This window comes from Homo sapiens, chromosome 3 (assembly GCF_000001405.40).
Source record: "Homo sapiens chromosome 3, GRCh38.p14 Primary Assembly".
NCBI classification, from domain to species: domain Eukaryota; kingdom Metazoa; phylum Chordata; class Mammalia; order Primates; family Hominidae; genus Homo; species Homo sapiens.
This window is the reverse complement of record NC_000003.12, coordinates 114,210,509-115,363,941: the sequence shown is the minus strand read 5'-3', so window position 1 is coordinate 115,363,941 and position 1,153,433 is coordinate 114,210,509. Positions and strand designations below refer to the sequence as shown.

The window sequence follows — 1,153,433 nt, the reverse complement described above, 5'->3', positions numbered from 1 at the left end:
CTCTGATACATCTCCTTTACCATGCTATTTGTATTTGTCAGTTTGCATGCCTATCAATTCCCCTAGATAGTGAGGTCTATATGGGAGCATGGTTTATTTGTTTTAGCATCCCTGGTGCTTAGCACATGGTAGGTGCTTAATAAATATTTATTTGTCAAATTCTTGGATAGTTGGAAGGATGTTTTTAGAGATTGTGAATATACCTCTTCTCTTTAAAAGGAAAAATGCTACTTTCGGGGATAGTTTGATATCAGTGAGAGATGTGAGCAAAAGTAGAGAGAAAAAATGAAGCCATTTAAGATTTCTCATCTTTTTTAATTAGAAAGGAAGTCACAATGTTCTTGTGAAAGAGGAGGAAGGTCTGAAACAAGCAGAAAATGCAAGGCATGGATGTTGTTGTAGCCTGAGGGGGAGATGATATTGATGTTGTTATTGCTTCATATATACTGAGAATGAAAGCAAGTGATTAAGTTATGAGGGAGAGTCAAAAACTTTACCCAGCTTATGATAGGTGCCCCCCAGAAAGCTGACTACAGTTTTCTGCTATATTAAGTTGGCATAGCTGAGCACAATGCACCTGTTTTTTACTTCCTGCCATGACTAATGATTTGCTTTTTACATTCTGGAGACTGCCATTCCATAGAGGCACCTGATTAAGTGAGCAATAAACAAAATGAGATAATGATACAGCATGCAAATGAGTCACTAAGAATTCAACCAAACCACAGTTCAAACCTTAGGAAAATTATTTGCGACAACCCATATTTATGAGGAAATGGGGAGGGATAGGAAGCATAATGTAATCAGTGTTCAATGTGATTGTGTTAGTTTAGACAGGAAAGTCTTACTGAGGATATCAGAAATTTCATTAAATTCAGTATAATGTCTGTCTACCATGTTGATTTTAGTCAACTGATTTTCTATAAAGCTCTAAAACCATGGAGCTGAAACAGGCTTCTGAGATATCCTGATCCAACTCTCTCATTTTACAGGTGAGGAAACCAAAGCCTAAAAAATACTTAAAAAGTGTTTATTTGAAAATTATTTTGCATGCTGTCCTTCTGTGGTCTAGATTAGCACAAAATATGTTCTTACATTTCAAATAATTTGATCTTAGTTTAGCTAGATAGGACATCCCAGTTTACAAAACCTCTCAACTCAGGAGTCACTGTTTTCTTTGGCTGCATTTCCAAGCCACCACTTTAATAGTTGTAACAACTTTAGAGATATATATATATATATATATATAATCTGATATATATATCAGATTAAATAGTGAGGTGCTTCATGTGTATTTGCACGCATGTGTGTGTACAAATCAGTACGTTTAATATATATGGTAATTTTTCTTGTCTTTGAGGGACTCTTTACCTTCAATGCCTTAACCTGGTTAGCTTTTTTTATTTGGAAGGAATGGCCAAAAAGAAAGGAGTTTGCAGATAAACGTATGAATCTGTGAGGGCCACAGTAAAATTAACTCTAGCATAAAGTTTTCAGAAAACTAAGTTATAGCCTTTCCATAACTCCTAAGAAATAGCTGCAATCTCAACAAAGAATATGTTGGGGTCAGAAATCAATGTATGTAGTTATTAAAAATAATTTCAGTCATGCTCTTCTTCCCTTGGACTGTAGCAATACACTTACAGGTAACTGAGAAATAAATGCCCATTTTTAAATTTTCTTCTTCTTTTTTAAAACGTAGGCTGAGGAGAAGAATCCAGGCTGACTCTTCCTAGATTAGAGCACCCAGGAAATCAAGTGCCTAGAGTTAGTGGGATATACAAAGCTCATCCTGACTGGCAATGAGCTTCAGGAAGCTGCTCAAGCCAGAAAAGGCTATTTGAACTTCAGATTATGCTGTCTGTCCATGTAGTTTCTTTTCTACTGAATCTAGAGAATTTTTCCCAATTTTGGCAATCAGTTTATAGTATGGACTTCCGCCCAGGAAAGCTGGATGGCTACCAACTCCTGCTTCACAGACAGCCATCTACAGTTCTGAGAAGCTGTAGCTCAGTCATTGATATAGTTTGGATGCTTGGCCCATCCTCATCTCATGTGGAAATGTGATCCCCAATGTTGGAGTTGAGGGCCAGTGGCAGGTGTTTAGGTCTTGGGGGCAGATCCCTCATAAATGGCTTGGTGATTTCCTCACAATAATGAGTGAGTTCTCACTGTTGTAGTTCCTCTGAGATCTTATTGTTTAAAAGAGTCTGGCCCCTCTTCCTCTCACTTGCTTCGTCTCTCACCATGTGACACTCCAGCTCTTCCTTCACTGTCCACCATGACTATAAGTTCCCTGAGGCCCTCACTAGAAGCAGATGCTGGCACCATGTTTCCTGTACAGCCTGCAAAACTGCAAACCAAAATAAACCTCTTTTCTTTATAAATTACCCAGCCTTAAGCATTTCTTTACAGCAATGCAAACTGGCCTAATACAGTCATGAACCCCACAAAGTAAAGTTTGAAAGAAAGTTTCACATGAAGTAAAGTATTCCTGGAAAAAGTTACCAATGGATGTCTAAAAAATATGGACTACCAGATGACTTTGACAAGCTGGGTCAATTCTAGAAAAACACTGGGGAGAAAACAAGGTAGGGTGGTGCAGGGAGAGGTGAGGTTTGCTTTGATTCCCTCCTAGTTCTGACATTTTGCCATTACTCATTTTTGATAATGTGATAAAATAATTTTTAAAAGTGTATTAAGCTTCAACTATATGCAAAGTGTGCTAGACACTGCATGTAGCTCTAAAGAGGTATAAAAATAAATGCCACACTCAGAAGGCTTATTACACAGTTGGATAAAAAAGACAAGAAGGCAAGCAAAGAAGAATGTGATAAATACCAAATGAATTCTACAGAATAAAGGTAAGTGTTTTATTGGCTGAGATAATTTATGGAAGATTGAGCATTTCAGGAAGAGAACCATAGTACTTGAGCTGAAATTTAAAGATAGTGTGGTAGAGATGTTGATTGCCATTCAATAGCTGTTCTCTTCTTTTTCCTAAGAAAGCTCATTTCTCTCTCTCTCTCTCTTTCTCTCTCTCTCTCTCTTTCTCTCTCTCTCTGTCTCTCTCTCTGTCTCTCTCTCTCTCTCTCTCTCTCTCTCTCTCTCTCTCTCTCTCTCTCTATATATATATATATATATATATATATATATATATATATATATATATATATATATATAGTGGAGATGGAGTCTCTTTATGTTGCCCAGGCTGGTCTTGAACTGTTGGGCTCAAAGGATCCTCCTGCCTCAGCTTCCCAGTATGGTGGGATGACACAGTGAGCCACTACACCTGGCCACTCTGATTCTATTTGCATGGAAAACAAATTTTAAAATAACATTTCCCAATATGCCATACACCTAGTTATGGCCATATGATTAGGTTTTGACCAATAATATGTAGGCAAAAGTGTTGTGTGGACAACTGGTAAGGCTTTTTAAAAGGACATGAATCAGCAGGCAGAGGCACCAATTTTATACTTTCACCCTTTCTGGTTTTTTTGACCGGGAACTTTAATGTGATATCTGAGCTGTAGCAGCCATTTTTAATCAGATGGTAATCTGAAGGACAGAAATCACATTCTAGGAGAGTGAAGAAAACTAAGAGCAGGCAAACTTTATGGCTATGGAAAGGTGAAAAGATCTATGAATACGCTTGCCCCCAAGAAGTACAAAATTCAATAAAATTGTCTAAAATGATCATTTTGGAGGCAATGGAAATTGGCCACCGACAAAAAATTAATTGAGAGTCATTTATTACTAAGATTTTTTAACTTATTTATGAAGGTAAAAAGAGTGATGATCTGTGGCTTTTGCCTCTAGGCAAAATTCTCATTCCACCACTACTTGTACCCTCCTTCCTGCACCCTACCTCCTATTTTTTTCAACAAGAATGTTATTTTTACCCCTATAGAGCTGGCCAGAGAAACTATCAACCTTTCTGCCAAAGGAAATTGACTTCATTTAGGTCAGTGGGCAAAAATCCATGACAGCATTGACAGTAATCAGCAAACTTGAAAGGAAACAAAGAAAACCCATGGCTCTGAAAACTCGAGGCTTCAATCCCATTTCACATAAGCAATGTCCAGCCAGAAACAAAATGAGGAGATTATGAACACGAGAGTGCCAGAGAAGGGCTAGATAAACTCTCCATATCCCTGGTTGATTAAAAAACTATACACACACAAAGAGGAGATCTAAGGGAGTCAAGATGAAAGTGAAAGTCAAGATGAAATTGAGAGCTAGCTGAACTTTGCATGTTCATGTAACACTCCCCCAAGCACACATAGAAGCTCAAGTTGTTTAAGAACAAATACTGTTGCAAACATTAGCTGAATGCAAAGCTGTGCAGACAATGGAACAAGCACTAAAATAGCCAGGTTTAACACAACAACAATAAACAAACAAAAATAGCAAAGACATCAGCAACAAAACACTAAAGTTTAAGTCCTGAAAAGCTACTTATTACAAAATGCTCAGGCCCAGCATGGGGGCATGCAACTGTAGTCTTAGCTACTGGGGAGGCTGAGGCAAGAGAATTGCTTGAGCCCAGGAATTTAAGTCCAGTCTAGGCAATATGGTGAGTCTCCGTCTCTAAACTTAAAAAAATAAATCAATTAAAAAAGAATGCTAAGAAAAAAAAAAGCCAAAGTTGCTAGAAGGCCTTGTGTAAACATTTCAAATTTAAACAATAACAAAAATATACCAGCACATATCCTTTTTTTTGCACTTAACTTTATTGCACTTGGCAGATATTCAATTTTTTAAAAATTGAAGGTCTGCGGCAACCTTGAGTCAAACAAGTCTATTGGCACCATTTATTCCATAGCATGTGTTCACTTTGTGTCTCTATGTCATATTCTGGTAATTCTCTCAATATTTCAAACTTTTTCATTATTATTTTATCTGTTATATTTATCTCTGATCAGCAATCTTTGATGTTACCATTGTAATGTTTGAGGCATCACAAATCACACCCATATAAGACAATGAACTTAATAAATGTTGTGTGTGTTCTGACTGTTCCCCCCTCTCTCTCCCTCTCCCCAAGCTTCCTTATTCCTTGAGATTTAACAGTATTGAAATGAGGTCTATAATAACCCTACAATGGCCTGTAAGTGTCCAACCAAAATGAAGAGTTGCACATCTCTCACTTTAAATAAAAGGCTGAAAATGATTAGGCTTAGTGAGGAAGGCATGTCAAAAGCTGAGACAAACCAAAAGCTAGGCCTCTCGCAACAGTTAGCTAAGTTGTGAATGCAAAGGAAAAGCTCTTGAAGGAAATTAAAAGTGATACTTCAGTGAACACATGAGTGATAAGAAAGCAAAACAGGCATGTTGCTGATATGGAGAAGGTTTTAGCAGTCTGCATAGAAGATTAAACTAGCCACATTTCCTTAAGCCAAAGCCCACTTCAGAGCAAGACCTTAACTCTCTTCAACTCAGTGAAGGCTGAAAGAGGTGAGGAAGCTGCAGAAGAAATGTTTCAAATTGTAGAGGTTCGTTTATGAGGTTTAAGGAAAGAAGCCGCCCCTATAACATAAAAGTACAAGAGGAAGCAGCAAATGCTGACGTAGAAACTGCAATATTACTTATCCAGAATATCTACCTGAGATAACTTGTAAAGGTGGTTACACTAAACGACAAATTTTCAATGCAGATAAAACAGTCTTACACAGTATTTGAAGAAGATGCTATCTAAGATGCTATCATAGACTTTGCCTGACTTTAAAGCTTTAAAGGACAGGCTGACTCTCTTGTCAGGTGCAAATGCAGCTGGTGACTTTAACTTGGAGCTAATGCCCACTTACCATTCTGAAAATCCTAGAGCCCTTAAGAATAATGTTAGGTCTACTCTGTGCTCTATAAATGGAACAAAATCCAGATGACAGCACATCTGTTTACAGCATGGTTTGCTGAATATTTAAAAACCACTGTTGAGAACTATTACCCAGAAAAAAAATTCCTTTCCAAATATTACTACTCATTGAAAATGCACCTAGTCACCCAAGAGCTCTGTTGGAGATGTATAGATGATTAATATTTCATGCCTGCTAACACAACATTCATTCCACATCCCTTGGATCGAAGAGTAATTTTGACTCTCAAGACATATTATTTAAGAAATACATTTTGTAATGCCATAGCTTCCATAGATAATGATTCCTCTGATAGATCTGGGCAACATAAATTGAAAACTTTCTGAGAAGGATTCATCATTGTAGATGCCATTAAGAACATTTGCAATTCATAAGAGAACGTCAAAACATCAAAATTAAGAGAAGGTTGGGAGAAGTTGATTTCAGCTGTCATGAATGACTTTGAGGGATGTGAGACTTCACTGGAGGAAGAAACTGCAGATATGGTAGAAACTGTAAGAAAACTAGAATTAGATATATGAACCCTGAAGGTGTGACTGAATTGCTGCATTCTCATAACATTAATAAAGCTTGAACAGATGATGACTTGCTTCCTATGGATGACTTGCTTCTTATGGATAAGCAATGGAAGTTAGTTTTTTTGAGATGAAATCTACTCCTGGTGAAGATACTATAAACGTTTTTGAAATGTCAACCAATGATTTAGAATATTATTAGGTTGGTGCAAAAGTAATTGCGGTTTGGCCATTATATTCAATGGCAAAACCCACAACTACTTTTGCACTAACCTAATACATAAACTTTGTTGATAAGGTGGTGGTAGTACTCGAAAGGATTTAATTCAATTTCGATTAAAGTTCTATAGGTAAACTGGTATCAAACAACACTGCATGTTGTATAGAAATCTTTTGTGAAAACAGGAGTCAATTGAGGAAGCAAACTTCATCGTTGTCTTATCGTAAGAAACTTCCACAGTCACTCCAACATTCAGCAACCACCTCTCTGATCAGTCAGCAGCCATTATCATCAAGGCAAGACACTCCACCAGCAAAAATATTACTCTCTGAAGGCTTAGATGACTATTAAGCAATAAAACACTTTTCAGTTAAAGTATGTGCATTCTTTTTTAAAGACGTAATGCTATTGTACATTTAATAGCCTACACTATAGTATAAACATAACTTTTTAAAATTTTTAATTTTGAATTTTTTTGGGTACATAGTAGGCATATATCTGCATGAGATGTTTTGATACAGGTGTGCAATATGAAATAAACACATCATGAAGAATGGGTTATCCATACCTTCAAATATTTATCCATTGATTTGCAAACAATCCAATTGCACTTTCAAAGGTATTTTTAAATGTACAGTTATTATTGACTATAGTCATCTGTTGTGCTATCAAATAGTGGGTCTTAGTCATTCTTTCTATATTTTGTACCCTTTAACCATCTCCATATACTCCGCAACTCCGCACCACCCTTCCCAGCCTCTAGTAACTATCCTTCTACTCTCTATATCTATGAGTTCCAGTGTTTGATTTTTAGATCCCACAAATAAGTGAAAAAATGCAATGTTTGTCTTTCTGCATCTGGCTTATTTCACTTAACATAATGATCTCAAGTTCCATCTATGTTGTTGCAAATGATGGGATCTCATTCTTTTTTATTCCTGGACAGTCCTCCATTGTTTATATCTACCACATTTTCTTTCTCCATTCATTTGCTCATGGACACTTAGGTTGCTTCCAAATCTTAGCTACTGTGAACAGCATTGCAACAAATATAGGAGCACAGATATCTCTTCGATATACTGATTTCCTTTCTTTTGGATATATCCCCAGTAGTGGGGTTGCTGGATCATATGGTAGCTCAATTTTTAGTTTTTTGAGGAACTTCCAAACTGTTCTCCATAATGATTGTACCAATTTACATTCCCACCAACTGTGTACAAAGGTTCCCTTTTCTCCACAGCCTCGCCAGCATTTGTTATTGCCTGTTTTTTAAATACATGTCATTTTAACTGGGGTGAGATGATATCTAATTGTAGTTTTAATTTGCGTTTTTCTGATGATCAGTGATGTTGAGCACCTTTTCAATGTCTTCTTTTGAGAAATGTCTATTAAAATCTTTGGTCCATCTTTTGATCAGATTATTAGATTTTTTTCCTATAAAGTTGCTTGAGCTCCTTATATATTCTGCTGAATAATCCCTTGTCATGTGAGTAGTTTGCAAATATTTTCTCCCATTCTGTGGGTTGTCTCTTCACTTTGTTGATTGTATCCTTTGCTGTGCAGAAGCTTTTCAACTTGATGTGATCCTATTTTTCCATTCTTACTTTGGTTGCCTGTGCTTCTGGGGTGTTCCTCAAGACATTTTTGCCCAGACCAATGTCCTGGAGATTTTTCCAAATGTTTTCTTATAGTCCTTTCATGGTTTGAGGTCTTAGATTAAAATCTTCATTCATTTTGTTTGATTTTTGCATATGGCAAGAGATAGAAGCCTAGTTTCTTTCTTCTGCTTATAGATATCCAGTTTTCCCAGCACCATTTATTTAAAAGACTGTCTCTCCTCCAGCATATGTTCTTGGCATCTTTGTCAAAAATGAGTTCAGTGTAGTGTGTGGATTTCTTTCTGCATTCTGTATTCTGTTTCATTGGTCTATGTGTCTGCTTTTATGCTAGTACTATGCTGTTTTGGTTACTATAGCTCTGTAGTATAATTTGAAGTCAGGTAATGTGATTCTTCCAGTCTTGTTCTTTTTGCTTAGGGTGGCTTTGGCTATTCTGGGTCATTTGTGGTTCCATCTAAATTTTAAGATTGTTTCTTCTACATCTGTGAAGAATGTCATTGGTATTTTGATAGAAATTGCATTGAATCTATAGATAGCTTTGGATAGCATGGATATTTTAACAATATTGGTCCTTCTGATTCATGAACGTAGAACATTTTTCCATTTCTTAGGGTCTTCTTCAATTTCTTTCATCAGTGTTTTTATAGGGTTAATTATAGAGATCTTTCAATTCTTTGGTTAATCCCTAAGTATTTAATTTTATGTATAGCTATTGTAAATGGGATTACTTTTTTAAATTTCTTTTTCACATTGTTCACTGTTGGCATATAGAAATGTTACTGATTTTTGTATATTGATTTTGTATTCTGACACTTTGCTGAATTCGTTTCATCAGTTCTAATAGTTTTCTTGTAAAGTAGGCTTTTCCAAATATAAAATCATGTCATCTGAAAATAAGGATAATTTGACTTCTTCCTTTCCAATTTGGATGCCCTTTATATCATTCTCTTGTCTGATCACTCTAGCTAGAACTTCCATTACTCTGCTGAACAACAGTGGTGACAGTATTGTGTTCCAGTTCTTAAAGGAAAGGCTTTCAGTTTTTCCCATGCATTATGATACTAGCTGTGGGTCTGTCATACATGGCTTTCATTAAAATATAACTGTTATATACGCTGGGAAAAAATATTTGTATGACTCACTTTATTGTGATACTCCCTTTATTGTGGTGGTCTGGAACCGATCCTGCAATATCTGCAAGGTATATGCCTGTATGTTACATTTTCAAAGTAGCAAAGCTTACTTCTCAAGGGGAAAAAGCAGTCAATGAAAAACTGACTCTAAGTAGATCCAGATACAGGATCGAGCAGACAACACATTTCAAAAAGCCATTATAAATATATGCAAAGAATTAAAATGAACTATATTCAAAATATATGACAGTGACTTGACAAATAGAGAATTCAATACAGAAACAGAGTGTATACAAAAGAAGCAAGTACTGCTTGTGGACATGTAAAATGGTGTGGCCACTTTGGAAACAGCCTGGGAGTTCTTCAAAAGGTGAAACGAATTATCATATGACTAAGCATTTCTATTCTTAGGTATATATGCAACATAATTGAAAACGCATGTCTACATGAAAACTTGTTTACAAATATTGTTAACAACATTATTCATAATAGCTAAAAAGTAGAAACAATGCAAATGTTTATTAATTGATTAATGGATAAATAAAATGTGGTATATTCATATAATATTTTTCAACAATAAAAAGAAATAAAGTACTGAAACTTGCAGTAACATGGATGAATCTTGAAAACATTAAGCTAAGTAAGTCACCCATAAAAGAAACATATTAATTCCATTTATGGAATGGAATGAACAGAATGAACAAATGAACAATGTCCAGAATGAACAATCTGTAGAGACAGAAAGTAGATTTGTAGTTGTATAGGGTTGGAAAGAGCTGTTAGGGAATGGTTGCTTAAAGATACTGGATTTTTTTTTTGGTATAATAAAAATTTCTAAAATTGATTGCAGTAATGGCTGTCCAACTTTGTGAGTATATTAGATACCATAGAACTGTACACTTTAAATGAGTGAGCTATGGTATGTGAATCATATTTCAAAAAAACTTGCCAGCAAAGACTCAAATGGAAATTCTAAAATTGAAAAGTACAACAAGAAATGAAAACTGATTAGATGGGCTTAACAGCAAATTTGAGATGGCAAAAGAATCAGTGAACTTGAGGAGAAATTAATGGAAATTAATATAAAAAACAGTGAATAAAAAATGAAGGGAAATGAACAGCATACAAAATCTGTGGGATGACATCAGTCATATCAATATACATGTAAATGGTCAATCCCAAAGGGGTAAAGTCAGAAAAATCTGCAACTTGAAATAACATGCTTAAACTTATGAGAGATTGAGAGAAAATATTAAAAGTAGCAAGAGGAAAAATTGTTTATTACATACAGGGGACAAGGACATAATGATCACTCTCTCATCAGAAAGAATCAAGGCCAGAAAACAGTGGAATGGTATATCGAAAGGCTTAAAGTATAACAAAAACACTTGCTGGCAAGAATTCTATGTCCAGCAAAACTATTCTTCAAAAATAAATGCAAATGAACATATTTCTAGTTACTTGCTTTTTGAAAATAATTTGCTATTAGGAGATTTTTACTACAAGAAAAAAATTAAATTTTTTTTAGGCTGAAAGAAAATTGTACCAGTTACTTGAATCCACAGGAAGAAATAAGAAGCATCAGATATAATATGTGGGTAAACTTTTTTAAGTATAAAAATATTTTTATCTATTCTCTTACTTTCTCTCAAATGCATAACACTGAATAAAGCAATAAATATAAAACTGCTTATATATAGATGTACAGCTATAACACAACAATCAAAGGGGAGAATAATATAGGACTACACTGGAACAAAACTATTATATTTTACCAGAATTGGCCTGAAATAGATTGTAACAATCTATTGTATTCCTCAGAACAATTACTAAGAGAATAACTTTTAAAACATAGTTAATAATGAGCAGAGGAATCTAATGGTACACACAAATAATATCTAACACAGAAGAAGGCAGAAAATGAAGAATAGAGGATTAAAAGAAACGCAAGACATTTAGAATGAAAAGAAAAATGGTAGATGTAAATACAACATATCCATAGCTACATTAAATATGAATGAATGGAACATCCCAATCAAAAGGTGAAATTGTTAGGCTGGGTTAAAAAAATCATAACCAAAGTAAATATGTTCTATAACAGGCACATTGAGATTTAAAGACAAGAGAGAAAAAGTTAAATGATGGAAAAATGTATACCATGCAAACCATAAATATTAGAAAGCTGCAATGGCTAAATTAATAGCAAATTAAATAGAATTTAAGACAAGAAACATTACTCAAGGCAGACAAATAAGGAAATTTAATAATAATGAAGGAGTCAATACTTCAGTAATACTTGAAATTATAAATGTACCTAACAAAAGAAACTCATGATTACAAAGCAAAAACAACAGATTTAAATGGATAAATTATCCATTTATCTTCAACAATTATATGGTTGGAGATTTCAATACTACTTTCAGTAATTCATAAAACAACTATAAATATAATCGATAAGGATATAGAAGACTTGAATAGTAGTATCAGATTTCTTGACCCAACATTTACAGACTCTGTATCCAACAACATCAGTGCACACATTATTGTCTAGCCCACATAGAACACTCTAAGATCAAATGTTAGGCCATAAAAAAACTCAATTAATTTAAAGGATTGAAATCATACAAAATATTTCTTTACTATAAAAAATTTAAATTAGAAATTAGCAACATAAATACATTTAGAAAATCCCCAAATATTTGAAAATCAACACGCTTCTAAGTAGTCAATAAGTCAAAGAAGAAATCACAAGGGGAATTAGGAAATCTCTTGAACTGAATGGAAACAAAAACACAAATGACAAACTTATGGAATTATTCTGTGCCAAGGGCTTAATTTTTAAAGGTGCCTAAGTACATGAAAAGATGAATGCCACTGAAAGAAAAGTTGAGTGTTACTCACAGTTCCCCTAGAAATGAGAGTCATGGCTTGCTACAAATGGCTACAGAAGGAACACCAACTTTTGGTCAGGAAGCAGAAGCAGAAATGAGGGGAAGGTATTAGGCCAGAGCCTTTGTTGGGGTTTCTGCAGGAAAGGCAAGGCAAGGCAAGGCGAATGATCTAGGATTGGCTCATTTGAATATTTTAATGAACTCTTAACCATAGGAAGCCCCTGGTTGCCCCGTACCTGGCCTTGGGATGATTAAAGTAGATAAATATTGTCTCCTGAGATGTAAGGGCAGATAGAAGGCATATGGTTCCAGATTGGTTAGTTTGCATATGAAGGGCGTACTCCAAGCTGAGCCCTTGCTATCTATAGAGTTAAGCTACCCCTGCTGAGGAGCAGTATCTCCCCAACTGCAAAGATTTTTTAAGATGTGAAAGCATCATAATATACAGCAAATTAAAAGTACATACTATACAGTCGTGCAGCTAATTTTTTGCTTAAAGTGTATAGTGTTAAAGCTTTATATTGGAAAGAAAGATTTTAACATTTTCCACTCTAAGAGCATAGAAAAACAAGAGAAAAATTAAACCAAAATTAAGTAGAGTGTAGGAAATCATAGAGATAAGAACAGAAACCAATTATGTAGAAAACAAAAAAAGGGAAGGAAACAATCAAACTAAAATATTATTCTTTTATTAACAAAATTGATAATAAAACTTTAGCCACTCTGACAAGAAAAACAGAAAAAAAAAAACAAATGACCAAAATCAGGAAAAAAAAATTAAAAAAGGAAATGACACTAGGGAACCTATCAAAATTCAGAGGATGAGATGGGAATATTATAACTAGCTTCGTGCCGACATGTATAAAGGCATGCCAATGCAAACACAGCTGGCATTACGTCACTTAATGCCTTTGGATTTCAGTTCTAATTTCTAAATTAAACAAGCAATGTGTCTTTAATATCACATAAATATAATTTGAGGAATCTAAAGTTTTTTGGTCATGATTTCTCCTAGCAGGATCTCTGCCTCTTGCACTTTAAGTGATGGGAAGACTAAAGACTAGGGCAACAGAGTCTTGTTTTCTTCTTGGTTTTTTGGGTTTTTTTTTCCCCCGTGAGTAAAGAAACAACCAGAGTCTCAAAAGCTATGAACATCACAGACCCTTTAAAACCCAAATCCAAGGATATAACATTGCCTCTGACTCAGGTAACACCAGCTCCAGGAAGATGATCAAACTATCTCACACGTAAGAGTTTTCACTCATCAAAGACATTCACCATTTATGAACTCATTTTTTCCCTCATCTTACAGTCTCTACAAGGCAGACCCACAGATAAGCTAGAGCTTACTTCTCTGAGGTATCCTTACACATAAGATCACAATATATGAAAGGAGCACAAGAATAAGTGGAGAATCTGCAACCTTTCAAGATTAAAAGACTAGACCCGTGGTTTCCTAAACTGTGGTGTTAATCAATCACAAAAGACTTATCAAAATAGAGAACAAGTATTTACATGTTTTCAATATAAAGTCAGAATTTCCTCCTCCATCATCCTCACTTTATGTGAGAAAACTTTTTAACATTAAAAATAAGGCATAGTCTCATAATACTCATAAATTGAATTCACTTTACAAATAAAAAATTCACATATTATCCATAATTTTACTTTGATACAGACCCAGCAACAAGCTTTCAAAGATCAGAAGTTTACGCATAAATGTTGGTATTGTTCCAGATTTTAGAAATTTTATTCTAGAGCAATATTTCCCCAAAATGATTTTGAGTGGTACATGAAATGATCTTGGGTGGTGTCTTAATTTATTTTGTGTTGCTATAAAGTAATATCTGAGGCTGGGTAACTTATAAAGAAAAAATATATATTTGGCTCATAATTCTGTAGCTGGAAAGTTCAAGATTGGAAATCTGCATCTGGTGAAGAGTTCCCAGACTTTTGCTCAGCCTGTTCCCACTCATGGTATAAGGTAAAGGAGAGTCAATGTGTGCAGAGATCACACGGCAACAGAGGAAGCAAGAAAGAGCATGGAAAGTGCCAGACTTCTTTAAACAACCAACTCTAGCAGGAAATAATAGAGTGAGAACTCACTCACCTCCAAGGGAGGGCATTAATCTATTCATCCATGAGGAATCCACACCCATGACCCAAACACCTCCCATTAGGCCTCACATCCAACATTCCCCTCAGATTTCAGCATGAGATTGGAAGGGAATCAGCATCCAAACCAGTTGGTATATGAAAAGTGTTCACATTACGGCTAGACAAGGCAATAAATAACATTGAATCATATAATGAAATTTCTATATTCTTTCAGCTCTTCTCATTGGAGAGGGAGACTCGATTTGGTAATAGTCATTATCAATGATCCAACACTTAGGTAATATCCCATTTAATAAAGAGAAAGTGTACATCAAATATCAAAGCCTGGCAAAAGTGCAAGAGTAATCAGCTACTCATTACTCTTAGTTATTAATAATTAGTTACTAATTAGGTATTATTATTAGTTATTATTATTAGTTATTAATAATTAGTTGCTAATTATTAATAACACTGCCTTGTTTCCATTGTACTTATATTTATAGTTACCTTCCTTTTACAGTGAAAGATGTTCCATTTACAATAGTATTAATAATACAAAGTTCCTTTTTAAGACAAATGTATTTATGGCTTTAAAAAGTCAATTGATATAAGAAAATATAAGTCGATCATATGATGGTACATGAATATACCAAAACTCATGAAGGTATTAAATGAATTACCTAGTAAATGGAAACCTACCTCTGTGAGGGCTATAAAGAGTGACTTGGTAGAGGGCTGTACACTGGAAACCTGAGCAATCCATCCAAATGAGACAATCTGGGGCAGCCAGGATTCTCTTCAGTATCTCTTTGGCTTACTTTTCCGGACTTCTCTTGCCCTAGTCTAGCTAACCTGACACTAAATCTTGTCTAGTTTTTATCTGAAACATGAATTCATATTGCTGTGAAATCTCCGCCACTCTATTCTCCCTTATCCAGCTCAGTCCCTCCAAATCCTGCACTGATGCCAAAAACTGCTGCTAATCTAACTTCCTCTGTCTGGAGGGTGGATATACCCATTAATGCCACCTTTGGTAACACTGACTCTTAGTTAACTCTACCTCCCGTGACAAGATTTATTGTCAATTCAAGACCAACAACTATTATTAGACTTCCATTCCAATTCAAAAAGATAAATTTTAATATAAATTTTTCAGAAAAGCTGGAAAAAGCATGTTTGTTTCTATTTTCTTATTGAATCAATCCAGTTCAACACAGCCTAATCATTAGCTGCATCATTCCACAAATTGGATACTTTCCCAAATACAGTGTTTCCTATCAAAATATATTTTCATTCCATGAAACAAAAGATCATTGCAGCTTCCAAAACCAAACCAAACAAAAAATCTCCTTTTTCTTTTCTTCTATCAAATCCATCAAAACTTCTTTTAAGATTTTAAACCAATTTCTTCTCAAAGTCAGTTTTCCTCAAGAATACAGTTTTCTGACCCCAGAACCTCACATTTATTTTGCTAGCTTTTAAATAAATTTTGTGCGGGTATCAGGCTAAAGGGGTCTTTAAAGGTTATCTAATTAACATTCCATGCAATGTTTGAATTCCTTCTGCCAAAAACTACATGGAAATGGCTTTCACTTAAGAATGTGTTCTATTGCTTGAAAGCCTTATAGCATTTGTTGTTTCTCTAAAAGTGATGAAATTGCACTGGGAAATCTGCGTTCACAGGCTGAGGCCTCTTTCAGTCTATCTGAGAGATGGATGGCCAGGGTTGGTAAGATGTGCTATCTGTGGCAATGTAACCATTTTTCTTATTGTAGAACTAACTGACCCATATAAAGATCAACTGATGACTTGGCCTCTTTATCACCCTGAACCAAAAGAGTCATCTGGACCAAATACTAAAAATTATGATAGTAAAACATTTATTTGGGGAGGATATATGTCCTGAAATTTTTTTAAAGACACAAACAGAAAATATGTAATTTATTGTAAAATTGCAAAGTTGCACTTTAAGAAAACTATAGGTATTTGACTATATCTTTTGGTTTTTATTCAAAAGAGAATGGAAGAAAATTAACATTTAATAGGTGTCAGTATTCATTCTAGGCATTTTCATCTATTTTATTTTGCTTAACCACAACAATTTATAGAGACTCAGATTGAGGTAATCTGTTCAAGATCACACAGCTAGTAAGCAATTGATCTGTGATTTAAAAATTTAACTGTAATGATGGATACATGACATTATAGATTTTTCAAAACTCATTGAACTGTATAACACAAAGAATGTACCTTATTGTAAACTATGGGCTTTAGTTAATAATAATTTATCAATGTTCATTTATCAGTTGTAATAAATGCACTACATTAATTCAAGTTGTTAACAATAGGGGAAACTGTGGGAGGTAAGAACTATATGGAAACTCTCTGCTCAATTTTTTGGTAAATCTAAAACTGCTACAAAAATAATCTATTTTTAAAAATTTGCTTAAATAAAAGAGTCATACAAAGACAAATTTAAATGTCCATTTACTCTCCTCCCATTTTCTCCCAAACTCACTGCAGTTTCATTTTCAAATCCCCAACTCTCGTTATCAACATTGCCCTTATCAAGGACACCTAAGACCTCTGTCTTGTTACATCTAATTCTCAATCCTCATCTTACCTGACTTACCAATAGCATTAGACACATTAATGATATACTCCTTTGTATACTCCTTTGCCTGGCTTCCACCCCAACACATTCACCTGATTTTTCTCCCTCTGCTCTGGCCCCTCCTGTTGAGCCTTTGCTGGTTCTTTTCTCTCTGACCTCTTAATGTTGGAGGGCCCCAGAGGTTAGGCTTTTTGACTTCCCCTCTTTATATACCTCATTTCTTTAGTGATTTTATTTACTCCGATGACTTTAAATTTAAGTTATATGCTGGTGACTGTCAATTTTGTATTTTTAGATTCAGTCTAAACTCAGACTGAAATAACTATTTAATATCTTCTATTATTATGGGCTCTCCGGAGAAACAGCCGACAGGAATAAATCACTTTATATTGAAATTTGCAGGCCGGGCGCGGTGGCTCACACCTGTAATCCCAGCTCTTTGGGAGGCCAAGGCAGACAGATCACTTGAGGTCAGGAGTTCGAAACCAGCCTAGCGAACATGGTGAAACTCCATCTTTATGACAAATACAAAAAATTAGCTGGGCATGGTGGCTCATGCCTGCAGTCCTGGCTACTTGGGAGGCTGAGACAGAAGAATTGCTTGAACATGGGAGGCAGAGGTTGCAGTGAGCCGAGATCATGCTATTGCACTTCAGCCTGGGTGACAGAGTGAGACTCCATCTCAAAAAAAAAAAAGGAGAGAGAGAGAGAAAGAGAGAAAGAAGGAAAGAGAGAAAGAAAGAAATAGAGAGAAAGAAAGAGTGAGAAAGAGAAAGAAAGAGAAAGAAAGAAAGAAAGAAAGAAAGAAAGAAAGAAAGAAAGAAAGAAAAAAGAAAGAAAGAAAGAAAGACAGAAAGAGAGAGAGAAAGAGAGAAAGGGAAAGGGAAAGGGAGAAAGAAAAGAGAATGAAGCAGACCCAGGAAAGCTGATGGTGCAATTGCAGGCTGCAGGAAGTCTTCTGGAGAATTAATACCCCCTTTCTTGAGGAGGACAGTCTTTTAGTTCTATTCAGGCCTTCAACTGATGGGATGGGACCACACATATTTGGAGGCCAATCTACTTTACCCAACGTTCACTGATTTAAATGTCATTCTCATCCCAAAACACCCTCCACCCTCCAAGTTGGCGTGGGAGATAAACCATCCCACATCTCAAATATAATTTGAAAAAAACACCTGTTTTTTCCCCCCGATTTAGTTAATGAGAACTTCTTTCCACTTGCTCAGTCCAAAAACCATGGAGTCATTCTTGGTTTGTCCTTTCTTTTACATCTCACATCCAGTTTTTCTTCTCACAACCACCACCGGTCCATGCTATTACTAACTCTTACTCAGAATATAGCAAATGCCACTTAACTCTCTCTGGCCTTTTTCTCTTACCCCCCTCCTCTATATATTACTGTTTGTCAAGTGGTATCATGCCGATAAATTACCTTGGGATCTTATTAGAGGCAAATTCTAATTTAGTAGATCTGACATGGGTCCTAAAAGTCTTTATTTCTAACATTGCTCTAGGAAATGTTGATACTCCTGGCTCACAGACAACACTCTGAATACAGAAGTCAGGGTGATACCTTTTATTTTAAGTTTATTTCATCTTTAATTTTGTTAATTACCATCTTTTTAAAACTTGCTGTACAAAAATAGTTTCAAAAGAAATATCTCAGTTGTATGTGTTTGTTGGCAAATCTTTCTATATAAGTTGGCATTCTGACTCTCTAGAAGTAAAAGTGATACCTTTAAAACATAAATCAAATTATGTTTCCCCTCTGCTCAAAATAATTCAGTGGCACCCACTTCACTCAATGTAAAAGCCATACTTCTTGCAACAATGCTCCAACAATGCTAAGTGATCTAAACTCTCCCTTTATCTCTTTCACCTTCATCTCCTATTCTCCCCTTCAGCCAAACTGGCCTTGCCAGTATCCCTCAAATAGGTCTTTATACTAGCTCCTCTCTCTGCCTGGAAGGTTCTTTTCCAGAGAGCTCCCTCTCATTTGAGTCCTGGTTCAATTGTCACAACATCAGTGAGTCCTACCCTAGCCATCCTATTTAGAATTGTAAGCATTCTCCACCCCAGCACTTTCCATCCTCTTTGCCCAACTTTATTTTTCTCTATGGTACCTTATCAACTTTACCATACTCCATAATTTACTTACTCATTAGCTGTGCTGTCTATCTCTCCCCTCATATATGCTCCATGAGGGCATTAATTTTTGTCTGTATACTCACTGCCATACCCCTATCACTTACAGCAGTGTCTTGCACATGGTAGATATTTAATAATCATGTATTAAATAAGTGACTTAAAAGTAAATGAATTGCAAATGCTATGCTTGTTCCAGGACATCAGACTGTATCTCCAACAATCAAAAATTTATCTTAACAAAGGTTCAGAAGAAACTGATTCAAAAGAAAGTCCTCGTATAAGCTATATCTAAATTTAGAAATGAATTAATTTTGATTTAGAAAGATAAGCCACCAATGTAGTGAAGTGCAATGCAATATAAACAGTGTGAGCTTGCTCTTATTAAAATATATGCTGAATAGAAAAAGAGAAAGGAAGAAATATTAAATGTTAGCAGTGGTAAGTTATGGGTAATGCACACTCCTATATTTTCCAACTTTTGAATAAAAACAAATAAGTGGTAACAGTTTTAATCTATGCAATATAATTGTATTTTTCTACAATGTCAAATTTTAAACGCATCATTTCTTTGATGTGTGCTAAAATGGATATAAGATGCTGCATTAACCCATCTTTTTTGTTTCAAATCACAGAACCCATCTATGTATTTCAAGCAGAAGATAAATTGGTTGAAGAGGAATATCATAGAATCCCCAAAAGCTCACAGCCAGAAAACCAGACTGAAGCTCAGCTCTGAGGTTGATTTTCCCAGAATAAGAGCCAGGTCACTCTGTCACTTCCCTGAAGATGTGATCTACCCACAGCAGGGTGCATGGAGACAGCACAGTTCTCACAGCACAGGAGACCCAGAAAGCCACCATAGGAGCAGCCCAACAATACCCCTGACTACCCATGCCCCTCCTTCGTGTTCCACCAATGCTGCCAGGGAGGGAGATTTCAAACAGCACCTTCTTCTTCGGTCCTATGCCTGTGTCTAGAAGCAAGGGAGGTAGAAGAGACTTACAGGACTCTAATATAGGACTTACCAAAATATTTAAAAAGTACTTAAGAGCTATTAAGGAACCGCAATTATGACACAGTTCTGCTGTGTGTCAGACTCAACCCCAAGACCTTCAACACTATTAGGTCTCTGGGCTCAAAGCAGTGGTTTCCCAGAAAATGCCTAATGACTGTGTCTTTGGGTAGGGGGACACCTGTTTCCCAGCATTTGCCTGTTTCCATGCTGTAAGTAATCGCACCGCAGCTGATCTCTAGCTATCAACATGGCATCACTGAACACAGAGATGCACAGTAGCCCACATAGTGTCTCCACCACACAGATAATTCTAAGTTTCCTTAAAAGCAAAGCAAATAGTAAAATCTTGTAAAACAAGTAGGAACTGATAAGTTTGAAGGATTCATCAACTTTTAGTATAATTTATTTAAACTTGACAGTTATCTTCATCTGTTCAGGCTGCTACAACAAAATACCAAAGACAGACTGGCTAATGAACAACAGAAATGTATCTCACAGTTCTGGGTGCTGGGAAATGCAAGATCAAGGTGTTGGCAGATTCTGTATCTGTTGGGGGCCTTCTTTCAGGTTAACAATGGGGCCTTTAGCTGTGTCCTCACACGGCAGAAGGAACAAGGAAGTTTTCTGGAGTCTCTTTTATAAGGCCACACATACTCTCACCTTTATATACTCTCATATTGACGATTAGGTTTCAATAAAGGAATTTGGAGACCGAGGAACAAAAACATCAATCTATAGTAAAGGAATATACAATTTAATTTTTAATAATGAATGTTTAACAACCAGCTGTCAGGATTTTTGAGTGCTTAAGAATTGACTCTCACAAGCTGAACAGCCAACTCTAGCACACCACAGGCTCAAAGTAGATGACATTATTATCTTCTTACATAGCTGATATCTATATAGTCTTGACATCAAAAGCTATACAGGTTTGCTTTTTCTAAAATAATCAGATAATCTTTTCACTGAAGATAAATATTCCTAATGTATTTTTTAAGAAGGGAAATGGAATTCATATTAACTTCTTTGCATTCTCATTGTCATGGGGCATCTGCCTTTATTTTTGAATGTCTAATTTAGGGCCTCTTCTTAAATGTTCAGCTTTGAAAGCCTCACTCAGTCACAGCTATCACTGAGAGTCTATTTTTCCCTGTTAAGATCTCTCCTTAATCAGAGATACATATAAACCAGTTAGGTTTATACTTTTGGGTAATTGATCACTGTATTTAATCTCTCAAAGTAAGTCTGTGCATACCCGAGACTTCTGTTGCTGCATTTGGGTCTTTTATCCCCCCTAGTATCCAGCTAATTCTTATCCATGTCCCAATGCAGATATCACTCATTCAAAAAAAGACTTCTGAGCATCTCATGTCCTAATGCAGCCCCGATTAAAAGTCCCTTCTCTGTGTTCCCACAGAAACCCACACTTACTTTTACCATAACACTGAGTAGGACACTGATCATAATTTTTTTTTTTTTGAGACACAGTTTCACTCTGTTGTCCAGGCTGGAGTGCAGTGGCATGATCTTGGCTCACTGCAACTTACACGTTTCGGGTTCAAGCAATTCTCCTACCTCAGCCCCCCAAGTAGCTGGGATTACAGGCACTCACCACCATGCCTGGCTAATTTTTGTATTATTAGTAGAGATGAGGTTTCGGCATGTTGGCCAGGCTGGTCTCGAATTCCTGGCCTCAAGTGATCTGCCTGCCTTGGCCTCCCAAAGTGCTGGGATTCCAGGCAGAAGCCATGGCGCCTGGCCAACTTTTGGAGACTATTATTTTACTTGTCTGCTTTTACAACCACTTTAAGGGCAGGGATTCTGCTTTTCTGTCTTAAATCCCCAGCTTGGTACAGTACTACAGATGCAATAGATACTCAGTTCATCCATTTATTCATTCACTGACTCCACACACATTGAGCATCTACTACACGTCAGACACTGTTTTAGGTGCCAGTGATATAACAGTGAAACAAATCCTGCAATTACAGAGCCAATATTATAAAGAAAATATGAGTAACATAAACTATGTTGGATGATAATAAGTGCTAAGAAAGAAATTAAAATTATAATTTTTAAAAGTTAAAATAATAAGGGAAGTTTGGGGGGCAGTGGTGGTGGGTTTTAAGTAGGATTGTCAAAGAAGATCTCATTAATAAGTTGACACAAAGACAAGAAGGAGATGAGGAGGCTAATATGAATAGCCAAATACCATTAGATCCCTCTCTATTTTCACAGGGGAATATAAAATGGGATCTTTCTCAGCTGTTTCAGACATGGGCTTGTTGGTTTCTAGCAGTCCTGCATCCCCAAGCAGCTCCCACCCCCAGGGCAGTTGCCATCTCCACATATTGAAGTCTCCTTTCTCTTCCTCCTACTCCTCCATTCAAACCTCAGTTCCTCTCACTCTTGTCTGACTCATCCTGCTTTTTTTTTCTTGGTCATATTTCTGTGTTCTGACTCACTCAGTTCTAATCAATGAGGATTTACTTCCTATGTGGCCAACACAATACTAGGTGAGAGGAAAGATTTCAAAAAAGCACAAGGGCCGTGAGAACCTTCTGTCTAAATCCAGACAAGAGACAAACAAGTCCCTTCCCTCCACAAATGCCTGTGATGATGTCTTACTATCTATGAAGTAATCTCTATTTAACAAAGTCAATGCATAAGATCAAAAAAAAGGAATGTACATGGTAAACATCGAATCGGGAAAAGGTTTATTCATTATCAATGCCTGCATCTTCTAATTATTTCCTAAATTCAGGTGTTAAAAAGGACGTTTTTAGTAAACAGGTAGTAACTGGATATACATTAGTCAGGTACTCAAAGCATTTGTATTCATATTTTAGCAAAATACCTCTCTTCCAGATCACACTGTAACAATCATATAGCGGCTAAAACAACAACAACAATTGGGTTGTTGTTGAGCAATGAAAAGTTTATTTTTAATGATTTTAAAAGAACATGCAGATTTGTCCAAATTGCATTTTTTATTTGTTCATGTGTTTCTAATTTAAAGAGGGCAGCGTTTTGCAAACAGAGCTGTATGAGTGAGAAAGAGCACTTCTAGCATCTTGGTTTGGTTACAAAGAAAGAAGGAAAAGATGTGAGCAACTGAACACGTGCTTGGTGACAGGTACTGCAGCAGGTACTTTCTGATATATTACCTTATTTAACATATGCTGTCTCACAATAAGCACCCACGAAAGGTGGAAGGAAGGTGATATTACTAGCCTCAGTTTAAATAAAATGAAATTTAGTTACTGAGAGTTTGAATAAGTGTTCTGATGAGACATAGCTTGTGAGTGGCAGACATGGGATTCTAATCAAGGTGTGTCTGACTCTGAGAGCCATGGTTTTCCCATTATCCATGCTTCTCTCAGATAAGAGCATTATGCTCATGAGGCCAAGTCCATGAGGCCAATCATCCCCTTGTGCTGGCTTTAATCCAGGCCATAGTCTGCTCCCTCTATTCTCCAGATTCAGGTTAGATCTTTATAGATCAAAACTGTCATCAAAAAATATATCAGAAGAGAATGTATAAACTGGATGGGTAGAAACCCATCCTGACCACTGGATCAACAAGGCTGAACACATGTATTATTGATGATGGGCCATTAGTGCCGTCTTTGTTGTGGTCAAAAGCTCCAACAACCTGGCCTCTCTTTTCTCATAAATTTATGTCACTCCCCATCCTTTAAACGACAGGGCATTATCATTCACCATGTCAAGAAAGGGAGTTAAGGATTCCAGCTGCCTAGATCAGGAGAGAAAATGGCCACATGCATTTTGGCTAATCATAACCTTCTTAGTGGAAGAATAACCAGCCAAAATTTACATGTCTGCTAATTCACTGCTTCCCTTTCACTGGGGAATCACAGTTATGACCTGAACTCCGGTCTTTAGCGCTGCTGCTTTAGCTGTAGAAATGATGTGCTGTGTGTGTTTATTCTGATACCTGGATACACACATGGCAATGACTGGAGTGGTTAATTAATAACATAAATTGAAGGGGTTCTAGGGCCCCTTAAGGGGAGATAAAATGAATCTGAAATCCAACAAACAATAAATCAGTGGACCTCAATCTGTGCTGTAGTTTTTCTGGCTGCCAAATTTTGATCAATATGTAAAACTTATTTTTACAGCAACTAAGTAAACACATGGATTAGTAATATGTGTCAAATGGACTATTGAGCTGGGTAGATTTTAACACATTTTGGAAAAAGAGGTACATTTGATGCCAAATGAAAATAAGAGATATATCATTAAGTCAAACCTGCTCCGAAGAGAGCATTTGTTTACTGGAATATTTAGAAACTCTATTTTGCAAGTGTGTAAGAGAGTTAAAATCAGTGACCTGCACTAACATCCAGTCAGGGGCTTTTAAAAAGGAACAAAGGTAGAGCTTAGGAGTGATAGGAATAAATCTAGAACCTGCTTCTAGGGACTTGGCTCTATTTATTTATTCATCCATTGAGTCTATCAACAAATGTTACTGAGTACTTACTAAATGTGGTAAACAGTTCTAGGGAACTATTTCAAAGGGCACCAGTCACAGATAGAAAAACACTGTCAGTTAATGACTACAGAGCTCAACCAGGGCCTTAATTCAAGTGCGAAGAGCATCATAACGCAGTGCACTTCTCCAGCTCAATGTGTGTTTATCTCTCACCTATACAGGACCCACTGGGGACCTGCAGCGTCTTGTAACTTTTAATTGCTGGTGAGCCTCTGGCAAGTGTGGCTTACCCTAATACACTGAAGAAGTATCCATTGCTTTCAGTTTTGTCCAGAAAAGTGCCCCGGTCAATGGCAAACCTCTTTAATTGGGCTTTTATCAGGTTCTTCCCTCGAAGTAGGGACGGCTATTGGAAAGAGAATCAGTGTGGGTTTTAGGGAGTGCTGACACATGTTTTTGAAAATGAATAGAGGGGGTGGCTTCTTTTGATGTCATTGAAAATCACTTGCTAGAATGAATTTGATATGGATCAGCCACAAGGGCTATGTTATTGATGGATAACACAAATGAATTCGTAGCAGCATTGAGGCCTATTGATTCTATCTCCTGTACATTTTGAAAGTGCTATATGGCCAGTAGCCTAAGGCTTTGTCTCTGTTCAGGGATTTGGGAGAAAACTGACTACTGCAGAAAATGAATGTGCATTTGCTCACTTTACTACTGAAAGTACATTAGTTTCCTACAGCTGCCACAGGAAAATATCACACGCAGGGTGGCTTAAACAACAGAAATCTCTTGTCTGGAGTTCTGGAGGCTAAAAGTCCAAGATCAGGGTGTTGTTAGGGTTCCTGCTTTCTGATGGCTATGAGGGAGAATCTGTTCCATGCCTCTTGCCCAATGTCTGGTGTTTTGCTGCCTATCTTTGGTGTTCCTTGGCTTGTAGAAGCATCACCCGGATCTCTGATTTTACATTCATATGATGTTCTGTGTGCATGTCTATGTCCAAATTATCCATTTGTATAATGACTGGTTATTGAGCTTGGGCCCACCCTACCACAGTCTAAATTTCTGTTAACTAATTACATCTGCAAGGACTCTGTTTCTCATTTGGTCACATTCTGAGGTACTGGGGGTTAAAACCTCAACATATGAATTTGGGGGAGATGTGATTCAACTCATAAAAATTGGGAAGAAATAGACAAGGCCTATATCCTGTTTCATGGAATGAACATATTATCTACTGTAGAACATTTCCAGAAGCCAACCAATATGGGCATAACATAGAGAAGTCTCATAAAATTTGCAAAACTGAAAATGTGCCCCATTCCAACTTTGTCAGATCTGCCTTGTGGCCATTTTATCCATCTAGGTGATCTATTTATTAAGTCTTACTTATAAAAATATTTAATGAAATAGGTCACTGAGGTGGAGTACTTTGCTTTAATTAAAGTAAAATTTCTATTATACCCTATTTTTCATATTGGTTCTATTGTAATACCATAGGCATAAATAAAAAGTACAGAAAATATTTGTAAACATATTTCCCAGAAAAATTTGTATTAAAACAATAACAAAATAATCATAAAACTCTAGTAAATTTTTTAAAAGACACTAAAATGAAACTATAAAATAATACCTGATATCCTGTGAGCAGATTTATGTGTCCCACATGGACATCCCTTAGCAATTTGGCTGAGATTGTTAACAGCTTTAATTTATACTAACATTTCTTCCTCTGCATTCAAGATAAATATTCTATTTTTTAAAACTTTACTCCATAGTTTGAACTTAGTAGCTCTGCCTGGTAAGACCTGTGTAGTTGTTAGAATAGTCCAGGCTGAGAAGATAATAAGATCAAATTTGCGAGTTGAAATGTTTGATCCTTGCTTATCATTGGAGCTCAGCCTAAAATTTGCTAGAACATGTGGTTGTCTAGCAACCAACTAATGTCCTATAATGATCTACAAATTGATGCCTGTGCTGAATGAACGTTCTAGTCCAAACCCAAAGCTTTATATAGTTAATTAAAAGCTAATGTCCTCATTAGTAGCTGTTGGGGAGGCTCAACAAGTGCAGTCTGCATGTGCTAAATGTTGAATATTTATTAGACATGATGTTAAATACAAAGTAGGAGGAACTGGACCATCCATCTGTTGACAACTATATGAATAAAACGGTGATTTGGAACTGCCCGATCCATAAGTAAGTTCAGGAGAGCTGATGCCTGCCATACCATTCAACTGAACTGCCTAAATCTACATTGCATGTTTCCAGTTCATGCATTTTTTCTTCACCTGAGAAGAATGTCGTTATTAACAAGTCCAGACTACTCCCAGTCCAGCAGGTAGAGCCCAGATTGCTTATTCTATTCTGTCAATCACCTTAGTTCATCATAAAGTTCGCAGGAAAAAAATGAACCTTTGATATCTATCAGGCCCTTTTGAGACACTAAAATAAGAGTAAGCTTAAAATACATTAAAGGTTGAGAAAATTATCTTTGCTTTGATTTCTGTTCACACAACTACTCGCATACAGGGGTCATCCTGACATCCTCCTTTGTTTCATTTTTGTTTTTTTAATCTCTTTTTTAAAGATATGGCTATTTTGAGAAAATTCTCTAAATGTCTGTAACTAAAACAGATAACTGATTAGTAAATTATTCAGTTGACATACTGACCATCTATTATGAATTTAGGAATTTGCTAGATTCTGTGGATAATAAAAGAGAAGTATTCCAAGCAATTCTTTTCCTCCATCACCAAGGAACCCAGTTTCTACTTAGGTGTCACAAACACAGCAACTTTTTTTTTAAATGAAGTAGGATTACCAGTTATGTTTCTTTTCTAACCAATTTCCATAATAAACCACACCTTTCATATCATTAACTCAGAACATGGTTCTATTATTAGCTCCATAATAGCCTTATTTAATTCTGTCTGCTCTGATATGGTTTCTTAAGTTTAAGACCAGTATCTTCTTGTTTGTGTCGTGTGGACCTAGACTGAGTGAACATACTGCCCAGAACATAGTAGGTACTCAATGAATATTTAAGAATAAATAAATGAAGCTTTGATACTGTCTCTTCAGTCCCCAGGTCTATTAACACATGTCTGCGATGCCTCTAGACAAACTTAAGGACATCTCTTTGGCCACTAAGTAAAGATATTAATGGCCTATGCTGATGTCAAAATTCTGCCTTATTAGTAACCTCAACCAACCAACCAACTTAGATATCTAAAAAGCCCATCAGCAAAAACAAGTATCTTTTTGGTAGCTTTATATATTGGCATTGTCCAACAGAACTTTCTGCGGTGATGTATGTGGTCTGCACTGTCCAATACAGTAGCCACTGGCTATCTGTAGCCAGTATGATTGAAGAACTAAATGTTGAATTTTATTTAATTGCAGTTAATATAAATAGCCACATGTGGCTAGCAATTACCATATTGCACAGCACAGTTCTATATGTTTCAGAATATGAATGTAAATTAAACACCTCCCAGTTTGTTACCATAGTTGGTAACACAACCTGGCTTCCTGACTTGTGATGTTTGGTCTATATTCTAGTATGTTTCTTTGCTCAAGGACACAGAAGTAGACAAGGAGTGAATCGAAGTCTAGCTTTATTATGGGAAATTTTCATTCTGTAACCAGAATTTAACATTAAATGTACCACACCAATTTCCTTTCTTTCCTGATGCCATTAAATAACACCCTTAATTTGAGAGCAGCTTTTCAAAAAAGAAAAAAGGGAAAAAAGAAGAAAGAAAATTTCTACTTTTTTCTATATGGCATTTTAAATTTCAGAAACATGATATGAAAAAAATGTGCATCACAATTTTAAGATAGAAAATTACTCAGGCTTCTGATGTAAAAAAACTGACAATTCCACTTTTGTCTGTTGTTGTGTCTGAAAATATGAATTGCAACAGCTACTAAATTCCTGAATAGAGGTGTGTGTTCCTTTCTGAAAAACAATAAAGTTTTCAAACTATATGTGTTTCAAAGACATGGGCTTTTTAAGTTTTAAATTGCTCATTTTATTAAACGTGTTTGATTTTTCAAACTCAGAATTTTGGGAAGCACTGATGTTATTCTCTGCCTTTCTCTTCAACCTTTTAAATCTCTCATTCTCTCCTTTTACACCTGACTCCTTCACTAAGTCCCTAGATTTCCTCCATTTACCCAAGTATATTTTTACTATTAACTGCATAATTTAATAAGAGCTTTGTTCTTTACTTTTAAGTTGATAATTCTTTCTTTCTCAAAATAATAGCTGAGCACAGTGGTGCACAAGAGGATCCCTTGAGCCTAGGAGTTCCAGGTTAGCCTGGGCAACATAGTGAGACTTCATCTTAAAATAAAGAAATGACTAATTTAACTGCTTTTTAATCCACATCATTGCCAATTAATTTTGTATTTTGTCTCAGTTGCCCGCACTTTTTTTAAAAAGTGTACCTTAAAAAGTTCTTTTATAGCAAAGTATTATAGTGTAAAAAATAATACTTTGCAAATTTAGAAAGAAAACAATTTATTTCACTAAAGTAATAATTTTCCAAGGCAAAGAAGATAATTTTTGTTTAGGCATGGCAGAGTTCAAGACCAAGAGTATCTTATGGTTATCTTAACTGATTCCTTAGTCTAAATAAAAGTTACATCTGGCAATGAAGCTGTGCTCTCCTAGATAAAGGAAATTATAACAATAGTAATAAAATAATAACATATCTGCCATGTCCCAGGAACTCTGCTAGAAATATTACATACATTATGTCACTTAATCTTAATATCACTTTCATTCTATCCCTTTCCCTCACACAACACACACAATGCACACACTGCCAAAACATGGAAAAACCCCAAATGTCCATCAACTGATGAATGGGTAAATAAAATGAGGATATGTCCATACAGTGGAATATCGTTTAACAATAAAGACGAGTTAAGTTCCAATACTAATGGACCTTGAACACATCATGTTGAGTGAAAGAAGCCAGTCACAAGAGACATTTTGGCAACTATAAATAAAGCTGCCATGGACATATATATATGAGTTTTATATGAACATGTTTTTATTTATCTTGGGTATATACCTGGGAGTAAAATTTCTCAGTCATATGGTAACTCTATGTTTACCACTTTGAGGACCGTTGAAACTGTTTTCCTAATGCACCATTTTACATTTCCACATGTACAAGGGTTCCAATTTCTCCATATCCAGCAGAACCTCTTCTTCCATCTTACACATCTTCCAGTTTAGTAAAGGGGCATTTCACACAAACATAAAACCCAGGAAAGATTTTCCAAAGGTTAATTTGTATTGCTGTTGAATTTTCTGGAATGTAAAAGGGAAAGGGAAAGAAGAGTTCATTGTAGGTGATATTTGGGCTGTTTGCATCCTGGTCTCTTGGCTTGGAGAATAACAATCTGAGGTTCTTTCTCAATTCCAGAAGATAACCCACTAGAAGTGCCTAATTCTTTGAATTTCATGCATCTATCATTACATATGGTTTCCTTTTGTATAGAAAAGGACATTAGTTCTGGTTCCCAGGCTAAGCATGATCACAACAACCAAGTGTAAAGTGCTTCATTCAGGGACTGGCACATAGACAATTTTCAAAATGTACATAATTATTATAGTCATTAGTATTTTTTACTAATATACAAAATATACCAAAAACTGTTGGTCATTTACAATGCTGGAAGGTTGCATTTCTTTCATTATGTAACCAAAAGATGGCCTTCCTATTTAAATTTTCTGAAATTCTGAAATTTCAAACAATGATCTCCATGTTTTCCTACAAAAACAAACAAGCAAAAATCTCCAAAAACTGCGATAATTTTGTACATTCTAAGGCTTTGTACATTCTAAAATTTTGACTTGAATTTTTTTAATTTAGATGATACAGCATATTCCATGGAGCCTAGCAATGTGCTGGATACACATTAGGAACTTAGGAATTACTTACTCAATGAAGGAGAAAGAGAATGAAGAAAAAAGGCATGGAAAGGAAAGGAAAAAGGGGGAAGAGATAAAGGAAAGTTAATTCAGAAATTTAAAAATGCTCCTGGGATATAGAAGAGTAGGTATTCATTACAGTATAAGAATATGTAGAAAGCCAGGATCTGCATAAATTAAGTACCTCCAAAGTGTGTTGTGTAATATGTAAGGCTTTACGAATATTTGCCTACTTATGACTAGAGATGGTTCTAGCTGAGCTTAAGTAAACTGGTAGATAAACATCTCAGTGACTAGACAGAAACTTGGATTCTAAAAGAATGATATTTTATTGTTTGATCTACCGGGAAAACTTACAGGAGAAGATTGGGCACCAAAATTAAACAGATGAGTATAAGAAGGTTGTTAATGCCAAATGGGTTTAAAAAGACAACATTCTAAAAATTGAAGCCCCTGATATTTGGTTGAAAAATATGACTGCCAACCAAATTAAAATTCCTAGAGATTAATTTGAGAGATTTCAACAGCCATCACTTTCAGTCTGCAGAAAGCACTCACCATTAAGTTTAGGCTGTATAAAGAGAAAAATATACATAAAGGCACAATGATTAAGGGGTTGAGACATGAGAGTAGAAGCTGGTGATCTTAAACACTGAAGCTACAAAGCAGATACCATGTGATAATGGGTGTAGCAGAACAAGCTTTTCCCAAAAATACCAGATGCCCATACCTTTTCAGCCAGTCTTCTCTTCTATCAACCTTCCTTCATCTAGAGTTCAGACTGGAAATAGTTTATCAGCCAATCTGTATTAAGTGTTATATTTACCCCCAAGTGTATTTGCATTCTATTTAGGGCTAGTACCTTCTGGCCAAAATAAATGATGTTCTATTGTCAGTGGCAGTTAGACAAGGAGATGTATTTTGGATAGAATGGGGGAGGAAGTATGAAGGAGACAGAAAGGACCTCAATAGTACCTCAAAGCATACAACATAGTTAGTTACCTCCACCATCATTTGCTAAGTAATTCCTACATATCTGATTAGGAAGGGAAAAAAAGATACATATTAAGCTTATATTAAAGCTATCAATTCATTGTACTTTGGAGACATGGCCTAATTTTAAAGGATTAAGGAAAATTTAGGAAGAATAGAGTACAGATACATAGTCCAGAAGAATACATGATGTAAATTAGTTTCTGGAGATAGGCATAGAAAACATAGAATTGAGTCCAAATGTGCCACGAAGTTTGTATAATTCATTTTCTCTTCTTTTTTGTTTTATCATCTATAGTGTTAAAACTGTTTTAAAATGAAAGATCATGTTATTCATGCATATATAAAATGAAAATGGGCTCAGAATTTTAATGAAGGAACCAGTATGAACAACCAGTTGCATCGAGAGCTCAATGTGTTACACATTGTAGTTAGATAAGAAATGCAGAATTTACCAATGCAAAACTAGTAAAATTGACCTATATCCAGAGTGATAATCCATTTTATTCTACTGGATGCATTTCTGTGAGCAGGAATTATTATCAAAGACAAGAGCTAGTTAGGGCACTGTTAGGAAAAACTCAAACCATTTTTCCCCTGCTCTGATACCAACAAAACAATAGTCAACACAGAAGACTTCTATGACCCCAAAGTATTAAGGGATTTCTCCCCACCATCAAGGAAGCAATAATCTCTGTAGCAGACACCAACTGGGTGTCCTCCAATTTAATTTTGACACTATCTACCTGGTGATACTCTCAGATCCCACAGGTTGAGGGCCCAGTCCCCAAGACTGCCTCCTCTCCCCAGCTTCAGACACCAGGTGCAAATCCAGACCTCCAGAACTTCTGACCAACCAGCTTCAAGTAGAGGTTCCCACGAGTCCCACTTTGGGTTTAATTAATTTGCTACAGCGGCTCACAGAACTCAAGGAAACACTTACAGTTTATTATAAAAGATTTTACAAAGAATACAGATGAAGAGATGTATGTGAGTAGGGGCATGGAGCTTTCATGCCCTCCCCAGCCATGCCACTCTCCAGGAACACCCATTTTTTCCAGCTATCTAGCAGCCCTCTAAACTCAGCCCTTTTGGAGTTTTATGGAAGCTTCATTACATAGGCATGACTGATTAAATCACTGGCCATTGGTGATCAACTTAACTTTTAGCCCCCTCCCCAAGGATTTTAGGAGTTTTATGTCAGGAAACAGGATTGAAGAAAAATATATATTTCACAATACCACAGGCACCCACCAAGTTTTTGTCCTTCATAATTTTTCTTTATAAAATATTGGATGATCTCTTAGTCTCCTTCCAACTCTTATATTCCATTAGTTTCCACAATCAATAAAGGGAAAAGCAGAAACAAGAAAAAAGGATTAGAGAGACAATGAATTGAAAAGTGTGAAAAAACCTTACACACTGGTAATCTAGTCTTGTCACCAATAACCTTCCTGTCTCACACTCCAGAATTGTGTGCTTATTATTAATAGATACCATACCAGTTTAAACAGAATGAGTGAAAAACATAAATCACAAAAGACTCTAAATTTATTATACCCATGGATAAATGGCAAAGCCTTCATTGTACATTCCCTGGATGCCAATGAAATACCATGATCTTTGGTTGAAGTAAAATTTGTTCTTGGTTAGACTGACAAGGATAATTAATGCTTCTATAGAAAAACCCTGATCCCAGTTACTTTATGTCACATGAAAGAAAATTCCCCTATCCACTCCTCCCTCATCTGTGGTTAATATTGAGTTATGAATCACACAATGACAGCCCTGCAGACAGGCAAAGAGGGGGCTGAGCTAACCCTGGAACACAAAACACACAGCCAGGACTGCAGGAAATAGCACATTTACCCTCCCAGAGCAGAGCTAAGCAGGACTTCCTTCATAGGTTATGGCTCAAGAGAAGGATACTCAGGGCTCTTCTCAGGCTACTGGTTATATTAGTATCTATGTTATTTAGTCAGGTATACGCTCTCTCCTCCACACACGCACAACTTTTTTCACTCTGTCATCAGGAAAAGTAATTTAGAAGCAAGCCACACCACTAGCACTATGGCTGAAAAGAACAATCATATGGAGCACACACAGGAGTCATTTAAATTAGCATTTTTCAATTTATTAACATTTATTAAACACTTTTTCTTTGTTAATAAATGTCAATTTATTAACATTTATTGAACACTTTGTCAGACACATTACATTCATTATCTTACTTAATCCACCCAACAAGGCCATGAGGTAGGCTCTGATATTATTCCATCTTGTAGGTGAAGATGAACTAAGTAATTGGCCTAAAGTCCCATAGTTAAAAATAGCAAAGTCAGGGCTTGAACCTGGGTCTGGCTGATACCAGACTCCACACTCTTAAGCATTGTGCACATAGCCTCAACTCAACAGTCCTCCCAACTGACCCCTAATTATACTCTCAGGCAGGTAAAGAGTGGTTCTGCTTCCCTCAGAAAGATGAAAGATAGATTTTTTAATACTTTCCCATGCTGAGCATGACCAGACTCTCTCTCTAGGCTGTGGTAAGTTTAGATCCAGAGGACATATGAGTGCAGGGAGAAAACAAAAGACTTCAAGACTGCATAGTAGAGGTGCTTCTGTACCTCTAGCTCACTGCTACTTTGTTTTTTCCTCAATGAGCCCTCCCTAATGAAGGGAGAGAAGCAGGATTTGCTTATTACCAAAGCTTGTTCTGCGCAGTAGGGGTTTCCTTGAACATAATAAGTAAACACAATCCAATCTGAGAGTTCTTTTCAAGACCTCTCAACCCTCATCTATTAGAGTTCCATAAAGTCCATTATTAGAATTTCTGTCTATAAAAATTATTTTCTCAATGACAAGCATTACCAAGAAATGAAGTCAGATCAGAATTGTGAGCAAGATAAATCTCACTAACATCCTTTACTAATTAGTTAAGTTCCTGACCTCCTTTGAACCCACTTCCTCATCTATGAAAGGATAACCCAGTGTTCAAGAACAGTTGGTTGATTAAACTTTCAATTTCCAACGAAAACTCACCCCAAATCACCACAATTTAATTGTGATTTCATTTATAAAATAATCTTTCTTTTCAATAGACCTTGGAAAAATGGTTGTGCTGAAAGGAAGGAAGGAAGGAGAAAAGAAAAGAAAAGGAAGAAGGAAGGAAGGAGAGAGAAAGAAAGAAGAAAGAAAAAGGAGAAAGAAAGAAAGAGAGAAAGAAAGAGAAAAAGAAAGAAAAGAGAAGAAGAAAGAAAGAAAAAGAAAGAAAGAAAGAGAAGAGAAGAGAAGAGAAGAGAAGGAAATCCAAAAACTAAAATACTAAACACTAAAAAGAGCGCAAGTAAAGCACCAAAGATACAGTTTCACTAAATCACAAAATCATCTCAAGATGGGAGGCCTTTTCTTTAAAACCTACATCACAGGTGGCAAAGACAGAAGTGTGGGAAAGGATATTAATACAAAGGATTTGACAATGTGGAAGGACACTAAAGCAATACGTTTATTGCCTGGGCAAAAATCTTTTCTCTGATGGTGCAATATTGCCTTAAGGCTTTATATACATCTTAAACACAATGGACTTTCAGGAGCACACAGAGCCCTAGGGCAACATTATGTTTAAGTAGTCATTACTGTATCTATAAACTATACAAAATGGAGGCACTGCATTCATATTTCATTTGTTTCTCACTTACAGAAGACAACCCCTGCCCCATCAACCAACTAGAAGAAGAACATGGTTGTGAGTCAACAGACTAACCACTAGCTCATAAGATTGTTCAAGGCTAAACAAGGACTATAGGAACAGTTATGTACCATTGACCTTTCCACCCCTCCTTGTCACCAACACCACTCCCACACACACATACTCATGTCCAGTATTTTTTGTTTAACTTAACAAAGGAGCAGAAGATATAATCAAAATATGTGTACAATTGTATACCATTCACTTCTCTATTAATTAAGGCTGGTGTCTTGCATTGTAGGACCCCCAGGGATTCCCCTAAGGCCCAACCTGTCACTAGCTCTTCATCACTTCTCTTCTACTGCTCAGTATCTTTTCTCCCTGATGCCCATATTGGAAATAAAAGTAAAAATAATTATAATGGATGAGTCTATTTTGGTTGTGCTTCAAAGTCTATAGAACAAAGCCCACAGAGAAAGAACATTACTAGGATTATTCCACATTTAACTGAGAGATCTATGGACTCCCAATTGAGAAAAAAATGGGCTAAACATCACAATGAATATTTATTGAGACTCACAGGTATGTTAATATGGGCTTTTGTTATTTTCCTCAGCAGTCACACTTCAGACAGATACAAAGGCATCATTTTTTTTTATTCTTGTGGGAAAAAGATGCAGGAGTAGAAGTCAAAAAGACAAGAATTCTGCTCCAGAATCTGATACATTCTGTTTGAACCTCCTTTGAGTTCTTTTCTCTGAACAAGGTTTATCTGAATGCTTCAAAGCATTATGGTGAGAATCAAGAGAGATCATGTATAGAAAAGTACATTATAATCTAACTATTATATGAATGTTAAACTATACATGAAGCCATTATATCATAAAATAAATACATTCTGGGACTTTAATGAATCAAGGTGAATATCACTATTGCAATTAATTCCTCCTACCTTATAAAATCTACAACAGCATTAAGTAACAGTAACAGAAGTAACGACATAATGAATGTTTAAAGCTTTCACAATCTGTGTGGTCAGCTATGCTCACTTACCAACAGTGTCTCACCACTACCCTTAAATCTCTCAGTACACATGACTCAAATCCATGCTTCAGCAAAAGCACAACAAATATAATTTTTCAGTATTGTTTATTAACATCAGAAACTGTCATGTCAAATCCCCCTGTGTCAAACAGCTAAAGTATGATGGCAGAGAGGGTGTTCCAATGACAGGTATAATTAACACAAAATGCCAAAACTTTTTCCAAATTACTTTTTCCTGGCTTATCAATTTTTATCCATCTCACAAGTGTGGCATAGTATAAGAGTACTTGGAGAACAGGGAATATCTCCTCCCTACATCCAAATTTCCAAAGTGGGAAGGGTAAGTATCCTATTATTGGAAACATGTTAAATCTATTGAAAGTAAATAAAACTATATAAGTTGTGGTTAAATGTATTTAAATGGGGGTATTGGAAATGCAAAATAAAAATAAAATAGATATATTAATTAAAAATTTGAAGAAAGCTAGTGAAAATAGAAAAAAATAAAATGCAAAATTTTTAGTATGTTAATTTAACAACTGACAATAACGCTTTAATCACTGTTTCCACCTCGAAGATATTTCTCATGCTGTCTATATACAATTGTTGATACTTGCCAACATCACATCATTCTGCCTCACTTGTGACATAGACTCATCTTAGGGTAGCTGGAAATTTCACAATAATAACAATTTTTCTGATAACTAGAATCAATATACAGGCATGGATCCATAAGCTATGTCTATAGTATGAGAGTCTTCCCTCAGTTGTATTTGATTGATTCAAGGTGGATACCTATTCCTAAATTCTGTCTCAGAAAAATTTATATTTTTGAACTGAGAGACACAAATTATTTTAAGTCAAGCATTGGTGCTGTGGAAAAATGTTCTATTAACTGAAGTCTCTAGAGTTTCCCCAGAATTTACTCTTCCCAAAGGCTAGTGTTTCAACTCTTCCTGGGAATCTACAAGATAGTCTAGCATATGTCCAATGAGTTCCTTTTTAACTTGTTATTTATGATTGACCTAGCCACTTGCAACCAAAATAATTTTAATATGGAAGTTCTTACACAAGTTTCTTTTTCCTTTGCTCATTGTAGTAGACAGAATTCTAAAATGACCCCCCAAGATTCTACTCCTTAATGTGCACAACCTATATAATTCCTTCCCCTTGAGTGGAGGCAGAACCTGTCAATATAATGGAATATCACTTCTATGATTAGGTTACTAATCAGTTGACTTCAACTTAATAAAAAAGAAGATTGTTTGGGTGGACCTAACTCAATTAAGTGAGCTCCTAAAGATGACTAGATCCTTCTTAAAGTTATAAAGATTTGGAGACCCATGTGACAAGGAACTGTGGGCAGCCCCTATGATCTGAGAGTGGTCCCTGGCTAGTAGCCAGCAGGAGTGTGGGGACCTCAGTCCTAAACTACAAGAACAGAGTTCTGACAACAACTGCCTGAGCTTGATAGAAGACTCCAGGCTCTAGGAAGGAAAGGAATTCAGTTAACACATTGGTTTATACCTTATGAGACCCTGAAAAAAGACCCAGCTAACCTGTGCCTACATTCCTGACTTATGAAAACTATGATAACAAATTTGTGTTGTTTTAAGCCACCCAGTTTGTGGAAGTTTGTTATGCAGGGATGGAAAATTGATAAGAGTTATCTAACATTTAGTCTGAGATTACTTATGGCTTTCCCCCCCCATCTTTGCAATTATTTGCAAACTGTCATAGCTCTTAGTGGTTATTTCACTGGAAAAAAAATCTCTTACTCCCTGCTCCCTATCTTCTTTCCCTTTCTCCCATTTCTCCTATCAACACCTCTGCCCAAACCTGGTTCAGCATTCCTGAGAGTTTGGACAAATAGGCAAGGACAGGAGAACTAACCAACTGTAGTTCAGAACCTCGGACAGCAGCTCTCCCCATACTGCCTACAGATCTCTCCCTCAACACCTGTGCTCTCCACCGTGACTGTCTTGTAAATGGCACCCTTGACCACATGAATTCAATTATTTTGTCTGTCATTCTTCCTGTTTTGTGCTCTATTTCCTGAGTACCTAAAGTCAGTAACCAGTGGAGGAATAAAAATTCTACACAGGTCAATGTTTGCTTCTGTCCCTCATTTATATCCCCTTTCCCCACGAAGTTGTCTATACTATTCCAGACTGCTAATTCCTCTAACATACTATGTTTTACAGTATTTGCATATGCTTCATACAGCTCATATAGATTACCTTAACTCCCCTCTTCCTATCTAATGTTCTTTCTTTCTAACATGATTATGATTAACTCCTTAAGTGAAGGAATTATATTTTGTACATTAATACAGCAGTAAGTATGGATCAATATATTTGTATTGGTTGAAGAGGCCATGCAAAATATTACCAACTTTAGTCTCAAACAAAAATACTTTAAAAATTGATGAGAATGGATTTTCACCCTCTGGTGCATACTACCCATATAAGAATCATCTACCCTTGAATGTGGGCAGAACCTGTGAGTATAATAAAAATTAAAACACCAAACTGATTTTATGGCAAATTCATTTATTAAATTTTATTCTAGACCAGGTCTAAAAAGATAAAGCCTAGATTTGAGGAAATAAGGGGATAAAACTCACGGACATTAACCAGTTCTATGCCCAAGCTTTCTCAAAAATCAAAATGATATGAGAACTATGGAGACAAAGGGTTGTATCAGAGAGAACAAAGCTACCTGAGGACCCTTTCTGTTTCCCAGGGGACAAAGCTCCTGAGGACCCTCCTACATTAGAGTGATGTGTTGGCCAGCAGTCAGCATGGGGAAAGGAACCAACAGATCAAAGTATCCAAAACAAGAGTCTCCAAAGATTTTATCTACTGCCCTATAGGAAGGGCCACATAAGTGCCTAGAAATAACTGATGCTTCCACGTAGGGCAGTAATTATGCTTCTTGGCAAGGAGCATTATACAGACTCATTGCAAGGGTTCTGGGCACAAAAGTCTTGCTTACGTGATTCCTTTATTTCAGATTGTGCAGCTTTAAAAAAAAGTCTAAACCTGCACTGCAGGAACTAGGAATTTTCTATTTCCATCAATTTAGGGGCTTCTGGAGGACAGTGGTGACCACATTCTACCACACATTTAAAGAAGTCAGTTCTTTTGTGACTGTATAGTCTTCTGGGCATTGACCAAAAGAAAATAGAATAGAAAATTGAAAGAAAGTGGTATATGTAAACATGTAATTATAATAAAACATGAGAAAGTGACACAATAAAAATATGAACAAATTGCTTTGGTGGAACAGAAAAAAGGGAACTAACTCTCCCTGGGGAAAGTTTTAAGTTGGAAGATAAATACCAGAACAAATTGGAAAGTCATGCAAATGGAAGTTAAAACATTTAGATCATTGTACAAATAATAGAAAGCAGAAAACAAAAACGAACAGTTTCTGAACTGAGACATTTAATGTGGGGGAAGAACTCAGAGCTCATTAAAAAGACTTCCTGTGCCAAGTAACTCATGAAGAACACTGAGGGTAAAGAGTCATTGTTACTGAGTTTGGAGTCACATAGCATTGCCTCTCTTTCCCCAGATCTTTTTCCATGTTTTATGCTCTATGGGATCAACTTTGAGTGGTGCTTTGTTTACATGTCAGCCTCGGATAGCATTGATCCAAGTGGACACCAACACAGAATTATAGAGGGAGCCACACTGAGTCAGCACTGGGACACAAGGACCAACAAAGGCACAATGGAAGTCATCATGTGCAGGAAGTATATGGGCGTAGGTGTGTGGCAAAAGATATCAACATGGCGTGTCAATGCCTGGGGAGAGTATGGACACAGAGAAGGTGGGTATATGCACAGAGAAGACAGAGGAAAAGGGACCAGTGTGAAAATGAATGGAAGAGAGACAAACTGAAGTGCAGATGCTAAGTTACAGAATACAGAAGGAGAAAGAGAAAGAGAAATAAACAGAATCCAAGAAGTAGATGTTAGCAGAGGCTCAAAAACAGAGAAAGAGTTAAAGATACCAGGCAGAGATTAACAGATTACTCACAATGCCAGCTCAGTAGAGTAGAACTTCACTGTTTGACTTTGAGTTTCACAAGACTGTCCATTCAGCATATTCTATGGAATGCCATGCCCTAGAAATATCTTTTCAGGCCAAGAAAAAACTGCTATCTTTCCTTCTACCTCGCCTTTCCAATGTGAGGTTTCAGCAATACTCCTCTGTATCTTGAAAGTATACACATAATAAGTAACCTATTATGATCACTCCGATATATTTTAAGAATTTCATTATTTTCTGACAAGGAAATTGAGAATTGTAGAGGGAAATATTCAGCCAATTATTTAAAGGCAACATGCCAACTGGGAAGAGAGGCACATTAATTATGCTCCTGTGATCAAGCAGCAATTCCTATTAAAGTAGCCAAGAGCTGGGCAGGCAGTATCTGTGGCTACATTTAGCTAACAGCCCATTTCTACTTTACATTTCCAGCCTAATCTGTAAAGCCAACGAGAAATGTCACAGCAGCAGCAGCAGGACTCCTGAAAGCAGCCACAACATACTGCTGTGGTCAAACCTTAGAGTCCTTTCTGGTCTTTGAAGACCTGCCACCGGGGAGGTGGAGACCAAGCCGCATGCCTTCTTGCTAACAAGAAGAAACTTACTCCAGTATAAAGAGAGAGGGACAACAGAAAAATAACATTTTCCCCTTTTTATTGCCATTTCTGTAGTCACCTTCTCTCCCAAGCCCTTACTGGGAAGGTGTGTCTGCTTTCTCCAAATACTATAAAGTCATAGTCTTCCAATTATATGAACCTATCTACAAGGGCAATTTGGCCTACTTACAGTGAAAGCTCATCAAATAGAAAAGAAAAATATGCCCGTTGACATAAAGAAAAAAATGATATTCCTTCATTTGGTCATTAGATTTATGATAACATATATGCTAATTCTTCTCCTAGATGAGTGGTTTTACTCTGGGTGAGTAAAACAGACCCAGGAGATCTCTGAAAAAATCATATCCCATAGTGAAACTAAAGCTTAGAGCCAAACAAAACCTTAATCTAAAGGAGGTAGGAAGAGAGGCATACATAAGAGAGGAAGCAATAGGAAAAAAGAAAGTAGGGTCCATCCTAGGATACTTCCTGGGTATAAGAGGGGGATTCAGGGCCTTCCTGCAGAGCTCATTATCCTCATCCACCAGAGCAGAGGAAGATCTAAGAGCCAGGCTATGTGGCACCACATCCCTGACTAGTAATTTTCTAGACATTGCTGAAGTTCTTGCAATGGTCAAAACCTCACAACTGTACTAGGCAACCCATTTCAATGCTGGACATCTTCAGTTACCAGAAAAGATGATCACAAGACCTGATTCAGGAAGTTCTGCCTTGTCTCTATCACTCTGCTAATCTTTCTGCAGCAGCAGACCTCACCTGTACTTTATATTCTTCTTCCTTCAGCCCAAGCCCTTTGTATTACTCTTGGTTTGATTTTTTTAAGTGCACTCCTGCTGGACTTTTGCTTTCCTTGACTGTTTTTCCAGGTGCCTGACATTCTTTTTATATTCACTTTTGATGCTCTTCTTGCTGTCTTCAGTGTGGGTCTATTAAAAAACTGAGCTTTTGGGTTCTCCCTGTGCCGCCACTTTAGTTTCTAACTAGATCCCCATTTTCCTTCTTTTCTAATTGTGAATACACAATTGCATTTGGAATTATATTTATTTTTCAAATGTTCCAACTTTCTGAGTCACAGGATAGCATTTTATTAGAGTGTTTATTGTGGAAGCAAGGATAACATTATATCACAGTGAAAAGATACATTATAGATCCTGAGGTGCACAGAGGGCATGGATTGATGGCCAAATGAGTACTACAATAGACATCCCCTTCTAGGTACCCCTTCAGGAGAGTTATTGCATAAAACAGAACAACAGCACCACATGAGAAGCGGATGCTGAGCTACGCCCACTCACTGGCTAAGTGGTTTGTTTCTGCTGACCAGGCTTTCGAGATGAGTGATTCTAATTATTGCTTCAACAAAATCACAAATCTCAATGAGTCATGGATATTTGGGTGGCTTTAGAGTAGTTAAAATCACAGATGTCAAATTCACAAATGTTAAAAGCCAACAGCAGGGATCAAAACACAAATGTTTATAGGAGCCAGGCAGGAAATGAGTAACTCAGGATGGATGCAAGACAATAGAGAGTTGTGAAGACTATGTTTAATTGGGAAGAGATAATAATCACTAGCAGAGCAAACATTGATATAGCACCTATTTTGTACCAAGCATGGTTTGAGGAGATTTAGAGATATTGATTTACTTAATCCACAAAAAAAGCCATACGACGCAGTTCCCTTATTATCCTCTAATTTAAAAGTAGAAAAACTGAAACACAATGAATTAAAATTATGAGCACATCCCCCGTATAAATGGGGCATCTACTACTCAAGTACAACTAATTGTTGTCATTAAGATCAGGGATCCAATGTTGTCAAATCTTCTGATTTTACAGAGAAGCTAGGAATTCAAATTTGTATGTTAAATCTTAGTTTAAGATTATGACTTGTAATCTTTAAATATAGTAGCCATATGTAGTCAAACATTTCCTGCACTAAGCCCAGGACACTAGTTTGTGTTTCTGGTATACAATTCACATTTATAGGCATCTTCCACAAGAATGATATCTCTGCAGTTAACACTTTCTGCATTTCCTTTCTGGAAAACTCAGGAATAACAAGATAAAGGATTCCTTAGGGATAAAAACAACAACAACAACAACAACAACAACAAGTTAATGGAATTTCTGGCCCATAAGTGCTTTGAGTAGATGCACACACCCCACTGTTGCTATGTAAGACCACAGTTTCTGAATTCCAGAATGGCAGAAAAAACTATGTGTAGAGCAGGTAAAAGTAAATCAATAGATTAAAAGCATCTTCAATAACTAAACTTTTCAAATTCCTTTCTGAATCACCTACAACCCAAGTCATTACAACCATCTCTACCTTCTTTCCCTCCTCTGATCAACTCCCAAATAAGTGGTGCTGAAGCCACAGAACTGCGTTTGAGGCTACCTACAGTTCCAGTCCACTCAATTCCCACACACCAAAAAACTCTCCAACTATCCCAGGATTAGAGTTATACTCCAAAAAGCCCCTTCTGGATATCTCTACATTTCCAGAGAAGTGATTATTCCTCTTAGGAAGAGCATACAATGCAAGCACAGAAAAGGTCATAGAGTTCAGATCCTTTGTTTTAAGGTTAAAATAATTAAGGCTTAGGAAGACACAGCAATTTGTGGAAGGGTTTATTCTACTAAGCAATCTGTGAGCCTCATTCCAGTGTTCTATCAGTTGACTAGTTGGTTTACTATTTTGGACACTTCAAAGAGAATTTTAGTGTACCATGAAGGCAAATAAGTGCAAAATCTAAGTAGTTTTTAGTTAATTGATTTAATGCTTTTCCCCAGTAGTGATTTCCCCCTTTTTTTCCTCCTGGCTAACCACTACAAATTATTCAAAGACAAACCATTGCTCCTTCCATGAAGCCTTCCAAGACACTCTTTCTTCACATTATGTTCAACTGAGATGTATTTTCTTTGTGCATTCTACATCTACTTTTATCATCTTTCTCATCATACTGTACTACAATGACCCTCTAGGTGTTGGCCCTGGTCCCCTCAACTCCTGCCTCCTAAAGACAATGAATGGACCTTTTTATTGTAACCTAAGGCCCAGCAAGTTACTGACAGATACATAGCGAGCTGTCATAAAAAGAGTTAGTTTAATGAATAAATGAGTAGATCACTTTCTGTCTCCTTTGGGAGACAGAAGAGACAGCTGATATCTCTACCAAGATGCAGAATATCTGAGACTGAACACTGCCACATAGGAAAGAAAGGACTTCCTAAGTGACCTTATTCTTTGAGGGATATAGAAAATGACTCTCTGTTCCCAGACAATTTCTTTCTATGATGATAGACTCTTAATGAAAGTGCAATTGTTTTACCAAGAATGGCTCATCAAACATCTGCAATACTCATTATTTTTTATAGATAATCTCTTTGGAGGTGAACTCTGGTACAAGGGGCATAAGAGGAAAGAAAAAAAAAAGAATTTCCTGGGTTTGACCCTTGTATAGGGTAGGCCCTTGTACTGGGCTTGCTTGCCTGCTAAGAATTAGCTACTGGGGTGTCAGAAACCTGTAATATGTTTGACTAATAGTGTTTTGACGCATTTTGTGCACACTTTGTTTTCTTATTGCTCTTTTGTTTTTCTCTGGGTTCTTTAGCAAAGTTTATTTTCTAAAATTCATCTGGTCTCAGCTTTATAAAGGCAAAGATAATAATTTCCCTAACACCAGTGTCATAAAGAAAGGGAGAGCAGTAGCACCAACAGAAATAAAAATAAAAGAACCTCAAAGGCCTGTATACCTATCCTTTGAAAACCAAGAAAAGACAACTTAAAGAAGATAGAAATAAGATGTGTCATATACCTCCTGAATATGTTTTGTACTTAGTCCTTTCTTTAACTCTTCATGCTCACAACCTCAATTCAGAAGCTTATCTTTTCCAATTTGAGTCATTTCATTAACTCCTCACTGGTCTCCCAGGCTCCACGTCTCACCTGCATTTTCTAATCCATTCACCATGCTTTGGAATGATCTCGCTGAAAAATTATATTACCGCTGACCAAGTTAAGCTTCAGCACCACTGTCTTACTTAAAATATTTAATGTTAAAACACCAACTCAAACACTATCAAAACAATCTTTTAACATTTTCTATGAGGCCAATATTACCCTGATATCAAAACCAGGCAAAGATATCACAAGAAATGAAAGTACAGACCAATATCCCTCATAAATATAGACGCAAAAATCACCAATAACAAAATATTATTAGCAAACTGAGCCCAACAACATGTAAATAGGATTATACACCACAATATGGGTTTACCCCAGAAGAAAAGTTGCTTCCACATATAAAAAGCAATCAATACAGCACATGAATCAAATAATGGACAAAAACCATGTTATTATCTTGACAGACAATGAAAAAGCATGTGTCAAAATCCAACAACTTTGCATGATAAAAACACTTAAACTAGGAATAGAAGAGAACTTCTTTAACTTGATAAAGGACATCGATGAAACACTCACAGCTAATGTCATACTTGATGGTGAAACATCGAATGTCGGGAGGAGCCAAGATGGCCGAATAGGAACAGCTCCGGTCTACAGCTCCCAGCGTGAGCGACGCAGAAGACGGGTGATTTCTGCATTTCCATCTGAGGTACTGGGTTCATCTCACTAGGGAGTGCCAGACAGTGGGCGCAGGTCAGTGGGTGCAGCGCACCTAGCGGGAGCCGAAGCAGGGCAAGGCATTGCCTCACTCAGGAAGTGCAAGGGGTCAGGGAGTTCCCTTTCCTAGTCAAAGAAAGGGGTGATAGACGGCACCTGGAAAATCCGGTCCCTCCCACCCGAATACTGCGCTTTTCCGACGGGCTTAAAAAAGCGGCGCACCAGGAGATCATATCCTGCACCTGGCTCGGAGGGTCCTACGTCCACGGAGTCTCGCTGATTGCTAGCAGGGCAGTCTGAGATCAAACTGCAAGGCGGCAGCGAGGCTGGGGGAGGGGCGCCCACCATTGCCTAGGCTTGCTTAGGTAAACAAAGCAGCCGGGAAGCTCCAACTGGGTGGAGCCCACCACAGCTCAAGGAGGCCTGCCTGCCTCTGTAGGCTCCACCTCTGGGGGCAGGGCACAGACAAACAAAAAGACAGCAGTAACCTCTGCAGACTTAAATGTCCCTGTCTGACAGCTTTGAAGAGAGCAGTGGTTCTCCCAGCACGCAGCTGGAGATCTGAGAACAGGCAGACTGCCTCCTCAAGTGGGTCCCTGACCCCTGACCCCCGAGCAGCCTAACTTGGAGGCACCCCCCAGTAGGGCAGACTGACACCTCACACGGCCGGGTACTCCTCTGAGACAAAACTTCCAGAGGAACGATCAGACAGCAGCATTCGCGGTTCACGAAAAACCACTGTTCGGCAGACACTGCTGCTGATACCCAGGCAAACAGGGTCTGGAGTGGACCTCTAGCAAACTCCAACAGACCTGCAGCTGAGGGTCCTGTCTGTTACAAGGAAAACTAACAAACAGAAAGGACATCCACACCAAAAACCCATCTGTGCATCACCATCATCAAAGACCAAAAGTAGATAAAACCACAAAGATGAGGAAAAAACAGAGCAGAAAAACTGGAAACTCTAAAAAGCAGAGCACCTCTACTCCTCCAAAGGATCGCAGTTCCTCACCAGCAATGGAACAAAGCTGGACGGAGAATGACTTTGACGAGTTGAGAGAAGAAGGCTTCAGACGATCAAACTACGAGCTACAGGAGGAAATTCAAACCAAAGGCAAAGAAGTTAAAAACTTTGAAAAAAATTTAGACGAATGTATAACTAGAATAACCAATATAGAGAAGTGCTTAAAGGAGCTGATGGATCTGAAAGCCAAGGCTCGAGAACTACGTGAAGAATGCAGAAACCTCAGGAGCTGATGCGATCCACTGGAAGAAAGGGTATCAGTGATGGAAGATGAAATGAATGAAATGAAGCGAGAAGGGAAGTTTAGAGAAAAAAGAATAAAAAGAAATGAACAAAGCCTCCAAGAAATATGGGACTATGTGAAAAGACCAAATCTACGTCTGATTGGTGTACCTGAAAGTGACGGGGAGAATGGAACCAAGTTGGAAAACACTCTGCAGGATATTATCCAGGAGAACTTCCCCAATCTAGCAAGTCAGGCCAACATTCAGATTCAGGAAATACAGAGAACGCCACAAAGATACTCCTCGAGAAGAGCAACTCCAAGACACATAATTGTCAGATTCACCAAAGTTGAAATGAAGGAAAAAATGTTAAGAGCAGCCAGAGAGAAAGGTCGGGTTACCCACAAAGGGAAGCCCATCAGACTAACAGCAGATCTCTTGGCAGAAACTCTACAAGCCAGAAGAGAGTGGGGGCCGATATTCAACATTCTTTAAGAAAAGAATTTTCAACCCAGAATTTCATATCCAGCCAAACTAAGCTTCATAAGTGAAGGAGAAATAAAATACTTTACAGACAAGCAAATGCTGAGAGATTTTGTCACCACCAGGCCTGCCCTAAAAGAGCTCCTGAAGGAAACACTAAACATGGAAAGGAACAACCGGTACCAGCTGCTGCAAAATCATGCCAAAATGTAAAGACCATCAAGACTAGGAAGAAACTGCATCAACTAATGAGCAAAATAACCAGCTAACATCATAATGACAGGTTCAGATTCACACATAACAATATTAACTTTAAATGTAAATGGACTAAATGCTCCAATTAAAAGACACAGACTGGCAAATTGGATAAAGAGTCAAGACCCATCAGTGTGCTGTATTCAGGAAACCCATCTCACATGCAGAGACACACATAGGCTCAAAATAAAAGGATGGAGGAAGATCTACCAAGCAAATGGAAAACAAAAAAAGGCAGGGGTTGCAATCCTAGTCTCTGATAAAACAGACTTTAAGCCAGCAAAGATCAAAAGAGACAAAGAAGGCCATTACATAATGGTAAAGGGATCAATTCAACAAGAAGAGCTAACTATCCTAAATATATATGCACCTAATACAGGAGCACCCAGATTCATAAAGCAAGTTCTGAGTGACCTACAAAGAGACTTAGACTCCCACACAATAATAATAGGAGACTTTAACACCCCACTGTCAACATTAGACAGATCAACGAGACAGAAAGTCAACAAGGATACCCAGGAATTGAACTCAGCTCTGCACCAAGCAGACCTAATAGACATCTACAGAACTCTCCACCCCAAATCAACAGAATATACATTTTTTTCAGCACCACACCACACCTATTCCAAAATTGACCACATACTTGGAAGTAAAGCTCTCCTCAGCAAATGTAAAAGAACAGAGATTATAACAAACTATCTCTCAGACCACAGTGCAATCAAACTAGAACTCAGGATTAAGAAACTCACTCAAAACCACTCAACTACATGGAAACTGAACAACCTGCTCCTGAATGACTACTGGGTACATAACAAAATGAAGGCAGAAATAAAGATGTTCTTTGAAACCAACGAGAACAAAGACACAACATACCAGAATCTCTGGGACACATTCAAAGCAGTGTGTAGAGGGAAATTTATAGCACTAAATGCCCACAAGAGAAAGCAGGAAAGATCCAAAATTGACACCCTAACATCACAATTAAAAGAACTAGAAAAGCAAGAGCAAACACATTCAAAAGCTAGCAGAAGGCAAGAAATAACTAAAATCAGAACAGAACTGAAGGAAATAGAGACACAAAAAACCCTTCAAAAAATTAATGAATCCAGGAGCTGGTTTTTTGAAAGGATCAACAAAATTGATAGACCACTAGCAAGACTAATAAAGAAAAAAAGAGAGAAGAATCAAATAGATGCAATAAAAAATGATAAAGGGGATATCACCACCGATCCCACAGAACTACAAACTACCATTAGAGAATACTACAAACACCTCTATGCAAATAAACTAGAAAATCTAGTAGAAAATCTAGAAGAAATGGATAAATTCCTCGACACATACACTCTCCCAAGACTAAACCAGGAAGAAGTTGAATCTCTGAATAGACCAATAACAGGAGCTGAAATTGTGGCAATAATCCATAGCTTACCAACCAAAAAGAGTCCAGGACCAGATGGATTCACAGCCGAATTCTACCAGAGGTACAAGGAGGAACTGGTACCATTCCTTCTGAACTATTCCAATCAATAGAAAAAGAGGGAATCCTCCCTAACTCATTTTATGAGGCCAGCATCATCCTGATACCAAAGCCGGGCAGAGACACAAGCAAAAAAGGGAATTTTAGACCAATATCCTTGATGAACACTGATACAAAAATCCTCAATAAAATACTGGAAAACTGAATCCAGCAGCACATCAAAAAGCTTATCCACCATGATCAAGTGGGCTTCATCCCTGGGATGCAAGGCTGGTTCAATATACGCAAATCAATAAATGTAATCCAGCATATAAACAGAACCAAAGACAAAAACCACATGATTATCTCAATAGATGCAGAAAAGGCCTTTGACAAAATTCAACAACCTTTCATGCTAAAAACTCTCAATAAATTAGGTATTGATGGGACATATCTCAAAATAATAAGAGCTATCTATGACAAACCCACAGCCAATATCATATTGAATGGGCAAAAACTGGAAGCATTCCCTTTGAAAACTGGCACAAGACACAGATGCCCTCTCTCACCACTCCTATTCAACATAGTGTTGGAAGTTATGGCCAGGGCAATCAGGAAGGAGAAGGAAATAAAGGGTATTCAATTAGGAAAAGAGGAAGTCAAATTGTCCCTGTTTGCAGACAACATGATTGTATATCTAGAAAACCCCATTGTCTCAGCCCAAAATCTCCTTAAGCTGATAAGCAACTTCAGCAGTCTCAGGATACAAAATCAATGTACAAAAATCACAAGCATTCTTACACACCAATAACAGACAAACAGAGAGCCAAATCATGAGTGAACTCCCATTCACAATTGCTTCAAAGAGAATAAAATACTTAGGAATCCACCTTACAAGGGACGTGAAGGACCTCTTCAAGGAGAACTACAAACCACTGCTCAACGAAATAAAAGAGGATACAAACAAATGGAAGAACATTCCATGCTCATGGGTAGGAAGAATCAATATCGTGAAACTGGCCATACTGCCCAAGGTAATTTATAGATTCAGTGCCATCCCCATCAAGCTACCAATGACTTTCTTCACAGAATTGGAAAAAACTACTTTAAAGTTCATATGGAACCAAAAAAGAGCCTGCATTGCCAAGTCAATCCTAAGCCAAAAGAACAAAGCTGGAGGCATCACGCTACCTGACTTCAAACTATACTACAAGGTTACAGTAACCAAAACAGCATGGTAGTGTTACCAAAACAGAGATATAGATCAGTGGAACAGAACAGAGCCCTCAGAAATAATGCCGCATATCTACAACTATCTGATCTTTGACAAACCTGAGAAAAACAAGCAATGGGGAAAGGATTCCCTATTTAATAAATGGTGCTGGGAAAACTGGCTAGCCATATGGAGAAAGCTGAAACTGGATCCCTTCCTTATGCCTTATACAAAAATCAATTCAAGATGCATTAAAGACTTAAACATTAGACCTAATACCATAAAAACCCTAGAAGAAAACCTAGGCATTACCACTTAGGACATAGGCACGGGCAAGGACTTCATGTGTGAAACACCAAAAGCAATGGCAACAAAAGCCAAAATTGACAAATGGGATCTAATTAAACTAAAGAGCTTCTGCACAGCAAAAGAAACTACCATCAGAGTGAACAGGCAACCTACAAAATGGGAGAAAATTTTCGCCACCTACTCATCTGACAAAGGGCTAATATCCAGAATCTACAATGAACTCCAACAAATTTACAAGAAAAAAAACAAAGAACCCCATCAAAAAGTGGGCAAAGGACATGAACAGACACTTCTCAAAAGAAGACATTTATGCAGCCAAAAAACACATGAAAAAATGCTCACCATCACTGGCCATCAGAGAAATGCAAATCAAAACCACAATGAGATATCATCTCACATCAGTTAGAATGGCAATCATTAAAAAGTCAGGAAACAACAGGTGCTGGAGAGGATGTGGAGAAATAGGAACACTTTTACACTGTTGGTGGGACTGTAAACTAGTTCAACCATTGTGGAAGTCAGTGTGGCGATTCCTCAGGGATCTAGAACTAGAAATACCATTTGACCCAGCCATCCCATTACTGGGTATATACCCAAAGGACTATAAATCATGCTGCTATAAAGACACATGTACACGTATGTTTATTGCAGCACTATTCACAATAGCAAAGACTTGGAACCAACCCAAATGTCCAACAAGGATAGACTGGATTAAGAAAATGTGGCACATATACACCATGGAGTACCATGCAGCCATAAAAAATGATGAGTTCGTGTCCTTTGTAGGGACATGGATGAAATTGGAAATCATCATTCTCAGTAAACTATCGCAAGAACAAAAAACGAAACACCGCATATTCTCACTCATAGGTGGGAATTGAACAATGAGAACACATGGACACAGGAAGGGGAACATCACACTCTGGGGACTGTTGTGGGGTGGAGGGAGGGGGAGGGATAGCATTGGGAGATATACCTAATGCTAGATGACGAGTTAGTGGGTGCAGCACACCAGCATGTCACATGTATACATATGTAACTAACCTGCACATTGTGCACATGTACCCTAAAACTTAAAGTATAATAATAAAATAAAATAAAATAAAAAGACTGAATGTCTTATTCTAATATAAGGAAGACGGGGTTATACACTCTTGCTACTCCTATTCAACACTGATTGGAGATTTTAGCTAGGGAAACTAGGCACGAAAAGGAAGTAAGAGGCATCCAGATTGGAAAGAAAGAAGTTAAACCATGTTTTTAGATGACATGATCTTGCACATAGAACATTCTAAGGAATCTATCAAAAACTATGAAAACTAACAAATGACTTTGGCAGTGTTGTAAGATACAAGACAAATATGAAAAAATTAAGTGTATATTCATACACTAGCAATGAGAAATCTGAAAAAAAATTAAGAGAACCAGTTTTGAAATTGCATCAAAAAATAAAATACTTGGGAATAAATTTAACAAAAGAAGTACAGGACTTCTACACTGAAAACTACAAAACATTGTTGAAAAAATTTAAAGAAAAACTAAATATGTGTATAGATAGCCTATGGATCAAAAGACTTGATATTGTTAAAATGGCAATAAAGTTTCCAAACTGATCCACAGATTCAACATAATACCTATAAAAATTCAGCTGTCTTTTATGCATAAATTGACAAATGGATCCTAAAATTCACACTGAAATGCAAGTAACAATTTTTAAAGTGAACAGTTAGAGAACTCACACTTCCAATTTCAAAACTTACTATAAAAGTATAATAAACAAGACAATGTGCTATTGAAATAATGTAAGATATACAGATCAATGGAATTGAATTCAGATTTCATATTAGAAAGCCTGAATTTATGCCCAATTAATTTTCAACAAGGGTGCAAAGATCATTCAATAGTGGAAGAATAGCCTTCAACAAATAGTATTGGAACAACTGGATATCTAATTGCAAAAGAATGAAGTTGAAACCCTACCTCATTCCATCTACAAAATTAATTCAAAATGAGTGAAAGACTTAAATGTAAAATCTAAAACTACTCTTAGAAGAAAACACAGGAGTAACTCTTTGTGACCTTGGGTCAGGCAATGATTTCATGGATATGACGCTTAAAGTACAAGTGGTTAGAGAAAAAACAGATAAATTGGACTTCATCAGAATTTAAAACTTTTCTGTTTCAAAGGACACCTTCAAGAAAGATCAACTCATGAAATGGGAGAAAATATTTGTAAATTCATACATCTAATAAGGGACTTGTATCCAGAATACATAATTATTCTACAACTCTGTAATTAAAATGACATATAAGCCAGGCATGGTGGCTCACACCTGTAATCCTAGCACTTTGGGAGGTCAAGGTGGGCAGAACACGTGAGCCCAGGAATTCGAGACCATCCTGGGCAATATGGCAAAACTCCATCTCTATAAAAAATACAAAATTAACTGGGTATGTGGTAGCTCACACCTGTAGTCCCAGCTACTCAGTAGACTGAGGTGGGAGGATTGCCTGAGCTCAGGGAGGTCGAGGCTGCAGTGAGCCATGATCGCATCACTGCACTCCAGCCACTGCAGCCTGCGTGACAGAGTGAGACTCTGCCTCAAAAAAAGAAAAAATGACATATAACTCCATTAAAAAATGTGTTATGAACTAAACTGTGTACCCCCCAATTTTATATTCTGAAGCCTTAATGTCTTATGTCGCTTTATTTGGAGATATGTAGTATAATTAGGTAATTAAGGTTAAATGATGTCATAAGGGTGGAGTCCTAATCCAATATGGTTTCCTTACAGGAAGAGTTTTGAGGTGCAGGCATAGAGGCCAAATAAGGGTGTGGTGACCAGCAGTTATCCCCAAGCCAAAGAGAAAGGCCTCAGGAGAAACAAAACCTGCCAACACCTCAATCTTAGACTTTCAGCATCCAGAACGGTGAGAAGATAAATTTGTGTTATTTAAGCCACCCACTCTGTGGTTTTTTATGATATGCCTGGCTGACTAACACAAACGAATTTGAATAAACATACAAATGACATACAAATGACCACTAAGTATGTAAAAATCTCAAGATCAGTAATAATCAGGGGAGCACAAATCATAATCACAATAAAATACCACTTCACACTCACTGGGATGGTTGAAATAAACATAGACACTAACATGTGTTTCTAAAACTATGGAGAAATTGGAACCCTCACATACTGCTGGTGGAAACATAAAATAGTGCAGCCACTTTGGAAAACAGTGTGGCAGTTCCTCAAAAAATTAAACATAAAGTTATCCATAAAACCCAGTAATTCCTCTTCTAGCTATATACCCAAGAGAAATATAAACGTAGGCTCACACAAAACTTGTACACAGATATTCATAGCAGCAGAATTCATAATAGCCAAAAAGCCAAACTCAAATATCCAGCAATTGATAAAATTTAAAAGATGTAGTACATCCATAAAATGTAATATTATTCAGCCATAAAAGAAATGAAGTGCTGATACATGCTACAACATGGATGAACCTTGAAAACATTATGTTGAGTAAAAGAAGCTAGCCACAAAATATAACATATTATGAAATTCCATTTACATAAAACATAGTGAATATGTTCCATAAAGACAGAAGTAGATTGGTGATGGCTAGGGGATGGGTAGGGGTAAATGATGGGCAACTATTAATGGGTACAGAGTGTTTTGGGGGGGAATAGTAAAAATGTTCTGAAATCATATTGTGGTGACCATTGCATAACACTGTGAATATAGTAAAAACCACTGAATGAACACCAAAAGATGAATTATCAATAAATTGCAATAAAGCTATTACTTTTAAAAGATGCTTTGGCATCTCCCTTTTGCATGCAGAGTTAAGTCCAGGCTTCTTACTTGGACCTCTTTAATCTAATTACTTATTTTTCCAACCTTGTTCCCCACCACTTCAATATTCTCATCTATTTTCTTTTAATAGAAAGTACTCCTTTTCTTATCTTCCTGGAAGTTCATGCTCATTCTTTTATACCAATCTCAGGGGTCACTTCCTGATGACTTTCCCAATCAGCATATTTGATTATTCTCCAATTTGTACCCCTGGTGTATATTTTACGTATTTCTGAGCACTTACGTTTTTTCTAAGAATACTAGGAAATATTTCCCGTGGTAGTAAAACAAATATTGGGATTTAAAATATATATATTTATTTAAAGTCCACCATTTAAAAAAATGACATGTTTAAAATGAAATGAAATTCCATGGTGTTTGGCATTTATTGATAGTGGGCTACAAATGATCAGTTCAAGATACAATGGTACCTTACCTCCATAATAAGAACAGGGAGAATGAGCTTTAATGGAGGGATTGGACATAAATTTGTCAGAGACTACTTGATTTTATGAAAACATCATAAACTCCATGGAGAAATTTCATATGCCACTGAGTGGAGAGAATTCTGTATAAGCTAAAAAAGTGTTGGAAAGCTAGGACATAAAAAATTGGCAAATGACATGTATTTTTGAAAGATTTGTTCCATCACTCTCTTTTGGTTCCTGCAGATGCTGATGCAACAACTCCTGATCATATGCTGCTTTGCCATAACCTTAAGTTCAAATAAATGGGTATTTCCATGTTTCCATTTCATACAAAATTTAATGCACTTCTTTAGTGCTGCATTAAGCTTGCTGCATCTTTCAGGAAAAGGGTGTACACTACAAAGCCTACATTTTTGGTATGAGAGTTGATAATGTAAAACTCATTGCTTTTGTGTCACTGCATTTTTATATTTATATGTAATTTTTTCCCAATTTTAGGTAAATGATGAGGGATAACATATTAATACATATTTCAACTGACTTAAATGAAAATCTTTCATGATATAAATAATAAAGTCTTCATGAGTGGTTGGGTATATGGAAAATAAGGTATTGATTACTATAGGAGAAATCAAAATTAAGAATAGTAATAAAATTAATTTTTCTTGTTTTTATTTTAAAATAAGAATTTGACAATTTTTTTATACCGACTATTAAAAAGAATTGATATAAGTAAACTCAATTACTCCTTCTCTTCAAAAGTCATTTTGGCAATGGGAATATAACCAAGCCATGACAGGGACATTGTGAATTCTGTATATTAGGCCCAAAAGCAGGTACAATTTATAAGGTCTGATAATGTCAAGGTAAACACAATGATGATAACATATTTATATTGAACTTGCAAGTTAAGAAGTCATTTTCACATACATTACCTCATTTCATTTTCATAACATCCTCTGGAGTAATGAAGTCAGGTTTTATCCCCATTCTATAGATGAAAAAGCTAAAGCCAGAGAGATTAGATAAATTTTACAAGATTAAAAACTCACAGAACCAGAACTCAAGTTTCCTCACTCTTTTCCTGGAGCTTTTTTTACTTTTACTTTGCCATTGTTAAGCTGCAGAACTGTGTAAAATGGAAGGGATGCCAAACTGCTATGAACATTAGGACTGAAAAAGAAAACCTAGAGATTACATTCAGGTACAGGGTATAGAGTCCCTGTAATTCATTAGGCTCTGTGCTGGGTGCTAGGAAAACCATGAAAATATGTTTTTAGGTTTCCTTATACAACTTAATATATGTTATGACAGAAGTAAGGAAGCCGTGGACTCAATGACAAGTGATATTAACGTATACAGAATATTCAAAGAGTAGTTAAGAAACAAAAGATAAGACAATGAAATATGCATAGAAAGACTATCTTTGTGCGAGACAGAGAGAGAGACAAAGTACCTTACACCTAACCCCTTTGTGGAAGGACAGAATTTCCATTCTTGACCTACCACTACAAAAATAACTATAAACCTTAAACTCTATTGATGTTCCACCTACTAACAATGTATGACTTTGTTTTTCATGATCTACTATTACGCTTGCTTCTTTTTAATTCAAACTCTGCCTTCTTGGACTTTTGAGTTTTATAATATTGCTACATTTTCTGTGACATATTAGAAGCTATTATTTATTTAAACTTACCATTTCAAGTTTAAAAGATACTGTCTTAGCTGCAAGGGTTGTCATAACAAAATACCGCAGACAGGATGGCTTAAACAACAGAAATTAATTTTCTCATAGTTCTGGAGGCTAGAAGTCCATGGTCAAGATGCCAGCAAATTCAGCGTCTGGTGGTGGTGCTTTTCCTGGTTTGAAAAAGCTAACTAGCATTTCTCTTTGTCCTCACATGGCCTTTCCTTGGTTCAGGCATTGAGGGAGAGAGGGAGGGACAGCAGAGTGCATGGGAGAGAACACTCTGGTGTCTCCTCTTATAAGGACACTAATCCTGTCAGATCAGGGCCTCACCCTTATAACCTCTTTTAATCTTAATTATTTCCTTAGAGGCCCCATCTCCAAATACAGCCACCCTGGGAGTTAGGGCTTCAAGATATGGATTTTGGTGGGACACAAACATGCAGCTCATGACACACATTTCCTCTTAAAATATTAAATCTTGGAAAGAAAGTATATATACATCTACTTCTGTTCTTCAAATTTTAAAGCCTTTTATCTTATTTCAGATTTATCATCTTTCCAAGTGGGAGTCCCAAGATTTATCATCATCCCAAGTCCTTTTGATCAATTCAGCATCCCTTCTCTAGACTTACTGAGTTTTTTAAAGTCAACTTCATTAAGATATAATTTGCATATAATAAAATGCATCAATTTTAAGTGTCTAGTCATGAATGTTGCCAAATATAACAACCATCACAATCAAGAACTAGAACATTTCTATGACCCAGAAAATCCCTTGTGCCCTTTAGCATGAATCATCACACTTAGGGTACCAGACAGCCATTGATCTGCTTTCGCTCACTATAAATGAGTTTGCCTACTCTAAGTTATCCCACAAATGAAATAATATAGTATATGCTTTTCTATCCAGCCTCTTTCATACAATGTTTTTGAGATTGACCCTCACTGTACATCAGTAGCTCTATCCACTTCATTACTGCATAGTAGTGTTCCATTGTTTGTGTGCATATGTGTACCATTAACTTATCTATTGACATCTTCATAAATGTTGAATTGTTTCCAGTTTTGTGGCATTACAAATAAAGCTACCCTGTGTATAAATCTGGGTGAATATTAGTATATAAATCTTTGTGTGGACATATGTTTTCATTTTCTCGGGTAAATATCTAGGAGAATTGCTAAGTTGCATTGTAAGTGTATCCATAACTTTATAAGAAACTAGCACATTGTTTTTGCAAGTTGGTTGTAGCATTTTATATTCCCACTAACATGAATTTGAGTTCCAATTGCTACATTCCCCACAGCACTTGTTACTACCACTCTTAAAATTTTTGGCCATGTTAATGTATATGTAGTGGTTTCAATTTGTGTTTCCTGATGGCAAATGATATTAAACATTTCACATATTTATTGGCCATTCACATATCTTCTTCTGTGAAAAATCTGTGGAACTCATTCTTAATATATATTATGCACATTTAATTTACATAAATATTTTCTGCCACTCTGTGGCTTGACTCTTTAATTTTTTATTAAAAGCAGGAATTTTTAAATTTTGGTTATGTCCAATTATCACTCTTTTGGTTCATGCTGTCATACCCTAAGAAGTCTTTGTACATTGTCATGTCATGAAGATTTTCTTTTATATTTTAGTAGTGTTACAGATTTATGTGTTCTAGAAGTTTTTTTTTTTTTTTTTTTTTTTTTTTTTTTTTTTTTTTTTTTTTTTGAGACGGAGTCTCGCTCTGTCGCCCAGGCTGGAGTGCAGTGGCGGGATCTCGGCTCACTGCAAGCTCCGCCTCCCGGGTTCACGCCATTCTCCTGCCTCAGCCTCCCAAGTAGCTAGGACCACAGGCGCCCGCCACTACGCCCGGCTATTTTTTGTAGTTTTTTAGTAGAGACGGGGTTTCACCGTTTTAGCCGGGATGGTCTCGATCTCCTGACCTCGTGATCCGCCCGCCTCGGCCTCCCAAAGTGCTGGGATTACAGGCGTGAGCCACCGCGCCCGGCCGTGTTCTAGAAGTTTTATGGATTTATCTTTATGTTTAGATCTCTGATCAATTTGTACTTATTTTTTGTGTATTGTCTGAGGTGAGAATCAATTTTATTTCCAAATGAATATCCAGTTTTTCCAGCACAATTTGTTTAGAAGTGTCCTTTCTTCAAGTGAATTGCTTCAACATCTTCGTGGCAAATCTACTGAGCATATATATGTGGGTTTATTTCTAGTCTTCTAATCTATATATTCATCTGCATGCAATACCACACAGTGTTGATTACTGTTGCTTGATCTTAAGTTTTTTATTGAAATCAAAAAGTGAAAGCCCTGTCACTTTGTCTCTTCTTTTTAAAAAGACTTTTTCCCAGTTTAATCAGGGTTTTTAAAAAATCATGTCTGCATGTTGAATTTTTTCAGATTATTTTTCTGTAACTATTATAAACATGTGTTTTTCTAATTTATTTAGTTTAAAGGGTGAATTGCATTGATGGATTTTTCAAATGCTAAACAAATTTGCATTCCTGAAATACACTCTCTCTGGTAATAAAGTATATTATACCTGTATATATGACATTTTCTGCATCTGCAATCATGAGAAATATTGTCATGTAATTATTTTCTTATAATATGATTATGGTATCAGGAAAGTGTTCCCTCTTCTATTTTCTGAATTTTTTTTGGAATTGGCATTATTTCTTTCTTAAATTTTTGGTAGAATGTACCAGCGAATCCATTTGGATTTGTGTTTTCTGTATGGGAAGGTTTTTAACTATAAATTCAATTTATTTAAAAGACATATCTTGCTTTAGTTAATTTATTCTTCAGTGAGTTTTCACAGTTTGTATCTTACATGGAATTTGTCTACTTCATCTAAAATGTAGAATTTTTGGCATAAGTTTGTTCATATTATTCCCTTGTTATTGTTTACTCTCTGTAGGAATCCAAGTGATATTCCCTCACTCTTTCTCAATACTGGCGGACTAATTTTGCTTCAGTCTGACTCAAAGTTAATTAATTTTTTTTTTTTTTTTTTTTTTTGAGACGGAGTCTTGCTTTGTCACCCAGGCTGGAGTGCAGTGGCACAATCTCGGCTCGCCGCAAGCTCTGCCTCCCAGGTTCACGCCATTCTCCTGCCTCAGCCTCCCGAGTAGCTGGGACAACAGGCACCTGCCACCACTCCCGGCTAATTTTTTGTATTTTCAGTAGAGATGGGGTTTCACCGTGTTAGCCAGGATGGTATCGATCTTCTAACCTCGTGATCTGCCTGCCTCGGCCTCCCAAAGTGCTGGGATTACCGCGCCTGGCCTCAAAGTTTATCAATTTTTAAACAGTTTCAAGGAGTAAGCTTTTGGTCTCATTGATTTTCAATTGTCTTTCATTTTATTTATTTCTTTACTATTTATTATTCTCTTCCTTCTGCTTGCTTTGGGCTTAATTTGTTCTTTTTCTCATATCTAAAGGTGGAGTTTTAGATGACTGATTTAAAACATTTCTTCTTTTCTAATACAAATATTTCATACTCTAAGTACCTCAGTAAACTCTCTTTACTTGCCTTTCACACAATTTTTTGTTGAGAGACAGTCTCTCTTTGTCACCCAGGCTGGAATGCAGTGGTGTGATCACTGCTCACTGCAATCTCCAACTCCTGGGCTCAAGCAGTCCTCCACCTTAGCCTCCCAAGTAGCCAGAGCTACTGGTATACACCATCACTCCTGGCTAATTTTTTTTTTTTTAAGAGATAGGGTCTCCCACTCCTGGGCTCAAGCAATCCTCCACCTCAGCCTCCCAAGTAGCCAGAATTACTGGTGTACACCACTACTCCTGGTTAATTTTTCTTTTTTTTAGAGATGGGGTCTTGCTATGTTGCCCAGATTCTAGATCTCGTGATCCTTTTACCTCAGCCTCCCAAAGTTCTGGGATTAGAGGAGCCAGCCACCATGCCCCATCCCTTCCACACATTTCTATTTGCTGTTTTGATTTTTATTCCATTAAAATTAGTTTCTAATTCACCTTAAGGTTTATTGTATAACCCACAGATTATTTAGAAAACGATTGCTTAATTTCCGAATATTTGAGAATTTTCTAGGTACCTTCCTGTTGTTGAATGTCGTGGTCCAGAAATATGTCTTGTATAATGTGAAGCCTTTTAAATTTGTTCAGATTTGTTCTATGGCCTCAAATATGATTTATCTTGGCAACTGTTCCAGGTGCACATGAAAACATTGTGATTCTGCTATTGTTATTCCATAAATGTCATTTATTTCAAATTGGTTGACAGTGTTGTTCTGGTCTTTCACATCCTCATTGATTTTCTGTCTACATGCTCTATCATTGTGAATTTGTACATTTCTTCTTTCAGTTCTATCAGTTTTCCCCTGAAGTATTTTGAAGCATGGTTGTTTATACATACACATTTAGAATCGTTTTTACGAATTAATTACTTTATTATTGTGGAGTGCCCATTTTTATCCCTGGTGATATGTCTTGTTCCAAAGTGCACTTTGTTTTTTATTAATATAGCCACTCCACCCTCTTTTCATTAGGGTTTCCATGGTATATATTTTTTCATCCTTTTACTTTTAACCTAATCATGGCTGTATATTTAAAGCAGGTTCTTTGTATACAACCTATAATAATGTCTTGCTTTTTTATTGGAGTTTTTAAACCATTTTCGTTTAATGTAATGATTGATATGTTGTATTTGAATCTATAATCTTTCTGTTTTCCACTTGTTCCATCTACTCTTCCTTTCTTTATTCCTCTTTCATTACCTTCTTTTGGATCAATTATGTATTCTTTTTATAGCATATTATCTCCTCTATTGACTTATCTTTTGACCAACCTGCAGAAATATGATGGACACCCAACCAAAAATTGCTTCAGATGTCGAGACTAACAGTGGCCCACAGACACCAAAAGGTAAGAAAAGATTATTATTCATATTTAAGGCTATCTGCAGAGAGCAGGGAAGCCCCCCAGAAAGTCTGAAAATGGCATTAAAGAGCAGAGAAAGGAGATTAGCTTGGAGTTTTTGTGGTGGTTAGATGGTGGTGTTGGGGTAATGGTTCCTGCACAGTGGGCAGGGCTTGTGTGGTTTGAACTTCGCAAAGTGCCAAAGGAAGGAGCACCTAGAATTTCTTATTAGCTTGCCCAAAAGTGGGCAGAAGAGGAAGATAAGGGAATGAGGCTTAAAATCTGTCAACAAACATTTTTAAATGGAGTTAGATGCTTTATTTCAGCTTAACTTCTCTGTACTTTTTGTGGTTGCTCTAAGATTTACATAACACATCTTTCATTTATCATAATCTACTTTCAAATACTATGATAATATTTCATGTATAGAATAAGAAACTTAAAGCAATATACCTCCATTTCCTCTCTTCTAGTCTTTGTATTATTGCTGTCATTCAATTCATTTCTACATGATAGAAGCCTCAGAATACATTGTTACTATTTTTATTTAGACATTTATCTTTTAAAGTTCTTATAAACTAAGGAACATTTTCTTTTATTTATTATCAGTTTTACAATTTTCAGGGCTCTTCTATTTTTGTACAGATTCAGATTTCCATCTGGTATCATACTCTTTCTGTATAAAGAAATTTCTCTAATATTTCTTGGTGCACAGTTCTGCTGGCAATAAATTTTCACTTTTTTTTGTTTTTACTCTAAACATATTTTTATTTAACATCATTTTTTAAACATGTATTCTCTGGGGCCAGGCACAGTGACTCACGCCTGTAATCCCAACACTTTGAGAGGCCAAGGTAGGAGGAGCCTGGGCAACATGGCAAGACACTGCCTCTATGAAAAATTTGAAGATTAGCCAGGCACAGTGGCACACACCTGTAGTCCCAGCTACTGATGTGGTTGAGGTGGGAGGATCGCTGAAGCCCAGGCTGCAGTGAGCAGTGATCACGCCACTGCATTCAAGCTCGGGCAACAGAGTGAAACCTCAACTCAAAAAAAAAAATTTTTTTTTTCCTCTGGATATAGAATTCTATTGATCAGTTTTTCCTTTTGGTACTTCTATTATGCCTCTCCATTGTCTTTTGGCTTGCATATTTGTTAGGAGAAGTGTGTTGAAATTCTTATTTTTGTTCCTCTAAATGCACTGTTAGTGGCTTCTCTGCCTGTCTTTAAGATTTCTCTTTATGTTTCATTCTCATTATTTTTACTGTGATGAGTCTAGGTGTAGGGGTGTAGGTGTGTGTGTGTGTGTGTGTGTGTGGGGGAGAGAGAGCGAGAGATTTGTTGTTGTATTTATCCTCATTGGTATTCACTGAGCCCCTTCATCTGTAATATATTGCCTTTCATTATTTTGGGAAAACTCTCAGTCATTATTATTTCTCCTTCTTTACTCTTTCTCTCCTCTCTGTGGAAATCCAATCACATGAACATTACACCATTAGATATTATCCAATTCTTGGATAATCTATTCTTTCTTTTCACATTTTTTTCTGTTTATGCTTCACTTCAGATAATTTTAGTTGTCCTATTTTTAAGTTTACCAATTACCTTATCTTCTGTGTCAACTCTTTTGATAAGCTTCTGTAATAAAGAAGGTTGGGCCAGCAGCAGTGGCTCACACCTGTAATCCCAGCACTTTGGGAGGCTGAGGCAGGTGGATTGCTTGAGCTCACGAGCGCAAGACCAGCCTGGGCAAAAAATTTAATAATTAATCAGGCATAGTGGTATTTGCCTGTAGACCTAGATACTCAGGAGGCTGAGGTAGGAGGATTATCTGAGCCTGGGAGGTCGAGGCTGCAATGAGCCATGATCACATCACCGTACTCCAGCATGTTGACAGAGAGAGACCCCCATCTCAACAACAAAAACAAAACAACATACTCTATCTTTTTTGATGTTTGATTGTTGACAACTTTTGAGCTTCATACCTTCCTTTTCATTCTTCCCCACAGCTGTGCAGGCTGAGAGGAAAACACAAGTGCTCTTTCCTTTGGTGCTGATGGGAGGTTCATATACAACACACAAGCCACAGCCCAAGGGCAGAAACCATCACGTTGCTCCTGCCACTTATCCAACATAAAATAAACTTATTGTTACAAAGTAAAAACTACCATAAAATAAAATCCACCATGAAAACTTACCATAAATCTTTCTCATTATGTAAGTAATAAACATTTCATGCACCCTTTGTATGTGCATGGTATCACCAGTCAGGGCATCTGAACAAAATTTTGGATAAGGATCTATGGGCTTCTAATACTAATCCTTTTTATCTGATTTTTTTTATTTTGAGGATTTTATTTAACTCCTTTTTGTACTTTCTGTCTCTGCTGAAATTCCCCATCACGCGTGTTGCTTACCTTTTCTACTATATCTTTTAATATATTAGTTATAGTTATTTAAAAGTTGCTGTATACTAACTGCAACATCAGGGCCATCTCTGAGTCTGGTTCTGTTGATTGCTTTATGTACTGACAATTTTGTTTATTTCGTAATTTGAATGGCGTCCCTCACATGTAGAAGAAAAACAGGCTGCGCAAAGTAGTATTTAACCTGGAAATGGGCATGTCTTTTTTTTGTCAGGCATTTAGTCTGGGGTTAATCAGGCACTGGGCTGAATTTTCAATTCTTTGTCATTGTTGGAGACACCTTCAGTAAAACACAGACTTCAAATTCCTCCAACAGAGAGTGATGTTACTTAGTGCTTAATGTGGGATCTAAGGTGCTCAAGGGTTTTTCTCAGTGTTCCTGCTCCATATCAGCTTTTGGTAGTCCCAGTTCACCTGAACAACACAGGGGTCTCTTTCAAGGCCCTGGCTTCAACCCCAGAATTAGAAACCTATTGCTTATTACTCAGTATTGGACTTGTATTAAAGGCAGGATTTTTTTCTCCATTACCAGAGTCCAGACTATGTCTTGGGCAGGCTTTGTTTGCCTGGGCCTATGATGTCAAACTTTCTGGGCTATCTTCATGCAAACTCTAATTTGTATCTTTAAGAGTGTTTTCTATTGCTCCCCCTGTGATATCAGTGTAGAATCATGTGGCTAGGAACTTTTGTTCCTATGCCTCCTTCACAAGTGGTGTTTCTTTATCTGAGTCCAGAGTGAAAGAGTTTTCTACTCTCCCCCAGAGCAGGCAGTCTTGTCCTTTACACTCCCCACGAGAAACAGTGCATCTTTACCTCGTCTCTTGGAGAAAGGCGGTTTTCTGCTCCTCACCAAGCAGCCTTTGCTTCATAAAAGAGAAAGGTCCAGGCAAATGGGTGGGTTTTATATATAAAGGATCTCTCTCTGCTCACCTGCCTTGCTCCCAGTGTTTTTCATGAGAATCCAGTGCAGACCCATGGGAAAGAGCTTGTAAATGTGTACAGACTTCTCTTGTATCTGTGGCTTCCAGTTAATCTAAATTATCATTCTAGCCCAGATTTGACCTTTAGTATTTTTTTTTTTATTTCAGCATCTTTTTTCTAAACGATTTGTGTGTCCTTTTTTCCCCCAATTTTCTGTTTGATTACAGTGTGAGGGCAAGTCTGAAATCAGTTTCTCTGGCGTGGCACAGACAGGTGTTTCTTCAATTTGCTATTATTTTTAAATGTACATAGAGTAATGTGGCATTGACTGATTAATATGGTGAGATGGAACTTCCTTATTAAAAGTCATTCTTTTCTAGATTATATCCAGAACACTTTTGAAATCTTTGCCAGATTTAGAAAATCATGAAAATTTCTTCAAGAAACTGTTTGTAGTTCGTATTTTACTTTTTAAAGCTAGAATTTATTTCAAATTCTTCATGAAATGGAATGATCCGAAAGGGGCTAAACTGTAACTCTCTTACAGTGGGTAAGGAGAAAAAAAACCTTCAAAAATCACTTGTAAAGTCTCCCTTTGAAGGATAAAGCATTTTTGACTCTCTGACAATGGCCACCTTCAGAACCATTGTTATGTTTTGAATGTTTTTCCTCTCCAAAACTCAGGTTGAAACTTAATCTTCAACATGGCAGTAGTGAGATGTAGGGCCTTTAAGAGATGACAAAGTGGTGTGAGGGCTCTGCCCTCATGAACGAATTAATCAATTCATGGATTAATGGGTTAATGAATTAATGGGTTACCATGGAGTGGGCTGGTAGCTTTATAAAACGTGGAAGATAGACCTGAGCTAGCATGCTCAACCCTCTCACCATGTGATGCCCTATACCACTTCAAGACTCCGCAGAGTTCCTCCCAGCAAGAAGGCCCTCACCAAATGCAGCCACTCAACCTTGGACTTCTCAGCCTACATAACTATAAGAAATACATTTGTTTTCTTTACAAATTATCAGTTTCAGGCATTTTATTATAAACAACAGCAAAAGGACTAAGACAACCATGGACTCATTAAGAATAGCCTTGCTGAGGAGGGTTAAATAACCCCGCTATTTAATGGAAAATTGATATAAAATCACTTAATTTGAAAGATTTAGAAAGAAAAGCATTCTGATCCACTGGTAAGTAACAGAAAGGGAATGCCAGCACCAGGCAATCCCTGGAATATAACTTTAAACTGAGCGCTAAGGCTGAAGCCTCAGAGCCTCAAGCATGGGACTCCCTACTCTGAGCATTGGATAAGCATAGCCAGACAGCCTTCATCTGTGCTCCATTTTGCAGCAAGAACCCACAATAGTCATAAATTAACCAGACCCCAATTCTCTTTCCACAGGAGAATGCTAGGCAAATCCCTCTGTAGGACTGTGTAACTAGATTATAACAGTAAGTCTTGTGATTCTTCAGGAAGTCTTGATTTGCTGCTATAACAGAAGTAGAGGCTCTAGTGGTTAATTCAAAATATAAAATTATATGACCATATTTGTGCACCACAACTACAGCACACATCATATTACCCATAGACTTGAGTAGTCTTAGTGAGGATGTCATAAGGAAAGAGTTTCTCTAGTGTATTTTTATCTACTTAAAAAAAATCACCTGACCACAGTGGCTCATGCCTATAATCCCAGCACTTTGGGAGGCCAAGGCAGGATGATTGCTTAAAGCCAGGAGTTTGAGACACGCCTGGGCTACATGGCAAGCTAATACAAAAAAATTAGCTACGCATGGTGGTGCAGGCCTGTAGTCCCAGCTATGGGGGGCTGAGGCAGGAGGATCTCTTGAGGTCAAGAGTTCAAGGCTGCAGTGAGTTGTGTTCATGCCACGGCACTCCAGCCTCGGTGACAGAGTGAGACCTTGCCTCAAAAAACAAAAACAAAAAATCATTCAGTTAACACAACAAATTCTGTACTATCTTTAGTAGTTCACTACAGAAAGTTATCTTATAAGAGTTAGCTTTTGGAAATATCTAACTTTCTAAAGTAAAAAATGTATAATTACATGCAGTACCATGATTCTTATCATGGTATTCTATTTTTTAATTTCTGTGATTATTTTAGCAATGGGTCTGTCTGTACTCCCTGTTGATTTTTTCTTTAAAAACGCTTCTAAAACTTAATGCTCAGATCCCTGTCAACTTTAGTGAGAAAAAGCTACGTAGCGTGGATAGATTTTCTTGCATTTCACTTGTGTGTAAATGACTTCATTGAGCATCACAGTTTTTAAAGGATGAATGGAAAAAGGAATTCAATGATATTTTGCATAATCTTAATTTGGCAAAAGAGTGTTGCAAAAATGGCACAGAACAGTAATACTGTTTTAAAATAAGACTCTGATCAATAAAATTAGCATCAGTATATTAGATACTCAGAAGAAAAATGTAAATCAGATTTCCAACATTTGCCCTGTTTCAACTCTGTGCTTATTATTTTCAAATGTTTGTCTCCTGTCTCGATATCGTCTCTGAGTTTCCAATTTATATGTTCATATGCCTACTTGGTATGAGTACTTAGGTATCTAACAGAGACCCTAAATTTCATGTGTCCAAAACAAAACTCTCAGTTTCTACTCCTGCTCACACTAACTCAATTGGTTTTTCCAACAGTCTCCTCCATGGCCCCTACTTGCCCAAGCTAAAAACCCAAGAGTCATCTCTCAACTTTGTAGTGGACACCATTTGACATGAAACTATTCTCTGCATCATGTTTGGCACTCGGTTGCCTCATTTGTTAACCCTAAAAATGTTCAAATCCAATTTGAATTCTTTATTGAAGGGTAACAACAGAGTGAGTCCTCTTCTAATAATGAGGAGATGATTTCCCATTTTCAAGACCACAGTCAGGTTTAAAGGCTCTTGTCCCCCATTAATTCTATCAAACTCCCTTAGCTAAGTCAAGGCATTGCTTTAGTAGCACCAACTTGGTAGCTTAAACAATAGAAATTTACTATTTCACAATTGTGTAGTCCAGAAGTCCAAAATAAGTTTTACTGGGCTAAAATCAACATGTCAGCAAGGCCACCCTCTCTTCAGATGCTCTAGCGGGAAACCTGTTCCTTGCCTCCTCCAGCTTCTGGGAATTGCAGGTGTTCTTTGGCCAGTAAATGCTTCACATTTGGAGTGAATGCTTCACTGTAGTCTCTGCCTCTGTTGTTACCGTTGCTTTCCCCTCATCTGTCTGTGTCAAATCTCCCTCTGGATGAAAGAGTTTCTTTATGCCCTTTTATAAGGATACTTGTGATTGCATCTAGGGCCCACTCAGATAATCCAAAACAATCTCTGCATCTCAAAATCCTTACTTTAATCACACCCACAAAACTCCTTTTTGCCACATAAGATAACACTTATCTGTTCCAGGTATTAGGATGTGGACATCTTCTGGAAGAGGGCATTATTCAGCCTACCAAAATCATACAGTACGTATTTCAGACAATGACTTTAAACGTATCACTGATTGGATGAAGAGACAGAGGATCTGATTACAAATTCAACTCCAGTCATTTATTTGCACATCTAGAAGTTGAACTGATGCCATCTTCTCCTAAATAGTAAATAAGAATAAAATCCTTACAATTTTTTTCCCAACCTGTCATCACCATTTATTATTACCTACAAGACAGTTACAAATAATTAGTGCTTATATTAACACCTACAAATAATATATTCTTTCTGGATTATTCCAAGACTTGTCAGCTGCTTGTCACTGAAGACATGCATTTGACAGTTTCACCCAATTAGTTAAAAATCATATTTGTCTTTTCAAAGGAATGTCTCACAGTTAATCTTTTTTGTTGATTTTCTACTGTTTTTAGAGAGGAGAATTGTACTCCAGATATGGTTTCTTATACCACCTTTCTTTTATGATATTCAGGGAACCATAGTGATTTATTTTTATTTCTAGTCATTTTGTGACCAGATTTTTCAGATGTCCATATTTGAAAGACAACAGTTGAAAAGAGGCTCTTTTTAAGACCTGATCATTAAGTTTAAGGTCATGGATTGAGAAAGTTCAGTTTAGTGAAAAGATCCCAAAGTTTGTAATCATAGAATCAGGGTTTCTGTTCTGACTCTGCCATTCCCTCAGCTCAAGGCCTTTATCTGCAAAATGGGAGTTGTTATAATAAAACCCACAAAACAAGTTGTTAATACAATTAAAGTAAATAAGTATATTTCTGGAACTGTAAAATACAATTCAAGTTATAATTATGGTCATCTGAGATGCTCCTCATAGATTTTTTTGAAATAGGGTGTTATTTCAAATGTCTCTGTTTATTAATTTATACTTAATCATTCATTTAACATCTACAGAGTAGCTACTATATGTCAGATGCTTTTCTTTGTGCTAGGGTAACACAGTAATGAATAAAGCAACTAAGTCATTGCCTTAATGGCACCTGTGTTCTAGTAGAGACCATTAAATGCTAAAGCCCTATCTTTAGAGGCTATTGCTAAGAAACTTACCCTTTCAGATGTCTGTTCTGTTCTGGCTTATGGGGAAGTCCTACATGCACTCATTTTTTGATTCACTCAACAAATCATTGTGCATCTACAATGTGTCAGGATTGTTATAAATGCATTTATCAAAATGACAGTCCCTTAAATGGTTTAATCCAGTAGGTGAAACAATAAACTGGCAATGATACCAGAAAGGGAACAGAAAGAGTACAGCATTCTATAGGAGCTCCTCAAGACAGCATCCAGCCCAAGGCAGGAAGTCTTGTCTTCTCAGAGTTAATAACATCTAAGCTGAGTCTTAACAACTAACAAGATTTGTGAGGGAGCGGTCAGAGACATTATGGCAGATAACTATCAAGATCAGCAGTTAATGTGGGCTTCGGGGCAGTCCCAGGTGAGAACATTGTGGCTTGTGTCTATTCAATTGCAGGGCATTCAAATAATATCCTCCACAAATTTTGAAAGGATTCTCTTGCCCATCCTCCCCAATAATAAAGTACAGTTGCCCCCTCAGTATCCATGGGGTTCCACGATCCCTGCAAATACCAAATCTGTGGATGCTCATCTTATATCAAATATATTTGCGTATAATCTATGCACATTTTCCCATATACTTTAAATTATCTCTAGATTACTTATAACACCTAATACAATGCCTACACATCACTTCATTTGCTTGGATTCAAAGTAGTTCTTCGTGCAAATTCAAATTTTGTTTTTTGGAAATTTGTGGATTTTTAAAAAATATTTTTGATACCCAGTTGGTTGAATCCACAGATGCAGAACCCACATATACAGAGGGCTGACTGTGCTTAGTGATCTCATTTTTACATTCCTTATTATCAGTATTTGATCACTGTTTGTTGACATGCTAAGGAAATGCCCTCTTTATATTCTAATTGGAGAACTGAATGGGGAGTAAAAAAAATTCCCAATTGGCTAGGTTGGAAGGGCCTTTTTGAAACTAACTTTGCTTGGTAAGATCAGGCAAGTTTTTCACTACAGAACTGGCTTTGACATTTGTCTTGATACATGCTTCTAAGTAACTGGCCTATAGTTTCTTATAATTCCCTTGACTAATAATAGAAACCTAACTAGGGCAGAGCTAAGAATGCTGATGGAGACTAAATAGATTCAGCTGTGAGTTTTGGCAGCAGTAGGGACTAGGCCTCAAACTGGCCAGTTCTGGCACTATTGACTGATCAGGTATTTTTTATTTCCAATTTAGCCACTTCACCCTATTACTTGGAAAGCTGCTGACTGGGCTTGTATCGTTGGTGCTATTAATTGAGCTGAATATTTATTTGGGTAAAATATTAATACTATTTTTGTATCTTTGCCCCAAACTTATTTTTGAATACTTTGAAAAAACCATTGGATGATTCTTCAACCTAAATTAGACATAACCTTTCATGCTGCAAAAAGCCAGATATTGTTGTAAAATGGTCTGTACAGTGACTAAATTTCTATATAACCAAAGCTTATTTTGCATTATGTCTGGGTTTTAGGTTATATGGTGGTCTTCCAAATTAAATTTTTTTTATGATGGTGTGTGGTTCTATCACCCTTTCATGAGCAGTTTATGTTGTATTGAGAATTCTCGAGACTGTGGTGTTGGTAGAAATCTGACAGTTTTATTCCCTTGCTCACAAAGAGGGCATTATCTCCTTTTTTATGGGAACATTGGTGGTGATTACCCACTGGATTGCTGTCTGAATGTAAAACATGCCTTTATTATGACTTCTGGCTTTTGTGAAGGTGTCATCTTTTGATTCAGACTCGAAGGGCTGGACCAAGGTAGTTAAACTTGACAATGAATTTTTGAATAAATTACTAACCCCATAAAGTATTCAATGATGGAGGTGGTTCTATGACAGGATACCCCCCTTTTCTTCTCTGTGGAGATGACTGTTATCCCTTCATTTGAAGTATTAAAAATGGCCTTGGTTGTTTGGGTGATTCATCATGAAAAGAATTGGTTCTTAGTGTTACTTCCATTACCTCTCCTCTATCATCCATAGGCTCGACACCTCACATTTTACTGGTATAATTTTCCCCATCCAGACTTGAAATCACTCTGATTAGGTTTCTTTTTCAACTGAGTGCCTTATTTTCCCAAGGGGATTTAAAATTTTCCTCCTATTGACATAGTGCACCAAGAACGATGGTGCCAAAGCACAGGGCTCTTCACACAATTTTTTTTAATGCAGAACATATTTGTACTAGGGAGACAGCTACAAAAGCCTATAGGTAGTTCTAGCATTTGGAGGAAACAAAGCCTTTGGCAAAAAACCATCTGATGAGATGCCAACACTGAAAAGCTGTATTTCCACCAAGTAAAATTTAGCATAGTGCCAGTAATAAGGGCACTGAAGCAAGAATCAGCTATGCCATGGTAGAACAAAATGGAACAAGAGCAACGTAAGATATGTAGAGGTGGGTTTAAGATAGAGGACAGTTCTTTTAGGCCCACTAGTTAATGGTTATCACCTGTTCCCCTCTGAGGAGAAAGTGGAAATTTATATCAGCTCTTATCATATGTCCTTTAGTTTTTTGTATATGGGTATGTTCATTTCCATTTGATGCTGTCATAAATTACCACAAACTGGGTTGCTTGAAACAACATAACTTTGTTATCGAACAGCTCTGGAGATTGAAAGTCCATGGCTTTGTTCCTTCTAGAAGCTGTGGGAAGGACTCCCCTTCCTTTTCAATTGCAGCTTCTGGAGGCTGCCCACATTCCCCCATCCTCTGTTTCACTCTCCACATCTTCCTGTCTGATTATGACTCTCCTGGGTCCCTCTTTTAAGAATGCTTGGGATTACACTGGGTACACCCAGATAATGCAGGATAATTTCCCCATCTCAAGGTGCTTAACATAATCACATCTGCAAAGTGCTTTTTCCACGTAAGGTAACAAACTCACAGGTTCCAAGGATTCAGATGTAGATATCTTTGAGGGGCCATTATTCAGCCTAACATGAGGGTAAACTCTCAGCAGTTCTTTTCACAGATTGAGTGTTAGGAATAGTCCACAAATCCTTCAGGTTATCTTTATAGTTTAGTGTGTCTCTACCTGACTCAGATTCATCTGTGGCACCTGGGAGTCAAATCTGAGTAAGCAACATCCTACACAAAATTGTCTAAGTCGGATTTCGTTTTATATATAACCCATGTGTGCTACATAGTACGCAATATATTCCTTCATTCAAGTCACTAGTATAAATTTTGAACTGGATAATGTCAAAGACAGAGCCATTTCCTAGTAAAATGAAGACTTCCCTCCTTAAATATTGAAGAGCAACTGTTAGACTACAAGTTATTAATTCACTTACTAATCTATGAAGTGTTTTACCATTTTACTCTAAATAACAACAAAAAATTATCAAACCCTTCACTGAAATCAAGAAGTGCTAAAGCAATTACTCTTTCCTGAATTACCACCAATCACTATTTTAAAGTGATATGGCTTCACTAGTTCTTCATGAATGTATATTGATTGCTAGTGATCATCGCATTCTTTTCCAAAGGTTCACAAGCCATCTATTTAAAAAATCCAATCCCAAATGCTGATAAGAATTAAAATTAAGTTGTTTAGTTCATATTTTCTGGCATTACCATCATCTCCCTTAAAGGACTGAAATATCATCTGTAAGTCTTATGTTTTCCTGCACCATTCTTAGAAGCCATAAACCTACAATTTCTTCTTATTCTACATAGTTAAAATAATCATTTTTGTCATCCTTTTTTCTCTCTCTCTATAGCTCACCTCATTTGCCTCACTTGAGCTTTAATCTTCTTGGTGTTTTTCTCACATTCCTGTCATATTTTTATACTTTTCTTTCATTATATGTCTCTCTTTATATCTTTTGTAAAAGTCTTTTATGAAACAACTTAGAATGAAATACCTATGCAACCACATTATTTTCCTTAGATGCCTTTCTTTTGCCCTCCTCATTGAACTATTCAAAATGTTTGTACAGTCAGAATTATACTTATAGAACTTTCCACCCTTCATCATCTATTTCCCTTCTAGAGTCTCAAGGAAACTTTTTAGCAATTGGCTGGCAAAGTCTATGGCACATGAATAAACAAACCAGCATTCCCTTTCTTTATATTAGGCATTTACTGTTTCCTTAATAATCAGTTTTTCCTTCTTAGTTAAAATCAAGTCCAGGATGGTATTTGCCTAAGTTGACTGTCTTACTTTCATAATAAAATAGTCTCCTTGTCAAAAGTTTATCAGATCCCCTCTTTTTAGCCAAATTAGACTTCCAACAGATTTCAAAAAAGCTGAAGTTTCCTGCAACACAAATATCTATCTTTATAATCTGCCATAGAGAAGCATATTTTGTCTGTTCAAGAAGATATCACACAATATCATTTCAACCTAACTCTCTTTCTATATCATCCAACTGCCTTCTGCCATGCTTAGAACCTCAAGTTCATAAATTTGTATACAGTTGATATATTTTTTCTGGGAGGAGCCACTCACCAACTCTTCTTTTTAATCTATTTCTAGTTGCCATATTCCTATCAAAAATCTAAACTCACAATGTACAGTAATGCCTAAAATTGTGTTAACTCGTTGACAACATTTTGGGTTCAATTTATTGACCATTTTCTGTGGGCTAATTATGCATCAGTGTGAGGCCTAAGTATCTTTCAAGATTGGTGTCACGTTATTTTCATTTGATAATTCCTGCTCACAATAATTATTTTTTTTTTTTAAAGAGGGGAGGGCCTGGCATGGTGACTCATTCCTTTAATACCAGTGATACCAATGCTATGGGAGGCTGAAATGAGGGGACTGCTTGAGGCCTGGGGTTGAGACAAGCCTGATCAACATAGTGAGACCCTGTTCCTACAGAAAAGAAAAATTAGCCAGGTGTGATGGCATGCACATGTAGTCCTAGCTACTTGGGAGGCTAAGGTAAGAGTATCACTTGAGCCCAGTAGTTGGAAGTTGCAGTGAGTTGTGATCACATCACTGCACTCCAGCCTGAGTGACAAAATTTTTAAAAAGTTACCACTGCATACAGCCGATGTTAAATAGAAACTACATCCCCAAAGACTACCAATAAAAACTAAATATATTTTGACACACCAGCACAGAATATTGTGACTGTATAAAATAAAAAAATAAAAAGTATGTGGATAGTGTTGATACATGGAAATAACTACAGCCCAGCATATGGGGAAATGTTACAAGAAAGAAGCAAACCAACACATTGATTCCAACTATGTGAAAATGAATACATTTAAATTAACAGCCATTAGAAGATCATTTGGAGACAGTAAATAGTTGTATCTTCAATAGCAGTTTGAGGTATCAAGAAATCAAGATTTTAAAACTGCAAATAAGTAACCAAGTAGTCCATATTTTATTTATATATGTACACAAAGACAACTTCATCCAATTGAAGTCTACTTCAGTGTCGTCATTAGCTCAGCCAGATGTAATAGCTGAATCCCTGAGACTCAAGTAAAGCAGACTGAGATCAAAGGAAACGAAAAAGATAATTCATGTGCTGTTTTTAGTCTCTTCAATGTATATCCAGAAAGATCAAATATTTTAATTGGGGGTTTTATGAGCTCCTAGTTTTCTCAAATTGCAACTAAAACTAATCTTCATCAAAATCATCTAGCATTTTTGTTAAACATACATTTTTCTTGTCCTTACCAAGGCCTATTCCAATTACAAGAACTAAAGCCTGAAGCCTGACACTCTACCTTTGTTGATGAGCACCTCAGCTGATTCATAGGAATTCTAAATTTTAAGAACTATAGCTGGCTGGGCATAGTGACTCACAACTGTAATCCCAACACTTTAGGAGACTGAGGTGGGCAGATCACCCAAGGTCAGGAGTTCGAGACCAGCCTGGCCAACATGGTGAAACCCAGTCTCCACTAAAAATACAAAAATTAGCCAGGTGTTGTGGTGCACCCCTATAGACCTAGCTACTCAGGAGGCTGAGGCAGGAGAATCACTTGAACCTGGGAGGCGGAGGTTGCAGTGAGCCAAGATGGCACCATTGCACTCCAGCCTGGGCAACAGAGCAAGACTCCATCTCAGAAAAAAAAAAAAAAAGAAGAACTATAGAATTCTTATAGAAGACTTTAAGAGATCTATGAATCCCCAAATCCTGAATTTATGAGAGTTTTTCTGGGAAAAGCATTCATGGCTATCATGAGATTCTTCATGTGTTCATAACTCCCAAAAAGTCAATGGAACCAGAAATTTTAAATGTCTCTCCCATCAACATACTTTCCCACCATTGATGTAGACAATACAGTAAGTTTTGAATCATCCAGCATGCTTTGGTTTATTTGGTTAAAAAATTAACCCCTCTTCTTAACTTTTCTTGAACAGTTAGCTAGCTTTTTAATAGCTAGCATTCAACGTAAACTTAGCAAACAATTATTTTTTAATTTTTGGCTTAAATAAGATTTATTCATGGAATAAACTATCTGAAAGACCTAATTGCCACACCAGTTGATCAAATTCACAATTTTATTTGACATTAGCAGGCCGGGGATTTTTCTATAATGTAAGCCCTGGTGTTTAATAACGTAAGATGTGAGTTGTGTCTATAGTCTTTACAGCAGATCTAAAAATGTTTCCTTGATAGGTATCTTTGAATATAAAAGTCACCCAGAAAAATCAGCCATACTCTATACAGAAATTAGGCAGTAACTTTTGTCACTGAGGACATCAGAAGAGTTTGTATCTTAAGAATGGCAATTCTTAGATAGCAGATGTCTTTGGTACAACCATATCTATGGCAAAGGAAACAATCAAGTTCTATTCTAAGCTACATTGAGACCGTGGACTTTAAACTTGATAGTTGTGCTGTAATGGGAGTAACTCTGCAGCTGGGTGAGAGGACATATTTTGCATTTGAAAACTGGAGAACAGATGGTGATAGACTGAAAAAATTGAACCACAATCTTTTACAGTTCTTACCAATAAGTGGTAGTTTATTTTCCCCCACCCCCTGGATCTTAGTAGTCTAATAATTTTCTTTGACTGACAGAATGTAGCCAATTCTGGAGTCTGGGCCACAGCTTCCAGATTCATCACCTCTTGGAACACTACTGCTTCCATGTAAAAAAGCAGCTAAACTACTGAATGAGAGGTAACATGGAGAGAGAAAGAGAGACCAGGTCAACAGCCAGTATTAAGGCCCAAGACACGTGAATAAGGCCATCTTAGACTCTCTATCCATGACTAAGAGGGAGCAGGACTACAACCACATGAATGACCTCTGGCAAGACCAATAGAAGAATTACTCAGTTAATGCAGCCAACTCAGAAAATCACGAGAAATACTAAATTATTACCACTGTAAGACACTAAATGTTGGAGTGTTTTATTACATAGCAATAATTAATGCATGTTGAAACTTGGCCAGAGATTTTATAGAAGTAGGAATAAAGACATAGAAATCACTAGACTATATTTTGTAGATAATATCTTATTGTGGTGGACAAGAAGATGTGCTACCTAGACCTCCTTCAAGGAATGACTTGCTGCCCAGCTATGGAGAATGCAGTTAACACACAGCCTCAACTGTTAGCTCCTTTAGGTTTCATATCTCAGGTGCTAATAATTGCCTCTCCCAAGATCGTGCCACATTTAGTGACTAAGTGAGATGGGGATAGAGAGTCCCAGCAATTTCAATCCAAATGGTGACATGCTTATGTGCAATTCTTGCTCAAGAGCTCTCCACTAGGTTGGTCAAGCCTTCTTAATAAATTAATAGGAATGGTTGTGCTAGGGACAGTTTCCTTAGGGTTGTAGATTACGATAGCAAGCATTAGCCCATGTAAATAAGCTGTGCTAGGCAACCTTCTAGGTTCATTCTGATGAAGATTCCCATCATTATGTTTCCTGCAGACTGCTACTGTCAGTTATGGGGAAGTAATGAGCTATGTCTGTTATTATTAGTCAGTGACTCTACCATGTTCCTGCTGGTCAAGCAAAGTCTGTTCTCACCACTTACCTGGCCTCCCTGGACTTTTTAACTTCTTATAAAAGTAAATGATAGACATGATAACAAATCAGACCCTGTCTTGACACTTTCATTGATTTGTTTTAAAAACTAGATTAGTTCATCTTATTATTATAATAATATTAAACTACATACCCAATGTTTTTCAAATAATGTAATGTTCACAATGACTCATCAAGATGAATATATTATCCCAGGTTAAAAAAAAACCGAAGCTTAGTTACACAAGGTCATATAGGTAGTAAATGGATGATTTAATCCTAAATCTTGATGACTCTTAAGCTCATGTTTTTTCTGCAGGTTCACCGTCTCTTATGGAGCTAAGCATTGACTGAAATAGAAGGGAATAAAACACAACTGTTTGAAGGGTCACGGTCTAAATTCCTACCATGTATAATTTTCTTTGACACAACTAAATAAGAAAGAGAGAGACAGAAAGAGAGTATGCCAGAAATTAAAGGAAAAAAAGAAATAATTAAAATAATCAACTCCATGGAGGAAGAAGAGCAGAGTGGTGACCACATAAAAGGCTGGATAGAAGCCCATGAAGTCATAACATTCAAAGAGAATGAACATGAGGGTCTCAATACTCTGACATGTAAGAATTTACCTCCACCTCCTGAAACTTGAAAGGGGTTAATTTTAAGACAAATAAGAAGTATGATTTTACACAGTATTGAGTGGATTTAAAGAACTCATTATCCCACAGAGATAGTACTAGCTAAAAACACAAAGGGTTATAAGAAATTTGTAAATTATTCCATCAGCAGCAGACCCTTAATGGTTTGGCGAGAAAACCAAGAAAATTTAGGATTGGGGTGGAAAGAATAACCCATGATGCTGAGATCCCAAAGCCCTTCTGTGGTCCTCTGCCAGGCGCAGAGTTCTAGGTGGGCTGGCTCTCACCCTACCCTAGTTTAACACTTCTTATATGCATTTGCTTGCTTCTGGGAGAAAGAAGATGCTGCACTGGCAAAATCTGTCTGGACAAGTCTTTGGATTCAATTTCCCAAAACTGAACATAATCCACCTTATTTCTCCCTTAAAGACAAAGCTTGTGTCTTTGTCTTGAGGTCACCTGAATAGTGTGGAGTGGGGTAGTGGTGTGCCAGGGGCTGCTAAGCCCCTTGTCTCCTAGAGCAGATTCGCTGTAAACCCAAACATGCCTCTTACTTGGGCCCAACCCCCAGATTTCTTGAGTACAAACCTCATCTCTGCCCCTGAATTGTGCCTGTGGTAAAGGGGGTTAAATTTTTCATTCTCACTCTATCATTGGTAGTTCAATAGATTTTTACTCTCTCTTCATCTCCTGCCCATTCCCTCTAGGGCTAAAGGCTTGAAGTTTAAGTCTCTCTTGAAGAAACGGCCATGCTTCATTTAATCCTGCTGCAGCCAGAGTGCTGTGGATGTCATGCTTCTGATGAGACATTAAATCAAGGTAAACATTAATCCCCCAGGCTGGAGCATCTATGAAGAGAAGAAAAATGTGGCTTCACCTCACAGGAAACACTGCAGCCAATCTAGGCCCTCTATGTTGCCTCCAGACCTCACACACTTGGAGTTAATTAGAAAATTCTCCCTCTGGAATATATTATAAGCTGTGTTTACTTTGGTGGAGAAAATATTCTCACAAATCTTGCCTGAATACAAATGCTTCTGAGGAGTAAAAAATAAGAAAACATAAATAAATTTGTGCATCAAAGCAAAGCACTTCTGCTTTCAACAAAGGCCAATATAATCTATATTTCTACATGACCTAGGTGCAATACATTAAGATGCAGACTATATGAGCAATAATGTAATCCAGTTAAATCACCCCAAAAGAGCAAAGTGATTTGAGAAAAGATCAAGAAGGTGCCAGCTCTGTATCCCCATTTCAGACTATCTGCCCCTAAAAGTTTTCTTTTTTTTTCATTTTTCAGACTTCAATCTAATTCACTTGGAATTCTGATGTTAGGTAAGCATATAATTTCATTTTCTTTTAAACTAATTTTACCAACAAAATTTATTGCATAATTCTTTTTTTTTAACACATATATAAAACATATATGCTTACCTGCATCTAGGCTATTCTTGTTGATCCCTGCATCAGGACCACACTGATTTGATTATTGTTGGTTACTTTATATTTTAATATCTTATAGGACCAGTCTCTTTATTCCTATTAGTTTTTAAAACATTCACGTTATTCTTTCCCATATATTATTCCAGTTACAAATTCACTTTGTTAAGGTCAAGCAAATAAATCACAATGAGGTTTCCACTGAAATTAAATTAACTTGGGGAGGAATTGACATACCCTTTAGAAATACATCTACACTAGACAGTCCTTTCTTAACATGTTTCTCATTCAACATATGTGAAGGACTCCATCTATATAAGTCAAAACTCACTGGTTACCAGGAACAGAAATTCAATTTAAATGATCTTTAAAAGGGGGAAGCACTGTGTACAAGAATTAACTCCAAATTGATCATAATTCTACATGTGAAATCTAAAACTATAAAGAAAAAAAAATTAATTCTATGTCCTTGAATTTAGCAAAGATTTTTTAGATAGGACACAAAAACCAAAACCTATAAAATAAGATAAATAGGACTTCAAAATTAAAAACTTCTGCTCTTTGAAAGACACTGCTAAGAGAATGAAAAGACAAGTCATAGACTGAGAGCAAATATTTGCAAAACATAAAATTTATAAAAGACTTGTGTCCAGAATATGTAAAGTATTCTCACAATGTAATAATGGGAAAAAAAACACAATAAAAAAGGAGCAAAAGATTTGATCAGACACATCAGTAAAGATATGTGGATGGCAAATAAGCATATGAAAAGACGTGTAACATCATTTTTCATTGAAACCAGAATAAGATATCACTGCACACCTATTGAATTATTCATTTAAAAAAAAAAAAAACCCATGAAACCACCAAATACTGGTGAGAAAGATGAGCAATGGGAATTTTTGCTGGCAGAAATGCAAAATGGTACAGCCACTTTGGGATACAGTTTGGAAGTTTCTTATAACATTAAAAGTATATTTACTGTATAACCCAGCAATCCTACTCTTAGATATTTACCCAAGGGAAATGGAAATATGACCACACAAAAATCTGTATGCAATTATTTATCGTGGTTTTTTTCATAATTACCAAAATCTGGAAACAATCCAAATGCCCATGAACTGGTGAATGCATAAACACACTGTGGTATAGCCACACAATGAAATATGACTTAGCAATAAAAAGGAACAAAATACTGATACTAGTAACAACATGGATAGATCTCAAATGCATTATGCTGAGTGAAAGAAGTGATATACTCAAAAGGGTATATCCTTTTGTTTCCATTTACATGACATTCAGTAAAAGGCAAAATTATAGGAACAGAAAAACAGATTAGTGTTTGCTAGTGGATAGAGCAGGAGAAGGGGATAAATAACAGAGGGGCGTGAGGGAACTTTCTGGGGTGATAGAAGTATCCCATGTCTTGATTGAGGTAGTAGTTATGTAAACTTTATGCACTGATCAAAATTCACAGGACTAGTCACCTTAATGGAGTAAATTTTACTGCGTGTAAATAGATCTCAAAAAAAAAAAAACCCATCCTACAAGTGGGAGAGGTATATATTGGCTCATCTGTTTGAAAAGTTTGGGTGTTTTCTGGTTTTAGACACATCTGAGTCCAAGTGCGTAAACATGTTCTTAGTCACGTGTTCTACTCTTGCCCTTTTTTCTTTCATGTTGGCTTATTCTTTCCAAGTAATGGAGTCCATCACTCTCTTCCTCCTTGCAATGATCTTTACAGCTCATAAACTCAGAAAAAGATCTTCTCTTTCTTCATGCAACAATAGCAATTTCCCCCAAAGGGTACTGATAAACCCTGCTTAGATCTCATACCTCCCTCTACACAATCAGTATCTGGGCCCTGGAGAAAGAGATACTCTGATTGGCCATCTTGAGTCTTTTGCCCACACCAGTGGCAGGAGGGACGGCCACATCAGAATCACTTGGTGCAGTAGAGAAGCAAATTCTAAAAGGAAGGAGAGCCAAGCAGACAAAATAACAGATGTCTTGACATCCTCATTCTTGATTACTGCATATCATGGTCTGTCTGCTGCTCTTGTTGCTCAACAATATCCAGCCAGGGCTCTTCCTTCAAGCTGTGTTCCAAGGAATCTTTACAACATGTTTTCCAGATTTCCATCTTGCACTTTTATGCTTTCATTTAAATATAGCAGCTTCTATGGATACTTCTCTTAACCTCCTGTTTTTCCACAGGAGCCCAACCCAGTGTGTTTGGGTTGAATCAACTCTTCCATGCTGAGAGATTGGAATGCATTTGACTCTTCAGTGGATGATTTCATCTGCCACTTTGGTGATATTAGTCCTAGGAAGTAACACTGCTGCCCACATTTGCCTGGTTCTCAGTTAACTCCCTTAGCAGGTGCCCTGACACAGCGAGAGGACAGGACAAACAAGTGAGCTGGACGGACTTGAATTATTAACCTCTACTTACTAGCCTAACTCATGTACAGTGCTGTTATAGCTCTCATTGAATTGCAGAGACTGATCACACTGTCTGAATTTTTTAGTCCCCTCAGGAAGCAAATACTTGTATTTTTTAGACAAATCCTAAGAACCTATCTAGTCAACGGTTTAATTTTACAAATAAAATAACAGAAGCCCTGAGAGCTTTTGGCCCAAGAACTGAAACTAAAACCTTAGCCTCTTATCTACTTACTGGTGCCCTTGACACTATTTTCTGATGCTTCTCTTTTTCTCAGATTTCCTTCTGGTTAGTGATTTGTCTATAAATATTTCTACCACTAATGAATATAAGTGTTTTCAAAATGCAAGTAAGTCAAGGTCACCATCTATTTGGTAGTAGATTGATGTCAGAGATGATATAGAGCTTAGTGAGGTTTGGATTCAGAAAGGTTCAAATTTGAGTCCTGGTTTCAAAAGTATTAGCTGGGTGACCTTGGCAACTTATTCAGAGTTTCCTCACCTATAAAATGTGGATAATAATAGTATCTCTTTCAGAGGGATATTGTGCAGAATAAATCAGATTTTGAAAACATTTAGCAAAATAGCTAGTAGTCTTGTCTTAGCTGTTTTATTAGGTTGCCTCTTTGGTCTATACTTTTGCAGTAGTCAAAAGAAAGGGTTTAGGAAAGGAAACCAGAACAGAGAACTTTGCAAACAGAAGAACCAGTAGTACTGAAAGTGGGATTTCATTTAATGCTGCTTAAGAAAATATTGTTTTTTTATTAAAATACCCCATATCACTGTGAAGGACTTTGGAACAGGGAAAGGAGGATGGTAGTTTCAGGATAAGAAAAGCAACCTTTGAGATTTTGCAAGCTAATGTTGAAATTTGCATCAGTATCTTGATCTCTTAAAACCCTGTGTGGAAAGGAGGTCAAATTAGGTTTGGGGCAGGAAAAGGATAGGGTAGAACAGGAAAGACTCATCAAAATGAGACTGCAGTAGAAAAAATAGAGATGTTCTTAGATAAGGTAAGAAAAAGCAATTGTGAAAGCATCCTGGGTTCAGGCAGGGAAAGGATCAAGTTTAGGAGATCAGCTGGACAGTTGATATAGTTCAAGACAGTGGAGGGTCCAGTGGCAAGAACAAGTAGTAAGAATCAGGAAATACTTTAAGAATCTGAATCCCACTCTAAGGAGATGGGACAATAAGACACTGGATCATAAATGGGAATTACTGGCACGGGGCTTAGCTTCTAAGAAATGAACTCATATTGCCACTGAGGCAAGGATTTCACACATTTCCTGTATAGGACTAGGACTGAAGCCAGAGTACTGCAAAGTACACAGCAGGACCGCATGGGGAGATTTTAGGCCAGAATGGGTAGTGAGGAAACAGCACCCTGTTTGTGAAGGAAGTTCTTCACAGTCTTTACAGGCTTTCACAAGAAACAGACATTTAAAAAAAAAACAGGGAAACATGAGTGCAGAATTTACAGAGATATTTTGGTACATGTGCCCAGAGGCATCTAAAAATACGGCCTTGGTTTTCAAAATTAAGAAAATAAACAGAACACATTAAAGATAAAGACAGTATCATACAAAAACCTAGCTGACATATTTGTAATTTTTTTTCAAGATTACTCTAAGGCCCCTTAGTTGCAGGTTTTGTCAAATAGGAAGTATATTTTCAAGTAACTTCAGTTACTCTATGGAATTTAGAGCCAGAAAGTTCTACAGTCAAATACTGTGGGAATTTAAAATTTGTAAGGATGAAAAAGTCTTCTGAAAGGGATGTCTTGGTTTCTTGATAAAGCAGAGCATCCATGTGGGCGGCAGGGAGTAGGGAGTGGGTAGAAATATGTGGACAATGTTTTGGTGTGGGAACAACTAAAGGAAAGTTGAGGCACCAAGTTTAATCAGTAAGGCCAATCAGTAGTTGTAGAAATCATCTAGTGGTTTCCTAAATGTGATTTATACAGATCCCCAAAACTCTGGAGTCCAAGAAAGCTTAGTCAGAAGCCTCTATATTCATTTCAACCAAAGTGACTCTGCATTTCTTCTCTCTTTTTTTTTTTTAAATTTAGCACCATTTATTGAGCAATCTCAGCTGTTGCTGTAGCTGCTGTGTGTCAGCCTGTTCTTAAAACATAAAATGCTCTTTTAATTATCTTGTCCAGGATAGAAGGATCTTCCAGGTAGCATACCAACAGAACAAGAGACTCTAATGACACCAGCTTCAAGGATAGTGCCATCCAGAGATGGAGAGGGTCATGGCACATTCAACCGCAGCTTCCAGAGGTTTTGATAAAGGAGCCTTTGGGAGCCCAGGCTGCCTGGCGTTTTGATGCTGTCGGTGTGAGTTTTGTATTTCATAATGGTGTTGGGAGATAGGTTAAGCACTCGCCAAAGTGTATCCCAGATTCACGTTGTGGTTGCTTGGTCACTGGCAGTCTTTTCCATATTGAAATAATGTCCTCTTGACAGTGAAGAGAGACCACAGCCCCACAGATCTCCTCCCCAACCATGAACTTTTCCCCCAACATGGCCAAAATGAGATTCTCCCAGCAATGGGAGATCAAGCCCTTCCGCAGCCAAATAATCCTCTTGTCACCATTTTTATTTGCATTATCCTCCCACATGGGTTTAATTCCTTTTTGAAGAGATCGAAGTCACTGTGGCCTGTCAGATCCTTTGGACATACCATGTGGCTATAAAACCTCCAGAACTGCTCCACAGAGGCAAAGGTGCCAATCTGTTTGATATTCTGTTCATAACTCTGTGAGCTGGTGGGACAGACAGGGGTTCTCCTGGAGTACCAGAAAGTGTAGTTGTACTGCAGGGGATGCTCTGCCTGTCCAGGGACAACAGCCTTCCTCTTGTTACTGCTCTTATTCTTGTCCCATTGTGTTTTTTCTTTCTCAGTATCTTTCTGTGTGCTGCTTTCTTCATTCTGATCATGGTCCCTATTGTTGTCATCTTTCAAAGCATCAAATTTGTTGTTCATCCTCTTGCCACTACTGCGGCCACTGCCTCATTTCTGCTTTTCCTATGGGCTATAAATTGAGATTCCATAGAACCTTCTGTTTGAGACAAAGGACTCCAATATTTATGTCAGAAAAACTGAAAAGGATATTGAAATGGACAAAAATAGATTACCTGCCATTCTGTAAAGCACTTCTTTCCATTTATTTCATTCAGAGAAGCCTGCACCTTTTATTGTCTTTAAGGTGTTTTACAACTCTGTAAGTAATGCAAATGACTCTTGTCCATAGAAAAGCAAATGATTTTTATTTCTGGTGAAATTTTGCCTAATGATATTGACCAGTTTTGCATGTGTTTGTAAACTTACTTCTTATTACCCACATGTGTGGTGTTTAAATCATTTTGGGAACTAGTTGTCACATCTTACTGGTTTTCTCATTTATTAATTAAATAAAAGCCTTTACCAAAAGAATGAAACCGGACACTTATCTCTTGCTATATACAAAAATCAAATCAGAATGTTATAGAGACTTAAATCTAAGACCTCAGACTACTAAACTACTAAAAGTAAACACTGGGGAAACTCTCTAGGACATTGGAGTGGGCAAAAATTTCTTGAGTAATACCCTACGATCACAGGCAACCAATGCAAAAGTGGACAAATGAGATCACATCAAGTTAAAAGCTTCTGCACAGCAAAGGAAACAATCAAGATGAAGAGACAACCCACAGAATGGGGGAAATGGAAGTGAAGAGAAAACCCACAGAATGGGAGAAAATATTTGCAAACTACCCATCTGACAAGGGATTAACAGCCAGAATATAGAAGGACCTCAAACAACTCTATAGGAAAAACAACTAATAATCTGATTTAAAGGGGGCAAAAGATTTGAATAGATATTTGTCAAAAGAAGACAAACAAATGGCCAACAGGTACATGAAGAGGTGCTCCATATCAATGTTCATCAGAGAAATGCAAATTAAAACTTCAATGAGGTATCATCTCACTCAAGTTAAAATGGTTTTTATCCAAAAGTCAGGCAATAACAAATGCTGGCGAGGATGTGGAGAAAAGTGAACCCTTGCATATTGTTGGTAGGAATATAAATTAATACACCCACTATTGAGAATAGTTTGGAGGTTCTACAGAAAACTAAAAATAGAACTACTATAAGACCCAGCAATCTCACTCCTAGGTATGCACCCAAAAGAAAGAAAATCAGTATATCAAAGAGATATCTGCACTCCCACATTTATTGAAGGGCTATTCACAATAGCCAAGATTTAGAAGCAATCTAAGTGTCTATCAACAGATGAATGTCTAAAGAAAATGTGGTACATATGCACAATGGAGTACTATTTAGCCATCAAAAAGAATGAGATCCTGTCATTTGCAACAACATGGATGAAACTGCAGGTCACTATGTTAAGTGAAATAAAGCAGGCATAGAAAGACAAACATTGCATGTTCTCATTTATTTGTGGGAGCTAAAAGTTAAAATAATTGAACTCATGGAGATAACAGGTAGAAAGACGGTTACCAGAGGCTGGGAAGGGTAGTGGGGGTGGGGAGGCAGTGGAGATGGTTAATGGGTACAAAAAAAATAGAAAGAGTGAATAAGACCTAGTATTTGCTAGCACAACAGGATGACTGTAGTCAAAAATAATTTAATTGTCCATTTAAAAATAATTACAAGAGTATAACTGGATTATTTATAACACAAAAGATAAATGCTTGAGAGGATGAATACCCCATTTACCCTGATGTGATTATTATGTATTGCATGCCTGTATCAAAATACCTTATGTACCCCATAAATATATACAACTACTATGTACCTACAAAAATTAAAAATTAAAGGCTGCCTCACAGCCCTTAGAAAGAACCAACCCTGCTGACTCTCTGATCTTGAATATCTATAGCCTTCAGAACTATGAGACAATAAATTTCTGCTGTTTATACCTCCCAGTTTGTGGTACTTTGTTACAGCAGCCTTAGGAAACAAATATAATTCTGAGGCAGTTGCAGTTGTCCTCAAGGAGATGGGCCCATGTCTGTTTATCAGGTAAGATGGCTCTCTCTGCTAAGAGCCTAAATATTGAAGAGAATTAGGGGTTACAGGGCCAACATGGAACCAGCAGCTAGACAGCGATGGCCAATTAGTGTTAATTCAATGGAAAAGAAAGGAAGAAAATCACATATTTTATTATGTATATCCAAAGCACATTAAAATAATGAGAGGGTTACCAACTGCTTCTAGGGTTCAGAATTATTATTTCTGACAGTGGGAAGTCATTCAAGGTGGAATATGAGATAAGCCCTAAAAGTCAGGCTTATCCAGCATCCTGGTTCTCTTTAAGTCTAAAATGCTGTCAATACTGTGAGTTCCTAAAGTTTGAATCGTAATTCTCTGGGTACAAGAAAACAAAATTAAAAAGCATGTTATTTTTTTTAACTGTTCACTCTGAAAATGTGATCAAGTTTAGCTAAGTTTTCATGGGTAATGAATGAAGAGTTACCATGTTTGCTCTCACAGAACCAATGTCCTTTACACACCCATGTATGAGTCCTCCTCACACACCTTTCAAACAGGGAGAAGTGACAATGGAATTATTGAGATTGTAGATTTTTTAAAAAATCAAATGTGTATAAAAGTCCATGACATACAAAGAGCATACGATGATTGCTAAAGCTAGAAAATATTAAAAATAAGAAAGGAAGACTTCAGATTGAAGCAATTTAAAATGTATTCAACCATCAAAAGTGTATGTATCAAGAAAGTACAAGAACCCTTTTATACATGTGAATAAAATGAATTGAGAAATGTCACATCAGATTGTTAGCCAGATTGACTACACTGAACTACTATATTGTTATGTGAAAACTTCACACCATCCCTCTGGTCATCCCAGAATCTTGCTTTCCCATAGCAGTTCTCTACTATCAATAAGATGTGGCTACAACTGCCTTACATCAACCATGGTTAGCAGCACTGTAGAAGGCAGCCATAAGGAGCATGCTATTCTGCCTTGTAAGTGAATATGATGTAACTTTCTTGACTGTCCATTGCCATAACTGTGATTGCCAAATCTGTGTCACAATTCCAACACGTGACATTCTTTTTTCCTTAAAAAAAAAAAAAGACACTCTAATGTTAACATCCTTTATCCATAGCTGAATAAATAATTAGGGTAGATATGTCTTTTGAAGGCAGTGGGACAAGTTTCTTCTTGGTGTCTTTAAACATTCATAGTCCTACTCCCATCTTTAAAAAAATAATCAAACATATTTACTTGCCCATTTCTACCTCCTTTATCTTCCCTTATTCTTACTGCTCAGTTAATAATGTTGCCAAAAGAGCCTGAGACTGGGAATCAAAAACTCTGGATATAAGTCCAGACTCTTAAATTTTCTTGCTTTATGGAAGGAAAGTCTATGAAAATTTTTTAACATTTTAGCATTCTTGCCTATGAAATGGAATGATTATCATCAACCCTGACTACCATACAAAGTTATTATGATAGGAGATTGCCAGAAAAATGCCTGATTGGACTTCAGTTAGAAAAACAAATGTATGATTGAGACATTAAATGTTTTACAATCCTGCCTGAGAGGAGTCTGTGAACAGGAGATAGGTGAACTGAACCTAGTCTAAAAGGATCAGAAGCAGTCCAGGTAAGATGATAGTGAGCAGAAAGTGCTGTCAGATTTTGAAATGTTAACATTTATGAGAATAAGACTGTAAGAATAAGATTATCTGAGGATAGTTTGAGGAGGATGCCATTTGCTCAAAACAAGTAAAAGCTTTTGCTCGTGCCCCTGTCCCTTTCTAAATCCCCAATTCTCTCCTATTGAGCCAAACTCTGTAGCTCTCTCTGATACTTCCAGATAACAATGATCTCACCTTTTTCCGACTGCCCAGAGCACAAACAATCTGTGTCATTTTTATAGGTCCTTAACAGGTAATCGCATACTGTCTTGATTTCTATGCATTTGTATGTGTTAACATTCAATGGCTTCTTAGTTAAGGGTGATTTATTCAAATCCATAGGGCTGGGCACAGTGTTAGACATGTTAAGCGTTATTTCATCCATCTGCCTTTGCATCTTATCCTACAGTGCTTTCAGATTTATGCTCTTTCCTAAAGGTAGTCTTGCATTTTCTAAGAAAAGTCAATTTTCAGCCAGGCACGGTGGCTCACACCTGTAATCCCAGCACTTTGGGAGGCCAAGGTGGGCAGATGCCAAGGTCAGGAGTTCGAGACCAGCCTGACCAACATGATGAAACATCATCTCTACTGAAAATACAAAAATTAGCCAGGTATGGTGGCATGCGCCTGTTATCCCAGCTACTCAGGAGGCTGAGGCAGGAGAATCGCTTGAACCCAGGAGGTAGAGGTTGCAGTGAACTGAGATCATGCCATTGCACTCCAGCCTGGGCAACAGAGCGAGACTCTGTCTCAAAAAAAAACAAAAAAAGTCTATTTTCTAAAATTTTCTTCTGAATGTTACTAAATTATTTTCAAAGTTATGCCTGCCTTTTCTTTTAAGACTTCAAAATACTGTTATTTCCTTTGTGCTGAATATTCCTCCAGAGTCACCATGTTGCCTCCCACTCCCTGTACTTAAGCACTGGCTAAATCCTCTTCTCAGATATACAACTGATTTGGGTTGATGTCTGCAACTGTTTTACTTGGATTTCTATGAACTTCTACTGTGCTAAAATGGCCCATTCCCGGCTTTCTGACACTCTGTACAGAGTTCATATACACTATAGCCAGCACTCTACTCATATTGCCTCTTTTCTCAACCATATTTCACTTGTAGAGACTACACTTAAACTTCCCCTTCCCACGTCCTCATTACTTCCACCTTCTTGTCTTGTGTTACAAGTTTTTAACCAGGTATAATAAGTAGGAGCTGAACAACGAGAACACATGGACACAGGGAGAGAAACAACACACACTGGGGCCTGTTGCGGGGTGGGGTGGGGGAGGGAGAGCATTAGGAAAAATAGCTCATGCATGCTGGGCTTAATACCTAGGTGATGGGTTGATAGGCGCAGGAAACTACCATGGCACACGTTTACCTCTTTAACAAACCTGCACATCCTGCACATGTACCCCAGAACTTAAAAATAAAAATTAGAAAATAAGACAGAAGTCTTCACAACAATGTGAATACACTTAACACTACTAAAATGTACACTTAAAAATGTTTGAGATGGTAAATTTATGTTATGTGTTTTAAACGACAATTTAAAAAAAAGATTTTTCAAAAAGAAACTGGTATTGTTTGGGAAAAAGGAAAGAGAAAAGAGGAGAAGACATAATGAGGGCTACCATGAAAAAGCAACAGATAGATGTTGGGGTCGCCCAATTTTTTATCTAAAACAGAGCTAGCTTTTGTGAATCAAGGGACAGACCATGAGAGTTGAAAGTAAAGAAAAGAAAAATCTTCCTGGCCGGGTGCGGTGGCTCGCGCCTGTAGTCCCAGCTACTCGGGAGGCTGAGGCAGGAGAATGGCGTGAACCCGGGAAGCGGAGCTTGCAGTGAGCCGAGATTGCGCCACTGCAGTCCGCAGTCCGGCCTGGGCGACAGAGCGAGACTCCGTCTCAAAAAAAAAAAAAAAGAAAGAAAACAAAAATAAGGGGCAGTTGAGAGTGAACTAAATATGAGAGAAGCCAATCTTAGAGTTTAGCCAGTGTTGCTATCCCATCACTTTGAACTACTGTTTCAGCAGCGAGGACATTCTCAGAGACTTGTTCTAATCTGCTAACTACAGAAAGGGCTACACAAAGGGATTGCATTTAAATTCAATTCCAGCGGTTTCACACACCTGAATGAAAGTTTAAGGGTTCTGAGAATGTCAGATCCTGGATAGTTCACACTGGAAAGCGGGAATAGTCCCTGACATAAGAAAATTGCATCAATTTATCCATTTTTCAGGAACACAGATCTGCTTAACACACTTGTCTTTAAGTGCAAAAGAATGTAGTAAAGGCCTTAAAACAATGCCAAGTTATATGAATGGTCTTCGGGACAAATAAACACTACTATCCATTACCTGATAAATTGATTCATTGGGGATTTCCTGCATGCCAATCATTACTTTAAGAACTGGGGCCAGGCATGGTGGCTCACACCTGTAATCCCAGCATTTTGGGAGGCCGAGGCGGGCAGATCACGAGGTCAGGAGATTGAGACCATCCTGGCTGACGTGATGAAACCCCATCTCTACTAAAAATACAAAAATTTAGCCGGGCATGGTGGCGGGCGCCTGTAGTCCCAGCTACTCGGGAGGCTGAGGCAGGAGAATGGCGTGAACCCAGGAGGCGGAGCTTGCAGTGAGCAGAGATCACGCCACTGCACTCCAGCCTGGGTGACGGAGCGAGACTCCGTCTCAAAAAAAAAAGAACTGGGTATATATGTAAAGTGGTATACAAGCATTCAGTCTAGACGACCAAACCCCAACCATTCCAAAAGGACCTTCAAAATGCTTTGTCAGCCATGTGCCTTGTCCTTATAGGGATGCATTAAAGCTAAAACTGTCTACCTCTCCATGATTTGGGCCTATTCAGTCTTTGACCTTTAATTTTTTTGTATTGGCAGTGACATTAAGGATTCTTCAAGATATTCACTTGAGACTACCTGTGTTATTAGAAACCATTACAGTCAGAAAATTAGAATTCATTAACAGGAAGATAATGTGCTTGCTACTATGATATATGGGACTATATTTATCCTGCACAGTGTAACATATCTGTTTCATCAGTGCAGGAACAGGATGATCTTTCATCTGGATGAAATAGCCTTGAAAGCTTCGTCACCGCAGTGCAGCAAGAAGCTACTAAAATGGTTCTTCCTAGCCTCTTTCTGCTGATTAAAAAAAAAAAAAGACCGCACCACCACCCAAGGGCTTCAATGCAGTTGCTATGGCAACACTATATCTGAGTCAGAACTATTAACAATCACCATGGCAACAAGTGTCTCACTTGCCATTTCCAGAAATTCATTGCGTTTGGACTAGAATCATCACACCATGAAAAAAGAGGTGGAGTTTTCCTCTCACTAGGAAACAGAAATACTTTCTCCAAATTACTTATCCCAAAAATGTTCTAAATAAAATAAAATTAAAGGACTTATAAAGGAATCATGCTGTCATAAACTGATTATCCTTTTTTCTGAAATATTAAGTTTGATGAAAAAATGACAAAATGTTAATTGATATGGTAGATTTATTTTTTCCCAATATGATAAAATATTTGGTATGAATAACATTATCTCCTATTTTATAAATTCCAATAACTGTATGTTTTATCTCTCTTGCCTGGCCCTTTTTTTCTCTGCTTAATTTTCCTTCTTTCACTCTGTCAGACACCCTCCTGAATATTTAGCAGAATAGAATTCTTTAGAGATTTGCGAATCACACTTGTCAAGTTAGAGGCAACGGAAAGCATCACACATATTTCTGGAATTGTACTAATAATGGGGTGTGTGGCACTCTGTGGGAAGTAGTCATGGTGGAGCTTGAGGGCCCATTTTATTTCCCTTCTTACTTAAACACAAGATGGTAGAAATGGACAGTGTCCAGATTTTCATCCAGATTGTGACCTCCCCAAAGGACTGTACACTAAAGCAGAATTAAGACACCGCACCGCCAGTCTCTAAGACCTACTGGCTCATCTTTGCTGTTGTGTCATCCTCCCTCCCTAGACATCCCAAGGCACCTCTGCACCCCCTGATTCTAGCGCCCTCATCATACTGTGTCATGTCACACAATGACATTTTCTTGGGATTTTTCTCCTGGATCAGAGTTTCTAGGGCCAAGTAAGTTTGCCTGATAGCTTTCAAAATAGGTTCTCACATGCATTAATAAAAAGGTGCAAAAAGAAAACAAACCTTCATGGAACAAAAGCCAAGTTAAATCAAACTACAGATTTATCTCTTTCTTTTCTAAGTATCTTGCTTAGAGAAAACCAGGATTCTGTGTTCTTAAATGTCCTTTCTTCCGTCAGAGCTCACCCCTAGCAGCACGAAGGCAGGCTCCAGAACAAGCAAACTTCAGTGCAGGGAACACCACTTCAGCAGTGATGGGAGAAGGGAAATGGAAATGACCTTTCTTTTTCACTGTGAACCTAGGTAATTGGGCTCTTCCTGCCCAGTGTTTGTTTCAAATAGAAGTAGGTGATGGGGAGAAGTGGACACAATTTATGTGTCTCACTGATCCAATGTAAAAAGGAATCCTTATGGAAAGGCTCTCCAACTTGCTGTTGAGAGGTAAAAATGATTCCAATGTCAGGATGATATTATACAGAGATCTGAGGACTCTCCTGCAGGCCAGGGCCAACCGTAATTCAGAAAAAAAACAAAAAAATGGGAAGGGTCTCATTTTATAAAGAATCCAAGTCCGAGTCTCCCACAGTGCTGCCCTGTCCCTGAACTACCCAAGAAAATGGGAACTAAATTTTCTCCAGAAGCTGGCAGTGACATTGGAATGCTCACTTTTACAAAGTTTTCTCTGAAATTCTATAATTTATCTACAGGCTGCTTACTTGTTGACTTTTCAGTAAATATTTTTCCATGTCTTGAATGAAATCAAACTGATGGATTTCATTTTTCCAGAGGTCCCTCTTGGGGGAAAAAAGACTGGGGTCTTCATGACATGATGTGGATAGTCCAGGTAAAGTGTACACCTACTTAGTAATCTATGTAAAGCACTTCAGCTGAGACCCTCATGCTCTGATGGGCATTTGCCATGGCAATTTGTGTACCAAACTGTAAGTAAATAGCAGCAGCACTAGGTCTGGATTCCAATCCTTCTTCCTCCCTTTACTAGCTGTGAGACAATAAGTAAGTGACTTGATCACACTGTACCACAGTTTTTCATCTGTGAGATAGCACTAACAATAATACTTAGTCCATAGACTTATTTTGATGATTACATCAACTAGTATATATGAAGCACCTATTCAAAAAACTATTATTACATTACTCAAAAAACACTATAATTACATTACTGTTGGATTCAATTTGGCTATATACTTCTTACTTGCTACTCAGAGAGATATAAAATATTTTTTGTCTTAAAGATTGCTTATAATTTTACACATTCATCTCTTCACTCATTCAGCAAACATTTATCTCTGAAAAGCAGAGACAAGATGTAGTCCTTGCCTCGTAGCAGTTATAATTTACTATTGTTAAAAGGACTAGCAGGGAAGGGAAAGCATTGCAAATGATATTTCAGTTTCAGAACCAAACAAGAGATTTTTCCCAAATGGGTGCAGTGACCAGGCATTTATTTTCTAGTGTGATCGGCTCTCCTTCTCTAACACCACTTTTAATAGGTAAATATACCCACAGGCTTTTGTACTCCATTTGTGAAGCAATAGTATAGATTGTCCCAATACTGCCATTAAAATTGCCTAGTATAAAGTGTGTGCTACTCTTGACTATAAAAATAAAAGTTCCCTAAAGACTGGAACTTGGCAAACATTGTTTGATTAAGTTGGGCTATTTTTATTTTATGCTCAGAGGAAGGCAACATGCCCTAGTGAATCAAGCTGTTTTGAAGTTCGATGAGACTTCCTATTCCAACTCTGACTTTAAGAGACATATGTGGAAGGTTACTTTGTTTCTCCCCATTGGAAAACAAAGGATAACCTAAAACTTAAAGTATAATAAAAAAAAAACAAATTGAAATTTCACAAACACCTGTCCTAACTCTATAACAAAATGCTGAATTCAGATTTTTTGTACATATAATATAAATAAAAATACATTACATGGTTAAAAAAAAAAGAAAACAAAGGAGAATAGTTTGTCTCCTACATTTTATTACAATGAAGGTAGTAAAAGGTTTAAATGTTATCATAAACCCTACTTTTTTTGTTTTTTGTGTTTATTTTATTTTTTATTTCCAACTTTTATTTTAAGTGCATGTGCAGGATGTGCAGGTTTGTTACACAGAAAAACATGTTATGATGGTATGCTGCACAGGTCATCCCATCACCCAGGTATTAAGCCCAGCATCCATTAGCTATTCTTCCTGATCCTCTCCTTCCTCCCACACCCCACCCTCTGACAGTTCCCAATGTGTTGTTCCCCCTCGTGTGTCCATGTGTTCGCATCATTTAGCTCCCACTTTTAAGTGAGAACATGCAGTGTTTGGTTTGCTGTTCCTGCATTAGTTTGCTGAGGATAATGGCCTCCAGCTCCATCCATGTCCCCGCAAAGAACATGATCTTATTCCTTTTTATGGCTGCATAATATTCCATGGTGTATATGTACCACATTTTCTTTATCCAGTCTGTCACTGATGGGCATTTAGTTTGATTACATGTCTTTGCTATTGTGAATAGTGCTGCAATGAACATACATGTACAAGTGTCTTTATAATAGAATGATTTATATTTCTTTGCATATATACCCAGTAATGGGATTTCTGGGTCAAATGGTATTTCTGTCTCTAGGTTTTTGAGAAATCACCACACTGTCTTCCACAATGATTGAACTAATATATACTTCCACCAACAGGGTGAAGGCATTCTTTTTTCTCTGCAACCTTGCCAGCATCTGGAATTTTTTGACTTTTTAATAATTGCCATTCTGACTGGTGTGACATGGTATCTCATACTGGTTTTATTTCTCTAATGATCAGTAATGTTGAGCTTTTTTCATATATATCTTGGCCATATGTATGTCTTCTTTTGAGAAATGTCTGTTCATGTCCTTTGTCCACTTTTTAATGTTTTTTTCTTGTAAATTTATTTAAGTTCCTTATAGATATTGGATATTAGACCTTTGTCAGATGCATAGATTGCAGAAATTTTCTCCCATTCTATATGTTGTCTGTTTACTCTGTTGATAGTTTCTTTTGCTATGCAGAAGCTTTTTAGTTTAATTAGATCCCATTTGTCAATTTTTACTTTTGTTGCAATTACTTTCAGCATCTTCGTCATGAAATCTTTGCCATGCCTATGTCCTGAATGGTATTGCCTAGATTTTCTTCCAGTGTTTTTATAGTTTTGGGTTTTAAATTTAAGTCTTTGATCTAGCTTGAGTTGGTTTTTGTATACAGTGTCAGGAAGGGGTCCAGTTTCAGTTTTCCGTACATGGCTAGCCAGTTCTCCCAGCACCATTTATTAAATAGGGAATCCTTACCCCATTGCTTTTGTCAGGTTTGTTGAAAATCAGATGGTTGTAGGTGTGCAGTCTTATTTCTGGGTTCTCTATTCTGAATCCTAATTCTTTCTCATGCTGTCTCAGAATGTTAACTTGGAAAAATACCACTTTTACTGCTTTCTTATTCCACAGAATAAGAGCAAGCAAATATAATTAATTTAGCTGATTTAGCCACATGCAAATAGACCTAATAAATATCAGGGATTAGACTTATCGGCAAACGGCCCTTCTAAAAGGATCAGACATGCTTGGCCACAAGAAAGAATAAGTGAATAGAGAGGAATGCTCATCTCCTGGGCTCCAGTTCAAACATTTTGTTTTATTATTTGTACATCACTATCAATTTTTCACAAATTTCCTCCTCACAGCAATTTACAACTTTAGGAAGGAAATTGCTTTGTGATACACTTGACTTCCATTGCTGCTTTCAGGGAAACTAATGGAAAACAGCACACAGATGTTTATCTTCTCTTTGTCACTCCCCTACACACACACACACACACACACACACACACACACACACACACACACACCCCTACCTATGGCTAAAGTCAGCCCTAGTCCTCTTTGGCAGAGGCCATCCTGGATAAAATCAGCTAGACCACTGGCCTTAAGAAGCAGTGACACCATCTAGGTCTAGCCTGAGCTGTGAAATCAGCTGCTTACTGAAGGTGAACAGTAATTCTCAAAGAAAAGAATTCTATTTTTCTCTACAAAGTCTTCCCATCCATCTTCTTTTCTTTTTTGTTTTTTAAGAGGGTGTCTTGCTCTGTTGCTCAGGCAAGGGTGCAGTGGCACAATCTTGGCTCACTACAGCCTCAACTTCCTGTGCTCAAGTGATCTTCCCACCTCAGCCTCCCAAGTAGCTGGGAGATAGCACTGTGAGCTATCCACAAGCATGTTCTACCATACCAGGATAAATTTTTTTAAATTTTTTTTGTAGAGATGGGTCTTGCTATGTTGCCCAGGCTGGTACTGAACTCCTAGGCTCAAGTGACCTTCCCACCTTGGCCTCCGAATGTGCTGGATTACAGGCATGAGCCACCACATCCAGCCCCTATCGTCTTTCTCAGAACTTTCTAGTTTGTCTGGCGACTTCTTCAAAGAAGTTATGTGCTCTCTGTGGGCAGAAACAGTACCTTATGTTTGACTCCCTGCAGCAGCTAAGACAAAAAATTTGTAAATCCTAGTTAAGAAATATTTTTATATTAGAGTTCTGTAGAGACAAAAAAATTAAAAAACACAATTACTTTTGCACTAGCCTAACTCCCTGGTTGCTGCTTGGATACTGACAAGGAAAACCATTCTCCCTGGGCACAGTAGGTGCAGTTTTCTTTGCAAACTTCCCTGATTATAGATTACATTTTGGGTATGCATTGAATCAAGATTTCATTAGTAATTTTTTATCTTATGTATTGGGCCTTGTTTAGGCCAAAAAGTATGGATGGCTCAACTCCATCCTAATTAATCAAACAGTGAGAAGATGAAGCAGAGAAAGATCTAGAAACATGGGCAGAAACCACTATTTTGAGATCTTAAGATTTTCCTTATGATTTACACAGTCTGAATATTATAATTCTATATTCCAATTGACCTTCTTACTACCAAAGATCTACCCCAAACATGGTGGTTTCTCTGACCCTCTGCTCTGGTGAGAAGTAGTTATTTGCAGCATTTTAAGTAGAATTTAAAAACTATATTAATTAAGGTTCTTTGGTTGCTAGCAACAGAAGCAAGCCTACTTAATTTGAGCAAGAATTGTATTATTAGGAAGCTATGGGACAATGTACATGATCATAAAGAAGACTGAAGAAACCATCAAGAGCCAGGTACCTTCCAAAGTCTCAGCAGTATCTCCGTGGACATCCTCTCCTAGAATGATTGGACTCAGCCTTTTGTTTTGTTTTCTAGGAGAGCAATTAGCTAAGTTTAGGGCACATGCTCACTGCTTGCCTGTCATGGAGCTGTAAGAAAGAGAATCTGACAGAAAGAACCTCAGGGAAGCCCATACTTCCAAAGAGACGAGACAGGTACCTGAATTTGCCAATACCAACACTGTACTCAATGCAAGGAGAAGATCCACTCCCTCCTACCCCCAAAATAGCAAAAAGTTTCAAGAAATTTGGAAAAGGATATTGAGTGCCTACAAAAAATAAATATTTACTACCACCATCATTTTCTTTTACCTTCTGCTATAGAGGCATTATTGATTTAGTCTCTCCAAGTCTGTTAGCCCTTAATTTTAAAAGTGGGGAAATTATGTGTGTCTGTTGTTTAGAACCTTGCTAATAAACTAATCCCATCAGTTAGCCTAATTTTCCCAGGATATTGCACTCATAAAGGTTTCTAAAATAAAATTTCTGCCTATTCTTCTCTGTCTCTATTTAGCACAGCATGTAATCCAGGTGCTCAGTTTAGCAACATTTTGCAACATTGATACTATCCCCATCTGATTTGCTGAGAAGATGAATATAAACAAAATGACACTGGTGGCTTTTCATATTTTTCCAGCTTAACAAAGGAAGAAGGATTCTGTAAAATTAACATACAGCTGGATTGGAATAAGCAGCTAAAGCAACTGGCTGTGCAAGGTTTATAATGTCTGAACTCCCACCAAGCTGCTATCATCTCTCCATATGTCTCCTGGTCATTGGGAGCCAAGTTTAGGATTTATAAAAAATCAGGGCAATGCCTTTTCTGGTCATGGTACCTGTAAGTGAGCAAATGATTAAGATGACCTACTACTTACTAAATCAGCATGTTTAGTAGCTGTCATCCAAAAGCATGCCAGAGAGCCAAGACAGTATTTGCGTTCATACAAGGCCTTAAAAGAAAGATTCTGCATGTCCATATTCTGCTATTCCTCTCCAATATTTACACATTATACTATGACAACAAAATGTATATTTACTCTGATTACTAGGTCATTTTCACTTCCCAGCTATTTGGCTGATAATTGCTATTCACTGTGTTCCTAAATGCTAAATGACGAACACGCCGGTGCTGATGGAAGTTGTATGTGCCATTCTAGAGCCGTGCCAGGAAGAGAAGCTGGGCATAGGGTGCCAACTGCAAAGCCTTACATTTTACTGACCAAAGCATAGGCCCTCATTTATCCATTCAACATTTCCAAAGTTGTAGCTGCAGTTATATATTTAAATCATTGAAATAATAATTTTGTGATTTATTATGCTGTTGGTTAGCCAACAAAGTCCAAAAGATACCGAATTATCTAAGTTTTAATTGCTTTCCTACAATGAATATGCAATCCTGATCATTGCCCACTCCTTTTTCTTGGTTGTAAATTTATAGGCCGAAAATTTGGTTATCATTCATGTTGGTTTTAAATTACTTCAGATGTCTGTACCAGCTATAGGAACACACTGCTACCCTTTAAGATACGGCATTTCCTGCCTAGTAAAAACCCTTTGAAAAACTATGCCTCCTAAACTCCAATTTTAGGTGCATCCTATCTGCAACTTTCCAGGCCTAAGCAAAAAAAAAAAAAAAAAAAAATGAGGGAGATAAAAGCTGAGGATATCATGCTTGGCTTTGTTTCCTGAGGTTTGAGGTGAAGATCAGAAAGAGCGCTGGCATTACCTAATGAGTTTCATCCGTTCTGGTTTCAGGAGAATATAAGTTCAGACGTAGATTTGCAGAGTCATGTGGAATAAAGAAGTCAGAGACTAAGGAGTTGAAGCAGAGAGATGAAATCAGGTTCCTCTGTTAATAAAGCTCTATGCTCACTTGTTTTGCTGTAGCCTTACTTTCCATTCAGAGTGTTTTACCGACAAGAGGACCAGCACATAAAGGCAGGCAGGAGAGAGGGGACCACAGCCAGGCTTGATGTTCTGAAAGTTTGCTCAAGGTAGGCTACAGAATGAATAATTAGACCCAGTGCTTGTCCCAGGGGTTTACAATTTAAATTAGGCAATCATTGCTGGGAGTTAATTACAGGTGTCTCATCAAAACCTACAGTGAAGTTTGGGAGTTTCTGATTATGGCCGTAGAGATACCTTAGAAGCAAGGAAAATATAAAATGTTTTAAAGACACAGAAGAAATGAGAGACAGTAAACAATTGTTTTAAAAGAGTGACGAATTCAAGAATAAGTATTATGTTACCCATATATTTTGAAAAGTTAAAAAACAAGGAATGCCACTACTAGTGACAACAACAACAAAAGCTATTGTACAGCACTATCTTTTACAACTTCCTCATTTTGCCCATGCTTTCCACTTTCGAGTTAATTCTTTCAACAGGATTGTCTTATTTTGACATACAGATTATAATTACAAGATAGCATCCACCACCATTCACTCTGTTTTGGACTCCAAATATTTCTGGTGGGTTTGAGTTTAACCCTTTGTTCACCTTTGTTGTTATTGGTCTGTCAGTTTAAAACATCATGGAAAGATAACTGGCCTTTAGTAAGAACATATGATTTCCATTCTTTTCTTACAAACTAAGCAAGACATTAACCCCCTCGGGCCTTAGCATCCTCATTTGTAGGACAACATCCACCATATCTAGTTTAGGATTATTTCAGGAATCAAAAGAGATGAAAATAAAATATACTTTTGCAAAGCATAGGCTCAGTGGGAGTTGATACTTTTTAATATATTTTTCTGATTTTAGACAATTTGGACTGACAGCCGTAACTCATGGCTAAAAAGCCCAATTCCTCATTTCTGTGTAGCTGTTTACTTGAGACAACTTCCCTCCACTAAGGTGCCAGCACCTCCCACATTCCTCTCTTGATTTCTGATTCCCTAAATCTAGAAAATACATGGGAAATGGCTGAGTATATTCCCAGCATATACTGCTACCAAGATTCTTTCTTCCTTCCTTTAAGGATTACATCTTCCAAGATGGAATGTGCCACATTAGTCTACATACACAAATACTTCCTATTCTGATGTTTCATTGATTTCTGGATGCTATCTCAGAATGGCTGTGGAAGGACTGCTGGGAAATTGTGACATCAATCAAAACACCACAAAAAGCAGCATGCCATCATGGATACAATACCTTCGATGTATGGCAGGCACAGATTCTGGTAATTGGTGGGTATTTTACTTCGGGACTTCTCTTGTCTGGTTCAGCCATCATGTTGGTTGGTTGGTTGGCTGGTTTTTCTCAATCTGGTTCCATCTGCATTATAAGTCCTAGATAGTATTCCCAGACATAAGCATTAAAAAGTTTATTAGTCTCAGTGTGTGTTTGAGCTGTGTCTTCATCCTTTCCTGTGCACTCAGTATTTTATCATCAAATTAGGAGATGTGATATTTTAATTAATAAGCAAAAGTCTTGCATATTGACCAAGAAGGGTATTTTATCTATTGATTTTCATCCTAACATAATTGGATCTGTAATGCCACAGCCTCTTTGTCCATGAACATCCTACATGATACCTGGACAGTATAGCTAAAGACACTCTTGGAGTGGTAGATAAAAGAGTAGAGCAAACATGGGATTCTTAGCAACTGCCCAAAAACCCCTAATGCAGCACCCTGTGCTAAACTCCTGGCTCATATTCTAGAATGAGCCAGTCAGAGACTGTAATACCTGTCTCTGTTTTCCACATGTATCTCATCTACCAGATTTTCTGGTCTGAAAGAGGAATTTTAGAATAATAAAAGCAGTGAATGGTGAAAGGTCTGATAATTATGCAGAAGACAGGATGGATGGTGGCAGAGAGCCAGCACAGGATGAGCCCTTGTGAGCACTTCTATCTTTCCCTGAGTAGTGGAAAGAGTTCAATCGCATTCATCAAAGATTAAAGTGCTTTGAGCTGCCCCTCCAGAGCACTTGGAAAGAGTCGTTGCCTTCTTCTCTCTCATCTAGAAACAGATTAAGTTTTTCCATCTTTTCCATCCATCTATTAATCGTCTACATCTGGTACAGTTTTTACAACTTTTCACCAGTGCTTCCTCTTTAAAAAGCATTGGTCATTCTGAGACAACCATTTTTCTTTCTCTGAGGAAGCTTTGGGACGCTTTAGGGTGAGAAAGAGGAGAGGATAGAGTCCATCTGTGAAAAATGTGAAGATAAGTTTTGTTTTCAGAATCCCTGGTTTCCTGTTCATATATCTGTATAAATGGTTCTGAAAATTAAATAGAATGAGTTGTGGGAGCAAATCTGAGTCATTCAACCCTAAGAGAAAGTGTGAGTCTGGATCAAGTTCAACTCAATTCAACAAGTATTGATTGACTGTCCATGATGTGCTATCACAGGGTTAGCAGGCTGAAAAGCAGAAACCCTACAGAGAGGAAACTGATTAAGGCTCTTTTGTCTGTTGTACTTGGTGTTATCTGTTATACCTGAATCTTGACTAACAACTTAACTCATGAATTAGAGGAAGTTTTTTGTGAGTTTCACTTTACAGTATCCATTCCTCCTATCCTTTCTAATAGGATACTGCTTTTCCTCAAAAACATCCCCTCACTTTCCTTCCATGACATCCAGATAAAATGGATTCCATCTCCAGTAACAAAGGAAGGTGTGTACCCAGGCTAAGGTGATCAATGTAACATCCTCCTCTGGGTACAATGAATGGTTCCAGGAAGAGCACATAATGATATTAGAGCTGATCTAAGCTAATCCTGAGAATATATTCCAGAGTCACCACAAGAGAGACACGCACTCTATGCTAGAGTTTCTGAAAGCATAGATTAAGGGCCTGAAGCTGCTGGCAACCATATTGCCACTAAAAGAAAGCCTCCCTGAGAAAAGACTTAATGCAGAGACAAGCAAAGCCAAGCACTAAAAGACAAAATTGTAAAGACAGTTTTAGCCCCAACTTTTCTTTCTTTTCTTTTTTTTTTTGGAAAGCAGAAAGAGGCTTTTTAAATTTATTTATTTATTTGTTTATTTAATGTTACTTTAAGTTCCGGGATACATATGCAGAATGTGCAAGTTGGTTACATAGGTATATGTGTGCCATGGTGTTTTGTTGCATCTATTGACCCATCCTCTAAGATCCCTCCGCTCACCAGCCCACCTCCAACAGGCCCTGGAATGTGTTACTCCCCTCCCTGTGTCCATGTGTTCTCATTGTTCAACTCCCAATTATGAGTGAGAACATGCAGTATTTGGTTTTCTGTTCCTGTGTTAGTTTGTTGAGGATGATGGCTTCTAGCTTCATCTATGTCCCTGGAAAGGACATGATCTCATTTCTTTTTATGGCTGTGTAGCATTCCATGGTACCTATGTACCACATTTTCTTTATCCAGTCCATCATTGATGGGCATTTGGGTTGGTTTCATGACTTTGCTATTATAAATAGTGCTGCAATAAACATATGTATGCATGTGTCTTTATAATAGAATGATTTATATTCATTTGGGTATATACCCAGTAATGGAATTGCTGGATCAAATGGTATTTCTTGTTCTAGATCCTTGAGGATGCCATACTGTCTTCCACAATGGTTGAATTAATTTACATTCCCACCAACAGTGTAAAAGCATTCATATTTCTCCACAGCCTTGCTAGCATCTATTGTTTCTTAACTGTTTAATAATTGCCATTCTGACTGGCATGAGATGGTATCTCATTGTGGTTTTGATTTGCATTTCTCTAATGATCAGTGATGTTGAGCTTTTTTTCATATGTTTGTTGGCCATGTGTATGTTTTCTTTTGATAAGTGTCTGTTCATATCCTTCACCCACTTTTTGATGGGGTTGTTTTTTTCTTGTAAATTTGTTTAAGGTCCTTGTAAATTCTGGATATCAGAGCTTTGTCAGATGGGTAGATTGCAAAAAGTTCCTCCCATCCTGTAGGTTGCCTGTTCACTCTGATGACAGTTTCTTTTGCTGTGCAGAAGCTCTTTAGTTTAATTAGATCCCATTTCTCAATTTTGTCTATTGTTGCAATTACTTTTGGCATTTTCTTCACGAAGTCTTTGCCCATGCCTATGTCTAGAATGGTATTGCCTAGGTTTTCTTCTAGGGTTTTTATGGTTTTAGGTTTTACATTTAAGTTTTTATTCCATCTTGAGTTATTTTTGCATAAGATGTAAGGAAAGTGTCCAGTTTCAGTTTTCTGCATGTTGCTAGTCAGTTTTCCCAGCACCATTTGTTAAATAGGAGATCCATTCCCCATTGCTTGTTTTTGTGAGGTCTGTCAAATGTCAGATGGTTGTGGATGTGTGGTGTTATTTCTGAGATCTCTGTTCTGTTCCATTGGTCTATATGTCTGTTTTGGTACCAGTAACATACTGCTTTTGGTACTGTAGCCTTGTAGTATAGTTTGAAGTCAGGTAGCATGATGCCTCCAGTTTTGTTCTTTTTGCTTAGGATTGTCTTGGCTATACAGGGTCTTCTTTTATTCTATATGAAATTTAAAGTAGTTTTTTTCTAATTCTGTGAAGAACATCGTGGTAACTTGATGGGAATAGCATTGAATCTATAAATTATTTTGGGCAGTATGGCCATTTTCACTATATTGATTCTTCGTACCCATGAGGATAGAATGTTTTTCCATTTGTTTGTGTCCTCTCTTATTTCCTTGAGCAGTGATTTGTAATTCTCCTTGAAGAGGTCCTTCACATCCCTTGTTAGCTGTATTTCTAGGTATTTTATTCTCTTTGTAGCAATTGTGAATGGGAGTTCATTCACGATTTGGCTCTCTGCTTGTCTATTGTTGGTGTAAAGGAATGCTTGTGATTTTTGCACATATTTGGTTTTGTATCCTGAGACTTTGCTGAAGTTGCTTATCAGCTTAAGATGTTTTGGGGCTGAGATGATGGAATTTTCTAAATATAAAATCATGTCGTCGGCAAACAGAGACAATTTAACTTCCTCTTTCCCTATTTGAATACCCTTTATTTCTTTTTCAGGCCTGATTGCCTTGGCCAGAACTTCCAATACTATGTTGAATAGGAGTGGTGAAAGGGCATTCTTGTCTTGTACTGGTTTCCTAAGGGAATGCTTCTGGCTTTTGCCCATTCAATATGATATTGGCTATGGGTTTGTCATAAATAGCTCCTACTATTTTGAGATATGTTCCACCAATACCTAGTTTATTGAGAGGGTTTATTTTTTGTTTGTTTTTTGAGATGGAGTATGATTCTGTGGCCCAGGCTGGAGTACAGTGGTGCAATCTCAGCTCACTGCAGCCTCCACCTCCTGGGTTCAAGGAATTCTCCTGCCTCAGCTCCGGAGTAGCTGGGGTTACAGGCATGTACCATCACACCCAGCTAATTTTTGTATTTTTAGTAGAGGCAATGTTTCACCACATTGACCAGGCTGGTGTCAAAATCCTGACCTCAAGTGATCCACCAGCCTCGGCCTCCCAAAGTGCTGGAATTACAGGTGTGAGCCACCACGCCTGCCCAGTTGAGGGTTTTTAACATGAAGGGATGTTACATTTTTATCAAAGGCCTTTTCTGCATCTATTGAGATAATCATGTGGTTTTTGTCTTTGGTTCTGTTTATGTGATGGATTACATTTATTGATTTGCAAATGTTGAACCAGCCTTGCATCACCGGGATGAAGCCGACTCGATCGCGCTGGGTAAGTTTTTTGATGTGCTGCTGGATTCGGTTTGCCAGTATTTTATTGAGGATTTTCCCATTGATGTTCATCAGGGATATTGGTCTGAATATTTATTTTTTTATTATGTCTCTGCCCGGTTTTGGTATCAGGATAATGCCGGCCTCATAAAATGAGCTAGAGAGGAGACCCTCTTTTTCATTTGTTTGGAATAGTTTCAGAGGAAGGAACTCCTCTTTGTACTTCTGTAGAATTTGGCTGTGGATCCGTCTGGTCCTGGGTTTTTTTTTATTGGTAGGTTATTAATTACTGCCTCAATTTCAGAACTTGTTATTGGTCTATTCAGGGATTCAACTTCTTCCAGGTTTAGTCTTGGGAGGATGAATGTGTCCAGGAATTTATCCATTTCTTCTAGATTTTCTAGTTTATTTGCATAAAGGTATTTATGGAATTCTCTGATGGTAGTTTGTATTTCATTGGGGTCAGTGGTGATATCCCATTTATCATTTTTTATTGCATCTATTTGAGTCTTCTCTCTTTTCTCCTTTATTAGTCTAGCTAGTAGTCTATGTATTTTGTTAAGTTTTTGAAAAAAAAAACAGCTCTTGGATTCACTGATTTTTTTTGGAGGGGTTTTCGTGTCTCTACCTCCTTCAATTCTGCTCTGATCTTAGTTATTTCTTGCCTTCTGCTAGTTTTTGGATTAGTTTGCTCTTGCCTCTCTAGCTCTTTTAATTGTGATGTTAGGGTGTCGATTTGAGATCTTTCTAGCTTTCTGGTGTGGGCTTTTAGTGCTATAAATTTCCCTCTTAACATTGCTTTAGCTGTGTCCCAGAGATTCTGGTACATTTTGTCTTTGTCCTCACTGGTTTCAAAGAACTTCTTGATTTCTGCCTTAATTTCATTATTTACCTCGGAGTCATTCAGGAGCAGGTTGTTCAATTTTCATGTAATTGTGTGGTTTTGAGTGAGTTTCTTAATCCTGAGTTCTAATTTGATTGCACTGTAGTCTAAGAGATTGTTTGTTATGATTTCAGTTTTTTTGCATTTGCTGAGGAGTGTTTTACTTCCAATTATGTGGTCAATTTTAGAATAAATGCCATGTGGCACTGAGAAGAATGTATATTCTGTTGATTTGGGGTGGAGAGTTCTGTAGATTTCCATTTTGTCCATTTGATCCGGAGCTGAGTTCAAGTCCTGAATATCCTTGTTAATTTTCTGTCTTGTTGATTTGTCTAATATTGACAGTGGGGTGTTAAAGTCTCCCTGTAGGTCTCTAAGAACTTGTTTTATGAATCTGGGTGCTCCTGTATTGGGTGCATATATATTTAGAATGGTTAGTTCTTTTTGTTGCATTGATGCCTTTACCATTATGTAATGCCCTTCTTCGTCTTTATGATCTCCGTTGGTTTTAAGTCTGTTTTGTCAGAGACTAGGATTGCAACTCTTGCTTTTTTTTTTCTTTCCATTTGCTTGGTAAATATTTTATTTTGAGCCTATGTGTGTCTTTGCAGGTGATATGGGTCTCCTGAATACAACCCACTGATGGGTCTTGACTCTGCCCAATTTGCCAGTCTGTGTCTTTTAATTGAGACATTTAGTTCATTTACATTTAAGGTTAGTATTGTTATGTGTGACTTTGATCCTGTCATCATGATGGTAGCTGGTTATTTTGCATACTAGTTGATGCAGTTTCTTCATAGTGTCATTTGGTCTTTATATTTTGGTGCATTTTCGCAATGGCTGGTACCGGTATTTTTGTTTTGTTTTTCTATATTTAGTGCTTCTTTCAGGAGCTCTTACAAGGCAGGCCTGGTGATAACAAAATCCCTCAGCATTTGCTTGTCTGGAAATAATTTTATTTCTCCTTTGCTAATGAAGCTTAGTTTAGCTGGATATGAAATCCTGAGTTGAAAATTCTTTTCTTTAAGAATGCTGAATATTGGCCCCCAATCTCTTCTGGCTTGTAGATTTTCTGCTGAGAGGTCCTCTGTTAGTCTGATGGGCTTCCCTTTGTAGGTGACCTGGCATTTCTCTCTGGCTGCCCTTAACATTTTTTCCTTCATTTGGACCTTGGAGAATCTGATGATTACGTGTCTTGGGGTCGATCTTCTTGCGGAGTATCTTAGTGGTGTTCTCTGTATTGGTGTTCTCTGTATTTCCTGAATTTGCACGTTGGCCTGTCTTGATAGGTTGGGGAAGTTCTCTTGGATAATATCCTGAAGTGTGGTTTTCAGCTTGTTTCTATTCTCCCTGTCTCCCTCAGTTACTCCAGTCAATCATAGGTTCAGTCTTTTTATGAAGCCTCCCATATTTCTTGGAGGCTTTGTTCGTTCCTTTTCATTCCTTTGTCTCTAATCTTGTCTGCATGCCTTACTTCAGCAAGGTGGTCTTCAAACTCTGATATCCTTTCTCCTGCTTGGTCTACTTGGCTGTTGATACTTGTGTATGCTTCACAAAGTTTTTGTATTGTGTTTTTCAGCTCCATCAGTTTATTTATGTTCCTCTCTAAGCTGGTTATTCCAGTTAGCAGCTTCTCTAACCTTTTATCAAGGTTCTTAGCTTCTTCGCATTGGGTTAGAACATGCTCCTTTAGCGCAGCAGAGTTTTTTATTACCCATTTTCCGAAGACTACTTCTGTCAGTTCGTCCATCTCATCCTCCGTCCAGTTCTGCACCCTTGCTGGAGAGGCCTTGCAATCATTTGGAGGAGAAGAGGCATTCTGGCCTTTTGGGTTTTCCGCATTTTTTCGTTGATTCTTTCTCATCTTTGTGAGTTTGTCTAGTTTCGATCTTTGAGGCTGCTGACCCTTGGGTGGAGTTTTTGGGGGGATTTTTTGTTGTTGTTGATACTGTTGTTGTTGTTGCTTTCTGTTTGTTTGTTTTCTTGTTTTTCTTTCAATGGTCAGATCCCTCTTCTGCAGGGCTGTTGAGGTTTGCTGGGGGTTCACTTCAGGCCTTATTCATCTGGTTCGCTCCTGCGCCTGGAGATGTCAGTCAAGGAGGCTGGAGAACGGCAAAGATGGGTGGCGTGCTCCTTCTTCTCGGATCTCTGACCTGGAGGGGCACCAACCTGATGCCAGTATAATCGCTCCTGTATAGGGTGTCTGACAACCCCTGTGGGAGAGTCTCACCCAGTTGGGTGGCACGGGGAACAGGACCTGTTTAAGGAAGTACTTTGACTGTCCCTTGGTGGAGGGGGTGTGCTTCACTGCGGCGAAACCCACTCATCTGGTCCGCCCTGATTCCTCAGAACTGCCAAGAGGAAAGGCTGAGTCTGCTTGTCTGCAGATACTATGGCTACTCCTCCCCCTAGGGGCTCTGGCCCGGGGAGATCTGTGTCCTGTCCCTGAGCCTCTGGCTGGAGTTGCTGGAGTTCCTGCAGGGAAGCCCCGCCCAGTGAGGAAGGATGTGTCAGGGTCACGCCTGAAGAGGCACTCTGCCGCTCTGCCTCAGTCTGCCACAGCCAGTGTGTTGGGCTGTGGGGGACACCTCCTGGGGACCAAGCCGTCCAGCCTCCCTGGCTCCAGCAGGGGAAAAGCGCAGCCTGGAGCTATAGAGATGGATGCCGCCCCTCCCTGCCTCAAATCCCCCTGCGTGTTAGGCAGTTATGAGTCCCAGTGCTGGCTGCGGCCCCTCCCACAAGGAGCTGAAAGAGCTTAGACAGCAGTCAGCTGCAGCTGTGGTGTTGGTCGACCCTCCCCCTGGGAGCTCCGCCGACTTAGGCAGATTCTAGCTGAGAGGCTGTTGAGAATCTGCACGGCTCTGGGGTTGGGACCCCAGGCCCCGGTGGCATGGGTTCGCGAGTGGGATCTTTCGCTCTGTGGATTGCACCCTTCCGTGGAAAAAGCACGGTTTCCCCAGCTGGGTAGCACGCCTACCTTGGCTGGGGGGTGGGGACTCCTCTGCCCCGTGTGGCTCTCAGGAGAGCCGCCACACCATATTGCTCTTCCTTTCTCTCCATGGATCACGTCACCCGCCTAGTCAGTTCTGATGAGAGAACCTGGATACCTTGTTGCAGGTGAAGGATTCAGATGCTAATTATGGTTCTTTTCGATGGGCTCCACTGACCACCGCTGTTTCTAGTTGGCCATCTTGGCCCCACTCCTCCAGATCCAGCTTTTCCTGAAGTCATTTCCCTTGGAATTCCCAGTTAGTTGAGCCAGTAAATTCCCCGTTTTTCTTAACCCGACTGGAATTGAATTTATTGTCACTTGCAACTCAAAGATTCCTGGAAAACTTATCCTATTTGGTGAATCATCCCAAAGGATACTAACTTTCCTTTTTAACCTTAATTAACTGACAGAAAGTGTAATAATTCAGAAATCACATTTATGACTTTTACATGTGATTTTACGAGCATAAAATTTATCTCAATATGCTTTACTATTGGGAAGAAACCCACAAGTAGATAATGTGTGGATTCATTTGTTAATTTAGAGTGAAAGGAATACTATGTGTAAAACTGTTGATAACAATTCATGGGGAATAAGAATGAACATTAAGGTATGTTTATTAATTAGCACATTCGCCAATGGTTTTTTTCAACCCCTTTTACCTGACATCTCCTTAGAATACAAGCACATGTGAATACTCACCTCTCCCCCAGGTGTACGCAGTAAGGGATTAATCAGAATCCAAAAGAGATCAGTAATTCTACTTATCTGGCCTAAAAGATCCTGGGATACTATCAATCTCCTTTTGTAGTAGCATAAAGCCCACCATCTCAGTAAATCTACTGTTCATTACAGAGTGTTTTCTATGTGCCAGCCACCATGCTGAGAGCTTGATATGCCAAACATTTCATCGAAACCTCACAAGACCCTTTTATGAATCTTATTTATTACAGGTTAGGCAACTGAGCTTCCTGCAAATTAAGCATTTCGCTAAGGTCAGCTAGAAATGGAGACCTGGATTTTTAATCATGCCCATATGATTTCAAAATCTGTGACCTCAGCCACTACATTATTTTTCAGTTCATCATTTTCTCACAATCCCATCCTTTGTCCACCATCATGATTACCAATTGAGCTCAACAGACTTTGGAGCCAACTAACTCAATTCAATTTCCTGAGGTTCTAGCCCTGTTCTTCCCCACACTGCCCTCTTTCCTCACCTCAGCGCCAGGATTCCCCAACTCCCCAGGTCTCCAGGATTCATCTCAGGAAGGAACTACCCAGGGAGATTAAGCCTCAGTGCGGGAAAAGGAAAAGAGAGCATACAAGGAATCCTCAAGTTCTTTTCAACTGGTATGTCCTAAAATACATTCTTTAAACCATCTTCCTCTTTAAACCAACTTCTCCTCCAAAACAGGTAGCAAATCTCAAGTTACTGGGACAGCTTCCTCAAATGTGATATCCAATGAATTGCTAACTTCTTCAGATTCCTCCTTCAAGATTATTCCTTTCTAATTCTACTTATAATATTTATTGTATTACCTTCTCTCCTTATTGTAAGTTCTTCCTACCCTGTTTCTCTGTCTCTGATTTCTCACTTTCTGTTTCCTCTTGAAGAGTAAACTAAAAGCTCCTTTTTATCACATTACTTACCAACTCAAAAATTTTATCTGCTCCCATTATTTGCTGAGTAGGCTCAAAAATTTTAACATAGCTTCTAAGGACTTGCATGAACTGGTCTCTGCCTACATTTCCCTCCCTTTATCCTTCCACTTTCTACATGTGCTATTCTAAAGTATCCTGGTTGCTGGCCCCTGAACTCAGCTTGCTTTCTCAACTTCATGATCCTGTTCACATGTTTCCTCAGTGTGAGATATGTTTTCACTTGTCTTTGCCCACAGTGATCCTATTTTATTCTTAGAGACCCAGATCACATTCCATTTGTTCTGAAACCCCAAGAAGAAATTGCTCCTCTTCCTCTGAAGACCTGAGGAGCTTACTGACATCACTATATCCTTGATATTTATCCTATATTGCCTTGTACTGCAGCTATGGGAGTGGGTGTTTCATTCCTTTCACCAGGTATTACATTTTAAAGAGCAGGACTTATAACTTACACATCTTTACGCCCCACCACAACACCTGGCCTAGTGCATTGGCTATAAGTGATACTGACAGATGTACTAACTGAGCAAATGAAATATATAAATAGGTAAAAATGCTATGGTAGTCAGCATCTAAGATGGCCCCAAGGATTCTAGCCTCCTGATATTCATGTTTTTGTATAGTCTCCTTCCACACTGAATAACCAATAAAATATTGCAAAAATGATAGAATGTGACTTCCAAGGTGAAGTCATTAAAGTTACTGTGGCATTCCCATCTTATGGAGTGGTTCACATGGTGGGAAACTGAGGCCTCCCACTAACAGCCAGCACCAACTTGGTTACCTGAGGGAGTCGTCGCAGAAGTGGATCCTTCAGTCTCAGGCAAATCTTCAGATGGCTGCAACAACAGGTGACATCTTTACTACAGTCTTTTGAGAGACCCTGAGCCAGAATCACTCAGCTACAAGTTGCCAGAGATAATGTATGTCTGTTATTATTTTAAGAATCTAAATTTTAGAGTAATTTGTTACACAGCAGTCAACAATTAATACAGAAGCCCATTGTAATAGCTATAACCACAAGCATTAAAAAGTTCAAAAAACTTCCACTGGGTTTGAGGGAAAAAAATAAAAATGAGACATTATAAAGAGATAAAACACTTCAAAAAATTGAATGCCTGAGTTGTGCATGTAAGGTATTTCTGTTGCTAGAAGACTATGAAAGATTGTTTTCAGTCTCCAGGTCTCTGTGCATGTTTCTGATGTGTGAGTCATAATCTCTAGGTATGTTTGTAATCTTAATGATCAAGCATACAATAAGTATTAATAACTATCATTTCCTTAGCATTCCTATGTGCTAGAAACTGTTCTAAGACCTTTCCAACAACCCTACAATACTGGTACTCCTATTATTCCCATCTTGCAGAAAAGGTTACTGAGGCCTACAGCAATTAATTAACTTGCTCAAGGTTTCAGAGGTGGTAGTTGGTGGACTGATTTTGCATGCACACAGCCTGGATTTACAGCCCACACTCTGAATCACTATGCTACATGAAACATCAGGCTTCCTTTAAGAATTGACATTATATCCAACATTTCACAGAAATCATTTTAAGTATTAAAAATTAAGTTTATTTAAAATCAGTGAGTATAACTAATTCATAGATTGGCCCCAGCAACACTCACTTGGTTAAAAGATGTTCTTACCTTGCTTCTTTTGATAGTTAAAACCGTGAAGTAAAGCTGAAAGCTGAGAAGCTATCTTATTCTGTACACTGTCAAGAGACGCTCTTAAACTCTTGAGTATTTTTGCCTCCAGCCTAGTGGGATTTGAAACATCTTTTTGACTCAAGTTGGGTGCATCAGACAGTGATGTATGAATCCAGACTGCAATTGTTGATTTTTCAAGTATGATAAAATCCATTTTACTTTTTGTTGAAGTCTAGAAGGAACATGGCAAATAAAAAGAAAAGTATAAGAGATATTTTCATTCAGACTGTTTTCAAGAGATGCTGTTCAAAATCTTGAGGAAGATATGAAAACCTATAAGACCCTATCCCCAAGAGAGTATATTTCCCTCCCCTTCCCTCCATCCGTACTCTCCTAAGTTAACTAGTTTATGTCTCTTTCCGTATTTTTCCCTATGTCCATATAAATATTTGCAAACAGAAGTACTACATATATATATATATATACACACACATACACAAAGTGTTTTGTGGTGACTGTCATTACTTGTTTTATAAAAATGAGATCTCAAACACTACCTATTACCTTTCAACTGAATATTAATCCTTACTAATATATTTTATAGACATTCCATTAGATCAATAGATAAAAGAGTTAACTCAGTCCTGATAAAAACTGCATAATGGTACACAGCTAGACGTTAGTTTATTCTACCATTATTCTATTAATGATCATTCAACTTTTCTGCAGAAACTTTTGCCACTACAGAAAGCACCAGAGTTAAACATACATATAAGCTACATTCTACTTTTCTTTCTGCAGGATGAATCTCCCTAATAGAGTCATTGGGTCATGGATATATGTTTTTAAATTGTAACAGAAATTAATAGATTATTTTTTATAGCAAGGTTATAATACTTCACATTGTCAGATACCACAGCAATCCATGAGGATGTCAGCTTCCTTACATCCTTGCTAGGACTAGATCTTCAATTCTGTAGTTTTTGCTACTCTGATGAATAGAAAATTATATCTTCTTGTTTTAATTTTATTTTCCTATTAATATGGTAAAGCATTTTTGTACATGTTTACAGACCACTTAGATTTTTATCTTCTCATAATTACTTAATAATATCATTGCTCCATTTTACTTTCTTATAGGCCTTTTTCTTATCAATATATAGAATGAAATTGAATTAGCATTTTGTCTGTCATTTGGGCTGCAAATAATTATGTCCAGTTAATCCTTTGGTTTTTATTTAGCTTATGTTGTCTATCTAATACCAGCCAAACACTTTTATTTTTATGAGTCAAATGTATCCATTTTTTTCACTTATGGTTTCTGAGTTTGATTTCTGAGAGAAGGTCCTGCAAACTCAAGATTATACAATAGTTTTCTAAATATTTCACCATTTTGCCTGGGTCACATTCCTTGTTTTTCAGTATGATGGAGAGAAATATTGTTCTACCATATTTTGGAATCCAGCGCTGGGGATAAGGAGTTTCATGCTAGTTTTACTTTTCTTTACAAATAAATTAGAGGTGTGTTCGTTTGTGTGTGTGGAGGGGATTGTTTTGTTTTTTAACTATACTGCCTGAAAATGTGAAAATTTTTCTCTTTATCTTTGTAATTCAATAATTCCACCAATGTATATCTAGGTTTATATCTATTTTCATTAATCCTACCTGGGCTTCAATGCCTTTTAAATTTATAGACTTTATTTTAAAAATCTATTAATTTTAAAATTTTCAATTCTCCTTCATAGGTTTGTTTTCCTTCTCCTTCCCATTGGTTACGTGTTGACTTTCTGGCTGTTTACTCCACGTTTCTGAGCTTTGCATTCATGATTTCTCTCTGTGTTTTCACTCTGTTGAGAGAGATGTCCTTCACTGCCTCTTCCAAGTCACAAATTCACTTTTAATAAGTAACTATTTGCTTTTCTTGTCAACAATTTTTAAAATATTTTAATTTCATAAAGCATTGTTTGTAGTCTTGTCACATCTCTTAGAGTTTTATTATCTTTGTTTTCTTTTTTTTTTAATACTTTAAGTTCTAGGGTACATGTGCACAATGTGCAGGTTTGTTATATATGTATGCATGTGCCATGTTGGTGTGCTGCACCCATTAACTCGTCATTTACATTAGGTATATCTCCTAATGCTATCCCTCCCCCCTCCCCCTCCCCCCTCCCCCCACCCCACAACAGGCCCTGGTGCGTGATGTTCCCCTTCCTGTGTCCAAGTGTTCTCATTGTTCAATTCCCACCTATGAATGAGAACATGCGGTGTTTGTTTTTTTGTCTCTGCGATAGTTTGCTGAGAATGATGGTTTCCAGCTTCACATCTTTGTTTTCAAAAGCATCTGTGAACTCTTCCATCCACTTCAGTGAAAGTCATCTGTCACAGAGCTTACCTAGGAATCTTTCTGTGAGTGCCTTCTAGTGAAGATCATTTTTGTTTTTCCCTGCTAATGGTTTCATGCCTCTTTAGCAGCCACACAGATCTAGCTGTCCATGTGTCTTAACCAGAGACAGACCACCAAGTGGGGGCTTGATTTAGATTTGGAGGCAAACAAACACCACTCATTACAGAATCCTTTTAGAAGTAACCTCTTCTGGCTCATTTTGTTTCCAAAAAGAAGGATATTACAAATAATTTTAAGGTTTAAAGGCAATTTATTATTATTTCAATGTGGTTTGGGGACTCACAAGTTCTAAAATGATATAAATGTTGATAAGAGAGTTACATTTAGTATCTAGCTATTAGTCAGTAGAAGGTAGTAAGACTAGTTGAGTCACTGTGGCTCATGTACACAATGAATTAATGTCACTAGCTCCGGATATTGCTCAAACTGACCCTTTTCACTTATAAAATACTTCTAACCAAATGAGAAAAAAGTTAAAAGCAACCTGATGACATTTTAAAAAAAGGAAAAGGAATTATCAAATTTTATCTTCACGGTGTGTTTTTAGAGAAGAATTTTATTTCTTTTTTAAAGTGCCCTCTAACCCTGTCTTTACTAAAATACAAAAAATTAGCTGGGCATGGTGACATGCACCTGTAGTCCCAGCTACTCAGGAGGCTGAGGAAGAGGAATTGCTTGAACCCGGGAGGCGGAGGTTGCAGTGAGCCGAGATCACGCCACTACACTCCAGCCTGGGTGACGGAATAAGACTCCATCTCAAAAGATAAATAAATGAATAAAAATAAATAAATAAATTGCCCTCTAATAGCCAATGAAGGATTGGTATTCAAAAGAAAAGGAAACAATGAAGAAAAGTATCTCAACCTGGAAAAATTTGCCAGTCCCTGCCATACAGGAAATTGTAGCCTGGCATTGGTCTGTGTGATCATTCCAGTTCCAAATTGGAGCATTAGGCTGCATTGTGCATTATCTCCCAGTATGCTAAGAAACCAATTATGGTAAATAATATTGCCTTAAGGGATTTTTCAGAGCCCCTGAAAAAAGATCAATGCAATAACCTAGGACCTTAAATGTCAATATTTAGTTGTAGGAAGCAAACAATGTTCAAAAACATAGTTTTATTTAATATTATTTTTCAAAACATATTAAACAATTAACATTTTACAACAATTTTTTGTGATCCTTTGGTGTACAGCAAAAGGATAAGCAGCAGGATGAAGAATACAGCAGGATAAGCAATAAAATAAAAATACCAAATATTTGCTAAAATAATACTTTAAGAAAAACATAAGGCTCTTATCATATCAATCCAAATAGACTTATTTAACCGACAACCTTTAATATAACTATCAATCAGATGGGTTGGATATTCAGTTCTTCCATTTCCCACACACTGCAAAAAGCTACACATTTCTCTGACTTGCATAAATAATAAATTGTCCTTTGTACAGAGATGAACCTTTATTGTTCGATCCCTCAATCAAAATGGAAAACCATATCCCCAGGCAAGAAAGAGGTGCACTTCAGGAGATATGGGATTTAAAACAAAATTAATGTTGCAAAATAAGAAAGACAAGATTGAAATATATATCAGGACAATAATATCTAAATAATATTAGCAAGGGATCCTGTTTAAAAAAAAAAAGAAGCTATTTAAAGCTTATGTGCAGAACTCACCACAGGCAGCATTTCCTCAAAGAAAGGGGAAAAGCTTGATCTAGGCAGGGCACTAACCCTAATGGTGAAAGCTCTGGACTCTGTTTCTTATTATGCCACTGAAATTGCTGTGAAGATCTGAGCCACACACTGTGTCTGTTGTTGGGTCCTAAATATTTTTCATTCAAGCCTTCTCAATATTCATCCACAGAATCTATGTCATAATGAGCCCAGAAGCATAAACACTTCAATAGCAGAGTTACCAATAGAGGATATCCAACAAATAGAGCCTATTTCTTAAATTTTCATTACGCCAAGAACAACAGAAGATTTCTGGAAAGCATGAGGTAACTATTGGCCTATTTAAGAAGCTTCTTTGTTGATGGAAACATGGATAGTCCTTCTCTGCCTGTCTTCTTAATTGCCTGCTTTCCTCTGCAGCCTTAAATAGGAAATGGGCTGAAAAAATTGGCAAATAAGAGGACACACACAGCTTCATTTCCAAGAGTTGAACATTTTGGAAGCGATTAGGAAAGGCCTTCAGGTTTTCTCTTGGACAGGTATTGTTCCAGGATTTTGAAGATATAAGATACAACTCAAATATCCACACCCTCATCCATTTTACTTTGGCATCGAGGCAAAGGTCTTATGACATTGCATTTCCTCTAATTCTCAATGGTGTGTGAGGCCAAAGCTGTAATATCCAAGCCCAGGTTTCAGCTGGAAGGTGAAAATGAAGTGAGTGAGCTTTTTAGCTTCTTTGGTTTTAGGCCATTCAGTATACTTTGTTGAAGTGAAGGACTTCTCTTAAATTTATAAGACAATGTATATCCAGCCAAATCTGTCTTTGGAGTTTGTGTTCAAAGCTCCAGCAATAACAATATGTTACTTATCCTTGATTTGTCTCCTCTGTGGAAAAGTTTTTGGAGACTTTCTAGATGAGAATGGCAAGTAAAGATCTGGATATAGAAAATCTTGGTCTCTTGTCCAAATACTATCATAATGCTGGTCTTAGTAGCATAAAGGCATAGCCACTTGCTTATCACTTTGGTCTGACTCCGCTGCCACAAAAAGTACAAACTACACTGTCAACAGTTGAGCAATATAAATCCTCTATGAGTTGTGGGTTGAGTCTACTATTGTCTTTGCAGTGAAACTAGTGGGCATGTATTAAATAGTTTCTACCTGGATGGAGAATCACTCTGTCTCTGCACCTTTTGCAGAGTGGGTAGACTTCCAGGGGTGATGTTTTTCGGCTAAGTCAACGAGACTTAAAACCATGAAACCTTAAAAAACCATGCCAGCATTCAGTTTAGAAAAGGGCCAGGCTCAAGAGGTCAACATTAGTGTCAATATCAGAATTCACTCCTCACAAGTTCTGGAGATCCAATGACCTCTACCAACCTAAGCTGATTCCAATATGACTTGTAAGATCTAGTTAGAACAAGGATTTTCAGATCCTTAAAGTAATGTGAACTCCTTAAGGCAACCTCCAACCTTTCTTTATCTTTTGAGGATGAGTGACTCATGTACAACTTGAGCCAGGAGAATCTGCTGGATTAGTTGTGGGTTCTATGTGCATTACTCATACCCGGCCCTGCCAACTACCACCACCAACTCTGTGGACCATGTCTTATGTCTGGAGCCATGAAACTTTATCTTCTGGGGGTTAGTGAAGCCTCTGTAATTTTTGCATCACAGTATATGTTTAACTAAAACCACGGTGGAAAATCCTGCACCTTTTTAAGTTGTACAGAATATATGATAGCCTTCTTTTTTATTTATTTATTATTATTATTGTTATTTATTTATTTATTTACTTACTTATTTTTGAGACAGAGTTCCGCTCTTGTTGCTCAGTCTGGAGTGCAGTGGCGTGATCTTGGCTCATTGCAACCTCCACTTCCCAGGTTCAAGCCATTCTCCTGCCTCAGCCTCCCAAGTAGCTGGGATTACAGGAGACTGCCACCACGCCTGGCTAATTTTTTATATTTTTAGTAGAGATGGGGTTTCATCAGTTAGCCAGGCTGGTCACAAACTCCTGACCTCAGGTGATCCAGCCACCTCGGCCTCCCAAAGTGCTGGGATTACAGGCGTGAGCCACCATGCCCTACCATATGATAGCCTCCTTGACAACAGTAGGACCTCCTAAGAAAATGGTCACATTAGCTAACAATGTCCCCACAATCAACTTAACCTTTTCCAGAAAATCATATAATTTTCTAACAAATAGAAAATTTCTCATACCACTTTCTGCACCTGTTAATTTTTTTTTTTTAATTTTAGATGCAGTGGATACATGTGCAGGCTTCTTATATGGGTATATTTTGTGATGCTGAAGTTTGGGCTTCTATTGATCCCATCAGCCAAATAATGAACATAGTGTCCAATAGGTGCTTTTTAAACCACTGCATCTCCCCCCTTTTGTAGTCCCCACTGTCTATGATTCCCATCTTTATGCCCATGTGTACCTACTATTTAGCTTCCACTTATACAATAGAGCATGCAGTATTTGGCTTTCTGTTTCTGCATTAATTCGCTTAGGATAACAACCTCCAGCTGCACCCATGTTGCTGCAAAGAACCCAATTTCATTATTTTTCATGGCTGCATAATATTCTTTGGTATACATGTACCATATTTTATTTTCCCAATCCACTTTTGATGGGCATCTAGGTTGTTTACGTTTGCTTTTTACAACAGCAATAGTCTTTGCTATTGTAAAACGTTTGCTTTTTACATTTGCTTTTTATAATAGCAAAGACTACTGCTATTGTAAAAAGTGATGCAATAAACATACAAGTGCAGATGTCTTTTTGGTAGAATGATTTCTTTTCCTTTGGGTATATACCCAGTAATGGGACAACTGGGTGGAATAGTAATCCTATTCTTAGTTCTTTGAGAAATCTCCAAACTGCTTTCCACAGTGGCTTAACTAATTCACCCTCTCACCAAGAGAGTATGAGTCCCATTTTCTCCATAACCTCACCAATGTTTGTTATTTTTAACTTCTTAATAACAGCCATTCTGACTCCACTAGTTTGTTGTTTTTTTTTTTTTTTTTTTTTTTTTTGAGATGGAGTCTGGCTTTGTCGCCCAGGTTGGAGTGCAGTGGCGTGATCTTGGCTCACTGCAAGCTCCGCCTCCCAGATTCACGCCATTCTCCTGCCTCAGCCTCCCGAGTAGCTGGGACTACAGGCGCCTGCCACCACGCCCAACTAATTTTTTGTATTTTTTTTTAGTAGAGACGGGGTTTCACCATGTTAGCCAGGATGGTCTCGATCTCCTGACCTCGTGATCCACCCTCCTCGGCCTCCCAGAGTGCTGGGATTACAGGCATGGGTCACCGCGCCCAGCCTCCCCTAGTTAGTCTTAAATGCAGATTATATCCCCAAATTTCCATCACTGAACGTCCAATGTTTTTACAACTCCAATCTAAAAGTTGCTGGAGGGAAGCCATCATCCCCTCCACCAAGTAGAATTTCTAGGAAAGTCAACTCCAACTTTCCCTCAAGTTAATAATTAGAGGACTAACATGCCCTTTCTCCCTTATGGCAATTTGCTATGGTCTCCAAGTACAAGTTTTCTTCAGCCCAGTCTGGTAGTTCTTCATCCTGCTCCCAAAAACTTGGATATTATGGCTTCTTTTACTTTCTTGCTTCCTAGGAGACTCCAAAAAGAAGCTCCTAGCATTATTAATTCTTCAGATTCTAAGGGTGGAGATCAATGTTTGCAAGACTTTGCTACATTGCACATTTCTTTCCATTAGCCACCCACAATAACAGTCCCAAAGTCTCCTTTTTCCTCATTACTCGGCTTCCAAGTCTATTGGCCAGCCCTGTCATTATTTTCTGGCCAAAGCTTGGGCTTTCTTAGCCTCTCTTGAAGATATGCATATCCCTGCTAAGCCTTCTAAGGAAGCTTTAGGGTCACAATGTTACAATCATTCTCTTGGGCATCACCAGGAGAAACAATTGCTCCTGGCATTACATATTCTCACTTCCCCATATGGGTGCTCCTCCTCTGAATACTGACACAGGTATAAACCTATTACTTTCCTTTCAGTTAGAGTGCTTCTTTTAGACTACAAAGGTGCCTTTCAGGGCACTGTAGTAGAGTCCTTTGCTATTTCTCAGCAACTTCCCAGCCCAGATCTTCTAGGGGCTTTGCAGCAAGGCCTTGTGGCAAACTTAGTTGTCCCAATACCTGCTCTCCCTTTCCCTTTCTTCCATAGCAGTGGTTTAATCTGAGTACATGGCTACCTAATTTTTATTTTTGATTTTTAGGAAGAGGATCTCACTCTCTCACCAAGGCTGGAGTGCCATGGTGTGTTCATAGCTCATGGCAGCCTTGAACTCCTGGACTTAAGTGATCCTCTTGCCTCAGTCTCCCAAAGCTCTGGGGTTATAGATATAAGCCACCATGCCTGACCCCTGGCTACCTAATTAAAGACCTTCTTAAGACTCGATTCCAGCTGAATGGGTTAATGTTACTGACAAGTGCAATGTGAAAGAAAGTAATATGTGTCACTTTCAGGACTTTTTTTAAAAAACAATTAAATATGCAATGCCCTGATTTCTTTTCTCCTTACCATTTGCTATCTGAAAGATGGAGAGAAATAAAACTGCTCTCTTGGACTGAGAGATGGGAGCTCCAGATTGAGGTTGGCAGAGCCACCCTACCACTCTGGACTGTTACATGAGAGAGAAATAAGCTCTGTTTTGTTTAAACCACTGCATTTTAAGCTTTATTAGTGACAGCAGTTTTAGTCTGTATCACAGCTAGTTCACCTCTCATTTATCATATATATATATATAAATATATTTTTTTCCTGAAATCTCATAGGTTGTAGTTTTCCAAGATAAATAAGGAAATTCAACTCTAATAATAATTCTTGATAATATAATTCTATCATAAAGCCTCTAGAAGGAGACTAATAATAGCTTTATAACCCTCTGTGGTCAACAGAGACACAGCCAACGCTGCTTTTAACTATTTTTATCTCTATTCTGCATTTCAAACTCAAGAAGTTTTTAAGAACCCCATATTCTTATTTTACATCTGATCTAATTTAATATCTGTTCTGTGGCAGCAGCACTATCCAGGAGTTTTCTTCACTAGATGTGATTATCTGAAGAAAAATAACTATGGCTCCCATTAAAAGAAATGTAGGCATGACTCCCAATCATACATTCCCCAAACAAAATATGAGAAGAAGAATTTTCCAAACAGTTATGAAAATTTTCCCCACAGAGCTTCTAAATTGTTCCTTTGCATCTCAGGCTGGGTAGTCAGGTTGACCCCCAAAGGGAGACAGCTGCAGTGTTGTTCTGTCCACTGGTGATAAGGGATGATATTTTCCCTCTATGGGTTAATAAAACAGTGTTAACCACATACTCTCAACTGAAGTAATAATCTATCTCAAGAAAAATGAGTTCATGGCTCTTTATCCTTTCTACTTTCTTCCTAGAGAGTCCTATAGCAGCACATCATGTCAAATAAGTCATCTCAAAAGGGACCAATAACAACTTTTGGGCAGGTCCTTCTGGAAGTGAAAGAAGAAAATATGAGGGGACTTTTATAGCAGTCATGATCCAGGGACTATTATGACGGCAACTCCTCAGGTACATATACATATTCCCCTAAAATATTCTAGAGGACTCTAAGAGCCAGTTTGAGAATCACTAGTCTAGGGTCTACAGATTATCACTTTCATCAACATCATCATCATCACCATTATCGTCAATCGAACATTACCGTTAAACATTGTGTGAATCTCAAACTGTCTGTATTAGGAATTGTGATTGGAGACAGAGAGAAAGAATAATCCCTTACCAAGTAATTTCAAAGCAGAGAAAATGAAATGAAAATTTGTTCTACATATCTCAACATCTGTCTTCAAAATTTAAGATGCCTTCTAGGAACATGCTAATATCCTTTCATCTCTCTTATCAACTTACTTATTATCTCATAGCAAGAACTTGGAGTTCTTTATGTCATTGCACATATAATTCTATAGAAGTCACTCCTCTCTTTTCATGTTCTTCCCTCCTATTGCCTCCAACACCATCTGTATTGTACAAGTAGTATCCTATAGATTGAGCTGAAACACACCTTTCTGTTTCTGTGCTGTTCAAGCTATACCAATAAAAACCAATACACATAGATTCCAATATGCTTCACAATCTATCATACATATGCCATTTTACTAAACACACAGAGTAAATGGAAGTATAAGTGGTACTTTTTAGCACTGAGTACAGGGTAACAACAATTTTTGTCCTTTTGTTCCTTGTGTTATGGCTGACACAAGACATAGATAAATTAGTACTTCTCAGAGTGATAAGACACGTTAGGGTCATTTTGGAGAGAATACAACCATGTCAGTTCACTGTACCTCTTTCATTGCTATTAAACACTAAGCCTTTGGAAGCAGAAGGGTTTAGTTTTGTTTTGTTTACTGTTTTGATGTACACTCCTTTCTGATTTAATTGCCCTAGCCTAATCATTCTAATAAGATGTTCCAATGGATAAGAGACTTGTGAAACCAGTAACTTCACTAACACCACAATTGTTATTGTATCCAGTCTTATTACCATTTTCCCTTAAAGTCAACTGATACATAATCAACTCCATAAAATACATGAGAATCTATATATTAACGCTCATTCTTACAAACGTACAGTCTTTTTGTATTATTCACCCAAGGAGCAATTATTGAGCATTTATCATGCACCCCTTCTCTCGTACCAAGCAATATACTCTGCTAGAATACAGAAATGCTGTATATATTTGGTAATACCAAAGCAGTCTCATCAGACCTCTCTCAGGATCTTTTGTTCAGCTCCTTTTCAATTCAGTTGCATCTGAACAGTTCACTAGATGATACCTGAAGAGAAAATAAAAACATAAAATTTATTTGTTTGAATTGTTCTCATAGTTGGGTTTATGTAACATAAAAAGTAATGATCCTAAATAATGTGTATTTTAATACACTATGATGTTGAAAGGCTCGATTCTATGCTGAGACACATAGGACTAGAATATAAAGTGTTTCCGGTAGAAAAATGAAGAGAGAGACAGAACATTGTTTTGCTGCTTTTAAATAAGCCACGCAAATAGCTCAGTCTAAAGGCTGTGTGTGTGTCAGTGTGAGATAATCCTGCCCTCTCCCTTCCTCTCTCCCACTTCTCCAGGGAAATGAGTCACACCTGCTCACTGCCCTTGATATGATGTTTGATATTCTGAATTCCCATCAGCCCTGCACAGCTAGGATGATGTCAGCACAGTTGACATTGTTAGATCCGTGCTCTGCGTACATCAACTCCCTGTCGCTCAGGCGTCAGCTGAATGTGGTGAAGGGGAGGAGGCATCATCATCTTAGCAACCAAGCCCACGTATCCAGGATCCAGAAATGGCATCTGGCACTTTGCTTTGGGGATTTCCAGCACTTCCCAGAATTTCAGCCAGATTAGAACACTTGCTCTGAATTAAAAAGAAATTACTCATCCTCTTCCCATCAGGATGTGTGTGCTTTTACAAAATTTTATATCAAAATGTTTGTCACCAAAGTATGTTTTACTGAAGTCCTCATCCCATTTTTCCTCAATTCCTCTGGGATATCCTTTATTGACTTTTAGAAATAATCTTGCTTCTATTTAAAAACAGAAAAGGTTAAATGAGACCCTTTTGTCATCCTTCCACCTCAAGTCAAAAATATATATAATGTGAACAATCAAGTTGTATGGAAAGTAGATAATTATGCTGATAATAATAATCTTCTAAGATGACTCCAGATAAAGTATGGCAGTATTTCTAGGTCTTGTTTTCAAATTATACCCATTTAACAAAAAATACAATAACACAATGAACTCAGACAGTTGCAATTCACATAGACATTTAATCATCTATTGATTATCTGGGAAAAAGGAAAGAGGGAGAACTTAGGGAAAAAACCTAAAAGGGTATTTGAAAGTGTTAGAGTAGAAGAACTATGGTAGTACCATGCCACCATGCCACAGCTGTCAGAAACCCCAACAATGGAGACTTAATGTCTACTTTTCCAGAGCAGTTTCTCCAAGTTATTGTGGGTATCTTGGCTGCTTCATATAAATGGTCCCAGTTGCTTTACAGCTATCTTATTGCTCCACTTACTTATTCCCAGAAACATTTCTGAGTACAATTCCTGTCTCCATAACACACGGAGTGAGGTGGGAGATTTAGGTATGTGCTGTGGTCAGAATATGTCCTCCAAAATTCTTGTGTTGGAAGTTTAATTTCCAATGCAACAGTGTTGGGAAGTTGGCCTTTTGGGAGGTGTTTAGGTGGTGAGGGCTTCTCCATCATGAATAGATTAAAGCCCTTATAAAAGAGACTTCAGAAGGTGTTCAGCTAACTTGCTTTCTTGCCCTTTTGCTTTCTGCCATGGGAGGACACAGCAAGAAGACCCTCACCAGACACTAAATTTTGGTGCCTTGATCTTGAACTTATCAGGCTCCAGACCTGTGAGAAAATAATTTTCTGTTCTACATAAATTACACAGTCTCAGGTATTCTGTTATAACAGCACAAAACAGACTAACACAGTAAGTAACCAGACAATGACAGTACTGGGTAATAAGTACTTCCATAAGAAATAAACCTAGGGTGCTGAGAGCAGGGAGAACCAGAGCCCAACTCAGCCTGGAGTTCAGACATGAGAAGTTCTCAGGGATGGCTTCCTTGAGGGAGTCTTCATAATTCTTCTCTCAATTATAATGCAAATGCTTTTTATAAATCCTGACACTTTGTCCATCAAACACTACTAAAAATTTTAATAAGCAGCTCTACTCAGTCTAGGCAGTTTATTTCTTTCCTGACATGCCTAAGGTACCCTGAACATCCACATCCCATAAAATGAGAAACAGATATTTCATTTGGCTTCTCGTAACAGTGAAAATGAGAAGAGTTCAGAGAGCTCTCTCTTTCAATCTCAAGATCGGAATGGGTGAGGGCTGGTGGCTATATACAACACTTTGTGGTCCCCCTTCCCCCAGTGAGTTACTTTCCATGCTGTACTGTAACTGCTTATTTGTTTGTCCTTCACCTTCAAGAAACCAAGCTTTTTGAAAGTATAATTCTTTATCTTATTTACCCCACAGTATTTCCCAGCTACCCCCAGTCAGACCTAGATCCTAGAACAGAGTAAACGTTCATTAGATTGTTCTGTTGAATAAATATTTTATGCTTTTGCATTTCTTCCAGATTTTAATCCTAACTTTGCCCCTACACTTTGGAGCAGCATTTCCAAGCTTTTTTTCATATATTAGCCATATGGAAAATGAAAGTATTTGTAAGGCACCCTTGGGTAAATGGGAGAGGCTGCTCCAGGCTGCAAGCTGTAAACCCCAGGCCCTGCCTGATCCCCTCAGAGCCCACCTTCCATACTACACTCATACGTTCCACAAAACATAGAGGATCTGTAGAAGGACATATCTGAAACTCATTCAGTACTCATCACTTGAGAAGCTCTTCTGGTTTAGATAAATTAAAAGGTGAGAATGAAACAGGTTAACTTTCTTCCACTTAGCTTTTTGTAACCTAGCTCTCCTTCCCAATATTTTGCAGTGTTTTTACTATTAACTTTCAGTTTTTAAAATATCTTTTTTGGAACCCTTGTGCATTGCTGCTGGGAATGTAAAATAGAGTAGCCCCTGTGGAAAACAGCATGGCAGTTCCTTAAAAAATTAAACATAGAATTATCATGTGATCCAACAATTCTACTACTAGATATACACCCAAAAGAAACAAGAGTAGAGACTTGAGCAAATATTTGTACACCCATGTTCTTAGCAGTATTATTCACAACAGCCAAAAGGTGGAAGCAACCCAAATGTCTATTGATGAATAAATAGATAAATAAAATGTAGCAAATACATACAGTGGAATAGTATTCAGCCTTAACAAAAAGAAGTTTTGATACATGCTACAATATCAATAAAACTTGAAGAAATTATGCTAAATGAAATAAGCCAGTCACCAAGGGACAAATTTTGTATTTTTCTGTTTACATGAGATGCCTAGTTAAATAGTGGTTTCCAGGGGCTGGAGGGAATGGGCAATGAGGAAGTTATTGTGTAGTAGTATGAGAAGTTTCAGTTCAGGAAGATGTAAGAATTCTGAAGATGGATAGTGGTGATGGCAGCAGAACAATGTAAATGTACTTAATGTCACATCTGCACATATAAAAATGGTTAAAATGATAAATTTTATGTTATATATTTGTTACCACAATAAAAGAAGCATATCTTTTAAGTGGCATTACTAAAACATTTAAAATGATAATGATTATTACTGTATCTATTTGTGGAATGATTAATGGAATGCTCGGATGCACTGTTATATGACCAGACATCATGGAAAGATACTTTGTTTCTCATCTTGCAAAGCAGAGATTTGTCAATAAATGTTCATTAGTCCCACCCCCAACCCCAGCTCATCATTACCACCACCAGTGTCTGTTGTCCAGATGGCTCTCTGACATTTCACACATTATGCAATTCTCAAGTCATTTCAAAATGGATCTCAACTTGACTTCTTTGTCATAAGCACAGACTTATACACTTTTTTCCATTCTCACTCTTGCCCTAAATTTTTAATAAATTGTGATTGATTAACATTTAAATGCAAATGCAAAAGCCTTGATCGACTTGCACTTACACTGATCAATGCTTCCAAGAAATGCAAAGCTCCAGTCTCTTGAAGATGGATCATAGTTTTGGACTGACAGATTTTCATAGTATGCCTAGCATTAGATTAGCACTTTTCTCATGATGTGTTTACACAGCACAGCACAGAATTTCACATAACTTGATTGGCCTGTTCTTTTGCTCATTTCACGCCCAGCCTTTCCAATGTAAAAATTACACATTGTTTTTTTTTCTCACCCAGTTTCTATGCTTTCTGTCTCACCTTCATCTTAGATGCTTGATTTAGAGACCCATTTCTCATTCTTTGATAAGTATATCAAATTGCTGACAAATTAAAGATGTAGTCTTGTTGGGAGTGAACAGAGGCAATTTTACAGTCACAAAGAATGGTACAGTCAACCCATGAGAAATTGTCAGGAGCATGAGCATCGTAGGCCTAAAAACTATGTTTAGCATTGCAATCTTTCTAAAACAACATATATAATTGCAGCAAGGTAATTTGGAGCTTATATGTACTTTAATTCTCTCACCATTGTAGCTTCAACCCCTGTTACACTGCCTGGCACACAGTAGGCCTTCAATTCCACTCCACAGCACCATCTTCTAAATCAGTAAATGATGAGGTGCTTAGCACCCAGAAATAAGGTGCTTAGTAGAAATAAATGTAAATAAGTAAGAAGTTGATTACAATACTTTCTACTTCACTGAGACCTGGCCCTGAGGGGTTAGGAACAGTCCTAGGAAGAATTAACATCCACATTGAAAAACAATAATAATGATAAGTGGAAGAGGATAAAGAAAGGTTGAGCTTTGTCCTGGGGCAATGAGAAGCTATTAAAAGTTTTTAAGTAGGAAAGAGATATGATCATATTTGTATGGAAAGATCTGCAGATAGGAGATGAGATCAGACCAGAGAGAGAGAGAGAGAAATTTTTGAATCTAGTTGTTTTTTCAGTAAAGTTTTGGATGATAAAATTTTGGCTATAGAGAATTCCTAAAGGTTCACTGTATTCTGAATTTAATTGTGATCTATCTCTGACCATAAATGACTTTAAACCCTAAATGACACCAAACTAGACTTGGCCTGCATCTAATGTATCAAATCAGTTCCTAGAGGGACTCTACTTTCTAGCTCCTTCTGGGAATTCCTTCCTGTATGTTCCATAGATGCCTCAAACTCAACATGCCCAAAACCCACATCCTTTTTCTGTCCCCTTTCTCTCCTTGGCCACTGCTATGCATCCTATATCCTTTATTTTTAGTAAATGGCATTTCTTCTCTACCATGCCTTAAAAGCTAGGAAATTTTACTCTCATGGATTTCTCTATTTCCTTTACCATCTGCATGAATGCACCATACCATTTTACCTCCTACAAACCTCCTAAAATCCTTCCCTCTTCTCTGACCTCATTGATTATGCTGTAGTCCAGGCCCTGTCATCCTTTACTTTGACTATTATAATAGCTGCTGCCAGGCCTCATTCTGTCCAGTCTCTCTACCTGAAATTCCTTGCCATTTACTGTTGCTCCATTGAACTTTCTCATATGAAAATCTGATCATATCCTTGCCCAGTTTAAAGCCCTGCAAATATTGGAGCAAATTAAAACCAAATTTCTTCATGTGGCTCTTGACCTCCTACCACCATCTCTTCTCACACCCGACTTTGGCATGCTAGCCCTAGTCACCATCGTTGATTGAAAATCTCTTAAGCAAAATGTCAAACACCATTTTCAATGTCATTTTCCCTGTTACTGGGCAAAATTAGCCACTGTCTTGCTCTGTGCTCCAATAGCACTTGGTGTATGTTTGGCTCTGACAATATTGCTTTGGATGGTAATTATTTACACACCTGCTTTTCCTCCAAATCCTAGGTCTTAACTCTGGTTGCATTGGCTTTGGGATGTTTTATGGGTTTCAAAACTCAAATTGCATGCAAAATTCTGTGTGCAAGTGTGGGTGTGCACATGCAGGCAGTTTTCATCAGCACTCAAAGGGGTCCATGACCCCAAAAAAGTTAAGTGGCCCTACTGCCCTAGACTGTGAACTTTTTAGGGCATAGAACATGTTGTGTTCTTCTTTGTATAGCCAGCTTATTGAAGAGTCTGATCTCAGTAGGCCATAAACATGAAACAGTTTTATTTTTCTCTAATCCTTACTTTGAACTAGATTCTGTCAAATCTGCCTTTCCTGCTCTTTAACGACATCACAGACAGATCTTACAACTTTCTAGCCTCTTTCAGTTATTAAAAAACCAGTTCACATGTTTGGCTCCCGATTCAAACAAACCAATTCTAAGAAGACACTTTGAAACAATCAGGGCATTTGAATATGGACTAGTATGAAAGAATATCATGAAAGTAATGTTAATATATTTGGTATAATAATGAAGTTGTGGTTATATCTTTTTTAAGTGCCAAAGCATTAGAGATGTGTGTTAAGTATTTTCAGATAAGAACTAGAAAATATTTGAAGTTCAGTTTATAACACTTCAAAAAAATGGTGGGAGCAACAGATTAAGCAAGATTGACAAAATGTTAATGAGTATTGAAGTTGAGGAAAGAGTACATGGGTAGCCTTAATGAAATTATTTCTACTTTGTGTATATTTGAATTTCTAATAAGCACTTTTTTCTAAACTCAGTTCAGTCAAATTTAAAACCCCACTCTCATTCATATTCAATGGTATGCTGGTAAATGTTTAACAACCAGCTCTACAGAAAAAAAAGGAAAAGAAAGTCCTGATTTGTATCATTTGCCAATTTCTGTGGCTTTAATTCTTCTACCATGGTCAATTTTAAGCTGACAATATAATGCCACTGAATGAAGAGTTGGAAGGAGATGAGCAGTAGCATGCTATTTTGCAGTATTTCCACCACTTACAGATACAGTAGATGTAAATAACAGCATAAAGTAAATGTAAAATGTAGTAAAAAATTAAGAAGTGATGAGCCTTGAGTATGTATTGCCTTTGTTTTAATATTATTTATTTAAGTGTATATGAATATAATTTATTTTATTTTATTTTTGTTTTTGTAGAGACAGGGTCTCACTATGTTGCCCAGGCTGGTCTCAAACTCCTGTCATCAAAGCAATACTCCTGCCTCGGCCTCCCAAAGTGCTAAGATTACAGGCATGAGCTTCTGTACCCATCTTATTTTTTAATAATGACTGTTTAATAAGTGACTCACAAGATTCCTGAAAATTTAACAATCTGCTCTCAGGAACTGGTGCAAGCCAGATTCAGAACATCTCTGTAACATCCTTCCCTTTTTCAATTGGTGAATGCAGCAATAGTTGAGGACCACTGCTTTAATGTTAATTGGCATAGCCCCATTGCTTACTCATTACTGTGAGCATGCCCAGCTCCTCTTAATCGGGCATAACCAGCCAGGAAGAGGGAGAAGCAAATAAATTACCCCCTTTCCTTCTATCACTCTCCACTCATGCTTCTCTGAATCCTTGCTTCAGGATTGCCCCTGGAATGACACATCAACGTATTTCCTATCATTTTAAACCCTGTGTTTCCTTCAAAATAGTTATGCACATAACTACAATGTTTAATAAGTGCTTCCATCTCTCTTAAAAGAATCACTTGATTGTTCATGGGTTATATTGTAAAGCAAGAGGGTGAGAGGAACTTTTTTATTCCTAATAAATACTGTTAAGAGTATTGATGCCTTAAACTACTGAGTGAGCACCCTCTTGGCTTAAGCTTCAGTACGATATATCCATCCATTATTTATAACCATTTAAAATTTTTAAGTAGTCCAATCCATGGTGTTACTTACACTTATCTTTTCTATGTTCTAAATCGTGTGGCTTCAGTTTAACAATGAGAAACATAATATGTATTTTCATATCCCAGCTGAGAAGACTAAATTTTCACCACTTTTACATACACTTTACATAGAAGGAACAATCACAACAGAGTAATTCTAGCACAGAATTTTATCATAACCAAAACAAAAAATATTGTTTAACAGTATATACTGCACTTCCTGTAATCTTTACTCAACCTAAAAGCACAAATTTACATGGATTTTCAAGGTACAAATCCTGAGATTGCACCCCTAAGCCACTTGGCTTATAAAACAGATGACTCCTTTCTGTAAATATTAGGCTACACTGCCATAGTCACAGAATAATAATGCTGGAAGGAAATTAGACAGTATATTATCTAGCCTACCTCTTAATGCCCAGAGAATTTGAAAGTTGACACATGCATGCACACGCGCGCACACACACACACACACACACACAATCACCCAGCTAGTTAATAACCAAAAAAATAACTAGGCCGAGCACAGTGGCTCATGCTTGTAATCCCAGCACTTTGGGAGGCTGAGGTGGCAAATCATTTGAGGTCAGAAGTTTGAGACGAGCTTGGCTAACATGGTGAAACTTTGTCTCTACTAAAAATACAGAAATTAGCCAGGTGTGGTCCCACATGCCTGTAATCCCAGCTACTTGGGAGGCCGAGCCACGAGAATCACTAGAACTTGGGAGGTGGAGTTTGCAGTGAGCCGAGATCATGCCACTGCACTCCAGCCTGGGTGACAGAGCAAGACTCCATCTCAAAAAAAAAAACAAAAAAAGAAAAAAGAAAAAAAAAAACCCCTAATATTTATTGAGCATATATATATATCCTATATGTATCATATATAGAGGAGTTTGAGTATATATATGATATATATAGGAGATATAGGAGATATATATCATATATATGGGAGTTTATAAAGTATATATATATCTCCTATTTATATCATATATATATATGATATAAACTCCTATATATATATATGGGAGTTAGATGTAAAAGATATAGAACTTGTATAAGTTTCAGTGATTCAGAACTAAAATAAGTGATGAAGCTCCAAAATGATCCATATATATGGGAGTTTATTAAGTATTAACTTATGTGATCACTAGGTCCCGTAATAGGTTGTCTGCAAGCTTGAGGAACAAGAAGAGCCAGTCCAAGTCTCAAAACTGAAGAACTTGGAGTCCAGTGTTCCAGGGCAGGAAGCATCCAGCATGGGAGAAAGATGTAGGCTGGGAAGCTAAGCCAGTCTCACCTTTTCATGTTTTTCTGTCTGCTTTATATTTGCTGGTAGCTGATTAGATGGTGCCCACCAGGTTAAGGGTAGGTCTGCCTTTCCCAGCCCATTCAGTCAAATGTTAAGCTCCTTTGGCAACACCCTCACAGACACACCCAGGATCAATACTTTGTGTCCTTCAATCCAATCAAGTTGACACTCCGTATTAACCATCACAGATAGGTAGATAAATGAGTGCCCTAGGAGTGTGTGTATATATATATGTGTGTGTGTGTGTGTGTGTGTGTGTGTATGTATATATACACATAAATATATGTTTATATATATGAATTTATATATATATGAGTATATATATATGAATTTATATATATATGAGTTTGTATATATGAGTTTATATATATATATGTTCATATATATATATATATATATCCTATTAGTTCTATCCCTCTAATACACTACCCAGTCAGAGAACCCTAATACATTACCCAATCAGAACTTAATCACTCTCACTTTATGTACACTTCTAACAGCTTGTCTTTATGGGTTCCAAGACCACAGCAGACTATAAGCAACATGATTTTATTAGGGAGAGGACCTACTTAAATCAATATACTATACATTGATAGTATAAAAGTGAAAAGAGTTATTATGTATGGAATGTCTGCAATATGAAAGACAATTAAGAGTGGATACAAACACAAGAATCATAGCAGTATAGGAAAAATCACGTAGAAGTAAGCAGCCTTGTATGTTCTGATGGCTCTTGAGTGTATCATTCCTTTACAAAATAATCATCAATATGCATAATGATGACCTTGAGTCATCAAAAAAAGGTTAGATGTTTGGCTCTCTCTAATTAAGAAGGCAGCAAAGTGTGCAATCAATTTTAGAAATATTTTCTTATTTCTAAATGCCTAAAATCTTCAATAAATTTTAAGCAAACCATCTGTTATCTAAAATTACTTATTTTAATTCTGAATCACTGAAACTTATACAAATTCTACATCTTATTCTTCAATCTCCCTTACTCCATTTATATAAAGCCATGAGGGTGGGGTCCTCATTATTGGATTACTGCCCTGTAATAAGAGACCAGAGATCTTCCTTCCCTCTCCCAGCCCACCATCTGAGGATATAGCAAGAAGGTTACCATCTGCAAGCCATGAAAAGAGCCCTCACTAGAACCCAACCATGCTGACAATCTGATCTTGGACTTCCAAGCCTCCAGAGCCATGTGAAATAATGTACTGTTATTTAAACCACCCAGTATGATATTTTGTTATGGAAGCCTGAGTAGACTAAGACACAGATATTTCCCAGTACCACCCCCAGCAACTATTGTTCACCATTTTCTGTCATTCCCTTAGGAAAGGGTTTCAAGTTTTCACCTTTCTACCCTTAGGACAGCATGAGAAGGAAACCTTCCCCCCTGGGAGGAAGAAGGACAGAGGAATGAATGATAAAGTTGTCATTCCATATTTATTTTATTTTAATCAACTCCTTGCTCCAGCAGTATTTTGCTCTGCTATGACATTTTCTCTGCAGACACTATCACTAGCAGTCTGAGCCTCTGCAGTAAAAAGGCTGGTAATAATTATTTCTAAATATCTTAAGAAAGAGGAAAGAACAATACTTAAATCATAGACAGAGATAGACAAATACTAGTGTTGTTGATTAATAAGGCAAATTTCCACCAAGGATATCAGTTTTTTCAAATATGATCAGATAATCCTAAAAAGGGTTTTTTACTCCTAGAAGGAAAACAAAGTTAACATTGGAAGAGCACAATGAAAAGAAACGAAAGTTCAACCCAATACGTGACTTAGCCCAGAATTAGGTCATAGAGCACTCAGGGGGAGGCTCTAAGGGTCACAAGGGAATGGCTGTGTCCAAGTCAAAACTGAGAATTAAGGAGTCCCCATTTTGATTGAATCTCATTGGGGCCCAAGATTGTTGAATGCTGGCTCTGAAAAACATCCAAAATATTACCAAAACAATCTGTTGATAAGAAAACTCACTGTGGTAAAGGAGGACACTGTCTCTCTTTAGAGGCACTGTCTCTTGACAGTCCTAGTAGCATCTCAGAAGGGAAAGGAAAAAGTTGGGATATCTATTGAGATTTTAGGGTCTGGTTTAAAGCAGATCTTTCAATGTGAGGACTTGGTTACAATTGAGAGAGGGGCTTCATATGATCATTTAGGATTGGTAACCACAGCAAAACAGGTATTTTGAAGTGAGTAGTTCTGAGGATCTTGGGGTACAAACTGTCTTTAATACTTTCCATTATAGAGTTGACACGTGATATAGTTTGGATGCTTGCTCCCTCCAAATGTCATGTTGAAATTAATCCCCAATGCTGGAGATGGAGGGACTGGTGGGGAGTGTTTGGGTCATGGGGACAGATCCCTCAGGAATGGCTTGGTGTTGTCTTCAGAATAGTGAGTGAGTTCTTGCAAGATCTGGTTGTTTAAAGGAGTATGGCATTTCCTCTTCTTCCTTCCACTCTCCTGTGACACCTGCTCCCCCTTCACCTTCTGCTATGATTGTAAAATTCCTGAGGCCCTCACCGGAAGCAGATGCTTGTACAGCCTGCAGAACCCTGAGCCAATTATTTTGTTTGTAAATTACCCAGCCTCAGGTATTTCTTTATTGCAACACAAAAACAGCCTAATACAACTTCCAGAAAGTTTCTTAAATGAACAATAAAGTTATTTGTAACTTTTATCTTCTAGGACAAGAGCATTCTGGAATGGTAATGTTATATCGATGACAACTGTGAATAGTTTATTAGTTGTTTTCCCATTGCTATAAAGAACTATTGGAGACTGGGTAATTTAGAAGAAAAGAGGTTTAATCGACTCACAGTTCCACAGGTTTAACAGGAAGCATGGCTGGGAGGCCTCAGCAAACTTACAATCTCATGACAGAAGGTGAAGAGTAAACAAGCACATCTTACTGCGGCAGAGCAGGAGAGCGAGAGAGAGCACGAGGAGAGGAAATGACACACTTTAAAACCATCAGATCTTGTGAGAATTCACTTACTATCATGAGAACAGCAAGAGGAAAATTCACCCCCACGATTCAATTACTTCCTACCAGGCCCCTCCTCTGATATATGGGTACTACAGTTCCAGAAGGGATTTGGGTGGGGACACGGAATCAAACCATATCAGTAGTAAAATAGGCATAAGCCATGTAGATGGTTTTCATTCTCCTTCTGTGATGCCCTTGATTGTATTCAGTTATATATAAGTCTATCTTCTTCTCCCCTACCTTCCCCAATAATGCATAAACGCTTTCAGAGCAGAGCTTATATCTGCTCCTGAAATATTGCTTGTTGTCTTTTCTGTCCTACACATTGTTTTAGCTTCAAAATCACCATCATCTCTAAGATATATATATATCTTCTATAAGTTTCTATTATAATTTTCACCACTTCTATAGATAAAAAGCTGCGAAACCAGGTAATGAGGAACACCAGTTGTGGGTTTTTCTAAATGAAAAATTAAGAAAACTAAAATCATTTTAGAGTTCCAGAGTCTTTTCAATGTAATTCATTCTGAGCATGTATGTTTTGAGCTAATTTTAACATAGATGGATTGTTAAGCCTTTTCAATGGTTTGCAAAACAGTGCTAAAATAAGATAGCTTGGATATGTAAACGTGCACTGTACTTTTTCCACAATACTAAGTGTTTAAGAATCACAATTGTAAAAATTCCATTTCAGTGTGTCTTTATTTTTATTACACCAGTTTGTCATCAGCAAAACACTGTGAAGTTTCCTGAGGACAGAAGAGTTCCTCAGCATTTGAAAGGTCTCAGAAAGAAATGTTTTTAATTATCACTGGTATTATTTCAGATCCTATGTTAGTCACCAGTGCCACCATTGATGACCTTCCCCATGAATCTCCTTTTGTGTCTTATAAAATACTTTTCTCTTTCAGAAACCATGTTGCTCTTCTTTTACTCACTTTCCTTGCATTTTATGTGTCATTTCATTAAATATTATAAGGAAGGGAATTTGAGGTAAATTATAACTTAAAAAAAGGTTCTTAGAGACATTACTTGAAGCTACAGTAAGAAAGCTCTGTGAAGACAGCGATGACACAACAGTGATCAGACATTTTGACTGCTGTATTTACCACACCCAGCATTGTACTGGGCATACTGGGCATTTTTTCAATTATTTCCAAAGCCCATTTCACATTCCAGATTCAAAAATGAGACCCCTGGGTGACTGTGCAGATGAGAATGTGAATTCTCCTACTTCACATTATCACTCAGTGACCCCTCATTTCTTTAGGTAATCTGTTTGGGTCTCTTTTGTGGGGAGTCTCAGGCATGGTGGTAAGCCAAATGAGAAACTATGCTCTCCACAGCTGTCAGATGATGGATTCTAGTGTCTCTGGAAGGCAACAGAATACTGTTATATGGAAACATGTAAATCCAAATTGACCAAAACATGCCCCTGGCTCTTAACATTTTCTTTTGTTTTCAGATCATGATCTGCATCTTTATAAGTGTTCCAGGGAAAAGACTAAGAAATGCAACCTCAAGAGATACTAGAGATAAGGGTGCCTTTTATCCTGCTATTAAAATTTTGAATGGTTTAACTATAGTTAGGTGGATAAATGCCTACAACTGTATTTCCCAAAATGTGGTAGATACTAGTCAATACATGTATAAAAAGGGTAATTTCTTTACATACATTTGAGAAAGCTGGATTAAACAAAATTAAATAGATTTCTTGACTGCAGGATTTCTAGTCCCTTTACTAAGTTCTGAGAGTCATACAGTATACAATCCTTTCCCAGTTAATGCGTAAAACAGAATACTTTTTCACAGAGTATTTATCAGGATGAATATTCAAGGAAAAGCCATTGGGAAACTTAGGGCTGTAGAATTAATATCAACTAACAAATGATTCCAGCCAGTTTTCATCCATCTCTTATCAAAAGCAGATACAATTTATCTTCTCGTATTGATATTTTCCACCAAATTCATGGGACTAAATCCAAATGTATAAAATGAGCTATATACCTGTCCCTCACCATTTGCTAACCAAGGGAAAAAAGGATATGCATGTTAGATAGCCCAGGACACATGCTTATCCCTAATATCACCACCTCTTGTAGGGTGGGAAAGGCAGTAGGGTCAGCCCCTCCACATGGACTAAGTGGAAAATAATTGGCTACTACATTGTCATAATAATACCTACTTTATATGATTGTCAGGATTAAATAAGATAATGTATTTGAAGTACTTTAGTACAATGCCTGGCTCATAAGGAGTGGGGAAAGTGGTAACTGCTATAATCATAACAACAATATCATTACACCCTTTCTATCTATGTAGGGCATAGTCATCTGCAGACCTTCTAATCTAATGCAACGGATTCCCAACTGACCTATTTCAAGAAGCCTCTCTGATAATTCCTCAGATTACATTGAAAATATCTTTCAGAAATTCTTATCTGAGTATGCCACTCCTCTGCTATTTATAAAACTCTTTATAAAATAGAGTTAAAATCTTGAGCACAGAAAGTTCTCTCTGCTGACTGGTAAAAGTCTACCTTTCTAAGTTCATCTTCCACCACTTACCTGGTTCGATGGTCTCTACACTTTAGGTCCACTGCACCTCTTATCCCTGAAGACATCACATACTGTCATCCATGCATCCATTTATTCCTGTCCTCTGCAATGTGCTTCTACTGTTCTCTCAAACTGGGATACGTTTCCCCAGACTCTAGTGCAGAAAGTCTTTGAGGCCAACTCAATTACTACCTAGATCCCAGTCAGACTTAATCACATTCGCCTCTCTGCTTCCACAACATTGTTACTGCTCTTAACAGCACTTCTCACACAACCTTGTATACAGTTACTTGTGCAAGTGTCTGTTTCCATGCATTACTCAGGACTGTCCATCACAGGTGATAGAAACATTATTTGAACTTGCTTGGGGAAAAGTATACAGATTACATTTAAAAGATCCTGAATCACTCAGGTAATGCATAGAATATATCCAGGTAGCTCTCTTCCATGGTTTATCAAAAGCAGACAAAATTATCATTTTTTAAATAACTAAACTCCAAAAGAGCAGAGAGAAACCCAAATTTCCAGAAAAAAATCACAACCACGGCAAAAACACCACCAGAATTTCATTTCAAAGACAAACTCACATTGGTTTCTCTCTTTGAGTGGGATTTTCTTTTCTCTCTGAGGCATATCAAGGTGTAATTTACATATAGGAAAATAGATGCTTTCTCATGTACCAATCTATGAGTTGTGGCAATCACATATAGTCATGTAACCATCATAAACAAGATATAAAAATAATAAACACATATAGTCATGTAACCATCATAAACAAGATATAAAATAATTCTATCACCCTTCAAAACTCCTATGCCCCTTTATAGCAAAACTCTACCTGCAGCTCCAGGCCCTGGCAACCACTAATCTGCTTTCTGTCCCCATAGTTTTATCTTTTTCAGAATGTCATATGCAGTCACACAGTATGCATCCTGTTGAGTCTGACGTCTTTCACTGAGCATAATACATTTGAGATTTATTCACTCTATTCCATGCATCCAGAATTTGTTGCTTTTGCCTTACTCCACTAATCAGGATCTCTTGTATAATGTTGAATGGGAGTGATGCAAGTGGACATCACTGCTTTTGTTCCAATCCCAGGAGAAGAGTATTCATTATTCATTATTAAGTATGATATTAGCTATTATGTTTTTCATAAATGACCTTTATCAGGTTGATGAAGTCTCACTGTATGCATAGTTCACTGAGAATTTTTGCTAACGTTGCTATTGTTTTAAACCATGAATGAAAATTGAATTTTGTAAAATGCTTTTTTAAAATCCATTGTGAAAATTATATGATTTTTCTCCATTAGTCTGCTGATTTGATGAATTACACTGATTTTTAAACATTACAACAGTTTTGCATTTCCAGGATAAACCCCACTTGGTCATAACATATTATCCTTTTTACATATTGTTGGATTCTATTTTCTAATATTTTCTTGATTATTTGAACATCTGTTCATGAGGGATATTGACTTTTGGTTTTATTTATTTGTCATATTTTTGTCTGGTGTTGTTATCAAGTTAAAACAAGTTAAGTGTTCTCTCTTCTATTTTCTGGAAGAGTTTGTGTAGACTTGCTATTTCTTTCCTAAATGCTTAATAGAAAGGTTTTTAACTATAAATTATGTTTCTCTAATAGGTACAGGACTATTAAGGTTATCTATTTATTTTTGTGTTAGCTTCAATAGTTTTTGTCATTCAAGGAGCTTACCCATATCATCTAAATTATCAAATACGTGGACATATATAGAGTTTTTGTAATAATCCCTTATCCTTTTAATGTCTATAGAATTAATAGTGATGTTCCTTCTTTCATTTCTGATATTCATAATTTTGTGTTTTCTTTTTTTGCCCCTTAGTCTGGGAAGAGGTTTATCAATTTTATTGATCTTAAGAAATAATCTATTTTTGGTTTCATTGATTTTCTCTATTTTTCTCTGGTTTTTAATTTTTTGATTTTCACTTTTATCTTTACTTTTTTCTTTTCTTTGTTTACTTTGAGACTTAATTTAATCCTCTTTTACTAGATTCTTAACATCTAGATCATGGATTTCAGATCTTTCTTTTTTCCTAATGTAAGTGTTTAATTCTATAAATTACACATGTACTACTTCTTTAGATGCATCCCACATGTTTGATACATTGGGTTCTTGTTTTCATTCAACTTAAAATACTTCTTGAGCTGAGCACAGTGCCACATGCCTGTAGTCCCAGCTACTCAGTAGGCTGAAGTGGGGGGGGTCACTTGAGCCTAGGAGTTCAAGACCAGCCTGGGCAACCTGAGAAGATGCCATTTCTTTAAAAAAAAATTATATCTATGTACATATATATTTTTCTCTCTAATTGCCTTTGTGACTTCCTCTTTAACCTATGGATTATTTAGAAATGTATTGTTTACCTTCCAAAATATGTGTTGATTTTCTACATATCTTTCTGTTATGGATTTTTTTCTTTTTTTTTTGCTTAATTCCATTATGGTCAGAGAATATACTCTGTATGATTTCAAATCTTTAAATTCTTTATAGCCAAGAATATGATATACCTTTATGAATGTTCCATGTGTATTTAAACAGTATATATATTCTTCTATTGTTGGGTGAAGTATTCTATTAATGTCAATTCATTTAAGTTGGTTGATAGTGTTGTTCATGTCTTTTATATCTTTACTAATTTTATATCTCTTTGTTATCTCAGTTACTGAGAGAGTATTGAGTTCTCCAGCTATGATTGTGGATTTATATATTTCTGCTTCTAGTTCTATCGATTTTGTTTCATGTAATTTGAAACTCTATTGTTTAGAGTTTCAGGTATATATACATTTGAAATTGTTTTGAGTTCCTTCAAGGCCTCCTCACTCACAGAGATCATGAGCAGTGCCAGATCCTGACTTTCACATTTTGGCTTCTACCAACAGATTGACTGTCTTTCCCAGGAAAATTTAAAAACTGATTCAAACTGACCATTTATGTTTTTACTCGACCCTTGAGCAATATTGTGACAAGGTATTAGGTTGGTGCAAAAGTAATTGTGGTTTTTGCCAGTAGTAAAGTCTATAAGAACACAGCATCTACTCCATAAATGGCACCATTGGAATGAAGGAAGGAGCAGTTCACAGGGGAGGGATACTGGGAAGATAGTACCACAGTTTTCCACCATACTATCTGTTTAATTATAACATGCTGAAATCATTGCAGCTATCATGTTAGTCATTTTTATCCTAAAAACAATCTAGCAAAATATTCAACATAGAAAGGTTGGATGATTGCTTACAGCCAACTTCTCTCTTTGCCCAACCCTGTTTCTTCTCTCCCTCCTCCGATAGATGTTAATCCTGAGAGTGTTTTATTCTGTGTAGTGTATACTTCCTGCACGTTAATTTCCATCTCAGAGTCTGCTTCCCAGTAAACTGACTTGCAACTCAATCCCTTTCAAGAACCAAATAAAAGATATGACTAGAAAAAATTACCACATAAACATTCAATTTTATATAAATTTAGGACATCCACAACACCCTTTTTCTCACGATGGATCATAAGACGACAGTTTAGCTATTTCATTTTGTAAATAAAGAAAGTTATTCCCAGAGATACTTGTAATTTGCCTAACGTTATATAATGACTCAATAGAACAACTAAGACTACATCCTATTCTCTAGTCACATACATTTTTCACCATCTTGAGAAGTTTGGGGCATTTAACTATTTCTAAATTTTTAATTATTCGAATTAACCTAATAATTGTGGAAAATACATCATGTTCCAGGTATCATGCTTAATGTCTATCCTCTGTTATTTCATTAAATTTCAGAGGAAACTTTTGAAGCTGACACAATAATGCCATTTCGTAAATGGCAAAACTGAGGCTTACAGGTGTAACTTTTCAGAGATAGCACAAGAGCCAAGATTTGGATTCAGTAGTCTTTATAGAACTGGTTCTACTAATAGAATACTGTACACACACATTGGAAGTGTTTTGGGGTACAATACATTTTATTGATTTTGCCATATATTACAGATCTATACAACAGGAATCTTGCACAAAATCTGAAAATGTGAAGTCATTTCAAATGATTGGTTCATTAGCTCAGCAAACAACACTTATCAAGTGCTTACTATGTACCAGCAGCTTCAACAATGACCAAAAAAGGCATGGTCTCTGACTGTAAGAAATTTATAGTGGCCGGGCACAGTGGCTCACGCCTGTAATCTCAGCACTTTGGGAGGCTGAGGCGGGCGGATCACGAGGTCGGGAAATAGAGATCATCCTGGCTAACACAGTGAAACCTCATCTCTACTAAAAAATACAAAAAAAATAGCCAGGCGTGGTGGCGGGCACCTGTAGTCCCAGCTACTCGGGAGGCTGAGGAAGGAGAATGGTGTGAACCCGGGAGGTGGAGCTTGCAGTGAGCCGAGATCGTGCCACTGCACTCCAGCCTGGGTGACAGAGCGAGACAACTTCATCTCAAAAAAAAAAAAAAAGAAATTTACAGTCTAGCAGGGATACAGACATTAAATTATTATAAGTGTAATTTAGTTTAATTCATGCCAAGTTTCATTTTTGTATCACATTATGATAAAGTATACAGTGTTTTAAAGGCATTTAATAGGGGGACCTAAAATAGAATCAGGAGGTTAGAGAAGACTTTCCTTAGGGAACAGCATTCAGGTTGAGAATTAGAGATGAGTTCAGTGGATTGAGGTAGGATAATACATTCAGTAGATAAAATAGGAATACGAGAGATAGGTCTATTTTTTAATGAAGAATAACCACATATCTGGGTTCTTAGTAGTTTTGACTACCCTTGCCTCCATCTATTCTGTTTTGAGTATGTTTTATTTTGTTTGTACTATGTTTTTACCATGTTTGCTCTCTCTTCTTTAGTTCTGTAATTATTCTCCTTGATGAATGAAAATGAAGTATTATTAGTAGTTCTCATTTTCTTTCTGGTATAAGCAGTATTAGTAGTTCTCATTTTCTTTCTGGTATAAGCATGCAGGCAAATGAATGCTGAAAGGTAGAAAGTTGACACTTCTTTACTTTGTGAACTTTTTGGCTATGCCCCACTGTGTGTTCTGAGCCAGTGTGTGGCATGGCAGCTGTGTTGTGGCCTCAGAGGACAGTGACATGATGTCATCAGAGGTCTCCTAGAGAGCTGCTCTCCTAGCATCATGTGTTTTGAGGAAATGTTCCAGGGTTTTGAGGAAAACACTGAAAGCAGTCTATATAGTACATCACCATCTAACTCTCCCTTCAGTGCCCCACCCACCCCAACACAAAGCAGTCTATATAGTACATCACCATCTAACTCTCCCTTCAGTGCCCCACCCACCCCAACACACGCAGCTATAAAATACCTCTCACTCAGCCTCTTCATTCATTTATGTACTTATTACTTTCCATGGTCCTTATTTGGAAAGGCAAATCCTTCTAGGAGTCATTACAAATAAAACCCCAAAATCAGGCTGAATTATTTAATCACATTTTCTGTTTTCCTTATGACCCAGAAGAAAAGGTGTCAGCAACTTGCCCACACATTTGAAATGCTGTGAATCCCTGACATTGCTCAAGTCTCAGAACCCAGTTGCTATGATCTGAACGTTGCTATGATCTGCACATTTGTGACCCCCAAAATTCATAAGTTAAAACCTAACTCCTAAGTTGATGACATTAGGAGGTGGGACCATTGGGAGGTGATTAGGACATGAGGGCAGAGCCCTTATAACAGAGGTCCCAGAGAGCTAGCTAGTTCCTTCCACCACTTGAGGACATGTAGAAGGTGCCATCCATGAACCGGCATGGGGACCCTCACCTGAGTCAGCAGATGCCCTGATCTGAACTTCTCAGCCTCAGAACTGTGAGGAATAAATTTCTGTTGTGTATAAGCCACCCAGTATACGGTATTTTGTTATAGCTGCCAGAGCAGACTGAGATGCCCATTTTCCCCCTCTGTGCCTTCTTTCTATCTTTGGTACTTTGCAGTGTCACTCAGAAAGTTGCAGAACAGTGTTCAAACTATTGATAGAGGCATTCTCGGCTCTCCTGGAAGATAGCCAGGCATTCCCACAGTCAGCCAAGTCACCTTCAGATATAAGAAGGACAGCCACTCTTGGAGCCATCCCTCCACTCTAGGAGCACTCTAGGTGCTCACCCCCTGGCCCACCTAATAGGGGCCATTTGCATGATCCTGTGGTCTAAGTTTAATACATGACCTGAGAAGCTAGGAAAAGAAAAGACATTGACAAGAATTAGGGAGAAAAATAATCCTGCTGGGATCTTATGATTTCCATAATCTTTATTTTCTTCAGCTGCAAAATAAGATAATTGGACAGCATAGCCAAAAAGATCTCTTCCAGTTAGGGTGACCAACTTGTTGCAGTTTGCCTAAGATAGCCTTGATTTTAAAACTGAAAATGTCACATCCTGGAGACCTTCTCAGTCCCTAGCAACCCAGGATAGTTGGTCATCTAATTTTCCTCTCCAGTTCATGAGGAAGTCCTAACTCATCATTTGATTGATACACACATATTTAGATTCATTTTTTGGTTTTAAAAGTAATAAGTTTCTACTTCATCATGCTTAATTTCAGCAGAAATGCAAATAATTCTGTCTTATCTCTCACATGGGCTTTAGACTTTATATATTGCACAATGTTGGTTAATGCAGGCAAATGAATGCTAAAACGTAGAAAGTTGACATTTCTTTACTTTGTGAACTTTTTGGCTATGCCCCACTGTGTGTTTTGAGCCTGTGTGTGGCATGGCAGCTGTGTTGTGGCCTCAGAGGACAGTGACATGATGTCATCAGAGGTCTCCTAGAGAGCTGCTCTCCCAGCATCATGTACCTGACAGAGAAAAACACTGCACAAGGTCTAAAACCAAGGGTCACAGTATCTGTAAATGCTACACAAATTATCACCTGCTATTTGCTATTCATATTAATGTAATTATTTCTGTGATTATTCCAAATTATTTAATTTTACAATTTCTGCTTTGAAAGAAAGCAATGACTTCATCTTTAGCTACTATTCTGAAATCAGTCATAGTGACTACAATCCCTTGTTTTCTTCACAAAAGAAAGAAAACAGATGACCTTTGCTCTGACCTTTGACTTGATATTTACAAAAGCTAATTATAGGGTGGGTCAACTTCCTTTATCATTCAGAGACATTTGGTAAAGCTCTACTCTTCAATTTTTTTTTAAGTCGCTTAGAGGGCAATTTAGGGCTGTATACAGTATGATTAAATCTAGAAAGAAATAGTTAATTTGGAATTTTGGCCATCAACATTGATTTTCTCAAAACCAATCAAGTATAACATGGAAGCTGTATAAGTCAGCAATTAAAATCAGTGTTTCACTAACAAAATGAAATCAGTTATCTGCTGGTCTGGTGGTTAGAGGTCATAGACATAGAGATACACAGTCTGAGACCTTCAGCATTAAACCTCTCTCAGTTTTCACCACCACTGCCTCTACTACTGCGTCAGCAAGAAAAGGACTGCAGCAACTGTGTAGTACTTAAACTGTAAAGGTTACTTGGCTAATAAAGAGATGAATGCCGCCAAGACAGAGCACAGTCATACATCCCTGTAGTGCATGTAACTTATTTACCTTTCATATAATTGTTATGCTTATAAACAGAAGCTTAAAAAGGATAAACAGTCAGAAGAGAAAAAAAGCATTAGGTAGTCAAAACAATGATGCAACCACTCAGCATTGCGCTTTCTCCCCAAGCTTCCCTTGGCAATCTTTTTCTCAGGCTAAGAGTAAAGGTCTGATTCCTTTTGTTCATTTCAGCCACCGCCCTTTAGCAATCTGAGTCTGAGCAAGACTGCCACGCCCAATCAAGGGACAAAGGCAGAAATAAGGGAAACTGGGCACAGAGACAGCTTGACTTCATTTATACCTGTGCAATATGTTGGGCTCTGTGACATGAAGGTGCAAATCAGTTGCTATCTCTATAAACAAACAATTAAAACAAGAGGCTTAAAATTTATATCTATGTTCTGAAACGCTATCTGGTAAAAGTATTCTTTTCCTAGAAAGAAAGAGATGTGGCCAAAGTGGTCTCTGATTTTCAGAAGAAGGGTGAATGCTGCCCCCTTTTGACTGAGCACAATATATACCGTGTATCCATAAACCTGAAACATAAAGCAATGCACAGTGAGAATAAAGATCCTATGTCTGTAATGAGAAATCTGATTAAATATTGGAAGCTAGAAAGTATAAAGGGGCTCAAAGTTTATCTAGTACAAGTCTCGAGGGGCCTTTTCTAGCTTCTTGGAAGATTGGTCATCCTTCATCCAGGCTTCTATATCATTTTAGTTGTGTCTCTTTTGTAGATTCTCAATTCTGTCTGGAGTGATCATATGAGTTTACTGCACTGTTTCTCCCACCAGTGATAGACTCCTTGAAAGACCGAGCTACATCTTTTTATTTTGCCTGTGTAACTCTCACAGTGCCTACAAACACTTGTGCATAGTGGGTTCTCATAAATAAATGTTTATTAAATACAAATACCTAGATGAGGTCATCATAGTCTGTAGTTGTGAGTAGTTCTCTCTTTAAAAAGCTAATGAGTCTATCTGGGATTTAAAGTTGACATTCACACAAATGGTGCCATACTTTAACCCAAGAACTGCAAACTTTTATGCACACATCCCTGGCTTATTTATAAATTATATGCATCTATTACTGAACTGTTATAGAAGTTAAAACATAAAAATTAAACAAGAGGAAAAAAACTTTGTCACACTATGTAAAGACATAACATTGAGTGAAATAAACTAGGCACAAAAGAGAACATACTGTATGATTCCATTGACATAACACTCAAAAACAAGCAAAACTAATGCATAGGCATACCTCAGAAATATTGTGGGTTTAATTCCAGACCACCATAATAAATAAAATATTGCAATAAGATGAATATCACAATAAAGCAATCACATGAATTTTTTTGTTTCCCAGTGCATATAAAAGTCATGTTTACACTGCCGGGCATGGTGGCTCACTCCCGTATTACCAGAATTTTGGGAGGCCAAGGTGAGCAGATTGCTTGAGCCCAGGAATTCAAGACCAGACTGAGCAATATAACAAAACCCTGTCTCTACAAAAAATACAAAAATTAGCCGGGCATGGTGGTGTGCACTTGTGGTCCTGGCTACGCTGGAGGCTAAGGTGGGAGGATGGCATGAGCCTAGGAGGCAAAGGTTGCTGTGAGCAAAGATCATGCCACCACACTCCAGGCTGGGTAGCAGAGTGAGACCCCATCTCAAAAAAAAAAAAAAAAAACAGTTTAGTTTACACTATACTACAGCCCATTAAGTGTGTAATGGAATTACATCTAAAAACCTTAACTAAAAAATGCTAGTAATCATCTGAGTTGTAATCCTTTTGCTGGTGGGGGATCTTGTCCTGATGCTAATGGCTGCTGACTGATCAGGGTGGTGGTTGTTGAGGGTTGGGGTGGCTGTGGTAATTTCTTAAAATAAGACAACAGTGATGGGAGTGTAAATTAGTTCAAACATTGTAGAAGACAGTGTGGTGATTCCTCAAGGATCTAGAACTAGAAATACCATTTGACCCAGTGATCCCATTACTGGGTATACCCAAAAGATTATAAATCATGCTACTATAAAGACACATGCACAGGTATGTTTATTGCAGCACTACTCACAACAGCAAAGACTTGGAACCAACCCAAATGTCCATCAATGATGGACTGGATTAAGAAAATATGGCACATACACAACATGGAATACTATGCAGCCATAAAAAAGGATGAATTCATGTCCTTTGTAGGGATTTAATCACAAATGAATTTTTAATCATTTGTGATTAAAAGGATGAAGCTGGAAACCATGATTCTCAGCAAACCATCACAAGAACAGAAAACCAAACACCCCTTGTTTTCACTCATAAGTGGGAATTGATCAATGAGAACACATGGACCCAGGGAGGGGAACATCACACACCAGGGCCTGTCAGGGGGTAGGGAGCTGGGGGAGGGATAGCATTAGGAGAAATACCTAATGTAAATGACAAGTTGATGGGTGCAGCAAACCAACATGGCACATGTATACCTGTGTAACAAACCTGCACGTTGTGAACATGTACCCTAGAACTTAAAGTATAATAATAAAGAAAAGACAACAATGACACTTGCCACATTAATTCTTCCTTTCACAAAAGATTTCTCTGCACCATGAGATAAGGTTTGACAGCATTTTACCCACAGTAGAACTTCTTTGAAAATTGGAGTTAATCCTTTAAAACCCTACCACTTCTTGATTAACTAAGTTGATGTAATATTCTAAGTCTTCTGTTGTCATTTCAACAATGTTCATAGCATCATCACCATTAGATTTTATCTGAAGAAACCACTTTCTCTGCTCATCCATAAGAAGCAACTGCTCATACATGCAAGTTTGATCACGAGATTGCAGCAAATCTGGCTGAAATATCTTCAGATTCTACTTTTAATTCTATTTCTATTGCTGTTTCTGCCACATCTGCAGCTGCTTCATCCACTGAAGTCTTGAACTCCTCAAAGTCATCCACGAGGACAGGAATCAACTTCTTCCAAACTCCTGTTAACGTTGATATTTTGACCTCTTCCCATGAATCATGAAGGTTCTTAATGACATCTAGAATGGTAAATCCTTCCCAGAAGGTTTTCAATGTAGTTCATCCAGATCCATCAGTGGAATCACTATCTGTGGTAGTGATATCCTTAAAACTGTATTTCTCAGATAATAAGACTTGAAAGTCAAAATCACTACTTTATCCATGGGCTGCAGAAAGCATGCTGTTTTAGCCAGCATTAAAAGAACATTAATCTCCTTCTACATCTCCATCAGGGCTCTTGGGTCTGAGATAGGTGCATTGTCAATGAGCAGTAATATTTTAAAAGAATTTTTTTTCCTGAATAGTAGGTTTCAATGGTATGCTTAAAATACTCAGTAAACCATGCTATAGACAGATGTGCCATCATCCAGGCTTTGTTGTTCCATTTGTAGAGCACAGACTTAGTAGATCTGGCATAATTATTAAGGGTCTTAGGATTTTCAGCACAATAAATGAACACTGACTTCAACTTAAAGTCATCAGTTGCATTAGCCTCTAACCAGAGAGTCAGCCTGTTCTTTGAAGCTTCGAAGCCAGGCATTAATTTCTCCTCTCTAGTTATGAAATCCTAGATGGCTCTTCCACTATAAGTCTGTTTCATCTACATTGAAAATCTGTTATTTAGTGTAGCCACCATCATTAATTAGCTTAGCTAGATATTCTGGGTAACATGCTGTAGCTTCTTCAACAGCACTTTCTGCTTCACCTTGTACTTTTACGTTATGGGGACAGCTTCTTTCCTTAAATTTCATGAACCAACTCCCGTTAGTTTCAAACATTTTTCTGCAGCTTCTTCACCTCTCTCAACCTTCACAGAATTGAATCCAGGGCCTTGCTCTAGATTATGCTTTGGCTTACAGGAATGTTATGGCTAGTTTGATCTTTGATACAGACCACTCAAACTTTCTCCATATCAGCAATAAGGCTGTTTCACTCCTTTCTTTTTTTTTTTTTTTTTTAATCATTTGTGTGTTCACTGGTGTAGCACTTTTAATTCCTTCAAATAATTTTCTTTGCACATCTTTGTTAACTGTTTGGCTCAAGAGGCCTACCTTTGGGCTTCTCTCAGCTTTCAGCATGACTCTCTCACTAAGTCTAATCATTTCTAGGATTTGATTTAAAATCAGAGTTGTACAACTCTTCCTTCCTTTTTTTTTTTTGGTTTGACACTTAGAGGCCATTGTAGACATTGTAGGGTTATTATTGATCTAATTTCAACATTGTTGTGTATCAGGGAATAGGAAGTCTTGAAGAGAGGGAGAGAGACAGGAATGACCTGTTGGTGGAGCAGTCAGAACACACACAACATTTATTAATTAAGCTTGCCGTCTGATATGGACATAATTTGTGGTGCCTCAAAACAATTACAATAGTGTTAGCTTGGTGCAAACGTAATTGGGTTCTTGACATTAAAAATAATGGTGAAACCATAATTACTTTTGCTCTAACCTAATAACATCAAAGATCACTGATCACAGATCACCATAATAGATATAATAACGGAAAAGTTAGAAATATTGCCAGAATTTCCAAAGTGTGACATAGAGACAAAAAGTGAGCACAGCACATGTTGTTAGAAAAATGGTGCCAATAGACTTGCTCTATGTAGGGTTGCCACAAACCTTCAATTTGTAAAAAACACATTACCTGTGATGTGTGATAAAGTGAAGTGTGATAAAACAAAGTATGCCTGTGTGGAGTTAGGAGTCAGGATAGTGATTAACTTTGAGAATATTGATTAAAAAGAAGAACAAGAATGACTTCTATAATGCTACTAAGGTTTTATTTCTTGATCTTGATGTTGGCTGCACAGGTATGCTCAGTTTGTGAAAACTTATTAAGCTATATACTTACATGCACTTGTCTGTGTATATTATACTTCTTTAAAAATGTGGGCCAGGCGCAGTGGCTCACACCTGTAATCCTAGCACTTAGGGAGGCCGAGACAGGCGGATCACGTGAGGTCAGGAGTCTGAGACCAATCTGAGACCAATCTGGCCAACATGGTGAAACCCCGCCTCTACTAAAAATAGAAAAATTAGCCAGGCATGGTGACACATGCCTGTAGTCCCAGCTACTCGAGAGGCTGAGGCACGAGAATCACTTGAACCCAGGAAGCAGAGGTTGCAGTGAGCCGAGATGGCACCACTGCCCTCCAACCTGGGTGACAGAGCAAGGCTCTGTTTAAAAAAAAAAAAAAATTACACAATATTTTTTTCAGTGTAGGGGACAGAGAACAGGCAACCTAGAAGACTGAATTGCATATTTCCTGGGGTGCATACTTCCCATTTTAGATACCTCTGCTTTAATTAACAAAGCTAACCAAACTCTTTCAGCTTCTGGTCAGACAGGAAGACACCTTCAATATGTGAAAATGTTCTAGCAGGAATGCCTTACATCAGTTCCCAGTTGCTGTAGCAACTACAGGGCTCCTATTCTCCTTGAAAAGAAGTATGTTCCTCTTTCTGCCCCTCTCAGGTGCCTAATACATTAATGCTTACTTTGGAAAGTAATTTCATGCATGTGAACCTAACTTCTGGGATAAAAGAGAGCACTTTCACAATGATGAACTTAATGTTTGCCTCCCTCAGCCTCAGATTTCTTATCTGTAAAATGGCCTTGTAAAGTCTTGTGAGGAAGATTTGCCACATTAAAATTTAATAAAGGCAGGGTCTGACAACTGTTGATCTTTAAGAAATTTCAATTCTTAGAGAAAATGTCCTGCTCTCAGAGTCAGAAGATCCATATTTTAGACCTGATTCAGCCAGTCACTACGGTGAAAACTTAAGAATGTCACTAAATCTTTTTGCATCTTCATTACCACAACTGTAAAATGACCAGGTGGCCTTCAAGTTACAAAGGTATGCACTTAGATGTAAATAAAGACAAAAAGAACAATACAAAACTCTGCCAGCTGGTGAGTAGAGGTTCAATTTGTCCCAGCTGCATGATTAGAATTTTATGACTTGCTGGACACTTGCTTCCTTGGCTTTTCACTTTATTACAACAATTTCCTGTAATAGTATAATTTCCTGTTTTGTTCCTTGCCTTCCTTTTACCTTGCTTTACCACACTGTGCTGTGGGACCACGAAGTTTTTAAAGAATAAGGACTCGAAGGAGACCCTAAGTCCTTTGTGGCCTGTTAGCTCTGCTAACAGGACACATCCTCTGACACACTGAATGAAAATTATGGCAGTAAGAGCAAACAAAAATGGGTTGGCCTGTGTTGAAAGGTACAGCATGGAGAGTATATATTAGAAGGAAGGACGTCAGTTATTACATTTGCAGAAGCAAAGTAGAACAATACAAACCAATTGCTATTAAAAATGAATTGGAGATGATGCTATTTAAGAAAAATCTGGAATAGTTTAAGCAGAAAAAAGCTAGTCAGAACAACAGGAGATTAGACCTTAAGTATAAATCTGCTTTTAGAGAATAATTAAGACTTCAAAGCAAGGAGGAACACTGTTAGAGATAGATGGGCACAACTCCAGAAAATATATTGATGCCTATACTTAAATATTTAGTAATAATGCATATATGAAAAGACATACATAAAAGGTGTTGGAAGATATGTAAAGATTCTATGCACTTTTCAAGACTCTGGGATGATTGAATAGAACTAAAGAAACAAAAGACTATGAAATTGTTGATATGCAGCCTTTCATACTTATCTCATTAATATTATTGAGACAAGAGCTGAGTAGAACTAAGATTAGACTATGTTATAGACAGAGTGATGGATGAATATAATTGCAAAGAAGAAATATGAGACAGAGGAGAAAATGGGAAATTAGAGTTAGCTTTCAAAGACAATAAAAGTAATAAAGAGAAGCAGCCCAAGATAAGTGTCCTTGTAGAGAAGAATAGGTAACAAAAACGCAGTTATCTTCATCTGGGGAAGGCTGAAAGTCCAATGCAAATGTTAGAACTGTCCACAGGAAAAATCAGGGGTGGGATGAGCTGGCCTAATTCACAGTCTGAGAGTGGTTGTTTTAAGCTTACTTTGGATAATCCACCATATGAATACTACCCAATTCAGGTGCAGAAGTTGCTTTAACAAATGATAAAGATTGTTTTCAGAGAAATTAACTTTGTCATGTAAAGCAAGGATTTTGGGGCTGGTGAGAAAAGCTTATGAGCTCCTAAAGCTGTATACTCCACCAAAGTACACATGTGAGACACTGGTAAGGGGTTTCTGACTATCCTGAATGCAATTAGAACTATTAGATGAAATAGTTCCTAGATCCACACTTCTCAAACTGTATTGGAAATATGAATCACCTTGGGGTTTTTTTAAATGCAGATTCTGATTTATTAGGTCTAAGAGCCTGAGATTCTGCATTTGTAAGAAGCTCTTACACTACCCAGGTAATGCCTATATCTGGATGATGATACACTTATTGTATGAAAGTAAACATGCACATTTTAAAAGGGAAAAGAAACATGAACAGCATGAGACATATACCAAATCATCATTAATTTTAGTTAGAGATTGAATTGTTCATTTAATAATAAAAAGATAACTAAATATAATTCCAGACCTCCAGAAGTTCACTATCTACTTGAAGACACATTACATTGTAGCTGTCCACATGACTGAGCACTACAATAGAAGTATGATTACAGTGCTTTGGAGCACAGAGACAGGGTGAGCCAGCAATAGAGGGGAAGAAAAAAAGAAATAGCACAGAGGCCAGGCAAGTAGTTTAGTATTGCTTAAGTGCAGAATTTATTTAGAAGAGGCAAGAAGATGAGGATGGATAGGTAGATAGAGGTCACTAAAGTTCTGGTTCTCTATCCCAGAGGCATTTGAACATTATCTTATCAGCAATGTTAAGCCATTGAAGTGAACAAAGATGACATAATTGGATTTGTGTGTATAAACAGCCATTCTTACCTATGGTGTAGGGTGTGAGTTATGAGTGTGATTGGGCCCAGAGATGGGTAAAGTATTTTAGTAGTCCCATCAAAAAATAAGAAGGCTTGAAGTAAGTCAGTGGCCATCAAAATAAAGAGGGAGGTGAGACTAAGGAATATGTGTTTAAGCCAGCTGCTGCAGTACAAACCAAGGTTCCAAATGAAGTACTCCACAAAGAAACCTTCAAATAAAGAAAGGAGATTGTTTCCATGCTTATTCTCCAGAAACCAAGTTAACAGAAGTTCATATATTTTAACTTATGTCTATAATATAATGATCTGTTTTGAGCAAGAGGGTGATAATAACAGAAAAATACACAAAATGAACTAGAATTTTAACATAAAAGAGCTAGAAATATCACATGCTGTCTTGGCATCCGAAATGAAGGGATGGAAAGAAGCCTCCATTTTTTCTGCAGTCTAAACCAAAAAAAGCTTTATCCTAAATATGCAAAGAAGGTGAAAGCCTATTTAAGCACTAACTATGGCACTTGGAGAAATAGTGAAAGCCTGAATTAACCACCAAACAATGAACAATTTGGAGATGGATTTAGAAAAAAGTATTACTACATAACAGATGCTGCCCCAGGCTCCATTGATCTGAAAAGATATTTAAAAAAAAAACTTAAGGTCATGGCAGCAACCAAAAACTGTTTTCTGTATCAGGCCCTTATTAACATCATCCCATGGAAGAGGCTCTTTTCAATTCTCCCCGAGAGAGGCTCAAAAGTAGCTTCTGAACAACTAACATCATTAAATTTGCCATTTGTGGATATGGGCCATGCAGCTTCATGTCCTGGCCTCTCCTGTTACTGGCTGCTTACCTCTCTGTTAATACTGTCTCCCTCGGTATTAACTTGCAGTTACATTCATCCCTCCACTGGCATCCCAGCTACTCTCCCAGAAGTCAACCCTTCTTCAATCGCTTTTAGACATTGCTGTTCTCCCTGTCATTCCTTTGAGACCCCAGAACACACCTACTAGCCTCAACTGGGTAAAAGGTGGGTGGATTCCCTGCCTTCTAGCACATGCGGGCCTTTGCATACTCTTTTCTGCCACAGGGCTTTGCTCCCACTTGCATAGTCTTCATTTGCTTCCCATCCCGACTCCCACAGAAGATTTGCCTCTACTCTTATCTATGTTTTCCTGCCCTCTATTGCCAGATTCAGTTCCAACTCCTACCTTTGGACCTTACCTGCATAGCAAAATCCATTCAAAACTCCTCTTATTAGAACTGATAGTGCTACTTTTGATTGAGAAAAGACTCGGTACTCAACTGAAAATATTTAAATGTATTGGAAAAGATAAATGCTATATATAAGAAATGAGTAATGTCAGGCTAAGTTTGCTGGACATTGTACTTTAAATGCAAGCTGTATAAGCCATATGGCGACTAGAAGAAGCCCTAGTCCTAAGTACCTTACTCATTAAGAAGGAGGAACTACTTTATCAAAAGGCAATGATGGTGGAACATGGTGGCTCACTCCTGTAATCCCAGCACATTGGGAGGCCAAGGCAAAAGGATTGCTTGGTCCCAGGAGTTTGAGACCAACCTGGACAACATAGTGAGACCTTGTCTGTACAAAAAATAAAAAATTAGCAGGGCATGATGGTGCATGCATGCCTGTAGTCCCAGCTACTTGGGATGCTGAGAATGGGAAGATTGCTTGAAACCAGGAGGTGGAGGCAGCAGTGAGGCGTGATCACACCACTGCTCTATGGTCTGGGTGACAGAATGAGACCTTGTCTCATTTAAAAAAAAAAAAAGTAAATGACTTCTTAACTGAAAGTACAAAGTACAACTTTTCTTTCTGCCTTGGCTTTTGTGATACTAGGCTCTTATGGTTTTCTTTCTGTGTGTTAGTTTTCTCTTGCTGCCATAACAAATTATCACAAACTTAGAAGGTTAAACACCCAGTTAGTATCTCACAGTGAGTGGGTCAGAAGTCTGGGAATAGAATGGCTCAGCTGGATCCTCTGCGAAGGGCCTCACAAGGCAGGAATCAGGGTGTCAGCTGGGCTCTTATCTGGGGCTCTGGGGAAGATTCTGCTTCCAAATCCATTACAGTGTTGATAGAATTCAGTTCCTTGTGATTGTAGGAACTCATTTTCCTGTTTCTTTGACATACGATCCACTTAATCTCTAAGTCAAGGAGGACAGTTCTAATCCTTCTTAGGCTTCAAATATCTGACTCCTCTTTTACCATCAGGCAGAAAATGAGCTCTGCTTCCCAGGGCTTACATGAGTAGATTAGGTCCACCTAGACAATCCAGAGAAGCTCCCTATTTTAAAATCAGCTGATTAGCAACCTAAATGACATCTTTAAAGACCTTTTGACATATTCATAGGAGTAACCCGAGGAGGTGAAGACCATGAAGGCCAACATTTTGCCTAACAGATTCTACATCACTGCTACTCTTCCTTGGACTCCATTGTTAGCCCATCTCTATCTGTACTAAGGTTTTCAACACTGACTGCTTATTATGATTACCTGGAGAATAATTTAAAAAATGGATGCCCAGTCCTTGAGATCAACTAAAGCAGAATCTTTTGGGTGGGGCTGCCTCAGTGGTTTTCAAAAACTATCCAGGTGATCCTAATGGTAGCCTAAACTGAGAACCATTGATCATCACTCTTTTCTTGAATCAGCTTATCAATTGATGGACATGATTTTAATCATCATCTCTGTAATAATAATTCTCCAGTCTGCATCTCTATCTCTGACCTCTCTTGCTGTATTCCAGACTCAAATTTCCAAAATGACTACTAATGAGGAAATCAGTCCTTCCATGGTCATTAGATCTTCATGTCACATGTTCTAAAAATTTAAATCACAGCTAAAAATTATCTTTAATATTTTACTCTCCTAGGAAACTACTGTAACCCTTTATATAAACAAAATATTTATTATTTATATGTGACCACTTTTGAATGTTTGCTAAAAGTCTTTTCAAAAAGACTTTTGAACTTTGTTCACCCATAACAAATTCATTTTCCCCTTCCTTGTTGTCACTTGTTTTCCTATTTCCCACCTAAATATGGGTCAGTAGGCCTTTCCTGCCTCCAGTCACAAAGCAATTCTCAGAGAAGTTTTAGGATATACTTTTGTATATTAAAAAAAATGTAAGTGTGATGTTCTAAGGGACCAGGAAATGATAGTACCCAGGTTTGGCTATGAATACCCCATTCCTTCCTTGCTACAATGCCAGCCTTATGAACAATAATAGTTTCATTTGTATCCTGAATATGTGTTTTCCTCCATAACAACCTAGAACAATTCAATATAGATGTCCTGTAATGGCTTCAAATTCGACATATCCGAAACAAATTCACCAACTAATGATGGATTGCTCAATTGTCAATCTAGCCTTAATGACTAAAAGTTTCCCCCAGAATGTAACCTTGCACAGAGCTCTCAGCTGAGCCAAATGTTATTTGGAAAAACATATATATATATATATATATATATATATATATATATATATATATATACACACACACATATATATATATACACACATATATATATATATACACACATATATATACATATATATATAAATACGTGTGTGTGTGTGTGTATATATATATATATATGAACTACAAATATGTATATTTGGAAAATACTTACTATGTAGCCAAAAAATAATGAGTCTCCTAGAAGGAAGCCAAGAAAAGGCAGGATACAATATGGAGCATTGGTCTATGTAGTTCTTTAGTCTACAATTCAATAAAATCATCCCATTTAAAATTAATCTGCTTTTTATTTTTGGTACCACCTGTGGTAGAAAGATAATGTCTATATGATTCCTCATGCACATATCAGACTTTCTTTTTTAGCTTTCAATTATGCTTAAAACATAAACTTCTTACCACAACCACAAGGCTCTGCAAAGATAGGGTCCCTGCCTACCTCTGCAACGGTATTTAGAGCCATTATCACCCTAACTCTCTGTCCTAACTATATGAACCTTCAGTTCCCCAAACACACTAACTTCTCTCTCCACCTCAGAGCTTTCATCTAGGCTGATCTTTCTGCCTGAATTCCTTATGCTGCCTTCTCTTTGTCCTGTTAACATCTGTATCCCTTAGGTCTTCACTTAAATAACTATTTTTTCTTCAAAGAGGTTTTCATTGGCTCCCTCTACTCAAAAAATCAAGTTAAGAGCATCACATTGCCTTTCAAATAGCCTCTATTGTCTTGAACCTCATAGCACTAGTCACAGTTTTAATTATTATAATTATTAATCTTTTATTGTGTGTTCAATGCACCACTAGATTACAATCAGTAAACTGTCAGGAACCATTTTGTTTTCCTCTGTGTATAGTGCCTTACACAGTTTCTAGTATTAGGTACTCTACTTCTTGAATGAATAAATACATGAATGGAAGAACACATTTCTTAAAAACATTTTTTGACCATCGAAGGCCATGTAGCTTGATAGAGTATCATTCTTTTTGTGCTCATGTCTACTTTCTGATAACGGAGGGAGAAAATCTTAGTCATAGTATAGTGTACCTTTTGACCTAAATACCATAAAATTTTATTATTCAATCTATATAAATACAATATTCTAGGGATAGGTACTCTTCTGGTCAGTAACCAGATTACATATTTCCATCATTTCTGTCTTGTAACAAAGTGTTGGTCATAGTCATCTGATCAGAACCGTGGGAACTATCGTGGAAAAAAATCTATTATACACTAATATATGATTCCTTTTCCTCATCTGCCACTTGTTCTTATTCCAAAGAGTACACATAACCTTCAAAACTGCTCTTAATTCTTTCAAGAGCAGTGACAGATACTTCCTGATGACAGTGATTTCTTGAAATCCAGTATTAAAATATCATTTCCTCTACGGAGAACACTGTAATTGTTCTATCAAAATTGGAAAAGCTCATTCCCTTGAACCAAGCAACTCCCCTGAGGAATACTGTAACGTCTTATCAACCAATTATTTTCATTTGTGTTATTAAACTTACCTGTTGCTGATGTCCTAATGCAAGTCTCGTAAGAATTCTGGAATAGCCTATGTAGGAATTCAATCTGCAGTCTGTTTCTACAAAAAATAAAAAATAAAAAAAAATTTAAAAAGGCCTAATCTTATCCTTATCCTTGCCCTCTCTCTTTATCATTTCATGTTTGCTAATGTTGGCAGTAAATTAGTCAGGCTGGGTTCATTAGAAGAGGATTCCATTCCTATCATCTCCGAGAGAAAAGTCATAAGTAGAGGACATAAAGAATTTACTAGATTCAAAGTTTTTTATTAATCCTAAACTGGATATTAATAGTAATCATCCATCTATGAATACCAGAGTTTTTAACTCCAAGAGAAAAAAATGGTTTTATTTCAACTACAGAATTTGTAGCCCTTCCATAAATCAGCATTACTATTCTACACATTTAAGAATGGAGATCCAACTCTATTGTGACTGTTCTAGTTGTAGGAAACTAACAGCAAATATCTTGGACTCATGAGTCCTCAGCAGAGCCATATGTAACTTTTACTTCCATCATTGTTCTGCCTTCTTCCCAGGACACAGAATTTTGTAACAAGTTAAACCCCATGACACAGTGGCATTCACAACTATCCTTATTATTTCCTGCTTTCAGACCTCCAGGAATGTGTCCCAACACATGTGGACTCTGTACTCAGACATGTTATGCTGTCAATAGTAGAAAAAAGGAATGGAAGAGTTAGCCAGAACCAGCAAAATTGGGGCTATGGGAGATAACTTGGCAGTAAGACTGGTCTTCAAAGAGGAGTATAAATTTGAACCTAGTCCAGACTTATGCTGATATTCAGGAGATTCTACCTAAGAAGTCAGAGCACTATAGGAAGAGTCTCTGGATAGTAGCTATACTTCTTGTTGGGCACACTTTGGTCTGCAATTAAGTTAGTCCAGTTTGAAAGTGGCCCGAAAGAAAGTTCAGTCCCCAGAGAAAGTAGATTTACAGAAAAAAAAAAGGAAAGAGGATTAGAGTATTAGGTCAATGATGAGGAGGTTATGGTCCCAGTAGAAAGTTAGATTGCACACCAGACAGGAAGCAGAAACCATGCACACGGACTAGTTACATATGTTGAACATTACTGGGCAGATTGCCCCTTACTGCAGAAGCATGTGGCAAAGGGCTTTGCCCAGGACACTAAAACTCAGCCTGGAGGCCACAGACCATTTCCAGACTCTATTCACTTATAAATTTGAACAACTAAAGTACTGACAAGTTTGATTTCCACTGGTTTAGGGAGTTGTAGAATTTAACCTATAGGAGAAAGATTGTTGATGCTGGTGTTTGGACAAGACTGGGAAAAAGCAAGAACTAAGTAATATATATCTGTAAGAAAATGAGGGCTAAGGAACTAGAAGACACTTGAATGGCTTTAGAATAGGAATAATCATAGACACTGTTCCACAGAAAGTGGAAAACCTTCTTTCTGTGGAAGAAGTGTGTTGGGTAATTTTTAAAATCTCTACTTATTGTTTATTCCTTTGTCCTTGTGAGCACAGTCACGTCATTATTTGCAGTCATAAGATTTCCAAGCCACAATTACCTTATACAAAGCTTTTGTTAATATTTTGTGCCATTTTCTTTCTGGCAGAACAGGCTTAAGAATGAATAACAAGTAATTTATTTGGTTAATCGATATATTGCAAGATATCTACTTTATTTTCTTCCTAAAGCTACACAAACTATCCATAGCAACTCTGTACAGTAACAGCAACACATCACCTGCTTCACTGCCTGCCTTAGCATCTCTCTACTACTCCCAGCTACGGTCATTTGAAGGCCATTTACACACTGTATTCTTCTGGTTGGGAAAAATGAGAAGCTTAGATGACAGCCATTTTACCCAATCTACCTTACTGCTAGCCTTGTTCTAAGTTTATGGGAACAAATCTTGAACTTCAAAATTAAAGGTAATACCACACACGGATGATTAGTGGTATAAATGATTAGCAGTATAAGCAGTTAGCAGTAAAAACCTAGGTCTTGTCTCCAGTGACCAGTCCCCACTTCCTGTCAGAGTCCCAGTGACTGGGTCTGTCTATTTACTGTGCCTAATTGATTGCACATTCTTCATTCAATCATTTAAGAATTATTAATTGACATCTACTTTGTGACAGGCATTATTCTAGGTAGGAGGAATACAACAGTAAGTAAAACAGACAAAAATCTCTGCCCTTAGGACTTTCATTCCAGTTGAAGAGGGAGACCAGCATAGCTGGAGCAGGGAGTGCCAGGGGAGAGCAGCAAAAGATGGCACATTTCTTTACAAGAAGTAAAGAGGTTTAGTAAAGCAATGATTACATAAGCTCTGCAAATCATGGTAGGGAGTTTGGATTTTATTTTCAGTGGGATAAGAAGCTACTCAACAGCTTTGAGCATAAAAGTAACAAGATCTTGTTTACATTTTAAAAGAATTTCTTGGGCTGCTATGTGGAAAAACTAGAGTGGGAGCAAAAAGTAGAACTAGAAGGCTTTTGTAGTTGTGTAAGGCAGACATGACTATCGTTTAGACTAGGACAAGGCAGTTGAGATAGCAAGTGGTTGATTTGTGCTAGATGTTTACGGCAGAACTGATAGAATTTGCTAATGGATTGAATTTAGGGAGGGGAAAATAGAAATCAAGGATGATTCTTAGGTTTTTACCTGAGCAACTGCGTAAAAAGAGTGCCATTTGCTATAGAAACATCAAGTTTGGACGGTTCAATTTTGGATTTGGGATATGTTAAGTCTGAGATGACTATTAGATATTCAAATAGAAGTGCCAAATTGGAAGTTGGATAGAGCCAGGAAGATGAGGAAGAAGATCATGCTGGAGAAAGACATTTGTGAGTCACCAGTGGATCTGTGTAAGCTTTTAAGGAAATAAATTTATCTGCTGTGTTCTGAGGAAAGAAGAATTTATTCCCTTGTAATGCAACTATGGTATATTTCTTTGCCATGTAAGTCCCAAAACATACCCTGTATAGGTTATATTATGTTGATTGCAAGCAACAGAAACCATGTCTGAATAACTCAGGCCAAAAAAAAGGTAAAAAGAAAAATAACATTTATTAAAAGTAATCTTTCAGTTCTCACACTGAATGAAATAAAAAGTTGAAAACCTCAACTCAGGAAAGGTAGCAACCAAGGCCTCACCAGAGACCTTAGTGGTAAGAGTTTGAGAAACTGACATTAATAATATTCAGTTCCAATGACTTCAAGTCTGCCTAAGTCACGATGATGCCCTAAAAAAGCAGGTGAAGCACTGACTGTCCCTCATCTATTAAGCAAAGGAGTAGAAATAAATCCTTGCTACTCAATATGTGGTCCTTGGGTGGACCAACAGCTTGTTTAGAATGCAGAATCTCAGATTGTACACTCTGGACCATCAATCAGAATTTTCATTTTAACAACACCCCCAAGTGATTTATATGCACATTAAAGTTTAAGAAACACGGCCAGGTGCAGTGGCTCACACCTGTAATCCCAGCACTTTGGGAAACTGAAGCAAAACGATCAATTGAGCCCAGGAGTTCAAAACCAGCCTGGGCAACATGGCAACACCCAGTCTCTACAAAATAATTGAAATATTAGCCAGGCATGGTTGTTTATGCCTGTGGTCCCAGATACTCAGGAGACTGAGGCAGGAGGATTGCTTAAGCCCAAGAGGTGGAGGCTGCAATGAGTCAAGATCGTGCCACTGCACTCCAGCCTGAGTGACAGAAAGAGCAAGACCCTGTCTCAAAAATAAATAAATATATTGAAAAACAAAGCTTGAGAAATTCATAACTAAATGGTTTTTCAGCCATAAAACACTCTGATTATCTGAACTGAGCAGGTATTTTCATGCCTCAATTAATCAACTACATTATGGAAGGCTGTTTAGATTTCTTCCCATAAAGTTATTTAAATCAGAATTATAAGCAGTTTTAAATCAAATGATCACAAAATGTTAAATTGTTTACTTAATGTATACCTTGGTTATAATAATATGCTATGGCAACATATAGACTTCTTGTGCCTCTGATGACCTTTTTTTCAAGGAAGTTCAGAGTTGCTTTTGTGGCAAACCTACTCTGGTGACTGACAGATTTATTGTAATTCATTTAGTCACTTAAGATTCATAGATTTGATAGTCTGATTATGTCAAATTGCTCTAAAGTAGTCTTTTATTTATACTACATAGCTGCTTTCATTGATCAGAATTCTATATTTGCAGCACTCTTTTTTCATATTCTTTTCCTCACTTTTATGACCAGGTTCTTGGGAATTCACACTATCTACCAAATATTATAAAATTATAAGTATGAGAGAACATCTATAAATATTAATGCCATTGTTTGAGGAAAAGGAGTGCCAATTTTTATTTGATGGAAGTAAACATTGGCAGCTCATTAAAATTTTGGCTCAGAATTGTGGTCCAGAAAACCAATAGGTCTTGAAATGGAATGCAGACCTGCCTATGAACTCATAATCCCCCTACATAATTTCCATGATTTCTTAAATAAGCTTGTCTAAAGAATCCTCCTAGAAATATATCTAGTAGATATGCTTTAAGGGAAATCTGCCAAAATTTTAAAGTAGATTAGCTATTATAATTACCCATTAACACCATTTCGTGAAACGTAGCCCTTAAACCTCTTATATTAGAATCACCTTGGAAGCTTATTAAAATATAGATTCTATGCCCATTCCAGACCTACCAAATTCAAACCTCAGGGGTGAGGTCCAGGAATCTGCATTTAAAAATAGTTCTTTTGGTAAGTCTTATGCACACTAAAGTTATAGAATCACTGTACTAAACATTGCATTCTCAAGTTTAGTTTTCCACTGACATTAGCGTCAATTTCCAACAACTGAGCAAAGCGTTCACCTTTATTGTTTCACGTTGTATTTGCTCAGACTCTCTGAGCTTCACATGGGAATGACATTTTGACAAGTACATGGCTTAATTTTTTTTCTATTTTTCCAAAGGCTTTGAACAAATATTGTTTCTTGACAACTCATTAAGACAATATGTACCAAGACATAACATTTCCAGAACACCTGAGAAAATTGCCTTGGTCAGGATGGGGAATCAATTTTCATAGAGCATCACAGATCCCTCGTATGTGGGGGAGGGGGGAAAAGAAAAGGAAAACTACGAAAAGTGATCAATTTAATTTAATATTTCAAAATAAAAAATACATCTGCTTTAAAATTTAAGAACAGAAAACTTTCCAAAATTGATGCAACCGTATTATTTTTCATCATACTTGCTTATTAACTCCATAATAGAGACAAGGTGGAAGTTCTTTCATTATCTTACACCACATATAAAACAATATGGATATCTCTATAGTGGCTCTAGCATGCTTACCACATAGTACATGTAGAAAATACTCATTATTTGAATGAATAAATGGCATACACAATATATGCATTGTACATACTTTTTCGTAATCTGATTTTTTCCTTTATCAATAGACCATATAATTTTTCTATAACAATAGATTATAATATTCTATTATATGGATGTACCATAATTCATTTAACTTATCCTCTGTTGGTGGACATTTACTTTCAATTTTATACTACTAAGGCAATTCTGAAATAAACAGTTGTAGAATTATCTGGCTATTTGAGGGAAAATTCCTAAAGAAGAACTGCTGAGTCAAAGCTAATATATAGTTAAAAGTTTTGATACATGTTGTCCTCTTGAAATGTTGTTCAATGCCATTAAAATGTATAACTCACTATTTTCCCACAACATATATTTTTATCAATCTAATAGTCAACAAATGTAACTTCATTATTTTACTCACATGTATTTAATTTTCAGTAAGACCATGTCTGTTTTTTAATATTTATTACCGCACTTACAATTTTTCTATGAATTGCCTTTTATGATCTTTAATTCATGTTTCTAATGAAATAAAACAGAAAACTTTATTTTTACATTTTTTTCAGAGCTGGCATTTCTTTTTATATATATATATTTTTAATTATACTTTAACTTCTAGGATACATGTGCACAACGTGCAGGTTTGTTACATATGTGTACATGTGTCATGTTGGTGTGCTGCACCCATTAACTCGTCATTTCCATTAGGTATATCTTCTAATGCTATCCCTCCCCCGTCCCCCCACCCTACAACAGGCCCCGGTGTGTGATGTTCCCCTTCCTGTGTCCAAGTGTTCTCATTGTTCAATTCCCACGTATGAGTGAGAACATGCAGTGTTTGGCTTTTTGTCCTTGCAATAGTTTGCTGAGAATGATGGTTTCCAGCTTCATCCATGTCCCTATAAAGGACATGAACTCATCATTTTTTATGGCTGCATAGTATTCCTCAGAGCACAGTGCAATCAAACTAGAACTCAGGATTAAGAAACTCACTCAAACCACTCAACTACATGGAAACTGAACAACCTGCTCCTGAATGACTACGGGGTACATAATGAAATGAAGGCAGAAATAAAGATGTTCTTTGAAACCAACGAGAACAAAGACACAACATACCAGAATCTCTGGGACACATTTAAAGCAGTGTGTAGAGGGAAATTTATAGCACTAAATGCCCACAAGAGAAAGCAGGAAAGATCTAAAATTGACACCCTAACATCACAATTAAAAGAACTAGAGAAGCAAGAGCAAAAGCATTCAAAAGCTAGCAGAAGGCAAGAAATCACTAAGATCAGAGCAGAACTGAAGGAGATAGAGACACAAAAAACCCTTCAAAAAATCAATGAATCCAGGAGCTGGTTTTTTGAAAAGATCAACAAAATTGATAGACCGCTAGCAAGATTAATAAAGAAGAAAAGAGAGAAGTATCAAATAGACACAATAAAAAAATGATAAAGGGGATATCACCACCGATTCCACAGAAATACGAACTACCATCAGAGAATACTATAAACACCTCTACACAAATAAAACTAGAAAATCTAGAAGAAATGGATAAATTCCTCGACACATACACCCTCCCAAGACTAAACCAGGAAGAAGTTGAATCTCTGAATAGACCAATAACAGGCTCTGAAATAGAGGCAATAATTAATAGCTTACCAACCAAAAAAAGTCCAGGACCAGATGGATTCACAGTCGAATTCTACCAGAGGTACAAAGAGGAGCTGGTACCATTCCTTCTGAAACTATTCCAATCAATTGAAAAAGAGGGAATCCTCCCTAACTCATTTTATGAGGCCAGCATCATCCTGATACCAAAGCCTGGCAGAGACACAACAAAAAAAAAGAGATTTTTAGACCAATATCCCCAATGAACATTGATGCAAAAATCCTCAATAAAATACTGGCAAACCGAATCCAGCAGCACATCAAAAAGCTTATCCACCATGATCAAGTGGGCTTCATCCCTGGGATGCAAGGCTGGTTCAACATACACAAATCAATAAACATAATCCTGCATATAAACAGAACCAGGGACAAAAACCACATGATTATCTCAATAGATGCAGAAAAGGCCTTTGACAAAATTCAACAGCCCTTCATGCTAAAAACTCTCAATAAATTAGGTATTGATGGGATGTATCTCAAAATAATGAGAGCTATTTATGATAAACCCACAGCCAATATCATACTGAATGGGCAAAAAATGGAAGCATTCCCTTTGAAAACGGGCACAAGACAGGGATGCCCTCTCTCACCACTCCTATTCAACATAGTGTTGGAAGTTCTGGCCAGGGCAATGAGGCAGGAGAAAGAAATAAAGGGTATTCAATTAGGAAAAGAGGAAGTCAAACTGTCCTTGTTTGCAGATGACATGATTGCATATCTAGAAAACCCCATCGTCTCAGCCCAAAATCTCCTTAAGCTGATAAGCAACTTCAGCAAAGTCTCAGGATACAAAATCAATGTGCAAAAATCACAAACATTCTTATACACCAACAACAGACAAACAGAGAGCCAAATCATGAGAGAACTCCCATTCACAATTGCTTCAAAGAGAATAAAATACCTAGGAATTCAACTTACAAGGGATGTGAAGGACCTCTTCAAGGACAACTACAAACCACTGCTCAACGAAATAAAAGAGGATACAAACAAATGGAAGAACATTCCATGCTCATGGATAGGAAGTATCAATATCGTGAAAATGGCCATACTGCTGAAGGTAATTTATAGATTCAATGCCATCCCCATCAAGCTACCAATGACTTTCTTCACCGAATTGGAAAAAACTACTTTGAAGTTCACATGGAACCAAAAAAGAGCCCGCATTGCCAAGTCAATCCTAAGCCAAAAGAACAAAGCTGGAGGCATCACGCTACCTGACTTCAAACTATACCACAAGGCTACAGTAACCAAAACAGCATGGTACTGGTACCAAAACAGAGATAGAGACCGATGGAACAGAACAAAACCCTCAGAAATAATACGACTTGTTTCTTATTTATTTTTTAATTGACAAGTAGAAATTGTATATATTTATGATGTACAACATAATGTTTTGATACATAAAATGGGAAACTTTACATTTTAATTAGTAACTATAACACTACAATGTTATCTGTGTTGTAATCGGATTTTTTCCTTTATCTAACTATAACACTAACTTCAATGTTATAAACACAAAATAAGAAAGACATACATAGAGAACTGAAATCAAATAAAAATTGAGAAAGACGTATATATATAATGAGACAGAGATAGTGAAAGATAGGGAGGGAAGAACAAAGTCACATAAGTAGAGGGATACATCAAAATGGACACGGAAATAGAGAACACAAAACACATATACATCTACACAGGAAGACAGCGAGGCAGACACAAAGACACACAGGAATATTCATTGATAAAGGCATAGACAGAGATCAAAATAAACAGAGACACCCAAATAAAAATAGATTGAGCACAGATGAAAAAACACACATACAAGAACACAGGAAATGACACATAGTCAGATGTGTATACACAGTTTTATAGAGAAAGTCACATTTTTTAAATACAGCACAAACACACAAAGAAAAAAATACCAAAGAGAGACATGCAAGAAAAGATGTTCAGAAAGACAGACTTAGCAACATGGGGATAAAAAACTCAGAGAGAAGACACCTTTCATAAATTAAAATTCTTAAAATATGGTTTTTAAAGATACATGTACTAAGGGTTTTAAAATTACGTAGCATTACCACCCCCAGAAGCAAAAGTTAAGGTAATATTTCTTGCTCTTCCTCTGCAGATCAGATAAGCCAAAATCAAGACCCAAATATAATCACAGACATAAATTTATCTCTTTATTCTGGAAAAAAATACTAAAAAAATGAGCCCTATTAATAAATCACTCACCGCTCCCCCCCACCCCCTGGCCCCCCCCCCCGCCCCCGAAAAAAAAAAGCACAAAGTTTGATTTGGCTAGTCAACATACATGCACTAACAATTTATCTATTGTCTTTTTTATTTAGACATAGTCATGGAATATGAAAAATAACTTTAAATAAGGTGTAAGCCCTATATAGAGAACCACAGGTATCACTAAAGCTACATCTGTCACCAAATACTAATGCCAAAATGATACTAACAACTATTAATTTCTGAATTACCATTGGGAAGGAGAGAAAGGAAAAAGCGAGACAACAGCTAAATTAACTTACATTCCCACCAACAGTATATAAGTGTTTCCTTCTCTCTTCTGTTTCATCAGAATGTGTTGTTTTTTGACTTTTTAACAATAGCCATTCCAACTGGTATGAGATGGTTGGAAAGCAGTCTGGAGATTTTTCAGAGAATTTAAAACAGAGCTATCTTAGACCCAACAATCCTATTACTGGGTATATACACAAAAGAAAGTAAATCATTCTACCAAAAAGACACATGCACTCATCTGTTCATTGCTGTGCTATTCCCAATAGCAGAGACACAGAATCAACCCAGCTGCCCATCAGTGGTAGATTGGATGAAGAAAACATGGTGCATATACATCATAAAATACCATGAAGCCATAAAAAAGAATGAAATCATGTCTTCTGTAGCAACATGGATAGAGCTGGAGGCCATCATCCTAAGCAAATAAATGCAGGAATAGAAAACCAAATACCACATGTTCTCACTTATAAGTCAGACATAATATGGGAACAATAGATGCTGTGTGCTACTAGAGGGTAGGCAGGGAGGTTAAAAAACTACCTATCAGGTACTATGCCCACTACCAGGGTGACAGGATATGTACTCCAAACCTCAGCATCACACAATATTACCATATAACAAATCTGCACATGTATCCCCCGTATGTAAGATAAAAGTTGAAAATTTCTTGAAAAAGCAAATACTAAAAAAAAGAATCAAAATAGCAACTGAAAATCAAGCATCTGACAAGATTACAGTAAAGTTAATCTAATTAGTTTCGGTTCAAGTCTCTGAGAATATAGAAAGTTCAAAAACCTCTGGTTGTTATAATCACCTTATTATTGAGTTTATCAACAGTGTGGAAATTCTATCAAACACTCATCAATCAACTATTATGAATGGCCAAAAACAAACAAACAAAAAGAGGTAACTAGAAAATCATCAATTCAGCCTTACCATACAAGACGCCGCCAAAGTATTGCAAGGATGCATAAATATTTTGAAATATGTTTAAATAATGTGTCCTGACTGCCAGTAAAAATTTTTTTTCCAAGCAAATGTTATTAAAAAATGTTTGGGCTATCCATGAATGTTTTCACAAGCATTCCTACCAGGCAACTACTGAAACCTCAGAAAAAACTCTGGCCAACAGAAGAACTCTTAAGAAAGAATCACTGAATAGAAGGTGATCTAAGGAAATGTAGACAGGAATATTTGAGCTATTAAGATGGTCCAGAAGTAAACGCATGTTTCATAAAAGCGTTTGAAACAAATAATTCTGGCCGAAAAAAATTAAACACATTTAGACAGTGAGGACACACCCAACAAAAATGTTTGTTTGTTGATCTTAACATTTTATTTTGCATGTACTTGCCAGAGCAGGAATTGACCAAAATAAGATAAATGCAAACATCTCACAGAAGGAAAAATTATAGAAAATTTGTAAGTGTAAAAAAGATGAGAAAATTTGCTTCCTGAACATAGAGCAAAATTCAGATATTTATTACTTATTTAAAGTAATAACAATTTTTCCAGCATAAGACCAGAAGCACAAAAAGTACTTAAATATCAATTATATTATACATTACTATAGATTTTATATTCACAAAATGCTGTCTTATTCCTTCAGTTAACTCACATAACACTTCTCTGAGACAAGCTGATAAGAAAGATTATTATCCCCATTTTACAGATGAAATTATATTTGCTGGATAAGCCTGTTCTTAGTCTCTTACATCACATTTGCCTCTTGGCATTATAAAATATACTTTTAAAACACTATTTTTGTTATTTTAGAAAAAAAGCTTTATGGCATACAATATTGACAAGTATTAAGAAAATAACTTATATGATAAAGGAAAAAATTAGGAATTTGTAGGAAAATATAAAAGCTTATTTATTAATGCATTTCTTTAGTTACAATTGTTAGAATACTTGCTGTCCACACTTTCTTTTCTTTTTTTTTTTTTTTTTTGAGACGGAGTCTCGCTCTGTCGCCAGGCTGGAGTGCAGTGGCACAATCTCAGCTCACTGCAAGCTCTGCCTCCCGGGTTCAAGTGATTCTTCTGCCTCAGCCTCCCGAGTAGCTGGGACTACAGGCCTGTGCCACCATGCCCAGCTAATTTTTGTATTTTTAGTAGAGATGGGTTTCACCATGCTGGCCAGGATGATTTAGATCTCTTGACCTGTGATCCACCACCTCAGCCTCCCAAAGTGCTGGGATTACAGGCGTGAGCCACTGCTCCTGACCCACACTTTATTTCATTCTATATCATAATCATCATCATAAGTCCTAAAAATACATAAAGCCCTATTTATTTTTCCAATTTTCTTTCTTAAGTTCTTGATATAAACTGGGCCTAAATCATAGACGTTATATACGGAAGTTCACACTTGAAATAATTTTCTCTTATTTGACTTGCCTAAGTTTCCTGATCTCTTTTCACATCTGCTTTTTTCTTTTTCCCTCCCACCCCTTAAATGCTGTCAGTTCGTAGGTTCTGGCATCAGTTTGTTCTTCCATGCTATTTTGCTAAATCCAGACACTTACTTGCAGGGATTCTACTGATCCCACTAAACGGCCATGGTGGGTTGAGAGCAGAAGGAGCATACCTTTATTTCTGGCCCCACTTGTCTCCCAGCTCCAGTCCTAAATTTCCAAGTGCATGATGGAGATCTCCACTTGTTCCTCATTAGTACATTAAACTCAAAATATCTAGAAGATTATTCACCAACTTTTCACCAATAAACCTAACTTTCTAATTTCCATGATGACAATATTATTCTTCTAATCACCTCTTTAAAAAAATCTCCCCAGTTCCTGCGTCTCTAGGTCCAACTGCTAAATCCTATTGATTTTTACCTACTCAATATCTGTAACACTTATATTAGTCTATTCTTGCACTGCTATAAAGCAATACCTGAGGCTGGGTAATTTATAAATAAAAGAAGTTTAATTGGCTCACAGTTCCACAGGCTGTGCAGGAAGCATGATTCTGGCATCTGCTTGGCTTCTGGAGAGGCCTCAGGAAACTTACAGTCATGGTGGAAGGCCAAGGAGAAGCAGGCATGTCTTATATTGCCAGAGCAGGAAGAAGAGAGACAGGTAGGTGGTGCCATACACTTTTAAACAACCAGATCTTGTGAGAACTCATTCACTACACAGTACCAAGCGGGTATGAACCCCAAATATCTAAGACGGGTCTCAGTCAATTCAGAAAGTTTATTTTGCCAAAGTCAGGGACACGTGCCCATGATGCAGCCTCACAAGGTCCTGGTCCTGACAACATGTGCCCAAGGGGGTGGGGGCACAGCTTGGTTTTATACATTTTATGGAGACATGAGATATCAATCAATGTACGTAAGATGTACATTGGTTTAGTCCAGAAAGGCAGGACAACTTGAAGTGGGAAGGGTGCTTCCAGGTGATAGGTAGATAAAAGAAAAACCAAATGGTTTCATTCTTCTGAGTTTCTGATTAGCCTTTCCAAAGGAAACAGTAAGATATGCATTTATCTTAGTGAGCAGAGGGATGACTTTGAAAAGAATGGGAGGCAGGTTTGCCCTAAGCAGTTCCCATCTTGACTTTTCCCTTTAGCTTAGAGATTTGGGGGGTCCCAAGATTTATTTTCCTTTCACATTTTAACCTTTTTCTTTTTAAAATCCTTTGGAGAAATCATTTTAGAAGAAAATGAGTCTCTGGTCTCAGGTTTCATCTGATCCCTCATGACTAGGATGGTTTACTTGTAGAAGGGTAAGTCCCACATTATTAGAAAAGCTCATTTTTAGCAGGTTGTGAAGTCTCATGTCCTATGAAGAGAAAATAGGGGGAGGAAGGGAGAAAAACAATAACAAACAAAAAAGAACAATCCTAGAAAGTCAATACAGGCCATATTACTCTGAAGTCCATGTATCAGTAGGCAGTTATGAAAGTGGCTTATGTATGTAAATAGGTTGCTGTTATTTTCTTCTGAAGCTTAAGTTGTCTACCTTTAGTTCACAGGGCTTTAACAAAGCACAGCTTAGTTTTCAGTTATTCCAATTAGGAAAAATAGGAGAAAAAAGAAAAATAAAGATGAAAAAAATTGAACACATTATTTTGGAGACTTATCACCAGGAAAAATTTTAGAATTCAGTCCAACTGTAGAAAATAATAAAAGTTGAAAAACATTAAGCAAGTCTAAAATCTAATGACAGGTGTACTATACTTTTTGAAACATAATTTTTCTCTCTTCAGGTTCCTATTTTTACTAAAAACAAATCACGGTAGGACTGATTTACTTTATTATACTTGGCCTGTTTGTATAAAGTACAGCAAGAATAATTATTTTTCACATAGGCTTTTTTATGGAACTTTGTTTCATAGAAGGAATCTCAGATAAGACTTTTTTAAAGTCAAGCTCAGCCATGGCTTTGTACCATCAAATGCCTTTGAGCTGGGTAAATTCCTCTCCTCTTGAGATCCCAAGATAATTTGGGTCTCCTGGACCTATCAGAAAGTGAAATTCTTTACTTATCACAGGTCAGGAACCCTATACAGGGACTGTGTAGACAAGGTATGAGGCCATTGTTCCCAAGGGGTTTTTATTGGCTCTATTTAAGTCAAGTTTGATTCCTTAAAAGAAATCACACCATTCCAGTAAAATAACCAGTTTCTCCAATAGTGTCCTGTTGCAAAATAAAACATTCTTATTGCACTTATGCAAATAACTATATTGCCATAAATTAAGAATACTCACAAATAGTTTCCACATTCTGGAGAAATCAGATTGAGAGAGAGAAATCCAAATTTGTTTACAGGAGTATACTTCACTCAATTGTGACTAGCTGTAAATAAGTCAAAAGCAAAGTTTTCTTGACTCTGGAAAAGAAAACAAAGAATTATCAATGTTTTAAGCTTTTTTTAAATGATTACTTCACTCTTCTGAAGTATTAGGTCTTTACATCTCTCTTTACATTGGTCTGTGATTATATTTGGGTCTTGATTTTGGTTTATCTTGAATTGGAAAATAAATAGGGCTTCAGTCTTCTATTAGTTCGGTCCATGCAGTTAACTCCTGTTCTGCTTGACATTCATGAATATTCCATCTCTCCATGAGAGTCCTGAAAGTTTTCCTCCATTCTAATGTCACAGTCTCCAAAGTTATCAGAACTCTGCATTCAGGAAGACCTTTTAGAGCTATAAAAGCTGATTATAAAACCACCTTCTAAAGAGGACCAAAACAAGAAAACAATTGTCCATGGATGACAAAAAGTTTTAGTGCACCCACAGTCAAAAACACAACTGACAAGAAAATTTGTTACTGCTGTGGCACATAATAACTTAACATAACAGTTATAATTATTACTAATAACATACACTAAGTCATATCAGAAATATAGGAGTTTCCCACAATTTTAAAACACATACCAATAACATTTATATGAATACAGTCTAAAGAAAGCCAAACACCATCATTTCATATTTGACAATACTTCCTGTAGGATTTTTACATCAAATAAGTCATATATGTCATTTTTGGACTTTAGGGAACCTAATATCTTAAAGGAATAATTAGGTCAGAAAAAAGACATAATTTATAATTTGATTTTAGAAAGTTTTTCAAATATGAAAGGTTTAAAACGCTTGATATCACAAAATAGGGTCACAGGTCATTGTAAAATAAGTCATTAATTTAACCAAAGTGATAATTTGAAGATTTCAAAAACAAGGTGAAAACTGTTATTCTTTGAGAGAGGAGACTTAATTTTCCAAACAATAATCCCTAATAAAAACAGCATGAGGCCAATTAAATTTGTTTTTCAAACTTTTATAAACAATCTATAAAATTTTAATCATCTTGACCATACAATATAATTTCCATAAGCCTTTTACAACCTTTATAACCTTTATTAAGGAGTGGGTTAATGCTTCAAGAAAACCTTGTTAATATGACATAGGGGCCCATATACTGGTCTTGCATCAGTGTGCCTTTGACATTGGTGGTTAATTTACAGGGAAATTGAACCTATTTTATGTTTCAAAATCGGCCCTTACAATATCACCCATCTCTTCCATGATAGTCCCTGATCCTTACGAGCTGAATATCTTTAATTTCTGGCCTTGTGTCTCACGAACCCAATTTATTTTGATTGGCATCTTCCACTGGATCTAAAGATAAGGCTTTAACTACTGTCAGTGTTAAGATTTAGAAGGACTTGATGTCCTTTTTAGACCCAGGAGTCAAAGCCCTATAACTTACTTAATGGCACAAGGACTTTAAAATCACATACAGAAAGTTACACAGATGCAATAATCTTAATTTTAAGAAAACTTTTTAATCTCAGTTTTTTCTAAGCATACCAAACTTAGTAATAATGACGTGGGAATTATTTTGATAAAGTGTAAGATCTAATTATTAGGCCAGTTACCCAAAGGCAAAATAAAAGACCTTCTGCAGTGCAACTACTGTTCCCTATGGGGAATATTATGTTGGAAGGAAACATTTCCTTTAGACCTCTAAGATAAAACCTTTCTTTTCTTTTTTTTTTGCATCAGGCCACAACAGTTAGAAACTGTAGGAAAAAAAACTTATAGGAATTGAAAATGAGTTAAAGGATAGAGTTTGATTTCAGGTCTTTTAAAAGACGAGAGAAAGCTGAAAACAGCAAGATGCAGTAAAAGTTAAACTTTGCATTAAAAAAATTATAATGTCTTGTAATTTATTAAGAGTAGAGCAATACCTTAAGAAAATGTCATGGTTTGAACCAATTCTTTCATGTATAAGTGTGTTTTTTAATCAAAACTCAATCTCTAGAAAGACCATTATAATTTCCCTCTAATTATAGACAGCTTGGTCACATAAAAGTTTTTCTTTTTTTTAATAGATCCTCTCATTATGACTTACACTGACCATTCATGACTGCTTGGAAGTTCTGGTTTGTCCTGAACATCCCTCATTTTTAAAACAACCAGTTATTTTATTCTAGGACAAAATTTACCATATAAGCTTCTTTCTCATATAAAGTCATTTTTCTTTAAGCTTTCTTACCAAAAATACCTCTTTAATTATATTAATATAACTTTCTTTACATCTGTCTTATTTCCTGGTTTCTTTTTCCTTGTTGTATACATAACCCTTAAAGAAGCTTTGAATTAGACAACAATTATTCACCTTTTAAAAAGGATACACTTTAGAAAGAATGTTTTCTTACAATTTTTTTGAAAATACCCAATTGATGAAATACCTATTATTTAATTTAACTTTAGTTTCTAAATTATGACAAGTTTGTCTACAAATATTTATCCCATTACATTTACCTAATTATTTTAATAGTGTACCTAGATTATTTATGATACCTGCAATAGTCATCATTTTAAGTTATGAAACTATAACTGCAAAATTATAACTGGGACAATGAAAAAGGTCTGACCCAACCTACTCCATTTTGCTTTTAACCTCTAAGCTGCCCTTGTTCATTTCCGGGCATTGGATGAATTAACTTTGGGAGTATCATAGTTTATAGTTTAGTTTTGAAAGAGATGATAACAGTCCCTCACAAAACAAACCCCCTTCCTGCCTGGGGACTTGACTGCCTAAAGCTATAGATTAGAAGTTATGGCTATTTCACTAAATAATTCAATATTTAGCTATTTTCATTGAATCAATATCAACCTCTTATTTATCAAAAATTATGCAAGCAAAGATAATTGTATTTTGGGCTGGGTTTATAGTTTTGTATCCCTTATGCCAAATTTTGACACCTTATAGTATTTGGCAGAGATAAGTATGAAATTGCTTGATCAATAAATGAAAATAAACATGTATGCTGAAAATTCTTAAGCCATTTCTACTGTTCTTTACCAATAATTTTAAAGCTAGATTATTAAAGATTTTACTTAAGTCACATGAACTTAAAAACCATTGGGGTTCATTATTTAATTGATGACTACTCACTAAGCCAATTTGGTACCTTGTGGCCAAAACACAACAAAATACATGTACGTACACATAAACACACACATACATTTTCATACACTAAAGATCCTATAGCTTTTACTTCAGAACTCTAGCCGTGAGATATTAATACAAACTTATTGGTCTGCGAAAACAGTAATGAAAAGGAATGGTTGGAGTCTAACAGTGGATTTTATCTTGGTCAAAAAGTAATAGCAGCTTTAAAGCAGGGAGAAAAAAAAACAGAGAAAAAGAGAACTTAAGAACTCTGTAGTTTGAAGGTCGATCTTAGTGCCCCTTTTCTTTCATGTAAATGTGCACAAAGACCATAATAATTCTATTTTAGACAAACTCTAACAAGTAGAGGTGCCATAAAACCAATGGAGTGCCCCAAAGGGGGTCATTCTCCTTGTTTTATCCTCGTTTTTAGATTATTAATTTCCCACTTTTCTTTTTCTTTTTTTTCTTAAAAGGAGGAACTGAGCTATGGCCTAGGGTTTTTGTGGTGTGTGCTGATTGTGGGTGGGACTCCATAGTGTGTTACCACTGAGTTGTTGCCACCCTCTTTCATGTCTCAGTTTCATTCTCTGGAGGTCTACCACCTCCAGGAGGGCTCAAAGCTCAGTGACCAGCTCCCATATGTGCTTCCTGGATGAGCCCTTTTTTAAACAAGTTTGATGGGGATTCTCCATAGGGCTGCTGCAAATCACAGGTGGTCAACCCTCTCTACACTCCCACGAGGCCCCTGGTCACCCACGGGTGCCTTTCAGCTGGGTGGAGCAAAATGTTCATTCTCTTCGAAGCTAAGAAAACTAAATCTCTCATTTACCTATGAAAACAACAGTTCAGCTTCTCACGCAAATGTGCACATACAAGCCAAACTGACATTAATTCTGGGAGAAAAAGCAATAGAGAAGACCCTTTAGAATGCATCTCCGAATTAAAAGTAGAATCCTTAAACAATAACTTCCTAGGAGAGAAAGAAAGGAAAAAAAAAGCCAAAACCACTTCCTGTAAACCACCTTCAGCCACCCCTAACTTTGGAGTTCTTGCCTACCATTATACACACCAAGGTCAAATCTTCTCACAGTACAAGGTAATCTCTAATAGCCCCAAAGCCAAAGAGGTCAAGTCATGCAATACAGGAGAGCAGAGCTTTAGACCTAAGAAGAATGTGCCCATGACTCTTGGAACTCCACAAAGAAAACAGAACATCCCAAAAGGGGTGAGTGGTGTCTTTGTTCTGAGTTCTCTAAGGAGTTTGAGTCATTAGAAGCCTTCTCTCTAGATTTTTCTTGGTACTGAAGATGACAAAGGGGGAAGGCGGTATGGGGTGGAAGAAAAGTAAACAAAAGAACAATTGTTGTTTTGTTTCCTTTTTTTTTTCAGACAGGAAGCAAACACAGAAACCAAATGCCTAGTTTTGGGTTTTTGTTTTTTGTTTTTTCCTCTTTTACAGCTGTGAGGAATTTTAGCCAATTCAGAGAGGACTTGTTACCCATACTTTGAAATTCTCATTCAGATTTGACCAAGTCATGTAGGGTTGGTCAAATCTGAAAGGAGAAGGACCAGAACAAACAAAAACAACAACAACAAAACCAACAATATGATTACTGAGCACTCTAATGGTAAGGAGAAATTAAGATCAGCTGGTTGTTAATCTTAACTTTAGCCAAGACAAAACCCCAATTCAGCTACTTATGTAGGGTTGGGTCTCAGACTGAAGACTTCTCTCTTCCACTCTGGAAGCAGGAAAAAACTCAAACTCACCTTCCCTGTTGGAAGCAAGCTCAAACTCTAGAAAGGAGTTACCTCCCTTTCATCATCATGGAAGCAGGAAAACTTGCCTCCTTTGCTGGAAGCAAGTAAAACTCCCCCTTCCTCGAACCAAGAAAAAGGAGTTTTACAGCAGAATAAACTTTAGATCTTGATCAAATCTGGGGGGATCAGGGATTCTCTGAAGGCGATGCTTCCAGGCCTCAGCAAATTATTCTATTGGTTTGACCCATAAAGACAGCTCAAACTGGTACTAAGCACCAACAGGAGATATGTCAAAGGTCAGGGGAACCTCTACTCAGAATCCATTTGTGATTGCCAAATGTGAACTCCAAATATCTGAGACAGGTCTCAGTCAATTCAGGATGTTTATTTTGCCAAAGTTAAGGACACGTGCCCATGATACAGCCTCACAAAGTCCTGACTACATGTGTCCAATGTGGTCAGGGCACAGCTTGGTTTTATACATTCTAGGGAGATATGAGACATCAATCAATATATGTAAGATGTACATTGGTTTGGTCTGAAAAGGCAGGATAACTCCAAGAGGGAGCAGGGAGTGGGGTTGGGGGGCGCTTCCAGGTCATAGTGAGAGGTGACAGCGTGCTGGCAGTCCTCACAGCCCTTGCTGGCTCTCGGCGCCTCGTCTGCCTGGGCTCCCACTTTGGCGGCACTTGAGCCCTTCAGCCCACTGCTGCACTGTGGGAGCCCCTTTCTGGGCTGGCCAAGACCGGAGCCGGCTCCCTCAGCTTGCAGGGAGGTGTGGAGGGAGAGGCGCAAGCAGGAACTGGGACTGCACGCCGCGCTTGCGGGCCAGCTGGAGTTCCGGGTGGGTGTGGGCTTGGTGGGCCCGCACTGGGAGCAGCCGGCTGGCCCTGCTGCCCTAGGCAATGAGGGGCTTAGCACCTGGGCCAGCGGCTGCGGAGGGTGTACTCGGTCCCCAGCCGTGCCAGCCCACCGGCGCTGCTCTCTATTACTCACCAGGCTTTAGCTGCGTTCCCGCGGGGCAGGGCTGGGGACCTGCAGCCTGCCATGCCTGAGCCTCCCACCCCCTCCATGGGCTCCTGTGCCTCCCGAGCCTCCCTGAGGAGCGCCGCCCCCTGCTCCAGGGCGTCCAGTCCCATCGACCACCCAAGGGCTGAGGAGTGTGGGCGTCCAGCACGGGACTGGCAGGCAGCTCCACCTGCAGCCCGGTGCGGGATCCACTGGGTGAAGCCAGCTGGGTTCCTGGGTCTGGTGGGGCCTTGGAGAACCTTTGTGTGGACACTCTGTATCTAGCTACTCTGGTGGGAAGGTGGAGAACCTTTGTGTCTAGCTCAGGGATTGTAAACGCAACAATCAGAGCCCTGTCAAAAACAGACCACTGGGCTCTACCAATCAGCAGGATGTGGGTCGGGCCAGATAAGAGAATAAAAGCAGGCTGCCCGAGCCAGCAGTGGCAACCGGCTTGGGTCCCTTTCCACACTGTGGAAGCTTTGTTCTTTCGCTCTTTGCAATAAATCTTGCTACTGCTCACTCTTTGGGTCCACACTGCCTTTATGAGCTGTAACACTCACAGAGAAGGTCTGCAGCTTCACTCCTGAAGCCAGCGAGACCACGAGCCCACCAGAAGGAATGAACAACTCCAGGCGCGCCGCCTTAAGAGCTGTAACACTCACAGCAAAGGTCTGCAGCTTCACTCCTGAGCCAGCGAGACCACGAACCCACCAGAAGGAAGAAACTCCGAACACATCTGAGCATCAGAAGGAACAAACTCCAGACGCGCCAACTTAAGAGCTGTAACATTCACCGGAGGGTCCCCGCCTTCATTCTTGAAGTCAGTGAGACCAAGAACCCACCAATTCCAGACACAATAGGTAGATAAGAGACAAACCAAAGGGTTGCATTCTTTGAGTTTCTGATTAGCCTTTCCAAAGGAGGCAATCAGATATGCATTTATCTCAGTGAGCAGAGGGATGACTTTAAATAGAATGGGAGGCAGGTTTGCCCTAAGCAGTTCCCATCTTGACTTTTCCCTTTAGCTTAGTGATTCTGAGGTCCCAAGATTTACTTGCCTTTCACAAGGAGATGGTGCTAAACCATTAGAAACTGCCCCCATTATCTAATCACCCCCTATCAGGCCCCACCTCCAACACTGGGGATTATAATTCAACATGAGATTTGGGCGGGGACATAACCAAACCATATCATTCTGCCCCCTGGCCCCTCCACATTTCCTGTCCTCCTCACATTGCAAAATACAATCATGCCTTCCCAATAGTCCCCCAAAGTTTTAACTCATTCCAGCATTAACTCAAGAGTCCAAAGTCCAAAATCCCATCTGAGACAAGGCTAGTCCCTTCCTTCTTTTTTTTTTTTTTTTTTTTTGAGACGCAGTCTCGCTCTGTCGCCCAGGCTGGAGTGCACTGGCACAATCTTGGCTCACTGCAAGCTCTGCCTCCCAGGTTCACGCCATTCTCCTGCCTCAGCCTCCCAGCTAGTCCCTTCTTTCTATGAGCCTGTAAATTCACAAACAATTTAGTTACTTACAAGATACAATGGGGGTATCTGACTGTTACTTGACCCATTGTATTCTTTTTGTTTTCATTTTTTAAATGTTTACCAGACTTTATTTTTAGAGCAGTTTTAGGTTTACAGCATAATTGAGAAGAAATTACAGAAATTTCCATAAACCCTCTGCCCCACTCACATAAGTAGCCTCTCCCATTATAAATATCCCCAATTAAAGCAATACACTTGTTACAACTGGTGCTCTTACATTGACGTATCATCACCCAAAGTCCACAGCTCACATTAGGGTTCATTTTTGTACAATCTTGGTTTGGACAAATGTCTAATGACATGTTTTCACTATTTTAGTATCATACAAATTAATTTTACTGCCCTGAAAATCCTCAGTGCTCTTCTTGTTCATCTCTGTCTCCCCCCAACTTTCGGCATATACTGATCTTTTTACTATCTCCATAGTTTTGCCTTTTCCAAAGTGTCACATAGTTGGAATCATGCAGTATGTAGTCTTTTTTGATTGGCTTATTTCACTTGGTAAATGCATTTAAGTTTCCTCTGTGTTTTTTCATGGCTTGATAGCTCGTTTCTTTTCAGCACTGAATAATATTCCATTATCTGTTCCACAGACAATCAACAAACTGTTCCACAGTTTATCCATTCACCTACTGAGGGACATTTTGGTTGCTTCTAAGTTTTGGGGATTATGAATAAAGCTGCTATAAACGTCGGTATGCAGGTTTTTGTGTGGACATTTTTCAACTCCATTGTGTAAACACCAAGGAGCGCAATTGCTGAATTGCATAAAAGTCTGTTTAGTTTTGTAAGAAACTGCCAAACTATCTTTCAAAGTGGCTGTACCCTTTTGCATTCCCACAAGCAATGAATGAGAGAGTTCTTTGTTCCTCCACATCCGCACCAGCATTTGGTGTTGTAAGTGTTTTATGTTTTGGCTATTCTAATTGGTATGTTGTGGTATCTTATTGTTTTATTTTGTATTTCCCTAATGACATATGATGTGGAGCATCTTTTCATGTTTGTCATCTGTATTTCCCTGATGACATATGATATGGAGCATCTTTTCATATGTTTATTTGCCATCTGTATATCTATAAGTAAGAACATACAGTATTAGGTTTTCTGTTTCTGCATTATTTTGCTTAGGATAATAACCTCCAGCTCCATCCATGTTGCTGAAAGGACACGATTTCATTCTTTTTTATGGCTATGTAGTATTCCATGGTGTATATGTATCACATTTTCTTTATCAAGTCTACAGTTGATGGGCATCTTCATTGATTATGTTGTTTGTTTTCTTATTGTTGGTTTTAAGTGTTCTTTGTACATCTTGGATAATACTCATTTATCAGATATATCTTTCACAATATTTTTCCCAGTCTTTTTATTCTCTTGACAATGTCTTTCACAGAGCAGAAATTTTTACTTTTAATGAAGTTCAACTTACTAATTCTTTACTTTATGAATCGTGCCTTTGCTGTTTATCTAAAAAGTCATTGCAAAGCCCAAGGTCATCTAAATATTCATCTATGTTAACTTTTAGGAGTCTAAGAGTTTTGCATTTTAGTTAGTTCTTTGAGCCGTTTTGAGTTAACTTTTGTAGAGGATGTAAAGTTTGCATCTAGATTCTTTTTTTTTTTTTTATGTAGATGTCCAGTTGCTCCAGCACCATTTGTTGAAAAGACTGTCCTTGCTCCATTGTATTGCTTTTCCTTTTTAATCACAGATCAGCAGTCTATATTTATGTGGGTCTATCCCTGAGCTCCCTATTCTATTCCATTGATCTATTTGTCTGTTGTTTTGCCAATACCACACTGTCTTGATTACTATAGCTTTATAGTAAGGCTTGAAGTTTGGTAGTGTCAGTCCTCAACCTGTGTTCTTCTTCAATATTGCATTGGCAATTCTGGGCCTTTTGCCTTTCCTTATAAACACTGTAATCAGTTTGTCCTTATCCACAAAATTACTTGATGGGATTTTGATTGGGTATATTAGTCAAGGTTCTCTAGTGGGACAGAACTAATAGGAGAGATGTATTTATATAGGGGAGTTTATTAAGGAGTATTGACTCACATGATCACATGGTGAGGCCCTACAATAGGCCATCTGCAAGCTGAGGAGCAAGGGAACCAGTCTGAGTCCCAAAGCTGAAGAATTTGGAGTCTGATGTTCGAGGATAGGATGCATCCAGCACAGGAGAAAGATGCAGCCTGGGAGACTAAGCCAGTCTAGCCTTTTCACATTCTTCTGTCTGCTTTTATTCTGGCCATGCTGGCGGCTGATTAAATTGTGCTCACTCAGATTGAGGGTGGGTCTGCCTGTCCCAGTCCACTGACCAAATGTTAACCTCCTTTGGCAACACCCTCACAGACACACCCAGGAACAATACTTTGTATCCTTCAGTCCAATCAAGTTGACACTTAATATTAACCATCACATTGGGGTTGCCTTGAATCTACAGATCAAGTCAGGAAGAATTAATATTGGGACAAAATTGTGGCCTATCCATGAAATGAAATCTCTCTCCACTTATTTAGTTCCTTAATTTCTTTCATCAGAGTTACATAGTTTTTCTCATTTAGATCTTGTACATTTTTTGTATTTATGCCTAAGTATTTCATTTCTCAGGGTGCAAATATAAATGGCACTGTGTTTTAAATTTCAAATTCCACTTGTTCATTGGTGGCATATAGGTAAATGATTGACTTTTTAATATTAACTTTGTATCCTGCAACCTTGATTTAATTGCTGTTAGTTCCAGGGGTTTTACCAGTACTTTCAAATTTTCTACATAGATATCATATCATCAGTGAACAAAAACAGTTGTTTATTCTTTCCCAACCTATATAACTTCTTTTTCTTTTTAAACTTTTTTAGTTAGGACTTTCAGTATGGTGTTGAAAAGCAATTGTAAGAAGGAAGATTCTTGCTTTATTTATAATCTTAATGGGAAAGCTTTGAGTCTCTCATCATTGAGTACAACGTTAACTGTAGAGTTTTTTGCAGACATTCTTTCTCAAGTTGAAGAAGTTTCCCTCTACACCTAGTTTGCTGAGTTTTATCATAAAGGATGTTGGAATTTGTCAAATGCTTTTCTGCATCTATTGATATGATCATGCTATTTTTCTTCTTCAGCCTGTTAGTGTGATGTATTACATTAATTGATTTTCAAATGGTGAATTAGCCTCACATATCTAGGATAAATCCCACTTGGATGTGGTGTATAATTATTTTTATACATTGTTGGGTTTAATTGGCTGGATTTTGTTGAGGATTTTGGCATCTATCTTCATGAGAGAAATTGGTTTATTGTTTTTTTTTTTTCTTATAGTGTCTTTGCCTGGTTTTGGTAGTGTGTAAAGCTGGCCTTATGCAATGAGTTACCAAGTATTCCTTCTCTTTCTGTCTTCTCAAAGAGATTGTAAAGAACTGGTATCAGTGGCTGGCAAGATGGTCAAATAGGAACAGCTCCGGTCTGCAGCTCCCAGCAAGATCAACGCAGAGGTGGGTGATTTCTGCATTTCCAGCTGAGGTACCAAGCTCATCTCACTGGGACTGGTTAGACAGTGGGTGCAGCCCATGGAGGGTAAGCCAAAGCAGGGTGGTGTGTTGCAACACACCTGGGAAACTCAAGGGGTTGGGGAACTCCCTACCCTAGCCAAGGGAAGCTGTGAGGGACTGTGTGGTGATGAATGGTGCATTCTGGCCCAGAAACTATGCTATTCCCATGATCGTCACAACCCGTAGACCAGGAGATTCCCTCAGATGCCTATACCACCAGGGCCCTAGGTTTCAAGCACAAAATTGGGCACCCATTTGGGCAGACACTGAGCTAGCTGCAGGAGTTTTTTTTTCATACCCCAGTGGCACCTGGAATGCCAGAAAGACAAAACCTTTTACTCAACTGGAAAGGGGGCTGAAGCCAGGGAGCCAAGTGGTCTAGCTCAGCAGATCCCAACCACATGGAGCCCAGTAAGCTAAAATCCACTGGCTTGAAATTTTCACTGCCAGCACAGCAGTGTGAAGTCAACCTGGGATGCTCAAGCTTGGTGGGGAGAGGGGCATCTGCCATTACTGAGGCTTGAGTAGGCAGTTTTCACTGTGTAAACAAAACTGCCGGGAAGTTCGAACTGGGTGGAGCACACCGCAGCTCAGCAAAACTGCTGTAGCCAGACTGCCTCTCTAGATTCCTCGTCTCTGGGCAGGGCATCTCTGAAAGAAACGCAGCAGCCCCAGTCAGGGGATTATAGATAAAACTCCCATCTTCCTCGGACAGAGCACCTGGGGGTAGGGGCAGCTGTGGGGGCAGATTCAGCAGACTTAAAACGTTCCTGCCTGCTGGCTCTGACGACAGCAGTGGATCTCCCAGCACCGCGCTCTAGCTCTGCTAAGGGACAGACTGCCTCCTCCAGTGGGTCCCTGACCCCGTGCCTCCTGACTGGGAGACACCTCCCAGCAGGGGTCGACAGACAACTCATACAGGAGAGCTCCGGCTGGCATCTGGCAGGTGCCCCTCTGGGATGAAGCTTACAGAGGAAGGAACAGGCAGCAATCTTTGCTATTCTGCAGCCTCTGCTGGTGTTATCCAGGCAAACAGAGTCTGGAGTGGACCTCCAGCAAACTCCAGTAGACCTACAGCAGAGGGGCCTGACTGTTAGAAGGAAAACTAACAAACAGAAAGGAATCACATCAACATCAATAAAAAGGACGTCCACACCAAAACCCCATTCGAAGGTCACCAGCATCAAAGACCAAAGGTAGATAAATCCACAAAGATGAGGAAAAACCAGCACAAAAAGGCTGAACATTCCAAAAACCAAAACGCCTCTTCTCCTCCAAAGGATCACAACTCCTCACCAGCAAGGGAACAAAACTGGATGGAGAATGAGTTTGATGAATTGACAGAAGTAAGCTTCAGAAGGTGGGTAATAACAAACTCCTCCAAACTAAAGGAACATGTTCTAACCCAATGCAGGGAAACTAAGAACCCTGAAAAAAGGTTAGAGGAATTGCTAACTAGAAGACCCAGTTTAGAGAAAAACATAAATGACCTGATGGAGCTGAAAAACACAGCATGAAAATTTCATGAAGCATACACAAGTATCAACAGCTGAATCAATCAAGTGGAAAAAAGGATATCAGAGATTGAAGATCAACTTAATGAAATAAAGCATGAAGACAAGATTAGAGAACAAAGAATGAAAAAGGAATGAACAAAGGCTCCAAGTAATATGGAACTATGTGAAAAGACCAAACCTATGTTTGATTGGTGTACATGAAAGTGATGGAGACAATGTAACCAAGTTGGAAAACACTCTTCAGGATATTAGCCAGGAGAATCCCAACCTAGCAAGACAGGCTAACATTCAAATTCAGGAAATACAGAGAACAACACAAAGATACTCCTTGAGAAGAGCAATCCCAAGACACATAATCGTCAGATTCACCAAGGATGAAATGAAGGAAAAAAATGTTAAGGGCAGCCAGAGAGAAAGGAACAGAACAGAGGCCCCAGAAATAACGCCATACATTTACAACCATCTGATCTTTGACAAACCTGACAAAAACAAGCAATGGGAAAAGGATTCCCTATTTAATAAATGGTGTTGGGAAAACTGGCTAGCCATATGCAGAAAACTGAAACTGGACCCCTTTCTTACAACTTACACAAAAATTAACTCGAGATGCATTAAAGATTTAAATGTAAGACATAAAATCATAAAAACCCTAGAAGAAAACCTAGGCAATACCATTCAGGATATAGGCATGGGCAAAGACTTCATGACTAAAACACCAGAAGCAATGGCAACAAAAGGCAAAATTGACAAACGGGATTTAACTAAACTAAAGAGCTTCTGCACAGCAAAAGCAATTATCATCAGAGTGAAAAGGCAACTTACAGAATGGGAGAAATTTTTTGCAATCTAGCCATCTGACAAAGGGCTAATATCTAGAATCTACAAGGAACTTAAACAAATTTACAAGAAAAAGACAAACAACCCCATCAAAAAGTGGGTGAAGGATATGAACAGACACTTCTCAAAAGAAGACATTTATGCAACCAAAAAACATATGAAAAAAAGCTCATTATCCCTGGTCATTAGAGAAATGCAAATCAAAACCACTACGAGATATGATCTCATGCCAGTTAGAATGGCAATCATTAAAAAGTCAGGAAACAACAGATGCTGGAGAAGATGTGGAGAAATAGGCATGCTTTTACAGTTGGTGGGAGTGTAAATTAGTTCAACCATTGTGGAAGACAGTGTGGCAATTCCTCAAGGATCTAGAACCAGAAATACCATTTGACCCAGCAATCCCATTACTGGGTATATACCCAAAGGATTATTAATCATTCTACTATAAAGACACATGCACAAGCATGTTTATTGCACCACTGTTCACAATAGCAAAGACTTGGAACCAACCCAAATGCCCATCAATGATAGACTGGATGAAGAAACTGTGGCACATACACACCATGGAATACTATGCAGCCATAAAAAAGGATGAGTTCATGTCCTTTGCAGGGACATGGATGAAGCTGGAAACCATCATTCTCAGCAAACTAACACAGGAACAGAAAACCAAACACTGCATATTCTCACTCATAAGTGGGAGTTGAACAATGAGAACGCATGGACACAGGAAGGGGAACATCACACACCGGGGCCTGTAGTGGGGTGGGGGGCTAGGGGAGGGATAGCATTCGGAGAAATACCAGATGTACATGATGGGTTGATGGGTGCAGCAAACCACCATAGCACGTGTATACCTATGTAACAAAACTGCACATTCTGCACCTGTATCCCAGAACTTAAAGTATAATATAAAAAGAACAAAAAAAAGAACTGGTATCATTTCTTCCCTAAACGATTGGTAGAATTAATCAGTGAACCCATCTGGGCCTGATACTTTCTGTTTTGGGAGGTAATAATTGATTTGATTTTTTTTAACCAGATATAGGCTTATGCAGATTATCTTTTTCTTCTTGCCTGAGTTTTGGCCAACTCTCTCTCAAAGAATTGGTCCATTTCATCTGTATCATCAAATTTGTGGGCATAGACTTGTTCATAGTGTTCCTTTAATATCTTTTTAATCTCCATGGGATCAGTCATGATGTTCCTTCTCTCATTTCTAATATTAGTAGTTTGTGCCCTTTCTTTCTTTTCTTTTCTTTTTTTTTTTAGTTAGCCTGGCTAGAGGTTTATTGATTTTGCTTTTGCTTTCATTTATTTTCTGTATTATTTCCTGTTTTCAATTTCATTGATTTCTGGTGTAATTTTTATTTCTTTTCTTCTGCTTACTTTAATTTGCTCTTTTTTCTAATTTCCTAAAGTAGAAGCTTAGATGTTTGATTTTAGACTTTTCCTCTTTTCTAACATACGCATTCAATGCTATAAATTTCCCTGTAAGCACTGCTTTTACAGTATCTGTGAATTTTGATAAGCTGTTTTCATTTTATTTTCTTTAAAATACTTTTAATACCTCTTGAGATTTCCTCTTGACCAATTTGTTATTAAGAAGTGCATTAATTTCCAAGTATTAATCGGTTTTCCAGCTACCTTTCTGTTATTGGCTTCTAGTTTAACTCTATCATGGTCTGGGAGTAGACATTGTATGATTTATTTATTTATTTATTTATTTTTTGAGACAGAGTCTTGTTGTTGCCCAGGCTGGACCGCAGTGGCGCGATCTCCGCTCACTGCAGGCTCCACCCCCCGGGGTTCATGCCATTCTCCTGCCTCAGCCTCCCGAGTAGCTGGGACTACAGGCGCCCACCACCACGCCTGGCTAATTTTTTGTATTTTTAGTAGAGACGGGGTTTCACCGTGCCAGCCAGAATGGTCTCGATCTCCTGACCTCATGATCCGCCCTCCTCGGCCTCCAAAAGTGCTGGGATTACAGGTGTGAGCCACCGCACCCGGCGACATTGTATGATATTTTGAATTTGTTAAAGTGTGTCTAATGGCCTAGAATGTGATCTTTCTTAGTGAATGTTCCAGGTTAGTTTGGGAAGAATTAATATTCTGTTGTTGGATGAAGTAGTCTATAGATGTCCATTATATTCAGCTGATTGATGGTATTGTTGAGTTCAACTATATCCTTACTGATTTTATGTTTGCTAAATCAGTCCATTTCTGACAAAGCAGAGTTGAAGTATCCAATTATAACAGTGGATTAATCTTTTCTCCTTGGAATTTTATCAGTTTTTACACATGTGTTTTGATTTTGTGTTGTTAGATGCATACATATTAAAGATTGTTATGTCTTCTTTGTAGAATTGACCCCTTAATCATTACGTAATGCCCCTTTTCATACCTGATAACTCTCCTTGCTCTGAAGTTTCCTCTGTCTGAAATTAATATAAGCTACTCTATGACTAGTTGTATCATGGTATATCTTTCTCCATTCATTGACATTTATTTTATATGTTTTTTTATATTTAAAGTGAGTTTCTTACAGACTACATATATTGGGTCTTGTCTTTTGAGCCACTCTATCTCTGTATTTTAATTGATACATTTAGGCCATTAACATTCAAAGCAATTGTGAATACAGCTAGATTAATATCTACTATATTTGCTACTGTTTTCATTTCATTGAACTTGTCCTTTGTTCCTGATTTTGCTCTTCTAGTCTTTTTCTGCTTTTTGTGGTTTTAATTAAGCATTTTCTATAATTCCATTTTCTCTTATTTCTTACCCTCTCATCTATATTTTGTTAAAAAAATTTTGGGGGTTGCCCCAGAGTTTACAATCTATATTTACAACTAATCTAAGTCCATTTTTCATCACACTATATAATTTCACGCACAGTGTGGGTACCTTGTAATAAAATAATCCTAATTCTTCCCTTTCATCCCTTGTATTATTGGTTGTATCATTCAGTTCACTTATATGTAAGCATACATAATTACATACCTGAATACATTGTTGATATTCTTATTTTGAACAAACTGTTATATTTAAGATCAATAAAGAATAAAAAATAAAAGTTTTCATTTTACTTTCAGTTATTCCTTTTCTTTTCTGGGCAGGCAGGGGGAGGTGTGGGGATGAAGTCTCGCTCTGTCGCCTAGGCTGGAGTGCAATGGCATGATCTTGGCTCACTGCCACCTCCACCTTCACCTCCCGGGGTTCAAGTGATTCTCCTGTCTCAGGCTCCCGAGTAGCTGGGACTACAGGAGTGTGCCACCAGGTCAGGCTAATTTTTTGTATTTTTAGTAGAGACAGGGTTTCTCCATGCTGCCCAGGCTGGTCTTGAACTCCTGGCCTCAAACAATCCACCCACCTTGGCCTCCCAAAGTGCTAGGATTACAGGTGTGAGTCACCACAACCAGCAGAATATACAATAATGATGTAAAATATTAATAGTAAAGAAAAGTGGGCCAGGCGCAGTGGCTCACACCTATAATCCCAGCACTTTGGGAGGCCGAGGCAGGCGAATCACCTGAGAGTCAGGAGAGCAAGACCAGACTGGTGAACGTGGTGAAACCTTGCCTCTATTAAAAATACAAAATAATTAGCCAGGCATGGTGGTGCATGCCTGTAATCCCAGCTACTTGGGAGGCTGAGGCAGGAGAATGGCTTGAACCCGGGAGGCGGAGGTTGCAGTGAGCCAAGATTGCACCACTGCATGCCAGCCTAGAAGACAGAGCAAGACCCTGTATCAAAAAAAAAAACAAACAAACAACAACAACAACAACAAAAGATGATGATGCATTTGTCACAATTAATGAACCAATACTAATATATTATCTTTGATTGAAGTCAATACTTTATTCAGATTTCCTTAGTTTTAACTAATGTCTTTCTTTTGTTCCAAGATCACATCCAGGATGCCACATTATATTCAGTAGCCATGTCTCCTTAGGCTCCTCTTGGTTGTGGTAGTTTTTCAAACTGTCCTTGGTTTTGATGACCCTGGCAGTTTTAAATATTACTATTCAGGTATTTTGCACAATTTTTCTTGATTGAGATTTGCCTATTTTTTTTTAACAATTAGACTGGGCTAATATTTTTTGGAGGAAGACCACAGAAGAAGTGTGGTATTATCATCACATCACATCAAGGCTACATACTATCAAATATGGTTCATCACTATTGATGTTAACCTCAGTCACCTGGCTTAAGGTGGTATTTGTCAGGTTTCTCCACTGTCAAGTTACATTTTTGGTCTCTTTTTCCAACACTCTAGTTTTTGGAAGAGTTTTCCCTTATGTTTTTTACTGAATACTTTCTATATAAGTGAAGCTTATTGATTTTAGTATTTACATATTATTTAAAGTAACACTAAATTATAAAGAGTAGACAGTCATCAAAACATTTGCCAATTACAAAATATCAATGAGAAATTAGAGTACTACCATTAATAATGCACAAGAAAATATCTTTTTCCAATCTCATTTAAAAAAAATACTTACTTTGCTATTCAGAGCAAATGCCAGATTATGAGACCCACAGAAAGCCACCCTGATCAAAATGTGATTCATTTAGAAGTGCTGATGTATGATAAGAAATATCCTATCCAGCTCCATACCTATTATTGTGGATTATTTTTCACTCTTTACTAAATGTTTTAGTTACTCTCTGTATTCGTTATATATCGCTGCACAAAAAAATTACCCCTTCAATTTAGTGGTTTACACATCAAGCAGTTTCTGTGGATCAGGAATGTGGACATGGCTTAACTGGGTCCTCAGCTTCAGGATCTCTCACAAGGCCACAATCACGGTGTCAGCCAGGGCTATCGTCATTTCATGCTTCAACTGAGTAAGAATCTGCTTCCAAGCTCATTCTGTTTGTTTGCAGGCTTCAGTTCCTTGTGGGCTTTTTAACTCAATAGGAGAGCCTCAGTCCTTTGCTGGGAATTGGCTGGGGTTCACCTTCAGTTCCTAGCCATATGAGTTTCTCCAAAATTGTAGCTTGCTTCATCAATGTGAGCAACCCAAAAAGGCAAGATGGAATGAAAGAGTGCCCACTAGAAAGAGAAAGCTAGCAAGACTGAAGTAGTAGTCTTTCCTAACTTAATTACAGAAATGACAGTCCATCACTCTTACTGAATTCTATCTATTCTGGAAGAGGGTGATTAAGTCCACACCATACTCAAGGGAAAGGGATGACGCCAAGGTGTGACACTGGAAACTATGTCATGAGCTGCCTACCACATTATCCCTGTGATGTTCCTTCCTATGGGAGGATTCTATATCTCTCTCTATTGAACAAAGGAATGACTATGTGACTTGCTTTAAGCTCATGAACTCTGACAAAAATAACACATTTTATAATGTTTTAAGGTATTCAAATGCCCATATTATAAAAATTACCCCAGAGAGGCTGAGACTTCTGGAATGGTGGAGTGAAGAGATTGGCAAATCTTCTCCCCAAAAAGCAAAAATAAAATTGGACACTTGAAAAAAAAACTCCCAACTATCAAAATCAACCAAAGGCATACAAATAACTCAAAAACTTATATTTAAGAAAACTACTGAACCTTGGGTAAGAATGGTGTTATTTAATGGCATTTTAGCCCACACCACCTTAGGGACAGGATGGACCAGGAAAACCATCATCTTTACTGCCAAAGTGGACTGGCTTCATTTGGAGTAGAGTCGGAAGTCCCCATGTCCAGGACATTGTCAAGAACAACAGTGATTTTGGTGACAAATAATTGGGGAGGGATGATATCATAGTTAGCCTTAGGGTGTGATTAAGCTTAGAGCAAACAACAGATTAGCAGAGGAGCCAGAAACTTAATGGGAAAAAATGAAGAATGAGACAGCTTTCCTTATACTAAACACAAAAATTAACTCAAAATGGATCATAAACTCAAATGTAAGAATGAAAACTATAAAACTTCTAGAGAAACACATAATAGAAAATCTTCATGGCGCTGGAATTTCTTGGGTTAGGCAAAGAGTTCTTATATAGAACATCAAAGGCATAATGCATAAAAGAAAAAAATGACACATTGGATTTCATAAAAATTTTAAAAATTCTTGTCCCTCAAAAGACACTTAAGAAAAATGAAAAGACAAGCCACAGACTGGGAGAAGATACCTGTCAATCATAGACTTAATAAAAATGTTATCCAGAATATATAAAGAACTCTTATAATTAAATAAGAAGATAACATACAAAAGAGGCAAAGAATTTGAATAGACATTTCACCAAAGACATGGCTGATAAGTACATGAAAAGAGGCTCAATCACATTAAGTCATTTGAATTAGAAAATGCAAATTAAAACTGTAATGAGAAACCACTTTCTACCTATTAAAATGCCTATAATAAAAAAAGACAAACAAAATAAGCGTTGGTGAAGATATGGAGAAACTGTAACCCACATATGTTGCTGGTAGGAATATAAAATGATTTGTCACTTTGTACATGTTTAACAGTTTCTTAAAAAGTCATAAAAACTTCTGACATGGTACAGCACAGATGAACCTCAAAAACATGCTGAGTGAAAGAAGTCAGACATAAAAGATTACAAATATGTTTTCATTCATATGGAATATCTATAAAAGGCAAATTTTTAGACAGAAAGCAGATTAATTATTTTCTAGGGCTGGGTATAGCAATGAAGATTCACTGCAAATGCACTCAGGAGATGTTTTGGGGGCGATGGACATGTTCTAAAAGTGGACTGTGGTGGTCAGTTGCACAATTCTGTAAATTTACTAACAAACATTGAATTGTACACTAAGAATGGCTAAATGTATGAAAATTATACTTCAATAAAACTGTTATTAAAAAGGAAAACACATATGTTTAGTGCCACATCTCTCTCTCTGTGTCAGGACGATCAGTTATGTTCCAGATAGGTGTTTCAACAGCTTGGGTCCCAGAATGAACACACATAAGGAGCAGAGTGCAGGAAACTCATGATGGATGTGAACAAGAAAATAACCTTTGTTGTAAGTCACTGAGATTGAGATTTGGGAATCATTTTTTACCACAGCATAACATAGTTTATCCTGACTGCTAGACTTATCTTTCTGAGAAATAAAATATATCATTACAAATTGATATTAAATTCTTCAGTGGAGAACTTCTATTTAAGAAGTAAATTTATTATAAGTGTATTTTCTATAATTTCATAATATAAATTTATGGTTCCTTGAGTTAAAAATATAAACTTTCTGTTACATCCTTTTAGGTCTCATGTAACTCTGAATCATGTGACAAAATTATTTACATATATTTGCATAGCACTTTACCAAGAGTTGGGAATATATTAAGGAACAATATAGACATGGCCCCTACCTTCACAAAGCTTATAGTTAAAAAAAAACAAACAAACAATGCTTATTATCTGTTTGCTTTCTATAATATATTTTAAAACAACTACGTATTTATTTTCATGTTCCATGATAGTTTTTAAAATAAAGGAAGTAGATGATTGTTCTTTCAATTTAAACTTCTGTGACTATCACTTCTAATTTGCCAGATAATTTTTACAATGCATATTTTAATTTGTATTCATTTTTTATTTCTACCAGCAGATGGAACCCTTTAGATTTATTTTGTCTCAAACAGCACTATATAAACTTTTGTGATTTCTTCTAATTTTTAAGAATTCTTTTTTCTTTGATTTAATATTTATTTCTAGAACACAAGTTAATGATAATAGGCAAAGATAGTCATTCTACATTCCAAAAAAAACCTCCACATTAATAAAATTCATATCGGCATATTCAATTAAAGAATATTCAATTAAATATTCACCTATTCACCCTATCTCACTCCCCTAAGTCCCCACATTCATAAATACACACAAAAAATTTCAAGACACATGGCCTCAGGGCCAAACACTGCATTCTTTAAGATGTTATGGTACTTTGCAGAAACATTTGTATGCATCTCTGCAAAGGTGTAGAGCAAAAGACCTATTATAGGAGCAAAACCACAGCAGAATGTGGCACTCCAAAGAATGGTCAAAAAGCAGCTCTCCAGCTTTGTGGTAGCTTCTCCCTCTGCACACAGCACCGCCTGAGTTAAACCATGGTTGCTGGTTTGAGGCAAAACAGCACAGGAAAAAGGATGACTTAACTTCTATTAGAAGCCACAGGCTGGACACGGTGGCTCGTGCCTGTAATCCCAGCACTTTGGGAGGCCGAGGTGGGCAGATCACTTGAGATCAGGAGTTCGAGACCAGGCTGGTCAACATGAAGAAACCCCATCTCTACTCGAAATACAAAAAAAAATTAGCCGGGCATGGTGGTGCATGCCTATAGTCCCAGCTACTAGGGAGGCTGAGGCAGAAGAATAGCTTGAACCTTGGAGATGGAGGTTGTAGTGAGCCGAGATCGTGCCACTGCACTCCAGCGTGGGTGACAGACTGAGACCCTGTTTCAAAAAAAAAAAAAAAAAAAAAAAAAGGAAGCCACAGATATGCTTCTGTGGCTATAGCAGGCTTTGCCCCAGGAAATTTCTTCCTGAAGACTAAGGAGAGAAGAGAGAAGCTTTGTAAGTGTCTACTCTGCTTTGTTTTGAAAACAGTTTGCAACAACTGGTTCTTCCACACCTGGACTGGATGATTCAGGCTGGAGTTTATTAATGAGCTAGGTTGTGGCCTTCTCCTTACAGACTTTTATTCCAGAGACCCATGCAAGGTTATCTCACAAGAATCACAAGTTCACCGGAGAGCTGGAAACCCATCCATCTTCATTAAAATTTATTATGAAGGAAAGGTGGAAAAGAAGCAATATTGACTATACTAAAATCAAAATTTCTGTACATAATTGTATATTTTAGGACTGGCCTTCTCTGTTCTCCACTTTCCTGAAATTGTTCTCAGTCAAAAGTGGGAGAAAAAACTCATTATTATAAAAGAAACACAGCTCTGGCCCTAACAAATTTACTGTAAAGTGGCTCACACTACGTGGTCAACCTTACTTTCCACGATTCCCCATCATGAACCCAACTTTATAACCAAATCAGTGTTCTCATTGATTTTAAACTAACTGTCACATCCATGTCTCATTGTTTCCGCCTCCATTTCTTTGCTCCTGTTATCCCACCCTTAAGTCACTTTCACTTAGTACTTCCTTAGGGAATCCTCTCCCTTAAGACCTAGTCCAAGCTCTAAGTGCTAAAAGATACTATCTGTTTCTCAGCGTTCTTAGGGCTCTATCAGACACTGAAGTGTAATTCCATACTATCAGGTATTAGCTAATGTTTGTTGAAGAGACCTGCTTAGCCTGGATGAGGATGGGCATGCAAATGAAACCTGGAGTTGGAATGGTCACATGGTATGTCTAAAGAGATTGGCCTGAGGCTTTTTCAGAATTCTCCCTTATGTCAGTTACAGTATTATATAGGAGCAGTAGGTTAATTCTAACACACCTGATGTGGTTAGTCTTTGTGTCTGCACACAAATCTCATCTTGAATTGTAATCCTCATAATCCCCATGTGTAGAGAGAGGAATCAGGCGGGAGGTGATTGGATCATGGGACGGTTTCCCCTGTGCTGTTCTTGTGATAGTGAATGAGTTCTTATGAGATCTTATGGTTTTATAAAGCAGTTTTCCCTGCTGTTGCTGGCTCTCTCTTTCTTGCCGCCACATGAAGAAAGTCTTTGCTTCCCCTTCACCTTCTACAATGATTGTAAGTTTCCTGAGGCTTCACCTGCCATGCAGAACTGTGAGTCAATTAAACCTCTTTTCTTTATAAATTACCCAGTCTTGGGTAGTATCTTTATAGCAGTGTGAAAATGAACTAATACAATGCCTAAGCAAAGCATGAAAATGAAGAGTTCAACTAAACTTGTCAAGTTTCCTGAGAGTGCATGATGCAAGAATAACACAAATAAACACAATATCTGAGATGGGCACTGGAATAAGTTTATGGAGAAAACTTGAAAGAATCTAATTGTCAGGAAAAATAGAAACTCAGAAGTGTTTTGTGCTGATAGACAACTAAAGATCAGATGAGACAAAAGCTGTCTCTGAAGATGCCAGGGCTGACACATGACAACCTATGCCAAATTCTTCCTCCATCCCCATTCCCCATATCTTGGCATTTTACAAGTCTCATGGTCACTGGACCTGCACTGGGAGAACACAGCTGTAACTCCAAAATGATTGAGTTTCCAACACTCAGCAGAATGGGGTCTCACAATCAAAATTAAGTTCAGTTGATAAATGTGATTAATAGTTATATTTCTTGCAAGCTGACTGTGTTGACTGAGACTCAAGCCCAAATCTCCGTCACTTTTTGATACCCCACTATTAGGTATGGCACCAATCACTACAACCTCCAGCCCCCACGAAAAATATATTCAGAATTGATGGGAAAAAATTGAGGTTAAAAACATGTCTACACAGTATGAATGTTTTCAAATAGTTGTCCTATTGATGGAAATAATTTTGCATCATGTGTTTTAGTTGGTAGTAAAAGGAAGCCCAAATAGTTGATCCATAAGCTCTCTATGGTCACGTCCTCACCAGATTGACCAAATTTATAGGCAGAATAGCAGCAGACCCAAGTTTCTGTATTTATATTTCTTACTTGAACTTCATGATGAAAAACATAAAACTGTTCTGAGTTATTTTAACATTAAACACATTCATCCTTGGAATTGGAAAATGCTAATGCTTTCCTACGCCCATATGCCGAATAAAATTGAAAGTAAACAGAGCTAGCATATTTTGGGAATTGCTACTATAGTCATCAAAGCAATTAAAAACTCATTTCAAGGTGGTTATTATAGTAGTATTTGTTGTTATTTATATGTCTCAAGTAGGGGCACTTCTGTAGTTGTACATTATACCACATATATTATCAGTATAAAAACCAAGAAAACTTATCCATTTCATAAATATCAGGATTAGTTCTTAAGGCCTAAAATTTTCAGCTCCAACATCTTAAGGATGAAGTCCTTCCTATACTATCACAAGTTTAATATTTTGAAATAAAATTGCATTTATGGTCATAAAAGTATAATAGAGTAAGAATAATAATGTTTGATTATTTGACTCATACCTACATGAATTTCCATTTATTTGATTAGACTGCCATAACCTTCTCATAAATTAAAAGTCTTTTAAAGAATCAATAATATAATTTGTCCCAGACTATAACATTGCTTACTCTGTCTGGTATATTTGTTTACCAATGTACAAGGAGGAAAAAAATAAACTCTGTTGTAAGAACCTTATTTCCATTACGCTAAATATTATCTTAAAATTCTTAATAGAATAAGACTTTGCTATAAAGTTCCTCAGTAGGTCAATATTTTTCCCATACTTATATAATTGTTTTTATATGAGAATTTAACTCTTCAACCACAGGGTAAACACATGGAGGACAGAGAAAAAATGTTGTACAGTGTTCTTTATACCACTAGGTATTATACACTTTTGTAGGTCTGAGCTATACTTTATGTCTGGGAAAATCTCATTCTATATCTCAAGGAGCTTTATGTGTACTCCTCTCTTTTCCTTGCAAACATGTGATCCATAGAGTGCCGAGAGAAAGTGCTATTTACATAAAATTAAGCCAAAATTGAACAGCTTGTGATAGGCAAATCACAAAAGTGGCTGTCATCCTTACAAATGCCCTAAGCATCTTCGTGGTGACCGTTCATTTCCTGTGAAAGAATGAAAGTCTCTGTGTAGTCTAAACCTACTCCAGGAAACTATAACAGCTACACTGACATTTCCAACCAACCTCATAAGGCCAAGATTCTTCCCCAAAAGGAGTCCTGATCTTGGATTCTGGGTTTTGACCTAGGTCATACCTTATACTCTGTGTGTATTTCCTGATTCTGTCAAATAGACATGTTGTCCTACATTTTCCACAGCTTTCCATGAGTGCTGCCTGATATCATGGAAACACATTAGAAGGTCTCGGCTACCAGTAAATAGACTTGCCCTTCTAATAGATGCTTGGGCTCCTTTCCTTGTGGTTTTAACCCCTGGTTTTCTATTTCATTGGATTTATCAGCTAAACTCAGAGTCTAGAGCAACAGGGATTGAAATTTTTGTATGTGTACTTACGTAAGAAGATACCATCTTCATCAGAGGTTTTGGTTTGATGAGTCTTGTGGGTTGTTTACAGTCTGTCTTGGGCTTTAAGGAAGTCACCTGTTTGCTGGAGTGAAGTCTGGCAGCTTGAGGGCTTGTTATGGCCACATCCCCATTCTGGTTAAAGCTAACAAATCTACAGACTCATTTTGAGCAAATCTGCCTATGTCAGTTAACTCTTGCTATGTGACAAAGGACCCCTAAATCTCAGTGGTATTTATTGAGCCCATACATCAGTTGGTTCACTAGAGGTTAGCTGATCTAGGGTGGGCCCATAGGGGTGATCCAGCTGAAACACTTATGTATACCCTATACGTCTCTCATTCTTTTCTGGCCCAGAAAGCTGGTACAGGCCTGTTTTTCCTTTGGCAATGGCAGAAATGCACAAAGATAAGAAGAAACACACAAGTCCTCTTCACTGAGACTCTGGCATGTGTCATTCTTTTGGCCAAAATAAGTCACGTGACCAAGCACAAAATTTAATCAAATAATGAGAAAATATATTCTGCCTCTTCAGCAGGAGGAATGCAAAGTCCCATGGCAAATGGCACAGATACAGAATGAGTAAATAACTCCATTAATGCAAATTACCACACTGCCACAGCTTCTCCTTGCTGTGAACCACAGAATCACACTCCTTCATACCATTGACTGAGTCAGGAATCAGCATCTGATCCAACAGCAACCTTCTACTGTGGCTATCAACTTATGAGGTAGCCCAATACAAGAGTTCTGTCCAGTAAGAGAACTTGGTTTCCACCTAGGTGCTTAGAATAACCATACTATGGAAGTGCAAAGCTGTTGGCAAATATGGCTTCTACCAGTGGATGCAGAAGCAAAGGGAATTAATATGTACCTTTCCTGGAGTGGTAAGAAACTGTATTTCTTAACTCTGTCTCTTTGCTAGGAAGCTTCCTGTCTAATTACTGTGAGGCAGGAAGTGGCCAAAAGTCAGCTTATATTAATCTCTACCCTGAGACATATCTTTGTGTAAAGACCCACTCAGTGGTGAGAAAAAAACTGCTCCTGGCCTCACCTCCAGAACCAGAAAATTAGTGCTAATCAGACTAATTAAATGCTATGAGCGTTTTTGGGCTCCCAGTCAGATTTTTTAAAGTTATATTAAAAAATGGGTAAAGATAAGGCCTGCTTGTAGTTATTATCCAGGCCAATACTTTTATATTAGATTCTCTCCTCCCTACTCTTTTAAGTTAGATTATTGTTGATCATTCAGGACATGGTGCCAATCCTTCCTTGACATGGAGTCTCATTAGGTTATCAATTCCACATCAAATACTTTGTTCTTTGATCTCCCAGAGAATTTACTAGCTACATGCTTACTGCAATTTTTGTGTTGGTTATGGGACCCTGCCACACACTAACACACAGCACTGTGGAAGGGGCATCCCAAGGGAGTTGTGTCCTTCATCAGAGATCACACTCCCCCATCCCCAATTCTAAGAAACACCCCTGGCCACAGATAAGGAAGTCAGGAACAGTCACCTGACACAACACCAGCTAATTCACCCATTAGCCAGTGGCTGGGTGAGAAAGCTCAGCCTAAATGAGATTTGAATAATTAGCTATGTCAAACAGATTTAGTCTCAGAAATTTGAACTTGAGCTCTAGAACAGGAGTAAGGGGTAGAAGACAGAGAGAAAAGTAACCTCAGAGAGTAGCCACAGTATGTCAATGGTAGACCACTGGTGCAGGGATCCTTCAAGCTCCCTTGAATCCAGAACAAGACTCCAGCTCCTATCTTCCTATTCATGTGTGGCATGAACTTTTACCCTGGAGCTCCATGACATCCCATCTCTCTTATCGCTAAATGAATTCTAATAAAAACCCCCAGTAAGTCCATGGCTGGAAATTAAAATAACTAACAAAACAGCCATTGATTACATGCTCTATTGTGTCTTTTGTTGCATGTTGTATGCCTGTCTTCCTATCTAGTGAGACTATTAGCTCCTTAACAGCAGAAATATCTATCTTCTCCAGGAAGCTAACACAGACATCTAACACATTGAGATCCTCAGGAAGAACATAAATTGGATTGACAGCAGTCCCAAAATTCTCTCTAAAATCAATTTTAAAATTATACCAAAATGTATTTGTTATGTGCTATTTTCAAAAATTACAGCTGAATTCTTTCTTTCAGGTGTGGGATGTCCTACAAGATGGCTTCCTTGACAGCAGAAAGAACAGAATAGTTTAACTAATCTATTATTTTCTCCAGCATTTGACTTACCTCCACTAGAGCAGAGACTAGGCCAGTAACTTCCTTAGACCACTTCTACGTGTTCACAACACCAAATATCTGCTGGCAAAACTTTTCATCCCTCAGTTCTTTGCAAAAATAAAAATCATACCTGGAGGTGAAATGAAAAACAACAACAACAAAAAAGCCTACAAAGAGTCATTGTGAGAAATGAGGGTTAGCCAGAAAATATTGGGCAAGCATATTGTCAGTTGTATGAACTCCCCTCCACTAGCCACACCCACTCTGGGAAGCTGAAGCAGAAGAGGTGGGATATTATCTCTCAGCCTTCATCTGCACACTGCATTCTGCCAGCACACTAGAGGCTTGTTATAGGTAAGTATACAGAGTAACTCTACAAGGCTTAAATTTTTCTCAAGTCTATGCTATTTTGACATTTCAAGGTATTAATCTTTAATAGAAAAGATAAATCAAAGGCAGGTTACCTCGGAAGTATTTTATTTAGCAATATTCTTAAATTACATCTTACAACTTTGATCCTTCTCTTTAAGTCTATACTTGAATCTGAAACTGAATTTAAAAGTTTTACAACTTTTAAAATTCAACTTTAACTTAAAAAATATTCAATACAGAAACAAGAAAGGCAACAATATATTTTAAAAATGTATTCAGGATCAAAATACTTGCTATTTTTTCTAATTAAAAATTTTGCCTAATTATTCTTCCTAATCTCAGAGACTCTCCTGCGTGTCCTTTCTTATTAGATTGAAGTCCATATATCAGTCACCACTGCCTTTCTGTCCTTTGAAAGCCATGCTAAATCTTACATCTTATGAAACAATTGAGAGAAACTTTTTCTACCAATTTCTTTCAAAACATGATTTATTCTCTTGTACCTTTCATTTCCAGAAAAACAGATACTGTTTCATTCTAAGAAATGCTACTTCTAGAAATATCCAATTTTCCCTTCCATTAGAAAATATTATCTAATCATTTCATATTCTAAATAAAAATTCAGCTGTTACTGTTCAAGAATTCTGAAATGTAATTTTTCTAGTCTCTGTGTCCATGGCAGTAGACAAGATTTATTTTCACCAAGGATATAACATAGGGCAAGTGCAGACGTGTTCTACAAGCATATTATCACACACAAATATTGTTTGGCTTGATCCCAATACTACTTTCTGCCTATGGAGACTCACTCACCCTACTTTTAGTTCAATTGGACCTAGATGAGCTTGAGGCTTGAATCAACCAGTGGGAACTTCCCCAATGGGAAGCACCTCCAGGACTTTTGCTGAAACAATAGAGAAATATGCATTCTATCTTTCTGGGATCATGAGTATTACATTATCCAGTATCCACCTCACTTGTCACTCATTATATGGCAGCCATTTTACTTTAGTAGAACAGACACAACCCTCAAGTCCAGAGGTGGCTTATCCTGTTTAGTATAAGCCAATCCGTCAAGAGAGCTCTTATCCCTCTTTCCCTAGATATTGAGTCCAGGATGGGCAATGACCTAAATTGGTCCCCACAGAATGAAATACAGGACTTCTGTCAATAACTGAGGGGAAAGATTTGTTTCTTGGTCTGATTGATGTAGTGTGCATCTGTGAGGACTAGAACCATTACAGCTACAGCTGACACATAAAGAAGAGCTAAGAGAATCCCAGAGAGTTTGATCAAACCACATCCAAAGCTTCACTACATCTGGATTTTTAGCTGTTATGTGAACCAATACATTTATTATTTAAAGAGTTTGTGATGAAGATCATGTAATATATGCCTAAAGTTTTCATTAACATCTTTGCCATTACATGGCGAGTGCTCACCGGAGAATAAAGTCGAAGTGAAGCAAAGCAGCACTGGGAAAGAAAGCAGGATAGATTGATTGCTGGTGACATCACTGGAGGTCCCTTCTTCACTGTAAATTAATGCAGTATCCTTTCTTATTTAAATTAATCTGAGTTGGGTTTCTTCTACTTGCAAATGTGGAGTCCTGACTAATTCAATAGTGTTTCTGGTTTGTACAATTTAGTGGCTCTGAAATGATTATCTGATTATTTTCTCAGTAAAAGGGGACCACCATGGGAACTAGATTTGAAAATAAAACAAAGAAATAAATATAATGGTCGTTCAGAACTAAATTGAGTGTAATATAGCCACTAGTCAGAAAAACTAAATTTATTATTCAGCCCAAATCACCAATTCACTACTTTAAATGATAGTATTGACTAAAAAAATAGAGAAAGTTTGAAAATGGCTTAAATAAATTAATTCTGTCACCCTTAATACCTAGTTAATGCCTATTCTATATGCTTCCATAGGATGATTATTATTTGTACTACATTGCAGGCTTCAAAGGAGGCTTGAGGCTTCCTCTTTCACCAAAACCATGAAATGAAGAAAGATTATGTAGATCAAGGTTAAAAGCATTGCTGGGTTCCAATGTTAAGGGCTAAAACTTCCAATATGGCAAAGGGGTTTGGCATCCCTGTGGCTTCATTTTTTACCTTGTTGTTATTGTTTTAAGAAATCTCCTCTCTTTGCTTTCTTCATGGGAGGATCCTACTTTAGGCTTTTCTTTTCTTCCATGCATCTATTATTGTTACAGGAACTTTAGCTCCTGTTTTCTTAAGAGTTTTCTTACCCTCTCCATACCTCCCTTGGCCTCTGCTGCTGCCACTCTCAGGCCCTAACGAATGGGCAGCACATTGTATCAAGGGAGTCAGACAAGCAGACCACAGTGTGATGATTAAAACTGAAATTGAAACAGAGATTAGCTATATTAGGTGATATTTCAACTAGCCTATGAAAACTAATCTCATGAGTCAATTCCATTCCACAATAAAGGATACCTCTACCATAATCTAAATGTCAGTCATAGTAAATTATTTGACATTACTCAAATTCTCTATGCTTTTAATCTCTCTAAGCCTCAGTTTCTCATTTGCATTAATGGAGACAGTAATTGTATCTAACTCATAAAGTAATTGTAAGAATTAATCATATATGTAGAACCTAGGCACTGAGTAAGCATTCAATAAATGTTAGGTATTAAAACATACCTCCATCATGGCCCTTATTAGACTATAATAATCACATTTCTTTCAGTAGACCATGTGATCCAAAAGGGCGAGCACCCTGACTAATTTGTCATTATACACTAAATATTTAGTGAAATTAAGAAATTCCCGGTCAGGCACGGTGGCTCATGCCTGTAATCCCAGCACTTTGGGAGGCCAAGGTGGGCAGATCACGAGGTCAGGAGATCGAGACCATCCTGGCCAACGTGTTGAAACCCTGTCTCTACTAAAAATACAAAAATTAGCTGGGTGTGGTGATGCATACCTGTAATCCCAGCTACTCCGGAGGCTTAGGCAGGACAGTCACTTGAACCCAGGAGGTGGAGGTTGCAGTGAGCTGAGATAGTGCCACTGCACTCCAGCCTGGCGACACAGCAAGACTCCATCTCAAAAAAAAAAAAAAAAAAAAAAAGAAGTTCCCAGAAAATATTTGTTCACTACATAAATAACTTAAGGTTACAGTTCAGACTTCTATTGGCCATAAGGTAGAATAGAAAAAAGACTTTTTTGAAAAAATATTTATACCATATAAAAATCATACTTGTCATCTTATATAAATGCAAATAATAATGTATTGAAGTGAAAATTTTAAGATATGTGCTCTGCATTCTCACCAAATCAAAGTGTTATATTACATTATAGTATAAACAAAAAAGCAAGCACCCATCCACTATGTATACATCAAAGTAAATCAAGGTGCTGATAACGAGAATCAGCAATTGGGTCTCTGGTCTTTCATCACTTTCCTTTGGTCTTCTATCTCTACGGAGGAAATCAAATTTACTTCTGGCATATGTATGTTCTAGATCTCTTACACCAGTAGTCCCCAACATTTTTGGCACCAGGGACCAGTTTTGTGGAAGACAGTTTTTTCATGGACAGGGAGAGGGGTGGGAGGATGGTTCCAGGATGAAGCTGTTCCACCTCAGATCATCAGGCATTAGATTTTTCATAAGGAGCAGGCAACCTTGATCTCTTGCATGTGCAGTTCACAATAGGGTTCATGCTTCTATGAGAATCTAAGGTTGCTGCTAATCTGAAAGAAGGTGGAGCTCAGAGATAATGCGCAATCACCCACTGTTCACCTCCTGCTTGTGCAGCCCAGTTCCTAACAGGTCATGGACCAGTACCAGTCCTCAGCCCAGGGGTTGGGGACCCTTTCACACTGCAGTGAAGAAATACCCAAGACTAGGTAATTTATAAAGAAGACAGGTTTAATTGACTCCACATGGCTGGGAAGGCCTCAAGAAACTTACAATCGTGGTGGAAGGCACCTCTTCACAGGGCAGCAAGAGAGAGAAGTGCCAAGTGAAGGGGGAAGAGCCTATTATAAAACCATCAGATCTTGTGAAAACTCATTCAGTATCATGAGAACAGCATGGCAGTAACCGCACACCCCCCCACCCATGATTCAATTACCTCCCACTGGATCACTCCCATGACACACGGGGATTATGGGAACTATAATTCTAGATAAGATTTGGGTGGGGACGCAGCCAAACCATATCATTCCACCCCTGGCTCCTCCCAAATCTGACATCCTCACATTTCAAAATACAATCATGCTTTTCCAACAGTCCCCACAAAGTCTTAGCTTATTCCAGTATTAACCAAAAAATTCAAGTCCAAAGTCTCATCTGAGACAAGGTAAGTCCCTTCTGCCTACGAGCCTGGAAAATTGAAAGCAAGTTAGTTACTTCCTACATAGAGTGAGGGTATAGGCATTGAGTAAATACACCTGTTCCAAATGGGAGAAATTGGCCAAAACAAAGGGGCTACAGGCCCTATGCAAGTCAGAAATCCAATAGGGCAGTCATTAAACCTTAAAGTTTTAAAATGATCTCCTTTCACTCCATGTCTCACATCCAGATGATGCTGATGCAAGAGGTGGTCTCCCATGGCCTTGGGCAACTCTGCCCCTGTGGCTTTGCAGGGTACAGCCCTCCTCCGGGCTGCTTTTACAGGCTGGCATTGAGTGTCTGTGGCTTTTCCAGGCATGTGGGGCAATCTGTCAGTGGATCTACTACTCTGGGGTCTGAAGGACGGTAGCCCTCTTCTCACAGCTCCACTAGGCAGTGCCCCAGTGGGGACTCTGTGTGGTGGCTCCCACCCTACATTTCCCTCTGCACTGCCCTAGCAGAGGTTCTCCATGAAGGCTCCACCCCTGCAGCATACCTCTGCCTGGACATCCAGGTATTTCCATGCATCCTCTGAAATCTAGGTGGAGGTTCCCCATCCTAATTCTTGACTTCTGTGCACCTGTGGGCCCAACACCATGTGTAAGCTGCCAAGGCTTGAGGCTTGCACCCTCTGAAGCAATGGCCTGAGGTATACCTTGGTCCCTTATAGCCACAGATGGAGCTGAAGCAGCTGGGATGCAGGGCACCATGTCTGGAGGCTGCACAGAGCAGGGGGACTCTGGGCCTGGCCCAGGAAGCCATATTTCTCTCCTAGGTTTCCAGGCCTGTCATGGAAGGGGCTACGCAAAGGTCTCAGACTTGCCCTGGAGACATTTTCCCCATTGTCTCGGTGATTAACATTGAGATCCTCATTGCTTATGGAAATTTATGCAGCCAGCTTGAATTTCTCACCAGAAAGTGAGTTTTTCTTTTCTATCACATCATCAAGCTGCAAATTTTCCAAACTTTTATGGTCTGCTTCCTCTTGAACACTTTGCCACTTGGAAATTTCTTCTGCCAAATACCCTAAATCATCTCTCTCAAGTTCAAAGTTCCACAGATCTCTAGGGTGGGGGCAAAAGGCCACCAGTCTCTTTGCTAAAGCATAGCAAGAGTCACCTTCCTCCAGTTCCCAACAAGTTCCTCATCTCCATCTGAGACCACCTTAGACTGGACTTCATTGTCTGGATCACTATCAGCATTTTGGTTAAAGCCATTTAACAAGTCTCTAGGAAATTCCAAACCTTCCCACATCTTCTTGTCTTCTGAACCCTCTAAGTCTCTAGGAAGTTCCAAACTTTCCCACATTTTCCTGTCTTCTGAGCCCTCCAAACTGTTCCAACCTCTGCCCGTTACCCAGTTTCAAAGTCACTTCCACATTTTTGGGTATCTTTATAGCAGCACCCCATTACCTCGGTACAAATTTACTGTATTCATTCATTTTCATGCTGCTCATAAAGACATACCTGTGACTGGGGAATTTATAAAGGAAAGAGGTTGACACACAGTTCCATGTGGCTAGGGAGGCCTGAGGTAACTCAGAATCATGGCAAAAGGCACCTCTTCACAGGGCAGCGGAGGAGTGAAGTGCCAACCAAAGGGGGGAAGAGCCCCTTATAAAACCAACAGATCTCATGAGAACTCACTATCACAAGAACAGCATGGGGATAACCAGCCCAATGATTCAATTACCTCCCACTGGGTCCCTCCCATGACATAATGGGTTTATGGGAACTAAAATTCAAGATGAGATTTAGGAGCAGACAGTCAAACCATATCACCTGTCTTACGCTACTGATGGGGGGGACACTAAAATGTCTGAGGATTGAAAAGAAGTAGAAGAGGCAGGAAGGGCTCTGATTATTTATATACTCCTGAATCTGTTTTTTGTAAGGAACCACTCCTTTGCTTGTCCCTCAGATCAAAATCATCCCAATTTCCTAAAAATATAACTCTCAGAAGCTTTTGAACCAGAGCAGCTCCATCTTGAATCAGGGCTGGGTACAATGAAGCTGAGACGGGCTGGGCTGCATTTCCAGCAGGTTAGGCATTCTTAGTCACAGGATGAGATAGAAGGCCGGCACATGATACAGGTCACAAAGACCGCATTGATAAAACAGGATGCAGTAAAGAAGCCAGCCAAAACCTGCCAAATCCCAGATGATAATGAAAGTGACCTCCGGTCATCCTCACTGCTCATTATGTTAATTATAATGTATTAGCATGCTAAAAGACACTCTGGCCAGCACTATGACACTTTACAAATGTCATGGTAATGTCTGAAAGATATCATATATGTTCTAACCCTCAGTTCCAGGAAATCCCTGCCCCTTTCCTGGGAAACTCATAAATAATCCACCCCTTGTTTAGCATATAATAAAGAAATAACCATAAAAATGGCCACCAGTAGCCCCTGGGGGATATTCTATGAAGCAGCAGCCCTTCTTTTATTCCTTTATTTTCTTAATACACTTGCTTTCACTTTATTCTGTGAACGCACCTGAATTCTTTCTTGCATAAAATCCAATAACCCTCTTTCGAGTCTGGATCAGGACACCTTTCTAGTAAAATAACCAGTACAAGTGCTTACTTCTCACATACTTTCTTACTTACATACTTACTACTTCTTATATACTTTCAGTAATATTAGTTTTTCAATAAAATCCTTGGACATTTTTAAAACTCTGGGCTCCAAAACCAGTCTTCCGACTTATAATTCATCAGTACTGGCCAAAATAACAAACGTGTATGGATCCAGTGAATATTTTCCATTCAAAATGACAGCGCTGCAGCCTCACAATTTTGAATATTATTTGCAAAGAGTATAATCTATGAAAGCTTGGAGGAAATAGTAAAATTAGAAGGCAAGGGAAATATTTTTCATGGTGACCTTGTTTTAAAACTGGAAGGATACCTTTTTTCAATTTTGGGGGGTTTATGATCTCTCTAAATATGCCAATAAAACCAAGTTAAACATAATATACTTGTATATTCTTAAACCAACAAATTTATTGTATACCTGCAAAAGGTGTTATAAATAGTCATCATATATATTTTCTCAAAATGTCGAATCCTCAAACTTAAAAGTTTATTATTATTTTCCTTTGTAGCTTCAGTATTTTCCAAAGATTTTTATGAGGATGGTTATTTAAATTTGGATCTCAGGAAGGCAACCTGTTTTGAAACTTTCAGTGTCCTTGGCATTTAGAATATCATTCACCCAGGGGCATTTCACAAACCTGGAAACACTGAAATTCTAAGATGTTGAAAAAACACTGGAGTTACTAAAAGAGATTTTAAACAAATCTTCTCTGGAGATTTAACACAGAGCAGGTTAATTTTCTGCACACATCATCTTGGGTATACAGTTTGCAAAAAGGAACTAGTCTCTTAAATTTCCTTTATGTTTTCCCCTACCAGGTGGTGATGTTTAGTATTTCTTTAACTAGAGGCATGATCTGCTTTTGACATGGGTTGGAAAGTTAGTGACCTCTGTCATAATGTAGATCCACATTCTTAAAAACAAAACAAGTTAGCAAAGGTCTTTTTGCTCCTTTCTGTCAATTACAAATAGACAAAAATAAATAAATCAATAAAATAGCTCTTTGTTAGAGAAAGGGCTTACTGCAGGGAGACAAAGAAGGACCTTGGTGGAGTTCATTGCTTTTCCTCTAACCCTAGCTTCCTGGCTGAAATTTTTGACGAGAATTTTCCATTCATGTGTGAGAAATATGTAATAAATCTTTGATAAATGGAGCTCTTTCCACGCTGAAACTTGTAGCATGACTTTGAAAAATTGTGGCCTGCTTTCTTAAAAGCATATAGTAATGTACAAATACTATTTGCCATCCCTGCTTCATCCACACCAACCCTCAAAGACGTACACATTAAGAAAAAGTCCAGAAATCCTTCAGTTACAGAAATTCAGTAGTTCAGTCCTTGGGTTATAGAATTGCAATATAAGAAAGATATACCCAAGGATTGTTGTTAAGACGTAGGGACTTGTGTCTAGAAAATTAAGTCCAATTTAAAAAATGATGGCCCGGTATTCCTTGGGCTTTTTGAGAGTGTAATAATAAGAGTGGTAACAGGCCTTCCGTGGTACGCTGAATAATAGCCCTCTCCCTCAAAAGATGTCAACATTTGAATCCTTGGAACCTGTGAATGTGTTACATGCTAAAAGGGACTGTGCAGATGTGAATAAGTTAAGGATCTTGAAATGGGGAAAATATCCTGGATTATCCAGGCGGGCCTAATGTAATCACAAGGATCTTCATAACAGAGAAGCAGGAGCGTTAGAGTCAAAGAAATTGATGAACTAACACACCAGACAGATAAGCGCTTTTCCTGGGTAAGCTGAATTTTTCAACTACTTTTTTCCCTGGGGGAGTATCTGTTGAGTCTGTGCAGGGACTGAGGGTAAGGCTTGCCATAAACAGAGGGACTCCAATAGCATAAAGAGGAACAAGTGAAACTTTTGATGCTTGTGTGATCTGGAACAAAGGCTCAAATTCATAAGTGGCAAGAGTAGAAGGACCACTCAGCTGAACCTAGCCCAAACTACTAACTTGGATAATCAGGAACATATAAAATGGCTGTTGTTTTGGAGTGGTTTGGAGTGCAGCAATAGATAAGGTACAAAATTTGAAAATTCCCCAAATGTAGGAATAGGATTCAGATGCATGTAGCTAAAACATCAAAAGCCAAACAACACAAAATTGTTGCAAATACAATTATATAAACAAGTACAAAAATAAAATAATCTGCTCACAAGGAAATATAGTACTGTTATAGACACCAATTATGGTCACTTTTTAAAAAGTGATTTATAACTAAAATAACTATGCAGATTTTATATAAATAAATTTGACAATCTAGAAAAAAAGGAATATGTTTCTAAGAAAAATTAAATGATTAAAAGGACTCAGAAAGAGATTGAAAATTACGGTGACCAAAAACTATAGAATTAAGAAGACAAGATGTATCTTAAAAAAAAAAAAAAAAAAAAAAAAAAAGAAGAAAGCCCATTGGCCAAGATGGTTTTACAGATGAGCTTTATCAGCTCGAGAGCACTGTACATGACAAAATTCTCCTGACTAATTCTATGAAGCTAGCCTAATACAAATCCCAAAATTGGATGAAGATTGCACAGGTCCATCCCACTTAGGAACTCAATCTCACTTATAAAGTCAGCAAATTCCAAAATAAAAATATTAGTAAATTAAACACATACTCATTAAAATAGTAATAAAACTAAAGAGTTTTATCTAGGAATGGAAGGATGGTTCATCAGTAAATCTATCATTATAATTCAGTCTATTAACAGAATAAATAATAATTATGTTTATTTTATACATTTAGAAAAAGTATTTGATAAAATTTAATATTCATTGGTAATTTTTAAAATACAATGCAAGCTGTGAATATATAGAAACTTTTAATCAAATTTTCAGCCAAAAACTACTTAGAGATGTGATATCAAAAATTCAGAAATAAGACAAAGATGCATACTCCCATAAATACTAGTCAATACTCTGCAGTTCTGGCCAACTGTATTAGTCCGTTTCCATGCTGCTGATAAAGACATACCCAAGACTCTGCAATTTACCAAAGAAAAAGGTTTAATGAGACTTACAGTTCCACATGGCTGGGGAGGCCTCACAATCATGGTGGAAGGCAAGGAGGAGTAAGTAACATCTTACATGGATGGCTGTAGGCAAAGAGAGAGCTTGTGCAGAGAAACTCCCATTTTTGACACCATTGGATCTTGTGAGACCCATTCACTATCATGAGAACAGCAGGGAAAAGACCCACCCCAATGATTCAATCATCTCCCACCGGCTACCTCCCATAACACGTGTGAAGTATGGGAGTTACCAGATGAGATTGGAGTGGGGACAGACAGCCAAACCATATCACCAACAAAATAAGAAAAAAAACAATAGGTAACAAACACTGAAAAGAGAGAAAAAAACTATCACCATTAGGAGACAAAATGGATGTCAACAACCAAGAGAATCAACTAATAAATGATAAGTAATAAAAGTTCATAAAGATGTATGGATACAAAATTTTTATGTAAAAATAAGTTTTCTCACACAGGAGCAGTAAGAGAAAATGTAATGGAAAAAATCTCCTTTTTACAATTGTGTAAAAAAAAACTGTAAAACATTTATAATGATTTTGAAACACTGTACATCTACGTAAATAAAACTGTACAATTATTTATAGACATCAACTAAGACTTACAAATGTCAAATTCCAAGTGATACAAACCCAATTCAAACAATCCTAACCAACTGAAAGAAATGTCATTGGCTTGTGGTAATAGGAATTACAGGGGTTACAGCTGGTCTTAGGCACAGCTGGGTCTTAAGAAAGTCCCTGGGCCTTTGTTATGCTGGACATTTGTTTTATTTATCCTGTGCTCCTTTCACGGACTGCTCCTCCCCAAATCCACTTATGTAATTCCAGTAGAACTACTAATTACAGTTCCTACCTTCTATTTACAGATTGAACACATAATCTAGTTCCTAAAGTACCTAAAATTGATTTGTGTATGCTGTATAAACTAAAGATCCAAGTTCTTTGTTCTTCCATTTCCCCAATACCACGTATTGAATAGTCTCTTTTCTCCCAGTAATCTGTGTTGCCAATCTGTAACATAACCAAACTGACATTTATGCATGAACTGATTTCTGGGTTCTGTTCTGTTTCCATGTTCCGTTCATCTAATCAGTATACCTCACCATTAATAAATTTCATCTTTTCTTTTTCCTTTTCTCCTATTTTCCTTTCTATAACATCTCATTCTTCAGTCAATTCCATTATATTCTCATTATGTGAGTGAGGGTTTGTTTGAAACCGATCTTGGTTCTGATGTGAATTTCCCATGTAAATCAATGGCTTGGTGTAGAAGAGAAAACTGAATGGAAATGAAAATGTGGGTGTACAGAAAACCAGGAAAACATAAGCCCCTGCAAATCCAGTGAAATAAGGGCCTCAGATTTCTACCATAATGTGGATTTGGAGGTTAAAGGCAAATTTTATATAAGTTTCCAGGTGCAGAATAACTTGTCTCACATCTGAATTACACAAGGATTTATAGAAACCTCTTTTAAGTTGCTTTGGATGTAAATTGTCTAATTTTAATTTTTTGCACATTTTTCTGACAAATTTTGAGGTCTAATTCAATTTTCTTTCATTACGAAAAGACTTTTTCCTTTAATATTGTTTTATTGGCTGTTATCTGCTCAGGTTATTAATGAGCTCATGTATAGAAAAGTAGTACCTGTCTTTAGGCAAATGGCAAAAATATGAAGTGACATGTATTTCATATGTGGTTGTGTGTGTGTATGGATGGAAAATTCTCTAACAGATACTGAAAAAAAAATCTCAAAAGTTACTGCTTCCCTGATTTTGTACTTCCACTCTTCAAGGTGTACTATTTATTCTATTATTCTTTCCATTTGGCTAGTGTATATATATATATGTGTGTGTGTGTGTATATATATATATACATATACACACACTACATATGTATACATGTATACATATGTAGTGTGTATATGTATATATATATATACACACACACACACACATATATATGTCTCATTAGCGCCCTTATTAAAATCTAAGTCCCTGGGGAGCAAGACTTGATTTGATTAACTTTTGAATTCAGTATAGTGATCAGTTCAGGGTGTTACAAATATTTTCAGCTGCTTAAGAGTTAGGCATTCTTTGCTATGTATTCCTGTGCTGTATATGCCATATGTGTATGCAGCATAATTCATCCCTTTATTTCTCTCTTCCAAGACACAGTCAAGTCTTTGGAGAAAAATGCCAATTCTTCTGCTTAGTTGCTAAGTTCCTGGCATCTTAAATGTCCAATAATTATAGTTAGTATGAAGATACACACTTAGTACTTGTTGAATGAGTAAATAGTATAGTGGAAAGAGGCAGACAGACTTGAGTTTGAAAACAAGCTCTGCTACTTGTGACGCTGGATAAAGTATTCGAAGTCTGTGTCCTCATTAGTAACGTAAGTAGATTACATTTGCTACTAGTTTGGCCTCTTCTGGAGCCTTGGGAACTGTAAACTATAATCTGTGAAGGCAATAGGTAGACTAATGGACTAAAAGAAGTATAAAAGTCTTAAAATTCTTCTCTAAGCAGTCACTTGTATTTTCATTTTTTATCAATCTTGCCTTCTTCATCATCTTCCCTTCCGTGTTTTTGAGACGGAGTCTCGCTCTGTCGCCAGGCTGGAGGCAGTGGTGCAATCTGGGCTCACTGCAACCTCCAGCTCCCGGGTTCAAGAGATCCTCCCGCTTCAGCCTACCGAGTAGCTGGGACTACAGGCGCGCGCCACCACACCCAGCTGTTTTTTTGTATTATCTTCCCTTCCTTTCTTACCACATCTTGCTTATTTTATTCTTTTTCTCAATTCTGCTATTTGCTAACCAAGAAAACATCTCTCTTGATCCTTGACATAATTATGGAATTCTTGGTACATCTTTTGGGGTGTTTGTATCTGAGTGTGATCAAGGTATGTAGATGTGTAATGTAAATATGAAAATTGAGGGATTTCTTAGAGGCAGAAAGATTCTAATTCCAGTTTCTAATATCACACGAACAGGACATAACTACTACCTTAAATAGGGGCAGTAATACCTAGGGCTTCACCTTATCATTATTATTTGAATTAGAATATCTTGCATTGCTTTCCTAGTGTGCCCTATCATAATCTTAACTCTCATGCCAATAGGTTGAATAATACCTTTAAAATTTTGTTGAAAACAACAAGTTTTAAGAATGACTTGGAAGGAGTGGTCATTGCTCCTTGGAGAAGTTATAGGAGTAACTGTGTGAACGCCAATGTTAAATTTTACTGATTTTTCTCATGCGCTGCTGATTGTTCTGTATGGAATACTTATTATTCTTACTAAATCACTTTTTTTCTTTTTCATTTTTTTCTTTTTTTGTGAGACAGGGTCTTGCTCTGTCACCAGGCTGGAGTACAGTGGTGCGATCTCGCCTCACTGCAAGCTCTGCCTCGAGTTCCAGCGATTTTTCCTGCCTCAGTCTCCCTAGTGGCTAGGATTACGGGTGTGCGCCACCACATCCGGCTAATTTTTGTATTTTTTAGTAGAGACGGGGTTTCACCAGGTTGGCCACGCTACTCTCAAATTCCTGACCTCAAGTGTTCCGCCTGTCTTGGCCTCCTAAAGTGTTGGGATTACAGGTGTGAGCAGCTGCACCCAGTCAATATCACTTTTTAGCTAAGATTTATATATAAGTTTAAAAGTGTTTTGGCTTCCAAACTCACTAGCAATTCCCAGACTTCAAAATTGACACCACACACAGTAATTTTCTGGATTCTCAAAGCCTCATACATATAATCCTCACAAGATAGCTTTAATAGTATTAATGAGGTCAAGGCCCTTACTTTTTTTTTTTTCACCAGGGCCAATTTATTTTGCTTAGTTTCTGTCAAAGACCTCTAACCAGGCATCTTATGTGAAAGCATGCTGTACGTTCCAAAGAAGCCTGGGTTAAAATCCAGATGACTTAAGTCTATTGGAAATTATACATCAAATCCATGTCCTAGAAACAATGTCATTTTCAAATCCCAAGTACAGTGTATTCTTTGCATGCATGGTATTTTTGATAAAGTCTCTTATTTTGTGACAAAATATTGCTATATCAGCTGCCTAAAAAAGTGCAACTTAGTTTGGCAGTAATTATTTTTTTTTCTTTGTATAGTGAAAAGCGATTTCCCCAACCCTCCCATCTTGGCCCTTGTAAGAAATCCTTTTTAGGAATCTATCCTGGGCTTCCTGCTGGACTTCAGCCTCATTTTTTTCTCCAATGCCTGAGTACTGGACCAATATTTGGTAAGAATTTGGCTCTGGGGAGTGCTATGTTGAATGACAAATGGTTGAGGACGAAGATTTTATTGAAGCATTTGAACCACACTTAATTTTCCGTGTTGCTTTATTTGTTCCTTTTACCACCCAGGATATTGAATTCTGTGGGCTCTGGTTGAGTCGTTGGTACTTCAGGCGTTCAGTAATAAGAAACATAATCTGCTTTTTCCGGCAGGATAATAAATCTCATTTATATTAAGGGAGGCTTACTCCAAACTCTTTTACATAGTATTTTTCTAAATCTTCTGCATGAACAAATTCTTCCTTGAGCCCTAGCACTGGGGACCCGGTCTGGCAACCTGCGCCCCATTCCGCGGGAATCAAGCGTGACCCGGTGCGGCCTTGCGCGCTGCCGCCAGCCAGACCCTCCCTCCGGCTTTCCCACCCACCGCCCGGGATCCAGCCTCCATCCCGCTGCCTCAGCTGTCCAAGACAGCGACACCCCCCTCTCCGCTCCCGCGGCTCCCCCGGCGCAGCTCGCCGCGCCAGACAGCGGGTAACCGCCGCCTCCGCTGGGGCATCCCGGCTCCACAGGCCCAGCGCGCTCCAGACACCTGCCTCTCACTGGCCACCGCCGCTGCCCCTCACCCCGCAGCCCTCTCGGCAATTGGCCCCAGGCCGCCGCTCGTCATCCTCAGCCTTCTCCTAGAGTACCGCCTCCGTCGCCGGGTCATTTAAGTTTATCACAAATAAATAAATAAAGGAGGAAATAGAAATGCGTAGAAAGTAAAAGCAGTAGGGGGTGGGGGAGATGGGGCGTGGAGGAAAAGGAGGGAGGAGCGGAGGAGTAAGCAACCTAACCTGATTGCGCCTGTGTCGACCAATCATGGCTCACTCCAGTCCGGTCTGACGGGCTCCCTGAACCAATAGCCTTCCACCTCCCGGATCACTGAACAACGAGATACGATTGACCTTTTCAGAAAGGGTGAAGGTGCGGCGGGGGGAGGGGGTTGTGGGGGTGGGCGAAGTGGAAGGATTGTCCACCAATCGCCTGTTAATACTTCTCTGAGCGAAGTTTCCGCGTCCCAATGGATGTTTGAGATAGCGGATTGGGCCTCTTTTAGCCCAATCGAAGGTGACAGAGATGAGGGAAGAGGAAGAAAGGGGCGGGGACGGGGGGGCGGAGGGGAGAAGGAAGAGTGCATTTTGTTTATGGGCGGCAACCTCACGAGGGGCGTCCCATTCTCATTGGCTCACTGAAGCCAAGATTGGCGTGAGAGCTATCCTATAGCGGGGAGAGATAGAGGGTTCGCGGAGTGAAGCGTCCAATGTGGGCCTTCTGCCGAAGAAGTAGGGGCGGGGGGAAGTTTAGGAGTTGAGGAAAGAAGATTAAAGAGCGCGAGGAGGTAATGCCACAAACTCTAATTTGTTGTGGGACGGGCGGGAGAGAGGGAGGAGTGTGTGCGTGCCGAGGGGGATGAGGCGTCTGCGAGGCGCCTGGAGTGGGGGGCGGCGGGACTGGGAAGGAGGGGAGCGGGGTGGGGTTGGGGGAGCGAGTTACAGAGCGGCGAGCCAGCGGGCCCTGAGCTGGATGAGCGCGCGCGCCCCCGCGCCCCGCCCCGCCCCGCCCCGCCCGCGCCCCCTCCCCCGGCGCCCTTCTTAGCGCCCGGCGGCTGCCTCGCCCGACCCGGCGGGGAGGTGGGAGGGAGGCGCGGGAGGGTCGAAGGGTGGCGGGGCGGGCGGGACGTCCCGCAGCTGGAAACGTGTCTTCTGCCTTCTTCTCTCTACTCCCTGCGCCTGGAGCCGCTGCTTCCAAGAAGAGGAGCTGAGGGGGACTAGCCGGGGCTCAGGAGCTGCTAGAGGCGCCCGCTTGTCTTCTGCCCCCTCCCTCCTCGCCCTCCCCCGCTTGCCGTGGCTCTCGCGGTCTCTGGAGCGTCTTCAGAGAACTGGGGGGCAGGAGGTGTCCTGGCCCCACAGCCGCTGGATGTCTCTCCAGACGCCGGAGCTCCCGGCCCCCGCCTGCTTCGCTTCTACGACTAGAGAGGAGGGGGCTTGGGAAGGGAAGACACACCTTTCCTTCTTTCTCTTCTTTGGGCCACTTCGGAAACATTAAAACATGTTAACACTTTTTGATTCCTGATATAAAAATGGTTGGAAGGTTCTTGAAAGTTTAAAACAAATGCCGTCTCTCGTACACTGTTTAATGTATTCCTGTCTGTGTGGCTTTTGGGTCCTCCCCCCACCCCCCGCCCCCAGCTGTTATCCTTTTTAAGGATGCTGAAGAGGCAGGAGGCAGGGATTTTCTAAAAGTTCTATTGATAAACACACTTGCACAAACATATGCTAGGCACACACACAAACTAAACATTAGCGAAAAACACAATATGGCGTACAGCTACGGTACCTAGCGCGGTAATCCGCTGATCTCTCACTCCGAACTGGGTTGAATGAGGTCAGTAGCAGGATGACAGCTCTCCAATGAAAATCTGAATGAATCAGGAAGTAGTTTGGAAGCTTGCGGGTGTAGTACTGTCCTCAGAATCAGCATTGGCCAAACCTAAGTTGAACATGTTACCTTTCTAGACATGTGAAAATCTTCTCCACTGTTTTTTCTATTAAAAATACCAAAAGGGTGCTAAAGTCAAGTTTCCTCACTGCGTGGCGGTGTATACATTTCAGCTAAAAAAATTATAGAGGCCATTCACCCAATGTTTTCAAGTGAACGCTATTCTGAAGTTACTGTTGTAACTTGTTGCCATTGAAAGTTTTAAAACACAATTACCATTTTATAAATAAATAGCTGTAGACACTAAATTTAAGTGATAACCAGTCATCTTTAAATTTATAATGGTTTGTTTTCATTTCTGTTCATGCTCCCAATCCCAAGTACCCTTTGCTATTTTGTGGAAATATTTATATAGATCCCCCTCCACTCCCGGTCACATACAGTCAGCCCTTCCTGTGCCTGGGTTCTGCATCTGTGGATTTAACCAGCTGCAGATCAAAAATATTTTGGGTGTGGGGGAATAGATGGAATAGAATATATATAGTTTTTTTCTTGCCACAATTCCCTAAACAATACAGTGTAACAACGATTTATTAATACATGGCATTTACTTGTATTAGGTGTTATAAGTAACCTAGAGATGATTTAAAGTATGTGGGAGAATGTGATTAGGTTAAATGCAAATACTACACTATTTTATGTAAGGGACTTGAGCATCTGTGGATTTTGGTTTCCTAGAGAGGTCCCAGAACCAATCTCCCATGGATACTGAGGGTCAACTGTAAGTTTGTCCAGTCAAGATGTGGCTACTTTTTGCTTTTTTGCTTTAAAATGAAGAATCTGTATTTTTCTAGTGAAAGAAAAAAAATTACATTGATTTTCATGCCTTTGTTCTTTGTGATTCTTAGAATATATCAAAGTTGTTGCACACATAGTGCATGGTGATATCCCTGTGCCATCTTTCCAGTAGTCTCCCAGGAAAGCTTTTGAAATTGCCCTTGAGGAATTGCTGATGTAACTGTTCAGTACTCAAGGCTTAATTTTCAAGATTGGGGTTTTGATTTTTATGGAGCTCAATTTTGGAGGGCCTTAGGTTTGGGGACACATGGTGTTGAAGTAAACAGGTGAGAAGAAGAAAAGTGAGATTTCTAGAACTATATTAGCTGCTCAGTGAGTTGGGCAATTGGATATTTTTGGTTTTATGATTTCAGATTTTATAGACCAGTGGAATACAGGCCTTGTGCATATGAAGATCAGGTGACAAGTTTGCTGCCTACCAGCCTCCACAGCAATATGCCCTTTCACGGTGAGGTCCTAATTTTAACAAGCTAAAGAAAGTATCAGGTTAAAAATTGTCAAATTTTATCCATTTCCAGGAAGAAGTCTTTATGCTTACCCATCTAGGCCCGTGTTTTAAGATTACTACAAAACCAAGAAAATGCACATATAGGTCATGTGTACATTGACTAGCTACTAAAAGAAAATACGAGATTAAATGGAATACTAGAGGAAAGAGAAACTTTCATGTGAGGGCTATAATTGGGGAAGGGGGTGTTTAGAACTACCAGTTGATGTGATGCCAGTTTCTTCTATAATTGGATCAGAAAGTTTTTGAGGCCCGCAAACATCTAATTCCTCTTGTTGTCCTGTTAATAAGAATTTGACTACTTGGTATAGGAAGAAAATCTAAGGAAAAAATATTTTAAGCGAATCATTTTTGTTGCATTAGTGAAAGTTTTCAGAAGACTTTTTAGACAAATTGGACTTTCTAGTAAAAAGGCTAGTCTGAATAATTAGGTAAATTGGACTTTCTAGAAAAAAAGGCCAGTCTGAATAATTAGGTTGTTTTAGAAGGGCAATAAAAGCTACAGCTAAGTTCCTGCGATCTATAATTTATAAAATAATTACATATTATTTTGAATAACTTCACAGAATCAGTGGCAAGCAGAGACTTCTTCAAAAACATTTGGAATACGGAAGTAGAGATTGATGGGCTTTGCTTTAGTCTCTGAAATAATCATATTTTTCTGAAATGGATGGTTAAATTTATCATATTGTTCTAGACACTTGGAGTGTAATAATGAACAAGAGAGAAAATTGCCTGCCCTTGTGGAGCTTACATTCTAATGTCACACACACTTTGTGCATTTTAGATTGTTAGGGGAGGAGATTTTTTAATGAAACTTTAAAACCTAGCTGCTTTCTTGTCTTAGGAACTACAGTTTGAAAGAGCCTACAGAAGTTTGAGAAGGAGGAAGGTGTTTACCAGTTGGCAGTGATAGGAAAGAAAGATCTTAGTTTATTTCTTATTTGTACCTTTTGTTATTGTCATGAAACTTTCTCCATATATTTCAGTTGGTAATTTTAACAGATAGGGATTTTTTTCATGATTTTAATAATGTCTTTGAAATTAATAAAACGTTGCTTTATATTAAAAAAATCTTGTGTCTTGAAAGTTACTATAAAATTCCTACATAGTATTATCCCGTTAGCAAAGTATGGTAAAACAAAAGCTAGAATATCTGTTAATTTTTGGTTGGGATTTGTTTTTAGGAACATATCTGAAAAATCAAGTACCTAAATCTTTTTCAGTTCTGGGTTTCTTTTTCGTTTTTTGAGATGGGAATCTCCTTTTATTGCCCAGGCTGTACTTTAACTCCTGGGCTCAAGTGATCCGCCCTCCTGCCTCAGCCTCCTAGTAGCTGGGACTAAGGTGCATGCCACCATGCCTAGTTTCAGTTGTGATTTTATCAAGAGAAGGTGAAAATTTATTGTAATTAGTTTATAGGCGACATTAAAGAGGAGAGACCTGCAAAAAATGCTTTGTTATTTAAACCATTTTTTCAAAAGCATTTGATTGGCACTTTTCTGCTTTAATAGACTTATTTGTAATGCAAGAGGAACATTACAGAAGATTTTAGCAATACTTTAATCATTTAGTCTGTAGGTGTAAAAATCCTGGGTTTCTAATAGAAGGAAAGTTGGTACCTGGTTAAATGAGTATATGATTTAATGCTGAGATTGTGACTTCAAGTAGTGGGTGTCTCACCTTTCCAAAACCTAGTTCATAGTTCTCAAATAACAGTTTTTCCTTTTTAATTTTTTTTCCCATCTGTCATGGTGAGTCTTACTTTGTTAGCCAAATACAAGTTTAGTTCTTAAGTGGAATAACTTTTTTTAATACAATCCTCCCTCCTCCAGCCCTCCCATCCTGTGCCGTGGAGGGTTTGTCACGCTTATACCTACATTAGATCTCTATTTATGCTAATTTGGAACATAATCAGCCTCTTCCAGGAAGGGTACATATTAATGCACTTTAGAGCAGTTTGTGATTGCCTCTGGCTATTTGTATACGGACTTGCCAGCATCTGAAAACTATAAATAGGAAGATTTAGGAGGAAACAGACTTTATAACTAATGGAATACATTGTTTCAGTTGAATTTTTTTTTTTTTTTTTTGATGGAGTCTTGCTCTGTCGCCAGGCTGGAGTGTAGTGGCACAATCTTGGCCCGCTGCAGCCTCCCCTCCCAGATTCAAGCAATTCTCCTGCCTCAGTCTCCTGAGTAGCTGGGACTACAGGCGCGCACAGCCACGTCCTACTAATTTTTTTGTTATTTTTAGTAGAGACAGGGTTTCACCATGTTGGCCACGATGGTCTTGATCTCCTGACCTCGTGATCTGCCTGCCTTGGCCTCCCAAAGAGCTAGGATTACAGGTGTGAGCCACCGTGCCCAGCCTCAGTTGAATTTTTTTTAAAGAGCAAAATGGAAGAATGGCTAATTGAATGTTAAAAAGTAAGACCATTTCCTGTTTTCTGGTAAGGATGGTTGATCGATGTGTGTTTGCATGTGTGTGTGAGTATATATTTATAAATGAGCAGTTTTTGAATAAAGACATATCAATACTGGATAAATAATTCCAGTCCTGCCTGTGGTCCTTGACATGGAGTGTATTCAGGGTTCCCTGGTGATTTTGTTTAAGCCACTTTGTTACCAAAACTTTCCTATGGATAGCATAGAAACACAAGCTAATTAAATTTCTATAAATTTTATATTTTTGGGATGAAGTGTTATTTTGGAAGTATTTTTTTAAGCATGATTACCAGCCAACCTGTGAAATGAATGAAATCTGAAGTGCAGAGTTCATGGAACCTTATATCCACCTAAGATAGTTGAGTTTCAAGAAGGTATTTTTAACGGCAGAAGATGAAATCTTGACATCTATCAAGTTTTTATAGTAATAAAGTAAGCATGACTAAGTTTATTAATATTCATATTTGTAAGGTAAGTCTAAGCATGTGTACAGTGCATTTTAAGTCAAAATTTGGGGTGTTATTGGCTAGACACAGTCATTTCTTTGCCAGAGATACTAGGCTGTGTGAAGGCTAACCATCTGTCAAGTGATAGAGACAAAGAAAGGTTTTAATATACTAGTCTAAAATTTCCACAAACTTGTTTTGAATGGTATTGTCATTTTCTTTTGGCCTTCATACTCTGTGTTGAATATGCACTGGGTCAGTCACCCTACTTTGTTTTATGAACAAACTATTCAAGGTCCAGATGAGGTTATTGTCACAGCTGATGTGATCTAGAGGCAAGATAAAATATGTTTTGATTTTGCTTTCATATAATCAAAAACTCACAGTGGGCCACCCACTAGTAGTTACACAAATGGTTTCAAGTGTACTTGTTTTCACCCACCCATTCTGAATTTTGGGTGTCTTAATTATTTTGCTTTATGTATTCAAGCCTTGTATTTCAAACCCATTCCTGAGCTGTTTGGGGGAAGAAAAAGTAGCAACAGGAATCCAGATTGCCTGTTTTAGGTACAATATGGTGTGATGTGAAATTGAAACAGCAGATTGGTGAGAAACTTTAGTTTCAAACAAATATAAACTAGTTTGTTTAGTGAAGTCATACACAAAACAGTAGTCTCTATTGACAGGGCAATGTTTTTTTCAGTGATTCCCATATCATGAGGTCACTTTTGTTCTTTGGGCCAACAGTCTGTTTTCAAGGTGTCATATAAGAAAAGCACTAAATACTGCTGATTGTAATGATATACTTACATATGGCAGCACAAGAAATTATTTATAGCAGTGCTAATTATATCAATAAAAATAGCAATATTAATACTGTGTCAAAATCCATTCTTGACAGTATGAGGTAAACAGAACTATAGTCAAACAAAGCAGCCAGCCTGTCTTTACTGTCAGCTCACAGATATGCACTTTAAGAAAAATATACACACAGTTTAGAGAGTTGAGTGTACCAATTTAATCTCTTTTCAATTACTTTTGGCTTTTAAAAAGATGTTCTAATTCAACATAATATTAAAAAGATTTTGATTTTTAATTTTGAAACTCTTGGTACCCATTTTCTTACTGTCATTAGTAAGTTTCTAGAAATGTATTTGTATTTCACTGCTTTATAAATTATCAGAAATTCATTTTAGTGTGCCCTCATTTTGGAGCACAGATTACCATTACAAAAGGAAACTATTAATAGAACAATCTCTAACAATTTACAAAACAAAACAAAACAAAGACCCCTACCACCACCACACACACATACACACTCTCTCGCACTCACACACATTTTCAGTAAATCTCAGGCTTCCTTTAGACAAAAGAAAATGGCCTTTTCCATGGTTTTGATTTAAGATAAAGCATAAATTTTGTTTGTAGTTTTCATTACTTCTAACGAGTTTTTACAGTTTTATGCTATTTTAAATGTGTCGTCTTAGGAATATAAAATTAAGTAAGTAGAAGTAATTACATCCAAAGATTTTTAACTTGGGGACAATATCTACCTTTTCAATCTCTCATATATTAAATTCAACTCTTTGTTATACATTGTCAAAAATCTCAGATGTGAAGTTAGTAGAGGTTGTTCTAGTTCTACTGCGGCCATTAATTAGTTACATGATCTATGGCATGTTGCATAATCTATGCGGATCTCCACCTTAGCACCTTAGATTTTTCATTTTTAGGGTCATTTTCAGTTCTAATCATCTGAGTTTGTTTCCTTCAACAATTGAATTGTTATTTTAGCTTCTGGTAGTGTTACTGAAACTGATGCTTAGGACACCTAGAAACAGTATATGTAAAATACTTGACTTTGCTTTCCACTTTTAGTCTTTTATAAAAGTTTAATTTTAATGATACATGCTTTCTAACATAGCACACTAGTAAAGTATAGATATATGATATTAAGTACTTATAATCTTTCATAGTGGGTAAGTATAATAAATCTATTAGTTTACATAAATACTTTGCCAACTCATCTTAACTCAGGAAGGTGTATTGCTAATAGAATTTGTAAACTTGACTCTGCATTTCATGCAGCATAAAGTTGTTAAAATTGAGGATGCAGGTAACAACAGAATGAATCAACTCACATTTTTCTATTTCTATAAAATCTATAGATAGATACATTTATTCAAAGATAAAAGATAAATTTGGTTTTGTGATTCTCTTCTCTAAGCAAAACATAGGTATACATTGAGTAATCAGGAACCACCTCCATGCAGATCTTATAAAATTGGTAATTTTTAACTACTGCATTTAGTTTTTGATCTTATATTATATCCATGCACAGATAGATTTACATAGGAAGGAAGATAAGGTAGGCAAAGAAATCTGACTAGGAAAGAATCTGTTAGAAAAGACTTTGCAAATATTGTCCTGTTATATATTGAAAGAAACAACTATATACAATTTCTATATACCTACTTGATATATCTTTAATGATAACCTCAAAGTTCTAATTTAAAATTTTACTCTCAGTTTCTGTTTAATTGACTCATCCTTTTTGCTAGTATGAATGGTAGTGAAAGGCTTAAAGCTATCTAACATTACCTTAGATGGAAACAGCAATCTGCAGGAAGCTATACTATCCTGAATCCTCTCATTTCCTCACATCCACCCACAGCTCCAGATGTTCCTGGTACTGATCATATAATATTTTATAAATCACCTCGTAGCCAAAATATACTGTCTGTTAGATGATGGTAAGCTATTTTAGCTTACCAAACATCTAGCTAATCAGGAGAAATTGTAAGAATAATTTTAGATCAATTGTTGGACCCAAAAGGTGGTATGAATGCTTCAATGCATGCAAATAATGGAAAAGATATTCTAAATGTGCTTAAGGGAAGCTGGTTTTAGTGTTAACTGAAACCCAGTATACATATTGAAGAATCACTGTAACTCTTCTAAAGCCATGAGTACCAAAAAGACTAGCAAAATTATTAGTGGGAAGCACAGTGAAAAGTAAATGCATTCTATCCTTGTATTAAACAGGAATACTAATCACACCACCAACACCAATAGTAGCCAACATTTACTGAGATCTTACTTTGTTGCAGTCATTGGTTATATCTGCATTTTTTCAGTTAATTCCACAATCCCGTGAGACAGGTACCTTTATTATCCCAATTTTAAAGATATGCGAAGGCTCAGAAAGGGTAAGTATCTTGTTCAAAGTCACACAGCTAAGTATAAAACACATGGGAAATTAAACTCAAGTACAGCTCTGGAGAACCTAAGCTCTTAATCACCACCCCATCAGACCACTATTCTGGGACGATTTTAACTCAGTGCTTGCCCAGATTAATAATGGCAATTTTATTTCAGAAAGGCATAGATTTGGAGAAGGTTCTAGAGAAGGGTACAAGGTGAAAGAGTTGTAAGTAGGAACAATGGTTGCTGTGATAGAATCTTTTTAAAATATAACTCTTCAGTCTAGAATTAAAAATGATGATAGAGAATTTGTCTAAAGGTTGTACAATGAATAGACTCTAACTGCTGCCTGATTTAGTTCTATTTGCAACAGTGGAGCTGGGTACCATGTTAAAGCAGGCCTTGGAAATCATGGGTAGGAGCAGGACAAAGGAAGTATTACTGAAAGTTCTGGGAAGGTAGAGGTCAAAAAGGAAAACTAAATCAAACCCGACTGAATAACCAAGAACCAGGTATCATGCAGAAATAGGGGTGAGGGAGACTAGAAACAGTATATTCAAAGGGTAGCAAATCCTATGACTTTGGAAGGCTTTTGTGTTTGTTTGTTCTTTGTGCCCTTAACATTTGTTTCAGAAACCAATAGCTGGCTTAAATATGGGTCACTGAGAGTTTCGAAAACAAAGACTGCTATGCTTTTGGCACAAAAACATGATCATCAGTCCTAACCTAGAGTTAGGCAGTAAGTTTAAGTGCATGACAAAGATATGCAATGTAGCACAATCTGTGTGGTAAGCCATTTATTGAATGCCTACTGTGTGCCACCCAATTTGGAAATCACTGTTCTAGGAACATTTATAATCTACATTGTTGTTTGCTGTCCAATTTTCAAAAACAGGAAAACATCTGTTAACTTTCTTGAGGATGTGATGGATATGAGGGGTAAAATATTATATACCTTAATTTTGTTTTATTTATTATGGAATTTAGCTTTTGTCTCCTCCTTCCCATATTCATGGAATTTTAAAACAGCCTCTACTATGCTTTGAGTGGAATACAGTCTAGACTTTTATTATGTACTTTAACTTTTCCTTGATTTGTCACTATACTGAAAGAAAGATTTAATTTTATCTGATAGTGTAAATGCATTTCTATCAGAGTAGTAGTCTCAAATCAGTTCAGGTAAAGTCAGTGTACATGACTTTGGATTATATTTAGTATAGTCAGCATGCATGAATTAAAAGGAATTATAGTAACCTTTAAAGTGAATTTTTATTGCAGATAATTTAAATGACCTCCAACCAAGTACTTCTGTCATGTATACATACATACTCATATACCCTTTGTATACAAGGTACTAAAAACTTAAAAAGTTTTCAAAAGATAATGTTTACTGTTAAGCTATATTACAAATATAAGCTGTATCATCTGAATGCAGTCAAAGAATAATGAAATTGCTATACCATCCCTTATGTGTCTTTACTGTTCCTTATGAGAATATCTGATATTTTCTTTATTCTCTTATTTTTAATGCATTAAGAAGTATAGTATAATAATCATTTTATATAATTCAAATGGATACATCACTGAAAAATGTATTTTAAAGTTAGAAAAATTATCAACATTCAGTTAGTGCATGGCACCTTTCTCCTCAAGTTCATCATCGGTGGTACTCTGTTGTTCTTGTAATTTTGATAGCCTGTGGGACCTAGTGTTCTTAACAGCTATGTTGTTTGTATCTCACTGTCCTTTATACATCTGACCCTCAGAGAAATACCTTTGAACACTCATGTTTTTAATAATCTTTCTTGTTTTAGAAAGGGATTGAGAGCAAGGCAATACTGTGTTAAAGGGGTCATTTGAGCTGAAAAGCAGTATGGGAAAAATGAACAAAATTCTAGGTTCTTCTGATTCAAATATTCTACATTACAGTCTCAACATTTGTTGTTAAGCGAATTACCAAAGTGTATAAGAGCCAAAAATAAATGGTTGTTTCTGTCATTTGGGGTATGCATTACTCTGTTTCTGTCTTATATGTGTAATGATGAGTTTTATAATGCACAAATGGGTGCATCTGGTGTAAAGTGAGTTTGATTCAGTGTGATGTTTTATATGCAGTTTAACTTATAACTTAAATTCTTTGACATTCATCACTTAGGAAAGGTAACATTTAGAATTATAGTACACTTAACTGCAGTTCCTTAACAACAGGTACCATGCTTTATTTATCTTTATAGCTTTAGTCCTTAGCCTAATATCTGGCACACAGGAGGAATTCAATGTTGATCAGGCTTTTTTGTACTTATCCTGGGAAAATTATTTTTCCTTACTAGGCTATCCGTTTACTTATTGGAGTTCAAATTTAGCATTGTTAAAATTATTACCTATTATAGACTTTCCCTGTACTTTTCCAAGACCCAACGTGTTTGTACATGCTCACAGTTTTCTATCCTTTTAGGTACTTAATGAAATTCTATCATGGCAAAAATTCCAATAAAATTACATTTACCATGATTCAGAAAAGAAATGTGTCAGGTATCTCCCATCAGTGGTAAAGCAAATCTACTACAATCAATTCAGGATATTGTGTTGAATAGAGTACACAGAATTATATTATCTGCTGATTTAAGGATGAAACCCATATTTCATATCCTATATGATTCCTATCTGGATAGAGGGACAAACAAAGCACACTATGCTTTGTAATTCATAGATTGCAATTGAGATTTTGAACTTTTTATATGAGCTTTCTAATTCTTAAGGAATGTTCATAAAATTTCACACAATTAAAAAATAGGTTTAATTATTTTACCTAATTATCTGAGTTTTTAGAAGTCTTATCCAGTTAAACACTGTAATATTAGTGATAATATAATATAATTACTTAGCTCTTCTAGAAAGCAAAAAAGGTAGTTGGGTTGTGAACAATATAGAGGGTAACATCGTGTAAACCACATGTGGGACACATGTAATTCCTATATAAATAGCTGACATACTTTTTCATATTTATAAAACTTGTTAGACATTGGCAGACTTGATTGGCTAAAGTCATAATTTGTCTTTCTAACTGAAACTACAGCAAATTGATTTGAAGTTGTTTTCAAAACAAAAGATAATTAAGTCCTGGAATAATTAAAACTGGGATTGCATTAAAGCTTACTTAAAGTGATTAATAGCTGGAGTGTATTTCACGATTTCAATCTAAAGAGCATGCAGAAGAACATATTGTCATTTTATATATTCAGGAATATGCTTTCTGAGGAAACTATTGATTCTTAGGAATAAGTATAATGAAGTCCAGACATACCTCACACCCACATACCCCACTCCACCCCAGGCTTTTTTAAAATTAAAGACTTTGAAAACAAAGTAGCTATATATGGTTATCTTCTTCACTTCCAATTCCAAGCTGCCTGGCTTTCTGAAGCAAATGGCTGCTGTGACCTATAAACAACTGTCATGACACCTTGGGCAGAGAAACACTGCTTTGAAACTTCTGCCTTCTGTTGGGCAAGCAACTGGAGAATGGTGCTGGAGTCCATGGGTAAATATGAGAAAGCAATAGACATTGGGACGAAGAGCTTGGGCTTTAGAGGTTTGTGAACTCCTGTAGGAGGAGATCAATATTTATCCATTTTAAGTACCGAAGTGTCGCTAGCTGCTAAAAAGCTAAAGTAGCTGAATGTCCTGGTGGAGTCCTCTCTGTCTTTGGAGGCTAAAAAGAAATAGAGATAGGACAACAGAGCTCTTTGTCCATGTGCCTTTGCAGGGAACTGACAGGCTGTTTACCTTTGCTTTTCACCACCTGTGATATTTCTGCCATTTAGGATAATCTGGCAACCAGACCTGAGCTCCAGTGAGTTAGCGAAAAATAGCAATTCATTTAAGGAGACCCATAGCAAGTGAGAGAGGAAAATCAGAGTACACACTCCAGGTAACTAGGACTACTGGCGAAAACATGAAAACTGAATTTGAAAACAAAAATTGGGAGCACTTAAGGAAATTCAAAGAACAGAAAATAATTTCAGATATTAAATATATCTCATTTGAACAACTCAGGATTTGTGGGAGAGCATAGTCACTGTCGAAATATGAATTAGTGAATGAAAAGACCAAATGCAAGAAATGTATCCAAGCATATAAAAAAACCCATGATGAAATATTGAAAAAAAAAAGATGAGATTTGGAGGATAGATCTAGAAATCAAAACGTGAATAATAGGAATTACAGTGGGACATTCTTTAAATATTTTTGAGCATCTCTGCACTTGGCTGCTAAGAAAACTGAGTTTTAGAGAGCAGAGATTTTGCAGGCACTTTCTCTGACTGTAAGCTAACATATATCAAATTTTAACAGTTTTTCTAAAAGGTTAAAAAAATCTACATAGAAATTAAAACATTCCCAGATATCTTTTGGATGAAGAGGAAATCACCTAGAAAGCAATGAAAAGGAAATATTTTTTGTAAAAGCCAATGAAAATTAGCTAAAATAGTTGTCAGAGGAAAATTGATGGCCTTAAAGGCCTTTGTTATTAAGGAAGAGGGAAGATAAAGATAACCTAATGTTAAGAAGTTAGTATAAAGAATAATACAAGATAGAAGATGAGGAGATTGTTAGAAAGATGAAAGTAATGAAATAGAAAAACCATATAGTAAAACCCGAAATAAATCTAAAGGCTGGTTCTTTGGAAAGATCAATGTGATACATAAACTCCTTGTGAAGATGATAAAGCAAAAAAGAAAATGAGCCTGTCAATTCCACTCTGAGGTATATACTCAAGAGAAGTGATAGCATATGTTCACATAAAATTTATACTCAAATATTCATGGCAGCATTATTCATAGTAGCCAAAAAGTGGAAGCAACTCATATCCATCAACTGCTGAATGAAGGAATAAAAATTATTCATCTATGATATATCTATACAATATAATAGCCATAAAAAATAATGAAGTACTGATACATACTATAACATGGATGAACCTTGAAAACATACTCAGTGAAAGAGGCCACACTCAAAAGGCTACATACTGTGTGATTTCATTTATATGAAGTGTCCAGAGTAGGCATATAGGTGGAAACAGAAAGGAGATTAGTGGTTGCCAGGGGCTGGGAGAAGGAAAAATGGGGAGTGACTGCTTAATGGGTATAGGGTTTCCTTTTGGAGTGATGAGAATGTTCTGGAGGTAGTTGGTGATATTTATACAACCTTGCGAATGTCACTGAATTATATACTTTAATACAGTTAAAATGGTGAGTTTATGTTATATGAATTTTAATTCACTAATAAAGCTTTAGGAAAAAGAATGACAAAAGTACACAATTAGAAATGAAAAAGAAGAAAAAACTGGAAGATGAAAAGAATGTTAAATAAGAATGTAGCTGTGTGACAAATTTAAAACCCTTGAGAAATAAAAGGACTTTTAGTCAAATACAAATGATAAAAATTGACCTAAGAAGAAGTAGAAAGCAGATGCTACTTAGCATAGAAAAGATTAGAAATTTGACCAGATGTTGTCACTTAAACGTAAGGAATACATAATTTTGATGTAATTTAAATCATTCTAGGCCATGGAAAAATATCAAAATATTCCATAATTTAATATCTAATTCTGTTAAAGATTATATAGTAAAAAATGTATAATTTCACTTACGAAGTATATTAAAAAATTCTAAGGAAAATGTTAGAAAATATTAACAGTGAATCAAAATAATAACTCACTAGTAGCTATTTTAAAATATATTTTTAAGTGGGAATGTAAGCATGATTCAATAATAGGAAATATACCAATTTAATTTATTACATCATCAAATTAAAGGAGAAAAATCATGTTTATCTCAATAAATGGCAAAAGGTATTCTAAATTTTGGGGGTTTTTTTTTGTCTTTTATTTTGAGACAGGATCTCACTTTGTCACCCAGGCTGGAGTGCAGTGGCATGATCAGGGATCACTGCAGCCTCAACCTCCTGGGTTCAAGTGATCCTGCCACCTCAGCCTCCACCCAAAGTGCTGGGATTACAGGCGTGAGCCACTGCACATGGCCTAAATTGTTAAATCCTAAAAACATTTTAATTAACAACAGAAACTAAACAAGGAACCATCACAATTATTTAACATTATTTTAGAGGCTTTATCATATACAGTTGGTAAATGATATAACATTAACATTTGTAGAGAAGAATGTCAGGTGTCTCTTGCTGATGATATATGGTCTAAAAATTATAGAAACTTGAATTTTAAAATCTAGAAAAATGAGTAAGAAAAATTGATAAGGTAGTTGGATAAAAGATAAGATGAAAACAACTCTGCTCTGGAGGAATTTGGGCATCTATGAGACTTTTTTTCCCAATGGGAAAATATTATTCCATTTTCCATAGAAACACAAATTACAAAATGCCTATTAATAAGTTTTTCAAGAAAGGTACAGGAACTATATGAAAACAAAGATATTAAAATGCATAAAACAGGATCTGATTAAGAGAAGGACAAACTGGTTTAGGATGGGAAAACAATAAAAATATTATTTCAAAGTTAATAAATTATATAATGCAATTCCAATTAGAATCTTGGGAGATTTTTTTTTCTTTTTTGAAGTCAACAGTGTTATTTTAAAACTACTTGGAAGATTAAATGGTAACGAAAGGCAAGCAAATATGAAAAAGCAATGAGGAGGGACTTGTATTACACATACCAGAACATATTACAAAGTCAGCTCATCTAAACAACATGGTCATGGCCTAGGCATACATAATAGATCAGTGGAAATGATTGGCAAATTCTGAAAAAGATGACAACTTAGTTGGAAAATGATGGATTTTTTAAATTAATGGGACTGGCATAACTGATGATCTCCATGTAAAAAAATGAAAGTATATTCCCATTTTGCACCTTAACAGTATTTGTTACTGGTGGAAATGTGATATATTCTACCTGTTATAAAATGCAGTCTTGTAAGACTACCAAAAACCTATTAAAATTATAATTTGCATATGATTTGCAAATACTTTAACCTGGCAGTCTCATTTTTGGGAATATATTCCATAGAAATATAGGTAGCAATATTTAAGAACATGTGTATTTTTTGGTTTCCAGGTTGTTGTAACTTTATTGTAGTGGTAAAACTGCAGAAAATAGTAATCCCATTAACAAGGTAATGCTAGTAAATAATGGAAACTCAACCATGGGCTATTATGCTGTCATTAAATGATGTGAAATAAAGCTATCTCAGATCTTCTGAAAGAATTTCCAGGAGTTTCTTATGAGTGAGAAGAGCAAGGTATAGAAAAGTGTGTATAATATTCAGCCTTTAAAAAATAATTACAAAGATCCTTGAATATGTATATTTATAAGTAATATCTGCATATGTATATATCTACCTTATAGTAGGGTTATTTTTAAAGGAAGAAGAATGTAGCAGGATGCATACTAAGTTATAAAAATGGATAACTATTTATGAGAGGAAATATGAAAGGAGAGGAGCAGATACCCAAGAAATAAAGGAAAAGAAAAGTTGTGCTAAAAACATGTTCAAAACCCCACTTATGTATTTTATTAAAATTAGGTATATTTGAATATAAATGCATAAATAAAAATAATTGGCCGGGCACGGTGTCTCACTCCTGTAATCCCAGAACTTTGGGAGGCCGAGGCAGCTGGATCACCTGAGGTCGGGAGTTCAAGACCAGCCTGAGCAACATGGAGAAACCCTGTCTCTACTAAAAATTCAAAATTATCTGGGCATGGTGGTGCATGCCTGTAATCCCAGCTACTTGGGAGGCTGAGGCAGTAGAATCACTTGAACCTGGGAGGTGCAGGTTGTGGTGAGCCGAGATGGTGCCATTGCACTCCAGCCTGGGCAACAAGAGCGAAACTCCATCTCAAAAAACAAACAAAAAAAGAAATTAAAATAATTTAAAATATTATGGCTAGTTTTGGTAGTAATGAGTTCATATTTCTGAATCTTGGCACCCAAGCAGATTGTTTTTTTCCTTTATATTTGCATTTTCTTTAAGTTAATTTTGGACCACGTGCTACCAGAATTTTCTACATGTTCTCTTAAATCTTCAGATGTTCTTCTAGCATTTCAGGCCAAATAAACATCTACAAATGATTTGTAGTTTGTGATTAAATCAGACTCTATTGGTCATGCCCACATCAGAGCTGACATGCAGTTGATATCCCTTGATAAAACTTAGAGCGTATGTTTCACTTTGTTCAGTGTTCAGTTTCTTTAGTTGGTACCTTTTGTGTCAGTTGTTAAATAATTTTAATATTATCCCTGTTGATGTCACAAATAAGTTAATTATGCCAATTACACATTAATTGAGTCCTTGCACATAGAAGTTGATTGATAAATATTTGCTGATTTGACCTAATAGATTACAGGTACAATAATGATTTCAACAAAGTAACAGAATGCAGAAATGAAAGAATTTAAAGATATTAGATGAAAAAAACCCTAGAAGTCAGCATAGAATATGATTATAGGCAAATCACTTGACTTTTGTATCTCAGGATCTTTATCTTTAAAATAGAGATATTTTCCTCAGTTACACAATCTTTGTGAGAGTCAAGTAAAATAATGTTGAAGTGCTTGAAAAAGCATGATGTGGATACAGTGATGATAATGAAAATCTGAAGGCATTTTTTACACTTAATGGACATTTATATATATATTTGAAGCTGTGTGTGTGATATTAAGCCTTTTGATATGTCAGCAATAGAACATATTACTGATGAAGCTATATAAACCTCCAACAGATAGAAGAGTGGAATGCATGGAAGGTGTGAGTACATTTAATCGCTGAAAGTCTAAGATAGGTCTCTAAAATTTCTTCGTTTATTTTTCTGGTCATTGAGGGGAGATTTTATTCAGGTACTTCTGATGATGTCTTATTCTAGTATAGAGACAGGAATATTTTGTGGGAAGTCTGGGCCTTTGTCACATCTTGACGTAATGATAATGCTGCATTATGTTTTGACTTATTAAATGGCCACAGACAGCTAAATACAGCTTTGTAATCTGTTTTATATTTCATTGGAAATTATCTCCTTGTAATTTATAGCTGTACTTAAAAGTGACTCTAGCATAAATGCTTTGAAATAGTAAAATCTTTATGATCTTTCAGTTACCAGACACCTAATTTGCCATTGGCCATTTTTTTGGTTGTGAGAGTATTAGGAAATACCTACATTAGTTGGTTGATAACACCACTATAAAAGTCTAAAAACTTAGACGTTCTTTTATAATAAGAAACGTAAGTATCATCTTAATACACTATAGTCTGTACCGTATGGTACTATTAAAGATACCTAGATTCTGGTTTGGAGAAAATTGAATGGATGAATGTGTCTAAGTCTAAATATATTATACCGGACTCTTTTTCCAAAGTATGTCTCCATTTTAAAATTTTCTTTCCCTAATCATTTGACTTTTACTTTTTTCATAAATATTCTTAAAAAATATGTTTAACTAGTTTAATCTTCTTCAGATTCTCTATTCTTCCAGTAGTAGACATGATGTTATAAGAAAGCTGAAAAGAGAGATCTTTTTTTTTTTGAGACGGAGTCTCGCTTTGTCGCCCAGGCTGGAGTGCAGTGGTGCAATCTCGGCTCACTGCAAGCTCTGCCTCCCGGGTTCACGCCATTCTCCTGCCTCAGCCTCCCAAATAGCTGGGACTACAGGCGCCCGACACCACGCCAGACTAATTTTTTGTATTTTTAGTAGAGACGGGGTTTCACTGTGTTAGCCAGGATGGTCTCGATCTCCTGACCTCGTGATCTGCCTGCCTGGGCTTCCCAAAGTGCTGGGATTACAGGCGTGAGCCACCGTGCCCTGCCAAAGGTAGATCTTAAAAGGAACAACAGTCTTTGCTCTTTCTCCCTTCCCATCCCTTCCCTCCCCTCCCCTCCCCTTCCCTCCCCTCCACTGCCCTCCCCTCCCCTCCACTGCCCTCCCCTTCCCTTCCCTTTTCTTTTCTTTTCTTTTTTTTTTGAGTCAGAATCTTGCACTGTTGCCCAGGATGGAGTGCAGTGGCGTCATCTTGGTTCACTGCAACCTCCGCCTCCTGGGTTCAAGCGATTCTCATGCTTCAGCCTCCCGAGTAGCTAGGATTACAGGCATGTGCCGCCACACCCAGCTAATTTTTGTGTTTTTAGTAGAGACGAGCTTTCACCATGTTGGCCAGGCTGATCTTGAACTCCTGACCTCAGAAGATCCACCTGCTTCAGCCTCCCAAAGTGTTGGGATTACAGGTGTGAGTCACTACATGCAGGCAATCTTTGCTTTTCATTTCTGTAAATGGACTTTAGGCAAGGCTAGTAGAAACAACTACCTCAACTGATTCTCTTTGATATTATATCTTTCACGTAATGAATCCATTGTAATAAATCAAACCCGTTTTCACCTTCTACTTGTGTATTGATTATCTTTATTAAATGTGAAATTAATAGCAATTGAGATAGACATATTTTTAAATATATTTCTTCACTGTTTCTCAATAATACTAATGTTACTCGAGTAGTAGGACCTATTAATATATGTTGCGTGCATTCTTGGATGCATATGTCATTGCCAGTCATCTCTTAATTTTGTTTTTTTCTTTCTCTATTCAAGAAAATTTCTAACCACCAGTGATCACTGTCCCAATTGCTAGTTGCAGTTTTGTAGAGAACACCAAGGAAATGGGAAATTAAAGCGATCTGTTTATTTTAATCCTCAAGAAACCAAAGCGATCTTCTCTTAATTCTTATTATTTCAGTTTCTTATAATTTAGGAAAGAAGTGTCTTTCATTTCAACATAAACTCTGAATTCTGGTGTCTTCTATCAAGACCTGCTTCTCTTTGGAATAGACAGAAATCAAATAATTATTTCTTAGCATTGTAATAAACATTCCAAAATATGACACCTGTTATCTTATTCAGCGGTCAGTTGAGTTTATTTGATTTCTCCTTCAAGTCTCTGAATTTCTTGAATCACTGATGCTCAGTCTTAAAACAATGGAGGTGGTTTTGCTTTTTTCTTTTCCTTTTTAAAATTTATTTATTTTTATTTTCTTATTTTTTGAGACAGAGTTTTGATTTATTGCCCAGGCTGGAGTGCATGGCATGATCTCAGCTTACTGCAATCCCCACCTTCCAGGTTCAAGTGATTTTTGTGCCTCAGCCTCCCCAGTAGCTGGGATGGATTATAGGTGTATGCCATCGTGCCTGGCTAATTTGTGTATTTTTAGTACAGACATGGTTTCGTCATGTTGGTCAGGATGTTCTTGAACTCTTAACCTCAAGTGATCTGCCTGCCTTAGCCTCCCAAAGTGCTGGGATTACAAATGTGAGCTACCACACCTGAACTGTTCCTTTTTTTAAAGACTAAGATTTAAGTTGTCTGAATAAAAATGCTTACTTGTTTAAACTTTTGCATTAACAAGGCTTGACGTTTATTGTTGCCTTGAATAGTCTCAATCAATCTTTTTAGCTTCCCCAGCACCTCATATTTGGAAATGACTAGATAGATAACATAGATTTTTTTGGACTGGCAGCATTCATACCACCTACAAGCTTAAAATGCAGAATCTCAAACTCCACTTCAGACCTAAAGAATAATTATATTCATTTTAACAAGACTCCAAGTCATTCATATGTACAGAAAGTGTGAGAAGTACTACTAAATCATTTGTCATTTAAAAGAATTGGACTTTAAGCACACAGAATTGGTGAATCATAACATAGTTCATAGTCATTTTTCCATGTGTTCTCCTTTTTTCTTTCATTCATTCATTCGTTTGTTATTTTAAATCAAAAGAAATAACCTGTGAGTCCAAGACCTAACCAAAGTATTAGAACATCAAAACTCACATTTCCTTACACCTATATTCCCTTAACCAGAAGTAACCACTATCTTAAACTTTGTGCTTATTGTTCCATTTTTTCATAAATAATACAGCTTTACCACTTATAAACTTTTAATATTACTCCTGCAGATGGTCACAAATAATACCAATTATTAACTTATTAGCTGTAGCTCAATAACTCATTAATAGCCTGCTGTATTTATCTGCTAGAATTTGCTTTTTTTTCAACATTAAGATATTAAGATTCACCCATGTTGTGTGTAATTGTAACTTACAGGTTCCTTTTCACTTCTATATAATATTTGTGACTATACCACAGTATAATCTATCCTTTCTTCTACCAATGGACATTTGAGTTGTTTCCCTTTTATTGTGGCTGTGAATGGTGCTAGAATAAACATTCTTGCACATGTTTCTTGGTGACATTTGGAGGACATTCTTTTAGGTATATTCTGAGATTGGAATCGCTGTGTCATAAGATGTATAAATGGTCTACTTTGCAGGAGATTGTCAAATTGTTTTCCTAAAATGATATTAGCCATTTACACTCCCACCAGCATTGTATAAAATATCCCTGTTGACCCATATTCTCTTTAACATATGGTATTGTCAGACTTCTTAATTTTTGCCACCTGAGTAAATAAAAAATACCTTACAGTAGTCTTGATGTGAACTTTCTTGCTTCTCAAGAAACAAGGCTGTGAACATGTATATGTGTGTTTTCCTACATGTGTCTTTTCCTTCTGTGAAATGGTGGTTCTTATACCTATTTTTCTTCTTTTTAAAAATTTGTATGATTCTTTTTCTATTGTTTGCATGAGTTCTTTATATTATAGATACTAATTCTATCTCTTCTCCCTTGTAGCTTGTCTTTTCACTTCTTTTAGGGCATTCTTTTTGTATGTATGTGTGTATTATTTTAAAAAATGATTATTAGCTTTATTTTCTACATGTAAAAATTTAACTTATTTTTAATTGACAACAATTATGTGCATTAATGTACAACATTATTTTAGAATACATTTACATTATGAAATGGCTAAATCAAGTTTATTAACATGCAATTACCTTACATTTTTGTGATGAAAACACTTAAAATCTATTCTCTTAGCAATTTTCAAGCAAACAATACATTGTTATTAACTATAGTCACCATACTGTACATCTCTTGAACTTATTCATTCTGTATAACTGAAATTTTATATCCTTAAACCAACATCTCTCCCATCTCCCCACCCACCATCTCCTGGTAGTCACCATTCTCTCTGCTTCTATGAGTTTCATTGTTTTAGCTCCCACATGAGTGAGAACATGCTGTATTTGTCTTTCCGTGCCTGGATTATTTCACTTGGTATAGTGTCTTTCAGGTTCATTGATGTCACAATGACAGAATTTTCTTCTTTTTAATGCAGAATAGTATTCCATTGTGTATGTATGTCACATTTTCTTTTTTTTTTTTTTATTTGAGGCAGGGTCTTGCTCTGTTGCCCAGGCTGCAGTGCAGTGACACAATCATGGTTCACTCCTGTCTTGACCTCCTGGGCTCAGGGGATCATCCTGTCTCAACCTCCTGCGTAGCTGGGACTACAGGCGCATGCCACCATGCTCAGTTAATTTTTTAATTTTTTTGGAGAGGTGGGGTCTTACTGTGTTGCCCACGCTGGTCTCAGACTCTTACCTCAAGCAGTCCTTCTGCCTTGGTTTTCCAAAGTGCTGGGATTAGAGGCATAAGCCAGCATGCCTGGCCTGTATATCACATTTTCCTTTTTTTTTTAAAAAAAACTTTAAGTTCAGGGGTACATGTGCAGGTTTGTTTATAGGTAAACTCGTGTCACAGGGTTTGTTTATAGGTAAACTCGTGTTTACCTATGTTTATTAGGGTATTCTAATAAACATAAAAATCTTAATTTTTATGTTCTCATACAGATTTTCTTTAATGGTTCATGCTTTTTAATTTTCTTAAATCATTCACTTGAGTTGATTTTTGTATATTATTTAGACATAAAAGTTTAAATTATTTTCTATAGAGAAACATGTTTTCCAGTTATGTTTACTGTATGTTCTTGTGTTTCCTCAGTGATTTGCCGTGCCAGCTCTTGTCTGTCAGGGGTCTGTATCTGCAAGGGCCTGTTTATAGGCTCTGTTTTCTGTTTCTTGGTTGATTGGACTATCTCTATACCAGTAACACATTTTACTAATTAGTACAGCTTTACAGTAAGTCCTTATATGTGGTTGGGCAAGTATCCTACAATTTGTTTCTTGAGTTTTATCTTTTTCTTAAAGGTCGGACACTCCTCCCCAAGCTAAATTTTAATTTAGAAAGAACATGCTTCATTTTTTATATATACAACCTAGTTATCAATGCATATGTATTTTTTAAAATGTCTTTAGGTTTATTTAAAGCATTTCTTACAGTAACTGCTTTGTTTGGCTTACATTTGTTGATGATGTCAACCTGTGGGATAAAAAGGAAAAAAGCCCCAACAAAATGTAATGGCAACCTTATAATATTCAAACTAATTCAATTGGAATACTACTACAAGTTCAGTATATTTAAGACTCTAAGTTGATATCATAATTTCTTAATTTAACAAAGCATAAAACATATACTATTCACTTACATTACTTTTTAGCAACTTTGTATAAATCTAAATTACTCAATGAAATAACATCCATTCAGGTATTATTAATACCATTTTTAGCTCTTTAATATCGCTACATGCCAGACAACATTTAAGTGCTTAACATATTTTAACTCATTGGTTCTTTTCAACACTATGAGGTAGTTAACATTATTATCCTAATTTTATTGATGAGGAAACAAAGGCCAAGAGTGGTCAGGTGGCTTGGTAGCTTGTTTATGTGGGGTTTATTCGGGTAGTGCTAAGGAATGCTGCCTTGTGAAATCTTTACTGAGTTATCCTTAAACAGAACTAACTTTTTGATAGTTTAGAAACCCCAGCCTCTCCTCAGTCCTGTACTAGTGCCACGTATTTTTATTCAGGAGAATGAAGTCAAACATTAGCATCAAAGCCAGTCTTGGAATAAAGAATATAAGGTACATAACCGTTGAGAAATATGTACAAGTGCCTTAGAAATGATGGATTGGATGTGTGTTTACTGGTTTTGAGCAGTAAGTTGATTGTGTATGTGACATATGTCAGGTCTTAGGTCATATTTAGCTTTGGCTGGAGGAACTTCCCTCAGTCATTGCCATTTTCTCTTCTCAGGTGTCCAGAGCTTATAAAGTGGTATATTTGTCAGAGAATTGACAAGCATTCTGCTTAGTGTTTCTAGTAAAGAAACACTTTTTGACAGTTTAATCTGCCTCCATTCTTAATTCTTTTGTGTTTCTAGAATGCTTACTTCTTTTGTTTTCTATTCTCTGTGTCTATTTTGATTTCTAAAATAAATTATATGATCAGATAGGTAAATAATTGTTTTAGTAATAATTCATACATTAGAACATCTTCAACTATTAATGTGCTATTCTAGATATTGTTAAATTATGTGAAGGGAAAATGGTATAGGGAAAGAAGTTTTTCTGGGATGGAATGAAAATAGGTGCCCACAAAAATATTAAGAGATAATGGCAAAGTGCTAATGTTTAATGAGAGTCCTAATATTTCTCATCTTTGCTGACCAAATATCTTAGGGGAATGTAAATTTGAGAAAATAGAAGAATCTTCACTGAGCTCAAGTGGATGCCATAGAAAGAAGTGTATTGTAGCATGGCACACAGAACTAGCCTGTGACAGATCATTTGAAAAAAAGAGCAATAATTAGACCTTTATGAAAAATCATGCATGTTTTTCACAGTGATTGGAGTTTCCAGGTAATTTACTGGGTTCTGACCTTTTGATTAATACGTGTTTGCCTCAAGAATGGGTGTTTGACTCTGAAAATTAGTCTGTAGACAAGGCAGAACTTGGAGGAGTGAGCAGTAGTTGGTAAATGATATAGCTATGTCAATGTAGGCTTGTGGAAAGGTGATTGCCAGTAGGTGATGAAGATTGGTGGACACTGAGGTTCTTAAAATGGGTAATCTATAATGCATAGAAATGTATTAATCAGGATGTGTAGCCATTTTAGGAATGTATGGTCAGAAAGATGAAGAATAGGATTAATATATAGAAAGTCTTCATAGACAAATGTTCAATGGGAAGGCAGAGCTTAGATTTTATGGAGAGGCAGGACAAATAAAGGCACTGAGGGACTGTGACACATTTTGACTGAATTAAAATCCATGGAGAACCAAGGATCTCCTCAGAGATATAGGATTGTATGGAGACATAATTTGACTTGATTTATATGAAATGTAGGAAGTAATTTTTTGGTTGAGGAACTTTTTTACATTTAAGGGAGAATGGGAAGCAAGAGACAGCTATATGCTAACATTTTGCTAAGGAAGATAAGAGAAGAGAATTAGACGGTCGCTGTCCATTGGTCTTGCAATCAAAAGTCAATAGGGAGGAACCAAATATGAAAAAAAAATCTTGGTATTTAGATTCATGCTTTAAAACCTTAGTTGGGCCTCACTAGTTATTTCAGTTTTAACTCCTCTTCCCCCATTAGAAATTCATCTCTCATCTTTACTTGCCAAGTTTTCCCCTTTGTTTCATGACAGAAATTAAGACGGTTCAGCATAACATTATCCACATTTTCTTTTCGATCAAGATAATTTCGATATGCTTGTATTTGCCTCATTGCCTGCTTCTCATAGTCTCTGGCTAAAGTGTTTAGTCTGGAAACTGCAGTATGATTCTAAATGCTCAGAAGAATCCTTCGAGGTCCAGAAATATGTAATTTTATTAATATTACTTAAAAAAGACCACTGAACTTGACCAAAGTCACTTTAAATTCTAATTTAAAATTTCCAAATTTAAAAATGAGGAGATCTTTCTCAAGTACAGAAAAACACAGACTTCAAGGGAAATAAAAATGAACTTTGAGCTTTAAGAATAAACTAAGACTTGGTTATATTGAAATTTTATGAATAGTGCAAACTTTTCTTCCTATAGGTGCTTACTGGAATATGGTAAGTTAGCGATTATATGAATTTAAACATGATGTGATTAATCATTATGTTCCTTGAAGATAAGCCCATCTCTATAAACTATAATATCAATAAAGCTTTACAACATTCTCTGCCATTTTTCTTTGGTCAAACTTAAATTATTGGAAAATAGTTTGTTAAAATCTCCTCCCCCATAGACAATAGTTCCATTTATTTTGAAGTAATGCATCTAGACCATCTCACTAGTAGACTTCAACTTCATTATTCTTGACTTCTTGACTCTTGTCTTTTTTTTCTTTTTGCCTCATAATCTGGAATCTTTTTGGCTAGAGTATCAATGAATAACAGATTGAAAATATTCCTTTCATCCTTTATTTTTCCTCCTTCATCTTAAATCAGTTCAGCTACTCCAGAAAAAAAAAGGATGTTAGTGGCAATAGGTAAAATTTGAAAGGCAAAATGTGACTTATTGAAATTGAATGATGGGTACAAGGGAATCATTTATTATGTACTCTTTTTGTATGTTTGAAAGTTTCCACAATAAAAAAGATTTTAAATGCACCCAGAAAATAAAGTAAATCAGCCCAATGAACAGATGAATTTATTGCCCATTTATAATCAGATTTGAACTCAGGAAATTTTAGGCACAGTTTATAAAACTGACCGTAGCTCAACGGGTTATAATTTTGTTATTTAGTGTGGTCAGTCCAGGCATTAAAGCACTTTGAATTATTACCTTAATGACAAAAGTTCAGGCCTGAAACTACCAAATAGGGAAGGCTGTCATCACTTCCTGTTGATTCTTGAAATTTAATTCCTTTTCAAATCTCATCTCTTTCTTTTTTTCCTGGTTAAAGTCACTTAGAAATTGTGGCTATTTTTTGCCATAGCAGCTGTAATACTTGGGTCTGAATCAAAGACTTTACATTTTATCACTTTTTTCTTATCTTTTTCTTCAGTGTACTTAATTTACTGCCTTGAGTCAAACATGTTCTATGGTGCCAATCTGTTACAGTGGAAAGAACACTGGATTGAGAGGCATGAGTTTCTAGTTCCAGCTTTCTCGTGAACTAGTTTGGTGACTTTGGACAATTATTTCACTTTTTACAACCTTCTAACCTGAAATTCTCTTCAATTCCTCATTTAGTGATTTTTAACCATTTGGTATCATTTTTAGAAATTTACCTTTCCTAGGTTAAGGCAATTGACATTCTGCAATTTGCCCCCGTCTGGCTTACATTCATCCTGATGGTTTCAATCCCCTCAAGTCTTTACTTTGTGTTTTGTTCCCAAAATAACTCCTATTGACTCAAAAAATTTTTTTCTGTTAATTTTTTACTTAAGTTGCTTGTGCTTAGAGAGTTTGTATGATGTTAATTCTTTGATATTTGTTGAGACTTTATACAAGATCTACTACATGATAAATTTTTTAATAGACTTGATTTTTTTTTAGAGCAATTGTAGGTTCACAGCAAATTTGAGCATAAGATACGGAGATTTTCTAAACACATCTTACCGCCACATACATAGCCTCCACCATTAGTAACGTTTTCCAGCATAGCGGTACATTTGTTACAATTGATGAACTACGTTTCTACATCTTTGTCACCCAGAGTCATAGTTTATGTTAGGATTCACTTTTGGCGTTATACATTTTATGGGTTTGAATAAATGCATAATATTATGTACCCACCATTATAAGACTCATACAGAGTAATTTCTCTGCCTTAAAAATTATCTGTCCACCACCTATTCATCCCTCTCTCCCCCAGCCCCTGGCAACCACTGATTTTTTTTTTAAGCTGTCTCCATAGTTTTGCCTTTTCCAGAATATCATATTGTTGTAATCATACAGTATGTAGCCTTTTAGATTGGCTTCTTTCATTTAGTAATATGCATTAAAGACTCCTCCATCTATTGACTTTTATTAGCTAAGTGTCATATAAGTAATTCACAGTATTACACTCTTGCTTGTGTGCTTTCTCTCTCTCTGTTTTAGAACAGTGGGGTTGGATACGGTAAAAGCAAGGAATCGGAATCGTGAAATTGAATATTTGAGAACTACTTTATTCAATTTAGAACTTTCAAATAAATTGGTATTTAGATAAAATAGAAATAAACACAAGCTAAAATTTATTGAATGCTTTCTATGTGCCAGGCATTGAGCTTCCCATGTACCTAGCACTAAGTGTTTGTACTGTAGGATTAGTGTGCTTTAATCATGGTTCTGGTGTATGAGTTGTGGCACCTTGGATCTCACATTTCTCATCTATAAGATATATTATACAGGGTTTTGTGAATATTAGATGAGATAATATGTATAAAATATTTAGCACAGTGTCTGAATATGGTAAAATGCCTGATAAATTTTAGCAACTTTTATTACCAGTACTTGAATTATCTTATTTAATCATCAGAAAAACTCTATAATATAGGTCCTTTTATTTCCCTCATTTTAGTGATGAGTACAAAAGGGTTAATAATGTTAAGGAATTCATTTAAAAGTAAAGCCAAGATTTGAACTTAAGCAATCTGAATCAGAACCCACATACCTTTAACTTTTATACTCTGTTTCTTTCTAATTAGTAAGAAACATATTCAAGAGAAGGTAAAGGATCAATAAATGATTTTTAAATTGTGGTCTTGAGAGGTGGCCCTAGGATAATCTAAGTGATTAACCAACTATTCTCTCAGAGTTGGTTAGGTTAAGTGGGGATCTTGTTTTGATGGACCACCCAGTATTTTAGACATTATCTATTTTTTCAATATCGTTTTCAAAGAAATAAATTATACTGAGGAAATTTAATGTGTTACTAAAGAATAGAAAATATACTAAATTTTATTTGAGGGTCATTCTCTTTCTAAAATAATCATAATAGCTATTAAAAGTTTTCATGTGAGCATATTTTCTTTAATTTGTTTCATAAGCTGTTTTGTAGGAAAGTGTTACAAAAACATTTGTACTTGGCGTGAGCCCGGGAGGCGGAGCTTGCAGTGAGTGGAGATCGCGCCACTGCACTCCATCCAGCCTGGGCGACAGAGCGAGACTCCGTCTCAAAAAAAAAAAAAAAAAAAAAAAAAAAAAAATTTGTACCAGGTAAAGTTTTAGGTCCTAGAACCACTAGTGATATTTATGTGAATATGCTCTTATTTAGACCTAGCCAAATAGTTTAATAATATTTATTATCATTAGATGTCACTTTCTTAGTGTAAAACGGTTAGTTCTGGTGAGGACTTTTTTTTTAAAATAGGGGAGCAGGCTTGATGGAATGTTAAGTGCGCTGGTTGACCTAGGTTAAAGTATGATTACAGAGTGACAGTGAGGATTTAATTCAACAGTTTATGTGAAGAAATTTTATAACTTATGTGATAGAGAAGTATCAATTATTGATGTGAATCATTAGTAGTTAGAAGAGATCTATAATACAAACCAGGAACAGTAGCACACACATGTAGTTCCAGCCACTCTGCAGAGGCTGAGGTGGGAGGATTGCTTGAGCACAGGAGTTTGAGTCTGCAGTTAAGTTATTACCACACAACTGCACTCTAGCCTGGGCAACAGAGTGAGACTCCATCTCTAAAAAATAAAAATTAAAAAAGAGATCTACAATACAACAAAATTTGAGAATTTCTGGTTTGGGAAGAAAGGTAGAAATTGGATTACTATGTAATGAATATTTCCTAAGGGTTAAACACTTTATATATGTTCTCATTTAATACTTTTGCCTTCTCTTTGCTATGAGGAAACTGAAATTCTGGAAAAATAGTAACTTGTTTAAGGTCACAGGTAGTGAATGTGGAAGCTTCTTTCAAATCCAGGCTTTGACTTTAAAAGCCACGTTCTTTCTACCGAAGCACTCTGCTTCCCATACACCTAGAGATAGAGTGTATGGCCCATGAATAATTAAGAGTAAGATGAAAAGCTAATCTTTCAGTTTCTCATTGAGACACAGTGATGCCTTGCATTTATTATTCCTCCTTTTACTATATTTAAACATTTCACAATAATTTATTTATCTTTTAAAAAAATAAGAGCACTATGAATTTGACAGGAAAACTTGTGAGATATCAGATGGATTACATAACTAAATATTGTATATCACAAGCTAGTTTTTCTCTACCTCTGGTTTCTTAACTGAAAAAAAAAAGAGTTGTGGAGAACGTTAATGGATTGTAATACACAAAGGAATAAAATAATTTATTAAAAATAAAAATTCCTAATTTTGAAGCAGATGACATATTTTATATTTCTGTTGATTGTTTTTTAATAATACCTAGGCAAACTTGATTTCAGATTTATTGATGAGAATTCCCTGCTTTATACAGAAAATATTCCTGTAGAAACCAACATTTAGATAATCTGATAAGGTCTGGGAAAAGGTGAGTTCTATGTAGCTGGAGTAATCAAAGTGGTATAGGTTACACAGAAGTGTTAAGGAAAAAGATAAGAGAAACTAATTTGTGTTAAAATTAAACTTTTTTCTAAGTCAGCTTTTCATACTCTAGTTTTGTTGTTCAAAGTACATTCATTCTTATAGAATATTAGGTATGCCAATGCTTAGATATAAATATAAAAACACATTTCAAAATCCAAACAAATTATTTTTGGATTATCCATACCTTATGTCCCATCTGTTAGTATAAATAATCAAAGAGTACTGTATTTTCAAAAGCTCTGGAGAGTGTTACCCTTTCTGCACTTTCTGCAACAGTATAATAGAATTTGGCAAAAACAATAGCATGTTTTGCAATGGTTGTGCAGTTAATTGAACATCCTGTCAATGCTGGATTTGCTGTAATTTTTACAGATAATAAACAGCAAGCTATGGTGTCACCCTATGTATATTCACTTAACAATATTTATTTAATTGTTGAGCACATAACATATTCAGATCTTTGTACTTTGAATACAGATACATGATGACTACAGCATGATTAGGAGCCTTGAGTTTTTGTGGAAGAGATAGGCATGTAAACAACCAACTTTATTTGCCCTAATAAATATTGCTTATTTTGAACAGTTAATCTCTTTCTCTTGCTCTCTTTTTCTTTCTCTCTGTCTCTGTCTCTCTCTTTCTTTCTCTTTCTCTCTTTCCTGGGGAAGAAAACTAATATTTATCAAATGCTCATTGTGTGTAGACGCCATACTCAAGAATTAATAAATTTTGTGTGCTTTGACTAGAGCCTTGCACTTTGTATGTTCACAAAAATGTTATCTCTTATTATCAATCTAATGTAGTTATCAAACAGTTCTGTGATATAGTTATTCTTATTTTATAGATAAGCTATATGAGACTCATGGATAAGTAACCTGCTTCAATATACATATCCAATAAATATTTTTAAAATCTGAGTCCAAAGCCCATACTGTAGAATAGTGGCCTCAAAAATAAAGTCCATGCATTCCAAGAAATATGCAAGATGATGCGTTAGGGTTTGAGAGGAAATAAAAATTGTTATTTGTGTTTTTTATTTAAAAAATCTAAGAAGTTAAAGTTACCAGCAGTTAATATGCCCAGATAGAGCTGGGCAATATCAGAGCATTATTTACATGCATTGCTACTTAAACAGAACATCCTGATGGGAGAGAGTGGAGTTTGTTAAAGAGTTGGAGCTACTAAATGTTATCTGTGCCTTGTTATGTGGAGTCACAGATTAGTGACAGATTAGTTTAACTAAAACTAACTCTTACAAAACAGACAACTGACTGAAAAAAAGCATAGAAAAGATGATACTAATAATCCAAGCCCATTTGAAAAAGAACATCCCTGAAACATATTATGAACACTTTGTAAACTACATTATAAAGTAAGAACAATGATGATTTAGCAATATTTGAACATTGATCAAAAATAATAATCAAGAAGTCTATTTGAAATGATTTATATTCACTGTCATTGAAAAAGAATGTCACCCTCAGTGTATGGTGTGCGATGGTGGAAGACCATTTCATTGGTAAGGCATTAAAATCTAACTACCTAGATCATGAATCAAGCAGTGTTTAATGTCACGTGAGACTCAGTACAGACTTTACAAAATCATTAAATTAATATTTAGAAGACTTTTGGGGATTTAAAAAACAATATTAAAATACAAACATATTTACCATTGGAAACACTGTTCTTCAAGAGCAATAATGGCTGAAATAATGTGTGAAAAATAATATGGCAACAAACTATCACATTTGTCAGCAAATACTGCTAGAATATGTATAGAAAACATTGCTGAAGATTTGCAAAAACAAGTATTGAACAAATTATGCAGTGTGGAATGTTTACTATATAGTTAAATGAAAGTACCAATATTTCTAACATTTCATCCAATGATATTTGCTAGGCTCAATTGAAATAATTCGAAGAACTATGTTGTTATAAATCACCAAAATAATCACTGGAGAAGATTGTGGCTAAACAGCAAAATACTGCCCTACAGTAAAACAGTGTGTTCTTGAAAATCTATGTTATCTATAGTTACATAGTTTTAGAATATTGGAGTGGTCGATTTGAATGGAATAGAAAAAAGCTTGCCGAGGCAGGTTACAGAACTACTTCTACACATGAAATCCCTTCAGTCTTTTACAGACAAGCTATTTTAACAAATAAATTGAAGTCACAAGTACACACAAGTGCTGTAGGACATCATTGATGTGGTCACTTTGTTTTCGTTTTTTAAGTTAAAGCTTTAAAATGTAGTCAAAAATATGTTACCAAATGTGAAAGAATCTTAAAATTTTAGTGGAATCTTTATGATACTTTGTAATAAGATGGAGAATGGGCCATGAATATCATTTGCACCACTTGAGGTTCACTGGTTATCCAGTGGTAGAGTATTGAGAAGTAATAAGAAATTTATGGCAGTTATGCATTTTTCTTTTACAGAATGACAAGGTTCTAATTTTACTCACCTTTTCTGTTATGACAGGTGACTGTCCATACTATGCGCTCTAATGTATATTTTTGAAAAATAACATATTCGATCTGTCTTTTTAAAGTAGTAGTACTAATAATGAGTGAGAAGGTAACTGCTTTTTGAAGGACCTGTGGTTATGGAGAAAACATTTCATATTGAATGTTTGTAATTCTTTTCATTACAATGTGATTTTCTTGCCAAAAACCAATGTATTTGTAAAACTAGTTTCTATATACATTGAAAATTGTACAAAAATATATTGGCATATTTTGTAAAACTTGGAACATAATGTTATAACTTACTTTAAGATCTTTCAAATGTAATCTTTAAATTGATTTTAAAATCCTTTTGTTAAAAAATAAAACGCTACACCTCTTAGTTTATAGGAATGACTTATTCATCTGAAGATGGAAATTTACTAGCTAAATTTCAACAAAGTATTTTACATAATTGGCCATTAATATTGAAAATTGATTATTTTGATGTAGTAAGCACAGCCATTGATACTCTTCTTCCATTTGAATTTACTATTTTGTGAGGCTTTCTCCCTCAACTTACCACCACCCCTCCTCTGCACCCATGACAACCATTATATCTAAGTAACCTGAAAATAGTACTGTATTTTCAGATGACTGTTTTACAAAGTGTAAAACCAAGCCAAGACGTAGAGAATGACACATATTTACTCAAATTTTTGTTTTAATGTTTTTCAGTAAGAGCATCAAGAGCAGTTTGCTCTTCAGTAAGAGCAAAATGTTTTAAAATTGTTGATAAACAGAGCCCCAAATTTAGAATGTTTACTTCTTGTTTACCTCAGTCTTTTAAAATATCTATTGCTGCATGTTCTGTAATGTATGTATTGTAGTAATGTATGTATATTATAAATAATTATGCATATATTGGAGTATGGGCTTATATTAATCAATGCCAAGACAAACAGAAATGACTCAGAAAAGAGGAACTTCAATCCAGGGAATTGATTACAAAAGTGTTGGAAAGTCTGGTTGAGCAAATAGAAGGTGGCAATATTATTTAGTAACAAATTCCTTCAGAAAGCAAGGGAAAGTTTTGTTATCCAGAGCCTATAAGTATTATGCTGCCGCTGCTGCTGCTGCTTCCACATTTTGCTGTGGCTGTTGGAATCACCAATCTCACTGCACTGTAGGAAGCCAGGTGTCCGCACTCCTATGGACACTTCAAGAATCCAGGATAATATGTAATTTCTTGAATTCTGTTGTGCTTGTAACAGCTGCTGGAGCTTCCAGTCACTTGTGGTGGCTGCTGTTGTTCTGCACTTGCATTGTTCTGCACTTGCATAACCAGTGTTGCAATCAGCAGTCCAGAGCCTAGATACCAAGACTTCTGTGCTGCAGACCCTGTTGGAGCACCATTGCTGAGATTTTCAGTGCCAAAAGCAGGAGGCAGGAAGAAGTCTGTCTTTGCCTTTGATCTTATACCAATGCTTCATATTCTGGCAAAGCCATCTAAGAATTGTAGTTTTTAACTTCTACCATAGAAAGAGTGCCTGGAAGAGGAATTCACCCATCAATTATATGCAAACTATTTTAGTGAATAAATCGAAGTCAAGAGACACATAACTGCTGTAGGATGTCATTGTTACTGTTTTTTAAAATTAAACCTTTTAAACACAGCAGAAAATACTTGCAAACTATTCATCTGACAAGGGACTAATAACCAGAATATATAAGGAACTCAAACAACTCAACAGTAAAAACAATTAATTGCATTAAAAAGTGGGCAAAGGACATGAGTAGACATTTCTCAAAAGAAGACGTACAAATGGCCAATAGGTATAGGAAAAATGCTCAACATCACTAATCATCAGAGAAATGCAAATCAAAACCCACAATGAGATAACATCTTACACTGGTCAGAATGGCTATTATTAAAAAGACAGAAAATAACAGATGCTGGTAAGGATGTAGAGAAAAGGGAACTCTTATACACTGTTGATGGGAATGTATATAAGTACAGCCCCTATGAAAAACAGTATGGACATTTTTCATAAAATGAAAAACAGATCTCTCTATTGCAATCTCTCTATTGAGTATCCCCCTCAAAAAGAAATCAGTATATCAAAGGAACACCCGCACTCCCATGTTTATTGCAGCACTATTCATAGTAGCAAAGATATGAAATTAAACCTAAGTGTCCATCAGTGGACAAATGGATAAAAAAATGTGGCATATATACACACAATGAAATACTATTTGGCCGTAAGACAGAAGGAATGTCATTTGCAGCAATGTGAATGGAGCTGGAGGTCATTATGTTAAGTGAAATAAGCCAAGCACAGAAATACAGATATCTCGTGTTCTCACTCATGTGGGAGCTAAAATGTTGATCTCATGGAGGCAGAAAGTAGAATGATAGATAATAGAGGCTGGGAGGATTGAGTGGGTTGGGAGAGGATGAAGAGAGGTTGGTTAATGGGTACAAACGTCAGACAAAAGAAGTTCTAATGTTCAATAGCAGAGTAGGGTGACTGTAGTTAATAAAAATATTCTATATTGCAAAATAGCTAGAAGAGAGTACTCAAAAAAAAAGAAAACCACATAGAAATTATAAATACTCAGGGTGATGGATAACCTAAATACCCTGACTTTGTCATTACACATTTTATGCATGTAACAAAATATCACATATACCCCATAAATATGTATAAATACTTTATGTCATTTAAAAAATAAAAGGTAAATCTAAGCACAAAAATGTAATAGAAAATACACACCCAAACATGGAAGAGCCTTAAAATTTTAGTAATAATCTAAAATTTAGATAGGAATGGAGTTGAGAACTAACAGTGATCTGTGCAAAGTTTTAAATGTTTTTACTGAGGGAGCATACACTTTTTAATAATCGGAGAATCAATTTCTTGAGAGTAGGGGAAGGAACTCAGTGGTAAAACTACATATTACTTCACTTTTCTTGATTAGCTTTAAGAGATGGATTTTGATTTGACACCTAAAGCTAGGGTTGATATTCAGGGAATACACACTGTATTTACAGCCAGCATCTGTTTTGATTAGTCATGGTAACATTTCTTCTGTGCCCATTCCTTATGAGCTATAAATATTTTGACTGCCACTGAGCACTACCTAAAACTTCTCTAATTTATTATTTATTTCTATACACTTATTAAGGTAACTTAAAATAATAGTAATAGTAAAAATGTAGTGCCTGGAAAACTTCAGAATTTAATTATTGAATTATTTTATGTTATCAAATATTCTATAATATCTATTGTTTTATTGTAAATATGTATTTTTAAACATCTGATTAAACTGCTAAAGTGCAAATTAATTATTGAGTGGGTATTAAGTGCATTTATTGGTGGAAAAATACTAGGGAGAGAATTTTAATTACTTTAGACAAAAGTTACATGAATTTTATTAAGATATTAGCTTACAGTGGTTTGCAGTTTATTTCCGTTTGTGACCTTCAGATAAAACATCATAAGAGGTATGTATTGGAGTCCCAAACCATTTAATTTTTAAAATAAAATTCATAATAATGATTTATTTCTTTCATAACTCTTTTTGTAATTAATACAGATTTCATTATGGGCAGTGTTCTTTTGTTGATTACTAATAAAATTTTCTCAACTGGTGAGATACTGTTTGATATTCAAATTTCACATAGGTTTAAGTGATGTTGGGAGTATTATTTGTGTTATGGAAGATCCAGTTATTACATTTTCAGTGGTAAAGTGCCATCGGTTTGAAATAGAGTAGTACATCATATTTAGTGATAAGTAAATTCAATCCATTCAAATGTGTGGACATTTAACATGAAGGAGGATTTGTTTTATTTTTATTTATTTATTTATTTATTTATTTATTTATTTATTTATTTTTATTTTTATTTTTTTGAGATGGAGTCTCACTCTGTTGCCGAAGCTGGAGTGTAGTGGCGCAAGCTCGGCTCACTGCAGCCTCTGCCTCCCAGGTTCAAGTAATTTTTCCTGTCTCAGCCTCTTGGGTAGGTGGGATTACAGGCACATGCCACCTAGCCCGGATAATTTTTGTATTTTTAGTAGAGATGGCATTTTACCATGTTGGCCAGGCTGGTCTCACACTCCCAACCTTAGGTGATCCACCTGCCTTGGCCTCCCAAAGTGCTGGGATTACAGGCGTGAGCCACCACACCTGGCCGGATTTGTTTTATATACAATTCTCTTCATTGAGATATAAACTGATAAACTAGTCAAAATTAAGTAAATGACAATTTTGAAATACCCAATATAAGTGTAAAATAAAATTTAATGTAATTCATTTCAAATTTTTATTTTTCAAGAATCCTACCAAACATATCGGACATACATTCTGAATGTATATACTGTAAAGTAATTTTTTGTATTTAATACAAATGAAGAAGATAGATATTTTATGTAGATTATGTTATAAAAACTTTTGATCTGACCTTATACATTTTTTAAAAAGTTATGGCTATAAGCCTACAGCTTATTGGGGCTAAGTGATTTTTCTTAAAAATAAAAGATACCATTTCTACCTATTTTGAATCATCCCTATGGCCTGTTGCCTCAGAGGGCTTAGCAGGCTGCTATCATGCTGACTCCGTTATTAATAACTCGCTTCAAAATTGCTGGACAGATTGCTATTAATATTTCCAACTCTTTTTTTTTTTTTTTCTAAGACAGAGTCCCTATCGCCCAGGCTGGAGTGCAGTGGCGTGATCTCTGCTCACTGCAACCTCCGCCTCCCGGGTTCAAGTGATTCTCTTGCCTCAGCCTCCCGAGTAGCTGGGATTACAGGTATGTGCCACTATGCCCAGCTAATTTTTTTGTATTTTTAGTAGAGACGGAGTTTCGCCATGTTGGCCAGGCTGGTTGCGAACTCTTGACCTCAGGTGATCTGCCCACCTCGGCCTCCCAAAGTGCTGGGATTACAGGCGTGAGCCACAGTGCCCCGCCTAATGTTTCCAACTCTTTAATCAAACTGGTTCATGGTATGTTTCTTTCATCGCTTTTGAAAGCTATTTTTTAATATACTAGTCTTTTCCATTATCCTTTCTTTAAATTTTACTTTGAGATACTTAATATACTTTTCCTCAAACAAATATAAAATTTTAAGTTCTGAAATTATCTAGGGAACATATATCCTTTCAAATCTGTTCCCCATCATTAGTCTTCTTTTTCTACCTAATATCACCAGTCTGTTATTCTAGATAATTTTTGGAGTAATTTTATAAAGCCCCTCCTTCTATTCCTTACACATTCTATTTGGATAGATGTTAGGCCCGACGTTTACTACTTATTAGGTCTGTGTCTTTGGGCCTCTTTTTGTTTATGTATAATCTGAAAATGAGATTTCTTTTAATGCTGTTGGGGGATTAAATGAGAAAGTGTATGTTGGGCTGTTTCTGACACATGTAGTAGAGATAACTTTTAATAAAGCATTCTTATTAATAGTAGCAACTTTTGTATTTTGGAAAGATATGAAGACTATTGAGTTTTTGAGTATAGCCGCACCAGGTCAAACAGTAAGGATCTCACCAACCTGCTTGACAAACATCTATGGCAATTAAGATGTACCTTTTATATCTTCTCTGTGACTTTTATTTTTCCTATAGAATGCACTCTGTAGTTTCTCTTTCCTTTCCTTTTGTATTAAATATAAACTGTACATATAAGTAAATTATGTAGATGTGGAAACTTTTAAGATAGTTGCTGGCATTGTTGTAGATTGTTTAGTAGAGAGGATTGACCAGGCAGCAGAAGAGTTCATATAGTATATGTGTCTAATACGTTGTTCTGGAGCCAGGGAGATATTACAAATAACATTTTTATATTTTGTAATCCATTGATTTAGCATTTATTGATTGTGTCACAAAAGTACCCTCTTCTAAATTTCTAAAGATAATCATATCATTTAAGATCAGCTTATAGGAGTAGTAACAACAGCTATAATAGCATAATAATCTTATCATTCAGATACTAAACTCCGTGCCACTTTTCCCCATGGTCATATTTCTCCTTTACAATTGTGGAAAATGACTCATATATAGATATGAGTCATTCTATATTAAAGATACTTTTGATTTTCTACTCTTTGCTATTTACTATTCACTGGCCACTGTTCACTCTACCACTGGTCACTCCGAGGAACTCCGGTAATATTTTCTGTCTTATTAGGAAACTGCCGTGATTATAAAGGCTACAGTATATGGGTGAATGTGAGGCAATAACTTCATTTTTTCATTATTTGATTCTTCGTTCTACTACTATATAAGACTGTAGAATATACATTATCCTTTCCTGAAAGTTTGGAGAGAAGGAGAATATTTGCATCACAAAACATAAACTTCATAGAATTTATTATTAGGCATTACTTTAAAAAATCTGGCCACGTTTACATTGGGAAATTCCCACTACTCCTCTTCTTCCTCCCTCTCATCTCTGTGCTCCCCTAACTTCAAATTGTTACTCATTTTTTATGTAGTACAGTTTAACCCCACAAGAAATATTCATGCCTCACTCTCTGACTCCAGCAGCTTATCAAGATGTTTTCCTCAAAGAGGACAATTCCATTCCCATGAAGTACTCTGAAGCCAACTTCAGCCTTTTACAAACACTTATGTTATAGATTTGAAAGAAATAATAGATAAATGAAATGTGAAGGCAAGCTGAATTTTCTTTTCAGAAATGATGTTTATTGAAATTCTGATAGTTGTATGGGAATATCTTTTTTTTTTTTTAAGTTCCAGGATACATGCACAGAACCTCTACATTTGTTACATAGGTATACGTGTGCCATCATGGTTTGCTGCATCTATCAACCCGTCATCTAGGTTTTAAGCCCCACATGCATTAGCTATTTGTCCTGATGCTCTCCCTCCTCTCACCCCCCACCCGCCGACAGGCCCTGGTGTGTGTCGTTCCTCTCCCTGTGTCCATGTGTTCTCATTGTTCAGCTCCCACATATGAGTGAGAACATGCAGTGTTTTCTATTCCTGTGTTAGTTTGCTGAGGATTATGTCTTCCAGATTCATCTATGTCCATGCAAAGGACATGATCTCATTCCTTTTTATGGCTGCATAGTATTCCATGGTGTATATGTACAACATTTTCTTTACCCAGTCTATTATTGATGGGCATTTTGGTTGGTTCCATGTCTGCTATTGTAAATAGTGCTACAGTAAACATACCTGTGCATGTATCTTTATAGTAGAATGATTTATATTCCTTTGGGTATATACCCAGTAATGGGATTGTGGGGTCAGATGGCATTTCTGGTTCTAGATCCTTGAGGAATCGCCACACTGTCTTCCACAATGGTTGAACATTCCCACCAATGGTGTAAAAGCGTTCATATTTCTTTGCAGCCTCGCCAGCATCTGTTGTTTCTTGACTTTTTAATAATCCCCATTCTGACTGGTGTGAGATATGAATACTTTTTTTAACAAACTTTTTTTTTTTTTTTTGACACAGTCTCACTCTGTCACCCAGGTTGCAGTGCAGTGGTGCAACCATAGCTCACTGCTGCTTTGACCTCCTGGGCTCAAGAAATCCTCTCACCTCAGCCTCCCAAGTAGCTAGGACTACAGGTGCATGCCATCATACAAGGCTGATTTTTTTATAGACATGCGGTCTCAGTATATTGTCCAGGCTGGTCTCTAACTCCTAGATTCAAGTGACCCTCCTACCTTGGCCTCCCAAAGTGCTGAGATTACAGGCATGAGCCACTGCATGCAGCCTTATCCAACTTTTTATTGTGAAATTCTTTCAAACATACAGCAAAGTTGAAGATTACTTTTTCTATTTTTGTTTGTCACAAGATCTTAAGATAAGGATGTGTTTAATATGTGACAATACATTTTTTGAAATGCTATTTACTTGTTTATATCATCCTTATATCTCAAATTTATTTAAGTTTTTAATTAACCAAGGTTTATAAACCCTATGTACTGTTGTTTGTTTAGTCATTCATTCTTTCAGGAAAACTTTTTTGAGCTTCAGATATATTACAGGTGTACTGCCAGATGCTAGACCAACAAAGCTTAATAAGTAGGGTCTCTGCTCTGGGGGGCAGAGGGGAAGAAGGTGGCGATGGTGGGGAGGGAGTCTCTTAGTCTTGTAGGGAGAGAGGCATATAAAATCCTCTGGCCATAATAAATGTACTTCCAATGACTTAGTTTACATGTAATACTTTATTTTAGTTTTAAATTTAAACATTTGTTGATTAGAATTTAAATTAGATGTGCAACTCTTCCCATTTAAGGATGGTACTCCTGGCCTACTATTGTCCTTGGGCCCGATGGGATACAATTTTAAAATAGATGACTAGGGTTAAGAATTATTGCCTAATTGGCCGGGCACAGTGGCTCATGCTTGTAATTCCATTACTTTGGGAGGCTGAGGCAGGCGGAACACAAGGTCAGGAGATCGAGACCATCCTGGCTAACATGGTGAAACCCCGTTTCTGCTAAAAATACAAAAAATTAGCTGGGCGTGGTGGCGGGCACCTGTAGTCCCAGCTACTCGGGAGGCTGAGGCAGGAGAGTGGTGTGAACCCGGGAGGCAGAGCTTGCAGTGAGCTAAGATCGGGCCACTGCACTACAGCCTGGGCGACAGAGTGAGACTCTGTCTCAAAAAAAAAAAAAAAAAAAGAATTATTGTGTAATTACGCCACTTACAATTAACTTTATGGTGGTGTCCTCAATGGCAAAGTCATTTACTTAGCGTAGCAATTACTCATTTTGACCCACTAATCCCAGACTTTTCTTGTCTGGGCACGGTGGCTCACGCCTGTAATCCCAGCACTTTGGGAGGCTGAGGTGGGCGGATCACAAGGTCGGGAATTTGAGACCAGCCTGACCAACATGGTGAAATCCTGTCTCTACTAAAAATACAAAAATTAGACAGGCATGGTGGCACGCGCCTGTAATCCCAGCTAGTCAGGAGGCTGAGGCAGGAGAATCGCTTGAACTGGGGAGGCGAAGATTGCAGTGAGCCGAGATTGCACCACTGCACTCCAGCCTGGGCGACGGAGCTGTCTCAAAAAACAAACAAACAAACAAAACCCCCAAAATACACAAATCCTTTACAATTGAATTCTTGCTTTTTTAATTCCTTTCTCAGGCTATAGAAAATAGGAAATATTTTATTGTGTTTATTATTTAGTTCTTTAAACAATTATTTGCATTACTATTAGATATTTGAATCTTGAACTATGCAACCTTTAAGAATGCATGATAGAGTATGTACTTTAGATGGAGTTGCTGGGTACCATTAAATTGAACGTATTGAGAGCTATGGGTATTAAACAGCAAATTTTCACTATTCTGTGTTAGTAAGCAAGATAGGGTAAGAAATCATCAGGACTTACTAGATTTGACTCACAACCACAGAGTCATGGCTGGATGGGGCCTTAACTATCTTTAGGTATTGGGTAAAACAGTATAGTGTAGGGATTAAACACATAAACTCTAAGCTAGACAGGCTGGGTTCAAATCCTATCATTATTATTATGCTATGTGATCTCAGGCAAGTCACTTAATCTCTCTTTTTTCTTCATCTGGAAAATGAGACTAAAAATAATTCCTACATTATAGGGTAATTGTTAGGCTTTAAAGAGTTAAGAAATAAAAAGTACTTAGAACAGTTCTTGACACATAGTAAGCACTTAAGCATTGGCTTTAATAACTATTATTATGATACGCTGTTCAATTCCGTCCTTTTAAATTTGTTATTTTTAGCATAGGAAGAAACTGAAACTCAGGATGGTTGCATGACTTGACGAGGGTACGCAAGCTATTTGTGGCAATGCTGGGACCAGAACCAATTTTCTTTTAATTTATTGTTTAATAGACTTTTTTTTGAGTAATTTTAGTTTCATAGTAAAATCGATGGGGAGGTACAGAGATTTCTCATATACCCCCTGCCTTCACACATGCACAGCCTCCCCATCATCAATATCCCCCACCAGAGTCATATATTTGTTACATATGATAAGCCAACTTTGACATATTATTATTACTCCAGGCCCATAGTTTACATTAAGGTTCACTCTTGGTGTTGTGCCTTCTGTGGGTCTGAACAAATGTATGACATCTATCTGTCACTATTGTATTATACAAAGTAGTTTCACTGCCTTGAAAATCCTGTGTTCTTCCTGTTCATCCCTCTCTCTACCCTAAACTCTTGCAAACAATGAGTTTTTGCTGTCTCCATGGTTTTGCCTTTTCAGAATGTCATATAGTTGGAATCATACAGTGTATAGATACGTACAGTGGATAGAAGGCAATCTTTTCAGATTGGCTTCTTTTGCTTAGTAATATGCATTTAAGTTTCCTACATGTCTTTTCATGGCTTGATATCTCATTTCGTTTTAGCACTAAATAATATTTCACTGCCTGGATGTACCATAATTTATCCATTCATCTACTAATGGGCATATTAATTTCTTCCAAATATTGGCAATTATGAATAAAATTACTGTAAACATCTGTGTGTAGGTTTTTGTGTGGGCATAAGTTTTCAATTCCTTTGCATAAATACCAACCACTGCAATTGCTGGATTGTATATGTGTTTAGTTTTGTAAGAAACTGCCAAACTGTCTTCCAAAGTGGCTGTACCATTTTTCATTCCTACCAACAATGAATGAGAGTTCCTGTTGCTCCACATCCGCATCATCATTTGGTGTTGTCAGTGCTGTGAGTTTGGGCCATTCTATTACATGTGTGGTGGTATGTCATTGTTATTTTTAATGTGCATTTCCCCAATGACATATAATATGGAGCCCCTTTCATACGCTTATTTGCCATCTGTATATCTTCTTTGGTGAGGTCACTGTTAAAGTCTTCTGCCCATTTTTAATCAGGTTATAATATTTTCTTACTGTTGAGTTTTAAGAATTCTTTGCATGTTTTAGATAACAGTCCTTTATGAGATGCATCTTTTGCAAATATTTTCTTCCAGTCTGTGGCTTGTCTTTTCATTACCTTTACAGTGTCTTTTGCAGAGTAGAACTTTTTAATTTGAATTAAATCCAGCTTATCAATTATTTCTTTCATGGATTATGTCTTTGGTGTTGTATCTAAAATAGTCATTGTGAAACCCAGAATTATCCAGATTTTTTCCTATTTAGGAGTCTTAGAATTTTGCATTTTACATTTAGGTTTATGATCCATCCATTTTGAGTTAATTTATGTGAAGAGTGTAAAGTCTGCGTCTGGATTTATTTTTTTGCATGTAGACGTCCAGTCGTTCCGTCACCACTTGTTGGAAATACTGTCTTTGCTCCATTGTATTGCTTTTCCTTTTAAGTCAAAGATCAGTTGACTATACATATGTGGGCCTTCTCCTGGGCTGTCTATTTTGTTGCACTGATCTGCTGTGTCTATTCTTTGCCAGCATCATGCATTCTTGATTACTGTAGCTTTATAGTAAGTCCTGAAGTCTGGTAGTTTCATTTGTCCAACTTTGTTCTTCTCTTTCAATATTATGTTGGTTATTTTCAGTCTTTTGCCTCTCCATATAAATTTTAGAATCATTTAGTTCATATCCACAAAATAACTTTCTGGGATTTTGATTGGGATTGAATTGAATCTATAGATCAATTTGGGACAGAACCAGTTTTTAACTTCCACTTTAGGATCTTTCTACAGAACCAAATTGCCCCATGACATATCAACACATGAAGCAATTTAATTAAATAACTTTATAACTTCCATAGTATGGTAGTCAATTACAATGATTTCTTCAGACCTTATTGTCTCCAGTCCCAACTAGGGAAAGTATATCTTGAATTCCAGTAAGTACTAACAATGTACTACTTATTGTGCTTTGAATCTAGTAAAATGTACAGATATGGGAAAAGTTTTGAGATGTTGTACATTCTTCTTCTTCTTCTTCACCTTTTTTTTTTTTAATTTGAGATGGAGTCTTGCTCTGTTGCCAAGGCTAGAGTGCAGTGGTGTGATCTTGGTTCACTGCAGCCTCCACCTCCTGGGTTCAAGCGATTCTCCTGCCTCAGCCTCCTGAGCAGCTGGGACTAGAGGCATGCACCACCACCCCCAGCTAATTTTTGTATTTTTAGTAGAGGGGGTTTCCCTATGTTGGCCAGTCTGGTCTCGAACTCCTGACCTTGTGATCTGCCTGCCTCGGCCTCCCAAAGTGCTGGGATTACGGTGTGAGCCACTGTGCCCGGTCTCATTTTTCACTTAAGCCAAAAGATTTGTTTTCCTTTTAAATTTAGCTCTCAGGTTGTTTTTTAGAAAAGAGCCTTCATGGTCCTTTATATTCCTTTTGATTCCTGCTGGTAGAAACCAAATACGTCTTCTCCTTGAATAAAAACAAAATGAAACAAAATAAAATACCTAGAACCTTATTTTAAAAATTCAGAAAATACAAATATCTAATTCAAATCCATCTGTCAAACTCTAAGTTTTATGTGTTTTTTTAATTGACATTTTTCTTAATACATTTTAATAAAGCTTCGGAGAAACAATAGGGCAATAGTAGAAAAGCAGAGCTGCCAGGCCAAATAGTGAGGAGGAGATACATGCTGGTACCTTGGGCACACTAAATATATTTTGGAAAAGTTTCTCTACAGACAAGTGACCTGAAGTAGGAGACTGTTAAATCATTTTTAGTGTGTGTCTGTCTCCTTTTAATCATCCACCCTTGGGAGGGTGATATACTACTGCAGCACTAGAGAGGTTGAATTGGTGGATTACGATGAGACTAGAGTGGTCTGGACTCTTGGTTTCTTACTAGAAATTTTCCCAGGATAGCTTGTATAATGTATAGGTAGATATTACATTCTAATGTCTGTGCTGTAGGTTAGCCACCCTGAAAATAGCTAAAGCAATATTGATCTGTATTCTAAACATGACCCAAAATTTATTTGACATTCTTAAAGATTTTTGTGAATAAGGTGAAGAATCGGTTGATCTATAAGTTATATATTGAAAGTTATTTAATTTTTAATTGAAAACTGATTTTTTTTAAACAAAAGAATTGAAGCTGTTGTTTCAAGGTAGTTTTGTTTATGCAGAGGGACATATTCTAATTTTTGAAGCATGTTAATACACAAAACCACATAAAAAGGATGATTTTTACAATTCATATACTTAGGATTATTGTTGCCCAAACGCAGGGTTTGAATAAGTCAAATGCACTTATATTTTTTATTTGTGTGTAAATATTTTTTAGAAAATTTTACCTCTATTATAATGTTCTTAAGTCCCATCTAAATGACACATAGCCAAACTGTATAGAAATATATTAAGGAAGGTGGGTGTCTAGATAGATAATAGTGCTAGAAGGAGATATGACTCGTCAAGCAGAGTCTAGTTTTTAAAAATTCGGGGACGAGGAGAGTGGCTTAAAACTATTTCTGTTTTCTGATGTTTGTAATTCTATAGCTGCAAATATATCACTTACAGGAGAAAGGGCACCTAGGAGTGGGGAAAGTGGGTGGGAAGCATGTGATGGGGTGAGGAGTATAATAACATCATAATTTTGGAACTAGAATATAGAAAAAATCTGGTTAGAAGTATCAGACAAAGAAAAACTGTTTTTTTTCTCTTTTAAGGCAAGTTTATTTAGAAGCATTGATTATTTTTATTTTTCCCTCCTAATAAAAGATTAAGGGTAACTGCTGTAGTTTCAGTCCCATATTCTATGAAATATCATCCTGATTGTGATGGTAGCTTCTTATGGGATTTATTTCTGTTGTTGTACCACTATGTACTATACGCATTGCACCTGTTCACACAGAGTACATTGCATTGTGATGTTTGTACAGCTAGATGCTTTAAATGAGAAGCCAATCTCCCTTCTTCTAGGTTCCTAGCCTATTAGTTACTTAATTAAGCTTAATTCTGTTTTGGTCTGTAATTTTGTAAGTCTGCAATTTTGTATATGGTCTCGATTTATTAACTGAGCAATGATTTCTTCTTTGCAGTTATCAGTTTTGTCTGAGATCAGTTTTCCTATTGTATGGAGTCTGTTTCTTACAGAGCCTCCTTTAAGACTGCTCTGACTTTAAAATCATTACTAGGCTTTTGTCAGAGCTGATTTGTTCACATTCTTCTCACATTAAAAATAAATTTAAAAGATTGCACAAATAAGCTATGCATTTCACTATTTCCTGCTTATATGCAAAAAATGTATTTATGATAATTACATGTACTGCCAGAACTGAAACAATACATTCCTCATAATGGAGCATAAATAAAGAAGGTGGAGCCAGCTGCTCTTAAACTGTTTATTTGCAAGCAATAATGATATAGAGAATATACCTTTTTCACTCTGTTAGTCTGGCAATACTGAACCTGTTGCTGCATTAGACGAGTTGCATTTTGCTGGATAGGGGAAGGAGAGCTGTCTGCTGTCTGGTAGGAGGGCTTTGTCTGTGCCTTTCTCTCTGTTTCTTTCTGTTTTTCTTTCTCTCTCTCTCTCTCTCCTCTTCTCTCTCTCTTACTCGCTTGCTCTGTCTCTGTCTCTCTCTCCCTCTCTTCCCCCCTCCCTCCTCTCTCTTGCTCTCTCTCTCTCTTCCCGTCTCTGTGGTTTGTAAGGTAGGTTGCAGTGTGTGTATATACACAACATCAAGAGCAGGAAAATGGACTCATTAGGGAGGCAGGCAGTCATTACCACTCACACTGTACTTCCAGGGAGACACCGATTATAAGAAGAGAAACTCAGCGCTGGGGAAGAAGGTAGGGCAGACAACTTTCTTAAAAAAAAAAAAATCCTGCTTCCTCAATGCCCCCTCTGTCATCTCCTTTAGCCCCCAATGCCTTTATTCTTTCCTGCTTGAATTTTAATTTCCAGATTTAAGTTTGACAGAGCTAGTGCTAGCTTAAAATTTAGAACATCTGTAGGAGGCCTACCCTTTACTAATTTTCTTCCTACTTACTTAGGGGTGTGCCCTTGTGATTCAGTTTTGTTACTTTAAAAATAATTACAAACAAATCTATTTTTCTCACTAAAGTACCAAATAAATCAGAATCTTTCACTCTTTTAAAACAGACCCTTCCGTATGTTTGTCTCTTTGCTTTTCTTGTCTGTTTATGCAATTCCATCTGTCTGTCTATATATCATGTTGTCCTTATTTATTGCTAACTCGGTTTTGTTAGTTATTTGCCAATGAGTTTTAGCTGCAGTGCCAGTGTGGGTATTACTAAAGTGAGACTCTTGTTCTTTGTTTTATGTTGAAGTTTAAAGTCCATATTTACAGTTTAAATCCTTGAAGCAGGTTGAATACTTTTTGCCAGCATGTTTATTTAATGCCATTGGACATAAGGTGAGGGGTAGTTGCTGAGGGTGGGTAAGAATGGAGTAATTATTTTTGTCATCACACACATAGAAACATTGCATCTGGGGGATGTATTTTTAAACAAATAAGGTATTCTGTTTTCTAACTTTTATTTTGCAGATGGGCTTTTACATTTATAGGAATATCACTTTGGTTAGTAAGAATGCGAACTTTCTTAACAAGCAGTTTTTATCCTAGGACAGTTTCCTTTTAGTATGTTACTGTTTATTTATGCTTGGGGAGGGTGGAGTGAGGGGCTGGCCATCTTTTTACAAAGTGGAAGCTATGAAGTGTATCAGGCCATCTTGCACAACAACTGTAAGTATTCATTTAACATTTTGGGGAGCATAAATAATATAATTTTTATTTCAAATTCAGTTTTGTGGTGCTTTCTTTTCCTTTATTTCTTTTTTTCTTTTTTATAGTGGGAAAAGTTACATTTCAAACTAGCAGACATTGTTGAAGAGTTTTCCCAGAATAGTGTTCTTCAAAATTGAAAGGATTATTTTAATAAGGGCCATTTGAAATGGACTTCTTAATGGAATTTTATTTCAGATTTGTCAAAGTAAAACTGCTCTTCATTTGATAAAATTTAAGTCACATAGATACACAAATGTTTCGGCATATACAGAGCAATGTTAGAAAATGGATGCTGATCTGTAGAGATCTTTGATAATAACAGTCATCTTTTTGTAATAAATTATTTATTTAACAGAAGTGGCAGACTTTTTTCCCCCTTAATTCCATTAGGCTTCTCTGACAACACAAAGAAGTCCATAAAGCAATATTCTTAACCCACCTGGGACACTAGAGCAGATTCCCAAACACATTCTCAAGGTTCAAACCTAGTAAAATGTTTATTAAAAATCCATTATTTCAGGAAGGTGATGAACTTTTGCTGCTGAAAGACTTTTTTACCTCTTCTTTTAAAAAATTAATTCTGAGACTTTCAATTTGCTTATCTTGCCTGAACAGTTTTTTTAAACTGGATAGGCTGGCTTTGACCAAGAGTAGTACAAATACTAAGTACGCTCAATCAGGTCCCGTCGGAGATTTTTTTCCGTAAGGTCTAAGGGGAACTTTAGGAGAGTATTTTATGTTAATATGGTACACGATAATTTTGTTTTTCATATACAATTTTATATATACTTTATGCCATTTCTGACGGTGACCCAAAAATTTGTTTCAAAACTGATACTGTATGTCAAAAGTGTACATGTCTCATGCACCTGTCATTTTCTGTGTTAGCCTTGTGAGGACCATCTAAAATTCTACTGTTTTTATCAATAGAAATCTTTCATCTATGTCTTGATTAGTCATTCTCTTTTTCTGTACACACATACAGTGGCGATATCTGTGCATACATGTGCATGTATGACACGAAGTCATACATGTATGGATAAATACATCACAGCTTCTTTTCAGATACAATATTTTTAAAAATTTCACTTTATGTGTGTTTATGTTAACCACAAGCAAACAAAAAATGGAGAGAATTTCAAGAGAAAAATGAAAATTTCCTTTAACCTTTTAGCAAGAATAAAAGCAAGTAATAATGTAGCCATTTTTATGTTTGGTTTAATTTTTAGAATGTGTATATGTTTTCTTTTGCATTATAATTCTTAACCTTCAGTAGATCTAAAATATTTTTAGTATGAAAAATAATCTTGGCCTTTTCTGGGAGGGACTGTCACAATCTAAATACAGAAGGACATTATAAAATGTGCATAAATAAACTTCAAACCACTGTACTCTGCTGTATAGGGATTTGGAAAGCTGAAAGGCTTGCGTTACAGGAGCGCTATAGAATGCCAGAAAAATTCATTAATCAGCCTTATTGGTTATAGTGGGCTCTTCCTATCAGCACATGATATCTGCCTGTTTAGATCCCCAAAGTCTTGGTCAGGTCACAGTGTGTTTCATTTTAATGTTGGAGCAGACAGTTACCTAACACACCCACATGAGGAAGTGCTCTAAGAAGTTACTTCATGCTTTGCCATGCCCTGTAGCTAAAACAATTTGGTACTGAGTGACGTGTGTGTGCTTTTTAACGTGTGTGTGCTGATAAAAATCAGCTTTGGCTCTTTGAAAAGGACCAAACAGTAGATTTTTTTTAAAAAAAATAGGGCACTTTGGGAGGCCGAGGCGGGCAGATCACGAGGTCGGGAGATCGAGACTATCCTGGCCAACATGGTGAAACCCCATCTCTACTAAAAAAAAAATACAAAAACTACCTGGGCGTGGTGGTGCATGCCTGTAGTCCCAGCTACTCGGGAGGCTGAGGCAGGAGAATCCCTTGAACCCGGGAGGTGGAGGTTGTAGTGAGCCGAGATCGTGCCACTGCACTGCAGCCTGGTGACAGAGCGAGACTACGTCTCAAAACAAATAAATAAATAAAATCAAATAAAATGGAATGCCAGACCATATAATTCAAATGCTAAGCATATGCCAGTTTAAACTTTTTCTTCTTTTTTAACTTAAGAGGAGAATCACTATGATTATTTTTAATATAAAGACTATATAGTGATTTATTGGATTTTACTCATTAGGGTTTCAAAAATTGCAGATACTTTTTATTCTGCACATTTTTATCTCCAGAAGCCTATATTCATCAAAAGGATAGCAGCTGCATACTTTCCCCATGAAATGTTAACAAATAAATGGCATTCCTGTTTATTTATCTATTTTTGAATTTTAATGATTAGTCCTTGTGCTAATTAACAAATTCTCGTATTCATAAAATCTGGCACTACATAAATATCTAATTGTGTGATTATCTACACATGTTCTGGCTTTCTATAAATATAGAAATTATCAGTGGATGTGTTCATGGACTTGCCCAACTCTAAGCAGTGGCCGGTCATGCCGCCACATAGGAAGCCAAATTCAGGCCCTGAGCAAACGTGTTACCCCAACATCTGGCAAGGTATGTTGAAGCAGCAGCACCTGGCTAATATTGCTAACTAGTGATCTTTTCTGGCAAAAGAATGACTGGTGTTGATATTCTTTGAATGCTGCTAGCTCCTGGGTTCTTCAGCCTCAAGGGTGGCCTCTGAAGTCTAAATGTTGAAAATGGACATTAAAGCTGGTTTATCTTGGAGGTCACTTTATAAATATATTTTAACAAACTACATTTTTGGTGGGAGACATGTTTTACTGTAAAACATAAGTAAAATAGTATCCTTATCCCTCACTTTCTTAACCAGTGAAGATCTAAGTTACCATGAGAAGTCACAAAGCACTGAAAAGAACCTCTAAATATTTTCATTTGCATGGCTGTGTAACTATTTCAGGGACATTATAGAAATCAGGTATTACCTACATAGAAACAGTTTACCCTCCATCAAGGACAATAAACACTAGCAATCGGACAGGTGTGTACCTGCCAGAGTTATCATTAAATTAGAAACCAAATCTTTAAAATAATTTGTTTCATACTGTGTAAGACATTTTTGTTATTTTATACAATTACTATGGATTATTTACAGTGCTAATACAGTCAGCATTTACATTTGATACTTTACACCAAGCTTTCAAGTCATGTATAGGTGTGTAGGTATTTTACAAAACTTGAAACTTGTAATTTTCTTGAAAAACCCATTTCATACATTTCCATTGCTTAAATAAATTCTAGCATTTTGCATAATCTCCAGGAACTATAGCTAATGTCAAATAAACTAGCAAGATCAATTTTATTCTTTACCAAAAGCCTGAAGGCAATATACATATCTTAGATATTCTAGAGAATACCTGAATTCATGTTTTCCTATTACATAGATATTATACATTAATCATCAAATAATGTTGATGACAATTATGTTTAATATATCAAAATATCCTTGAGCTCCCCTAGTTCTAATTCAGCATAGGCAAGCTGATGAGGCTATGGGAAGAAATATGCTATCTATGATTACTATCATGTATGTAGTAACCACTACAGCCGGTGTTAGAAACAGCATTCAAGGGCTTATAAGAAAAAGGGCTTTTTTTTGTTTTGTTTTTTGTTTTTGCCACTCTAGCTGTTCAACTGTAATAATGAATAAGTGGCATGCTATTTCTGTACTAAACTGTGGAAAAATTATGCTTGACTTTGGCTTCATAACCTCTCTTATACTCCAGGATCAAGCCTTTTGGTAATTCTATAGTTCATTTGAAAGTAATCAGCTTGAGGACATGGAGCTTGCCTTTCTGGAATCTTTTGACACTCAGCTGAAACTCTAGCCTTGGTGTTTTGTAGTTCAGTTAACCAATGCAACCTTTGTAATTGTCTTAACTTGGGGAAAGCTGGCTACTGACTTTCAAGTGAGAATACTGAGACAAGGAACAAGGACTATGAGTTCATTGATTCATCTAGTTTCCAGAGGGAAGAAGAACATATTTTTTATTAATTCTGAATATTCAGTCTTACCTTTGAAACTCTGATAGAAAATGTGGTAATTACAGCATAATATGTTTACCTTCTTGATATTGGAAGTAATTTTGTCACTGAATACTTCTGTGTCTTGAGATATGATGAATTTAATGTTCATATTATGCATTTAAAAGGTCAATCTATTTGAAAGTTTTTATATTACATTACTAATGTAAGGATTTACATTCAACAAATATAAAATTATGGTATGAGGTTGGGGTTATGGGATATCAAAAAGATAGATGCCCAATTGGTTGTAACTAAAAATGTAGAAATGGTAATAATTACGAATCTTATACATAGTAGTACTATTTTTGTTATTGGGAAAATTCTTAATTTAAACTTTTTAAAATGAAACATTTAAAATTATTTAAATTTTAATTTTCTCTAATTTTTAGAAGGCTTTACATTTTTGTTTTTTACTGAATTAGCTTAGATATTTGCCATTTTTACCTTTTCAAAAATTTTCTGTGAATTACTGTTGTAATTAAATTGTGATTTGTTGTTGCAATTCCTTTTATAGTATGAACTTCTTTCCTGTAAATGGAATGTAATTGAGAGAAAATTAATGTTGTCAGTTTGTTCAGGTAGCAACTTAAAACTTAGTTAAAAAAAAAAAAAAGCTATTACTAGCAGAAAACTAGAAATGTTCCAGGCTATGTAATTTTTCTAGTTGATATATATGTGTATGTGAAAACTATGTGGCTTCATTTTAAATAAACAAAAATATCTTATTTAGGCACCAAGACATTTAAACAGTGAGAAAATGTTCCTCTCTTTTATTATTTAAATAGACTAGGCAAATACTTTGTAATGGTGACTTTATAAATTTTTTGTTTTTTTTTCTTCTTAAATACTGGACACATTAAAATTCTTCTTGGCCCAATAAATATACTCTGGTTCTGACCATATTTACTAATTTCTCCACTTCTTGGTTACTTGTACCTATTACCTTAGCTTTAGGTAAGGCAAAAATAACTTACTTTTTATATTAGCCCTTACTTTCTCTAGTTCTCCAAATCAACAGTGATCTTTATCCCCTCACCTCATTTCTAGAAGGGAGACGACTAGAGATGATTAAGAAACAAGTAGAGAGAAGTTGAGATAATGTGAAGGGATAAAGCTGAGGGTACAGGGGTAAAGCTGAGGGTAGCTGAGGGGTTGGTGCTTTTGAAGCTTCTAAACTTAGAAGTATAATGAAATAAAAAGACTTCTTCCCTAACTCCCGTTAAAAAGCATTTGACTTATCTGTACAGCATTAGTTTTTGCATCTCTCTAAAGCAGATCTATATAAATTCCCTCTGCACTCCAAGACAGATTCCAGTGGTACCACCAAAGAAGATCATAGAAGAAAAAGTCAAAACATCTCACATTTCTAGAACATCCACTGCCAGGTTTCCTTCATACCTTTTGCCCTTTAATTCTTGGGTTCGGAGTTGTGAGCAGATTTTTATAGTTGGTGGACAGATTTCATTTGTTTTGATAAGAAGCTTTACCAACAACACATTCCCAAAACATGCCCCCAAACAGCATCACATGCTGAATTAAAATAGATGAAGTGATTAGCTGGATAAGTGTGCGTGTGTTTCCTTTTTAAAAACAAAGTCAAATAATTTGTATGAAACAAAACAAAAAGAACTTTTCTAGCAGTCTGAATGAATTCAGGTTGTTTCACATAATGGCTTTCTGAAACCATTTTTTGTATAGTAATTTTGACCAACACATCCACCTATTCCCTACCCCACTTGCTTTTTCGCTTTCTAAATGTTGGATGAATGTAATTCCTTAATATAAAAATAATTGTGTTCTTATAACACATTCAAAATATACCTATGGATATGAAGATGTGGTACGGCCTATACACAGTAGTTTCACTTATATCACCTTAGTCTGAAAATATATGAATAAAAAACATTTTTAGAAATTATTTTTCTGGTATGTTGAAAGAAACTTTATGGTGTGATACAAAAAGCATTTCCTGGGGAATCAGGAGGTATTAATCAATATCAAAAAGGATTTAAAGTGGTTAAATCTGGAGGTCTGGTTTTTTGTTCTGACTTTGTGACTTTGAGTACATCATGATCTCTCTGTCCCTCAGTTTCCTTCCTGTAAAATGAGGAGAAAGCTTTTTAAAATATTTTTTCATCTTAAAGACTGTGATTTTAAGTAGCTATATATGTAGATAATCTTGCTTGCATTTTCTATCTAAAAGTCACAAATAAATGGAGAAAAGTTAGGGTGGGTAATAAAGGAAGAATAACGGACATTTATGTGGCTTGAGAGAGCACAGGCACTTTAATTTTGTGATGATTTTTCTTAGCTTAACTACATATCATAATGTATTATTGAGTCTGTTTAATGATTGAACGAATGCCATAAACCAAAAATAGTCATTTGTCAGACAAACTGACTTAATTGCCTATGGGTGATTTGGTAAAAGGGCTGTTTTTAATGGAATGAAGTGCAGCATGGTTACTATGGCTCCACTCCTCTCCACTGGCCACTAGATGGAGAGGCGATCCGTGTCCACTGCCTTGCCAATAGCAAGCAGTTCACTTCTGACTTCCTAATGGCAAAGCTGCACTCTATGCCTTTGGACATTTCTATGAATACACACATGACATTTTGGAGAAGTCATCAGAGAATATGTCCTATTTCTATATAGGCATGATATAATATTCATGAAATGCAAAATACTCCTCTTTAGGCCAGTGTTAATGTTGGTAGACCCAGTCGGCCAGTATTACAACTGTGGTGTTAGTTGTCACAATAGGGTCTATTCTGTCTCTTACAAATTTGTCCATTTAGAAAGGACCCTGAAATGAATGTCAGCACGACAGTGCCACCTTGTGTCCCTGTTGCTGTGCAAGTAACTGATGCATGAGTTAGTGAAAAAAACAAACAACAACAAAAAAACAGGACATTTGCAAAAAATTGGCAAATTGTTTCAGGCCCTGATTTCGTAGTAGCTGTACCAAAATTCTATAATATGTTTTAGTCTTTGAAATTTCTTATTACCCAAGAAAAAGTTAGGATGTGTGCACTTTACTACTTTTCTCCTATCAGGGTATATAAAAAATTCTTTAACAATTCTAGGCATAAACAGGGAAGTATTTAATTTAGAATTGGAAATGGAGAAGACAGGGATTGTCAGAGATACTCACTTAAGCTCGGTCATTTCAGGCATTGAGGTGCTCCTTCTTTCACATTCCCACAGCAATTTTATATGCATAACTTGGCAATATCACCTCTCACATTGTATTGCCATTGTTTGTAAGCACATCTTCCAACTAAACCTTGAGCTTCTTGAGGATAGTGTCTGTGTCTTATTCATCCTCCAGAACCTTCTATTGGCATTCAGCACAGAGCTATGCAAATATTTGAGGTCTAAACAAATGATTATGTCTAGCTGGTTTATAACATTCTCGTGTATATATATATATATATGTATGTATTATATATATGTGTGTGTTATATATATATATATAAAATACACATTTCTTTGTTGTAAATAAGTTTGGAGCCTTTTTACTTTGGAAAAACAGCTTCTGATACCACTTCCTGCCTAAACATCCCTTTATAAATTACCTTCTTCCTTTTATCTTAAAATGACCATTTTCTCTTTTTGATTATGAAAACAAGGCATTGCCTATTCACAAGTGTGTATTGTAATTGACTTTGATGTAAAGATAATTTTTAATTCTAGCTTTACAACAAATTTGCTATTATTTGGGGTAACATACTTAAGTTTTTTTAGGTCTACTTCCTATGTATAAAATGAGTGGACTGGACTAGTTGATTTGACAGGATTTTTGTAGGGATTGGGCAAATGTTAGTATTATTCTAGCTGTATATTTAGTTGTACTTTTTAAAGTACCATCATAGTTGAAAATGAAATTGCTAGCCTTTGAAAGTGCTATTTGATATTTCATGTTTTAGAAGAGGAAACTGAGGCAAAGGGGCTTATAGGGGAATGAATTGCAAGTAGGCAGAGTAAATAGTATTATAATGGATGAATATTCCATTTTTTTATTTGTTTTTCACTTTTTTGTTCATTTGTTTTTGGTTAATTGAGCTCCACTCTCCTTCTATTCTTTAACCATATAATAAATAAAGTACAATGAACTTATATAGTAAGATGAACCCACAGGTTGGTAGAGGACTATGGACTACTTGCAGTTCAGAGACTCTCATGCTATTTTGAGTTTGATTCATAGCACTTAAAAATGAATCCTAAGTTTTAAATTTCACACAGTTTTGCATGAAATTTACATCTAGAGGTTTCAGTCCACGTATTACCATAAATACCAGCAAACTTATGACTGGGCAAATTGCACAAACTTTTTAAGAGTTTTCTTATTGGCAGAAATGTGATAATATATATTACCTTTCCTATCTACCTCACAAGGTTATTGTAAGGATTAATTAAGTTAATATATATGAAGTTTTTTTATAAATAGTAAAGTAGTATACAAATATTATTTATTGGCATTACTGCTCTAATTAAAGAAGGAATGGATAATAAAAAACTAAGTCAAAGCAAAACACACAAATTTAAGAAACAGTGAAACGCATGGTGTTTCCTAGGTGATATACTTTTCTGTGCTGGTGGACCCTCTGTAGATGACTTAAAATGTTATCTCTATTTCCCATTTTGATTTTGAAACCTGTAATAATAATGATAATACTTACCCTAAAACTAATATTTTCTTTAGATAAAATTTTTACCCATCATTCATAAATTTTGACAGTAATGTTTATTTAAAAATAGAGGGAAAAAAGTTTAAATAACCAAATATGAAAAAAATTCTTTTCAATATTATCTTACTATATTCTAGTCCAGTGGTTCTCAAACTTTAGTTTACATAAGATATTCTTCGGATTTTTGTTAAAATTCAAATTTCTGAGCTCCATTATTAATGGGTATGGAATGGAACTCAGGCATCCTGAGTTGTAGCTGGCCCACATACTTCAGAAAACTCGACTTTAGTTGATTATTATATGTCGGAATCAGCCAAGGGCTTTTAAAATACACAGATTCCTAGGTTCTACTCCCACATATCTAAAATTGGAGTCTCTAGACTGGTATTTGGGCTTCCATATTTTGCAAAAACTACACCAAAGATCCTAGTAATATTGCAAGGTTTGAGAATCATTACTCTTGTTTCTAGGGTATATTGTTAAAATATATTTACTGTCACACCTGAATTTATCCTCATCTCTCACATTATTCCTTAACTAAACATAATCTTACTTTATGTAGGAGGCCAGAGTTGATACTGCTATATAAGAAAAGTTTAGGCTTGAAAACCGATTAGAACTCTTGTCCTATAATGCTAAAATTAAGGAAGCGAGATATTGCTAAGCACCTTTCACACAAACTGTTTAATTTAATCTTTGCATACAACAACTTTGTTGCATACACTGGTTTTCTGCCTATGTTTTAGATGAAAAAACTGAAGCTTACAGAAAAAATTGCCAAATTCACACAGCTGCTAAGAGTCAAAGCCAAGATTTAGTCTCTGTTCTTTCTATTACATCCTATTATATTTTTTCCTCATTCAGTAAATCTTTACCAGGTTCCCATTGTGTTAAATGATAATGTCTAACTTTTGGCACCACATTAGCCCCTGACATGCTATCATAATTGTTGCTTAGACCATGTAAATTGAGTTTTGAAAAAATTTTTCTATTGCAAAATGGTTTTTAGCTGGATGTAGAATTCATGGGTTCTCAATGGTCAGAAGGGGTCTAAATTGTAGTGATAATTATAGTTAATGAATTGTTAAGGAACTTCGCCTATGGGATCTCTTAACCACCATGCCTTTGCTATGAAGTATTTCTTAACCCTATTTAAAGATGAGGAAAGAAAGATTTAGAATGGTTAAGTGGTTTACCGAAGATTGCAGATCTAGTAAGTGGCAGAACTGGGATTGAATTCTGGTTCACTCTAATTTTCACAGCAAAGTTAACCAGTAGTATATACAATTTCTGACTCTGCTTTGCAGTTATTCAGAATCAGGCTGTTCCTCCATTTGTTGAGCCACTAAATGCTAATTAAACTTTGTGGGATTTAAGTTTGTTTCCTTTGTAGGGAACAAACCAGTTTGCCACACTTAATCAGTCCAGTAATTTCTTAAATCTTGTAAAGTTTGGAATTGATAATGCATAATCCTCTAGGGAAATCAGTTGAAGTGAATAATCTTTTGTTTATATTTATATTTGAGAGTTAAAACTCTTGGATGGGACAGATTATTTGAAGGAAAATTCCAATTTTACCTATTATGACACGCTGTGAAACACAACAATTTCATGGCATATCCATTGTTATTGGTCTTAAAATATTTGGTTTGCATTTAAATTTCAATGAAAGTGTTAACAGCATCAATGCCTCAGTGCTTCATAACATCTAAAAACTGACTCTTGAGCATTCCTGATGTTCTTGTCTGAAAAAAACAATGCCTCATAGTATAAAATGACAGCACATGTATGCAAACTTGTACAATTTCTCACTTATCCTGTATGGATAGCTAAAAATGTAATTTTTATATTTTTTAAATATTTAATAATATGCAAATTATTGATATGCAGTAAAATGCAGTAAGGGCAGTCACAATTTAAAAGAGCTCTAAAATATATCCTTTAGTTGTGAAAATAATCATGATTTTGTAAATTTAGATATGTGTACACTTTTGGGATATTCTTAACACCTCTCTATGTATTAAAAGGTTCATTTTTTTTAAAGGAAGACCCACAAAATCTCTAACCAGGGTTATGGTCTTGTCTTTAGCAGACTTACAAGTTTATTGGAAATTTGGGGTTATATTTCAATTTTCTTCTCTAAGAGTGGTCTTTTCTCAAATGGCATTCTTTTAGAATACTGTCAGAGAAGAGAGAAGAATGAAAACCCAAAGTGAAGAACTTTACCTATACTCCTTTTTCAGATGTAGAAATTAAAACATGATTTTGTAGAACGTCCCCTTTAGCAGCAGAGCATGAATTGGAAAATTTGGTCAGTGATTTATTTAGGCTCCACAGGAAAAATCCTGTAGGGCATTTTTTGAATATCCTAAATTTATTTTGATTTGAGACCAGCTTACAGGGCATGTCTATCTTAAAACAGTTCTCCATTTTCCTGAGAAAAATTCCAGTGGAGCTAGTTGTGGGAGGTGGTATCCCAACAATGAACCATTTGGGGCCAAATAAGCACTTTAACACAACTTACTCCATCCCTTTCCTTAAACCAAAGTCTGTCTTGCCCACTGGGCATGTTTAACTTTGACTGCTAATTTTATTTCCCTGCAGAGGCAAAGGAGGCAGGAAAAAGGAGGGAAAATAACTGATGGCATGTGGGTGAGGTTTTGTCCAGGAAATAATTTTTAAAAGATCCTAGCCAGTATAGGGATGCAGGAAGCAGTTGGTGCCTGAAACTATATTACCCTTGCATCACAGATTAAGAAGTAGGAGCCAGTTGAAGTTAAATAACTTGCCTACAGTTACACAGCAGTTTTCAGTGTTGGGGTTGGTACTGGGAACTAGGTTATTCATTGCTCCAGTGAGGAAATTGGACAATCCAGCTTTTTTGCTGATAAAGATGCTCTCCTAATATCCCTACTCACGTTTTCTTTCCTTCTTTTCTTTGGCTACTGTCTTTTAACATCTAAAAAAGTATTCTGCTGATAATCTCAGGTGTAGAGGCTAGTTATTAAATATATTTAGACTTTTAAAACCATTAGAATTAGCTGAGCTGTAAGGACAGTGTCCACCACGTGAAGCCTTTTTTTCTCTATTTTATTTGGATCATGTAAGTAATGAAGATATAACTGGAAAAAGGAAATGTCATTGAATAAATAGTTCTGAGCTCATGGCAGAGTTCTAAACGTGAAAAATGTAATGGACACCTATTTAAAGACAGGCCATTTTTATTTTTACCTCCTAATTACAGTTAATCTGAGGTATTTGAAATGAACATAAGCTAAATTTTGATACCTTTTCCTCCTAAATTGATATCATTAGATGGATTTAAGTTGGAAAGGAGGACCATGGTAGAAATACGAATCAGAATTTTAGACTTCCATAAAGTTTATAACTGTCCCAGTTAGCCTCTGTGCTTGAACCCCAGGGGAAAGTTGCTATTTGGCCCTAGTATCACCCTAAGTTGTGAATATGTTTTGGATCAACTTCTCACTGATATGATAAATATTTGACTTAAAAATTAGTGAAAACTTTTTAATGTGGTATCTGTTGAATATTACCATTTACCCCTTAGTGTCCTTAGTAAGGTTCTAGATACCAAACAATTTCTACTAGAGTGTGAGTTTTACTCGGTTACCAGAGCTGACTAACTGAATATGCAACAGAACTTAGAAGTGATGCCATCACATCAGACATAGTACAAACACAGACTAGTGCACTACAGATCCTCTAAATTTTGATTTGGAAATATATGAATTATTCAGAGATCCAAAACCCCAGAGAAAATCAGGTAGAGGACCTTCATATAAACACACCCATAGCCTGTATTCCATTCTAAGAATTGCAGTTTGAACCAATAGAAGCCCGAAGCAGCTACACACATTTGATTTACAACTGTGTCCTGTCTACTTGCAAATAGCAGCTAGTTTCCTTGTAGGGTTGGCTGACAAGGCTGTTGTTTTTTTTATATATTATTAAGAGTCAATAGCAGCAGCACATGCAGGCTAATTGTTAGAATATAAAGCTTTGTTGGAGGTGGAACATAGGGTTCTAGTAATACTCTTAAATTCACACCAATTGACACAAAATAAATACGGTTCTCTAAGAAATATAGAAGGCTTAAACTAGAAATGACTGAAAAATACCATTTTCACAAGCATTTAGCTATTTCCACCTCCAAAAAAGTAGTTTTTACTTTATCTATATCTTCATAAGCCTTTAAGGTGAAAGATGAATGACAGCAACAAAATGACAGTGACCTAAAAGCATAAAATTGTAGTTAGTTTAGGTAATCCCGGGGACAAATATAATCCAGGGTATTTATTAGTGAGATAAAAGGGGAAAGAAATGCTGTGCTTTCATCATACTGCAAATAAAATGCTTAATTAAAATGCCCTACCAAAGTAAACAACTTATTTCTAAGAAATTACTGCTGAAGAAATTAAGACTAAAAAATAGAGAAAGAAATACAACGCCCGTTTTTGTACATTTTTCTTATATTTAGGTGCTTTTAAAAATTGTTTTTATGAACTCCTAAATTTGAGTGCAAGGGAGATGGGATTACATTAATTGCCATTTAAATACTCAGCTTCATGTTTGTAGGCATCTTTCTGAACCAGAACAAAAAGACCATAAAAAAATTTCTAGTGTGGAAATCATATTTCATGTGGTGAAATAGAAACTCAAGAAATTTCCTGATATAATAAGCTTGAGAGTGATTACCAAAGAAACAAAAGTTTCTTATCACTCGGCCTGAGGCAAATGTGGCATATTAAGCTTAAAATGAATTCTCTTTTCCTGAATGCACACAACTCTTATTAATGTCTTGGAAATTATGCCCAAATAAGATTTTCTGGATACATTTGAAAAAGCATCCACTGGGGTTTAAGGACTATTTTATGTCTATGGACATTTTAGTGTTTAGCCACAAATTAGTTTTTGCTCTTTTACCTCTTTCTTAGGTTTAACTTTAGATGAAATGACTTGTTTTTATCTTAAAAGAGGCCTTTCCTTTAGTGAGAGTTAGGTTCCCTGGTGGCCTGAAAGAGTTAATGCAGTTTCCAAGAGTGTCCAACTTACTTCCAGGGAGTAGTGTGTGCATGTGAGAGAGTCTGGCTCCAGGATATTTGTTCACATCCCAAAACCAATTTGGCACAACTTAAAATGTCTGCTAGGCAGAGGATTCAGTGTTGTTAGGCCACGCAATTAGTGCTTTATTTCATGAGCACCAAATTCACCCAATAGTGTTTTGATTTAAGGAAGAGCTTGAAATTCACAATAACGGGTTTCATTTATCAGAGCCATATGGGACTCAACATCTTTGGATATATTTGTAAGGCTTTCACAAAGAAGACTTTTTAGACATCTCAGATTTCACCGATTGGAGGGCAATCTGGATGAATATCTTTTTTTGGAAAAGATGAACTATCGTTTTCACATGTAGTCTCCAATTTCAGTATTCCTTGAGAAGCTCAAAACAACAACAACAACAACAACAAAACAAAACAGGAAAGCGTTAAGTAAGTCTCAGCTTATTAGCTTTTACTGGAAAATAAAGACCATGATTCTTAGATCTGGTTCAGAATGCCAAGTGAATCTTTGATGTTGAAATTTGGCCACCTAATCTTTGCAGTTTGTGATGGGGCATTTATGAAAGAGAAGGTGGGTTCTAAGTCTCAACATATTTGTGCACTTTTTGCTAGTTCGGTCTTGGTCATATGTCAGTGGATTCTTGGGACGCTTTCTGCAGCATAGCTAACTGATTAACATGATGATACTTTTTATATTTACTCAAGATTATTTCTTTGTTCACTCCTGATTTTCCATAATTTTCTGATCATTAGGGATCTATCTTAATGCAAAGTATTCTTGAAGATGTTAATATAAATTAATCTTTTAAAAAAACAAATCTCATATTTTTCCACTGATCTGTTAATTTAGATATTAAAAAAACAGATTGACCTTCATTTGGCAATTGTTGTTAATACTTTAATTTTTGGTTCACAGATTTTGTTTAGTGGGCTATAAATGGCCTATAAACAAATATTTCAGTGTTTACTAATTAAAAATCAGTATTTTTTTTAAGCATAGAGTGCTATTGTGTTATGAGACAGGCAACCACTAATTCTGTTAGGTTTTCAACTTTTTATTTTCTTAGTTCTCTAGTCTTTTTTTTTTTTTTTTTGGCACTCTTCATGCAGTATGGTAAGCCTGGTTAAGTCAGAATATTTACAAGTAGTAAATATTACTGTGACAGTTGCTACTTACCTATACAAAGTCTATGTAAACATCGTAAGGATGATAATTTTAATTTGTAAATTGTTATGGTAAACTGGAAATTACTTGAAATAACTCTTGCTCATCTTTAAATACCATTTTATTGCATCTAACATTATTTTACTATCCTTTATTAAAAAAACTTTTAACACTTTATTAGCTAATAGTGCTTATATTAGCAAGTTTTAGTTTTCACAGACAATATCCACTAAACTTTGTTCAGTTATGAGCATGTTGAATAATACTAAATTAAAACAAAATACAGTATATTCTTGGTTACCATTTACATTTTATATTAATACCAATGTCATATATTTTAATGCTATTTCAAAAATATTTAGAAACCCTCTCTCTGCTCCCTACCATTTCTTCTCCAATATATATCCTACTCTACAGAGAGAGCACTTAGGAATTTGTTATGTAGCCCATCTCTATCATGCACACCTATATTGCTATGGGTCATTGACCCCTATGCTATAGGCCAATGAGCCTGCTGGACAATAGGTAGAAAATTGGAATTATAGCATGAGCTATAATTATAGCTTAACTGCTTAAATCAACTTAACATGAATTGTGCTGAATGGCTGAATATATTCTTTCTATATTTATTTTGTAGTCAAATGTTCTAAAATAACTTTCTATAAAAAGTATAATACTCTTAGGTTTAAGTTTTATTATTCACCTTTGTTTACAAACATAGGTATTGTAATCCAATGAGGGTAAGTGTTTTCATCACTGAAAATTTCATTATGGAATACAGACTTTTTTGGTATTTTCTTTGTGAAACAGTATAGTTTGATGGCAACAAGGAAATTAAAGATGGCAGAAAGACTATATAGATATAGTGGTATCTAATAAGACTTTGGATTTATAAACTCTAGGCTGTGAGGAGAAGATGGGCACATGGATTGAAAAAGAAAATGTGGATGCGATGATCAATGGTTATTCTTTAATAATATTCCTAATGAAGGACATATGATGAGGCAAAGAAGAATACAAATTGATGGAGTATATGTATGAATGATAAAATAGTTGTATGCTGAGAGAAGGAGATTGTGAAGCAAAGAGATAAGAGTTATATGTAGCTTTGTGGCTATAATTGCCTTGGTTTTTGCATTTACCTTGAGTTTCCATTGTAGGTATTAATGGCTCCTGTATATAATGTTCTTAGTATAAGTAGAATCCATAAAGCATTTGGTTTGAGCAGGAATATTTATTTGCTTGTGAGGATAGACCTGTTTGACTTTGAAATGTAGTGTGCTATTACCTTATGGTCAGAGTAAAGTTTATATTGTTTTTATTCAAATTACAATATGAGTATATTTAAGAGGAGCAGATATGTGTGTGTTTGTGCATGTGTGTGCATGTACACACATGTAAGGAAGGACATTTTCATTTCTGTATATTTCTCCTGTGTTTGCTGCTTTTTGCTTGCCAGTTTTTCTTTGTCTCTATCATTTTATCACTGAAACCATCTGTGTAGAAAATAGTATGCTTGGTTTTATCATTTTAAATTGTTTTCTATTTTTGTTATTTTGTCCTCCCAACTTGTTTTCACCTTAAGTATTCAGGCTCAAGTATAAGGCATTTTAGTTTTCACATTCAAGAGGTGTTTCTGCTTTCTTTCCCGTCCGTTTGTCCATATGTTTACTGGTTTCTGATAGGCTGTGCAGTGAGACAGCAGTTTACTATCTGTGTGTGTGTGAAATTAGCTAATTGGTGTTAGCAGAAATATTTTCACATGTTTTATAAGCAAAGTGCAGCAAGGTATATAAATGTAGATATGATCCAGACACGCGCACACTCACGACTGTCACTGCTCATGCATAGGCGCTCAGAAGTAATTAATGTTAATAAGATTTTAATGTGCTTGTGAGATCATAATGAGGAGAAATGAATGCTCTGATTAGGAAAAGGTAACTGTGTGTGTGTTTTGGCTTAGAACAAGATTTCAATTTTTATAAACCGCAATTTTAGAACTTGTTTGTGATTGCATCAATTGGTTTTTATTTTCAAATTAGAGGTCTGTTTAGCCATTTGAATGATTAACCAAATAAATGGGTGAAACCCTGATCATAAGGAATAGTGCAGGTTTTTCATTTGCAAGGCAGTGTTAGTATACAGCAAGGCTGTGATGTCTTTTGCCAATGTGCCATTTTAATGTTGTTTTTTTAAAAGAAGCTTTTCCAGAAGCCACTTGTGAATATAGTATTTATTTTTATAAATGTAGATGCTATCTATACGTTCCAGAGACACCAATCAGACACTGTAACTATTGTGTCTGAGATACATTCCTGCCAGTCAGTGATGGTGTATTCCGTGTCTAAAGAATCTATATCATGCTTCTCAAAATGTTTATTTGGAAATGTAGCACTACCAATATTTTTATTCATAAATATAATCTTTACAAATTTTAGAAGCTTGATATATTTTATGGTGAAGTCAAACATTTCAAGGTAAGTAAAGATCTGTCTGATAATAGATTTGAAGGCAATGCAGTCAACAGCTATATTATAGACTGGCTTAAATCCAGCTGGACACCAGGGGTCCTTCTCCACAACAAATTTTCTGAAAATATTGTTTACAGAGCTTTGACATACATTTGCATTATTATTATTTTTTAATTATAGTATAAATCTAAATATCTATTAAGGGCCCTTGCCCTCTAGCACATAGAAATTACTTATGCATTTTTAAATATAAATTGTGGATTGAGATATTCAAGGATTGTAATCCTTCTTAAAAAGTAAGCAGCATCGTACTGAAATGCAAGGAAAAGTCTTAGATATGAACTGGATATAGGATAGTGTAGTTTATTTCCAACCAAACCCTACAGATGTGTGTTTTAGGCTCTTTTAGGTTTTGGTTATATTACTGTGATCTTTCTGCTGGGGTTTAAAAATGATGATGAAGGAAGAGAAACTGTTAAAGTTTGTTCTACTCAACAATTTTGAGATTTATGTGATTCCCAGGGTTGTTTTAGATATTGCTTTACATAGAATCCAGAGAATGATGATTATTTGATAAAAAGAGGTATTTGCCTTTAATACCCAGTTGTTTAGTTGACTTTCTTGGATATTATCACATTGAAGCATAATTAGAAACAGTTTTCCCAGTGCCAGTTTGTAAGGGAATTCATCAATGTTTCTTCTAGTACTTGCATGATATCCTATAGTAAGTTTTTCTATACAGTCAGATGTATTTCTATATTCTTCTATTCTGTGCCATTGACCTGTCTATGCATGTGATATTATCACATTATTTTAATTATAGAAGCTTTATAACTTGTTTTTATATCTGAAATGTTAGCTTCCCTCCCTGCTTCTACCATTACTCTTTTTCAGTGTTTTCTGGCTTTTCTTGCATACTTGTTATTCCAAGTGAACTTTATAATCAACTAGCAGATCTTGAGGAAAAAGAAAATCCCTGATGGCATTTCTATTGAAATTATAAGGAATTTATGAATTAACATCACAACAATTAATGTTCTTATGAGGGTGAATCTTTTTATCCAAGAATCTGTTTTTTATTTCCATTTGCTCAGTAACTGTTGTATCTTGCTGAAATGTTCTAATTTTCCTTTTGGCTTTAGGTTTAAACATTTATTATTAAGTCTGCCTTTTGGTATTGCATCCACTTATTTATTTACTTGCTTACTTTCTTACAGCCTTACTATACTAAACAGGCTCTTTTCTTCTATATTTTCTAGCTGGCATTTGTTTCTGTGTAGGAAGGCTGTTGATTTTTGTATGTTAACTTTATAGTCTCCTATTTTGCAAAATTTTCTTATTGTTTGTGGTAGCCCAAGGTGGATTTGAGTTCCCCTTCTAGTACAATGTTTGATCTTTGTAAGACCATGGACAGCTTATTCTGAGTGTCTTAGTCAATTTGGGCTGCTGTAACCTCACAGTTCTGGAGGCTGGAAGTCCAAGATCAGAGTGCCAGCACGGTTGAGTTCTGGTGAAGACCTTCTTCTGGGCTGCAGACTGCTAACTCTTCATTGTGTTTCTGGTAGAAAGAGATCAAGCTAGCTCTTGGGGGTCTCTTTTATAAGAGTACTAATCCCATAAACCTCATGACTTTATCTAATCCCAGTTACCTCTCAAAAGCCCCATCTGCTAGTGGCATTACATTGGGGGTATAGTTTCAACATATAAATTTGGGCATGAACATTCAGTTTGTAACACTGAGCTATTTTCCTCATCTGTAAAATGCAGATAAGAAAGCCAAACTAGAATGATGGAGAATAAATAAGATCATATCGTAAACACCTAATATTTTCCCCAGCACATTGTAGGCACTCTATTTCTAGTATCCATTAATAATGTAATGTAATGTAATGCAATATGTCACTTGAGCAATTATTTTTAAAGTATGGATAATATGCAATTGAATTATTGAAGGTTTAGCATATCAGGGTTTTTACGAAGAATGGAGTGAATTAAATTAATGAACAGAACTTAAACTTCTTGATAAACATTTGTGATTTAAGACTCTAGGGGCAGGGCGCAGTGGCTCACACTTGTAATCCCTGCACTTTGGGAGGCCAAGGTGGGTGGATCACTTGAGGTCAGGAGTTCGAGACCAGCCTGGACTGGACAACATGGTGAAACCCCATCTCTACCAATAATACAAAAATTACCTGGGTGTGGTGGCAGGCAACTGCAATTCCAGCTACTCAGGAGGCTGAGGCAGGAGAATCGCTTGAACCCAGGAGGCGGAGGATGCAGTGAGCTGAGATTGCACCACTGCACTCCAGCCTGGGTGACAGAGGGAGACTCTGTCTCTAAATAAATAAATAAATAAATAAATAAGAAAGACTTGAGGAACTGAAGATTAATTCTGAGATTATGATATTTTGTAGCTATGCGCACATATTTCCATTACTTCTGTTTTAATTATGATTATTGCATGTAATACTCATTAGCCCTGGAGAGTAAGTGGAAACTTCTTGAACATCTAGAGTGATTATTCAAGGCAATTCATACAGTGTGTTGATTCTAGCACTTGTTATTGTGCCCTACCTCAAGAATCTGACAACTTTACCATATTTTCTTAGTGAACAGTGTACTAACTTGTAAATAAGTTTATGTGGAATAAATATTAAACATATGTGAACTCATGATGGTATCAGTATAAACAGAATAATAGTGATTGTCAGCCCTTTATATAACTTTTTTTATAAAGTTGGTGAAAACGCTAATTGAAAAAAATGTAGTTCATGTATTATAGCAGTCCAATAACTTTTAAGCTTCAACTCTAATAAAATGGTTATTCACTTTACATTCTTTTAATTCACTTGATACAATCTATTGTTAAAGAAAAGGAATATCAAAATTTCAGGGTTCAACTTTTTTTTACCTCATGGTTGTTGTGAGGACCAGGTGAGATGATTAACATAAAAGACCTAATAAGGTGCCGAGCTCTTGATAGGTGTTTGAGAAAATGTTAGTTGTTTTCATTTCTATTATCTTGTTATTACCATTGCTGGTTTCTTCATTCCCAACTACCTCAACCCCCATATCATCTACCCCACTCTCTCTCTCACTCTTCATATATATATATATATATATATATATACACACACACACACACACATATTCTTACTGATAATGTTGTTCTATACTTAGACTAAAATGTATGAAATATGTGCCATAATGGTCATTAAGAATAGACATAAAATAATCGTCTGTAATTTTCCAATATTGAAGTTAGCTAAGAGTGAAGATCCTATGAGTGAAACATGTGAAAACTTTAGTTACTTGTGGATAAAATTTCTGAGGAGTTGTGAGGATGAAGAATAATTTCTCATAAAGAATTTTAGGCACACTTTATATATAGTTTATGGTTTACCAGAGTTCTGGCTTAGCACTCAGTGTGATTATTCCTCCATAGCTTCATATTGCTCTTTTATTCATTCATTCATATCAAAAACAACATAGAATATCTATTAGCAATAACACGTTGTTCTAGATAGTGTGAGATATACAAATAACAAGATTAGTTATATGAATTGTCTCTATATTTAAGAAGTCTATTAGGTGATTCAGATAGGGAAGCAATGAGGTTATGTGCATGGACTTTGGAGCCAGATTTTCTGTTTTGAATTCCTGCTCTGAAACTCACTAGTTATTTCACTTCAGGCAAGTTATTTAGCCTGGGTTTCAGTTTCCTTATCTACAAATTGAGGCTAAAAGTAGTACCTATTGGGTTGTCCTGAGGATTAAATGATTTGGTACAAGTGCATCATTTAGAGAAATACCGTGGTAAGCTCTTTTCAAGATACTAATTTTAGTTTCTTTTGATAAATACCTAAAAGTGAGAATTCTGAATTGTATAACAGTTCTATTTTTAATTTTTTGAGGAAACTTCAGACTATCTTCCATAGTGCTTCACCATTTTGCATTCCTACCAACAGTGTACAAGGATTCAAATTTCTCTACATCCTCATCAACACTTGTCTTTTGTTTTATTAATAACAGCCCTGACAGGTGTGAGGCAATTCCTCATTGTGGTTGTAATTTGAATTACTCTGATGATGATAAGTGATGTTAAATATTTTTAAATATATCTCTTGGCCATTTGTATGTCTACTTTAAATAAATCTTTATTCAAGTGTCTCTTAGTCTGGGCTGCTCTAAGGAAATACAGGGTAATTTATGAACAACAGAAATTTATTACTCGTAGTTCTGGAGGCTGGAAAGTCCAAGGTCAAGGCACTGGCAGTTTTTGTATCTGGTAAGGGCCTCTTCTTCATAGATGGTGGCCTCTGTGCCCACACATTGTGGAAGGGCAAACAGCTCATCATCTCTTTTTAAAATTACTAGTCCCATTCATGAGTGATCTGCCTTCATGATTTAATCACCTCCTAAAAGCCCTGCTTCTTAATACTATCACATTGCAATTAAGTTTCAACGTATGAATTTGGGGGAGGGGTAATATTCAGACCTTAGCAAATTCCTTAGTGCATTATTAAAAGTTGGATTATTAGTTTTTTTTTTCTTTTTGCTCTTAAATTATAGGAGTTCTTCATGTATTTTGGATATTAACCCCTTATCAGATATATCAGGGAATTCACCCCTGCTCGCCACGCCCCAGGCTGCAGACCAGTAATGGTCCCTGGCCTGTTAGGAACTGGACTGCCCAGCAGGAGGTGAGTGTCCGGCCAGTGAGCATTACCGCCTGAGCTCTGCATCCAGTCAGATCAGCAGTGGCATGAGATTCTCATGGGAGTGTGAACCCTATTGCGAACTGTGCATGCAAGGGATCTAGATTGTGGACTTCTTATAAGGCTCTAACTAATGCTTGAGGATCTGAGAGGGAACAGTTTCATCCCAAAACCATCCTCCTGTCCTTGGATAAATTGTCTTCCACAAAACCAGTTCCTGGTGCCAGAAAGGTTGGGAATCACTGAGATATAAGGTTTGTAGATATTTTCTTCTATTCCATAGGTTGCCTTTTCACTATGTTGTTTGCTGTGCAGTCAAGATGTATAGTCTTACCTGTTTATTTTTATTTTTGTTGCCTGTACTTTTGATGTTACAGCCATGAAATTATTACTATGATGAATGTTATGAAGCTTTTCCTGTATGTTTTATTCTAAAAGTTTTAGTTTCAGGTCTTACATTTAAGTCTTTAATCGATGTTGAGTTTATTTTTGTGTATGTTGTAAGATAAAGGTCCAATTTTATTATTTTGCTGTTTTTCCCAGAACCATTTGTTGACGAGACTATCCTTTTCTCATTGTGTATTCTTGACACCCTTGTAAAAAATTAGTTGACCATTTATGTGTAGATTTATTTCTTGGCTCTATATTTTGTTTCATTTGTCTATATATCTATCTTTATGCCAGAACCATATTGTTTTGATTATTTTTGTTTTGTAATATATTTTGAAGCAATAAAATGTGATGCCTCAATCTTTGTTTTTCTTTCTCAAGATCGATTTGGCTATTCATGGTATTTGTGGTTCCATGTGAATTACAGAAATGTAGAATTGACTCTATAGATCACTTTGGGTATGGACATTTTAACAATATTAAAGTCTTCCAATCCATGAACACAGGATATCTTCCATCTTGAATTTCTTTCATCAATGTTTTGTAGTTTTCAGTATATAATCTTTAATCTCCTTAATTGTCTTCCTATTTTATACTTCTTGGTGCTATTTTAGATGGGAATGTTTTTCCAATTTTTTTTCAGATGGTTCCTTGTTAATATATAGAAATGCAGCTGATTTTGTCTGTTGATTTTGTGTCCTACAACTCTATTGAATTCATTTATTAATTCTAACAGTTTTTTAATGGAGTCTTTAGGATTTTCTGTATATAAAAGCATAGACTCTACCAACTAGACAATTTTACTTTTTCCTTTACAATTTGAATGGCTTTTGTTTCTTTTTCTTTCCTAATTGCCCTGGGTAAGACTTCCAGTACTATGTAGAATAGAAGTGCCGAGAGTGAACATCCTTGCTGTGTTGCTGATTTTAGAGGAATAGCTTTCAGTTTTTTCCATTGAAAACTGATATGTAGCCTTTTCATATATGTGCTTATCATGTTGATGTACTTTACTTCTGTTGGTACTTTGTTGTTTATCTAAAGGAATTGAAATCGGGATCTCAAAAAGATTAGCAATGACCAAGATGTGGAAACAACCTAAATGTCCTTCTATGGATGAATGGATAAGGAAAATGGTATATATACACAGTGGAATATTATTCAGTCTTTAAAAAAGAGGAAATACTGCAATGAGACAACATGGCTAAAACTTGAGGACACTGTGCTAATTGAAATGAGCCAGTCATAGAAAGACAGATACTACATGATTCCACTTATATGAAGTATCTAAAATAATTAAATTCATAGAATCAAGGAATAGAATGATGGTGGTTGCCAAGGGCTGAAGGAAAGGGAAAATGGGAAGTTACTAATTAATGGACATAAAGTTTCAGTTAAGCAGATGAATAAGTTCTAGAGATCTTCTGTATAGCATTGTACCTGTAGTCAACAATACTGCACACTTAAAAATATTGTACTATTAAGATTTGCTAAGAGGGTAGATCTCATTTTAAGTGTTCTTACTAACATAAAATAATGTAGTAAGGCTTCAATAAATGTTAATTCACATTAAAATTATTATTAAATATAGCAGGAAAGTTAATGTTATATAACCGTAAACACAAAGTAATACAGTATTTAGAGGATGGTAATATCTTTACTGTGACTGGGAACAGTTGGGATCGGGGAGATTCACTGAATGCATTAGTATTTAAATTTTGAAGTATGATTTCTATAGTGTAAAAGAAAAAATAAAAAGGTAGAGGTGAGTAAAAATTAAAACTTCTGGGGACTTTGCAGTCAGAAAGGTTCCTATCAGAGGCCCAGCTCCACTCCTCACTATTAGTGTGACCCTAGATAAAACAATCTCTGTTAGGATTCTACCTCCCTGAGTCATGGTCTGATAACTCTCTCAAGACAGCATACTACAGCAATAGCAGGAATAACCTTGTTAATTTCCTTTTCTCAGCAATTGCTGTGCTGTGCCTGTTGTGCAATGTCTGCAAGCAAATATTTTATATATTTTGTTTAGATTTTTAGTTGTTTAAGGCAGGAGGTGTATGCTATTTCTGTTACTTCATCATTTTCAGAAGCAGAAAACCAACATATTTCTATTTTACTTTTCAATGAGTTGGGACTTACTGTCTAATTCTAGTAGCACAGTGTAGTTAGTTACCTTTTTTGTACTAACTAAATGGCAGTACAAGTTTTAGTTTACTTACCTGCTTCCTTACTAAACTGGCTTCTTTGAGAACAGGTACTGTGTTGAGCTCATCTTTGTCACCACTACCAACCCACTATCAAGTTTGGAGTCTGGAACCTATCAGGCAGTTAATGAATACCTTTTACATTTATTTAATTACTGTTAATTGTAGTTCTGTGCCACACTGTGAAAGACTGAATGCTATGCTTAGAGATACATTTTATTCTGTAAACAATCTAAGGTTTTTGAGGAGGTGAGGGAAATTCTTTGAGCCTTTCTTTTTAATAGAAGGTAATTCTTGAAGCATAAATATGGATGAAAGAGGTAAGAGGCTGAAAATAATTAGATTATTTAGGATTCTAGGCTATAATAGTGGAAATAAAGAATTGACAGGATCTAGTGATTGATTGGATGGGCATTGCTGAAAGGAAAGGTGAGAAAAATGACTTAGATTTTCACTAATTATGGACCAATTGTTTTAGAATGAAATAGTAGGGATTTTTTTGGTCTTCAGAACTTATGTGGAAGATTTTAGCATAAAATTTTGGGAGCAAAGTTTCATAATGCAAAGTAGTAATTAATGGTAGGGATTTATTTAGTTTACTAGAATTAAGTTTGAATTTAAAATATTTTATAATTCTTAGGGAAAGGTTTATTTTGAGTTAAATTTTATTGTATACGGTTAATTTTTAATTATATTATAAATATCTCCTTATATACAATTTTTTCTCATTATAATCTCTTATCTTTGTTTATAGTTATAAATATTTTTAATTTCCCTATGCTTTCTTTAGTCTTTAGAATTCTTTGGTAATGAACTTAGAGCTAAAAGTTAATTTTGTGCCATTGAATGGTACAGCACTTGTAGCATGACCTAGGGTGAGAGTCATTTTTTCTCAAATATATTTTAACGTTGCTTTTGTAGTATGAGTTTTCATTCAAATTATTTTCTCTTTTTGAGAGAGGTTGGAAGAGCTTCTGAGCAAGTGGATGGTAGGAGTCGGGAATAAGAAATATCAGAACAATTAGGGAAACCCTCCAATGCCAAAGATTTATCTGTAAAACATCGTATATTAGTAGCCATTTGAAAAGTTAAAACACTTTTAACAAGAACTTATTTACAGTAGTTTGAAGTAGATTATTTAGAACAAACAAGTTGAATACATGGAAAAGAAATATTTCTCCCAATTAGTTATTTTCACTTTGACATAATCTTTTGAGGAAGCAATGCTTTTCTTAAACTGTGTTCTAACCTGAAATAAATGACAGAATGTTTGAATCAATGACAGCATCCTGACAGGATAGGGGAATATTTTTGATACTGTGTTCCAGTTCTCATTTCAGTTTCTTACATGAACTATTTGTTACTCCTGTTATAGAAAATGACACTGATAATGACTGACATTTATTGAATCACCCCTTGTGCTTATAACTAAACTGTGAGGTAAATATTATCTTATTATTCTTCACAACAATCTCATAAGACAGATATTATTTTCATTTGACCAATGAGGAATCTAAGGCTAAATGAGATTAAATAACTTCCACAAAGTCACGCATCTGGTTATGCAGAGTTCATATGAGTCATTGATGTAATTGGTAGAAATGATTGCCAAGTCTATTGTGTGTACTGTTAAGGGCAATGAAAAGAGCCTTTCACGTTTATCCTGTAAACAGAGGAAGGTGAGCTTTTTGGAACAGTAGTGGAGAAGGGCCAGAGAGGGAGAGCCAGTGTTCTTTTTAGATTGCTATGAATGAGTGAACTTAATCAGAAAAGGCCGATGCCCCAGTGCAGCATTGTCTTTCAAAACTTTAGGTGCTGCTTTTGACCCTCTTTAAACATGGATATCCAAGGCAGCTTAAGAGTTGGATTATGCGTTGCTGTGACCAACTGAGGGGCCAAGAGCAATGGCAGCTGTATGGCAGGTTCTTATGACTCTTAATTCTATTTGGAGCACTTCCTGTGGGCAAACTCTTACCTGACACAGCTATTCGAGATCCTTAGAACCCATGAGACCTGATGCCATGCAATGAGTATTCCGTCAGTTACATCACTGAGACCTCAAAGTCTGTGATCTTAACCAGCATGCTACTTGGTATAACAAGCATATTTATTATTCATTGTATCTACATCAGTTACAGAAAAGCCCAATACCTATTCTTCCATACAGTTTTAAACTCTGGGGTGATATAGAGCTTCAACTCGGAGGAAAAAATAATCAATTATATAATATGGTCTCTTATGAATGGGAAACCCTCAAAACTGTATAACCAATTAGAAATTATTCAAATTTCTTTTACTCGCAAGAATGTTTAAATGTGGGTGAATTGCAGAGATAAAAGAAATAAACCCTGATATTTCTCAAGTTCTGCCATAAAGAAGTCTAGTTTATTGCCTTAGTTTCAAAAGAATAGTTTTCTAAGTATTTCAAAATGTCCGGCTGGCTGCCCCTTCCATTCTCTTTGGAAGCTTCTTTGTCATCCTCGTGGCACATCCCTCTGGCATGCATGACCAGCTGCAAGCTAAACCCTGTGGAATAAGAATTCTTTCATCCCTTTGTGTGATGTGTTTCATTTTCAGAGTTTGGATGATCCTCTTCGGCAGCAGCAGCAGGCATTGTTAGTTTCAATAGGCTGCCTGGATGCACAAGAACAGTCATCATAGAGAGACAGGCTCTCAGGGTCCGTCCCTTCATGTCATGGTGCTGTGTTAGATCACTTTCCTCTGCTGGATTAATGGTCAGAGAAAAAGGGAAACAAACTGTACCCAAAGGAATCCAATTAAAGCACTTGAACTTCACTGACGTCTATCCTATTGTTTTCTTAACTTCCTAACCTATGGTTAATTATTCTGACCAGTGGAAAGAAACAGCATAAACATGGGAATTATCTTAAATTCCCTACTTTGTTTAGTTTGTAAAGGCATCAAAATTTTACTGTGCAGGATGGAATACTAATTTGGTATAGTTGAAATTTTTTTTGGCTAATCTTTCTATTTCTTCTTTACTCTCCTCACCAAAGGCACTGCCAGGACTTACCGTACAACACTCCTTGGCTTCTGGAATTTTATCTCTGCTCACAGTCTACATTACAACATTAGTTCATTCTGGGCACTTTAGCTTCCTTGAATCTCCAGTTGATCTCACACCCATGCCTATGATATTCTTCTCCTGGTTAATCAAGAATTCTCTATTTCTGCTCCGTCATCCATGCCACTGTAAGTAGGAAAGTAATTTAGGCTTTTGAATCACAGCCTTGTCATTTGTGAAATGACTTCCCTTGACTCTGAAATTCTCTGTCCAAAATATAAGCTAGGATTTCCAGTAATAACAATTTATATGTATAAGATGATTGATAGTTTGCAGAGTGTCTTTATATATTTTATTTTATATAATTCTGACTACAGTTTTGTGAGGAGAGAACCATTATTATTATCTTTTTTTTTTCAGAAAAGGATACTATAGCTCAGTGAGGTGAATTGATTTACTCCATCACATAAGTAGTAACTGCCCGAACCTGAACTTTAAATTCAGTTTTCCCCACCAAGAGGTGATGGTTTTCTCTAGTAGGGAGAAAGTTTCTTTCTTAAAACCTTAATTTCTTTATTAATTTTAAAAGTTTTTTTTATTTTTTATGTGAGTATATATGTTTATGCTTTGGGTAGGAGTCTTCTTATGCTGAATTGAGTTTGGGGTGGAATTTTGTGCTCTTAGTTTTTGTCAGTGAAGAAGTCTCCTACAATTTCTAATTAAAGAAAGATAAGAAGGAATGTATTACTTTTCTAGTGTAGAATTTTGGTATCATTGTGAACCTCCCTGCTAAATTTGTTTGTATTTTTCCATGGTAAATCCATTCTTCCAGAAAGCTAATATACCTATTAAATAGTATTGTTTATAATTAGGAAATGGTAGGTATACAGTAGACTCCCTCTTAGGTTATTCCTGCTTCTGGCCAACAGAATACTCTGAAAAAATGGTGTGTTTCTGTTCATCTGTTTACCTGCTGCCATGCTTATCTACAGTCATTTGTGTTTGTTTTTGAATTTGTTTATGCCAAATGAATGTGCAATTGTAATTTAATTATGCAAACTGATAAAATATGAGTTCAAAAATATAAAGAGTTGTTGATTTTATGAAATTTAAGTTGGTGCTTTGGAAAGACTTTTTAAAGGTGAGTTGCTAAAACAAATTGCAGTTTAAAAAGGTGTGGGCTAGACAACTGTGAAAGATTGCCTGAGGTAGGGGTGAAAAAATGTAAAAAGCTGGAAGGATCCCTCATTCAGTTTGCTTTCCAAGTACCTTTAAGCTGTCATTGAGTTTAAATAAACCAAAACAGGAAATCATAGGTGATACATCATGGTGTAGTTTAAGCAAGAAGGAAAACATGAAACTTTATATAGCAGATCAAGAGTCAGTGACAGCCATTGGTCCTACATCAAAGGGTTAGTAAATAATTTCATGTTTTAACTTTAAATAAGTTAAATATGTTAAAATCAATTTATTCAGTTTCTTTCTGTATCTCAATGTCCTTTTGTGTAAAATGAAAATGAAAATAACTTTACCCAAGAATATTTTTTTTTTTTTGTATATGAGGATTAAATGAGATGTATAGTACATAGAGCAATGCTTGGTACAAGTAACATACTAAAAAAAGTTAGCCATCATCATTATCAATGACAATCTGAGATCATCTGTTGTAGTGTTTATGTATACTTATATTACAAATATAATGTTATGGATCATTGCTGCCAGCTATTGGAATATTTTAGCAGCAACACATACTAGTTCTGTTTAGGTTAGCAGAGACATTCTGTCCATTTTCTACCTCCAACCTACCTTTTTTTCTCAGGATTTATGAGAAGAGCAAGTTTGATGGTAACTACCTATGTCAGTACGTGCTGAGACCTGAGATCACATGTGTGACATAAGTAAAAGCGCTATGTGTAGTCTCAACTGAATCCTATCAGAAAGCTTGGGATATGGAGAGTTCGTGGCATATTAGTGGAGGTGTGTGGAATGCTTACACAGTACTCACCCACACTGAACCTAGATCTAGCCAACGTGTTTCTGACTTAAACGAACACTCAGCTTCACACAGTTCTCTCCCGATTGAAAACAGAGGAAACAAAGGAAAAAGAAACAAAAGTCGTGACAAAAAAGACTGTTAGCTAAGCTAGAATAGTTGTGTGGTAGTAGAACACTGATTCTAATAGTTGGCATTGTACTGTATGCCTTCCATTCCTAAATGCTTCTGCTGACTGCTAGGTTGTAAGTTTTCATTAATGAATCCACATTTAGAAACTGCTTTTTTTGGAGGAGAATTAAGCTTTTACCTGCTTTCTTTCTGAATGCTGGGGCACATATTTTTGTGTAATTTCATATCCTGTTTTCCTCCCTAAGCATGTGCTCTTTGTAGAAAAGAGACTCACACTTCAGAGTAGGAGACAGCATCAAGACTGCTGAAAGTTTCCTCTTGGTTTGAATGTTATAGTGGTTGATTCAGTGCTGGAGGCATAAGAATGAATGCACTATCAAACTGTCAACTTTTTTTTTTTTCAAACAAGCAATGCAATACTATCTACAGTGATTTACATGGCATTTTTCTAATTTTTTAAAAAATAAAGCAAGTAGGTAGCAAAGTGGAATTTGAAACATTTTCCCAAGTTGAAAAAAATTTAAATGGTATAATCTAAAGTTAAGTGCCCAGTTGCTTTCTTAAATATTATAAGTATCACTATTGGTCACTTTCGGGGCCTATAATGGAAATTAGGTCTATTTGTTCTTCAGATTATAGTCTATCTTTACCTGTCGTGAAGCTTTTGGATAAAAGAAATACAATCATTCTATATCGTGCCTTATCATGGCATTGGAATTTCCACAGTTCATTCCTATCTATGAATATTATTCAAGTTTCTTCTCTACTCTTTCTTGTGCTTTTATTTCAGTCATTACAAATTCTATCAATTTCAACTGTCCTCAGCCTTTTGCCCTCAGATGTGTATTCTTCATATATTTTCTTTATTCTGCTGTGTGTCATCATTTTGTTAACATGTATCCTTTTTAACCTATACTGTTTATTCTTTAGTTGGTTGATTTAAATTTCACCCGTTTTGTCTCTTTAGGTATACCATTTCCATACAGTTATTTTACATGAAGACAACAGTAAAACATAAAAAGTAGGCAGCAGCCCAGAAAATCGCAGCCTTTATATACTATACAATACATACTATTTATATAATGGGTTAGGTATTCAGGCTTCTATCTAGTAGGGATCTACACATCATACTCTTCTGTTAAACCTGATATTTTTAAGGAGGTAAGATTTAAGAGGATTTCCTTCTTTATATGACATACCTGTCAGTCAACATGATATTCAGAACCCATTGTTAAGTACCTTTCTAGGCAGAGAAAAGAACCAGTTTCAGTTTGGATATGTTTGAAGTGCTGTGTTCTTGACTCATATGCCTGGATTGGCCCAGCTCCTTGATATTTTACATTTTAAGTTGTGGATTAATGCATATCTATAACTGGTCCAGGATGTATTGCTAAACTTGAGGTGATGGGTTAATCCACCACTATTGTTTTGCTGCAACAATAAAATTGCGGCAGGCTAGCAAGTTAGCTTTAGTGCATATTAATGGCGAGCATATCATGGTACATGAAGTTGATACGATAGAAGAAGTGTACAATTCAAGTGCATGTGCATGTGCAATGTTTCTGTTCTATTTTGCTTAGAAGCCAGTTTGAATATCATTATAGTGGTATAAAAGGCAGTAACTTGATCAGAGTTCTAGGTAAGAAAGTTTTTATTTCTCTGTATCAGAGGGATGTGCTGTGGAGGACAATCTGAAGATAAGAATACCAACAATAGAATCATCTTTTTTTTTTTTTTTACTGATTTTTCAAATAGCATATGTCTTTCTGTTATGTTGAAAATTTTCACTGTGTTATCCATTGAATGATTTATATGCCCAAATAAAGATTAGATTGATGTTCCGTATAAAGATCTGCAGAAAAATGTGTGTATATATATAAATTTTTTAAGAGGCACTCATGACATTTGACTAACTCGATCAACTATAATAATAAATATCATTGAATTATTGGCCTCATCAAGTAGTAGGCAAATAATTGCTTCCCGGGTTTGTGGGTGTGATATTATTTCTAATTTTATTTAATCATTTACTAATTCACTGTGCATCTATTATGTTGGGGATAGTATTTGGCATAGTAGGGAATGTAAAGATGATTAAGACACAGTCCTGTCTACTAAAAGTGTGCAGTCTGGTGGTATGGTATAGTACATTTCTTAGATTTGGCCCTTACTATAATAATGTGTTAATTCCTTAATTATTTCACATGATAAGAGTCTAATTATTATTGTTATGGTCATATTTAATTTACATCTTCAGTGTTCTGAATAATAATTTAATGTACTACCAACATATTTAAACAGACTATAATCCCTAAAAGATAAAGATAAAATATTATAAATATAAATGTAAAATATTATGGTAAAAGCACTTTAATAATTTTAAATGGTTTTAACTGGTTTTTAATCTTTTCACTCTCTTTTGTTGGATTCCTTTATTTGGGAGAAGACAGGGGAAGGGACATTTGGCATTTGGTGTTGAAAATCCAGTGTGAATAGAAACCCGAGAGGAGACTTTTGATTTTCTGATTTCTAGTTCCATAACATGCAAGGTGAAGAGCCACAGGAGATGAAGATGGAGGGATAAGTAGGTGCCTATCATGAAGTGCCTTATATATGCTATACTAAGAAGTCAGAAATGAGGTGGGATCCTCTGAAGGGTTTTAAGTGAGGAAATGACTTCTTAGTTCTATTGAGAAAAAGCACTTCAGCAATTGAGTGTGGAAGAAGGGGTATGAAGAAAGCAGACCAGAGTCTGTGAGACTGTTAGAAGACAATTAATGGAAATCAGGGTGAAGTATAGTGAGGGCATGAACTGAAACAGTGACTGTGAAGCTATGAGGAACCTAAGAGGAATGGATTCAAGGGATTTTTAGGAAGTAGAATTGATAAGATTTGGGTACTGTATCGGTGAAGGGGTGGAAGTTGGATGCTGTTAAAGAAAAAGAGAAGTTTAGGATGACTCTCAAGATGTTTTTCTCGAGTACCTGGGTGGTGCCATTTGCAGAAAAAAAAAAGGACTATTTTAGGAGTAGGAGGTTGGTGGCCAGCCAGAGGTCAGGAAGGAATTGAGGGTAGAAACTTAGGAAAGATATAAAAGATTCATTTGAATTTCAAACACAGATTTACCTTGCTTTGAGAAAATATGATGTGATTCTGTAACCTGAAAGAGTAAAAGTTAGGATAAGTGTGTTATGCTGAAGCTGAATAAGGGGAATGAGTTTCATGGGAGAGTATTGATTAGGGAATTTCTACTAGTAGAAAACAGGATGTCCAGAGTCAAATATTTATTCTTGGAGACATTTTTTCCCAGATTTTCTTTAATGACAGCTCTCCTCCATTTTATATCCAAAAGCTAGATTGGCTTATTCAAATGTGTTAACCCTAGGATGTGTCTGGGAGTCTTCTGAGTCACTACTTTAAGGGGATATCTATTTGAGGAGGCACTATGGTAATGAAAGCAAGTCAAATACCAAATGTATGGATTGCTATTTAAATAACCTTGCACAAACCACTTAACCTCTTTGGGTTTCCATTTTCTCACTTTTATAAAATAAGAGGGTTGAATCGGATGATCTCTGATAACCTTTTTATAGTAAGAGCCCTATGATTTTATGACCCTGTGAATAGCATGATTATAGCTCTAGGATTAACATCTTCAGGAAATTTAACAGCAGACTTCCAGTTAAACTTCGTGATTGAACACATGTTTTTCCATGTTCCTTCCTAGTAAGGGACTAAAAATTTTGAGCAAAAGACTAAAAAATATATAAATCCACAGGCATAAGGAAGAGGAAGCAACATATTAAAGAGACACAACTTTTGGAAGATGTAAAGGAGGAACTGGCAGAAATGGGAAAGCCGAATACATGTGACTGGAGAGTGTTGTGTCAATGAGAAACAAGACAGTTCATACTCCAGAACCTGTTTAAGAATTAGAGGCAGTATGTCCTGTAGAAAACAGTAGCTGAAGTAGAAATAAAGTATAATTAATATACTCAGAGAGATAGCAGAAGATACTGCTACTATGAAACATGACAAGATTATATAAAAAGAAGAAATAACCAGAGAATAAGCACTTTTATAATAACTGAAATAAGCTTTTATATGATAGAAATTTTCCTGAAAATAGAGCAAAAAAAAGTCAAATAAATGGAAAATAGGAGAGAAGAGATAAAAATCAAACAAACGATCCAACAAGCTGAACATCTGATTAATGGGAAGTTCAGAAGGCAGGCGAGAGCAAAGAAAATGATAGGGAGGAAACTGTTATAAAAGTATATGGTAAAATTTTTCAGCCCCAAAGGTTCCAGTTTGGAAGGATCTTCTGAGTGCCCATAAAAATGTGAAAGCAATTCCACACCAAGATGCATAATTGGAAAATTTCAAAATAACAGTAATAAATAGATGATAATAGAAAGTTCCCGAGAGAAATATAGGCCTCATACATTGGCTCAAGAACCAGAATGGTATCTGATTTCTTAATGACAACATTCAAAGCTAGAAGATGTGGCTTTAAAATTCAGAGAGAAGGCCGGGCACGGTGGCTCACGCCTGTAAGTAATCCCAACACTTTGGGAGGCTGAGGCAGGTGGATCACCTGAGGTCAGGAGCTCGAGACCAGCCTGACCAACATGGTGAAACCTCATCTCTAAAAAATTTAAAACTAGCTGGGTGTGTTGGCACATGCCTGTAATCCTAGCTACTTGGGAGGCTGAGGCAGGAGAATCACTTGAACCCGGGAGGCGGAGGTTGCAGTGAGCCAAGATTTTGCCATTGCACTCCAGCCTGGGAAACGAGAGCGAAATTCCGTCTCAAAAAAAAAAAAAAAAAAAAAAAAAGAATTATGAGAGAAAATTACTTTTAACTTTGAATTCTACACCCAAACTACCAATTACGTATAAGGGTAGAAAAAACATTTTTATTTTTAGACACATGGTTCTCCAAATGTACCCCCACACTTGCTTTCTCCGGAATTGTTTCAAGGGTATGCTACGTCCAAGTGAGGAAAAACTGAGGAGAAAAGACCAAGATAGAGGGTTCAGGAAACAGGTGATTAAAATGAGGTGAGAAAGGTGAAGGGAAGTTACTGGATAACTTCTGTGCATTGATCTTAAAAATAAGCAGTCTTTACTTGAGCTAGAAGATGGAGAACTCCCGAAAGGGATGTCTTCAGGGGAAAGAATTAGAATAGGATTCTTCATGTGTAAGAGTGTGAAATATTATATTTATAGAGGTTTTACATTTCTGTTGCAAACCTTGGGAATGTGGGGGGCAAAGTGACAATATTAACAATAGGAAGGAAATATTGTTACTACTCAAGGTACCAAATGTATTCAAAAATATTACTTCACTGATTACTGGAAGGATGGAAGAAAGGGAAATGAGGTAGTATCAAAGAACTAAGTCTTCTGCCATGATAGGAAGTTAATATATTATGTCTAAAATTTATAAATAAAAATAACAATAGAAGCATATTATTTAGAAATCAGGCAAACACTAGAATGAGTTTTGGCAGAGGGTCAAAGTTTTGGATACGGGATGCTGTATTTTGTATAAACTTTGTGGTACTATTTAACTGGTAAACTGTGTGTGTGTGTTTGTGTGTGTGTGTGTGTGTGTGTGTGTGTGTTGCTTTGACAATAATGAGAAATGATAACTAAAAATTCTTACAGATTTCTAAATGCTATGAGCTGAATGTTTGTGTCACCTCAAAATTCATATATTGAAAACCTAATCTTTAATGTGATGGCATTTGTACATGGGGCCTTTGGTAGGTAATTAGGCCATGAAGGTGGGGCCCTCAAGATGGGAATAGTGCCCTTATAGAAGCTTGCTTCCACTCTGTCTCTTGGCCCTCCATCATGTGAGGACGCAGTGAGAAGACTACTATATGCAAACCAGGACAAAGGCATTCATCAAAACCTGGTCATGCTGGCATTCTAATCTCAGACTTCTCAGCCCTCAGAACTGTGAGAAATACATTTTTGTTGTTAAATTCTGTTGTTTAACCAAGTCTATGGCAATTTATTATTATTGCACCCTGAACTCAGATACCAAGTATTTTGGACTTTGATTGTTCAGGTAGTAGATTAACTCATGATGAAGTGTATATATTTTTGTTATCTGCAGGAATTAGAGTTATACCTTGACATTATATTTGAAGGGGTTTTCGCATGCTGTTTGAATGATAAAAACAATGATGAAGAATCTAAAAGTTGTTGCTACAATTCTGAGACCTTAAATATATGTTACAAAATTTAAAAAGGCATTAACTATTGATGGCTAAGGAGAAATAGAAAAAGACAGATAAACTTTCATTTGGTTTGGTAGGTATAATCATAAGACAAATTAAACATAGTTGCTTTGTTAAAGAAAGAATAGTTTCCCTTCATTCTAAGTAGTTTTTAAATACTTAATATATTTTTCCCTCAAAAACTTTGCATGGCTAGTGCATCTATTCTCATGGAATGTTTTTAACTGTTTGCTGACTCATTAGCTATTCATCTGTAGCTAATATGAGGCACTTTTGTTGTGGTTTACAAAAATATGGAGGTTATGTGATTTGGTGCATGCATTTCAGAATTTAGATTGTCTTTTAATAATCAAAAACATGCTTTGCCAAAAATCTAGTATGAGTGTGCTCAAAATATCAAGTGCCTTTTGAATTTTTAAAATAAAAACATTCCAACAATAAAAACCCAACAGCAAACAAACAAAAAACCCCAGAACTTGTCTTGTAAACAAAAGTGTTTAGCAGATATCCTTAAACCTCCTTGAGAGAATTTTTAGACATAAGAGAGGCAGAGGCAGAGACCAAGATAGAAAGGGGGGATATTTCTCCTTGAATTTTTCTTTTAACCAAGGACATTTGGTTTTGGGAGGAAAAGAAGGAGAGAAGAAATGAAGAAAGAACATGATTTGTCTCAAAGATTTATTTTATAATTGATTGTAGCTTATAAAGGTTTTCATTGATAGTGTATGGGAGAGAGAATTGTAAGTTTCAATGCTGACACTTTGAAGAGTTGCCCTGTTATTGCAGCTGCTTAGGCAGCCTTGCTCAAACATCAATGGTGCATTGTGGCAGTTTGCTCTGCTTCCCTGTTTCTGATGGACGTTCTCCAGGCAGTGAAGGGCAAAGGGGCTGGCAATGCTGGTAACTGGCATAATAGGAGTTGTTGGATCAGTTTTGAGTGTATGTGTGTGAACTGAACGTTTAATGACAAATTCTGTGTTATGGTTAGTCTAAGCTGAGTATCAGAATGTACTTTATGTTCAATTAATGTAGATTGGATTATATTTTTATATTGTCATTTTATAGCATAGAGTGCATAATGTTTAGGGTGCATAATTTGTAGTGGTTGGTAAAAAGGACCAATGCTTGCTGCCTGAACAAAAAAAATTGAAGATATACTCAGATATAATCACACTGAAATATTTCTGTCATAAAATAAATAATTGACTTTTACTGTTCATAATATTTTATTGTTTTTAAGGATACCCATATTAAATAGTTTCAGCTGTTTGTGAAAATGTGTTCTGATTTTTTTTGGTCTCTTGTGTGTGTGTACAAGAACACTCTAATTTACTCTTGTAAAATCGTAAACTTTTAGAAGAGATTTGAAAAGTCACCTCAGACTGAATAGATAGAGGCATTACTTGGGAGAATATGACATAATTTTCAGAGATGACACAGAGAAGGCAGAGATGATGAACAAATATTTTGCCTATATTTTTCTTTCCAAGAAGAATAATCTTCAAATTAGAAGAAATGAATGGAAATCAATAAATTGGTTAATAGGAGACTATTTTGGCAAATTTACAATCTAAGTCCACAGAGTTTGGTAACTTTTATTCAAGAATAATAATGACCATAATTTTTTTAAAAACTTGCATATTTATATAATGTGTGTTTTTCAAAGTATCACAATGTATGTATTCACTGAATCCTTAAGGGAATCCTGAAAAGTAAACAGGGATGACTATTTGCATTTTGCAGGTGAGGAAACCAAAAGGAAGCAAATAAAAAGTTTTTAGCAGTAGGCAGTAGGTCATACCTTTTCACTTATTCTCATTTAATAATCACCATGCTCCAAGAAAATTTTATTATCTCCATTTATAGATGTGTTAACTGAAAGTAAATATATCTTTTTCAAGCCACACTGCTGTCTATCAGAACAACTGGAATCCAAACCTAAGGACTTTTGCTCCAAAGTCTAAACTTTCTTTGACTGAACATCATAACTTCCAGAAATGATCATATTTGGAGAATCGGAAGATATAAAATAATGGATACAAGCAAACATATAAAATATTAAAGATGAAATAAAGGTGAATTCTCTAACCTACAGAGTTAACTTTATCTCCTGCAAAATTCTGAAATATTGAATAGATTATTTGTGACCATGTAGAAACCAAGGTGTTATTTTACCAAGAACAAGTCATGTCATACTAATCTCATTTCTCCTTTTCTGATAAAGTTAACTGGGTTGTTAGCTAAGAAAATTTTGCAAACATATGTATCTTGGTGTAAACAAGGGATTTGATAAAATGATGGCAGTAGATTTAGGGAGATTCATAAGTTATTTGAAAAACTTCCCCCATATAGTCATGTTTAATTTTCTTTTCTGAGGCAAGTATTTGTGAATAGCCTACTAAATACAAAGCAATTTACTGTCCACTGTGGGATATCTTTTTGAAAAAAGAGAGAGTAAAACATGGAAGCTCCTTTCAAGAACTTAATTGCTTAGTATAGAAGCTAAGAAGAAAAATATAAATCACATAAATGCCCTGTGATGAGTATCTTAAGAAAGAATCCTCTCAGCATGGATCCCGGGAAAGCCTTCCTGTAGAGATGGCATTTTAACTGAAATGGAATTACGGATAGGGTTTGCATATAAAGAAATAGGGAAAAGGTTTGCAAGTGATAACATTAGCTCACATTCATTGACTGTATATTGTTTCTTTTATTCTTCATAATCATTTTGAGGTAGACTATATTATTATTTCTACATGGACATGATAATATGAAGTCAAAGATGCTTTAAGTATAACTTGCTTTATAAACTAGTTGGGTCAGGATTTGAACTTAGACAGTTTACCATAGATCTCATTCTCTTAAAAATAGAATCAAGAAGATGGGTGTTAAAAGAGGTTGTTTGAGTAATGATACAAAGTTAAGCATGGCTAAAATATAGGTATGCCCAAAGGAAGATAGTAAGTGACCTTGTTTGATCTTGTCGTCTTAAATAGTATTTTATATATCAGTGGTTTGGGTGAGAAGATAAGGAATTACTATACAATTTTCAGGTTATTCAAAGATGAAACACTGAATAAATTCAATTCCTGTATTTTATTTCAAAATAGTAACAACATAACCAGATACCATATAAAAGACATGGTTCTTGAAAATAAGCCCTGAAATTTGTATGACATAATAGGGAGAGGTATACACTTAAAAATAATATCTTCTTCTGTTGCATAGAAAAAATTTTATGCTTGGATGTACTTTCCTGATCATAATGTACAGAAGGGAAACCTAAACAGAGCACAGTGATCACACTGAGATTAGGAGATAGAAATTGAAATTCAGGGAGATGAGGCAGTAGAATTTGCAGGTAGAATACCGGAGGAAGGGAGATATGCAGACAAGGAACTTTGGAAATCTGCAAAAGGATTGCCTTGAGCCTATTGAATGCTGAATATTAAACTGTGCATACTTTGGGTAAACCTCCAGAAGGCCGGCAAAGAACAACCAGAGAGCTGAAAAGGTGAACCACTCCTGGAGCTTTCGCGGATTGGAAGTGTTTGAGTTTTGTTCAGCCAAAGTGGAGACACTTTGTTAATAGCCAGGGAAATGAGATCCCAAAAAGGATAATTCTTTTTCAGTAGGGCCTAACAAGCCTGCCCTAATAGAGCTTAAGAATAAGACTCAAAAGGACCAAACTGATCTGCAAGCTATTAACCAGCCTGCCAGAAAAATGTCTAATACTTTGTGAAGTTCAACAAAATTCAGCAGTCAACAACAAAAAGTTTATGATGAATGACATCAAAATAAAATTTATGTTACATGAAAAAGCTGGAAAATGTGACATGTAACTGGGAAAAAAATTACCAATGAAAAAACGTTCAGAAATGGCAGAGATGACGGAATTAGAAGAAAAATATTTTGTAACCATTATTATAAATGTGATCAAGGATTTAAAGGAAAGCTTGACTATGATCAGGAGAGAAATGAGTGGCATAAAAGGGAACTAAATGGAACTTTTAGAGATGAAAAATATATTTGGAATGAAAAAATTTACTACATTGGTATGGTATAACAGGATATTAGATACTACAGAAAAAGGATTAGTGAATGTGAAGACATAGCAATAGAAACTATCCAATCTGAAGCACACACACAATCTGAGAAAAAAGATTGAAACAGACACACAAATATAACCTCAGAGATTTATGGGACACTATGAAGCAGTTTAACCTGTATGTTAGTCCTAAAAAGGAGGTGGGGAAGGAAGGAAGAAAAATTACTTGGACAATCAAAGGCTGAAATATATATATATGGAGTCTTGCTCTGTTGCCCAGGCTGGAGTGCAGTGGCACATCGTGGCTTACTGCAACCTCTGCCTCCTGGGTTCAAGTGATTCTCCTGCCTCAACCTCCTGAGTAGCTGGGACTACAAGCAACCCCCACCTTGCCCGGCTAATTTTTGTATTTCTAGTAGAGACAGGGTTTTGCCATGTTGGCCAGGCTGGTCTCAAACTCCTGACCTCAAGTGATCTGCCTGCCTCAGCCTCCCAAAGTGCTGTGATTAGAGGCATGACCCACCATGCCTGGCCACTGAAAATATTTCAAATTTGACTAAAACTGTATTTACAAAGATCTAGAGATTTCAACTATAAGTAAGAGGAGAAAAATGAAGGAAATGGCATCAAGACACATGATACTAAAATTGTTGAAAACAATTGATAACAAGAAAATCCCAGAAAGAGACAGGAAATGGAGGCATTATGTACAGGAGGAAGACACAAATATTAAATACTTCTTGTCAGAAACAATATAAACTAGAAGACTTAGAATTTCATTGATATGTTTGGCTATGTCCCCACCCAAATCTCATCGGGAATTGTAGTTCCCATAATCCCCGTGTTGTGGGAGGGACCCGGTGGGAGGTAATTTAATCACGGGAGTGGTTACCTCATGCTGTTCTCATGATAATGAGTGAGTTCTCACAAGATCTGATGGTTTTATAAGGGGCTTTTCCCCCTTTTGCTCAGCACTTCTTGCTGCTGCCATGTGAAGAAGGATGTGTTTGCCTCCTCTTCCATCATGATTGTAAGTTTCCTGAGGCCACCCCAGCTGTGCTGAACTGTGAGTCAATTAAATTTTTTCTTTTATAAATTACCCAGTCTTGAGTATATCTTTATTAGCAGCATGAGAACGGACTAATATAGACATCTTTAAAATGCTGAAAGATAAAAAGAGTCAACCTAGAATTCTATAAAATAAAGACTTTTGGGGACATAAAAGCTGAAAGAGAAATCATCACCCACAGACAAGCACTACAAGATGTGTTAATGGAGGTTCTTCAGGAAGAAGGAAAATGATACCAAATAAGATGGAAATTTGTAATAACACAAAGTAAAGAGGAGTACCAGAAATGGTAAATATATGAGTAAATATAACACACTTTTTTCTTTTAAAATTTTATTTAAAAGGTAACACTTTGCAGCAAAATAATTAACAATGTATTGTGGGTTATATAGTAGTAAGATGTTTGACATAAATTACATAAATAATTGGAGCAGGGAAATAGAAGTGTGTTGTTGAAATGGTTTGATATTATATATGAAGTGGTATATTATTATTTCAAGGTAGCCTTGATAAGTTAAAAGTTACATATTGTAAACCCTACAATAATCATTACAAAATAAAGAGATATAACAGTAAGGCCAAAATAGAGATAAAATGGAACATTGAATACTCAACTATTTCAAAAAAAGGCAGACAAAGAGAAAAAAAAATAAAGAACACATGGGACAGAAAAGAAATACGAAGTTAAAGTTAATGGATTTAAACTTTCTTATATCAATAAATGCAATGACAAAAATTGCAATCAATAATTGCAATGACAGTTGCAATAGCAGCTCATCCACCAGAGGTGTTAGAGAAGACAGAAGGATAATGAAAAGGGGTTAACTGTTTTGACTCTATAATAATTTTGAAAATTATGTTTAAGTAATTAGAGTATGTAGATTATTTTTATTCTCAACAGAATTTATACAAGCACATATATTCTGGAATAGATATGTGCTACAACAGAATGACTCCAACTCCTTGAGGCTCTCATTAGACACAAACCTGTTATTGTTAAGTAGCTACATCTCAATCCATATTTTCTGGTTAAATAAAGAGAGTACATTATTCCTTATTCTACTTCTTTGCTCTTCCTTTTCTCATATTAAGCCCAAACACCCTATAATGAAATATGGATAACCACTTACATAAATGGTGTACCATAAAATTGAGATGGTAAGATTTGACTATTAAACAACTAGGTAGCTTTATGGTTTATTATTTTCTGGATATAAACAGAAGATCCTCCTGATGCTATCCACATACCCTCACGCAATCATTAGTATAGTTCGGTATTTTTAAAATAACTTTTGAAGAGAAGACACTTTTTAAAATACAAAAATGGCAACATATAATACATATTATTCTATAAGCTAACTTGTTAAAATGCAAAAATATGAAAGATGCTTGTTTTTCAAGTATTTATGTGTATCAGTGTCCATGACTCTTTGCAAATCATGTGTGACTTTTATGATTATTTCTTTAGGATAAAATCATTGCCAGGTTGCAGGGGCATGAGGGAGCACATATAAGGTTATGATACATATTGCCAGAATACTCTTCAAGAATTCTTTACCTCTCACAGGGTTGTGCTAGTTTCTCTACCCTCTCATCGATAATAAACATTTTCAGTCTAAGCCAAGGTAAAAAGTGATACCCATGACTTTTTCATTTTGTATTTCCTTTATTTTTTGAGCATCTCTTTATATGTTTACTAGTCATTTGAACTACTGTGAAATTTCCATTCACTTACTTGCATGTTTTTGTTTTATTCTGCTGTAAAAAATGTTTTACACACTCCCATACATGCTTATATGTATCTCTCATTATTTTGTAAGACTGTATTTTAAAGATACTCACTTTTTGACATATATAAAATATTTTCACCCTTTTGGCATTTGACTTCTAACTTTTATATGGAATTATTTACTCTAAAGATGTTTTCAATTTTTATGTAGTCATATCTCTCAACTTTTTGAGGGTCTTTACCTTGGATTATGCCAAGGAACATTTTTCTACCCCAAAGCTATGAAAATATTCTTAGTGTTTTCTTATAATACGTTTATTGTACTGTTCTCTATAATTAATTTCAATTATCTGTATTTATTTTAGTGTATGAATTTCACTTGCTCAGCTAATGAAGTAAACATGAGCCAGCAAAAGATTATGAAACATGGCAAACTTCTGAGATTGATAATGATAGTTATAATATTAATAGAAAAATAAAAAATGACATTCATTGAGCTTTTACTGTCTTCTAGGGACAGTGTTTTTTATATTCTTTATCTTTACAACAATGCGATATGTTAGATATTTATATCTCTATTATCTCATTGTAACGGTGAAGAAACAGATTCAGTAGTTAACCTGGATTTCTCATAGTGGGTGTTTGCTATCTATTGTCATATAACAAATTACCACAGACTTAGCAGCTTAAAACAACAAACATTTATCTCACTATTTCTGTGGGTCAGGAATTTGGGACCTGCTTTACTGGGTGCTTCTAGTTCAGAGCCTCTTGTAGGTTGCAGTGAAGATATTGACCAGGTCAGTGGTCATCTAAAGAATAATCTGTTTCCAAAATGGATTAATCCTATGGTTCTTGGTAGGAAGTCTCAGTTTCTGACCACAAAGTCCTGTCTGTAGGGCTGCTTGAGTGTCCTTATGACATGACAGTTGGTTTCTTCCAAGGCTAGTGGACAGTGAGAGAGAGAGAGAGAGAGAGAGAGAGAGAGAGAGAGATTACCAGGAGGGAGCAAAAGATTGTAAGTTGGAGGGAGCAAAAGTTTGTAAGTTAAAATTACTCTATGGCTATATATATTAGTGATAATAGAAAGAAGTCCAAGAAACTGGGACCTGCATTGTGTACATGGCTTTGTCTCAAGGAACCCCTGGAATGTTTGTCTGTTGTCAGGAAAGCATGGACTCCTATAAAAGTTTTGATTTCTATAAGAACTCAGACCTGAGGTTGAAGACCTTCTACATGGATTAGCAGGAGAATTGAGGCAAGTCCTAACACTTCTTATAATTAATTTCTGCATTTTCCTGATGCCTGTAAGTCACTATAAGAGTAAAATATTGAGTGTGAAAAGCATAAAGAGCTAAGAAAAATCAAAATTATTGCATTACTTTTATGAATACATGTAGGGATCTTAATAATCCCTCTATGGGCCAACCTGGGAGCCATTCCTAGTTTTTTATTTGTTTTGTGATTTATAATAATCAAAGTGTCAAATCAGTTGATTTTGTATTATCTAAGTAATTGTTGCTTGCATGATAAAGGTTAACCTTAAATATTCCTCCTGTTTGGCAAATAATTAATTATGCATTATTAATTTTCACTTGAACTATGTAGTCTTAGCCTAGAGAGACTCAAAATAGAACATGCTGTAGTGTTCTAATGGAATACTTGACGGGGAAAAGATTTGAGTTTGGGTTCTAATGCTGCTACTGAGTAAGTGCAAAAATGTGAGATAATTCATACAATCTCTCTAAGCCTAAGTTCTTCATTTTTAATATTAAGACGTTGGTTGTGAAACTTACAAACTTGCTATGATTCAAATAGTTGAGCTTAAATTAAAAAAGTTTAAAGAATAATTAAACTGGATGACTATTGGTTATTTCAGCGCTTTCCTGGAAATACAAATGAAAAGGAACAACCTATGTTGAAAGTTGAAATGGTGCCTTTTATTGCTCCCTGTAAACAGATCATTTGATATTTTTATCACAATAAGAAGTATTTTTTCACAGCTATTTCTCTATAGTTTGTTTCTTCATAAGTTTAGTCATAGGCTTTCTGTCTTGGGTATGTGAAAAGCATTGTATATTTCAATGCCTCACATGTTAAAATTCAGAATATTTAATTTTACAAAGCAGAAATTGACTAATGGGGGACAATGGATTATGATTATGCTTACAGAGTAAAGAACTAATTTAAACAATTTAATATGAAAGCCCAATTTAATAGGAATTACAATCATTAGTAGTTTATGGGAGAGTTTTTTGCAATATAATGATAAACCAACCACAGACTAAACCCAGTAAAAACTTTGTAACATGTCCTTATACCGACACATTCTGTTGTTTTCATCCTTTTTCCTCTTTATTTTTCTGGATATTATCATCTTACATCTCCTAGAAGTTTCATTCAGAATTTAAGTATCAGACAGGTTTATAGGGCATTCGGATAATATAAGCAGAGAACAAATTATTTGCAGGTTTCAATATGGAAATTCTTAAATTATAGAAAGAATATGTATTCTAATGAAAGTTGGGATGAAATACAGTAGAATCTCATCAATAAATGTGAGTTAATATACACATACTTAATTTACACAAATTTAACCATATGCATTCATTTAAAAAAGAAATTTTTATCAAATTATTGAGCAAGTACTCTCACTATTCCACTTAAATAAGCTCTTGCTGATTAGTGAACTCACCACCCTGAGTGAGATTGGAGTTATGGTTGGCTTCCATCCCTGTTTACTTCTCAGGATGTGAGCATCTTGCCATTCTGAGTGATTCTAATATTTGATGACACCAAAAAATACATAGCTTTGACCTAAAACCAATTCAGTTACTTTATATGGTTCTGAACTGAAATAAAAACAAAACAAAGCAAAACAAACAAACAAGAAACTGTTCCAACGATGAAGGATAAGAAAAGCTCTGTTGGATTTATAGGGAGAAGATTTATAGTCTCCAATGTGTTACATCTTTTAAAGGGATAGATCAAATGCTTTAAAGTCGTTATTTCTCATTTGGATTCACAGGAAAACAACATAGGCTTTGTTTTGTACTTCTTTATCTGTGGTTAACAATATTTAGTTCAGGGGGAATTACTGTTCTTGAAAGGGGAGCTAAAATGGCTAAACCACAACAGAGAGAGTTATAGGCAGTGATGTCAGCATTCAGATTAGCCTTTACTGTGGACTTTACTGAAGAGTACAAAAAACTGAATGACCAGAGAGTTTGATTAGCTATAAACGTTTTTTGAAATTAATTAAAAATTCAATTAAAGAATGAAAATTATTATTACTAAAAACAATTCAAACATGAAAATTTTTACAGTGCTCATTTTGCAGTGATGGGATTCTGAATAATTTTATCTTCTGAAATTTCTAGCTTTTTGCATTTTCTGAGTCTCCTATAATAGCATTTACAGTTTATAGTGAAAATTAGATATACCTCAAACATTATAACAAAACTCTCAGTAATTTAAATTTATGATTTCTTAAATTAGCTCACTTTTGTGTCTGTGTGTGTGTTTGTAGGATAATCAGTGATAGGAATGAAAACTTGACAAGCTTCTTCCTGAACAAGATATTTGTCTTTTAGTTAAACTTTGCAGGAGGAAAGATGACGAATTTCCATTTATTAGTGCAATATAATTATAATCTCATCTCTTTAACTCTGTATTTCTTTAGTATACAAGATAGTACTGTGGTCTAGTCACTTTTTTTTTTTCCATGAGAAAGCGTCTCACTCCATTACCTAGGTTGGAGTGCACCGGTGCAATTTTGGCTCACTGCAACCTCCAACTACCTGGTTCTAGCGATTCTCCTGCCTCAGCCTCCCGAGTAGCTGGGATTACAGGCATGCACCACCATGCCCAGCTAATTTTTGTATTTTTAGTAGAGACAGGGTTTCACCATGTTGTCCAGGATTGTCTGGATCTCCTGACCTTGTGATCTGCCCGCCTCCACCTCCTAAAGTGCTGGGATTACAGGCATGAGCCACCATGCCTAACCACACTTTTATCTTTAGAAAGTTTTATTATATCATTAAATTGTGGCTAAAGTCTCATCAATTAGGATTTCACTGATATGGTTGGGCTCTGTGTCCCCACCCAAATCTCATGTTGTATTTTAATCCCCAATGTTGGGGGAGGGACTTGATGGGAGGTGATCAGATCATGGGTGCAAATTTCCCGCTTGCTGTTCTCATGATAGTGAGTGAGTTCTCACCGAGATCTGGTTGGTTAAAAGTGTGTAGCACTTCCCTCTTCATTTTCTCTCTCCTGCTCCTCCATAGTAAGCCATGCTTGCTTCCCCTTCACCTTTAAGTTTTCTGAGGCCCCCCAGGCATGCTTCCTGTACAGCCTGTGGAACTATTAAGTCAATTAATCCTCTTTTCTTCATAAACTACCCAATCAGAGGTAGTTCTTTAGAGCAGTGTGAAACTGGATGAAGACAGAAAATATAATTCTAAATTTATGATAATTGGAAAAAGAACTTGCTGAAATTTGTCTTACAAAACACGGGTTTGTCAAACACAAAGATCCTATGGCCAGCATTTCTAGAATGATTTCTCGCCAATTTAGGAAAACAAACTATTTTGAAGGTATTACTGTAACAACGTTAATTCCTGTCCCAACAATTTACTAATCAACAGCTCTTACTACCTATGAATACCTATGTATTCATTTAAAAAAGAACCTCTTAATATTAATCCTGGTCCCTATTAGCTTTAATTTGCTAGTCTCTAAACTCCTACCCATCTATCATATCAGCTTAAACATCACTTTCTCAGTGAAATCTTCTTAAGCATGTCAATTTTTTTTCCTCAGATGCTATCATGGAATCTCATTTTTCTCTCCAAAATCTATTTATAGTTATATAATAATTTTATGATTATTGATTAATGTCTGGTTCCCACAAGGCATTAGTAATATGAAAACGGAATTGTGTCTGCTTTTTTCTTCTCATTGTCACCATAGGAACTAACATACTACCCAAAATATAGTAGGACTTTAATAGTCATTTAATTATTACCTAAATGTCTGAATGAATTATTGAATGAATGTACCTAGCAAAAAAATTTAGCCAAGATACCTTAAGCTTTAAGTTTTAGTATTATAAAATTTCCGTTAAATCATTAATAATTTAAATAACAGCGTTTTGGAATTTCTGAGTATAGGAATTGAAGCTTATACCTGAAATTGAAGATTGTGCTAAAAAATGATAGATCATTATTTTAAAAACAATAGTTTGTAATTTTGTCCTCCTATGATTTTGGATTGACTTTGTTTTTCTATTGTTTCTAATAGAGTTGTAGAGTACCTTTCATCTTATTACCATCCTTTTATTATTACCCTTTTCTGTAGGGAAAACTACACAGTGATATTTTAACCATATGTCCATATCAGAGGACATATTGATCATAGCCTTTAATCAGAACTGTCATCTGCACATAAAAGTTTCGGTGAAAAGTTACCTAAGTTTACATGCCAGTTATGCCTGTATGCGTGAGATGGTATGTGACTGAATATTTATGGTAGGGATTATAGAAAGTGAAATAAAAGTTAATAAATCATTGAGAGATTCAGAGGACCCCTAGGAATGCATACATTCTTTAAAGTATCATAATTTATAAAATGTATTAAAATTATTTTTATATAAACAAACATAAAGGTGTTTGATAATATAATTCTAGTTTTGATTTCTAAGATGAAGAGAGCTTAATTCATTCACTTAATCATGTATTTATCAAATGTCATACATGCCCCCAAATAACTCTAAGCTAATGAATTTTATATTTTATCATAAAAAAACTCTTTTGAAGGGAGCTTTAGATATGAGAGACAAATATTTACTTATAATTTCATAGCATATACATAATTATAACTAAAGTCATATAAAATAATATTTTAATTTACTAATGTTAATTTTCAATCCTAACTTTATGAACGTTTTATTCATATTCGTCACATACATTTATAAAATTCGTACCTTTTCAATGTTTTCCGAACCACATCATTTTTGGTTTTACCTAAGTTATTTTAGTTATAACATGTTTTAAATTCATCTTTGATACTGTCACTTAAAATTTCATCAGAAGACACAAATACCATTTCCATAACACTAGGGGAATTTTTTTCAACACTTGTTCCTTAAGCATATATTTACGATCTGTACTATGTAATGATATAATCTTTTGGCTGTTTTATATGATGTTTGAAAGGCATATTTAAATCAGCAGCTAACATTTGCAATTGTGAAAAAAATTCCAGAAATAAAAACTAAACTTGTATTACATTTTATTTTGCCTCTATTTTTAACTATTCTAGCAGATTGACCTCTAAAGCCATGACAAACCAGTACCAACTGAGGTAATTCCTTGCTAATAAATCTTTCCTAAATACTACTTTGTTGTTTATAAGAAAGTAATTGGAAGTGTGGCCCATAATATGAGAGTCTTTCTTCTGAGAAATAACATTGACTAAACAGTTTGCCTTATACCAGTTGAACATCCATAATCTGAAAATCTGAAGTAAAATATTCCAAAGTCCAAAACTTTTTGAGCACTGCCATGATGCCAGAAGTGGAAAATTTCACACCTAACTTCACTTGAGAGGTGCACAAAATTATTATAAAATATTGTACAAAATTACCTTAAGGCTACGTATATAAGGTATATGTGAAACATAAATTTTGTGTTTAGACTTGGGTTCTATTGTAAGAATATTTCATTATGTGTATGCAAATATTCTAAAATCTGAAAAAATCTGAAATACGAAACACTTTGGACAAGGAATACCCAACTTGTATTCTGAAATATACTTTATTTAGTCAATACTTGTTATTTGTCTAGATGCTAGAAATAAAAAAGTAACCACCAGATACTCCTTTTCTTTGAGAATGTATGGTATAGTGGGAGAGACAGGCTGGGCACTGGACATTTTCAATATCTTATAATAATTGCTGTTGAGTGATAATTCCTCTCTCTATATACCAGAGAGGTATAGAGTCACAAGAAGGGGCACTTAACCCAAGTCAGGGAAGACTTCCTACAGGACATGATGGCTAAGAGAGCACTGAAAAGGTGAGTAGGAATTAGCCAGTTACAAGTATTAAGGGTTTTATAAGAAGAGAAACAGCTTATTAAAAAGTTTAGCATTAAAAAAAAAGTATATGACCCGTTCATGGGTTTGCATATAGTTCACATAGTTCAGTATGAATGGAGTAAGTTTGGAGGTTCAAGTATGTGTACCTGTGAAAGGTGAGGTTGTAGAAGTAAGCTAATATGTGCATGGATTGGTATAAATCCTTTTTTTTAGATAGAAGTCTTTAATAAATACTCTTTTATATATCATCCAAAAATTACTGTTTTAAGACAAGTGCTAAATAAATGCTCAATTTAAATGTAAATAACAATTTAAAAATAGTCACATCTTTGTAAACAAAGGGTAAATCATTGGTTTCACTTCCTATTTGTGTAAGAAAAGACTAATGGATGACTTTTGCAATAGTCCTTAATACATAAACTTTGTGAGAGTAGCGATTGTGAATTTGATTCATTTTGTGAAGCTTATGGTTGCTTTCAAATGTACATAGTAATAATTACCTCAACATTTGTTTTAATTTAGTCAAGATTATTTATCTTACCTGAAATGACAGACATTTCTGTTGAGATATTATTATGATTATCATTATGATTTATCAGTATAAATTATATAAACCCAAGGCCCTGACTTTGACATAGGATTTAAACTACATTAAATAGGCAGACCTTGAAATGGTCTCAAAATGAGTTGTTGTGGGAACTTTTCTATCTGAGTCAAACCAATTCAGGAATATAAAGCTAACTGAATTGAGATAGAAATAGTAGATTTGTGTGTATGTGAAGATGTGATACAATTAAGAAAAGATTTAGGATTTAATTTAGAAAATTTTGCTAGCTCTTTTTTTATTTTTATTTTTTGAGACAGAGTCTCGCTCTGTCGCCCAGGCTGGAGTGCAGTGGCGCGAACTCAGCTCACTGCAAGCTCCGCCTCCCGGGTTCACGCCATTCTCCTGCCTCAGCCTCCCAAGTAGCTGGGACCACAGGCGCCCGCCACCACGCCCGGCCAATTTTTTTTTTGTATTTTTAGTAGAGACTGGGGTTTCACCGTGTTAGCCAGGATGGTCTCGATCTCCTGACCTCGTGTTCTGCCTGCCTCAGCCTCCCAAAGTGCTGGGATTACAGACGTGAGCCACCGCGCCCGGCCAGAAAATTTTCTTAGCTCTTAATAAGTATTAGTTTTGTTTATTGCAAAATCATGAATATAGCATCTCTGGGACTGAGGAACTGTCACAATTCCAGGTCATTGTGTGGAATGCAGGCCTTGTAAACAATTTCGTTATACATAAAGTTAACTTTACTATAGTGAAAGCTGTTCACCACCAATTAGATCCTGAAACTGATTTGCTTGTGTTTATCTCAACCAACAGGCATTTAACAGGATACAGTATATAATATGTCCGGGTTAATATGTTTTACATAACTTGCAGATTGTTTACATTTATTAAATTTTGCATTATTCATTGTTACTTTTCTGTTGTATTTCCAATTCACAAAAATACATCAGTAGTTTAAAGGAGATTCATTAAAATATAAAAATATGAAAATTCTAACAATAATGTACAATAATGATTATAAGTATAAATAGTGAATAGTTTTCTGGAGCAATAAAATGTACATTTAATAAGTGCTGGGTAAAGTGAACATGGAGGTGTGAGGATTTCGTACAATCAGCTTAAGAAGCACAAATAGAAAGCCCACTGACAAATACCAGCAGTCCTTTTTCTTCCTGATTCCTCTGGTTCCAAGTATGTTGTCTTTTCTCAAACTTTGTCAAATAATCAAAGGAAGCTATTGAAACTTTTTGTTTTTGCCATTTTACTGTTTTCTGGTACAAAATAGATGACTTTTATTACTAAAGGTGAAAAGATCAAAACTACAAAGACTTCATTCAGAATTGTACTCCTCATAGCAAAAACAGTTACAAGTAATGCGCAGGATTGCTTCAAAACTGGTAAATCAGCCTCAAAGATGATGACAAATATGTTCAGAGAGAAAGCAGAAGAAAGTATTGATAAAATTCCTTTATCATACCAAATTGTTGGATTCTGCATTATATCAACATATTACTGTACTGTGGAAAAACAGATACCATCTAACGTATGTGGTAGCAGATAATTAAATTTTAAGTTGGAAGGTCTAAATCAGCTCTTGGCATTTGTTCTGTGAATATGTGAAGAAATGCTTGATGACTTTTGTTTTTCTTATCACTAAAAACCCATACTCTATAATAGATATTTGTGTTTGTTTGTTTGTTTTTAATAATTATTTCCTGAGCTGTGATGTTGACTGCGAAAGTGTCATTGTGACGGTATGGAGAACCAGACTTGCCCATAGCAAGGAGAGGGAGGTTTTTACATGAATGGAAATGTTGTTTTTTAAAGTTATTTCATAACCTACATTTTGCAACTATGAATGAAAAAATGAAAAACTATTTCTTCATAATACTTGTAAATCCTATAAAAACTATTCCTATAATTTCAAGTAGTCTTATTAAGTCATACATATCAATTCTTAAGTAGCCTTGACCTATTAATTTAAGGTCAACAAGATTTTTAGTTGAGGACAAGATAGCAGAATTTCTTTAGAATATTAATTTTGGTACATATGGCTCAACGATCACTGAGAACATGACTTTTACCCAACATTTGATGTGTTTACTCATTTTGGGGGAAAGGAATTGATGCCACATTATTAAGCCCATTTAAAAATAATTTCCAGGTGCAAAACATGAAGACTTTTTTTTTCTAACAACTTTATAGGACTGAGTGCTGTCAAAAGATGGATTAAGAATCCTTTTTTCTCCATCTTCCGAGTTAAAACCTTCAACGTTTTAGGTTTGTGTGTAATATAATTTTTGACTTAGCATCTGTTACATATTGAAGGTAGTCTTCAGTGAGAAACCTTTTCGTAACCTCTGGGTTGATGCTTATTGCAAATTATCTAGAACTACCTGACAGAGCCATCTCGAATTCAGTATTAATCCCAGTGACCTCTAAGTATGTCATGATTTTCTGATTCAGTACAAATGAAGATGTTTTAAAATTATTTTTCTGGATAAAAATTTCACCTGATCTATGGCTCACACAATTTATCATTGAGCCAGTAAGAGATACCTTGATGAAAGATTGTAAACAATGGCATTCTTCCAACTAAAACTGGTGGTCCACATGCTTGTTGAACCCTCATCAAGTGATCTAGCAGTTGCCAACAGTTTGAGAACAATCTTAGAATCTTAAAATATGAGGAGAAAAAAGAAGTAGAGAAAAAGATTAGGATCAGAATTAGAATTTAGGGAAAGAATATGTCAGTAGTATAATGAAAGAAATAATCTATTCTGAAAATATTTTCTTTACTTTTTGAAAGGGAGGGCTGAATAATTTATTTATATTCTCTTTCTCTCTTATTTGGTTTTTCCTTTCCTATTATAAAAGTCTTCCATGTTAGTGCTGTTCTGAAGAACTTTATAACACCATGAATTTGACTGGATTGATTGCATTTTAGTTGTTTGCCTTTTTTTTTTCTTTAAGGAGGCTTAAGGTCAGTGCAGACAATAACAATACCAGTAAACAAACTTCTAATAAATTAATTGTAGAAAGGTGTAGTTTCTTTGTATTTTTAAATATATATGACTTTTTATTTGTTTAATTAAAATGAAATCAGCATCTTACTTATAAAAATGATGTATGCTTATTTTAGGAAATTCGGCCACTACGGGAAAATTATATAGACAAAAAAATTACCTCTGTTTTTTAATGTTTCATATATATGTAAAAATATGTATTTATGTTTATATGCAGATATAAATAGGAACATATACTACATGTTTTTTAGTTTATTGGCATTAGATATAGAGAAATTGAATAAGAATGTTCAATATGACTAATTTAATGAATGGGATTCACGAGTTATTATAGGAAATTGTATGTTGGGTCCCACAGAGGCTTTTGTGGTCCTGTGTATGGCATGAAGATACTTCATTAAGGCTAACATCTATCACAGGAATGCTAAGTATGATTTGCTGCTGTATTTCCTATGTCTCATGGGTATAGCACATTGCTGGCTGCGATTGATGTTTAAAGAGTGTTCTTCCTTTTCCTTATTCATAGGCATACCATTTCCTTTCTGTAACACCTACAGGTTTTACCAGTGCAGATCAACAGGAGCTCTAATAGCAATACCACCTACAAATGAGTACATACTGTGAGCCAGTCATTGTTCTGGATTCTTCTTAAGCATTATTTCATTTAATTCTCACAATATCCACATAGTGTAGTTATTCTGCCCATTTTGGGGATGAGGCAAATGAAGTTCAGATTGAAAGTAGCTTGTGTTCTCGATAACTTTGTTAAACAGTCTTAACAAAATGCTACCTCAGGTATGTTTTAAACTTGGCACTGCCAAATATGATTTAATTGGTGTAAGGCAGGGCTCTGGCATTGGTATGTTTTAAAAGGTTCCCAAGCAATTCTTCTGGTAGCCACCATTGGAAATCACTGATATAGATAATAACCAATTTCATTTTTTGCAAAATTTTAATAAGTAGTCATTAAAGTTTACAAACCAACATCATCTGGTTTAGCTGTCTTTTATTTCTTCACTGTCATTTATTTTGCCTTTCAAATTAGCCAGGTAATAAGACTGAACCACATTAGGCTTTGCCTTCTCATTGGAGGTCTGAAGCTTGGAAAAAAGTATGCCTGATACCTATAAATAAAATGAATGTATCTGTAAATCAAAATCAGCTCTATGGATTTAGTTTTGTTTTGTTTTGTTTTTCTCGCTGCAAAATAAAAGAGGGTGAACCTACGCTGGTTGGCTTGCAGTAAGAATACTAACATTTAGTCTTACGTGATTTGAAACTTCCTGGAGAGTGTAGTAGGCCATTCTTGTATTGCTATAAAGAAATACCTGAAGCAAGTTAATTTATAAAGAAAAGAGGTTTAATTGGCTCATAGTTCTGCAGGCTGTACAGGAAGCATGGTGCTGGAATCTGCTTGGTTTCTGGGGAGGCCTAAGGAATCTTACAGTAATGGCAGAAGGCAAAGGAGGAGCAGGTACTTCACATGGCAAAAGCAGGAGCAAGGAGGTGAGGAGGTGCCACATGCATTTAAGCAACCAGATCTCATGTGAACTTAGAGTGAGAGCTCACTTATTACCAAGGAGATGGTGCCAAGCCATTCATTAGGTATCAACCCCCATGATCCAAACACCTCCCACCAGGCCCTCCTCCAACACCGGAGACCACATTTCATCATGAGATTTGGAGGGGACACATATTAAAACCATAATAGACAATAAATTCTGAAAATAAGGGCTTATGAGTGCAAGGAATAGTGGGGAAATATTAGTGACAAAGAAAATGTGGAGTAAAACTTTATATCTCAAAATTCTACTCCTATATGTTAGATGATCTCTTTTTTTCTGGTTTCAACTACTTTTATTTATTTTATTATTTTATTTTATTTTATTTTATTTTATTTTATTTTATTTTATTTTATTTTATTTCTTTTTGAGACCAGAGTCTTGCTGAGTGTTGCCCAGGCTGGAGTGTAGTGGTACAATCTCGGCTCAGTGCAACCTCTGCCTCCTGGTTTCAAGCGAGTCTCTTGCCTCAGCCTCCCGAGTAGCTGGGATTACAGGCGGCTGCCACCACACCTGGCTAATTTTTTTTTTTTTTTTAGTTTTTAGTAGAGATGGGGTTTCACCATGTTGGCCAGGCTGGTTTCAAACTCCTGACCTCAAGTGATCCGCCCACCTTGGCCTCCCAGAGTGCTGGGATTACAGGTGTGAGCCACCATGCCTGGCCTTCAACTACTTTTTAAACAAATTATTAAAGAAGTTCTAAACTCTTAGAATGTATTTTCAGTGTTAAAACATGAAATAGGCTCATTAATTCTGATATAGAAATTTTATAGTTCAATATTTAAAGCATTATCAACATGACATTTTATGGGTAGAAGCAATATTTTCAGAGCTAAGGCTAGGAAAAGGACATGCATTTCTAGAAAGATGCAACCGAAAACTGGAAAGGCCAGAAATTATAGAGATAGAAGTTAATGAAAATTTTTACTAATGACATCTTCAGTTAACTATTTTCTCCCTTTGTATTAATAAGGCCCCAAATCTTAGATTTAATTTAGGATCTCAACACTTATGATCAAAGATATTAGTCCCCTTTCTTCTTTGCATACAAAAAATGGGGTATGATCATAAAGCATGGAAAAGATGTAGCTTATTGGTGAAGATCTCATGGACAATTTTCAAATTTGGAAGAAGTAAGTAAGTTTAGATTTATCTTTCTTGGTTTAATTGTGTCTTACCTAACAAATTAGCTCTCACTGTAAAATAAAATTTTAGTTTTTAATCCAAAAAGGGAAACCTGAAATGCATTTTGTATGAGTGTGGGTATATATGCTGAATTTGACCAGTTTGTAAATCAGTAAGTGGGTGGTAATTCAAAGTCAAACGAAAACTATTCAGTTGGTGAAAAGGGTGGGGTAAGAGAATATTTAATTGTTTTGGAATGTACTCAATAAAAATATTTCTTTTTTTAACTCTAGGAAAATACACTGGATACTTTGTTTCTAAACTCACTGTTGCACAAATAAATAAAGATGTTTTAAAATGAGCTCTATTCTTTTTCAAGACCTAAATGGAAGTTTCCTCTGCGTTTGAGCAGACTTCAGCTACTAATTTGCAGATGAACTGATGTGTTGGAAAGATTTTACGTATGGACCTTAACATGTTTTACCTTTTATAAAAAAGTGAAAATAATGTTTTAAAATTGGCATTTTTCTTCCCTGATGGCATAGAGTATATTGTGATAGGGTTTTAAGTAGTTGGAACACTAAATTGAGCTTTGAAAGAGAATGCTCCTATCAGCTCCTCTTTTTTCAGTTCCTCTGTACATCTCAAATTCCTGTATTGCTCTGTTGGTGACTTTTGCTTTCTTTCTTGTTTCATAATGCTAAAATGGCATGGTCTCAGTCTGGTTTAGTTTGTCTTGGTGGAGAGTATCAACAACAACAAAAACGATGACAGCTCTTGAGGGATTGGATTCTTAGCTGGGGATGGAGTGGCAAGAGAGGAAGGCAGAAATAAAAGTTACCTCCTATCTGTTAGAATAAACTCTTTAAAAAAGGAAAACTTTATTCTCATAATTCAGGCAGGCTCATTATAGCCGCTTTCCCTCAGGAAATAGACAGAGGTAGACCTTCCACACTACTAAATAAACAATTCTACTGTTGAGTATTCAAACTTTTGCGTCTAATTTTAAAGGCATGATGACATGGGGCAGAGATGGCTTCTCCATAGGGAATTTATAGTTATTTGGAATCTTTTACATCTTAAGTTACAAACTATTTTTGTGTTTCTTACTAATCATCTTGTTAACATATTATCAACCAAACATTAAAAATATATAGAGCTTCTCCAATGTAAATTCCTTGGTATAACTAAATATTGGTCATAATTTTCTTTGACATGTAAATTCTTCCAAAATAATTGTCAGAAACCATGGGCTTAATGAATATACAATCCAATTTACAGTATTTGCTCTCTGTTTATCACAGAATGGCATTAGAATCATTTGGTTCTATCATTTCCTTGTCTTAATCTTGTCCTAGTTCCCAATTGTTTTTCAGTTGTGAAACATGACAAAGTGAACCAAAGACTGGATTTGTAATAAAAAAACTAGAGTTTTGGTTTTGGTACTATTATTTATTAACTGTACCATATAAACTGGGAAAAACATTTACATGAGCCTCAGTTTCGTTCCTTGTAAAATGTGAATTGTAATGTTTGTCCATGTGGTAATGGTGGTAATTGAAGAAGAGGACAGATGGTGAATATAACATGACTTTATGAAGTTTAGGTGTTTTACACATATATGTATTATTATTTAAAGACGAATGGCAACTTCTGCAAGAGAAATTTAAGATTCCATTGAACTCAAAGTTGTATTTTTAATTTTATCCAAATATTTTTATAATCCTCAACTGCCTTTTCCATCATGCACCAACATGGGCTTTACCTCTTTTAAAAAATGCGTGTTCCCCTTACAGTAGTCTATTACTTCATGCCAATCAGTCTAAATAGTGCATATTCATTTAATGGGATTTTTGAATAAAGGAATTATTTAAGTCAAAAATACAGGCTCAGAAATAGTAACTGATATTATGAAGAATTGGGCACTCTATGCCGCCATCTAGTGCCCATTAATTTACCCTTGCTGGTGCCAGTAACTCGAGGATTCCACTCCCCCTGAAATGTTTCAAGGCAAAAACTAGTATTTATAGAAATGAGTTTCTCACACATGATGCACATATATTGTCTAAAATGCAAATGTAACCATGTTACCTTTCTACTTGAAAACATTTCTTTGTGCCCAAGATTAAACCCAAACACCTTAGCATGGCTTATATTGACCCCAAATATTTAGTCATGATCTACTTTGTCAGTCTTATTTTCACTCTTTCCATACTTTATACCTCACATTTCAGCTTTACCAAATTTCTTGCCTTTTTCACTAACCACACCATGTACTTTCATGCCTCTGAGTACATAATGCTTCTTCTGCCTGAAATATCATTCCATTCCCTTGCTATCTAGTTAAATCCTATTAATCTTTTAAAGCCCAGCTCAAATATCACCTCCTCAGTGAAGTCTTCCTTGATTCTTCTGGAAAGTTAAATGCCATTCCAGTGTGCTCCCAGAGCACAGGCTTCTAGAATAAGATCTTAAACTTTGAAAATGATTATTTTTGGGTGTCTACTTACCCTGACATATTATAAGCATAGGCTTTGTCTTATTCTTTCTTTTTGTATGCCACTTTGCAGTCTTTGGCACATACCAGGCTCTGAATAAATGTCTGTTGAATGAATGACAGTGATTCAATCAGTCAGTGAGTCATTCAGCATTATATAAAGCCATACCACTTGAAATAAAAAAAATTATATATGTAACTTTGTTATTATTTTTAATTGACAAATGAAATTGTATATATTTATGGTGAGCAAAGGATGTTTTAACATATATATACTCAGTGTGAAATAATAAATCAAGCTACTTAACATATCTATCATCTCACATACTTATCATTTGTGTGTATGTATATGTGTGTGTATGGTGATAACATTTAAAATCTATCCTCAGCAATTTTCAGGTGTGTAGTGCATTATTTGTTACCAACTATGTGTTTTCATGCTGTAAAATAGATGGCCATAATTTATATCTCCTAACTGAAATTTTGTACCCTTTGACCAACATGTCCCCATTCTCCCCACTACGCAAGCCCCAACCTTTGGTTACCACTATTCAAAAAATAACTTTTGAAAAGCAATGTCCAGTGCATAAACTTCTTCTTAAATTGGGAAAATGAACAACTTTTTAATACTTTGCTAATAAAAATCAGACACTTGTAGGTTGATAACTGCAGATTCCAGGCCACACTGTAAAAACATCCACCACTCAGCATTATTAAATATTTTAATTCTGAGCTTTGAGAAGACTAATAGAATCATATTGTAAAACTGCTTTAAACACCTCCAGTCTCTGCTTGAAATATGTTCACTAATATTTCAAGCAACACGTCATCTGTGAGCAATTCTGATGTTAAGAGGTTCTTATTTACTTTGAGTTGAAACCTGTATCTAGTATTCTCAACCCATCATTTTATTAATAGTATATGCCTTGGGAACATACAGAGTAATCTCATTTGAAGTTTTCAAACATTTGAAACGTTTTCTATCCCGATTGTTTTCCTAATCGCATAGTCAACATGTAATACCCTTGATTCTTTCTACCATTCCAAATATGTTATGATTCTAGTCTTTCACCCTTCCTCTTCCCCCTTCTTAGGATATTATTGTGCTTCTGGGTCATGTATCACAGTATTGATCATGCCATCTGACCATTGCTGATGAGAGTGGGAATGTCATCTCCCTCATTCTAGATACTGTTATTCTGTCAGGTCAGTTTAAGATTTAATTGGAATTTTTCAGTACCCATATCACATGGTTGACTCATATTTGACCTTACTGGAGATGCTATCTCCTCTTATCCAAGGATACAGTAACAGGTCATTGAGATATTATCTAGTTATGATGTCAGAGAAGAAGGCAATAATCTCCAGTAAAGGGAGAGAATGCAAAAAATAATAATAAAAAGGTAAAAAATTGCATAACTTTGATATAATGCAATGGCTAAAAGGTGAAAATATTATTTTAAAATGTTAAACCTTTAGACGTTACCACTTTCATATTGCAGATGTGTGAAGCAAATGTTGATAGTAGTATATAGTTTTTAGAATTAAAATATTAAAATTTTAATAATTTTAACATTTCCTTTGAATATAATGACGTTAATAGTTTACCAACAACAGATTTTTAAAAATTGATGATTTCTATAATGTTGGATGCATTGTTTACATTTAGGGATAAACTTGTTTAGGCAAAATTTAGCTGCAGTTTTATAATAAAAATTCAAGGAAAATGTATTCAGGAAACTTCACTGGGATGAGTTTAGTCAGTTCAACAAGTATTCTATGTTATTTTCATTGCTTATTTTTTTGAGTATTTACTGCATAAGAGTATGAAGTATGTTTATCAATGTACTAATTGTATTTACATCTATTTATTTGTGATATTTATGCTTTCTAGTTAGATTGCAAACCTGTATGGCCAAGTCAGTTTTCACCTTGTTTTGTATGTGCTTGTATAGAGTTCTATGATGTTATTATACATACATACAAAGGGACAAGCTTTGTCATTGAAAATTGTTAATTGGGTTTATGAGTATCTTCAAAATGAAGGGTGTGTAGTACTTGCCTTGTTCCTAACAAATGGATTTTGGATTAATCAGTGTGTACTGGTTAACCCACCTTAGAGCTAACGTAGATTTTCCCTGTAGGTCTTTGACCCTGTGACATTTATCATCATGAATAGGCTTGAGATTGGAAGTTTAACCCGGAAAAGCTGTTATTTCTTTAAAAACCTGTGACTATAACTTTTTAATGTGTGACAATGTAGGAGGTGGCATCACCCATGTGAAACTTCATTGTTTGAATAGCTAAGTTTTCTATTGTAAGGATAATGGAGTTAATTATTTAATCATGTTTTAGACCTCATTTGTGGTATTTGGAAATTAAAATATTATTCTATGTACTAAAACCACAAAGAATAAATGTTTTCTAGCATATTTATTTATTTAAAAATAAGGCAAGATTTAAAGGAATAGCAACTTACAGGTACAGTTATGTGTTTTCTGATTTTTGTGCTCATCTTCACCTATCAATTACTGCTTAAACCACATTCCTCCCCCTAGATTAATTCTTCCAATGTATTTATACTTCTCCTTATAGACTACTAACTTGTTCACAGCTCCTGTTGTGCTTTGGAACATTTTAGCTTCAGATTCTTGCAAGAGGATTTTTATTTTAAATCACCAACTATGTCCCAGTTTTGAAAGTCCAAATTACCTAGTTAAAAATTCTTTACTTGGGGCCCACCATGGTGGCCACGCCTGTAATCCCAGCACTTTGGGAGGTCGAGGCTGGCGGATCATTTGAGGTCAGGAGTTTGAGACCAGCCTGGCCAACGTTTTGAAACCCTGCCTCTACTAAAAATCCAAAAATTGAGCTGGGCATGGTGTGCAAGCCTGTAATCCCAGCTGCTCAGGAGGCTGAGGCAGGAGAATTGCTTGAACCTGGGAGACGGAGGTTGCAGTGAGCTGAGATTGCACCACTGCACTCTAGCTTGGGTGACGGAGTGAGACTCTGTTTCCACCTCCTCACTCCGCCCCCCCCAAAAATTTCTTTACTTTGGATTCAGATAGATGTGGGTTTAACACCTTACTGTGCTTGTTACTTTGGTCAGTTTTCTTAATCTCATGATCTTTGTTTCTGAAATAGGTGGACCTTATCAGATTGTTAAGCAAAACGATTGATAGTTAATGAAGAATGCTGAAGATTATCCTCACTATTAGTAAAAGCTTAATAAACAGTAATGATCATAAATATATTATTATTTAATCAGATTTCTCTGTTGTCCATTTGAATCAGCAAATCATTCTCCTGAACCTTAAAGACTGTCCTGAATGTAGCTCCAGTTTCATTGTAAGCTTCCTCTGTGATGAAACTAAATTATATTTTAGAATGCTCTCTGCTAATGCTAGGGGGAATGTTCTTGGTTTACTTCGTGGACATTCATCGTAAGTTCTGTATGGGTTCCTATGGATATATATATTTTTCAGTCTCAGGGCCAAATTAGAAAAAAGGTTAATGCTATCTCTTCAAGCCCAGTGATTACCATGAAGAGTTCCCTATCTATGTATTTTTGGGGTGGGGCAGGTCACATTTAAAAAATCACAAAGTGGCCGGGCGCTGCGGTGCACACCTGTAATCCCAGCACTTTGGGAGGCCGAGGCAGGCAGATCATGAGGTCAAGAGATCGAGACCATCCTGGCCAACATGGTGAAACGCCGTCTCTACTAAAAATACAAAAGTTAGCTGGGCGTGATGGCACGCACCTGTAGTCCCAGCTACTCGGGAGGCTGAGGCAGGAGAATCGCTCGAACCTGGGAGGCGGAGGTTGCAGTGAGCCGAGATCGCACCACTGCACTCCAGCCTGGTGACAGAGCAAGACTGTAGTCCCAGCTAGTCGGGAGGCTGATGCAGGAGAATCACTTGAACCCGGGAAGCGGAGGTTACAGTGAGCCGAGATCGCGACACTACACTTCAGCCTGGCGACAGAGCGAGACTCCGTCTCGGAAAAAAAAAAGAAAGAAAAAAAAATCACAAAGCTTTTCTTTCATTTTTTTTTCAACTTTTTTATTGTAGTAAAATACACATAACATAAAATACACCACCTTATTCAATTTTAACTGTACAGTTTGGTGGCATTAAGTACATTCATATTATTGTGAACCCATTACCACCAAGTATCTCCAGAATTATTTTCATCTTGCAAACTTAAAGCCTATACACATAAAAGAACAACTCCTCATTTTTCCTTCCCACCAGCAACCTGGCAACCACCGTTGTACTTTCTGTCTTTATGATTTAATTTCCCTAAGTACTTCATATAAATTGGATCATACAATATTTGTCTTTTTGTGTTTGGCTTTATTTCATTTAGCATAGTGTCCTCAAAGTTCACTGATGTTGTAGCATATGTCACAATTTCCTTACTTTTTAAGACTGAATAATATTCCATTGTGTATATATATCACAATTTGTGTATCCATTTATCCATCCAATAGACACTTGAATTGCTTCCATATTTTAGTAATTGTGAATATGGGTGTTGTGAATATGGCTGCTATGAACATATTAACAAATATCTCTTCAAGACCCTGCTGTCAGTTCTTTTGAATATATACCCAGAGGTGGAATTGCTCTGTCATATGGTAGTTCTATTTTTTAACTTTTTGAGAAACTGCCATGCTGTTTTTCACATTTCTATCAAAGGTGTAAAATGGTTCCAACTTCTCCATATCCTCACTAAAACTTGTTTTGTGTGTGTGTGTGTGTGTGTGTGTGTTTGATAGTAGCAATTCTAATTGGTGTGAGATTCCATTTCATTGTAGCTTTGATTTACATTTCCCAAATGATTAGTCATGTTGAACATCTTTTCATGTGCTTGTTTGCCATCTGTATATCTTTCTTGGAAATATGTCTATTCAAGTTCTTTGCACAGTTTTGATTCAGATTTTTGTTGTTGTGTTTTTAGGAGTTCTCTGTATATTTTGGATGTTAACCCCTTATCCAATATGAGACTTGCAAACATGTTCCCTTATTCAGTGGTTTGGCTTTTTACTCTGTTGATGGTGACTTTTGAGGTGCATTTAATTTTTAATTTTTATGAAGCTCAATTTGTCTTTTTTGTTGTCATTGCCTATGGCCTGTTGTCATACTCAAATAATTGCCAAATCCAGTATGATGAAGCTTTTGCCTCATGCTTTCTTCCAAGAGTTTTATAGTTTTAGATCTTATATTTAAAGCTTATATTTAGAATCTATTTTGAATTAATTTTATATATGGTGTTAGGTAAGGATTGAAGTTTATTCTTTTGCATGTGGATACCCACTTTTCCCAATCACTATTTATTGAAAAGACTGTCTGTTCCCCATTGAATAATTTTAGCACCCTTTTCAAGGATCATTTAACCACACTGGTGAGGGTTTATTTCTGGACTCTATTTTATTTCTTAGTTTGTCTTTACGCCAGTACCGTGCTGTTTTGATTACTGTAGCTTTGTAGTACGTTTTGAAACCAGGAAGTTTGAGTGCTTTGGTTTTATTCTTCATTTTTAGTTTTGTTTTGGCTGTTTGGGGGTTCTCTGATACTTCGTGTGAATTTTGGGATGAGTTTTTCTATTTCTGTGAAAACATAATTTGGATTTTTATAGGGAATACATTATATCTTACTTTGGGCAGAACTGATATCTTGACAATGTTAAGCCTTCCAATTCGTGAACACAATTCTTTTCATTTATGTCTTCTTTAATTTCTTTCAGAAAAGTTTTATAGATTTTATTGGTAAAAATTTTATTTCTTTGGTTAATTTCTAAATAGTATTATTCTTTGTGATACTACTGTATATGGAATTGTTTTCTTAGTTTTCTTTTTAGATTGTTCAGTGTTAGTGTGTAGCAATGTGACTGATTTTTGCGTGATGATTTTTTTTATCCTGCTGCTTTGTTGTATTTATTTATTAGTTCTAACAGGGTTTTTTTTTGGTGGAAATTGTGGAATATGTTTTTTACATATGAGATCATATGATATGTGAACAGAGATAATTTTACTTATTTCTTTCTGATTTGGGTGCCTTTCATTTCTTTTTTTCCTAATTAACTGCTCTGACTAGGACTTTCAGTATTATGTGGAATAGTACTTGCCTTGTTGCTGATCTCAGAGGAAGAGCTTTCAGTATTTTACCCTTGAGTATTATTTTAGCTGTGAGTTTTTAATACATGGATTTTATTATGTTAGGGTTTTTTACTTTTATTCTTAGTTTTTGAGGATTTTTATTATAAAAGGATGTCAGATTTTGTCAAGTAGTTTTTCTGCATTAATCAAGATTATTGTTTTTTCCCTTTATTTTGTTAATGTGGTGTATTATGTTGATGGGTTTACATCTGTTAAAAATCCTTGCATTTCAACGACAAATCCTACTTGGTCATAGGGTAAAATCCTTTTAATATGCTACTGAATTTGGTTTGCTATAATTTGTTAAGGATTTTCAATCCTTGTCAATGCTCATAAGAGATATTGGTCTGTTGTTTTTATTTATTGTGTTTTTGTCTGGTTTTGGCATCAGGGTAATACAGGCCTCATGTAATCAATCAGGGAGTGTTTCCTTCTCTGATTTTTTTGGAAAAGTTTGAGAGGGATTCTTTTTTATTGCTGAATAGTACTTCATTATGTATATATGCCACATCTTCTTTATCTATTCATCTGTTGATGGACACTTCCAAATCTTAGCTATTGTAAACAGTGCTGCAACAAATATAAGAGTGCAGATACCTCTTTGATATACTGATTTCCTTTCTTTTGGGTATATACATACCCAGCAGTGGGATTGCTGGATCATGTGGTAGCTCAATTTTTTGTTTTTTGAGGAAACTTTAGTTGATATTATTCTTTTTAAAAATAATTGGTAGAACTCACCAGTGAAGTCATCAGGTCCAGGACTTTTCTTTATTGGGAGATTTTTGAATATTGATTCAATCTCCTTACAAGTTATATAGGTCTATTCAGATTTTCTATTCCTTTGTGGTTTAGTTATGGTAGGTTTTGTTTTTCTAGGAATTTCTACATTTCAACTAGGTTATCCAATTCGTTGGCCTAGCAATTGCTCATCGTACTCTTTTATAATCATTTTTATTTCTGTAGAATAGTAGTAGTGTTTCCTCTCTCACTTCTGATTTTTGTAATTTGAGTCTTCTCTTTTTTTCTTAGTATATATATCCAAAGGTTTGTCAATCTTATTAATATTTTTGAAGAACCAACTTTTGGTTTTATTGGTTTTATCTTATTTTTCTATTCTGTATTTTACATCTGCTCTAATACGTATTTCTTTCCTTCTGCTAGCTGTGGGTTTAGTTTGTTTTTTTTTTTTTTTTTTTAGTTCCTTAGGTTGTAAAGTTAGGTTCTGATTTGAGGTCTTTTTTGTTGTTTAATGTAAGCATTTATAATTATAAACTTTCCCCTTAGCACTCCTTTTGCTGTGTTTCTTAAGTTTTGATTTGGGATAATACTTTTTCATTCATCTCTGGGTGTTTTCTAATTTCTCTTGTGATTTCTTTTTTGATCCTTTGTTTAAGAGTATGTTGCCTAACTGTTTTCATTTTGTTACTGATTTCTAACTTTATCCCTTTGTGGTCAGAAAGGATACTTTGTATGATATTTGTCTATTTAAATCTATGGAGACTTAATTTGTGGCCTAATATGTGGTCTATCCTGGACACTGGTAATTGCCTTACATACACTTGAGAAGATTGCGTATTCTGTTTTTGTTGGGTGGAGTGTTCCCAGTATGTCTGTTTTATTGTTATTGTTTCTTGTATTACTAAGTAACAAATGAGTTTTACAATTTTCTGTACCTCACAAACCCCCATTTCTCTTCCCAGAAAATATCTATAATATTTTATTCAATTTGTTCTTGTAGTGACTGTGTAATGTAACTTTTCCTGTTTCTTCTCCTTCCTTGTGTCTCCTGCAGCCACACACTTCTCTTTCCTCATTACTCAGGTTTAAAAACATAGGTTTCTTAAAAGATCAATAAAGTGGTTACTTCATTATATATAATCATATCACTCCCTAACACAATATAATTTATTGTGTGCTTACTGTCAAAGCCATTTTATAAAGAAAGCGCAATCTGGACCATATTACATAAAATACGTGCTGTTATGTTGCCTTTCATTTCATGCCAAAAATTCTAGAAAAAAAAATATTTTTAAAGGATTAGGACCACCAGATAAATCTAAGAAGTCATGGTCCTTACCACTGGCTAATTTAGCTCATTTAAACAATTTGAATTTTCCCACTTCCCTTGAAAGCCCAAAGGAAGACAATTTTGTCATGATAGTATGACACTAACTTATCTTTTGATGAGGGTATTAAGAGCAAGCAGTCTGATGTACTCAGGGTTGAATAGCATGCCCCAATTTTTGTTGACTAGTGACCTCTAAAACTTATTACATTTAAGCCCACTTAATATCAAGTCACCTAATGGAAGCACATTTTTTTCCACCAAATCATTTTGTACTAATTCAGTACAATTTTACCCATTTAATATCAATTGACACTAAATGATTTCCTGTGCAATGTCAATTGAAAATCACTGATTTCCTTCTAATACAGCACTTAGTGTCAATTTCTGTGTGTAGCAAAAGCATTTTTTCAATTAACTACACCATATAATTTTTTGTTTTTAGTTGTTTGCATGGACTGTCTGATAATAGTTTTATGAAACAAAGACATAAGAAGGAGAAAAAGATGACTTTCCTTTTTGGCATTAAGTAATTTAAATCTCATGATTTTATTTTCAGTCTATAGGAGGTCAAATAGCTCCTTGGAAAACTTTGAATTATATCAAGCAATGTGGTGGTAAATTGACATTAGCAGTAAATAGAATTCTGTAATTTGGCACGTTGCATATACTAAGCTATATATAGAAAATGTTTTGACTAATAAAAAACATCATAAGTTCCTCCTCTCATGATTTAGTTCAAGAAGATGTACTGTTGAATAATGATTAATGAAAATTATTCTTTCCTTTGTTAGAGGGATGAGCTCACTTAAATATCCTTATGCACTCTTACTAGAAAAGTGGTTTAACATTACCTCCACTAATTCATGAAAACTGGGAAAGCTGTGTGGACTAGCACAGCTAGGAGCAGCACAGCCGAAGCTGTTCTTTTGATTAGATAATATCGGGTTTACTCAGCAAACGCAAATATTTTCTTAATAATCTATACATCTCTTCATCATTCTGGATGATGATGGGTAATGAGGAAATTGGAGTAGATCCTGATTTTCTTAGAAAATTATGAAGGGATGTATGTAAATAAAAACAGAAAATTACTTAAAGCTGTATAGAAAATTTGTGCATATTGAATTTTTATTAAAGTACTAGGGTACTTAGCCAAACACTTTGTAGGATATCTGCCTAGATAAGGCATGACCTCTTCACATAACAGAGATTAACGTCTAATGAGAGAAAAGACTCATAAATGAGAAATCATTTAAAAACAATAAACTTTAAGTGATAAATTGTGGGACACGGTTTGTATATGGTACATATGTTTAGATTTTTAGGAATATCAATATATACCTAGAATACTCTAGGGTGACTCATTGAGCTGTACCCTGAAGGAAGCTTCTGGTTTAACGTGAAAATGAGGACAGAATCATCTCTCATGACGTTAAGTCTTTTTTTTCTTTCAGACTTCTTATACAGTTTGATGCCTCTTGTGTTGTTTGTCTCCCTATTGATGTTAGCTTCATTTTGGAATAATCTTAATTAGAAGACATTTTAGCAATAATTCAAACCAATATTTTCGAATGTGTACTAATTGACAGATATAATACTAGGAAATGAGCATGCAGAAAGAGGTAAAATATTACCCTTTCTCTTAAGGAACTTTAATCATAGGGGTGGAGTAATACATGTAAACAGATAATATTAAATAGCATTAATTTGATGGTGTACAACAATGTACTATGGGCAAACAAAGGAAGGGCACATATTCCAGCCTGATAATTCAAAGAAGACTTCTTGTTGTCTAAAGGGATGTCAGAAATGATGCTTGAAAGATGAATAGGAGATGTATAGACAGGGAAGGAAGGAGGATCTCTTCAGTCAAAGGGGACTATATGTATAAAAGCATGGAAATTATAAACATGGTATATGTGGGAAACCATTATACCCAAATGTAAGTGTATTTTACAAAGTTCCTATAATAATGTATGTACTGTTTTATAACAATTTCTCCGTTTAACACTATGTGCTAGTTGTTTTTCCCAGGTCCTTAATTATTTTTCATAGGACATTGTTTTCAGCTGCTATATGATACTCTGTCATATGTTGCAAATAGTTTTTTCTAAATTTATTGTTTGCCTTTTAGTTTCATTTGTTTTTGCTATACTGACCTTTCATTTTTATGTGTTCAAATATTCTATTTTTAAAAACCATATTACATTTTTTATGGCTTCTGCCTTTGCTTTTATGCTTAGGAAGACCTTCTCCAACCCAAGATAAGATTAAAAATTCTTCTGTATTTGCTTCTATTTCTTTTATGGTTTTATTGTTTACATATAACTCTTCAAACCATCTGGAATTTTATTTTGATATACAGTGTGAGATAGGCTCTAAATTTACTCTGTTCTAAATATTTAACCAGTTGTCTCAGCACCATCAATTGAAAAAAAATCTATGTTTTTCCCACTGATTTAAAATGCATTATTTATCATATGCTAAATACTTAATTTACAAATAGGCTTGTTTCTTGTCTTTCTATTTGATTTCCAGCCTATTTTTTCTCTTCAGTTCTATCAGTTTCTATATGGTTTACTAGGACTACACTATTTATTGTGGCTTTTACAATACAGTTTAAACCTGCTAATAAAAGTTTCTTTTTAGTATTTTTCATTTTAAAAGGTTACTGGCTATTCTTAACCAATTTTTTATAAGAGATTTAGAATTATTTAATCAAGGTCTCTCTACCACTGCCCCCCCCCTTCAATTTTATTGGACTTCTGAGAGTGGTTGCATTAAATTTATGAACTGTTTTAGGGAGAATTGACATAGAGGTTTCTCATCTGGAAGATGTCTTAATTTATTCAAAATTTTTTAACATTACTTAGAAAAACATTTTTTCCATATAAGTCTGACATTTTTCTTGTAGTGTTAGTTTCTATGTAGTTTTTATTTTTTATCATTGGTAATAAGAGATTGTTCTTTCCTTTGCATTTTTAAATGGCTGTTTTTGGTGTGTGTGTGTGTGTATGTGTGTGTGTATAGTAAACAAGCAGGTTACTGATTTATAAGTTCTAATTATTTCTTAATTTTTTTATTCTACTCCTTTCTCATGTTTATAGTTCATGTTAGGTGGTATTGCTGGAGCTTCCAAATTATAATAATAAGTGCTAGCAAGAGTTTGTTTTTCTCTTGGCTTCACTGGGAATACCACTAATGTTTTCACCATTAGGTGTAGTGTCAACCATTTTATAGGTAGATATTCTTCATTACATTAAAGAGTTTCATCATAGTTTATTAAGAGTTTTAAAATTAAGAATTGTGGTTGATTTTTATTGCATGCATTTTCAGCACTATCAAAATTATTGTTTTTAAAATCATACTTATATAAATTTATCATATATATTAGTAGATATTCTAATGGAAAACTTTCAACTTTCTTGGTCATCACAAATTATTTTTAATATATTGTTATATTTAACTCGCTGAGAAGTTTTGTATCCTTATAAGCAAAATTATCTATATTAATACTAATAGGAATACAATGTGAGCCATATATGCAATTTAAAATTTTCTTGTGACTACATTTTTAAAAAGTAAAAAGAAACAGATGAAGTTAATTTTAATAATGTATTTTATTTAAAACAATATAGCCAAGATATTACCATTTTAATATGTAATATGAAAATGTTAATGAGATATTTTAGAGTTTTTTATAGTAAGTTCTATAAATCTGATGCTTTACACTTGCATCCAGTCCTAATTCAATGGAGTGAAGTAACAGTGCTCAGTAGCCTCCTTTGCTGTACTGTTTTAGGCTTTTGCTAGCTTCAGAAAATGAATTTGGAAATATTTTGTTTTTGTTACTATGTTATGGGTTTATTTTGATCCTTGAAAACTTAATGAAATTCAATTTTCTATTAAAACTGGGGTTTAAGGAGATATTGGTCAAATGATATGACATTTCAATTAGGTGGAATAAGTTTAAGAGATCTGTTGTACAACATGATGACTATAGTTAATAATACATGTATTCTTGAAAAATAATGAATGGATGTTTACTCAGAAATAACTGTGAGGTAATACATGTGTTAATTAGCTAAATTTAGTTGTTCTACAAGGTATGTATACTTAAAAACATGTTATACATGGAAAATACATAGAATTTTATCTATCAATTTTTGAAAAAGGAAATTAAATAGAATTTGCTCTTGAACCACCTGTTTCTGGAACCTTTCTTAATTAATTTTTAAATTTATTGGCCTGTTAAAATTTTCCATTTATAGAGTCAATTTTGAAAATGTATATTTTCTTAGAAGATTATGTCCTGAGATTTTCAATTTTATTAGTATATATCTGTAACAGTATTTTGACATATTTTAATGCTTTCTGAATATTTGTAGTACATTTCTTATTCTTTATTTTGTATATTTATGCATTGTCTTCCATATGACTTGATTAACAAAATTGGGTAATTATTTACAGAATATTTTGTGAAGTAAGAATACTTTACTTTTATTAATGCAGAATCCAAAGGACTGCATGACACACCATAGGATATAGTCAAGAAGCCTTTGGACATGGGAGTTTCAAGCTCAAAGGAGAATTCATACCTGAAGAGAAATTTGGAAGCCATCAATACATTGGTAGTTGATAAGCTCATGAAAAGAGATTGCCAAAGGAAAATGTGTTGAATAGGAAGAGACAGAATATCCATCAGAGTGCCTGATTCAGTAGCATTGATTTCTTTTCTTTACTTGCCTTGTCAATAACACAATATTTTTAGTATAAATTTAAATGGAAAAATTTCCCTTAATGAAAGAACAAAGACTTTAAGCTTGTGTCAGAAAGGTAAAAGCTATTCACATTGTTTATTTTACTTTAGTCAATAATTTCCAATCTTGAAGATTATTTTGTAGAAATATTCAGAGACGTATGCAAAGATTTATCTGCAAGCATGTTTATCAGAACCATTTATAGTAGCAAAAATTTTTGACAGTACCTAAATGTCTAAATGTAGGAATGAATAAATGAATTATATTTCATTCTTACTATAGGATATTATGCAGTCATTAAAATACTATTTTAACACTTTTTTTAGAAAAGGTAATGCTATATAAAATTTAATATTAAGCAAAAATACTGAGATTCAAAACTTCTGATGACAAGTTTATTTTATATAACTATATTACACCTGGGAAGAAATGCCTGTGGTTGACAACAGGTGATTTTTTTTTTATATTGTTACTGTTGCTTTTTATTCTATTTTCCTCCCGCAATGTTTTTCATATAAAATTACTTTGAATTGTTTTTTGTTTATTTAATCAATATACACAGGTGATGAAAGGAGGGAGAATTGTTGGTAAAAAGAGGCACAGAGTCAAGGTAATGTTAGAATACAAATGATTTACATGTTTTGAAAAATAAAGAGCCAGCAGAGAAGACATTGAAGTCAAGCAGAGAAAAATGATAATTGTATAGAAAAGTCCCAGAGACTTCAAGGATTACCACATTTAGTACTTAGGTAAAGGGGTTGGTCTCAAGTAGAAGGCTAATGATAGTGGGTTGGTAGATACGTAAGTGAAACTATGACATGCTTTGAGTCCGTCTGATTGTCACAATAACTCTATAATGTAGGTCTTACTGTTTTACAGACCAATAAATTGAGTTTTAAAGATGTTAGGTGAAGAACAATTAAATTCTAGAAAACTTTGGTGAGATGGGGTCCAGCATTTGTACAGTTGAAGCAAATAAGGTATTTATATGTTATAGATGAAATGATTTCAAACTGCCAGGAGTTATTTGGTACAGATTGTCAGTAAGCACAGTACAGTGAACATGCATGAATTTGCAGAAAGTAGATGAGGGGAAATTGCCAGAAATAATCCTAGTCAAAATGGACCTTACCTAACTTACTTCAGTTTTCTCTATTTCTTGTTTTGACCCCCAAATTGAACATCGGTTATTTGTAAGCCTGTAAAAATACTCATTTCTGGGTCTTCAGTGTCTCTCATTAAATGTTGTTAGATGTGTAGACATATACCTGACTTCACATTTGCATCATTGTGTTTTTCTATTAATCCAAGCTTTAATCCATCCAATCAGCCACCTAAATTATGCTAAGGCAGTTACTTTGTGTTAGGCATTATTTTAGTACTGTATTTTAGTATATTTAGTATTTTTAAATATTTTATATATTTAGTATTTTAGTATATTTTATATATTTCTCTTATATTTAGAAATATAAGAGAAACTCCTTTATTTATGCAGACTGCCTAATTGTGATATTGTAGCAACTAAAATTTCATGTAGTAGGAAAATTGAGAAATATTTATGCAAATGATTCACATATGTGTTAAGCCTGGAAGCAAGAAAGTGGAGTTTTTCTTATTTAAACCCTTCATTTTACAGGGGAGGAATCCCAGGTCCACAGATACTAATTTTTTTCCTAAAGACATTATATTAAATAAGGCTTTCCTCAATTTGTATAATTTTTATTTTGTGATCCCATGAATCATTTTTTCTTGATATATGTAAATATTTCTTATTATATTTTATTACTTTTATTGTGGGAATCATACTTTTCCAACTAGAAAACCATTCCTTGCTATTTCATGTGAATCTTCATAATAATATCAAAGAATATACCTAAAGGAATATAAATCATTCTATTATAAAGACACATGCATGTGTATGTTCATTGCAGCACTATTCACAATAGCAAAGTCATGGATTCAACCTAAATGCCCATCAATGATAGACTGGTTAAAGAAAATGTAGTACATATACACCATGGAATACTAGGCAGCCATAAAAAGAATGCGATCGTGTTCTTCTCAGGGACATGGATGGATAGGGCTGTAAGCCGTTAGCCTTAGCGAACTAACAAAGGAACAAAAAACCAAATACCATATGTTCTCATTTATAAGTGGGAGCTAAATGATGAGAACACATGAACACATAGAGGGGAACAACACACACTGGGCCCATCAGAGGATGGAAGGTGGGAGGAGGGAAAGGATCAGGAAAAATAACTAATGGATACTTGGCTTAATACCTGGTTGATGAAATAATCTGTACAACAGACCCCCATGACACAAATTTACCTATGTAACAAACATGTACTTGTACCCCTGAACTTAAAATAAAAGTTAAAGAAAGAATAAGGCAAATTTTATAATTTTAAATCGATATATAATTTCTATTTTAGTAACAGTAGTTACTAGCGGTAACTACTACTACTAACAACAATTAAATTCAATTGTATTTTCTTAGTGAATATGTAGCTGCTATGTTGTTTAAATAATAATAGTGTTAGGGCATCTAAAAGGAAGTTTTATGTTGTACGGTCAACCCCTCTCTGTTGTGATTGAAGTGTATGAGGAAAGTTTTACTTTTCTAATGGCCTACTGTACAGTTCTTGAAATTCCCATCACTAGCAACCAGTTCTTTTCAAATGGACTGACTTGTTAAAATGCAAGAGGGATGTGAGGTATATGCTTTACTCTTTTAATATCCAGTGTGAGTTAATTTGTGGGATTGTTTTCCCAAAGCACCTATCCAAAAGGGGTGCCTTAAGGGAAAATGGGATTCAATAACAGGTAAGTTTTAATGAGGAGGATAAAAAGGTGGGTTGCAAGTATGGGGAAAATCCAAGGAATAACGTAGAGGTCTCTGAGTACCAGATGTATAATGAGGATAGTAGCCTGTTCTTCGTCCCATTATGGGCCTTATCAATTTATATTGCAGTTATGTTTCTCCCTCTCCACCTAGGTTGTAAGCTCTTCCGTGTCAAAGAAGGCCTAATACATCTATCAATAGCACTTACCATAGTTCCTGGAAAATAGTTAGGATTCAGTAAATATTTATTGGCTAAATAAAGGAAAAACTGGAATCTAGGAGTTCAAGATTATTACAAGGAAGAAAAAGGGAGGGTCTAAAGAAAACAGTCAGTCCTATTTTTGGCCTTGACCAACTTTGCTTTCTGCCAACAGTAGTCCTCTCATTTAGTCTTGCAAGAAGAGGTAAGCTACAAAAACTTTCCATATGCTATACATTAGACCATGTAGTATAGTTATGAAATGAGATATAGATATCAAATATAAATGATCAGTCTCAAAAATTATACAGTAAAATACATTTAACTTTGAAGTACTAGTCATTTAATACTTGACTCAAAAAGAGATAAAGAGATATAAGTTGGAATCATTGAAATCTTAAATGAACTTTTATGATTGAACTAGTTATGCTTGGAAGTACTGGTTAATAATATTCTGATTGTAAAGAACATTTTCTTTATTTTAGCATCATTTTTTCCTCTGAGTACACCAGTAGTGTAGTGTAAGAATCAAAAAGGAGAGAAAGAAAAGGGAGAAAAGTGGGGGAGGAGAATATAAAATTTGGACAGATTACAAGGAATTAAGTGAAGGGAAGGAACAATTTAAAAAAGGAAAAAAGTACAAAGAGTAAGGATTTGTTGAAAACTCCATAGTGTAAGAGTTTATTCAAGTTTGGATTTGTCAAAGAGAAGTATAGCATATTTCAATTCCTTATGGCAATCAAGACGGAAAGATGACTACGAGAGGGGATAGCAGAGACAGGGAAAGGTGAGAAACAGATGTAGAAGAAAAGAAGGTGATGCAGAACTGAAAAAGACACAGACATGAGAGCTGAGAAAGAACACATGGGGCACAGGCATAGAAAGATGGAATGAAAAACAAAACAAAAAAAGAGAGTTTATGGGATTCAACAGAATTGAATCTAGGCATATTGTGTAGTGCCAGCAAAGTTGAAACAAGCACAGTTTTACTGTGTAAGCTATGAATAGAAAGTAAACTGTCCATTTTTTAAAAAAAGATAGAAACCCTATTCTACATTGAACAACTTACTTCCTCTTCCTAGTTCTTTCTTCCATTTCTACCTGTTAAGGTTTCAATCTCTGTCCTTCTAGGCACAATTTAACTGTCATGCTTCAGTTAAAATGAATTCTTCCCTCTCTATTTATATAGTGCATTCTAACTCCAAGAGAACACTTAAATCTGTCTCACAGTAGAGTCATTGAAGGTTATCTCCTTACCTCACTATTTGTTCATGAGTCAGGGCTGGTCTCATTGTTTCTTCATCTTCATATTTTGTCTCAGCATCTCGCACAGTGTTTTGCATAATATAGGTGCTCAATAAATACTGCACTGAATGGAAAATACATATCAGATATCCAAAAGTTAAACATCCAAATATCCTTGTCATAGTGAAGGTAATATATTTATTCCAATGATTCTATCACTATCAAAGTTACTTACCTCTTTTGAAACTGCCTTTAGAAACTGCACAAAACCACCCAAGATAAATGGCTTTTATCATTTCCATAATATTTTTTAAATGATTGCCCATTTGGTGACTGAAAACAGATAGTTACAGCCTTAGAAAGATTAGTTTGAAGGGAGTAGAGGAGGCAAAGGACAACAAATTGGAGTAGATTGTAGAGTTGGAGGTGAAGAAATGAAGATAAGGGATTTCTATAACTATACAGGCCAGGTTTTGCTATGGCAATAAACTTGGCTCTGTCAGGTAAACATGGCTCTAAGTTACTCTTGACTATTTCTAAAAAGCAACGAAAATTAAAGAGCAGTTGTCAGTGAAAATATTCAAAATGATATGTTGTTGGCACTGAAGGTCAACATTGTTCGCACATTGTGCAATATTTAGAGCAATAGCTATACTGTTTAAAGAACTGTCTCCCAAGGCAACTACTTTGCAAAGAATAATACTCATTTTGGTTGCATAAATTTTCATTATGTAATAGACAGTTCCTTTTGTTTAAAAGTATGTTTTAGAATATCAACTTGAGTCTTTTTATATATGTTATTAAATAACTAAATTTTGTAAATAAATTATACTTTTAAAATTTTTATAAATAATACTTTTTCCATGTGGTAAACCATCATTCCTTAATTTATCTTTTTTACGTATCCTAAATTTTCAAAATTTAGGAATTTAAAAATGGAGATTGTCTGAACTATTATGTGAATAGATTCAAATCTTTTGAACAAATGTCTCAACTTTTTCTTCAAAACTGTTAATAAAGTGTCTTAAAGGCCAAAATGTTGCTAGTATTCAGAATAATTTTTCAAAATGAAGTGATTCCTAAAATTATTATGCTATGGAGTAAATTAAATATTTATCCTACCTGGAATAGCCACTTTCAAAATGTCTCCATTCAAATTTTTTTAAATTTTATTTATTTTTAACTAAGAAGAGCATTCTCAGTGGAAATGTATAAAATATTTTAACATAATATTTAGTTTGACAAATATACAAACATTTCCATTGTTACACTACACATATTTTAAGTAATGATGACTTATTTTGAGTGTGGGAGAGAGTAGATTGTTTGAATTATAAAAGTAGAATTTCTTGGTAGCAGAAGAAAAAGGATCCTTTTTACAGAACTCAGTTTATATAGCATAACACATGCAAATATGTTCATTTGAGAAAATATTCATGTTTGAACAGTGACTCAAGTTTGCATTCATTATATAAAAATTTTTAAATAAAACCTTTACAATGTAGGACATCATTGAAAAGAACAGCTTCATTACACATAAATATTTAACAGTATTTCTAATGTTGCGTATGTGTAGTTTTTTTACAAACTTTCTTAACTTTACGTGTATATGTGTACACACAGATACTATATATATGTATCTATGGAAATATACATACTACCCCAGTCTTTACAGTAAGCTTGTTATAGAAAGACAATGCGTTTTCAGTAAGTAAGCTTGCTTTTGTTTTTGCTGCTGAACTTCATATGTTTAGGCCTGATTTCAGTGAAAAATCAAGCTGACTAAATCCAAAATTCAAACATAAAGTTCTTTGTATTCATGCAAGCTATTATTCAGGAAAAGAACAATTAAGACTTTAACTTAGAAAACACTCTAAATTAAAAATGGCATTCCAAAAATATGAGGAAAGACTCAAGTAATACATAAAATTAGACTAGATGAAACTTGTCCATTAATGTAAATTAAAAGTTAAAGAAGTAACTAAAGGATAAAAAACCTACAGTCCATGGCTGTATCCTGCCTTTTACTCCATCTAACAGCCTGTAAAAATTTAAATTAACTCACAGATCTAACCAGTAGGACATTCGATCGTACAAAGTTATACCATAGCAATAATGTTCTGCCTCATAGTGGTATTAAAAGAAATTTCTGTTTAATAGAAGGGAAGTCTTTCATTTATAATAAAGCTATTCAATGTAGAGTCAATCCAACAAAAATGTTTCAATAAATGTTTAAAAGACTTACAATGTAAGCATAAATGGAAGAGAATAGGTATTATATGTGTGTGTGTATAGAGTATATGTACAATATGTTTATTTAAAGTAGAGATGAATAAACATGAAGAAGCAAACTAGATTTACATATGAGGCAGGGGAGAGACTATAATGAGTACAGTACAATAAAGTCTCTAGATTTTATCTTTTATCATCCTCAAAAAAGACAATTAAATGTTTTAAAAAGGAAAAGAAAGAAAATGTTTCTTCCTTGAACTGCTTTAAGATTCCTTTACTTGAAGTTAAAAACTGTAGCTGCCATAACTAGTTGGGCCATTAGTTTATCTAAACCTGTCTAGACCTGACTGTAGTGTTTCCCATTATATGCCTCTGAATTAATTATCATTTGCAAAGATCTGAAACCTTTGTCACTGAAGCTACTTTCATGGGATTTAACAAAACATTTTGAACTGTTGTGAAAATACTGAGGCTAAACTGTTGGTTGGCTGCTATTGGTATTACGTTTGGTAATTTATAGGTGTAGCATAACCATGCTCACACATATATCAATTTTAAAATATAATTTGTCTTTTTGAATAAGCAATAAAACACTAAAGCCTGTATTACATAAGAGCCTGGGTACTTCTGGTGGCTCAAGACATTTGGGTTTCAGCTTTTTGCTTGAAAATACATTTGAGGAAGTGCAACTAATCCTACGCAGAGTTGTGCTGCCCAGGAATGTCTTGTTCTTCCACTCTTAGAGGAAAGAGCAAATACTTCATTTCCAATCATGCTGTCTGCTTCTTGCATACACAGTTCAAAAATCCTTTTCTGTTAGCTGGACTGTTCTGCATTTATCTCCTGAATTTTTGTTGTTCTTATTTTTGTGGAAGCATTTTATTTCTTCTCTAATTATTTCTAACTTTTCTCTGCATTTGTCTTCCCTAGTTTGCTCAGTTTTTCCTTTTACTACCTCTTCGGAGTTCTCTGTCCAACCAAGATTTTCTTTGCAGTTTTATGTAACCACATTGGCTCTTATTTTGGTTTTGGATGTCTGTAACTTAGGAAGAGACTTCTCTTTATTGTCATTAATGTTCCTCAGACATCTTCCACCTGCATTCAGTATATATCCAGACTTTATTTCACATTCTTTCAAATTCTCTTTCCACCCTCAGTCCATTAATTTTGTAATATAACTTTTATATGAAACAAATGTTCCTAGGTACAGCAAAGACTAAAAGAACGAATAAAGTACTTAGATGTCCGCTAATTTTTCATGAGTCTAATGTTAACATTGAGACCATTTCAGTATGTATTAAGTCTGCAACTTCCTTTTTTATTGTATATACATAATATTTGCTGCTTGAAGCACTAAAACATAGGACATGCACTAAATTCTTCAGGGAGCCCTGCATCACATACTTTTGTTCACTAAATCCCAGGTAATTATAAACCTCATTTTGTTTAAAATACCATGATTTCACTTGGTATAATTCATTCAATGCAGTTTTCTTTTTACCTCAAAACAACCCCTGAATATGATCATAAATTATTTGTCAACAAATTATTTAGGTTCAAAATTAATCCATCTAAAATTTTTTCTCTGTCAAGATGAAGGGCAGATTTAAACTGCTATATAAACAGAGAGGGGTAACAACAACATTGGGAAAAATTAGATTTTTTCTTTTCTTGTGGCAGCACTTAAAATATTTAGTCAGGGTAGGTAAAGTATAACTGAGCAAATTGCTGAATTTCAAACCATAAATTGATGTCGGGTACAAAGGACAAAAAAATCACACAATCTGGAGGGGAGAAAAGTTAACACTGTATTAAAATTGTCAAGCAACTTCTAAAGTAGATGAACTGCCTTCATAATATTCTCAGAACAAAATGTTCTCCAAGAGCAGATCTGATATGAAGAGCCAAAAAAATGAAAAACATTCACTACCAATTTACTGCAGTCACCCATAAACTATTACAAGAACATTATGTATTAGGGTTCAAGCCAGCAAGCTATTAAAGCAGACTGCCCTGGTGTCTTTTCATTTTACTTTAATGCTACCGAAGCATTAATAACTCTTCAAGGAATTGTAGTTATGTTGAAATTATCTTATCTCATAATCAATTTTTCAAATATTCCAAGTCTTTTAAGGTGAGCTCTGTTTCTTTGTTTCTTGTTGGTCAGTGTTGTTCCACTTTCACAAATGCGATCATCATTTTTTTTGTCTAGTCCAATTCTTACTTTCATCTTGGGAACATATCAATCTAAATGGTGCTAATTGCCATAGTTAATGAATGCCAAGCCATCTAGCACCCTTGGCCCCATTGCCACTTTATGTGTCTCTGCTCATGTGGAGATCAAAGAACAAAAGATGGAAATAATCATATTTAAAAAATTAAGTAGATGTCACATATACACCTTTTTTGGTTTGTTGTTTTTTCAACTTTGGGAGAATAAATAATCCTGCTGAAATTACTTTTCGTTATAGTCTGTGGTTAATTTTATCTTGTTAAAAAATTTTCTAACTAAACCTTTTTTTTTTATTTAAAGGATAGCAATGATACTATGGCAAAGCATGATTAACCCAATGATCTAACTCTTTAAACACACTAATCACTGTTTTTCCTTGGTGGCATAAATTCCAGGCAACTGAGGCATCTTTCAGTCTTCTTTACTAATGGAAAATATTAGCACATATAAACTTGGTACAAAATTAGAAGTCCTGGTAACTTCATGCATACAAATCAGCAGTGATTCAATGTGCAACTTTAAGAGATTAAAAAAACAACAACAAAAATCCTTAGGCATAAACAGGATTAAATTTGGAAGAAGTCATTGAAAAGTAAATTTCAAGAAACTGGGTGTTTCTTGCCAGCACAGAAATAACCACAATTTAGTAACATTATCTGAAAGTAAATATTCATATATTTGTGTGATTATTTAGTATGTGCATATGTGTTGTATATATGTATGTGTATTTGTATTTCTACCTCAATTAGACTGTAAGATCCATGAGGCATCCTTCATTTCATTACCATTATATCTCCAATTCCAGCACAATGTCTGAAACACAGCATTTACTCAACACATATTTGATAAAGAAACTATAGTGATGATACAAATGAAATTGTATATAATTTAACTTTTTAAAATCCTTAATATGAAAGAAATTGTGAGAAAGCATTAATGATAACATACTTCCTCAATAGGTAGTTCAATTCACATCTCTCTGTGACAGCATTTTTTTTGATCTATCTAAATAAAAATTGCCATCTTTAAACTATTAATTTATACTATAAATTTTTCTTAAAAAGATTTACCAATGATAGTTTAATGGAAATAGCATTGAATCTATAAATTACTTTGGGCACTATGGTCATTTTTGTGATATGAATTCTTTCTATCCATGAACATGGAATGTTTTTCCTTTTGTTTGTGTCCTTTCTAGTTTTCCATGAGGAGTGGTTTGTAGCTGTCCTTGAAGAGGTCCTTCACTTCCCTTGTCAGCTGTATTCCTAGGTATCTCATTGTTTTTGTAGCAGTTGTGAATGGGAGTTCATTCATGATTTGGCTTTCTGCTTGCCTGTTGTTGGTGTATAGGAACGCTAGCGACTTTTGCACATTGATTATGTATCCTGAGACTGCTGAAGTTGCTTATCAGCTTAAGAAGGTTTTGGGCTGAGATGATGTGCTTTTCTAGACATAGGATCCTGTTATCTGCAAACAAAGATAATTTAACTTCCTCTCTCCCTATTTGAATATGTTTATTTCTTTCTCTTGCTTGATTGCCCTGGCCAGAACTTCCAATACTATGTTGAGTAGGAGTGGTGAGAGAGGGCATCCTTGTCTTGTGCTGGTTTTAAAGGGGAATGCTCCCAGCTTTTGTCCATTCTGTATGATATTGGCTGTGGGTTTGTCATATATGGCTCTTACTATTTTGAGGTATGTTCTTTCAATACCTAGTTTATTGAGAGTTTTTAACGTGAAGGGATGTTGAATTTTAAAATTCATATGGAACCCAAAAAGCACCCAAAAAGCAAAGACAATCCTAAGCAAAAATAACAAAGCTGCAGGCATCATACTACTGGACTTCAAACTACACTACAAGGCTACAGTAACCAAAACAGCATGGCACTGGTACAAAAACAGACACATAGACCCATGGAACAGAATAGAGAACTCAGAAATGAGACCACATGCCTACAACCATCTGATCTTCGACAAACCTGACAAAAACAAGCAATGGGGAAAGGATTCCCTCTAATAAATGGTACTGGGAGAACTGGCTAGCCATATGCAGAAAATTGAAACTGAACCCCTTCTTTACACCTTATACAAAAATTAACCCAAGATGGATTAAGGACTTAAATGTAAAACCCCAAACTATAAAAACCCTAGAAGAAAATCTGACAATACCAGTCAGGATGTAGCCATGGGGAAGGATTTCATGACAAAAACGCTAAAAGCAATTGCAACAAAAGCAAAATGACAAATGGGATCTAATTAAACTAAAGAGCTTCTGCTCAGCAAAAGAAACTATCATCAGAGTGAACAGACAACCTACAGAATGAGAGAAAATTTTTGCATTCTACCCATCTGACAAAGGTCTAATATCCAGAGTCTACAAGGAACTTAAACAAATTTACAAGAAAAAACAAACAATCCCATTAAAAAGTGGGCAGAGCACATGAACAGACACTTCTCAAGGAAGACATTTATGCAGCCAACAAACGTGAAAAAAGCTCAACATCAATGATCATTAGAGAAATGCAAATCAGAACCACAGTGAGATACCATCTCATGCCAGTCAGAATGGCAATTATTAAACAGTCCAGAAACAACAGATGCTGGTGAGGTTGCGGAGAAAAAGGAATGCTTTTGCACTGTTGGGGGGAGTGTAAATTAGTTCAACCATTGTGGAAGACAGTGTGGAGATTCTTCAGAGATCTAGAGGCAGAAATACCATTTGACCCAGCAATCCCATTACTGGGTATATACCCAAAGGAATATAAATCATTTTATTATAAAGATACATGCACGTTTATGCCAATTGCAGCAGTATTCACAATAACAGAGACATGGAATCAACCCAAAAGCCCATCAGTGATAAACTGGATAAAGAAAATGTAGTAAATATATATCATGGAATACTATGCAGCCATAAAAAGAAATGAGATCATGTCCTTTTCAGGGACATGGATGGAGCTGGAAGCCATTATCCTCAGCAAACTGATAGAGGAACAGAGAACCAAACAACACATATTCTCACTTATAAGTGGGAGCTGAACAATGAGAACACATGGACACATGGGGAGGGGGACAACACATACTGGGGCCTCTCAGGGGTTTGGGTTGGGGGAAGTGAGAGCATCAGGAAGAATAGTTAATGGATGCTGGGTTTAATACCTAGGTGATGGGTTGATCTGTGCAGCAAACCACCATGGCACACATTTACCCACGTAACAAACTTGCACATCCTGCACATGTACCCTGGAACTTTTGAAAGTTGAAAAAAATATTTATCAGTCCAAAATAACTTTATTTATGTATCTTATAGGAATGAAACAATATGTTTCTTTATTTGTGCACAAAACATATTTTATATTGCTTAATTAGCTGATCTAGAATATGTTTTTTTGTATAACTATTATGTAATTAGTCACATTCCAATCAAACTTACATTAAAATGATAAGCAATGATTTCTACTTGCATAGCATATAGGGCATCTGAGACCCACCACACAGCAAGTAAGACCACAACTATTGCTAAACTTCTCCTCACTCCTTCCATGATTTATTTCCTCATAACAGAACTACAAATGTGATGTCATTAAAACAGTCAATAAGGTTTTCAGCGAAATAGCTTTTCTTAGCCTTTTATAAAGTGACAGCCACTTTATAAGTTTATGGGTGAGGCAATGCAGTGAAGAGCTTGTTTTGTTGTCTTTTGTATTGTCTTGTCTTTCTCCTTGACATGTTGCTTAAGCTAGTGTTTTAATGAGAAAAGTACTCAAATGAAAAACAAACAATAAGGAAACAAAAAACAAAAAAGACACCGATAATCATAGATGCTTTGATAAACAGACACTTTGAAATTTAGAGCAACCCTTCTACGTTAACTAGTATACCCTAAGATCCATAAGAGCACTTTTTGGTTCATCGCTACATCTCCTAGCAGACTAAGAGCCTAGGAGATTGTATAATTCACAGAAAAAAACTCAATAAAAATATTTATTTATTATTTTTATTTTTAATTTTTGTGGATACTTAGTAGGTATATATATTTATGGGGTACATGAGGTATTTTGATAGAGGCATGCAATGAGTAATAATCACATAAGAGTAAATGGAGTATCGAGTATCCACCACTTCAAGCATTTATCCTTTGTAGTACAAACAATCCAATTGTACACTTTTAGTTTTTTTAAAATGTACAATTAAATTATTTTTGACTATAGCCATTCCATTGTGCTAGCAAATACTAGGTATTATTTAATCTTTCTAACTATTTTTAACCCATTAACCATCCCCACTTCTCCCCCTACCCCAAACAACTATCTTTCCCAACCTCTGATAGCCATCCTTCTCTTTATCTCTATGGTTCAATTATTTTAATTTTAGCTTCCACAAATAAGTTCAAACATATCAAGTTTGTCTTTCTGTGCCTAGCTTATTTCACTTAACCTAATAATTTCCAGTTTATCAATGTTGTTTTAAATGACAGGATCTCATTCTGTTTATGGCTGAATAGTACTGCATTCTGTTTAAATACTGCATTTTCTTTATCCATCTGTTGATGGATACTTAGGTTGCTATTATAAATATCACTGCAATAAACATAGGAGTGCAGATATATCTTCAATATACTCATTTCCTTTCTTTTTAGTGTACACACACACACACACACACACACATATAGGGATTGCTGGATCTTATGGTAGATGTTTTTAGTTTTTTGAGGAACTTCCAAACTGTTCTCCATAGTGGTTGTACTAATATACATTTCCACCAATAGTGTACAAGGGTTCCCTTTTCTCCATGTCCTTGCCAGCATTTGTTACTGTCTTTTGGATCAAAGCCATTTGATCCGAAATGTGTCTTTGTTGTGCCTTTTTCTGATTTGAACATTAGGGTAATACTGTCAAATATAGAATGAGTTAGAATGTATTTCCTCCTCCTCTGTTTTTCAGAGTATTTGAGTAGGATTGGGTGTTCTTTAAAGGTTTGGTAAAATTCAGCAGGGAAGCCATCAGGTAGTGGGCTTTTATTTGCTAAGAGACTTCCTATTATGGTTTTGATCTCATTACTTGTTATTGGTCTGCTCAGGTTTTGGATATGTTCCTGGTTCAATTTTAGTAGCTTGCATGTGTCTAGCAATTTATCCATTTCTTCCAAATTTTTCTATTTCTTTCTATATAGCTATTTATAGCAGCCACTAACGATCCTTTAAATTCTGCGGTATCAGTTGTGATGTCTCCTTTTACATCTCTGATTTTACTTATTTGGGTCTAAAAGTTTGTCAATTTTGTTTACCTTTTTTTAAAAAACAACTTTTTGTTTAGCGATCTTTTGTATTATTTTCTTCATTTTCTACTCATTTATCTCTAATCTTTATTATTTATTTTCTTCCACTAATTTTGTGTTTGATTTGCTCTTGCTTTTGAAGTTCTTTAATATGCATCACTGGGTTGTTTATTTGAAGTTTTTCTATTTTTTCATGTAAGTACTTAAAGCTATAAACTTCCCTCTTAGTACTGCTTTTGCTGTATCCCATAGATTTTGGCATGTTGTGTTTTTACTATCATTTGTTCCAATAAATCTTTAAGTTTCCTTCTTAATTTACTCATTTACCACTTGTCATTCTGGAACATATTGTTTAATTTCCATGTGTTTGTATAGTTTCCAGAATTCCTCTTGGTATTCATTTCTGGCTTTATTCCATTGTGGTCAGAAAAGGTGCTTGATAATATTTCAATTTTTTGAATGTCTTAAGACTTGTTTTGTGACCCGACGTATGGTCTATCCTTGAGTATGAACTATGTGCTGAGGAAAAGAATGTTTATTCTGCAGCTGTTGGATGAAATGTTCTGTAAATATCTATTAGATCCATTTGGTCTATAGCACAGATTAAATCTGAAGTTTCTTTATGGATTTTCTGTCTGGAAGATCTGTCCAATGCTGAAAGTGGGGTGTTAAAGTCTCCAACTATTATAGTATTGGGGTCTATCTCTATCTTTAGCTATAAAAATGTTTGCTTTGTAAATCTGGATACTCTAGTGTTGGGTACCTATATTACAATTGTTATATCCTTGTGCTCAATCAACCCCTTTATCATTATGTGGTGACCTTCTTTGTCTCTTCTTATAGTTTTCATCCTTGGAATCTATTTTGCCTGGTCTAAGTGTAGCAACTCCTGCTCTTTTTTAGTTTCCATTGGCATGGAATATCTTTTCCCATCCTTTTATTTTCAGTCTGTATGTGTCTTTATAGGTATTGTGTGTTCTTATAGGCAACAGATCATTGGATCTTTTTTGTTTGTTTGTTCATTCATCCACTTTGTGTCTTTTGATTGGAGAGTTTAGTTCATTTACATTCAATGTATTCTTGATAAGTAAGAACTTACTCCCGCCATTTTGTTTTTTGTTTCCTGGTTGTTTTGTGGTCTTCTCTTCCTTCTTTCCTTTCTTCCTCTTTTCTTTTCGTGAAGATGATTTTCTCTGGTGATATGATTAATTTCTTGCTTTTTACTTTTTGTGTATCCATTGTATTTTTTTAAAGTTTAAGTTACCACAAAGCTTGCATCTACTATCTTATAAGCAATTATTTTAAGGTGACAACAACTTAACACTGTTTGCATGAACAAACAAACAGGCAAATAGAAAACTAAGAAAAACTCTACACATTAACCTTGTCCACTAGCTTTTAAACTTTTTATTATTTGTACTTGTATCTTACTGTACTATGTCTCAAAAAGTTGTATTTATTTTTTTTATCGGTTCATCATTTACTCTTTGTACTTAAGAGATAGCAGTTTATACACTGCAGTTACAGTATTAAAATGTTCTGTGTTGTTCTGTGTATTTACTATTACCAGTGAGTTTTGTACTGTTAGATGATTTTTTTATTGCTCATTAACATCCTTTTTTATTTGATTGAAGTACTCCCTTTAGCATTTCTTGTAGAACAGGTCTGGTGTTGATGAAATCCCTCAGCTTTTGTTTGTCTGGGAAAGTCTTCATTTCTCCTTCATGTTTGAAGGATATTTTCACCAGATATGCTATTCTAGGGTAAAAGATTTTTTCCTTCAGTACTTTAAATATTACCTGCCACTCTCTGCTGGCCTATAAAGTTTCCAGTGAAAAGTCTGCTGCCAGATGTGTTGGAGATCCATTGTATGTTATTTGTTACATTTCTTTTGGTGCTTTTAGGATCCTTTTTTATCCTTGATCTTTGGGAGTTTGATTATTAAATGCCCTGAGGTAGTCTTCTTTGGGTTAAATCTGCTTGGCATTCTATAACCTTCTCGTACTTGGAATATTGATATATTTCTCTAGGGTTGGGAAGTTCTCTGTTATTATTCCTTCGGATAAACTTTCTACCCCTGTCTCTTTCTCTTCCTCCTCTTTAAGGCCAATAATCAGGTTTCCTGTTTGAAGCTATTTTTTAGATCCTGTAGGTGTGCTTCATTGTTTTTTATTCTTTTTTCTTTTGTCTCATCTGATTGTATATTTTCAAATAGCCTGTCTTCAAGCTCACTGATTCTTTCTTCCGCTTGATCCATTCTGCTGTTAAAGGACTCTGAGACATTCTTTAGTAGGCCAATTGTATGTTAAAGCTCCAGAATTTCTGCCTGCCTCTTTTTAATTACTTTATTCTCTTTGTTAAATTTATCTGATAAAATTCTGAATTCCTTCTCTGTGTTATCTTGAAATTAATTGAGTTTCCTCAACACAGGTATTTTGAATTCTCTGTCTGAAAGGTCACACATATCTCTGCTTCTCCAGCATTGGTCCCTGGTGCCTTATTTAGTTCATACGGGGATGTCATGTCATTTCCCTGGATGGTGTTGATGCTTATAGATGTTTGTCCAGGCATTGAAGAGTTATGTGTTTATTGTAGTCTTCACCTTCTGGGTTTATTTGTAGCCGCCCTTCTTGGAAAGATGTTCCAGATATTTGAAAAGACCTGAATGTTGTGATCTAAGAAATATCTACTTTAGGGGCATCCCAAGCCTAATAACACTGTGGTTCTTGCTGATTTATAGAGGTATAAGCTTTATGGTCTTGGCTAAGATCTGGGAGAATTCTCTTGATTACCAGGCAGAGACTCTTGTTCTCTTTCCTTGTTTTCTCCCAAGAATACAGAGTCCTTCTTTCTCTGCTCTAAGCTATGCAAAGCTCAGAGTGACCCAAGCTCCTTTGCAGGGTGGAGTAACCCAAGCTCCCTTGTGGCCATCACCACTATGACTGTGTTGGGTCAGACCTGAAGCCAGCACAGCAGTGGGTTTCACCTAAGGCCTGATGTAACTGCTCCCTGGCTACTGCCTATATTTGCTCAATGCCTGAGATTCTACAATCAGTAAGTGGAAAAGCCAGCCAGGCCTGTGTACTTCTCTTCAGGACAGCAAGGACCCCCAGGTTCCACATGGGTCCAGAAGTACCATCTGTAGCAGTATTTTTACAAAGTAGTAGAAAACCTTCCATACTCCCTTACCAGAGAAAGGTAAAGGTCAATGCTCATTGTTTTGTTTTTTGCTTAGTGGGACAAAAGTAGGAAAGGAAAGACAAAACTTTGATAATTAACCAAAGCTAATTACCTTTTCGAATAAGTCGGCACTTAGTAAAATGTAAAACAAAAGAAAAAATACATAATACTGTCTTAGTTTATTTTGTGTTGCCATAACAGAATACCACAGACTGGGTAATGTATAAAGAAAAATTTATTGCTCACTGTTCTCGAGGCTGTGAAGCCCTATAAAAGGGTGTTGGGCATCTAGTGAGGGCCTTTTTTCTGTATCCCAACGTGGTAGAAGGCATCACATGGTGAAAGAGCTCATCAAATGGGGAGCAAGAAAGAGCCAAACTTGCTTTTATAACAAAGCTACTGCTGTGATAACATTAATCCATTCAAGAGTGTGGAGCCCTCATGACCTAATCATCTCTCAAAAGTCCCACCTTTCAACACTGTTGCATTGGAGATTGAGTTTCCAACACATGAACTTTGAGGGATACATTCAAATCACAGTAAATACCTAGTCATCTCAGGAAGAGGAAGCTGGTGTAGAGGCACATGAACATGCACATATGTAACCTCTACTTGCCAGCTCTGGACTAATAATGTGATAGAACGTAATTATTTTACTGGATTTATTCTCACTGCCTGAAAGGGGATGAGAAAGCATTGTTGGGAGAATAGGTATGTAGGAGAAACTAAGCACCTGGGCTTATTGGCTTTGTTAAAGCAAAATTTTAGTCCTGGAATAAAAGCTTACAGGATAAGTCAATCTGAATTCAGATGGGGTGGGGAGAGTGGCAAAGAGTTTTTACTCACACAATTTTTAACCATATAGATTAAGGGCTATATAGTGATTGTACATTCAAATGAGATGACATAACTGTAAAAATAATACAGAACAAAAATATATAGCATTAAAAAAATTTGAAGAATACATTCCAGAAGAAAACATTATCCAAGAAACAGAAGAAAATTCAAGAACAAGAAATATAAATAACCCAGTAGATAATGTTCAAAGGATCTAAAAACATAATTCATAAAAATATGTGTCCAATAACGTATAAAAATATTCAATCTTACATACACACATACTAAGTTTCCTTATCAGATTGACAAGGTTTTACAAATTAGATAATATTCATGGTTTGTGAGCATATAGGAAATATACAGGATTGGTGGGAGCATAAATAGTGTAAATTACTTAGAAAGCAGCTGAGAAAGAACTCTCACTTTTTAAAATGTAGGTACATTCTACTAGCAGAAATTTGTATTACAGATATACTTTGTTTAAATCTTGCTTTCTATGCTTGTAATGACCTGATTTATCTCCTACCAAGAAAAAATGTTTGCCATTACATAGATCAGGGACAGGGAGGAGTAAGTTACTTCTAATACCAAGGAAATACAAAACTTACAGAAGTGGATCTAGATTTTAGTCCACACTTTTTCATTAAGTTACTTTTATATTAGACATTTATCTTTCCTCTCTAGGACTGTTTTTTCATATGTAAAATTATGTTTAGAATTTTTAGATTATTGAATGATCCTTCTATCTCTCAAACATTGTTCACGATTACTTACAAAAAGATGTTCTTTATGTTTTAGCTGCTTATTATCAGGAGCATTTTTATGGTTATTTTTCTAATACCAGTTGAATATTGATGATACATCTCATCTAATAGAAACATATTTTCTCCTAGCCCTGCCTTTAACCCTCAGCATACAGATTACAGGGCAACTGTAGGGAAACAAAGGAAAGGGCTTGAACTCAAGGTTCTTCCAAATCCCCTTGGTGGATGACAGTGCCATTAAAAGAGACGGGAATAACAGAAAAATATCATTTTGGAGTGAAGATTTAAAAACTGCAGTTTGATATGTCATAAGTTGAAGTATCTATGGGGCATTCAGCTAAAGATATTCCATAGTCAGCAGTATGTATACAACTGGAGAGATATAGAAGAGCTGTGATAAGGGCAGGAGCTACAGACTTGAGAGTCATCAAAATAAAGGTGATGTTTGAAGTTGAAGATGTGAATATAATCACTCAAGGAAAAGGATGATGTGAGAGCAAGAGACTGTTGGAAAGCAGAAGAAGAACCCATATATAGGGTCAAGAAGAAGCAGAAGAGCCTGCAAAGGAAGAGAAAAGGGCAGGAGAAGAGCCAAAAAGTATGAAGCCAGTGAGAGGACAGTGTTTTTGAAAGAAAGGAGTTGTCAAGAATGTCAAAACATCTGAGATATAAAGTAAGGTCAAGTCAAAATATATTCAATTGGATTTGACCGTCTTGTGATTTGCGATCTTGGTGGGAATAATTAAATTATGTTATAAGGGCAGAAGTCAGTTTTCAGTGGACTGTAAACAGGATGAGGGGTAAAGAAGTAAAAACTCTCTTCAAAGATTTGACTAGAAATAATAGAGAAGAAAGTGGTAACAGAGCAAATCTTCAAAAAAGGATTTTCTTTCTTTTCTATTGTATGCTTATTTTTATGTATATTTGATGGGAGATAATCATGCATGTTTATATGCTAAGAAGAAAGAACTTATAAAGAATAAAAAGTTGAGCATATAAGTGAGAAAAAGGGATAAGTAATAGAACACAGAGCGATTGTTAAATAAGTATTCATTGAACAGCTTATTATGAGTAAAGTCCTGAAGAATGAGTTTGATGACATTTAAAAAACACATAAAACACATTGTTTAAAATATTCTCTAATTTCTGTTTTTTCTCTTTCTCTTTTTTTTATTTCAGAAAATGGTATTTCCTCCTTATTCAAAAGGAGTAGACATAATTGGCAAATTAAGTGATAAAATATATAGAGGACAAGTATTTCCAGAAGAAGTTGAAGTCATAAAGGATATTTCACTTGATTTTATCAAAACATATTTTTTTAGACGACTCAAGAAAAAGTAAAGGAATCTCAGAATTTTACTTAAAACATACTGACTATAATGTAATTACAGTGTCTTAATGAAAGAACAGACTTTGCACAATGAGAAGTAGAAAGAAATATAGATAGAACTATTTTGCAGAAAAATAACAAATACTCCTATTCTCATCATTAAGTTTACTAACAATCTGAAAGACTAAACTCAAAAGGGATTTTCTGGTATTGCTACATTAAATCAGAAAAGAAGTTACCTCGAGTTTTTTTTAATAAAAAGAAACAGCTAAATCAGGTTAAACTAAAAAGATTTCAAATGAATATCTAAGGGAACAAATAGTGAAAAGTCAGTAGACAGCAGAAACTTGGAATGTATTAGTACCAAAACGCTAAACAAATATTAGGCTATTAAAACACTAAGAATTAGATGTGTTGCCTTAAAAGGTACTTAGTTCCTCCAGCCTGGTATGTCTCAGTGGCCACTTGATGCTGTAGAAGAGGCTCAGGTGCCAGGTGCATGATAGGGGTAGGTGGGCTCTAAGGTGCCCTTCAGCTCCATTTTGCTACGGTTATATGATTCTTTGAGATACTTTGCTAAAACATAAAGGCACAATATATTTTTGCCAAGGAGGAAGATAATGTTCTGACCAAGAAATAATATTCAGGGGAAAAAAAAGAAGTGCCATGATTTCACATATTTCAAGCTTTACTAAGGACAAATGGTTATATATATATATATATATATCCAACTGGATAAATTTTATGACTATATTTAATTAATATGAGCACATTTTAGAGTGGAGAAAACAAAGACTTCATTCATCCAGCAAATATTTATTCAGTACCCGAAGTGCTAGAAACTATATGAGGGTAGTAAATAAAATAGAATATTCCTGTCCTACTATGGAGGGGGAATGGAGAGGGAGTGGAGGAATAGATGATAAACAAACAAACAAACAAGCAAACTAGTTCATTGTACATAAAGAAGTTATTTTTTTCTGACAGTAACTAACAAAGGTCTGGGCAAGAATCAGAGGGTGACCATTTTAAGAGGTGGTGTTTCTGTTGAGACTCAAATGATAAGAAGGATCCAGTGATGCAGAAATCCAGGGCAAGGAATAGGATGTTTGAAGCCTCCATAGAAGAAAAGCATTTTATAGTAGATCAGAAAGCAATAACAAAAAAGAAAAAAGAAAAAAAAAACATTTGGCAATGTCTAGGAACAAAAAGGACATTAACGTGGGTAGAATGCTGTGAGCTAAAAAGAGAGTAGATTGAAATGAAGTTAAAGAGAAATGGAGAGACAGACCTCATAGAATTTTGCCCTAAATGAAATGGGAAGCCAGGGAAGTATGACACAGTCCCATAATAAACCTGCTTCTGGTGCAGAATGGATTGGAATTATCAAGGCAGTTAGTGAGGAATCCAGTTAGAAGGTGAATACAGTGGTTCAGTGGTCCAGGATGGAAATCACAGTGACCTCAACTAAGAAGGCAGCAGTAGAGGTAGAGAGAAGTTGATAGATTTGTCAGTTAAGTCCTGAATCACCTTGATTGTTACCTACTCTCTCTCTTTGGTTCTTAATTTTGTCTTCTGTAAACTGGGATTAATTATATTAATGCAAAGAGATGTTCAGAACATGATTTGAGACAAGACATGAGTACCTGACATAAGGTAGGATGCAGTAAATCTCAGTTCTTTACAAATAACTTATTTTAAAATAATGTCCATTCCAAGTTCAAAATAGTAATAGCAACTAAACATCTAGTCAGATATAAACTGTTTGGTTTTCAAACATGTGTATAATTTCCTAGATAAAGGAAAACATTTAAATGTTTTCATGATATATTTGGGGTCATTAAAAATTTATACAGATAAATTTATACAAATAAATACAAATACACATACAATAAATACAAATACAGATAAAATGTATACAGATAAACCCAATGACCAATTAATTACAACAAAAAAATAAAATCAAGAGGTGGAAATTTTTATTTAATTGAGGTTCAGCCACATTCTATTAAACCTTTTCTAAATGTATTAATTTAAAAGTGAAGAATTGAAAACAAATTTTCAGGGTAAGAATCCCTCTCCTTTGAAATGGGGTTGTTGGCTTGAATACAATGACTACCCACTTTCCCTCTGTCTCTGCTTCTCCTTCATAAACAGGCCCACACACACACATACACACACTCATACACACACATAACTTTTAGTAACTCTGTTTAACATTTGGAAAGAAATGGCTGGCATGTTGAAGGGGGATAAGTAAATAAGTTGCATGAACTGTATATAAATGAACTTACTTAAAATTCTTTAAACAGAAATTTCAGTACCATAGAGATCCTTGAAATGAAGACAGATAAATCTGACCAATTATAGCCAAATATCTCTTGCTAAAAATTTAGAGAAACTTTCTATGAAATGATTTGTAAATAAAAATCTTAATCCAAAATTATATTATAAATATGTCTTCCTCAGTTAAAGAAATATTATGCCCTTTAATATAGAGCAAAAGAAAAAACTGGCCAAGTGTTCTGTGTGAGAAGAATACGCTGAATATTCATCTATGAACAATGAGAGGAATGGCACCCAAGAAAGGGAACTGTGGAAAAATGAAAGACCCTCTTGTTTTTTGTCTTTCCTTTATACATGTATAAAACTGAACAAAGAAAAGAGGCACAAACCCTAGTGTGTGTTCTACTGAAGAAAAACTTGTTTCTGAGAGTTGTCCAGTTTTGCTAAGTCCCCAAATAGCTATCCTCTAAGGAAAAAAAAATATTTTGTTTTAAAGGCAAAGACTCTTGGTTACAGAATACTTCCATGTAATGTAATGTTCAGTCTTGCATATACGGAGATTATAGGCAAGGCATCTTTTTGGTCATTTTAGACCATAGCAGTGCAGGTTTTATAGGTACCTTTCTGTACTCTTTTGAGGACAAAATGTGCATGTTTTCAAGGCAGGAAACCTTGAAAGTTGGGGGATAGTTTTGGGCAGTAGCACAGAGTTAATTTCTTTGCAGACCAACTAGAGATTGAAACCACGAGCAGATCTATTGAAATCCCAAGTTCTCATGACAGTATAGGCCCAAATTCTGCAGAGATCTCAAGTGCTAGAATAGGTGGTTTGAAAAGTATCAGAGCTCCCTGCCTTCATCCTGACAGTAGCATTAATTTTAAAATGACTATATTCCTAGATAAAAACACACATTTTAAAAATTTTATAAATAACCTGAATCCTTTTGTTCTGACAATATAATAATGAAGACATAATATTAATAAATACAAATTAATGTTTTTTGGAGTTTTTAAAAATCCATATTGATTTCCAAAACGTTTGTTTCTACTGCTGAAAAGAGAAATTCAAACCACCTGATTGTTCACAGTAAGTAAAATTCAGCTACATATTTATCTTTGATTTCACTAGACAGGTAATATTGAAAAAAATGAAACATGCCTGTCACCTGACACTTGCAAACATAATATTTGTTAAACTTAGTGTTTTTGTTGTTGTTTTGTTTTGTTTTGTTTTTTAGTAGGGGCGTGCTCACTATGTTTCCCAGGCTAACCTTAAACTTCTGAGCTCAAGCAATTTTCCCACCTCAGCCTCCCAAGTTGCTGGGATTATAGGCTCATATCACCACACTCAGCTTCTTAAACTTAGTTGTTTTATGTTTCCTGTTTTAAATTTTAGAAATAAATGGATTTAACTAAAACAATAGCCTTTAATTATTGTAGCAGTTTTAAGTTTACAAAAAACAAACAAACAAAAAACAAACAAAAAAAAAACCTGGGGAGAAAGTAGAGTTCCTGTATGCCCATTCACCCTTCTCCTCCCCACTTTTCCCCATTATTAACTATGGTGGTACATTTGTTACAACTAATGAACCAATATTGATGCATTATTATAACTATAGTACATTAGGGTTCACTGGGTGTACATTTAATGGATTTTGACAAATGCATGATGTTATGTGCCCACCATCATAATATCATACAAATTACTTTCACTGCCATAGAAATCCTCTGTACTCTACCTGTTTATCCCTCCCCATTTCCAAACCCTGGCATCTTTTTTACGGTATCTATAGTTTTGCCATTTCCAGAATGTCATATAGTTGGAATCATACGGGATATAGCTGTTTAGACTGGTTTATTTCATTTAGCAGTATGCACTTAAGGTTTCCCTGTATAGTTTCATGATTAATAGCTCACTTCTCTTTAGTGCTGAATAATCTTCCATTGTATGGATGTAGAAATTTGTTCATGCATTCACCTACTTAAAGACATCGTCGTTGCCTCCAATTTTTTTGCAATTATAAATTGGGCTGCTATAAACATTTATGTGTAGGATTTTGTGGAACATAATTTTCAATGAAATACCAATGAGTATGATTGCTAGATCATATGGTAAGTGTATGTTTAATTTTTTAAGAAAGTGCCAAATAGCATTTTGCATTCCCACCAGCAATGAGTGAGAGTTTGTATTTCTCCACATCCTTGACGGCAATTGTTGTTGCCAGTATTTTGAGTTTTAGCCGTTCCAATAGATGTTTAGTGATATCTCATTGTTTTAATTTGCAATTCTCTAATGGCATATTATGTTGATCATTTTCTATGCAGGTTTTTCATCTGCATTTCTTTGGTGAGATGTCTGTTCAGATCTTTTGCTCACATTTTAATCAAGTTGTTTTTCTTCTTGAGTTTTAATAGTTTTTGGTGTATTTTGGATGACGGTCGAATATCAGAAATGTGTTTAGCAAATATTTTCTTCTAGTCTGTGATTTGTCTTTCACAAATATGGAAGTTTTAATTTTAATAAACTCTAACGTCAATTATTTCTTTCATAAATCTGGCTTGTGGTGTTATATCTAAGACCTTATTGCCAAACCCAAGATCAACTAGATGTTCTCCTATTTATCTTCTAAAAGTTTTACAGTTTTGCATTGTACATTTAGGTCTATGATTTATTTTGAGTTAAATTTTGTGAATTTAATGTCAGTGTCTAGATTTTTTTTCATGTGGATGTTCAGTTATTGGACTATTTGTTGAAAAGACTTTTGCTCTATTGTATTGCCTTTACTTCTTTGTCAAAGAACAGTTGACTGTACTTATGTGGGTCAATTTCTGGCCTCTCTCTTCTGTTCCATTGATCTAAGTTGTATGTTTGCAAATACCACAGTACCTTGACTCATGTAGCTATATAGTAAGCCTTGGGGTTGGGTAGTGTCAGCATTCTGACTCTTTCTTCAATATTGTGTTTCCTATTCTAGATCTTTTGCCTCTCCATATAAACTTTAGAATCAGTTTGTGAATATCCACAAAATAACTTTGTGGGATTTTGATTGGGATTATGTTGAATCTAAAAATTAAATTGGGAAGAAGTAATATTTTGATAGTATTGAGTCTTACTATCCATGAACATGGAATATCTCTCAGTTTATTTAGTTCTTTTTTGATACCTTTGATCAGAGTTTTGTAGTTTTCTTCATAATAGATCTTATACATATTTTGTTAGATTTTATATGAAGAATTTATTTAATTTTTTGGTTTTAGTGTAGGTGTTGTGCTTTCAATTTTACATTTCAATATTTAATTGGTAATATATTGAGACACAAATTTTGTATACCTTTAATGCCTGACTCTCAATTTCTCTTTAAAAAAAAAATCCCTAAACTTGTGTATGTATATTAAATTGCTCTTTGCTTCCACATGGTTCCCAATTCTTCTTTTTTAATATGTGATTTAAAAAAAGCTCCCCATTTTAAATTTATAATACTGCTATTGGTCAACAGCTCATATTTTTATTTGAAGTTTATTCTGGAATGTGTATTAAATGTGGTGTGGTGTGTTTCCAACCATCTTATAAGTCTAATTCATGTATTCCATTGGATATAAAAGAGTAATCTGACTTCTTTATCTTGTAGGAATAGAGTGCTAGAATTTATCTTTTCAAACTTATTTTTTCCTGTTTTTAAAGTGCTTATTTTAACAAACCTGGAAAACACTGAAGAGTATAATAAAATTGTTCAGAAGCCTACAATACAAGTAATAGTTTGAAATATAGGCTCCTTTTTTTAACTTGTGAGAAATTTGTTTTTTTTTTTTTTTGATTTGTGGGAAATTCATCAGGTTTAGAATATGCCACTTCAGATATAATTTTTTTCCTCGTAATGGTCAAGAATTTAGTACATATCAGATGAAAGATTTTGCTAGTTCACCTAAATGTAGACATAAGCATGTCCCTGCTAGTATTGATGGTATTCTCTTGTTGCAAGAAGTTTATAGTGTTTTCCTGTGCCAGAGCTTTTGGGACTGAAGTCATAGGACTTGTTATATATTCTCAGAATTCTCTGCTGACCTAGTAGTGGGGGCCACATTTTTCTTTAAAAATATATAATGAGGTTTTTTGTTTGTTTGCTTTTGGAGACCAGTTTATCCAGATATATAGCATTTGGAACCTGGTAAATTACTTTTGGCAGCACATCACTGAGTAACACTGAGTTAAATGTTTATGAGTCGCACATAAGGTAAAGTAGCTGTTTTCAAAGTGTTAAGTTCTCTTTGGTCTTGTCCACAACATGGATACTGAGAGGTCCTGATAGGCCAATGTTTCTTTTGAATATAGCCAACCTATGGAGAGAAAAATCTGTTAAGTGTTTCTAGGGGTTGGGCAATGTGAAAGGGTATTGGTAAGTTATGGTGAACTGGACTCAAAATATTACTGGAAAAGAAAACAGTCCACAAAACTAACAGGAAACTGTTACTTTAAATCCTTTATTTTAAAATTATAATATTCCCCTTAAAGACTTCTAGCGGTGGGGTGGGAGAATACAAAATATTTAATTTTATAAAAGAAATAGTCTGCTAATTTACAAATAATTTAAAAATGAATTAGTCAATATTTAAAATATTAAATAATGTGCTGTAATCAACATTTAAAATCATCTACATTCAGATCTGTTATCCTAAAATTATCAGTAATATAATATGCCTTAGAAGAAAAACCAGAAGAATTTGCCTCTTATAAGCACTTTAGAGCAACTATTTGATAACAGTGCCTTCAAAGTTAAATATTAGATGGTATTGCCAGATGGATCTCATATGGTAAATAGCACTCTACGAGATGGCATTTTATTTTGCTATTTTTTTTTTAAATGAAAGTCCAACACTAAATAGTCTAGGTCATTAAATGAATTCAGAGTTATGCCTTAAACAAATATAACATTGCAACATAAATTGACAAAGGCCAATGAATTCAAAGTTGATGCTGACTTTTTCCATTTTATTTAAATTATGCAATAGCTTCAGTTATCATTGAGAATTGTTTTATTATTTCTATTGTTGTTGCTAACATACCTTTTGACCAAAATATCTCCAAATATTTGGCTGCATATTGTATATTATAGAGGCAGTTAAAAAACAATGATAGCTGAAACGCTTGGAGAGGTGGTAGTATAAAGAAAACTTAAATGTAGCTTGAAACTCTTTTTTCTTTATGGGAAAGAGAACACTTCATTCAACTATATTTTTCCTGACATAACAAATATATAGCACTGTTTTCAAGCTAGTTACCACAGTTCTTGGGCCAAGAAAATAGAGATGTTTCATTTTAGAAAAAATATTGGTATCGAATATAAATATTTGAGGAAATTCCTTCTAAGAATAAAGAACTTTTCGAGGGAAAAACAGTAAGTAAAAAAAAAGTAGGTTTAAAGAAAGAAAAGCTGATAAGTTTGCATTAAGTTTTATATAGCACAAATTATATGTAATGAGTACATGATATTTGAAGTTTTTACATGTGCCCTCAATTTGTGCAAGTTCCTTCCTTCCTCTCTTCCATCTTTCTGTCCTTCCATTCTTTCTGTTTTGCCCTGAAAATTTCCCTCCCCCTTTCATTTCCCTCCCCCTTTCCTTTCCTTTCATTTCCCTCCTCCTTTCCTTTCCTTCCTGCTTTCATTTCCCTCCCCCTTTCCTTTCCTTTCATTTCCCTCCTCCTTTCCTTTCCTTCCTCCTTTCCTTTCCCTCTCCCTTTCCCTTTCTCTCTCCCTCTCCCTTTCCCCCTTCCTCTTCCCCTTCCCTTCCCTTTCCTTCCTCCTTTCATTTCCCTGCTCCTCTCCTCTCCTCTGCTCTCCTCTCCTCTCCTTTCCCCTCCTTTTCCCTCCCCTCCCCTCCCCAACCTCCCCTCCTTTCCCCTCCTTTTCCCTCCACTATCCTCATTCTTTTCTCTTGACTTCGATGATACCATATTCTGATTGATCTTACCCAATTTTCTGGCTTCAGTTACTATATATGGATCAATTACAGCCACATCTTTATCTTAAACAAGATCCTCTTCCTGAACCTCAGACTCCAATACCAAATTACCTTCTAGACATCTTCATTTGAATAACCCATAAGTAACTTGACATATAAAGAAATAAACTTAGCACATCCAAGCCACTTCTCTCATGATTCACATCTCTGTGAATGATATTACCACCAACCCAGATATCCAAGTCAGGTAAGCTCAGCTTGATCCCTTCCTGACTACCACATTCAGTTAACTACCATATTCTTTTGAATCTACATCTTTGAAATTATCCACTCTGCTGCATATCTAGAGTCACTATTCTATTCTACATCATCATGCTTTACCTTAGTTATTGAAATAATATTCTAATGCCTCTTCTTTCTTCAGTTATGCACCCCTGTTTTTATTTGAGATAAAGGGAAACATGAAACAGTCTGCCATGTGACTTTATCACTTAATACTCTTCAGTAGTTTCCCATTACTCTTATGATTAAGTCTAGTTATTTTCAGAGGTTTCAGAAGGTCAGGCATATAAAGAGGTCACAAATTCTTTTGTGATGGCACAACAGCTTTGTATCTTGATTTTTTTGGTGGTTATATCAATACATGTGATACAAAGACGTACAAAAAATGAGTGCATGCACAAATTGATGAAATCCAAATAAAATTTGTTGTTTATTTTATTGTACTAGGTCAACTTCCTCATTTTCATAATGTACATGGTTATGTAAGATGGTACCAATGTGGAAAGCTGGGTAACGGGTAAATTTGACCTATCTATACTAATTTGCAACTTCATGTGTGTATATAATCACTTCAAAATAAAAAGAAGTTAATTTGCTTGACTGTAGTAATCATTTCACTATTTATAGTTATATCAAAACATGCTGAGCACCTTAAATATATCCTAAAAAAATAAATGATTTCAAAAATGAAATCTATCCATTTCTAGCTGGCTAATGTTGAACAAATTATTTACCCTTTCTACCTTTGCTCCTTCTTCTCCCCAGCAGACTACATTATCATCTAGTCAAAAAAAAGTAGACACATCCATCTAAGTACATGCTTAACATCCCAAGATAAAATCTGTAAATATCCTGGGTCAGCTGGGTGGGACTAGCTAGTGGTATCCTCTTTTCATGAAGTTTTGTAAAAAGAAATTAACCTACCACTTAAAAAGACTAATCTGTTTACCTATGTTTTGAACACTAATTCTACTTTTTTAGAAATTTTGCAGTATTGATTAATTTTATCTTTTCTATGTCTTCATGCTTTGTCTCTTTGTAAACTCCTTTGTTATCAACATTCGAACTTGTTCAAGCCCTTCACTATTTTTTTTTTAAAGAAAAGAAAAAGAAAACTCTTTCCTAACATTTCAATCTGTCTTGAAAAATTACTTTATTTCTTTGGAAACCATTGTTTTTATTGTTTGCTTTTTGACTTTTCATGTATTATTTGGATTATACTAATCATGTTACTGAATCTAATGGACACTTAAAAATTTGTTTTACACATACCATAAAATTTCACACATTTCAAGAATAGAGTTTAGCATATTCGCAAGGTTGTACAAACATCACCACTATCTAATTCCAGAACGTTTTAATCACCCCAAAGGTTCTACACTGTGGATCTAGCAGTCATTCCTGGAGATCCATGCTCTTGTCTTCCAGTGATTTGTAACTACCTGATTATCTCTCCACATAATACTCTACCAAAAACATGGTGATACTGGAGATTTCTCTCTTTGTCTTCTGTTTTCCAAGTTAAACCTCTCTAGTTGCCTCAACTGCCCCTACTGTTTAAGATTTCTCACCATTCTTGAGGAATTGCCACACTGTCTTCCACAATGGTTGAACTAATTTACACTCCCACCAACAGGGTAAAAGCGTTCCTATTTCTCCACATCCTCTTCAGCATCTGTTGTTTCCTGACTTTTTAATGATCACCATTCTAACTGGCATGAGATGGTATCTTACTGTGGTTTTGATTTGCATTTCTCTAATGACCAGTGATGATGAGCTTTTTTTTCCATGTTTATTGGCTGCATAAATGTCTTCTTTTGAGAAATGTCTGTTCATATCCTTCACCCACTCTCTGATGGGGTTGTTTGTTTTTATCTTGTATCTAGAACTAGAAATACCACATGATCTAGGAATCCCATTACTGGGTATATACCCAAAGGATTATAAATCATTCTACTATAAAGACATATGTGTATGTTATAAAAAATACACGTATGTTTATTGTGGCACTGTTCACAATAACAAAGACTTGGAACCAACCCAAATGCCCATCAATGATAGACTGGATAAAGAAAATGTGGCACATATACACCATGGAATACTATGCAGCCATAAAAATGGATGAGTTCATGTTCTTTGCAGGGACATGGATGAAGCTGGAAACCATCATTCTCAGCAAACTAACACAAGAACAGAAAACCAGACACCACGTGTTCTCACTCATAAGTGGGATTTGAACAATGAGAACACATGGACACAGGGAGGGGAACATCACACACCAGGGCCTTTTGGGGGGTGGGAGGCTAGGGGAGGGATAGCATTAGGAGAAATACCTCATGTAGATGACAGGTTGATGGGTGCAGCAAGCCACCATGGCATATGTATACCTATGTAACAAACCTGCATGTTCTACACATGTACCCCGGAGCTTAAAGCATAATAATAAAAAAAAGAAAAGAAAAAAATAAGATTTCTCACCATTCTACATGTTTTTCTCTTTAGGCTTTTTGATAAGGCAGTGTCCTCATAATAAAAGACATGTGCCATGATCTGGCCAGTTCAGAGTAAGGTGGGATAATTGCTATCTTATTTACTTTATTATTGTAGCTCATGTTATTATTGTGGAACTTCTTTGATCCTTGACTGATACATGGAACTTCTGACATTTGCTGACATTCCCTCTATAGTTTCCTGCTTCTAATGAATAATATTAATTTTATTTTGAAAAGTTGGGGTTGGGAGAAGGTAAAGGGGAGATGGATGTGAGGAACTGGCATACGTGACTAACACAAACTTAATGTACATCTGGCATAATCATCAGTTAATTCAATGTAGTTTCATTTTTGACTTGGTTAGTATCCTACAAAATAAATATATTAATACTAAGTTTGAAAATGAGTATATTTCTTGCAATAGACCAGAGATTTGTGGGGTTTGGGATAGCACTAAATGAATACATGTTATGTTCTATCATACTATGGTATTATTTTCAATAACTGAAATGAGAAAATAAGTATATTTTGAAGAAGTGAATAGAAAGCACTTATATCTGATTTCTGCTGAGATTTTTTCAAAGTTACTAAATAAAAGCAGCATTTGTGACTTAGGGTGAAGCTTATGAAATAGGGGTCTTTATATGATTTTTTGTCTTTAAATGTTAAGACTACTCTGAATGGATAGTTTAATGATTCTAAATGGAAACTAGAAAAGCAGGTCTAACAGTAACCAGATGTCCTGGGATTTAGAATGGCATGCTAAAAGTAGCAACCTATATGAAGCTTTTGAAAACTCACAATGCTTGTCATTTCTTATTTTCTTTTATGAACTATTTCAAAAGTATAATAAGGCACGAAATTAATGTAATAAATACCAAATACCCATCACCCATATTTTAAAAACATTAGCATTTGCCATATTTGCTTGAATTTTGTTTTTACAGAAATTAGTCATTGCAGAAATAGTTGAAGTTCCCTTGTGTTTACAGTTCCACCTTTTGTCCCTAGAGGTAACCACTCTTCTGAAGTTAATGCATATGCTTTCAGTTCATATTTTTACTATTTTTATATTTTCATTTCATTTCATGCAGCACATGCGCACACACTTATCCATGAACATTCGGTGCAGTTTTGTTTACTTAAAAATTTACATAAGTCATTTCTCACCATAATGCCATGGTTTGCAATCTATGTTCCAAGGCACTCCTGTAGGGCCACAGTGAACTCACAGGTGGGCCATGAGCTATTTAAAATTTTTAAGAGAAACGTAGCAATATTCAACATCTGTCAGACACCAGGTCAGACACTACCCTGAATAGTTCAGTTTTAGCGTGGGATTTCAGTAAATTCATCCTGATGGTGTCATGTCTTCGTGAAGCTTGGTTTTTGTGGTTGCTGTCATAGAAAGCAGGTACTGCATGAAAATCAATATAGAACAGGAAATAAGTGTGGCAGTGTCCAATCAGATTTCAAGGTTTGAAAAGTTGTGCAGTGCCTGACAGGCACACACATCCCAATAATAATAAACTTAAAGATGGCTATATAAGAATGAAGTAAAAATAATTTTTAAAAATTTGTGTTTATTATTTCTATATGGCTGTATTGCTGGGACAAAAATACTTATTTAATTGTTTAGACCTAAGTACTAAATTAATGGATCTGTTACATACTTTTAAGCTAAGTTTGTTGTGAAAATATTACTAAGACACTAAGTGCTCTGAGAAAAAAGTAAGAAGACAGTGAAGTTTGGATATTTATTTTTCTTTCTGTAATAGTTTATATCAGGCTACGATTATCCATTCCTTAAAGGCTTGGCAGGATTCAACTGTTAAACCATGTGAGATGTAACTTGTCAGGAGATTATTTTTTCTCTCAATTATTGATCATAAATTTATTCAGGTTTTCTATTTCTAATTACATATTTTTCTTACATTTCATGTTTCTAGGAAACTGCTTATTTCATTTGAGTTTGTAAATTGATTGCCATTTAGTTGTTTAGTATATTCTCAGGTTATTTTAAATCTTTCCTATATTGTTTGAGATACATTCTCTTTATTCCTAAAGTTTCTAATCAGTGCCTCTATTTTCTTTCTTAAATATTTAATGATTAATATTTTTTGATCAGCATAAGTTTTACTATGGGTTGAATACTGAAAAAATAATATGGTTTAGCCTAATATATTACACCTCTTCTTAAAGAACAAATTTTGGTTTTGCTGATACTCTCTATTGTACATTTGTTTCATGTTATTAATTTTTGTTCTAATCATTATTCTTTCCTTCTCTTTTACATGGATTATTCTGCTATTATTTTTTAACTTGCTAAGTGAGATCCTAAACTAATTAATTTTACGTATTTAAAAAATCTAATATATGCATTTAAAGCCATAAATTTTCCACTAAGAACCACTTTAGCTGCATCCCACAGGTTTTGATATGTAGTGCCTTTATTGTGTTCATTTTAAATAATTAATATTTCAATTATGATTTCTTCTTTGACTCATGGAATATTTATGAATGTTTTTTTAGTTTCTAAATATATAGGGCTTTTTAATCTATCTTTTCATCTTAATTTCTTATTTTATTCCATTGTGGTCAGATACCTTATTTTGTAATACCAATTCTTTGGTATTTGTTAACACCTCTTTTTAGATCATAATGGTTGAATTTTATAAATATTACACATTAGTTGGAAAGAATGTGCAATTTTCAAAAGGTGAAGTTTTTACACATCAGTTAGTTCAAAATGATGTAATTTAAATCTTCTATATCTTTACTAATTGTATTCTTTCCTGTTGATGTATCTTCTGCCTCATGACTCACTCCTTTACTTTGTTCAGGGTTCTGCTCAAATATCACCTTCTTAGAGTCTTTCTATAAATATTTTTTCTACATATCTGTTTCTCCATCTCTTCTTCTATTTTCTTTTGTACTGCTTTTCTCTTGTGGCATTTGTTAGTACTGAACATTATATTTTATATTTCTGTATTCATTGTCTTCCTCATGAGAGTATAAACAGGAATTATGTTTTATTCACTAATATATCTTCAGGGTCTAAAATATTATCTGCCTAAAAAAGCATTTAATAGGTAGATGTTGAATTGAACAAAAGAGTATCAGTTTTTGATCCTATGGTTAGCTCATTCTCAGGTGAAGAAAGTTGTTTTCTCTGTGAGTGCCTTGGGTCCTTCCAAAGTAATTTAGTATTTCCTTCTATTCTGTGACCCATGATCTGTGCCTGTACTGGTCTACAGAAAACCTAATTGGTTTTGTGTTAATTTTTAGCTTTGAGTTTTCTGTCCCAAATAATGCAATGCTGATTCCTAAGGCACTCATGGCACGTATCTGGGTTTCATTTTCTATGTTTTTTTTTCCCCCAGAACCCTAAGAAGATTTCTAGTTTTATTACTCTGTCTCTGGGCTAGTCTATAGACCTATAGACTTTTCTAGTCTAAATCTTACAGATGCGTGAGGGGACATCCATTAATAAGTGGGAGTCTCAGCTTCTGTTCCACTCCTCTCATTGGCTTCAGGCTTTGTCTGTTTCCCCACACTGCGGACAAATATATGGATATATGTGGCTATGGTGCTCTAGGGGGACACCAAGAGTTCAGCCCCACCTTCTGCTCTGGCTTTGAGTTCTTTCTTTTTGTCTGACACCCAGAGATTTCCCTTTATAGCTTTCATTCTAACTTGTTTCACTTCTTAATTAGCAACATCATACTGAATATCTCTTTATATGAAAAGAAAGAGAGATACAACTCTGTCAGCTGAATCTCCCTGTCTTGACTTTTAATAGTTTTTTTAGGTTATTTATGCTAATCTTTATGATTGCTTATAGCCTAATAATTTTTCTATAGAAGTGCATAGTATGTATATGATTAATATATTTAGCACTTGATTTGGATCATGTTGCCCTAATTTTTCAGTTGCTGACATATTTACTCTTGCACTTTCACATCAATAATCATATGTGAGTGATAAAATTACATCTCCTTTAAGTTAGCAGTTAGCATCATACAGTGAGTATTTATTTGTGAGAGAGAGTGGGTATGTCTAGTGGAGGGAGTAAAAAAGACAGAAAGAGAGAGAAGTTGAAAAGTTTAGGTGGAGAGAGAGATTATTACAAAAAAAAAGTTTAGGAGAGAAAGAGAGATAAGAACGTGCATAGACACATAGGCTCAAAATAAAGGGATGGAGGAAGATCTACGGAGCAAATGGAAAACAAAAAAAGGCAGTGGTTGCAATCCTAGTCTCTGATAAAACAGACTTTAAACCAACAAAGATCAAAAGAGACAAAGAAGGCCATTACATGATGGTAAAGGGATCAATTCAAAAAGAAGAGCTAACTATCCTAAATATATATGCACCCAATACAGGAGCACCCAGATTCATAAAGCAAGTCCTTAGAGACCTACAAAGAGACTTAGACTCCCACATAATAATAATGGGAGACTTTAACACCCCACTGTTAACATTAGACAGATCAACGAGACAGAAAGTTAAAAAGGATATCCAGGATTTGAACTCAGCTCTGCACCAAGCAGACCTAATAGACATCTACAGAACTCTCCACCCCAAATCAACAGAATATACATTCTTCTCAGCACCACATCGCACTTATTCCAAAATTGACCACATAGTTGGAAGTAAAGCACTCCTCAGCAAATGTAAAAGAACAGAAATTATAACAAACTTTCTCTCAGACCACAGTGCAATCAAACTAGAACTCGGGATTAAGAAACTCACTCAAAACCACTCAACTACGGAAACTGAATAACCTGCTCCTGAGTGACTACTGGGTACCTAACGAAATGAAGGCAGAAATAAAGATGTTCTTTGAAACCAATGAGAACAAAGACACAGCATACTAGAATCTCTGGGACACATTCAAAGAAGTGTGTAGAGGGAAATTTATAGCACCAAATGCCCACAAGAGAAAGCAGGAAAGATCCAAAATTGACACCCGAACATCACAATTAAAAGAACTAGAGAAGCAAGAGCAAAAGCGTTCAAAAGCTAGCAGAAGGCAAGAAATCACTAAGATCAGAGCAGAACTGAAGGAGATAGAGACACAAAAAACCCTTCAAAAAATCAATGAATCCAGGAGCTGGTTTTTTGAAAAGATCAACAAAATTGGTAGACTGCTAGCAAGAGTAATAAAGAAGAAAAGAGAAAAGAATCAAATAGACGCAATAAAAAATGATAAAGGGGATATCACCATCGATTCCACAGAAATACAAACTACCATCAGAGAATACTATAAACACCTCTATGCAAATAAACTAGAAAATCTAGCAGAAATGGATAAATTCCTGAACACACACACTCTCCCAAGACTAAACTAGGAAGAAGTTAAATCCGTGAATAGACCAATAACACGCTCTGAAATTGAGGCAATAATTAATAGCCTACCAACCAAAAAAAGTCCAGGACCAGACGGATCCACAGCCGAATTCTACCAGAGGTACAAGGAGGAGCTGGTACCATTCCTCCTGAAACTATTCCAATCAATAGAAAAAGAGGGAATCCTCCCTAACTCATTTTATGAGGCCAGCATCATCCTGATACCAAAGCCTGGCAGAGACACCACAAAAAAAGAGAATTTTAGACCAATATCCCTGATGAAAACATCGATGCAAAAATCCTCAATAAAATACTGGCAAACCGAATCCAGCAGCACATCAAAAAGCTTATCCACCATGATCAAGTGGGCTTCATCCCTGAGATGCAAGGCTGGTTCAACATACACAAATCAATAAACGTAATCCAGCATATAAACAGAACCAAAGACAAAAACCACATGATTATCTCAATAGATGCAGAAAAGGCCTTTGACAAAATTCAACAACCCTTCATGCTAAAAACTCTCAATAAATTAGGTATTGATGGGATGTATCTCAAAATAATGAGAGCTATTTATGATAAACCCACAGCCAATATCATACTGAATGGGCAAAAACTGGAAGCATTCCCTTTGAAAACGGGCACAAGACAGGGATGCCCTCTCTCACCACTCCTATTCAACATAGTGTTGGAAGTTCTGGCCAGGGCAATCAGGCAGGAGAAATAAATACAGGGTATTCAATTAGGAAAAGAGGAAGTCAAATTGTCCCTGTTTGCAGATGACATGATTGTATATTTAGAAAACCCCATCATCTCAGCCCAAAATCTCCTTAAGCTGATAAGCAACTTCAGCAAAGTCTCAGGATACAAAATCAATGTGCAAAAATCACGAACATTCTTATACACCAATAACAGACAAACAGAAAGCCAGATCATGAGTGAACTCCCATTCACAATTGCTTCAAAGAGAGTAAAATACCTAGGAATCCAACTTACAAGGGATGTGAAGGACCTCTTCAAGGACAACTACAAACCACTGCTCAACGAAATAAAAGAGGACACAAACAAATGGAAGAACATTCCATGCTCATGGATAGGAAGAATCAATATCATGAAAATGGCCATACTGTCCTGCGTAATTTATATATTCAATGCCATCCCCCTCAAGTTACCAATGACTTTCTTCACAGAATTGGGAAAAAACTAGTTTAAAATTCATATGGAACCAAAAAAGAGCCCACATTGCCAAGACAATCTTAAGCCAAAAGAACAAAGCTGGAGGCATCACACTAACTGACTTCAAACTATACTACAAGGCTACAGTAACCAAACAGCATGGTGCTGCTACCAAAACAGAGAGATAGAGCAATGGAACAGAACAGAGCCCTCAGAAATAATACCACACATCTACAACCATCTGATATTTGACAAACCTGACAAAAACAAGAAATAGGGAAAGGATTCCCTATTTAATAAATGGTGCTGGGAAAACTGGCTAGCCATCTGTAGAAAGCTGAAACTGGATCCCTTCCTTACGCCTTATACAAAAATTAATTCAAGATGGATTAAAGACTTAAATGTTAGACCTAAAACCATAAAAATCCTAGAAGAAAACCTAGGCAATACCATTCAGGACATAGGCATGGGCAAGGACTTCATGTCTAAAACACCAAAAGCAATGGCAACAAAAGCCAAAATTAACAAATGGGATCTAATTAAACTAAAGAGCTTCTGCACAGCAAAAGAAACTACCATCAGAGTGAACAGGCAACCTACAGAATGGGAGAAAATTTTTACAATCTACTCTTCTGACAAAGGGCTAATATCCAGAATCTACAAAGAACTCAAACAAATTTACAAGAAGAAAACAAACAACTCCATCAAAAACTGGGCGAAGGATGTGAACAGACACTTCTCAAAAGAAGACATTTATGCAGCCAACAGAGACATGAAAAAATGCTCATCATCACTGGCCATCAGAGAAATGCAAATCAAAACCACAATGAGACACCATCTCACACCAGTTAGAATGGCGATCATTAAAAAGTCAGGAAACAACAGGTGCTGGAGAGGATGTGGAGAAATAGGAACACTTTTACACTGTTGGTGGGACTGTAAACTAGTTCAACCATTGTGGAAGACAGTCTGGCAATTCCTCAAGGATCTAGAACTAGAAATACCATTTGACCCAGCCATCTCATTACTGAGTATATACCCAAAGGATTATAAATCATGCTGCTGTAAAGACACATGCACACGTATGCTTATTGCGGCACTATTCACAATAGCAAAGACTTGGAATCAACCCAAATGTCCATCAATGATAGACTGGATTAAGAAAATGTGGCACATATACACCATGGAATACTATGCAGCCATAAAAAAGATGAGTTCATGTCCTTTGTAGGGACATGGATGAAGCTGGAAACCATCATTCTCAGCAAACTATCACAAGGACAAAAAACCAAACACCGCATGTTCTCACTCTTAGGTGGGGAATTGAACAATGAGAACACGTGGACACCGGAAGGGGAACATCACACCCCGGGGCCTGTCATGGGGTTGGGGGAGGGGGGAGGGAGGGGTAGCATTAGGAGATATACCTAATGTAAATGACGAGTTAATGGGTGCAGCACACCAACATGGTACATGTATACATATGTAGCAAACCTGCACATTGTGCACATGTACCCTAGAACTTAAAGCATAATTAAAAAAAAAAAAAAAAAGAAACTGGATACCATCACTTGCAATGTGAAAAAAACAATAAATAAAAAGTTTCTTTCAAAAAAAGAAAAAAAAAGAAGACGATAGGGAATAGATGAGATGGCATTGATAAGACAGTTTGTACCTAGACAAGACTTACCTTTGGCAAGGTTGGTTTAATTCTTTTCAGTGATGCAGATAAACTAGCAGAGGCAGATAAATTATTTCAATTCTAATCTTCCCTCCCTTTCAACATGTTGTACCTGACTTCTACATGTAGCTAAACAGGTACTTTTTGCTGATACCTGAGTGATGTTGAAGGGTTTGCACTTACACTCAACTTTTGGCACTTTATTATTTGTGCTGTATTCATGTCTACAGGGAGAAATTGGTCCCTCTGAGTACAGAGCAAGTGACTGTCAGCTTGACTGTGTTTGAAAGCTCCTATCCTATCATGTGATATTATCAGGAACCAAGGATTAGCAAACCTATGTTATTTTGGAAATACTTTTCTTCAGCATGCTGAACAAACAGCAAGAGCATAGGTAATAAAGCTATTGAAACCTCACAAGTGAAATGTGAGCACTTCATCCTCTTTTGAAAATATTGCAACGTTTTGTGATTTCTCCTTCATATGAGGAAAGAGAAAGAATCTTTCCAATTATTTCTTTAATGAATCAGTTACTTTGTGGAGCTTTTGAAAATGTAATTTTTCAGATAGATTCAACAGTCTTACCCCTATTGTGTAACTTAGTAGTAAGCTTTCTGCATTCATTGTACCTGGGAAGGTCAAGCATTTTATGACCTCAAAAGCCTGATTCTTGTTTCATAGAGACAATTACCTAAAAGTTCCCGTTATTTAAAATGGATATTTCAACCATCTCAAGGTTTACTTTTACTGGGATTCTCAAGTGGTTTTATTTATTGAATACTGAATCAAACTGAAGCAGACTTTATCATGTTATCTAAAATCTTACTTTATGTATTTTCTCATTTTATTTTAAAAATCATGGTTGTATGACATGCTGATATAATTTAATGGTAAACTTTACATTTAGATTTTATAGTTTTAGCATTTTTGTCAAACCCTAGTTGAAGCTACAAAAATATTTTGACACTATAGCTAGAATAGATAAAGCAGAATTGGATGTCAGAAGCATAGAGTACAATTTATTGGTTATCATGATTAGACGGGCTGATAATGAAAGCTGATTGGCAGTAGGATTTATTACAGAAACTATAAGATGGAGAATAGAAAATGATAACATTGCTAATTAATATGTAATGTATCTTATGACAGTGTGTTATCATTTAGAATCTTTACTAAATTTTAGTTTAATTGTGTGGCTGTTTTGGTGTTAAAACACAATTTTGAAAAACATATAATGCGTTTAAAATACCTTTTGAAAGTAGCTATCAACCAGAAACAGGTAAAGGTGTATTTATTATACTTTGGATAAAGGTATATTCCAATTGGGAAATTTGGAAGACCTAAAAGATTTTGAGGGAGAAAGAATTGTTATAATAGATGTAAATGTAATGTTGAATGGCTTACAGGGTATCTGACAACATTCTCATAAAACATTGTAAGAGAAATCAGTAAACATCTTGAAGACAAAGGAATCATGAGCGATGAAAAAAATGAGTTTATTATAAACAAATCTTGCCTGACAAAATTAATAATGTTTGAAATAGAATGCAGAATTAGCATGGTTAAGGGGAATGTATATTTTGAACTTCAACCGAGTGTTTGTTGTAGCTTTTCAAAAATAATTGTAGAATTACGATATAAATAATCTGATGGATAAAATATGCAGAGAAAGCTGATGAATCTATAGAAGGCCAAAATGTAATGCCAAGAACACCCTCAAATGGATTGCAGGATTAGGCGGCAGTGATAAGAGTGACCTGAGGGGTTCAGTTTTCCCGTAATCTTTTCCAACCCCCCCATACACATATATTTCATATAAAAGCAAAATGTGTATCACAGAAAAGCAGATTCTAACACAAGTCCTCCTAACACACTTTCTGATCAAATTTTCTTTCTAAATCTCCCCATATATAAACTTTGGAGGCTTCACTGATGGGTTAGATCAGGGTTTGCCAAATGCATCCCACCCCCTTCTGTAAACAAAGTTTTATTGGAGTACAGCCATGGTCATTTGTTTATATGTTTATTGCTTATGGCTGCTTTCAGACTATAGTAGCAGAATTGAGTAGTTGAAACAGAAACTTTATGACCTGCAAAGGCTAAAATATTTATTATTTGGCACTTTATAGATAAAGGTCCTGGTTTAAATGAATGGATGTTTTCACCTGTAGAGGCATTAGAACGCTTGTCAAGGCTAGGTATAGTCAGGATATTTGTACATTGTATGAATGTGGGAGGGAGTGAACATGTAAAGATTCAGGGTTTGGTCTCACCCCGAATCTTACCATGTTTCATCATTTTGACCCATCTATTTTGGCAGTAAAGGTCCCAAATTGGGTATGTGTCGTTGTAACTACTTTCATTCAGTTCCATTCAATTGTTTTTGACATCATAAAAGGACATAATGACATATCAAAAGTTTAATGGGGAAGTGTGAAGGAAACAATAGCTGAGAAGAACAATGTTGTTAATCTTATGTATTAATACATTTTAGGTCTAATGTGGTAGGAATATATTTTGTTTAGAACTTTTTCAAAATAAGCTTCATCCACTTGATCTTGGACCTATCTCTTAAATGGACTTACTGTGCCCCATTAATGCTGAGAGACAGAGCATTTTTCATCCTAGGATTCAACTGAAAAAAGAACTACCTTGCACATTGTAAGCACTTGAAAACTATTTATGGCTAACGATTTCTGTAAATTCATTTATTCGTTACTCAGATCTATCAGTGCTTACTATGTGCCAGGCATGACACCTAGGGGCAAGTGATTTGGCAGAGAATAAGACAGATAGCCTCCTTAATGTAGGAAAATCGACAATGAGTCAGTTTATAAATAAGTAAAATAGTTGCAGATAGTGATATCCTGTGAAGAAAAGAAATCTGGGCAGTGGGATCAAAAGTGACTTGGGTCAGATAGGGTGGATAGTGGGATAAAGAGTAACCACGTGCCATTTGAGTTGAGGACTGAATGATGAGAAGGGGAAGCCATCATGAAATGATCTGGGAGAAGAGCCTTGTAGAAAAGCGTGTTCAAAAGCCCCAAACAAGCATGGCCTGATGAAGGAAGACAAAAAAGGTAGTGTGGCTGGATTTTAGTAAAACAGTTGGTGTGTAGGGATGTGTGAGTGTATGTTTGTTTCTGTGTCTGTGTGAGAGTGCTCTTGGGAACAGGACATTAAATTAGCTCCTTGTTTGTTTTCTTAGGTACTCAATTGATTAGTCTTTTCTAAACATAAATGTATGTTTCTGATCTAAAATGAGAGTTATTGAATTGATTGTATCTGAATCAACTGTTGTTCAATGAAAGAGAAGGCCATTCATAGGTGTCTTGATAGAAATAAGAGTGAGAAGAGAGAATACACTGAGATAGTGAAAGTTTGGGAGAAATTGGGAATTAGGACTTGGTTCTTTGGCTCCAAGACCAAAGAGAAGCTTATTTGGAATGTCACTACATGGGTCTGGGTAGTTGTTGTGCATCCTGATGGAGCAGAGACTTGTTCACAGAAAATGGTGACGGAGCAGGGACATTTAAAGAAAGCTGTCTCCTGTTGTTGGAGGGAGGATTTGAGAAAAGGACAAAGATTTTTAAAAAATGACTAGTTACTGGGTCCAGCACACCAACAAGGCACATGTATACATATGTAACTAAACTGCGCATTGTGCACATGTACCCTAAAACTTAAAGTATAATAAAAATATATATATGTATAATTGATTTTTAACAAGAAAAAGATTAGGACTGGGAATGGGCCAGGCTCAATAACTGAAAAGAGACATCCTAAACCCTGTGATCTCCATCATCAATGCCAGTCTCACAGAAGAAAAATAAGTTGTTGGTAGATGGACTGGATTATGATGTGGGAGGATGACATGTTCAAATTAAACCAGGAAATGGAAGGAGTGTGTATCATATCAATACACCTTTGGGGAGAAGAAAGAAAAAAGTAAATTCAGAGAGCAAAACTGGCTTTGGATAAGAACGTCAACTGGGCAATAATATAGCAAAGGAAATCGTTTCGTTTTAAAAAGCATTACTGTAATGCTTATTGAAGCAGTTGTGAAAAACCTGAAAACCGTGAGTTTATGCAAAGACACATTTTTGAAACTAGAAAATAACAAGAGGTCTATAACAAACGTATGGAAAATTTCTAAGCATTTAAAACCTATAATTGAAAATTCAGTTAATTTAGTTTAACAAATTACTTAAAATTTAAACTCTGTTGGCTGTATTTTGGCTTAAATGTAAAAATTCCTAGTCTATAGCTGTTAATATATTTTATATCACAGATAGGCAAAAGTCTATGCCTTAATTGAAAGGATGAAGCCTTTCATATCAGTCTGAAGCCAAAAGTTACACACAAACTTCTTTCCTTTTTTGACTTGCTTGGATCAGATACTGATCAGGTGCTTTGCTTGGGTACAGACTTGAGAGTTTTACTATTAGCTTTCATCAGCTTTTTCAACATTGACCTTTGACCATGAAATATGAAGACAAGAACGGCCTTGAGAAACAATGCTTCTCCGGTTCTAAATCTGGTTCCTCGGTGTAATTATATATCATGCTTTAATTTCTCTAACTGGCATTTCTCGAGTTAAAATTAATTTGAGTTCACTATGAATTTAACAGAAATTGACAGAGTAGAGACGAATACCTCATGCTGAACTATATAGGAAGGACATCGTGAAGGACATGTTGAGGGCATAGGAAAAGCCTGATATATATGTGAAAATATTTCAGCTACATGAACATTGCATGACACATTGTAAACCCAATAATTGTTTGCTGAAACAATGTATATTTATTTAAAATCTTATTTCATTGGGTGAGACAGTATAATTTCTGCATTATTTGGAATTAGGATATATAATGGAACTAGATTATGGAGGAATTTGAAAACCAAGTATATAGGACTTGATACTGTAAATCATTAGGAATTATTATAGGAAATAACTAGATTATTTCCAAATATTTGTTTTATTATGGTGTGTAGGATGATATAGAGATAGATAGAGGCAAAGGATGATATTTTATTCCAGGCATACTTTTATATTAAACCAGGTTCTCATTCCCAGCCTAGCTTGGCTGCATTGAAATGAATTTCTTCATAAAAGTCTATAGGTCTAATGTAAAAAAAAACTTTGGACTTTGGAGGGAGGATTTGAGAAAAGGACAAAGATTTTTAAAAAATGACGAGTTACTGGGTGCAGCACACTAACAAGGCACATGTATACATATGTAACTAAACTGCGTGTTGTGCACATGTACCCACAGGACTTTGAACATTCTGCTTTATTGTGCCCTTTTATACTTGTGTCTCACTGGTACCTGCCTGTTTGCATTTATTTTAGGGAGTAATTCAATAAAAATTAAATGGAATGAATTTATAACTAAAACCTGTTCTGTGCAAACCATAAGGATGGGATTTATTTATTTTATTTATTTTTTAAGTCAGCCTTTTCTCTTCATGGAATTACTCAATGTGTAAAGATTGGTACACTAAAAGCAAATCCTGCATTACAAATTGGTTGCTGTCTTTGGTAGCAATCTGCCAAGAGGATATTTCAAGAAAATAGTCATACTGCAAATTTGGCCCCTTGCTGGCCCTCATTAAGTATGCATTTTACTTTGACATGTTATTTCATAGAAATGATTTAGGACTAGAAATTAAAAGTTGTATCGACTGGTGTACCTCTCATCAGATGAATTAGGAATAGCAGACAATCCTGCCTTTGAGAAGTTATTATGATAATATTGCCCATTTATACTGTTGTCTTGGTTGCCTTTGGAATATAATCATTCACATATTTATCCCATGAAAACTATTTCCAAAAAGGAAATGAGAGGTCAGCTTTGATTGTATAATTCCACACTTACTAGCTGGTGGTACCTTAGTTTTTTAATTTTTGGCATTGACTCTGGGAAATTTACTATGGTATAAAACTGCCAGCTGCACAAAGGTGGGGCCAGTTTTGTCAGCATCTTATGAACAATTCACCAAATGAATTTTTCTGGGAAAACCAGTATGAAAGTTCCTTGCATGGTAGTGAAGAAGTAGACTTGTGTTAAATATAATAACACACAAGAAAAACCATCAACTCATGAAAGATTGAAGAACTCATGAAAGATTAAAGCTGGAAATGGAACATGGTCTGTAGGAATCCGAACTCTGCAACCAGATTGACGGGGGCATAAATCCTGGTTCTGCCGCTCAGTAAAAGGGTGTCCTTTGGCAAATTACTTACTCCCTCTGTTCCTTAGTTTACACATTGATAAAGTGGGTATGATGATATTACCTACCTCCTAGAGTTTTTGTTAGGTTTAAATAAGTAAATACAAATAAAAGCGCTTTGAACAGAACCTGAATATGGGGACTGCTCATGTATTTGCTATTATCTGTTAATCTTTAGAAGTAAAGATGAAAATTAAATAGATTTCTCTTTGACTCTGCCTTCTATTGTTACAAAAATATAGGAAGAAAATTGCTGTCACTTCTAAAATGTGGAATGATTTTAAAGCAGCACTATTTTGTTTCAAAGCTCAAATACCTTGTAATGCAATTGTCCTTAAAGGAAACATATTTAACCTTTAACCAAGACTAAATTAACAAGAATTGTTTTTACACACCCCTTTTAGAAGAAAGGTTACAAATCATAACAAAATAGCTCATTATTAGGCCTGTCTTCTGAAGGAACTTCAAACATTCTCCTTTTGTCCTGGGGGTTACTGTATGAGTGCAATCTCCTATGTCTAGTTATTTAGAATTCTGTAAAATTAGAAAGCAAGGGGTTTTTATTGGGTCTCTGGATCCCTGGAAATTTCATACAAAATTTCGTGATCATATGCACTTTTCTAGAGAAAAAAGATTCTTGGTTTTTTTTCATCGTCCCAGAGGCCCTTCTGACTTCCCAAAAGTTCAAGAGCCATCCTCTAAGGCAACATAATTTTTTCATTTTAAGTGAAAGATAAAATTATAATTCCCTATTTACTAAAGCAGAGAAATCTAGTAGAACATCTTATATTTTTAGTTAAAATGATCTAAAAACAAAAACACCTTTCCCCCTAGAACCCTTAGCTAACCAGAACATTTAACTAACCAACATTTCAGGTAATCAATGGTTACTTGCATCAAGCAGCAATCTTTCTTCAGTGATTAGCTACGCTGGTGAAAATAGTCCAGTCTTATCTGGAGAAAATGGTGATTTTTTAATTTATTCATTCTTTTTTTCTTGAAGTTTCAAAATTATTAATATTTTTATAGTTTCATAATTATACATTTCTTATGGTATACTCAGGAATAAGAGTATTCTATAAATGCTTACTTCAAAACTATTATATCAATCTAATATAATTTAGTACTGAATATTTCTGCTCATGGTGGAGTGAAATATCTGACAGAAGACTAGGGAAAGCTGGAAGAAAAATAATTTTACTGACCTGTGAAATTTAAAAAAAGTCTTCTATTTTTTATGAACTTATGTAAATGTTTAAGTGCATATTTACCTTGGTATTTTAAAATTGCTTTTACTAAAATGGCTAAATAGATTTTTAAATAATTGTTTTATGGACCCTTAGAAAGGATATACATTTCAAGCCCAAAAACTTTAAAGTTTTTAGTTGAAGGGGATTAAGTAAATAATTTAGAAGTTCATTGTGTTTACCTGTTAATAATTAAGCAGGTTAGATTGTGTACTTTTTATAGTCACTGAGTTTTAATTTATTTATTTGTTGATGTGTTGGTTTTTAAGAATTTATTTAAGGCATTCTGCTCTTGGGAAATAAAAATAAACAGAATGAAGCTTCACATAATAAAAGGAAGGGCTCGGGTTACTTTTAAACAGACAAGTAAAGAAAAAAATTGATTGTATTTTAGAGTTAAAAACAGTATTTAGTACCTAATCTTTCTGTACTTTTTCCCCCTATTTAGAAGCGAACCTGAAATACCTAAGAGCAAGTATAACTGAGTCAGTGAATGGTCTTTTGTTGTTGCTCTCGAGCTCCAGCTCCATGGAATTTGACTTTATTTCAGATGGCTTTAGTATGGGGTTTAGCCAGACCAATCTTATGAAATGTTCTTTGAGAATATACCATAGAACTTACCAGATTTCCCTGGTGTTTTAAAAACTCTAATAATATATCCAAATCCAAAATGAATACCTCCACCTTAGGATGCATGATTATGGATGAACTGAAATTAAAGCTTTTCCAGTCTTTGAAGGAATGTATCCTTGTCTTCTTGACGATGGAACTGTACAGGTTCTTTATGATCTTTCAGGATGATCAATTGGCTTTCATTTGCCTTTTAAAATAAAATACAATTAAACCTTATGTTTAAATTTTTATTTAATGAAGACTTGTTTGCTATAATTATTAATAGATAATGGTCTTTAACAGTTTCTATTCATTTTGTACTCATTGGGAAGGCCTTATACAAAATAATGTCCATTGAAACAATTAACCAGAAGTCATAGTTCATATGTTGTAGGGTCATATGTTTTGAATGACATGTTAAGGACTATGGATTGAAAATTTCTTATATGGGAATGAACAGCATGATTTTATAGCTACTTAAAATTTGCTTACTTTAAACTTTTACTTAATTGAAATTTATACTACTCCTATTTCCAAAACTGATTTGGAGCATCTTATGTTCTCATGGTGTATTTTGTCTCTCTTTATACAGTAGTCCTATCATTGAAATCGATGAACATTTCATCTATTTTCTCTTGTAAAAGTATGTTCACAGTATAAATGTAACCTCCAACTTAAGTTTTCTACATTCCAGGCTGTGCTTTTCTTTGAAAGTTTAATTGGAGATGTTACCAGTTAAAATTTGGTTGCTAGGAACCTAATAGATACCATTCTGAGTAGTTGCTGTTATCTTTATAAATCCTATTTTTCTTTCTTTGTTGTTCTCTTCCCTTCCTCACGATACCTGCCCTTTCTCCTTTCCTTCCTTACATTTTTTTTTCTCTAAAAAAATCTATGCAGTTAAAAAGGTTTCACCAAAAATGACAGATAGACATTTTCAAATGTCTTTCTTAACATTCAGGAATTCTAATAATATAAATTAAATTTTTCTTTCCTGAAACATAAACTAGGTGCCTTCTTTAGTGCTTTTTATGTTTATAAAAAGTAATTTGTTTTTATTACAGAAAATTTGGAAACAAATTCTAAGAAGAAAAAAACTGTCATAATCTTAAGATAAATTCAAAGAATAATGTAGTTTAAGTTTTTTACAGTCACATACATACTTTTTCTAATGCACACACAAGCACACACACACACACACACCTGGTACATACAGATCTATACTTACATATGCACATAACCAAAAGTTGTGCATAGTCTGTATTTATATTATATAGAGAAAAATTATTAAATATTGGTATGGTATGTTATCATTATTACCATTTTATAACCTGTTTTCTAAGCTTAATGATGTATTATATATTTTCACTTGCCATGTCTAATGAACACTTAATATCCTATTACATATAATTTATCTAACCAGTTCACTATTCTAAAATATTTTAGTTTATTTAATTTGCATTTCTTTCATTGCTATTGCAGATTAATATTATTTCATATGTATTTTAGCTTCTTATTTCACCTTATTACTTATAGGTATTAGAATTAATAATATTATTTAATAATAAATAGTAATAAGTATTACTATTTTATATATAGTTTAAAATATATTTTATATATGTTTAAATATATTTATAAATGCATTCCATATTTTAGAAGAGAACTCACAATTCTATTGTGAATTGCCTATTCATGTATTTTGCTCATTTTAAAAAGTAGAATAATATGTTTATTTATTTATAAAGACTCTTAACCCAATGAACATTATACACTTTAAAAATATTTATTTTTTATTGGCCTCTTAAGTTTGAATTTTGTTAAAGATGTTTTCTGCCTTACACTTTTTTTTTTTTTTTTTTTGAGACTGGGTCTTGTTCTCTTGCCCATACTGGAGTACAGTGGCAGGATCATGGTTCACTGTAGCCTTGACCTCTCCAGGCTCAGGTGATCCTCCCACCTCAGCCTCCTGAGTAGCTGGGACTACAGTTGTGCACCACCATGTCCAACTAATTTTTGTATTTTTTGTGGAGACAGGGTTTCACCATGTTGCCCAGGCTAAAATTTTTAATTTTAAGTAGTAAACATCATAAATCTTTATGCTTATATTATATACCACTGTGTATGTACTTTAAAAGTCCTTCCCACATTGGAGTTCAGAAAATTATACATATGTATTTTCTTAGAGGTCCTTGATTGTTTTATATATTATATTGAGTTTTATTGACCTGATTTATATTTTAGTACTGATAAGAATTAGAGAACAGAATTTATTTTGCCACAGGTAATCAGTCAGCTATCTCAACATTGTTCATGGAAATGTTACTTGTAACATTTACCCCATACCTAAGTTCCCCTGGCCTCTTCTACTGATCTATCTCTTCCAATGCCAATATCACACTGTCACTTATATTTAACTCTTTGGAAAGAACCTACCTTGTTCTCTGCTTCTTTGCTATAGGACTCAAACCTAATGCTTGATGTTTTCTCATTTAAATTTGTTTTTTAAGTTTGTCAGTCCCCTGGTTTGTTGTTATTGTTTTGAGCTAGCTTTAAAGCATCAAAACTACTAAACATCATTTTAGTTCATTTCAGGACAACAAAGATTTTTTTGATTATTTGTTACATAGCAAGGCTTGTGCTTGCATTAGGAATACATAAATGAATCAGATATCTGTGTAGCAATGTCCCTTCACTGGAAAAATGTGTTAATCTGATGGAGTCAGACAGCATGTAAATAGTAAAGAGAGTGGCCTCATGTTAATAACTTAATTTTCTTCTGATTCTTTCTTATTCTTTTGTTATCTATGACTTCTTGGCCCTAGCCATTTAATATATTTTCCCCTTTTTCTTTTTTTTTTAATTTAGGAAAGGTGAAATATTATGTGAAATTGATTTAACAGAGTTTGATTGATTCAGGTATACGAAAGATGGTGACTTTTTCATATTCATGTAGTCTGTTTATTTTCTAATTAATGAACTGAAAATTGTGTCTTTCTATTTTTGTTCTCTAAGTGTTTATTGAGCTCTTGCTAGGCACTATTTAAGGAACCTTAAGGAAAATAACAGTAAATGCCTTTGACAATGTAATCTAGTGGGGAAACATAATTTATAAAAATATTAGCAATATAATAAAAAGTATTGAGTACACTGTTTGGTATATGCTGGCCATTATACTAGGCAAGGAAATATGTATTATTTAATCCTAAAACAATTCAAACGGTCCTTCAGATTTTTTTTTTTTTTTGAGGCGGAGTTTTGCTCTTATCACCCAGGCTGAAGGGCAGTGGCGCGATCTTGGCTCACTGCAACCTCCACCTCTTAGGATCAAGCAATTCTCCTGCTTCAGCCTCCTGAGTAGCTGGGATTACAGGTGCCCGCCACCACGCCCGGCTAATTTTTTGTATTTTAGTAGAGATGGGGTTTCGCCATGTTGAGCAGGCTGGTCTTGAACTTCTGACCTCAGGTGATCCGCCTGCCTCGGCCTCCCGAACTGCTGGGATTACAGGTGTGAGCCACCTCACCCAGCCAGTCCTTCAGATTTTTTTGTTTTGACTGTCTTCTTTACTTGATTCAGGTTTCTTATTATTCTTACGTCCTTTGAGAAGTTTCCCTGTCCAAATCTATCTAAAATATCAGGCCAGGTAACTCTCAGTGTCATTATCTTGTTTTATCTGACTTCATAGTACTAATTATATGACATTATAAGTCTAACAGTTTATTTGTTTATTGTCTGTTTCTCCTGTTGCTAGAATGAATATTGAATGGAAGAATAAAGAATGCATTGTAGAAGTTTGTAGTTGCAGAATGACAATTTAATTTGGTGTACATGATTTAATTTCTTTAAGCCTAAATTTCTCATCTGTAAATAGATACAGATTTAGTGCCTGTTTTATTGGTTAGGCTGTTCATTCATTCACTGAGTACATATTCATTGATATCCTAGTATATGGCAGGCACTATTCAAGAAAATGGGGTTACAGTGAAAAAGAGAAAGTGCCTGCCCTTATGTTACTTCCATTCTAGAGGAAGAGACAGGTAATAAATTAATAAAAGTAACTTTTGTAATATATCATGTAGTTACCAAATTAATTTTCTCAAAGGTGTCCTCCACTTTATCTCTATGATCAGAACATTTTTTCTTTTCTGTTCCTAATCATCCTATTTCTTCATCATTAATTGTTCTGGTCTCACTCCTCCTAGCAGTTACTAACTTTTAGCATCCCTCCTAGTTTGCTGATGCAGAATAACTGTAATAATGCTGATGCACCCCAAATATAACAGGAGTGTCAGATTCCTTTTCTGGACCCTATTTGTCTATTAGTGCAACCAATCCTTAGGTTTGTTTTGGTTTACTAGTGTGGTTTGTTGTTTGCAAAAATACTGTGCATGCATATTAATGATATAGTCAATTAAAATCCTCAGATTTTTAAAATTTTAATGGGCATTTTACTGTAGATGTACTAGATTATATAATCAAGCATATGTTTAGGTATTGCATTTCCATTATTAAAACTGCTTTTGAAACTTTGAATGCCTAAATCTCTGTGGAGATTATTAGTAAATGTGGCATCAAGGTCATCATTGAGATTTCATAGCAAATTTAGAGAGATCATTTTCTAATGGGAACACAACATCAAATTCAATTTTTAATAGGAGAGCTGTTTTTAGTTAAATCTTTCTATAGTCAAAATCACCAAATTGGCTTTAAAGTAAACTCAACATCCTGCCTGTTCCCATCCAGCTTCAATTCTTTACTAAAGAAATTTAAAAGCAACCCATCCATTTGTTTGGCATCCTTGCATCTAAATATGGGTAGGACCCTACTATTAGCCTTTCTGCTAAAACAGGAAATATTAAGCCATGTTTTAATGTCAATGCCTTAGGTACTAAGCTGTACTGAACATGTTACCCTTTGCATCTTTATTTCTTTCCACCCATTTTCTTTTTATTTTCTTTGGTTTATCTGAGTTTATGCAAATATCTCTAACCTTACCTACTATTTTGAGAATAGGGCTTGTGTTTTATCTTTGCATACTTTTAAACTCACCAGTGATGACCAGTACATTATACATCATAGAACTTTGCGAACTCTCTGTTAATAAGAATGAGCAAGTAAATAGGTTAAAAGCAATTTGGGATTTGCTTTTCTTAAAAGAAAACATGAAATAAAAATGCAAATATCCTTATGAGTTAAGATAACTTCTTATGATACTATAGCAAACACCGTGCTATGCCTCCTCAAAAATGTATATGCAGTGGTTTAGATTGTATATTTGGGCCACGTTTTACTGAGTACTTGTACACATATGAATGTGTTAGCTTTCAGTTTTCTTTTTAAAACTATAGATATTAGTTGGCATACACAAACTCAGCTACCTGGGTCATAAAGATATTATAGAAATGCAAATGTTTTCCTTGGCAGATTTCTAATTTTAAGTATTCCTTTTTTTACAGACAAATAAAAAGAAGTGTTAAGAATTGCCTTTGGGACTCTGAAGGCTGAAGGTAATGTCCAGTGGTATTTTCCTGAATGGGCTTTATCTTCTTGAATTGTCTTATAATATTTAAGGTCTTGGATTTGCTACCTCAACTTTTCTTTTATTTTATTATTTTTCTTTTATTGTCCTTAAACACATTAAATATCTTTTTCTATGTATACCTAAAAATAATATGAAATTGTAAGTTAAAAAGTAGAAATTTTATACTCTTTCTGAATATTTCAGCTTAATTAGGTGTTGCTCTAACTCTTGTTCCTTCTATTTCATTATGTATTATGTCCCTCTGTCCTCCTTTTTTTTTTTTTTTTTAACTGGTTTGGAACTCATGATTTTAAACTGTGTTCTTTTGTTAAACAGACATATTGGCTTAAAGTCAGAATGTCAGTAACAATTTCTCCTGAGGAAGAGCTTTACAATTAACTATAAGAAATAAAATTGTATTTGTTGGGGACATTGAAACTCTTCAGATGAGATTTAGTGGCTACTGATAGTCAGAAGTCCAGAATTTCAGGCAAGAAGTTTACAATAGACTCGTGTGGCTGCATTGTGTATAAAGAGCTCACAGGGATTGAAGGAGGCTTCTTAGACAAGAGGGGGCTGTAATTACTTTTCTTCTTACATGCATGGTTAGATTTTCCAGTGAGACTAACATGGTAGGGTAATTTATTATAGAAGAGTAAATCACAGATTACATTGGAGGGGGATGGGGTGGTGCGATCCAACCATCAGTTTTGTGAATACATACACTTAAGCATGTGTGATAGCTTGTTTTTAATTTCTTTACACCAGTGCACACCTCAAACATTCCGTTTAGCAGTGGGATATGCAAATTGTTCCAAATGCAGCAGCAGTACTTTCACCTGAATGTCAAAACTGTCAGAGAGGTTTAAATCAAATCTTTATAACATTTTTTAAAAACCAGCCAGCCCCAAGATCGAGGCACCAAACTCACTGAAAAAAACTTCATTCTCATACTTCCAGAAAGCTCCTGTATGTCAACAGGGTAATGTCAAAGTTCTAATTCACCTGCTTTCTAATTTTAACCTTTTAAGGATTTTATTTTATTTGGCTTAATTACGATATTTTCTACAAATTAATGATAAATGCCTTGATTAATAAAACCAAATGTCAGAGAAAATGACAACTTGATGAAAAATTAATACTCGGCAATATTTTAAGGTACAGAAGTACTAAAGATGTACTCTTAAACCTCATATTTCATTACCTCTTTCTGAAGGTAGTTAACGAGAATTCTCTTTGCACGTAAGTTTTCACAGCCACATGTACAGATACATTTTAGCAATATAATTTTCAGTAATTTCTGCTGTTCTTTTTATTATTAGCTATTAAAGTTAGAAATATACTTCTAATTTTTATCCCTGCCTTGCCCCATAAGATTATTTATTTTTATTCACAAAATCAAGGTAAAGTATATTTTGGAGTGGTTATGAGTTTAAGTTACCATACTAAGAATCAAGTTAGCAACCTGTCTGTGTGAATGTGTGTGTGTGTGTGTGTCTGTGAGAGAGACAGAGAGAAATTAAAGAAACCTCATTGTGTAAAATTAATGTTTGGTGATTGGTTATCTGCTAGACGATTTATTTGGTTATGAACATTTCAGGTTTATATTTAAAATTATCTGAGAGGGAGAAAGAATATCGCTTTTCAAAGTGGAATAGATTTTAACATGATAATTTCCATTTTTGTTAAATATGTTTTTTTCCTGAGATTACATTAAAAGACCTGAAGACAAGTGAAGAGTGGTAACTTCCTTTTTTCTTGTATACTAATAATTTTTTGGCTAGCTCAAAAAACCAAATAATATGAAATATGATTATTTTTCTACTTTTACTGGAGATCATGAAGTTGAAAGTTAAAAATATCCCGTGTATTTTTCCATCTTCACAAATATCAGGATTTCAGAACATGAATAAAATATTTGATTAAATCTTATGCAGAAATGGTACTATGCAGGTACCAATGGTACATGCAGGATTGTAGTCCATGTTAGTTTTTTATTTTCATATTTTACAGATAAAGCTGCCAACCAAATGAGGGAAGGCACAATGACCTCTTGTGTGTTTGTTTTGTTTGGTTGTTCAGAATAAAAAGACCCACAATATATACTGTCAATGAAATGGACTCACTTTAATGATCTGTTCATGTAATGACATGATGTTCATGCCTATCAACAAAAATTTTTGCCAACTAATGTTAGAATCTCCTTTTTCTGTAATATAATGAGAATTTCTAAGTAGGTATTTTAGGCATATTGCTCTGCATAGTGAGATAAATAAAGGTAAGTGTTGGTCAACATTCTATAACCACAGTGTATGCCAATCCCAAGGGAAAACATTCTTCAGTGTAGATTTCCAGTAATATTTAAAATTTGGAGATGGATTGCATTGAATCTCCCTTAGCTGGCTCTAGGTTTTATTGTTTTTGTGTCTTTCCTGGTTCCAGGCATCCAGTCTGTACTGGCAAAGCTGCTTGATGAGGAGGGGCCTCCAACATTGCTGCCCCAATTGCTTACATACCTGCCATAAATAATAGCTTTGTCCACTAGTTAATCATTGCATTGTAACTGTCTCTGTTCCATCTTAGCTGATCACTGCCCAGAGGAGTTTAAGTTCCATTGTAATACAAAGCTCCTATTACCTTTCTGTACCTGCATTTATGTGCCTGTAAAACCATCCATTCTTCTCATACACCAGTTAAATAAGACATGTCCCACTTTTTTTGACAGTTTCTAAATTACATATTTAAAAATGTGTCTTTTCCTCCTTGTTTATTCTGTTCATCCTTTCGTCAGTTTACTTCTGCATATAAACTAGTGTTTTTTCATTAGTTACAAGATTTGATTAAGGAATTATTAACACCTATTTTACAATCCGCACTTTTATCTATTTTTTGTTGAGATTTTAGTTATTTGGGGTAAGTACTATAAGAAAATGTCATCCTTTCCCTAACACGTCTATGGACAAAGGAGAAAGACTGGAACCCCCCAAAATCTCTGAGACCTTTGTCTGGTCTTACATGGTTTGATCCTAGGAATGAGGGCACTGGCCCAACCTTACACAGAATCTTCAGTTTTAGGGAGTTGAGTTATGATTATTTAAACTCAGTGCTTGAATTAACACACATAACAATCAGCTGATACACTTTGAATAATCTGAATCTTCCGAAAAAATAAACAGCGTTAGAATATCTCTCATCCAACAAAAGAAAAAAAGTAAATATGTTTTATGGTAGGCTTAAAATATATAAATTCCCAGTTTTGATACTCATAATTGTACCATATGTTCTCTCTAAATGACTTGGTAGCACCTTTGGAAATTGCATTATCTTTTTTTTTTTTTTGACGGAGTCTCGCTCTGTTGCCCAGGCTGGAGTGCAGTGGCATGATCTGGGCTCACTGCAAGCTCCACCTCCCGGGTTCTTGCTATTCTCCTGCCTTAGCCTCCCAAGTAGCTGGGACTACAGGCGCCCACTACCATGCCTGGCTAATTTTTTGTATTTTTAGTAGACACGAGGTTTCACCGCGTTAGCCAGGATGGTCTCGATCTGCTGACCTCGTGATCTGCCCGCCTCGGCCTCCCAAAGTGCTGGGATTACAGGCGTGAGCCACCGCCCCCGGCTGCATTATTTCTTTTAAGCCTGTATTTTATTCTGCTATCTCAAGTAATTGATTGTGACCTTATTGGCTTGAAAAGATTAATGCAGCTTCCAGAGTTGACTAATGCATAACTTACGTACCAGTAGAATGATAAGTTTTTGAAAATAGGAATCATTTACCTTATTTGCTTTCTTTGGAAACCTGTTTATTAATTGAATAAAATGTTTTCATGAAACACACTAATAAATGAAGCAAGCAGAAAGTATTAAGAAGAAGCACGAACATTGTCCAAGATGTATAGGTGATTTGTGTTTCTTGCCTCAATGCTGCATTCATGCTTTCTCCCTGTCTACCATTCCCTAAAATACCCAGGTCTCTTTCTGTATCCTTTAGTGATAATAAGATGTTTTTTATTCCTCTAATGAAGTGGGAAGTAAATTAACACAGTTCTTTTTGGGAATTACATTACTCATTGTAGTACCACTCAACATACCTTTGTAATACTAACCCGTACCCACAACTAATTAGTGAATTTCAGAATTAAGGAAAATCTTAGTTGTGTGGTAGCTGTATATTTACCAGTGATCAAGGAAGTGTTACTAATACACTCGTCAGTATTAAAAAAAGAATTAAGTACACAAAGGGCCAGCTGGTTGAGCCCAGGACCTATCAAGAGCCCAGTATGTGTGGGCTGGCCCAACGGAATGACAAAAACACTTACCAGGCTAAGTGGAATCAGATTTAAGCTTTCACTTACAAGAAAGATAATGCTTTTCAAATGTGTTTTCTTATCATATTGTGATTTACATGTGCAAGTCTCATTTGTACTGGTAACATTTGAGACCACATATTTCCCTGTGTATCAAGAACTATGCATATTTACATGTATCAGAAAAATCTCTTGGTACATGAAGTATTGGGTTCATAGTTCAGCAGTTACCATGTAAGCATTTTTGTTGGTTCAGAGAATCCTACTTTTCTCTCCTACAAAAATCTATAATTTTACTGTTATAACATACATATTATACTTTCTTATAACTGAATATTTGTCTCATCCAATAGATTGCCTGGCTCATAATATAAGGTACCTGGTTATAGAGTATTTGCCATAGTAATGGTTAGATAAGGAACGAGTAAATATTTGCTTAGTGTTTATAACACTATTATAATAGTAGTTACAATAAGGTTAAATTGGAGAAATTAAAAAGCAAATTCCTTCTCTTTCCTGTGATTTAACTGACTTTACCAGTATACGTATAGAAATATCCTGTTCCCAACTATATTTTGTATCCCTTTCATTTTTCATCTGTTTTAATTTATTTTATTGTATAATTGTGTACTTTTGGAAGCCATTTTAAATCTTTTTGGTTTCAAGGATCGATGTATCAGTGAATTGTTGGATGGGTAAATTGATTAAATACAGTGTACATTTTTAGGGATTTTTCTCTCCACAATTGCACAAATAATACTAGAGGAGACTAGCTAACTCAATCCTCCCTCCTTTCTTCTGTCAACCCCTTCTTTCCATTTTCTAGCGAATATTTATGGAATGCTAGCTCTGTGCCAGAAACTTTGTAGATGTTATAGATAACTGTTGAACAAAAGAGACTTAGTCTTTATCCTTGTTGAGCTTATAGTCTAACAGGGAGATATAATAAGCACATAAATAAATATTAGAGACATAGATATATTAATAAATGACTATTTTGCTAACCTTCTCAATTCTAGCTTGGGTTAGGGAATTGAGTCTACGGTGGAGAAAATTATCTTCAATGATCTGCCTTCTTAATGGTGGATGACTTGTAGATTAAAAATTGTGGAGAGGCCAAAGTATTTCAGATTATGTTTTAAGGAGCAGGTGGCTTTGAGATGAAGCTAGGTGTGGTAATATTTGCATCCAAGATGAGTCGTAAACAGTTTTGTAAACCTGGCTTACTTTATATGATATAGAAGATCTCCATAGACATTTGAAAATCTCAGATTGGAATATTATAGGAATTTCTAGTATTTTTAAATTATAAAAATCATTTCTTTTGATGATTATTTATCAATAGCCCAGAGTTCATTCGTGAATTGGGGTATAGTAATGATGAAAAAAGAGGAGGTGACCGAAGTGTGTTTTCTTTTTTCTCATTGGGTGTATATGTGGAGTATTTTTGTCTTCTGATCAGATAGTTCATTATGCTCCCTTTTGGATGTGTGTACTGTTTGGCCTTCCAACCTGCATGCTTATTCAAAGGCATTCCAAGTCATTATGTTGGACTTCAGCCTTGTTCAGTAAAAGGCTATTTCCTCCATCAGCTGTCCACTTGGACATACATTCTTTTTACTCGCAAAAATATTTCATATGCATTCAGTTTATATTAGATGCATTTGTCAAATTACTCACAAATAATCAGTTTTTTAAGGTTATAATTTGAGGTATGACCTCTCAAACTGTAAATTATAAGGTTTGACCTTTTTGGTTCACAGTTTGACATAACAGCCATTAATTACAGTTTTTAAAGAACATTTTATTTCATTTAGAATTTGTATTTTGAAAACAGTTTAAGTATTTTCTCTCTAAGTTTTTGGAATAAATGTGGAAATGTAAATGCATATGTATCTATATATAATATATACATTCAAATATACTAAATAGATTGCATATATACGCATGCTATATTCAAATGTGTTTATGCATAGTACATTGGTATACATATATACAAATATTTTTATATAATAGCTTGTGAGTTAACACTAAGATCTTCTTTTATACAACTCTAGCATCAGGATGAGATCAACTCTTTTTTTTTTTTTTGAGACAGAGTCTCGCTGTGTCACCTAGGTTGGAGTGCAATGGGGTGATCTTGGCTCACTGCAACCTCCGCCTCCTGGGTTCAAGCAATTCTCGTGCCTCAGCCTCCTGAGTAGCTGGGATTATAGGTGCCCGCCACCACGCCTGGCTAATTTTTGTATTTTTAGTAGAGATGGGGTTTCACCACATTGGCCAGGCTGGTCTTGAACTCCTGACCTCGGGTGATCCACCCGCTTCGGCCTCCCAAAGTGTTGAGATTACAGGCGTGAGCCACTGCGACCAGCCGAGATCAACTTTTTAAATGTATTTATCAGGGTGAAAGAGACTTTATTACCATTTGAATCTAGGCTTTCCCCCCTTTTTTTTCCCTTGAGGAGGAATGCAAAAGTATATGCCTACAAAATGCCCAGTGTCTGACAGTAATTTGAAAGTCTTGAAGACCATTTGAAGTAGCATGGTGTGGGAGAATGTAAACTGTTCAAGTAGTTTTTGCAAATGTACACTGAAGATACTGAGATAGAAAGTACAGTACATACCAGAAAGGTCAGTTTAGGTAAACACAGAAAGATATCCAGATGTGTGAACACTTTGCTGATATCATCAGTATTTGAAATGGAGGAATTTAGTATGTTTTTTATTGGATAAAAATAAGATATTTATATAGCTGAAAATAACACCAAGTATAACGTTTTCTGCTGCTATTTAATAAAATCTATTAATATTTAGATGATTTCTTCACTTCTGAACAGGTTTTCTCATTTTGTGCTAAACTGTGTTCTTTGTTGCTAAATTCACAAAATTAAATCTAAAATACTATGGAGAGATGAATACTTAAAAACATCTGAATAATTATCTTCAAGGTTACACAACCACCTCTTTGTATTTTAAGTATTTTAGAAATGGTTAACTTGGTTTTGTTCAAATTATTCTCTAGGTTAAAACTAGCGTGATGTGTTTCATAACAGAAAGTTAATTTAGGCAACAGCACTGAAAGCAAAGAACTCTTCAGGAAGGTGACTCTTTTCTTATAGAATAGATAGTATTATCCTAAAATGTTTCCCATGAAAAATGTTTTCCCAGTATGTTTGAGTGTACTTTTTAAAGATTTTTTAAAAAAATATTTAACTTTATGTAAATATTTTCATTTTAATTTCAGAATTATGTTACTACCTTAGTTAACTCTAGAGCTTTGAGTGGCTTGTTTTTAACAGACTGATGTAATTTTGGAGTTCTTTATTGATAGGTATATGTGAACGTTTGTTTATTTAACCTGTATGTTTTGTACTTCCTATACTGGACATACCATTTTATTTTCCACTGGATTTGAGATTCAGTCTTGACTGAACTATTCACTAACAGTTGGGCAAATTACTTTAGTTCTCTGGGTTTAAGCCTACACACCGATAAAATAAAATGGAAAAAATAACATCTATCTCTTGGGGTTATAATTAGGATTGGAGATATTATTAATAAATTGATGAATTGAATACCTAGCACATAGAAAGTGTTAAATAACTGATGATTATTTAAATTGGAGAAATGTTCACCATATTTAGAAAATATTAAAACTTTTTTAAACAATTTCCATCTTTCTGATAAATTTGCTACATTTTTCTTCATTCACCTCGTGTGCTTCTTTATTTTTTTGCATGTTCTCTGTTTTTATCTACCTAATTTCCCCAAGTTTATCTTTGAACCTGGAGTTACCGTCTCACCAATACTATACTGGAAGGGAAAGAGATTATTCCTTAAAAGGAAATCAGTATACCGTTACAAAGAAGTAATTGATGTTCCAAAAAGAGGCAAGTATTTGTCATAGGCCATGTGTTTAGACATTTCTAAAATACTATAAAAACAGGATCTAAGCTGTAGAAAGTCTTTTTCTGATTAGGTAGTTTGGATGGCATTCTTTTCTTTTAAAACTCATTAGTTTATGGATTTTAAGGAAATGTTTGCCTCTTTTTTTATTTTTCTAAAAGCAAACACTTAACAGTAAAGACACAACCTAAGGAATGGAAGAATATGTTTTCAAAATGTACACCTGATAAGGGGTTAATATCCAAAATATATAAGGAACTCAAACAACTCAATAGTAAGAAAACAAATAACCCAACTGAAAAATAGGCAAAGGACCTGAATAGACGTATCTCAAAAGAAGACATACAAATGGTTAATGGGTATATGAAAAAATGCTCAACATCACTAATCATCGGAGAAATGCAAATTAAAACCACAGTGAGTACCACCTCACACCTGTCAGAATGGATGTTATCATGTGACCATCAATGGAGGAATAGATAATAATATACATAAACATGATGCAATGTAAGTCATCTTTAAAAAAGAAAATGCTGTTATTTGTGACAACATGGATAGACCTGGAGGATTTTTAAGTGAAATAAGCCAGGTACAGAAAGACAAATGCTGCATGATCTCACTTATATGTGGAATCTAAAAAAGTCAAGCTCATAGAAACGGAGAGTATAATGTTGGTTACCAGAGGCTGGGATGAGAGACTGGGGAGCTGCTGGTCAAGGGGTACAAAATTTCACTTAGACAGGAGGAATAAGTTGAAGAGATATGTTGTACATTGTGTAAATAAAAATATACTCTATACTTAAAAATTGCTATGAGAGTATACCTTAAGTCTTCTCACTACAAAAATATGTGGAGTAAGGCATGCGTTAAAAATAGCATGTTGTATATCATAAGTATATACAACTTTTAGTTGCCAATTAAAATTTAAAAAACAAAAACAACATCATGATATATTAACTAAGGGAGAATTTTCAAAAGGCAGAAAATTTCTGAAATTAATTATAAACAGATTTTTATATCACAAAGTACATTTAATTATTTGCAGATTTCTCAGGATTCCCTGGGGTATAAACCTAACAGCTTCTCTTTCTACTGGCTTCCATTAATATGTTATCATCCCATCTTTCAGATAGACATATTTTAGGAATTTTTTTCCACATGGCACAAATTCTTTGATCTAAATGCAAGGGCTTCCAAATAACATTATGGGAGGTTTGAAATTTGAAAATGTTTTTCAAAGATCAGTAGGCTTAGAAGAATTCAGTTTAATTTGAAGGAATTTATTCAGACCTTATCCTTGTTTAGTAGTGTTATCTCTTTACCTTTTCCTATCCCTCATATTACATAAAAGCTAACACAAGATGACATTGAAAATTCTTAATTCGGTCTCAGTCCACTCTTTGAGCCCCTAACTTCCAAACTCCCATATCTCTTCCCATCACCCCCCGCCTCCTCCACCCAGGCACATAGTTCTTTCAACACACACTTCACTGTTTGCTGTCTTTTAAATACACTGTGGATGCCATGCTTTCTGCCTTTGCTCTTACTGTTCATTTAGCCTGCTATAGTCTGCACATGACCCAGAAAAAACTTGCTATTTCACCAGCAGAGGCCTTATTTATCCTCTACAGATCAACTGATCTTTTCTGTGTCTTCTTAATGCATGAGTATGATTTACCATATTGTAGCATAGTGTTTTTTGGGTTTTGTTTGTTTGTTTGCTTTTTGAGACAGACTCGCACTCTGTTGCCCAGGCTGGAGTGCAGTGGCCCAATCTTGGCTCATTGCAACTTCTGCCTCCCGGATTCAAGCATTTCTCATGCCTCAGGTTCCCAAGTAGCTGGAATTACAGGCGTGCTCCACCACACCTGGCTAATTTTTGTATTTTTGGTAGAGACGGGGTTTCACCATGTTGACCAGGCTGGTTTTGAACTCCCGACCTCAGGTGATCCACCCACCTTGGCCTCCCAAAGTGCTGAGATTACAGGTGTAAGCCTCTGCACCCAGCCTATTAAAGTTTTTAACTCATGCCTGGCTCCTTTCTAGATGGTAAGCTTCTTGAGAGAAGGGAGTATGTCATGTTCATTTTTGTGCTTAGCTCAAAGTATTTACTCAATAAATGTTTACTAAATTGATTAGACTATGAATGGACTTAAAGAAACTACATGGTCAGTTGTATACATAATTTATCCATAACAAAAATATAGGAAAAAGGGGTTCTTTAAAAATTTGTTTACTAAATTTCCCTCGGCTTACTATCTGATTTCCTTGAGGCCAAGGTGTTTGTTTTGATGCTTATTTTTATAGTTTCAGTAAGGAAACAAAAGTTTTGTCTTATACACAGCAACAAAGTTGAATATAATTTTAAGACAAAAGACATTTTCAAGGCAAAAAAACTACTTGTCAAAGTAGTTTTCAATTATAGTACTTGGAATGAAAACATTGAAAGATTAATACAGAAAGTCTTAGAAGTGTTTAATACTCCATAGTTTTAAAATACTCACCATTGATTATTGTACTTAGTTTGAAACATTTTTTAATATGTATAGACTTAACCTAGGATCTTGAATTTAGGCAGCAATTAGCCTTTTACATGGACCTGTTTGGAAAGCATTATAAAATAACAGCACCTTCCCAAAGAAAGATGTGGTTGCGGTAAAACTTCACTCATTTGTTTAATAATGTTTCAACTGAAACAGGTGCCTTACTTGCTTTGTTCTCCAGAAGCAGCTTTATAGATTTAAGCACTGAGTATACAGTACACAGTGGCACTATTAACAAATCAGAATGAGGCCAAGGGAAAATTCATCTAGGATCCACACACCTAAATGCAGTTAGTAAACAGAGACACCAACTCTCATTAAGCATAATTAAACCTAATATTGACTGTAAACTGTTACTTACCTTAAACTTCTCTATAGAGAGTGTGGAAAGGGATTAACCTAGCAGATTGGGACATTAATTACTACCTCTTTCACATTAGAGTTACCATCAAGAAGGGCTATATTCATAAATAAAACATAGGAGGGATTGAGAGACTGAAAATATGTAAATTTATTTTATAAAAAGGAATGAAAAGTCTAAATTGAAAAAAAAAAGTGAGCTGTGAGTGATGCCAGCTTCAGCAAAATGGAGCTCTGGCTAATTACTACAAAAAAACTAGGCTTAAATAATTATAGAAATGTACCCTTGCCTTCTGACTGACAGAACCTGTTTCACAAGAGACTCCAGCTCAACTAAGTACACTATTTTTCATGCATAGCTTCCTCCACTTTCTTAAACTAATATGGAGTTTAAGAGAGGATGAAGGGACTTGGGAGAAATACAGTTTTTCCCTTTTTTTCTCAGTCATTAATAGCCTTTTATTTATGAAATTGATTATAATGACTATATAAATGTTTTTTGGTTTGTCAACAAGAAGGCACAGTGCTGTTTTTTGTTCAGTCAAAATGGTCCACTAACTGGTCTCCTGCTACTATTTAATAATCTCCTTCTTGGGTGCAATCTAAAAGGTATGTTTTGAAGGATATAAAAATGTCAGCTAAATTTAAGATCGACTGTTAAGCTTTTATATTATACTGCTGCCCCAAGGGGGAATACCAGGATCTAGGAGATAAGAATTTAAAGAGAAAAGCAAAATAATGACAATACAAACTTATCTACCAGCCTTAGAATTTCCTTCAAAATCTATCGGGCTGTCTGTCTGCAGTGAGTGTAGACTGTTATCTTATTACTTGTTTTTATTTCCTTTCCAGTAAGGGACCAGATACTCACATCTGGGTGGGGTTACTTATTACTTCACCAGGGTGGGGTTCTAATTTTTGGAACCAAATCCCATATACAATTTTGTGTATGGTTGTTGTATTAAACCACAGTTTAGGTTTAATATACTAGGCTCTTACCTAGATTTTAGTGCTATCATGCTAAATTCTATCTTTCATGTGTTCATGAGCACCAGAAGAATATAGCAACTGTGCATGTGGAAAAGGGAGCTTAGAAAGTAAGCCTGGAGCATGTATTCATTTTTGTAGTGGAAGTGGAGTTCAATTTTAAAATAAAACCCCTAATTTTTCCCTGAATTTAATGCTCATTTCACAATTTATGAGACTAACTTATGCAACAGCAGTAATTAATGGACAAAAATCTATCCTTCATTTTTCCCGTTGAACAGAAATTTGCAAACTGGTTGGATGACAGAGGATGAACGAAAACAGTAAGAGTAAGAGTACTTCTATCCTCTGTTCTTGTAACAATCGTGACATTATGAAATAACCATAACAATAGCATTCTTATTAATCAGACATATTTATACAGAATTAGTGTTGGCTTCTGCTCTATATTACCTTTAGTTTTATATGAACTTTTATTATCTGTGCATATCAAAAGAGACATGGTGAATGAACAAAGAAGCCCTGTTATGAGACAAGTATTATTTGACATTTTGGGAAGCTCTTATTATAGGGTTTCCTCTTAGGCAAGAACAACGGGAAGGTTGTCATTAGTTGCACTACTACAGATACTCTGGATTTTTAAAAACAGAAATGGAGCCCACTTTTTTCCTTGAAGAAGATTCATCAATTAGAACAATTAGAGTGATCTGAGACTTCCAACCGAGACTTGTCCTCCTAATGTTCTTGTTTTATCATGTGAAACAATGACCTCATAAGGCATCTTTTAAGATAATTGATTTTTCCTTGGATTACAGAGCTAGATAGCTGTATGGTACCCTTATTTTTCAAAGATGAATAATTATTTTTAGACTTCTGGAAAATCTCTGATTAAACCAAAATGCAGAAGTCTTGCAAGGTCTACAACCCTACTGCAAACCAGATGCCTTTTATTTTTTGTATTGAAGGAGGATAGTTCTAAGTTCTTTTGAGATCCTTTTCCTGGGCTTATGACATATTTGACTAGGAATTATGGTTAAAAAAAAAAAACGAGTATGGTGGGTAATACTGAATCTCCTCTTAAAACCGCTGGACCCACACTTTCAGAGATTGACCAGTTATCATGTATTTTTTTTTTTTTTACCTGTAGAAGGACACTCACATTTCTTCAAAGAAATGTTTCTACTCTCTATTTCCATTTCTTCACCAATCCATTCAGCAATTCACCTTGTCTGCTGCAGGGACCTCCATCACTTCTCCAAATTAACTCTCACTGGGACCTCACTGAGCATTTGATCTTGCTGACCACTCCTTCCTTATTGCAATGCTTTCTTCCCTTATTTTTCATGGCGTCATGCTTTCTTGATTTTCTTCCTATGCTCCTTGTCATTTCCTCACTATGTCCTTTGCAGGCATTTTTTTCTGATATCCTCACTATGTCCTTTGCAGGCATTTTTTTCTGATAGCTATTAAATGTTGGATCTCCCTAAGACTGGATCCAAAGCACTTCTGATGATGTCTAGAATTTTGAATATCTTTGTAACCAGAACACATTGAAATGTTTTCAGGGAATGTATTATAATTCTTTTAAGGTTCTTGTTTAGGGACCATATTTTAAAGGCCACATTTATGTGAACAGTTTTGTATTCTTTATCACTAGTGAAATATAATACTCAACACATCCCCATAGGGGAGCTCATGTGGTACTTTTTGTTCAAGTTTGTAAACGTTATGAAATCTTCCTGATGTCTATATGTTTTAACCTTGGGCAATTATTAATCCTCTGTAGCTCAGTTTCTTAATCTGTAGTACGTAGGGAGTCATCCCAGCTCTTTAGGATTCCGTGATGCTGTGGTTTGATATTTTACTATTTGAAAAGGATAGTGAAATATAAATATGTGCAGTTGACACTTTGAATTCCACAGTCAAAATTTATAAAAGCATTCTCTCATCATTTCCACTTCACATTTTCTTCCTATATCTAACATAGTTTTGTGCTTGTGAAAATATGTATTTCTAATTCCATGTTTACCCAAAATTTATTTGCACAGTTATTGCTATGAAACTTTCTCAAAAGCCTTTTGAAAATCTGAATAGATTATATATTCTAGTTACTGCATTTGCAGATGCTTCTTTAATGCCACAAGAAGCCTAGATAGAGAGGCTCAATTCACCAAGTGGGCAAAAGCTTTTCGTGTATCTTCCTGTTTTATACATATTCCCACTGTTTGCCTTTGGTTACAAAGGCTGCTTCTAAACCCCTTTTTTGGGGGAATTTGGCCACATTGCCAATCTTTCAGTACTTTGTGAAAATGGCCATTTTAAGAACAAGTTAGTTTTTCTGAGCACAGTTTTACTTTTGATTGGTACCTATTTGATGCTAGTGACTTATCTGCAGCTAGCTTTTTAATTAAGAAAGACTTTTGTATTTGCCACTGTTTTAAATCTAGACTCTCTAAATTTGTATGCTTCAAAATATATTTGAGGCATGAGAGTCTCCAAGTGTGTGTGTGTGTGTGTGTGTGTGTGTGTGTATGTATATAAATATAGATGTGTGTGTGTGTGGTGTGTGTGTACATATATATCTTTTGTTTTTGACCTAGAACAACTACTGTTTGAATTTCCTTACTTGTTACTAGCTGACTGATTCTCTTTGGCATACAAACAAAACAACAAAAAACAAAAACCGCATTTGGTGTTGGTGTCCCTTGCAAATTTGTCATCATTTTTCTTATTTATTTATTTACTTAGTTACTTACCTTTCCAAATATCTAATGTCTTTTCTTTCTTCCTTTGGATATTTTTTAACTGTATACTCCAGTGGGCAATCCACCTGGATTTCCCCTTAGACATTCCACTATGTGATCTGCCTTCTCTCATATGAGTGATCTTTTCATTTTAAAAATGGTGTTTTCTCTCATGTTTGTTAATTTTGTCATTTAAAAGTAAAGGAGGATATTCTTCATTCCAATTCTCTTTTCCCTCATGTCAATTTTTTTTGTTTATTAACATTTTATTGAGGAAAATGTTTGAAGATAAGCCTTATACAACCTGTGTGGTATTCTGTTTTAAAAACACTCTTTAGTGTGTTTGAGGTTAGCTGTTCATCTCTAATTGTCATTAGTGCTCATTAGGGGAAGTGAGAAATCACTTCAGTTTTTCTTGGGTTTCTGGAAGGAAAGTAGTTGAGACATTCAGAGTATTTGTGAATTTTAATTTTTGGTCACCTTAAAACTTGGTTATATATAGTTTGGTCCCACACTATCCAGGAATAGGAAAATTTATGTGTGAAAATCTAAGTACAGTGTTATCACTTCTGGGTAATTTATGAATTCTAGCTATTTCTCCTGAAGTCTTCAAAATGCCTATTATTACTTTCTTTTTCTTTCTTTTTTTTTTTTTCTGAGACAGACTCTCACTCTATTGGCCAGGCTGGAGTGCAGTGGTGCAATCTCGGCTCATGGCAACTTCTTCCGCTTCCTAGTTTCAAGTGATTCTCCTGCCTCAGCCTCCTGAGTAACTAGGATTACAGGTGTGTGCCACCACCCTGGCTAATTTTTTGTATTTTTAGTAGAAATGGGGTTTCACCATGTTGGCCAGGCTGGTCTCAAACTCCGGACCTCAAGTGATCTGCTCGCCTTGGCCTCCCAAAGTGCTGGGATTACAGACATCAGCCACTGCGCCCAGCCCAAAATGCCTATTATTTCAAGCTAGGGAAAGGTAACTAAGATTTTTAAATCCGTAAGAAAAAGACTGTATTCTGCTCTGAATAAGAAAATCTCACCCACTCCAGTGCAAGTGTTAATTTTGTGCTCCAGTAGGAAGTCACCAGCTGATTTTTGTCTTCATTAAAAAATTTTTAAATGTTGAACTGTTACTAGATTTTATGGATGAGGATAGTAGATGGAGCATTATGAACTGTTTATTACTGTCACACAAAGTAAGTTACAGGAAGTAAGAAAAAATATTACAAAATAAATTCTTTAGACAGTAATCATGATTTCTCCTTATTGGATTTTGCCTGGAGAATAGCAGATCCACAAAAGAGTAAATAATCAACATAAATTGATAGTGAAAATTCCTGAAGTTTTTCCCTGAAAAGGGAGCTTGACAAAGCAAATGGCTTTACAGCTTTAAGGAAAATCTCACTTCTGAAATGCTGTGTATTAATAAACACAGATATTTGTGTAGAGACACTCAAATGGAGATGAGTTCATTTTTAGTACAATGTGTGGGGAGTGACATGCATGGAATTCCATTAATAGCAATGTATGTTGTGTTCTTTTCATTTCATTTTGCTAATGAATTTAGTATTAGATTGATGGGTGCTAGGAAAGGAAGACTTAATTTGCAGAATAAGTAGCTGGAACAGTGTACACGTCCCAGATAAGAGCTATCAAAGCTGACCTCCATTCATCCTGGAGGACAAACTCTAGATACAAAAGGATACTTAGAAACACTTGCTTCTCATCAGATATGAGTTGAGCTAGCAACCTTTTGTCTATGGATTCATATTTATCTCTAGATGGTGATAACTCCTCCTAGGTAGCATTTAAAATGTGTGGTTGTCACGATGAAAAGGAAGCACTACTGGAATTCAGTGGATAGGGGAAAGATATGATGTTAAATCCTGCCATGAATAGCTGAAATTACTTAGAAAAGAGATTTGCCCAGTCACAAAGCCAATAGTGTTTCTGTAGAGAAATGCTGTTAGGGCCATAAGATAGATGTTCTTTACGGCAGTGGTTTTCATACATTTTCCTAATAATCCACAGAGATAAATGCATTTAAATCATGACACAGTCTACATGCAGTCATATAATTAAAACAAAATTTCATAAGACAGTATTTACCCTTCCTATGTGTTGCATTTTCCATTCTATCCTCTAGTATCTCATCCCATCCCATCCTATCCTACTTTATCTTATCCTATTTTATCTTATCCTAACTTTCCTTTAAAGTCTACAGCCCACTATCTTAATTTCAAGAGCACTGACAGTGTGACCTACAGTTTGAGAAACACTGTTTTAGAGCTCTTTAAATTTTCTGGTGAAGATAGGATAAAAGAGAAAATAACTAAAGAGTTGCCTGCAGTATGATTTAGTTTCCTTATAACCTAAGCAGAACACAACATTTTCATGTGTAACTATTGTCCAAATTTTGTTTTGGAAGAGGTGTGGACCTGTATGCCAGCAGTCCAGGCATAAAGCCTAACTGCCACCTTTGCCCTCTGTTGCCATGATAATGAGGGAAGGGAAACAGAAAACTCTAGCCCAGCTCACTCACAGAATTTGGATCCAAAGGCTCAAAGCTGCCTCTATGTTGCTGGAACAGTGTACATTGTTGCGTATTAGGAACCATGTGGCATTATGTCAGTATGAACAGGTTCACTGAGATGAGAGTGAAACACTTTGCTCTTCCTGTCAAAGTGAGTCATCCCTAAGCTGTTCGATAATGATTTGGTATATTAGGCCTCTCCGTTACATGTTGTTGATTGAGGAAAATGCAGAGTCAAATAGCCTGCATGTTTTGGTGTAGTGCCCAATTTATCGTAGTTGTATAAAGTTAACCAAGATTCTTGGATCCTCAGGATATTTCCAGATATAGCTTGTCAAAATGTTTGTAAATGCGTACTTGCTGATGGCAAGCCTGCCATTATACCTTAATTTTCTTCAGGTCATCCACCTACTTCAAACTGAAGTGATTATACAAATTAAATCTAATCTATGATTCCCAGCTGAGGGAGGGAAAGGTTATGTTGAAAAAAGCTTCCCTAGTGATTTCAGTATGTCTTCCTAGTTGAAGATTATTATTGGCCTATTTCCAGGATGTCTACCTTGCTGTCTTAAAGTCTAAGTCATCAGAAGACCTGCAGAACAGGGTTTGGTCACAAAGGGGTGAACTGAATGTGGGGGATTTTCCGCTGTCATCTTCCTTGTTTGTGGGTTATTGTCTTGAGTATTTGTCCACTTGCTTGACTGAAAAGGCCAGGTTTTAACTTTGTCCCCTGCTTTTGTTGTGTTGTCCCAGTGACAATTGGAAAATAACCTGAGTAGTGAATTGGAAGTTTATTTTGGGGGAACAAGATCATTCAATTCAGCTCCTGCTCCTATGAGCTGAGTTTGATTAGCATTTTTTTGCATACTTTTGTCAATATAGCATGTGTTTATCTTGTCGTTAGAGACCTTGGTATTATTTTCAGTAGTAGAACATATTTAATACTAAATCTTTAGCATGATATATGGGTGTTTCAGATCCATCTATTAATTAAAACCATCACTATTTGGCACCAAACTTTAGATTTAAACAATTGTTAGACCTAGTATGTCACAAAATTTGCCTTTTCCTTTTCCATTTTCACTAAAACCTCCTGGTTATTTTCCACTTATATTGCTCTATCTATGAAAAGTGGCCATTTCTTTAAAAACAAAACAGAATAAAGTACACCCCCCACCTCCATTTTTTTGTTTGTTTGTTTGTTGGTTTAACCTTACCCAGAAGAACTGATTCCCTAGAAAGCCAAAGTCAGAGAGGTGATGGAGTGGCAGTTGTTTTTCCTTTTCCTCTTTGGAGCTATCATTTCTATTTGAAGATGATGACTTACCATCATCTTCCCTTACAGTGAGAAATATCTTGCATGGAAGACATCTCTGTGGATGATTTCAAGGTTGAGTACTAGAGCTAAGATGATGAGAACTTGGCCCACTTCAGTTGGGCAGTGTGAAAAGAAACAGTGTGATTTTTGTCAGTCTTTAGAGAGTGGTTGTCATTAAGTCAGTAAAGCAAGATCAGAAGACCTGCACAACAGTGCAGCTAACAAGTGAATTCAATTCAGGGGTTAGGAATGATGCAAACAATGTGGAGAGAAAAAGACAATTTCGTATGTGCTCTGTAAACAGAACTCAGGCAACTGTGTTTTGTTTATATTGATCCTCAACCACTTAGTGCATGGATAGATATATCTGACTTTTAGCTAGAGTGTTCAGGTATACAGCAGAAGGTGCAGCTATGCTGTCTCTGTCTACTGCCATTTAGTAACTTGTCCAAGAATCTCTGGAGCTGGAGTTATCAGAATTCTTTCATATTTATAGGAGGTCTAATTGTGCTGGTTTATCCTGAGTTGGTGAAGGGCTCAAAGCTTGATCTCCAACTTTCAGGGCACCATAGGGGCAGTAGTGCCCTTCACCTCAGGATTCACCTGCTCTTTGTGGGGTAGTTGCATGGGATGACACAGAACTTCAAAGTTCTACTTGGCAGACAAGAAGTTTCCTTTAGAATTACTATTCACCACTCTGTGGGCAGATAAGCTTTGTCAGCAGCAATGGCAGCTGCAAGTGAAGACACCTTTGTTTACCTTTGTTCCTTGGTATCAGCAAGAGAAACATGGAATCTACCTAGCTTCATAAGATGTTGTTCTAGCCAGAACTCAATGAAGTTTTATGTTCCCCTGATACTTCCCTTGGAAGATGAGTGGCCTCTAACAGTATTTGCAGTTGAGTGCACTTTAGGTGCCCCAAACCTTATCTTAGCTTAGAAGAAACCAGTGACAATTCAACTTTCACTTATTCTCAGTGTTCTCATTGAAGCATGCTGGCACTGGCCCTGACACTTAAACTCACACTGCTTAGTCGAATCCTTCTTAAAGTAAAAAACACTTTCTCAGATAATGCTATCTAAGGTAGGACTTTCTTACTAATCCATACCATAGTACCATGTTTACTTCCTATTTAGCATATTTTGCTATCTGTAAGAGTGTGTGTGTATATGTGTGTGTGTGTAACTAAAATAGAAATAAGAAGGACACATTAAACTTATTTCAGACTCATTACCTGATTTCTTTTAAGGATTAATATGTAGTAAAAATCTAAATATTTTTATAGCTACCTACCTACCACCTTACTGATTTTATAAGAAAATATTGGTTTTCTGTTTGTTGAATCATTTCACATTATTAAAAGGGCCACTTTCTGATTTTTGATTATTTTCCTAAGCAAGTACCACGTACCTTTTATATAAGATTCTAAAGAATTGATAAATGGGGTTTAAAAACAAATATTTAAAGCAAATATTCAGCTTAACTGAAGTCAAAACTATTTGGATTACACAAATATTTAAACAAAGTAACAAGCCTGTTTCATAAAAGTATGAAAACTGCACTTTCACAGTGAGATCAGCAGAAATTCATTTCTATAAAACTTTCTTTTCAGTTTACATCTTACAAAGATTTGACCTCCCCCATTCTCAGCTTTCTGCCTCTGCTGATATGACTTATCTCTGAAGAAGTAACCATTACTCTTACGAAAACTGTAGTTGGCTATATCAAAAAACCTTACTCATGTTAACCTAAAAATTTGGTAAGGAATATAATCTCTTAAATGCTGTTAAGTTTCTGAATGATCATATGCTCTCTCTTATGAAGCTAATTTTTTCAGTTCTGTTTTTACTAATTATATATTAGTCTATTACTGAGAGAAGGGTGTTGATATCTCCAAATATAATTGTAGATTTTTCCATTTCACCTTTCAGTTCTGTCAGTTTTTATGTCTTCATGTATTTTGAAGCTCTGTTGTTAGGGCATACAGATTTAGACTTATTATATATTACTGGCTAATTAACTCTTCAACATTATATGATGTCCTTTGTATCACTGGCAGGTTTCTTCACTTTGAGATCTACTGTGTCCAATATTAATATAGCCATTCCAGCTTTATTATAATTGGAGTTTGCAGCACGTACACTTTTCTTCAAACCTACCTTTTTCATTATATTTGAAGTAAATTTGTTGAAAACAGTGTATAATTGGGTCATTAAAAAAAATCCGTTCTGATAATCTCTGTCTTTAATTGGTATATTTATGCCATTTACATTTAATGTAATTATTGTTACATTTGAATTAATGTCTTTCATTTTATATTTTGTTTTCTGTTTGTTTCTTCTGTTTTCCTTTGTTTTTCATTTTCTGTTTTGTTTTGGGTTATTTGAACATTTTTTAGCATTCAATTTAAATTTATCTATTGTTCTTCTGACGATATTTCTTTGTATAGTTGTTTTTAGAGGTTGTTCTAAAGTTGTTCAATATACATATCTTTTTATACTCTTCTTAGAATCAATATTTTAGACATTTAAATAGAATGTAGAAATCTTACAACCATATAAGTCCTTTTACTCTCCCAGTTTTGCATTATTGTTTTGTCATATATTATATCTACATACATTGGAAGCCCCGTCAGATAATGTTGTAATTTTGCATTAAATTGTCAAACATGTTTTAAAGAACCCAAAAGAATAATCGTTTCTTATATTTACTCATAGGTTTATCACTTTTTTTCCTCTTCCTTCATTCCTAATGTTCAGTGTTTATATCAGTGGCAATGTTGTATCATTTGTCTTCTGTCTGGAGAGCTTCCTTTCAGCAAATGTTTTAGAGCAGGTCTCTTTTATACAGGATATAGAATTCTCTGTGCTCTCTCAGACCTTTAAAAAAGGGGTGCCATTTCCTTCAGGTTTTCATGGTTTCTGATGAGAATTCCACAGTCATTTGAATGGTGTTTCCCTACAGATAATGTGTGATTTTCTCTGGATGCTTTCAAGACAGTTTTCCCTGTCTTCAATTTCCAGCAGTTCTATTTTAATGTATCCAGAGATTGATTTTTTTTTTTTCTGTTTGGGGTTTGCTGTACTTCTTGACTCTGTGGGTTTATGTATTTCACAGAATTTGAGAATTTTCTAGCCACTATTTTGTCAAATACCTTTTCAGAATTATAATCTTAGTCAATTTTCTGCTGCTATAAAAGAATACCAGAAATTGGATAATTAATACAGAACAGACATATTTATTTGGCTCACAGTTCTAAAAGCTGAGAAGTCTAAGATCATGATGCTAGCATCTAACAAGGGTGATCTCATGATGGAAGGCATCATGTGGCAAGAAAGCACATGACAGAGAGGACACTGGGCCAAACTATTCTTTTTATCAACAACTCACTCCTGTGATAACTAATAAACTCCCACATTAATGACATTAGTCTATCTTACTTACCTCTTAAAGGTCCTGATACTCAACACTGTTACAATGGCAATTAAATTTCCACATGAGATTTGGAGGGGGCATTCAACACATAGCACACTCTTTCTTCTCTGCTTCTGTTAATATAATGACATGAATGCTAGACTTCTTGTTATTGTCCCACAGGTTTCTGAGCCACTTTTTTTCTTTATTGCTCATATTGCATAATTTCAGTTGATCTATCTTAAAGTTTATTGACTGTTTTCTGTATTATCTTTATTTTGTTGGAAACCATCCAGTGATATTTTGTTGTATTTTTTTAAAATTTTATTTTTGAGTTTTAAGCCTGTTTCTCATTGCTTGTTTCAGCATTTTTAGAATAGTAAATTTAAAGTTTTTGTCAAACAATTCCAACATCTGTGTCATTTTAGGTTTTATCTCCATTGATTATGTTTTCTCATATGAGTTCACATGTTCCTAGTTCTTCTTGTGCCTGGTGATTTAGGATTATTTCTTAGATATTCTTAATATCATGTTATGAGATTCTGAGTCATATTGAAATTCTATGGAGAATGTTGACATTTTTGTTTTAAAAGGCAATTGACCTGGTTAGGTTCAGGTTGTAAGATACAAGATTCCTTCTGTGGTTTCAATATCAGTTTTGCTTACGGTGCTTTTCAGGTCTGTCCTGTGTGTATACCAGTGAACAATCTTGGATGTAGACATTGGTCTATCTGTTAATTTCATTCTTAATTGTATTCATATGCTGATTAACATCAGATCCATGCATGTACAGCTAAAGATGAGCCCAGAATTTTGTAACCCTATAAGATCACTTTCTGCAGCCCCTTTTTCTCTGTGCTCTCATTAGTATTTTTTAGTTTTCCTGGAGCTCCCCTTTATGTCCTCCAGCCAGCAAGCTGGGGCTTTATTTACCTCATATGCACATTTCTGTGACTATGCCCATATTTAAGGCTAAGTAGCAGGAAAACAGAGAAAAAAAAACAAAAGCAATGGAAATTCTTATGGTCGCAATTGTTTTTAAAGATAATTTTTAAATGAAATATTTTAGTGCAGGAAAACAGTTACAAATTCAGAAATTATAAAAATATAGGTAAGTGAATTTTCACAAAGTGAACATATTCATGTAAGCAGCACCAGACCAATAAAAAAACATTAGCAGACCACAAAGATCCCTTTATCTATCTTTCCAGTCTCTACTTCCTCAGGATAACCACTATCATGACTTCTAATATTAGTTTATTTTTGAAAAATATAGAAATAGAATCATGTGATTATATATTCTTCTGTATGTGGCTTCTTGTGCTCACATTATGTTTCTGAGATTCATTTATATTATGTTGCATTTACATGTGCTTGCAGATTTTAAAACTATTTTATTGCTTTATAATATTTCCATGTATTAATATAATCACAATTCTATTATTATTATTTTCAGCTCTTCTACTATAGATGGACATTTGGCTTATTTCCAGTTTGAAGCCATTATGAATTGTGGTGGCCACATGCATATTCTACTACATGTCTTGTTTTACATATTTAAGCATTCTTATTGGATATATGCTGAGGAGTGATATTGCTGGTGTGCTTATGTTCAGCTTTAGTAGATAGTGCCAAATAATTTTCAATGTTATTATACCAATTTACATGATCAGTAGCAGCACAGTAATGCCCCTCCCACTTGATTCATGATTTCAGTTTTCCACAGTTTCAGTTATCCGTAGTCAGCTGCAGCCCAAATTTTATCATCTCATATCATCACAAGAAGGGCTCACCCTTAAGTACAAAAAGATGTTTTGAGAGGGAAATAGAGAGAGAAGAGGAGGGAGGGAGACCACATTCATATAACCAGTATAGTGCTAGAATTGTTCTATTTTATGATTAAGTATGTTGTTAATCTCATACTGTTCCTAATTTATACATTAATGTTAAATAAATTAAATCTTAAATAGGTATAAATACGTTAAATCTTAAATAGGTATTTATGTATAGGAAAAAAACATAGTATTTGTAGGATTGGGTACTATTTGCAGTTTCAGGTATTCACTAAGGGAGGTGGAGTGTATTCCCCATGGATAAAGGGGGACTACTGTATAAGAGAGATCCTATTGTTCTACTCGTCGAAAACACTTGGTCTTTTTTCATTTTAGTTTTTCAGGCATGTGTGACATGGTAGCCCATGATATGATGGCTTTGGTTTGCATTTCTCTAATGATTAGTGAAATTAAGCGTCTTTTCATATGTTTATTTTCCACTTGGGTATCCTCTTTTGTGATGTGCATGTTGAAAGGTATTGTCCATTTTCCAGTTGGGTTTGTTTCTGTTTTTATTATTAAGTTACTGGGATTTCATTTTATATTCTGATATATACTTCTTTGTCAGATATACTTATTACAGATATCTACTTTTATTCTGAAGCTTATGTTTTTACTCTCTTATAATTGTCTTTTTTTTCTTTTTTGAGACAGAGTCTTACTCTGTCGCCCAGGCTGGAGTGCAGTGGTGCGATCTTGGCTCACTGAAAATTTGCCTCCTGAGTTCAAGCGATTCTCCTGCCTCAGCTTCCCAAGTAGCTGGGATTACAGGCTTATGCCACCATGCCCAGTTAATTTTTGTATTTTTAGTAGAGATGGGGTTTCACCATGTTAGCCAGGCTGGTCTCAAACTCCCGACCTCAGGTGATCTGGCCACCTTGGCCTCCCAAAGTGCTGGGATTACAGGCATGAGCCGCCGCGCCTGACCTTATAGTTGTCTTTTGGTTACAAAAGTTTTTTATTTTAATGCACTTCAATGATCAATTTCTTCTTTTAGTGTTAGTATTTTCTATCCTGTTTAAAACAAAAACAAAAAAATGGAAAAGCTTTTGCCTACCTTAATGTCATAAAGACATTTCCTTTGTTATCTTCTAGAATCTTTATTGTTTGCCATTAAAATGTAGGTCTGCATTTTACCTGAAATTCATTTTTTTGTGTTAGGTGTGAGATGGGGGCAAGGATGGACAGGATTCATTTTTTCTTTTTAAAAAATTGATCAAGTGCCATTTGTCAAAAATACTTTCCCTGAGTATGTTAGCAATAACTTTATTATAAATGTACTGCCTACATATTCATGGACATATTTCTGGACTCTTATTCCAGGAATCTATTTATTTACCCTTGCATCAATGATGCATGACTAAGTAGTGAACATTTAGAAGAAATCTTAATATCTGGTAGTGTAAATCTTTTAGCTGTGCTCATCTTTTAGATTCTTTTAGTTAGTCTTGTTCCTTTTTATTTCCATAAAAATGTTAGAATCTGCTTGTTAATCTCTACAATATGTAATTTGCTGGGATTTTGATTGAGATGGTATTTTGGGAATACTGATATCTAATCTATAAATGCATTATAATTCATACTTATTTTATTCTTCTTTAATCAGTAATATTTTATAGTTTTCTGCACAGTGGACTTGCATACTTTTTGTTAGATTCATTTCTACAATTAGATTTTTTAATGCTCTTGTAATTGGTATCATTTTAAGTTTTATTTTCTAAATGTGTATTGTTACTATATAAGAAAACAATTCATATCTATCTATCTATCTATCTATGACACAGAGAGAGAGAGAGAGTCAGAAAGAGAGAGGAGAGAGAGAGATTCACCTTGGCCAGGAATCTTGCTAAATTTACTTATTAATTCTATTAGACTTTGTGGGTTCTTTTGAATTTTTTATAACACAGTCATGTTTTCTGTGAATAACTACAGTTTTATTTCTACCTTTTCATTCCATATAACTTTAATTTATAAGTGTTTTTGACTTGTTGCACTAGCTAGGACCACTTGTGTGCACTAGCTAGGACCACTAGTATAACATTTGTTCTAGGTTTGGTTTTTGCTTTTTTGAAAATTGTAAATTTCCTGTATCCACTAGAGAATTTCTCTTCAATTCGTGAGTTTGCTGAGTTGGTGTTGTTGTTTTATGTGTGTTTCTGTGTTGTCTGTTTTGTTTTTTTTTTAAATCATAAGGAATATTCACATACATTTCTGGATCTATTGAGATCATAGGATTTTTGTTATTTAATTAATTTATTTTTGAATGTTAATCCACCCTTGCATTCTTAGAATAAACCCTACTTGATGTTATATTATCCTTTTCATAGAGAATTTGATTTTCTTAATATTTTCTTTAAGATATTTCTATTTGCATTCAAAAGAGAGATTAGCTTGTAATTTTACCTTCTCTTAATGTTCTTGTCAGGTTTTCTTTGCATAGTTATATTATTCTCATAAAATGAGTTCGGATGTATTCCCTCTATTTCTACCCTTGGAAGAGTTGTATATGATTGGTGCTATTTTTTTTTCATTAAATTTTTGAAATAATTTACCTGTGAAACTATTTGAGTCAGAAAGTTTTGTGGAAAGACTTTTTTATTTTATCTTTTATTTGTGTAAAATTATGGTGTACAATTGTAATTTTGTTACATAGATATATTGCATAGTGGTGAATTCAGAGCTTTCAGTGTATTCATAACCTGAATAACACACATAGTACCCATTAAATAATTTCTCATATCCACCCCCTTCCTCCTCACCCTTCCCAGTCTCCATTGTTTATCATTCCACCCTCTATGTCAATGTGTACACATTAGGTAGCTCCCACTTATAAGTGAGAACATAGGACATTTGTCTCTGTTTCTGAGTTATTTCACTTACAATAGTGGCCTCCACTTCCATTCTTATTGCTGCAAAAGATGTGATTCCATTCTTTTTTATAGCTGGATAGTATCCTATTACATATATATTTCACATTTTTAATCCAATCATCCATTGATGGACATTTAAGTTGGCTCCATATCTTTGCTATTGTGACTAGAGCTGTGATAAACATATGAGTGTAAGTATATTTTTGGTATAATAATTTCTTTTTGGGGGTATATACCCAATGGTGGGATTGTTGGGTTAAATAGTAGATCTATTTTTGGTTCTTTGAGAAATCTCCATATTGTTTTCTATAGTGATTGTAGTAATTTACATTCCCACCAACAGTGTATAAGCGTTTCCTTTTCTGCAATTGCTTGCCAAGATCTGCTGTTTTTGGTCTTTTTAAGTAATAGCTGTTCTGAGTAGTCTGAGATGATCTCTCATCGTGATTTTAATTTACATTTCTTTGATTAGTGATGTTGAGCTTTTTTTTTTATATGTTTCTTGGCCATTTGTATGTCTTCTTTTGAAAAATGGCTATTCATGTCTTTTGCCCACGTTTTGATAGGATTATTTGTTTTGTCGTTGTTATTTAGTTTGAGTTCCTTGTAAGTTCTAGATGTTAGTCCTCTGTCTGATTGATAGTTTGTACATATTTTCTCCCATTCTGCAGGTCATCTGATCACTCTTGATTATTTCTATTTCTGGGCAGAAGCTTTTTAGTTTAATTAAGTACCATTTGTCTGTTTTTGTTTTGGTTTCTTGTGCTTTTGGTGTCTTATTAATGAATTCTTTCTCTAGACCAGTGTCCAGAAGAGTTTTCCAAATCAAATATTCATGTCTTTTAAAAGACGTAGTACTATGAAGGATTTCCATTTCTTCTTGTGTCCATTTTGGTAATATGTGTTTTTCAGGGGATTTATATGTTTCATCAATTTTTTCAAGTTTATTGATGTAAACTTGTTCACCAGATCTTATTATCTTTGTACTATGTCTGTAGCATCTGTAACAATACTCCATTTTTTCATTCCTGTTAAGGTTATTTGTCCTTTTTCATCTTTGAAATTTGTGTTTCTAGAAGACTACTGCTTATATTTGTCTTTCTTTACCAAAAGACCCCAATTTTTGACTTTTATCAAGTTTATCTATTGCTTTATTTGAAAGTATTTGATGTATTTTATAATACTTATTTGTTATTAATTTTGAGCTTAATTCAATTACGGTCAGAGAAGATATTCTATATGATATAAATACTTTGAAAATTTATTGAGGCTTGCTATATGACTCAGTTTAAGGATACTTTTGGTGCATGCTCTATGTGCACCTGCAAATATGTGTACTTTGTTGCTATTGGGTGCAGGATTCTGTACATATAAATTAGATCAAATTTGCTAAATCTTGGTGTTCAAAACTTTTATTTATCTACCAACTTTTTACCAAGTTCTATCATTTACTGAGAGAAATATGTCAAAATTTTCTAACTTGATTGTGTATTTGTTTATTTCACCTTTTAGTTTGGTCAATTTGTACATTTTAAGCTTATGTTATTGGTTTGTACAAATTTGGAACTGTGATATCTTCCTAGTAGATTAACTAGTATTATTTAATGCTCTTCTTGTACTATTTCTTTTCATTCTACTTAGACTGATATTATAATGTATAGTGATATTAGCCTTCTTTTCGTTGGTGTTTGGTAAATTTTTTTTAGCACTTTTCCTTTCACATTTTCTGTATACTTACTTTTAAGGTATGTGTCCTGCAAATAGCATATTATTAATGGTGATTTTTAATTCAAAGTCTGACATTGTATTTCAATGCAACTTTTTAAATTTACATTAACTGCACTTGCTAATATTTGTTGATTTAATTCTATCATCTTACTGTACTTTTCTATTTTTTCTACCAATTTTATGTTTCCCATTTCTTCTGTCTTAACTTTTTTTATTAATCAACCTTGTTATTTCATTTGCCCCTCTTTTAACTTGCTAATTACGTATTTTTAATTTTTCTTAGTGGTTACCCTAATGAGCTCTACTGTAACTTACACCTTTTATCTCTTTTCAATGAATAATTATATTTGTCCCTCTCTCATTTTTTGTCTTATCATTGTCCTGAATTATAATTCTTCAAGTGCTCTAATTCCTAAAACATTATTTTTATTATTTTTCTATACTTATACGCATACTAATCTTGTCTGTGTACTTTATTTTTTGCATTTCTCTATCATTGTCTGAGATGCTTTTCCTTTTACTTGAAAGATACCTATTAGTATTCTTTATAGTATGAATCTTTCGGTGAAATATTTCCGCAGTTTTGTTTTTCTGAAAATATTCTTATTTTGACTTTTTAAAAGAATACTTTCATTGGTTAGAGAATTCTACGTTGGTATTTACTTTTTTGTGTATATATATGTTTTGCTTTATTTTTATTTTACTTTTGATTGACAATTATATATATTTATGAGATACAGTGTGATGTTCAGTATATGTTTACATTGTAGAATTAATAAATCAAGCTAATTAGCATCCATCACCTCAAATAATTATCGTGTTTTTATGGTAAGAACATTTAAAGTATACTTTCAGCAGTTTCAAAATATATAATACACTCTTATAAATTATAGTGATCATGCTGTGCAGTATATCTCTAAAACTTATTCCTCTTGTCTAGCTGAAACTTTGTGCTTTTTGAATAACATCTCCCCTTTCTTCATCACCATCCAACACTCAGCCTCTAGTAACCACCATTTTACTCCCTGTATCTATGGCCTTTTTGGATTTCACACTTAAGTGAGATCATGCAGTATTTGTCTTTCTGTGTCTGCCTTATTTCACATAACATAGTATCTTCCAGGTCCACGTATGTTGTTGTAAATGACAGGATTTCTTTATTTTCTAAGGCTGAATATTATTCTGTTGTGTGTATTTAACACATTTTCTTTATCTGTTTTTATGCTGATGCCACTTAGGTTGCTTCCGTATCTTAGCTATCGTGAATAATGCTACGATGAATGTGGGAGAGCAGATATCTCTTCAACATACTAACGTCAGTTCCTCAGGATATATATCCTGAAGTCAAATTACTGGATCATATGGTAGTTATATTTGTAGTTTTTGAAGAATCTTCATATTGTTTTTCATAATGGCTGTACCCAATTTGCATTCCTACCAACAGTGTATGAGAGTTTCATTTTCTCCAAATTCTTGCCAACCCTTACTGTCTTTTAACTTTTTGAAGGTAGCCTTTCTAACAGGTGTGAGGTGATCTCATTGTGGTTCTAATTTGCTTTTCCTTAATGATTAGTAACGTTGAGCATTTTTTCATATATCTGTTGACCATTTTTATGTCTTCTTCTGAGAAATGTGTGTTCAGATCTTTTACTCATTTTTTAATCAGGTTATTTAGTTTTTTGCTGTTGTTTGGGTTTCTTAGGTTGGTAGTTACTTTTTAAAAGCATTTTAAAGATATCATGGCTTTGTTCTCTGGCTTCAATTGTTTTTCATGAGCAATCAGTTATCAGACTTACTAATCCTTACAAAGTAATGCATTTTTATTTTTCTGGCTATTTTGAGATTGCCTTTTTGATTATTGTTTATTTTTAAATAGTTTTACAAACAGGCTTTTTTTTTTTTTTTGTAGTTGGTTTCTTTGTGTTTATCCTGCTTGGGGTTCTTAGACATTCTTGAATTTGTGGCTTGATGCTTTTGCCAATTTTGGAAAATTCTTGGCCATTATTGCTTTGAATTTTGCTTCTGCCTATTCTCCTTACCCTTTCCTTCTGGGACTAGAGATATTTGTATGTTAAAACATTTTTTAACCATGTTCTATATATCTCTAATGCTTCTTCTTTTATTATCATCCTTATTTCTCTCTTTGTTTTATTCTGGATATTTTCTATTAACCTATTTTCAAGTTCACAACTTGGATCTTCTGTTGTGTCTAACTGGCTGCGATTGAGTTATTAATTTTGTTTTATTTTTAGTTCTAGAATAATCTTTGGGTTTTTAATATAAATCCCAGTTCTCTGATTATTCTCACTCTTTTCCTTTACCTCTGAAACCATATTTATCACTGTTTTTAAAAGACTATATCTGATAATTCTTTAATCTGTATCATTTTTGAATTTATGTTTTTGTCTATTATTTTTTCTCTTTGTTTTGGTTCTTTGATTCTACTTCCTAGCATGCTTGATGATTTTTTCATATTAAAAATTTAGAGTGTTTTGTATGGTATTATATTTTTCCATGGGGATTTAATTTTCTCCTCACAGATTATTAGAATAAAGGTAATTTACTTAATCTTATCAGGGATTAAGACAATTTGAAGTTGGGTTTCCATCTTTGTGATGGCTACTCTAGTTATGGTTTTCCCTTAGTTTTATAAATAGTCATTTAGAGGTTCAAATAAAATTTTGGAGTGCTTTTCAAGTAGTCACTAAACTCCAGTTTTTGCTTCGTTGGTATAAGACTACTGAATATTCTTTTTAATGTCCTAGTATTTAGGTTGCTGTTTTCTGCTTGTTTCTCTTTTGATTTTCTCACTCCAAGAAAGAGGAACTGGAAATGTTTTAGGGGTTAAAAGTGGAAAAAGAATACAGGCCTCACCTCATTGCATTTACAGTTTATCCAGGATCTTGATTCTTCATGTCTTGGCTGTGCTGACAGCTCCAAAGTGTTATTTGTGCCCTCCTCTCTTTACAAGACTTCTTAATGTTCTAATCTGGAGCTTTGTGCTCAGTCTCGCATTCTGTTCTACTTAGGAAACAGCAAATGCCTTGAATTTGAAAAGTAATAAACAACATAGGGCTTACTTTAACGTGTTTACTTCCTTTATAGACTATTGAGTTTTAAATTGAAATTACTTTGGTTGGTGCCTGGTGCCTTCAAACAGTTTTTAAAATAATTTCATTTTATTCATCTTTAATAGTTTTTCTCAACGAGGGGGTGATTTGATATAAGCTACTCTATCACAGTAGAACTGGAGTTCTTCTTATGATGCTAATTTGATTGACATGATATTTGAGGGAGGGTGGTAGTTGAGCACTATGTTTCTTTACAAAGTAACTTCTGCAGACATACCTCCTTTTCCATATGTGTTTTATACTCCCCTCTATATGAATTTCTTACAAATATTTGAATGTATATATTATTCTTTAAGTATTTAAGAGTACAAAAAGTTTATTTGCCTTGTATAAATTGATTAATCTTTATTTGAATGCTTATAGTAATTTCTCTAGCCAAAACTATACTGTTCTGATATTGAAAAATCACCAAAAATAACATTATTTATAAAAGACAGTTGGTTATCCCTGATACAAAGGAAATTTTGTAATTTACATGATTACATGCATTCTGAGAATCCAAATAATACTGATAGACTAGGAGGCTATAACGAAATTATTTATTAAACTGTGACTAATGCTTAACTGTGTCATAATGGTGCTAGGTTCCTTTCACAAGGGGTAAAGGAATTTATAAGGGGAAGTCAGTATTATTTAAAAACTCTGATTTATGTATATCTTGTGATAGTAGTGAATAACTAGGCATAGACAGTACTTTTGTACATGGGGTATAAACAGTTTTCAAAGTTATTTTGATTTGTTAATTTTTTTCCTGAAATATTGTCACCTCCCTGGGTAATGTGATAAACCATGTGTAATGTAATATTTGGTTAGTAAAACAAGCATCAGCAGATAAATATCAGTGTTTGTCTTAGGAGATGCAATACTGGAAACCTGGATAAAACGAAACAGTTTTAATAAAACTTGAACAGTGTGGACCTGGGTAAACACACCTATTTGGACAACGTAGAGATTGATTTATTGTTACTAACAATCTATTATATTTTACATTGGTGGTAGTATCAAAAGTTAAACACTTTCTGAAACAACAAATGAAAAATAAAGAAAACTACCAATTTATTATTCCAGAAGCTATAGAGTCTTTAGATATCTTTTGACTTACATTCACTTTTGCCCTGCTCATCAGAGACATATCTTTTTTTCTAACATCTCAATTGTTTATTACATGCCCGCTTACCAGGTGTCTGTTATGGTTGGTGAAAATTTACGGTCCTAAGTGTGTTTTAACAGAATTTAGGAAAACATTGCAAATCATGAATTCTATTGATTTGAAAGCATTTTAAAAACCTGAAGTAGGAGTCTAGCTCCAGTTAAATGTTATTGTTGGGTCAGTCTCTTCTTTGTACTCTAATTTTCTCTTTCACAAAATGGGACTTGTAAAACATTTATGTTAGTTTCTCAAAGTCATTATAAGAACTAAATGAAGAGTAGTATGTGAAAATCTTTTCCCAAGGTAAAAACTGTTATGTAAAGGTAGCAGATTATTATTGTTATCCCCATCATTATTAGTGCTGATTAGCAGATGACTTTAGCCCTGCACAGATGCATGAAACAGTTTTGATGAAACTTTTCTCTAGTTTTCCAGGTGATAAATATGAGGTATGCCCTCCTGTCTGTAACTTACTGACATCCTTTGTATTTTTATTTTTGTTATTTTATTTCTTTTTAAAAATGACACCAAATTCGCTCTGTGGATTTTAGGAGATCAATCTGGTAACGGGCTTGGATTAATTCCTTCATCAGTAACAATGAGTTATAAATTCAGTGAATTTAACAAACCGGGAAAGGATTCCATCTTATTAAGAATAGGCAACCTAAGGTCCCTGAATGCATTTCTTTCATTGTTGAGTAGAGGAGCAATAGGCTCCTTTGGAACAAACTTACTGAATTATAAAGAGGAAATGGTTTATCCTTGAACCATTATGAAATTCAGGCAATGGATGATATTTACCCAAGGCCAATATTGTAACATAAACCGAAAATACTAACTCCTTTAAAGCAATGTGCATTATTTTAATTCATGTAATCATTAAATTAATTACTTACAGATCACAGATCATTTATTGATGGATTTTAAAGGAAAAGAAATATGCATAAGCTGAATAAGAAGATTAAGAAGATAGGTATGCATTATATCAGAATGTCCTTCAAATAGACCTGGAAAACACGTTTGTCTAATTAGGGTGCATGACAGCAATCTATGAAACTAGTTCTTTTAAGTAAATAGAGGTCTACCCTGAGAGGGTTTGGCAAACTATAGTAGGAATGGGATACTTTCCAAAAAAAAAAAAATCAGAAATGAATGAATAATTCCTCCTTTCTTAGTTTATATGAATTAATCAAATTGCAATTACATTGTCACTTATGTGCATAGTGAAGAGAGTCTGAAAAGGCAATGAAATGCACTGTATTTAATGGACAGGTATCTTTAGGACATGGGACATATGGGCTTAAATTATGCACTTTCTATAAACAATTCTAGAATAGAGGGCCAAAACATACCCTTTCTCATTTTACACTGTGACCTTTGATTTGCTTGCACAGTACCTGGCATATGGTGACTCTCAAACTGTTTAATCACATGTTGAAAAAATGAATGCACTAGTGAACACATACTTACATACACAGAAGATACTCCTTACAATGATGGTGAAACACCTATACTGAATAGTCATAGAAGAGCATATGAAACATCAGTTTTCATTTAAAAACCCAATGCTACAATGAAAATAAAAACATTCCCTTTTCCTTTCCCATCTTTGGCTTTGTTCAATGTTATGTTGGAGCCATGAAGCTGTTTTCCAGAATTTGTTTTTAGAGACTGGGTCTTGGTGTGTCACCCAGCCTGGAGTGCAGCGGCACAATAATCACTCACTACAGCCTTGAACTCTGGGCTCATCGAGTAATCCTCCTGGCTGGGCCTCCCAAAGTGCTGGTATTGTAGGAGTGAGCCACCACACCTAGTCCCAGAATTATTAAGACAGTATTCTTCAGATATTTTTATTGTCTTCTTTGTTTTCTCTTCTATAGCTTCATATTTCCCCTGCTTACTTCGACTCTAAATCATTTTAACTATTTTGCTTTTTTGCCTTTTTATTTTGAATGCTTCCTTCCCTCAGCTAAAGGTCATAAATTTTAATAAAGAAAATTTGGAAAATTCAAAAATGCAAAAAAACTTCCTATTACTACCATATTGGTTTATTTTCTGCCAGTCTTAAAATATGTATCTTTTCAAAGCTTTTAATTTTAAAAGTTATACCATATTTTATCTCTATTTTCAATTTTACTTAAAATATAAGTTTTCCATTGTAATAGCCACAGCATTTTTGGTAAAGTAGACATACTATAGCTGCTTAATCAATCCTTATGCTTGGACATTTAAATTGTTTCTATCCTTTCAATTATTTTTTAAAAGACTGCGATGAGCATCTTTGTTCATAAAGCTCTTTATCATTATTATTTTGGTATTTAGATTGCTTCCTTGAGATAGATTCCTAGAACGGGAATAAAATCATATGTATACAAGTGTCTTTCTCAGCTCTGTTTTCAAGAGGAGCTTTTGTAGAGAGCATAGATAATTGACAGCCTCCAGCTGCTATACCTGTGGATCCACCACAACATTCACCCTGAAACCATCCTTCTTTGGGGCTGCTTCCACCGAGTGACTGAACATGTCAGGAATACCAGAACGGGGACATTTCTGCCCAATACTAGATTCTTCTAATGGGTAACTCTGGTTCAGGGACTCCCTACCAACATGGCTGAGACTTTCTTTTTTGTATGGTTTAAGGAATAATGAGAAGGAAAAAACTCTGTACATGTTCAGTACAGATGCAACTTCTTTTTCTAGAATTTTTTTTTTATTATACTTTTAAGTTCTGGGATATGTGTGCAGAATTTGCAGGTTTGTTACATAGGTATACATGTGCCATGGTGGTTTGCTGCACCCATCAACCTGTCATCTACATTAGGTATTTCTCCTAATGCTATCCCTCCCCTACTTCCCCACCACCCGACAGGCCCCAATGTGTGATGTTCCCCTCCCTGTGTCCATGTGTTCTCATTGTTCAGCTCCCACTTATGAGTGCGAACATGCGGTGTTTGGTTTTCTGTTCCTGTGTTAGTTCACTGAGAATGATGGTTTCCAGCTTCATCCATGTCCCTGCAAAGGAGATGAACTCATCCTTTTTATGGCTGCATAGTATTCCATGGTGTATATGTGGCACATTTTCTTTATCCAGTCTATCATTGATGGGCATTAAAGACTTAGACGTAAGACCTAAAACCATAAAAACCCTAGAAGAAAACCTAGGTGATACCATTCAGGACATAGGCATGGGCAAAGACTTCATGACTAAAACACCAAAAGCAATGGCAACAAAAGCCAAAATGACAAATGGGATCTAATTAAACTAAAGAGTTTCTGCACAGCAAAAGAAATTATCATCAGAGTGAACAGGCGACTTACAGAATGGGAGAAAATTTTTGCCATCTATCCATCTGACAAAGGGCTAATATCCAGAATCTATAAGGAACTTAAATATTTTATTTTATTTTTATTTTTTTTGAGATGGAGTCTCACTCTGTTGCCCAGGCTGGAGTGTAGTGGCACGTTCTCGGCTCACTGCAAGCTCCGCCTCCTGGGTTCACGCCATTCTCCTGCCTCCACGCCATTCTCCTGCCTCAGCCTCCCAAGTAGTCCCAGACTACAGGCGCCCACCACCACGGCCGGCCAATTTTTTTGTGTTTTTAGTAGACATGGGGCTTCACCGTGTTAGCCAGGCTGGTCTTGATCTCCTGACCTTGTGATCCACCCGCCTCAGCCTCCCAAAGTTCTGGGATTACAGGCGTGAGCCACCGTGCCCGGCCAGGAACTTAAACAAATTTACAAGAAGAAAACAAACAACCCTATCAAAACGTGGCTGAAGGATATGAACAGACACTGCTCAAAGGAAGACATTTACGGCTGGCCGCAGTGGCTCACTCCTGTAATTCCAGCACTTTGGGAGGCCAACGCAGGCTGATCACGAGGTCAGGAGGTCCAGACCATCCTGGCTAACATGGTGAAACTCTGTCTCTAATAAAAATACAAAAAATTAACAGGATGTGGTAGGATGCGCCTGTAGTCCCAGCTACTTGGGAAGCTGAGGGAGGAGAATCACTTGAACGCGGGAGCCGGAGGTTGCAGTGAGCCGAGATTGCGCCCCGGCACTCCAGCATGGGCAACAGAGCGAGACTCCATCTAAAAAAAAAAAAGAAGAAGAAGAAGAAGACATTTATGTCACCAACAAACATATGAAAAAAAGCTCGTCATCACTGGTTATTAGAGAAATGCAAACCAAAACCACAGTGAGAAACCATCTCAAGCCAGTTAGAATGGCGACCATTAAAAAGTCAGAAAACAACAGATGCTGGAGAGGATGTGGAGAAATAAGAACGCTTTTACACTGTTAGTGGGAGTGTAAATTAGTTCAACCATTGTAGAAGACAGTGTGGCGATTCCTCAAGGATCTAGAACCAGAACTACCATTTGACCCAGCAATCCCATTACTGGCTATATACCCAAAGGATTATAAATCCTTCTGCTATAAAGACACATGCACACATACGTTTATTGCAGCGCTATTCACAATAACAAAGACTTGGAACCAACCCTGGCTGAGACTTTCTCAGGACTTTCCTGCATGCAGATCTCTTCCTACCAAATGCTTCCTTGCCTTTCTCCTTTCAGAGATGTCAGAATTGCATCATAGTCTGAGTGCTCTCCTTACCTACACCTCTTCCCCTTTATCATGTATAGATTCTACCCCAAATAATTATCTCACATACCCAATTCACCTTGGCACAAGAGGACCCAAACTGGCACAGTACATAATCATGATTCAGGCCCTTGATACATAGTGCTTAATGGTACTAATGTACACTCCCACTGCAGTGCCTCTTCCAACACTGAATTTTTCTTTTATTGACTTTAACTGATCTGATAGGTGAAAGACTAGTATCTCACTTTTAAAATTTCTATTACCTTCATCACTAGTGAGATTGCACATGCTTTGTTTTCCATTTATATCTATTAAAATTTGTTTTACTAATTTATCCATTCATTAAAAAACTTTACTTATAATTAATAGTTATAATTATAATACTTCTTTTTGTGGCATTTTTGACCGTGTATTTGAATGAGGGTCTCATTCAATACTTATCTACCAGTGTTTGGAGTAAAGTATGTATGTGGAACAAATGTAATGATTACTCATTTACTCAGGCTAAACTAAAACCCTGGATGGTATTTATGATTTGCCAGCAGCAGTAGTGGCAGAATCCACATCTCCTGACTCTCAGGAAAGACAGACAGTTTTAACATTTCTGTAATTATATTGCATACGTGTGTGTGCGCATGCATGTGTGCGTGCATGCATGTGTGCATGCATCAGTGTGTGTATGAGTTTGCAGTGTTTTTCCAATGAGAGGTGAAGCTTAAAATTCCTTAAGTTGTATTTTATTAATTTCTTTTAACAATCTTGTTTTTTTTCTTCTGTATTTCCTCCATTATTGTGTTTCCTCCACTATTGTTTTTCCACCTTTATTTCCAAGGTGTCCTGATCATCTGATTCCTATCAGGTATTTAAATTATGCAGGTGCCAGTCTCTGTGTCCCCAAACACACATAGCTAATCAAGAATAAAGCCATTTATTGTAAATTTACCTCTAGAATGAGCCCCCCTTTCTCTGATTTTGAGGATGGATAGATGCTCATTATGATCTGGTAGGCAATTATAACATGCACATTTAGAGTGTAGAAGAGTACTCTGTGTTAGGTGTTAAGACTTTTATTTTACTCATTTAAAGACAAAGATTTAAATGTGCTTGTTTAAATTCAACAAGCCCTTAGAGCCATGAGGCCTTGGGGGTAAGAGGTGCTTAAAACCAAATAGCACAGGAGCTGAAGAAGTAATTATATGCCAGATTGAAGATGGAGCTGAACAAAGACTGAGCTGATCTGGGAACAGGGGATGGCAAACTGAATTATGTCCCAGGTATCCACAGGCCGAGAAAGCAGACTGGAAAACATGCTTCTTCATACATTTTACCAAAGTTTACAAAATGCAGTAATTTTCAGATGGTTTACTAATCTTATTTACCCTTCTTTTCTGCATTTTTGCTTTAACCTAATTTTTTTTAAAAAAGAAAATCTTAATTGGAAGGATGTTTTGAGTCAAGAATACGACACTTCATAATGTAACATATATTCTGGATTCAAGGTGGCAGGTAATAAAAAATAATTGGAGTGGAATTTCAATGTCTTTATTTCCCTGAAGACCAGCCTTGAAGAGCTTCCTCAAGTGTGTCTCCTCTTCCTAAAGGTAACATGGTGGGGAAGGGAGAAGGTAGGAATTACTCTGACAAGATTTTAGTTGTTCTAAATCAGTGTGATTAATTTTATCTTAAAGACTTAAAATGTCCCATATTCCCTAGTTGCCAAGAACATGGTAGGGAGGAGGCAAAGTACACATTCTTTGTTTCAAAGTATTTTGCAGACAGTCTGGTCTATTAAGAACAAATTCTAGGACTAGGTAGTAGGGCTTAGAAGTTACCATGACCCAAATTGATTTTTTCATTTCTCTTAAAGTTGATGGTTCATTTTTTGATGAAAGTAGCAATCATATCTATAAAAACCAATTTTGATAGGCCTATCAAATCTGACCATAAAACAGAAAGCTATTTTACATTCTACAAACATATTATTAAATAAGCTCACTGTGAGTATACAAGTACTGTATGCATTTTTACTTATGAAAATCTTTTTAAAACTGAAGAAATTTTGAAACTTTTGTGATGATAATTAACAATTATATGTTAAAAGCCAGTATGGAAGCCTATTTTGTCATAACATTATAACAAGGCAACAAGTTTTAACTGAACAATGGATTCCTGAGCTTCTAAGCAAATGCATTTTGACGTGTTATTTTTCACTATATGCAAATTTAGAAGAGACTCAGTTTATCATGACCTGTATGATACCTCTTAGAATGTTAAAAAGAAAAAAAAAGATAGAAAGAGGAAGGGCCACAGTACACATAAATCTTGCCTGCAGCTTCCACTAAAGTTACTCTGGAAAGTAACTTAAGGAAAAGAGATGATTAATTAATTTATTTAAATTTGGTGCTATTTGTTAATCCACAGCTATGTTCTAGGCACAGATACTATGGTTCAAAAATATATAAGGCAAATACCTGATTTGGAGGAGCTTATTTTCAGTGGGAGGTAAAGGAGGAGGAAAAGGATATCAGAAAAAGGAATGAGCGATTTCAGAAAAGAGCAAAGTGCTGTGGCAGAGGTAAGCATAGATTTGAGGAATCGTGGGCAGCAAAGTAAAGAAGGCTTTCCTGAAGAGGTCGCAGGTAAGTGGAGGTCTAAAAGATGAAGAGGACTCTGCCAGGGCAGAGTCTAGAAATGGGGAAAGTTGGGGAAGGTACATTTTAGGCAGTAGGAACAATGCTTGGTGCAAAGATCCATAGGTGTAGGGTTTCAACAGATCTATAACTCGATGAGATTCATGCATTAGGGACCTAAGAGAGACAGAAAAGGGCAAGTACATAATGGGTTCTTGTATTCTAAGGTGGGGTATTCCAGAGATGGAGAGGTGCTGGATTAATGCTGCATTTACCTTGACCCTTTCCTGTGGTATTAGTAGGGAAGGAAGGAAGGATGATTCTGAATGCAGTGCAATGGAGGTAGCAAAAAATTGATCTGATGACCTTTATTTTCTCATTGGGATAGAGAGCATATTGCTTTGCTGATACCGAAGGGGGAGGGGTAGGTGGAATAGAAGATTTAATAAAAGTGGGAAGTTTTGAAATAGATGTAAAATATACTAAAGTAAACAGATGATTAGGGAAACTTGGAAGGATTATTAAGTAACATTTGGGACCCAGCTAAGTTTGGGAGCTGTAGATGTGTAGTGGTTATAATCTGTGAGTGTATGTGACCCACTTTAGCTGTTGCAGTTCTAGGAGTGGAGAAAGCAGATAGCTGGACTGCTCTAGGCCTGGGTTTTCACCTATGTTGACGCTCTTCCTGTTTCCTTCCACCACTCACCTCTTGTCACAGAAGACTGCTTATTCCTGATACTGTGACTGTCTGCCTGAAGGCATTTTTTGTGTGTGGCTGCTGAGCAGATTTGGCTCACAGTGTTGGGCAGGCTTAAAGTACCAAATAGTTACTGTCACTAGAAAAAGACTTAAGCAAATAACTGTTAGCAAGTGGGTGGATTACACTATCATCCTTACCCTTCACATGGGATAACTGTGAGGCATGTTCTTTACTGTTTTCCAGAGTATCCCAGAAGGACTAAACTCATTTCCCATAGCAGTAACTTGTTTAATAATTGTACCCTTTTTTGGCTTTGTCCCTGTTTCATTTATGGCTGTGTAACAAACTACCCCCAAATACAGGGACTTAAAACAACAAAGATTTGTTATTTTTTACAAATCTTTGGGGTGCCCAGGCTTAGATTAGTAATAGCTTGGGTCACTCATGTAGTTGCACTTGACTGGAAGCCTGTCTGGGTCAGGAATGACTATGATGGCTTTACTTATGGGTTTTAGGCCTCAGTGCAATGTATAGAATGGCTGGGGTCTGTCTGGGCCTGTCTCTCCCCATTGCTTCTCATCATTCACTAATCTAGTCTGAGCGTCTTTACATGGTATCTGCATCTAAGGAAAGCAAAAGAAGAGGCTGCCAGGACTCTTGCAGCCTTGGCTTAGAACTAGCATAGCATCACTTCTGCTGCAATCTATTGTTCAAAAAAAGGGTGCAAGGTCAGTGCAGATTCAAGAGTGGGGGAAACAAACTCTGCCTCTTGATGGGAAGAGCAGCATGCTAGAGCAAGGCTTTGAGGAACTATTGATGGTTATCTTTGCAAACATTCTATCTTATTTCCCTTTTCTGCCTTCCATCCTTTCTCCCTTACCAGTGTTTCATGGGGTTGTTTCCAAAATAAATTATTTGTACTAAAATTCTCATCTTAGATCTGTACTAAGACAGCTTGGTAAGTGAGATAGGAAAACCAAGAAGTGAACTGAAAGTATTTCTAAGAAAATAGAGTGATGACTTATGTATGGGCTCTGTGCTGGGTGACAAAGACAATGTAAAAGAAATTGCAAGAGCAGAAAGCTAGAGAGGCCTAGGGATTGATAATATCTGTGATGTCAAACAATTGTATATGATAAGTTTGGCAGGGTGAGAAGGCTGGTAGGAAAGGAGACTATGATTCTAGGTCCAGCAGTGGCAGAATGTACCTTGGGAGACTCCAAGAAGCAGAAACCATGGATCAAAGACAAGATTTTGTTGATCAGCCTGTGGACAGGCTACTGCTATCACCTTAGTGAGGCTCACCATTTTTGAAATAAATTCTGTGGATTGGATATTAGGCAAACACTCCTTCAGCTTGCTGTACAGGTTACAGGTGGTTACAGGTGATCCATAACCCTACATCTGAAGAGGAGGTGGCCATTAACACAATCAGTGCAAAGGCCCTGGCAAAGTCAAGTTGCCCAGAAACAGCTTCAGCAGAATTTCCTGCCTACCAGATCTTTATTCCTAAAAAAATTATACTTTTAAAATCTAGGACTTCAACAAAAATAGGATGTCTAGGAATGAAGAAAAGCTTCAGAGTCAGATTGCAATCAAGTTGTGCTACCAGTTAGGTGACGTGTGGCATCACAAAAGCATAAGGATTTTCGAACCTCACTTCTTTTTTGTATTATATGGTGTTAATACCCATTTGATTTAATTTAAAGTTTTTGTATTATTTAAGACTTTCAATGGGTGCTTGCAGTTGGTTGACATTTTTGAAAAAATCAAGTTGTAAACTTTTATTACAAATTAAAAGTGAAGTGCTTAAAAATCTCAACTTGACATATGAACCAATTTAAAAGCTTTTAAAGGCATGTTGAGAAAAACCAAACTAAAAAAAAAACACACAAAAACAACAACAATAAAAACCTTTGTTATTACCAAAAAGACATGTCTGTAGGTAAAAATAATTTTAAAAACCCCATGCTTCGTAGATAATGCAGGTAGTTCTGGTTTCTGATCAATGGGCAAAAAGCAAGCACTTAAGGTCTTCAGCATTTCTTTCCTGCATTTCTCATTGCTGTAATTTCATATTCATTTCTTCTTGTTGGATGATTAAACTGGATGATGGTGGAGATGGTAAACCGGCATTTACTCAACCTTCTTCTGCCTCGGGTGCAGAATTCTTGACTGGTGGACTGGCTGCTGTTGTCTCTTTGCCATGTTGTGGTTTAGGGTTTTCTGGGAGTCTACATAGATAATTGGGGTTTTAGCAGCACCGATGTTGAGGTCGCTGCTGATATTGGGTCTCATCTTGATTTTCTTTACTCTCTTCACTGCCGTCCTCTCTAGGCTGGCTTTGGCGATGAGGTTCCCTGAGGAATCGTGGTCTATAAACCATACAAATATCCTGCCTCACTGGCCTACCTTGTGCTCCTGCACCCCAGTTGTTAGCACCCTCCGTCGCTGCTCCCTGCAAGGAGGGTTAGAATATGGTGGTCAATTTCCGTAGGGTCTCTGCCTGTAGTAAGGCAGGAACCTTCGCCTGCAGCAGGGCCGGCATTGTTGGGCCGAGCCTAAGGGAGCACTCTCCCGTCCTTCGTTCTTTTCTCCACTCTCACTATTCTGGTAATTCTACTGGTAATTGCCTGAGGACCACATGGATAGCGTCAATGATGGTTAAGGTCAGCTGCATACTTACTGCTATCAACTGGACTCTACAGGGGCCTGTAACATTTACTGCCTCCCCACCCTTTTCTGCTGCAACATCATCAAACTCCACAGTCTCTCCGTGTCCTACACTGCTAAGGTACTTCCTGGGGTTACTCTTCTGTATGGTATTCTGCTGTACAACTGCATCTTCCTTGGTGCCATTCGCATAGATGAAACCATTTATTTCTTACATTGAACCATTTTACTGTTCCCAAAATCTTCCTTGCGGTGATCTTATCCCCATCAGCAGGCGCCGCCTGTGAGGTCGCCCTTGCCACTGCTCCCTGCGCCGCTGCAGGTGGTGCCGGCTTGGGGTTGGCTGCCTTGGCGTCTTTGCTCAGGGTTGTGGTTGCTGTGATGGTGACCTGCTGGCTGCAGGGTTGTGGCTCCTTCTGGGGTGACTGTAACTAGGCCGGGGGCGGTGGTGGGGCTGCTCAGGGCTCTCTGGGTTCCGCTCGCCGCTCCTGCTACCGATTGAACTCAAGTTTCAATTAAATAATAAAACATTGTCTAAGTGCCTAGCACAAAATAGGATATAAGGGAATATTATTTCCCTTTTTTCATTTTTTTCTCCTTTATAAAGTAAGATTTATAAACAAGATATAAGGTACCTCGTCTTTCTGCTGTTGTAGCTTGTTTCTGAAGAAGCGCAGCACATGTTTTTCAGTGTACCGTGCCCTGGTGACCTAAAGTTCGCTCCGTTTCCCTTAGCTCTTACTCACTACTTAGTAGTCACTTAGTAGTGATTGCCCAATCTTAGGCAATGTGGTGTTTTGTTTGTTGTTTGTTTGTTTGTTTGTTTAAATGGAAGGCAGGATTTATTTGTGCTTGGAAGGTATTTGGCATTCATATGGATTTTGGCAAGAAACGAGCTTCATCTGAACTCTGTTGTACTCTTATTCATTTTGTTAAAACTGATATTCAAATGATTAGAGTTATATTCAAGTAAGAATAAGGGAAACTTCTACTATATAATTTATGTTTGTAGAATTTTGTGAATCGTAAATTAAACTTGGAAGCTCTTGGCTAAAGAATTTGTCTTTTCATTTCAAAGGAAGGAGTTAAAATACTTATTCTTGTTATTAGCCTGATGATAGATTAATTCACTTATATTGCCTTTTCAAAACAAAATGAAGACCAGTGACACCCAATTCCAAACATTTCACAATTAAATAAAACGATTTAGAAAGCATGCAACTCAGTTTGCACATATGAACTATGTAAGTACCTCTTTATGTGATAGAAGTTGTAAGTAGGAACTGGAATGTAATTTTGTCCTTATCTTCAGGTTTAATTTAGCCTGCCAGAATCTGTAGACTGGTAGAAATTATTACATTTTATAGTAATTTCCTTTTATATTGACATGATCATGAGATGGGAAACTAGAAGAAATTCAGAATTCCTTCATCTATAGTTAAGCTCTTGCTGTGTTGTCATCTTGGAATTCCCTTCTTCCCACAGCAGAATACTCACTTCCTTTCTCTCCTTTCTCACCTCCCCCAGTTGCACAGAATCACCCTTGGGTCCTGGCCTTCTGCCCAGTAGTTGGACCCTATTTTCCAGGTAGGAACATATTGACCTTCAACCGACTGCTAGTTTTCTAGGTCCACCTCTCTGCTTCTGTTTTTTCAGGCTCTCTTAACCATGTAGTAGTCTTTTCTTCCCTGGATAGCACTGATGCACTGCATACTGTGTAGTTGGCCACCTCCTGCAGTGTGATTCGAAATAGCTTAGTGCCCTGCAGGGAGCAAGGCCTGAGGCACAGGACTTTCTGTGTCCCTCTATCATAGTACTTACCTCTTCCTGCAATGCATTATATTATTTATGTATATATGCCTTTTAGTATGTATTTATTCTGGCATATTATAAACTCACTAAAGCAGATACAAAATTCTTTTCTATGAGTGTGTGTCTCACAGAGGACAGTACACCTTGTACCAACTAAGTGCTTAATAAATGTTTATCTGAGTGAATGTAATTCCAGCAAGTTGGAAAGAGCATTGTATTGTTTATCCTGGTTTTTGTTTATTTCTTTGTTTCTAAGTGGAAGTTTTTATAAGAAGATAGATCTAAAGTTCTCAGAATCCTAAACAGTATTGCAGCATCTTTTTCTTGAAATTTACAGCACATTTCTCATTGCTTAATTCTCAAATTTGAAATTACTTTTAACCTACCATTCACAAAATTATCTCACTCACCTGAAGTACAGATGTAAACAAGCTTCTTAACTCTGTAGGTAAGACAACATCAGATGTCAGTTGATGATTTGCTTGAGATTGTGTGTGGGAGTCTACATTTTTAATTTTTTTGCACTTGCGTGAAAGGCATAATGTATCTCTCCTGAAATATTTTCTTTGGGCCTGAGATCTGAGGAATTTGCCAAATTTATTTTTTAGAAATTAAACAAGAATCTTTCCATCATTGAAGAACCTTGAGGTTCTCCATCATTGAAGAACCTTGAGGTTCTCCATCATTGAAGAACCTTGAGGTTCTCCATCATTGAAGAACCTTGAGGTTCTCCATCATTGAAGAACCTTGAGGTTCTCCATCATTGAAGAACCTTGAGGTTCTCCATCATTGAAGAACCTTGAGGCTGCCCTCAGTGACTGCAGCCTTCGACTTAGAAACGGCTAAGCCTGAAATGATGGGGTGTGCCCCGGATGCCTCAGACGACAGATAAAGCTACTCCAGCCAGGAAGACACAGAAGTGGAAGACGGAGATAAAACTGCATGAAACGAAGGGATAAAGTTATGTAGTTATAGAATTTTACACCTGGAAAGCAGAAACCATATGTTCTAGCCTCACATTTCACATGAGTAAACTGAAGCCTAGATAGGTGAAGGGACCTGTCCAAAGTCTCATAGTAGCTTAATGGTGGAACCATACTTTTTGAGAGTTAATTGAGGGTGTTTTTCACTATAACCTAATAGTGTTACATCCAGGGGTATATCAAAGGAGAAAACAGTTTAATGAAATTATTTAAAATGATAATTTTCTTACAGAGATTATATTCTTACTGAGTTTTAAATAAGAGTTTTTTCCTTGCTGTTTGAAGTTACCATGTCCTATAATGCATCAAGTCTGAAAATGCATTTATAAAATAGAGAGGTATGGACTATATTTTTATCTATAAGGTGAATGTGCTTTAGCTTCAGGTTTTTTTAAATTTTACACTTGGATGTGTGCTTATTTTTAATTTAGAAAATATAATTTGGTTGGAAACTTAATTATTGCCAGTTCTTGAGAGAGTTCTTCAATCTTTGAGATGTGGTATGCATTAGTGTAAATCTTGGCATAACTGTGGACATAAATTCTTCAATTGTTTTTTCCTTCTTTGGTTCTGGGATCTGATGAAGAGTGTTGGTTTTGAAACTTTTGAGGCCAGGTATGGTGGCTCATGCCTGTTGTGAAACTAAAAAATCTGAGACAGGTCTCAGTCAATTTAGGAAGTTTATTTTGTCAACGTTAAGGACACATGCCCATGACACAGTCTCAGGAGGTTTTGATAACATGTGCCCAAGACAGTCGGAGCATAACTTGGTTTTATACATTTTAGGGAGGCATGAGACATCAATCAACATATGTAAGATGAACATTGGTTCGGTTCGTAAGGGCAGGACAACTTGAAGCAAAAGCAGGACAACTCAAAGTGGGAGGGGGCTTCCAGGCCATTGGTAGATTAGAAACAAATGGTTGCATTCTTGAGTTTCTGATTAGCCTTGACAAAGAGGCAATGAGATATGCATTTATCTTAGTGAGCAGAGGGATGACTTTGAATAGAATGGGAAGCAGGTTTGCCCTAAGCAGTCCCCAGCTTGACTTTTCCCTTTAGCTTAGTGATTTTGGGCCCCAAGATTTATTTTCCTTTCACACTATAATCCCAGCACTTTGGGAGGCCAAGCAGGGAGGATTGATTGAGCCCCCAGAAGTTCAAGACCAGTCTGGGCAACATAGTGAGACCGTATGTCTACAAAAAATAAAATAGAAAATTAGCCAGATGTGGTGGTGTATGCCTGTAGTCCCAGCTACTCAGGAGGATAGTGTTTGAAATTTCAGTGAGCTATGATCACGTCACTGCATTCCAGCCTGGGTGACAAAGCCTGGGTGACAGATTGATTGTTAGACAATATGAACTATTGACTAACATTTTTTCTGCTTCCAAAACTTTTGGGTATTTGTTATATATAAATTTTACTTGCATTCTTACCTATTTGATGGCATATATTTCTGTAAATGTACTTATTACCTACTTTATTGCCTCTTCATCTGCCTTTGTTCAGCCCTCTCCTAGAAGCAGGAGACATTTTTCTAGTTTTTTGTTTGTTTGTTTTTTATTCAATTTTTATTTGTATCTCTTGGTACTTTTTTAAAGCCTTCTGTTTTCTGTTTCTCTGTAACCTTCTGTTCTCAGGATTAGTAATAATACAAGAGTTTTGCTTCTTGTGTGGAGAAATAAACTTCCAAAAAAACAACCAGCCTGCAGATAGTAGCTATAAACTCTGGACAAAAACCAAAAATAAAAGCAAAGCATAACAAAACACAATACAACTCTGTAAAGGTTTTGGAGAATGGATAAGACTAGAGAAATATTAGAGGAGGTTCAAACTTTGTATTAAGCAAATGTCATGAGATGAAGTGAGTTTCACATTTCTGAGGCTTTTTCTGAGGGCATCTCCAATTGCAGTGGCAACATGGGACAATTTAACTCCAAGAGAAAGCCCTTGCTTTCTCTGTAGGCTGTAGGAACTCTGGGAAGGAACGGGGATGTCAGAGAATGAGGAAAAACATAGGAAAGTAAAGAGACAGAGATGGGATATTGTGTGTATAAATTCTGTCTTAAGTCTTTGTCTGACCCCTGAACTGCACATGCACAGGGCAGACTGAAATCAGTCCACACTGAGATCCAAAAAGCACAAATTTTTCAATATGAGATTAGCCAAATTAATGTCCCATGAGAACAAAGATATTAGCACTCTTTGGCTCAATGTAACACATTGTCCAAGTTAAGGACTCCAAGTCTGGAGTATCCACAATTAACATTGACGATGTCTAAGTTAAAACCCATAATTGGCCAGGCACAGTGGCTCACACCTGTAATCCCAGCACTTTGGGAGGCCAAGGTGGGCAGATCACGAGGTCGGGAGATTGAGATCATCCTGGCTAACATGGTGAAACCCCGTCTCTACTAAAAATACAAAAATTTAGCCAGGTGTGGTGGCGGGCGCCTGTAGTCCCAGCTGCTCGGGAGGCTGAGGCAGGAGAATTGTGTGAACCCAGGAGGCAGAGGTTGCAGTGAACCAAGATCGTGCCACTGCACTCCAGCCTGGCAACAGAGCAAGACTCCGTCTCAAGACAAAACAAAACAAAAACAAACAACCAAACAAATAAAAACCCCATAATTACTTCAACCCAGTAAAATGTTACCCTTTCTTAAGGATAAAGAAAATCAACAGATGACAATCTTAAAATCACCCACATGTTGGAATTACTAGGCAAAAAAATTAAAGCAGGTATTAAAACTGCGCTTTAAGAGATGAAAGGGAATATGGTTGAAATGAACAAAAAGATAGGAAATCTCAGCAGAGAAATAAGAAATTATTAAAAGAACCAAATTGGCCAGGTGCGGTGGCTCACACCTGTAATCTCAGCACTTTGGGAGGCTGAGGGGGCGGATCACAGGGTCAAGAGATCGAGACCATCCTGGCTAACGTGGTGAAACCCCATCTCTACTAAAAATACAAAAATTAGCTGGGTGTGGTGGCATGTGCCTGTAATTCCAGCTACTAGGGAGGCTGAGGCAGGAGAATTGCTTGAACCCAGGAGGCAGAGGTTGCAGTGAGCCGAGATTGCGCCACTGCACTCCATCCTGGCGACAGAGCAAGACTTCATCTAAAAAAAAAAAAAAAAAAAAAAAGAAGAACCAAATGGGAATTTTAAAACAGAGAAATGTATTATATTAAATAAATAAATTAGTAGGATTAACAGTATAATGGAGGAGGGGTTGAAGGAAAAGTCATTGAACTTAAAGATAGATCAATAGAAATTATCTAATCTAAAAAGGAGTGAGAAAAAAGAGTGGATAAAAAATAAGCAGTATCTCAAAAACCGGAAGTACAATTTTATTTATTTTTTATTTAAAAATATTTAATTGACAAAGATTGTATATAGTGAAAGTGTGCATTGTGATTGTTTTATGCATACATTTCTCAGTGATTATCACAATCAAGTTAATTCACACATTCTTCACCACCCATTCTGTACATTAGATCCCTGGAACTTGTTCAACTTATAACTGAAATGTTGTACCCTTTAATCAACATCTCCTTATTTTCTCCACCACCATCCCCTGGCAATCATCAGTCTTTCTGTTGCAATGAGATTCACCTTTTTATAAGATTTCATGTAAGTGAGATCACAGACTATTTGTCTTTCTATATCTTGCTTATTTTACTTAGTATAATGTCTTACAGATTCATTCATGTTGTTGAAAATGACAGGTTTGATTATTTTTATGGCAAAATAATATTTCATTGTGTATATGTACCACATTTTCTTTATTCATTTATCCGCTTTACCCATTGATGGATACTTAGGTAGTTTCCATCTTTTGGGTATTATGAATAATGCTGCAATAATTATGAGGGTACAGATATCTCTTAAAGATACTGATTTCATTTCCTTTGGATATAAACCCAGAAGTGGGCTTGCTGGATCATATAATTATTCTATTTTAAATTTTTTTAGGAAACTCCATACTGTTTTCCATAATGGCTATACCAATTTACATTCCCACCTACAGTGGACAAGTGTTTTCGTTTCTCCACATTCTTGCAGATATTTATCTCTTAGCCCTTCTGACAGGCATGAGGTGATATCTCACTGTAGTTTTGATGTGCATTTCCCTGATGATTATTGATGTTGAGCACTTTTTAATATACTTCTTGCCCATTTGTATGCCTTCTTTGGAAAAATGTCTATTCAGGCCTTTTTCCTATTTTTAAATTGAGTTATTGTTATTATTTTTTTTTGCCATTGAGTTGTGTGAGTTCTACATACATTCTGAATATCAACCCTTCATCAGATATATAGTTGCAAATGTTTTCTCCCATTCAGTAGGTTGCCTTCTCAGTTTTTGTTTCCTTTGCTGTGAAAAAGGTTTTTAGTTTGGTGTAGTTCTACTTTTTTTTATTTTTGCTTTTGTTACCTGTGCTTTTCGTGTCAATATCCAAAAACTCTTTGCCAAGACCAATGTCAAGGAGCTTTGTTTTACAGTTTTGGATCTTACATTTTTAAATTAAAAATTTAAATCTTTAATTCATTTTGAGTTAATTTTTGTGTACAGTGCAAGACAAGGATCCAGTCTTATTCTTTTGCATTTGAGTATCCAGTTTCCCCAAAACCACTTATTGAAGAGAATTTCCTTTCCTTATTGTGTATAGTTGGTGCCCTTGCCAAAGATTAGTTAACCATACAAGTGTGCATTTATTTCTGGGCTCTCAATTCTATTCCATTGACCTAAGTGTCTGTTTTTATGCTGGTACCAAACTATTTTGATTACTGTAGCTTCGTAAGACAAATTGAAATCACAGAGTGTGATGCCTCCAGCTTTGTTCCTTTTCAAGATTGCTATGGCTATCTGTGATCTTTTGTGGTTCCAAACAAATTTCAGGATTGTTTTGTCTATTTCTGTAAAAAATATCATTATAATATTGATAGATTGCATTGAATCTGAAAATGCTTTAGGTAGCATGGGCATTTTAAAAATAGCAATTCTTTCAATTCACGAACGTGCAATATTTTTACACTTGTTTTTGTCTTCAGTTTCTTTCATCAGTGTCTAAGAGTTTTCAGTGTACCAATTCTTCATCAACTTGGTTAAATTTATTTCTTAGTATGTTATTGTATTTGATACTATTGTAAGTGGAATCGTTTTATAATTTGGATATCTGTCCCCACAAACCTCATGTTGAAATTTGATCCCAATGTTAGCTATCAGGCCTAATGAGAGGTGTTTGATCGTGGGGGTAGTTTCCTCATAAGTGGTTTGATGTCCTTCTTGATGTCTTGATGTATTGAGTGATTTCTTTCTCTATTGGTTCCCATGAGAGCCGATTGTTATAAAGAGCCTGGCAGCTCTCTCTTCTTTCTCTCTTGCCTTGTAATCTCCACACACTGGCTTCACTTTACCTTCTGCCATGAGTGGAAGCAGCCTGAGCTCTCACCAGGAGCTGGTGCCATGCTTCTTGTACATCCGGAAAAGCCATGAGCCAAAAAAACTTTTTCTCTTTATAAATTACCCAGCCTTAGGTAATAAGCAATGCCCACAGACTAAGATGGATCTTTTTCTTAATTTCTTAGAGAGTTCTTTATTAATGTAGGGAACTGCAACTAATTTTTGTATGTTACATTGTATCCTGAAACTATTGGGTTCATATATCGTTTCAACAGGTTTTTTTTTCTTTTTTTGCTGCAGTCTTCAGGGTTTTTCTACATATAAGATTATGTCATCTATAAACAGAGACCATTTAACTTCTTCCTTTCCAATTTTTTTCTTGCCTAATTGCTCTGGCTAAGAATTCCAATACTATGTTTAATAGAAATAGTGAGAGTGAGTATGCTTTTTCATTCCTAATCTTAGAGGAAATGCTTTCAGCTTTTCACCACTGAGTATGATGTTTTCTATGGGATTGCCATATTTGATCTTTATTATGTTGAGGTACGTTCCTTCTGTACCAAATTTGTTGAGGCTTTTTATCAAGAAAGCATTGATTTTTGTCAGGTGCTTTTCCCGCACTGTTATCCTTCATTGTGTTAATGTGATGTATCACATTTATTGATTTGTGTATGTTGAACCATCCTTGCATCCCAGAGATAAATCCCACCTGATCATGGTGTATGATCCTTTTAATGTGCTGTTGAATTTGGTTTGGTGGTACTTTGTTGAAGACTTTTGTATCTATATTCATCTAAGATATTGCTCTGTAATTTTCTTTTCTTGTAGCACTCTTTATATATATATATGTGTATATTTATTATACTTTAAGTTCTAGGGTACATGTGCACAACGTGCAGGTTTGTTACATATGCATGCATGTGCCATGTTGGTGTGCTGCACCCATTAACTCATCATTTACATTAGGTATATCTCCTAATGCTATCCCTCCCCCCTCCCCCCACCCCAAAACAGGCTCTGGTGTGTGATGTTCCCCTTCCTGTGTCCAAGTGTTCTCATTGTTCAATTCCCACCTATGAGTGAGGACATGCGGTGTTTGGTTTTTTGTCCTTGCGATAGCTTGCTGATGGTGTATATCCATAAAGCACTCTTATCCAGCTTTGGTATGAGGGCAATGCTGGCCTTGAAATGAGTTAGGAAGTGTGTCATTCTTGTAAACATTTTGGAACTGTTTGAGAGGGATGGGCATTAATTTTTTAAAGCTTGGTAGAATCCGCTCATCAAGACATCTAGTTCTTTTGCCAGGCACGGTGGCTCACACCTGTAATCCCAGCAATTTGGGAGGCTGAGACATGCAGATCACTTGAATTCTGGAGGTTGAGACCAGCCTGGCCAACACAGTGAAACCCCATCTCTACTAAAAATACAAAAACTAGCTGGGTGTAGTGGTGGGTGCCTGTAATCCCAGCTACTTGGGAAGCTGAAGCAGGAGAATCACTTGAACTCAGGAGATGGAGGTTGCAGTGAGCCAAGGTCACACCATTGCACTGCAGCCTGGGTGACAGAGCAAGACTTTGTCTCAAAAAATAAAAGACATCTAGTCCTGGGCTTTTCTTTGATGGGAGAATTTTTTATTACTGATTCAATCTCCTTACTTGCTATTAATCTGTTCCGAATTTTATTATTTATGATGCAGTCTTTGCATCTTATATGTTTCTAGGAACTTATTTTTTACTAAGTTATCTAATCTGTTGGAATGTAATTGTTTAATGTAGTCTTTTTATAATCCTGTGTGTTTCTGTTCTATCATTTTAATTGTCCATTTTCCATTACAAAATTTTAAATTCGAGTCTTCTTTCTTTTTTTCCTTGGGTAATCTAGCTAAAGATTTATCTGTCTTCAAAAAACGAACTCTTAGGTTTACTGATCTTTTCTATTATTTTTCTATTTTCTATTTCATTTATTTCTGGTCTAATTTTTAATATATCCTTATTACTGCTGACTTTGTGCACTTTGTTCTTTTTTTAATTTTTTGAGGTGTGAAGTTAAGTTGTTTGAGATTTTTCTTCTTTTATTAATGTAGGCATTCATTGTTATGTCCTTCCCTCTTGTTGTGTGCCCATTTTCATTTGTTTAAAGATATGCAAGATTTTGGTTTTGATTTCTTCTTTTACACATTGGCTGTTAAGAAGTGTATTATTTAATTGCCACATGTTTGTGATTTTTCCACTTTTATTTTTTCATTTTTAATTTCTCCTTTGATTGATTTCTAATTTTATAATGTAGTCAGAAAAGATACTTGAGATAATTTTAGTTTTTTCTAAATTTGTTAAGATTTGTTCTGTGGCCCAACATCTGATCTATTTGGAGACTGTTCCATGTGCACTTGAGAAAAATGTATATTCTACTGCTGTTGGATAGAATGTTCTATATATGTCTGTAGGTCTATTTGGTCTGTAGTACTTTTAAAGACCACTGTTTCCCTGGTGATTTGCTGTCTATATGATCTATCCATTTTTGAAAGTGGAATATTGAAATCTTTTACTATTATTATACTGGTGTCTATTTTTCCCTTCTGTTCTGTTAACATTTAATTTATATATTTAGATTCTCTAATGTTGAGTGCATGTATATGTGCAATTTTTTATATCCTCTTAATGAATTGACCACTTTATTATCATTTAATGACCTTCTTTGTGTCTTCTGATAGATTTTGACTGATAGTCTATTTTGTCTGATATAACTATAACCACTCCTATTCTCTTTTGGTTATCATTTGAATGGAATATCTTTTCTCATGTCTTCACTTTTTGGCTCTGTATCCTTTCAGCTAAAGTGAGCCTCTTATAGGCAGCATATTGTTGGATTTTACATATTTGTTTTCTGTTGAGCCACTCTTTGTATTTTGATTGGAGAATTTAATCCATTTACATTTAAAGTAATTATTGACAAATAAGGACTTACTATTGCCATTTGTTAATTGTTTACTGACTGTTTTGTAGTTCTTTTTTTTTTTTGAGATGGAGTCTTGCTCTGTCACCCAGGCTAGAGTGCAGTGGTACAATCTTGGCTCACTGCAAACTCTGCCTCCCGGGTTCAAGTGATTCTCCTGCCTCAGCCTCCCGAGTAGCTGGGATTGCAGGTACCTGCCACCGCACCCGGCTAATTTTGTATTTTTAGTAGAGACGGGGTTTCACGAACTTGGCCAGGATGGTCTCGAACTCCTGACCTCATGATTCACTCCCCTTGGCCTCCCAAAGTGCTGGGATTACAGGCATGAGCCACCATGCCTGGCCTGTTTTGTAGTTCTTTTGTTTCTTTCTTCCAATCTTGCTGTCTTCTTTTGTATTTTATTCAATTTTTGCTTTGATTCATGTCTCTATTTTTTGTGTCTACTAGAGGTTTTTTCCTGTGGTCACCTTGAGGCATATATAACACACCTTGTAATGACAACCATCAAATTTAAACTGATAACAACTTAATTTCCATTGCATATAAAAACTCTGTATCTTGCTTTTCCCCCAGGCCCCCACTTTATTGATATAACATTTTATACCTTTTTATATTGTGTATCCATTAACAAATATTCTAGCTATAGTTGTTTTTGATATTTTTTGTCTTTTATCTTTTATATTAGGCTTAAAAGGGATTTACAAGAGAGAAATTGTCCATCCCAGTGGTTGGAACTCAAGTATCAACAAACTTCACCACTATGGGCTAAAATTCTCTGGGGTCCTAAATAAACTTTAAGGCAGTCTGAGCCACAAGGACTGCAACTCCTAGGCAAGTCCTAGTGCTCTGCTAGGCTTGGAGCCAGTGGATGCAGGGGTCATATGACCTAGTGAGACACCAGACAGGGTGGCCAAGGGAGGGCTTCTGCCACCCCTCCTCTGACACCAAGCAATGCAATTGGTAGCTCTGAAAGAGACTCCTTTATTCCACTTGAGGAGAGGAGTGAAGAGTAAACAGGACTTTGTCTTGCAACTTGGATCCCACTCAGCCACAGTAGGATAGGGCACCAAGTAGAGTCTTGAAGCACCCACTTTAGGCACTAGCTTCCAGATAACATTTCTAGATATACTCTGGGCTAGAAGGGAATGTGCTGCCTTGAAGAGAAGGACCCAGCCCTGGCAGGATTCATCACCTGCTGACTAAAGAGCCTTTGGGCCTTTCCTAATCAGCAGCAATATCCAGGCAGTACATGTCATGGGCATTGAGTGAGACTCTGAAACATGCTGGCTTCAGGTGTGATCCAGAACATTCCCAGCTGTGGTGGCTACAGGGAGAGACTACTTCTGCTTGAGAAAAACAGATGGGAGAGAAAAGGGGACTTTGTCTTGCAGCTTAGATGCTAGCTTGGCCATAGTGTTGTAGAGCAGGAAGTGGGCTCTTGGGGTTCCTGAATCCAGGACTTGGTTCTTGAATGGCATTTGGGGAGTTTCCCTAGGCTAGAGGGGAGCTCACCACATGGAAGGATGAGTCCCAGGCCTGGCAGCATTCACCACAAGCTGACTGAAGAACCTTTGGGTCTTGAATGAACATTGACAGTAGCTTGTTAGTACTCCCCATGGGCCTGTGGCAGTGGTGTCCAAGAGAAGAGACTTCTGTGCTTGTGGAAAAGACTTGTCTTGTGGCTTGCGTGCCAGCTCAGCTGCAGTAGAATGGAGCACCAGGTAGATTCTTAAGGTTTCTTACTCCAGGCCCTGGATCTTAGAGGGCCTCTCTGGAACCATCTGGGGCCGGGGGCATTCGGTGCCATGAAAAAAAGGACACAGATGTGGCTGGTGTTGGTAACTGATAATTGTAGAACCCCAGGGCCTTGAGTGAATGTAGGCAGCAGCCAAATAGTGGTTATAGTGGGCCTTCTGCAAGACCCAGTGCTGTGCTGGCCTCAGGTCAGACCCAGCACAGTCTCAGTGGTGATGGCCACAGGGGAACTTGTATTATGTCTCTCCCAGCCCAGCACCAGGCAGCTAAGCACACTCACACAGAGAGACTCTGTTTGGGAGAAAGTAATGGAAGAGAACAAAAGTCTCTGCCTAGTAATCCAGAGAATTCTTCCAGATCTTGTACAAGACCACCAATATGGTAATTCTATGAGTCTGTAAGAGCCTCAGTGTAACTGACCCTGGAGTGCCCCCAATGTAGACACAGCTGCATTGACCAAAAATTTAGTCACAATAAACAAGTCCCTTTGAATACCTAGAATGCTTCCCCAAGAAGGGTGGGTACAAACAAGTCCAGACTGCCAAGACTACAATAAATACCTACTTCTTCACTGTGTAGACATTAACAGACATCCACAAGCATCAAGACCATCCAGGAAGACATGACCTCATCAAGCAATCTAAATAAGGCACCAAGGATCAATCTCAGAAACACAGAGATAACGTGACCTTTTAGACAGAATTATTGAGGAAACTCAATAAAATTCAAGATAGCATAGAGAAGGAATTCAGAATCCTATCAGACAAATTTAACAAATAGATTGACACAATTTTTAAGAATCAAACAGAAATTCTGGAGGTGAAAAATGCAGTTGACACCCTGAAGAATGCAGCAGCCTCTTAACGGGAGAATTGATCAAACAGAAGAAAGAATTAGTGAGCTTGAAGAAGGACTGTTTGAAAACATATTTAGGAGACAAAAGGACAGAATAAAAAAGAATGAAGCATGCCTACAAGATACTCAACAGGGCAACAGTTATTGGTCTTAAAAGTGAGGTAAAGAGAGAGGTAGAGGTAGAAAGTTTGTTCTGAGGACGGTATTAGAGAACTTCACAAGCCTAGAGAAAGATATAATTATTCAAGCACAAGAAGGTTAAAGAACACCAAGCAGATTTAACCTAAAGAAGACTATCTCAAAGCATTTAATAGTCAAATTCCCAAAAGGTCAAATATAAGGAAAAGGATTCTAAAAGTAGAAAGAGAAAAGAAACAAATAACATACAACAGAGCATCTGGCATCAGACTCTTCAGTGGAAACCTTACAGCCCAGGAAAAAGTAGCATGACATATTTAAAGTGCTGAAGGAATAAACTCTTACCCTATAATAGTATACCTGGTGAAATGTCCTTCAAACATGAGGGAGAAATAAAGACTTTCCCAGACAAATAAAAGCTGAGGGATTTCATCAATATCAGACCTGTTCTACAGGAAATGCTAAATGGAGTACTTCAATTAGAAAGAAAGGGATGTTAATGAGCAATAAGAAATCATCTGAAGGTACAAAACTTGCAGTAACAGTAAAAATATTATTACTATTACATAGTACATAATACTACTGGTATGTACGTAATATGTACATAGAAAAACAACATTATAATACTGTAATCATATTTGGAAGTATACTTGAAATATACTGATATCATACAATACAGATTTCAAGACAAAAACTACAAGAAGAGATAAAGAAGGTCACTATGTAATTATAAAGGGGTCAGTTTAGCAAGAGGATATAACAACTGTAAATAAATATACACCCAACACTGGAGCACCCAGATATATAAAGCAAATATTATCAGAGCTTAACAGAGAGATAGACCCCAGTACAGTAATAGCTGAAGACATCAACATCCCACTTTCAGCAATGAACAGATCATCCATACAGAAAATCAGCAAAGAAACATTGGACTTAATCTGCACCATAGACTGAATGAACCTAATACATATTTACATAACATTTCATCCAACGGCTGCAAAATACGCATTTTTGTCATCAGCATATGGATCATTCTCAAGGATACCTAAGACTACAAAACAAGCTTTAAAATATTCAAAAATTTGAAATAATATCAAATATCTTCTCTGATCACCATGGAATAAAACTAGAAATTAATAATGAAGAATTGTGGAAACTATACAGACACATGGAAATTAAACAGTGTACTCCTGAGTGATCAGTTGGTCAATGAAGAAATTATGAAGGAAATTTTAAAAGTTTTTTGAAATAAATGATAATGGAAACAGAACATATCAAAACTAAGAGGGAAATTTGTAGTGACAAGTGCCTACATCAAGAAAGTAGAAAAACTTTCAATAAAAAAACCAACAATGCATCTTAGAGAACTAGAGAAGCAAGAGTAAACCAAACCCAAAATCGGTAGAATTAAATAAATAATAAAGATCAGTGCAGAAATAAATGCAGTTGAAATGAAGAAAATAATACAAAAGATCAGTGAAATGAAAAGTTGGTTTTTTGAAAAGATAAACAAAATTGACAGACATTTTGAAAAGATAAACAAAATTGACAGAAAAAAAGATAGAAGACCCAAATAAATAAAATCAAAATTGAAAAAGGTTACCTTACAATTGATACTACAGAAATTCAAAAGACCATTAGAAGCTACTATAAGCAACTATTAATACATGTAAATAAATTGGAAAACCTAGAAGAAATGAGTAAATTCCTAGACATATACAACCTACCAGGATTGAACCATGAATTCCAATACCTGAACAGACCAGTAATAAGTAATGAGATGGTAGCTGTAATAAAAAGTCCTTCAGCAAAGGAAACCCTGGGACCTGATCGCTTTACTGCTGAATTTTACCAAACATTTAAAGAACTAATGCCAATTCTACTCAAACTATTCTGAAAAATAGAAGAGGAGGGAATGTGTCCATCTTCTGTGAGGCCAGTATCATCCTAATACCAAAACCAAAGACACATTTAAAAAAAAAAAGAAAAGAAAACAAAGAAAACCACAGGCCAATATCCCTGATGAACATTGATGTAAAAATCCATAAGCAAATACTAGTAACCCAAATTCAACAACACATTAGGATCATCATGACCAAGTGGAATTTATCCCAGGCCTCAATGATTATTCAACACATGCAAATCAATCAATATAATACCACATATCAACAGAATGAAGGACAAGAACCATATGATTATTTCAGTTGATGCTGGAAAAAAACATTTGTTAAGATTCAGTATCCCCTCATGATAAAAAAAAAACCCTCAAAAAACTGGATATCGAAGTAACATATCTCAACATAATAAAAGCCACATACAACAGACCCACAGCTAGTATCATGCTGAGTGGGGAAAAACTGAAAGCCTTTACCCTAAGATCTGGAACATGACAAGGATGCTCACTTTCATCACTGTTATTCAACATAAAACTAGAAGTCATAGTAGTACAATTAGAGAAGAGAAAGAAATAATGCTCATCCAAACTGGAAAGCAATAAGTCAAATTTTCCTTGTTGGGAGATGAGATGATCTTATATTTGAAGACTTCACCAGAAAACTATTAGAACTGATCAATAAATTCAGTAAATTTGCAGGATACAAAGTCAACATACAAAAGTCAGTGACATTTTTATGTGTCAATGGTGAATAATCTGAAAAAGAAATTTAAAAAGTAATTCAATTTATAATAGCTACAGATAAAATTAAATACCTAGGAAATAACTGAAGAAGAGAAAGATCTCTACAATAAAAACTATAAAAGATTGTTGCAAGATATTGAAAGGGACACACAAAAAAATGGAAAGATATTCCATGTTCATGAATTGGAAGGATCAACATTGTTAAAATGCCCATACTACCCAAGGCAGTCTACAGATTCAATGTAATCTCTATCAAAATACCAATTACATTCTTCACAGAAATAGAAAACACAATTATAAAATTTATAGGAAACCACAAAAGACCCACAATAGCCAAAGATATCCTGAGCAAAAAGAACAAAACTAGGAATATCACCTGAGTTCAAATTATACTACAGGGCTATAGTAACCAAAAGAGCATGGTACTGGCATACCAACAGTGTATATAGCAATGGAACAGAATAGAGAACCCAGAAGCAAATTCATACGTTTACAGTGAACTCATTTTCAACACAGGTGGCAAGAACATACATTGGGGAAAGGGCAGTCTCTTCAATAAATGGTGCTGGGAAAACTGAATACCCACATGCAGAAGACTGAAACTAGACCCTTCTCTCTCATTATATACAAAAATGAAATCAACATGAATTAAAGACTTAAGTCTAATACCTCAAACTATGACACTACTGAAAAAAAAAACACTGAGGAAACTTTCCAGGACATTTGACTGGGCAAATATTTCTTAATACCCCATAAGCACAAGCAACCAAAGCAAAAATGGACATATGGGATCACATCAAACTAAAAAGCTTCTGCACAGCAAAGGAAACCATCAACAAAGTGAAGAGACAACCCACAGAATGAGAGAAAGTGTTTGCAAAATGTCCATCTGACAGTGATTAACAACCAGAATATATAAGGAGTTCAGACAACTATATACAAAATAATCCAATAATCCAAATAAAAAATGGGGAAAAGATTTGAATAGACTTTTCTCACAAGAAGACATACAAATCGCAAACTGGTATATGAAAAAGTGCTCAACATCATTGATCATCAGAGAAATGCAAATCAAAACTACAATGAGATATCATCTAACTCCCGTTAAAATGACTTACATCCAAAAGACAAGCAATAATGGGTGGTGGTGAGGATATGGAGAAAAGAGAATCTTTGTACACTGTTGGCGGAAATGTAAATAAGTATAAGTACTATGGAGAACAGCCTGGAGGTTCTTCAGAAAACTAAAAACAGATCTACCATATGGTCCAGCAATCTGACTGCTAGGTATATACCCAAAACAAAGGAAATCAGTATATTGAAGATATATATGCACTTTCATGTTTATTGCAGCACTAGTTAAAATAGCTAAGATTTGGTAGCAACCTAAGTGTCCATTAACAAAAGAATGGATAAAGAAAATATGGCCCATATATGCAATGGAGTAGTATTCAGCCTTAAAAAAGAATGAGGTTCTGTCATTCTTTTTTGTGTGTCAGTGAGGCACAGAAAGACAAACTTAACATGTTGTCACATATTTCTGGGAGCTAAAAATTAAAACAATTGAGCTCACGGAGATAGAGAGTAGAATGACAGTTACCAGAGGTTGGGAAGGGTAACTGGGGAGTAGGAGCCGGGGAAGTGGGGATGGTTAATGAGTACAAAACGATAGCTAGAAAGAAGGAGTAAGATCTAGTATTTGATCACCCAACAGGGTGACTAGTCAAAAATAATTTAATTGTATATTTTAAAATAACTAAAAGAGTGTAGTTGGATTCTTTGTAACACAAAGCATAAATGCTTGAGGTGATGGATACTCCATTTGCCTTTATGTGATTATTAGGCATTATGTGCCTATATCAAAATATCTCATGTACCCCATAAATATATATACTTACTGTGTTCCAAAAATATTAAAATAAAAAGTTTAAAAGTATACCTAATAACAAATAATAAGGAGACAAATAACCCTATTAAAAAGTGATGTGCGTATTACCATTTCAGTATTAGAGTATTCTGATTTTGACTATATGTTTATTTTTACCAGTAAGTTTTATTCTTTCATATAATTTTATTTTATCATCTAGTATCCTTTTATTTCCACTCCAAGAGCTTTCTTTAGCATTTCTTCTAAGTCTTGTGATGACCTCCCTCAGTTTTCCTTTGTCTGGTTATGTTATTATCCCTCCTTCATTTTTGAAGGACAGCTTTTGTGGATATACTGTTTTATTTGGCAGGTTTTTTTTTTTTTTTCTTTTAGCACTTTGAATCTATTATTCCATTCCCTCCTGGTTTACAAGGTTTTTCTTGAGAAATCTACTGATTGTCTTTTGGATGTTCACTTATATGGAACAAGGCTCTTTTCTTTCACTACTTTCAAGATCTCTCTTTGTCTTTCACTTTTGACAATTTGGTTATAATATGTCTTAGAGCATTCCTGTTTGGGATCTCTCTTGGAAGCCTTTATGCTGCTTGAATCTGAATGTCCATATGCCTCCCAGGATTTGGGAACTTTTCTGCTAGTATTTCTTTATATTAGTTTTTGTCCTCTTACTCTGTCTGTCTTCTCTGGGAATTCCTAATTCATATTTTTGTACACTTGGTATTGTCCCATAGGTTCCTCATACTTTCATCATGCTTTTTCAGTCTTTTTCTTGTTGTTCCTCTAGGTGGGTAATTTCAAATTACCTGTCATCATGTTCATCAATTCTTTTTCTGTATGATTGAGTCTGCTGTTGAAGCCCTGTATTGAATTTTTCACTTCTGTCTTCATACTTTTCAGCTATAGGGTATCTGTTTGGTCCTTTTTTTATGGAATATAATATTTAAACTAAACTAATTTTTTAATGAATTATTTTCCTAATTATATTTTGTGGTTTATTTGTGTTTTCTACATCTCATTGGACTTATTGAAAATCATTATTTTGAGTTCTTTTTCCCTGTGCTGGCAGGACTGCTCTGAGAGAGCAGCCAAGAGGAACTGGAGCTAAGTGGGAGCTCCCTTTTAGGATCCTCAGCCAAGACAAATGACTGTCACCTGAGGCATTAGTGTGCATGACTTCTTCCAGGCCCCTTTGTCGATGTTTTTGATACAGGATGTTGGAGCTATTTCCATGTCTGAAGCTGGGACCATCATTGGCAAGTCTGTCATGTGGGCTTGATTCTACCCTCTCAAAATGGCCTTCTTAGGTCTTGGGTGTCACTAGTGTTCACAACCCCCTACTTGAGCCCCAAAGTTTCAACTAGGGCACTTTTTTTTTTGGGATAACTAGAAAATTTTTATTGCTGTGGGGGTATATGTCTGAGGGACCTCCTGTTCTCTCATGTAGGGTATTGAAGAACAAGAATAGGACAGAGAAAATATTTAAAGACTTTAAGAAGAAAGGTTAAAAATTCCCAAATTTTGTGAAAGACATGAAGCTTAGTGAACTCTAAACACAATAAACGTGAAGAAAACAACACTTGGGAACATCATAGTAAAGCTGCTAAAAACCAAAAATTATGCTTTATTTAAAATTGGGTGAAGTGTTAGGGAGACAGCATAATGTCCTCTGTGAACATAATTAAGAAAGATGAGTAAATAGTACAAGGCAGTGTTTAAGTACATGGTCTTTAGAGTCTCCCTCTATCAACTGCTGCTACTTATTAATTTTATGACTTTGAGCCCATTTATTTTTTTTGAGCATCATTTTATTTATACAATTGTGATAATAATGAAAATAAAACCACTTATATGGCTGATATACAGATTAAATAATATATGCAAAACTCTTATCAAACACTTAGTAGTAGCTAAATAAATAATAGCTATTGTTACTTTTCTTTTTCTGAGTGTCTTTTGGCTAGCTTGTACCTCTTCTAAATCCTCACCATTGTAAATAATTTTTCTTTCTCATAATACCTTTATCTGGGTTTGATATCAGTGTTCAAGGGCCTTATACAAGAGTTGAGGTGCTTTCCTGTTTTCTATGGTCCAATTTTTATCACATAGACCTCAACAGATTTTTAAAGGTTTATTAAATTTTATATTTAAATATATTTGGGCCTGGTAATGTGTGTGTGTGTGTGTGTGTGTGTGCACGCGTGCATGTGTGTGTGTATGTTTATATAAATTTCTAACCACATATGTGATATCTTTATAATTGTCGAATCAGAGTTTCTAGTTCTTCTTAGGCAAGTTATATTTTTCTACAAAATTGTTCATATTATTTCACTTGTAAAATAACTTGAACATTTAAGTCAAATTAGCATAAAGTATTTCATAGTATTCAGTAATCACTTAAATGTCCAAATAGATTTGTTTTTTCTTTTTAATTTTATTTCTATCTTCTTTTTTATAATAAAAATTCCCAGAGATTTTTCTACTTTATTAGTCATTTAAAAAAAGCAACACTTAATTTTGTTGACTGTCTTTACATTTTTGTTTTTCATTTCCCTTATGCTCAGTATTATTGTTACGTTTCAGCTTTTACATTTTTTGGTTTTACTTTTTTGTAACTTTTCTAATGTCTTGATAATTTTAGTCTTGTCTTTTCTTTTTAGCATATTAACTTAAAGTTGTACTTTGCTCCCTAAGACTGTTTAGCTGCATTGCATGAGTTTTGATATATAGTCATGCATCTCGTAATGACAGGGATACATTCTGAGAAATGCATTGTTAGGTGATTTCATCATTGTGTGAGCATCATAGAGTGTACTTAGATAAACGTAGATGGTATGGCCTATTGTACACGTATGCTGTATGGTATAGTCTTTTGCTTATAAGTTATAATTAATACCGTGAATGGAGCTTGCAAGACTGGAAGTTGCTCTGAGAAAGTTAGTGAGTGAGTGGTTAATGAATGTGAAGGCCTAGGACATTACTGTATGCTACTGTAGACTTTATAAACACTGTACACTTAGGCTACACTAAATTTATAAAAGTTTCATATTTCTTCAATAATAAATTAACCCTAGCTTACTGTTAAGTGTTTTACTTTATAAACATATTTTTTAACTTTTTGAATTTTTTGTAATAACACTTAGTTTAAAGCTCACATAAATTGTATAGCTGTACAAAATATTTTTTCTTTACATCTTTATTCTGTATTTTTTCCATTTAATTTTTTTTAACTTTTTAAACTTTGCTAAAAACTAACAAAAATGCACACATTAGCCAGGTCTACACAGGGTCGGGATCATCCATATCACTGTCCTCCACCTCTACATCTTGTCCCACTGGAAGGTCTTCTGGCGTAATAACATGCATGGAGCTGTCATCTCCTGTGATAAAAATTCCTTTTTCTGAAATATTCCCTGAAGGACCTACCTGATGCTGTTTTACAGTTTTCTGAGGTTTTATCAGTTTTGGAAAAGATTCATCATCATTTCAGATATTGCATTTTTGTCTTTATTTTTTTTCATTCTTAAATACTTATTAGATATGTTAGAGTTTTTTATTTTGTCATTTATATCTCCTAATCTTTTTAAAAAATATCTTCTATCTCTGTTTTATGGTAGGTAAATTCCTTGGAATTATTTTTCAGTTCAGTAATCCTCCCTTTAGCTCCATTTAATATGATAAATTCTCACTTCAGATATTAATTTTAATGACAATTTTATTTCTATAAATCTCTGTATATTTATCAAATCTGCCTTTTTCATAGTTTCTTTCTTTTTTTATTTTGGCCCTCAGATTAGTTCCCTAAGATTGTGCCCTATTTTGAACTTAATGCGTACATTTCATTTAAAGTTTTTCATCTGCTGACTCATTTATGGATGAACCTTTCTTCGGATTTGATATTTTTGATATATGAGCTCTTTTTCATTGGTGTTTGCTTTTTCTGTGAGACTCCCACATGACCTGAGTTGTTGAAGGTATCCTGCAAAAGTGGATTTGTTTCTTCTAGGTATTCCAGATCTATTAGGAGGTTGCCATTCTCAGTGATTACAGTTATTGCAAACTTTATTTGTACCCCTAAATTTCTCAGGTTATTACTGAGCTGGATAATTCCCCTGGGAGGGTTGTGGTAGAATCATAGTAATGCCAAATACCCTAGCTCTATCTTCTTGATTTCTAAGTTCCTTTCTTATGAAACATTTTAAAACTTTTATGTATTTGATGTTTATATATTCGTACAGAAATGTTTCTATAGGACCTTTATATTTTAATAGAAACATTTCTGTGTGAATATAGCCTGACATTTTAAAGAAAAGTCTTTCCTATTTCTTTGGCTTGAATGCCTTTCGTATACCTTTATATTTTAATAGAAACATTTCTATCTGAATATAGCCTGGCATTTTAAAGGAAACTCTTTCCTATTCCTTTGCCTTTTCTCCAAGGCATTTCTGGCTAACTCCCTCCTTCATTTCTTTTGGGTCTTCACTTGAATGTGATCTTTCCATAATTTCTTTGCTGGTCCCCCTATCTAAAATTTCAACCCCAACTCCCAATCCCATCATTTACTTTTCCCTTTCCCTGCTTTATTTTAATTCCTTAGCGCAGATAATTGTCTGTCATTCTATATATTTATTATCAGACATCCACAACAAATATATATAATCTCCATGAGATCAGAAATTTCCATCTATTTTGTTCACTCCTAAATCACCACCACTTGGAACAATGCCTGTCACATAGTAAGTACTCAATAAACATTTTAGAATAAATGAATGAAATATCCAATGGTTGTATATTGTGTGCTTTGTCCTGAACTAGGTGGTGATGACAAAAAAGAAAGAAAATAAACCAGATTCTAGCCCTCATGAAGACGATGGTCTTGCAGGGAACATAGACTACTAAAATCACAGTTTATCACCTCTGATTGACAAAGGCTATGAATTCAGATGAACTCTTGATGAGCTTATTGGTACCAGGTAGATATTCCCTGAGAAGTATGGGGATGGGGTGATTACTTTTGTTATGCGGTGCATCTCAGACTTGTTCTGTCTGAATATTGACCAAATAATACACATACACACATATACGTACACAGAAAAGATAACGATTTAGACAGAAAACAATTTTAATGAGGGAGCTGACATAAGTTTGACCAAATTAGTAAGAATACTGAAAGCAACTAAGTATGAAAATAGAATTTCCGATGAAGTATTTTTGGTACCAGTTTTTTCTTGCAGGGTTGGTAGCCACTGTCTGATGAGCACAAAATGCAAAAAATTAGCCTAACTACATTCTGCTGCCTTGTAATTGCACCTAAAGAGCAAGAACACATTTGCCTTTTATACTTCTGCAAGTAGTACATAGAAAAGGATATGCTGTTACTTTATTATAGTAAATAATAAGGTTCATGGCTATATTTACAAAGGTTGAGTTTTCAGCATGTGAAATGATGTGAAGAATGTTAAATCTCTAATACGTGTTTAATGTACATTTCAGTTGATTTTTCTCCAACTATAATAGTAGCAATTATTTTATTTATATGAGGGGAAGACTGCGTCACCTAAGGGAAAAGCTAATAGATTTCTTGGCAGTTTTTGTATCATGTTGAAATCTTTTTCCATTTCTAACTGCTGTGAAATTCTCGCTACTCTGTCTTACACATTTTTTTTTATGTATTAACCCTAACACCAACTTACTTTTCTCTGCATTTAAGCCCTTATTTCATCTATGTTTTCCTACCTAAAATGTATTATCCTGGTTACTTGATGAAGTTTTAGCTCAATCTTGTTGCAGACGCTGGCTGGCCAAGGTAAAGGAACTAATCAATAGTGAGCCCCTTCTCCTAAATGCCATAGATAATGCTAATAGCTACTTGTATACATATAATCTCATTAAGTCATCATAAAAACATAAAATTTTATATAATATAAAAATTTTATATTATATAAAATCCCCCTCATTTTAAATATGATTAATCTGAATATTAGAGATGGTTATGTAAGTTTACCTAGGACACATACCTAGTAAGCTTTAATTCAAACTCAAAACTTCTAATTGAAAGTGGTTGCTGTTGTTGTGATTCCATTGCTTTTTCTAGGTACTATACCTTCATCCTACCTAGAATTGCTTTTGAAGTTTTTCTGCCTTGCCTTTGATTGAACAGAATTTACAATAAAAGATTTTCTACATCATCAAGGCTTCCACAGAGTTCAAATGAAAACACTTTTTAGGGGTAGCTGTTAACTGCCTACTTTTATAGTCTCTTGATTGAAAGCTACTGCTCTAAATTTACTGCTCATATTTTTGAACTCATGTTTGTCTTATACATCTGACAAATACTTATTAAGTGTTGACTGTGTGTCAGGCACTAAACTAGACCCTGGGTATAGAGTAGTGAATAAAGTAGTGTGGCCTCTATGGAGTATACAATCTAGTGGGAAAGAAAGAGATAATAAACACATAAGCCAATAATCACCCCAATAATTTAAACTGTCATATATGCCACAAAAGAATAAAATAGTGGAGGTATCTGTCTCAGGAACTATAGCTAGAAGAAGTTTTTTAGAGAAAGTATAAGAACCACATAATTGGTTAGGAACTGCAGAACTCTTTCAGTGAACTCTGTGTAACAGTTTCTTCCATACCGAGTATCTGTTAACAGGTAGGATTTGGACAACTCATTCTTGTCCAATGTGGGGCCAAACTAACGAGGCTTTCTAACCTGGTGTTAACATTTGAGACTCAAATTCTCATATTTTAAGTTTGTACTGATTAAGAGGAAAAATAGGTAGAAAAAGCACAAGAAAATAGATTGGAAGATTAGTCCTTTAAAGATTGGGAATAACTTGTTTACGAATGTGATTCCTTAATTTTTTATGCAGTGTGAATTTTCTTAATCATCAAGAATACAAGCTAACACAATTCATGCAACATTCCTTTAGCCAATATTTAAGACCTACCTACCACACATTATGTACTGTGCTAAGTAAAAACTACAGATGTAATGGTGAATAAGATACAAATGCTGGTCCCCAAGTTTACAGTCTTATGTAAAAGACAATTCCAGTGCAATAAAATGATTATTATGACAGGATTAGACACAGGATATCAGATTCTGGAGGAGATAATATCTAAACTAAGACCCCAGGGATGTATACAAGCAGGCCAGTAAAATTTTCACATTTTCTGAGAATAAATCATTGATTTCAATAGCCATAACTTCAAGTTGAGGATATTTTGAAAATATAATTTTTAATATTTTCTAAATTTTAGGTTCTTAAATACATTTTTAAATTAGCTCTTAAACTTTTATTTTAAAAGTTGTGAAGTTTAAGTTAAGTCATAAAAACCCAACAGCTATTTTCTCTAGAATATGCTGTGAAGTGTGGATTATAGGACAATTAGAATTATTAACACTTAGTGTATTGTAGATGAGGTTTCTACTTGAGAGTTCAAATTTATCATGTTTATACATGAAATTTGATATTAAATTCTTTCATTTTAAGTGGCATTAATTATAGAAAATTCAAATTTTGCAGTTTTTGTAAATAAGCTTTAGTTTTTCGTGGATTTTATAGCTTTATTACAGCTTATCTGACCTAAGGTCTAGACAGATCAACTGTGCCGTTGGGTTAACGGTGTTTACCATATGATTTCCTTTTCCTTCTTTATTGCACTTTATCTGTTTCCAGTTCACAGTGTTGATTAATAGATAACTGTGCTCCTCATACTTCCTCTTTCTTATAGGCAGATAGCTTTTCAAAATGAAGGGCCAGACCTAGCTCAGTAATTTACAAAATAAGCATAAGTTTTTCAAGTCTACTTGACAATTTATAGTTCTTACTCTTCATAGGACTTTCTGTTGAGAGAAACCACAGAAGCCAGGTACCTCAATTTTCAAAAGTAAAATTGGCTTTATTGATGAGTAAAGTGTACATTTTATAATAACCATATAATAATGATACAACATCCAGCTCTGTAGTGGGTCCAGAAGGACTAAATACATATTAAATAAAATAAAATTATTTTGAATTACATAGTCTTCTCTCAAAATATCAAATTTAAATGTAAAGCATGTAAAATAGTCCTGTGGATGCTTCCTCAGTCATGGGTGAAATTCTTTTTGTTTAAATTTAGGTTTAGAGCTCTTCTATGGAGTGGTTGTACCCACAGGCCCAGGTGAGATCCTTGTTAGTACTCTAAGTGAATTAGCAAGTAGATTTATTAATGGCTTAAGGGGCATCTCTAGCCAGGCCCAACTAGTATGAAGGGAAGATGAACTATTTCTGTATTCTGTAACATAGAATTGGACCTATCCCACTGGAGAACACAGCTATGCCAACCTAGAAGTAAAAAGAACTTCAAACAAACAAACAAACAAACAAACACTCTATAGTATATCTGCATCTGGAATGGTGCTAATAGTAACTTCACCCAATGCGAGTGAAACAACTCTAGCAATTACATGAACTGTGTGGGAATCTGAAGACACGCCACTTAACAACTCAGGATCTGTGCTGTCCTTTAAATCAAAACACAAATAAGGACTAGAACAACATCAGTATGCATCCATTTCTGTCTTCCCAGCCATAAGAAAAAAACTGACTCTAACGTTTTTTTTTACTTAGAGTTGCAAACCTCATATATAAGGCTCTGGTCATCTGCAGGATCTCCTTAGAATACATAAAAAGGTGATAAGTGCCTACATGTGATTGCTAAGACCATTACACGGCACCTTGGTCCAATTCCAGTTGAGTAATTATATTCATTTTGTCCTTATTTTCCTTTTCCTGATTGTTTCAGTTAAATGTGGAAAGTGATCCTTCATTTTTCACCCAGAGAAGTTCGGCAGTGTTGCTGCACGTATTATTTAGACTTTACTGCCTTTCTTTTCAGTCATAGGAATGGAGCTTAAAAGTGCTGGTTAGAATTGTTATTGTGGCTATTACTATTGTTGCAGTGTTGCCTGATTCAGAAATGTTCTGTGAACATCAAGCACATGACTGGCTTTTGGATGAGCTGCTGGACTGTAGGGTGATGTCTTCAACAAGCCTTCTTTATCTCCTTACTCCTTGCCTAGCTTAGTTCCTTAGCTTAAAGGGACAGACATGCTTTCCCTTTTCATACAACTATGATAGTACTAACAGTTCCCTTTTATCAAATGCTTACCTCATGGCTGGCACTGTGCTAGTTCCTTTATATGGCTATAACATATAACCTGCATAGACAACCTCGTAGGGTGAGTAACATGATCACCATTTTACAGACAGAAAATTTAAATTGCTTAGGATCACAGAACTAAAGATGGGGAGCTGGAATTTGATTCCAGGTTTGTTTGATGGCAAAAGCTAAGTGCTTAACTACCACCCTACCTCATAACTCTACTGCTTCCCAGAACTCTGAGCCCCAGTCTATGGATCACTGATCACACAAATAGCTTCTTACCTTCTCTTAGTGTTTGTCACCACTTCACACAGATTGACCCCATTGACCTCACATTGGAATAATCCTGCAGCACTGGCCTCAGAAGGGCATTGCTGATTATGTTTACAGGCCAGCAGGAAACTGAACTGCTATTGAGAGAATCTCTATGCTGAATCATTTTATCTGCATAACAAAAGTGGTTTGCTCTATCTTCTTTTCTTTCCCTGGTGGTGTTGTCATAACAGTGTCTTTTAGCAGGATTAACCAGTAACTAACTTATTTGCTTTGGTTTCCAATAAATAACTGCAGCCTGTTAATAATTGTGCATGTGTTTTATGTGGCCTCAGATAAACTGAGACAATCTTACACATCTGCATTCCAGATTGGGTCACTATTCCTTCATACTTAATCTCCTATTATGTAACTGTCCATTAACAAAAAATAGATCACATAAGGAAAAAACTTAAATACTTAATTTGCTAGTGCATTAATAAGTGATACTAATACACATGACTTTTTATTGTTACCTAAAGATAGGTGTTTGCTCAGAAATATAAAAAATAAACCTAGTGTATGTTTTCTTGCTTTAAAATGTACCAAATCTGTCACAAATGCTTTGAACTGTATTGTGTTTACTTCTTCATGTGAGCTGTGTCTAAACATTTTTTAGTGTTTTTAAATTGTTAGCTCAATGAGGGTAAGGTGTGTCCTAATTTATCTGTTAGCACGTTGCAGTGCCAAACACAGCACCATGCAGGCAGTAGATGCTCACTGAATGTGATTGAATTAGTGAATAAGTTAGGCTGTGCTAGGTTGAAGAGATTTGAAGTCCTAAATTATTCTTGCCATCATTTCACTCTGCATAATAAGTAAAGAAGTTTTACTAAGATGATTTAAAAATGTGTTATTGAATTACTTGTGTAGATTCCAAAGCACTGGGATAAAAAAGACCCTGGCTATGCCCCTTTGAGGAAGCAGTGAGGGTGTTTCTCACTGTAGGCACAGTTACTGGGTTTTATTTGTGACTGAATTAATTTATTTCTCTTAGGAAGGTTACATTTATGAATTCAATATAGCATTTTATAACTTTTTCCTTTTACCCCTACCCTACCTACTATTATTTTTTCCTATTATAAAAGTCATGCTTATTGTAGATAATTAACTATATATGAAAGTAAAAAGAAAAAATTAAAATCATCCAAAGTCTTATTATCCAGATATAATCACTCTTAATTCTTTGTTTTGTTCTTTGTTTTTTCTTATTCACATAATTTCATACTGTCCATGTAATTGGTAGTCTACATGTTTATATAATATTTTAGCATCATAATACTATAAATTTGCATTTTTCCGTAAAATTTAAAATATTCTTTAAAGTACCTTGTTAAATTTTGCCAAATATTCCTTTATATAGATGTGCTATGCTTTATTTAATTATTTTTCTATTAGATATTTAGGTTGCTTATAGTTTTTTACTGTCATAAAAATTATCTTTTTTACATAAATTTCTGTTGGTTTTCTATTACATTTGATTCCTGGGACTAAAATTACTGAGTAAAAATATTGAACTTTGGGTTCTTGATACATAGTACTCAGTGGGTTTCTAGAAAGTCTTTTGTAATCCACATTCCCATCAGAATATACGAAGATGTTGTTTTATTGAGCCATCATCAAAATTATTACCTCTATATACTTTTAAGCAGTATTATAAAGTGGACTTACTGACTATAATGTGTTGCTGTAATCGACTGTGCTCAGAAGAACTATATAAATTAAACATGTCCGTTTGCTTTCAAAAAGAATTTTTTTTTTTTTTGAGATGGAGCCTCTCTCTTGTCACCCAGGCTGGAGTGCAATAGCGTAATCTCGGGCTAGTCTCGAACTCCTGACCTCAGGTGATCAGCCCACCTCAGCCTCCCATAGTGCTGGGATTACAGGCGTGAGCCACCACTCCTGGCTAGAACTAGGAAATATTTTTAAGAGTACCAGTAGTTCCCAGGCTGTATGTTGCAATACAGTTTCCACCTAAATCCAAATGTTTTTCAGGTCTAATTGTAAACTGCTACTTTTGTTTAATGTGGACTTACATAGTCTTCTGTATCAATACCTACTTCGCTGGCAGTTTTGTCAAAGTGTGTTGAGTTGAGGCATTTTGCATTATATCCGACGTGGTGTTAGCATTCCTTCTTGTAGCAATCAATTTCATTTCTATTTGCTGTTGTAACTCAAAGTTAACGAACATTCAAAGTTTACTTTCATTTATTCATGCATTTTTTTGTGGACTGCTCTACAAAAGCACCTTTCTTCCTTAACAACATTCTATCCAAACTGAGTGCAGATGAATCTGAGTAGTTTCATTTTAGAGAGCAGCAGTCATATTTGTATTAGGAAGGCAATAGTCTTGGAAGAATACCAAAAAAAAAAATCATTTTAAAGTGTTTGCCTCGTCCTCTAGTGAAAGCATTTGAGTTTCAGAGGCCATGGTGAGTCAGAGTCCCTTGCTAGTGCTTATGATACACTGCTAAGGGACTCTGTGTGTGTGTGTGTGTGTGTGTGTGTGTGTGTGTGTATATATTTTCAGATATATGAAATATCCTATAGGGAAAATATTGATAAAAAATAATTTACCTCTTTATGCACTGAAACTTTTCCTACTTCTCTGCAGGAATTGTTGCAACATAAATACTGGTTCCAACTTAGTAAATTAATTTTTACTTATATATTTCTTTTACATTTCAGAATTGATGAATTGCAAGTTTGTGCCCCATAGCTGCACAGGTATGTATATGAATTACCTATAACTATGTAAATCTATATATTAACTAACAAGTTATAATATTTTTATGTATTAAAATTGCTTATAGATTTCATAATGTAAAAATGTTAATTCTTGATTACTTACAGATAATGACAGCTTCAAAGGATAGTACATTTTATACATATATTTTATTTTATTCTATTGTAAGAATCAAGTAAACATTTCTAAGATTTGATAAGGCAAATAATTTTAATTACAAAGCATTCATCTGGTGAAGAGATTATTTTATGGAATTGTACTATTAAAGTGAACGGTGATGTGGGGTCAGACCATTGCAAAACCACAGTTTTGCCATTATTGTTTTATTTAAACTTTTTTTTATTTTGCTGCTTTTGAGTTTATTTTCTGTGATGGTTGCTTTAGGTATGGAGTGGTTGCAGATGTACTGTCTGCTCCACTGTCTCAAGCACTAGACGAATGGGAAAAAAAAATGTTTGCACCTGTTTAAAATCTCAACCATGCAGTGTTGTGGTTCCTGGGCAACAGGCAGGAATTCTCAAAAGCTTGGTTGCACCTGCTCAATTGTTGCTTGCAGCTGTGTCATATGAGTGAGAGCACAGAGAAGCTTGTTAGCAGTGTGCTTGTGCTCTTACGTGTTTTGTGTACTCTGACTCTGAAAGATTCTTACTTGATGTAGACCTTGAACTGTTACATTGGTTTATTCTAAAACTCACTGGTTTTAGCTTCTGAATATTTTCTTTAAATCCTCTGTTTTATGACTCAAATATTTTTTTTTTAGTAGCTGTTGACTGCCCTAGATAATGTGTATGCCAACTTCTCGAAAGAATATCTGGGAGAGTAGATCTCTTCAGATAACTGGGTTGATAATAATTTTTGTCCTGGTAGAGACATTTTGTGTTTGGCTCAATTTCACCGTGTTGGCAGCCCCACTATGTGAGGCTGGATGTAGTTATTGATCCATTTAGCTGAACAGATTTGAAAGCATTTGGCTATTAGTGGACACATGGGGCATATTCAGAAAATTTAAGGGTATATTGTAAGATAATTCCTTAATTTGTGCATGTGTTTCTGTTGCTGTTGGGGTAGAAGTGAGAGAGAAAAAAAGTGAAGATTAAATAGTAATTCTAAAAGAGGGGCTAAAATCCAGATGTAGATTTTATGGAATATTATTCTTTAATTTAACAAATGCTAGATGCTTGGTATTTTTTCACAAATGTTACTGGTAATGATATTAAATGTATTTTAGTTGTGGCTTTGTATGTTTTCTGACAGATATCTATATTTTTGATATAGACAAGCTATTATAGATTGTATATTTTACTAATAGGTAAAGTTCTATAAATGCAATAAAAAGCTGCAACTCAATATTAAAGATATTTAATTAATTTATTCAGTAGGCTCAAATTTCTCATATTGAAAACATCCAAATGACTTGCATTACTCTCCTTAATGTATTCTTTTAAATGCTGAGGAGTTTCCGTCGGTATTTAGTAACATAAATCTGGTCTTAGAGTTGGTGTGTCTTTTCCTTTTATTGGCCCATTTGGAATCCTTTTTTGTATTTTTAACAAATCACTTTGGTATTAATTTAACCTCTTTGGAAGTAGGAAACACAGTACAAAGGTAAGTAGAGGATTGCCACAGCCTCTTATACAATGCCTTGTACATAGTAGTTGATCAGTAAATGTTGAATGAATGCATTTATGAATAAAACATTTCTGGAGTTGTATTAGAAATAGAGGGATTGTGTCCTAAAATCTTATTACTTGTTATACAGTTTAGATAAGTCTTGATGGCCTTTAGTTCTCATACTGCCAGTTACATAGATATGAGAATACTGATAAATTCTGTCCTTAAAATGAGAAATTAATGTATAAGAACTGATCCTTTTTGACTATTTTAATGAATAATTGAAATAACACTATTTGCAATGTGCTTTAAACTAACTTTTACTTATTACAAGAAGTCTGTATGTTATTCCCATTATACACATAAGGCTGAGGCATTAATGGCTAAGTTACTTGTCACCTTGGAAATACTTTGCAGCCCATAAATAAACAAATCTATGTTATATGGTTAATGCCTCGTCTTTCCTGAGCACTGGCTTATGCTTCTCCCTCCCTATCTCTATCTCACTAAAACACAAAAATAAAATGTGTGTTTAATTCCTTTGGGTCAGTTAAGATCAGAATATTAAAAAATCTGTAATTATTTTTCTAAGCAAAAGTAATGGACCCTGTGTTTACTGTATACATGTTTATAATTATGGTCTCTATGACTCACTAAATTTTAATTATAAATAGAGGTAAAGCCAAGCAAGAGTAGAGTCAAAATAGAACAGTTAAGACTTGCTTTAGATAGATCATTCTAATGTTCCGTTTTGTGTGGCATAAGCCCGTCACATAAGATTGGCACAGTTTACATAATAAGCCAGTTATCTATTGCATTAAAACCTTTTGTTTAGGCTTCTCAAATTTTAGTACCACTGGTTTATGACACATGTACTTTTAGGCATGGAACTACCTTTCCTCTGGGAACAGTTTTTCTTTTACCTCAGTTCACACCAGTGTGCAAGAGGCCAATATCAAAGACATCGGTTTTTTCCAGTGAATCTTAGTGTGGTAGATTGAACTCTATCTCTCTGTTAGTCTCAATATTAGAAATTAGGAGATGAGCCAAGAATATATATTTGCTAGAATATTAATCATTAAACTAGACAGATATTAGCAGCTTTTTGAGGGTCCTGTGTCAGGAATTAGCCTGGAATCTCAAAGAGGGAGGAATTCCTATGCCCTAGGATTCCTGAGCATTATTGCAGGTTCCCCTGCGATTTCAGGGTTAAGGAAATAAAGAAAGAAAATCCACATTTATTAAGAACATAGCATGACTAGATATAATTTCTTTTTTCCCCCTTCTTTCCCTCTCTCCTTTCCTCATTTCCTTTTATTCTGCATGGTGAATGGATGTCTGCTGTTTGCTAGAAATTGTGCTAGGCTAGATGAATACAACAAAATCTTTGTTCTCAAGAGGATACAGGCTAGTGAGAGACAAAGATATATCAATAGAGTTCTTTTTGACTTCACCACTTATTATTAGTATGGTCTCAATCAAGTTACCTAATGTTTCTGTTCCCTTGTTTACTCATTTGTAAAACTGGGAAAATAATAGTATCTGTTGTCTGAGAGTTAATAACACACTACATGTAAGATTCTTGGTCCACTGGTTGGCACATAGCAAGTACTGAAGAAATCTTAGCTATGCTACTGTCATTTCTATCACTACCAGTTCCCTCGCCATCACCACTACTGCAGTTTAGACTCTGAAAAAAGAACATCTAATTGCCTGGGAGCAGGGATCCTGGTTGGGCATTATCACATAGATTGTACTCAGAGGTTCTATACAAAGTTACCTCTGCTTCCCTGGCCTTAGAAGATATTATAAAAATCATGAAGCAATGTACTGAATCTAAAAGACCTTCATGTGATATTTTTATTATTTTCCCCAAATTTTTGTATTTGGGAAAAATACACACAACATGAAGTTTACTATCTTAACTATTTTTTGGTATACAGTTCAATGGTATTAAATACATTTATGATGCTTGCACAGCCATCACCACAATACATCTCTATATAACACTTTCATGTTGTAAAACTAAAATACTATACCCATTAAAATATAACTTCCCATTTCCCTCTGCACTCCCACCCCCAGCCTCTGGCAGCCACCATTTTAGTGTCTGTCTCTGTCATTTTGACTTCTCTATGTAGTTATATAAGTGGAATCATATAGTATTTCTCTTCTCGTGTTTGGCTTATTTCACTTAGCGTAATGTCCTCAGCATTCATCCATGTGGTAGTACATGTCAGGATTTCCTTGTTTTTATGGCTGAATAATAATTAATTGCATGTATATACCACATTTTGCCTGTCCATTCACTCATCAGTGGACACTTGGATTGCTTCCATGTTTTAATTATTATGAACAATTTGGCTATGAATATAGGTGTACAACTATCTCTCTGAGAACCTGCTTTCAATGCTTTTGAGTATATACCCAGAAGTGGAATTGCTAGATTGTATGGTAATTCCATTTTCATGTGTTCTTATAATAAGATTAATTTCATTTAAATTGAATAAAGCCTTTTAGGTTGTGTTTGTGAATAGCATTGATTTCCTCATAAGGAGAATAAGTTGAGTTAGGTTTAGCAAGAACACATCTACTGCTTATGTGAGTTCAAATGCTTTCAACACGCCTGTGAATTCCTTAAATAAATCACCATCTTGGAACCCAGTGATGCACTTAGGATATCTGGATTGTAAATCTCATGCTTGAGTTTGAATTTAGGAGCTTTGGATTCCCTCCCACTGACCTTTACCAAAAGTCTAGCTCCATTATTCAGTAGCTGTGCGACCTCATCGAGGTTGGCAGAGCTTACTAAGCCTCAAGCTTTCCTATGTATAGTATGGTGGTAACAACACCTACCTTTTTAATGGTGGATATGTGGATTAAAGTAAATTAGGTATACAAAATACTTTATTTTGTGCACCACTACCACCTATGTATTATTGCATAGTAGTCTCTGTGTATTATTTTTTCCTCTCTTCTCTTGACAAAATATAAAAATTTTTATAATCAGTAGTATAGGAATTTCAAGGAAGTGTGGGACACATACATTAAGAAAGTTAACTTTGGTCCAATTATGGCTCTTGTGATATCTGTTGCTTATCTCAGTTCAACATAATTAGACTCATAATTTCTAACTATACATGCCACATTTCTATAGAAGGCTAGGGCTGTTTAAAGAAAAACTTAAGATGGGGATGCTCACATTCACTTCAATGTCTGTTGATTATGGAGGTATGTCTTGCAATAGAAAGCGTGTTGACACAACCCAGACAACTCTCATCCCTCTTCTGAAAGTCAGATACCTTTAAAAGCAGTCTCTTGCAAAGGATGAAGAACCCATGCTTGATGAGTTACTTTCATATGCATCAAAATGACTTAAAAGTGGTCCTGTTGGTAATCTAAGCAGCCTCAGGTTTAGTGAGCATAGTTGTCAGTGCATAAATCGCTGTGTAAGGTTTTATTTTTTCTTGAGAAGGAAATTAGTGTGGTAAGATTTTCTGATTTCCTTCTATGCAAACTCAACAGTAGAAAAGTGGATTTATGAATTTATATGTATGATTTTCCCTTAATTATCTTTAATAATAACTAGATGATCTTAATTATAGTAAACCATTTTCCTCTGCCAGGCTGTTTATATTGCAGCAGTATCTTCTTGTACAGCAATCAGAAAAGGATTCTTTTAAAATAATGAAAACATCACTAGATAATATATATAGAATTGATTATTACTCACCAGAGGTAATACAGACCTGCCTAATATCAAATGTATAGTTTCGACCATGATGAATCAAGGTAAATATTGATGATTAATGGAATTTTTATTTAGTTGGGAATATTACAAAGGACCACAAACTTGGTGGCTTAAACAGACATTTGTTTTCTCACAGTTCAGAAGTCTGAAATCAAGGTTTATTAGCCAGGTTGGTTCTTCTCAGGGCTGTGAGGGAAGGATCTGTTCCAGCCTTTCTCCTTGACATATAGATGGCCATCTCCTTCCTATGTCTCTCCATATGTCTTCCTCTGTCTTCCCTCTGTAAGTATCTGTCTCTGTCCCCAGATTTCTCTGCTTTTATAAGGACATCAGTCATATTGAATTCAGGCCCACCCTAATTGCATTATTTTAACTCGATTACCTCTTTAGAGACCTATGTCCAAGTAAGATCACATTTGGAAGTACTTGGGGTTAGAACTCCAACACATGTTTTTTTTTGGAGGGGTTGGGGAACAAAATTTAGTTCATCATAACTGGGTTAATGATAGTTAACATTTATTGAGTGACTTTCATGTTCCAGATGCTATATATATACATATGCACATTTATGTGAGTGTATATGTATATATATGCATGTATGTATATATAGATATGTAATATCCAATATATGTATGCATATATGTTTTATGATCCTTGCAACAGCCCTGTGAGGAAGATGTTATTTCTCCCATTTTGCAGGTGAGAAAACAAAATGTCAGAGAGGATAAGCAATTTGTCCAAAGTCATATAGCTTGTAAATATTCAATGCTGGTATTTGAACCTAGCATCCCGTGCTGCTTTTAAATGGATAAACCTGATAAAAACTCAGTCAAAAGCCCAAAGATACTTTGAACATTTAAGGTTTTTGTGTTTTGTTGTTGTTGTTGTTGTTGTCATTAGGACTTGTGTCAAGGGACATTTTATCTATCAAAAATGGTGCATAAATGCCTAATCACTGACTGCCGACGTGTTTACTCCTGAATTTTTTACTGACAATTGTCTTCGAAGGCTTAGTGTTTTAGCGCTCCTGAACCTGATAAAGCTTTTGGACAGGATGGAATCTGAACATAGACTGCAAGCGTTGATTCTGGCCCCCATTTGTATGGATGGCACTGAGAGACAAGTCATGCCCAGAGTCTGCTACTCAGCACTTGTGCTTTCTACTCTCCTTTTCTCTCACTCCCTCCCCTTCCTCATCTTTTTTTTTTCACTATTTACCAGGTAGCTTGTGATTTTTTTCTTTTATCCAGTCTTTGCCATAAGTGATAAACATCAAAAGGGGATGGAGTGAAGAGTCACAAAATTGGGAACATTTCTGCTTACATGAAAGCCAGTTCACTTGTAGGTGTGTTGTGTACCCTGGCCACAGGCTTATTGTTATTCACACTAAAGAGCAAGGCACATTGTGTACCTTACATAAGTTTTCCAACTTACCAATGAAAACAGTTTGTTTCTCACTTTGAAGCTTTAAAGCAGAACTTGTTCATGACCCAATTTCACTAATAATTCTCTTAAGTAACCCTTGTACTCATTTAAAGATTTTTTTCCACCCACTGTCTGTCTAGCCTGGTTTAAAATTTTTATATATGTACTTTTAAAAAATTGATTAGCTGGAGAGCTGCCCATTCCTCTGTGCTGTATAATAAGGATTTTAAAACTGCACACTGAATTCTGTATAGTGTAATTAAAACTGACCCACATTTGGACCTGAGTACACCAGGACTTAGCCAAACTTGCCATGAGCTGAGTTCTGGTGGCAGATGGGAACTAATGAGGACACACTCCACTCCAGAATTTCCCAGCTGCTTGGCCCCTTTTTGTACAAACAAGGTTTGGAGCGAAGTCCGGATCCCAAGAGCATGTTCTGTAAATGTGCTGTACCCAATGATTTGGGAAATGTTCTCACAAAATTGGGCTGTTTCAAGGTATCCATAAGGCCTCAGTGACTTTCAGATTTAAATTCAAAGAGGCCTTTGTGCTTTCTACAACCAATTTTTAATTTTAAAGTGAATAAAACATCGCATTCCCCCATCTTTTCTCTTATGCCTGGTGATGGAATGATCACTTTATATCACAACCTGGAAATTTGCAGGTCATTATCTCAGAGACAGTTGTCCATCAGGATAGACAAAGTCTCCTTGCAACCTATGGATCTCTTCAACTAGTTTGATGTCCTGGGACTATTCAGGCAGATGTAATTGAATCAGTTTGAAGCAGCTGTAGCTGGCATGTGGTCTCTCAGATTGCTAGCACCTGCTTGTTTTTTTGCAACTCACTAGAGTGAGAGAAGTGCCAAAACCAGCATTGGTCTTGGAGCAGATAAAGCACTCCAGATCTTATATCCCATTCCCCTTCCAACCTAGCCACATCATCACTGGTGCCGAAATTAATAAAATCCCTTTTCATGATTAGGTCTGAGGTATACTTTTACTTCTCATTCTTCTCTGTATTCAGATCCTGACAGTACTGACCATGCAAATCCAAAAAAATAAGGGAGTATAATGGTGATCAGGTGGCTTTGGGGCTCTCTTATCATTAGACAACTGGGTAGCCTGTGGTTTGCAGAATCATTTAAATGAATGCACCAAATTTATTTGCTGTTCCAGCACAGTCTTATTGGCACAGAGAATAAGCAGTTAATGTATAACAAACTGTGAGCTGTTATGGAATATGATGAATACACTTCCTTAGCAAGACGGAATGTAAAATGGAGCTATCTCTCTAAAATAAGGTCTAAACTAACCACTGTGGATTTCTTCAACACTTACTATGTGCAGGAAAATGAAGTATACTAAAAGAGAGATACAAATTTTAGGACATAATAAGTATGTAAAATATATTTTGAAATACACAGATTTGGATATTTTTTTTTTTTGGAGATGGAGTCTCGCTCTGTCGCCCAGGCTGGAGTGCAGAGGCGCGATCACGGCTCACTGCAACCTCCACTTCCTGGGTTCAAACAATTCTCCTGCCTCAGCCTTCCGAGTAGCTGGGACTACAGGTGCCCGCCACCACACCCGTCTAGTTTTTTGTATTTTAGTAGAGACGGGGTTTCACCATGTTGCCCGGGCTGGTCTCAAACTCCTGAGCTCAGGCAATCCACCTGCCTGGGCCTCCCAAAGTGCTAGGATTACAGGCATGAGCCACCACGCCTGGCTGGATTTTTAAAAAATGTTTAAACTCATTTAAGAAGTAGTTATCTTCTCTTTGTTTCATTTTATTATTTGGCAGGTATATATTTAATCGTTAAGTGTTATCAATATCCTAATGTTGAATTTGAATCTGGTCATGGTAAAGACAATATATTTACTTACATTTTATAGCTTATGTTACAAAGTTTTTCTAAAATGGGTTCAATATTGATAATATTTTGAGAGAAGCTATGACATAAATGGAGTTCACAATAGTAATAAGAGTGAATTCTAAAATGGTAATTTATTGTCATCAGCAAATGCCTATGTTTCAAGGCATGACTACATGCTGTGAGCATAGAGAAGTATTACATGCAAGAATCTTATGATACTTGAGGAGACATGATACAGGTTTTTTAAAAAATAAAACAAGGCACTCTCAGTGTCAAATTGCATGCTTAGACCTGGATTTGGTGTAAAATAAATGCTACAAACATTTTTTTTAAGTTAGGCAGTCTATTTGTGAAGTCAATGTTCTAAATTCAGCATCCCCTGTCTCCCCTTCACTGTCCATGAAACAACACTAATCCATTATGGCTGTCTCTGTCACTACACCAAAACTTGACCTCAGAGTCCCTCTGAAGACAGTACTTTGACAGCCATACCAATTGTTGGAAGTTTCATGTAATAGGAAACCCATTTGCCATTGTTGAAAAAGAATCATTAAGTGCTAAAGATATTTAGTGGAGGCAGAGATCTCTGTGAACTGCTGGGAAGAGGCTGAACTTAAGCTGGGCCTTGAAAAAAACATGAAGCATAGGACATAAGGAAATAGAAAGGAGAACATCAAGCATCGCCAAGCTAAGTAATGCATACAAGTGAGTTCAGATTGGAATTATGTGGCATAGTCAAAGATAACGAATAGACCTCAGGTGTAAATAAATAAGTGGTTATATAATTATTAGTTTAATGTTTTTCTCCTCCGCCAGACTGTAAACTCTGTGAAATGTGATAATATTATTATTATTTTTCTTCCTTTTTTATTATACTTTAAGTTCTAGGGTACATGTGCACAATGTGCAGGTTTGTTACATATGTATACATGTGCCATGTTGGTGTGCTGCACCCCTTAACTTGTCATTTACATTAGGTACATCTCCTAATGCAATCCCTCCCCCGTCTCCCCACCCCAGGACAGGCCCGGTGTGTGATGTTCCCCACCCTGTGTCCAAGTGTTCTCATTGTTCAATTCCCACCTATGAGTGAGAACATGCGGTATTTGGTTTTCTGTCCTTGTGACAGTTTGCTCAGAATGATGGTTTCTAGCTTCATCCATGTCCCTACGCTACTCAGACCATCCTATCCGAGTTAGATCTCCCATGTGTTTCTGTAGGTTCTTATTGTTTTCATTCACATACACAATTTACTTCACAGTTTACGGTGCAGATTATCACTGCCAAGATTCTGTATGAGGAATATAGGGGAACTCAAAGAAGATTTTGTTCTTTTTAAATTTATTTAAGAACAATAATTTTTTAAGAAGCTGATTTTTATTTTTATAAATACTGTGGTGCTTTCAACACTGGCTTGGAGGAATTTCTATTTTAACTGCAGTATTTAAGAATTTTACTGTTAATACATATCTCTGGTTTCAGGGAATAAAGAGACAATATAATAGAGTAGAAAGAGTACAGGGTTTAGAAATAGAAGAGAGGGATTTAAGTTTCTCTGTTATCACTTATTGGCTATGAGATATAGGCAGCTCTTCGTGTGCTTTTACGCTCAGTTTCCTCATCTGTAAATTAGAGATGACAACATACCAAAGCACTTTAAAATTAAAAACATCTCTTCTTCTTCCTCCTCTCATTAGTCATCATAATCATAATGCTATTCTGAAACCATGTAATAAAATATGGTCTTCTGTATAGATCCTTTTTTTTCTACCACTTATTATTTGCTCTAGTTATTGCAGATTTACTCTACACCTTGAGTAGAGCATTATACTAATCTAAAAAGAAGCAAGAATTCCAGAAACACCCTATAACCTAGTCATGGCTAATATTTACTGTTGAGTTATTTGCACCTCAATAACAGTTCTCTGTCATTTGTAATATAACTGCTTAATATTAATAATTTATGTATTAAAAGTAAATGTTTTATACCAATCCCAAACAGTGCCTTTTTATGATTTATTTTTTATTCACTCATTCATTTAATGCAAATTATTGTAGCTACTGACACAAATGTATTCACTTTCTACCTGATTATATAGGAATACCCTAATTATCTATATTCACATCTTATTGAACTTATAAAGTGTTAGGAGACCAGTGTCTGAGAAAAAAAGTCAAATATAAATAGATTCATCTCTGAGTTGTAAGAACCTTTTGTTCCCACCTTTAGAATATTTGGTGACTAATTAATTACTAATAGTAATTAATGCACAACTCTTAAGTTAAAAAACCAAAAGAAAAAGAATTTGATATTTGCAGTTTTCTAGGAAGTTAACGTTTTCATTCTTTCCTGCTTTAAACATGTAATATCTAATAGTTAATATCTGCATGTATCATCCTTATGGTTTTGAGAGTCTTTAAGGGAAATTATGAATACAATTTCTATTTTTCTAAACGAAAGGATTTCTGTGCATTAGGGTAAAAATGTGTGAATAGATATTTCACACATTCATATTTGTGTAAAATATATTTTCAAAATATATTTCTTAAGCTATTTAAAAATATATTTTTAAAAGTATTTAAACTTTTTACACTACATTTCATTGTTATATTTTGTTAAGCATATCAAAAGAAGATTATACCACAGGTTATGACTTTTTAAAGGTAAAAAAATTAAATAAGGTAGGACTATCTGAAAGTTAAGATTTAAGTGTAAGTACATAAAAATATGCACAGAAAGTAAATAGAGATATTGAAAATTAACTAAAATGTTGCTTCTATAATGGCTTAAATTTGTGTAGCAAATAGGATAGCTGAGTTTAGTATTACTTAAGAAATGGTTAATTTTGTATATCAGGAGACAATTCAAACATAATCTTTAATCATGCTGATCTGATGCCTCAAGCCGTGATCTGTATACTTATTAGGGTCTTTGCCAAGTCTCATGATAGTATATACTCTAGACCAAAATAAAATTGATTTTCCTCTATGTAAATTTGTTACTGATATTATATTTAAATTTCCATTGATGAAAAATAGGTATATTTACTCTCTGAATCAAGTTCTTCAGGAACATAAATAATTTTTTATTTGAGAACTGATTTATGTCCAATTAAGTAATTTCCAGTATACTTTTGCTATTGATCATATATCATTGTAAGATATTAATTATTTACATCAATATACCACTTGGATTTTTAAAAATATAAAGGCCTCACTTTGTCACCCAGGCTGGAGTGCAGTGGCATGATCATGGCTCACTGCAGTCTCAACCTCCCAGGCAGTCCTCCCATCTCAGCTTCCCAGTAGCTGGGACTACAGGTGTGCACCACCATGCTCAGCAGATGTTTAAATTTTTTTTTTGTAGAAATGGGGGTCTCACTATGTTGCCCATGCTGGTCTCAAACTCCTGGGCTCCAGCAGTCCTCCTGCCTCAGCCTCCCAAAGTGCTGGATTTACAGGCGTGAGCCACTGCACCCAGCCTATTAATTTTCTTTTCTTTCTTTCTTTCTTTTTTTTTTTTTAATGACCAATTCCACGTTAAGATCAGTTTCTGGCTTGCTTGAAAGGATTGGATCAGAAGATGTTGCATCACTTTTGGAGGGCATCTGCATTTGATTTAAGAGGGAACAGCTCCAAATAGAGGGCAGTACATTTCGTTTGAGGCTTACTACTACCAGAAACCATCACTGCAACCTCTTAAGTTTTCTCATTGATTTTTATTTGTCCTTATGTGCTCCTATCAATTGGGGGCTTTGAGATCACTATTTACACTTATAAAACTTCTGTATGTCTTCCTCTGTTTTAGTCCTAGAGAGTACAGGGAAAGTGTACTAGTTACCTATGGCTGCTGTAGTAAATTATGATAAACTGGGTGACTTAAAAACGACAGAAATTTATTCTCTCACAGTTCTGGAGGCTAGAAATCAGAAATCAAAATGCAGCAGGGCCACATTCCCTCTGAAGGCTCACAGTGAAAATCTTTCCCTGGCTCTTCCAGCTTCTGATGGTCCCATTTATTCTTTGGCTTTTGGCACTATGACGTCAAACTCTGCCTTCATCTTTACAGCACCTTCCCCTCTGTATGTGTCCCTCTGTGTCCTCTCCTCCTATTAAAAGCATATCAGTTATTGGATTTAGGGCCCACCTTAAATCCAGGATGATTTTATCTCATGGTTCTTAATTAGTTGCATCTGCAAGGACCGTATCTCCCAGGAATGTTACATTCTGAGGTTCCAGGTGAACATGAAATTTTGGGGACTCTAGTCAACATTCAACCTACTATAGAGAGTAATGTTATTTTTTGGTAGTAAATATCTATGGAAGACTTATTTACACACTGCTATGGTTTGAATTTTTGTCCCCTCCAAAACTCATGTTGAAAGTTAAGCCCCAGTGTGGCAGTATTGAGAGCTGGGGCCTTTAAGAGGTGGGTCATGAGGGCCCATGAATGGATGAGTCTTTTCTTGGGTTAATGAATTACTGGGTTATCATGGGAATGGGACTGGTAGCTTTATAGAAACATAAAGAGAGACCTGCGCTAGCACAGTCTGCCCCCTTGCCATGTGATGTCCTACGTTGTCTCAGGATTCTAGAGTGTTGTCACGGCAAGAAGGCTTTCACCAGTTTTGCTCCCTCAACCTTGGACTTCCCAGCCTCCAACTATAAGAGATAAATTTCCTTTCTTATAAATTGCTGAGTTACAAGTATTCCGTTATAGGCGACAGGAAACAGACTAAGACATATGCTAACATGTTAATTATTTTTCCCCTCGGTATTTGACAAAGTTTATCCTGTCCTCTGTTTTTAGAATACTTGTAGCCTTAGCACCTTGGTATTTTTTATGAATTTCATGGAATTATGAATCATTTTCTGTCATACTTTTTTAAACTACTGAAACTTCTCATTATAGATGACAAGGTTGAGGCATAGAATAGGTAACCAACAGTCACTAACTCTGCAGATGGACTGCAGAACTAAAAACTGACATTGGTATCATCCAACTTTTCTGTCAATCCATGTGTGTTGAGATGCCAAATATACTCTTATAGTCCATGGTACTTTCACATAACTTTACTTGTGACCTAAGTAAATCAAGAGTTGCAGAAAATGTTTTTCGTAATGATCTCCAGATAATATAAGCCAAGTATACAATTGAAATTTAGTGTCGTAGATGGACAAAAGTATTGTGCTGGATGACTGCATGTTGAGATCACAATCCGTCTAATTTCTCTGCTTAGCATCGGCCAGGTCTTTATTAGAGAACTATGGATATGGCCATACGTACAAATACACATCCATTAAATGAACACTGGAATCATGAATATCCAGGTCTAGATTAAAAGAGCAAGCCCAAGGCTCAGAAAGTTAATTTCTAACTTTAAATAGCTAGTAAATGGCTGACACAGGACTAAACTCAGCTCTGCTCAACTCAGACACCTGTTTTTCTATTTCTCCCAAGTTGATTCTCAAACTGCAGGAAATCTTTGTGTTTTCCCCTTTTAAGTAAGGAGCAGACCACTATTAGGGTGAGTGGGTAGAGGGAGCAGAAGGTGAAGTAAACCATTCCTAAAATAATTGGGATATAATTGGAAGCATTTGCTGACCCTTTCCACCTCATGGTTGTAGGATATTACAAGTATGTTTTCTTTAAGAATGCTCAATAAGCCAACATAGATAAATTTGAATTTTAAACATAGATAATTAATAGAGTGATTATATTAATTAATCAGAACCAGTATTATAGGTCTCATCTACTGAACATTTCTTTTAACTTTCAGCTCTTTTGGTGCACTTCTGTTCTGGATAAAATATAATTGTATGCTCAGAGGACAGAAAAATTTTACAAATGAGCTTAGGCTTCCCTGCCAGAAAAGAAAGGATGAAATAGAAATGAAAATGAAAATTAAGTAATCCCTGAAATGATAATATAGTTAAATGTGAAAATATGCCTTTGATAATACCAAACTGGGATTTGCACCCAAAACACATTAATTGAATTAACCTGTTTTAGTTTGTCTTGTATCTGTTGCCGAAAAAAAAAAAAGAAGAAACTATTATTTTGTTAGATAGCAGATTTCTTTCTGGTGTTGATTACTCTTCTATCATGAGTAAATAATTACAATTCAGTTGATCTCAGGCACTAGAGACAGAGCTCTGAACTAGAAGACCGAGAGAGAGACACTAAACAAATTAACATACAACTACAACAAAAAGGATGAAGAATGGCTGGTAATCCGGAGGCAGGGTGTAGGTGTCCTTTCTGAGGAAATAAAGTTTGAATTATAAGACTTGAATGACGTGAAGGAGCCATTCAAGGGAAGATCTTGTGTACAAGAAATGCAATCTCTAAATCATTACAGGTTACACAGAGTTGTGCATCCAAGGTTTGTGTGTATTAGAGTAGCTGTGGCAAGGGAGGAGTGTTCTGTCAACTATTAACAATGTACAGTTGGGAGGTCTGCTTCTTCAGGGGCAACCAGTTTATCCTCCTCTTTATCCTGGTACTAAATATAGCCATAGTAAGCATTTGGGAATGGATTAAAAATGCTTAACCAAATCTCCTTAAACTTTGCCATATCCTATAAATTTTAACCATATCTCCTGAAATTTTGTTATTTCTGAAAGCAGAACTAAGTTTGGCCACAAAGGGAGGGATTGAATTCATTGCTACTCTTAGCTCTCCCTAGCAATTTCATTGTCTGCTCTGGTACCAGGGTTTGTTAGAGGAGCTACAGGGGTTTTTGAGCCATCATTTCTCCCTTTCGCAAATCACTTCTTCAAGTAGTAGTATCAGCCCTTTTCCTCCTTTTCTGTATATCAAGACTGAAACTGAAAATGAAGGGTTAAACTTATTTTTTTTTATTAGTCTCATAGGAGCCCAAGATTTAACATAGAACTTTTTCGGAATATATAGTTATCTCTCCATTTGAGGTGAGCACAGGATGTCTATTTTTCTCATTTCTACTTTCATCTTGAAACAGAAATTTCACCAAAAGCTTCATTCAAAATGTTTTATTCATAGCTAAGCAAAGATGTATGGTAGTAAATCATTGAAACTGATGATCTTTGATTGAATTTTCCTTAGTTTAATGTGTCTAATCAACTGTTCATTCACCACATTATTTTCCCATTGCTCGATGTTATACCAGATAACAGTATTACCATGACCCAGGCTGATACTATGTGAAAAAATGCACAAGGAAGTAGGCCGTCTACTGTGAACATTTGAAAAACACAGTCAGATGACAGTTTCAGAAATTGTGAGGTTTTTAGATGTGAGAATCTAACTTTTTTCACTACAGATACTAAAAATCTATCAATATACTTTTTAGTAGGCTTTAGCCACATCCTAATTTACAAATGTACCTATGGTGTGTGATTAAGAACACACCGGCCGGGCGCGGTGGCTCACGCCTGTAATCCCAGCACTTTGGGAGGCCGAGGCGGGCGGATCACGAGGTCAGGAGATCGACACCATCCCGGCTAAAACGGTGAAACCCCGTCTCTACTAAAAATACAAAAAATTAGCCGGGCGTAGTGGCGGGCGCCTGTAGTCCCAGCTACTTGGGAGGCTGAGGCAGGAGAATGGCGTGAACCCGGGAGGCGGAGCTTGCAGTGAGCCGAGATCCTGCCACTGCACTCCAGCCTGGGCGACAGAGCGAGACTCCGTCTCAAAAAAAAAAAAAAAAAAAAAAAAAAAGAACACACCATTCTTACCAGTTATACCCCTTGAATCTTACCAAGGAAATTCCCATGGTTCTGTCCTTATCACAATGGAACCCAGAAATGAAGGAATGAACTACTTGCTTTCTTAGAAATACCACAGTGCAGACTTTGCTGTATCTAACAGATATGACCATATAATTTGTCATCTGAATAACGATCGAGAGATTTTTGCTTTAAAAATATATAACCAAATGATAGGAATATTAAGTCACAATGGAAGAAGGCCATTATTATACTGAAGCCTCAAGTACCACAAATTAAAAACAAGATGGATATTACTATTTTAACTTGTGAGCATGCACTATCAGGTTATCCAATATCAAAAACATATTAAGAGTGCTTGTGGCAATATATACCTGAATTATAAATGAATGTTGATATTTTGACATTATTTTGTATATATGAGAGCATTAATCAAGGTTAGATTCAACAAGTCAGCTTCGTGGTTGTGGCTTTAAGTTGGCAGTGAAGTATGTAAGTAATACATTTCTGATCAGTTTTGTTTGATAGTCTTGTTTCAACACCTTGGCAGAACTAAACCATTGAGACCCAGAGGTACTTGTGCATGGGGATGGTCTTTAAGATAATATTTAGTTTATTCAATGAGCCAAAATTTTCAGTACATTTATTGTTTGTTTTTGTCATAAAGACATGGCTACAGTCTACATACAAAATACCAAGTAGAGATTTGTTTATTGTAGTAGGTACAGGTGCTCAAAATTGATATTTAAGTCTCAAACATATTTTTCCACCATTCTGTATTGGATTATTAACACATGAAAATATGTACTGTTAGAACTATAAGGTAACTTACAGATTATTCTTTGAGCTAATTTAATTATTATTTTACAAATGAGGAAATGAAATCCCAGTGAAGTTGAATGATTTACTGTGGGACTAGAGAAGTCTAGAATGAGAAATTTAACAGTGCAGTACTCTTTACTTCCATGTATATACCTTTCACCATTTACCATTACACTGAACAATCTTTCTGCTATTTGTATTTTTAAAATGTGCTCACAGGGTTAAAAAATTTGAATGGTACACAAGGATATAAAGTGAAAAGTATGTCTTTACCGACTGATAGCACTATTCACCAGAGATAAAAAGTTTCAACTGTACTTGCGTAGAGAAATGTGTCTATATACCTTTAATTTAAAAACAGAAAGGGAATCATACTGTTCAAATACATTTGTACTTTTTTCTTAATGCCATGTCTTAGAGATTTTATATATTCTAGAAATTTTATAGTGTTTATATTTTGGTATATTATATTTTACCTTTTCCTCTTTTTAAACAGCTACTTAATATTTCCATTTTATGGATGTCACAAAATGTATTTAACCACTGCCTATTTATGGAAATTTGGTTATTTACAGTTTCTTCGCTGTTTAAAAATATTACAAAACAGCTTTCTAAATATATCCTTGTTTTTATTTTAATATCCACATAGCATACTTTCTTAGATATGTTTATATAATTAAAATTTTGATGCCTGTTAAAAATTTTCCTTCAAAAACATTTTTCTGACACACACATGTAACAACATTATATGAGAATTCCTGCTTTCTCACAGCCTCATCAGTACTGGGCTTTAGCAAATTTTTCCTAATCAGAAAAGTGAAAATGATATTTCACCATTGTTTTGATTTACATTTCTTTACTCAGGAGTTAGATTAAACAACATATTAAAATTTCACTGGCCATTTACATTTTTGTTTACTTTTTTGTGAATTGGCTATAATACTTTTCTGTATTTTTCTATTGAGTTTTTAAAAATATTTTATTGGTTTGTATAGCCTCTTTGTATATTATGGAAAATAAATTTTCTGTAGTATGTGTTAGACATATTTCTTGGTTATTAATTTGCTTTTTGAGTTTTGTATATGTAGAAAAATTTTTTATGTAGTTTCATTTTTTCAATAATTTCCTTTATGGCTTAGAAAACTTCTTACACCAGAAAAATTACTCAGATTTTCTTCTAGCACATTTATGATTTAGTCTCTTAATATTTACATCTTTGATTCAACCAAAACTTATTTTTGAGAATGAAAATAAAGTTTAATTTTATCACTTGAAATAAAAGCACCAATTTTTTTAATTCTTTGAAATTTCATGAATTTTAGATTTTTCTGAAGCTTTATGAACTTTTTAGGAAGGCAGCGATCATCACTAAGGTAAAAAGAAAGCATATTAGACCAAGAAATGTAATTTTAAAATTGACATTTCTTATTACTTATCAATCCCTGATGTCTATTCTTGGTGACATAGGAAAATCCCAAGAAAACATCTTCTTTATAAAAATATATAATTATATTTTGCTAATTTAAGCAATGATTAAATCAGTGAAACCATCATAGAATAAATCAAACCCCTAGTGAGATACTTTTAACAGCAAATCCAGTTCATATGGTAATACTAATTTTATTTACTTAACAAAAGCACTTACTTATCAGTAAGACCCTATATCTGTACAAATGAAATCAAAATGTGAAAGTTGTAATTTAAGCGGGACACAATAGCTTGGTGATAAATAGATTTATTTGTACCTTGAAAAGTTCACTTCAAGTAATCATTGTTATTAAAAGGCAATTATTTCACATGGTTTTTGTAAGCATAAAAAGCAGATTGGAGACTCTTTCTAAGAGTTGTGCTGACTGACATCTTTGTAAGATTTGTAAATAAGTGAAAGATCCATTCAGCTAGAAAAGTTGAATATTCAGTAATAAAAGAACATTGACCAGTTTAACATCTATTATATTTACATCTGTAGTTGACAAGGAGAGAAGTAAATATAGGTGAAATGTGAAATCTAAGTAGGAGAGAGGGATTAGGAAATGTCATTTAACTTTTTTCCTACTCTTCATTTTATTTTTAATATCATATTTATATTTCCTTTCTAAAAGTAGTACGCTATCAGTGTAAAACTATTTGGAAAACACAAAAAGACAGAAAGAAGACAAGAAAATCACCATTGATATTACTATTACCACTTAAAGAAAAAGTTATTCTTAATATTTTGGTGTGTATATGTATGTGTGCATGCAACAACATAGGATTATGCAAGGTTATGATTCTGATTTTTCAACTAGCAATATATTATGAATATTTGTTTCTGTCAATATTTTTTGTGACATGATTTTTTTAATTGATTATATAGTATTCCATACAATGGATGTGTTATAATTTACCTAGCTGATCTCTAATTTTTGGACATGTAAGTTGCTTCCAATTTTTCTCCAGTAAACATGAATTACAATGAATATTATTGTGACAATCTTTTTTATAAACATCCCTGATTATGTCATCAGGTAAATACTTAAGTGTAATAATTGAATCAAAGATATATGTATTTTAAGGGTTTTGATACATTTAGCTATACCATTTACACATTGCTGTGTCTGTCCCAGCAGTCTCTGAAAGTATCTATTTGTTCATATCCTCATCAGTTCTTGGCATAAAACTTAATATGGTTCAAAGAAAAACTCTCAGTGGTCTGGGAAGAATGAATACAAAGAGGTGGGAAGAGGTCAAGCAGAGGTAAGTGATGTTTTTGTCTAAGAGATGTTGCAGGCAGCCTCAGGCTATGGAGAACAGCTTTCTCCAAAGCAAACTTGCACTTTCAAAGGCGGCCCGGACTCTGCGTGCTAACTTGGCACAGTTGAGATGTCTCTGTTTGCTTTAAGGCAGTGGCCTGACCCTTCAAGCACACCCCATGTATTCAGTGATCGAGACCACTTACTCATACTAATCATTGCACACAGAAAATACATAAAAGATTTGTATTCATCACTCAATATATTTTGCTCCTCAAGTGTCATGAAACATTCAGGGTACATTAACTGGCAAATGCACACCTGGAGTATGTTACTTAGCTTTAGAAACTGCTAATTTTTAAAAAATCAAATATTTAATTTTGAGGAAAAAAATCAGTTTTGGATTTTGAGCATATATATCATCTTTCATTTTGGCCCAATTAACCCAGCAGGTGTGTGTAAATTAGGTCACTACTTTGTCACCGTGGTAACATGCATTGGGGAGGTGGATCTTAACCACCTCCAGCACAGGTGATGTTGGCTGAGTTGGTATTAAGAGGTGCTTTAGAAACAAACAAGGCAGAATTTAATATGTTAGAGTGTAGAAAATAGGTCTGACGTCGGATACCAACAGATAATTCTATCACACAAAAGCAAGTACTGCCTCAAATCCGTATAAATAAGGAAGATCTAATGAGCCTCAGAAACAGGAATTGTATTGTAAAACTTACTGACAATCTCTGAAAGAACAGACACTATAGCACTCAGGAGGCGGTAGTCTCATTTCCTCATGGAGCAAGGGATTTGAAGGTCAGGGTCAGGTTCTCTGCAATTTAAGGCTGTTTTTAGAACTAAGCCGTGGTTTTCGGAGGATCAACAACTTCCTGACTACTCATTCCAGTGACTAGATTTTAGTCACTACTGAGGGTTTTTTTTTAAAGTGCAGTGTCTAATTATTTCTTTTAAATGCTGTTTGGATCATTATTCATAATTGTTTATGGGTTAAGAAGTTGGCAGAGTTGGTTTATGCCAGCACTCCAGCACTCATACAGTCCCCATAACTCAGGCTTCTTCTCACCAGGTGGAAAATCAGACATGCTTCAAGATCGCTAGTTGAGATTGTGCAATCTGTTTGGCTGCTAAAGGTTCCAAATTATGTGGGCATTCTGCAGCCCCACAGAGTGGTAGAATTTCTTCACTTATCACTGACAAGTTCACACTTCTTTGGGTCACTAAAATTGTAAATTTGCATTATCAGATGCAGAAAACAGGCCAAATTAATAATGTTAAATATATGTCCAAGGAAATGCATCTCCCATGACCATTTGCAGCACCCAGATACGGATGATAATTCCATCGAGGCTTTGGTGCCAATTCGTACCTGGCTTTATAATTTTCAGTTTGCCCTTATGTCCTGCTTTACATTTGTATAGCTTGTTATAATCTTGAAGCATTTTTGTGTACCATATTTCTTTTTTGTGTGTTATTTTAGACATGGCATTTCAGAAACTTGAATGAGCCTAGTGTTTATTTTCAGTTGGTTGTGACCGCAGCTTTATTAGTTATTTTGTGTGTTTTCAATAATTGTTAATATTTACAAAACACTGAACAAACCTCTTCAAGATTGCTTTACATAATCTCCTTTTCCATGTGTCAAGGATGAGAGCTACAGAGAGAAGAGTCATAGTGACTCACCCCGTATCACAGAGTATGTGAATTTACTTTCAAAGGAGAGTCAAGGGTCCCTGGTTTTCAGTTCTTTTTTTTTTTTTTTTTTTTAATTCTCCAAGAGTCATGCAGGTTTGGAGACTTACAAAGGGATAGCATTGCTGAGTGGAGAAACATTTGACTCAAGTACTCTTTTACCCCTAACATCTATTTTACCATTTCCCTCCCTATATTCAAGTCTTCTTTTCCATCATCTCTCCAGTAGATGCTGAAAACCATTTCTTTTTGAAGAGCTGGTTCATATGATAAAGACCCAAAGTCTCAATAAAATCTATTAACCTGTTAAGGGTAAGTGTATGCATTGTTCACTGGAGAGCATGATGCCATATTCTACCCTGTCTGCTTGGGAACAAGGCCGATGGCAGCACAAATTAGCATCAGAACAGAGCTTTATCGCAGTGGAATCCCAGGTTGTTTTAGGAATGAGACACGAAACAAAAATAGATAAAGGGATTAAATCTATCAAATATAATAGAGGAAATTGTAGTAGATTCAGGGAACTTGGACCCCTGAATTGTAGTAACCAAACTGGAGAGGAAATGGACAGTTAAACAAAGTAGGGCTGTTTCTTTTTTTCATTGTTTGATGAAATAATTTTTGCCCCTTTTAAATGGTATGTTAAAAGAGAAAGAGGGAGCCTGGTATATCTGAAACAAAGAGCTTACACAGTCACCAAGCTGGTTGGTTTTTATACCTTCCTTTACTGAGTATTGTCCTTCAGTACAATACAGAGCCATTTCTTTGTTCTCACAAGCTAGCAGTTAAATTGTATGTAAATGTATGCAAATTAGATGCTGTCTAATAAAGAGAGTCATTAGATGGAAGAAATATTTAGTTTAGAAAAAAAAGCAGGTGTATTGTGTAAAAGAAAATGTAAGGCTACAAAAAAAGCCCAAACTTTTGTGGACAGTTATAGAAAAAATTATTAAAATAGATTTTTAAAAGACTTACGTCTTCCTGACCTTTCTTTTGTGCTTATATATATGTGTGTGTTTTAAAAATATTTACATATAAAACTAAGGGATTGGCTTCTTTCCCAGAATTACTGGAAGCACCTTCACCAGGAACATTTGGACTTGAATAATCTCCACAGCAGCATTTTCCTTCTTGAATTAAATGAATTGTAAAATGAATGATTTGCCCAAGAACACTGACTGCTTATTTGGGTTCCTTTCCCGTAGGTTGATAGAGGCTTAGTGGCTCCATGATGTGTATCTTGCTATTTTAAGGTTTCCTTTCCACACTACTCCACTCCAGCCTCTCTAATATGAACTTCTTAATAGAGACCTAGACTATAAGCTCCTTGAGAGGAACCAACAGTTCCTTTTAAACTTTATCAATGCTGTATTCAGTGTTTAGCACAATGCCTAGTATTTACTAGCACTTCTATCTATTTTTTAATAAATGAATGGTTGGTTTTAATGGTTGATTAAGTAGTTATGGGTATGTCAAACACCTTTGTATTCTCTAGCATATAGTTATTGAAACAATTTCTCAGGCTTGCATTTAGCAATTATATAGTAAATGCCTAGTGAAAAAAATAGTTTACCATCCAGTTTCCTTAAGCCAACTGTAACAAAGGTGTTGAGTGTTCACCACTACATTATTTATTGTGGCAGCTATTTCTGGGGCAAAAATGAATAGGCAGCATAGTTCTGTTTAGGAGCAGCTAATCTACTAAAGGTATCAGATAGATATACACATATTTAATAAATAGTACACTGTACTATGGAAGCATGAGATAAAATATTATGGAAGCATTAGAGAGAAAGAGAGAATTTCCAATCTATGGGTATCATAGGTGGTTTCTTGGAGGAAAGTGGAACTGAACTAAGCCTCGAAGTTGGTAAGGAACAGATGGTTGGCTATGGTAGGGTGGAGAAAAGCAGAGTTGCAGAATTCTCTTATGTTGTAGTCCCAAATTAATAGTAATGTACTAGATTTTCTTCTCCTCTCTTGTGAATTTCCAGCAACAGCTTGATTTTAACCTCCACAGAAACACAAATGAGAGCTGTGATGGAAACAATAATTACTAGAGTCCAGTTTTAACTCCAAGTCAAAATTTTAGTCACATTCAGCCCTGAATAAGAAATAAGGCAAAGCATGCAACAGGACTTTATAACTTTTTAATTTTAAGGCATTATAAATATAAATTTTTATTTTATCTTATTTTTTTAGAGATGGGGTCTTGCTCTGTTGCCCAGACAGGAGTGTAGTGGCACCTTCTTAGCTTACTGCAGCCTTGAACTGTTGGGCTCAAGCGATCCTTCTGCCTCAGCCTGCTGAGTATGAGGATGCAAAGGCATAAGAATGACACAATGGACTTTAGGGACCAGGGGGAAAGGGTGTGAGGGATAAAAGACTACAAATTGTGTGCAGTGTATACTGCTCAAGTGATGAGTGCACCAAAATCTCACAAATCACCACTAAAGAACTTACTCATGTAACCAAACACCACCTGTTCCCCAATAACCTATGAGAATAAAAAATTAAAAAAAAAAAAAACAAACTACAGGTGCATGCCACCATACCCCGCTAATTTTAAAAAAAATTTTGTAGAGATGGGGATCTTGCTGTTTTGCCCAGGCTGGTCTTGAACTCCTGGCCTCAAGTGATCTTCCTGCCTTGGCCTCCCAAAGTGCTGGGGTTACAGGTGTGAGCCACTGCACTGAGCCTAAAATTTATTATTCATAATGTATAATATTGTCCATGGTGTGAAATAAAATTTGGGGGATAGGAGATTTAGGGACCTAGAATGGAATACCTCATGTACGTAAAGTGTCTTGCAGTTCACAAAGCACCTTCCTAAATTATTATTTTAATTACAGTTATTGAGGTAGCAGAACTGGTGTTATTATTTTAATTTTGCAGATGAGGGAACTGAGGTTCCAAAAAGTTAAATCACTTAGCCAGGAAATGTCATAGCCAGGTTTTTCTGATAGGTTGTCCAGTTCTTTCCACATGCCTCATTGTCACCCAGAAGCAACACAAGGGAGGGTTATATAGTTCTATATAACTCTCTCTATGCTTCTATACGCATCATATATCTTGTTTTCTAATGTTATTCTAAATATTTTTCATTCACTTGGTTTTATATCCCCATTTTCTCCATTTTAACATGGGTAAAATATGTAAGACCCAAACTGAGGGAGATGTGTATGGGTAAGAAACTGATTATTTTGGTAACTGGTATGGATATGAAAACCATAACGAGTCTGTGGATTGCAAGCATTTTAATTTATTTTCTTGACTTTTGAGTTAAAGAAAAGATTTCAATGTGAAGGTGCAAAATATGCTGCACTGAACTAATCTTGGAGGTAACCAAAGGGCTGTGGGACTAACAGCTTTTGATATTACTTAGTGCTTATTATTGTTATTATTATTATTTCTTTTTAATTATGCAAAGTGCTAATCAGTTTGATTATGCACAGTGCTAATCAGGTTAATTATGCAAAGTGCTAATCAGTTCTTCTTGAAGCACACGAGGAGAGCAGAGGTGCTGGCGGTGAATGGCATAGCTAGATGGGGGTAGTCACGGCAGTCATTCCTTATTAAGATAGGAGTAGACAAGATAGCAAGGGGGATTTATCCATAAAAATAAATAGGAAAAGAAAGAGGACTATGAGCACATGAAAGATTGTAGTTTGGGCAGGACATTGCTTACACATAGAAAGCTCCTCCCCCCTGTAGCATAGTTTGGTTGGATAGTCTCTGCTATATTTTGAAGGCACTCATTTGAAGCCAAAAAGACTGTAGAGGGAAGGAAACAGAGTATTGTATAGCTAGACAAGTTGTCAAAACAACTTATTGTAGTTGGCAAGCACCAATTCCTGGGAGGACAGTAAAGGAAGTAGAATCTAATAGACCTGTACATGAAAAAGGACATCAATAAAGAGAACTGAAAAATTAAGGGAGTGCCATTCTGATAAAATAAACAGGGCCATCTCACTGCTGCATTGTTACTGGGACGGCCGTCTGTGTAGCCTGTTTCCTGAGGTGAACTGAGGGCTGGCTTCTTGGTGCTGGCAGTGGTCTCTATTGAGAGTGGTGATGACGAATATGACAATAAGGGTTTTATGTAATAGCTCCTAGTTGGATCAGCTTTGCTGCTGCTGAAATCAAAGTGAATTTTAATATTAACTTGCAGGTCTGTGCTTATTAAGCTGTGTGACTTCCTGTGAAGATGAGTTTATAGCAATATGTTCATATGTTTTTACAGAACAATCATGATGGTGCTCCCTTAAGAATGCCCTTTGTATTCTGTCCTCCTGTTCTATTCTGTGGTTTGATAAGCTATCAATGAAATGCTGTGATATCTACTTGTTTGAATGTATTCAGAGAGCAAAAAGCATTTCAGGATTGTTTAGTGAATATTCATTTTTTTAAAAAATGTTTTCAGTCCATGAGATTTTTCCTTTACTCTGGAGTTTAAGCAAATGTATACGTTATTTATAAAAGGGAGGGTCTGCTTCCCTCTATATAACCTGACAGAATATTTATTTACCTTTTCTTTTTAAGCCTATGTCTAAGCACAGCTCATCTTCACAAACTGAAGTGGATCTTGATTTCTGGAAATGTCCAAATAATGGTAAGAGTGCTACAGAGGCAAAGTCATTGATGATACCTCCAGAATAGGATGTATTCATAAGTTATTTGTCCAGGCAGTGTTGGTTCTTGGATAAAGACAGGCTTTCAGTTTTCATAATTTCTTTAACCTGGAACAATTTCATTTTAAAATATGAAGAGAATGACATAAATCTTTGGTTTCCAAGGAGAGTCTGGAAAGAAATAGATTGTTAGAGGACAGCGCCCACAAATTGAGAAAGCCTGTTGGGGGCCCTTTGGGAATTTGGCTGGAAAATTATGTTATAAGCAGTCCTTCTGCTCAGCTTCATGGGAACATGGTTTTAGAAATGAAATATTGCTTCTGTGTTCCCCACCCCCCAAAACTAAGACAAAGATGAAATATTCATATTATCCTTTATTTTCAGAACCTTTTGTGTTATTTCTCAATATGTTAAAAAACTTTCCTTAATTCCTTAATGATTCTGCCCAAAGGGTACTTTGTAAATTCTATTCATTGATGGTGTACTAAACTCTTAATTCCTGGTGAAGGCATTTGAAGCCAAAGACCTTGCTACATAAGACATTTATAATGTCACTGGGATGTTTAAAGGAGAAAATCATGTGATCCAAATGGCAAATAAAAATAAATTTAGTAACATCTAACTAAATATGACCAGTTTTCCATTTAATTACATGCTTGCACCCACTTTACACACATTCACATATATGAACCCGTTAATTCCTTCACTAAACCGTGTTATTTGAGCACCTGATTTTTTTTAAGTGCTCACTATGTGCTAGTTATAGTACCATAAACTCTCCTAGATACTGGAGATACAGTTGACCATAAAAGAGACAAGATACCTGGCCTCGTGGAGCTCACTCACACAGGATAACATGATAGTTTCTCATGATATTCAGCCTTAGAAACCAAGCTTTTGTATTTCATTTCTTCTCAGAACTTCTTTTAGCAATCTATATGATTCAATTACTGGGCCTCAGTATCTTCAATTAGTCTCAAAATAAGAGGTAGGACTTGATGGTTCTCAAGGCACCTTCATGTCATTCATATTCACTGTCCTAAAGTCTATTAGTTGATTAGACTATGAAGTGAAATGTATCCATTATTACCATATGAGCAGCCTTGAAATCATACAGAGTTCTTTGGGACTTTGATCTTTTAGGAAATAAGTAATTTCTAGCTAATTCTGTGGACACTACCTCCTTGGATTTAGGCCAAAATTGAATTTAGAAAGGGCGGACTTTGAAATATTCCACAGTTTGAATTTTGGCACTTGCAGTTACTAGCTGAGCAAGTCATAACCAACCACTTTGATCCTCTGATTCCTCTTAGTTTGTACTTCAAACAGTGAGTATGAGTATTTAATAAATACTCCATAGTCAGTCCTTTTTTTTTTTTATTTCTGGCAACTGTAGGCTTCATGACTCTTGTTACCAAAAATGTCTTCAACTAATTCAACTTCCTTTCCCCAAACGTCTTATTTCTGCATTAAGCCATTACTTCAGTTAACTCAGTATTTTCTCTCCCATTACATCTTTACAGTTTTATTTCTTCCTGTTCTCTTTCTTATGTGCTTTTACTTCTCTACTCAACCTGAGTCAACTTTTGGCTACTTAAATTATCATATGTAACATAATCTTGGTTACAACACAAAATGTGTGCAACTATAATTCAAGTCAATTAAATAGAAATATGTTTTCTACATCAGACCTGTGCCGTAGTTGTTTATATTTTTGACTTACTAGTGTACTGGAAACCTCTTGAGTACAAGGGTTGTGGTTTTAATCCTTGTGTTCCCAGTATCTAGCATGGATTCTGCCAGTAAGCATGTCACAATCTAGCAAGAAGAAAGAATTTGAAAGCAGTAGGAATTTTAAAGCAACAGGATATATGATCTGTTAGTAGGAAAGTGGAGATGTTGGGAAAGGCTCATGGAATAGATATTGGGAAGGCTTTATGGAGCAAATAATATTTGAGTTTGCTTATTTAAAAAGGGTACTTATTCTTTTTTTCCTGGCGGGAAGTGAAAGTAAACTCTAGGCAGAGAGAAGATCATGAAAAGACTCATGCATACATAAAGTTGGGAGGAACTGGGACCAGGAGACAGAAACGAAGACAAGAAGGGAAGATTAGGAGCATATTTTGAAGGTCCTATGTGTTGTTTAGTCTTACTTGAATAATCTTAGCTTTCCAAAATAAGTATATATAGTTGTGGTATAGAGAGTGTGGTGTTGCAATAAGATGATCATTAGCTTTTTTATGAAGAAGAAATAATAAGACTTAGCAACTGATTAATACAAGAAAAAAGACAATGAGAGATCATGTCAGAAAGAACATCTGGATCTGGGTTGCAGCCCCACTCCACACTTGATTTGTGACCTTAAATACTTAACTTCATCTTCCTAAACCACATATCTTTTAAGATCACTCACTCACTGATTATTATTGAAGAGGGCCCCTATTCCGGATGCTTTGGATCCCAGAGGTTGAGAATAATTGGTGTTTTTTAAGGAGAAAGATACATTTTATACCAGTAGCACATTTAGCCTAAGCTGGTATTAGGGCATTTGGGAAGATGAAAAGGAAGACATATAAAAGCAATATGTTCTGGCCAGAAAAAGGCAAAAAGGACCCTAAAACTAAAGTAGAGTTATAGCTTAGAGTATCTAAGAAGGCAGAGATACTGAAAGATGTATTTAGCAGAGCTCTGCATTTGGGGGTGAACATCTATCCATGGACCTAAAGAGATCATAGATTGCCCTGATTTGTCTACCCTCTATGTAGGAAGTTAACTCCTGTGATTGGTAACTAACCAAAAAATTAAAAGAAAGGGGAGATGGGGCAGGGGAGATAATAAGAGGGTATTTGCCAGTGGTTTACAAAGCTTTGAGGTGTACGTGTATGTGGTTGGGACAAGGTTAATTTCATGTCAGTAGTCATGGCCTTCTCCTTTCTTGTATCACAGAAAAGACTTCTTCTTCTCATTCTCTTCCATTTCTTCTAAGAACTCTCTTCATGCCAGCTAGGTGTCAAAACTTGGGTAGTGTGGAATTGGGGGAATGAAAAATAGAACTGGAAAAGTGATCATAGGGGAGGGGAACTCAAAAGTGACAAAATTTCACTTGGGTAAAAGGAAGGGGCTAGAGACAGGAAAAATGAGGAGGGAGGAAAGAAAAGTACCCATAAGGGATAGAAGGGATGGAGAAAAGACTTAGAGGTGAAAGTAAGGGTAGAGAGAGACTTTTGATGCAAAGTGGTTGTCCATGTGGAGAATAAAGTGGCCAAGACTAAGAACAGAGATTTTCTGTCTTATTCTTCTTGGTATTTTCTTGAGAAACTGAATGAAATTTGACTTTTTAATATATATTGAGGGGTGTGTGCGTGTGTCTGTCTGTCTGTTTCTGCTTGGCTGCTATTTCTTTGGATCAAAACTAGGGATTACCTGTGCAGCAACTTTGTTCCCACATTCCCACCACCATCACCACTGAAGCAAGGCTCAGAATTTTCAGTCCTTTTTAGTCAGTAGACTTCTGTGATTAATGCTCCATTAATCACTTGTTCTTCGTATTAAGTATAACCCCATAAAAATATGGGATTGGAGGGAGAATGGTCAACCAGTATGTGATTCATACTAGATGACAGTCCTCTCAAGATGGCCCTAATTTCTTGTGCATTTCACCTACATGCTGATCTTAATTCATGTGTTTTTACTTGATAGGGGTCAGATGAACAAAGTAATTTCATATTAACTATGACAAATTTGTGCATAGGTGAAAGAAAAGACCTCTACTTTTCAGACATTATTATTTTCTGGAATAATCTTTGGGGATTAGGTAGCCAATTAATCAAGATCCCCATAAGAAATGTTAGCAAGTAAGACAATATCCAGTAAAACACTATTAGCCAACATTGTTATTCAGGAATTAAAGTTCAGGTAGGATAGCTTTGGCATCATGAGATTATTCTCTGTGAGACTGACCTATTGCCAATGACGTATATGTACATGCTTTAATTGATGTGTGGGAACTTGGTGCCACCCTACTGCTGAGATTTCAAGGATTGTGTGAAGATTTTGTGACAGTAATTACACACTTTTTATCAGATAGATTTTATGTATTATCACATGTCCAATTTAGAAATTTTCCTTTGTTTTTATTTTTGGCATTAAAAAAGGAATGCATACTTCATAAACTTACATTTTTGCTATTTGTTTGTAAGAAAGGAATTCCAAGTGGGTTATGTAACATTAAGCATATGGCTACACAAAGATTAGAAAAGCTGTGGCCATCAGGAATAAATATTGGTGATAACACTGATGGGATTTCACACATATAGTTTATTGTGAGAAAATCAGAAAGACTTGCACAGAACTTAGATAAGGAAATAGGCTTGTTTTTTGATGAAAATATAAAAGGAAGCATTTGTTATTAACACGGTAGGCTTTGAAATTTGGCTTTCTACTTCCACTTAAGAGGAAACACCTTAAGTCTGATGAATTTTTTCCTATGGTAGACAGTACTTAATCTAGTATTACTAGATTAAACCCCTTAGTAATCAAACATTTTAAACCAATAAAATATCTCTGAAGAGCAAAATGTACCACTGCTCCAGATTCTTCCATGATGTCAAAAACATAGAAGCAACAAATGTGGACCTGATTTAGTAGTCAAGGGAAAATATGATGTGATGGAGAATTAATAAAAGACTATTTTAATATTGGGAATGAAAAACTACCACAAATCTTAAGGGTTTACATTAGCAGAACTTGGTTTGGTTTGAGTAGACTTAAAACAAGATTTTGAGCGAGCTTCTAAGGAGTTTTGAGGATCATTTTTTTTCTGTCATGAATTTATGCTACATAACAAATGCAGAAATTGGAGAAGTGTAAATCTATCATTTCTTTTGACATTTATGTAGCTTCAGTAACCTCCTAAGTTGAGATCATTTGAGATTTTTAGAACATGGATACCTCTAGAAAAAATGAGGAGGTTCCAGTAGCTCCTCAGAAATAGCTTAGCTTCACATTGAAGGAAGATTCATAAGGTCTTTATGGAGCAAAGATATTTGATCAGAACAAACATTCTTATCATATGGAACCTTTTTCCTGCAAAAAAAAATGACTGTTAGGGTAATTAAATTGGTTATTTGCAGCTTCTCTCCTTTCCCCTCTTCCCTCTTCCACCTGCACAGTATTGTTATATTGAGTTGCCATGATAAGAGTAAAAAATAATCAAACCAACCTATACACATTTTTATTATGAACAAAAAATACTTGGAAGGATTCTATTGATACAAGCTAATGCAAGATAATAATTTGTTTATTCAAAAGTGTTTTGAATGTCCTTTTCCATTGATCATGTGCAACTGGTATAAACAAAGATCCTATGTATGGTAGAGAGCTTATATTTGCATTTCTTTGTATATTTAAGCATTTTTAGCAGACTTACATTTCTGTTTATTGAGAGTACTCTTTAGAATTTGTGCAATCATATGTATATATCAGCAGCAGACATTTGGGTAGGTAGTGAAGGTAAGTTCTATAGTCAGTGTAACTAGAAGATTATATAAATTAATTATATTAGTTTTGATGCTTTGGGTAAAATCAGTGTGCTACATGAACCTCCAGTTACACAGGACAATATACTGTGCTCAAAAGACATGAAGGCAGACTAAGAGTACAGAAAAGCTGTTGGTTTTGTTTGGGGAGTTCCTGGCTTTTTATCCGCTTGGGGAAGGAGCAGGTCTTATTGTCAGTTGCCAAGTGCTCTGATGCTGAGAAGTTTGTCAGCTGTGGTTACTTTGGGGATTTTGGCAATGATAAGCACTTTTCCTTGAGAAAAATCAGCATAGATACCACACATTGGAATTGGACAAATTGCTTTTATTTTCTATTTTCTTTAAAAATCAAATTGGCTTTTCCTTCTTGTCCCAGCTGTTGCAGCTTCCTTGTTTTTTAGCTTAGATGATGGGAGAAACACATGTTCCCTGAGATCCAGAGTAAAGCTTACTTATTTTCTTCCTGTACAGACTACGTGAAGTTACGATACTGGCCCCAAATCTAACTAAACAAAGTTATTCAGAAGAGATTTGACAGAGAGGGTGTCTAACAGGTGTTGAGCTGGGGTAATTGAATGGGTATTTCAAAGATATTAATGTAACTCGCATATATTAGAAAGCTTTAATTGCCATCTCCAGCATGTTTAGACCTGAAAACTTCAGGGACCTAACCTGTTCCATAGAGAAGTCTTTTTATGCCCCTATGGTTTATAGCTGGAAACAAAGTATGTATGTAAGAGTTGGATTGGGGCAGGTGCGGTGGCTCACTCCTGTAATCTCAGCACTTTGAGAGGTGGAGGCAGGTGGATCACTTGAGGCCAGGAGTTTGAGACCAGCCTGGCCAACATGGTGAGATCCCATCTCTACTGAAAATACCAAGTTAGCCGGGCGTGGTGGGGTGCGTCTGTAACCCTGGCTACTCAGGAGGCTGAGTCATGAGAATCGCTGGAATCTGGGAGGTGGAGGTTGCAATGAGACGAGATTGTGCCAGTGCACTCCAACCTGGGTGATAGAGCTGAATTGGTTGAAGTAGTACACAGTAAGGCACTAAACAAACTTGACCTTTTCTATAAATTCCTTCACTTTCCCTGTAACCTGTTACTTTTCAAAGGGAAAGATCACATCTATATTTCTAGTCAGCTTGCTATCATGGTAAGGAACCAAGATTCCCTTCCAGTTAGGGTAGTGGAAGATGAAAGTGGCTTTTCTTCTTGATATCTGGATCAACCTGGTTTTCCTGCCATCTCTTATTTCATAAACAAGCTTATCATCTGACCTAGCTGCAGATCGTGTTTTAAAATTTGCCCCTACCCCTGCTCCTCTCTTAAGAGCCGAGTGCCCACAGAACATTATCCTCCTCATCTGGACCTATCTTTGCTCTTACTGAAGGGGGCTTTTTCATCCTATAATTCCTTTTCTGTTGGCTTTTCTTGGGAAAGCAGTTTAAGAAACATTCATTAACTATTTCTGGGTGTCAGAAACTATGTACTATGTTTCCAGAGAATTGGAACTAATAAAATGTATACCTGTATAGAAGAGATGTTTTATAAGGAATTGACTCACATGACTGTGGAAGCTCACAAGTCCCAAGATCTATAGTCAGAAAGCTAGAGACCCCAGAGAGCCAATTGCGTTAGTCCAACGTATTAGTCCAAAGGCTTGAGACCTGGGAAAGCTAATGGTATAGTCCTAGTCTGAACTTCCTTAGGCCAGAGACCTGCAGAGAGCTGATGTTTCCAGTTTGAGTCTGAAGACAGGAAAAAAAAAGGAATGTTCCAGCTCAAAGGCTGTCAAGCAGGAGAAATTCCCTATTACCTGTGAGAGAGTCAGCCTTTTTGTTCTGTTCCAGCCTCCAACTGTTTGGAGATGAGGGAGGCCAATCTGCTTTACTCAGTTACTGATTCAAATGTTAATCTCATCCAGAAACATTCTCACTGAAGTACACCAAATAATGTTTGACCAAATGTCTGAGCACCCTGTGGCTCAGTCAAGTTGACCTATAAAATTAGCCATTACACCTCCATTACCTAATTTAATCCTGACCAAAACACAACCCCAAACCCCATGAAGTAGACACTATTGGTTATTATCACCAAATTTAATGACTAAGAGTAAGGTGTCTAGAGTGAGATTGCCCTTACTAGAATTCTGTCTTCGCCCCTTACTGTATAACAATAGGCAAATTACTCAACCTTAGTTTCTTCATCTCTAAATCTGGGATGATAACACTACATACTTGGTTGAGTTATTATGATAATTAAATGGAATAATGCATGTAAAACACTTAGCATCGATAACTGGAACATAGCTTAGTACTCAGTGAAGAACAGCTATTATTTAAATACATGAGGAAATAAAGTTTCATAGTGGTTAAGATCTTTGCCCAAGGTCATGTAGCTAGTAACTGGTGAAATTGGGATTTGAACTTAAGCTGTTTGCCTCCAAAATTATGCATTTAATTCCTCTCTATTAATCTTAACACAGAAGTAGAATAATGTAATGGTTAAGCCTCTGGCGTTGGACTCCACGGTTCAAATCTTGGCTATCTCATTCACCAGAAGGCTTTAGGCAAGTTAGTTAACTTATCTGTACTTTAGTTTCTTAATCTCTAAAACAGAAATGAAATAGTATCTTTCCCGGAGTCACATAGAATCAGATCATTTCTAGGGATACTACCTTCATCCATGAATTTTAAATGATATAATTTAAGACACAAGATTTCTCCTTTTTCCTTCAAATTATACTGGTTGTTATTGATATGGGTAAGTAAGATTTATGAAATCTAGTGAAGCACTAAAAATATGCTAACATATTCGTAATGTTACAGATAGCATGGCTTTGCAACAAATTTCTTCAGAAACTTTTTTGAGAGGGAGAATGAAAATGATAGTTTTCATTCAGAATAATTGTAAGTGTCTTCAAAATGAAGTTCAAATCCATGTATAGGAGGTGGAAGGAAGCCAAGAAGGAATCCATTATAAGGTGAAAATCATAAGTCCTCTTTTTGTGACTCTATCTTGCCCGTTTAATAGAAGTGATATAAGTAAGATCTGCCACCTAGGACCAAATATTTCTTTCTCTAGTACTTAAGACAAGAAGACGCAGAATTTCAGAATACTGTATGTGGGTTCTCATCTGTCAACCAAAAGCAGCTGAAAAGGCGAGAGCCCTGGAGAAATGTTTCCTACATATGTATTTGTTTTTAGACAAATGTGTTTGTTTAAAAGTCTAAAAACCATGGAAATGGGTACCATGGAAATGCATAGTTGAGGGGTAGAAGCCCTAGAAGTGTTGACTCAATTCTTGATCCTTCTGTGTGATGTATTAAATGCCACATGCTTCAGTTTGCTGTGTGTGGGGTCTTTCAGCACTATTTATAATAGATGGCAATCCTGTGTGAAGGACATAAGAAAATTTCTGATTCGTTTTTCAAGAGACTAATGAGAAGTTGGTTGTCATCTGGCTGTTGCTTATGGGAGGAAAACTCCAGAGAAAATTATAATGTGTATATTACTCTTCCTTCCAAAAAAATTTTATTTGAGGTTAAAATTAATATTAAGGGCAGCCGTAAAGGGGAAACATAAAATCCATATGCAGATTGAAGAAGTGTGGCAATGAAGGGGCAAAAGTTGGAGTTACCCTCTTGCCTCAAGTGGTTGGAGAAATTGTAAGCCAATTGCATATATTTCAGTCTTAACACTTTTGTATACTTCTCAATTTCTTTTAAAATTTAACTCCGGAAGTCATAGTTAGAAATTTGTCTTCTTTACCAACTTCCTCCATGCATTACCTATCGCCCATCTACCTCCTAAAATTTGGAGTCTTCTCAAAGCAGGCAATATTTGTAGATAGTATTATATGAAAATGTTGGAATCCAGTGAAAATTTTTATGGTAAACATAGATGGAAATGTCCTCTTTGCTATAAGATAGTAGCTACTTTAAGTATTTTTTCCTTTGAATAATGTTGTTCATGTCAATTGCCAAAAAAAAAAATCCTTGTAATTATATGAAAATAAAAAGGAAAAAATACTTAAGAAATAGGAGACCAGGAGGGAAATTATAATTGAATCTGGAAACCATTTTTTTTAACCTTGGCTAAATAAATAAGAAATGATAAGAGGTACAATACAATAAGAAATGAGAGATACTGAGGTTCAAGCAGACTGCTTTATTTAACTCCATTTAATTTTATTGGATTGAATTTGATGGAGACAATGTCAATGGACATATATATGAAGATTGGTAGCAGAATTCCTGGGGCTGTTTTATCATTGTCATGAACATGTACAAACAGAAAGGGAATGCTAAGTAATTCTGAATGTACTAGTGATTTTTAGATAACAGATTTCAGTTTTACAAATTCACTGAGCCAGCAGGTGGAAGCAGATCTGTCACCTGTATCTAGTTCTTGATTTCAATATACTAGGAAAGCAAATACATCAATATCACATTTTTTTCTTTTCTTCCTTTGCCAAGATGTATTTAGGATGTTTTCTCAGCATTACAGAACTCTCAGCTAAAAGATACGTTTCAGTTTCATTTTTAGAGGAAGAAGAAAATGTTAAGTGGGCTGCTAGCAATTTTTAATTGCTGATAGCAATTAAACACCAAACTTAATGTCCCTTGGCCTCTTTGGTTTTCTTATAGAGTGAAGTTTATATACTATAGCTGAAGAATTAGTTTACAAGCAGAAATACTTGTAAAAGCTGCATTTTGTGTCCTACAAGTGAACCCAAAGGAAGTGATATTGCCTTCAAGTAACAGAACCTCTCGGGCAGATTATCAGAGTAAAATAAATTCAGATATGTATACCCCTCAACAAGCTATACTTTGGTAAGTTATGTTTTGACAGAATTTGTTTAGTGGACAGAGGTAGGCCATGTTATTGTCCCACAGGGTAACCTCAAATGAGGTCATTAGCCCTGGAAGCAGTGATTTCCAATTAGCCCATATGTGATAGAGTTGCAAACTCTTACCAAAGACTTTATTAATCTCTAGATAATTTATCTTCTAATACTTTGTGCCCTTCTTTATTTCTTTTTTATTGTAGTGGCATTATTCTTGAACTTATCCATTAAGAGTTGTAACTAGGTTCCAATTTGAAGAAGCCCAGATGAAGCTTCAGATTGTGTTTGTATAGAACAAGTTAAGAACTGGCAATATGAATAACTAATATAGATAACTCAGACATTTCAGAACTAATCATTTGACCTAAATTAATTTCTTAGATATTGGTCAGATTCTCTAGGTGATTTTCAGATATCCCCTCCACTTTATGGATATATGTTGTAATTAATCAGTATACTTACTTTTTGCTATAATGTCCTCCTGGCTACTCAGAAGAAAACCAAGTAATTGAAGCCTTAGTAAATTAGGAGGGTAACATGGTAAAAACAAACAGAAGTCACTGGTTCATAGAAAAATCTTGCCTCATAATTGCATTGTATATGAAGATATTTTCCTCTTATGCCCATAAACAGTAATTTAAGTTCTGAAATAAGGACCTTGTCTTTATTCCTAGAACCTCTTCCAATACCTGGCACATAGTATGTATTCAATAAATAATTGTTGAATAAATGAACTTTATTGTAAAGAGGATCACTATTATCCTAGATTTGGTTATATATTGGGTCAAATAAAATCTCTTCCCTTCTCCTCTGCTTCCAAAAGAAAATGTTTAATATGATGCCCCCAACTTACAAACAGGTTGTGTTTCAAAATTCAGACAGTTTAGTTTTCTGGAACCAAGAAAGCTTCCCTTATTTATACACTTATTGCAACAAATACCAACTGAACCCTCACTACCATCCAGGTATGTTATAGGCTCGGAGCATACAATAGTGAATAAGACACCAAGTCCTTGTTCACATGGACTCGTACACTTTCCCTCCTAGAACTAGATCTCTTAGAACTGTGCCTGGCACAAGGTGCACACTCAATAATTGATAACTACTATTTTTAAAGAATAACCCTACTATTTTCAAGGATGTTTATTCGAGTTTTGAACTGAGCTATCAGGTGACTTCATATCCCAAAACAAAATTTGAATGGAAGCACTAGGTTAAAAAAAAAAAAACAGATGCCATTTTAGGTATGTTCTTATCCTATTTTATTAATCTTCCCTGGGCATCCACTTTCAAAACAGAGGCATCTTACCACTTTAAAAAAAATTATTTACCGTGTGGCCCTGGCAAGTCATAGCCATGTGACTCTCACCTAAAAATAATGAAGATATGATAATATTCTAATTCACAAAGAGAACACAGCAGAACTTAGTAAATTAATGTTTGCACAGTGCTTAGAAATCTGAGGTTGTAATTGCTAAAAGAAATGTACAGAACTATTATTGCTACTAAAATTATGATAGACACTTTTTTCTACCAAAAAAATACCTCAGTGAATTGGTGTTTATATTTTTAAAGTTGTATGCCACATTAAAGAAAATGTTCTATGTGTATCTAAAGGAAAAACAAATAAGAATCATGTCCCTTTGTTATTATGTGATATAAAATTGCAAGGGATTCACTATTTTGGGGAAAGTAAATAGTATTTAAGACCTTATGATTCACCAGTTTGGACAGATGGATGATTGCATCTTCTTACGTAAGTGACAGGTGGCAGCTCTAGTGAAATGGCTTCCAAAGTTCTTCTGATTTTTGCTTCTCTTTCTTATCTGTTCTTTGGCTTGGAGCAAAGTGGCAATGCACTCCAATTACAAGAGTAAGGAGAGTTTTGGAGGGCTGAGGTTTCGTTTTTGGGGGGTGTGTGTGTGTGTGTGTTTGTGTGTGTGTGTGTGTGTGTGGTGTGTGTCTTGTCAGCATTTTGGTTAACTCCATCTATTCAGTAATCTAGCTAAATGGTGGGTAATAAATGCCCCACAGCAACAGGCTGTGATTTCAAACCAGGTCTGAACACATTCTTCCTGGAATAGTTATTCTTCCACATAGACTTTGTTAATTGTCTAGAATGTGAAGGGTCATTGTAGGTGATACCTTCTCTTATCAGCAGAAAATAAGGTGAGGCTTAAACTGTACAACTTAAAGGAGAATAAATTTTTAAATTTTAAGTATTATTTATTTGACAAATATATAGTGAGCACCTACCATATATTAGGCACAGTACTGGACACTAGCAATAAACTAAGGAATAAGACAAAGTATTTGGTTCAAAGAAGTTAAATTTTATTAGGGGAGACAGATAATAAGCAGTACATAATTTCCGGAAAAAAATAAATACTATGAAAAATAATAAAGTGAGATAGGTAGAGTAAAGTTGGCAAGCTATTTCAGATGTGATGGTCAGTGTAAGTCTCCTGAAGAGGTGACATTTGAGGAGAAACCAGAATAAAGAGAGAAGCATGCTAAACCCTAGAGGAAGAGCATTCCAGTCATGGGTAACAAAAGGTCTAAAGGCCCTGAGGTGGGACTTAGCTTGGTGTGTATCAGCAAAGAAGTACTTAATGAGCTTTGAAAGTCTTTACAATACTGAAAAGCCAGACATAGAGGGTTCCATTCAATCTACACATACTTGCCTTATACAACCTGTAGGGTTGGAAGACATGCTTATGAGGCGATTCCCAGTTTCAGATCTTAAGATGTTTTTGTGATACTCTTGATTTTAGTGAAACCATAAAAAAGAGTAAAATGCCTTCTGTCAAGTAGCACAGGACTATGTCTATTCTGATAAAACCTGAACTTTAGTCCCTGAAGATGCTTTTGAAAGAGAATGCCACAAGACAGTTAAAGCACACCAGTAAGATCTCCAGGATGACTGTGAGGGCAGGAAGTAAAGTGAAAGCACAGCACTGCAGGTGCTTTATTTTCACCTTTCTTCCACTTAGAAAGCAACTCTTCTCACAATTATCCTATAGTGCCTCCTACCCTTTGGTTTAACTGACCATGTAAGATGCATTGAGTATGAGGGCTATCTGTTGTAATGACGTAATCTCTAATGTTATTCTGCCTATGGAAATCTCTGATTGTTCTGGTAATGCTGACACTTCTTACATTATGACAACCATTCTTGAAGAGTTTTGTGAAGATTAAAAAAAATTAAGCCACAGTGTTTGATATACTAGGGATTGCCATCTCCCCCATGAAGGCCTATAGCAAATCATTTTGTAAAACACATATTCAGATCCTAATTTTGTTGTAATTTCAGAATTTTTTTTTTTTTTGAGACGGAGTCTTGCTCTGTTGTCAGGCTGGAGTGCAGTGGCACGATCTCGGCTCACTGCAACCTCCACCTCCCGGTTTCAAGCGATTCCCCTGCCTCAGCCTCCCGAGTAGCTGGGACTACAGTCACACGCCAACAAGCCCGGCTAATTTTTTGTATTTTAGTAGAGATGGGGTTTCACCCTGTTGGCCAGGATGGTCTTGATCTCCTGACGTCGTGATCCACCCATCTTGGCCTCCCAAAGTGCTAGGATTACAGGTGTGAGCCACCGCGCCCGGCTGTAATTTCAGAATTATAGATATTGAATGTCCATAGTGACAAACACCTATAAAAATAGAAAACTCTCCAGTACTGTTTTTGGAACCTGAAAGATTGGGTTAGTCATTTATTCTGTTTTGTTGTTCAAACATTGTTTTAAGCCTCAGATTTCAACCTATATATATAGAATAGCAGAGAGGGGATGAGGTCTATTAGTGACATTGTAGTTGTAAAAGTGCAGTTTGAACCTTTGCTTTATTTATGTACATACTGTACTGTCGTTTGCTCTGTGCCTTTATAAAAGTAATCAAAAAAAAGTATTTCTTCACTAGCTATTGCAGTCTTTTATAAAAGACTGCCTTTGCTTAGAGCATGCTATATATTGCAGTGTGGAATATTGGAGGCCATTATAAGAATGTTTGGAAATAGCTTGACCCCTGAAAGATATCTATAAACTCAAAAAAAAAAAAAAAAAACGCCATAAGAAGTTATCTAAATTTCCCCCTAAGTTAGCATGATGAATAGTAAAAGCATGTGGATTCTGAAACAAAAATATTATTTTCTTACTCAAATTTTTGCACCTCCTCCACCAAATTGAAGGAAGGAAGGAAAGAAGAGAGAAACTAAGGGAGAGAAGCACGAGAAAAGAAAAGGAAGAAGGAAGGAAGGAAGGAAGAAAGGAAGGAGAAGAGAGGGAGAGAGGAAAAAGGAAAGAAGAAAGGAAGGAAGGCAAGAAGGAAGGAAGGAAAGAAGGAAGGAAGAAAGGAAGGAAGGAAGAATGGAAGGAAGGAGGAAAAGAAAGAAGAAAGGAAGGAAAGAAGGAAGGAAGGAGGAAAGGAAGGAACGAAGGAAGGAAGGAAGAAAGGTGGGCAGGCAGGCAGCAGAAGGGAGAGGAAGAATTCTCTTGTCATGTGAAATGCTCTTGTGAAATTTTTCAGGCATTTTCTGTTTTTTTAAAAAATATTTTTTTTCTCATCATACAACCTTGAAAGTTGACTGGCTTACTGTCAGATGCATTAACTAAATGCAATTTCTGTTTTTAATAATGATAGCTCAAACTTCATGTGAGATCATACCAGCCATACAATGTAATTCAGTTTATGGTTTTCTTATATACTTCAAATACCTGCAATATGTAGTTAATAGTACTTTTTTTAGATAAGTAGTAGGACATCACAACAGTGATGTTATGGTGGGCTGGTATATGTCAGTAAAGTAGATTCCACTAAAAAATGGAAAATACAAGATATTTTGGTGTAATTTGTCTAAAAATATTCATGACAAAGAAGTCTCTTTTACTTTAATGTCCAAAGTGATAAGATGCTGATGTGTCTGAATGAAGGAAAAGGGTGTGAAGCAAAGACTGCACTTTCTAAGCTGAAGAATGTTTCTGCACTGCACGGAGCTCAAATACAACTTTATGGTAGGGAATGTGCACTTAAGATTAGACTAGTAGCTCCTAAAGCAAATATGATGTCCATGATTTCTTTCAACATCACACACACACACACACACACACACACGAATACACGCACAAGTAGAAACTGCAGGTGCTTCCTTTTTATTGCACTATGTAAAGAGAAAATGTAAAATGGACAAGCTTTCGACAATCATGTTCTCTTCATCAAGCTGTTATTGTTATTTTAGTGAGTCCACTAAAAAGAATTATCTAGAGCTTCTTGTTTTTACTTCTTTGTGTAGTTGATGAATATGATTACCATTTTTACCTCCTGTATTTAAACCCCTCTGCCATAATCCCATATTCTGCCTAAAAGCCATGTCTGTGGGAGCTTGTTCCCTGCAATCGTTTTTAGGGATATAACTGCGTTTAAGCAGGTGCAGTAAATGCAGTTTTGGCCATTTTTACTGTTGTATGCAAGTGAAAAATGCCTAATATAATTAAGCTGAGATTAATAGAGATTATTAGTAAAAATAAGCTTGTTTTATGAATGAAGACCTCACACTAATTCAACATGGCCTTTCTTTGACAAATGCACTGTATTCACTTATGTAGCACAACATTGTATGCCTGAAAAGTGAATAAACATTTACAAGGCTACCTTCCAGAATTTTCCATTAATCGTCTTCTAATTCTTTTCCTGTGGCCAGCAAGAGGAATCCGATTTTATTTTTAAGTGGAACAAAGGGATTGGCCTAGCACCACAAGGGACACTGATTGTCAGAAGCACAAGTTATCTTTAGTTAATTTTGTTACTGAATTGTTCTTGGTTCTTTTTCTCACTTTTAGAATTTTAAGCATCCTATTCAAAATGGCCACCATACAGGGGAGGTGGGAGAGAAGGAAAATAATAAAGAACAGTGGCAACTGAGTTGATTCTGTATAAATAAGCACATTTGCTGCATCTCTGTTCTGCAGTTTTTATGTCCCACTGATGAGAGAACTGGTTTGAGATGTAAATTGCTTTCCTTTGATTGAACCAGGGAGGAGATGTCATGTAACTCATCTCATCAGCATAGAGCATTGTGTGCCTTTGGTGAATTATAGGATAACGGCGCTAGTAAGAATTCCTTAACCTCTCTCCGCAGCCCTGTTCCAGTGCTTAATAACCACCAAGGGGAAGTACTTCCCTACAGTTCACCTGACTACCTTCTGTGGTTTTAGCTTATTTATTCATATCCTGTCCTTAAATATTTTGTAAAGGATCACGGGAAAGTGCCAGTGTTTTACCGTGCCAGATACACCCTGCACATTAAAATATAAAATTGCGAGGAGTTTTAATGTTTGTTTGTTTTAGGTAGAGAGCACTTAGAAGGTGGCTTTGGAAAGATGAGAAAGGTGATGAAGACGTGATCTCAAAGCAATATTTACCATTTATCTCACTTGTCAAGATTTAGGATAAACCTGTAGAAGCAGCTATGCATGAAAATGGAGGATGGGGTAGGAGTAGAGGTAGAAGTGGGGGTAAGAACTCCCTGTGATATCCATGAGATTATGTGCTGTATGAGAAAAGAATCAGGAAGTGGAATGTGAAACAAAAGAACTGGAAATAGGCCTGCAATCAATCTAGCTTGGTATCTCAACAAACCAGTGACTTTTTTTTAATATGTAAGAAATTCAGGGCAGATATTACAGCCCTATCATGACAGCACGGCCTTTTCTTCCTCCTCTTCTATTAAATCTACATTTTGAAGGTGGATGGTGCTGACTCATAAATTAAATTGGAGTAATACATACAGTGTATATATATTTCTGTCACTTTGTCTCAAATTAAACACGAACCTTCTCCCCTGACAAGATGATAGAAAAGTTAATTGCTCGCCCTGGCTTTAAATTGGAATTTGAATTTGCAAAATGCTAAAGGTTTATGAGATCTAAATCATGAGGAGCTTAAATTACATTCCTGTGATAAAATATTAATAAATCAATTAAAACATAAGCCGAGTATAATATTACTTTTTTTTTGTAAGAACCTTGAACACAATAATTCATTAGGGTGTAGTGCAGTAACAATTATTGTATCTTTTTTTAATTTTCTTTTTATTAGTTTTTTTTGATAAATACATCATCAGATAACATTCCACATGGTGGATTATCATTACCCCAATGCAGCTTCCAGAAATTCTGTTGTACCCCTAAACAAGAGCTCACAGGCTGAATTGTCTGCTCTTATTTATCCTTGTTAGCATCAGCTGCTTCTTTTACTGAAGGGGTATTTGCCTCTTGGGAACATCTGTTCAATGCCAACTCTGCCATTTTGTGGTTTCTGAATCTCTCTTCCAAAAATGGGCATAATCATAATAATACTACCTCAGAACTGGCATGAAGATCAAATTAGATAATGTATGTGGAAATCATTTGTAGGTGGTAAAGGACCATCAAATGTTAATTATTATTATCATAGATTGGGGAATTTTTTATCTCTAGAAGGGCTCTTAGACGTCACTTAGTAATCAACCCCCTCATTTTAAATCTGAAGGATCAGAGAGGTCCAGAGAGGTTAAGCCACTTGTCTAATACCACACAGCCAGAAAGTGAAACTGCTGAAACTGAAATTAAGACTTGTAAATCCCACCTCAGGGTGTTTTTCACTCTCTATACCCTAACGCCTCCCTAAAATAATGCTAGGAAGGTCACGTTAAGTTTGGGTTATTTACTCTCGCCACATAACTTTCGCTTTGAAGCTGCTATTTTTCTGTTGTTGTTGTTGTTTTGACTGACTAAACATTAGTTATTTTAGGGATAATTTTCTAAGGGGCCTGGTGGCACAAACACATATCCCCACAGCTGTCAGGAAAGGTTCATTTGGCTAAGGAGGCACTGCCTTCTCCTGCTGCTCCCCAAATGAAGACTCAGCAGTGTATCTTCCTCTCCTACAGGGTTCTGGAGGAAGCCTCAGATGAGGAGAGGTAGTAGCTTTCCTTTTTAAATACTTCTGTCATGTAATGACGGATGAGGATTCACCCACCACGAATTTTATCTCCTTTACCTCCTTCTTGCTCTCTGGCCCTAGTTTTTGGTTTACCTTCCCCTTTCTCCCAAGTTCCAGGAATCACTCGGACATTTTATTTATTTTGAACATAAAGAGAACCATCTCCATAATACCTTTTCCAGAAAATAATAATTGGAAATGAATAGATGTTTCTTCCTTTCATGCTAGGAAAACACTAGCTCAACAGACTATCAGCAGATCAGAGAATAAGAGACTGTGTGCTAATCCTGTTTTTCCTGGTAACATGGGATATATCTGACAAGTTTTCATCATTCTGTCTTTGTTTTCCCTTCCCAACAATAGAAATAACAAAATCAATCTATACTAGTAGTTTGAAGACCTCCATTAAATAATTACGAAAGGTTCACAAATGATAAAGAGTTATACAAATGCTATATAATAGTAATCTGTGATCTTCTAGGAATAAGCTAAGGCAGAGTGGATAAGTTCTATGAGATCTATAACATTTACATACTTATAACACACACATAATTATTGATTGATAGTGATGTGGTTTTTACAGAATATTCGATGCATTATGGCCAAAGAAGATATGGTCTCTGTCGTAAAGATTTAAGATTAGGATAAATTATTTTACAAGAGAAAACAGAAGAAGTTTAGACAAAAGAAAGCTGATTGAAGCAGAGAAACTATTGGAACTATAAGATTAGTCAAGGAAATTAACAAAAAGTAGATTTTAAGGAAGCTAGAGTCTTTGGTGACATTTAGAAAAAAAGTGAAATGATTCATTGAATAAAATAATTACTGATCAGAGTGCAGCAATGTATCCATTGTCAAATGTCATAAAGCTTCAATTAAAAACACAGAAATAAGCAAAATATACTTTTAAGAAGGCAAATGAGATTTGATGAAATCCAAGAACTTCACATATTAGATAGCCCTGCAGGGTATCAGTGATTAAATTCATTTTATGGATAAGGAAACAGATTCAGGGACGTTAAGTGATGAGCACAAAAACACAGTCAGGATTCAAACCAGGTCTGTCTGACTCCAAAGCTGCTTTCTCTTTTCATTACCCTATGCAATCTTTTGCAGCCAATTTAAAGCCACAGAAAACATACCAAAGAAACAAAGACAAAAACTATACAAATGTACTGGAGAAGAGGAGGCGGGAAAACAGAAAGTGTTTTTTCTAGAGGCAGACTCACTGATGGCAATGAGAACTGAAATAGAAGTGAGTACCTTGGCTAAACAACTAGGAAAAAACACACAAAAGAATCATGAAAGTATTTATATAACTTCCCTGTTAGCCTCTATTATCTTTGATAGTAGTGTAATATTTTATTTGGATTATCTTTTATTATTAAGGCTCTTATCATTTTCTAGTTGTTAGTATACAAAGTATTTTGACACATATTATGTCATTTTCCACTCACAGAAAACTTATATTGCAAGAAAGGAAGTATTGCTATTCCTGTTTTACAGATGGGAGAACTGAGGCTTGGGTGGGCTAAATGATGTGTCAAAACTTTATTAATAATAAGTAACAGAAAGAACTTAAGAATCTGGAACTACTCACTCCAGTACATTTCTACCATATCAAGTCACTTATTTGTTTCAGAAAATAGGAACTCATTGTAAAGATTTTCATCTTAAAGTTTAAAAGAAAACTGCTTAAACAGGTAACTAGAAAATTTACTTACAACAAATGCCTCATTTTCCTATTACTCTTCTATTATAGAAAACAATGAAGCATTGCAGAAGCTAATTTTAAAGATTAAAGCAACTCACACATAACTTTGCTACTCACATGAGGTCATTTTACAGATACTAATTGGGGTCCTCTAACTTCTTTTCCACATATACCATGTTATTTGTCATTCTACAATCAAAGTTTTAATTTATAACTTCATCTGGTAGTCTAAAGTTTAGTTTAGATTTTTAAAATCTCCTATTTAAATGCAAATATGCTTATGAGGGGAAATATAAATGGTCAATGAATGTGAATGCTGTAGTTGACACCTTACAACAGGACACCTTACAAGGGATTAGTCCAGGGGTTTAAGGACAAGGACGGGCAAGCACTTGATTGAGAGAAGGATTGGAGAGGAGCTAATAAGTGAAGTTTTGTTTTTGCCATTTAGGAGGCCACAGATGAAAAACTAAATGCAACACTGTCGCATATGTTGCTGTGCAACAAACAATTAAATAGAAAATGAGATGCATATAAAAAAGCCTTTTCTTACAGAAGGCAGGTACACTCTCAAATCAGAAACCATGGGATATTTCGAAATTTAGAACAGGGACAATGTCGAGAGTATTTTAAATATAGGCAGCAGGTAGAACATCCAAAAGTTGATGGACACATGCTCCAGTTACTTACATGCAACAGGAAAGTGTGAGGCTATAGGTGGTCTGCAGAAGGGTTGCTAAGGCTTGTTCTACAACAGATGATAACAGAGGAGGTGGCAGTGAATGAGGAATGACACCAGCCTGCCACATGTGCCAAAAGCAGGATGCATGGGTGGCAAGGTGGAGAAGATAAACCACACCAGCCTTTGCCACTGTTGATCACCTTCAGGAGAAGAGAAATAAGGAAATATTAGATCATGACTTGGAAAATGTATCAGGCAGGACTTTGTGCAAGCCCTTTGGAACTCCCGCTAATCTAAATGGGGAAGACAAGACACTGAGAACACTAAGCAGATCCATATCTCTTGAACAATGTGCACGGTCGAGTTGGTGAGAAAGGTAAAACATAACAGGAAATATGGTACCAAAAAGAAACTCCCTGAAGTCCTCAGTTTACTGTGCCAGCCTCTTTCCTGCAGCAAACAGCTGATAGAATTAACTCAGTGAAAAATGAAAACTAATCAGAAAGGAACCTGCATTGGACCCAGATTTAGCTATCAGCTAAGCAAAGCTAATAGCTTTAAACAAAAACAAAAGCAATACAAAGAAACCAGATCAAAACATATACCACAAGAAGAATTATACAAGAAAATAATATCTATTTTCCATACTAGCAAATAAATAGAAGACATTGTGGCCTCCTTAAAATAAAAGGTCAAGGCCAGGTACGGTGTGGCTCACACCTGTAATCTCAGCAGTTTGGGAGGCTGCGGCGGGTGGATCAGCTGAGGTCGGGAGTTTGAGACCAGCCTGGCCAGCATGGTGAAACCCCCTCTCTACTAAAAATACAAAAATTAGCCGGGCATGGTGGTGGGCGCCTGTAATCCCAGCCACTCGGTAGACTGAGGCAGGAGAATCACTTGAAGCTGGGAGGTGGAGGTTGCAGTGAGCCGAGATTGTACCACTGCACTCCAGCTAGGGCAACAGAGCAAGACTCTGTCTCAAAAAATAAAATAAATAAAATAAAATAAAATAAAATGAAAGTTCAAAAACTAGATAAACAGGATTGAATAAGTGATAAGACAAATAAGGAGAAATAAAATTGTCTGTGAGAGAACAAGAAGGAAGTAGAAGAAGAAAATAAAACTCTAATGGGACCAAAAACCATATAGGAAGCAAAAAGCTGGGAGAGGAAGGAGAAGAACTTCTACTGATATTACCACAATTGTGAATAAGAAAAATCAAGCAAATAAAAATTTAAAAAACAGTTTTTACATGATATGAAAAAGTGATCATTTTGATTGGCAACTCGTATCTCAGACAAAAATAGTATCTCCAAAAAATAAGAGCTCCTGCGAATTGATAAGAAAAAAGACCAATAACTTTTTAAAATTAATTTTTTGCTTAAGAGGCATTACAGAATTTACAGAAAATAAGTATGTATAGATATAGATAAAACAGTGTTCGGAGGAATATCCATATCTTTAAACATGACTATTACAGGAAAGAAAATAATTATAAACGTATTACCATTCATCTCATGAAGTTGGTTAAAAGAACAAAAAACAAATCTGCAAAGTAGAAACAAGGAATTGATTAAAAAAATAAAGTCAGAAGTTAAGGAATTAGAAAATAAAAAAGAGACACACTAATAAATCAAAGAGTTGGTTTTTTCAAAGAGAATAACAGAACAATAAACAAACCAATATCACATGATTTAATTACTAAATGAGAAATCCCACAAATGCACAAAATTGGAAATACAATGGGGAAATAACCAGAGAAATGGAGGAAATTAAAATGATTATAATGAATACTTTATATATATATGTGAAAAATTTGAACATAAGGGATAAATTTTAAGTAAATATAAATTACAGGAAAAGACTCAAGAGAAATACAAAAGAAATTCAGAAAGTTTCTGGGCTACCACTAAAATAAATAAATTGTGTGTATGTGTGTATACCTGTGTGTGTATCTACTAAATGAATAAATCAGTCAACTTTGTAAAGAGACAATTTTATTTCTTCTTACCTCTTAAATGTGTTACCAACTTTTTTCCATTAGCATTGAATAGTCAAGAAAACATCACACTAGATTTCTGTTTTTTCTTGCATGAGTAGATATCTTGTCTCATTGATTTGCTTTACTGAGTCATGTGGAGCCAAGTAGAGAAACAGGCTGACTCGGCATCCCTCACACAGATTTCTTCTGGCTTTAAGGGAGCCACCTAAGAGAGTTTGGGTAGACAGGATAATGAAAACAGCCCTGGTTTCTGGGCTTGGTTCTTTTTATATTGCTTCCTTAAAATATGCAGCATTTACAGCCATTGCTTTGTGGCTTTATTTTTTTTAATCCCTCAACTGAGACATTTAGACTAGATGAGTGGCTCATTTCTTTTCCCAGAAAAGTGTGCCTATCCACAAAATTTTGAGGCTACACAGTCTTCCCAAACATCCTCTCTCCACCTGGAGCTTTAGGCCATGGGTTAGATCATTTTAAATTACTTCAGCTCTAACATTCTACAGCCTCAGGGAATATACAGTTTTAAATTGAACACAAGCTTCAGAAAGAGTGATCGTTATTATGAGAAGCAGAACACAGTGATTACACTTTGACTCTGGAGCCAGACCACCTTAGTTCAAATTTTAGCCCCTTTATTTACATAATGCAGGGCCTTGGGTAAGTTACTTAACCACTCTGTGCTTTAGTTTCCTCGTCTGTAAAATGGAGAAAATAATAGTAATCACTGTAAATAGTAGTCACTAAAAAATAAAGGTTGTTATGAAGGTTAAATGGGTGTATACATATTAAGCTCTTACAGCATACCTCTTAATGAATGTGAGGGATTACTATGTTTCTTACTAGTTAAGATGAAGTATCTCAGCACAGAGATGAACACACCACCTATCTCGCTATGAACACACCATCTACTCCCTATGAAAAATCCTGTTTATATTTTGGTCGTGGCTGAAATATCAACTTTTTCCATGTGAACCTGTAATCGGGTCCATTATTCTGCCATAAAGTAGTAGTTATGAGTGTTGCTATATACAGGATGTTTTGGGAAAGATTTCCTGATTTTGGCCGGGCGCAGTGGCTCACACCTGTAATCCCAGCACTTTGGGAGGCTGAGGCAGGCGGATCACTCGAGGTCAGGAATTCAACACCAGCCTGGCCAACATGGTGAAACCTCGTCTCTACTAAAAATACAAAAATTAGCCAGGCGTGGTGGCGGGCACCTGTAGTCCCAGCTACTCAGGAGGCTGAGGCAGGAAAACAGCTTGAATCCAGGAGGTGGAGGTTGCAGTGAGCCGAGATTGCGCCATTGCACTCCAACCTGGGCAGCAGAGCAAGACTCCATCTCAAAAAAAAAAAAAAAAAAAGATTTCCTGATTCTATTGCCTTAATTTGGGGCTGTTATTAAGAATCTCTTATCAGATCCTCAGTAGAGGAGATGATTAAATTAAACCAGGGGTTAACTTGATCCAAGCTAGGCAATTATTTTTTCATATTTTCCTTGTTTTTGTAAAGTCTTTTTGCTATGCATGTGTATATAATCTGTGACCTAGGGACAACTACTTTCTTTGAAAACCATAATAACATGATAAGTATAAAATTATGTATTTACTTAACAATACAAAGCATATATCATTTTCCTTGAGTGGCAAAGTTGAGGAATTAATTAAAAACAAATAGTAGTTTGATAATTTAGTGTATAAATATCAACTGTCAATTAGAAAACAAAACACAAAACAATCACTGCATACAGTTTCAGGTAAGACTTATAGTTTGCTATGCCTTTATTCTCATTGGTAGAAAGCATTTTAATGATTTACTCATGGTCACAGAGGAAGTGTATCCAAGTTACAATTAAATTTCAAAATATTGAACTAGCTTATATAGAGCCAATTTTATCTTGAATTTAAAAACAGTTGTATAGAATAGAGTCACATAAAGTATCAAAGATTGCCTTGGTTGTATATGGAAGATAAAAGCCAGGTTCTTACACTTAAAAGAAATGTTGATTTATGTTGAATTTCAAAAGAAATGATTAGATTATCCCTGTTGCCTAGTTAGCACAATTGTCTCAGTGCTCTGACCTTGGTTTGTTAAAAAAAAGAAAAAAGAAAAGAAAACAGTGCTTTCCTAGGGAACCAGGGACTCTCTCAATACTTACCATGTTTATATTTTTACATGAAATTTAATATTTTGAAAATGTATGAACCCAACATGACTACTCTGTCTACAGGTTTTATGTTGGACTGTTGCCATCTGTGGTTGTGAAGCCAAGTGTTCTGCTGGGGCAGAATAATCAAATCAAAGTTAATGGGGTGACCATCTAAGCAGGGCTCTTTGTCATTAAGGTCCACTCTTGTGATAGTAGCACATTATCCTGCTGATTGGATTTGTAGGAAGGCATCCACCTGTGGCCCACATTGGCAGAGAGGAGACTTACTGCAGAGGCAGCCCTGGCGAAGGAGAAGCAGGAGGTAGCCGCCCTGGGCAGCAGATTCTTTTGCTGAAAAGCCAAAGCGTGCAGGACAGCATAAGCAATATTAGTAGATGGGTGATTGACATAGTATTTGGTTGATTTAGGTCCCAAAGTAAAGTAACCAAAGGCAGAGGATTAGAAACTGTATCATTAGAGAGGAATGACTTGTCTTGAGCAGGGAAAAAACAACTACATGTAGAGACACTGAGCCAGCTGATCAGACAAAATTTAAGCACGTGGGGCCCTTTACCTCCATCTCAGGAGTGATTTTTCTCTGTTTGGACGAGAGCTATTGTAAGAATTTCCATGTCTGTTGGGGGCACAGAGGTTCTCACAGACTATGGTAAACATGATTTGGCTCACACGCTCTCATAATCAGGCTGACTTGCACTGAAACAGAGAGTGCTCTATAGCGGTGCCAGGCCTCTAGCAGTACCAACTGTTAAATAATAAACAGGCCCTGTTTGTTGGCAGCCTCTTCCCCTCCTGCCAACATGGAGTGCCCATTTTCTGGGTTTACCTGCCCGCATGTGTTCAGACACTCAGAACAGTGTGTGTGTTGTGTGAGTTGGTGGTGGCATGGAGGCATCAGTCTACATCTAATCTGCTTAGTTTATTATTCTCTCAGGACCTCGGGTGAGCTAGCAAACACGCGGGGCTCTGGCAGCACGAACAATGGCTATGCTGTCATTCTAGATAATATTACAGGCTTTGCAGAGTGCATCAGCTAATTGTTTTTCTTATGTTCATTTTTGTTTCTTCAAATTCTCTCTCTTCCTTTGAGCTGGTTTGTAGGAAGTGGGGATTAGGAGGCATAAGAGTGGTTCTGTCAATTAGATGCATTACTTCCTGAAAGCTAGAAAGTATTTGGGTTGTTGGATTTTAATGCAGTATGTATATAGTTAATTCACATTGATAGTGAGCCACGCATTCAGTCAATCAACAAGTGCTTACTGAAGGCCCACAGGGTGCAAAGAACCCTGGACTAAGTGCTTAAACTTGACTCCATGTGCCTTACTGTGTTATTGCACAAGTGCTGGAGTAAGGTTGGAGTTTTCCCAGATTCCAGGTACCCAATGACTACAGTAGATTATGAAAGAGCAGTTCAGGTGAGAGCCAAGCTAGAAACACACACATGCAAACCTCAGAAAAAAAAGGATTCCCAAAAGTCCTCTATTTTGTCATGGAGACTTTTTTCTCCATTTCACTGGTCCCACGAAAAGGCCCTTGATAATCTGAGTTTTATATTGCATTTTTGGCCAAAGGAATTTCATATGTTTCACAGATGAAATAATTAAAAATAGACTCTCTTAATTCCTATAAACCCTCTTCATCCCCCACCCTCCCAGTAAAGCCCAGGATAAATAGGCCGTGTTACCATTTCCAGGAGGCTTTTGGTTGATCAGTGTAAATGAGGCATATTCAAAGTTGGTGATCAGGGATATGTAGTGTTAGGTGGGGAGGGTAACTATGAAGCATGTAGTGTTTCTTTTTTTTTTTTTCTCATGAACCAATTCTAAAGGTAAGGTCCCAAATCTGAAGTAATGACGGTATCCCTGGAGTGACTTTCTTCCAAGGTGACCATTGTGAAAAATAGCCCTTGTGAGAAGCCTATAGATTTGTTTAAAAAATTAGTCCGATTCCTTTATAATCATGGCTCACACATGATGAAGCTATTAATTGGTTGTGGTACTAAAACCATTTGCTTGAGTGAAATGAAACTTCTCCTCTCTCAGATCACTAAATATACTTTAACTGTGGAGTAATCATTCCGTTTCTTGGACTAAGATATTTTTAGATCAAGAGTAAATATTTGAAGTAAGAACTCTGGTGACAGCGCTGGGAGTGTTTCAGAAAGTTAGGATGGTAATCTCATATTCAGTCTAATTTTCCCTGAATTCATGCCTCAACAGTGTGTAATGAATACACTTATGGTGGAGTCATTTTCCTTTTATGAGAAATGCAAGGCCCCATCTTCTTATTATCTTTTAAGAAAGATTTCTCTGGTTTATAGTGTCAGAAGTGGTTTTAAAAATCCAGGCAGTATTGAATTCACACAGAATGGTTCAGAAAAGCCTGGTAGTAAAATTCATAGAGAAACAATTGTTTAAAATGCAACTAGCATTGTATAGCAAAATAATGAATTTGTATTCTCTACTAGTCTCCTGTTGGATCCATATCCTCTTGTCATTGAGTTCTCAAAGGTTTCATCCAAAAGAACTAGGCTCAGATTGATTACCCTTCATCCAAGCAATTTTGCCTGTTTGCACTAGGCCTCCTCCTAACTAGCAGGTCTCAGTGCCCTCACCAGGACACTCCCCAGATTGGCTCTAGGAGAGCTCTCATTTCTCCCTGTGTCAGGCTGCTTGCAGCTAGCATCAAACACAAGCTCACCTATGCTCTCGAGTTTTCAGCATTTAGTCTGTTGTGGATGGAAAAGTAGATATCAAACTCTTTAGAATTGTATCTAAAAAGAATAAAGAGCCTTTGAGTGAGGGCCTGAGGAGCAAGCTCTCTGAGGAGGAAAGCTCATCAGTATGGTGAATTCTCTCAGCTGCTTGACCGCTTTGTCTTCAGTGTTCCAGTGAATTGCATTTTGATTTCATACACATGCATACAAACACACAGACACACACATTATATAGGTATATGTAGGTGTGTATACAACCCTATTATACTCTCTATAATGTGTATGTCTCTAACATACATATCTCTTGTGTGTTTATCTAACCACCTATCTATATCTCTGGTAATTGTCATTGTTCCCAGTGATTTAGACATTAAAATCTATGAAAATAAGCAGCATCTTTTGAGTACCTATTTAAGCACCCACATACCTGGAAGTCCTCAAGGTGCTTATAAATTTCCACTAGACTCTTAATTCATATGGTCAAGACAAGTGCAGTTGAGCACCAATGTAGCATATTACCTTATTACTCATTAAAAAATCACTGCCCAATTTAGTGTTTCGCATAATATAAGAATGTATTTGTTGTATATAATAGAAAATATGTATATAATTACAATTGACATTGGTTGTTGGTAAAATGGGATTGCTGGAATAGCGCTTAAACAAAACAAATAGTACTGACCTATTAGAAAAATTAATTATGAAAGAAAAGTAATGGATTATAGTTGCAGATAATGGTTTTGGGGACACTGCTGGTTGAAATTCATCCTGAGGCTTATTTACAATTGGCACAATTAGAGCTTTTGAGAATTCAGCAGCCTTGATTTATTTGCAGGGGTTCATATAGCACTTGAGTCACGGGCGAGGTGAGGCACAGAGGTGGGTAGGGGACTTACTGCTTTACATTTAAGTTCTATGGAATTTCACATTTCTATTTTGGGGAAGAAAGGATTGTCTCTAGAGAGAGAGCATCAGGTTCTTTAACAAGATTTAATAAATTTGGGTCCTTGTATCGATCAAACTTCATACTAGATCAGATAACAAAAAATTGAATATGGCTTTGCACTAGAGGCTATTTTATTTTCTGTGCTGCCAATGAACTAAGTTTCTATAATTTTGCTTTCACTATTTGAAATTTTAATTTATCCATCAGATGTTTATTGATACCTAATGTGTATTCAGTACTTTACTAGCCACTTGGGATCCATCAGTGAAAAGATAAGTAACTCATGTAGTATGTTAGGAGATGATTAGTGCACAATTCATTTATGAATGACCCATAAAAGAATAAGTTGATAAATTAGATTTCATGAAAATTAAAAAATTCTGCACTTTGAAAACATTATTAAGAAAATGAAAAGGTAAGCCACAGACTGTAAGAAAATATTTGCAAAGAATATATCTGATAAAGAACTTATATCCAGAAAATACAAAGAACTTCGAAAACTCAATAATATACAACATATTATTTAAATGGGCAAAGATTTGATCAGGCACTTCACCAAAAAAAAAAAAAAAAGAAAAAGAAAAAGATGGTATATGATGAGCACATGAAATGATGCTCAATATCAATCATTGTTAGAAGAAGGCAAATTAAAATCATGAGACACTATTACACATCCTTTAGAATGACTGACATTTAAAAGACTGAGCATAGCAAGATTTTTGAGGATATGGAGAAACTGGAAGCCTCATAAGTTGCTGGCAGTAAAGTAAAATGGTACAGCCACTTTAGAGACAGTCTGACAGTTTTTAAAAAGTTAAATGTATGTTTACCATGTTATCCAGCCATTTCATGCCTACATGTTTACACAAGAGAAATGAAAGTTTTTTTTTTTTTTTTTTTTTTTTTTTTTTTTGAGACAGGGACTTGCTCTGTCAACCAGCCTGGAGTGCAGTGGCATGATCATAGCTCACTGTAACCTCAAACTCCTGGGCTCAAGTGATCCTCCTGCCTCAGCCTTCCCAGTAGCTGGGACTGTAGGTATGCACCACCACTCTCAGCTAATATATATATATATATATATATATATATATATATATATATATTTACTCCAGTAATTTTCTTATGCAACCATAGATCTATTTTCCATCACTACACAGTAGCTTACATTTCCTAGAATTTTATAAAAATTTGAATTCTATTATAAAAATAGAATCTTCTGTACTTGTTTTGTCCTTCTTTCACTCAGTATATTGACTTTGAGATCCATTTATGTCATAGCATGTATCAATAATTCACCATTTTTTTCGCTGCATAGTATTCCACTGTATAGACATACTATAATTTGTTTATCCATTCACTTAAGGATGGGCATTTAGACTGTTTACAATTTTTAGCAATACAAATAAAGTAGCAATGAGCATCTGTGCACAAGTCTTTATAAAAATATGGCCATGTGCGGTGGCTCACGCCTGTAATCCCAGCACTTTGGGAGGCCAAGGGGGGTGGATCACCTGAGGTTAGGAGTTCAAGACCAGCCTGGCTAACACGGTGAAACCTTGTCTCTACTCAAAATACAAAAAAAAAAAAAAATTAGCCGGGTGTGATGGCAGGCACCTGTAGTCCCAGATACTCAGGAGGCTGAGGCAGGAGAATCACTTGAACCTGGGAGGCAGAGGTTGCAGTGAGCCAAGATTGTGCCACTACACTCCAGCCTGGGCGACAGAGTGAGACTCCGTCTCAAAAAAAAATATATATATATATGCTTGGCTGGCCATGGGGGCTTATGCCTGTAATCCCAGAGCTTTAGGAGGCTGAGGTGGGAGGATCACTTGAGGCCAGGAATTTGAGGCCAACCTGGGCAACATAGTGAAACACCATCTGTAAAATATATGTATACGTGTATATATATTCAAGGTAGAATAAATAGATGCTTTGGAGCCAACTGACCAGAATGAAGACCTAGCTCCCCATTTACTGGCTTGAAATCTTGGGCAGATTTGCGTAATTTTTCAGATGATTTTTCTCTACTGTATAATGGAGATAATATAACTTAGAGTCCTGAAAAATAAATAAGACAAGGTACTTATAGTTCTTTCCTTGCCTTCAAATCTGGACTCAGGGGGAGATAGATTAAGGGCCTGCCTACATGGTATGAGTTGAGATAGGTGAGAGTAATGTTTTCTCTTATACTTGGATAGTACTTGTATTAGTCTATTTTGACACTGCTATAAAGAACTACCTGAGACTGGGCAATTTATAAAGAAAAGAGGCTTAATTGACTCACAGTTCTGCACAGCTGGGGAGGCCTCAGGAAACTTATAATCATGGCAGAAGGTGAAGGGGAAGCAAGGCACGTCTTACATGGCGGCAGAAGGACAGAAAAAGAGAGAGAAGAGAGAGACTGCCAAATAACTTTAAAAGCATCAAATCTTATGAGACCTCACTTACTATCACAGAAGAGCATGGGGAAAATCGCCCCCCTTGCTCCAATCACCTTCCACCAGGTCCCTGGGATTACAATTCAAGGTAAGATTTGGTTGGGGACACAGAGCCAAACCATATCAGTACTAGTGCAGGAATTCCACAGTTTGAGGAGATTCATTCTTTTTGGATCAAATGTTGCAAATTCTGGGATTTCTTTTTTGAAAAATACAAGAGGATGGCACACTAACCTATACGTTTCCATTACAATTTTCTAAATTCGTTGGTTGAATCAGTTTTCCTCCTTGCAACAGTGGCCAAGACAGTCAACTTCAACCATTTTTTAGATCTTAGTTGAAATATTACTTATTCTAAGAAGTGTTCCTTAACCTCTTCAGTGTAGGTTAGGTATGCCCTTGGTGTCTCCTGGTTCTACACTCCTCTTTCTTAACTTTTAGTGCATTGGTTCTTATGTCTGCCATTTTACTACTGTGTAAGCTCCGTGAAGGTAGAGACTTGGTGTGGCTTGTTAATTTCCATATCCACAAATTATCTTAATAACTAATTATTGAGTAAATGAACAAAAGTTTTTAAAGAAGGGGTAAGGTAGAGATGAGGGAGGTTGGAAGCTCTAAGAAACAGTTCTGCCACTCTCGAGTTTTGCCTCAGGTTAGCCCTTCTGTCCTTTCATCAGTTCCAGATGGAGAAAATTTTTAATATAATATAATGCAAAAAAACTTCACCCCTCTAAAATGACACCTAGGCAACAGTCCAGGCTAACAACAAAGAAGAAGCTATAAGGAGCTAATCCTTGGGAGTAGAGTAATGGCATGGAAAGAAAACTAATCTGGAAATAAAGAGATCCATGACCTCAAGCCTAACCTCTTGAAACCTAGATTATTTTTATCTTCAAGAAGTCCTGTTGCCCACCCTGCTTATCTTATAATTTTGTTTGAGAGTCAAAAGAGAGAAGAGAAGTGTGAGCCCTGAATTGCTGTAGAAAGTGAGAACTTACTATGAAGGGGGTTGTATAAAGTCTCATTAGAGGCAGCCTTGCTAGTCTTACTTAACCTTTGCAGTACTAAAGTTGATGTTCTCTGAACTCTCTCTTAGGCTCTCTCCTCACATTGGGCAGTCCTCCCAGGCAATCTCATTTTCTCCCATAGGTTTCATTAGCATCTGCATCTGAATGACCACCACATATTTCTCCAGCTCAGGCTTCTCTCTGAGCACTGCCTTCTAGACCTCTTCTCTTGGATGACTCACAGACACCTCATACTCAACATGTTCTAAACTCACCTCTTTGCCCCAAACATGCTCTCACCTCCAGTATTGCTACATAATTGCCGACATTAGAAACTTGACATTACCTTTTCCATATCCTGTACTGTTCCACATGCAGTCAATCACCTGGTACTTTTGATCTTCCTCCTAAGAATGTCCTTAATCTGTTCAATCTTCTTCATATCAGAACTACTACTCTCATCCAGGGTACCATCTTATCTCACCTAAGTTATTGCAACAGTATTCTGACTTCCTTAATATTAATCTTCCAGCCTGGCTCCTGTCTCATTTTCTAGACTGATTCATGCCCCTTTCCCCCTAGCATTCTATGCTCTAGTCATACTAAACGTGTTTTCATGCCTTCGGTGCACCATGCTCACTCTCATTTCTGGTCTTTGCATATGTTCTACTCTTTGTTTTGAATACTCTTCATTACTCTTTTCTTCCCCCATGTGCTCACCTCCACTGACATAAAACCAATCTTGCAAGTCTCAATTTAAAGCTTATTTTCTATGGAATGCCTTCCCCGATTCCCTAATTATAATTGCCTTACATTGCATTCCTGTAATGTGCACTTTATTATCATTGATTGTTTTGCCTAAATTATCCTTAAGGTAGGGAGTAGTATGTCTTATTCAAGGCTGCGTCTTTAGTGCCTAACACAATGCCTGACATTTACTAGGCATTTAATAATGCTTGTTGAGTGAATGAATAAAAAATAAATTACAATAGCTACAAATGATATTATAGCTAATTTATTACATATTTTACTTTTTAAAATTTTTAATTTTTTTCAAAAGTTTGTTGCTAGAAAAGTAAGAAAGATCGGTTCTTGAAAATTTATTTTACTTTCATTTATGCATTTTGAATAGCTCTCACTAGAGCCTCAATTTAGTATTAAGGAGTTATTCCAGAATAAGAGATACCTAAACTGCATGATTCCTATATTCTTCCTCTATAAAATTATTGTGAGAACTACTTTTTTTTGTCTGTTTTAATGTCAGGGATAGGAAGGTATCAATGGTGGGTATGAATTTGACTACTCTGTCCTAGAAATTATTATGCCCTTGTCAATTTTCTGAGACTAACATTTAGGAGAATTCTGTGATCACAATTTTGACTCTATATCTGACTTAAGCTCAAGCTAGACGCAAACATTTTCTACTAATACTCTGGCTTTTTCATTATTTCTCTATTAGAAACTATGGAAGATATTACAGATGAGACAGTAAAAGAACAGACTGAATATGGTTCCACTGACAACCAGGAAAGTTATTTGAAATGACATGAATAGTCAGGTTGTAATAAAGGTTTGTTAAAACATTTGGTATTGTACAACTAGTTTCCACATTAATCAATCCCATATGTTCTAATTAATACCTTGCTAAAATGTATGTTGATTTTCAAGGAAAACAACAGTTTTTAACGTCTGTAGACATGTTGCACATGCGTGAATTTATCATTAACAGGTTAATTGAGTACTGAATTGAGCAGAAATAACATATCACACAGCGACCCTGCAAGGGAAACTTACCATCATTTTACTAAAGAAGAACCTGAAGATAGAGATATAAAGTAACTTGTTCAAAGACACACAATTAGTATAGAGAAACCCCAGGTCTAAACCTAAATCTGTCTCACTCAAAATGTTTTTTTTTACTACATTGCATTACCTCTCTGGAAAACATAATTACTTGTTCTGGGTGTATTAATTTACTAGGGTTGCCATTAGAAATTAGCACAAACTTGATGGCCTAAAACAGCTTAAATTTAGTCTTTCCCAGAATTGGAAGCCAGAAGTCTGAAATCAAGGTGTTGGCAGGGCTACACTTTCTCAGAAGACTCTAAGTGAGGGGGAATCATTCCTTGCTTTTCCAGCTTCTGGTGGCTCCAGAGGTTCCTTGGCTTGTGGCTATGTAACTCCAGTTTGTGCCTCTGTCTTCACATGGCCTTCTGCTCTCTCTGTCTTCTCTTTTTTCTCTTATAAGAAAATGTTATTGGATTTACGGCTTCCCTGGGCAATCCAGGATTACCTCATCTAGAAATCCTTAACCTCATTACATCTGCACAGATCCTTTTTCCAAATAAGGTCACATTCTCAGGTTTCAGGGGTTAGAATGTGGGCGTTTCTTTTGGAAGGTCACCATTAGATCCACCACACTGGATATTGCAGAAATTGTTTTGAGAGATTCCTCTATTATAGATATATCTGAGATTTCCTTTCTTTCTCTCTCCCTTTCTTTCTCTTTCTTTCTCTCTCTCTTTCTTTCTTTCTTTCTTTCTTTCTTTCTTTCTTTCTTTCTTTCTTTCTTTCTTTCTTTCAGACAGGCTCTCACTCTGTCACCCAGGCTGCAGGGTGGAGTGCAGTGGTGTGATCTCAGCTTGCTGCAGCCTTGACCTCCTGCACGCAAGTGATCCTCCCACTTCAGCCTCCCAAGTAGCTGGGACCATAGGCGCACACCAACACACCAAGCACAGTTTTGTATTTTTTGTCGAAATGGGGTTTTGGCACATTGCCAAAGCTGGTCTTGAACTCTTGAGCTCAAACAATCTGCCCACTTTGGCCTCCCAAAGTGCTGGGATTATAGGCATGAGACAGCGAGGCAAGCCTATCTTTGAACTATTTAATGGTCAAAGTTTTGCTAATGTATATACAGGGAGGAAAATGGCTGGTTCATGCTGATTCTCCATCAGGGCTATCAGTAAAAGAGTGAGTGACACTGTAATTAATAGAACAGGAATGATAACATCTTATAGGGGTGCTGTTCCTGCTTTTGGAATGGCTTCTTTAAATGTGGGATGCATCTACCCCATTTGGTTGTAAATGGAAACATCAGTAAATAAGTTTAAAGACATCCTTGTTTGCCTCTCTGATGGCAAACTCCAATCCATACATCCACTACAGTCTATTTTGGTATATCTTCTATGAATTTCTCCAACTTCTTACTTAAGTTTTGCTACCTTCCAAGGCAGGCATTAAAAAAAAATATGGAATAGTGCTTTATTACCTGACCCTATTTGTACTTTTCTGAATATGAAGTTTGACCTCTAGTATTACTATTCTAGGATTTCATGAATAATTCTATGACTACCCTCTGCCTAAATTTCATAACCCCATTACATATTAGATCAGGGTTCAGTGCCCTGTCTTCTTTTAACTTTTCAGAGACTTTCCCCCCCCAGTCACACCATGGATCTTCAATTCCAGGGCTCTACACATCTCTCTCCCTTTAGGCCCTCATGATTGTGGAGATTGCAAATGCATCATTATGTCCATTCGAAGATGTCAAAACTTTACATAAATATATGGAAAGCTTTCTAGCCTATTTTCAGTACACTTGATGAGTTCCAAAATTTTATTAGTCTTTTTGGTTACAGTCTCATATTTAAGCTAATATAATTAGGAAACAATTGAAAGTGGTTCTTAAATTCTTTTTTGAGTTAAACCTGATGTATCAAATACCATCATTATAAAAACATGATTTGTGTTATTTTCCCTAAAAATGCTTCCCTTGCATTTATACTTATTAAGAATAGATAATAGCTAACATCTATCCACTGCCTTTGATTCATGAGGCCCTCACGAATTGCCTCATTAGGTCTCCGACAGTATGGTACAACTACTCTTTATATTTTACAGATGAAGAAACTGAGGCTGTACTGCTACTTTCTGCTTACACATCCTAATGAAACCTTCCTACTGGGGTGATCTCTTTTGGTTTGAATGTCACTACTTGAGTGAGATTTTATTCACTACTTTTTCTTGATCATTGGCAAAATGTCCAATGGAACTAATTCATGAGAGAGTCATTTTTTAAATTAATTTGTTTACTGAAAGTCCGAAATTTTTCTGAACACTAAGAATGTACTGGTAAGCAATTATAATAGGCAGCTTCTAAGATGGCCCCACCTGATCTCCACATCCTCTATTTTCACCTGCTTGTCTAATTTCCTCTCCTTTAGTATTGGCTGGACTTAGTGACTCATTTTTAATAAAGGACAGAAGTGATAGGATGTCACTTCCAAGGTTAAGTTTTTAAAAAGCTTGTGGTTTTTCTCTTGAGTCCCTCTATCACTCTCTCCCGGATTGCTCTCCCTGAGAAAAAGCAAAGTCCAAGTCATGAAGTAGCCCTGTGTGAAGACCCCTGTGTGAAGACCTTCACATGTGAAGACCCCCACATGGCAAGTCTCCTCCTCTTCAGTCGAGAATTCAGATGAAACCACAGCTCTAGCTGACAGTTTGATCACAACCTCATGAGAAACTTTGACCCATAGGCACCTACCTATACTGAGCCCAGATTCCTGACCCACAGAAACTGTGGAATGGTGTTTGCTTTTTTAAGTTACTAAGTTTGGGGGTAAGTTGTTATGCTGTAATAGATAACTAACACATCCAAGAACCTCATCCTCATGGAATTTATACTGTAATAGAGATTATGAACATACAGGTACATGTGCATACTCACATACATACAGGATGTAAATAAGGAAGATACTAGTAATTAGTTCTAAGAGAAAAGTAAAGCAGGGTAGAATGAATTGGGGATGCTTTGGCTATCTTGGCCACACAAGGAAAGACCTTTCTGTGGAGATAATATTTGAGCTACGAGTGAAGAAATCAGTCATGCAGAGATGTAGGAACAGAGCAGTCTGGGCAGAGGCAATATAGCTAGACCAGGGCTAATAGGAATAAGATTGGCTTGTTTTAGAGACAGAATAGGCAAAGAAGCACGGTGAACAAAGGAAAAATGTTAGAAGATGAGAACAGAAAGATGGTCATGAACAGATAATGGAGAGACTTACTGGTCATGGTTTTGAATTTTAATTTCTTCTTATTGCACTATATATAACTTGTAGAATTTTACCAAAGGAATGATATCATCTTTCCTGCATTTCAAGAATTCTAGCTTCTGTTTAGATAATGGATTATAAGGTGCAACAGTGGAAGCAGAGAAATCAGTTAGGAGACCAGATAAGAGATAATTGTGATTTTTGTTCGTGATAGCAGAGATAGTGAGGAATGGTCGGGTTTGGGATGTACTTTTGTGTTTGGGTTAATGCGGCTTATTGATGGATTAGATGTGGTGGGTGAGGCAAAAAGAGTTGCTGATGTTTGGCCTGATCAACTGTCAGGGCAGATGGTGGCACCTTTCACTGAGACGAGAGAAGTACAGTTAGATTAGAGGAGGAAGTGGCAACATGGATAATAGGGAAACCAGAGTTCTGTTTGGGGCATAAATTAGTTTACAGTATGTAGAACTAACAAGAAAAGTGCTCATTATTGCTATTCTATGTTTTAAGCCAGTTCTTGCTTTGGAAAACCATTTCCAACATCTTGTAGCATCTTGTTTCCATATACTTCCATTTTTTAAAATCTTTGTGGTGGAATTTTTTCAGAGGCTATTTGAGAATTTGTAAGTAATATATACTGACTCCCACTTTTCAATATAGCAAGTTAATCAGACAAAATATCTCTTATAGAATGCTAGAAAATCCACTGAGGAAAAAGTCAGTGTAGTATTTTGATTATAATTTATTAAAACACACATATCAAATACAAGATAACCTTTGGCCTTTCCTTGAGTCAGACTTTGTTATAGCTTCTAATCATGTCTTGCCCTATTCATTAGCAGCTCATTCATTTCCCTTATGCCACCTCACTCACCTTAAAATTTAAGTTTTAGCAGCTTTGCTGTAAGTCTTATAAGTGCAGTGGGGCATTTGAATGGATCGTTGTTTCCCTTCTTCTAGAAACTCTGCAGTGAGAATAAGTAGTAAGAATAATTGTGGCTACATAGGTGCATTTGTTCCCTAAGACAAAGTGATCAGAGAACTCCAGGGGAAATGCTATTAATACCAATATTGTTTTGTAATGAAAGGGTTAACAGCTGTCAAACTCAATGTCTTAAAGATTTACAAAAAAAGAAAAAAAATGTCATCTAGGCTGGGCAAACATCAGTGCCTGGCATGAGGAATTAGCAAAAAGGTCTTTAGGTATCTATGGACTACCAAATATGCATGATTCTCTAGTCCACTAGAAAATTTAGAACTGATTCTCAAATACTAAAATATGAAACTGAGGGGCTTATACTTGATCTGCTAATTCTGAACCAATGTATTGCAACTACTGTGCATTTTGAGATACTATTATGAACTGGCGTATTATAAAATTAAATTGTATTGTATAGTTCATTGTATTGTTCCATCAGATTTTGATATCCTCACTTTAAATAATTCATGGGAAGAAATGATCACTTCATAATGCCACAAACTCACAGCAGGCAAAACTAATTTTACACAATATGAAAACAGATTTTATTTATTTAAAAGGAATATTAAAAAAACAACTTTTTTGACACCAGCTGCTGGGAAATAAATAGAATACTTTATGACAAAAAAAAATCCAAATCTATAAAAGCTCTTCCTGGGAGATCAAGTTGAGAATTGTAAAGATACATTTAAATTCCCTAGTCAATGCTATAAGCCTTATTTTGAGGGAAAAAGAACTCTCCCATCTGCTTACTCTGTGGGGATAAAGCGATACTGGGAGAAAATTGACTTTACAAAAGCCCTCCTGAAACCTTTAGCAAGCTTTAGGTGTCACTTCAGAGACCCCCTATTAGTATAAATAACATCAGTGGGTAAACAGTAGCTGGTGTCCTTAAATACAAAGTAGAAATTATTGTTTAGCTTTGTCCTAACCAGACCTTGATTAGAAGTGGGAAAGAGTATTTTGGGGTGACCACAACAACTTTCCTTTCACTGTGGCTTTAAGAATGGAATGAGAAAATACGGTGAAAATATAATGAAACTGTTTTCTTTGGGAGAGTTTATTAGATGAATATTTTAATACAAATATAACATATTTTAATACCAAAGATAAAAAAAATCCAGGCTTTCTTTTCAATGTGATAACGACTCCATATCTAACTCAATCAGACACTTGCTTCAGACAAAGAACGGGACTCTTGCCATGGGCGGGTCTGGGTTTAATCTCAGGAGCGTGAGGGTCCAGGCATCCAGACAGTTTGCAGCCCTCTTCCCTGAGGCTTCAGGGAGAGAGAGAACAAGGGTGGAAAGGTGCAAGGATTGGAGCAAAGGAGCTAAGAGGTGGATGGAAAAGAGAAAAAAGAACAGCCTAAAATAAAATATTTTAGCACCAAAGCAATGAAAATACATTCTGTGGATAATGTAAATGCTATTTATTGAATTTTTACTTTTCAAAAATGTTTAACTTAAAAATTCTTGCTGACAGTGGGAATGTAAATCTAAGACTAAGAGACGAACTTACCAGAAGAAGTTTATTATTGTCTGATAACAGCTGAATTCCGGTCTTCTTTGGGTACTGTAAAATGGGGCAGATTTGTATATCTGTGATGTCATAGGCACTGTTGGAAGGGCTTGTCTCTGGTTTTGTCATAAGTTTCCTACTTGAGCAGTTATAAGCCATGAATTAGAAATTCATTTTAGATTTTGAAGAGTTACAAATTTGGAAGGATCTAAGTTAGGCTCTATTATTCTTTAACTTTTTAAGATATAAAATATTAATACAGTGTAGCAGAGATTTAAAATTTTTAATAGGTATTACCAAACTGCTTCATAGCATTGGTCTTTTCAGTAGCTATTTGTATTTTCTAAGGCAATAGCAATATACACAGAAAATGGGTTTTCTTTGTCCTTACTATATCAGTGCAATCTAATACGTACATTAGTTAGTGAGATTGCTTTGGGAAAAATAGAAAGAACATTGAGATTCTAAAACAGGATGTCTATGTTCAAAGTCTGGCTGAATTTCACTTACTACTTGTTGAACTTGTACAACTTATTTTAACCTTTCCTTGCCTTATTTTTAAAATTTTGCAAAATGGTGTTAATATTACCTATCTATAAGACCCTCGGCCAGGTGCAGTGGCTTATGCCTGTAATCACAGTACTTGGGAGACCAAGGAGAGGATTGCTTGAGCTCAGAAGTTTAAGACCAGTCTGACAACATAGTGAGAACCTGTATCTCAAAAAAAAAAAAAAAAAAAAATTAGCTAGGTGTAGTGGTATGCATCTGTGGTCCCAGCTACTCAGAAGGCTGGGGCAGGAGGATTACTTGAGTCCAGGAGGTAGAGACTGTAGTGTACCAAGATCACACCATTGCACTCCAGCCTAGGTGATAGAGTGAAACCATATCTAAAAAAAAATAAACAATAAAAAAAATTCTCTTGTTACTCACTGAAATAATGGAAGAGTTTCTGGGATAAGCTTAGAGAGCCATAAAAATGTTGATTTAATCCTATTAATAAATAGTATATAAGTTATGTTCTTCAAAGGCATTTGTATTTTAAAGTATTTAAAGTGTTGCAGTTGTATTGTTGCATTTTAAGGGATGACTGTACAGATGCTATGTAATATGTGTAAAAGTTACTCTCTTTCTTCTGAGTGTTTTGCTGTAATACAACCAGAGTTATAATGCAAACATTTACCAAAACAACGCTGGTATAGCAATGTTAGTATTCGGCAACCTGAGTTGTACTGTAATAACTTTTCAATAAATCAAAATATGTGAACCAGACTATTTTCTTATGTATAGAAGAGATATGTTATTTTAGAATCCTATTTAAAATATAAGAAATGAATCAAAAACTTCCAAAATTTTAATTTCTTTGATTTTTCTAGGATTTCTACCTTCTAGAATATAAAGCTCTTATTCTTTTTACTGAAATCTTAGCTTTACTTCAGCATCAAGCTGCTTCATAATGCAAGGGCTAACAGTTAAAATGAGAGTTAAATATCATTTAAAGAGAATTATTTAACGGCCGTGTTACTGTTATGAAATTGTACATGTTCCAAAATAAGTCTAGTCACCTTCACACCTACTTAGACTGATTCCATAAGTCAATCACCAAACACAAAATTTTGGCCTAAAATATTCGTTAATATTTATGTACTAACAGGAATGTTCACGTCTAAGCGGGAGAAGCCAGGTTCACTCAATTCACAAATTTAGTATCTAAGATTTGAAATATCATAGCTTTTTGTGCATTTAAAAAAATTAGACTTACATATTGACTTTGAGCCTAGAGAATTTTAGAAATAGAAAATATAACGTTTCATAGCTTTTAGATTTACAAGGACATCATTTTTATTTATAGAATAATGCATTGTGCTTAATTACAAAATATCAAAGTTTTTGTCATTAGTGAATTTAGAGTGGCTGTCCCCTTGTTCCCTTGTGGAATTTACTTTGTTAGAATAGATTGCCACATTCTTTGAAGACAATTGCCTTGATACTGATACCAGTCACCATGCCTTCACTAGATCTGGGGATGGACAATAAAGTATATGAGGAGTACTGGCATACTAAGTCATAATAAAATTAGCTAAATGTTCTATATATCAAAGAATGAGGTGATTTTGGTAGGTAAAAGGTAGTCCAACCTGCACTTCTGTTGAAAAAAAATGACTGTTGTATCAACCTGGTATTCCATCCAAACCTGAATTTGAGTTTATCCAAAGAGCTGCACTGAAATTCAGCAAGATAGCATGGACTGGGCCAGGTGTTGCAGGCAGAGGACAGGATTTTACTGGCTTGGCAGAGTAGGACTTTAGGTTATTTCCTCCAAAGTGACATTAAATTCCTCTCTGTGCTATCACAACACCTTTTGTTTTTTCAGACCTGTCTATAGACTCTCAGAGGCTTATTCTGTTTCGTGAAAACAATGCAGATAAGCTGATTGAAATGTCAACAGATATAAACATGCAGATAAAATGTTAGTATGTAATGGTAGTTTTCAAACATAATGAGTAATGAAATTTAAGCAGGGTCCAGGTGGAATAGGATCCTAGAATCCTAGAATAAAAACATATCATTTTAGAGGCAGAGGTACAGTCCCATTCCTCTGTTTAAAAAGATGAGGTAGATAAAGTCCAAGATCTTTCATCTGGAGTGTTTGAAAGAGTTGGGACTAGAAGCACATCTCTGGTCTCCAGTCAAGTGCCTTTTCTAGTTGAGCTTGACTTCTTTATATCTGGATAATAAAATCAATCTCATACAATGATATAGGTCATATTTTTCCAAGGCAGTTAAGTATTCATTCACTCCTATACCATCAATAATAATGACAAACATTTATATAAAGCTTACAACCTAGGCAGTACCCTAATTGCTGCCTAGCAGGCTGTAAGCGCTATATGAATATTGCTGTATGAATGTTGCCTGACGTGAAGAGTTAGACACTGTAGAGTAATTTTCCTTATATTGCCTTTTGCTTAATATTGCCCCTCTTTTAAATCTTCACAAGAGCCACATTAACTAGGTACTGTTGTCCTCATTTCATAGTTGAAGGAGGAAACTGAAGCACAGAGACTTTAAATATATTCACCAAGGAAATCGAGCCATTAATTGGTAAAGCCTGGATTTGAACCCAGGCAGTCTGGGTTTCTGAGCTTGCGCCCTTATCCACTATACTGTGTATTGTTCCAATAATTTTTAGTTGCATAAACGCTTAGAAATAGCATTTATAAGTTCTCTGTGCTCCAGAAGAACCAGTTTCAAGAAAGAATAAAATATATGTAAATAGCGGATAAACCCATTATATTTTAAAAAGGTTGGAGGCACTGGATACTAAAAAAAAAAAAAAAAAAAAAAAAAAAGAAGAAAGAAACCATAAGAGAAATATGATAGGTATGGGGGGAAGGGATTTTAATTGTTCTCAATGACTGTAGAGCAAAGTTAGATCCAATAGGTAGGAATTGCAGGAGATAAATCCGGGCTTAATATGGCAGTGCAGTGACCAGAATAGGCAACCTTGTTAGTGAGCCCCCTATCTTTTTGTATTCAGGCTGTGTGACTGGTCCCTATTGCTACAGACAGGATTGCTGCACTGGAATAGTACATTTGGAGCGCAATTATGCTCAGTTAGGTCAGAGGTAAGAGACGTCATTAAATTTCATCTGAAATTATATTGTAAAATATGTAAGGGCAAGAGCTCCAGACAGATCTGACTTTGAATCCTGGCACGATCACTTATTTGCTGCAAGAATTTAGTCAAGTTACTTAACTCTAACTTCTCTGAGTCCCAGTTTCCTCATCCATGATTGGGATAATTGTACTAATCTCCTAGAGTTGTGGTGAGGAGGAGTAAATAAGATCATTATCTAAAATGCCTAGCACTGTGCCAGGCACATAATAAGTGCTCAGGGTATATTAAATTTTTCAGGAGTGAGAGACTCATTAATTTTTCAAAAATGAACTACAGTCCTAATTATTCTCTTATTTGGGAAAGGAAGCTTGGCTTAGCAGGTAATAGGACTTTATGCTCACCAAGCTCTCATTGCCTTTGGATAAGGAACCATGAACCCTGGATAGTGAAAAGTCCTTGTAAAGGAAGCTTTATAAATCAACTTATTTAAAATGCAATAGAGCAGCTTATGATTTAAAAGCATCCTGTGGTGAATCCTTTTAAAATGTGAATAATCACCCCATAATTTGTCTGTTTGGTAAGTTCAGAATTTGGCTTATTGTGTCTTCTTAAAGCAAAGAGTACACCTGCACTCTTATTTCAGTATTTTCATGCTGGGCTGACTTTCAGAGAAATACAGGGTGCCTCTTGGATTCAGGATGGCATAGGTTAGGGAACGGATGAAACATGCAAGGTCCCTAAAGTCAGTGAGAACATTAATTGTACTTTGTGATGCATACATTTTAATGAGTATGAAAACTCATAGAGATCAGTTGACCTAGACTGTATCGAGGATCATTGCACATAGGAATGCTGTCTGACTTGAAGAGTTAGACAATGAAGAGTAATTTTTCTTATACTGCCTTCTTTTTCTCTGAAATTTCAAGGAAAGTCAACATGAAATTTTGACATGATATACAGATCCTTTATGAAAAACCAAGCAGCACTGGAAACCTTTGCAGTAGAAAGAACACTAGATTAGGAACTGGGGACTCTGAGTAAGACCTGCCATATGCTAACTGCATGGCATGGGATAGCACGCCACTTTTATTCTTTCTTTGTCTTAGTGTTCTAATTGTAAAATAATGAAGTTATACTTGCATCTCCCGTGTAACTTCTACCTAGAATCTTTAGTGAGCTGATTCATAAAACCAGGTGTGAAATTACTTTGTTTCATTCTCTCCAATAGAAAAATTAGAACAGGAAATAGTAGAAACAGTACTTAAGAGGTTATTTTCTATTGGCAATACTTGTTACTCTGCCTTAGCTTGAACTCTCTTTTGCCTATATGAAGATTTATGAAACATTTTATTTAGCTGTGATACAGAGATTAATATAAACGTGGGAAACTCAGACTAAATGTTTTCTTTTTTCCTATCAGCTGGCAAACATTGACCTGTGTTTGAAGAAACTTGAATATATTTGAGAGAAAATGACCTCTCCCACAAATTAATTAAATCTGAGACTAAAATAATTATATCTCTTCATTGATTCCCTTTATTTTCACAGTATCCATGGGAATTTTGCCAGTTCTTCATAGAGTGATTTAAGCTTATTGACAACCCACTTGGATGAAATACAGTTTGAATATATGCTGGTGACTCTGTCCTTTGCAAGTTGAATTGGGGAATAACATACATCAGATAGGATACTTAAGGAGCCCTTTTTGAGAAGCACCATACAGTTTAAGAGCCCAGGTGACTGCTTTATAAGAGATCTGAGACCACTTTAAAGATCCCCAATTTTTCACACTGGTTGCAATCCATGCAGGATGTTGAAAGGAGCTAGAATCCATAAGTGACCAGGCTTATCTTTTTATCAAATAGGCATTTAAAACACATCTTTATGCAGATTCATATATTGTAAAGGGCTACTATTCAGGACCCAAATTTCTAATTTGTCAAAAGCCTCAAGCTGATTTTAAGAGAAACTTAAACTTAATTCAATTAAGGAATAATGAAACTGTAAGTTTAGCCAAATTGGAAGTGCCTTCAAAGACTTAGCATTCCATAGTCAACCTCAGAATTTTACTGTCAACCCTAAAGATGCTAAAACTATTGAGTTTTCAATTATGTGTGATAAGAACATCACCCTGCATAATGGCTAGTAGCCATAATTCTTTACATCCTGAAAGTGAAGAAGAATTTTACTGAGTCACTCATTGCAATTCTTAAGAAAATCACTATGCATTGATATATGCCATTGCCAATATTTTAATGTAGAAATAAATAACCTTCTTAATCTTCTAATAAACAAATAGAAACATTAAAAAGTTAATCACATAACAAAACAATTTCCATGTTTCATTTTCTCTTAAAAACGTAGCAAAAATGGAAAGTATATAAAAAGCGATTATCATTAGAAATAAACAGAATAAGTCATTAAACGTGAATTCCAGAAAGGTGAAACTGCATTTATAGAAAAAATTTCAAACATATGGTGTAGAGATTAAAATTTAATTATATGTCATCCTGTTGGAACGTGTTATAAAAATATGTATGTGCAATAAAGGGTCAAGAAATATTTATTCAGTACTTACTTGGTGCTCAATATTTGATGTCATGAGACATATGAATAATACATATATAAATAATTGAAATTTATTCTATTTGACAATCAGACTTTCTCTACAGATCTTATGGAATAATAATTCTTCCAATAGGTATATAAATTATGAACCTATTATAAGATTAAAATATGTTTGTAAAACATATATTTGCAAAAATAGATTTATCAGTTAATCCCCATTTAATCTTACTTTGATGTATTAGGAAGTTTCTGTGGTTGTTTAATAGAATGTAGACTTTTGGAGACCTCTTAAGATCTCTTACCTGTCTTAAATTTGTGAAACTCACAAGTGTACTATCAGTAGAAACAAGGAAATTACACAGGAAAATAAAAAACCAGGCCCAGGGTCTGCTGGAGATATCTTTTAATTCTATATTGAAGTATTGGATATGGGATCCATGATGGAGTCCAAGTTATACTAGGCAGAATATATTATCTAAGCAATACTTGGTTCTTATTGAAGAACTGAGAAGTCATGAAAGCCCAAGAGCACCCTCTAGTGAAATTTCTGGAGTAGGCTTAAGGGGCTTGCTCTTGACCTTAGCTCTCCCCCTCACATGACCTTTGATCTCCCAAAAGATAGCAGTTATATTTCTAGAATTTGGCTTTATCATCAAATCATTTCCAGATCACAAAGAAGGTGGGCTGCTTGTCAAGTATTACTACTAGTAGATATGCTTAAGCGCTAAGACCTACTATTTCATTGTTCTCATGATTTTTGTTTTTGCTTGCAGTATCAGCCTACCGTGTTAAAATAGTTTCTGGAACTAATATAACTAACGAACTAATGGGAAGCATTACAAGTGTGTAGCTGAATTGTAGTACCTTTGTCCCGGCCTTTACCTTTCTCATGCCTCTGACTTTTGGCTTAAGTACACTATATACAGAAACTGTATTAATACTTGCAATATTCGAGGTCAGGGGTAGCAGGTGAGATTTCCAGTAGAGGTCAAAAATTACAGGAGGAGTAAAAAGTCTTAGTATTCATGGACTTCTGAGTTTTTAGAGAGATGTTTACAAAGCAAGCCTGATCTTAGCTATAAGTTAGTTAAAGCTGTGAGTATAATACTATTCATTTTGATTAGCAACTATTATGTAATACATGAAGCAAGGCAAATTATTAATTGACTTTATAGATAATTTGCTCTAAAATTATGATTGGTAAGGAATTTAGAGATCTAAATCCTCCCACTTTAGGGAAAAAAACCCTTACGCACCTAAATGTTAAGTAGCTTGCTCAGCATGACACAAATATAGCATCAGGGCTACAACATACATACCTTGTTCAATATCCTACAAGAACCTGCTTATTAAGGAGGTTTCAATATTCTTTCACAATTTTATTCTTATTAGTTTTTTGGTTTTTTATGGTTCTAATAACTTATAGACATGTCTTCATACTTACAGGAAAAGAAAATATGTAACTTCCAAGGTCATCTTTTTTCTATCTCTGCTTTCATGTAGGAGGCTTAAGTCACTCTTGTGATTACTATTAAGATGAAGTAAAAAACATAATGCTTTGATATAAATCAAACATTAATTCTTGAAACACTGTGCCACACAGTGTTCACGTTGTGCACTGAAAAAAAGTGGAGGGACCCATATGTCAGACTGATATTCTAGAATTACTGATAACCACCTCTGAGATTCTGTACTTCAAAATTGTTTCTGTTTTTATTAGTACCTACTTCCTAGTGTTCATGGAAGGATTCGGTGAATGAATGCTAATAAAGCATATGGAACATTGTTGGCATTGATTAATTGTTATACTGAATGCTGATGTCTAATTTGAAAAAGGAACAAGACATTTTGGGGATTATCCGGTAGGGGTATGAGCTATGAACTGTATTAAATTTTGTGGGGGGAGATTACAGCCTGATGTCTTTCTTGGGGGAAAAAACCTCTAAGATATTCAAGTTGTTGTTTTCCATTGAAAATGAATGTATAAAAATGACGATTTGGGAAGACATATTACATATTAGGTCAAAAGTGTATGATTCATTTCTCAATTCATTACTATACTCTCAGTCTTGGCTTTAATCTCAACCATACCACCTGTGACCTTAGTATACAACCTTTCCTTCATTCATATTATTGTTGATATTCAGAAGGTGAGGTGGTTGTTTATGGCAACTAAAGGCAAAATTACAGAATTTTGATTGTTGGAAAGTTAATAATTCAGTGATAGTTTTATTCCCAGTTCTTTTCCTACTTTGCTATTCCTCAACATACAGTGTTGGTATTTAGAATCTTAAAACTAGAAAACTTTAATGCTAGAAGTGATCATAGATACTGACAAGTCTGATTCATTTATCTTACAGTTGAAAAAATTAAGACCCCAGCGAGGAAGAAAACTGGCCAAGTTTAATTCTACATACTGACTTTCAGTGATAGGTCACATTTCCTTATTTTTCTAAAAATAATTGACTCTGGAGAAACAATTGATTCCTTAATACTGCACTGATGTGCTGAACCAATAGATTTACCAACGTAAATCAATGTTATCTGTGAATAGACAGTACACAGTATTTTAAACCTATCTATTCAGTAGTACGGTACACTGCCTTTTAATTCCTGTCGCTTTGCGATGATGCTATAGCTCACACCGAAACTCTTAAGTGATTATCTTTAAGGATTTTCTTCTCCAGCTATGAGTCTAAACAGTCTGAGTAAAGAGGCTGCATGGTCTCCCCATGGCCTCCTAAATGTTTTTAGGAAGTGGAACCCCCTTCTGGAGTTATGAGAGAAACATCACTTCTAAAATGCCTTTAAAAGTACTCCAGCATTAACATTACACTGGAACATTTCATTAGCTTTTTGAGAACAATAAAGAAATGTGGAGCATAATAGGCTAATATGTTTAAGTGGCCTTGGTAGAACCCTACTTAACTCAGTGGGATTTTCTGCAGCATGCAGAGGTGGAAAACCATTCCTTACATATTTATTGTGTAGGACTGCCTCCTTCTTTATTGCATGCAATTTATATCAAAGAGAAGTGACTTTCCACCTGTAATTCTAAAATCAAGCAAGTCTCAAAATACACAATTAGAAGAATCAATGTTTAGATATGATGATCAGCAACCAGCAGTGCTGACTTTTGGCACTCTGAATTTCTGTCAGTAAAGATGGTAGAGGAGCCAACTTGAATCTCAGTATTTCCTGGCCTTTTAGGACTTAAATTTTCATCAGGGTATTAAGATCTATGAAGTATCTGAGTTCCTAAAGAAAATGTGCGATGTGAGTCAAACCTCATTGGTCACAAATTACAAAAATTAATTCAATTAATAAAAGTTATTCTCTTACTAGCAATAAAGCTAGCTAGAAAACTTTTCTGCAAAATATTTTGCATTAAGTAAAAATATAAGCTAATGAAAAATACAAAGTGGTAGTTTTTATGGTTTTATTAGGATTTCAAGTGAGTATACTTGCTATATTGCTATTCTTGCAGTATAATATTCTGCCAGTACTCTTTAGCTCTCTGAGCTTCTATTTTCTGTGGTATAAATTGGGACTCATTAGTCTTAGGGACACTGTGATCATTGTGATTTGTTTGAGCTTTTAGGAAAAAAGGTGTAAATTAGGCCCACAATTACAATATTTTAAGCAAGTTCAAACAAACATACATGATGACAAAATAAAAGTTTCCACATATATATTAGTTTCCTTTCTGCCAACAAGTTGTCACCAAAATTTATTGGAAAGACCGAATTCCTGTTTGTGTGGCATTGAATTAATGATATTAAAAAAAGCCTCTTGAGTGACAGCTGGAGTGGCTGAAGTGGCATATTTAAAACATTATGTTTGTTTGTTTCACTTACTGTCAAACTCTGTCTTAGAAATACTATCAACTGGTTATATTGATAGATAGAAGCTGTCTTTTAGTTTCAGGATATGTTTTGTATCAAAGTTTCTCTTCATTGGTTTTTGGGATCTATATGCAAAATAACATATAAACACAAATGTAAAACCCAGCTGTAATTGTCTCTTAGCATTTGATGACATCATAAATTCCTTAAGATTTATGCTCATGTTGTATTGTAAATATCACCAGAACCACTTAGTATGAGGGTGAAAATGCTAAACAAAACTTATTGAAAATAATGCATATACTTATTTTTCACTTTGAGGAGCGTTTCCTAGCTACCCTATTTACCCCAGTGGAATTTCACAAAAATGTCCCTGGCACTCAAAGTTTGTCTAACAATGAATCAAGTGGGCTTATTTTAAAATTCACCCCTAAATATGTTTGCTGGTTTTGAAATTCTGATTTTGTGCTTATGTAATTCAAAAACAGCTTTGGTTTAAAAACAAAATTTGGCAAAAATACTAGTGCATTATGTGTTTTAATCACGTATGGTGTTTTGAAAAAAATAGACTCAAAATTGACAAAATTGTTTTATTGGCACTACAGTTCAAATGCATGGATTTTCTTCCTCACAAGTTGCGTAAAATAAAAATAAAATCAGCAGATATTTCTTAAGTGAGTAGTATGTGAACTTAATTGATTTTTATAAAATATAGTACAACAACTGCACTGCAGGCATAAATTTTCACGCTATGTTTTTGCATCCTTTATTTTACAGATTTCATTATGTTTTATTTGATGGTCAAGTCTATAGTGTGCTTTAGCATAAGTTTTAAAATGCATGGAGCTCTCAAAAAAGTTTCTTCTAGTGATATGGATAGTACATAAAATCTAGTATCAATGGCCCAGTGTTTCTCTTTCATAGAGTTCTTTGATTTTTTCTTATATTCTTATAAGTCCTTTCTTTGGAAAATATATGAACTTAGAAACAGAAGTTTCCCTGGCTCATATTATGCCCATGAGACAATGATAATGCTGAAGTCCTTTTCATAATCAGGACCTTTATAGAGATCATCCAGGTATTCTTAGCCAAAATATCCCTCTCATTGTACACTACTCCAGGGCAACATGTGGTGTGCCAGCTGGATGCCCTCCCTACATGCCTCAGGTGGCCACATTTCAATGGTGCCTATAGAGCACAGGCCAAATTCTCATTCTCTGTGTTAATCAGTGGGAGAATTCCCATAGAAAATGGGATGTGAACATATTTCAGGAAAACTCAAAGAGATTAGCCAGATGATTAGGCCAGGACATTGTAAGTTCAAGTTTTATGTAGGATTTCTATAGCATTATCTTAGTTGACCGAAGAATGCTATAAAATTTGGAGATATTTAGAAATTAAAAATAATCATCCTTTTCATTTTACTGTGATTTCTCCAAAGAGAAATTCAACAATATTTTTTCTTTTGATATAATAGGATCTCATCTTGATTCATAACATCAAAGACAACGGATGTACCTAGTCATATAATTTGACTGAAACTTTTTCCCATGGTATTAAAAGGATCTGATTCTACTTGTAGAAGTCTCATTATACTTCTCTTTTCAATTAAATTCTAGTCAATTCTACAAACATTTAGTAAATGCTTACTATGTACAAAGCACTTTAATAGATGCTCTGAATAATTCTGTGTATGGTGCTTTATAGTATGTAACATATTTTCACATTCATTTTCTCATTTGGTGAAGATTCACTTTCTTATTATTACTTAAATTGTCTAGAGTTTCAGATGATGTTGTTTCCTAGGTAGAATGTTTGTTTTGTTTTTGCTTGTTCTATTTTTGATGTGTCCAGAGACCATTCTAGAAATACATTTAGCTTTCCTTGAAGGAAAAATAAGGTCTTATCATTGTATCATCCTATTAAATTGAGTTGGATTGGAACTAGCGGCATTTCCTGAAATTTCTGTTTGTTTCATATGCCCTCAGGCTCCATTTTAAGTGTTTTTTTAATGACCTAATTGAAATGGTTTGTCAACATGTTCAAAAAACAAAATAATTTTATTTACTACTTTTATGACAATACTGATTTATCATATTTCATGTAATATCTTTTTAAGGCAAAAACAATTAGATTTTTCCAGAAACTATTTATATCTCATACTTAAGATTATATTAAATTTTACTGCTCTACCTTGAAATCTGCAAGTGCCATACAACTTCTGTAGAATAGGTATGAAATCTATTATTCCCCATTTAGCATGTGCAATATGCTCTAATATTGTTGCATCTAACGCAGAATGAAATAATCTGCTTCTATATTAATGTTACACTATCAAGTCTTATTTCTACATATTTCTGAGATTTTTTTCAAGTCTTTCTCTCAAACCTACTTTGTAAATACATTAGAATAGCCCCAGTTTTACTTTTATTCATTCATTTTATTTCCCTTACCCGTAGTGTTGAAATGGAATTTATCAATGCTTTAGCATTATAAGATTTTCAAATAATTTAAAAGAAAAATTATCTTCACTTTAAGCATTGAATGCATCACTTTTTTCCATAAACCCGAAACTCAGAACCTGTAGGAACGCCTTCATTTGCTTTATTTCTGACATTAAATTTGCAAAAAGGCACTTTCCAGGTAACCCATCAGCTATGTCACCCTGGGTATTTGGCCAGAGGGCAGTCATGTTGACCCCATCTGCAAAGGCTGGCTAAACTAGAGTCTTGGACTATTAGAATCTCATTCATCAAGGTCCACATAAAGTACGGTAGGTGGGAAGCAGGAGGACAGATGGTAGGGTCGGGCGCAAGGAACTTGTTTGTTGACATTGATGTAGACGCTTCTTCTTGCCAGAGTGACTCCATGCACTTATTTTGGCATGGAAGACTAGGCCAAAGCTATCATCTTAATAGAAGGTGAGCTGCAGGCAAACTAGAGAGATCCATGCACAGTAGGTATTTAGAGTTGGCTTAGATTTTATCTATCAGCTTGACTGTCATACATACTTGATTGATGTGCAGCAGGGCTTGAAAGTGCTGCATTGATGTTGAGGACTGTGTCATAAGGTTCCTGATATGGTGCACATGTCTGAATGGAGTTGGACATTGGCTGTCTTTGCCCATGCCAAACAACACCAGACTTCAGTGCATTATTCTGCAGTTGAGTAGCAGATGGTGACTGCAGACGTTTGGAGGGGGTGTGCCTTCAAACACAATATGGAGCCAGCAAACTTACTTAGAAGGTTATTACATGTCTTGACTTTGGCAGCTATTTTTTAAGCACTGTTGAAAATCCAAGTTCCATCCATTGTTATTCGCAAAATACTAGGCAAGGTTGGTATTCCATGGAAAAGAAATGTGAAAACGCAAATACACTGTTCACTATGCTGGTTACAGTTACTTGGGGGTGTTTTCCTTGGTATTGTCTAAATGGGCCAAGTAAACATTCTCAGATTGATTATTCCTGAAATTGGTACCAAAACAATTATTAATATTAGCAATGTAGGTAAATTTTATCAATAAGTCAACAACGGGAAAGGCCATCAGAGCATTGGGTGAATGCTGTAGTCAAATATGGTATTTATGAGTGACTTTATTTTCTTTGGGTTTTAATTCAGGAAAATTATTGTGTTCTTCAGCACTAAAAAAAAGTCAAGTATCTCAATATCTCAATAGATGTTCTTTATGCACAAAAGTATGGAGATTCACAGATTAAAGAGCACAGTAATTCTACATGTATATGAAAGTGATTTTTATCGGTATCTGATTTTTTTCCCTTAAGTGAATTTCTAACCCACATAAATTCATTTTAGGCTTAAAATAACTTTTTTTTCCAGATTAAAAGGTAATGTACACTTGTTGAAAGGATGTGTCAAAATAGAAAATATATATAACGAATAAATTTAAATCACTTGACACCACCAATCATGGATAAACAATTCTAAGTATTTGCTCTGCCTCTTTCCAAGTGTATGGGTGTTTCTAAAGTGTACAGGTGTTTATATATATGTGTTTGTTTGCATATTTCTAAACAACATTTTGGATTGTATAGTCTGTATAGTGATCTCTTCACTTAGCATTAATTTTATTAATTCTGAGTCATAAAATACTCATTTTCATTAGCTGTGTAATATTATATCTTAATTATGTACCAAAAAATTTTAATTAACTCCTTCATGTTTGACATTTAGGTCATTTTCCACTATTATTTCTCCTACTCTGAGGATCATTTTTATATATAAATTTTTATCTGCATCTTGGATTATGTTTTTAGCATACATCCTTAGAAAGTTGATTTCTGGGCTAGAGGATGTAAAATTCTCAAGGTTCCTTTGAGAATTCTTCTCCAATTGTATGTAAAAGTGCTTTTCTAACTACATTCTTAACTGTTTTGAATAGCAGCATTATATAAATATATGACAAATTGCAGGCAAAATAACTAGTTTACATAGTTTTAATTTGCAGTGATTTAATAAGGAACTAGAATGTTTTTTACATGTTTGTCATTGTTTTCTTATTTTTATAAATTGTTTGCTTGTGGTCTTTACTCATGTAGTTTTACTGATTTGTAAGATTTTATGTGAGAAAATGTTAAATATTTGTATGGTCAATTTCTTGTGTATTTTTTTCTCTGTGACTATGTTCATTACTTTTATCTTCTTTTTTAAATAGCTTGAAATTTAGTAAATATTCACCATTTTTTCTAGTATGATCATGGTTCTGTTTTATATTTTTAATTGTGTTTCTCCCAGAATTTATTTTAGCATGTTATGATGTAAACATCTTACTTACTTTTGTTCTTAATGGTTAATCAATTGTTCCAGAATCATTTCCCCACTGATTTTGACATCATCTTGATTGCCTACTAATTTTTATCAACATTAGGATCTATTTCTGGACTATCTGCTTTTTCAGTTCTTTCACCGGTTCTATATTGCTTCCATTAGAGCTTCAAAATAAGTTTGTGTATCTTTTAGGTAAAATCCTTCCTTATCTTTCTTTTTTCAAAAATGCTTTGGCTTTTGTCACCTACTTACTAGTCAGGATTTGTTTAGTTTGTTGAGTTCATAAAAATGTTTCATTGGAATATTTGTTGGAATTGTATTAAACCTATAAATCAGTATTAGTATCTTTGCAATATTCAGTCTTCCCATTCAGAAGCATAGTATGTTTTCATACATAAATAGATTGTATCTTTTTATTCATATAGATCCCCAAATTCCTTCATATATTTAGGTATAGGCATGCTATGTTCTTGTTAGTGTCCTTAATTGCCTATATTTCATTTATAATTCTTTGGTAGAAAAGCCACTTCCTATTTATAATCCACATGATCCTCAACTTATGTGGGGTTCCATTCTGATAAACCCACTGTAAAACTGGAAAATCTTAAGCTGAACCACTGTAAGTTGGGGACTATCTGTATTTATTATCTAGTTATTTTATTCAACTCTCTTAATAGTTTTAATAATTTCTTTTAAGTTCTTTTGGGGTTTCAAAGTTATTAAATTATCTCCTAACAAAGATGACTGTCTATTTCCTTTCTTATTCCTGTTTAATATCCTATTTCATTGACTATAATTTCCAAAACAGTTAAGTAATCGTTGTGGTAGAGGGCATATTTCTTGTTTTTTATTATGTGGTATTATCTCTAGTTTTTTTTCATATTTAAGGCAGATATTGGTTGTTGATTTAAGACAGATATTATTTGATATATTGGTAAAGTGGATTAACATACTATTTTCTGAATCCTTATTTGATTATTAGGAATGGACGTTGACTTTTATTAATCTTTTTTTTCTGGTAAATATTGTCCAATTGTAACTCATGGACATAGACTTTTCTTGAGATGTATTTTTCAACTCAAATTAATTCATCATACATTTTATTTAGCACTTACTATATGCCAGAAATTGTTCACTAGACATTGGGATTAAGATGCATAGCCCTTTCCCTTTAAAACATTATAGGATAATTTGAAATGTGACAGTTCAGCAAAGGACTTAGCATAATTGATTTTCCACTATCAAATTGCTCTTGCATAACTAGAAAAAACTTTATGATCTTATTAAGAAAACTTTCAGAGTTTTTTTAATAACCTAATGGTATAACATGTCACAATGTGAATTTTTAAAATTGTTTAAATGTAAAATGGTGATTCACAATTGAAATTATGAGTTTTTATATTGAAACACCATTGTGTTCAGATTCTAATAAAAAATGTCCATAAAAGTTTATAATGCCTCAGAAAATTCATAGACTTATGTAATATAGATTGTTTATATTCTGTAAGATTAGGAAATTGGAATTTCTAATCACACCTGACCACTTCTTGTAGAGTATGACAAAAACGATATGTGATATTGGGGCAACTCATTTTCATGATGCTGTCATTGGGGTTTCATTTCTCTGGAGTCTGAATCATCTGAGGATTTCAGCATGTATTTACATAGATTTATTTTCACTTGAAGGGTTTTTTTGGTATTAATTTTATTGGCTTAGTGTAGTGTAGCATAATCTAACTTGCTTTCCCCATGTAATGGTATCATTTGTCTTATTTTTGGGAATTCTTTAATTTTGTTCTTTTACATAGTGTGCATGAATGAAATTAGATTTTTTGTATTTCACACAAATATTTATTGAGAACCAATTTTCTGCTCAGTATCATGCTAGTTATTATGAATTACAACACAGAAAACATAAGTCATACTTTCAAGGAACTTACTTTCTAGTTCATGGATAGATACAAATAAGGAAATTGCAAAACTCCTAATGAAATATTTATTTTTATAGAGGCATATATGTATGCCTCTGCATGTGTGTATATATAGAGAGATATTTATTTATTTATTTATTTATTTATTTATTTATTTATTTATTTTTGAGACAGAGTTTCTCTCTTTTTGCCCAGGCTATAGTGCAATAGTGTGATCTCAGCTCACCGCAACCTCCGCCTCCCAGGTTCAAGTGATTCTCCTGCCTCAGCTTCCTGAGTAGCTCGGATTACAGGCATGTGCCACCATGCCTGGCTAATTTTGTATTTTTAGTAGAGACGGGGTTTCTCCATGTTGGTCAGGCTGGTCTTAAACTCCTGACCTCAGGTGATCCACCCACCTCAGCCTCCCAAAGTGCTGGGATTACAGGCGTAAGCCACCACGCCCAATTTATTATGTGTGTGTGTGTGTGTGTGTGTGTGTGTGTGTGTGTGTATAAGTTGTATAAATATATTTCATATAGACTTAATATAGAGAGAGATTTATACACACACACACGGAGTCATATTCTTGTTCTTTTAGCAAATGTGTCAGTTCTTACAAGATTCCTTTTGTATATTTACCTCACCCTGTCCTCTTCATGCTTTTCCTATCATTATTGTACTTTTATAATTGTTTCTTCACTTGCAGCTTAAATAATATATTTACTTCTGCAATTTTTTTTATTGTCTTGGAAACTACACTGGATAGACAAATGTCATGCACATTAATCTGTAAGATATTATCAGTGATAATTTGTCTCAAACAAAGGTGAACCTGCTCAGAGTTTGGAAATAGGAATAGTGCAGGCTACTATAATTGTAGACTGAAATCATTGCTTTCTGAATCTCCTATTTGATTAAAGTACATACTTGTCTTGATTTTTAGAACTATTCACAAAGAGTTAACATGCATAGTAGGAGAAACCCAAAATGTGAATGGCGAAGTTATCATCTCTATTAAATGGGGATTTTAGCAGTAAGCTTTGGTATATTAAGGAAGAAAACTCCCATACTTTGGGCTTTCATGAGATTTTTATTTCATAGGCCCATTCATTTTAAACTTTAGCATTTGGCATATATTCTAAGGTTTAGTCTTAAAATTTTATCAAATTTTGAAAATTTCTATCTCCCCTAAATTTTTAATGTCTGCATTGAATAATGTTTGTCACAGACCACAATACCTGTCCCTGTGGAATGGTTATTCTATCTTAATTCAAAAGTAATACTATTGATTAGATAATACTTACAGCTTCCAAACTTCAAGGCATTTTTTAGCCACCATTTCTCCTTAACCTAATTCTGAGCTTCCTGTGTGGTATCATTTGTTTGAGGTCTTATTAAAATGTAAATAAATTGCACCCAGCATACTTCCTCTATTTGCCCAGCTTATTACTATATCAAAACAATCGTTTTAATGAAACATATTGATGTATTGTGTATTTCCGTATTAACCAAAGTGAAGAGGAAGTTATATGAATATATAACAGAGCCCACTTTGTAACAGTTTTTGTTAAAGCATTTTATAAATTGGAGATAATCTGAGCCATGGGAGATGATGTAATTCTACATGACAGAGTTCACAGAAAGAGGATAGCTCCTCAGATAGAATAAGATTAGACTCTTGAGAGAGATGCATTGGGGCTTTTATGGCACTTTACCTTTATAGGCGTAGCTGACTCTCAGTTCTTCATATTAATGTTGTAGTGTTGTAGCAAAGATAGTAAAAATAAAAATAAAGAAAAAGAGTGTTATCTAAAATAATGTATCTTTGGCATTGATATGAAATTTTTGACTTTTAAGCATCAAATTTGCCATTTCATTTTGTTCATCTAGAAGCTACTTCTAACCTCCATATTATTTCGGAGAAATGGTTTAATATTTATGTAGTAGCCGGTCGTGTGTGCGTGTGCGTGTTTTGTGTGTGTGTATAAAATCTCCATATGACATGATTGAATAAAACCAAATTCATGAAGTAATAAGCAATAACAATGAGTAGTATCATGAATAATGATCAATTGCAGGGCTATTAAATATGATAGTACTTGATCAATTACTAAATTAATTTTATAGAAAACAATTGCTATAGAAATACTTGAAATATTTCCGTTGCTTAAGCACAATACCAAATAGTAAAAATAGGAGGCTACTCGTTGTGTGCAGGGGAAAATGGGTAAGCCAAATTGGGATTAAAATGTGTCACGTTGGAATGAAATCCTGAAGGTCCAGTAGTGGTTTATTGTCTCTGTGTCATCAGACTATTGATGCTCGTAATCTTTCCTCATATTTTCTATATTTTCAGTGTACTGTTTTATTTTGTTTTTGCAATGGGCATGTATTCATGTCATAGTCACGAAAAGTTAATGTAAAAATGTGTTATGTATAGCCTACCTGTAGATAATTCATTAAGACTTAACTACTAATATATAAAATCTGCCTGAAGGAATGGGAGCCAGAAGCTAAATTTAAAAGAAAAGTATTTTATTGTACAAATAATCCATGTCTCCGAACTTGTTAACATTCTATTTTTAAAGCATTCTTTAGTGCAAGTCATGGAGACCTAAGCTCATGAGGTTAGTCATTACTAGGAAGTTACCTGAATATTTATGTTACATGTAACAGCTAGAGAGCCAGCTAATATTAATACAATTAATTATATTCTGTTAGAAGTACTATAGAAACATGTTATAGAGGGCCTTTCTTATCTCATATGGAGTTTCAATACAACTTAGAAAAAAGCTGCCTGTTCGGACACCTTTGTGCAAATTATTAAAAGAAACCCTTTGCTCAAGCAGATGCAGCTTGGGCTAGGGAACGTGGGTTATTGAGTGAAACACACTCCTGGACTAGGTGCCTTGGACAGGGTACAAACTATATAATCAGTTGTGTCTGCTCTATGTTATATGCCTTATTAGTTATTTGAAAATGGTTGGTGTTGTTCCATAGGTCCCAAATTATTTTATTCGTGCACAGAAAGGCAAGAATCATCTTCAGGTGACTTAGCAAAGAGGTGGTTAGTTAAGCTTTAAGTTAATACTGAGCTCTGATGATACAAATATGTTACTTTGTCTCAGACAAGTTTAAGGCAGATTTGAGGCTATTCTGATTTGAATAGCTTCGAAGGTAGAAGAAAACTAAAGTCACCACAAAAACATAGATGAGTTTATAGAGGATCTAAGGTTGCTATTTTCAGATTGCATCTGAAATGTTGGGGTATCATATAGTAAATTTAGATGAATTGTTACATGGAAGGGTAGATAGACAAATATACAGTAGAGACAGATAGATATCTCTTTGTTACAAAAAGAAATTGAGATAGCTTAAATGATACATACATGTACAATATAAATATATTTATGTATAAATATATTTATATAAATATAAATGACAGTAAGTGAAATATATAATATAAATTAAGTAAATAAAAAATAAAATGGGTAAACAGTGGAAAAACATGAGAAGGAGGCAAGAATTTGACCTACATTTAAAAAGCATCCTATAAAGGATCTTACCTACATTTACAGATTGGGCTCTGATTATATATTTTAAAGAAATACAATGCTTATACTAAGAAAAATCAATTTTCTAGGATGCTCTTCAGTATGTATAGGGATCACTGTATTATAATGTAAATATCAAGATAAATATTAACTTTCATTAGCAACAAAGGATATTTTATAGAAATGCTTCTTTGTAGTCCTCAATGTAGACTGACAACATCTTATTACTGTGAACTTTAGTATTCCCATTTTTAAAAGATTTGGACCAAATAGAGAACACTTCACACAGATATAATTCATTGAATGACAGTGAATTCTAGATTATCTAGATTATATTATATTAGATTATCTAGATTATATTACTTGAAATACAACTATTTTTTGTTATTGTTATTATTTGAGATGGGGTTTCACTCTGTCACCCAGGCTGGAGTGCAGTGGTGCCATCTTGACTCACTGCAACCTCCGCCTCCCAGGCTCAAGCTATCCTCCTGCCTCAGCCTCCCAAGTAGCTGGGACTACAGGTATGCGCCACCATGCGCAGCTAATTTTTGCATTTTCTGTACAGACAGGATTTTTCTGTGTTGCCCAGGCTGGTCTCAAACTCCTGGACTCAAGTGATCTACCCATCTCAGCCTTGCAAAATGCTAGGATTACAGATGTGAGCCACCATGCCTAGCCTATTTTTTTTATTGTTAATTAATAGCAGAAATAGTAATGAAGTTGGGACAGGGTTGATATCCTTTTATAGAAATTGCAAAGCCTAATAAAAACAATCGCTGGAGAGGTTTGCTGGAAAAATACCATTCCACAGGAACAGAAATCTGTTTAAATATTTATTTTGAATCCACTCTAATGTATACACAATAGGTGTTCGAGACTTCAAGTTTCTTTTTCATTGTAGCCTGGATATTGCCCTATTGATAACCTTATAAGAGGTGACAGCGTGCTGGCAGTCCTCACAGTCCTGGCTGCTCTGGGCGCCTCCTCTGCCTGGGCTCCCACTTTGGCGGCACTTTAGGAGCCCTTCGGCCCGCCGCTGCACTGTGAGAGCCCCTTTCTGGGCTGGCCAAGGCCGGAGCCGGCTCCCTCAGCTTGCGAGGAGGTGTGGAGGGAGAGGTGCGGGCGGGAACCGGGGCTGCGCGCGGTGCTTGCGGGCAAGCGCGAGTCCCGGGTGGGCGTGGGCTAGACGGACCCCGCACTCGGAGCGGCCGGCCTGCCCCACCGGCCCCGGGCAGTGAGGGGCTTAGCACCTGGGCCAGCAGCTGCTGTGCTCAATTTCTCGCCGGGCCTTAGCTGCCTTCCCGCGGGGCAGGGCTCGGGACCTGCAGCCCGCCATGCCTGAGCCTCCCCCGACCTACGTGGGCTCCTGTGCGGCCCGAGCCTCCCCTAGGAGCACCGCCCTCTGCTCCACGGCGCCCAGTCCCATCGACCACCCAAGGGCTGAGGAGTGCGGGCCCACGGCGACGGACTGGCAGGCAGCTCCACCTGCAGCCCGGGTGCGGGATCCACTGGGTGAAGCCAGCTGGGCTCCTAAGTCTGGTGGGGACGTGGAGAGCCTTTATGTCTAGCTAAGGGATTGTAAGTACACCAATCGACACTCTATATCTGGCTACTCTGGTGGGGACTTGGAGAAACTATGTCTAGCTCAGGGATTGTAAATACACCAATCGGCACTCTGTATCTAGCTCAAGGTTTGTAAACACACCAATCAGCACCCTGTGTCTAGCTCAGGGTTTGTGAATGCACCAGTCGACACTCTGTATCTAGCTACTCTGGTGGGGACTTGGAGAACCTTTGTGTGGACACTCTGTATCCAGCTAATCTGGTGGGGATGTGGAGAACCTTTGTGTCTAGCTCAGGGATTGTAAACGCACCAATCAGCACCCTGTCAAAACAGACCACTCAGCTCTACCAATCAGCAGGATGTGGGTGGCGCCAGATAAGAGAATGAAAGCAGGCTGCCGGAGCCAGCAGTGGCAACCGGCTGGGGTCCACTTCCACACTGTGGAAGCTTTGTTCTTTCACTCTTTGCAATAAATCTTGCTACTGCTCACTCTTTGGGTCCACACTGCCTTTATGAGCTGTAACACTCACCGCAAAGGTCTGCAGCTTCACTCCTGAGCCAGCGAGACCACAAACCCACCAGAAGGCAGAAACTCCGAACACATCCGAACATCAGAAGGAACAAACTGCGGAGACGCCGCCTTTAAGAACTGTAACACTCACCGGGAGGGTCCGCGGCTTCATTCTTGAAGTCAGTGAGACCAAGAACCCACCAATTCCGGACACACTTATACAACAAGGTGACGGAGTTCCATCACATTCTCCATCCTCAGACTTACATCTTTAAGCAATGTATGTGATGTTTCAGGATTTTGTTTCATGGATTAGATTTCTTGTTTTCCAGACAGAAACAGTAATCTTTACTATTACGGGTTCCTAGATTAAAGGTTATGACACTTTAATGAGATGAAGTTTGGTGAATACTTTGATTTCCTCAACATGTTGTAAAAGTGAAGTATTATGTTGATCCAAAGATATCAGTAAGATATTCACAATTAATGCTTTATACATTCTGAATTTTTCCTAAACAAAGTTTGCTGATTTTTTTCATCTATTTAAGTCTCTGAAGGAAAATGAGTTTAGATAATTCCTAGAAGCAGATACTATATGTTTATCTCTTTTCATGTGATAGGAGTTATTTTGTAAATCCGTTCATAATTTAAATGCTCTAGGGAAGTGTATTCTCAAGGGAACTTTATTGTGGATCATCATGTAAAGGAAAAATTATTATATAGTAAATATTATTCTCTATATCCATATGGGAACTTTCTGATTTACAAGTTATTTGAGTTCCAAAAGGAGCTTATTCCCTTTGTGTGTTCCCAAGGAAGTATAACCTGAGTGAGCCCAGGAATCTGTGAGAAAATAAGCTGGCAAATACTAACCTGATCCAAGTAAGTATTTGGACCTGCTTAGATCTCTGAGCTATTATTGTTTTGTATAAGATTAAGTCTAAATGACATATTCTTTACAATTGCTTAGAATAGGTTAGTCCAGCTCCAAAGTTCATAGCAACTCATTATTAACCAAAGTAATTCTAGTCCTTCTCGCTGAGTGGTTTCTCCAAACTCTATAGAGTGAGGCAAAACTATTTATCTCCCATGGGAGAATTTTGGTAACCTTATCCCTATATCCCATACACTTCCCTAGAAATTCTTAATCCCCCCCAAACCTTTAAACTTTCTAGAGATGTAGTAGGAGGGGCAGTTGAAGATTTTCTATACACATGTAACCATTATGAAAACGTTCATTCAATGGCAGTTAGACTTCCCCCCCGCCACCCCACATGCATGGATACCTGCAGCTAGGCCCCTGATTCCTGCATTACTAAGAAAAGAATTAGGCAGTGGTCATTCGCTGAAGAAATGGCATATGGCATAAGTCGTTTATGCCCACTATAGATTAAAAGGTCATAAATCATATCACAGAAGCTGGATACTTTTGGGAGTGAAAGTGGCCAAATTAAAAGTTATGTTGGGACAACTAGCACAGTTAGGAGCCCACAGTGTTTTAGCCGGGAGTGCTTCCTCCTATTATCCGTCCCCACAGTTCCATTGTATCAGTAGTTCTGCCAGGGCAGGACAAGTCATGAAAACCCACAACTTCACTGCTGAAAGGGGGTGATTCGATAATTTGATGGAGCAGAACATAGAAAAACCCCATGCCCTTAGGTGTGGTCAAAACAGTGACAATCTCAGGGGCAAACAAGCAGGGAGAATAAACATCATATGTAGCCTGAAGTTACAATTCAGAGTAGAAAAGAACTGGCAGATTGGCCAGAAATTTAGCAGGGAGAATTGGAAAAGGATACTATCATAGTGAACTTTGGTAAGCTACCACATATTCCTAGAGGTCTGAAAGGCTGCACACATACTCTGGGGAAGACCTAAGGCTTTGGACACACAGAGAGAAGATAAGAGAGAACAAATGGAAAGTAAAAATCAAAAAAACACTTGTAAACTGCCTGAACTTTGAGTGCATTCTACAACCCACACACACGTATATATCAATTAGAGGCGTTAGCATAGTGGCCCTAGGTGTTTAAGTACAACCTGTGACTGATCGTTGGCTGACCACTAAACTGTGTTAACACAGGGGAAAGTCCCAGCTCAAAAACGAAAATGGAAATTACACAAACTGAGCAGAAACATCAGCAGCGGCACAGCATGGGGAAGAGAGGCTGCACAGAGTTATGTTAGGCAAGTCCTAAATAAACAAACACAGCAATAACAGCAACAACCCTCAACAGGGAAAAGTCAGAAGCCAGAGTTGCTGTAATATGCTATATAAAATGTCAATTTTCAAGAAAAAAATGAGACATGTAATAAACAGGAGTGTGACTCATACCCAATTTAAGAAGTGGTTAAAAGAAAGTGTCTGAAGAAAAAAAAAGAAATTATATTTGGGTTGAAGTGGAGATAGCAGATGTTAAACTTAGCAAACAAAGAGTTGAAAGCACTATTATAAATATGTTCAAAATAATAGGAAATCATGTTAAATAATTAAAGTATTACTATAATTACCCTTTAAATAGAGAGTATCAATATAAACATAAGTGTTATTTTAAAAGGAACAAAAATTCTGGAGTTAAAAAATATTATAATGGAAATTAAAAAATTGCAAGAGAATCTCAACAGAATATTTAAGATGGCAGAATAAAGACACAATGAGATTGAAGATCAATTAATAGAAATGGTCTAATTTGAAGAGAAAAGAACAATGAAAAAATGAGCAGAGCTTCGGAGACCTGTGAGAGACCATCAAGCATACTAACATATGTGTAATGGTAGAGAAGAGGAGGAAAGAAAGAAAGGGCTCAAAAATATTTGAAGAAATAATAGCCAAAAACTTCCCAAATGTGATGAATAACATTAATCTACACATTTGAGAAGCACAAAAACTCCATGTTGGATAAACACAAAAAAAATCTGTACATAGACACATTATAGTCAAACTTTTGAATGAAAAAGAGAAAATTTTGACAGTAACAAGAAAAAAAAGACTGTTACATACAGGAAAACAACACTACGATTAACAGCTTACTTCTCATTAGAAACAAAGCCAGGAGGTAGAGGGATGACGTATTCAGTGTGCTGAAGGAAAAAAAGGGAAAATGTCATTTAGGAATTTTATATTTAGCAAAATTGTTCTTCAAAAATAAATATAAAATAAAGATATCCCAAATAAACAAAGACTGAGACAATTTGTTGCTAGTAGACCTGCCTTACCAGAAATACTGAAGGAAATCCTTTAAGTGGAAATGAAATGATAAAAATGTATCTAAAATTCACCTAAACAAAAGGACCTCATCACGTCATTATTTAGGTAAGTATAGACATGATATAAACATAAAACTAAATTCTGTTTGAACAGAAGGAAGGATATAACAAAGATAAGAACAGAAATCAATGAAATAGATAATGAAAATAATAGAGAAAATTAATGAAACCAAAACTTAGTTTTTTGAAAAGATCAACCAAAACTTAGTTTTTCTTTTGCTAGACTGATCAAGGAAAAAGGAGAGAAGATGACAGATTACCAAAATGAGGAATCAGAGAGAAGGTATCACCACCAACCCCACAGAAATGAAAAGGATTATGAGGTATAGTTATAGTTAATACTATATTATAAACAAATAGTATAACCTCATAATCATTCTCATTTCTATGGGGTTGGTGGTGATACCTTCTCTCTCATTCCTGATCTCATACTATACTATGAACAAATATTATAACCTCATAATCCTTTTCATTGCTTGATAGTTAGAAATACAACCTGTGACTGATCATTGGTTGACCTCAATTGTCATTGCTTAACAATTAGACAATTGTTAGCAACTGGACAATTGTTAGCAATTAGCTGGATAAAATGGACTATCTTAGAAATGCGCAAATTACCAAAACTGACTCAAGAGGAAATAGAAAATATGAACAGACTCGTAATAAAAAGACATACAATTTATACAATTTATAGTTAGGAGAAAATCCTAGATGTAGATGACTCCACTGGTGAATTCTATCCAATACCAGTATTTCACAAACTTTTCTAGAAATAGAGCAAGAAAGGTCATCTTTCAATTATTTGTACAATATTACACTGAGAGCAAAGCCAGACAAAGACATCACAATGAAAGAAAACTGCAGACCAGATTCCCTCATGAATATAGACACCAAAACTCAACAAAATATTCACAAACCAAATGTGGCAAAGTAGAAAAGCATTATACAGTGCTGACCACAGAGGATTTATCCCAGGAATGTGAGTTTCACTTAACATCCAATAATTAATTAATGCAATATAGCATATTAATAGAATAAAAGAGAAAACACATGACCATTTCAATAGATGTACAGAAACATTTGAGAAAATCCAGTATCCATTTGTGATATAATCTTTCAACAAAAGGAATAGAAGAGAACTTCTGTAACCTGACAAAGGGCATCTATGAAGAACTTATAATGTATGTAATGATGAAAACCTGACCGATACACTCCTAGGATCGGAAAAGAGGCAAGGTTGTCAGTTCTTATGTCTTCTGTTCAACATTGTACAGGAGATTCAATCCAGTGCAGAATGATAAATACATGTAAGAAAGAGAGAGAGAAGCAAATTAGAGGAAAAAAAAAAGAAGCAGCAGCAGCTGCAGGGGAGGGGGAGGGGAAGGGAAAGAGAAGGGTTAGACAGACCAGCAGAAAGAAACAATCAGTGGCATACAGATTGGAAATTAAAAAGTAAAACTATTTATTTGCCGGCAATATAATCTTGTACATAGAAAATTCTAAGCAATGTACATACACCTCCCCCACCACACACACGAACTAATAAAGGAATTCAACAAGTTAACTGAATATAAGAAGAGATATTGTACAGAAATCAATTATATTTCTGTATACTAGCAACAAACAATGAAATTAAGAAAACAGTTCAATTCACAATCCTGTCAAAAAGAATAAAGGCGTTTTTACAGAAATTGACAAGCTAATCCTAAAATTTACACGAATATGCAAAAGATCCAAAATAGTGAAAATACTTTTGAAAAAGGAAAACAAAATTAGATAACGTACAATTTCTGGTTTTAAAACTTACTTTATAGAGTATGATATTGGCATACAGATCAATGGAATGGAATTGAAAGTTCAGAAAATTCATCATATTTTTGATCAATTAAATTTGACAAAGGTGCCAAGGCAATTTGTCATGGGAAGGGATAGTCTTTTCAATAAGCAGTGCTCTGTAATTGATGCTAGGATTATATGCGATATAAATGAATATTCACGAACCTAGGACTGTAAAAAACATATTTTAGTTCTTATTTCATATCCTGCACAAAAATTTAATCATGGGCCTAAATGTGAGAGCTAAAATTATAAAATTTCTAGAAGAAAACAGGAGAAAATCTTCATGACTTTGGGTTAGAAAAAGTTCTTAGCTATCACACCAAAAGCTTGATTCAATAAAATCCTTGGTAATTAGGATGTCAACAAAATTTAAAACTTTTGCACTTCAAAAGACCCATTAAAGAAATGAAATGACAAACCAAAGACAGGCGAAAATATTTGCAAGATTGCGATTTGCAAATCATAATCTGATAAGAATTTTTACGCATAATATATAAAGAATTCTTCAATAATAAAAAGACAAGCAACCCAGCTAAAAACTGGGCAAAATATTTGACAATTCACCGAAGTTATTCACCAAAGAAGATGAAGTCATGCCTAATAAGCACTTGAAAACATGGTCAACATTATTATTTCCAGGGAAAAGTAAATTAAAACCGTAAAAGACTACTTCACACCCGCTAGAATGGCTGTAATAAAGACAGATAGTAACAAGTGTTGGAAGATAAAGACAAATTAGAAGCCTCCTATATTACCAGGGGAGATGTAAGAGTATAGTCACTTTGGAAAGTGGTTTGGAAGTTTCTTAAAAGTTAAAATAAACTTACCCTTATGATCCAGCAATACCACTTTGAGGTATCTAAGAGGAAAAAAAATATGTCCACACAGAGACGTATTTTATGTGAATGTTCATGGCAGCATTATTCGTAACAGTAAAAAACTGGAAACAATTCAGATGTCCATTGGCTGATGCATGGATAAATAAAATGTGGTGTTATATCCATGCAGTGGAATAGTATTCATCAGTAAAAGGGAATAGACTACTGCTACATGCCACAACATAAAAGAATCTTAAAAATGAATTATGATAAGTGAAAAAGCTACATGAAAGAGATCACATATTATTTGATTGCATTAATAAAAATATCCAAAAAGGGCAAATTTATAGAGAGAGAAAATATTTGTTGTCTGGGTCTAGGGATTGACTCCCTAAGGGTATGAAGGATCTTTGTAGGGTGACAAAAATATTCTAAAAATGAATTGAGGTGATGGTTATACAACTCTAAATTTACTTAATGTCATTGAGTTATACACATAACAAGAGTGGATTGTATGTTATATAAGTTATATCTCAATAAACTGTTATGTTTATTAAAACTAAGTATAGAGAAACCTGGCAGACATTCTCCTAAGCAAGCGACCAAGGTTAACATACCCCGAGATATCATATACCTTTGATGTTATAAGAAGGGCACATCACCTCTTTTGTATTCTTCTCTAAAACCTATAATCCGAATCTAGTTACGGGATTGGACAAATCAAAGTTGTAAAAGGTTTCACAAAATATCTGACCACTAGTCTTCACAATTATCAGTCATGAAAAACATGGAATGACCAAGAAGTTATCACAGATCAGAAGAGACTGAGGAGACATGGCAATTAAAATGCAGTATGGTATCCTGGATTGGATTTTTGGAACAGAAAAAACATATTAATGGAAAAATTGGTGACATCTGAATAAAGTCTGTAGTTTAGTTAATAGTATTGTGTCAATATTAATTTCTTAATTTTGTCAAATTTACCATGGTTATGTAAGATAGTAACATTAGGAAAAACTAGTGAAGGAAATATGGGTACTCTCTGTACTATCATTGCAACTTTTCCATAATTCTAAAATTGTTCCAAAATACAAAGTTAAAATTTTAAAAAGCAAATGGAGAATTTATAGATTAAAGGATAATTATCGTTTGAATATAATGTGTACATCTTATTTAGATCCTGATTCAAACTAACCAGTTATAAAAAGAAAAGACCATTTAAAAGTCAATCATTTAACATGGACAGGATATTTAATGACATTAAAGAATTACTATTATTTTTGATGTGGAATGATATTAGTTATGATTGTCATCTTTCAGTAACACATAGTAAAGTATTCATGCATAAAATAATAAGCTATCTGGGATTGTCTTTCAGATGCTCTGGTGGAAGAAAAAGTAGGTGAAAGTATAATTGGAAAAACAATTGACTATGGGTGATGGGTACTGGAGAGTTCATTTTTCTGTATTCTGCCCTCTCTCATATATTTGAAATATTTTATAATAAAAAGTTTTTAAATAGTGGAAAGAAAAAAATACTAAAATAAATAATTAAAGTATTATAATTAGCCTTCTATGCTGACCACAAACAGGGCTGTCTCTTAAAAATCAAATCTGCACAATGTCTGAATAAATAAATTATAGAGAGATGAGTGAACTCTCAAAAGCAATCTGAGCAAGATACAGTCAGTACTGAATAGTTGGAAGAGCAATAAGAGAAGTGCCTGAATTAACATAGACCTCCTAAGCTGGAATGCTTTGTTGTTCTTTCCTTGAAGTTCTGTGACCTGGTGATATCTAAAACTCCTTCTGTGTGAGGATTTTAGAAAGTAGAATGTGGTCAGAAGCAGCCCTTTGTTCGTAGTCAATGGTAAGATCTGTAGTTCTCACCCCCCTTCAGGTTTTGTTTTGTTTTGTTTTTTTATTGACTAGAGGCTTTGTTTGTGGCCTTGTGACTTACAAGATAGGTTACTGCAATATAATGCATTTGCTACTTCTCTGGAAAGCCATTCAGAATCTTTAAGGAGTGCAGAATGTACAACTCTTTTGCTAAAGGGTCTCTGCCAGAGAAGCATTCTTCCGGATTTTGTATATTGCATTGATTACGGAGCTGTTGCTCAGTGCATCATTGGATGTTGACTGTAATCTATAAAGCCTTACATAGTTTTCTTCCAATTAAAGAAGTCTGACACTGGTGGTCAATTTTAATAATGACTGAGATTGATCTATGTGACTTAAAATTTTAACAGATTTTGGAACCTGAAATGTGAGAAACAAGTTTTCTTATTGATGACACATACTCTGAAATCTATTTTAAAGGTGGGTTCAGTGTACAGTAGTGAATTTGAATTAAAAAAAAAAAAAAAAACAGAAAGTTGAAAATAGACAAAAGTGCCAAAAATAAGGTATTTGTCCTGACTTTCTGTTCCTTCATCTCACCTGACATTCCCTCAGAATATTTTACATCCTTGATGACCAGTCTTTTAAGCAATTCTACCTGATAACCCCACTATATAGTGACAGAGTTACTGATTTGTTCCATGAGGAGATAAGAAGAGGAGCACTATTCATATCAAAGACAACTGGTCCTACTTCCAGGTCCATCTTTGGGCCAAGATATGTAGTCGCCAACAGTGAGTTGGCGACTATATTTTTTGAGTCCTGGCGCAAAGTAAGATCCATCTGTTTTGCCCAGCCGTTTGCCTGAGTGCCACAAAATGGTCCTGTTATTAGTCTTATTTGTGGTCCTATTTGAGGTTAGGTATAATGTAAATAAATTTCAGTTCTCCTCGTGATGAGTAGTACAGCATGGGAATTAAGAGGGCTGGTGTTGGTAGTTGTAAGTGATGTTGAGTCTCTATTTTTTCAATTGCTCTGTTTTCTTTGGATTGGGAAACAGACATTTAAGAATGAGTTTGTCATCTGGAAGGATAGTTGTGACCAAGTTTCCCTCAACAGGATACAAGATGTTATTTTTGAGCCTCATTACCCTCACCAAGAGAAAAAAAAAAAAGAAGGAAAAAGGAATAAGAAAGAAAGTGAAAGTGGAGAAGAAACAAGCAGAAATAGAAGAAAAAGATCAAAGAGGAGAAGGAGAAATGGCATGGGGGGGGAATGAAAATTGGTACACTGACCATCTATTCATATAATTGATTTAATTATTTTGAGCTGATAGTTCAATTCATTCAACATCTGGCAAATTGAGGAGAAGGAAACCTGACTGAATGAATTGAATTACTAGTTGTTAGTTATATGTTTATATGTAAATATTCAGCCTAGTTTCTATCACCTTTTCACGTCTAAACTAGAGAATGAATTTGTTTCGCTAACCATATTTTGTTGGTGAGTAGAACAATGCCAGTTGGTGAATTAGATTTATCCAGAGGTGGGCAGTTTTAAATTTCTGAATCATTTTTCAGAGATTATTGTTATTCAATATATTTATATTATATCTCATAATTTCTGAGCACAAGTTATTTTTGTCAGTTTCTTTTATGAATATTTTGCTGCCTTATAAGGAAATAATGTGCACTCCCCTCCTCTCATTCAGTTGTCCCTGGTGACGCCTCCATAATTTCTGCCTTTACGCTGGTTCATTTTTAGCCTAATTCAGGCATGTGAGAGGAGGGGGAAAAGTTTAGTTAGTCAATGTCAGTGATTTTTTTTAAATCTAATCTCATTCATGAGTGAATTTACTGTGAACCTGAGCATGTTTACGCTTAAAATCTATGTACATCAAATAGACCAATTACCCAAAATATTCCTCTATACATTTCAAGAGAAAAAGAAAACAGGAATCCCAAGTAAGAACTACATATGCTTTCTAATAATAGTACAATTTAAGGGGTGATTTGTGATTATGCTCTCATATGGGGAAATATTAAAATATTACCTTGCACTAATGTGAAATTGGATGTAAACATATGACATTTAGTGTTATAAATATATAGAAAGTATTCTGCCACGCTGTAAAGTGAATGAAAGCGAATTATATTACCTCATTTTATATTTTAAAAACTAAATTTTTCTAAATCCCATTGTATCAGTTTTTCAAAGCTAAAAGTAAGGATGATTTAATTCTAGTGTGTGATGTGATTTTTTTAATTTAAAAAATACTATTATTTATAGATGGTGTTGTTTGAAGAAAGAAATGATTCAAAAAATAGTATAATATTTTAAGCCTAATATTTATTATATACTTGGAGCTCTTAATGCCTGGACTGTTACTTAATTTGGAATTATAAGTACATATTTAAAAAATAAGCAACATGCTTACAGTTACTTAAACCAGGGAGTGTTGTTCAGACTCTCTTGGTCTTCCTGTGCTGCTTCAAACAGCAGTGGCTGCATGTGACAAGATGTACAATATGATGTGAAATGGGGCACGCTAAACCCATAATACAGTACATTTCAATGGCCATTTTGTGTTGTTAAATATGTTTATTTAGCCCTTCTTCACCATCTACCTCACCAGCAATTCAGTCACTGGAAAGTAGGAGATCTAGCATTTCTTACAATTCCATTTGAAGTCATAATTTCCCTTTAATATGTGTATTCAGACCCATAGATTTTCTTCTTTATTCCCTGAACTTAATATTTTCTGTAATCTTTAGGCTGTAGAAATTGTTTAGGAGTTTTTTTTTAATCAGAATATAGCTAAAATTCAGAAACATTGAGTTTCTAGTCATATCATTATGAAGTCCTTAACATGGAGGCGTATTTTGTTTTTCAGAATTGCTTTTTTTCTCCTCTTTAGATCCTTTTCTTTTCATTAAAAAACTACTCTGGGAAGAGGGTTTTTTCTTTTTTTTTTTTTTCCTTAACAGAAAAAAAAAAAAAAAAGAAAAAAAGAAAAGCCACGCTTGACTGATAATGCATTGCTTTGGATGGTGAAACATTATGAAAGTTTAATTTTTAATTAAATCTGAAATACCAATTATAACTGAAAGAGATTTTAACCTGTTTCTTTTCAGACTGCCTGAAGTTACATTTAGAGACTGAAATCACTGCACCTTAAAAACAAAAGATTGAGCTGCACTGTATTCCTGTAAGTCAAAGCTTTCTGTACCTTCTTCTGTGTTTCTGTGACCAACCCAAAAAAGGACAAAAACATTGGTAACATAGTAACCAGACATGAGTAAAAATTTGAATGTCCCTGAAGAAATATATGTTTAAATGATTTTCTTCTTAAAAAAAAAAAGTTGTTGGTCTCAATATTCAGTATGTCTTTTTTATCCAACCTAAATTGTGAATCCTTTCTTTTGGCTGGTTTGAATTTCATTAGGGAGGGTGTCACCCACTGTGCATGAGCACAGTGACACACACCCTGTCTGGAAAGATTCTTGCTTTTTTATTTTATTTTATTTTATTTTATTTTATTTTATTTTATTTTATTTTTACTAGTCTCACTGAAGGTAAAAGATTTCTTTTGGAATCAAAGTAGATTTCATTTTCCTTTGTGATGTCATTAGAAATTTTTAGCCTTTGTGTCAATGGAAATGGAGAGAAAGAAAGTTCATGATGACATCACAAGATTCTGTTGCCTTGAGGACTTTGGGCAAAACTAAGTAAAATGCATAATTCCCTTGTGTGCGTGTGTTCCCCATTCTGCTACGAAGCAGTCAAAATAGCACATCTTATGTCTTCCCGTGAGCTACAAGGCTGTCTCTCAGAGCCCCATTGTTCCATAAATGCATGTCAGAGTCTACCACAGTCTGGTCTACCCTTATTTAGCTGCTGTTTTGTCAATGTACTTGGAAGAACAATTAACATTTGGGATTTCAACGTCTGAATAACAGGCAGTGAATAGAACCCAAGCATATAAAAGATTCAGACGCCCAGGGTAAGAAAACAGAAGCTTATAGTTGGTGAAGAAAAAAAAGAAAAGCATTTTTAATGCTGCACTCAAAGGTTGTGAAATACTACAAGGAAAGTCAATCTGTTTTTATTTTTAATTTTAGATCAAAATGTACATTTTGGTAATAAAATCCAGAAGCTTATGATGTCTTCCTCAGTTTTACAGTTTAATGTATTGCAAGTTCTTTCGCTAAGAGTCTTAAAACACTTACCCTTCTATTGTTGGAATGCCAGATGTGGAGTCTACTGTATCGTGGTTTTTAGAGTGTCACAGCCCCCAGTCAACAGAGTACACTAAAGGTGATTCAGACAATTGCTTCCATTTTCACTGTAGTTCATTGCACTCTTTATTGACTGTAGTTCTTGTGTGTTGACAGTAGACAGTTCTGGAGTTGCTTATATGTCTCTGCCTATGGTCTGAATTCCTGCTAAGTTCATTTTTGTTAAGCGATGATGCACGGACAGAGCAAGGTTACCTTACTGTGATTGCATCTGGTGAAATGAAGGAGACTTTGGCACTTTGTGTATGTTGCCCACTGAGCATGGTGCCTGGCTGGTATGAGTGAATAAATGATAGTTATTGTTATTGTTGTCATAACTACAACAGTTCAAACCCACAGACAGTAAGGTCTCTAAGAGCAGGGGCTCTCTCTTTCTTACTCATTTTTGTAATTTCTAACCCTTGGCACAATAATAGGTAATCATGAAATAGCTGCTATTAGTTTAATTTCAAAACTTTTTAAAAGTCAGAAATCCAGGGTTCATTCTGTCAGAGAATATTTATTGTAAACACAGGTTGAATACAGTTTTTGACAGTCAGGAAGAAGATGATAAAGGAATTTGCCAAACACAACCTTTCTGCTTATCATATCATACGAGGTATCCATCTCCCAGCCCCTTACCTCATTGACTTTACACTTCTTTTTCCTGACCAAAGTGAGAATTGACCATTCATACCACATCCTTTTCACCTATGAAATGGTCTTCAGCATTTTTCCACTTAAGTTGTGTGTTTTATATCCCACACACTAGAATCAACTCCACAAATAAATATGCCCAATTCCAGGGTAGATGATGCTCTGATACCTCAGTTCGTCTTGCCATATTATAGATTTTGTTTCAGGGAAATGGGACAAGTGGTACAATAAGTATTGGGTCAAGAGGCCAGGGATTTGGGAAGGAACCATTAGCAGAATGTACTTTTAGTGCATAAAAAGCTAGGACCAACTTTTCAACACTAATATGACCACAATATTCTTTAGAACTCAGAACCATTTGACACCTTCTAAGTTGTTTTTTTTTCTTTTTTACATACATTTATCTGCCCCTCTTCCCCACCATCAGTTTTTAAAATTTATTTCCAAAAGGGATTCTTTCATTTTTATTAAATGAGCTTCTGGTGATGCAAATTAAGGCTCTCATAAAACTTGACCTCTGAGGCAATATTAAAATGATGAAATTTAGGCTTAGTGAATTCTACTGTTATCATGTTCAATAACATTTAAGGACATAAAAGAATTTTATAAAAACATTTTATATATTTTAAGATTGAAAAGTTTAGGCAAATGTAAGGGCAGAGCATCACCAAACATTATAGTGGGAAAGGATGTAAGAAACAAAGTCTAGTGACTTCATTTTTAAATAAGCAAATTGAGGCACAGGGTAGGGCACAAAGGTTACACAAACCATATTGACCACCATCGCAGATCATCCTTAGAGACCTAGACGTGATAGTCTATCTGAATTTACAATCTGAGGCTTCAATCTTTCCACTACAATCAGGGTCTAAGCAATGTTTCCTGAGGAGCAAATTGCCTTGGGCTCATTTTTTGAGACTTGTTGAATTGTAGTCCCCTTCATCAGAATCTCAAATTCATATATAAAGGAGTATCCTGAAAACATTGGTTGTTATCAAAAGAGGTTTTTTTGTGTGTTTTTTTTTGTTTTTTTGTTTTTTAATTTTGTTCCTAGTATCATGCCTTTGGTTGAGCAACGAGTCCTGTAGAGGCAAATTTATTTGGTTGACTTAATATTCTTTATGATGATTTACAAAGTGGACATAAGACCATTAGAACTTCAGTAGTTTAATTGGGCTTACAGACATGATGAAACCAGTAATCTGAACAGAACCATAGTGGTGTGGAATTCAAACTTCCCAAGGGTGTGTACGACGCATGGTGTCAGAATGTCACTGTTGCCAGGGGTCATTTCCATCAGAGAAAAGTTTTCCAGAGTCAGAAAAAAAAAGAAATAAGCTTTAATATTTTAAAATGAATTACTTGCTCTGGTCATTTGTTTCACATTGCTTTCATTGGATTCTGTCATTTACCAATCCAAAGAGGCTACGGTAAAAACCTGTTATTTTACCCAAAGCTAAATTCTGGACATTTTCTAGTTTCTTCCTTTATTTTAACCCATCCAGGTCTTCCCTCTCTCCACCATGTACTGAAAGTTAGTGGCCTTAAGTCTTTGTGCCTCAAAGACAAAGAGACAATAGTTCTGCCCTTTAAAAATTCCATGGAAGCTTTGGCATATAGAGAAGGAGGAATCGAGACATGGTGATACCAGAGCAGGGTCCTAGATGTAGATGTTCAACAAAGTTCTCTCTTCAAACCTCTTCTCCCTTTCCTTTATAATAATGAATTAATGTTCTGTGCCTCCTATAACAAAATATTTTACCAAGATACACAGATAAATAACACATATTTTCTGTTATTAAGGAATTCATAATTTATCTGGGAAAATCGCATCTTTCTTATAGACAAAACATTATATGGAATAGCAGAGGAAGTAAATGGTTATCATTTTTTTCTAGGCCATGAAGGAATAATGTGATACTAGCAAGAAGCCTATGAAGAGGGAGTAATAAATGAAAGTCAGGAGAACATTGATAGTATTGGTGTGATTTCAACATAGAATGCTTGTTGGGGACAGTGACTAGAGGAGGAATTGGATGAGAACCATAATGTATGGGAGGATCAGTTTTCCAAAGTGTGGGTTGCAACGCATTAGTAGGTCATGAAAGTTTAAAAGATCACATATACTAGAATCACAGGAAAATAAATATTTTTTAAAGCACATCACATATTTTTAAGATACTAGATGGCAAAATAAGTGTATTTCTTATGAGAATTATGCACCAAAATATAAAAGCAGCTTAAACATGACAGAGCTTTTAAATATTTAACTCATGTAATCCTAATTAAGGGATAAAATTATTTTCTTCCTTATATATGAGAAAATGGTGGAGTTAAGCAATTTGCCCCAGGATATACAACAGGTAAATAGTAGACACAGGATGTGATCACATCTGTCATACTCCACATTCATACTCTTCTCATGACTTGACACAGCTTCTCAGAGTTACATGACTTCAATTATTTCACTATGGATAACTCAGAAATTTATATCTCCAGTCCTGATATGTCTTCAGAACTTTAGTCCTATATTTCCAACATCCTTATTTAAATCTTCAACTAGAAATCACACTAGTTTCTCTGAGTCAGCATATCAAAACTTAATTTATTCTTCTACTTAAAAACCATCCTGCTTTTGACTATCCTAGCTTCTCTAACTCCAATTCTCTAGGACATCTTTACTCAAAATATATCATTCTTTCCTCCTCTTAATACATCCTAGATGTCCAGTAAGTGGCCAAGTCTCATTTATTCTCTTTCTTTGATACCTGTTCCAGTCAGGATTTTATCTTCTCTTGCTTACAAAAATCTCCTAATTGAAAGAGATGGAGCAGGGAGATCAGTTTATCCTAAACACTGCTGCCCCATTAACTTTCCTAATATAGGAGTACTAAGATTATGTCGCCTTTGTTCAGATAAAACTTTCAATAATTCTGTGTATAACAATCCCTAATCAATATACATGACATCCTAAAATCTAACTCTGATCCCATTTCTTAGTTAATTGTCACCTACCGGGTTGTATGTACTATAAACTCAGGCCGAGTTCTCTTACTCACCTTTATTCATATTGTTCCAGCATCTGGAATGTCCATCATTCAATTTTTTCATATGCAAATCCAACCCATCCTACCAAGTTCATTTCCAATGTTATGAATTTCATGAATCCTTCTTTCCTTGACCTGGACAGAAACAATCCACTCTCCCCTAACTATCAAATTTACTTACCACCTGTAGTGACCCTGCTGACAACTTGATTTTGGACTTGTAGCCTCCAAAACTGTGAGATAATAAATATTGGGTATTATTTATAAGCCAACAAGCTTGTGGTAGCTTGTCACAACAGCTCTAAGAAACTAATGCAATACTCATCTACACTTTTATTGAGACAGGAATTACTTTCTATATTTTATAGCACTTTATGTGTATGCCTTATTCCTTTACTAGAAAACAAAATTTTAAGGGAATAGTCCATATTTAATTAACATTTCTTAGCCCTACTGAGTCTACCACAATAGAATCATTGATTCATTATTCAACTATATTTAATAGTAGAAATATAGAAATGATCCCTTAGACCTTCATCATGAAATTGATAGTCTCCTAAGGAAATTAGACATGTAATAAGTGCAAACATAATTACAACATTACAAGCTGTGGTCCACATAAAGTGTTATGTATGCAAGACAACATTGAGTGGGGGAAATCTCTTATACTGTCCTTTGGGTGTTCAGGACAGAATTCTCAGAGAGAGTGTCCTTTGATTTGAACATTGAAGGACAGAAAATAATATCAGCCAGGTGAAGAATTTGGGGTAGAGAACGGAGTATGGGAGGGGAGAAAGCTCCAGACAGAAACTGCATATACAAAATCCTGTATTCAAATGCAAAGCTTTGAATCAGACTTTCTGTATTCAAAGAACTAAAAGGACTTCAGAGTGGCCAGAGCAAAGTGAGCAAAGCAGAATGGCTGGAGGTGTGGTCAGAGAAATGCCAGAGTGAGGAATTTTAATTTTATTCTGAATGCAGTGGGAAAGCACATAGTAGATACACACAAAAATACCAATTGAAGGATAGCTCAAGAATAGGACAAGATCAAAATTAATTCAAAGGTAAATAATATACACATGCTAACAAAATCCATACATTTATTTTAAATCCTTCCTGAAGGTTTACCTCTGAGTTTGAGGAGAGCTTGGACTTCTGAAATAGAGGTCTTATAATTCAAAACATATTTCTCACTTGCATAAACAGAGTAGATCTCTGACAACCTTCTAAGATAAGGTCAAGTTAATTTTATTTTCTTTCTAGTTAATAATTATTAAAATTCTGTTGTTGGTTAACGGATTTCTTGTTTTTGTTTATTTTTAAGTGGCTGTTGTGTAATGTAGAGATGCATACCAAAAATGTGTTTTGTTCCTAGAATGTATTTTTTATCTGTTAAACCTTAATCTCATTTTTAATTTTGGTGTATTTTATCATGTGCAATGACCGGGCACCTGGAGGCATAGAAAACCTTGAAAATAAATCATCATTATTCTCATTATTACTACCTACAACATGACTGGATTTCTGGATTGAAGAACAATCCAGGCTTTTTTTAAGTATGATGCATTAATAACATGGTATGCCACTAAGCCAGAATAGAGATATTGGTTTGTTTGCAAAGTGATGGAAATTATCCCCTTTTGCAATTAAAGAAGAAATAGAGTAGAGGGAATGTGGAAATTAAACCATAGAGAAGTAGCTTAAGCTCTAAAGATATGAGGATTTATCTGCTATAGCTCAGTAAAAAGACCCTGGAACCAGAAAATGTTATAGCGACAGGGAATCTTAGGAATTATTTATTCTAACCTCTTCATTTTGGAGACGAACAAAATTCAGGCCTAGAATTCCTATCCAAGTCATAGTTAAATAGTCAATGGCAGGGGCTGGTACTGTAATCCCAATACTCAGGAGCTAAATTACCACAGCCAAACCAGCTAATATGTGATCAAAGCCCCTATCATAACCCTTTCAAGGTCTTGTGTAGAAAAAGAAATATTAAGTGCAGGAGATGAGTCTATGTACAAACCTTAATTAATAAAAAATCTGAACAATATATATTACAATCCATTTACCTAATATACCAGATACTGTATAAAGAGTTGTCTGTAATCCTTGCTACCACACTCAGCAACTACCCAGCAAAGTAGGAACCATTCCCATTTTATAATGAAAAAACTGAGCCCCAGAACGATTAAGTAGCATCTAAAATTGCAAAGCCAGTAAGTGAGGTTTGTATTACTATTAGACCTCACTGATTCAAACTCTGTGCTATCTCCTGCTTGGTGTTTTTAAATCTGTTGCATTTAGTTATAGCCTAAGCTAGTGTGGTCACAGAGGTCATTAGTTCTCTAATAGCCCAAATGTCTAAAAGACTGAAAAAATTTAGGAGGGTAAGAAAAATAGTTACATTTAGCAGATGCCCTCTCCATAAAACTCTTCACATTTAATTCTCACAGCATTGACTGTAGATTGATGTCATAATCTTTAGTTCACAGTATCAGAAACTGAGGCTCAGTGAGATTACATTGCTGTATACATTTTAGTGGAAAAAAGCTTGAGCCTGCATTCATACTCTGATATATCTGACTGTAAGTGTTCTTCCTATTATTCTACCCACATCCAAGTCTGTTCTTCTCTTGGATGCTAGTTAGTTTTCTATGGTTTACGCACCTCATCTGGCAAAGTAGAATTGTAATACCTGCTGTCATAGACTTCCCAAAAAGAGAGAGTGCGTTGAGAGGTTGGCTTTATAATTATATCATAATGGCTGGAAATAAATGTAATGTCCTCTATACATTTCCTCCTTTGAAAAATGGGGATCTGGGAAGATTGGTAAGATCTTTAGCATTAGACTTTCATTTCTGCATCATCTTGATTTACTGTGTCTGTGCCCAATACCCCATCATATCACATATAATCGTTCCAATAACCTAGATCTACTGAAAAAAACCTTTGAAAAATGAATGAGAAGTAAAAAATTGTAATTATTAGACCAATAAGAAGGAATAATTCCAATGTTTAATAATTGGGGTTTGGTGTACATTTTTCTTCTTAAGACTAACTTAATTAAAGCCTTATAGTGTGATCAGAGGTAAAGGCCTATGAAGGTACTCAGCCTTATTGCTGCTATCAAAATGCAAAACTTTGGGGCCAGGCACGGTGGCTCATGCCTGTAATCCCGTCACTTTGGGAGGCTGAGGCGTATGGATCACTTGAAGTTAGGAATTCGAGACCAGCCTGACCAACATGGTGAAACTCTGTCTCTACTAAAAAATATAAAAAAAATTAGCTGGGGATGGTGGCAGGTTCCTGAAATCCCAGCTACTTGGGAGGCTGAGGCAGGAGAATCACTTAAACCCAGGAGGCGGAGGTTGCAGTGAGCTGAGATCGCACCATTGCACTCCAGCCTGGGCAACAAAGCAAGACTCCATCTCAAAAAAAAAAAAAAAAAGAAAAAGAAAAAGAAAAACTTTGAAAATTCAAACATACTTATGAATTGCTAGCACTGTTTTCTAAAGACCAGTGAGGAATACATTTGAAGTGAATCCCTTGGTAAAACCAGGACAGAGAGATGGACGGGGGTTGAAACATTGCTGATGATGGGTGCCACTGCAAACATAACCCTGAATTACCTTCCATGTGTGCCAACTTTAGGAGCACTGCATGTAAACACCCCCATTTCTGAAGAGGTCATTTTCTATTACTGACACACTTGAACAAGTATTCTAAAGCCAACTCTTACTGTAGAATAATTATCTGAGTCTGGGAATGGGATGTGGGGCATCAGTATACATAACAATTTTACGGTAATTAGAAGCAATGCTACCTGTTAGGGTCCTCCAGTAGTTGTTTCTTCCCCCTACTTCTTGAGCTTTGACTTCTGAGATTATCTGTGTGAAAGCCCTTAGCAGTCCATTGAAATCTTCTAAAGTAAGGCAGTTAAAAAATATCTTTCCTGCTTAGCAGAAGGGACTTTGTTCTTTGGCACCACCTTACTCTTTGCAATATGTTGCTAGTAGCCCTAAATCAGAATGTGCATTAATATATCTTTTGAATTGTTTGGTCTCCTCAGGAGAAAAAAAAATGTTTTCAACAATCTTATAATATTTTGTTAAAAATCCAATTCTGGTTCAATGTTTTGTTCTCAAAGGAATTTTGAATGAAGAAAAAGCTTTTGTAAGAGGGAGGAAGCTTATCTAATCTCTTCAAGACTGATGAGAAGCAATCAGGAGCTTGTGACTCTTTGAAACAGTAAATTTCTAGGGAATTGGGCACACGTTTCTCAGGAACAATAAAGAGTGTTACACTTCAGGTTGGCTCTAAATGCACCCCTTCATGTATCCCAAAAGGCAATTTGAAAGCACCGTTCTCTGAGTCAACTGGAAAAGGGAGGAAGCCATGCTGAGCTGAGATTCTTTCAGGGGGTCAAGAGACACTGAATACAGAATGAAGATCACTCTTCTGATTACTGTCGAATTCTCAGTTATAACCTTTTTTAATAAAATGTCTTCAAAGATGTAGGAAAATAAATTGGCTCAGACAAGAGAGTTACTGGATATTAGAAGATTTAGATTTTTGACAAGGTCTTCTACTTGTTTGCAAATGTACTATCTTGACCATATAAAATTTGCCTAACCTTTGCTAAAATTTCACTGAATTGTTCTTTGCTTACATTACTTGATATTTTAAGACTTTGTTAGATAATCAATAAGTGATAGATGTGTAGCATTGTTACTGTTGCCATGGTTACCATCAGTGTTCTCTTCCCTTCTCTAGGTTAGGGTTGGCAGGTACAGCTATGAACCTGGGTTCCACATCTAACCCCACATCTGCTCATCTTCTTGTAGCACTGGAAAGTGTGAGGGGCCTGACTAGACTCTGGCTGCTCAGTAGTTAACCTACACTCATCTCACCTGAAAAACTTGTCAGTGAAGTTTTAGTCACAAGCCTTTTAGAAGATAGAAAAACAGTTTGCATGGAAAGCTCTCATTTTTAAATAAAAACTGATTATATCAAGCTAAGTGAGACTCTCTAATTGATGACATAATACTGTCTACGTTATCATTGCTTACCACTAGCAAGGCAGCAAGTATAATTGGAAGGAAAGAGTATGGGGCTATCTGGAGACTTGATTCAGGTGTTGTCAGTTTTGTCTTAACATCATTTTCCTTATCTGTAGGGGACACTTTCTCCTATCTTAATGACACATGCAGAAAAGTCAAATGATATATGTGAAGCATTAAATATTTAGAGTTCCATGGAATAAGGCTAGTTTATAAATATCATATATTACAATAGAAGTACTAGTGGAAATGTAAATCACTTTGAGGTCTCAAGAGTAAGGTCCTTTATCTGAGTTCTTAGTGGTTGGAAATTTGTTTTTGAGTCATCATATAGGGAAGTCTTCTGTTGCTACTAAATACTGATCATGCATTGGAAACAATGAAGAATGAATTGCTAGTGATATATTACTTCTTTTAAATAGTTGCTTTAAAAGCATTTGTTACTATAAATTCTCTGAGAAGTTTCTCTCAAATTAAAAAAAAAAAAAACTTACTGTTATGTCTCCCCTATGATAGTCAGTGACTTTCTGGAGGGCAAAAAACCAGGAGTACCTCACTGATTTTCTTTCTTGGTCACCAAAGCTGGTACCAGATAGGTCTTCAGTGTTTGTTGAGCATCCTGTGTAAAAATTTAGTAATACTTTTAGTAAAATTTGTAAAAAAAAAAAAAAAAAGTATACTGATTTCTTGAATTGGACTACATGCATATCATATGATATGGACAGATGATTCATCCATGTTATTGAAGATAATGCAGCCATTAGGAAAAGAATGAATTATATCTATAGCTGTTAACCTGGAAGAATGACCATAATTTTCAGGGTAATGAGTATTTATGAATAAATATGTTGCGTATGTTTATATGAACATGAAGAAAGCTATAGAAAATAATTCATACCATATTCTTCACATTGGTTATTTCACAGAGTTGGGAACAAAAAAAGGAATCAGGAAAGATTATTAATTTTTTCTTTAAATAGCTTTTATTGTTTCACCAGTTACAATGAACATCTATTATTAAAGAAGTTTGCAAATTAATACATAAAATTGTTTTAAAAATTCTTTAATTCTCAGATAAGCAGACTGAGAAAAGTAATCAGCACACAGAAGTTTTAGTTTCATTTGTATTGCAACTTCTGCAGCACAAAAGAAAATGCATACTGTAAGCAGACTGATTCATTTAATCAACAAATATTTCCTGAGCTGTAGTTGGTACTAGTTCTTGTTAATGAAAATGTCTGTGTGTATGAGTGTGTGTGTGTTTGTGTGTGTGTATTCACCGTGCTTTGGTGTATAAGATAAATGTTTACTTAGATGATAAATTACATCATGTTTCACTTATAAACCTCAGGACAAGTGTTTAAATGGAACAAAAATATACACAATCAAGAGACTTGATGACATTTCCAGAACTCTATAATCTGCTTAAATATTTACCTGTTTATCTTCTTCTCACCTCATGACTTCCGCAGACCATTTTCATGACTTTTGTTCTAGTATAAGTTTTATAATAGCAGATCCTTATAATCTAGATATTAATTATCCTTGTAACTGATGCCTCTTCTACTCTTAACTCTAAAAGGATACTTAATCTTTTCTAGCTTGAGTGGATCTTTTGCTATTTATAATTCTAAATTTCTCTTCCCTTCATCTCAGTATGCTCCAGGCCCTAACCGGCTTTTAAAATTACCTTCACTTGTTTACTCTTAGCTCCCCCAACTCAGGATCATTTTGTCTCAGAGGTTCCTAATTCTAGCTGCATATTAAAACCTATAAAGTTTTTTTAAAATGTTAATGCATTGGACCCACCCAGATGTTCTGCTTTGGTTGTTAAAAGATGGAGTCTAGTTGCACGCTAACCGCTTATAGGAACCCAACTCCTGTTTCATCTTAAAATTTTCAATTCAGTGAAGTCAAATTTAACATGCTTCTTCACATTGGAAACCATTTTTCTGGATAGTGACTGCTTCTCTAACCAGACAATAATAAAGCTTTAACATTATGCATAATACAGCTCTATGTATCATCACACAGATATGCATGTGACATGCATACAAACACATATGTTAAGCTAATGACCAAATTTGAACACATAAGTTGATAAATATACAATTGCTCTTTAGATCCTATGCATGAAAATAATTAATTAGACCTTGTGACCAAACTTGAAAGGTCCCCTGATATGGTTTGGCTCTGTCCCTACCCAAATCTCATCTTGAAGTGTAGCTCCCATAATCTTCGTGTGTTGTGTGAGGCACCCAGTGGGAGGTACTTGAATCACAGGGGCGGTTTTTCCTGTGCTGTTCTCATGATAGTGAATAAGTCTCATGAGATCTGATGGTTTTATAAAGAGTAGTTCCCCTACACACACACTCTCTCGCCTGCCTCCATATAAGACATGTCTTTGCTCCTCCTTCACTTTCTGCCATGATTGTGAGGCCTCACCAGCCATGTGGAACTGTGAGTCCATTAAACCTCTTTTTTAAATAATTACCCAGTCTTGGGTACATCTTTATTAGTAGTGTGAGAGCAAATGAATACATCCTGTTTAAACCTAACTATTGTAAATGAAATGTCCTATATTCCTAAAGAGTGTCAGAATATGACTTGAGTCTGACTAGTGAGGAAAAAACTGGTGGCTGACAATAATGTCAAAAGGAATGCACAGTTGATAGCCAAAAGGTGAAAACAATCCAAATGTCCATGAATGGACAAATGGATTAACAAAATGTGGTCCATACATAGAATGGAATATTATTCCTCCTTAAAAAGAAATAAAATTCTGACATATGCTATAGCATGGATAAAACTTTAATGCATTGTGCCGAGTAAGTACCTAGTATAGTCAAATTCCTAGAGACAGAAAGTAGAATAGAGGTTACCAGGGGCTAGGAGGAAGGGGAAATGGGATTATTATGTAATGGTTACACAGTTTGAATATGGAAAAGTTAAAATGTTCTAGAGATGGAGGTGGTTTTGATACTTGCATAACAGTGTGAGTATACATAATGCCACTGAACTGTACACTTAAAAATGGTTAAAATGGTCAATTTTTAATATATATTTTACCACAATAAAAAAATGTACCTTTGAAAACTCTTTAAAAATATCAGTGAAAATACATTGCAGTTACAGGGTTTAGAAGAAAAATTGAACTACATAGTCTGTTCACAGAATCATTAGATTTTTATGAAATATGGTAATTTATTGGCTTAAGTAACAGTCTTTACCTTGCTGTCATACTTACAAAATTCAAATACTAGTGTTATCCTTGATTAACAGGCAGTAATGACTGTAATGAACTATTAGAGACTATGTTTTAAACAAGCAGAGAATTATTTAAATTTGTAGCTATGTTAGACATTCTCATTTTGGTCAACTAATGGCAGGGAGGTAGAACTGCAGGTTTCTTTTTCATCAACAGTGTTATCTCTTACCAAATTATCTTATTAGTAGGAGAAACCATGGCTTTATTTGAGCCTGTATTTTCCAATAATTCAATATGTAATCAGTTACTCCCTTTTTTCCTCTGAAAATGTTGAATATTTTTACTGACATTAATAAACTTCTTGGTATACAGTTCTATGAATTTTAACATATATATAGATTTATGTAACAAGCACCACCACCACTATCAGAATATGAAAGAGTTCCATCACACTGAAGAACTTCTTCCTTTATCCATCCTCTCACCACTAACTCATGGCAACCACAGATCTTTTTATCATTATAGTTTTGTCTTTCCAAGAGTTGTCATATAAATGGATATATATGTATACGTGTCATATAAATGGATATATATGTATATATGTGTATATATATGTGTATATACGTGTATATATGTGTACACACGTATATATATGTATATATATGTGTGTGTGTGTGTGTGTGTGTGTATATATATATATATATATATATATATATATATATATAACCTTTTAAGACTGGCTTCTTTCACTCAGCTTGATGCATTAAGACTCATTCATGGCTGGGTATGGTTAGCTCATGCCTGGAGTTCCAGCAGTTTGGGAGGCCAAGGGAGGAGGAATGCTTGAGCCCAGGAATTCGAAACCAGCCTGGACAACACAGGGAGACCCTGTCTCTAAGGAAAAAAAATTTTTAATTGACTAGGCATGGTGATGTGCACCTGTGGTTCCAGCTACTTGGGAGGCTGAGGCAGGAGGATCACTTCAGCCAGGGAGGTTGAGACTGCAGTGAACCATGATCATGCACTTTAGTCTGGGCAATAGAGTGAGACCCTGTCTTTAAAAAAATAAAATAAAATATTCTTTCATATCATTGCATGTTTCACGATTTGTTTCTTTTTTATTGCTAAGTAGTGTTCCTTTGTATGGATATACAGAAGATCATTTACCATTAATTCACTGAAAGACATTTGGGTAATTTCCAGTTTTGCATTCCCACTGGCAATGTATAAGAGTTTCAGTAGCTCCATATCCTTGTCAATATCCTTGTCAATACTTGATATTAGTATTTTTTTATTCTAGTCATTATAAAAGGTGTGTAATGGAAATACTTTTTTTCTTTTAGCCACATTTTTTTTTCTTCAAACTGTAGAAGATAATGTGATTCTGGAGCCATAATCTTTTCTGATTCTCCTTTTCAGTACTTTCTATTTCTATGTACTATTTTCCACAGGAAAAAGATCTATTATTATTATATTTCTGATACTATTATTTTCCCCCACTCCTCTTGGAAATTCTGTTTTTTCCTATGACAGTATATTAATTCAATTTTTTAGTTTTTCTGAAATTCCTTTTTTTGTGTGATTTCACTTTTATGTGGAATCTTTTTAAAAAGAAGCTGAAAACCATCATTCTCAGCAAACTAACACAAGAACAGAAGACCAAACACCGCATGTTCTCACTCATAAGTGGAAGCTGAACAATGAGAACACATGGACACAGGAAGGGGAACATCACACACTGGGGCCTGTTGGGGAGTGGGGGTCTGGGGAAGGGATAGCATTAGGAGAAATACCTGATGTAGATGACAGGTTGATGGGTGCAGCAAACCACCATGGCACGTGTATACCTATGTAACAAACCTGAAAGTTCTGCACATGTATCCCAGAACTTAAAGTATAATAATAATTAAAAAAGAAAAAAAAAGAAATGGTGTTTCTCACTACTATGGCTTGTGATGTATTGAAAACATGGCTGTTCACTACCATGGCACACGTTTGCCTATGTAACAAACCTGCACGTCCTGTACATGTATCCCAGAACTTAAAATTAAATTAAGAAAAAAAAAGTAGATTTCAAAAGTGTAAAGAATAAAATGGTGATTGCCAGGAGCTGGGGACAGGGATATCAGGAGAAGTTCGTCAAAGGGTACACACTTTCAATTATAAGATGAATAACTTATGGTGATCAAATATACAGCATAGTGACTATAGTTAATAATACTGACTTGCATCCATTAAATTTACGCAGAGAGTAAGATCTGAAGTATTCTCAGCACACACACATACTCACACACATGCACAATGGTAACTATATGAGGTGATGGATATGTTAATAATCTTGACCGTGGTAATGTGTATTTGATAACCATCACATTGTACATATTAAATGTGTAAAATTATTGTCAGTTTTACCTCAATAAAACCAGGAAAAAATACTGAAAACTACTCCAAAACACAAAGTAAAATATAATAATAATAAATAACAATCAATTCCACCACTTAAAAAATAAATTTTAACTGGAAGTGAAAAAACTTCCCTCTGTCCCTAAAATCTTCTTCTGTCACCCCCTAAGATAACCACTGATAACATTCAACACCTGATGTGCTAATCTGAAATAATTTTATTTCAGCTACCGTGTTCTTAATATAATTTGTCTCCACATTAGACGTACAAAGAGAATATAATTTAATAGTTTGAAGATTATCCTTTCCTGTTGTATTATGTGTTTTTCATCTAACTGGCTGAGATACAGCAAGTTTTCTCTCCAATTATATAATTACCTAAATAGCATGACATCTCTGATTTTGCCTCTTGACCCACAAAGCCTAAAATATTTAAGATTTTATCCTTTTTGGAAAAGGTTTGTCAACTCCTATTTCAGCTGAAGGATCTAAAGCCCAGAAAAGTTAGATGATGTTCCCAAGGTATTGGTTAGATCCATTTTGTGTGTGTGTGTCTTTTGGGGTCAGACTATTCTGATATTGTATGGATTCTGGAGTATGTCTGGTTTGAATCCTACATCCACCCGTTACTACCCTGGTGATCTAGAGCAAATGACTTCCCTTTGCCTCAGTTTCCTTGTTTATAATATAGTATTGTTGTTAGCATTAAATGAGATAATATATGTGAAATAATTACAGTGTGCTTTGCACATGGTTAGTACTCCAGTTAACTGTTAGCTATTGTTATAATTAGTGTCAATGTGTTGAATTCATAGGCTATCCTAAAGAGAAGGGATAAATGTTCACATCTGATCCAGTCTCATTTTCTTAAAATAGCAGCGATGTTATATCATCTGTAATCTGAGGAAAAACTGGCATTTATTCACATTCTTATTTTTGTAGTATGGTTTATTCATCCTTCTTTTCAATAACTTTACAAGTTAATAGAAATTATGAACTTCTAAAATACATGCATAATTTATAATATTGATTAACTTAAACACAGAGCACTCAAATGATAACCACATAGCACACCTTCCCTGAGTCCAGCAGATGATAGTGAAAACTCTTTGTTCTCTCATGCTGTGTATCTTGAGGACATTTTCACTATATTTAAGACTACTTGAACTGATTACAATTCTTTTATGATTGGGCAGTGGATCAGTGGCTGGGTTTTTAAAAATCATATTTAATTGTATTTTGTGCAATGGTGAAGTGTTATATTTCTGTTCACTCTTTTCTGTTATTCACACAAAACATTACTTGCCCAGTTTATTGTTTCTGTTCATCTACTGCTTAGACTACAAAGCCATGATGTTGAGCTAGATGAAATCCAGTTAGATAAATGCAGTATATATTGGATCAGTTAGTATTTTACTCTGTTAGTCCTCTTGCCTGTGGCAACTCTAGTTAACTATAGAAAGAAAAAAAAAGTTCTATTCCTCCAAAAGAATTAAAATGAAGGAGGACAGCATATTTTCTGCTTTAAAAAATCTAGAATTGTGGTTTCTAAAGAAAACCCACTGTGTACTTGATAATTTCTAAAGAAAAATTTGTTATGGACTATAGGTTATACCTTGCATTTAAGAACCACAACGAAAAGACCAACTTTAACTTCTCCTCATTAAAATGATAAGAATTGGTATTGCCTATAATTGTTTCCACTGTGACTCCTATGTGGTTTTTGTTCAATATACTAGTCCAAACAAGATTTTACTCTTCTCAGCCCTGTAGATCTAATCTCACAAAACTAAGCATATTTTTTTCAGTTTCATACATCATCACCATCATCTTCCTGAGGATGTATTTTTTTTTTTTTTTTTGAGGCAGAGTCTTGCTCCGTCACCAGGCTGGAGTGCAGTGGCGCGATCTCAGCTCACTGCAACCTCTGCTTCCCAGATTCAAGCAATTCTTCTGCCTCAGCCTCCTGAGTAGCTGGGATTACAGGCACGTGTCACCAGCCCAGCTAATTTTTCTATTTTTAGTAGATACGGGGTTTCACCATGTTGGTCAAGCTGGTCTCGATCTCGTGACCTCGTGATCCACCCGCCTCAGCCTCCCAAAGTGCTGGGATTACAGGCATGAGCCACCGTGCCTGGCCAAAAGATGTATCTTAACAGAAGAGAAACACTGGAGTAGGAAAAATGCTGCCATGTTTAGTCTTAAGGAATTTAAGAAAATAAATTGATTTGTGCTTCATGAATCCATAATTAAATAGGTAGTTCAAGAGGCAAGATTTTGAATAGCAAACAGTATAAGTAAGACCCAGATGTGGCAGTCTACTCTGTAGGTAAACAAGACCAAATCAGAAGAAATTCAAGGTCAATAAAAACCACCAGCACTTTATCCAAATATAGTTCTGCCATATTTATGTAATGAGTTTAAGTATAAATTGCTTATAATTACATATTTCCATAACATGTAGTACTTTACCTAACATAATATGTATTGCATTATAATTATTAATTTAATTGTCTGAACCTACTTCTTATGCAGAGACTTTATTCTGTCTTGACCACCGTGGTTTCCAATGTACTCAGCACAGTTCGGAATTTGATATTCAGTAGATTATCACATTAGGTTGAAAGAGTGAATGGATGAATGAATATTCATGAATAAATGAATTTTTTAAAGGACATTATTATTATTTTATTTACTGGACTGATTGCCATACAGGGATATATGCATCAAATAATAGCCAATTTTTCAAGTATATTGGGAATTAGGAATACCTTTGATGTTTATGTCACCTATTCACAGGACTTTCAACTTATCTCTGCATATCAGCCAGTTTCTACATTAAGGATATAAGCTCTATTTTCACAGATTTAGATTTAGTATTTGCATCAAGATCCTGCTCAAATATTACCTTCTCTACTAAAATTACCTTAATTCCACCATCTATAATTAATTGCTTATTCTCTCATCTCCCACAACACATTATCTAGGACTCTATTTATTGAATTTATTTTCAGGCTTTTTCCATGGTTTATTAGGCAGATTATATTTGCACCCAACATTAACATTGCACTTAGTTACTCAAATATTCATGCATTTTTAAAAAAGAAAGTTATTATGGTTAAGGGGAAAAAAAACTTACACATGTATAAACTTCAAAAATATTTCATGCTCACTTAGAGCATTTATCCCCAGCACAGAGATCAGAGATCCATTGTCAGTACCATAATAGCTAGCTACTTCTACTTCAACACGCCCCTCCATTGGATAGAACCTGTGAGTCTTAGCTCTCGCTTTAAAATCAATAGCCTCCCCCATTGTAGTAACTGTTATTAATTAACTAAGTCATTCAATCCAGAAATATGCCACTGAGCAACTACTGAGCAAAAGTGAATGGGACAGTTTTTGTCTTCAAGTAGAAGACCATATAATAACAAAAAAAAGTATATGTAAACAAATCATTACAAAGCAGCAGGTTAAAGGCTTTGAGACATGTATAAGATACTGTGGGAGCATATAGGTGGAGCATTTGCTTGCTGAAGAGCCAGCACCTCCACTTTCCTCAGTGAGTGCTTTCATGTTCTCCATATCAGAAGATGTATGCATCCTGCTAAGCCTCTTCTGCTCCCCCATTTTCTCCTTTGCCTTGTGTATTAGTCTGTTCTCACAATAAAGACATGCAAGACTGGGTAATTTATAAAGAAAAAAAGGTTTAATGGACTCACAGTTTCACGTGGCTGGGTAGACCTCACAATCATGGCGGAAGGTGAAAGTCACATCTTACATGGCAGCAGGGAAGAGAGAAGGAAAGAGCCAAGCGAAAGGGGAAACCCCTTATAAAATCACCAGATCTCATGAGACTTATTCACTACCACGAGAACAGTATGGGGGAAACCGCCCCCATGATTCAGTTATCTCCCACTGGGTTCCTCCCACAATATGTGGGAATTATGGGAGCTACAATTCAAGATGAGATCTGGATGGGGACACAGCTAAATCATGTCATCTTGTGAGAGTCACTTCTCAGTTACTTTAAGCCACAAATGGGTGTAGCATTTTAGATTACTCCCCTTAAAAGGATGAGAATATCTGTCTCAAACATGTCTAAAGAAACCACACTAAGGCTTTTCCTCATACTATTTCATTAATCCTACTGAAATAAAATATTGGTATGAATTAAGTTAGGCAGCCATTTGAAAGACAAAATGCCTTAACAAGTCCCATTAATGAGAAACACCTTATCTCCCCCCTGCAAAATGTTTAACAGGCTTGTACATATTAGAAGTAACAGCTAACATTTATTAATTACTATGTGCCAGTCCCTGTTCTAAAAGATTTATATGTAAATTTATGGCATTCCATCCTCACAACAACTCTTGTAAATAGTCACTGTTGTTATCCTAATTTTACTGGTGAGGAAACTGAGGCACAGAGAGAAAAAATTTGCCCAAGGTCAAGGATGGGGCAAAATCAAAATTCAGTCCCAGGGAGTCTGATTCCACAGCCTACATTAAAAAAATTAGTTTTTAACTTTTGTGAATACATATTAGGTATATATATTTATTCCTTAGTATCAAGTCTTCAAATTAAAATTTGCCTTTATATGACTCTTAAAAATGTTTGTTTTTTCTTTATAGAATAATATTTATTTTAAGATAGAGTTTTACAATGGTTGTTATGTTTCCTTCAACTTGCATATTCTGGGGAAGTGAGAGGTAATATACAGTGTAAATGAATGAACAGTTAGCATGTTGGTAATACAGAATATGTTTGCTTATTTATGGTAAGTCATATGATTCCCTAGAGGTAAACCTGTCTAAATTGTTTACGTGTTTATAATCTAAGTGATTATTTTAAAAATGGATACTACGGGCCAGGCGTGGTGGCTCACGCTTGTAATCCCAGCACTTTGGGAGGCCAAGGTGGGCTGATCATGAGATCAAGAGATCGAGACCATCCTGGCCAACATGGTGAAACCCCATCTATACTAAAAATACAAAAATTAGCTGGGCATGGTGGTGCATGTCTGTTGTTCCAGCTACTCAGGAGGCTGAGGCAGGAGAATCGCTTGAACCCGGGAGGTGGAGGTTGCAGTGAGCCGAGATCGCACCACTGCACTCCAGCCTGGCAACAGAACGAGACTCCGTCTCAAAAAAAAGAAAAGAGAAGGATGTTACCAACTTTGTACTATTTAAGCTAGTCTCTAGCAATGACATGGATATATATTAGAGAATGCATCTCTGCTTAGTGCTCTGCACCAATGAAAAAGCCTTTCTGTTTTTCCTCACTCTTCACTTCCAACTTTCTACTATTAATTCTTTTTCTCCTTTTCTCTTCATATAACAACCATTTTTGTCTTAATGAAAAACTTAAAGTAGGCTTTATTAAAACACTCACATATTGTTTCTTCATCTGTAAAATGAAGGATTGGATTACATGATCTTAAAAGTCCCTATGGGAAGACTCCATGATCTACATGTTTGATGGAGATACCATTTTATTAAGAAAAAAATTATGCAATAATCTATTACCAAGACACATATCATGACAATCATTGATACAGAACATTTTTATTCAGGATTTAAAGTCTGGTTTTATTCAGGATTTAAAGTCTGGTTTTATTCATTACAGATTTTTAAAAATTCACTAAACTACTTCAAAGAAAAAAATAACTTCATAATTTTTGTGTATGTAATTTGCCTGTGTAGAGGGGAATTGTATAAATCTACCCACTTTGAAGACCTAAGTGTGTAATCAAGGGGTGTTTATTGGAAAATTTATATTAAGTAACTGATAACCTGGGATTTTGATTAATTTGTGTCTTAGAAACATTATGACTAAGAAACTAGAGACAAGTCCTTGTTCATTTGTAAGATTCCTAAGTGTATCTCATATCTTTCCAAATGTTCTTGACTCTTGATTTTAAAGTCCCATTTATCTCAACCATTTCTCCATCACAGCAAACTTTATCATACTAAAGGCATCCTCTTATATTTGTTATAGCACAGTACAGATTATTAGCTTTCAGGATCATAATCTGTGCTAAAAGGGTTAAGGTAGTTTTGTAGTAGGATTTTTAAAAATTATTTTATATTTTATCTCTATAGCACTCAATAATTTATCACAAAGGTTACAAACCCAAATGAACCAATCTGCACTGATCCTGGCCACCCATTCTTCGGTGCCGTGAGTTCTATGTCAACTAGTTACTACTTAACTTCTTACCAGGGGTGATAGAACTAAGAGAAGATAGTAACAGGAAAAGAATGTTCTCAACCCTCTAGGAACTCAGAAATAGGTGAGATAGTGATAAATGGGAATGTTAACAATTGCCTATTGGGTTGTTGGAAGGGTTCATAAACAAATAAAGAGTACCTGTAATTATATGGCACTATGAAAATCTGCATAGTTTTTTTATAGAAAGGATATGCATCCTGTCCTTCTAAAGATAAGTTAGGTGTACATAGTGTTAAAGCAAATAGAACAAGGAGACAAGGAGAGTATGAAGTTGGAATTCATATCGACTGCTCAGCACCCCAGATAGTGGAACTCAGTGGCCTCTGAAGTCCTGAGATTTGAACTGCCTTGAGTCCCCCTGGTATTATTAGGAAATTGAAAAGACAACACATTGAGATTCCCATTTTTCATGTTTATTGAAATGAAGGTGTATAGGGATAACTATTAGAATTTCTTTAGCCTCCTGGTACTTTGAATGACTTATGTTATCTTTCTTTTGGTACAGTAGTTATGTTAATCATCAGTTACTTTTTTTAATTTTATTTAAAAATAGACTGTTCTTCTTGTTTTGAAAACTACTGCCAAATGAATACTCTGTGTTAATATGAAAGTAGCAAAAAATAAATGACTCTGTCCATCTTTTACATGTTCTGTCATTGGACTATTTTCTCCAAAAGAAGGATTCTATCTCTAGTAGCTTTTCAAAGGTACTAGAGAACGCAGCCAGCATTTCTACTTGATTTTCTCAGTTCTTCTCATTTGCTGATTGATCTAGAATCTCTTTAAGCTTTCCATAATCTTATTTCTTTATCTGTATCTGTAGTCTACATCTATTAGCTTCATGGTGATTACGAAGATTAATGGTTTGGTTGTTGAAAAGCCATATAGCTAAGAAGAATCATAGAGTTCAGGTGTATTTTTAGTTCTTTATTAATAATGCTGCTACCAAGTGTTTTTAACGATGAACTAGAGAAAGGGATAAACTGGGTGGTTTGGTCACAATAATTTTGCTATTGGACTTTTCCAATTTTAAGTTATTGGGTTTTTTGTTGTTGTTGCTGTTTTGTTTTGAGATGGAGTTTTGCTCTTGTTGCCGAGGCTGGAGTGCAACGGTGTGATCTTTTTTTTTTGAATGTGTATTATTATTATTATTATTATTATTATTATTATTATTAACATACTTTAAGTTTTAGGGTACATGTGCACAACGTGCAGGTTTGTTACATATGTACACATGTGCCATGTTGGTGTGCTGCACCCATTAACTCGTCATTTAGCATTAGGTATATCTCCTAATGCTATCCCTCCCCCTTCCCCCCACCCCACAACAGTCCCCAGTGTGTGATGTTCCCCTTCCTGTGTCCATGTGTTCTCATTGTTCAATTCCCACCTATGAGTGAGAACATGCAGTGTTTGGTTTTTTGTCTTTGCGATAGTTTGCTGAGAATGATGGTTTCCAGCTTCATCCATGTCCCTACAAAGGACATGAACTCATCATTTTTTATGGCTGCATAGTATTCCATGGTGTATATGTGCCACATTTTCTTAATCCAATCTATCATTGTTGGACGTTTGGGTTGGTTCCAAGTCTTTGCTATTGTGAATAGTGCCGCAATAAACATACATGTGCATGTGTCTTTATAGCAGCATGATTTATAATCCTTTGGGTATATACCCAGTAATGGGATGGTTGAGTCAAATGGTATTTCTAGTTCTAGACCCCTGCGGAATCGCCACACCGACTTCCACAATGGTTGAACTAGTTTACAGTCCCACCAACAGTGTAAAAGTGTTCCTATTTATCCACATCCTCTCCAGCATCTGTTGTTTCCTGACTTTTTAATGATCGCCATTCTAACTGGTGTGAGATGGTATCTCACTGTGGTTTTGATTTGCATTTCTCTGATGGCCCATGATGATGAGCATTTTTTCATGTGTTTTTTGGCTGCATGCAATGGTGTGATCTTGGCTCACTGCAACCTCTGCCTCTTGGGTTCAAGAGATTCTCCTGCCTCAGCCTCCCGAGTAGCTGGGATTACAGGCATGCACCACCATGCCCGGCTAATTTTGTATTTTTAGTAGAGACAGCATTTCTCCATGTTAGTCAGGCTGGTCTTGAAGTCCTGACCTCCCTCGGCCTCCCAAAGTGCTGGGATTACAGGTGTGAGCCACCATGCCCAGCCAAGTTATTGTTTTAATATATCTATTTAAGAATTCTTGGGTTTAGGTTCCATATTATCTTTGGGTTAAACCTTAAAAATAGATTTTTCTTTGAATAGCTAAAGGAAAGTTACCTCAAGTGCAGATAGAGGATCTTTATTTTTATAATACAGTATATATGTGCCAAATATAGTTTATATTTGCCAAATCAAATGTCACTAAAGTTAATGATACTGATAATTGATTTAGGGGGAAAATGGCTGGTAATACATTATGTGTGTAAGCATTAACTTAAATGGAAAATACTATAGATTTGTCCTACTTCATAAAAAATGCAAACCAGCATTAGAAAATTAGAACATTTACATTCATAATCTGTTTAATCTTCTGTTGAATGCCCTTGTGCACTCTCTTTGCCCTGTTTTAGTTCCCTACTTGCTGTAGATTATAAGTGCCCTTAATATCTCCAGTATCTCCACAGAGAATTTTGTCTTCAAGCCTTGGCATCCTGTTTTCCACTGTGCCTTCAACCTGAGACTTCAGTGATTTCACAAATGCTCTGAACAATGGAGTTTTGAAATGGTTACCATTTGTATTAGTTTCCTGTGGCTGCTATAACAAACTACCACAAGCCTGGTGACTTAAACCATCAGAAATCTATTCTCTCACAGTTCTGGAAGCCAAAAGTCCAAAATCGGTATCATTGGGCGAGAAGCAAGATGTCAGCAGGGCTGCATTCCTTCTGGATGCTCTAGGGGAGAATCCTTTTCTTTGCCTTCCTCAGCTTCTGCTGACCACTACCGTTTTTTGGCTTGTGGCCACATCACTGCAATCTCAGCTTCTCTGGTCACATTAAGTTGGCCTCTTCTGTCCATGTGGAATCTTCCTGTTACAAGGATACATAGAATTGTAGTTAGGGCCCATCTAGATAATCCAGGATAAGCTCCATATGTCAAAATTCTTAATTTAATTATACCTGCAAAGTCTTTTTTTTTTTTCATTTAAATTAATATTCAGACTCCAAGAGTTAGAACGTGGACACATTTTGAGATGTCATTATTCAGCCCACCACACCATGTTTACCTTTGTACCTGCTCTGCATTCTTCCCTTGTTCTCCCTTCTCCTTTCCGCTAGCACTGTCAGCCAGGCCAAGAAAAAACAAGAGTTGTCCAAAGGCTTAACTTTCCTGTCCGCACTTTGTATGTTAGTAAAAAAAAAAAAAAAAAGAAAAAAAATTGGAGGAGTAACAACATGGCAGATCCAGGCATCAAGATTTTACAGGGTTGAAGAAAACTAGGTCCATGATCAATGGTCTGCAGATTTGTAGATTTTACATAATTTCTTTGGCCTGGTTCACATAATTTCCATCCTAATCCTAAAGACACTGTACCTGAACAGACCCAGTTCTGCCTTTCCTCAGTGTTAACCTTCCTCCATCATTGTGCCTAAGGCAAGAAGAATCCAACAGCTCAATCAAATGTCAACTCCCTGTCACACTCCATTCAGGAAAACTGTACCATAGCAGTGGGTCTTGAGTATTCTTATGCTACATAATGAAGAGGGACATTGCAGAAAGGTGGCTGTCGGGAAAACATCTGGAAGAAATAAATTTCCTAGGATCAAAGGGCTCCGTGTGCAGCCCAGAGGGTCCTCAGGGTGCTCCTCAGAGCAAACAAACAGTTTTCTTGATGAGTCACTGCAATTTTTTTTTTTTTTTGCCAAAAGCCCACATGTATTGCAAGATCTCAAGGAAAAGAGGTGGAGTAAGGAGAAAGAAAAAAAAAATTAAATAAGGCAACAGAAGTCATTTTTAAGAATTTTAACCACATGAATAAAAGAAATATCAACATGATTACAATCTTTTAATATATCCACCATCCTCAACATTCTGTCATGTATATTGCCCCAGAGTAAAGTTAAGTATAAGATAAAATATGTTTAAAAACACAAAAAACAAGTGGGGCAAAGGAAGGATCTTGGGGAAGAGTACAACACTCTGATACAACATATTTTTTTTGTTCTAACATATGAAAATTGGCATAGGATGGTGAAGCCCAGGACTGTGTCCCGAAGCCTAGCCAGTGGCATTTTACTGAGGAAAAAAAAAAAGTTACTTATGAATCAGTACAGCCATGCTTTGTTCTGCATGAGTGTTTTAATAGAGCGAGTGTAATATAAGGATCAGGTGGGCTCGTGGGAATGGAACAAAAGGTTTTGTAAAATTAAAGCAAAATAATTATAGCTCTAGGTGCAAAGCAAGCATACTCCAGCAGTTGATAGCAAGGACCTGCTCAGAATAGAGAAGGAAGGGAGCATGCTGGAAGTTTTTTCTTTTCTTTTCTTTTTTTTTATTCACTAACAAAGGCTTTTAATAGGTAACAGTTGTAAAGCATCTTTGAGAGTAATTAATGCACCCACACAAAAATTTATTAAAATGAAAATTTAAGGAATTGTCTAAAATGAATTAATTAACAAAAAAAGAACATCATGCCTTTCTTATTTTTTAAAGAAGGAGAGAAGGTTAAGCAAAGCAGATTTTTGTGAGATTGTATTTTTAAATGTTCCTGGTTTATTTAGTATCTGAATAGCCCTTAAAAAGAGAGTTGGCGAGATTTGTTATCCACCCCCTTTAGAAATATTAAATGGGGACAGACATAAAATGGGGATTAATTTGCTATAAATGAGCCTCAAAGCCCCTTGAAATTATGGTATCTCCTTACAAAATGACTGAAGTTTTTAATAAGTTTACAGGGACCTCTAGGAAGCAGAATGTGGTATTCAAAAGAAAGGAATGTGTGTACATTTTCTCACGTGGCCATTTCTATCCTGCATTGCCCTTACCCAGGTCATTGGAGCTATCCTTCCATGTGTGGCCTCCATGGAAGACAAAAGGGAAGATTCAAAGTGTGGTATTAGTAATTTTTAGCTCAGTATATTTTCTATCTCAACAGAAAAATAAAATTAACTTCATTTATCCTGTTTCTATAAGAATTTTAAATCATTATATTGGTTTGTTCCCCTTATTTTCTTTCATATTATTTCATACTGTGATATAATTATAAAGTAGAATATGTGCAGCGTGCTGAGAATTTACCTTTTACTGTGAAAATTATTTCTAGTCGATTGCAAAAGTATTTGTTTTCAGCATGTTGTTGGTAGTTATACCTCAAAAAGTTTTAGGTTCTGAAGTTGAGTAAATTTTCAAAGGTTAACTTTTCTAAATCTTCAATGCCGAAAATCATTGGAAATAACTGCCTTTCTTCCAATATTCCTTTGTTCAGTTAAGACCAGAAGCTAGCTGTGTAAAAAATATGAGTAAGAAAGAAAATTCATTTTGGAAGATAAATTTTAAAAACTAGCTTTGGTGATGACATATAAAAATAAATAATCATAGTTTTTGAAGATAATTTCCTTTAAAGGTATGATTATAAGACAACTTGTATAGTAGGCAAAACATACCCCAGTAGGCATGTGATCTGTGAATTTTGGGTACATTTGCCTGGACTTTCTTTCTCTTTTTTTCATTGTTTCTTAAATGTTCATTATCTTCATGCCTTTATAAACTTTCAAGCTCTTTTCAGATTTTTCCTGTTGAAGAGAGTGGATTTAGTTGGTTTGAGTAATGTTGCACTGTTAGTATAGTATTCTTGCCTGTGAGGAAGAGCACATTTGTGAAGTTCCTTGGTGAGGACAATTTGCACTTGAGTAGATATACACTCCCTGTGTTCTTTTTCCTTTAGTCTCGAGGTATTTTACTTTCTCTGAGGATATGACTAAAAGAAGGAATATCGGGGAAAATGTATTTATAGTGTTAAGAACTTTCTTTTTTCATAGTAGTGGTTCCTGTCCCAATTCTTTACTCTATGATTTTAAACTAATGTGTCTGTTGGCCTTTGGACTGGGATAGTATGTTGGATAATATATTTGTTTTCTGTTGCTGTTGTACCAACCACAAACTTAGCAGCTTATGACAATACAAATTTATTATTTGACAGTTCTGCAGATCAGAAGTTTAGATTGGCTCTACCAGTTTCTCTGCTGTAGGCTTTACAAGGCCAAAATCAAGGTGTCGGCTGGATTCTTAACTGGAGGAAACTCTGAAAAAAAATCCACTTTCATGCTTATTCAGTTCCTCATGGTTGTGGGACTAAGATCTCCATTTCCTTGCTATCAGCTGGGAACCATCTTTAGATCCTTGCATGTGTGCTGTCCCTATATGTCAGAGCCAGCAGCAGCACCTTGAATCATTATTACACTTGACATCTTTCAAATTTCCCCTTCTACCACACCTCTTTTCCAAATTCCAGCCAAAAAAGTTCTCTGCTTTTAAGATGATTAGACTGGGCCAGCTTGGATAATCTAGGATACTCTCCCTGTTTTAGTGTTAACAACCTTCATTACATTTACAGAGTCGCTTTTTCATGTAACATAACATTTTGCCATGTACCACAGGTTCTGGGCTTTAGGCAGTGGGCATTTTGGGGTGCAATTATTTTGCCTCCCACAGATGAATTCTAAAAGAATGAGTCACCTACCTCCATCATACATTTCTAGAGTACTCTGAGTATTCTAGTGCTTTTGATCTAGAAGTAGAAGATTCAGTATGAATTCTCACCTTCTAAATGCTATTAGTAGATTTTTTTAATATATATGTTATGAAACTTGGTAAAGAGTATTTATTTTCTGTTTGATAAACAGAATAACTAGGGGCGAGGGAAAACCAAGTTGACCATTAGGGCTTGAGGTAGACCAGAAATTTTTTGGTTTATGGCAGTGGTTTTATTTATCCTAATCCTTTTAATCACTACAAAGCATACTAGAACCATAGAGAGAGCCCAGCTGGGAAAAGGAAGTAAGCCCAGATCAAGTGAATCAGAAATGAGATTACTAATTTATTTTTTATTTTATTTTATTTTTTTGAGACGGAGTCTCACTCTGTTACCCAGGCTGGGGTGCAGTGGCCTAATCTCGGCTCACTGCACCTCCATCTCCCAGGTTCAAGCGATTCTCCTGCCTCAGCCTCCCAGGTAGCTGGGACTACAGGTGTGTGCCACCATGCCCGGTTACTTTTTTGTATTTTTAGTAGAGACGGGGTTTCACCATGTTGGCCAGGCTGGTCACGAACTCCTGACCTCAGGCAATCTGCCTGCCTCAGCCTCCGAAAGTGGGGATTACTAAAATTTTAATACAGGTGATTCACATGGAAGGCTGAGATAAATGCAGGAAACAGAAAAATCTCAAGTCTTTCACTGGTATCTAAGAGAGTGTGACCTATTGAGAGCAGGATGCAAGACATTATTAGGTTGGTCAGATAGATGGCAACATTTCAATTCATAGGTTGGTAATATGGGCTAAGGATGCAATAGTTAGGAATCCAAGTTAAATAAAGACTTCAGTTTAAGCTGAAAATGAAGAGGAAAGTTCTAACACTTTCTAACACCAGAAATACATCTTTAGATAAGGTCAAAGGAAGGGCCAAAAGGTCAAAAGGAAACGTGGACAAAGAGGGGATAAGGAAGAGGAACTGGAGGTAAATTTCATCCACACTTTGGAATTCTGTTCAAGGTTGGCTCTGGTATTTGGGATGGAAGGGTTGCTTTGAATATTAAGAGAGAAATATAGTACAGGTAAATCCACTAGATTATAATTTCTATTATATCATTTCCTTAAGGAAGAAATGAGCTCACCCCTGCAATCTGCCATCTTGTGTATTTTCATATTAGACTATATATTTCAGAGATAAAAACAGGAAGTAAAATTTTTAAGTAAGAAGGATAATTTCCCAAGTAAAAACAGGAAAGATAAGGACAATAAGATTGTAAATTTTTAACTATTTTTTTTACTTTAATTACAACAGAAACCTGAATATATGCTTATAAATTTGTAAGTCAGTTTTTAGTTATTTAATAAATCTAATTAAGTAATCACAAATCAACTAACAAGATAGTTGAAGTCAGATATATGTATGTTTATATTTTTTTCTCAAAGTATGTTCTACTATGTTATTCATGAAGCATTTTGGGTTTTTTGAGTATTTAAATCAACTAATTTTTTATTTAGGTTTGTTTTGTCATTTATTTGCACTTTAACAAAAAACAAATCTTCTATTTCCCAGTTAAGTAAACATTTAAGTAATACAAATGAAAAAAAATAGAGTTCTGAGAAATATGCAATTGCGTAACAGAAGTCATATATGGGCTGACTCATAATTGCAAAGTAAAATCTCTGCAAAAGTCCTTAACAAGTGCATGTCTTTCATATTTAAAATACAGGCTGAGCATCCCTAATCCGAAAATCTGAAATCTGAAATGCTCCAAAATCTGAAATGTTTTGAACATGGACATGATGAGCAAAGGAAATGCTCATTGTAGTATTTCAGATTTCAGACTCTTGGATTAGGGGTACTCAACTGGTAAGTATATAATGCAAATATTCCAAAATCCGAAAAAAGCCTAAACTCCTAAATACTTCTGCTCCCAGATATTGTAGATAAAGGATATTCAAGCTATAATTAAAATGTTATGCATAATTTCCAAAATTCATCACTGTATGATACAATACACTTTACTGCTTACCTTTTATGAAAATGAAGGTAACATACAGATAAGAAGGAATTACAGATTTCTAAAAGATGGCGCTTTTTTCTACTCAGTTGACAACCAAAAGTTGCCCAGGCAAGAACATAACAATTGGCATTTACTAAGTGCTTATCATATATTACTACATGAAGTGGATTCTTTTTTTTTTCCATAAGTTATTGGGGTACAGGTGGTATTTGGTTACATGAATAAGTTCCTTTTTTTTTTTTTAAGATGGAGTTTTGCTCTTGTTGCCCAGGCTGGAGTGCAATGGCATAATCTCAGCTCACTGAGCTCACTGCAGCTACTGCCTCCTGGGTTCAAGTGATTTTCCTGCCTCAGCCTCCTGAGTAGGTGGGATTACAGGCACCCACCACCAAACCCAGCTAATTTTTTGTATTTTTACTACAGACAGGGTTTCACCATGTTGGCCAGGCTGGTCTTGAACTCCTGACCTCAGGTGATCTATACGAGTAAGTTCTTTAGTGGCGATTTGTGAGTTTTGGTGTACCCATCACCCAAGCAGCATACACTGCACCATATTTGCAGTCTTCTATCCCTCGCCCCTTTCCCACTCTTTCCTCCAAGACCCCAAAGTCCATTGCATCATTCTTGTTTTTTTGAGATGGAGTCTTGCTCTGTTGCCCAGGCTGGAGTGCAGTGTCATGATCTCAGCTCACTGCAGCCTCTGCCTTCCAGGTTAAAGTGATTCTCCTGCCTCAGCCTCTGGAGCACCTAGGATTACGGGTGCACACCACCATGCCCAGCTAATTTTTGTATTTTTATTAGAGACAGGGTTTCACCATGTGGGCCAGGCTGGTCTCAAACTCCTGACCTCAAGTGATCCACCCACCTCGTCCTCCCAAAGTTCTGGGATTACAGGTCTGAGCCACCATGCCTAGCCCATTGCATCATTCCTATGCCTTTGCACCCTCATAGCTTAGCTCCCACATATCAGGAGAACATACAATTTTTGGTTTTCCATTCTGGAGTTACTTCACTTAGAATAATAGTCTCCAATCTCATCCAGGTCACTGCAAATGCTGTTAATTCATTCCTTTTTATGGCTGCATAGTATTCCATTATATATATATATATATATATATATATATATATATATATATATATGCATTTTGGCACACAGTAAAACAAAGTATATTAGCTATTTAACAGGTGCAAATAGATATATTTGAAAGTATATTATCTATTTACCAGGTGCAAATAGATACATATGCATCAGATATATGCATATATATATGATGGAATAGTATGTATATAGTATATATGTATGATAGTGTGTGTATATAATATATATATGCACACCACAGTTTCTTTATCCACTCATTGATTGATGGGCATTTGGGTTGGCTCCATGATTTTGCAATTGTGAATTGTGCTGCTATAATATGTAGCAATTATAAGTGATTTGTCAACTTGTGCTGTTACTAAATGCATGATTAACAATAAAACACAGGCTTAACTCAACGGTATTATTTTTCTAACAAAATGATTAAACGTACACTAGTCCCCACACATGGACACGTACTACATGCAAACATCATCCATAAGATATGCAGTACACGTTCAAAAATATCTATTTGCACCTGTTAAATAGCTAATATACTTTCTGTTTTACTGTGTGCCAAAATAAAATTTTATCGTGAAAGAATAAGTGCTATGGGTATCAACTCATTTGAGGGTGTATTCTATTGTCCTCATTTCCAAAGTAAGACAACACATGTGCCTAAGCAAGCTATGTGTAATGAATACTTTTTGAGTACTGTGTAGCATGGTAGCAAAATTACTGGGTATCAGAACCTGTGAGTTCTAGCCTTTGCTCTACCACATGTTAGATTTGTGATATTAATGAAGTCATTTAATCGTTTGTAGCCTCTCTTCCCTCGCTTATGAAAAAAGGATAATGATATCTCTCCTATTTACTTTCCAGAGTTGATAGTCACATCAGATGAGCTAAATATACTTTAAGGCATTTGAAGATTATGAATTACTATGCGAAACATTATTATGTTTTAAACAAATATAAACAATTCCCATTAGTACAGTTAAGGCAAGGTCTGTTTCCTCTTACATATAGCCATTAAAACATTGAAATTAGTTTATTATTGTTTATTTGCTTTGTTGTATCTGTTGCAGAGTCTCCTTGTAATTTCCTATATGTCTGATGAGTTGCTAATCACAATATTAAATGGTGTTGGTTTTCAATGTTATTGTAAGTATTAGACTAATGTTCAAAATCAGGGCAGTATTATATATTAGTGCACTATCAAAGACAGTTAACAGGGAGTAATGTAGAATTAATGATTAAAACATGAAGAATTGCTACAATATTATATATATTGCTATATAATTTTATCTATTTTTATTAATTAAATAGTTATTGGTCAAGTCATATTTTTTATTGATCTAAATTCCAGGAACAATGAAGAGCCAGATCCTTAAGGGTTGACTTGGAGAGAAGGAACACCTTTTTATTTTTAATGTGTGTGTGTTTTTGCTCGGTTTGTTTTGTATCTCATTTCCATTTCTCCAAATCCCTATCCCCAACCATTTATTATGGCTTGGTCCAGATTCTAGAGCCAATGGTTTTTCATATTAAGCTAATGGATAATTAGATGGTGCAGGGATGAATTTCAGAGTTTATATAAGCCCTTTGAAAATGTATGCAAATATACTTTATATTTTATCTAAATGTATACTTTATATGTATTTGTAAATATGCTTTTTCTTTCTCCCCACCCCTTCCTTGGAGAGAAGGTTGATAAGTTTCATTTATTCTCAAAGGACCACATGAGATTAAAAACACTTGGAACTGTTGAGTTAGAGCTATTGGTACCAAAGTGAGCATCAGCTGGAGAAAGAAATTTTCCTTTTTTCCCCTTTTTCCCAACTATCCTACTTGTGTCCCAGACATTTGGATTGGGGTGGGAAGCAGAGAAGGAAGATTAGAGGGCCAGCCAGTGGGGAAAGGATGAGAAAATACCTCTATAATGGCTTTACCTTTTTTTTCTTTCCTTCTTTCTTGCTTTTTAACTCACTTTTTTCTCCTTTCTCCCTCCCTCCTCCCTTTCTGTTTCCTTCCTCCCTTCCTTCCTTTCTCCCTCACTTCCTTTCTTCTGTCCTTCCATCTTTCCTCCCTTCATCTCTCCTTCTTCCTTTTTCTTTTCAATATTTCTCTTCATAAGGTAAAATTTAATCAAGGACTTTTAATTAAGGGCCCATTTTATTTTAGTGCTGTGGCATATTCCTTTACTCATCTGCTTCTCATCACTTGATGCTGATTTTATTCATTTTATCACCATCCCAGTTTTGAGAATATCCTACTCTGTTCTGCAGAAGTACTAGTGCTCTGCAGAAGTTATTTCTGTAATAGAAAATCCATAGAAATCAGTGGGAAAAAAGGTAGTATCTATGCAAAACCTATTCCTTATCTTCGTTTTTAACATTTTGGGTCCCTACTTGAATATCATCATCTAAGCCAACATTTTTCCAATGAATAAAATAAAGAGACTAATTAATTTATGAATTATTTAAGATAGAAAATGGGTGAAATTAAGCTGTAATTCTTATATTTGCTGATATAATTCAGTTACTTTAGATATGTAGACAAGACCATCTCCAACTTCTATAGAGAATTGAAAAAGAACTCAGGTTACATTTTTAACCATCTTGAACAAGAACATCCTATTACCATAAAGAGGGAATAGCTCTCTTCACTTTTTCATTTCATCCAAGTATCTTTGTACCATTGTTTATTTTCTTTAGAGAGAATGAGTTTGGGAAAGAAAGAAAAAGGTGATTATGTTATCATGGATTTCTGTTGTCAGTTAAAAATGTTGCAAAGCAGTTTTCTTGTAGGGTTTGAATTTTCTAGTTGGATTGACTTGGCTGTCAGAAAGTCAAGTAGATCTTTCTTCTCCCAGATTAAATTGATAATTGGCTGAAATAAAATGTTAAGAACAATTAGTAGGGGTAGAATTTTAAAGCTATTTAACAGAGCAAACAAACTTCATAGGGCTATTTTGTGTGTGTTTTTTTAAACTTCTCCAGGGAACACATTGTATAACGCTATAACTTCCTGTTCCATGAAGTATTTCTTCATTGACCTACCTGCAGTAACAGCTTAGCTTATACACACACACACACACACACACACACACACACACACACACATTTCCATCCCACTATTGAATCCTTTTGAAGAAAAATCAAGGTACAGTCTCTTATTCATGCAAAAGCATTTAAGAGCACCTGTTTTAAAGATTAGAGCTTAATTCTTGCACTAGATGTTTTCAACTTCTTGTTTAAATATGGGAATGTTACTGTTTCTTGTCTTTCTTACCTGTCTACAGGCTTTTTTATCCGTTTCTGTGCCCATTTCAGATTGATAACACTCTCAATACCAGCTAGCCTTCTCATATTCCCTCTGCTGTTGTTTCTGCCCCTACCTTCTCTTACTCTTGCTTTGTTCAGTCCTCTCATGTTTCTCCATTCTTCATACTTAGAATTCTCTTTAACTTCTCATCTGGATGAATGCCTTTTAATTTTTATGTAGATTCAAACCCCATTTATTAGTAGTTTTCTTCTAAGTAGACAACCTCTTCTTTACCCAGAACTTCTCTTTGTAACCGTTTCATCCATATTAGGCTGTGTATTTTAAACAAACAAATAAAAATAAGTTGATATTTATCTTCCTTCTTAGTCAAAATGCTTCTTGGAGGTTGGGGACTCTTTCTTTGACGTGTTCTGTAGAGTATATTTCAGTTTGTCTTTTTAGTAAAGATGGCAACATCTCATTGGATTAGGAAAAATTGAAAACCATATGTTCCATGTAAAGAAATCATTTATTGTTTCGATATTTGTGCCACTCAAACACTGAATGCTTTATTTCTGCAAAAGCATATTGATTCGTTTTCTGCAATGAATCTTATATTTTTCAACCTTCTTAAACAATATATTCTGAACTTGATTTAGTCTTTACATGATGATTTCCTGATAATCATTATTGTATTAGTTTCCTAGGGCTGCCATAATAGAATATCATAAATTGGGTTGTTTAAACAACAGAGATTTATTGGATCACAGTTCTGGAAGCAAGAAGTCTGAGATCAAGCTATTAGAAGGGATGGTTCCTTATGAGGGTTGTGGGAGGGAATCTGTTTCATGCCTCTTGCTTAGTTTCTGGAGTTTATGGCAATCGTTGGAATTCCTTGACCTGTAAGGCATCTCCCTGATTTCTGCCTTCATCTTTAATATAGCATTCTCCCAGTGTATGTGTGCCCATGTCCAAATTTCCCCTTTCTCTACAGGCATAAGTCATACTTGAGTAGAGAACCACCTTACTCCATTACGACTGCATCTTAATTAGGGACCCTATTTCCAAATATGGTCATTTTCTGAGATACTTGGGGTTAGAAATTTAACATATGAATTTTGGGAGGGCACAATTAAACCCATAATAATTATGAACACTATTTTTTGTGCAGAGCTTTACCACAATGATTTCTGCAGGACTCAATAATAGAGATGTTTGCAAGCTGTACATAGTTCTTAGCTTTGCATACTTTTATTTCTCCCTCACCTCCTCTGTCTCCTCTTCATTCTGAGATAGAGCCATCATTTCTTACAGATATCATTGTACTTTCTTCCGAAAGTGTTTTCTTCCCATGTAATATGAATGGAGGGTCCAGATTACTGGTGTTACTGTGTATTAAAGAAGAATAAATTGGTTCCAAATTAAAGTCTCCTTGGTAAGTAATGATGTATTTGGGCAACAGCGTGTACCTTATGGCATTTCTTTTCATTTCCCAAGGGCTCTATTTTCCCTCTTCTGGGTTTTTGACTATGTTAACTTGAGATAACCCTATAAATGAATATAAGATTGCTGGATACTAAGGTACCAATATATTATTTTCTCCTTACAGAAAACTAAAGAAATATATCTCATAGAAATACTAGAAATTGGTGATCTTGTTTACTAATTGCTCAAGATTTTGCTCACTGATATAGGAAAATCACAGTTCCCTTTTGGGTACTATAAGATGTGAAATTGGATTTTTACAGTGTCTGTTAGACTTCCGTCATTCAATAAACATAATACTAGAGCAGAATTGAGTTGAAATCAAATGTTGTGAGTGGGTAAGGTAATGTGCACATCCAGTTCTCAGCAGGTGGTTCTAAGCAGGATGCGGGGCCTGCACCCCAAGCTGCTAACCTATCAAGGGTAGCCCATGTGGTTCTGAGGGCACCGTGCTGATGAGCACCCACTGTGGTTCTGATTTTGGCAGCCACGGCTGAATCGAGTCTTTGATCTTTGGAGTGACTTCTGCCACAGTGAGCATATCTGTTTGTTTTGCCCCTCCCTTTGGTCATTATTCCAACCTGGCAGTACAGGACAAAAAAAAAAAAAAAGAGAGAGAGAGAGAGGTAGAAGGGGGTTGTGAGAGGATACTTCAGGAACATGGCTGTACCAAGTATGAAAAAGCTGCTTAAAAATTCTGGCTCTGAAAGCTCATGCATAACATTTTTGCTGACTCATTAATGAATACATTTTATTTTATGTGTCATTCAACAGCCTGCTAAAAATCACTTTTTCTGATTATATTTTCTCATTACTGGGGTTTTGAATCCATCATAAAATGCAGCCAGCCACACAAAGAAAAGGCAGTCCTGCTCCCTGTCTTTTAATAGTCTTCCTTCATAAGTGTCTGAATATGCTTGAAAACATTTACTTCTTACGCTTTGATATTTTAAAATCAATTCCTCTAATATATTTGAAAATCAGCTTCAGAGGTTTGATTACATTTTAATTTTATTTATTTATTTTTAATTGAAAAATAATTATGTATTTTTATGGGGTACAATGTGATATTTTGATCTGTGTATGCATTTTAGAAATATTTAATCAAGCCAATTAATATATTCATCACCTCACTTGCATGTATGACATTTTGTTGAAATCTTTCAACAGATTTTGTAATAATCTCTATTTATTCCAATATACTGTTTAATGAAAAACATAAAGATGACTATTCTCATTTTATAGCTGAAAAAAATGGAGACACTGAGGTACTATATATGCTATTTAAGGTTGTAGCAGAGTTAGTGTCATTCTAACAATTTAAGTTTTCATTCTTATATTTGGGGATTTCTATATTCTATGTTCTATGCATATGTTCTATGCAATGATCAAAACACTTGATCCACATTATCTTAATAATATCATTGAGGTATCATAGATAAAAAGTAAACTGAGACATAGAAAAGCATTAAATTACTTGTAGCAAATCTCATAGCAAGGTCACAGGGAAGCTGATACAATCTTGGACTTCTTCTTATGGACTAGCCATGACTAGTTTTCTGACAAGAAACATTTTTCTCCTTTTGAGAATGTGAAGGTCGAAGATTTCCACTGAGAAAGCAATGCCTTAAAGTACTCTGAGAAAACTTTAGATTTTTAACTCTCAACCAAATATACAGCCCATTATATTGATCATCACTTAACAAGTTTAAAATACGTGAGTTCTAAACTTCTTGTTTAGAAAAACTGGGATTAAGTCACCTTTTTATTCCTTCATTATCTAGGTCTCACTAAGTAAAACATTTTAAGGTGTCAGGTATTTATATAAAGTATGTGAAAATATATAAGTTTAGGAATTAGAATGTATGTGAAATTTATTTGGGAAAAATAGCATCTACTTTGAAATGTGTCTGTCATAACTTCTGTTTGTCATCATTTTCAATTAGAAGACAAGGTTTTCCTATATAAGGCTAGAGACTCAGACAGCCAGTAAGGAAGGAGGGACCAAACAGGCTAAAATTTTACTAAGTTGTAACCAATCCAGGTATCATGAAGAAAGAGTACGTGAAGTTGTCTTCTATACTTTTAACTTCTATGAATTAGGATTTTCATTTGAGAAATAAACAGATTCTAGAACGCCCTGGCTTCCCAGGAGGTGCCACTAGGTTAGTATGGCTCAGACGGATGCTCATTAACTCATCTGCTGGTTTTCCCATACAAAATATCTCAGCCAATATCCATAGAATAAACACCAATAATTGAGGGTCCAGGCAGTCCTTTATCCCAAATCAGAAACTTTACTTACACACACAAGCAAATGAAGAGAGCCTCCTTGCAGCTCCTCCATAAAGAAATACCACCATTTCATCTAGAACCAGCTTTATCACCAAAAATAAATGTTCTGTTTCATGGATATTTGTGCCATAGTTTAGGTCAAGAATTATGGGTGGCTGGACTTAGTCAATGTCAAGAGAGAAGAAAGAATGTGGAGAGGGCATCAGAGTGCCCGGAGTTGGCAAATGCTGGCAGTTAGCTGTAAAGTTAGCAGCATGGGATTATTTGAAAAGAGCATATGATTATACTGAGTGGTGGCTTCCCCAGTGAGTACCAAATAAGCTTTTTCATCTACATTAAATACAATGTAATATTGTATTAATCACTTGGAAAAACAAGAATTTTTTCTATTATTAACTGGTGAGTTCCTGTGTCATCTATCTCTATTTTGTCTGTCAGCTCTGCTTTCTTAAACACAACCAGTTCAACTATATTATTAACATCTTCAAAGGAAAACCCTCCCAGACTACCAAGGCTAATTTGCTTTAGCTAAGATTTATTTACATTTATTGTCTAAGATAGGCTTCAATAATATATGGTCATTTGGTCCAGAAACAGTAAGTCTTAGTTGTATGTGGTAATCTTTAACTCTGAATACTTCAAATGCCATATATTTTACACCTATTCTGGGCTAGATTTTGTGCTATGCACATTAAGCATATCATTTTCTTTCTTTTTTTTTTTTCTTTTTTTTTGAGATGGAGTCTGGCTCTGTCACCCAGGCCAGAGTGCAGTGGCATGATCTCGGCTCACTGGAACCTCCATCTCCCAGGTTCAGGCGATTCTCCTACCTCAGCCCCCCAAGTAGATGGGATTACAGCTTTCTGCCACCACCCCATCTAGTTTTTGTATTTTTATTAGAGACAGGATTTCACCATGTTGGCCAGGCTGGTCTCGAACTCCTGACTTCAGGTGATCCACCCAGCTCAGCCTCCCAAAGTGCTGGGAATACAGTCTTGAGCCACCGTGCCCGGACTTATTTTCTTTAATTTTCACAACATAAACATTACTTGTGACTGTGTAACTATAAAGTAATAAATCTGATTTTTGGTGGACATTAGTTGCCCTGGTCTCATTGTGTAGAATGAATTCACATAGTGTATATCTAGCTTCTCTACTTGTGAGTTTCATAATATACTAAATGGAGGTGGTAATAGTACCTAACATATAATGTTACTGTGGGAATTAAATGAGATACTATATGTAAAGTCCTTAGATTAGTCCCTAGCATATAGTCAGCACTCAATGAATGTTAACTATTATTATGTGTAAGCATTGTGGGAATAAAAATCAAACATTTACTGATAAGTGCTCAGTATATAGTAGGAGCTCAATACATACATATTTAATGAATTAATAAACTTTGTAAATTCTTTAAATGGCTAGATGTTACTGAACTATGGTAAATAGTATTCTGGCTGTTGCCTTACACTGTTAAATATAATATAAAGCAAAATGTTAAATAACACCAAGAATTCTGTATAGTTTCTAGGAGTATTTACTATCTATGAAAGAGCTTTTTGGGGGTTTAGGAGTATTATTTCCTTTCTCATTTAACATTTGCACTCTTAGTCCCATATAGCATGTGCTATCTGACTAGAAGTAGATGTGTGACCACAAAATGGACACAGATTTTTCCCCTTCCTTTAACAGTCATGCAAATATGATTTATCTTATGGTACAGTGAAAACAGAAGCAGTAGAAGCCTGCCCATAGTAAAAGAAGATAAATAGGCAAGAAAACACAGAAAGGCAGTGTGTGTCAAGCATGTTTCATGTTTGCCTCAGAGAACTGAAACACACAAAGTGAGAAAGACATGTATGTTACTATGTGCCAGTGCTAGAGATGCTGCATGCTTTTTTGATGATATCAAGACATTATAGTTTTGGGGAACATTTGTTTCTTAATAAGTTTATTTTTAAATCCTGCAATATTTACCATCTGAAACATTTATCTGAAATTGTCATGTATTAAATCCCATCTTTTCTAGAACTGGTGCTCTGCTTCTAGTAACAGTTTGAGAAAGGGTTCAAAGGTTTGCCTCTCCCTAGAATGTTCTTCTCACCACTGGTACTTCTACCCAACCTTTACAAATAGTTGATGCATCACTTCTAGGAGGCCCATCCTACATGTTTATGTATATTTGTGTCATTGCTCTGGCTATATTGTATTACAGTTTTCAGTTGAGATGTGTGTTTTCTCTTTTAGAGTCTGGTGACTAAATTGTGAGCTTCTTGAATAACGAGGCTGTGCTTTACTTATCTCCAATATTATTCAGTTCCTGAAATAGAGTAGATGCTCAATAAATATGTATCCAATAAATTAATAAATTTGCAGTCTCAAACACAGGCATATATTCTTATATAAGATTAAGGACATTAATAAAATTTTTTTATTTGTATGTTCCTAAAGTGATTGTGAATCTTTGGAAATTGTTTATGAACATATTAATATGTTTCTTAGTGCTCTAGTCACTTTGAGGGAAATTTTTTAATCTTTGAAAAACATATTTTTTAATCTCTGTATATTCTTTTTTACCCCGAGCATTACTTTTGCATAATGGACTCAAGTGTGTTGTCAATTACTGATTATTTGGTTGAGCCACACAGAAACTGTTAGAAATCCTTATTTTTATTTGCACACTATCTGTTTGGTGGCTTTGTTCAAGCCCATGGATTGTCAGTTAAATGGAAAAGTCTTACTTTCAAGCAAAATTCTCAGCATTTAATACAGTGTGTAGCATATATTTGGGAGTCAATAAATGTTCATAGAATGCATGAACAAATCAGTCATTGTTGCAAACTGATTTGAGGATGAGGTATGAGATTTTTTTTTTAAGGCTAAATGAAATGCCCAGTATCACATAGCAGGATAAGAGAAAATCTGACACTCATAACTCATACTTCTGTGTTTCCAGACTGTTACCCAAGCTCACTGAGAAGTGCAGTATATGTCTGATTTCTCAACTTCACCCTGCAGTAAACTTTTGCAATCCAGAGGCTAGAGACCTCTTTTGTGAATGTTGTCTGCCCAATGACTGTGTTGGCACCAGGGAGTCCCTAGCAGATAAAGTGGAGGAACATATGGTTTCCATCTGAATACAAATTGGTGGACATAACGTGGTAATTCAACTGAGATGTCCTCTATATTGTAAACTGAAAGAGTATGATTAGAGGTGTTTATAAACGGCATCTGAATTCCCCCACACCCCTCCCCATCCCCTTTCCACTGTAGTTTTATCTGTCTGAATCATAGCAATCTAGCCTCCCAGCCTCACTGCATTATTTGTGAAAATGGCCAGTGTGAGGAATTATTAATTAAAGCTAACAAATCACCCTGACAAGCTGTGCCCTGGCATGGCTGAAGGTTGATTGGCGAAAGTCTTCTCCTTTGGAGAAAAGACTTTTTGTGCTCGTGACGCAGTCAGGGACGGATTATTGAATATGCAAGTTAGAAGAAAAATCACAGGACAAGCAAATTGAGTATTTACTGGCAAATAATTGCACTCTTAAGCTGTGGCTCTCTTCCTAAATTCTTAACATTCTCGAGGGTTAGAAAGAAACACAGAAAAATGCATCGGTACAGAGTACATTTCAAAAAAAATACATAGACTGATGTTTCAGACTTGTGCAGGTAAGTGTGATTGTGTGTGCATGGAAAGTGAAAGAACAAGGGAAAGCAAAGGAAAGATAAGGGAAAAAGCATAACTGTTAGTCTGGTGAGTTTTTAAAATCAACTTGTTTATTGGAGCTCAGCGTATTTCTGAGTTGGAAATTTAGTTTCAGTGCTGCATTTATTGTGAAAGTTAGAGACGTGAGAATGAGAGAGGATTTTCTCAAAGTTGTTTGTCTTTATTAGCAGAAGAATATGTTAATGTTTTGTCCCAATAGTAATTATAAATTTTGTTCAGATATTTGTGGATATATGTGTAAAATTATCACTTGATTTAAAGATCTTTAGTTATTTTCAACATTGTTGATTATGACACGTCATACAGTGTTTCGAACATATTTGGGTACAACTATTGCATTTATTTTTAAAAGTAAACACTGTTTTCATTAGGACCAAGCTAATCCTTATTGAGAATTTCTAAAGGGACATTATAGTTTTGGAATACTTAAACTTCAGACGTCTATAATAACTAAAGTGTCCTTATTGTCAATTGTGTGGTCTTTTTATCTGTAATGTTAATCAGACTGCTAAGTTTTGTGGACATCGTAAGACAGGAGAGACTAGTTCAGAGGTCTTTCAGGAATAAATTTAAATACATAGAAATATGAGTGTGCAAATGAAGGTTAATTCCATGTATAAAATATAGACATTAAGAAACAGAGATACTCTTACAAGTACAGCTAGGTTATGTGAGCAACATTACCAGAATATATATATCCATTGCAGATGAATTGCATATTCTGTGATAACCTGGAAAATGCGCTTTCATCGACAACAAACTGTTTTTGAAATGAAAGTAAGTGACTGGAAAAATAGTGCTTTTGGCTTTTAATAACTATGAAAAACATTGATTTAAAACAAAGGCATAATCATAATTTAAACTAAATTAACTAATTAATAATTGCAAGATGTTTTAACAATATAACATCTACATGATACTAGTAATAGGAATAATAATAAAAATGGAAAATCTGGTAATCACACAGAAATTAATCAGATGACTCTCATGTTTTAGAAAATCAGAATTTTAAAATATAAATAAATAAAACATATGTTGCCTTCTAATCTATTCCTTGAGCCAAGTAATATTGTATTGGTTAGGATTTTTCTCTTACTATATCCTATTTTATTAAAAAATGTAATTTGTCTTGGTATAGGGAATAGAGCTCATAAGAAAGTTTAGAAAATATATTTTTTAAAGGTTTAATTCCCACTGGATCACATTCTGTCCTCAGATTTCAAGAGGCAGCCTCCTTAAAGTTTCCTGTGACTATTTGAGGGCAAAATTTGGTCCATTATTTAGAAATAGCAAAGGGGGCATTTAAAGCATATGTTCAGAGACTTAACCATCTGCCTGCTTTATTATGAATACCACAGAGTTATGAGAAATTGGAAGGACTCAAAAATTGAACCAGAGTTCTATGCAAGATTTTAAAAATACAGCACTCTGATTTTTAAAAAAATGTTTTGCAACCACCTACTTTTGCTAAGTATATCTTATTAGTCCTCTATGTAAGAATAGTATTATTCCACCTTTTTGACGTATGGTAAGTGAATGGCAAAGTATAGTTGAGTGACATGAACCTATAGAAAGTTAAGCATAATCCTTTCTCTCTGATTTAACCCACTAAATATGAATACCTGTGGAGTTTTAGACTTGTCATCAGTGAAACTCACAGTGACTTAGAGAAACACTATAAAATGGTGACTGCTGGAACAAAAATGAAGTCCAGCTGCTAGTTTCTGGGCTGTCTACAAATGAGTTGCAAGAGACATGCGGAGGCCAGACTAAAGAGCCCTTCTGTAATCCAACTGTGATGTAATGAAAGTATGAATCAGCTATTGGTTGCCCATGCTGAGGGGAAAAGCAACAAAATATTTTTTTAAAGTGAAAATTGACATTATTCCCAGGTGGTACTGTATTCCTTTGGTATCTGGAAGGATATGAGATTCAGAAATTAATAAAAGAACAAAAATCATATTTAAGTCCCAAGCATAGTAATATTTCACCTAGAGTGGTCGTATAAGGACATATCAATATGAATATAATTGTTAAAATGTCTAATACTCAATTAGAGTTCTTCCACATTACCTGAGTTTTACTAGAATCAGACTGAGACTGGCTGGATCATTCTCAGAGGAAAATATGCAAAGTAGACTAAACTTAGCCTGAATACAAGTTTTTGGTGTTGAGATGACTATCACTCTTTGTTGCTTAATGAAAAGTATTTACTTAAAAGAAAATAATACTGGAAGCAAAGGACTGAAATATTTGGTTTGAAGACTCTAAGTAAAAAATGTATGTGTATGTATCATGTATACTTCTATATTTGTTTACATAAAAATGTTTTCAGAAATATACACTTTATTAGGCTGATTAAGCCAAAACTTTTTTGTGTGTGTAATCGAAAGACTGAACACAAAAATTTTAAAACAGAACTGAAAGATGTCAGTCAGAACTGAATTAATGACCTGGGGCTGAAAATACCTATGTCAAATTTCATATGGATTTTTTCATGGTGGTATTTTAATTTTATATCTCCCTAAATGGAAGTGCTGCAGTCAAGTGAATCTATAGCCCAAAGAATAATGAAATATGTCAATTATTTTAGGTGGTTAGTTTTTATTTTTTATTTTGAGTACATGCGATGTAAATACCAAATACACATACATACATATGTTTTTGTTTTGTTTATTTGTCTTATTTACTATTTATTGCACCAATAAGGGAATTAAAATGGCTGACAATGAAAAAATAAACATAAATACATGATTGCAGCAAAATACATGAATTAGAAATAGGTAAGAAAAATAAAACAATAAAGGAAAGGATATAAAAATGGAGTTAGAAGTGAGGTCAGCATAAAACTATATTCAGTGAAGTGCTATACAGTTGCCTTTAAACTTTCTTGCAGCAAAGTTAAAGAGAAAAGCTTGTTACACAGTTTGTAACATCCATAAGCATAAGAAAATAATTTTCATTATTTGTCTTGAAAATGGCTTTTGAAAACAGCTCTTAGTTTTCCAAGAAATCAATGCTAAAGCAACTCCCACTGTAAAGAATTGAAGGCTGCAGATACCTAAAGGTCAGGTCGGAAGCAGAAGCAGTACCTTCCCTGGGACATGGATGTGGAAGTAGACCAAAGTAATCCCCTTTTAATCCCAGGGCATGTGTTTCTAGAGAGAGAAAAAAAGGACACCATTAACGCAGTAATGTTGGCAAGCTAAAAATGTGTGGAAAGTAGGGAGTTAAGGGGGGAATTTAAAAAAAAAATTTCATGTAAATAAATACATATATATTTTAGCAGCAAATCAAAGATTAGAAGGCATTCACTTTTATAATAACCATTAAAACATGTTATCAAATAAACCTCTTGAATCAATGTTGCTTTCCTAAATTGTTCATAAAACACTTCTGTACTGCTGCCATTCTTCTTCCACTTTTACTTTAAGCAGATTGTCAGTCTCTTTGAAGTTTTAAAAAGAGTCATTTCTGGCTTGAAATTTAATATTTCTCGCCCTTATGTCCTCCCTTGGTTCATTTTGAGAAGTCTTAGCAAATTGCCTATTCTTTTCACGGGTAATTTTGATAGTTAAGTCACATTTAATAGGCTAGTCTCTTCTCTTCGTATTGAAAAGGTGAACTGTATAGATTTATTATTATATTACCTTGTAGCCTAGTCCATGGTAAGTAGTCCAAGGACCAACTGTATCAGGATTACCTAGGGATTACCTATATCAGGATTATCTAGAGCACCTGTTAAAATGGAGATTCCTGAACCCCATTCCAGAATTTCTAAATCAGAAGCTCTGAGAATGTAGCCTGGATCTGCAGTTTAGGAAACTGCCCAGGTTAGTTGTGCATAATAAAGTTTGAAGTCCACTATTTTAAAATTGTGACTTTAAACATTTCTAGTATATGAGTGTAAAATAGTAGGATTTCTCTACAACAATCAATGAGGGTTTATTATACTGTATTAACACTAACTAAAACACTAATACATACTCAATAATATGTGATTGCCTGCTCATAAATCTAGAAACACCTAGATTAGACAAAACTCTGAATTTGTTTGAACCCCTTTAAGCCATATCTCACCATTTTAAAAATATTATTTAATTTTTAAGCTATCATTTATTAAGAACTACTATATACAAAGTCATATGTTGAGTCTGGGCACTAGAGATAAAAAGATGAATAAAAGAGTTTCTTGTCTGAAAAAAACTCATAACTAGAATAATTATGTTATTACTAGGATATTTTCTTATCCATACTAGGATAACTATGAATTGCCACATAATCTACTCTTTAAGTAAAACTCAAGGTTCCATATGGTATTATATCACTAAGTATACAGTTGTTGGTAGCAATTTTATAGAATAGGACCCTACTACAATTTGGAAGCTGCAAAACATAAGAAAACCCTGTAGGGTCTTCCTCCTCCCCACAGTGGGAGATTTTATCTCCCAAAACTAGGATGAGAGGGTATCATGGGGTCCTCCTGATTCCATTTCTCTCATCATTAATCAGTGATTTGTTGCCAGGATCCTTTTTGAGAAGAGAAGAGAAATGTGTGTGAGTGAATATACCAGACATTCTGAGAACTTGCATGTCTCTTTCTCCCCTTCCCTTCTGGTGGCTCAGCTGGCCTGTAAAAGATGCTGGAGCCTAAATGGCAGTGGCCTCCCCAGTTCGCAGGTGAGGCACAGTATGAAGGGGCCCAAGCACCTCTCACGTGGCACTCTTTGCTCCACAAGTTACAGCAGCGCCAGAAATTGAGTATCAACAGGCTAGAAAGGATGTATTGCACATAAAGGAATTAATTAGGTAGTGGTCTGAGGAACATGACAAGAGCTTGCAGTTTCATTGGTGATTGAAGTTTTCCTGGAAACCTTTTGGGAACACCTTTCCCCTTTGTTTCCAGAAAAATATAAGAAATACAGTGGAAACATCTATACCTTTTTCCTTCTTTTCGACATATATTTATTGAGGATGTAATGCCATGCCTTCTTTTATGGACTAGGGATACTGTAGTGAATAAAATAAAGTTTCTACTTTCATGAAGTTTATATTATAATGGGGTAGGAAAGGAACAAAATTACTTAATATAAAATATAAATGTGGCTGGGTGTGGTAGCTCACGCCTGTAATCTCAGCACTTTGGAAGGCCAAGGCGGGCAGATCACCTGAGGTCAGGAGTTTGAGACCAGCCTGGCCATCATGGCAAAACCCCGTCTCTATTAAAAATGCAAAATTAGCTGGGCGTGGTAGCACATGCCTGTAATCAAAGCTACTTGGGTGGCTGAAGCAGGAGAATCGCTTGAACTCGGGAGGCGGAGGTTGCAGTGAGCTGAGATCGCTCCATTGCACTCCAGCCTGGGGAACAAAGCGAAACTCTGTCTCAAAAAAAAAAGTGTGTGTGTATATATATATATATATATACGTGTGTGTATATATATACATACATGTATGTGTATATACATTATATATACATTATATATAATGTATACATATATACATTATATATACAGGTATACATATATACATTATATATACAGGTATACATATATACATTATATATACAGGTATACATATATACATTATATACAGGTATACATATATACATTATATATATAAAAAATATGCTTCATTTTTTAGAAATTGCCTCCTGTGTTCCCCATTACTTCTAATTATCCTCATATTATTTCATAATGTGTATGTATGTGTGTGTGTGTGTATTCCTTGATGCATTTGTAAAATCCTCCAGAGAAGAGACCAGTAAATTCAAGACACTTCTTGTGGGAAACTTCTTTCCATGGGGACCTGCACATAATGTAAGGGGAGAAACAAGTCATCTGCAAATACCAAGAGTGTGCATTGTCAACCCTAAAATAATTCTTTTTCATCTTTTGTGCTTGTTCTGGTGTATGTGTGTTCTGGGTTTTTTCATTGAACTGAGTGGTAGGCACTCAAGATGCTTAGAGCTCTAAGAGGTAGATAAGTAATGGGGTCAATCTTCAAGGGACTTCACATAAAGCAGAGAAGACTGATAATTAACAATAGTATGTGGCCTTCATAAGGTTCTGAGGCAGACAGAGTAAGGAGTACTGTCCTTCAAAAGGTCAGAGAGTACAGCAACAGGAAAGGCTTCCCAGCAGGAGTTATGTTTTAACTGAGACTAACAACCTAATTGTAAAACAAAACAAAAACATTTTTTAAGTAAAGTCCTGAATTTCCCCTTGATCACCTAAGTAATGTGCCCATGTTGAAAATATTTCAGACAATAGGAAAAAGTATTTTTTAAAGAAAGTAAAATCACCACTTAGAGAAACCATTGTTAACATTCATCAGATACTTTTTTGAGCATGTATTATGTCCTAAGGTTATGCCAACTGGCTACAGCTTCTCAGAAGGGAGCATTTTAATTGGCAGATAGTGTGAATAGCACTAATTCAAACCTTAACTCATTTCAGCTGTCTTCAGATTTGGCTTACAGACCAAATGGGCCCCAACCCTAATAAGGTAGATAAAACAACACAAATGGAGTATTCTCTTGAACAAACACCATAGCACCTGCTATATCCCCCACCTAGAGTAGATAGATACGAGAGTCAGATTCCTTGGGTTCCAATCCTGACTTGTACCTCTTTTCTATCTGTGTGATCTTTACCAAATTATTGGATTTCTATATCTCAATGTGCTTTTCTGTTAAATTGGATTTACGGTACTTACCTCATGTAATATTTTGAGAAATTAATAAGATAATACATGTAAAGTGCTAATCACAGTACCTGGCACATAGTAGAGTTCAATAAATGCTATCTATTATTTATTGGTGATTACTAGTATTATTACTACTATTATAGTTATTTTTATTACCAGAGAAACTTGCTGAAAATATATTTTGTCCAGTACAACTCCATTATTATTACTAACAAAACAATTCAAAACACATTTCTTACTGAGAGCGGGTCAGAGATATTATCTTTCCAACACACATTAAGAATCTGGATTTTATAGATGAAAATTGTAATACGATTTAGCTCAGTAGATAAATGACATTATGTGGACTAAATTTCTGTTTCTAGATAGAAATAATGTCTAAATGTGCCTTAAATGCCCTTCATGTCACATATTTTGTTGCAACAATTTGTGATTAACTTGGTTTGTTTTATTAAAAGAAACTTGTAAATCCAACGCTCTTATGTTTTCCAGATAGTGCCACCTTTCTTTATTCAATCAGTGATGGAAAATGATAAGAAATACAGTTTTACCTAAAGAGGGTATTTTCAGGAAGGAAGAGATTCTAATGGTCAGATCTGTGATTTAGCATAATAGCAAACAAAGATAACTATCCTAGCAGGTGCCACATAGTAGGTGACTAAAGAATCTTTATTGAATTGAAGTATATTTTGTAAGAAAAAGCATACGTCAATCCAGGTGTTACGTGGAAGTTTAAGTGATTTTAAGAGAATGCACAAATTATATGCTCATGGACAAGTTACTTTTTGTGACTAAATCTTCAAATGGAAAATAAACCAATAATATCTTCATTACATGGTGAGTGTGTATAGTCCTTGGTAGAGTTCTTGGAACATAATAGGTACTTGATAACTGATACCTGCGAACAACAGAAATAACCACAACAATAATAACACATAAAAGTCCTGTGTATAATGGCTATAAGCTCATTAATATATAACACATATGATTTGTATGTATTGATATATAAATAATAACATTTTAAATTGCTTTGCTAATGTTTGACACACAGTAGGAACTTGGTATAAATTTGATCTATTTAAATACCCTCATAAAAAGATTGCTTTAGTTATTTTAGTTAAATGAAAATGCAGTTCAAAAATCTAAAACTAACTTAATCCTTTGGAAAATGACAATAAAAGCAAAAGCTACCTAAGGATATCTTACTGAAATGGTCAAATAATTTGGCCTCAATGCAAATGAATAGCAGGAATACCACTCTGCTTCAAAGAGTAGACAAAGGGAATTAACTTGGAAAACTCTTAGGTGACCCCTATTTTGAATCTTATTAATTGGAAGCATTTTAAAGCTCAAAAGGCTGTTATTGCTAGTTACAGTGGTAGCTACATATGGAAAATGGCTGCAGAGATTCACAATACAAAAATAGTCCATTGCTAAATTCAAAATTCTGTTAATGTCACAAACAGTGGGACGTGAAACACAAATGAATTGTGATGACAGTTGAGTACCAAGCTGCCTATTTTTTCCCCCTCAGAGCTGCCCATATTTGGCTTTATATTTTCCTCAGTCCTGATTTAACCCATAAATATTTGTATTTTCTGCAGCTAGCCTCACCTTGGATCGTACTACTTAAGCATTTTCTTCCTAAGTGTTTCTCAATTCCTAGGAATTCTGCTTTACTGCTTTTCTTCCTACAGATAAGCATTTTAAAATATTTCTTTACCTATTGCTTTAGAGTCAGATTTTGAATCTTTTTTCACCTACAGTCCGATGAGGCTCAGTGTTGCTCTTTACTCTCCCATTTCTCCTCAGTGTTTAAAGTGTAACCTGCAGGCTAGGGCCTATTTCTTCTCCGTGTTGCTTTGACTTGGTACTTGCTGTCATCCTGATCATCTGCATTTATTTGCTACCATCATTTTTTAAAAACTGGTTTTTTAAATGTCACTCTTATCCTTTATGATAGAAGGTCTTTATGATCCGGATTTGGGGAGCAAGACTTATTTTATGAACCCACTAAACTCTCTTATAAATGCAGCAGTTCCACATAACCATAAGCTAGCTTGACCTTTGGGAAATGTCATTAAAAAATCTCTAAAGAGTATTGCTAAAATGACCAAATTATTTAGGCTTAATAGATTTTGTAGCATGGATACCAGACCTACTCACAGAGCAACAGTCCTGGCTGAATATATTTTATCTGGGTTTTACTGCATGTGGTGATTTGGCTGCCATGTATTGAGTGACCTCTCTGTGCCAAGCATTTTACATTTAATTCTTAAAACAATTTTGTGAGATGGGTACCATTATCTTCATTTAATAGGTAAGAAAATCTTGACCTAGAGAGGCTAAATGACTTGTTAAAAGGTGGAAATGGGATACAAACCAAAGTTTCTAAGACTAACGTTCATCCTTTCTCCATTTCCACATGCTTGTGCCTGGTTATATATTTACATTATTGGTAATGGGAAAGAAGTTTATAGTATAATTCACTTGGAGGCATAGCCAATTTATTCCTTCCTTCCTTCCTTCCTTCCTTCCTTCCTTCCTTCCTTCCTTCCTTCCTTTTCTTTCTTTCTTTCTTTGATGGAGTCACGGACTGTTGCCTGGGTTGGAGTGCAATGGTGCGATCTCGGCTCACTGCAAGCTCCGCCTCCTGGGTTCAAGTGATTCTCTTGCCTCTGCCTCCCAAGTAGCCAGGATTACAGGTATCCACCGCCACACCCAGCTACTTTTTTGTATTTTTAGTAGCGACGGGGTTTCACTATGTTGGCCAGGCTGGTCTCAAATTCCTGACCTTGTGATCCGCCCACCTTGGCCTCCCAAAGTTCATGGATTACAGGCTTGAGCCACCGCACCCAGCTGCCAATTTCTTTAAAACAAAGTGTTGGTGAGATTTTGCTATGTTGTCATGTTATAGAACTATGAATCCAAGGCTATAGATTGACTAGATCTCCAGTAGCAAAAGGTACATAAGTATAGGCAACATCCTTTGATTTTCCCTTTGGTTTTGGAGGACATGTTATTGTCAGTTTTGAAGAAACTACAACTTAATATGTGTGGCTTATGTACTAGGCATTCCTGACTTCTCATCGAGTGCCTCCTGTGACTTGTCCTACCTTTTCCTCCAAAACTAAAATCTAATTATTCTTAACAAACATATCCTGTAGGCCTTTTTCCCACCAAGTTTTCTGAAGAATTGTTTTTATTATAATTATTTAGTGCTTTATTAAAGTGGGCAATTAAAGCATTTTAAATGCCTCCATCATCAATCTATATGTTTATCTTATGAGGCATTAACACCACTTTACTTTTATACAGCACTTTGCAGTTTACAGCTTGAAACATGTATACCCCAAAAATAGCACATTGCCTTTTCATCAGAATAGGGATATCTAATTTAACAATAGTCACCACATACAGTGAAGCAGTGAGAAGACTGGCCTTCAAACCAGTAATCTTCATTTTCTACAGAAGTGCCCAAGCCTGGCTTTCCTCTTTGCCTTTATGCAGTTGGACCATTGAGTTCACCAGATTGCACCCCAAACTCCATTATTTTGCTTTGAGCAAGGACTGAGAGTTAGTGTAGACTAGTTAGTAACTTTGCCACAACAGGTTTACTTTTACTTTATTTGTGTCAGAACCTCTAAAAGGATCTCGTGAAAATTTCCTGGAATTTAGAGTGAAATTTTAGCTAGAAAGAAAGAGAAAGAGAGAGAGAGAAAGAGGAAGCTACAACAAAGCCAAAAGAAAGAAAGAGAGAGAGAGAGAGAGAGAGAGAGAAAAGAAAGAAAGAAAGAAGAAAGAAAGAAAGAAAGAAAGAAAGAAAGAAAGAAAGAAAGAAAGAAAGAAAGAAGCTACAACAAAAACCCCAGAACCATCTTTTTTCAAATAGTCCCTTGAAAAGAAAACTATAAAAAATTTATGTTAAGATTCTGGGTCTTTGAATTACTCATCATGAGCACTTTTCCTGGGCAGTATCTCCCATGTTCACCCTTCCTCTGGTCACATTGAATGTTCAATTTCCTTTTCTCACTCTGACAGTTACCAATGTTGATATGTCTTCATTATTATTTATTACTTTAAATTTAAAGCAGAGTAGTTTTTTTCTCACTTTTTGAAAATTCAATAAGTTTTATTGTGTATGTATCAAAAGTCACTATATAACTGTGCTCTCAATCTTGGTTTTTTTTTTTTTTTTTTTTTTTTTTTTTTTTTTGAGACGGAGTCTCGCTGTCGCCCAGGCTGGAGTGCAGTGGCGCAATCTCGGCTCACTGCAGGCTCCGCCCCCTGGGGTTCACGCCATTCTCCTGCCTCAGCCTCCCGAGTAGCTGGGACTACAGGCGCCCGCCACCTCGCCCGGCTAATTTTTTGTATTTTTAGTAGAGACGGGGTTTCACCGTGTTAGCCAGGATGGTCTCGATCTCCTGACCTCGTGATCCGCCCGCCTCGGCCTCCCAAAGTGCTGGGATTACAGGCGTGAGCCACCGCGCCCGGCCTCAATCTTGTTTTTTAAACAAATGAATATTGCTGTATTTTAAAAATATGAACGTCATTTTATTTTATTTTATTGAGACAGAATCTTGCTCTGTCACCCAGGCTGGAGTGTAGTGGCTCAGTCTTTGCTCACTGCAACCTCCATCTCCTGGGTTCAAGCAATTCTCCTGCCTCAGCCTCCCGAACTGGGATTACAGGTGTGTACCACCATGCCTGGCTAATTTTTTATATTTTTAGTAGAGAGAGGGTTTCACCATGTTGGCCAGGCTGGTCTCGAGCTCCTGACCTTAGGTGATCTGCCTGCCTCAGCCTCTCAAAGTGCTGGGACTACAGGCATAAGCCACTGCGCCTGGCCAAAAATATGAATACATTTGGCTATTTCCACCCTTTCTGTTAATCCCAAGGATCTTCAACTTTTATTCTTCTCTTTAAGATAGTGAGTCCTGGAAATAAAAGTGAAAATGAACAGTTCTAAAAGGTTAGTATTTTAAAAATTATAGTTTGCCATTCTCAGGTTTATTCAAAATTGACTTTCTGATATAACTATATGTTTTTACAAATATAAGCATTACCTAGGTAGTAAAACATATTCACAGAGAGTTATTATCAAAAATATAGAGAAAAATTTTACATGTATATGTCCCATTCCCTCCCCACTCCTTCCTGAGTTGTTGACATGAGAAAATATCTTTCCAACAGTGGGGTATCATTTGTTTGGTGAATTTTAACGTTTGCATGAGATGGTGTTCATGTTTGTGAAAAATATCGAAGACTTCTGACTTCTTTCTTTTTAACTGCACATGGCTCAATCTAATAAATTTTCAATATAGATTCTGATATGGTTATAATCCCAATCATACCACATTTAAAAGCTATATTCCTGACTGTGTTTCTCTGCTAGCATGACGCCACAAGGAAAATGAAACCAACCCAAACAAAACCCTCCTTATAACAGAAAGTAAAATGAAGCTTGTAACGACTGTTTTGAAAAATGGTTTGAACAGTGAGGAACAACCAATTTTTCAAACACTGTTGTAGCTGTTTCAAGCTGTAGTGTGGATAGTGTATGCAAGAAATCAATAAAGGGAAGAGATCTCTCTCTGACACAGATGAAACCTAAAAATACTGTTAAGACCAATTCTCCCTCCATGCATCTGTTACTGCATTCCACTAAAAGGTGTTGGGAAAAAAATCAGCCAAATTCTACTAGAACGAAGCATCCAGACAAGTGACTCTTCAAATAATTAAAAAAAAACAAAAACAAAAAACAAACAAACAAAACACACTACAGTAGAAAAAGGGGAATGGGGGAAAAAAGATTAAGCACTTAACATGTTGAGTATATACCCAAAGCAGAAAACTCAGTGAGTGAAAAACTTGTCCTTCAAAAGAAGATACTTTCTATCCTTCACCAGTAACACAGAATTGATAGTCTGGTAACAGAAGCCTTTTAAGTAGGGGTGGTGGGAAGAACACTGTCTTCCCAAAGGCTTCAGTAGGTATTCAATTGCCCAGGGCAATCTGATCAGCATGTCCTTGTTTCTAGAATTGAGTAAACCAAATCAGGATGAACCGCACATGGTTTAATAGTTAACTTTTAGAACAAGGGGCAGGGAGATGCTTTTACGCCATAGGCCCAGTGTTCATTCCAATCTCATTACTAAAGTCTGTTCTGAGAGCATTTACAGCTTTCCGGAGAGTCTGAGTTTGGCTGAATCCTGAAGATGGAAATGTAGCTTAATGACCTCCTTGTCCTGGAGTCTCCCTTAATACAGGTGAATTTTTGTGATAAATCATTCTCTAGAATCCAAAGTATTGATTGATATCATCATTATTACTATTATTATTATGATTAGCCCTTTCTTATGTGGTTAGTTCTCTCTCCATTTTCCTATTCTAGGAATAAGTGTAAGTTTTGTGAATATGCATTTGCTCTCTCTGAGTTTCTTTGAAACAGTTTATGTCTTCTTTCAAGTTGGAAGTGTGAGATATTTTGAATTATAGTTGGATGTGCAAGTCCAGTCCTGCTTTTTAGAGATCAGGAACAGAAAAGGTTCTACAAACAATCCTTTATTTGACTAAGAGACAGAACAAAGGAAGGGAGATAATTGTATCTTTGGGTGATTCAGTCTTCGGTGCTTAGTATTGATTGACTAGTGGTCTCTTTATCCTGGCCTCTGCTTTCTCAGATTCCTAAACAGACTCTTCCCTTATGTGTAAGAGGAACTCCCTCTTAGCATCTTCTCAGTCTCTTCCAAAGGAGAGTAACCATGGACGAGGATTTAGCATATCTAATGAATGGGCATTGGGTTATCAATAAGTATTAAGGGAAAATAACAACAAGAAAATTGAGGGCAGATTCATGGTAAGCATTGTTTGTGGAACTGTTGGACGGGTCTGGTGTGTAGTTGATGTTGTTGTTCTAAACTGAGCAGCAACAGTAACAACAAACAACGAAATCCTACTTCCCACTCTCTTCTTCCTTTCTATTCAAAAACAACCATCACTATCACAATAGCCCAGTAGACAAAATAAAAGCATGTCTATATTTTTGGTATATTACTGTATGTCTTAACTGTAGTTTCTCTGCCACACATTAACAGAGTTATTTATCCCTGATGTTTTTCAAAGATCACCTTTGTGCTTGTCTGCATAGCTGTTCTAATAGTGTTACTATTGTCTCTTCTTCATTATCTCCTTTTATTTGAGTTCTTTTTTTTCACGTATGCAAAGAGGCTCTTTTTCTAGGCTCTTTGCACACATTCACCATTGCACTAGGACAGATGGGTGTTTTTCTATATAATGCCTTTTAAAGTGAGAAGACAGCAAGAATAGATTTTGAACAATATTTTACCAGCATTATTGAAAAATTAGCTACTGTATATTCTATATACACACACAGCAGCTGCATAAAATGCAAATTCTATTCATGTCTGATCTCTTCTGCATTTATATGGTGACTATCGCTGTAGCACCTAAGCACTTTATGTTATTTCCTCTTATTATTATTTACCACCTGATCATTCCAGAGTGCTTTTTACAATCAGAGAATTTCATTAACAACCCATTCCCTCGCTCTTTGTTTTTCAGCACCCTTGCATGTAAAAGTATCAAGCATCTTGGTAGCTATATCAGATAAATTACAGTAAAAAGATAGAGGGCTTCCGACAGGAGGGCAGGGGAAAAAACACCCTAAAGCATCTCCTAAAATTTGGTTTGTGTTTTATGGTATCCAAATAATGTTACAGAAGTCTGTAATTTTAGTGAAAACCAAACCACTAGATAAGCGCTTTTATTTATCATGGTTTCCACCATTGCAATAATCGAAAGTGTGAGGTGAGGAAGAGGAATACTGTCTGCACTTCATAGATAGAGAGGACTGGGCAATTGCACTTTCTTCTCACTGTGGAAAGCTTGTGATTCTTATTGACTCTTGAGCTGCCTTTAGCCCAGAAGTATAGAAGTCAATCTGTTTTAAAATCCAAAAAGCTACTGTTATATTTTTTAAGCTAAGAGGATAGAAACATGTTTATTAAAAGGTTCATTGTGATTATAGATGAAAGTGCGTGGTTGGTACCTTAACAGTTTGATTGAATAAAAATCAAGTTCACACTGGGGTTTCCTTCTCAGCTCTACTCCTTGCTTTCTCTTTGACTCCAAGCTAATTGCATAACCTCTGGTTGACTTGTGCCTCGTCTACACATTCAAAGTGAAATTCAGAAATGAGGTTATTATCTAACTAATGTAGGCTGTAACATTATTTCTCTAAAATATCTCTGTGAGAGAATTTTGAAATTTCTGATTTCAGTAGATAGTAAAAAAAATAACAATTTTATGGACCATCTCCTTTTATTCTTAGACAACAACCCCATGGAGGTGGATACATCAGAGTCAGCTGGAGGTGGTCAGAATTATTTGCAATGTTTGGTAAGACACAGATTACTGCCCCTTCACCAAGTTTCTGATTCAGAGTCTAGGGTAGGGACTGATAATTTCACTTCTGATATGTTTCCACATGATGCTGATGGGGACCACATTTTTTGGATCACTGCCCTAAGGATGATATGGCTTAAGTACATATAGAAAAGGAAATCAAGGCTCAAGTCATGGCAGTAAATTTGTGTCTATACTCTGTCACTTTACTTTTGGCCTCAAGTCATTGCAGTAAAGTGGCAGAGTATAGACACAAATTTAGGCCTTCTTCCTACTACAGACATTTTCTTTTCACTTCTACTAGAGATATTTTCACTTTACTTTTATGTTTTGAATGACTGTCAGTCGTCTTGAGATCCTAAGTGAAAAAGCATTGTAAAGAGTGGTAATTGGATCTTTTCCCCTTAGATCCAGTGGCTACCCTATTGCATTTGTGAAAGGAGAGGAGGAAGCCATTCCAAATTTTAGTGATTAGCTTTGGTATGAACAGCTTTTAAGGCCAGCTTTATACTTCCCTTTGGGGATGAGAGTAATAAACATAGTCTTCTTTGTATTCATTCATCATAGCCTGTACATAGATATGAACAGGTTTCTCTTTGATGGACTTATGACCATGTTCTGCTGTGACAATGCTTTGTAAAAAAATTGTCACTTGTATATTACTTCTCCAAAAATCATAATAAAAAAAAGATGTCAAAGTGAACATGATGGGGCAAGGGAAAAACCACTGCAGACAGACTGAGGACACTTGAGTCTTGTACTACCTCACATATTGGCACAGATATACTGACCTCCATGGGAGACACCCAACAATTCTTCTTTACCCAAGCTATATGTTACAGTCACCCAGAAAGGCTTTGAAACAAACACCCACATCAGGGCCCAGGTACAAGAAATTCTGATTTAATTGTTCTGGGGTAGGGTCTGAGTATCAGTAGGTTTTAAAAGCTTGCCAGGTGCTTCTAATGTGCAATCAGGGTTAAAAAACCACTGGCCTAGTGTTTAAGGGCCTGGGTTTTGAAATCAGACAGATCTGAGTTCATATCTTGGCTCTTTCACTTAGTTACTATGCAACCTTGGACAAGTTATTTAATCTCTGTCAGCTTTAGTTTTCTCGTATGTAAAATGAAAATAATAGCACTTGTCTTGTAGGAGATCTATGAAAATTAAATTAAATGATACATTTAAATGTTTGACATCGTACCTGGCTTGTGGTATGGATCTACTACACATCAGCTGCTGTTGCTATTATAATGCACCTCAGTTTCCTTATCTGTAAAGCAAAAGAGGGGGCACTTTAATTTATGAAATGGAGGACAAATATCTCAGGATTTCGTATAGATACTTGTCTGTCACCATATCCACAGTATCCTACCCGGCTTCATTTTTGCCGTTCTTACTTCCTACACATATTTATTATTGTTAGGTACAATCATTGACAGGCTCAACCTTTATTATGATATTTTACCAATAAATACTTCTCTGCCCTCCCCCTTCCCACCAAGATTAAAAACTTGAAACATACAACAAATCCACTTGTCATATGGGGTAATGTAGGTATGATGGGTGGTTGACCTATGGGTTTAAGAAATAAAAGGCAGAGTTTTGTAAACATGTCTAAAAACTAACATGCCCCTATTCTTGATTGCTATTTTTTTCTGCCATCACTCACTCTAAGAGTTCAGTTGTTGGTAGCTTTCATCCTAGAAAAGGAAAATTGTTCATACTCTACTTCTTAAAGATTATTGCAATTTGTTAATTCCCTTCATTTTCCCATTTTCCCTGATTTCCTTCTGTATGTCTTTTTTTCTTTTCTTTTTTTTTTTTTTTACAGTCTTGCTCTGTCACCCAGGCTGGAGTGCAGTGGGGCAATCTTGGCTTGCTGCAACCTCCGCCTCCAAGGTTCAAGCAGTTCTCTGCCTCAGCCTCCAGAGTAGCTGGGATTACAGGTGCCCACCACCATGCCCAGCTAATTTTTTTTTTTTTTGTATTTTCAGTAGAGACGGGGTTTCCCCATCTTGGCCAGGCTGGTCTTGAACTCCTGACCTCATGATCCACCTGCCTCAGCCTCTCGAAATGCTGGGATTACAGGCGTGAGCCACCGCACCGGCCTCTTCTGTATGTCGTAGAGAAGCCTTAGTACACAATGAGTAGGTAACAAATTTTTAAAGCAATAATGATTTCATAAGCCTATTTGCTTATCTCCACCAGTGTTTAATAGGTTATACTTTTCATATATTTTAATATCTCTGATTTTAAAAATTAGACTTTCTAAAAGTCTCCTTGTATCACTCTTAACATAGAAATTATGTTTTTGGGTGGACAGAAAGAAATTATTTGACTGTCCAATAAAAGTACAGATGGTTCCATTTTTCTTGACTCATCTCACAGCACACATTAGTCAGGTCACATGCCTATTTGGGAATTTTTGTAGTACTAGGTCACTTGCCCAGCTTTGGGGCACATAAAAGAATATTTTCCTGGCTTTTAAGTTTGTGGATCTTACACTGTGCCTGGCATGGAGATAGGAAGGACATTTTTTTCCATTAAGCTTTTTCACTGTGTTTTGACAGGAAAAGTTGAAACAGAGTCCCTACTGAGATTTTAACATGTTCCATGGTGGTAACCGTAGGAAATAGGGAAACAGGAAATTTTTGGACAGAAGGAAGCCAAGGAGTCCATCTCAGCCTGTCCTCACCTCAAAGATACCAGTTGGACTCCATAATATTATTTTTATCTCCATGTTTATCTAAAGTTTCGTATTTCTATAGTTTTCTTTCTGATAGCAGGGAAACATTGCTGCCAATTATCATGAAAAAGATTGCTCTCTAAACAGTACTCAGTTCCTTCTTCTGGACAAATCAATGGAAATATTCATTCAGATATTAATAAAGCAGAATTATGGGAGTTTTCATTTGGAAAAATGTATTTTAGTGTTTAAAGAGATTCTCAAAAGATATCATGAGAAAATCCATGTAAACTCCAGTGATAGAGAAAGGTACTTGTTTCACACAAAAATATATAAACACAGAATAATGACATTTTTTGTTCATTAAATTCAAGGTGCTTAAAGTTGCCCATATGCACACACATACATGTATACCTTCCATTTACTCTACTTCTCCTCTACCACCCACTGTCCCAACCTTTGGGAACCAAAATACTGAAGTATAAATCAACTCTCATTTCTGAAAGATCTATAATGCCATTTAAGTGAAAGTCCTTAACCAACATATATTGTTATTTTTCCCTAAAAACTTAATTATGGACATTTTGATGCATGTGTTTGTTTGTGTGCATTTTTCGTACCCACAGGAAACATTTTTCAAACAATCTGGTCGATGGATCTCTATTGAAAATTTACCATTCATTAGCATCATACCTATGCTAATAGTTTCTATTGTCTTTCATTATTATGAATGAGATCCTAGACACACCATTTTCCATCATTTTATTTAAATAGTGAAATACAGTTAACCAAATAGCAGTCATGGCTATTAGCAACTTTTTGATATACATTTGGCATGGCAACAGTTATATTTTATTTCTCATGTCTATATTAATACCAAACCTTAAAATGGATTATGAAAATACAAAATAAGCTGTTAAAAAAGAAAACTGCTCTTTCCAGATCAGAAACAGTACCTCACAGGACTGGAATTAACATCATTATCATTGCCATTTTAAACGTAATCACCTCAGATTACATAATCTTTTACTAACATGTTTGTAAAATTAGGCTTTTCCATAGTCCAGCTTTGAAAGATAAACACCATGTGTACATAAGCATAGGTAAAATATCTCATAGATACAGAGCCCATAAAATGGGCATATTCTCATAAAGGCAGGAAAAGGTTTGCTCAAGGAGCAAGCTGATAAGCACAGTGGTGGAATGTCAGAATGCCTAGGCTCTGTAGTTCAGCCTCTACCACTGAATGAGTTTACCCTAAAGGATTTAACTTCACTGTATATCAGTTCCTACATCTGACTCAATGTCAACTTAAACACCCCCAACATTTTAATAACAAAATAATTAAGATCTAAAATTGTTTTGAAGTGTTCAATATTATATACAGATACAGCCTTCATAATGCTCAAGCTTAAAATAGGAATTGGGATCAAATTGTTAGAAAAAGTTCTCTTGTTCCAAATGTTGGAGACTGACTAAGTGATGTCACAGCCTCAAAGTTTTGCACAGGTTGACCACAAAGGCAGAGCCACAGAGGAGGAGCTGGCTTAAACAGGGCCCTGTGATGGTGGACTATGTTTTTTAAACTAATAGAAGAAATGGGAGACACTGAAATCTGTGAGGAAGCATGTAACATGATCACGTTTGTTATGTCTCTTGAATTATCTAAGGTTTGACACAAAGGGTGGATTCAAAGGGCCTGACAATTGGAAGCTCTGGTATGATAGAAAGGTTTTGCCTTAAGACTGTAGTTCTCAAACTGAATTGCACCTCAGGAACTGGCTTAAAATTCAGATTCTAGGGCCATATCCCTAGAGGTTCTGATTCCACGGTAGTTCTTGGGTGAGCCTGTGATTTTTCATTATAGCAGCACCTCTTAAAACCACCCAGGTATGGCCCATTCTCTGCTCAGCATTAGTTCTTTCCACTTCAATACGTTGGCACGATGGCCAGGCATGATGGCTCACACCTGTAATCCCAACACTTTGGGAGGCCAAGGCGGGAGGATCACCTGAGCCCAGGATCGCTGATGCCCTTGAGATCAAACTGTGAATTTTTTGTCATAACTAGTCAATAGTCTAGCATCCAGCTTATGTGGTTTCTGGTTATGGACAGTACTGAAAAGATTATTTAATGTTCTATAAAGTCCTACAGACAGAACATTTGATTTTTTCAATGGAAATTCTGTATCTTTGAAACGTTCTCTGTTTATTCCTATTACGTTTGCCTGTTTTAGTTTTTAGGAAAGAATACAAATACATCTGTTTGGTCAGAATTTTTACTTAATTGACACTATAGGATTTATCGGAATAGGGAGTCTTTTACAAATTTTGATATTGTTTTGTCCTGTTTTTTATGCATGTGCCCAGATGTCTTCACAAAACTAAAATGAATTTTTAAAAAATGAACAGTCTATTTAATGCACTTACCACATGTTGTTATATGAGAAGTGTGACATTTGACCTAACCTCTCTAAAACCCTTGAATCTATAAGGGTAAGCAAGAAGCATCCCCATTACTAAGAAATTTTTGTCATATGAAAGAAAATCTATCTTATTTCACATATTCAATTCCCTTGTCATTTTACATTATAAATAAATAACAAACCAATTTGGCACATGCCCACCGATTAAAAATAAAAGTTGTCAGAGAGGAGAAAGACAAAAATATGAATTATTAATTATAATATTAAGCAGCACAAAAAGCCTAACATGAAATGATATCACTTAAAAAGATTTTATCAAAATAAAAATTGGGCAATGATATAGTGCTTATTGTACAATTCAATTGTTATTTTAAATGATAAATATATTTACCATATCTAGTATATTTATATCAAATTTGATGAAAAGATATTTTAATCATAGCAAATAAAGAAGTTATTTAGAGAATAGTAGCATAAAAGGAAAGCTCAATTTTAAAGTCTCACATTAAATTATCATATTGACCTAGTGGCTATATTCACTGTAAGATCATACTCTTGCATATTGTTATTTTTCAAATACCCATTACTAGAAAAAAAGCAAGAACACTTAATTAGCAGAAAGGGTGATGTTTTTCTTTTCATGATGATTTTGGAAGTTTATACAGTTCATAGTAAAATGGGAATGAATGTGGGATATTTTTCCTACATAGAGATTTGAAACAATATACATTTAATACTGGTTTATAAATAACTAAATGTAGGTTTCCAGCAGAGTAGAGTGATTTCACCTCAAAAAGGGAAGATGATCAGGGCTTTGATGAAAATATTTCTACCCATGTCTTCCTAAAACAGCCTTCCTAAGGAGGCTAGGCTTTTGGTAATTTAAATGTTTTATTTCTGATAAAATTTCATTTGTTTCATGAAATGTATTAAATTCCATTTGGAAACAAAAATTCTGAAAAAAATTTCCACATTTTGAATAATCTCATAGAAGTTATCCGTGTAGATTCTGAAGAAAATTCTTCATTTGCTATTCCCATGAATAGCAGTTTTGGTTCTGTTTAGTTGTATTTTCATTTTAACACTCTAGAGAGCTTCTTTGACTTGTGTTAAGCTTGCTTGTTCCATTTCAGTTGGGTTTGTTCATGCTGTCTTGATAGTTTATTCTATCAGGCATGATGTTACTTTACCGTCTCAATCCCTTGGCAGTATTTTTGTTTTTAGTTTTTAACTGAATTTAATGCTCTTGAAAATAGAGAGGTGGGTCCATATCTAGAAAAAAAAGGCAAAAAGTTAGACATCTCCATTCATCTTTACAGTAAACCAAATTTTCAAAAAAATGTTTCTCTACATTAAATATATTTCAAACAACTAAGTCTTTAGAGTTCTATTTAAATAAAAACACAAACTTTTGTGTCATAGACTACTTGGGCCCTATATATCTCAACATGGGTTCTAATATTAATTCATCTTGTCCATAGATTTGTAACTTTGGCTCTTAAAATATATTCTCTTCTAACTATTGCAATAATCACTAAGCATTTGGTAAGTGTATCTATAGTGGTATACCCAGAGATGGTGTCCCCTCAGTGCAGGTTATACAATAAAGAAATCAAACTCGGTAAAGATTTTCATTTTATTTCTCATTCTTTTCTTATCTGTAGCTCCCATTTGATCAGGGAACATAACTCCTTTCAGTATTGCTGTCTTATCCAAATTTTCATCCAGAAGTGACTTGCTTGGCCTCTGTAGTCTTCAGAGGCTGTTCATAAAGCTTGGGTTTCCCTTGTAAATCATGTAAGTTTCATGGCCCTCCAGTGTTTTTTGTTTGTTTCTTTGGGGCTCACTGATTCCCACCATGTACATCCATTTCACAGCTGCTGTCATCAGCTGTTCTCCCTCTGTGTGATTTATTTTTAATAACATCCCTTTATGCCCAATTTTGATAACCATTAGTCCCAGTAAATTCTCTTATGTTTAGTCCTTACTTGAATTTTACTTTTTAAACCACTGAGTTAGAACAAGAAAACAGCATAAGCAGTGACAGAAAACCAAATGCAGAACTACCAAAATGAACGCCTACAATCCTATCTGATGAATGAGGCAGAAATGAAGAGATTGCTCAGAGAACATTCTGGAATAAAAGAAAAAGAAACCTCAATAGAACATCATTCCAGAAGGGAAGAAAATATAGTCAGTAAGTTATGAATAAAATCAAGTCATATTAAAAAAATAACCAAAAGAAAGCAACCGGCTTTTAGATATTTTTTAATTACAGTTAATATTTACTGAGAGCTTTTTATGTGCCAGGCAACATGCTAAGCAACATTCATTCATCATTTCATTTATTCATTGATTTCTTGCTAGAAATTCATGACAATAGAACCTCTACTATTTCCTTCATTTTACAGAAGTGAAAACTGAAGTTTAGTTTAACTAAATTATCCAAGGTCACACAGCCAGGAATGTGGAGCTAGAATGGAAACTCCGGTGTATCCTTTACCTTTATACTGTGATAACTTTCAAATGACAGCCTTTAAAAATAAACAAATACATAAATAATTCTGGTTTGACTACTCTACATAAACATCATGAAAGGCCTCATTCAATCAACTCTTGACTTATACTTAAGTGTTATAAATACTTGAAACGTTACCATCATAGAGTGTAGTTCAGGTTTTGGAAAATGGATCTTTCCCCAGGTTTGCTAGTTTTATTCTCTGTAGTGGTGAGAATCCTTTTTGGCTCACTCTGTTCCTAACTATAAGTAATGTTGGTTAATATTAAGAAAAAAATCTTCTGAAGTCTTTCAATATAATATATTTTGATTGAAAAATAAATGAGTATGTATCTGTAAGTTATACAATTATTATAAACAAGATGAGCTGCTTAGATAATTAAAGAGGTTTCCATTGACTTATTTCTTGGTTATCAACTGGTTATATTTTAAACTAATATATTAAATTCTGATAATCTAGAACTTTGAGGGTGATAAATTTCATGTACTGGATAAGTTTAAGGCAACGTGACTTCTTTTGATGTATGATGGTTTCATGATAAATAAGCTATTCCTCAGTATAAAAATACTGTTCTTAAGCCTGAAGGAATAGTGGCCCATATATAAAATCTAGTTTGGGCCCAATGCATCTGCTGTATACAGTGGTCTAAGCCAGCAAGTTGATAAATTCAGAAACTGAGCAGCCTGGAGCCATATGAGATTCATACTGCCTTGAGTTGCAGGATACATATATATTATTTGATCCAGACATTTTTCATATTTCTTTTAAACAAGCAGAATCCTCTTTTCAAACTAAATCTTATTAGAAACTTAACATATGGAATAATGAGTAATATTTTATTGAGATAAACTCATTTTCAAATTCAGATTATTTATCATATTGAATATTATAAAGTCATTCAATAAGAATATAATGGCAAATATACAAAGGAATAAAAACTCAGCATTGGATTATTGTATTGGCTCAAAAATCAATGTATTTTTGTATGGGGAATATAGCAGATACTCAAATAACATGGTGTCATAACGCTGATGGGAAAAAAAAAAAAGAACTATTCCCAGTGAGCCACTGTGTGTGTAGAGTTGGCACTTTCTCCCCATATCTGCATAAGTTTTCTCTGGGTAGTGGGTTTTCTCCCACATCCCAAAGATGTGCGTGTTAGGCTCATGGGTGTGTCTGAGTGAATGTGGCTGTGTGTGAGTGCCCCCTAAGATAGAATGGCATCCTGTCTAGGCTTGGTTCCCACCTTACCAGTCCCTGAGCTGCTGAGATAGGCTCCATCCACTCATGACCCTGAACTGGAATTATTGATTAAATAATTATCTTACTTTTATTAATCTTTCTTAAATGTATGTACAGCTCACATTTATTTCTTGCTTTTATTAATCTTTCTTAAATGCATGTACAGCTCACATTTATTTCAATGTTTAATATCAAAAGTGTTTTGATCTTTATTTAGAAACTTGATGATGTTTCTGTGACCCAAAATTTGCCATAAGAACTTAACTCTTATTTATATCAATTAGTCTATGGTAAAATTGCTTTCATTATATGTTGTTTCACTTAAAATCACAGTTTCCAAGAACCTATGGATGGCAATAAGTGAAGACTTTCTGTACTATACTATATGGTATCAAAAAAATCATGAGACTGATAAGTAGTTGCATATTGTAACAGTTTTTTTCAACAGCTTGTATTCCAATCTGAGAGCCTTAATTAGAGGCCTGCATGAAAGCTGCTTATTCTTATTGTACATAATTAACTTGTAATAACACATTGGTCTCCAGTGTTTTTTAAATTTATATAATACATTTAAATTTGCATGTCATTTTTATCACAATTGCAAATTGATATATATGTATTTACTACATATTATATATGTATTTATTTTTTTATTTATTTATATCTATTTGATAATCTTTTTGTAATCATCTCTTTGTAAGTCTGGGGACCATGAAGCATAGTTTGAAAACCACAAATTTGGTTCAAACAATTTTTAGGAAATAACTATCTTTTCTTTTTCTGATCCTCTATTAGGTAAGAGACAATTTAACTTTTTGGGGATACCGTATCTTGTGGGTTTTGGTATATGTGAATCATTTATTCTTCTAAAGCTAAAGCTACTGAAGGAAAAGGACTTTGTTTTTATTTTTGTTTTGGTTTGTTTCCTCCAGGAGCCTAAAATTCCGTATTGTACATAGACAGTCCAGGCCATCTAGTTACTCTATGTGTACATCAGAAAACTTGAAAGAGGAGTCCAAATATCAGTCTCAGTCCTTTCTTCTACCCTTCCATGCTTCTACTACTACCTCTACATGATGCCGTTGATAGCAAAAGCAATCCAATGTATATCAAAATGTCATGTTTACCCTACATATATACAATTTTTATAAAGCAACCTAGTTAATTCTCTTGGCTTCTAGTTTTGGAAGCTCCCAAGATGAAGGAGGGTGAGAGGGCATAGAGGTAGAAAAGAGGTAGAAAAGTGTAATTAAATGCTAGTGTAGACAGGACAGAAGGAAGCAAGATAGTCCTGGCACCACTAGTGCCTTCTCTAGAAAACTTTCAAGTCTATAAAAGAATGACCAAAAATCAGAATCAACTGTCTGGGCCACAGATGAAAAATCAGATCAAATAGAGAATGTGGTATTAGCTGTGACACCAACCAAATCACATTAGAGCAACCGGAACTAGAAAAACTTGTGCAGAAGCAGGCACACTCTGCAGCTTTTCAGCCTTCTGTCAGGCGTTGGGTATCCAGGTAGGCTTAGGCATTGGAGAACTACCTGTTATGAAAGTCAAGCCTTATTGAGACTCCTGCATGATGAGCCAGTGAGGAAATGAGAGCAAATATAGTATGCTGTGAATTCATAGAACCCGTAAGTCTGTTTCTATAAATGGGTAACATTTCCTACTAACTTATGTGGAAAAATCATTTTTATAATATATGTGTTTACATTAAACCAATAAAATGTCTTGTGTATGTTGGAACATTTTGCTTTTATGTCTGGTAGACCATTTACCTCCTCTTCAGTGTCTGTTGGAACATTTATTTTATATTCTCTATTTCATTCCTGTTGGAGCATTTATGTATGATTTGTTTGTTACTTTTATCTGTTGATCTTGCCCTCCCCATATGCTCATGTCTGACTGGCCTAGTTTCCCACATTCAGTGTGTGATCTCTAGCCCTTCTTAAATATTAATTAGTGTAATTGAATTCCCTCCAGTATTTCTAACCTCAGGCACCTGAATCTCAGTGTTTTTATTAGAACTGATTTGTGCATTTAAAGTCCAACCTGCATCCCCATCCCCCACTGCCCAAGCAACTTTTCTTGATTAGGTAAAGGTCGTGGCTATGTGCATGCCTCAGAGAAAGTCTTCATGGGAAAATAAAGGCATTATATATCACAACCTTTCTCAGTTAAAGACTGAAAAATACAAAGCTGTCTTGAATCTTTGGCAAAGGAAGTCACCCAGAATGAATAGGAAAAGGATGTAGCCTTCCCCAGGAGTACTGCCAGAAGTGAAATAGAAAAGCCATGCAGAGCCCTGTGTGGAGATGAGAGCAAAGCCTCACCTAATCATAGTACATTTTCCTCTACGGGCACAGTCAGGGACTCTAGGACAACACTTTGTATAAATCTTCTCAGTTGTTCCAGTTTGCAGGTCTATCTCTGACCAACATACCGTTCATGATTAAACATGAGTGACTCTTTCCTTGGAAGATAACAGGAAAAAAAGGAAAAGGAGAAGAGCCTAAAAATAGGGATAGAGAACCATATACTCATGAGAGGATTTGTCAATGAGATAGTCAATTACTACCATCCATGTTTGAGGAGAAGAGAAACAATGTTAGATAACTAGAGATGTGGAAATCTTCTGATTTACAGAAAGTATAGAAAGGCAATTTATGATGATGCAACTACTTGCTGTTAGTCCTGAGCAACAGTCTAGAATGGATTATTAAAGCAATAAAGTATAAAACAATGTATCATGATCCACTGAAAGAAGTGGTGCTTGCTAGACAATAGAATGGCTTCAGTAAAATGATGTCTACAATATGTGATCTGATATCTCCTGGGTTAGATATATAGACAGATTAGTAACTAATCTAGGCACAGCCAGATTAGTAACTAATCTAGGCACAGCCGGATTAGTAACTAATCTAGGCACAGCCGGATTAGTTACTAATCTAGGCACAGCCGGATTAGTTACTAAACTAGGCACAGCCGGATTAGTTACTAATCTAGGCACAGCCGGATTAGTTACTAATCTAGGCACAGCCGGATTAGTTACTAATCTAGGTACAGCCGGGTTAGTTACTAATCTAGGTACAGCCGGGTTAGTTACTAATCTAGGTACAGCCGGGTTAGTTACTAATCTAGGTACAGCTGGATTAGTAACTAATGTAGGTACAGCTGGATTAGTAACTGGTTGATTGACCACACTATTAGGTACAAACAAATGGCTCAATATCATAATATAGGGGATTCCTGTGGCATATTGCAAGGATATTTTCGGCCTTATCTTGGTCACAAGTTTTTTTCAATAACTGGAATGAAAACATATTCATTAGATTTGCAGATGACATGAGTCCAGATACATAGAAAAGTTGTTGAATGAAGTAATCGAATTCCAAAGACATTGAAAGACTGGAATTATGGGCTACATCTAACAGATGAAATTTTCTAAATGGATAAATGCAAGATATTGCCTTTATATTTTAAAAAGACTAGTCATGAATGACGTAGCAGAGATATGACTTTCCAACCCAGTACAAGAAATTTAAATAGATAGGAACATCTTCAGGTATAAGTGGCCAGAATGGTAGGGAACTGAAACATGTGATATGAGCAATGGTTAAGGGAACCGGGATTAACAGGAAATTCAGGAGGAAGGAATGTAATAACTATCTTCAAGTATATGAATGACAGTCATCTAAAAGATAAATTATGTTGCTTTCTGTTACTCCAACAAATAGACCATCAGCCAGTGATGAAACCTACAAGAATAAAATACTCAAGTCAATATGAAACACTAACTTTGTAGCAGCCTTCTGTGTTCAAAGGTAAAAAATAGGAGGGTAAAAAATAATATGGAAGATAGACCTAGATTAAATCTCAGTTATGCCACTTATTGAATCCTTGTCTCTTGGGACATTTCTTGAATGTTCCATAGTCTGTTTCTATACCTATAAATTGGCTTTAAGTAATTCCTTCCTTACAGGTTGTGATGAGATAGGCACCATATAGGCACTGATACAGGCACCATATCAGTCTGTAGGCCTACCATAACAAAATACCACAAGGTGGGTGGACTAGCAAACAGAAATTGGTTTCTCACAACTCTGGAGGCTAGAAGTCCAATACTGAGGTGTCATCAGGTTTGGTTTTTCCTGAGGCCTCTGTCTTTGGCTGCAGATAGCCTTCTGCTGCTGTGTCCTTACACAGCCTTTTCTTTGTGAGCTCAAGAGAACCTCTGATGTCTCTTCCTGTCCTTATAAGGACGCCAGTCCTAGTGGATTAGAGTGCCAACCTTATGACCTCATTAAACCTTAATTACTTCTTCAAAGGCCTTATCTCCAAATACAGTTGGTAGGAGCTTAGGGCTTCACCCTATGTATTTTAGGGGACACAATCAGCCCATAACATTGCCTAATATCCACAAATCCTAGTTTCCTAAGACCAAGGTGTTTAAGCATAGACAGCTACCTTACAGGGATATTTTGCAGGATACTGAAGCCATAACCCATTTATGCCTAGTGTTCCACTATTGGAATGCTAAGCTTGTGGCAGTTATGTATATCCTGTTGCTCAAGGTCATCACCAAGTTCTGATTTTTCACACATACACACACACACACACACAAAATTGCAACATTTGGCATAAATGGGTTAAACAGATGATTGTCATATATAATTTTAATGGACTCTGCTAACACTGATATTCTGTCATTATAAAAATAAAATCTTTGGGGCCAGACACAGTAGCTCACACCTGTAATCCCAGCACCTTGGGAGGCCAAGGAGGGAGGATCACTTGAAGACAGGAGTTTGAGACAAGCTTGGGCCCCCAAGCAAAACCCTGTCTATACAAAAAAAAAAAAAAAAAAAAAATTAGCCGGATGTGTGATCCCAGCTACTCATGAGGCTAAGATGGGAGGATTGTTTGAGCCCAGGAGTTTGAGGCTGTAGTGAGCTATGGTCATGCCACCGCACTCCAGCTTGGGTGACAGAGTGAAACCCTGTCTCTAAAAAAAAAATTAAAAGAAAAGAAAATCCTACATATAGCATCAACTCTGAAATTCTGCAATTCTCTAAAAATCCTCGATAGCAAGGTAGTTGTTAAGGATATAAAGCAATTTTCTTTCAATAAATGTTTTCCTTTAGTATTCAAAAATTTAATATTATTGCACTAATATTTACTTACGTACTAGACCTCCCTTGATTTCTGCAGCCCAAATTCCCAAGATGGCTTCTAAGTGAAACCTCTGTCTCTTGTGAGAAGACACTGCTTTGTCAAACCTTTAAATGCCTCAGAAGATATATGTATAAAAGTAGAGGGAGAATATAATTATCTTAAAAACAAATTTAAGAAAACATAGCAACACCAACTACACAAGTAAATGCATGCATAAAGTAAAAATAAAAAGAGATAGGTTAATTTGTTCCAGAAGTTTCAAAGTCTCGATCTATAGCTTCGAGACTTTTTAATTCATAACAATTAATGGAAAATGCATTTTGTTAATACATCCATTGCTGTTATTCTCTATTTTACTATGCATATGTATTGCCTCTTATTTAGAAACTAATAGTTTAAGCTGAGACTATGCCAGAATCTAGCTATTAATGTTGGATAGTCTTTTAGTTTATCTTTCTTGCAAAGAGTATGTTAGTGAAAAATGGGACTGTGTTGTCTATTTTGGTGACAAATGGGACCGTGTTGTCTCTTGTGTCCATGGGTAGCTGGAGTCAGTTTTTTTATTTTTTATTTTTTTAATTTTAAGTTCTTGGGCACATGTGCAGGATGTGCAGGTTTGTTACAGAGGTAAACATGTGCCATGGTGGTTTGCTGCACCTATCAACCTGTCACCTAGGTATTAAGCTCCGCATGCATTATCTATTTTTCTTGATTCTCTCTGCCCCCACACTGCCCTCCCCTGAGGACATGAAAAGACACTTCTCAAAAGAAGACATACATGCAGCCAACAAACCTAAGAGAAAAAGCTCAACATCACTGATCATTAGAGAAATTGAGTGACTTTTAAAAGTCAGTATTCTACATGAATGAAATAACACATTCTCTCTCTTATTCTCTTGACAGACTAAGTCATGTTAAAAAGATGCACGTCTTCTCAAGGAGTATGTGCTTTCTTTCAGTCTAACTAAAAACAGAAAACCTGACCACTATTCACGGTTTTATTTCTTGGCAATGAAATAGCCTCCTCTTGAGAGGGGCAGTTACTGTAACTAGACGATGGTTACAACTGAGAGTTTAGTCTATGGTCTGATGGAAAGACCATTACATCTTGAGCTGCATTATCTGCATTCAAGTTCTAGCTCTTCCATTTTTTTACTTTGGGCAGTTAACAAATTCTCCAAGCCTATCCATGTTATGTAAAACTTTATTTGGACTTCTTTCCAGGTCTGCACAGTTTGACCCAATGTGGATATTTAATAAAGATTAATTTATGTCCTTTTTCTCTGATCCTTAATTCTTTCACCTTCTAATGGGTATACTATTAATACTTTCTCTACTTACCTACCCCACAGGATTTTTGAGACAATCAAATAACACGTTTGTGAGAATAATTTATAAACTGTAAAACACCATACAAATGCATTTCTCCTTCTTATGAGTGTTACGAGTGGATGGGGATGCTTAACTAGAAATTGAATTGGGACCTCCTAGGAATTTACATTGAAACTGTTTCCTAAGAGACATTAGAGGCCTCATGTTGTTGTCTATTTAAATTGCCTGACCTAATCTGTACAATGAAGATATTTAACAACAGGTATTAAATTTGATTGTCTATTTTTCTGTGGTATTTTCCAGGGAGCACAAGAAAGATTATTTCCTTTCCAATTTTTTTTTCCTGTATTATTGGGCTGCTGTCTGTTCTCAAATATACTGAGACAAATTCTTATCCTTTGTAACTATGGGGATCTGGGCCCATGGTGCTTACTATCATTATTTCTGTTGTATTTGTGGTAATTATTGTTATTATTATTAATTATACTTTGTAATTATATAGCTTCTTATTTTAAGGAAAGATAAATTGCTAGAAAATAAACAAGCTCCTGTTCTTTAGAGATTTTTGGAGTTTTGAACATTTTAAATCCAATTTTGACCTTTTTTCACAAAGATTTCTACATGAATCTTCAAACACAACATGTTTTTTGTCTGCCATCAAAAATAAAGTACTGACTTGTGAGATACTGCCCTCGAAGTTATGCATGAGAAAATAGTCTCTCAGAGCATTTCATTTCCTCTTTCTGCCTTTTAAATGATTTCTTACAGTATAGTTACCACATAGTGGAAGTTTGTTTTGGAGAAAGATTTTGAAGCAGAAGGTGGAGATGCTTAAACAGTGGCCCATGCCTAGGTAGAAAGTTCTCATTGCCCCTGCTTGCTTCTGACTGCCTTTTGAAGAAAAGAAAAAGGTGAACCAAGGTGAGATGATATTAGTTTGTGGATTAAGGGGCAGGCAGTTAAGTGCAGCCCAAGTACAAAATGTTCAACATGAAACTGACAGAGGCTTTTTGGAATAAAAATTCCACCTTCTTTCTTTAGTCTCTTGGGTCTGTTATTTTGAATTCTTGAATATCCTTAATAGTGATTAAGTTGTCTTCAAGTTTCCAGGTTGGTGGGCCTGGGCTCCTTTTGATCATGGGCCTCTTCATTCCCACAGTTAAGGACCTGAACCCAATAGAGGGATTAGAAAGCCAAAGAAGAATTTTGATCCCTAGGTAATCTTCATGTAGGTTTCTCTATGTGTTGGTATGAAAGGGAGGGTGAAATTTTATAGGAAATAAAGAGGGCTATTCCATTATATGGTGACTTTAGGAAATAGTCGTCCAACTCTTTCTTATCCATGAAACTCTTCATCCAACTCTTCTCTTATCTCACTGACTTTTTTTTTTTTTTTTTTTTTTTTTTTTGTGATGGAGTCTCTCTCTCTTGCCCAGGCTGGAGTGCAGTGGCACAATCTCGGCTCACTATAACCTCTGCCTCCCAGGTTCAAGCAATTATCCTGCCTCAGCCTCCTGAGCAGCGGGGACTACAGGTGCCTGCCACCATGCCTGGCTAAATTTTTGTATTTTTAGTAGAGACGGGGTTTCACCATGTTAGCCAGGATGATCATGATTTCCTGACCTCGTGATCCGCCCACCTTGGCCTCCCAAAGTGCTGGGATTACAGGCATGAGCCACCGCGCCCGGCCTATCTCACTGTCTTCTAAAGCAGTGGTTCTCCAAGTGACCAGCAGCATTAGCATTACCTAGGAATATGTTAGAAATGCAGATTCTTAGGCCTCACTTTCCCCTACTGAATAAGAAACTTTGAGGTGGAACACAGCAATTTGTATTTGAACAAGCACTTCAGGTAATTCTGATGCATACTAAAATTTGAGAACCACTGATCTAAAGAGATATTGAATTCCACTGAGAAAATATTTTGACAATTAAAAATTCTACCAGAAACTACAAGTGATTTTTGGAATCCAGAACCCTCTGTTGTTCTACTTCAAATTTATCTTTATGGCTTCATCCTAAACTGTTTTTTTTAACAGTCGTTAAACACTTTTTAACTTTGACCTGCGATTCATATCAAAACACCCCACCCTGTCTAAAATGATCTTTGTTCCTCTGTCTAGCCAAATCCTCTCTCTCCTGCATTATCCATTCAAATGTCTCTTCCTCACAAAACCCTTACCAGTCATGCCAGCATTCTCTCAGTTTTGGCTCCCTGTAACTCTCAGTGCCTGTACCATTCACCTTTTACCGGTTACATAGTCTTATCTGTGATATATCTTGTGTTACTAAAATAAACTGTCAACTATTATAATAAATAATAGGTTACATTTATTCAGTACCCACTGTGGTCACCACAACCCCCTCAGTGAGTTACTGTGCCTGACTTTTGCAGATCTTCGGTAGCTTACCCTGCCTCACACAGTATGTACTAAAAAGATTCTCCTTCAGCCTTACACTTGGCCACTAGCCTATATTGTTGTATAATGCTGAAAAACTTTTCTCATGTTGATGCCTTATTTTCTCCCCAGCTCAATTTTATGTTCAACTGCAATTAGAGACCATAATTCTCCTGTTATTTGTTACACAATAACTTTTAGAATATAGAGAGTTAATGCACATTTGTTGGTATATTGTATTAGAAACTCTAAACACATTTCTGGGATTTCGCTGATTGGGAATGAAAATGTTTAAATTTCTCCTTAGATCCAGAACAGTCTCCATGTGTAAGTTGAGTATATTCATTTTAGCGAAGTAATCAATTGCATTTAAAATATTCAACTCACAATTATATATTGACTTTCATTATCAATTTCGATTAATGCGTTTTGAAAATACTTTATTCTACAATGCATTTAGAGGAGGAAATAGCTGCTTTTGTTTATTCAAGGAATTTACCAATTTTATGAAACCTGTTTATTATTTTGTAAGAAGAAAATGGATGAGTCGATAGCAAATCTGACCCTTGTCTGTATACTTACATGTACCCAGTAGTGATGAAAAGAGATGAAGATAATGTTAGTGGCTAAATGATAATTGTTGAGAAGGCATATTTAATTGAAGAGAAATAGATTTTTTAACTCTGTGTGCATAAATATACTCTATAAACATTTTGTATTTGCACATGGTTTAAACTCATCTAACTGAATTCTGACTTAAGGAATAGAAAGCATGGTCTCTTCCAGGTCAAGCCACACTGTAGTTATTTGGGGGATAAATGCTTGGCTAATTTATATTCCTTTATAACTGTCTTTATTAAAGTGAAGACCCTTGACCCTGAGTCAGAATCACCTGGATGGTTCCTAGACTCCACTCCTACAAACTGAATCAGAATCTCTGGGATTGGAGCCCAGAAATTTGCATTTTTAATGATCATTTCCAGGTGATCATTAAAATAAAATTGTATTTTATAAAATTTATTTAATAAAATGTATTTTATTTTATGGCTCAATTAAATGTGAAAGCCATTCCTATTTGGACTCACTCTCTTTTTCTTTGGCAAATCAAATCTTCCAGAAAACTGATCTGTGAGTCACCAAACTGATAGTTGTTAAGCATAGAGTCTCAGTGACAACCTTAAAAGTGACTATTGCAATTTCCTTCAATAGACTTAATTTATTGAGTTCTGATACTTTTGTGTGCCAGGCATTCTAGTTAATTATCTAAATTAATTAATATAAAACCTAAATAGCTCTTTGAGATACATATTCTGGGCCGCATTTTAAAGAAGGGATAATTAAGGCTTAGAGAAGTAAATATCTAGGCCACCCAACTAGTAGTTGAATTCAGTTTGACCCTAGAACGTGTATTCTTAAACTCTGAAACAGAACTGAAAACAGAATTTGAAATAAAGTCTTCTAAATTCTGCCTCTCTTTCTAAAAAGGCAGCTGAATAGAGAAGGGGTTAAAATAGATGACAGCTAATTCCAAGTTTATGTCCAAACTCTGAGATTCTATGATGTTAGTCAACTGTCATCTTAAATTATATGGTTGGTAGCTATAGTGTTACCATGTGATGAGCTCAATCAGTAAACCATCACCTTCAATGTTATCAGAGAGAACAATGGAAGCCCCATCAACAGTTACCTGTCTGTTTTTACAGTCTTCCTTTTCCTCTACTTCCCTTAAGAAACCCAAGTATATCTTTGGGAGGCCGAGCGGTGGCTCACACCTGTAATCCCAGCACTTTGGGAGGCCGAGGTGGGCGGATCATGAGGTCAGGAGATCGAGACCATCCTGGCTAACACGGTGAAACCCCGTCTCTACTAAAAATACAAAAAAAAAAATTAGCCGGGCTCGGTGGTGGGCGCCTGTAGTCCCAGCTACTCGGGAGGCTGAGGAAGGAGAATGGCGTGAACCCGGGAGGCGGAGCTTGTAGTGAGCCAAGATAGCGCCACTGCAGTCCTGCCTGGGCAAAAGAGTGAGACTCCGTCTAAGAAAAAAAAAAGAAAAGAAGGAAAGAAACCCAAGTATATCTTTTTCTATGCAAAGGCTACTGGAATAAGCTTTTTATTATTTTATTGAGAGATCTCTCACAATAATGTGAGGCTAATTTCTCTGAACAATGGCTTGTTTTAATAAATATTTTGCAAATACAGCTAATACACTGTGTGGCTGACTCTGGTCCTCAACTCTAGCTGCACATTCAAATCACTTATGGAGTTCAAGAATATATAAAATCTTGTGTCTAAAACCTAGAGATTCCGATCTGTGAGTGTGGCCTGGAGTGGAGGCTGGAGGCTGATTTTTTACAGAGCTTCACAGGTCCTTCTATGGACACCCAGGATTGAGAATCAGTGATCCAACTCATACTTGTTAAAGAATTTGGTGATATCATATGCATTACAAGAGTGATTGAATGAAACAAAATCTCTATATAAGTCCCAGAATGAGTCCTTTAAAATAAAAGTAGAACCTTTGAGCCTCTGAAAAGCTGTCGCTTGGGCCATCCAAATATTCATATTGAGTCTCAGATAATGAAAAGTCACAAAATTAGAAGCCATTAGAGCATGGTGTTAAGTGGAATTATGGAAAACCATTTGTAAAATGCTGTGGGGTTTGGAAGGACCTGATTTTTTTCACAGACATTTTTGTAATAGAAAACAAGGTAGTGGAAATGGCAGCATATTTGAATCTATTTGCATTTCCTTATCAAAAAAAAAAGTAAAATAAAAGGGAAGGGTATAACCTTGCAAATGTATCTTGATCTGATATTATTTTTGCAAGTTAGACAGATTTGGGGACACCAGTCAGCCAGATTCAGGGCTAGCTATCAAATCAGAGCTCACTCTTCAAATCCCAGCATTAATAGGAATGATAAAGAGCTACGTTTCGATTAATCCTGCCCTGGACTTTAGACGAAAGAAACTGCAGTTTAATTACTGAGTGAAATTCACTTCATCTGATCTGCCTGTCTTTGCTATAATGTCATAATATAATCAGCATCACCCCCACCTGAAACAGAGCTGTGAAGTCCAAGGACCTGTTTGATTGGAAGAAATAAAATGATGCCCAGACAACAACCAGCCACAGTGCAGTAATTACTCAAACCTTGTTTTCATCGGTATGTCATTCTCTCATTGGCTTGTCATGACAGCAACTGAGAAAAGGATGGAAGAGAGTGTGATTGAAAAGGAGTCTGACCTGATGGAAGCAGACTAGGTGTGGGAGGGAAGAGCCAAGCTGTATAAAATCTTAAGGGTAATTAAACTTGTTTTTTTCTTTAATATGTATCCCACTGGCTGCTACTGATTTCTCAAGTCCAAGTTAAACCATTCAACTGATCTATCTCCCTGCAATTAAAATCTCTTCTTCAGTTGAAATTATAGTTTTTACTTTCAAAATAATTTATTTTCCTTTTGTAACTGGAATTTATTTGGCAGATTTTTTTTCTTAGGTCTTCATGTGGTTTTGTAAGTTAAACAAAGAGAAAGGGGTTGCAGATTTTCTTCTGTCAGAGGTAACAGCCTTTGGGAGCATTCCTTACTAGGTTTGCATACACCCATTGCCTTTATATAAAACCACTGAATCCAGTAAGGTAGCTAGCTTTCCTATGAATTATTACCCCATATTACACAAAATGTTTAAAGTAACTTTCTGTATGTCATGTAGTTAGAAAGGGCCCTGAGCCAGGATATGAACCAATATTTGTCTGACTCTGGGTCATACTCTTTTGACTTTTACACCCTCCACTCCCTTATTCTCACTTATTACAATTAATACTTCTCCAGTTGACTCATTCATCATGTTATTGTTGGGCATCCCCTATATGCGAAGAACTGTGCTATACTCCAGATATACATTAGTGAAACTAGAAAGAAGAATCATTTTCAAAGAGCTTTCCGGTTTGGTGGTTCAGTTGCTTCTGTGGCTTTTATTGTAAATTGATACTTTAAGTCCAAAAAGCAATTGGACCATTAGGAACAAATGTACAATGTGAAGTCAAGAAGATCTTCTTTATTTCCTTCTTTTTATTCATAATATAACCCAAAAATCTCAGAATTGAGAATCCCAAGAATCCCACGAATTTATTGCTCATATGTAGTCAGTCATCAAATTATATCAAATCTTGTCATATATAATCCACCAAAAGATCCCTTGTACCTAGGAAAAACAGTAAGTGTGGGGGTTAGGAGAACAGGCTCTGGAGTCAGATTGCCTGGGTTTGAATCCAGGCTTCACCACTTACTAACTGCATAACCTTGAAAAAGTTGCTTAATCCTTATCTGTAAAATGGAAACAATAAAGTTACTTACCTCTTAGGGTTAGCATGGAGATTAATGGGTTAATCTACATAAAGCACATAGTTCGGTGCCTGGCACAGAGTAGAACTTTAGTAAATATTGTTATTTTTTCCTCCACAATGTCTCTAGAACATGTTATTTCCTGTACATTTCTGCTGACACTACCGAAGTCAGATATTTATCACATAGTACCTGGGTTGTTGCAGTGGATCACTTCTCATTCTCTTGCTCTCACAAGCTCGCACTCTCTCTCTTTCTCTCTCATTACCTTTATGCTCTCCCTGTTTCAGTTTTTTCTGTCCACCATTCCCAATTATTTATACTAGAATATCACTGTGACCATGCCAGTGTCCTACTTTACAAGCCTTTAATAGACCTCTTGTGTTCACAGAATAAAGTGGACTACTCAGCCCATTATTCAAGGACCCCGTTTCGCATTCCACACTCAACCCATCTTTCCAGCATTGTTTCCTATTACAATTCCAACTAACTTGTTTATTTGCTGCTCCCAAATACATATCTCAATTTTCTGCTTCCATGCTTTCTCTCATGCCCTTCACACAACTTGAAATGTCTTATCACCTCCCAAATCTTACATGTTTTTCAAAGTATAACTAGATTTGTTCATCATACTGAAGCTTTCCTTTGTCAGCCTACATATCAGTGATGATTTTCTCTCTAAACCCCTATTCTGAATATCTGAATTTTATTGCATAATAATTCCTTCTGGGCATTATCCCAACAAATAGATATTAAATATGTCAGGCACAGGTCAGTGTCTCCATACACATCATTATTTACCCAATAGCATCTATCAAAGAAAATCAAACATAGATATACAATTAGTATATGCCAAATGAATACATGGTCTGAATTGGAAGTTTCTTTCCTTGTTCTAAACACTTTTTTTCCAAAAAAGTTACTCCAAATTTAGCCCTTTATTTCTACTGATTTTCTAAACTTCCTTTTGAATTATTTTGATGTCTCCCTCCTTAATCCTCTCCAAAAATCACTCTTATAATGCCTTTACATTTCCACAGTCATCATGCTGCTTTCTTACTTGGCATGTGGATATGGATAACCAGGCTACTAATGGATTCTATTTCCTCTGTTCAGGTTTATTCTGCACCAGTTACGTCAATGGTAGAGTAATACTTGCATGTCTATAGAACAGAAATTATAGAACCCACCCTTTTTACTTTTTGTGGTTGTCAGGAAAGCAAAAGATATTTTATGCAAAAATATTTTATAAACTGCAAAAAGCTTTACAAGTACGAGGTGTCATCTATATTTAGATAATATATTTAGATATATATTTAAATAATATATTTAGATAATAGAGACTACACCTTGTACTTGTACTTTTCCAATAAGCATGTATTCATGTACTAGATGTATAAGAAAAATATCAAAAGTAATATATGATAAGCTATATCATATTTCTTGAATATAAACAATATATACATATTATACACAATATATACATATATACATTATATATATTATATATGTAAGAATTATTTCTCCTACATTTCTATATCTTCCCTTTTTTCATTCAATCCTACACCTCTCTTGAGAAACTTGCATTATTTGGCCTCATTATTTCTTTAGATCTGCCGGGCAAATGGGAGTCTTCCTTGAAAGCTACTCACTGGGAGGATTTTTTTAATGACTTCCTTAAAAATCAGCAAGCAGGACTGATCTGATATTTGACATACTGACAGGAAGAATCTTAACAGTTTCTAACCTTCCTAAAACAGCATTAAAATACATCAGCTTTACCCTGTACCTCAGATATCAAGATTGTGCGAATTCTCTGGCCATGTGGATTTTCTTGACATTTTTTAGTCAAAATCCTAACCAGAGAACAATATTTGTAGTTCAGCAATTCCGGTACAGAAAAGCCTTCTGACTTAGTCTACTGCTGGTTCCAACTTTTTCTTACGTGATATGGTTCTGTTAATCAGGGAGAGAATTGATGGACAGTTAGATAAAGGCTTAGAACTTGCAATCGGTGCCCCTAATAACCCAATACTGGAGGGAGACACTTCAGTTTTGTTTTATTGTTAGGAAACAGAAACAGGACAGGCAGAGCAGCCTTCATCCCATTATTTCTAGTGGAAGAGGGACCCCAGAATGTTCCTCATGATATTCAGTGGCAGGCAGGCAGTCCGCTCCAGCTAGCTTTGTGTTGGATCTTTTAGCTATGTCCATATCATTGAGGTTCAAACCTTTATTGCACCTGAATTCCTGTGGCCATTATCAATGGATTCATATCTCCATGAATTTTCTTTTCCTTAAGGTCTCACCTCATTGTTTTATGTTTTGATATTATGATAAGCAGCAGGTGTCCTCCAGGCTCCCTTCTTGCTTCTATTTCCCCCCCCTGCACAACCCCCTGGACTTCCTACACATTATCCAGCTACCAAAATGCTCACTTTCCTGGCTGTGTTCCTCCTAAAGCAGCTAATCTTTACTTCTTCTTCCTGGCCTTTTGGCTCCTTCTGCTTGTGTGGAGTTTTGAGTTAAATTTTTCGAGTTAATATTTAACCTGTGAGATAACTGTTTACAAAATTGTTAGTTGATAATCAGGGATTTTTTTCCTGGATTAATATGGTTAAAGTTTAACTTAGTGGAACAGCTCACACACATACAAAATAATAAATACATATGTGTATAATTAAAGTATTAACTCTGGGAATTTTGCTACTATGTTCTCATGACCCAAAATGGAGTATTTGTTATAGTCTAGATAAAAGAAAAACCTTGGTTAAGAGTCTGGCAAGCTGACTCTGTGGAAGAATTTAAGCGGAAAAGGGAGCCAGAGTCTACTCCTAAGTGGCAAGTGGCAGGCAAGTGATAGAAACGTTCCTTTTTTTTCTTAAGAAAATGATCTTTATTCATGTTATTTTTATTATCACATTCAAAAGAAGTTATTGGGATTCTCTCCAAAAGTGGGTTTGGATATATTTTGGCTTTGATTATCCTTGTAATATCTTGCGATATTTTCTCGTGTCAGTGACCTTTTTATATGTCACAGCGCGTGGTTGTATCTTAGAGCCAGATGTGAGGAAAGCAATCCCTGTGTTCAGGTACTTCCCTCCACTCATGTTTGTAAGTCAGGAATGACTGTTTTTTCTCTTGAGATGAAAGTGAACTTTAACTCCATCTGACATCAGAAGATGGAGTACTGGTAGACTTAGAATATATCTTGTATTCTTAAAGGAAGTCTTCATGCTTTTGCTGTGGGTAGGGGGAACAACCTAACACAGAAAACATATTCAGGTTACTTTAGTTCACTTGGAAATGGTTTTCGTATTTACTTCTTGCCATGTAGACCTCAAAGAACAAGTGTTTGAAGAAACTGGGTGGAGCAATTAAGTGGATCTAGGTAAATGATCACTTATGAATTTTCAAAAGTAGTTCATAAATTTTGCCATGAGGTATGTGGAATAAAAAAGCTTCAAGCCAAACCAAGAATAAGATTTTCTACTCTTTTTTGTATATCAAAGTCATAAAATCAGACCATCAAAACATCTGACAGTCCACTGTTTTTCCAAATATACTGTGTTTATCCCAATTCAGAAATAAGAATGAATTGCTAGTAACAGATTTCAAATTTGATGAGGCTTAAATAGGCTTAAGTGCCCTGTAAGATAGTAGAGAAAGTTGAAAAGAGGGGTATCCCAAAAGATATTACAGTTTCGAGGAGGAAAAGAAGCGGTTATCCGTGTTAAATTGTTGCAAGAAGTTGAGTCAGATGAAAATTAAAATGTGACCATTGCATTTGGCAACAGTAGATATGGTAGAGTGGAACGGATAAAAGCCTGATTGGAATAGATTAAGAAAAGAATAGAAAGTGAAGATACGGTAATAACTAATACGGACAATTTTTCTAATACATTTTGTTATGAAAGGAAGAATCAAAATGGGGGGTGAACTGGAGGGAGTCTTGGGATCAAAAGAATAGCATATAAATATACACAAACATGGTAGGTTTTGTTTCTGTTTTTGTTTTCTTATGTGGCATTTTGTTTATCTGCCTCCCCAGTGGAAAAGCAACATGGACAAGAATCAAAGCCTCAAATCTCTAGTAGAAAGAGACATGGAAAAGGTAAAATCCATCTGGTAAAATGTAAAAGGGACTGGCTCAGATTCAACAGATCTTGGTCTACTTAAAGTTCTACTAGCTACTGGTAATGTGAACCTCAATAACCTTTCTGTGGCTATCAGTTTGCTTATTTATTGATAACGTCTAAAGTTCCTTTATGGTATTCTGTATCTATGAAAAAGGAAAAAAGCAGACACATTTCATAAACCTCTCTCTAGTAGAAATTAGTTTATATCATTCACAATTTTATTATTTAGAAAACACACACATCTTGTTAGTTAGCCCTCACAAGAATGCTATGAGGTAGGTGGTTAGATTGTTTTGTTTTAATGGAAAAGGAAACCAAGGCTCTGCAAGGGTAAGTAACTGGCAAAACCACACAGTGTGCAGGCAGCAGAGGCAGAGGTCAACTTCAAGTTTTCAGAATCTAAGTAGAATATTCTTCCTACCATGTTCTGCTCTACATACACCTCCCCTGTAGCCTTTTGTTTTGTTTTGTTTTGTTTTGTTTATTCTCCTGGATCTTCAATGAATACCCCCCACTTTTTTTCATTTCTGGGCCAGGTTTCCATTATTTTCCCTTCTGTGCATTCCACTTTCCTCAGAACTTTCAGGTATGGCCACCCCTATAAATATTTTCATTTCTTCATAATACAGAACCAAGTGCATAAGGGTTGAAAATCTATATTAAGTTCATAGGAAAAACAATCCCACGCCAAAACATTTTGCCAGACTAGTAAAATTGCATTTCAAACAACCCATGAAAAATCAACGCTGTAACCACAATGGCCAGTGTTAGCAGTGGAAACCTTCTCATAATATCTTGTCATTTGGACTTACAAGCTTTTAAAACCAGAGAATGAAAAGGGAAGAGCAAAAAGGTAGGAGGCAAATATGGCAAAGGGGAAGTGGGAGAAGAGATGGCACAGGAGGGGTACAAGTGTTGCTTAGTGTAGACCCTGCAGACCAAAAATTATTGTGTTTCTAACACTATTGATTTTTTTCAGCAGCTGATATTTCAATCTGGGTGCAGTGTGTCTGTGAGTCTACGCACACTGTCAAGAAGAAATATGATAGTGTCTTAAAAGATTAATAATATCGCTGGTCCTCTGGAGGCCTGTCTTAATTCACTGGCCTGTTCCCTGGCATGTACTGTAATTTATCTAGTCTGATTTGAATAGCAAATGGCAATCGGCTGCCATTAGGGAAATGGGCATCATTCTTATTGATCCAGCATGGGCTGGATTTTATTTAAGGAGAACTGCAAAATGTTATTACCTTCAGGAGGAGAAACTGAAAACAGAGCTTTTCCCGTGTGTATTTCGGAAATGTTCTACCTTAAAAAGGGGGGAATGGATTGTGGATTTAGGAGAACGGAGAGAGATTATCATCCTGTTGTGTGAAAAGGGACATGTACAGGCTGTTTACAGCATAATTGTTTATCAGCAGGAAAGAATGCTCATGATTATAAGAGGCCACGGGCCTCAGAGGTTAGAACATTGGAAAGATAGTCTGACCTGTTCCAGTCCAACTTTGTGTAAAGCCTCTAGTTGCTCAGAATCCATTTGTCAGTCTGTAAAATGGGCTAAAAGAATCTGTTAGCAATGTGTAAGCTTTGTTTAGCATTTGTTTCACATCCTGGGAGTCTTGGATAAAGGATGTTATAGAATTAAAAACACACACACACAAAGATCTTATTTAATACTGTGCATGTTGTGGGGTAGTGTCCAGTATTTATTATTGCTCTTCATTCAGCATTCTGGAAGGGACAAGTTATGTGCTGAGTGAAGCAAGACGAAGTAACCTCATAATTCTCATTAACCATTACTATATCTCTCAGGTCAACGTTGCATATATTGACTTTAACGTTCACCTGTTGGGGACAGGTCTAAGCCTACACTTTTACCTTGTTTTACTGAATAAAGGAAAGCTGTCAGTGTTATTGTAGCAAATGTGGGAGACAGACTTGGGTCTTACTGCCTACCCCACACTCTCTTTGCTGCAAGAATAGGAGCTGAATGTACCATTTCTCTGAGCTTGATGCACATTTCCTGTGAAGGAGCGTGCACATACCTTATCCCTAACCTTCCTTAAAAGCCTCCCGGAGGGGAAAAAGGTATGACAAAGGTGGCTAGAGGAAGGGGCTCATTGCTACCGAAATTCTTCTTCATTCCACCTCGGGTTGTTAGGGAAAGAAACGATAATGTGCTACAGGAAATGGCCAAGTATAAAAGCAATAAAATAAATTGAAAATGACTTTGTTTTTTTGAGCGGCAGTAATTGCTATATGTTGTGATGTTTGCATAAGGAATTAGTTAATGTGTAGCAGAATGGCATGTGATACTTTTTATTTGCTTGATGACTATAGTCTCTGAGTGAATGACTTATTAAGGTTAATAAAGAAAAATTTGCTTGTGACTTGTAATGATCCAATTGCTAGAATTTAGCATCCCCTTATGCATTGTTGCCTAAAGGGGAGAAGGAAAAAAACCTACACACATTAATGGCCGACTGGCTATGATTTTTTATAGTGGTGTGAGAACAAAACAATGTCTTCTAAATTGTTGGTCTGTCTATCTTTCTGCCTGCCTGGGCAGGAACGTTATGGCTTTCTTAATTCTCCTGTGTGATTTATCATCCTAAATTCATTGTTTTGCATAACTCTGCTCAAAATGAAGAAATGTCATTATTTTGCAGCGAAAAAGTTGTCATTTGCATAATGCCTGCCATTAATTATTGTGAGACTAATGCAGTTGTTGATATTTTTAGGGCACAGTGGTACAGCCTGCACCTTGTATAATGTCATTCTGAAAACATTGGTAGTTAATAGGTGCCACAACATTGCACACATGGAAAAGAAGATGATGAAGAAGAAGGGGACACAATGGAACAGGCTGTGATCTTTATTTAGCTTTTTTTTTTTTTTCCTGAAATGCTTGGTGAGAGAAGACTATAAAAGGAAGCGAATAGAGCAGGAAGCTGTGACATCCAAGAGAACAAAGGGATTGAAAAGCAGAGGTTTTCTATTTAGGCTCAATTAGTGTAACCTGGGCTTCAGCCAGTTTAATGGAGGAAGTCATGTCTCCTGTGTTTTGGCTTACCTACGTAACCAAAGCCTTGAGCAGAATGTAGAGTTGGGCTTTTAAAACCATCAGTTAGAATAAGGTTTTGCCCTGAAGCATGTTCATCTCATGGAAGAATTCTCTTAGCTGGGCACTTGGCCAAAGTTAAGAGGACACACCATGGTTTCATGGAAGAAAAAGCTGAAGACTATGATTTTCAGATTTTGATTAATCACTTGTCTGTACTTCACTTATTTCAGTATTTCTGTCTAGGATGATAGCTTTCCTTTCCTGCAAAAAGCAGACGGATATAGTAGTAGTATATTAGAGTGACATTTTTTTCCTCTGTATTGTTTGCAGTAGGTCTAACTTTTGCATCTGATTCTTTAGGGAAAGCACCTACCAAGGCTTCCTATTACCTATTTCACAGGTAAGTGAAAGTCAGTTATAAAAATTCGATCAGAGATGAAACTCATTACACTGAGCCTGGGAGGCATAAATATTACAAATGTAGGTAACTGTTGATCTTTTTAGTCATGGGAGCTTAAAAAAATGGACACATCAAATAGAATTTTTTCTCCTAATTTCACTGTTTCGTGTATATTATAAATTTAGATATTTCTTTTTTATCATTAAATTTAAAAGACATAAAAGAAATGGAGCCTCAAAAGTAGGTCTAGTTACTGAGACTGACCAGAGATACTTAGAAAGAAGATATTACCCTTCAATGTTCAAAGCCTGGCATTGTAATCTCTTTGGAAAATGCAGTGTTTTTCAGACTCTAATCCAGATTCCAATGGCTATTCTGTGCCCAAAGACCAATTACTATTTTGGAGTTCTCTTAAAGCCAGATGATGCTTTGAGGGGGCCATCAGGACCTTAAGGAGACCACAGGGGACTGTCTCAGTTTGTCTTATAATAAATATCTCGGCAGAATTAGGGCTGGGATAGTTCTGTAGATCTTGCCTTACTTTTGGAGTTTAATCTTTATGTGTTCAGTTTTGGGATATGTAAAAAGCCGGCATTTTCAGCTAGGAAAATTTTAATTTCTGTGTTAGGAAATTTTAATTCTACGGGGAATTACCACACTTGGAGTTGTAAAAAACAGATGAGCTCATGCGTCAATTGAGACCCATCTGCATTGCTGCTACTCACTTTTCCTTTTCTTCTGAAGAAAATGAAATTGTCCTAACACCCCAAATTAATGTATTTGACTATAATAAAATCAATATAAGCATACGATATAAAAACATAAGAAGTCCAACATCGAGGGGAAATGAAGAGAAAATGAAACAAGGGATTTGCACTTCATATGGTATACTAGTACAGACTGATTAATTCTTAATCATCTTATAACCTAGTAATGCCTAGTTATCTATCATATATTCTACATGTACCTATAGATCCTACATATAGATACATCGGAATAGCTGATAACCAGCTTAGCAGGTTATACCATTATTAGGGTGACCAACTTGTCCTGACTAGCCTGGAGCTTTCTCTGTTTGAACACGGAAAAGCTCACATCCCTCCTCAGTCTTGGACAAACCAAGGCAATTAGTACTATAACCATGATGGATACTTGTAAGGCATACTGATTTAATAGTTACATTATATATTTTGTCACCTCTTCTATTGCTTATTATATTTGAAAAGGCTTTGATTTCGTGAACAAACTGCTATATCCTTTTATGTAGTGAACAAATTGAGCCCTTTAGTGAACAAACTGAACTCTTTTTTTTTTTTTTTTTCGAGATGGAGTTTCACTCTTGTTGCTCAGGCTGGAGTGCAATGGCACGATCTCGGCTCACCACAACCTCCGCCTCCCGGGTTCAAGGGATTCTCCTGCCTCAGCTTCCCGAGTAGCTGGGATTACAGGCATGCGCCACCACACCCGGCTAATTTTTTTTAATTTTTAGTAGAGATGAGGTTTCTCTGTGTTGGTCAGACTGGTCTCAAACTCCCGACCTCAGGTGATCAGCCCGCCTCAGCCTCCCAAAGTGCTGGGATTACAGGTGTGAGCCACCGCGCCCGGCCTGAACTCTTTTTTATAACATTAATTTTCTAAAGAATTTTATATAACTGTAAGAGAGGTTGAGTAAAGAAGTGTAGATTTTCATGCATTAAGTTTCTAGCACTTTGATCATGTATACTGTGGAAAATAGCAGTTTCATAGTAAATAATCACCTTCAACTCTGATCCCCTGTGTTCAGGAACTAAATTTAGAGCTCAAGTCTTATACAGAAACAGGGTAGAAATCCATATGTTAGCTGGCATGATTTTCATCACCTAACATCTGATAATCACGTCATACTGGCATTCTTTAATACTCACTGATCGCTGCCAGGACTTCTAACTTCTCTATCCTTTGCTTTGGAGTTTTTCTTCCTTTTACATCCAGCACTGTACTAAGAACTTGGGATACAAGATGGATAAGACATGGTCCTTCACGATGAGTTTTTCAGTCTAATCTATGAAGGAAAATTGCAAGAATGAATTTTATATAGCGCATCGTCAAAGCTTAGACATAGAAGAATAGCACTTAGAATGTTGTTTGCTTCATGGATTAGTTTGTTCATCTGTTTAATAAACATTTATTGAAGCTCTACTCTCTGCTCAGCAATGTTCTTGACATTGTGGATACAAAGATGAACTATACTTGGAACTTTCACAAAATAAATAGTATAAAAGTATAGCTCACTCCTCTCCAGATTGAGGGTTCATCAAGCATAAGATTGCCATGTCAGCATTTGATGCCAGTCTAACTTACCAGGACCAGTTGGGCTGGGAAAACGTCTCCTTTATAAACTCAGAGATACTATTTTTAGTTAACTATCTAATTTGACTTACTCCTCCCAAGAAGTTTATTATAAGACATGTGAGCTATTGCATGTAGGTGGTTTCCCAGACTGGCCTGTGCAGTCAGATGGAAAGAATAGAGGCCTCTGGGACAATCCAGAGAAGCCGCTGCACCATGCAGAATAAAGATTTCCTATTTAAAGTTTATGTGACTGGGATGAGATTTATAAGTACTGGAACACTTTATTCATCTACTTATTCATTCAGTCATTTAATAGCTATCAAGTACCTATAATGTTTCAGACATTGTTCTAATTACTGGGAATATAGTGAGAAATTAAACAAAGTTTCCTATGAAACTTATTTTATAGTGGAAGGAGAGACAGCCAATAATTATGTAAACAAAAAAAAATCATTTTAAATAATGATCAGATCTAGGAAGAAAATAATGCATAATAAGGAGGTAGAAAATAGGGATATATAATTTAGAAAGTGCTATTTGAAATAGGGTAAGTAGGAAAGGTCTCACCGAGTGGAAGATATTTGAGCAAATATTTAAATTATTAGAAGAACCTAAGCATGTGGTGACCAGCAGGAAGAACATTTTAGGGAAAGGGGATGGATATTGTAAAGACTTTGGAGTAGGAACAACTTGAAATTTTCCAGGAAGAGCAAGAAGAAATGTGTGGCTCAAGTGGACCAAAGTAAGAATGATCATGTAGATAAGTAGGGACCAGCTCACACAGGCCATGATAAAGACTGACAGAAAGCTATAGAGGATTTTTTTAAGCATGTATGATCTCATTTACATATTAAAAGAGTTCCAGGGCTACACTGTGGAGAACAGTCTACAGGGTCAGGGTGATACAGGAAGAGCATGTAGTAGTTATCATAGTAGCCCAGTTATGCAAAGGGCAATGGCAGTGGGGAGGGGATGAAAAGTGGTTCAACTCTGCATAACTTGAAGGTAGGGCTGACAAAAGTTGCTGAGGGTCTCAATGTGGTTTTACATGAGAGAGACATCAGGTGTGATGAATTTCAGGCATTTCACCCCAGCCACTGGATAAATGGCAATATCCCATGGAGTTGGGAGCTATAGGGGATATGGAGAAATGAGCAGATTTGGGAAAGAGATGATTATGAGTTAGTATTGGAGAATGTTGAATTTGAAATTCTTTTCCAAATAAAGAGATGTAGTAGGCAGTTGGATACATGAGACAGGAGTTCAGAGGAAGGATTAGGACTGGAGATTCAAACTCTGTTTTTATTTCTGCATATGTATTTTCTTTACAGCATAAGCCTACAGGGTACGAAGAATGAACTCTGAGAATGTTTGGAGGTAAATATACATGTCCCATATTATATGATGATGAACATGCAAGTACTGGTCTCAATTCAGTCTGCTATTTTTTAAAATTCCCTGATATACATTGCAAAGAGGTACCAACAAAACCATGTGAACACTTTCTAAGGGCACATATGGTTTATGATCATATTGAGTTGTAAGACAAACAAATTATTGTTTCATATTGATGTAAGAGTAGAAATAGGGGAAGACACAGATTCTGTAGTTTAATGTGTAGGAAAAATCAATGTGAATTCATAGGAAGGTGAAACTCTAACCCATTGTTGGAATTAGTGAAGATTTAAACAGGTAGTAAGGAGCAGTCAGGGCATTCAAGATATAAAGTCATAAGTAGATTGTACAAAGACATAAACTAGCTTTCTCTTTATGACGGAGCAAGGATGGAGAACAAGGACACCGGTCTAGCATCAGCAGAGTGTATATGTTTGTGAAGTTAAGGGAGATGAATTTATAAAAGTTGGCTAGAGCTAAGGGATTTGAACTTCCCCAGTAGCCCATTGGTTCTCACCTCTAGTATAATTCAGAATCACATTTGGAGCTTTCAATGAAGATGCCTGGATATTACTTCTGGAAGTCCTGATTATAGGTTATGGAAAGGCCCTAGCACTTGTATTTTCAACAGGCAGCCTATTCCAGAACATTTGCCCCTCCTAAAGCTGTGGTTATTTACTAGAATTAATAGTCCTGTGTGAGTAGCATGTACTGGATTGATAGGTAGAGTTGTCTCTCCCTGCACCAGGTGCTCATGGATCTTTACTCCAGTTCATTCTTAAGTGTCATGGCTCGGATTTTCTCCACATCTCTGCCTAAATTTTCAGCCTTTCTCTGTTTTATAACTTGGAACTACCTTGGCCTTTTAAGGCTTCCTTCATTTTCTTTCTATTTGTGGTCTCTTGCACAATTACCTATGGTCAATTGTGGGTGTAGGGGTGAGTAAGAACCATGAGAGGGGTGGTGTCTCTTACAAAGAACTGTGAGAATGAGAAGAACTATGAAACTGTTCTGCTGCAGGCCTAAATAATATAACTAATTAATACTATGGAGGCTGAATTGAAAGCAAAATATAGGACTTAAAGAGAAATTGGTATTTTTTCTAAGCAGGAACCTAAGATTAAAACCACAGATTTAATAAGATTTTTTATTTGTTTAATTGGTAGGGTATCTTTTATAACTACATAGTCCCAAATACTTAAGATTTTAGAATGCAACACATACATCTATAAAAACAGGAGAAGGAAGACTTCTAGAGACAAAAGAGTGCCTACAGAGGGTCACTTTTAGGCCTTTAGAGAAGGAAGGTTGGTATAGATGAATATTTTAAGTAATATTTTACTATGAAATAAATGTGCTTTTATTATGGAAAAGTTCAAATAAACAAAAATTATTTATAATTTCTCTACCCAGAAACAAGCACTTCTAGTGTTTTCTGGTCTTTTTGCACTTTGTGTGTACACAACTATCACTTCTTAAACAATATTTAAGTTAACAATATTTAACTTAGCAATATTTACTTAAACAATATATTTTCCTGTACATATATTGTTGGTTATATGCCTTTTCACTTAACAGTATTCCAAAAACATTTCTTCATGTAATTAAGTGGTATCTAAAATATGATTTCTTAAACTGCATAGTATTTAAGTCTAGGAATGTACTGTCATTTATTTAATCAACTCTCTATTGTCAGACAAGGTTACCAGTCTTTCACAATTATAAATAATGCCATGGTAAACATTCTTGCTTCTAAATCTTTGTGTAGATCTTTGAGTAATTCCTTTAGATACATTCCTAGAGGTGAGATTTCTGGGTCAACAGTCTTCATATATTTTTTAAATTTTTGATGCATATTGCTAAGATGCCCTCCAGAGCATTTTGCCAGTTTTATTTTTTCGGTGGTAACATCTTAAAGTTTTCTTCCAAAAGTGATTTGATTCAAAGCCATGCTGTTGCTTTTCTCTGAGTCCTTTCTGGTCCACCAGTTATAGCAGACTTAATTTAACTCTTACCTTAAGGTTAACACTTAGAGTAACCAAAACATTTTTGTAGTCATTTATGCTGCAAATGAGACAGTTTACAGAATATAAATTGACAGTGAGATTAGATTGCGTTTCTTTCTTATGCATGTTCTGTACAAGCATTCTGCTTATCCTGGATAACAAACAAATAACAAAAAGAAAGAAAAAACCTTACCTCTCTTGCTTGTCCTAACTGAACACTCACAATGCATTAGGCATTGAACTGAACGTGGAGGAGATATGATTCCTGCTTTCTGAGACTTTGCAATTCCAAGTACCATGATTGATAAGGTACAATATAAATAGTGGGCTTCTAGGACAATGCCCTGTGGTTAAAAGTAATTAAGTTATATGGTGCCAGCAGACTACAGGATACTTGTGATCCACATATGCAGGTGGATTGTGTGCATCAGTCATGATATCTGTGGAATCTGAGAGACGGGAAAGGCATACCTGTTTTAACTCCAGAATAATATAGAGAACTCAAATTCCTGCCCAGGCAAATAGGGATAAGTTGTAGACTGCAAATAGAAGATGGATTGTGGGGAGGAAAAAAAAATCTACTAGTTCCCGCTTCTTCCACTGTGTCCCCTCCAGGGGACACTCATAGGTCAGGGTCCTTCATGTGGTAGCTTTGAGTTCCCGACATTTTCAAAACTGTTCTAGGGAAAGGGTCGGGCATGTATATGAAGACTATTTTCTTGTGAGCACAATGGGAGAATATTTGAAACTGGGACTCTTGTGAAAAATCAGAAAGGTTGCCAGTGTACCTGGGCCTTCCTATTGTCTTGAAGTACTGTGGTGGACTTTGTCATGCTTAAAGGAGGTGTGATTGGGGGTAGGGAATTGCTTGACTGAGAATTAAAGAGTGAGAGCTCCTGTCCAGTTGCTTAAACTGAAAAGGATTTCTGACACATATTTGGTTAGCAAAAATGACTGTGAGTTAGTGGGACAATTGTAGCACTGATGTAAAAATTCCAAATAGTCCTTCCGAATAGATATACACACATTTAGAAAATGCATTATAAATGACATATAGCAAAAATGTAAACAAGCCATTTAATAACATTTTAATGCTTGATTCTGATCTCTTAATTAAAATGTGCATAAAAGAAAACAATGGTGGAACATCTGTGTGTGTTATTGGGATAGCAGGATTTATGCTGCACCCTGGGCTTTTTGTTCGCTTTTCAGTGTGTGTGAATGTGGGTGGGTTTCCTCTTTGAGCCACAGTTACCCATTTGACCCCCACAGGGTCTATATTCCCACCCACCTTCTCTTGGCTGTAGTTGCACCCCCTTTTTTTCCCCTCTTACTTAAAATACTGTATGGTTTGTTCTTTGCTTAAATTAAACTACTCTCGTCATTTGATCTGAAAGCCACTCTTCACCCCACCCCTCTAACCTGAAACCGTGACCTAACCCTGACTCACCCTTGTTATCTCAGCAGATGTACACAGCATTACCTAATGTTTTGGCCTCAGTGAATAATCTCAAAGAGCTTTGGGGAAAGTGTGGCCTTTTGTATCTGTGACCTTGCAGCAGTTATTCCTTAGCTGGACACTGTGGGATTTAGATGTTAAAAACAGACTTTCTACTAACCCCTGCTGGTGATTTCTTTATTATTATTACTGATTTGGAGGATGTATCTCTGAACCCCATTTTGCCCAACTGTTAAATGAGAGTGCCAGCAATCACAAAAAGTCAAGGGTTATTAAGTGCTTTAAAATCGTCCACTGAAAATGTTACACTGTGATATGCTTTTATTTCCACTTTTACATGGAACACATGTGATCACCAAAAAGTTTGTCTTTGATTAAAAAAGCATAAAAAGTACCTCACATCTTCTGTTACTCCCAGCAGATTTATGTATCATTAATACAAGAGAAAGTCACACACAAATAGACTTCTTAAATATACAATAATTAATATTTAATGCCCCCTTTTATGAGGGGGTCTTTGTGCTGGGATGTCTCTAATCTTCACAACGTTCCTGCAAAATAGGTGGTTTTATTCTTTATTCCACAGGTGATGAAAATGAGGTTTCAGAATCATTTAAGTGATGTGCCTACAGCTTTATTGTTAATAAATGGAAAACCTGGGATTCAAACTCAAGTCTGTCTCTCTCTCTCTCTCTCTTTCTCTACATCATATTCTTCCTATAATATCATGACCTATATGGGAGTATGGTAGCTCCCATTTCCTATAGACCGTGGCTAGATGGTGTTATGAAAGAGTTAAGTAAAATGTGCCATTTGTGACAAATGTCTGAAAGTTGTTTTTATAACTAGGATTTAATTCACAAATGAAGAGTAATTATCAATATGGCACAGATGAAGAGCTGCATGTATGGATCAGTATAATTTCTGTTCTTTGGCTTATGGATGCAGTATGCCCCAGGGAGTTTCACAAATCCACATGACATCTCCCAGTGCTGGGTTCTGGGTTAGCTGGCCAAAGTGTAAAATTCCTCCGTGTTCGGATGGCTCACAACTGGTTACTATCTGAAGAGATTTGTATAAAACTACCTACCATACGTAGACTTAGTTTCTTTTCTGAATTTGTCTCTAACACTTGAGTGGGGAAAAAAATACCAAATTTTGATACTGGGTTTGTTGTTTTTAATGGGTGTTTGTTTTTGGAAGTGTTGTGCCAAGAGAGGAAGAAGAAGTGGGTGTGGGTCTTTCTTCCTTTTGCTATTTTCCCTTTGCCTTCTTGTGGTCTTATTTCCAATCTGATTCTATATTATCAGTTTGCCATAATCCTTTGCAAAAGACATAAAATGTTCATAGACTGGAAGTTATTAAGGCTTTAAATCACATCACACTATCATTGGAGTAATTTTGGGGGGGAATTTTGCATATTTCAGTTCTCTAGTATAGGGCATGTGCTGCATACTAGGGATGTAACTTATACCTGCTCTACTTCCCTTTATTTTTTTTCCTCAGGCTGAGAGAACCTTTAAACTTGTTATGTGTTCTGAAACAGATCAAATATTAGATTTCTAAGACTATCAGGCTGTGGTGGTGAGGGAAGGGTTAGTATTATATACAAATATGTATTAGGGAAGGCATCATAGTTAAGTGAGAAAAACATGGGTCTTGAGTATTATGGGAGCTCAGCCCTTTTCCTTACTAGCTGTGTAGCTTTGAGTGAGTTATTTAATTCACTAAACTAAGATTTTGAATAATAATACCTACTATATAGAGATATTTTACAGATTAAATGGTATAGTACATATAGAATATTTAGAACAGTGCCTGACCCTGAGTGAATGTTGTTTGTTTACATTTCACACAGCAAGAAAAGGGAAAAATGGGAAAGAGTGGCAATTAGAAAATAATGATATTGGGTTTGAAAAAATTGTTTTCATCCTTTCAATTCAGCATAGTAGTAGAAAGAGCATTTGTCTAGCAGGCAGAGACTTGGGTAAAACTTCCAGCTCTGCCTCCAGAAAGCTGTAAAATCTTTGCTGTTCACCTTAGTATCTCAGACTCCTCATTGCGAAAATGAGAGAGTTAGAATTCATTATCTTGATTTAGTCATATACTTTTGCCTTCAGAAGATTTTTCTGCTTCTCAGAGTAGTCTATGACATATCATTCAACAGTGTATAAGTCTCAAAGGCCAACAGCCAAGTATGGCAGACAGGGCTGTTGTTAAGATATTCTTTTTCCTGTGTAACTATGTTTACATGTTCATTTATGTTCTTTGTATATTTGTCATGTGCCTGAATATTTATGCACCTGCATGGTTGTTGAAGTAAGCTCACTAGCATACATTCATACATTTTTGTGGGTATGTGTGTTTATATATAACCTATATATATATATACAGTATGTGTGTATATATATAAATATATGTCTGTGTGTATGAGAAACAGATGCACTGTAGGCAGATAAAGCAGATAAATATAGATCCAAATAGAAGCATAAGCATATAAATATAGACGTTATATAGAGTGAAAGCAAGCAGATCAGCACCATTTCATTATTGCTTGAAGTCTTTGTAATAAAAGAGTTAGAAATCAGTAACTGACATTGAAATTATTGACTGAATGACACTGTCATATCAGAAGGCTCAGTGTGAGGTAAGAAAATAACCTTTCTTTCAACTTTGAGGAGAAATTAGCAGGAAGATTTATTACTGTTAATTATTTGATTTAGGAAAGTTTTTAGGTGCTGTGTAGTGTTGTGTTTTTAAAAGTACAGAAATGTCACCACTCCTAAAAATACTGCCATACAACAAAAAATAAATAAGAAAAGAATATCTATTCCAGTCTTGCAAAAAGATTTGGCAAATGTGACACCTGGATCCCTTTCGTCCACAGGCTGTGATTTGCAACTCTTGCCTATTTCTACATATAGACAAATGAGTTGGTTTCGTTCTACAGTATTTTCTACAAGCCCCTCTGAAGTCTTTAAGGAAACTCACCTAAAGGAGATATCTCAGGCTAAAGTGACCATTGTTAAGTTATTGTCATGGGGACACTTGCAATTGTCTTTAGTGAGTGTGTTGTGTGAGTAAAACTGGGCTTCCATCTGTTACTTTCATATCACTGTCTGTTTTTACCAGTCAAAATAATTGGTTGTGAGTTTTTGCTTTATTTTATTTTGTTTTAGTGAGAAGGGTATTGTGAGTTATTTTTAGCTAGCTAATTTACTTTTTAATGTTGCAAGTTATATCTTGCTCATGTGTTTGAATGCTATTTGAATAAAAAAAAAGTAGTCCCTCCATTTTCCCTCTCTAAACCTCATCTATTTCCCTAGCAGATCTTATCTCCCCTTCAGCTTGTTGTAGGAACATTCAAAGAAGCTAAAATTTGAAGAAATTCCTTGAAATGTACAAATACAAAGCCTGCTTTTTCCCAGTACCACAAAACTGCCAAAGTTGTTGCAATTGCTTTTTCTGTCATTAGTCTACCATTGCTTTTCCTTACAGGGATGAGAGAAGAGGGACCAGAATACGTGTTCCTCCTAACTTCTGCTCCAAATCAGAGTTTAGACTAGAGGAAAAAAAGGAGGGAAGGGCGAAGCAATAAAGACTTATTGAATGTTAAGGAATGAATTGGTGCTTCCTGAAGAACTGTTCATTCTTCTTCTCTCAAATCTGGCTTCAGTTACTTTGTTGTTAAGTTCTTCACCAAATTATGATTTTAAAATATTTTTAAAGAATGACTCAGTGGTCTTGAGGATCACACACACACTCTCTCTAACACACACACACACACACAAATTTGTGTAAGATTCATTTAAAAAATTGCATTGTTTGAATAAAATGGAGTATACTTTTCAATTTATAAATTATTTTGAACGAATACTTAATGTAATGTGTAAAGTTGGCATACTCTACAGTGTTTCAGACTACAGATTCTTTTTTAAATTCTGTTATTTACCTGATGAGCTCTAAGGTTAACTTGAACAAGTATTTATTTATTCAAGAGTATTATAGTATATCTACATAAAACGATTCAGCAAAGATTTTAGAAAAATAATCACTTGCCAAAATAACATAGTAAAAGTCCTTTATCTTTACATACACACACACACACACACACACACAATTTAGACTAAAGCACTATGTCCCATTTAGCTTAAAAAATGTTTTAGGATTAGATTTCTGAGGGAAGTATGTACATACACATACTCCTCTTTTCTTGTTCTTTGTTTCCTTTTCTCCTGGTGTAACATATTTACTGTTTAGCTTTTGTCAAATACTTTATAATAATTACCAGAAATTTTGACAAAGACAAAAAAATTCATCTGTGTATGTGTATATTTATAGGTTTATATGCACATAGACACACACACACAAACACACACATCCAGATTGAAATGTTAATGTTGTATTAATCATCTGATTTTTGGGGGTGGAGGGTTTGAGACAGGGTCTCGTTCTCTCGCTCAGACTGGAGTGCAGTAGCACGATCATGGCTCACTGCAGCCTCGGTCTCCTGGGCTCAATCAATCCTCAGCCTCAGCCTCAGCCTCCAGAGTAGCTGGGACTATAGGCACGTGCCACCATGCCTGCTAATTTTTTTTTCACTGTGTTTTGTAGAGATGGGGTTCCACCATGTTGTCTAGGCTGGTCTCAAACTCCTGGGCTCAAGCCATGCACCCACCTCAGCCTCCCAAAGCGACTCCCATGGTGACGATAGTCACCATGCCTAGCCAATCATCTGATTTTTTTTTATGCATTATGTTTTAAAACTTTCTCCTAATATAAATCTTCAAAGGAATTTTTGTAAACATTCAAATGTCTGGTCTCATTTAAAGGTTTCTAGGAGATTGTGCATTTTCTTATCTAAGACAAAACATTTTCCAAATATGCATTTGGATATTTGCATATGAATAAACAGGGATTTATCAGAGCCAAGAGCAAAGCAAGAATCTCTTTTTAGGAGTCATTTACCCTTTCTACCTCCTACTTGGAGCATGAGGTAGCTCTCATCATTGGCATGGAGACTTTTTTTTTTCAGTTAGATGGTTTCATATTCTGTTCCTGGTGTTGCATTGCATTGCAGTACATATGGGCCTGGGAGTCAAACAGATCTTGATTCAAACCTCACTTCGCAACTTTTTAAATTAGCTCTGTTTCCTTACGCAGGTTAGCTAACAGCTCTTTAACTATGTTGCTAATCTATAAAACATGGGCCACAGCTACTTCACTGCAGGTTTGTATTAAATGAAATAATATTAATGGAATATATGTCATGTAGTATGTACTCAGTAAATACCAGTTTCCTCTGGCCTGTTAATTTTAATATATAGCTATGATTTCCTCCCCAATCCCTCTACATCATGGTGGCACATAGCATTACACTATAGGTATCAGATATTGTAGACAATGCTAAAGAAATAGGAGCAAGAAATTTTAGAAATTATTGATTATCTAATACTGACCCTGGGAATGAGCTTATGAGGAAAGAAATCTAAGGAAACCATCAGAAATTCCTGTCTCCTATAATTGTAATGTTTCCTACAATAATGAGTTAACAAACAGAAGTGGGAGATTTTTCAACACGGTGTTGCTGAAAGCCTATTCACATCAATACAGTGGAATGGAGTGATGTACATTAAACCTTATGAAATAATAGGAAATCCTTTTATTGCCCATTCATATGCCAGGTTAATGTGCTTCATTCCACAGTGGATGTTGCTCACCTTGGCTCACTCTAGATTAAGCTCATTGATTAACTACCCTTTGTAGGGGAAGGGTCAGAATACAACTCTCATTGAAATTATTAAATAGTTGCTATGTGTTTTCTTTTTTAAGAAATAGGAGGGGAGAAACACCTCCCACTCTAAGATACTTGGGGCTGCATTTCAGCCTACAGCTGATCATTTTAACTGAATTACAAACCCCATAAGCATAAGGTTTATAATGGAAACAATGACCCAATCTTAATTACAATGATTTTGGCAGCAATGTCCCTGCTATCCAGAGACTACTTTCTCATGTCAGAGGACTCTTTTAACCTCCTCAGAGTTCTTTTTCTGTGTAACTACAATTTTAGTGTGCAGGTCTTTCTGACTTTTTTTGGAATTGAGAGAGTTTGACCACATTAAGCCAAGGAGATTTCTCTGAATCTCCTCCTGCTGTGCCGTAATCAGTCTCAAATATCAATAATGTAGAATGGAAAGAAAGAAAAGGGAAACGAAAGGTGTCCTGATGTAGTGGAAAATGAGTGGTCTGGAGATCATGAGCCTTTGCTCTCTGTCTTTGATGAGATACTTTGAAATGCTAGCCCCCAAGTTTTCATATTGATAATATGGAGGTCTAGACAGCTGTAACTTTCTATAGGGAAGCCTATAGCTGTAGTTTACTCTGTTTGTCAATATCTTATTGCAGTTTTGTTTTAAATATAAACCAAAGGCCTATTTATTATAATAATACTAAATTTACACTTTTTCTTCCTTTGTAGTTTCTGAGGATATCACATTAACAAGGAAATTATTTCTGTGAGGAACAAGAATAAATAAAAGTTTGATAAAAAGATGAAAAGAGAGAGAGAAGGAAGAATATGAAGTCAGGAAGGGCCATATATGAACTAGACACAGAGTACAAGTGAGAGGACAGGAGGCAAAGACTCTAAAGAGTCAAAAATTAAGACAAGGAAAAGGAGAAGCAACAATTTGAACAGTAGGCTCACATTTAAGATAAAAAAAAGTATAAGATAGCTTTGAGGTGAACATTTTACATAATGTAAGAATTCCTTGTCTTATAAAAGAATCCTTTGAAATCTTCCCCTATGGCATTTAAAATAAGATTGAATTTATACAACTTTGATTTAGTCTGTGCTGTGAAAAAAATGAACTGTGAGCTTTAGATACTAGTCCCAGCTCTGCCTCAAAATATATGCTTTTGAGAAAATTAATTCTGAGTCTCAGAATCTTCATATATAAAATGAAGAAGAACAGGTAAGTTCTCATCCACTTTTAAGAATCATGAAATGAATGATCTTGTTGACATATTGCCAGAATGCTTATTGAAGGAAGTTGCTGAATCCGATTACATTAAATAGATGACCAAGAGAGAGAAATAAAAAACTTTTTGAAGGTTTTGACTAATATCTACATGCTCAGTCCTACAGAATTAACAAGATGGTAGCCCCATTTTTTAAAAGAATATGGCTACTATTGCTAAACATGCTTTAAGTTGAATCTTCGCTGGAATTTTTGAGAAATTGTAGTTGCAATTCTTTTTCTAAAGGTCTTATTCTCCAATTAACTGAAAGATGGCATTTCTGACTTTCTAAACCAGAATTTTTTTTTTCCAAAAAAAAACTGTTTAACCAAGAAAATGGAAATCAGTACATTCTTGGTGTCCTTCTAGTAATTTAAATTTGTGTAACCTAATCAAAACTCCACCTGCCTTGCCCTTCAACAAAAAGCCATATTCTCTTCCATTACTAAATGGCTACATTTGTCTCAGTATTTTTTAAAAGATGAATTACGTTGATATCCCATGACTTTTTCTTTAGAATGTGTCCATGGAAATTAAAATAGACTTTTCTGTGCCCAAGACTGAAATGAAAGACAGCCCAAAAGGGCTGGTGGAAATGAACACAAAACTTTGCTGATGTTATCAGTATTATAATTTTTGTTAAGCTTTTTCCTAATAAAATGGAACTGAAGTCAACTGACCCCTAAATAACTGCCTGATATTTCTCTTACAGTATTATTTTGTGTGCAGATTAATGATAGAGCAATATAGCCTAAGATTTCTTGTAAAACATCGGAATATATTTTTTCAGGCCTTTCTAGTGCATTCTTTCTACAGAGATATTTCTCCCATCATCATTTTTCAGTTTCAATAAATATTTGCTGAGTATAGAAAATGTGCCAAGCACCATGGCAAGTGCTAGGTATACAACTGTGTGCATACCACCATGGGTCATTAAAGCATCTTTGACAAGTGGACAGAGTACGCATCTGTTTAATATTTTCTAAGCTCAGATGGCTGAAAAGAGAAGACAACTGGATGACTAGAAACCCCAACTCTTGTTCTTTCCTTTGGATAACCTCCTGTGATTTTTCCCAGTCATCATTTGCAAACACACATTGAGGGAGAAATCAAGTTCCCTGCCCAGCTTTTCAGCTGATTACTAAAGAGAACTTCTCTTTCTCTTTCTCACCTTAGTGGTTGTTCTCAGCCATAGGAGGGCACTCAGGTACAGGAAGGACCTGTACCTAGCAGCAGAAACAACTTCACCCTTTCTTTCTGGTCCACGCTTTGGGAATTCATTATATGGCATGGGAAGCACTGAGCAGCATTCAAAGACTGAGAATGCTACAGGCATTCCACCCAAACAAAAGTAAAAGGCTCTCCATAGACATAAGAAATTATTTAAATTTCTTTATGAATATTGTTCCTCAATTTAGCGTTCTTCCTCATTTTGCCTATTTCTCTTTTATTATCCTATATTGGGCTGTTTTGTTCAGCCAAACAATTTGTAGCATGTCTGTTTTCAAAGTAAAATAGTGATATATTTAAAGTTCTAAATGTGTTCTTTATGTATTTTTAAAGGAGATGGGTAAAATAGAATGTATTTCTCTTTACCCTGATGACATTCCCGTGATATATTTCAAATAATATTTTTGATTGGGTAAGCCAGTAGGACCAAATCCATGGTGATCACAGATACAGATTCACAAATGCATAGAGAGAATCATAAATAGATGCATATGGAGGAGTCTGACAGTATAGTGAAATTGGTTTCAAGTAATTTGACACATTAGAACTTTCAGGCATTCACCTGCCAGTAATCCTTATTAGAAATAGGATTGGAATATTGGGGTCACCAGCTCAAGACCATTTTTTTGTGAGAGCTGAACAATAACCAAAAGTCAGAGCTATAGGAATAAAAATGAACCTATTCCAGTCATTAGAACTGTTTCTCTGAATAAGCTCTTTCTTCCTCTCCTTCATTCCTATTTTTTCCTCTCCCTATTTCTCCCTTTCTCTTTTTCCTCCCTCCCTCTCCTGCTCCTTTCTTTTTAGTGTTCTGAATTCATTAGATGGCATAGTGTAAATCAATAGTAAACGCTAACCGCCTACTCTGTACTCAGTTACGCAACATCACTTAACCGGTACACAGAGACAAAAAGGGAAAAAGCACACACAGCCTTTACATTCAAAAGCTCTTGCATAATTTTACTTTTCCACAGCCAAAAAGAAAAAAAAAAGGAAATAACAGATGGGGAAACTTACAGTTTTTTTTCCCTTTTCTCAGACTGTTTAAAAGGGAGTTAGTTAACATCCATGGCCCTTTCTAGTTGCCCTAGGCTGCAGCAAAATGTCCCATAATTGTCAGCACCTTAACTGGCTTTAAATGAGACATCGTGACCTGTATGATGGGTTAATTTTCCAGGTAATATAAGGCAACTTATTTTGAGATGTTTTGACTTCGTTTTTACTTATTTTGTGAAAAACCAACAACATTTAAAGTATGAAATGAATTTTAAAATAGAAAGAGTATAAGGAAGACGGGTGTGTGTGTGTTTGTGTGTTTTCACTTGAAATGTATCCTGATGTAATATTTATGTAAAAAAGCCAGTTATATAAACCCATCTTTCTCTTGCTTTTTACTTTGGGAGCTATATAAAGCTCTAATGCTTTTTTTTTTTTCTTTTTTTCTCTTTCTTCTTCTTTTTTTTTTTTTTTAACAAAGTACATTCAAACTCCAAAGTCTTAATGAAAGAGAAAACATCTAGATGCTACAACAGAGACAGTTAATTCAGACTTCCTATAGAATTCATCATCTAAACAACAGTTTTATTTAAGAAGGAATAGTTTCTGTAATTCTCATTTAGAGCTTTCTGTCACATTTCTCCCTGGAACACCTTTGGTTTCACTGTACTGCCTTCTTAATGTCTCAAATGTACAATAAATCTCTCTCTTTCTCTCTCTCTTTTTCTCTCGCTCTTTCTGTAGCCCTTCGCTCCTTCCCACAACCCCCTCCCCCTTTTCTTTCATTGGAGTAACTCCCTTTCCACCTTAAGTGGGAGCACAGTGAGATTTGTATGCAATTTATAAGTCCTTCATCCCTGTTGTAATATTTGGTTTTGCTTAACTGACTGGTGTCCTCTGGGAACCAGGCATTTGTCTGATAAGGGAGGTTGGAGGGATTTTTTGTTTTGTTTTGGTCTTCCTTTTTAGTTTCTGCCTCTCAAGCGGTCATAAAATGGATATAAAGTGATAGCACAGCCCTAGGCACTGTTAGGCATCTCTTAGAAGAAATTAAGTTCAGGTGTGTGAAGGGTAGCAGCAGTGGTGGTAGTTTTGATTGTTTTTAATACAACCAGAAAAGGTGGGAGGTGGGTGGAAGAGAGGATGGATGCGATCATTAGTGTGTGAGGAGGAACTATTGAAGCGCTTGATCTCCTTGTATCTCAGATCAGCATCATTCTTTAAGATCATACTTTACTTCTGGATATTAAAGCCATAAGAAATTGGTTCATTTAATTTTACTAAAGTTATGAATTTGTTTAACACTGTCTTATGTGTTAACTATTGCAATTTAGAATTCCTTTGTATGGAAAAATCTGGTGCACAAGATAAAAATCAAAACTATTATTGCCCAAATGTGAGGTTCTCTGTTTTAACAACTGGGTGATCGAGATTATTGGTATTATCCCATCTCTGTATTTGTGATGACTTGCGGAAATCTTTTCTGATCTTAATATGAATAATGACTAAGCTAGTATATATATATTTAATGTATTTTATCAATACTTTTCCATTTAGCTTTATTTTCTTAACAGGATCTATAGCTCAGATAAATTTATTACAGAGAAATAATGAAAATTGGTCAGAATATTCTAGTCTCTAACTGGGATATCATATTCCCACATGCATTTTTCTAAGGGTTCCTCTACATGTATTATAGTTGAGTTTGGATTCCAATATGCAGTTTTGCATGTAGGTGCCTGATTGTCAAAAGAAAAAAACATAAAACATTTGCACCATGTAAAGTGCATTGTTTATGATGTAATTTTAATATGATTAACAATCTGCACAAAGCTTTTTAAATGTGTAGTTCTGTATACAAGAAGTTATTCTGAGTACCCTAATTTTCAAATGGGTTGTTTAAATTTAAAAAAAAAAAACTTAGAACACAAAAGTGAGGGAGATTTGCATTTTATTGATTGTCAAAAATAGTTGAAAGTATCTCGTTATAAAAGAAGCAGAGGAAAAGTCTTTGAACTTTTTCCCTGCCTCTTGTTGTCAGAATAGCTTCCATTTTCATCTTGGTGGGTTTTCACGGTCTCTGAACCATACTAGGGCAGGACTGACCTTTCAAATCTCGATGTGTGCCAATGTAGACTTCTCGGCTCTCATTTTCTGTTGTAACCAAGGCCTTGGGAACACATTAGCTGTTTCTCATTTTTCTGTTTTTTTTTATTTTTTTAATATGGGATCCAGGCTTAAGACAGGTGGCAGGCCTAAGCTTTCTGTTACTTGGACATGCAAGAAAAGAAGCTAGGGAGAATTTTAAACAGTTTCGAATTTTTCATAAGTCTTTGACAACTCTTTCACCCTAGCTTCTCTTCTTATTGCTGTTGGCAGTAGGGATAGATTTTTTCTTTTAATGTGGCAACAAGAACCTCAGTTACTGACTTACCTTTTCAAGCAGAATCCATCCAGTTGTGTCTGGCACATAATAGTACCATCATAAATATTTTCCGTGTTTCAGTGAACTCGTAAGGGACCTGCTATGGCCAACCCTGCAGACTGCTGATGCAGGTAAGCAGTAAGCCATACAAGTAATAAAGGGTAAGAAGAAATCTGATACAGAACTCTTCAGACTGTAGTAGTGGACCAATCACTTCATTTTATGAGAAAGGCCTTTTTATCCTTTCTGCCTTTATAAAAGAAGCAAATTTCAGAAGACAATTTTACATCTTTCCTAGAGGTTCTTTTTAGGGGTCTGTGCTACATAGACTGTTGGCTGATTTAACAAACATAATTTTTGGCAAGCTACTTTGGTGATCCTCATTAAGTTTCATATGCAAATGTGTTAGATACTTATGATTCTAGCTATCGAGTATGCTCCTCATGCACTCTGCCACAGGGTCCTTTGAATCTTGGCTTTTCTCATTTTCTCTGGACAATTGTTTTTGGACTTCTTTTGTTTATATAAGTCCTAGGATGGTAACTATAAAAAAAATTCTATAGGGTTCTTCTTTTATACAGTGTTTCATTACTTTTAGCTACACGAATTCCTGATTTTTCTAAATCCATTTTGGCTTAAAGTAATCATGCTGGCCATTTTCAAGGCTTTCATTGTGGTAGTGATATTGGGGGTGCTGAGTGATCTTTGGGAAAACCACCTGTAGCTTCTGAATGTTAAAGGCATTGAAAAGCTTGTAGAATGATAGACTGCTGCCTGTTAGATGAGCAGTTTTTTAAATGCAGATTATATAATATTTAAAGACTTTGTTGCTCCACAGTAGAAGCTTTTTAAATGTTAATTTGGGTTTTGTTTTGTTGTTCTATGACTTCGCATAAAAGATTTTGGGTCTAAAAGGTTTCAGTTCACTCGTTCCATTTGTCTTACAAGACTTGGAATATAATATTATACATTTATTTATACTTATAAAGGAGGATAAGGCCAATAACTCACAACTCATGAAACCGAGGGTAAATAATCCATAGCTTATTCTCCCACCATTGCCACAATATTTATAACACAAATAACAAACAACTAAAAACAAAGAGAAACCAGCTTGTTTTTATGTACAAAATGTTTGATCAAAACTACAGTAAAGCTCAAATGGAGCTGCAAATCCTAGTGGTTTACAGTGGTTTGATTTATTTTTTTAAACAGACCATGGATAATTAACCATAAAACATAACCTTCTCAACACAAGTTACAGTGAATTGCAGAAATGGGCAGCAAGTCATTCATAACTGGTTGCAACTGGTTAGAGACCTTAAAGTTAAACATGCAGGCAGTTACAAAAGATACTTTCTTAGTGCACAATTCTATTTCCATTCCCAAAGGGAAACATCCTTTACTTTTTATATACTACCACTTAGTCAGTATCCCAAAGTGAGGAATAAATGGGTTATTTTCTATGATTACCATGTTATCATACATTTATTAAAATAAATACCTAGCACTTACCTGTACTCTTTTTATTTCAGAATGTTTCATCATTACTAACAGGATATTCCTCATGACATTGCTGTCTGGTAAGTAACTCTCATTATCTCTAAATGGCAGTCCAAAATATTGAGGTGCAAAGAAGTCAAATATCTTTCCATGAACCTCAGAAAATATGAGATCCAAAGGCTGTGGTGAGTCTTTGGGTCTAAACTTTAGCAATACTAAATTTTGACAGAACATATTTTGACATTGGTAAAGGACAGATCTTTAATATCCTATTTGTTCATTTGAAATACCAGCATTTAGAAGAATAAGAAACATGATCTCCAGAACCTATTATCACAGATTTTGACAAATATTTTAGAATACTCTGCTAAACAAGATGGAAGTATTCAAAGGATTTGTTTGGAAGACCCTCCAGAGAGATATATTTCCAAAGGAGACTCCTGAGTGGACAGAAAGAGTGATAGGGTGAAGTTGGCACTGATGTTTCCTGTGTGGAACATTGTATGTTTTGAAAAAACTCAAAACCCTCCAAACACATTTAGTGATACTTTGAACTACCCATTAGTATTCTATGGTATTCTGTAAATTTGAAATGCATTTGCTTCATTTGGATCAATCTTAAAATTAGACATGGTTGCTCTTGTACTTACCAACAAGCAAAAAAGGAAAATACCCTTCAAAGACATAAATAAGGCTATCCTCTTTTACCAGTTAAGTAAGAGGACCAAGACCAGGGCTACAGGTAAGCATAGGCTTGAAGATTTTTCTAGGTGTCTTGTAGTGAAAATTTGTAAAGTTTGTAAAGTTTCAAAAAGATTGGTATTGTGGCCTTCTAGAATTCTTGATATTTCCATGACTGGGAGAAGAGTGCAGGTCAAGACTGGGGGTGTATAGATAAAGTATTATCCAATCAGAGCTTGAAACAGCTGACTTTGCTAGAGGCTGACCTGCATTGAAATGCACTGGCAACTGTACTGGAGAGGGAGGAGGAGGAAAAGGGTGACTTCCCTGGCATCTAACTGTGTTCTGCCTGGCTCCATCTAGGCCTGTTTAGTCATGAACATCATATTCATCCAAACCTTTAAAAGTTACACTCTTGACTTCGCTTTATATGAACGTGCATAAACTGAGGGAAATAATCTCTTGGGGTAATAAAGATAGTTTTCTAACAGAGACTTTCCATATCCATTGTGCATAATCCATAGTTGTCACTGTGTTGTTGTTTCTGATTCTGTTGCACATCTATCTCTGTCTCTCTGAGCATATCCATCTCACCAGTGAAGGCCAGGAGCCTTCGGGATTGTAGCTCCGCCTCCCTCCCCACTCCCACGCTTTACTTGCTATGCTACCCCAAAAGAAACTCGTATTAGTAAGCCTCAGGAGCTCAAGGGAAAGGCTTATTTGGTGACTTTAATTTGTCACTCCTTTTGCATTTATCACAAAATGATCTCATCACAAAAAGGACTGAATTTCACGCTTTTGCTGGCTTGCAAACAAGCCAGTTTCTTCCCTATTGCTGTCCAACACAGAGAAAGCTCTTTATGTTTCTATGATCAGATAAAATCTGTATTGACGTTTCTTTTCCTGTGGGTGTATTTCCCTTCTAGGTATGGAGATTTAAACTATCTGGGCAATGCTGTGTGTTTGCAGTTTCTCTGTTTCAGTAAATGAAAAGCTCCTTGGGGAAGGAGAACATATCTTTTCCAGTAATGAAGAAATATTTATTTTCATTTTAAAATGATACATGCTCATTAAAAATAATTTAGAAAAACACATAGGAGTAAAATGAAGAAAAATTAAAGTAATTATTTCTATAATTTAAATCCAATCATTAATAACCATTTGATATATTTCCTTACTCTCATTTTCCCCGAGGATATATTTTTAAAACATGATGTTATCATACTTTCTATATAATTTTGTGTCCTGCTTTCAAAATTTAACCTAAGAAATATGTAATTACATAGACCTTATAAACATTTAAAATAAATATATAATATTCCTGAAGAGGAATAGCTCATTTAACCTAAATGCCCAATAAGAGCATTATTATTATTATTTATATCTCAATAATACCTTGCATAAACAGTAAATGAATCAGTCAACAAATAATAAATGAATAAAAGTTCAAATCAGTATATGTTTTTAAATTTTTTATGATAAAAAATCTTAAATTCATGAATATAAACAAATTACTATAATGAACTCCCATGTACTCATCACCAGCTTGCACAATGACTAACTGATGGCCTGTTATTTTCTCACTATATCACCATGTTATGTTGAAGCAAACCCCAGACATTGTAGTATTTAGTACATCATTATTTCAGATCCATCAGGATATTTTTTACACGTTAATGTTAAAAACTATTCAGATAAATAGTTCTTATTATTGTATATAGTAGTATTTTTCTTCATAGTATCCTGACATCATATTTTCTAACATGTAACAGTTGATTGTAAAATCTCATCAGTGAGTTGCCTAATATTCTTAGACACATCTGTAAGCCACAGGGCAATTTGGTTGCCTAGAGAAATATTTCACAGATTTGGCTAGGTTTCTTGGGGGAACTATTTTCTTTTGGTACTTTTTTTACTTGACTCAAATTTAGGATGCTAATTTGCCTGCCAGATCTATACAGCATTAATTATACTTATTATTGGGTTTAAGCATGTGTTGAATACAATTTCTTACCTGAGGTGAAAGGAAAGCATAGTCCCCTTATTACTTAGAACTCCAGTCTGGCTACAGCCAACCAATACCAGATAAATATGGCAAATCTACTTAAATCAAATGTAACACTGGCTTTAAAAGTTTATAATTTTTAATTAAGATTATTGGCAGACATGGAAAACATGTGATGGGTATGTGAGGCATTTAGAAATATGTAAAAGGGGGAATTATATAATAAAAATCTGAATCATTTTTAAACAACATGTTTGGGGGGAAAGAAATTATGCATTGTATAACAAAGGGTGCTCTCTGTGCTTGTATTATTGCTCTAGTTTATTCTAAAAATATTTAGAACCCTCTATGAGCCAGCTTCCCATGGCTAGCCTAGATCCTTTACACACAGAGTTCCACAGATGAGGAATGCTCTGTACAAATCAGGCTGTCTGTAGAGAACCTGTATCTGTAGTCTTGTGCTGTCTCACTGTCTTTGAATTGTAGGTCAGTGACTATTCAGTAGTGATGTGTTGTCCAACAGGTGTATTACACGCATCAGAAATTCAGGATGTAACTATGCAACATACTGCATCAGTATAAACTGAATTTATGTGTTACTCAGGTCTATTTAATCTTAGGAGCACATTTTCCATTGGCCTCAAAAGTGAGTAGCTAGAATATTGATGTGCCTAACCCTTGGGGAAGAAAAAAAAGTTTCCCCACCACACTAAATCTCTAGAAAAATATGAGGGTTTACAGTATGGACATATACAAAATATTTTCAGCCAAAACTGGTAGAGCAAAGCACATGGAAAAAAAAGAGAAAGTCATAACATTAGCAATAAACTATCCTGAGCAAACAGAGAGCATATATAAAATTTGTCAGATTAGATGGTATAAACAATACAAACTCTTTTTTTTTCTTTCCATTTCTTTTTCCCCTCTGAATCTTCTGATTATTTTGTCTCCTTTACTCTGGGCCTGTCATCATCATTAAAATATCAGAAAAGGTTAGAACTATATCGGATGGCTTGACTAAGGCAGGTGTCACAAGAAAAGACCAGTAGGAACTAGCCATTATACTATTTTAAAGCTGCAAGTCTTCTTCACTTTTTTCAGCATCCTGTTCTTATATGTGGTGTTAAATTATGTGTCTCATATCACATAAACCTAGAATATAAACTGCCTTTTAAAAAGATCCATAAGTTTACCCACAGTTCTTTCTAGCTTATGTATTATATATTTCACCCAAGTGAACCATCAATGCCTCATCATTCTAATAGCTGTAATAACAATAATTATTATTAATGATAGCATTTGCTTCTTGGTGTATGTACGCGTACACCTTTTTCTCTTGCTTCAGGTTTCCTTATGCTTGGCCTCTTTGGCTCTTGGTGCTAGTTCAGTTGTTGTTACATTTGTGACCTCACGTATCCTCAAGCTATAAGACATTTCTTAGAACGAACTAGTACGATACACCTTCCACCTCCTTTCCCCCAGTTAAGCTCAGAATTGTGGTTAGATGATTCTGCTTACATGAGGCAGGGAATCCTTGGCAGATACCCCCACCAACCAAGATTTTCATTTTAGACCTAAGGATACCAATACATGTCACAAAAGCAAGATAAGTGGTTTGTTCAGATCATCAGATCCCTGTTTAATGAAGCTGACATATTTTCTGAATAAACTTTATTGGATGCATAACACAGGATCATGCACAACTGCTATAGGATGGGATTTATGACATTACCGTAATGAGAGAACTTTGGTGATTCTGCTCTACCTAGAGTGGTGAAGGAAGGATAAAAACCCCACTCAAGACAAAAATATTCAAGAAAATGGTTCTGTAGTCAGCTCATTCCTTTCATGGTGGAAGTGTTAACGAAAGAAATCTTCACTTATTTTTCTCCTCTTACCTAGAGAATACTTTCTTCTTACCTAGAGTCTGTGATATGAAGAATATGCTCTGTAGATGGTCTTATCTTATGTGGATTGGTCCATGGGACACTATGCTAGGCTCCATAGAGAACTGGTTATGTATGTTCTGTCCTCCTCTATGAAAACATTCCTAACCGTACTGTTGATGTATACATTTCGGTCAAAAGTAATTTGCTTTCTGGGTATTTGATGGCCACTCTGTGAATCAACCTAATGTATTTGTGGTATGGAAATCTGTAACCTCTCAATACTAAGTTTAAAGACTCTTATAATTAATTATTGAAAGGCACTTTAGCCCTTAACTATTTCTCTCTTTGGAGAAACAAATTGATCGGTTAATCATGTCTTTGTTTATTTTTATTGTTGTTGCTGTACACATTGCACATAAAACAGGAAAGAGGAAAGGCTGTTTGTAAGAGGTAATTACAATGGCAAAATTGTATTTTCTCTAACTGTTCTCATTTTCTCATGTCTGATTATATCAAGACCTGCACTCTAGAAGTGTGTTTCAGTTTTGCTAAGAAAATGATAGAGGAGAAGAATAAATCCATTTCTATAAAGTGGTGTCAAACACAACTTGACACAGTTACAAATTTCTTTTTTTTTTTTTTCAACTTTTATTTTAGATTCAGAGGATACATGTGCAGGCTTGTTACCTGGGTATATTGTGTGATGCTGAGGTTTGGGGTATGTATGATCCCATCACCCAAGTACTGAGCATGTACTGAACAGTTAGTTTGGTTTTTTGTTGTTGTTGTTTTGTTGTTGTTTTGAGATGGAGTCTCATTTTGTCACCCAGGCTGGATTGCAGTGGTGCAATCTTGGCTCACTGCAACCTCCGTCCCCCCGGTTCAAGTGATTCTTGTGCCTTAGCCTCCCAAGTAGCTGGGATTACAGATGCGCGCCATCATACCCAGCTAATTTTTGTATTTTTAGTAGAGACAGGGTTTCACCATGTTGTCCAGGCTTGTCTCAAACTCCTGGCCTCAAGTGATCCACCTGCCTTGGCCTCCCAAAGTACTGGGATTACAGATGTGAGACACCGCGCCCGGCCACTAAGAAGACTTTGATTTCTCGTCACATCTTTTGATAATAAGGATCTGGAGCCAAAGGAGAAACAGAAACTACTTTTAAGAACTTTGGAGATCCAAGTTTAGTGGACTCTTAAGAGCCTGTATTATTTCTTGGATGACTTATCCAGCCCTTTGTAGAATCAGAACTCTCACAATTTTCTTTAAATCAAATAAAACCCAAGGGGTTAAGTGGATCTTTAAAATTATTTCCAGGTCATTCTTTCAATAAACATTTATTGGTTTATTTGTTATTATTTCAACAAACTATGTGACAGGCAAACATGAACTCATTTCTTTCTTTCTTTTTTTTTTTTTTTTTACCTTTCAACTCCTTTTATTTATTTACCTATTTATTTTCCTTAAGCAAGTAAATCTCCCTATGGATTGTTAAGGGCCCTGTGCATATTTGCATGTAGCCAAAGATTCAGTCTCTTGCAGGAACTCTGGTTGTCAACTGGTGATCTTGCCTTTGTCTTTTCTCATAGTTCTGCCTGTGGCGCCTGTCACTAGCAGTCAAATAAGGACAATTTTACCATTCTCTCCTGCTGCTCTAATTTTTTTTTAGTGCCGGTACATGAATTTGTTATTCTTTATAATTCCCTTTGAAGTTGGAAATCCAAGGGGAATCTAAAACCGACCAGATGTTTCTGCTGCTGGAAAGGAAAGAGAGTAAGGATTAAGTTTAACAAAAACTTGGTCTCCAGAAAAAAAAAAAAAAAAACATTTCAGCTGGAAATCATCTTTAAATGCATTCATTTGCTACATATCTGTTAGTTAATTTACATTTACTGGTCCTTTGTAGGCTATGTCCTCTATCAATGTACTCTGGGGAAAAATCATACATTTTGTTAACAAAAAGACCCATGCTGTGGTTTGCTCAGGCCCATTTCCCTCATGGAGTTTTAGTTCTATTACTCTGCGTATTTTTCTCACATGCCTTACACTGAAGTTATCCTGTTGCTCTTGTTGTTGTTGTTGTTATTGCTGTTGTTGTTGTTGAAGGTTCACTATCATATCACATAAAGTTTGGAGGCCATTTTAGCAAACTGATCCAAGAGGGTGAGGTCAATACAGCCTGCGGTTAGGGAGGGAAGGAAGGAAGTTCTGCCAAACTGCTTAGCCTTTATGGAGAACTTCATTCTCGTTAGAGATATGTAGATCAAAACAAGAACAAGAGTGATGAAGGCCTTCAGGGGGAATAAAGAGAAAGTCTTGTGGTTTTTCGAGGATTCAGATGACATTGCAGACAGTGTGAATAAACAGGTTGGGAAATGAAAAATGATAGAGAAAGGTATATTAGAAAACAAAAGAGAAACGGGCATATGTGAGACACATTTACAAGACCTCTCAGAATGGGTGCCCAAGGCTTCAGACCCCAATACACAAAGGGAAGAGTAATTAAAAAATAAAATTAGAGAAGAGTCTTAAAAATCAATCAGAATGTTTTGGTGGTTGGCTTAATACTTCACAAAAGCATTGGATTGAAGAAATGGATATTTTATTTGCTTGTTTCCTGCACAGCATCTCTCATACTATCCTCCTCAGTTGTTCTCTGGATTTCCTAGGCTTCCCTAGGTTTTCAGAAGGACACCAAATTCTGTGAATAACTGCTTCGCACTCTTTACCTTGCTCAGTGGATTAAACATTTGGAAACATTTCCCACACCTCACCATCACAAGGGATGAATACTCACCACTCAGAGTTTCTGTTACCCTACCCTATCTTATTTTTAAATAGAAAGTCTGAGTCCTCAGTAATTATATTAAGCTCCTTAAGCTGCACATATCAATTGCATATACCATTTTAAGCATTTTCCAGTCTTTTTAAAGAGAGAGTAGAGGAAAAGACAGAGAGAAATCACTTAGCAGCTGATTCACTTATTTTAAGCAGCTTTCTTCATTTTAAAATATAAAAAATTCAGGTCCTGGAACATTGGGTGATTTGAATGTTCTATAAAGATTTGAAAAAAGATTTTTTTAAAATTATATGTTCTACATTCAGGGACCTGGATTTTTAGTTTAGTCCTTAAAAAAACAGGTTGGTGAAGTAAAGGAGTTTTCAGTCTAAACACTTTATTTCTTCTTCCTTTTCATTTATTTATTTATTATTATTACTATTCTCTTTTGTCAAAGCATACGGTATGAAAAGCATTTATGTTGGTCTCACTACTGACAGAGCTTAACCTAATAATCCAAGACTTGGAACTTGGTGTTTCAATAAAGGAAACACTGTTTGAGGTATTTTCCATTCAAACCAGCATCAAAAGTTTTTAATTAACACCATCAGAAATTAATGGACTGAATGAATGCAAGACAGCGTTCCTACATACCCCTTTACTGGGAACAAGACAGCAAGTGGGATCCATTGTGTATGTTTGTATTTTATAATGTATTTTTATTTACTTATTGAAGCAGAGTCCCAGCTGCACATTGCGTAGCAGAGCTACAAGAGTGAAACCTGCCGAGGGCTGCTTCACTCCAGCAGTTTCATTTTGCTCACTGATTGTTGTCCTGAGTTCTTTGTGATTGTAATTGGTTAGAAAGTTTGAAATTAGCAAGTCCTTGTCAGCTCATGAAAGCTTTGAAATCATGAGGCTTGATACAGCTATCAAGCCTGCTGATGCCTAATCACTTTTCGGGCTAAGAACCTCCAGAGCGGTGAACATTCTCAGTCCCCAGGCTTTACCTCAATCACCAATTCACCACCCTCTGGAGCTCCTTGTCTTGGATGGTGGCTTTGTTTGGGGCCCTTTCTTTTCCATCACTGAAGCCTATAGCGGGATGAACAGATTTTGGACTGACTAATGGGGATGGGGGTTGTTAGGAAATGAGAGCAAATGGGAAAACAGAATGATGTAGGGGATCAAGGGAATAGGGAGGAAGGAAAAGGGGTAGAAAGAGCATAAAAGAAAAAGGAAGCGGGATATAAGATGGAAAGAGCTTTGTAAATATTGACATTTAGATTCTGTGCAACTGGATTTGATATCTCAGGATAGAACTCACTGATAGAGCCTAAATGGTCCCCAGGGCTCTTTATTTTTTCAGACTTTTTTTTAAAGGCCTGCCCACTCATTGTCAAAGGGAAGACATGTGTGTTCATATAACCTACCTACCCTACCACCTCCCCATTTGTGAGGACCAGGAATACAATATTTTCTTTTATACATTACATTAGAGGAATGAGGGGTTTATCAACTCCTCTCCTGTAACCATAAAAGTATCCATTGTTTATCCTTATGCTCTGAGTCCCCAAACCAGTTTTCTCCAGAAAACTCTTTCACAGCTTGGTAAATTTTTAAATAACCCCACCTTCATCCTTGTAGCAATGCAGGAGCTGCTCAGGCAGGGTTACCTAAAGTAAATAGATATTGTCAGCAATGATGAAATGTTTACGAATGCTTAAAGGTCTTAATAACTTTCTGTATATCTAACTCATTTATGTTCAAAGACCTCAAGCTTCATACATTTAGGTGCAACTCTTAACCTGTCCCAATTTCTCCTGTATTTTAATAAAAACAAAAATAAATACAAACCAGATACAAAAACAACACCACAAATCTTAATGCTATGAATTCAGAATGTCAGAAAAATTTTCAATAGGCCCCATTATGGCAAAATGCTGCAAAAATGCGTCAGCATTTTGGGAAAAGCTCCCTAAAGTCGTTCAACTATTTCTTCCCTGAAATATGGGAAGATGAATACATATTAGACTCCTAGAAGAAAATAATTGGTGAATGAGTGTCAGGATTTTCAGAAGCACTGCTAAAAATCTGATCTTGCCATCATAGCAAGAGAATCAGTTAAGCCTATTAACAACATGTCATTTTTCTTAGCTGGACAGTGTAGGATTTACTGTCCCAAAGTCTGACTTCATGCAGGAGTCAGAGGAGACAACTTGTTTGGAATATAATTTAATAAAGAAGATGCAGCCTAACCTTCCCCAGATCATACTTTAAAGGATGCAATATCAGACTACACAGTATATTATACACCACTGCCCCCCACCCCAAGTCTTTACAGGCTTCTGTAGCAGATATGGCTGTCAGAATCCTGTCATAGTCCCTCAGAGATGTCAGGCAGTGCTGTCATGGTCCCTTCAGCTGCACCTGAAGCCGTTCTCTGCTAACCCAGACTCCCACCTCAAGTATGCTTTTCCTTCTGCCCCAGGACCTTTTCCAATGCTGGGAGATCTCAAAAAATCTAGGATGGGGAGAGTGGGGCTTACATTAAGCCCCCAGGGCTTAATGCCCTGGGGAAACTCTCAACTAAAGGAGGAATAGAGCTGGAAAAAGAGATGTTCTAGCCTCTATTTCTTTATAATGTCTACCTCTGGAGCCATTTTGTGTAAATCTCAGAGATCCTGGCCAATCCTTATTATTGTCAATCCTTATTATTATCTTACCCTCTGAGATTACCTTCTAAGTTACTGCCTGTACTGAAGCCTTTGGAGGGAACCTAAAATGAGCCAGGTACTCAGGTTGGTTTGTTTGTATTAATCAATTTGCAGCAACTTCTTCTCTACTGTTGACTGCCCCCCATGAATTATTGTCCATTCATAGCCTGATTCCCACCTTCCATGAGACAGATTAATAAGACTCCACAACACAAATGACAATGGAATGGAAAGTTCAGAACTCTCTTTCTGTACCTCAGTGTCTAAGACATGGATATGTAAAGATTTTTTCTGGGGTATGGTGACCAAGATGATCACCTTAACATCACAAGCCTACTCCTTTTTAACCAAAATGTCCCAGTCTGGACTGAAGAAACTAAAGGATGAGGAATAGTCCAGCAAAAGGTACCTTAATTTTCCAAGTAGTTTACTTTGGCTCCAGGTAAGTACAAAAGGACATGATATTCCATGTTAGCTATATTTCTCTCTGAAAAAAAAATTCCTTCTTTTAGAAAAGTTTATCAAACATTTAATCTAGGAGAATAAACTATTGACAACTACAGAATTTGTTCCCGCAGAAAATACCTAAAGTCTCTGCTCATTTCATGTTTACTAATATTTCATTAGTCAAAGCAAGTCACTTAACCAAGCTCAAAGCCAAGAGACAGAGATATATATCCCATCTCCCACATTAACACATACTCTACTGAGAGTTACATTCAAGTCATATGGTAAAGTTTATGGATGTAAAGTTCTATTATAGAGAGGGAGTGAAGAATTAGAGAAAGTAATCCGGTCTATCACATATATTATTGGTTTGGACTCAGAAACAAATGGTTTGAATAAACAACTTAAGAAGCCTGATGAGTTATAAGGGACTTTTGTGTTAGTGATTGATACCACATTTACAATCACAGTCTCTCTAATCACTTTCAGGGGTTTTCATCATAGATTAGTTTTGAATTCATCAATTATGGTAAGCACTGAATAGAAAATAAGGGTCAGATAAAACACAGTAGGTTAGAGATGAAGAGTGCGAATTCTATTCCAGCTCTATCACTGAGGGTGAAATCTCACACATTTCTACTGATTTTCTCCCCCCTCAGTATTATGATCTCAAAAAAGGAGTACTACTCTTCTTTTTTATTTTTTCTTAGTATAGAAAGCATACAAAAGGCATTGTAGAATTCTGTGCGTAGCATAAATTACAAGAGGACGATTAAAATCCCCACAATCGTCTAGAAGTAATTTGTTTTCAAACTTTGGGGATATACCTTTCTAATCATTTTTTTTCCTGTGCATATATACCCTTTTTGTTTTTGGTAAAACACTGTGAACACTGTTTCTACTTTTGTCTCTTAAATCTGTGTTGTGAGTAACATTCTATGCCTTTAAATAATCTTCAGTGTCATTTTTGTGAAGATTTATTCCACATTCACCATCCTTTTTTTGTGAAATTTAAATCAGATGTCATAAAGTCTTTAAAAAGCAGAATTACTTTGAAAATAAAGGTATTATTATTATAGAATTTTAGAGATTAAAGAAAAAACAGAAACTAACATTTAATGAAGACCTACTCTGTGCCATGCCATGTGCTTAGAACTTTGTTTAAGCCATTTCATTTAATAACCTTTCAACCTAATGAAGCAATATAGCATGATGGTTAAACTCTGTGGGCTATAGGCTGTCAAGTTCAGCTGCACAGCGGCTAACTAGCTTTATGACTTTTCAAATGTTTATCTTCTTTTTGGCTTAGTTTCTCTGTTACAAAGTGGCAATAATAATAATAGCACTCACTTCCAAAAGATTGTTGTAGGATTAAATGATTGGATAGGTTCAAAATGTTAGGAACAGTAGTATTCAATAAACATAGTTATTATTTGCTATCTTTCCCACTACTCCATAAACCCTCTATTAAAATACAAATCCACATTGATTTTAACTGCTTTGGTGTAGAAGTGGATTCTAAGAAGAGGCAATGTGAAATAAATGGAAAAGCCAAGGATTTTATGTTTTTTAATCCTGGCTCCCAGCCTTCTAATAATTTTGCCTCTGGGAATTTTGTCAAGATTTACAGGCTGGGCGTGGTGGCTCACGCCTGTAATCCCAGCACTTTGGGAGGCCAAGGGAGGTGGATCACCTGAAGTCAGGAGTTTGAGACCAGCCTAGCCAACATGGCAAAACCCCAACTCTACTAACAATACAAAAATTAACCGGGCGTGGTGGCACACGCCTAATAGTCCCAGCTACTTTGGAGGCTAAGGCAGAAGGATCGCTTAAACCCGGGAGACGGAGGTTGCAGTGAGCCAAGATCGCACCACTGCACTGCAATCTGGGTTACGGAGTGAGACTCCGTCTCAAAAAAAAAAAAAAAAAAATTATACGCTCAGTTATGTTTTTAATTAAAATGGGTAAATACTAACAATCTAAGGGTTTTTAAATGATAATTTAAATGAGATAATATATGTTTAGAGTCTACTATCTTGCCTAAACAAGAAATAGCTTTGTAAATGTTAGTCTGTCTTCTCTTGCATTGCCATTAAATTGTTGTATTTGTTTTAACAATTAGTATCTCTGGGCAAGTAAATTTATATACTTTTACCATTACCACAGGCACTCATGCATTAGTGTGAGACAGTCAATAAATACCTGAAGACTGTGTGGAGGCAGTGCTGCTAAGTTGTAAGCTGGTATATTTCTTGGCTTTCTGAAGTTTATCACCAGTTTTCCCTGACTCTAGCATGATCTGTACCCTGCAGATGGCCCCACTGTTTTTTGATTCAGTAACGATCATTGTCAAACAATAGATTTCTCTTTTGTATCTAGTTGATGTGTAAAGGTTTTTATTCAAATTAACAGAAAACATTTTCATAAAGCAGCTTTTAATTTATTCAATGAGCGTACAAGATTACTAAGTGAAACATGCAGGAGTGAATGATTGAGTGAATGACTCTATCTTATTTATCTAATAGTTACTGAGCACTGGTTGTGACATTGTAGCATTTGGACATCATTACTTGGCCAAGTATATCAATGCAGTGTGCTTTTTGGTTTGTTTGTTTGTAAAACTTAGACAAGAGTCAAGGTCAATGCCCTCAGGCTGTTAACTGTTTAGATTCTAGAAAGAAACTTGGAGATAAATAGCTTCAAAATAAAATAGAGTGAAATAGATACTGTTATAGAAGAATAGGCAAGGCACTGTGGTTAATTCTTTTTTTTATTTTATCACATATTTTTTAAAAAAACTTTTAAGTTATACTTTAAGTTCTGGGGTACATGTGCAGAATATACAGGTTTATTACATAGGTATACACATGCCATGGTGGTTTGCTGCACCCATCAACCCAACATCTACATTAGGTATTTGTCCTAATGCTATCCCTCCCCTAGCCGTAGACCCCCAGATAGGCCCTGGTGTGTAATGTTCCCCTCGCTGTGTTCATGTATTCTCATTGTTCAGCTCCCATGTATGAGTGAGAACATGTGGTGTTTGGTTTTCTGTTCCTGTGTTAGTTTGCTGAGAATGATGGTTTCCAGCTTCATCCATGTCCCTGCAAGGGACATGATGTCATCCTTTTTTATGGCTGCATAGTATTCCATGTGTATATGTGCTACATTTTCTTTATCCAGTCAATCATTGATGGGCATTTGGGTCGGTTCCAAGTTTTTGACATTGTGAATAGTGCTGCAATAAACATATGTGTGCATGAGTCTTTATAGTAGAATGATTTATAATTTTTTTGGGTATATACCCAGTAATGGGATTGCTGGGTCAAATGGTATTTCTGATTCTAGATCCTTGAGGAATCACCACACTATCTTCCACAATCATTGAACTATATTTACATTCCCACAAACAGTGTAAAAGCATTCCTATTTCTCCCCATCCTTTCCAGCATCTGTTGTTTCCTGACTTTTTAATGATTGCCATTCTAACTGGCGTGAGATAGTATCTTATTGTGATTTTGATTTGCATTTCTCTATTGACCAGTGATGATGAGGTTTTTTTCATATGTTTTTTGGCCGCATAATTATCTTCTTTTGAGACGTGTCTGTTCATATCTTTGCCCACTTTTTGATGGGGTTATTTGTTTTATTCTTGTAAATTTGTTTAAGTTCCTTGTAGATTCTAGATATTAGCCCTTTGTCACATGGATAGATGGCAAACATTTTCTCCCATTTTGTAGGTTGCCTGTTTACTCTGATGATAGTTTCTTTTGCTGTGCAGGAGCTCTTTAGTTTAATTAGATCCCATTTGTCAATTTTGGGTTTTTGTTGCCATTGCCTTTGGTGTTTTAGTCATGAAGTCTTTGCCCATGCCTGTGTCCTGAATGGTATTGCCTAGGTTTTCTTCTAGGGTTTTTATGGTTTTAGGTCTTACATTTAAGTCTTTAATCCATCTTGAATTAATTTTTGTATAAGGTGTAAGGAAGGGGTCCAGTTTCATTTTTCTGCATATGACTAGCCAGTTTTCCCAACACCACCTGTGAGACAAAGATTATGATACCTGTCTTGCAGGGCTTGTTCATATTAAGCACCTAGGACCTTACCTCAATGCATGATATGCCCTCAGCTCATGGCAGTTACAATTATAATCACTTTATTTTCTTACTTCTGTTCTCTCTTACTAGTCCCATCTTCCCTAACCTTTACTACTTTTCAGATCACATTTGTTGTTCTTTGCATTTTTGTTGTCTATTATAAGGCCTAGCACATAATAGATGGACTAGAAATGTATCTTTAATGAAGTAATAAATTATAATAACTTTCTGAGGTCATTCTTATGCTCGTGCTTTCTGGATAAATACAATATACCTTTCTTTGGCATTACATTGTAAGTAATTCTACGTACTCGAACCATTTAATGACCAAATTTCAGGAATTTTCTTTCATTGAAAGTCTCTCTTTTTGAAATTATCAGCTTAATACAACTTAAAGTCATACATAAGATGCAGTGATTCTGCGACGTATACATGAAAACTACTGACTTTGAAGTTACTCACTTCAAATCTTTAGCTATATATTGTTCAAAAGCACAGTCAAAATGGTACCTATATCTTCAGTGTGGAGGTGAAGGCAGTATTAACAATATCCTATAGTTGACTGAAGAGTTGGTTACAGCAAAGCTCTCCATTGCCCTTAAATTTTCTCTCTCCTTAATACAGTAGGATCAATTTTAAGTGCATTTTATGTGTGCATTTTAAAACTCTTTTTTTTAAAAACAGAATAGAAATGGTTTTCAGAGTGATGCTGATATTGGTTGATGATGCCAAGGCACCAATGGAGAGCATATTTTTTAAATTGAATATGTTTTTATTTTCTTGTTTGTTGATTTTTAAAGTGAATCCAAATGTGAAGAGGAAAAAAATCAAATTCTGCCAATTTGAAAAGAACAAAACCAGCTAAAACCTTCTTTTAAAATTTCTAAGCTATTATGAGAATACTACAGACAAAAGATTGCATATGAAAGATTTTTTTATAAAGAATCAGATTGCTTTGCCTTTCTTTAGTCATTTCAAAAGTCTTTGTCAGGTATGAAAAAGAAATATACTCAAAATGAAGAGTAAATATAATTAAAACAGTTCCTTGCCTTAACATATAACCTTCTTATGGGCAAAAATCTTTGTAAGGTTAATACTGTAAAACTTTGATTTAAAAGAAGGAATAAGAAAGAGTAGGCAGAGAGAGGAAGGGGAGAGGAAGAAGTTTGATTTTTGTAAGAGTAAACAGAAAATGATAGTAAATGAAATGATATTAAATCATTAGCTGCTTTTAATGATACAGTTTTAGACCCACAATGTATATATATATATTTTTCAAATTTCCAGTATTTGGCATGTACCTGACATACAGTCATCTCTTTTCAATAGTTAACAGAATGAGTGATATTGTCTGGGCCAGCAGCCACCAACGTTTTTGCCACCAGGGACCAGTTTCATGGAAGACAATGTTTCCATGGACTGGAGGTGTGGGGATGGTTTCAGGATGAAACTGTTCCACCTCAGATCATCAGGCATTAGATTCTCATAAGGAGTGTGCAGACTCAATCCCTCGCATACACAGTTCACAGTAGGGTTTGTGCTCCAATGAGAATCTAATGCTGCTGCTGATCTGACAGTAGGCAGAGCTCAGGCAGTAATGCTTGCTTGTCCACTGTTCATCTCCTCCCGTACAGCTAAGTTCCTAACAGGTACCAGTGTCTGAAGCCTGGGGACTGGCGGCTGCTGGTCAAGGCCACATTAGTTTATTGTTAAGTGCAAGGTTTCTGGTAACAGAAATAAAGAATTCAATTGATTCATCATCAAGACCAAATATATTTACTAAAGATCTACCTTAAATTCATTTTTTAGCAGGTAGTATGGCATTGTGGTTAAGAATTTACATTTGTGAACATTTACCAGCTGATGACCGAGGTGAGCTTCTGTTTCCTCCTGCATAAACTTGAGATTATAAAAATCCCCTAGTTGGCTGGGCACAGTGGCTCACACCTGTAATCCCAGCACTTTGGGAGGCCGAGGCAGGCATCACGAGGTCAGGAGATCAAGACCATCCTGGCCAACAGGGTGAAACCCCGTCTCTACTAAAGATACAAAAATTAGCTGGGCGTGGTGTTGCACACCTGTAATCCCAGCTACTCAGGAGGCTGAGGCAGGAGAATCGCTTGAACCAGGGAGTCGGACATTGCAGTGAGCCCAGATCGTGCCACTGCACTCCAGCCTGGCGACAGAGTGACACTCCATCTCCAAAAAAAAAAAAAAAAAAAAATCCCCTAGTTCAGAGGCTTAGAGGGAGAATGAGATAATGCCATAATGCACTTGTCCAGTGAGTAAGTTCTCACTAAATTTTAGACATTGGTATATTATATCATTTATAATATTATGGGTAAATGTAAGTATTACCTGACAGAGTTGTTATGAATGTTAATACACGTGATTTCAGTAGTACCTAGGACATCTAAGAGTTCAACATACTGAACATTTGGGAACCCCTACACGAGACAAAAAAGATTCATATTCACAATTTTTCTGAAAAACAATCTAATTGGAAAAAGGGATTCTATTTATTAAGAGATAAAAATCAATAATAATGAACTTAATGTTTATAGAACATTGACCTTCCATTGAGCTCCAACATACATTATCTCATTTAACCCTCACAACAAATACATGAAATTGCTTTTATTATTACTACTTTATACAGAAGGAAACTGAGGCACAGAAAAGTTAAGCACTACCAATATGTGGCAGTAAACCCTCATATTAGACTCCAGAGCCTAAGTTTTTAACTACTGTGTTATTCTAAATGGACGGTGTGCAAATGAATACGTAATTTGTTGAGAAGATCAAATGAATGCTGCAAGCTGATCAGTTGGGGAAGAGGATCAGGAGAAGTAAGGAAGATGGGGCCTTTAGCAACCAAAATATTCATCCTGTAACAGAGTCTGGCTTCCTAGGTTTGAATCCTGACTCCTCTACTTACTGACTGTGTGATCTTGGGCAAGTTTCTGATCTCTCTGTGCCTCTATTTCCTCACCAATAAAATCGGAGTAATAACAGTACTCTCTGGTAGAGTTGTGAAGATTTAGCGAGTTAATACATGTGATTACAATGGCATCTAGTATATCTAAGAGTTAAATAAATATTAACTGATATTAATATTATTGTTATTGTTACTGCTGTTGTTGTTGGTGACTGAAATACTCTGAATTTGTTTCTTTCTTTCTTATTGAGTTAGCATCTAGAATTGTAAGCGAAGTGAATATGTGAAAGGTGTGGATCATTAGAACACTAAAGTGCAGTTTTTCTACTTTCAGCCCAAGAACTTTGCTTTAGTTTAATATGATGGGAAAAGAAAACATACAATTCAGAGCATTCCATTGTATATTTAGGTGAAAGAAATTCAGTAACAGAATATGTGTGGTAGCCTCATATGATTTCTTTCTCTTTATGCCCACCCATTGATTTTTCTGTTAGCCTCCTTAAGAAAATAGTAATGTCAAGTAAAATATAATTGTGATTTTACTTCTTCTGAATACATAAAGGAATATTATTTTTGAAGATATACACACAAAAACTTTAAAACAGAATGTTGGGAATGCTAACCCTACAGCTCGCATTGTCACGTTTAGTCCATTCCACAAACGGAATGGTAATGTGCTTAGTAGCTAAGTATGTAGAAGCCTCCCCACCCCCGGCCCAGCAAAAAAAACACAGTAACCTTATCCATGAGAAAAATATGATAATATTCATTGACAGGGGAGCTACAAGGAGCAATTTTCCCAAGCTGTGTCTTTCAGACAATGCTGTCAGTTTTTCCACTTTGATGACTACAGCTGGGGTTGTGATGCAAGGACAAGAAATTACAGTGTGGCTAGAAGATCAGGGCATTGGCTATGCTGTTAGCTATACAGCAAATAAAATAAAATTAAAAATTAAAAATATTGTGTATATATATAATATATATAATATATATTCATATATATATATGAAAGATAGATTTTTTAAATGTTTGTAATAGAGATTATTTTGGGCAGCACTTGCCTCGATTTGCTCTCTACTAGAGACCTCAGCAAAAGCAGTTTATAGGATACCTTTTCTTCTGTTTTTTCCAGAGACCCTTTGAAGGCAGAAAACTATACCAGAACACCCATATTTTTGACTTGTGTGTGTATGTGTGTGTTTATGTATGTATATATTTAAACAAATACCACATTTGAAATGTTTTTCAGTGTTGTGTATTATATACCCAAGGCCAGTTTTATCTAAATCAAAAGATATTTCTAATATTAATATTTACTACTTCATGCAAAGAAAATCAGTTACAACTCTGTATCTTTGATTTTTTACTTCATTCATTCATTTATTCATCACCCTTCCACATAGACAGGTTAAAGCTTAATTTCACATTTTACAAAATAATTTGAGTTATACCAATTGACTTTATTTTCTAGTACTCCTTCATTGTAGTTTACATGTGTTTCTACTAAATGGAAATCTTTGAGGCTACAAGTTAATAATTAAAAATAGAGCAAGGTACCACATGCTCATTCCTCCCCTTGTTTTCTTTTCTTTGATTTTCAAAATATTCATCTGCAAACTTTATTGCATGTAAGTACAGTACCTCTTTACATATGCACCACAACTATTTTGTATGAGCTATAAAACAACTAGAATTAAAACTTGTCCAAGACCCCAAAGCCTGTTCTTCACAAAGGAACCTTTCTTGCCCGATTGTTAGAAAGTGTTTTGAATGATGCATAACTAAGTAGAGTAACTAAACAATTGCTTTTGAGCATCTGGAGCTTGCCCATTAAGATTTCTATAGCCCTTTATTTTCCTTTCTGTGGTTTAAGAAGTGATTCACATTCAATATATGAAAGTTCTGGGTTCAGCCCCTTGAGCTTTTGGTAGAAGAATCTTCATGAATCTAATAAATAAATAAAACAAATAATGTAAGAGCTGAAGACGGTTGAGCTCATGTGAGTTTATATACCAAAGCATTTTCTTCCTGGGAAGAAAAGGTATCTTCTATATATTTTGGTTTCCTAAATTTAGATCTAGAAATACACCATTGTTTTGTTAGAGTGTATTCTTAGGGTGTGTATGTGGGGAGGCAGATTGTAAGCAACCGATTCAAAATTTACCTGGAACTTCATAGAATAATGTCAATGCTTTTTAGGTAGAAAAATCATTACCTACAAATAGGGGATACATTATGAACGTATTTCAACTAAGCAAAAGCATAGTCAAGTGCCTTCATAATGCTAAATTTTAGATGTTGCACTGATGAGATATTTTCCCTACAAATAAAAGACCAAAGTGTACAAAACCTCAGGACATGTGGCTGAGTTAGAATTACAATGCAGCTGTCATTTTTGCATTTCCTGGCTTTCATGAATCATTACTAGTGATCCTCTGTCATTTAAATCAGTTGAGAACATGGATTTATCTTAATTTTCACCCTTTGTTTCCCTTTTTCGTGATAACAGTTTGAGATATGATGATGTAAAGTGTTTCTACTTATAATGGTTTCAGCCTTGTCCCTTGGCAGCCTAAATCTTCTGGCTAATTCACTGATCAGTTAAATAGTCGAGGTTATTATTATTATAATAATTATTTTACATTTATATAGCACTTTCCTCCAAGGGGCTCAAGGCATTTTACACACAGTAAATTACCAAATAGGAATTAATCCTTATATCACCCTGTGGGGTAGGTACAGTCACATAAATGAAATTCTACGGAAGTACTGCCTGTGTCACAGTGCTGAGCTCTACCCCAACCCCCAGTGAACCTGCCCTGCCTACCTGAAGATGAAGAATGCTGTTGGCATGGCAGGGAAAAGCTGGAAGAAAGATCTTGGGAAAATGGCCCGCTGTCCTTACTTTGGTGCTTTGGGCTATCTGGAAAATGATACTATTGAGAGCAGCTAAGCATGTCTTGATATGCAATTTACAGATAAGTTTCACCTATATGGTTTTATTTAATCCTGACACAAGACAAGGTGGGATGTGGTTCTCAAACTTCTGTGTGTATGGAAATCACTTGGGAGTGAGTTTAAAATTCAGATTCCAAGAATTTCTAGCTCATGGAGGTTCTAATAAGTCAAGAAAGGGCCATTGACATCTGAATTTTTGCCTCAGTTGATTTTGAGTCACGTGATGTTTACCCATATTTTGTGAAACTTGAGCTGATTAAGGAAGAATTGTTAGTCCCAATCTACATATCAGAAAATGATGGCTCAAGCAGGTAACATGTCACAGTATTTGGCAGAGGCTGGACTATAAACCAAGTTTTGAAATTCCAAAACTCATACTCTTTTAATTACGCTACAGCGCTTCCAGGAAAGGGAAAACAGAGAAGCCAATACAACAGGATTTAAATGTAAAGGAAAGGAGAGAACAGTTAGATATGCATGTGAGACACTTTACAGTAAGGTAGGCTGGCGTCTACTGGCCCTCTTGGAACCTCGAGTTGATTTGTGCTGCCTGGATGGAGAAGACCATCATCTTTTGGGCAGGGCTGGACTGTTCCTTGGCAGCTTGTTCCTTGGTTTCAGAACTACCTTGTTCCCTGTAGCCAACAAGTCAGTCAACTAACTCTAATCCAGCAAGTACCTGATGGATTTGCAATGTTTAATTTTTCATCCTGCCCACAAAATGAGTCTCCTCCTTAATAGATGCTGCCACCAAAATAAAAGCTGGATTTTGCCAGGAAACCAAGAAAAGTTCTTTTAATAAGCTTCCTGTTTACGTGAGTGGGCCCTTTATGGGATGGGATGGGTTTTACGTTTTTTATTTGAAGCATTCTTACTCCATTTCTAAAAGAGAAAAAAAATTAACAGGAAGTGGTTATGAGCAATTTGACTATTATTTTTCAATTTAATATTCCATTTGAGGTAATTTCATTCATTTTTTTTCTTGAATTAATTTTTATTCAGTTTTCTTCAAAAACTGGGACAAGGCATTATAGGAAAAACTATAGACAGACATACTGCATCCAAAGTTTTTATTCTGTTCTGAACTTCTTACTCAGAAGTGTGAGAATTCCATGGTGGAGTTTAGAGGCGCTTGTGGGATTTATTTGGGGTTTTCAGAAACCAGAAAAACAGACACGTGGTGTTACTGGTGGTAAAAATTCCCACACTCTGTGTAAACTCAGCACAGTTTTCAGTAGGTACTACTGTAAATTGTATTGAGAGACTTTCCATGCCCTTCCTTTTCTCAAATGCATGTACTCCTTAGGTATGGATAATAATTATTGCTGTTTTAGTGAAACATTTTGTGAGTCTCTCTAAGATATCTTTTCATTCTTGGAAATTATCTTCTGCCTCTGAATTTTTCATCTTTTTTTTAACACTCTGGTTATTCCCAGTCACTGAACAGACCGATCTTATTTAAAAGGGTCTAATAACCTTTTAACAGTGAGGTAAAAAAAAAAAATGGCATTTATTTATTGGCAGGGAAGGGGGAGCGACAACAATAAGAGAGATACATTTGGAAAATATAATTGATATGATATCCTTGTAAAAGCACATTTTGTATCTTTCTCAGCATCAGCCTTTTAGAACTATCAGTTTGGATCCCTTCAAGATTATTTTATACCTAGGCTAGATCAAGATTTTACCAGAAGCTTAAACTATTTGGGGGGTCCTCTTGAAGAAAAAGAATACAAAATTATGATTACAGAGTTAAGTACAGGACCTTGGAAGGGGGGCTGCGCAAGTGAAGGTCCCTGAGGTTTAAGCTCCATTAAATATGCAGTAAATCTGCCTCTGCAGATCCCCTTTTTGGGCTTTACAAAAGCACTTTTAATAAATATTACTGTTTCATATAACAACAAGATTACTTACAGATAATACCCTACTTTAAATGCGTAGTCTTTAGGTTAAAAATAATAAAACATGGTAAAAATAATGCACGCCTACTTACAAACAATCTAACTAACTGATTCCATGTAGCGTTCCTCTCCATTTATTCAGGCTAACCCTAACATAATGTAGGTCAACAAATACCATTAGAGCAGACATCTCTGCATGTACCCTGGTATTTCAAGCAATACTTGAGACAATAAACTCCAGGGCAGCAAAAAATGTCAACAGTTCCTTCAAGTTCTTTGTAATGGGATTATAGCTGTGTAATGAAACTAATATCAGAGACTAGAGTAGGCTGCATTTGACCCATTGTCTCTTTTCTCTGTGTTGGAAAGATGTAAGACACATGGGTGCCCCACAGCATTTTGCTTCTACCACCCATTTTTACACTTAATTATACTGTTTCTTATTGTTCTTCAGTTATTTTAAGAGGGTTTATGTTTTTCTCTAGAGCAAGATAGTAACCATTTTGAGAACAGAAATTAGACTTTTTCCCCAAATATTTTACAGTACCAGAACATTCCTGCTTTCTACCTTTTATTTTTCTGCACCTTGTTCTAGAAATAAATTTTAGTGGTGGTCTCTTGGTAGGAGGTACTTGGCAGTTTTTAATTGAACTTCTGTGAAAACCTAAAACTATCTCTACCTTCTCTATCTCCATCTCCCTGATCCTAGAACTTCCCTTAAGGTAGAAAAAGGCAAGTGTTTTGAAGGTAAATCTAGAAATTTAAATGGAGAAAAGGAGGGTGAAAAATATTGCCAACTCAGAAATTACTGAGCTTTCATTCTTTGTGAGGCTAATCCAGTTATTCCACCTCTTATTTCCTCCTCAGTAAGATATGATTCCCTAGTATCTTCCTAGGAAGTAAATTTTTGGGGTTCTAAGTGTAAAGAAATAAAGTCAACTTTTGCGAAGCCCTCAGTACAGTTTAGTGCTTGCTACCACTAACCAAAGTAGAATTCAAACACAAGAGGGTAATTGCAGAAATGAGTAAATCTGTACAACTTCACATTGGTAGTATCCAAATGCTCTTATGAATGTCAACTTCAGGCATCCTCTTTCATTAGAAAAATATGTGTTGTCTTTGACAGGGAAACCCTTAAAAAAATAAAATGTCACATATTTGAATTTTAGCTGTATTCATAATAATTCTCACAAACTTTTCTCAGAAAAAATTTTCTTGATTTTCAAATTTCCTTTATATTTGTTCTTCCTTTCATATATAATTGACATTCTTTAACAGTTGAGAGGTGCTAGGTTAAATGTTTGCAGAATAATTGTGGCTTATTTAGAAAATAAATTTTACTCTAGGGCTTATGTTGTGCTAAAAATGACTCATACAGAAATGGTTCTGCAACTCTTAGCTTTAGCCTGATTTGTCTTCAGAGAGGAGTTGTATTAGAAATGTGGTGCTATGTTCTGCACAAATGAATGTTTGCGGTACATATGGAAAATACTATGCACAGGAAAAAAAACTGGTCCTAGAAAAAATGACTTTAACTTTGCATAACTCATTTGGGCTAGTTTTTTTTTTTTTAATGTGTTCACTGCTTTTATAAACCATTTCAGAATGTCTCCATAGCAGGATAATGTTGCATAGTCGATGACTTCATATTTTTATACCTCCTGGAATTCAAAGGGAATATTAGTCTGGTTGGTTCAGTAATCTAAAATTATTGGTTTATAATAATGGGCATAAGAAGCTTTCAAACAACTACCTGTTTTACCAGTTTTTTCCTTAGTATGGTATCCAGATTTGTCAGTTTATATATTTTTGAAGTAGTTCCCTCTAAGGTGTCTTCTTTAACTGTTAGACTATCCCATAGGCTGAGTGTCTTACGTGTTGATGTGGCTGATGGTTTAAGGCCAGTGGCTCTCAGATGTTAGTTTAGCACAGGGTTTTTCAACAGTGGCACTATGATACTTTGGAGTAGATAATTCTTTGCCGGGATGCAGGGTAGATGTCTGTTCTGTGCACTGTAGGATGTTTAGTGGTATTTCTGACCTCTCCCCATTGGAGCACCCCTCAGTTTGGATTATCAAAATTGTCTCCAGATGTTGCCAGTTCTCCCCTGGTGGGGAAGGGGGTGGCAAAATTGTCCCCCAGTTAAGAACCACTGAATTGGTAGTATATATTACTGGAGTGAACCACAACTACAGTTTTGTTGTTGTTGTTCACTTGTTTGCTTTTGTTTTTGTTGTTTATAATGGAGTATAGAAAAATCTGATCCGATCTGAAGAAAGCTGGTAGCTCTCAACTGAGAATTTCTTCCATAGAACTATGATGTGTGTAAATGTTGAATCACATAGGCAGACCTCAGAGCTTCCTTTAATGACTTATGTGTTAGAGAAAGGGTTCTAAGATTCTGCATAGATGTATATTTTATACTTTTTATTTATTTATTGGTCTCGTTATTACTATGGTGATCTTTCTGAAAGGCAGACTAAGCTGGCACACTGCTATTGACTTAACAATTAAATTCCCCTTTCAACATCTCCTGCCTCAAATAGTTTAATAGTTGATATTTTACCCTTAGAAGCACCTAGCTAAAGAGAGACCTAGTGAAAACTAAAACCAACAGGTAAATTAATCTTGGCTTTGGGGCAGGAAGATGGCAGTTACACAAACAAGGTTTTATTCCACTGATTTTAGGGGATCAGAACCTGGAAATGAAAATTGGAGATTACTTGTCAAACAAAGGGACCAAAGCTCTGCTTAATTTAATTAACCTGATTTCAAGTACTTCAAAGACCCAGAAAGGCAACTTATTATTGACAGTATGAAACCCACTAATCCTCATAGTAACCATAGGAGCAGGGTACTATTATTGTGCTGTTCTGACTGATGATGAAACTGAAGTACTGAGAAGTTAAGTGGCTTGCCCAACGTCATACAGTGTGTAAGAGACAGAGGCAAGTTCCAAATCAGGCAGTACTCCACAGTCATCTTTTAAGGTCCTTTAAAATATGCTAGAATTTAAAGGGAAACTGACGGGCTGGATTTCAGACATCTATGTACAGGATATTTATCCAAAAGAATAAATCAAGAAAATAATATACCCTTTACATTTAAGGAAGAAGAATAATCTGAAAGAAAGGATTACATATTTAATAATCAACTATGTTATAATCATAGTACACAATTTTTAAAATATGTAACACAAAATTTTCATGGAATTTATCAGAAATGTTGACAGAGTCTTATAGCATTTTATAATCCCCATTTCCATTTGAGGATTGAGAGAATATTATTTTGCTTGTGAGCATGTGGGCCTGTAACAGATGATTTCCACTCTCCATTAACTATCAAATAATGCTACCTCTCATTAATACATTTTTCCCAGAAAACACAGGAACTTGGATAATAAATAAATCAGACTTTATTTTATTTTCAAAAAAGTATACATTTCTTAACACTCTTATGCCATATCCTCTACAAAATTCCTAAATCTGGAATATAGTTGTTGAAAGAGCATCTTGATATTTATAATTTTCTAAGCATCATTATTACCTAACACATAAATGCCTTTAGTTATTAGTTTATACCCTGATAATAGCCACTAAATCTTTTGTGTCATGTTTTTTGATTATCCATAATTTTCTTAAAAAGCCAAAATGATGTCTTACCCAATTCTCTAACTTGTTGGCTGGAGGTTAGGCTGCCATAAATCTGTAGCATAAGAAGAACAGAAGGGTGGGCAGTTGGAAAGTATAGTATGGACCCATTTCTTTTAAAACGTGTTAATCATTGCAGCCTGCAATCAGATCACATTGAGGTTCATATCAGAATAAGTTGATTCAATTCACTGGCTCTCTTTAAGTCTAATAACACTTGTGTTTCTAGAAGTAATAAAATTATATATGTAGGCATATTTTTTAAAAGTTATTTTGTTTACAGATGTGCTCTGTTTATCATGAACCTAGCAATTTGTGTTTTATCCCATTTATGCCTAGTGTTCCATTATTGGAACGCTAAGCATGGAGGAGTTATTTATATCCTACTGCTCAAGGTCATCGCCATGGTCTGATTGCAGAAATTCAAAGAAATTGCAACCTCAGGCATAGATGGGTTAAGGGGCACGATTACAGTGTAGGAAGGAAATTTTGATGCAGCTTTTAAAAAGTAGAGAACTTTTCATTTTACGCTTTTACACATTTCATATGTAATCTAGAATATCACCAAAGCTTTTATTGCCTTCTATCTATTTTTAAAATAATCTTGTCCAGCCCATATCTGTTTTTAGTATTTGCATCTCACAGGAAAAGGAACTGGTGGTATGACTCTTTGCAAAGCATTGTTCTGTGGAATTTCAACCCATAGAAACGAGACACCACGTTCTCTGTAGTCTGTCCTATCTCTAAAGGGAACCTCATGGACAGTTTTAAAACAGAAAGTGAACAGTTTATCACACATTCTAGTTACTCTAAAACCTCTTTTAATGTACCTCCTGGTTCTTTGCAAGTGAAAAGAAAAATGCTTCCTCTCTTATTTAAGAAGTCTTCAGCAACTTACCAATCCCTAGCATGTGCAAAATCACAAGACTATATAGGATCACTGTTCTTAGATTCTGAATTTGGAATTCCTGATAACTGAACCATGATTTTCAAATAAAAAGAAGGGTTTTGAAGTCTATCACCACTTACTAGAAGTTTTTATTGGCAAAGAAAGATCACACTTCTTTCTGTCTGCATACAAAAAGAAATAGCTAATCTCCTTTGTTGCCAGGTGAATTAACTGTATTCAGAGGAAATAGGCAAACTTGTAGAAGAAAGTCTAACAGATTTTTTAGAATTCTTTCATGATATGATAGAAATATTATGGTTTATATCAGGTGAACCACTGTTAACTTGTAAAATTTCTACTGAGGCAAGGAAATCAAATCATTTCTTGATTGTAGAAAGTGTATTATAACACTGGTGCTGTTGGATGCCAACTCTAGATAGCACTACTACCGCTACTAAGAACTATACAGTCTTTTGGCTTCTCACAGGGAAATAGACAAAGGGAAAAGGGAAATAAGTCAGGAAAAACGGATGAGAAAGGAGATAGATTAGAGACTTGGATGTACAGCCATGATAGATAACCCCCAGCGAAAATCAGAGAATGCAAGGGACAAAGGAAGCATGCGGTCCATTTAGGATAGTGACAATAGCTAAAGGATTCCATTTGATCTTACCAGATTGGCACAGCTGGAGGAGGCACGCAATAAAACTCCGCCCAATAAATAAACAAAGGTAAACACCCAAAGCTACAATATTGCTATCTTATAAACTCAGAGCGTGGGAAAAATTAGACTTATTAGAAAGCTTCCATGGCAGTCAGTCACTAAGAAATGTCAGTGTGATGTCTGTTAAGTAACATTTATTAACAAGCGTGTTTGTTTGCTTTTTCTCATGTTCAATGAATTGTTATAATACCGCAAAATAATTTGTTCTCTACTAATGCAGATTATTTTAATCTACCTTAAACTCTTTAATGACTGTCCTGTGTAAGACACCCTGAGTTGTTATGTTATAGGAACATGGCATTTGAAGTACAGATAGTTTCACATAATTGCAGAGGGTTTAATATAAGGGAATTATAAACCTTATTTTCATTACTTTACTTAATGAGTGCCAAAATTTTGAAGGCCTTTTTGCCTGAAAGAGCTCATAGCCTTTAAGTCCCTTTCCTAGGTAAGACTTATAATTAAACTAGACATGCATCACTTGATGATGGGGATACAATCTGAGAAATGCATCCTTAGGCAATTTCATCATTGTGGAAACATCATAGAGTGTACTTAAACAAACCTAGATGGTATATACTACTAACATATAGGCTATATAGTATAACTTATTGCTCCTAGGCCATAAACCTTATAAACCTGTACAGTATGTTACTGAACTGAATACTGTAGGCAATTGTAACAGAGTAGATGGTAAGTATTTACATATGTAAACATATCTAAACATAGAAAAGGTACAGCAAAAATACAGTATTATAATCTATGGGACCACCATGGTATAGATATATGTGGTTCATTGTTGACCAAAATGTCATTACACGGCAAACGACTGTATTTGAATATTTTGTTTTTCTCTATTTGCACTGGCACCTTTCTGCACACCTGGATAAATATTGTGTTCCATCAGTTTAGCTTTTCCTTGCTCAGAAAAGTTTCATTCCATCAACATTTTTGGATAATTTATTTTACATTCCTTGTTCCAGATTATTCATTCAGCAAAAATTAATTGTGCTTCTGCTATGTATATGCAAGACCCTGGAATAAGTAAGTCATTTTGATAGATGTTAAGCAAGTTTAGTCCTATTACCAGTTCCTAGGGAATCCTAACTTGTTCTGTATATGTACCACTGCCCATTTTCCTTTAACTTTCTCTAAGCCTTTTTTTGTTTTCTTTTCTTTGTGATATTACACAAAAACCATGAGTACCCCAGTTTTCTCTCTTTCATCCTATGCTGCATATATAAAGCAGCTGCTCAGTGGCTCACAGATGCAAACTTACCACAGTAGATATCGGCCTAGGCTAGTACGTGTGTGTGTGTGTGTGTGTGTGTTGGGGAGGTGGGCAAATAATAGACCTATGAGACCTGTTCCCTACAGATGCAATTCAAGTAGTGCTTCAAGAAGAATTGTACACAAAAATACTTTTATTTCTTTCTGCCGCCATCCTTTGGTTAGTTTTATTGTAATGACTGGCTGCATAGTGACAGGTTGATACAGTACTACTTTTGTTTCTAAACTCCAATATTGTTTAATCCTGTTCTCCTTCTTAAGCCAGTTATATTTACAGGCTCTTAGTTCCTTGGTTACCAGCATTAATCCTAATGTTCTGTCTAAAGTATAGTAGTGATTTTCTTATACTTCAGTTCACTACAATGTTTGTGTGGTAGTTGCCATAAGTAATGATTTTGCTTTACTCCTTACCAGGGCAACCACAAACTTGACAGTGGTTCAAAATCTCAGGTTTTGCAAGGGGTTGTGAGAGATTATATGTAGCCTCAGGGAAGTCTTAAAATGCTCAGATTAATTGTCTAGATACAAGTTCATGAGTCTCATGAACATTTACTTTAGATTTAGAAGGAACTCTGAAATCACTAAATTACTACTAAATGTCAGGGTAAACCACTTGGTTTTACTGGAGAAAAATGACATCTACTTAAGAAGCAAAATCCTGTCTCGTTGATCTGTCTAATGTTGACAGTGGGGTGTTAAAGTCTCCCATTATTAATGTGTGGGAGTCTAAGTCTCTTTGTAGGTCACTCAGGACTTGCTTTATGAATCTGGGTGCTCCTGTATTGGGTGCATATATATTTAGGATAGTTAGCTCCTCTTGTTGAATTGATCCCTTTACCATTATGTAATGGCCTTCTTTATCTCTTTTGATCTTTGTTGGTTTAAAGTCTGTTTTATCAGAGACTAGGATTGCAACCCCTGCCTTTTTTAGTTTTCCATTTGCTTGGTAGATCTTCCTCCATCCTTTTATTTTGAGCCTATGTGTGTCTCTGCACGTGAGATGGGTTTCCTGAATATAGCACACTGATGGGTCTTGACTCTTTATCCAACTTGCCAGTCTGTGTCTTTTAATTGGAGAATTTAGTCCATTTACATTTAAAGTTAATATTGTTATGTGTGGATTTGATCCTGTCATTATGATGTTAGCTGGTGATTTTGCTCGTTAGTTGATGCAGTTTCTTCCTAGTCTCGATGGTCTTTACATTTTGGCATGATTTTGCAGCGGCTGGTACCGGTTGTTCCTTTCCATGTTTAGCGCTTCCTTCAGGAGCTCTTTTAGGGCAGGCTTGGTGGTGACAAAATCTCTCAGCATTTGCTTGTCTGTAAAGTATTTTATTTCTCCTTCACTTATGAAGCATAGTTTGGCTGGATATGAAATTCTGGGTTGAAAATTCTTTTCTTTAAGAATGTTGAATATTGGCCCCCACTCTCTTCTGGCTTGTAGGGTTTCTGCCGAGAGATCCGCTGTTAGTCTGATGGGCTTCCCTTTGAGGGTAACCCGACCTTTCTCTCTGGCTGCCCTTAACATTTTTTCCTTCATTTCAACTTTGGTGAATCTGACAATTGTGTGTCTTGGAGTTGCTCTTCTCGAGGAGTATCTTTGTGGCGTTCTCTGTATTTCCTGAATCTGAACGTTGGCCTGCCTTGCTAGATTGGGGAAGTTCTCCTGGATAATATCCTGCAGAGTGTTTTCCAACTTGGTTCCATTCTCCACATCACTTTCAGGTACACCAATCAGACGTAGATTAAACTAAAGAGCTTCTGCACAGCAAAAGAAACTACCATCAGAGTGAACAGGCAACCTACAACATGGGAGAAAATTTTCACAACCTACTCATGGCTAATATCCAGAATCTACAATGAACTCAAACAAATTTACAAGAAAAAAACAAACAACCCCATCAAAAAGTGGGCGAAGGACATGAACAGACACTTCTCAAAAGAAGACATTTATGCAGCCAAAAAACACATGAAAAAATGCTCATCATCACTGGCCATCAGAGAAATGCAAATCAAAACCACTATGAGATATCATCTCACACCAGTTAGAATGGCAATCATTAAAAAGTCAGGAAACAACAGGTGCTGGAGAGGATGTGGAGAAATAGGAACACTTTTACACTGTTGGTGGGACTGTAAACTAGTTCAACCATTGTGGAAGTGAGTGTGGCGATTCCTCAGGGATCTAGAACTAGAAATACCATTTGACCCAGCCATCCCATTACTGGGTATATACCCAAAGGACTATAAATCATGCTGCTATAAAGACACATGCACATGTATGTTTATTGCGGCATTATTCACAATAGCAAAGACTTGGAACCAACCCAAATGTCCAACAATGATAGACTGGATTAAGAAAATGTGGCATATATACACCATGGAATACTATGCAGCCATAAAAAATGATGAGTTCGTATCCTTTGTAGGGACATGGATGAAATTGGAAATCATCATTCTCAGTAAACTATCGCAAGAACAAAAAACCAAACACCGTATATTCTCACTCATAGGTGGGAATTGAACAATGAGATCACATGGACACATGAAGGGGAATACCACACTCTGGGGACTGTGGTGGGGTGGGGGGAGGGGGGAGGGATAGCATTGGGAGATATACCTAAGGCTAGATGACGAGTTAGTGGGTGCAGTGCACCAGCATGGCACATGTATACATATGTAACTAACCTGCACAATGTGCACATGTAGCCTAAAACTTAAAGTATAATTAAAAAAAAAAAGAGAAGCAAAATCCTAATCTCAGAGATAAAGTTAATGTAGAATGGCACATGCAAGGGCTGAATCCATGAAACTCGTGAAAATAATTTTGGCCTCTGTAGAATTCGTTTCATATAGTTGCTCTTTCCTTTCCCAAAGTCACATTATAGGCAAGTTTTTATTTATTCACATGAGTAGACAAACTCATGAAATGGTTTCAAGCAGCAAATGGTTTTGGAAGCCAGGCAGAGTAAACTAATTTTTGATTTATAAATGTGCTGTGGTGCTAAAGAATGGCTGCATTAACAATCCACTTTAATAAGGAATCAGGGATTTGAGGATAAGAAGCCAAAATGGGTGAAGGAGAACAACAGTGCTAAGAGCAAATGACATGTTCGAAAAGTAAACTTCTTCATTTGAAGGAAGATTATGCAAAATCCAGCTTGAAAATAATGAATGAGAAATCTAACTTGATATGTTTAACAGAGGTGGTTGATAGAAGGTCTTGAATTGGCTCTGAAAAGGCTATTACTAAATATGGGAAGAACGGGATTCACATCTCCAAAAATCACATCTTTCGATTTTTATTTATGCCCAGCAAAGATAGCAAGAAGGTACGTTTCTCTCCCTCATTACCAAAGCTTTTTTTCTTTCTTACCCTTTTTTTGTGTGCCCAGACTATGAATCTGTTAACTAGGCAGGGTCATTTTCGTGAGCTTTCCTAATGCCAAGAGACACCAAATGTTGAGGTAGATCAAAGGGACAAAGAATTACAGAGACACTGAGCCACTTTTCTTAGGACCCTGAGTACAATGTGAACAGTCTACTTAGCTCCAGGCCCCAAACCAAGTATTCTGCAGCACACCCAGTCTGGATTTCTTGGGAAGTGCTCCCTGTTGCTTTTCATAGTTTAGATAATCCACATGAACAATCCTGATTAAATCAGTTGCCCCTAGGCAATGGGGAAAAGCATAAATGGCTTTTTGGAGAGAGAGGTCCAAAAGCTTCTCTCTCTCACTTGCTGTCTCTCTCTCCACCCCCCATCCACCCGCCCCATCTATTTATCTAGTTCCTTGTGTTTTCATTTATTCATTTTCTTCTCCAAAATTATCTTCATCCAATGCAATTAGGTAAGAAGAGGGTACTATTGAAAAAAATGCTGATCCCTATTCATTAAATGATTCAGGTTTTAATTTTAAATTACATGACCTGTCTTGTTGTGCTGATTATGAACAGTTTTTGAAAGGCTGTTATCCAGGGGGTGGTTATCCAGCGATATTATGGAAGGTCACTAGGCATTTGTTTTTTATGTCTGATTCTTTTTTAACCAGGCAATTACTCTATCATTTAATAATCCTTACCTCAAAGTTCACTTGAAAGAAAGCTCATAAGATTTAAAGGGGAAAAAAAATCCCTAAAAATAAAAGTTAGGCTAGGCTAGGCCAGGGTGGGAAATTCCATTGTGGCTAGAAGCCCATGGCAGGTAGAGTGGAATTTAATGAAGGAAACTGCTGTGTTTTTGTGTCTTTCTGTATGTTTTTCCTTTAAAACCAAGAGCTGGGCAGGCATCCCATTCGACCTGACGTGACCCAAGCAAATTGCTTCTTATATAAAAACAACTGCAGACTTTGAGAATGTGAAAATGCACTGTATCCTTCTCCAACCGAGGGAAACGAAAGCCTGAGAAACAGGACGGCCCTGTCAATACTCGTTGAGCAGAACTATCACTCAAACTTGATAAAGGGAGATTAGAACAGGCTCCCTAATGCCAGAGGTATTCATTATAAGTTGGAGTTCTTTATTTATTTTTTATTTTCTTAAACAAGCACAAGTGGTCAATGGAAAATACATTTTTACAAGGCAGGTTTTCCTGCAGGAAACAAAAGTAGGCACAATTTTTCAAAGTCTTTTCATGGAACTAGAATTTTTAAAAAATTTTTAATAATAATATTAAATAAGAAAAGACAAAGAGAATCATTTCCCTTTTCTACCACAGTCTTGGACAAGCAAAGAAGAAGAGATTCAGGGTGTGTCCACTGATATTGCATTCAGATGTGTTGTCTTGGCTTCTGTACTGACAGATTTATTTAAAAAACAAAGTTTTTAAAATGCATTGTGTGCTAGTGAAGTCACTTCATAAATCTTTTCCTTTATGAATTATTTTGATCACAAGGCTTGTTGTTTAAATCACTGAAAGACTGTTCTCCCTAAAAGAAAAATGCCTTCGTTTTCAAACCGCCAGTTCAAAAGCCAGTAACTTCCCCTGAACAGCATGCAGGGAGCCAGAGGGCAAAGAACAAGGGACCAAGTAAGTTCTGACTCCAGCATAAGGCATAATCCAGTTTAGATTTGCCGTGGTTCACAGAAGAGCCATGTTTTAAACATTTGGACCCAGAGCTCTTACTTTTCTCATAGATTACTTAGTTTGAAATGGTGACTCTGCTTCAGGAAAAAAACAAACAGGGGAACACAGCCTTTGATGCAGCTGGTCTGTCAGAGGGCGGAAAGTTAGAATTAGAATATTCTTCAAGCTGTTGCTGAATAATGAAGGGTAGGGCTTCCTAGTTGGGCAGTTACCACAGCCCCTCTGGGAGTTCAGAGAACAAATATTACCTAATGTGTACAAAGACTTTAAAAGTTAAGTTGATTACAAGCTGAGTGAGGAAGGTTAGATAAGGCAGTGAGAACTGAGTTCCACCAGAGGGACCTGATCTTCAGGAACACTGCCAGGAGCCACAGGGCTCCATTTGACCCTCTAGAGTTAAAGGATTGGGTACCAACAGGAAGTTAGTTAGGTTCTTGAAGCGAATAGTCTGTGTGAAATTACTACAAGGAAGAAAGAAAAGCAAAACAAAATATTGGAATATATGCATACATAGAGGTTGACGAGATAACCTGGATGAAGATTATGACTGTGAGATGGGTCAAAATCTCCCCAACCAAAATGTAATGTGCTTGTAACCAGAAGACCTTGTGTTGCTATTCATTTGTTTTTGGCACAGCACCTAGAATGTTGTTAAGACATACAAGCAAATAATTAATACTGGTCTATTACATTAATTTGCCAGGATAATTGGTCTGGTGGAAGGGTAGATGGTTCCAGATTAAACATGGGAAGAGATGAATGTCTAGAAGAAATGAATTTGAAACTGAGATCTAAAGGACAAGAATGATGGACAGAAGTGAACAGGCTGTCTCAGGTTCATTGATTGAGAGATGCTTCTTGGCTATTCACTGCTTCAATTGTTATTCTCCATTTTATGGCTGCTCCATGAAAATGAACAAGAAAGGCACGGAGATGATAGAGAGCAAGTTTACATGATAGAGGAAGAAAGTTGTTAACATGGGAGATGGGAAAGAACATTAATAGGTGATGTATATTCTTAGAAAAAATGATGACTGCTGTGGATGAGTTTTATCTCAATTCTGAGCAGGTAGTTAGAGGGAATGGTTGGAATTTAACTCTGGAGTCTGATGGCCTGGGATACTTTGTAGTTTTGTGATCTACAAAATAATGTTACAATACTATTTTTAAAAATTGTTATGAAAATTATATAAGTTCATATATATAAACTACTTAGCAAATGCTTCTCTTAGAATGACTTAAAAAATAATGAAGATAAGAGTTATCCATTTTCCCTACACAACTGTACCACATGTTCAACTTCTCTGTCATGATTAGAAATATCACATACCACTGATCTCCCAAGCAAGTTCATTAAGGTAGTTTTCTTTACATACAGGTCTGTTTCATTTTATTCACAGATTATTCTGCTAAATTTAATTATAGAAATATTCATTGGCCATATTTAGCGACTGAGTGGAATATATAGCACTTTCCTAGGGCACTATGAGTGATTTTTTTAAGGTTAAAAAATAGTCTTGTCTCAATTTTAAAATACTGAATATTGAGAGAGGAAGCCCTATAGACACTTTGATTCTAATGCAGTTTTCCATATCAGTTCAAGTGCTATCTAACATAAAACCACAATTTTGGTAGTTGTGATTTTGGTAATAAAGGAGTAACTTGTACTGTTTCAGGACAAATATTTCCACAGATAACAGTTCCAAACCATGGTATGGGTTAAAAATAAAACTAAACTCCAATTAAAAACTTAAAAAAAAAACACCACAATTATTTGAAGGCACCGGAGAGTGACCAAAAGCAGTTGGAATCTGGAGTGAACTGTCCCGGGTAAAATTCACGTTTGTTACAGCTTCTTCCCTCAAGGAACTTCCCAGTCTGTATGGTATAGAGAAGTTAGAATTCAGGCAGAAAACCACAATCTTATTGGTTTGTGATGTTAGCGAATGGAGCTGGCATTGGCAAAGTAGCTGAAATTGAGGAAGGAAGTATTAGAAAGGATGGAGCCATCGAGGGAAGGCTCCCATGAATCTACATATAAGTTACCCTAACATTCTGGCTGATATAAACTGTGCATGTATGTGGGAGCCTATAAGTGCCTGGAGAAAAGCAACAACTAGAAAGCTAAAAGAGCTGAACAGATACATTAGATGAAGAGGAGACAAAGTTAGGAGTTTGAGTTTACAAAGTTAGAAGGGTTTGGTAAATGTCTCAGGCTTTATGAATCCCAGAAGGATCAAACCTTAGAAATATAGATGATAGCTAAGAACTAAGAAATTAATTATAGAAAGAGAGACAAACCTGAAGCATTGAAAGTTTCTGTCAAATAATAAAACCAGTCCTCTTCAAATCAAAGTGGTCGACTAGTAATTTAATAACCTGCTAGAAGAAAAATGCATTGCATTAGAGAAAGATAACCAAACCCAGAGTTTGTATAAATATCATGCACAATGTTCAACTGTAATTCAAAAATTACCAGTGATGGATACAGAAAAATGTGACATGTAATTTTTTTTTAAAGTCCATGGAAATAGATTCCTCGATGATTCAGAAGTTGTAGACAAGGACTTTAAAGCAGAAATTATAAATATATTCAGGATTTTAAAAAAATATGTTTTCAGGCCCGGTGCGGTAGCTCACGCCTATAATCCACCAGATGTGGTGGCGTATGCTTATAATCCCAGCTACTCAGAAGGCTGAGGCATGAGAATAGATAGCTTGAACCCAGGAGGTGGAGGTTGCAGTGAGCCGAGATTGCTCCACTGCACTCTAGCCTGGGCAACAGAGTGAGACCCTGTCTCTAAAAATATATGTATATATATAGTCATAATGAGGGAACAGATGAGAAAATAAGCAGAGAAATGAAAATTTTCAAAAATAAGTAAAAAGTTAAGGTATAATACCTGAAATTTTTTTGAAGAGTCATTGAAGTGGCTTAACAATAGATTGTAGATGGCAGAAGAAAGTGTCAGTAAACTTGAATACAGGTCAATAGAAATTATTAATGTAAAGAACAGAGAGAAAAAGGATTCAAAAATGTGCAGAGTGATCTGTACAACAATATCAACCAGTCCACTATACTTTGCATGTCTCAGAAGAAGAAAAAAGAAATGAAATTACTAAAAAGAACCAAAGGTTAAAGTACAGAATCTGAAATAAAAAATGATTTGTTGGAGAATCTTAACAGCAGATTGTGGGTGGCAGATGAGAAAATGGGACAGAAATGATATTTGAGGAAATCATAGCTGAAAATGTCCAAAATTTGCTGAGAAAAAACACAAAAATATGCAAAGAAAATCACATGTAGGCACTGTATTCAAACTTCTGTACACCAAAGATACAAAGAAAAATCTCAAAGGCAGCCCTAAGGGTGGAAACAATAGATCACCTACAGGGGAATAATCAAACATCGACTCATTCCTCATACTAAATGTAATGCCATTTCTTAATGATTGAAAAGAAAAACAACTGCAAAACCAGAATTTTATGTAGAGCAATGTGATCTTGCAATAATGAAGAAATGAATTTTCTGTTGTCAGTGGAATTCCTATAAGTAGTGTGAAAGGCAGTGAGTGCTTCAGGGTGAAGGGAAATGACACTATGAACCAAGATAGAAACTTGTTTTTACAGAAAATTTTCACTAAAAATTTTAAAGTATCTATTTACATGTAAAAGAATATCCTTTTATTCTTTTAATTTCTTTAAAAGAAAAACTGACTAATGCATAAATTATAGTATTTTCTCATGAGTCTATAGTACTTGCAGATATGAAGTATGTAAAAATACTACAAAGTACTGGGTGGCAGTAAATGAAATTATACTTATAAGATACTCACATTTGCATAAAGTGGTAAAATATTAACTCTGTGTAAACAGTGATAATTAAAGAGGCATATTGTAATCCTTAGAACAACTGCTAAAAAATAACAAAAAAGGTACAGCTAAAAAGCCAGTTGTGCAATTGAATGGAAAAATAATTGATCAGTTTAACTCATTAAAAAAGGAAAGGAAGGCCGGGCGCGGTGGCTCACGCCTGTAATCCCAGCACTTTGGGAGGCCGAGGCGGGTGGATCATGAGGTCAGGAGATCGAGACCATCCTGGCTAACAAGGTGAAACCCCGTCTCTACTAAAAATACAAAAAATTAGCCGGGCGCGGTGGCGGGCGCCTGTAGTCCCAGCTACTGGGGAGGCTGAGGCAGGAGAATGGCGTGAACCCGGGAAGCGGAGCTTGCAGTGAGCCGAGATTGCGCCACTGCAGTCCGCAGTCTGGCCTGGGCGACAAAGCGAGACTCCGTCTCAAAAAAAAAAAAAAAAAAAAAGGAAAGGAAAACAGAAGAATAACAATGACAAAAACCCAAAAGAAAAAAATCAAAAGCATATAATGAAATAAATGGTAGACCTAAACTTAATTGTAGCAATAATTCCATTCACTGTAAATGGTATAAATACTACAATTAAAAGAGAGAGTATTAGGCTGAATAAAAAGGCAAGAGTCAACATATGCTGTCTACAGGAATACACTTTAAATGTAATAACATGGATATCTTGAGAGTGAAAAGATAGAAAGATATATACAATGCAAACAATAAGCATGAGAAAGCTAGGTTGGAATATTAATATTACAAAGAATAGACTTTATGCCAAGGAGTACTATTAGAGATAAGGAGGGATATTTCCTAATCATATGTGTGAAATTATCATGAATGCATAAGTCATAAACATGTAGACACAAACTGACAGAAAACTAGAGAGAAATAGTAAAATCTACAATAACAATTGGAGATTTTAACATTCTTGTTCTAGAACTTGATAGAACAAATAGGCAGAAAATCAGTAAGAATACACAAGAAATTAAAAACACCATCAACTGCCTTGACCTGTTTGATGTTTACAGAACACTATTCCCACTTGGAGAATGTGTTCTATTCCCACCTGGAGAATATGTGTTCTTTAAAACATATTTAAAACATACAGGAATAGAGTCCTGTATGTATGTTCTACTTTATTTATTAAAGTAGACCCTAATCTGGTTCATCAAATGAGTTTCAAACATTTTCAAAAGATTGAGATACTACAAAATATGCTTCTTGTTTATAATTAATTAAATTAGAAATAAAAAAAGAAAACAATAAAATATCTAGAAAAGACCAGTTGGAAACTACACAACAAACTTAATACCTCATGGTTGAAAGTCATGAAATTTTAAAATAATTAAATTAAGTTATGCAGTATATTGAAATTTATGAAACTGATTAAATGAAAATACAATATATTGACATTTATAATATGAGCCAGAGAGAAGCTTAGCAGAAATTTTGAGCTTTTAATCCTAAATTAGAAGGAAGAAGAAAGGTTTAAGATCAATAGCGTAGGTTTCCACTTTAAGAAAGTGGGAAAGTATAATCATTTTAAACCCAAAAGCAGTAAAAAAAGAAAACAAATAACAAAGGCAGAAAACTGTGAAATAAAAACAAACTACAAAGAAGATTAATGAAAGCAAAACATGAATATTTGAAAAGATTAACAGAATTTATAAGCTATAACAGAAAAGTTCAAGAAAAAAGAGATGATACAAATTATGAATATCAGTAATGAGAGATTATCATTACATATCATAACAATATTAAAGGATAACAAGGGAATATTATGAAAACTTCATGTCAATAATTTCAACAACTTTGATAAAATAGGTAAATTTATTTAAAAACATATTAACAAAACTGGCATAGTAAACCAAAGAAATCAAAATATTCCTTTATTGATTAAAGAAATTGAATTTGTCGTCAAAAGCATTCCTAAAAAAAGAACTTCAGGTTTAGATAGTTTCCCTGGAGAATTCTATATAACATTTAAGGAGGAAATAATATTAATCCTACACGGACTCTTTCAGAAAACATAGGAGGTAAAAACAAAACACTTCCTGATTTATGAGACAGGCATAATCCCAACAGCAAAACCTGACAGATATTACAGGAAAATAAAAGTATAGGCCAATATTCCTCATGGTTCTAGGCACAATAATCTTTAACAAAATATTAGCAAACAAACTTCAACAATAAAAAGTAAAAAGTATAATACCTCATGATCAAGTAGGATTTATCTCAGAAAAGCAACTTTAGTTTAACGTTTGAAAATAAATCACTGTAAATGCATCCTAATAAAGAAGAAAAATATGATCTCAATAGATGCAGAAAAAGCAATTGAAAAAATTTGACAGTCATTCACAGTGAAAACTCTCAGAAAATTAGAACAGATTGAAACTTCCTCAATCTGATGAAGGGCCTCTATGAAAACATATAATTAATACCGTCCTTAATGATAAAATCTGAATGCTTTCCTCCTGGGATATAGTAGAAGGCAAAGATATATATTCTTACTACTTCTGTTCAGCGTTGTTCTAAAGATCCTAGCCAGAGCAATAAGACGAGTAAAATAAATTAAAGGTATAAGCATAGGAAAGGAAGAAGTAACATTGTGTTTATTCACAAATACCATGATTGTTTACATTAGAAACTCTTAGGGGATATACAAAACAACTAATAGAGCTAACAGTGCATTTAGGAAGGTCACAAGATCAATATACAAAAATTGATTGCATTTATGTAGTACCGGCAAATAATTTGAAAATGAAGTTTTAAAATCAATTTACAGTAGCCTATAAATATAAGACATTTAAATAAAAGTTTAACAAAAGAATGTAAGATTCCCCACTCAAAATTTTAAAAGGCCTTAGAGAAAAATCCGTTATTTATAGATGAATACTCAGTATTTCTAAAGTGTCATTTTTCCCCAAATTATCTGTAGATTCAATGCAATCACCATCAAAATATCAACATCTTGTTTTTCTAACATTAAGATAAATTGTCAAATTTATTTTAAAATGTATATGAGATTGCAGAAAACTTAGAAAAAGAATAAAGTTGAAAGACTCACATTACCTAATTTCAAGACTTTCTGTAAATATATAGTTCTACTTTGGAACATTGGATCAGTATCTTCTAAGGTTAAGCATATGCCTACCATATTGTTTGGTAATTACATTCCTAGTTATTTACCAAAAAATAATGAAAATAATGCCCTCAAAAAGATTTGTACAGGCAAGTTTATACTGACTTTATTTGTAATTGCCTAAAACTGGAAGCACCCAAATGTGGAAAGTGGATATACAAATTGTGGTATATTCATATAATGAAATACTAACAAGCAAATAAAACAAAACAGAGTATGATACAACAATGTAGATGAATTCCAGAAACATGGTATGCAGAAGAGCCAGGACACAAGAGTATACATAAGTTATGTGAAGGCGAAACTATTCTATCGTGATAAAAATCAGAATGCTGGTTGTTTATGGGAGATAGAAATTAACTGGAAGGGGGCACAAAGGAACTTTCTATGTCTCTGTTATGGTGGTAAATATATACATTTTTATATATACATATTTATACATAGGTGTATAAATTTATCAAAATCAAAACTCATTCTGTGTACATTTTGAAGTCCATGAATTTTGCTGAATATAAATTATACCTCAACTCTGAAAAATTTCATGTTGACCCTAATCAACTCTCACCTGAAGTGCTTCATCTATTTTCCTAATGGCTACCCTGGTCCCTGTCCTAATTAACCTTCAAAGCTGTTTTAAAACTTTTCTCTTCTGCCTATTGCTCTGATTCCAAGAGATGTGGTAGAATGTAAATTGTCAAGATTTGGAAATCTGGAGAATGTTCAAGGTTAAAGACAGAAATATCTAATTAACAAGCCCAGATACAGCCTTGGACAGTCGAACGCTTGGGCAAGTGTTCACTGCTCGTGTTCACTTTTCTCTTTTGTGAATGATACTGCTTTCTAAATATATTTTATTTCTTGAGCAAGAGGGAGAAAAGAGGAGTCCTTCAAATTTACTTTTTGTTTTGTTGCATATTGCAAAGTTAATATCAAACTCTAGGTTTAAAACTTCAAAGAATGTCAGGACTTTTTCGTTTTTCCTTTTTTTTTTTTTTTTTTTTTTACTATCCAACCAAGGGTTTTACTTATTCCCTGGATTTCTCTATACTTTTAAATTGTCAAAGCCAAAGAAAAGAATAATTAAAATATTCAAAGCTGAAAATAAGCAAGATTTCAGTTTATTTTCAAATATAAGCTTACCACTTCCCTGCATTTAACTGTGATACTAGTGTTCTGGCAATATTACATATGATTGAGAATTCTGTTTACCTAAACCACTTTTTTATTGTTGTTTTTAGCTTTCTTAAGTGCCATCAGGTCTTGTCTTCTTTCATTTCTTTCTAGCTGTCCCCAACAAATACTGCCCAAGTCTGATTGTAATGCAGCCTTTCTTTCATAGTGAATATTTATTAAAGCACTTAATACCTGAATTATGAAATGTAGACAAGTGCACATTAACCTGGCTGAGTTATTTCCTTTCTTGTTCTTTTTAAACACATATTCTAGCCCAGTCTATCAATGCCAGATGGCAACTACATTTTGATACACTGAATATTTACCAAGTCATGTGGTATGCTTTTGAAGTATTTTTTAAACCCTTTCCATCAAACGAGCTGACTCATCTCTCATTCATTTATTCCTGCTTTTAACAAGTTGTATTTTTAGAAACTTGACCTCAGTTTTATCAAAATGATAAATGATATTGTAAAATGATGCATCCGAAGTTCTACAGGCCTGACTACACTTTACATCCTACAGCTATCACGTTTATTTTTCAGTGTTTAAAATGTTATAATGTACCAATTTTCTTATTTTCATGAAACTTGACTCCAACTAGATTATTGTGTTAGCACAGAGGAATATAATGGGAGAATATTTATACTTAGACAGCTTTAAGATATTCAGGAAATTAAAAGCATTTATGGTTGAAATAATTTTAAATGACCATGAAAATAGCAACTTAACAACTGATATTTATGTCCAAGACCTTTAAAAAGCCTACTGGTAATAGGCAGTAGGTCTAATAATAATAGTAGGAAGAAGATGAAGAAGACTAAAAGGCTGTCAGAATACTGACTCCCTGCTATGTTTTTTGTTTTCTTGATCTTCATGGGAATATGCTTTTGTGGGGGAAACTGTTAGAATATTTTTTTGTAAATAGATGTTAATATTTCTTAATCTAGGGATATTAAAAATAACAGGAGAAAGTATTGACAGACAAAAGTGCATGGCATTGAAAATGGTTAGTAAAGGCCAATGCATATTCTTAGAACTCTTCCTGGCCTGTTGATCTCTAAAGATTATTTTCAATTTTTTAAGTTTTTATGGCTACTTTTCAATGGTCTTTCAGAAATAGATGATATTATGCATGTTATGAAGTTAATAATAATGCTTTATATAAACGAGTGGAAGTTTTCTTTGTGAATAATTTTTTCAGAATTTTTACAGTGTTTTTTCTTTTAAAAAGCAGACAATAGGGATATTTGGAGAGATTAAAACTGAGAAACATGAAAGGATCTATTCAGTTTTACAAAAAATCTTTCATGATACTCTTATCCATTTTATTTTCTAGCTCTCTTTGTAATTGAAATTGTTTCTCTCTTGTGTGTGGCAGAGTTTGTGTAGTGCCTAGTCTGGAGTAGCTTCTCAAAAGCACAGATTGCCTTAATAATATTAGTGTATATAAATTCAAAGCATGGTGCCCAAAATGTAGTGTATATTGTTGTTATATTATTATTGCTGTTGTTCTTATGACTGCTTTTAAAGGGAAATCTCCAATCAGCCTTTTAATGTTATCTCATTTAGCTTATGCTTTTATAAAAGATTTGGAAAATATATAATTTACCTAGTGTAAATTTAAAGGAATGTGACTTGGTCAAAAGAGACATTCTAGAGGCAAACCAACAACAACAATACTGAATTCATTAAAGTTTGGATTAGAATTTGTTTTTTTTCTATATATAGAAAGCTTGAGATCAAATAAATTCTATTCCTATGACACATGTGGAATTTCTCTCTCTGAAGGTGTTGTCAGCTTATTCACCTATATGACCCCCTAAAAGAGGAAGTACATCCTGATGAAGTACACCCATGAGTCACAAAGCAGAGACTTGAGTCCATTATGCACTCTTTTAGGATTTGTAGATCTGCAACATTGTTAGTGGTTTCTTTAGAAAAGAATCCCATGGAACTCTACATTCTTTTATTAAATGAGCCCAGAAGATTTTCTACTTACCCTTTCACTTTTAATAGCCCTTTTGTGTGTAAACAGCTTCTCAAGAACTGGAATTTTTAGAGTATATCTTCTTTATTTTATGAGTTTCACTTGAATGTTTCTAACTTCATGGAGACTCATCTGATTGAATGGTAACATTTTGTATTCAGGCAGCAAGGGATTTTGTAGTGAAAACATTGTGGTGGACACCCAAAAAATAAGATTTCTAATATAGTTTATAGTGTATTTTTCTCCTTAAAGTTAACAATGAAGGAATAGTGTATCTTTTTGGCTCCTCTGTCAAATTAAACTGTGGGGTAATTAAATCATTGTATTATTTGGGAAGAAAGAAAATGGGTGGACATAGATTAAATTTTTAAATGGTGAGCTACTTCAAATACAACGAGGATCATTTTATTTAGTAACGTATAGGTCAACTTCTTAAAACTATATTATTTTTAAGCCTTTAAATATTTAATTTCTGGGTCAGCTGATTAGTCAAAAGAGTAGAAGCTAGAATAAATAATATTTGCCTTAGTTTCATTTTAGGAAACACTACTTTCCATATCTGCATAGTTTGAGTTAGTTGCCTTTGGGTTGAAATTTAATGATAATCCTCTGACAGTGTCAATGATCTTCCTCTGCTATACTTTGAACCTTGAAATACATTGAGACAAATTCCAGTAGGGCTAACATGTTTTGTTTTTCTTAATTTTCTCTGTATTTCAGATCAAATTTCACTCCTCTGTTATACTCTTATTCTTCTAGATTTTTATGTACAATTTATCAAATGCTATCTTTTAGGGGGTAGCCTTTCCATCTTGTGTAATATAATATTATTATTGCAGATAGCACAAATTAGTAGTTAACAGTACACTTTTATGAATGACACTTTCTAAATTTAAGATGCCATCATGCCATCATTCTGTTCTATCAGTGCTTTGGAAGATTGTGTGGATATGGCAAGTTTTCCTTTAATAAATAAAGATTATTATGTCTTCTCGTTTATCTGGTGACACTTAGCTCATTAAATCTTTGAAATTATTAATTTTAAGAATGTATATAAAATGCTTAGCAAAATGTATTACACAGTAAGCACTCCACAAATGGTTTCTATTATTATTATGTATAACATGTTTATAGCTATTAATGATATTTAAAATACCAATAATAGTGTAATTACTACAATGCCTACTAGTAATGAATAATAAATATTAATTATAATTAATTGTTTTCTCAATAAATTTTTTATTGATGAGTAATAAGAGGATAATGGAATGTCATAATACATTCTATACTACAGTAAAATCAACTAGTCAAAACATAGCACAAAATACATTTAATGTAAAATAATTTAGTTAAAATTTGCATACCATGTGATTGTGGAAAATGTCTAAAAGGTTAACTTTAATAATCTAGAAAAGTTTTATGTTTCTTATAGTTCTGATCTTTAGTTATTTTCCAATGACAGAAGTTGGAGATTAATCATTTTTCTTCTACTCCTAATGTTTTCTCAATTGGAAGATTAAAGAGATGTCAACGAAGTATCACCTGATTATTTATCAAGTGATTGTTACAGAGACTGAGTGCCCTCAGGATTACATATCTTTTTTTTTCTCTCCCACAATTGTCATGATTACTAGCCAAATCCAATTAGAGAGATACTAGAGAAGTACTGAGTATTTACTGAGTACTTACACATTGTATATGTAATACAGGTTTCATAGATAATCACCTCTTTAGAAATGACTGGACTATAAAGAGGTTGGCTAATGTATTCAAGATCACACCAATAATAAATAGTGGAGTTTGATTTTAAATTGATGGCTGACTGACTCTAAACTCATGCTTTTTCACATTGCTTCTTTCACTCAACCTAAGGAAATTGCCAAAAGTTTTGGTCAGAAGCTAACCTCACTTTGGACTTTTGAGAACTCCAAGCTGCCACCCATGGCTTCATATTTTTGGTTATTTGAATCTTTGAGGAAGAGCTCTAGAGATAGAGAGAGGAAAGAAAGGAAGAATATAAGGAAGGAAATGGTGAACATTTCTCTCTAATTTCCTCTCTATGATAATTTTACCTTTATTCCCAAGAGGAACAATGTGAAAGTTCTACTTTCTTGAGAAGTATAAAACTGCCTTGGCCGGGCTTGGTGGCTCACGCCTGTAATCCCAGCATTTTGGGAGGCCAAGGCGGGTGGATTACAAGGTCAGGAGATCGAGACCATCCTGGTTAACACGATGAAAGCCAGTCTCTACTAAAAATACAAAAAATTAGCTGGGCGTGGTGGCAGGTGCCTGTGGTCCCAGCTACTCGGGAGGCTGAGGCAGGAGAATGGCATGAACCCGGGAGGCAGAGCTTGCAGTTAGCCAAGATCGCGCCACTGCACTCCAGCCTGGGCAACAGAGCAAGACTCTGTCTAAAAAAAAATAAATAAATAAAATAAAATAAAATAAAACTGCCTTGATTAAGTACCTTCAAATCAGTGATTAACTAGCAACTCTAGCCCTGAATTCTGAATCTTTTATTTTTCCTTCAAAAGGTAACTCTTAAACCATCCCTTCTACTTAATCTGCATATTGTACTGAGGTTATTTATCTTCCAACGTTTGCCAGTTCCCTTAGGAATACCCTTAGCAACCGCCTTTCCATACAAATTGCCTGGGAAAGTTTAAGGGGATCAAATCCCTTGTAACTAAACAAAATAGGGCTTTTGAATAGAAATTTAATAGCAAATTAGATTGGCATCATTACAGGAGGATGAATGAAACTTTTGTTTTCTTTACATTTACAGTAGAAAAGTCAACTAACTCTCCAATATACAATGAGCTGGAAGAGAGAGATTTTTTTTGGCTTATTTTATGATGTGTCTTGCTTTCACCACATTCTGTCAACTTCCACAACAAATTTAACCTCCAAAACAAATCTTAAACCTGGTCTCTCTCACTCACTGCTGCTCCATTTTTCCTAATGGAGTTTTCTCTTGGAAGAAGGAGTTTTCATCAGAAGAAAGGAGTCTCCTCCTTCTCCAAATACAAACTCTACCTACACAGAAGAAAAATGTATCTTTCGTTCTCTGTAAACTAGGGCTTCTACTTTTCTTCATCTCTACATAAAAGTTTTTCAAACTTCTTCCATCCACCAGTCCTACTGAGTGAGGGCATCAAGGACAGGGTTTGCAATGGTAACCTCCTGTTTCACCCACAGACCCCTACTTTCCTCCCATTTAGCTGCTTTTCACATAACGCTTCTTTTTTCTGTAGAGGTTTTATAAAAAAAGATTGAGAAAAAATTATTTCTAAAATGTTTATGCTCTATTTTTAATAAAGGAACTCAGTAAATGACTAAGGCCAAAAAGTTGACTCTTCTTTATCAGTACTCCCTATCATAATAATTCTGCAAAACTGCTTTATTCTTTTCTGACCTTCTCTGTGCTTTGGACTTTATGCCATAGTTGAGGGCTGTGTTTCATCAATGTTTCTTTTCCCTCTGTTCCTCGAAGCAACATAATTTGTTTGGCAAAAAACTAAGAATGAAATATCTCCTGCTTTATAGATAGTTTTTATACAACATTCTTTGTAATTGTGTAAAGTCTGAGAATTGTGTCTAATGAAATATCTGGTAAAGGCAAATGGTAAATAAATTCTCATTTAATTGATAAAATTAATTTGGTTTCTCCATAATAAAAGTATACTTGTATTAGAAGTCTACTTAGTTTAAGGAGTCACATTACATCTCCATGACTCAACATTCCCCTTTGAGGCACTGGGGGAAAAATCCAATAGTAATACCAAAATAAAATAACTTTGACCCTCAACAATGCTATGCATTGTAAACTGATGCCACCCAGAAAGATGTAAGGAAACAGCTGGCTGAAACTACAGTTGAAGCATCTCTGGAATTAACAAATAAAGCCAATTTCTGGATAACAAGACAAATTGATATAGTCAGTCTTCGAGTGATTGGGAAGAAGGTGAGAGGTGAGGTTGAGAGATCCTCACCATTTGCCTATATAATTAATTTGCCAGTAATGCTTTCAGTGATATTCATAAAGGTTTGAGGTAAATATTAAGTAATCACATATAGTAATTATTTATTAGTGAATGGGTTTGAGAACAGTTGGTAGTAAAGAAAATTTCTGTAAATAGATATAATTTACACAAAAATATATGAACTCTTAAACAAAAGATGATCTTTTGTATTAACTCGCCAATATAGTCTCCTACAATTGGTCCTTCCAAACACTAACATTTTATTTTTATATGGATGGCTCTTACTGTAATTTCGTATGTCTTTAAACTTTGTAATAGTTCAACGAACATCGTGGAGCTCATAGTGTGTGTGTGCAATAAACTATATTATATTAATAATAAATGTATATGATTTATTACAGTATGTCCTTGAATATTCATTATCCTTAGGGACTATACATTATCCTTAGGGAAAGAAAAAAATTTAATGTCTAGATTAGTTTTCTGTTTATTCTTTCATTTTCAGAGCTAGTGAATTCATTTAAATTATATCCTAAATATTCTTTATCCTGACTACCCACAACTACATAATTCTGTGATATGAGGGATTAGTTCCATCTTTATTAAAATTTCAACTTTTATTTTAGATACAGAGGGTGCATATGCAGATTTAGTCCATAGGAATATTGTGTGATGCTGAGGTTTGGAATAGGAATCCCACCCTAATTCCTATGGTAATGAGCACAGTACCTAATAGGTAGGACTAGTTTACATTCCCACCAACAATGTGTAAGCATTCCCTCTCCTCCACAATCATGCAGCACCTGTTGTTCTTTGATTTTTTAACAACAGCCATTCTGACTGGTATAAGATGGTATTTCATTGTGGTTTTGACTTGCGTTTCTCTGATGATTAGTAATGCTGAGCGTTTATTGACAACCGTGGCAACATCAATAATTAGACACAAAATGAATGAACTGCAGTGATGGCAATGATATAAATGAACCATAACATAACCTGTAACTCTTAAATTCCAAACATCTCTCTCTATTCTGCCCTTGGTGGCACTGGCAAATTTGTTCTTCTCTCTAAAGTTGGACCAGAAAGAAAGAACTTCCTGCTTTTGATGTAATAATACCAATAGATTTCTAATTTCTTTCCATTTAATTTTTTACAATAATATATTAGCTTCTTTCTGCATACATGTGCTTTCAATGGTATTGAGCTATTTTATTTCGTTTTGTTTTTTATGATTCTAAAATTTCTCATTTTTAATCTTCTAGGCTTTATCCTTCCTAAATATCCTTGGAATTGTTATTCATTTTGTTACTATCATGGCTTTTTTCCCAAAGGTATAGACTTATTAATTTGCATAATTAAGGTTTTTTATTGTTCATTTTATAATATTTGTCCAAATGGTCATTTGTGCACTCAAAAAATAGTTAAAGAGAACCTATAATGTGCCAGAACAGTAGAATCTCACTGTTAAGGAGCAGTTGAAAGGATTACTGGTAAAAATATATAGGGAAAAAGGGAAGAATGTTACAAGGAGAGGTACGGGCAAAATGTAAAGTTAGAAATTCAGTTAAAGAGTTAGAATTCTCATTTGTTCTAAAATACTCTTCTATTTGAAAAAACTGTACTTCAGTCATGCCAATTTAATAGTTGACTGTTACACTCAAAGATCAACTGAGAATCATACACCAAAACTCCAAGAAGAGGTTTAGTGAAATTTCAATACCTCTGGGGAAGTTTTTCACTCTTCCTTATGGGTTAGATACCTTAAAGTGTTGATTCACCAATCAAACTGTGCAGGAAATCAATCAAACATGCAGGAAAACATGTCTAGTACTTTCTGAGTAACCAAAGATTAGCCACACAAACAATCCTTTTCCCACTATTGCTTCACTCTTTGCCAAAATGCATTCAGGTGAATAAACTACAAAGGGATCATTTAATTGAAGAATGTGCAACACAGCATTTGCTGTTCCCCTGTGTCCTATATCAGTTCCCAGTCCATTCTACAAGAAAGGGATTTTCATCAGAGGGTTTCTTTGTTCCTTATTAGAACTCATTTCATTAACAATGGAAAATGAAGAAAATTATTTAGAACAAGAAGTCATCAGCACAACAAAGTAGCACATGGAGCAACTAAGGAAAATTTTGCAGCCTCAAAAGGGGAACACTCATGAAGGAGTAAGCATGTTCCAACCATATGTTTTCATGTAATAGTTTACAAATGTATCCAACTACATAAAAACTAAAATTAGCCATTTTGGCAGGAAAAATGACCCCTTTTCTGAACAGTGAAGAGTTTAGCATATTTATTTTTTATATAAAAGGAGGGGTGATTAATAATGTTACAAGAGGCCATAAAATATTTTTTTCCTTGAATTTCTGCCAAGCTAAGATGTGTAGCTTAAGTCAACTAAAGTCTAATTCAAATTTTGCAACCTTTTTGATATATCGGGTCAAGTGACATTTACTAAGACACATAGAGAAATACTGCATCCTGTGTATTCTTCTGAAATTGCTTACAGTATGTTCTAGGATTGCATTCCAAAATCTCTGAAGTGAATGACTAGGGAGACAGTAAAAAAGGACTGGGCCATATTCACTTTTTTTCCTTGGAATTCATTTATTGGTTGAATTTTAAACCTGGAAGGTTGAACCAAATGAGTCTTAGAACCCAAGGTCACCGAGTTGTAGAGCTATTATGAATTAACTTAAAACGTTTTCAGAAAATTGCAAGCTTGATTAGCTTGCTATGGCTAAATATTTAAAACTTAGGTTTGCAGGCTTCCAGGCTTTTTCTGATCTCAACTAGACATCGGCAGTCGGGAAAAGTGCTCGTTTTGTGGTACCGTAACTACTGCCATTCTCCTAGACAAAACTTCAGAATATCAGTATGCTCTATTTCTCACAAATGAAATTCTCACACTACCACCTACAGCCCCACTCCAACAAAATTTTCCTTTTTTCACCCTGAGCAATTTGTTCATTCCTAGATTGCCAATATCAGTTAAGTGTTGATCATATTCTAGAACATCAAAGTAATTAACAATAAGGTGTGAATGAGGTTTACAGGTTCACAAGGCAAATTTGCATTTTAAAAGAGGGGCTTGTTAAACACAAATGAAGTTCTAATAGACAGAGTGTGTGAAAGATATTTTTTCTCCAAGAGATTGGAGAAGATTTCTAATGCTCTTTTTCAGCCCTGAGATATTAAGGATGTTGGGAATCCTTTCCCCTCTTTAGTCTCTTGTCAGCCACTCCTCTTTTTACCCTACCACCTTTGCAAGTAGAGTATATTTAAAATAAAGGATCATCAGTGAGACAAAGAATTAGTTGATAGAACCTTGTGCATACCTGAAAATCTTGAGGCCTCAAACTAGGTACTACAGACTTAATTCTCAGAATAGTCAATTTAAACAAACAAAAATGGCATGCATAACAGGATTAGCCCTTTCTACCTGGTTAATTTGGAGGGAAAATTTATGAGAACATTTTCTATAATTACTTCAAAGTTTTAAAGAAATGTCTGTTAAACAATGAAAAACAGTGAGAGTCTTTTTTTAAAAAATAAAATTATTTGATTACATTCATATAAATAAAAAACTAAAGACACCCTCCATATACTTTTTGATGTCAGGTAGACTAAGAGAATTAAATCAGAACATCATTTTTTTTCTAGTCAAATTAAGATTTCAGAAAAGAAATAGGAAAATATCAGCAAAAAGAAAGAGGAACATGTCTATAGAGATCTAGGAATCTCTTTTTTAAAATTTAGCTAGTAAAAACAAGTAAAATAAAATAAAATCTACCTAGTAATTAGAAAATCTTTCTGCCTTACAAACTAGTCTTTCTACTCCAGCCACTTTTCGCCTCGTTTCCCCTTCCTTCCATGGAAAAATTATCTATATAAGAAACCCTATTTTATATCTATATAAGAAAAATTATTCTTATATCTATATAAGAAAAATTATCTATATAAGTGGTATATATTATACTACTAACAAAACTGTTCACAATACTTTTGTACTTTAAATTTCAGCCTTTTAGTCTTTGGCCTTGGTGTACAAGATCTATAGTCTTTCTTTTCTAGATCTTTGCAGGCCATCAATGTCCATGTAGAGATGTCACCCAGAAATATCATGGATCTGTGTCAAAGGTGATTACAGTTAAGGACCCTTGCTACAACATGCTTGGCCAAATTTTTCTACAGTCTGTAAAAGTGTCATAGAAGTTGAAAGGGAAAAACTATCATTATTTATAAAGAGAAATAATAGTAACTGTTAATAACTTACAGCTTTTCACAGCATATGTAGTTCTTTCCCTTCTGGTTTTTAAAATGTTTTTAAACATATTTTAGAAAGGGTTAATAATAATGTTCACAGAAATTATTTAAATTTGCACACCGAGTAAATAGTAGAATTAGAATTCAAACCTAAGCTTCAAAGAACTTTATTTCAGATATTGTACTTCTTTCTCCACCACAAATCTTAAGGGCATACGTGCTTGCTTGTATAAAATAAGGCTAAAAAAAAATGACCTAAAATTAGAAATCCTAAATAATTCATAGAAATTTTGTTGTCATCTTAAAATAAACTTTTTCTGATTAAAGCTCTGAGATTAAATTAATAATGTTTTAGTTTATCTCTTTCTCTTTATAGAAGTTGGCCAATAGAGTCTACTTTAATTTGTCCTAAATAGAATGATTATCACTGTAAATGGTGTTATGACTAACTTTTTTAAAGCTTATATACAGGGTAACCCCATATTTTATCATCCAAACTAGGACACTTTTGAAAGTGAAAATGAACACTACTAATAATTGTGACTGGGCCATTGGAACTGAAACTGGAAACTCTCCTGAGTAGACTGAGAGGCATGGTTATCCATAATTCTGAGTCTGAGAATGATGCTGTTTTGAATGAAAAAGTCCAGCAGAATGAAAATCCTTGTATGTTACCTATAACTTGCCTTCATTCCACAGTTCCCTTGAATTTGGTTCTTAAGCGCTATAAGCATTATTGAATGATTCAGTCTCACACTCCACCCAAGAGATAGCAGAATGCTGGTGCATTCATTCAAGACCTAATTAGAAGGAAGAGTGCCACCTGCTGAGAATCATTCACCCCGCCCTGTCCCTGTAGTTTTTGGATAGCTTGGTAGTTGGGAGCTTCCATGCAAATTTAGACTATTCACAGCCCAAACTGTTGGACCAAAAGACATGATCTATGCAATATCCCCCAGTAAACCTGAGTCAACCTTCATAGAGGTCTAAGTGATAAGTATTAAACCAACATTTGAAATGTCAAATGGGAAAACCCATTTGGCAGTTAAATTATTTTTATAACTGACCAAAATAATGTTGTAAAATGAAAGCCTCAAGTTAGTAATTGATAAAAAAAAATTAAACTACTAAAAAATAGATTTTTGTATATCAAAGCTAAATTTGACAGTATTAGGACTGTAATTAATCTTAGAATATCTTTATAATGGGCAAAAAAATAAATATTCTTTTGAAAACAGATAATATTTATGAGAACCTATTGCTATGTGCCATCCATGTGTCTTGCTATCTTCCAATTCTGCCTATGAAATGCTCCATTGAAAGGTGACCCAAAAGTGTTACATGTGTAAACAGACTATCAGAAAATGATAGAGACAGAGAGGGAGAGAGATATGAACTCGTATTGCTAACTATTGCTAAATTATTGCCAACTATTGCTAAATTATTTGGAAATTCTTCATATAAGATTACTTATCATCCACCTAACTTAAAAAGCATTTTCCCAGTTATTATAAAGTTCAAATTAATTTGATTTGTTCCTAAAAAAATGTCAGTTTGCTTACAATTTAAACTTTTATTTAAGGTAGAAAGTTTCCCTTCTGAGCAACAAGTTACGGGCTGGAAGTGGTAAAAAAAAATCTCTAGGAGAGAAAAAAAAAAAAACTAATGAAATTTTGTTGTGGACTAGTTCACAAAGAAATACAAGATTCCTTACATAATGCAGCCCTTTGTTTGTGGAGCCTCTGACAGAATCCTGCAGTTTTAGCTCAAGCTGAAAGCTGCCACCAAAGTCCTCCCTAACTCCAGACAGCTCTGAGTCTTTTTCCCCACCTCCTGCCATAATTACTCTGGCTTCTGATTAAATCACACCTTATGTTTAAGGTCACTAACCTAAAATGACCCAAAGCTACTCATTTCTCTTCTCAACAGTTCCCCACTACTTACTTGTAATATTTGGAAGCCTTGAAAATAGCTTCTGTCCCAACTTATGTAGTCTTTTCTCCAAAAGCAAATGCGATAATAGTTTCCTAAGTCATGGGTTCAAACCTCAGGTGAAAGATTTTAGAAATAATGAGCATGCTAAGGAGCCTGTAGCATTGGGGTGAATCACAGTCATACAACCTAAAGGACAGAGAAAAAGTCTTATTGCTGGTGGTATTTGACAAACGCTGGTTCCTCACTTAGGTTTCAGTAGAACTGCATGGTATTGTCTTCACATTTAATAGAAGACTTGTTTATATCATCTCTCCTTTAAAACATTTATCATTTGGGGGCTTATTCTACTGTCTTATTTCTTAAAATATGTTGCTATTAATTTTGGAAAATATTTAAAAATTTGCTTTTATTGTATATAATAATTGAGCTACATTGTAACAAATTTTTGTCATATAATTTTTTATTATAGAATCAAATTTTCCTTTTTTGACCTGGTTTCATCCTCTTTTCTGATACTAATCCAAATTCCCCCCTTCCTTTCTGTGTGAGAATTTCATTACATATAAAAGTCTAGCATATTTAATCAAGATGTGAAGCAAATGAATGTTTATGAAGTGCCAAGAATGTGACCAATGTCTGTTATCTAGTTAGGAAGAACAGTTTGGTGAATTCAAATTATGAATGTTACTATTATTACTTTGGTTAGAAATGTGTTCAGCAGCAGGTAGCAAATCCTGACTTAAGTGGCTTAAACAAATAGAGATTCAGTTTTCTCACCTAACAGGAAGTCCAGAAGTTGAGAGGTAGGAAATTCCTGGTATATGATAAAGTCTGTGCTGATATCTCTGGGATTCTTTTTGTCTTTCTTTCATGCTTGTCACTTTATGATCACAAAATAGCTGCCACAACTCCAAGCATCATGTCTATGTTCAAAGAGGGAAGGAGGAGGAAACAGAAGGATTGCCTTTTACCTTCCTCTTTGTAACGGAAAAAAAAAGCTTTCTCAGAAACTTGCCTCTCAAGTGGATTGCCACATAGATCTTATTGGCTATAACTGAATCCCTAGGCCACCCTTCTTTGCTAGAGAAGCAAGCAAATTAGAGAATACACTTGTCATAATTGGCTTATAAATTTCAAAACTCATCATCCAGCACTGAGCACATTGACACTCTGCACAAAATAGAGGTCTGCGGCTAGGAAGAATGAGGGAATGAAGTTTGGTTAGGGAATAGTGTCCACTTCCACTGTAATAGTGGGGGGAAAAGGAAACAGTGTGGGCTATAAAAAGTAAAAATTAATTTATGGAAGAAGCAGAACATAAGCTGGACTATAAGATAATTAAAGGAATTCAATCAATAAAATAATGATAGGATACTCTAATTATAGAAAGAATAAAAGCTTAAAAGCAGGAACACATGTTATATATTTAAGTGGCCACTGTATTGTGAATTCCTTTATTCTTTGAAGATAGGAAATAAGTCTTATTTGTATCTTATTCCTACTGTCTCACACATAGAAGATGTTTATTGAATCATAGTAAGTACATGAATAATATTCTAATCCAGAAGTCTAGACATAATTTAAGAAATCATGGAGATGATAGAACAGAAAATTTAAAATTAGGTCTCCTGTGGAAATACCAAAATAAAGGGAAACACTAACATAGTCTGCATACACCACAGAACACTTGTTGGGAAGTACTGGAACCTAGGATGCCTAAGCAAGATAGAGCAAGTAATGGAGGCTGAAATACTAAGTTAATAATTTGAATTTGATCTGTGAAACCCCAATTATGTTTCTAGAATCATGTTTTTTTAATACACAAACAATAATCTTTAACAAGCTATACAGCCATTTAAGGCATAAAGCCTACTGCTGTCTCTTGCTCACTTTTTCTCCATGTTCAGTTCTCTGTGATCTCCAGGAAAGCTTTGGAAAAATAAAAAGTAGTGTATTGGAGATCTCTACTTCATAATAATAGTTTACAATTATTCAGTTTTTGTTCTACTCCAGTCAAGAGGATTCCAATCAAAAGGATCCTAATCAAGGGGATTATTATATCATTTTAATGAATTAATCACTTTCTTGTTATATAATGACCTTCTCTCTGTCTCTTGTGACAATTTTTGGCTGAAAGTCTATTTTGTATGATATAAGAATAGCCACTCTTACTAGCTTTTGGTTATCGTTTGCTTGGAATATATTTTTCCCACCTTTTACTTTGAGTCTATGTTTGTCCCTAAAGCTAAAGTGTGTTGTTGTTGTTTTTTGTTGTTGTTGTTGTTGCTGTTTTAACAGCATATGGATAGTCTTCCTCTTAATCTCTTCAGCCAGTTTGTATCTTTTGATTGGGGAAGCTAATCCATTTACACTTAATTATTAATAGGTGAGAACTTATTACTGCCATTTTTAAATTATTGTCTGGTTGTTTTGTAGTTCCTTTGTCCCTCTGTTGCTGTCTTTTTTTGTGATTTGATTATCTTTTGTAGCAATATGCTTTGATTCCTTTCTCTTTATGTTTTATATATCTACTACAGGTGTTTTTCTTGTATTTACCATGAGGCTTCCATAAAACAACTTATAATCATCTATTTTAAGCTGATAGCAACTTAAATTTGATCACATACAAAATCTCTACTCTTTTACTTCTCCTATATACACACTTCATGTTATTGGTGTCACAATTTACGTCTTTTTATACTGTGTATCCATTAACAAATCATGTCATTACTTTTATAGTTTTGTCTTTTAATGTTTATACCAGAGTTGAAAGTGATTTACACACTATCATTAGAGTACTAGAGGTCTCTAGTATTTGACTATATACTTGACTTTATTGGCAAGTTTTATACTTTCATCTTTTCATGCTGCTAATCAACATCCTTTCATTTCAGCTTAAAGAACTTTCTGTAGCATTTCATGCAAAGCAGGTACAGTGATGGTGAACACCCCTCTGCATGTTTGTCTAGGAAAGTCTTTACCTCTTCTTTATTATTGAAGGATGGCTTTTCTGAGTATAGCGTTCTTGGTTGACAGGTTGTTGTTGTTTTTTGATCTTCAGTACTTTGAATATGTCATCTTACTCTCTCTTTGCCTGTGAGGATTCTGCTGAGAAATTTGCTGACAGTCTTATGGGGACTCCTTTGAATGTGATGAGTTGCTTCGCTCTTGTTTCTCTCAAAATTCTGTCTTTGACTTTTGACAATTGGATTATAATGGGTCTTGGTGTAGATCTTTGGAGCTCTTTGGACTTCATGAATCTGGATGTTGATTTCTCTCCCCTGATTTGGGAAGTTCCTTACCATTATTTCTTTAAATAGGCTTTCTACCCCTTTCCCTCTCTTCTCCCCAGAATTCCCTAATGTGTTTATTGATTCACTTGTTTGAGTCCCATAAGTCACTTAGGCTTTCCTCACTTTTCATCCTTGTTTTTTCTTTGTGCTCCTGACTACATAATTTCAAATGATCTGTCTTTATGTTCACTGTTTCTTTCTTCTGCTTGATTAGGTCTGCTTTTGAACTCCTCTAGTGAATCTTTCAGTTCAATTTTTGTATTCTCCAGCTTCAGTAATTCTATTGGGTTCTTTTTAATAGTCTCTATCTCTTTATTTAACTTCTCATTTTGTTCTTGTATCTTTTTCCTAATTTTATTTAGCTATCTCTCAGTGTTCTCTTGTAACTCACTGGGCTTCTTTAAGACATTTATTTTGCATTCTTTGTCAGTTAATTCAGGGATCTCTGTTTCTTTCAGGATGGTTATTGGAGATGACTCTTTGTGTTCCTTGTAGATTTTCTTTGTGATCTGTATATTTGAAGTAGCAGCTACCTTTCCCAGTCTCTACAGATGAGTTTTGATGAGTAGAGACCTTTACCAGTTCATGGTGCTTAATATGAGACAAGATAGAGACATACACCTTGGGGAGCACAATCTAAGACTGGGGGCAAGGCCCTTTACACTTCTTTCCTTGCCTTCTCAAGGAAAAGGCTCGGTTCTATGTTTTTTTCTTATTATACAGAGCAGTGCCAGCTGCAAAGGGATGCCTGCTCCTTTTAGTTTTTGCTAACTATCCCTCAGAACCAAGTTCTAATGGTCGCACAAGGCTCAGTACAAGGTGAAATGGAAACTGGCTTCACAGAGGGAACTCTGAAATGCTGAGAATAAGGCCCCCTTCATTCCCTTTCCTCCCTCATCTAAGAATAACCTCAGTTCTGCCCCATTCCTAATCTTGCAAGGCAGCTCTAACTGTAAGGAGTTGCCCTCCTCATTTCTTTGCTCCTACGCATCCCTGGGAACGAAGTTCTACAGGTGCGTCAGTACACAGTATGAGGCAATATAGGAACTGACCCAACAGAGGGTTCTCTGAGAGGCCAGAGGCCAGGAAGCCAGATACACACTCCAATCTCACTTTCTGTGGCACAGGAGAAATCATGAGCTGAAGCAGTCCTCTCAGTGTTGAGCTAAGCCAGTCTGGGGGAAGTACTGATATGACATTCTAACATGAAATTGCACTTTTTACCCATGCAAATGCAACTGCTTTTAGTTTGGGATCCTCTAGGGTGCCTCTATTTCTTAGCTACAATCTGAATATATTTGCAAGGTATTTTGGTTCCAACATTGTTTTATCAGTATTTCTGTGGAAGAATGAGAGGTAGAGTTTTCCACTCTGCCATCTTGCTGACTTCACCCCTATTATTTGTTAAGACATTAATTTTACTTGAAAAAAATATGCCATTTGGACTGGCTGATAGACAAAGTATTAAGATATGCACCCCTCAGTAACTTGGCATTTCTAACATGCCTATGGGTCTATAGCTATTTAATTATGTTTACTTGTTACTTTAGGCTTCAGCCTTCTTGATTAGGTTAGGATACATCGGATTATTTGAGCTGAATAGTGCTTCTTATTTTGACAGAAGAATGTCTATTTTGTTTTAATTCAGTGATATATTTTCAGTGGCAGATCTTTAAAATAACTCTTCTAAAACTTGTAATATTTTTAGTATTGGACTTAGTTAAGTTACTTATCTGGGCCTCAGTTGTATCATCTGCAAAATGAGGCAACAGGATTTAACATGGTCTCTAGTTAATTCGAGCTCTAAAATTGTGCGATCTCATTTGTCATTTCAATTCAACATATGTTAACGAATGGAATACTTACATAATGTAAATCAATGAGGTAGAACTTGGGTGGATACAGAGATGAATGTGATTCCTTCATGCAAATAGCTTATAATTTGATGCCTTCAAAACTGAGATGTGTATTCCCCAACACATCCTAGTTCCTTATGTTTGACATGTCATTTATAAATAAGGGTATATTATTTATTTTTGAAGTGGAAGAAATTTATTCCTTTGTTACTATTTTTCATCTCTAGATTTGGAGAAACAAAAATGTGGCCTAAACTATCATTTTAATAATATTGTGCATTTGTATTTCCTCTTCATTGCAAAGCATTTACAAGATTCTGGAATCATTTTCTTATCCATCCCTAAAGTAGCCCAGTGCAAGTAGAAAAGGACAGTTATTCCCCTTTTAGTGATTAGAAAACTGGACCCTGATTTTTCTGGAGTTATATAATATGCCACTGAATGAGAACAGGTAAAAATCCAGGAACTCTCATTTCAAGACTGCCCAGCCAGGTTCCTTTGTATGTTACAGTTTCTTTTAGTAAGTTCTGCAGAGCCTGATTCCTAAATCATCTTTCAAACCAAATTCTTTCTTATTCCCTATCCAAACAGCAGCATAGCCATTGATGATTTCAGATAGATCAACAGGAAAAAAAAATTGTAGTGAAAGAATAGAATGTATGCAGCAAGAAATGTGCTGTGCAAGCTGTGATACAGTGTACAATGTTTCAGTCTTTAGCTGGAATTAAAATTAGAAGTTGAAAAAACTTGGGGACTCCTCCATCAATCTAATCTAGAAACATTTGACTGTAGGCCCAGCAGCCCACAATGAAACCTGCCCTTTTGCTAGGTGAGAACATCATTCTGAACATGCCACCTTGGAAACTTTGCATCAGTTCTTGGTATCACTAGAATTTTCCTATCCTGCTTTTGAGAAGAGTCAGTGTGAGAACAAATATACTTCTTTTTACAAATCTTGAAAGTAGATCCTTAGAAATAGGTGATTACATTTCCTTCATAACCTAATTCTTTCTATGTAGTAAAAAAGTCATATTCATGTTTGGTCTCATAGTTTCCTTAGTCAAAAAATTTGCATCTAAAAGCCTAGGAAAATGTTTGGCCTGCACAGTTGAATGTTTAAACAGGTGCGCACTGCACTGGTCTGGCTGAAGAAAGGTAGTCTCCTCCACTTGGAAACCCTGACATTAAGAGAATGATTCTTGTGCCAGCTTTCAGGAAAGCTTGTGAAGGAAAAGTTCAGGTGATTCTTAAGTCTTATTACCTGATTATCAGCCCATGTGCCTCCCTTCCATTCTGTATTCTCATGAAGAAATTGATTTAATAGATTGAAGATATTATTAAATACATTCTGCATTAATATTATATGTCCTCTTTGAATCCAAGTGGCAATACAATAGAATTTCATTTTATAAATAACACCTTTCAAGCGAACACCACAGGGCACAGTACAAAAGAATCAAAATAGAACACAAATGCTGTAATCAAATGCAGACCCCAGGAAGGCTGATTAAAAAGGCATGTTGCTACTAAGAACAGCCGACAGGTTAAGTATAGTGGGTCATAGCAGAAAAGCCAGCAGAACAGAAGGGCAAACTAAAATAAAATGGACTTGCCTGCCTGAATCACACGGACTTATGACATTCCTTTGTCTTCATCTCTTTTTGAACTCAGGAATTGCAGGGGAGAGGGGGGTGTGCATGTGTGTTGGAGGAGAGAACTAAACATAGGGTCATTAAATTTATCCTCAGTACTCACGCATAGCACAAACAAAAGGAAATCATAAGGATAACCACCTGCAGCTGGCAGAGATGCCTACAGTGTGATTGTGAGACAACCCAACATGGCTTGCTTTGCTGGATACCACTGGCTTTAAGAAAACACAACTGTGAGGTAACAAGTAGACCCCTTCCATAATAGTGAGAACAGATAGTGCTGATGGCCAGACATAGGTAAAAACGGATGAATGGTGAGAAAGATGTTCTGTGGTCCTGACCTCAGTATAGTCTACTCTCTACAGGACTCTCCTCACCCAATTAGCTTTTCTGCTCTCAGCCTCTCACAACCACGCTCCTTGCTAATGTCAGGTGTTTGTGGTTTTAAACTCTACCTGTAATTATACAGCAAAAGCACCTGTTCCCTTCTTAAGGGAATTAGGCAAAAGTAGGGGAGGTATTTTGGAATATACTCTCTCCCCATATGTAAAACTAGTTCTAACAATGATCACAGTATCATAGTTTACCAAATTGGTCATTTATTGATGCTTCTCTATTTAATATTAAGAGTAGAACAATATAGGACCAGAATCATAAGAAAAAATTTCTAAATATGTATTTTTCTGAAAAACAGTAACCTATATTTTGCTGGGCACGTGGCTCATGCCTGTAATCCCAGCACTTTGGGAGGCCGAGGCAGGCGGATCACGAGGTCAGGAGTTCAAGACCAGCCTGACCAATATGGTGAAACCCTGTCTCTACTAAAAATACAAAAATTAGCTGGGTGTGGTGGCACATGTCTGTAATCCCAGCTACTCAAGAGGCTGAGGCAGGAGAATTGCTTGAACCCGGAAGGCAGAGGTTGCAGTGAGCCAAGATTGCACCACTGCACTCCAGCCTGGGCAACAGAGCAAGACGCCATCTCAAAAAAAAAAAAAAAAAAAAAAAAAAAAGAATAACCTATTTAAGAGCCACCCCACCCCTCCACAAAAATGTCATAGAAGAAGCAAATATGAGTTCTAGAGTTAATTAAAAAGAAAAGGAAAGAGAAAGGAAAAATGATAATCGAGGCAATTTTTACCTCTCTCAAAGCTTTTGGTTGTTTGTAATGACTCTTCTGAATACCCACTTAGTTGAGATTCTGGTGTGAGATCACTGATGCATACATTTAGGTCAATAGCTTAGTACTTCTGTATATTTTTTTCTTAAGTAAATTATAAACATGTAATTAAAATGTATGTGGGCAGCACTTGGGGGAAAAGGTTATGTACATATACTAGTACTGTCACTTTAAAATATTCTATTATAGGTATTTATCTACTGGCCTCTTATTTTTCTTAATTCTGACAGTATTTGCTTAACTATGCAAAGGGAGTTGGTTTATTAGTAAATGTGAACAGTAGTGCAATCAGTTGAAAATACTGGATTATAATCTCTAATGTGAGTTATTTCATGAAGTGTGTGAGCAAATAATAATATCTGTGCCAGTTACCAATGTATTACCTCCCATTGCCTCCTTCCAAATGTAGTTCTCCTTGCCTGCTCTGCAAAAATGTATCTGGATTCTTTAAATATTTTTTCTTTGCTAGCTGGTTTGAGGGTGCTTTGTCAGTAGAGAAGGTAGGGAGACGTTGCAGAAAGAAGAAATTTTCCTTCCTGGTTGTCATGCACTACTTTGGCAGCCTCCTGCAATGTGCACGGTTTCTCCAGAGCCTGGCTTCTACAACATAAGCAACCTTTACAGCATGTAGCTCCTGCAGCAAATGCAGCTAACCTGGTACCCAGCAGCTGAAGCACAGGTAGCTTCTCCAGTACGTGGCAGGTAGCAGCTACCCCTAGCACCCACCATACACACACACGTACACACACATGTGTACACACACATTGGGCAATTTATAGCAGAGTGCCTCAGATGAGATACATCCCTGTAAATAGCTTTCATTAGCACCCTAGAGTGCAGGTGCTACTGATGCAGCTCCCCAGCAACTTCTCTGCCATCCAATGAGTTATGGCTGTGTGTTGTCCAACAAGGTCTGGATCCTGGTCCAGGGGTCCAGGAGATTTTTGTCTTGAGTCCTACAATGTCTAGATCTCAGTCCAGGGATGGAGGAGACTCTTCCTTGGATATGCTATCTTAGCCCTGCAAATAATGGCTGTTCCTTACATTTGTTATTCTTCTATTCTTTTTTATTTTTTAAGACAAGGTCTCGCTTTGTCACCCAGGGTTGAATGCAGTGGCATGAACACAGCTCACTGCAGCCTCAACCTCCTGGAATCAAGCGATCCTCTCACCTCAGCCCCACAAGTAGCTGGGACTGCAGGCACACACCATCATGCTCGACTAATATTTTGTAGAAACGGCATTTCACCATTTTGCCCAAACTAGTCTTCAGCTCCTAGGCTGAAGACCCACCTCGGCCCTAAGTGCTGGGATTACAGGCATGAGCCCCTGCGCCTGGCCCATGTTATTCTTATATTCTTTAAAGTATTCTTTACTTCTTACTAGCTACTCTTATTACTTTAATCCCGTTATTATTAATAATTTAAACTAACTTTCTATTCAAATTGCTATATGGTCTCTGTATCCAAACAGGGCCTGACTGACACATACCCAAAGAATATTAAAATAATCTATATTCTTTGGGAGTAGGAGAAGATAAATATGATAAGTCATCTTTTTATAGAACAGATTAGTATTGGTACAATGTGCCTTATCTAGGGCTGGCTATTAGATGGACAAAAACTTTTGAGAATTTGCTGCTGCACTGAAAAGTGCTACAATAATAATAATATGGTGCTATATATTAGTCTAACTGTACATACAGTTTAAATATCAAATTTTTAAATATTTTACATGATTTTACTGAGACTTTTTAAAAATGTAAGCTATAGTGAAGCAAACAACAAAGGCTGTACTAAAAAATAATTTGTTGACCCTGAAAAGATGTTGCAAAATAATAATTCTATAATGTGAATTTGTAGATTATTAATGCTAGGATAATGATAGCCATCATTTATTGAGAACTGAGAAAATCCTCAGCACTTTATATTAATTTATTGGATCCTCATATTAATTAATAGAAGTGGATATTATTATCATCCCTATTTTACAAATGGGAAAAGAAAGACTTGGCAAGGTTAAGGAACTGGCCTGAGGTGATATATATAATAAATTTCAGAGCCAAAATTTGAATCTAGATCTGCCTATGAGCCCTGAATCTTAACCACTGCCCACTGCTTCCAGAATACTGACACTGAAGCAAATGGCAAGTCATTTGTGAAAACAAACCCAGGATACTTGTTTTTGTTGGTTTTCATCAAAGATCCAGAAAAAGAAACTCTGAAGTATCCCTAGAATGTATAGCACACCCTGAGATATTTCTGAGATAGCTAACCTATTACTTTTTTTTTAACAAAATATGGACAAACTGGATGAACATAGTGATCAAATCCCCAGAACCAAAGTGTTAACAGTCTATCAAAACCTAGCAGCCTTTATTCAGAGCTGAATTGAAGGCAGATGAAATATTAACAGCAGCTCTAGCAGCATAAAATGAAATATGAGATCCTGTATCAGAAATTATTAGTAACCTGTTAAAAGAAATGCTGAAAAATGGCAGTTACCAAATTAAAACTGGGAAACAGAGCCCAAATGGGAAATTTCAAAAAGTTTGGAGGAAAATAAATGACAGATCGTCCTCTTGGCTCTTATTAGTATGCCATCCTAAATCCTGCTTGGCAATGGGTGGTGGAGGTGAAATAAGAACTGCATTGCTGCCAGTGCTGGTCCTCAGATTTGTAGTCCTAAGTGTCTGTGATGGTGTCTGGGATTGATTGGAAAAGTAGTTAGAAGTTGGTAGCATTTTAGCTTTATCTAAGTTAAAGAGTGTGGAGACTCTTATTATGAAAGGCTTTCTCTCATTTGTGAATTGGCCCCTTTGCTCCACTTTTGGATGGCTGGCTTCCTCCATGCCCTGCTACACTAAATATTCTACATGGGAAAGCTATTTTCCTTAAACGCCTTCAAATTTAAAGCATCTATTTGGATATGTTGGTGTTTATGACTCAAAATATCTAGCATCAAATAAAAAAAGAGAGAGATTACAAATACAAAATACCAACTAGTAAATGAAGGACATATTTTTCCATTAGTAACTGAGAGCATAGAGATTACTATGAGCGGAGTTGTTGAGCAGTTGATGCCAAAGGGAGAAAAAAAAGGAAATGAGCTATAGAACCATAGAATCTTAGTGTTGGCAGAGACTATGGAGTTTATGCAGTCCTACCCTATCATTTTTCAATGAAGAGACTGAGACATGGGGAGTTAAGGGACTTGACTTGCCCAAGACACATAGTTGTTTACTGACAGTCAGGCCAAAAACATTTCCCAACTCCCAGCCCGGAACTCTACAGTTCAGCATGCTACTGCCGTCCTCTACTGAAAATTAACACTAACTCAGCCTGGAACATAGAAGAATTCAGCATCTGTGGGGAGTGAAAGAAAAGATGAATTTAGAGCTGGAAATCAATCTGGGAAAAGAAAAGAGGAAACGGATGATTTGTCATTGTGACTTGTTGGTCAAGGTTGTATAAGATATTTTGTGTCAGTTACTCCCCTGTGCATTCCTACAAAATACAATGGAATTATTTTGTTATAATTCCCCAGGGTTTATATTTATATGTACAGGTTTTATTTGCTTGGTGAATTCTCCATGTACAAGTCATCTCCAGGTGTAGATTGGTTTGTGGATGGCATTGCTATTGAACCTTGTCATTTACATGGGTCTGACTTTCCTTCTCTAACAGTAAAGTATGCTCCAGGGGAATCTTCTTCATGGGATACTCCTAACTGAGGGTCAGAAGTAGGCTTAAGATGTAAGAATTATCGTCTATTAACCCTTGTATTCTGATAATCTCATGGAAAACTTGGGCCATATGTGGGACTTTTAATCAGGCTAATGAATTAGGTAAAATAATTTTCTTTATTTGGAAGCGCAGAGTAATTTGAAGTAAACCAGTAGCAAATAAGATACAATAAACATGTCCCAATAGGATCCCCTGTGAAATGGCATTCTAGCAGTATAGATCTCCTAGTTTAGTCAAATATTTTTCAGAACAGAGCAACCAGAAATGAGAGAATCAGATAATATGATGAAAACTACAGATGGAATGCTTTGCATGAAAAGTGATTATATACAAGAGAGGGCTTAGGAGTGGGTAGGAGTAGAGTTGGAAAAGAGTGGGTAACTGAAATAAGAGAAGATAATGCTTGACCAGGTCTAGTAAAATATTCCCTGCCACAACCACTATTCCATGAAGAGATTGAGCCAAGAGGCCTGAATAAACTAACCTTAAGTTCAGAGTTGCCATTATTGTGGGAGGCATCAGGGAGAGCACATCCGGAATTGTGTTACACAGTAATCACTGCTGGGTGTCAGCATTCATCAGCCAGATGGTCAGACCCACAATTAATCAATTAGGCTGCGATGATCAACTGGACTACGTTTTCCCCTTTGGTAAAAAGCCCTCATCATGCGGTTAAGGCCAATAACACTTTTATCCTGTTGCTTTTGGAGAAGCTTCTAAAAATTCCTCTTTTCTTTTTTGGGCCTCTAGTTACTGGACAACTGTTAGGCTCCAAGTTGCTTTGACAACATAGATACCCAAATTCAAGGATTTCACATAATAGATTTTCAACATCCTGTGTCTTCAAGTATAATGTTTAACATACCCAGACAGAAATAATCTTTTTAAAGCAGCAGTGTAAGCAGTGTTACTCAACTGATTTTACTAGAGTCTTCATATTGATTCCTCTCAATCCAGTGGAACAACACTGGAGGGGGATTCTTTCACTGGATACTTATAAAGATGATATGATATGATAATCAAATAATATGAATAATAAGCAATTTACTGAATGTTCACCATGTGACAGGTACTGCTGAGATAAGGGTTAATGAACATTGATTCAGTGCTTACAATGATTCCATGAGGATGATAATATTATTTCCATTTCAAAGAGAGAGAAACTGAGGCTAGAAAGCTCATTTGCCCAAGATTAAACAGTTAGTAAATATGTGTTCAGATGACTTAATACCCTCTGAAATGAAAGCTGAAAGTTTATTTTACATTTCCTTACCCATATACATCTGTGCATCTCTGAGGGACAACATTTAGGAATATGTGGTGGGTCCTCATTACTCCTCTTAAAAGGACTTTAAAGAAATATTTTACTCGTGTTCCCGAAGTCTGTTGCTCTCCTTCTGTTTTCCATGCTGTTTTATTCTACATCATGTGACTTGAGATTGCTTTCTTCCTTCTTTATGGCCATTACTACCATTTCCTGATAGTTATCAGTCTCCACCTGGCATCTTCATCTAGATATGGTTTCTCTAAGTCTGTTCAGATACCAAGACTTTTTTTTATCAGTTGACTTATAGAGCAATTTGCCTCCTCTGAAACAAAATGTCTATCACTAATTTTTTTTATGTTGAACCTTGTTTTTCTATCTATTTTATTTTCCCTCTCCCCTTGCTATATTACAGTACTACTGCAGAGGGAGAAGTGTTTGAAGTCCTGTTAGTGGGAGCATCACTTCTTGATGGAGGTCTAATGGAGGTCTATGTTGGCCCCATTGAGTAGAAATATGGTCACAGTGTCATAGTTCCCCTATGTTTTATCATTAACTGGTAACTCTCTTTTCTCTAAGCTCTTCTCTACCCCCACCCAAGCTCAACTTAAAGAGTACTCCTCTTTAACCATTTCATACAGGCTATATACAGACACTATTAACCCAAATGTACACCTTTGAGATATCAGACTCATATTATTTTATGAAATATGAGGCTTTTCTTGCTATTTAACTGCAGTGCCTTGCATTTTATTTGTTTTGCTACTTACTGAATTGGGAAAACAGTACCAAAATACTAGGATAGTATATAGGAAGTCACCATTTCTTAATTCAAGTTTGGGAGCATGTGGAAGAAAAGACATTTCAGAAACCTTAATGAGCATCTTTTATCCTCCAGGGCTCTACCAGTGCCCTCTTTTTCTGACTGTGGTACTCTGTTTTGTCCTTGCTATGTTTGGTAGGCAGCTTTTTTTTTTCTCTTGATGCTTCTTTTTTTACAGTCCTACAATCTTCACCCCAGAGCTGATGAGGCGCTTTCATTTTGACCTGCAGTATTTCTGTGTATTGCAGAACAGAGCCCTGCCATCTAGACTGCCTTTCTGCTTCATTTTGCTCCTGACCTAAACCCCCCTGCTATTCCAGGCCTGGCCTCTCATGACCAGAGACTGCTGACTCATCCTGGCCTGTGCCAAGCTGTGCAGTCGCTTAGTGATGTGGACAGGAGTCGAAGGACTAGAATGAGATCACTGAACTCATTTCACTTGTTGCTTACGGTACAGTCCAGCATGAGCTGGAAATGTAGGAACCTCAGCCTCCCGAGCAGAAAGAGTAAGTAGATAAAACACACCGCATCACCAAGTCCTCAACAAGCAGTAGTCGGGTGGTGGGTGGGGGCTCGCTCTATCATGGCCGTGGCTAGGGCATTCTGGTTCATCAGGAGTTTTCCTTTGTCCTCTCTTCTTCCTCTTCTCCACAGTCGTACCCTTCCCCCCTTCCCTGAACTTCCCTTCTGAAAATGTCTGGATGGTACAGCAGTGATCTGGGCAGAAATGAAATTTGGCTAATAAGCAGCCTCTGCACAAAATTCTGGAACAGTGACACTGTTGAAATTGCTTAGTTTAGTTTGTCTACTGGGAACTCACATGAACTTCCCAACAGAATTCAAGGGGATGAAATCTTTTTTGTTCTGTTTTGTTCTCCTTTCCTTTTTGATTCTCTTTTTCTTTCTGTTTTGAGGGAGGTAGTTTCAGGAGACATGGCTGCATTCTGGTGTGGTGTAAAGTTTTCCGTCGGGAGACAATAATGTACATTCCTCTGGCAGGACGGGATGGGTTTTTTTTTTTTTTGTTTCTCTTACTGTTGTTTATTTATAAGACATTTCCTCCCAGTTAGTGGAAGTTAGATCGTAAGAGGCTCCAGTGATTTTCCTTCCACCTCCCCTCCCTAATTTCTGTGCTTCAGCACTCTGGAACACTGTGAACTCGACAAACTAATCAGAGCAGGGAGCTTAACAGCCAGGCCTGGACACCCTCAAGAGACTGTGTGCTGATTCTCAGTCGTCACTCCTTGGATCAGGAACCATAGTCCTGGTGAGTGGTGAGGTTCCAGAATTTGATGTGTCAAGGATTTTATTCTTGGTGTCTCTAAGGCAAGCAGGAAATAAAGGGTGTTTTTAAAACAAACAAACAAAAAATACAATTAAAGAAATACTACCAAACAGTCAAATGGAATGATGAAGATTTTTAGCGGGCACAACTTAGAGCACTCTACGGACAATGGCAGAGCCTTGAGGCTATGCTCAGGAGCAGCCTGTAGGCATAGGTTTCATACTGCCACCGATGGATGTCAGCCTTGACATGCCTAGCAAACATGCTTGTTGGGGGGAGGAAGATAGGTGAGTGGGGGCAGGGAGGTAGTATTCAGGGAGGTAGATGGGGGAAGTGAAAGTGGAATTAATTGTTCATTTGGAGTTTCACTCCACCAGCTTTCCATGCATTTCTGTTCTGAGTATTTACATTATGCTCACAGTACTTACATGCCTAGCTAAGCAGGAGAGAATATCTATAGTGGATGTAGAGCAAACATTCTTGCTAATACTGTTCTAAAGATCACTTTGCTAACAACTGGTTGCTTTTAAACGTTAGGGAACCTCCCCACACCCGACCTTTGGAAAATATGATTTGTCACACCCTCTTCTTTATTCTTCTGCATTCATAGTATCAAGCAGAAGAATGCAATGAGAATCCTTATTTGGTTCCCAGGAAATTTATCATCCTGCCACAGGAAAACTAAATGACTGTCCTCACAGTATTAAACCCAAATATAGTATTGTCCTCAATTTAAGGGACACTGATTGAATGTGCTCTGGGAAGTTGTCGAAGGAATGGAGTGGGGATGGTTGCATCCTGTCTGATGTGAGACTGGCAGAGGAGTCCACGGACCAGCTTTCATAGCCAAAATGTGCCTTCCACATCCTTCTTAATAACTCATACTCTCCCTAAAAGTAGAATTCCTGTTGGAATGTGTTTTTATCCTTTACCATCAGGTCCCTGCCTAGTTTCTTTTCTAGAGGTATTCCATCTTACTGGGTTTTCTCATCTTCTTTCTATTTCAAGAATCTGGCATGTTCATTAAGCATGGAAAAAACAAAAGACGAAACAAAAACCAAAAAAACATGGTGGCCATAAAAGCATTCGATTGTGTGGCAGCATCTGAAGTGAATTGCTTTTTGGAAAGAGGGGGAGTCTTTGATGTCGCCAATATGGTTCTCATAGGCTGAAACTTCCAGGAATCACAACCCAGCCTAAGGGGCACTTACTTGATGTTCTTAAATTTTAGGAAAGAGATGTTATTTTATTGTTTTGGTTGTCCTTGCTGTTAACACATTGCCAGTAGATTTCTCCTAGAAGTTTAAAATGCTTTAGCAATGGATGATTTTACATTTAACCAGATGTATATTGTATGTGCCTGTTGCATGTACTCTTGTCCAAGTAGGTACAGCGATCCAGCGTATTACATTGGTACTCAGCTTTGGAATTTTGTTTGCTATACTGAGTGCTTCAGATTCTTAACCACAGAACTCATACATGCTCATATAGCCCAAGTTTCCTATAGAGACTGACCCCTGCTACAGCCTTATCAGGTTTGTCAGTGGCCTCTAGGACAGAGTCAGCTTCCTATCACAATTCCTATAGTTTGTGAGGCACATTAAATTCATCAGCTGTCATTGTGATAGAAAATAGTCTCAGAGTTTTATTAGGGCTAGTATGGTAAAAGTTTAATGTTATATTAATAGTAAAGTTTGCCTATTGTAGTTAGCTCGTGTTAGGACTATACTATTTATATGTATAATATTTCTTGGGTAATTTTCATTAGTTATCTTGTTTTCTAAAGAAAAAAAGTTGAAAGGGAAATGGTGTTTACAATACGTTATAAAAAATGTAACTAGCTCTTAGGCCATTACCACCAAGACCTACATAGGAGGTTAACATTCCTCAGTTAATATTCAAACTGCCCAGACTCCCAGGAAAACTGTCTCATAGTTTCTGGTAGGGATGTCTATTAGAACTGCGTTGAAGGCAAGCTAGATCTCTAACACTTTGAAAACATGTTATTAATGACTACATATGAAATTATATAAGCAACTTTAAGAAGAGAATAGGTGAAAACAAATATTTAAGAGTATTCCCAAGACATGACATTTAAAAAAATATAATCTGCCAGAGAGATTTTTCTTATAGTTGCTAAGGCTTGGAGTTCCAAGTGGTCGTGGAAGAATTTCATGACTAAATTGAAATATATAAGAAGTCAGAATTTGATTAGTGTACCTCTGATACAAAGGCAAGACGATGTATTTTTTGTGCTTCAATGGCTATATTAATATTACTTATTTTTTCAATACCTTGATCATAAGCCTTCACAATGCACTGTCAATAACTCAATTTCCTAGTGCTCACCTGGAAATTCTAATTTCATTAAATTAATGAGGATGCATGTTGTGAAATGTGTATTTTCTTGCGTGCATATTTTAGCTGTAAGTACTTCCTATATGCTATATTCATTTAATTAGGCAGTCGCAGATATACACAAATCAAATTGCTAAATAACAGAATTGTTGTTACCCCAATAAGAAATTGTTCTTTCTTATTTATATAGAAGTGGTTTTTAGTATTTATGTGATTCCCCTAAGAAAGACATATATTTTAAAAACTTAAAAAGGAGTTGATTGCTTGTATCATATGATTGTATATGTATGTTAGCTTATAAATGCCTACATATACGCACAACCATATATCTATATTCAGCTATTAAAAATATGACCAAATTCTAGCCAGGCTTACTTGCCTTTGATTTCAGTCAAATGTTTTGGTCATAATGACCATAAATGAAATGTAGCTGACTTTTTATCACACTGACAACACCGAAAGTTTACACAAATATTTATGAACAGTATTTGCAAAAAGAAAGATGTAGTTAGCTGATAAGTTTGGTAATTATCCTTCAGCAAATATACATATTAGCTTATCAACCTAAATTCTATTATGTACAGCTTCAAAATATTAATTGCTATATATATAAAAGTTTAAAATTAAGTAGAAAGAAATTAATTGATATCTTAAAATTGAGCATATGTTTAATGAATTCATTTTATTTTATAAGGCTGAGTACATATACAGATGATCCCATTTTAGTTTCTCAGCTATTTTACTATATGTTAAATATTTTGATGCTGTATTTACATATTAGCATCAGCAACCATAATTTTTCTGATAACTTTTCAAGATCAGCCAAATCATATCCTTGACAAGTCACACTTTTTCTCTGAAGTTTTCCATAAAACCCAAATTAAAAGTGATCTGACACTGGTAGCATTTTACAAATCTACCTTCATTTAGCATTTATATATGCTTTTAAGTTGAAGTTTTTTCTATATATGAAACTGCAAGTGGTTAGAGGGCAGGTTTTGTGTTTTAGGTTTGTTAATTTCTCTCCCAACCAGTGTCAGATTGGCTCAGTCTGAGTGGAGGATCAATGAATAGGTGATGAATGAATGGATATCTACATGTCAGTGCATTGACAGTGAATACATCTTGCTTATCATAGTGAAAGAAACAGCCGGACACAGTGGCTCATGCCTGTAATCCCAGCACTTTGGGAGGCCGAGGCGGGCGGATCACCTGAGGTCAGGAGTTCGAGACCAGCCTGATAAACATGAAGAAACCCCCTCTCTACTAAAAATACAACATTAGCCGGGCATGGTGGCGCATGCGTGTAATCCTAGCTGCTCGGGAGGCTGAGGCAGGAGAATCGCTAGAACCTAGGAGGTGGAGATTGCAGTGAGCCAAAGTCGTGCCATTGCACTCCAGCCTGTGCAACAAGAGCAAAACTCCATCTCAAAAAAAAAGAAAAGAAAAGAAAAAAACATGTCCATGTCTAGAACACAAATTGGCAGAGTCTTCTATATCTGAGCCTCCTTAACTCCCACATTAGATCTTCCAACTATCTGACAGCATTTCCAACCATTTACTAAGATTGCTAAGGTTCCCCACAATGCTTGGGTAATTTCTGATGGAACATGGGATCTTCAGTTTGCAGTAGTTCCATTCATTTTCCTGGACTTATGAGGGTGACCGAATATCCAGCTTGGTCAGCTCATGTAGTCAGAAAGTACCAGACTTACCTATAATGCATCATATTAACCAACAGTCCCTCCAGCTTGTCAATACTTGTTCTTCCTTTCCTCAAACTTCCACATCCGTGGAGGTCAGGCTGATGTCAGTTATGGAAAGGCATGAAGACTGGCTATGGATGCCCTGTGAACTAGACAGGAGAGAGGCGGGGCAGACATACAGCACAATAAAGAGCAGGGGCAAGAAGACTGGCAGCCAAATCATTTGCACTGTCTTAACAAGCACTAATTAAATGCCCTGTTTGAGGTAAATAATAGCTGAAAATAGCCTACTGCAGTTGTTTCTCATCAATGAGTAGAGAAATAGGTGGAATCACTTAGTGCTGTTTCATTCATTAAGCTGCAGCACACTAAGCCTTCTTCAGAGGAGAGGGGCACCAAGTCGAGCTAGCCTCTAAAGTACCATTTGCTAAATGCCCATTCTAGCACCCTAGATGGTATTGTGCTGACAAGAATCACATCCAGAGAGTAACTGCATGTACTACAAACTGACCCTAATAAACAATTTAAAAAAAAAACCCAAAATATTGTGTATAATAAAACATGCTTTAATCTTACCCATTTTCAATTGTCAATCAACTTAGCAATCCCCAAACTATATCTCATTCTGTCCCCTAAACCAATTTTTTTCCTGGAGTTTATATATATAGAATATTCCTTTTCGTCTCTTTATTTTCCCTGCTCACTCTCTAGTAAACTGAATTCCTAGATGTAAGCAGCCACAGAAAGAAAAGTGATTCACATAATGGATAATTAACCCTTGAACAATGGAAAGTTAACTCTCCATAGAAATGCCAAAAACTGAAATGTTTTGTTATTGAATTTATTCTCCTTTGGGAGTTAACACTAATGGAGAACATCTCCATTAGTACAAACCTGGCACCAAACAACCTGTTCATCCTTAAGCTATGAATGCTGCACTCACCTTCCAGTTCATTCTGGCAGGATTTGTAACACAATGTCCTCCTGGGTAGTCATGTACAAACCACTCCGAAGGGCAAAATTATATGAGTGCCTAATCCACTTGTGAAAATTAAAGAAAGGGGATCTTTTTTATGAAAAACACCTAATATGGAAAGACATAAATTGTAATAAAAAGTGTTAGCACCTTGCACCTCCTGCTAATTGCATTCCTAGTCAAGAGGAAGCAAAATTGTATAACAAATGTCAGAGGTACATCATGAACAAAGTGCAAAGAATTGTCTGTTCCTTTCAATAGTGAATTGAAAAAGAGTAGCAAACCTGTTTAAGCTATGTATAGTAGCTTTAATTTTGGCTCCTAACCTTTCTGGGACTCATCTATTTCATTTGTCTAATGAGGATAATAGTAACCCATTCAACTTACTGTACACAGACTGTACTGTACACAGACTGTTTCTTCATTATATTCATTAAAGATGGATTTAACATTAATTCATTCATTCACCCATGTATTTTTTAGTTTAAGAAATATTTTTGGGCCAGATGCAGTGGCTCACACCTATAATCCCAGCAGTTTGAAAGGCCAAGGCAGGAGGATCCCTTGAGCCCAGGAGTTTGAGACCAGTCTGGGTAACATAGCAAGATCTCATCTCTACTAAAATTTTTAAAAAGTAGCCAGGCATGATGGCACATGCCTGTAGTCCCAGCTACCGAGGAGGCTGAGATGGGAGGATCCCTTATCCCTTGAGCCCAGGAGTTTGAGCTTGCATTGAGCTATGATTGCACCACTATACTCCAACCTGGGCAACAGAGCAAGACTGTGTCTCAAAAAACAAACCAAAAAAAAAAAAAAAAAGGAAAGAAACATTTTTGAATCCCTACTCTGTGTCAGTTATTATTCAAGAAGCTAAAGATTGATTCATTTATTAATAAATATTTATTGAGGAATTCATATTATGTACCCAACACTATTCCAGGGGTTGGGGATACTGCAGTAGATTTAGAAAAAAAAAAACAGAAATCTTTGTTCTCCTTGTAGTTACTTTCTAGATAGGAGAGACAGAAGATAAAATATATATATATATGTAAAATATGTGGCATTTTATGATAAGTGCTATGGAGAAAATTTAAAGAGGAGAAAGAGTGTATACATGTGTGTTTGTGTCAGGGATAAGTTTGCAATTTTAAATAGGGTGGAGAGGTAGAGAGGGAAGTCTTCATTGGGGGACAGCATTTGAGAAAAGACCTCAATGAAAGTGAAGAAGCAAGTTTTGTGGATATCTAAGCAAAAGCATTTTCAACAGTGGAACCATCAAGTGCAAAGGCCTTGGACATGAATGTATCTGGAAAGTTTGAGTGACAACAAGGAAGTCTGTGTGGCAGAATCTGAGTGGGTAAGCATGAGACTAGTAGGAGATGAAGTAAGGGAGACAAGGGTGTCTGATCACATGGGCCCTAATATGCTGTTGTGAAGGCATTGGCTTTGTCATTTACAATACAAAGATGAATACAACATGGTCTCAAGTTGCTCACTAGAGGAGAGGCAGATAGGGAAACAAGTTGGGGTAATACCATTATGCTAAGTGCCGTAACTGAAGGATGTTCAAGGAACCATGGAGGCACAGTGAGTGTTCAGCTGAACATATCTTGGAGTGGGGGATCAGAGGAAGTTTCACAGAAGAGCTGATAAATCCGTGCTGGGAATGGAAGGATTTTCCCAGATGGTCAGAGGGAGGAAGAACATTCAGTAAGGGAGCCAGCAGGGGCAAAGGCAGTTAACTAGAAATAGCATGGCAGAGCTGGGGAACACTATCACTTATGTGTAGTAGGGGAGTACAGAGAAACGATGCTGTAGATGCAGGCAGGGAACAATCATGTTGGACCCTGATTGCCATGCAAAGAAGTTTTAACTTCATCTTGTGGCATTCAGGGAGCTATTGAAAGGTTTTAAGTAGAGAAGGTTAATGATGAAATTGTGTGATACAAGATCACCCTGTCAGCAGGGTAGAGGATAGATTATAGGAGTGGGAGAATAGAGGCAAGAAAATGAGTTAGGAGGCAACTGAAATTGTTCAGACAGGAAACAATGAAGCCCTGAACTAGGACAATAACTGTGGGAATAGACAGAGAGGAGGAGATATGTTCAAGAGATAGGCAAAATTGACACAATTTAATAACCTTTGGGCTGGGCATGGAGAGAAGGAATTTTGGATTGCTCCCAGGTTTCTGCCTTATACAACTAAGCAAGAAAAGCTATGAGGAGGAAGAGTAGATTTTGGAGGATGGGGGAAGATTACAAATTTACTTTTGAAGGTGTTTAATTTGGGGGTGTTAGGGGAGCATCCAGACTGGCAGTTGGATTTAGTCAGGAATGCTGGAGATGTCAGGGACAGACTTTGGCAGTCATCTGAATCATCCAAATCATGGTAATAGTTAAAATTATGGAGTGGACATTTCTCAGGAAAAATATATTGAAAGATGACAAAAGGGAGAAGGTCCTTTATATACAGTGCATTTCTGGAATGGAGAGAGGAAGAGGAGCCTGCAGAGATTATCATGAGCAACTATTATGTGCCAGTCATTGTGCTAGATAGTGGGAGAACCAAGATGACTGGCACCCAGATCCTGCTGCAGAAGTGTCCATAGCTTGTCCAAATATAAGAGGTTCTTATTACCATCATCACCAACCAAAGGATAATGCTAACAGAGGGAATGCCCAAACTTAACTAGGAAAATCGTGCAAAATATTTAATCGGCATCAAGGGAGATGATTATAAAGGCAAAATCCTGGAGAGTTTGCTGCATTCATTTTTGCTATACACCTCATTTCTGATCTTTCTAAAGCTTGTATGTGTATGTTCCAGTGTTAGCATGGGTTCAAGCTATTGGCAAAACAAGCCAGGTGTAAATTATGGTAGAATTGAAATCGATAGTGCTTTGAAGTACTGGAGTGCCCAGTTCACATCAGGGCATGCGTCTGTGTTCACTGAAACATGGCTATCAAGTGCACCTCGAGTCATTAGATGTGTTATCCAGTGAATAACAGCATAATGATATTTTAGCAGAGCAGCCTTATGATAAATTCTGCTTTAGTGAAACTCCATATACAGAGCAATTTCTCCTGGCCGTGTACATTGCATGGCAAAGAAAGGATATCCTGCTGCGTATCAGAAGGCTGTAATTTCATTTAGGGGTTCTATTGACATCGTAAACTGCAAGAGCAGAGCTCAAGTGGCTATTTAAGTCATAGGAACTTCAAGCTAAAATTACTGCCTAGTCCTAATCGCCACCTCCAGGGGACTCCTGCCTATACATATGTGCTTTATGTTTCTATCTTTGTGTCTATAAATACTCAATCACTCCAGAGGCTGAGGCGATAAGCTGTTCTAAAATATGACAGGTATCTGTCACGTTTGCAGCTGATACAGGCTTAAGGGCTAAACGCAGTTATATTATTCATTGACGATCAAATGATAAAAGGGGCCAGAACTCCCCAACAAAGTTCAGAGTACAGGAGTTCTTGTTTCTTTGCTTTAAGACATTCTCTACTCAGTTTAAAGTCAGGATCTTCCAGCATGTTGAGGCTAGAAAAAAGGAACTTTTACATTTACCTGTGCAGCAAGGTTAACAGCCTATACATCCTTACCCCAACTTGCCCTTCTTTGCCTTGACCCATGCTCACTTGTGAAAATAATAGTACTGTAGTCTTGGTATTTAGTAAGGCATTATATAGTGTCCCCTAAAAGTGATTCCCTAGATATCTAACAGGGACATTCTATTTTGATATTTACTCAAACTGAAAATAGGAAACCATCATATTGGAGTTGAATGCTTATACTCTAAGGAAAATACATTTATATAAATTTGCAAATTGTCAAATAGTATTTATTAAGTGATACTTTAAAATTGACTCCAGGAAACCAATAGGAAAGATTCAAAGTTAAGTATGTTTCTCCTTAGTTTGTAATTAAATTTTCATGTTCATGCTCCCACATGAACAATCAACTTTGTCAAAAGTGGGCACTACAGGCTGGGCGCGGTGGCTCATGCCTGTAATCCCAAGCACTTTGGGCACTTTGGGAGGCGAGGCAGGCAGATCACCTGAGGTCAGGAGTTCAAGACCAGCCTAGCCAACATGATGAAACCTCGTCTCTACTAAAAATACAAAAATTAGCTGGATGTGGTGGCACACACCTATAATCCCAGCTACTCGGGAGGCTAAGGCAGGAGAATCGCTTGAAACTGGGAGGGAGGTGGAGGTTGCAGTGAGCTGAGATCACACCACTGCACACTCCAGCCTGGGCGACCGAGCAAGACTCCGTCTCAAAACAAACAAACAAACAAACAAACAAACAAAAAAAGTGGCCACTATGAGATTGGACACTACAATCTAACTTTCTTCAGTCATTATGCTACTTATGTTTTATTTGTTTGCTCTTTTCTGGGCTTGGGATTAATCTGTCTACATGCTGTTTAATACCAGATCCCAGCAGAATTATCATGGTTCAGAAAATCCCAGCAGAATTATCAGGGTTTGAAAAATCTCAGTAATAATGGGATTTTTCATTCTTCATAAGGTAACTGCATTTTACAGTCATCCTATTAACCCTTATGTCACCCCGTTGAGGAAAGGAAGCTTGAAGAGATAGACAGCCACACTTACCAGGCTGAGACTAAACTTTTTACTTTCCATATTACCTTTTCCATTGTTCCAGTGCTCCTCACAATACTCAATTTTTCCCTTAAATAGTACAATTAAAAATTAAAATCTGTAAGAGCCAAATCTCTGATATATGTTACCCCAATACTCTCATTTTATGTCTAAACAATATAATATACCATTGTGATAATTTTTAGAATGGCTACTGCTCTGGTAAGAATATCCTTAAATCATTTCTCATATATATTTCTCAATATATTCTGTAGACATCTATAAGCTCCAAGATGAGGCAGGGCAACTCTTTTGTTGGTTACCTGAATTTAGGCAGTAGAGCAGTGTGGTTAAGAGTGAAGACTACGTAGATTCTACAACACTGTAACCTTAAGAAAACTAATTCTCATGACTCAGTTTCTTTATCTGTAAATTAAGGATGAGGAGAAGGAGGTGGGGGACCATAAATTTGTTTTTATTATAAAATTACTGTGGGGAGTAAGTAATCTAATAAATGTAAAATATTTAAACCAATACCTAGTATATAATAAGCACTCAATAAACAGCTGCTGTTATCATCATTACCATTATCATCCTCCTCATCATCACTCACTCTTATGCTATAGGATCATGGTTAATACTTGTTAGGAAAAAAACCTACATGCACAGACACCATCATATGTGAACACACTCCCCCGACCTAGGAATCCTTGCTTGTCCTAGCTGTGTAAGCTTTACATACAGATTGATCTTAATATTATCCCAAGCAGAGAACATATAAGGAATCCATGCTTTGGATGAAGTGAGCTTGGTACTGAGTTTACTTTTACCACTGGTTTCAAGTAGCTGATATATGATCACTTCTTTGGTGGGCCTCACTCCTATTACCTACTCATTGTCTCTGGCTGCTCTCATCTTATTACTTAAGTCTTTCATGTCTATTTTCCCTCCAAACTGTAAATTCTGTTAAGCATGGTCTAGTCTAGGTCTGTTGATCCACTGGTTTAGGTCTATAGATCAGTCTACTACTATTATTCAATAAAAAAATGTAAGGTCAAATAATGAATGAAGGAGTTTCCTTCTATTTCCAGCTTCTTGGTTAGGTCCTAGTCCTGGCCACCTGATGTGCTAAATGCTGACCTCATTGTACACCTAGGCCATCCTATTCACTATCCCCAGTTATCATTCCCAGTCTTCCAGTCCAAACTCTTTTAATTATTTTTGTCTTCTTGCCTAATACAAAACCCTTAATACCAGTACCTAGTCCATACAGTAGGCCCACCCTCCTATCTGCTTCATCTTTTCCTTCATGGAACTGTGAACACCACACTAGAACCATGTTTGTATGCCTTTGCCAATGCTTTCTTTCCATTTGGAATTAGAGCTTTAATCTTACAGGTGATTCATTATTCATCTGCATTTTAATCTGATGCCCTTGGCTCTAATCTTGATTCTGATCTTCATATTATGTTATTCACAAACCCTTTTCTATATTTATTATATTTTAAGAAAATACACATATATCAATAACAAATGAGTAAAAGCTGATATCAAGTTCTATCTACAAAAATCAGCATTAAAAATATTCGGCATACTATATGGTGTACCATTTGTTTTGCCTTTCATTATGCTTCTTATCTTAGCTGCTTGATGAATATCAGAGATCTTATACCCTGAACTTGGTCTCAGTGGCCCTAAACCTACCCTATCCCTAGGCTAGTGCTGACAACATCCAAAGCTTAATTAATGTCAATTTTTACTGGAAAATGTTGGCATTAGTGTAGTAGTATGTCTAATAGTGAATATCACGTAAAAAAGAAAGGAGCTAATAGCAAAATGCAGCATTATTGTCACTGGAAAAGACCACTGACCATTACATGTGGATATATATTTATTGTGTTCCTGTTATTGTCATCCTCTTTTGGACTTTTTTTTAATAAAACGATGGAGAAAATTTTGTTAGAAGTGGTACAATTTAAATTTAGAAATAAGTATGATGCTAAACTTAATTCACAGTTATCACAACAGTTAATAATGTTACTATCAGAAACACAATACCTGCTCACAGAGAGCTTATGGTTTTTATACTCTTATTGCAGAGACTAGTAATTAGATCCTAAAACTAACTGGAAATTACCAATCTGCCATTATGCACCAACATGAGCAATAACGAAAGGTAGTGAGTACTACAAGAATCTGCATTATGGTGGCCTAGAAAGGAGTATAGAAGGCTTGATTAATAGTAGACGGAGAACTTTAGCTGTAGATGTAAAAGCTGGACGTTGAAAGATAATGGAATAAAAGGTCTTTTGGAAAGAAGCAAAGATGGTAGCCAATGGTTTAATATGGGAAAACAGAGAAGTAGGGAGGATGAAGAAAAATATCAACCAATGGAAATAAAGTTGGTGTATACAGGAAGTAGTGAAACTAGAAATGAGAGCCATGTTATTGAAGACTAGGATGTGAATTCCAAAAGGCAGGCAGAGTCCAGATTTATTTTTTGTGGGTGATGAGAACAATAGCTATCAGACAGTTAGAATGCAATAAGGATTTGCTGAATAACTGAAACACTTACAGAGACAAGCAAAAATAATGAAAGGCATGTTTTAGAAGTTAACCTGGCTATAGTGTGCAGAGTAGATTGAGAGGGTTGGGATTAGTCAGAGATGCCAACTGAGGGGCAATGACAATAATTTAAGTAAAGAGCAATCAAGACTCAAATACACTCATGACTGTGGGGATCAAAAAGGGACATTTCAAACAACATTTAACAGCACTTTCCATGTCTCCTTCCCCACCAACCCCAATCCTAGTCCAACCTAGGATTGGGTAATTGTAACTGTAAAATACCTCCTAAATGCCTGATTTCCTTTGCCTTTTGATTTCATGTTAGCAAAGTCCGTTGCTCCTTATGGGGTAAGTCCAGGTTGGGAAGTGAGCCCTCAGGCTCACTGAAGCCTCCAACCTGTGAGAGCTTTGTTATAGTATGTTCCTGAACAACATAAATTACTCTTGATGTTTGACAGCTTGAGCATAAACTCAGGGACACACAGACTCTTCTGTGTTCCCGTTTGTGAGTTTCTGATATGCAAGACTCTGTGAGATCTCATATACCATAGAGTGTCGATCTGCACAGGGGATTCTGGAGGAGCATTCATTCTAGGTTCTTAACTGTACCACCGGTATAGATAGGACTGCCGCCTGAAAATAGAGAGAACTCTTCTTCTATGTGTTCTCCCTTCCTTCTTCAGTTCAACCAAATCAGCACCAAAAAGAAACCTCAGGGCAGAGCATATGCTAGCAGAGATTTCAAAACCATCCCAGACTCATGTTATATGCTTGAGATAGTCCCAGAGATCCCAAGGATATTCTGGGACTTGGTTGTTAGAAACAGCGCTGGTTAACTTGCTTTCGTTGTATGCCTAATCCACCCATCATTGCCTAGCATGTATCCTGTTGGCCTTTCTTTGGACAATTCCAAAATTTTTTGAAGGATAAAAATTTGACTAATATATTACTTATATATTCAACTTCTTGGTTAACCAAGAATTGTGTGTACACGTTGCTATGTTCCTCTCTTACGGCAAGTGCCCCATTTTTATATTATGGTATTTGAGTGAGTGTCTTTCACTACTTACTTACCCATAGCTCCTTCTAGATAGGACCAAGCTTTACTTTTCCCTTCATCTTCTCGTTTCAGCAAAATGTATATGCCCCACAGTAGACCACCAGTACACATCTTTGGACTCTCCTGATTTCATGGATGTTGAATAGGGACAACCCTTTTTGAGTTTTCTATCTTGAGTTCTGAGTTTCTAATGTGGAAAATACCTCTTAAATGCCAACCTCTCCTGCCTTCCTAACCAGTCAACCCCAGTTACGTACAAGGCCTAATTTTGCCCTGCAGTTGGGATGAAAAATGTGAAATTGACAGCTCTGCTTGTCAAACCTGTCTGTCTGCACTACACAGCTCAGAGTAGCACCATTTAGAGAAAGGGTGTTTGGAAAATTAAACAAGGACTGTGTGAATAGGAGACCTATCGGCCTGCAATGGAATGACAGGTTTCTGCCCACAAACTGGGGTTAAGACCTGCATATTGATGCTTCTTTTCACCCATTTGTGAGTAATGGGTCTCACCCCATTAGTGGGTGCATTTGTTATACCACTAGAAGCTGTTATGCATTCTCTGTAAGTCTGTGTGAGGGAACTGTAGATACACATAAATATGTACTTGCCAACAGATCTCTGTATTTATCTGCCTGTCAGTGGGAGCAGACAGGGCACAGCTCTTTGATGGGCAAGAACTGCGGGTCAAAACCATGTTCTTGCTGCTGCTGTTGCTGCTTCAGCTGCTGCTGTTGCTGCTTTTGCTGCTGCTGCTGCTGCTGTGATTGCCATGGCTTTATCATTTAAGTCCTGAAGGAGGCTAGGGGCAGCTTGTTAGTTCTCGTTCTCACTTAACCTGGGAGGCTAGCTCTGGTCACTGACATAATTAAACAGACCTTGCAAATGTTGACTGCTAATTTTCTTGTGGCTAGCAGAGATAGACTCTCAAAACCATGCTCACCTACAATCTGTAATCTTTCAGTGTTCCTTGAGAGTCCACATACCTCTGCTATCTTCAAACACTGTGTTTAATGCTGTCCTGATGCTGTCTGATCCTGGTGGATTCTGCCATCAGGTGTATTTCCGGCTGTATTTCACTGTCTTTCAGGCCCTACCCCATTCAGGATATACATTGTCTCCCAGCAGGAAAAAATTATTGTGCTCCAAGCGTCTAAGGGAAATAGTCTACTAAACCAAGTGCTTATTTTAGCAGCAGTTATATCCCTACAACTCTCTACAGCATTGACTTTGGTCTTCATCATCTCAATATGCAATATGCCTTATGAGGAAAAAGAGTTTTTTTCCCCCAAAGTGAAACCATACTAATGATAATAAACTGAATTTAAGATTACTTTGTGTATAACAGAGCAAAACAAGCAGAGCAGGCTTGTGTTTTTAATCTAGGCCTGTTTACCAGTGTAATTTGATAGTGGGAATTAATTGTGCAATTTGTAATATAACTACAGTACAACCAAAATTAACGAATATTCTTTATAGTCATTGCTCCTCCATCTCATGCTTGTAAGATGGCATAGACCATTCTTTTCTTCAAAATTCAATTTTCCTCAAGATTGTGGAATTGTTGCAAAAGAAGTGACAGGAATATTTTTGTTTCTTGGTTAGTTTTCTTGTTATCCATTTAATAGAAGTCTAACTGAAAGACACCCAGAAGTGAGCTCATCTTAGATGGTGTTTCTGACTGTGCCTTTCTAAATGGTAAGTGGAAGAGCAGAAGAGTTTTGTCTCAGACCAAATTTGTAAGGAAATAGACTGATTTATCAGAGAGATGAGGCGATGTGAAAGGTCTTATTTCTGCCTGTCAAAAAGGTATAAGACAGATGTTTCACTAGGCAGGACAAAGACTGGACTCAAATATGGTGGTTTCTTTTCCTGTTTATTTATGTTTGGTTTACTTTTTAAAAATCATTATTATTGTTAATATCTCTGTAATGCAAACATGGCAGACCTGTTTTTCTAAAGATCACTTCCAGTAGAGTAGAAATTAGTAATCTGATCAACCAGATTGACAGACAATGAAATAAAAGTAAAAAAAGAAACCCTCTGTTACATGACTAAGCATATGCTTTTATTTTTGAACACATTAGAATTGATACTTGGGAATTACAGGTTGGTGCTTCTGTGGGAATGGGCTAGTTAACAGCCCTATTTGACTTTTTGCTAATCCTGAAAACTGAGTAAATGTATCTTAAGCTATTTTAAAGGAACATAGGAGTTTATGGTTTGCTATGAGAGTCTGCACCTGCTTAAGACACACCACAGAAACATTAAAATGGGATGATTCATTAGGAATGAAGAAATGTTTAGCTATTGTACAAAGTTTTCTCCAGAACAGTGTTTCCCAAACATCCCTGAACTAAGAATCATCAGGGTCACCCTTGAAATATGCACATTCCTGAGTCTACCATAAACCTAGAGAATAAGAAATTTTCACGAAGGGGCCTTGGCATTTGGATCTGAAACAAGAAACTAGTCAATTGGTATGATTAGGGAAGTTTGGGAAATATTGTTCTAAAAGATTTCTTAGAGAACATAGGGGAAATGATTTATTAATTTACTCATATAAAAGTGATCCTATAGTTACATTTCTTCCTATGCTCTTCCCAGGAATTCAGAGCCATTTCAAGTGAGTAAAGAATAGTCTTCTTTTAGACTGGTGTTTTTGTTTTTTTAAAGCATCCTTGTTTCTCTATATCAATTGCCTTATGCTTTTTACTCCCAACCCTTCCTAGTAAATGGTCATCACATAAAAGTTCCTAGATTAAAAATAATGGATCCTGAGTTCTAGTTTTGGCTAGAACACAGAGCTATGTTACCTTATATCAGTATGTACCTTCTCATCACTTCAGTTGTACTGTTAAAGAATTACGAGGTTGCACAAAATGTAATTATACTAGCTGTACATTGTTACGAATGTTAAATTCTTCTGCAGCCTTGTTTGGGGACTGTAACCATATATGATGATTTTTGTGCTTCATGAGAATGTATGTTCAGGTTTAGATATGTCCATGAGTATTTACAGAGTGTTCCCTATTTGTAAAACCAACTTGAGTCATTAGTTTAGTCTAAGATAATCAACTCTTTGGAAAAATTATTTTCTGGTTCTGGGTTGCCAGAAGCATCTTCCAGGAGAATTATTGACAAGGGTTTGTCATATTGGCAGATACAGGTTTGTCACATGATACATACTGATTTATTAAAAGAGTAAGAGAATGAGGCTGGGCGTGATGGCTCACACCTGTAATCCCAGCACTTTGGGAGGCCGAGGCGGGTGGATCACCTGAGGTCGGGAGTTCGAGACCAGCCTGACAAACATGGAGAAACGCTGTCTCTACTAAAAATACAAAATTAGCCCGGCGTTGGGGGTGCATGCCTGTAATCCCAGCTATTTGGGAGCCTGAGGCAGGAGAATCGCTTGAACCCAGGAGGCGGAGGTTGCAGTGAGCCGAGATCATGCCATTGCACTCCAACCTGGGCAACAAGAGCAAAACTCTGTCTCAAAAAAAAAAAAAAAATGAATGAACAGTTTTATGCTTTTTCTAGTTATTAACACTTTTAAATCCATAGAAATGATTATAACCTCATATTGCATATTGAGATTATTATAACCTCATATTGCATATTGTGAATTATAACCTCATATTGCAAATTGAGAATTATAAACTTCAACTAAATGTTGGGGCAAAAGAATTTATTCATTTATTTATTTATTTATTTATTTGAGATTGAGTCTCACTGTGTCACTGAGGCTGGAGTGCAGTGGCGTGATCTCGGCTCACTGCAACCTGTGCCTCCTGGGTTCAAGCTATTCTCCTGCCTCAGCCTCCCAAGTAGCTGGGACTACAGGTGCCCACCACCACGCCCAGTTAATTTTTGTATTTTTTTAGTAAAGACGGAGTTTCACCATGTTAGCAAGGCTGGCCTCGAACTCCTGACCTCAAGTGATCCACCCGCCTCAACCTCCTAAAATGCTGGGATTACAAGAGTGAGGCACAGTGCCTGGCCGCAAAAATGTTTTTTTTAAATATTCAAAAATAGCCATGGCTTGCAGTTGCTATAAAGCTATATAGTAACTCCTTCACTGGGCACAACAGAAGAAATAGGAAAGAGAGAAAGTGCTGCTCCAGAGGTTCAAAGGTGAAGATAGAGCAGTGTAGTGGTGGGGATTTATGTTTCCTAATCTCCCTTGTCAGCCCAGCATGTCTTCAGTATAAATACACACGTGGCAGTGGCCTATGCACTCATTCACACTTCAGGGAAGCCCATGGTTTCCTTTTCTCTTCCATTTTAGCAGTGGGCAGCCTGCAACCTTTTGATCAAGCTGACTTTGTATGTTACATGACTGAACTCAGCTATGCCAGACATCCTTAAGGAAGTTGACATTTGTGTACTTTGAAAGAAAAAAAAAGAAAAGTGAATCCCAACTGCTTCCTCCTGCCCTTTTGATTAAAAGAACGGTAAGTCAGCAGGAGAGGTGCTGCTTTTAACAAGCAGGGGTGTGCAGCAACTGATTGGTATCTTTCTTTGAAAAAAAGTAGAAAAGATTGATGTTAAACAACACTAATCAGAGTTGATTACAGGGACTGAATGAATTCATTGATGGGAAAGAACCATGCTTCCAGAGACAACAAAAGAGATTAGATAATTGTCAGGGGAAGAGTATTTGGAATAGTGCTGCTCATCTCTGACAACCAGGAATCAGTTCCCCTAGCTCTTTAACCATTCCTTAAAATAGGCATATATGTGCAATAAGTACAGTTCTCTGCTGGGAACGTTGTTCTCACCAAGCTCTTCATGGCTGTCTCTTTCTGTTCATTCAGATCTCCGCCTTCCCTTATCACCTTATCTAAAGTAGTGCTTCCATCACAATCTGGATGGGCCTGAAAACTCATTTCTTGGCATTCCCAACCATCACTCTATCCTCTGTCTGGAACCACCTGCAGTTCATGAATGGATCATATTCTGTCTTGCTCTGTACTTTTTTTTTTCTGTTACCTATACCTAGAATCCCTTTCTATCCTCTCAAATCTTTGCCTTGTTAACTTCTTCCATCCTTTAAGTTTCAGCTAAGGCACCCACTCCTCAAAACTTGTTATTGAGCCTCCTCATTAAAAGTCAGAGTCCCACGCCTCTGTTCTCTCACAGCTATTTATGCTTAAGTCAATTACAGCAGGTTATTCACCCTGTGTTATAATTAGTTGGTTATTTACTTTCCTTTCTCCCCACTAGATTGAAATATTTGGGGGCAAAAATTATGTCTTTTGTCTCTGCATTTCTAATGTTAGCGAAATACACAGAACATACTTGGTGTTTAATTAATACAAATGAATGATTGAATGAATACTCCCTACTTACCTACCTCCATGTTTTAAAATCATTGCCTAAAATAAGAACAGAACCCAGAGGAAGAAATTCTTACACAAAATGGGTAATTCACTGATTATCTTTTTACCAAAAAGTCATGGGACAACGGAAATAGGAAATTTAGGAGCTTTCACCCCTGCTCTTGTCTGTGGCTTCTAGATTGTTCTAGATGGCATTCTCAATACAAACATGAGAAAGCAGCTTATTGAATTGAAGCTATAATTTCTGACTAGTGGATAAATGTGTTGCTTATTTTACAAAAAAATTATACTATTACATTTATTATTAATTATAATGCACTGTCTTTATAGGCTTCTCCTTTAGGAACTTCTAAGTACTCAACATACATCATCTGCCTAATGATGTATTCTGCCTCCTGTTAAGAATGTTATGCATACTGAGTACATCGCCTAAGTATTATAGAAGATTGATAAATATTATATAATTAATAAATAGATTTTACTTATTTTTAAAAACAATTTTACACATTAAAATTCCTCAAGAAATGTGTTTTGTTCTTATTACGTAGCAACAAGCAAACATCCAGGTCTTCTCCACTCAACACATGGAAATCATCCTAGGCTTTTAAAGGGATTCATCCCAACTAGTTCACAGCTGCAACACTAATGTCATTTTATATTTTACTGGTAACTCGATTGAGCTTAGAAAGGAATAACTGTTTAATAACATCTGAAGAATGCTACAAAGTCAAAGGGAAGAACCTGAATCATTTTTTGCTCCAAAGACGCCATTTGGACCAAACTGCCAAGTTTTTTTTACCACGTTTACCCAGATATTGGCTGCACCGGTAGCTAAAAGTTGGGAGAAATTTATGGAGCTCAGGAACCATTTTTATCATTGCTATGCTGTTCTCATTTTTACTTTAATATGAGATTATCTTTCATTTAGTTTTTAAATATATTTGTTTAAATATATTTTACATATATTTTAAATATATTTGAAGAGGCAGGCTATATATTTCCAGGGTTCAAAAATCAAAACTATGTAAAAACGTCTTCACTTCTCCCCATCCACCTTTTTCTCTTTCTATTCCCATTAGTAACCACTTTTATTCATTATTTTTTTTGTGTAACTTTCCAGTGGTCTTTTTATGCAAAAAAAGTGAATATATATTCCCTCCTTCCACCTTCTTACACAAAAGTTAAACCACTTTATACACTGTTCTCAATCTTGTATTCTCCAGTATCTCTTAGAGGTCTTTTGCTATTGATACATAGAGAACTGCCTTAATCTCTTTTATAGTTTTGCAGTATTCCATTATATAAATGCATCATGGTTTATTCAGTCCCGATTGATAAACAATTTTTTTCATTTCAAACAATATTACAGTGAACAACCTTATATATAAATCATTTCATAGATGTGCAAGTTTATCTGCAGGATAAATTCTCAGAAATAAAATTATTGATCAAAGGGTTATATGCATCTTGAATTTTGAAAAGTTTTGCCAAATTGATCTCGACAGGAGTTGGATCAATTAGCAGCTCCATTGGCATATATAAAAGTACCTTTTTACCCAAGCCTCAACTATAAAATAGTGCTTGGTTAAGCTTTTGGATTTTTGCCAATTGTATTGGTAAAAGACGGTATCTCGGTATAGTTTTAGTTTGCATTTTTAAAATTATAAGTGATGTCAACCATCTTTTTTAATATGTTTAATGTCATTAGCGTTTATTTTTCCATAAGGTGTCTGTTCATCTCCTTAGCCTTTTCTTTCTATTGGGTTGTTAGTCTTTCTCTTATGTATTTCTTGCTATTTATACATTAAGATGATAATCCTTTTATCTATGTGAGCTGCATAAGTTTTTCCCACTTTTAAAAATTACTTATGGATTTTTTGGCCATACTGAAGTTTGTTTGTAAATATAATCAGATTTACTAATCTTTTCTATGTAGCTTCTAGATAATGAGTTATAGGTAAAAAGTCCTTTCTTATGCCAAGATTATAAAGAAATTTACTAATGTTTTCTTTTAGTACTTTTATAATTTCATTTTTTATATTGAAAGATGTGGTTCATTGAATGAGAATTTTAATCCAGAAGATATTTTAAGGGTAAAAGAGGATCTGAGGAAAAAGAAACCATACTGTTCTCAGAACTTGATAAGCTGTGGTGGACCTACTATAATTTGCATAGTACACTAAATCTCATCTCTTTCTGCCAGTAGAATACAATACAATTACAACGAAAATGAACAATCTGGATTTTAAAAATAAGAACAACCATGTTCACCCCTTTAAGTTATTCACCTTTCCTCTTTCTGTGTTGCTCTTTATTTATTTGTTTGCTTATATCTGTGAGAAGGCCATGTGCTAGCAGAAAGAGCATAAGTTAATAACATTATTTATTGGTACAAATTCTAGGACTCTATTCAATTCAGCACTTAAATCTCACTGGTAGTAAAATATAAACTAACATTAAATAGTGCATAGAATATAGATGGCCCTTAGAGTCAGAAGCTCTGAATTCATCTGCTGTACTCCAGAGTATCTCTCTCTCTGCCATGATTTCCCTTTGTATAAAATAGAGAGAATGAGATTGTTACTTCAGTAACAGGAAGAAAAAATACATACTTTTAATTTAAAAGTGCTTTGAGTTTTATAGAAAATTCGTCCGTGACATAATTAGCTGATGATATTTTCAAATTATATAGCATATGAGTTTTTGGGGGGAGTTTTATACAGAAGCCTTTTTTCCCCCATATACCAGTTAATATGTGCTTACCTTCCTCTATATTTTGTCTTCAGTTTCAAAAGCAGTCTTTCAATAGGTATCTCTTCTACATGCTGGAGATACAACAGTGAGCAAAACAGGCACATTCAAATAATCCTTGTTTTCAAAGACCTAACATTTGGAGAGGAGAGGCAGAAAGTAAACAAATACATACATAAAAACAAAGCATATCAGAAGTCAGTAAGTCCACTAGAGAACAATAAAGAGGGAGCATAACAGAAGGTGCTGGGAAACACCTTCTATCAAAGAATCCTAAACAGTTAGGAGTGAGCCTTAAAAGATGTGTAAGGAGATCTCAGAGTTCCACGTATACTATAATGACTTTCTGTATCATAGGGAGAACCTGAACTAGACATATATAAGTAACCAATCACTTATGAACAATTTGGCTTTATTCAAAATCAAATGACAGCTTATGTCAAACTTTCTACAGACATCTCACATGTGCTTGGGATACTCACCGCTCTCATCTCAGCCAGCCTCAGTGTCAGCCTTTAGGTAACTCTATAGAACTTGTTATTGAGAATGAAGGGCCAATGCTAGTGTGATTAGGAACTAGTGAGATTCTTGTTCAAATCATGTGAGATGATTAACTTCAATAGATGCAGCATGATAATCTCAGCTGGAGGAGGACTCATTAAATATGAGGACCTTTTCTCTACCACTGATCTAACGTATCCCCTGTGGAGCCTAAAGACCAGAGGTTTGGTGGATTATAATACTCATTACTTAAATTATGAAAGCTAGAGAGTTGTTGACTGTGCTTTCCTCAAACCTAGATTATTGACAGAGTAATATTCCTTGGTTGGCACTCGAACTCTCATGTGATCTAACCCTAATTTACCTTCTCAGTTTTATTTTTACTACTCTCTTTCACAAACCAAATAATCTGCTTTTCCCAACGTGTGATGACCTTTTTGTTCATGCAGTTTATTCTGCTCGAAATGATTTCTCCTTGCTCTCTATACTTTGAAATCCCAAGTATCCTTCAATACCTAGTTTAAAACATCCTCAATATGCAATCTTCTTCCTTAGCCATTTCTTTAGGCCATAACTCATCTCTGTTTTATCTAGCTATTTATCTATTATCTGTCTATATATTTAGCTATCTATTAATCATCTATCATCTATTTATTTGCCCTTTTCTGAGATACTTAATATTTATTGTATAATGAATACATGAATAAATTAGATTTCTTATCTTTAGAAATTCAAGAAAGATATAAGCTGAGAAATAAAGGACGGATATGGGAATATGGGCAAACAGTGAAATAGAGATAGTTTTGAGTAGATTCTATCGTCTGCTTACAGCAAAATATTAAATATAATGTAAATGCACCTTGTTTGAATTGTTCTAGAACTAGAGAGTTTTGTCTTAAGGACTCCCAGGCTGCTGCCATGTGCGAGATAATCTGGAAGAAGGTCTCTTTTTAGAATTTATGAAGAGTACTTCTGAGCTGATGTGTTCAAGCTATATCATAAGGGTGTAGACTGTGCTGACCTCTCTCACTTGATACCTGTTGGCATGCTGAGGTCGGCTCTTACTTCCTACCTGAGCTCTAAAGATAAGAAAGCTAACACAGTTAATAAGGCTTTTGTGCCCCTCATTAGTTGAATCTGGTATTTTCAAACATAACTGTTTTTCTTGAGGTCTGCGCAGCAGATGGCTTATTTTAAAAATTCCATTCTTTCTGAATATTTTCCATAAGTAAAAGGATGTCCCTAGAGAAAAAAAAAAAAACTAAGGCATTAATTTAAGAGTAAGTCCCAGTACCTCAAGAAAAGGCAAGCAACAAAATGCAGCAGGTTGTTAGTATGAAGTGAATTGTGTAAATATATAGCTTGGCCTCAGTTAGTAACATGATATACTTATATCTGATGAGACTGGAGGGAGAAAATAGCACTTTAAGCCCAGAGTTGGGTTTAGTTATGAGTTGAAGGTGAAGTTCGTACTATTTAAAGTTTCATTTTATTTATAGGCCTCACTAGTGAGTGTAGGGTTTCCAAGAAAGTAGAATACATATTTTCTAACTCAGAGCCTTTCAATGTAATGAATATGAGGAAGTTAATGCAAGTATTATTAATAATATGATGGAAACCTGTAACCAAACATCCAGAGTAAATAGAGCACAGTGAATTTATCTGATTGAGAATCTCACATTAAAGGAATTTCTAACTATTTTATATCATAATGTGTGGGATAAGGCCTTCAAGTGAAGTATCATCATTGCAAATAAATTCCACTAGACTTTGTAACCAGATAAAAGAAAAAGAAAGCAATCATCTCTGGAAACTGCTGTAGTACACTCAGGAATTTTCAGACCAAGGAGCCTGAGGAGAGAGAGGTAAGAGGATCTAGAATGTGTTACCAACCCACAGAGTGCTCCCAGTAAATCTGTAGACCCAGCCTCCACCTGAACCCCTGCCTTACATCAGGTCTTCATCTCAATCTGTTGGGAATCCTTCTCTGAGATTTTATAGTGTAATTGCTCTTTGATTTGACAACAGAAGTTAAGCCTATACCTTTTCATAATCACCTTATCCAGAACATATCCATTATGCAAAGGAAGGAAACTTGTAGAGCAATAATGGTGTTTTATTTTAGTTGTACTAGATGCTTTCACTTATATTATCTCAACTGGTCCTCAAGATAAACCTCTGTGATGGGTGCTGTCCATTTTAGAGGTGAGGAAAATGAAGTCTTAGATAAATTTTATAACATTTTATTTGGAATCTTATGTGCTCGCTCGCTCTCTTTCTCTTCCCACTCCCCTTCACCCCCCATAGTATTAGAAAAATAAGAAAGCTCTGGACATGGTTTGGACCTCTTAGTACAGTCATGTAACCCTAATCTAGATAATAATCTTAAGGAAGATTTGGAATGAGTCTGATGTAGATTTCTTCGTCTACTTCTTAGTAGATTTGTGACATTGGGCAAGTTTTTCAACATTTCTATGCCTGGGTTTTCTCATCTATAAAATGGGAATAACAGCAACAATAATAATAGAGGTATTTTTGGAATTAAATGCAAATAATGTAAGTAAACTGCCCAACCTATAGAAAGCAACCAATAAGAGTTAGCTATAAAAATTATTATTGTCATTATTATCTTCTTTTCAATAACAGCAACAACAAAGGTAGGAAAATTCTTTAATTTGCCAAAAGGCAAATAAGATACTTAAAAGATGAACAGTTATACCAAGGTATTTTGCATGAAAGAGAAGGTTCATACCCTTCTTCAGAAAATGATCCTCAGCAAAGAAAATATCAAAAGGTATTATAATTAATAGGTCAGTTGCTTAAAATATCACACCAAGTATATCACCTTTCTGTGTTTTTCCTTCAACTTTATTAGGCTTTGAAGAAGTTCTAAGACAGAGCTCCTTACAGGGAAGCATCTCTGTGCATTCAGAAGAGAAGAACATTTCTGAGTCCTCACGAAACTATTTCAGTATGTATACTATAATAATTGTGGAGCATGAGGCCACTGTTGCCTTCAACTCCATGGCTTCCATCATGAAATGCCATGTACTATTATGAAATAGCACAGAGATCATGTTTTTCAGGGGGCAATAGCAGATGAATAAAGAACCTGTGTAATTTAGGGAGGTGTCACATATAGCATGCTATTTCAACAATGTCCTGGCAACTAAAAACGGTGTGGTGGTGAAGGTGTCTAAGAAGGTATATAGCAGAACAAATGACACATAAAGCTGTTTTGGGTCCCCCCCCGTTAAGGGAATGTAAAGGATCTTTCTTACTTACACTGTACAAAGCAGAAGAGACTTTGCAAACTGGACACAACGCAGCAAAAATTCGACAGTGGTTATTGTTGGGTCAGAGAATTACAAGGCTGTTTGTTGATATACTTCATGCTTTTTTAGTGTTTTCAAGTTTCTTGTAACTAACATGAATTACTATTACATAATTATTTTGAAGATGCTTCCGTTTTGAAATATGATATATTAAATTTTCCAGTATATAAAAAAATGAAGAGAAAAAAATTCCTCATAACCTTACCACTCGGATATCCCTATTGGCATTATATTTTAAACATGTTTGAAGAATTCAAACAGAATAGAAAAATATGTAATTAGAAGTAAAATTCTCCATCTTATTTTCCCCAAATACATCAAAAGTATCTTACATATACTTCCAGAAGAAAATGTTTGTGTATATGCCTATCTATCATAAATATGTGTATATATGTATACTAATTTTCTTTATACAAGAGGGATTGAGCATATATAATGTCATATCCTGTCATATAGCACATTTAAGTCTATTTTTTTTTTTAGCAACTTTACAGTATTTTCTGTAGGGTGTATAACACAGTTTGTGTTAACCAATCACTGAATATTTGGTGAACACTATTACTTATATAATGAAGGAAATTTTAATAATCTTTATTAAGTGTCTTCTATACCTATGTCTAAAGTAAGCCAAAACCTCTCTGCTTATTATATGGTTACAGGCAAAAATCAGTATATTTATGTGTATGTATGTGAAAGTTAGAGAAGATTTCCTTGAACCTTAATTTTACAGTATAAAAATTTTACAGTCTAAAATGACAGAATGGCCACAGGCAAAGTGGATAATGTCTCTTTGTGATCCTGGCTGAATTGTGGCCTCACATGGAAGTTGGCTTCCTTCTTGAGAGTTTTAATGCAGTCACTGATTACAGTGTCTGAGATTTTACTGCAATTTCCATTTGAGTTAAAACTGATTTTGTCTTCAAAATAAAAGCCTTTAAAGACAGGGAAAATAATTATTTTTCCCATGGCAGGAAATCTAAATCCTTTCATTTTATCTCCTAACATAAAAAAGAAAAGTACTAAGAAATTACTGAAAAGTTGATGCAAAAACAAAACCTCTATTGAATATTTGAGCTATGGAACTTTATTCTCCAAGTATATACCTGCTAAAGTCCCATGTATCCAAAACAGAGAGAGCCAGATGTAGAAAAATAACTTACACCAAGGCTTTTTGTGATGCTAGTAAAAAGGCAGCTAGGGCTTTGTGAAACCATGTTGCTGCAGGTTAAAAACCAAAACAGAAAACTTACCCATGTGCTTTTGAATTGGAAGAAGAATTTTGTTTGTGTGCCTTGGCATGATCGCTTTATGTAAAACGTGGAGATTGTACAACTCTAGTATAGAACAGTAAATGCACAAACAAGCCATATTCTAACCTTGAAAGTGTGACTGCTTTCAATGGCACAGTGTATCAAGGTCAAGAGAAGCTGCCCTCAGCAGATGGAAAACTTTCAAAGTAAAAAAGCTTCCTTTACGTTTAAAATATATTGAGTTACACATGATTTCTAAGGAATACTTGGTCGTTCTAGTTATAACCATGGCTCACTTTTGTTATCATGTGTCAAGTAACTGACTCGTATATTTTCCTGGCAGATGTTTTCTGTGGAAAGGCAGGAAAAGAGAGGTGAAGGAAGAAGGCATCCCTTAATATCGTGCAATAAACCCACTAGGGGTCACTACTTTCAGTAGGACTGTGGAGAAGAAAATGTCAGAGGACACATTTGTGTCTTGGCATAAAATAGATTTCATGACACCTTGACTTTTCACCTTTTATGCATATGGAGAACTGCTTAGAAGGCTCCAATGCTTATCTGTGCCTGTGGGCCTTTATATATATATATATTTTTTTAATTTGCTTTAGGATTGAGTCGGGAAGTATTTATATTTGAACTGTATTTTGCTCAGAAATAGTTTGTTGAAGCTATTCTGTAACATGTATCTCCCTTAACTTTTAAAATACCATGCAATGAAATGATTAAAAGTGTTTGAGTGCTTTGGTAATGCAATGCATTCAGAAGGCTTGATCTCACATCCTGTGTAAGGAGTTATGATTGAGCTTTAGAGATGAGATGCCACATGCTTTCATGTCAGTGTTATGGAAGTGATTTTCTTCTTTCTTGTTTCTTTCCTGCCTCTCATTCTGTGTTCTTTCTCTCCTCTTGCTCTTCCTCTCTCTCAGTTTCATGAAAATTCATTTATCTGTGACATTTAAAGACTCTGTCTGAGAGGTGTCTGGAGCTGTGGCCGGCTGTGTACATCAATAGTTTCTTAGAATCTGGCACTCTGTCAATATTTGGGGGCCTCGATAACCGCACTTAAATGCAGAGCCTGCCAGCCATCATGCTCTTAGTGAATGAATGGATATTAGCATGTCAAATCCTTTCACAACTGGCAACACTTGGTAGACAATATATAGGCATCTTGCATTTGCCTTCTACACCTTTCTGTTTGCCTGCCTCATTTATATGATGTCATGTTTCCCATTACGTATAAAAATAGGAATCTTCAAAAAGCAGTATTATAAAAATTGAAGTAAATGACATCATTGTGCATTCTAAGTTTGGTGGGTTTTATAGTATACATGGTGATGGCATATAGGCAGTACTTTTTAAGATTATATTCTAGGTAGTTTTCGTTTGTTTGATTTTGTTTGTATTTTTGCTTAGGTTATGATATTTGGGCCAAAATTGTTGTTGCTGTTTTATAGTAGAAATATATATATGGCTCTAAGGCCATTGAGACCTTCTAGGTGAAGTCTCTATAGCTTCTGTGTGAGCCTCGTGTTAGAGAAATTTGGCTACACAAAGAAAAAATATTACTGTGTTGGAGAGATAAGGTTGTTCTCTGAAACAAAAACTATTTACATCTTCAAACGTTTCTCAGTTGTCCTCCCTACTCTATCAGTTAAATGTCCCATTTATAAATTGAATAATTGAAGCATTATTATGTCAACTTTCCCATGAACTGCCCTAGATGATAGCATATTGGACTTTCAAGGTCTACAAGGGAGACCAGTATTACAGCAACATGTTTGTTATTGGACTGCTGTGAGCTCTTAACCCATGTGTAACCTTGACCGTATCTTGTGACAAGAATACATCAGGAATATGAACTCTAAAGGAAGGAATGGGAAAGATGAGAGCTTACCAAATACCAGTCTTATCTTAGAGATCTGTGTCCAACCTAGGATAAGCATGCAAGACTTTGCCCAGTTTTTAGTCATGCTCAGATCAAGTAACCCAGGTTTCCAGATATCCAAGGGAATACCCTGGAACTCTTAATGGTCCTTGGAGGAATCATTAAATGGCCTCTTCCCTGGACTCATTGAACCAGCAGTAACTCCTAAGTTGGATGGATCTCAATCTTGATTTCAATTCAGGTCTCTAACATTTGAGTACTTGCTTTTCATGTAGGTGCTCAGGATCTGCTATATACCATAGATTTTAAGGTGACTTGTTGAGACTGAGAAAAGAAATGTCTAACGAACAGTATTAATGCAGTCTTAATACAACTCAGGACCTATGTGACCTTTAGTTTCTCATCAGAAAGGGAAATTTACATGTTATTGCCTCATAATTATGAGCCAGCCTTTTGTAGGGCTAACAGTGCATTTGACCAGCTATAAATGTGGCCTCCAGATATTATGTCATATTTATAGAAGTTATTTTTTAAGTCCAATCAGTCATTGCCTTTGGTAGAAGGAAGTTCCCTTTGGAGTGTTGTACTAAACTAGGCAGCATGGATGGACAAATGAATTTCCCAAGGGCTTCAACTACTAGAAATCATCTGGTAATATAAGGGCTGACCCCAAAGTTTTTTAAATGAAAAAAGAAGCATGAAGGTTGAAAGAATAAGAAAAAGGAAAATATTATATAAGTATAAATGGATTTATGACATGGCCTGCATCAAGAGATTTAGTATTGTTTTCCTAATTCTTATACATTAGACTAACATGCACAGCTTCTAATGAAGAAACACAAATGCTCTCCTGCCCCTATCTATAGTTAGATCCGTTTTTGTGGTCCCAGAATGAAGGCAAATAAAACATAACATACACAGCATTAACCATAATTTTTTACACGGCCAAAACTTCACCTCAAGATATAATAGAGAACATTTTTGGTATTTTCCATGGGTGGCTTAGAAACATGCCTTTATTATTGTCAATAAGACTTACCTGCTAGACTAAGACCTTACCCTCTTTTTGCTGTGGATTCAGAATTTTATGACTATACATTATCTGTTCTTTATTATATACTGTTTGTTTTATGCTAGACACTAATCCTTTCTGGAGCAGAGGAAGAAACAGGAATGAGATAAGAACATAGAATTAGCCTGCAGAATATATTTTAATAATATATTGGGAGGCCGAGGTGGGCGGATCACAAGGTCAGGAGATCGAGACCATCTTGGCCAACATAGTGAAACCCCGTCTCTACTAAAATACAAAAAATTAGCCCGGTGTAGTGACATGTGCCTGTAATCCCAGCTACATGGGAGGCTGAGGCAGGGGAATCACTTGAACCCGGGCGGCGGAGGTTGCAGTGAGCTGAGATCGCACCACTGCACTCCAGCCTGGTGACAGAGCAAGACTCTATCTCAAAAAAAAAAAAAAAAAAAGAATATGAGAAATTATGTTTGCTTGTAGATCACTATAGACACACTTTGGAACTACATTTTAATTTATGGGTTGCAATTTAACCATCTCTTTTCAATTAATACTAAAATGTTTTTTGCCTAAAGTAGGCAAGATTTGGATTCTTCTTCTTTAGAAATCCTAGCAACTTCCTCAGCTTTCTTTAGTATATACTTTGTCTACTAATCACATAGTAAAGTGAGAGAAATGAGAACAGTGGGACATATGTGTTGATGGAATATGCCTGATTCTAACTCAGCAAGGAAGGCACATGTATTGACTTTAGCCTTGACTACTCCTACTAAAAAAGAAGTAGCTGTCTGACTGTCTGGCAGGAAATCAACAGAAAACTTGAAGGAGTTGTTTAAAAGGTCTACCTTAACACAATGTAAAATCTACTATATTACGGAGATGAGTTTTGTTGATGTTGCTGTGATGCCTAATGATAGGCACCACTCAACAGAGAGACCCACACCCTTGCTCCAAAAGACACTAGAGGTAAACAGACTATCTATGACCAGTTATATGTTTTTAGTCACAGAGACACCTTTATTCCAAAATCTCCTAGGCCAGGCGCAGTGGCTCACACCTGTAATCCCAGCACTTTGGGAGGCCAAGGTGGGTGGATCACCAGAGGTCGAGAGATCGAGACCAGCCTGACCAACGTGGACAAACCCTGTCTCTACTAAAAATACAAAATTAGCCATGTGTGGTGGCGCATGCCTGTAATCCCAGCTACTCAGGAGGCTGAGGCAAGAGAATCGCTTAAACCCCAGAGGCAGAGATTGCGGTGAGCCGAGATCACGCCATTGCACTCCAGCCTGGGCCACAAGAGCGACACTCCGTCTCAAAAAAAAAAAAAAAAAGAAAAGAAAAAAGAACAAAAAAATCTCTCCCTCTCCCCTATTTTTGGGCCAATAAATTGTCATTCTTCTTTTTAGTTTATGAATTTATAGTGATTCCCACCCCGCCTTATTGAAAAATCTACTTGCCAACTTTCATCTCAAAACGACCCCAAGTAAGAGGTGTTATCACTAATAAAAGAACGCTTTTTAATACCTCAAAATATCTACTTTTTTAGAAGAGGTTGACACTGAATTTTCAATTCACATATCCCAGGGGACAGTGTCGTTGTTCCTTTTGGAAAAATAAGCCTTTGAGATAGCTGTACATGTCTCCATAATGAAAATCCTCTTTTACTCAATAATTATAAAACATACACTTTTCAGTTTTTCCCTATGTCATAGTGGCCTGGAAGCTACCTATTTAAACAGCCGTCATGGACCCAGCAACCATTTATATGCCCAGAAGTAATGAATGTTGATTTATGTATGTGAATCTGTTCAAATTATATACTAAGAGTAGAATAGATTGTGAATGTATAAGAATAGACAAGGCAGGTAGAAAATGTATAATATAGATTTTTATAGAATAAAATATTATATAAACAAAACACTGGGCAAAAATGGGGAAAAGATTGGACAAAAGAATAGATTAGAATAAGTAATCTCTTTAGTGGAAGGTTCTCTATAAACTTAATAGATAAGCCACTTATTAAAAACATTGTTATGTTTGTATTCAACGAAATTTAAAAGTAAGTTAGTATAGAAATTCAGACTCTTGCACAAATGGTGCTCTATGGCTGATCACCCAGGAAGATTGCCATTATACTTGAGTTCAGCTTACTAGTTTGTGGTTGATGATACTTTCACATTTACCTTCATTGTCTCTTTTCTGCCAAAAGGAAACTCACTATTTGGGAAAATGCACTTAAATACAACCATTTTTAATAATTCTATCCTGCAAGTTATAGACATAGAACTCTAACTTTTATTCCACGAAATATCCTAGGAGAGACCTAATGAAATCGATTTGCCCATCGTTTGATGATACCAGGACACAACGCCTTGATAATATATTATCTTCTTTCTTAGCCCAATGTAAGTTTTGCTGAACTAAGGCAAAGCTAGTATTATGATATAACTCCACGTAACCAGCAGAGCCTTTAATTCTGTCTCAAATGACCAAAAAATAAAAAATTCTAACCTATTTATTTTGTGGCCAGCACTTCAGAATTCTCAGGAAATGATTAGTAGGAGATGAGACTCAGTATTGAGAGATATAGAAGTGACATGCTATTGAGGTCGGTCCTGGATTCTGGCTTGATAATCTAGACTACATACATGTTTTCCAATATTGGCAAATTCAGTGTATTCTAAATTATTGTTAGAGGCATTTCAAAACCTCAAAATGAAATTAATTTTCATTTAAAATTATATTTTAAGGAATAGGCAAGGAAGAGTGATGCAAAAATCACATTAACAACAGGATACCAGAACTTCTAAATGGTTGCAAATCATTATTTTAGATGTTGAGGACAAGAAATGCATGCTTTCAAAGTGCAATGCTTTTACGTACAGTGTCCAAATAACAACAATTTGAGAGATAAGTATAACTAACCACTTCAGAGGGAGGACTGAAATGAACACTCAGTAAAACTGGGAATAAACAAAACGTTGTTAAATAAAAGTTATTGTTAGTTTTCTTCAGGAGAGAAAGCAGACCTCAAAAGTGGCATTTCATCCACTACTTCTTCATCACTTGTATAGAGAATTCCATATAGCTGTATTAGTTCACCTATACTAATAGCTGGTGAGCTAGCACCAAACACCTGAGCATGCTTATCCATGTTTCTTCTTTTGTGTGGGATTGTCTTCTTTTTTCCACATATTTAAGACTCTGAAATAATAGACATGTAACTTTGTTTCTTTTGAATCTTATAAGTCTTATATTTTTCATTATCCGTGATGGTTTGGTAAATGTCATTGATGGACTGAAAATAAAGAATGACTTCCTCTGTGGGAAAAATAGCATCTAGAAGTAGATTATAGAAAGTTTATCAAGAGTGTGAAATGTCAAACTGAAATTTTAAAATAGCTATAATAGTGGAATGTATAAGAAGCATGCCAAATATAGATATTTCTCTGATTTCTTATGAGCATAGATTACATACTTATTCATGCTTGTTCTGATTTCAGATAATACTGAATACAAACATCTTAGAGAGACAGAATTATCAAACCCCTCCAAACAAATTTAAATTTAACATTTTGGAAAAAAATTCTCAAGGAAGAGTCAAAAACATTGACTTTTTTTATCTTGGAAAAAGGAATGTTAAGGTAGAGCGCTAATAGTAGCTGTTAAGCAAGTGATGAGAAGTGGGAAACAAGGCTTTCTCTCTTTTCTTCACTGAGGTCTGATAATGACAAAATATGCTGCAACAGAAAATCTTAAGGTTTGATAATGAGATAGGTTATTAATAGTGAGTGCTAAACACTGAAAGGGAAGTTGTGAGATTATCCTCTATGAAGCTCTTTAACCAGTATAGAGTCATATCTTTCTGGAATGGTCTGCATGTGTCAGCGAGAAGGGAAGAAATGACTTCTCTAAGTGGTTCACATTTTCCAGGCACTTTCTCCTTACCTTTCTTTTTCTTAAAGCCACAGTTACTCAGAAGCAAAAAAACTGCCAAAAGTTACCAGGACTTCCAAATGTGCTTGACGAGGGTGAAAGCAATAGAAATGCCACCAACATTTTAATGGAGATTAAAGGATCACTCTTAAATTACCATCATTTCCTATAATAACTCATTTACTACAAACTTGAAATTGTGGATACAGCTGCTGAAATTTTTATTTATTTATTTATTTTTATTTTTGTTTATTTTTTATTTATTTTTATTTTTTATTAAATAAATTAATAAATAAATTTATTTATTTATTTTTATTTTTTGAGACGGAGTCTCAGTCTTTCGCCCAGGCTGCAGGCTGGAGTGCAGTGGCACCATCTCAGCTTCACTGCAACCTCCGCCTCCCAAGTTCAAGCGATTCACTTGCCTCAGCCTCCTGCTGGGATAACAGGTGCCCACCATCATGACTGGCTAATTTTTGTATTTTTAGTAGAGACGGGGTTTCACCATGTTGGCCGTTCTTGGTCTCAAACTCCTGACCTCAGGTGATCCGCCCGCCTCGCCCTCCCAAAATGCTGGGATTACAAGCGTGAGCCTTCGCACACGGCCTGAAACAATTTATAATACTTGTGAAGAAAGCGATTAAAGCTTATTGTTCAGTGCTTTGTTAAAAAAATATGCAGTAGACTTTTAGTGGAAAATTTATCACATTTCACTTTCTGTTTGTTGCTGTCAATATTAAAAGCAAACCCATTACCAATATACTCAGACCATTTCCTTCCTATGGCATTAAGTGAAATATTTTTGATTCATCTCCAAAAATATGAAGTTAACATGTGTTGGTGGTATTTGCTATGAAATAAGGGGAGAGGTCCACAGAATGTAATTATGGAAAAATATACCATCAATTCAAACACATACACATGCATATAGGCATATGCATGTGCGTCAGTACATATTTACCCCCAGGTCTTTATACTTACAAGCACTTTTCTAGGAACTGAAGCTGCATAGGTAAAAATATGTTTCTGTTGCTAAAGAGTGTTCACAGGTTGGTGGGAAAAATAGACATGAAAGTTTTTATGCAAAAAGATGGGTATTGAAGTAAAAGTATATGCAAGGTGTTATGTAAGTTTGCCTGGGAAAGTTCTTGTTTAAGTCTGTAGTCTTGGTATAATTATTTATAAGGCCCTTTCACTGTCAAAAGTGTCCCTGCTTGGACAATAAATTAAATGGTCAATCTATAAATAGCCATATCAATCAAAGATGCCTGAGGTTGTCAGGAAAGATTTTCCACAGAATAGGACAGAAAATCAAAGAGATTAAGAATGCTTTGCCACCAGTACTACCTGCATCCAAATGGAAATGAGAAATGGGTGTGACTGGCTTTTATTTCTCCCCGGCTTGTCAGAGGGATAGAGTGGGAATTTAAATCATGTTGGGTGAGGAGAAAGGGACAAGGCAGGACAATCTAAACCCAGTTGTTGGTATGTAATACACACAAGGGTTGTCATTAAATGAGTCATTAAACTAATAATTTTCTGAAGCTCTGAACTGAAATTTAGGGTGAGAAAGAACTAGACGCACTGGGGGGATTTTAGAAAGATAGATTATGATATGGTTTGGCTGTGTCCTCACCCAAATCTCATCTTGAATTGTAGTTCCCATAATCTTCATGTGTCGTGGGAGGGACCTGGTGAGAAGTAATTGAATCATGGAAGCAGTTACTCCCATGATTTTCTCGTGATGGTGAGTGAGTTCTCATGAGATCTGATGGTTTTATAAGGGGCTTTTCCCCCTTTGCTCAGCACTCATTCTCTCTCCTGTTGCCCGGTGAAGAGGTGCCTTCTGCTATGATTGTAAGTTTCCTGAGGCTTCCCCAGCCATGCGAAACTGAGTCATATAAACTTCTTTTCTTTATAAATTACCCAGTCTTGGGTATTTCTTCATAGCAGCATGAGAACAGACTAATATGGATTAAGATTCAGCATAAGGAAGAACAGAACAGAAAGAAGTATCCTACAGTGGAGAGTTCCGTGCCCTGGTGGTATGCAGCAGAGACTGAATGATCACTGTGAGCACCAGATTAAGACCCAGACCATGGGTTGTTTAATGTTCTTTACCATATTTTTGCCCTGGGATCTTAGGATTCTTCAGGCATGGGGATTTTTCAGTAGCTATTAAGAATTCTGTGTTTGGGAGACATCAAGAAGTTAAAAAAAATTGGAAATACTATAAGAAAAAATTTTACATAAGCTAAAACCACTCTTGTGACCCACTCTGAGCATACACTAAAAGAGACCAGGGAATATAATGCAGATCTCACTGAGTTTATTATTTGCCACCCATCAAGGAAAGGAGCCATTCCACACATAATGTTCAGGAGACATTCCTCACTCAGGTTTCCACTGGTTGGACACATATTCATTTTAAGACTGAGTAACTGCAAATGCTTGCTTACCAGCTTGATTTGCATAGCTCTGAGTTACATACGAATGGGACTCATGGCAAAGCTATCATTAAAGAGAAACAAAGCAGAAGACCGAACAAAGGATACATTCTGTGCAAAGTTTGAAGTTGAGACTGTTTCAGTGATCCTTGTCATGGTAAGAAAGCTGTCCGCCCCTTCCCCCACCTAAAACAGAATAGCAGACAAGTGACAAAAGAAGGCCCCCTGGAAGTAATATGGGAGCAAAGAGTAGGATGAACTAAAGGCTATACACATGAAGAGAGAGAAAGGAATTGTCATGGACACAAGGAGATGCCGCCAAACACCCTCCATTCATAGCACGGAGATATGTGATTAGGTTAGAATCACTTACCTCTTCCCCAGTGCATTAAAGTAGGAATAGGTCAGGCCTGGAGAAAGGAATGACATCTTGATGAAACTCAGCTTTCTCAGAGGCCTAACAAGGATGGCAATACAGATAGAGCTAGAATCTTCTCACTGGCCCTTTTGTATCAAATTAGTGAATTCCTGTATTTCCAGACTGAAATGTTTTCCAGTAAGCAAGAGAGAAAAGGCTTCTGGAGGCAGTGGAAATGACTTTCGTTCTTCTATGGTTAAGAGTACATGGGCTTTGGAACAATGGAAAACTGGTTTCAAATCTCTGCAGCTTACATATTTATGGTGTGAAGTACTTAACTCCCTACATTTTAGTTCTCACATCTGAAAAAATATTGAGCATGCATATGCCATAGAATTATTGTAATGATTAAATTACACATGTAAATTGTATAATACACATAGTGTCTGGCACAGGATCATTCACAATAAAATTTTTATTCAATGAGTACTATTATCGCTTTCTGTAACATTCTCTAGTAGCCCTTTCTAAGCTCTGCTTCACTTTACATCATTACTTTTGTCTAGTCCTTGACATTCCACCTGTTCCGGCTTTGACTTGCTTCCCCAGATAGTGTACATCTGTGTCTGCTTCAAAGCCTCATTCTGTTATGTTCTTTAAGAGTTATACCTAGAATTGGGCCAGGCACGGTGGCTCACACCTGTAATCCCAGCACTTTGAGAGGCCGAGGTGGGCAGATCACCTGTAGTCAGGAGTTCGAGACCAGCCTGTCCAACATGGTGAAACCCCGTCTCTACTAAAAATACAAAAATTAGCCGGGTGTGGTGGTGGGTGCCTGTAGTCCCAGCTGCTCAGGAGGCTGAGGCAGGAGAATCGCTTGAACCCGGGAGATGGAGGTTGCCGTGAGCCAAGATCACACCATTGCACTCCAGCCTGGGTGACAAGAGTGAGACTTCATCTCAAAAAAAAAAAAAAAAAAAAAAAAGGGAGTTATACCTAGAGTTATGTATAAATTCAGTACCAACAATGGGCAAAAATGTAAAATTGTAGAAAGAATAAATGATGTTTAGAGAGTATCATTCTTGTTCTTGAGTCTGAAGGCACTCTTCATCTTTTGTAATATTGACCCTGAGACCATTTATGTCAGATGGAAAGGAACATGTGCTGTTATTTTCTACCTTCGTCCCAGGAGGTTAAAATGACTTGAAGAAACTCAGCAACTTCAGGTGAAGGACCTAATGAGAGGATCTTGAATTCTTGATCTCAAATCTGCCAGGGTCTCCATTCACTATTAAAAAGTCAGCCTAGTGAGGATGGCCCTAGTTATTAATTTGATATTATATTACTTTATTTTACCACAGTTAAAATGTTCTCTGGATTAGTATTGACCCTATAGTTACCCACAAGGTATAGAGAGAAGTCAGTGGAAATTCTCTTCTCAACAGCTAAAGTGGTCCTTGTCACCAAAACAGTCATATGCTAAATCACATGTCAGTGTGACATCGCCAGGCCTTAGCTTCTCAGGATCTACTTGTTACAAGTGAGTTTATGTGGCTTGAAGCATATGGCCTTGATATATGATCCCAGAGCAAAAGGGCAAGGTATTTCAAGCTGGCCATAATTTTATTGTCTCTCACAGGCTTGCTTTGTAGTCATTCCAATAAACTAGATGGGAAATTTTTGATGCTCCAAGCTATCCAGTCTTCAGGACTTCATTTCATGATTCAGAGTCCAGCTAAACAACTCAAGAGTGCTTTTGTGTGACACTGACCACAGGAACAAATAATTGCTTAGTAATTCTCTTTGAGGTAGAAAATTCTAAACATGGAGGAACCATTTCCCCTTAATGGGAGCCAGAAATCCTCTAAGTGCTTGAAATGGCATTCACAAGTCTGAATGGTAAACAGATAAAAACAGGAGCGCACCAGTTGCACAAATGACTTGCTTGTCACAAACTTGTCATTGCAGTAATCTAACATTTCTTTCACAGAGCCCGATGGAAAGTATGGAACAAACAGGCCCTGCTGACGTTTTGGCTCTGCTAAGCCTTCCTCCGAGCTAAAGCATCTGCAGCATCTTCCTGTTCTAGACCCTTTATCTGCTGAAGTTAGCTGATACTGTACATGTCAGAGAAATGTTTGACTATTGCATTAACAAGTTGATGACAAGCAAGTTATTCCTGCAACTGAAATACTGCTGCTTTTAGCAGGCTGCCATTTTGACCTTCATTTTATTATGCAGAAGAACCCTAACAGAGCAGAGCACTGGGGAGAAACCAGTGTGGTTGCCCCAGGCCCATACAAAGACCACCTGCCTAGGGATTAGGTATAGTGGTACAGGGGGCATACCAGGCAGGTCCATTAGAAGTATGGAAGGGATTCCTTGTAAAACATAAATGTGAATACATTAGACGGTTTCAAAGATTGTTCTTGCAGGGGTAAAATGAACTGCACAGAAATAGATTTCTTCCTGCATCCTCTGAACCCCACACACATGTGCACATACGGCTGTGTATGCTTTATAGAATGATATGAGATGGGAAACTTAAATGAAAATTGTATATACCAGCTCTACACATAGTTTTTGTCAATTGTTGGAGTTCCTGTCATCAGTAGCTTCCCTTAACCTCCTCCTCACTCAGCATAATATCTGGAGTTATCTAAACCTAATCAGACCCATGCTCTTGTCCCCTCAAGAGCACTGTTATCTCCATTAGCCTCCTCATAGAAAATTTAAGCAGCCCTCTCTAGGACATCACCAGTTCATTTCCAACCTCAGCTGCCAGCAGGGAGTACTCCTACACTGTGTAACTTCAGCCTCTCGCCGTTCTGTTTGAGGAAACTTCCTCCCCTCAGGGACCCACACTTGGGGTTCCTCGAGTGTGTAGTCCAGAGGGTCCCAGCCTTTAACAGGAGCCTTGCCTGTAAGAGAAGCCTTGCCTATTGCCCCCTATGGTGTTTTGCCTTTGTTGATGCCATAGGTATATCAGCACTTGGAACAACAGAGAGTTTGCCCTAAGACTTTGGCCTTTTCATAAAACTGAGCTGCTCTTATTCACCAAGGTGTCAGCTGCCTTGTATTCTTTCTAGACGCTTCAGGTCTGTTAAGGGTACACTGATAGTGTTTTGTCTGATTTAAATATTGACGCAAAAAACTTGCATTCTCGTACTTATTTTCTGGCTGGTGCCCCAGGTACTTTCATTTTCAAAAGTTCTGTGTAAAAATGATAATCATTGTCCATCCATGAGAACCACATTTCTTGCCAAAGTGGTGATGAGGCTTAACTTTCTTTTAGACTTGGCAAATTGCACACATTACTGTCTCCAGGGTGAAATGTTTTACTCCCATCCCAAATATCTCTTGATGTAATCTATACCTTAGCTTTGTGGAACAACTACCTCAGAGGACAGGTGGGAAGGGTGTGAGAAGAGAGCCTTTTTTTTTTTTTAACAGAGTTAGGGATATTGTCCCTGGAAAAAGAGGTGAAGATAGTTTGAGGCAGCATTTAAAGTTTCTGCAAAAGGAAATACGTGAATGAACAATTTGAATTGTAAATGGAATTTCATCAGCTTTTTCTTTCTAAAGTTCCTAATAGGATTTCCATAATGATTTTGTGTTTTCCTTCTTAGTAGAACTTAAATGGCAAATAAATGATACACTATTTTTGATTTAGAAAAAAATAAAAATCTTTTCTGTGGGAGCTCTCTTTTTAAATACACATTAGGGGATAGATAATGGCAAACAAAAAAAAGTCTTTCTTCCTATTCAGATGGATAGCTATCAGTGTGTGTATGTCTTTTTAATATTTATTTATTTGCTTATTTGATCATTTATTTGTCTATTTATTGTAAGGAAATTAACAAAGGAAAGAAGAAAAACACCTCATGATAAATTAATCTCATTAGATACGTAGAATTTTAGGGCTAGAAAGGAGTTTGATGATCAAGCTATGACTTTATATCACACTCACTTTAGAAATGTGAATGTATGTGAATTTTGAGACCCAAAGATGTTTAATCAGATGAACCAAGATGCGCAATAGGATTGTGGCAGAGCTCGGCCTAAAACTTTCATTTCAGGCAATACTCCCTCAGAGATTACATTACATTTTTTAAAGCTTTATTTTAAACAAAGACAGTCTCATTTTAATAATTTGCACTGATGTGCTTAAATCTAATAGAACATTTGCTATTATAGTAACTGAGACCTCACATTGGTTACACCAACTAAGGAATATACATTTCAACAGTTTGAAGACATTTCTTTCTAAGCCGTTTCTTATTTGCATAGGGTAAGGAACCTTAGTTAGTTCAATTAATTTTTATCTTTTGTAAGATTTCAAAGAAACACTTGCACCGTTCCTATTTACCTAAAAACATGTTTTTTAAATGAATCTGTTTCTTTAATAAGTATTCACTTAAGTAGGTCATACTGTAACGTTCTTGGTGATAAAAAATCTTTTATCAGGATAAAAGAAATCTTATTTTTATTCCCACTTTTAGCCATGTTTGAGTTGGTCCTTGTAATTGTTGGTTTCAACAAAACACTAAGTCAAAAAATCAATGTTTGTGTTTATTTTTGTTTAATACATGAGAAAAAAGTCCATTGATCTTTTTGCAGTTATGATACATAAATACTGTATTTTTCACTTATGCGAAACTTAATTTTTGAGGGTTTCCTTTTTGTTTCATTTCTCTGTTTCACATTTTTCAAACATCTGTACCATGGTTAGTGGTTAGAGTAGCAGTGGCTGGCACTTTTCTTCCACAATGTGAGAGAAAGAAAAGTGACTGGAATAAAACTTTGCTTTTCATATGGTTGACTTGAAATGCAGCATTGAAAAGGTATCATCTCTTTCTTTTCTGAAACCAGAGGTGAAACCCGCCAGCCAATAGCAGTACTGATACCAAATCACCTGTTGATTCTGTTAATTCATGTAAGTAAAGTCTGGCAATGCATGCCTCACTTCATCAACTGAAAAACCTAAATGGATGATCTTTGTGCATTGGCAGCATCTGTCTATATCAACAATATATCCCTCTGGTCACTCACTTAAGGAAGCCTGAGATTCTATAGTCAGTCAAGAAGTGAATGAAAACTTTTGCTTTTGATTCAACAAAATAATCACTTTGTAGGCATGTTTGGCTGTGAAGTGCTTACTAATATTGGGCTCTATTATCAGAGATAGTGAAGAGAAGATGACACTAGTGCTTTCCTTTACCTCGATTAATTCTAGTTAGGAAAATCTATGGTGTTTGCCTTATACATTTTCTAATGTAAAATATTTAAAACACAGGCTGGGCATGGTGGCTCACGCCTATAATCCCGGCACTTTAGGAGGCCAAAGTGGGCAGATCACTTGAGGTTAGGAGTTCGAGACCAGCCTGGCCAACATGGCAGAACCCTGTCTCTACTAAAAATACAAAAATTAGCCAGGCATGATGGCACGTGCCTGTAAGCTACTCGGGAGGCTGAGGCAGGAGAATTGCTTGTACCCAGGAGGCGGAGGTTGTAGTGGGCTGAGATGGCACCATTGCACTCCAGCCTGGTGGACAGAGTGAGACTCTGTCTTTAAAAAAAAAAAAAAATTAAAACACATGGAAGTATAAAGGATAATATGAAATACAAGAATCCAGAACCCAGGTTAAACGAAGTTTAATAATTTGGAACATTTGTTTCTGAACCTATTTTTTATTATTTTATTATAGGTTACATACAGTGAATTAGACAAATTAAGTGTATACCTTGATGAGTATACATGTGACAACACCCAACCCAAGGTGCAGAATATTTATAATACCTAAGAAGAATCCTTTGTATGTGCCCCTTGAAGGTGAAATTTTCCAAAGTTTTAACAAAAGGTAAAGAACAAGCAAAACCACTGTAACCTCTATCATCATGAATTAGTTTTACATAAGCTATATATTTTGGTTTATATGAAATGTATTCTTCTGTATGTATTACTAAAATTTATTTATCAATTCTCTCATTGTTGGACATTATTTTAATTGTTTCCCAATCACAAACAAGACCACAGTTAACATTTTTATAGACATATATACATAGAAGTAGAAATGCTAAACTTTAAGAAATATGCATTTTGAACTTTACTAGGTATTGTAAAACCTCCCTCCAATGTATTTGTACCAATTTATATTCTCAGTAACAATCTATGAGAGCTTCTCCACATGCTTCACAACATTTGTGATGGTCAGACTTTTTAAAATTTTTGTCAGTCTGATCGGAATTGAATAATATCTCATTAACTTTTTTTTTTTTTTTAGTTGTAAGCCATTGGGATTTTCTCTTCTGTGTTGCCTAATTTGCATCTTTTGTCCATCTTTCTGTTGGGTTATTTGTTGTGCTGTTGTTATTTTGGAAGAGTTTTGTTTGGCTTGATTTGGTTTTTGGTATTAGTTGTTGCTGTTGTTGTAATATTCTGGATTTTCATATTTTGGGCCATAGAGATTACAAAGATTTTTTCCCAATTTGTAGGTGCCCTTTTAACTGTGGCTTTAGTAGTATTTGTTTTTATAAAGCTTTTAATATTAACTCAACTAGGCTTATTGATATTTTCCTTCATAATTTGTGCTTTTATGTCATTTAAGAAATCCTTTCACATGCCAAGGTCATTTACCTTTCTGTATTTTCTTCTAACAGTTTTAAAGATTTCCCATTTACATTTAGATCTCTAATCCTTCTGGAATTATTTTTGGTTCTGGTACCCTACATGCACCCTATTTTATTCTTTTTCCATATGGATAACCCAGTTATCCCAGCATTATTTAAAAAATTAGTCATTCTTTATTAACTAATTTATAATGCCATCTTTTGCCTATATCAAATCTGTTTATATGATCTTTATTTGATCCGATGGACTGTTTTTCTATCCTTGTACTAACACCATAACCCTTAATTACCATAGCTTTATAATATTCTTTTTACTTGGTAAGATAAGTCTCTCTACCTTGTTCCTTTTTAAGATTCTTTTAGCTCCCTTGGTCTTTTGCTATTCAATATGAGTTTTAGGGCTAGTTGGTCAAGTTTGGCAAAAGTCTTGCTGAATTTTATTTGTAATTACATTAACATTAGAAAATAATCTGGGGAGAATTGACATTTTTATAATGTGTCTTGCTGCCCAGTGACATACTATATCCCTCTATTTGTGATCATCTTCATATCCTATAATCATGTTTTAAAATTTCCATCATAAATTTCTTGAACCTATTTTGTAAAATTGTTCCTCATATAACTTAGATTCTTACATTATTATATTCATATCTGTTTTCCATTTCATTGTTTATTGGTTATTATTGTTATATATTCAGCAACTTTGCTGAGCTCTCTTACTACTTTGAATAACTAAACTGGTAAATTCTCTTAAGTTTTCTACAGCAACATGTATGTCAGCAGTAAATAATGACAGTCATTCTCTTAAATTCTAATTCTTAAATGTTCAATTTTTTCCTGTCATATTGCATTACTAAACCTCAGTATAGTGTGAATAGGATAGTCACATTAAGAATATCTATTCTGTTTCTTATTTTAATGGAAATGTTTTAGAAACATAACATTTGCTTGGGATTTTGAGAAATCGAAATTATTGTATTAAGGAAGTTCTTAATATGTTCCTAAACTATTTATAGTTTACTAAGTGTTTTTAATCAGAAATACTAGTTAAATTTTATCTAATGCATTTTCTGCATCAATAATATGATAAAATTTTCCACTACTATGTTAATATTTTATAAGATATTAATACATTTCCTGATATTAAACAGTTCTTATATTCTTGGAAAAAATATTCTTGCTCTTGGTGTATTTTTTAATCTACTATTGAGTTTAATTTACTGACATGTAGTATGTTTACATGGGGAGATCAATCTTTAAATTTTATTTTCTTAACTGTTACTATAGAGTTTTGCTGTGACAATACTGGCCTCACAAAATAAGCTGAGTAACATTTCATTTTTTTCTATATCTTAAACAGTTTTCACATTATTGGGATTTTTTATTCTGAGTATTTGTCATCTGAACTTGGTAATTTTCATCAGTAGGTTGTAGGTAGGCAGACTTGAATATCAGAATAAACCAATAACCACAGAGGAAATTTCTGATTCTTCTCTAGTCAATTTTGGGAAGTTATTTTTTTTAAATACAGTTCACAGTTTATACTTCAATTTATTTGTACAAAGTTATTTATATATTCTTATGATTTTTAATTTTTTGTCCTTATGTTCCCCTCTTATTCCTAATATTTATTTGACCCTTCTGCTTTTTTTTATTAGACACTAGACATTTTTCTGTTTCATTTACTTCTTTACAAAAACTGGCTTTTGATTCTGCTTATCTACTTTATTATTTATTTGTAGTCTAAATCATTACTTTCTGCTTTTATCAGCATTAGCGTTATTTCATTCCTTCTTTTTTTTTATATTTTTAGGCCATTTTTCTTTTTCTAGATTCTTGAATTGAATTATTACCCTTTTACTTTCAATAATTTTTATTATCTTTAAAAATGAATTTCAGACTCTAAATTTTTCTCCTGGTTTCTCATTAGGTGCATACCATGTTTTGATACGTAGTTTTGTTCAATTTTAAATATTTCATAATATCTGTTTTATTTTTAGCCCTTGAGGTATTTAGAAGGGTATGCTTTTACTTTGTAAACATATTTGCTCTATTTTTATTATTTATTTCTGAATTTAAACGCATTAAAATAAAATGATGTGTTTTATGTGGTTTTAATTGAAAAACTTTTTTTAGCTTATTTTGTGATTTTATCTGGTACATGGATTTTACTTCTGGCTTGAAATCTGTAGGTGGTTTATCTGTTTCTTTAGCACTAATTCTAAAATTCTTTTGTGTATACTGAACTGTGTATTTTTCTAAGAAAATATAAAATCGACCTTTTAGTATTTCTGACCTTCTTCTTAGTATAAAAAAGGTGGTTAACATAGCATCTTTTAATTACCTATTAAGTATCAATCTTGTTACTATAATTGTGTATGAAGTTTTAGTTTTACCTATTTGTTTTTAACCATATTCAAAAGTGGTGATCACTGTTGTCTATAATCAATGCTTAATTATATTTACTAATATTTTTAGATATTACTATGCCTACCATTATTCTTAGATCCTGTGGCTTCCTTTCTGGGTGCACTTTTCTTGTTACTTTTTTTTAGTAATTATTTAATGAGGACCTTGGGTAATACATATATTTCATATAACTAAAAATGTACTTATTTTGTTTTTTATCTTAAATAGCAATTTATCTGGGTATTTTTTGTTGAGTATTTTAAAGACATTACTCAATTATATCTTAGACTATTGTTCTGTCAACTATTCTTAATTAAGAGAAATCTATCAATCTGTTTTTATCTCTTTATAAATAATCTGCTTTTTCTCCTGGTAGCTTTTAAAAGTTATTCTATATCCTAAATATCTTGTAGTTTCTCTGAAATGTGTCTGGACGTGGATTTATTTTGAATTATTAGTCATGAACTCAGGATATACTTATTAATCTCAGGACTCCAGTTTTGGAAAATTCTCAGCTATTATCCTTTTCTTTATTGTTCCTTTGTCATTACTTCCATTTTCTTTTTCTGGAATTCTTATAAGATAAACATTGGTATTTTCTAATCAGCTTACTGATTAGTATCTCAATTGCTATTTCATTTTCAAAAAATTAATTCTTCTTGCTACAATTTTTTTCTGAGTGAATTCCTTAACATTACCTTCCAATACACTCAATTCTTTCCTTGAAATTCCTTTATTTCATTTATTGTACTTTTATATTAATGAACATTTTTAATTTTTTAAGATTTCTGATTAAGTTTTACTCTTATTCACCTATTCTTATTTTATTTCTATCTTTAATCATTTCTTGTTCTTTTTTAGGTATGAGTACTTTATCACTAAGCATCTCAAGCATATTCATGCTGAGGTCATTGTCAGATAATTTCATAAAATCAAATTTATCTGGAGTGAATGTTACAATTATTGATTTTCTTACCATTACTTGGTTATGCTTTAGAATTTTGTTTTACAGGTTTTGTTTTGTTTGTTTCGTTTTGTTCACATGTCCCTAACTAGGGGTTTTACAGTTGCCTTTATCTGGATCTTCTCAGTCCCAATCCAGATCTTACAATGGTAGCTTTCAGCTTCATTCTTATATGAATATTTTATCATAATGCTGTATCTTTATTCTTCCAGCTCTCAGGTCCTGCAGCCCTATATAAGCTGTTTCCCCAGGCAGTAGTTGGCCAAATTTTTGTAGCCTCGTGATAAAGTAGTAAGCCAGGTTCAGGTCCACCATTTCAAATGGAGCCTCTTTGACCTCATTACTCTAAAGAGCTGGAATTCTAGGTATCTCGATGTGATTCTAGATCCAGATTTCAGCAGGCCTATGGCTTCAGCACCATGGGCTGCTTTTAGTAGCTTTCTGTAACTAATCATCTTCTTTTTAAGTCTGACTGTGTTTCTGTGATTTTCACATTTTATATTTCACGGAATTTTTAAGGTAACAATACATCTTGGACAATACTCCTTTGATTCTTATCTCTCTTTATTATGTTTTTTATATTATTTTTATTGTGCTTTGCTTTATTGCACTTCGCAGATATTGAGTTTTTCACAAACTGAAGGCTTGTGGCAACTCTGCATTGAGAAAATCTATCAGCACCATTTTTCTATTTTTTTCTTTTTTTTTAAATTTATATGGGTACATAGTTAGATACATCATTTAAAACACATAATATTACAAATTACAGTTATTGAATGTTTAGTTGTGCTGGTCACTAAGCATTACATATTATTTTTTCCCAATCCTTTCTACGTTCAGTTATTCTTATTTCCATTTTTTAGAGCAGAAAGTTGAGGTAAATAGTCTAAATAAATACACCAGTAGGAAAGAGATTATAACAAGTAAATAGCAGAAATAATATTTGAATCCTGTTTTTGCTACCAAAGCTAGTGTCCTTAAACTGCTATCCTATGGTTAAATTATGTTTTGTTATCTTTTAACATTATTATGGTTATTATTTTTAATGTTAATTAAATTAACTAATATTCGTTTTATAAAAAATATATCTAGTACTATCTCATAAATCTTTTTTATATTTTCTATGTTTTTATGCTTGCTTGGTCTATTCTCACTCACTTTCTCACTCTCACTCTCTGTCTTTTTTGATGTGTGATTACCTTTTTAGCTTTTATCAATCTAGCAATTTGAAGTTTTAAAGTACAGTTTATTCTTTCGGTAATAATCACTGTTGTTTTTCTGAAAAACATTCAAGCCTGTTTAATTATTGTCATTAATGAAGTAGTATCCTACATGAAATGAGAAATTTAGGATGCTGTTTCATCTGTCTCCTCTTATCACTCAATTTATTATTTTTGTTATAACACCTTATATCAGGTATACATTTTTTTTTTTTTTTTTTTTTTTTTTTTTTTTTTTTTTTTTTTTTTTGAGACGGAGTCTTGCTCTGTCACCCAGGCTGGAGTGCAGCGGCGCGATCTCGACTCACTGCAAGCTCCGCCTCCCGGGTTCACGCCGTTCTCCTGCCTCAGCCTCCCGAGTAGCTGGGACTACAGGCGCCCGCCACCACGCCTGGCTAATTTCTTTTTGTATTTTTAGTAGAGACGGGGTTTCACTGTGTTAGCCAGGATGGTCTCGATCTCCTGACCTCATGATCTGCCCGCCTTGGCCTCCCAAAGTGCTGGGATTACAGGCGTGAGCCACCACGCCCGGCTAAATTATTATTAATTTTTATTTTACAGCAGTCCAGAGTAGTCGAGTATTCTGTAACAAAATAACAGGGTTACTTATTTTGGATAGTAGAGGGTTTCTAGCACAAAGTAGGTGCTTAATAAATATTGGTTGAGTGTTAAGTGAATGGTGGACCTGTTTGGTTACACACATGCACACACGGAGAAAGAAAACATAGCTGAGCTCTCATTGCTGCTGATGAACTACCATTTTGTTTAAACCTTGTATTTTATAAACAGTTGAATCACCTTATGATTTAATAAATACCTTTTCTGTCAATTATTTTGTTAGGCAAACACATGCTTTGTTAATCAGCCCTTTGAAATCAGTGAGCTTCTATCAAAGTTAGGTCCATTCATGGCTATTTCCACATTTACCTCTTATGCCCTACCCCTCTTCCACAAATAATAAATATATTTGGTAACTCTCGTTTCTAAACCAGTGACTACCGTTAAGTTTTCATTTGGCAAATACAGTGGGATTCTTGAATATATATAGCAATCATCATATCATATTAAATGGATGACAGCCCACATTCTTCCACAATAGTTCGTGTTGTTTACTATTTAAATAGAGGCATTTTGAAGTAGTTCCTATTTTTTTTTTTTTTATTTTTTAAAGGTAGTTCTTCAAATCCCTAACTATAGTCAAAAGAAATCTTTTATATGAATTTGCTGGGAAAATTGGATTTTTTATTGATATGATTAAGAAACTTAGTGAAAATCTGCAATATGCTAGGATAAAAAATACTGTGCTTTTATTGTGGCAAAGCAGATTAAATAAAACAATATAGATTAGCAAGGGAAAAAGCAAAGTATAAATAAACTAGGTCATTTGCAGATGTGCAAATTTTATGGAAATTCTAATGATACATTTGATTGATTTATAAGAAGTACATATTATTCATGTTAAAAGAACACTCAAGCCTTCTATGTGGCATGATTTTAACAATCTTTTATACATAACAACAGATTGAAATTAAACTGCCTTCCTAGCTGTTTCTATTTTTTAAATTGTAAAAATGACTTTTATTATTCTCTATCTAAAAGTCACTAAAAGAGAATAATGCAACTTAGTTTCTAGTCCTAGTTCTGTCATTTAATTGGCTCCATGACCATGGGTAGTTCATTAAACTCTGTAGGCCACTTTTTTTTATTTATAAATGTAGACAGTTGGTTTTGATGTACTTTAAAGCCCTTTCCAGTTCTTGTATTCTAGTACTCCACATTGTGTCTCCCTGTCTTTATATAGAAATACCCACTTATAAAAACGTAAGTGCATATAGGGTCCATATAGCAATAACCTAAATTATTCAACAGAACTCATAAGGGAATATCCAAGAATGGGATGAATTTTCCCCTGAATGAGGCAGTTGAATGTAGCTGATAGATAAATAACCAGGAGCTGTCATAGGTTCTTGATCAGGACTGACATGATGAAAGCATATTTTCAAAATAACTGTTCGGCATCAGTGTGCAGAATAAATCAGAATCAAAGAAACCTGGAATACAGACCAGGCAGACATGATGCCATCATTCAGAGCAAGGTAAGGAGAGCTCAGACTATGGTGTTACAATCAGAAATGAAGTTGAAGCAACAGATATGAAGATATTGAGATATATGTTCAGTCAAATAGAATGGCTAAAAAGAATATAAAGAGAAAAATTATGAAAGGAAATACAAATATCTAATAAACATGAAAAAGTATAATTCACTAGGATTCAAAGTCATGATTTATGAAAAATAGTAATTTTCAGTGCTGGTAATGGTACAGTGAAATAGACACTCATAGTGATAGTGGATATCTATATATTGACACAAAATTCTGCAAAGTAATGTAGCATTATGTTATCCAGAACCTTGCTTTAAAAATATGTCCTCTGACCCATTAATTTTACTTCTAGGCATCTGTCTAGAGGAAATAGAATCTCAGACAAAGATTTAGGTACAGAGGTGTTTATCACAATGTCATTTATAAAAGAGAAAAAAGATTTTAAAATCTTAAATTACAAAATTCGAGAAATTATTAAATTATTGAATATCCATATGTATCACCACATATCATATATGCAAATTAGATAGTTCTTAAAGTTATTTTAAACAATATTTTATTAGGAAAAGTTTATAAAATAACACAACTAAAAATTCCTGGTCCAAAAGATACAAATAAATATATATACCTAAAACAATCCCAAATATAAAAATGAAAGTATTCGATAATGATGTAAGAGAATACATTCAAATGTAAAGAGGAGTTATCTCTGTATGGTGGAATTACTTGATATTTCTATTGCCTTTTTATTGAACTTTCTTAATGCTTGAAAAATACTCTGATAATTTGAAAAATAAAAGTTTTAAGCAAGCAGTAAATAATCTAAACACTGAATCTCAAATTTGGTAATAATTCAACTTAGAAAAGAATACATGTATGATTCCAATTTATTCAGTTACTAAAATATGGGATACATAGATTTTCAGTTTCCCCAAACTGAATCATATCATATTTCATAATTTCTTTTTCTTTTTTGGATCCTTGTACCTTTGCCTTAAGTGATTAGCCTGAACTTCGATGTTCCAGAACCTCATTTTTTTCTTTTCTTTTCTTTTCTTTTTTCTTTTTCCTTTTTCTCTTTTTTCTTTTTTTCCTCTTTCTTTTCCCTTTCTCTCTTTCTCTCTCTCTGTTTCTTTCTTTTCTTTCTTTCATCTTTCTTTCTGTCTTTCTTTCTTTTTTTTTTTTTCTTTTTTGTTGGAGTCTCACTCTGTAGCCCAAGCTGGAATGAAGTGTCAGATCTTGGCTCACTGCAACCTACACCTCCCAGGCTCAAGCAATTCTTGTGCCACAGCCTCCCGAGTAGCTGGGACTACAGGGGCGTGCCACCAAGCCCAGCTACTTTTTTGTATTTTAGTAGAGACAGGGTTTCACCATGTTGCCTAGGGTGGTCTCGAACTCCTGAGCTCAGGGGATCCACCTGCCTCAACCTCCCAAAGTGCTGGAATTACAGGCGTGAGCCACTATGCCTGGCCCTCATTTTCTTTAGAATGTCATTTTCTTCAGTCATTTCTAAGATTAACATACTCAAAGCACATTTACATGTATATGGGATCATCCTCTCTTATCACAAAGGAAAGAATCTAGATTGTTCTTTGTTTTCAATCATTTGTAATTTCTAAATTTCTCTTATGAAAATATGCAAATCTAATAATAGCATTCTGAGTAATTGAAACAAGTGAAAATAAAGGACACAGTATGTCAAGGAAGAACCACTTTTATTGGGTGGAATAAAGTACTACTGATAAAATTTATTAGGCACTCATTTCAAGAATAGAATCTCGGTTGCTCTGTGTAAGAATGAATAAACATAACAACTTACTTGGCTCTGTACCCAGAAATTTACCCAAAAAAGAAAACCAGTTTGATGCCAGAGAGAATGAACCAGATAAAGTTTTATTGGCTCGAAATATACAAGTAACTTAGTCTGCCCCTTTAGTAACAAAACTGTACAAGTAAAAATATAATCTTTAAAATCTAAGTTCCTTACATTAGCCAATGGCATAGTGCTGGAGTAACTAAAACTTTACAGACCTCACCCTCTTTTCCTTCTGCCAGGAGAATGAACTACTCTCTCTCCCTCAGGCCTCCACTGACTGTATAAGTTAACCCAGAACCATTTGTACACAAGCTTGTCTCTTTTTCAGAACTGTAAGTCTAGTGAAGGCAGAGACTATGTCCTGTTTATCTTTGTATACCTCAGGTTCTGGCAAAGTGCATAATTGTTGAACGAACTAATGAAGGATTCTTAGCCTAGTTTTTGAGAGTTTAAGTCTCTATGAAATAATCTAAGGAAAAGTTCCTTGGGTAGAAATGCTTACACTTTGTGTGTTATTCCATAATCTATCTTACTAGCATCTAGGCAAGTTTCTTTGGAATAATGATATCACCAAGTTATGAACACCTTTAGAAGTAAACATCTTTCAAGATATTTTTCTGCAGGGCTGAGTTAAAGTACAGTAGTATAGTTCTTCAGAGCTCTTTCAGTTATTATTGTGGCACCCAGAACAAGTTACTAAGTCTCTCTGAATTTCAGTTTTCTCATCTGAAAGATGAGAATAGTAATCATCTTTGTCTCGTAGTTTGCTGTGGGGATTGGATGAGATACTGCATGTCAAATAACATCATGCCTAGCTAAGCCCTTGGGCCATTATTATTAGCATTAATGCCTCCCAGGACAAGTAGTTGGACTTGCACATATGTCTTGAAGACTGGGACAGAGTATACAGGTGTAGCAGCAGGGCTGTCGCTGGATATAGAATTAGAGAGCTTAAGTGCATATGCCAGTGCTTTCAGGCTTAAGTAGCATAAGAATTACTTGGGGAGCCTGTTTAAAATGGAGATCTGAGTTCCACCTCAAGAGATACTAATTCTGTTGGTTTGCTCTGGAGTGAGACCCTGAAATGTGTCTTTTTAACATGCTCAGCAGGTGGTTCTGATGCAGCTGGTCCTAGACCAGGTACTAAGTTACCCTGCCATCATGACTCCATCTCAGCCTTGATCACAAACCACTCTAACCCCATGGCATTATTCCTTAAGATTGGCCCTGCTTAATGCTGTGTGGCTTGACTACCAAAAGCCTTGCTGCTTCCACTCTGTGGCTTTGTTAACAGAAGCTTTCCTTCCTCCACGTCCTCACCCCACCCCGCTGAAGGCAGAAAAAAAGAATAGGGAAGGCAGAGTCAATTGGGAAAACCTGAGTAGTTACAGTAAATTATGTTATTTTGAGTTCTTTGACCTAATGATCTGCGTTAGTCCAAAAGTGGGCTGACTTGAGAGGTAAGCTTGAATTTTAGAACAATAGTTTTCCCCCAATAACTATGGAATGGCTGGCTATATCTCTTGTTTTTTATAGAATTGCTATCTATAGAACTTAGATGAATAAGCACAATTGAAGTGCAAAGTGTTAAACGCATGCTTCGATTTAGTCAATGCATTTGCACATTGAAGTAATTAGGATTATTTAAAAGCATTCTGCTTCTAATACTTTGTTCTCCATTTCCTACAAATCAAATTAGTGAGGGGTAGATTTGATTTTGACATCATTTTGAAAATATTTTCTTTCTTTTTTTAATTTCCTTAGTATTACATTTTTACAAAGTTCAACACACAACCAACTGTGACTAAATTCATAAAAACAAAACAAAAAGTCCAAAGTGCAAGAAAATGAAAAACAGCACAGAGTAATATGCAGTAGAACAACATAAATCATACCTTACAAATATAGTTGTAATAACACACCTTATCCATGTCTGATCAATTAATAAGAAATACTTATTCAGATAGCAAATAGCTTATTCTTTCACTTTGATTGAGAGCCCAAATTTAATTATCTCAGTCCAAATCAATATGAAAAGGCAACCAGATCTGCATTGAAAAAATCTTAACCATCTCCTGTTTTCATTGTACTATATGTAATGCAATGAATGAATGTGAAGGAAGAGTAAAAAGGGTGCTTTCCTTATTTGCTAACAAAGCATTCAAGCAAGATTATTCATTTTTAAAATAAAGTTAGATTCAGCAGAACCAAGAAATGGTTATGGAGCCATATTGCATAGACAAATACAGACCTGAGTTTAAATTCTAACTCTGCACACTGTCTGAATTATCTTTGACAAGTTACTTCAGCTCTCTGACCCACAGTTTTCATGTCTGTTAGAGTAATAATATCTATCTAGCAGAGTTGCTTTAATAATATATTGAATTTAATATTTACAATGTATTATAATATATCATATTGTATTATACAATATATTAATATATTGTATTTCATACTGTATTTATAAAAATAATGTATTTGAAGTGCATGGAATTTAATATTTACTCAATAAGTGGCAGTTATTATTTTTAAGTCAGGAAATAAAATTTGGAGGGATATGAACCCAAAATCCTTAGAGGAAAAACAAAAACTTAAAAAAAAAATTCTATGATCTCACTTTCCCAGAGGTTATTTACACAAGTCACAGATTTTATCCTAGGACTTTATCAGGATTCTACAGAAGGGAATGTTTTACCTTTATAATCTTCTTTCCCCCAAATTGTTATCCTTATTGCAAATTACTGACCTCAAAATACATGTTGAGAAATACCCTTTATACTATTGAAGTGCGTAATTGAATGCATATATTTTGCCAACACAAATTATTATCATATTCTTTTGTTTAAAATAAACAGTATTTCAGACTGGCTCAGATAAGTCTAATTCCTCTTATTTTTTCTATACTACTTTTATAGTTCTAGAAGTATGTGTTTATGCATAAAAGTGAAGGTGGGGAGAGAGAGAGAGAATGGACAAGAATAATAAAATCATCTGTGCAACAGAGATGGTGCCCTGTTCAGTCCTGTCCTTAGTGATCGACTCTGTGTTTCATGTATAGAAAGTGCTCATTAAATGTTTGCTGAATTAAGTAAATGAGGGAAAACAAAATGCTAAGAAATATCTGTATAGCATAAAGGAGCCAACTCAAAAGTAGTGTATGCAGGTTGTAGGCAGACAGGTAAAACTCACCTATGGACATCAACACCTCTTTAGTTAGGTTGGCTCAGTGTGGAATGACCGCCATCTTTATTCAGAACTATTAGTTCTTAACTGGAGGTGGTAGCTAATCCAGGAGACCTGACTGATCTGCGGTCAGAGAGTCATAGAATGTAAGAGCCAGAGAGGATCATGGAGAGTTTCTGATCCCAGGGCCTGCCTCATTTCTCAGGTTAAGAAACTGAATGTCTGCCAAACACTTCGTGGCAAAGTTTGTTGGTCCTAAAACTTGAGTTTCCTGATTCTGTTCAAATTCATTTTGTATTGTGTCATGCTGCCTTTGTGACCCCAAACTTCCTGTCCACCTGGGAATTCCCATCTATCCACTGGCTCCTATGGCTAAAAAATGTGCAATGGAGCATCCATCAATGCTTCTGATTAGAATCATCTCACCTATTATGGCATTTTCCATAGAGCCTAAAAGACCACAATAAAGAGGTTCTTCATTTGACTCTTAAAATCAATGTTTTCATCAAGAAATAAACTTTATTAAATTATTATTAACCATTAACAACTCACCCAAATCAGTTTCTTTTCAAGTGATGTAGCTGGAACTAAAGGGAATGGAGAACAAATACCTGTTATAACTTGATTGGGGGAAAATGTAAACGAAGAGCTCTGTCTTCAGGGTGTTACTCAGGGGAAGGCAAGGCCAGGTGGGCTATGGCAGGGGAGTCCAGAGTACCCAGGAACTCACCCGAGGATTTGAATCTTAGAGAAATGAAGAGAGATAAGAATATGTGAAGATATAGCAAAAAGCGGAGGTTAAAAAGGGAAGATACAAGTAGATTTAATGATTTGGTCTTCTGGTTCATTACTTACTACTATCATTGTAACTTCTTCACTCAGTGGAGAAGGCTTGCATTCAGGTCATTCATGTCCTGTTAACAGCTTATATTTATACTCTCTAAGTAATAACTCAAATTCCTTGAATCAAGTATTGATAACATCCATGAGAGAAGAAATAAAGCATTTGGTAGGTAAATATCTTCCCTATCCACTTAAAGAATGAAGTGTTGATAGGCTGTTGATGGTGAGTTAAACTGGCATACCAGGAATTTTTATAAATGGTTTTCCCATGCTCCATTGAATATGTGGCTGAGACTCTAGTTGTATACCAGCTGTGCATGCAAAATCTCATAATTACTCTTACTGTATTAAGCATTTTATAGCAATTTTAGCTCTAAAATGCTATGCGATAGTTTTTATGCAAGTGTACCAGACATGTAAGCTGTTCCAATGAAAACATTTTCTTTCTTTTAGACACATGGTTTTAGGTTTCCAAACTTAGCTCTTTGCATTGATGGAAGAATCTTTAGGACAAACATCAGGTTTTTCGTGGGGGGAGAGGGACAGTGGATTTTCTTGCGCATACTTCAAGCAGCCTTATCAGTAGAGGGGAATTTTACTAATTAGTTGTATAGTACTCATACTAGCAAGTACTGCTGCTGAGCACTAGTTCCTCCTCAGCCTGTTCTATTGAGAAAGGCAGCGAAGAGAAAGCTAGGGTTATCTCTCCGTCTCTCTGGGGTGTAATGACAAACAGGCAGAAGGACTTGGACTTAACCTCTCTGCAGAAGGCTGACACCTTTAACACTGCTGCACATGCTGCTGCACCCTGCAGTAGCAAGTCTTGGGCCTGAGCCCAAAGCTGGTGTGGAGTTTGAACCCTTGGCATTCTGGCCCAGAGCCAAGTGCTATCAATGGAACCCCACTGACACCTTTAGTTATTCTTCCTAGATTAGGATAGTAATTTACTTGTCTCTTTGATTTCAAGTGTCTGGTTTTGTTTCCAGATGCCTCCCAGCTCATCTGTATTCCAGGGGTTTCAAAAGATTTTAACCTCATTGGTTGTTTCCTTTGTCAGTTCCGTTTGGTGAACACAGGAGGGATACGGAGAAACTAGAGAGAGGGAGGCAAGCGAGGGGGTTTTGTATGTGTGATGTAGGGGTTATATGGGGGAGGGCTTGGTGAGACTGAAGGAATAAATGAAAGGCATATTCACTTTTAGAATATCAGCTATTATGCCAGGATAAGTCAGAATGGAGTATAAGAGATGATGTGTAGGACAATGTAGCAAAAAGTAGTATTACATAGATGCATGTGTAAAAGCCCTCCAACCAGCAGTAATCTCAACTTCCCCCAAAAGATTGCAATATATGAAGGAGATGGAGGGACCATAGAAATTTTATCCCAATGCCAATAACATAACAGAATTTGGATTTTAACATGCTATAGTAGGAAACGGCATTTATGCATGGTGTCATTTCATATTTACAAGGGCCTGTCTAGCACTGTTTATTGATTTCACTGCAATTTTTTTCCCGAGGACCCTGTAGATAGATAATTGCTAGAAATGTCCATCATTAGCACAGCATTGAGTGCAACCATCACACTAAGAAAAAGATACACATAGGACCCTGCGAGCAAGCATCAAATAGAGAGAAAAGTCACACAATAACATGTGCAGCTATAACTCCAGGCAAACACACACATAACACCCTGTGTGGCCATTGCACTGAGAAAATACACACAGCCCCCTGTGCAGCCATCACACATCAGGAAAATACACACATGACACCCCTATGCAACCATCACACCAGGCAAAAGCACAGACATAAAATGCTAAGTCAATAGGAATGAACAGCTCATAAAAGCCTACTGGAATAGATCACATCACAGCCAGGTACATCTGTTCTCAGCACTAACCATTATCATTAGCTTAAAATGCTTGAAATCACTGTGCATCCTCAGGTCTAGGGACAGATTATTCCAAGAAGATTCTGCTAAATAGATTTGGCAATGCAGTGAAGGGGACCTCTACTACATTAAAGTGATACATTTTGCATCTCAAAGGCTGTCAACTGTATTTAGAGGAACTGTGTGATTGAAGAACAATGTGCTAGGATAGGATAGCAATTTTTCTGGCCCTTCTAAATCTGGAGGTGCTTTTTACCCCGACATGAGTTAAGTGTACAATTGAATGGGCAGCTCTTAGATTGGGAGGTGACTAATAAAAGCAGAATTGGAAATAGCTTTCAACTTGTGCTGCAAAGGAAGCTGCTACATCCTGTTTTAAACTGGAACTCTCAGGTGGTATGTCACATCTAAAGGTCTTAGTGAGGTCAGACTTCAAGCCATCAACTTGAGATAAATAAGTAGCAACTACAGTCCTTGCTTCATAGGGTTGACTGCCCAACTGGGGGGAATAAAGGAACCACCCACCTCTTCTTTAGCCAGTGCCTTCTCTTTATCCTCTTGCCTTGGTCTGTGATGTTATCCTCGCTGTGTGACCCAGGGGTTACCGCACTGTGAGGGAAACTCGGCATGCCCTTCTGAAGAGTGGCCCAAAAGAACTGGTTAGAAAGAGTTTCAAGCTTCCGTGTTTCAATTACAGTGGCATTTTGTGTTTCTACTGAGTGAGAGAAGTTTCAAGTTAGCTTGTTAAGAATGATTTACACCATAATTCTAGGAAAAACAAATGTGAGTGACTGAAATTTGAAAGGAAAGAGTATAGGGGGGAAGTGCCAGACTAAACGAATCCTAAGTAAATAGGGTGTTTCTTTCGGGGGTCGGTAGGGGGATTGGTTTCTTTTAAAAAAAGAAAAAAAAAGAAAAAATGTATGTATTGTTGGTAATTACTTCTTTTACCTGGAAAGAGTGAAGCAGGAAAAAATAATAATAATAATTGCTCCATTTGCTCCCTGTAAGAGCAAATTTTCAGGAGAGGGCAGGTGTTTCCCTTACATTTGCATGACAACATCTTACTGGGAATGAGCAGTACTGGATATGAGAACTAAGAATTTCACTTCTTTTTTTTTCTCTAAATGTGGCAGAAAAGGTTTTGTTGGGGTGAGATAAGCATTTTCCATGAAACAATGCAGTAGTGACATTAGGTAATTACGTGGTGACTGGGACACACCGCATGGTATACTGGAGAAATTGCATGATACCTACATGATAACTGTAGTAACTTTAGTTATCGCTACCGTATTATCTCCTGATAACTATATAATTAGTTTGTGTCATCAAAGCACCCTAAACGTATGCCTGTTCCAGCTACTCTGGTAGAAAAAAGAAAATAAACTTTTTGCAAGGGGGGAGAAAAAGCTAATGAAGAAAGTTGCCAAGAACAGATATTTTGTAATCTGTGCTAAATCTCTGCTGGAAAACATGAACAGTAATGAAGCTGAGAAGACAGTAAAAGAAATTCGGGGCAAGGTGCCAGACGCCCAGACGGAAGGAGAATGTGGACCAAAAGATTGCGACAATCGGGTAATTATGGTTTATGAATTTCAGCTTTAATCTGTAGTTCAGTGAGTCCTGATTAAATATCTGTTAAACACAATTAAAGTTTGTTTTTGTATTTCACCGTCTTGATCAGAATAATTAGAGACTGCGTGTTTCATGTCAAAAGTAGCAAGAGGAATTTTAGTGAATGAACATCGTTTTTAAAAGCCATTTGTAGCACCAGCTGTTGGCATTATTTTATATTTTAGTGTTATCAGCATAAAGATGGTCCTCTGGATGCTGAATAGTTTCCAGCAGGACAAGGATGTTATGCTGTTATGATGGGCATGTGCTGATGAGGCTTAAATGTTTAAGGGTTAGTGTTCATTGGAAACAATGGACAAGGGAGATGTAGGTCAGGCAAGCAGATATTTTAGGTAAGAGAAGGAAGACATTTGAGTTAACTTTACCCATGCAAGGCGTGACATAAGGGAATTTCTCATGGTATAGTCATTGGTGTTAACACCTGCAACGCTGGTGTTATTTGCTTATTGAGATGTCAATGTAGTGCCTGAAGGAAGAGCACAAGAAAGATGTAATGAGAAGTGCTAGAATTCTGTCCTGGTTGGTTCTCAGCTAAACACGTGTGCCTTTTATTCCTAGAGTTAGGAGAAGGAAGTGCAGAAAGCACTTACTGTACTAATAATTCTTTGGCTAAGGATAGCAGTATGAATGCTCAAAAAGGACAAATTTAAATATAAATGGGATTGACTAAAACTGGGTAAAGGAGTAAAATCTGGTTCTACAAACCAAAGCTAAGACCATGATTTCCACACACTTGTGCCAGAAGAGAAACTGGAGAGTTGTACATCACAATCTCCTTAAAAATTATGAGGGTATATGTAAAAATGTCTGTGCAGCTTACCATGCTATGAGGTTTAAAGAAATAAGATACCATCTTGCTTGCTATTTGAAATTTGGGTACCTAGAATATTTCGGTCTCTGTGACAGACAGATTAATGCCCCCCTCCCCACCCCACCGAAGATGTTCACATCCTAATCCTCAGAACCTGTGAGTATGTTGCCTTAGATGGCAAAGAGACTTTACAGATGTGACTAAATTAAGGATTTTTGAGATGGGAAGATTATGCCAGATTATCTGGTTAGGCCTAATATGATTATAAGGGCCGTTTAAAGGAAAGAGGCAGGCAGGAGGATCACAGAGGAGATGTGGTGATGGAAGCAGAGGTCAGAGAGAGAGAGAGATTGAAAGATGCTGCGTTGCTGGTTTTGAAGAGGGAGGAATAGATCATGAGCCAATGAATACAGGTGGCCTCTAATAACTGGAAAACTCAAGGAAAGGGATTTTCTCTTAAAGACTCCAGAAAAAAACATAACTCTGCTGATACCATGATTTTAGGACTTTCTGACCTCCAGAACTATAAGTTTGTGCTAATTTGTTACAGCAGCGATAGGAAACTAATACAGTTCCCATGAACCTGCTTCATGAACTTGATTTCTATTGAAAGTTATCTAGTTAAGAGTACATCCAGCTATAGGAAAAATAATAAGCCTTTATTAACTTAATCTTCTAAGGCCCATTTTCTAGGCTGTCTTTGTGGCATCATTTGGAGGTATACCTGCTATGATATGAATTTTAAAAGCCTATGTATTACAAATTAAAATCATGGGCAAGTTCAACCCTATGTCCCTAGCACTAGTTATCAGCAGTACATTCCAGACTAGAAAAGTTTTCAGGGAGGGAGGATTGTAGAGTGAGAATAATTTATCTTACAACAATAGCAGTTAACTTAATAAGGTAAGTTGATTACTTACCTTAGGTTTAATCACTTGACTGTGGCAACAATTGACCATTTTTAAGCTACAGAAATGGCAATTTCATAATGTTTAATATACCCAGTGTTATCTCATTTAAACATTCTAAGTACTTCATGAGGATTCTAAAACTAAGATTAAAATTTTTACCGAAGATTAATACATTTTAGAGTTATGCAAAGTTCAGGCTAATAATGTACCTTATTTTCATCATTTTCAGTTAAAAATGGGATTCGGTTCAAACTGGCCCAAGGTGTCTTTGCAGATTTGAGGATGCAAGTATGTGTCTCATCTGCTATTCAAAAAAGTTAACAGTATAAAAGTCATGGGAAAGTTTTGTCAAATAGACAAAGACAGTGGTAGAAATTGGCTACCCAGCATCTTTGTATTGAAAATAGGATATAGAAGCATACCTCTTTCTATTGCACTTTACTTTATTGCACTTTCCAGACATTACATTTTTTGCAAATTGAAAGTTTGTGGCAACCCTGTATTGAGTCTGTTGGCACCATTTTTTCCAACAGCATGTGCTCACTTCATGTCTCTGTGTCACATTTTGGTGGTTCTTGGCAATATTTTAAACTTTTTAATCATTATTATATTTGTTTGAGTGATTTGTGATTAGTGATCTTTGATGTTTCTATTCTGATTGTTTTGAGGTGCCACAAACCACACCCATATAAGATGACAAATTTAATCAATAAATGTTTTATATGTTCTGACTGCCTTACCAACTAGCTGTTCCTTCATCTCTCTCCCTCTCCTGGGACTTCCCTGTTCCCTGAGACATAATTTTGAAATAAGGCCAGTTAATAACCCGGCAATGACCTCTAAGTGTTCAAGTGAAAGGAACAGTCACGTTATCTCTCACTTTAAATAAAAAGCTAAAAATGATTAAGCTTAGTGAGGAAGGCCCAGAAAGGCTGAAAGCTAAGCCCCTTGCACTAAACAGTAATGAAGTTGTAAATGCAAAGAAAATGTTCTTTAAGGAAATTAAAAGTGCTACTCTAGTGAAAACACTAATGAAAAGAAGGCAAAGCAACCTTATTGTTGATATGGAGAAAGTTTTAGTGGTGCAGATAAAAGATCAAACAGGAGCGGTGGCTCACTCCTGTAATCCCAGCACTTTTGGAGGCCAAGGCAGGTGGATCATGAGGTCAAGAGATCGAGACCATCCTGGCCAACATGGTGAAACCCCGTCTCTACTAAAAATACAAAAATTAGCTGAGTGTGGTGGCACGTGTCTGTAGTTCCAGCTACTCAGGAGGCTGAGGCAGGAGAATCGCTTGAACCTGGGAGGCGGAGGTTGCAGTGAGCCGAGATGGCACCACTGCACTCCAGCCTAGTGACACCGTCTCAAAAAAAAAAAAAAAATCAAACCAGCCACAACATTCCCTTAAGACAAAGCCTAATCCAGAGCAAGGCACTGACTCCTCAATTCTATGAAGACCAAGAGAGGTGAGGAAGCTTTAGAAGAAAAGTTTGAAGCCAGTGGAGATTGATTCATGAAGATGAATTAAAGAAGCCATCTCTATAATATAAAAGTGCAAAGTGAAGTATCAAGTGCTGATAGAGAAGCAAGTTATCTGGATGATCTAGCTAAGATAATTGATGAGGGTGGCTGACCTAAACAACAGATTCTCAATATAGATGAAATAGTCTTCTACTTGGAAGGAAATGCCATTTAGGGTTTTTATAGCTATTGAGGAGAAGTCAATGCCTGGTTTCAAAGCATCAAAGGATAGGCTTACTGTCTTGTTAGGAGCTGGTGCAGCAGGTAACTTTAACTGGGAGCCAATGTTTATTTACCATTTAGAAAATCCTAGGGCTCTTAGGAATTATGTTAAATCTACCCTGCCTGAGCTCTATAAATGGAATAATAAAGCCAGGACAAGAGCATATCTGTTTATAGCATGATTTACTGAATATTTTAAGCCCACTCTTGAGACCTACCACTCAGAAAAAAGAGATTTCTTTCAACATACTACTGCTCATTGACAATACCTGGTCACCGAAAAACTCTGATGGAGATGTACAAAGAGGCTAATGTTGTTTTCATGCCTGCTAACACGACATCTATTAGCAGCCCATGGATCAAGGGGTAATTTTGATTTACAAGTCTTATATTTAAAAAATAAATTTCATAAGGCTATAGCTACCGTAGATAGTGATTTCTATCATCGACATAGGCAAAGTAAATTGAAAACCTTCTGGAAAGTATCCACCATTCTCGATGTCATAAAGAACATTTGTGATTCATGGGACAAGGTCAAAATATAAATATTAACAGGCATTTGGAAGAAGTTGATTCCAACCCTCATGGATGACTTTCAGGCACTTAAGACTTTAGTAGAAGAAGTAACTGTACATAATGTGATGAAAATAACAAGAGAACTAGAATTAGAAGTGAAGCCTGAAGATGTAACTGAATTGTTGTACTTTCATACTTTCATTATCAAACTTGAACAGGTAAAGAGTAGTTTCTTATGGGTGAGCAAAGCAGTGAGTTTCTTGAGATGGAATCTACTCCTGGTAAAGATTCTGTGAACATTTTTTGAAATGACAACCAAAATATTTAGAATGTTTTATAAACTCATTTGATAATGCGATGGCAGAGTTTGAGAGGATTGGCTCCAATTTTGAAAGAAGTTCTACTGTGGGTAAAATGCTATCAAACAGCATCACCTGCTGCAGAGAAATCCTTTGTGAAAAGAAGAGTCAATCATGTGGCAAACTTCATTGTTGTCTTATTTTAAGAAATTACCACAGCCACCCCAAGCTTCAGAAACCACCACCCTGATCAGTCAGCAACCATCAACATCAAAGCAAGACCCTCCACCAGCAAAAAGATTACCACTCAGATGGTAATCTTGAAAGCTCAGAGGGTGGTGAGCACTTTTCAGCAATAAAGTATTTTTAATTAAGATGTGTTACATCTCCAAAGTATCCCTGCACTACCACAGAGGGAGACAGGAAAGTGTAGTGGTGAAAGGCTTGGACATGGCATCAGACAGGTGGGATATGAATCTTGGTTTTACCCCTCATTACCAAGTTAAATAACCCCTCATCTGACTTTCCTGATCTCTAAGAATAGATAATAATAATACCTAATTCATGGACATAGTTGCTGGGAGGATTAAGTGAAGTAATAAATGTAAAGCACTTAGAGCAGGACCTGGTACATAATAAGCAACAAATGTTAGCTGCTGTTGCTGTCATCATCATCATCTACTGAAAAGTAACAGACTCAAGAGAAACCTTACAGGGAAGATGTGCCTTATTTATTGTTAAGTCTTCAGTCTAGAAAAACTTGGTAAACTTAATATTCTTACTTACTGTAGCAATACACTATTTCCCATGGCAAAATTCACTCTTTACTCTGCTTTGATAGTATGTGGAAAAATATACACTGTTTCTTAATCACTGTATTAGAAGATTATTGCATTCATTGTTTTTCATAAAACAAAAATTTAAGAACAGACCAAAACAACACTGCATCAATGCTGATAAATATAAAATTTGACCTACATTTAGAATTATATATTTTTTTCATATTGTCTGTCTGGTGCCTAAGAATTAGTTTTTCTTATTATTATCTAATCTTCACAGCTACAATAACATCCCTGAAATTAAGCTAAGAATGCTACAAACACAAACTAAAAGCACAGTGGGCTTTCCACATGATTAGAATGATACCTCCCTTCTCATCGTCTTTGAACTAGACATCTTTTTCCCGTGAACTCCAAGAAGGGTTAGCCAGCCTGTGAGGCCCACCATTCCCCAGAGTTGGTGCTGGAAAGGAAAATATGTCTACTCAGCCAGTGATAGGATTTTCATAGGTGTTCCTTCTCTACAGAAAATGTTGAAGCCAGCAGCCTTCCAATCTACCTAGGGAGGTTAAGAATAATTTGTTTCAGAATGGTATTGCTTAAAGAGATTCCCAGCCTCTTTTAGTTTATGGCTTCCATTGATAATATGATGAAAGCTATGGACCCTCTTCCCAAAAGAGGGTGCAATACCTTTTCAAAGGATTCACAAACCCCCTCAAGCCTATTGGTGGACCTCAGATTAATTATACCTGGTTCACAATTGTGTTCTAAGTAAATCACTGTAGGACTGACTGGGCTAACAAGATTTCAGACCAGAATTGTGCAATACGTATTTACCATATGATCTTGGACCAGTCATTAATGTAAATTGAGGTCCTGGCTTTTAATTAGTAAAATGAGTACTTTTAATCCTAATGTGCAGGGAAAGCACATATTTATTTTTAGAGCATTTTGAGGTACATTTAAATAACTACTGTAATAAAGAGCATTGATATTGGCCTTGTTTACTATTTATTTACTGTTTGGTCATTAATTTATTCATTCACTCAGCAAGTATTTGTTGAGCACCTACTATTCCAGACACTGGAAATACAATAGTGATCAGAACTCACAAAGTCCTCCTTCCTTCTGGAACATTCTAGTTAAGGGAGATAGTTAATAAACATGTAAACTCACTAACACACAATGAAGAATGAAATGAAGAAAGTAAGAGTAAAATCTCACACGGATGGCATGTAAGGAGATGGCATTTGGTTGAGACCTGAATGATGTTAGAAACTAGCCATATGAAGATGTGAAGGAAAATCATTTCAGGCAAATTGGAATAGCAACTTCAAAGGCCTTGAGGCTCAAGTGAGCTAGGCATGTGAATTATGACAGGTCAGTGAATAAGGAAAAGTATACTGGTGATGTGTTCAGAGAAGGAATCAGGAACCAGACTATATAGGCTGTAGAGTGAGAAGTTTGAATTTTATTCTAGTTACAGTAAGCAGCCATTGGTGATTTTTGTAGTAGAATCTAATGTCACATTGAAAGAAATCACTACAGTTTCTGTGTAGAGAATGGGTTGTAGAGGAGCAAAAAGGAAGTAATCCCAGTTAATAGTTAAGAAATGTCCAAAGTTGAAGACAGAAATTAATCTCATGGCAGTGTAATACATTGCCTCGTGGAGAATTTGAAATGTCTTTTGTTGAACAGCCAAGAGAACAGAAACTGATTCATGAGATGAATCATGTAGCATGTCCTATGTCTTTGGCCATTTATAGGACTATTTAGGGGCGTAAAAGTGTTCTTTCTGAAAGGAAGGGGAAAAGGAATTGTGAGTACAGTCCAGTATTGTTCGCAAATGAGGTACTGTTATTAGCGGGGAGGGAGGATTGTTGAAGTAACTGATAAAGTCCTTAGCAACCAGGAATCTCAATAGGTAAGGGAATTATTGGGAATATGGGCCAATTTTATGAAGGTTCATCACAAGTGTGCTTCCTCTGTTTCCTGAAAGCTGCCTAAGATCACAGGTGACCTAAAGTCTTCTTCTGTCCCTTTTTAATAGAAGTTTAAATGTCCTGATTCTTTACCACCATCCACCCCTCAAGGTAGTTCCCAGAAATTACTACACTGAATGGTGGAAATAGGTAATGTAATTTGAATGAACATCAGAAAAGGAAAAAATTCTGTTGTGTTTATAGGTGTTTCCCAATAGAATTAAAAGATTAAGTCTGAGGGAATGTATTAACATTAGGGCTGTAGTGAGTCACCAGTATTGCTTGAAGGAAGTTTAGTGCTATTATTCCTTGTCAACCAACTGAAATACTTTAGTAAATGGTAAATCATAATAAATACAACTAGGAATAATGCCATGTGTAAAAATAATAATTTATTTTAGCTTATATACCACTTATTTTCACTAATAAACTAAACAATTATCTTAATCATTTCTCAATCACATTCATATATAATGCAAATTTGGTGTAGTATGCAATTACAGGTGAAAATATATCTAGACAGTCATTCAGAAGGCAAGGAGTGGGAGCCTTTTTGAAAAGGGCACTTCTATAAGACTATAGGTTATAGCTCCAGGGTAAGTATGAAGAGACAAGAAACTGCATTAGAGTTCAGGGTAACTGACTTAAAGTGATGTTGAATTTCATAATCAGAGTTCCTAGAATGACCTTGCAAATTATATTTCCAGGAAAACATGAACATAATAACATAGTATCATAGAATAGCCTTATTCTGTGGACCAAAAACAATTAGGTACTATATATGAAAAACATACTGCAAATACTAAATGTACTGAGCTTATTCAAATAAAGGCTTAAGAACTGGTTATTGTTGGTTGTATTTTTGTAAATGGGAGTTGAAAAATTCTATAATAGAATTTCTGACCCTTCTGTTATCCCAGGTTCTTGTGCTGTTTTAAACACTTCCCCTCCCTTTCATTCCCAAACTGTCTTTTCTCTGGGGAAAAGAATATAAATTATCCTATCTAAATTTCAAGGATGACTATTCCCACATGAGAGCATATCAAAGCTGAAAAGAGAATACAGAACTCATAACAACCAGTACCATTCACACCAGCTCATCTGCTACTTCCTAATAAAACTGGTTGTTAATCTTCCCTAATTTGTCTACATCTTTCAGGTAATAAAAGTGTCTAAACCATAATGCATTCTTCCAGAGAAGATAATCAGGTAACATAATACCTCTCAGCTCAAAGACACAGTGCCCCTTTGTATGCAGTCTTGAATTGGATTGACATTTCTGGCTGACACTTCACATCAAAGGTTGTTTTGCTCAGTTCACAATCTGATCTTTTTTATTGTCTTCTAGAACATTCCTAATTCTCAAAAAGATTTCTGCATCCTCAGCAGTATACTGAGAGCTTCTTATTTCATTATCTCATTAATTTTATTAATTGTTAAGATGTATCTAATTGTAAATTTCTCTTCTCAGGAAAGTGTCTTAAGTCCCATCTTTGGAGATACTAATAATCAGAATATTGTGAATACCAAAAGTATAGTTAGGTTGGCATAACTCATCTGCGAGGGGAACAGAGATCTGTCAAGTAGAAAAGATGCTCATAACTGTAATGATTTCATAGGGGCCATTCATTACTTAGTGTATTTTCTTAATATGGAATGAATCACTGTGAGTAAAATATTTCATTTTCTTCATTTATTTAGTTGAGCCATTCAATTCATACAGATTGGAAAACAATTTCCACGGGAAGATCAACTGGTATTTTGTGACTTCATATGGATGCTACATCCTGAAGGGTATCTTCAGGGTGTCTGAGCACTGAGGAATAGATATGTTTTAGATGAAACTTTCATAGTGATAGAGCATTTACTGAGATGTAAACAGTCTTAGAGTGCAAGTGATCCTATTATCTAAGGTGACTTCATAGAAAATGTAGATAAGATTGGGAAGGTACAGGGGACTTCAAGGAAATCGTCAATGAGGAAATGGACCCATTGGGAGGGACCTGAAAATCATGAGTTCATACCACATAACTGTTCACCTTTGTTCTGCTTTGTAGAAACAATATATGAACAGATCCAGATCCAGATTTTCTTCTGGATGAAGGGAAGCTTACAAGAAGGAAACAAATAGTTAACTTTTCACTGGCATGCTTACCCTGTTTAGTTTTTAATTGCTAATAGTGGATAGTGAGATGTTGTTATCCTCCATTGATAGAGAGGATTTTTTAAAAAGGCAAAAAAGTGGAAGGCAATGACACCTATGTTATCTCCCAATGTATTTTTGAATGACTGTGATCCAACTTCCAGTTTCAAGCTGCTTAAGTCCATTTCAAAGGCAGGTCCAAATCTAGTACTCACATGTTTGGGACAATTGAAGTCAGCAGGGTCTGTGGCTTCCCAACCTAGACTTTATTGTATAAAGGGTAAACAGCCACTTGTAATTTAGTGAGTAAGTGCAGATCTTTCATGATGCACATACCAGCCCAACTGAAAACTGGTCAATTTCTGTGTTTCACAGTGGCATTCATAAGGCCTCTATGGAGCATTATCCCATGCCTGAGGGTCATTACTCTTCCACAGGGGCACTGACAGTTGTGATAAATGGTGATACCTTGGAAGAGGAGTGTTTGGATGTTTAAACAGATTACATTTTCCATTAGATCACATCTTAGAATGTCTACTCATGTGGACAGTGAGGATGGAATCAGGACAAATGACATGTGAACTAGTGAGATTCAGGTGTACCAATCATCGTTTCTATGGGGGAAATATTGTGCATCCTGTCACAATATTATATGTGCTTCAAAGCAATGGATGATAACCATATATAGCTGCTGAGATGCTGGGATGTCGACAGGCGTGAGATTCTGTCCATCACTATTATCTACAACAAGACTCATTACCTGCCAACCAGTAAACATCCCATTTACACCATCTGCAATAAATTAAAAAGTGACGAAAAGAATCAAGATCAGTTTGAGTTGCAACGTGATTGTCAAGTTCATTTTCATCTCTAGAAGCCCTTTACTTCTCTGAGAGACTTTAGGGAAAAATATATGATGAAGAAATTGAGGAATAGCCTTGCAGTGGCAGATCTGATAATTGTCAGGTTTTTAACCAGAAATTTACAAATACAATTAGCTTCTTCAAGTATAAGAAAAGTCCAGGCCTTTGTCAATTCCCTTTGTCTGCACTTCTCTGTCTCTAGTTTTCTGGTATGCTGGAGCTGGGAATTAGTGTTTGATACTCCTAAATTGATGCTGACTACAGTGAGAAATATTTCATAAAAATGTATATTTCAACATAAACTATGAGGCAAAGCTGCCACTGTAACCAGAGAGGAAGTGATGATTAGTTTCTAATTTACACGTGCAGTGATTTCTTTGGCAAGTGTGAATTCCATGTCCTTTGGTAAGGTTCTTTGTAGCTGTTCCTACTTGAAGCAGTTTGGGGGATATTAAAAAGATACAGAGATCTGCTGACACTTGAGGCTATTTAATTTATATGTAAGCAAACTAGCTGCCTATCCAGATTACACATGTGGGTCATCTAGTGGTAGAAACTGCAGAGCCAAAGATCAAATAGAAGTCTTGTGTACAAGCCACATGAGAAATACTAGAAGGATTTGACATTTATTCATATGCATCACCTTTTATGAGAATAATTTATTGTTTTTTGTCTTCCTTTTTCTTCATCAGATATTCCATCAATGAGGAAATAACTTTTATTCTTACCTTAGAGATGGGAGTTCTCAGTGTTGCCCAAGGTATTGCTCTGAGCAAAGAGACCAATTCTGAAATGAGGATATTGAAGATAAGCCCTTCTGAAAATAGCCCTTGCTTTGCAGTTGGATTTCACTCCCAGAAATCCATCTCTCCCTGCCACAAAATGCCCTTGTGGTAGTAACGTGGGAAGATTATATATTACCTCATCTCCTTACAAAGAAAAGGACACGTGCTATGGGAAAGCTTTGTTTCTTTTAATCATTTAGGGCCTCCCCTGCCTTCAATATTTCACTGAAGTGGTCCTTGGTTTCCTTTAGAAAGACACTCTAGTGAGAGAGGAAGAAACAGAGTAATGAAAATGATGACCTCATCTGGAAAGACTTTCTAACCAAAAAGAATAAAGGGATAAGCTGTGACCCCATCCATGAATACGTGAGGCTGACAAGGATAGATAGGTATATGAAGTTTTGACTGCTTCTTCAATACTTTGCCTGGAACTGGTCTATATGATATTACAATTTGGCAGGAGACATCATCTCTTTATCACAAGCTCATCTGTACATTTTTAAGGGGAAAGATGCAAACCTTTATGTAGGAGATTTTTAGGGTTACTGACTTTAAATGTGCTATTATAAGGAAGATAAATATCACATTATGGGAATATGGAAGCTATTTTGCAGAACCTAGCATGGGAGTGAATGAGTTTTATTGTTCCTTCCTCTTCTCATCTACTCAATCCTGAACTTGAACACTATATTAATTCTACTGGGACAAAGTTAATTGCTGATGGGTTCACAGAATTATAGAAGTATAGACTTTACTTCTCTAGAAATAAAATCTGATTATGTTTAAGTCATTTCAGTCCTGAATGGCACATTTTCAAACTACAATAGAAGGAATGTACCAGATAAGTTATACTGTAAATTTATGATGTTCATTTTAACTAATATAAACTGGACCTGGCTAATAATAAGACTGAGTTAGGAAAGCTATAGTTCATCTCTATAGCATCAGAAAAGGAAAGCCCAGTATACTTGTAGTAAATGTACATATAATCAAACACAAAATCCCAATTTTTCAGATTTTTCACTGATTTTCCAAGGACCAAAGAAATGCTTGGAAGAGGATGGTATGAAGAGGCTAAGTGTTCATGGAGTGGAAGTTAAATTATACTTTCAATTATTATATTTTTTCTACAAAATTGCCTAATGTACATTGCTAGAAATTGGTATAAACAGAGCTACTATGCTCATGAAGTATTGATTAATACTTTGTGTACCACATCATACATTTATATAGAGTATAAAATGGTGGAGTTCTTAAGGTCCTTATATGTCACTAATATCCAATTGCTGTGGAAGTCTTATCATGAAGTCTTGGATTGGATTGCTTCTCAAATCTAAAAGCCCAGTTAAACATAAGGCATTGCTCCCAGTTGCTTTCTTGGCAAAACATCATATAACTGTCTCAAGAAATAAACGTGGATTTGGAGAGAAAAGGGTAAATTTGTGAAGCTATATTGAGGACACTTCTTGGAGTGACCCAGCATCACTAGTTTAGCTTGGACTTATTTTTTGTGCATTTATATAAAATAGAATGATTGAAAACAATAATTCTGAAGGCAAAAATGTAACACGAAGTAACAGACACCTTCTTCACATGTATCACAAATTTGAAGCTTCCACCTTTGTCATGAATGAGCAAATAGAGAGAGACCTGGCCTTTCTGTCTAGCTTCCTCTTAAAAGCCTCTTAATCCAACATAAGAGAGTTTTATATATTTTTTTAACAACAACAAACATGAATCAAATTGCCTGGTATAGCAGCCAGTGGCCACATCTGCAGCAAAGACTTTTTTGTGGGAGCTCCCAAAGCTCATAACCATGGAGTGAACCATAATTATATTGTTTAGAAATCCATGTCAGAGAAAAAGCTTTTTTGACTTTAACCATTTCCCATTAATTTTGGGCGGTTTGGAAATAGGCCAGAGAAACATTTTACCAAGTTTCTGTAACTTTTCTATTATTTTAATGGTTCTAAAGCAGAACTGATTAGTGAATGACTAAGGGAAGTGGAAAAAAAAAAAAACAGGAAGAGTCAAGTAAAAAGCTCAAAAAGGTGTCACTGTCCTTGATTTTGTGATCTTTTTGGGATAGATTTCCTAATCTTTGATGTTTTCTCTCTTCATGACCATTCCAGAGAACTTCAGCTAGAGACAAAATAATAAGGAAATACAGTTAAGCTATGTGGTAGTGAATAAATACCTGGATATCTAGAATTTCCAAGTTTTGTTTTGTTTTGTTTAGAGACAAGGTCTCGCTCCGTCACCCAGGCTGGAGTGCAATGACAAATCATGACTCACTGCAGCCTCCACCTTCTGGGCTAAATGATCCTCCCACCTCACCCCCTGAGTAGCTGAGATTATAGACATGAGCAACCATGCCCAAATAATGTTTTAAAATAATATTTTGTAGAGAAGGAGTCTTACTATGCTGTCCAGGCTGGTCTCACACTCCTGGCCTCAAGTGATCCCCCCACATGGGCTTCCCAGAGTGCTGGGATTATAGATGTGAGCCGCCACTATATTTTTAGCTGAAGATGAGTTTCCATTTATTTATAGAAATAAAAGTGTTCTTAATAAAAGTTCTGTGAGCTTTATTTCTTTGGAAACCATACCTAGAAGTTTACAAACACATCTGGGGTACAATTGGGACACGTCTACTCTATGTTTCACCTCTACTCACATCCTTGTAGTGTTTCTTATAGGCAAGGAAAATACTTCATATTGAACATATGATAAGTGGCAACTTTGCTGAGACTAATTTATAAGAATAGAAGCTGAAATATTATCCATGGTTTCCAAAGAAAAGCATTTTTTCCTGAATAGCCCACTTCCAATCTATCATTCTTCACTTTGTTGCTTATGTATATCTCTATCTTCATTTCCATATATCAAATATTACCTATCCTCAAAGGCTCATCCCAAATGCCTCTAACTTTCTGAGGCCCTTATTGCTTACTTCTCTTTAGCTCTCCCATGCAACGAAAGTCATTGACTTGTATATACCACCCGCCCACAATAAATTTTTGTGCACTTCTTTTGTAAAGCTTATTACTTAATTTGCATAATTGTCTATAAATTTGTCTAATCCCTCTGCTAGGTATGAACTCTTTAAGTGAAAGAACTTTAATACTGTGTCTTAGGACAGGACACAGTAGGCACACAGTAAATATCGTTACGCAAATTGAATCTCTTTTATTGTGAACAGGAATTTTTTTCCAGAATTTTCCATACTATTTACAGAATGATAGACTGATAAATGCATCACTATATTCAATCGAATATATTTTTAATCGATTAAAAAACAATCGATTTAAAGACAATCGAAATAATTTTTAATCCTTGTGAGTCTACAAACCCCCCTTGTTTCAGATGCTCAGTATCCTCTTTAAAAAAATTTATTTTGGCCAGTTGTGGTGGCTTATGTGTATAATTCCAGCACTTTGGGAGGCTGAGCTGGGCCGATCCTTTGTGGCCAGGAGTTCAACACAAGCCTGGCCAACATGGCAAAACCCCGTCTCTGCTAAAAATACAAAAATTAGATGGACATGGTGGCACATACCTGTAATCACAGCTACTCGGGACGCTGAGGCACGAGAATCGCTTGAACCCAGGAGGCAGAGGTTGCAGTGAGCAGAGATCACGCCACTGCACTCCAGCGTGGGTGACAGAGTGAGACCCTGTCTCAAAAAACAAACAAACTATATCTTGGGATCTGTAAAATTACTCATAAGTTATGAGTTTTTAAAAGTAGAGCAAATCCACAAACTGAAGGAAAATAAAGAGATCAAGAATGGAACCAGAAAATAAGAAATTATAACTTTCTTTATAAAAAGTAAATGAGAATCTTTAAAGACAACCCCCCAAAAAGCATTATTTACAGAGTTAAAACAATGCACTTATTAACTTGCCATCTTCAAGGCTTCCTTCATAAGTGAAGAGGAAATATCACTGAAGAATTAAAATATTGTCTGGCATCAGGCTTACTCAAAGCTGTTGACAAATCAGCTTACAATTTGGACTTCAGCCTATCCACAGTGAATGTGGATCAGTTTGGCTAGTGCATATACTCTATGCACATCATCAACCAAACTATGGAAAAAGTGATGTAAATATGACTGACCGCTGACCCAAACTGTAGTGAGGAAATATTTTAATTGCGTAAGAAAAATGAGATGGAATTTGATAAGGGAAGAAAAAATAAATAAAGAAGTTATAGGGTGGGCACAGTGGCTCATGCCTGTAATTCCAGCACTTTGGGAGGCCAAGGCAGGCGGATCGCAAGATCAGGAGATTGAGACCATCCTGGCTAACACGGTGAAACCCCATCTCTACTAAAAATACAAAAAAATTAGCTAGGCATGGTGGCGGGCACCTGTAGTCCCAGCTGCTCAGGAGGCTGAGGCAGGAGAATGGCATGAACCCAGGAGGTGGAGCTTGCAGTGAGCTGAGATCGCGCCACTGCACTCCAACCTGGGCCACAGAGCAAGGCTCCATCTCAAAAAAATAAAAAAGAAGTTATATAGAAGTAGAAAAAATATTTTATGGAAGGAAAATTGAGGAAACAGAAAAGCAAAATATTAAAAATCAGTTAGTTGGGGCCAGTTGCTCAAGCAAGTAAAATGTCAGGTACAAGGTATACCTCTTAACTGATAGAGTCACCAAAACTCTATTAACAGCATCAGTCAAAAAAAAAAAAAAAAGAAAAAGGTCAACTTGTAACTCTGTGAAATCAACTCTGCCCATAGCTTTCTAGAAAAAAAATCCTTAGTGTGATGATTAGAGAAATGAAAAAAGAGAGAGGCTCAAAGGACAGTAGTAAACTGTTTATGTCCTAAATTGGTCATCATTAGCACTTATATAGTTTGGTGGAAATTGCTGTGTTAAAGCCAAATTTCTGTTTACAAAAAGAAATTGATGCTAGTAGAGAATGAATTGTACTGCATATATTCAAGATATGAGGAGTCACTGTGGTACCAGTAATATTACCATGTTGAAAAAAAATTAGCAGTAAAGATATACATTGAACATTTAACAGAATTTTGCTATTACTTTGATAATATCTTAATAAAGAACATAGAAACATAGGGCTGATAGAAGAAGTGTTATATGTAATTGTCCCACTGTACTAAGTCATATAGTACAAAATTAACACTGAATCCATCTTAAAGAAAGTATTTTATCATAAATAATATACAAGCTGGCCTGCTTAAGAAAAGAACTCATTTAAAGTTATAAGGGCAAGTGAATGAGACTATCTGAAATGAGCACATAAAATACTCTTTGATTAGATATTTAGTGAAATGTCATAAAAGGATTTTGTTTCCTGGAATAAGAGGAGCATCTGCCGTTATATAGAATAGCTATAGAATTGTCATCTTTCACATTTTCTCAGTAGCCAAAGGTCAGAAATATATATAGTAATACCTTAGTATATTAAGAGGCTTTCATATGTTTGTTTACTTTTTTCAGTACCTTTTCTCTTTAACCACTGTGAAGAAGTTATTTTCTTATTCATGGCTAGTTTTCTTCAATGTACCTTTTCAGTTCTTAATAATTATGAAGGAATGAGCTTCCTACATCCATTGTTTATGCAACCTTTGCTTTATATTAATGTTAAGAAACAGTCCAGTCATAGGCCAAGTGTGGTGGCTCACGCATGTAATCCCAGCACTTTAGGAGGCTGAGGCAGGTGGATCACTTGAGGCCAGGCATTTGAGACCAGCCTGGCCAATATGGCGAAACCCCGTCTCTACTAAAAATACAAAAATTACCTGGGCATGGTGATGCACACCTGTAATCACAGCTACTTGGGAGGCTGAGGCAGAAGAATCACTTGAACCCAAGAGGCAGAGGTTGCAGTGAGCTGAGATCATGCGACTGCATTCCAGCCTGAGCAACACAGTGAGACTCTGTCTCAAAAAGAAAAAAAAAAAAAGAAAATAAAAAGAAAAACAAAAGAAATAGTGCAGTTGTGTTTTTAAAACTTGATATCCTTTTGGCACACCTGTAGATGAATGTAATTCTGAGACTAATAGATCTCTTAGGTCTCTTCCCATCCTTAGACAGAAGTTGCATGAGAGAAATGAGATAATGTAAAAGGTCAGTACTGAAGGTCAACTCCCTGTAGGTTTTCATCACACCTGAATTGAGGATGAACAGAGCCCACTTCAGTTGGATATCTACATGGTGCTTTGTTCAAAAAAAGTGTGAGTTTTCCTTTCTCCTGTCACCCACAAACAAGAAAGAATCCACAATATAACTATTTGCAGTTCTGATACCATGGCCATAAGGCTAATCTGAGTGAGGCAGAGAATATGCACATGCACATGTGTCTCTTACAGAGAAACACATGGCCTTCTATCAGGACTGATCTGGGTGCAAATTTAAACCAAAAGCCATCTTATTCACTGGCTTCATCCAAATGCATAACCACTATTTAGGAAAAGGAAGATATCCAAGTACACTAAGAAAAATTATTGATTTTTAAATTGTGTCAAGGTGGCATATCTAGCACTAATGAAAGCACTGTTATGTCAGTGGCCTAAGAATTACAAATAATAGAAAATTAATATAAAAATGAAAATACACTCTTTAAAAAATGTTGCAGTAAAGTTTAAACTAGTTTCTGTTCAGTAATAGAACTTTTTTATGTTTTCTTATTGTAAACCTTGCACAAGTCTTATTGTAAACTTTACACCTAGTATGCACTTAATAAATACTTGAAATAAAGATTTCAATTGAAAGAAAATTGTAAGCTGTTATGTAACATTAGGGCAAAGGAGGTATTACTCCTAAATCTGTGTGCCTATAGTAACACACATGCATTCACATGCATACACCCCTTAATCATTGGGATGCTCTACCACTGACCAGAGCATCTTCTGCTCTAGCCACCAGTTTTCTTTTTCAATTACTGTCCATAGGACCCTTTCCTGAGGCCCCAGCACTACGATCATTTTTAAATCTTTTCTTCTTTTGCCCTTCATTACCATTCAGTCAGTCACTAAATTCTGCCAGTTCTCACCCAGTAATATCTCTTCATTCAGCCTCTTTCTTTTATTTATTTTCAAGGGCTGACACTAGACCAAGTGGCCCCTTATCTCCTTTCTGAACCGCTTGAATAGGCCACCCTTCCTTCAAACTATCTTCACAAAACAATTTTTTTAAGCATCTAGGATACCTGCTCCCACACATAATTTTCTATGTCTCATTTCTTGGCCTTGGATTTTATACTGCTGCTTTTCTACCTGAAGACTAGAATCCGAATTCCTCATCTAGCTGTAAGGCCACTCTACTACCAGTTATCCTTCTTGGCCTCCTTTTCTTTCCCAACTCCAAGGTCTCCATCAACTTCTGTTTCCCTGGAATGGAATGAACAAGAGCTTTGGCTTAGCATTGGTAATCTTTACAAACTGGTTCCTCATGCATCCCCATGCCCCTGTAGTTACCCCCTACTCTTTACTGCTCTGCTTTCTCTATGTTAGCCAAGTTGGTGGGCTTTCCAGTTCCCATTTCCATGCCTTTGTTTATGCTTTCTCCACTCTATGGTATTCTTCTCTCTCACCTTGGAAAATGTATATCCATTACTTTCTTCCAAATTCTTTTTTTAACCCTATTTGCTCTGCTTAAGTCTTTGTACACTGTGTGTACACACTTTTGTGTTGGTCTATAAGTGCTGTGCAGTTTTGCCTGTATAGGTTTTGTTTTTCCCTCATTCCCAGCAAGAATTATAAACATCTTCAGGGAGTGGAGGGCATCTCCTTAATTATGATACAGAATTCTCCACGTGCAACTTTTTCAGTAAATGTTTGCTGACTTCTTCATGCCAAAGGTGACCACTAGATATTAACAAGGCATTTGAATTCTCCAGTCTGGATTAAAAAAAAAAAAAAAAGGTGTATGTTGCAAAAGGAAGGACTCACTGCATATCCATATATCCATAACCCACTAGTCCAGACTAGAACCTTCAGAATGCTTGAGGAACAGGTAAAGCACTCAGGACTCCTCCTGGGTGTTTGATTGGAAGGTCTCAGATGTGTTCTACCATGTAAAGAAAGTCAAAGGACCTATGTTGCCTGGCCAGGCAATAGTTTTCAGAGGTAGTGGGCCAGGTCCACCATTCGGTAGAGGAAGTTTGCCAAATGTTGTTATAATATTCAAATGGGTTTATCCTTAAATGAGCACATTTGATAAGCATGCCCACCCAGGCTGCTTTCTGAAGATGTAAATGGGCAACAAAGCACAAGTGTGACTCTATCCGCTGCCAGAGACTGACTGGCTCCAAAAACATCTACACCCACCGCTTTCCACTGTGTAAGATGTACCGATTTACTCTAGTTGTGCCAGCCCAATGTTTGAGAATTATCAATGAATCAGTAAGGGAGAAAGACCATCAAAATTTTTCCTGTACTTATGGATCTCAAAAATTCTTCATTAAAAATAATTTTTAAGCTGACTGTCTCAAGTTTCTGTAGGGACAGCTATTATGTAAAGAAATCTCCTTCTGACTCTATTTTAGCCCACCTAATAAAATCTGATGGCAGCACATGGATTGCTTCAGGGAAAATAGTTTCGGGGTTAAAAAAAGACTTAGAATTAAACTTTATATCTTGCTCCAAAAGGACTCTGTCTCTGAGAGTATATGGAAACGATGTTTTTGGCCATGAATTAAAGAACTGTTTTATGAAGATGGTTCAGATCTAAGATTTGAAGAGGCCATTACTTTAACTAGAAGCTTGTAATATGTACTCATAAGTAACTGTGAAGACCCCCTCCTCCAGCCTGATGAAGAGAAACAGACTATTGAGAAGTCCTTGGTGTCCCTACTATGGGTTATTAATCATAATAACATTTTAACTGCCCTATTGCTAATCTCTACCTTATATTGCAAGGTGGATATTGTTATCCCTAATTTACAAATGAGAAAATTGTTGCTTAAAGTGATCAAGTGGCTCACACAATGGTGTACCACTAGTAAGTAGCTTTGGTAAACACTGATGTCTCTGGTACCAAAGCCAGTGTTCTTGATCCTCGCACCCTGATGCCTTTTAACTAAATTGCACAATACATGTGAAAGCATTTTGCAACCTAAAAAGTGGTATACAAATGGTAGTTTATATGAGAGACAGAAAGTCCTGGGAAGGGCAATTTCCAGATCACCCTGAAGAAGGAATAAAGAAAGAATGAATACTCTAAAAGTACTAGCAGCTCTTTTAGTCATATACAGAACTCCATAAATCATTCTTCTCTGGTATTTGGAAGCATTCAGAGATAAAAGAGTTCATATTCCTTTTTGACTAGACTACCCAGAAGCATACATATCCAAAGCGGGTTTTCCGTCCTTCATATACAGAGATGATGCTCATGGATAATGCCCCCAGGAAGAAAGAAGAGGTGTGAGCAGAATTCTTATATTTTCATACATATGTCAACTTCATGAGCCATTTCATTTTAGTTTTCTGACAGAGTTTCTTCATGATAACCACATGAAATAGGTACTCATTCTTCTAGATTTATTGTTGGAGTAAAATTAGTTCCTAGACATACTATCTTCCATGTTTTGGTATTAAATAAACACTGAATGAATGACTCATAGGATTTTTGACATAGCTGAGAGATACTCTCACATATTTGAAAACCTAGTTTTGGGGCCATTTGTTGTGGTGCACACCTGTAATTCCAGCACTTTGGGAGGCCAAGGCATGTGGATTGCTTGAGCTCAGGAGTTTGAGACCACCCTGGCCAACATGGCAAAACCCCATCTCTACAAAAAAATACAAAAATTAGGCAGGAGTGATGGCATGTGCCTGTAGTTCCAGTTACTCGACAGGCTGATGTGGAAGGATCACTTGGGCCCAGGAGGCAGAGGCTGCAGTGACCCAAGATGATGCCACTGCACTCCAGCCTGGGCAACAGAGTGAGACCCTGTCAAAAAAAAAAAAAGAAAGAAAGAAAAGAAAGAAAGTGAAAGAAAAAGAAAGAAAGAAAGAAAGAAAGAAAGAAAGAAAGAAAGAAAGAAAGAAAGAAAGAAAGAAAGAAAGAAAGAAGAAATCTAGTTTTTAAGAGTGCTACAGGTAATTTTATTGGTGTTAGGTTATGTGCCTTTTTATCTTAAATAGATTTGTTCTTCAAATCATTGTATTTTTATTGATTTGTTTTCATAATTTCATGGTTGGCAATTCTTGGCATTTTAGAAAGAAGGTAAAAATTTGTAAACAAATACTTAAATGATTTAAATAAGCTATTGTTTCAAAATTTCTTTAACATAATTAAACTTAAATGGTCACTGCTTTATATTTAATTTATCTTTATGACCAAATCCAGTAAGTCTAACTACAGCTAGTCTTTCCTTAAGGGTCACAGGAGATAAGAATGTTGTTCTCACTGTTAAAGCAGAGTTGTTCACTGCCTACCACAGTGCCAGAGAATAGTAGGTGCTCAATGAATAGTTGTGGAATAAATCATCTGTACTTTGTCATTTGGTTTTATGTTTCCTGGAGTGAAAAGGGAGGCATTTAAATTAACAATACTTACCTACTTCCTGAGATTTTTTCATGCTTACTCTCAAAGGTAATTTTTGTATGAAAAATCTTTGAAGAAAAAGACTTCAAAAGTTCTTGAGTTAAGCTATTATAAAAGAGAACTTTTTCACTACTCAGAAAATAGCCAATGCGTTCTTCATTTTTATGACCATTAAAATCTTAACTGTTTGCTTGATTTTAAAAGTATAAACTGTATTGTAATAAATATATGCCAATGTTGTTAAGAAACTTGAGAAATATAAATCTTTGAGTATGGAAAGCTAGAGTCCTTGGCTCATGCTGGAAACAGCCAGTTTTCTAATAGAGTTTATAGTAGCCAAGGGTTTTATAGTCAATTTACTAGTTGTTGTTAAGAAAGGAAAGTACCAAGAAGAAAGGCAACTTGGTGCATATCACAGCAAGTCGGAGATGGGGGCTAAGGCTTGAATCAGTTGATATAGTCCTGATAACTCTAAGTGATAATGCAGCTTATTGGTCCAGCTGCTCCCCTCTATTCAGAGAAATCTCATCTACACCATTGCTTTAACATAGGGAGAGACAAAAGGACTCAGAAATTATTGGTTATACAGTTAGCCCTCAGTATTTATGGGTTCTACATTTGTAGATTTAATCAACCACACATCAAAAATATTTGGAAAAAAAACAATAAAAAATAACAATATACCAAAAAAAAGACAAATTAAAAATACCCTATAACAACCACTTACCTAGTGTTTATTGTATTAGATATTATAGGTAACCTAAAGATGGTGAGAAGTATAAGGGAAGGATGTGCATAAGTTATATGTAAATACTGTGCCACTTCATATGAGGGACTTGAGCATCTGCAAGTCTTAGTATCTGCAGTGGGGTCCTGGAATCAGTCCCTCGAGGATACCAAGGGACAGTTGTATGTTTTTCTGGATATTATATGTGTATGAGATTTTTTTGCTTTCAGTAATTGTGATTCATAGTTTCAGTATAGATCTTTCCAGCTTTCGTTTAAACCCATTTGTTGCATCGTATTATAGTACTCCCAGGAACAAATTTTGGTTGTGAATGTGCCAGGAACAGTGCAGTAAGTTACCAGTCTTTTGAAGAAAGCTATTAAAGAATAGGTATTTAAACCTTTGGAAAGGAATTTGACTATGTTATTCTGAATGGTTCTGATTCACCTGAACCCTTCCTGTGTACCTCACTGCCAGAGGAGAAAAACCAAGTAGGTAGAACACATGTATCTTTTGTGTAGCAGTCTGCTAGACCTCAAATGAGATTACTGTTGAAAGGAAAAAAACAAATTTCCTTTTCATTACACAAGGTAACTTAGCTGCTTTCAAATGCAAAAACACTTTCTCCCACAACCTCCATTCTCCCTTCCCCAGCCCCTCCTCTTTAATTCCTGTCTGGAATGGAGTCCTCCCAAATGAGGATAATCCTGCCTTAGCTGTTTACTCACTTGGTTACCTTCCTGGGCTCTGCACCGTCCACAACAGGCTTTGCCATTTTTTATTTATTCCTGCCAGAATGCACTTAGGAGTTTTTATTATAGTTATGGTTGAGGTGGCACTTTAGCTCTAAGCTCTTATATTTATGATTTATAACTTTCTCTCTAAATTGCATGTTGGGCTAGAATTTCTCAAGCACATTTTCTATTTAGACACAAATGTTTCATAAAATTTGAAGAAAATATTGGGCATGGCAGCCCAATATCCAAGAATTCATTTAACTCACCTGCCTTCAGAGTTAGCTGATGCAGCTCAGTGCATCATGTATTAAATGTTATCTGGGCATTCCATAGTAGGCTATAAACAAATACCTAACTTAATGAAACTATTGTGAAAAAAATAATTCTAGGTATCTTTCAATAAAATGAATTTTAAATTATCATTGTTTCATATTTCCAAAATACCTGTAGACATCCAGATGATCATTAAATTATGATTACTCATTCTTTAATAGTAATAGTTGATCTATTACTATAAACTCCAAGAGAGTTTTAAAGAGCATGTGTTACATATATTACTTCACTCGTTCTTCCTAATAATCCTACAAGCAGGTATTCTTACTCTGATAATAACATTCAGAGAGGTTTAATAATTTGATGACAGTTTCCTCAGCTAGTCCTATTAATAGTATTAACAGGATTCCAGTCCCTATTCACCTTTGCTTGTTCTGCTAGATGCACCCATAAACCTAAATATTCTGAGTTACTCTTTCAACATTAATCCCACATGAATATGCTTTGTCATATGTTGAAGAAAAGGTCTGTAGGTACTATCACAGTCCACAGGTTGTTTGGTTTGTTTATTACATAAATGCTCTTTCCTTCTCTAGGGGATGGCTAGTGTGTAATCAGAAGTGAAGATTCAAGGATTTTTAGAGGAAATGGGCAAATTTGTAAACAGGAATATGGTTATCACTCAAATAGGGCATTGTAGTTTAAAAAAGAATCACACTTTTCCAGCCATATTGATTATGTAAAACTAGGTATCCACAAGTTGAATCCTGATCTGTTGTGCTTTATGTTCTTTCCTGGGAACTCTACAACACACACATTTAAATGAAACATATATTGTAGAAAACCATTGGAGGAATGTTGTAGAAATGACAGAGAGTAGCACTAGAAACCTTAATTTTAAATTTCATGACTTTTGTGCAATTAGAAGCTCAACCTTAACATTGCATTAACTTAGATTTTTTGCATTTAATCATAGATACTGGGTTAAAGCTATGGGAGTTAACATTTTAAGCCTCCATTAATGGTTGTAATCAATTTTTTGTATTATTTTTTGCTAAAATAATCAAAAGGGCATTTAACCTGGACAAGAAGTAAATCTGGGATTCTAGAGATTAATATTAAATCTGCTAATGTATGGTCTTACTATTCCCTGGAAGCCTAGGTAATCTGATCCTATATTCAAGAGTTTACAGGTAACAAGAATCTCAGGAAAAAGTCCTAGGGTTCAGTATTTCTCTTTAAATCGTCATAGTAGCATTGTTTTTTTAGCTTCTCAGTGGGATGAATTTTAAGCAAATGCAGGGTGGGGATACAAGGATAAAAGGAATTGACATAAAAACTAAAGGAATTGCTTAATTTGTAAATTTAACCCTGTACCATGATTCTTCATTAGGGATATTTGCTATACTGATTCAGTGCCAAGCACAGGGGGCAAATGGGACAGAAAGGGCACTAACTATATTGAAGATGACACTAGAAATTTGGAGGGCTCTTAATAATTAGGTACTTAAGCTCACCTAGAGAAGTGATTAGCGTTTAGAAGTGGAGACATGGCTACAGGAACACAGATAAATTAGAAGGGAACAAAATGTCCGGTTTTCCATAGTTCTTTTAAGCAACTGTAGCCTGCACTGGGGATAAGGGAATACTGTCCATGCTGCTTACACAGCATCCCACAAGTGCCAGTCTGTTTGGTACCAGTACATTGGACTTTGGTGTTACAGATGTAGCCTAGGTATGAGGAGCCCTGGGTTTGTTTCATATCTCTTTCACTAACAAACCAGATACTCTCAAATAAATCACTCACTCTCCTGATTTTTCCACCTTTCTGCTTATGGATGTAATGCCTTCCTCTCAGATAATACTAATATTTATAACATAAACTTAAAAATTATGGGTTGATTTTCTAGTTTATGTGCACAGAGGTGTTGATAATATTCTCTGATGGTTGTTTGTATTTCTCTGGGGTCAGTGGTAATATTATCCTTTGCAAACTAACACAGCAACCAAAGAAAACCACAGAAAACCAAATACCGCATGTTCTCACTTATAAGTGGGAGCTAAATGATGAGAATACGTGGACACATAGAGGGGAACAATACAAACTGGGGCCTTTCGGAGCATGGAGTATGGGAGGAGGGAGAGAATCAGGAAAAATTACTAATAGGTACTAAGCTTAGTACTTCATTGATAAAATAATCTGTACAACCCCCATGACACAAGTTTACCTATATAACAAACCTGCACTTACACCCCTGAACTTAAAATAAAAGTTAGAAAAAAAAAAAAAAGGTGGGTTGAAAGCAATTTACAACTAAGAGAAGATGAACATTTATAGCACAAGAGAGACTTGGCAAAAATGTGGTGTGATCTTACTTGGGTCTAGAGATACAAAGATGGATGAATCATTTTTCTCGAGCAGCTCAGAGTCTAATGAGGGCAGTGGGGAACTGGAAGGGTGGGTATAGCCTTAGCAAAGAGATAAAAACAGAATATGACACGAGTGATAATAGAGTGGTACAGTAGAGGAGATGACGTCTGGATATTTGAAAAGCAGTAAGTATGTAGGTGTAAGTAAACATTACTAATGATACGATGCAATGGAAAGAACACTAGCACAGGAGCTCATTCTGTCCTCGAGGCTTACCATGTGTGATCCAAAGTAATACTCTGTTCCTGTGTTTCTTTATCTGTAAAATGGGTATAACACCACATTGCTTATGTCCTAAGGTAGAGAAGCAAATAAGAGCTGTGTATGTGGAAGCACTTTGAAAACTTTACACTGCTATACAAATGTCTAACATTATTACTATTGTATCGCCAAAAATAGTGGAGAATCAACATAACAAAATGGGTGATTCAGAACTAAACTTATTTCACCAAAAATGTCAAATAATTATGAAAGAAGTAAACCGTGAGACTTAAAATGTATGAATGATGCATCTGAATAAAATTTTGTTACATGCAATTGATATGTTCTGGCCACCAACTAGCAGAATAATTGTGACTTTCCAAAATTATAATCTTCTAAAGCTAGGAAAGAGAAACTTAAAATTGGAAGGAGCCTGGACACTTATACACTAAAGATGACAGGATGAAAAAGAAGGAGGATTGTGCTTTTCCAAATGTCAAAATTTAAAACGCTAATAAAATCCAATAAACAGGATATTTACCATGGCTACAACAACTAGCAAAGGTTAACTTGGACAAGGACTGGAAACCATTGAAGGTACAGAGGGACAACAATCAATGAGAATGCCAACCCCCGATGAGTTCTAATCTCATTGGCATGTGCTCAAGTCATGGAGCTACTCCTTTCACAGACTGAATGTGACTCTAATCATTATTTTTGAGATTTTTTAATACACATATTATTTCATAACTGTGCTTTTTTTGCATAGCAGAAGTTACTTTTGAATCAAAGTGAGAAAACAGTTCTTAGGTGATTTAACTCCAACAGTTTGAATAAGATGACAGAATGCTCAGACACAAACAGGACCTGTCTCTACACATCTTAGACAGAGAGCAGAATATTCAAACATGTGTATCTTGCACTTAATTTAAACTGCGTGGTTGGTTACCTATCTCTTTGGCAATTCAGTATAAAGTTTTATTACTGTGAAATAGAGTAGGGTAGGGATTTATGTCACACAAAAATGAATTTCCATGGATGGGAACACACATGAAATAATTTAGGTAAGCAGTATGTCAAATGAAAATTTAAGATGTTAGAGCTGGTGGTGAAAAGGGAGGAAGCAAAAGAGGAAGTTTGTGTAATAGATGATAAATATATCACACTGGGGAAAGAAAAAGGACCACAGATACTATATAGGAAGTTATTACTAATGTTGAAGAATTGTGGAAAACATTGAAGAGTGATTTTTAGGGTGAAGAAATCAAAGCAGCCGATTAGTCGAAAAGGGAGTCTCATTTCAATGTCAATGAAAAATGTAACACTTAAAATAAATGTGAGCCTTTATTATTATACCCAGGAAGGAATAGAAACCACAGGTCTAGCTAGAGTTTCTATAGGTTTAGCCATTAGATCTTTTTTTTATTATTATTATACTTTTAAGTTCTGGGATATATGTGCAGAACATGCAGGTTTGTTACATAGGTATACACATGCCATGGTGGTTTGCTGCACGTATCAACCTGTCATCTACATTAGGTATTTCTCCTAATGCTATCCCTCCCCTAGCCCCCCAGCCACCAACAGGCCCCAGTGTGTGACATTCCCCTCCCTATGTCCATGTGTTCTTATTGTTCAACTCTCACTTATGAGTGAGAACATGCAGTGTTTGGTTTCCTGTTTCTGTGTTAGTTTACTGAGAACGATGGTTTCCAGTTTCATGTCCTGCAAAGGAAATGAACTCATCCTTTTTTAATGGCTGCATAGTATTCCATGTTGTGTATATGCCACATTTTCTTTATCCAGTCTATCATTGATGGGCATTTGGCTTGGTTCCAAGTCTTTACCACTGTGAATAGTGCTGCAATAAACATACATGTGCATGTGTCTTTATAGTAGAATGATTTCTAATACTTTGGGTATGTACTCAGTAATGGGATCGCTGGGTCAAATGGTATTTTTGGTTCTAGATCCTTGATGAATTGCCACGCTGTCTTCCAGAATGGTTGAACTAATTTACACTCCCACCAACAGTGTAAAAGCGTTCCTATTTCTCCACATCCTCTCCAGCATCTGTTGTTTCCTAACTTTTTAATGATCGCCATTCTAACTGGCGTGAGATGGTATCTCATTGTGATTTTGATTTGCATTTCTCTAATGACCAGTGATCATGAGCTTTTTTTCATATGTTCGTTGACCACATAAATGTCTTCTTTTGAGAAGTGTCTGCTCTTATCCTTCACCCACTTTTTGATGGGGTTTGTTTTTTTCTTGTAAATTTGTTTAAATTCCTTGTTGATTCTGGATATTAGCCCTTTGTTAGATGAATAGATTGCAAAAATGTTCTCCCATTCTGTAGGTTGCCTGTTCACTCTGATGATAGTTTCTTTTGCTGTGCAGAAGCTCTTTAGTTTAATTAGATCCCATTTGTCAGTTTTGGGTTTTTTGCCATTGCTTTTGGTGTTTTAGTCATGAAGTCTTTGCCCATGACTATGTCCTGAATGGTATCGCCTACGTTTTCTTCTAGGGTTTTTATGGTTTGAGGTCTTACATTTAGGTCTTTAATCCATCTTGAGTTAATTTTTGTATAAGGTGTAAGGAAGGGGTCCAGTTTCGGTTTTCTGCATAGGGCTAGCCAGTTTTCCCAACACCATTTATTAAATAGGGAATCTTTTCCCCTTTTCTTGTTTTTGTCAGGTTTGTCAAAGATCAGATGGTTGTAGATGTGTGGTGTTATTTTGGAGGCCTCTTTCTGTTCCATTGGTCTATATATCTGTTTTGGTACCAGTACCATGCCGTTTTGGTAACAGTAGCCTTCTAGCATAGTTTGAAGTCAGGTAGCGTGATGCCTCCAGCTTTGTTCTTTAGGCTTAGGATTGTCTTGGCTATATGGGTTCTTTTTTGATTCCATATGAAATTTAAAATTGTTTTTTTCTAATTCTGTGAAGAAAATCAATGGTAGCTTGATGGGGATAGCATTGAATCTATAAATTACTTTGGGCAGTATGGCCATTTTCACGATATTGATTCTTCCTATCCATGAGCATGGAATGTTTTTCCATTTGTTTGTGTCCTCTCTTATTTCCTTGAGCAGTGGTTTGTAGTTCTCTTTGAAGAGGTCCTTCACATCCCCTGTAAGTTGTATTCCTAGGTATTTTATTCTCTTTATGGCAATTATGAATGGAAGTTCACTCATGATTTGGCTCTCTGTTATTGGTGTATAGGAATACTTGTGATTTTTGCACATGGATTTTGTATCCTGAGACTTTGCTGAAGTTGCTTATCAGCTTAAGGAGATTTTGAGCTGAGATGATGGAGTTTTCTGAATACACAATCATGTCATCTGCAAACAGACAATTTGACTTCCTCTCTTCCTATTTGAATACCCTTTATTTATTTCTCTTGTCTGATTGCCCTGGCCAAAACTTCCAATACTGTGTTAAATAGGAGTGGTGAGAGAAGGCATCCTTGTCTTGTGCTAGTTTTCAGAGGGAATGCGTCCAGCATTTGCCCATTCAGTATGGTATTGGCTGTGGATTTGTCATAAATAGCCCTTATTATTTTGAGATACGTTCCATCAATACCTAGTTTATTGAGAGATTTTAGCATAAAGCGGTGTTGAATTTTATCAAAGGCCTTTTCTGCATCTATTGAGATAATCATGTGGCTTTTGTCATTGGCTCTAAACTGCTTATATAATGGATTACATTTATTGATTTGTGTATGTTGAACCATCATTGAGTCCCAGGGATGAAGCCAACTTGATCGTGGTGGATAAGCTTTTTGCTGTGCTGCTGGATTCGGTTTGCCAGTATTTTATCGAGGATTTTCACATCAATGTTCATCAGGGATATTGGCCTTAAATTCTCCTTTTTTTGTTGTGACTCTGCCAGGTTTTGGTATCAGGATGATTCTGGCCTCATAAAAAGAGTTAGGGAGGAGTCCCTCTTTTTCTATGATCTGGAATAGTTTCAGAAGGAATGGTACCAGCTCCTCTTTGTATCTCTGATAGAATTCAGCTGTGAATTCGTCTGGTCCTGGGCTTTTTTTGGTTGGTAGGCTATTAACTACTGCCTCAATTTCAGAACTTGTTATTGGTCTATTCAGGGATTTGACTTCTTCCTGGTTTAGTCTTGGGAGGGTTTATGTGACCAGGAATTTATCCATTTCTTCTAGATTTTCTAGTTTATTTGCATAGAGGTGTTTATAGTATTCTCTGATGGTAGTTTGTATTTCTGTGGGATCAGTGGTGATATCCCCTTTATCATTTTTTATTGTGTCTATTTGATTCTTCTCTCTTTTCTTCTTGATTAGTCTGGCTAGCGGTCTATCTGCTTTGTTAATCTTTTCAAAAAATCAGCTCCTAGATTCATCAATTTTTTGAAGGGTTTTTCATGTCTCTATCTCCTTCAGTTCTGCTCTGATCTTAGTTATTTCTTCTCTTCTGCTAGCTTTTGAATTTGTGTGCTCTTGCTTCTCTAGCTCTTTTAATTGTGATGTTAGAGTGTCAATTTTAGATCTTTCCTGTTTTCTCCTGTGGGCATTTAGTGCTATAAATTTCCCTCTAAATATTAGTTTAGCTGTGTCCCAGAGATTCTGGTACATTATGTCTTTGTTCTCATTGGTTTCAAAGAACTTATTTATTTCTGCCTTAATTTTGTTGTTTACCCAGTAGTCATTCAGGAGCAGGTTGTTCAGTTTCCATGTGGTTGTGTGGTTTTGAGTGAGTTTCTTAATCTTGAGTTCTAATTTGATTGCACTGTGGTCTGAGAGACTGTTTGTTATGATTTCCATTCTTTTACATTTGCTGAGGAGTGATTTGCTTCCAATTATGCGGTCAGTTTTAGAGTAAGTGTGATATGGTGCTGAGAAGAAAGTATATTCTGTTAATTTGGGGTGGAGAGTTCTGTAGATGTCTATTTGGTCCACTTGTTCCCAGGGCTGAGTTCAAGTCCTGAATATCCTTGTTAATTTTCTGTCTCATTGATCTGTCTAATATTGACAGTGGGCTGTTAGAGTCTCCCACTATTATTGTGTGGGAGTCAAAGTCTCTTTGTAGGTCTCTAAGAACTCGCTTTATGAATCTGGGTGCTCCTGTATTAGGTGCATGTATATTTAGGACAGTTAGCTCTTCTTGTTGCATTGATCCCTTTACCATTACGTAATGCCCTTCATTGTCTTTTTTGATCTTTATTGGTTTAAAATCTGTTTTATCAGAGACTAGGATTGCAACCCCTGCATTTTTTTTTGCTTTCCATTTGCTTGGTAAATATTCCTCCATTCCTTTATTTTGAGCCTATGTGTGTCTTTGTACGTGAGATGGGTCTCCTAAATGCAGCACACTGATGGGTCTTGACTCTATCCAATTTTCCAGTCTGTGTCTTTTAATTGGGGCATTTAGCCCATTTACATTTAAGATTAACACTGTTATGTGTGAATCTGATCCTGTCATTATGATGCTAGCTGGTAATGTTGCCCATTAGTTGATGCAGTTTCTTCATAGTGTCGATGGTCTTTACAGTTTGGTGTGTTTTTGCAGTGGCTGGTACCGGTTTTTCCTTTCCATATTTAGTGCTTTCTTCAGGAGCTGTTGTAAGGCAGGCCTAGTGGTGACAAAATCTCTCAGCATTTTCTTGTCCATCAAGGATTTTAATTCTCCTTTGCTTTTGAAGCTTAGTTTGGCTGGATATGAAATTCTGGGTTGAAAATTCTTTTCTTTAAGAATGTTGAATATTGGCCCCCACTCTCTTCTGGCCTGTAGGGTTTCTGCAGAGAGATCTGTTGTTAGTCTGATGGACTTCCCTTTGTGGGTAACCTGACCTTTCTCTCTGGCTGCCCTTAACATTTTTTCCTTCATTTCAATCTTGGTGAATCTGACGATTATGTGTCTTGGGGTTGCTCTTCTTGAGGAACATCTTTGTGGTGTTCTCTGTATTTCCTGAATTTGAATGTTGGCCTGTCTTGCTAGGCTGGGGAAGCTCTCCTGGATAATATCCTGAAGAATTTTCCAACTTGGTTCCATTCTCCCTATCACTTTCAGGTACACCAATGAAACGTAGGTTTGGTCTTTTCACATAGTCCCATATTTCTTGGAGGTTTGTTCATTCCTTTTCATTCTTTTTTCTCTAACCTTGTCTTCATGCTTTATTTCATTAAGTTGATCTTCATCTCTGATATCCTTTCTTCTGCTTGATTGATTCAGCTATTGGTACTTGCGTATGCTTCATGAACTTCTCGTGCTATGTTTTTCAGTTCCAGCAGGTAATTTATGTTCTTCTCTAAACTGGTTATTCTAGTTAGCAATTCTTCTAACCTTTTTTCAAGCTTCTTAGCTCCCTTGCATTGGGTTAGAACATGCTCCTTTAGCTCAGAGGAGTTCGTTATTACCCACCTTCTGAAGCCTACTTCTGTCAATTCCTCAAACTCATTCTCCATCCAGTTTTGTTCCCTTGCTGGTGAGGAGTTGTGATTTTTTGGAGGAGAAACGACATTCGGGTTTTTGGAATTTCAGCCTTTTTAAGCTGGTTTTTCCTCATCTTTGTGGATTTATCTACCTTTGGTCTTTGACGCTGGTGATCTTCGGATGGGGTTTTTGTGTGGACATCTTTTTTGTTAATGTTGATGCTATTCCTTTCTGTTTGTTAGTTTTCCTTCTAACAGTCTGGCATCTCTGCTGCAGGTCTGCTGGAGTTTGCTGGACATCCACTCCAGACCCTGTTTGCCTGGGTACCACCAGCAGAGGCTACAGAACAGCAAACAATGCTACCGGTTCCTTCCTCTGGAAGCTTCATCCCAGAGGGGCACCCACCAGATGCCACCCAGAGCTCTCCTGTATGAGCTGTCTATTGACCCCTGCTGGGAGGTGTCTCCCAGTGAGGAGGCATGGGGGTCAGGGACCCACTTGAGGAGGCAATCTGTCCCTTAGGAGAGCTCGAGCTCTGTGATGGGAGATCTGCTGCTCTCTTCAGAGCTGGCAGGTGGGAACGTTTAAGTCTGCTGAAACTGCGCCCACAGCTGCCCCTTCCCCCAGGTGCTCTGTCCCAGGGAGATGGGAGTTTTATCTATAAGCACCTGACTGGGGCTGCTAACTTTCTTTCAGAGATGCCCTGCTCAGAGAGGAGAAATCTAGAGAGGCAGTCTTTCTACAGTGGCTTTGCCGAACTGTGGTGGGCTCCACCCAGTTTGAACTTCCTGGTGGCTTTGTTTTCACTGTGAGGGGAAAACCACCTACTTAAGCCTCAGTAATGGTGGACACCCCTCCCCCCACCAAGCTTGAGGGTCCCAGGTCAACTTCAGACTGCCGTGCTGGCAGCAAGGATTTCAAGCCAGTGGATCTTAGCTTGCTTGGCTCCATGGGGGTGGGATCCACTGAGCTAGACCACTTGGCTCCCTGGCTTCAGCCCCCATTCCAGGGTAGTGAGTGGTTCTGTCTCACTGGCATTGCAGGTGCCACTGGGGTATGAAAAATAATTCCTGCAGCTAGCTCAGTGTCTGCCCAAACGGCCGCCCAGTTTTGTCTTGAAACCCAGGGCCCTCGTGGTGTAGGCACCCAAGGGAATCTCCTGGTCTGCAGGTTGTGAAGACGGTGAGAAAAGCATAGTATCTGGGCTGGAATACACCGAACCTCATGGCACAGTCCCTCGCGGCTTTCTCGGCTAACGGAGGGAATTCCCCAACCCTGTGTGCTTCCTGGGTGAAGCGATGCCCCACCCTGCTTTGGCTTGCCCTCTGTGGGCTGCACCCACTGTCTAACCAGTCCCAATGAGATGAGCCAGGTACCTCTGTTGGAAATGCAGAAATCACCTGCCTTCTGGATTGATCTTGCTGGGAGCTGCAGACGGGAGCTGTTCCTATTCGGCCATCTTGCCAGCCAGGGTCATTTTTTAAACTTTTCTTTTGCAGAGGTTACCAAAGGACCAGCAGCAAGCAAAACTTCTCTCCCCTCCCCAAAAATCTTTCTTTCCATTGATTCTATTTTGTTTCAATCCAGTCCTGATTGTGAGAAAGCTCCCTCTCAGGACAGCTCTCCTGGTTCTCTTCAGGCTGATAATGGAACTCTGGTATGATGGAAGGGTATGAAAGTCTTTTTCTAAATGCTGTATGTCTTGCCTTTTTTGTATATTTGTGTAAAGAAATTCATAGTAGTAATTCTCTGACACTGAGTTAAAAGAAGTCTTATTTTTAATCTGTCTTCACTTATCTAGTCCTCAAACTTAGGCTAAAATCTCAAATGGACTATAAAAGCACTACAGGATTTAGAACTTAATTAGATAATTTAGATAAGGGACAAGAAAGAAAGAAAAGGAGAGTTTAATGTTTCTAAATTGATGTCATCTACCAAGAGCTGGAACACAGGAGGAAGAAGGTTTGACTTGAAAGGGCAAGGAGTGCTTTTGGTTTGGGACTTGAATTTAAGGTGGCACAAAATATTTAGATTTTCTTAAAATGCCCAGGATACTATAGGCAATACAGGTTTTGAAGCTCCGAAGAAAGGTCTGGGCTAAAGATCAAGAGTCGGGAGTTATTTGTGAGGAAGTAGTAGGTAAAGCCATAAGACTAGATAAGATGACTCAAGGAAAAATTATGAGAGAAAGAAAAACTCAGAGCAGAACACTAGGAAATTCTAATACTTAAAGAATAGATGAGAAAGAGGAGCCAAACAAAAGAGGAGAGAAAACTAGAGATAGAGAATAGGGAAATTAGGCCAGTATTATTAAGGAAACCAGGGATGAAGTATTTCAGGGAGGGGCAGTGATGAGAATTAAAAAATAAAACTGAAAATGTCCAATAAACTTGACTCAAAAGAGGTCAGCCATGACACTGAGAGTAAAGTATCAAAAGGGCGATGATCATTTTGAGACAGTAGTTAATACCTGTAATTTCATAGGTGGTAATGATGTTAAAAACCCTATGTAACTAAAAGCACTTCTTTTAAATTACCTAGTTCTTAGATTTCTCAAGTTAGCTCTTCACTTGTCCCTCCCTTTAGTATTATTTTAACTTTTCAAAATGTAGTCACACATTGCTCAACAAAGGGAATACATTCTGAGAAATGCATCATTAGGCAATTTCATCGTTGTGTGAACAATATAGAGTGTACTTACACAAACCTAGATGATAGAGCTTACTACACACCTAGGCTATATGATATAGCCTATTGCTTTTAGGCTTCAAACCTGCACAGCATGTTACTGTACTGGATACTGTAAGTAATTATAACAGAATGGTAAGTTTTCATGTATCTAAACATATCTAAACATTGAAAAGGTACAGTACAAACACAGCATAAAAGATCAAAAGTGTATGCCTTTATAGGGCACTTACAATGAATGGATCTTGCAGAACTAGAAGTTACTCTGGGTGAGTGAATGAGTGAGTGATGAGTGAATGTGAACACCTAGGACATTACTGTATACTCCTGTAGACTTTATAAGCACTGTACATTTAGGCTACACTAAATTTATGTTTTAAAAAGTAATTGTGCTGTGATGTTATGATCACTATGACATCACTAGGCATTAGGAATTTTTCAGTTATCTTATAATCTTGCAGGACCACAGTCAGATATGTGGTCCATTGTAGACTAAAATGTCATTATACAGCACATAATTGTGTTTTCACATAATTGTGAAAAAAAATAGGACTTCCTTTAACTCAGTGTCAGAGAATTACTACTACGAATTTCTTTACACAAATATATAAAAAAGGCAAGCCATACAGCATTTAGAAAAAGACTTTACACTTTATTTGGAAAACATGTTTATTGGGGATGCAGTACACAAAATATATTAAAAGGCTGTGGTTGTCACAATACATTTCCACACCAACAAAACCCCAACCCATCATCCCTACCTTCTACCTAAATATTATAGGATAAAACACAAAGCTAGAATTTTTAAAAATCAAACTGCTTTTACTACCTTCTGTAACTTCTGTACTTTCCAAACCAGCTATGTTCTATTCTGAATTCATTCAACTAACTAGAGTTCTGTGGGTACACTAGTGAAACAAATGTACTATCCTCAAGGAGCTTACATATCAGTAAATAAATTATTAAAGGTGGAAAATGTGGTAAAAGAGACATAATGTCTCGGAGAGAGAACAAATTTCTGCTTTAGGAGTGTTCTTAGTTAAGGTAACATTAGCTTCTATAATACGCACACTCCCAAATCTCAGTATTTCAACATGAGTTTCTCTCTTGCTCATGTAAAGACTGGTCAGGGACCCAGGTTGACAGAGGCTCTTCAGTACATAGCTTCCAAGATTGCTGTGGGTGTGACATCCAGCCAGAAATCTGGTGAAGAGAGAGCAATGATTACACAGGAACTTTTAATGGACCAGGCCTGGGACAGCGTATGTCACTTCCACCAACATCCCACTCACCAGAATTTGGTCACAGGGCCATAGCTATCTGCAGAGAAGGCTGGGAAATGGAACTTAGCTATGTGCTCAAGAGGAAAAGTAAAACAGTTATTGAATAATTAGTAATAATTAGCAAGTAACTACCTAGGGGTCACAGAGGACCTCTCAGGTAGAATTTAGACTTAAAGATGATGGGGGAGTGTGTGGAAGAGTGGTGCAGAATAGGGAAAGGGGGGATTGAAGGAAGAACAAGCTCTAGCTTCACCTGCATGGGTAGAGCCCACAGTGTTGGTAGGGACATGTTAGCTTTCAACATCAGCTTCTTAACAGTATTATTCTTTCATCGGAGGAAATTAGTCTATTTCTGAGGAAAAAAAAATCTGCAATACGTAGCAATTTACTTACTTGGATATTGAATGTTAAAGCAGAGAGAGACTTTGTCCTCAAAACCCTCCCATTTCAGAAGTGAGGAGCCTGGGGAGGTCATGCTCTCTGGATGTCACACAGTGAGTCACTGTCAAAGCCAGAATAGAACCCAGACCTCTCAGTTTCCCATTCCAGTGCTCTTTCTATGAGGAAAGTATAAGTTTGAGCATTTTTAAACCTTAAATATGTAGAAATAACCATGATATTTTATCGTAAATTATTTCAGTCATCTCATTTTAAATTTTACTCCAAACTAAAGGAAAACGGTACTGATTTAAAACATCTATCATAATTCAATATAGCCCATATTTCTTCTTTAGGAAAAATTTTTTTTTGTTTTTTATCCTGAAGACCCGTGCCCTCTTCCTGTGTCTCATGTAGACATTTCACAGTCCAAATATACAGAGCAAGAATAGATGAAATCAACATGTTTACCATTATTCTATCTAAATTTTCAAAGAAAAAGGGAACAAAAGGTGAGTGATGACTGAGTTGCATGGCTATAATTGAGTTTTTGTTGCTTTTATTTTTATAATATTTTAATTGACATAGATGCTTAAATGTATATCAAAATGCATGTCACAGCTCTTGTACAAAGATAAATTTGACTCTAGAGCACATTTTCTTTAGTGAGAATGATAAATTATCTCAGAGCTTGTGATTCTCTACTTTTAAAAATCATAAGGTCAGTTCTTTAATTAAAAGATAAAGAAAAGTAGGCATTGTCCATGTAGTGAAATCACTTTTATCAGGATAATCTAGTAACCAAAAAAAAAAAAAAATTATGAAGGGAAAGACACAATCTATCTTCAGAATAATTGGTCCAAGAATGACTTTTTTATAGTCTCATAAGACCCACATCTAGAAGTCTCCCATCCTAGTAAAAGAAAATGAAAACTCTACTGTGTACAACAAATAATTTGTTCTAAATTTACTCATTTCATTTTTAATCATAGGCCTTAGTTATTTTATCCTATTAAATAATAAGTCTCTTATATATCAACATTCTCTTTTTCAAAACAATTAACATGAATATATGGTCAGCCTCCAGTATAGGAAATACACATATTTAACATGAAGTTGCAATTACTGGTAAATATATGTTGTTAAATACAGTACAGCTGTATGTTCCCTTACCCTAGCCTGACAGCCTCCTTCATTTGTTTCCATGGAGGCAGATTAGACAACTACCTTTTACACTCCTGAGATTATGGCTCAGTATTGCACAGACCATTAGATAATGGAATACAGCTGAACATATATAAAAACCAGCTCCAAGAATGTCTGTGGACAGAAGTCCAAAGGGGTAGCAGTATCTGGATGTGTGAGTATGTGATGACAATACTCTACAAACCTAGATACCAAAGGGCTTCCTGCCCCCTTCAGCCCTGTGAAATAACATGGATATTGTCTTACCCACCTGATATTTTAGCAAACTGCCAAGGCTTATTGATGAACCAACACTGGATTGAGTGCCAGAAACATTCTGCTCCCTAAGATTTGCCCTCCTGTGAGACTCCCATCAGATTTTTGGACCTGCCATCTAGTGGCCACTGCAGTAACAAGACAATCATTACATTTTGGCCTTCTTTTATTTTTTAAATTTTTATTTTTTTTAAAGTTAAATGTGGCTCATCTGCAGCTAAATATGGAGGTGCTCCACCCATTAAACTATAGTTCCCACCTCCCTGGTTAGATATGCTGCCGTTTTCATAGAGCAGCTTCAATCAGACCATTTGTTATGTTCAAAGAAAAACAGATTTTTCACGCAAAATGATACACTTCCCACCTGGATTTGAAAAAAGAAAGTAAGTCTTCTTCCATTATTGAAAAAAGATCTGGAGGAGGGGAGAAGGGGGAGCTGGAGAGCAGGCATATATTCTGTCAAGTAGTTCTACTTGTGAGACTAATTCTTCCAAACTGTGCACCCAACAGAGTAAACCTCTTATTTTGCTGCTTTTGCACTGATCCCCCACATAGCTGTAATGTTCTAGTTGTTTTCCCTGTCCTATAAACCACGTAGACATTTGCTATTATACATAATGTTGGCAAAGGAACAATTTACAAATGACTTAAGCAGGTAATTATTTGTTAGAATATAGGTCTATGGAAGTATATATTACTGTAGCAAAACCTGGTAAAAGGTTAGTTTTGTTTCTGTGTTTCTATTATAATCCCTGGTTGTTAGTTTTTCTTTTTCCAGGGATTTATGAGTGGAATGTAAAAATGCACAGTGGGCTATTATTATTATTTATTATTTATCAAAGGAACATGAATATACAGAGCAAAGGCCAGTTTGTGAACTATGCCAGACAGTTCCCCGTCCAAAAGACCTCAAAATACAACTCTGAAGCAGGTCCTAAAAAATGCAGGACAGAATGAAAGCAGATGGGTGAATGATACTTATTCAATATCTTAAATATAGAACTCACTAGTGCAGGTGCATCTTCAGATGTTATTTGAAAGAAGAGACAGAATATCTTGGCATTGTGTCATTTATTCATAAATATTATAAATTTTATATTATTTGAGAAAATATTCTAAATATGCAAGGTAGTTTAAAAGAAGGTGTGAAAGCTGATTCCTTCAAATGAGACAAAGGGCAAATCGAGTGACTGAACATAAGAAAGTGGAGAAGAACCAGGCCAAGGATGGAGCCAAGGAAAAACAAATCCCACAGGAACACTTAAAGTTTGATGGAAAAAATGCAGGGATTTAAAAAAATAAAGATTCCAAACAATCAAGGAGGATGATGATCTTGGCAGCTATGCCTTGAATATACTAAAATTGCCAAGAGAATCCAGGAACAATAATGGCAATGACAATGATTTAGCTGTGGGAATTGCAGTGCAAGAGTGTAGAATTCTGTGTAGTGGACATAGGGGTTGGTTCTGGTCTCAAAGACAGTATCATAGAGCAGGAAGAATAGTTAGATTTAGCTAACAGCAGGGTAAAAGGTAGAAAATGTTTGTTGAGGAAGATGGAAGTCTATGAAGCTATCTAAGGAGGCCATAGTATTTTTTGAATACCCGTTATCTGCCCTACACTGTGTTAGTTTTTACTGAGTATACTGTAGTTGTAAGTCAGGATCCTTAGGCCAAAAATAAACCTATTTTAAAGTGAAAAGGTAAGAATAACCCATATGAAACAATTAGAAAATATAAAGCAGCTGGTGTTGTTAGGGATAGCAGGATTTTAGAGGAGGGAGAAATCAGCAGGCCTCATGGTAATCATAGAAAAACCATCCGAGAAGTAAGACCTAAGCTGGGACTCAAAGAATTGGTATGTGGGGAATAGACATAAACAAGGGAGAAATATGATGAAATCATCTGAATAGAAATGAACATGGTGTTTTGGGGGAGTAGTGAAATGACTTTACTCGGTGAAATGGATGGTTTGAGCAGGAAAGGAGGGAGAAGCTGGTAGGATAGTAAAGCAAAGCTGTTGTGTGAACCCAAGAATATAAGGATTCATCAGCATGTTATAGGGGGCATTTATTAATTCATCCTGAAAGTATTTATTGAGGGCATATTATGTTCCAGGCACAAATTAAACAAAACTTTTCCCCTTATGAAATTTATATTTAATGAAGGAAAATAGACACCCCCCCCAACAAAAAAAGCAAACAAATAAATGAACAAGTTAAGTTTAGAGAGCGATTAGTGCCATGAAGAACATTAATCTGAGTGATAAAATAGAGAGTGACAGGCTAGAGTAGTGATGGTCCCAAAGGGGGAGAGTAGAGAGTATTCAAAATTGGAGGCCAGGCACAGTGGCTCATGCCTGTAATCCCAACATTTTGGGAGGCCAAGGCAGGTGGATTGTTTGAGGTCAGGAGTTCGAGACCAGCCTGGCCAACATAGTGAAACCTCGTCTCTACTAAAATACAAAAATTAGCCGGGTGTGGTGGTGCGTGCCTGTAATCTCAGCTACTCAAGAGACCGCGGCAGGGGAATCGCTTGAACCTGAGAGGCGGAAGTTGTAGTGAGCTGAGATGGCATGACTGTGCACTCCAGCCTGGGCAACAGAGTGAGACTCCATCTCAGAAAAAAAAATTGGAAATTCTCAAGACTTGGAGATAATTTGGATAGGGAGGAGAAAGGGTAGACACAGGTGATATGTAGCTATCTAGTCTAGGAAATTAAAGTTTGTAATGCCAGTATATAAGCTGGAAAGATGGAAAGTGAGAGAGAGGAAACATTGAGGAGGTAGTAGAAAAGCTAAGTGTTCCCATAACTCCCCCTTGATGCAGTTGTCTACCAGGCAAGTTTCCCAATTCCTTGAAAACGTTAGCCCCTAGCTCACTAACACTCTTTCCATTTCTACCCCATTACAATTATTGGTTATTCACTGTGTAAATACACGCTCCCTCTAATACCTCCTCTCAATTTCTTGAACTTCTCATGATTGATTCTCCACTCTGCCATAGCTACTCATTCCCATGGCTACATTTCTGATGTTTTAATTACTAATAATTACAATATTCCACAATCTCAATTTCAAGCATTCCATTTTCCAACCACAGCCTAATGTCTTGGTAGTTCAATCCCTTTGTTACCCCTAATACACCAATTCCTTAAACCCACTAGGACCCCTAATTCATTGATTTTACCCATAGCTTCTCATATGCTCACTTCATTATATAGCGTAGATTCCATGGACAATGATTTTAATCATTTCCTTGTATGCGCCTTTAACACCATTGACCTTCTCTGACTTAACTGTGCTCTCTTGACAAATCTCAACTATACTGATCATATGCAACTCGCCATCTATTTCATGCCTGTGTGCCAGCTGAATGTGGCTGGAGAAAAACACACAAGCAAATGTATGACTCTCAGTTTAAATTCATGATCCCTCAAGGAGGCCGTTAATGCTGCCCAGCAAATATAATATGTTTCCTTGTCATTTACTCTTCCATATCTGTACAAGAATATTTCATATTTTTCCCTCTCTCAAATTTCTAACACCTCCTCCCCCATCCTTACGCTCAACTTAGAACCTTTCTTTTTACTTCACTGAAAAAATAGAAACCATCAAAAGACAACTTCACAAATACTTGCTGTCCAGCACACCTACCCTCCCATATTTATCTGTACCCATGTATTTTGCCTTCTCTCCTGCAACTATGGATAAACTCTGTGTACCCTTGGCTCAGCCCATCCCTCATTGTGCCTTAGAATCTCTCTCCTCTTGCACATGCATAAACAGTGCTCCTGAAAAAGCTCACATCTTTCTTCTGTTTTATCAAATTTTCTCTTTCTATCAAAACTTTCCTATCAGTATACAAACACATAATTTATCTCATCCTAAAAATACCCTTATAAACCATACTCCCTAGCAGCTCCTGTCCCATTTCTTTGATTTCCATTACAGCAAAACTTCTCAAGAAATGCGTATAGTCACTATAAACACTCTCCAATCCTATGCTCTGGTTCTCTTTTGCCCCTCTAGTTAGCTTTTGCACCTACCAGTCTAGTAAAACTGTTGATGCTAAGGTCACCAATGACTTCCATGTTGCTAAATCCATTAACCATTCGGCAGTCTTTGTCTTTCCTGATGTCTCAGAATTGTTTTACATGGCCCATTATTCATTCTCCATTAAAACACTTTCTTCGCTTGGCGTTCAGTCCACCACACTCTCCTGATTTTTTTCCTGCCTCACAGTCTACTCCTCCTCAGTCTCTTTTGCTAGCATATTCTCATTTCCCAAGCAGGTAAACATTAGAGGGCCCTAGAGCTCAATCTTTGAAGCTCTTCTCTTCAGCTCCATTCACTCTCTTAATATTTGCACCCAAGCTTATGGTGCAAGCTTGTATCTCTAGTCCAGGCCTTTACACAGAATTCTAGGCTCACATATTCAGCTGCCTATTCAACATCTCCACGTCTGTCTAATGAGCATCTCAAACTTGACATACCAGAAATGGAATTCCTTATTTTACCAAGCAAATACATAGCCTCCCCAATATTGGTAAATAACGCTCCACCTTTAGGGTTACTCAAATCAAAAATTTATTTCTCTCCCAGACCTGTATTTCTCTCACAAACCCAACCATTGAACAAATCCTGCAGCTCTACCTTCAGAATAAGTCCAGAATCTTACCACTCCTCATCCTCATCACCACTACTACCCTAATCCAAGCAACTATCATTTCTTACCCGGATTATTGCAGTAGCCTCCTAATTGTCTTCCCTGCTTCTGGCCTTACCACTTACAGTCTATTCTCAAAATGATAGCCAGAGTGATGCTTTGCAATATATGTAATGTAATTTCAGTCAGACCACATCACTTCTCTGCTCAGAACTCTCTAATGGCTCAACATCTCACTTGGAAGAAAAGCCTTTGCAGTAGTTCACAAGACCCTCCATATTCAATTTCCCCATTACCTCTCTGTCTTCATTTAGCGCTCCACCCTAGCTCACTCCCCTCAACCTTCATTGACCCCCTTCCTAACCTCCAGCCTACCATGCATGATTTCACATTTGCACTTGCTTTTCTGACCGCCTTAAATGTTTTCCCCAGATAAGGCTTGTTTGCTTATCATCTTCAGGTCTTTGCTCAATTTTCACTTCTAAGTAAGGCCTTTCATAACCACTGTATTTAACATTTAGCTTTCCACCCCTTTTGGTTCATAGCACCTACTGCCTTCAGACAAAATATATATTTTATTTACACATTTATTTCCTCTTGCCATGGAATATAAGCCCCATGATTGTGAGGTTTTTTTCGGTTTTGTTTGTTTGTTTTTTGCCTGTTCTATGCTCTAAGAAATCCTCAGTGCCTAGTACAGAGCCTGGCACATAGAGAGTGTTCAGTAAATATTCGTTGTATGAATTGAAGGAAGTAATAACTGATTCTTTCCCTGGGTTTGGAGGTGTTTTATTAAATGCAAAACATAATATTGTGGCATAGGCTCCATGATTCTCCATGGCAAAATTTTCTTATTCTTCAAAATTAATTTTGAAAGTAAGAGTGCTTTATGCAGGCTTATCCAGAATCTTAGATAGGCCACTATTTCTGTTCAGCACCCAAAGCAGCAACATCCAAAGCATTTATTAACTTTTTTTTCATTCAGTAAATGTTTATCAGGGAATATGGGTGTTCTAGACACAGGTGGTGACATGTGCAAAGACTCAGAAACTTAAGAAAATATAGTACAATGTACTGTCGCAATATTACAAGTGACAGATAATGATGCTCTGAGCTAATGTGGTGCAATGGGGATGAGAGAGGTAGAAATGTGAAAAACGTTATGAAGTGAAAGGGCACTAGATTCAAGAAACCTGGTTAGTGGAGACACAAAATATTGTCTACCTTTATCAGGCTATAAAGTGGAAAGTGATTATAAAAGAGTTAGATAAGAATGAAACTTAAACATAGAGGACCTGGATTGTAAATTTTCCTTTGTAGGGTATAGACGTAAAATTTCTCATTTTCAGAGTGACTATAAAAACATTCAGTGTGTCTACTGGTGACCTTGGCAAAATCATTTGAAAGGTGTTCCCAGATCAGACCCTAACTCTCATTCTTTTAACATTCTGACTGACAGTTGAAATAGTTTGAGGTCCCAAATTTTTTTGTCTAGTAATCTCACCCTTCCTGAAAGTAATTTTTCTTATTTTATGCAAAAATTGCTATATTAAGACATAGAAAAATATATGTGTGTTTTTAACAGGTAAAGGTGTAAAGAAAACTAGGCTTTTAAAATTTGTAAGTTTAATAAATTAATATTAGTTCAAAACCCAATTAACTGTAAATATTGCTTTCTATTCAAAAAAGGCCTCCTTTGGTTATTAGGATTGCACATCTATATGCACGGGTGATTATTTGAAGGTGAGATAAAAGCAACCATGATTCTTCCTAGGTATGGAACTTTGGCAGATGGGTGAATGGTAATACTATTAATATTTACTCACATAGGGAACATAGGAGGAAGAGAAAGTTTGAAGGAAAAGATGAGTTCAGCTTTGACATGTTGAATTTAGGATGCTTTTGGAATATCTAATTGTAATTGTCTAGTAATTCATTTGATATAAAGGGTTAGAGGTCAAGAGATAAGTAATGGCTCAAGATACAGATTTGAAAGGTATTTAAAAACAGGGAGATATGAATGTCCAGTAGGCAATGGACATATTAGTCTGAAATATGTTTAATAAAGCATTACAAGATACAGACCTGAATATCAAGGAACTTACAAACACTTATGTGATATTTTCCTAGACTGATTTTCTCTTAAATCCACTCCCACTCATCCCTCAAACCAACACACATCCTATCCCCAGCTTTCATTTAAAATGCCTACGATTTACCCTTTACATTGCAGGTATACCTTGATTTCTGTAGTAATTGTATACCTCAAAATCTCATGCCGAACAAAATTATGTACATGAGATCACGTAGTCAGTTGACTCATTACTCTAAGAAACTATGGAATGAGTCAATTTGCATTGTTAATGACGTCCCCCTATTTATCACCCCCTTTAAGTGTTTTTGTCTGATTTTTGTGTGGGGGGTACATCATATTCAACTGATATAATGTCAAATTATTGAGATATTTAAAGAGACTCCTGTTAAACAGTGAGAGAGAAGTCATCTTTATTCTTTCTATTTCCATCTTTATTCTTTTTTTCTTTTTCTTTTTCATAGGGAAGGAAGCAGAGGTACTCAGAATTTAAATAATTCCCCAAAGGTCAGCCTACATTTAAAGTTAAATGTAACTTTAAATTTTATTGCTCTCTGAGATTCTTTTTTTTTTCTAGCATTGAATCATTTTTAAATGTTTTCTTGCCATTTCCCTTTTGTCACCCCTATAACCTCAGTAGGTTTACTTGTTTACCTTTTTATTCTAGAATATCTTGTGTCTGTTCTGTCTGACAATACTTGAAATTTTCCTGACAGGCAGCCATTGAGTGAACAGTTTATGTAGTTTTATAGCAGTAGTTGTAATCTCTGCTGTCCCAGTTTTCTAGAATGTATGGTTGTTTGGGACTTCTCTGTGCTCTGCCCCTTTATTGGCAGTCTCACTTTCTTTCTCGTGTCTTACCTTTATCTCTCCAGAAAAGCTTCTGCAAAATGTATCTTTCCCACCAATCACAATGCTGCAGTCTTAGTGTATGCAGTCTCTATGGTAACTGGGAAACATGCCACAACACCAAGATTACTAGAGCAACCATCAGAGTGGGGAAATCAGCGCATGCCCTCCTCTGGCACGACAGAAGTTTCCCCATTGAAACTGGAATCAGATACCTGTATTTTAATATGCAGGGCAAGGAGGGTGGCAGAGGAAATGCTATAAGCCCAGTCTCTCTAAAGGCACATTACTGGGGTTTGATGGAATTCTTGAAGTTGATCTTATTTATCATGAATAAAGCTAGAGTCATGTACTGATCCTGAGCAGACATGGATAAACTGGTTGAACTTGAGGAGATTTTTTTTTCCTGCAGATACATGACTAGTTTGTAAACAAGAGAATTTTACTAAATTAGTATATATGCTTAGGTAAGCTCAGGGAAATTACCAATGTACTGTAAAAATTATTTACTTGCATTGTAGAGACAGACTTTTTCAGATGATTTCCCTAGCAATTGCATTGTTGACCCAGGGAGGACAAAAGGCAAAATTGGCTCTCTCTGAGCCTGCCTTAGAGTGGGGGCAGTTCTATTAGGTCTTGAAGGGAATGAGGATGAAGCAATGAGGCTTTTCTGGGGTGCTTCCTTTAGGACTGAACTTCATTCCAAATATGCAGAGGATCTGACTCCCAGGTACAGCCCAATAGAAACAAAGGGCATAAATCAGAGTTTCATAACTTTGGCCCTATTAACCTTTGGGGCCAGATAAATCTCTGTGGAACAGGGCTGTCCTGTGCACTGTAAGATGTTTAGCAGCGTCCCTGGCATCTACCCTCTAAATGCCAGTAGGAACTTCTCTAACTGTGACAACAAAAAATACAGATATCCCCTGACTGGGGGCAAAAATTAGCCCCAGGTTGAGAACCACTGGCCTAAAGCAAGATGCAGCTTGGGTAAGAAAAGAGAGTTGGAGAATCCCTTAAAGGGCCCAGAATATTCACTAGTTGATCATTCAGCAGGTATTTATTGAGCCCCTGTTATCTTTCAGGCACTCTTCTACTTACCAGGGATACCACTGTGAAGAGTCATGATCTTGTGGAGCTTACCTTCTAGTACATGCATGCCACATGTTCCTAACTAGCAGGTTCCCCTTCCCTCCACACAGCATAACAGCAAATGCTTCAAGCCAACTGAGGGCCAAGAAAAGAAAAACACAAGTTCATATTTGAAGATTCTTTTTTCAGTTTATGAACCTCAAAACGGCTTTGATTTAAAAATGAAACTTGGCAAGTGATTAGTTCATATGTTTTAGTTTATAATATGTTTTAATCATTTTGGGTGTTTTCAAAACAAATGGTGAGATTAGGGGTTTTTTTTCTCTTCTATTTTTGGCCCCTTTCCTCTGGAGAGTCCTTCTCTTGTGTTTAGTTCTTGGTGTTCTTAGTATATTTGAAGAATGCTTTTAAGTATTTGAAATGTGTGTACATGGTTGAAAGGGGATGAGGAAGAAGAAACCGAAAACTTCATGACCCTGCTCAAACCAATACCCATACCCCAGCCCTAAAGCAGTGTCCGGGCACCACATCTTCAAGGAAGGCCCCTTGGAAACCCCTCATGGGCCAGTCCTCTGACCCAGGTGATCTCCTAACCCCCTTTATGTATTCTTATGAGGATATATGATAAAGAACGGACTGTGAGATTTGTTGTTCAAATTTTTCCCCTTAGAATGTGAGCTCAGTGGGTAATAGTACCATGTTGGCTCTGTCCACAGTTCTACTATCTTCAGCATAGGGCCTGGTATACAGTAAGCGCTTAAAAAATACATGTCAAATGGCTGGGTGCAGTGGCTCACACCTGTAATCCTAGCACTTTGGGAGGCCGAGGCGGGTGGATCATGAGGTCAGGAATTCAAGACCAACCTGGCCAAGATGGTGAAATCCCATCTCTACTAAAAATACAAAAATTAGCCGGGCATGGTAGCAGGTGCCTGTAATCCCAGCTACTAGGGAGGCTGAGGCAGAGAATTGCTTGAACCCGGGAGGCAGAGGGTGCAGTGAGCCGAGATCGTGTCACAGCACTTCAGCCTGGGCAACAGAGAGAAATTTGGTCAAAAAAAAAAAAAAGAAATATGTGTTGATTGACTGACGAACTGACTAAGAAACCTAGCTTTTGGGATGTCCTTCCCAAACACTTTAAGCCTGCACACTGCCTGTGGTTTAACGTGCCTCTAGTATGAGACCTCATTGTCTTCCTTATTACTTTGTAAACTGTGAAGTAACATGTTCGCTATCTAGTTCCAAGCTTTGTTCAGTGATTTAGAGGATAAATGCCTATGACTCTCAGTGTCAGAAACAGAGTAAAATTACATATCTTATTTACTTATTTTCTTGTTTAATATATGTTCCCTCTACTGGAATTTAAACTATACAAGGTGGAGAACTTGATCTGCCAATAATGTTATCCTCTGTGCCTAGAACGATGTCTGACACATAGGAGATACTCAACAAATGTTTGCTGATAAAATAAATGATAGGCATTTCATCTATTAATATATTGATTGATAGATTGATTACTTATTAGTGAACAAAAAATGCAGTAACGTGATGAAGTTCTTAGTCATTCATTCAATATCCTAGAGCAGTTCCTAGCACATAGTAGGCACTCAGTAAGTACCTGATGAGTGAAAGAACTGATTCCAATATACTGAAGATTTTTTCTTTTACTGAGTATATCAGTTTTCTGGGGCTTTGTAACGAACTACCACAAACTGAGTGGCTTAAACAACAGAAATTTTTTGTCTCACAGTTATAGAAGCTAGATGTTCAAGATTAAAGTATCAACAGGGTCGGCTCCTTCTAAGGCTGTGAGTTCCGTGACTCCCACCCAGCTTCTGGTGGTTTCCTGGCAATCTTTGGTGTTCCTTGGCTTATAGAAGCATCAGCCCCAATCTCTGCCGTCATCGTCACATGATGTTCTCCCTGTGTGCATGTCTGTGTTTAAGTTTCTCTTTTTTATAAGTACACTAGTCATATTGGATTGCAGGCCCACTCTACAGCATGACCTCATCTTAATCACATCTTCAATGACCCTATTCACACATCTATTCATATTCTAAAGAATTGGGGGCCAGAATGTCAACATATGAATTTTAAGGGAACATAATCAACCCATAATACTAAAATAATAGAGATCTTCAGGTAGTAGCATTTTGATGGATGACTTCTATTTGGAAAACCTCAGCTTCTCAAAATAACGTATAGATTTATGATTCTATATGGAAATTGATGTGGTAATATTAAATAGCATTTACTGTGTTATACCAAGACATATATGTTTATAGAGAGGAAACATAAAGAAAGTACAAGGGGCATGAATGTACATGGCATATATCCTTGAATGCTGAGTAGTGTGGTGTCACCAGACAATGGGTTATGTGGGGAAGACTGCTGAGAGGTGCCAAAGGGATTTGTATATGAAGCAAAGCGGCTTGGGGGTTGGGCTTCATTTTACAGGCCTCCAACATATAAGGCAAAACTTATTGAATGGTAAATGAGTATAGCAAGGATGAATTTTATTGTATGTAAATTATACCTCAGTGAACCTGACCTTTAAAAGAAAGAAAACAATGAGGTTGAAGAATGGATTTTGGAAGCTAACAATTCAGAAGTGTTTGGTGACTTTGGCAAAAAAAAAAAAAAAAATTGTTTAATTAGAAACACAGCTAGAGAAACCAGATTGTAATGGTTTGAGGAATAAACGGGAGCTTAGGAAGCTTGAAGGTGGCACAAAAGAGGGAAAGATAAAGTCTGCAAAAGATGGTTTGTTGTTTGTTAGTTTATTATCATTGTTATTGTTGTTACCTTAAATGAAGACAGCTAAAGCATGTTGGCAGGCAGTAGGAAAATTGAAAATACAAAAGAAAGGAAAAGTAACTGATATAATAAGATCCTGGATGAGGTTATCAGTGCTAGGCAGAAAGATCTCTGAAATGTTACAGGCGGATTCATTGGTGGCAAAGGTGGAGTGATAGGAAGTGCCATTTGATGGCCTCTGTTTTCTCTATGCAAAAGGAGGCAAGGTTACTAGCTGAGAGTGAAGGGTAGGGGATGGGTTATAACCAGTTAAATAGAGTAATGAATGAAACTGTGGAGTGAAAAAGGAAACTGACTAGGAGCAAATTTTAAAATTGCAAACTAATTCTGAAATTCGAACTTATGCTGGAAACCGTAATTCTGCAGGAGCATCAAGCTGTACAGTTTTGTGCTTTTTCTCCAGCAAGGATCAGCAGCCTGGAAGCTGAGGAGAACATACATGTGGGTTCATCTGAGCTCCAGAACTAGGTAAATACAGTTGAGAACTGTAGATGAGGGAATTGATGGAGCTGGTGGGTATCTCTAAAGTTAACAACCATGGGCGTCCAGACTGGTAGAGAAGAAACTGGAAAATAATAGTCTGGGAGAAAAGAGGAAAAAACAAGAAAACCAAAAAGTCAGGGTGAGAAAGTAGAGTACTTGTTTTCTGGAGCCATATGTGTCCCCGTAAGGAGCCCGGCCTTACAAAACAAGTCTTATGCGACAGGTCTCAGAGAAAATGCAGAAAGTAGAATGAACACATTACAGGGCATAGACTGGATTCAAGAACATAGCCTGGTGGTCAGTGTTTCATTCCTAACTTGCCACTAATTTAAGGCAGCTGTCATTACCACCATTATCACAGAATGCTAATCCTTAGGAAAAGAATGTAAGAGTAGAAGAAATACCTGTGCATGTAAGAGCAGAATAAATAGGAACCTCCCATGGGTCAATGGCAATAAACTTGACAAGAAGCAAATTGTTTTATTTTTTGCCTTGGATTCCAAAAGTGTGCTGAGGTTTCCCTCTAGGCATGCTCTTTTACTTTTCTTAAGATTATCGATTTATTCTGTTAGAGAGTCTACAGAGGTGACACTCTTCTTTTCTGGCCCTCGCTCTCCCTTTCTTTGTTTTCTCTTTCTCCTCATTTCCTCCTATCTTAATGGATTGAATGTTGTCATATGTCTCAGCAACCCTCCCCAACCCAGTGACCAAATAAAGTATTCCCCATTACTTACTATTGGATTTTGTTTAATCCCCAAGAAGACTGGGCTAAGAAGTTAGTGCTTGTTTAGAAAACACTTTTAGGTACTTTGCAGATAACACTGTACCACTAATCCCTCATGCCCTATACATTTAGATGAACCTGGGTGTCTCTCTCTGGTATTCGTAAGAAAAGCTCTGCTCCTATGGGCCCTGTCTCCATATGTCAGCCTAGCAAAGTAACCAACCATGTTATGCACTGTGAGATACCATCCTCTAGTTATCCTTTACTTGCTTGAGTGGACTGAGATGAACATAATATACAAGGTTTAGTAGTTCCTAAACCCTATGAGAATTCCTAAGCTCCTTCTCTTGATGTTGTCAATATATAAGTTCAAAAAATAGCTTTGGGGGAATTTCAATAAACAACTCTAAATAAGTCCTCTTTCCTTTGCAAATATAAATCCTTTGTTAAATTTTATTTTTTTCCTTTTGTTTTCTACTCCTGATTCTGTTATAGCTCTAGCAATGCTAAAAACAAGCTGGTTTGGAGATTAATATGACCAGACATACCATGAATTTTTTAAATCTCAAAAGTCCCAGTTTATCCTTCTTGGTAAATCGAATATCTGTTATATATACATACATATACACATACATAAACACATACATACATACATACATATTTATGCAGTATGTTATTATGTCTTCTCTAAATTCTTTTTTTTTTTTGTCTCCCTGTCTCCTAGAATTCTTCCTAAATGCTTTTTTTTGTTATAATAAAGAGGTAGGAGAAAGAAAACCTGAAGAAATGGAGGAGAAAAGAGTATGAAGTGCTAGAAGATGGAAGGAGAAGGCACACTATGGAATAAGGGAAACCAGTGAGGAGATTGAAAAAGTAGTGATTTTCTTTTCCCGAGTTCCCTTAGACTGCTTTTAGGTTTGGTTTTGATATTTCTCTCACCTAGTGCCCCAAAATGACCTCTCCCTAGCAATTTGTTCCATAAAAAATATTCCTCTTACTGCCAGAAAATATCTCTTACCTGTCAAGCAGGTTGAAATATCCTGCCCCAGCATCTAAACATCCTCTCCAGCCTGCCAAGCCCCTAACCACCTGACCCAGGGGACTTGGACCCATTGCCATTAGTTCTACACACCCCCTACCCCATGCCAGCATGGAGAGTGTTAATGGCTGATGTAAGTGTGAAAGAACATAAGCGATAATTTGGTTTTACTTTATTAAAATTCAAAATATAAATAGGTAAACTACATGTTGAATTCATAAAATTCTTCCTCCACTGTTTAGAAATACAAAAACTGCATTTTTAGAAAAGGGATTGATTGGTGTCATGTACGTATTTGTTCACGTCTGTTGATGCAAGATAATAAGAGTATTAACATAGAGGTGGAATAATGGTATTTATAATTTCATCACCACTGTTTATATAAGATAAAAATGTCTGAAAGCAACAGAGAGAACATTTGCTGCTCTATACATACATTAAATTCTCCCATTTTTGTTTATAAAGCATATGAGGAGGAAAAACAAGTTTAACAAATTGAGGAAGAGTTAGTGTTCTTTTTACCATGTCCACTGTCATTTACCTAAGGTAGCCAGGTTCAGAAAATACCAAAATATAGTGGAGAGGGTAACTCCTTATAAGAGAATATAGGGACCAGAAATATGCACTTGGTTAACTGTTCTCTGAGATTGAGATTACTTGAGCTAGATTATGGTCCTCTGTTCAATGCAGAAATTGTTCTACCCCAGAGAGTAGTGAGTACTACGTCTGGGAGACCAGTAACTTGTGTGTAATTTGCCTGTAACTTGAGATATGTATCTTAGGGGCTGAGGCTCCATTCCCTCTTTCAAAAAAGAAAGGAAAAAAATGGTGCTTCAGATCAGATTGTAAGGACTCATTTCAAAAACTTAAATAATTCTGGGTAGACTTTTATATTTTCATGGCTGTTTGAGAAAGAAAAGTTAGTTGGGAGTGGAGAAGGGGTTTCTCATTTATATAAAAATTAGCTGTGTTGATAGTATAGCTCACAAAGGATCAGGTCATTCATGAAAGGTTAATGGATGTTACAGGGCAAATGAATAAAAACAAATAAAGAACAAGAAGAGGAATCATCATGGCAGGTGGTTATATTTATAACTTGTCTAAAGTGGGCTAATAACCTGTCAGTGATAATAGAGACAGAAACTCTCCAAAACATACATTAGAGTGGAAGGTCCTTGAGGGCAGAAGTAGAATCCAGTTGGCAGAGTAATCAATAATAGACTCGGGAAAACTATTTGTTGAATTAATGAATGAATGCATGGTGTTGGAAATACTTTGTATATTCTCCCCTATCTTAACCAACTCTCAAGATAAGTTCAGAAACTTTATTAGGCTGTCATGAAAGAGTTGATATTTAACAAGGACATAAAGCAACTAATTTTTATTAATTAGTTCCTTTTAGTCCCCATTCATATTCCTATCCCTGTCTATTTTATTGTCTGTTGGACCAATTTTGCATGAAAATGTTAGGAGATGAAGTCAGAGAAATAGTAAGGGACATACTGTATTGGTCTAACAGACCATAGTAAAGGCTTTAGAATCCTAAGCATCAGTGAGCCTGAAAAAGTCTACTGGGCAGGAGAGTCTTTGAAATCACAACAACCCTATTTTTTTCAGAATTACCAGATGAGACACTTCAGCCAAAGGCTGGAGCCCTAGATATAAGAGCTTGATTTAGGCTATTTGTTAACTGTGATATTTCTGACCAGTATAAATAAAAATAAACTGTGCTTCACTGGACCTTTGTTTTTTGCCTATTGAGCTAGTTTTATCCATCAATTTACCCCAGTTGGCAGCCTTACCTAAGAGAAGCTTAGGGAGCAGTAGCAAATGTGTTTTTCAGCACACTGAAGACCTTATAGAACTTATCTATAAGGTCTCCAGTTCTAAAGTGTAGGATTTAAGACACTAAACAAAAATTTAAAATATTAGATAGATTTTCCCTTGTACTAACTGTTCACTGAACTAAGAATTATAGAATTCCTGTGTATTTAATAGTGTATGCATAAATCACTTTGCAAAGGAAAGAGAGGTTAAAAGTTCACATAAGACATATATGATCTCTAACCAAGTCCTTCCAAGGTGAACCAATTTGCTACACTTACTTGTAAGAATGAGAGAAATCCGATAGTTTGCCTAAGATGGGATATTCAGAAGTCATTTTCTTGTCCATTTAAGTCTAAATCTTTAAAACTCTGAAGCCATGTTACTAGTAGAACCGAGGGAAATAGCCTAGAATTTTTCTTGTCACTTACAGAGATGACAGACTTACAATATGATGATTCTTTTGAAAGCTTCTTACAAGACCTAGAACTTGTCTGGCTCCATTTATCTGGCCAGGATGTATTTCTATGATTTATCCAATGAGATTCTTAGCAGAGCCTTACATTTACTGCATAAGATAATTATATTTCTTTTCTTTGCCATGACAAAAACCACTCTATACTATACACATAACTTTAAAGGTTGCCTTTTTTTTTTTTTTTTAGCATGTGGACAGAGTCTATAAAAGCTTTTTTCAGTTTCATCATGTTGACAAGCTGATTCCATTAAATCACCCACCACCATCATGTTCACTTTTTTTTTTCTTTTTTGAAAAGTTAGAAAACAGTGATCATCTTAGAGTTTTCAAGGCATTCCCTTTGGAAAAAATAAATCTGGAAAAACATGAGTCTGTTCCTTCAAATGGAAAAAAGGCCCTTCTCTTGAAGCTATTCGGGATAGGGAAGGAGCTCTCGGTCTTTTACCCCCTGTAAGATCGGATGTTTTTTAAACATTCTGAGTATAGATCAAACTTCTCTACCTCAGTGTTTCTTATGTATTATTTGCTACTTCAAATGGACACTGCAAGAAGTTAAATGAATGACATGAAAGAGATTCGTTCAGGGATTTCTTAGTATTTTGCACCCTCGGATGCAATGCAATTAGATAATATTTTAGGATCACACTGCTGTTTTGATTAGGGCAGATATATCCCTGCTCCTCCCATCACCATGCTTTCCTCACTGAGGGGGAAGAAATCATATGATCATGCTGCTGCTGGGTCATTTAAAGCATTGAGTGGATGTGTGAAATGAGAAAAAAAAAAAAGCTCAGTGTGGGGTTAATTAGCTCTGTGGCGTTGTGGGTGGGTCACTTCCTCCAGACCAAATCATGCAGGAGGAACCATGCATGTGCAGACTGACAAAATTAAAAGAAAGCCCATGAACCTTCAGACTCTAGGACAAAAATTGATTGCCTTTGGAAACAAGAAAGGAACCCTTTCATGCAGTGAGTACTTTGGGCTTCATTGGTCAGAGATGAATGGACTTCCCTTGAAGTGTCGGCTCAGGCCACTGTCATATACTGAAAATGAATCTATGGTTTGAGAAGGACCTGGCAAATCTGGTACTTTTAAAAATTTACCTCTGCTGACACTTTTTAAAATCATGTCTTTCTCAATTAGGATACTAGCCTTATTTTTGAGGTCTCATCTTGGAAACAACATAATTTCTTCCCCAAAGTATGGGTGAATACTTTATATTTTCGTAATTGTGTTTCACGGTATTTCACAGACTGCTGCGGGTTCCCTGCCTGCTGAGATTCGTTCAGCTGTGGTTTGGCCTGAAGGGTTCCCACTAGGTTGTTTACAATCTAATCCTTGAAGTGGGAGGTTAAGGAGCAGATAGAAAACATCCTCGATCCCTGGATCATTAATAGGTGAATACAAGAATTCAGATATTTACAAGGAAATCTCACAGGCCAGGATTTCTAGGGCAGAAAGATATTGTGAGAGGCTCCTGGAGCATATGCTGACAAGGAGCCAGGAACCAATGGAGATTATCCATGAGGAAAACACTGACAAATATGTTAATAAAATTTCAGTGCAAACCATTTGGGGTTTCTTATGTTTCTGCCTAAATTACTCTGACTTTAGTAGTAACAGCACTTCATGGAGTATACAGAGAGTCACCAAATGTTTATGACTTTTGAGAAGAAGAATATGTGTGTGTGCACGTATGATGTGTGCATTTATAGGTATATATCTTTATTTGAAGTAAAACTATAAGCACAATTGGCTTCTTGAGGTGGGGAAGCAAATGACCCCTTTTAGCAGTATACTTGGAAAACTCGAAGCATCTAGGACGGAATTTGCCACCACCACCACCACCACCACCACCACCACACACACACACACTCCCCAAATACTTTGCTTATTACCTGTGAAAAAAACTGAATGTAGATCTTGTATCAACAGTTAAGAAAATGCAAATTCCCCTAAGTAGAGGCATTAAAACAATTAAATGAATATATTTTTAGCAAACTGAGAGCAAGTTGTGGTTGGGGAGATGGAGAGCTCACTAAGAGTATCCCCAAAGAAGCAGTCTCAGCCGCATTTGTTTCTGTTTCTTTAACTGCCTGGTGATAGGAATGTGGATGTGGAAATAAGTAGGACTAGAAGGTGGGGGAAGCAGAAAGTAAGTTTTGCTAATTCTAACAACCTATGTTATCAGCTTATTGTGCCACAGCTTTTCAAAATTCAAGTTGCTGGTTAACTTGACACCTTTACTGTTCCATTCATTATGAAGCAGCATAAGCAATGGCTACATGCACCAACCATTATCCTAGTTAGGTTGTCAAAGTTAGCTTAATGCTGACTTTATTTTCTGTAGTGATACTAAACAAAACGTTTCTTTTGAAAGGTCTTAGACCTCTATCCTCCCAACTCCTGATCACAGTAATAACCAACCTCAAGAAGTCATTAGTGAAGACTAGAACAATATCCTATAACTAGTCAGCTATGAAGAAATTGGCATAGCTGACTCTTTGATTCATGTTCTTATGGAAATAATGGGTTGCAAAATAAAACTACATTTCTTTCTCTCTCTCTCTTGAATTCATTTTTTTACTGGATCTTCTCTACAAGTTACATTGGAATGCAGATTTTGTTTTTGTTTTTGTTAACAAGATTCGAATAACACTCAAAGGCTTTAAAAGCCAAAGTCCATCTTTAGATATAGCTTTCTTCTTTAATCTACTGCCAGTTTCTTATGTATGTGTATTTTTACCTTCCTGATGCCTTCGCCTGTTGATTGGTACATGTTAGTGCTTTGCTTATAAGAGTTGGGCAATAGTTCAGTGATCCAGTCCAAATCTGGGCCATAGATAGAATGGACTCATCTTCTATTTAAGAAAAGTGGCAAACTGCTTTAAATGAATTTGGTTCAGACAAGGTCATTGGAGCTGTTCATCTAACCCTGTGCTGTATGTAATGGACACTTCTGCTGAGCTCCAAAGCTAAAAGGTAAATAGACAAAGAAAGCCAGTAACTTGCCACCCCTGTTAGACCTTATCTGTGAGTCTGTTATTAGATTTACATTCTTAATCATATGGGGCACATTTTGGTCATTTAAAGGAATTGTTTAGTGGTTCTCCTGTTGTCTTTGAAGATGGTCCAGGAAATAATAATAGTGAGTTCATATATTACTTTCTGGACCTTCAAAAAACTTTTTCTTTAATTGGAAATTGAGTTTATATACATATTCAATATGAGGTTTATGAAATATTCAGCAAATTTCTTAGACATGAAAGAATTAATTGTTAGACTGTTTTACTCTAGATAATCGCTATGTTAAAGCCTTAGTAGATTCAAGTACATTTTTCCCAATTTTATTTGTGTTATATGCACTTGGCAAATTGAATAAAAAACGTGAGCACCATATATTACTATTTTGAATGTAATAACTTATCAACTATCTGTATTGCTTATTTCTTTTTAAACTGTAGAATGTATTTTACTCAACTGTATTGTGATTCTGTATAATTTTTAGGGTGAACATTTTATAGAATTTTATAGAATCATACAGAGTTAAACAAGACTAGAAAAGTTATTGAATTCATTCTCCTGACTGGAGGCAGAGCTGCATTTATTTTATCCAAAATAGATGAAGATTTTTCCTATTTTAAGAGAGTCAGGAAGAAAGAAATTTCAGAACTGCTCTTAGCAATCTATTTGATTATTTACCACTTGCATATTTAGAATGTTCATCTTTAAGTCTTAAATTCTGCACTGGACGGTTTAATGTCATTTTGCCCTAGGACAAAAATGCTGATCATTATCCTCTTTGTAACAACTTTTCTTATAGTCAAAAAACCATAAAGACACACCTCAGCTCTTTCTTCCCTAAGCTAAATTATCTCAGTTTTTCAAACATTTGCTTTTGTTTCTATAGCTCTTTCTATACCTGAGTGGCAAAGGGGACTATTTTTAAAAGCTCTGTCATATGTGATGCCTCTTAGAGAGGCACTGCATATTTTAATTTCACTGTGCTGATGTGGAAATAGCCACAACTTTTTCATTATATGCTGATGGACAGGGCATTTGTGTTCATTTAACCTTGAGGTTTAAACTTGTTCCCGAAAAAGTAACTGACTCATAGCATTGGCTAGACCCAAGAATAAAGAGCATCAGTTTTCCTAATCTTCAAGCTCATCTTGCCCCCACTCCTAAAATGCACTAAAATTAACTTTTCCTTGACCTCTCTCTGGTGCTATTTATTTACTGATTTAACAACTTTCTTCTGTCATCTCTGTCTCCTAAAATAGACGGACAGCATTTATTCAACAAACATTGGAGTGTCGTGCTGTGTTTCACACACTATGCTAGGCTTGGGAGATTCAAGTGTGAACCGTTAGCTGACTCAGAGACATAGATGTCCCAGGCCATGTTCAGGGAAGAGCAAATAGGCTGTCACCGTATATAAAGAAGCAGCAGTGGGAAAATTTTTTATTAAAAGTAGAGAGGTGGGCCGGGGCCAGATTGTGAAAGGTCTTGGAGGCTCTTAAGCAAATAGTTGGTAGTGACAAGTCTAAATGATTAGACCACATGATAGCAGTGCCAAACCTTTTCAGCATCCCTTAAGATCAGTTTACTATAAGTCAAAGGTCCTGGTACATCAATCCCTTTGGAATTTATAGAGCTACAATTTCAGTAGTTTAAGATATAGAAGAGAAAGTTCTTTGGAATCAGATTGTAAAGGATTCCTGAATGTCATCATGCTAAGGAATTGTGTCTAGTTTAGCAGCAATAAAAAACCATCCTAAATGTATTAAACAAATTCGGTCCTTGCCACCCCTCCCAGCACTACTGCTTTCATTTCATTCTAGTCTGTCAGACCCTATCCCCGTAAGAATCAAGAAGGAACAGGGAGATTCATATGGGGTGGGATGGAGTGTTACATTGTATCTTGGCAATGTCTCAGGCGCAGAAGCAGTCCCAGACCTAATTGCTGAACTTTAAAATCTTCTCTCTTTATTGATTATAACCTTATTTCATCATCAAAATTTTGAAGGCAGGCCATTTTTTAGGATTGTTATCATAGCATCTTAAGAAAAAAAGATCTCAGTATCATTCTCTTATTGTTCTTCTTGAGACGGATCCAAAATAATATGCGTTTTGGAAAGCAGACCCCAAGATATGTATGACCATTTGTGGCATTTATAGTCTTCTTCTTCCTGACCAAAAGGAATGAAAATACATCAAGAATCTGTCCTGCAGGAAACCCCAAAGTACCTAGAGAGTGATGGCACAGGTTCTGTATGCACATATAAATACCCTTGCATCTGGCTTTCTCCTGTAAACCTTTTGCCAAATAGAAAATAGAGAATTAAAAACTCCCAAATTCAAGATGCATGAAATGTCATTAAATCTAGTACAAATTTTTTTGAATCTGTCAGATAAAGGAAATCATGTATCCAGAGTAAAGATGGAATATCAGTTGACAGGCACTTAATTTTGAGAGACATATAAATCTAAAAATCTAATAGTGCCTCATCCTTTGAAAACACTGGAAACCAGAAAGGTATTAGGAAAATCAATAAGGTAAAAATCATCATCCTACTATTTGGAATGACTCCCACATAAGAATTAATTAACGCAATACTTCTAGAACGTTAAAGGGATGTTAAAACATTATCTCTACCGATAGAAAACAAACATATAAACCCATCTAACTTTTAGACAGAGTAGTTAAGGAAAAAAGATTGGAAATATTAATTAAGATTGGAAATAAGAGGTCATTTCTGTCCTGTTGTCACACCATTTACCCTCTTCAGCTAGAAGGATAAGTGTCAAACTTCAGTTCATCCAAATTCCTCAGCTCTGTCATCAGTGCAGTGACACATTCTAATTTTCTGACTCATTTGTGATGAATAATCTCTCCCTTTTCTATTCACAATGCTGAAAGTAACCAATTTTGGTGTGAGTTATGATTACTTATTTTCCCTTTTTTTCAATTGCACTATTATTGTTTTCTCTTAGCAGAATTTGTCTCACTCTTTATCACCCAGTGTGAATCTCATGTTCAGAAAAGCCCATGGACAGTAATAGTGCCTAGGCTTGGAGTTAGTCAAGAGGAATGAGAGTCTGACGACCCAGATTCTGTTTTTAACCCAGCCAGATACCTCAGCTGGCAAGTGGTTCAGCTTCCTCACCATAAAATGGGTATAATAATAGCTTTCGCTTACCACTGTGAAATATTTAGAATGCAAATCAAGCCAAACCTGTCTGCTTCCAAAGAGAAGCTTAAACTAGCCTGCGTAATCCTGAATGAGCCCAGATTCAAGGGGAAACATAAAGTGGGAAACTCCTAAAGGTAGTGTAATTTAGTGGTTAAAAATATGTAGATTTTGGAATGGCACACACTTATTCAGACGCCAGCAGCGGTATGATCTGAGCTGTTTCCTAATTTCTCAAATTTCTCTTTTTTCTCTAGTAAATTGGAAGTAACAGTATTTTCTCTTGTAGTGGGGATTAAATGATACACTGCTAACCATGCTTCTCAAACTCTTCCACTTGGGTGATCCTCAAGTTAGAGTGAGTGATCCAATACTAAGGGTGCCTGCCAGGACATTGCTTGAAGTAGTCTGCCACAAACAAGACTTTTCAGTGAAGTCTCAGGTTTCACCCAAAAAATATATACACAGATTTTCCTTTCAGCTCCTCAATATATTCTTGTTTGTTTCACTCAACCGGAAGTTCCATGAGGACAAGAACAGTATCTGTTTTCTTTTTGGTATAACATTGAAGAAGTAGTTATTGGATAAATGAACACGTGTGCAAATAAGACTTTAAATTACTTGCCCACAAGGAATACTGACCCTCCAGGAAGACAGCCATGTATTTACTATTTATTTTGTGGCTTTTTCTACTCCCGTTACACTGCTCACATTCCTGGGTATACTCATATCCAAATTTGGGAAGGATTTATTTCTCAAGGTACCTGAAGGACTCAGTAGATAGTGATTCTTATATCATTATCATCTCTCTGCTCGGTACTCCTCTACTCCATTGTTGCTAAGGCTTTGTAGATTTTTTTAAAAAAGAAATTATAAAGGACTAGGAAGGTAGGAGTCTGGCAGGCCTTCAAAGAAGCCTGTGTGGCTCTAACCACATACCCTTACCCACTTAGAACTCTTTTTTATACATTTTCTTTGCTGCTGGCTTTAGTTTATAGCATTTCATGAAAACTCTGTAGAGGTGAGTAGCTATGGGATTGAAAGAGGGTTTTTCTCCCCTGTCTGCCTAGGCCAGGGGTTCCTAACCTGGGATTCATGAATGGCCTTCATGGAGTCTAGGAGTTCCTTGAAACTTGGTGTTTTTGAGGAGTTTTCTGGAGAAAGAGATTCTCATAGGGATCGGTATCACTTCAAAATGTTGAAAACCACTGCTGTAGAACTTTACATAAACTACACTAGAATTGACTTTAAAGTTATAATTAATAATATTTTTGATTCTTGGAGATTGACACTATATAATAATTTCCACTCAGACATTATAATACGAAGATTAAACTTCACCCCTCGTCATCCCCCTCTCTCTGCTCATCCCCCACCTTCCACCCTGATATTTTAACGTCCTGAATTACTTGGGCTTTACAGTTTTATACTCTTTGCTAGATATATTTATGCTTTGAACAAAGTGTGCTTAATGCAAATGTTTTTAATCCTCTGTGAAACTTTTATAGATAATTCTTTGCATTTCAGATAAAAACAACTTATAGACATATAAGGTGAATATCACTTAGGTGGAAAGAGCATGTATCAATGAAATAACAATTTGAATTGAGCAAATATAAATCTATGTAGATTAATACATATTCTCAGAATTACATAGCAGATTATAATTCAGTCAAGAAGTAGGTGTCTTTTGATGCCTATGAACATTTATGAATTGTGTAAGAACTCTGAGATTAAATTTTTAGCCATACTATTAAGTTTGGGATCATATTATCATTTTATATTAACATATAAGTACAACAATTATATCCAATAAAACTTCCATCTAACTTGGCTTTAATTTGTTTTAGACTGTGACATACACACTGTAATTTTTCTCTCCATTTTGGATTCCTATCATTGACAGCCATCCTGTGTGTCATTTGACATCCAGGAAAGATAGTTTTTCATTCCAGACATTGGATGTGTTAGTCAATTTGGGTACAACTTACATTGATCTCTTTTGATCACATCAAAAATTTAATTTTAACTAATTTTATGAATAAATGCACCTTGAAATTTAGAAAAGAAAGTTATGTGTTTAGATATAAGAACATAAACACTAGGTATAATTTTAGAAGAGCATAATATTGTTGAGAGTTATTGGGTTTATAACATGCAACAGAAAAATGATCATTGAACATATTTCATAGAAAATTGCTAATAATATTTTCTTCTTCTCCCCAAGGTTAGAGAAGACAGCAAGTTCAAAAAAGGAGAGGGAAAGAAAGAAAGAGAAATAGAGAGAGAGGAATGTAAGAAAGGAGGGAGGGAGGGAGGGAAGGAAGAAAGGAGAGAGGGAGGGAGGAAAATGGTAAGAAAATATGCCCCTGTGCCATAGTCTAATATCCTGGCTTGCAGAGAAGACTAGAATATAGCAAAACTTAGAGCTTTAAAATCTTTGAAGACTAGTCAGTGTTATATATATATTTCAAATTTGTATGTGCTTTCAATGAATCATACATAATCTAATTCTCTTGCCTAAAATTTTCATTAAACTCATGAATTTTGTGAAACAATTTGAAAGCATTGGAGATCTCCAGCCTCTCTTGTATTAGCATTATAATAATCCAGGCTGGAGATTTTCATCTTAACTCGTCTTGTCACCATCCTGCATCAAGTACACCTGCATGTACTTGAGCAAGGTTTCACATTGACCACAAAGGGAAATCATTTCTTTGAAGAAATCTCTACAATAGTGCAGTTGTCCCAGAAACTTTCCAGGAAGGGTGATGTCTTTAATTGCTGGTTTTCTGCTTTAGCCTTTTCAATGCAAAGATACTTAATCAGGTCCTTCTACTTGATCTCCTTTAGTGAAGTTTGTTTTGCATATTTCTGGAGGCCTTATGTGAAGTTGTTAAAATCATGGTGTCAGAGAGGCAAGATTGAATCACCCTGTATTAAATTCTTGATATATTTAAGTGGGCTAGAGGTAGGGGGACCTGCTTTGTTTTCTCAGTATCTTTTTTTGGTTTATTAATTTGTCATGGCTCTCCTCCTACTTCAGTTTTATCCTTCTAAGAGAAGCTATCAAAACACTGATGGGTCTGGGCACGGTGGCTCACACTTGTAATTCCAGCACTTTGGGAGGCCAAGGTGGGTGGATCACCTGAGTTCAGGAGTTTGAGACCAGCCTGGCCAATATGGCAAACCCCATTTCTACTAAAACTACAAAAATTAGCTGGGTGTGGTGGTGCGTGCCTGTAGTCCCAGCTACTCAGGAGGCTGAAGCAGGAGAATCGCTTAAACTCAGGAGGCAGAGGTTGCAGTGAGCCAAGATCGTGCCACTGCACTCCAGCCTGGGTGACAGAGGGAGAGTTCATCTCAAAAAAAAAAAAAAAAGAAAGAAAAAAAAACAAAGCACAATGATGGGCAGACCAGTCCTATAATAGTTTTTTTTTTTTTTGGCCTGTGATTTTTTTTTTTTTGACGGAGTTTTGCTCTTGTCACCCAGGCTGGAGTGCAGTGGCGTGATGTGGGCTCACTGCAACCTCCGCCTCCCAGGTTCAAGCAATTCTCCTGCCTCGGCCTCCCAAGTAGCTGGGATTACAGGCGCCCGCCACCATGCCTGGCTAATTTTTGTAGTTTTAGTAGAAACAGGGTTCCACCATTTTGGCCAGGCTGGTCTCGAACTCCTGACCTCAAGTGATCCACCCACCTTGGCCTCCCAAAGTGCTGGGATTTACAGGCGTGAGCCACCGCGCCTAGCCTGGCTTGTAATTTAAAGAGTGAAATATCAGATTTTAAACATAGAACAAGAACACTGTTAGGGTCAGCTTCTCCAAAATCTAAAATTTTCATCATTTCATCTGAAATTTTCATCACCAAACAGAGTTGTGTTTGGTGGGAGAGAAGCTTTGTTTAAAATCACTTTATCAGATTATTTTCCACCATAGAGGGGACATTCTAGGCTGGTGAGAAGGGGTAGAGGCAGTTTTAGAAGGCAAGTCCGGGGCAAACTTAGGACTGAGTTCTTAGCTACACACGAATGTATTGAATTTGTTCAGAGGAACTTCTGGACATTAAACATACTAAATATACCTTAAAAGAGACAAAGTTTATCAGGGTTTGACTCATCTTTGTCAAAATTAGCTAAAATTGGTCATGTACTGTATAGTAAAGCTTTTACCTATTCTAGTCAGTGCTGCCCAATAGAAGTTTCTACAATAATAGAAACATTTTCTATCTGTGCTATCCAGTAAGGCAGTCACCAGCCACATGTGGGTATTGAGCACTTGAAATGAAGCTGGCAAGACTGAGGAACTAAATGTTTAGCTTTTTATTAAATGTTAAATAATTTAAATTTAAATAGACAAATGTGGCTAGTGGCTATTTTGTTAAATGGTAACATAGCTCTACCAAATCCTATATGATACAGATTAGAATGAAATGAACAAAGAAAGGTCTTTGCACTCCTTGTGCTGGGAAGTACTGTCTTGGTCATCATAGCAGGGGGTCATACCTTTAGAAAGTTTTTATGAAGCTGGGTCTCCTTTATTTTGAGGCTAGAAGTGACAAAATAGGCTCCTTTAGGAACAACCAGTCCCATCTATGCCTAGATTTGCTTTCTTTCTTCCCACTGTATCATTTTGCTTTTATATATTGGTTTTGCATCATATATCGGTTTGCTTTTAATTCCTTATTTTTTCTTTGATTTTCAGATCTTTGACCATCAGTCTGTGACCTGCCCCTTCTCTTTACGTAAGTAAAAGTGATTTCTTTACCTTTAAAAAAAAAAGTGTCAGATTTAGGAAATTGTGGTTTTCACTGGCATATTTCCTAGTTGACTTTGTTGTGGTTTCTAGTGCTTCTGTAGTGTGTATTAGTTTCTTTTGCGTTTGGAGTGTATGCTGTTGGTGGTAATACTAAGTTGCTATCCATGAGGGTGCAGAAAATACCAGTGGCCCAGATACTGTACTTCTATAAAGGCTGCCCTTTACTTGGCTGCAGCTGCTGTTTGCAAAAGTCACTGCTCTTTTAAAGTATAGCTTACATTATTCAGCCAAATACCAGCAACAGTTGGGCTTTTGCTCCCCTGTCAATCATTGGGCAATTATGTATTCTTCAGTTATGTACCCATCCCTAGGTCCAATAGTTTTTAATTTTAACTTCTAGATCAGAGCTTTCATTTATTGACAAAATTTCTAATATCCCTTTACTAAGAAGTACAAGACTGTAAAATAAATAGACTAAACTTTTGTGCAAAATTATGAAGTCTACAGGGGAAAAAAAGAAATCCCAGATTCACGTGTGCCAGAAGGTTTATAAAGGTACCACTCTTTTTTAGAAAAGATGGAAAGGTATTCGGGGGGAAAAAAAAACACGATTTTATATGAAAAAAAAGAGAACGTTCATTATTTAAAATTCAAACCAGGCTGCACTGAATGGGTTTAAATAAATTTTATTTTGAACTGCTTGAAAAAGATTCTAGGCCAATGAACCCAAATAATCAAAGTCACTTATAAGAGACACCACCCAAAAGATCCTACAGGTAGTGATAGTCACCTAATGTGATAAATAATTATCGGTATCCTCTGGCTGCTTCTCACTCTCTGGTGAGCTCTGTTCCTTATTCACAACATTATATCTTGCTTCACTGACTCTTCACTCCAAGGTATTTCTTGTATTATAATCATTTGCACAGAATGGAGGTTCCCATGGCTATTTTGTTTATGCGTGCCTTCCACTAACATTCCTAGAAGATAGTGGCAAATATATTTAGGGAGGCAGAATCCTCCAAAGGATGCTAAGGCTAAAGTGTAACGTGACAGTTTATTTGACAGAGAAAGGAGATTGATTAAACTCCCCAAAGACTGGAGCTGTGTGTAATGCATTTATACAACAGGGGTGGGTCCTACCTGTCCCTGACAAGTCTTGTTATTCTCTATTTCAGTGTTGATAGAGTGGGTCTGTAAATGCTTTGGAGGATGTCAATATGCATGCTTATGGTTACCACTTTATATCTGCACAGCCCTCCCCTCAGTTACCTAGCACTGCATATTTCTAGTCCTCTGACTGGCAAATCATTTTTGTTACAGTTCTTTTGTGTAAAAACAGTTCACATAATAGCTCTGTGTTAGACAAGGCATTAATCCTCACATCACCGGGATGAGTCAGCACAGTGCACTCCTGCCCGCACGGCTCAGCTATTGTGACGTCAGTGCTATAGGGCGAGCCTCAGACACAAGCAGTACAGGGGACCTGTGTCACCAATTAGGAATCAAGGGGGAGACTTTTGAGATAAAAAGTGTAGTTGAAAGGCTGTCTCTGGCTCATAGGAAAATGCAAATCTGATTCTATGCTACATCAGCCATCAGTTGCATAGCTTCTAGAGATATCCTATTTTTTAACCACACATAAGGCTGGGGGAGTGACCTATAATGAGCAGATAATCCGTTCATATACCCATGACCTTGTGCCATCCCTGGGCCAGGCTTCATGTTTGCTTGGCTTGTTCCAAATCTTGAAGCTGCCCTCATATCAGCAGGGTGACCGGGCTTATGACAGTCCTACTGTCCTCAAGTATCCCATAGACACAGTTGATGGTTGATGGCTCCAGAGTGGTGCCCCAGAGGCTCGACAAAAGGAAAAGAAATGTCCAATGTCCCTTGAGAACAGATCAGAACATTATCTCCCCAGTGCTTTGACTCCAAGTGCCTCTTCAATGGCCTCCTCTAAACAGGTACAGAATTCTGCTTGTTCGATCTTCTCTTAGCAGTGCATTTAGTCCAGTATCACAATCTGTATTTGACCTGGATTTCAATAGGAACTGAAGAGCTCTCAGATGTTCCCCCAAGAATTTCCCATTCCATTACTGTTTAGCAGAAACAAAGAGGAACCCTCCATAATCTGCCATGCTACCTTGAAGCAGGTAGCACAGACTTACCTTATTTGGGAAACTTGGTTCTTATAAGTTAGGTCTCTATACAATTCAGATTCAGATTTATTCTCAGGACAATATCTTTCAGTATTGAATATTAAGTCTTGAAAAGGGTGTTAATTTACAGCCTTAGTGGCAGTCTCTGTTAAAAAGACCTTCCTCCATCACAGAATTTATCCCTCACTCTTACTGTCACCCCAGCCAGTCACCAGCCCCTGCCATACCCATCAGAAAGTGCCTTACTGCTGGGATCTTCTGCCTTCATTAGATTGCTAATGGGCTCCTACTATGCTTATAAAAGCTAACACTACTACTTGGCTTCGTTTTGATTAATTATCATGTACAGCTCTTTATTTAGTTTTCATTCAACAAACATTTATGGAAAGCTAGTCACTGTGCTTGGTTCTGGAAACTCCGGGATAAATAAGAAATGCTTTCTTTTGTTAGAAATCTCAGTCTGATAGGGGAGATACATAAGTGAATAAAGACTATAGCATATGATAGGCACTGAAATGCAGGTATATACAAGACGTAGTAAGAGGAATGAAGGAGGAGTGCCCACTTGGATGTGGTAAGGTGACCAGGCTGGGTCTTAAAGTCAGAAGAGTAAATTGCAGTTTACCAGGTAGATATGAAAGAGCAGAAAGAAAAGGGGATCATAATCAAGAAAAATGTAAGAGCATTTACAAAATCAGGAGGCGTTAAGTAGCAGCGAGATTCAGAGGAGTGAATAGTTCAGTGTGATTGAAACATGGTGGTTGAAAGAGTAGTATGAGATTGGGCTGGAAAGCAGGCAGGGGACCTTGCCTGCCATACGGAGGACCTTGTATGCCGTGCAGAGGAGTTTGGACTTGATCCTGCAGGCTCAAGGAGGCTTTGAAGAATTGTAAGCAGATGTATGTTTTAGAAAGAGCACTTGGTGAAAGTGGAGAGGCTGACTCAGAATAGGGAGACCAGGTCAAAGGTAAAAGCCAAAGGCCTGAACTGTGCAGTAGGGGTAGGATGGAGGGAGAGGCTATTTGGTAGTGTTGAAATAGACATTAACCTTTGTGTAATTCCAGCATATCTTGGCCTATTGCATAATCTTTGCCTTCTAGGAGAAAGGCTGAAACATTGTGTGGAGTCAAATTTCAGACCAAAATACATCCTTATGGGATCTTCAGCAAAGACCTCAATTTGAATATGACCTCACTTTGAGCTACTGCCCCCTGGTCACCAGGCTCGCGTGCCTCCTACTGCCCATAGTGGGTGTGAGGGAGGAGCAGGCAGATAAGGAGAAGACATTCCCAGTGTCCTGCTTGTCTCTTCTTTCACCTGAAAATGAAACAGTTTCTAAATAATGCCCCCCTAAAGTCAATCAATGCCCCAATTTCCTATCATTTTCTCATTGCTCCCTTTTTCTAAGCAAAATTTCCAAACCATTGAACTGAATTGCAACTTATGCACAGCCGGGTGTTGAAACAATTCAGTGTATTCATTCCTTCTCTCTGAATTAGAGTTCACCATAAGTGTGCTTTTCTCTTGTTCACTTTGGGCTGCCAGGACAATTTAAAGGAAATTTTCAACAGCTTATGTTTCATGTACTATGTTCTCTTTTGCAAATGGGAGGATATGCGTGGGTGTGTTTAAGCCTTCTCTATATTGCTTTCTGGAGAAAGGTTTGGGAAGATGAACAAGACGAGGAGTAGGGACCTATTGAAAGCCCAGGTCCCCCAGTGACCTGAGTGCAGAACGTAGGCTGGTGATCAGATGGTCAATTATGTGTTTGTCAAAACACAGTGGGCTGCATTCCAGGCTGCCAGCTTTGGAAGCCCAGCTTCTGCCAACCAAATGTCATCTGGGAACATGCAACACTGGGCACTGTGAAGGAGTTTGAAATAGACCATGCCACAGCCAACCTACTGCCAGTCTTATAGCACCAATATGGCATGCACAGCCGGGCCCCATGTTTCAGAGCTCAGGAATTCACTGTACTAAATTCAAGAGGTCAGATGGGTTCATGTTTTCAAAGCCTATGTTCTTTGCTTTGAACACTGTGACTTGCTCCTCAGCAATTTCCAAGGGATTTTTCCAGTCACATCTCTGTGGAAACCACTCTTTTTGTGATGGTTATAAGATCCTTGTAAATGTCCCAGAGGATAGGAAAAAAAAAAATCAACTTGCTCTGACAATGACTATGATTTCGACAGAGGGATTCCAACTCTTAGGAAATTACATTAAAGGTGCATAGCTTTTAAAATATCAGGAACCACCTTGGCAACTTATAAAAAGCAGAAGGGCTTTGCCTATTTTATAAAGTGATTTGCATATACCTGCATAAATAATGTCCCCACCTGTACTTTTATGCATTTAGGTTGAATAAATTAAATTTTGTGATCTTTAAAATATTCACTGTCTTTCATTGCTCAGACACCATTTTCAGGACCCTTCCTCCTCATTTCTTTTCCTAGTGATAAGAGTGGCTATTTTTTTTTCAATCTTTTGACTCATTCAGAGAATCAAAACACTCTGAACACCAATCGACTATAGCCAGGAATATTACCTCCCTCTGGTTGCATTTCTCTTAGCCTTTCTACCTATCAGATGGTGAGTTCCATGTATTTTTAATAAGAGAAATAAAGTATTACTAAGGCGAAAACACAGCACAAGACAGATTTAAGTTCTATTTACATATATATGTAAGAGAGAGAGAGACTGTGTGTGTGTGTGTGTGTGTGTGTATACACAGACTTGCACTGATACACACCTCAGGGACATGCCCATAGTAACCTTTTCTTTCTTTCACCACTGCACTGCGACAACCTCTTCAGGAACCATCCAGCTACTAAGCCATTTCCGTTGTACCTTGGGCCTTCAAATCAAAGCCTGGTCAGTAGGCCACTCTCCCCCACATTCACGCTTTAAGATATTATTAAAAACATGCTATGTACAAAGAATAATTTTTATTGGATAGTTAAAGCATAAATATACCATAAGTACATGACCCTTTCTTGCTCTTAAGGAATTTAAAATTGAGTTAGGAAAAACAGTTATATTGTTGAGCGTTGTGTATGCACATAAGATAATAAATGACTAAGTTCCAAAAGGAATGATACAGTCCAGGAAGTACCATAGGGTTTCATTCATGAAAGAGCCTTGCAGGCTAGAAAGTTTCATGTAAAACTGATTCAGCTGAGTCTTGAAAACTGGCTAAAATGTAAAAAAGATGAAGAGAAACAGAATCATATTCCAAGCAAAATCATATACCAAAGTGTTGGAATCTTCGAGGGGGCCCATAAATAGCATCACTTTTCCCCACTTGAATTCTAAACCTATTGAAAAATAAGACAAAAGAACTGATAGCTAGGGAACCAAAATTTTTATAAAGGTTGGTTGAAGAGCATAGCTTAGTGTAAAGAGGAAATGGGTTTGCTGACTCTCTTCCCTTCAGTCAAACCTTTCAAAAGCTCTCTTACAGGAAAATGTGGATCTGCATATGAGCAACACTTTCCAGGTCATCACCTCCCGATAGTCTCAGTAGAAAAGGAAGGACAAAGAGGTTAAACTCCTGTGCTTACAAATTTGGATAGATCAGTTCTACCTACCTGAGAAATATAGACCAAGGGCTTTCCCACCAATGGGATACTTTGCCTCCATGGGGAATTATAAGGAATGAGACAAGAGGAAAGCAGTGTTTAGAAAACATCTGGAAACTAGGAGTAGGGAAGAGGCATTCTTACCCACACTGACATCCATAGACTGGAAAACAAGAGGAGGAAGTACTGAGTGAGATGAAAATGGGAACCAGAGCCACATCTGGTCTGAGAGCATATACCTGGGGTAAGAACCAGTAGTCCTACTGGTTATCCAAGATCTAAACTAAGGGCCCCTTTTCAGAGTCTCAAAAGTTACAAGAATCAGAACCTGGGGGAACAGGCAAGAAATGAAGATAATGGACAAAAGCCTAGTTAGGAAAAAAAATACAAAAACTCTAGTTTCTTGTTCAACTAATAATAACAATAAGAAATACCTATTGAGTGCTTGCCTTGCTTTAGATACTGGACTAAATACTTTTCATGGCTATCTGATTTAACCTTCAAAACTACCCTATTAAGTAGATGCTACTATAATCCTAATTGTGCAGATCAGAAAACTGAGATTTAACATGTTTGATTTATTTTATAAGAACATCTAATAAATGGTAGAGATAGAACTTGATTCCAGGACTATGTCTTAAAAGCCTCAGCCAAATTTTACTGGACACAAAGTTGAGTGTCTACTAAATACTAAAGGTATATATAATAAAGGAATATTAACATAGTCTCTCTCCTTCTGGAGCTTATAATCTGGGGAATGTAAGACAGATACTAAGCAAATGGTCTCACAATATAACTTGTAATTACAAATTGTGCTTACCACTATATAATAAAAGTACCATGTGCTCTAAGGGCAAATAAAAGAAGAAGATTTAACTGAGTCTGGAAATTCAGGAGAAGCTTCTCTGAAATAGTAACATTTGAGATGACACCTGAAGGTTAAAAACAAAAAGTAAGGATGGATGGTGGAAGAGGATTCCAGGCAGAGGGAACAGCATGAAGTCCCTGAAGAGAGCTGCACAGAGAGAAAAAGGTGACTAGCAGCCCAGGTTGAGGTTGAAGAGATACGTAAGGCCTGATGATAACAGGTCCTTGGTAGGCCATGTTAAGGATTTTTGTGTTTATCCTAAGGACAGTAGAGGAGCAAACTTAAGAAGGACTGTGGCATGATCATTGTTGTTTTTTAAAAGGGTAAACTTTGGGGCATTTATCCCAGAGAGATGGAAACATAACTGTACAACACCTGTACATTATGTTACACCAATGTACATAGCAGCTTTATTTGTAATAGCCCAAAACTGGAAACAACCCACATTTTCTTCAGTGGGTCAGTGGTTAAGCAAACTGTTATATCTATACCATGGAATACCTCTCAGCACTAAGCAGAATAAATTATTGATGCATACAATAACTGGTTTTAATCACAAGGGTATTACATTGGGTGAAAAAGCTAATCTCAAGATGATGTACTGTTACGATTCTTATCTATATAGCACTCTTGAAATGAAAAAAATATGTAAGGATTGAGAACATACTTGTGGATGACAAAGTTAGGGAGTTGGGATAGAAATGGAGGTGAGTGTTGCTATAAAGGATAACGCAAGGGATCTTTTGTGATGGAACTGTCCTGTAGCTTGACTGTGGTAGTATTCATGAGTGTATGGATGTAATAAAATTGCTCAGAACTAAATATACACTCACATACTCATGTGCATATAAAACTGATGAAACCTGAGTAAGGCAGATGGATTGCACCAATGTTAATTTCCTGATTGTGATATTGTACTACAGTTATATAAAATGTTACCATTTGGGCAAAACTGGGTAAAAAGAATAACAAATCTCTCTGTATTATCTCTTACAACTGCACGTTAATCTAAAATTATCTTGAAATTAAAAATTTAAAAATATATATCAAGGTAGCTTAACTTTGGTAAATAATTTGGAAGGATCAAAAATGGATATGAGGAAACCAGTGAGGGAGCTATTCCAGTAGACCACATAAGAGGCAGACTAGAGTATTGACAGTGGAAATGGGAGGAAATTGATGGAACTGAGAGATAATTCAGAAGTAAAATATTCCTGGACTTTTTCATGGTTGGTTATGTGAAATAAAAGAGAGAAGTGGCAACAATGACTCCTGGTTTGGGGCTTATCAAACTATATGAAGGATAATACCATTCACAGTTACATGAAACACCAAAGGAGGACTGGAGTGGAGAGAAGTTTGTAAGTTCTGTTTTTGAGATGTTGAGTGTGAGGTACTTTGGATAGATACATAGTGAGCATATTGCACAGGTATTTATATACATAAAACTGGAATTCAGAAGTAACATGAAGGCTGGAGACATGAATTCAGGGTAATCGACATATAGTGGTAAATGAATCTGTTGGCATGAATAACATTGCCTAGGGACAGGGTTAGATTGAGAAGAAGACCTAAACTGAGACTTGAAGAGCTCTTAATATTTAATCCGCTGGTAGAAAAAAATGAGGCCATAAAATACCCTCAGAAGGAGCCACCAAGAAGGTGGCAGGAAAATCAGAAAACATAGGCACAGAAGCCAAGAGAGTGCCTCAAAGGTAGTGGTCAGTGATGTGACATGTTACTGAGCAATCAAGTAGGTTAAAGACTAACAAATATATATTGCTTATATTAATTTTGAGCTTATTGTTGACCTCAGCAAAAGCTGTTTTGTTGAAGTGGTCAAAACAATAACGTGTTTGTAATGGGATGAGGAGAGAATGAGAAGTGAAGAAACAGCAAATGTGGGCCACTCAGAAGTTTTGCTATGAAGGAAAGGAAAATGAGCTACTGCAATATCTTGAGGGGGGAAGTGAGGTCAAAAGAAGGTTGGAAAAGCATGGAAACACTAGTATTTTTTGTATTTTCATGGGAAGAATACCGTAGAGAGGAGAGATCCAATGTGCAGAAGAGAGAAGAGCATAGGATGACTGGCAGTATAAGATTACTGATAAGGCCAGAGAGATGGAATCCTGAGTACAAGTGGAGAGATGGAAGGAGGGACACATCTTCTATTTTTGTAAGAAAGGAGGAGTAAAGGAAAGGAGCAGATGCAAGCCCACGTGTAGATTTGGTACTGAAAGGTTAAGAGGTTTCCCAAGTGATGGGCACTGAGGGGCAAGGTCCTGCTAAGAATAAGCGGGGAAGAGATTTAAGGAAAGTAGAGATTTGAAATCGTTCTTGAGACAAATGGGACAGCAAGTTGACCAGAGAAATACAGTAGGACTCTCCTTGGCAGTGTGGAAGGTGCAGGTGAGTCTGGTGGGTTGATGTTGATACCTATCTGCTCTGTCATGGGATTTTCTCCAGCAGTTTGGGGACCAAGGTGCAAAATCAGAAGAAATGAGTTTGAATTAGGATAGGGTTTCACCTAGCATTTGTGGCATTAGGAGTTTTAGCTTCTTGTTTTGGTTCTAGCTGAGGCCAGTAAGAAAGGGCAGTGAAAGGGCTTAGTTAAATTCTCCAGGCATCTGTTGAGTATATTGTATCAGGCACTGTGTTTGGTACAGAAAATACAGAGGTGAGTAAGACACCATCTATGCCTTCAAATAGCTCACAGTCCAGGGTGGTTTGTAGGCTGATATCTGGTCCAAAACACCAGGAACAGGGACTTGAATAACCTTTGCAAGGACCAGGAGACCGATGTCATTCCTTTTCTTTCTTATGCCTGCTCCTTCCCTCTGCCCTGTCCTCACAATACCCAGTTTGTTTTTGTGTTTTGGCTTTTTGTTTTGTTTTGTTATTTACTTTCTCAAAAAATATCTACTCTCTGCCTTATTGCCAAGCCTCTAGTATGCATCATACATATGTGAGAGACAACTTTGATTTCTCCCATTATCTTTTTGCTAAAATATGATGATTTAGAAACAATTAGATCATCTACTTGAAGTATGGTATTGGTATAGTGTGAATTGTCTCTAAATGTTAAGAGCTGGCATCTAACACTACAGAAAAGCTATTTATTTAAGAGGGCTGGAGACAGGAGTGTAGACAGGTGAGAGAGGGAACAAGGGAAGAAAGAAGGGAGGGATGGAAAGAAGAGGAAGGAAGCGGGCCGGGCACGGGATCTCACGCCTGTAATCCCAACACTTTGGGAGGCCGAGGCAGGCAGATCACGAGGTCAAGAGTTCGAGACCAGCCTGGCCAACACAGTGAAACTCCATCTCTACTAAAAATACAAAAAATTAGCCGGGCATAGTGGCGGGTGCTTGTAATCCTAGCTACTCGGGAGGATGAGGCAGGAGAATCTCTTGAACCCAGGAGGCAGGGATTGCAGCAAGCCGAGATCGCACCACTGCACACCAGCTCAGGCGACAGTGTGAGACTCCATCTCAAAAAATCAATCAATCAATAAATATATATATAAGAAGGGTAAGAAAGCATATTAACTACACAAGATCTTATATAGCAGCTCATCCCTGTTTGTTATTCAAGGGAACTCCCATTTAAAATGAATAAATAATCCTCCATCCCTAATGGTGATCTACACCATCAGCCTCCAAAAACAGCTTCCAGACCTAGAAACGTACCAGGGTACTATAGGTTAATTATAAATTCCAGGTGCTGGTAATGCAAGAGAAGATATGGAGAGGGTCTGAAGGAGGTGGAAGTTTATAACTTCCAACAGAAGAAAGATCCCTTACTCAGATTTATTTTAAGCATTATAAAATGATAGCTTAGAAAGAGGTGGTGGCCGTGATGGCTTATCTTTATTTGGGCACATTCCATTCTGTGATATTCCCTTTAGGAAATGATGTTAGGGTCATTTGACTAAAAGCTAAATTGCTGATACATCTGGGGTAAAATTTGGCAGCTGTCGAGCAAAACAGCTTTTTTTTAATATTTACTTTTTTTATGATTCTATAATTCACACTTATTGTGAAATATTTAGAAAGTATAGAGTAAAGGGGAAACATCCATAATTCCACTACACAGAACCAACTATTATTAATAATTTTTTAGATCACCTTCTAGTGTCTTCTCTAGATTTTAACATGCCTGAGCATACATTGCATGTATACAGTTGTATCCCATTTTAATTCAATATTATATAATAAATACTTCCTGGTATAATTAAAAACTCTTTATAAATAGCACTATAACATCTGAATAATATCACATAAAGCCCCCAGAATTTACCTAACCATGCCCTAGATAAAAATATTTGGGTTATATTCACTACTTGAAATTTTATATTTTAAAATTCTTTAAGGGAAGAACTATGATGTACATCTCAAAGTGTCAAACTTGGGGGAAACTTGAGGCAGACATTGATGTCACCCTACTAAGAGAGCTAGTTAGTAATTGCTAATGACTGAAGATCATATTGGAATTTTTAAGTATTTATTGCAGGTTTTAGGTAAGTTCTTTTTCCCCCAAAATAAAAGTTCTAATTTTTAATTCTAAAAAAGTATACATTTAGTTTTGCTTGAATTTGTTTCATTGATAGTATTTATAAAGAGCAAGGTTAAATTCCTTTGAAATCTCACAGCCCAGAGATAATCACTATTAATAACTTAGGAAATATTATATTTCCATACAGTCCTGTTTATCTTTCTCTTTTTCTTTCTCTTTGTCTTTCTCTTTCCAGACTGAAAGGAGAAGTTACTTGCTGTTTTGTATTCTATTCTTTTCACTTAACATTGTAATAGTCATTTACCATGTTAATAAATATAGATCTACATTATCTTTTGACAACAACGTTGCACTTCAGTATATGCATAATTTATTGACTCAATCACTTATTGATGGACAGTTGGGAATTTGGAACTTTCTTCTTACTAAACAATGCCACAATAACTGTCTTTATATGCACATGCATATGTACACATGTTTGTACACTTACATGATTATTTCCTTAGGATCAATTAATTATAGTGGAACTGCAAAAGTAAAATGCATTACTAAACTGTCCTCTAGCATTGGTTAATATCTTCACCAACAAAAAAAGAGACTGCCCATTTCTCTGCATCCTCACTAATTCTGTAATTTTCAGTGATAATTTTTGCCATATACATGAATATTTTCATACTGGAGGTATGAGATGCATTTTCCAGGCATAAAACCAAAGCCTGAAAACTTTTTAAAAAATACATGTATTTTAAATTTTATTACATGAAAATAAAAATTACTATGGTAGAAAATCATTTTTTAAACTAGGAAAAATATTTGTGATATATCCCTAATATTTTAAGAATAGCTATAAATCAATGATGAAAGGATGAATAACACAATAAAAAAATTGGAAAAGACAAATGAGCCGTCTAACAGGTTTGTTTGCTTAGTCTCATTCTTTACTGCAAAGGCAGTGCTCCCTGAAGTCCTCCAAGGCCACCTCAAGCTCTGCTTCTTATGCTCTGATGGCAACACCTACCCTCACCGCCCTTCAGGGGAGTGTTGTGGGAAGCAAAGCACCACCAGAGACCTATGACATTTCTGGGTTGGGAGGTGGTAAGTATTCACCTGGTTACATACATTTATGTTTATTTGGCATCACCAGCCCTCAAAGGGCCAGGCTCACTCACATGAATGTAAAAATTATCATCAGCGCTCTGCCTTAGACTCCAGAATCAGTAAATTATTGGGAAGGGAAAAATACACACTGGCAACATTGCCTGATCCATGTCTCCAGGGCAGGATTGACATTATTCTTCTCCCAGATGTAGATAGAGATTTCTGGATGTTCTCATAAATAAAGTGCTAGAGGCCATGTCATCAACGTCCTCCATCTTTCCCCGCTCTCTGATTCCCATGTGTATTACTACATACTTAATGAAATGGAATATTCTTCAGCAACTTCAGGGAAAGTGAAAGACGCTAGAGAATTGGAAATACCACACTAACAGCATCACCTCCGCCTCTGCCGTGCAAACTGTGATGACAGGGCGTCTTCCCTGTGTTCTGGGACAGGGAGCATCTGGGTTCTGGGAGTGAGTTCCTCGAGTCTTCCCGAGGGTCAGGAGTTGTACAAAGCTGTTCTGGGTGGTAATTGGAGCATTCCTTGACCACAGAAGTTCATTTGCAGATGGTAAGGGATGACATGCTCTGGGGCATTTTTCCCCCTCTTTGGCAGAAAATTGTGGACATGAAAGTCATGTGTGTTTTAAATCCTTAGACAGTGTCCAGAAAGGAAGCAAAAGAGAGGCAAACATGTTAGAGTCTAGGAAGTCCCTTCAGGCCAACTACAAGCTAAGGAGAATGGAAGGAACCAGGCCTAGGAAATGGCTTATCCTCTACCTGAACAGTCAAACACCTCTTGAGGTGTGCACATATGGTTATGAGCCAGGCTTTAGTGCTGCCAGCAGTGCCCTTGGAGACCATGCCACTGACTCAGTGTACCTAGGGCTCAGAGTGTCAAATGTCTCATTTTCTTAATGATGCTCCTAGAAAGCTTCACATATTATCCACATGCTTCTGTAACATAGTTTATACTCAGAAGCTGGGGTTCGAGGGAGATTTTAAATGTTATATATACATATATATATCTTCCACATACACGCATCCTACTTGTTTAAGGAGTCATGCTACTAGGACACTTGCAGAGGCATCTTGTACAAGAAGTCTTTGCAGTGATAAAATTAAGAGTTTTTTTTCTTTTATCAGGGTTCTTCTTTTACATGGTCTCTTTGTGTAGTCTCTATATTATTCTTCATTTCTTCTAATGTGTGGGTATTGAGAACAGATCAGGCATGCTCCAGAGAATCATTTCAAGATATTCATCTAAACAGGTCACCTTACCTCTCACACTTCGATAGGCTAAAATGGGTTCTACCTTTAATCCCTGGTAAATTTCTAGGCTTTTTGATACATGAAGAATAATTCTCACCTCTAATTTAAAATTAACCTTGTACTTTGAATGAGAGAACCGTGTGTCTCATGAAAGAACATGAGTGAAAGGTACACCTAAATCTTTTAATAGTAGCCTTCAGCCTAGTCCTTATAAGCTACTCAAGGACACATAAGAAAAGTAATGAAAAGTCTTCAGTCAAAATAATTTTCTGAGTTTTTTTTCTATGCTTTTATCCATCACCACCATGCTTGAATAATCTTCACTGCATTGGTTCTTCACCAGTAGCTTTCACATACTCCTCTACCAGTTTTATAACAGTACCTTTCAGTAAAGGTTAGGAAGAATCCTAACACTGTTAACTTCCTCAGTAAGCATGCACTATCTGTTGACAGGGTGTCTGTAGACTATCTATTTACTTAAAAAGAACCAATTTTTTCATCATTACATTATCATCAGTCATTAACATTACTCATCTAGAATGGGTACAGAGGCAAGCCACCTCCTAGTAACCTATGTGTTTACCACTCCATCCCAAATCTCTGATACACTTAGAAAAAAAGTTTTAGACATGTAGGATAACATTCTAGAAAACAGTTTCAAAGATCTGAATCTTAGCACAGGAATTCATACACCGCCCCCCCCCCCCACACACACACACACACACTCTTACTGACCACCATTATTTGGAATTTTTTTTTATTTAATCGACAAAGAACTACAGCTAAAACACTTTGAAGTATTCCTTTTGAAACATTTTGATGTTGGATTCTGGCTTATTCCTTCTTAGAAAATGAGGGATTACATTTAAATGTCAAATAAATGCTTGTACCTAATGTGTTAGTCCATTTTTGCTGCTATAACAAAATACCTGAGACTGGGTAATTTATAAACAACAGAAACTTATTTTTCATAGTTACAGAGACTAGGAAATTCAAGATTGAGGCACCTGCAAATTTGGTATCTGGTGAAGTCCTCTCTGCTTCCAAGATCGCACCTCTTGCTGTATCTTCATATGGCAAAGGGTGGAAGAGGAAAAGGGAGAGAGACAGCTCCTTCACACCTTTTATATAAGGGCACAAATCCATTCATGAGGGCTCTGCCTTCATGATTTAATCACTTCCTAAAGACTCCACCTCTTAATACTATCACATGGGCAATTAAGTTTCAACATGTGAATTGGGGGGTGGTGAACATTCAGAGCATATAATCTAATAAGAAATGAATCCATAATTTTTGACCGTTGTAATAAAATGATATTTCATTAAGCATCACTCATCTCTACTCAAGTAGTGACCAAAAGATGGAGATGTTCTTCAGAGAGGAGACAACAGCTCTCTGTGGGTAACCCCCAATATGGATGCAGATTTGGAAACAGGAAAGCATGCAAGTAAAAGCACCAGAAAAACAACCAAGAGATGTCTGCACCTTAACTGCACTAGCCACCCTAAAATGAGTTAGGCTTTATAAGATGGAATAAAAAACATGCACTCTAGACAGTAATCCACTTCTAGGATTGTGTAGGGTTTTAGTTTCCTCTCATTTCTTCGCAAAAGTATTTTTGTAAAAATAACTTGGTCTAAGAAAAAAAGATTTCTCCATACCACAGTTGGATTATTTCATGGGAACAGTATACCACTTTGGCAGACTGCATTGACTTTCAGACCAGCATGCGGATCCAGGGAAAATAGACTGAGTGACCCAGGAGGGGCAGAGTCAGGACTGGCTGTATGCAGGAGTCCTTACCATCTTCCAAAAGCTACCAAATCAATCCTTTATTTCCTGTCTCAACAATCGGCATTGGCAAATTTAAAAGATCAAAGTTCCTTTTAAGACCTGAGCTATTATATTATTATATGGGGATTACTTCTAGATCAGCTACTGTTACCTTTGTCTGTGGTCCAGGGCCTCAAAGCACTTCCATACACGTGCGTGCGTGCACTCACGCACACACACACATGCACGCGCACACACACACACACACACACTCTATTGATATGAGCTTTTCTCCTGCCTATTAGATGCATTACAAATCTGCCTATAATGGGGCCTCTCTGCATTCCAACAAAAATATTTCTGGAGCTCTCCTGGCTCCCACAACATTTGCTGGGTGCACATTTAATATGTTTTAGCTTTACTGCCTGAAGATGGAATCAGGGACATCTACCTGCACATGACAGTGCTTTGGCTCTTGCAGTTGCAGAACTTAATGTATGTATCAGTAATGAAAATCTTAATTAAGAAAGCTGCATCATTGTCCATGAACACTCATTTTTCTCCCCCTGCAAAGCCCTTTGTGTATTGCAGTATATACCTGGTCCAGACAGACAGAGCCCTCGAAGAGCTTGTCTGGCAGATCTTCTCTTGATTATTAACAGCTAGCGAATGACAAAGTCTCGCTCTCCTTTTGTCTTGAAGCTGAGGCTTGGAACAGCAGAGCACACAATGTACTGTAGGGTTTGTTTGTGTTTTTTTAAACTTGCTTTTATTACGTTGGTGGGTTTAAAAATCCGACAGTGTTGATCAAAACTAATTTAGGTAACTTAGAGTTGCCAAAACACTAGCAGATGCATATTTACACATATACTCTCAGAAAAATGTAATTTTCCATATAGAAACAATGCACAAACATAAGAAGGGAAAATTTTAATCTGTCTGCCCATGTTTCTGGTAACTTTGGCCTCCAGTACTTAAAGGCTGCAACGTCCTCACATATGTGACCTTAGCAGTTACTTCTTTTCCTGTGCCATTGTGCATGTGCCAATTTGTCATTTGTGCAAAGAGTAAGCAGCTTTGGAAAATGGAATGACTTTATGCAGACAACTAACTGTACCCATAAAAATTACAAGAGTTACTAAGAAGGTCCTTTGAACCTTAGTTCAAAGGACCTTCTTAGTACTACTCTTGCAATTTTTGAAAAGGTGGCCTATAATTATGTTTATGAAACAATGCCGAATTGTGATATTTTAATAAAGCTCACATCATAATTCCCCCAAATAAAAAGTTAATCAACTTAAAATTCTCTTAAAAGCCTCAAAGCATTTCACTCTTCGAAAGTAGCAACTCCTACCAATTAAGTCTATGACCTCGACCCATGTCCTACATGATGAGGAGAGAGACTCATGTTCTCAGTCACTTACATATCGTTCAGTCTTCTGCATTTTCTAAATTTCTGGTCTACAGTGTTAACCATTTACTGGTAGAGCCATGTAAATAATTGAATTGGATTCAGGCCGTATGCTTATATGATACTTTCTACTGGAATAGGACATATTCACTTAAAGAAGGTCTGATAGTAAATACTTATGATCTGTCTTCTGCTTGCTGTACCTATACTGCCCTCACCAAGAGGGGAGCAGCCATGCTGTCTCAGATGGTAATGGTGTGCTGCTTATTTACTCTCCTTATAAGTTCGCATGCTTTCACTCATTTATTTTCAAAATCACTGTAAATAATGGTCAGTTTTCTGCATATTTGAAGCAACAAAATATTTGTACAAATATTCTTTTTGTGTATCATGAAAGATATGAGGAAGACATCATTATGGGAAAATTATTTTCAAATAGTCTAATTTATTAAAATCTCATGATTGCACTCATAGCATGTTTAATTAAAGTTAAATATGAAAAGTAAAAATAGACTTATGTTATTAAACTAGAACCACAATGAGAAAGTAAAAGAGATGCTGTCAAGGCTCTTCACTGCTACATAGGAATTATTGTGAACAGGTTGTTGCACTCTGAAAACTTTTCCTTTTTAAGAACTATCTGACCAGTACTGCTATAAATCCTAAAGCAGCTGTGAAGTAATAGGCCTATATTTGTGCTGCAGGTCTATAGTATAAAGCATACAGTAAGCTCTCAATAAATGTTTGGAGAATGAATAAATAATTATGAGTGAATAAGGCAAAGAATGAATAGCACTGGCATTTCAAAGACTAAATCAGAAAATCAGGTACTGTTCTTAATTTTTAAAAGTCCTTGATTAGAGGTTAGAGGTCTGCTGAATTTCTAGACCTTGGTCTATAACTTTCCAAACAATAAACTACTTAAAGAATTATGAATAATCTTAATATTTAAAATTTGAGCAGATTGGTTACTTTCTACCTCCAGAACACACACATACATCCATGTATGTGTGTAAACAGTTACTGGGTCACAATATAAAATGTAGTTTCTACTATAAGTCATGAATAAAAATATTTTAAACCCTGCCAAAAAAACAACAAAAAATTTGTGTAGATTAAGATAATATCTTCTCCTATTCAGAAAATCTACAGTTTGCTTAAAATTTAAGAGTGACTGACCCATTAAAAATCACAGGCCTTCTTTCCTTATCTATGAGGTAACTCAGATTTGGCCTCCATTCTGCTAGGTGGTCTCCTCTCCCCTTCCTTGGAGTGCCATCCAAATGCAATATGAAAGTGAGGGTGGAGAGCAGTTAGATACAGTCTACTCACTATGGTGTCTGGTCTTCTCAGTGTTGTCTTCTGAGCTCAAATTCCCTGAGATGTCTGAGAGCCCACCTCATCTTTAGTTTCCTGTCCATGTAGATCCCTGATGTGTCTTCCTTGTCCCAGCTCCAAGGCCTCCTCAAGTCTTCAGGCTCCTTTGTCATGTCTTCCTTGCTCTGGGCCCTTCTGGGTCATGCTGGGGCATGGTGACCCTGTGAGGTTATCTTAAGTCCATAGTCCTAGACACCCCCCTGCAAAGACATCTTCCTGCTCCCACATTGTGGATGTGTTTACCCTCAGACCCAACCCTCACCCTACCCTTGCTCTACAACAGTGGCTGACCCATGTCAGCTAGATTCCAAGTTGGATTTGGTGCTTGTGAGACACTTGTGAGTGGCAAGAGGGTCAGTAGAAGGCATAGGCCAGAGATTTCCCCCACCGTTCTTTGCATCATCATCATCACCAGCCACATTTCCTTTGTGGTTTACTCCCTCTGAACAAACCTGCTGTGACTCCAGCTTCCCTGGTGACCCAGGCCTCTGGGCATCAATAGCACCATCTCTTCCCATTGTCCTTTCAGCATAGGGACATAGAGACACAGTCCTTCACCTAAAAGAGTCCACTGACTATTAGGGAAGGATGGATGTGTAACACAGATGTCTGTAATGCAGCAAGAAACAGAGAGGAAACAGATTATTTAAAGGATGCATTGGGACTGGAGATGCGCATAGAGTCGTTCCAATACTTGCCTGCAAAATAGAGTTTCTCAGAGAAGGCCTAACAGTCAGGTGGTATTTGATCTGGATCTTCAGGAATGAATACGGATTTAGCAAGCAAATCGGGGAGGGATTCTCACCTCTGTTATTTCTCTGTGTCTCTCCCAATGCAATGATTTTCAAGAGAAGCTTGTACACTCCTTATGTAGAAACATAACGGATCTCTCAGGGTTTATCCTCGTTTGGATTAGTAAATGGGGCAGCACTAGAGTAGTAGGATGCGTGTGACCTGAGTTTCAACTCTGTTGAGTAGCATCAGCAGCTTACAGGAAATGAGGTTTTTTTTTTTTTTAATGTATCCTTTTGTAGATTCGATGGGGCCATTTCTAGAGTTCAGTCTTGACCTAAAGACTTGGATCTCAAGGCACTCAAACCGTCTTACAGAATGTGCAATCCACAAAAAATATATACTTAAGCCATTTAAAATATATTATCTCTATATTGGCCAAACTTCTATAATGAAACAGATTTCAGACTATCCTGTAACACTCCAATCTGTCAGAACTTTCCTCAGAATACTGTATTTTGCTATTTTTTTAAAACAGAGAAATAAGACTATTGATTTACAACTAACTTCATCTATTAGTATGCTAGAAACAATATTCCTAAACTTGTCCTTTATGATCTAATAATTTTAAAAATGAAACTAATTGTTGTTCTTTCCATTGTTTGAAAAATGGAAAATGATAATATTACAGAAAACAGTAAAGACATTGAACTGTTTAAAAAAAAAAAAATGACCAGCCTTCCGATGACTTACCATCCTCTTTGCCTCTTTGCTGACATCCCTATGTGTTCCTCATCATTTTTGTGCTTGAAATATGTATTGTGTCAGCTTTAGTCCAGCCAACAAGTTGAGTAATCCAGCAGGTTTAGGACAAAGAAGTGTGTTGCAACTGAGGTAAAAGGTCTTTAAAAAGCATATTAGCTGACTATATGGATGTTCTTCAGTTCAAACCTGACCACCCTTTGCTCTCACATGGAAATACATCCACAAGCAGTGTTGTAAGTGATCCTATCAGCAAACGTGTGCATCAGTGCTCCTCCAGAACATCATATTTACGTTAGGGCTTAATAGGACATTCATAAAGCAACATGCAGTTTGTTATTTTTAAATGCATGTGACCTCCTTATTTCAAAAGCAAGTATCTTTAAACATAGTAATAGCATTTCTCTATATGCAAACCTCTGTACATGAAAAGGTTTACATTTTAAAACAAACATGTTTTTGAGTTTTATCCAAATTCAAAAAAAGCATCTGAAAAATTTAACAGCTGAAAAACACTTTCTCCTTGCTGGGAAAACTTAAACCTTGCTAGGCTTTATGCAACTTAAAAAAAAAAAATCACTTCTGTGCTGAGAACTAGCATGAGAAATCTCAGCATGAAAGGTTGGTGGATTTTTTTTCTTCATAAAACTAAGCCCAATTGTTGGTTTTAAGAGTGATGCCACAATATACATATGCTTTGTTAGGAACAAATATAATCTAATTTCAAGGGCATCTTCAACAAAAATTAGGGGGAAAAGATAAAGGCTACTTAAGCAGTGATCCAGTGTCTGAAAGCAAAGGTTGAGAACATCATTGTACCATCAAGGTCTAGAAATGCTGCTAACCCTGAGCGGGTTGTTACTGTTTGAAAAGCCTATGGGTATTTGTTTTATTGTTGTCTCACTCAATTCTTACTTAGCTGAGAGTATCTCACAAGGGAAGTACTGCTCTGTGATGGTGTCCTGGACTTTGTTTTCTATTTGTTTCAGCACTTCAATAAATGGTCTGTTACCTGCCATTATGACCTGTATGCATTTGCTGAGCAGTTTTTCAAAACAAAACAAATTATGTGGCTGTATTTCTAGAACGCTGAGCCATTTTCAAGATAGTATAGAATTAGAAACACACATAGACACGTCCACACAATTGTATGTTTATACTGAACACATATATTCAGACATATTCAGGAAAATAAGAAAAAAGAAAATAGGTTGGACAATACAAATATGGAAATACAGCTTGTTCAATCATTTAGAGCCCATACTTCTAACGGTGTACATATGTAGACGTGACTTTGTAAAGAAGACCCACATGTGTGTCTACACTCAAGCATCTTCCTCTTAATACTCTACTGAGGATAAAGGACACAAAGTAATTTTTGAAATATCATGCTGGCTACTTTTAGAGTATATTAGTGTGAGTAGTGACTTAAGAGGTCAGGTTTAAGAGAAGTAGCAACATACTTCTATTATTTACATGGTGATTTTTTTTTATAAGTCCTTCCTTGAAGGCAGACTTAGATATTTCAAGACCTCCTTAGAAAAATTTTTCAGCACCTTCTGTGCTCCAAATTGAGTCAGTTTGCATCATGTTTCAGTGTAACTGAGTAACAGGCTAGCAAATTCTCTGCTTTCTTATTCACCAAAATCCAAAATAGAACTCACAAAAACTCCTTCCTTCTTCCCCCCATCCTGAAAAAACACCCTACTGTGGCCCCCCCCCAATAGAGGAACAGACCAGAAAAAAAAAGAGTAAACAGAGCCAGCTGTAACTATAGCACTTTGCTCAGTACTGTGAGCTTGCTAGAGCTGGCACATTTTTTATAATACAGATGCATAAATGTACTGTCTGAGGCAGAGGAATTGCAGCATCCCCTTTAGTATTTCTTGACTGCCTTGGTCTAAAGTATGTTGCACAGGAGAAGCCTCCCTAAACCCAGAATAAAATACTTAATTTGGTATCTATTTTTTAAAATTGTGACCTTCTATGACTTAATTTTTCATAAGGTTTGTAGAAAACCACCTTTTTCAGACTTTCACAGGGTTTTTCCAAATTCAGACTTCCGGGGTCTATGTCTTACTCTCACACATACACATATGCATACACATTTCAGATTACATATTTAAAGTAAAATATGTAAATATGGACTGTTTTAAAGTTATTAAATGTGTATATGTGTTTGTGTGTTTGATAATGAATTGTTTAATAATGAACTGTTGTTTCACAGTGGACATAAGATAATCAAACCAATGGAAAATTATTGTTTAAAACCATGATAGCTATTAGTTTTTCCAGAATGAGATATGCATTTTTAAGAGCAGCTTGTTATGGAGTACTACTTTTTCTTCTCTAAAATTGTTTGCTAGAATAAAATTTGTTAAATAAATAATTCTGATTAAAGTGAATGGGAAGGAGAAAGGTACTTTACCCAAAGGTCCAGTTAAACATCCAAAATTGGACCAAAACTTTGTCCAAAATTCATATCTGCCTCTGAGGAATAAAGATTAGAAACACTGAAGTCTAGGCTGGGTGTGGTGGCTCACGCCTGTAATCCCAGCACTTTGGGAGGCCGAGGCAGGCGGATCACCTGAGGTCAGGAGTTCGAGACCAGCCTGACCAACATGGAGAAACTCTGTCTCTACTAAGAATACAAAATTAGCCAGCCGTGGTGGCGCATGCCTGTAATCCCAGCTACTCAGGAGAACTCATGAACCCAGGAGGCAGGGGTTGCGGTGAGCCAAGATCGCGCCATTGCACTGCAGCCTGGGCAACAAGAATGAAACTCTGCCTCAAAAAAAAGAAAGAAAGAGAGAGAGAGAGAGAGAGGGAGGGTGGGAGGGAGAGAGAGAGAGAGAGAGACAGAGAAAGAAAGAAAGAAGGAAAGAAGAAAGAAAGAAAGAAAGAAAAAAGGAAGGAAGGAAGAAGAGAGAGAGAAAAGAAAAAAGAAAAGAAAGAAAGAAAGACTGAAGTCTATGCAAAAGAGTGCAGGGTACGGACCGGGCGCGGTGGCTCATGCCTGTAATGCCAGCACTTTGGAAGGCTGAGGCAGGCGGATCACCTGAGGTCAGGAGTTCAAGCCCAGCATGACCAACATGGAAAAACCCCGTCTCTACTAAAAATACAAAATTAGCCAGGCGTGGTGTTGGGCGCCTGTAATCCCAGATACTCGGGAGGCTGAGGCAGGAGAATCGCTTGAACCGAGGAGGCAGAGGTTGCGGTGAGCTGAGATCGTGCCATTGAACTCCAGCCTGGGCAACAAGAGCGAAACTCCATCTCAAAAAAAAAAAAAAAAAAAAAAAGTGCAGGGAACAAAGGTCATTTTCAGTAGCTTAGAGATGAATTCCAGAGGTTCAATCCTGTGTTTGAAAACAGACCCTGTGTCCTTTTGGGCACATTAATTCACCTTTAAGCATCAGTTTCTTTATCTATAAAGTAATCAGAAAACTCTTATGATGATTAAATGAGATAGTACACATCAAACATGTAGCCCAGTAAGGCCAATATCAACCACATAGAAAATGCTTCGTAATGGTAATTATGGATCTAAATTATTTTAGCAGTGGTCGTATCTTTGAAATAAGCATTTAGCCTGGAGATAGAAATGGTGCACACTTAAGCATGTTATTTCAGGTATGTTTTTCAGTTTATATGTGATGTTTCTTTATAAGCACAACGCATAATTATGCAACCAGTATTTTGCTTTTTCAAAGGTGACATTTATTGCACACTAACAGTGTTCTAGGTACTGTGGAAGGGATTAGAAGCACATCTTCTCTTATGATCCTTAGAACAGCCCCTATAAGTTACCATTATACCCATTTTTCAAATGAGAAAACTGAAGCTGAGAAAGCATCAGCAGCTTGCCCAAGGTTAGATAACTAGGTAATGATGGGGTAAGACTTTGATCCAGGCAGTCTAGCCCTAAACTGCAACCTAAGAAAATAATTACAAGTAAACAAAAGCCATTATGCACAAGATATTTATCATATGGCTGTGGCTTGACTGTGTCTCCAAAAGTTCTTGTGTTGGACACTTAATCTCTGATGCAACAGTGTTGGAAGGTGGGGCCTAATAAGAGGTGATTCAGTCATGAGGGCTCTGCCTTCATGAATGAATGAATGCCACCACTGCAGGAGTGTGTGCATTAGTTATCATGAGAGTGGGTTCATTATAGAAGTGAGTTTGGCTCCTTCTTGCTCTCTGGCTTTTGTGCTCTCTTGCCCTCTGCCTTCCACCATGGGATGATCTAGCAAGAAGGCCCTCACCAGATGCCAGTACCTTCATACTAGACATCCCAACCTCCAGAACTGTGAGAAATATATTTTTTCTTTTTAAATTAGCCAGTTTATAATATTCTGTTACAGCAACACAAATGAATTAAGACATAAATATGCTTTTTTACCTTTTTGTTCTAGATATTTCAAACATATACAAAAGTAGGAAGAATATCATAGTGAACTCTCATGAGTTCCTCACTCTGCTTCAACAGTTGTCAGCCCATGGTAAATCTTGTTAGACATATTTGTATTATAAAACTGGAAATAAGCTAGATGTTCAACTCTAGAGTGCTGTGTTAAGTATAGTACGACATATCTATTAGATAGAATTTTGAGCCAGTAAATGTTTATGAAGAACCTATAATAGTATGAACTATTTATACTATATATTAAGTTAAAAGGCAGCATACATAGTAATACATATGGTATAATCCCACCTTTTTTAGGATTTTTAAGATTTTTTATTACTCTCCTATATTTTCTAAATTGTATATCATGAACATATCTTAATTGGGAAAAATTAATATTTCTCTAATATTCAGAAAAATATGAATTTCTTCATTAATAAAGGCAGCTTATTTACCTAGCCTCACAGAGTAAGACTCCATCTCAAAAAAAAGAATATACTTACCATAATTCAAACTTTTCTAAATGATTCAGGGTTGTTATCTTGAACTACAATTCAAATTTGTTTCTATTGATGAGGGTGTGGAAGTATAAAAATAATGCTACATATTTGAATGTTATTTTATGGTTTCCAAGCTTCTCAATTAACCATTTGGTCCTTATTCTATAAGATTATTTGCTTCTGTGTTTCTTTACCCTCTGACTGCTATATCTTTAGTTCTCATGCCTTCTTTTCGTAGTTTTTATTTTTCTTCTTTAGCTATTAAGTTACTTTCTGTTGTGCAAGTCTCTAAGATCCTCATTCCTTCTCTGATGCATTATTTCTAATCTTCTTTAGACAATAAAACAAAAAAACATGTTTTGATTGTGTGTAAAGTACATACATGAACTCATTCACTTGACAAATATTGTGAGTCGTGCACTTGTATACTTGGCACTGGAGAGGATACACAGATAAGACATGTCTTGCCCTAGAAGTTTTAATCTAGCAACGGAGCTGAGACATGTGTCTACTTTGCTAGAATTAATAGTGAAAAGTGAAATGCTCTATAAAAGTAGTACAGATAAGGTATTCTTGGAGCTCAGAGGAGGGCTAACTGAGGGCTTCATCAGAAAAGATGACACTGGATTTGGGCTTTGAAAAACAAGCAGGATTTGAGCATACAGAGATAGAAGGAAAGAACATTACTCTATCATGAGAAAAGCATGGAAGAATCAAAGGGTAAAGATTCTGCAAAGAAGTAATTGAGTTTAACTTGAGCATGGAATGTGTGAAGATAAGTAGTGGGAAATAAAGCGGTAAAAGTATATTGGGACCAGAAAGTGAAAGGACTTGATTATTAGGGCAAGGAATTTGGACTTTATTCAGGAGACAGTGGGGAGCTATTGAAAGTTTTTAGTAGGAGAGTAACATAATCAGAGCTGTGCCTCAGGAAGATTAATCTGGCAACAGTGAGTAAAATGGATTGGAGTAGGGAGAGACCAGAGGACACAAGATCAGGCAGGAGACTATTACAATAGTCCAGGTGAAAGGCAATGAAGGCACTAACTAGGGCAGGGGCAGAGGGAATGAACAGAGATGGCAAACTGATTTATGAAATGTGGCGGGAGAATTAATCCATTATATTTGGGGAGCAAGGGAGAGGAAGACACCAAACACATCTCTATGATTTTGAACCTTAGTAGAGTCATAAACAGAGCAGCAAAGCAGGAGAAGGGTTGGGAGGGGAAAGCACACGTTTAATTTTGAACACACTGAGTGAAGGTGCCGACTGGGTATCTGTGAGTGGTCCACTAGGCTTTTGGAGACACGACACTATAGTGCAGCAGAAGGGCCGGGCTTGGAGATAAAGATTTTGAGTCACCTATGCCTCACTAGATAGAGAAGCAAGAGAAGAGGCTTTTAAAAAGACTTGGAGGATTATGTGTGGTTTATTTAGTACCAATTTTGGCTGCTTGCAGGTCTTTTTCACTTTGTTTGTTCTTAACCATATTTGGAATGCCACATAAGTGGTGTGCAGATATGTGAAGCATTGCTGTATGCATGCAAACACACAAAATAGATTCTAAAATAATGAACTAGTTTGGGATATAGCTAATGGGGTCAATTTTACAGTGTCCATAGACTATCTTCACTTGTAACATATTCCTGTGGGATATGGTTTGGCTGTACCCCCACCCAAACCTCCTCTTGAATTGTATCTCCCACAATTCCCACATGTGGGAGAGACCCAGAGGGAGGTAATTGAATCAGGGGGCTTGTCTTTCCTGTGCTATTCTCATGATAGTGAATAAGTCTCAAGAGATCTGATGGTTTTGAAAAGGGGAGTTTCCCTGCATAAGCTCTCTCTTCTCTGCCACCATGTAAGATGTGACTTGCTCCTCCTTGCCTTCTGCCATGATTGTGAGGCCTCTCCAGCCACATGGAACTGTGAGTCCATTAAACCTCTTTTTCTTCCCAATCTTGGGTATGTATTTATCAGCAGTGTGCAAATGGACTCATACACTGTGTAACCTTAGAGAAATCACTGTACCTCTTACTTCTCTGGGTCTCAGATTCCTCATCAGATAGATGAAGAGATTGATCAAGATCCCTGGTCTCCATAACTGGTTGCAAGCAGCCAAAACTGACATAGAATTAGAATCACTTGGGGAAGGCAGGGGAAGGAAAAGGCCCAGGAATCTGTGATTTGTATTTTCTACTTACTTTTTATTTTTTAGAGACAGGGGTCTCACCATGTTGCCCCAGGCTGGCCTCAAACTCTGGGGGTCCAGTGATCCTCCTGCCTCAGCCTTCCCAGTCACCAGGACTACAGCCACATTCCACTGTGCCTGGCTGGGAATCTGAAACCTCTCTATGTGATTCTGAGACACATCCTGGGTTGGAAATTGCCGGGCTACAAAACCTCTTAGGTTCACTCCAGCTCTTATATTCTAAAGCTTTATCAATATTTAGACAAAATATGCATTTTTCATGACTCACTCATAAGGAAGGAAATATATCAAAAATGCAAACTTACTTTCAAATTCAGTTCATCAGCTAAATACTCCACCTCTCTCCTTTATATTAGGAGGACAATATATTTTTAAAGTATTTGAAAGACACAATAATTTGGAAATCTCCTGTGATTTTATAAAATGTGAAAGATATGTAGTGTGTGCCGAAGGGGTAGGACGGAAGGGAAGAAAGCCAGGAAGTCTGGGACATAGCACACATAAAGCGTGCTGTTCACCAGCCATACCTGGGGACTGTCTGCATAGCCACAGTTGAAGTATGTCTGTGCTCTGCAATTGATTTCAGTGCTCTGGCTATTCTTGTTGAGGCACGCAGTCCTTGTACTGTTTCTGATTGTACCTGTCAGGTTGTATATATAAGCATTTCAGAAGTCCTTCTGTGCAGACTCAGCACAGGTTTAGCGTGAAATAAAAGAGCCAGTTGAGATTCCAGTCCAACAGGTGAGCTATTTCCTTAATGGGCTTATCTTTAACATACCCTCTTTGGTTTGGTTTCCATCATACATTTCATACTTTACCTTTCACATAGCTCTTGTTATTACAGCATTGCCTCAGCTTTCCTAGATCATACATTCTGAAGCTTCCCCAGGGTCAACAGCATGCTGTATTGGGCCACACAGAAGGGAAGGAGAGCAGTGAGGTATCTTTTTTTTTTTTCTTCTGAGATGGAGTTTCGCTCTTGTTGTCCAGGCTGGAGTGCAATGGCACAATCTCGGCTCACTGCAACCTCCACCTCCCAGGTTCAAGCAATTCTCCTGCCTCAGCCTCCGAAGCAGCTAGGATTACAGGCCTGCACCACCACGCCCGGCTAAGTTTTATATTTAGTAAAGACGGGGTTTCACCAAGTTGGTCAGGCTGATCTTGAACACCTGACCTCAGGTGATGTGCCCGCCTTGGCCTCCCAAAGTGCTGAGATTAAAGGCATGAGCCACTGCGCGCCCAGCTGAGGTATCAATTCTTTATTCACTTCCTATGTCCTCTTTCTTCCTTTTTCCCAGGGAGGACCCAGTTAGATGAACTTGATAGGTTAGACTGGATTAACCTAGACTGTAAAAACAGGTTGGAATTTGGAAAATCTGAAAGTTTCCAACTTCCAGGCAAAATTTTGACGTCCCATTTTGCTCAACAAGTATGTTTTGAGGAGTTACTCTAAGTAGGGAATTCTGCTCAGCTTGTAAATCAGAAATTAGCAACCAATTTTAGTGATTTTGTCTGTACACTGGCTACTACAAAAATTCTAGACATAAGTGCAGAGTAGAACTAGTGATAATGATGATGTTAGTACTTTACATTTATTTAGCCCTGAACTGTCTTTTCATAAAATTATCTTTGGTGCCCTCCTATTCGCCTAAGGAAATCCTTTTTATCCTTGCTTGTGTCACTATCATCCCCTTCTCCCACCCTTCAGTTCCACAGTTATCCATTTCCTTTCCCCATTCAAACTGCAGCTTCTTGACTTTAGTTACATTCAGTTAGGTGATCTGGTAACCTTATTAAAGTAATTTACTCCAAGGTGTAAATGAGGTTTAACCCTCTTGGAGAAATAAATATTTTAAAAATATCTTGTTAGACAACTGAGTTTCTTTCCCCTGTTCAGTTAATGACACATGAAGCGAGATGTTTTTTTGAGTAGAGTCCTCAGTTATATCTCCTTTGCCCTCTGACCTCCAACACACAATGTTTTATTTACATTTGTAAAGGAAAAACATGAAATCAGCCAAGCAGTCCTATATCTGTCACCCTCTACATATTCTCTCAGTCGCTCCACCTCCCTGATGTAGCTGTACTTTCAATGTGACATGACACCCCCATATATCAGACATTTGCTGACTTCAACCATGCAACCCTGCTGGACCCACCACCTTGTTTCCTCATCTGTTCCCACTCCAATTCCTGATTCCTGGCTGCATCTTGTATTTATCATCTTAATATTGATCTTTGAATTTACCTCTTTAGATTTTGTTCCCATATTCTGGGAGAGAGTTTAGCAAAGTACAAAAAGCAAAGCTCTGGAGTAAAATGCCACTAGTCATGTGACCTTGAACTAGTTATTTACCATCTCTAAGCCTCTGTTTTCTCACACGCAAAATGGGAGTAGTGTAAAAATTAAATATGATATATAGATAGGATGAAGAATATTAAGAGTTCAATGCATGGAGTTATTATTGTTAATATTATTTATTATCTTTACTCCCCTCAACAACTTCAATTGGGATTCTCCCCTGATTCTACCTTGGAGAACCTTTCTTGAGTGTTGTATGCTGGTCAGGACTAGTTTCCTGGATGTGACCTTTTCAGCATTTTATACACAAAATAATGTCAGACACTACATATTTTCTGAACAAAGACTTAGGACATAATTTTATAAATACATGCATATTTATGGGGATAATAAAAGACAAGATTTGAAACCAGGTCTGCTCCAGGAGATCAGAGACTTAATCTCCTATATCTAACCTTAGGATGTGAATTCTATACACTGGACAAAGATGAATTTTAGAGTCGTAAGGTAATACTGATAATTAAGAATATGATAGCTCTGATAACCAATTGTATTAAGAAAGGATGGTCAATTACACAAAGAAAAGATGTTAGTATTTCAGGAAGGAGTTTTTTTCTTCTAAAGGAGAAAGCAGAGCCGTTGGAGTCATATCTGGGTTTGCATGCAAATTCTACCACTTAAAATCCATGGACAAAAAGACACTAACTAAATCACCTTGGTAAAAGCATTAAATTTATTTGAGTTTCAATTTCCTTATCAGTAACAGATTAATGACACCCAACTTGTAGACTTATTATGAAGATTAGAAATAATGCATAAAATTCTGGTATATTGTTAGGTCTAAATAAATATATTTCCTGGAAATTGAGAGCCAGGTTTCTCTTCAAGATGAAAAAGGAGCTGAAATTATGCCTGTCTTCCACATATAACCAAGATCTATATTTAAAAGCAAATAAAAAACTAACTACTATAAAACATGGAAATAAACATTTTCCACATTTACATTTTTAACCCTAATTTTTCCACTAAGTATATTCAGATAGGCAGGTTAAATATAAATTAAGTACTTTTTCAACATCAGTTTCTAAAACAGAAACTTTCAAAGGATTCCTAATGTACTTTAGTAGTATAAAAGTGTCTTTTGTTATTATATAAGGGAAACATAGGGTAATCTGAGACTGTGTCATTTTTAAAAAGCTGTTAAGAAATGATCACCTAACATTTTATGGAGAGATACCAGAGGTATTTAGTGAAATCTCACTAAAAAGAGACTCCCTTTTTCTATATCTTTAATGCTTAATTTCCAAGTGGAAATATTGTTTTTAATCTAAATCTTGAGCATTTTAGATAAGTTGAGAAATTGTGTGGTGAGTGGTTTTTGTTTTTTATTTCTAATGAATCAGTAATTTTGACCTTCGTTCCATATGCCTCTTTAATTTATGGTGAATAAGTAATACTGATTTTTCAAAAATTAATGCACAATCTCAAGCCCCCAAGTTTTAAAATTATGATATTTCCAATGGCAAATGAAATAACATGCTGTCCATGCAGTTAGTGATTTGAGGCAATTTGAACATCATGATAAGAGAGGGAGGGAATTACAAGCAGTGTTATAATTAAAGGTCTGTTGATTCTTCAGTTTAAATGCCATTGTTGAAAGATTTTTCACTCAGATGTCAAAGTCTGTGGCCAGCCAAAACTTGGCATGCTAGAACTCAGCCCAGGGAAACATTGTGTTCTACAGATTTAAAAACCAAAATCTGTTAAGAACAGAAATGTTGGGCTTGGGCTGATTTCTCATGAATCAGAACCAGAACATAGCCAAATACCACCTCCTCTTTATGAAAGGAAGTAGTGCAGGTGGATGTTAATGGGAAATGTTTGTTCAGATGGGAAATGAAGGGAAATTATCATTAGATATCATCATACAGTGCACTGGGTTAGAGTTTTATATCATTAAAGCATGTTTCTTTGTGAAATTAAAAGCATTTTAGACCCCTCTTCTATTAAATTCTTCATGGGTGTTAAGTGGGGAGCAGTATTTACCCATCTTTCAAGATTTGCACATTGAGGTTCAGTCTCTCCACATTACATTCCTTGTGACTAGGAAAACTTGAAGTAAAACTTTATTTGCTTAACTCTCTACCTAGAAATATATTTCCAAACACCGTCTTGCCCTTTCTTTAATTAGAAAGTTACAAATCAGTGGCCTATGAGCTGCATCTAGCTAGCAGATAGAATTTTTTAAAATGTATGTTTGGTCCACAGAATATTTAAAATAATTTGAGCCAACCTTTAAGGTTAAAGAGATTTCACACCAAAAAAAAACTAGATTTTTTTTTTTTTTTTTTTTTTTTTGCTTCTCTTGAAAAATTGGAGATCTGACAACATTAGATCTGCATCCACATGTGGCACCAATATCTGGAACTGAGTAGCAGCTGCTCACTTCAGACAAACCATGTTCTCTCCAGTTTGACAAAGTCCCTATCACCCCATATTTTATGCCACACCTACTTCACTCATTTGCTCTTCCACCCTGGCTCCTTGAGGCATTTGACTTTTCTTTCATTGCTTGTGGTCGTTGTATTAAGTTTCCTCGCTTGTGGTATTACCTGTTAAAGTTTCCAAAATTTTCTTTTCATTAAATAATAGCATTGCAAAGACTATGCCCAATGATACTGGACAAAGAATTATTGAAAAGAATAAAAGTCAGAATGCAACCAAAATGTCCAAAAATAGGTGATTGTTTAAATTGTATTTTATGCTGGTATATCCTTAGAATAGAATACCATGTAGGATTAAAAATGTTTATCTTGAAAGAATGAATGCAGATTACTAAACTATGTATACATCAAGATTCCTATGTTGTAGGAGAAGAATATTCATACATATAGAAAAAGAGCTAAAGTGATGTGTCAAAGCAGTATCAGAAAAATATGTACATATACAAAAAATATAAACAAATAAGTGAATAAGTAAGTCCCAAGGGCAGCTTTTGTGGGTCCCCTTCTACAGGGCTTTGTTAGTCCCTTTTGACCTAATGGTTTGAACATATGCTAAAGCTATTTTTTAATTCTCTATCAAAACCTGATTTTCCTTCTTACCTTTATTCTTTAGAGAATACAATGAAGAATAAGATTTCTGTAGTTGTTTTAAATACTTGAGAAAAGTATTCTTACTTGCCCACATGCTACACTGCCACTTTGGCAAAGCAAGAGAACCAGTTTCTGTGTTGGCTTTGAGTTAGTTTGTTCTTCTAAAGCACCTTTTGGTGACATAAAAAAATATTCAAAACTTTAAAAAAAATCTTGGAACAGAAAAAATACACATAAACATTGCACTTAATAACATGACCACAAAAACTCTTAGAGGCTAGGACTGAAACTCATCATCACAAAGGCGTCAGCTTTTTGCCAACCATAGGAAGGAGTGCTCCCAGGTAAAAGCCATCCAAGCATTTATGGAAATTTTTCTGATCCCAGCGTTTAGCACAATACCTTGGAGTTAGGAAATGCTCAAAAATACTTCCTGAATAAAATACAAATAAATTCACATTCCCACCAAGGAATAATTAACCTGCATATAAAAATTCAGTTATCTTTTGAATTAAAATCAAACCATAAAGTTTGGATCTTGCTAACTACTCTAAAAACTTCCAGATATAGTTTTGCTTCAGAGTTAATAATGCCAACATTTTTCCTAGGAAAAAATAATGTTTGTTTATGTGTGTGATTGTATGCATGCTTGAGTTTAGGGAAAGGGTAGAAAGCAATAAGAGGTGGTCCTTTCAAAGATGAGTACAGTGATGAAGACTCTAGCTCTTAAATATACCTCTTCCTCACAGCAATCCTAGGTATCCTGTTTATGATTTGATTGTTTTGACTATCTATCTCTAATTCTTGAAGCATTTGAAGCATTCTTCACCTTTACACTCTATAGCGTCTGTTTTTATGGTTCTCCTGTTCATCTGAATGATCTTTCATCCATCCTCCCTTTATCTGCCCACAAAATGTAAGTTTGTCTGTCTTTCTCTCCTCACTGCATTCTTGAAATCTGTGGACAGTTTCATGAAATCCACATAGCTTCAACTAGATGTTTGGAGCACTTCCCTAGAGATCTAAGTATCTAGTCCTGGCCTGTAGACTCTGGTACTGCACATGTGGGTTTCCTGCTGCTCAATGGACATTTCCACATGTTTCACCCACAACATCTCAAACTCCTACTGCTATCCTTTGAGTAGTCTAGAAGCTAGTCAAATTGACCCCAGACACAGTTTGTGCTTTCCTATCCCTTGCTTTGACTCTTTCTGTTTCCCTTGCCTAAAACCTATCTCTCCAATTTCTAATTGTTGGAATTTTCCCACATTCCAAAGTCCATCTCAAACACTGCCTGCTTCAGGTAACTTTGTCAGTGTCCACCGCTGAATAGCAAATGATATTCCTCAAGTCACTGAAACCTACAGATTTTTTTTAGCAACGCTTTACGGTATTAACTTATTTGCATCGTGTTTTAGTTATGTGGTATTTCTTTTCTCCCATGTTCTAAATATTAGGATTATTGCTTCTAATCTTTGTAGCTACTTTCTAGAGCTTAGGTCCTAGCAGAGTCCCTTGCTCACAGCAGGTGCTTATTAAATATATACTGAATTAAATTGGATTTATGTATTGATGGTTGCGCATTGCACATGTGTTGTGATTTGGGAGACCCAAAACATCCACCTGCCCAAACTATCTCTTCCATTTTCCAGGCCATAGTATCTTGCTTTGGGACGTTCTCTTGTACAAATGTGAGGAATTTCCACAAATTTAGTCTTTTGTTCCCAAGCTAAGTACACTATTGGCTGGGTAACATGTGAGTTCTGCTACTTGTTATCTCCTAAGAGGGAGCAAAGTCTTAAAAAAGAATAGGCCAAAGTTCAGATATGTTCTCATGGAGGCAACAGATAGGAAAAGGTCCATGAAAAAGACAGGATCACAGATAGGAACTTGGACTGTGCCACTTATTAGTTGTGTGCCTTGCTTGTCTCATCTGTAAAACTAGATGATAATAATAATGATGCCTACCTTAGATGTTATGAGAACAAAGTAACGGGGTGTGAAGTGCTTACAATAATATTAGGCACATTGTGTTAGTGAGGGTTGACTATTATTAGTTACATATGTCATACATATATGGGATATATATAGTGTATATGTACTCATATATTAAGTATACTCTTTCTCCCCTCACTGCATTCTTGAAATCTACATAGCTGCAACTAGATATTTGGATCACTTCCCTAGAGATCTAAGTATCTAGTCCTGGCCTGTAGACTCTGGTACTCCAGATGTGAGTTTCCTGCATATATATATATATGCTTAAAACATAATGCACACACACAAATGTACATACATGTATTTGTTAATTATTGTCGCAAAGGAAATCCTGGATACTCAGAGACCTTAAATGTCTGAAGATTGAGGATGTATAAGAGAAGAGATGAGACTCTGTCACACAGACCTGAGGTAAAGCTCAGCTCTGCCACAGGGAATACCTGTCTTTTATATTTGTTTTAAAGATTAAATGGCCGTGTCATGAGCATAATCATCCTAACATTGGACTTTGGACCTCCTTCTTTTGGTGATTCCTATCCCTTTCTTTTCTTTCTTTCTTTTTTTTTTTTAAGACAGAATCTCACTCTGTCACTCAGGCTGGAGTGCAATGGTGCGATCTCGGCTCACTGCAACCTCCGGCTCCTGGGTTCAAGCGATTCTCCTGCCTCAGACTCCTGAGTAGCTGGGATTACAGGCGTGTGCCACCATGCCTGGCTAATTTTTGTATTTTTAGTAGAAACGGGGTTTCATCATATTGGCCAGGCTGGTCTTGAATTCCTGACCTCAGGTGATCCACCCGCCTCGGCCTCCCAAAGTGCTGGGATTACAGGCATGAGCCACCGCACCTGGCCCCTATCCTTTTTCTGAACTACACATTTGTTTTCTTGACAAATTAGATTTCAGACTTTTGTTCTGGACCAAACTTAGAAGAAACAGGTGGTACTGTTTCAGAAAAATGGTGTCAGTACAAGCTAATGATTTCAAATTATTAATAATTTAATACAGTAGTGAAATGTTAAAATATGTACGAATTAATATGCACCAAGCCTAACAGAGAACAAACACTCACCAAACTGTAGCTAAATCCTTAATCTAGAACAAACTTACCAGTCAGACCAGGTTTTATAAAAAATAAAATATCTCTTACCTATGGAAATAATTAATTATATTACAGATTTTACAACTGGCTTTTTTTTTTTTAAGTACAAGAATTTAGGTTTTTACCTAAAAACAAAACAGTCCTTTCCACTTAGTTCTATTTGAAGGGAGTGTGTGGGGGTTGGGGGAGAAGGAAAAACGAAGGGGAAAAAAAGTCTTGAGAACATCTACAAACTCCTGGATATTCAGAGCTGAAAGAAAAAGAACCTTGTAATGTACCTTCTTGCATTTAGTCCTGTTATTGTAGTGCTGTGATGTGGCACTCAATGCTCTAGGGGACCTAGAGCAAGTGTTACAAATGCAACCAAAAGTCTCATGAAAATGAGCCTCTTAACAGTGTGTGAGCTGGTCTACAATGGCCTCAGGAAATCCCCCCAGCTATTCATGTCCTTTTTATCCACTACATTCTCTGACTCAAAGGGAAACCTCCCTTCACCTCCTTGACCAGAATTGAGCAGACATTGATTTGGTTACCTAGAGCTTTATTTATTCATTTATTAGTCTTTATCATTTGTATTCCACTAGAACAAAAGAATATATCTTTTCTTTGCATTAATCTAAGTTTAAAGATGTGCAAATGTGTTTGTGGGAGAGTGCATATTTATGTTTACGTAATTTTATGGGTAGCTGGCTTTAAGTTAAAATATTTTCTGTCAAAACCATAGTACATAGAGCCTCCCCATCACCATCACTGTGCAGAATGACTGTACTTGACACATAAGCTGAATTCCTAAAATTGTTTCACGTAAAGTGCGCCTTTTAAAAGAGATCATGTTTTTCTATTCACTTCTATAATTAGATTGAGTGTCACACAGGAAAAATAAGTGGCCCAATGTATATGTTTTTTTAAAAAAATTAAGAATCACAACTTTCACCTCAGTGATAATGATGCATTTATCTATGGACACTTTATGTGCATAAATTGCCCCCCAAGAAAAGCCAATAAAAAGTGAATATAATTAAACAGCAGATAGTTTGAAAGCAAATGCTACTTGTAAACCACTGTACTGAAGGCAGCGGGAAATTTGGAGATGTGTAAATCAGGAATTGTCCTCAGGGAGCATATAGTCTAGTTAAGGATGCATAGCAGAAAAGGTAGAATTGTATGCACAATTAAAGATTCAAATAGCAGTTCAATATATTCAGAGATATTCTTCGCACAATTATATTAATGACTTATGTTGAAATTATACCATGTAGTTAATTTCCCTTCCATTTTAGAGGACTTACTGAGTACCACATACTATGACAACTATCTAAATAGCAACAATGCATTATGAGCTCTTCACATGAATTCAACTTAGGCGAAATTCAATTTTGGTTAACAAAGTTTGGGCAATTCAAGCAATAATAATTTGTTTTGAGGTAGACTACATGTTCCTGTTCTTTTAAATGTTAATGCACAGTAGCTTTGTTACAGATTTCCTTCAGGAATGCTTGTTGAACTAGTGGACATTTCTAAGCAGATTTTTTATATTAAGCAATCAAGAAAAAGCCTTTGAAGATATTTTCACTCCCTCAATACCAGCTTCGGATGCTATGTTTTCTTCAGTGTTATAGTACTGAATTTGTTCTTACTTAGGGAATATGTTCAAAGTTGAGTTGGCCAGAATGGAAACATTGTAAATTCTGCAGCAGTGTCTATTTCATGTATAAACTAATCATGATCAAAATAGAGATCCTATAGGGACCTAAAGGAAATTAACATCCTTAGTTACCACCTTAGCTGTAACCTGAAAAAGGGATTAATGTAAGTTCAGGGGGAAACCTTGGAGGCATATACAACGTAGATGTCTAAAAATATTCAAGCTACCGTACCCAATATGTCTGTATATATCTTTACTCTCCTGCTAAAGAGTAAATAATAACAACATCAGTAACACCAACCGAATGAGATTCTTAGTTTACAAAGCATTTTGGATACATCATCCATTTTGATCTTCAGAACAATTTGTAAGATTGGTAAGGCACATATTATTCATATTTTACAAATGAAAAATCTATGAAATGTAAAAGGACAGATGACTTGCTTAAGGACACAGAGCTCTTAAAAGGTGCAGCTGCATCTCCTGATGCACCAGTGTGACTGGCTCAGAGGAAACAGCAACCCAAACAGAATCTTTGCTACACAACTGTCCTGCAAGGCACAGAGGGGTTGCCAAAAGGTGACGTGCAGACATTAGTCTTCAGAGGAAGGACGAGTCCTCAGGCCAAGAGGCATACGTCACTATTATTTCATGAAAGAAGGAAAAGACATGGTTAGCTTTCTTATGAGGTGGTTTTCTCCACATATATAGAGCTGTTGAGAAATACTGCAAATTTTCATTACTCAGAGATTGGATAAAATTCTGATGATTTTCCATGAAAATCATAGTTGTGTCTAATCTGGTTGCATCTGAGTTCCCTTCAACCTACTAAGAGTTTGGACTTGAACCTCTAAAAAGATCTCAGTCCTGATCAGGACCATCCTTCCCACCTACCAGGATATACATATTTTCTATTGAAAAAATATGTGACCATAATCAATTGTTGAGCGAGCTCCCTGGAGCTTCTTACTTATTTGAGAATATGGTATGGAAATGCAAGAGATCATGGGCCACTTTACTAAAACTGAGTGTCATTGGAAATTGATAAAAAATTGTGGTTCTGAATCCCACAAGCCATAGACTTTCACTGGCATACAGAATTCAAAGCTGTCACTAAATTCTGCTACCTGATAAATAGAAAGGTAGACTTTCAAATCAAGAAATTTAGCACTTGGTTCTAGAGACTAATAATGCCAGCAGATCCTCCATTCAGCATCACACCCTTTAAACATCTACAGACTTCCAGCCTTTATTTTGGCCTGGAGAATTGGACATCTGGAGCTTCTTGAACTTTTTTTCAGTATTACTACCTGGGAGCCCTAGTTAATATGAAATATCAAGGCAATATCACCAACAATGTGGTCCTAGGATACTTGCAATCCAAATTGATGTTTCTTCTACAATAATAACCCTGAGGTTGTAAAGTGTTTTCATATGCATGATCTTGTTAACTTCTACATTAACTTTTCACATAAAGCAATTTATTATTATTATTAATTATTATTATTTCCATCTTACAGATGAGACAAATAGACTAAGAACATAATCTAAAGTCACATAGCTGGCAAATGACAGAGTCACCATGACACCTAGATTAGCAGGTGATCTCACTCTGAGTCCAACGTGTTTTTTCATTAGCCTTGATGAGCCTCACAGATTTGTCCTATGACAATTGTTCTCAGCTAGGCTTTAGAATTACCTAAAGGGCTTGTTAAAATATACACACTCAGACATCCACCTCTGAGCATCTGATTCAGTAGGTCTAGAATAAGACACAATAAGTTACGTGTCTAACAAGTTTCTAGGCAATGCTGATGCTGCTGGCCCAAGGACTACTCTTTTAGGAGCACTATCCTATAGAATGTAAGCGGTAACTGAATGGCAATGATACACTATGGCAAAAGAGTCTTATTAAAGTTTGGATAGGGGCTGGGCGCAGTGGCTCACACCTGTAATCCAGCACTTTAGGAGGCCCAAGTGGGAGGACCATTTGAGGCCAGGAGTTTGAGACCAGCCTGAGCAACATAGCAAAACCTCATCACTACAAAAATTTAAAAATTAGCCTGGCATGGTGGCACACACCTGTGGTCACACCCAGCTACTCTGGATGCTGAGGCTGGAGGATTCCTTGAGCTCAGGTGGTTGAGGTTGCAGTGAGCTGTGATCACACCACCAGTGCACTCCAGCCTCGGTGACAGAGCAAGACCCTGTCTCAAAAAAAAAGAGGGGGGGGGGAGGAGATTGTTTTGTTTGTTTTTTGCCTAAGCTGCCTCATGCTTCTTTTTTCTGACCTCTGTTAAGAAAGCTCAGAAAAAAATGTGGGGTGGGGGTCTAGCAAGAGAGCACTCACTTCTGAATGAGTTCAGGTCTCTGGCACTCAAGAAATGGACACTGAAACCCTTCTCTTTGCTTCTAACTAGAACTACTGTTGTAGATTAACTTGGAGATACAATTGCCAAACCACCAGTGAAGAGTTACTATAAGACAGGAGGTGGGCAAATGTGATTAGATGGATCTGCAGCCAACTGATCAATTAACCAATAATCATTAGATTGATTGCTTTATGTCAACTTAGAAGGAAGCTCTTAGTGTCAGGAGAAAAGACCCTCCTTGACTTATCCTAGTCAATATTTTTCTGAAGACTGGTAAGGGTTCTTGTATCACAAGCTCAGTTTGAACCAGTAAGGTAATATATCTGCTAAAATAATTTTTTAAAGAGCTAAGAAATATTTCAACTGTGTTGAAAGATTATGTCCAGATCAAGGTAGCTGATGGTCCCTGTGTTAATTTCCTATGGCTGTTATAACAAATTACCACAAGCTTGGTGGTTTAAAACAATGCAAATGTATTCTCTTACAGTTCTGAAACCAGAAGTCTCAAATCAGTTTCACTGTACTAAAGTAAAGGTGTTGGGAGGGCTGGTTCCTTTTAGCGGCTATAAAGGAGGATCCATTTATTTGCCTTTTCTATCTTTTGGAGGACCCTGCACTCCTTGGTGCATGACCCCTTCTTCAAATAACCCCAACCTCTTGTTTCTGTCATCACATCTGCTAACTCTGATCCTCCTGCCTCTCTCTTATAAGAACCTTTGTGATTACAGTTAGAGTCCACCTAGAAAATCCAGGATAATCTCCTCATTTTAATAGCCTTAATTTAATCATATTTGCAAGACCCCTTTGCCACGTAAGGTAACATTCAAAGGTTCTGGGGATTAGGACATGGATATCTTTTGGGGGGGGCCATTCCTCAGCCTACTATAGTTCCTTTGTAGTGTGTTTATCAGACTACATTAGGAATATTGTACCCCTTTATCAGCACCAGAATTTAAGAGTTCCGTCAGTAAAATATGTCCAAAAAAGAGGGGATCTGGAGTCAAGAGTATAAAAGCCATCTTTCAAAGTATGAGTGAGAAGAGTGTGGAACCAGGGACAGACAGACTGGGTTCCAGCACTAGTTCACTTCTACCAAGTTTTTTTACCTTAAGCTTGTCAGATAAAATATCTCTGCCACTCAGCTCTTCTCTGTAAACTGAGAGAACCAGAGAATTTCCTAAATACCTTCTGCTTGTATAAAATCTGTCAGGCTGTTCCTAAATGGCATTTAAAAACCAAGTGCTTACTATCTCTAATATTCAGGATAAATCTTGTCCACTTTTCTTTTGAATTCAAAATTCACCTAAATTTTGAATTTAAAACATGTTTTCTAAGTACTTCTTGCTATAAAAATAGTGGCGATACTATGAAAATAACCAAAACAAGTGCTTTTCACTAGCTAATTCTTAAATACTATACCCTCCAATATTATTTTCTGAACATCAAATCACTAATCTTAGGATAAAGTATGCCCCTTTTACATGTTGAAAACTTGACACACAGAGAGAAAAATTTGTATTTACTCATGAAGAACAAAGGGAATTAAAATTTGTTGCTTCCAGCTTTTCTGGGAGATCATCTACCACCATGGCAGGTGTGATGCTGGACAATACATTAAATATACAAGGTAGAATGGAAAGACCTTGTCCTGGAAGAGCTCAGTCTTAAGGAATGAGTAACTAACCAGAGGGCAGTCACTGAGAGACTGCTATCATTATTACAGGGGTCAAACAGGTGGGAAAGGGCTGTTTTATATATTTATTGTGGCTTGTTCTCAGATAAGAGCATGGGACTTGACCACTGGTTCTCAAAAGGAAATATGGACTAGTTTGATACAAATCTCTCTATAGCATGAGGGTTATCTTATGAACACCAACTTTAAATGATATTTTACAGAGCGCTACAAAAAATAACTTGGAGGAAGTTTATAAGAAGGAAGGCTTCAAGAGCTGAACCAGAAAAAAAGGTGCTTGAAAGTAAATCAAATTATGAGATACGTTGAATTATGGCATTTATTATTATGTGCAGAATATGCATGGAATTTTGAACTAAAAGCTGAAGGAGCAAAGATCTAGAAACCTTCCTGCATAATAAATAAATTAACCCTTTATTCTCTTATTTTCCACACTCCCTATATTTGATGACTTATTCATACAAATGTACACTAAAAAGGCCTAATAAACTATGGTCTACCATGGGTGCATTTACCTATTTGTGTACATGTTTTAAGCATATTTTTCTGGGAGTGTTTCTTTAGTATAATGCAGGCACAGTATTTCAAAGGCCAAGAATTCTTTGGAAAAAGGAAAAGGAGTTGTGTCTGTTTATGACTGTCAAACTTTCCTAAGCTTATTAAATTAGGATATGTTGTCCTTTTCTTTCATAATTTGAAGATTATTCTAGTGATATGTTTGGAGATAAAAAAAAAAAACCTGTCAAGTAAGTCAGAGCTAATAAATGGGTTAATAATTCACTGAAAACCCGTACGTTCAGTATGCTCTACCACTCAGGACTTAGTCTCATTTTCTACTCTAAAATATCGAAGTTTTCATTGGTATTTTTTTATACTGGAAACTACATAGTGTAAGAAAATCAGCTTATCATGAGCAGGTCATCAGCTCTGGAAATATCTGCCCATGAGAAAAAAATGTGATTGGAATTCTGTCACCAAGGAAATGTTTTAAAAATCTGTTTCATTGCCAAACAAAAAGCTTCAACTAGTTATCTTTATTTTACAATGACTTTAATTCTTTTGCCCATTCATTTATTACATAGCTACTATACACTGATCATTTAGAAAAAAAAGCACCCTAAATGATTATGCAAACCTTAAATATAACTATATGTTTGTGTGTATTCGTATGCTTTTTTAAAGAGCACATTTGTGACAGGAAGTGAAGAATGGCATAGTCGGGGGAAAATTAAAGAGACACGATGTAATTATCCGAACTGGAATTAAGCCAATTAATAACCCTTGTGCTAACACTGTCCTCAAAGTGCTGAAAATGCCGTCAGATATTTAAATGCCCTGGGTGGTCATGGTCAGCACTCTTCCCTTCATCCATTTTCAGCACCATGCAGGGACATGGCTCACCCTGGTTTCTGACAAAGGACTACACCTGAAGTGAGCTACAGAAGAAGGACAGATTCTATAATTCGAAAACAAGATTCTCTCAAGTGGTTTTGCACAGATTATTACTGATCTCCAATGAAATAAAAATTCTAGTGTTTTTTTTATTTGCTTATTCATTCAACACACATTGACTGAATACCTACTGTGTGCCAGTTTAGTACCATGGCTGAGAATGCGGGCTTTAAAATCAGATTGGCTGGATTTAATTCCCAGCTCCTCACTTGCTAGGCGTGTGATCTTGAGCAAGTTACACAATCTTTCTATACCTCAGTTTTCTTTTCTATGAAATGCGGATATTGGTAGTACCTCATTCATAGGATTCTTGTGATGCTAAAGTATGATTTTAAAATGTAAAGTCCTTAGCAGACTGCTTAGGGCAAGCCAATTAGTAATATGTTGGCCATCATTATTATTATGAGCCAGGAAATATAGTAAAATCTGGGAACAAAGAAATAATACAACCCCAGATGACCTAACATCCTTGAAGTTTAGATTTTAGGAATTTAGTTCTAAACTTTATAATCTCTACTGCCAATCCTTTCTAGTAGAGATCTGTATATTAGATCCTTGCTTTGCTATATGCTTTCATGTCTTGAACCTACATGCTTTGAATATAACACACTCAGCACATCCATAATATACACTTTTGTTTACACACCTTCCTCCATAATAACTACCGTGTAATGACTAGCTGTGTACTTTATATGTTTCCTCATGTCATCCTTAAGACAACTCTATGGGACCAATATCATCACCTTTTACAGAAAGGAAAACTGAGGCTTTCAGAGTAGCTGTGACTTTTGCAGTGTTATATATAAATATGTGTTTGCTCCAAAGCTCTTGTTCTTTTTTCTCAGTTCACCAACAGACATTTACTAAGCACTCCACTGCTTTCTTCTGGGCTCTGGCCTATCAGGTATTTTGGGGCTTGCCAAAGGATCTGCCATTATCAAAATCACTGATTCCTTCCCCCTTTCCAAATCAGTCAACTGTAGGCCGTGTGTTTTAGGCATGGCATAGCAGCCATTGTTAAAGAGGTTGGTGTGCAAATAAACTAAATTACTCTGGCTATGACTTCTCTCAGATTACTTGTCTTTGAGTGGGCTCCCACGTGCCTGACATTTCTTTCGGTTTTCTTCTTTCTCCCTAAGTAGCAATGTTGTTGCTGAAGCATGACTGAGAGATAGTTTTCGGTTTCATACACATCCTGAGTCTTGTTTTAGGGCAAGAAACTTAATCTCTCCAGTAACATCTGATGGCACTGTTCTCTTCATAAGCACCTCTTTCACCATTTAAAAACTGGACCTTCAATTACCCATTGTCAAAAGGGAATCCTTAGTGAACATGATCATATGTGTCCCGAAAAAGATACCATCACTTTCATGGGCGGAAAATATAGTTTCCCCTTTTTAGTAGCTCATTTTCAATTGAAATATATTGGAAAGGTTGTACATACCTAATTCTCCAGGTGGAAAATCTCATCAGTGCTTTAAAACTACATAGTATGCTGAAAGACTCAATCTCTTTCACCCACAATGTGCCTATATTTTAGAAACGAGGTGTATGAGAAAAACCACATCTTCTCACTTGGTGATATATAGCAGATGATGTTCATAGAGCGAATTGTAAATTCAGGGTGAGGTCTTTGTAGATCAAACCACTAGCCTTCATTAGCTTGAAAATGTGACACAAGTTATATCTTGCTGAGACGAGGCCTCTACAATATTATATTTTTCTGCTTTTCTCCTAGAATGAATTAAAGACTTAAATCCCTTGTTCCTAGCATTCAAAATGGTCTCTCTCTCTCTCTCTCCATATATATATATATACATAAACACACATATATATAAAGTGGAAATGTATTTATATATGTAATTATATTTCCATTTGGCTATTTAAACATTTTGAGAAATTGGAGGTTTGTGCACTAACTATATAGGTGGAGTAATCTTCTTATTTGGGAGGTAAGGGTGATTTTCATACCTGTTGGGCCAGATCTTCAAAGAATACTCTAGGTTAGCTGGTGTGGTGGAAAGAGCACTGGCCTGGTGGGCTCCTGGAGTCCTAGTGTCTAGTGTCGACTCTGGGCCTCAGTTTCCTCTCTACTAAATTGGGAGGGGGAGAGATTGATCTCTGGGGCTTTTTCTAGCTCTGTATTCTCTGGGTCTGCAAATCGCCTTCAGTGTCTGCCTTGCCAGCTCTGTTTGTCACAAAGATTAATCCATTTTAACTGTACCTTGGAGTGCACCCGGGAGAGGAGGATGGATGGATTGTTTTGTACCTAATATTGCATCAGAACTTTTGCCTTTTTAGATGAGATCGTGCCGTGCCTAAAATCTGTCTGCCTATCTGCCCACTGACTTTGTCTGTGCTGATCTCTTGCCACGGTGCCTCTTCTTCCAGCATCCTTCTCCCTCCAAGATCTAGATTCGGCATCTGACTGTACCTGTCTTGTTCTCTGCAGCATCTGTCTGCTACACTCCTAGACCATCGTTAATAAACTTTCACACATTACACGAAAACCCCTAATATGTTGGCACCTGCACATAAATATCTATGGTTCATAAAACTAGAGGAGAAAACTCCATTTTTTAAAGACCTCTATCTAGTGCCATTTGTATTTGCACTTTTTGTTTAGTTGTAAGTTTTAATAGTTCCCCCTTTGAGGATTTGTCAGTACGAGCAGTATTGCTTATCAGAACACACCAACAGTCTTTTTGTAATATTCGCTTTTCCCCTTTGGTTCAGCCGAGCCTGCTGACAGATCATTCAAATTCAATTGTTTTATGTCTAAGCCGAACAGCTAATTAAAGTAGGGATGATTAACCTGACTGGCAGTGCCGCTCTCCCTCTCGCGCTCTCTCTCCTTCTCCTTTTCTCTCTCTCTCCCTCCTGTTCCAATCAGTCTTTTTCTCACACACTCTCTCTCTCCGTCTCTCCTCTCTCTCCCTCTCTCTCTCTCTCTCCCCCCCCTCTCTCTCTTCCCCCTCTCTCTTCCTCTCTCTCAGTCTCTCTCTCCCTCCCTCGGTTGGTGTCTCTCTCTCTCTCTCTCTCTCTCTGTCTCTTGCTCTACTGTTTTTTTTTCCTCTCTCTCTCTCCTAAACGTGGTCTGCTTGCTGATGGCAGAATGGCACTCGGAGATTTGTGCATTGTGTCTGGTTTCCTACGGGCAGGCTGACCCAGTGCCTCCAGGGACTTATCAATAGACCACTCAGAAGAGACACAGACAGGAGAGAGGAGGAGGGGTGGGGGGAGAGAGAGAGAATCAATATCAAGAATAGAAGGAGCTCCGAAGCCATTTTTTTTTTAAAGAAGTATCGGGACTTGGGAGAGGGTGACAAAGAAGGTTTTTCAAAGAGGCAGTGGAGGAGGTTCTAATAAATTTGGAAGGAAACAGTTCCCTGTCTTGGGAAAAGGAGAACTCCTGACTGATTAGCATTCACACCAGGTATGAGATGTTCGCTACCCCTTATCACTGTGTCGCAACCGAGATGGAAAAGCCTTTTTTTTTTTTTAGGAGACCGAGGGAGCATGTATTTTGCTGTGTTTGTTGTTGGGGGGTAAGAGGGGCGGCGTGAGAAGCTGTGGGCATTTGTGTATGAGAGCAGAAAGAATGGAAGCAGTACAACGGGGGGTGGGAAAGAGTATGGAGTATGTTACTGTCTTCCCTGTCTTTGTGCACCCCTGGGGGGTTACCCAAGTTCATTTCTAGCAGGTGGATTTAGACGGGAGTTACTTAACGCTTGACCGCCAGTTTTGAAAAAAAAGAAAGAAAAAAACGCTGCTTCCTATGTCTATTAAAGGAAGCTCCAATTTCTCTCTCTCTCTCTCTCTCTCTCTCTCTCTCTCTCCCTTCTCTTTTCCTCTCTCTTCCTCTCTCTCTTCCTCTCTCTCTGCCCCCCATCCCTCTTCCCCTCTCTCCCTCTCCCTCTCTCTTCTTTTTTTCCTCTTCTAACCAGACAGCGGGAGGGTTTCTGGCTCCCAGCCAGCCCAAAAGCCTCTAAGTGTTTTGCACTTGTTTCAGGGAGTAGCTGCCCGGGGATTTTTCAGCATTTTCACTAGAGAACAAAGAGTTCTTTACAAAGGGAAGGGTGGGGGGGGGGGGAGTGAGCTTAATGTCTGATATATGTTTTTCTATTTTTATTAGTTTTTCGCCTAAAAAGAAAGAGACAGGAACAGAACATTCACTCTATAAAGACACAAAGACATTCAAAAGAAATCCAGTTATCTTTTCTCCCCATCATCCCAATATATACATATATGTACATGAAAAAATTAAAAAGAAAAAGACTAGTTAAGTTGCATATGTTGCTCTTTTCTCCTCTTTTAATCTTTCCAAATCCAACTGTTCTTATGCTCACTTTATGCTATTTTTTTTCTACTCACAATAAAAGTTGTTCAGGATGCATCTTCTCTTATCATGTCTTTACCCTTTCTGGGTCGCCAAAATCTTGTGGAAGAAAGAACAAAAGTCCATCAAATAATCAATTTGGTGACTAGAACATCTTCTACTTTTGCCACTTGGGTAAAAAGTTAATTATGGAATTTGGGTTCCCAAAATACCAATGGGGTACATCAGTTCATTCGATCTCACAAGTTTTTGCATCCATCTGTTTAAAAGGTACCACTTGTGTCACTTGTCAGTTATTAAGAAAAGGTAGTAAGGGAGCAGATATTTGTATTTTATTTTTGTTTCTAATTATGTAAATGACAAAACCCCCAGAGAGATTTCTTGCCCCTTCTATGATACACTAGTTCATGCAAAATATAGTCTAGATGGAGATTTTGTCAACGATTCTGATTGCCACGTAGCTTTGTGTTCTCCATTTCAATTTTTGCCTATGCATGTATATTTTTACCATGAATTTGTGTTGTAGCAAACATTTCAGAATGCTTATCATTTTCAAATTAATGCTCCAACAAAAGCAAAAAGAAATCAGATGTGAGCTGTATGTGTAAAATGTAGTAAACAATTTTATCTTTTATATATGCTGTACATTTATATCTTTATGCTAATATCCTGGATTTGTAAACCCAAGATAATGTTTTCTTTCTTAAAGTTCTCCTCTTAATGCATTTATATGTTGATTGTCACTTAGAAATCTTTTTAAGGTACATTATAGACACGAAACTAAACAAGGGGAACAATTCTCAAGCTCTACAAAAATCCTTAAATATATATTATGTACCATTCCTAACTACAGATAACTGTTTTGCTAAGTAGAAAACAGCTACAACAGTTGTTTCAAGAATCAGAAACTCTTTTCTTTTTTTTTCTATTAACTGAAAATAAAATCTATTCATATCCCTGGGGAGGGAAAATGTAGGGGAAAATATAGATATATACATTTTCCATAATTATAGAATGCATTTATGTAACTGCTTCTTAAGGGTGTAATACATATCAGGGCAGAGTGTGATGCTCATCAAAAAACCCTCCTGGCTGGGAGGTGTGAGTGCCTTATGTTTGAAGTAACTTGATAACAAGGAGTCTTTTCGGGAAACCTTACTATGTATGTGTTGCCTCAGTAATGATCCTCAGATAAAAAACAAGTACTAGGTGGCCAGTGTTAGCACTTGAACTCACTGAAAGATATTAGAAGTAGGGGAACTTTTGGCAAATCCAGAATTTTCCAGGGTAACTCACTTCTTACACTTACATGTTTTCTTTAGGAATATTCTTGAATTGCTTTCAGACTTTTCTGTATTTTTGTAGAATTTTTTAATGCTTTTAATAGTGCTTAAGGAGAAAAATACTTTTAAAAAGAATGTCATCCAAATAAGAGAAACTCAGTCTTTAAAAAGTTTTATATTGAAGACAAGAGTTGTTTTGGTTTTGCTTTTTTCCTTTTTGCTTGTGTTCTATTTTTTCTCCCTGAATTCTTTTGTTGCTGTGGGCTGTTGTCCCTGCATTTTTAATTTTTCATTTGGTACCCCCCCTTTTTTTTCTTTTTTCTTTTTCTTTTTGGTCTGTTTTTGATGTGACCAAGGGGATCTTTGAAAGGGGCAGAGGGACTGGGATAACAGGCTGTTACTGAAAGCTGCACTAGCTCTTCTTGATCCCAACTCAGGCAGCTCCTATCAGCTAGTTGTGCCGCCAAGAGTACAGTGACAGGTGATAGCTGTCATTCTGGGATTCTTCGTGGATCTGACCTGAGAGTGACACATTCACAGTCGAGGAGAAAAGGGAAAAAAAATAGAGGAGGAGGAAAGAAAAGCTCTTTGAGCTGGAATACACTGGCCCTTTCTTCCTGTAGGCAATCCGCTCCAGTTCTTGGCGACGTGTCCTGCACTATCAGATATCATATGACTTTTTATTTAGATTCCTTTTCGGAGAATGGCCTGTTAGGACTCTGTTTGTTTTCTTTTATTTAATTTCCTTCTCCCCTCACCCACTAGTTTTGCGTATCTGTGTGTGTCATAGCGTGTGTGCGCACATGCATATGTGTGTGCAATTTTTATCTTTGTTTTTGTTCTGTTGATCTGATGCTTTATTTAAAGACAAAGCTTTAATTATTTCAGTATACTGGTTTAATTATTTGCCAAAAAGAAACCTCATTCTAGGCTTTTTGGGGGGTCCATTTTTAAACACATCCATTAACACATGAGGCTGGAGATCCTATATGCTTGTTGGTCTGCCCTTGGCCCACTCCCTCACCTTAATTTAACCCTCCCCTTCATCAGCATGCACAGCAGTATAAGTTAGGAAACACCTGTGCTGAGTTGAGAGAGAAATAAAAGTAGAAGCAACTTCTTCAAATTTGCACTCCTAGTTTCACTTTAATAAACTTTTTTTAATCGTTGATTTTTTTTTTTTTTTTGGCATCCTCTGTTAAGCTTGAAAGCATCAGAGATAGTGAACGATGTGTCTGTGGAGCTTTTGTGAGGCCAGCTGAGCACCCTTGGAAAGTAGAGCAGGAGCTGAAATTCATTCAGAGACTTAAGAATTAAGTAAGAGATTTAAATAAGATCTGTGAGATCTGTGAGCTGTTCAGGGTTTGGTGATAGATGGTAAAATGGAATGCTTAGGGATATTCAAGGAAGAGAAAGAAATTTTCAACCAGGAACGAAACAGGCATTTCTACTGCAATTCATACTTTAAAAACCTTCTTTTATCAAATTTTTATTTTATATATCTCAAAATTTAATCAATTGGTATGATTGCCTTCTTTTCCACGCTTGCTATGAAAAACAGATGAATTGTGCCGATGTTATTACTGGGTTTCTCCTAAATTTTTGTTGTATTTCTTTTTCGGCTTTAGAGAGTTCTGATTTTAGTTAGCAAAAGAAAAATAAAACTTCTCTAGGTATGCATATGGTTGTATACACATTATTCTTATCTACATATAATATATCCTGTTTGTATCAGGATATAATTTTTGTATAGTTACATGCAAGACTGCCTTGAAAGTTCAGATGACCATTACATTCTTTAAACCCATAGTTTTTAGTTTCTTGTTAGTTTCTCTAAAATTATTTTTTACAGACCTTAAATTTGTAATGCCTTATCATAGCCAGAGGTGAATTTTGTTGAAACTTGGAGAAAAATTTATTCCACCCCTTTAAGCGTACCCAAAAGGGAAGAGAGAACTATTTTTCGTTCAACAAAAAATTTTAAAAGCCTTTTTTCCTTCAGCGGAAAACTCCAAAACAGCTTTGTCTCAGAACGTTAAACTTGGCATGGATAAAAAAATTTGAGTTTTGCTTTGTTTGAGGAAATTTGTTTTTGAAACAACAATGTTATAAATATTTTTAAATTGCCTGCTGAGCATGCGCTGTATCTGACTTTATTCATAGTTTTAAACACACACCAAAGTGCAGTCTTCTGAATGGCCACAGGTAAGGCTGTTGATTTGTATGATCTTTCGCAGAGGCACCTTCTGTGAGTCTACTCAGTTTTCCAGAAGGGAAAAAGGCGAGAGCTGAGTTTAGACCTGGACACCTTTCTAAATATCATAGAGCAAAAGTAAATTGCCCCATTAAGGCTTGCACATTACACTTAGGGTAAGTACTGTTCAACTTTCCTTTTTTATAGGAGTTGCCTGCCTTAACTTTTCAGCTTAATACGAGCAGCGTAAATTAAGAAAAAAAATTAACTCAATCAGTTATTTCACTGAAATAGAAAATTTGCAGATTTTAAAGGGTATCTATTGTGCATAAATTTGGGGATACGAGAATTTGCCAGTGAAATGATAGCAGCTCTGTGCTTACAGAGCAAAGATGTGCTAGTCTGAACATGCCTGATCTCATCTGGAATCGAAAGCTAAATCTAGGTGGGCCTGTAATAATACCAGAAAAGGAACACATGTATCTTTTGTGCAACCTTTTTTTTTTTTTTTTTTTAAAGCTAGGCTTCCAAAGGGAATGACAAAGAAGCAGGTTCTCCTCTTGCTTAATAAGTAGTCATAGTTTGCCTCTGGAGATATGTATTTCCAGTTGTTTTAGTTGTTTTGTTTTGTTTTGTTTTGTTGTTGTCATCGCTATCGAAGAATATTCTTTCCTGTCAGTGATTATTAACACTTTCCGTTTTTCAGAATGCTTTAACTCTGTTTGATGTTTCCTCACTTGGTTACCTTTCTCAAGTCTGCGATGACCCTCTCAGGCTTTGCCATTCTTATCGATTCTTACCAGAATGTACTTACTCATTAGCTGTTTTGTTATAGTTATGGTGGAGATAATCTTGTTTTTCAGGCTTTTATAACTAACCAAACAAATTACCTTTTGAGGTGAAATTTCTCATAGTTATCCTTGACACAGAACTGAACTTGTCTTGAAAAGGCTTGAAGAAAATCCAATTAGCCGTTTTTTGAGAACTGAATATTCTAATAAATGCAAATGGATTATTTTACAAAATACTTATTGATGTGCAATGCTTTTCTAATCTGTTTTTCTTTTCGTGCTTTAAAACAGACCCTGAAAATTAAATGTATTAAAAAGAAAGAAAGAAAAAGAAAGAAACCTGCCAGGTTAATACTGATATTTTAAATACCCAATTTAAAATAATGCTCAAAGTTTGAATTTCTTTGCAACATATCACCTTTCAGTGTCAGTCAGTAATACCTGGGCAGGTATATATATACATTCACACCCACAGGGAAACATGAATCCACTTTACAGTTACATTAATTCTATTTTAACCTACAAGAGAAAAGGTTAGCATTACTGTAAAACTTTTGTTAATTCATTATATTTTATTTTTCTGTAATAAAAAATTCACTGAACTATTGCTTTCATCCAATTATATATATACTTAACACCCATTTATATTCAAATATTTTATCTTAATTTATGAAGTATTTTTATAAGTCTTATATGCTGCTGAATTTTATGCAGCTATATGAACGTTTAAGTTTTTTCTGATACAATTTGCTTTGTTCCGAATCTGTTACTGTGTTAGAAGTTTTTTTCTTTCCCAATCTAGAAAGAGTATGGCCATCTTTTCCTATATGTGATATCTATACATCTTCAGTATTCTGAAGAAGAGATTTTTTAACCTGCAATCTCTTGGAAAGCTTTCAAACAAGTGGGAGAAGTAATCTTTACTTTGCTTCTCCTTGATCCATCTGTTTGCCCTCACTGTACCACCCGTCACCACCAGCAACCCTGAAAAAAACAACAGTAATAAATATGATACGATAATTTTTCTGATCACAGAACCAGGAAATACCAGAGAAAATTGTGGCATATGTAGGAAAATGCCAAGAGCTTCTCCAGTAAGATCAGCTGTTTTTATACTTTTTTTTTTTCCTCTTGAATTTTGTTTGTGACTTTTTTGGCTTGCTGAAGCACATCCCCATAATCTTACGAAGCCACAGCAAATTCCCAATGCCACAACAATACTGTGCAGCCGGGGAGAGGCCAGAAGAGCTGATCCTGGGTGGCTGCAGGCTTCCCCAGCAATGGTGCAAGGCAGGAGGAGTAAGTAGGCTACTCTTCTTTTCCCTTCTTACCTAGGCTGCCCAACCTGCCAGCTAGAGATTTTCTTTCTGTAGCTTTCTCTTCAACTGTCTGAGACATTTCCTTCAACAACCAATGACTTTCTACTTCCAAGGGATGGTTCATATAGCAAAACATCCATTTTTATTTTATATTGCAACATGGAAAGCTTTGAAATTGGAGGGGCAAAGGAAAGGGGCTCAGGGTATCCGAGAAATATCCCAAATGGCATTAGGCTCAAAGCTGTTTTTCATGGTTGCTCAGGTCTATAACTTTCCTGTTCCCTCCAGAGCCTCTAAGTGGTTGAAAGTAGTGAATGGGATAACTATAGGGTACACACTATGATCTAACTGATTCAGTAGATGGAGCTCTTCTCCTTAAGTCTGTATTTAAATTAACGTCCCACTCTAGTTTGTGGGGCTCTCTCTTTTAAGGTGTGTCATACTACACACATAAAATTGAGGCCTGCATAGCTAGAGAAGAGATTTCCTGGCGCTTTTCAAGAGACATGAAGCATTTGTTCTGAAATGCAAACAGTGCAGGGGAGCACTAGGGTGGGGTGGGAAGGGAAATGGAGTTTACCTATCTAAATTTCTCTCTGTGTTTGTTGATATTCTTAAGTGTGAAATTAAATCCTAGCAGTTATTGTGGAATACACTTATTCATTAGCTAATTTGTAAATGTAGAAAAATATATTGCACATGCAGGATTTTGGTGATATTCATTGCAAATCTTCCAAGCTATCTGAACTGTGCAGATCTCCTTTCATTTAATTCTACAAAAGCATCTTAATACTGTAATGCAGTTGTTTCATCTAATTAGTCTAGAGTACCTGAATAAAATGTTACAAGTTCTGAATTGTGACAGCACAGTGGAGGGCAAAGTAGTGTGTTAGTAAGGTGCCTTTGTGGAAGCCAAAATATTTTCAGCAATAACTGAAAATAGATTTCCAGTATCTGTTTTAATGGGGGAAGAGCTACTTGTTTATTTCTTTTTAAATTAATTGAAATGAATAATTGCCACAGAATTTTTGTCAGTGTTACATTGTTTTCAGTACCAATAGAATAAGTTTGATCATGTCTCTTCCTGGTACCAAGTGGAGAAATATATGTACACTGTATGTAATAAATTATCTTCCTTAGTGGAATGTCTTCTCACAGATTGGAGATATTACTGAATATCTCTTGTTAAATCTTGATAAGATCATTTGGCCAAAGTAGAACTGGTCTTGGCTTTAGTACCAAAAGAAATAGCATTTTTAAAAGACTTGGATTTCCTTTGCATACCACGTGTCTGAGTTTGATACAGTCCAGGAAAATAGAGAGGATGAGATGAAATTATTCCTAAGCAGCCGCCGTAGGCCAAACACTGAAACAGTGCCAACCTGGACCAATCAGGCCGGCTTCTCAGAAGATACATGCTTTTGTCAAACACTTACATGAAGAAAGAGAGAGAGGAAGTTCGTGAAACTGTATTTGTATGAATATTCTTCACTGATTTCAATAAAGTCCAGGGTAATAAATTCGATGATTTTTATTCTTTTGTAAAGCAGAAAATCTGAGTTTTTCTGGGCAGCTAAGGTTCTCTAAATGTTGTACTGTGACATCTTTTAAACAAAACTATCCTTTCGAATTTAAGCAGTGCAAAACTTCTCACAAAGAGCAAAGAGTAAAATTGATGGAAACTCAGAATCAATTCCAAACCCATTTCTGGCATGATGAGAATAACATTTGTGCTGTGTTTAAAGTAGTTTAAAACAAGAAAATGATAAAATGATCAATATACTTAAAGCCAAAAATAACCAGGAGAGAACAATCTGTAATCCATTCTCAGTCTGAAACCCCACACTACTTATTTATTGAACATGAAAATAAACAACTATATATTTTATAAGGTGGCCCTGCAAACCTTATAACATATAAACAGTAATGATGAGATGCCAGGCTTTCAACCCTTTATTTAAGCTATGTGTTTAGAATTTAGTCAGGCAAAAACTCCTGGACTTAAACTATTATACATTTATTTGTTTCTACATACCATGACCATAAAAAGAACAAACGTTAAGGAATATATAGATTGTCGCAGTGAACTACATTGCCACCTTACAGTTTATGTACTCTGTTTGTTTTAAAAAGAAAAAAAGGTTTTAACTACAGCAAAAGAATATTTTAAGTTAGAAAGTCAGTTAATTGATCAATATAGAACAGATTTAATATTTCTTTAAAAATACCTTGACTCCTGACTAATTTATTAAATTCAACACATACATAAATGTAAACCATATATATTTTATACTTATTGCTTTAATGGATTGCTTTAAAAGACTAACTTGACACTAATAAATTTTGAACCTGTGGATTCAAGGTCAGTGAATGCTGCTGTCCAAGTTTACAAAAATCTCTCTAGACTTAAGATTTTGCTCTAATAAATAATTTTCTTACCAATTTTTCAGAGGCACTTAACTGGATATATATTTATCGATCAGATAAAATAAAATTGTCCATCTAGATTTTTAAAATTCCAGCTGAAGAACTTAAAATAACAACAAATTGCATAGGCACACAATTTCATTGCACTGAGGTGCTGTAGGAATGATGATAATTCTAATGAGCACTGTGACGAATGCAACTACAATGAAACATGTTTGATTACATCAGTAAGAGTGAACTCAGTGGGCAAGGTCAGAAGGGTGAGACATAGAAGTCATGACTGAGTGGGGGCTAATGATTAAAGTTATGGGAGCTATTTAAAGCCCTATAGCTGGGTGCAAAATTAACAGATGTGGAAAATAAGAGTCAATCAATTCTAAATATGGACAGTACTTTTTCCTATAGGTTATAATTAACTGTAGAATTTACTATTGCAAGGATTTATAACAACATCATAAGCTTTGGTTGTCCAGTGTGATAGTAGATGTAAAGAGCTGTTATGCACATCTGCTTAAAGATTTATGTAAGTGTAATTGTTATAGCAACTTGTTATGCTATTGTTTGAAGTTTAAAAGCTCTGCTTTAAGCGTTGACAAAGCAAATGTCAGCATCAGAGCATCATAATCACTGTATCTTGGAGCTTGAAGGGGCTTTAGATATCTCAATATGGGTGAGTGGGTTAACCAACTCTTCAGAATGGAATATTGGAATATCTGGTCGAGGACCATGTAGAATTTGAAAATACATATATATTACAATGTTTTATATTTGGAAAACAAAATTTACGAGAAAAACTTAACAAAATAGAGAAAGTAAAGCTCTACAAAATTATCTGGACTAATGGTACTATATATTGCATTCTGTGAACCAGGAATTTTAAATAGAGAAGAATAGAAGGATCTACATTAAAACAAGGTTTTATTTTTATCAAAAAAAATTTGATGAGGGGGTTGTCCAACAGATTAAGAAATGATATTCAGGCTTAAACTACTCATTTTGCCAATAAGAAAACTTAAACACAGAGAAGAGATAAAATGCTTTCAAGATGAGCAAGGCAAAACTGGGACCAGAACTCAAGTTTTCTAACTCACGTTTTCTTGATGTACTCCTATGCCAAAAGGCTGACCACTAAAACTAATTTATAAAAATAAAAAGTAAGTGATATCCCACTTTGAAGAAGTGGAAGAAACCAGACCCTCAGGGTTTCTATTTCTATGCCAGTAACCTCACCTCGGATGTGGCAGGGACAAATATGTGTGATGAGGATAAGGCATTCTGAGGAATGAAGGAAAATGCACCCAAATGCATTGTACTCCCTAGAGACTCTGGAGTTAACACTGCTGCCCAGACCTCCATAGCCTTGTATCTCACATTTTTTCTCCCTCTATCGCCACCAAAAAATAAATAACAAGAAAAGTTTTGAGAAATTGTAGTCAGAAGATCTTTTGGAAAGAAGTATTTCTTTGTAGAAATATTCCTGTACAGATTGGTATATTTTACTATCTTATCAAAGTATGAGTTCTAATGAGACATTGATGATTCAACAGGTTTATAACATTACAAACTGGAACAATCCTTGTTTCCTAAGCACACACCACATTTTCCCATCCATGTTCCTTTTCTCCTAGTATTCCCAAATAGAAACACATTCTGCCTCCTTTATTTCTACAACACTTTGTATCTTTTAATGAGCCTTGCCATATTTCATTTTATATGCAAGCTATTTATGTATTTATTTGTAATGTAAAGAACAGGTCTACATAATTTTAGGCAATGTACTTAATTTTACTGGGCCTCACGTTCCACGTCTGTAAAGAGAAAAACGATATCTGCCTTCCTAGGATACTATAAGAATTCCATGAAATGTAGTATATAAAGTGCTTAGCAGAATGACTAGCTCAAGGTTATCACTCATCATTGTTGTTATTGTTATTGCTACTATTACTTATTAATATTCCCCTGCCTCTGATTCTTTCCCATTTATATACTTCTCGAGGTCATAGATTGACCTAATTCATTGTCTTCTCATGCAATGAACACAATGATTTTTGTGTAACAGGAACCTAATAAAAATATATTGAATCTTTTTATAAAAGTCCATATTGGACCTATTATTTCCCTACAAAGATCCTTAAATCCTGTCCTGGAAGTTTAAAATAGTGGTGGTTATGGCCAGTGCCTGACCCACATACATTGTAAAATGCAGTGGTGTTGCTTGCTGTGGACTGTCAGAGCCACATGATTTTTCAGGTTCCCCACAGACCCCCAACAGCTTAAGACTGCTCTTTGCAGCATCCCCAGAAGTGTCAGCTTATATTTCTGGTTCATGTGATTAATGAGCTTGTTACACCTCTGTCTGTAGCCTAAACTAGAAACTTTCACTTTGGAGAGCAGGTCAAGATATCGAATTTAATTTTGGTTGCATCTGTTATAAGCCAATTGTGTATTCATTACATTTATAGATTCCCTCTTCAGCCATATATTTTCATGGCTGTTGAGAGCACCTGAATCTGTGTTGAATGTCCTTAGATTTTACTTTGGAGACCTGAAAATGAGACAGTGAGATCTTTTTGATAGCTAGCTGTCATCTTTGGCATTTTCTTCCCTTTAGTGTGTAATCTGGTCTAAATTTGAAGAAGAGGGCAAGTATAGCATTTTTATCTAGCTTGAATATGGCATGGTAATTCTGTATTAATGAGGTCAATGGTAAATGCAGTTCAGCTACACATTTCTGTTTTTCCAGACATACAAACACATTCTGTGGAAATAGAAAATGTCTAAAAAATGGAAATGATGAAATAACTTGAGACATGTAAGGGTAGAGATATAACATTAAATGTATGGGTTTAGCAAGCAGAGCAACATACAAAGTGGACTCTGAGTATGTATGGATCTTGCCAGTCCTTCAAGGTTTCAGTGGATAGCAAGAAAACGAAAAAGAGGTAGATCACATGAACATGGCAGAAGAGAGACTGACAGCAGGGTGTGCTCAAGTCAGAAGGAATGTTACATTTTAATCAGCCAGAAGTTCCATTTATTTGAGAATAAGCTGGTATTTGTGAGGGGAACAAGGTCACATTTAGTAGAACTGATAATTCAATAAAGGATTTTGACTTTGCCAGAGTAATGGTGTTGGCATCAAGAGAAGAAAGTTTTGCAGATTTCTGTGTGTGCACTTGCTGTTACTGGTGTTCCTGGTGGGTGGCTGAATCATCCTGATGGCATTCAACAGGAACCAGCTGCTGAGAATATTAAAATGCAAGCATTTATTCCTCTAGAGAGACAGTAGCATCTGCAAAGTTTTCCTATCTTGATAGTACAGATAATCCCAGGGAGCATTCTCTAGTAGTTTTCACTCTCTATTCATTTATACATTTTCTTTTTATCATTAGCATTAATATCTCAAGTTCTAAATGAAGAGAAGAGTGCCTGAGTCCTGAGTCCACAACAGGCTGTAGAGATGGATAGTTAACACTTGGCCAAGAACTTGGTATTGCCTCTTGGGCTTTACCTTGAATTGTTATCTAAAAGGGGGAAACTGACATTTCCCTCCCTTGGCCTGTCTTCAAAGCAAAGAGTCATCCATACTCCTAGTCTTCAGCGAGCTCCATCAGTGTAAATCCTGCCCCCAACAACCCCCACCAAACACGAGCTTTGGAGCTTTTCACTTTACTTATAAAATTTGTAAATTTGTTGCTTTCCTTGTGTGTTTGTATTTTATTTGTTTGTTTGGTTTATTTTGTTTTGTTGGTGGTTTTTTTTGTTTTGGTTTTGGTTTGGATTTTTTGAGCTACCATCAACAGTTAGGGGAAAGGGAGTTACAAAAAGGAGGTTTGGACTCTGTAATCTTCCAGGTCTTTCCATCTCTAATATTTATGAATAATGTATTGAACTGATGGAAAAAATGTTGAATATGTTCATTATGAATTATATTCACCGGTGTGTTGCCTAGAATATAAAAGAGCAAAGCAGTTGCCGTGTAAGTGGTTGCTTACAATAAATGTAGTGGTACAACAGAGCTCTGTATCCCTTCTCATTCCACCGCGCGTCGTCCCCAAACACACGCTTTACATGTCTGAGTGGCAACTGCAGATGAGGTGCTTGATGGGATGACAGCCAGCCAAGGTTCTGACGGGTACAGGGACATTCGTAGTGCAGTGGGTCTTAAACAGAAGCAGCCTTGATGAAGGTTTTGATAGTGCAGTTTCCTTCAGGAGAAATCACCGAAGCCAGTTTCACATAGCAAACATTACTCAAGTGCTTTCATGCTGCAGGGGTTATAACTCCTATTAGGAGAATTGAAACTTATAATTTTGCCCCTGATTTTTAAAAAACAGCATGAATAACTAATTTGTCAGCAATGTTACATTCTAAATGAGCCGGAGTGGCAGAAAATTCAGAACTATTTATTATATTTAGCTTCAAAATTCATTATATACTTGTCTCTGTTGGTTTTTCTTCATAATTATGTTTTGTTTAGAATTTATCAAAATAAAATTGTATTTTCTAAGCATTTACCAGATGACATTGAGAAACAGTAACCAGAAGCATGATAAGAGACAAGAAATCTTTTTAGTCACACAAATAATCGACAAAAGAGATAATAAAGAGTTAAAATAATAGCAAAATAGTTTTTCACTGGCCAAAAAACAGTGAGGCCCATTATTTATCAAATATGTCACCGTAACTGATATGCAAATATGTGCCAAAATAGAGAAAGACCATCTAAGGTCAGGGACTCAGAGAGGACAGCCCTAATGTAGAGAATAGTTCCAAGTTAAAGCAGTTCAACAGGAAGGTGCACAGAAAGCTCTGGCTTTTGTCTGATATCCCAGGAGAATAGCAGAGTGTTGATGAGCAGGTTCTGCCTCCAAAAAGCTCTTCCTTCCCATGGTATCACTTCAGAGCCTTTGGACTAGCTCTTGCGAGAGAAGGGTCCAAGACAGTACTCGTACCAGTATCCACTTTATAGTGACATTAATTCAAATAAACTGTCCCAGCGTTATCTATCCTTTTAAAACCTTTTAGAAATAAGCTTTTTTCTCCCCTATGCTCTCTTTAGAAGCTGAAACCCATCAAAGCCCATGAAGAGCAAGTGTAAATTTAGAGCAACCACATTTATCAATAGTTTATAATAATCTCAGAGGAGAAGCAGAGAGAAGAAGAAAGTAAGAGGGAATGAGAGAAATAGTGAAATTTTTTTCAGGAAAATTACATTACCCATTATTTAGATCAAGTCACTCAAAAACAATAAAGGATACCCAATTCCATAGTGGTATCATGTAAGAGCAGATGTGGGAGGATTTTTTTTTCCCCCAGCTCCACCCTTCCTTACAGGACAAATCGCTTAACCTATCTGTGTAATAGTGTATTTGTCAAATAAATAGAAAACCATCTATCCTCATCTACTTCACAGCAGTATTGCTAAGGCTGATTGTGCACACATATATTAATGTATATATCGTAGCTATCTATTTACAGCAGGGGAGAATGGTTTTAAAATAAATGAATCAGAGTTTTATGTGTGCATCCATTGTGAAGGTCAGTCACTTTTTAAAAAAAAAAAAGTAAGACCTTCTCTGCTGATTACCATTTGTTAAAACACTTGAAAATGATGGCTGAGCCTACATCACCTCTGTGAAATGGAAGACTTTTGAAATCTAAGCATGATTATAGAGATTCAAACACATTTCCATCTACTTATGGACCCTAATGGCCTTATGCAGAGCAGCAGTACAAACCTATTAAGCCAAATAAAAGATTAGCTTTGCCAATAGATATCTTTTAAAAAATCCTAAATCAAGGATGTAGCAATTGGTCTAGTGTCAAAGTATAATTCTGGCTGTAGGAGTGAACTGGTTCTCTATATTAGATATTTTTCTTTAATGGGACAAAGATGTATAGAAAGGACGGAATTAAGTTTCAACCTGTACAGACATCCTAGGCATCTGCCAAGCTACTGGTCTATCCACTCAAGAAGTAGGCTAAGTATATATAAAGTCCCTAAGGTCATTGGAAAAGAGGCCACATTCATTTCACTTTGGACTGCTGTTATTCTTTTGATGTTGGTCTGAGCTCTTTAAATCTCTACTTTCTTCATACATACATACATTTTTTAGACATGATGTTACCCTCCAATAGCTTTTCACCAGGCCCATTCCAAGCATCCAGGAAAGAGAAACTTAGCTTCCATGGAGAGTGAAGTCATCGCTTCAACTTAGCATAATAAGAAAGGGAGAAAGCATACTGTTGGTGAAATGAGGGAGTTTCTGCTAGGCTATGACCAGATTCTTCTGTTTCTGCTATTTTTTCTCTAACTGAAAAGAGTTATTGTGGTAATTCACCTGCACTTCTGAACCTGTGTGCATACACCCAAGACCTACTCAAGGTAAAGCCAGAAAGAGATTAAGAGCAGACTTTCATCCAGGGGACTCAGCTTCTTTTTAGTGACTTCTGCTTGTTTTGTTGTTGTTTTTAAATAAATTTGTGTTTTTAGAAAATATGTTTGAATTCCCAGACATTGATATCCTGGGCATCCTTAGGTTGTGACAGAAACACGGATTAGTGACTGTGACAAATGTCGCAGAAGCCAGTGCAGTTGCAATCTATCAAATATGTTGGCAGACCCCAGGATTTTCTGATCCTTGTTGCAGAATTCAGTTGTGTCCTTACCGTAGGAAGACAGGGTTAACTGAGAGTTTTGAGAGTTGTGGTATGTGCTTTTCCATTTGGGTCTGGGTAGCTCTGGGACTGGAATACCTTGGTAAAAACAATAACTAAAACTAGGGCCAGCTTCATGGGTATACAACCTGTGCAGTTGCACAAGGTCCCATGTTTGGACGGGCCCTATGCCTGGCTTGATGTGCTTCTGTTGCTGTCCTGAAATTCTTAATAATTTTTTAATAAGGAGCCCTACTTTTTTTATTTTTCCTTGAGCCCCACAAATTATAGAGCTGGTCTTGCCTAGAATTTATCTTTCCCTAGCATACCAATTGAAAGTATCAGTCATTTTTTCTCTTACTGAAAATGATACCTTTTTCAATTCCTCAAAAGTTAATTCCTCCATTAAACTCTTTGAAGATTTCTGTCCACATAATGTGGTTCAGAAGAACTCATCTCTCCTTCTTTCCTCCAAGCACCTTGAGATGATTATGATCAAGGTGATCTTGTTTTGTAATCAGAAACTCTATAGCTGTCTCAGCCAAGTTTTGTTTTGTTTTTTTTTGGTTTTTTTTGTTTTTTTTTGGCAAGGAGTGAATACTAGGGAGAAATAGTTGTATCATAGTAGTGAGGGCTTTGGCCTTTATTGGATCATTAAAATAGGCTTCAGTCATTAAATTGATGTTTTAAAATGAGCACCTAACATTAAGATTATCTTAGCCTAGGTACCTCCCAACCATCATGTGATCAAACACATCCGTGTATGCTAAAAACAAGCTGATCTCTCAGCTCTGGCCCTGGGCTTCTGCCTCTCTCAGACCCCCACCAATGCCACTGCTAGCTATGTGTTCTGTGGCCTTCCCCTCATCTTCCCTTCTGCTTTCAGCTCAGATCAATCCTTTTATTCTTCTTACTCAAAACACAACTGGCATTAGCAGGAGGCAGTTCCTCGCTTCAGTCTACATGTAGCATCTAAGGAGACTACTTCTTGCTGAGTTTTGTACAAACACACTAATGCCTGCCACCACATTGATGAGTGTGAATTACAGAATTGTAAGGCCTGGAGCAGACCCCAGAGATGGATGGGCCTGTCCACACTGACAGTTTGTTAGGACCAAGCCTTAATCCAGAAAATGTAGGCCTCCTGACTCCTAGTCAGGTATGCTTTGGATAACTCAAGGGGTGTTCGACATTCCTGAAAGATAAATTCCACATGACTGGCTCCTAAACCTGTTTTCAAGCACCCATGAGTGAAAGGAGGAGGAGAAGAAAAAGAAATATATACATATAAATAAATATTTTGTAGGAGCTGAGAAAAGAGTGCTGTGTAACAAGGAGCCTGACTGGCCACCTTGAGCTCTAGTTAGCTGCTTCAACCCTATAAAATACTTCCTATTACTAATAATATCTTCAGGGCTGTTGGAAGGATCTAGAGAGATGCTTACCTAACACAAAGCCTAACTCACTTGGAAGCTGAGGAAAGGTTAATTTCTTCTACCTCTTCCTCCTCCTTCTTTGCCCTTACTTTCACACATTTTTTCCTCCCTGCTCTAGGAAAGGAAGGAAAACAGAAGGGATCTGATGGAGAGATAGTCTTTGTGAGTTTAAATTATATGAGATTAAGCTACTCTCACCTCAACCAAGTAGGCTGTAGTTTGCTGACCGCCTGTTGAGCAACAGCACAACCATGGAGCAACAGAAGAGCCAAAGGCATTTTTGATAAACCATGACATCTCTCAAGGGATTTTTTTAGTGGTTCACCAGCTCCAGACAAGGCCCTGGGCAAAAACTGCAATAGAGACTGGGTTCTTTTCAGTCCTTGTCACCCACTTCATCTTCTCCTCTGCCAGCAGAGCCTAGGGTCCTTGTGTTAGTTAATCTGATTGCTTCCTTCACCTTCCCCTGTTCCAGAATTATCCCTATCCCTCCCTCCAGCTCCAGTTCAAAACTGCTTTACACTGAGATAACTCTCTTGGAGTTGAAGTGGTTATAGCATGAAGGCATGAATGGCTTGACCCCTCCGTGGTATGTTTGCATCTCAGAAGAAGTGCTGGAAAACCTTTTTTAGCAAGGGGACTTTTCTTCTTGCAGGCTCACAATCAGCTATGTTCCCAATGTGACTATACCCACCCCACCCCTTTCTTTTTTGTTTTTTAAGGGTTGAAGTCTGGCTCAATCACCCAGGCTGGAGTATAGTGCCACAATCATGGCTCACTGCAGCCTCAAACTTCTGTCTTTGCTGTAATCACACATGTGATGTGAACTCAGAAAAGCAAACTTTGTTCCTGGAGGAAAGAGAGGGAGGGAATATAGGTTTACATAGTGAATAAAACCCAGTATGATAGCAAAGGGTCTCTCTTACGAAAATATAACACAATATTACTTTTTTTGTATGAAAATAAGTTTCTATCTTGGATAGCCAAGGCCTTAACAGGTAACATTATAAGAGTACTATAAACAAATTTAAAACCCAAATGTTTTGTGATAAGTCAGGGCTTCTACCTCCTGTGAACTCTGGGCATTTTGCAAATTTGAATAATCAGTCATCTCGAGTCTCCTCTTTTTACAGATGAGAGTATTGAGGCTCAGATGGGACACAGGTTTTCTTCTGGGTCACCAAACTCAACAGCAGAGCTGAGTTTGGGGCCCTTGGGCCTCTAGGGAGATCTAGCTTTTCTGTCTGATACGGGAACTCCTAAGAGCACCTCCATCCACCCCAGCCAGCTTTCCTTTCTTCTGGTCATTTCTCTTTAACAGTTGTTGCTCCTGCACTCATCAAAAAAAAATGTCAGCACAAGAATCAAAGGGAGGCTATGGAGCATTAGAGAAATATTAGCAACTATTGAAAAGACATTTTGACCTATTTCTGTAGTTATCAATTTAATAGTATTTGTTGCCAGGAAATGCACCGTTGGCGGGTGGGAAGGTGGATTGCACCAGCAGCCTGTTCTCAGAGGCCCTCCAGTTACAGGAGGTGGTAATTCCAGTTAATAAAAGGGTGAACTTCAAACACATTTTAACCAAATCAAATTGTAGCGGGAAATATCATATTACTGATGTTCAAGCTGACTCACAGCTGGTAACATTAGTCAGTATATAGGCCCCAAATTCTGACTTTTCAGCATTTTCAGATGAGTTTCTGGCAGTGAGAGAGTTCCCCAGGCACATTGTTATGTAGGAATAGGAGATTTTTAGCTAACATAGGAGCTAGCATAAATGAAGAATTTTTTTATTCTCGTTAGACTTTTTATAAGATTGTCAGATATTCAAATAATATGTAACCAAGCCAAACTTCAGGTTGATAGGAAATCTAGAGCCAGGAGTTTTAATTTTTTTGTTGTTTTGTTTTTTTCTGTGACATGTTGGCAAATGATAAAAGCAATTCACTCTGCTAACCAGAGATGCTGGGCAGAATTCCCCCAACACTGATTTCATGCCATGAAAAGCACATGAAGTCTGGCCTGGCAAGGCATGGTGAGGAGCACAGGCTTTGTGTCCTACTGCTCCAATTTGAATTCCAGCTTAGTCCCTACTAGCTGTGTGACCAAAGGATATTTACGTAACTTCTCTGAACCTTAGGATTCTTATACAAAAAAAATGGGCAAAATATCAATCATTCGTAGTTGGTATGAAGATCAAATGAGATAACATATGTAAAGAAATCCATGCATAAAGAAAAACAGTGCCAAACGTGTACCAGGTGTTCAGAAGTGATCACTGTTATCTTCCTCCCTTTTGCTGCTATGGTGTGCAAGTTTTTTTTTTTAAAGAGTTAATTATTTTCCAATAAAATGCACAGCTTTTCATATGATAATAAAAGGAAATGCTGCTGGATACTCCACAGATTAATCTGGTGAGTCTTGTTTGAGTGAATGGCTGTTTGCCACCTCATTTTAGTCCCAGTTAAGCTTAGACTTCCCTTTATTAACCTCTCTCCGGATCATACATACAATAGGATACATGGACTACATGATAAATCAAATGGCCCCCTGATAACACAGTCCCAAGTTGTGTGAGCATTGGTGAGACAATGGATCATATGAATAGCTAGAACCGCTCATCTCTCTTCCACATGTGTCCTACTACACCTCACTTTGAATCAGGAAAGATGCCAGACACCTTTCTATGGGATTGCCTCCCACCTGGATTTTTTCCTAAACTTTTTCCATGCGCCTGAATCTCGGTTTTCACAGAGATTAATTCTGATTTGGTTCGCCTACACTTTTGATGCTCTAAACCTTTTTATTGTTGGCAGATAGTCTCAAATACTGTGTTTGAGAATGGAAAAAGAAAACGCTGCTCAAATGTAAGCACCATTGAATCAAAGAAACCGTATTTTTTCAATTGCATTATTTGAGGATCCAGACAACCTTGAATCCTTTACAAAAGCACATCAGTAAGGCTATCCTCTCTCTTAGAAAGATACACACACACACACACACAAACACACACACACACACCCCAATTGCAGAAGGCTACTCTTCATGAGGTAAAGGACTAGAGTGTCCAAGAGGAATACAAAATGAAAAAGATGTTTCTGTAGGAAGAACCCAGACCTAGAAGCCAGGACATTCAAATTCTATTTCCCACTACCATGGGAAATACGATCTTATATGGATCCTAGCATACCTGCCTCTCCCGAACTCCATCGTCACATCTAGAGAACATGGATTCCAACTCATACTCCTTAGGGGCTATCAGGAAATGTATTTTTTGCTGTTTTGAAAGACATTTTGATACCCCTACCGAGAGCATTTTGCACAGGCCAAGTATTTCCCTCATTTGGAAGACTGAAGCCCTGAATTTTACTTCCCATCACTCTGGAATGGGTAAAAAACTGAACTTTTTACACTAGTGTGGGAAGAAAATGATGTTCTTATAATGCCAACTTCTAGCAGGGTGTTAATAATCATCTAAAATATCTAGAACTAACACAGACCCATTGACCTGGTCTATCATTCAATTGACTTCCACTTTTATCCATGCATGTTTTTGATAAACATTAATTATGGGGTGACCCAGTGTGAGAGGAGCTGTGGACACAGTGAGCACATCCCTCCCCTCACAGCCTAGCTAACCCTCCAATCCCCTAATGCACATCAATTGTAAGTTGACTTAAAGTTGTACAGATCCTTCCTTTCTGTGCATTGAGTCATTTCAGTATGTCTATGGAGGGGTGGTTCTATAGCCAGGAGGACTTGCTTCTTCCGAACTGCTAAAGCACTTATTTGTATGTCTCCTGTGGCACTGATTACATACTGTCTTATACTAGAGCATGTTTATATGTCTCATTCCTCCTGCCACTGCACAGTAAGCTTAATAAATACAGAGACTGTACTTACACACAGTTGTATCCCCCTCAACACCTAGAATGTGCCATCAGAAATAAAAGGTATAGTAGTAAATGTTGTGATTTGAATGAGTGAAATTAACAATGGCATGTGAGTGTTTGGAAAGAAATTACCTTTTCTGAATCCATAAATTTCTACTCAGAAGCAGAGAACATCACTCAGTTACATCAGAAAAGCTTAAGGATGTTTTTTCTTTCCAGTTTATTACTTATAGGTTTCATTCTTCCCCACTCTTGACATTTGCACATAGTAGGTTTTTAATAAATTATTATTGATGTATTTATTAAAAGTATAGAATAAAGTAGAGGTGTCCCACTCCTGTCTTCTAAAATAGTAATTTTGATTTTCATCTACTTCTTTATCTTCAGACCTTGTCTATTCCTACAGCACAGATATCCTGGGATTTCATTCCAAGTGGTTCCTGACTTGAGCTTAGACGTGGTCATGACTTTTAACTTGGCCTCTTTATCAGGCTTCTTACAGGGCAGAAGGAAAATCTTTTTTTTCTGTTTCCTCGTCTCCCTCATAGGACTGTTGTATAGTTGAAAAGGACCTATATCTACGTAAAACTATTTTAATTCCTAGAGTAACATAATAACAGATTCATAATGTCAGATTGAAGAAGCTTTGGCATCCCAGCACACCAAATGGTTTTGTACACCCTGTTTCAAGCTTATCCATGGACCTGAGGGGTGAGGAGTTTATTACTCTAAGCTTTTAGGTTAGGTTCGTATGATCTGTACCAGCTACATTAACCTTGACCTCAGTCCAAATGAGGTAGCTGATTTAATGTGTCCTCTCCAGTCACACAAAAGCTTCACCATTACTCTCCGACCTGATTAGATGCTAAATTTCATCCACACAAAATGATCTGGAACCAGTCGTCTTGGTGTTAGGTCACAGGAAGTGATACCAAAGAATTCCAAAATAAATACATTATTCCAGTTTTCCTTTGGTTCTTCCTCAAAAAGTCTGTCTCACAGCAGGCTCAGAGAGCCAGTCCCTCCTCAGCTAGACATTCTGTTGAGTCATGTTTACTGTCCCCCTCAGAAAGGTTCCAAAAGCAAATGCAAGAGGTTGCCGAATGCAGGGACATGTGGCGTGCATGCTACTGAAGTGAGAGGCATAGCACACACCTGCTTTTTGGCTGTGGCAGGCCATCTTGACTGTGCCATGCCACAAGTTAGCATTTTGGATGAGCAATTGCCATTCTGTTGTTTTCTTCTCAACACATGGTGTTCAAAAACAGTTAAAAGAAAACTGTACCCATTTGCTCATCCCAGAAATCTAAAATTTCAAAGAAGCATGCCAAATTAATTTTCACATAATATTTTCCAAGCTTTTTCTTTGCACTGAGAAATGGTATTTCACTTTTTGAACTCTTGGTGTCCTGGCCTGAGGTAAATGGGTACAGTTTCTCTTTAAATGGCATTAAACATATCAAAGCAGGATTATATCTGTCACTGTCTTTTTTTTTTTTTCTAATGGAATCAAAATCCTTCAGGGAGTGTCCCAAATCCACATTAATGTCTTTGAGTGCTAATGTTTCCACTGGGACTTTTACATTAGCAAAATATAAGTGTGTGGTTTTCCCCCCTCTCTCTGCTGTCTGTATAAGAAAGAGACAACTGCACATCCGTTATTCTCCATGGCCTTCAGCTAACCCATGTTAAGGTGGTAAAAGATGACTAGAGATTTTTGGTGCTAATGTTTCCTTTTCTACCTTTTCACTCCTTTGTGCCACTTGACCGAAAAGCTACTGTGAATGCTGTTTCCAACATGGACAAATCTTTGGAATCCCAGCCATGAATCTTTGAAATCCCAGCATTTGGTCTGTTAAACAGACCAAACTGCAGTAGCTGTCAATGCTGTTTTTACCTTTGGTTCTGATTGTGGAAAAATTAGACAAATACCCAGAACTTTAGGATCTCACTGTAGATATTTTTGTCATTAATATTGGGGTATGAGTCATGTGTCCTTTTTATTGTTGGTGGACGCACTTCCTGTCTACCTTAATCCCTCTTTTTTTGTTCTTTAGCAAAGCAGTTCAAATGGTATTTTGTCAACTCTTGATTATCAAGTGTCAATGAAAGACTACAATGTCATAAATAGAAAATAATTGTAAATAATAAATAACTTTAACATAATGAATCATTAGCTGTCGTAGTACATTTAATCTTAGAATGCACCTTTTTCTTGCATTTGAACATGCTCTGGAAAATTACATTATTTCTTGAATAATCGTTTTTATACGTAATGTAGAAGGGGCTAGAAAGCTCTGCAATATCCGTCTCTGACCCCCTTCCAGAGTTTTTCTTCTTTTAGCACCATCCTGCCTACTGAGGGTTTTAGTTCTGGAGCTGATAGAGACTCTTCATCCATGGAGAGCTGGGAGGTGCCTTGCTCTTGAGGCTCACCCTTTTCATCGTTTCACTTTCTGGAGCACTCTGGAAGACTACACTACTTCCTTAGACCCTCTTCCTATCCTTCCTCCTTCTTCTTCTGTACTTTTTCCTGCTTTTTCTGTTTTTCGTTTTCTTTTCCTATCCCGCGTGAAACTAGAACGTGAACTGGGGTGTATGTTTGTGTGGATGGAGGGGCACAGGGAGGAGGGGACTCTCCAAATGCCCCAGCTTAGCACGAGGAGAAACTCCATGTTTTCATTTAAACAACCTTTCCCCACATCTAGGCCTTCATATATGAGAGAAAAATTCACTTGTTTTCCTTTCCACACTTTACAGAAAACAAGGTAAGTAGAGGCAGTGAGAATGCCAACCCTGGAGTAAAAATGAAGCAGACTATGTGCTCACCTTTAAATATTTTTAAGGATAAAACCCTATCTACTGGCAGTTAACAGGGAATTCACTGTGCCAGGTTTTTGTAGGAGCAGTGCATGATGTTCCCTGGCACTGAAAGAGTTTATAGGGTATTTTTTATGTTTTTAGCATTAATTTTTGCATGATAACTTTGCAACATCAGGTAAATTGTCTTCTAAAATTAAAAAAATACATGAGTGATTTGAATTTTCTACATCAATATTCTATGGTGGATCCAAATGTTAGTTTGCTCATGCTCATATATTTAAACATCAAGGTGGCAGAAAATGTGTGTTTATATTCGAATTAATTGGGCACATAACTTAGCATCATATAGTAGATATCCAATAAAAAGACTGCCAGTGGCATTCATTGTTGTTTCATTTTTGGGTTTCTCCCTTAGCAGGCTTATAGGCTTTGTAGATGGACAAACTTGGATCCAAATATGAGTGCCATAAATTACTTTCTAGCTTTGTATGTCTGCTCAAAACACAATCTTGCTGTGCCTCAGTTTCTTTACCAGAAGAAATGGAAACAATCTCTGCTCTGGGAGATGTTTATGAGAATTAAATGAGCTAATTTGTGTAAAGAACCTAGCATAGTACTGAAATGTAGTAGGCACTCACATGTTATCTTTCTCCTTTCTTCTTTTTAAGAGAAATGCTTGGGTAATATGATCACTTCTTTACTACTAGTGATTTTTCTCCATAACCAGATTACTTAAACTAATTGTATTCATTAGGTTTTAGCTACTCAATTTTTGTTCATCTCAAAGGAAATCATTGTGCTTTGCCATATACTAAAATATAACTGTAAGGGAAATGACTTGGAGATTAAGTACAGTCATCCCTTGATATCCAATCAGCAGGGCACTGGTTCCAGGACACCCCATCCCACCCCAGCCCACCACACAGATACCGAAATCAACAAATGCTCAAGTCCCTAATATAAAATGGGATAGTATTTGCATATAACCCATGCACATCCTTCCGTGTACTTTAAATCATCTCTAAATTACTTATAATACCTAATGCAATGTAAGGTCTATGTAAATAGCTGTTATACTGCACTGTTTCTTTGTTTGTGTTATTTTTCATTGTGGTATCATTATTTTTTATTGGAGGTTTTTTTTTTCCAAATATTTTCCATTTGCGGATATAGAACCCATGGATACGGAGGGCCAGAGGTCTGACTACAAATGTGTTAGATCTGAAAGAAGCATGACTTAGCAACGTTCTCTGCCTTATTCTTAGTTTCATCCCCATCCTCAACCTCAATACCCTCTCAGAGACTGGGCAGAAGGAGAGCAGCAATGCCTAGAGAGCTCTGTTTCTGAGCTACCGAGTTAGGGCATTGAATTTAGGATGGATTCTAAAGGGAAAAAAACATCCAAATGCACCGAATAGCTGAAATCCAATCTTTAGATGTGGGGTACCAGAAACATTCCAGATTATTTCCAGTGTCTAACTAAAATATAATGCAGAGTTTATGCCTTCTCTCAAGATTCAAAATTAATGATTATGATTTGTATTAATCCAATAGGAATTAGTTTGACTACTTGATTATTTAAGAGGTTGTATTGTAGATATAAAACAACTATACTGTTAACTCTTTTTGAAACAGCACAAACTATGTCTAATCGTACTTTTTTACTTTTATAATACTTGCACACAGAGTTCAGTAACTGTTTGTTCACTGAACAAATGAATCTAGTCCGTGGCTTCTTGACCATGGTAGTGAAAATGCTACAACACCGGTCCTCTTTTTACTACCCAGCAATATATTTTATACAGACTTATCTATATCTATAGATCTCTCCCCCTGTATCTTTTTTTGTATATATATGTATAATTGTTTAAATAAAAGGCCTTGAAGGACCCAATTCCACTGGATTCCTCATAGCCCCAAATCTATCTGTAAATTCATTACTGCTAGAATTGCCAACTACAGAATTAACTTCTGTGACCATTGGCAAGTCCTCAGTTTCCTCATTTACAAAATGACTAAAAGATCACTAAGGTAAAAAACACTTCCCACTCCAGAATTTGATTCTTTCTCTCTAGTGAGAAGTCATATCTTTTTGAGAGGTATCCTATTGTTTGAACTTAGCACAAGTTTTTTCCTTGATGCAAGAATCACAAATGAAATTATTTGTATTCTACTAGGGGCTGGGGACTTGTACTTGCTTTTAAAACTGTTTCAGGACAACCATTGAGATAGGTGTCTTTTCATTTCTTTACTTACTTAGACACTGGGACTCAACATGGTGGGGGCAGCCAGACCTCCACAGGAGCCTGCCAGGTTTCTGTCATTCCCCCCACCTACCAAAAAAAGAAAAAGACTAAAATCTACCCAGTTCCCCACTTCTGGGCCCCTTCAGGGCACTTCCTCTTTGGTGCAAATGAGGCCTGTCCCTCCCAGTCTAGCTCCATAGATGCCTTTCTGGTGTGCTTGGTATTAATGACATAGTCTGCTTTCGTCAGCCTTACCATTTCCGGAGTGAGGTATTTCTTGGTAGTTTGCATTTTTTTCTTTTAATACCTGCGTATTTAATGTTGTGTCTGATAGAGTCTGATTGTCCCCATTGTGAACGTGGTTTTTAAGTCATTAATATGTTGATTTGGTTCGTAAAAGTGAGAGTAAACTGCCACTATGGTACAGTACTTTGTTGGGGGGTATGGGGGATTCTCTCTATTTTCTCTTCTTTTTACAAGAAGAAAAAGGCCCCAAATTGTGCCCTTTGGATTATCTTGTTCTCTTTTTACATTTGAATTTCAAAATCCCCTTTAAATGAACAAATCTCAAGGTTTCTATTACGACAGATGCCTTTGGGCATGCCCCCCAGTCCCCGTGACTTTATGGCTGTGGGCACTTCTTCCTTTCAGCTCTTTGTGAATATTCTGTGTCCCTGGCCCTCTCTCAGAGTCACATTGACATTCAAACAATAACCTCTCCCTTAGTTGGTGCTCCTTGATTGCCAAAACGAGTGCTCTGCCTCTACTGCTTTACCTCTGTTAACAATCATTCTCCACGTTTCTGAAGAAAAAGAAAGTCTTAACATTTAATTTCTTATTACACGATACATTTTGATTAACACCCAAGTATTAGATGTTGGTGAGTGCTGAGGGGAAGACCCAGACAGCAGACACCAAATCTTATTTTTGGAGACTATTTACAGTATAAATGTGTAGTACTTGGGGGTGGGCAAGTCTTGCACATTTGAATAAAAGAGGAACAGAGTTGTTGTCTCATCTGTGTCAGGACCTTCTCCTCTTCGGTCTGCATTGCAGTCCTGCTTTGGCTTAATTAATCCATTAAGCTCTATCTTAACCCTAGTCAGTAATGATCGAGGGGCTCACTGGAGCCATCTAGAATGGGAGAAATTAGATGGATAATGATTTTTGTGCTGATGATGTGTTCTGTCTTTTTATATAGTTGATCCCGTGAGGGACATATTTCTTTGGTGTATTCCTGCTGATGTTCTCAAGACAGATATATTACAGAGAAATAAATCAGACTATGAGACTTTGCTAGTGTCTACTTCTTGGTGTGTAAATTTAACGTTTTAAAATCAAAGCTGTTTTTAAAAATATAGTTTTATGAATATAATATTAAACAATCAAGAGGGTGAGAGAAATTTGGGAAACTCTCATTTTGGTATTATTTCTTGTTACACTCAGATGCTGCTATGGAATATTTATGTTCATAGTCTTCTGATTCCTTCCTCCTCTGTGAGTAAACTGTTTAAGATGGTTCCTCCTCAATTCAATTCAACAAGTGTGTGTTTAGTGATACCTATCATGTGCATAGCGGTTGACAGATCTCAAAAAGCATGAGACTTAAATGGCTTTATATATATTAAAGTAACAAAATGGGACTTTTTTCATTTTTGTTTTTTATACCAATTTGAAATCAAGACTTAAAAGTTGCAAGGCAATAAATAAACTGTATTAAATACCATATTTTGCTGCCATCAAAATAATTTATAAACAACTACAATACACAATTAAAAATATAATTTTTTTCTGAAATGTGTGGAAAGGTGGGTGGAGTGGTTCTTACCTTGTTTTAGAGGGTTAACAGTTGGCTGGTAATCATCTTGGAAATCTCTCTGGCATAAGTGAGGTTTAAGTTATCATCTGAATGAAGGAAAGATGTTCTTCAGTGCATGAGGGATTATTCCGTAGATGCAGGCTTATGTGGAAAAAGTTCAGAGATGGAGAGGGTGTATTCTCAGCGGAAGGAAGCCAGAAGACAAAAGCGACTTGCTGTGTGGATTAAGGTGGGCCTTAGTGGCACCGGATGCTGACAGGTTAGACAAGCAGACCTACAGGGAGGGGGCTTTCAGTGCTGGGAGTCTATAATTCACAATTGATCTGAAGTAGGGTAGAAAGCCACTGGAGGACTAAAGAGGGAACTGTGACAGTCAAACCATTGAGAATATGTTTGGAGTGAGGAGGCAATTTTTTTTTTTTTTTTTTTTTTTTTTTTTTTTTTGAGATGGAGTCTTGCTCTGTCACCCAGGCAGGAGTGCAGTGGCGCGATCTCGGCTCACTACAAGCTCCGCCTCCAGGTTCACGCCATTCTCCTGCCTCAGCCTCCCAAGTAGCTGGGACTACAGGCGCCCGCCACCACGCCCAGCTAATTTTGTTTTTGTATTTTTAATAGAGATGGGGTTTCACCGTGTTAGCCAGGATGGTCTCAATCTCCTGACCTCATGATCCGCCCACCTCGGCCTCCCAAAGTGCTGGGATTACAGGCGTGAGCCACCGCACCCGGCTGAGGAGGCAATTTTCATATCCTAGGTACAATGTGATTAGGAGCTGGCCAAGAATATTAGTTTAAAAAGGTATATTTGAGTTAACATCATCATAAGAAAATTTCTAAATTTGATAAGTGGCTCTATATGAGAAGCAATATATTAAAATGTGAACGTTTAGCAGAAGATTGAGGCATTGGATATATTAGACTGTGGTTACACAGAATTTGTATAGCAGAATGATTTAAAAGGAAAGAGAGAATGCTTTTTATTATTTGGGTTTTGAGGGGCTAGCAGCCATCTAAGTAGAGATATTCTGAAGAGAAAGTGTTATCTAAGTTAACTAACTTAGTTAACCCTAACTAAAAGAGGTAGATTATGAGAAAAGATGGATGAGTGCATCAGCCCTTCAGATGCATGAGTATAAGAAGAAAAAACTATGGCCTTAAGATAGTTCTTTGAGGGACAGCATATTTAAGAGTTACAAAAGGTAATATTGAGGAAATAAATGAAGGGAGAAGATTGAGCCAAGATTATAAATTATAGAAGCCAAAGACATAGAAAGAAATCATTTTGAGCGTTTTAGGGTAAAAAAGCAAAAAAGGGCTAGAAGGAACCCTGCAGGATCGTCTCAGTCAGTATTCAAATTTTGTGTATTGGGAAAAGGAGACCTAGAAGACAGATGTGGTCGAAGTAAGCAGAGACAACGTGTAGAAGAAATAGGACTTCAAGTGCCCCTTCACCTCTGCTATGCTGCCTCAGTGGGGGACTTGTCCAGTCATCTCTTGCAAATGTCATGATTTAAGCAAAGAACAGCTAAATTTGTAGAGGGCCAGGCTGACACAAACTGGCTTTTGTAAATCCATTGCCAAGAGTAAGGGAGAAGGCGATATTAAAATCTCTATCACTGCTTCAGCTGTAAACAGGGTGGTCAGCTGAAGAATTAATGGTTTTTCAAATTTCAGAGCGACACCTTGTTGCCTACTAAGTATCAGAATCACGTGCATAAGAGGGCATTCAGATACACAGCTACACAATTATGTAATGGTTTTCAACTTGGTCCTTAATATGGAGGGAAAATTCTAGGGATGTCTGCCAAATTAAAATAATTAAAATTGAACCTAGACTTAATTGATTTAAAAAAAGAAAGAAAGAAAGAAACTGAAGAATCCTTCACTCTGTCCTAAACTGAGAGGCCGGTTTGCTTTACACCTTGACCAGCTTTCTTCAGAATGACAGTAAAAGGACTTGGTCAATGCCATGGTACAAAAGATGTGCCATGCCTTGCTTACTAGATATTTTTAAATTGCTTCTTTTCTTTAGGAAGACCTCCTAAGTTTCACCTAAGTAAAGACCGTAAACTTGAGCCCATGCAAACTACAACTGTAAGATCGTGCAGGGGATGGAGGTTCTGTGCAATTGTGACACGTTAAACGGGGCTCCCCTGCATAATGTGATCCCTGTCTTTAGGAATAGCGCTTTGCTCCCATGTTAATACATTCTGGAAATTGCTCAAGAGGCAGCTTTGGCATTAGAATAGCAACTTTCAAAGCAGTGAACGTCAGCACTTCTATTTCTCCTTCTTTTTGGCGTGCATTACATGAAGCTGGAAGGACTAATTGGCTAAATGAAGGGACTCAGTGTCGCAGAGTTGAAATCCTGGCATGTAAATGGAGAGGTGGGGAGAGACTTTGCATGCATATCTATATGGCCTCCCTTTGTGAATTATCATAATAGAAATGGTTCTGCCCCTTCTCTAGTTTCCCTGCGAGATGAGTTGGGGTGTGAAGTGCATGGCACAGAAATTCACCATGCTTTGTATCTATGATTACTTGTGTCTGTGTGCATCTTTTCCACTCCTAAATTGCATGTTTACCCAAAGTTGCTGAATAATACATTGTTTCAAAAGATGTGTCCCTGAATTAAGGTTGTTATGTGACAATTATAATATGACCGTGTACAGCTGCTAACAACTGTAAAGAAAAATAAAATCAGTAAGTGGCATTTTCAAAAGCAAACAAGGAAATCGCTTATTTGTTTTATAGGTGTTAGATTTACTTCCTTGACCTCTGCCAAGCATTGATAAAGACTGGTCAATAATGGGATCAAACAGTTCACATGAGGTTGGTTCCCTATGACCGTAGTCAACTTAGCATGTGGGATGGCTCAGTCATTGAATCATACACATACATTTTATGAAAGAGTATTTCAAGATAAGCTCTACAGATCATTTTTAACTTTTATGAGATGCCAAAGCCTAGAACTCTTCTGGTTCACCTGTCCTGCCCTCTAGTAGCATGTTAACTAAATTGTCACAGATAAATAGGGATCAAATGTATTTCATAAAACTTACACTGGAACATCAGAGTATTTCATATGAGGATTTAACATCTCCTGAAGTATGTAATAATTTTATAACTCAACTCAATCCCTCATACTTCATAAACCCCCTTTTTAAATGTTTAATCTGAGTTATAGGTAAGGAACATCTATTAACACATCATCTTACTAATGACCATTATCAAATTATCTCTTTAATATTTTGGGCAAACAAGGAAGGAAGGTTCTTTGGCCTTTGCTCTGAACCCTTGCTAAGCTTTCCCCATTTCCATTAAGTATGGAACTTTGAATTCCAAGGTATAAAACACAGGGTGAATGTAAGTCATCCACTTCTTTGTTAACTTTTGTTAACTTCTTTGTTAACTTTTATAAGCATTTTATTTGTAAAGCACATTTTATGCTTAGTTAAGTCTATGAGAGCTGAGCCTGACACACCAGAGTGATGTTCTGTAGTATAAACTCCTTACAGACTAATAATTGTTGATCAGTGAGAAAGTCATTTGAGCTCACTAGGTACCATTGTACAAAATTTTGTGGTTAAAGAGTGTTCCATGGAAGCTTGACAGTGAAAGAGGGAGTTAGTGGCTCAACTGAAAGCTCAGTGAAGTTTAGACATTGGTTAAATCAAATTTGAGAATGCCATATTTGATTTAAAGATTAAATATTAAAATGTTGCCCTTTGATTATGGGAGAAAAGGGCTTGCCTGGGGAAGAACATGGGTAGAGCTAGGCCCTTACTGCCAAATGATGGAAAATACCCTTTCCATGTTGCCTTCTACCCAGGAGGGGTGAAGTAGACTTTGACTACTTTGCCAATCATTGGTCATGCTGCTGTAAAGGTAAAGGTGACTGACCCAAAATATATATAACACCATTTTTTTCAGTAGCTTATGATATAATTTCATCTCATCCATCAATAAATAAGAACACACAGGTGTCATTCTCCCCAAATGAGAAATGGAAAAATTGAGGCTCTGTAAGGTTCAGTACCTTGCTTAGTGTTACCTAAATAATCAGCGGTTACATCAAAACCAGAACTAAGTTTGATGTCTAGAAGCTACAGAATGTAATTTTCAGGACCAAGTGGAACAAGTTATGTTCAGTTTGATTTTAATGCATTTCAGAATCTGGACAACATCTTACAAAATGTCTGATTATATCCTATTTTTTCTGTAGATTTCTAGAAAGGGAATTACAATTGGGGGTGCAGGGTAAATCTATTTTCTGACAGTGGTATGCCTTTGCTCTTACAATCTTATCAGCTGAATTGAGGGAAAATTCATATTCCATGTCAAATTCATGTAAGGCGGGTAACGTCCGGTTGCAGTATATTCACAAAATATACTTTCTTGCTGTGTGTTCATAAAGTCCTACTTCACAGCCACAAGGTTTGTAGATCTTTGACACAAGAGAAGTGGCAGCAACAACTCCAAAGGGGACTGTGTCCTTTGTTGTCTAAGAGTGGCTTCTAGGTGAGCTTTGAATCCCATTGTGAGAATTCCAGGAGTGTGGAACAAAATAGGAAAGCTATAGACTGAGCAGACGATGTAGTGGTCTAAGTAAAATGTAGTTAGTCTTTCATTTCTCTTCATTTTACCCTCTATCATGCCGTAGTGAGACAGAAGAGCTGATTTAAATAGTGAAAGAATTCTTCTAAACTTCATCTACTTGTGTGTTCAACGGGGCTGGAGGGAGGCTATAAAAGAAAGTCATGGAACAGAGCTATACTTGTGCTTGTTTCATGCCTTGTAGCAGATTAGTCTTTGGGGCCATTCCATGGGAGATTGCACTAAGATACAGCCCGAAACAAAGTGATGTTGAGTGAGAGGGAGAGACAGGGTGGTGTCAACCAGATGAGGGACACTGGAGGAGAGGGAATATTTTCCCTGAAAGGCTCACCACCCACGCAGAGTTAAAAAAAAAAAAAATCTGTAGTCTTAAAATGACTTTAATGTCTTATTTTTTCCTTCACCAGGAAATTAACATTCAGAAAGTTATGTTTTTGAATGTGTCCTGATGTATGTCTAAATCAGGAGTACATTTTTATGGCTAGGTTATAAACCCATCATAATAGTGAGGGGTTAAAATGGAATGCCTTCAAAAGATAACCTATACCTACTGCAGGCTTGAAACTCGATTAGCCCAGCTATTAAAACCAGGAGGACAAACTGTTTCTTCCCTGGATTCAAAAGCTGTTAGGCTACGGCATGACCCAGTACAAAAGTTTTCTGAATCTCTCTCCACTTTACAAAACGTCGGCTCATTGCTGCCGTCTGCAGTGAAGCTGTTTACAGCTCTGTGCTAAGTGGAAAGTTCAAATCAATTATTGTCCATTAGAGTTTAGGTATAACTGATGAAATATCCCCAGAGGAGTATTGTAAATGTATCAAGACGTCCTTCCCCATTATAGAAATGGGGACGCATAGTGAATTACTTACCTTCTCTCTTACCCTTAATGCCTCTGAAAGGCTGCTGGGCAGACAGAGCTCATCTTGTCTTGCTGGGCTTTAAAGTGAGAACTTTACCATTTGGTGAACATGCATAGTGAGCTGGCAAAAAGTAAATTTCAACTCTCTAGACTATCCTGTGGACATAAAGGTCTAAGAAACAAAAGATAGGAAAAGCCCTAAGAATTGATTAAAGCCAAAACCCACAAGTTCCCTGGTAATCAAGATATTTTAGAAATATAAGCTTCTTATTAACAATCAAATGAGAAAAGCTTTGACTCCAAGTCTTTAGCAAATGATGGTATGGTTTAATGCCAAATAATTTGTGCTAGGCTACTTTCTTTCATAAAACTGGTTCTCTAGATTTGTCTGTATCTGGCTTCAGCAGGACAGAAAAGGAGACCCACTGACTTCTCAAGTGCAAGAGAGATAGTTCTAATTTTCCAGAATCTGTTATTCAGTTATAGAGTCTAATAGTGACTTCCACCTCATAAAGGCCAGAACTGAGAGGAAGAAGAGGGTCTTATTTGTAATCTTCTATAACATGAGATGGAATAGAAGGCATTTTACTTCCTTTTAGAGTTGTCTTTACTTATTCCCTTTCCCTAGTTGTGCCCCAGAGCAATCCCTGTGCCCTAGAGACCCTAAGGCTGAAATGCACAGGGACTTGTCTTGACATGGGAAAGACTGGATAGTATTCTTCAGAGTGCTATGATTTTTCAAAAACCAGAGAAGAGTCAGACAAAAGTCAAGGAGACATCATTCTCCTGTATCAACCTTTCCTTCCTGTATGTGCACAGGCGGGCAAGACACCTTTTTATTCGTTCAGCTCCAATGGGTGCCCTACAGGGAAGCACTGGAACATAATTCCAACCCAGACTGCCAGTCGCAATGGGGATAAGAAGCATCTTTAAAATGCAACACTGATTTCTTTGTGTTTCTTTAACACCAAGGATAACTCCAAGGATGTTTCTTTCTGCTGACAGCTCTGTCCGTGGTGCTAAGTAGGAAATTGGCTGTATTTCCTCCTTTTGGCCCATACTGCTTACCCCCAGCTCTCCTGGGCTTCCCCATATCTATCTATAGAGATGCTAATTGCTATACAGTAAATCTAGTTGAGATGAAAACAATGCTTCCAGGATATTTATCAAGTTAGATTTTCTTCTAGATCACTCAGGTAATGAGAGTTTTCATGTTGCTTTGTAGCTCTATCTAGATAAGTCTGTTGCTCTTTTTAAGTTTACAAGGAGAAGTCCATTGGGACCTACCTTTCATTACTAAACCAATACTTTTTTACCAAATTATGTACTGTAAAAACTGTCACTAACTCAGAGAGCGATCTGGGCCATGCCCACCCAGTTCCCCTCCCCTCAAGTGTACATCTACTCACATATCACCAGCTTCGAACAATTTATGATATTTAAAGATTTAGCCAATTTATTTCCCACATTCATAATAAGGGCCATTGCCCTGGTGCACTCAGCATGCACACGGTATGTTTCTCTTCTTTCGGATTTCATTTATTCTCTTTGGTATGTCAGTTGTTTTGGCAACGTAGATTGTATAATTGTTTCCTCTTGGTGTTTTAGGAGAATTATTTTATATGCTAAGTGTGAGACTAAAACTTAGTGATTAAAGTCTAAATCCTGTAAAATAATTAAAATTATACAAAGAGGATGGCCTTCAGATTTGTCCTGTGTCTTAATGACAAAATGCCAAAGAACTGTACAGGTCCCTATCTTTCTTCATTGGGAGTACAGCATCTGGGTGCTACACTTGAAAAGCAGCCTCAATGTGACAGCATTAAATATATACCCACAGTACCAAATGTGTGTTTAGAGTTATTTTCCTGCCCTATTACTATGTGTTTAGTCAGTCCTTTCTCAAATCAGCTTCCCTGTTCTGAAACCCATTTTGCTTGCCCTCTTCTGACTACCAGCCAGCACACCCATAGACTGCTAATACGCTTGCTCAGAGTTAAGGAGCAGTCCTGGTTTTCAAGTTTCTTGTAGCCATTATTTGTGTTCCAAATTATGTTACTGTGTCTGTATTAATTTTATGTTTCTGAAAGTGAACTCCGTGTATTTCAAGGCAGCACGGTTTCTTTTTTGTATTTTCCAGGGAACTGGTGTTTTTAATGTCATGTGAGGACAACATTACACAATGGATCTTTGGCAGGGATACACAGAAATGAATACCGTGTGCGAACAAACATTAAATGGCAGTCTTAATTACAGAGTTTGATTCTGTTGTTTTTAATGCCCTTCAATTTTATAATTTGATGGAAAATGCATCAACACAGCTATTTTCTTTCTACCCTAAATGATTAAAGATTGATATACCCCCAAACCAGTAGCTTGTTAGATCTGGTTAATCAGGTAGGTCTTACATTTCATCCACTAGAGGGCAGTAGGGATACACATCCACAGCAACCAATATGTGCAACATATGGTCGATGTGGAAACATAGTAGCCATAGCTTTCCTGTGTATGAAAAATTCCCATTACAGTGTTGCTTCACTTATAATTATATTGAAAGTAAACACTAATTCACAGACGGACTACGCATATTTTATTTCAACATACCCCACTAGTGTTTTGTCTATTCTACTTTAAAATGCCCTGAGTAATGAAACTTCTACTACTTCCCTTGGGAAACTGTATCAAAACCCAACTGTTCTCACTGCTTGATTTTTTTTTTTTTAATATACTCAAGATCTATTAGTCTTTCTTCTAGTTCATTTATAACTCTATTGAAATCTATTCCATTTTTTCTTATGATAAGGCTAGTTTCATTCTGGAAAGCAAATGTTTATTGAGAGCCTATTGTGTGTAAGATATCACTAAGTGAATGTATGGCCACAACTGACAAGGGTTGCAATACAGAATTTGAATAAATTTGCATGACTCAGAAAGCTAAAGAAGAAACTCTCCCAGGTCAAATGTCAGAAGAAAAGTTGGTCTCAGTTCTAAAATGAGTAATAGCCATAAGGCTGTCACAGCTTGGGGAAATGTTTAGTTGTACTTAGATTTCTGTATTGAAATTCAAAGGGCATCAGGAATGCTTGGTAACATCAGATAACACCTAAAGAATTGTGAGGTATGCAGCTAACACATCAGTGGGTTCATGCCAAGCAAATGACCTGGAAGTTTACTAATCAAGGTTGATCCTTCTTCCTTTCACAGCTGATGGCCAGATTAGCCTAGAAGTTTCAGAATCTATACTGAGAATCATTATATGCATTTATGAAGGATAGGAAATGGGTTAGTGAATTTACCCAAGGTGGGCGTACCTTGATTATGTTGCATTGTCTATTTTCTATCATCGACTTTTTGGGTCCAATCTTGGTCACTACACACACTACACAATGGGAAAGCGATCCAAGTTCATGTGCAATACTCTGGTTTGCATCATTAGTTTCTTGGCATATACTTTGATTATTAAGTATCTGAAGGGGAGGGTAGAAGAAATCCAAGCCAAGAAAGTTCCTTTAAGGCTAGAACTCACAATTACACACTTGTTTAAAAGTCCTTTTTTCCTTTACATTAAAGACAGAGCAAGATTTTTTGCTCTATTGAGTATATTCATCTGGAAGGATTTCCATAAGGCTGTCCTGATCACTAAGAGCAATTCCCAGATAGACGTGTATGCAAACAAGAACTGTTCAGACTCCAAGAGCAAAAATTGAACACTGCAGAAATTCCAGAAATGATACTACCTTTTATATTAACGTCCTTTGAGCCTCTGTAGGAAGTAAACTATTCTCCAGAGTTTTTGAAATAAAGCACTTTCTTTTGCCAATTAAGAGCGCAAGAATGTGGTTTCATAGACTGTGGTTTCATTTTCTTAAGGAAAATAGTAGGGACGGTTACAGAATCTTCGTGGAAGTCTACACAATACCATAACCCAGGTTTCTATCACAAACAAAGCTTAGATTTGAAATTTATGTCACCTGTAATAAAGTCCACATGAGTGTTTTCTGTGGAAGTAATTAAGTGCAAATGTGCAACAGCCATTTTTGTGTTTTTGTTTGTTTCAAAATACCAGAGGTGATTAGGCCATATTATGAACTAATTACTTACTTAATTTATTTAAGTTGAAACGAGTTTTTGAGTTATACGAGGGCCAGAAACAAGAACTCGTTAATCCATTCTGCACATCACTGAAAAGAACAAAACAAAGAAGTTAACGCCTTTATTTTATTATGTTACAACACACTAATATTTTGAACACTGATGAGGACCCAAGTGGTCAAAACATCTGTATTTGGTAAGAAAATAAAACAAACTCTTTTTTTCCACCACCATTTGGTTCTTTCAGTGGTGTGCTGAAATTCAGAATGAATCACCAAAGGTATTAAAATGGTGTGTCCTTTTTAGTACATTTTCCTATGGCATTTAAAAGATTCTTCAAACATATTTGAAAATAGTAAATAAATGACCTACAAAACTCAATATTTTCTTAAATTTGGAAGTAAACCACATTCATTCCTGGGCTTGGGACTCTATACACCAAGTTTCAAACCGGAGCATATTTTGGTATTTTGATAGTTGAGTTATAACCCCCTGAAAAGAGGGACTGATTATGTGCAGTAAGGACAGCTGCCCATGGAGCTGCAGCTGAGCTGCTAAAATAAAGCTAGTGTTTACCTGTCGCTGCTGACCAAGAGATGTGAGACTCAGTAGATCTGTTCTGTAGACCCTAAGAGAAGCTCTGTCAGCACTCTGCGATTGAGTTTCACCGTCTGCGTCTATACTTAGCCAGCTTCTAGAAGGGGAGAAAGTGGGGGATACAATACACTCATGGAAGCAAAACCAAAACAAAACAAAACCCTGTATGTTGCAAGCAAATTGAAAATGTCAGAGAATATTTATGATCCAAGGTTACTTGTTCTAATGTTTGATTCTTTATCTTCCAGGTTCTAATCCCTCTATTTAGTTAGTTGTTTTTTTTTTTTTTTTTAAGTATTGCTAAGGAATTGAAATTATCATATGTCTGACCACAATGATCAGGTGGTTGATATTATTAAGTGTCTCAATTTTTATTTTCACAAGTTCTTTTATGACTTGATTCTCATTATCTAAAGCAAAATTCTGGCATGTGATTGCCACCTAAATCCCTGGGTGTACCATACGTGGGCAAATTCTATGCTCAACTATAGTATTTACAAAGAGGTAGTGGCTCAATCTGTAATACTGGCTAAGTCATTTCCCACCCCTGTAGGAGATGGGGTGACTGCAATGGAAGCAGACTTCTGTTTTTCCATGTGAAAAGTGAAGAGGAAAAAAATATCTGTAATTTTCATATCCCAACTGAATGTTGTAGGGATTTGATGAGCTATTTATGCAATCTTAAAATCAGGGAATTCTCTCAGGATTGGTTATCTCTTTTGGGAAGAGGCTACTGGCAAGAACACTTTCAGGTGATTCAAAGAGTCTGAATAGTAAGATTGTTCTTGTAGCACAACTACTATATGGTGATACCACTGACTCAATGTCAGTGAGACCCACGTTTTAAGTTATTTCGCCCAGGAGTTCAGATGCATTAGTATCAAGCCCCGTGCTCTCTCTTGGCCCCACTCCATTTAACCCTAAATTAGAATCCTTGACTATGAAATAGAGTTTTTCTCTATTCCAAGACATTTATTCATTGAGCAAATATTTATTAAGTACTATGTGCAAAGTATTATATCAGGCCATCTGATTTATATGAAAACTGAATCTCTAATGTTAACCTTATTAAACCTATGTTCTAACCGAGTAAGCCAGCCAAACAAGACACAAAATCAGAACTTTAGATTTGAAAGGAGTCCCACACTTTACAGGTGAAGGCATTTAGGCCTAGACAGTGTAGTGATTTTGTACCACCCAACACATCAAATTTGTATCAAGAGCCAGAAGCAGAGTTCAAAGCTGCTGGTCATCAGTCGAAGATGTCTTCCATCCCTATATGCCCCTTCATCAAGTTTTTCTCTGAATCTAGACAGTCATTTCTGACATTTTTCTCTTACTCTCTTTCTTCTTTGGCACTGATAGTTCCTTTAGTTCAGTTAACAATGACATAGCTTTACCAGGTTCAGCAGTGCCACATCCCTATGCCTTGTTTGCAGCGAGATTGTCACATTGGTGTTGAGGGAATGTAAGGAAATTCTGCTTAGAGGATTATTTTGACCTTGTCCTAATGATATCAAACCACATTGATTTTTCATTAGCCAGTGAGAGTCACTATTTGGTCACTATTTGGGTGGTCCCTAGCCAAGGGAACATTTGTGAAAGCTATGAGTTGCCAGTGTTACAGAAACCCATTACATCTGTGGTTAAAATCCTGGGTGGGTGCGGGGGGGCGGCAGAGAAAGGGGAGCAAAAATATACAAAAGGAAAGGGAAGAGAACCCCAGAGAAAGGAGTATAGATGACTTTACTTTTACCTAGACTTTTAATAAAACTCACAAATAGCTCCTATTCACATGTAAACATATATAATAATTTTATATAAAATATATAGTATTTTATATACTATCATATAGCATTTTATATTTTATATATTTTATAATTATATTTTATATATTTTATATAAATATATAGTATTTTATGTATTCGTTGTTTCATATAAAAATAACTTTTCCCATTTTACAAGGATAGAAATTAAGATACAGGTATTTTGTATTATATTTCAAGGCCACAAATAATTTTGAAAGGTTTGTTACTTTTGTTATGAGGGACACAGAGCTCCTAAGATATGTTATCACAGCCTTTAGGCTAGCAACACTCTTGCATTACACAATCTCCTATTACTAAACTTAAATTTTCTTCAAAATGTGGAGAAACAAAGCTCATTCAGATTAAATTAGAGTCTGGGAAAGTAAACTCCGGATTCTTCTCTAATGTTTCTTCTCCTCATCGTGCTTCTCCCCCAACCCAGCTATTTCTTGTGTTTCTCATCTTCCATTTTGATATCCCATTCAACATTAGAGTCACCAAAGCAAGGAGGTTGTTGGAATTCATCATATTCATTCACTTCTTGGATATTACTTCTATTGTAGTACCTGAGTTTAGATTAGGAAAACTAAGAATGAGTCTTTAGATTAGTTGATAGAGAAGAGTTTCTGTTAATATACATTATAGTCTGAGGTACTCTATAATAATCCATAGCAGCATGCCTTTTACCTCCTCGTGATCTGTTTGCTTCTTTTGTTCCCTCTTAATGAGAGCTGGAGACATCTTTAATGTAAAGCCATAGATGAGCACATGATTTGATGACAAGAAGCTACTGCACACACAGTTTAGATATCAAGGCAAATGAAGAGCAAGACTTCATATCGCTTTAACAGGTTAAATTAGTCATCTTAAGCTGTTAATACATCAGGCTACTGGGCAGAAAACAGCAGCAGTGTGGTAGCAGAGCTTCAGAAGTAGATAATCCTAAATTCAAATCCCAAATCTGCCATTTACCAGCTGTGTGACCTTTGTTAATTTACTTTTCGTCTCTGAACTTCCCTGATCCTTACTTCTCTCATCTGTAATATGGAGATGATAATAGTTGCTGCAGAGAAGGAGTGGCATAATACAGCTTAGGTAATGTGACATATGTGACTGCAGGTTCAAGAATTTGTGCACCTTCTGGCCCCAGCAGGCTTAATATCAGCACTATAGTTAGTCCCTACTTTCTTACAAGCATGTGATTATAAGAAAAGCCCCTCTGGTTCAGGCTTATGGTCCTTTCAGTTCAGCATTCATTTTCTGATCACAGGGACAGGAAACTGTTATATAAGACACAATTGTCCTTGTTGCTAACTTAAAGAATTAGAGTTATTTTCCTCCAGATAGCCTAGTTTCTCTGAATAACCCACTATGGACTTATCCATGAATTTAGCTAAACCTTTGTGATACTATTTATGTCATCGACCTTTAATGAATTTTATAAGTTGATTGCCTACTGTGTAAAGTAGTTCTTTAGTTTGTCATAAATTGTTTCTTTTGAAAAGTAGTAAGATGACTTCCAGTTCACGTATACTAGAATTTGAAAAAGAAATCCATAGTCAGTTTCCCAGACCTTTTGTTTCTTTATAGACATTTACCATATCCTTGCCTGGATTTTATCATTATAAATAGAAATCTTCATCTTATGTCATGATTATTTTAATTAATACTGAACGTTCTCCTATTCTTTTTATTTATTTATTTTTTGAAGTACTTCATCCAGAAAGTATCCCACCCATGAGTTGCCGTTACCTTTTACTAGAGCTGATCGTAATTTAACTCTCCCCTTCCTCTATCAAAATTACACTCTATGCTCTGGGCTCAAAACAGAATGATCTTAGTGTGACTGCAATTGTATTTAAGCCAAAGTTCAGCTTAGAAACAGCTGGCAAAATGTTCAACAAACTGGACCATAGAGGAAGAATCATAACAAAAAGATGTGATTCCGTTTGTAGCAAAGGGAGAAACTTGTCTTAAGGAAAAGCTAGAGACTGAAGTTTTTGCTCATTTTGGATATCCTAAAGAAGAAGTAGAAGGCGATGTTTTCTGAGCCAATTTGTTCCACTAAAAGTGACCAGAATCAAGTCTAGGTTGGGCTGGCTGCCCTAGGTTGCAGTTAGAGGTTGGGGCTACTGTTTTGACAATGGCAGCAGAAATCTGTGACCAAAAAAAGCCTAAAACTGCTTGCCTCTGTGCTAGCATCGCTAGCATGAAGTAAGATTTGAACTTTAAATGACTCATTATGAGTGGGTGGCAACCTACTGTGGAGTTAGTCTATGAACCCAAGGTCAGCATCCCGGTGAGAAATCCCTTCAGGTTTGAGTGAGCGATACACCCAGTCACACTGAGATGGGAGATCCTTGTCCTCTTCAGCTTTGTCAGAGCATTCCCTGCTTTGTTTCCAATCCTATTTCTGAGGATATTTGGCACACTGCTTGGCTCACACTTGGCACCACTGTCTTCAGAAAATAAATGTCTTACATTTGTACAGTGCTTTATAGAACACTTTCACATAGATTGTCTCAGTTGATCCTCACAACTCTATGGTAACTGTTCATGTTCCCATTTTATGGATGAGGAAAACTGATTGAATTACTTGTGCAAATGGTGTTAGTAAGTTGTAGAGCAGGGACTGGCCTTATGATACTAAGTCTATGTCCTTTCCATGTCACCGCCACAAAGATAGCCAGGTCATTTCTGGACATCTTCCTGAAAATATACCTTGTTTCATTTTCCCCTGAATGTACTGCATTATACTTGCTTGTACTGAAGTTGCCCTGACCTCTTGTGGATGACAGCAAGCCTCATGAGATCATCCTGCAGACTTCGCCTTTTAATACCCCGAATACTAATAACACAATGTTCTACAACTTCCATATCATGTGGAGATGTTCCGTAAGCCTAGCACCAACCTTGCATCTGGACATTCAGTCTCAGAAGAGGTCATTTATCCCAAACTTTTCTTCTTTTTGTAAACTTTCCATATTAAAATCGTCCTTCCACTCCTTAATTTAAATGTGCTTCAATATTATTTTAACAAACTCAGTAGCATCTGTACCTTACATCTTTCTGTACCCTTCCCTCCCTTGTGAGGGAAGAATCCCTGAATGATCCTAGTAAGTTCTGAAAAGCCTTAGCAGGGTAGATAATGGGTAAAGATCATTGTATTTCAGCTCCCTGATCCATTACACCCCTGCCTTTCACCAGCATGCAGAGCGTTGTGTTTTTTTCTAACAGAATAAATTAAATATGAAAGAGAAGGACTAATGTAATTCAAATAAACATGTTAATGACCCTATTTTTCCATTTGGTAACTAGACCGGATGTGGTGGAATGCCAGTTTTTTACTGAGCCTGTAATTTAAAACTTTCAACAAGGACACTTTTTTTCCCTTTTATTTCCATCCTCCATTCCCACCCGCTTTTATTCTTACAGACACTCCTTACTGTCCAATTAGTTTTGGAACATGAAAACTGTCCTCACTGATGCCTGGAGCCATGGGGGACCTGGGATGGTTTCTCTCTGTGGAATGGCTTGTAAGAATCCAGTTTTACTGGTGATGACCCTGCCAGAGCTCTGTGCTGTTGAAGGGTGTGGGGAAGGAGGTGACTGGTGCATCCTGCACCTCCTCTGCACCCCCACTTTGTGTATTTTTGATATTTTGCATGTACATGTTTGCTGTTCTAGGCAGCACTTCAGCATTCAGATTTGGGAATAGAAGAGCTCTCAGTTTGCTTTTAACCCTGTAAGTAGCCATCCATCCCAGCTACATTTTTTATGAGTCAAAGCCATGTTTTAAGAGCTTGTTATCATCCAAACTAAAACCCTCACTAACTCGATGTGTCCCTGGATGACTCCCTAGTTTATTTCTTCCCTTCCCTCCACTAAGTCAGTTGTCTCCCTATGCACCCCAGGAGTAGCCATTTTCCACAGCGGCCACCACCTCTCCTCCAGAAAATGGGCGGCTCAAAATGGAGCCCTTCCTCTCCTCCGGACCTCAAATCTGCCACCTGTCTGCTCCATTCATCATTAGTTAGCTATAGAGCCTGATTTTTCTCCAAACTGTATGTATTTAATCCCTGATTTCTTCCTCACCCCCACGATGTGACATCCTTTCAGCATTTTACCTGCTGGAACCAGCGCTCTCTTGTTTCTTTTACTGTGGTCACTTGCTAGAGTTTGAAGGAAAACTTTTTGATGTGAACACATTTCAGTTTTTTTCCAATTTACACTGGAGAGAGGAATGAAGGGGAGAGGGGGCTCTGGCCCTGTTACTTCCTGTTTGTTTTTGTTCTGGAGAATGCAGACCATCTGTGTCTCTCAGAAGCTATTCTTCTACAGCCACCGTGCTGAGGCTGATATTTAATTTCTTAGTTTTTCCCTCGTTTCTCTCTAATGTCCTTTTCCTCTTCCAAAAACTCCTAAGCCCCTCATTAAATCTTTCTTCCTGAATTTTCTTATCTTAATAGTACCTCTGGATACGGTTCTGTCCCCATTAAGGCCAGAATTTCAAATTAAGTAAATGATAATTGGAGAGAGAAAACAGGAGAGAAGGGAACAAGGAATCAGTAAGCAAACAGAAAAAAAAAAAGTGGGTTGACTTTTTAAACATGGAGTTCGCTGATTCTCAGAGCCACTTCCCATGTCCTGGCATCCATTGTTCAGCTGATGTCTCACCTGTTAGATGGACCTTGTCTTTCTCAGAAGAAACATCTGCTGGATGTTGGGTCTCTCTCTGAGTTGCCTGAGAAGGTCCCTCCCTAATTTATTTTTCCTGCCACCCAGACTTCGATAAAGGCTATACTTTCTCATGATAATCAAGATGGTTATTTTCTAGAACTAGTAGAGATATTCTCCCTCTTCTGAGAGCTGCCTGATGAATCCCAACATATAGTCACCCTATATAAAAGTCCTATTTTCTTTCTGTTTCTTTTACATGCAATTTCACTAAACAAAGTCTCTAAACAACTAGGTCCTCTTTCAGTAGATAATTCTATAACTTATGAAATTTCAAGTGTTTCATAAGAAGCATCTTTCTGAGGCACATCTTCATTTCAGATGTCATTGCAGTTTAGGACACAATATTTCCCTCATTTGTGTTTTTTAAAAAACATAGCTTTGATTTTTTTTTATTCTTAAGGTCAGAATTAAAAAGCTAAATGAATTCCAGGCTTCAAACTCCCAGAATTATAGCTGGTTCAAGCCTAAAATGTGCTATATCAACTGTCTACGGGGGAAGTGCCGAGTAGTTGTGGCCTTCGTGGAGTGTTTTTTGGAGCTCTCGCCTGTCCCCCACCCCCTTCCTTCAGCTGCTTCTGTTTGTTCCTGCTGTAGTGCCTTCAGCCATGAACATACCGTTTAATCAGTGGTGTATTAAAATGGACCTGTACAGTCAGCAATAGCTAGGCCAAAATCGATTGGCTATTTTTAAAAGGAAAAAAGGAAGATAGAAAATTGCTCTTTTAATCTAGGTAAATCAAATCGTGCCTGCTTGCTTTCCACCTGTAGCTAAGTGTAGGCAAGAGCATTCTGATTGATGACAGTGTTTCTTTGTGCTTCTTTATTCATGCTTATCCACTTGGGGTAAAAGCACCAGGGTATCTTCAGAACGGAGTTTTCACATTCACGTCAGAAAGCTTGTGCTCTTTTTCTCTCAGAAAAAAAAAAAAAAAAAAAAAAAAAAAAGTCTTCCCTTTTTCCCCCTCTTAGAAGATTTGAATAAAAGCAGAGTACGTTCAACCTTTTCTGCCTTTTTGGTTTTTTCCTGCCATGAAATCATATCTGACTGTGACATCACAGTGTGTTGCTTTGGGCAGCTTTGTGATGTATGAAGGCGAGGACCTTAATTGGGTTAACAGAGCACACCAGGAGCGGACGGCGGACGAGCGCTGCTCTCCCACTAGGCAGTTCTTTGCTCCAGGCAGTGTGAGAGAATCAGAGACCAGCTAGAGAGGAGCTCCTTCTCCCGGGGATTTTTAACTCTGAGGCTTTGTCTTCTTTTAGTGTATTACTAACCAATGAAAGTAATTTTTAAAAGAAAAAGTATATAAATGTGCTTTGTTTTTAAACTGCAAAAAATTGGGGGTGGGGGTGGAATGTGCTGGCAGGTTTGTTCTGTAGCATTGATTTGTGACCAACAAAGGAAATGTCTACTTGTGAGACACAAATCAATGCAACCAGACTGCGAAAGTGCAAACAGAGATGTGAGAAAATTATTCAATCGTTAGTCTTCTATGGAATTTAAAAACATTGAATCTTTCGATTGTTCCAATACAAAAAAAAAAATCACTAGAAGAAAGGAAGGGAGGGTATGAGGACTTGTTCTAATTTCGTCAAAGGTTTTCTCTCGTGATTATGGAAAGGTCCGGCAAAGCTATAAGATTCCTAAACATTAGCAATGTTGTGAATGATTTTCAGAACTCATCAACCATGTCCTCAGATGCTGTCAACAGCAAAGTTGTGGAAAACTGGTAGAAGACAAGTTTATGCCTGAACTTCTGCTTTAGTCTGCAGTAACCTTGGCTGCTGTAAACTGAAGTTTCTTGCAAATTCTCTGTATCCAGAAATAATCCATAACAAGCAAACTCAGTACTTACATAGTATTTTTTATCATATAAGCATGCTACAAAAATTAACAAATAGATTACATGGGTAAAAACGTAACTCTAGAAAGCTAAAGAAGTTTATTTTGTAAAATTTCATCAGTTCAAATAAACTGGGAGACAGACGACTAGAATGAGCTGAAAACGTGATCATGGAATATTTCCATGTACTTTGAACTGAGATTTCTAAGTTTTAACAGATAGAGTTTCTTCAGCACTAACTTCAAAATAAATAAGAATTTTCAGTAACTTATCAGATGTGTGTATGTTAAAGTAGTTAAAGATGTTTCCCCCCCCTCATATAGGTTACATTTGGTTTCCCCCATCCTTCCTCCCAACAGTTTTAAGGTTATTAGTTTGCTTAGAAATCCTATTTTCAGAGGTAATAAAAAGGCAAATTTCGATACAATCCCTATCCTATCACAGATTGCGAATTATTCTGACTTCTCCTTTTGGAGAAGAGGAAAAAAGATGATCAGATGTTACTTCTCTGAACACTGAAAATTAATGTAAATAACTTCACAGTTTTTAATGTTTTCCCAGTGTCTAGTCAGGCCAGAGTTCCCATTAGCAGTCCAGGGAAGTTTTCTAACTTGACTGTATATTTTTGCCTCCATCACTATGATGAAGTCAGTTACCAAGACTCTCTCACCTTATCCTAAAAATGTGCTATTTCTTTACTTCCCAATTGTCATTATGTTAGTTACATTGCTGGAGGAAATCAAGGGAGTGAAATATAATGGATCAGAGACCTATCAAGTAAAGTAATCAAGAATGGATTTCTGGACAACCCTGTTTAAAATAAGAAGCCTTGCAATAAAAGTGCATAAATGTTTCACTCTGTGTTACACAATAATACCTCAAAATCCACTTTCTGGTAGTTCAGATCTCTGAGTTACAACCCTGAGCAAAGAAGTAACTGAAGACCTTCAAGTGTCCAAATGAGTTTCCCCCAAATCTTCTACCAAACCCTGCATTCAAGCAGTATTGTCTCTACAGTTCTTATTTATTTGATTTTCTAATCCAAAGCACATTAGAAAATACATTTAGCAGAGAGGATTTAGAGGCGATGGGTCTGAAAAACTGGGACAGTGACGCCAGTTGGCTATGGCAGTGGCTAGTGGGCTATAGCTCAGTCTGTGGCCGTTAGGCTGAGCCAAGGGATGAGGCCAGTTCTCACCACAAGTAAGAAAAGTGTATTCCTGTAAAACAGGAACAATGAATAGTCACAAGGATGACCCTGTATCATAGAAAAAAATTAAATTACATCAACATACTGTGTTTAAGAAAACAAAGATATGTAAAAGTTTTCTATGAAAAACATGTGTAGAATATATTTTACTGCTTAAAAAGGCAAGTTTATGTCATTAAAAAACATTTTAAAATATATGGAACATTTTATTCCTCAATATAGCTTGCTTTTTTATATCCTTTTTCAGTTTGAAAAAATATAGGGATTGTTTTGTAGTAGTGACTCTACAAACCTGTCTAGCCAAAACTACTCAGTACAAACACCTTAGAAGGAGTACAAACACCTTAGAAGGAAGGATGTTTATTCTTGAATATTTTAAGTCCAGGTCTCTTAAAATAAAGATGTTCTTTTTCATTGATCTTAGTTATATAATGTATGTTGTCATCTCGAGTAAGGCGCAGTTGCTCATATTTAGCTGGTTTACTTTGTAATGCGTCATTATAAGTGACCAAAAACATGGTACAGGAAGTTGTTTGTGTGTTTTTTCATTGCTTATGCAACTTCCAAGCAGAAAATGTTCTTGAGACCAGATGGTAAAGAACAGTCAATTGCAAGTTCTATTCTCCAGATGTATTGATGTTTCATGTCTTCCTGAAGCCAGTTCAAACACACTTGTAAATTCAAGTCTTAATTTTAGTAACTCTTTCACTTCTGCTAGATCCTATTTCAAATGATAAAGAATTAGGCTAGAATATTTAATAACAGGATCTCTGAAGCCTGCTGTACTATAGAGTGGCAATGCCATGGTCATATAATTCAGTCGGATAAAAGTTCATTACATGTGCTTTTGGACGTATTTGGTCACTGTGCTACAATGACAGCTAAGTGTTTACAGTACCAAACGTCTTTTCAACTTTATCCTTTCCAAAAGTGCACTTTGTTAAGACAATTTTAAAAAATAACATTTACCCAGTGTTTCTACTTGGCATGTAGGGTTTTTTTTTTTAATCTGCTCAGCAATTTGGAAGTTTGCTTGGAACACAGATGAGTTAAGATAAAAAGCTGTTTTTTAAAAAAAAATGCCTCTAGTAAGTAAAAATGAAGATACTATATCTGAATGAATGTGAAAAGTTGTCCCTTTGTATATTTTTAAAGCTTCCTAAACTATCCCCAGTTCTCAGCCAAATGCAGCCTACCCAGATTGTCTTTAGGAAAGTAGCAATTCACAGAGATTTGCAGTTAGCCATGTATCAAACTACACTCTCTTTAGTCCCTGCTTACAGCTCCACCATTTTAGAATATGGTGAGATATGCCAGAGCCCTACCATCTGTTTAATGGGCTAATTATGTTTACCACATGCCTACTTCACAGGAATACCATGAGTGAGGTTGCCAAACATCATACAAATATATATGTTTGTATATATTGATATATAAATATACACATAAATAAAATTGTATACATATATAAAAGCATTCAGCATTTCTGAGTTTCATTCCATCTTTTACTCTCAAGATATATCATGGCCCATCCCTTAAACCCAGCCAGGTGTTGTCAGAGTTTGTGAAGCTGTTGATGATAAGACCGTCAGACTGAGAGGGATCCTCTAACTGAGAGATTTGGAGGAAGTGAAACTCAAATTGTATACACATTCCTATGTCTTCGCCATTTAGCTATGCCCCATGTTCTCTCTACTAAAATGTAGACATTTTAGCTTCATAATTAATGCAATTAAACTTTATGACACTGTATGTTGCTATATCCAATGACTAAACTTCTTTTAAGAAACAGAGGATCTCTTCTCCTTTATTGGAAAAAAAAAGTCAGACTGTTTTAACACAATTCCTCCCGTACATGGCTACAACTTTTCTCTTACATACCACAGCTTCTATATTGGGCTTGTTCTTAAAGCTAGGATTTTTTTTTTCCTCCTATGAGGACACTGCAACCCTTGAAAGTTTTTCTCTGGTATTCTCTGAGTGCTTCCTAGATACCTGGTTTCAGTGACTCCAGTTATCACAAGGACTAATTTTCACTTGCTATCCATGAAAATTTTCGCTGGGTCAAACTAAGTTGGGTCAAACTAAGCTGCTTCTTGGAAATGGGGCTTATGCTAGTCGTGAGTTGTGTCCAGAGGGAATTCTGAGCAGTAAAAGGAGGCAAACTGAGGGCATTCTAGGTGAAGGGAATTAAACCAGCAGAGAATCAGGGCACAGATGGAAAAGAGCGAGTCATGGGTAACCAGAGTGCCTAGTCAGGATATGATATAAGCTCCGGGTATTGGGTTTTCTGTGTAGCTCCTTTGTTTATGTAAAGCTAGCTCGGCAGGCTCTGGGCCTTCTTGGCTTTGAGGATGCACTGACCTGAGAGCTATGGGGAAAAATAGCCACGTCTGTACACCAGACTATAAAGCCAATATGTACCATTCTCTTTGAAAATGAAAGACAATAACATATGAAACTATTATTGATATAAGCTTTTATTTAGTCTTTTCTAAGATACCAGGGTATTTTTATGACCTGTTTTCTTCCCCTCGGCGTTAGGATGTTTTCTTATACTGCTTCAACTGAAGTAAATTATTCAAACAGAGCTGTTTTGTTTTATTTGTTTGTTTTTGTTTTTGCAGCTTTATGCTTACCAGGGACTTCATAAACAAGTTGAAAGAGAAAAAATAGCCAAGACATAAATATAGAAATAACCCAATCACATAAGCTTTCATGAGCATGGGTGAGGGCCTTGTGGGAAGGATGAGGAAAAATCTTTATTAGTACCAGAATGATCGTGATTACCTTAGGCATAAGTCTGATTTGAGAAGAGACACTGATATACAAAGAAAGGAAGGATTATTCCCCTATGATTTGTCCATGTGTACAAGGAAAAATAGCTTCAGTATTTACTATTTGACTTCTTGAGTCCAGAAACCTAATACTCACTGCAAACTGCATAGGCACGGAGCAGGAGAAAGCAAGTATTTACCAAAACAAGAGGAAAGAGGAATTACTCTTTCATCTCTTCTTACTTTAGAATCATCAAATGTTATTACTGGAAAGAATCTTAAAAACCATCTAATCTAACACTCCCACATTATATATGAGAAAAATGAGACTCGAGAGAAGTTTCATGACTTGCCCAAGGTCACACAACAGATTACAAACGTGGCTGGGGACCCACATATGATAAATAGGTGCCCTTCATTTCTTCAGTTTCTCCATAATCATTTTAGAGAATTATTTGACTTATCCCACCAATGTTGTTTTGTATATCTGGATTATCATCTGGCTTCTCAGTTAATTTTTTTGAAGTGAAGTTTGCTTTATAATAACTGCCAGATTCTATAGCTGATTCTAAAAATTAAAATGTGTTCTCAGACATATCCTGAGTGTTGTACAAATATGGAGACGCTCACTAGATCAACATGTATGCCTCCTTATTTTATATGAATCCTATAATACCTATAAACGTGGCCTGATCATATTAGACTCTTGAAGTTTCTAGAGTTCCAGATATTTGTTGGAGCATATAAATAGGTGAGAGCAGATTTACGCATTTACCCACTCTGAGTCCCTGAGACGTTCCTGAACTGCTGTGCCTTTGTAAGTCAGTTATTCCCACTGCTATCGATATCACCAGTTCCAATTATTACCAATATGGCCCATTACTACAGACTGATTTCTTACTAGGTTCAAAACCAGCTGTACTTGGTGTTTTACTGATATTTTGTTCAGTGTTAGAGGAGAAAGAACATGGTGAGAGTCTGGCATAGCCCAGCTCCCTTCTGTGAAGAAAGAGTCCATCACTGACAATAGACATTCAATAAGTGGTTATTTAAAGAGGTCGAAAAAAGCATCCACCATTTCTCTATTTCAAAATAATCAATCATTTAAAAATATTAACTACAAGCTTCTGATGCAATGTTGTGTGGTTTGTTGTGCCACATATGGTTATGATGATCTACACGTCAGCTACAATCCAGAAATACTCTCATTGTTACAATGCAAAATAATATAATCATCCACTTTTACATTTTAAATGTGTCTGGCCCACCAAGTCCTTGCTTAGGTGCCAGACACACCACTGTGAAGGAACTGTCTGACATAGTATCCTGAAATTTCGGGTAAGTATAATCATCTCCCAGATGCATAGAATAAGCCTGGTTTTTGAGGCAAAGAGAAGAGGCAAACCTCCTGCCCTTCCAGAAGTCAGAACCATTCAGCAATATATTCACAGTAGCTAGGGGGGAAAGCCTTTGTGAAGAAAACTGTTGTGTCTCATGGCTGTTTTTATTAAAACATTTAGTCCACCAGCTTTCCAACTCTACGAACAATTTAATTCACAAAGCACATGAAATAAGCAGAAGAATCTAGTCCCAACAGCCATGTTCCACCTCTGTGATCCTCGTCGTGAGTTAGGATGATTTAGTCGTCAAGATCCCTGCTGTTCTGTGCTTGGATATTTGTGAGGAAAACCTAGAATTCATCCCCTTTAGAAGCCATGTCCATATGGCATGCAGCAAAGACCATTAGAGAACAGTAGTAGGAGTTTTGTTATCAAATCCAGCCAGATTTGCAGATAGGAATACTGAGAAATTAGTATTTTTCCTTCCTCTTCTTCTCTCTTTTCCTTTTTAGCCTTTTTCTTTCTCCTGTTTGCTTCTTCAATTCAATACTCCTTTGTTTATGGATTTGGAGAGTACTCCAAAAGCAAATAAGCCAATCAAATCCTGTTTGGAGGGAGAACAGCCATTTTGACATATAACCATCTCATCACTCCTTTTTATATGCCTAAACAATTGAAGAGCATGTAGCATAGCCAGGTGCTGGTCCTCAAAGTGGGTGTGCCCTAAAACATTCTTTGGTTTGAACTAGTCTAGTCCACTGTTTCATGTTACTGAACAATCAAAAGAGAAAAGAAAGTTTTTCTTCTCTGGTTCTAGACCAAATGACTGGCAGGATGTGATTGCCATCTGTAATTTTCTGCGAAGTCCTTCCCCAGTCCAATTTACATGATATGTACAGCTACTTCACTCTGAGAATGCACACTCAAAAAATACAGCCTTTAAGTGATTTTTCCTAGCATGGGCAAGGTGAAGCAGTGAGGAAATGGACGTATATATGTTATACATTTATATTATTATTCCCCATAAACTTTTAAACTTCCTATCCAGCATTTGTATTTGTTCTCAAACAAATTGGTAGTTTAAAGAAAATCCTACCTTTGTGATTTTTCAAAAATCATTTTTCAGCCTCTCCTATTATTTTTTTTTATTTCAGTAGCCACCTTAATGGGTAGCTGAGTGGGGATCAAGTATAAAAAGACCTCATCATGTATTACAAGCCAGAGAGTGTACTCATGGGAAAAATGTAAGTCCTCAGATGGAAAGTCATCTCCGTCAAAGAAAGTGGCTCGGGCAAAAGTGCCTGACATTACATAGTCTGCATGGTGGAACACTGCAGCCATGTTTTCAGTTGCCTTTCACTCTCTGGAATTTTATGAAATGATCTCGGCCAAGAACCTTTGGAATATCACTCTCTGGTCAAACAAAAAAGAGGACAAAAAAAATCCTTTGAAAGTTGAAGCTAGTTGGTACAAGCTAGCAGACAATCCAGTGAAATTTTCACCCCACTCTGTTTTGGGGGTTTGGGGTTTTTATGCAGTATAAGAGTGTTAGAGAAGGTGTCTGTCTGGTATGGATTGGGATACTTTCAAATACTTTAAAGAAGAATTCTTGTTTTCTACAGTTTATTAAACTAGCTCAGCTAAGTATATTGGTTATCAGATCCCATGATGCATGATTATTCAATATATTTTAAAACACAAAAAAATTCAATTGTGCTGTCCCCTTTCTCCTTCTGTCTCCTCCCTGTCTGTCTCACTGTGCTGTGAAGCATTGGGAGTAGTGTGTGTGTGTGTGTGTGTGTGTGTGTGTGTGTGTCTGGGAGGTAGACAGATTCCCTACCTGGAAATGGCTTGCTATTATTAGACGTTCAGTTACCAGGGGTTATGTAAGACAATTGAAGCTCTGTTTTTTAACAGAGACATGATTCATGCTGCTTGTAGTAACAGTAACCACCTCCAAACGAGACAGAAACCAGACACAGACAAAGGCTGGAGAAATCAATGCCGACTCGGTACAGCCATTCTCCTGATACCCTCTGCCTTTCAATCAGAGCACTTAGGTTATCAGGAGAGGAGGCTCCTGCTAATTCTGGATCCTTTTTGTCTCTTGGGGCTGCCAGGTGAAATCATGTGGGCTGGAGCTGTGTACAGGAGAAAACGGGTCCTCAGGAGCAGTGACGTCTGACCTCCTTCCCTAGGGTCCCCCAGTGTTTCAGACACACCTGGAGGAACAGTGATTGTCACCTGTGTTGTGGCTCAGGATTCACTGTGGCTTCTACTCAGAAAGGTTGGAACTTGAGCATTTGGCTCACCCACTCAAGTAACTTTCCTCAAGTGATTCTCTGCAGCGTGCTGGGAGAGGAGAGGATGGAGTGGGATTTGAGCTGCTGCCAGTGCTTTATTATAGCTTCTCCTAAAACCTGAATGGAAGTGGACTGGCTGTCAGTTCCCACACACATTCGGGACCCTTTCCTAAATCTTCCAGACAACATTGATTCAGTACTCCACACTATACAAAGCACTTCCACATGGATCAGCTTATTTTAGCCTCACAACTTTATAAGATAGGCAAAGCATACATTATTGTCAATACCATTTTACAAGAGAGAGATTTTACAGCTTACAAGTATTATGCCATTCATTGATTCCTTGCTCATGACTTTATAAGTGAGAACAATAAGACTCACAAAAGTTAGTGACTTGGCCATGGTCACACGGCTGGTTCTTACCAGATCCAGGAAGACAAGGCAGATCTTCTGATTCTCCATCTAGTGCTCTGCCCCAGATTTGCTACAAAGCTTGTTGACAACCATGGCATTTTTTGGGGAAAAAAAGCATTTTCTGCTGAAAATCTTGGTTTTAGATTAAGTTCTACTACTCATTAGCTAGCCCGCTTAAACTGCCCTTTCCTTCCTCTTCACCCCATCCACCTCAATCTCCTCATCTATGCAACTCATGATAGGGAGAACTCATTTTTAGAGTGTTCATGAAAGTACCACATAATCTTTAACATGTCTAGGTCAATATATATAAAGCATTGCCAATAGTATCTCCCTGCCCCCACCAAGAGTGAAATCCAGCAAAGAGATCCAGAGATCTCAGGCTTCACCCAGAACATAAAAGTAAACTATTTATTTTTACTACAAAAAGAAGAAACTCAGATACTTTATTGCAGAAACTGCCCATGGCTCTCAGAAAATAGCAGTCTTGCCCCGGTGGCCTGTTACACACCCAATAGGCAGGCCACCCTTCATTTTCACTCTCACATGTGTAAATTGCCCAGAAAGACAATTCTTAAGTATTGACATGACAGGAAAACATCTAGGCCATTTAGCTTCACCCACCCAATAATCTCCTGCAATAAAAATTCCAATTTAAAAAATACTTATTATTGATTACTACTAATAACCAACACTCTGATACACTGTTACGAATTTTAACTGAAGACGGACACAGAATTTTATATTTATGAAATTTTACCATTATCCTTCTATTTCACATGTTAAATAATACAAGCTATACCTATTTTAAGGTAAACACAAGTAAACATTCTTATTTATAAAATAGCTTTTTATTAAATTTTTTGTTTGTATACCGCTTTATATCCAGGAAGGTAGCAAAATACTCCACAGGTTATACTCTAATAAAATGCACTTTCTCTTCTGCTAAAATATGAAATTGCTGCAGTTTTAAGAAAGAAAGCTATACTTTTCTCTCTCACATAATAAAACTCCCTGACTAAGCATCAAGAGACCAAACTTCTAGTCGTAGGCCCACTAAAAATTCACTGTTAGGGAACCTGCTGAGTCCCAACTTCAGATAACATCTAATCTGAAAAACTCAGGGCCCCTTAACATCTAGTTATTACACACTAGCCCGAGACAACCTGCCCTGCGCTGTTGTATGTTGTGTCAATAAAAGAGCTTTATGGGAAAGATGGAATTCATTATTTGGGGTTTTATGTTGTGCCAGTCGTTGCCAAGCTGCCTTGAATTCACCAATGTATTGTGTCTCCAGACTGATTCAAAGAGATAGAATTTGGAATGTGACTAGAAGGCAGTAGCAGATTCTGTAAATAGTTGCTACACATTCTGTATACCAGGCACAATAGCACACAGTGGAACCTCAGACAATACTTACCCTGACTTCCTTAAGTAGGAAAATATCCTTTTTCTTTTCATCAAGTTACCATGATTTAATGATTATGAATGGTAATTTTACCATTGGTATATTCCAGTGATTCCTTTCATGGATCACTTGATGTTCCTAGATTATTTTAATCTTATCGCCATTTGGTGTTAACTAATGCAAATTCTTACTTTCACCTAAGAACGGAGCTGCCTTTGCTCTTCTGTATCTAGCCTTTATCCACATCCTTAGACACACATGGTATCATTTTCAGGGCAATGGCAGTGATGGCGGGTAGTGTTTCTTCCCAATATTGTGATGGAACATTTCACCTGGGCTGTTAGCATCTTAAACTATTCCAATAGCTACAGAAATTGGGTTTTAAACCATCATGTCTTAATGCCATCCATTTCTGTTTATATTAACCGATGACATGGTTATAACATCCTACTGTGCTCAAAAAGCTGGGGTCTCTGTAGTGTATAAAACAAGGTTCCTACCCAAGAGGATGTACACCCTCGCTAATAATATAGCAAACAGGCAGTAAACCATAACCATTTATTGAAGTACTTAAAAAGTGGCAGAAAACATTATGGGCTAAAGCAGTCTTCACAAGGGAAAATTTCATAAAGGATACATTTTTATATATGGACCCTGAAGGAGAAAAAAGTCCTATATAATTTTTTGAAAGGTGATAAAGGTATTCCAAGCAGCCAAACTGGTATATACAGTAGCTCAGAGATAGAAATGTGCTTAGTCTTTCTGACACCCTATAAGTTAACCAGTTTAGACCATGTGGAGTATTAATGGAAAGGAAATCTGAGAGGACTCATTTGATAGGGAGTCAGTGAATTTCCGAGCCCAGGCTTAAGAGTTTGGAACCAGGGGAATCCCTTAAAGCATCTTTTCCCGAAGCATATTCTGAGGTTAAATAAGTGTTCCATTAAAAAGGGGGATGGGGGAGTCTGTAATCCGGTAAGCCTGGACAAAGATTAGGCTTCCAGCACCTTAATATCCTGTGTACACTTGCGAGTTTGAAAATAGAATATATAGTTTTCAGTGTTTCCTAAACTTACTTGACTGAGGAACTTTTTTTGAGATGCATCTTGAAGTTCCAGTATGAAACACACTTTAAGATACACCATCTGAAAAGATTTTTGAAGGGCAGGAGTTGAATGCGGGACAAAAAAAAAAAAGGTATGTGGTGATGATTAATCTAGTACTATTAGAAATTGATATGCTATCAGCTACAGAGAAAGTATCCCTGATGAAACCAAAGGAAGATAAAGAGAAGTAGAGAGAATAACCTTCAAGATACGAAGGGAACATGGGAAAAGATATATCCTGAGGAAATAAAATAATGAAAATTCAGAGATATTAGAGGAGATGAGAGCTAATAAGCTTACCACACTGCATGGTGTAGATCCTTTTATTAAACTAGGATGCTAGCTCATCAACTGAAAAAGAGAATGGGACTTCATAAAGGAGAACAAACTAAGAAAAACTGCCATAGGTTGTACCTGGAAACAGTGGGCAGGAGCATAGGTCCAGGTAGCATGCATGTGTAGCCTTTTGTTCTGAGAGTGGGAGCAAATGGAGAATGGTGATACAGATTCACAGTTGATGAATGTAAAAGGAGGCACTGCACATAGAAAGTTAGAAAAGGAAGGAAATCTGCATGGTTACTGAGGACAGTGTTGAAATGGTTGATCATGGGGCAAGATCAAACTGGACAAATACATCTGGTAAGGCCAACTGGGGCCTACTAATGAACCAGCTGAAAACAATAGGTTCCTTGGGCTTCTGGGAAAGTGAGTTCAATAGCTGGGTGTGGAACATCTGATGTCAAATGTGAGGCCTCAAAAGAGTAATTTAGAAGGAGTATGAGAGCTAAGAAAAGGGGTGATAAAGTCTGTTGAAAAGAAGTGTTAATGAGTTTTTGGATTAAATTATTAATACAGGGAGGGAAAACATAAATCAAGTGTAGAAGGTTTTGAGAAATTTCAAGAAATATTCAAGAAGACATGAGAGAGCCATGAAGAAGAATCTAGCCTAAGCCAATGGTGGGGATCACAAATGAAGAGGAGTGGAATGAAGGCAGATCAGTGGTTTGGTGATTGTGAGCCTGGTATAGGTTAAGCTCTAGAACATGTGGTTAGAACCTGGCCCTTAACTCTGCTTTGCTACCCTCTGCCTTCATGACTGATGACCAATAACTGTACCTTTCCTGAGTATCAGTTTCACCTCCTTCGTCTATAAAATGGGAATATAATTCCCAACTTCAAAGAGTAATTGTAAGAAAATAAAGTTATCTGTGAAAAGGCTCAATGCCTGCCACACGGTAAGCATTTAGTCAGTAATAGCCAAAGTTACTATTGAAGTGATGGGAGCAGGAAGAGGGAAATGATGTTCACTTTGGGAACAGTGACAGAGTGTGTTATCTGGAGTAATGCCACTGTGATGTTTCTCTGTACCTTTTTTTCCATTTACCACAAACTATAATGGTTAATTCAGAACACATACTCACTGTAAGAGGTAAGGTATAGGAAACTCTGATAATACCAAATAAAATGCTGTGTCATAAATCATGCTCATGTTAGAATTCTCATTACAAAGTTTAAAACGATCTTATTAACATGACCTGTGGCAGGCTTTCTGGATAAGAAGGTTCCAGTATCCGGTGACATAATAGAGGGGTTCCCATCACCAGGCCAGATTCATTAATACCAGAAATTCATGATTGTGTGTGTGGGTGTGTGGGTGTGTGTGTTTACATGTACTCTGATCCAAAAGATCTCTTATTTTAAACAAGAATCAACTGTATCTGATAATGCTAACGCTCATGGCATGGGATGTGCAACTTATATTAACAGAGTTTATGAACTGTCAAAGAGGAATCAAGAGGTCTCTATGGAGAAAATTAACATAGATTTAATGTGACAAACAGTGGGATTGTGATTCCACCTTGTGTTGGCAGGGCCATCCCAGGGGTCTTCAAGCCATCAGAGGTGTTTCTTATGGACATGGGTATTAACTAGTGGTTAATTAAGGAACTAAAACCTAAAAAGTAAAATAGTTATCACAGCATCAGTAAGCTGACGATGGTGTTCCTGATTAGTTTATCTGGCCGTGATGTCTTTGGTGCCTTATTCATTAAATGGTTTTCTCACCACTTTCCAGAGAGGTGGGGCTGGTGACGTAGACTTGGGAATTTGTTTCGGGTAATTAGCTAAAAAGTTAAAAGTCAAATAGACTTCCTTAACATGTTTAATGGTTTAACAGGTTGATGAGCTACTTAATTCCCACATCTTCCTTCTCAGGGGACTATTAGAGTTTTAAGGGACCTTAAAAATCATAAAACCAACCTCCTCTTTTTGCAGATAGAAAAGCTGAGCCACCTAGAGGTTAAATGTCTCATCGGAGGTCATCAGCTAGTCCTGATTTTGCTTTCTCTTTTCTTATCTTACACTTTCTAACTCTTTTTTTTCTAACATTGTATTCCCCACAATGACCTCTCTGCTAAATATTTCTTAGATGTATCCTTTTTATGAAATTTGCTGTGCCTCAAATTATGATAGTGGGCCTTTGCCAATTAGTAACCCGTCCCCACTAACTCACCACTACATTTGGGGCAAAGAAACGAGGGAAGTGGAACAATTTTAAATTTACTATGATCTTTGAGACAGCTTTATCTTCACCTGGGAATTGCTGTTAGACAATTAAGGTTAGTAAAGCTCATTGAATTTCTCAGAGGGAAGGTGTTATTTGAATTATTACCAGATAATTATTGTTAAAAATAACAATAATGTAAAAAAATAGGAACTTTACATGTTAGAGACATTATCATTTTGAATTTCCAGAGAGAGGGGAAAACCCTTGGGGATCTAAAAACAATTTTTTGACAGTGTGCTCTATGCTAAGAACTCCTTGAATTCTGTGTAATGCCTGATGACCTGACAAACTGGCCTAGAATCAGAAGCCAGTCGGCTGGCTGTGTGAACTGTTAGCCAAGTTATTTGGCTTGAACTGCTCCTTCAAAAACAACCCTAGTAGAAAGGAGAGTGTCAGAAATAAGACCTGTGGTCCCAGACCAGTAGCATCAGCATCACCTGGGAGCTTCTCAGAAATGCAGGATCACAAGCTCCACCCCAGACATGCTGAATCAGAAGCCCTGGGTGATTCGTTTGTTCATTAGAGTTTGAGAAGACTGTTAGAGGACATTCTCATCTGCAATTAGAAAGGAGGAGGGAAGGGACTATACTTATTGGCAGTTTCTGAAATAGTTCCTTCTCCTGGAGTCTGTGCTCCCAGATCTTTCCAGTGGCTCTGAACCATCGTGGAAATAAGCATCTTCCTTGTACTGTGATCACAGCGGGAACTAGAAATGTGTCCCGTGTCCATGCTGCATTGGAACAGTTGTTATATAGTGAAAAGAGTACAGATTTAGACTCAGAGAGATCTGGGTTTGGATTCTGGCCTCACTATCCAGTAGCTTTCTAAACTTCGACCTGTTACGTAAGCCCATTAAGTCTCACTTTTCCTTATCTGTAAAATGGGTATACTAAAACATACACCATAGCATTGCTATGAGGGTTAAACAAGAACATACTCATTTATAAAAATGCCTGGTGCAGTCCCTGATAAAATTTAGACATCCAATAAATGCTAGCTGTTATTGTTACTATTACCTTTCTTGTAAACTTTAATCATGAACCCCCCATCTATAATTTTAGAACGATGTGGTGTGATTTCCTAGGACTGGGACAGGCCATACTCAAAGTAGACATCTGCAGAAAGTTCCTTACATTGATATGTGGCAGTGTATTTCATAACAGCTCTGCTCTCTAAGGGCTTCCAAGACAGATCTGCAGAAACGCCAACAATGAAACGGGCTGTAGAGAAGTGACCTACTGTCTGTTCGCCTCTGACACCATCAAGAAACTTGCCAGCTGGGTTCCAAGAGCAGATTCTTTATTACAGTGATGATGTAAGAAGCAGAGACAACAGCTGGATTTTCAGGTTCTAGGGAGAATTTGTGGCATCAGCAGCCCCTCAAAATTATCTTTTGACTTAAAAACCGAGTACACTGGATATGAAAGTCATTAAAAGAGAATAAATGTGAAACCCCATGAAGTCATTCTCACCGAATCTTTTTTAGAGTGTAACCACCCTTTAAGCAATAAAACATGACACACCATGCAGTGGTTCTGATTAATAGACGCTCAGGTGTGTACTAAGGCAAAAGGGGAAAGAAGATGGAGCTAGGTGACACTTTGCCAAAAATGAAAGTAAGATTATAGCAGCAGGATGTGGGACTGAGAAAGAAGGATTTAATTAAAGGACAGACATACTATGGTTGTATTAATTATAAAATGCACAATGTAAATCAGATTTTAGATATATTTAAAATGTACATTTATATAATTACACAAAGGATTTGTAAATTTGCCAGATAATTTTTCACTGCAATGTACTATTGATGAGTGATTTCCTTTATGATTTTAATGTAGTTGCCAGGGGGCAAAAGGAGAAGTAAGTTCTATCTGGTGAAGTGTCAATAATCTGTCCAGCCTTATGATGGGTTAGAAAGAACAATGAAGAGCTCTTGAGCCCATTTTGCTGTTTGTGTGGCTGCTGGGGTGATGCTATTTAATGGATGTCTCAATGCGTAGCATGGCTCCACCATACTGGCCAAAAAGAGTTTGATTAATGCTACCTACCAAGGTTTTCCTCTGGTGAGTAACAGTGAGTCAAGCGCTCACCTGGGAGATGCAGATGAGGTCTTGTAGTATTGGAGCTAACATTTAAGAGCTGAGCTTTTCTGGCCAAGTAATAATTACTGAGATTCCCTGGAAAAGTCTGTTTTCCTCACCTAGGTAAACACTATTATCCCCACAGCATGTTTTGTTGGGCTTTTCATCTTTGGGTGAGAGAAAATGATTCTGTTTGAGGATAAGGATAGAGAAGAGAAACAACTAATGTTTCCTCTACTACAAGAGAAGAACAAGGCAAGAAAATTTGAACAGACTCAGAGGCAATTGTCTATGCATTTCTACAAGTAAATTAGTAATATAAGGAAAGAAAAACAAGTAAACATTTAAACAAACCTAGAGAATGAGTACTAGGCTAAGCTAGGTGGAAAAAGAAGTGTTAATGTGGCATAATAGCAGATTGCCAATAGTTTGTTTCTACAAAGTAATGAATTTAACCACGGAATTACTGCATGTTTTCACCAAGAACTCCAGCTGAACACACAGCTTTTCCAAAGCATGAGAAATTTCTTTATTCTTATTTTCAGCCTGAGTTTATCACCCCAGTGGTATTTTTAACATTTTATTTGTTTTTAATTTTTGTGGGTACATAGTAGGTGTATATATTTCTGGGGTACATGAGATGTTTTGATATAGGCATGCCGTGTGAAATAATCCCATCATGGAGAACGGGGCATATATCCTCTTAAGCATTTATCTTTTGTGTTACAAACAATCCAATTACCCTCTTTTAGTTATTTTAAAATGTACGATTAAGTTATTATTGACTATAGTCACTCTGTTGTGCTATCAAATAGTAGGTCGTATTCATTCTTTCTATTTTTTGTACCCATTAACCATCCGCACCTCCTCCCCAGTGGTGTTGACAGTATTGTCATAATTATTTCTGCTGGTAATGTTAGAAAACTTTGCTTCCTTGTTTTTTAAATCCACCCTCATTTTTTAGACAACATTTAACTATAAAACATATTTATTAGTTCGGTTTGTTGAAGCAAATAAATGAAGCAAATTTGTTATATTTTGGAACACAATATATTTTTGCAGGTTACACACCCCAACCTCCCTCTCTCTGGTCTTGTCATTACTGATGATCTGTTGGGCCTATTGGTGCCAAGTAAGCACTGATAAATATTAGTCTGTGGCCTTTTATGTCTGTTATCCTTGCCCAGCCACTAACAAGGATGCGACCTTGAGCAAGTCAGTTCCCTTCATCTCTTCGTCTGAAAAATGAGGGGGTTGAAGCAGATGAGCTTTTAGGTCTTTTCAATTTAGTCCCCGTTTCTATGACTCAAGGCAAGAGGGTTTATTCTTTTTAAATTCAGTTCAGCAGATTATCAGCCTAGTGCAAACTTAACGTGCAAGAAGTCATGGCCCACTATAGGGTACTCAGAGTAAAAATTGTCTCAGCTTTCAAAGGGCTTATGAAGAAGGAAGACAAATTACACAAATAACCATTCTAATTGGTAGAATATGCAAAGGGAGTAGTACAGAATGTGCTAATAATATTTAAGAAGGGCACTCTCCTTTGTGAAATGCTTCATAAATGAGGTGGCATTTGGATGGCCCTTGAAGAAGCTACATGTAGACATTGAAAGAAAGGAAGAAATACCATGAACATGGTAGGAAAGAGTAGGACTTTGCTGGAGCGTAGAATGGAGTGTAGAGATAAGAGTGAGAAACTAGATTGGGCTACATTGTAGCAGCTTTGAATACCAAACTGAGAAGTTTGAATTTAATCCAATAAGCAAGGAGGACTGTAAGCAAAGAAGTGATATGTTTAGAAGGGCACTTTAGAAAAATTAATGTAATGTTTGTGTGAAGGATGGACAAGAGGTAAAGAAAAACTGGAAAAGTGAAACCAGTCAGGAGCTTTTCATAGATGTCCTCACAGTAGGTAGCAAAGGGAGAAATAGGGGCTGGTATAGAAAACAGGTATTGATTCAGGAATCACAATCAGAGTAGAATCTACAGGATTGGGTAGCTAATTGGATATAGGAAGAAAAAAAAAACGGAAGAATTGAAGATGACTCCCCAGCTGTAGGCCCACGTAACTGGATGAAGAGAATACCAATGGCAGGAAATGGGACGTCTAGAGAAGGAACAGATTTTAAAGGAAAGACAATGAATTAAGTTCTAAACTTTCTGAATTAGAAAAGCCTGTGTAGTATTTGATGGCGATGTGAACTTCTCAAAGTTAGAGACCCTGTTGTATTCATCCAGGTGCCTCATAGATGCTATATAAACACTGAATGAATGGACAAAGGAACGAATGAACCAATAACCAGCTGTTATTTAGAATGTGGGTGTGCAGCTCTGTAGAAAAGCTAGAACTAAAGATAGCAATGTGGATGCTCTCCATGGAGAAGTGATTGTTGAGGTCAGGGAGGACTGGGGTAGACAAAGCCTGAGGAGAGGATCTAGAGGAATGTCTACATTTAGAGAACAGAAGAAAGAAAATAAGCCAGTGAAGAAGGCAGAATAGCAGACTGAGGTATAGGGGAAAAAATAGGGTAATTCGGTGTCCTCAGGGTTAGAGCCTATGGAAGAAAATGGAGCCTTTGCAGTGAAGGACAGAGGGAATGCTCAGAACATGCCCAGATCAATGGGTGTCACTAGAATACATTAAGAACTAAGCAATAAAGAGAGAGACTGAAATGAAATCAAGAATATCAGAAATGTGGTAAAAGTACACAATGGAACACTATTCAGCCTTCAAAAAGAAGGAAATCTTGTCATTTGCAAGAACATGGATGAATCTAGAGGTCATCCATGATATATGGGGAAAAAATAGGCTTTTTTTTGTACTAGAAAAGCCAGGCACAGAAAAACAAATACCACGTGACCTCACTTATATGGGGAATCTATAAAAGCTTAATTTATAGAAGCAAAAATTAGAATGGTGGCTGCCAGACGCTGAGGAGACATCAGTCAAAGGACACAAAATTTCGGTTAGACAGGAGGAATAACTCCAGAGATGTACTGTACATCCTCATGACTATCGTTAATAAGAATGTAGTATATATTGAAAATTACTGAGAGTAGGTTTTACGTGTTCTCACCATGAAAAAGTGATAAATACATGAGGTAATTCTTTTTTTTTTTTTTTTTTTTTTGAGATGGACTCTTGCTCTGTTGCCAGGCTGGAGTGCAGTGGTGCAATCTCGGCTCACTGCAACCTCCGCCTCCCGGGTTCAAGCGATTCCCCTGCCTCAGCCTCCTGAGTAGCTGGGACTACAGGCGTGCGCCATCACGCCTGGCTAATTTTTTTGCATTTTAGTAGAGACGGGGTTTCACTGTGTTGGCTGGGATGGTCTCGATCTCCTGACCTCGTGATCCTCACACCTCGGCCTCCCAAAGTGCTGGGATTACAGGTGTGAGCCAGCACACCCAGCCGGTAATGCATATTTTAATTAGTTTGATTTAGCCATTCCACAATGTATACATGTATCAAAACATGTTTTATACCATAAATATATACAATTTTTATGTGTGAATAAAAAATAAATAAATATAATAAATGAAAAAAAAAAGAAAAGGATACTAGAAGAATCAACTGTGGGAAGGTTGAAGGACACTGTTTCTACTTCCTTCCCCCACTGTCACCCACAACTCAGCTTCTAAGTCAGAACCACAAAATCAGCTCCGCCCGCACTGACAGGGTACTGTTGATGTCCCAGGCTGCACAGGCAGTTAGGTGAAAGCACTGAAAATGGAGCCTGGACAACATCCTCTCCATTCTCCCTTCCGTACCTCGCCATTCTCTGGTGCAAAGATGTAGAACCAAACAACCAACCTCTCACTCAAGTCCCAAAGTTCTTTCCTATCAAAATAAATAATTGCCATCACCATCACCTGTTCATTTAACAACCTTATTTTTGTTTTTTGTCTGATCTAGATGCAGCCGCTCTCTGCTCCCTGCCCCAATGAACATCTGCACTAGGCCCAAGCCTTGGAGTAATTTACCTGAAGAGTGACACCATTGATTTTGAAACTACTGTGAGTACATTATGTCTCCAATAAAAGGCTTCTTAGTTCACTTTGTTTAATACACACACACACACACAGAAAATTGTGAAAGCAGGCAAAATTTTAGATGGCTTCATTTCTTGGATCAGCAGGGTAACCAGACTCAGTCCTGAGGTGCCCACAGCGGTTCTCAACTTCCCGGCTGCAGTGCACACCATGTGCATTATCATTCCCTCCTGGCCAGATGGCTGTGCTGAGCTGTATCTGAGCACACCTTGCAGGGACTGGTGCTGTTCTGCTTGGTCATCTGTGCCTCTATGTACGGTGGTGGCAGCTTCTCCTAATCTGTTTGCTTCTCATCATCCTTCCGTGCCACTGTTGAATCTCATGGTAGCTTGTCATTTCTTGCCACCCTGGTCAAATCTGTGACCAGCAGCTTTGCTTGGTTTTATTTACCTGTTGTCTGAGCTGCAACCCATGCTGTTGTCTCCTTGCTGCCCTTCCCTTGGAGCTCTGGCCTCCTTCCACCACATCTCTAAGCCACTTGTATCCAGCTCACCTCTGCTCTCTGGATGTATGGGTCTGTGTAGTTGATTTAGTTCCCGCCATGCAAGGCATTTATGTAGGAGAAGTAGAGACCTTGCAAGGAAAAGTACAGAAATAATTTGGGGTAGGGGATATGATACCTATGGGAAAATACTGATGAAAGTTTGATATCAAGTATTCATTAATCATTGCTGAAATAACAGATGAATATATGCTATTTTCCAATAGAAAAGCCAGTCATTTGAATTATTTAGAAGTTCTGCATGCAAAGTAACTTAATTACACATTTTAAAACAATAACTAGTTGTTATATTCACAAGTTTTCCTATATGTTATGAGGCAGGTAATGGGATGGTGTTTTACAGACTTCTATGTTACTGGAAAACGCTAAACCTGGGAGACTAACATCCCTCTTAGGCTTCAGGTAGGATATTTACATTCATATTTCTATGTCTTTAGCTATTCTGGTATAAATCAAACCTAAAGGGATGAAGCCAGAGTTTTGCTTTATTTTGTGTTGCTTTTTTACCTTTAATGCTTCCAGTCAACTGAATCATAGTTGATGGGGGCTGCTGTGTAGGTGATAGACAGGCCTGCCTTTCCCGGAGGGGAATGTGTTCTATAGTACTAATAGGACTGAGTTACTGGGGACTAAAGACATGACAGAAGATCAAACATAGTTTCTTCAGTCCACACCCACACAAGGAACTTACTTGTATATACCTTCATTCATCCTTAAGTTCAAGTGCAAGGAATACCCGAGAAATTCCCACATCTGGATAGTTTTCTGAGTTTTTCTTCATCACAGAGTAACTATGCTGATACAGATAACACAGCCTTACTATGATGCAGATGGGTTTAAAAGTTTCTATATCCTTTAAGAGGGAAAAGAGTTCTTATCACTCTTACCTTCCTGTGCTACAGAGAACCCAGATCCAGACCTAGAAATCAGGAGCTGATGTTGCCTACAGATTACAGAGAAGTCCACAAGTGAGCATGTATTCCTGTCGTAGGAAGTATTTCATCTGTGCAGAATGCCAGTGCCTGCTTTTACTTCTCATGGGCCCTAGAGAATGGACAGACTGGGTTATAATCTTTGCAGTCTTTGCTATTCAGAAACTTGGCTTTCCAATGCATAAAAGAGAAATAATAATAATAAAACAGAAACTTGCTAGGTGCAAAAATCAATAAAGAGGATAAAAAATTAAAATGTGAATCATTTACAGAAGTATATCTCTTCTGGTGGGTTGACAATGCTTCGGGCCTAGTCACAAGGCTTGGAAGTGGGTTGGGGAGGCACATATTAAATTTTAATACCTACCCACCCCCCCCATACCACCTGCACAATAATGCTCAGTGGCCCTGCCTACTTAACCAGATTATTGTGATAAGTCAATGAGATGATATATATATAAAGTCTGTCACGGCAGAGGTGAGTATATTTACTCAGTCATTTAAAATTTGCTGACCATTTACTATGTGCCAGACACTGTTCTAGGAACTAGGAATATGGCAGCAAGCAAAACAAACAAAAATCCCTGCTCGGCTGAGCAGCATTCTCTTTTCTTGCTCTGTGAATGGCAATTCGACATAATAGGTACATGGAAGCTAAGACAGAACCTATTTTATTTTGTTCTGTCTTTCCTTCCAGAAAGTATAATTGAAAGTATAAGAGAGAAGAACACATATGTTGATTAGTCTTGCCACCCCATTCTACCCCCAAAAAAACCCCAGAACCATTCTTTTGCCCTGATGTGTGACCCAGAAGACTGGCCTTCTGGACTACATTACCCAGGCTCTCTTGTCCTTGGGCTTCCCTTTGAATTTGGCCAAAAGGAGACATCAGCAGGAGATGTGAAAGTGGGGGAAGAGAGAGGTCAGGAAATGTGTTAGTTCAGCCCTCCTTCCCAACTCCAATTCTGACTGGACTCAGAATTCATCACCATTTTACTTGCCCCTTCAGTTTAAATGGTTTAAAGCTTTCCACTACTGCTAGTACCTGGCAGTCTCTACTATTGCTAGTACCTGGTGCTATCTCTCTTGAGGTCCCTTAACCTCATCTGCAGCTCCAAATACAGTTTTTTCATTAAATCCTCTTTAGCTAAAAACTTTGCATGTGCCATCTATTTTTGCCAGGATCCTGACTGATACAGTTAAGAGGAAATTATACTGAAAAAAAAATTATAAATCAGCCCTGCCAAGGTTAAAAAAAATAAGATTGAGAAAATAAAATGTGTTTAATCACTAAAATATCTTAAATTGATGTGAGGACATCAGACCAGGTAGAGAAATGATAAATTGCAAGAAAACACGATAAGCCAGAGTCCCATAGGTTGGTCTCAATGAATAGACCATAGTGTCCAGGCTTGATGGGCTTCTATAGGCTAAGTGCAGCTTGCTCAACCCTCAGCTTCAAGGAGCTCATGGTGTAGTGTAGCCACAGCAATGACAAACATGTGAGCAGAAAGGAGATGTCAGGAAGTATACAGCAAGATCAAATGTTGAGGAAGAGATTGCTGGTCCTAACATTGTTTCTGCCTTTGCTACAATAACAATCCATTTGCCCCTACCCAAAATCTAGATATCTAAACAGATTACTGAAATGAAGGGAAATGTCTTCTTTTTCTTTTGTTTTTTTCTTGCTCCAGGCTGCAGTGCAGTGGCGCCATCTCGGCTCACTGCAACCTCTGCACTCCCGGGTTCAAGCAATTCTCCTGCCTCAGCCTCCTGAGTAGCTGGGACTACAGGCATGCACCACCATGCCCAGCTAATTTTTGAATTTTTGGTAGAGACAGGATTTCACCATGTTGGCCAGGATTGTCTCGATCACTTGACCTCGTGATCCGCCCGCCTCGACTTCCCAAAGTACTGGGATTACAGGCATGAGCTACCACCCCTTGCCCGGAAATGTCTTCTTAAAGCTAACATGATGAATATCACAGAACTAACAATCCCTATGAGAGGAACTACCATTATTGAGCTCTTACCATGTGCCAGCACAAGGCAAATCACTTTACATGGCTTATCTCATTTGTTCCTCACAATAACCCTAAGCGGTAGGTATTATTATTCCCATTTTACAGATGAGGAAAATGAGGCTCAGAGATGCGGAGTAATCTACCCAGGACATACAGCTAATAGGTAGTGGAGCGCAGTTCCGCTACCACCCTTATTGGGGTGGTTTGTTACCACCTACCCTTTCTCTCCTGCCCAGATACTAAGCCTATTTAATGTATTGTTGGGGAAAAGAGTAGGGAAATTGTTACGACTCCAGTAAGATTGGGGGAGGCATCACTGGTCTAAATTATCATGAGCCAATAGGAGGTTCCAACTAATTTTTTCCTATCTGATAAGTAACAGGCACATTACTTACCAGATAGGAAAAGACCAAGCTGATAAGTAAAAGGCACATTAACGTGCAAGAGAGGGTGGGAGCCCAGTGAAGAGAGAAAATTGGGATAGGGTGAAAGAAGAGAGCACTCTCAACACCCTGGAGACTGCTAAGAGCTCACACAGATAAAATATTTATTTTTCCATATGTTGCAGAAAGCATTGCCATCACTGTATGTGTGCAATATGTGCAAAAGAGTGTGAAATATATACATCAAATGCCGCCGATCTGGTTAATTTCCATGCATTTAACATGCTTAATACCTACCATATCATCAATATGTTTTAATGCATATTTCTTTCCACATACAATATGGTCTAGTTAGGAAAGAGCCAACATCCTCCACAGCCTTACTCACTGCTATGTTTCAGCCTAAAACTTCTTGCTGGGGCCAGCACAATGAGAGTTAAAAACCAGAAGGCTCTGCTGGCTAACTCGGCCGCCAGTCTCCTTAAAACACACTCCCAATTCTTGAAGCAGCCTTTTCTCATAACAGAAATGTTTGCAGTGAGGAGATGAAAATGTTTTTGTTCTCCTTGGACAATTGAGAGATGTTCAGTCAGAATGTCAGAACTGACCGTTGAAAGGCGGGTGCCTGCGGCCACGCTTTTTTGCCTTTTTTTTTTTTCTTTTTTTGAATGCAGAGCTCCACCAGTGTGGCGGGAGGAAGTGCACAATGATTGGTCTGTTTCTCTGTGGAAGTGTTCAGGGTACACCCAGTTTTGCTTTGCATATATTTGCGAAACATCTGCCCTTTTCTTATTCTTAAGTCCTTCCCTGTCACCAGCCCCCTTTTCCTTTTTCCCTGGTTTCTTTCTTTGTTGTTGTTGGCTTGTCTAACTTTTTCATTGGAGCTTTCATTTTCCGGTTGAGGGGCGACTTCATCAGAGTGTATAATTTTAACAGAGAGAGAGGAGGAAGGGGTTGGAGAGAGAGAGAGAGAGAAAATGAGAGAGAGAGAGAGAGAATGAGAGAGAGAGAGAGAGAGAGAGAGAGAATGAGAACTGAAAAGAAAGAGACTGAGAGGCCAGAGCCTGGCAAATCAACCTTTGGCATGGTGACCAGGAGGAAGGTTCTGGTCGGGAGTTCGCCTCTCTGAAATCCGCTGGAGTCAGCCAGTGTGCTGCTGCCCTCTAAAGGCTCCAGGGAATAGTGCATCGCCACAGAGGCTTGAAAAGACTTGCCCTCAGATGTGCCATGTTTATAATTCTTTTTATACAGCCTCAAAATGTATTTTCAACTAATTATGACAGGGCTTATTCTTTCCTCCTTAATAAACTATGAACTGCAAAAATGGGGTCAATTCACAGCACCTGTGCATGTCTAGACGTAAACGGGTGCTATGTTTTAGGGTTTCTCAGCTCCGGAAAAAGGAGTCCGAAGAACCATTAGAGAGGGTGAGACAGGACATGAATTGCTTCTGAGGATGGTGAGCAGTTCTCTATTATCTGGACAGTTGGGAAACAGCCCAGTGGTATAAGGGTAAGTAAAGTGATATAAGACAAATAAGGGGGTGAGCCAAAAAGGTTGAGTTGCTAACATTTCCTGTTTATAGAGGTAGCTCCAATGCCTCTGTGCTATCAATATTCTCCCAAAGTGATCACTGAGGCAACAGGAGGGTGTGATACAAGATGTCAGGTAGGAAACAAGAGCGAATCTAGGGAAGGAAACAAGGGCATTGATATGAAGAACAATATAATTTTTGCAGTGTTAAAAATAAAAGAGTAATATATTGGTGGTTTTGCTATGTCCTTATGTTTGAAAGAAAGCTTTCTTAATTTTCTGAAGCACACATCTGAAAGTATCCTAGGCCCTGTCTATGAATATCAAAAATAAACACTTTTTTCTGCTAGGTGACATATGTCATTACTGTTTTGACCCTATATTTAAATGAATCATGAGGGCCAGCCTAGCCTTACTGAGCAAAATAGTCCTGCTCTTATTAAATACCCCTCACAGACTTAAAGCAAAAGCAGCCAGTCAGGTAGTTTTGCTACCTTGCTGCATAAAAAGTAGGAAACTTAATTGGGATTCAGACTATGACCGTTCTTAAAATACACTTTAATTTCAGCTTCATTTCATTCTGTCCACAATCAATTATTGAATGACAGCTTTGTCTAAGCTACATTGCTTAATAGTATAGACAAGGCAGTAAACTCTGGGAGGGAAGGAACCAGTCCTGTTTTATTCTTTAGCCCATGTTGGCACATCATGGGTACATCATAAATATTTGTAAAATGAATATGTAAATGAATGAATGACAGGAGAGAAGGAAGAAGAAAAGAATAGGTGAACACTAGGAATACTAAAATAACTAAGACATTTCCTTACCTTCAGAGAGCTTACAGTCTCACAAGAGGGATATGCACATAAATAGCCATTATTGAAATAAAATTGAGTGAGTGAAATAAGATTAAGAAAAAAAAGAGCTTAGGCATTTCGGAGAAAGACCTAGGGAGGAATTCACTGTGGGGAGTGAAGTCCTACCTGGCAGAGAGGAATCAAGACAGTTATAAGATGAAGACACCATTTAATAAGTATGAAGGATAATAAGTATGATTTCAACAGGGCAGAGATGAAATATGGGATATTCAAAGTAAGAGAAAACTTGAGCAAAGATGTAGAGCCCAGAATGTAGATTCCCAGGATGTTCTGGAGGATATTCAAGAAATCTGAGGGTACAGTATGGCCAATATACAGGACACATGAGAAAAGTTAGAAGAGATACGGAACTGACCTTGAGTGTCAGGCTAATGTAGTCATCTTAGATTTAGTGAATGCAAAGAAACAGGACTAGAGGAGTGAAAGAGGTTGGAGAGCCAGTTAGTAAACAATCAGCTAGATAAAAAGCAGTAGGTGATTGCAGTGAAATTGGAATGGAAACACAGATGTGAGAAAAAATATGAAGGAAGCAGAACTGTAAGAACTTACTGATGAATTGGCTTTAAGGCAGAGGAAGGTGTATAGTGACCCTGAGGTTTCCAACCTGGTGGTAGACAACAGTGATAGAGATATGGACCTTAGAGAAAGCATTGGTTTTAATAAAGGAGTTGGGCTTTAGCAACTTTGATCTTGGCTACATCTTTAAACTGAAAATCAGAATACCAGCTCCTTCAGGGTCCATGTAGACACTCAAGATTTGGGGGTTACTCCCATAGTCACCATTCAAAAATCAATTGATAAGGTCTTATAATTTGTTGCTTCTCTTGTATTGGCTTCCTCCATACTGAAAAAGATGTCTGAAAGCCTCACCTCTATTCTAATCTTTGCCATGCCATCTCTGCCTCCTGCCCTCTGAAGAAACAGATTTTATTTCACAACCTGTTGGACTGAAAACACAGCATACTAATCATAACACCATATTCTGCGAGGGCAGATTTAACTACCCAGCACAACAAATTTAAATACAAAATATTCTGCATAACAAGTACATTACCATGCTCACAGAAACAAGGGAAACATGGAAACAAATCTACTTACAACAAATTCTGTACCACACATAGTCTTCTACAAATAAAATAAATGCTTTTTCTGGTCATGTCCACATAATGATAGAAAAAGACACAAATCCAAGGGAATTGGAGAAATGTTCAGGAACTATTACTAATAAACCAGTTTGGCTGTGGTCTAGGGTCTGTGTAGTATAAGCTAAGTATTTGTTAATTTCATATCAGTTGCATTGTCCTGGGGAGAGGAGACCTGAGCTGACTGATAGCTGTGCTGTTTTACTTCCTATTCCTGACCCCATATAACAATTAGTAACAATTACTTTCTAATTCCCTTCACCCTTCTCTTCCTCATGTCCCAAACACACAATCACACCCTAAACTCCAGGACGATGCACCAAATCAAAAATCTTAGGCGTAGGATGAGTAAAGAGTTGGAGTAGAAAAATCTCTGCATGACACCTTCCCTCTTTAGCTACTAGAATCTAAGCTCTTCTTTTCACTTTTCACTTGCTACTCTAACAGAAACCTCCCATCACTACCCCCTCATCCGTACAGGCTGCAAATTTAAATTGTGATTTGAAATTTTATTTAAAATAAAATCTTAATAAGAGCAGGAAAGTTGAATGTTCCTTAATGTAGTCCATGAGTAGAAATTTAAAGTTGGAAGGAACCTTTAAGGCCTTCTAATCCAAGCCCTTTATTTTACAGATGAGGAAACTGAAGCCCAGAGAGGTGAAGTGAGGTGCCCAAGGCCACACAGCAAGTTAGAGGCACAGCTAGTACGGTAGCTCAAGTCTCCTGACTCCCAGTCCAGTGCTCCTCCCATTACTCCACGAGTCCTGTCTCTAAGCTTCCTGACAAATGCTAGAACGGTAAAACTTCCACTAGTATTTTTCCAGACCATGTTAAAACTCCTAAGGGGGGAAGAGGGATGCTTTCTTGGATAATGTCAGCCATACGTAGCTCAAGCTGTCTAAAGTTCTGGGACAGGGTCTTTTTATGCAGCCAACAGAGTCCAAATGTGGTGCTGTTTGCTTGGCCCATATGCTTTCATGTGTTCCCAGTTAGGCCATTACTGGAGGGAAAAAAAACAAGAATCAGCTTGTTTTAAAACAAGGGACATACTGGACTCCCTCCCATCCCCCTTCAGAAAAAAAAAATCAAGTTATCTTTAACAGATTCTAAAAATGCCTTTTCCCAAATATGCAGTCAGTTCCTTCAAAGGGCCCTTTGTTTATTTTCAGGAAGAAACCCAAGACAGCTGAAAACCAGAAGGCATCTGAGGAGAATGAGATTACTCAGCCGGGTGGATCCAGCGCCAAGCCGGGCCTTCCCTGCCTGAACTTTGAAGCTGTTTTGTCTCCAGACCCAGCCCTCATCCACTCAACACATTCACTGACAAACTCTCACGCTCACACCGGGTCATCTGATTGTGAGTACACCACTAAGGTGATGGTGTCTTTGCAGTGCTTGGAGTAGTGCTTCTACCCTGGGTTCTGGCTTTTCTACTTTCAGAGCGAGCTCTTTGCATTTGGTCTTCTAAAGCAGCCAAAAGTAATGTGCCACCATTTTCATTCAGCCAATATCTATAAGTTTGCAAAGCTAGAGTGTATTTAAAAGCCAGGTGACATGCCATTTGGCCTTAAAGGGCTGATTAATTACATAAAACACGTTCTTTTCATAACACTAACCCAGAAAATGAAGTTTTGTTGCTGGTATCCATTTATTCTTGATCTGGATAATGGCACTTCCACAATTACTAAATTGAACAACCAAATGTGGACCTCAGAAGGCCAGTTAGACACAAGGAAACATCCATTTTGAAATTACATAACACAAGTCAGATTTGCATTAGTTATTGGAGTCTCATGTAGCTTGGCTGAATTTCTGTCTTTCCAGTTTTTAATTTATTTTGAAGTGGTTAAAGGATAGCATAAATTTACAGAAGAAAAGAGAATGGCTTCCAAGAATTCAGAAGCCACCCAGACTTCACACAGCCAATGAGAATCCAGGTTAAAAATATTTTTTAATTAAAAAAACTGCCTAAGGGCTAAATTTGGAAATGGGCAGCTTAATGAGATCGTCGCTATTGAAATCACTTCTTTGCTGTTTATTTTTGCCATCTTCCCACTAATCTGGGAGTCACTTCTTCTAATTCTATTTTAAGCAAGTTGATAAATCACGTTTAGGAGATTTTTTTCTTTTTCTGAAATGTAACCCAATACTTCAGAGAAAAAGAAACATGTGTGTTGACAATGGAAAGGAATGAAATAACTTTGGAGTCGAATCCAAAAGAATATTCCTTTTAGTCTTAACATACCCAACAACTCTTCTGAACTGATCTCCATAAAGGATGTCTGGTAACATGCAAATAACTGGCATATTCTTCTTTAAAATGAGTAACATAAGACCTGCAAAGTTTTATTTCAAAAATAAAATTTTGTCCACAAAGACAAAAATTATTAGGAAATGAGATTCTAAATCTTTTATTGTTATTTTTCTGACAGAACAAATGTAAAATTCTGCAAAGAAGGCAAGAGACAATGGTCCAGGAGATTCCATTCTCTACTTGCTTCATCATGATAGTCTCTAAAGAGAGGGAAATGAGCTGGCGGCAGGATTGGGGTGAAGAGAGCTTGTTCTATTTAAGGTTGGGCTAAGACCATATTCTAGCCGTCACTAGAAAATGAAAAGGGAAGTAACGTGAGACAAATCTCTGTGGCCTATGTGATTTGAACAGTCGAAGTTGAGGCTTCTATAGAGAAACCAGGGGGCAGAAGCAGGGACTGTGTTCTGAGGACCGTCCTAATAGTCACATCCTTGGACCTTCTTGCCTGGCAATCTTCAGTGTAATAGTAATGACAGAAAGAATTGGAAAGTAGAGTGGCACAGTGCCCATAGGCATGTGCACACTGTCCCTTCCCACCAGGAAAATAGCCCGTTCCTGTGGTGAAGGGCCTGGAGTTTCTACATGCAGGTCTTCATTACCCAGCTTTCTGCCACACCTTATGGGTATGGATTACATAGAATTGCCTTAGGCTAGAAATCTTCTGTTACAGCAAAAATGAATGTTTTGTGAATAGAAAAAGCATTGGGCTTCACTTATTGTGCTTTATCATAAGCATCCTCTGGCCAGGCCTTAGCATTGGCATGAAGTAAGTTTCAGGAACAGCGTGAGTATGGTGTCACCATACATCTCCTTGGTGGCCCTGGGGAAGCCAGTGGATGTGAGCTCAGTTGGAAAAACAAACCAGGAGGAGAAACCTGATCTCCAGCTGTTTTTAGACAGTCACTTTGATTTTGCCATTAAGATGTGTAAGTCTTCTCTGTTCCAACCTGTTGTTTAAATTGATTATACTTTTCTCCAAATATATTTGGATTGTAGTTTGTCCTGATTTGAGCCTACACTTAGAAGAAAATTGTTTTTAGGAAAGATTCACAGAAATCTGTCCATTTGGAGATTGCTTGAGAGAAGACAGGAAAAAGGTTTATTTTAAGCTGTTAAAATTTTTGGATGCTCTTCTTGCATTCAAGAGGATTTTTTTTTTTTTACTTTCAAATGTCATTCTTACCATAGATTAATTTAAAAGCCTAATTTCTTTAAGGTAAAATATTCAGTTCCTATTTAGAACTAACAGATTTGGGGCATTTAAAAATAGTGCCCTTGACTTGTTAGTCTCTTTAACTTCAGAAACATTCCACCAGTGTGTGTTGTTCCAAGCTTTCACAAGTGCTTGAATTTTTATAGCACCTTTTTATTTGTCATGTGTTTAGCAAAATTATTCTTAGTCATGATTTAATGCCCATATCCTGTCAGTATGATCCTTCCCAATTTACAGATGAGAAAACTGAGAAAATTGACACCCAGGTAGATGGAAGACTCGCTTGTGGTTAACTCATTTGGGTACCGAGGGGTGTTTATGGATTTGCTCTCATTGTGAGAGCATTTCTTATTGGAATTCTCTGTTCTGAGCCCAAAGACGGCATTCCTGGCTCTGAACAGGCATCTTGAAAATGTGCAACTACTCATATTGGTGACTGGGTTGTAAAACATGATGGATAAAGCATCGCCACAAAAGAAAAGTCAGCTCTGCATATGAACTGACATGGGTGGGTAAGCCACCATCTTTTTTGCATATGAAGGACACAGGCTGTGTTTTACAGCAAAGATGACAAGTCTGACCCCCTAAATTCTCAGTTGGCTGTTTAACCTCCTGAGCCTCTTCAAATTCGGCAAAAGATCCCAGTGGTATTCAAAACAAGAAGAAATATAGTTGAGATATGCTTTCTTTTGTGAGATGATGAGGTTAATATTGCTGCTAAAATGTATGTTGCTTTGCAGTGCGCCTACTAACACAATTTCCTTTTAGCAATATTCCCCCATTACCCCCTAGCTTACCACCTCTTCACCATTGCTAAAAATCTAATGGTAAGCAAATTCACATGGTGATAATGGAAGGCATTAAGATGAGTTATGGAATCTGAAGGGTAAAAAACACCCTAGGTGTTTGATAGAGCAGTTACTCACTAAGCAAGCTGAGTATGAGCTGAGCCAAGTGCTCCCTTTAAATGCTTAAGCAGGACTAAACCAAGTCAGTAAAGCAGACGAAGCTCTCCATATGAAAAACCTTTCTTGACAGCTATCAAGCTGTAGCACATCACAGTCATATACATGTGATAGACGCGACCAGAACTTTTACTTGCATATTTCTTCCATTTTGTTTTCCCCCAAATAAGGCTCCCATTGAAAGAAGTGATTTTCCTCCCTGTGGCCGTCCTCCCTACTTCTGCTGTAGATCCACCTATTCTGATGTCTTTCTTTTGTTGGAAGCTGATATCCATGGTGACTTACCTTCCCATGTTTTATACCGGCCTCATCAGACTGTCTCATTTTTTGTGTCTTTGCCAAGATGCACTTACGCATGAACAGTTTTTATTTATTTTTCATTGAACCTTTACACATTTCCAAACTGTTGTGTGGGTGGGTTTAACTTTAGCTCCGTAGGTAGCATCATTCTGCTGGGGCTGGACACTCACAGAGGCCAATGGGCTCTTCCTTTTCCAACTCTTGCCATCCACCTTCCTTGGCCTCCCCCTCCCAACCATTTGCTTCACCCGCCCAAGTCTGTGTGATTAAAATTTTTAGTACACTTGGCTCATTTTGAACTTTTAAGCAATTTTTTAGAGAACAAAACAGAAGATTTTTATGGCAAACTCCATTAATGCCACATTAAGGCTGACATTTTAATTACCCCAAAGTCAGGAAATGCAAAGTTCAGGTTCCCACAGCAACAGAAACTGTCCCCTTGAGTGCTGGCATCACAGCAGATTCTTTCATTCCCTGATTACACAACACTGGGTGTGGGGACATTGTTTTTATCCACGTATGTGGAAAGGAGCACAGCTTTTATCCTTTGATTTTTTTCCTGTAACTACAGTTGAGGATATGGGTCTTTAGCTTCCCTCCCAAAACCATCTATACGTATTATCCTGGAACGGAAGACTATTATAGCTCTACATGTGCACACGGACAGAATTAAAGTTGCTGTGGGAACATTAACTCTGATTTCCGGACTTCCGTGCCAGTCACATTTAAACCATAATGTTGTAATTTTTGGCATGTAATAAATGTGCATTTCATGTACACAGACAGAAAGAAGCATAAAATGTATTTTAAAGAGCAATTAATTACTAACTTTGTGATTAAAAAACATTTGGTGCATGTTCCTTCCCATTTAGCATCAGCTGCTGGTCTTAGCCAGGCCTAATAGATGACATACTGTGTCTCATCCTGTAACTCAGATGTACTTACTGTATGTTCCTGTTCTTCCAGATAATTAATTCCCTTAGTAAAGCTGTAGGGGGAAAACAAAATGGAAGGAATATGCAAGCATGTAAATAGGGTAAGGGATATTTCGAAGGAAATTATTCATTTCTGTGAATAAACCTTTTAGTCCCTGATAACGAGCCAGAAATCTGCTAAGTGGGTGTAGACAAAGGTTTCTGGCCATCTTAGAGCATCTGGTTCGGGGCCATTAGAACAACTTGAAAGCAGATTTCCCCTTGAATTGCAGGCATGCCCACTGGGGGAGTGATTTTACTCTGTAAAAACTTATAGGCTTAAGGCTTAAAAAGTTATTTTACTCTATAACAACTTTTTAGTCTATGCTGTATTCAAACTGGAAAGTAAAAGTTATAGGGAATCAGGTAAGATGAGGGCTTTGCTAAAGAACCCCTGACTTAAAGAGTAATTTTTTTTCTTCCTTTACATTTAAATCTGGTTTACCCATTTGTGTTAGAGAAGGCAGTGTTTCAAAATAACTGTTTGAACGGGTTTGTGATTGAAAGGCGTTAGTAGCAATACTCTATGGTGCCGTGTTTAAAAATGCGAATGCTTGAGTATATATTTGAAACCAGATGAAATAAAAAACTTTACTGAAAGGATGTATAGCTTAAACTCTAGGTAAGGCTTTAAGGCAGACACGCTCAATGAAGAACCTCGTGCTATCCGTTCATTCTGTCTCCTGTTGTGTATTTCTTTTTGTTCAGTTTGGTTGCATATGATATTTAACCTTTAAGAAAAATACTTCAGTTTTACAGGGCTCTGATTTGCTTTTACTTGGGCTGTCTGTATGTGTGAATGTATGTCTGTATGAGTGAAAACTGCTCAAGCAAGTTTGAAGGTCTCTTTGGCAAATTTGACTGCATGTTCAGAAAGTTTCCAATCGGAAAGCTGATTCAGTGTAAAACCTTCCAAAAACTTCCTGAGGCACCTGTTCACATGAAAAGATTGGATTTCTGTTGGAGGTGCTCAGAAGGCAGTGTTTATAACTGAAGATCTCTGTTTGGTGTGCCAAAAAATGAAAAACATTTTGGCCCCAGAAAACCTCCATAAATGTTCAAAATGTATAATCAAACAAAAGCTTCATTTGGATTCAAATGCATGTATCTCAGCAGATGTGTCTAAACTAACTGGAATCCCACAGGAGCAGCTGAACTGGATTTTGGTATGTCTTGATAACTGAAAGAGTTATTCTTAGACTTTGGAAGGACAAAAATGGTCCATCTGTGAAGAACCGTAATAGAGACATGGCAAAAAACAGCATCCTCTGAAAGAGTTTATTTATGGAATTTAGGACAAGTTGGACAATCCTGAAAACATTTTAGGGTCACACTAATTTGCAGAGAAAATATAGCCAAAATGGAATGGAATAACAACCACAGACAGTTACTATCCAATGGCTTGTTATTAATTTTCTAATAAATTCCGTATCAGTTAAGCAGTAATAGAGTGTCTTTGGTACAACTAAGTGCTCTCGTTGCCCCCAGTGTTCTGCATTCTGCTTTATTCTATGTTCTGTAAGGAATTATATATTTATCTTTTCATTTAAACTGTTTTTCTGTCATTTCATTGCCAAGTAAGCCCCTCATCTGTTAAATGTGGATTTCCTGTCATTAAAGATAGTCTTTCCCGTTTTAAAAAGTCACCTTTCTGCCTCTTAGTTAATTGATATATAATCTCTTTGGAATTTTTTCGTTACCTTTTATACCCTTTATTTAGAGATTTTAGTGCTTAGTCCAGCACTTATACATTGGAAGGCCAGTTCGTTTTTTTTATTTGCTCTAATTTCCTAGAGTTTCCACTTTGTGCATTTGGGGACACACTTATTTTAAAAAAGCACAGGTCTTGAAACTTTGTATCTTAATCTACCTCTATTTTTTAAATTGGCCCTCTTTTTATAAAACTTATTATTTCCCTACAACACCAATTTAACTGGGTTTCTTCCATAGTCACTTAATGCAGTAATTTCTGGTAGTCGTTCTTATTCATTCATTCATTTAGTCATTAATTCAGTCATTGATCAAATGTTATCAGATCCCTCATTCTGCACCAAGTCCTCAGCTAAGATTAGGGACGAAGATAGGAATAAGACCCCATCCCCACACTTTGGAACATAACGGGGTAAATATAAATGCAGAATTAAAGTGTTCCAGTATGCACAAAATGCTACAGAGCCCCCGAGGAAAGAGCCTCTTGAAGTGGAAAGAGCTCCACACCAAAAATGAAATTAAACTGGATCATAAAGGAGTGGGCATTTGTAAAGTAGAAGGCAGAAGTAATGGCATTCCAGGCAGAAGGAATAGAAAGAAGCAAAACCATAGAGGCACAAACAGAGCGCAGAGTTTTCAGAAAACAGAACAGTTCAGTTATGACACTGAGGCCTTCTTATACTTTGCCTCATTTTAATCATGGGAAGATTTGTATTTGGGTAACATTGTCTATTGTTATAATTCAGCTGAGCTGAATCCTATATCCATTTCAGAGACATTTGCTTTCCAAATATATAATAAAGCAAGACATCTACTTATTTTCTAATAGGCAAAAGAACCCTTCCTTCCACACAGCCAGTCAAAGTAAGAAAGTATTCTGAGGGGGCAAGGCGCAGTGGCTCACGCCTGTAATCCCCGCACTTTGGGAGACCAAGGCGGCCAGATCATGAGGTCAAGAGATCGAGACCATCCTGGCCAAATGGTGAAACCCTGTCTCTACTAAAAATAGAAAAATTAGCTGGGCATGGTGGCACGTGCCTCTAGTCCCAGCTACTTGGGAGGCTGAGGTAGGAGAATCGCTTGAACCCAGGAGGCGGAGGTTGCAGTGAGCCGAGATTGCACCACTGCACTCTAGCCTAGTGACAGAGCAAGACTGCATCTCAGGAAAAAAAAAGAAAGTATTCTGAAGGACCTAGTGATGATTTTGATCAGTAAATCACAAAATAAATTTTCTTTTTATTTTTCTTTTTTGTTTAAACAGGGTCTGGCTCTGTTGCCCAGGCTGGAGTACAGCAGTGCAATCTCAGCTCACTGCCACCTCTGCCTCCTGGGCTCAAGCAATCCTCCCACCCAGCCTCCTGAGTAGCTGGGAACATAGACTTGTGCCACCACAGCCAGCTAGTTTTTTGGGGGGTTTTTTGTTTGTTTGTATTTTAGAGGTGAGATTTGATCATGTTGCCCAGGCTGGTCTCGAATCCTGAGCTCAAGCAATCCGTCTGCCTCGGCCTCCCAAAGTGCTGGGATTACAGGCATGAGCCACCACACCTGGCTCAGAATAACTAATTGTTGAGAAAAGTTCATTCATGGAGCCAGAGTCACCTACAGGTGTCATGCTGGAACTTTGTCATGGATTTGTGGCCCTTCCCGACTCTAACAGTCTGTCCTCTTATAAAATCCTCCCAGGTCCCTTGGCAAGTCTGGTCTCAATGCCCATTGGCTCAAGTTACACTGTGTCATATTGCTCTCCCAAACAGTGCATAGATATGATTATCCACATGTAATTGTTAGGGCCCAATGCTGATTTTCACGGTTCTGTTCTTCATCTTGCCATCTCATCCCATGCAGGAATACATCTTTAATTCTTATCTACAGCTGCTAGTGACAGTTTCATGTGTGCTTCCTCTGTTCATGGCAGATTTCATTATATAAAATTAGTGCTTCTCCATATCTGTCAAGACTTCTCACATCCTTACTTAAAATAAAAGAGGCCACATGCACTACTGCCCTTAGAGTTGGATCATTTAGGATTGATTGAGAGCAAGCATGAGGATTCTTTAAGGACTTCTTGCTTTAAGGAAATTTCAAGTCGGATCTTTCCACCAGTCACCTCACACTAGGTACCATAATCACATACCTTATTACTTCATCAGCAGAATCCCTTTTTTTTTTTTTGCTTTCTTTTTTGCTTTTCTTCTGCCTCTGAATCATTTGTTCTCTCTGAGGAATGTGTGCCAGTTCTAACTTTTTATCAGCAGTGCAAGATTAAAGGTTACCTGGTCTATACCCATTATTGTACACATGAGAAAACTGAGGCCCAAATAACACAAGTGTTATAACGAAAGTTTCCCAGCATAATGAATGACAGAGTCAGAAACAGAACCCTGCCCTTTCTCCCACCATTTATGCTGCTTGTTACTAAGTCTGCTTCTGGACAAACTTAATGTTCTCTGAACAGAAAGGAGTCAGGACTATTCATCCATCAATATAGTGGATGCTTTCAATGTGGAGGACCACAGGCTAAGTATTGTGCAGGACGCAGTTTTATAAACTGGAGCCCTAGGCTCAGAGACTTAGAGTCTTGTAGAGAAGATCAAATAACATTCACAAACAACTTCCATGCAGCGTGGTTAAAGATATGTCCCCATACACAGAGACCCACCGGAGCATTGATTCACTCACTCAGCAAGTATGTATAGAATATATCTTTTGTGCCTGTCACTACAGTGAGTTCCATGAGGACACAAAGGTGGAGAAAAACAGACCCCACCACCAAGAATCTTAAAACAATATGTATCCTCACATCACCAGTATCTGAGAATTTAGAAAGTTTGTAAAGTATATTTTAATCCAGTTAACAGTAATATCTAGGTAGGTTTATTAGACATGGCTCCATTTGAGCTCTTTTGAAAGACTGGAAATGAGGCATCAGGACTAGGTATGAGGGGTTTGCACCTCTGTTGCAGAGCTGTGGAAGGGTGTTAAGTAGGGCCTACCATGAGCAAGATTTTGAGAAGATCTAATTTGGCAGCCTGGATGTGAGAAGGAGCAACTGGAGGAAGGAGAGGGTCCAGACAGCACTGTCAGTATTTCACACTATTGGTGACCTGAAGGGGGCGGTAATAGGAGGAATGGGGAGGATCCAGGTGCAACAGATTTTGTGGATGAGGGTAGACAGCTCTGGGAGCTGAGTGTTAGTTACAACAAAGGCAGTTATCAAAGATAACTCCAAGGTATCAAGTAAAGATGAAAAGCATTTAAAGGAATCAAATTGAATTCCATTTTATATAGTGCCGAGTATGAGCTACCACAGGTGTTCCCAGTGGAGACAACTAACACTGAGTTACAAACAGGGTCCTGGGGCACAGCAGGAATGCGTGAGATTAGGACTAGCAAACACTTTGGCCAAGAGCACTATAAGCCATAAATATGGGAGTAAACTTCAAAGAAGTCTTTGTTGAGAGAAAAAAGGAAAGCAAAACCTTGGGAAATATTTACATGAGTGATAAGAAAGAGAATGAAGAATGAATAAATAGAGGAAAAGAAAAGAGAGTTCTAAGGGATAGGAGAAAAACCAGGATAGTGCAGAGAGACCATCAGGGAGAGGAAGGATCAGCAGTCAGTATCAGGTGCCACAGACACCAACGAGGGAGAGACCTAGGAAAAGATTACCTTAGGTTTTGGGATTACTAGCCTCCTGATTGTTGTCAAGAAAACAGAATCAGATGTGTCACAAAAAAGACCATAAAGAGGGGTTCAGGAGCAAACATAGGATAAATGGGAAAGCAACTATTACAAAGTACAAGTTTAATGTTTTAAAAAGAAATAATGAATGGGTAACTCAAAAGTGGAGTAATGAATATTTTTATGATACAAGAGTTCCTAGCCCATTATAGACTGAGAAAAACCAGTGTTAAGGGAGACTCTGCAATTAAATAGGCAAAGTGAGAAGGAATTAGATCTTCCATTTCACAGGGCAATTGGAATGGTAAATATATGTGAAAGGAATTTGAAGGCACTACCCAAGCCCAGTGAGGCAGTAATTATATTATACTGGTTCTTTCTCTACTTCTTCTCAACATTGCTTTCTATTATTTTTTATGAGAAATAATGTTTTACAAGTATTATTACTTCACAAATATTAACTCAGTTCCTTACCCTCAGTAACCTCTGAACACTAAGCAGAGGATAGGTGTCATACACTTTGAACATTTAAATCATCTTAACAATTTTTAAAACAATTTTTAAAAACAATTGTTTTTGAAATGACAAAGCATAATTCTTTAAAAGCCATGTTCTGTGTACTTCTTTCATGATATGCCCAATTCAGGTAGCTCTGTAATTACTAATAACAAACCTATGTGTTGTTCTCAAGGCCACCTTCATTGTCATGGGACATCCTCAAATTCATTATTTGTAGGGAGGGTTTCAATTTGTTTACTTAAAGTATGCTGCTTTCTGTGATGGTCCAAGACATTCCAAAGGCCAATCCCACCTGTACACAAAAGTATCTGATATACTTCTACTGTAGGATGGTGATCTGGAACCAACTGAATCAAACGATACTTTGTTCTACTATTAAATTACCTGTAAAACTAAATAAGGAGATTATTTTGTCACTACTGAAAATTATATAAACAACCACATGGAACAATGTTGAACATGAGTCTTTATAATTTCACAAGGCCAAATGAATTTATAGTTGATGTCAAAATTGACCTTGAGGAGTTTTTTCCTTTCCTCTCCAATTCTAAAAATGAGTTTCCTCCTACTTATTTATCCTCACTAGTTTTAGCTTGGTTATGTTATCAGTTTTATACCAAGATATTAGACCAAAGAGTACAGAATTTTTAAAAAAGCTTGGTGTGGCATGTAGAATACTACAAAGAATTTCAAAAAGCAGTAACTGAATTAACTTTGTCCTTCAATTTTTTACTGTAATCACGTTCTTCCCTATATAATCACTGATTATCTCTTTGCCTCATATCTTAACCAGGTATTTAGATGTAAAGGAGACAATGAAAGAAAGGTGCATATAAGTTTGAACTACAAAAGATAACTCTGTGTCTAATGGAAAAGACACATGCAAATTCTAAACTAAAACTTTTAGAAGTTAACCCCAGGGTAAAGGATACATGTCATTTTCTCAGGGAAATACTGTAGGTCTTTATAGGTACACCTGACTGGATTTTTTCCAATTTTCATAAATCTAGCCCATTCCATTTTCTTCCTGACCTAAAGGTCCCAGATGGGTGACTAGATCCTGGGATTCCTGAAGTGGCCTAAGTAATCCTGGGTTGACATGCTAACAGGCACTGCAAAGCAGGCCTGGTTTCACTGGGCAGTGATACAGGCAAAGCGTGCCCCCACTTCCAGCCCTGCTCCAGAGCAGGAGTTCTTGACCTGGAGGCCTTGGACTCTACTGGTACCATTACTGGGCCTTTCTTTTAGAGGTTCATATTCTTTCCTGCGTGTTGTTCTGGGACACAGGTTTAAAGATTTTGTTACATTAGGGTCAGAGAACTAACAGAAGGAAAAAGCCACTTCCCCAGGACATATCCTAATCAGAATCTGCACCCTCAAACCTGGCACCCAAGAGTGAACTTAGAAGCAATGAGGAGAGGTCCCTGTGAACATCCCAATGCAGAATGGCTCCTGATGTCCTCTCGGGTCCCTCCGATATGCCTTCAGGGTGGGGGCAGGTATGATAACAGACTGCTAAAGCTATTTCTTGAACATGTTGCTAATGGACTAAGACTGGGGCTATGTGTTGTTTTCCAATATTCAGAAAATATTTTCTCACCCCCATGGTCTACTTATTTGCTCTTTTTAACATGAACTTCAGCCTATGAATGCATTTTATGTGCCTTTAATTAACCTCCCTATGTTTCCATTTCCTCATGTGCATAATTGCATAATGAGAATAAAAATAGTATGCATCTCATAGGGTTATTAGAAGGATTCGATGGAACACTACATGTAAAGCCCTTAAAGCAGCACCAGAAAAACAGCCAGCGCTCCGTGAATTTGAGTGTCGGCTACAGTTTTAAGTGCTTGAAAATTATTAATATGAACTAAAATTGATGCAGCCTAAGTGAAAGTTGTTGCAGGTCCCCATCCTTTCCCCCTGAGAACGACTGAGGCTGAAAAGCCCTAGATCTATGGGAGGAGATTGTGTGTAAGACAGTTACATCCTTCACTTCGAGGAAAAGCCAGTGCCCTTCTTCTTGTCCCTTCTTGGATTCAGGCCTGAATAGACTGGGAAGTTTCTCCATTATCTCTTTGCCTTCTTTTATTCCCCCATTTGTATGTTTTTTTTTCCTAAAAATGAAAGAGGACTAATATGCATAATCTTATTACAAAACACCCCATTTACAGATAAGGAAACTGGGGCTGAAAGAAGTTTCAAATCTCTCTGAATGTTGTCTTCTTGGTATAGGGAAGGGTTAGAGTGTTATTAATATTATAGCATTACATTCTAGTGTTAACCTGTTAAGTTCCTTTTTGTCTTCAAGTGCATTCTAGTCAATAAGAGATTTTCACGCTGGGCATGGTGGCTCACGCCTGTAATCCCAACACTTTGGGAGGCCAGTGTGGATTTATCACTTGAGCCCAGGAGTTTGAGACCAGCCTCAGCAACATAGTGAAACCCCATCTCTACAAAACAGTTAGCGGGGCATAGTGGTGTGCACTTGTAGTCCAGCTACTTGGGAATTTGAGGTGGGAGGATCACCTGAGCCCAGGAAGTTAAGGCTTCAGTGAGCCATGATCATCCCACTGCATTCCACCCTGGGTGACAGAGTGAGATCCTGTCTCTAAAAAATAAAAAAAGAAGAGAGATTTTCAAATTATAGGGAATGGACTTGTGTGCTCTCTTACCTCAGAATACATTGTAGGAGCTGTACATTTTCCTGTGTGCACCCATCTACAATCTGTCCATTCACCTTAGGTGCCCTTTCACCGTAGCTCCTTCCAGCCGGGATACCCGAAGAGGGCAAAACATCAGATCCTTAGAATGTGCAAACTTCTGTGCTACCATATCAGAGAGCCCTTTGCAAAGACAAATACTTACAAGTAAAGAAATGCATCTTTTATTTTTTTGAAAGTCCGTCGGCTTGATGGCATGAGAGTTGTCTGAAATAATTCAAAACAGAGGTAAACTTAGAAGAGTGAGTTTCACTTCCGAGGAGGATTGCTTGTAATCACCCTGCTTACTTACCTTCTTCTATTCTGAAGCAGTCTGCAGTAGTTGGGAAAAGTGTAATCTTAAGAAATTCAGTAACAGTCACTGGCTCATTGTACCTGGTAAGTTTTCCCCGTGCCGTGGTGCCCACGGTTTTTGGTAATGCATGGAGATAATTTCGGACGTCTGCTTCTCTTAACTCCTGAGCACTTTTGCTTCTCACTGTAGAATTCCAGAGACACATGGGTATGGAACTTGATCTAAAAGCCTCCTAGTAATAGTTGCAGATTAGATTGAAAGCCAAACTAGACTGTACACAAGTCTGTATAAATCCCAAAATAGAGCTTTAAAATAATAACTTACTGAGTCATGATTTCTGCATCTCATATGCAGTATTCCTTAAATCACATGTTGATGGCTAATCAACAAAATCCAAAGACGCAAATTAGATGGTACAATATTTACAGAGAAAATATATGTGTAGTTTGAAAAGCAAGGATTCTCAGGGTTACAGTCCCACCCCCATTCCCCCCAGAAATGATAGCAGTTGCAATCTGAACTCTCCACATTGTAACCAAGAAAGGAATGAATATAACAATGGAAAGAGAGAGATTTAAGATAGAACTTCTTAGTTAAAGGAGTCTGGACCTTCAAGAAATATGTTTAAGAAAGATTCAGAAGAAATACTAGGTAAGATGAATTATTCCTTTTTCTCAAGTAAAATTCTAGCAGCGTACTTGTTAAATGTTTATTTTGGCCAGGTGACAGAATTCAGGAGGGCGGAATCTTGTTTACCTTGTCCACTGCTGAATCCCTAGCACCCAGCAAAGTGCTTACACAAATTAGGAGTAGGTGCTCAGCAAATGTTTGTTGAATGAATAAATGAATGTTGTGGGGAGAATGAAGCTAAAATAATGATGTAGTGCATTTGTAAGCATTATGCCCATTTGTGAAAATATAGGTACTAATTTTTTACCCGATTATTTTTTTCATTCAGCAGACCTACAAAACAAAGTGTATCACAAATACCCTCTGCTTTTCATGCTGGGGAAACAGAAAAGCTTTCTTTTGAATGTAAGCTGCTACATGTTTTAATTCTAATAGCAATATGGCAGGTCAACTTTGTAGTATAATCTGGTGCCTGTTTTTGATAGATACCATGGAAATAGATACTTATTTTCAAGATGCTCAAACAGATGATTAGGCAAAAGCTCTAGCAAACCTTGAAACAACAAAAAGGAAAGGTTTTCCCACTCCCACCTCCCGTTACTGTAACATCCTGCACAGTTTTCTGCAACCCCACATCCTCCTCCTTGTTTCATCTTTTTCCTGGGTCTAATCTTTGTCTAGGGAATACAGCATGTGACTGTCAGTCTAGCAAGGAGATAGTTCTTGAGAAATCCACCCCCTACACACTGTGTTCCCAAGCTCCTCTTACAGGAATGGCATGATTTGATCAGCAGCAGGCAGAGCTGGCCCAGGGAAACAAGAGCTTGGCATAGAAATCTTAGTGCCCTCCTGCTGGAAGGGCCCTCAAGAGAGATGCTTCATGCCCACCCTCCCTCAACTGGCTGGACAGTAGATGGATGTGTAGGAAAACAAATTCCTGGCTGAATGAATAGAGGATTAAATGAATGAGAGATGAGTTCACTCCTCCAGAAGTCCCCGCCATCCCACTTGAATAGAAAGGCTAACTTTGAAGCCACTCTGTTCTCCATGGCACTATTTTATGTATACTCAGCTTTGGAATATGGTTGCCATCTGCTGCCAGTGCTTAGGACTAAGGAAGTATTGGGGTGGGTAGGAGGAGGCTGGGAGGGAAGAAAAGAGACACTTAAAATGAGCTAATGATCTCCTTTGTGTTAGAGCCTAGGTTTCAGAACATCAATCCTGTACTTCAAGAACAAAACACCAGTGTGTCTTAGACCACACCAGGCGCCGGCACATCAGATAAAGCCTGTGCTGTGTGGTGTTTAGCCACCGAGCCTAGAGAAGTTCTAAAAGTGAAATTACAGGTGCAAACTGAGGAAACTAAAAGGAGAAAAGGCCAAGGGTAAAATACAATCAGGAGGGCTCTGCCGATATGTATCTTTGGGGCTACAGTAGTTGAAAAATGAATCTACTAATTAATCAGTTGGATAATACTATAAAAGCAAGGAATTTAAGGATCTTTAGAAGAAATGAGACACTTTTCCATACACTCTGAGCATATTGTGAGCCTTTAGTATAATCTCAGGGTGAAAGTGACCTGGCTATTGTGTATTGCTGTAGACGTAACTGTTGATTAAGTGTTAGAGATTGCTGTACTAGAGGCATGCATGGTGGTCCTTTAAAAACAGAAAAGGCTGTTAAGCTCAGCTAGTAAGACAATCGAACATATCTGAACGGCAGAGAATAGCTCATAGAGCTTCCTAGCTTCCCTGATGTTGTTTGCATAAATTGTTGGGGGATGTTTGTTTGTTTGTTTGAGACAGAGTCTCACTCTGTTGCCTAGGCTGGAGTGCAGTGGCATGATCTCAGCTCACTGCAACCTCCGCCTCCAGGGTTCAAATTATTCTCCTGCCTTAGCCTCCTGAGTAGCTCGAATTATAGGCATGCGCCACCATGCCCAGCTAATTTTGTATTTTTAGAAGAGACGAGGTTTCACCATGTTGGCTAGGCTGGTCTCAAACTCCTAAACTCAAGTGATCCACCTACCTCAGCCTCCCAAAGTGCTGGGATTGCAGGTGTGAGCCAACATGCCTGGTCAAATTGTTGGTTTTGACACAAAATCATATTGATAATTTATGTACTGAAATAACATGCCAGAGAATAGTAATTAAGCTGGGGATGTATGCTAGTGAAAAAAAAAATATTACAGTGAAGTTTATTTTGGGAAAGGATTAGCTAATTGGCTAGGCATGACATTTGAAGGCCATGTACTGTTATGTATTCAATAGTAGGCCTGTATCTTGAATTGGAGGAAGGCTGAAATTTCTTTTTGCAAGGGAAGAACCTCATCAGCGATGTATATAAGTATAAATTTAGAGACAATGACAATCCTAGAAATGCAAAATACCACTTTAGGGAGCAGTAAGTGATTGCTGAGCAGTGTGTCAGACTCAGTGTCTGAGAGCAGCAAATCAGAACATATTTGTTGGCTGTGTGAGCTCTGGCCTTGACTACTGTCTTCCAGCAGGAACAAGTCATATACAACTGTGACTCAGCCTCAATTAGAATACTAGTAATGCCCTAAATCTATCTCATGTACAGTTTCTCTTCCTAGGAACCTTGTGTGCCTCATATTCTATTTGTCCCTACAACATCCCTGTGAAGCATACACACCTTTGTTTTACAGGTGGGATAACAGGTCCATAAAGGAATAGTTTAATTCTTTGTCTTCAAATGTGAAATGATTGATAATCAGTATACTGACCCAGCTCATTGTAATGTTTTTCACATTATTTCAGGTTTCCTAGGCAAAGGACATATTTTATCTTCTCATTATTATTTTTAATTAGTTTTCAGAAAAGGTGAGATAAAAACAGAATCTAACAAATATCCCATAGAGATATTTGGTGTTCTCTTTTCTTTCAAGAATAAATTAAGACCTTCTCTGCTCCTCTCTGCTGGCTCTCTCGGCAGATAGTCAAAATCCCATGCCAATTTTCAAATGAATAAGGGATCATTCTAATAGCTGATCACAGTCCCCTCTGTTGAGGAAACAGCCTTTAAAATTCATGTCTGGACCCTGAATAAGTTACTCTTGGTTATAAACTTTTAACAGTTTGACCTGAAGGTTTTTAAACTGTACTAATATATAACCTGCTTGTGAGTTCAGCAATAAATTTATCCCCAGTATGTGAAGGGCCAAAGAGAAAACTAGTGTCTTTTATTCTCTCCAGTGACCTTCACTAAATATTGCATATTTACTTTGTAAATGAGGACACCCAGTGGCCACCAAGAGAAAATATTCTAAACAATCCTTGACACTACTGTTAATGTACATATAAATACCCTGTTATCAATGCTGATTGATAGATATTTCTGTAACATCTGTTACCAAGCAGGTTAGCTTCCCTAACATAGGCAAAAGTGATCGGAGTTTGGCCTGATCATTTTTCTATCACATCATAGATTGGTCATCTCTTCTTATTTTTTATTACAAAGTATGGCTTAGCTTTGGGTTCCACTGAATCCTCTGTTGACAGGGGGACCCAGTGAGCTGTCTCTCTGGGGAAATGGAATCAGGGAGACAGAGACAGCATGGCATGTATCAGAAATCATAAATGAATGAGCAGAGTTTGTGGGCAACTCAGTGAACACATAAAACAATTGCTTGGACTTTAAATTCTATTGAAAATAGAACTGTGGGTAGGTAGGGAAATAAAGGACAAGAAGAAGAGCATTACACAGAACTTCAGGGGCAAAAAAGCCCTGTCAGGACCATATCACATAGACATATCTCAGAGTAAATGTGCGCCCTGAGGTTCCCACTTGTTTGTGAAGTGTAGCGAAGAGCTGACCAAACAAGCACTCACATAGAACCCACACATTATAAAGAAACATGCTGGGCACAATGAGGGATCCAGTTACATATTTGTAGTTGTCATTGTAGTTGTGGTTATAACAAGACAAGATACTAGCCTTTGGGAGGCTTTGAGTCTTAGAGAGATAAGACAGACACAAATGAAAAAAGAAACAATAATATATTGGTAAGAACTAACTTAGGTGCTACATGTATAGGAAGTTCAGGTGAACTTCCCCAACACTCCTCAACATTCAGGTACAAAAAAATTCCCGTATTTTTCTAAAGAAAATTAAACCTGAGGCCCCTGTCACCAAATTCGCAAGAAATACAGACAAGTTTTGGGGCTCCCTTCTCATCCCTAGATTGGTACAAGACTCATTAAATCTAAGTCCTTAGTCCATGATGGTCTCCAACATTGACATTGCTTGACCACCCCACAAAGATGCCATTGAGCCTCGTCCTTCTGACTGCCAGCACTACTGCACTAGCTGGGTTTACAGATGCCCTCCACAGTGGTCCTTGCTGTTGACCATTGGCCCAGCCCCCAGATGATCACTGTTCCTCTCAAAGTGGTGCCTTTTTATGTCCAGCCTCCAGAAGTGTGCCAAGCAATTACCCCAACTGGAGCTGTATGCAAGTAGAGACCTTGCTACCTTCTGCATTTGAGGGAAAGTGGATTGTTTTTCTCTCCAGTAATGCTATCCAATTCTCTAACTCCAAAGCATCAATCAGCCTCACTCTCCTTACCCATTCTGGGTTAATAATTCATTTTAGAGAACAGACATTAGGAAAGAAAACTCTTTGTTTTATGGTTTATTCTTTAGGGCTTAATGGGCTCTGAAACCACAACTCCCTGAGGCAAAGGAGCCTATAAAGTATACAAAAACCTGGCCATTCATTCCTACAGGTGGAGGAAAGGGGAGATACCTTCTCATTAAGAAAGTTTTCTAATTCAGTGAGAACAAGCCAAAAATGAATGTCTTAGTTTATTACCTCACCAACCAGTGGAAACCAAGAAAAGTGAACTCTAGTAATCACAGAAGGCTTCACAGAAAAGGAAAAAGTTTGAATAAGGTTCATGGGGATGATAAGAATTGGTGAGGAGAGAAACCACAATAACTTCAGAACTGCGGAAAATTCAGCAGAAGAGAAGTAAAAATGAATGTAATCCACACACAGGAAAGCAAAATGGCCAACCTTTTGGATTAGCACAGAGATTTTATTTTAGAGAAAATCAAATCCAACCAAATCAGTGAAGTGAAATCAGATAATTTGAATGTTAGCTATAGCTATAGGAGACTTCTATAGCTCAATGTCTTTTTTGACAATATGTAAATAATATAATAAATATTATACAAAAGACTATATAAAGAATATCATAAAGATAAAATGCCTACTTGTGATTAAAATAATTATAAAGTATGCCTTCTACTTTACTTATTTACCAGAACCTCCCAAGGTTTTGAGTTCTATCTGACAGCACTTATTCTTCATCTCAGTATGAGCCAAAAAGGAACTTAGGTCCTATTCTTTTTTTTAATGATTTCCCGTGCCTGGTTCTATACCCTAGGTGCGCAGATGAATTTCAGCTACTCTCTTAACCTAGCCCACACAAATCATCTCAGTGCTTCCATTTTAACCAGTCATCCAACAAAACAGATTTACTTTTTTCCTTGGCTTTTCCCTGTTGCTTTGGGATAGAAGGTCTTTACTCCTCAGTGAACTTATCTATCATGGCTCAAGTCCATAGAGAAATTGGCCGGGCACAGTGGCTCACGCCTGTAATCCCAGCACTTTGGGAGGCCAAGGTGGGCAGATCACAAGGTAAGGAGTTCGAGACCAGCCTGACCAACTTAGTGAAAACCGTCTCTACTAAAAATACCAAAAAAAAAAAAAAATTAGCCGAGTTTGGTAGCACGCTTGTAATCCCAGCTACTCAGGAGGCTGAGGCAGGAGAATCACTTGAACCCAGGAGGCAGAGGTTGCAGTGAGCTGGAGATCGCGCCACTGCACTCCAGCCTAGGGGACAGAACAAGACTCCGTCTCAAAAAAAAAAAAAAAAAGAAAATCTTGCATTCCCCTCCTACCAACAAACAGAGATACTCTTGAAAAACAGCGGTCTCATTGGAAGCAACTTTTTTTTATTTGTTAGAAAGACCCAAGGGAAGAGAACATTTGAGCATGAATTTGAAGACCTGCTTCAAAAGCAGTTTCAGAACAGCACAGCAACAGAGGACTAAAGGAAGTTCTATGAATTGGGAACTCAATGATATTTTTTGCCAGAAAGCTTTTTTTTTTTTTAATGACACTATTGAGTTCTGTTTTCTCACTCGTTTAAGTCCAGAGAAAAGTTTTCCCAAAGTCAAAAAATCAGTTTCTTACCTAACTATAATTCATCAGTGTGTGATGATATTCTTTAAAGAAATGCCATACCTGAGAGTTATACTGAATCTTTGAACTCACTGAATTTATAAATCTGTTTTTTCTATAAAATAAGTATATGATTATGTAGAGACCACAAGAACAGATTATCAAGTAAGAAGATGCTGGTTTTCATATACTCAATTTTTAAATTTGTGATTGCTTCTTAAGCAAAACAAAAGACCTAACTTATTAACTGTACAATTGAATATACAGATCCTTCTTTAAGGTCTATTCAAAGCCAAGTTCAAACAGCACAAATTTGTGAATTTAAGTAGATCCTTTGGTTCATTTTTGTATACCACCCACGGATGTAGCATCTCTGTATTTTTGTTCCCCAGATTTAGTGAACAAAGGAAAAGGTTACAATAGGGCAGTAGCTAAATTTGTAAGGAAAGCGCTTTAGAGAGAGAAAAAATGAAACTCCTAAAAGGTGTCTCAAAAGGTTTACAATATAAGAGGATTTAAAGGCATCAACCTCAGATTTCATTGACTTTTTTCCTTAGTCCCAGCAAGTCTTCTCCCCCTCATTTCATTTCAACTTTGGAATGACGGCGTAAGTGTCTTTCAGAATGTTGTCTGGAATTATCTATCCAATTCTTTATTCACAGAGTAAAACTTAATTTTCACAAACTGTACTGTAAAGTAAATTTCAACAGTTTACCTCATTGGAATCAGATGCTCAAAGTATAAAAAATTCATAAAGCATATAGTGTGATAATACTCAAGACTGAAGTTTTAACTTATGGTTGGAATTGGTTTCATAAAGTGGATGCTCAATTACTTGTTGATTGATTGATTATGCCCTCACCTCATAAGTAAGGGATTTGAGGTAGCTTAAATTAATATTCAATTGTTAATAAATATGTAGGAAATGTATTTCTATATAACTACAAAAAAAAAGAAATCAGAGTAGAGGTAAAATAAAGAATGGATAATATAATGAGGCTGGTGAAAATTTTACATAGAAAAGCATACCATGAGGTCCTACATAGTTGCTAAAAGGGGGCCTAAATTTTTATTCTGAGCTCCCTAGTGAACAGAGCCAAGAGGGAAACATGATCAGTTATGATATTCACAGGCTCCACAAAGAAAAGCAAAACACAGCTTTTCCTGAGCACTGAGGTCTGGGAGAAGTTGATTGATTAATATATGTTTCCAATATCAAAGATCCTTATGGATAAATTTCTTCTATTGATTTAGATTTAAGATCCTTTGTATCCTTATGGTTCCATTTATACTGGGGTATTCTCAGTAAATGTTTCACTAATGAATTGGTGAAAATTCAAGTGACCCCCAAAGCAGCTTCATTCATAAGTCAGTTGTATTTACAGTTTTACAATATGGATAGGCATGCCCTCATCCTTTCTTAGAGAGAACAGCAGACTTAACATAAAATCAGGCAAGCCAAAGGCCTGGGCTAACCAAGGGAGACTGTGAGACCTCTAAGGCCAAGTAAAAAGACTTTTCTGGAATTACTTTCTCCTTTGGACCTGTAAAATCCCACTAGTACTGTAAATCTATTCTCAGCCTTAGATAAAGTATAAAGCTCTTATTTTTTGGTGGAGTGAAGAGAGGAAAAAGAAGTCAGGAATGGAAGATAAGTCAAGATTTGGGGATGGGCCTGAAAATCACAGAGCAAATGTTTTTCTAGTTCTCAATTTTGCCTCTTTGTTCCCCATACTTCAAACTTAGTAAAACTTCGTGGTATGACAGCAAAAAGGAAGAAAGGGAAGGAGGAAAATAGAAAGAAAGGCAGTCTCCCCATTACAAGTGCTATAGATCTTGCAAGTAAACTATTTTTTTGGCTGATTAGATGTGTATATTGAGTTTATATTTATTTTTTATTCAAATTATACCACAATATCTAATTTTTAACAGTCAAAAGATGTTAAAGGGTGTTTTCTAATTCTTCTGTGGATTTGTCTTAACTGTCAAAAGGGACTTACTCTGAGTAAAACAAAGTTTGCTAAATAATAGTTAGCTTCAACAGTTGTAAACTATATGTCTGTCATAATCCAGATTTCTGCTAATATTAGTAGTTACCTACATTTCTCTCTTCCCTTTCAATCTTTTTAAAAAATATTTCTCTTCTGAAAAGTAACTTTTCTCATTTTGGCCAAGATTGTTTGCTTTCTCATACAAAATAGTATCAGCTCAACTTAAGTAAATGGAAAATATCAGTTCAACAGACCTTATGCATCAGAGTAATGCAATCACAAAGTTTGCATCAGTTTTAGAAGCTTTGATTATGGAAAGTAGTTACAAGTATTTTAAAGAGGGATGCCTGAATCTCAATCCACAGCTCTTAATTTGGGGAAAACACAGACCCCTTTGAGATTTTGATGAAAGCCACTGACCTTATTCCTATAAAAGTATAAACATGTCCATTTATAAAAACTATACATACCCCCCAAAACCCAAACATAAAACCAAGGACCTTTAAATACTTTTAAGTATTCTCTAGAAATGTTCTATGAATGAATAAAAATTCAGGTAATATTAAAGGCATACCCAATTACAGTATTGGGATCATAAATAGAATGGTGTTGTAAATACTGTAAACAAGTTAGTAATTTTTAATCTTTGTCTAGATAAAATAATAAGTAGTGACTAAAAAAGCACATCCAGCTAGTCCCCAACTTTCATAGGTAGCCATTCCTGCAAACATGTTTGAAAGTCAAATTTCTGCAAGTTCGAAGTCAAATTTCTGCAAATTTCAACAATTGATATATGTTTTATGTGAAGAATTCTGTTACCAATGGCTAAAAAAACGTGCTGAAATCCTTGATGGTTCCTCCACACTGGGCTTAGACAATCTGGAAGATAGAGGAGAACCTTTATTGGGAGATGGCCCAAAACACCCCCCTTTTCACCCAAGAATGGGTAAGTAAAACTGTACAGCTCGCCCTCCCATAGGCTGATGACCCTCCCTAGTCTCACTACAGAGGTAATAGCAGCTGGGATATGCTAGGTATATAGAGCCAAGATAGGAGAAAGAGATCTTGTCTGCTTGCTGCCTTCCACTTGCATGTGTGATTTCTCCAGTGCTCCCAGCCACCTCCCAAGACTGTGATGATACTAATGAGATAGAAAGAGAGAGTGGGGTGGTGCAGAGTCATTTGCTGTGGATGGAACCTGTTAGCAAGAAACTACTATACCTCCTATAGTGCAGGGATTCAGCAGGACTCCCTTGGCATATATGAGGAGGTAAAGTACATGTAACTGAAGTCTTACCCCAGGCAGGGGGTTTGGAGAATAAGGGGGCTCAGTCACCAAAATACATCCCCCCTTTCTCCAGAGATGACTGGCTCTTTCCTAGTGTGACTAACTTGGCAAGCTGCACCCTGTTTCATGTGCAAGACCCACTAACCTCATCTGGTGCCCCAAATTGAAAGCTCAAGGGCTTTCTGGCCCTGCCACTTGACTTAGGCTTATTAACTGGACCGAAATTTATATTGGTTTTCATTTGAGAGCTGATGTTTCCTTCCAAGTCCAGAGACTTCAAATCCCCATCCCCCTCTGTAGCATCTTACCCTTGCACTAGTCTCATTTTATATATCCTTTTGCTCTCCTGATTGAGAAAGAACTGGATTTCACACCTAATTAAAAGAGATTGTATTGCCTGCTGTTTCCTTTCTTGCTCATTTTCTCTTGTGAGCAGGCAGCTTTTTATTCTCATGCTAAGTCCTATCCCTGGACCCCTGCAGCTTAAGGGACAGGCAGGAGCAACGTTCCTGCAAAACAGAGAGTCAGGCCCTCTATCCCCAATTCCCCACAGGCAGATTTTCCCTTCGGTACTCACCCCTGCTTTAGCCCCGTCTGTGTTGTGCTCTCGCAGAACAGTCTCTTAGAATACATGATGACTTTCATTACTGCAATTCCTTCCATGTTTTGAGGGAATGCCATCACAAGCTGACTCTGTATTTTTACTCTAGTAAAAAGGAGGTAAGTTATTATTTTAAAACACAGAGAACTATTTTTATCACTATTTCATTTTGCCATCAGTTTTGTGTTCATAACACTGTGCATTTTTTATTTTGGGTGGGGAAGAATCCCCAAATACACATGATCACATAATCTATGTAAAGTTTTGTGGTTTTGTACAGTTGATAGGGTTGGGGTTTGGGTGTGTGTGTGTGTGTTTTTTTTTTCTTGAATAGCCCAAATGCCTATTCAGTGCCAATCTAAGAAAGAATAGAGTTAGCATTTTCACACCATTCCTTCCTATACACTCCCTGAATAACCATCTAATCAAGATTTGTTTTCAATGGGGGACAAATCTTCTACAGTAGAGTATTTCAGATTTATTCCATTGGAATCTATACATTAATGCCCATTGGATGAAAAGGACATGCTCACAAAAGCCTGGACTTTGCCTTGCTGTGGCAGAAACTTTTTCCCACTGTATTAGTGTTAAAAATAAAAGAAAGCCTGGGAAAGGAATTGCCTCAGCATTGTGTGCTGGAGGAATGAGGCATGCTTGAATGGGGAGGCAGGGTCCCCCTTCGCATCTGTACTCATATCAGCAAAAACGATTCAGCTTTTCATGGCTGTTCACTGCAGTGTGGGGCCAGTGTACTCAGGGAGATATTTAAGAATTGTGTGTATAAAATTCAACCAGGCATGTCAGATCAGGTTGTGTACGTGTGCAGGTTTAGGTTTGTCTCTGTGGTTTTTAATGAAGTTGGTGGCAATATTATCGCAAGAGTCTTAACTCAGACTATTCAGTAGATAACTTGATTGTTTAGATGAACAAAATTTGCAATCCAATCTGGTCAAACAGTTTGGATTTTTCTCATGGAATTGTGTGTGTGTGTGTGATTATCTGTGTTCATTTCTTATCTCTAAAGCAACCTTCATCATTACTTTCAGTGTCTTTCTTTTTTCTCTGCTGAGAATTAAGATAACTCTCGATCTTTGGGCACTTCAAGTTCCATTCCTCAGTGATCCACTGTTATGCAGTGGAAAAAGCTTTAAGAGGCATAGTTTCTAATCCCAACACTGCCATGTGCTACTGTGCAAAACTTTGGGCAAGTCATTTAGACATTTTGAGAGCCTCGACTTTCTCTTATATGAAATAGCAATAATAAGACTTGTCCTGAAGGGCTGGGCACAGTGGCTCATGCCTGTAATCCCAGCACTTTGGGAGGCCGAGGCGGGCAGATCACCTGAGGTCAGGAGTTTGAGACCAGCCTGGCCAACATGGTGAAAACTCATCTACTAAAAATACAAAAATTAGCCAGGTGTGGTGGTGCATGCCTGTAATCCCAGCTACTCGAGAGGCTGAGGCACAAGAATCGCTTAAACCCAGGAGTTGAAGGTTGCAGTGAGCTGAGATTGTGCCACTGCACTCCAGCCTGGGCAACAGAGCAAGACTCTGTCAAAAAAAAAAAAAACAAACAAAACAAAACAAAAAAAAACCTGTTCAGAACACACATAGGATTGTTGTAAGGAATAAATGAGATGTTACATGTAAAAAAGTTGTATACACAGTCAAACACTACATGGATACTAATTATTGTGATAATTGTGATAGGGCTACTTCCCAGAATTATCTGAAAGAAAACTGTCATATATGACATCTCTAGTGTTATTGTTGTAACTAATGTTATGAGCAAATGTATGTTTAAAGAGTGTTTTCACTTGTGTAGAAAAAAATGTTGTAATAAATCCATCCTACACAGAGATGATCACAGACACAACCAGTTTTACTGCTTATTGTTTTACTTAAATGAAAGAGACCTTGGTTATAGTAAAATTGTATATAGAAAATCCTAAACCATAGTGCCAGTTAGTTGTCTTACTTCTTGCACTGTGACATCTAAAAAAATAAGTCCTTTAAGTTACACAACTGAGGCTATGTCAAAGCATCACAGCCTAAAAACATAAAAGCCACACTAAATCACGGATAGGTATAGAAGTAGCTGGAGGTAGTAGTGGACAAAGCCTTTCACACAGCTTTACAACAGAGCCGTGGATCCCTAAGGGCCAGACCTCAGTAAAGGGCAAACTATGCAATATAATGAAGCAGTTAAGAGGGTGAACTCTAGAGCCAGACTGCCTGGGTTTAAATGCCAGTCTACCAGCAATTGCCTGTGTGTACTTGAGCAAGTTTCTTAGTTTCTCTGGCCTCAGTTTCCTCATCTGTAAAATGGGAATAATATCATCTACTTCCCATGGTTGCTGTAAGATTAAATGAAATCATATACAGAAAGCAGTTAGAACTGTAACCCCTAAAAAATGTTATCTTGTGATTACTATCATGGTATGTATGTATGGCGAACTCAGCAAGAACTTGAAATTTGGTCTGCTGCTGATTGAGCTCCTGAACAGCCCTTCCTGGGTTATTTGTGCCTTCTTTTGGGGCCATATTTTGTGTTCACATGGTTACAGGGGATTTACCTTAATTCTTTAATCTGGCAAAGAGAACTTGTCTTATATAAGTAAAAACGATGGAATCTGTAGCCTAATACAATATTTTAGGCACATAACAGACCTGATAGAGTCAGAACGAGAAAGAATGCTCTTATACAAATTAGTGCAAATTGTATTATTGAACATTTATTAAGTTAAGCTCATACCATGTGAGGGTGATTGAGTGAAGCAAGGTAGAAACGCTCATTGAACTCAGAGTTTCCTGAACAAGTCTTCTATCGCAAGGTAGAGCGGAAAGAGTTTGAGGAGGTAGGCCTTCTTCCTATCTGCAGGCTGTTACCTCTCAGGTGGCTTCTCACAAGACAGAGAGATTTGGGTCCAGGCCAACAATCAGTGCTTGGGCCATTTGGTTTTGAAAGCCCACTTATTTCACTTTCCCAAGCTGATTGTTCAGTTGTAAAGGCAAGAATGGGGAATCTGATTGAAGAATTATTTGGAGGGGGATTCTCTAGAGCCATCTGAGAGATGAGCTAGAAAAATAGAAAAGCCCTAAGATCTACTGCTGTAGCCACCTGTTTTCTTTCTCATTCTGAATCCAAATCTTATCAATAGTATCCCTTGCCATAACAGCCTACGTTATAGGGTGGCGCTGGGTCAGGCTATCCGCAGCCTCCACATAGCTGTTGCCTTCCTCCTGGGAGCTGTTTAATACTTCCCTGTGGCAAGTACATAAAGCACCCTATTACCCAAGGAGATCATATATCCCACTTCTGGCTTACTCCTGCTATCCTGGCCTAATTATTAACAATGCTCTCTTTCACTCTTGAAAGTGCCCTGTTTGCATAATAAATATGATCACCAATGTACTGTAGTCTCCTGGGTCAGAACTGCCATCTCTGACCTTTTTAACATTCCTCCTTCATTAAGCCTCAGAAAATTCAGAAAACCTTCCATATCACATGCAACCACCCTAGAAAGTGCTCAAACAGGTTGTCAGAGATGACAAGAAGAATGAGTAGATACAGAAAGCAGCCATGGAGTGCCCCTTTAGCTAGCAGATTGCTTTCTGTAGCCCATCCATCATCCGGAAAGCATGATCATGACTGTTTGGTAGATATCTTAGTCTGGGTTGAATTTTCCAATAATTTTTGCATACATGGTGTGGGTTTTGATAATATGCCATATGACTTAATAGGAAGGGGGTTTATTTGTTAACTATGAATATGGTCACTGTGTATGAATAAAATAAGGGACTTTGATAAGTTGGGGGAAATGTAAACTTTCCCAAAGAATCTGGGCTTAGGCCTGTCTAAAGTGAAGGCAAAGTAAATAAATACATAAATAAAAATAAAGTGGAGGTTTAGTGTTCCATAAGAACAAGTCTTCCATTTGCCTTTCAGTTCTTTGCTGAAGCTGTAGGAATAGCAGGCAAACAAATCATCTGGTTATTAGGCCACTCTACCTCAGCCGAAGCTCTGGGGAGTTAATATGGATACCCAAAATGGCTGCGGCACTAAAGGCCGGAATTGGAGCAAAATTCAAGGTCCTTTTCCCTCAGGTCATCGTACCTACAGCTTGTATGCCGCAGCCTGTCCATCTCCCCACTTGCGTATGTAAGGGCAGTGCTTCTAGGAGCCATGAGCATTACTCACCTGAAACCTAGGTGTTAGGAATGCAACCAGCTAGATCTGACCCATGCCCTGTTTTGTGTCTGCGTTGACATGCTGCAGGTGACATCAGTTGCAAGGGGATGACCGAGCGCATTCACAGCATCAACCTTCACAACTTCAGCAATTCCGTGCTCGAGACCCTCAACGAGCAGCGCAACCGTGGCCACTTCTGTGACGTAACGGTGCGCATCCACGGGAGCATGCTGCGCGCACACCGCTGCGTGCTGGCAGCCGGCAGCCCCTTCTTCCAGGACAAACTGCTGCTTGGCTACAGCGACATCGAGATCCCGTCGGTGGTGTCAGTGCAGTCAGTGCAAAAGCTCATTGACTTCATGTACAGCGGCGTGCTACGGGTCTCGCAGTCGGAAGCTCTGCAGATCCTCACGGCCGCCAGCATCCTGCAGATCAAAACAGTCATCGACGAGTGCACGCGCATCGTGTCACAGAACGTGGGCGATGTGTTCCCGGGGATCCAGGACTCGGGCCAGGACACGCCGCGGGGCACTCCCGAGTCAGGCACGTCAGGCCAGAGCAGCGACACGGAGTCGGGCTACCTGCAGAGCCACCCACAGCACAGCGTGGACAGGATCTACTCGGCACTCTACGCGTGCTCCATGCAGAATGGCAGCGGCGAGCGCTCTTTTTACAGCGGCGCAGTGGTCAGCCACCACGAGACTGCGCTCGGCCTGCCCCGCGACCACCACATGGAAGACCCCAGCTGGATCACACGCATCCATGAGCGCTCGCAGCAGATGGAGCGCTACCTGTCCACCACCCCCGAGACCACGCACTGCCGCAAGCAGCCCCGGCCTGTGCGCATCCAGACCCTAGTGGGCAACATCCACATCAAGCAGGAGATGGAGGACGATTACGACTACTACGGGCAGCAAAGGGTGCAGATCCTGGAACGCAACGAATCCGAGGAGTGCACGGAAGACACAGACCAGGCCGAGGGCACCGAGAGTGAGCCCAAAGGTGAAAGCTTCGACTCGGGCGTCAGCTCCTCCATAGGCACCGAGCCTGACTCGGTGGAGCAGCAGTTTGGGCCTGGGGCGGCGCGGGACAGCCAGGCTGAACCCACCCAACCCGAGCAGGCTGCAGAAGCCCCCGCTGAGGGTGGTCCGCAGACAAACCAGCTAGAAACAGGTGCTTCCTCTCCGGAGAGAAGCAATGAAGTGGAGATGGACAGCACTGTTATCACTGTCAGCAACAGCTCCGACAAGAGCGTCCTACAACAGCCTTCGGTCAACACGTCCATCGGGCAGCCATTGCCAAGTACCCAGCTCTACTTACGCCAGACAGAAACCCTCACCAGCAACCTGAGGATGCCTCTGACCTTGACCAGCAACACGCAGGTCATTGGCACAGCTGGCAACACCTACCTGCCAGCCCTCTTCACTACCCAGCCCGCGGGCAGTGGCCCCAAGCCTTTCCTCTTCAGCCTGCCACAGCCCCTGGCAGGCCAGCAGACCCAGTTTGTGACAGTGTCCCAGCCCGGTCTGTCGACCTTTACTGCACAGCTGCCAGCGCCACAGCCCCTGGCCTCATCCGCAGGCCACAGCACAGCCAGTGGGCAAGGCGAAAAAAAGCCTTATGAGTGCACTCTCTGCAACAAGACTTTCACCGCCAAACAGAACTACGTCAAGCACATGTTCGTACACACAGGTGAGTGTCACCCCACCTGGAGGCCTGGCAGCAGGGGCTGAGGGGGCTGTGGGAAGGCAAGGTAAGAGAGCAGGTAGAAGGGAAGGTTTGGGATCATCTTTCAGATTTTAAACAGACCCCACCACAAGCCTCTTCTAGAAACCCCAACTGTGTTCCTCCCATCATAAGAACAAAGCACCCTGCCACCAAGAGACACCGTCACAGGAACCCTTTATGGAGAAGGGATGTCCTAGGGATGTCCAGACTGCAGAAGAGAAGACTCAGGTCATTATATAAGCCATATTCAAGTATTTGTGTTTCAGAGGCAGCATACTGTAGTCAGGAAGAGCTTGAGCTCTTACACCCAGCCAGATGGCCTGGGTGTAAATTCAGGCTTAGCTACTACTAAACCTTGTCGCCTTGGAAAAATTACTTAACTTGTCTATACTTCAGTTTCCTTGTGTATAAAATGAGAATAATCGTGATACGCCTTCCTTATAGTGCTGTTTTGAGAATAAATTAATACATGTGAAGTCTTTAGAGTACTTCCAAGCATATAATAAGTGCTCTATAAGTGGTAGCTATTATTAAGATGGTTAAGAGGAGGAGACATTCAGTTTGTATAGTTTGGCTCCAAAAGGTGGAACTAGACCAATGATTGGATGCTATCAGGAGATCCTTTCCACAAAATAAAAGAAAAATTTTGTTAACAATCAGATCTGCTCTAATATCAGATAGACTGCCTTTAAATGGAGTGAGTTTCTGTAATTAGACGCATTCAAGGAGAGAATGGATGAACATTTTTAGGGATTTTGTACACAGGATTCAGTCATCAAGATGGGCAAGATCATGTTTCATCCCTGGATTCTATGATTCCAGAGCTAAGATCTTCTGATCTCTCAGCCAATCCTTTTTCATAGCTCCATAGTGGTACAGAGATATGGAATTCCCATAGAATTGGGCATTCCATGGATGTGCCTCCATATAAGTGAGCACATAAGCGATTGTGATGTCACCTAGATTCTCTTGGACCTAAGAATACCTATAACAGTGATGATCATTATATTTGAAATTCTTTTTTTTTTTTTTTTTTTTGAGACAGGGTCTCACTCTGTCGCCCAGGCTGGAGTGCAGTAGCATGATCTCGGCTCACTGCAGCCTCAACCTCCCGGACTGAAGCAATCCTCCCACTTCAGCCTCCCAAGTAGCTGGGTCTACAGGCACATGCCACCACGCTCATTTAACTTTTTTATTTTTTGTAGAGACAGGGTCTTACCATGTTGCCTAAGATGGTCTCAAACTCCTGAGCTCAAGCCATCTGCCTGCCTCAGCCTCCCAAAGTTATGAGATTACAGGCATGAGCCACTGTGCCTGGCCTCAGAATACCCTTATTAAATGACAAATAATTTACCAGGGAAAAGTTACATACTCGAATTCTGATACATGAAAACAAATTAGTTTCTCAAAACAACCTTGTTTCTCAGATCAGCTAGTAGGAATCCAAGAGAGAAGACATAAAACAGTGAAGTTTAGATTGGGGACTGAAGGGAAGGAAAGCAACAGAGATAGAGGCAAGGCATCAAACATGGAATTGTACAACTGAAACAGAACGTTGCTTAAGATGAACTTTGCCTTCTTTGCAGGGTAATGTAAGTCAGGACATTATGTAAATTAATGTATGTACTTTTATGAGAATCAGTTTTTAAAGATCACAGTATTCACACTTCCAAATAAACAGAGTGACTCACTACTGAATTTATGAAGAAACTTGGGTAGTGGTGAGTTGCTTTGTTTACTTGGGATAAATGTGAATGTACTAATAACCAGAGGTAAATCACAAGAAATTTTCCATATGGTATGGATATCACCATTATTAGGTGAATTAATCAAATAGTAATGTTTTTATTTTGTAGCATCTTATGATTTATAGAGTGCTGTCACATAGTTTATATCCTTTCCTCCCCTGGATAGCTGATTTATAAGCCATTAAATTAAGGAACATGGGGGAGGGGTGCAGGAAGGACCATCTGTGAAAGTATCTCCTTAACCAAAGTTGACTTTGCTGGTCTTGGATCCATAAACATATCTGCTCTCCCCTCTGTACATCTCTTCAAGTAGACCTATCAGATGTAAAATTCACACATTCTGTTAGATCACATAATAAAATAAGTCTTTAAATTTGCAACATAAAATTTTCAATGTACTACCAAAAAGTATCTTCGTGATGTATAAATACATTTCTCCAATGGATTCACTGAAGGATTCTGTGGTTAACCGAGATAACTAGATTTGGACATAAGAAAACCAGCAAAGGATTTGTGCACTCAGACACAGATGCAAAAGCTATAGGTAGAGTCATTTTATAAATCTGAGTTATGCTTAAAATGTGGACTTCAGTTTTCTAGTAAATTATGAACATCCTCAGTAAATTATGAATGTTATTGTAATGGTGTGTATAATATAGCCCCATCTGAAAATAATAATGTGCATATATCAATCAGGCACCTAATTTAAAAGAAGTAATGCTCTTCCCTTTCATTCCAGAATTATTTGGCAGTGGCAGTTTGGAAATCCTATCAGTCTTTCAAGACTATTGTCTAACTGAAGGATCCCCTAACCTAACAAAGTTTTAGAACAATTGGTCTAGATTTCAAAAAGCAAGACAGCCGGAACATGTGGAAATAATTCAAGACCTGGGTTCATTGTAGCTCGCATTTCCAAACAAAGTTCTTTTCAATTTCTAGGGAAAACATAAAAAAATGGAGCCTCAAAACTTTCCAAGAGCCCAGTGGAAGTGATAAAAATTCAAAGCAAAAAGTCCAAATGTTAGTATAAAAAGATTCTAGAAAGCACGGGGATACTTGTAAGAGTAGAGTTGGACTCTGTGTTCCCACCCATACTCTAACCAAAAAGAGTCCTAAAAAAAAAGAATAGCTTGACAAAGTTAAAAAGAAATTTGAGTTCTCTCCATTACAGCTGCTATGCAAACCAATAGACCTGCAGAGTAACTGTCTTAGCAATTCAGTAACTCCAAAGTTTAATATAGATGGTAGTTGCTTTCAACAACTGCAGATATAAATTGTGTGTGATGGTACACACCAATAGTCCCAGATACTCAGGAGGCTGAGGCGGGAAGATCACTTGAGCCCAGGAGTTTCGAGGCCAACCTGGGTACCTATCTCTTAAAAAAAAAAAAAAAAAAAAAAAAAAAAAAAAACCTGAAGAGAATAAATTATAAGATTCATATTCCAATTAAAATCTTGTACTGCTCTATGTTAATGATCCACATTCATGAAAGAAAGTGTTTGGGGCCAGGCATGGTGGCTCACGCCTGTAATCCCAGGACTTTGGGAGGTAAAGGTGGGTGGATCACTTGAGCCGAGGAGTTTGAGACCAGCCTGGACAACTTGGCAAGACCCCAGCTCTACAAAAACTATAAAAATTAACCAGGCATGGTGCTGCATGCCTATAGTTCCAGCTACTTGGGACGCTGAAATGGGAAGATCACTTGAGCCCAGAAGGCAGAGGTTACAGTGAGCGGAGATCACACCACTGCACTCCACCCCGGGCAACATAGCAGGACTCTGTATCAAAAAAAAAAAAAAAAAAAATCTGTTTGAGACAAAGAAGTAGTCCATCATATTGGCTTTGGAGCTAAGCTCTACCTTTAAGAATCAAGGAAGCTTTAGTTGTAAAGCATATTTCATAGTGATTATAACCCAAAAATTTAAAGTAGAGGCATAAATGAAAGACGATTGTACTGTAATTAGATGATTTGGATCCAGTTTTGTTTCCTCTAAATGCCTGTGTGTCCTTCAACAAATCAGTTAATTTCACAACTGTCTATTTCTTTGAGTTTAAAATAAAAATGATTTTTTCTGCCTTTTGATGTAAACGTATGATGCATGTGAGAGCTTTTCAGAAGAGGCAAAGTGTTACTTAATTAGAAAAATTAAAAATCCTCATCATTATTACTTTTCGCCCCTACTACCCAGGAGACACTTAGTTTCTTTGCTCTATTTCCTGTCTCTGAATAATACATGCTTGACATGTGTCCTTCCTCTTTGGAATTTAAACTCTGAAACTCCTTTATACTCCTTAGATTGCTCTTGAATATTCTTCATAACAAGAATTTTTTTATTTCTTAACAATTTTTATAACAGTAAAAGAAAATTGCTCACCTAACCACTCTTTATCCACTGCTAAACAAACCACGGAGGACTTCCTTATCTCTAGGAGTTTCTTTCATTCACTTACTGCAGCTTCATAAAAGTTGTGAGAAAGGAAACTAAGAGTTAAGGGCATGTTTGAAAGCAACAGAATTAGAGAGAAAAAAACAAAGATAATACAAACCATCCTGTCAGGGAAGAAAGCAGTGCTCCCCTCTACCCCCTTCATCAAGAGAAAAAAGCAGAAGTCAAATAAAGGAATGGAAATGAAAGGGAAAGACAGAGAATACAAGAAGGATAAGCCTTGGTGTCAACATGGATGTGGAAGGCAAGCAATAGGGCAAATTCAAAGATAACCCTGGAGCAGTGTGATCCCTACACTAGCAGCATGCAAATTATGTTCCCCCACCCTTCACCCCCACCCCAGACATCCTAAATCAGAAACTCAGGCAATGGAGCCTAGAAATCTGTGTAACAAGCCCTGGTTCATGCTGAAGTTGAGAATCAATTCCCTAGAGAGGTGAGCCTGGGTAATTAGAAGAATGGCATCAGGTTGCTTTTGTTACATAACATTTTTTAAAATTCCACTAATAAGAATCTGTTTAGAAAAAGTAAATCAAAATTATGGATCAAAGCTTGATTTTGTAGTGGATAAATTATATCACAGAAACTAATCACTCACATATGAGGTAAGTTGAGTCTTCCAAATTACATAGGTCACATGGCAAATGTATCCCTTCTGGTATTTAGCAGGACTGACTTGTATTATTCATATCATCATGTATTATCTTTACACCTTCCCTTTAGAATGTAAACTCTGTGAGAGCGGAAACACACACACACAGAGACATACATTTCACACACGTATATATACATGTATATCACACTTTCACATGCCCATTCATTTGGTCAATGTGCACATTCACCGAAAACCACCTGATCTCCAAAAACTATTGAAATAAAATAAATAAAAGAAAATTTTAAAATGTGAACACGCTTTCCAGGAGAATTTAATTCAAGGGACTTATACACAGATACATTCTTTTCACAGCAAGAGTTTTAAATTTCTTTGTTTTTTCTCTTTTTTTATTTGCTATAGAATATATTGTACACATATCTGTGTTCACACTTTCGTGTTTTTTTTTTACCCACAAGAGATAAATATTTTGGCGTTTTCTGAATCATATTATCAACAGCCCGTTCACTGGTGACTGTTTTTAGCCCATTGGTATCCTCTGCACATACGGTAATTTTGCTTATTACTTTGAGAAGTTCAGCTATTTCAGCCATGAATTCAGTGTAAATAGACATAGTAACAATAGTAGCATAACAATGTTGGTGATTGGGCCATAATAGTCATATGAAGATAATGTGTTAATCCTCATATGGAGCTTGGACTATTAATTATATCAAGCCAGTGGGTGTAAAGTAACAAGTATAAGGCTTGGAGTGAGAAGGCCATGATATTACCACTTTCTGGCTGAGTCACTTTGGCTAAGTTCTGTAACTGACCTAAGCCTCAGTTTTTCAGATCTGTAGTACTTACTTTACATGATTGCTCTTTGAATTGAATAACATAATTTATGTGAAAACACTTAATTATGAATGCTGTAAAACTATCAAAGCCATTAATATGTGTTATAGTAGCATCATACATTTTGCAGCATAATCCAGAGAACAAGGAGTTGTTAACAAGGGAGAGGAAGATAATCTGGTTGGGCTAGTATTATACTCTCAGGTGCTACTGACTTCTTAGATGACCTTCAAGATGTTAGTACAACTCTCTACTTGGAGATGCTATTTTCTGGGGATGTTAATATCCACTCTATTCACAAAATTTTAAGAAAAGTCAAGTAGCATGGATGAAACTCTCCAAAGTTCTGCTTAAAACTAAAATATCTTAGTTGTCACTGAAGCCACAGATATTTTGTGAATGCAGCATGTTCCCAATAGGCAGTCCCTCTTAGCCTCACAGTCCAAGCTGGCAACAGGATCACATCCCAGGGAATGAACAGAAAGGCTGGCAGGCAATCACACCGCTGATATCTCAGGTGTGTGGGCCCCCCATTTTTTTTTTGAGATGGAGTCTCACTCTGTTGCCCAGGCTGGAGTGCAGTGGTGCCATCTCTGCTCACTTCAACCTCCACCTCCCGGGTTCAAGTGATTCTCCTGCCTCAGCCTCCTGAGTAGCTGGGATTACAGGCGCCCACCACCATGCCCAGCTAATTTTTTGTATTTTTAGTAGAGATGTGGTTTCACCATGTTGGTCAGGCCGGTCTCGGCCTCCTGACCTCAGGTGATCCACCTGCCTCAGCCTCCCAAGTTACAGGGATTACAGGCGTGAGCCACGGTGCCCAGCCGTGTGGGCCCCCTTTTAAACAGACGTCTCTTGACGGAGACTAGACTCTGCAGCCAGTAAAAGCTCCATATGATTCCATCTGAATGTACTTCCATTGTTAATATGGAACCTTCCCCATTTTCTGGTCGTGTCTTGATGTTCCCCATTCAGAGGACCTGGACTTTCAAGTGTTCCTTCTGCTTTCCTCACCAGTGGCCACCTTCTGCTACCCACCTTCTCCTCTTTCTCCTCCTTCCTTGCTGCCTGCTGTCTCATCAAGCACCCTGTCTTGGTTTTTTGACCCATCACTGTACTCACGAAAGAGGAGGGCATTGTACTAGGGCAGATGATGGGGAGGCAGAGAGAACAGGAGAGTCAGGTAGGAACAGTGCTTCTGAAAAATCTCCTGATAACAGCATTCATTGTCTTTTTCACAGCTCAGGAGAAGCCTTGGTTAAAATGAGGGGAAAAAAATCAGTAGAATAAGTGGGTTCTTGCTGAGCCCCCAGTGCAAGAGGTTCCTATTCAAAATTGGGGTGTCTTTACCCATTAGGATGGCTTTTACTTGAACTTTGTGAGCTTCAGGCAGAACCCTCTGCATCTTCTAACCTAAGCAGGATCTTTCTTCCTTTTTTTTTTTTTTTCACTTTTCAGTCATGGTAGAGTTAAGTGTCAGAGCTGGTCCTTGAGAAGAAGGTGATGAGCAGGCATTGAAAAATTGAGAAAAACGTATACTTTTACCACGCCCAACACCCTTGGCAAGGCAGTAAAGGGCACTGCCTCCCCCTCAGTTTCTTCCCTTGCTGTTTGGTTTCTGTGCCTCCAGTGCTCAGTCACGGGTTTCCTAGGAAATCCTCTGTCTGTGCTCTGTGCTGACATTTTATCCATATACCACTTCTTGCCATTCGCATATGTAATTGAGAGAGTAGACGATACCTTTAACTCTGAATTACATAGCTGCAATATAATCACTTGTTTTACTGATTATCTGAAATAATTTTTTAAAAATTCAGGATTGACTTCCATATGCCATGCAAGTCATTTTGCAGTTGGTTTCATTTATCCTTGGTTCCTTTGTGATGAATGGAACAGTTTAATTTTTCTTAAAATGACCACATGCTCTGTACTAAGTGCTTTATCTCTTCAATTTTCAAAACGCCTTCACGAGACAGGTACTTACTATATTATTCTCAAGTTATAGATAAGGAAACTGAGGCTTATAGAGGTTAAATGACATGCCCAAGTCACTCAGCCAAGGAAATGGAATTCATATCTGACTCCTACATCTGTATAGGCCCAAAATGGATCATTTAAAGTGAAGGAACTTATATGACCTTCCCCTTGATGTTATAATTCAATTATCCACTTTTTACTTTGTGTCCCCTTCTGACAAATCAGACTTGCCATTCCTGACCATAGGCTTAAACCTGGAAAACCATCTCTGACCATTTATCTTCACTTTTTGTTTCTTTACTTGGAGAGCAACAATCGACAGACCTCATCCATTTTATGCATAATGTCTAAAACCATTTTGGGATTGCTGTAAGTAATATGCAAGAAAATAGTGGGAAAAAAAATTTTCTTAAAACACAATCATTCATTCCTGCTGAGTGACTGCGTTTCAAATTCATACAGAAATGAAAGTTGTGAGCACCTCACTAATCTGAAAATATACCCCATTTAGTAAGACAGTTTCTGAAATACCTACACTTCACCATCACAGCACCTTAATAATTATAGAGAGCACCTTCCTTTAAGGAGCTCCCAAGTTCTTTGCAAACATTTCTCTTTATTAAGTAACATACCATTGTTCTGTGGCAGGGAAGGGAACAGGATACTTTGTCTTATTTAAAATGTGAGACTGTTAATGCATTCAGTGACTAAGTAGGTTGCCCTTGGGTCATTCACTGACAAGGCCAGGACTAGAGTCCTCAGGGGTTGCAGTCCACCACGGACTCAGGACCACTAAATCCACAAAGGACCATGTGCAACTGCCTGGTCCAACTCTTCACATACAGAAAATGAAATAAACCCAGAGAAATGAAAACACTTAAAAAGCCCAGGGTCACATGGATAATTAATGGTAGAACCAATACTACATGCACACAAACAACATACCTATATATGCTATAGAGAGAAACATGACAACTATGAGGAATCAATTTATAGACAGATTAGAAGAGTGTGAAAATAAAGTCTTCATCAGTGACCTTGCCTCGAGGAAAAACACACAGAAGGTGAAAGTTTCAAACAGCAGAGCATTTTAACATAGGTGAAGTTTCAACTTCTTAGCAGCCAAAATACCATCTGGAATTTAAGGCACGCTTCCCATAAAAGGTGACAGGTGGACATGTTTTAAATGATAGTTGGCCAGCCTATCATAGCCTCTATAAATCGTCTGAAAGCATGAGGATAGCAAAGACCAGCTGACTTCCAGGCATGTTTACAGCTGACAGAAATGTTTCAGCTAAAAACATGCATGACTGTCTCTCTTAGGGAATCTCTTACTTCAAAAAAAAAAAAGGTACCAATGTAAACACTATGCATAGACTGAAGTCTTCAGCAAATTGAGATTATTAGCAATGAGGCTTCCCTAACCTTTCCTGTTTTAATCTAAAAGTAAAATTATCTTCTAACCATGTGATCTTACGCAGCATACTGTCTGGTCAGTGTGCTTCAAAACATATCTGTTTATGTTTGAAAACACAATAACAACAAATTCCTGATGAGAGAAAGTTTAATAAAATGGATCATGAACATACAGCACTTAATACCAACCCTGCTACATAGTCAGCACTTAATACCAACCTTGCTTCATAGTAAGCACTCAATACATGGTGATTGTTTTCATTGCTGCTATTACCATAATACATCAAAGCTCTCCTATTTCATAATGGGAAAAAATGAAAAACAGTCAAGGCATATATTTTAAGTGGAAGTTAGCTCAAATTTTAAAAGACTTCTTACCTTGATGCATAGTCCAAATGTTGAAATATTATCCTAAGGAGTTTCAGAGGCTTTCAGTTTTAGTTTGGATCATGGAAGGACTTTTTTCTCTGAGGTGAGGGCCTACACTGGGCAGTCAGGAATGAGGTGGTAGAGATGGACCAAACACGCAGTTCATCTCACCTGTCAGGAGCAGAGCTGAGAACAAACAGCACAAAGAAAACAAGTCTTTAAGTAATCATCTTAAAGAGATGTCACGGACCCATGGACTTTAAGAATACCTCATGCACTGAGTATTATTATTTACCTTACTGTTTGTAACAAACTTGATCATTTGGTTTCTAAGCCAAACCAAAGCAGTAAACTGAGGAAAAACAAGGGTTTCCGCCAACAGGCTGAGAGCAAAGGAGGACGCAGGAAAACTATTTTAAAAATTGACCCAAGAGTTCAAAAGGCATATGGAAGCATTTAATGGGGGTGGGAGGTATCCTTGTAATAAGAATACCATGCATGTATTCCCACACTGCTCTTGGTGGTCTGCAAAGTGATTTCATATGTATTTTATGTCAACACCAGCACAATGAGGTAAGTAGGACTGTATACCTCAGAGGCATTTGGTGATTTGTCAGAGTGGAGTGTAGTGTGTTGGTGCCCAGATTTGAATAGGATCATTTGAGTCTGATATCATCATGTTGCCCACCGCCTACTCAGCCTCTACACCCGATGAGGCCAATCTGCAGCTCACTACAGTCAATAGAGAACAGGCAATTAACCCTTAAGTTATATTTTAGAAAGATTTCTGTCTAAAATAGATAAACTTGAAAGTATAGCTCTTCAAAATAACGTATTCCTGTGTTGGCAAATATTTTCCAAACTCACAATCAACACATAGGTGTATTTCTTAGACTACTAGAAGTGGGGACTTACCCCAAGGAACCAAGCTATAGTGACCAATATCCTTAGTTCTCAAGGATTCTAGAGCACCCCATGTCTCCAACGATCTTTCTTCTCTCTTATTTCTTCTATTTGTTTGATAATGTTAATGGGAAACACTAAATCCCCTAATCAGGACACTGAAAGTGACCCCCTTCAAAAGTAGCCCTCCCTTTTCCACGGAGTGACCTTGAAGACTTTTAGTGGGGAATATCTGGTAGCTTTCCAAGAAAGCCGTTTTATGGCACAGGGAAATGGAAAACAAAACTGTCCTGGCATCACCATAAAGCAAAATTTCTCTGCACATGAGAGGCTAGGAGGGCCTGGATTTTTCCAAACGAGGATGATCCATTAAGCAATCAAATTTTATTTTTTAATTGTTTTATTTTTCTTTTTTGTTGTCTTGTTTTTCCTGTCCTTCATTCTCTATCCCTTGCTATGTCTCGCTCTGTCCTGCTTGCTGTCTCTTCCTACATCAACAGGTGAGAAGCCCCACCAATGCAGCATCTGTTGGCGCTCCTTCTCCTTAAAGGATTACCTTATCAAGCACATGGTGACACACACAGGAGTGAGGGCATACCAGTGTAGTATCTGCAACAAGCGCTTCACCCAGAAGAGCTCCCTCAACGTGCACATGCGCCTCCACCGGGGAGAGAAGTCCTACGAGTGCTACATCTGCAAAAAGAAGTTCTCTCACAAGACCCTCCTGGAGCGACACGTGGCCCTGCACAGTGCCAGCAATGGGACCCCCCCTGCAGGCACACCCCCAGGTGCCCGCGCTGGCCCCCCAGGCGTGGTGGCCTGCACGGAGGGGACCACTTACGTCTGCTCCGTCTGCCCAGCAAAGTTTGACCAAATCGAGCAGTTCAACGACCACATGAGGATGCATGTGTCTGACGGATAAGTAGTATCTTTCTCTCTTTCTTATGAACAAAACAAAACAACAACAAAAAACAAACAAACAAAAAAGCTATGGCACTAGAATTTAAGAAATGTTTTGGTTTCATTTTTACTTTCTGTTTTTGTTTTTGTTTCGTTTCATTTTGTACTACATGAAGAACTGTTTTTTGCCTGCTGGTACATTACATTTCCGGAGGCTTGGGTGAATAATAGTTTTCCCAGTCTCCCTCGGATGGTGGCCTTAAGGCCTGGTAGTGCTTCAAGAGGTCCACTGGTTGGATCTCTAGCTACTGGCCTCTAAATACAACCCTTCTTTACAAAAAAATCTTTTAAAAAAAAGTAAAAAAAAAAAAAAAATTTCCACTTGTGAAGAGCACTACAAAAAATATATAACAAAATCTAAAAGGCCTACTGTCTTTAAGTACACCGCTTGCAGTGTTTCAGTGGACATTTTCACAATTCTGGCCGCTTGGACTTCACAGTAACCAGTTAAAACTGTGGAATATCACTTCTGGTTGAAAACCCAGAGGAAAGGCCCTGCTGTTTTCCACCTACCACGTTGTCTGATTTCATAAAAGGGCTGTGGGGGTGGGAAGGGCAGTGGGTTCGGTGGTGTGGGAAAGAAAGACGAATGGCAGGCTTCTTCCCCAGATTCTGCCCGGGTCCACACACCCTGGCCCACCTTCTCCATATCCCCCTCTTGCAGCAGAAGCCAGGAAGACTTGGACAAGCAACAAGCAACAGTGGCTATCGTATTTATTCAGTGTCTTCGCTGAGCCACAGCCTCAGCACAATCAAGAGGGACTTTCATGAAAGGCAGGAATGCAGATAAAACAAAGATATCAGAAATTTGCACCTATGTTTCTAGGTACAAGAGAAGGATTATTTCCAACAATCTTTGCAAAAAAAAAAAAAGTGTCAGGATATATTCTTGTGGAAGAGAAAAAGAAAAAGAAATGGAGGGTGGGGGGAACAATAAAAAGTTCTTGAGGCTTTTTTAATTCAAAATTTTATAGAGGGGCAAAAGTGACGTTTACCAGATAGAATGCTGATTTTTTTAATATATTTACAACAGTATTTGTGTAAAAAAAAAAACAAAAAAAGTGAAATTGTTAAAAGTAATTTTTTTCATTTTGGTTTTGCATACACTGCCACCAATTCCTTCTCTTTTATTTTATTTCACACACATATATATATTTTTTGGTAAGTCAAGACTGTTAAGGTTAGCGATACTGCTTCCAGATAGAAAGAATAAAAGGCAACTAAAGTTATATTTGAAAGAGAGGAAGGATATTTTCTTCATATTTTTTTTAATTTTTCTTAATTTTTATTATTTTAAGTATTGCCTGGGTTGATGAGGGCCTCTGTGGCCAGCCCATCCCTGCTGTAATTTGAATTGCTGCTTTGTATTTTGATATGTAGTTCTTTGACTTTAGCAAGCTTAAGTTGCCCCACTGAATAATTTTTTCAACTGATTCATCTAGAATTCTGTTCTTTTTCATGGAAGAGACTTTATCTTTCAGAAAGAGATTGCTTGCTTCTCCAAAATTTCATTGAGATCTTACAATTCTAGAATTTCTATTGACTTTACTTTTTTTCTTAGTGAAACACTAATAGTCTAGAAGTCTTGATAAATGGGGTCTTTTCTTTTGTGATCAGCCAGGAAGAGGAGTTCACAAAACTCTGCCATAGCTCCTCACCCTTCCCAACTACAAAGAGCATCATTATGAGAAGCCTGTTATAGATCAAGATGCATTGATGCCAAAATTACTTTTTTCCTTCCAAATATCACCTTCTGACTGTTTCCACCATGGTTAAGAGGGCTGAATAAGATGATCATTCTTTAGATGACGAATTAACCCTTGCTTCTTCGAAAGGTTTTAGGGAAATTAACAAAAAAATTCCCAGATGCCAACAGCCACCATTCAAAAGACCACCAATCTATTGCATCATACCAGATGCCACTCTCTCTTCCTAGTAGGGATTTCTCTCCTCGGTCCTGATCAAGGTGTTATAATAGAGACATTTTCATTATAGACAGTGTCCTGAAGGGATTCCAGCTCAAATATAGGAATTCTTAAACCTAGCTGAAACTCCCAAAGTGATTTCATTGCTGGGCATATTTTAACATACTTAGGGGAAAGCAAATCTTTAAACAAAGCAAAACACCAAACTACAGTTTTAAAAAGAAGAAAGGAGAGCGTATTTTAGTTTCAAAATTACATTACATTTTAATTTAATTTTCCTTCTAATTTTCCTGTCAGCATTTTATTTACAAAAACTGTGCAGCAAACGAGGGAAAATCTTCCAACACAAACAACTCTGTAATGACTAAATTGGTTTTATTCATATATTTTAGACATTTGGTTAACTTGGATCTTTTTCATAAGTTCTTTGTGATGCTTTGTAAGGTTAGTGTAACTGAAGTGTTTGTGAGTTTGATTTGGTCCCACAGTGCTTAATTCAGTGGATATTTTGCTAGAAGTTTTAATGTAAACTTGGGTGGTTAACTGACTATTAAGTGTAACCTATTGTGATTTCTAAGAGGAGTCCTGCCAAGAACTGTATGTCCAAAACTGATCTGTTTTAACAGTTAGTGAGGAACAGCTTCCGAGATAAAGTAAGTTCATTTTTCTATTGCTAATTTTGCTTTTTAAAATAGCAGTGTTGTAAGACTAATATTTCCACTTACCACCAATAGAGGGAGCATTAATTAACTATGTCATGGAATTGTTTTGATATTTTGGAAAACAAGTGATTCCACCCATAAAATGAAAAGAGAAGATTGACCTTAAGAAAAAAACTCTTAAAGCTAGGAGACAATGACATGAAATCACTCAATACATGTTACAAATGAAAGAAGGCCAAAAGCCACTTTAAAATATTTTAAACTGTTTCACAGTAGATTTGAAAGTGTCTTTGTTCAAATTTAGCAAAGTAGGAAGAATTTTCACTAATACCGCCTGAAAAGTTGATCTTAGGTGCCATTATGGGCCACGTGTAGCTTTCTGTTTCTCAAATCTGAGAGAGACCCATTTGCCTTAATGCTGATTTGCCATGTAAAATGCTAAGCAATTGGGTTAGAATCCACCTTTTCTTTTGGTAGAACATGTAGAGAAAAAGCTGCAGGTGACTTGAAACCCTGAGGAGTCTATCATCCTTTCCCTGTAAAGGAAGTGTCTCTTAAAAAAAAGGGAGTGGGGGAGGAGGTGGAGGATCCCTAAAGAATTCTTAATGAGGTGATATAATCATTGTAGTCCATGACAAAATGGACCAGCCAGGTTTGCATAGCAGTAGACATATTCCTACTGTACATTTATCCTTCCCAAATATGTCACATTCTAAAATAGTTGACAAATTATTTTGTGGAAAGAGGAAGAAGCTGGATTGGAGTGGGAGATCTAATCTGGAGGAGCAAAGAGGTAGTTGTTTATTGCTATGTTCCTGGCCCATCAAATGGCCACTTTCCAAACTGACCCACATTTTAGGAAATAAACCAATCTGGACCTGTTTCAAAAGGATAGAGATGCTTTTAGATTGTCAATTCTCACTTTTAAGTTAAACAATCACAAATATCTTTAGAAATAGGGAAAGACATTTGCTTCAAAATCAAAGAATGAGTGTGGATCTTTTTAATTTTTTTTTGTTTCAAGTCCTACAGTCATCTTACATTTAGACCTTCATGGTAGGGTGATATGAGTGCTAAAAAAATTTCTTTCTAGTAGCCAGGAAACAGATAGATAAGATAAAAGCAAATGTTCCAGATTTAAGACTTCTTAGGATGAGTACAAGGAAGAGAGAAATAGTATGGAAAGGACATTTTTTAGCAATTTATAATTTTAAAATGGAATTTGCCAAACAAGGGAGAGGAAAAAAAGTCAAAGGGGAATTTTTATCTCAAGATATTTAGATATGGTTTATAAAAAAATAATATTTTCTACCACTAAAAACACTGGTATTATCTCAGCATCATGGGCAATTTTTCCTTATTACATGCCAATATTTGTACAAAAAAGGCCCCCAAATGTGTGAAATATAATCCTAAAAAAGAAAATAATTGGAACACATGGATCTGTTACAATTCTACACAGGGGGAAACAAGCTAAGCAAAGAAAAAAAATCTGAAATGAAAATCTCTGTATCAAAATGGTTTCCTGTATCTTTTAATTGAGAGGTAAACTTTAGCTCCTAATAACAGTTTTATAGACCGTTCTCTTCCCAAATTCCTAATGCTTTGAATCTATTTGTGCCATGATTAAGTGTGCTGGATAATTTCCTGCTCATATTCTAGCCTCAGTTCATTCCTAGTCATCTTAGAGATCATAGTAGCTCTTGGCCTTAGAAAGACTTGGGTTTGCTGTGTTTAAAAGTCATAAGGGTTTTATTTTGTATCATCAAAATATTCTATAAGGTCCCAAATACTCTTTTTCAACCCATGAACAGTAAGAATTTGTGAATTCTGATAATGAAAAAAGTTTTCCTCCAGGTATGTTTGTTTCACATTCAGTCCTAAAGCCTTGAGCTATGTGTACTTCCCTCACACAGGAACACCAGCTGTCCTGTCTGTGCTCTGCCTGCGCCCAAAACTCAATATTTTCTCTCAGCACAGAAGTCAAAAATGAGATATGCCCCTTATAAAACCCCTTCGATTCCTGAGAAAACATAATAAAGCCATATGTTGCTTCCTTGTTGGGGCTCCTCCACAATGCTCCCAACACCTGTGACCCCTAGGAAGACAGGGAGCAAGGTGGATCTGGCCAGGAGTCACAGGATATACACCCATTCTGGAGCTTTCCTCTGTTGTTCTAGAAGATGTTATTTGATTAGTTGGGGCTGGGAGCAGGGGATATATGATTTTGTGGAAAAGGTATCAGATAATCAAATCAGGTCTGCCTCTGCTATAGCCAGTGTGCTGCTGCATTAAAAGGGAACAAAAGGAAGGTGCAACGTAAGAGCAGACACAACCTGAGATGCCCTTGAGATTTAGGAGAACAGGAGGGCGCCCTTTCTGTTGTGACCTGACTCTTAAAAGAAATCTTCTAAAAGAATTCTTTAATTTGGTAATGAGTTGAAGTCCAGGGTAATGGAAGCTCTAGGGCAGAGAACAAAAGAATTGCAAAATGTATTCAGCACCAAACAATGCTAAACCAAGAAACATCCAATCACAAAACTAGGAAGTTTGGCAAGAAGTGGTTAGAGAAATCTCTGGGCTTTTCCATGGGCAGGGTCGACAGACTCTCTTTTCAGTGATTTCTGGCTCTGAGAAACCTCTTTACTCACTAGAAAAGAACTTTATTTAAATGGCCAATTTTGTTCCTCAGAAAAAGAAATTAAAAAAAAAGAAAAATAGGATACTGAAGACAGAACCATGTGACTTGGTGACAAACAAAAGGAGGGGTGCACTAGAATTTCAATAGGCTCCCTAATTCCATAGAAAAAGCAAAGCAACCCAATGCCTCCTGAGCCTGCAGTGCATGAAGAGAGTGCTTGAGCTGACCCAGCCACCAGGCCTTCTGGGGCTAGACATAACTTCCCACTGGAACAGCAGCAGCCTCTTTCCCCTCTTTGTGTTTTCATGAAGAAAACGGCTGTTCTCTTAGGTAGCCAGGAAATAGATTACATGGGGCAAACTTTCAAAAGCAATCTCTACCCTGGTGCTCAGGCTACATACAGAGGCAGAAAAGGGGCACGGAAGAGCCCTTGCTCTTGAGAGAGAGTATTTTCATATTCCCAAGGGCTTTCCGTGTAGAGTTGCTATTTCTGATATCACTTAAACCTTTACAAGAAAAAAGGCTGTGGTGACTCAGTGTTCCTATAAATTCAGAATGTGGAAACTACTAATCCAAAGCATCATTTCTAGCACTGAGTATCAAGACGATCAGCCTGACCAAAATATTGCAAAGAGTTTTCTAAGTCTCTGAAGATTTTTTTCTCCTTGAACACTGAGTCTATAGCAGTCAGCAATGTACCTTAGCCGATCCCTGGGAATGGTTATGGAACAGTAGGGCTTGTTTCCATCCTTTTTAGAGTGAAGAGATAGAAAATTAGGGCTACCTAGTGTGGGTTCTTTTTCAGAACTATGTATTTTCTCCTCACTGCATGATGGGTAAAAATGCCCTGGGTTGAAACAAGAAACATTATCTTTCCACACCACTGACTAAAACACCTGCCAGTGGTTTCTTTAGGCTCCACCTTTTGCTCCGTAAACTGTAGACTTTCAGACTGAAATCTAATCTTAAGTGACCTCAATTAAGGTATTTTCACAAAAGGCTACTTATAGTGTAGCATTATTGCCTTAAATCAGAAAGCCCTGGGAAGAGGATAAAAGATATAGAAATGAGAAGGCTCTGAAGTTATAGGCATTTCTTGCTGTTTAATAGTTACATTATCACAAAAACAAGCCCTATTCATGATTGAGGACTATGGAAATAGTGACTTCTTGAGGAGGCACCAAACTTTCCTAGAACTGGGTACTCTCAGATAGTGGCTGCTATTTCCTATTCTATTTCAGTGACGTAGGTTGGGGCTGAATGTAAAATAGACATCATATTACTAAATAGAATCCTATAAAATGCAATCACAGGTGCCCGGGAGTACTAGTTTTAAACATTTCCTTAACAAGGAGAACAATCCAGCAAAAAGCTTTCTTTCTCTATACAGTGTATATCTCTAAACTTTTTTTCCTCAGTTTTAGAGAACATCTGTTTTATCTGGTGGTTCTTTGTTTGAATGCAAACTCATAACTTTCAAGTCTCCGGTGCAAGAGCATAATCTACAGATCATGGGCAAAATCTAGCCACAGTCCTGAGAGTCCAGGCTTCTGGGATGCCCAGCTGGGTATAAAAGTCCCTACTAACCCTGTTTCAAATTCAGAGGTTTCTTTGGTTTAGAATGCCTCAATGAGATTTTGATACATCCAAGAGAGAAAAAAAAAAAAAAAAAAAAAAAAACCTTGGGGGCATCTGTTTCTACTAGTGTTGCAACAGTTGTTTTTACCCAGCAAACTCATTGCAATTTATATGTAGATTCTAATAATGAAAGAGTCTTAACCCATCCAGTATGTCACCGCTGCTGTCCAAAATGTCTATAAATGAGTATACATTATTTATACATGTGCACACACAGTGTGAGCTTCCCTCAGCACAAAACTGTTTCACATTCATATTGCCCAGTGACAACAAGATACATTTTTGAACTTCTGGTTAGAAGTCGAAGGTCTGACATATCTCACGTATCTGCTTATGCTTTGTTGCCTTAGTTGGGTGCATCAGTATCTGTGATGAGACTTTAGGGCATTCTGAAGGAGCCCAACCATCAGTAATTTCTATGTATCCGTTTCATGAGAAACTTGAATATGCTTATGTGGAGTAGAGTGCATTTAACAAACTCTACAGTTCTATTGGATTTATTGACATGTGTGCACATGTGTGTGTTTGTGTATATACTTATTGTCATCTGGAAGTGTGTGTGCCCCCCAAAGGAAGCACACACAGGCAGAGGTCCTCGTGCATAGATACAGTTGCCTCTTCCCACCATTGTGTTTAAGACTTGTGGCTCCCTTCCCAGGAAGCAGTCACCTGCCCACTCTGTTGCTTTTTGTAATGTTTCAGAATTGGGAGAAACAAATGCAGCTTGTTGAATCCACAGCAAACCCACAGGGACAGGCTGTTTTCCTCCATAATAAGGTATAACAGAAGTCTTCAACTGGTGAGCAGACAAGAGGGAGCAGCAGTCCAGGGCGTCTCCCCAGGTCTCCTGGAGGTGGCAGGGGTGGGGACCAATGCCAGGCAGGCAAAGCCCACACAAACTTTGGCCTGAGCCATCCCATAGCTCAAAGGTCTTCATTCCTTTCCTCTATGCAATGCAGTGTGCACACACACACACACACACACACACACACACATAAATTTTATTCTCAAACTAAAGCTTCCTAATTCTGCCTGTACTCACAAGATATCATCGTAATTCACAAACTGTGTCTCCTGAAACCAATGTGGCCTTTGCCAAAGTCTTTCCAGGAGTGGGTTGTTTACCATGTCTAGCAAACCAATAGACTGTTGGGGGGAATGTTTTTTGGTAATCTGTAGGAATTGATTGCTCTTGCCCATCTCAAGCATTGAAGTAGAATGCCACTCTAGTATAATATACTGAATGAATGGACTCTGAGGGTTTGGTGGCCTGGAATTCAGGATTCAGTTTTCTCACTCCCATGCCCTTCTTTTACTAGATGGTTTGTTATTTTTTATGATTTGTACATTATTTCTGTTTTACAGAAGTCAGAGGACATTTTCTTTCCTCTTCTATTCTGGTGACTTTTCCCCTTCCCCTGTTAAGTAAGGCTACTTACAGTTGCAACTTTTTTGTCGTTATTACTTTTTAAAATGTATATTGTCTTTCTATATCCAAAAGAAGTCTGTAACTGTAACCATAGGTATTTCTTTTTACTGGAAAAACAATTAGTTGTTTCGGTTTTATTTTTTCCTTTAATTAACAGTACTAGTGACTTTGTGAAAGAATATGAGTTACTATTTAGGTATGCTTACTTAACTACAATACACTACATTGCAGTATTTCTGAAACCTAGGACATACACATTATATATAACAACTCTATATTGAAATATATATTACATTATATTCATTTTAACTTTTGAATCTGCCTATGATCATGAGTTGATTGAAATATTATGTCTTTGCTTATATCACCCATCACCAACCTGCTGCAGTTAATCTGGTGCATCTAGTAATAATCATTAGTGCTCTAATTTGCTTTTTATATTATCAGCTTCAGTATTGTCTTTAGAGGATTTTAGAATTTTTTAAAGCTCAGACTTAGCAAATGTAGGAAAGTGAAAACTTTTTTTGAAACTTTTTTGTTGGTGTGACTAATACAAAGAGGTTCATATTCAAAGTGATCTTGTTTAGCTGACCCACTCAATATCTGAAGAACAAAAGAGGTGCATATGAATGTATCTGTGATTTTCCCCTGTAGGACTGTCACTGTCTATATTTGCTTTTAAAAATATGACCAAGGGGCTACTTAAGTGCCACATGATCTGACCAACAATAACAGGCTGCGTTTCAAAGGGCCAGTCTTCTGAAAAGCGTAAGACAGTGAATTACCTAGTTGTCCCCACTGTATTCTCAAACATTCATTTTAATACTGGATCTTTACACTTTCTTTTTTCAATACGCTTAGAATTATTTTAACTAGTCTTCAACCTTTCCCTGGAGGCAGCTTGGCAATATAGTGTTCATTTTCCTGGGAGTTGTTTTTTTTTTTTTTTTTTTTTTTTTTTTCCAAAAAAAGTAAAACCAGAGTTTCAGGAACTCTTTATCCACAGAGGCTAATAGAAATAGAATTTGGAAATATCTATCTGAGACATTTTTAAATCTGAGGAATCCGTAAAATGGTGGCTCTTGGGTATCCAGCCCTCAGGATCTCCATTTACCTGTTAAAGTGAGGATTTGGTGCCTTTCTTCTTTAGTTGGGCCATCAAGAAAACTTCAGAAATCAGGCATTCTGTCTTCCTATACAATAAATATTTTCAGATCATATTTTCAGATAAGAGTCTTCAGCTTCCCTCAGCTATTCAACCCAATGCATGGAAAGCCTCAGTTGAATAAACTTTTCCACCATCCCAGGTGCCTGAAACTAGTGTCCTTCTTCACTTCTACATTCAGGACAAAATGAAGTCAGGTTTTTAAAACCTCAGTATAAAAGACCCCCTCACACTGGTCCAATATGAAGACTTCTCAGCGTGAACACTGGGGAATTCCTTCCTTTCATCTTTCCTAATAGATTGTTGTTTTCTAATCCCATCCCATTCTGCTGTACCTCTCCAGCAAGTCCCTTTTCACCTTAGCCAAGCTCCCTGCAATGCTCTTCAGTTGTGAAGCCTTGTATTCACTAAGGAACTACGTACTCTTAGTCTGCTTTGAAAGGGCTAATGTCTAGTGTAATGGCAAAATTACCAATCTGTTCTCCAAAGTGTTCCAGCAGATATATTTCTACTAGACAAACATAATTGTGAATTGACTGTTAGTGAGGCTGTTTCTTCTCTAATGATCACATAATATCCAAATTATATCAACTTCATTATTTCCCTCTTTCCTTTTCCTAACCCTTTCCCTTTATTTCTTGTTTCTCTTGAAGACTACTTCAAATTACCTATTTGTCTTCATTACTGCCCCCAAAACTCTAATAATTGTGACCCCTAACTGTTCATTTCTCTTCCTTTCTCCACCCCATTCTGAACATCCTTCTTTAAGTTTTATTTAATGAAAGAACACTAAAGTGAGTGAGTTCATAAACTTGAGACTCGTAGGCAGAGTGAAGCATGTCTTCATTTTAGCTTCAGAGTTTAAAAGTTATCAATATTCTTTTGAGAGTGGGAGGACCTGAGTCACAGTTTTAAATGTCAACTGTACTAGCTGAGGTCATTAATTCCCCTTACCTTCACGTTTGGCCAAAAATGAAGAGAAAAATATTTTCTGTTTTTTTTTTAAATACCACAGTGTTCAGGTTCTTCATATGAGTAAATCACTTTTGACGGAGAAAAAAAGAATCATTAATGTTGACTGTTTCCACTAGTCAAATTACTTGTTTATCAGACTTTAGATTATAGGAATCTAAAGAAAAGAGTAACATTTCAAAATAATTTTGATAACTGTTCAAGCCTTAGTGAGCTCTTCTCAAACAAGAAAAGCCACATCCACTTGAACACATTGTAGGAAAAATTAGGAAGAGTTTTTTTATTTATTGCCTTTTTGAAAAAAAAATCATTGATTTGTTTAGAACTTTGAGCAGTAACTTACTAATGGATGAAAAGATCCATAAAGTTTTGAAAGTGTCTGTTTTTGCAACCAGAGATTGCCTAAACATAAACTTAATATATACTTAAATAAAATAATAACAGAGCTAAATGGATACCTAAAGAGCCATGCAGTGCACTCCCCAGCACCTAAATACGCCCCATATAATTTGGTTGTCATGCTAGATCTCCCTGCAGTGGATTACAACTGTCTGGTCACCAGAGCATTGCCCAAAAGACTGACTGATACCATTCTGGGTGTATCCTTTTCAGGATGCTTATAATATCACATTCACAACAACTTCGTAACACAGTCTTTCCTGACTTCTGGTCCAATATTCTTGCCATGATACCACATCGCCTCTCAGCTTTAATGAAGACAAGTCCTGTGACATTTAGAGTACTATGTGGTTTTGAGTGCATAGGCGGTATGCTTTCAGTTCTTGCTTTACCCTTTGACAAAAAGAATCAACATTTAATATCAGAAATGTATTTTTATTTGACTTGAGATTTGACCCAGCTTTTATCTTAATCAAACCAGTTTATAACATCAACTCACACCATAGAGAACAATGAAATAAATAGCAGTTTTGAAAGCCTTTATGAGGCATGCATCTAGTAGGAAAACAACATCTCTTAAAGGCAATATTTACATTGCTTAGGACTATGATCTTCACTTGGAATGTTCTCCCAATCAATCCTATATCCTTCTTTTTCTTTGTCCATTCTAACTCCTGGTATTTTTTTTTTCTTAAAGTACTCTTTATCTAAAGTAATCCTCTCCTTAGGCACTGGCTTCCAAAGGAAGAAAGACTCTTTTAAATCCTAAAATGCTGTCATTTAAAGTATAATATGGAGGAGGAGAGGCTCTGGTTCTGATAGATCTTACTTGGTCCTCAATCTGGGATGCCTTCTTGATGCTGTTCTTTCTAGTTCCCCAAGAAGTATTCCAACCCCAAGACCCAGAATTTCTCACCACAACCTCTGTGTTAGTCTCAGATTAATGTCTAAATCCTGTTTGATATTCTAGAGACTCCAGGGTGTGAATTTATTATTGCTTATGAGCCTCCTGTCTTTCCAAGCTGACACCTGTCAGGAGCATCAATAGCCCTAACAGTAACTAATGCATCAAAATAATAGACAGAAACACTATAGTATATATTCGTGAGGATAGGAAGATTTTTTTTTCTTCTTTTCTCCAGGAAAAGCTTGCTTTGCTCCCCTCTCCCTCTGCAACACACACACATACAATGCATTTCAGAAAGTCTGCATCTTATTTTACAGATATGTAGCTCTAGAATTTACAAATATAGCTTAGGAAATGTTCTGAGATTGAGGCTGGTAGCAAACAAGTTTATTTTCTGCACTGGACTTCAGGATAAGTGTGCATAGATGCAATTCCTTCAAAGAAAGTGAAACATGGTAGAGCAAAGGGATAATACTTTCACACATTCAAACAGTTGTTTGCTATCTATAAACCTTGATTTAAGCATAATTATTACTTTTTAGAAATCTGAAACTGGAGGAATGTGTATTTTAGTAAGGTTTTTTTGTTGATTTATTTGTTTCCCTTTCTTTCTTCTCAAGATAGTAAAGGATTTTTATTTCTTAATTTGTTACTGTCCATGGACAGTCAAATAACTGCTCACCCTTACTGTATTATTTTCCCCTTAGAAAGAAAAGCCTTCCATCCTACCATGAAGGAATTTTTCCTCCAAAAAATCTTATCTTCCATTTCAAATAGCACTCATGAGCTTTTAAGAGAGAAATTCTCTCTTTACTTTGAGGATAGAACAGTTAAAACAAAAACCTGTTCCTTGAGAAAGAAACCGTATTTACCTAAACTAACAGGTCTGGGGCCAAAGAATAGATTTTTTTATTGATTGCAGATGAAGACCATGCATTTTGTACTACAAATCCTTATTGCCTCCTCAAATCCTTTTTGGAATAAGGCTGGGAATAAATTAGTTTAATTAAATTCTTTGGGTATTTCTAATTAATATCTACTGCAAGATACCCAGGAAAGAAAAGGAAGGGGTGCTGCCGAAATGCCAAAATCAATTGATCTGTTGATTTTTATCATTGTAGTTGTTGCTTTTCTAGCCATTTCAAGACTGTATGTGTTCATGAAGTCTTAAGTAGAGAAACACCTGTTTCCCCATTGCTTCTCTCTCCTTCCCCACACCCCTGCACCTGCCCCAACCCCAGGCACTAGAGGGAACAGTAACAGAGGGAGATTGGCACTGCATTGCCAGTACTTCACCCATCTATACCCCTCCACCACAAAAGAAGGAAAAAACAAATTAGAAACTATTTTTTTAAAAAAGGAAATTGTAGTACTTCATTTGAAAGCATACTGTTTTCAACTCAACTCGATTAACAGATAGCCTGACAACGTTTTTGTAACCTTTCTTTTGTGCTATAATTGACATTCTTGGCTCAATCTTTAAAATAATTGCAATTTCAATTAAGTGAACAGAGAAAAACAAAGAGAGGGAACAGGACAATGTGATGGGACCAAATTTGATACAGGTCTGGATTCCTAAAGCCAGTTGTCAAGGTTACCGGAGAAAGTTAGCACTACTCACCCCTTGTTGTTCTTGCCTATCTCTCATTATTACAATTCAAAGAATTAGTAAGTTAACTATACTTCTTTGTGATTAAAGATTTCTCTTCATGCTGCCAAACACTTCTAGAGAAATTGTAGAAACTCCTGACTTCTATACCTAATGTGCTATCCGGGCCCGAGAGGAGTGTACAGAGAGATCACTGAAAATAAAATAATAGTTCAAATTTGAGATAAGATTTTCCTGTAGTTCAAAGTGCTTTATGCATGTTCACAACTAGGGGAATCTTTGAAAACAAAGGCTAGTTACTCTGCTCTTGCTCTCCTTGGGACAAACTTTAATTTGGAACCAGCTGTAGATTTACAGGAGAAAATTCTCAAAGGTATTTTCAGCTGCTAAACTTCTTCTTTAGGCCCGTTGATTTGAACCTCAGTTTTCCTGAGGAGCCTATTGAGATATAAATTAAGGGTAATTTGCATATATCTAATTAAAATTGTTCCTACACTATTGTTGAAAGAATTATGGTTTTCAGAGTAGATGAAAGCAGGGTGTCTTAGTAATCTTCATCATGGCAAACAAAGGTGAGAAGCTGATATGATAGAGAAAATCTATGGTAACTTGATATTTTAAGGTAATTTGAGTGTGCTGACCCCACTATGCTTAATTCCTTTCCCACAATCTATTTTAAACTACACTTTGATTCTCTTGAGACTTACAGCATGCATGTGTGGGTATGAGCAGACAAGCAGACTTACCTTTGGAGGGTGAAGACCCAGACAAACTGAAGAAACGGATTCCTGAGGATGATCAAATACAAATCATTTTTCCAGAATCACTCAATATTGCCACATCCCAAACTAATTCTAGACTAATCTTTAGAAAGAAGTAAGCTCCTTAAGAAATCCTACTATGAATGTTTTTTCTTCTTATGGAATAACACAAGAAGAGGTACAATGCAGACTCTTAATTTTGCTGTAATAATTCACTTTTGTATTTAATAATTGTACTTCTGTGTGAGTGTGTCACTGAGCTATTTGTACCAATTTTCAATTGATCATTCTGAGAGGGGCCTTGAGAATTTCTGTGTATGTGTATGTATATCTGTATTTATGTGTAGTCAGAAAAAAAAAAGAATAGGAGACTAATGAGGTGAGGGAAAAAGTGATCAATGTAGAAAAGTGAGTGCTCCTAGTGTACCTATTTATGTTATGTTAGGTGGCTGCTGCCTGTAGCCCTTGAGGAATAGCTGATTGCACTATTCAAAAATAAAAGCCCAGCACTGTTAAATTTAGGACCGTGTTTCAAGAAACAGGAAAGCTTTATCTTTTTCTGAACCCATTCCCCTTAGCATTAGAGCCATCTGACATGATGAAAACTATTAAGTAAAAACCACTACTGACCTTTACATTAAATAGCTGTTTTCCTCTTCTAAATAATACCCTTGATTTTAACTAGACTACTTCCTTTTATTTTCTGCCTATTGGCTTAATGTTTTACAGAAAATACATAGGTGCATGCTAGTTTCTCTACTTTGAGCTGAAACAAACAGGAGCAACAAAAGAGATGACTCACATAAGTGTGAGATAGACTGAATTTCCCACCTTCGTAGCACTGGTAACCTTTGTAAGAGCTGTTTAGAGTTGAGCTTTGGGTTATAATAGGGCTTTTTTTTGCACTAAATATGACTGCACTGCATTGCACTACTGAAATGTACTTACTTGTGCTGGGAGAGAGTGTGTTACGTATGGGAAAGAAAAAGGCAAATTATGGAAGTAGGAGCATCACTAAAATGCAGAGTTATTTTCATCATGCTTGATCTTAGCAGGGTTGGCGAGAATCTGTGGAATCTCTGTCAACTCTTGATCAGGCCTAGGAACCACCATGCTGATAGGATCTGTTTTCTTACTGTAAAGAAGCTGAGTTAGTACAGCAATTAAGAACATTTAAGAAAAAGTTTACCCAATCTTGTTTCTGACTGAGCTCTCAGTAAGAGTTTTAACAGTGAAGAAGCCAATTGATATGATGTAGAAGTCTTTGCCTTGGCCTCCTCCACAAAGCCCCTTGCTTGTGCACATTTTAGTGTGGCAGAGGGCAGTAGGATGTGCTCCTTTCAAAAACACATAGCCTTGTCCATATTGGAATTACTTTTCAGCCTGATTATGCTTCTCCATCCCTGGGTGAAACCTAGATCAGGCTAACCAAAGAGGAAGGCTATGCATGTGGTAAAGTCCTTTAAGATGACAGATAGGGAACAGTGCAATAAACACTGAAAACCAGTGAAGTGAAAGGTTTATTTTGAAACAAGCTAGGCCAACTTGGACATTGGAGGATGGATTAGAACATACTAGCTGCTCCATCATAGACTATCCTTACTAAGCAGAAGACCTTAATAGTGCCTAAAAGTTTAGTTTTGAAATTGGTTTTTTCCTAACTTTTCTTTGTTAAATTTATTTTTATTATCTTTTTTAATCTTAGAAGTAATCAGAGTTTGACAGCTCTTTAGTAACTGTTAATAAAAGAATCTTTCATCACAGGATAAGCAATAGATTGTGTGGGAAATAATAACACAAGAGTAAAGATGCTGAAGGACTCTTCTGGAACTCAAAGTGACAGTTTTGAAGGTTCTGGCACAGTAGGAAAGGATCACAACCCATATAAATGGCTAATGTTGAATTTCTCTGAACACTGTCACATATGGGGCATCAATTTGGAAAATTCTCAATTGAGGCCCCTTCCCTAAGATTACAACATTGATAACCTGTCTTTTTCTCTCTCTTCTTTACTATCCGTCCAAGTCTACTATTCCAAGTTTAAATATTGTTCAGAAAGTTGTCAGCCTTGTTAGTCAGAAAAACTCCATTTAGAGCCATCCAAACTAGCATAAGAAATTCCTTAAGCACTCAAAGCATTATCTCTGTTTTAAGTAAGAAACTAAATCCAGAGCTTTTAACAGGTACTTAGAAATAAGTATTGGGTAATCACTAAGAGGACATTGACTGCACCAAACCAAAGCTATAGAAAGAAATGATTGACTTTTTAAAATATATTCACATTAACTGTCCTAGGATACTTCTCTTGAGGCTTTGGAAAACTTCTTCCTTGAAATTTGCATATCCACTCCAGTTCTGTCACCAAAGATTTTAATCTTCAGATCGCAATTTCCTCTCTCCCAGAAAAAAGTACTACAACAGGCTCAAGGGATATGCTTTGGTGGTCAAGGGATTACACTATGGTTTTCCTTCTGTTCACAATGGTATTTACAGGAGACCTTGTCATCAGAGGACGTACTGAACTATCTTTATGACTTTGGATTTGATCAGAGGTTTAAAAAATAGAAAAAAATAAACAACACTACTTGACACTGTAAATGATCTTTAATAGAGTCATGACCTGGAGACTGATGGAGAGAAAGAAACTTCCATGGAAGAGAGTGAGCTAAATCATTTAGAACCAAACAAAGGTCACTGGTGAAACATAGGGCAGCATGTACACAGTGCAGATCAGGGTTCTGTATGGCCAGAGCCAACAGCAGTGACCGGTGGGAGAGTCAGACAACTGGCCAATGAATTCAAGTGTTGAAAAAGCCACAGTCTGGATTTTGTTGTGATTTCTGGAGTGGTTGAAACGCCCATGCCCATGGCAAGGAAAATGCTTGGAGGCTGATCTGTTGTGATAGTGCCTTTCTTGTCGTAGTGAGTACTAGATTAATAATTTATTCAGTTACGCTTTTCTGTACCATTGCCTCCAGTCTTCTGAGGAGGTTTGAAGGGACAGTATCCACTTAGGATGAAGGGACAGGATATTGCTCTGGAATGCTGTGATTTGATGATATTTGCACTAGATTCTAAACTCTCCTTTAAACTGGAGCAACTGACTGAGAGAAAAACCAAGGACAGCTCAAAGTTAAAAGAAACCAAAAGCAGTATTTTCTGACAGATACCATTTCTTTTTCTCCTTCTTTTTTTCCTGGAAGAAAACTTCACACTAGTTGGCTACCGAGCTCAACTCTTACCAGTTCTTTCTCTTTATTTTTTGTTTCCATATGGAACCATCTGTGTGAATTAGTCATCAGTTAGGTATAGTTAACGTAAAGAGCCCCTGCCATTGAAACTTTGCACACCTTCTCTGCTTTATTGAAGGCAAGGGCCAGTGGGCAGTGATAGCAGGGGAGGGACCCTCCAGAACCACCCAGCCCTCCAGGAGGCCAATAAGCATGGATATCATGTCAGGAGCTGAGCTGACATATATTTACTCAGAGGACATTGGGGTCTGTAGCTAATCCTAAAGAATGCTCCGCAACAGAAGGAAACCAATGCATTGTAGAAAACAAAGGGAGATGGTGCCCGAAGTCTGCCTGTTTCTCTTCTCTTTTCTTTCCCATCTCACCACCATGTCCTCTCTAACAGAATTATATTTCATCTCATATATTATATGTTACTAGAAAAGTCATTTGGTTCCTTGGTTTCTCTCTTTATCAGTGGGCTGGAAATTCCTCCAAATTAAATATAAATACCAGTAGCAGCTCCCCTGTGTCCAGCCAGTTTCTCAAATGCTGTCCACCTGGTCTTACTGTCCACCTAACATAACTTGGAGGCTTTGGCTGGCTCAACCACCTGTTCACTTTATTTTGTTTTCATTTCCATTTGAACTTGAAGTGAGGCTATGGAAAGGTGGAAATCATGGGCAAGGTTTGGAGGCTGCAATTCTAGGGCATAGCTTGTCAGGAGTTTATATTATCTAAAATATATCTTTCTATACCCCTTTTCATTTTAATCTGTTGCCCTGATTATAATTTCTTTATATTTGTGGTTATTTTTATAAGAATAGAGTCCATTTGCTATGTCTATTTGAGTACTTTTTTTCTATTGTCCCCACATGGATGCAGTACCAACCTGTTAATGAAATATCTTTTTATTATATTATTAATATGTAATTCTACTGTAGACCAAAAATATAAAAACAAATTTGTTCATTTTAAAGATATAAAGAACTAGGGAGTAAAAGATTAAAAGTTGAAGGAAAAGACAGAAGAGCAGTGGTTAACTATGTTGAGTTAGAAATCTAAGAGTAGCCTTACCTGTTTTTTAACCAGTGCTTGCCAATCATACCATAGTTGGAATTATGTAATCTTGGCTCCTTCATACTTATGTTCTATAATTCTTGTTTGTCTATTTGTTTTCTTTGATATAATTGAGGTTGCACATCATGCTATTCTTGGCAATGCCTGATTCTATTGTATTGTACTTTTGTTAGTCATTTCCTTTAGAAAGATGGGGGGAAACGTTTATTTCTTCTTTTAATTTAAAATTTGTTTAATGCACTGGAAATAAAATTGGACATATTTCACTGTTTAAAAAATCAGAAACAAAACAAAGCAAAACCATGAGGGAAAAAAACAGCAAATAAGCAACAGGGGAAAACAGCTATGAAAAAAATATATTTGTACTGAATACACATACAAACTACATCCCACATGAAAGATTAATATCATCAAGTAAGAAAAATACATAGTTTAAACTACAATGCTGAAAATATAAAAGGAACCTGGTAGTTCAATGGGGATGGAGAAAACAGAGCATTCCTCTGAGAGCAGAGATCTTGTCATTATTGCAATTAATGCCCAAACAGGTTAAATGTGGAAGAAAGTATGGAGGAAATAACCCCAGCCTTCCTCATACCACTGGATTTCCACATCACCTTTTAACTTATGCTTGAGCTCCCTTTTGAGAAAAAATATTTAAAAACAAATTGGCTATGTAACAAATTTGTGTGTGTGTGTGTATATATATATGTATATGCTTATATATATATATATATGTATATGCTTGAGAAAGTGGTTTTTCAAGATGTATGTGTACAGTACACACATGGACACGCTTCAGTCCTCTGACTTCCCATGTGCTACCTCATGTGTTTCTCTTCTCATGAGGATTTGCAATGGATAGTTGTACAACCTGGGGACTGTCAGTGACTCATTGGTATCAGCATATGCTAAAGAAGCTCTTGAATCCAATCTTGAAACCTGATCTCCCTTCGTCAACATTCCCCAATACCAAACTGGCCCGTTTACCCATACAAATGCACAGTAAAGGGAAGAACAGCGGTATTTTTCCTAGCCAACTGACTCTATCATTTGTTTAATGTTTGCTGGTTTTTTTCTGGTTTTGTTTTGTTTTAGAGCAGGGGTGGGAGTGGCTGTAACTTCACAATCCTAATACAGTAAATGTTTTGCATCTTCCATGTTTTATGCAAAAACAGACATTTAAATCAATAAATAATTGTGCCCTAGACTGAAGGTTAATGTTTAGGAGAGGAAAAAAATTGTTGGAATTTTTTCTACATTTTTTTGTGAAGAATCTTTTTTGGAAAGGAAGGATACATATTTTTGTTGTGTAATATTTTCTATTTTTGAATGCATTTTATTGGTACAAGACTGTTTTTTTGGTGAAGACATTATTTAAAAAAAAAAAAAGAAAAAAACTAATCGAAAAGTTTGCCCTTAAGGATATGCTGCAGTTTTGAGGTTAAAAAAAAATTACTGATTCAAGATGCGTGTTAAAAGTTGGGATTATATTGTTGTTTTTTGTAATTGTTACAAGAAGAAGTTTGTACCCACTGCTGTTTATTTTGTTTCAGATGAGTAAGTAAAGGGATTGTTCTTGTTTTATTCTTTTTTTAGAGAAAAAAAGCTATTTATGAAATGTCAAAAACACTGGACTGTGAGTTTAAGTGTGGAAGCATTTTACCACCCTGTGTCTTCAACCAATTATGGGAAACCCCTTTTCTCTTCCCCCTACCCCCTGCCTTAGCCTTGCCAAATGAGAAAAATATAACAGCTGTCAGATTATCAAAGCCACCGAAGCCCTGCTTTAATTTTTATGGTTTGAAAAAGTTGGAAAACCAAAGTTAAATTTGTTTCTGAAATCCTGCTGTGCGTTGCCCTTTTTTGTATGACACAGCCGGGCTCTGCCTCTCTATCTCAAATCATTGCCTTCTTAGGGACTGGGGGCCAACCTGATGCAAAGAGAGGCATAAAGGTGGTGAGCCTGAGAGTTGAGGTCTCACGAAGTAAAATGTGAGTGGGACTTCACCCTCTCAGTGGGCAACCACACTTTCCCATCCTGAGATGAGGCTGCCAAGAGAGCACACTGCTAACACTGCCTGAGGAGAGCACGCCTCCTGTCTCCTTCACCCTCTGCTTCTGAGACCCTCCTGTTACTGTTATCATCGTTCCCTAGCCTGGCTCTGCCTTTCTCAGCAGCCCACATTCCATGGATGGGAGCAGGGGGGCAGGGACCCAAAGGAGGGAAATGGCTGTGGGTGGTGTGAAGGCCCCCCAGCCCTCAGGAAGGTGGGGCAAGAGACCACTGAGCACAAGGGATCTTGCCCACCTCCTCTTTGACTCTGTGGATTATCCATCCATCTGCTCACTGTGAAGATGGAGAGGCAGTGCCCTAAGGCTGTTCAATAGCTTTTCCATATTTTTTCAACATTGAAAAAATAATTTTTAAAAACTGTGATTTTTTTAAAAAATCATTTGGCTGGAGGGAAGGGAAAAGGGAAACACCAAAAGCTGTACCATGATGAACTGGAGATATTTAACTGGGGCACTTTCCAGACCAAGACAAACAAATTCCTTTCTGGACTCTAAAGCAGCCGAATCTTGAGACTGTCAATGACAGAAAGCTGAAGAGAGGCCTCTATTTCTTCCTTTTTCCTTTCTTCTGTCTAAAAACTCTCTCTTGTTCCCCTTTTCCAGCTTCCCTTGGACTACTGCCCCAATGGCCCCTTGGACTCGCGTTTCATGTATGCGAGCACACACACACACAAACTTGCAAAATACCGTTTTTCTTAAGGATTGTGGGACCGAATAATATCACGTGCCTTCATCTTTTCCTTTTATAGTTAGATGAACCTCTTCCTCTTTACAATTTTTTTAAAAAGTGATAGGGGAGGTTGATGTGTTAGTGGAAGATTTGGGCATCGTTTGAGAAGTAACTTTTGTTTAACACATTCCCCCTAAACATTGAACACAAACATTTCAACCCCTTCATGACACTCTTTGGACATTTAAAGCATTGAGTAACCATGTACATGACAGCCTAAATCCGTTTGATTTCAGAGCATTTCCTGAACATTGTATTTCATAGACTTCTCTGATTTTTTCAAAAATGAGGTGAGCAATGGCAAGCAGCCTTGTTCTCCCAATTTGGTGCTTTTGCTTTTGGTGTGGGGTGGGCATGGGGGGTTGGGGGTGGTGTGGGTGTGTTTAGAAAAAAGATGCATTCCTGAAGATCTCTGGTGCTGAAGGGCCTCGAGTTCCTTTCAGAGACTGTATTTGACACACTTTAGGTACACACAAACGAATGGTATCACATGCAATATTTTAATGGAGCAATGGGAGAGGCTCTTTGAAATGGGGTTTGCATCTTTTTGTAACATTTTGATTTCTCTGGTGCCTTATTCCTACTTGATGCTGGCACTCACATACCCACAAGAAGCTGACACAGAAGTCAGCCTTAGGCGTGGGGACATATGGGTGATGTTTGAGCATGCAGGGGCCATGGGGAGTTTGGTGTCAGTTGGTGGAGAAGGGACTAGATGGCATCTCTTAGCCGAGGCCAACAGGAACTGCACAAGTCCATTATAGTCAAAGTTAGCAATTTTGATACGTAAACACAATACTTCATTCTTCCTCATCTGAGCTTTCCTTCCTTCTTCCTTTTCTATCTCTACCTTCTCATAAAGGTGCTGCTGCTGCTGCTAAGGTGCCCGGAGTCCAGAATGTCCATTAATCACTCAGGCACGAGCCTGGCACTGCCACGTCAGCCCCCAGCATGACCAAACCCAGGTTTCTCTTGCTTGGGGCTGAGAACTGTCAGATTTTTCTCATCAAAAATGTTTTCCAAGGAATCAGTGGATTACAGTTTTTCTGCATTGAAAATGCACTTTAAAAAATAAATTAAAGCTCCAGACTGTTTAAAATATACAGAGGGAGCAGGGGAAAGTTAAGCATGTGCTAGTGTCTGAACCCAGTTCAGTTTATCTCCAGTTGAAACGATATACACTATATTATGTATAAATGTATACACACTTCCTATATGTATCCACATATATATAGTGTATATATTATACATGTATAGGTGTGTATATGTGCATATATACACACATGCACATAACAAAATCAGATGCTCATTACAAATCCAGATGCTCATTACAAAACCAGATGCTACACAAACAGCAGCAGAGGAAACAAGGTTGGACTCTTGCAACAGATCACAAAAAATAAAAACAGCTACTTGCAGTGACTTTGGTCATTTCTGTATGTTCATAAAGAATGGATTGTAACAAGGAAAAAAAGGAACAGTGTTAGTGAAAAAGGAAAAATGGGCGAAACCATCTTGATCCGATGCGAATGCAGTAATGTTCTATATACCATTTCATCAGTTATTTCTTTTAGTCATGTTGATTTGATTTCAGTTTCTGGCTATGAAAAACATTTTTAAACTCGTCACCCACAACAAACTGAACAAAACTACTACAGTGAAAGCCCTTTTCAGTGAAAGATGTCAGAAACCTCAAAACCTTTGGCCTGACTCAGAACTACCATGTGAAAATCAGTACTCTCTTAATGTTTGAAATAAAAACTGAAAAAAAAAACAAAAAAACAAAAAACCTTTTTTGAAGCACCTTAACGTGGCCATCCATTTGAGAAGTGGGTGCCACTTTTTTCTTTGAGCACCTTATTGATGTGTTTGCTATCTGCTGTCTTTCTGTTACCTGTTGGCTGAATGGCTAGCTGTTAACATATACATGTGCACAGAAGAGATATCTGGGCATGTATGTTCTCAATGAAGTTTACTGTGGTGACTGCTGAAAGGTGAACCCATTTCCTGATTTTCCCGCCGCAGTGTTGTGATAAGATTCGAAGAAACCTTTTTCCCTGCACAGAAATGTTTCTTATCACATTGTATCTTAGTATGGAAAGGAATATGGTCCCTTTTTTGCAATTGCTACTGTGTACACACACACACACACACACACACACACACACACACACTGTATGTTTAGACCTAAAATACACACACCCACGCACACACTGTATGTTTATGTGACCTAAAACATACACACATGCACACACACATACATATCCATTCATTCATTCATTCAAGTGGTGTTTCCAGTGTCTGTGTGTCACTGTTTATGCAGTTTCCATTTCCCAGTGAATTATGAGTGGAGGGCAACTTTTCTAACCAGATTGTCTTTTCAGAACAAAGACCTGGGAATTGAGGAAGAGTTTGGAAAGAGGGAGAGGCAAGGAAAGAGAGCTTTAAATTGAAAGGTTAATTTCCTAAGAGGAACCTGGGCTGAATGACTGCAGTGTTATACCCTCCAATCTTTGCAGGTGGGCATGGAACACTGCTTGTATCACTCTGTGCACGGTATAAATCCATATATCCACAAAAACACACATCCATCCATCAACATATACATGGTTTGGGATGAGCAGGTCAATAGTTTTGAGAGGGAGTTTGTTCCTTTTTTTTTCTCATTATACTCTTAAATTGTTGTCAGTTATCAAACAAACAAACAGAAAAATTGTTTGGAAAAACCTTGCATACGCCTTTTCTATCAAGTGCTTTAAAATATAGACTAAATACACACATCCTGCCAGTTTTTTCTTACAGTGACAGTATCCTTACCTGCCATTTAATATTAGCCTCGTATTTTTCTCACGTATATTTACCTGTGACTTGTATTTGTTATTTAAACAGGAAAAAAAACATTCAAAAAAAGAAAAATTAACTGTAGCGCTTCATTATACTATTATATTATTATTATTATTGTGACATTTTGGAATACTGTGAAGTTTTATCTCTTGCATATACTTTATACGGAAGTATTACGCCTTAAAAATACGAAAATAAATTTTACAAGGTTTCTGTTTTGTGTGGAAGAGTAATTGATGTTGCTAAGAATGATGTTTGTTTTTTTGGGGTTTTTGTTGTTTTTTTTTTAAATGTTACCAGCACTTTTTTTGTAAGTTTCACTTTCCGAGGTATTGTACAAGTTCACACTGTTTGTGAAGTTTGAATATGAAGGAATAATTAAAAAAAAAAAAACTCTTCTCTTGGTTTCCTATTGTGTCTTCTTTATACTGTAGTTTCTGTTTTAGGCAGTTCTCCACATTCTTTCACACATTGTATTCTATGTCTAATCTGAGATTATTTATCCAAACTGAGGACTCTACCTACAAGGCCAGAAAAACTCTGAGTATATTAGTCTTCTCAATACAAGAAGTAGGAACTACAGACAGGATTGGTGATGTCGAAGTCACTTTGAGGAAATATAAAGCAAATTGGTGTATTGTCTTATACATATTCAAACCTCAAAAATGACAAGGATCACTTATTGCTCTACAAATTGATTCACATTTTTTCCTTTTCCACATGCAAATCACAGTCTGCCTGCTGTGGAAATAATCAATCCCATATTATAACACTATGCCCACCTATTCTTGTTTCCACCCATCTCTGTTATCCATGAATCTATCACTGAGTCTCCTTTTTAACTTTTGGGTTTCTCAGCTCCATATGCAAAAAAGGAAAGTTCATGGCACAAAACATGCCCCTCTTTAATGACTTTGGAGACTCATAAGGGACTCCTATTTGGCCCATAGATTCTTTGTTATAGTGACCCTGGCCATAAAGAGCTCTCTGATCTCATCATTCTTACAGAAAGTGCTAATATGGTGAAGAAAACTTATATCTTGTTTGTCCTTGGTGAAGTCAACACAAATTAAATTCACAATGTCTTCTGTATTTCAGTCAGCACTGTGCAATGTATGAATAAAAGAGAGGAAATTATTTCAGCCATGAGAAGGCTTAAAATCTAACAACTAGACATGAAGAGAGGTTTGTATAAAATCAAGAGCTAGATTGTGCCATTCAGACTCTCAATGCCAAGGGAGTTTCTAAACTAACAGGAAGTTGATAATGGCTAGAGTGAGTCAAGAAAGGGTCCAAAGAATAAGCGGTCTAGTTTGGGGACTCGCAAGAACACTAAGCTTTGAGTTGGAGAAGCTGAGTGTGGACAGACATTTCCACCAGTGTGAGGAGCACAAAAATATCCAGGCATGAGCTTGGGATGGGGAGAGTCATCAAGAGACCTCTAGACTGAAAGGATGTCAATAAATTCCTGAGATTTCAACATTACCACTGTGAATTTAAATATTTACTTCTTGCAACTCAATTGCTGAACTTCTAAGTCAACCTGATTGATAGTCTAGAAGTATAAAGAGGAAGAAAATATTTTCATGATGCATAATTTGTCTCTATATCATTTCTGTGAACCAACATCTTCTTAACAATGCCAGCCAGCTTCACCCAAAGTCTTGGATCTCTCTTTGCACTATCCACACACTCTTAAGTTTTCTTCTGTACCTGTTAAAAACATTGTGGTGCGATTTATATACAGGCTGTAATAATTGTAAATGACACATACGCTACTCATATGGTACTTCACAGTTTACAAAGTTTCTCCTTAATATCCTTCATCTTCACAGTTATACTGTAAATATTGTGATGTAGCTATGATTGCACTAATTTATAAAAACACAGGTTCAGAAATATGTGTTTTTCCAATAAAAAACAATAAACTAGTGCCTGAGGTCAGGTTTTCTGAAATCCAATAATATTTATACCATACCATTATTCTCAAACTTGAGTAATGTGTGTATGCCCATATGAAGGAAAAAAAATAGTTTCACAGACCTCCTCAATGGGAGGCGATAATAATAAAATAATTATTCTTATTATAATATCTAGTAATAAATTCATAATATGCATAATTATTTTATTATAGACATTCTTAAATAGGCTCAAACACAACGACAAGTGAACTTACTATGCTTATATCCCTTGTAGAATTATAAAACTACAAGTTACTAATTAAGTACAAGTAAAACTATAAAATTAGTAATGTCTACAATAACAATGAGTGCATAGAATGATGCTTTCCTGAATCTAAGTCATGGCTCACAAAGTTAAGTGTACTGCACACACCCTTCTGAATACAACATCCCTACACTACAGTGTGCAAAGTAAAGCAATTATCGCTTCACTTTCCTGTTAGTTCAATACTGCAAAGTCTTCCACTTCTCCACCCATCTGGGAGTAAATGAATCATTTATAAATTAAGCTTCTGTGCCTTTAAATAAACTTGATTATAATCAAGTTTATATGTATAAACACAAACATAGAGGCTAAAACCAATGACAACACTCTGTTTTAAGAAGGCTATCAACATCCAGATATAGATGACTTCTTTGAAGATTATCATTTCACTTAAAACACACAATGTTTAAACGCTTGCAGAGAACTTGTGGACCCCAAGGCTGTATCTGCAACTCTTAGCTTTCCTTATATCTCAGTTTTTAAGAACATTGATTGATAGATAATTTCAGATACCTCAGTTGCTCCAAGCCAGTTTTGTTGCCTCCATGAAAACTTCTGTGGCATCATTAGCATTACCTGGTGCACGTGTTCCTGGGGCAGAACACAATAATATTAACCCAGCATCTTGCAGCTCACAAAGCAGTCAGCCACGTTCCTGCCTCATCTTCTTAAGAATCTTAGAAAGATAGTAATATTACCATTTTATAAATGAGGAAATATTTATGAGTCTTTGATAGGTTAAGTGGCTTATCCAAAGTCGTGAAACTAATTGCAGAGCTCAGCACTTGGACCAAGTTTCTAAATTCCCTGTCCACTACACTCCATGATTACTTCTTTTTTGATCTCTGTGAAGTCCATCAGAGTTTTAGTCCCAGAGAAGGTGCTCTTCACAGCCTACATGAAGTCAGAATGAATATAGTCTATGGTAAGTCCTGTGATGACAGTCTATTTCTGCATAACCCCTATGAGTTGCAAATTTCTTGACAATTTTGGCCCTATTTACATGAACTGGACCACTTAGCTGCCTCAGATTTTTTTTTTTGAAAAAACCTGAAATAAATAAATGTACAGCCTGCTTTGACCTCATGGTTTGTCTCGATCAGAGGATGGATATAGGAGAGTAGAGGAGAACCTTCAAGTTTCTTCCTGGTGATAGCCATTTCAAATGCATAACAACTGGCGAGCCATCCAATGTCCTATAAACACAGCTGTCTGTGTTTTCTCTATATGCAAGGCAATTACTAGAATTGGAATGTCCAATATACTAGCCACCAGTCACATGTTGCTATTTACATTTAAATTTGTTAATTACAATGAAATAAAATTTAAAATTCAGTTTCTTTGTCACATTAGCCAAATTTCAAGTGCTCAACAGCCACATGCAGCTAATGGCTACCATACTGGATGGGACAGACATAGAGCATTTCCATAATTGCAGAAAGTTCTTTGGATAGCATTGTCCTACACTACCTTATGCAAATAAATTACCTCAAACATTGAGTATATCGTTGTGACTTCCAGAAAGCTCAGGCTCTTGCCACACAAAAAGCTCCCCTGTACCTCTTGACAGGTGTGACTTGGAGTAAGTGTGGGAAACTACCAGTTACAGCTATGAAGCAGCACCTGAAAGAATCAGGAGACTAAACAAAACTCACACCCCACAAATGACAGCCACACTGCCCATTGCCCCCTCTCTGTGGGGTGAGGTGTGCCCACCAGAATGCTGTCATTGGTGGACCTCACACCCAGCCTCCCTGCCTGTCCAGCTCAGCACTGATGGAATCTGAATGAACCTGAGTGTATGACGACTCATTTCTGGGGCTCACAGTGGTGAGAAATGAAAAGGGGAAAAGGCAGGAAATAAAATTGCATAGTGAGGTCCTGTTCACTCATGAAGACCATCTATCTCAAAGCTCCATGACTCAAAGTTTCTCACGTTTCTTTAGTATAATTCTCAGGATTATAGATCAGACTTGTACGCCCAGGCTTAGAATGTGGTCAGGGAATCAGTAATGTATTCCTCCTTGAATGCTCATTCATAGATTTGTCTATTCGCTCCTCCTGTTAGGGAATCCACGAGGGGACCCAGAAAAGCCTGGCATCGCTTCCTGTCAGCACTGAGTGTTCCCCTTCCTCAATCTTCTCTGTGATGCTTCCCTACATATTTCCCAAAAGACATCATAAGCAGGAAAATCTTCCTCAAACACTATTTTGAAAGAAAAAGAAATGGAGACCAATAGACATAGATAGACACCCTCCCTGGGTATCAGTTTGGCTTGGGTTTAGCTACTAGAGCAGCACAGTCACATAGAAATATGAGAGCCACATATGCAATTTTAGACTTTCCAGTAGCCACGTTAAAAAGATAAAAAGAAGCATGAAACTAATGTTAATATTTTATTTCACCCAATACATCCAAAATATTATCATTTTTGACACACAATATACCAAAACTACTGAAATAGTATTCTTATTATTCATATTAAATCTCCAGAATCTAGTGTGATTTTATGCTTATACCAATTATAACAGCACATCTTGATTTAAACTAACCCCATCTTAAGTGGTTGATGGCCACATGTGGAAAGTGGCTACGTGGTGGATAGCGCATGTCTCCAGGAATCCAACTATGAAATGGTCTTCTCTGGTTCTCAGAGGAGAATCTAGTTCAGTGAGTTCTATTTAAAAAAATTTTTTTCAAATTGAATCCCATTTCAGTAACCTGACCCATTTCTAACATCTATAGGCCCTTTTGTATTTTATCACCATCCCAATAGTGTTTATAAATGTTTCCCAATTACCATAATTATGTTAAATAACACCCAACTCTCAGTCCAACCTCTGCCGAATATACACCTCCTCCAAATCAAAACACTACTCCCTTTTCGTCATTACATTTTAGTTCACTTCCAATTTGTGAATTGTGTTCTATTTCCAACAGATTTGCACTAATTTTGCAAGAAAAATGCTGTAAACTGCCACAGCAAACAACAACATTTTTACGTTCATCTAATCTTTCTTCCAAAGGACTTGGAGCTCTGGACAGATTTCAGTTCATTCTTCCTATGTAACCCATTTGGTAGAAAAGTGAAAAAATAATAATAATAAAAATCCTAGGAGAAATAGTTGAATTGTCTTGTTGCTAAAACAATTGTCAACCCCAGTCTAAGTCTTAGGAAGCAGGACAATGCTTTATTTTTAACCATGCGCAAGACACAACCTTGCTTCACATTCTCTTTCAGTTCCTTGGCCCATGAAAGAAAATCAGTCACCAGTAAATCCAACCTCCCCGCTCATTCCTCTGAGAGAGATGGTGGAAGGATAAAAGTCTTCTAAGATCCAGCCTGAATGCAATTAAACAGAAATAAGCGGTTCAGTTACCCCAACCCCAGCACAAAGTCGTCAGGGAGTGAATAAAAGGGTTCGAAGAAGTTAGTTTGAAGGTGTTTATTTTTTAAACCCTCTATCACTCCCAGCCCCCCTTTTTCCCCTAGGAAGAGTCCCTATTTTAAAAATCCACATTTTCTTTTTAGTGGGAAACGTTCTTTTTTCAAAGGCTCAAGAGTGTATTGATGCAGAAAAGGTAGATCAAGGCCCAAATGCTACGACTTGGCTCCCTGTGTGGGCATGTGCGTTTCCTGGGGCTTCCCCAGCACACACGGCCGGAAGAGGCTACAGGCCTGTATCAGGCTGTCTAATGGATGAGTATGTCACAGCAAAAGGAAACTTGAAATGCCTGCCCAGAGAATAAAATCTGAAGTTTGCTGACTCCCTTGGTGCCAGGGCCTTCTTTGTGGGACTTTCAGCTCCAAGAATTTCCTACAAGTTCCCTAGACAAAACTCCTGCTCCTCCCAGACTAGCCTCAACATCCCCTTGGTGCTCCCAGGCCACTTCATCACAGATAAGCCTATGCCAACTACCTCACCCCAAACTGTCGTCTCTTCCTGAAGGCCTGTGTATGTCTCCTTCTCTCCTTACTATAATACCTTTTCATGACAACATTGTCTCCCCATTTAACTGTAAGTTCTTGAGGGCAGATACCAAGATTTAGTCACTCTCAAATCTCCCCATAGAGGCTGCTACCAGGACTTACTTATAACCTGCCTTTGAATGAGTGAAAGTTACTGAAAATGACGTGAAAAAATGAGATGAGGATGGCTCTGCAGTCATGCCATCCTCATCATCAACCACAAAACCTTGTAGCCCAAAATGCTGGCCATTATGAGGAATGTGTCTCTCAGAGACATAGGATCTGCTCAAACTGCCAGATTTAAAACCAGGTCAAGATATTTTTTAATTTTGCATTTATGATCAAGATCCACGTTACTCACCCTAGGCCTGCCATAATGCAAAATGGAATAGAACGAAAAGGCCAAGGAAATGAAGATGGAGAAGAGGATGACATTTATTCACTCAACTGAACACACACACACATACACACACACACACACACGCAGCACTGATGGAGAGTACAGCTGCTTATATATTCATCTATAATAGCAAAGACAAAAGTGTATCTTCCAGAAGATGCCTCTGGTTGCTAACCAGTCTCTGTGAAGAAGCTGCAGTTACCCAGGCTTCTGTAACTCAGGACATTGAAGTAGTCATGCAGCTCGGCACAGTCCTCTCCCCGCTGCTCTCCACAGAGCCCAGCAGGTGCAGCTTCTGCCTGGACACAGCTTCCTGGGGGTGAGGGAGCACTGGGGCTCCATTCCTCCTGTCCAGCTGATTTTCTCCTGAGGTCACCTTCCACAGAATGGATTCTGAGGGCTTTCTTCTAAAAACAAACAAACTACAAAGTGAGTATGTGGGGATGTTATTCAACAGTTAATCCCCAATATGACATCTCTCTCTTCCTTTCTTACACACATGCACACCAGCAAACTTATGTTCTTACCAACACCAATTCCTTAGCCCTTAATTTCTCAACCGCGTTACAGCTAGATTTAAATGCTAACTAGTCCATGGAAACTGCACTTACTACATATACCACGTGCCACACACCTTGTTACTTCCTGTTCACTAAGCTTAGTGAGGCAGCTTTCCATTCTCTATTTTCTTGTACTGTTTACTGCACTTGACTCTGTCGACCTCTTACTTTCTGAAATGTTCTCTTTCTCTGGATCCTTTGGCATCACTCTCTCCTGATTTTCTTCTCCTCCTTTGAACCCCCACCTTCGTCTTCAGCCAGGCCTGCCCCTTTTCTCTTTGCACATCAGCTCCCCAAACCGTGGGGTTCCCCAGGGTTCTGCTCTCTGCTTTCTCTCACGCTAAACATGCTCTCTGAGTGATTTCATGAGCATCTACTTTCTTACATCTACAACCACCATCTGTCCTCTGAAGATGCCCAAATCTCTATCTAAACTAGCCCAGGCTTCTGCCCTGAGCTCCAGATGCAGGTGTCCACCTGTCCACTGGGCATCATCACCTGATGACCCACGGCAAGCTCAGACTCAAATTGTCTCAAACGACACCATCACATTCCTGCCCCAACAAACCACTCCTGCCCCTATATTCACTGCCCTGGTTTATGGCACCAGCTGAGCAGAAATCTGGAGGCTAATGTTCAACTCAATTTATCTGTAAAACTTCATCCAATTTTAATCCTAGGCAGTTCTGAAATCTACTCCCTCTTTTCCATCTCTATATCCATGTCTTCTCTCACACCTGGGCTTCATCCTCACTGTCTCTGGACTCCCTCTTACTTCTAGTCCAACTCCACATGGTCGCCAGCAGAGTGATTTTCAAAAACAAAAGTTGTGTCAGTCCATATTTCTGCCTAAAACTCTTCAATGGCTCCACTGTATATAGGAGGGTGCTTAACCTGAGATGCACAGCTGGATTTCAGGGGATTTGTAAATTGTATAGAAAATTTTGCCCAAGAAGAAAATCCATAATTTCACTACATTCCTCATAAGAAACTGTGATGATCCCCAAAACATCCCTTGTGATGATCCCAAAAACATCCCTTGTGATGGTCCCACTCACCTTTCCAGCTTACATGCTAGGAAAAATGCTAAGTGCCTTACATTAATTATTATTTGACTGAAGTTTTCTCATGACCTTATGAAGGCAATGCCATAATTATCGGCATTTTACAGATGAGAAAACTGAGGTTCATCAAAGTTAGGTGGTACAGCTACTCAAGTGGTTGAGTTGGGACCCAAACCTAGGACTGTCTGATTCCAAAGAACATGCTCCTAAATAACACAGTCTATGGGCTCTCAAGGTCTGTAGTGAATGCTGTTGTGCCTGTCATAGCTAATTTTAGGTATCATCTTAACTGGATTAAGGGAGCTGAGAGAGCTAGTAAAGCCCATTTTGGGTGTGTCTGTGAGGGTGTTTCCAAAGGAGATTGGCATGTCAGTCTGAGTGAAGTGAGTAGGTAAGATACACTCTAAATGTAGCCAAGCACCATCCACTCACCTGGAGGCCTGCCTTTCCCAAAACAGAAGAGAGGCAAAATTGTACTTTCTCTCTTTGGAGTTGGGACACACTCTTCTCATCCTGTCCTTGGACATCAGGACACCAGGCTCCCTGGCTTTCGGACTCCAGGACTTAAACCAGTGCTCCTGACCCTGGGTTTTCAGGCCCTTAGCCTTGGACTGAGAATTACACCAACAGCCTCAGTGGTTCTGAGGCTGTTGGACTTGAACTGAGCCATGCTACCAGCATCCCAAGGTCTCCAGCTTGCAGACAGCCTGTGGTGAGACTTCTCAGCCTTTACAATCACCTGAACAAATTCCCCTAACAAATCCCTCCTCATCTATCTATCTATCTATCTATCTATCTATCTATCTATCTATCCATCCATCCATCCACCCACCCATCCATCCATCCAACCATCCATCCATCCATCCATCCATCCATCCATCCATCCATCCATCCATCTATATCTCCTATTGGTTCTGTCCCTCCGGAGACCCATAACTAATGTACAGTTCCTGCTCAGATCTCTCTACCTGACCAGCACTCCCATTTTCCAGATGCTGGGAGTGTACGCTGTGAGCTCACAGCAGCCCCTTCTCTGGAGAATTGCTCTTGGGCCCTCGCTGGTGAGCAGCCAGAAGTAATGACTGACCTAGGTGGATTTCCAAAATGCCAGCTCCCTGCCTAAAGGTTCAACCGACTCTGTACAATTCTTGCTTCAGCCAAGTCTCCAGCTGAGACCATATCCATGCTGAGCTTTCTTCCCTTAGCCCTCCCTATACTGCTTCCTTCACTACTTTTCATCTGAGAGCTGTCCCAATAAGTCACTCTCACCAAAATTTGCATGTCAGGCTCTATTTCCGGGGACCTGATCTAAAACAGTTGCTGCTGGGAATAGTCCTAGAAGGCAGCCTGTAAGAACAGGATTGTGGAATGGGATCATTCACCTGCTAGATGGCAACACAAACCCCATGACTGGTGGTGAAATGAGATGGGACACAGATGGATGGAAACTATGAGCTGGTGCACTGACTCTAACATTTGAGGTGTATAGGGTAAATAGTTAGTGTTAGAACTCTGGAATTGGGTCAACAGTATAGGGTAATAGTTAATATTAGGACTCAAAATTGACTTTTGCTAAATTGCACCGATGGACTGAAGTGAGAAAATGACAGCCTCAGATCTATCAGCAACTCAAAGTGTGAGAGTTAAAGCTCCTCCTTGGCAGCATTTAAAAGACACTCGTCTATCCACAGCTGAAGACCAGGTACATAAGCTAATTGTAAGAGGGACAGGACTTTAAAGAAGGCTGATTCTAAGCCTAGGTAAATTTTCTATGCCAAAGCTAGCATCTTGATAGTAGAGGAGGAGTCTCCTGAAACTTGGAATGAGGATCTCTGGAAAGATGCATTTGAGAGCCAGGAACCACCTGCTTCTCTTATACCATCTGGAGCTGCAGAAGTGGCCCACTTCCCCTTGATGGAAAAGAATCCCTGCTGGGCCCTGCCTCTGCCTCCCCTACTGTCCATCAGGCCCGTAATTAGGATAAAATCTCAGCCCATGCTAATGGAGGAAGTGCTGGGTCTGCTAAGAGAATAGAAAGGTTATATACTACAGGACCTGGCTAACATCTACTGGCAGGGACTGGGAGAAGATGCCTAGGCATGAATTCTGAAGGTGATGGATTGTGGTAGGGGGTAGAACATAAGCCTGGATGAGGGATAATGCGTCAATATTGGAACGCTCAATATTTAACACCCTCACAAGGGCCCCAGGAGATGATTCTGATATACTGCTGTCAATAGAGATGACAACACTGCTTTGGCAAACTATGGAAAAGGGGAACAAAATGCTCAGAGAATAAACCTACTAAATCAGAAATGGCAAACTGAGTTTTGTGGGTCAAATATGGCCCACTGCTGGTTTTTTACAGCCCTTGAACTAAAGATGGCTTTTATATTTTAAGTGTTTTTTTAAAACAAAAATAGTTTTAAAAAGTAATATCTTCTGCACAGCAAAAGAAATAATCAGCAGAGTAAACAGCCCACAGATTGGGAGAAAATATTTGTAAATTATATATCCAACAAAGGACTAATATCCAGAATCTACAAGGAACTCAAACAAATCAGCTGAAAAAAAAATCCCATCAAAAAGTGGGCTAAGGACATAAAAAGACAATTCTCAGAAAAGGATATACAAATGGCCAACAAACATATGAAAAAATGCTCAACATCACTAATTATCAGGGAAACGCAAATCAAAACACAATACCACCTTACTCTTGTAAGAATGGCCTTAATCAAAAAATAAAAAAATAACCCATGTTGGCATGGATGTGGTGAAAGGGGAACACTTTTACACTGCTTGTGGGAATGTAAACTAGTATGACTATGGAAAACAGTGTGGAGATTCCTTAAGGAACTAAAAGTAGAACTATGATTTAATCCAGTAATCCCACTACTGGGTATCTATCCAGAGGAAAAGAAGTCATTATACAAAAAGCAGCACAATTTGCAATTGCAAAAATATGGAACCAGCCCAAATGCCCATCAATCAATGAGTGGATAAAGAAATTGTAATGTGTCTGTGTGTGTGTGTGTGTGTGTGTGTGTATATATATACATATATATGTATATATATATATACATATATATGTATATATATATATACATATATATGTATATATATATACATATATATGTGTATATATATACATATATATGTGTATATATATATACATATATATATACACACCATGGAATACTACTCAGCCATAAAAAGGAACAAAATAATGGCATTTGCAGCAGCCTGGATGGAATTGGAAACCACTACTATAAGTGAAGTAACTCAGGAATGAAAAACCAAACATTGTATGTTCTCACTCAGAAGTGGGAGCTAAGCTATGAGGACGCAAAGGCGTTAAGAATGATACAAGGGACTAATGGACTTTGGGGACTCAGGGAAAAGAGTGGGAGAGGGCTGAGGGATAAAGGACTACACACTGGGTACAGTGTACACTGTTCGGGTGATGGGTGCACCAAAATCTCAGAAATCACCACTAAAGGACTTATTCCCCAAAAACCTATTGAAATAAAAAATATATAAAAAATTAAAACATAAAAATTTATAGAAAGAAAAACGAATATTTTATTACACATAAAAATTATATGAAATTAACATTTTAGTGTTTATAAATAAAGGTTTGTTGGAACAGAGTCATAGTCATTCATTTGTATATAATCTATAGCACTTTCACACTACAATGGCAGAGTTGAATTGTTGCAACAGAGACCATATGACCTACAAACCCAAAAAGATATACTATCTGCCTCTTTACAGAGAAATTTTGCCAATCCCTGTACTGAATAATTTCCAAAATCCAATAGCTGATTATATTGACTTTTCTAGGGAAGATCCAGAGAACATCCCTTAAGATAATAGCAACAATAAAGGGGAAAAAGGAAAAAGAAAAAGAATATCCCTTTTACTAAGCTGGAAAAGAATGTGCTAGGGGAGCTCCAGCATCATTGAGAAGTTTGGTGGCATCTCTCCTCTATAGGCTAGGGCTAAAATAGGAGATGCTTTTACAGAACTGGATTCCTAGTAGCAATGAGGATGAGGAGATCCCAAAATAGTACAGAACAGATAGCAGCACTTAAAGAAACAAAATGGATGTAATTACTTCAATGGGAGCCAAGAAAGCCTGATCCATGGGAATATTAAAATGGTTAATAGAGCACAGTGTGCCCAGGAGAGATACAGCTGGGCAGCCAAGAAGGGTATTGCTTACATACATAATCAAAAGAGGTCAAGACTACAAGAGAGAAGGCTGAAGCCAGCCAACCCTGTGGAAAGTCAAGATCCTTTGTCCAGTGTTCATGTCTATGAGCACTACTTGAATGGATACCAGCCATTTGCCTCTTGGCTCTGCTCTCTAACCTTCTCCACCCTATTCTGTGCCCTATGAAGACTGTACTAAATGTACTACATCAATGAGTCCCCTTATCCTCCATCCTAAGTTTGAGGTCAGCCAATGCAAAGCAACAGTAGGGGAATGGAGAGAGGAATGAGATGAGGGTATGTAGTTCCCTTTGTTCTTTCTGCAGGGTGGCCTTGGACTGGTTGTGACCCTCCAGCAAAGACTACAGCACTTCTGAAGGAGACCCCTCCACATAACTCTCTCCTTCCAGGCTCCAATAATTAGCCCCTCCCCTACCCTTTGAAGAACTAGGAATGGTTACAGCACCTTGCTACTCCTCCTTGTGGTGTCCTTACATCCTACTAGACTTCTGGAAATCCTATTATTAAACTGTCTTCAAACAACCCAGTTTGAGTACTACATGTTCCCTGCTGGAACCCTGAATAATGCAACTATAAAATGCTTTGAGCAAGGAGAGAGAGACAGAAGACTGACAACTATATCCAAAGCACAGGAAAGATGCAGAGAGGACCCACACTACACAGGAAGCAGTGGAAATGTCAGAGAGGGCTGGGGAATCAAACACTGTAGAAAGGGAGCAACAGGACTCAATAGGTCTCTTCACCTTTTTCTCTTTCTCTACCCTCCAGATGACCAAAGTTAGTCCAGGTGCCCAGAATGAAAATTAACCAGTCTTGAATCCTTAACAGGAAAAGTTGTTCAGCTCCTTCTAAAGAGCCTTTGATTCTTTTATTCCAGACCATCAGGACACTGCTAACAGCAGAGAACCTGTTCACCAACCACCATAGCAGCTCCCTTCCCAGCTAAGAGATCAACTTTCATCTTCTTCACCTCCCCCCTCTATTCAATCATTTCTCTTGTCCTCACCTTCCCATAGAGGGTTCATTTCCTCATTATGTCTATTGTGATAGCCAACACATAAATGAAAATATTATAGATCATTGACTTTCCCAATAGCACCAGCCATGTCTCAGCCACTGCAGTTCAACCAGGCTGCAGAACTGAGTTGTTAATTGAATGGAATTAGAGTTGGAGGAAAAGTGGGTTAGGATCTCAGGTGGAGGGTCTGGGGTAAAGGTAGAAATTACAAACTTGTGTTTCCCAAAATATTTATGTGGTGACTTGAATTAAGGTGACCTGGGCTGAGCTGACTTAAAGGGCCCAAGAGATCAGACAAAACAAGGAGTGGAAATTCTTTCACTCCTCCCAATCAATACCAGTAGCTGATGACATAAATTTCACTGATATAATTCTTTGTTATTTATAAAGATTTTACATGAAATATGCCACTTGTTCATCACAACTCTATGATATAGAGTAAGCCGAATTATAATACAGCTATGGTTTTAATGTGTCCCCCAAAAGGCCATGTGTTGGAAACTTAATTACCATTGTAATAGTATTAAGTGGTAATGCTTTTAAGAGGTGATTAGGCCATGAAGATCTGCCCTCATGAAGGGATTAATGCCATTATCTCAGGAGTGGGTTAGGTATCATGGGAGTAAGTTCCTAATTAAAAGGATGAATTTGGCCTCATTTCTCTCTCTCTCTCACATGCATGCACTCATCACATGATGCCTTCTGCCGTGGGATGAACCTCGCCAAATACACCATGCTCCTGGACTTCCCAGCCTCCAGAACCATGAGCCAAATAAACTTCTTTTCTTTATAAATTTCCCAATAATTGTATTCTGTTACAGCGGCAGAAAATAGACTAAGACAAATCCCCATTTTATATATAAGGAAATGAAGACCTTGAAAGATTAAGTAACTTTCCTAAAAGCATACACTCAGTGCCAAAACTAGAAACTAGATCTTTCAATTCCCCATTCATTACTCTTTCAGCCACATAAGCTCTTAAGCTAAACAGAGGATTTACAACCTGCTGATCTTGCCATGCCCACTTTACCACCAATTTTTTTTTTTTTTTAGAGATAGAGTCTTGCTCTGTTGCCCACGCTGGAGTGCAGTCATAGCTCACTGCAGCCTTGAACTCCTAGAGTCAAGTGATCCTCCCGCCACAGTCTCCCGAGTGGGTGGAATTATGTCTATTGTGATAGCCAACACATAAATGAAAATATTACAGATCATTGACTTTCCCAATAGCACCAGCCATATCTGTGGCTTCTGAGGTGTGAGCCACAGCTCCTGGCCTAACCCTACATTTTTGGAGTGTTTATTTCTCATTCTACAGACATGCTGGGTAACCTAGCACTACCAGAGAGTTGTAATAATCAAAAGAGCTAATGTGCAGAAAGCTCTAGCATATATAGATGCCCACGATGCATCAAAATCATAGTAGATAAATTAAACTCTCAGAGCAGTGGCTTAAGGGATAAGCAGAAACCAGGAGTTACAAATGACAGCAAGATGGGTAGGAAACAGGTCCAGCTGTCCAGGGGGTCCCTCCCTATGAGAGGGACAACGGAAGAGCATAAATAACTGCACTAATAGGCAGAACAAATGCCAGGAAAAAGGCACAAAGAGCACTCGGGAAGATCACATCTGGGTCTCTCTCTGGGTGGAAAGAGAACCTGAAAGGACCCGGGTGCCAGACGTGGGGGTGCCCATGACTGCGGTGTGCAGCCGGAGCCATTACCTTTCTAGTCAACGCGACCACCACGATGACTGCTGTGCAGATGACCACCAGCGTCGCGGCCATGGCTCCAAGCAATGGAATCTGGAACCTGGCACCGTGCTCAGCCACTAGAGGGAGGACAAAACAGAGATGAGTGGCAGAAGCCAGAAGTGAAGCTGATTTCCCCAGGGCAGCCTGAGCTTCACGGCAGAGAGGGGAGGATTGGCCAAGCCCTTTGTGTAACCATGGGACTGGAGCCTTTAAGCCCAACACTTTGAACAGCAGAGTATCCATCTGGCCCATCATGAAATCAATGACTGATATTTTCAGCAGTGGTGTACCTTGTATATTTGATACCAGAGCAGGTCATTTTAACATTCGTTTCTTCTATTTGACAAAATCATTTTTGGTAATCATGAAATGAAACAAATAGTAGTTCCAGAAAAAAACTCAGAAAGTGAATATTTTCTTTTATTGAACTTCAAATATGAAATCATATCAATAAAAATATTTAATTCAAAATTAAAATAAAGTTAACATTAAATTACAAAAATGAAAAAAAGTATGTAACCTTTTCCCTTAAGCCTATAACACTTATTTCCAGCTAGGCTGTGAAACCCTGGAGGGCATGAGGCTCTGGACTCTTATCCTTTGCTGTTTTCTCAGCATCTGACACATAGCGAATGCTCAGTAAATATAAATATTTGTGGCATAAGTGAAATCATGAACTAGTGCATTTCATTAAGAGATAACATGTAAGTGGAAGCAAGAAGATGCAGGAGGGGAGTTTTGAAGAGATGAGTAAGATCTGACCCAAGAAGAATGTGAGAAAAAGAACACCATCACCCCCATGCATGCTGCGCTGTAGGTAGGTTTCCAGTCTGCCCCAGCAGCTCAGGTAGGGCTCAGGTATCCAGGGGAGTCTTCAAAGGATGCAGCAGAAGCCTCACATCTCATCCCTCTACCTAAGGGTCTGGGTTGCTAAAAGGTGGCTTAGGAATCCAATCCATAAGACAAGGGTGGTGCCTGCACAATTCAAATTCCCCAGAACATGTTCCTCCTGCCTTGAGGGACTCAGTCACAGTTGGCCAGGACGGCTTCTGGTTAGCCATAGCCATACAGTTAGCTCTGGAGTAAAGAGGACAGATGGAAAGCACAGGGGTCATAGAGAACACACTGCAGCAGGTAAGAGGGGCTGCAGAGGGCTATCCATAAAACCAGGAAAGGATATATGATCAGTTTGGGGACAGAGCCAGATTGGAGGCAGGGTTAGGCCTGGGTTCTCTTACACCTTGGGGACAGATGAAGATAGATGGAGTGAAAAGCATGTTGAGGTTTAGGGAAGATTATGATAATGAGTTTGGTTAGGTTTAAGGATAAGTTCGAGATACAATTGGGACCAGAGTGGAACTTGGGATATTAGATGTATCAATTTCATTTGGAATTTTTGGTTTGAAATAAAAGCACCAATGTCTCCATTCACAGTTATGGTCATAGAACAAAGATATCAAGGTCTTTGAAACAGAAGCAGCCCTGAGTAAGCATGACATCACTACATGCAGGGTGGGGAAGGGGCAGACTCTGTATAAGGGTTACTTAAAACTTCTGCCTATTAACCAGGTTGACTTTGGGGTTAAGTACAATTTTAGCATTAAGGTTAGGAATAGCTTAAATATTACAGATAGTATTAGGATAGGGACTTGGACTAAGGTTTGAGATTAGGTTCAAAAAGAAGCCAGGGTTTGTGCTAATGCAAGTAATTAAGGAGAGTTTGCATTCCACATAAGCAACTGACCACTTGGGAAACAAGAGGGAAGAGCCGAGTGACCAATGGTGTTCCCTGGAGTCTGCAATGGCAAAAGGGTGGAAACATACAGGCTTTGTGGGGAGGCTGCACAGGGGTCCAATAGAACATCTTCTGATCTCTCTCCCCAGGGGTCCATGAGCCACAGAGAAGAAATTTGCACCTTCATTTCCCCAGGTTCAGGCTGGGAAATAGCCGTGCCACTGTGGTCTTGGGGAGGAGTGTGCATGTCAGGACCACCGATCTCCATGAATGGCCTGGCCTGGAGATTAGCAACCAGACATAGCTCCCATTTGGTCTTCAGTTGCTGGTACTACCACTCCACAGGGGCCTTCTGCCTGATGAACTCCCTCCCTGTTCCCGGTCCTGCCGTCTGGTGATGGGTCCTCTGGCATATGACACTGGGGTAAAGAGCCCAGAATGGTCAAGGCCATCACTTGGTTACTTTGCCAGAATCTAGGTCCCCTGCCCTGCTTATTGTCCCAGGCCTCCTCTAACCATGAACCAATAAATAGCATAAAAACTAGCCCTTATGAAGTTAAGCTTATTACCTATCTAGCACTGTTGTAAGACCTTACTTGTATCAGCTCATGAAATTATTTGCCACATTTTATCGACAAGAAAACTGAGAAAAAAAGTACATAATTTACCCAGACTTCGTGGGGTCAACTGCAATAGTCAACCCCAGACAGTGCAATTCCAGAGCCTCAACTCTTAACCAGTCTTTGTTTGGCCTATGTGAAATCAGTTAAGAAGTAACACTTTGGGAGGCTGAGGCGGGCAGATCACTGGAGGTCGGGAGTTTGAGACCAGCCTGACCAACGTGAAGAAACCCTGTCTCTACTAAAAATACAAAATTAGCCGGGCATGGTGGTGGGTGCCTGTAATCCCAGATACTCAGGAGGCTGAGGCAGGAGAGAATCGCTTGAACTCAGGAGGCGGAAGTTGCAGTGAGCTGAGATTGCGCCATTGCACTCCAGCCTGGGCAACAAGAGCGAAACTCCGTCTCAAAAAAAAAAAAAAAAAAAAAGAAGTAACATTTGAAAGGAAACTTTAAGGTAACCTTTTATCTTCTCAGTTTACACATATTTTGCAACCATATAACTTAATCTTCAACATAACTGACAGCAGTAAATAGGAGTTCTGAGGATGCAGTTTAGTAGAACAAAAACATCTGTGTTAAAATCAGCTCTACCACTCTGAGCAACTCCAAGCTCCAGCTTCTGCCTGCATCAAACAAATGGGAATCATACTAATAGTTAACACTTATACAGCACTTACCATGTTCCAGGCATTGTTCTAAGACCATTTTCTTGTAGTAGGGAATTTAATCCTACATTAGCATCGCATAAGGTCTTATATTCATCCTCCTTTCACAGATGAGAAAACTGATACACAGAGAAGCTAAGAAATCCTGTCTGAGGGCAACAGCAGAGCCAGGATTTGCACCCAGACTGTCTGGTGTCAGAGTCTGAGCTTTTAACCATGGTGCTATACTGTCTCTCAGATAAGATAAGAATCCTTTTCTAACCTCTGGGAATTGGTTTAAATGTACAGGTGGATAACAAATATGAGGGCATTTGGGAAACTTGGAAGTACCACACAAATGTAAATTACTGTACAATTAAACTTAGCACAGGCTATGTTTTTAACCAGCTCTACTCTTTATACACTTAGGGGTTAATTCTAATTTGCACAATTATACTAAACCAATAAATGGGAACTTTTGCATATGACCTCATCAACTGGTCTTCCTAGGAAATATAGGTAAGATGTGCTTCTTACATAAGAACAGTGGTTCTCAGTATTGGCTGCCCATTAGAATCACCTGGAAATGCTTTTAGACCTTACCCTTGTTTAGCTCTGCTATTAGGGATTCTGATTGAATTGGTCTGGGTGAGGCCTCGGCATCAGTATGATTTAAAATCTCCTCAGGTGATTCAAATGTGATCCCGAATTGAGAAGCCCTGCTGTGCAGTGTTTCAGGATTGCATTTTCTATGCTAGAGGGAGAGGTTTATCCACCAACTTGCTCCAGCAGGAATACCTGAGCTTTCTAGGACCTCCAGGAAGATTCTCCCAGTGTACGTCCCATCAGGGTAGGTGTGATAGATGCAGAAGTACTCCCCTGTATCGTTCACGGTCAGCGACTGGAGGGTGAGGCCCAGGCCGGGACCTGGGGCCACTCGATCCTTGAAGGATGGGGAGATGTGCCACCCCAAGTCAGCATTACAAATGGCCAGAAGCTGGTCCTGCTGCTCCCAGTTGACCTGGGTCACTTGTGCCGTGGTGGAGGAGAGGTGACATTGTAAGATGATAGAGCCACCTTTCTCTGCAGAAATGTTCCCCGTTGTTTCTATTGTGCCTGTCATCATTCCTAGGGAAGAGGACGAAGCACATGTGAGTCCTGGGTCAGCAGCTGGCCTTCAACCTTCCTAGAAAAATTCTAAGGGCCTTTGAGGCCCCAACTGGATTTTGGAATGATAGTTTCTCCAGTCCATCCTGTTGCTCCTCCATAGAGGCTGTAATTATTTCCTGTTTCTTCCATTTCAAGAGACGCTCCTCTCCATGCCTGTTATTCAAGGCTCCCAGTCCCCCATTCAGGTTGTCTTTCCAGTCTTCTCACCCTTCTCCACACATCTCTACTCCAGCCCAGCCCAGCCCATCTCCTCCCCACCCACTGCCCTATGCTTCCAGAGCTGACTTCTGCCCCTCTTTACACCTCGCCCACAGGGAGGCTTGTCAAGGCTGCACTCCCTCCCCGCCTCCTAGAAGACCTCAGCCCATCTCAACCTCCCTTTTCCTTTCACATTCACTGCCTGTATTGTATAATTAGCACCTTACTAAATGCCTGGCTTATGACTACACAACTTAGCACGTTGCCCCCTCGCATATTCTGCTATGTAGCTTCATGGCCAGCTTGTTATTTTCGTAGGCCTATTTTGTCTACCCACTTAGAATATAAGCCCTTGTCAGCTGATACCACCTCTTCTGTTTTTATTTTGTTTTGTTTTTATGTTTCTTCCTGCGGCCTAGTTCTATGCTGGATGCATTATCCTTTGAAATAAAACCTTGCTGTTTGGTTGATTGTCATTTGCAGTGCCTGAAAAAACCTTCAGGAAAGCCAAGAAATCCAATAGCAAAGGAAGCTTAGCAGGAAACCCTGCTTCTCCCAGGCATAACCACCCTCTCAGCACTTAACCTCTCCCCAGCAACCCTGGGCACATCTCCATCCTCAGATAGTTCAGAAGGCAACATAAAAACTAATTTATACCACAGTTTTTAAATATTTGTGTTCCCCTCCCTCAGAAATATTTGACTCTGATTTTTAATATAGAAGAAATAAATTTAACAAAAAATCAGTCTCTAGTGGTAGAACCTCTGGAATCTGTGAAAAAGACATTTTCAATTCACAGAGAACTTATAATGTTTTCCTGGAAAGTTCCTGAAAGGCAACAGAAAAGAAGCTGGAGCAGGAATGAGCTTCTAAAAGCAAACTGGCAATGCCTCCTGCCCAGCCCTTCTTCTTCTCCTGCTCCTTCTTGTGCTGGCCAGTCAGGCTCCTCCAACCCCGGAAGTCTGCAAAGTCCTTCATCTGCCACCAAAAACAGAACCCCACCTCATTCTCAGAGATTGTCCTTTCTTAAATAAGAGTACACAGGACTCTAAAAGTTGCAATTTCTTTCTCTCAAGCAGCTGTGGCATGCTCTTGGAGTCTTCCCTACACAAGCACCCAAGTCTCCAACCAAGCTTAGCCTTGTTTTTCCTCCCTGCTGCTCTGCTGGGTTTCAGGCCTTACCTGAGGCGAGGGGAGCCTGCCTCAGCCCCTGGGCCCAGATCAGGAGGAGACACCAGCGCATGCTTCTGCCCAGAGGGCCTACAGGAAGCAGATGTGGCCTCTTCTGCCACTGAAAGTAGCCGACTGCAGATAGGACGGTAAAACTGAGCCTCTGAGAAAAGACGGTCTCGGAAAAACCAAGTTTGGCAAAAACCATATTAAAAACACATAAAGTTGTCAACAAATACACAAACTGCATAGGGTGAGCCACAAGAAAGGCCATGAAGGAAACATTTAAAAATAAATGAAAATTGTGGTTAGAGGTACACTCGTCTTTGGATTATAGTCAATCTATTGTTTTTAAGTTCTGTCTTAATGTTTTTTCTAAAAATCAGCCTTTATTCAAAGAGCTCAAGGGCATCTGTGTAGTGCCCAAGATTCTGAAGAATCTGCTACTGATGAGGAACTGTTGGCTGAGCTCCTCTGGCATCCTCCTGATGAAGAATGTGCAATGATAAGAGAAGCTTATCATTGTAGGGACTTACAGGCCAGGGACTGCACTTGAAATCTAATGAACAGGTGAACAAGAAGTGTTTACTTGGGGGATGATACATGGATGGGACAAAGGTCTTGGACAAACACAGCAACTTTCCCTTGAAGGAGATCTTCTACTCGAATCTTATTTCTTTTGTCTTGTTTATCTGGACTGAGACTTTATTGAATTCTGGCTTGATTTCTCTGGTGCAGTAGGATCAGAGGAGATTAGAGGAGAGAGCTTTCCTGTGCACAATGACCTCATGAGAGCTGGAAATGCAAAGAAGGGTGAGCCCCTGGGAGCTGACCCAGGAGAGGGATTGGTTGACATTTGCCTGGAGCTCCCAGCCCATCACCAGGTCCTACTATGGACCCATCCTTCTTTCCTCCCTCCCTCCCTTCATTCATTTGAAAGTCCCTGGGTGCCTACAAAGCACCAACCTCAACACCAGGCTCTGAGGATATGAGAGTAAATAATCACAGCCCCTACCCTCAAATAGTTTACAAAGCTTGTTCCTTGGTGAACTCAGTCAGGAGAGGGGGTAGAAGATCCACATTCACCTGCCTCGCAGGCTCTCAACACAGTTGCCTTGGGGATGCTCCATGTTGTACATCCTGAAAATCTGCATCTGCACCCAGAAGCATCTGAAGCCTGGTGCCCCACCCCCTCCATTCCAGCCATGCACCTCTAGCATTTCACACCATCCAGGCTCCTACCCTCCTTCTCCCTTGCAAGGTCTTCTATCTCAGGCCAGTTTTCTCCCCTCTCTGGGTTCTGCCTATCCCCAACTCTATGACTTGTATACCCCTTATACCCCACCTCCAGACCCTTAGACAATATACGCCTTACCAGCTTCTCTCTGCCTACCCAAAGCAACCTGTCCTTCAAGGCTCACATCAAGAGATGCCTTGCCTTTCAATAGCTACAAAGCCTTCAGCTGAAGGAGAAATAATACCTAATGTGTGTCCAAGGGAAGGTGCCAAGGTTGAACTGGAGGGATGTTTCCCAAACTCACTAAGGCCGGGGAGCCAGGAGTGGCAGGGCCAAGAGCAGCTAGTGGGACTAGAGCACAGAAAGTGGTGGACACTAGGATTTGGGCTATAAAAATTTACAGCCTGTGTTTCCATAGTTGAGCTGGGTGGGAGCCAAAGAGGTGAGACCTCTCTTATATAATGAGATATCCAGAGAAACTTAGAGGTGGTTTTAAACAATTGTTAAATAATTTTTCTGTTTTTTGCTAAGTAACCAGTCCAAAGAGGAATATGGTCAAGTCCATTTTGATCAATGGTGCTCTAGAGGGGGATGATTAACAGACTGGGTCCAAAGTCATCCTGTTTGGTGACCTTGGAAAACTTTCTCAACCTCCTGAAGGCTCAGTTTCCCCATGTGCATATAGGAATAAGAGTACCTCTTTCATAGGGTTGTGAGGATTTAATTCTCTAGTGTTTGGTGAAGTGTTCAGCACAGTGCCTGGAAGATGGCAGGAGTTCAATACATCAACAGTAGTATTGATAACAATATTAATTAAGGAAGTGAAAGGAAAATTGGAGGACAATATCCCTATCTATATAATGTGCTTTGTCAAGAGTAAAATCCTAGTCTCCAGACTCCAAGGCCAGGGTTCCACCCAACCTCTTCATTCTGCCCTCCTTATCTGATAGAACAGGAGGATAGCATGTTTCTGCAGGAAAGTGACCACTTGCCAGCTAGACCCTGAGGCTGCCTTGGAGGAAAGCAAATGACAGAAGTCTCTCCCCAGGGAATCTACCCCAGACCCTCCAGAGCCTCCTGCACAGACTCCACGGGGAACCTGGCTGGTTCCCACCCACTCAACACCAGCCCCCAGCACTGAGCGGCTCAGCTGTGAGAAGCAGGCCTGCTCTGAGAGCTCCCCGGGCCACCCTGAGCTTTTAAGGCCAGTCAGCAGCCCTCGTGGCATAGCAGGGATCTGTGAGGTCCATCAGGTGCTGACTCACATTTCTATTTTAAAAATGCTAAAATCAGCCACTGTGCTTTATTCTGCCCTGACTTTTGGGGCTGTGAGTTGGACAAGTCTGGTCCGCCTTGATGCAGCTGGGTGAGTACAGGTGCTGAAAAAGAATGTCACGTTTGCCCGTGAAAGGGGAAGAAGTGCTGGCCTAGACTGTAAAACCCCCTTATCAGTTCACAGCTGGGCCTTCCCCTAGCCCGCCCTGCGCCCTGTGAAAGTCCCGGGCCAGCCGCACTTGAGTCCACAGCCTCCAACCACAAGCACGGTCCTGAAAACCTGTGGCCCGCAGCCCTCAGCCAAGCGGGGCTGGGAGTGGTGGTACCTTCCACAAGATCGGTGGCTTGTACACGGGAAACACAACCTAGGGTTCTCCCAGAGCACAGACCAATCTCCCAGCAGTGTCTTTGGGCTTCTGCTTCTCCAAAGTCTTCCCTCTGGCTCAGAAGTGGTAGGGGAGCTCCATGGCTGTCACAGCTGTCTGATGCCTCCTGTCTCTGCCTAGAATCAAGGGCAACATCCTGCGGCAGCAGCAGGGGGTCGTGCTCTCTCCTCCAAGCTCCCCACTCTCCATCCTGTAGAACAGCGCCTCCTGGTGGCAGGTTATATTATGGCGGGGGGCGAGAAGGCCCTGCCTCCTGCCTTAGATGTTAGGAGAGAAGGGCGAGGAAGCACGGGAGCCCTGACACAGGGGGGACAAGGGGACCTGGCCGCCCCAGGCACCAGGAAGGGCCCGCCCTGTGTCCCATCACCCCCAGCTGTCTCACAGCCTTAGCCAAGCTTCCTCACAGTGGGGCGGCCTGAGTGATGGAGTTCCAAAGCCACTTGTGGAGAGAGCTGCCTCAGAAAATCAGACTCCACGCGAAAGGACTGCCCGTGATCTGAGGCTTATTAACAAGCCATGGGACTTGGCTGACACTGGCAAATACAAATGAGGAGAACTTGGGAGTGGGACCGCTGACTTCTGTTTGTCAAAACTCCCTCCCGTGAGGTGGCTCTGAGGATCTATCTCCTCCATCCTCCAAGGCTGCCAAGAAGTTCAACCGACTATGGGAAATTTCTTTCTTCTTTCCAGCTGTGAAAATAGGACAGAGACCCCTAGGATAGGTTGGAATGCAAAGTCAGAAGAAAAATCTTTGGGAAGAGGCGGCTGATCCTCTCAGCTTAGGCCTCTCCTGCCGCCTCTCTTCACAACCCTCCTACACACCCACATTGCTTCCCTCCTTCTCCTCCTCTATTCTAGATGGGATTAAACTATCGTATAATTAGACAACTTAGGCAATGACACTTCTTAAAGGTAAGGCAGCCTTTATTCAGGACCATCACAATAGGTATAGAGACCAAGGCAATGGGATTTTGCAGTGGGGGAGAGATTGGGCTCAATTCTGAATACAGCATGGGCAATGGGAATTTATCACCAAGAAGCAGAGTGGGGGTCAGTGGATGGAAAAGTGCTAAGAGGGAACATCACGTGTAAGGAAGATTCTGGCTAAACTGACCTAATAGGATTCTTGCTAAAGACAGGCCAGGGTAGATCAGACATGAACTGAGAAATGGTGGAGGATGAGAAACCTGATAAGATATCAAGGGTGATCAGATACAGGGGGATAGGGGTTCTTGCAAAACTGATTTATCCTTGTTCTTGGCTAAAAAATGGATTTTACAAGGAAGTGCATGGATGGGCCTAGGAGAAGGTTCAGGACAAACTTTGCTGACAAAGTTTGGTCAAGCAAAGAATCATTGTTACTCTCAGTCCTTTATACTATCAATCCATCCCGGCCCCATCTTCCTTGGGAAAGGTAGCCTCTACCCCTGGACACTTCTTTCCTTCTTCCTCTTACCTAGAGCCCTCAGTCATCCAAGACAACTAGGACTGGGATAGAAGTACACGTGAACATATCATTCCAAGACTCCCTCAAGCATCAAGAGCTCCTCCTGTCCCCAGCAAAAAGAATGCCATACCTAGAAGATTTCACAAAGAGACTACAACAAACTTCTGAAGAGCAGATAATTTCAATGTTACTTAAAATATACAGACATAGAACATAAAGCCTTCTTCATTAGTTTTATGATATGAATTCAAAACTGATATTAAAGTGATTAAGATTGCACACAATTAAAGAACACCAGATTTGAATCTCACTTCCATATGTTGAGGAAAAAATTCTAAATATTGTTACGCAGAGTCCGATAATATATTAAACAAAATACATAATCACCAGGTAGGGTTTATTCCAGGGTAGCAAGAATGATTCAATATTGCAAAATCCACTAATAATAAATATAAGGTCTATATTTTTCAAAGCCTATAATCATTTCCTTTGATTCTGATAAGCAATCTGATGAAATCAATCCCCATGACCTATTTATTTATTTATTTATTTGATGGAGTTTCTCTCTTGTTGCCCAGGCTGGAATACAATGGCACAGTCTTGGCTCACTGCAACTCCCACCTCCCGGGTTCAAGCGATTCTCCTGCCTCAGCCTCCCAAGTACAGGCATGCACCACCACGCCCAGCTAATTTTTTGTGTTTAGTAGAGATGGGGTTTCACCATATTGGTCAGGCTGGTCTCAAACTCCACCCGCCTCAGCCTCCCAAAGTGCTGGGATTACAGGCTTAAACCACAGTGCCTGGCCTGACCAATTGTTTTTAAATTCAGTGAAAGAAGAATCTGTAAATTATTTTTTCACACAATGTAAAAAAATTATTTTTACATGTGTGTGTGTAAATTATTTGTACACACACACATGTAAAATTAGCCCCAAACTAGCATCTGTTTTGATGGAGAAATGCTAGAGGTATTCCTACTAAAGTCAGGAAAGGGTACCCATTATTACTGTGACTGGTTAACAACTTACTGGAAATATTAGCCAATTTAATTAAGTAAGAGAAGCATTTAGAGGTATAAGAATTATAAATAAGGAGACAAAACTATTTCTAGCTATAGATGATTATATATGTGTGGAAAACCCAAAGGAATCAATATGGAAAATATCATAAACAATAAAAGAATTCTGAAAATTAACAAGATATAAAATTCATACACATGAACAGTCTTTCTATATTCACAGCAATAATTAATCAGAAAGTGTTTTGAAAGACAGCCTCCATCTATAATCACAGCAAAAAAAAAAAAAAGTACAGAATACTTAGGAATAAGTTTAATAAGAAATGCACAAAAGCCAAAAGAAGAAAATTTGAGTCAGCTGTCCTTTATGTGTTTAAGTGAAATTCTACAAATACTAAAAGAAAATATGACATAAGTGAATTCCTTTAAAATCTGAAAGTAGAGAGTCTTTTAACTTCACTAAAAATCTGGAATCCATAGATAAAATTTTGTGATGAATTTGATTATATGAAGTTTTTTAAAAAGGCTTTTGCGTTCATATAACATTGTAAAAGTCAAAAGACAAGTGACAAACTAAAAAGATTATTTGGAACTTATTTCACAGCCAAATGATTAAGCTCTTTAACATAAATAGTTCCTAGAATTGAAGAAGAAAAAGACGAATTCCGAACATATCCAAAGACCTGAACTGAGAGTTCATAGAAAACGAAATACAAATATTCCTTAAACAAATGGAAAACTCCTCAACTTCAGTCATAGAGAGACGAGCATCAAGACTACACCATGCTACCTCCCCACCAAACAGGCAAAAATCAAAATTTTAACAATATATTCTATTGGTAAGGCCGCAGATAAACAAGTACCACCATATATTGTTGTTAGGAATGCAAAATGATACCACTCCCTTGGAGGAGAGTATGTCAATATCTATCAAGATCACAGCTGTGTTTATTATTTGGCCAGAAATCCCACTTCTAGAATTCTAAAGATATAACTGTACCAATGCAACATGATACATGCACAAAGTTATTCATGAGGCATATTTGTACTAGAAAAAAAAAAGGAAACAGCTCAAATGTTCACCAGTAGAGGAATGGTTCAATAAACTGTGGTACCTCCACATGATGGAGAATTAGGTATCCATAAAAATAATGAGGATGATCTCAATAAATTTGTATGAAATGATCCCTAGAAGATATTGTTAGGTGAAATAGCAAGATGCTGAAACGTGTATAGTATGCTACCTTTGTGGGAAAGAGTGAAGGAGTGTAAGACTATGACTACAAATTTACCTATATTTGTAATAAGAAAAACTGTAAGAATTAACCAGAAATTAATTCTAATAATTGGTTACATTTAGGTAAAAGGCAAGCAGGTGAGGAGAGAGATGACTGGGAAGGAAGAAAAACTTCTTAATTATAGCTTTTAACTTCTAAAACGTGATGCTTTTACATATTTTAAAAAAATACATATTGGTATGGTCTGAATGAGTTCCTCTAAACTTCATATGTTGAAATCTAATTCCCAATGTGCCAATATTAAGAGTTGTGGCCTTTGGGAAAATGATTTAGCAGTGAGCGTAGAGCCCTCATGAATAGAATTAGTGCCCTTATTAAAGAAACCTCAAGGATCTTCTTAGCCCCTTCCACCATGTGAAAACACAGCTAAAAGACACAATCCATGAGGAACCAGCCCACATCAGGCTCTGAATCTGCTGGTGGCTCCATCTTGGACTTGTCAACCTCCAGAACCATGAGCAATAGAATTCTGTTGTTTATAAATTACCCAATCTAAGATATTTTGTTATAGCAGTCAAAATGGACTGAGATATGTGTGTGTGTGTGTGTGTGTGTGTGTAGTATAAAAAAGGAAAAGCCATTCCTAAAATTAAAGGAAAAAAGAAATTAATCATATATAAAATTAATAACAATCATACAGAAAAAAATAATTATGTCAACTGAGTTTGAAACTTAGCACTGTGTATTTCTTTGATGGGCTATAATCTAGGATAAAAAATAAAAGTATATATAATCAATTCATTCAGTTGCATTGTTATTTTGAAATAATACAACAAATAAATAATTATATTGTTAGAAATCAAGATTTTCAGCTTGAAAGAAAATAGATATTTATAAATATAAACTCAAATAATTAAGTAAAACTCTCTGTAGTGTTAAATTTGAATTTGAACTATCATTACAAAGTCATGATTTTAAAGAATACATAGACAAGCATATCTCATTTTGTTGCTCTTCACTTTATTGCACTTTGTAGATACTGCGTTTTTTACAAATGGAAAGTTTGTGGCCACCCTGCATAGAGGAAGTTAATCAGCACCCTTTTTCCAACAGCGTGTGCTCACTTCATGTCTCTGTGTCAAATTTTGGTAATTTTCACAATATTTCAAACTTTCTCATTATTATTGTATCTGTTAAGGTTATCTGTAATTAGTGATCTTTGACATTACTATTCTGATTGTTTTGGGGTACCACAAACCAGGCCCATATAAGATAGCAAAATTAATAAAATTGTGTGTTCCAACTGCTTCACCAACTGGCCATTTCCCCATCTCTCTCCCTCTCCTCAAGCCTCCCTATTCCCTGAGGCACAACAATATTGAGATTAGGTCAATTAATAACCCTACAGTGGCCTCTAAATGTTCAAGTGAAAAGAAGGGCCACGCATCTCTCATGTTAAATCGAAAGTTAGATATGATTAAGCTTAGTGAAGAAGGCACACTGAAAGTTAAGATTAGCCGAAAGCCTGGCCTCTTGTACCAGTTAGCCAAGTTGTGAATGCAAAGGAAAATTTCTTGAAGGAAATTAAAAGTGTTATTTAGTGAATTAACATACAAATGATAACAAAGTGAAACAGTCTTATTGTTACTATGGAGAAAGTTTTAGTGGTCTGAATAGCTAGCTGATCAAACAAGCCACAACACTCCCTTAAGCCAAAGCCTAGTCTAGAGCAAGGTGCTTATTCTCTTCAATTCTATCAAGGCTGAGAGAGGTAGGAAACTTCAGAAGAAATGTTTGAAGCCAGCAGAGATTGGGTTCATGAGGCTTAAGGAAAAAAGCTGTCCCATAACATAAAAGTACAAGGTAAAACTGCAATGCTGATGTAGAAGCTGCAGCAAGTTATCCAGAAGATTTAGCTAAGACCATTGAAGGTGGGTACACAAAATAACAGATTTTCAATGTAGACACAATAGCCTTATGTTGGAAGAAGGTGCCCTCTAGGATTTTCAGAGCTAAAGAGAAGTCAACACTTGGCTTCAACTTCGAAGGACAGGCTGACTCTCTTATTAGGGGCTAATGGAGCTGATGACTTTAAGTGGAAGCTAATGTTCATTTAACATTCTGAAAATCCTAGGGCCCTTAAGAATTATGCTAAATCTACTCTGCCTGAGCTCTACAAATGGAAAACAAAGCCTGGATGACAGCACATCTGTTTACAACATGGTTTACTGAATATTTTAAACTCAGTGTTGAGATCTACTGCTCAGAAAAAGAGATTCCTTTCAAAATGTTATTGTTCATTGACAATGCACCTGGTCACTCAAAAGAACTAATAGAGACATACAAGGAAATTAATGTTGTTTTCATGCCCGCTAACACACCATCCATTCTGGAGCCCTAGATCAAGGAGCAATTTTCAAGTCTTATTATTTAGGAAATATATTTCATAAGGCTATAGCTACCGTAGATCGTGATTCCTCTCATAGACCTGGACAAAGTAAATTGAAAACCTTATGGAAAGGATTCATCATTTTTTTTAGACATAATGCTATTGCACACTTAATACATTATGGTATAGTGTAAACATAACTCTTATGTACACTAGGAAACCAAAAAATTGTATAACTCCCTTTATTGCCATTAGGAATGTTGCATGTTCCTAATGGCAATTGTATACAATAGGAAATTGCGTAACTCCCTTTATTGCCATTAGGAACATTCATGATTTATAAGAGGAGGCCAAAATATCAACATTAACAGGATTTTGGAAGAGGTTGATTTCAACACTCATGGATGACTTTAAGGAGTACAAGCCTTCAGTGGAGGAAGTAACTGAAGATATTGTAAAAATAAGAAGAGAACTAGAATTAGAAGTGGACTCCACAGGTGTGACTGATTTTTGGCAATCTCATGATCAAACTTGAATGGATGAGGAGTTGCTTCATATGAATGAGCTAGGAAAGTGGTTTCTTGAGATGACATCTACTCCTGGTGAAGATCCTGTGAACATTGTTGAAATGACAACAAAGATTTAGAACCTTACATAAACTTGATAAAGCAGCAGCAGGATTTGAGAGGATTGACTCCAATTTTGAAAGAAGTATTACTGTGGATAAAATGCTATCAAATAGCATCACATGCTACAGAGAAGTCTCTTGTGAAAGGAGAACTCAATTGATATGGCAAACTTCATTGCTATCTTATTTTAAGAAATTGTAATAGCCACCCAAACTTCAGCAACTACCACCCTGATCAGTTAGCAGCTATAAACATAGAGGCAAAGCCCTCCACCAGCAAAAAGAAACTACTCGCTGAAGGCTCAGATAATCATTAGTATTTTTTAGCAATGAGGTATTTTCAATTAAGGTATGTTTATTGTTTTCTAGAAATAATGCTATTGCACACTTAATACACTACAGTATAGTGTAAACATAACTTTTATGTACACTAGGAAACAAAAAAATTGTGTAACTCCCTTTATTGCAATATTCACTTTATTGCAGTGGTCTGGAACCACGCTTGCAATATCTCCAAGGTATGCCTGTATTGTCTGACTCTGCCCATTGAAAGAGCCAAAAAAAAAAGTAATATTCGAGTAGCAATGGGTATCCCTAGAGCTAGATTATGGTTTCTAAATATTCCACATTTAAGAAACCAAGTCTTCTTAGACAAATAACTCACCCCAAGTGTGGGGCAAAGAATATACAAAGCCAGCCTGGAATATCTCACTATTGTAGGAAATAGGAGAACTTGTAAAGATCAATGGGATTATGTTAAAAAGACAAATCATTTTGAAGGGATCACAACTGGCCAACCATTGGGCCAATTTGAGTATGAAAAAAATGGCAATAAGAATATATTAAAGGCCATAAATATCTAAATGACACAAAAAAATAGAAACTACAAACAAAACAAATTTCATGTGTCATCATTGGAAGCGATATTTTGCCAACTTTATTTTCTGAAAATTGGAAATTGAAGGTAAAAATAATTTATCCTGTCTTTCCAGTTGGAATTCTATTTAAGGGTAACTAAATAGCCCAGTTGATGAGGGAAAGTGCTTCTCTGCAGAATAATTTCAGATAATAAATGTAAAATAAATTTGTAAACCATAATGAAATAGTTGATTTAGTTAAGGATCATAAACCATTAGGTAAAACCTGATGGCAAAGCAGATGTTCCAAGGGCTAAAGCAGCCCCCACAGATTGCCTGCTGGTCACAAGAGGAAAAAATGGAATTGCTCAAGGGGAAATCAAGCTGTCACCACTTTATACCAGGGACCAATCTAAACACTCAAATGGGGACAACTAGACACACTATGCCATCAAATGGGACCCAAGAGGAAATATACAATATCATCTTTGAAACGTTCTTGCCTAAAATGTTTAACCAGAATCTAATCAGGCCTTTAGGCATAACTTCTAGTTTATAGAAAACTCAGTACAGCGGATAGATCCTGTTAAATTACCTTCCATTAAGCAAAAAAGAAAAATGCAAAATGTGGAGCAATCGCTTTAATAAGACAATTCATGAGAAAAAAGAAGGGAGAGGGATTATTCTATATTTATTTATTTATTTTTTTAAGTTTTCCTATGCAAATTTTGTTTTTTTCTTTTTATTTTTTTCTTTTTTTTTTTTAATTATACTTTAAGTTTTAGGGTACATGTGCACATTGTGCAGGTTAGTTACATACATATACATGTGCCATGCTGGTGTGCTGCACCCACTAACTCGTCATCTAGCATTAGGTATATCTCCCAATGCTATCCCTCCCCCCACCCCACAACAGTCCCCAGAGTGTGACGTTCCCCTTCCTGTGTCCATGTGATCTCATTGTTCAATTCCCACCTATGAGTGAGAATATGCGGTGTTTGGTTTTTTGTTCTTGCGATAGTTTACTGAGAATGATGATTTCCAATTTCATCCACGTCCCTACAAAGGACATGAACTCATCATTTTTTATGGCTGCATAGTATTCCATGGTGTATATGAGCCACATTTTCTTAATCCAGTCTATCATTGTTGGACATTTGGGTTGGTGCCAAGTCTTTGCTATTGTGAATAGTGCCGCAATAAACATACGTGTGCATGTGTCTTTATAGCAGCATGATTTATAGTCCTTTGGGTATATACCCAGTAATGGGATGGCTGGGTCAAATGGTATTTCTAGTTCTAGATCCCTGAGGAATCACCACACTGACTTCCACAATGGTTGAACTAGTTTACAGTCCCACCAACAGTGTAAAAGTGTTCCTATTTCTCCACATCCTCTCCAGCACCTGTTGTTTCCTGACTTTTTAATGATTGCCATTCTAACTGGTGTGAGATGATATCTCATTGTGGTTTTGATTTGCATTTCTCTGATGGCCAGTGATGGTGAGCATTTTTTCATGTGTTTTTTGGCTGCATAAATGTCTTCTTTTGAGAAGTGTCTGTTCATGTCCTTAGCCCACTTTTTGATGGGGTTGTTTGTTTTTTTCTTGTAAATTTGTTTGAGTTCATTGTAGATTCTGGATATTAGCCCTTTGTCAGATGAGTAGGTTGCGAAAATTTTCTCCCATTTTGTAGGTTGCCTGTTCACTCTGATGGTAGTTTCTTTTGCTGTGCAGAAGCTCTTTAGTTTAATTAGATCCCATTTGTCAATTTTGTCTTTTGTTGCCATTGCTTTTGGTGTTTTAGACATGAAGTCCTTGCCCATGCCTATGTCCTGAATGGTAATGCCTAGGTTTTCTTCTAGGGTTTTTATGGTTTTAGGTGTAACGTTTAAGTCTTTAATCCATCTTGAATTGATTTTTGTATAAGGTGTAAGGAAGGGATCCAGTTTCAGCTTTCTACATATGGCTAGCCAGCTTTCCCAGCACCATTTATTAAATAGGGAATCCTTTCCCCATTGCTTGTTTTTCTCAGGTTTGTCAAAGATCAGATAGTTGTAGATATGCAGTGTTATTTCTGAGGGCTCTGTTCTGTTCCATTGATCTGTATCTCTGTTTTGGTACCAGTACCATGCTGTTTTGGTTACTGTAGCCTTGTAGTATAGTTTGAAGTCAGGTAGTGTGATGCCTCCAGCTTTGTTCTTTTGGCTTAGGATTGACTTGGCGATGCGGGCTCTTTTTTGGTTCCATATGAACTTTAAAGTAGTTTTTTCCACTTCTGTGAAGAAAGGCATTGGTAGCTTGATGGGGATGGCATTGAATCTGTAAATTACCTTGGGCAGTATGGCCATTTTCATGATATTGATTCTTCCTACCCATGAGCATGGAATGTTCTTCCATTTGTTTGTATCCTCTTTTATTTCCTTGAGCAGCGGTTTGTAGTTCTCCTTGAAGAGGTCCTTCACATCCCTTGTAAGTTGGATTCCTAGGTATTTTATTCTCTTTGAAGCAATTGTGAATGGGAGTTCACTCATGATTTGGCTCTCTGTTTGTCTGTTGTTGGTGTATAGGAATGCTTGTGATTTTTGCACATTGATTTTGTATCCTGAGACTTTGCTGAAGTTGCTCATCAGTTTAAGGAGATTTTGGGCTGAGACAATGGGGTTTTCTAGATATAGAATCATGTCATCTGCAAACAGGGACAATTTGGCTTCCTCTTCTCCTAATTGAATATCCTTTATTTCCTTCTCCTGCCTAATTGCCCTGGCCAGAACTTCCAACACTATGTTGAATAGGAGTGGTGAGAGAGGGCATCCCTGTCTTGTGCCAGTTTTCAGAGGGAATGCTTCCAGTTTTTGCCCATTCAGTATGATATTGGCTGTGGGTTTGTCATAGATAGCTCTTATTATTTTGAAATATGTCCCATCAATACCTAATTTATTGAGAGTTTTTAGCATGAAGGGTTGTTGAATTTTGTCAAAGGCCTTTTCTGCATCTATTGAGATATTCATGTGGTTTTTGTCTTTGGTTCTGTTTATATGCTGGATTACATTTATTGATTTGCGTATATTGAACCAGCCTTGCATCCCAGGGATGAAGCCCACTTGATCATGGTGGATAAGCTTTTTGATGTGCTGCTGGATTCAGTTTGCCAGTATTTTATTGAGGATTTTTGCATCAATGTTCATCAAGGATATTGGTCTAAAATTCTCTTTTTTGGTTGTGTCTCTGCCCGGCTTTGGTATCAGAATGATGCTGGCCTCATAAAATGAGTTAGGGAGGATTCCCTCTTTTTCTATTGATTGGAATAGTTTCAGAAGGAATGGTACCAGTTCCTCCTTGTACCTCTGGTAGAATTCGGCTGTGAATCCATCTGGTCCTGGACTCTTTTTGGTTGGTAAGCTATTGATTATTGCCACAGTTTCAGATCCTGTTATTGGTCTATTCAGAGATTCAACTTCTTCCTGGTTTAGTCTTGGGAGAGTGTATGTGTCGAGGAATGTATCCATTTCTTCTAGATTTTCTAGTTTATTTGCGTAGAGGTGTTTGTAGTATTCTCTGATGGTAGTTTGTGTTTCTGTGGGATCGGTGGTGATATCCCCCTTATCATTTTTTATTGCGTCTATTTGATTCTTCTCTCTTTTTTTCTTTATTAGTCTTGCTAGCGGTCTATCAATTTTGTTGATCCTTTCAAAAAACCAGCTCCTGGATTCATTAATTTTTTGAAGGGTTTTTTCTGTCTCTATTTCCTTCAGTTCTGCTCTGATTTTAGTTATTTCTTGCCTTCTGCTAGCTTTTGAATGTGTTTGCTCTTGCTTTTCTAGTTCTTTTAATTGTGATGTTAGGGTGTCAAGTTTGGATCTTTCCTGCTTTCTCTTGTGAGCATTTAGTGCTATAAATTTCCCTCCACACACTGCTTTGAATGCGTCCCAGAGATTCTGGTATGTTGTGTCTTTGTTCTCTTTGGTTTCAAAGAACATCTTTATTTCTGCCTTCATTTCGTTATGTACCCAGTAGTCATTCAGGAGCAGGTTGTTCAGTTTCCATGTAGTTGAGCGGTTTTGAGTGAGATTCTTAATCCTGAGTTCTAGTTTGATTGCACTGTGGTCTGAGAGATAGTTTGTTATAATTTCTGTTCTTTTACATTTGCTGAGGAGAGCTTTACTTCCAAGTATGTGGTCAATTTTGGAATAGGTGTGGTGTGGTGCTGAAAAGAATGTATATTCTGTTGATTTGGGGTGGAGAGTTCTGTAGATGTCTATTAGGTCCGCTTGGTGCAGAGCTGAGTTCACTTCCTGGGTATCCTTGTTGACTTTCTGTCTCATTGATCTGTGTAATGTTGACAGTGGGGTGTTAAAGTCTCCCATTATTAATGTGTGGGAGTCTAAGTCTCTCTGTAGGTCACTCAGGACTTGCTTTATGAATCTGGGTGCTCCTGTATTGGGTGCATATATATTTAGGATAGTTAACTCTTCTTGTTGAATTGATCCCTTTACCATTATGTAATGGCCTTCTTTGTCTCTTTTGATCTTTGTTGGTTTAAAGTCTGTTTTATCAGAGACTAGGATTGCAACCCCTGCCTTTTTTTGTTTTCCATTTGCTTGGTAGATCTTCCTCCATCCCTTTATTTTGAGCCTATGTGTGTCTCTGCACGTGAGATGGGTTTCCTGAATACAGCACACTGATGGGTCTTGACTCTTTATCCAATTTGCCAGTCTGTGTCTTTTAATTGGAGCTTTTAGTCCATTTACATTTAAAGTTAATAGTGTTATGTGTGAATTTGATCCTGTCATCATGATGTTAGCTAGTTATTTTGCTCATTAGTTGATGCAGTTTCTTCCTAGTCTCGATGGTCTTTACATTTTGGAATGATTTTGCAGTGGCTGGTACCGGTTGTTCCTTCCCATGTTTAGCACTTCCTTCAGGCGCTCTTTTAGGGCAGGCCTGGTGGTGACAAAATCTCTCAGCATTTGCTTGTCTGTAAAGTATTTTATTTCTCCTTCACTTATGAAGCTTAGTTTGGCTGGATATGAAATTCTGGGTTGAAAATTCTTTTCTTTAAGAATGTTGAATATTGGTCCCCACTCTCTTCTGGCTTGTAGGGTTTCTGCCGAGAGATCCGCTGTTAGTCTGATGGGCTTCCCTTTGAGGGTAACCCGACCTTTCTCTCTGGCTACCCTTAACATTTTTTCCTTCATTTGAACTTTGGTGAATCTGACAATTATGTGTCTTGGAGTTGCTCTTCTCGAGGAGTATCTTTGTGGCGTTCTCTGTATTTCCTGAATCTGAATGTTGGCCTGCCTTGCTAGATTGGGGAAATTCTCCTGGATAATATCCTGCAGAGTGTTTTCCAACTTGGTTCCATTCTCCCCATCACTTTCAGGTACACCAATCAGACGTAGATTTGGTCTTTTCACATAGTCCCATATTTCTTGGAGGCTTTGTTCATTTCTTTTTATTCTTTTTTCTCTAAACTTTGCTTCTCGCTTCATTTCATTCATTTCATCTTCCATTGCTGATACCCTTTCTTCCAGTTGATCGCATCGGCTCCTGAGGCTTCTGCATTCTTCACGTAGTTCTCGAGCCTTGGTTTTCAGCTCCATCAGCTCCTTTAAGCACTTCTCTGTATTGGTTATTCTAGTTATACATTCTTCTAAATTTTTTTCAAAGTTTTCAACTTCTTTGCCTTTGGTTTGAATGTCCTCCCGTAGCTCAGAGTAATTTGATTGAAGACTTCTTCTCTCAGCTCGTCAAAGTCATTCTCCATCCAGCTTTGTTCTGTTGCTGGTGAGGAGCTGCGTTCCTTTGGAGGAGGAGAGGCGCTCTGATTTTTAGAGTTTCCAGTTTTTCTGTTCTGTTTTTTCCCCATCTTTGTGGTTTTATGTACTTTTGGTCTTTGATGATGGTGATGTACAGATGGGTTTTTGGTGTGGATGTCCTTTCTGTTTGTTAGTTTTCCTTCTAACAGACAGGACCCTCAGCTGCAGGTCTGTTGGAGTACCCTGCAGTGTGAGGTGTCAGTGTGCCCCTGCTGGAGGGTGCCTCCCAGTTAGGCTGCTCGGGGGTCAGGGGTCAGGGACCCACTTGAGGAGGCAGTCTGCCCGTTCTCAGATCTCCAGCTGCGTACTGGGAGAACACCTGCTCTCTTCAAAGCTGTCAGACAGGGACATTTAAGTCTGCAGAGGTTACTGCTGTCTTTTTGTTTGTCTGTGCCCTGCCCCCAGAAGTGGAGCCTACAGAGGCACGCAGGCCTCCTTGAGCTGTGGTGGGCTCCACCCAGCTTCCCAGCTGCTTTGTTTACCTAAGCAAGCCTGGGCAATGGCGGGCGCCCCTCCCCAAGCCTCGCTGCTGCCTTGCAGTTTGATCTCAGACTGCTGTGCTAGCAATCAGCGAGACTCTGTGGGGTAGGACCCTCCGAGCCAGGTGCGGGATATAATCTCGTGGTGCGCCGTTTTTTAAGCCCATCGGAAAAGCGCAGTATTCGGGTGGGAGTGACCCAATTTTCCAGGTGCCGTCCGTCACCCCTTTCTTTGACTAGGAAAGGGAACTCCCTGACCCCTTGCGCTTCCCGAGTGAGGCAATACCTCGCCCTGCTTCGGCTCGCGCACGATGCGCGCACCCACTGACCTGCGCCCACTGTCTAGCACTCCCTAGTGAGATGAACCCGGTACCTCAGATGGAAATGCAGAAATCACCCGTCTTCTGCGTCGCTCAGGCTGGGAGCTGTAGACCGGAGCTGTTCCTATTCAGCCATCTTGGCTCCTCCCCCTCCGGATTATTCTATATTTAAATAAATTTAGAAGACGTGACAGCCAAATGCAATTTATGGTTCTTGTTTGGCTCTTAGTTTGAACAAAGAGATTTGGTGGACAATTGTAAAAAAGCAACTAGAGATTCAGTATTAAATTATATTAGTAAACTACTGTTAGTTTTATTAAGTGTGTGTGTTATGGACTGAGTTTTATCTCTCCAAAATTCAAATGTTGAAATCTTAACTCCCAGTATGTCAGAATGTGACTATATTTCAAGATAGAGCCTCCAAGAAGGTGATTACAGTAAAATGAAGTCTTTAGGGTGAGTCCTAAACCACACTGACTAGAGTCTTTATAGTAGAGAAAACTTGGACACAGAGACACAAAGATGGAGAGGAAACCATATAAGGACAAAGCAAAAAGTTGATCCTCTGAAGCCAAAGAGAAAGGCCTCCTTGAAGAAACCAAACCTGCCAACACCTTGATCTTGAACTTCCAGTCTCCAGAGCTGTGAGAAAACAAATTTTTGTTGTTTAAGCCACCCAGTCTGTGGTATTTTGTTATGGCAACCCCTAGAAAACTAATACAGTGTGATAATAATATTGTGGTTATGTAGGACAATTTTTTTAGAGATTTCTACTGAAGTGTTTTGGTGTGAAATGTCTATAATTTTTAAACTCTTAAAAATGGAGAAAATATGGCAAAAAAGTTAATTGTTAAGTTTAGGTGATAGTAATATGGGTATAATTCTCTTTCTTCTACTTTTCAAAACTTGTAGTAAAAAGTCAAAATGAAAAGAAAGGAGGTGTTCAAGCGCAGCTGAAAGAGAAAGAGTACCAGGAGGAGGGGGCAGAGCAAGATGGCTGAACAGAAGCCTCCACCAGTGTCCTTCCTACAGGAACACCAAATTCAACAACTATCCACACAAACACCACTTTCATAGAACCAAAAATCAGATAAGCAGTCGAAGTACCTTTTTTTAACTTCATATTTCTGAAAGACGCACTGAAGAGGATAGGAAAGAAGTCTTGAATTGCCAATGGCACCCCTTCACCATCCCCCAACAGCCATCACATGATGCAGAGAGAATCTTGGTGCTTTGTGGAAGGAGTGCAGAGATTGTGAGACTTTGCATTGGAATTCAGTGCTGCCTGTCACAGTGGAAAGCAACACTGGGGAAAACTCAACTGGTGCCCACAGAGGGAGCATTTAGACCAGTTCTAGCCAGAGGGGAATCGTCCATCCGAATAGTTTGAAACTGAGTTCTGGCATGCCTCGCCATTGTGGGCAAAAGTCCTCTGGGGTCTTAAATAAACTTGAAAGGCAGTCTAGGCCACAAGTACTAAAATTCCTGAGCAGCTCTTTGTGCTGTGCTGGACTCAGAGTCAGTGGATTTGGGGGCACATGACCTAGTAAGATACCAGCTGAGGTGGCCAAGGGAGTGCTTGTGCCATTCCTCCCCCAACCCCAGGCAGCACGGCACACAGCTGCAGTAGAGACTTCTTCCCCTCTACATGAGGACAGGAGAGGGAAGAGTAAAGGAGACTTTGGCTTGCAACTTGGATGCCAACTCAACCACAGTAGGATAGGGCACTGTGCTTCCAGGCCCCAGCTTCTGGATGACATTTCTAGACACATCCTGTGCCAGAAGAGAACCAGCTGCCTTGAAGGGAAGGGCCCAGTCCTGACAAGATTCATCACCTGCTGAATAAAGAGCCCTTGGGCCCTGAATAATCAGTAGCAGTACCCAGGCAGTACTCACTGTGGGCCTTGGGTGAGACTCTGTGTCATGCTGGCTTCAGGTGTGACTCAGCAAATTTGCAGCTGTGGTGCCTATGGGAAGAGAATCTTTCTGCTTCAGAAAAGAAGAGGACAGAGTAAAAGGGACTTTGTCTTGCAGCTTAGGTACAAGCTCAGCCACAGTCGGTTAGAGCAACAAGCAGGCTCTTAGAGTCACCACTTCCAGGCCTTGCCTCTTGGAAAGCATTTCTAGACCAGGCTTGAGCCAGAAGGGAGCCCACTGCCCCGAAGGGAGAGTCTCAGGGCTGGCAACATTCACCACAAACTGACTGAAGGACCCTTGGGCCTTGAATGAACATCAGTGCTAGTACTTGCTGTGGGCCTAGGGCCATGGGGGCCATGGGAACAGACTCCTCTGCTTGCAGAAAGGGGAAGGAAGAGTGGGAAGGAATTTGGCTTGCAGCTTGGATGCCAGCTCAGCTGAAGTAGAATAGAGCGCTAGATGGATTCCTAAGGTTTCCAACTCCAGGCCCTAGATCCCAAATGGCATCTCTGAATCTGGGACCAGGAGAAACTTGCTGCTTTGAAAGGAAAAACACAAGCCTAGCTGGATTCACTAGCTGCTGACTGTAGAGCCTTGAGTGAACACACGCAGTAGCCAGACAGTAGTTAACATGGGCCTTGAGCAAGATGCAGTGCTGTGCTGGCTTCAGGTCTGACACAGAGCAGCACCAGTGGTGGTGTCCAGAGGGGCACTTGTGTCACCCCATCCCCAGCTCCAAGAAGCTCAGCACAGAGAGAGAGAGATTTCATTTGTCCAGGAGAAAGTAAGGGAAAAGAACAAGAGTCTCTGCCTGATAATCCAGATAATTCTTCTGGATCTTATCCAAGACCACCAAGGCAGTACCTCTGAGTCTGCAAGAGCCACAGCATTACTGGGCTTGGGGTGCCTCCTAATGCAGATACAGCTGCAGTGACCAAAATGTGGATCACAATACCCAAGTCCCTTTGAATACCTGGAAAGCCTTCCCAAGAAAGAAAGATGCAAACAAACCTAGACTGCAAAGACTACAATAAATATCTGACTTTCAATGCCCAGGCACTACTGAACATCCACAAGCATCAAGACCATCCAGGAAAATGACCTCACCAAATGAACTAAATAAGACACCAGTGACCAATTATGGAGAGGCAGAGATATGTCACAGAGAACTTAAAATAGCTGTTTTGAGGAAACTCAATGGAATTCAAGATAACACAGGGAAAGAATGCAGAATCCTATCAGATAAATTTAACAAAGAGATTGAAATAATTAAAAAGAATCAAACAGCAATTCCTAAGTTGAAAAATGCAATTGACATACTGAAGAATGCATCAGTCTCTTATGAACAGAATGAATCAAGCAGAAGAAAGAATTAGTGAGCTTGAAGACAGGCTACTTGAAAATACACAGAGGAGATGAAAGAAAAAAGAATAAAAAAGGATGAAGCATGCCTACAAGATCTAGAGAATAGCCTCAGAAGGGCAAATCTAAGAGTTATTGGCCTTAAAGAGTAGGTAGAGAGAGAGATAGGGATAGAAAGTTTATTCAAAGGGATAATAACAGAGAACTTCCCAAACCTAGAGAAAGATATCAATATTAAAGTACAAAAAGGTCCTAGAACACCAAGCAGATTTAACTCAAATGATATGGTTTGGCTGTGTCCCCACCCAAATCTCATCTTGAATTCCCACGTGTTGTAAGAGGAAACCAGTAAGAGGTAATTGAATCATGGGCATTGTCTTTCTTGTGCTGTTCTCATGATAGTGAATAGGTCTCACGAGATCTGATTTTTGTTTCGTTTTGTTTTGGTTTGGTTTGGTTTGGGTTTTTTTTGAGATGGAGTCTTGCTCTGTCATCCAGGCTCGAGTGCAGTGGCACGATCTTGGCTCACTGCGAACTCCACCTCCCAGGTTCACACCATTCTCCTGCCTCACCTCCTGAGTAGCTGGGACTACAGGTGCCTGCCACCATGCCTGGCTAATTTTTTGTATTTTTTAGTTGAGATGGGGTTTCACCGTGTTACCCAGGATGGTCTCGATCTCCTGACCTCGTAATCTGCCCATCCCAAGCAAAAGCTAAAAAATTGTGTTAACACTAGACCTGTTCTACAAGAAATGCTAAAGAGAGTTCTTCAATCTGAAAGAAAAGGATGTTAATGAGGAATAAGAAATCATCTGAAGATACAAAACTCACTGCTAATAGTAAATACACAGAAAAATACATAATATTATTACACTGTAATTGTGGTACATAAATTACTCATATCTTGAGTAGTAAAATGAAAAGTCAATCAAAAATAATAACTACAACTTTTTAAGACATAGTACAATAAGATATAAATAGAAACAATAAAAAATTAAAAAGTGATAGGATGAAGTTAAAGTGTAGAGGTTTTATTAGTTTTTTCTTGCTTGTTTGTTTATGCAATGTCATAAATAAACATAAACAAAGTGTTATCATCAGTTTAAAATAATAGGTTAGAGCAGTAAAAGTGAAAGCTCTCAGAAAAAAAATGGCAGATAGGAGGCAGGACTAACTTGCAGCTCCCACTCAGATGGACAGAACAGCATGTGAAAACACACTGTGAACTTTAGCTCCAAGAACCACTGCAGGAACATACCAGGAAAACCAAAAGAATTCATAGACCCTTTGAAAGAAGTGGCTTTCCACTGCAAACTCCATGAGACAGCCAAAAATCTGTCAGTTCCAAAAGTGTGAAGGGGGAAATCCTGCCTCTGAACACACATCCTCACTGGGGAACCTGAAAATCCAGATCATAGGAGAAGGATTTAACCTTACCTAGAGCTTAAACAAATTTAGAGAGCCAAGCGAAATATAAAAGTAGAAGTAGCAGCAGGAAGAGCCCTGTAGGCACTCCCAGTCCTCAGGGAAGCCATTTCTGATTTTATCTCATAGGGGTCCTTGGGGAGGGCAGCCAGTGGAATTGGGGAAGGATCACAGGGAAAAGAAGGCTTCCAAAGGAACTTTGTAATAATTTTGACCGAGCATGAATTTTCCTGGGCAAAAAAGTTGGAGCAAGAGGGTGAACAAGAAGTACAGATACAAGCACAGAAGCTGCAGCAGGCAGGGAAGGGCAAGACCTGAAAGCCCTGCTTGCTTTCTCAGTGGGGAGGCTTGTAGACTGAGGTAGGACCTCAACCCTATGCACCAGAAGCCTGGATATAAATTCAGCTCTGTTGGCTGTTGGGAGAGCTGGCAGGAGTCAGACTGACCTTGCTGGCTGCATGGGAGCTGGGTGAGGCCAGTTATATTAGTCTGTTTTCACACTGCTGATAAAGATATAACCAACACTGGGAAGAAAAAGAGGTTTAATTGGACTTACAGTTCCACATGGCTGGGGAGGCCTCAGCATCATGGTGGGAGGCAAAAGGCACTTCTTACATGGCGGCAGCAAGAGTAAAAAATGAAGAAGATGCAAAAGTGGAAACCCCTGATAAAACTGTCAGATCATGTGAGACTTATTCACTACCATGAGGACTGTATGGGGGAACTACTCCCATGATCCTAATTATCTCCCAATGGGTCCCTCCCATTACATGAGAGAATTATGGGAGTACAATTCAGGATGAGATATGGGTGGAGACACAGAGCCAAACCATATCACCTGTCACAGCTGGCTTTCCCTGATTTCCCTGGCAACGCGTATGAAGCAGCAGAGGCAGCCATAATCGCCATTGGATCATAGCTCCATTGGCCTGAGAACTTCTCCCCTATCCCCCACAGTGCCCACAGCAAGCCTGACCCAAGGAGAGCCTGAGCTCAGACATGTCTAATCCTGCCCCCACCTGATGGATTTTCTCTACCTGCCCTGGTAGCCAAAGACGAAAGACATAAGCTTATAGGAGCTCTATGGTCCAACCCATTGCCTGAGAAATATGAATACTTATCCAGGTGACCTTAGGGCAATCTTGTATACTACTACTATATTACTTGTATACTACTGCTAGTATACTACTGCAGTTGACGCTGTCTTGAAAATGCTGTTTCCTGGTTGGAGGTCAATCAACTTAAGCCATTACAGCAACTCATAACAGAACAACCCTGTCCCAAGGAAGGAGAAAACAGCAGCTAATTCCACTATTGTAATATCCTGACTAATCAGAGGTCTTGAGTCTGTCCACATGACAACTTCATTGCTGGTGTAATCAGCATTTTTTTTTTTTTTATTTTTATTTTTTTATTTTTTTTTTTTTTTGAGACGGAGTCTCGCTCTGTCGCCCAGGCTGGAGTGCGGTGGCGGGATCTCGGCTCACTGCAAGCTCCGCCTCCCGGGTTCACGCCATTCTCCTGCCTCAGCCTCCCAAGTAGCTGGGACTACAGGCGCCTGCCACTACGCCCGGCTAATTTTTTGTATTTTTAGTAGAGACGGGGTTTCACCGTTTTAGCCAGGATGGTCTCGATCTCCTGACCTCGTGATCCGCCCGCCTCGGCCTCCCAAAGTGCTGGGATTACAGGCGTGAGCCACCGCGCCCGGCCTGTAATCAGCATTTGAGAAAACAAGTGCACTAAACAAAACTATAGCCACGGACTCTCACAGAGTCCACTTCACTCACCAGCTACCTCCACCAAAGCAGGTACTGGTATCCATGGCTGAGAGACCTGAAGATGAATAACATCACAGGGCTCTTTACAGACACTCCCCAGTACCAACCTAGAACCTGGTAGCTCCACTGGATGGCTAGACCCAGAAAAGCAATAACAATCACTGCAGTAAAGCTCTCAGGAAGCCCTATCCCTGGGGCAAGGGGGAGAACAACACATCAAGGAATCACCCCATGGGAAAAAAGAATCTGAACAGCAGCGCTGGAGTCCCAGATCTTCCCTGTGATATAGTCTGCCCAACTGAGAAGAAACCAGAAAAAAACACTTTTGGTAATATGACAAAACAAGGTTCTATAACACCCCCAGAAGATCACACTAGCTAACCAGCAATGGAGCCAAACCACGAAAACATCTCTGAATTGCCAGAAAAAAAAAAAATTCAGAAGGTTGATTATTAAGCTACTCAAGAAGGCACCAAAGAAAGGTGAAAAGCAATTTCAAGAAATTTAAAAAATAATGCAGGATATGGATGAAAAAATCTCCAGATAAATAGATATGATCATAAAAAACAATCACAACTTCTGGAAAGGAAAGACACACTTAGAGAAATGCAAAATACACTGAAAAGTTTCAGCAATAGAAATGAGCAAGTAGAAGAAAGAACTTTGGAGCTTGAAAGTGAAGCTTTCAAGTTAACCCAATCTGACAAAGACCAAATAAATAAGTAAATAAGTAAGTAAATAATGCTTCCAAGAAGTTTGGGAGTATGTTAAATGACCAAACCTAAGAATAATTGCTGTTCCTGAGGAAGAAGATAAATCTAAAAGTTTGGAAAACTTATTTGAGGGAATAATCAAAGAAAACTTCCCTGGCCTTGCTAGAGATCTAGATATCCAAATACTAGAAGCTCAAAGAACACCTGGGAAATTCATTGCAAAAAGATAATCACCTAGGCAAAGAGCCATCAGGTTATCTAAAGTCAAGCCAAAGGAAAGAATCTTAAGAGCTGTAAGGCAAAAATGTCAGGTAACTTATAAAGGAAAACCTATCAGATTAACAGCAGATTTCTCAGTAGAAACCCTATAAGCTAGTAGGGATTGGGGTCCTATCTTTAGCATCCTTAAGCAAACTAATTATCAGCCAAGAATTTTGTATCCAGCAAAACTAAGCTCTATAAATGAAGGAAAGATAAAGTCTTTTGCAGACAAACAAATGCTGACAGAGTTCACCACTACTGTGCCAGCACTATAAGAATTGCTAAAAGGCATTCTAAATCTTGAAACAAAACCTCAAACTACACCAAAATAGAACCTCCTTAAAACATAAATGTTATAGGCCCTATAACCCAATAATACAATTTTAAAAACCTAAGGTATTCAGACAACTAGCATGATGAATAGCGTTAATATCTCACATGTCAATACTAACGTTGAATGTAAATGGCCTAAATGCTCCACTTAAAAGTTACAGAATTGCAGAATGGATAAGAATTCACCAACCAAGTATCTGCTGTCTTTAAGAGACTCACCTAACACATAAGGACTCACATAAACTTAAGGTAAAGGGGTGGAAAAAGATATTTCATGCAAATGGACACCAAACTGAGCAGGAGTGCCTATTCTTATATTAGACAAAACAGACTTTAAAGCAATAACAATTAAAAAAGACATTATTATCATATTATATATTATTATATTACATAATGATAAAAGGACTCGTCCGACAGGAAAATATCACAATCCTAAATATATATGCACCTAACGCTGGAGCTCCCAAATTTATATAACAATTACTACTAGAACTGAGAGATGAGATAGATGGCCCCACAATAATAGTGGAGGACTTCAGTATTCCATAGACAGCACTAGACAGGTCATCAAGATAGCAAGTCAACAAAGAAACAATGGACTTAAACTATACCCTAGAACAAATGGACTTAACAGATACTTACAGAACATTCTGTACAACAACTGCAGAATATACATTCTATGTATCAGCACATGGAACATTCTCCAAAATAGACCATATGATAGGCCACAAAACAAGTCTCAATGAATTTTTAAAAAATGAAATGATATTAAATACTCTCTCAGACCACAGTGGACTAAAATTGGAAATTGACGCCAAAAGGAACCCTCAAGACCATGCAAATACATGGAAATTAAATAAGCTCCTCCTGAATGATCTCTGGGTCAACAATGAAATCAAGATGAAAGCTAAAAAATTATTTGAACTGAATGATAATAGTGATGCATCCTATCAAAACCTCTGGGATACAGCAAAAGCAGTGCTAAGAGGAAAATTTATAGTATTAAATGCCCACATCAAAAAGTCTGAAAGAACACAAATAGACAACCTACAGTCACACCTCAAGGATCTAGAGAAACAAGAACAAACCAAACCCAAACCCAGCAGAAGAAAAGAAATAACTAAGATCAGAGCAGAACTAAATGAAATTGAAACAACAACAAAAATACAAAAGATAAATGAAACAAAAAGTTGATTCTTTGAAAAGATAAACAAAATTTATAGATCATTAGTGAGATTAACCAAGAAAAGAAGACAGAAGATCCAAATAAGCTCAATTAGAAATGAAATGGGAGACATTACAACTAATAGCACAGAAATCCAAAGATCATGGCCAGGCACAGTGGCTCATGCTTGTAATCCCAGCACTTTGGGAGGCTGAGGCGGGTGGATCAGGAGGTCAGAAGATCGAGACCATTGGGCTAACACGGTGAAACCCCGTCTCTACTAAAAAATACAAAAAAAAAATTAGCCAGGCGTGGTGGTGGGCACCTTTAGTCCTAGCTACTCGGGAGGCTGAGGCAGGATAATGGTGTGAATCTGGGAGGCGGAGCTTGCAGTGAGCTAAGATCATGCCACTGCACTCCAGCCTGGGCAACAGAGAGAGACTCCATCTCAAAAAAAAAAAAAAAAAAAAAAGAAATCCAAACATCATTCAAGGCTACCATGAACACCTTTATGTGTGCAAACTAGAAAACCTAGAGGAGATGGATAAATTGCTGGAAATATACAATCTTCTTAAATTAAACCAGGAAAAAAATAGAAACTCCAAACAGACTAATAATAATGAGCAGCGAGACTGAAATTGTAATTTAAAAATTCCCACCAAAAAAAGTCTAGGACTGGATGGATTCACAGCTGAATACTATCAGACTTTCAAAAAAGAATTGGTACCAATCCTACTGGAACTATTCCGAAAGATAAAGAGGGAATCCTCCCTAAATCATTCCATGATTTAATCATAGAATAGGGACATAACAAAAAAAGAAAACTACAGAAACATATCCCTGAAGAACACAGATGCAAAAATCCTCAACAAAATACTAGCTAACCAAATCCAACAGCATTATCAAAAAGAAAATCCACCATGATGAAGTTGATTCCATACAAGGGATGCAGGGATTGTTTAACATATGCAAGTCAATAAATGTGATACACCACATAAACAGAATTAAAAACAAAAATTATATGATCGTTTCAATTGATGCAGAAAAACCAATTGCCAAAATCCAGCATCCCTTTATGATTATCACCCTCAGCAAAATTGGCATAAAAGGGACATACCTTAAAATAATAAAAGCCGTCTATGACAAATGGAAAACCAACATTATACTGATCAGGGAAAAGTTGAAAGCATTCCCCCTGAGAACTGGAACAAGACAAGGATGCCCCCTTTCAGCACTTCTATTCAACATAGTACTGGAAGTCCTAACCAGAGCAATCAGATAAGACAAAGAAATAAAGGGCATCCAGATTGGTAAAGGGGAAGTCAAACTGTTGCTGTTTGTCAATGATGTAATCATATATCTAGAAAATCTTAAAGACTTATCCAAAAAGCTCCTAAATCTGATAAGTGAATTCAGTAAAGTTTCACAATATAAAATCAATGTACACAAATCAGTAGCACTGCTATACACCAACAGCAACCAAGCTAAGAATCAAACCAAGAACTCAACCCCTTTTACAATAGCTGCCAGAAAAAATTAAATACTTAGGAATATACCTAACCAAGGAGTTGAAAGACCTCTACAAGGAAAACTACAAAACATTGCTCAAAGAAATCATAGATGACACAAACAAATGGAAACACATCCCATGCTCATAAATGGGAGGAATAGATATTGTAAAAATGACCATACTGCCAAAAGCAATCTGCAAAATCAATGCAATTCTCATCAAAATACTACCATCATTCTTCAAAGAACTAGAAAAAAATTCTAAAATTTATACAGAACCAAAAAGGGGTCCACATAGCCAAAGCAAGACTAAGCAAAAAGAACAAATCTGGAGGCATCACGTTAACTGACTTCAAACTATACTACAAGGCTATAATCACCAAAATAGGGTGGTACTGTTATAAAAATAGGCACATAGACCAATGGAACAAAAAGAGAGAATCCAGAAATAAAGCCAAATGCTTACAGCAACTGATCTTCAACAAAGCAAACAAAAACATGAAGTGGGGAAAGAACATCCTATTCAGCAAATGGTGCCAGGATAATTGGTAAGGCACATGTAGAAGAATGAAACTGGATCCCTATCTCTCACCTTATACAAAAATCAATTCAAGATGGATCAAAGACTTAAATTTAAGACGGAAATTTATAAATTATAGAAGATAACATCAGAAAAACTCTTCTAGACATTGGTTTAGGCAAAGAGTTCATGACCAAGAACCCAAAAGCAAATGCAACAGAAACAAAGATAAATAATTGTGACTTAATTAAACTAAAAAGCTTCTGCACAGCAAAAGAAATAACCAGCAGAGCAAACAGACAACCACAGAGTGGGAGAAAATATTTGCAAATTATGCATCCAACAAAGGAAAAATATCCAGAGTCTACAAGGAGCTCAAACAAATCAGCAAGGAAAAAACAAATAATCCTATCAAAAAGGGAGCTAAGGACACAAATAGACAATTCTCAAAAGAAGATATACAAATGGCCAACAAACATGAAAGAAATGCTCCACATCACTAGTTAACAGGGAAATGCAAATCAAAACCACAATGTGATACCACCTTACTCCTGCAAGAATGGCCATAATTTTAAAAAATCAAAAGATAATCGATGTTGGCATGGATGTGGTGAAAAGGGAACACGTTTACACTGCTGGTGGGAATGTAAACTAGTACAACCACTATGGAAAATGATATGGAGATTCCTTAAAGAACTACAAGCAGATCTACCATTTGATCCAGCAATTCCACTCCTGGGTATCTACCCAGAGGAAAAGAAGTCATTATACGAAAAAGACACTTGCACACATATGTTTATAGTGGCATAATTCACAATTGCAAAAATATGGAACCAGCCCAAATGCCCCTCAGGTAATGAGTAGTAGATAATAAAATACTGCTCATCCATAAAAGGGAATAAAATAATGACATTTGCAGCAACCTGGATATGGAGTTGGAGATCATTATTCTAAGTGAAGTAACTCAGGAACTGAAAACCAAACATCATATGTTCCCACTTATAAGTAGGACCTAAGCTATGAGGACACAAAGGCATAAGAATGATACAATGAACTTTGGGGACTTGGGAGGAATCCAGGTGGGAGAGGGTAAGGGATAAAAGGCTACACATTGGGTGCAGTGTACACTGCTCGGGTGATGGGTGCACCAAAATCTCAGCAATCACCACTAAAGACCTCATCAATGTAACCAGACACCACCTGTTCCCCAAAATCTATTGAAATAAAAAAATAAAATGAGTTATAAGATATTATTTGCAAGCCTCATGATAACCTCAAATCAAAAAAATACAACAGATACACAAAAAATATAAAGGAAAAAATGAAAACATACAACTAGATAAAATCATTTTCACTAAGAGGAAGACAGGAAAGAAGGAAAAAAGGGAAGAGAAGACCACAAAACAAATAACAAAATGGCAGGAGTAAGTTCTTACTTATCAATAATAACATTGAATGTAAATGGACTAAACTCTCCAGTCAAAAGACAGAGTGGCTAAACAGATTTTTTTTAAAAAAGACCCAATAGGTCGGGCGCGGTGGCTCACACCTGTAATCCTAGCACTTTGGGAGGCCAAGACAGGCGAATCACGAGGTCAGGTGATCAAGACTATCCTGGCTAACATGGTAAAACCCCGTCTCTACTAAAAGTACAAAAAAATTAGCCAGGCATGGTGGCAGGCACCTGTAGTCCCATCTACATGGGAGGCTGAGGCAGGAGAATGGCATGAACCCGGGAGGCGGAGCTTGCAGTGAGCCGAGATCACACCACTGCACTCCAGCCTGGATGACACAGCAAAACTCCATCTCAAAAAAAAAAAAAAAAAAAAATTAAAAATTAAAAAGAATAAAAATAAAAAAAGACCCAACAATCTGTTGCCTACAAGAAATGCACTTCACCTATAAAGATACACATAGACTGAAAATAAAGGGATAGGAAGATATTCAATGTTAATGGAAACTAAAAAAAGAGCAGGAGTAGCTGTCCTTATATCAGACAAAATAGATTTCAAGACAAAAAACTATGAAAGGGGACAAAGAAAATCATTAAATAATAATAAAGGAGTCAATTCAGCAAGAAGATAACAATTGTAAATATATACGCACCTAACATCTGGAGCACCCAGATATATAAAGCAAATATTATTAGAGCTAAAAAGAGAGATAAACTCCAATAAAAAGAAAAAGAATAGCTAGCTGGGTGTGGTGGCTCACCCTTGTAATCCCAGCACTTTGGGAGGCCAAGGCAGGTGGGACTTTGAGGCCAAGGCAGGTGGGACAAAGACCTGAGGCCAGGACTTTGAGGCCAGACTGGCCAACATGGTGAAACCCCGTCTCTACTAAAAATACAAAAAATTAGCTGGGTGTGGTGGCACACGCCTGTAATCCCAGCTACTCAGCAGGCTGAGGCAAGAGAATCTCTTGAACCTAGGAGGCAGAGGTTGCAGTGAGCCAAGATTGAGCCATTGCACTCCAGTCTGGGCAACAAGAGCAAAACTCCATCTCAAAAAAAAAAAAAAAAAAAAAAGACTGGCTGGAGATTTCAACATTCCAATTTTAGAACTGGACAGATTATCCAGGCAGAAAATTAACAAATAAACAGATAACTTAATCTGAAGTGCAGACCAAATGGACCTAATAAATATCCACAGAACACTTCATCCAATGGCTGCAGAATACACATTCTTCTCCTCAGCACATGGATCATTCTCAAGGAAAGACCACATATTAGACCACAAAACAAGTCTTAAAAATTTCAAAACAATTTAAGTAATACCAAGCACCTTCTCTGACCACAGTGTAATAAAAATAGAAATCAATAACAAAAGAAATTTTGGAAACTATAAAAACACATGGAAATTAACAGTATGTTCTTGAATGACCAGTGGGTCAATGAAGAAATTAAGAAGAAAATTGGAAAATTTATTGAAACAAATGAAAATGGAAACACAACACACCAAAACCTGTTAGACATAGCGAAAGCAGTACTAAGAGCAAAGTTTATAGCAATAAGTGCCTACATTGAAAAAGCAGAAAAGCTTCAAAGTAAGCCAAACCCAAAATTAGTAGAAGAAAAGAAATAATAAAGATCAGGCTTCTCTGCCTATGGAGTAGCCATTCTTTTAGTCTTTTTTTGAGATGAAGTCTCCTTCTGTGGCCCAGGCTAGAGGTACAGTGGCACCATCTCTGCTCACTGCAACCTCCTCCTCCCAGGTTCAAGTGATTCTTCTGGCTTAGCCTCCCAATTAGCAGGATTACAGGTGTGTGCCACCATGCCCAGCTAATTTCTGTATTTTTAGTAGAGACAGGGTTTCACTACGTCAGCCAGGCTGGTCTCAAACTCCTGGCCTCAAGTGATCCACCTGCCTTGGACTCCCAAAGTGCTGGGATTACAGGTGTGAGCCACTGTGCCCAGCCCCTTAACTTTCTTCATAAAGTTGCTCTCACTTTACTCTGTGGGCTTGCCCTGAATTCTTTCTTACACAAGATCCAAGAACCTTCTCTTGGGGTCTGGATCAGGACCCCTTTCCAGTAATATCTTTTTGTCGAACCCCAAAGGGATGATACTGAGGAGACCTCTGACCCAAAGGAAATAGACTGCAGCACTTGTTGGCTGACTTTGAGTAAATGGGGTGCATTCACCCAGGTAAAGGATGGGATTGGATTTCTCTCCTAAGACAGAGAGGGTTAAAGGTCCTTAATAAAATGCAAGAACACTTGACTAAACTAGGGTTCAAGGACCAAATTAGGAAGGTTAGAGTCCTTCCTAAGATTTAGGGGGTTAGAAGCCTCTCTCAGTAAAGTCCCTCTCTGCTAAGAATGGCTTTGACACCACAGGATGTTAACTGTTATTCTCTTTGGATTAATCTGCCTTGTATTCTTTGCTGACAGCTATGGGTGACAGGATTAGGTATGTACAGCACTGAGGGACATGGGTAGCTTCTTCCTCCCTAAAGGGGGAAACTTGAGAGCTGATCAGACTGCCAGAAAAGATCCATTCACAACCGACAAGTGGCTGCCTGAACTTTGAATACAATGTCACTGCAATGGGTGGGTCTTTCTCTGGCCTCCCTGAGCTCTTCACCTTCCCCATCCTGCCTCAGGCAATGCTTTTCTCTCTCTCTCTCTCTCTCCCCCCTCCCTCCCTCTGTGCATGTGTGTGTGTGTATGTGTGTGCAAACTGGTTTTGGAAATGGTAAACATCACTATATTTTGCAAAGTTTTAATTAATGGGGACAAGAATTCATGAGGCTAGTCTTAAGTTGTAGCCGATTTGGTGTGCTTTGTGTGTCTTTCTGTGTTCTATAATGGGCAGGGGTACCTCAGGATAGAATGTGGGCTTAGGACCCCATAAGCCTGCTGTTCAAGATGGCCCAGCAAACTGTTCAGTTATAAACTTTGCTGCAGGTTCTCAAAAAAAAAACAAAAACAAAAAAAAAAACCTAGATAAAGTTTCCCTCTCATCTTATTTCATGTCGTTGGGAGCTTGACCTTGTAACCACCTGGCAGTACTTTCTCTTGGTCTCCACCATCCAATGGCAGCCTGGGCTCAGGGTTTAGTTCCTGACTTAGGGAATGAGTCCTTTATCTGTCTGTGTATTTATATGTGTTGTGTATGTGATATGAAAGAGTTTTGATTAATTGGTTTAAAAATGATAAGAGCTTAAATCAAATATTTTGTCAGAAAAGTAAAAAGTGTAATGCCTTTTAGTTCACATGACTTAAGTAATCTTTGGGAAATAAAACTAGTTTTTCATGCAAAGTGTGTAATAAAAATGAAATATGTTTTGGGTAAAATCCTATAAAAAGTCATAGGAGTGTGGACTTTTTTGCCTAGATTAAAGGGTTAAAGGATTGTTTTAAGTGAGATAGAGAAAATCTAAAGGTTTGAACAAGTTGTGGAAGGTTTATTTAAAAAATTAATTGTAAAAGAAATTATGTGTGTGAACATATTGGCTAAAGTTAAAGGGGTAATATGCAGTTTTTCTGTAAATTGAACATTGGAATAAAAGCACAATGGGTTTTTCTTAGAACACTGATCTGCTCTTTAACAAAAATTTGTAAAGGACTATAAAAGGTTCATAAGAATCTTACCTTATGGTCAAACTGATAAAGATTGGATAGATTTGTCTACAAAATTTTATTATGAATTGGGTTTAACAGTAATGATACACTAACATAAAGACGAAATTTGGCTTATTTGGTATAAAAATCATACAGAAAGCATTGTCAAATATAAAATGCTGTTTTGCTTTCTTTGGGCCATATTCATATAAATATGTTATTGGTATGTGTTCCAAAATTATGGGAAACTCCTATAATTCTGATATGACTTAGTGTATATTATTAATAATTATAATTGTTATGTAAAATTGTTGTATGCCACAGAAGGAACCAAAATTTCCTAGTCAATTGTGGCTTTAATAGTGGCTGTCCTAACTAAAACTTTTTGTCATCCACAGACAATTGTTGTCTTGTTGGAATCCTCTTTGAAAGGTGGCTTTTAATAAGCTATAGGACTTTGACAGGTGCTCTTGAATGCAGATTTCTGATAACTTTGGAGATTATGATGTTAGAATAGAGGAAAAACTTTCAAAACTCTCATAGAGAGCTGGAATGTTCATAAACATCAAGCAGAACAGGAGTTAACTGCATGGACTGAACTAATAGAAGACTGAAGTAATTTTTTTTAACTTTTTGCTTAAAATGTTGCTGATCCTTTGTTTTTCATAATCAAGGAAACATTTCAGCTATTTACAGCTTTTAACAGTTGAGTAAAGTATACTCTCATGGACAAAATTTGGAGGATTTTTTTTCTCTGTACCTGATTTCTCCAAGATTTGGAGACTATTTGTGAGTATTGCATAAGTGCAATAAGAATCTGTTTTGATTTTTAACAGGACACAATTGAAGAAACTGGTTATTTTACCAAGGCTTTGACTGGAATGATGTGCTTTCTTTTAAGGAATCAAACTTGACTTATAGAGCCAGTAAAAGCCCCTTGAGAAAACTGGCCTTATACCTTGTCTACACAGTCCCTGTACAGGGTTTCTGACCGTGGCAAGTAAAGAATGTCACTTTCTGACAGCCCAGGAGCCCCAAGTTATATTGGTACCTCAAGTGGACAGGAATTTACCCAACTCATATGTATTTGATGGCACAAACCCATGATTGGGCTCAGCTTTAAAAAAAAGTCTTATCTAAGATTCCTTTTATGGAGCAAAGTTCCATCAAAGCCAATTTAAAAGCCTATATAAATAATAAATAAATAAATAATAAAATAAAATACATAAAAAATAAATAAAATAAACAAATAAAATAAAAAATAATTATTCTTGAGGCACTTTATACAAATAATCAGGCCAAGTATAAGACTAAAACTTATTTTTACAAATAAATCGGTCCTATTATGATTTGTCTTTAGTACAAATGGGAAACTGGAGAGACAAAAAATATATATTTCAAACACACTTGTTATTTGATTCTAGTCTCATTAGTTGCTTTTAAGGTTTTTTTTTCTGCAATTTATACTAACCCTGCTTATTTCTATGCACCAACCAGTGATCTCTGGCTGCTGCTCAGAAGAAACAAGAGGAATGGGTAATGTAAAAACTCTGGATCAATATTCTAATTCTTGGCACATGTTGGAATCAGCTAGCAACCCCGTATCACCTTGGTTCCAACAGTTGCCTAGTTCATGGAAAACCTTCTTATTTAGTTTACTTGAAATAATTTTGCTTTATGGTTGTGGAATATATTGCTGTTTTACTCTTTGTGTAGGCATACAGAATAAGTTTACTCAACATTTTCTTAAATACTTATTAATCTTTCAGATATCACATTTTGTTGGAACTCAAGAGTTATGAATGGCCCTTGCCATATCAACACTTTCTGACTGAGCTATTCTGAACCCTGAATGCAAGATACCCAATAGTTAAGCAGGAATATCATCACCCCTAATTAGCCTGAAGAAGTTATAGAAGCTGCGTCTTCAACTACCTACAACCCTTAGGATTACAGTTCTCTTATATAAGGGAGGAGAGAAATGTAAGAGACATTTGAACCAGAGCAACTCCATCTTCCTGAGGCAGAAGAATTGCTTGAACCTGGGATGTGGAGGTTGCAGCAAGCCAAGATCACACCACTGCATTCCAGCCTGGGTGACAGAGTAAGACTGTCTCAAAAAAAAAAAAAGAAAAGAAAAATCAGTAGTATTTCTATATCCCAACTGCAAACAATATGAAAAAGAAATCAAGAAAGTAATCCCATTTACAATAGCTACAAATAAAATGAAATACCCAGGAATTAACTTTATCAAATAAGTGAAAGATCTGTACAATGAATGCTATAAAACATTGATGAAAAAAACTGAAGAGGACACAAAGAAAGGAAATATATTCTATGTTCATGGAATGGAAGAATCAATATTGTTAAAATGTTCATACTATCCAAAGCAATCTACAGATTCAAAATACCAGTGACATTCTTTGCAGAAATAGAAAAAAATCCTAAAATTTATATGGAACCACAAAAGACCCATAATAATCACAGCCATCCTGAGAAAAAGGAACAAAACTGGAGGAATCTCATTACCTGACATCAAATTATACTACAGAGCTATAGTAACCAAAACAGCATGGCAATGGCATAAAAACAGACACATAAACCAATGGAAGAGAAAAGATAACCCAGAAACAAATCCATACACCTACAATGAACTCATTTTCTTTTTTTTTTTAGTATTATTATTACACTTTAAGTTCTAGGGTACATGTGCACAATGTGCAGGTTTGTTACATATGTATACATGTGCCATGCTGGTGTGCTGCACCTGTCAACTTGTCATTTACATTAAGTATATCTCCCAATGCTATCCCTCCCCCATCCCCCCACCCCACGACAGACCCCAGTGTGTGATGTTCCCCACACTGTGTCCAAGTGTTCTCATTGTTCAATTCCCATCTATGAGTGAGAACATGTGGTGTTTGGTTTTCTGTCCTTGCAATACTTTGCTCAGAATGACGGTTTCCAGCTTCATCCATGTCCCTACAAAGGACATGAACTCATCGCTTTTATGGCTGCATAGTATTCCATGATGTATATACGCCACATTTTCTTAATCCAATCTATCATTGATGGACATCTGGGTTGGTTCCAAGTCTTTGCTATTGTGAATAGTGCTGCAATAAACATATGTGTGCATGTGTCTTTATAGCAGCATGATTTATAATCCTTTGGGTATATGCCCAGTAATGGGATGGCTGGGTCAAATGGTATTTCTAGTTCTACATCCTTGAGGAATCACCACACTGTCTTACACAATGGTTGAACTAGTTTATAGTCCCACCAACAGTGTAAAAGCAAATGAATTCATTATCAACAAAGGTGCCAAGAACATATATTGGGGAAAGAATAGTCTCTTCAATAAATGGGATGGGAAAACTGGATGTCCATATGCAAAAGAATGAATCTAGACCCCTATCTCTTGCCATATACAATAATAAAATCAAAATGGATGAAAGACTTAAACCTAAGACCTAAAACTACGAAACTACTAAAAGAAAACATTGGGGAGGCCGGCAGCCATGAGTCAGGGTTGGCGTGGTCTGTGCAGTAGCCGGTCAAAAAAAAAGAGAGAAAGAGAGAGAAGAAGATATTGGAGAAACTCTCCAGGAAACTGGTGTGGGCAAAGATTTCTTGAGTAATAACCCACAAGCACAGGCAACCCAAGCAAAAATGGACAAATGGGATCACATCAAGTTAAAAAGCTGCTGCACAGAAAAGGAAACAATCAACAAAGTGAAGAGATGGTCCACAGAATGAGAGAAAGTATTTGCAAACTATCCATCTGACAAAGGATTAATAACCAGAATTCATAAGAAGCTCAAACAACTCTATAGGGGAAAAATCTAATAATCTAATTTAAAAATTCAATTTTATAAAAAATCTAATAATCTCAGGGCAAGAGTTCTGAATAGACATTTCTCAAAATAAGACGTACAAATGGCAAACAAGTATATGAAAAGGTGCTCAGCATCACTGAGCATCAAAGAAATGCAATTCAAAACTGCAATGAGATATCATCTCACCCCATTTAAAATGGCTTTCATTCAAAAGTTAGACAATAACAAATCCCAGGGAGGATGTGGAGAAAAGGAAACCCTCATACACTGTTGGCAGGAATGTAAATTAGTACAGCCACTATGGAGAACAGTTTGGAGGTTCCTCAAAAAACTGAAAATAGAGCTACCATACAATACAGCAATCCACTGCTAGTTATATACCCCAAAAAAAGGAAATTAGCGTATCAAAAAGATATCCGCACTTCCATGTTTAGTGCAGCACTATTCATCATAGCCAAGATTTAGAAGTAACCTAAGTATCCATCAACAGATGAGTGGATAAATAAAATATAGTACATATACACAATGGAGTAATATTCAGCCACAAAAAAGAATGATATCTTGTCATTTGCAAGAACATGGATGGAACAACATGGATGGATCATTATGTTAAGTGAAATAAGCCAGGCACAGAAAGACAAACATCGCATGTTCTGACTTATTTGTGAGAGCTAAAAATTAAAACAATTGAACTCGTGGAAATAGTACAAAGATGGTTACCAGAGGCTGGGAAGAGTAGTAAGGGGGTGAGAGGGAAGTGGGAATGGTTAATGGGTACCAAGAAAATAGTTAGAAAGAATGAATAAAACCTAGTATTTGCTAGCACATCAGGGTAACTGCAGTCAAAAATAATTTAATTGTACATTTTAAAATAACCAAAAGAATATAATTGGATTGTTGGTAATATAAAAAATAATTGTTGAAGTGATGGATACCCATTTACCCTGATGTGATTATCATGCATTGCATGCCTGTATCAAATATCTTATATAACCCACAAATATATACACCCTCTATGTACCCACAATATTTTTAAAAATTTTTTAATTAGTATAACCACTATGGAGAATGGTTTGGAGATTTTTAAAAACTGAAAATAGAACTTTCATATGATCCAGCAATCCCACTGCTAGGTTATACTCGAAAGAAAGGAGATCAGGATGCCAAAGAGATATTTGCACTCCCATGTTTATTGCAGCACTATTCACAATAGCCATTATTGCAGCACTAAGCCAATAGCCTTAGTGTCTATCAACAGACAGATGGATAAAACAAATGTAGGGCTAAGGCTAGGGGATCACTTGAGCCCAGGAGTTCAAGACTAGCCCTGGCAACATAGCACGACCCTGTCTCTTCAAAAAAATTGAAAAAATTAGCTGGCCATAGTAGTATGCACCTCTAGTCCCATCTACTCAAGAGGCTGAGGTGGGAGGAACACCTGAGCCCAGGAGGTCAAGGCTGCAGTAGTCCTTTATCACACCACTGCACTCCAGCCTGGGTGAGAGAGAAAGACCCTGTCAAAAAATAAAAAAAAAAGGAAAGAAAATGTGGTACATATATAATGGGGTACAATTCAGCCACTAAAAAATATAATAATGAGATTCTGTCATTTGCAACAACATGGATGTAACTGAAAGTCATTACGTTAAATGAAACAAGCCAGGCACAGAAAGACAAACTTTGCATGTTCTCACTTATTTGTGGGAGCTAAATATTAAAACAATTGAATTTATGAAGACAGAGAGTAGAATGATGGTTACCAGAGGCTGGGAAGGGTAGCTGCAGATCGGGGGAAGAAATGGGTATGATTAATGGGTACAAAAATATAATTAGATAGAATGAATAAGAACTAATATTTGATAGCACAACAGAGTGACTACAGTCAACAATTTATTGTACATTTAAAAATAACAAAGAGTATAATTGAATTGTTTGTAACACAAAGAAAGGATAAATGCTCAAGGTGATGCACACCTCATTTACTCTGATGTGATTATTATACATTGTATGCCTGTATCAAAATATCTCATGTACCCTGTAAATATATACACCCACTATGTACCCATAAAAATTAAAAATTAAAAAGAGGGAGAGAGAACACCAGGTGGGATGCACAGCTATGGTGATAGAGCACAGGGACTCAGGGCTCAGAAGGAAGAGCCCCTGAAAAGGAAATTCCTGCCCGTTTCAGGGTTAAATTCAAGGCCTCTGCCATTTAATGCATCTCACATGATATAGGGTGATTGTAATTAAACTGCACATTGCATCAAAGGAATTGCCAATGGTGAGGTTGTGAGAAGATAACAATTAAAGATGAATTTGGTTTGGCTGTAAAACACTACTAATTTCAGTCACTTACATAAACTATTAAACATTTAAGTATAAATACTGTTTAACATAACAATAATTATATGCACAACTGGAAAATACAGTTGGAAATATACAATTAATTTAAAATGTCATAATAATTAAAGGAGCTTTTCAGTATTTAGCCAAATTCCTTATACTGGATAGACAGTTACTAGTCTGAGCTAAGTCTGCTTTATTCTCTGTCATAACAAATTTAACAGCCCTAACACATTTCTTCATGTCAATCAATCAACAAACACTGAGAACTTCCTTTGCAAAACTGCTATGCTAGGCATTATGGTTGATATAAAGAAGAAAGTTTACTTATGGAGTTTATGATCTAGCTAGCTGTTATATACTCAAAAATAATATAAAATAGAAAGAAAGCTGTAAGAGTGAATGACAGGTACAGTAAAGCAAAGGCATATTTATAGGATAGTCATTTGTATCAGGTAAACAGAGAAAGAGGTAGTTTTGTGGATGAAGCAAGGATGTCTAATCTCAAAGCAAGCAGATATATCTAAATAATATAAAAGTAAATGTCGAGGTAGTAACAACCATTGGCATGCAGCCAATCCCTGTGTAGAGTCATGATGGCAGTGTTAATACACATATTCAGACTCGCGTGCTCCTAGACAACACCTCAGAAACGTGATGGGACATTCAGTCATGCCTAGACTGAATGTTTGAAAACATATTACAAAAAAAAAATGGATGTAAATGGTGTTGTGGCTTAAGGGAAGCCATGATAAAATTTCAGTAAAAGACTTGTAACTTTCTCCCTAGTCCAGAAGGAGATCATGTCCATAGCTTGCACTCTTGGTCAGGCAGAGACAAGTGGTAAGCACAGATATTTGATCCTCCTATCAAAGTGGTCAAGGAGACCATGACTCTCATGGGGCGGCTAGAGGGCAAGGGGAAGTGTCAGGCTCTGGTTCCACAATTACCCTGTCTGAAAACAGAATCTTTGCCTTACAGAATTGAAGTTACCCTTTCAGAGAATCTCAGAAAAGTCTTCAGAAAGGAAAGTGAGGCATGATGTGAGGTATGAGTAACTAAGAGCATGTAGAATTCTACAAGGGGGAAAGAGGAGTCAAAATACAGATGTGACCTCCAGGGCTCTGTTTGGCTCTTAATAAGACATTACCTGCTCCCTTCTACTAACCCAAACCACCTCCTGCCTCACCACTACAATCTGCAGGGCTAAGCCCAGCATAGCCTCTATTTCTTTGTGTTTATGTGAACCAGCACCAAAAGTACAAGCCCCTTCGGTCAATGCTCAACACCTAGACCCCTCTTCCTTTATGGCTCTAATCTGACCCAATTTCCCACCCTCCCAGCTCTCTACTACTCCAAATTCTCTCTGTTCCGCCCTCTGAGTCTCAAGGCTTGCCATCAGCAAAGTCTCTTTTATCTTTAAACTTTTCTTTGAATCACTAGTTTTCAAAGTTTGGGCCAGAATCAGCAGCATCACATCACTTGAGAATTTGTTAGTTCTCCCTTCACTACCATCTGGAGTTATTTTATGTCAATTTGTTTAGAAATAAAAAACAATATAGAAAAAAATCATAGAGACATCCAGAGAAGTGAGTGATTACTTATCTAAGGAAAACCACATCACTGTCATCTGTGAACTTTACACCATTTCTACTCCAAGTGGAGTCATGAACCAGTGCCAGTACCCAAGCTGTCTGTTACTAGTCTACAGGAAGACAAGTACAGAAATTGAAAATAAAAGTTTAGCAACATACAGCAAATTGACTGTGATTTTAAGTCTTATTAATACAATAATAATTTTTAATGGAGCCTGAAAAAAATGGGGGGCAAATTCTCAGGCCCCATCTCGGACCTACTGAATGTGAATCTCTGTGAAGAGGGGCCCAGTGATCAACATTGTAACAAGCCCTCCAGGAGATTCATTAGTTGCTGACCAGCATCTGCAAGGATTCTCCTTCCAAGATCTTCAAGCAGCAGCCTATGCTCCTGCCTTGATCACTACAGTGACCACCTCCATTCTTGCATAGCAAGTAAAATACCCACCCCCATAAAAAATAATAAAATAAAATATCCCAGCCTAAAATAGCAAAACAACTCTTTTCTACCTTTTGTCTTCACCTCTCACTTCTAATACCCACCCCCTTCTCTCTCTCTCTCTCTCTCTCTCACACACACACACAACCCCTGAATTATCCAGTCTGAATTTCTTAGAACTAATTCTCTTTTCTTTTACCCTAAAACAATGATCTCCATATCTTTTTTAGTTCACATTTCGTAAGTTAAAAAAATTAAACAGAGACTTGTCAAATATGTATATTTATATGAAATATGTACATATATGGCTGTAATAATATACTCTATATATTATAAAACAAAAACTAAGACTAGAAAAAATAAAATATTTGGTAAAAAAGTTGTTAAATAAAAAATGAGGAATCATCTTTATGCATCCCAATGATTCATATCGTGCAAATTACTTTGGGGACATTAGCTTTGAAGGAATCAAGAAATTGCAAGGTCAGGCCAGGCACGGTGGCTCACGCCTGTAATCCCAGCACTTTAGGAGGCTGAGGCAGGTGGATCACCTGAGGTCAGGAGTTCAAGACCAGTCTGGCCAACATGGTGAAACCCCTCTACTAAAAATACAAAAATTAGCCGGGCACAGTGGCAAGTGCCTGTAATCCCAGCTACTTGGGAGGCTGAGGCAGGAGAATCACTTGAACTCAGGCAGCAGAGGTTGCAGTGAGCCCAGACCACACCATTGCACTCCAGCCTGGGCAACAAGAGTGAAATTCCATTTAAAAAAAAAGAAAAGAAAAGAAATTGCAGGGTCAAGTTTCCACTACAAGTTTCTAGACCTACTACGCGGGCAGCACCAGAGATACAGGGGTCCTCTGACTAGGTGTCTAAGTAAATATTTAACGACCAAATCACTGAGAAAAATTCCTGGCTTGAAACATTAGTGAATGTTAGTGGTGTAAACACTCCCACTGTGGCTGCTTTCAAGCTGCCAACCTGATGCTGCTGAACTTGGGAAGAGATGTGCACGACTGTCTCTCACATGCCAGCGCAAGCCAGTTCCAGCACTGGATTCTTGTGCCCACGCTTTCCTGATTAAGGCCTATTTTTCAGTTAATTCCCTTTTTTCTAGGGAACTGGTTTTCTAATTAAGCATTTTCTAATTAACTTGCCCTTTTTTAATTTCTCAAAGTCCCTGCTGTGGTGGGGTGGATCCTTAGTCTCTCCAGCTTCAGCAGGGGTCTCCAGGTCTGACAGAACAGCTGGCCGGGTCTGGCAGCCAGATGTTCCCCTGGGATTTGTCCACCTGTCAGGGGAGAGGAGAGAGATGGAGAGAGAAGCAGTGACAGCAATGCCTTGAAAATCCTCATCACCTGGCCCTGTGTCAACGTCAGGGGCTAATGCAAACGCACCCAACCTATACAAAGTGGAGCTGGGATTTAGGTCCCTCCAAAGCCCAGGTTCTTTAACTCCAGCAGCATCTGCCTACCCACCTCCCTGTCCCCCTCCCCACATGCAAATCCCAAACCTGACAGTAGTGAGTATGTAGGAGCCCTTTAACTTTTAGAGCTAAGTCAACCTAAAAAAATATTAGTTAACATGACTGGTTACTAATGTGAATTGAGCAATTGCCAGGTAACAGGCACAGTTCCAAGTGCTTTGTAAAGTACATACTATGAATATTCCCATTTTGCAGATGAGGAAATGGGTTTGGAAAGGTTAGACAACTTGCTCTAGGTGACAGAGCTAGTGAGAGGCAAAATTTGGATTTGAACCCACTTAGGCTGACTCTAGAACCCATTTTCCTCATGTCTCATGTTCTACTGCCTGTCTCTACTATCTGATGTCTTCAGGGTGTCCAGACACTGAGGTGGGCTCTGTCTGGAGTAGAAAACCCCAGAGAAGTGTGTCCCTGTCCTCAAGATGCTTTCAGAAAGCTTATAGGCTCCTTAGGAAAATAAGACTAATGCAAATGAAGTAATTAGAAAATCTTAGCAGACAGCCTGTAATTAGCTGTAATGTAATATCCCCCAAGGCTAAGAAAAGTGCTTCCTAGTGAAGGCCATGAGACCTAACCCCTGCCTCCAGAGCTATAATCACTCTTCTAGAAAATCAGAATCTAGGTCAGACAGGGCCCTCGGCCTGCAATCTGGTACTGCAATTCTCTCTCCCAAGGAATCCCCTCTGACCAAATAGCATATCCACAAAATAGCTACATAAAATGCATCATATGCACAGTTTTTTTCCAGTGTTTTTTTCAAACTAATGAGAAAATATTTTAAAACCTGTTGAAAAAATTCTGGTTCTCAAGTACCACAGAAACCCTAAGTGTGGGCTCGGGTCTTTCACCCCACCTTCTCTGTTGAGTGGTATCAATTATTCGAGTTTGCCCACTGCAGTCCATTCTAAACCAACAAGGTGATGGAAAACTAGATCCATAGAGCAAGAGAAACTTCAGAGTTCCAAACTTGTTCCCACTCCTATCTCTGTGGAACAAACTACCCAAAAATGTAGTGACTTAAAACAGTAAACATTTTATTTTTTATTATCTTTCAGAATTCCTGTGAGTGACAAGTTCTCAGCTGGGTGAGTGTGTTAGTTTGCTAGGGCTACATAACAAAGTACTACAGGTTACAAAGTAAAGTAACATAAACAACAGAAATATTTTTTCTTATAGTTCTGGAGGCCAGAAGTCCAAGACCAAGTTAGCAGCAGGGTTGATGTCTTCTGAGGCCTCTCTCCTTGACTTGTAGGTGCCACTTTTCCATGTGTCTCCACATGCCCTCTGTGTGTGTCTGTGTCCTAACCTCCTCTTCTTACAAGGACACCAATCATATTGGATTTGGGCCCACCCATATGACCTAATTTTACCTTAATGACCTCTTTAAAGCTCTGTCTCCAAATAGTCACATTCTGAAGTGCTAGGGGCTAGGATTTCAACATATGAATTTTGAGGAGGATATAATTTGGCTCATAATAGTGAGTTTTTTGCTCCTTGTGGCATCCACTGATGCCATTCAGTGGGACTCAGTTGGCACATGGGCTAGTCTGGAGGGTCCAAAATGGCTTCAGTCACATCTGTACCTTGGTGGGGATGGCTGGAAGGCTGAACTCAGCTACAGCTGTTGACTAGAGAGTCTTCACATGGCCTCTCCATCCTGGGTATCTCAAAGTAGTCAGATAGTTTACATAGCAGTTCATGTCCCAAGAAAACTGGGCATGACCTTTTATGACCTAGCCTCAGAAATCACATAGCACCACTTCACATAGCACCATGCTTGATTGTTCTAGGTAGTCATGGATCTTCTCAGATTCGAGGTGAGGAAACATGGACCACACCTCTCAATGGAAGGAGTCTCAAAAAATTTTCAATCGTATTTTAGATTGACACAGCTGTTTACAGTTTAGCCATATCATCCATGAATTTCCTGCCACTCAGTCAACTCAACCCAGATGAAAGGAGCTCAATGAACACTATGCTTATTCTCAACCCTCTGGGTTCCTCTCTGCTTCTTGAGGGCTCGTGGAAGTGGCTCACGTTTATAAGAATCAAATGGTCCTTTTCAGGCCTCAACTGCAGTCTGACCTCATAAATCCTTCAGATTCTTTCCTAGTGGTCCAGACACTCCTACTTTGTCATTGTGGATTCTTCCTCACTAACTTCGCTGCTACAAGTCATTCTGAACACTTTGTTTTATCTCCACCACTATCCCCAACATCCAATTACCAAGCCCTTAAATTTCTGGAATCTTTCCTTTCTCCCACAAGTCCAATGTTCTAGGCCAAATGGAAGATTTCACGATCTCTCGGAACTGCAATTGCCTCCCTATAACACTTGGGGTGATCCACCTAAAAATCAAATCTGAACCTGTTGTTAGTCACTTAAGCCACGTCTGTAGTTTCCCTAAATCCAAAACGTGGAGTCCAAATAGTCTTCGTGCCCTATCTAGTACTCAAGGCCCTGCAAACACATAGACTTTACCCATGTCTTCAGTCTCATCTCTTTTCAATCACTCTTGCACTTTATACATCTGTCACCACAAATTGGTCATTTTTTTTCTTTTGATATTTGGTTGAAGCAAGTCAGATGTTATCAAAAAGTTTTCTGTTCTATTAAGTTGCTGTTTTCCCAGTCCTTGGCTAAAGATATAATTTTCTTGGCGCTTCTTTTGTCTCTGCCTATTGGTGATTCCAGGTTACAGTCTTCTCCAACACCCTGCAGTTCAGGAAAAATTAGAGGCAAAAAGAAAACCTAGGGAGCTCTCCACTGTGTTGTTCCTCAAGCCCTGAGGTTCTAGGGCAGCTCACTTTTTTCCATCTGCCTCCGACCGTCTTCTTGTATTTATTGTGTTATGTCTGAAATTTTTTTTTTGTAAGAGGCAGAACTAGTAAGAAATGGGGCTACCTGATCTTGGCCAGAACTGGAATCTATCAATTAAGCTTTAATGAATAAATAAAAGAACTGTTTGAGAAATACAGGACCAAACCAGTTGGGTATTTTTGAAGAATGTATACTCATCTGTTATGGAGAATGTTAAAGAGGGAGTTTCTTAGGGAAGCCCTGCTCTGGAGTTTTGGGATAGACTCTGAATGTCAGAGTGATGAAGAGTTATTCTCTATCAGCTCTGGGGGAGGAGTTTCAAATTGTGAAGCACAGTAAAAACCTACAGAATTGGGCACTGTTTTATGAAGAGTCTGTGGAGACAGAGTGGGCTGGTGTATTAGTCCATTCTCGCACTTCTGTAAAGAAATTCCTGAGACTGGGTAATTTATTTTCTTTCTTTCTTTCCTTCCTTCCTTCCTTCCTTCCTTCCTTCCTTCCTTCCTTCCTTCCTTCCTTCCTTCCTTCCTTCCTTCCTTCCTTCCTTCTTTCTTTCTTTCTTTCTTTCTTTCTTTCTTTCTTTCTTTCTTTCTTTCTTTCTTTCTTTCTTTCTTTCTTTCTTTCTTTCTTTTGAGATGAGTCTCACTCTGTCATCCAGGCTGGAGTGTAATGGTGTGATCTTGGCTCACTGAAACCTCCATCTCCTGGGTTCAAGCAATCCTCCCACCTCAGTCCATTCTCGCACTTCTGTAAAGAAATTCCTGAGACTGGGTAATTTATTTTCTTTCTTTCTTTCTTTCTTTCTTTCTTTCTTTCTTTCTTTCTTTCTTTCTTTCTTTCCTTCCTTCCTTCCTTCTTTCCTTCTTTCCTTCTTTCCTTCTTTCTTTCTTTCTTTCTTTTGAGATGAGTCTCACTCTGTCATCCAGGCTGGAGTGTAATGGTGTGATCTTGGCTCACTGAAACCTCCATCTCCTGGGTTCAAGCAATCCTCACATCTCAGTCCATTCTCGCACCTCTGTAAAGAAATTCCTGAGACTGGGTAATTTATTTTCTTTCTTTCTTTCTTTCTTTCTTTCTTTCTTTCTTTCTTTCTTTCTTTCTCTCTTCCTTTCTTTCTTTCTTTCTTTCGAGATGAGTCTCACTCTGTCATCCAGGCTGGAGTGTAATGGTGTGATCTTGGCTCACTGAAACCTCCATCTCCTGGGTTCAAGCAATCCTCCCATCTCAGTCCATTCTCGCACCTCTGTAAAGAAATTCCTGAGACTGGGTAATTTATTTTCTTTCCTTCCTTCCTTCCTTCCTTCCTTCCTTCCTTCCTTCCTTCCTTCCTTCCTTCCTTCCTTCCTTCTTTCTTTCTTTCTTTCTTTCTTTCTTTCTTTCTTTCTTTCTTTCTTTCTTTCTTTCTTTCTTTCGAGATGAGTCTCCCTCTGTCATCCAGGCTGGAGTGTAATGGTGTGATCTTGGCTCACTGAAACCTCCACCTCCTGGGTTCAAGCAATCCTCCCACCTCAGCCTCCCAAGTAGCTAGAATTACAAATACGCACCACCATACCCAGCTAAGCTTTTTGGTATTTTTAGTAGAGACAGGGTTTCACGATGGTGGCCTGGCTGGTCTCAAACTCCTGACCTCAAGTGATCTGCCTCGGCTTCCAAAAGTGCTGAGATTACAGACATAAGTCACTAAACCTGGCCATGGGTAATTTATTTTTAAAAAGAGGTTTGATTGGCTTATGTTTCCACAAGCTGTACAGGAAGCATGGCAGCATCTGCTTCTGGGGAGGTATCAGGGAGCTTTTACTCATGGCAGAAGGCAAAGCTGGAACAGGCATCTTCACGTGACCAAAACAGGAGAAACAGAGAGTGAGAACGGAGATGCCACACACTTTTAAATAACCAGATCTTGTGAAAACTCTATCATGAGAATAGCACCAAAGGGATGGTGCTAAACCATTCATGAAGGATCTACCCCCATGATCCAATCACCTCCCCCAGACCCCTCCTCCAACATTGGGGATTACATTTGAACATGAGATATGGGTGCACAAATCCAAACCATATCATTCTGCCCCCTGGCTCCTCCCAATCTTATGTCCTTACATTGTAAAATACAATCATCGTTTCTCAACAGTCTCCAAAGTCTTAACTCATTTCAGCATTAATGCAAAAGTCCAAAGTCCAAAGTCTTATCTGAGACAAGGCTAGTCCCTTCTGCCTGTGAGCCTGTAGAATTAAAAACAAGTTAGTTACTTCCAAGATACAAGCATTGGGTAAGTATTCTCATTACAAAAAGGGAGAAATTGGTCAAAAGCAATGACATATAAGCTCCATGCAAGTCTGAAACCCAGCAGGACAATCATTAAGTCTTAAAGCTCCAAAATAATCTTCATTGACTCCATGTCTCACTTCCAGGGCACACTGATGCAAAGGTGGATTCCCAAGGACCTGGGCAGCTCTGCCCCTTAGGCTTTGCAGGGTACAGCACCCTGGCTGCTTTCACAGGCTGGTGTTGGGTGCCTGCAGTTTTCTAGGCACACAGTGCAAGCTGTCATTGTATCTACCATTCCAGGGTCTGGAGGACAGTGGTGCTCTTCTCATACCTACATTAGGCAGTCCCCAGTGTGGATTCTGTGTGGAGGCTCCAACCCCACATTTCCTCTCCACATTGCCCTAGTAGAGGTCCTCCATTAGGGCTCCACTCTTGCAACAGGTTTCTGCCTGGACAGCTTTTCCATACATCCTCTGAAATCTAGACAGAAGATCCCAAGCCTCAACTCTTGCACTCTGTGCACCTGCAAGCTTAACACTACATGGAAGCCACCAAGGATTGTGGCTTGTGGCTTGTTCCCTCTGAAGCAGCAGCCCAAGCTGTACCTGGGCACCTCTGAGTCACAGCTGGAGCTAGAGTAGCTGGGATGTGAGAAGCAGTGTCTCAAGGCTGCGCAGGGAAGCACGGCCCTGGGCCTGGCTCATGAAACCATTTTTCCCTCCTATGTCTCTGGGCCTATGATGGGAGAGGCTGCCGCAAAGGTCTCTGTAATGCCTTGGAGGCCTCTTTCCCATTGTCTTGGCTATTAACATTTGGCTCTTCTTTACTTATGCAAATTTCTGCAGCCAGCTTGAATTCCTCCCCCAGAAAATGGGTTTTTCTTTTGTACCACATTGCCAGGCTGCAAATTTTCCAAACTTTTATGCTCTGCATCCCTTTTAAATATAAGTTCCAATTTCAAGTCAATTCTTTGCTCACCCATGTGAGTTTAAGCTGTTAGAAGCAGCCAGGTTATTTATTGCACACTTTGCTCCATAGAAATTTCTTCTGCTAAATACCCTAAATCATCACTCTCAAGTTTAAAGTTCCACAGATCCCTAGAACAGGGGCACAATGCTGCCAGGTTCCTTGCTAATGCATAACAAATGTGACTTTTGTTCAAGTTCCCAATAAGTTCCTCATTTGAGACTTTCTCAGCCATCTGAGACTTTCTCAGCCTAGATATCACTGTCCATATCACTATCAGCATTTTGGTCACAACAACTTAACAGGTCTCTAGAAAGTTCCAAATTTTTTCTTATCTTCCTGTCTTCTGAGCCCTCCACACTCCTCCAACCTCTGCCCATTACCCAGATCCAAAGTCGCTTCCAAATTTTCAGGTATCTTTATAGCAATGCCCCACTTCTCAATACCAATTTTCTATATCAGTCCATTCTTATCCTGCTATACAGAAATACCTGAGACTGGGTAATTTATACACAAAAGAGGTTAAATTGGCTCATGGTTCCACAGGCTGTACAGGAAGCATGGCAGCATCTGCTTCTGGGGGAGGTATCAAGGAGCTTTTACTCATGGTGGAAGGCAAAGCTGAAGCATACATCTTCACGTGGCCAGAGCAGGGGAAAGAAAGAGCGAGAGGGGAGGTGCCACACACTTCTAAACAAGTAGATCTCATGAGAACTCTATCAGGAGAACAGCACCAAAAAGGGTAGTGCTAAGCCATTCATGAAGGATCTACCCCCATGATCAAATCATCTCCTACTAGGCCCCATCTCCAACACTGGGGATTACTAATGAACATGGGATTTGAGTGGGGACACAAATCCAAACCATATCAGCTGGGACAAATTAAGCTGTCTTATATAAGGCAAATTCCAGAAAGCAGCACCACAGTAATCAGTCTTAACTCTACCCAAGATGAAAAGATACTAGAATATCCCCCAGATGAGCTCTGTTTACTCCCCTTGTGGAAGAAAGGCCAAAAAGTCTTCAGAAAGACAGCTGAAGTTCTCAAATAGTAACAGCCACACCTGTCTAGACATTAATAGAATAATCTTCAAATTGACCACTTTGAACAGCATCATGGAGGAGATGTTAATTGGATAAGAAAACAAGAAGCTATGGAAAGGGCTAGGACACCCAGAATGGGAAGGCATGGCTTGGGAGATACCCTGCTTAGACTTTCATGTGGACTGTATTTATTGTTCCTTATTCCACATCTTAATCCATGCTCTATGGCTGGAGTGGCTTATTAGGAAGGATGAAAATGAGAGGAGTTAGTTAATGAGCTCTTAGAGACAGCATGATCATCCATTTCTAGATAATCAAAGACTGATAAGACTGGACCTGACTTTTTAGCAAAGGACCTAAGAGTTTTGAGGTGGAAAATCCTAAGACATATTGAATTAAAATGGAACATGGTGGTTCATCTGAAATTTGCCCTTTAAATCTCAAATTGAAATTATAAATGTAACTGCTCTGTGAATTCACAAATTCTGCTTCTGACAACATGTTCTCTTTACTACTTCTCGTCTACCCTGAGATTTATTAATTTATCATACCTGGGCCTACACAGCCTCTCTGCTATAGTCTTACTGCAGACTAATTGAGACCTAAATGTGGCAAGGAGAAAATCCCTAGATGTGGAGAATCTGGTCTTATCCCTCATTTTCCAGGTGAAGAAACTCAATGATGAAGTAATTTTCCCAAGGTTATTCAACAAGTAAGTCCCATCTTAAGCCTAAGCTTCTCCACTTTGAATTTACCAACCCTTCTATATCAAGAAAGAATAAATATTTCTGTTTCCTATTTCTGAACCTTTTTAGTGGGATATTACAGCATGAGATGGTGACATTTCATAACAACATTTGAAGGATTTGCTATTAGTCTGGTAATGGAAAACATGCTAATGAATATATATGTATATATACATATATAATTGAGAACTCAGCAACTTGGTAGACAAGTAGAACAGACAAGAAGCACATGGGAAACCTCCAGTCATAAAGAGTATTTTCTGAGCAAAACAGAAACTCATTCTTCCCCACAGCAACCACCATGTGGAGAGAACTTCAGAATCCACCTGGGCATCCAAGAGGCAGTTGCTGAGTTTATCTACAGTGTCTCTAGGACCCTAGGGCATCTCATACAAGCAGAAAAGGGGGAGAAGCAGGTCCTAAAACTGTGGCTGCAGGAACAATTTGCTTTTGCATTTGAAGTGGACTGCTCCCTTACCAGGCAGAAACAGAGCTGTCTCACACAAAGAAAGAGTTGGTTCACAAAAGAGATAATTAATAAATGAGCTGTGCTGGGTTTTGTGTTTTGATTGTTGTTTCTTGGGCTTAATACCGTTTGAAGCAATAAGCAATGGTGAAAGAATTCTATGCGGACAGGTCATTCTCATCTTTGGCCACACTCCTCTTCATTGGTTGGAGGGTATACAACACCTATTTCTGAGGGTTATAAAAGGAATCAAATTAGGCAAGATATGGATTTGCTCACTGGCCACATGCAAGGCACAGTATTTCTCACTCTGAAAGATATAAAGATGAGTTCAATGGGAATTCTGCTCTTGAGAACTTATAGTTTGATGAGAGAGTCAGGCTGCACAAATAGTTAGCTGTATCACCAGGAAGAAAGTGATGGCATGAGATAAAGGATAAAGGACTAGGGAGATACAAGGGAGAATGTATTTCTAACATGAAGAATCATGGCCAGGCACGGTGGCTTATGCCTGTAATCCCAGCACTTTGGGAGGCCAAGGTGGGTGGATCACCTGAGGTCAGGAGTTCAAGACCAGCCTGACCAACATGGTGAAACCCCGTCTCTACTAAAAATACAAAAACTAGTCGGGCATGGTCCATGCACCTGTAGTCCCAGCTACTCAGGAGGCTGAGAGAGGAGAATCACTTGAACCCAGGAGGCAAGGAGGCAGAGGTTGCAGTGAACCGAGATCATACCACTGTACTCCAGCCCGGGTGACAGAGAGAGACTTCATCTCAAAAAAAAAAAAAAAAAAAAAAAAAAAAAAAAAAAAAAAAAGAATCAAGGAGAATCCATGTTTTTAGAGGCAAAGACATTTTAGTTGGGCCTATCCTAATGACCTCATTTTAACTTGATCGTCTGCAAAGATTCTGTTTCCAAATAAGGTCACATGCTCATGTACTGGAGGTTAGGACTTCATCCTTTTGGAGGGATCAATTCAACCCAAAGTGGTAAGTATGTATATCTTCTGGAAATGTGACACTATGTTCTAAGGGGCTATACTATTGGAGTCATAGGGTAAGGCCACAATTGTGTGAATGAAGGTGGATTCTCTACTGAAGGAAGAAGATAATATACTGATTAGGCATCTTTGTAAAATATGGAAACAGAAAATGGGGAATACAGGCCTGGATTGGGGTTAGTTCCTCTGTCTGGACTTTGACTTCGGCCTAGACACTGTGGAATTGAGGCATGTGTGAGATGTTTCTGGGTGGTAGAGAAAAACTGGCCTCTTCCTAAAATGGTGGTGAAGAGAATGGGCTCTGAGCAGAAGGGAGCTGTATGGAGGCCAGCTGAATGGACTGGGAACTGAGGACTCCAAGAACAGCCCTATCTAGTAGCCAGTTGTTATTCTTTATATGAACGTCCCTCTGTGATCCCCAGCCCTAAGAAAAGTCTTGTTAAAGCCACAGTTTGGTCTAACACTAGAGAGTTTATGTTCATGCCTGGATTACAGTGATAAGGGGAAGTCCATGGGTGTGTCCAAGGACCAAAAATTGCAGGTGAGAGTCTATAGTCACATTGGTTAAGTCATCCACAGGATTCCTTGTGAGAAACCCCCTGAGAATTTCCAGAGAGCAGACTCTGGGCATTGTTACTGATATGATCTAATTCGTACCAACTTTTTGCTGAGATAGTCACATTACTTACAAGCTTTGCTACTGACAGCTCAAATGAGAGAAATTTTTTTTATCATTTTTAGGAGCTGTTTTATATCATTAAAACCATATGCTGAAAGACAAATTCATTAAAGAAAAAAATAGACATTTCCAAGAAATAAAACTAATGCATTTTGTAACCGCCCACATGATCATGGTTAGATTGCATGTATTTAGTGATCAGCTTTCTTTAACTCTTTTTTTTTTCTCAAGACAGAGTCTTGCTCTGTTGCCCAGGCTGGAGTGCAGTGGCACCATCTTAGCTCACTGCAACCTCCGACTCCCAGATTCAAGTAATTCTCCTGCCTCACCCTCTTGAATAGCTGGGATTACAGGCACGTACCACCACGCCCAGCTAATTTTTGTATTTTTAGGAGAGATTGGGTTTCGCCATGTTGGCCAGGCTGGTCTCAAACTCCTGACCTTGTGAACCGCCTGCCTTGGCCTCCCAAAGTGCTAGAATTACAGGCCTGAGCCACCGCGCCCAGCTCTTTAACTCTTAAAAATAAGCACAACAGAGACCAGGAATGACACTTTGAGAACCACTGCTGGAGAGAACTTCACCATCAAATGTGCAGCGTCCTAAGAATGATGAAGGCACTGTCCCTGGCAAGACAGTTCAGAACCGATTCAGAAGAGCTCATGCATAGCAGCCTAAGTCATTGCCATCCACTATTGCCTCCCATCTTGGGGAGACTCTTGCTGTCTGGATAACACAGCTGAGCCTTCTGCCTTGTATTGTGACTGTACTGATTTGTTCCAAATACTTTGGGTGAGAAAACTCTGTTGGATTTTTCAGTTAGCATGTCTGCCTGCTCTTTTATTTCTCTGACCCCAATATTTATATCTTATAAAACTAATCAAGCTGGTGATACCAGTAAAATTTCACACTACACACATTCTTAATTATGAAACATTAGAAGAATTTTTTTTAATCAGCAAAATGAAAATGGCATTTGATAGCACCTCTTCTTTTCAATATAGTAGATAGAGGTTCTGGCCAGCACAGAAGAAAGAAAAATAAAACAAAGTATAAGTATTTGCTAAAAGTCAACGTGCCAGGCCACCTCACTGGGAGAACTGCAATATCAGCGTCTTTGGGTCTCTCCTCTTGAGCTGATTAGATTCTGAGAGAGGAACATTCCAAACAGCTGCTATGACGAGCAAAGAGGGGTGGAGTGAGGGGTCCATATGTCAGTGACCATCAGTTCTCTTCTTCAGTATTCGCCAGAACTGTCCAATTTGCTTCTCATTCCCTGGTTCCAAGATCCTCTCTTCACTTTAAAAACCAGCTGCATTTTGGGAAGGGGAGGGCAGTGGATCAGGGTCTTGCTCAAAGCTCAAGCCACTGCCACCAATCTCCATATGATGGCTTCCACTCCTCACCAGCTCCAGAGCGATTTGGTGCTGTTACACCCTTCATTTTTGAGGATTCTGCAACATAAACTGTGATGCTTCCCTGGCTCCCCTGGGAGAAGTACTGGACGGCAGCAGTCCCAGGCGGCTGAACAATGTTGTATTCTGTGTAGCGGCCATCCTCTTTCCTGAACTCTCTCCAGGTGTTTGCTAATGTGAGCATTCTGGAACACATTTCCTGGTACATGTGGGAAAGCTTTGTTTTGGAAAGACCTTTAGGACATAGGACCAAACTTTTCCAAAGTGATTTTACTAATTACAGAACCATCCACAACATAAAAGAGATCCTGAATTTCCATGTCTTCTCCACACTGAGTATTTTGACTGGATTGACTTTAATGGCCAGCCCCTTGGTACAGTTTATCGTGGGGTCAGCGGGTAAAATTAAGTGATAAGTGGGACACACTCTCTCCACGCCCTGCATGAACAGGTTCCTTACATGTATGTTCTTATGTGCACGTTTGTGCGCAAGCTTGCAGGTCGCCCCGACCCAACCGGCATCAACTTCCATTTAGAATAATTGAGGGTTAAATTCCCAGGAATTAAAAAATGAAACTGAGGCCTCTGAGACTTGTAGTTCGGCTGGCGGAGGCTGCACGCGGCTCTCTGGTATCTGTAGTCGGAAGTACTCTCTGCATATGCGGATGCAGGTGCCGCGTGGCTTTTGTCTTGCTCCATTGCAGCGACATCCGAGGCAGTGGTGCAGGACATGTCCATGATCTTAACCTGGAAGAAGTGGGAGCAGCTGGACCAGCCCCAGAGGACCCCGTACTGGGAGGTGACACCAGAGACCTGCAGACCACTCGTCACGGGGGCATGCAAACCACAGTTGACCTACTAGCTGAAGCAGTGATAAAAGAGCAGAAAATACCTTTGCTAAAGCTGCTGTCCAGGTGACAAAGTAAAAGCCAAAGCCAGCCAGCCTTGTCCTAGGGAGCCTTGCTCCTGGAAAGACTAACTCAGGGAGCCAGAAGTTCCTCCAGGTTGAGGTGAGTGAGGGAAAGAGTGGTTGTGAGAGGTGACAGCGTGCTGGCAGTCCTCACAGCCCTCGCTCGCTCTCGGCGCCTCCTCTGCCTGGGCTCCCACTTTGGCGGCACTTGAGGAGCCCTTCAGCCCACTGCTGCACTGTGGGAGCCCCTTTCTGGGCTGGCCAAGGCCGGAGCCGGCTCCCTCAGCTTGCAGGGAGGTGTGGAGGGAGAGGAAAGAGCGGGAACCCGGGCTGCACGCGGCACTTGCGGGCCAGTTGGAGTTCAGAGTGGGCATGGGCTTGGCGGGCCCCACACTCGGAGCAGCCGGCCGGCCCTGCCGGCCCCAGGCAATGAGGGGCTTAGCACCCGGGCCAGCGGCTGCGGAGGGTGTACTGGGTCCCCCAGCAGTGCCAGCCCACCGGCGCTGCACTCGATTTCTTGCTGGGCCTTAGCTGCCTTCCCGTGGGGCAGGGCTCGGGACCTGCAGCCCGCCATGCCTGAGCCTCCCACCCCCTCCGTGGGCTCCTGTACGGCCCGATCCTCCCCGATGAGCGCCGCCCCCTGCTCCACGGCACCCAGTCCCATCGACCACCCAAGGGCTGAGGAGTGCGGGTGCATGGCGCAGGACTGGCAGGCAGCTCCACCTGCAGCCCCGGTGCGGGATCCACTGGGTGAAGCCAGCTGGGCTTCTGAGTCTGGTGGGGACATGGAGAACCTTTATGTGTAGCTCAGGGATTGTAAATACACCAATCAGCACCCTGTGTCTAGCTCAGGGTTTGTGAATGCACCAATGGACACTCTGTACCTAGCTACTCTGGTGGGGCCTTGGAGAACCTTTATGTCTAGCTCAGGGATTGTAAATACACTGATCAGCACTCTGTATCTAGCTCAAGGTTTGTAAACACACCAATCAGCACCCTGTGTCTAGCTCAGGGTTTGTGAATGCACCAATCTACACTCTGTATCTAGCTACTCTGGTGGGGCCTTGGAGAACCTTTATGTCTAGCTCAGGGATTGTAAATACACCAATCGGCACTCTGTATCTAGCTCAAGGTTTGTAAACACACCAATCAGCACCCTGTGTCTAGCTCAGGGTTTGTGAATGCACCAATGGACACTCTGTATCTAGCTACTCTGGTGGGGACTTAGAGAACCTTTATGTCCACACTCTGTGTCTAGCTAATCTAGTGGGGACGTGGAGAACCTTTGTGTCTAGCTCAGGAATTGTAAACACACCAATCAGCGCCCTGTCAAAACAGACCAGGCCTCTACCAATCAGCAGGATGTGGGTGGGGCCAGATAAGAGAATGAAAGCAGGCTGCCGGAGCCAGCAGTGGCAACCCGCTGGGGTCCCTTTCCACACTGTGGAAGCTTTGTTCTTTCGCTCTTTGCAATAAATCTTGCTACTTCTCACTCTTTGGGTCCACACTGCTTTTACCAGCTGTAACACTCACCGCAAACGTCTGCAGCTTCACTCCTGAAGCCAGCGAGACCACGAGCCCACCGGGAGGAACGAACAACTCCAGACGCGCCGCCTTAAGCCTTAAGAGCTGTAACACTCACCACGAAGGTCTGCAGCTTCACTCCTGAGCCAGCGAGACCACGAACCCGCCAGAAGGAAGAAACTCCGAACACATCCGAACATCAGAAGGAACAAACTCTAGACGCGCCACCTTAAGAGCTGTAACACTCACCACAAGGGTCCGCGGCTTCATTCTTGAAGTCAGTGAGACCAAGAACCCACCAATTCCGGACACAGTTGGAAATGCAGAAGGGCACTTGAGTTTGGCTGCAGTCTCCCACACGGAGACCTTCTGGAGGAAGATGAGCCCTAAACGCGATGGGTTGGGGACAGGTGATGGTCTGCACTCACAGGTTTTACAGGAGCAGGTCTCCACAGGAGACAATCTCCATGAATGTGACTCCCAGGGACCAAGTAAAGACACTTTGGTTCGTGAGGGGAAGACCTACAAATGCAAGGAATGTGGGAGCGTGTTTAACAAAAACAGCCTCCTTGTTCGACATCAGCAGATTCACACTGGGGTGAAGCCTTATGAATGCCAGGAGTGTGGAAAAGCCTTTCCTGAAAAGGTCGACTTCGTTCGACCCATGAGGATTCACACAGGGGAGAAGCCCTGTAAGTGCGTGGAGTGCGGGAAGGTCTTCAACCGCAGGTCGCACCTCCTGTGCTACCGCCAGATTCACACTGGAGAGAAGCCCTATGAGTGCAGCGAGTGTGGAAAGACCTTCAGCTATCACTCTGTCTTCATCCAGCATCGTGTGACCCACACTGGAGAAAAACTCTTTGGGTGCAAAGAATGTGGAAAAACCTTTTACTACAACTCTTCCTTAACCCGGCACATGAAGATTCACACTGGAGAGAAGCCCTGCAAGTGCAGTGAGTGCGGGAAGACCTTCACCTACCGCTCTGTTTTCTTCCGACATAGTATGACCCACACTGCAGGAAAGCCCTACGAGTGCAAAGAATGTGGGAAAGGTTTTTACTACAGCTATTCCCTCACTCGACATACAAGGAGTCACACTGGAGAGAAACCTTATGAGTGCCTTGAACATAGAAAGGACTTTGGCTACCACTCTGCTTTTGCCCAACAGAGTAAGATCCACTCTGGAGGAAAAAACCTTTGAGTGCAAATGATGTGGGAATTTGTGGGTTTTCTTTTTTTTTTTTTCTTTGATACATAGAGAGCCACACTGAGGAGAAGCACTCTGAATTCAGTGGCAGTAGGAAAGCTGTGACCTGCAGCTCATCCTCACTTGGCATTGAAGAATTCCTTCCAGAGATAAACTCTATGAGATATGTGGGAAGGCCTTTTGCAAGTGGGCCCACATCAGTCAACGTCAGAGAACTTAAACTGCGAAAAGACATTTTGACAAAAACTAGTGAAGAAAATCTTTTGGCCACAGGAAATATCTTCCTCAGCATCTGAGAATTTTTCCAGGAGGGAGACCTGTTGGTTATTGTGCACTTAAAAGAACCACCCACACCTCTCTCCATAGTTTATATCACTAAGCCACTTCAGGATTTTTTTTTTTTAAGTAAGAAGGGAACTGTAAAAGAGAAAAAAAGAAATTCATGCATAGCTTCTGTCAGACTTCTCTGAAAGCCATGCCTATCAAAATTTGAATTCAGTTCTTCATTTTGCAGATGGCTGAAAGGTACAAAGGCCTTGCCTCGTTATTTGTCCTTTATATGTATTCACTCCTGTCTACAGGAGAATTGTCCTCTGTAAAGATTAACTCTGTAAAGATTTATTGAATGCATTCTTTGTTCTAAAACATTGTACTCCTGAGGAATGTAAGTCTTTGTGAGAAATATGAACGCTTAAGTAATGGAATATGTGAAACTTGTAAGAACGTAGAATATAAAAATACTGCCATATAAAATCCTTTCATATCTGAGGAGGTAAGTAACCACATTGAATGGGCATATTTTGCTACATCATTTAAGACTACTTAAGGCTTTAATTTAACAAAAAACAATTCTTCATGTGGTTTTGAACACCCAGTGCTCAATATACTTGTTTGTTTTGATTTATTTTCTCAGGGACGAGAGAATGATGGTGAAGCTGTGTTGCTTTCCCAGGTGAGCCTTGATTATTTCCTCTGTGCTTTCTCAGCTTCTTTGGCCTTCTGTAAGAGGGGCTTCTCCAAGAGCATGTCACTAGTTTTCTAGAAGTTAAACAAGAGCTAAGACAAACAAAACAAAACACAGCTTATCTAATCTAATGAGAAACTCAGAAAAAAATGTTTTGATGAATACAATGTATTAAAATATAAAACATGTAGATCCTTTGACATGTTAATTCAATTCTAGAAATCCTCAGAAATGTTTTTATATTATGCAGAGATGTGCGTGCAAAGAATAATCGCTGCAGTTTTGTTTTTATGTGTGAAACGTTGAGAACAATCTAAATGTTTATCAGTTGGAAGTAAGTTATGGTACATCTGTTCTATGAAATACTGTGAAACAATAAGGTATCTCTGTATGTACTGATATCAAAACATCTCTAAGATACAGTATTTAGTAAAAGAGAAAGTTTCAGGAAATAAAACTACATCTAGAAGTATAAGCATAAAACTGTTAATAGTGGTTTTCTGCAGGAAATGGGATGGACCAGGGTTATATGCAATGTTCAGTTTTTACTTTTATACTTAAGTATTGTTTATGTTTGAAAAATAAAAAGCATTTATTGTTTTTGCAATAAATGTTTAAAATATTTCAATAAAGATAGCATGTTAGAATAAAAGTGACTTCTATTATTTCTTAAAAAGCGTACATTTTACAGGGTGTTTTTTTTTAAGTCCTGGTCTTATTATGCCTTAAAAAAAATAACAGACCAAGGATCCAGAGCTACCTAATCACATTTAATAAATGATAATATAATTTTTTTGTTTGCTTGTTTGTTTGTTTGTTTTTGAGATGGAGTCTCACTCTGTCACCCAGGCTGGAGTGCAGTGGCGCATGTCGGCTCACTGCAACCTCTGCCTCCTGGGTTCAAGTGATTCTCTTGCCTCAACCTCCCAAGTAGCTGGGACTACAGGCACCCGCCACCATGCCTAGCTAATTTTTTGTATTTTTAGTAGAGATGGGGTTTCACCGTGTTAGCCAGGATGGTCTCGATCTCCTGACCTCATGATCCACCCACCTCAGCCTCTCAAAATGCTTACAGGCGTGAGCCACTGCACCTGGCTGATAATAGTTTTAAAATGATGAGCCAGCATATATATAGTTGAATACATGTAAAAATGAGAGTTCAGCATAGGCTGCTCTTCAATGAACATTCATTTCCTTTAAACTGCTGGTAACATAAATGCTCTTTTGCAAGTGGTTAAGTTTTAGATGGCTGATTTCTATTTCCCTGGATTTGATCACAAGAAAGCACCAAACTGGTATTGATGTCAATGTATTTTGTACACACATTTGCTAGCCACAGTTGATTTGTGTTTGCTACTGAATGAATGTGATCTGGTTAGCTTTGTGATATACGTTCGTGTTCCAAATGAAGAGAACTATAGCTGCATTTTTCCCAACATAATCGTGCCATGCAGTCAGACCTGTTTTCCAGTAAAGAAAATGAGTTTGATATCTGCAGATCATATCTTACAATTTGCTGTGTTCTCCCTCACAAAATATGTGAACATTTGTTAGCATCATTTCATTTAGGAATCATATACCATCAGAAATATTTTCCCTATTAGAAATAAACAGGGAGTGCAATTTTCATATAAACAAACCTGTAACCCGCTGGTAAAACTCTGTTCATGCTTTTCAGTTGTAGTACTTGGCCCAAAAATGTTGCACCGCCATCTGGGGCAATTTTGTGAGCGTTATTCTCTTCTTTAGCAAGAGAAGTTGACAGCTGTGCCATGATATAAGTAGATTCTGTCCATTTGGGGTCAGTTCCTGGAAGTGGACTGTGAGTAAGATGACCTTATTGGCTTAGGAGGAGAAGATGTCACCTTGGGAAGATCTCTTTTCTGTGAGAGTCATTGAGTAGTCTCTCATGTAAGTCTAGACTGAGCAGGCTTCACTGTCCTGGGAGAGATGAATGCAAGACCTTTGTTGTTTGCTGTGGTTTTAAAACTCTGCCTCTACTACCACCTCCTCAAGTGCAATGAGACTAACAGAACTACAGGGTCCTGTTGAGCCCAGGAGCTGCATGGAATGGTGGCAGTCACTTTGCTAGTGCAGTGGGCATGAATCAGACTGCAAGCTAGAGGAACAAGGCATCAGTCAGGAAGAGGGGATGCACGGCTAGGCTTGAGCCCTCTTCATCCAGATGTCCCCAGACTCCCCAGCACAGGCCCAGCATAAAGGCCGTGTGGGGGTGACCCCCCTGACCCAAGGGGGACTTCATGTGCCACATGCAGGCAGAGCTGTCTCCATCCTCAGAGCCAGAGGCTGGCCCTTCACAGCCTCCAGTCAGGCAGGGGGCCCTCCGGGGTGGCCTGCTCATGGACTACAGCCCAGCAAGTGGGGGGGGGGCAGGGGGCAGTGACATCCCCCAGGCTCTACCAGGTATTTATCTTTTCCCCTCCAGCTGGTGCCTCTGAGCTTCACAGGGCCCAGAAGCGACCAGCCCCACCCACTAAGGGTCCTCAGGAGCTGGAGAGGGGCCCTGGGCTGGGGGCCAGAGAGGGACTACCCCCTGAAGAACCATCTTCTGTAGGGCTATTGGGCCCAGGGGGACTGGGGCTGGGAGTAGGTGTGTCCAGCCACCATTTCTCCCACCGTGGCCTCTGTGTTGTGGAACAGGGAAGTAGTGCCACCTCTTCTTGGACTTCAGGGGCCTGGAGTCCCTCCTGGCCCCGATCATATGCTTCCTGAAATACTTTACACACCAGAGACTAGGCTTTCCCAGACCCAGGGGGACAGGGGTCCCTAGGGGAGTCCCCAGGGCCAGCCCTCTGGGCCAGCTACACACGCTGGACACTGATTTGCAGTTTTGCACAAATAAGGGGTAAGAGCCCAGTGGCTAGGGTGGGCAAGAGGGGGAGCCTCTGGCCTAGGGAGTCCCCTGGCATTGACAGTGGGCACAGTCCCAAGCACACACCCCCAGCCCTGGACCTCCAGGCCCCTGCCCCACCAAGCAAAGGCTGCTTCTGCTGGAGAAGCCCCAAATGTCAGTTCTAAGGAAGAGGGTCCAGCCCTTTGGACGTGCCAGGGAACCCTGGGCCACCCTACTGCTACCAACAGTTCTGATGCTCAAACCACACCCATCTGGAGCCACCTGCTGCCTGGGCCCAAGGAGCCTGTTTTGGACCCAACAGACTGCAGTCCCATGGGGCGGAGGCTGACAGGTGCCCATCACCTGAAGCTGAGCCCACTTTGAAGCCTCTGGAAGGGGCCAGGCCTGCTGAGCCCCCGTAGTGCCTCCCCTGTTCCTACCCCTGCTATCAGCTGTACCCTGCTGGGCAACTTTGAGGAATCATTGCTGCAAGGACGCTTTGCACCATCTGGCCACATTGAGGGCTTCACAGCAGAGACTGGAGCTAGTGGGTCCTACTGCCCCCACCATGTCACACTGCCTGTCACTGTCACCTTCTTTGAGGTTTCTGAGCAAAATGCCCCCACCCACTTCCTGGGCTTTGTGGATCTGAACCTCCTGGGGAGGAAGAGTTACAGCGTGCCCAAAGTGGGCACCACACAAGTAACATTTAACCCCAACCAGACTGTGGTGAAGATGTTCCTGGTGACCTTTGACTTCTTGGACATGGCTGCTGCCACATGCCCTTATTGTGCCATTGCCTCTTTTTGGTGCCTGTGGGTGAGGAGAAAAATGCTAACCCCACCTACTGCCTCCTCTGCTACTCGCTGCACCTTGGGTTCTGGAGCTCCCGCTCAGGCCTCTTAAGCCTGAATGGAGATCTCTGCCAGCTTTTTTCCTGCTAGAGCCTGGAGCTGGACGCAGGGCTCCCCTGCGAACTTCAGGCTGTGACTGGGGCCCCTCTTAACCCACGTTATTCACTTTTGCCCTGATTGCCATTACTCTGAACCAATGTGGATCAATGACCTGCCCATCTTGTCCATCCCATAGATGGAGAGATGGCAAGAGACCCTTCAGGCTCGAGTTAAAGCCCTCACCATGCTCATGCCTAGATTGATCATTTGGGTATTTAGAGCTTCTGATCCTTACTACAACCTGCCCTACTTCAGGTCCTCCATGTGCCTGTCCCCTCCCTTGGTTCTCCCAGTCCAGCTTAGGTAGTAGGGAGGAACCAGAGCCACCCTGAGGTTATCCCAAGTTCCCAGGGAAGTCATGCCAGCGTTGCCTCCCTGTCCTGAAAAAGAACCATTTATTATTTTATTTATTTTTAATTTATAACTTATTCAAATTGGATTGACTTAGTAACCTCCCACACCTGATCATTGGCGTCACCCCTTTTCCTTTCCCACTCTCAGATATTGCTCCAACCTCAGGAGTTGAAGAGGCTTATGCAGGGGAGCAGAAGGAGAACTGCTCTCCCTCAGCTGAGGGAAGAGGGGTTATTCCAGAGGGACTGAGTCAGTAGCCAAAGCTTCAGCTTGCCTTGTCCTTCCCCTAGTCCCTTCACTTCCCCTACCCTCTGACCTAGCTCTGAAAGCCAAATTATATGTATGCATGTGTGTACAAGCTTGTCTTTGTGTGGTATGTGTGAGAAAGAGAGTGTGCATGTATGCACACACACAGAGGTTAACCACCCCTCACCTACAGTTCCAGACTCCAGTTGTCCCTTTCCTCCTACCTGTGTCTCCTTACTTTGGGGTGTGACTGAGGAAGGTGTCCAGGAAGCAGAGTCAGGTCCAAGGACTGGGGTGCCTCCTTTCACCTGGCCAGACTCTGACCCACCTACCTCATCTGGGCTAAGGGGCAACTCTCAGACTCAGTCATGTGGCTCCCAACTATCCCATCCCCCACTCCAGACTCTGACCCAGCCTCAGTCCTGACTCCTGGGGCTGGGCTGAGGGGAACAAGCATTTGCTGAAACTTGAAAAAACAGAAACAGGAAAAAATTGTACCTGGTACTTTTTTTAGAAAAAAAATTTTTTTTAAAGAAAGAATAAATTCTTGTTTGGAAACTTGAAAAACAAAAACAAAAAAAGACAAAACTACAAAAAAAAAAAAAAACCTGCCTCTACTCTTTGAAAGCAGGTGGCCACTCTAAGACATTGGGACAGTAATTCTGCATCTGGGGGTAGTGGAGGTAGTTGATGTGACCCACTGCTTCCTGGGAGGTTATAATTGTCACTCAAGAAGGTTATAAATTAAGAGACCCCAAATGGGGTCTCACTGTGATTATGCAATGATCTGGATTTGTTAGAGAGACCTTGTAGTAAACAAATATCCATGGAATTTTTCAAGGCAAAATTCAACTGCAATACACATGGCAGTGAAAAAAGTAACTGCACCGGGTGGTATAAACTGACTAAATTTCATCTCCCTCTACATCTCACATTGGAAGGAGATCAACCTGCTTTGGAGTAAGTGTTCTTGGACAATTCAATTAAAGGGCATGGGAACCCTCATAAGAAGATGCTGAACTTCAGGATAAGGAGGCATAGGAGACCACTTATGTGGTTAACTGCAAAAATAGGGAAAATGTCCATATTTAAATTCCAAGTTTGTGGGGCAATTCATTCCAGTTACAGGTGAAAAGGCATTTTCCTAAAGCTAATAAAACATAGTCATTTGGGGCATGTAATTCTTTAGCTATGACATTTGGCTTGTTAAATATTTTCCAATGAAGGATTTTGAATGTATATCTCTCCTTTAATTTTCATTAATGATGTTGAGAAGTAAGCTATCAGTTTATTGTCATTTCTTTATAGGTAATTTTTCTTTTCTGTATCTTCTTTTGCAATCTATTTATCTTTCATATTCTATAATTTCAATATGGTGTGTCTAAGTGTGATTTTCTAATTTATCCTGCTTGGTGCTCATAAGGATTTCTGAATCTCAAGATTTCTTTATTTCTCCAATTCTGAAAATTTTTCATACACGATAACTTTGAATATGAGTCTCTCCCATTATCTCCATTATTACTCTCTGTAGATATATATTACAACCTCTCACTTTATCTTCCCTTTCTCTTACCTTCCATATTTTCAATCTCTTTGTTCCTCTATGCATTCAGAGTAATTACTTCATATCTACCTTCTAGTTCATTAACTCTCTTTTCACCTGTGTAACTGAAATTTTTAAATTCCAGTGGTTGTATTTTTTATTTCTGCAGGTTCTAATTGGTTCTTTTTTAAAAATCGGCTTGATAGTTTCTTATACTTTCAATACCTCTTTTATATTTTATACTCAACATCACTAATACCTGAAGTTTCTACAGGCCTGATTCTTGATGTTTCTTTTGATTACCCCCCACCTCCCCGTGACATCTTGTTTCCTCCTTTATTTTGTGATTTTTATTTTTGAGCCTATATTAATTGAAATTATATCTTAGGAATTTTTTGAGGCTTGGAATCAAGGTGCATGCCTTCAGGAGAGTTTGTGTTTGCCCTTACCAGGCACCTGGAGACACAGTGTAACCCAGAATATTTTGAATTATCAGCTTAGGATTTCTCAGCTTATATAAGCAATGGGAATTCTAGACTTAAATCCAGTGGGAGTAACTCACTGTTATGAATCTTTCAGGAGAAATTTATCCTTCCCACCATCCCAAGGGTAATTGTATTTACTGGACTGCTCTTGAGGGGCACTTTAGTTCCTATTTCCTTTTTTCACAGAAGATGTCACCTTTTAGGAGAGCCAGCTTTCAGTCTTTAATCCTATTTCCCACCTTGCTTAGAACCTGAGATTTGTCTCCTCTCTCCCAAATATGGCTTTCTCTGTATTTGTGCTTTCTTGTCATTTTTGGCCTCTAAAAATTTTCCTTTCTTGCCAATAAAACTATGCATTTTTTAAAATATATAATTTTTTCCAACTTTACTTTCTTTTTTAGGTGCTTTGCACCAGAAGGATTTTTTTAATATCTAGTATTCATATTGCCAGAAACAGAACTTCTATTTTTCATTTAGTTAGCTATATCAAGTTTCCCTAGCCTTTTGAATTAAACCAAATGGGAAACTTTAACAGGGAAGGATTGACAGACAGGTTTGCCAACTTTTTATTTCATAAAATAACAATAACCCAAAAAAAAGCAAAAAAAAAAAAACCAAAAACCCTCCTACTTTTACCATCATTCCATAATGGAATGTTGAGGAGACATAACAGAAGTGGCCTTTAATTTAAATTTACTTTATTCCACACATTGCAAAAATTGGTGACAACTTTGTCACAGACTATCATTGGTCCAGGAACTGGCATTTGGGAACCACTGAGCTATGTCACATGCCATGAAGGTCAGTCTATCTGATAGTATACTCACTATAGGATCTATTAACTAGAGGTGCTAACCACCACCATCACGCCAATGGCCAGACGAGCTAATGCCATTAAATTTACTTGTTTGCAGTTGAACAAATAACTTCCAATTTACAAGAGAAAGAAATAAAGCATGGGAGCTAAAGTTGAAATCTTGAATCTCACCTCTATTTGGGAAAATCATTCAACCTCTTACCCTCAGTTTCTTCATCTGGGATAGCAATACATTACCCATATGGATATTTTGAGGACTAATAGGAAAGTTCGTTGGGATTAATAACTTCTCTATTATTCCCCTCCCTGATAGAATACAAACTAAATTTCCCCCAAAAGGAATAAGCTCCAAACCATATACAGTAGGGCTTTCTTTTCGATATGACTCTAGAACAGGCAGTGTGCCCAATTGGTTCCTTTCTTTCCTACCATGGAGGAAGAAGTTTTGGCCAGCTAAGAACTGTAGGAGAATAAATTTTGCTGGCAAGAGACATAACCTCACCAAAATTTAAACTCCATGGAAGCTGGAACTTTGCTCATAGCTGAATCCTCAGTACCTATTACAGTGCTTGGCACATGTAAATGTTCCATAGATGAATGAGGAATAAGAAATAAATCAGATCCCTACAACAAAATTAGTCACAATAAAACTGCAATCAAAATTACCCAACAGGAGTGGGAACCCTGTGTTCCACTTCACAGTCTTCACCCTCTTCAACCCTCTTCTCCCCGCCTCCCAATTTCCCCTGCCATGCAATGCTTCTCCAACAAGTTCTGCACAGTCCCAGAGGCAGAACCTGGTTTTGGGAGAAAACAGGCAGAATTAAATTCAATATGCAGAACCATCTTTTCAGGGTCCTTGCAATCTGTGCACAAGTCTGTCATGCTATAACTGCTTGTATGGTGCTCACTGGTGGCTCTGAAGACCTTCAGGAGCATCAATCAACTGTACAGAGGATGGTCAGCTACAAGCTATGAATAACAAGACTAATTAGCATTCATTGACCATTTTCATTATGCCAGGCTCTATGCCTGTTTTATATGTATTATCTCACTTCATTCTCAGTGAAACCCAAGGTAGTTACTATTTTCATCCCCATTTTCTAGGTGGTGAATCTGTGGCATAGAAAGGTGAAACAGTTTGTCCAAGGTCACAAAGCTGATTCTCTGCAAAATCCATGCTCTTAACTGTGGCGCTATATAAAATACAGATTTTATAGCACTTCCAAGTCTTTGGCATGGGTTGTATGTAAGCATATTCATATTGTGATGTGAATTTTCTTAAATAAATCTCATTCCTTTTGATTTTCTTACACTGGGATATAACTTGAAAAGATAAATATGAAAAAAGAAAACCAAGTCTAAAAGTGAAAGTAGAGTTTGAAGTGACTAGAGTAAAAAGAACAACACTGCTCTTCCTCCTTCAATTGTCTTCTTCCTCCTCTCTGTATCTCAGTCCTGTCTCTCTTCTTTACCACCATCACCCCTATCTGATATAATATCACTTCTTACCTTCACTACTACTGCAAAGGCTTCCTAACCGATCTGCCTCCACCCACTTTCACCCACCTCCACTGCCCCCCGCACCTGCCACCCCATCCTATCAATACTTCAAGAAAGCAAGCAAGCATAGGATGTTTTAAAAATCACCAGAGCAGTTTTTAAACACTGCCCTCATTATGGCCATCCTCCTGCCTAACACCTTTTTCAATTGCTTTCTCTTACATTCAGGAGAAAAGTGAAAGTCCTTAGCAGGGCCAACAAGGCCTTTCCTGTCCAGGCCCTGCCCCAAGCCTCCAGCCACATGGCCTCTGCCCCTTGTTACTTCTACTTCAGCCCCAGGGCTTGTGTACTTCCTGTTGTCTCTGCCTGACCAGCTCTGCCATCGCTTCTCCACCCAAGGGAGTCTTTCCTATCTTCCAGGATGCTTACCATGACCTTACCTATGCAGAACACCCATGTGCCTGCTGCATGACAGGGGCTCAGTAGATGTAGTTAAGTGAATGAATAAAGGAATGAATTTCTGGTGGTCCACATATCAGGTCTGTGGACACCTAGTTTTAATATTATATCCTCCTGAATGATGAGGCTGGAATTCTTTCACTTTTGGCCTCTGCCATGATTGGCTTAGGATATAGGTCCAACCTGGGCCTGCAGGTGGGTCTCATGACCCAATCCCATCAGGGAAGACAAAAGCCAGGCCTATTCAGAAGGAAAGCTGCTCAGTGAAGTAATCAAATGGAGTGATCTGTGTCTCAGTTAAAATCAACAAGTGACCAGGAAGCCAGGAAGACAGTGGGTGATGCGCATGTGTCCTCATGATTAATGCAGCAACAGGCCAACATCATGACTTCTAGCAGAATTAATTGGAACAACCAGGTGGCCATTCCTGAGTTCCTGCTCTTGAAACGTCAATTGCTTTCTCTGGACACTGAAACTCAGCTGCTTGTCTGAACTCTGTACGCCCATTACGCTTCTCACATCTCCCACTGTACTCCTCATACTCTCTGCCTGACCCTTCCCATCACATCCTCGTGCACACCATGGCTGTCCTTCTCCAGCTTCCACAACCTTTGAAAAAGTAACCAAATTCCCCCAAGTCACCAACCCTCAGGGGCCAGCAGGATCCAATATTCCTTCCCCAAGCCTCTCAGCATATTAACTAAAAGAGTGGCAGTTAAGTATGTTTTTTGGGCTTCAAATCTGGTTAGAATCTAGAAAGGATATGGTCCTGTTGCAGATACTATGATTGGCTTGCTTTGAATTTATTATAACCTCATTCTCATGTTTTCCTGTGCTGAAGAGGCCAGGAAATCCAAGACTATGTTTCCCAGACTCCCTTGCAGCTAGGATTCCAAAAGACTCTCCAGTATGCTCAAAAGAGACTTGAATTCAAAACTGAATTAAGAGGAAGGAAACATAGAGCTCATATCTGACATGAACTGAGGCAGAAGCAGCATGTTCTGTAGTCAGCAGTTTCTAACTCAGTGATCTCCTGCAGCAGAAATGTAACTTTTCTGATTATGGATGAGGCTGTATATCTCTGAAGGCTAGGAGTTCCTGGATGCTCACCCTAGAGCCAGCTCTTCCAGCCCCTCAGATAATTCTGTAGCCACTTAATGTTTGCTAATAAATCCTGTTCTGCTTAAATTAGCTAGAGTGGTTTCTGTTGTATGAAGCTGAATCCATCAGTACAAGCCCCAAAGAGTGACCTGTAGGCCTTTGGGAGACTAGGCATAGACTTGCTGAGTCTTCTTGGAGACCTCGTCCCAGGGCCAGGTCATTTCTCATCTGTGACAATTAGACCCTGGGCAGCACCCTTAAGATGTCACAACTTAGCAAACTGATGTCCAGCTTTTAGTGACACCAGGCTAAAGGATCATTCCCAGGAAGAGTGAGTCAATTCACCCAGGAGCCAGTCCCTATGTTTTTGCCTCTAATTGCCTCTCTCGCTTTCCTTATTTACTGGCTTTGCGCTTCCTTTCTTATTTGTCCATGATCAGCAAATGGACTCTTCCAAGGAACTCCTCATCCCTACTTCTAGGGCTACAAACCGAAGTTGTAGGCTGCTTTTACCAATCACATAAAATGTAAATAGTTACCCCTCTATATGCTCCATTGCACTCTGTATACACTCCAATGTAAAGCTTGTCACATTATATTATCATCATGTGCTTGCTTCCACTAGACTATGTCTACATGAGGGTCAGGTCAGGGCCTATTTTATGGAGTACTGACTTCCTAGTGCTTAGTACTATGCTTTATATGCAGTAGGTACTCAACAAATAGTTCTAGAGTTTTTTAATGAATACATAAATGTATGATATAAATGTAGTGTTTCTTACAAAATTTGAGAGACTTTTTCTAACTCCTCTAATCAACGAAACCTTACTACAGAGAGAAAGAGAACTGCCAAAAGACTATCAATTGAACAAATAGACTATTCTGAAATGATAACTCACATAAAAAATTGCATAATCTCATGCATCCTCTGGGGAATGTTAAAATTCTACAAAGTTATTGTATAACTCTATGAAGCTCTTTCCACATGTTATGATTTTCTTGGGCTTAGAATTGAATATATCTCAATATTGTATATTAAGGTATAATTATAATGAGATATTTGAAATCCAAAATAAAATTCTTTGACCATATCAAAGTCCTCCTTGGCAGTTCCTTCTCTTGAAGATTGACATTCACAGATCTCCAGTTACACCCATGTTCCTGCTTACAGTTAGCAACACACAAATGAATAGCAAATGGTGTCAGAAAAACAATCCTGAACACCTGTGTATGTTTGTTTGCTTTTGGCATTTCATTCAACTGCTAGTTATAAATTAATTATCATAGTCAAAATTAATTTATTTCCCCTTCCTCTATTTCCCAGTAGTACTTTCTTTATTCTGCAATTACAGCACCTAGCACATTTTCCCATGTATTGCAAAACTAATGTCTGCTCAGAACTCTACAATTTATAAAGCACTTATTACATATATTTAAGTCATCTTATTCTCACTACAGTCCTGTGACTTAGACAGAGCCAGTATTAATAAGAAATGAGAACAGAAACCTGAAACTCAGAAAGGAAAATCCTGGCCTAAGTAGGTAGCTAACAAATACCAAAGTCGGTTTGAGCTCAGGCCTTTTTGTTCAGGGCCTATATGCTTCATACACACTTCACGGAACAGGAAATGACTATAATCATTTCCTCATGGAAAGTCACAATGTGCATAGCTTTTTGTAAGCTCTGACAAATGCTACATTAAGAAAACATATTTAGGTTTAACTTTGTCTGTGGCTTACCTATTAACATCCTGTAGCATTGAGTTGCCCCGCATACTGGTTTAGGAACTGCTACACCATTTATTCAAAGATTAATAGAGAGCCACAGCTATTACTGAAATGAGGGTCCTAGGTGATCAATTAGCTTAACTCACTAGCTAGCTGACTAGTTCTCATACACTAGGCTCAAAGCACTTGGATTCAAATATATACCACAGCATTTTATAAATGATATTTATTATATTAATACAGGCTGTGAATCTACTACACCATTACCCAAAGAATGTGTCTGTAACCACCTGAATCAGAATCATGCAGGGTTATTATTAATAATTCATGAAGATTCCCAGCCTCCATGGTAGAGATAGCAGATCAGAGAGCTCATCTTGGGGAGGAGACACAATAACATAAGATGCTGAGACCCAGTCCACTTAGTAGCCCACTATTTTCCCAATCCTAGGTGGAATAGTAGCCCACTATTTTTCCAATTCTAGGTGGAATTGTAGTCCACTATTTTCCCAATCCTAGGTGGAATAGTATTCCACTATTTTCCCAATCCTAGGTGGAATAGTAGTACACTGTTTTCTCAATCCTGGGCCTGCATATCATAGGTGTTTAATAGATTCTTATTGATTCTGCTGCTTTTAAATTCTTATGACCACTAAAGTTTGAGGACTGCTGGTCACCTATATAACAAACTACAGTAAGAGAAATAAGTATAGACAATAAATAAATGGTAAAAGAAAATAAGAGAGATAAGTATGAACAGTGTTAGGAGGGACCAAGTTAAAGGTAATCAATTCTGCATAGAAGGCTCTAGAAAGGCATTACAGAGCACATTATAGTTGAATGGGGTCATGCAGAATGTTTTGGAGCTAGCCAATCAGAAAAGCAACATAAAAACACCATCCATGGGAGAGCAGGCACTGGCTTGGAAAGGCAAAGATATCTTAGGTATCAGATATAAGCAAGTCTCCCATGAGAGCTTAGGGGCAGGGAGCAGAGGGCAAAGGTGAGGGGAACAGAAATATGTGGGAGGTGAAGCTATCTGTCATGACTGAGGCCATAGCATCTTGGATGTGGCCAAGATGCTCTGAAGCATCTTGGATGTGGCCAAGATGCTCTGAAGCATCTTGGATAGTGACAATGCATGTGTGTCTGCACCTGAATTCTTAGAGCTGTGATTGATCTCAAGAGCAAACTGGCATAGCTGCCATCTAAGCTAACATGAGGGAAGGCTGCTCTCAGACATGAAGCTCCCATAATGCTCACTTGTTTTTCGGTGTATAGTTGTCTTTATATGACCAACAGGTGACCCTTTTTACCTACTTCAGGCCTTTCCTGGTACATTAACCAGTCAAGTCAAAGAGCCTAAACATGCTGAGACCCTGAATCGGCCACTGTGGCTTTCAAATACACTGGATTGTCTGGCCTGTGATTTATCTGAAAACGAATCACAAATGGAGCCATGAGTCATTTTCAGCAACCGAGGCTTTAGCGTCAAACAGTAAATTCTGAGAAACCAATTTCCGCTGTGGGCAGAACCCAGCTCCTGGTGTCTAATCATTTGTCCAAGCCTCAGAATGGAGGAAGCTGATGAAATACTGTGACGGGTCCAGCCTGGACAGGATTTGCTTAGGGGATTTCAAAACTTGGAAGGAAAAGTGGAATCCCTTGTCCCTACCTCTCAGTGGAAAGGGGTGAGGACAGGCCCTTGGCGCACACATTCATTCTCCATTCCCAGAGAATTGGGCAGGAATAAGGCCTGCAGAAGAAAGGAAATGACTGCTGGACCACAAGAAAGGTGGGCAGGAACTGAAACAAAAGGTCATTCCAGATCTTCTCCCTGTGGCTCTCTCTCCTGTTCTCTAACAAGAGAAGAAAAGCAACCTGAGCAAGTCCAGCCTCTACTCTCCTCTTTGCAGCAGCTTGTTTCTGCCGCCAGTTGGGCTCTTTCTCTCCAGTCTCAGAGGAAAACGAGGAAAGCATAGCCCTTTGCTCACATCAATCTGTCTACCTGTGCCCCTGAGCTTGATCTTTCCACATCCAATAATAATGGCCAACACTTCCTACACCCTGACCACACCCTTTACACAAAGGGTCTCACGCAATACTCCCAACAGTCTCATGGACTGGAATACTGTTAGTACCTCCATGTTACAGAAGAGGAAACTATGGCACACAGAGGCGAAGTCATTCATCCACAATCATCATCCCCTGCATAGATGTAGAGCTGGAATGTAAACCCAGGTATTCCGACTTCGGAACCCATAGGCTTAGCCTCTACACTGCACTGCTTCCCAGGCAGAAATGAAGCTTAATCATAAAAGCTTCATTTACAGAACACAGGTTCTCTATAGGAAATTTGGGAAAACATAAAGAAGGCACAAAAAATAAATAAGTAAAAATCACCCACAATCCCACCACTTCTACCTTTTTGAGAAGGATATAAATTAAAAAGTGAGAATCCTTTCTTATTTCTGACTTCAGCACTCAAATGTATCCACTGTCCTCTCAGACTGTTTTCCTCTGTTTATACAATTACATATAGGCACATGCACACATGTACAGTGTTTCTTAATAAGACTGCACACTGCACAAGATTTTTTTGCACATTGCTTTTTTCACTTAATATAACACATCTATTCAAACCTTGTGAAATGACTGGTAGTAAACCACTGCTGCCGAACCATAATTTATTCAACAAGTGCTATAATAAATTTGTTTGTCCCTATATCTTTATATACCCATGCTAGTAGTTCTGTAAGATACATTCCAACAAGTGACTGGTAAGATGTGCATTTTCATTTTGCTAATTGTCAAATTACACAGGGAATCCTTAACTCTTTATAATGGCAAAAAAAGAGAGTCGTTGGTAATATGAATCTATATTGTGATGAACACTACACATTGTTTATTTAAGCGTTATTGTACACAAGACTGAATCAGTGATATAAAAGGGGTTTCTCATGTACATTTCTAACCCTTCTTCACTGACAAACTGGAGAAACACTTTCGCCTATTGTGGGTAAGAAAATGTGTCTCCTTCTGACCCTTCTGGAGTTCTCCTACTGTGACATCCTTTTTCTCTCTGACAAATGGGTGCCGTTCTTGCCCACATTAGTTCACATTGTCTCTTTCTTGTAAGGTGACTTTATTTTATTTACTATTTTTTTTGAAAATATACATTCTCAGCACCTGCACTTGTTCAAAAATACTTCAAATGCCAAATCCTTACCAACAACTCTCCTCAGATGGCTGCTCCCTCCAGTACAGTCTGCCAGGGAAATACTTGCTGCTGATTTTTCTGTCCGCTTGCCTGACCCTGCACCTCTGCTCTCTAACTTGCAAATCTGAGGGCTCTGTGTTATGTAGTCAGCAAAGAGGAGGGGAACGTCACTCCTTTTTCAGGAACAGAACATTCCAGATTGAGCTGAGATTCAAAACAGACCATTTGACTCTTCCTGGTCAATGTCTTCAACTTTCCACCTCTGTCTGTTTGCCATCCCTCCCAGAGGGATTTCCCCCTTAGCCTGCTAGCACACTCTCTGCCCTGTCAGCCAAACACGCATCTCCTCAGGGACCCTGCACTTGTCCTTCACCCACTGTGGTCAGATAAGCCCAGGAGTCCCACTCTTCACACCTTTACTTGAACCAGCATCTCCATGCATTAATTATGACCCCTGCCTGAGAGGCAGTGTAACCTAATCCAGAGCATGTGGGGCTTTGGAATCAGAAAGTTTGAAGTTCAAATCCTGATGCTTAGCCCTGTTGCCTGTGTGATCTTAGGCAAGGCATTTGACTTCCCTCTTCTTCAATTTCCTCAATTATTAAATAAGTATAATAAAAAATGAACTCACGGGAAGGTTGAAAGCATGTAGTATATATTGTCTGACACACGCAGACTTGTAACACTTTGTAGCTATTCTTAATATCATTCCACAGCCAAATTTTTCAGATGAGGCGTTATTGGTAATGTCATATAAAATTTTAGGATTGTTTCAAATTTGGGAATTCTATCAAGTTTCTTTCATACACGAGCCTTGAAAGAGGCTCCAAATCTTAAAGCTTCATTAGCTTCAGAGTAAACACACCCTCTGCAGGTGGTATGTGATGAACTGGGACACTTATGCATGACTGAAGGTAGTGTGACTAATACAGCCCTTGCACAGAGGGTCGCATCTCCACGAAGGGGACAGCCAGGATCTACAGTCTTTAAATACTTGTTCAGTCTCGGGAGACTGCTCTGCCAGCCTCCACCATTCTCAAACTGCGACGAGGGAGTGACTCAGATGAGGCCAGGTAGCTGGCCAGCCAGCTGGTGTGCAGTCACATTTGCAGAGAAGTCTATTTGCACCGAGGACATGCCAGGCGTGTTGTCACTCATACTAAGGTTTTCAACCTGGGCAAGTTATGAAATGTGTAGAGATTTTTGGTTATCGCAGTGCCTGTGGATGGGAGACTCTATCAACATGTAATGGGCACAGGCAACAGGTGTTCTATAACCCTGCACTGCCAGGGGCAGTCCCACCCAATAAAGAATCGTTCCTCCCAAAATGCCAATAACGCTCTTTTGGGAAACCATCTGTAGGGCTTAGACTTCAACATGCCTTAAGTATTGTTTCCCATCTCGGCGAGCTGGGCTAGAACATGGGATAAGCTGTTGGGACTCCTTTTGTCCCTCAGCTTGGAGGCTAGGTTACAATCATAGATGCCCCCTCCTGTCTCCTTCCCTGGACCCTATCTCCGTTCCCATTTGACTTCCAATGCAGAAGGAATGGAAGCCAAATTGATACTGTTCAATCTATAAAGCTTTGACTTCAAACCCCTATGTAATACCCTTGTAGGTGAGCTGTAATTTGGCATCTTGCCTCCAAGCTTATACACAAAGAGAAGCCAACTGAAAGAAAAACCAAGCCACCGAATCTTGGGATTCCTCAGGGGAATACCGCTCTCCAGCACCATTGTCCAAATGCCACTGATTCTCCCCCAACCCTGATCCCTTCCCCAGGGCTTGAAGTATGCCAAATATGGGAGGCCCCCTAGGTCTTATCAGAAGAACTCAAGAAAACAATAATTCTTGAGTCAACACTTCCTGAGTGCTCACTATGAGCCAGGCTCTGTGCTATTTTATATACACTATGTTACTTAGTCCCAAGTGACATAAAATAAAGCTCACATTAGAAAAAGACAAGACAATTTGTGCTAGTCCGGTCCCTTGGCATTAGTGGTTGAGGATTTCTTGAACTGGGGTGAGGCTATGCCCTGGGCCTTCCACACTCTCAGAATCCCTTAGGTATCTAAGAGGCTTGGGAAGGCAAAGCTGTCGCATTCATGATTTGGAGGCCCACACAACGAGGATTTATCTTTCACATGTCTTCTGCCATTAACAGAGATAAATCCAGGTATTGTCATTAGAGTAATGGCCTCTGTGAGTAAGAGGAGCTAAATAGAAAGTCAATGAATGTCAAATATCTTGAAAAATCTATTCACCATGAAGTCACCTTGTAATGTGCTCTCAGGAAACAATAACATCCATTTTCAACTCAGACACTACTCTCTGTGGTAAATAATATCACTAGGTGATTGTACCCTGTAAGTCCCCAGAAATTGTTTCTAATTATTGTCAGAGGCACATCAATTACCAATAGAGCCTCCAGGCAACCCTCCTCATAGCCCTGACTAGAAACATGTTTTACTTCCACTTCTTCTGTCAAGTCTCTCAGCTCCCTACATATTTAATTGTTCTGTCTTGGCTGTGGGCCTGTTTTCCTTACCCTCCTCTCTGAACTGTGCCTCTCATGGCTAAGTCAGCATCTGTGCTCACCCTCCTTGAGAAGCTCCTCAGTACCTGCCAAAAGCTCATTCTGTCCCTTCAGAAATACTGGGGCTCTGGTGACCTAGATAGCTGATAAAACTGCTTCAATTAAAAATCTATCCATACTCACTCTGCACCAGGTACTGTGATAAATGCATTTCAGACATTGCCTCATTGAATCCTCAGAACAACCCTGTGAGAGAGGTACAATTATTATCTCCATTTTGCATTTGGGATAACTGAGGCATACAGAGGTTAAATAATTTTCTGAGTCACATAATTAACAAATGGAGTCTCTGCAACCATTCAAACGTCTTCTCCTCATTCCTTTAGAGCCCTAGGTTGGAGGGTAAGTTGAGTGTCTTCCTTTCTGTTCATCACCACTTCTAAGCCATTGTCCTCCCTGGGTCCTTAGTGCAGTCATCTCCTGACCTCGCTTTCCTCTGACCCATTGCTTGAAGATGTCAGTTTGGTTGAACCCCTTCCAAAGCTACTTATATTGTAATTCTTGGTGCTTTCAACATCCTTTTAGACTTCACAGAGCTGGGCTCCAGCAGGGCATTACTCACATAAAAAACAACAAGAAAACTGCCCCCAGAGATGTACCGGACCTGCAGGGAGATGCTCCTCCCAGAGTGCTGGCCCCCCAACTATCTCACCTCCTCTCTCCCAGTGATTCTGGTTCTACTCTACCTTTGCTAGCAACACAAGTTCATGCCCCTGCCTAGTCATCATCAACAACTACAACTGCAGCTGCACCATGTTTCACCCTCTCCCTCTCGGACCTCCGCCTCCTCTTACCAGCTCACCTTCTCTAGTCTGCCAACTCCAACAATTCGTGGACCACACAGAGACCTAAAAACCATTGTTCCTGGAACCTTTTTATTGTCTTTCACTCCCTTCATTCCCTACTTCTCTTCCCACCTAGTTTAGATTTCATGGACCATGATGTGTTACTCACTGCACACTCCTTCAACTGCCTCAACCCTCTCTTTCTTTGTCATACTCAGCTGACAAAACTCTTGGCCAGCTCTCCACTTCTCCATGCCTGTACCAAACCAGCCAAATATACCCAAAGAAAACAACCATGCTGACTGGTCTCACTTTAAAGTTATCATCACAAACCACAAGTGAGCCCTTAGTGTAGCGTGGCAGCCTACTCTATTTCCCTAGTCAACTCACTTTTCCAGGACTATTTCACATCTTCCTCTCTCTCTTCAAATCTCCAACACATTCTTTTCCTCCACACTGTCAGCTGATAACTTTGCTTCCTACTTCACTGAGAAAATCGGAGCAATTAGAAAAAGAACTTGCACAAGTTTCTACCCTCACATCTTTCTACACTATGTCCATGCGTTTACCTTCACTCCTGCTGCTCTGGATGAACTGTGTATTTTCTACCTAAAGCCAACCCCTCCACTTTGCACCAGATCCCAACCCCTCACGCCACCCAAGGACATTGCTTTAGCATCATCTATTTTCCTTCTCTACTGAATCAGAACTAGAATAATGTGAGAATAATTAATAACATGGATCAGAATAACGTGATGCTATTTCTCCAATCAAAACCACAAACAACAACAGCAACAAGAAATTTCCCTGGGATTCCACTCCTAAGTCAAACGACTCCATTTCTTTCCCCCTTGCAGCAAACTTCTTAAAATGGTTGTTCTTACTCTCTCTCTCATTCTTCTTGTCTTCTGTTGAAGACATCTCAAGTAGGCTTTTGTTCCCTCCACAGCATCTCTATAATATTCTATCTGAAATATTATACATTTACTTGTTTATTTATTTGCATTTCTACACCTTCACTAGAACCAAAATTACAGGAAAATGTGGAATGGCTCTTTCCTCAGCATCTAGAATAATGTCAAGTTCACAGTGGGCACTCCCTTAAATACATTTTGAGTGGAGGAATGAGTTTGGGATTTGAACCCATGCAGTGTGGCTCCAGTGTCATTAAGTCAGAATGGTGGAAGAGGGGCATCCTTCTCACCAGGGACTCCAAGAACTATTTGAGAATTGGTAAGGTTGGAAGTCTCCCCTAGTAAGGGCAGAGCCAAAAAAAACAAAAGCTGTTTATTATAACCCTATCTTGCCCCATCTCTGATAGGCTGAGAAACCCACGTTACACATCTGTGTTAATGTGAGAGCTGCAAAACACCCCTGTATCCTGAGAAGATGTGGTTTAACTTGACGTGTAACGGCATCCGCAGATACTATAGGGTACTTATGAGTCTTGTGTTGGTTTGCTGGTTTTTTTTTTAACTCACTAAATTCTATTTTAACAACCATGTGCTCACCCCACCTCCTGACCTAAGGTATTTTCCTTATCTGAGCACACCTGTGCTTGTTCCTAGGTAAATCTGGGCCAATGCAGAGTACTGTCTGCACTGCTTAGTTGGTAAATGTGTCTGTAGCATGACTATCATCACAACTGCCATCTGAGCAGCAGAGCCAGATGGAATCAGACCACTCATTGGTCTACTGAGGTAAGGATGGGCTTTTTAGCTCTGCTCTCTCTTAGAAACAAAAACAAACAAATCAAAAGACTAACTTTTTTTTTTTTTGCATTCACCTAGACTATTATGCCAGAACTTGCGTAAGAAAAACACTTCTTTCCGACCCCTGTAGTGATCAACTGATGCCTTCAAGCAGGAAACCTGATTGCCCTCATCTCAGGCTGAGTCTGTTTTATCAATCACAAAGTGACTCAACCCTTTTTTAAAAGCCAGCTGTGACCATTGACTCTGTGACCTCCTGTGGTGGTGAATTCAGTTTAAAAAATAATAATGTTAAAATAACAAAGCTTATTGAAGCTATTATGCTTCAATGCTCCACCCTTTGGGGGCTAAAGGAAATAAAGCAAGTTGGCCAGACCTGAGGAGTTGATGATACACATTTTCCTCCCCCAGAAGCATCTTGTAACTTGTCCCACACCAGCAGTGACTTCCCAGTATGGCGTTTCTCCCCGCTGCTCCCATCAGCAAGAGCGTGCTGACACATGGGCTGATGAGCAGTGCCGAGACTTATGGAGTGTGTCCTTCCTGCTTCGAACCTCACAGCCTGTCATCCTCTGTTGTCACACGCTCTTGCTCATTCGCTCGCTGCTCACACTAATCTAGAAGATGATCAAAGAAAAACTCCACTGACTCACCCCTGCCTGGACCAGCGCAGGGATTGGTCAAGCGTGCGCATTAAATATTACCAGATTCTAATCTATTATTTTCACCCGCTTGCTTGCTCTCTCACTCGTACTCTCTCACTTCCTCTCTCTCATTTTTTTTCAAAAAATAAATAAATGAATTCTGGGTTGGCTGAAGATTTCAGCAATGTGAGTGCTGTGCAGATGGATCCTGCTGAAGCTGGTGCTGGCTCTCTAGGGAGTAGCATGAAATGCTGGTTTTCAAAACCTGAGCAGCGTGTAAATGGCAGCTAAAAAGGAAATGCAGATTGGTGCTGAGTGTTAATTGTCTCTTCCTCTCTTCTTCACACACTTCAGAGACTGTGTGGTGGCAGGAGACAGGAAAGCAGGCCTGCCCCCTCGTGGGGTGGGCTTTTTTTTTTTTTTTTTCTCAAGCTGGACTGAGAGAATAACAACACCTAGAGTCCAAGTCAAAACATGGAATGGGTTTTTTTTTTCTTTCAAGTTTTCATCTGATGAAAGTCCGGGAGGTGGCACCGAGCTTGTAATGAAAGTAAGAGTCTGCTGAGAATGAGTCGATGAGGTGTGACACAGAAAGGGGAAGCAGGATGTCTTTGTTTTGAAATGACAGGCGATAAGCTATGGGGGTGCCTGGTGAGATTTTAGTCCATAACTAGGTAGCAACTTGTCAAATGCAGGCCCCTTAAATGCATCACAAGAATTCTCACTTGAGATGATTTCAATTCTAGCTCTGCGTGTGTGAGTGTGTGAGTGTATGCATGCACGCATAGCAAAACATAATTGAATGCCAAAAAACATTGTCATGTCCTGTTAAGGGTACAATTGTAATCACACTGGAACGAGAGCTCTAATTTCCTCCATTGCTTTCCTCGCTTAGGCAGTGACAAGGTCAGGTTTATGACCACAGCCCAGGCTCAGAGCCATTTATTTTCATCCCTGAAGACTCATGTTAGCCTTCTCCCAAGATGTTAATCAAGCAGAATCTTGATTGACTGTCTTTTCTTTTTACGTTTTTGTCTAGATGAAGTGGGGTCATTTGAATTTGTGCAGTTTTGAATAAGATGGGGGCAATAGAGAAGCAACTGGGAAAATTGACTAGCCTTTGGCAAGGAGAACAGAAGAATCTGGAATCCTTTTTTAAAATCATGAAATTCCTGTGCCCCACCTGAGTCACTGTAACCTGTACCTGCTGATGCCTCATTTCTCCATGCATTTATGAAAAGGCTGTGACTCCCTGCTGTTGTCGTGTGGTGCCAACATCATTCCAGCTTGCCAGTTGGAGACAAAAGATAAGCAACCACAAATGAAAACACATTATTGTCTGGATCCATTCTCACCTTCATGGCCAGGAATGTGAAGGTGAGCTGGTCCCCGCCCCTGCACTTCACTGGCAAGACCAAGGAGAGTGCAGTGGACGCTCTCCAAAAACATTGCTTCCTACTACTGCTGCTTGTAATGGAAGTAAGAGTCTGCTGAGAATGCTCATCTCAGGCTGAGCCATGTGTTTCCCATGGCAGCCTCTCTTGGCCCCTGTTCCTAACCAGGACAGAAAGAGATCTCAGCCTGGGATGGGCTGGATCTTGCTCCTAGCACAAAGTGTACTCACTCAAGCCGTGTGAGAAGAAGACAAGGAATGTCCTTTCAAGAAATTGCCTAGAATGCCAATTGGGGGAGGATGCAAGTAGGCTGGACCATCCTGGCTGGCCCCACCCCATGAAAGACCTTTCCTGACTAGAAATGGGGCTCAGATACGGGGCACAGTACTGGGCAGCCAGGTCTCTTTCCTCAGAACCATCTCCTGACTCTGATTCGTCACTTGCCCAGCCACCTTCTATCGATAGTCCAATTCCTCAAATCTAATTCCTTCCACAAAGGGCAGTGGCCCCCACATGCACGTCATCTCCACAGAGTTACCATAGAGTAACTACAAATAAAAGGGAGTAGTGGCGATTGCTATTGAAGAAGATGTTGGCTAATGGGCTCTAAAGCATGACTCAGTCTTCCCAAGCCTGTGTGCAGGGGAGGGTCTCTCTCCCAAGGGGAGCCCCCAGAATAGATGTTTACGGGATTATACCTGCTCTTCACAGAGGTAGATTGGGATGGAGCTGACATCTTTTTTATGTCAACATTAACTTGATTCCATTGGTATGCTATGTGCAAGTGAACAAGAACCTCAGGCAAGGTCTCGAAGCTGCTTAAATGACACTCACTACCTGTTAGAATGCATAAGGGCGCTGTTGTCACAGAGACTCTGCCTCTGTTCAGTGACAGCTGGCAGACCCATCCAACTGGCTCACATGTAGACTGGCTCCAGCCTGACCATGGCAACCAAAAGGAATGACAAAGTCGCTGCTGTTCGCTTGGCCCTTACTGCAGGTGACCGAAACAGAAATTTCTTAAATAAGTTCTCCAAATATATGGGACAGAAATCAGAACAGAGGTTGCTAGCAGAACAGAGAGGGAGGGGTAGTTGATTGACAAGGGATATGAAGTGATGGAAATGTTTCCAGAGTGATGGAAATGTTCTACATCTTGATCAGATGTAGGTTATATGCATGTCTGCATTTATCAAAACTGATTAGCCTGTGCACTTAGTGTCTGCATTTTACTGTAGGTCAATTATACTTTCATTATAAAAAAGCTATTCTATTTTTCATACAGGAGACCAAGAGAGGGGCAATTCTGACACTCCTCACCTCCAACCTACCTTTCTGGTACCAAGTGAAAACGGGCAGCCTGGAAGTTCCATTCCTGGCTCTGTGTGCAGTGGCTGATCACACTCAGAACTCAAAATCCAAATGTCTGCATCTGAAGCCCTGCCTGAGGCCCACCAAGCCTGTGACTTTCAGAAAGTTCCCTGATCTCTCTGAGGCTCTGTAAAATGGAGGGTAATGATCCTTGCCTACCCTAAAAGACCACTGCAGGAAACAAAAAAAAATAATGTTTTTATAAACAGGGAAGAGCTGCAGGAATACAGATTGTACACCATCTCACAAAGATCATCACTGTTTAGACACACACACGTACTGAAACTGACAAGTTCCTTGGTGTAGTGTTAAAATTCCAATTGGAAAATTTGCTATGAAAACCTCCATAAACAAGATATTACTAAATAATCATAAGTAGTGGTATGAATGTTACTCCACAGCACCCAGGTGTGAAATAATGTTATATATCTTTATTTCTTTAATCATATGATCTATTCTTTTTTTATTATTATTATACTTTAAGTTCTGGGGTACACATGCACAACGTGCAGTTTGTTACATAAGTGTACATGTGCCATGTTGGTTTGCTGCACCCATCAACTCGTCATTTACATTAGGTATTTCTCCTAATGCTATCCCTCCCCCAGCCCTCCACCCCTCAACAGGCCGCAGTGTGTGATGTTCCCCTCCCTGTGTCCATGTGTTCTCATTGCTCAACTCCCACTTATGAGTGAGAACGTGTGGTGTTTGGTTTTCTCTTCTTGTGTTACTTTGCTGAGAATGATGGTTTCCAGTTTCATCCATGTCCCTGCAAAGGACATGAACTCATCCTTTTTTATGGCTGCATAGTATTCCATGGTGCATATGTGCCACATTTTCTTTAGCCAGTCTATAATTGATGGGCATTTGGGTTGGTTCCAAGTCATTGCCATTGTGAATAATGCTGCAATAAACATACATGTGCATGTGTCTTTATAGTAGAAAGATTTCTAATCTTTTGGGTACACACCCAGTAATGGGATTGCTGGGTCAAATGATATTTCTAGTT

At 36.9% G+C, this 1,153,433-nt stretch overlaps 3 protein-coding genes, 5 long non-coding RNA genes, 2 other non-coding genes and 3 pseudogenes across 29 annotated transcripts, besides 36 other annotated features; 5 read left to right on the top strand and 8 right to left on the bottom strand.

The window, feature by feature from the left end:
* Positions 45,207–45,805: an enhancer, noted in NCBI's record as "NANOG-H3K27ac-H3K4me1 hESC enhancer chr3:115036984-115037582 (GRCh37/hg19 assembly coordinates)". NCBI's record gives its function as "activates a minimal SCP1, AML or CMV promoter by ChIP-STARR-seq in naive H9 embryonic stem cells {active_cell/tissue: H9 hESC(naive)}" and the evidence as "EXISTENCE:reporter gene assay evidence [ECO:0000049][PMID:30033119]".
* Positions 77,834–79,033: an enhancer, noted in NCBI's record as "BRD4-independent group 4 enhancer chr3:115003756-115004955 (GRCh37/hg19 assembly coordinates)". NCBI's record gives its function as "activates an origin of replication core promoter dependent on BRD2, P300/CBP, MED14 and CDK7 cofactors, and independent of BRD4, by STARR-seq in HCT116 cells {active_cell/tissue: HCT116}" and the evidence as "EXISTENCE:reporter gene assay evidence [ECO:0000049][PMID:35650434]".
* On the bottom strand, positions 83,893–84,847 carry EIF4E2P2 (eukaryotic translation initiation factor 4E family member 2 pseudogene 2; annotated as a pseudogene).
* Positions 123,455–124,654: an enhancer, noted in NCBI's record as "P300/CBP strongly-dependent group 1 enhancer chr3:114958135-114959334 (GRCh37/hg19 assembly coordinates)". NCBI's record gives its function as "activates an origin of replication core promoter dependent on BRD2, BRD4, P300/CBP, MED14 and CDK7 cofactors, with strong dependence on P300/CBP, by STARR-seq in HCT116 cells {active_cell/tissue: HCT116}" and the evidence as "EXISTENCE:reporter gene assay evidence [ECO:0000049][PMID:35650434]".
* Positions 144,560–146,459: an enhancer, noted in NCBI's record as "VISTA enhancer hs1648". NCBI's record gives its function as "enhancer in: midbrain (mesencephalon)[4/5]" and the evidence as "EXISTENCE:transgenic organism evidence [ECO:0001131][PMID:17130149]".
* Positions 176,791–176,980: an enhancer, noted in NCBI's record as "active region_20284". NCBI's record gives its function as "activates an Ori minimal core promoter by ATAC-STARR-seq in GM12878 lymphoblastoid cells {active_cell/tissue: GM12878}" and the evidence as "EXISTENCE:reporter gene assay evidence [ECO:0000049][PMID:35858748]".
* Positions 203,241–203,310: an enhancer, noted in NCBI's record as "active region_20283". NCBI's record gives its function as "activates an Ori minimal core promoter by ATAC-STARR-seq in GM12878 lymphoblastoid cells {active_cell/tissue: GM12878}" and the evidence as "EXISTENCE:reporter gene assay evidence [ECO:0000049][PMID:35858748]".
* Positions 203,351–203,570: an enhancer, noted in NCBI's record as "active region_20282". NCBI's record gives its function as "activates an Ori minimal core promoter by ATAC-STARR-seq in GM12878 lymphoblastoid cells {active_cell/tissue: GM12878}" and the evidence as "EXISTENCE:reporter gene assay evidence [ECO:0000049][PMID:35858748]".
* Positions 215,659–215,878: a silencer, noted in NCBI's record as "silent region_14617". NCBI's record gives its function as "represses an Ori minimal core promoter by ATAC-STARR-seq in GM12878 lymphoblastoid cells {active_cell/tissue: GM12878}" and the evidence as "EXISTENCE:reporter gene assay evidence [ECO:0000049][PMID:35858748]".
* Positions 215,929–216,138: an enhancer, noted in NCBI's record as "active region_20281". NCBI's record gives its function as "activates an Ori minimal core promoter by ATAC-STARR-seq in GM12878 lymphoblastoid cells {active_cell/tissue: GM12878}" and the evidence as "EXISTENCE:reporter gene assay evidence [ECO:0000049][PMID:35858748]".
* Positions 216,439–216,608: a silencer, noted in NCBI's record as "silent region_14616". NCBI's record gives its function as "represses an Ori minimal core promoter by ATAC-STARR-seq in GM12878 lymphoblastoid cells {active_cell/tissue: GM12878}" and the evidence as "EXISTENCE:reporter gene assay evidence [ECO:0000049][PMID:35858748]".
* ZBTB20 (zinc finger and BTB domain containing 20) lies at positions 216,654–1,049,442 on the top strand. 18 transcript variants are annotated; one of them, NM_001348803.3, is made up of 14 exons: positions 216,654–216,723; positions 292,528–292,723; positions 389,526–389,576; positions 463,600–463,638; positions 562,768–562,841; positions 670,367–670,414; positions 780,840–780,903; positions 863,551–863,590; positions 974,837–974,937; positions 975,819–975,877; positions 983,002–983,165; positions 983,538–983,725; positions 1,012,064–1,013,668; positions 1,024,516–1,049,442. In NM_001348803.3, exons 11-14 carry the CDS (start codon positions 983,155–983,157, stop codon positions 1,024,935–1,024,937), a joined length of 2,226 nt encoding a protein of 741 aa, NP_001335732.1. In that variant the 5' UTR covers positions 216,654–216,723; positions 292,528–292,723; positions 389,526–389,576; positions 463,600–463,638; positions 562,768–562,841; positions 670,367–670,414; positions 780,840–780,903; positions 863,551–863,590; positions 974,837–974,937; positions 975,819–975,877; positions 983,002–983,154; the 3' UTR covers positions 1,024,938–1,049,442. The 18 variants fall into 18 exon arrangements, 17 of the variants coding, with proteins under 17 accessions (NP_001335732.1, NP_001335730.1, NP_001335729.1 ...); NM_001348801.3 differs by lacking the exons at positions 292,528–292,723; positions 780,840–780,903; positions 975,819–975,877; positions 983,002–983,165 and adding exons at positions 649,927–649,966; positions 653,629–653,674; NM_001348800.3 differs by lacking the exons at positions 780,840–780,903; positions 975,819–975,877.
* Positions 216,919–217,188: a silencer, noted in NCBI's record as "silent region_14615". NCBI's record gives its function as "represses an Ori minimal core promoter by ATAC-STARR-seq in GM12878 lymphoblastoid cells {active_cell/tissue: GM12878}" and the evidence as "EXISTENCE:reporter gene assay evidence [ECO:0000049][PMID:35858748]".
* Positions 217,869–217,978: an enhancer, noted in NCBI's record as "active region_20280". NCBI's record gives its function as "activates an Ori minimal core promoter by ATAC-STARR-seq in GM12878 lymphoblastoid cells {active_cell/tissue: GM12878}" and the evidence as "EXISTENCE:reporter gene assay evidence [ECO:0000049][PMID:35858748]".
* On the bottom strand, positions 260,881–263,519 carry ZBTB20-AS4 (ZBTB20 antisense RNA 4). The gene is made up of 2 exons (NR_046877.1): positions 263,351–263,519; positions 260,881–261,386 (listed from the first exon to the last, which is right to left on the bottom strand). It is a non-coding gene; the product is annotated as a ZBTB20 antisense RNA 4 (long non-coding RNA).
* Positions 263,299–263,428: an enhancer, noted in NCBI's record as "active region_20279". NCBI's record gives its function as "activates an Ori minimal core promoter by ATAC-STARR-seq in GM12878 lymphoblastoid cells {active_cell/tissue: GM12878}" and the evidence as "EXISTENCE:reporter gene assay evidence [ECO:0000049][PMID:35858748]".
* Positions 432,294–433,369, bottom strand: YBX1P3 (Y-box binding protein 1 pseudogene 3; annotated as a pseudogene).
* On the bottom strand, positions 487,428–490,909 carry ZBTB20-AS3 (ZBTB20 antisense RNA 3). Its single transcript, NR_126422.1, has 3 exons — positions 490,746–490,909; positions 489,820–490,030; positions 487,428–487,597 (listed from the first exon to the last, which is right to left on the bottom strand). It is a non-coding gene; the product is annotated as a ZBTB20 antisense RNA 3 (long non-coding RNA).
* Positions 553,872–554,051: an enhancer, noted in NCBI's record as "active region_20278". NCBI's record gives its function as "activates an Ori minimal core promoter by ATAC-STARR-seq in GM12878 lymphoblastoid cells {active_cell/tissue: GM12878}" and the evidence as "EXISTENCE:reporter gene assay evidence [ECO:0000049][PMID:35858748]".
* MIR4796 (microRNA 4796) lies at positions 620,417–620,497 on the top strand. Its single transcript, NR_039959.1, has one exon. It is a non-coding gene; the product is annotated as a microRNA 4796 (primary transcript).
* Positions 636,263–636,312: a silencer, noted in NCBI's record as "silent region_14614". NCBI's record gives its function as "represses an Ori minimal core promoter by ATAC-STARR-seq in GM12878 lymphoblastoid cells {active_cell/tissue: GM12878}" and the evidence as "EXISTENCE:reporter gene assay evidence [ECO:0000049][PMID:35858748]".
* Positions 647,374–649,605: an enhancer, noted in NCBI's record as "VISTA enhancer hs253". NCBI's record gives its function as "enhancer in: somite[6/8]" and the evidence as "EXISTENCE:transgenic organism evidence [ECO:0001131][PMID:17130149]".
* On the bottom strand, positions 843,810–910,349 carry ZBTB20-AS5 (ZBTB20 antisense RNA 5). The gene is made up of 3 exons (NR_121661.1): positions 910,302–910,349; positions 845,343–845,426; positions 843,810–844,299 (listed from the first exon to the last, which is right to left on the bottom strand). It is a non-coding gene; the product is annotated as a ZBTB20 antisense RNA 5 (long non-coding RNA).
* Positions 914,072–914,221: an enhancer, noted in NCBI's record as "active region_20277". NCBI's record gives its function as "activates an Ori minimal core promoter by ATAC-STARR-seq in GM12878 lymphoblastoid cells {active_cell/tissue: GM12878}" and the evidence as "EXISTENCE:reporter gene assay evidence [ECO:0000049][PMID:35858748]".
* Positions 935,314–935,363: an enhancer, noted in NCBI's record as "active region_20276". NCBI's record gives its function as "activates an Ori minimal core promoter by ATAC-STARR-seq in GM12878 lymphoblastoid cells {active_cell/tissue: GM12878}" and the evidence as "EXISTENCE:reporter gene assay evidence [ECO:0000049][PMID:35858748]".
* Positions 974,964–1,012,131, bottom strand: ZBTB20-AS1 (ZBTB20 antisense RNA 1). The gene is made up of 9 exons (NR_038993.1): positions 1,011,986–1,012,131; positions 1,007,761–1,007,889; positions 1,006,715–1,006,774; positions 1,004,434–1,004,593; positions 997,061–997,246; positions 996,721–996,975; positions 988,106–988,148; positions 976,363–976,519; positions 974,964–975,546 (listed from the first exon to the last, which is right to left on the bottom strand). It is a non-coding gene; the product is annotated as a ZBTB20 antisense RNA 1 (long non-coding RNA).
* Positions 1,007,289–1,007,930: an enhancer, noted in NCBI's record as "OCT4-NANOG-H3K27ac-H3K4me1 hESC enhancer chr3:114074859-114075500 (GRCh37/hg19 assembly coordinates)". NCBI's record gives its function as "activates a minimal SCP1, AML or CMV promoter by ChIP-STARR-seq in naive H9 embryonic stem cells {active_cell/tissue: H9 hESC(naive)}" and the evidence as "EXISTENCE:reporter gene assay evidence [ECO:0000049][PMID:30033119]".
* Positions 1,047,373–1,047,467, top strand: MIR568 (microRNA 568). The gene has a single exon (NR_030293.1). It is a non-coding gene; the product is annotated as a microRNA 568 (primary transcript).
* Positions 1,047,930–1,047,979: an enhancer, noted in NCBI's record as "active region_20275". NCBI's record gives its function as "activates an Ori minimal core promoter by ATAC-STARR-seq in GM12878 lymphoblastoid cells {active_cell/tissue: GM12878}" and the evidence as "EXISTENCE:reporter gene assay evidence [ECO:0000049][PMID:35858748]".
* On the bottom strand, positions 1,050,530–1,051,863 carry LOC124909411 (uncharacterized). Its single transcript, XR_007096008.1, has 2 exons — positions 1,051,783–1,051,863; positions 1,050,530–1,050,756 (listed from the first exon to the last, which is right to left on the bottom strand). It is a non-coding gene; the product is annotated as an uncharacterized LOC124909411 (long non-coding RNA).
* Positions 1,051,864–1,053,653: 1,790 nt separating this feature from the next.
* TIGIT (T cell immunoreceptor with Ig and ITIM domains) lies at positions 1,053,654–1,069,914 on the bottom strand. Of its 3 annotated transcripts, none has more exons than NM_173799.4 (4): positions 1,069,820–1,069,914; positions 1,068,068–1,068,397; positions 1,064,239–1,064,345; positions 1,053,654–1,056,047 (listed from the first exon to the last, which is right to left on the bottom strand). In NM_173799.4, the coding sequence occupies exons 1-4, from the start codon at positions 1,069,878–1,069,880 to the stop codon at positions 1,055,811–1,055,813; spliced, it is 735 nt and encodes a 244-aa protein (NP_776160.2). In that variant the 5' UTR covers positions 1,069,881–1,069,914; the 3' UTR covers positions 1,053,654–1,055,810. The 3 variants fall into 3 exon arrangements, with proteins under 3 accessions (NP_776160.2, XP_047303628.1, XP_047303627.1); XM_047447671.1 differs by having other exon boundaries at positions 1,055,658–1,056,044; XM_047447672.1 differs by lacking the exons at positions 1,068,068–1,068,397; positions 1,069,820–1,069,914 and adding an exon at positions 1,067,303–1,068,036.
* Positions 1,054,837–1,055,016: an enhancer, noted in NCBI's record as "active region_20274". NCBI's record gives its function as "activates an Ori minimal core promoter by ATAC-STARR-seq in GM12878 lymphoblastoid cells {active_cell/tissue: GM12878}" and the evidence as "EXISTENCE:reporter gene assay evidence [ECO:0000049][PMID:35858748]".
* Positions 1,055,187–1,055,236: an enhancer, noted in NCBI's record as "active region_20273". NCBI's record gives its function as "activates an Ori minimal core promoter by ATAC-STARR-seq in GM12878 lymphoblastoid cells {active_cell/tissue: GM12878}" and the evidence as "EXISTENCE:reporter gene assay evidence [ECO:0000049][PMID:35858748]".
* Positions 1,055,990–1,056,089: an enhancer, noted in NCBI's record as "active region_20272". NCBI's record gives its function as "activates an Ori minimal core promoter by ATAC-STARR-seq in GM12878 lymphoblastoid cells {active_cell/tissue: GM12878}" and the evidence as "EXISTENCE:reporter gene assay evidence [ECO:0000049][PMID:35858748]".
* Positions 1,056,420–1,056,499: an enhancer, noted in NCBI's record as "active region_20271". NCBI's record gives its function as "activates an Ori minimal core promoter by ATAC-STARR-seq in GM12878 lymphoblastoid cells {active_cell/tissue: GM12878}" and the evidence as "EXISTENCE:reporter gene assay evidence [ECO:0000049][PMID:35858748]".
* Positions 1,056,620–1,056,689: an enhancer, noted in NCBI's record as "active region_20270". NCBI's record gives its function as "activates an Ori minimal core promoter by ATAC-STARR-seq in GM12878 lymphoblastoid cells {active_cell/tissue: GM12878}" and the evidence as "EXISTENCE:reporter gene assay evidence [ECO:0000049][PMID:35858748]".
* Positions 1,063,791–1,064,290: an enhancer, noted in NCBI's record as "H3K4me1 hESC enhancer chr3:114018499-114018998 (GRCh37/hg19 assembly coordinates)". NCBI's record gives its function as "activates a minimal SCP1, AML or CMV promoter by ChIP-STARR-seq in naive H9 embryonic stem cells {active_cell/tissue: H9 hESC(naive)}" and the evidence as "EXISTENCE:reporter gene assay evidence [ECO:0000049][PMID:30033119]".
* Positions 1,064,291–1,064,792: an enhancer, noted in NCBI's record as "H3K4me1 hESC enhancer chr3:114017997-114018498 (GRCh37/hg19 assembly coordinates)". NCBI's record gives its function as "activates a minimal SCP1, AML or CMV promoter by ChIP-STARR-seq in naive H9 embryonic stem cells {active_cell/tissue: H9 hESC(naive)}" and the evidence as "EXISTENCE:reporter gene assay evidence [ECO:0000049][PMID:30033119]".
* Positions 1,071,716–1,072,658: an enhancer, noted in NCBI's record as "H3K4me1 hESC enhancer chr3:114010131-114011073 (GRCh37/hg19 assembly coordinates)". NCBI's record gives its function as "activates a minimal SCP1, AML or CMV promoter by ChIP-STARR-seq in naive H9 embryonic stem cells {active_cell/tissue: H9 hESC(naive)}" and the evidence as "EXISTENCE:reporter gene assay evidence [ECO:0000049][PMID:30033119]".
* Positions 1,071,716–1,073,602: a biological region, named in NCBI's record as "H3K4me1 hESC enhancers GRCh37_chr3:114009187-114010130 and GRCh37_chr3:114010131-114011073".
* Positions 1,072,556–1,072,795: an enhancer, noted in NCBI's record as "active region_20269". NCBI's record gives its function as "activates an Ori minimal core promoter by ATAC-STARR-seq in GM12878 lymphoblastoid cells {active_cell/tissue: GM12878}" and the evidence as "EXISTENCE:reporter gene assay evidence [ECO:0000049][PMID:35858748]".
* Positions 1,072,659–1,073,602: an enhancer, noted in NCBI's record as "H3K4me1 hESC enhancer chr3:114009187-114010130 (GRCh37/hg19 assembly coordinates)". NCBI's record gives its function as "activates a minimal SCP1, AML or CMV promoter by ChIP-STARR-seq in naive H9 embryonic stem cells {active_cell/tissue: H9 hESC(naive)}" and the evidence as "EXISTENCE:reporter gene assay evidence [ECO:0000049][PMID:30033119]".
* Positions 1,088,088–1,089,287: an enhancer, noted in NCBI's record as "MED14-independent group 3 enhancer chr3:113993502-113994701 (GRCh37/hg19 assembly coordinates)". NCBI's record gives its function as "activates an origin of replication core promoter dependent on BRD2, BRD4, P300/CBP and CDK7 cofactors, and independent of MED14, by STARR-seq in HCT116 cells {active_cell/tissue: HCT116}" and the evidence as "EXISTENCE:reporter gene assay evidence [ECO:0000049][PMID:35650434]".
* Positions 1,124,545–1,126,417: a promoter, noted in NCBI's record as "1.9 kb HindIII fragment". NCBI's record gives the evidence for it as "EXISTENCE:reporter gene assay evidence [ECO:0000049][PMID:7659503]".
* Positions 1,124,545–1,126,801: a biological region, named in NCBI's record as "ZNF80-LTR promoter". NCBI's record gives its function as "regulatory_interactions: ZNF80".
* Positions 1,125,088–1,126,801: a mobile genetic element.
* Positions 1,126,364–1,129,311, top strand: ZNF80 (zinc finger protein 80). Its single transcript, NM_007136.4, has one exon. The coding sequence runs from the start codon at positions 1,126,868–1,126,870 to the stop codon at positions 1,127,687–1,127,689; it is 822 nt and encodes a 273-aa protein (NP_009067.2). The 5' UTR covers positions 1,126,364–1,126,867; the 3' UTR covers positions 1,127,690–1,129,311.
* A 1,409-nt stretch (positions 1,129,312–1,130,720) lies between these two features.
* Positions 1,130,721–1,132,741, top strand: ATOSBP1 (ATOSB pseudogene 1; annotated as a pseudogene).
* Positions 1,149,533–1,150,206: an enhancer, noted in NCBI's record as "NANOG-H3K27ac hESC enhancer chr3:113932583-113933256 (GRCh37/hg19 assembly coordinates)". NCBI's record gives its function as "activates a minimal SCP1, AML or CMV promoter by ChIP-STARR-seq in naive H9 embryonic stem cells {active_cell/tissue: H9 hESC(naive)}" and the evidence as "EXISTENCE:reporter gene assay evidence [ECO:0000049][PMID:30033119]".

Excerpts from the sequence above, each read along its gene's own strand:
- ZBTB20 (NM_001348800.3), top strand. Across the intron at positions 983,726-1,012,063 it reads TCACACCGGGTCATCTGATT|GTGACATCAGTTGCAAGGGG; the intron begins GTGAGTACACCA and ends GACATGCTGCAG. Across the intron at positions 1,013,669-1,024,515 it reads GCACATGTTCGTACACACAG|GTGAGAAGCCCCACCAATGC; the intron begins GTGAGTGTCACC and ends CTACATCAACAG.
- TIGIT (NM_173799.4), bottom strand. The coding sequence starts at position 1,069,880 with ATGCGCTGGTGTCTCCTCCTGATCTGGGCCCAGGGGCTGAGGCAGGCT. Across the intron at positions 1,064,346-1,068,067 it reads GGAGGTCCTAGAAAGCTCAG|TGGCTGAGCACGGTGCCAGG; the intron begins GTATTCCTGCTG and ends TCCTCCCTCTAG. Across the intron at positions 1,056,048-1,064,238 it reads TGGTCGCGTTGACTAGAAAG|AAGAAAGCCCTCAGAATCCA; the intron begins GTAATGGCTCCG and ends GTTTGTTTTTAG.
- ZNF80 (NM_007136.4), top strand. The coding sequence starts at position 1,126,868 with ATGAGCCCTAAACGCGATGGGTTGGGGACAGGTGATGGTCTGCACTCA.